This window comes from Tamandua tetradactyla, chromosome 12, assembly GCF_023851605.1.
Source record: "Tamandua tetradactyla isolate mTamTet1 chromosome 12, mTamTet1.pri, whole genome shotgun sequence".
Classification (NCBI taxonomy): Eukaryota; Metazoa; Chordata; class Mammalia; order Pilosa; family Myrmecophagidae; genus Tamandua; species Tamandua tetradactyla.
In genome coordinates this window covers 30,406,265-31,559,697 of record NC_135338.1, presented here as the reverse complement: position 1 = coordinate 31,559,697, position 1,153,433 = coordinate 30,406,265, and the positions used below count along the sequence as shown (strand labels likewise).

General features: G+C 41.1%; 4 protein-coding genes, 3 long non-coding RNA genes and 6 pseudogenes across 42 annotated transcripts in view; 8 read left to right on the top strand and 5 right to left on the bottom strand.

The window, feature by feature from the left end:
* Positions 1 to 3,068, bottom strand: part of DCAF4 (DDB1 and CUL4 associated factor 4) — a 42,461-nt gene extending 39,393 nt beyond the window's left edge. For 2 of the 6 annotated variants that reach the window (XM_077122947.1, XM_077122948.1), the window contains exon 1: positions 2,889 to 3,063. The gene's annotated coding sequence lies outside the window, so the exon portion shown is untranslated. Of the gene's footprint in view, positions 1 to 2,888 lie in introns of all 6 variants that reach the window. The other 4 variants (XM_077122945.1, XM_077122944.1, XM_077122943.1 and 1 more) reach the window with 4 other exon arrangements.
* A 70-nt stretch (positions 3,069 to 3,138) lies between these two features.
* Positions 3,139 to 348,333, top strand: DPF3 (double PHD fingers 3). 7 transcript variants are annotated; one of them, XM_077122963.1, is made up of 13 exons: positions 3,139 to 3,229; positions 24,193 to 24,346; positions 53,347 to 53,511; positions 193,422 to 193,582; positions 211,184 to 211,291; positions 230,368 to 230,495; positions 239,251 to 239,346; positions 247,317 to 247,395; positions 266,257 to 266,394; positions 282,004 to 282,132; positions 331,678 to 331,790; positions 343,627 to 343,708; positions 344,221 to 348,333. In XM_077122963.1, exons 4-13 carry the CDS (start codon positions 193,558 to 193,560, stop codon positions 344,289 to 344,291), a joined length of 969 nt encoding a protein of 322 aa, XP_076979078.1. In that variant the 5' UTR covers positions 3,139 to 3,229; positions 24,193 to 24,346; positions 53,347 to 53,511; positions 193,422 to 193,557; the 3' UTR covers positions 344,292 to 348,333. The 7 variants fall into 7 exon arrangements, 5 of the variants coding, with proteins under 5 accessions (XP_076979078.1, XP_076979077.1, XP_076979075.1 ...); XM_077122962.1 differs by having other exon boundaries at positions 3,139 to 3,384; XM_077122960.1 differs by lacking the exons at positions 3,139 to 3,229; positions 24,193 to 24,346; positions 53,347 to 53,511 and adding an exon at positions 67,007 to 67,069 and having other exon boundaries at positions 344,221 to 344,951.
* LOC143651392 (small ribosomal subunit protein uS2B pseudogene) lies at positions 16,857 to 17,849 on the bottom strand (annotated as a pseudogene).
* On the bottom strand, positions 128,059 to 128,798 carry LOC143651957 (ferritin light chain pseudogene; annotated as a pseudogene).
* Positions 304,038 to 307,016, top strand: LOC143651965 (G patch domain-containing protein 4 pseudogene; annotated as a pseudogene).
* Positions 348,334 to 373,324: 24,991 nt separating the features above from the next.
* LOC143651291 (non-histone chromosomal protein HMG-17) lies at positions 373,325 to 374,291 on the top strand. Its single transcript, XM_077122266.1, has one exon. It carries the CDS (start codon positions 373,482 to 373,484, stop codon positions 373,752 to 373,754), a length of 273 nt encoding a protein of 90 aa, XP_076978381.1. The 5' UTR covers positions 373,325 to 373,481; the 3' UTR covers positions 373,755 to 374,291.
* Positions 374,292 to 395,323: 21,032 nt separating this feature from the next.
* Positions 395,324 to 1,053,858, bottom strand: RGS6 (regulator of G protein signaling 6). Of its 16 annotated transcripts, XM_077122927.1 has the most exons (19): positions 1,053,497 to 1,053,858; positions 1,015,129 to 1,015,232; positions 602,889 to 602,988; positions 501,822 to 501,872; positions 498,838 to 498,944; positions 497,866 to 497,917; positions 490,275 to 490,339; positions 486,648 to 486,724; positions 484,071 to 484,152; positions 483,180 to 483,254; positions 481,003 to 481,101; positions 479,875 to 479,936; positions 459,679 to 459,789; positions 445,039 to 445,164; positions 437,701 to 437,887; positions 423,700 to 423,789; positions 419,870 to 419,923; positions 408,010 to 408,076; positions 395,324 to 399,451 (listed from the first exon to the last, which is right to left on the bottom strand). In XM_077122927.1, exons 2-19 carry the CDS (start codon positions 1,015,210 to 1,015,212, stop codon positions 399,261 to 399,263), a joined length of 1,680 nt encoding a protein of 559 aa, XP_076979042.1. In that variant the 5' UTR covers positions 1,015,213 to 1,015,232; positions 1,053,497 to 1,053,858; the 3' UTR covers positions 395,324 to 399,260. The 16 variants fall into 16 exon arrangements, with proteins under 16 accessions (XP_076979042.1, XP_076979034.1, XP_076979035.1 ...); XM_077122919.1 differs by lacking the exon at positions 408,010 to 408,076 and having other exon boundaries at positions 399,363 to 399,451; positions 1,053,497 to 1,053,852; XM_077122920.1 differs by lacking the exons at positions 408,010 to 408,076; positions 419,870 to 419,923 and having other exon boundaries at positions 399,383 to 399,451; positions 1,053,497 to 1,053,850.
* On the top strand, positions 399,000 to 459,904 carry LOC143651956 (uncharacterized). 6 transcript variants are annotated; one of them, XR_013160346.1, is made up of 6 exons: positions 399,000 to 399,529; positions 407,422 to 407,520; positions 423,015 to 423,202; positions 423,640 to 423,886; positions 428,238 to 428,363; positions 459,701 to 459,904. It is a non-coding gene; the product is annotated as an uncharacterized LOC143651956 (long non-coding RNA). The 6 variants fall into 6 exon arrangements; XR_013160344.1 differs by lacking the exon at positions 459,701 to 459,904 and adding an exon at positions 427,075 to 427,207 and having other exon boundaries at positions 428,238 to 428,855; XR_013160348.1 differs by lacking the exon at positions 459,701 to 459,904 and having other exon boundaries at positions 423,637 to 423,886; positions 428,238 to 428,855.
* On the top strand, positions 664,505 to 664,853 carry LOC143651290 (ribose-phosphate pyrophosphokinase 2 pseudogene; annotated as a pseudogene).
* On the bottom strand, positions 665,198 to 668,416 carry LOC143651289 (ribosomal L1 domain-containing protein 1 pseudogene; annotated as a pseudogene).
* On the top strand, positions 916,583 to 917,076 carry LOC143651951 (large ribosomal subunit protein uL5 pseudogene; annotated as a pseudogene).
* Positions 989,938 to 1,047,199, top strand: LOC143651955 (uncharacterized). 4 transcript variants are annotated; one of them, XR_013160342.1, is made up of 6 exons: positions 989,938 to 990,185; positions 995,910 to 996,095; positions 1,001,466 to 1,001,557; positions 1,009,111 to 1,009,211; positions 1,013,354 to 1,013,483; positions 1,047,081 to 1,047,199. It is a non-coding gene; the product is annotated as an uncharacterized LOC143651955 (long non-coding RNA). The 4 variants fall into 4 exon arrangements; XR_013160341.1 differs by lacking the exons at positions 1,013,354 to 1,013,483; positions 1,047,081 to 1,047,199 and having other exon boundaries at positions 989,947 to 990,185; positions 995,910 to 996,091; positions 1,001,458 to 1,001,557; positions 1,009,111 to 1,009,214; XR_013160338.1 differs by lacking the exons at positions 1,013,354 to 1,013,483; positions 1,047,081 to 1,047,199 and having other exon boundaries at positions 989,948 to 990,185; positions 1,009,111 to 1,009,214.
* Positions 1,053,859 to 1,100,692: 46,834 nt separating the features above from the next.
* Positions 1,100,693 to 1,124,982, top strand: LOC143651288 (uncharacterized). 2 transcript variants are annotated; one of them, XR_013159955.1, is made up of 4 exons: positions 1,100,693 to 1,100,864; positions 1,109,108 to 1,109,251; positions 1,121,668 to 1,121,808; positions 1,124,456 to 1,124,982. It is a non-coding gene; the product is annotated as an uncharacterized LOC143651288 (long non-coding RNA). The 2 variants fall into 2 exon arrangements; XR_013159954.1 differs by having other exon boundaries at positions 1,121,642 to 1,121,808.
* The last annotated feature ends 28,451 nt before the right edge of the window (positions 1,124,983 to 1,153,433 follow it).

The window sequence follows — 1,153,433 nt, the reverse complement described above, 5'->3', positions numbered from 1 at the left end:
AAGAAAGTGAAAAGACAATGTACAGAATGGGAAAAGACATGTGTAAATCATCTATAAGGGTCCAGTATCTAGAATATATAAGGAACTTCCACAATTGAACAATGAAAAGACAAACTGATTAAAAAATGGACAAAAGACTGGGGTGGCACTTCCCCAAAGAAGACATACAAATGGCCAAGAAGCACACGAAAATATGCCCAACATCTAAATTTTTCTTCTCAACCTTTTCTTTATTTTGGTAGGCAACACGTGAATACCTCTGCTCTGCAAAGAAGTATTTCAATAGTGATAAATTCTGAAACTATAGTCTTCATATCATCTATTTTCTGCTTTCCAAAACTGGAATAGCTTCCTTCAGATGATGACTTGTCTGTAGCTCCCTGAGACTCAGTTTCTGCCTGTGAAATAACATGCTGATCACATGGGTCTCGCTGATTTGTCCTTTTCCGAGTTAACCGTTTAGCTTAATTCTTTGCGGTTAATGTGGCCTGAGGTCATCCCATTCCATTTTTCAATGCAACTTAAGTTTTCAAAGGTTTAACTACTTTGGCTTCAAGTCTTTCAACCTCTGGTTATTGACAAGCCTGATGTTTGGCAAACTCATCAGGAAAAGTTGTTCAGGCCTCTGGGTCTCTGTAGAGGCACACATGCTGATTTCACCAGGAGGTTGGCTTTGTCTGACAGCATGGTGATTTTCTGCACATAAGCAGCAAAAGATTTGGTGCAGCTCTCCAAAATGCTTTTTCCCATTTGTGATATCATCTTGCAGGTTTTGCTGATAACCTGTCCCTCCCTGCCTTTAAGATCACATTCCTGGCCTGGCCTCAATATCCGGAAGGTAGAGACACACGAAAAGGCACAGGCATGTAGGCCTCAAGCTGTGACCTGGAAGCTTGGGCTATTCCCAGGGTTTTGTATGGCCCGAGGCAGTGCTGGGACTCCAGCCTGGAGAAAGTGGGTGGGTAGCAGTACTCTCACTGGTACATGGACTTCCCTCACCAGCCTCCTCTAGTTTAGGGAAGGAGGCCCCAGAATATAGTGGCTCAGGTCCAGGACTTAGCTATAGAGACTCCCTGGAGAGAGGCTCCAATTCTCCCATGCAAGTTCTTGAATCTAGGGTCTCTGGGCAGTTGGGTCCCCCTGCTTGTTACCAGTTTTCCAGGAGGAGCCTCAACATCTTGCTAGCCTAAGGCGTTGGGAAACCTAGAATGGGGCCCATCCACCAGGCCTCCAAGGTTGACCCAGGACCACAGGGTTTCTCTTTGGTGTGATGAAACTATTCCGGAATTAGATAGTGGGGATGACCATGGAACCTTGCAAATATACTAAAATCCATGGAATTGTTAACTTTTAAGTGGTAGATTTTATAGTATCTGAATTATGTCTCAAAAAAAAAAAGATATTTACTCAGCATTACTGTAATATCTAAAACAAGACATATCCAAAATATTCAACAAAAAGGAATTAAATGAATTATGACTGTGGTACAGCTACTCAACATAAAATTACGGAAACTACTGAACCATAATGTGGAAGGATGCTAATGCCACTGATTTGTACAGGCGAATACAAAACGACCTCTACATGGAGACTTCCACCTTGTTAAAAGTATGTGGACACAAGGACAGAGGCTGCAAGGAAACGGAAAAATGCAAATAGTTCAGTTTGGAAGCACTGAGGAGTGAAATACTACTTTTGCTTAGTGTAAAAAAAAAAGTTTTCTGTTATTCAAGAAATACTACAGGTGTAAGCCTTTGTACTAATATCCACCCTGAGCTGTTATTTTACCTCTGTTTTATAAATAAGGAAACGGAGGCCTGGAGGCCTAGAGGACTGAGTAATATGCACAGAATGACAAAACTAATTAGTGGTGAAATAGGGATTCCAGCCCTGCTGGTCTGACCCCTGAGCCTGGTCACCAGCGTTTTAACAAGACACCACCTCAACTATAAATTCCATTGTTATTTAAAAACAGAGTTTGGGACTCTGGGATTTTGTTTGTTTCCTCCTGGAGCTGTCCTATTAGTTTTCTTTCCTCCTTTTTCCCCCTCTGCTGTACTGATCAATTCACAAGACGATGTCCGTCGACTATCCTGCCCCATCAAGGAGAAGGGTTTATCACGGTTCCTGCAGTCAACTAGAAGGACAAGACTTGCTGGACTCTGCAAGCACGTATGTGCAAATACTGGCTCTCTTGCTACTACACAACTCGGTGTGGCCGTTAAGGGCCGGGCTCTGGACTCAGAAAGTCTCAGATCAAATTAGGGATTCGTCACTTAATTAGACGGGGTAAGTTTCAACCTCACTACGCCCTTTCTGCAGCCTATCTATAGGGCTGTCGTGTGGAAAACGAAATTTAGTGCCTCCAAAGCAGTTAGTACAGCGCCTAGCACTTAGTAAGCACTCAATATGCGTTGGCTGTTATGCTGACCTGACCGAAAAAGTCAACCCAATATGAACATTAAGGGGAAACAGCCCCCATGAATCGGTAGCCCAGCCAAGGCTAGGTGCTTGATGGTGCCACCAGCATCAGGGTTTTTAAAAACGTTCCTTCGGGGCAAGAGACTGAGCGGCGACACTCGGGTCCCTCTTTTCACTCCCCGCCCCCGTGTCTACGACTGCAGCTCCGACCTTCAGGACAGGCCCCACCCCCACCCCCACCCCCACCCCACACGCCCACGGATTCCCTCCGGCAAAACCGGAACCCACCTGCCCAGCCTCCACCCCAGCCACAGTCCTACCGGCGTTCCACGTGCTGCTCGGTTCCTCCCCGCCCCTTTCTCTGGCCTTCCCCACACGCTCCCACCCACCTGAGCTCTGTAAGAGGGGAGAAGCAACAGCAGCCCTCCGTCCGACACCACCTGGCACCTCAGCCAACATAGACCTACCTGATTGTGAGGGTCCGTTCTGGCTAGCCCGCGACCCCAGCTCTGCAAGGTTAGGAACGAGTTGCGGAGGAACCCGGAAGGACCGAGTTGTAGGGTCAGCCAGTTAGGCGCGTCCGTTGTTGTGTTGTAGCAGCCGATAGGGCCATGACGGCCGCCTCTTCCTTCTCATTGGACACAGCTTCTGTCTGTCGACATCTATAGGGTCGATCTCACCGGGAGGGCGGGACATGGGTGTTCGGCTCCGCCCAGCCTGGTGGGGCGGTCCGGGTCGACTGGCGTGTCCGGGCGTGTCCGGGGCGTGTCCGTCCAGGAGCCTCAGGGCTCGCAGACCACCCGAGAAGGTGTGCGTCTCTCGCCCGGGTCCGGATTCCTTCTCTGCCCGCAGCTCACTGACCCAACCCGGGAGAAGTTCTTTTGTCACTCGGGGGCCACTGTCTTTAAAACTAACACTTGAGGAGGAGGATTGTGTTGGGTGAAGGGCGAAGGAGTCTCTGAGGTGAGAGAGAGAAGAGGAACAGGTGCTGACGTCTTCGGCGGTGACTTCAGGTGTTTGAGGCGGATGACCCGAGTTCTGCTTGGCCCCGCGGTGCAGAGGAGGGTGCCCGGAGCGGGGAGTCAGGAGGCCTGGGTTCCAGGCTTAATTCTGTTCCCTTCTTAATGTGGACCTGGGGCAGGCTCTTCCCTTCTCTGGGCTTCCGTTTCTTATGTCTGTCCTTTTCTCCAGCAATAACGTTCAGAACGATTTGTCCATACGAGCAATAAATAGTTCCAGAAAGTTTTCTGTGTGTTGTGCCTTAGCTGACAGCCATCAGGTCTTCTAAAAGGAAAACAGCAGCCTGTGATAGAGCTCGTGATACAATAGGAAAATAAGCCCATTCCTGTTTACCCAGAAAGTATTTTCTACTGAATACCAGTTTTGTGAGGAGAGCTGAGTTCAAATAGGCCGGGCTTTGGGGCCACTTGCAGACCTGGTGCCCCAGCTGTCTGTTAACAAAGACCCCTGTGGCTTTACTCTTCAGAAACTAGGTTGTGGCGTTTATCCGTCCTTCCAGTACATCCAGAAGGCGTTTCAAGCAATACCATGAAAGTAGAATTTCGACTCTGAAGTTTACAAAGAAGTGCTGGGCATGGTGGAGTGGAGGTGGGCAGGTGTGAAGGGCTGGAGAGGGGGATGAGAGATGTGAGTATAATCAGAATAAAGGACAGTTTTATGAAGCTTGTATTGCCTTGAAGAGGAGGCAGAGGGAAATTGGAAGAAAAAAACATGACTGACAGCTTGTTCAAGAAATAGTGAGACATTTCTTTTGGCTGAATGAGAGGGGAGTCCTGGAGGTAAAACTTACAAGGGGCTTCAGATGCTGTAAAAAGTGTAGACAGTGAGTAAGTAGCATGAACCTCTGAAGGCTTGGAGTGATACGACTAGAGCTTTGCTTTGGGGAAATTACCTGGGTAGCGCTGTGTAGGAGACTGGAGAGGAAAGACTGGAAGTCAGATGAGAAACTTGTTAGGAGGTTAGTGCAGCAGCAGTGCCTGTGAGAGGTAGTGAGGGCCCAGCCAGGGATAAAAGCAGGGTTGGGGTGGTGAATGAGTGACACATTTCGGGAGAACCTGCATGACTTGATAGACTCTGTGGGAGGAGACAGATAGGGTTTTAAACCGAAGAGCTGGGTGACTGGAGGAAGTAAGGAGGAAGAGTTTGTTTGGACTTCTGAACTGCTGAATGGCAGAGAGGGCAATTGAATATCCACAGAGGGAGTGGTGTGATAGGCACGGGATATGCCTTGGGGACCTGCAGTGTACACACGGTGAGAAAGATTAAACAGCATTAATTAGTGCACAAAGGAAGCTTGGCCTTTAACAAGTTATACGACCTCTCTGAATCTCTGTTGGTAAATGGGGATATTAACATCTACTAAAGAGGGTTTTGCATAGTAAATGCGAGGATAAATCACCTTGCACGGTGCTTGATCTATAGCTCCCATTGACTGGACATCCTCTATTAGGAGTATAGCTCAAGATCTAGATGGCATGTGTTATTATCAAAAGTAACAATAATTACTTTTAAAAAATTTCCTCTCCAGAATCTAAAACCAAGATAAATGAAAGTTGTTCTTTGAAATGGTGTCTAAATTGAATCAAGATTAAATTCGACTACATAAAAATGATAAATAATCACTTATAGTCCTTACCATAAGTCAGATATTTTCTGATCACTTTACATATATTCATTCTTTTAATCATTAGAACAATCTTACAAGGTAGGTACTATTAATATCACCACTTTGTGTGAATTTGACTAAGTGACTTGGTCAAGGTCACACAGCAGGTGAATATCAGAATCAAGATTTGAATTCAGGCAGTCTGTTTCCAGAATCTGCGTTCTTGAGGCAAAAAGTATTATAATGAAAATCAAAAGATATGCACTGATATTTGATATAAAATATTTGCAACTCTTAGAAAAGCTAATTTTCGTAATATATAAAGAGCTCCCAAAAATAAACCCAATAGAAAAATGAGCAGTCCATCTACAAAAAAGGAAATAAATATAAAATGATGCTTAGTCTCACTCCATATAAGGGAAATGTAGTTTAAAACTATACCGACATACCCCTTTTTCATAATCAGCAAAGTACAGAAGGTTGTTAAAATTCAATGAGGAGGGTGGGCCATGGTGACTCAGCAGGTAGGAGTGCTTGCCTGCCATGCCCAAGGACCCAGGTTCAATTCCCAGTGCCTGCCCATGTAAAAAAAAAGATTCAATGAGGGGGCTCCCGTACAATCTCTAAGGGAGAGAGTTTAGCAATATATCGATATTTATCAAAATTAAAACACACAGACCTTTGAGCAATTATATTGCTAATTCACCCTAAAATTTTTATTTTGTTATGTACAAAATTGATTAAGTCTATGGAGTTTTGTTTATAATAGTGAAAAGTTGGATACAACCTTAATATCCATTAATAAGAGGAAAACTTATGTTACATTAATTCAGTGGAATACTCTGCAACTGTTACAAAGTAAAAGAATGACTCCCAGGGATGAGCCTGGCCCTGGCACAGTGGGATCAACAATGCCATCTTGACCAAAGGGGACAAAAGAAGTATAAGAAATAAGGTATCAGTGGCTGAGAGAGTTCACATAGAGTCAAGAGGATACTCTGGAGGTCACTCTTACACAAGCGTCAATTAGACCTTACTACCTATTGTAACTTGCCAAACCCCAAACAAAACCATTCCTGCCAATCCTAAAGAATACCTAGGGCATTATATAAGATTCTACAAAGGTTCTCTCTACTAGGGTAACTCTTTAGGAACCTACAAACTCCAGGTGGGTCCTTGCACCAGATAAGTCCTGAAATGCAGAGGGGCCAGCCTCTCCAGAACATCAACTAGCTCCATCCGCCTATACCATATTATTAACAACCCTTTCCAACATGAAAATGTTAGAATGGGCATAGCTCAAAGGTGGAGTTATACAGAGAAGGTAGGGTTTAACAAATGAGTATGATTGCTGAATCATTATATTGATATTTCTTTTAGTTTCCAGTACCTTAGAGCAGCTAGGAGTAAAAACAAAATTGTGGAATCATAACCCATACCAAACTCTGAAATCTGTTGTACAACTAATTGTTGCGATGTGCTTTGAAATTTATTGCTTTTCTGTATATGTGTTATTTTTCACACACAAAAAAGAGGCGTATAACAGAAAAGATAGAATTTAACAAATGAGTATGACTGATGAATCATTATATTGATATTTCTTTTGGTCTCTAGTGTCTTGCAGGAACAAGAAGAAAACATGAAAAATTGTGAAACTGTAACCCATACCAAACTTTAAAATCTGTTCTATAATTACTTGTTAAATGTACTTGGAAATTTATTGCTTATTTGTATATATGTTATATTTCACAACAAAGAAAGTTAAAAAAAAAAAAAGTAAAAAGAATGAGGAGGTTCTTTATATACTGATATGAAATTACCTCCAAGATAGATTTTTAGTAGCATATAGAATGAAAAATGTATTTGTGTGTGTATATATATGTGTATGTCCCTGGAATGATACTAAACTTGATCATATCCATTAACTTTAGGGAGGGAACGTAAGTAGTTAGGAGGCAGGGATGGGAGGAAGGTTTTTCACTATATGCTTTGTTGTACTTTTTTACTTTTGACTATGTGAAATTAAAATATAAAATTTAAGTCTGATTCTTCTAAAATATCACATTTAAATATTAGTTAAAACAAGTCAACATATTATGAACAGCTGCCACCTGCAGAATTTGTCAAAGGGGCTAGGTTGCCTTGTCAAACCCCATCTTGGAGACACTAATCCGAAATGTAATCAATATAAGAGAAACATAATCCAAGAACATGTCCATCATGTGGTAACAATCACCCAGAGCCTGGAAAAAAGAGCTGTTTAATCAGAATTTGTCAGCTTCTATTTAGCAGTATCAAAGGGAAGGAGTTGTAATATCTGAGGGATGTATCTTGGTCCCTGAAAAACTGGATTCAAAATAATTCTCCTGTCCCTTCACTAAGCTGAATGAAATGTCCCACAAAACTTTCCAAGTTCCTTTGTATGATTACATATTCACCCAAGTGCTGATTCCACCACCCAAGGATGGCAATTCTGGAAAGGAGAGAGCTCTGGGGTAATGAGCAAGAATATTCTAGGCACTAGGAAGTTCTGAGTCCAGTAATAACCTGTAGTATTGGTATTCTGTGTGCTTGGATAAATTGAAGCAGTTTCCTGGTCCGAGTAACTGATATCCCATGCTGGAACCTGTAAACTCAAGGACAAGAACAAGACTCCAAATATTAGTCTTAGCTGGTTAACAGCCAAATTACTAGTTTATTATTTATTATTTACTTATTATTATTAAATTATTAATTAATAATACCTGAAACGGGAAAAAAGCTCCAATTACCTGTGACAAATCCACTCAAAGAAAACCGCTGTAAATATTTGGATATATGTCTTTTTTCCTAAGCATGTTTTATTACACATCTTTTACCCCTTCAGTCCAGAAGGCATTATTGACCTCATGGTGCCAGGGCCAGATTCATCCTGGGAAATCATGCCCCATGTCATCAGGGAGACCTTCACCCCTGGATGTCATGTCCCATGTAGGGGGGTAGCGTAATGATTTTCCTGGCAGAGTTGGGCTTAGAGAGGCCACATCTGAGCAGCAAAAGAAGTTTCCTGAAAGCAACTGTTAGGCCTCGTTATAGGTAATCTTGGCTTCTCCACTACAAAAATAAATCTCGTAAGGGCAAGCCTCAAAATCAAGGGCTTAGCCTATGTTCTTGGGAGTTCCCAGTGGTTGAGAGGGTACCTGGGGTTTCCCAGATGGGAAAGTTTAATAGTTAAACTATTAATTAATTAATTAATTAACTTATTTATTTTCCCTTTTGACCCTCAAGGGAATCTACCAATACTCTTTAATTATAAGCCCACCATAGCTGGGATGTATCCAGATATTACATTAAGCTATACAGAATTGCATGGCCTCATTCCCATTCTGGACTCCAAGAGTTTGGGTTGTTTAAATGATTTTCCCAGACAGGTTGATTCAGATTGCGTGTTAGAGAAAATTTAGGTTCTAGACGTTGTAAACCTCTCTGCCTTTGGTTTCATACAGTAGCTGAAGGTCTAGAGAACATACACTATCATCTTTTACCCTGTGTTCTAATATACCTTAGACCCAGTCAGATTGATTTTATTTTAACTTCTAATTGAGGCCTGATTTCTTTTTCAGTTGCTTTAACTGTTATTGTATATAACTATGCTAACTTTCAGGGCTTTAGCACTCCATTTCTGGGTCTTAGGTGTCACAGAGTTACTCGAAGTTCCAGGGAAAAAACAGCTGATACACATATAGCTCAGTGTCTCAGAATCTAGAAATACACTTACGACTTCAGGCTAAATGTAGCTATTATAAGGGCTTACACTTCCATTTTCTTATAAACATTTTCTGAGAGAGAATTTAGCGTATTTGTTCTTTTGTTTTTGGCTTATTTTGCATGACACATTGTCCCCAAGGTTTATTCAGTTTGTTCATTGTGTGCCTCTTGATGTCCTTTCTTTCTTTTTCTTTCTTTTTTTTTTTGGCATGGCAGCCCCAGTCCTTTCTATCCTTTGACTCCCTCCATCTATTGGGCATTATGGATAATGTCCAAAATAAACAAACCATGTCTTAGAGTATCCTTGCTTGCTTGTACAGTCAGCAGCACTCCCAATTTTAGACACTTTTCATTGGCCCATAATGACAAAGAACCAGCAAACACAATGTCACCAACTATCCAAACTACCCATTATCACTTGTCTTTCCCCCTAATTAGTCATCCCTGGTAGTGCTGTGGTACTGTTGATGTCTTCCAGTTAACTATTGACCATAGCATGTATTTTTAGTTTTCCCCCTACTATTAAATCTTTGTCCACTATTGAACTATTTAAATAGTTCATGTAAGAACTTATTTATAATTATAGATTTGGATACATGGCACCATACATCCCCTTTCAATCATATTAACCTTCGATATGGCAATGTTACTTATAAACTTGCTAATTATTACCGTCACTTCTATCCATTGGCATTTAGATTCAACTTCTTTGGGTAGCCTTTCCTCTGTCTCTGGCTTTTGTGTGCCTTTAGGTCTGCTATATCCTACAGTGTAACCTCTGAGATTAACAGAGTCATAAAAACTAAATCATACAGTATCTGTCCTTTTGCTGACTTATTTCACTCAGCATTATGTCCTCAAGTTTCATCCATTTCATCATATGCTTTGAGACCTTATTTCATCTCACTGCTGCATAATATTCCATCATATGTATATACCACATCATTTTGTTTATATACTTGTCTGTTGATGGGCACTTGAATTGTTTCCATCTTTTGGCAATCGTGAATAGTGCAGCTATGAACATCGGTGTGCAAATGTCTGTTCATGTCACTGCCCTCAGTTCTTCTTGGTATATACTGAGTAATAGTATTGCCAAGTCATGGGGCAACTCAATATTTAGTTTTCTGAGGAATCACCAAACTGTGGCTATACCATTATACATTCCCACCAGCAGTACAAAAGTGTCCCAACTTCTTCACATCCTCTCCAACATTTGTAGTTTTCTGTTTACTAGTAGCCATTCTTATAGGTGTGAAGTAATATAACATTGTCATCTTAATTTGTATTTCCCTTATAGCTAATGAAAATGAACATCTCTTCATATGCTTTTTAGCCATCTCTATTTGCACTTCAGAAGTGTCTTTCATAGCCTCTGCCCATTTTATAATTGGGTTATTTGTTCTTTTGTTGTTGAGCTATATGATTTCTTTGTATACACAGTATATCAACTCTTCTCTTCTCTCCCACTGAGAGTTGGCTGCCTCTTCATCTTTTTGACCAAATTCTTTAAAGTACAGAATCTCTGGACATTAAGGAATTCCCATTTGTCTATTTTTTTTCTTTTGCTGCATGTGCTTTAGGTGTAAAATTTAAGAAGTTACCTCCCATTACTAGATCTTTAAGATGTTTCCCTGCATTTTCTTCTAGAAGTTTTATGGTACTGACTTCTACATTTGGGTCTTTAATCCATTTTGAACTAGATTTTGTATAGGGTGTAAGGTAGGGGTCCTCTTTCATTCTTTTGTCTATTGATATCCAATTCTCTTATGCCCATTTGTTGAAAAGACTGTTCTGTCCCAGTTCAGTGGATTTGGGGCCTTGTCAAAGATCAATTATCCGTAGATTTGGTGGTCTATCCCTGCGCTCTTAATTTCATTCCATTTGTTGCTACTTCTACCTTTGTGCCAGTATCAGCCTGTTTTGACCACTGTGGCCTTATAGTAAGCTTTAAAGTCAGGAAGTGATAGTTCTTCCACTTCACACTTATCTATTCGGGTTCACTTTTCCTTCCAAATGAATTTGATAACTAGCTTTTCCAAGTCTTCAAAGTAGGCTGTTGGAATGCTTGCCTTCCATGCCAGAGACCTGGGTTTGATTCCCAGACCATGCATCCCAAGACAAAAAAAAAATACCTCATACAAAGAAGGTTGTTGGGATTTTAATTGGAATTGCATTTAATCTTTAGATCAGTTTGGGTAGAATGAACATCTTAATCACATTCAACCTTCCTATCTATGAGCATGGAATGTCTTTTCATCTGTTTAAGACATTTTTTTATTTCTTTTAGCAATTTTTTTATTATTTTCTGTGTACAAGTCATCGACATCTCTGGTTAAGTTTATTCCTAGATACCTAATTATTTGGTCACCATTTTGAATGATTTCTTTTTTTTAAATTGTAACCTCAGATAGTCATTGCTTTGTATAGAAACATTCCTGACTTTTGCACATTAATCTTTGCCACTTTGCTGAATCTGCTTATTAGCTCAAGTAGCTTTGTTATAGATTTATCAGGTTTTTCTAAGTAGGGTCATGCCATCTGCAAATAATGACAGTTTTACTTCTTCCTTTCCTATTTGGATGCCTTTTATTTCGTTCTCCTGTCTAATTACTCCAGTTAGGACTTCTAGTACAATATTGAATAATAGTGGTGACAATGGACATCCTTGTCTCATTGTCAATCTTAGGGGGAATGCTTTCAGTCTCTCACTGTTAAGTATGATGCTGGCTATGGTTTTTCTCATAATGCCCTTTATTATATTGAGAAAGTTTCCTTTGATTCCTTCCTTTTGAAGTGTTTTTATCAGGAAGGGATGCTGGATTTTGTCGAATGCTTTTTCAGCATCCATCAAGATGATCATGTGCTTTTTCCCTTTTGATTTGTTAATGTACTGTATTATATTGATTGATTTTCTTTTGTTGAGCACCCTTGCATTCCTGGTATAAACCCCACTTGGTCATGATGTATAATTTTTTTAATGTGTCTTTGGATTGGGTTTGCTAGTATTTTGTTAAGAATGTTTGCACTGGTGTCCATTAGGGAGACTGGTCTGTAGTTTTCCTTTCTTGTAAGATCTTTATCCAGTTTTGGTATTAGAGTGATGTTAGCACCATAAAATGTGTTAGGTAGTGTTCCTTTTTCCTCAATTTTTTGGAAGAGTTTGAGCAGGATTGGTGTTAGTTCTTTTTTGGAATGTTTGATAAAATTCCCCTGTAAAGCTGTCCTGGGCTTTTCTTTGTGGGAAGATTTTTGATGACTGACTGAAACTCTTTACTTGTAATTGGTTTGTTGAGATTTTCTATTTCTTCTCGAGTCAGTATATGTAGTTCATGTGTTTCTAGGAATTTGTCCATTTCAACTAAGTTGTCTAGTTTTTTGGCGTATAGTTATTCATAATTGTCTCTTGATTATTTTTATTTCTTCGGGGTTTATGGTTGTGACCACCCTCTCATTTCTTGGAGCAGGGTCATTTTCTTTGTCTAGAGAGAGGTCCATCAATTTTATTGATTTTCTCAAACAAACAAGTTTCGGTTTTGTTGATTCTTTCTATTGCTTTATTCTCCAGTTTGTTTATTTCTGCTTTAATCTTTGTTATTTCTCTTCTTTTATCTGCTTTGGGTTAGTTTTCTGTTCTTCTCTAAATTCTCCAGGTTATCAGTTAAATTCTCAAGTTTTGCTTGTTGTTTTTTTAATATAGGCATTTAATACAATAAATTTCCCACTCAGCACTGTCTTTGCGACATCCCATAAGTTCTGATATGTTGTATTCTCATTATCATTCATCTCCCAATATTTACCGATCTCTCTAGCAGTTTCTTCCTTGACCCACTGATTATTTAAAAGTGCATTGTTTAATTTCCATATATTTGAGAAAGCACTGGTTCTTTGGTGATTATTAATTTCCAGCTTTATTCTGTTGTGGTCACAGAAAGTGCTTTGGATAATTTCAATCTGATTTATTTATAAAGACTCCATGTTTGCCCCAGCATATGATCTATCCTGGAGAACACTGAATGTGTGCTAGAGAAGAATGTATGTCCTGATGTTTTGGGGTGTAATGATCTATAATTGTCTATTAGGTCTAATTCATTTATCCCATTGTTTAAAGTCTCTATTTCCTTGTTGATCTTCTGTCTGGTTGTTCTATCTATAGTGGAGAGTGGTATATTGAAGTACACCAGAAATGGAATACACCAGAAATGCAATACAATACACCAGAAATGGACTGGCTTTTATAAAGGGATTTATTTAGGTTACAAATTTACAATTTTTCAGAGGAAAGGCAGCTGGCTTTCCTCTGGGTTTCTTTGTCACATGGTATTTTAGTTTGTAAGATGCTGGAATACAATATACCAGAAACAGAACAGCTTTTAAAAAGGGAATTTATTAAGTTGCAAGTTTACAGTTCAAAGGCCTTGAAAATGTCCAAATTAAGGCATCCAGATAAAGATACCTTAACCCCATAGAAAGGACTGAATGAAATTCGGGGTTTCTCTCTCAGTTGGGAGGGCACTTGGTAATGTCTGCTAGCTTTCTCTCCTCATTTCATAAAGCTTCCCTGGGGGCATTTTCCTTCTGCATCTCCAAAGGTCTCTGGCTGTGTGGGCTCTGTCAGCACTAAAGCTTTTTCCAAAATGGTTCTTTGTTAAAGGGCTCCAGTAAGCAATCCCACCTTGAATGGGTGGGGACACATATTCATGGAAACCATCTAATCAAAAGTTACCACCCCGAATTGGCTAGGTGACATCTCCACAGACACAATAAAAAAAGATCCTATCCAACAATATTGAATGAAGATTAAAGAACATGGCTTTTCTGGATACGTGACAGTTTCAAACCAGTATACATGGGAAGGCACACGGCAATGTCTTCTGGCTTTCCCTCCCAGCTTCTGGGTTCAAATAGCTTTCCCCAGGGTGATTCCTTTCTGCATCTCCAAACATCTGGGTCTGAGCTGTCTCTGAGCTCTGACCTGAGCTCTGAGCTGGGCTATGCTGAGTTCCTTTTCTCTCTGCCATCTCTTCCTTTTAAGCGTCCAGCTGACCAAATTAAAATGTAACTCATTGTGGAAGGTACTCCCCTTAGTCTACTGCAGATGTAATCAGCCATAGGTGAATTTCACATGCTGATGATTTAAATCCACAGCAACAGAACAACTGGGCACCATCACTGGCCAAGTTGACACCTGACCCTAACTACTACACTACCACTTTGCCGAACTTTTTTAGTTCAAGTAGCTTTGTCATAGGTTTCTTAGGATTTTCCAAATATAGGATCATGCCATCTGTAAATAATGAAAGTTTTACTTCTTCCTTTCTGATTTAGATGCCTTTTATTTCTTTTTCTTGTCTAATTGCTCTAGCTAGTACTTCTAGCACAATGTTGAATAGTAGTGGTGATAGTGGCATCCTTGTCTCATTCCTGACCTTCAGGGGAGGCTTTCACCCTCTCACTGTTGAGTATGATGCTAGCTGTGGGTTTTCTCACATATGCCCTTTATCATATTGAAAAAGTTTCCTTCAAAATACCTTTTGAGGTGTTTTTTTTTAATCAGGAAAAGATGCTGAATTTTGTTGAATGTTTTTTCAGCATCAATCAGGATGATTACATGATTTTTCCTTTTGATTTTTTAAATGTGTTCTATTACACTGGTTTTCTTGTGTTGAACCAATTCATTTATTTCTGCTTTAATCTTTGTCATTTCTCTTCTGTTTACTTTCCAGTTAGTTTTCTGTTCTTTCTGTAGTTCCTCCAAGTGAGCAGTTAAGTTCTTGATTTTTGTTCTGTCTTCTTTTTTTAATATAGTTATTTAGGGCAATAAATTTCCCTCTCAGTACTGCCTTTGCTGCATCCTATAAGTTTTGATATGTTCTATTCTTATTTTCATTTGTCTTCAGATATTTACTGATTTCTCTTGGAATTTCCTTCTTTGACCCACTGATTGTTTAAGAGTGTGTTATTTAACCTCCATATATTTGTGTAAGTTCTGGTTCTTGGTGGTTATTGATTTCCATTTTCATTCCTTGTGGTCAGAGAAAATGCTTTGGATAATTGCAATCTTTTTAAATTTATTAAGATTTTTAATAATCATTAAGATGTTTTGTTCCCCAGCATATGAACTATCCTGGAGAATGTTCCATGAGTATAGAGAAGAATGTATATCCTAATGTTTTTGGGGTGTAATGATCTATATAGATCTATATAGATTAACCTCATAGATTAATCTAATTAATTTATCTTATTGCTTAGGCTCTCTATTTCCTTATTGATCTCCTGTCTGATTGTTCAATCTATAGAAGAGAGTGGTGTATTGAAGTCTCTCACTGTTGTTGTAGAAATATCTATTGCTCCCTTCAGTTTTGCCAATGTTTGACTCATATACTTTTGACCTCCAGGACTGGGTATATAAACATTTATGATTGTCACTTCTTCTTGGTGAATTGTCCCTTTTATTAACATATAGTGTTCTTCCTAGTCCCTTATGACATCTTTACATTTAAAGTCTATTTTTTCTCATATTAGTATAGCTATTCCTGTTTTCTTTTGGTTACAGCTTGTGTAGAATATCTTTTTCCATTCTTTTACTTTCAATCTATTTGTATCCTTGTGTCTAAGATGAGTCTCTTGTAAACAGCATATAGATGAATCTTATTTTTTAATCCAGTCTGCCAATCTGTATCTTTTAATTGGGAAGTTTGGTCCATTATCCAAAGTTATTACTGTTAAGGAAGTTCTTGAATCCACCATCTTATCCTTTGGTTTTTATTTGTTAGATCTATTTTTCTCCTCTCTCTTTTTTTTTTTTTTTTTTTTTTTTAAGACAGAGAGAAGGAAGGAAGGATGGAAGGAAGGAAGGGAGGAAGAAAGGGAAACATCTTTAAACATTTTCTTGTTTTATTGTATTTTGTTTGTTTGTTACATGGGCTGGGGCCGGGAATCGAACCGAGGTCCTCCGGCATAGCAGGCAAGCACTTTGCCCGCTGAGCCACCGCGGCCCGCCCTCTCCTCTCTCTTTTTATCCTTTAAGTTACCCTTACTGATACTTTCCAATTCTGTGCCCTCCTCCAGACCTTCCTCTCTTGTCTTTTTTTTTCAGCCAATAGAACTCTCTGTAGTACTTCTTGTAGGGCAGGTCTGTTGTTAACAGACACTCTCGGCATTTGTGTGTCTGTGAAGATTTTAAGCTCTCCCTCAAATTTTTTTTTTTTTTGCTTTTATTTATTTATTTATTTTTTATTAATTAAAGAAAAAAGAAATTAACACAACATTTAGAAATCATTCCATTCTACATACGCAATCAGTAATTCTTAACATCATCACATAGATGCATGATCATCATTTCTTAGTACATTTGCATCGATTTAGGAAAAGAACTAGCAAAACAACAGAATCAATTTTTTTTTATTCTCTCACTTTTGAAGGACAAATTTGCTGGATAAAGAATACTTGTCTGGCAATTTTTCTCTTTCAGAATCTTAAATATATCTGCCTTCTTATCTCCACGATACCCATTGAGTAGTCCAAATGTAGTCTTATGTGGCTTCCCTGATATGTGGTGAATTGCTTTTCTCTTGCTGCTTTCAGGATTTCTGCTTCTCTTCAGCAATTTGGCAGTCTGATTAGTATGTGTCTTGGAGTGGGTCTGTTTGGATTTATTCTATTTGGAGTTTATTAGGCTTCTTTGATTTGGATATGTACGTCTTTTATGAGGTTTAGGAAGTTTTCCCCATTTATCTCCTCAAATAATATTCCTTTCTCCTTCTGGGACACCAGTGATTCTTATATTTGTGTACTTCATGTTGTCCATCATTTCCCTGAGATCCAATTAAAAATTTTTCATCTTTTTTGCCATTTGTTCTTTTGTACATTCAAATTCAGGTGTTCAAATCCAGTTGCCCTGTCCTCTAGTTTGCTTATTATTTCTTCTGCCTCTTCAAGTCTGCTGTTGTGTGTCTCTAGTATATATAAATATACATATTTCTATATATATAGAGAGAAACTTATTTATTTTCCGGCAACCTTATTTCCACTTTCGTGTAAGAGCCTATGGAAGAACAGCTTATGACCACTCAGTGGCCTGAGCGGTGGGAGCTGCAGACCAGTCTTCAGACGCAGGCTGAGCTCTCCTGTCTTCAGTAGGGAGCTGCTGAATAGGTACAGAGGGTACCTGTACACCTTCAGATCAGTCAGCAACCTGGGGTTGAGTAGCAGTAAATTCAGGAGCCGGAGCAGTCCAGTCACAGCTTTTTTTTTTTTTTTACAATGAATTATAGCATATTTTTATAATTATACCATTAACTATAGTCCATGGTTTAATTTAGGGCTAATTGTGTAGTGTAGTTCCATGATTTTTATTTTATTTTTATTATTATTTGTTTTTGGTCACAGCTTTTCAGCAGCAGCCTGTTCTTCCTTTTCAATCTGTTCAAGATCTCTGTAGAAGTAGAGATCAGGCATGTCTTCCCACGGGTGCTCACGGGAGATGGTGCCATGCACGCGCAGCACTTCCCTGGCCAGCATCTACCACATCAGACCCACTGAGTGAGCTCCCTTGTTGTCACATGGGATGGCAGTGTCCACATAGCGCAGAGGAGAACCTGTGTTACCCAGAGCAGTGGTGAGCAGGTTAACATAGGATGCCTCTGTGAGATGTGGGTGATCAGCCCTGGGATCAGTCACCATCAGAAGACATGGCTTCCAAAAGCCTGAATCTCTTTGGTAAAAGTTCCAGGAGTGAAGCACCCAGCAATAGAAGTTGCTCCAGTGGCAGCAGCAAACTTTAGCACAGCCTGCTGGCTGGTATTCCTGGAGGATATGACACAGACATCAGTGGGGTTTTCAATGGCCACAATGGCACAAGCTGCCAGCAGAAGCTTCTCCCACATCCTCTTCAGATTTATGATATAGATGCCATCACTTTTCCTTTTGTAGATGTACTGTCCCATTTGAAAGTCAAGGTCAGTGCCATCTAAATGGGTTCCTGCTGCAAGGAATTTGAGGGCGTCCTCCTCCTTCATCTGCAGGACATCAAGGGCTCTGGACATTGTTTAAATTTCCCTGTAAGTTACAACAGGAACTGAGGACAATGCCCTATGGACCCCTCTCTGGGTAGCACAGAAAGGCTCTACTATATTTTTAATTTGATCTACAGTAACTTTTATTTCCATAAGGTCTGCTATTTTTCTGTTTATTCTTTCAGATTCTTCTTTATGCTCTGCTAGAGTCTTATTTATATCCTTTATATCTTTAGCCAACCCACTGAATTTATTTAGGACATTTGTATGAACATCTATGATTAGTTGTTCTGAATTCTGTGGGCCACCAGCTTTTTTTTTTTTTTTAAACAACATAATTCAGCTTTCTTTAATATAGAACTTGGAGCAAGGAACGAAATCTTAATGGTGTGTACAAGTTAATGCTATACAATGATGCATTTCAGAGCATTTTGGGCAGAAAATGAAAAAGTGTTTACAAAGTCCCTTGAGAAACTGGGAAGGCTAGAAGTATTAAGCTTCTCCACCTGGGGAATTCCTGATGTTTTTCTTAAGCAAGAGAGGGTCCCAATTTAATAAGTCAAGGCCTCAATTTTGAGGCTTGCCCTTATGAAATTTATTTTTATAATAATAAACAGAATTTACTCAGGATTAGTGCCTAAGAGCCATCTCCAGAAAATCTCTGCTGTTGCTCAAATGTGGTCTCTCTCTAAGCCAAACTCTGAGATTCCCCCCAACTTGGGACATAATTTCCAGGGTGTAAGCCTGGCACTGGCAGCATTAAACATAACTGGCCCTGGCTCTGTGAGCCAAGGATGAGCCTGGCTCTGACATGAGTCAATTGAGCAAAAGGGGGAAAAGAAATAAAGTTTCAATGGTTAAGAGATTTCAAATCACATTAAGAAGTCAATCTGGAGGTTACTCTTATGCAAACTTCAGCCAGATACCGCAAACTGCCACAATATGGCAAACCCCAACCAACAGTGTTCCTGGAAACCCTAAAAGATATCTAGTTCTCTATAAAATTTTACTTATTAAATTTGTTTTTCAGAGCAATAATTTATCTGTTTTAAACACTGAAATGACGCTGATGCATAGAGCAGTACTACAAAACTGAATGGCCTTAGATATCCTAACCACTTCGCAGGGAGGGATATATGCTATAATTAAAATGGAATGTTGTACCTATATACCTAATGAGTCTAAAAATGTAACCAAACTGTTAGAACATACAAAAAATCAAATTAATGCCATAGACAGTTGTTCCACCTCTTCTGACATATTTGATTTATTTAGCTGGCTTCCTATAGAATAGGATCATGGGTTCATTCAATTTTACAAGCAGGGCTAATGCTACCAGTAATCATAATTCTGAGCATTCTCATTATTAAAATATGCCTCTGTCTCTTATGCCAGCTTGGCCCTAAGAAAAATACAGGAAAAGCTTTAGCACTCCAGAAGGAAATTGAAGCTAAAGAGCACATCCAACTACAATCTGAGAAGTTTTTACTCCCCAAACCCTTAGTAGTTGATACCCCCTTTGTCAGCAGGAAGTAGTCAGAGGGGTCATCATCCAGATTGGGGATGATCAAACAACAGGTAGACATTGTAACCAAGAAATTGGATTTACAGGATGATTTTACTGAATCATTATATAAATGTTCCTTTTGCTTTGGGGATTTTGGAACAGACAAAGGGAAGCACCCAGAAGCCCTGAACCATAATTGAGCTGTTTTAGTCCACCAGCTTTTTAATTTGGTCATATGACTTGATTTTATCTTCTTGTATCTTCTTATGCTTAGTGATTTTTTTGTTGATTTTTAGACATTTGATTATCTTAGTAAGGTATTTTTTTTTTTTTGCCTCATATAGAAGTTGACGATTTAATATACAGTCAATATCATCCTTTACCCTTTAGTCTGATTTACCTTAACCCTAACCAGGTCAGCTTCATTCATATGTCTAATTCAAGTCGGAGTACTTTTTCAGTGTTTTTAACAGTTGCTGCCTGGGGTAATCCTGACTTTCATAGCTACAGAACTCTAGCTCTGAGTCTCAGGTGTCTCAGAGACACCCAAAGTTCCAGGGAATGAGCAGGTTAAACACAAACAGCTCATCATCTCAGAACTTAGAAATAACAGTTACCACTCCAGAATAGATGTGACTGCTGTAAGAGCTTACAATCCAGGAACCTTTGCAATAGGTCTTACCTGATGACTTATGCTTTCAAATTCAGTTTTCCAGAATTTTCACGCTATAGTTAGTCCATATTAGTGAGACATTCTTATATCTGTCTTTTTGTTTCTGACTTATTTCTCTCAGCATTCAGTCTTCAAGTTTCATTCACCTAGTTGCATGCCTCGCAACTTCATTCCTTCTTGCAACTGCTCAATATTTCATTACATGTATGCACCATACATACCACTTCCATTCTTCAGTTGATGTACCCTTAGACCACCTCTATCCACTACAGGTTGGAAATACTGCTGCCATAAACACAGTGTGCAAGTGCCCATTCACGTTCCTGCTCTCAGTTCCTCCAAGTATACACCTAACGATGGAGTTGCAGGATCATATTGCAACCCACACCTAGCCTCCTGTGGAGCCACCACATTGCCCTATAGAGGGGCTGCACCTATTTCCCTACCAACAGTCAATAGATACATCTCTCTCTCTCTACATTTTCTCCGGCACTTGTATCTCTATTCATTTTTTAAACTTTTTTTAAATTGTGAAATATAACATATATGCAAAAAAGCAATAAATTTCAAAGTACAGTGTAACAAAGTAGTTATAGAACAGATTTAAGAGTTTGGTATAGGTTACAGTTCCACAATTCTAGGTTTTTCCTTCTAGCTTGCTCCAAGACAATGGAGACTAAAAGAAATGCCAATATGATGATTCAGCAGTCATACTCATTTGTTAAATCCTATCTTCTCTGGATTATAGTTCCTCTTCCTCTTCCTTTGACTCTTTTCCCAGTCTTTAGGGGTATTTGGCCTATGCCCATTGTAATTATTTTCATATTGGAAAGAGGTGTCAATAATATGGGATAGGGGATGGAATCACTGATGTTCTTGAAGAGGCTGGTACCTCTGGGTTTCAGGACTTATCTGGCCTAGGAACCCATCTGGAGTTTGTAGTTTTCTGGAAAGTAATTTTCGCATGTGAAACTTTTGTAGAATCTCAGATAAAGCCCGAAGTGTTCTTCAGGGTTAATTGGAATGATTTTGGTTAGAGTTTGGTAAACCGTGGTAATTAACAATATCCAGCTGAAGCTTGTTCTTTTCTGTGTTCATTTTAAACGGTTTTATTCACACACCATACAATCCAACCTAAGTAAAAAAATCAATGGTTCCTGATATAATCACAGAGCTGTGCATTCACTACCACAGTCTATTTGAGGACGTTTCCATTTCTTCTGCAAAAAATCCCATATCCCTCCTCCATATCACCCCTTATTGACATTTAGCTTTGGCACATTACCTTTGTTACATTCAATGGGCACATATTGCAACATTGTTAACTATAGATCCTAGTTTGCATTGATTGTATTTTTTCCATATGCCATCCCATTTTCAACATCTTACAATGTTGACATTCAATTGTTCTCCCTCACTCAAAAACAAAAATTTGTACATTTAATCATGATCATTGTCCACTCTAGGCTTTGCCAGGTTGTATCATCCCATATATAATATATCCTCTCTCCTTCTTCTGGTGTGGTATATCTTCCCAGTCCTCCTCCCTCAACCATACTCACACTCAGCTTTGTTTAGTGCACTTGTAGTTTTGTGTTACCGTCAGATAGTGTTATGCTATTCATTTCTGGATCTTTATAGTCAATCTTGTTGTGCATTCCATATTCCTTCAGCATCAAATCCCCAATCTCTACCCTCTTTCTATCTCTTGATAACCTGTGTTCTCAACTTTAACTCTCAAAGTTCACTCATTAATGTTAGTTTATATTAGTGAGACCATAATCATAATTTGTCCTTTTGTTTCTGGCTAGTTTCACTCAGTATAATGACCTCAAGGTTCATCCACATTGTTGCATGAATTATGACTTTATTCTATCTTACAGCTGTATAATATTCCATCATATATATATATCATAGTTTGTTTACCCACTCATCCATTGATGGACATTTGGGCTGTTTCCCTTTCTTGGCAATGATGAATAATGCCACTAAAAACATCAGTGTGCAAATGTCCATTTGTATCCTTGCCTTCAGTTCCTCTGAATATATACCTAGCAATGGGATTGCTGGATCATATGGCAATTCTATACTCAGCTTCTGGAGGAACTGCCTAACTGCCTTCCTGAGTGGTGGCACCATTCTACATTCCCACCAAAAGTGAATAAGTGTCTCTTTCCCCACATCCTCTCCAGCACTTTCAGTTTTTTTCTTTCTTTCTTTCTTTCTTTTTTTTTAAATAATGACCATTCTAGTAGGTGTGAGATGATATCTCATTGTGGTTTTGATTTGCATTTCCCTAATAGCCAGTGAGGTTAAGCATCTTTGCATATGTTTTTGAGCTATTTATATTTTCCTCTTTGAAAAAGTGTCCATGTCTTTTACCCATTTTTTTATTGTATAATATAACATATATACAAAGCAGAAAAAGGAAAAAGCAATAGTTTTCAAAGCACGCTTCAGCAAGTAGTTACAGGACAGATCCCAGAGTTTGTCATGGACTACAATACCATCATCTCAGATTTTTCCTTCTAGGTACTCCAGAACATTGGAGGCTAGAAGGGATAAATATTTTTTTATCATCACAATCGACTTTTTTCTTCTTTTTTTGTGAAAAATAACATATATACAAAAAAGCAATCAATTTCAAATACAGCACAACAATTAGTTGAAGAATGGATTTCAGAGTTTGATATGGGTTACAATTCCATAATTTTAGTTTTTTACTTCTAGCTGCTCCAAGATACTGGAGACCAAAAGAAATATCAATATAATGATTCAGCAGTCATATTTGTTTGTTAAACTCTACCTTCTCTGTATAACTCCACCATCATCTTTGGTCTTTCTATCCCACTCTTTAGGGGTATTTGGGCTATGGCCATTCTAACTTTTTCACTTTGAAAGGGGCTGTTAATAATAAAGGGTATGGAGATGAAATGAGCTGATATTCTGGAGAGGCTGGCCACTCTAGGTTTCAGGATTTATCTAGTCCAGGGACCCATGGAGTTTGTAGGTTTCTGGAAAGTTACCCTAGTAGATGAAACTTTTGTAGCATCTTATATATTGCCCTAGGTATTCTTTAGAATTGGGTGGAATGGTTTTGTTTGGGATTTGGCAAGTTATGATAGGTGACAATGTCTGAGTGAAGCTTCCATAAGAGCAACCTCCAGAGTAGCCTCTTGACTCGAACTCTCTCAGCCTGATACCTTATTTGTTCCACTTCTTTCCCCCCTTTTGGTCAGGATGGCATTGTTGATCCCACAGTGCCAGGGCCAGTTTTGGGGATATTACTTTGAACAAGACAAAGTCCTTGCTTTCAAGGAGCTTATATTCTAATGATAGGAGGTGAGGCAACAAAGAAATTGAAAGAAAGCATCAGATTATGATGAGTGTGATAATAAAGCAGCATGATGTGATAGGAAGTGATTGGTGTGCTACTCTGGATTGGGTGATGGGTTGATTATTCTTTTTTTTGTACCTCCCTCACTCTCATCCTCAACATTCTCCACTTTTCTTTGCCCTGCTCTGTACAAATCTGCAAAATGCATTACTTTGGCTTTCCTGCAGCTGGTTTTCCGGATGAGTTCAACCAATGGGAGATGGGTAGGTGGGTTTTACTTGCTTCTTCCTTGCTTTGGGATGTTTTCTGGCAATGACCCCTCACCAGACTTTAGGAATTCCACTTTCTCCCCTTGTCCCTTTGAGCCTGTGGCGTGGTAATAGCTTTCCACTGTTGCTAGCACCTGGGTACCCCAGCAAATCTTGTTTCCTTTAACCCTGCACACAACTCCCTTAATAGTTCCTTCTGTAAAGTCTCTTTGAACTATCCTGGTTGGATTCTATTTCAGGAAAGGTCTCTGAAGAAATGGTTTTTTTCTTTGTTTGTTTAAACAATTCTTATGAACCTTTCTTTCCAGCTCAATGTATATTCTTACATAGATGATTTTCAAAAGCTCAGTGTGATCAGTTCAGAAAGGAAAACATTGGTCTTTCTGGAATTCATTGCAGAATGAATTGTCGTTCCCCTAACCTAAGTATCTTGGGGGATGCTTTAAAGAGAGTGTCATGGGCACTTTTGTGACTCTACCTCCCCAGGCATCTCAATTAACCAAGTAGTACCATTTTGGCTTCTTTATGATATGGAACTGCATTTCCTTCATAAGAGTTCATCCTCAGCAGCATATTTCTCCTCTCACTGCCCTAGGGAGAAGCCTCAACCATTAGGATCAATGGGGCCCTTTCCTGGACACATACAGACCATTGCAGGACCTATTTTTCTCCTGCCTTCTTTTATTATCTTGTTTGCTTCGTGCCGAGAATTGTGCTTCCATTTGGAGAATTCTTCAAGTTAACTCCAGGTGAGTCACAGTGGGTCAGCAGGAAGAGTTCTTGCCTGCCGTGCCGGAGACCCGGGTTCGATTCCCAGTGCCTGCCCGTTAAAAAAAAAAAAAAAAAAAAGAACTTAACTACTCCCCATCCCTTCCCCCCCACCCCCACCCCCGTTAAACACTCAATAAACATGGGTTCTTCCAAAGATGGTCCAAACTAGAGAATGAGGAGGAGGCAGGAAGAGCAACTTGCTAAAGCTTTCATGAACACCAGCCATTTCCTCAGCGAGATAGAAGAATCTTAAAAGGATGTGCATTGTTTTCCATGACTGACTTTATCAGTGTCAACAGCTTTATGAACATAAAAAGCTATAGATTGAGAGAAGGGGGAAAAAAAGTCTGCAAAAACAGACTTCATGAGAGCGTGAAAAAAACACTGAGACATATAATTGTTCCAAATCTTACTGCCTCCCTGGTTTCTTCTCCATTTGAATTTCTGTTTAATACGGATAAGAGGATTGCCTTCAGGGGACAGAAGAAAGAGAGTGGGGGAAGAATTCAGCTTCACTTTAGCTTTAGGAAAGCACAGAAGGACTTGAAGCAGAACTTAATTCATCAAGGAAACCGTGTACATGTGTGCCTGGGGAGGCTTTTAAAAAATCTGATGGGAACGTTGTTTCTGGCCTGAGGAGAGGGCATGTGGGACTGGAATGTACCTTTGTAGTTCATAGTTTTTTTCCTGGCATAGATAGATAGATGGATACAGATACAGATACAGATATAGATATAGATGTAGTGTAAATGTAGATATATATACAGGTATAAAGATAGATACCGATATCTGGTAAACCAAAAGGCTAAAGTAAGGAACGTCTTCAGTCCCAAATTTTGTACCCACCCTCCCATCTCTCAGATGAATCCACACCAATGAATGGGCTACAAAATTAATTTCTTCCTTGTCCTGTCCCAAATTTGACTATCTAGTCCTCTGTCATGCATTAAAATAGGTAATTTAAGGTAGTTTGACCCCAACTTTCCAGATTAAAAGATATTACACTATGAATAAAACAAGATAATATATTTGAATGTGTTTTGTAAATTGGAAAGAAGACACTTTATAAATATTGCTTTTTATTGTTAGTCATCACTTGGAGTACAACCTAACAGGAGTGTGTGCTGTGAAGCCTGCTGGCCTGTGTTCAAATTTCTGTTCTGCCACAATTTAGCTGTGGGATTCTGGGCATGTTACTAGACCTCTCTGATCCTCAGTTTCCCCATCTGAAAAAATGAAGATAAGGGTATCTACCTCAATGTGAGGATTAAATGCACTCGGACCACATAAAACATTTAGGACAGTGCCTGACCCATGGTAAGTATACAATAAATCAGTGAAACCAAACTCCAAAGGTTGCATTTTGACCTTTCTTGGAAGAGACAGTGGGAATCCCAGTGATTTAGCAGCAGCACCTTGAGATAAAGTGGGACGGTAAAGGATAATTGTGGAGGGAGGGTTTTTTTTCTTTCTTTTTTGGCCGGTCATCTGTTACCCCATTCTGAGGCATGATTTTGATTTCCCTAACCCTCCCTGAAGAGGCAGCTCCTTCAAATGAGCCAAGAATCAGCCATGGTAGTTTTCTGCTGCAGAAAGAAGTTCTAACCACCTCATCTTACAGTGGAGATTTCAGCAATATGATATTATCTTTCTATAAATGGCTTCTCAGTGCACCACTCCGGACAGTGTCTAGTGGTGGGATTGGCTCATTTTCTAGAACAAAATAAACATTTGTCCCAACTAGCCTTGTGATGCTAGCGCCTCTGTTAGCAAGCTGCACCCATGCCTGTTGCAGTGGAGTCATTAGTAAAGCCTTCCTAGGCTTCTGTTGATTGCCATGAGAGGCAGAGAAAGCACAGCTGGGGCTCCCAGCCGCCAGCAGTTTGTGCAGGGCAGGCAGCTGGAGCAATCATTCTTAGGCTTATAAGGACAGGACATAAATAACAAGAAGAGTAAAAAGGGATGAGATAAAGGATTTAGGGGTAAGATTTAGAGCCATTTTCAGGTTTCTGAAATTTTGAATAAGTTAAGGTAATATGGTAGTGCATTTTAAAGCAAGCTTCCTAAGGGGGTGACAATTTTGCGTAATGCCCCATTACAGAGCAAACTCTTAGCTTGTTTTCTGGTCAAAGGCTGTACTCTGGTGCTCAGTAAATGCACTGTGAGTACTGCTGAGGGGAAATAATCAGAATAAATAGGGTCCACCACGATGCAGTCTGCACAGAATGTATGTTGTGGTAAAATCTGCCATATGCACCTTAACTATAAGACCAAATCAGCCTATACAAATATGCTGAGATGTTGTATAGCACAGGCCAGTTAGCTGTCAAAGAATACTGAACTTATACAGAACATGAGATCATTATAGAAAAGGCACTTCTCAGAACTTGCTCAGGTCTGGCTGGACAATGGTGAAACATTTGTAGGTAGTGGTTTTAGATGAGGATGCTCTTGGGTAGATGGACTCAGCTTTGTTGAAAAGTTGATGTCCTACTCGCAGCTCTTTGTGCAAAGTTACAAGAGACCCATTCAAGCTAGCACAAGCCAAAGTAGAAGCGGGGAGTGCTGGTCTTTCATGGTAAATATGAGCAGGAGGCACTGGTATTAGAAACTAGAATGTTGGGAACCCAGTTTATTTTCCCTCTGCCCCTTGAAAGTTACATGATGTCTCATCTCTGTTTCCTTCTGCACATCTGATGATTCTCCTTTCTCTTTGAAACTTTCTTTCCATTCTGATAAGGAGTAAAAGAAGATAAAAAATATATAACAATGTTTTAGAAATGAGTAGAATTTTTTTTTTAATCTAAGGAGAAAATGCCTCTGCCAAAAAAGTAGAACCCAAAGTTCAAGGAAAATTTTAAAAGATTCAGATCTCCTAGGCACCAATTGGAATCAATAAAATATAATGGTATAATGGTAAGGAAGCATCCAGCCCAGCCCTCCCCCCATCATTACAATAACATACAGTGGAGGGACCCAGCGATGTCAGACCACCCTAAGTGGGGTACCAGGCAGGAACCTGGGTGGAGTGCAGTAAGAGAGAATGGAAGAAAAAGAGGTTTTTATATCGTATAAATATTGAAACCAGGTCTATGTGCTTTAGAACTTTTTGATTTCCGCAGGCCTTGCCTGCTGACTTAGGTTAAGGCAATACAGATAATAAATGAGGCATGTGCACAACCCTGCAGCCTCCCCTGTTCTTAGCTGGTATTGCTACCCGGAGAATAGTGGCCTGGAAAAGATGAAAAATACTCTGTAAGAATGAAGGTGAGTTTTACTCCAGAAGTCCTTAGGTAGGGCCAAGCAAGGTAGGTAGCCTTGTGGGGGTGGTGCAGTGTCTGGCACTGAGTGTGAGAGCCTGAGTCAGGTATGGAGGATGTTTGCATGGGCACGTGTTTGTGTGTTTGTACAGCGGTGGCAGTGGTGGTACAGCCACTGGGGGTGTCAGAGCCCGAGAAGGGTGGGAAGGGCATGTGCATGGGGTGGGGGATGTTAGTGAAGGCTGGGGCAACCAGTGTGGAGTGTTGGACCCTGAACTGGGTAACCAGGAGGATATTCACACAGCTGGGGCGGGAAGGAGGTGAGGGGCAGCAATAGGAGATGGCAGGGGAAGGAGGACTGATCCAACAGGTAAATATAGTGAGAATAATGGGAGACAGGGTTCTCACTGTTTGAGAAGGGAGATATAAATATAAAATATAGAAAACTACATTGGAACCGAGGTACTAAAGTGAAATCATGGTTGTTAATATATATATATATATATATATATATATATAGGTAGAAGAGAAATAGAGATGTAGCTGTGTGTGCATGCGCTTGCATGTATCCCAAAGCTTTGACCACTGAGCAGGCCCAAGAGCAGCAGCACCCCAATAGCAATAAGCACACCTGTGTTCAGATCTTGGTTTCTAAATACTATTTTCTACTAAAAAGAACTAGGTATGTTTGATTGTTTAGAAATGGCTGACTGCAGAGTTAGGTCAGAGAGAGTATGAGTCTGGAATATCCAATTTAAGGGGCTGCTGCTGGCCAAATTGGGGACTATTTGAACGTCAAAATGGATGATGGTAAATAAAAATAGATAAATAAATAAGTACAACCACCACAACAAAAAGAATAGAAAACACAAAGAACAGCAAGAAACCTCCACAAAAATTAAATTTAAAAAAATGAAGATGGTAGTTACAGATTATAATAGGAATCATTGTGTCCATACTGATATAACCAATGAATAATAAATGGGAAGAGAAGAGAACTCTTGTAGTAGAATGCCAAAAATGTAGAAGGGATGATGGAGTTAGGAAGCATCCAGTATTACTATCACTGTAATAATAAATTCAGCACAAAAACATCCATGCATGTAAAAACTAGAGAGCAAAAGTTTGATGAAGTAGGGATATGTGCATAATTCCCAAATATCTCCCAGAAATACTTATTAACTATAAAGGGAAAAGAGGGACTGTACAGTAGAGCAACTCAGCAGATAACACCTTAATCAAGTGATCAAAGGTAATATCACCAGTAATGACAAATACCTAGGTCACATACCATCTGACAGGATGTAATGAGAAGAATGCAGCATCACTTTTTTTTTTTTAGCAATAACGTCTTTTTTTTATTATTATGAACAGCAAACATACAAACATTCCTGATATACAAACATTCTTGACATGGTTACAATCATTGGCTCACAATATCATCACATAATTGTGTATTCATCACCATGATCATTTTTTTGAACATTTGCATCTCTACAGCAAAAGAAAAAGAAAAAACTCATACGTCATGCCCCTCACCTCTCCCTCCCATCGACCACCAATATTTCAATCTACTCAATTTATTTAACGTTTGTTCCCCCTATTATTTATTTATTTATTATCCATATTTTTTACTCATCTGTCCATACCGTAGGCAAAAGGAGCATCAGACACAAGGTTTTCACAATCTCATTGCGAAAGCTATGTTATTGAACAATCATCTTCAAGAAGCGTGGCTACTGGAACACAGCTCTACAGTTTCAGGTACTTCCCTTTAGCCACTCTAATACACCCTGAATAAAAGCAGCATCACTTTTGCAGTATTCCTGCCCAAAACACATAACCTGAGTCTAATCATGAGGAAGCATCCGACAAACTCCTATCAGCAGATGTTCTACAAAATCACTGTCCTGTAATCTTCAAGAGTTTCAAGGTCCTGAAAGGCAAAGTCTGAGGAACTACTCCAGTTTGAGGAAGACTAAAGAGAACATGAAAATTTAATGCAACATATGACCTGGATTGGATCCTTTTGCTCTTTTGAGGTTATTATTGGAAGAATTGGCAAAATCTGAATGGGTCTCTAGATGAGATGGTATAATGTATTGATGTGAAGTTTCTGATTTTGATGGTTGCATTGTGGCTGTCTAGGAAAATGCCCTTGTTTACAAGAATTACACACTGCAGTATTTATGCATGTGTGATGGGGCATCACGAGGACAAGTTATTTCCAAATGACTCACAAAAACAAGTTGTTCTTTGTTCTATCCTTGCAAATTCTTTATAGTTTGAAGTTGTTTCTAAATTAAAAAGTGATCTAGACAAGTCATGAAGGTAAAATAAAGGAATTTTATCAGAAAAACAAAAACAGAGTTCACTACCAGCATATCATTAAAGGAAATTGTAAAGCACTTTTTTTTTCATTTCATGAAATGAAAATGATCTCAGAATGAAGGTTAGAGATGAATGAAGAAACAAAGATCAAAGAAAATGGATAAATAGATGGATAAATCTAGAAGTACATTGACTAGAATTTTAAAATAAAATGTATGACATAATAACATATAGGTTGGGAGGGGGATATGTAGAATTAAAGGTTCCAAAATTTTCTGTATTTTCAGAGAGAAAGGTAAATGTACTGATTATTGTTAGATTTCAACAAGCCAACAATGGATATTGTAACTTTAAGGTATATACTGAAAGAATAGAAAGATAATATATAACTTCGAAGAGGCTAAAAATACAAAATATATATGTTATATTATACAATTTTTAAAAAGTTTAAAAAAATAAAATAAAATGATGAAAAATGTTCAATTAATCCAGAAAGGGGGTTAGGGGGAGAGAAAAAGGAATATAGCACACATGAGATGAGTAGAAAACATATAATAGTATAATAGATTTTAATCCAAACATATTGGAATTTATATTAATTGTACATGGACCAAATGCTTCAGTTCAAAGACAAAGATTGTCAGACTGGATAAACAAACAAACAAACAAAAAGACCAAATCAAAACAAAACCCAACTACTTGCTATTTACAGGAGACACATCTAAAACATAAAAATACAAAAGGTTTCTGAGTCAAAGGAGAATAAAAATACACCATGTTAAGAAGAAGCAATAGTTGCTGTGGTTATCTTAGAATTAGAGAACATAGAATTTAAGGCAAAAAGCATAACTTGAAACAAAATTGTTACATCATAATGATTCAGCAGATAATACAATAAATCTACATTTGAATGCACCTACTAATTTTGGTTGAAAATATATATATATAAAACAAAAATTAACAGAACTACAAAGATGAACCATCAAATGCACAATAATGATCCAGATATTATAACACATCTCTCTCAGTAACTAATAGGACAAGCAGGACAAAAATGATTAAGGACATGGAAGATTTGAACAATGTGAAGGACAAACTTGATTTAATAGAAATATCAGTATTTAAAACACTGTACCCGACAAATGCAGAATATATATTCTTTTTCAAGACCAAGTAGTAATTACAAAACTTGAATATATACTGGGCTATAAGGCAATTCTTGACAAATTCCAAATGATTTAAATCATAAAGTGCGTGTTTTGTGACCATGTATGTCACATATAGCATCTCCTACCTGAGGGAGAATTGACCATGCTCCTGCCCCCTTCTCAGACATCCCTCCCTGGAAGCACCCTGAACTTTGGCTGTTGTAACATTGAATGCTAACTGCCCTGAGTGTATCTTGCTTTGCAAAAAGAGCACATACCCAGATGTTTTCCTAAAACTCTCACAAAGCCTCTGGCATTCAGCCACCTTTGTCCCCCAACCCTACATAATCTAACAAGCAGTTGCCATAGGTGTGCACATACCCAGGTGAACTTCTCCCCCTCTGGCTGTCTGCAGTTTTCTGTAAGTTCCCCTAGTAAATGCTTAAGGACTGATCACACTGGTGTTGAGGGTCTCTTTCTTTGGAATTTCAAAAGATGCCCTTATGGGGTGATCTGGAGTAGTCCTGCTGAGTCTCCCCTTATTTCTTCTTTCAGAGTGAATCTTACTGCTGGTTCAGCAAGACACAGCAGACCATGATTCAATTAAACCAGTAATAAACAACAAAAATATAACCAGAAAATAAATCCCCCTTGTGTATGCAAATTGCATTACCCTTTTAGTTAGGTTATCCTGCAAACAACCAACCTCCAACTTTCCTTCACTCACAACCCATATTTATTTCTATTTTGTGCTAGTGTTGGTGCTATTGCTTCGAGCTGTGGGTTAGCTTCAGGTCTGCTTTCTGTGTCTTTTTATTCTGGGACTTAGGCTGACTGAGTAACCCTACATAGGACATGCTTTCTCATGGCAGAAGACACTAGAGAGCAAAAAGCCTAGCTGAATCACAAAATCAAACTTAAAGCTTCTACTCAAGTTGGCATACACCTGCTCACAATCCATTGGCCCAAGAAAGCCACATGGCCAAATCCAAAATCAATGGAATGGGCACATATAATCCTCCTACAGGTTAGGAGGGAGTGAATGATTGAGAAGAATAGTATGACTTATGATCACATGAAGAAACAACACATATCTAAATAACCTACAGTTGGGAGAAATGGAAATTAGAAAAAATTTGGAAAAACAACAAAAAACAGCATACTAAAACTCTGGAATGCAACTTAAAGCAGCTCTTCAGGAGAAATGCATACTCAAATGTATATATGGTGAATATATCTCAATAAAATTGTATTGAAAAATGTACACACCAAATTTTAAAAACTTAGCACCTAAAAAAGAAAAAGTTTGCAAAATATCTCATGGCTATTTTTCTTTGTTGATTGCGTGTTGAAATGATATTTTGAATGTATTGGGTTAAATAAAATATATTGTCAAAAACTTTTTTTAAATGAAGAAAGACTGAAAATTAATGGTATAAGCATTTGTGTTAGTTAGATTCAGTTGTCAACTTGGCCAGGTGAGCATACCTAGTCTTGTTCTTGCGGACATAAGCCAATGGTACCTGAACCTCATCTATTGCTAATTACATCTGCAGTCGGTTAGGAGCATGTCTGCTGCAATGAGTGACGTTTGACTTAATTGACTGGTGCTTAAATGAGAGAATGCAATGTAGCACAGCTAGCAGCTCCACATTCCTCATCTCAGCACTTGCAGCTCAGCCCAGGCCTTTGGAGATGCAGAAAGAAGTCACCCCAGGGAAAGTTGTTGGAACCCAGGGGCCTGGGAACCCAGGGGCCTGGAGAGAAGACCAGCAGAGACTATCCTGTGCCTTCCACGTAAGAAAGAACCTCAGTGGAAAGTTAGCTGCCTTTCCTCTGAAGAACCAACAAAATAAATCCCCTTTTATTAAAAGCCAATCCCTCTCTGGTGTGTTGCATTCCGGCAGCTAGCAAACTAGAACAGCATTCATCTCAAGAACTGAGGAAAAAGAACTACTCTATAATGGCTGTGTCTTGGGAGTGGTACCAGGTACCTGGGGACAGGAGTTGTATGGAGAATTTTTTTTCATGGTATATTCTTTTAACCTTTAAATTTATTTTATGCACTGTGCACTTAAAATTTATTTTTAGAAGAACACAGAATTGAATGCAGTTTAGAATGCATCCATTTCTTGTATACGATTTTGTTTGAAGGACTTGAAGAAGAAAAAGAGCAAAAAAAGAGTAGTTTAGAAATGAGAAGGGTGACAGAACCATACTACAAAAGAGAAAATGATTAAAAGAATTTTGAGACACTAAAACATAAACTCTATGGCCACTATGTGAAGTTCAAGAAAAACTGGATTATTTCCTATCAAAGTGCAAAGTATCAAATTTGACCCAAGAAGGAATGAAAAACTATAATAGATTGCTTACTATAGAAGAAAATGGGTAGATGATGATAAGTCTACTTTCATAAAAGTAGGTGGATTTAGAACTGAATTTTTTCGAAGTGTTAAAGAATGGATGCTTGTGACGTTATTTAGAATATTCCAAGCTGCAGACAAAATTTAAAATTCTCCAATTCATTTCACAAAGTTAGAATGACTTTAGAACCAAAACTTGACAAAGTTAGAACAAAAATAGGGAGAATGATATACTAATCTCACTAATGAATATGTATTTTCAGAAATCCTAAATAAAATACCAGCAAATAGAATCTAGCGAAAAAGCTTAGCAATATTTAAATTATGACCAGCAAGACTTTATTCAGATAATTCAATATCAGGAAATTTCCCCCCTCAAATCCATGACTTAAATAATGGAGAAAAACCATATGATCATATTAATATATGTTAAAAAGGAATTTGGTAGAATTAACCCACGCCTAATAAAAACTCTAAGAAACTACTAGTAGGAGAGAACTAGTTAAATATATATATAAAAAAAGTATTTGCTAAAAACTAACAGCAAATACTATTCTACATGGTGAAACATGAAAACAGTTCCCATCAAAATCATTATAATTCAACTGGCCAGCAAAAATATTGGAAAATAAGAGAAAAGCTATGCTCTTCTTCCTGATGATGTGATTCCATACTTAGAAAAACTGATTCTAGTTAAAAGTATCAGAATTAATTAATTTGGTAATGGGGAAGGATTTGAAATAAATATAAAAATTAATAAATTTTTCCTATTAAATGTGGAAGTGGGAAAAGTATTGCATTTATGATAGCAACAAAAATAATGAAGTACTTAGATATAAAGAAAACTGTAAGATATTATTATTAAAAGCATAAAAGAAGATCTGAATGACTGCAAAGGCATACCATGTTCTTAGATAGGGAGACAATATTTAAAATGTCAACACCCCACAAAATAATATATACACAATGCAATGCTAGTTAGAGTGTTCATAGAATTTTTCTTAAAAAATACATTAAACTTTTTTTATTTTTAACTTTTTTATTGTATAGTATAACATATATACAAAGCAAAGAAGTAAAAAAGGAATAATTTTCAAAGCACTCGTCAACAAGTATTCATAGGACAGATCCCAGAGTTTGTCATGGGCTACCATATGATCCTCTCATATTTTTCCTTCTAGCTGTTCCAGAATATAGGAGGCTAGGGGGCTTAAATACTTTTTTATCCTCACAATAAACTTTTTTTCTTTCTTTTTTTCGTGAAAAATAACATATATACAAAAAAGCTATAAATTTCAAAGCATAGCACCACAATTAGTTGTAGAACATATTTCAGAGTTTGAAATAGGTTATAATTTCACAATTTTAGGTTTTTACTTCTAGTTGCTCTAAGATATTGGAGACTAAAAGAGATATCTATTTAATGACTCAGCATTCATACTCATTTTTAAATCCTATCTTCTCTGTTTAACTCCACCATCATCTTTGATCTTCCATACCTCTCTTTAAGGGTGTTTGGGTTATGGCCATTCTAAATTTTTGATATTGGAAGGGTCTGTCACTAATATGGGGTAGGAAGATGGAACTATCTGATGTTCTGGAGAGGCTGGCACAGGTTTCAGGAGTTATCTGGACTTGGGACCTCATCTGGAGGTTGTAGGATTCTAAAAAGTTACTCTAGTGCCTGGAACACTTGTAGAATCTTATAAATTGCCCTAGGTATTCTTTAGGATTGGCTGGAATGGTCCTGGTTGGGGGTTGGCAGGTTATGATAGGTAGCAAGGTCTAACTGAAGCTTGTATAAGAGCAACTCCAGGTAGCCACTCAACTACTTGAACTCTCTCTGCCACTGATACTTTATTAATTACACTTTTCCCCATTTTGGTCAGGGTATAATTGTTGATCCCATGGTGCCAGGTCTGGATTCATCCCTGGGAGTCATCTTCCATGTTGTCAGGGAGACTTTCACCACTGGATATAATGTCCCATGTGTGTGTGTGGGGGGGGGGGGGGCAATGATTTCACTTGCAGAGTTGGGCTTAGAGAGAATGAGGCCACATCTGAGCAACAAAAGAGGTCCTCCAGAAGTGACCCTTAGGCATGCCTATAGGTAGTCTAAGCTTTTCCGCTACCTACATAAGCTTCACAAGAGTAAGCCTCATGATCGAGGGCATGGCCTATTGATTTGGGCATCTCTAAAGTTTGACATAGTATCAGGGGATTCCCTGATGGTAAGGTTCAATAGTTCCATATTCTTTCTCCCATCCCTCAGGGGACTTTGCCAATACTTTTTAATTATCTGCTTAATATACTCTGGGATGCTTCCAGGCATTACAATAATCTATACAGGATTAAAGGACCTCTTTCTTATTCTGTGCTCCCTCTGTTTCAATTGTTCAAATGAGCTATACAGATAGATTGAATTAGATTTTGCATTACAGAAAATTTCAGTTCCAAACCAAATAAACCTTTCTTCCATTGGTCTCAAAGAGTATGTGTGGTTCTAAAATACAGACACTGTCTTCCTTACCCCTATGTTCTGAGTTAACTTTTACCCCAATTTGTTCGGCTTCATTCTTATCTCTAAATATCAGGTTATATATATAAAACAGCCTCTCAAAATCCAGAAATAATAATCACTGCTCCAGGCTTAATGTGTTTGTTTTAAAAGCTTACAATCTAGGCCCCTGTTTTCTTATAAGTATTTTCTAAAGGTGATCGTACCATTGTAGTTCTTTTGTTCCTGACTTATTTTGTCTCACCAAATGTCCCACATGTTCATTCACACATCGTTGCATGCCTCACAACTTTGTTCCTTTTTGTAGGAGCACAACCTTTGTTCATAAGTATACACCATCGTTCGCCAATCTACGTCTCTGAAAAAAGGCATCCTTCAGCCACCTGCGTTCATTGAGCATCATTATAGGGCCCAAAGTCCACAGTCTATCAACATTCTCAATTTTAGATAATTTCATTGTTCCCAAGAAAAAGAAAACCAATGAACACACCCTCACCAAACAAGAAATCTAAACCTCCTCTTAACTCTTGTCCCTCCCCCATTATTTATCTCTGCTGTTACTGTGGTAGTGCTGATGGTGTCCTTTTGAATATAGCTCATAGAATGTAATAGCAGTCTTCCCCCATACCCTGGACTTAAACACTCTTTTTATAAGAATCATATCTTTGAAATAATTCTTATGAGAACTAATTCATATTTCTAGTGTTAATCAGTGGAACACTTAGGTCTACACAACCCCTTTCAACCTTGTTCATATTCAGTGTGGTAATATTACTTATAGACCCACTAGAGAACCACCTTCACTCCTATCTATTCCCTTATATTGGAGTTCAACTTTATTAGCTAACGGTTCACCCATCTCAGGCTTCTACTATCTCTAAGCCCCTTATATTTTGTATTATAAGCCTCTGATTATACCTTTATGCTGGTCATAAAAGTAGAATCATACAGGATCTATTCTTTTGTGTCTGGCTAATTTCACTCAGCATTATGTCCTCAAGACTCATCCATCTTGTCATGTGCTTCAGGACATCATTTTATCTTACTGCTGCATAATATTCCATCATATGCACATACCACATTTTGTTGATCCATTCATCTGTTGATGGGCATTTGGTTTGTTTCCATCTATTGGCGGTTGTGAATAATGCTGCTATGAACATCATTGTGCAAATGTCTGTTTGTGTCATTGCTTTAAGCTCTTCTGGGTATATACCAAGTAGTGCTATTGCTGGGTTATAGGGCAACTCGATATTTAGTTTCCTAAGTAACCACCGAACAGTCCTCCATAGTGGATATACCATTATACATTCCCACTAGCAGTGCATAAGAGTCCCAATTTCTCCACATCTTTTCCAACATTTATAGTTTCCTGTTTGTTTAATAGCAGCCATTCTTATAGGTGTGAGGTGGTATCTCATTATAGTCTTGATCTGCATTTCCCCTATAGCCAATGAAAATGAGCATCTCTTCATGTGCTTTTGAGCCATCTGTATTTGCACTTCTGAAAAATGCCTTTTAATATCTTTAGCCCGTTTTATAATTGGGTTGTTTGTTCCTTTGTTGTTGAGTTCTATTATTTCTTTGTATATACAGGAAATCAAATCTTTGTTCAATAGGTCCAAATATTTTCTCCCATTGAGTTGGCTGCCTCTTCACCTTTTTGACAACGTCTTTTAAAGTGCAGAAGCATTTGATTTTGAGGAGTTTCCATTTATCTATTTTTTCTTTTCTTGCTTGTGCTTTGGGTGTGAAGTTTAGGAAATTACCTCCTATTATTAGGCCTTAAAGATGTTTCCCTACATTTTCTTCTAGAAGTTTTATGGTGCTAGTTCTTATATTTATGTGTTTGATCCACTTTGAGTTAATTTTTGTGTAGGATATAAGATAGGGATTCTCTTTCATTCTCTTGGCTATTAATATCCAGTTCTTCCATGCCCAATTGTTGAAAAGACTATTTTGTCCCAATTCAAAGGATTTGGGGGCCTTGTCAAAAATCAGTTGACCATATATTTGGTAGTCTATTTCTGCACTCTTGATTTGATTCCATTGGTCAATGCTTCTGTCTTTGTTCCAGTACCATGCTGTTTTGACCATTGTGGCTTTATAATAGGTTTTCAAGTCAGGGAGTGTTAATCCTCCCACTTTGTTGTTCTTTTTTAGGATGCTTTTAGCTATTTGGGATCTTTTTCCCTTCCAGATGAATTTGGTAATTAGCTTTTCCAAATCTTCAAAGTAGGTTGTTGGAATTTTAACTGGTACTGTGCTGAATCTGCAGATCAATTTGGGGAGAATTGCCATCTTAACTATATTTGGCTTCCTGTCCATGAGCAGGGAATGTCTTTCCACCTATTTAGATCTCCTTTGATTTCTTTTAGCAACGTTGTGTAGTCTTCTGTGTACAAGTCCTTTACATCTGTGGTAGTTAGATTCAGTTGTCAACTTGGCCAGGTGAAGGTACCTAGTTCTATTGCTGTGAACATGAGCCAATGGTACGTGAGCCTCATCTATTGCTCATTACATCTGCAGTCACCTAAGAGGCGTGCCTGCTGTAATGAATGGTGTTTGATTTAATTGGTTGCTGCTTAAATGAGAGAGCCCAAGGTAGCACAACCAAAGCAGCTTGGCATACCTCATCTCAGCACTTGCAGCTCAGCCCGGGCCTTTGGAGATGCAGAAAGAAATCACCTCTGGGGAAAGTTGTTGGAACCCAGAAGCCTGGAGAGAAGGCCAACAGAGATCACCCTGTGCCTTCCCATGTAATAAAGAACCTCAGTTGAAAGTTAGCTGCCTTTCCTCTAAAGAACTAATGAAATAAATCCCCTTTTATTAAAAGCCAGTCCATCTCTGGTGTGCTGCATTCCGGCAGCTAGCAAACTAGAACAACATCCCTAGTTATATTCATACCTAAGTATTTGATTCTTTTTTTTTCACTTTTATATTTTATTTTATTATTTTCGAAATAAAATGTTATGGTAAATCAAAAATGTGCTCCACTATTATCTCTGGAACTTTCTTTAGAATTTTCTTTAAATTGCAAACATGCATCACGAGAATTGGGGTGCTGGTGATTTCTTTTTTTTTCAACTTTTTTTATTAATTAAAAAAATTAACAAAAAAAACATTAAGATATTCCATTCTACATACACAATCAGTAATTCTTAATATCATCACATAGTTGCATATTCATCATTTCTTAGAACTTTTGCATCAATTTAGAAAAAGAAATAAAAAGACAACAGAAAAAGAAATAAAATGATGATAGAGAAAAAAAAGATTATACATACCATACACTTTACCCCTCACTTTCATTTACCACTAGCATTGCAAACTAAATTAATTTTAACATTTGTTCCCCCTATTATTTATTTTTATTCCATATGTTCTACTCTTCTGTTGATATAGTAGCTAAAAGGAGCATCAGACACAAGGTTTTCACATTCACAGAGTCTCATTGTGAAAGCTATATCATTGTTCAATCATCCTCAAGAAACATGGCTACTGGGACACAGCTGTGCATTTTCAGGCAGTTCCCTCCAGCCTCTCCACTACGTCTTGAATAACAAGGTGATAGCTACTTAATGCATAAGAATAACCTCCAGGACAACCTCTCGACTCTGTTTGGAATCTCTCAGCCATTGACACTTAGTCTCATTTCACTCTTCCCCCTTTGGTCGAAAGTTTCTCTCAACCCCTTGATGTTAATTCCCAGCTCATTCTAGGGTTTTTCTCAGTCCCTTGATGCTGAGTCTCCACTCATTCCAAGATCTCTGTCCCACGCTGCCAGGAAGGTCCACACCCCTGGGAGTCATATCCCATGCAGAGAGGGGGAGGTTGGTGAGACTGCTCGTCATGTTGGCTGGAGAGAGAGGCCACATCTGAGCAAAAAAAAGAAGCTCTCTTGGGGGTGACTCTTAGGCCTAAATTTTAAGTGGATTTGACCTATCCTTTGTGGGGTTAAGTTTCATGTGAACAAAACCCAAGACTGGGGGCTCAGCCTAAAGCTTTGGTTGTCCACACTGCTTGTGAGAATATCAAGAATTCAACTTGGGGAAGTTGAATTTCTCCCCACTCTCACCATTCCCCGAAGGGGACTTGCAAATACTTTTCCAGTCACTAATCAATTCACTCTGGGATTCATCGGGGCATCACTCTGGACAAACCAGTAAAATCTCATGTCCTACCTGAGATTTCAAGTACTTATGACATTCAATCAAACTATCTACATGAGTTTGATCTAGTCAAAATATAAATTTTGTAACAAACATTTTTTGCTTTAGTCTCACACATAAGGTGACTCTTTAAAATATTAATTACCATCTATTTTCAGCACCCTGCAATAATGACATTCCTTTGTTCTTCCTCATGCAAAAGCATTTTTAAAAATTTACCTTGTACATTTAACTATTATTATACACTCTAGGCATTCCTCGATTATACCATCTCGATCTTTAACATCTATCTTTCTTTCTGATTTCATTTATGTCCCCAGCCTTATTCCCTCTATCATTCTCACATGCGGCTTCACTCAGTGTTTTAACGTAATTACATTACAGTTGGGTAGTATTGTGCTGTCCATTTCTGAGTTTTTGTATCCAGTCCTGTTGCACAGTCTGTATCCCTTCAACTCCAATTACCCAATATCTTACCCTATTTCTATCTCCTGATGGTCTCTGTTATAAAAAAATATTCCAAGTTTATTCACCAATGTCAGTTCATATCAATGAGACCATACAGTATTTGTCCTTTAGTTTTTGGCTATTCTCACTCAGCATAATGTTCTCAAGGTCCATCCATGTTCTTACAGACTTCAAAAGTTTATTTTGTCTTAAAGCTGCATAATATTCCATCGTATGTATATACCAGTTTGTTTAGCCACTTGTCTGTTGATGGACATTTCAGCTGTTTCCATCTCCTTGCAATTGTAAATAGTGCTGCTATAAACATTGGTGTGCAAATGTCCATTTGCGTCTTTGCCCTTAAGACCTCTGAGTAGATACCTAGCAATGGTATTGCTGAGTCATATGGCAATTCTATATTCAACTTTTTGAGGAACCACCAAACTGCCTTCCACAGTGGTTGCACCATTTGACATTCTCACCAACAGTGAATAAGTGTGCCTCTTTCTCCACATCCTCCCCAGCACTTGTCATTTTCTGTTTTGTTGATAATGGCCATTTCTGGTGGGTGTGAGATGATATCTCATTGTGGTTTTGATTTGCATTTCTCTAATGGCCAGGGACATTGAACATCTCTTCATGTGCCTTTTGGCCATTTGTGTTTCCTCTTCTGAGAGTTGTCTGTTCAAGTCTTTTTCCCATTTTGTAATTGGATAGGCTGTCTTTTTGTTGTTGAGTTGAACAATCTCTTTATAAATTCTGGATACTAGACCTTTATCTGATATGTCGTTTCCAAATATTGTCTCCCATTGTGTAGGCTTTTTACTTTCTTGATGAAGTTCTTTGATGCACAAAAGTGTTTAATTTTGAGGAGTTCCCATTTCTTTCTTTCTTTCTTCAGTGCTGTTGCTTTAGGTGTAAGGTCTATAAAACCGCCTCCAATTATAAGATTTATAAGATATTTCCCTACATTTTCCTCTAACTGTTTTATGGTCTTAGACCTGGTGTTTAGGTCTTTGATCCATTTTGAGTTAACTTTTATATAGGGTGTGAGATACGCGTCCTCTTTCATTCTTTTGCATATGGATATCCAGTTCTCTAGGCACCATTTATTGAAGAGACTGTTCTGTCCCAGGTGAGTTGGCTTGACTGCCTTATCAAGGATCAAAAGTCTATAGATGAGAGGGTCTATATCTGAGCAGTCTATTCGATTCCATTGGTCGATATATCTACCTTTATGCCAATTCCATGATGTTTTGACCATTGTGGCTTCATAATATGCCTTAAAGTCTGGCAGCGTGAGACCTCCAGCTTTGTTTTTTTTCCTCAAGATGAGGAACTCCCCAGGTGAGTTGGCTTGACTGCCTTATCAAGGATCAAAAGTCTATAGATGAGAGGGTCTATAGCTGAGCATGCTATTCGATTCCATTGGTCAAAATATATCTATCTTTATGCCAGTACCATGCTGTTTTGACCACTGTGGCTTCATAATATGCCTTAAATTAAGTCAGGCAGCGTGAGACCTCCAGCTATGTTTTTTTCCCTCAAGATACTTTTAGCAATTCTGGGCACCGTTTTTCTATTTCTGAAAAGTGAGTTGTTGGGATTTTGATTGGTAGTGCGTTGAATCTGTAAATCAATTTGGGTAGAATTGACATCTTAATTATCTTTAGTCTTCCAATTCATGAACATGGTATGCCCTTCCATCTATTTAGGTCTTCTGTGATTTCTTTTAACAGTTTCTTGTAGTTTTCTTTGTATAGGTCTTTTGTCTCTTTAGTTAAATTTATTCCTACGTATTTTATTCTTTTAGTTGCAATTGTAAATGGAATTCGTTTCTTAATTTCCCCCTCAGATTTTTCATTACTAGTGTATAGAAACACTACAGATTTTTGAATGTTGATCTTGTAACCTGCCACTTTGCTATACTTGTTTATTAGCTCTAGTAGTTTTGTTGTGAATTTTTCAGGGTTTTCGACATATAGTATCATATCATCTGCAAACAGTGATAGTTTCACTTCTTCCTTTCCAATTTTGATGCCTTGTATTTCTTTTTCTTGTCTAATTGCTCTGGCTAGAACTTCCAACACGATGTTGAATAACAGTGGTGATAGTGGACATCCTTGTCTTGTTCCTGATCTTAGGGGAAAAGCTTTCAGTTTTTCCCCATTGAGGATGATATTAGCTGTGGGTTTTTCATATATTCCCTTTATCATTTTAAGGAAGTTCCCTTGTATTCGTATCCTTTGAAGTGTTTTCAACAGGAAAGGATGTTGAATCTTGTCAAATGCCTTCTGTGCATCAATTGAGATGATCATGTGATTTTTCTGCTTTGATTTGTTGATATGGTGTATTACATTAATTGATTTTCTTATGTTGAACCATCCTTGCATACCTGGGATGAATCCTACTTGGTCATGATGTATAATTCTTTTAATGTGTTGCTGGATTCGATTTGCTAGAATTTTGTTGAGGAGTTTTGCATCTATATTCATTAGAGAGATTGGTCTGTAGTTTTCTTTTTTTCTAATATCTTTGCCTGGTTTTGGTATGAGGGTGATGTTGGCTTCATAGAATGAATTAGGTAGCTTTCCCTCCACTTCAATTTTTTTGAAGAGCTTGAGCAGGATTGGTACTAATTCTTTCTGGAATGTTTGGTAGAATTCACATGTGAAGCCGTCTGGTCCTGGACTTTTCTTTTTGGGAAGCTTTTTAATGACTGATTCAATTTCTTTACTTGTGATTGGTTTGTTGAGGTCATCTATTTCATCTTGAGTCTAAGTTGGTTGTTCATGCCTTTCTAGGAAGTTGTCCATTTCATCTTCATTGTTGTATTTATTGGCATAAAGTTGTTCATAGTATCCTGTTATTACCTCCTTTATTTCTGTGGGGTCAGTGGTTATGTCTCCTCTTCCATTTCTGATCTTATTTATTTGCATCCTCTCTCTTATTCTTTTTGTCAGTCTTGCTAAGGGCCCATCAATCTTATTGATTTTCTCATAGAACCAACTTCTGGTTTTATTGATTTTCTCAATTGTTTTCATGTTCTCAATTTCATTTATTTCTGCTCTAATCTTTGTTATTTCTTTCCTTTTGCTTGCTTTGGGGTTAGTTTGCTGTTCTTTCTCCAGTTCTTCCAAGTGGACAAATTAATTCCCTAATTTTTGCCCCTTCTTCTTTTTTGATATAGGCATTTAGGGCAATAAATTTCCCTCTTAGCACTGCTTTTGCTGCATCCCATAACTTTTGATATGTTGTGTTTTCATTTTCATTCTCCTCCAGATATTTACTGATTTCTCTTGTAACTTCTTCCTTGACCCACTGGTTGTTTAAGAGTGTGTTGTTGAGCCTCCACGTATTCGTGAATTTTCTGGCGCTCTGCCTATTATTGATTTCCAACTTCATTCCCTTATGATCTGAGAAAGTGTTGTGTGTGATTTCAATCTTTTAAAATTTGTTGAGACCTGCTTTGTGACCCAGCATATGGTCTAATTTTGAGAATGATCCATGAGCACTTGAGAAAAAGGTGTATCCTGTTGTTGTGGGGTGTAATGTTCTATAAATGTCTGTTAAGTCTAGCTCATTTATTGTAATATTCAACTTCTCTGTTTCTTTATTGATCCTCTGTCTAGATGTTCTGTCCATTGATGAGAGTGGCGAATTGAAGTCTCCAACTATTATGGTAGATGTGTCTATTTCCCTTTTCAGTGTTTGCAGTGTTTGCCGCATGTATTTTGGGGCATTCTGGTTCAGTGCATAAATATTTATGATTGTTATGTCTTCATGTTGAATTGTTCCTTTTATTAGTAGATAGTATCCTTCTTTTAACTGTTTTACATTTGAAGTCTAATTTGTTGGATATTCCTATAGCTACTCCTGCTCTTTTCTGGTTTTTATTTGCATGAAATATCTTTTCCCAACCTTTCACTTTCAACCTATTTTTATCTTTTGGTCTAAGATGTGTTTCCTGTAGACAGCATATAGAAGGATCCTGTTTTTTAATCCATTATGCCAGTCTATGTCTTTTGACTGGGGAGTTCAATCCATTAACATTTAGTGTTATTAGTGTTTGGGTAGTAATTTCCTCTACCATTTTGCCTTTTGTATTTTATATGTCATATCTAATTTTCCTTCCCTCTACACTCTTCTCCACACCTCTCTCTTCTGTCTTTTCGTATCAGTCTCTAGTGCTCCCTTTAGTATTTCTTGCAGAGCTGGTCTCTTGGTCACAAATTCTCTCAGTGGTTTTTTGTCTGAAAATGTTTTAATTTCTCCCTCATTTTTGAAGGACAACTTTTCTGGGTATAGAATTCTTGGCTGGCAGTTTTTCTCTTTTAGTAATTTAAATATATCATCCCACTGTCTTCTCGCCTCCATGGTTTCTGCTGAGAAATCTGCACATAATCTTATTCAGTTTCCCTTGTATGTGATGGATTGCTTTTCTCTTGCTGCTTTCAAGATCCTCTCTTTCTCTTTGACTTCTGACATTCTGACTAGTAAGTGTCTTGGAGAACGTCTATTTGGATCTATTCTCTTTGGGGTTCACTGCACTTCTTGGATCTGTAATTTTAGGTCTTTCATAAGAGTTGGGAAATTTTCAGTGATAATTTCTTCCATTAGTTTTTCTCCTCCTTTTCCCTTCTCTTCTCCTTCTGGGACACCCACAACACGTATATTTGTGCGCTTCATATCATCATTCAATTCCCTGAACCCCTGCTCATATTTTTCCATTCTTTTCCCTATTGTTTCTGTATCTTGTTGGATTTCAGATGTTCTGTCCTCCAGTTCACTAATCCTAACCTCTGTCTCTTGGAATCTACCATTGTAGGTTTCCATTTTTTTTTCATCTCTTCTACTGTATCTTTCATCCCCATAAGTTCTGTGATTTGTTTTTTCAGACTTTCTGTTTCTTATTTTTGTTCATGCCTTGCCTTCTTCATGTCCTCCCTCAATTCGTTGATTTGGTTTTTGATGAGGTTTTCCATTTCTGTACATATCTTCTGAATTAATTGTTTCAGCTCCTGTATCTCATTTGAACTATTGGTTTGTTCCTTTGACTGGGCCATATCTTCAATTTTCTTGATGTGATTTGTTATTTTTTGCTGGCATCTAGACATTTAATTACCTTAATTAGTTAATTCTGGAGATTGCTTTCACTTATCTTACCTAGGGTTTCCTTGCTAGATGAGTTTGTTGTCTATCTGTTTTTTGACCTTCAGTTCAGCTTTTTCTGGGCCTCTAGCTTAAGTTTTGTTTAACAGAGGGTATTTTTCAGTTCTTGTTTTCTTGTTTCTTGTCCTGCTTGTAAGGTGCCTTTTCCCTCTCCACCCTTAGGAGAGTCTACATAGGTATTACAGACTCCAGCCGGGTTTTCCCGGACTAAACTGGCCTCCTATCAGGGGGAAGGAGTCACCTGCATCAGTTTTCCCTGAGGGTGAGACCCAGCAGGTTTAAAGACTTCCCTGTGAAGTCTCTGGGCTCTGTTTTTCTTATCCTGCCCAGTATGTGGTGCTTGTCTGCCTGCGGGTCCCACCAGCAAAAGATGTTGTGGCTCCTTTAACTTTGGAAGGCTCTCCCTGCTGGGGGCGTGGTGGAGACAGAGGAGAGTTTGTAGGCTGGCTTTAATGGCTTCAAATTGCCTAGCCCTGGGGTCTGAATTCCTTGAGAGAGGGATTCCACCTAAATTGGGCTGCACCCCTCCCCTGAGGAACAGGCGGGAGACAACCCTGAAAGCAGTCTCTTACTGCCTATGCCTTGGGCAGTTGCAGCCCGAGTAGTCCCACCACTGAGTCCAGAGGCAGCCAAGCCTCCATAGAAACAGCCACAAAAACTTCCATTTCATCCCCTTTCCTCTTTTTTCAGTTAGCCCAATAAGCAACCTCTGCCTTGACCAGTTTCGCCTGAGCTGGGGGCCTATTTTTAGTAGTCAGAATTTGTTTATTAATGCCACAATTGGTGTTTGGTTGGACTCAGTCCCTGCTACTGTTAGAGTCTCTTTCCTTTCCCTCTGGGAAGCCGTCTGTGGGGGAGGGGTGCCAGGCGCCGGCCGCCGCAACTTGGGGAACTCACGGTTCCGGAGACTCGCAGCCGGTCCAGCTGGTCCAGACTGGTGTACACTGTGTGTCCGGTCACTATCATGGCTCCGGGAGCTGTTCTGTAGTGTTTCTGGTTATTTAGTAGTTGTTCTGGAGGACGAACTAAAACGTACACATTGCTAAGCCGCCTAGTGAATCCTCAGCTAGGTCATTGCTTGTGTATAGAAATGTTACTGATTTTTGCATATTAATTTTATATCCCACCACCTTGCTGAATTTGTTTGTTAGCTCAAGTAACTTTGATGTCTATTTCTCAGGTTCTTCCAAGTATAGTATCATATCATCTGCAAATAATGAGAGTTTTACTTCTTCCTTTCCAATTTGGATGGCTTTTATTTCTTTGTCCTGCCTGATTGCTCTAGCTAGAACTTCTAGCATAATGTTGAATAATAGTGGTGACAGTGGGCCTCCTTGTCTCATTCCTGATCTTAGTAGGAAAGCTTTCAATCTCTCTCCATTGAATACGATGCTGGCTATCAGTTTCTCGTATATTTCCTTTATTGTATTGAGTTAGTTACCTTTGATTCCTATCTTTTGGAGTGTTTTTATCAGAAAAAGATGATGAATTTTGTCGAATGCTTTTTCAGCAACAATCAAGATGATCATGTGATTTTTATATTTCAATTTGTTAATGTGCTATATTATATTAATTGATTTTCTTGCATTGAACCATCCTTGCATTCCTGGTATAAACCCCACTTGGTCATGGTGTATACGTCTTTTAATGTGTTGTTGGATTCAATTTGCTAATATTTTATTGAGAAGTTTTGCATCTATATTCATTAGGGGGATTGGCTGTAGTTTTCCTTTCTTATAGCATCTTTAGCCAGTTTTGGTATTACAGTAATATTAGCTTCATAAAATGAGTTAGGTAGAGTTCCTTTTTCCTCAATTTTCTGGAAAAGTTTGAGTAGGATTGGTGTTGATTCTTTCTGGAATGTTTGATAAAATTTTCCTGTGAAGCCATCTGTCCCTGGGCTTTTCTTTGTAGGAAGATTTTTGATGGCTGATTGAATTTCTTTACTTTTGATTGGTCTGTTGACATCCTCTATTTCTTCCTGAGTCAGTGTAGCTTGTTTGTGTGTCTCCAGGAATTTGTTCACTTCATCTAAGTTGTCTAGTTCTTTGGGGTATAGTTGTTCATAGTATCCTCTTATGATTTCTTTTATTGCTTCAGGGTCTGTGGTAACGCATACCTTCTCATTTCTGGTTTAGTTTATTTGCATCCTCTCTCTTTTTTTCTTTGTCAGTTTTGTTAGTGGCCCATCAATTTTATTGATTTTCTCAAATAACCAACTTTTGGTTTTATTGATTCTATTATTCTTTTATTCTCCCATTCATTTATCACTGCTTTAATCTTTGTTATTGCTCTTCTTCTATTTGCTTTAGGGTTAGTTTGCTGTTCTTTCTCAAATTTCTCCAGATGTGCTGTTTAGTCCTTGATTTTGCTCTTTCCCTTTTTTAATATAGGAATTTAGGGCAATAAGTTTCCCTCTCAGCACACCCTTTGCCATTCCATAAGTTCTGATAAGTTGTATTCTCATTTTCATTAATCTCCAGATAGCTACTGATTTCTCTAGCAATTTCTCCATTGAGCCACTGGTTGTTTAAGAGTGTGTTCTTTAATCTCCATATATTTGTGAATGCTCTTATTTTTTGGTGGTTATTTAGATCCAGTTTCATCCCACTGTGATCAGAGAAAGTGCTTTGAATAATTTCAGTGTTTTAAAATTCATAAAGACCTATTTTGTGCCCCAGCATATGATCCATCCTGGAGAATTTTCCATGAGCACTAGAGAAGAATGTATATCCTTGTGCTTTGGGGTGCAATGATCTATATATATTTGTTAGGTCTAATTTATTTATCAAGTTATTTAACTTCTCTCTTTCCTTGTTGATCTTCTGTCTGGTTGTTCTATCTATAGAGGAAAGTGGTGTATTGAAGTCTCCTACTATTATGGTTGAAACATCTATTGCTGCCTTCAGTTTTGCCAATGTCTGTCTCATGTCTTTTGGAGGTCCTTGACTGGGAAAATAAACATTTATGATTGTTATACCTTCTTGGTGAATTGACCCTTTAATTAGTATATAGTGTCCTTCTTTGTCTCTTATGATGTCTTTACATTTAAAGTTTATTTTGTCTGATATTAGTATAGCTACTTCTGCTTTCTTTTGCTTACAACTTGTATGGAAAATCTTCTTCCATCTTTTCACTGTCAATCTATTTGTATCTTTGTGTCTAAGATGAGTCTCTTGTAAGTAGCATATGGCTGGATTATGTTTCTTAATCCATTCTGCCAATCTGTATCTTTTAATTGCTATGTTTAGTCCATTAACATTCAAAGTTATTACTGAAAAGGTGTTTCTTGGATCCACCATCTTATCTTTTTTATTTTATTTGTCAGATCTATATATTCTTTTCCTTCTTTCTCTTTGTTCTATTTAAATTACCCTTAGTGGTACTCTTCAATTCTGTGCCCTCATCTAGACTTCCCTCTTTTGTCTTTCTATTTTTTTTTCAGTCGGCAGAACTCCATTTAGTATTTCTTTTTTTTTTTTTTTTTTTTTTTAGTTTGCTTAAATGAGAGAGCTCAACGTAGCACAGCCATTTAGTATTTCTTGATGGTCTCTTGCTGACAAATTCTTTCAGGACTTCCTTGTCTGTGAAAACTTTAATCTCTCCTCCAATTGTGAAGGACAATTTGTCTGGGTACAGAATTTTTGACTGGAAGTCTTTTTCTTTCAGAATTTTGAAGGTATTATACCACTGCCTTCTCACCTCCAGGGTGCTAGTTGAGTAGTCTGAACTCAGTCTTATTTCATTTCCCCTGTATGTAGTAGATTGTTTTTCTCTTGCCACTTTCAGGATTTTTTGCTTCTCTTCAACGTTTGACAGATTGATGGTATGTGCCTTGGGGAAGGTCTGTTTGGATTTACTCTGTTTGGAGTTCTTTGGGCTTCTTTGACTTGTATATTTATGTCCTTTATGAGGGTTGGGAAGTTTTGCCCCATTATATTCTCAGTACTCTTCTCAGCCCTTTACTCCTCTCTTTTTCTTCTGGGACACCAATGATTCTTATATTTGTGAGCTTTGTTTTGTCTATCACTTCCCTGAGATCCAATTTAATTTTTTCCATCTTTTTTTTGCCATTTACTGTTTTGAGTCTTTGAAGTCGGGTATCCTGTCCTCTATCTCACTTACTCTTTCTTCTGTCTCTTCAGATCTGGTGTTGTGTGCCTTTAGTATGTTTTTTATTTGGTAAACAGATTCTTTAATCTCTGTGATATCTGCTATTTTTAAATTTATTCTTTAAATTCCTCTTTATGCTCTTCTACTGTCTTCTTGATCTCCTTTATATCATTTGCTATCCCACTTATTTTATTAAGGAGAGTTGTATAAACATCTTTGATTAGTTATTCCAACATCTATGTCTCCTCTGGTGTTTTTATTTGGTCATTAGGCAGAGCTATATCTGTCTGCATTGTGATACTGCTTAGTGATCTTCTGCTGTCTTTGTGGCATGTAAATATTTTGATTGATTTACTTTAGGAGTTGATTTTTTTCAGTAGTCTAAGGTCTTGTGTTTGTGGGATGGTTGTACAGCAGGGAGCAGGGTAAAAACGTTAAACTTTATACAAAAGAATAACTGCCCAAGGATAAGTGAGAAAACTTTGGAGAGAAAAGAAGACAATGGGGTCTTTATGTTACTTTAAGAGATATCAACAATTTATTGCTACAAGAATTGGTATTGGTACAGGGATCATTAGACAGTGTAACAGAATTGAGAATCCATAAATAGATCATGGTTCATTAAGAAGTTAACATAAAAAAAGATGGTATTTGAATTCAGTGGATAAAGTATGGGCTACTCTTTAAATGTTATTGGGTCATAATTGCTGTGCTGTGGGTTGAATTTTTTTTTATTTTTTGGCATGTGCAGTCTCCAGAAATGAACCCAGGTCTCCAGCATGGCAGGTGAGAATTCTACCACTGAGCTACCCTTGCACTGTCCCTGTGCATTGAAATTTATTGCTTTTTTGTATATATGCTATTTTTCACAAAAAAGAAAAAAGTGATGATAAAAAATATATTAAATGGTGTGTTAATATATATATAGTATGATTTTAAAAATCCATTTTATAGTTTTCCTATTCCAAGTTGAAATAATGCATTTAGTAGTTTTAGGGGAGGAGAGTATTATGTTGAATCAGAGTTGTTGTTAGGTATGGATCCCACAGAAATTTAAAGATTTTCTGTTTTAAAAGAGATCTGGTTTTTAACTCTTGGAAACCATTGTTACTTCGATTTTCAAATCTATTAAATTTTTTTTTATTTTAAAATTAGAACTGTCAATGCCTTGACCTTTGAGAAGGATTTCTTAAAAATAGGTCCTACTTCTAAATCTTTCTTTGAGAACATGGTATTGGATGTTAACTTTTACACAGTTCTGAGCACTGTGAACAATCTCTGGGAGGTATTTTGAGAGATTAGTGGAAAGCTAAACATTCTAAACTTAAAATGAACATACTTCTTTTTGATTCAGAAAATGAAACTGAATCAGATTTTTCAAAGTAAAAAAAAAATGTATATATATATATATATATATATATATATACACACACATATGTATGTATATTCCTTCTAGCCACCAATGTTTTGTAACAGCTAGAAGGAATAATCTGAAGGGAAAAAATGATGTTGGTTCAACTGGTTATTCAGCTGAAAGAAAGTAAATTTGGTCCCCTATCTTACTTCATATACACAAAGAAATTCTGATGGAAAAATAACGTAAATGTAAAAAATAAAATATTTTGCAAGAAAATTCAGGAGACTACCTGTATTTTTTAGGGCTCAAGATTACCTTTTAAACCAAGACTGGAAACCCTTAAATTAAAAGAAAACCTAAACATAATTCACTAAAATTTAGAAAAACAAACAACTGTAATATTATAAATTATACTATAAACAAAGTTCATGGGCAAATGATAGTGACTATCTGTAATGCAGATGACAGTCAGAGTTAATTTCTATAAAGTTAATCTTACAAATTTCAGCTCTTATCAATTGACAAGAAAAATGCTAAACAATGTAATGGAAAAATGGGCAACAGTTAGGAAGAGGAAATTCAAAGAAGATCAAGTCCAAATAACCATATAAAAAGAAGCTCAAATGACTTAATGGCAGGGCAGGGTCACTGGAACACTTTCTCATGGACTAGAAACAGCAGGGGCCCTTCCTCTGCACTTAAATACCCAGGACAATTGGCTTTGCCAGCCATTCTGAAGCTGGATTTCAGCCCCAATCCCTTGTACACAAACTGCACAATGTATGCAGTGGCCCAGATGCAGAGAAATGCAAATTAAAGTAATAATGAAATACCGTTTTATATCCATTAAACTGGCAAAAAATTAAAAAGAGCTGTAATATTTGTTGCCAGCAGGGATGCGGGCGAATGTGTGCTCTCCAATACATTGCTGGTGGAATTGTAAAGTGTTCCCAGCCTTTTTGGAAGGCAATCTGGCAATATCTATTAAAATTAAAAATACACATTCCTCTTGACCCCAGAATCCTACTCCTAGCAATCTATTCCATAAAAATAAAAGTGCTAATTTGAAAGGACATGTGTGCAAGGATGTTTATTGCAGCATTGTTTGTAGCTGCCAAGAACTGGAAACATGGCCATTAATCAGGGAATGGCTGAAAAATTAAAATATATTACTCCATAGAATATTACATGGCCATTAAATGGAATGAATTATAGTCTTAACAGATGTCTGGGAGAGATTTTCATGAGATACCGGTGAGTGAGAAAAGCAAGAAGTAAATGAGTGTAATATGATTCCACTGTTGACAAAAAAAAAAAGAGAGAGGGAGAACAATTAAAACCTTGAATATGTGGGTGTATACGGATATGTAGGGGTGTGGGTGTGTACTTTTACAAACTTTTAGTAGAAGTACATAAATATATATGGGAATACTCTAGATTGTCAATGGTGGGGGGGTGGAGGAAAGGAGAAGAATGTTAAAAGTTTCGCACAATAAAAACGAGTATGATATGATGGTATTAAAATTTTGGGAGTGCTGTATGTGTGTATATATATGTGTGTGTGTGTGTGTGTGTGTGTGTGTGTGTGTACCTATATGATACATATTTGTATATGGATACATGCTTAGAAGGACGCTCACCTAATTTATTACCGGTTAGGATGGTGAGTTTCAGGGGACTTTTATTTCATTATTGTATCTTTGTGTATTGTTCCAATTCTTTATAATGAACACACACTATTTTTATATCCAGAAAAAAAGTTACTTTCATTTTGAAAATAACAAAAAACAAACCTCAAACTGGAAACACTAAGATAACTCAGTAATGCACATATTCTTATTTATAGTTGGCTTGGGGGAACTCAACTTGATAAAAGGGTAGAAAAGAGTGAACAAAAGGAATGACTGCTGCTGTTAAGTATTACTTCATTGCAAATTGTGGGACAGTTGGGGAAGTGCTTAAAGTCGCACATGTATTTGCTAAAGCTCTCTTTCATGGTTTCACTGTGTCAGCAGAATTATGTGCTGCCTTTTGTAAACTTGTACAAACTTTTAGTAGACGTTTGCTATTTTGGTATTTGTTTCTTCCTTACAGATTACGAACCACAGTAACAGTTTTCGAAATCCCCTGCCCTCCTCTGAGGACAACACAGAGGGAACGGAAAGGTCAGGAAAGCAAAGGACAGTAGAGGGTAAAAGGTGGGCAGCCTCCCTACCTGCCGGTGTCTGTGGAGCAGTTTTGCCCTGCTGCGTTGAAAGTGTAAGGTTTTATTCATTTGGAAAGGAAGTTTCCTTCCTTCTTTTCAGATAGCTAATGAAAACACCATTATGTGATATTAAAAAACCAACATTGCCCAGTTTACATTTGAGAGAAAAACTCGTTTCTGCATTTTGAACTTTAGAGAAGAGTTATTTGGACCGAGGTGTAGAGTTGGGAAACTTGGGGACCTAGACTCGAGTTGAGGCTGCTAGGTAGGATCAGTTTGCTTTTACTGTTACCACTTTACAAACAGAAAACAGGAGAAATCTTTCCTGCCTGTAAAATGAGGATCCTTAGAGCAAGCATGCCTGAGGAGTTGTGGAGAGGTTTAAATGGACTAAGGGAAAAGGGCTTTAGAACAGTGCTCTCACCTAGGGAGTGCTTCTGAAGTGTGCTTGTGGTTGTTATTAGTTATAATTATTACTAACATTTTCTCATTGGTTGGGCTCATCTGTCTGCACAGGCAGCACCTTTTCCTTTGGGCAGGGGCGAGGAATAAAAAAAGATATTTATGTGGTTTGAAATTCTGAGACATGGGTGAATTACTTTGCTGGTGATATTTTACCCAACACCATGAACTTGAGGACACTAAATTTTATTTGATGGCAAAATTCAATCAATGGTTACTTAGAGTCACCTCATAATGAGATTTAGGGGTTTAATAGATGCTGAACTACTTTTGATTTATTGGAATTATTATATTTTGAGATAAAATCAGGCAATACTGTTGCTCTGTTTGGGATAAGACACATGAAAAAATATAGCTCTACAGGATATCTAGTGGCTTCATCAAGGATATCTTTTTCTAATAATTAAGAAAAAATTTTATGATATCATGCTATGAGGATGAAATCAAGGGTTTTGCTCTTGAGTTTGGCGTTTTCTGCCATCCGGTTACAATGTTACACCATCTGTATGACCTTTATGTTTCTAAAGAGGAGAGTTTTCTGATTCCATTAGTAACTATCTGTACCTCCTCCACCCTCCCTCCCTGAGCTCTGGAGAAGCGGTTTTGACCCACTAATTGGTAGAGCATTCCTGGGTTGGAAGGTCTGGAACCCTGGAAGGCAGGGAGAAGAGAAGGCCTTATTCCTTTGCATTAGCAGCCAGCCTGCAAAAGGAATCTCCTGCAGGCTCCCAGATTTTAAAAGCACCCTGGTGAGTAATGGCAATGGTGGGAATGCAGAGCCAATGCAGGAGGACTCTGTCCATATCCCTTGTAATCCTTAAAATAGAAATCAGTTAAAATGTGGGGGGCAGTTGGCAGCCTGAATTCTTACCCCTAAGGCCCAGCTGCCTGCCTCACTTTCGGAAATGACTTCTGTTCTAGGTTGCTAGCTGCTGGAATGCAACACAGCAGAGATGGATTGGCTTTCAATAAAAGGGGATTTATTTCATTAGTTCTTCAGAGGAAAGGCAGCTAACTTTCAACTGAGGTTCTTTCTTATGTGGGAAGGCACAGGGTGATCTCTGTTGGCCTTCTCTCCAGGCCTCTGGGTTCCAACAACTTTCCCCGGGGTGATTCATTTCTGCATCTCCTAAGGCCTGGGCTGAGCTGCGAGTGCTGAGATGAGGTATGCTGAGCTGCTTGGGCTGTGCTATGTGCTACGTTGAGCTCTCTCATTTAAGCACCAGCCAATTAAATCAAACATCATTCATTGCAGCAGGCACGCCTCCTAGCCGACTGCAAATGTAATCAGCAACAGTTGCGGTTCACATGCCATTGGCTCATGTCCACAGCAGTAGAACTAGGTATCTTCACCTGGCCAAGTCGACACCTGAATCTAACTACCACAACTTGAGTGTGCTATGCTTGTTTTGGTGCCCGTCCTTCAAGGGCTTTGTCTGGGTGACAGATTTGCATCCTTTACCCAGCAGCACCATCTGCCCTGGATACAGTTAAGGTATCTGGTCGCGCCTTTACTCTCTTGGTCCTGGAAACAGGGTTGGGAATGGTCAGTTGAGTTTTCATAAGAGTCTGTGCTCTTGGTACCTCTCTCCAGAGTGTCTGAGGCATAAATCTGCCTGTGATTTCCAGGCCAAATGAGCAGATAGTCATCAGAAGCACCAACCATCAGTAGATATGGCCTTTGGAGCTTTTCCAAAAGGCAGAGCAGGCCTGGTCTATAAAACAGCACGTCAGGCCGTTCTGCTGGATGTTCAATTTCAGGTTATTGACCATACAGGAGACATAAATATAGGCCATAGCTACAATATGACATTTGCATAGAAAGAAGCAGGAGGCGTCATTTTCAAAAGTGAAGAAGGTAGCATGATGCATGTCATACCTTCTCACAGAAGTTGCATAAAGTGTTTCCCATGAAACCCTCGGCAAGAGAATGTAGGTTCCGATGCACTGCTGGCCCAGCAATCCAGGCAGTCAGATCAAAGTGAATCATTTCATGATGGGGCTGGTTTCTCCTTCCCAAACCCTGCAACCCTTCTGGGCAAATCTGAAATAGCCAGGGAACACTTTCTCCATATATTGTAAATCCGGTGAATATAATTAGTTTCTGGCAACAAAAGAAACTGGACTGGCAAGCAATCTGAGGTGAGTCTCTGTGGTTAATTTTTTTTCTCCCTCTTAATGAATAACAGATCTGACGCCAAAACAGTTTTGACTATGGAATTGGGCATGTTTCTTCTACCTGACTCAGCGTGGGTGATCAATGAATAAATCAAATATGTTTTACTGCTCTAACAGTATGTGGGATCATGGCTAACTTTTTCTCAGAGGTAAATCTTTTTTTGGGGGTGGTGGTGGTGCATGGTCTGGGAACTGGACCCAGGTTGCCCGCATGGAAGGCAGGCATTCTAGCACTGAATCACCCGTACACTCAGAGGTAGATCTTACTCCCCATTTCAACCCACAAATGGAAATCTTGGACAGGAAAAGATGACTCGCTTTTATGACGGAATGCGCATTTTGGTTGATTCAGTCAAGCAGTTTCCTTAATTTCAAGCAGGTGACCAAGCCGTGTTTCTTATTCACCTGCATCATTCAGAAGTATCTTAAAATCTGAGCAGTCAGGTTTTCCATTGTTGCATGCATCCGACAGGTGGCATATTCGTTACATGACAAAGTCCTGATGTGGCATTAAACGCCATTCACTCATTCAACAAACATCTTGTGAGTACCTGCTATCTTCCAGAACTTCATGATAGAAAAACATACTTGTATCATATTGATGTGTTCTCATTCTTTTTCTGCCTTCCAGGTATGCATATGTCAACATTACTTTTTGGCTTTGCAGCTTTCACAGGGTGTCTTCCCCATAAACTGACACTAGAGGGCACAAAATTGCCAGTAACAAATTTGGGCACTTGCACTATTTCAAGACTGGTTTTATGCTTTTCAATCAAGAACCGGTTGCATGACTCAGTTCTCCTCCTAATGGGGCATCAAAAAAGGAGGCAGTCAAATATGGACGAGACATTGGTTTCCATTAAAGCTTTTTCTCTTAAAATCCAGGCTTTTTTTTTTTTTTAAGTCATTCATCAGACTTTGAGTATTTATTGCGAGCCAGAGTTATAATACATAGGTAGCTAAAGCATGAAGGGAAAGAGATGAAATGGCTATTACGATAGAAGTTAAAGAACTACGACTCTGAAACAATATCCTGGCCTCCCACTTCTGTGAGGCTGAGCGTATGAATTTATCTTTATCCACCAATGTTAAATATCATTAGCTACATTTATTATGTACTTAATAAATATTAGACATTTTGTTGAGCATTCTGCATATACTTTTTCCTTTAATGCCAACTATTCCAGGAGGTAGATATACTATATTTCTACTTTTCAGACTAAGAAATTGAAACTTAATGATGTAAGTAACTTGCCTAAGGTCACATTTTACTCCGGTTTTTTGTCATTTACCAAAATTATATCCATTTGACTATACTTGATATGGGATTTGAACTCATTCCATAGTGAAAATCCAGGCTTTTGAAATATCCTGTTAACAGTGAATAACTTTTGCTAGTGACTGCATATCTCAGATATTACATTTAATTGCATCTTGTCATCTGTCACATACACACCTAATTCCATCCTATCCCAAAGGACAGGCTCCTTTCTAAACCTCAAAGAGTTTACCCACCACTCCACCTCTCATTTTGCTTTCTAGTTTTGTCTAATGCACTTTTTTTCTTGAATGAAGACAAATATTGCCTCCCACGTTGGCCAGGATTATCCGGCTTTAGCAGATTTGGGTGGACCACATTTTGCTAAACCTCTGGCTTCCCCTAACTCCATCTTTCCTGGTCTTTCTGTTCTTTTCCTTCTTTGTACCTTTTAAGCATCAACCAGTACTCAATCTTTTATCCTCTTATCTGAGAAAGGGGAAGAATTTCTTAAGTGCTTACAATGACTTAGTCACTCTCCTTTGTGCCACTGATGCTATCACATGTAATCCTCATGACAATCCTTAAAACCTGGTCTCAAGCTCTCCATTTTACAGATGAAGAAACTGAGGTTCAGGGTTAAGTCACCTGACCGAAGTTATGTACCTTGTAAGGAGTGGAGCCAGGATTTAGTTCTAAGTTGGTCTAATTTTTATTTCTTCTGTACAGCCCTACTTACTTAGACTTTCATACTCTATAGTATTGTCATCAAAACTTTTAATCGCGTCCTTCATCATGTTCCTGTTTTACCACATGAAAGTTTATTCAAATTTCATAATTCATGATAAAAAAAATTAGCCAAAGCACTATAACAATGAAAATGGGACTTAATGCTGATTAAGTGACACCTCCACCCCCTATATATCATAATTAAAAAGAATCCGAAGTTCAAAGTAAAACAAATTCTAGGTTCAGCCCTGGTAGCAGGAGACCTACCCAGAGGGGCTAATATACAAGATAAAAATATTTAAATTGGCCTTTATAGAAAGACTTCCTAGAAGCCTAAAGACCTTCACAGTCACTGTTAATGAGCTGACTTGTTTGGTTGTAGCTCTAGCTTCAGTATTTCAAGCTCTTCAGGGCAAGGGATTTCTTGCTGTGTTACTTGATGTGGAGAAAGAGGCTACTGCAAATATCGAATCACAAAGTTCAAAATTGAATCCTTTCTGAATGGTCTACAACTTTCTACATGTCTATTGCAGTTCTGAAGGGGAAGGTAACCTTAGAAATGTCCGGCTAGAAAGTGGCCTTTGTCATTTATTATGAGTAGAGATTTGTTTTAGTAGGGTGGGATTTTCTCCCTAGATTTAGTTATTTCTGCTTTTATTTATTCTTTCAGTGACCAATTATTAACCGTCTGCTAGGCCTTGCCAGACTCTGGAGATATAAAGGTATATCTTAGGTATCTGATGGATTAAGGAAATATAAAATGGAGCTAACCAAAATATAGGTATTTTGATGGAGCTATGGATACAACTGTGAAAGCTGAAAGTTGCAAGTGACCAGCTTGAGATCCATTTAAATTGTACTAGGTTTAAGTTCAAGGTTCTAATTGGGGAAGATTAAAATATTTAAAATCAGCTTCATAAAAAAGGATGGCTTTCAGAGTTGCTGTAAGTAAGCCCACCTGGATCTAGAAAATAGCGCTGATTTTCAGAATTGTAACGAGTTCCAATTATTACTATGTGGCAACTCCATTAATTTTTGTCACTTGTATAGGAATAAAGTAAGTTGTGTCATCCTTTGATTGGTGAGAACAGAGAACAACTGGTGACTTTGGGGCTCCAGGTACCAAAATAAACTTAATTTCCGGCCTAGTGCTTTAACAGTCCCATTTCATTGGATTTTTGTTTTTCCTCTTTAACACAACCTATTGCTTCCACTTTGTCTCTTTTCCCAGCAGTCCCACCCCACCGACATCCTCTGCTCCATCCCTCTGTCTGTTATATTCTTTGGGTTTCTAGACTCTCCAGGCCTGTACCTCTCCTCCAGAATTCAATCTTGCAATGGAGCTGTCCTTAGCCCAGCTTCCCCCATTGGCTTAGACGCATTTAAAATACACTGGTTCCTCTGTGGAGTTTAGAACATTTTCTCACCTCCTTCTTTTTTCCCTCTTATGTAGAATAAACATGGAGTTGAGGTCCTTTTGCAGCTATGCAGGCCAGAGGTCATTGCCTGAAGCTGTCAGGGAACAGAAAACACCTGCTATAACTCAGCAGGCCTCTGCCGCCTCTTCGCCAGAGTGTAGGACATTTTAGGTCCTATGGCTTCTGTCCACGTCTCCTGCTGTGGGCACCTATTTTTATGTGGTGGCATAAATATCTGCAGAACCACCAGACTGAATACATGCTCCTATGCTTGGCTTTTAGACTCCTCCTGGAGGATTCCTGCCTAATGCCAGAGTAGGAGCCTGAGGTCGTGTAAATGATGTGAGTGAGAGAAACAGGTGCCTTGGAATGCAACCATGCTTAAAGCAATATTCCACAGAAAGCCCTCTTTGGGAGCCCTTGGGGTAGCCACTTTTGGAGATGATAAGAAGTTTCTTTACCTAGGAAATCACCCAGAGGGATGAATACTTATTTCTGCACATGTGTGTACAGACTCAAGGGAATTTTCTTCTTCTATGTCTTGGTCCAAACATGGTTCCAGTCAATCCCCACGGTGGCAATGGCAGAAGGTTTTGTTTGTTTCCCCTGCTCTCCCTTCTGTCCCCCTATGCAGGGGACCTTGCCAGCTGCTTTGATCAAGGTTGCAAGAGGACTTTGGATTCTGTGTTGGTGTGGATGGACTGAGGGAGGGCTTTGGAAAGTGCAGTCTTGGCAGGTGGAGGAGGTCGGGCCGGGGTGGAGCCCAAGTTATCTTAAAACAAACAAACAAAAAACCCCATCACCACCAGATAGAACCCTTCAACCTGTGGTTCTATCAGGAGAAAGAATTGGGGCCTGCTTGTGGTCATCCAGTATTAGCAAGGGAAGAAAGGGCCTGGGGCCAGTCTTCAGGGTTGACTGTGATTACTCTGTGTGATTTGAGTGGAGAAAGCTCCTGTTTAAAAATATCCCACACGCTGCCTTTCTTGGTGCCTGAGATTCTAAGCAAGCCACGGTATGTGTGCGGCTGTGTGTGTGTATGCACTGTGTGTGCTGTGTGTCTTGTGATCCCTTCCTTGCAAAGGTTTTGGAGTGTCCTAGAATCTCCTCTTAAGATGCAACTACCTGGAGGGAAATTCCTTTAAGCTGATTCAGGTCAGTCAGGAGTAGAAAAAGGGTGGGGATTAGTAGGTAGGAGGGGATTTGGAAGAGGCTTTCCCTTGAAGGTGGAGTCCATAGAGAAGGTGGAGTCCACAGCCAGAGGTGATGGACCCAGCCTAGGTGACTGATCCCCCAGGGGAACAGATTTATATCAGCTTTAGGGGGAAGGAAGATGTGGGCTGGGGGATTAAGGTCTTAAAACAAGCCCATCCTGCACAACAGAAAGGCCCAGCGCTTTACAGGCCTCTGACCATCAGGCACTGGTCTTGGTTTTAACTTCAAGTTTCTCCAGTCAAGTAAAACTGACTCATATCCACAACCAGGGGCCAGAGACCTGGCATCATCCAGGGCCCTTTGGTCTCCCTTAAATCCACAGCAAGTCCTGGTGGTGCTTCCTCTTTAGAATTCACTGCATCTGCCTTTGATCTTCACCTCTGGTGCTCAGCCTTGACACCCACAACCTCCTAGTGGGGTCCTCTAGCCTCCCTCCACTCCACTGTCACATCACTGCCAAAATGAGCTTTCTAAAAAGGATCATCTCTTCATTTTCACTGCTAGCTTAAAATCTGTCACTGTTGCCTTATTGCCTTCCAGATAAAACACCACATTTTAAAGTATTCTCACCCCGTCCTTGCCTCTCCAGCTTTTTCTGTCTCACCAGTCCCCCTCTACCAAGGAGATCCCCTGAAGTTGTGCTGCCCTTTCTCACACCCCCAAAATCTTTATATATTCTACCACCTCTGCAGGGACATCTTTTCCTCCTATGAACCATTCAGGATTGAGCTCAGAAGTCGCTTCTTCTGAAAAGATAACCTGGTCAGTTTAGGTGCCCCTGGTCCACACCACAGTGCCCTGTGCTCCTCCACCCATGGCTTTGGGATGCAACTGCCTGCTCCCTCCTCCCTGACTTTTTGAATAAGAGCTTTTATAACCTTTATAGGTTGGTCTATCTTAGGTCTCTCTGTACCCCCAAGGTCCAGGAGTGAGGGTGGCATGGTGGCACAGAGTAGAGATTCTCCAAATATTTTCTATATGAATTAGCTGTTGGCGGAGATGGGTGGGAGGTCTAAAGGCCCTTAAGCCCTTGACTCATTTTTAAAATCTACCCAACTTTGGCCCAAATTAAACATGACCTTCTCCATAAAGCCTTACTGAGGACCTTTGACTCGTATACCCTAGTATATTCCCTAATATATCCTTTATACTAGTTTATGAAAATCTCAATGTCTTGAAACCTTGGGAACCCAAAGGAATGAACCTTTGATGGTGTCCATAGTAGTCATTTAATAAACACCCAAGGACGCATCCATTGGGATCCCATGATCCCTGCCAGGAAAAGGGGACTGGCTGAGCAGGCTGCTCTTCCCTTTTAAGTCACATTAAGTAATTGCTCTGCTGGCTCATGGGGCGGGCCTGCCATCGTTATTCTCCCTCCAGATGCAGGATGAGATCTTTTTGAGGGTTGTTTTCATGTCTGGTTTGTTTTTATTTTGCCACCTGTGCCTAGCACAATGTCTCCCTCATAGAAATTCCTCAATGGATGAGTGACTGAATGAGCTAAGTTAGTGGGAAGCAGCAAGCATTGATTCCTTTTTATGACTCTACTCAGAAATATGTGATTTTCGAGGCCTGGCCCTAGGAGCATCACCCAAATCCAGAGCTTGATATGCTTTTTCTTTTCTACGCTTTGAGAAATTGTAAAGGGAGTAAGAATCCTTCCCTACCATTTTCCCTAAGAAAAGAGAAAGCCAGGTTATGTTTTTCTTTTTTTAACTTAAAGAAAGTTATTGTGGTTATATATGCATATATGATATATAAATTGCCATTTTAACCATTTTAAGTGTATAATTCAATGGCATTAATTGTATTTACATTGTGCTACCATCACCATCATCCATTACCAAAATTTTTCATCACTCCAAATAGGAACTCTTTACCTATTAGGCAATAATTCCCCATTCCCCTCTCACCCAAGCCCCTGATAACCTCTGATCCACTTTCTGTATCTATGAATTTGCTATTCTGTATAAATGAAGCCATATAAGTTATCCTTTTGTGTCTGGCTTTTTTCACTTGGCATAATGTGTTCAAGGTTCATCCATATTATAGCATGTATCAGCGCTTCTTTCCTTTTTATGGCTGAATAATATTCATATATATATTCTGCTGCAGTTTATCCATGCATCGGATGGTGAACACTTGGGTTGTTTCCACCTTTCTGCTATTGTAAATAATGCTGTCATGAATATTGGTTTACACGTATCCATGTGATTCCCTGCTTTCAATTATTTTGAGTATACTTAGGAGAGGTATTGCAGGTCATGTGGTATGGTTAGCTTTTTTATAGGCTGCAGTTTTTATGCCCTCTATTCTTCAAAAGAATTCCTCTTCAGCTCAGTGCCTAGAATGTACCAAAGCTGGTTCTGGATCTCAGGGAACCAGCCCAGGTCAACCAGCTGCCCTGGGCATGGCTGGTTAGTCTGCAGATAAATGGAGGGATTGCTCTTGTTCTAATGCCCGCAAGACCCGAGACTCCTTCAAGCCCCAGAGCCCACCAGGGACTGCATTTATTTTGGACGGCTTCTGTGGTATGCTTCCTCTTTTAAATGAACTCTGGCTGTTCTTGAAGTTTGCATCTCCTTTCTTTACTTCCCTCTCGTATATGGATGTGCCTTTAAAAAGTCAGCTGGAAAGTTTGGCACCTGCTACAAAAGTGCCATTCTTCCCTACTTCTAGACGGACATCTCCTCATTGCTGAGACAAACTTCAGACTTTTTAGGAGTGAACAGGTATGGGTGCCCCTTGTGGTTTGGGTGCATGGGTCCTTGTTGTACCCCAAATGTTCCTTTGGATGGGTGGCATTGAACATGTACCTGAGCTGGACCAGAGAGTCTGCTAATTGATAAGGTTAGATTTGAAAAGATTATGCAGAATGAATGCATATGACTGAGATAGGCCCCACGCTTACTTCCCTGGTAACACACAGCCTTGAGCAGCACTGTCCATAGAAATACAATGGGAGCCACACGTGCAATTTTAAATTTTCTAGTAGTCACATTAAAAGAAGTAAAAAGAAATAGGGAATATTAGCTTCAATAATGTATTTATTTACCTAATATATCCAAAATATCATTTCCACATGTAATCAGTATAAAAAATGATTTATGAGATATGTGACATTCCTTTTTATCATACAAAGCCTTATGAAATCCAGTGTGTATTTTATACTTATGACATCTCAATTTGTACTTGCCACATTTCAAGTGCTCAATAGCCACAGGTAGTCTCTGGCTACCATATTGGACAGTGCAGCTCTAGACTCTCAGGTGGGATGGGGAAGAGGTTATTTTGGACCCACTCTGCCTAGCAAATTAGGCTGCCTAGGCAGCTATATAAAGATGGAAGAAATGGGGCTGGGTGGAGTATATTCAAGTATATGAATATCTATAGAGCTTTAGAAATGTGATTTTAAAAGTGTCTTGAAAGTCTACTGAGCAAGAGGACATGGTTTAAGTAGTGAAATGACCCCTGATCGAAAAATTCCTGTTTATTATTTTTTCCTCAAAGTTATTCAGTTGCCATTTTTCTCAGAGCAATAAGTTAAATAAAGTTTAACTATGTACCTTATACCATCAGGAAAGAATTAAGTATCTGTAAAAATAATGGTCACCATTTTTCGAGATCTTGCTATGTGCCAGACACTTGACATATATTATTCAATCCTGGCAAGAGCCGTATGAAAATTCTATTATTATTATTGCCACTTTTCGGATGAGGACACTGACACCATAGAGTAGCTAAGTAAACTGGCCCAAGATAATGCAGCTGGAAAGTGAAGGACTCAGGAAAACAGATTTCAGAGCCCACACTCCGTTAACATATACAACACTGCCTCACAAAACTAAACATTCTCTGAAATTCTACTAGGCTCCTATCACCTTTAGGCATGTCCATTCTAAGCCCTCTTGCTTTTAAGCATTCTGGTGAAAAACATGTGTCTTTTTGGTGGGTTGGTATATTTAAGACATATTTGGAGCATTTGGCTTCATGCCATACCATTGCAAATTGGCAGAATGGGACCTGCTTTACTGTAGAAACATTGTGATCTATGATAAAGAAGATAAAGTTGAAAATAATAATAACTTATATAGCTGAGAACTGACAAAAGGCAAATTCACAATTCTGTTTATTTAGAAGTTGTACCTGCAGTGTCTGAATTAAAATGCTTTCTACTGGGTTACAAAAAAAACCCAAGATTAACCTACTTAAAAAAACATAGTTTTATTTCATTATTTTTTCGATTTTCACATTATAAAATGTAACTTAGATGTTTCAATTCCAGATGAAAACTCTCTCAAAATGAAGGCAAAGAAAAAGTTTGAAAAATCATGGGCTGCCACTTTCATATGTGCCAGATATTAGGAATTATGCCAAGGCCTTAACACAGTAAACTATATGTATATGCTTTGAGTATATATTTTTTCTTTTAGATGTAATACTTTGTTTTTCTTCTCTTCTCCCATTAAATTGTAAGCATTGTTCAGGGCAGGTGCAATACTATATTTCTTACTTCTTTTATAAAGCTGCATATATTAAAATATGTTGTCCTTCAATTCGAACTCGTGGGAATTATGACTAATACTTCAACCTCATCTGAGAAGCCTGAACTTCTTCATCTGAACATAATAGTTGCTTCTCAGTGATATCAGGGTCCATCTCAGGCAAAGATAAGCTTTGGAACTAAGCCCTTAATATGTTTGAATTAATGAGGAAGGGTGTTTTCAAACTTCAATTATTGAAAAGGGGACAACGTTTTTCAAACTGCCATCTCTGGCAAGGTGCTGTCAAAAAAGTCACAAAGGCAATCCATAGAACCTGGCTCTGCTATTAACTAATCAGAAAGAGAGGAGTTAAAAATTTCAAGTCTATTACAAACATACTGATTCAGCCATGTTCTGTTTATCTGTAACTCTAGTGGTGTAGGGAGTTGAACTCTGAAGTTTTGGAACTTTTTTTTTCTTTTAAAAAAAATTCATTGCCTTGAGAGGAGCGCTGAGAAAGGAAGTGAGAGGGCAAAGCTTTGAGAGGGCAATCTGGCATCTCCATTCTCCCCTTCTCACCCCTCCCCCACTATCTTAGCTATTTGACCTGATTAAACAGCCAGACTTCTCTATGCTAACGAGGGCCCTGCCTGCCCTATTCTCGACAGTACGATTTCATCCACCCGGAGCTTCCCGGCTGCCCAGTGGAAGCCTGATTTCGCAGAAGTCTCCCAGTTTTGTCAGGGGTTCGCCAGTGAGGGAATTCACACTAACTTGAAGCAGAAGGTCTCTCGGAACGCCTCGGGTCACACCGGATTATTCATTAGCAAATTCTTTTCAGCTTCTACCTAAATAGTGAAAGATGACGCCAGAATCGCGTGTGCCACTCCCCGAAAGGGACTCTAGCAACACCCATTCTAGGCTCCATAACTCCTGTCTTCAAGTTATTCGCTTTCCTAGTAACAGAAGGCGCTTCCACTGGTTTCCCTAAACCTCCCTTATCCCTAAGCCTAAAGGTCAGAGAGCTTAGCTCTCCAGTTGGCGGGATCCGCGATCATTTCCGAAGTTTCGGGAGTGTGGGGTGAACAGAAGGGGTGGTATTGGGGAATCGCTCAGTGTGACCACCCTGCATTACGTAACGAAAGCCCGGGCTGCTGTAGAGAGCGAACTTGACATTGAGACATTCAGGGGGAGGGGAGTTGCTGTCCTGCAGTCGTCAGGAACAGCGGCGGCAGTGCGGCGGCAGTTACAGGGGAGAGGAAGGTGGCCGAGATAAAGAAAACACTTCGGGAGTAAGAATATTAAAAAGTCGTAGGACCCAGAGCATTAGCAAACGGCTACGTTTAGTACATTGTTTGACGAAACAGCAAGCTTTCAACTTTTGCACGGGAACAAGAGGACTTGCTCTTTGGGAGAGTAAAAACACTATTAGCAAAGCCGAAAGATAATGAATGGGGTTCAGTGGTTTGCTGGCGATACTTAAATATTTCTGTTCAAGATCGCAAATTTTGCAGCTATTTAGAAAAGTAGGGTCTCAGACCAAACTAGAATACTCGTCCCGTGCGTCTCCAATTTCCCCAAACCGAAAAGGAGCTGCTCGCGCGGTACTGCCCCTTTAAGACCTGCTCGCTCTTGGGCTCTACAAAAGGGAGTGACCTCTGGGCTTTGACAGCTCCCCTAATAACTACCATCGCGCAGGCCCTGCCCACCTGGCGACCAGCCGCGCCGATTGGCCGGCGGGCCGGTATCCCGTGTTCTGATTGGCTCGCCGCTTCCCCTGAGCGAACCTTTAGAACTCTGAGACAGACAATATTCTGTTACATTGTAGCAAAATGGCGACTGTCATTCACAACCCCCTGAAAGCGTAAGTAAGGCTAAAAAATGTACATATTCCGCGTGGTTTCAATATGAAAAAAAGGCGCCTTCTCCGTGCTGAGCGCTGCCAAAGCACTGCGCTTGCAGGCGCCTCCAGTCACCGCGGGGCTTCTCTCTTTTCTTTCAGCTCCTACTTCATCTTTTTCTTTTCCCCCAACGCACAGAAATGTCAGGAGATGCAATTAACAAGAAGAAAATTGTTACATTTGGGTTCTGCTTAATTGGTGGACGGAGAGAGAGAAGGGTTATCGGCAGGGTAGCCTGGCGCCCGAGCGCTCCACAGCTAGGGGGATTGCGGGCAGCTTGGGGACAGCGCGGTCTCCGGAGCCCCTGGGCTCGCCGGGTGGCGAGCGCCGCTCGGGGAGCGGTCGAGCTGGGGGCTAGTGCCGGGCAGGGGCCGCCTGGGTATATTCGGCTGAGTCCCGCGCCTCAGAGCCCGCAGTCTCCGCCGGGTGGCTTGGTCCGCGCGGCAAGCGGATCGCGGTGGCTCAGGAGTTTGCAGGGCGCTCTTCGCCTTCCGATCGCTCGCGGGGAGTTTGGGCAAACCTTCCGGAGTTGGAAGGACCGCGGGGGGGGAGCAGCGGGTCCCGGGAGCCCTCGGGCCCAGGTGGCTGCCCCGGGCTTTCCTGCCGGGGCAGCCCTCGGAGCATGACGGCGCTCCGGGCGGTAGCCGGTGTGCATGTATGCGTGTGTGTTTGCGGGCGAACTGGCCGTAGTAAATTAATGACTCGGGTTAACTTGGGGTTGATTTGGAGGCAGCGAAGCTGCAGGTCTTATGAATGGTGTTCTTGCTTCCCCTGGGTGAAATGCCGAGGCGTGCGGAGAGGCGGCTTGGGGCCCCCGGCCTGAGCGGCAGTGTCTGCTCCCGGCCAGAGCAAGGGGCAGGTGCCTCTGGCCGCCGCCGGGAGACTTTGAGCGGACGCCCAGATCCGGGACGAAGCGGGGGGCGGCGGGGTGGGGGTGGGGGGGCGGGCTGAGCAAGGACATGCGGGGGCCAGTCCCCGGGTTCGACAGCCAATTCCTGCCTGCCTGCCTTCCTCCTTCTTTTCATCCTGGCTTCCTTCCTTCCTTTCAGTCGGTGGAACTGTTAAGCCGCCAAGTCCGCTTGCTATCGCGGAGCCGGGGGTGGGCTCAGAAAACTAGCATCGCTCTAAGGGGGATGATGTTGGCTGTGCTGTTGGCAGAGGGGGGGGGGGGAGGCTCCCTCCGGATTCGCGGCGCGACGTGGGCTCGGGATCGGTGCCCATTCCACCAGGACTTCCCTGCTGGGATGGAAGCCTCGGGCTAGGGGAGGGGATGTCCGGGCGGAGGGGAGTTTCGTGTCCCTTGTGCGTTGCCTAAACAGATCCTGGTTCTTTCACCCGCGCGCGTCCGCGTCCGCCTCCCGGGCTCCTCCGGGAGTTTAAAACCAGGTTCGCACCCGGAGGCAGTAGACAGCTCTCGAACGCGAAGGAACGCGCTGGGAGAATCGGCCGTATTTGCACTGGTTAACTTCTCACCAGCAATAAGGGAAAAGGATAGGAATGTCCCAGTTTTCGGAGTTTTAAACATATATATAATTAAAGGTCGGGTTGGGGAGGCGGGGGAGGGGCATTGGAAGCTAAGGCTGATCCGAGAGGAGTCCCCGGCTTTCAGCTCTCCGTGGGAAGCTCGGATACACAACACTTGAACGCCACGGCGTTTCACCCAAGAAAGAAAATGTTTTATGGCAGAATAAATGGGCGTAACTTCTCCGCATCCTCGTTTGCAGTCGCTCGCGCTGCTGCACAGCCGATGCTGTGAGTTTCTATCGAATCCAGAGCCGATTTGCAGTTTCCCCATTTTCAGCCGAAATCGCGTATCTGGGCTGATGCCATCTGATAAACTCAAGTTAGAGAAATCTATTTCGCATGTGCGCCGGGTTTGTTTTCTATAGGGAAAGCTGTACCCTCGTTTTCCAGGAGCCAGTTTATGCGCTGGTGCAACGTCTTCCGGCTCCAGGGTTCCCTTGCTCGCTCCAGTATTTTTTTTTTTAACCATAGGAGGATGCATGTTTGGTTTGGGTAGGGTGTCTGTGTAGGGGTGGAGTTAAGGGTAGGGGAAGAGACAGAGAGGCGGGAAAAGGAGGCTAAATCCCGACTGCTTAGTGGAATTTGTTCTGAATTATGCTTGCACTTTATATAATTAGAAACAGTTGCAGTGTCATGTACTTGTAATTCTGCTTCCCCCCCCCCCCCCCCACTGACTTACACACAACACCTTGCCTGCTTTTTCCAGGTGAAAGTTGAGTGGTCATTTATAGTTAACCGCCCCTTTTTGCATCCCAACCCCTTTCCCTGGGGGTGAGGGGGTGTAAACAATACCCCCGCGCCCTCGACTATTTTTAAACTACTCACGCTGGAGCACGCACGGTGTTATGGGGAGACCGACACCATCTGCCTTTATTTTTTAAAACGACTTGTTTAATAACACATTTTATATATTTCATTTGTCTTTTAAAAGTTGCCGATCAGGAAACAATACACACATGAATAAATTATGCATGGGATAAATTAGAACAAAGCGCGGAGACACATCCAGGGAAGGGGACGGATGGCGGTGCTGGGAGGAGGGGGAAGCCGGGAGAACGGTTTGGAGAGCTCTGTTTTTATCCTCCTGTGTCCCTCCTGACAATGAAACGGAGCTGAACGACATTAGCATTTTCTCTGTGTGCATTCTGAGTCTTTTCTCCCTTTTCTTAAAAGAAAAAAAGCCACCACCATCGATGCCCCCTATAGAAACTGGTCACACAAAGGTTTCGGGTACTGGGGAATAGCGAGGTAGGAGGTAACTGTGCTGCGAAGAAGCAGGCTCAGGTCTCGTGCAACCCCTCTGTAGGGCTCTGCTTACCCTAAGCATGGGCCATTTTTCACTACATTAGCTTTATCCATGTGGGACATTCAATAATTCAATAGCCTGGGTAACTGGATGGCACAATTTCAGTCTCATTGCTTTGGGGTCTTCCTTAGGGTCCCAGTTCCTGACACCACATCTTCCTTAGCAGCCTGGCTTTTCTTCCTGCTGGTCTTTGATCTCCCCTCTACTTCCTTTCTTATTGCCCCTTGGTGTACCCTCCTCACCCCCTTCCTCTCAGAAGCTGACAGCCTGGCTTCTCTCTCTGTTGTTGCTTTAACTCTTATTACTGCCCAACAGGGTGTTAGAGGCAGAAACAGGAGCCGGTTGGACTGATCAGATCACAAAGGGGTTGGCTGCGGCAGGTGGCTCCACAACCAAGCAGCCACATCTGGACAAATAGAATTTAAAAGCATTTATATGGGCATGTATGATGTGTAAATGTATGTTACACATTATTTAATTTAGCAGCTACATTGTCTGAGCCTAGATGTGTGAGAATCACCCTCATTTCTTACGTATGCAGGCAAGATGAAGGCCAGGTAGTAAAGTGAATATATGTAGGCATCATAAGCAGGGATTTGATAAAGGGCTGTGTGGATTGTATTCTGGCTGGGGTCTGCGCACCTAGGAACCTTCATGCTTTTAATCTAAATTCTAATCTTAATTCCTATCTAGTTCAGGTAAATCACCCCCCCCCCCAATCTGCTATTAGCACTTTAAACAACTTACTCTTTTATTAAGTTATCAAAAGCCTGGTTTATATGTACTTAACTGGGAATGTCTGCCACCTTCTGCCAGACTTGATTATGCACATATGTACCCATTAGTATAACTGTCTGCATAGAAAAGAATAACTCATTATTATTTCATAATTCTATAAAACAGCAGGGCTTTACCTCAAGTAACTATAAAGAATGAGGCCAGTAAACTATTTTGTCCTGTTTATAACCATGAACATACATATACATAATTGTATTGAAACTTTCCTAAGTGTGTCCCCTCGCTTGGAGGTATGTGTTCTGTTATTTAGCACACAACTCTGATACTTACTTAGCCAAAGTCAAACAGGGTTGGTCCTTGTGTAGAGATGGACCTCAAATCTTCACCTCTTTACACTTTCTCTGTTCTCATGTAAAGTGGTTCTGTGCATTGAAAGTTGCTTGTCACCACTTAGAAGCCAAACGTCACTCTTGCTGTAGCACTTAGTTTAGATATCAGAGAGGAAGGGGTAGGGGGCACATTCCGAGTTCTAATCTCTACTTAGCTCTTTCTGTTGGGGTGGAGGCAGAGGCATGTGGGAGGTACTAAGTGGGGGGAATATTGAGATTGGAACTTTGTGAACTTGCAACCTTTTATGGACATTACTTTTGGCTCCTTATGAAAAAGGACCCTTAGACATTTTAAGCCAACAGATGCTTCAGAACCACCTTCTCCATCTGTTTCTGGTTGCCACTGGAAAAAAGCCCTAAATTCTCCAAACTTCATTAGTACACATTATTTTTCAGTGGGAAGAATGTCTGGTTTTGATGAGATACCCATAAAGGATATTAATTCCTGCCAGACCCCAAGTTGAGGCATTGTCATGGGGCAAACCTTCAAAAAAAGCCCAGCCTGCAGACCACCTGGGAGACATCCAGAGCTTTCCAGCCAAATGGGAGCTGCTCAGGCCCATGAGGTGGGCTGGAATTCAGAGGCAACTTAATTGGAAATTTCTCATTTTCTCATCATTTTGGAATCACACAGGTAGCTGGAATTTGCATACATGTGAGAAAGACTATAATGTCTAAAGTTATAGACATCTGCTTAGATCCACGCAAAAAAAAAAAAAAAAAAAAAAAAAAGCCATGGTCAGCATCCTTTGTTTTGAGCATGCCCTAGAAAAAGAGTGGAAACTGAGGCTGTTTTGGTTTTTAAAGGCTGCCATGCTGATTGTAGTGGTGATGGGGTTGGGTCATAAAAAGGTACCAGGACCCAGGCCTGTTTATTATCTCAACCCTTGCAAAGTAACTTTTGTGGTTTTTGAGTATTTTGAAAGTCACTAGAAAACAGAAATGTAGCCAAACGTGGTAAGCTTCTGGCCAAGAAAAAAAAAATCCCACAACCACTGAAATATTTTTTGCCCAGCTGTGGTTTTCTAGCAGGGACCTAAATAAGCATGACTCTAGCTTTAAATAGTCTTTAAATATGTAGATATTTAACTAGGAAAGATAAAGAGTGGCCTGGGGGTGGGTGTGGGGAGGGGGTGGTAGGAGGTAGATGGATAAAACCATTGTGTGGCCTGGAATTTGGAAAAGATTATTGTTTAAAAACGGGAGATATTGATATTATGATCCATTGCAAGTTTCAAAGTTTTCTTTGGTGGTGTGAGTGACGGGAGAGATGAGGTGTGGTGGTGTTTTTGTAATTTGTTTTTCTTATTGGTCCGGTTACTAGTGTTTCACAGTCTGTCAAACCATATGGATGAATGGAGCTAGCATCGTAAAACTGTCACTGAAGGAAGGGTTTTGAAGCCTGTGATTTGCATTAGAGTTTTAAAAGCAGTGGTTAAGAGGTGTTGGAGGGAGTGTGGGAAAATAGGAACAGACTTGGTTGAGAATTTCTAGATCGTCTGTTTGTGAGGAGTAGTTGGGGGTAGGTGGCCAAAGAAGAGAGAGAAGCCTTGAGGGGGGCAGGCTTTAGGGGCTATGTTTGGAAGTAGGGAGGGGCCAGGGGATTAGGCTCAGAGCCCCTAATAATGGGGTTCAAATAGCTCTCATTGAGCCCTCCGCCACCCAGCTTTCTGGGTTCTGAGCCCGGGGAACAATGATGACACATGTCTAATCCCCTTTTTGCACCTTCTCCTCCCTCCCTGAACCTAGGGACTGTGGTCATCTCAGGTTGCTGTGAAATGAGTGGGGTTTTTTGTTTTTATTCACCTTGAAAATCTGCTGTTCGTATTAACTGCGATTGGAAGCTCTACAGCAAAGGTCTTTCCCATTCCCAAACTTTAAACTACCATCACTGGGATCGTATCCCAAATTCTGTCCCCTTTCTAGGCTCATTTCTCACCAGTGGCTTTGGGGACTTTTTGAAACTTTGGTGACTTCAGAATAAGGGAGGAGAAGAAGATCTGGAATAGGAGCTTTGAGTTCTGGTCCCAGACGTCATCAAGTAGCTCTGTGATCTTGGACACGTAACGCCCCTGAGCAACATTGACTTTAAGAGGAGAATGACACACCTTGATTGCCAAAATCCCTTTCGAGTAAAAAACTTACAGTTCTTACTGTGGTAGATCAAAACAGAGGGACAGTTAGGGGCCGGAGTTGGGATTCTTCTTTGTTTTCCAAGTGTGACTCTACAGGGGATGCTTAAGACAGGGGTGCTTTTCTGAAGTTCCATCTCCTCTGCTCTATTCTTGCTTCCTGATGCTCCCAGTTGAGGTTCTAACCTGGGTGGAACTGCCTAGTCCTTCTCAGGGGCCTCAGGCTGGTGGGTCACTTAGAATTTGGGCTTTTCTCTGTGTTTTTCTTCTCATTAGTATCCCGTCCAGAGGATGAATGCGAGAGGCAAGAGGAGTGGAAGACATGTTGGACGATTTGGCTGCTTACAGGCAGTCAGAGAAAGTTTTCGTTTTGAAAAGACTGGAATGACTGAGAACATCTGTCTTTTTCTTCTTTTAAGTGTGGAGGAAAAAGGGGAACTAAACAAAAGGATTTTTTTTCCCCCTGGATTTCATTTGTCCATAATTTCCCTGGACCACCCTCCCCCTCCACCATGGTCCCCAATCCCAATGAACTTGGAAATAAAGAGTGTTTATTTCACTTCCATTTGGGCAGCTGCAGATACCTGGCTATCCAGGGAGCTGCAGTAGGTGGACCTGTACTGATTGCTCTTTGAGCTTCCTCAGGTATTCCCTGTGCTACTGGTGAGGAGGTGGAGGGGCCCAGCAAACCTTCAGGGGCCACCCCCCAACCAGGGGATAGTAGCAGTGTCTAGACTGGAATTCATGGCCCCCCCCCTTTCAGTAATACTCCTAGAGCATCCTGGATTCCTCCAGGACGTTATTATCAGGCTTTCCTGATAAGCTTCCTTGGCAATTTTTTCCTAGCCTAAAGGAGGAGGGGTGTGTGTGTATTGCAAAACCCATCAGAGAATGCACCGAAACTGCTGTGCACATTCTGAGCCTTAAGCAAAATGAAGAGAAAAAAACAAAATGGTTACCCTTTACTTCCAGAAAAGAGGCATTCCCTTCATTTTTGCATGCTTTAAAATTCAGGGGCTATATTTCTCCATAGTCCAGGCAGCCCACAGCCTCTAAACTTTCTAAACCATTGGCTTATGCTGAGTTTGGGAGATAAATGTTCTGGGAACTGGGAACCCAGAATCTCATTTCTCCCCTTCACCTCCATAAGGATTACCTTCCTGGGGTCCCCACCTTGAGGGCAGACAGCTCCATGTTTTTTGGGGGGTTGTTCAGGATTTGGGTTTGGGGGCTCCAGGAGCTGTGACAATAGTTTTCGCCTAGAGTGACGTTTTCCTAGACAGAGTGGAAGTGTTTTGTCTGGCAGGAGGGGTTGGAGGAAGGACCAGGAATGACTGGACAACTTGAAAATCAGGAGTTAGCAAGTCAGACCTATCTTTGCATACAGTAAGAAGAGTTTACACCTCCTTTCTCCTCCCTTCCCCTGCAGCCAGCCCTGCTTACTCCCAGTGGGGCCCCAGTGAAGTAATGGTTGTGAAAACATTTCAGAAAGTGTCGGGTACAAATAGGAGCTGTTACTAGAAGAACTAAAAAAAGTTTCCTTAGCTGAATGAGGCCTTCTCACTTTAGTATATTAAAACAAAATAAATGAAATGATCCTGGCATTACACATCAGGCCTCATCATTGTTTCTCAGGAAATGCAAAACCTCATTCCCCTCCAGCCATGCGTAAATAGCCCTGGGAATCTCAGTGGGATTTTCCCATTGTCTGGGTTTGAAATAGGTGAGAATATGAGCCCCAGGGAAGCCCTCTACTTCATTTCCCTGCCCTCTGCTTGTTCTCAGCCCTGAACTGAGTTTACCCACAAAACCAGAGGGAGCAGAATCTCTGCGGGCAGAGTGGAGAGCTTTCCTGGGAACTTGGAGATGACTCAGGAGGAGAGAGAAGGGATGAAGGTGGGGCTGGAGCTTAGATCTGCTAATGAGCAGGGAGGGTAGGCTGTTGACCATGGTCAGCAGCAAGAATTGATTCTTTATGAAAAAATTGACTACGAAGGGCATCGTGGCAGGGTGCCATCCCAGAACTACCAAGTTAGGTCTTGGTTGCTAGCCTTGGAAATGCTTTCAGATTCTAGCTTGCTGCAAAAATCACAGAATTCCTTTAATTTACAAAAGAAAGTTCAATCGTGCCCCCTACTCACTCCCAGGACCCTGAATCAACAACTTCACCTTTCTTTCTTTGCTGCCAATTGAGCTCAGTGAGAACTGCCTTGCACTTTTTTGAGTATTCTTCATCTTTTCCTGGCCCAAGCTGGTCGCCAGGCTATCCCTGGGAGCTAAAGCAGCATAGCAACCTCTCTCTCTGTCTCTAGGAGCTTCCACTCCAGTGAAGGTCTCCAGTCTGTGTGTGTCTCCTTCTAGACCCTTGTTCCTTAGCAGGACAAAGTTGATGCTTCTAAAGCAGGAGGCTGGCTGCTCCTTTACCCCTCTCCTAGGGAACCACTGTCAGTTCTGGGGAAAGGGGAGATTCTGGTTGAGAGGAAGGGGGAGGGCGGGGTGGATGGGGCAGTGAGAGTGGGGAGAATATATTCTCTCCTGCTAATTATTTTCCCTGAGGACTTAGCCAATGCAGAACCATCTATTATCGTGGGAGCGCTCTATGGTGGTTCTGCCTGTGATGAATGCTAAGTGGAAACAAGCAAGAAAAATTAACAGGCGGCTGCTTCTGTCCACCTAATTAAAATGCATATCCAAATGCATAATTCCTTATGTTTCCCCGTGCACACACTCCCCTTCCAATCCCGGTTCTATGGAGGAGAATAACACTTTCCCCCAATCATTTCTCTTGATTATATTTCAGTCAAGGAAAAACTGGAGGGTTTCCTTTAGAATAGAGAATGGTAGCTTCTGTAACAGTTCTAAAATTTCTGGTTTTTTACTGAGATTGGGCTTGAAAATTTGGAGTCATTTTTTGGTTTAATATGAAAAACAAGAACTTTGCAGAAAAGAGAAGGAAGGAAGGAAGGAAAAAAAAAAGAAAGAAGGAAAGAAGGAAGGACGGAAAGAACGTGAAAGAAAGAAAGTTGGTTTCCACCATTTTGCCCACCTTCAGCTTTGTGCTAAAGTCTGGCTTGGATCAGCAATGTGAATTTCAAAGGTCTTTTCTATCTCCTCTTCCCCTCCATTCCTTTGCCTGACTTTGCACTGCCTTCTCCACCCTCCAAAACAAACATAACCCAGGCTTTTGTAGAGAGATTTTAGAAGATACTTTTTACCTTTGCAGGTTGGGTGGAGAGAAAAAACAAAAGCCTCTGCATCTGGGGGCAATATCAGAGAGGCCGATGTCACAGTTATGTTTGGAGTCAAACAAACAATACCTCTTGGTCCTTATCTTAACTGCTCTTAATTCCCCCATAGGATCATTTTCTCCCCCTCCTCTTGGGAAGAACAACTTTATTCAGTGGCCATAAAATATTTAATAAAACATGAAACTTAAGTCACTGTGTCCAATCTGCCTTCTCTGACATCTCTGTGGCAGACCCCCTCCCCCGCCCAGCCTACCCCCTCCCAAAGCCCCTGGACTGCCCTCCACAGCAGCCCCAGCTGTGGATTTATCAGGGCCGGCTGGCTCAGCAGTGCATGGAGATTGCTTTTAATTAACTCTCTTCATTTTTCCCAATCTTCAGGGAGCAGCAGCCCTTTAATGATTTTAATATTTTATCTGGATTTATATCCTCCTTATTTGTTGTTGTTTGACTTCTGCATTTGTTCCTCCTGAATCACTTCCAGACTGATGTATTTATTTGCCCCTTCCCCAGCTCCAAGATGTTTCAGGAGAAGGAATGAATGATGGGTTCCCAAGAAGGCCCCATTTTCCCCAACTTCCCACTGTCTGTACTGGGAAAGGCGCCCAGTATTGGCCTGGGTGATGGTTGGGGTTGGAAACTTTTCCTTAGGAAACCCAGTCTCTCCTGACTCTTAACTGAAGGAGATTCTGAGCGTTACCTTCAAGAAAAAATCTGAATTTTAGGAAGCATGTTCTTTTTTCCTCCTTTGTACTTGCTGCCTCTGTAAAGAAAGGAGTTGCCCTGAGAACTGGTTAGAAACTGCTTCCTGAAATTAAACTTTCCCACGTGGAGAATTCCTGATATTCTCACAAGCAGTGGGGACAACCAAAACAATAGGCCGAGTCCTCAATCTTGGGGTTTGTTCATATGAAACTTATCCCCGCAAAGGATAGGCTAAGCCTACTTAAAATTAGGCCTAAGAGTCACCCCCAGAGAACCTCTTTTGTTGCTCAGATGTGGCCATTCTCTCTCAGCCAACACAACACGCAAACTCACTGCCCTCCCCCTCTTTACATGCGACATGACTCCCAGGGGTGTAAACCTTCCTGGCAATGTGGGACAGAAATCTTAGAATGAGCTGGGACTCAGCATCAAGGGATTGAGAAAACCTTCTAGACTGAAAGGGGGAAGAGAGAAATGAGACAAAATAAAGTGTCAGTGGCTGAGAGATTCCAAACAAAGTTGACAGGTTATCCTGGAGGTTATTCTTACACATTAAATAGATATCCCCTTTTTAGTTAAGGTATAGTGGAAAGGCTGGAGGGAACTGCCTGAAAACATAGAGCTGTGTTCCAGTAGCCATGTTTCTTGAAGGTGATTGTATAATGATACAGCTTTCGCAGTGGGACTGTGTGATTGTGAAAACCTTGTGTCTGATGCTCCTTTTATCTACCTTATGGACAGGTGAGTAAAACATATGGATTAAAAATAAATAATAGGGGGAACAAATGTTAAAATAAATTTAGTAGATTGAAATACTAGTGATCAATGAAAGGGAGGGCTAAGGGGGTGTGGTATGTATGAATTTTTTCTATTTTCTTTTTATTTCTTTTTCTGAATTGATGTAAATGTTCTAAGAAATGATCATGATGATGACTATACAACTATGTACTGATATTTTAAATTATTGATTATATATCAAGAATGGAATGATCACATGGTAAAAATGTTTGTGTTTGTATGTTGTTATGTTTTAAAAAACAAAAAACAAAAAACCCTTGCTTCCTGGGTTTTAGCCTTAGCTGTGGTTTGAGGTCTCTCATGCCCCCCACCCCACTTCAGCCATACATAGTTCATAGTTTTGGAGCTGTTGGCAGATGGTAACTTTAGGATAGGGCTAGATGTAGGTGCAGTCAAGTCTTCATGCCACTTTATGCATGTTTTGATATGGCTGGGATCCGTTCAGCAACTGCTCGAAACAGTAATTTTAGGTTCAGCCTCAAAGAGGACTTGAAGAGTTCATGCAATTACCTTCTCTGGCTGACACTGCCTTCTCCCTCACCTCTAGATCCCAGTGTCCATGCCTACGCCCCAGTGGAGTAGCGCACATTCCCCGCTCCCCCCTCCCAGCCTACCTTTGGCAGCAAGTCTCCAGGGAAGCGTGGCAGATGGACCTGCAAGGGGTCTAGTTTTCAGAACCAACTTGTCCACAAAATGCCCTTTTGACCTCTCAGTCTGGTGATGTGTCTTCAAGGTTACCTGTTGCTAGGCAACTACAACCAGAGTTTGAGCCTGGTCTGGGAATTGCAATGAATTGCCCCAGGTGACTTATATCACATTTAGGGGCTTCTGTTTGTAATCCTGGCTCTGGGAACAAGAGATTGGGAAGACATTCCCTTACATGCCTAGATGGAAAGACGTATAGGTTTTTTAAAGTCTAGCCCAGGTGCCTGGCACACAGCACACAACAGATGTTTGTGTTGGGGTTGAAAATGGTGATTTCCCGTGTTCTTGCACTGGAATTCTTTTCTCTTCATTTTTGCTCTGCCAACTCTGAAAATGTATTATATGCCAGGTGCTAAGCTATATATGGGATAGAGAGATCAAAAAAAGCATGGTTCAGTGTTCAGGCTGCTCAGGTGTCCTATTGGGTGTATATTTTATTTTTTTTTTAACCTTTCCTTAGGAATCATAGATTCTTTCAAGATTCCAATAGAAGTTGTGGATCCTTTTCCCCCAAAAAACTGCATATAGGTTTTTATGGTTTGACAGGTCCACAGACCTTGAGGAACTCACCTGTTGACGCCCCTGGAGGGTCCATGGATTCCAGGTTAAGAACCTCAGTATGAGAGATGTAGATGAATTTGTCCTGAAAGGATGCTTTTGTATCTCTGCTCAGGAGGAGCACCGAACTGCTTGTGACTCCTCCAGCTAAGCTGTTTGTCCTCCCTACCCCACCCTGCCCCAAGATGCACTTGATGACGTCTACCTACTCATCTGCAGGACAGTTCAAGTGTCTCCTTTTCCCTCGTGAAGCCCTTTCTGACCCTTGGGTGGAACTGGCCACCCTTGCCCTCAGCCCTATGGTCCCTGGCATAACCTTTTTCAGCCATTGAAATTCTTGACTATGGCAAGTTAGAATGCAGGGCCCTTGAGGCAGGGACAGTGGCCACCTGTGCTTTCCTATTCGTAGGACCTATCCCCAAAGGCATTTAGTTAATATGCATGGAATAACAGAACAAATGAAGCCAGCAGGCAGATACACTGTTCTTCCTTCCCAATTTGCTTATAATCTAGCCCTTTAGAGTTTGTTGTGTTCCTCATTCTCTCCCTTGGCGGGGAGAGTTTGGAAAAACCAGCCCAATTATCTTGCAAAGAGTCTTCAACATCAGGGTCAGGAAACAGGTGCAGCCTTGGCCTTGCTTGTCTGTGCGATGCGCAGCTGTGAGGAGTATCAACATCAGTCAGTCTAGCCCCTTGTGTCTTTGCCGCTTCATCTTGTACGTCTAAAATACTTGGCTCTTCCCCATTGGTCATGGATGTAAAGATGAGGCATTTTCACTTTGCTTACTTTCAGGGACTAAGGAATGTAGGGCTTGTGAATAACCATCAATAAATCAATCATTTTAAATGTGCCCACTATGGGTTCGGCAGTGTATAGGATTTCCTTTAGTGTTATTTGTATTTGAGGACTCTTCTAGGTTTTTAAGATGGAAGAGACCAGAATATGCATAATAAGGTAACGGTTTAACCCATGATTGGGATCTGGTGAGAGTCGACTGCCCGTCCTACTGAATTTTGGGGGTGACTTTATCCCAGGAGGTGACTTTATCCCAGTTGCTGTTTGCAGATACATATTCTTTGAGAGAATGCCTTTTTTGTATGCTTTCAGAGTACCAATGCTTAGATAGATAATAACTTCCCTTATGGCTCAGTGTCCCAATCATGTGTAACACAGATAACTTCACTTAACAATGAAGCAAAAAATGATGTCCTGGGGATCAGGCATATTGGAAGAGAGAAAATTCCCTCTACCAAGTATGTTTGTAACTTTTGCATGTCCTCCTACCACTTTTTCACCTTCCCAATCATTCTTTGTTGGGGGCTGTTTGGAAGAAGGTACCACTGCAGAGGCCGGGCTATGTGTCAGAAGGAAGATGGAGGCCACCAGAGACAGGTAATTGTTCAGATCCTTCTCCACTGGACATCCGTCAATAGGGAAAGCCAGAGAAAATGCTGACAGTGTACAAGATACAGGCCATAGGAGCGGAATTGTACAAAAATGTTTGTCAGCTCAGAATGATTGTTCTACACTAGCACTTACTCTTGAAAGAAACTTTCGCTCAGTCCTAGCCTGGAACCCCTTGGTCCAGAGGGGCACATGGTGCCGGCCAGTTCCTTGTGCTCATTTCCTTTCTGGGCAGCCATCCCAGTATAGCAGATACTTATACATATTCTGTCCTCATTTTGTCTAATTACGCACATCTCTGGGGGGTGGGAAACGGGTTTGGATCATTCAATTTTAGGTCAGTTATGAACAGGCTAGCTGGGATGTGCATTGATCTGTAGAGTTCTAGGAAATTTGGAAAGTTCTCATAGTTTCCTGACCCAAAGCACACCAGGGAGCATTGTTTGCCTACCAGGGACTGTTGACCCCAGCCAGCATCAGGGCGAGCGGGTGGAGCCCCATGGGTTTGAGTCTGAATTTAGGAACTTTCTGAGATGTAGCTAGCTTTTCCTATCTTTGGAGCAATAGGGCTCTTGTTTTATTTTATAATCTACCAAATTGAGAGGATCCAATGTCAAAACCCTCTTCTGGTGATCATTTGTTCCACCCTGTTCCTGGCTGGAATGGGTTTAGGTTCCTAGGAAATAACAGGAATGGAATAGAAGTCAATTGAACACTCTTTATTCTTGACCAGAGGGGTACACTGAGATGTAGCCTATTCTGCTACCCAGGTGAGCTGTTCTGGGACAGTGTAAAAGCTCTGAAACATCTTCACTTTTCTCCAAGCCACATAGCCAGTGACCTTGGGCAGCCTAACCTCCAGGCATCTCTCTTCTCTTTTCAAAAGCCCAGGAAGGAAAAGCCTACTGGTTACCCTTTTATTTTTCTTTTGCTTTCTGGTTCTTATTTTCTTTCTTCTCTCAGACCTAAACCTCCCAAGGCTCTTTGACCCCCAGAAAGAGGAATAATTCATTTAATTCCTAATATCAAGGTTTTGATCCCCAATCTAGATTTCCTCTTCACCCCTCTTCCCTTTACTCATTTTCCATTTACATCTTTCTCCTTTCCTGGCGGGTAGCATCTTCATCAATAAGCACTAAGTGGGGCGTGGAAGAAGGGAAGAGCATTCAGTCTCTGTCTGCAAGGAGGACAGACTCAGTCTTGTGAATGTGGGAGTCTTGAGAAAGTGGGAAGGTGTTCTAGTTTGCTAGCTGCCAGAATGCAACACACCAGAGACAGATTGGCTCTCAATAAAAGGGATTTATTTAGTTAATGTATAGTTCTTCAGAAGAAAAGCAGCTAAGTTTCAACTGAGAAGGCACAGGGCAATTTCTGCTGGCCTTCTCTCCAGGCTTCTGGGTTCCAACGACTTTCCCCAGGGTCATTCATTTCTGCATCTCCTAAGGCCTGGGCTGAGCTGCTTTAGCTGTGCTACGTTGAGTCTCTCATTTAAGCACCAGCCAATTAAATAAAAAATACATTCGTTGCAGCAGGCACGCCTCCTACCCGACTGCAGGTATAATCAGCAACCGATGAGGTTCACATGCCATTGGCTCATGTCCACAGCAATAGAACCAGGCACCTTCACCTGGCCAAGTTGACACCTGAACCTAACTCCCACAGAAAGGGAAGAAGGACAAAGATTACACACAGCAAAGGGAGCATCCTGTGAGAGAAGAAAAAGGTTCCTTGCAATGGTACTGAATGAGTGCTCCAGACCACAAGGTTTCTTGGAATTGGAAGAGAGAGAGAAGTTCCTGTGGTCAGGATATGAGAGGATGCCTCGTGGCAGAGGTGGGCTCTGCGCTGAGTTTTAAGGACAGTGGGACTGGTCACACTGTGAGGAGTGATGGAGGGTGAGGCTGGACGGTGAGGTGTGAAAGGGCAGAGACGAAGATTTGGAAAGGATTTGAGTAATCCCTTAGAGAATTTCCTTCCTCTCTGGGGGAAGAGAGACCGGGTCGGAAGGCATGTGTGGAGGACAGCAAAGAGATCCATTTGGCTGGATGGGAAAGGGGTCCATGAACAGAAGGTAAAATTGGAAATAGGAACAGGGCCAAGTTGGTTTGAGTGGAACCTCAGCTTGACTGCTGGTTCTTGGGAAGCGATCAAACATCTTTGAAGGTCAAGAAAGAGGCTCTCGGGCGGGCCACGGTGGCTCAGCAGGCAAGAATGCTTGCCTGCCATGCCTGAGGACCTGGGTTCGATTCCTGGTGCCTGCCCATGTGAAAAAAAAAAGAAAAGAAAAGAAAAAAAAAAAAGAGAGAGGCTCTTTTCAGGGTGGGGATGAGGTGGGGCTGTCATCCTTTGTCCTCCACGAGGAGGACTGCCCACTTCAGTCCCTCCTTCTCACTGAGGAGGTTGACTCCTGACCCTTGGTTTCCTTTGGTATGTGTTCTGGGTACTTTCCAGGCCCTCCTCCAGGAGGAGGCAAGTGGGATACCACAGCGGGTCTCACTGGGTGAGGCAGCACTGTTCAGCCACATGGGTGGTTTTGCCAAGCGGGGCAAAATTGTGAGATTAAGCCCGCCTGAGTGGTGGACCTTAATGTCTTTCCCCCTCTTTTATACGTTAATGCACGCATTACCCCCTTTCTTCAAAAAGAACAGCAACAACACAAGTATCCATAAATGGTTAAAATATATAAATCCAGTTCAGGGAGGAAAAAATAAATGATGAGCCTCAGAGCCCAGTCAAAGCCAAAGTTTCATGGTCTGGATGGGCAGCCAGGCAACTTAGTCTGAATGTAGTGGTTATCCATTCTCACCCAGGCACATGGGCACCTCTGTCACCCATTAAACCGTTCACCTATTTACTGCCCACTTCCTCCTGCAAGAAGGCCCAGGGCTAGGGAGCAAGCTTCCAGGGAAAGGCTGGGCATTGCACGCAGTTCTCATGTTCCTTTGAGTCTTGCTGTCTTCATAACCTCAGCCACTCCATCCCAGGAGCAGGAGCATGATGAGCTGTTGCCATGTGACCTGTAGCTTGGGTGTAGGCTCTGTAGCCAGAGCCCTGTGCCTCTGTGCCTCAGTTTCCTCATTTGTAAAGTGGGAATAATAACAGTTTTTGCCTTATAAGGTTGCTGGAAGAATTAAATGAGTTAGTGTATGTAAACTCTTAGAAAAGTTGGCACATGTTACCCTCGTAGTAGATGTTTGCAGTGACCTGGCTTTTCTCTCTGTAAAATAGGAAGACATGCTGATTTTTCCCCCACAGTGGCATATCAAGGAGACTGAGTTAATAAATGAAGAAACTGTGACTTTCTTAAAGAAAGAAATTCTAGAACTCTGTGGCATGATCATTATTTTTATTGTTGCTATTATTATTTTGTTCCTAGAATAAATGTGCTAGAAGATTCTCTGAGAAACATTTATCCCATACGACATTTTGTCCAGGAGCCCACATGATTGTATTCTTCCTCATTGGGGCCGATATTGGGTCGTTTTGAGAAAGAACAAGAAGTCACACATGCACCCATTTCACAGATGTACAAACACAGAACACAGAGGCGCACTGACTCTGTGATATAATTGGCCTCCATTCACTGCTGCCTCCTCCAAGGGAGGAGAAGAAGGCTTTTGGCTTGGATAAGCTCTGCTCATTCTACAGCTAGAAGAGGGCTTGAAATCTTTCACACCAGAGAGGGTGAGGCTGAGAGCTGGCATGTGCTTGTCTTCTAAGCAGCGTTGGTCAAGGAGGCAGCTGGCAGGCCCGGGCACCTTGCCTATCCCCAGCCACCCTTTATTGGTTGGCGGGTATATAGGCGTTCCCAGCACATGCTTTGGGTAGGCAGGGATCTGTGCTTTACAAGCTGGCATTCCAAACTCCAGATCTTCCAAACACCAGACCCCTATGTTATTTTTAACTGTCCAAAGTTTTTTCCACTTGGTGTAATTGATGGGACTCAGTAGCCCAGTCAGGGAACCTAAAGTTTCGCTTGTTTTGTATCCCTTGAATGGGCATGTGTCCGATAAGTAAGCAGAAAAAGAAACACCCTGTTTTCTGAATTGACAGTTCTGAATCTCCCTGCTTGCCCTATACAGTCCCTCCGTCCCCCAACGCTAGAGGGAAAAAGCCTAAAGATAACCTGAGCAGATCTGCCCGCCTGTGCCTGTGGCTCCAGATAGGAGGGAGCAGGACCATTGGTGTCCATGACCTTCTCCCTCCCTCCCTCCCTCTGTCCCAACAGTAGGGGACAAAGCTACATTCTCAGAAAGATAACAGAAGAGCATTGAAGAGGTTGGCGCTCTCTCTCTCTGGCCTTTCTTTGCAGTCTCCCACCTTTGCCAACAGGTAAGCCACATTCCCATCACCCCAGGTGAGAGAGGAGGCGTGAAGGCATGCCCCTAGATGTGTTCATCCAAAGGAGCGTGGGTCCAGAAAGGAACAATGTGATTTCCAGCCCTACTGGGCAGGTGGGAGAGAGAAGCCTGGACAGGTAATGAAGGGCCAGCTATAAACACCTGTGCAAAAAGTTTGGCACGTATCCCATAGGTGCTGGGGGTTATTTAAGGTATGGCAGGATGAAGGTTGAGGGTGATGAATTTGCAGAAGTGGCTTGAGTGGGGAGGCTGTGGTGGGAACGCAGACCAAAGTCACTGGAGGTGGCGGAGGGAATGTGCCTGGTCAAACCAAGTAATGAAAACCCTCACAGCCCATCAAACTTAATTAAAATCAAATAAACGCTCCTGCAAACCCATCTCACACCAAGTAGGGGTAGAGCTTTCAGATCACTGCCAGGGCATTGGTGCTGGTTTCAATCTAGCTGCAAGGACCTAAAGCCTCATCAATATATAATATTTCTGAAATATGCATACGCCCTGTGCAATTTGGCTCCCTTAGCGTATTTATGAGTTCAGCACTCAGCTAGGTCCTTGGTGTCCCATCATGACATTTTTTCTCACTCCTTTTCATTTCTTCCCTATAGCAGTTGTTCCAATGTTTTGTTATTTACTTGAAAATCCTCCCCATCCCCCTGCTCTGAGCAGATGGTTTCAGCCCAGACTTGTTCCAGAAAATCGAAGCCATGAAGCAGAAACTTTCTCTATCATTCTTGCCCTCTGCCTCACTGGGGCAAAGCTACCTCTTCAGAGGGGACTTCCCTGCCCACAGCAGCTGATATTGCCCACGTACCACTCCCTATTACCCTGTTTCTATTTCTTCATAGTGTATACAATATTCAGAAATTATCTTTATATATTTGTTTTTTCACTTCTTTTTGCCTGCCTTTCTCATTGGAAGGTAATACCATGAGAGCACAGACCTTGTCGGTCTTGGATACCACAGCATCCAAAGTACCTGCCACGTAGTAAGTGCCTTAGATATAGTAGATGTTCACAAATATAAATGCATGAGTGACTTTCCATGGCTTTAGCCAGACCCATGCTTTCATCTCCCTTCCACTTCCTGACTCTCCTACTGCCTATGCCACTCTCCCTGGATATCCCCCCTCAAACTTATATACTAAATGAATTTATCTTCTGACCCTAAAGTTAATTTTCCTCTGGGTTCACTATCATCTAAGCAAAAATCTCAGGGCTGTCTTTGGCTCCTCCCTTCCCCCCACATATACTCTGTTCCCAAGTTCTATCGATTTAACCTCTGCAATGTTTCTGGACTCTGTCCCTTCTTCTGCCCACCTCTCATTCAGGTCACACCAGAGCTCATGGAGACACTTGGCTGGGGCTTCCTCAGTGGCTGTTCAGCCTGTAATCTCTCCCTCCATCCCTTCCCACAGGGAGAGGTTTCTAAAGTTCAGCATTTTTATGCCTTCAGTGGTTCCTACTGATTGTAAAATTCTATCCATCCATCCCTCTGCTACTTCCTGAGTACCAAAAGTATGCCAGCATTATGCTAGATGCTTGGGTAGAGCTAGGAGCTAAGAGCATAATTGTTTTCCTTTGTGTTTTCAATCTTGTAAGTGGGGACAGGTAGGAGCAAAGAAAATCAAGTGTTAGAGATGCTTTTTATTTATTCACCGAGTATTTATTGAGCCCCTACTGTGTGCCAAGTACTGTAGGTGCTGGGGATACGGCAGTAAATAAAGCAGAGTTCTTGTCTTCATGGAACTCATGGAATTCCAGTGGAGGAGCCCAATGATGGTCATATATGCAAGTACAAATGCGATGGAGAAAAACAGAACAAGATAAGGGTCATGCATTGGTGTGGTTTACCCTGGAAGAGGATGCTTGGAGAAATCTTCACTGAGAAGACAGTGACCAAGTAGAGATATGAAGGATGGGGAGGAGTCACACTAGCAGACATCTGGGGAAAGCACTCCAAGCAGTCTGAGCAACCAGTGCCCTGTCTTAAGGCCCTAGGTGCTCTAGGGATGGTGGACGGGACATGGTGGGGTACAAAGGGAGGGAAGAAACTGCTCTGGGTGTGGGTGTGGGGGTGTGGGTGGGGGAAGGAGGTGTTTCCCAGAGGAGACTGCCAGACCACCTAGCCCTACATTTCCAAGCTGCCTTCCCATTCCACCATCCCCCCGTGGACTCAGAACTTAAACTGTGCTGGACCATGGACTTCTCACCTCCTTTACTATTGTGACTTTCTCGGCGAGAACTTCCTCCCCTGACTCCATGCCTTTGCCTGTTGAGCTCTACCAGTTTCTACTCACCTTCTAGGCCGGTGACTTCGACAGGCAGAAGCCTCTGTCCCCTGCGTCCCATAGTGCTTTGGCCATGCTGGTGGGGCACTTGGCACAGTGACTTCGGTGAGTTGGGTCTGTGCCAGTCACTTCTACCTTCTGGAGCCCCACGAGAGCAGGAGCTGTGTCCTAGACGTCTCTCGGTCTCCAGCCACTTGCACCGCATTGGGTGTACAATATGGAGTTCAAGGCACATGGTCCTCTTTAGAAAGCCAATCCCATTTAAAACCAACTCGTTTTGTTACTAGACCACCCTGTTTAGACATGAGCAGCTACACCTGCCCTTTTCTTACACATCAGTTGCTTTTTTTAAAGAGTTCTGCTGTTCCCAAATGAAAGCATCAGGGTCATGAAATTAATTTGTCACTCTGATGCCAGCTTCACTCAGCTGACTCATGGCCCGAGAAGGGGTTTTTAAACATGTGTTTCTCATCTATGTGCTAATTCGTCTTTCCCTTCTTAGTAATCTTCTTTTCCCCTAAAACTTGTGGGTGGCAATAGCCTTCAGGTCTGGTGGCACCTGCACCTCCTCCTGCAGCCACTGAGCAGATGTTTTCCAGTCTGGGCCTGGGAGAAGGAGTGGTGGTCCCTAACTTGGAAAGAGTGAGAGGGAGTAAAAATGAAACGAGATTTCCTTCCCTCTTGGTATTCATTAGAGCTTATTTGTTTGCCTGAGAAAGGCCTAGTAATTTCTTTCTTTTTTTTGCTGTGAACTGAATCAAATATCTTCAAAAGGGATTTGGAAATTTGCCTCTCTGATGGGGAGATAATCTTTCCAGATGTCCTGGGATTAATTTAATAATTAAATGAATATTTACTGAGCGCTCAGCACTGTTTTGGGTGTTGGACATAAAGTAGGAAAAGAAATGGGCAAAATCTCTGCTTTCAAGGAGCTTACTTTTTGGTGGGGACAGGCAAACCACAATCTAAGTAAATATGTAAAATGGTGGTAAGTCTAGTGAGGTAACTAGAGTGAGTAAGTAGGAAAGGAAGTGTGGAAGGGAGGACAATTTAAAGTTTGGTGGCCAAGGAAAACTCATTGGAAAGTGACCTCACTGAAAAGAGTAGGAGTGGGAGGACATGAGGGACTGAGCCATGCACATATCTGGGCAGGAGGATTCAAGGCAGAGGAAGCAGTGAGTGTAAAGGTCCTGTGGTGGGAGCATGCCTGTTTTTTTGAAGACCAGCAAGGACACCAGTGTGGCTGGAGCAGGGTGAGTGTGACGGGTAGAGTAGCAGGAGAACTTTTAACTTGTCTTTGGAGTTGGAAACCCATTGGAGGCTTTTTTTTTTTAATTAAAGAAAAAAAGAAATTAACACAACATTTAGAAATCATTCCATTCTACATATGCAATCAGTAATTCTTAACATCATCACATAGATGCATGATCATCATTTCTTAGTACATTTGCATCGATTTAGGAAAAGAACTAGCAAAACAACAGAAAAAGATATAGAATGTTAATATAGAGAAAAAAATAAAAATAATAATAGTAAAAAAAAGAAGAGGAAAAAGAAAAAAAAAGACACAAACAAACAAACAGACAAACAAAAAAAACCCTATAGCTCGGATGCAGCTTCATTCAGTGTTTTAACATGATTACTTTACAATTAGGTATTATTGTGCTGTCCATTTTTGAGTTTTTGTATCTAGTCCTGTTGCACAGTCTGTATCCCTTCAGCTCCAATTACCTATTATCTTACCCTGTTTCTAACTCCTGCTGGTCTCTGTTACCAATGACATATTCCAAGTTTATTCTCGAATGTCGGTTCACATCAGTGGGACCATACAGTATTTATCCTTTAGTTTTTGGCTAGACTCACTCAGCATAATGTTCTCTAGGTCCATCCATGTTATTACATGCTTCATAAGTTTATTCTGTCTTAAAGCTGCATAATATTCCATCGTATGTATATACCACAGTTTGTTTAGCCACTCGTCTGTTGATGGACATTTTGGCTGTTTCCATCTCTTTGCAACTGTAAATAACGCTGCTATAAACATTGGTGTGCAAATGTCCGTTTGTGTCTTTGCCCTTAAGTCCTTTGAGTAGATACCCAGCAATGGTATTGCTGGGTCGTATGGCAATTCTATATTCAGTTTTTTGAGGAACCGCCAAACTGCCTTCCACAGTGGTTGCACCATTTGACATTCCCACCAACAGTGGATAAGTGTGCCTCTTTCTCCGCATCCTCTCCAGCACTTGTCATTTTCTGTTTTGTTGATAATGGCCATTCTGGTGGGTGTGAGATGATATCTCATTGTGGTTTTGATTTGCATTTCTCTAATGGCCAGGGACATTGAGCATCTCTTCATGTGCCTTTTGGCCATTTGTATTTCCTCTTCTGAGAGGTGTCTGTTCAAGTCTTTTTCCCATTTTGTAATTGGGTTGGCTGTCTTTTTGTTGTTGTTGAGTTGAACAATCTCTTTATAAATTCTGGATACTAGACTTTTATCTGATATGTCATTTCCAAATATTGTCTCCCATTGTGTAGGCTGTCTTTCTACTTTCTTGATGAAGTTCTTTGATGCACAAAAGTGTTTAATTTTGAGGAGCTCCAATTTCTTTCTTTCTTTCTTCAGTGCTCTTGCTTTAGGTTTAAGGTCCATAAAACCGCCTCCAATTGTAAGTTTCATAAGATATCTCCCAACATTTTCCTCTAACTGTTTTATGGTCTTAGACCTAATGTTTAGATCTTTGATCCATTTTGAGTTAACTTTTGTATAGGGTGTGAGATACGGGTCTTCTTTCATTCTTTTGCATATGGATATCCAGTTCTCTAGGCACCATTTATTGAAGAGACTGTTCTGTCCTAGGTGAGTTGGCTTGACTGCCTTATCAAAGATCAAATGTCCATAGATGAGAGGGTCTATATCTGAGCACTCTATTCGATTCCATTGGTTGATATATCTATCTTTATGCCAATACCATGCTGTTTTGACCACTGTGGCTTCATAATATGCCTTAAAGTCCGGCAGCATGAGACCTCCAGCTTCGTTTTTTTTCCTCAAGATACTTTTAGCAATTTGGGGCACCCTGCCCTTCCAGATAAATTTGCTTATTGGTTTTTCTATTTCTGAAAAATAAGTTGTTAGGATTTTGATTGGTATTGCATTGAATCTGTAAATCAATTTAGGTAGGATTGACATCTTAACTATATTTAGTCTTCCAATCCATGAACACAGTATGCCCTTCCATCTATTTAGGTCTTCTGTGATTTCTTTTAACAGTTTTTTGTAGTTTTCTTTTATAGGTTTTTTGTCTCTTTAGTTAAATTTATTCCTAGGTATTTTATTCTTTTAGTTGCAATTGTAAATGGGATTTGTTTCTTGCCATTGGAGGCTTTTAACAGCAACATTCTGCTGAACTGAGAGTAGATAGGACAACGGCAGAGCAGAGAGACCAGGAAGGAGGCAGTAGTTTGGAGTAGGATGCTAGCAGTAGAGTTTGGGAAAAATGGCTGGATTCTGAATACATTTCAAAGGTAGAGGTAACAGGATTTGCTAAGACATTGGAAGTGGAGTATGAAAAAAGAGAGATGTCATAGATGACTTCAAGGTTTTTGGCCTGAGCAGGTGGATTGGAATTACTGAGATGGAGAGGGCTATGGGGGCAATGGGGATGTAAAGGCTCAGCTTTGCGCATGGTAAGCTAAGCTCCAGATGCCAATTAGACATCCAGGTGGATATACATTTGTATTGTTGGGCTTGCCCTTACTTGGACCTCTAGTTGGGGAGAAGATTAAAGGCACAGTGAGTCTTGTTGGGACCTGGATGCAAACAGATCACTCCAGAGGCACAGGGAATTAAATCAGTGCATTGACCATTGAGCTTTTAAGATTTTTATTTTTTAAAGCATGTTTGGATTTAATTCAAGAAATGTTTATTAGCACCAACAATGGGCCAGGCATTAAGAGTAGGACTGAAATGGGTTTTTGCCCTCTTGGAGTTTGTGGGAAAGTGTGCAACACATACATTTTTATTAGAACCATGGTAAATCCACAATTAATATGAGAATAGACTCTATTTTTAAGAAACTTTTTTTTGTTTTTTTATTAATTAAAGAAAAAAAAGAAATTAACACAACATTTAGAAATCATTCCATCCTACATATGCAATCAGTAATTTAAGAAACTTTTTAAATTGTAAAATATTGCATATATATGTAAAAGCAATACATTTCCAAGTACATTTTAACAAGTAGTTATAGAGCAGATTTTTTTAGTGTATCAGAGAAACTATTTTTTTTTTTAAACTTTTTAGATTCCATATATTGACCAATAAATTAAAACCTTTACCCATGATAATGTTTCCATTACTGTGATAAATCAAGAAAGTTTAGAATTTTTTTCCAAATAAAATTATTATTATTATTTTCTACCAAGAAAATTGTTTCAGAAGTTCTGGTGGTCTGAATGCAGGCAGTACTAGTGATTCACCAGATAATGCTAACTATTTTCCCATGATCAAACACACATGTAAGTCATTGGTTATATAATTAAGCTCACGTAAGTCATCTCTGACTTACAAAACAGGGCAGTTTTGTTTCTAAAAGGTGCTGCAATCATGTGTACTGGTAAAATTATAACTAGTTTATCCCCAAAAGTTGATGAGAAACTTGCATTTACGTATCAGCAAAGATTATAAGACTTTGACGTGAATCTGGCAGCTGGGTTCCTGGCATGGTGGGGCCTGGGTGTACTTTCCTCTGCCTCTGTTTACTGACTAGGTGGTCTGCATTGGTTTGGCCTTTGTCCCGTGAAATGGGGAGTTGGATTGGGGTGGGTAGTAGGGTTGTTGGGTGGTTGGGTGGTCTTCTATCTTTTGGCATCAGCTCATGTCTTTTCAGGTTGAAATACCTTATTTTGGACAAGATCCTTGGTGATTCAGGGATGTTTTGGAGAATCTTCCAATGTCTTGGAAGATCGGGAGATGGCATCTATAGTATCTCTTCCTCTAGCATAAAAACACTGTGTAGATGATAATTTTGTCTTGGTCATCACTGGATCCTCAGTATCTGGCTCAGTGCCTGGCACAAAGTATGTCCTCAAAGAGTGGAATGTGTTTCCCACACTCCCCAGTCAAGCTGTTCTGGCTGTAGAGCAAACAAGCCTGAAAGTAGTTCTGTTAATGGAGGTGTGTGGGGACACTGCTCAGGCCTACCCGCTCTGTCCCCTGAGCAAGGGCAAGGTTGAATAGGGATGGCCTGGACACCAGAAGGTACCGACAGGCGTGATAGGTGATTCTAGAAGCCTTGGAGTGGTGGGGTTGGGAGTGGCACATATGGTGGCCAGTCACAGAGAACACATCAAATTAAACTGTGATAGTTAAAGAGAAGAGTAAGGCCAGGATGGTGAAAAGCTCAGGTGAAACGACTGCTAGCTGGGAGCTTAGTTTAGCTTTGGGAAGATCTTGCTTTGAAAGATATTGGCATTGAAAGGGGTTCCTTCTTTTTCTGTTGTATATTATGGAGCATTTAAAATATAGGTAATATAATGAACTCTTGTAAACCTATCACCCAGCTTCAATGATTGGCAACTCATTAGCCAGTCCTGTTTCACCTATAGCCTACTCATGCTCTCCCACAGCAGGGATTGCTTTCAAGTAAATAATTTTATCTGTAAATATTTCAGTATGTAGCTGCAAGAGATAAGGGTTCTTTTTTTTTGGTATTCTATTTATTTATTTACTTGTTTTAAACTTTTTTATTGTAAAATATAATATATATACAAAGCAAAGCAAAAAAAGAGCAATAATTATTTTCATCACATAGTTGTATATTCATCATCATGATCATTTCTTAGAACATTTGCATCAATTCAGAAAAAGAAATGAAAAGACAACAGAAAAAAATTCATACATACCCTACCCCTTAACCCTCCCTTTCATTGATCACTAGCATTTCAACCTACTAAATTTAATTTAACATTTGTTCCCTCTATTATTTATTTATTTTTAATCCATATGTTTTACTCATCTGTCTATAAGGTAGATAAAAGAAACATCAGATACAAGGTTTTCACAATTACACAGTCATGTTGCAAAAGCTATATATCATTATACAATCATCTTCAAGAAACATGGCTACTGGAACGTAGCTCTACATTTTCAGGCACTTCCCTCCAACGCCTCTGTTTTATGCCTTAACTAAAAAGGTGATATCTATTTAATACATAAGAATAACCTCCAGAATAACCTGTCGACTCAGTTTGAAATCTCTTAGCCATTGACACTTTGTCTCATTTCTGTCTTCCCCCTTTTGGTCGAGAAGGTTTTCTAAGTCCCTTGGTGCTGAGTCCCAGTTCATTCTAGGATTTCTGTCCCACGTTGCCAGGAAGGTCCACACCCTTGGGAGTCATGTCCCACATAAAGAGGGGAAGGGCAGTGAGTTTGCTTGTTATGTTGGCTGGAGAGACAGAGGCCACATCTGAGCAACAAAAGAGGTTCTCTTGAGGGTGACTCTCAGGCCTAATTTTAAATAGGATTAGCCAATCCTTTGCGAGGTTAAATTTCATATGAAAAAACCCCAAGACTGGGGACTCAGCCTATTTCTTTGGTTGTCCCTACTGCTTGTGAGAATATCAAGAATTCTCCACTTGGAGAAGTTGAATTTTCCCCTTTTCTCACCATTCCTCTAAGGGGACTTTGCAAATACTTTTTATTCACTGTTCAGATCATAAGGGTTCTTTCTTTTAAAAGGCATAATCGCAACACCATACAAGTTAATAATAGTTCCTTAATATTATCAAATATACAGTTAATGTTGAAATATGTATATGTGGATGTGCATGTGTGTGTGTATATGTATGTGTGTATATATATATTTGGTATTATTTTAGCAGTATTTTAAACATGACTATTAATTTTGTAAAATCAATGAATACTTATTAAAAATTCAAGCAACATAAAAAAGCAACACAAAGATGGGAGCAAAAATATCACCCCAAATCCATTTGATGAACATCACTTCAAATACCTCTCCGTGTATGGGCTCACATAGAAGAACAAATGGCTGGTGGTTATAAAGTCTGTCAGAAATACCATTTGTATTAAAAAGGGATCACTGAGTAGTATTTTAGAATGGAAAGGGTACTTAAGGCTTTTTAGTTTGAATGAACCCCGTACCCCGTCACAATATCTTGTACTCAGGTGGTCAATAACTGTGATTTGAATTGAAAGGGGACCCTTAAGAAATTTCTTGGTCTTCTTATGGAATTGGAGGCCCACAGAGTTGAAATCACTGGCACAAGATCCCGCAATAGTCAGGGCAGCTTTGGGGCTGGAGTCAGCTCTCCTGGGTCCTGTTTCCATGCTCTTTCTGCAGCCCATGGGATATAGCCATGGGACAGAGTGGTTAAGTGCACAAGCTTGGACTCTACCCTGAATCTCTTCCTGTGACTTAGTAGCCATGTGTCCCCTCTTACTCGTACCATCTACCTACCTCAAAGGGCTATTGTTAAAAGTAAATGAGATAATGCATAAAAAGCTCATTGCACAGTTCTTAGCATGTGCCAGATGCCAAATAAATAATAACTTTAATTATAATAGTAGTAGAAATAGTGTCATTATTTTCTTACTCTGTTGGAATACAGAGACTTGTCAACTGGAATGCAAAGAAAGCTTCCCCACTTCCTCTCTGCCTCAGTTCCTGGTTGCAGATGGAATCCAGTTTATAACTCTGACTTTTGTTTTCTTCTTGCCTTTGGGGAAAAGTGATCATCTTCTGTGGGAATCATTTTCCTGTATTGAGTTGGCTTCTGATTGGTCATTTATATTTGGTGGTCAAGGTTTGTGTCTTTTCCCTCTGTGTGTCGTTTGGTGATGCTGTCTGAACCAGAGCTTAGCAAGTAGTTATTCTACACTTCAATAGAAACCCTGAGCAAAGGGCTGGGTGCAAGATGCCTGGCCTTCTCAGGCACTCCTTCAGCCTGCGGACTCAGCAGCTGGCCCAGGGCTCTCCTCTAGTCCCCAGGTCTGTCAGGTCACTAATGGAATCTGCTGAAAGCAAATTAACTCACGAAAAAAGAGCCAACAAATCATGCTAGCTGTTGGTATCTGCCTCAGGATGGCTGGCATTTTCCCATCCACTGATAAATCCTCTTCCCCAAATTCAAACCTCTCCAGGGGAGCCCCACTTTTGTCTTTCATGGTGACTGAGGAGCATAGAGGCTGCTGAGGTCTAAGTCCCCACAGCAGGGCCATGGCCTGTGTGTGTGAAAATGCCATCTGTGTGGCCTGTGGTGCCTGACTGTGGCCGGGTGGTAAGGGATGGCAAGAGCTGGCTTCATGTATTTTTCACTACTTTGGGGTCTGGGTTGGCTTGCCCATTTGTTCCAAGTCAGAGCTAGAGGGAGGGAGCCAACTAGGGGAGGGAACAGCTAAGTTCTTAGGCCAGGCCATTGTCTCTTCTTCCCTGGTCAGATGTGCGATCTTTTCAAACACTGTCTCTTGTGTGAATTCATGCCTTTTGCAGGTCTTTGCAGCACCCCTGCATTCCCAGAATGCAGTTCCAGTGCAGGGTTTGGGGACCTTCACAAAGCACCTGAGAAATGGTTTGCTGCTAGAGGTGCCAAGCTTCCACTGAAAACTTCCTCTTCTGTCCCCTCTCTTGCCCCTGGTCCCCCATTGCCTTCACACCTCCTTCCAAAGTGCCTCATGGATCCATGAGTACATTGGGAGTGTTCCAGCTGGGGGTCTTGCAGGTTACAGTAGGAATGAGGGAAGAAAAGGGAAAGATGTTCTCCTTCTGTTTCAAAAGGGAATGTTCTGGAGGGGAGAAGGGTTTTGTGATGCTGGAGAACCCCCAGTAGTACCACTGGTGCTCACAGAAGAAGAGAATTTGAGTAATGGAATGAGGGCTCTGTGGTGACTGTTAATGCGTCTGAGGTGGATGGACCCATGGACATCACCTCCTCTTCCTATAGATGAAGCAAGTCCAGAGGAGCTGAGCTTGCCTGAATCCAGCAGCACATGAGACGAGCTAAGCAAAGACATTGAGATAGGCCAGGCCAGGCCAGGCCATACTAGATACTCATCAAATACTTGTTTCTTTCCTTCCAATTCACTTAGCTATTTGGTAACGACGGATGATCTAGGTTTTGGAACCTAAGATTCCTGATACTCACTTCCAAGAACAGAAATTATATTTGAGTGCAGGTATCACGATTTGGGGCTGTACTCATGCCTTAAGCCATTAAAACCCCTGAGATTTGAGGTGTTTGCTCCTGGCCTGGTGACCCAGGATGTTCATGTTTGCTTTGGACCAACTTGTACACATGGGCTATTCTGTCTCAGTAGAGCTCTTTGCCTCTTGTCAGTGGGACTCTGGGGTTGGCTTAGTTAAAAGGCTTCCTGTAAAATTAAGCTGCATGATGCCGGCTGAGTGCAAGGAGACAGCTCCAGGCTAGCATGGAAGGATCCAACTTCTGGGTCTTCTACTATATGGCTGACCTTTCTGTATCAACTAGTGAGATCCTCAAAGACCAATGCATTGTCTATAAACCAAGTTGCCCCTCTGTGCCTCAGTTGCTCTTACTGTAAACTGGGGCTCATAACAATAGCCTATCATCTCATCAGAGATGAAGGTGAGATGGCACAGATGCAATCTCTTTGAAAAGAAGGCAAAAGGTGTGCTCAATTCCTAGTTTTCCCTCTGTTTGTATTGATTTTTTTCTTTGTTATGGCAAATAAGCCACTTGAGATTTCATTTCAATTTATCTCCTAGATAAAAAGGTAGAGAGGCTAGTGTACCTCATCCTTTCTTAATAAATAGGAGAGATTTTCACTGGGTGAGGCAGGAACAGAGATGGCAGAGGGCCTGGGCCTTCCAGTTTAGTCTCCCGCCCCTCCTGCCTGCCACTTTTTCATATTCCATATCAAAGTCTCCATCATTCTTTCAAGTCCTATGTAGTCTGGGCTCTGATCATCCAGGGACTGAACAATTCTTATTAATATTAAAGGTGAAGCTTTTCTTAGCCCATTTCCCTTCATTTCTAAATCAGTTTGGAAAGGAGAGGGTAAAAGTGGACTTGGAAGGACATCTATGCCCCCCAAACAATGCATTCCCATTGGTTGCAAATTTGGGCTCCCTGTGGTGACTTTAAGGATGGTGAGGGGTGATGTGTAGGACCTTCCAAGTCACTGATTTGCTGATGACAATTGTATCTAGCTGTATGCATGAGGAAAAGGGACGTAAGTGAAAATTTTGTAAACAAATTGGATTTTCCTATTGGCCTCCATCACTTCAGCCCTGTTTTTTTGTTTGTTTTTGTTGAAGAAATATTTATTGATAGGTGCTATGGGAGATACAAAGATGACTCAGACACAGATCCTGCCCATAAGGAGCTTACAGTCTAGTAGGGGAGACAGACACAGACGTGGGGTACGCGGTCAGAGCTGTGTTTCAGTAAGATGAGTCTAATATTGTGTAGATTGGGTGTGAGAAGAGGTGACGTGATGCTGAGAGGCTACTGAAATTATCTAGATGTGGGAGAAAAAGAGGCGGGAAAGGCCACTAAATGACACAACTGAGCTGAAGATTTGACATAGGAAGTAATACAAAGAGAAGACAAATGACTCAGAATTGTATAGGTGACATCATGAACTGAAAGAGCAAACAATGCAGGATCTAGTTTTGTGAAAAGAAACGAAAATCAGCACATTAAATTCTTCTGCACAGAAACAAAGTGCTTGGGATACAGGAGGCATGATCAAAAGGAAATAGCTAATTCCTTAGACCAGGAATGGAATTACCTCAAAACGAGAGTGGCTTCCTCCCACCTTGCCTGACCCTCCAAAATTTCCCCCAATTCCCCCCACTGAAATATCATAGTGCCTAAAATTTATTGAATTAAGGCTTATCTCCAGCTTGCCTCTGTTCTAAGAATGAAAACAAAAACGTGAAAATTATTCAACTTAAAAAGTCATCATTTAGGGTCTTTTTCTATGTAATTCACTGAACCTTTCGGTAGAACATAATTAATCCTCGTCCTTGTCTTTTGGGGCTGACAAGGTAGTAAAACATTTAGAGGTAATTCCAACTGTAGGTTGAAGACATAAGTTACGTGCTATGAGAAAGGTATGAAGTGTTCCAGGAACACACGTTTTGAGAAATGAGGGTTGGGTCAGACCCTCAAACATGAGAGACAACATAAGGAAGTGATGACAGATGAGAAAGACTTTGTTTCCCACTTGAAATTCTGGCCAGATCAGCCCCTTGGAAGCAGGACTAACCAAAACTCTCTCCATTTCTGTTATAAATCTTAAAGGAGTGGGGATTGCTCTTACATTGGGGCTTAAAAAAATTTACTTCGATGACAAGAGATCGGGGGAAAGGAGGAATGTTGTACAGATTCAAGTGTATCTTCAAGGAAGAGAGAAGGCACTTGAAGCTGAAGAATCAACAATACCTGGCTTATTAGGGAGACTAAGAGGTTCAGCATGGCTGGAGTATAACTTCCACAACAGCTGGAAAGGCATATATATATATATATATATATATATATATATATATATATATATATTAGGATCCTAATATATGGCGCTGACAGGCACTAAACAGGATATATGCCTAAAACCAAATTGCTGCGCCCAGGAGCTTACAGTTAAAATACAAAGTGGAATAAGCACCACAATGTACAGAATGCAAATTGCTAAAGGATTTAGAAGAAAAAGTACAGTTCAGCCCTGTTTTTATTTCATTTCTGACTACTTTTCAGCCGGTAGGGGCCCTTTGAGGTTAGGTTTTCATTTCTCAAGTGTCCAACTGAAATGTTCTCTAAATAAAGACTTAAATGATCTAAGAAGTTAGTGTCACTCGAAAAGTTCATTCTTTGAGAGGAGAAGATTGTTTTGATAATTGGAGGAGCTTCAGGGTGCCAACTAGTTTTCTGAATTTGTATGTTCTGGTCAGGCACTGGTGGAGACCAGAGAGCAGGAGCCGAAACTGTGCAGGACGAGGGTGGAATACCAGCTCTTATCAGCCTTGCTTCTCAAGGTTATCTTTAAGGAAGTCAAGACAAGAAGGCTGAGTTGTTTGTTTCCCAGGTCTTGGGGGTTAAGTGTCTGACTCAGTGTCATGCCTAACAGGGCTTCAACCTTCTCCTCTATTCAGTGTGTATGAAGATAATTGTCCTTTCTTAGCTTGGTGCACTCCAAATGAAGGGACCCAAGAGCTGATGATTTCAATGAAAGGTCACAATTTTTGCATGAAAATCAGTCAGATATTTCCAAAATCAACTGGCCTACTTTGCCCTGACAGGGAGACAAAATTCCAAACTTGGGGAAAAATAAATGACCTTAGAGTAGCTTTTCATTTGATAATTTTAAACATTTAAAAAAGAACACACAATGATTATTAAAAACAAACAAACAAACAGCACAGTACAGAAGGGTCTAAAACAAAAAAAAGAAAATGGGAAAGAAAAAAAAGATCTTCCTCCCATCTGCCTATTCTGGGGACCTGGCTAAAAACAATTTTTTTGTTTTGTTTTGTGTTTTTAAATCTTTCCACATATTTTCTGTGCCCCTACAAGCTCATATATACATGCGCATTTGCAAGGCTCTGTCAGTGTAGCTGTTGATGGTTGAATTTTAAAATTCAGTTGTAGGGTGATTTCCTTTATTTCTTTCATTCACTAAATGATAAATTAAGAGAAATCCCTTTCAGACCCTTTAGGAAAATCCTTTCTATCAGCATTTGAATATCTTTAACAACACTTAAAATGTTGCACGTGGCATGAGCTCTGTTTAATGATTGCAAACAGTACGCAGTATGTGGCAAAGAAAGTTATTTTAACTTAAAAAACAAACAAACAAAACAGGCTAAAAAATATTTAAAGTAGAAATCGGTGCGTAAGGCAGGGACACTCCCGGTGTGCTGAGGCAGAGATTTGGGGTTGTTTTATAACATGTGACCAATGGCATAGAATTCTTCCAGGAATCCCAGTGCAAAATATTAAAGGTCAAATGAATGTGTAACGTGAGAATGTGTGACGTTTATTGCCAAACATGGTGACAGGCTGTGATCCTCGCACGTGCACGCTGTAGGAAGTCTGGATGGGTTGGTTCTCTAGGACCGAAAGACCAGCCAGGCAGGACACGGCCTGTTTACACAGAGATCCCAGCGCAGCCTCCCCTCGCCATTTCAGGAAAAGGAGGCGGGTGGGGGTGGGGGGTGACAAAACAGGATCAGTGCGGCAAATTGGATCTGGAATTCAGTTTTTCTTCCTTCCACCAAAAAGACGATTCAGTCATTATGCTAAAGAAGGGTTTGGGGGCCCAACTCCAGCATTTTTTACTCTTTCTCGAATTCCCCGCTTGGTGCATACATAGCTATGCTCAGGTCTCAGACCGTGTTCCATTTTGCGGACTCCTCTGGGAAGGAGCATTTGGAAGCCTCGAGGGGCACACTCAGCAGCGGCTTCTCGCCATCTCCTTTGCCCCGTTTCTGTAGGTTCATTCTTCTCCCGCAACTTGATTCTCTCTGGAGGACCAGATCTGGGGCCCAGAGCCCAGTGCTCTGTTTTATCCTCTCCTCTGCCCTCCCTTCCACTACCTGCAGCACCTCTTAGCTTCCAAATCTCCAACAAGGGATAATGTTCTCCTTGAAAGGATCTTTTGAGGATTAATTGATGTTTGCTTGAGGCTTTGAAGAGAGAATCCTATCAAGCAGCTCTGCTGTCCTCAAAGCTCACCCTGCTTCCGTGGTGTCAGGCTGGCCAATCGGGATGCGCGGCGAGCTGGCCTCTCATTGGCTGCCGTTACCGGGCCTCTCCTTTGACAGCTCTTTACCCAAAGCAGACGGGTGGTTACCTAAAAGAGGGAGGAACAGATCCTCAAGTGGACATTTATTTTGTAATTGCTCATCTTTCACATGGAGACAGAGTATTTGCATCAAAATGATCTTCCCCCGGGAAGTTAGTTTGTGGCCATCTGTGTCATCTTCTCATTTGGAAATTGTTCTTTTCTCTTTTTTAAAGCTTTATAAGTGTAGGAGCAAAAGTAGTTATAATCTGCCACCTCTCAAAGAAGTCCCTCAACCAGGACATTTATATGTTAATTGTGTGTGGTTTGGGAAGGAAAAGGATGTTTGTTACCTGCCTCCTTGATAAGCGCTTACATCTCAATGAATTCTTTGTTAGAATTGTTTAGTCAAAGAAATGGAAGCTGCAACCTACTATTGGAGAGATCCAGAAAATGGAGTTAGGAACTTCAGGGTTCTAAGGAGAAGAGGGATAATTAAAAAAAAAAAAGTTGGTTTGTTTCAAGGACAGACCAAACAGGAAATTTAAAAACAAGTTTAGGACGGTGCAACAGTGGCTCAGTGGTAGAGCTCTCACCTGTCATGCCAGAGACCCAGGTTCAATTCCTGGAGCCTGCCCATGCCAAAAATAAATAAACAAACAAATAAATAAAATAAGTTTAGGCAATGACATTCTTAGTTGCTTTGTCACCTTGGAGGACCAGGCTGGAGGGCAAAGCCAGCCAAGCACATTGGGGTCCTTTTCCAAGTCCTAGGAAGGGACTCAGTAACTCCAGGCCTTGAGGACCAGATGCTGACCTTTCCAATGGGGTGTTGGAATAGGGAGCCTTCATTTCCTGGCATTCCTACTTGCCTGGAGCACCCGATTCTTGGAGTCTCTCAAACACTTGGGGCATGGGGGGTGGGGTGGGGCACAGGCCTTGTTAATGGACATCACTGTTCCCCTCTTCTAAATTATATTTCTGGTTCCTTGAAAAAAATGGAAAGCTCTGGCAACCCTGACCTTCATTTTACCAAGCAAACCCATCAGCAGCTGCTACCTACTTTAGATGGGCCAGTGGGGCTGACACTTCCTGGTTCCCACACTGGAACTTTTCACCTGTCTGGGAAGTTAATGAGGAGACAGAGTATTTTTTTCTTCAATATTTTTATTGAGATAGCTACACCCATACAGTCCATCCATAGTATACAACCAGTGGCTCACAATATCGTCACATAGTTGTATATTCATCACCATGATCATTTTTAGGACATTTGCATCACTCCAGAAAAAAATAGAAAGAAGAAAAAAACCCATGTATCCCATACCCCTTACCTCTCCCTTTCACTGACCAGTAGTATTTTGATCTACCCATTTTTTAAAAACTTTTTTAATTGTATAGTATAACATATACACAAAGCAAAGAAATAAAAAAGAATAATTTTCAAAGCACTCTTCAACAGGTAGACAGATCCCAGAGTCTGTCATGGGATCCCCTCAGATTCTTCCTTCTAGCAGCTCCAGAATACAGAAGGCAAGTGGGCTTAAATATATTTTTATCATCACAATCGACTTTTTTTCCTTCCTTTTTTTATGAAAAATAAAATATAAACAAAAAAGCTATAAATTTCAAAGCAGAGCCCCACAATTAGTTGTAGAACATATTTCAGAGTTTGATATGGGTTACAATTCCACAATTTTAGGTTTTTACTTCTAGCTGTTCTAAAATACTGGAGAACAAGAGAGATATCAATTTAATGATTCAGCATTCATATTCATTTGTTAAATCCTATCTTCTCTGTATAACTCCATCATCGCCTTTGATCTTTCCATCCCTCTCTTTAGGGGTGTTTGGACTATGGCAATTCTAAATTTTTGATATTGGAAGGGTCTGTGGCTAATATGGGGTAGGGAGATGGAACTATCTGATGTTCTGGAGAGGCCGGGCTAGGTTTCAGGACTTATCTGGACCAGGGACCCATCTGGAGGTTGTAGGTTTCTGACAAATTACACTAGTGCATGGAACCCTTGTGGAATCTTATATATTGCCCTAGGTGTTCTTTAGGATTGGCTGGAATGGTCCTGGTTGGGGGTTGGCAGGTTATGGTAGTGATCAACCCATTTTGTTTAATCCTTTATCTGCCCCCCTTATTTATTTATTTATTTCTTATTTAAAAATACATATTTTTATTGAGAAATCTTCACACACATACATTCCATACATAGCGTATAATCAACGGTGCACAATATCATCACATAGTTTTGTATTCATCACCATGATCATTTTTTTGATCATTTGCATTACTCCAGAAAAAGAAAAAAGAAAAAACTCATACATGTCATACCCCTTACCCTCCCCCCAATGACCACTAGTATTTCCATCTACCCAATTTATTGTACCTTTTGCCCCCCTATTATTTATTTATTTTATCCATATGTTTTACTCATTTCTCCACACCCTGGATAAAAGGAGCATCAGACACAAGGTTTTCACAATCACTTGGTCACGTTGTAAAAGCTATATCATTATACAATCATTTGTAGGAATCAAGGCTACTGCAACACAGCTCAACAGTTTCAGGTATTTCCCTCTAGCCACTCCAATACACCATAAACTAAAAATGCCTATATAATGCCTAAGAATAACCTCCAGGATAACCTCTGAACTCTGTTTGAAATCTCTCAGCCACTGACTCTTTATTTTGTCTCATTTCTCTCTTCCCCCTTTTGGTTGAGAAGGTTTTCTCAATTCTTCCATGCCCTCCAGGCTCATCCTGGAGCCTGAGGAGTCAGTGCTAATGCAGGAGCACGTGACAAGATATGCATGGGGCCCTGCCCACCTCCGAGCCACACCAGGATGGGGGTGCAGGGGTGGGATTAACCCTTTAGAAAGGTCACACTTCAGCAGGTTCAGAGTGTATAATCCGAAGAACAGATACGAGAAAAGTACATATTGGGGTGAGGTGGGGGAAATCAGATTATCATGGCACACAGTAGAAGAGATATTTGTGACCTGTGCATTGAAAAAATAAAGTGCCTCTGTCAGGTACCTCCAGCAATTTGGACGAGTGTAGTGGCTGGAGAAACCAAGGGACCTGCATTTAGAGCTCTGTGGTGCTCCAGGCAGTGTCTGGGATGTCCAGGAACTTGTTACGTGTTATCTAATGGTGGCTAGCCATGGATTTGCTGATGGCTTCAACTGTGTGACCTGGTAGAGTGATTTCTCTTCTCCCTTTCTCAGTTTGCTCGCCAGCAAAATGGAGACAATAAAGAAAGCATTATAAACTCCAGTGCCTCACTGGGGCCGGCAGGCCATGTAAATGAGCAGAGCAGATCAAAGAGGTGGACCAGAGAAGTAGAACAGGGAGTGGAGGGGACTGTGGTACACTGGAAGTTCAGGCCCATCCAATGGCCTGCTGGAGTCCACTCCAGCCATTTGCCTCATGGGAGGGTGAGCTCCTGATTTTTCAAGGCAGCCTTGAAATCTGAATATTGATATGGATGCTAACAACTTTAAAATGCAGCTAATTCAATTTTCAACAAAGAGTGCAGGCCAAACAAAACACAGCTGGGGCCACATTTGTCCTGCAAACCCTAGGTTTGGGATACAGCCTACCTGGCTTCTTCCAAATTGCTGACCGGCTTTCCTTTGCAGAGTTTGGGGTATGAGGAGGAGGGAGCTGTTGCACATGAAAAATGGCTGCAAGGACAAAGTTGGGTGAAGGTGGGATGTGCAACTTGGACCACACCACAGCCAGGCTAGATGGGCCGGTCTGGGCCCTACTGGCTTGGATAAGGAGTGCCACAAGGCCTGGCGAGAATTGTGCATCGAGATAGGCAGGAGGGCAAATCCAGGGCAGGCAGCTGAGGGAAACTTTGGAGCAGATTGTGGGTGGCAGTAGGGTGGGCAGGACGGGTGTAGAGGTCAGGGGTGGCAGCAAGTGCAGTTTGGGGGTCAGGAGAGAGCAAGACTGACTGGGGTGGGTCCTGGGGCTGTTTACCCTCTGTCCTGCTCCAGCCTGATGGGCGTGTACAGTCCGTTCAGCAACCTCACAAAGGAGAAGTGGCCTGGCCACAAGTAGAAGCATGGAGCATCTATCACAATAAACGCAAAACTTGGTCCAGTCTGTACAATTTGTACTCAGAGTTGGGAATATTAGCATGTCACACATGAAGATAGGCAAAGCAGCATTGTAGTTAAGAAGAGATTAAGCACAGGGGGTCAAACAACTTGGGTTTGAATCTTACCTTTGTTGCTTACTAGCAGTGTGGCCAGGGCAAATTATTTTTTGAGCCTGGATTTGCTCATCTGGGGATAATAGTTTCTACCTCATAGGGTTGTAGTGAGCATTACATGGAAACGAATGCCACAATGTCTGCCAAGTGCTTAGGATAGTATCTGGCACGTGGTAAGTGCTCAAATCAAGCTTGTTATTATTATGAGATAAGCAATGACCTCAGTTAACTTGTATTCCATGGTCTTAGCAGGGTTGACAATAGATGCAGTAAAAGTTTTACCTCTCCACTATTGCAAACGCTTCCCCTGACAAAGACTCTCTGGCTTGAGCTCCTGTTTTCTCAACACACCGTACCCACTGGGATAAGGGTTATCTACAGGTAAGTCAGTTTGTACAGCCTCAGTACTACCAGGTTTACGTGATGGTGCTTTCATTCATCTTACAAATATTCACTGACCAACTGTTATGCTCCAAGCACTAAGCAAGGGTTTTAGAAGTGCTGTGTAGAATAAGACATGGCTTGGGCCTTTAGGCACTGAAACTAGCATGTCGGCTAAGCTGCTATAACAAAGAGACCTCCAAATAGAATTGTTAAATAAGACAGATATTTATTTCTAGCCTAAATCATTCCTAGAGTGAGCAAACCAACCTGGCAATGTAGCTCCAGGAAATCATTCATGGACCTGTTCTTTTTTTTTTTTTTCCTTCCTATTTTGTGTCTCTATCTCTTGTGTTTCCCAATGTCTTGGGTGGGAGGTAAAGAAGTCCAGGGCAAGGAGTTTATCATGAGGAGCCAGCACTCACACTCCATTGGCCAGAATTTAGTCATGTGCCCACATCTAGCTGCAAGGGAACCTGGGAAATGTAGTTTGGAGCCCCTAGCCATGTGCTTATTAGGTAAAACTTGGGAGTGGATATTACAAAATGGAAGAGGGAGAATGAGTACTGTGTGGGCGGTTAACAGTTTATGCTCCAGGAAGGTAAGGTAGAGAGGAAATTCAGTTCTTATAAGACAGTTTGGTAAATGCTCCTCTCAAGAGCACCAGCTGTAATCTTTGAGTAGAGGAATATGTTATAGACCTCTTAGGGGCTTGGGCTTTGAAATCAGACTTCTGGTTTCATATCCCAGCTCTGTCACTTACTTGTTCCACAGTGTTTGATGTGAGAATTCAATGAGTTAACCATGTGCAGCTCTCAGCAGGAAGCCTGGCCTAGAGTGAGTGCTCAGTAAGTGTAAGCTGACAGTGTTGGCGAGTGAGGATGGGATGTGTTCAAGAGTCAACTGACTGGAGAGTATCCCTGATATGCCACCTCCTTCAGTTCTCCAGCTTCCCACAGGCCTTGTCTCCCTGGATGCAGCCTTGGGGCAATGAGCCCTGGCCCCTCTTATCATTGAGAAATGTGAATGAAAATAAGCAGGGCCATCTGAAGGGACAAGTGTTTTGAAAAAAAACAAAACAAAAACAGAATCAATTTGTGTTTGCCTGAAATGGAAATAGGGGAGGCTTTGGAGAGAATGTTCAAGGTCTGCTCAGCTATCTACAGCATGGTAGCAGCCAATGAATTTAGACCGTGATCCATTAACCTTTGAGGGAAGAGTAAGAGCCCCTCTTCTTGGGCATGTCCCAGATAAAAAGCTATAGAAATTAGTTTAAAGCTCTGATATTTAGCTGAATAAAAGGGATGGTGGGCAGTGCCACATCACAGGGGGCTGGGAGAGTATTTCATTTTATTTTATTTTTAAATTTTTAAAAAATTGTATAGTATAATATATATACATAGCAAAAAAAAGAAAAAAAGCAGTAGTTTTCAAAGCACTCTTCGCAAGTAGTTAAGGACAGATCCCAGAGTTTGTCATGGGCTACCATACCATCCTCAGATTTTTCCTTCTAGCTGCTCCAGAATATAGGAGGCTAGAAGGAATAATTTTTTTTTTTTATCATCACAATCAACTTTTTTTTTCTTTTTTGTGAAAAATAACATATATACAAGAAAGCAATACATTTCAAAGCACAACACAATTAGTTGTAGAACAGATTCCAGAGTTTGGTGTGGGCTACAATTCCACAATTTTAGGTCTTCTAGCTTCTCTAAGATCCTGGAAACTAAAAGAAATATCAATATAATGATTCAGCAGTTGTATTTGTTTGTTAAATTCCACCTTCTCTGTATAACTCCACCATCACCTTTGATCTTTCTGTCCCACTTTTTAGGGGTATTTGGGCTATGGCCATTCTACCTTTTTCATATTGGAAGGGACTGTCAATAATATGGGGTAGGGAGATGGAACCAGCTGATGTTCTGGAGAGGGTGGCCCTCTAGGTTTCAGGACTTATCTGGGAGGACTTTATTATTATTATTTTTTAATTTTTTATCAATTAAAAAAAAATTACAAGAAAGAAACACAAACATTCCCAACACATACACAGGACTTTACTTTTGAGGATGGCCCTCTAGCCCTTCGAGGGCCCCTTCAGTGAGAGAAGAAGATGACCAGAAAAGTTCTCTCTGATAGGTGCTGGGCTGGCAGGAGTTGGGGTGTCCTCTTACGGGGAGCTTGGGTGTACAATAATATGCAGAGTGTATCACATTTTCCAACGTGTGCAGGTGTCGTGGAGAAAGAGAACCCTCCTCATTTTAGAACAAGAGCCTTAACTTTCCTTGGCAACTAACACAGTGGATAGATTTTAGCAGAAAAACAAACAAACTGGGAAAAGGTTTTTCTAGCAGCTTTCTGTCTTGTATCTTCTGTGGTTTGAGAAGATTAAAAAAATATATATTTTTTTGTTCCAGATCTCAGAATCAGCCTTCACAATACCCTGGAAAGAGTAATATTGGGTGCCATGTGTCACCCTTTCTGACTTTTGTAAAAGTCTGATCAACTCCCAGCAAGTGCTTTGGATATGGGAGAAAGAAGCATTGGTTGGAAGATTTTTATGTATTTTTTTAAGTCCCCACTGGGCCTGTAGAGAGGCCAGTAGAGGTAGGCCAGGGGTATGAGTATAAGATCAAAAGGGTAGGAGCCAGTTACTGGGCAAGTAGGCAGGTGGTTGTGTTCTTGCATGCCTCTTTTTAAAAAAATTTTTTAAAAAAATATGAAAACAAAGAAATACAAACATTCTTAACATATAATCATTCCGTTCTACATATAATCAGTAATTCACAGTATCATTGCATAGTTGCATATTCATCATCATGATCATTTCTTAGAACATTTGCATCAATTCAGAAAAAGAAATAAAAAGACAACAGAAAAAAATTCATACATACCATACCCCTTACCCCTCCCTTTCATCGATCACTAGCATTTCAATCTAAGTTTATTTTGCCATTTGTTCCCCCTATTATTTATTTTCATGCCATATTACATGCCTCTCTTAACCTTAGCTGACCTCCCAAACTTACCCTCTAGAAGGCCACAAAGATTCAGCACCTGGGTCTATTGGTAGCCATGGCCCGGGGTTTTCACCTACATCTTCTTCAGCTCCCGTGAATCGTATTTCTTCTTTATTACTGGTTTCCAAGTGGGTCTTCATTATTCCTTCCATACTACTTACTTCCCTTAAGGAAGACTTATCAATGGGATGGGGGAGGTGGTGGGAGCTGATTAAACTTGGGTCTCCCATTCATGGGTCCTCTTATTCTCAAATATCTATAATGTATCTATATATCTATATCTATATCTGTATCTATCTGATTTTATAGATCCTCTAATTCTCTTGTGGTGAGCATAATTATTATACATTGTAGTTGAGTTTGTATGTGTGTGTGTATGTGTGTGATAACTGTGAATTTAAGTATAAGTATTAAAATAGGTCATAAATGTTGTAATCCTGTGTGCTAGTTTGAAACTGTTATGTACCCCAGAAAAGCAAGGTTCTTTTCCTAATCCAATCTTGTAGGAGCAGACTGATTAGTTAGGGTGGGATCTTTCTGATTACATTGTTTCCATGGAATGTGACCCACCCAATTGTGGGTGGCACCTTTTGATTAGGAGGTTTTCTTGGAGATGTGTCTCTGTCCATTCAGGGTGGGTCTTAATCTGCTTACTGGAGTTCTTTACGAGGGAACCATTTGTTAAGAGCTGAGAGCTGACACAGACAGATGTTTGGAGATGCAGAAAGGAAACACCCTGGGGGATGCTATTTGAAACCAGAAGCCAAAGACGACCAGCAGATGCCAGGCGTGTGCCTTCCCAGCTGACAGAGTGTTCCCTGTTGCTGGCCTTTCTTGAGTGAAGGTATCTTTCTCTGGATGCCTTAGTTGGGATATTTTTATAGCCTTAGAACTGTAAACTTGTAACTTAATAAATTCCCTTTATAAAAGCCAATGCTTTTCTGGTATAATGCATTCTGGCAGCATTAACAAACTAAAGCAGCCAGCTTTATTATTGTAAAGTATAGCATATATACAAAGCAGAGAAAGAAAAAAGCAATAATTTTCAAGGCACTCTTCCACAAGTATTTACAGAACAGATCCCAATGTTTGTCATGGGCTTCCTTTCTACCACCTCATGTTTTTCTTTTTAGCTGCTCCAAAACACTGGAAGCTAGTAGGGACATTAATAGAGTGATTCAGCAGCCATACTCATTTGTTAAATCCCATTTTTTCTAACTCCTCTCCTCCTTTAATCCTTCTCCCAATCTATAGCGATCTTTGAGCAATGCCCATTCTAACTTTTTCATGCTGAAAAGGAGTGTCCACACTAAAGGACAGGGGGATGTAAATAATTAATAATCCTGGGGAGGCTGGTCCTGCTGAGTTTCAGGGTTTGTCTGACCTAGGAACCCTCCGGGAACTATATGTTCCAGAAAGGCAGACCTAGTGCGTGAAACCTTACAAAGTCTCAGTTTGAGCCCCAGGTGCTTTGTTTTAAATATTTGTATTGACAAATCTTAACACATACATTCCATACATGGTGTACAATCAATGGCTCACAGTGTCATCACATAGCTGTATATTCATCACCATGATCATTTTTTAGAACATTTGCATCACTCCAGAAAAAGAAATAAAAAGAAAAATAAACCAAAAAACTCGTATATCCCACATCACTTACCCCTCCCTCTCATTGACCACTAGTATTTCTATCTACTCAACTTATTTTGCCCTTTATCCCCCTATTATTTGTTTATTTTTATCCATATTTTCATGTCTTTATTTTTTAAGAATCTTGGCACCGGGCCCTGTATCCAGGCTGCCAGATCAGTGGTAAGCAATCCTTTTTTTTTTTCTTTAACTTATTTATTGATTAAAAAAATAAACAAAATAAAACAACATACATAATCAGTAATTCACAATATCATCACTTAGTTGCATATTCATCATTTCTTAGAACATTTGCATTAATTAAGAAAAAGAAATAAAACGAACACAGGAAAGAAAAAAAAAAAAGATTATACCTACCATACCCTTACCCCTTGCTTTCATTGGTCACTAGCATTTAAACTAAATTTATTTTAGCATTTGTTCCCCCTATTATTTATTTTTATTCCATATGTTCTACTCCTTTGTTGACAAGGTAGATAAAAGGAGCATCAGACACAAGGTTTTCACAATCACACAGTCACATTGTGACAGCTGTATTATTATTCAATCGTCCTCAAGAAACATGGCTACTGGAACACAGCTCTACATTTTCAGGCAGTTTCCTCCAGCCTCTCCATTACATCTTGAATAACAAGATGATATCTACTTGATGCATAAGAATAACCTCCAGGATAACCTCTCGACTCTGTTTGGAATCTCTCAACCATTGACACTTTGTCTCATTTCCCTCTTCCCCCTTTTGGTCAAGAAGGTTTTCTCAATCCCTTGATGCTAAGTCTCAGCTCATTCTAGGGTTTTTCTCAATCCCTTGATGCTGAGTCTCCGTTCATTCCAAGATCTCTGTCCCACATTGCCAGGAAGGGCCACACCCCTGGGAGTCATGTCCCACGTAGAGAGGGGTAGGGTGGTGAGACTGCTCATTGTGTTGGCTGGAGAGAGGGGTCACATCTGAGCAACAAAAGAGGCTCTCTTGGGGGTGACTCTTAGGCCTAAATTTTAAGTAGACTTGACCTATCCTTTGCGGGGTTAAGTTTCATATGAACAAACCCCAAGACTGGGGGCTCTGCCTATAGCTTTGGTTGTCCACACTGCTTGTGAGAATATCAAGAATTCAACTTGGGGAAGTTGAATTTCTCCCTGTTCTCATCATTCCCTTAAGGGGGCTTTGCAGATACTTTTCCACTCACTGATCGAATCACTCTGGGATTCATCGGGGCATCACTCTGGACAAACCAGCAAAATCTCATGTCCTACCTGAGATTCCAAGTACTTATGGCGTTCAATCAAACTATCTACATAAGTTATATTAGGAAATACTCTAGTCAAAATATAAATTTTGTAACTAATAAATATTTTTTGCTTTAGTCTCACACAGAAGGTAACATTTTAAAATATTAATTACCATCTATTTTCAGTACCCTGCAATAATGATATTCCTTTGTTCTTCCTCATGCAAAAACATTTTAAAAATTGTACCTTGTACATTTCACTATTATTGTACACTCTAGGCATTCCTAGATTATACCATCTCAATCTTTAACATCTATTTTTCTTTCTGATTTCATTTATGTCCCCAGCCCTCTTCCCTCTATCATTCTCACATGCAGCTTCATTCAGTGTTTTAACATAATTATATTACAGTTAGGTAGTATTGTGCTGTCCATTTCTGAGTTTTTGTATCCAGTCCTGTTGCACAGTCTGTATCCCTTCAACTCCAATTACCCAATATCTTACCCTATTTCTATCTCCTGATGGTCTCTGTTACCAACGACATATTCCAAGTTTATTCACTAATGTCAGTTCATATCAGTGAGACCATACAGTATTTGTCCTTTAGTTTTGGCTAGTCTCACTCAGCATAATGTTCTCAAGGTCCATCCAAGTTGTTACATACTTCATAAGTTTATTCTGTCTTAAAGCTGCATAATATTCCATCGTATGTATATACCACAGTTTGTTTAGCCACTCCTCTGTTGCTGGACATTCTGGCTGTTTCCATCTCCTTGCAATTTTAAATAATGCTGCTATAAACACTGGTGTGCAAGTGTCCGTTTGTGTCTTTGCCCTTATGTCCTCTGAGTAGATACCTAGCAGTGGTATTGCCAGGTCATATGGCAATTCTATATTCAGCTTTTTGAGGAACTGCCAAACTGCCTTCCACAGCGGTTGCACCATTTGACATTCCCACCAACAGTGAATAAGTGTGCCTCTTTCTCCACATCCTCTCCAGCACTCGTCATTTTCTGTTTTGTTGATAATGGCCATTCTGGTGGGTGTGAGATGATATCTCATTGTGGTTTTGATTTGCATTTCTCTAATGGCCGGGACGTTGAACATCTCTTCATGTGCCTTTTGGCCATTTGTGTTTCCTCTTCTGAGAGTTGTCTGTTCAAGTCTTTTTCCAATTTTGTAATTGGATTGGCTGTCTTTTTGTTGTTGAGTTGAACAATCTCTTTATAAATTCTGGATACTAGACCTTTATCTGATATGTCGTTTCCAAATATTGTCTCCCATTGTGTAGGCTGTCTTTTTACTTTCTTGATGAAGTTCTTTGATGCACGAAAGTGTTTAATTTTGAGGAGTTCCCATTTCTTTCTTTCTTTCTTCAGTGCTCTTGGTTTAGGTGTAAGGTCTATAAAACCGCCTCCAATGATAAGATTTATAAAATATTTCCCTACATTTTCCTCTAACTGTTTTATGGTCTTAAACCTAATGTTTAGATCTTTGATCCATTTTGAGTTAAGTTTTGTATAGGTTGTGAGATATGGGTTCTCTTTCATTCTTTTGCATATGGATATCCAGTTCTCTAGGCACCATTTATTGAAGAGACTGTTCTGTCCTAGGTGAGTTGGCTTGACTGCCTTATCAAAGATCAAATGTCCATAGATGAGTGGGGTCTATATCTGAACACTCTATTCAATTCCATTGGTCAACATATCTATCTTTATGCTAGTACCATGCTGTTTTGACCACTGTGGCTTCATAATATGCCTTAAATTAAGTCAGGCAGCATGAGACCTCCAGCTTCATTTTTTTTCCTCAAGATACTTTTAGCAATTTGGGCACCTTGCCCTACCAGATAAATTTGCTTATTGGTTTTTCTATTTCTGAAAAGTAAGTTATTGGGATTTTGATTGGTATTGCGTTGAATCTGTAAATCAATTTGGGTAGAATTGACATCTTAACTATATTTAGTCTTCCAATTCATGAACACGGTATGCCCTTCCATCTATTTAGGTCTTCTGTGATTTCTTTTAACAGTTTCTTGTAGTTTTCTTTGTATAGGTCTTTTGTCTCTTTAATTAAATTTTTAGTTAAATTTATTCCTAAGTGTTTTATTCTTTTGGTTGCAAATGTAAATGGAATTTGTTTCTTGATTTCCCCCTCACATTGTTCATTACTAGTGTATAGAAACACTACAGATTTTTGAATGTTGATCTTGTAACCTGCCACTTTGCTGTACTTGTTTATTAGCTCTAGTAGTTTTGCTGTGGATTTTTCAGGGTTTTTGACATATAGTATCATATTATCTGCAAACAGTGATAGTTTCACTTCTTCCTTTCCAATTTTGATGCCTTGTTTTTCTTTTTCTTGTCTAATTGCTCTGGCTAGAACCTCCAACACGATGTTTTATAACAGTGGTGATAGTGGACATCCTTGTCTTGTTCCTGATCTTAGGGGGAAAGTTTTCAGTTTTTCCCCATTGAGGATGATATTAGCTGTGGGTTTTTCATATATTCCCTTTATCATTTTAAGGAAATTCCCTTGTATTCGTATCCTTTGAAGTGTTTTCAACAGGAAAGGATGTTGAATCTTGTCAAATGCCTTCTCTGCATCAATTGAGATGATCATGTGATTTTTCTGCTTTGATTTGTTGATATGGTGTATTACATTAATTGATTTTCTTATGTTGAACCATCCTTGCATACCTGGGATGAATCCTACTTGGTCATGATGTATAATTCTTTTAATGTGTTGCTGGATTCGATTTGCTAGAATTTTATTGAGGATTTTTGCATCTATATTCATTAGAGAGATTGGTCTGTAGTTTTCTTTTTTTGTAATATCTTTGCCTGGTTTTGGTATGAGGGTGATGTTGGCTTCATAGAATGAATTAGGTAGCTTTCCCTCCACTTCAATTTTTTTGAAGAGTTTGAGCAGGATTGGTACTAATTCTTTGTGGAATATTTGGTAGAATTCACATGTGAAGCCGTCTGGTCCTGGGTTTTTCTTTTTGGGAAGCTTATTAATGACTGGTTCAATTTCTTTACTTGTAATTGGTTTGTTGAGGTCATCTATTTCATCTTGAGTCAAAATTGGTTGTTCATGCCTTTCTAGGAAGTTGTCCATTTCATCTACATTGTTGTATTTATTGGCATAAAGTTGTTCATAGTATCCTGTTATTACCTCCTTTATTTCTGTGGGGTCAGTGGTTATGTCTCCTCTTCCATTACTGATCTTATTTATTTGCATCCTCTCTCTTATTCTTTTTGTCAGTTTTGCTAAGGGCCCATCAATCTTATTGATTTTCTCATAGAACCAACTTCTGGTTTTATTGATTTTCTCAATTGTTTTCATGTTCTCAATTTCATTTATTTCTGCTCTAATCTTTGTTATTTCTTTCCTTTTGCTTGCTTTGGGGTTAGTTTGCTGTTCTTTCTCCAGTTCTTCCAAGTGGACAAATTAATTCCCTAATTTTTGCCCCTTCTTCTTTTTTGATATAGGCATTTAGGGCAATAAATTTCCCTCTTAGCACTGCTTTTGCTGCATCCCATAACTTTTGATATGTTGTGTTTTCATTTTCATTCGCCTTGAGATATTTACTGATTTCTCTTGTAATTTCTTCCTTGACCCACTGGTTGTTTAAGAGTGTGTTGTTGAGCCTCCACATATTTGTGAATTTTCTGGCGCTCTGCCTACTATTGATTTCCAACTTCATTCCCTTATAATCTGAGAAAGTGTTTTGTATGATTTCAATCTTTTTAAATTTGTTGAGACTTGCTTTGTGACCCAGCATATGGTCTATCTTTGAGAATGATCCATGAGCACTTGAGAAAAAGGTGTATCTTGTTGTTGTGGGGTGTAATGTTCTATAAATGTCTGTTAAGTCCAGCTCATTTATTGTAATATTCAACTTCTCTGTTTCTTTATTGATCCTCTGTCTAGATGTTCTGTCCATTGATGAGAGTGGGGAATTGAAGTCTCCAACTATTATGGTATATGTGTTTATTTCCCTTTTCAGTGTTTGCAGTGTTTGCCTCATGTATTTTGGGGCATTCTGGCTCGGTACATAAATATTTATGATTGTTATGTCTTCATGTTGAATTTTTCCTTTTATTAGTACATAGTATCCTTTTTGTCTCTTTTAACTGTTTTACATTTGAAGTCTAATTTGTTGGATATTAGTATAGCTACTCCTGCTCTTTTCTGGTTTTTATTTGCATGAAATATCTTTTCCCAACCTTTCACTTTCAACCTATGTTTATCTTTGGGTCTAAGATGTGTTTCCTGTAGACAGCATATAGAAGGATCCTGTTTTTTAATCCATTGTGCCAGTCTATGTCTTTTGACTGGGGAGTTCAATCCATTAACATTTAGTGTTATTAGTGTTTGGGTAGTAATTTCCTCTACCATTTTGCCTTTTGTATTTTATATGTCATATCTGATTTTCCTTCTTTCTACACTCTTCTCCACACCTCTCTCCTGTCTTTTCGTATCAGTCTCTAGTGCTCCCTTTAGTATTTCTTGCAGAGCTGGTCTCTTGGTCACAAATTCTCTCAGTGACTTTTTGTCTGAAAATGTTTTAATTTCCCCCTCATTTTTGAAGGACAATTTTTCTGGGTATAGAATTCTTGGTTGGCAGTTTTTCTCTTTTAGTAATTTAAATATATCATCCCACTGTCTTCTTGTCTCCATGGTTTCTGCTGAGAAATCTACACATAGTCTTATTGGGTTTCCCTTGTATGTGATGGATTGCTTTTCTCTTGCTGCTTTCAAGATCCTCTCTTTCTGTTTGACCTCTGACATTCTGACTAGTAAGTGTCTTGGAGAACGTCTATTTGGATCTATTCTCTTTGGGGTTCACTGCACTTCTTGGATCTGTAATTTTAGGTCTTTCATAAGAGTTGGGAAATTTTCAGTGATAATTTCCTCCATCAGTTTTTCTCCTCCTTTTCCCTTCTCTTCTCCTTCCGGGACACCCACAATATGTATATTTGTGCGCTTTATATTATCATTTAATTACCTGAGTCTCTGCTCATATTTTTCCATTCTTTTATGTATAGTTTCTGTATCTTGTCGGATTTCAGATGTTCTGTCCCCCAGTTCACTAATCTTAACCTCTGTCTCTTGAAACCTACCATTGTGGGTTTCCATTGTTTTTTCATCTCTTCTACTGTACCGTTCATCCCCATAAGTTCTGTGATTTGTTTTTTCAGACTTTCCATTTCTTCTTTTTGTTCATGCCTTGCCTTCTTCATATCCTCCCTCAATTTATTGATTTGGTTTTTGATGAGGTTTTCCATGTCTGTTCATACATTCTGAATTCGTTTTTCAGCTCTTGGATCTCATTTCAACTATTGGTTTGTTCCTTTGACTGGGCCATATCTTCAATTTTCCTGGTGTGATTTGCTAGTTTTTGCTGGCGTCTAGATATTTAATTACCTTAATTAGTTTATTCTGGAGAGTTCTTTCACTTCTCTTACCTAGGGTTTTCTTGCTAGATGAGTTTGTTGTCTATCTGTTCTTTGACTTTCAGTTCAGCCTTTTTCCGGACTCTAGCTTAGGTTTTGTTTAACAGAGGATAATTTTTCAGTTCTTGTTTTCTTATTTCTTGCCCTGCTTGTATGGTGCCTTTTCCCTCCCCACCCTTAGGAGGGTCTACGTAGGAATTATAGACTCAGGTGGGTTTCCCAGACTAAACTGGCATCCTATCAGGGGGAAGGAGTCACCTGTGTCAGTTTTCCCTGAGGGTGAGACCCAGCAGGTTAAAAGACTTTCCTGTGAAGTCTCTGGGGTCTGTTTTTCTTATCCTGCCCAGTATATGGTGCGTCTGCCTGCGGGTTGCACCAGCAAAAGATGTTGTGGCACTTTTAACTTTGGAAGACTCTCCCTGCTGGGGGCGTGGTGGAGATGGAGGAGAGGTTGTAGGCAGGTTTTAATGGCTTCAAATTGCCTAGCCCTGGTGTCTGAATTCCTTGAGAGGGGGATTCCACCTGAGTTGGGCTTCACCCCTCTCCTGGGGAAGGCACATGGGAGACAGCCCTGAAAGCAGCCCGTTTCTGCCTATGCCTGGGGCAGTTGCAACCGGAAAAGTCCTGCCGCTGAATCCAGGGGCTGCCTAGTCTCCATAGAAACACAGCCACTAAAACCTCTGTTTCCTCCCCTCTCCTCTTTTTCCATGAGCCCAATGAGCGAACTCTGCCTTGATCAAGTTTAGAGTCTCTTTCCTTTCCCTCTGAGAAGCCGCCTGTTGGGGAGGGGCGCCAGCCGCCAAGCTGCCATGGCTTGGGGTACTCACGGTTTTGGGGAGGCTTGCAGCCGGTCCAACTGGTCCAGACTGGGGTACGCTGTGTGTCCGGTCACTGATGTGGCTCCAGGAGCTGTTCTGTACTGTTTCTGGTTATTTAGTAGTTGTTCTGGAGGACAAACTATTATGTGCACATTGCTAAGCTGCCATCTTGGCCCTTCCATGGTAAGCAATCCGTTTTGCACAAGAGGGCAATTTAAGAAATATAAACATATTTATAGGTCACTTTTCCCTCAATCAAAGTGAAAAGAACTTTGAGTTTCAGGACTCAGGGGTGGGTGGTGCACCAAGGAATGTTCATTCTTACAACTTAATTGTGTGAAATAGTATCAGTGAGAAAATGAGTAATGCCTTTTAGTTGTTGAGAACTAATATCAACGTATTTGGAGATAGTTTTCTAACTTTTCTTTCTGAAATTAGACCCACGGATGCCTGTGAGATCCTTGCCACTGCATGGACTGTCATCTATGGGCCAGTATTTTATATATCTTAGTAACCTCTTGCCCAGTATGGCACTGTACTAGTTTGCTAGCTGCCAGATTGCAACACACAGAGATGGATTGGCTTTAAATAAAAGGGGATTTAGTTCATTAAAAACGTATAGTTCTTCAGAGAAAAGGCAGCCAACTTTCAACTGAGGTTCTTTCTTCTGTGGGAAGGCACAGGGTGGTCTCTGCTGGCCTTCTCTCCAGGCCTCTGGGTTCCAATAACTTTCTCTGGGGTGATTCCTTTCTGCATCTCCAAAGGCCTGGACTGAGCTGCTTGGGCTGTGCTACGTTGAACTCTCTCATTTAAGCACCAGCCAATTAAAGCAAATGTCATTAATTGCAGCAGGCATGCCTCCTAGCCGATTGCAAATAGAATCAACAACAGATGAGAGTCTCATGCCATTGGCTCATGTCCACATCGGTAGAACTAGGCACCTTCACCTAGCCAAGTTGACACCTGAATTTAACTACCACAGGTACCTAGTATATAGTAGGTGCTTAATACATGCTTATTAGGAAGCAGTATGGTATAGTGAAGAGCACGGACTCTGCAGCTAGACTGCCTAGTCTTTCACTTCTAGGCTGTGTGACTTTGGGCAAATTTCTTAACCTCTCTGGGCCTAGGTCCCCGTCTGTAAAGTGGGCATGATGATAACAGTCCCTACTTCAAAGATTTAATGTGTTAATATATGGCAGCACTTAGAGCAGTGTGTGGCATATAGAAACCTTGCATAAATGTTAGCTGTTATTATAAATATTGTTATTGAAATGAATGGAAGCTCAAGTTTGCCATTGGTGCTAGAGAGTTACAGCAAATCTCTTTCTATCTGGCTTCCATTTTGTTACCATCGATCAGACCTCTTCTCCAGTTTTTCTCTATGAAAACAGATTTGATTTCCATATAAAACAATCATGCCTTTTTTCCTTGTTCCAAATCCAATTTTCTTTTTAAGGGAGGAAAAACAAAACAAAACAAAAAGCCCAGATGTTTTTGAAGCAAAGCTGGGTCCAGCTGTAACAGACAGTGTGTTGGATTAATTACCCAGGGTGGAAGCTGTATATGCAGATTTTGGAAACTGCCCTTTTCCAAAGAAAGTGCCAGTTTCTCTGTTCCCCCTTTCATCTCTCCTCACCGAATTTTCTTTCCCCATGTTCAACTAGTCAGTGTTTTGCATCGACATGAGGGCTCGCTAGATAAAATCTGGCTCCAAGAGCCTTGTGCATCTGAATACTGTATTCCTAAGCGCTTTTATTACTGGTCATTCAATTATTTTCTAAATTTTTTAAGTTGAAGTGTAACATACCTACAGACAAATGCACATATTTTCAGCTCCATACATTGTCACAAATTGGATATACTTGTGTCACCAACACCCAGATGAAAAATCAGTGCAGAAGCTAGCTGTGTCCCTCCGGTTTCCATCGCACCTCCTCCTCCCCAACCTCACCAAGGCCACAATCCTGATTCTACTCCATCAAGTGGAATCTTGCAGTGTGCCCACCTTAGAGTCTGGATTTTCCCCCTTTACATTGTGCTTGTGAGATTCATTCGAAGTGTTGCCTGTAGCTGTAACTCATTCTCCCTTATTGCTGTATAATATTTCATTAGGCGAATATACCATCATTTGCTCATCCACTCTACTCTTGCTGGGTATCTCCATTTCCTAACAAAGTTCCCCAAACTGGGTGGCTTTAAACACCAGAAATTTATTTTCTCACAGTTCTGGGGGTTAGAGGGCTGAAATCAGGGTGCCAGCAGGGCCATCATGCTCCATCTGAAACCTGTAGGGCATAATTCTTCCTTGCCTCTTCCAGTTTCTGCTGTTTGTGGACAGTGCTGGTGTTCTTTAGCATGTAGATGCATCACTCTGCTTCCTGCATCTGCACGTGACTTTCTTCCCAGTGCTGGCCTGTGCATCCTAATCGCCTCTTCTTATAAGGACAACAGTTTTATTGGATTAGGGCCCATCGTAATCCGGATTTGTCCTCATTTTCAGCTAATCACATCTTCAAAGATTCTATTTTCAAATAAGGTCACATTCATGAGACTGTTTTATTGGGGGGCCCAATCCAATCCACGCCAGTGGGCTTCTGCGAGTAGTGCTTCAGGGAGTTCTCCGGTCCATGTCTTTGGAGCTCGGAAGCATGCACACCTAGCAGTGGAATTGTTGGGTCGTGGGATGGGCATATGTTCAGTAGATACTGCCAAATGCTTTTCCAAAGCAGCGGTGCCAGTCATCTGCTTGAGTTTTTTTTTTTCCATCTACTTGATTTTGATGAAGAATATTTTTCTACACTCAAATTTGATCTGGACTTTAAAACAGAATAGCATTGTTGATCTTACCATTTCCATTACTCTCCTCTCATGTTTATAAACCATTTGGAAACCAGGTAAAAATAACGCAAGTTGTTGGAACCATTTCTTTTTTGGGGAGGCTCTTGAAAGAGTTTCAGAACACCTACCTGAAATAGATGGTTTAGGATATTTTTCCTAAAATTTCTCCTCCCCCCCCCCAAGAACAGAAAGTATAAATCACCACATTACCTGCAAAAGAGGTCTCCCCACTCATACATTTTACCGAATGAAATTTAGAATTTAGGGAACTTTTGAGTGAAAACCAAACAACAGTGAGATTACTGATTTCCGAACTTGATAATCTGATCATTCTCATAATTTCAATTACAGTTGCCCCTCTTTGGAATCTGGCAAAACAGGGCAAGTGGAGAGTCAAAAGTCCCTCCATCCAATTGGTGGCTTTTCATTGTCAACAACCACAGTGAAAGGTGCATCAGAAATGCAGAGATAGAAGGTTTTCCTATTCAACCCCACATGCCTTATAAATTGGGACCCAGTGGGAATCCTAGAGAGAACTTTAATTAATCTGTTGGTTTTGGCTTGCCCTCCGTTCCCTGACCCTAAACAACAAACTAGAATTAACATTGCACAGAAAACCAGCAAATACGTTACTTCACACCCTGTTTCCTCAAAAATTCCTTGCAAAAGCTTTCTCAGATCAGTGAAAGGGAGGGGAAAGAGGTATGGTATGTATGAATTTTTTTCTGTTGCCTTTTTATTTCTTTTTCTGAGCTGATGCAAATGTTCCAAGAAATGATCATGATGATGAATATGCAACTATGTGATGATATTGTGAATTACCGATTATATATGTAGAATGGAATGATCGTAAGTTAAGAATGTTTGTGTTTGTTTGTTGTTATATTTTTAAAAAAATTTTATAATTAATTAAAACGTCTTTCTCAAATGCTGTGGCACAGGACAGTTGTGATTTTATTTTATAGATGGAAAAATTAAGACCTGGTGACTTGATACAGTAAAATCCTGGAAGAGCTAGAGGTCAGAAGCTGGACCCATGCTGGGGATTTCGACTTCTAGGAGTGAGAGTTCCCTTTACTATGGACATTTTAAGGATGTTGTGGCCGAAATAACTTATCATGAAATCCTTTGGTTGGGTGACTTTCACCTCCTTGTGCTTGGTATCTTTGTTTAGAAAATGGTCTTTGATAAGGACGTATTTACAAGTAATTTATTGCTGTTCTGTTCATAGTGGCCAAGAACTGAACTTGAGTGGCTGCTCACCAGTAGGGAAATGGCCCAATAGCTGTGGTACCTTTGTACATGGACTGCTATTGAGCCATTAAAAGGTTCTAGGCAAAGTCCTGCAGAATGAAATAAGAGGCAAAAAGTACATATAATATATAATTCCATTGTTGTTAAACAATAACCACCCCTTGCCCACACCCTATTCATATGTGTATGTGTGCATAGAATTCCACCGGTATGGAGAAAAAACAGGAGGACACAAACTGAAATGTTAATATGGAGTTGATACAGGGTGGGGATGGGGAGAAAGGGGCCCGGGAAAATCGCATGTTGATATAATCCTATTTGAATAAATTATGTACATTCACATATGTATAGGTATGCATAAAGAAATGCATGGAAAAAAAACATGTGTAAATTGAAAGAAAAAAATCAAGCAAAAGAGTGGCTCTACTGAGATCCAGACCCTGCACTCACACACTTCAGTTAACTTCGTAAGGGCATGTGCTCTGTCCTGTGGCAGAAGGGTTTACCCTCTGGCTCAGTTGTGCTGCAACTAAAGGACATTGATCAGAAGTGGCTAAGGAAACAGCATGGGCGGCTCAGCACAAACAGCACTGCTTTTGGCAAACCTGATAATCATAGCTACCATCTTTGCAGTGCATAGTATGTCCTGGCACTTACAAAACCTCTCAAAAACTAAATGATTTTTATTCCCATTTAATTGATGAGTGTTCTAGTTTGCTAGCTGCCAGAATGCAATATACCAAAGATGGGATGGCTTTTAGAAAAGGGGAATTTAATAAGTTGCTAGTTTACTGTTCTAAGGCTGAGTAAATGTCCCAATGAAAACAAGTCTATAGAAATGTCCAATCAAAGGCATCCATCCAGGGAAAGATACCTTGGTTCAAGAAGGCCAATGAAGTTCACAGTTTCTTTCTCAAGTCGAAGGGTACATGGCTAACACAGAGTTACTCCCTCATCTGGAAGGGCACATGGTGAACATGGCGTCATCTGCTAGCTTTCCCTCCTGGCTTCTGGTTTCATGAAGCTCCCCGGGAGGCATTTTCCTTCTTCATCTCCAAAGGTCACTGGCTTGTGGACTCTCTGCTTTGTGGTGCTGCTCTCTCTGAATTTCCATTCTCCAAAATGTTTCCTCTTTTATAGGACTCCAATAAACTAATCAAGACCCATCCAATGGGTGGAGACATGTCATCACCTAATCCAATTTAACAACCACTCTTGACTAAATCACATCATCCAGGGAGTTGATCTGATTACAGTTTCAAACATACAGTATTGAATGGAGATTCTTCTATCTTTATGAAATGGGATTTTGATTAAAACATGGCTTTTTTAGGGGGCATACATCCTTTCAAACCAGCATAATGAGGAAAACTGGGGACGAGCAATGTAAGGCCCCATGGTGAGGAAGTGGTACTGAGGCACAAACCCAGATTTGCCCAATTCTAGAACTCCAGCTTGTTCAGCCTCACTACACCTTGATCTCAGCTTGGATCCCTTTGAACTGAGATTTCTGGCAGGTTCCTCTCTCACAGGTGTGGGTCCTAAAGTGTAGGCTTTGCATTCACCCCGCCCCCCCCCCCCCCCCCACCTTCGTGAAAGCTCCCTCTGTGCACCTGCTGGCTTCGTTCCTGTTTTTGGTGGTAAAGCTTCTTACCTGCGTGAAGGGGAAGCAGCCTGTTCAGGTCCTGGTTCCCCGGGGAGCAGGGCTGCGTCGAGAACTAGGGCGTCTAGTGTCCTACCTAAGGACAGGTTAAAGGCAGACTGACTTGTTAGAAAAGAGGACAATTTTAGCAAGGGTGACATCTGGCCCTTGAACCTTATCAGCAGCCACTTTGGGAGTCAGTGCTGGAGCTTTTAAGGGGATCAATTCCACCTCTCCTTGCTAGCCCCCAGCCCCACGAAACCCAAACAAAAGAATGAACAACAGTGGCTTGTTTGGTGGCCTGGTAACATGACTGCCACATAAATTACTGAGCACCTGTGCTGCTGCCAAGGGTCTTCCAAAGTGAGTGCTTGAGAGAAAAATCGCAGCTCTGCAAATCAACAGCACCCGAGATGACCCCTTCTTTTCTTTACCTTGGTTTTTTTCGTTCATAAAATGGGGAACAAACTTTTCCCTTGCATTAAAAGAATATATATTTATAATGGATAATTGTTTTTAAAGCGACAAGAGACATGTTATATAATAGAAAGAGAAGGCTATTTTTGCTAGGAAAGAGCCAGAATTGAAAACCACGGTGCTACCACATCAACAGCAATCGCCATTTTTATTTAATAAGTGTGGACGATTCCAGTGCCATGGGCCATTGTTTTCTAGAGGACATGGTTTCTTAACAAGGGCATTGATGACCTCCAGAACCAGGCCTGTTATGTAAAGATTAGCTGGACTGACAGGGGTTGGCTGGCTGCAGGGACGCCCTTACCTTGGCCCCCCGTGCGCTCTCCGTGGCAGATGGCTGCTGTTCCCCTGGTAGGGTTGCAGCAGCTGGGGACTGGAGCCACTGCCTCCTGCCTATCCTTACTGCCTGCAGAAGCAGCCGCAGAGCCTGGGAGGAGAGGACAGACTGAGGCGAATGCATGCGGCAGGATGGGGTCTTCACCTGCAGATTTGGCACAAGGCCTGCTGAGGCCGGTATTTTTGGTCTCTGCTCACAGATTCTAGACTGAGCCTTGTGTCCACGGACCAACTGCCTGGTCTTTCAGGGCCTCCATTTTTCTACCTACCGGGGTAAAATTGTTTTGAACAAGTCCATGTAGAAGTCATGTTTGTGATGTTGATTATCATTAGACCCGTAAGGGCAAGGACTGGGTCTCTGATACCTGGCGTGTGCCTGGTGCACAGTAGGGACACAAAGCACTGCTTTCTGTGTGGGAAACCTCGTTAGATCCATGGCTTAATGGCATGAAAAGGAATCATTTAGGAAATAGTTTTCTGATTTCCTTTGCGTTCTTCTGTGCATGATGAAGTGTGGGATTTGTACACCCTCGCCCCCAATCCTTATTCTTTTTTGCACTTAATTCACTTAAAAAGTGGTTTCCTTCTGACCAATTAATAAAACTTATGGGACCTTGCCACACATCCCTCTATTGTTTGCATTTCTGAGAGGTGCCAGGAAAATCTTTGCTCTGGCTCTGTTAAAATAGGAATAGTTTGACTAGCTTGGGAGGAGAGTTTGTCTGGGTCCTGGGAGCTGGCTCCTCACTCTTCCCTGGCCCCTTTAGTACTGTAGAGTCTCCTGAGATTCGCAGACAGAGGAGGTAGTTTACCTGGATGTAGATAAGACAAGGGCTAGAGCTCCCGGGCACTGGAGAGAAGGGCCTCCTTTAGAGAAAAGGAAAAAAAAAAATCCACCCAGATGGAATGATAAAAGGAGTGACATCACTAGTAGGCATGGCAACCATGGGGCAATCATAATCTCACCACAAGGTGGTCAGAACCCCAAGGGAAGGCCTAGTTTCATTGTCCTCTCCTTTTCCCTTTGGGGGCAGGCAGGAGTGGGGAGGTATGGAGGAGAGGCTGGCTAGCCAATGGCTAGAGTGGGCCAGAGGTTTTGCTTTTCATCCCAGCCCTGCCTCCCTGCTGTGACAGTTTCCCTGGGGTGGTGGTGTGCCATCTCCTATAACACTTGCATTCTGTCGCTTTATTACCCAGTGTTGCCCCGGGAGTTTTGGTGGGAGGGAGGAAACAAAAAGGAAGGGGAGCGTATCATTGGAACGTGAAGTAGAGAAATGAAATTCTCCTCCAGGAAGTTCTGCTGAGCCCTGGAGCTCCATTCTCAGTTTCTCCTCACCGGAGGTTCTGAGCCCCTCTGGCAGACATATGGTCACTCTCCTGCCCCTTGCTCAGCTTCTTCTGGCCTCGAAGGAAGGTCCTTGAGTTCTATAGCAGACCGTGTTGAGCTGAGTGTAAATCATGTACGTTTTGCTAATTTCGAAGTCACTTGTGTCCAAAGCTAAAAGAGACAAAGGATCAGCACACCTCCCCGAAGCACGCGTGCATAAATAAAGCAGCTGTATGGGGAATGCCGACGCGTTGGACAGCTTAGAATTGTGTCTCAGTCAGTTCTATTTTGAACACAGTGAAAGCATTTTTGGTATTGAAGTGTTCAGGAAGGCATCATCTAGGAGCTTTGTCTTCTGGGGCTTCAGGATACTCTGACTCAGAAATCATTTATCCTTTCCTGTAAATGTGGGGTGACCAAGCCCAGGTCATATCTGGTTTGCTGTCTCTTTTGGTCAGACCGTGGTTCTTTGTTCATCATCCCATTACCTTGACATTTTGGGGACATAAAATGGGGTGAAGCAGCCTAACCAGGGAGTGAGTGTCTATCATGAGCCTGGCTGCCCATCTCTAATCTTCAGCAAAGCCTCCCTCCTCCAAGCAACAGGCATTTTAAGACATCGGAAGGTCCCTTGAGAAGCATGGTCTTTGGTTTCATTATCAGAATATTTTGACTTTCTGTTCCAAGCTGGATAAATCACTCACCTAGCTCCACTTAGCTTTGGGTAACTTGGTCAAGTAAGTTTATTAGTTAAGACATTTTTTAAGAATTGAGATAGAATCCGCTGTTTTAACCATTTTAAAAGTGGACAGTTCACATGAAATGCAGAGGGCCCAGCCTCTCCAGAACATCAATGAATTCATCCCCTATCTCATATTATTGACAGCCCCTTCCAACATGAAAAAGGTAGACTGGCCATAGCCCAAATACCTCTGAACGGGAGAGGGCAATGGTGGCTCAGTGGTAGAGTTCTGGCCTGCCATGCCAGAGACCTGGGTACATTTCCCGGTGCTTGCCCATGTCAAAAAAAAAAAAAAAAAAAATGGGAGAAAGATCAAAGGTGATGGTGGAGTTATATAGTGAAGATAGGGTTTAACAAATGCGTATGAGTGCTGAATCATTATATTGATACTTCTTTTAGTCTCAGTACCTTAGAGAAGCTAAAAGTAAAAACCTAAAATTGTAGAATTGTAACCCATACCAAACGTTGAAATTTGTTCTACAACTAATTGTTGTGTTGTGCTTTGAAATTTATTGCTTTTTGTGTATATGTTATTTTCACAAAAAAGAAAAAGAGGAGTATAACAGAGAAAATAGGATTTACCAAATGTATATGACTGCTGAATCATTATATTGATATTTCTTTTGATCTCCAGTGTCTTGGAGCAGCTAGAAGAAAAAACGAAAAATTATGGTACTGTAACCCATACCAAACTTTGAAATCTGCTTTATAACTACTTATTAAAATGTATTTGGAAATTTATTGCTTTTTTGTATATATGTTATATTTCACAATAAAAAAGTTTTTAAAAAAGTGGACAGCTCAGTGGTTTTGAGTAAAATCACAATGTTATATAACTATCACCACTGTCTAACTCCAGAACATTTTCATCACCCCAAAAGAAACCCCATACCATTAGCAGTTACTCCCTATTTCCTCTTCCCCTGAACTCCTTGTAACCACTAATCTATCTTCTGTCTCTGACTTTGCCTATTCTGGACATTTTATAAAAATGGAAACATCTAATATGTGGCCTTTTTGGTCTGGCTTCATTCACTTAGCTTAATGTTTTCAAGGTTTATCCATGTGGTAGCATGTACCAGTGATCCTTTTTATGCCCAAATAATATTCCATTGTATGGCTATACCACGTCTATTTATCCATTCATCAGTGGATGGACAGTTGGCTTATTTCCACTTCTTGGCTGTTATGAATAATTCTATCAATATTCATATATACGTTTTTGTGTGGACATGCATTTTCATTTCTCTTGAGTATATGCCAAGGAGCAGAATTGCTGGGTCATATGGTAATTTTATGTTTAATTTTTTGGTGAACTGCCAGACTGTTTTCTACAGCAGCAGCACCACTTTGCACTTCTACCAGCAATGTATAAGGGTTCTGATTTCTCCACATCTGTGCCATCACTTACTCTTTTGTTTTAAAGTTATAGCTAGCCATCCTTGTGGGTGTCAAGTGGTATCTCTTTGTGGTTTTGATTTGTATGCCCCTGTGACTACAATGCATCTTTTCATGTGTTTATTGACCATTTGTGTATCTTCTTTGGAGAAATGTCAATTCAAATCCTTTGCCCATTTTTTTTTTTTTTGCTGCTAAAAGCTTTATTGTTCACACTTGGTTCAAGGCTTGTTAGAGGGTGGCAGGGCAGCTGGTTAAAGAGAACCTCCTGGCTGGAGGGAGGGGCTCAGGCAGAAGCCTGGATGCCAGGGGAATGCAGAGGGGCGCCCCATAAAGGCTTCTGGGCTCTGGAGGCTCCTAGTCGTCATGCTTGAGGGTGAGCCTTTCAAAGAGATACTCGCCCAGCCCGGCCTGCGGAGGTTGGTCAGGTGGTCGCCCATCTTCTTGATGAGTTTCACCTCCTCATCTAGGAAATGGTTCTCCAGGAAGTCATAGAGATGAGGGTCCGAGTTGGCAGAACCCAGGGCATGCAGTTCCAAAAGGGCCTGGTTCAGGCTCTTCTCGAGAACCAGGGCAGCTTCCATGGCATCCGGGGTCGTGCCCCACTCATCTTGGGACGGCTTCTGCACGTCCTGGAAAAGCACGAGGCTGCCGCGCTGGTTTTGCATCTTCAAGAGATGCTCGGCCCCCTCGCGCTTTTCCTTAGCCAACTCGCGGAAGAAGTGGTCCACGCCCTTCAGGGCCACATCGTCGCGGTCGAAATAGAAGCCCAGAGAGAGGTAGGTGTAGGAGGCCCGCAGATACCGGTTGACCAGGCGGTTTACAGAGGCCTCCACATCGGCAGTATAATTCTGGCGGATCTGGGAGCTCATGGTTGGTCGACAATGAGGAGCTAACCACAAAAAACCTGTTAGCTGGTCCCGGAGACAGGGGCTGGCCCAGAAGTTGGTCCCAGAGGTTGCAGAGGGAGAGGCAGTTGGAGGGTGGTCGAGGCCCGAGAGATGGGGGGAGCGTCCCCGGGTCTGTTCCGTTCAAACACTGTTGAAGCAAGAGACAGATCCGCGGGACCGCCAGGCGTGCTGCCTTTGCCCATTTTTTAACTGGGTTGTTCACATTTATGTTGTGAGTTCATTTTAACACATCATTGTTTCTCCCCCCACTTCAGCATGGTGTGACCAGCCCGTGGAGACAGAGGAGTTTAGTGGGTTACCTTAAAGGAGACCTCTGCCTCTGCCTCTTAAGCCGTTCCTCAATGTTCCTGGTCATCTCCTCCTCTTGGCTACTCATAACTTGTCGTCCTCTACTGCACTCCCCAGTTTCTATTCTTGATCTGATTCCTAGCTGACCTCCTGGCACCCATCACTCTGTATATGTTGATGACTCCCAAATGCAGACTTCTCTCTGGAGCTCCATATTTACATATCCAACATATGGATATTGAGCATGTTGAGGAAGCTCAACATGCTCAAAATTTATCACATCCCTTCACCAAGTCTCTGCCTCCTCCTGGGTTCCCCATCTTGATGTCTGGCTGCATCATCTACCTAGTCAGCCAGGTTGGACATCATTGTGGACTCTGTCTCTATCTGTCTCAAACACATCTGCCCTTTCCAGTCAGGTCTTGCCTGTTTAGTCGCTTCGCTAGCTCTCTTTACTTTGTCTCTAGCTTTTCACCCCTACTCTCACTTCCTTAGTTCAAACTGTTGTCATTCCAGCTAGACTCGTGTGCTGGTTTGAAACTGTCATGTATCCCAAAAAGCCATATCCTTTAATCCTCATTCAGTATTGCTGGGTGGAATTTTTTTTATTGTTTCCATGGATATGTGACCCACCCAATTGTGGGTGGTAACTTCTGATTAGATGGACTCCGTGGAGCTGTGTCTCCACCCATTCAAGGTGGGAATGCTTACTGGAGCCCTTAAAGAGTGAACAATTTTGGAAAAACTTTAGAACCAACAGAGTCTACACAGCCAGAGACTTTTGGAGATGCAGAAGGAAAATGCCCCTCAAGAAGCTGTTTGAAGAAATTGGTAGAGAAAGATAGCAGACTTAGCCATATGCCTTCCCAGAGAGAAACCCTGAACTTCATTGGCCCTTTCTTTGGAGTCAAGGTATCTTTCTCTGGATGCCTTAGTTTGGACATTTCTATGGTCTTAGAACTATCAACTTAATAAATTCCCTTTTTTTATTTTTATTTTATTATTAAAAAAAATTTTTTTTATTAATTAAAAAAAATTAACAGACAAAACATTAAGATATCATTCCATTCTACATATACAATCAGTAATTCTTAATATCATCACATAGTTGCATATTCATCATTTCTAGAACATTTGCATCGAATATAAATTCCCTCTTTAACAGCTGTTCCATTTCTGGTATATTGCATCCTGGCAGCTTTAACAAACTAAAACAATGTCTTGCTTTTGAGTTCCTCTCATCCATCCATGGTCTGCCAGATGATCCAGTAATATCACTCCCATCTGAAAACTCTTCAGTGGCTCCCTGTTACCTAAAAGATAAACTCGCTACTCTTCTGTTGTGCATATGGGCTCTCCAGGATCTGGCCTCTACCTATATCTCCAACTCCATATTCCCCTGCACATTCTCTCCTCAGTCCTTGCTTTGGCCATAAGGTATTCCTGGAGGTTCCTTGAAGGGGTTGCATTCCTTCCAACCTCCCTGCCTTGAATGCCTTGCCATTGGCATGGGTTTTACATATGTGCTAAGCTAGATTTCCATGGCTAGAAAATTGAACCCATTGTGGCCCAAATTAAATACTACTATGGTTAGAGAACACAGTGTCTGGGTTAGCTGTGGATTTTGATTCAATAATTTGTTTATGGGAAAGGATTTCCAATCTGAGTAGAAATGAAGCATTTCTTTGTTTTTATGAACCACCTATATTGCAAAGGCAATGGGTTCTTTTGGAAAAATTCTGACATTTGCCCCATCCATAGCCTGTAGTTGACTTTATGAACCAAAAATAACAGGATACATGGCGTGACAAGTACATGTGAATTTCGGGGACTGACAGGACAAAATGTTTGAAATTAAATTTGTTTCCCAAGATTGCCATTGCTACTGGCTACCATGAATACCAGTACTGCATACTTGTTTGAAGTCCTACACCCCTAAACTCTTGGATATCTTTTGGTGATTTCTGAGGATGTTAGTCTCCAGGTTAGAGAAATGGAATGAAACTGAAAGAGTGATTTCTAGCCATTTGCAAATAATTTTAAAAAATTAATTTAATATAGATGATTATTTGGTGTTTTCTCTCCCTCAAATTTTTACTTTGAAAAATTTCAAACATTCTGAAAAGCTGCATAAATAGTACAATAGACACCCATGTACCCTTTGCCTAGATTCACCATTTCCTAGCATTTTGACATATTTGCTTGCTATCTCATCCCCCTTTTTATGTGTGTAGGCGCAGGAAGCCATGAACCGGATCAATGTCTGCTTCTGAGAACTTGTTAATCTTCTCCTCATCTGAGGCTGCAGATGTGATCATCTGTATTTTCAGAGGGAGTCAGATTTAGTTCCTAATATACCTTCCTCTTGGATGTTTTTGAGCCTCTGGCAAAGCTCTGTGCCAAAACTGAAGTCTTGAGCTCTTGGCTCAGCGCTGTCTCTGGCTGAAACACACTTGAATGATCCTGAGCTAGTTCCTTCCCCAATCTGACCCTCAGTTTCTCCAACTGTTGACTGAGGGCTTAGACCACCTGCTCTCCAAAGCTCCTCCTGGTGCTCATGTTCCGTAACCCCGTGATGTCCAGAAGAACTCAGACTTTTGGGAAATTGTCGGAAGATGCTTAATGCACTTGTGAGCTGAACCCCAGTAATTTATTGCCGGCTGGACTTTGGCCAGGACTGTGTCTGGTTTATAATAAGGAGTGTTTTTTACCCCTTGTGAGAGCTACTGGTGCTTTTCCTGCTGAGGCAGAAAGGTGGGCCTGGTGCGGACAGAGGAGGAAGCAGCAGGAACTTGATGTGTTTGCTGCCAAGTCAGCAGACCAGAGAGGCTTGGTGCCCCCCCAACATGCCCCCCATCTCCGCCAAGCCCTTCCTCTGAGCGTTCCTGCTTGTTCAGTTTGTTGCTTACCTTGCTTCTCCCTGCTCCCATTTATAAATCTACCTTTGTTCAAGGATGTTGCCTCCTCCTTTTTCCATTCCTATTGCACTATCAGTTTAAATACCCAAGGAGGACCTCAGGAACCTAACGACGCTGATGAAACATTAACCGCTGGACCCAAAAGGCTGCAGTCCGATAGGTGGGGGTGACGGTTTTTCAAAACCCAGATAGAGCCCGGAGTATATATATATATAAATATATATATATATTTATTATTATTTACTTTTTATTGATATGTATTATATATTCATATACAATGTAATCACACAAAGTGTACAGTCAGTGGTTCACAATATCATCAGATAGCTGTGCATTTATCATCACAATCGACCTGCGGTATTGCTATTGCTTGTTAGAGGGTCCCATAAAGTGCCCTGGACAGGCCAGTCTTTTTTGTGTAAAGGTTTAATCCATTGGGTAGGATTTAAGAAAGTTCAGGTAAAGGAGAAAAGGATTTAGGGGTGGTGGGTTGAGGAGAGCAACTGGCAAGAGTGAGATGATTGGGGGTTCATTTATTCATCCAATAAATGTATATTGAAGACCTACTTTGTTATGTATAAGGTCCTTTTACCCAGAGAGTATTAAATATAGGGAGCTGTCGCTATTATGTGCCAGACACTGCACTATGTGCTCGAAAAGTAGTGAAATGATCATCCAGTGCCCACTCCTTACAATCCTGTGCCAGGCATGTTGCTAAGTGTGTTATATCTATGCCATTTATCGTCCCAACAACTGTGATGAAGTAGGTATTTTGATGCAGGTGAGAAAAAAATCTTAGAGCAGTAACTTGTTCAAGGACAGGCAATGAGTAAAATGCAGAGCTGAGATTTGGGTTCAAGTTCAACTTCAAACCCCATGCTCTTAACCTCTGGACTTCTTGTTTCTAAAAGCTGGTTTATGGAGTGATGCCAGCCTGTAATAAAATTTTCATTACTCTAAAATATAAGGGTAATATAACTAGATTTTTAATAAGGCTTGCTTTTATTTAATTCCATGGTTCTCAACAGGGGTCAATTTTGCTCCGAGGGGACGTTTGGAAATGTCTGGAGCTATTTTTTGTTTGTCACAACTGGGAGATTGCCACGGGCCTTTAATGGGTTGTGGCTAGGGACTCTGCTAATCAGCCTGGTGGCTACCCGTCCCCCCAACAATCCACCCAGGAGGATTGAATTATCCAGCCCAAAGTGTCAATAGTGTTGAAGTTGAGAAACTCTGACTTAATTTGAAAGAGTATTCTTAATCTTAAAGTTACATTATTCTGACTTTTGGGATGTGTATTAAACATTCCTTCAGAGATGATCGTGTTAGTAGGTGGCAGTTGCATTTTAAGATATCCCTACTTGGCAAAAGAAAAAAGTAAGACTCTGTTGATCTCTCCAATTCCTCCCCCCACTTTGATGGACTGTGAAATCCAAATATCTAGGAATTCTTTGACTAGGAATTATTTTTAAATACTGTTTATTAGGGATTAAAGAAGGAAAGAGTCTTGTGTGGCAAGGAAGGCAATGCTTCAGGTGATAAGTTCTTGGGAGCGCGTGGGGTTTGATTTAGCAAACATTTATTGACCACTTATGTGCCAAGCATTGTGCCAGGCTGTGGTGGGGAACGTCAAAAGGAGTTTTGCTCTGATGAACTTTCAATCTCTAGGGGACAAAAAGTGAACGCTGCATAAGATAAGTAGAGAGTAAGGAAAGAGTCTGATGAATGATAGCTGTGTTTATTCACTGATTGATGCTAACATGGCAAACCAAGGGTTTTCTGCTGGAAAGAATTTTAGGTTATTGGCTTACGTCCTGCCAAAAGTAAATTATGTGATCATAGGCAAGGCCTGCTATTTCTCTGCCTCTGGCTTTCTTATTGGGTTTTTTTTTTTTATCTTGGATGAGGGCCTCCCAAACCCAGGTGAGAAAGCCATCTCTGACACCACGTTCTCTTCCTCTCTCCAATGGGACACCCAGTCCTGTTGATTCTATTCTGGAAATGTCTCTAGAGTCTGCTGCCAGTCTCTTCCTATTGCAATGCATTCTCCACCCAGCAGTTGGAATAATCTTTCTTAAACATAAATCTGATCATGCCACCTCACCTCTGCTTAAAATCCTCAGTGGTTTCCTCATTGCCCGCAGGATAAAGTCCAAACTCCTTGGCAAGGCATTCTTGGCTCTATTTCCTGGGCCCAGCCTCCCTCTTCAGTCTCATTTCTCATTGTTTGCCCTTCACCGCCACTCACCCTACAGTCTGGACATACCAGATGGCTCATTCTTCTGTGGGCATAAATTGCTGATCCATCTCTCTGGAATCTCCTTTCTTCTCTTTTCCACCTGGCGAAATCCTACTAATCCTTTAAGGCTTGTCTCAGTCTTCTCTGGGAGCTACCCTGGATCCCAGAGTCAGAGTTCATTTCCCTGGCTGTCTCTCTTGTCCTCTTGTAAACCCCACGCAGGTACCGTGCTTGGCATGTGGTGGGTGCTCCACCGCTGTTTGTTGAGTGAAAAACGAATGGAGAAAGGAGGACAATTTTCAACTTGAAATAATAATAATGTTCATCTTTTGTTACCACCCGAGAGCATGAACGAGAGATCATATTTGTTGAAAAACTTTTGAAAAGATGTGAGGCTCTTTAGATGTAAAACAAGGTGCTCATCATTGTTTTCAAAAGTAGAGACTGTTGATCTTTGAACCATGGGTGAAAAACCTTCGATTTTCTTCCACTGTAACCCATTAACGTGTCTGTACATGTGTGTATGTGTGTGTATACATAAGAATAAGGAGAATTGTTGGCTGGTACTGGGAGTTGGTATATCAAATAGAAAATCCCAGATGGCCAGGATTTTGGACGACTCAGCAAAAATATGCCTTGTTGATGCAGGAAGCAAATGTGGTGTGAATTGTGACTCAGTGGCCTGTCCCTGCCCGAGGCCTCTAGTGACAATTTGTCCTTTTCTTTTCCAGAACTAGGACTGGATATGGAGAGAGAGTGGTGGGCAGTGGGAAGGCTTGGTTTTCTTTCTCCCGTGTGTCCCATCTTCTCTTTCTTCTTTCTGATTCCTCCATTTTCTGAATTTTGTGTCCCCTCATCACCCCAAATTGAGCATGTACACAAAATAAAGAAGCAAAATGCAAACAGAGCATTCAACTCGAGGAGCACTCTGCAAATACTGTTGTACTATCCTTGTGAAAATCTGTGACTGTATCTCATTCCCAGCACCACCCTCCAGGCTGTAATTCTACTGGGGGCCGTTACGGGCTTTATGTACTTTTGCATCCTCTGCAAGCGCCTTGTGTACAGTAGATGTGCATGAATGTTTGCTGAAGGAATGAATGCACTTACTGAGGAAGAACTAAATTTTCTTCTTGCATCCATTCCTTGGTGCATCAAGCCTCTCGTTTCTTGAATCTTTTGAAAGAAGGGCTTCTTCCTGCTTTTCCCCAGACCGGGACAGAGGTGGTTTCCTTCTCACCCCCTCTGGGCAGTCCTTACTGTCACCCTACAGGTTTGATTCTTCCTAGATGCCAGCCTGAGGACCCAGAGGCCTTTTGTCTCGGACTGGCTCTCCCTAAAATCTGAATCGGTTAAGCTTTATGATGAAGGCTGGTCCTGTTGTTTACAGGCCATTAAAAATCATTATCATCCTCCCAGGCTGGGCAGACTGCAGCTAGCTGCTTTGATGCAGGTCTTGGAGAGATAAGGAGAATTTATCCCTTGTTTTGACTTCTAGAATTCTTCTCAGTTCCTTATGTGACACACTATTCAACTTGTCCCTGATCTTAGGTGACTTTTTCAAGTTGTTGGCAGGGGGAGGGTCAGCTTAGACTCCTGCAATTCTGGAGTTGGAAGAGACCTGAAATAAATGACTGTCCCCAGTTTTCCCTCTCTCCCTTCCCCCAAAGCACGGCAGTTCCTGGACACACCAGCTTCTCAAGAAATTTGTGCTTATTGATCTCTGAGCAGGGCAGACTTTTCTCATGACCCTCAGCTAATCCTCCCACCTCCGTGACCACAACTTCTGCTCTGCTGGGAAGGCATCCTAGAGCCCTCTCCTCACCCCAAATTACAGACTCCTTCCTTAGATGCCCTGAGTCCTGTGCACGTAGATGAATGAATGATCTTAGCTCTGCCATATTCTGTGATGGGTATATCCACGGTTTCCTTAGGTGGGCAGGGCAGAGCTGTTAGGGGACCCTTACCCACATCCCAGACAATGTGCCTTCCACAGGGGCCTTCTGGGGTCTGGGCAGGTATAGGCCATGGGATATAAGCTGCACCCACCCTGCGTTTGTTGGGCTTTTGCCCAGTGATCCTGTGGTATCTTTTATGCCCTAGACCCCAAAAGAAGCCCTCAGTGGATACTGAACCTTCAAGTGTGCCCTGGGAGAGAGGGAGAGATGAGGGGGAGGGAGAAGAGGGACAGAGAGGGAGGGAGAGATTGCGAGTTTGGCAAATAGGCACTCACAGGTTTATTGAACAAATGAATGAATGGACGGAGGGGTGGGGAATGTCAGCTGGTACCTACTGGGTCACTCCTTATGGGTCTGTTCATTCAATTCAATAAATATTTATTGAATGTCTGCTCCATGCAAAGCTCGGTGCTGAGGGGGTTAAAACGTGTAAGACTCAGCCCTTGACATTTGGGAGTTTACTTCTAGAGGGAGAGTGAGATTAATTATGACACGAGGCAGGAAAGTAAAAATGGAGATGGAGATATAAGCAACTTGTTGAAGGAGCATAAAGGGCAGTGGATTAATTCGGAATGAGGGGATCAGGAGGGCTTCATGGAAGAGATGGTTTTTAAGGATTTTAATTAACAGGGAAGAGAAAGAGAAAGAGATCCAGGCTAGCAAATAGTAAGGGCAAAGGCACAGGGCTAGGAAAGTGCTCTTAGTTTGCCAGGGATCAGTCCCAGCAGCCCCTTTACAAAGCCCTATCCCTCTTCCAGCCAAGGTGGCTCCAAATCCATCTCAGACAACACCAAATCATCCCAGGAATTTTTTTTTCCAGGCGTCTGACCCGGGGGCAAGTCTCAGAGGCGGGGCAGTCACTTCTTTTCTCCAGACTTTGCGCCTGCCCCGGTAACTGGGAGGATGCATAGGACAAACTCACGTGGGCCCTGGAGCTGGTGATGATGCATAGGTTCCCAGCTCCAGATATCTCAGCTTCCACGAGAGGTTTCTTTGCCCCTCCCACAGCCTTCCTTATTGCCAGGACAAGAACCACCGCTCCCTTCCTGGGCATTGCTCAGGCCTTTTGCCCTCCTGGAAGACCTTCCTCCCATTTCTGTTTGGCTAAATGCTTCCATCTTTCCCCTAAAGGCCTTGCTTTTCTGCAGCTGGGAGGAAGCTGCACCATTTTTTGAGCTCTCAAAGCATAGCCCCTGCGGGGGCCAAGGCCAGGGACTGGCTTTTCACAGTGTATACTGCTGAGTGGCTGTCCTGCCGCTGAAGGAAAGAGTGGAGATTCCTACCATCCCAGCCTTATTACGAGCAGTGTCAATGTGATTTTAAGACGTTAGTGTCCTCCCTCTATGATTTTTCCATATTCTCAAGTGTGGCTGCTTAGTTCTGTCCCAGGGGGGTGGGAGGAAGCCAAGAAAGAGAATTCTTAATTTTGGGGAACAGAACGGAGTGCAGAACTGTCTTGGAAGTGGAAGATTCCCTGGCTCCTCTCAACAGCAGTGCTGCAGCCCGTATCTAACTGTGGGCGAGCTTCCCCTCTCCGCGTCGCTTATCTCTGCCTCACATTCACAGGCTCACCAGCCTGGAGTCTCCCTGGATGTTGGCCAAGCCAGTTGGGAATGCATAAGAGCTGAGATATGGGATGGGGCGCGGCCACCATGTCCTTGCATGCCTCTGTGAAGGTCTTCTTCTCCCCCTCTTCTCTCCCTTCTAGCCTTTTCTCTGGCATTGGGAGCTAATCTGTTTGGTCCCACCTCTCTAATCTTCGAAAGAAGGGAGGCCCAGATTCCACATTCGCAGGTGGCTGTGCTAGTAATTATGGACACCCCTTGGAGAATGAGAGGGAGGTTTGGGCGAGCAGATTTATACCAAATGACTTTTAGCTGGATGCCATTTTGAAGCCTCAGCTCCAGTATCTTTTGAGCTTAAAACCTTCCCTACAAAATCCCCCTCTTCCCCCAGCCCCACAGCTCACTTGTTTTTAGGACCAAAATTTTTGTGTGCTTTAATGTTGCTTTTTGCCCTGGCAGAAATAGGAATGAGGAAAGAGAAAGGCCTTCTGGAAAGCAGACTCCATCCTGATGGGAACAAAGGCTGCTGGGAAATTTGCCGAGGTGTTTGCAGGGATCTGGAGGGGGTAGGAGTGGGTTAGGGGAGGCAGAGGCTGCTGCTTTTTCTCTGGTGTCTTCTCTGTTTTGGGTACACAGCTCAGCACCCCCTTAGGATCCCTTATCTTTTACAGAACTACAGAACAGTTGTAAAATCTGGTTTCCTTTTTTTTTTGCGTGGACAGGCACTGGGAATTGAACCCGAGTCTCTGGCCTGGCAGGCGAGAATTCTGCCTGCTGATCCACCATGACCCACCCTCCTTTTTTTTTTTCTTTTAATTTTTTATTGTGGTAACACATATATAACATAAAATTTGCAATTTTAACCATTTTTAACTATACAATTCAGCAGCATTACTCACTTTTACAACGTTGTGCTACCATCACCATCTTCCATTGCTAAAACATTTTCATCACCCAAAACAGAAACTCTATCCTTTAAGCAATAACTCCCCCTCTTTCCCAGTCTCTGGTAATCTCTAATCTACTTTCTGTCTCTGTGAACTTGTTTATTCTGGACATTTTAGGTAAGTCCTTTGACCTTTTGCATCTGACTTATTTGACTTAGCATCATGTTTCAGTTCATTTGCGTTATAGCATCAGAACTTCTTTTCTTTTCATGGCTGAATGGTCTTCCATTGTATGGGTAGACCACATTTTGTTTACCCTTTCAGCTGTTGATGGACACTTGGGTTGTATCTATCTTTTGGCAATTGTGAATAATGCTATCAACATTATTTATATCCATATAAATAGATATATATATCTATTTGAGTACCGATTTTCAGTTCTTTGCGGCATATACTAGGAATGGAATTGCTGGGTCATATGATAATTCAATGTATAACTTTTTGAGAAACTGCCAAACTGTTTTCCATGGTGGCTGCACCATTTTAAATTCCCACTAGCAAAGCACAAGAGTTTCAGTCGCTTGTCCCCTGGTATTGTCTCTGTTTTGGGTACATGGCCCGTGCCAACACTCACTATTTCCCATTGTTTTAATAATAGTCATTTTATTTGGTGTAAAGAGGTATCTCACTGTGGGGTTTCATTTGCTTTTCACCAATGGCTAATGATGCTGAGCATCTTCTCAGGTGCTTGTTGGTTCTTTGTGTATCCTCTTTGGAGAAATGTCTATTCAAGTCCTTTACCCATGTTTAAATTGTGTTGTTTGTCCTTTTGTTGCTTAGTTGTGTCTAGCTTCCTTTTTGAAGATGTCTTGGGCACTGACAGATGGCTAGTTTCCATTCTAGAGAGAGGAGCCAAGTCACTAGCTAAAGTGACCAGGGGTTTTCTGGCCGGGGATGTTCCTTTCTCCCATCACCTTTTGCTTAGCACCGTGTGACTTTGGATAAATTTCTAGGTCCCCTTAGGTAGATGGCGTAAGCGCTGATGCATATGACCGCATAATTTTAGATGCTTTTTGTTGGTTTTTAAAAGTTTTAAAAGAATCGATGTGTGGGAAGCACTTATCCTGCAGCTCACATACAGACATGGGCGTGGGGTGAGATGATGTGTTGGTTGTGGTGCCGCGTGTGGGTGATGTTTCTAGGATGGCTGGTTGGATCTTTGTGAGTCCTATCATTTCATGTCAGTCTTCTTCCCCTTTCTTCTTCAAAAAAATATTGTTTTTTTGGTTTGGGTGTTTGAAAAAGAAAGATCTTACATGGTTAAAAAAAAAAAAAAAACCAAACAAATGCAAGCACTTGTAGTAAGTCGTCCTCTCATCGTCACTCCCGTCCCCAGACCCTGATTCTCCAGTATAGGGGCAACCACTGTTAACTAGTTTGATTTTTCCCTATATCTTTCTGGAGATGTTCTATGAACACATACATATATTTATCCTTTTATTTTTTTTCTTCCTTTGCCTAGTTGCATTCCAAGTGCCCAGTTCTACTAGGGTCGGAGCAAGGGTTTGCTTTAAAATATAACAATATACCTCAGAGATTATTCTATATCAGTAAGTACACATCTGTCCTATTTTTAACAGGTGCATGGAATTCCGTTGTCTGGATATATCTTGATTTATTTAATTTCACCTCTCTTGAGGGGCATTTAGGTGATTTCCAGTCTTGGTTGCAATGAAAATAATTGTATGTAGCTTTCTCTACTCCCAAATGTAATTTTATGTACACATCTCACTCCTTCCTAAAGTTCTTATATGGTAAATACATTTTGTAAATTTAAGAAATATCCACTAAGTGCCTACCGTGGACAAATATTTGATATTTCATCATATTGATGAACCAATATTTACTCAGCCCAATGGCTTGCTCTGTATTGTTCCTTGCTGGTATAAACAAATCAGGAATGACTCTAAATCTCTAATTTTGTTTTTGATTGTTTCTCTTTGATTATTTGTTAGCATAGGTTCCCAGAAGTGGGTCAAATAATGATTGTTCTAAGGCTCTGGACCCTCATTGCCATGCCTTATTACAGAAATGTCTCAATTTACATTTTTACTAGCAGACTGCCTCTCTCTCCCTACTGTAGTAGCATTTCCATTTTAAAATCTTTGCTAGTAATTCTATGTGAAATATGGCATTTCGTTGTTTTGCTTATTAGCTATTTCTATTTCCTCTTGTGGCTTGCCTGTGTCATTTGATCATTTATCTATTAAGGTCTTAATGCTTTTTATATAAATTTGTATGGGCACTTTATGTATTAATGATATTAATTAGCCATATAGTAATTTATGTGGCAAATATTTTCACATAGTTTGTGGCTTCATTTTTTATTATTCTTTAAAAAAAATTTTTTTAAAAACATAACAACATACAAACATGGGCATTCTTACCATGTGATCATTCCATTCTTGGTATATAATCAATAACTCACAATATCATCACATAGTTGTATATTCATCAATCACTTCCTAGAACATTTGCATCGACTTAGAAAAAGAAATAAAAGAAAAAAAATTTATACATTCCATACCCTTTACCCCTCCCTCTCACTGATCACCAGCATTTCTTTTTTCTTTTTTTATTTATGAAACATATCCACATACAAACACAAACATTCTTACCATATGATTATTCCATTCCTGTTATATAATCAATAACTCACACTATCATCACATAGTTTTATATTCATCATCGTGATCATTTCTTAGAACATTTGCATCAATTCAGAAAAAGAAATAAAAACAGAAAAAAATTCATACATACCATACCCCTTACCCCTCCCTTTCATTGATCACTAGCATTTCAATCTACTAAATTTATTTTAACATTTGTTCCCCTATTATTTATTTATTTTTATTCCATATGTTTTACTTGTCTGTTGATAAGGTAGGTAAAAGAAGCATGAGATCCAAGGTTTTCACAATCACACAGTCACATTGTGAAAGCTGTATCATTATACAATCATCTTCAAGAAACACGGCTACTGGAACACAGCTCTACATTTTCAGGTCACTCCCTCCAGCCTCTCCATTACACCTTAACTAAAAGGTGATATCTATTTACTGTGTAAGAATAACCTCCAGGATAACCTCTTGACTGTGTTTGAAATCTCTCAGCCACTGACACTTTATTTTGTCTCATTTTACTCTTCCCCCTTTCGGTCAAGAAGGTTTTCTCAATCCCTTGATGCCGAGTCCCAGCTCATTCTAGGATTTCTGTCCCACATTGCCAGGAAGGTCCACACCCCTGGGAGTCATGTCCCATATAGAGAGGGGGAGGGCGGTGAGTTTGCTTGCTGTGTTGGCTGAGAGAGAGGCCACATCTGAGCAACAAAAGAGGTTCTCTGGAGGGGAATCTTAGGCCTAATTTTAAGTAATAGGCTTAGCCTATCCTTTCCTAGGGATAAATATCATATGAATAAACCCCAAGATTGAGGGCTTGGCATATTGCTTTGGTTGTCCCCACTGCTTGTGCTCAACTTTTTAAAAATTCTTTTTAAACCAATTGTATTGTGGTATAATTTATACAAAATAAAATGTACTCATTTTAAGTATATACTTTGATGAGTTTTAGCCAAATATATATATATATATATATACCCTTGTAGTAACCACTATAATAGAATATTTCTGCCATCCCCCAAACTTTCTTTATGCTCCATTGCAGTCAATCCCACCTCTTGCTCCAGTCAACCATTGACCTGCTTTCTGTCACTATAGATTAGTTTTGCTGGGTTCTAAAATTTCAGGTCAATGGAATCATACAGCATGAACTCTTTTAAATCTACCTTATTTCGCTCAGCTTTTTTTTTTTTTTTAGATTTATCCATGTTGTTGTGTATATTAGCAACTTGTTCCTTTTTATTGCTGAGAGTATTCCAGTCATGAATATACCATAATTTTGTATCCATTCACCTCTTGATGGAAATTCCAGTTGTTTCCATTTTCTTTTTTTTTTTTTTTTACGTGGGCAGGCACTGGGAATTGAACCCGGGTCCTTGGGCACGGCAGGCAAGCGTTCTTGCCTGCTGAGCTGCCGTGGCCCGCCCTGTTTCCATTTTCTTGCTGTTATGAATAAAGCTGCTATGAGCATTTATGTATGTTGTTTTATGGACATATTTTTTCCCCCTTCTTCTTGGGTAAATACCTAGGATTGAAACTGCTCACTAACATGACCTGTGTATGTTTCTTTATAAGCAGCTGCCAAACTATTTTCCAGAGTGATTACACTAGTTTACAACCCATTAGCAACATACGACTGTTTTGTTTGCTACTACAGATCCTCGCCAACACTCGATATTGTCAGACTTTTTATTTTAGCCATTTTAGTAGGTGGGAGTGATGTCTCACCTTTGCCTTTCCCTGATGGCTATTGATGTCAAGCATCTTTTCATGTGCTTATTGCCCATTGGTTTATCTTCTTTGGTTCAAATCTTTGCCCATTTTAAAATGGGGTTTTGTGTCCTTTTACTGAGTGTTTTAGTTTGTAAAAGCTGCTGGGGGGAAATAAAAGCTGCTGGAGTGGGTGCTGCGACGTGACTCAGTAGCAGAATTCTCACCTACCATGCTGGAGACCTGAGTTCGATTCCCTGTGCCTGCCCATGTACAAACAAACAAACGAACAAAACTGCTGGAATGCAATATACCAGAAATGGAATGGCTTTTAAAAATGGAAGTTTATTAACTTGCACATTTACAGTTCTGAAGCTCTGAAAATGTCTAAACTAAGGCATCCAAGGAAAGATACTTTAATTCAAGAAAAGCTGATGGGTCCATACACCTCTGTAAGCTGGGAAGGCACATAGTGAGGTCTGATGGGGTCTCTGGCTTCTCACTTCAAACATCTTCCCTACAAGCATTTTCTTTCTTCATCTCCAAAGGTCTCTGGCTGCATGGGCTCTGTTGGTCCTGTTGGCTCTGAAGCTTTTTCCAAAATGGTTCTGTTTTAAAGGGCTCCAGTAAGCATCCCCACCTTGAATGGGTGGAGACACATCTCCATGGAAACCATTTAATCAAAAGTTACCACCCACATTTGGGTGGTCACATCTCCATGGAAATAATTAAAAAGATCCCACTCAGCAATATTGAATGAGGATTAAAGGACGTAGCTTTTCTGGGGGTATATGACAGTTTCAAACCGGCACACTGAGTTTTAAGAGCTCTCTCTATGTTTTGGTTTCAGATCCTTTGTTATGTATATATACTGTGAATACTTTCTCCTAGTGTATGATGTGTCTATTCATCTTAACGGTGCTTTTCAGTACAGATGTTTAATTTTGATGAAGTCCAAGTTACTACTTTTTTCCTTTTGTGGTTATTGCTTTTTGTGCCCAAAGAATCCTTGCCTATTCCAAGGTTGTTAAGGTTTTCTCCTATGTTTTTTTTTAAGAAGTCTTTAAATTTTAACTTAAACTTTAGTTCTGTAATCCATTCTGAATTAATTTTTGCATATGATGTGAGTTAACGGCTGAGATTAATTTTTTTCTCCATTTGTCTATCCAGTTAAAATAAATAAGTGCTAATGGTCATTCACATTTATTATTCTCTGATTTATCCCATTGCTATTTTACATAGAAATCCCACCCCTTCATACCCTCCCCATTCAGTTATCAGATATAGAATCTATTGAATTTTTTTTGAGTCATGTGAAGTATGCTTTGGTTTATGCTAAGTGTTGACGGTCTAATTTTATTCTCCCCTCTCCCTTGATAGCTATTTGAATATTGGGGAAGGGAGTTCCAGATACAGTGGGGGCATCAAGGTGGGAAGGTGGTAGAGCTTTTGCGAAATGAAGGTCACTTAGGCTTGCCTGGGGGAGGAGGAGTTGTGGGAGACAAGCCGCAGAGGCTGGCTGGGGCTGCTCGTGGTAGGGCCCTGGCCTCTGTCCACAGGGGATCGTGAGCTGCTGAGAGATGTGATTGGAGTGGTACTTTAACATCATGACAGTTAGTTCTGATTGGGGAGAGACCAGAAGGATGAGGACTGAAAATGAGTACTGGCAATTTCTAGCTTGAAAGAAGGGCTTGATTGCAGGAGAGGCTGGGGATGCGGATGGAAATGGGTACAGTTAGGGGAGAGGAGATTGAAGGTTCTTGGGTGCAGCTGGAAGGAGGAGTTCGAGATGGATCTTGAGATTCAAGTTAAGGTGTTGGGTAGAACTTCTCTGTTTTAACCAGAAATAAAGAAGCCAGCAGGAGAACCAGACTTCCAGGGAGATGAAATTTAAAATGAATGAAGAGTATTCACTTCTAGGGAAAATCTGTGAAATTCCTTGAGAGTATAATCAGAACAATTCTTTATATTTTATTCATCATTTTAAAGTTTCCAAAATCTTTTTACTTCCTCCTCCTCCACTTTCCTCTCTTCCTTCTTTTCCTCCTTCTCCTCTTCCTCCTTCTCCTTTTCATTTGTGCCTGGGTGAGATAGGTGGGCAAGTATTACATGGTTTCCATCTTACTGATGAGAAAAGTGAGGCTCTGCCAGGTTAGGAGGTTTGTCCAAGTTCTGTTCTCTGAGATAACAGGCCCCTATGGTGTGTGTGTGAAGCCTGGAGTAGATTTTAATCTTGGCTTTCTGTCTGCTAGCTGCATGTATGAGGCCAGCCCATACCCACCCTCACTGCTTTGACTTTCATATCTGTCAAATGGAGATGTTGGTGTCTGCACCATCAGCTTCACACAATGGGGAAAACCTCATAAAATAATTTAGGTGAAACAGTGCTGAGAAATATAAAGCAGGATGCAAATGTCAAGTCTTATTAGGGTTACAATTTTACCAAACTGGAGCAGGCAGGAAGCTGGCTCCAGGGCAGGGAAGTTGGGAGATCCAGGGTCCCACGTGGCCCCACACGTGTACTGGTGAGGTGTATAGAGGCAGGGGCAGCCTCCCGGGAAGAGGGTGGGAGTTCAGGGCTCCAGGACATGCTGGAGATGCCCAGCCAGACTGCAGCCTCCAAGGTCAAGGTGGGGACGTCTGAAGGTTCACATGTACCAGAAAGCTCTCTGTTTGTGGATTCAGAGGTCCTGGGTTTGAACATCAGTTTTACTGTGTGAGATACTTAATTTCTCTGAATCTCAGTTTCCTTTGAAATATCTTTGAAACATCACATTATATACCCTGGAAATACTGAACTGTTTATAAGTTCCCCAACCTCTCTCTGCTTCTGGGTTTTTTGTGCATGCTCTTCCCTCTGGTCAAAACTCCTGCTCCGTCAGGAGTCAACTGAAGATTTACCTCCTCTATGAAAGCTTCCTTGATGCCCTCCTGTCCCCCTGCCCCAGACGGACTTAGATGCCCCCTTGGCAATGTACCCGGTACCCCATCCCAGGTACACTTGCCCCCCATTCGAGCCCCAGTGCATTCAATTATGTGATGCTCCCATGCCTGTCTCCTCCTTGGTCCAGGGTTTCCTTCAGGGACCTGTTCTTTTTACCTGTGTACCTTCAGTGTCCACCTCAGTGCCTGGCACATAGTAGGCACTCAGTACATGCTTAATGAATGAAAGTATACATTATATACTTTCTTTGTATCCTAAGAAATCCTTGCCTAACCCAAGGTCACAAAGATTTTCTTCCAAGTTTTCTTCTAGAAGCTCTATGCTTTTAACTCTTACATTTAGGGATAATCAGTGGTGTACCAGGGCAGGGTGGTGGGAGAACTCCATCCAAGATGCATGCAATCGGAAATATACTGTAGAGAATTTAAAAAAGAGTAACTTGCCAATTCTAAACAAAATCAGTGATGAAATACTCCTAACCCCAAATCTAAGTTCTAAGTAATTGCTGTAGATACTGTAGTCATGTTGTGTCTCCTATAGACAGTAATAGGAAGCTATAAAATTCATCCATGTTATTGCACTGGTGGATGCGTTGAAGGTATTGCAACTTGTTTATTCATTTACCAGTTGACAAACATCTGGGTGGTTTCCAAGTTTTGGCCATTATGAATAAAGCTGCTGTGAGCATTCACATACAGGACTTTTTGTGAACATGTTTTCATTTCTCTTGGTTAAATGCCTAGTAGTGGGATTACTATGTCATATAGTAAGTGTATATGTAACTTTATAAGAAACTGTCAAACTGTTTCCTAAAATGGTTGTACCATTTAGCATTCCCACCAGCAGTTACTCCATATTCTGCCAGTGGTTGGTGTTGTCAGTTTTTAAATTTTCGCCATTGTAATAGGTGTTTAGGGGTGTCTCATTGTGATTTTGATGTGCATTTCCCTGATGACTAATGATGTAGAACATCTTTTCATGTGCTTATTGGCTGTCTGTAGCTCTCTGGTAAAATGTCTGTTCAGTTCTTTTGCCCATTTAAAAAATTTTGGGTCACTTGTCTTCTTATTGAGTTGTAAAAGTTCTTTACATATTCTGGATACATTATCAGATCTGTTTTGCAAGCACTTTTCCAAATCTGTGGCTTTTGTTTTCATTTTCTTATTAGTGTTTTTTCAAAGAGAAGAAGTATTAAATTTTTATGAAGTCCAGTTACCACCTTTTCAACTATGGTTCATACTTTTTTTTTTTTGTTAATGCTATTTTATTGAGATATGGTCACACAGTATAGAAACCATCTGAAGTATGAGGTGAACCAGTGAACCAGTGATTACACGCTTTGGTTCATGCTTTTTGAATCCTACGAAATCCTTGCCTAACCCAAGATCAGAGATTTTCTTCTAGAAGTTTTTTTTTTTTTTTTTTTTTAATACATGGGCAGGCACCAGGAATTGAACCCGGGTCCTCAGGCATGGCAGGCAAGCACTCTTACCTGCTGAGCCACCGTGGCCCGCCCCTCTTCTTCTAGAAGTTTTGCAATTTTAGCTCTTACATTTAGTTTTATGATCTATTTAAGTTGATTTTTTATATGTAGTGAGGTAAGGGCTAAGGTTTTTCTTTTTCTGGTTTGGGTATCAGGATAATGCTGGTCTTATAAAATGTGTTGGCACTGTGCTGAATACTGAGGGAATATAAAGGTAAAATACAATGCCTGCCATAAAATTGCTTACAATGAGCACACGCACACATGCTGATAAAGGCAGAGTTTGATGAGCTCCATAGGAGACGTACAGATGCACTTCTGTTGGCAGTCAAAGAAAAGAGAGGCATGGGAAGCCTCGGAAAAGGCTTCATGAAGGAGGTAACATTAAGGAAGGGCTTTAGTTGGGCTGAAACATTGCACAACTCCAGGGGACACCATTCAAATGAAAGCCTATTGAATGGAACTTTCTGCAAGGCACATACAATGGAACTTGGATGGTGCCCACCTGGGGTAACCCTTCTAAAGCGAGAGTCTACCAGCCCGGAGACTAGCAGGCTGGTAAAGTTGGGGGGAACATGGGGTGAAGGTGGAGGATGAGGGTGGGTAGGGAAGGGAACAGTGTTCTGGGTTACAAGCGGTACCAGTGAGCTCGTGACTGGCTATTTGAGAGCAGTGTGCCTTTGTCTCCCCAATTTCTCTATTAACCTCCCATTGATCTGCATCTTTCCCCCATCTGCCAGGAGGACCCTGGAGAGGAAGGTGGGGGAAAAGGGGAACCAGGAATACACAATGGCATTTAGTTCTCCTACCAACTCTCCTGGGCAGCTTTGTCCATCCATTTTTACAGATTAAATATTAGGACTCCTCTGGGTTAAATGCCTTGAGGGGAAGGCTGGGAGGTCAGTTGGGGGGCGCTGGCCCCAGGTTGCCCCAAGCAGCATCACTTCTCACTGCTCTGAGAAAACTTAATTTCTGAGGCAGGCAGGCACCTAGACAGGTAAGGTACGGCTGCCAGTGGGAGGTCGGGTCTAGACTTTTGCATGTGGATTTGTTCTGATTTAGCAAAAACACTTAGCACAGTGGGCTGGGGTGCGGCTGACCGGCTGGGTGTGTGCCCAGGGCTTGTAAAGCTTCCAGAGACCTTTTGCTCGAGAGGCTTTAAAAGCTGCAAGCTCTCAGCATTTTCTATCAGTTGGGAGTTTTTCGCTCTAGATTGAATCCTGTCAGGGTTTTACTGGCTTATCTGTTCCCAGAATGACCCTGCAACACCCATACCTGAGGAACGCTGCCGGCGCTCCCACTGCTTCCTGCCACCAAGTGGCTGGCGGGAAAGAATTCTTCACTGGACTCTATCTTTTGACCCCCTGACCCCTTTCACTCTTTCAGAACAGTCTGGTTTCTCCAAGAAGAGTAGAGTGGAGCACATGAGGGACAAAAGAAAACCAGGACATTGTTTTTTTTTCTTTTTCTTTTCTTTCTTTCTTTTTTCAATATTTTGATTGACAAATCTTCACACACCTATAGTCCATACCTGGTGTACAATCAGTGGCTCACAATATCATCACATAGTTGTGTTTTCATCACCATGCTAACTTTTAGAACATTTGCATCACTCCAAAAAAAGAAGTAAAAAGAAAAAAAAAATCATATATCCCATACTCCTTACCCTCCCTCTCATTAATCACTAGTATTTCAATCTACCCAATTAATTTTACCCCTTACCCCCCATTATTTATTTATTTACTTATTTCTTTCTTCTTTTTCACTTATCTGTTCATACCCTAGATAAAAGGAGCATCAGACACAAGGGTTTCACAATCACATGGTCACATTGAAAAAGCTATATAGTTAGACAATTGTCTTCAAGAATCAAGGCTACTGGAACATAGTTCAACAGTTTCAGGTACTTCCATCTAATCATTCCAGTGCACCAAAAACTAAAAGGGGATATCTATATAATGCATAAGAATAACCTTCAGGTTAGCCTCTCAACTGTGTTTGAAATCTCTCAGCCACTGGAATTTTATTTTGTCTCATTTCTTTCTTCCCCTTTTTGGTCAAGAAGGCTTTCTCAATTCCATGTTGCTGGGTCCCGGCAAACCCCAGGAGTTATATTCCACGTTGCCAGGGAGATTTACATCCCTGGGAGTCATGTCCCATGTGGCGGGGGGAGGGCAGTGAGTTCACTGCTGAGTTGGCTTAGAAAGAGAGGCCACATTGAGCAATAAAAGAGGTTCTCTGGTGGGGGGGGGGGGGATGACTCTTAGGCATACTTAAAAGAAGGCTTAGTGTTTCCTTTGCAGGAATAAATTTCAGGGTGAAACTCTTAGGCCTAATTTTAAGTAGGCTTAGCCTGTCCTTTGCAGAAATAAGTTTCATAGGGGCAACCCCCAAGATCATAGGCTCAGTGTATTGATTTGGCTGTCTCCACTGCTTGCAAGAATACCAGAAATTCTCCAAATGGGGAAGTTGAATATTTCCTTCTTTCTCCCCAGTCCTCCCAGGGGACCTTGAAAATACTTCTTTATGCACTGCCCAATTACTTTGAGATATATTGGGAGCATCACACTAACATAGACAAACCAAAAAGATCTTACACCCTATTTAAGATTCCATGTACTTATGCTGTTCAACTAAACTGACTATATAAGCTAAATTAGGTAATGTGCAACTCAAAATACAAATTTTGCACCAAATAAACATCTCTCCCTTTGGTCTCATATAGAAGTTGAAGTTTTAAAATATAGATGATATCATCCTTTACTCTGTATCTTGATCTACCCCAAACCTATCCAGATCAGCTTCATTCATATCTCTCTTCAAAGTCTGACCCCTTTTCAACTTTTTAAACAGTTTCTGTATGGGGTACTGCTGACTTTCATAGCTTCAGAGCTCTAACTCTGAGTCCCAGGTGTCACATAAATACCCAAAGTTTATGGGAAAAGACCAGGTTATATACAAACAGCTCAGTATCTCAGAATTTAGAAAGCTCAGTTAGAACTCCTGAACATATGTGGCTATTTGTAAGAGCTTACAATCTAGAGACCTTTATAATAGGCCCCAACCTGATAACCCGTGCTCCCGACTTCAGTTCACTGAGTTTTTATATTTAGTTAGTCCATATGAGTGAGGCATGATAATATTTATCTTTTTGTTCCTGACATTTCAGCCGTTAAGTTTCATTCACCTAATTGCATGCCTCACAACTTCATTCCTTCTTGCAGCTGCTCGGTAGTCCATGGTATGTATCCACCACAGTTCCCCCTTCCATTCCTCAAGTCATTGTACCCTTAGTCCACCTCCATCCATTCTGAATCTCAAAATGTCCATTGTCCCCACACTCAGCTCCCCCAGGTATATACTGAGCTACAGGGTTTCAGGATTAGATGGCAACCCCACCCATAGTCTCCTTTGGAACCACCACACTGCCCTCCAGAGAGGCTACACCTCTTAATTTACCTGCCCACAGTGAATAGGTACATCTCTTTCTCCAGATTTTCTCTAGCACTTGTTTCTCTCTGTTCTTTTTGTTTTTTTTGGCATGGGCAGGCTCAGGGAATCTAGCCCAGATCTCCTGAGAATTCTTGCCACTGAACCACCCTTGCATCGCCCTCTCTGTTCATTTTTAAACAGTTTTCTTTGCACATCATTCAACCAGGACCTTGTTTTGACCCTAGATTTGGGAGTGGGGGTTTGCTTTCCTTTCTGGTCTCATATTTTGGAACCTTTTCAAAGTATCTCCTGAAAAGCAAGAGTATTGCCGAAAAGCTCGTGCTTTGAGGAGACCAAGCATGTCTGGGAAATCTGAAGGTTCCTATATAAAAGTTTCCATTGTCCTTCTTCCACTGACCCTATTCCAACCCGGCTGAATCCCCTGACGTCTGCGACAGTGCTCTTCTCCCCAGACTCCCTCAGGATGTCTTTGCCTGCTTGCCCCAGGGCATTTGGCTTCTTGTGCCTTGTTTGGTCACCATGCGCCCTGCCCCTGCCAAGTCAGAGGCAAACAGAGACAAGGCCAGGGCCTCTGGGCGGCATTTTACATTGCACTGTGTCAGCAGAAAAAAGTCTTCATCACGACTCATCTACCTGGGCCTGGAGGCCTCGTGCCCTGCGAAGCCCTCCCTGCCATGCCCAGCTCCCGCCCTGCCCTACCCACCACGCGCTCCAGGAATCCTGAAACGCAGCGTGGTGCCTCTTTCTATGACTTGACGGGAGGTGTCCTTGGTTGGTTCTCCTTGCCTCCACCTCCTCAGGCTTGCCAAGGATGACGCCTCCAAGCCCCTCCCAGCTCCCAAAATACCAGCCCTGCCTCCTGGCCCTGCCAGAAAATGCTTAGCACATTAGCAGGTTTAGCTGCCGCAGTTGCTGTCATTTTCGGAGGCTGCAGAGGCACATAGACTTCATTCTGGAATTCTTTCTAGCTCTTGCTATTTTGACAACACTGGGCGGCACTGTTACCAGGAACTACCCTGCCTGTGAGAGACAGAAGTGGCTGGGGGCCTGGGGTTGGAGTGGGTGGGAGCAAGGAGCAGTGGTGGGAGCAGCAGCAGCAGCAAGGGGGAACATGAGGCAGGCAACTCACACCAGTCTCTGGTTCTGGGCATTTGTCTTTAATAAATTGCTCACTTGGATACTAGGAATTTATTTCTACGGTGGCCTCATCATGTAGCTGCTTCTGCTTGCAGAAGGCAAGTGACCCCAAGATTAGCAGAGAGGCAACAAGTTAGGGTGAACAAAGCAGCCACCCCCAACACAGTCTGGGACTCAAAAGACTTTGCTGAGGTTCCTTCTCGGCCCCTCAGTAGCTGGGTGGTAGGGAGCACATCATCAGCTCTCCAAACTCAGTGTTCTCCTCTGCAGAATGGGGCTACCAAGACCAGCCCTTCCCACCTCCTAAGATTGGGAGGCTCTACCAGATGCGAATATGCAAAAATGTGAAGTGACTAATATTTGCATACCCAGGGCTCCTGGAGGGCAGGAGTACCTTGTTTCTCCTTGGATTCCTCCAGGATATCAAGCATTGCTCCTTTGGTGATCAGTCTGGTGAAGAAAAGTAGGCTCTGGGTGTTTGTTGGAGCAAAGGATGTGATAGGCAGGGGTCTTCTGAACCCAGGTGCCAGCTCCAGGGTAGGGAAGGTTGAGGCAGAAGTGCCAGGCCTGGCTGGGCAAAGGTAAGAGACCCTATTTTTTACTCCCATCCATGGATTTTGCTGGGTCTTTCTCTCCAGAGTTAGTTTTATTTTTTTCTTGAGTAGCTCTGGTTAAGAATCATTCTATTTGCATTTTAGACCTAAAATGCAGTACCCTTTCTCTTATTCTAACCATTTCCTTCTTTGTTGTCTCTCTTCCCCTTCAAGCCACTAACCCCATAGACACATGACCCACTCTCCTATGACCCCCAAATTTGGGTACATGGTTGGCAGTGTAGGACACCACTGGCATGAATCTGATTCACTCTCTCTTCTTCTTTTCCTCCTTTTGCCATCAATTTTGTCTTGACTCCAGTCTCCTTCCAATACATACCTCTGACAGGAGAGCCCCCATTCTCTGGGCACCCCCATTTGTCCCTGATGCTTCCCTCACTTCCCCTGGGTGTTGTGTGTTCTGAGTTGGAGGAATCGAAAGCAGATGTTTTACTGGACCTTGGTGCTGGTGACCCTGGGAGGGCACAGGACAGCCTGGCAACCCCCTACTCTGTATTTGAGGCCTCACCACCTTCCCTTGACATCTCCTCCAGGACACGCTCTCACGTGGGAAGGGGCCGATATGAAAAAAGGCATTTATAAAAGCCACTCCCTGAAAATGAAGAGGAAACCTACCGAATTCCTACTTTGTACCAGGTGCAATGCTAAGCGTCTCCCATTCTTTTTTTCATATGTCCTCACAGTAACCCTAAGCAGCAGGTACTTTGATTATCCCGCCCTTTACAGATGGGCAGCTGAAGTTGTGGAAGGTAACATTACCTGCCCAACGTCACTCAGCTAGTGAGGGACCCAAACGCTCATTTCTCAGACCTCAAGTTCCACTCTTATCATCAGGGGTCCAGTGGCCCACTTGCATCAGAACCACCAGGAGAGCTGGGTAACAGCCAGATTCCTGGGTCTCCCATCCTGACCTCCTGAAGCAGAAGATACTGGGGTGGGGCCCGGGCACTGGATCTCACCCACCCCCTCTCAGTGACTCTGTGCACACCTCGGGCTGAGAACCACTGCTGCTCTGGTTGGCTTCTCGGGGGACTGTCTCTCCTCTCCCCAGCTACACCCACATGCCAGGAACCTGGCATTTGCTGCAGACATGGTTCTGAAATGAAAGGCACGTGTGATGGGTTCCACATCTTTACCAAGCCCCCCATGTTCTCCTCTGCCTGGTATGAAGTGCCCCTGGGAGTTGTGGGGAATGGGGGCCGGGGGTGGGGAGTGAGGCCCTACATGGGGGTTGGGGGAGGGAAGCTTGTGTGGCCTGAGCTGATTTGCAGGTTTCTTGTACTTTGCAGAGCTCCCAGAGTGTCTTCCTTTGCCCCTCACTGCAGAGCAGGGCAGGCCTAGGAGCTCTGTGTACGGATGATGTTGAAGCTGCTCTGTGATTGAAAGGAAGTGAATATCCCAGAGTGAAATCCCAGAGTGGCATCTTACAGCGAACCCAGCAGAAGTGTGGGCTTCCAACCAGGAATCACACATGCTTTTCCCTTGCCTTGTCTTCCTCTACATGCATTGTCTTCCTCGTTTTCTTTTTTAACTTTTTTTATTAATTAAAAAAAAATTAACAAAACATTAAGATATCATTCTATTCTACATATACAATCAGTAATTCTTAATATCATCACATAGTTGCATAATCATCATTTCTTAGAACATTTGCATCGATTTAGAAAAAGAAATAAAAAGACAACATAAAAAGAAATAAAACGATAACAGAGAAAAAAAAGATTATACATACCATACCCCTTACCCCTTGCTTTCATTTACCACTAGCATTTCAAACTAAATTTATTTTAACATTTGTTCCCCCTATTATTTATTTTTATTCCATATGTTCTACTCTTCTGTTGATATAGTAGCTAAAAGGAGCATCAGACACAAGGTTTTCACATTCGCAGAGTCTCATTGTGAAAGCTATATCATTGTTCAATCATCATCAAGAAACATGGCTACTGGAACACAGCTCTACATTTTCAGGCAGTTCCCTCCAGCCTCTCCGCTACATCTTGAACAGCAAGGTGATATCTACTTAATGCATAAGAATAACCTCCAGGATAACCTCTCAACTCTGTTTGGAATCTCTCAACCATTGACACTTAGTCTCATTTCACTCTTCCCCCTTTGGTTGAGAAGGTTCTCTCAATCCCTTGATGTTAATTCTCAGCTCATTCAAGGGTTTTTCTCGGTCCCTTGATGCTAGTCTCAGCTTATTCCAGGATCTCTGTCCCATGTTGCCAGGAAGGTCCACATCCCTGGGAGTCATGTACCACACAGAGAGGGGGAGGGTGGTGAGACTGCTCGTGTTGGCTGGAGAGAGAGGCCACATCTGAGCAACAAAAGAGGCCCTCTTGGGGGTGACTCTTAGGCTTAAATTTTAAGTGGACTTGACCTATCCTTTGTGGGGTTAAGTTTCATACGAACAAACCCCAAGACTGGGGGCTCAGCCTATAGCTTTGGTTGTCCACACTGCTTGTGAGAATATCAAGAATTCAACTTGGGGAAGTTGAATTCCTCCCCACTCTCACCATTCCCCAAAGGGGGTTTGCAAATACTTTTCCAGTCACTGATCAAATCACTCTAGGATTCATCGGGGCATCACTCTGGACAAACCAACAAAATCTCATGTCCTACCTGAGATTCCAAGTACTTATGACATTCAATCAAACTATGTACATGAGTTATATTAGGAAATGCTCTAGTCAAAATATAAATTTTGTAACATTTTTTGCTTTAGTCTCACACATAAGGTGACTCTTTAAAATATTAATTACCATCTATTTTCAGCACCCTGCAATAATGACATTCCTTTGTTCTTCATCATGCAAAAACAGTTTTAAAATTTGTATGTTGTACATTTCACTATTATTATACACTCTAGGCATTCCTAGATTATACCATCTCAATCTTTAACATCTATCTTTCTTTCTGATTTCATTTATGTCCCCAGCCCTCCTCCCTCTGTCATTCTCACATGCAGCTTCATTCAGTGTTTTAACATAATTACATTACAGTTAGGTAGTATTGTGCTGTCCATTTCTGAGTTTTTATGTTCAGTCCTGTTGCACAATCTGTATCCCTTCAGCTCCAATTACCCAATATCTCACTCTATTTCTATCTCCTGATGGTCTCTGTTACCAAGGAAATATTCCAAGTTTATTCCCTAATGTCAGTTCATATCAGTGAGACTATACAGTATTTGTCCTTTTGTTTCTGGCTAATCACACTCAGCATAATGTCCTTAAGGTCGATTCATGTTACATACTTCATAACTTTATTCTGTTTTACAGCTGCATAATATTCCATCTCCTGTAAATGTCACAGTTTGTTTAGTCAACTGTCTGTTGATAGACATTTTGGCTGGTTCCATCTCTTGGTAATTGTTAATAATGCTGCTATAAACATTGGTGTGTAAATGTCCATTTGTGTCCTTGGCCTCATGTCCTTTGAGTAGAGACAGCATATAGATGGGTCCTGTTTTTTAATCCATTCTGCCAGACTATGTCTTTTGATTAGAGAGTTTAATCCATTAACATTCAGTGTTATTACTGCATGGGTAGTACTTTCTTCTATTATTTTGCCTTCTGGGTTTTATATGTCATATCTAATTTTCCTTCTTTTTACCTTTACTCATAGTCTTCCTTTCTACACTCTTCTCCACACCTCTCTCTTCTGTCTTCATATCTGTCTCTAGTGTTCCCTTTAGTATTTCTTGCAGAGCTGGTCTCTTGGTCACAAATTCTCTCAGTGATTTTTTGTCTGAGAATGTTTTAATTTCTCCCTCATTTTTGAAGGACAGTTTTGCTGGATATAGAATTCTTGGTTGGCAGTTTTTCTCTTTTAATAATTTAAATATATTATCCCACTGCCTTCTCGCCTCCATGGTTTCTGCTGAGAGATCTGCACATAGTCTTATTGGGCTTCCCTTGTATGTGATGGATTGCTTTTCTCTTGCTGCTTTCAAGATCCTCTCTTTCTCTTTGACCTCTGACATTCTGATTAGTAAATGTCTTGGAGTATGTCTATTTGAATCTGTTCTCTTTGGGGTACGCTGCACTTCTTGGATCTGTAATTTTAAGTCTTTCATAAGAGTTGGGAAATTTTCAGTGAAAATTTCCTCTATTAGTTTTTCTCCTCCTTTTCCCTTCTCTTCTCCTTCTGGGACACCCACAACACGTATATTTGTGCCCTTCATATTGTCTTTCAATTCCCTGAGTCCCTGCTCATATTTTTCCATTTTTTTCCCTATAGTTTCTGTTTCTTGTCGGATTTCAGATGTTCCGTCCTCTAGTTTTGAAATCCTATGTTCTGTCACTTGAAATCTACCATTGTAGGTTTCCATTGTTTTTTTCATCTCTTCTACTGTGTCTTTCATTCCCATAAGTTCTGTGATTTGTTTTTTCAGACTTCCAGTTTCTTCTTTTTGTTCTTTCCTTGCTTTCTTTATATCCTCCCTCAATTCATTGATTTGGTTTTTGATGAGGTTTTCCATGTCTGTTCGTACATTCTGAATTAATTGTTTCAGCTCCTGTATGTCATTTGAATTGTTGGTTTGTTCTTTGACTGGGCCATATCTTCAGTTTTCCTAGTGTGATTTGTTATTTTTTGCTGGTGTCTAGGCATTTAATTACCTTAATTAGTTTATTCTGGAGATTGCTTTCACTTCTTTTATCTAGGGTTTTCTTGCTGGATGAATTTGTTGTCTATCTGTTCTTTGGCATTCCTTTCAGCTTTATCTGGACCTTTAGCTTAAGTTTTGTTTAACAGAGGAGAATTTTTCAGTTCTTGTTTTCTTGTTTCTTGCCCTGCTTGTGTGGTGCCTTCCCCCCCGTACACACTTAGGAGGGTCTACTTAGATATTATATACCCCAGCCAGATTTTCCCAGACCAAACTGGCCTCCTATCAGGAGGAAAGAGTCACCTGCGTCAGTTTTCCCTGCGGGTGAGACCCAGCAGGTTGCAAAACTTTCCTGTGAAGTCTCTGGACTCTATTTTTCTTATCCTGCCCTGTGTGTGGCGCTTGTCTGACTGCAGGTCCCACCAGCGTAAGATGATGTGGTGCCTTTAACTTTGGCAGACTCTCCCTGCTGGGGGTGTGGTGGAGACAGAGGAGAGGTTGTAGGCTGGTTTTAATGGCTTCAAATTACCAAGCCCTGGTGTCTGAATTCCTTGATGGAGGGATTCCACCTGAGTTGGGCTTCACCCCTCCCCTGGGGAAGGCACAGGCTCCAGATAAGCCCCCCAAAGAGCTCACTTCTGCCTATGCCTGGGGCAGTTGCAGCCTGAAAACTTGTGCCGCTGTATCCAGAGGCAGTCAAGCCTTTGTAGATACACAGCCACAAAAACCTCTGTTTCCTTCTTTTTTTCCCCCTCTTTTTCTGTCAGTCCTGCCCCCTTGGCGCTAGGGCAAAAATGAGCAACCTCCGTTTTGATCAGGTTCACCTAAGCTGGGGGCCTATTCTTAGTAGTCATAATTTGTCAATTAGTTCCACAATTGAAGTTTGATTGTGCCCAGTCCCTGCTGCTGGTAAAGTCCTTTCCTTTCCCCTCTGGGAAGCGGCCTGTGGGGGAGGGGCACTGGCCACCGCAGCTTTGGGAACTCACAGTTCTGGGGGGTGCTCACAGCCTGTCCAGCTGGTCCAGACTGGGGTAGGCTGTGTGTCTGGTCACTGACGTGGCCCCAGGAGCTATTCTGTACTGTTTCTGGTTATTTAGTAGTTGTTCTGGAGGATGAACTAAAACGTGCATGTTGTTAAGCCGCCATCTTGACCCGGAAGTCCTTCCTCATTTTCTTCACTCTCTCATGTCCCCATGGATCCATTTTGCACCCCTCATCAAACAACAACAGGACCCCCCAAATCAAAATACCCATTCTAGCAACTAAAACAAAATAAAAAACAAAAACACAACACCTTGAAAACATCATGGAACAAACACTGTTGACCTGTTTTCCACCTGGCCAACAATTACTTGCTCACCATGAGCAGTTAAGTTCTATCCTATGGAGTCCTAGCCCTGTCTCTTTTTCTGAGATATTAAGCACGTTGCATGGGACTTAGTCTTCAGAGGTTCTTAGGGGCTTCTAATAGAACACTGGAGTCAGAATGTAAGCCTCATGAGGGCAGGGACCTGTTTTATCCCCAGTGTCTAGAAGAGTATCTGGATGGAGTGGGTGCTCAGTGAACACTTTTGGATTGAAGAATATTAGAGCTGAACGATAACTTCGAACTTCATCTTGTACCGATGGGCCAAATGAACAGAGACTCAGAGAGGTGCAGTCACTAACCTGAGTGTGCACAGCAAGTAGTTGCTCAATTGGGGCCAGGATCATTCCTGAACTCTCAACAACACCAAAATCTTAAGTCGTGGCTTCTGAAATGGACATCCTGATGAGCCAAAAGAGACCCTTGGCTCGTTCCCTGTTAAGGAGAAGCTGTACAGACCCCTCTCTCTTTCTGGGTCCAAGATTTCAGCCAGCTGGATGGAAGTAAGAAGCTGGTTTATATTTTTGCTCCCCACCCCCGCACCTGCCCCCCTCCCCCCCAACAGGCAGCATTGCTGAAAACACTTGCTTGGACTTCCAGGCTGACATTCTTAAACACTAGCTCATCCTATAAGTTAATAGTGAACTATTTTCCTAAACAGTTAAAACTTTAATTTGGAAAATTTCCATCCTTGGAATGCAAAATTCATCAAGCATTTTCTGTCTTGTATAGTTACCAGAACCTTCTTGAAGGTCCTGCTTGTGTGTCCCACTTGTGGAAATACAGCAAGAGACGGGCGGGATTTGGTCAGCATAGTGACTTTTACTTAAAATGCTTTGTTTGTTTTAAAATGCTCATGCAGTTAAGATTTCTTCTTCCTCTTCATCTCCCGCTTCATCTTCCTCCTTCACAAAGCAGGGCATTTTGATGTTGTAGTGGGCTGTGTGTGTGTGTGAAAAATCAGCTTAAAATTATTAATGCACTCATTAATCAGATAGTCCTAAATTTTACCGTTCTGCCACCTTACCCTTACCGTGTTTCTGAAATTCCCCCTTCTAGACCTTTGATCCATCTTTGATCCTAATTTTTCCTTACTCTTGCTCCATCTCTGACCTTTATCCCCTTCCTAGCCCCTACTGTGTCACTCACCCCAGCTCTGAGCTTATCCTTTTCCATCCCTGGGGGCAGGGGCTGGGGATGGCCCTCAGGCAGAGAGTGAGGGTTTCTGTTTCTCACATTACCTGTTTTGTTTTTGTAAATGGAAAGTTTAGTGGTTTGTGTTTTAGGTTTTGTCAAAAGACCCTTCTGTTAAATCTGGCCAAATCCAAGTGGCAGTATCAAGTTATTCTGGAGCCAGTATCATGCACCTTTTCCAACTTGTTGTTAATAATAATAATAATAAATAATGGTGATAATAATATACTTATTGAGCCTGTGCTGCATATCAAGCACAGTGCTAGGCACTTTTGCTAGGGTTAGCTTGTCAAGTCTTCACAACAATCCTAAGAAGCAGGTATTTCAATCCTTATTTTAGGGATGGGAAAGAGGAACCAATAGCATGAAGGAGTCTGCCCAAGGGCATACAGTGAGTAGGTAAATAATTACATAATTAAGAGACACAGACTCACTTAGAACCTGTCTTGAATAGGCGAAGCATTTGCTTCGAGGTCCCCGGCGTCCAAGTTGTGGACCTGTGGTGACATTTTTGTATGGTCACCTCCAGAATGCCCAGAGTCAGCAAAAACTCACCTCTTTGGGTCAAGTAGGCAACCCTCACCTCAGGCCACCCAGAAATAAACCTGGGAACGGTTTTCCAAGGGGCAGGCTGTCCTGAGGAATAGGGGATGTAGGAATGAGGCTTCTAGGAGCAGATAAACAATTGGTCCTGGCATTGCTCCCTCATCTTGCCTGTAGTTCACCAAGTATTTAAGTACTGGATGGCAAGGAGGTTAAAAAGATATATTAGACTATTCCATGCCTCCGGGAGCTCAAAACGTAAATACCGACAAAATTACCTCCTTTATAAGGGAGACAAGAAAAGTGCTAAAAGAGAGTAGAGTGGTGAGGGGAGAATTTGGGGGAGGAAATGACTCAAAATCAGACCAGATTTCAGAAGTCATTTGGACGCACTTCCAGTCGAGGTTTGCATGCCTCCAGGAGAGTGGTGTTACAGGATTAGAGCCTTCTCTTTCTAGTGAAAAAAATTAGGACAGGGGTAAAATGTTTTTCCAAACTTTACAGGGCTGAACTTTGTTATTACAAAAGATATAAAGAGCGTGGAGTCACTTGGAGCCCGTTAAAGCCCTTTCCTGATGGGAGGTGAGGATTGGAGCCAAAGTGGTACTTGGGCTTTCCCAGGAAGGGAACGTGTGGGGAACTGAGCAGATGGGTGAGAACTGGGGCTTATTTATTGTCACATCCCCTCCACCTAGCACAGGACTTGGGGAACTTTTGTCAAGGGAACTAAATGATCAAGTAAATCCAAGGTTCTGAGAATTCAAAGAGTACATGGCGATTACTCTACATGTATTTTGATATCAACAGCATGATGACCAAGTAATGGGCATTAGATTTGGTGAGGAGGAAATTAGTGACCATGCAGCTTCTGAGGAAGGATGGGTGGGAGCTGAGGGGATTGAGCAGATGGGAAGATCGTGGATTTGAGGACGGGAACTACTTGAGTCTGTCTGTTTAGTTATGCAGTAAATATGAAGGATGGGGTTGGGTCATTGCTAGAAAGGCCCCTTGACTATTCATAAGAATTATGGTGAAGTCCCTGTGTTAGCATGTGGAAAAGGAAAGGTGAAAGGAAAGGAGGCTGAGCAGCATAGAGGCTGAAGGTGCTGAGAGGGAAGGAAGATGGTCTGATTGGAGTGAGTCCCGAAAAGGGGGACACAGGGACCAGAATTCAAGAGGAGGGGTCCCTTTTAAAGAGAAGAGAGGTCTTTTCTTTAGAAACTAGTAACGTGTTTGAAAAAAAGAATGTGACCAGGACAGTGAACTGTTTACTTTTGTTCAGCCAAAGAAACTTTTCTGTTGTTAATATAGACATTCTTCATTTCTTTGTTTGGTGAACTTTTTTTTTAATATCTAAATTTCTTGAAAGATGACCCTCCATTTCTCCGTCCTGTAAGTTCAGACTTCATCTCAGTTTTAAGAGTGGCAGATTGCTCTTGAATGCAGAAGCATGCCTGTGCCTGCAGGCCTGGGAGAGGGACGCCAGCATTTTGCATAGGAGGCAGCTGAAGCTTAGAGAGGAAAGTGGCTTCTTTGCATTTCCCTCAATCTAGCTCAATGCTTGCATGTGGCAGAAATGAAAAACTTATTTATTGAATGAAGCACTGAAGTTATTTGCCTGATTATAACTAGCTCAATAAACACTAGTTGGTGGCAGATAAATGAGAATTCAGATATTCTGATGTCATATCACTGCCTTTTCCATGACGTTCCCCCATGGTTCATTGTATTTTATTCCAAAGTTCCAGAAACGATTTTCATGGAGTAGAAAAAAGGAATCTCTTTTTAATGGATTAGATTGACTAAGTAGAATCTCAACTGTCTTTGAGAGCCTCCTACGAGCTAGATCCATACCTTGGCACCAATTCTCCCTCCTTCTGCCTCCTTATTGGGCGAAGAAACCAACCTTCCAATGCCGTTCCCTAATACTCACCAATTCCAGTGAAAGAAGACCTTGTGCTTAAATGATTGTGTGAAAAGAAAAAAAAAATCCCACCTTCATGTAAATGTGAAGGGTTACTTACTGGCATGGGCAACTTTAAATTTTTATTTAAATGAGAGATTTAGTGGATTTTTATTGTTTTGCTTTTGTTTGCGTCTTGCAGGATGGACAGTGACCAATATTCCAACGTTCATGTAAAGCCCTGACTTTGCTATCTCTTCTCCTAGGATAATTATAGGTTGGCATAATGTATCTATTGTTCTATTCCACAAAGCAGCACTGTCATAGAATGATGGGAGGGGGCTGGGCGCAGGGTGCCGTGGAGATCTGGAAGGGGGAATCTGTGTGTGTGTGTGTATACGCGCGCGTTTGTGTCTGGACAACAGTGCTGCTTCTTGAATTATTTTTCTTATTCCCTTCTTTGGATCCCTCTTCAATCATGCCCTCACCCCCCCAGTTGCTTGTCACTCATTTCCCTTAGCGAGTTTCTGCTTTTGGCTTCTCTGCACCCTTCTCTTCTAGGATTCTCACTGAGTGTTAGCTGCTATCTGATGACCTCACCCAGGGATGCTGAGCCAGGGTGGTGAAGGAGGTGTTTAAAATTCTTACAATGAACTTACTTGCCTGAGTATGACAGGCCCAAGGGATCATAGGATTGCAGATGACCTCAGAGGTCATCCAGGCCAGCCATTTTCACTGGATGCGTTTGCGTTTCTCATAGTGTAAGTTGTCTAGAGCCCTTTGCACCACAGAGTTCATGATCTTTTCTGGGACATCTTAGATGGTGGAAGCTTGCCTGCCTTCCTTCCTTCCTTCTTTCCTCCCTCCCTCCCTCTCTCTCTCTCTTTTCCTCCCTCCCTCCCAAGTTCTTTGAGTGCTTACTATGAGGCAGGCCCTGGACTAGATGCTGGGTACAGTGATAAGAGAAAAAAAAGACACTATTCATGCCCTCAGTGGCTTCCACTCAGGGTGCCCAGGTAGGCAGGTGAAGAGTCTTCAGGAGTTGCTAGACCCACTTGATCCCTATGGAATCCAGGGCTGGGTGATATGCTGGGCTTGTCTCAGTGTAGCTGGACAGTGGACTAGGTCTTCACAGCCTTGGTGCCAGCCATCGCTGGGCGACACTTTATTATAACTAGTATTTTGTACTAAGATCACTTAGGCTGAGATCTCCCCTGGAATTTTTTATGGTAGTACCTGCCCCACATCTCTGCACCTCCCCTCCCGCCTGTTTCTCCAGACCCTACTGCATGGGGACTGGTAGTCCTGCTTGGAAATGTTTATGGTTTGGGCCATAGGCAATTTTTCTGACCGTGCATGATTGGCATCTGGGTGGGGTGCCACCATGTATTAGCCATTAGCCTTGGAAGCTATGGCCTTATCCCTCACTCTGAGGCCAGTGACAGAGGGCTCTGCTGAAGCCAGGGCACACAGAGGTCACTGGGCTGAGGTTCTGAGAGCATGAACCTAGGAGGAGAAGAGTCCTTCTCTATCACTGGAAGGAGCTTGCCCCAGTGGTGCTGTCTGGGAAGGGCCATAGCTCCAGGAGGGGAATAGGGTGGGTTGTGGTGGCTGCTGCCCCACTGACCACCCTGAGGAGGGGGAGTTGTAGGAGGACAGTTGTGAAGGCAGAGCTGGGCAGCTGCCTGAAGGGCCAATCTGTAAGTCTCTTAAAACAGTCTTGAGAAGCTAATGAGTAGGAGAACAAACAGCATTGCATTAGATCAGAAATCCACTCGGGAAAAGAAGAGAGTGATTTTTTTTGTTTAAATATTTTTTAATCATCACAATCGACTTTTTTTTCTTTTTTGTGAAAAATAACATGCATACCAAAAAGTAATAAATTTCAAAGCACAGCACAACAATTAGTTGTAGAGCAGATTTCAGAGTTTGGTATGGGTTACAATTCTACAATTTTAGGTTTTCATTTCTAGCTGCTGTAAGATATTAGAAACTAAAAGCAATATCAATATAGTGATTCAGCACTCATAATTTGTTAAACCCTACCTTCTCTGTATAACTCCTCCACCATGGTTGATCTTTCTCCCACTCTTTAAGGGTATTTGGGCTATGCCCATTCTAACTTTTTCATGTTGGAAGGGGCTGTCAATAATAAGGGGGAGGGAGATGGAACTAGCTGATGTTCTGGAAAGAGCCAATTGATTTAATAAGCTTTTTGGGGTATGTATTAGTTTTCTAAGGCTGCCATGACAAAAGTACCACAAACTTGGTGGTTTAAAACAACACAAATTTGTTCTCTCTTGGTTCTGGACTAGAAATCCAAAATCAAGGATCAGCAGGGTCTCTCGAAGGCTCTGGGTGAGGAGGCCTTGCCTCTTTCTAGCTCCTGGTGGTTGCCAGCAATCCCTGACTGGTAGACACATCACTCCACACTCTGCCCCTATCATCACATTGCCTTCTCCCTGTGTGTCTGTGCCCAGATCTCCCTCTTCCCAGAAGAATAGCAGTCTTTGCATTAGAGCCACCCAAGTCCAGTAAGACCTCATTTTACATCGGTTACATCTGCAGAGATCCTATTTCCAAACAAAGTCACGTTCACAGGTTCTGGGTAGGCATGAATTTTGGGGGACACTATTCAACCCAGTAGAGTGTGAAAGGGTTGATTTCACCCTGTGGACAGTAGGGTTGCTAAACTGCCTTCCCAGAGGGTGGATCTGGTGTTCTACAGGACTTTTGTTTTGTTGAAGGGTGTGGAGCCAGAGTTAAAACTCAGAACAGCAGAAAAGAGGTGATGGTAGTCCCAGCAGTCCTTCTTTTCCACTCTTCCCACACAGAGCACTCAGTCCTCAGCCTCCATTCCCAATCGTTTTTGCATAAGTATTTAAATAATCTGAGTTGGAACAAGTGGCAAATTATTGGCCTGCTCAGGATGCCTTGTCTAGTCCCACCATGTGCAGTCTCTGCCTGGTGAGGGGAGAGCAAAGGTGAAGATCCTGGAACCTGGAATGACACAGGAACCTGGGAAAGACACTGATGGGAAACAGGCCACCTAGCCCTTCCACTTCCCAGAGTGCCAGGTAGAGTGTCCTGTGGGCCACAGACAGTGACAGTGGCCTGTAATTACTGGGCAGTGACTTCCAGGTGCTTCCAACTGATACCAAAGGATCTCAGGCTCCCATACAACCAACCTTTTCAACCTGAGTGCCCTGACCTTCCATGACCTTTGTTCCTTCTCTCTCCCTCTCCCCACACCTTTCTAGGGATGGCTTTTTTTTTTTTAACTTGTTAAGTGTTTATTCTTTTTTTTTAATTAATTATTTATTTTTTAAAAAAATATAACACCAAACGCAAACATTCTTAACTTTTGATCATTCCATTCTACATATAAAATCAGTAATTTACAATATCATCACATAGTTGCATATTCATCATCATGATCATTTCTTGGAATATTTGCATCTATTCAGAAAAAGAAATAAAAAGAAAACAAAAAAATTCATACATACCATACCCCTTACCCCTCCCTTTCATTGATCCCTAGCATTTCAATCTAAATTTATTTTAACATTTGTTCCCCCTGTTATTTATTTTTATTCCATATGTTTTACTCATCTGTCCATAAGGTAGATAAAAGGAGCATCAGACACAAAGTTTTCACAATCACACAGTCACATTGTGAAAGCTATATCATTGTACAATGATCTTCAAGAAACATGGCTACTGGAACACAGCTTCACATTTTCAGGCAGTTCCCTCCAGCCTCTCCATTACATCTTGGCTAACAAGGCGATATCTACTTAATGCATAAGAATAACCTCCAGGATAACCGCTTGACTCTGTTTGGAATCTCTCAGCCATTGACACTTTATTTTGTCTCATCTCACTCTTCCCCCTTTTGGTTGAGAAGTTTTTCTCAATCCCTTGATGCTGAGTCTCAGCTCATTCTAGGATTTCTGTCCCATGTTGCCTGGAAGGTCCACACCCCTGGGAGTCATGTCCCACGTAGACATGGGGAAGGTGGTGAGTCTGCTTATTGTGTTGGCTGGAGAGAGAGGCCACATCTGAGCATTAAAAGAGGTTCTCTTGGGGGTGACTCTTAGGCCTAATTTTAAGTAGGCTTGACCTATCCTTTGTGGGGTTAAGTTTCATATGAACAAACCCCAAGATTTAGGCCTTGGCCTATAGCTTTGGTTGTCCGCACTGCTTGTGAGAATATCAGTAATTCAACTTGGGGAAGTTTAATTTTCCCCCTTTCGCACCATTCCCAGAAGGGGACTTTGCAAATACTTTTTTATTCACTGTTCAAATCATTCTGGGATTTATCAGGGCATCACTCTGGACAAACCAACAAAATCTCATGCCCTACTCAAGGTTCCATTAAGGTCAATTAACCTGTCTACATACGTTATATTAGGAAATGCACTAGTCAAAATATAAATTTTGTACCAAATAAACATTTTTTGCTTTAGTCTCACACATAAGTTAAAATTTAAAAATATTAATTACCACCTATTTTCAGCACCCTGCAGTAATGACATTCCTTTGTTCTTCCTCATGGAAAAACATTTTTTAAATTTGTACCTTTAGTCACTATCATTATATACTCTAGGCATTCCTAGATCATACCACCTCAGTCTTTATTGTCTTTCTTTCTGATTTCATTTGTGCCCCCAGACCTCCTCTCTCTATCATTCTCACATTCAGCTTCATTCAGTGTTTTAACATAATTGTATTACAGTTAGGTAGTATTGTGCTGTCTATTTCTGAGTTTTTACATTCAGTCCTGTTGCATAATCTGTATCCCTTCGGCTCCAATTACCCAATATCTTACCCTATTTCTATCTCCTGATGGTCTCTGTTATCCATGAAGTTCTCCAAGTTTATTCCCTAATGTCAGTTCATATCAGTGAGACCATACAGTATTTGTCCTTTTGTTTCTGGCTAATCTCACTCCGCATAATGTCCTTAAGGTCCATCCATGCTGTTACATGCTTCATACCTTTATTCTGTCTTACAGCTGCATAATATTCCATCATATGTATATACCACAGTTTGTTTAGACACTCGTCTGTTGATGGACATTTTGGCTGTTTCCATCTCTTCGCAATTGTATATAATGCTGCTATAAACATTGGGGTGCAAATGTCCGTTTGTGTCTAGGGATGACCTTTTGCTGCTCTTTTTTCACAATGGAAAATTACAAAAGAGACGCCTTGCCCAATTATCCATTATTCCATTACCTCCTGGGATAAGCAATCAAAGGAATGCCAAGGATCATGTGTCAAATGTTTTCAAGTTAAGTTCCTGGAGTTAATTGGGGTGGGGGTGGCAGGTGAGCAGGGTTCTCCCCACCTCAGCTTTGAGCAGGACTGTTCCCCTCTTAACCTGCCTTATAAATTGCAGTCCATGTAAGATTACCTTTTGAGGAAAGGTCCCTACTGCTGTAAGTCACGAGTCACTACTCTGATTCAACCATCTCAACCCCTAGTTTAGAAAACTGACATCCCACTTCTGTTTTGACTTATATGGGAGCAGCGCAGTGTCTGGTGGAGCCCTAGTTCCACCACCTAGTGCATGTATAAAATGGGGCGAGCTAGCTTTCCTGAGCATTGGTAAATGGAAAGTAAAGTGAAGACACTCATTTTTTTTCATAATTTGTATACTTGCCTCGTTTCCCTTTTTTTTAAAAAAAATGTTTATTAGAGAAATTGTGTATCCACAGAAAAATCATGCATAAAATACAGGATTCCTACACACCACCCTATTATTAACACCCTGCATTGGTGTGGGACACTTGTTAAAACTGGTGAAAGTACACTTTGATAACAGTATTATTACCTATAGCCCATGGTTTAACCTAGGGTTCGCTTTTTTTGTGAAGTGTAGTTTCATGGGTTTTTTAAAAAGTTTGCATCCTATTTCCATATATATAATGTAAAATTTCCTCCTTTAGCCACTCTCAGATGTATATTTCAGTGCTGTCAATCATGTTCAACAATGTGCCGCTGTCAGAAAACTAATTTTTGACCCTTCCTTACCCAATAAGTGGTGAGGAGCCAATGTTTAGAAAAGTGTGTTGCAGATAAGCCCAGGGTACTTGACAAACACCTTGCAATCAAGACATTATGGAAGTGAGTATAAGGAGGAAGTGGAAGGGGCAAGGCCTTTTTTTGTTGCTGTTAGAATCCTGGACCAGTTACCAGTACCTTTAGTAATGCAAATATTCCAATCTGTTGAAAGAAACAGAAAAAAGTCATCTTAAGCTGGGGCTTTCTCTCTTGACTGGTCCAGAGCTCAGGGCTGTGGGCCCTAGTCCTGGACTGTGTGGTCTTGGGCACCTAAGCTTCACCACTGTGACCTCAGCATCTTCATCTATTACATGAGAGTGTTGGACAGTATACTTCTAGAATCCTTCCTTAGGCTTGGATTTGGAGATTCTATTTCAAAAGTTGAGAGGAGATGAAAGCCCATTATTGCTGCAGTGGTGATATGGGTCTTGCTAAATTGGTGGAGTCAAAGTGGGTGCTGGACTACAATGTCTGCTTTAATCTTCTAACGGCTTGTCTGATCAGGAATCTGTTTCCTACTTTCTGCGGGCAGAACGTGCTACCTGTGACCTACTTTGCAATTCAGCTTTGAGCGACGGCTGCTGGTGAGCTGGGACAAGGGGTCGGTCCTCCTCTACAGAAGACAGTGCCCCCAGAAGCAGGACGTGGTCCTGGTGCCCATCAAGAGCAGGGCTGCAGGGGCTGGGCCAGAACCCAAGGCCCCGTACTCACCCCTGCAACCACTGGCTTTGAGAGAAACTTCCAAGAAGGGCAATCGATTGCTGCAGAAATAAAAGAAAATGGGGGAAGCCAGCAGGAAACTTACTCTAGAAGTGTTTGCAATCCTCACAGCAGTCCCACAAGGAGCTATTATTACCTCCACTGTACAGGTGAGGGCTCTGAGGCTCAGCAGGCTGGGTGAGTTACCCCGGTTGACACAGCCAAGGAGTGGCAGAATCAAGACTTGAACCAAGGATTCTCTGGCTCTGAAATCCATTCTCTTTCCACTCTATGACGTTGCCCTAGACTGGGCTGCACCTCTGGAAACACATGGGGAGGCTGCCAGAAATAATGGGCTGGGGACAGGTGGGTAGGGTGCCAGATTTACCAAATAAAAATACAGGCTGCCCAGTTGAGTTTGAATTTCAGATAAACATGAAAATTCTTTGGTTAAATATTGTGTAAGTATTGCAAATGTTCTACAAAAACATTTTTTGCATGTCTATTTGAAACTCAGATTTAATTGGGGGCCCTTCCTTTTATTTGGCAACCTACAGGTGGGGGGCAGATGGAGAGGTGGGCAGGGACCATGGCAGGAGGTAGTTATAGCAGCACCGACGTCCTGACAGGTGGCATGATAGTTCCCTATGATCAGAGCATCAAACTGAGACTGGTTAGAATATGCAGGAGCAAAGATCACTGCAATTTTGGGGTCTTTTGAGAAATCACTCTGGAGGAGCAGAACTCACATGAGCCAAGAGAAAAGAATAGTCTTTAAACCTTGCTTCTCACCCAGTTGTATCTGGAAGTATATTCTGTAAATTAAACAAATGCATTCCCTTTGTATATATTTTTGAAAGAATCCAAATTCTTTCCTCCTGGCAAGTTAAAACAAACATTCAGGGCTAAAAATCCTTGTACTCAGGGACATTCAAAAGTGTGGCTCAGGCCTGCTTGGGGGGATGTGCCTCGAGGTATGTGCTGATATGAGAGGAGAGGTTGGAGGCTCAGCATCTTTGCTCCCACTTCAGGAGCAAATTTTGAAGATTTGCGTCTACATGATCCCCCTGTTCATAGAGTGTGTGTATTGAGAAGGAACTTGGAGTTTGGCTAGTCTGAGATTCAGGGGCTCATGAAATTGAGGACTGTGAGCAGTCTCATTTTACAGATGAGAAAACTGAAGCCCAGAAAATGAAGTGATGAGCTTCGAGATTTCAAAACAACAGAGAAGGACTGGAAGCCGGGTTCCCCAACTTCCAGATTGTATACAGTTTACTGCCACACTCACTAACTTGCCTTGTTGCCTCTCTCAAATATAAGCATGTTGAGGGTAGAGACCACCTTGTCATGTGTGTTTCATAGACAGTGACAGTCCTGCACGCATGACCGCTGCTCTGTGGGCTGCAGGCAAGGGGGCATTTGCTTGCCAGTACCCACATGCTGCCATTTGTTGGTGCCATGCTCTTGGCTACTCAGCAGGAATTTGTTTCCCAGGGCTCATCCCATGTTTGTGTTTCTCTGACTTTGGGGCTGGGTCTCCCCAAAGGTGGATGCCCGGCAGGTGTGGTATCAGTCATGGAAGGATTATTTATTGCGGAGCTAGTCCTTCCTACCCCTCAGCAACTACCTTTCTTTTGTGTCCATGGAATAGATGTGTGTGCAACTCTTTCTCCCACTATCGTGTGCTGCCATTCATTTGTTGTTAGGAGAGATGAGATATGATGTGCTCCTGTTTTGTGTTTTCTGCTTCGCATTCTGGGTGGTATGCCCGAGCATGAACAGGCCTGGACCAGTCCCCATTCAGTATGGGTGCAGCGTTCCTAGCCTGTCCCCACTGGGCATCTGCATCCTGAGTGAAGAGATGGCTGAATCCATCTGGTTCCGATGTCGATCTTTGGCAATGCCTAAAAGATTTTTTGCTCAGAACTTTGCGATGACTTCCCAAGGACAACAGAAGTGGGAATGATTCATAGTGGAGTGAATACTATGTCGTTGCCTGAACTGCCTGCATATGCAACCACAATGAATGATTCACAGTGTGGTTTTGGTGTGAATTACCAGTTACCTTCCCGAGGTCATGGAGATGCTTTGGCCCAGGTGCCTCAGGGACGGGCCTCTGTCCTCATTCTGTACCTGGCCGCTTCTGCTGCCATCTTTCTGGGTGTTCTCTGTTCTTTGAGCCACTTTGTGTCCCTAACTGGTTACCCTGGTCTCTTCATATCATTGTTTCAGGGCATTGCCTCCCAGATGTACTTGTGAATGTCTGGCAGATACTACCAGTCCAGGCACTAAAATATAGGACCTGCATCTTCTGTAGCTTTTTCTGTATTGGTGGCTGCTTCCCAGATCCAAGTAGGCACCTGGGAACACCAGTGTCTTCACTCGGCTTCAACATGTGAGCTGAGGTCACGGACAAGCCATACTTGGGGCTTGGAGTCTCTGACCACCTATCCTGGGCAGAAACTGCTGGAAGGGGAGAGGAACTTGGCTGCATCCTCAGAACGTGGCAGCTGCTGGGGCATCCTAGATTTCTCCATAAGACTTTGGTCTCAGAGAGTAAATCATGCCGGTATTGGGTCTTACCTGTAGTCATGTGTAATTCTCAGTGCAGAAATACCAGCTCTCTTTGGATTGAGTGCCAGGATATTTTCCCCTCTGTCAAGAATAATTTTAACTCTTTCCTACCTTTTTTAAAAAAAAAAATTGTATGGTTACTGGACAGCAGGATGTTAAAAGGAGGACAGCAAAAGGGGAAATGGAGCGCATAAAGAGGATATTTATGAAAACAGTAGAAACCATCGAAAAGTAAAATTCTGTTTATATGGAAGTCAAATTATTGATGGTGGAGAGCAATGTCGTAAACTTTAAAAAACTATCACTATCTAGCCCAAAAGCTTGCACACACTGTTGTTTGTTCCAGCAACCCAGTGAGGAAAGGTAATTTTCTTTTAATCTCTACTTTACAGCTGAAGAAGTGGTAATGACGAGAATTAGCAAGCTCTTCGGTGATTGGCAGAGTTGAGTCTAGACTCCAGCTCTCTAAACAACTAGTCTAATTTTTTAGTCACCACACCCTACATAAGTTCACATGAAATTTTCTTCTTTCCTTGGCTAAACTTAGTGGACAAAATTTTTTAGAATGTTGTCTGAGAGGAACAAAGAAAATGTGTCCTTTTATTAAGTATCTGGTAACCCAATCTGAAAATATTCCTTAAACAGAAGTACTACAACAGAATTATGTGATCTTACATAGTTTCGGCCTTCCAGCATAAATAAATCATTCATTGACTCACGGTTTTATGATTCCATTGAGTCAATAATTGATTCATGGAACATAGCTGTGTAACTATAATAGACCAGGGCTTGTACTGTTTGCCGAGGATACAAAGGTGAAAGAGACAATGAATAGTTCCTGCCTGCATCAGTTAGTTTTGCCGCTTAACAAACCACTCCATAACTCAGTGGCTTAAAATAGCAATCCCTTTTTTTGCTTGCAGTTCTATGGGTTAGCTATTTGATCTGAGCTCAGCTGGTCGTTCCCCTGGCCTTGGCTGGGTTTACTCATGTGTCTGAGGTTAGCTTCCTGGTAGAGGGCGGGTTGGCTGGTCTAGAATAGCTCTCTGCTGGAACATCTTGTCTGTTCCATGTCTCTGCTCATCCTCCGTGGGGTTAGCCCACGCTTGTTCATACGGCAACTGGGAAGGGTTCTACAAGAGCGGAGGAGAGGCTTGCGAGACCGCTTCACGCCTAGATTTGGAACTGAAACAACGTCACATCTGCCATATTGTATTGGTGGAAGCAAGTCAACCAGTGTGTCCCAGTTTGCAAGGGGCAGGGAAGGAAATTCTACTTCTTAATGGGAGGAATGGCAAAATCATGTGACATGGTGTAGCTACAAGGAGATGAATAATCACAGTGTTTTGTCACTGCCCTCAAGGAATTTAAGGTGTCAGAACTCCCTTTATTTACTCTCCTATCCATGCACTATGCTTAATCCTAAATCCTACATGCTCTGCGTCTCCTGTCACTGGGAAGACCTGTCTTCTTCCACCTTTTCTCTAATTCTCCCTTCCTTTCATAAAAAGGTGAACTCCTCTGGGATGATTCCAGACTTGACTAACCTCTCAGTTCTTTTTATCAGCAACTACTGGCAGGGTATTAGGGGTAGGGGCTGGAGAAGATGTGAAAAAATATCCCTGACCTCCAGAGACTGACTTTCTAGACAAATGGAACTAATAACAGTACCTGCCTCAGAAAGCTGCTGCGGGGGTAAAATGAATTAATCCATACCCAGTGCTTAGCGTAGTGCCTGAGACATAGTGAGGGCTTGATAAATCCAATGTGCTGAGGATTTTATGTGATATTTAACCATACGGCAGACTTTAAAGGCAATTTTTTCTGTCTCCTTTCCTGAGGAAAGAGATAGTAAAAAGTTATATAATTTTCTGAAAGTCACATAGCTAATTGGTAGATGATCTGAGATCCAAATTCTAAAATTGTTTTAAAAAAAAACAAACTTTTTTTTTTTTAACCTCACCTGGTACGTCGGAGGTGGCACCAAACAACTGACAGGACTGCCGTAGTAAGATGAAATCCTTGTTTCTTTGGTTTTTGACTGTCTGTCTACAAAATGAAAAGCTAGAAAGAATCAAGATAGGAATTGTTTGTTGACTGCAAACTGTAGCTCCAATCTGTCACAATCCAATTTATAACGAATGTGTTTATACAAAGTACACATAGAGGGATGGAGTGGCTAAGTTTGTGGAAGAGAAATGTACTTGGGCCTCAGACTTATATCTTCTTTCCGCAGAAGGTACATGGAGATCCCTGCTTCTAGACCATGCCTTGACTAGGACAATCTGATCATAAATCTAAATCTTTGGGTGCCTCTGCTGGGGACCCTCAGGCCTGAGCAAGGAGGAGTCCGTCTGCACTGAGCTGAGCAGTGCCTGATTCCTGGGGCTTGGCCAGGCCAGTGGTGTTTGCTGACAGCCAAGTGGTTCATGTCAAGTTGGTTGATTTAGTAACTAGGTCTGATGGAACCCAAGTAACAAGCTAATAGGATTAGTGGGCAGCTCATTCGCTGCCATTTACTAAGCATTTACCATGTGCCAGGCATGGAGCTCAGTGTCTGTACATGTTATTCTTATTCCTTATGATACACGAACCCTACAAGGTTAGTACTTCTAGTTGGAGAAATGGGAGCTCACACGGCTACTAAGTGGTAGAGCCAAATTTAAAACCCAGAGCTGTATGGCTCCAAAGCCAGTACTTGTAAGCACTATACACTTGACCCTTTAATTAGATTTGTGTCACAATGTGCATTTTTGCCCCTTGTTCCTGAGCACAACTGTATTTCCCCCTATTCCTCACCATTGCTATACTAGTTTTCAAGTGGACTTTGCAGCTGAATCCACCTTTCCACATGTCCTGTTGAATATGCCAAAGTTCCAAAGTTCTAAGCCTCTTCCTCCTTTGTGACTCAGTGCCCTTTAAACAAAAATAACGGCTGTCCTTGACCTCAGCTGGGAGGATTTCTACAATGAGTTAGGGGTCTACTGGTGGGGCTGGTTTTGTACTGAATCATCCATATCCTCTGGTTGTGTTTCTGGCCGCTGACCCTATTGGCTGGACAGCTGACTATCTATGGTGGGGGGATGGTGGGGGGACATGGTGGGGGGTTAGGGAACAATCTGAGCCAGGAGCATTGAAGTTTTTTGTTCTTTATATTCTGCTACTGCTTATCTGTATGAACAGAGAAGCCGGTGAAACAAACAATACTATCTGGCAGTTAACTCTTAACTCATGAGCTGCCTTTTTCTGCAGCTGGTGGTGGCAGGACCTACAACATAGTAACAACAGGTAATATTTAGTGATCACTTACAGGGAAACCATCGCACTTGTTCTTCCCACTAACACTGTGAGATGGGTTTTATCATCCCATTATTCAGAGGAGGAAAATGAAGCTCAGAGAGATTAACAGATTAGGCAGCAAGTGAATGAGGAGCTGGGACTCAAGCACCGTATCCTAATGCCAGCATCCCAGCCCTTCTCCAAAATGCCATGCTGCCTCCCACATGGCATGGTGTGGCCTGGAGTTGGCACTCCTTAACTGTTTGCTGTCTAAATGAATGAGTGACTGTCATTTGGGCTTGGGAAAACTTTATGAACTCCCACCCAGAGGCTGCAGGGTAGACTGAGTGCCTGCAGGTGGGAGGGTAGCATGAAGCACTGCTAGGAAACCCAGCCAGAGAGCCAAGAATTGACTTCTGCAGGTGCAAGGAAAATATGGAGCTGGCTGTCTTCCTTAGCTTCCCACATCTTGACTCCTGGGTAGGTGATTAAATTCTTATTGAATTTGATGGCATCCTCTATCCACCAGAGCTCCAGGCACAAGTGTGAGGTGGGGATAGAGATTCCTCAATGTCACCCTTTCCCCTGGGGCTTCCCTCACCCCATCTTTGGATGCTCCAAATGGCGCAGCTGAGATCTAGGGTGGATGTTGGGTGTGGGTTGGTTAATTTTCTTTCTTCCTCCCTGGATAGGGAAGGGATGTGGCGAGAGAGTGATGATGGAGATGAACTGAGTGTGAAGCTGCAGGGGGAGCCCATATGGCCCATGTTTGACTAGAAATTACCAGTGTCCTTGTAGCCTGGCAGCTTGGGTGGATGTTCCCCCGCTTTTGCTTTCTCTTATGTCTTGCTTTTGGGAGAGAGATGAGAATTCAGCCCCCATGGGCTTCATGCTGTGACCTTTGCCATCTCTCCCCCTCCCTCTGTCCCCCAAATGCCTTTCAGTCTTCTGGTCTTCTTCACCAGGCCAGGCCCTATGGGGCCACACTGCCTTCATCCTGGCTGCATGTGACACTTTGTTTTCCTTCCTCCCCAAACCTCCCCCACGAGTTATTACTTCATTTGCAACAATGGTCAGAGCAAGGCAATTATATTGATTTTCCTCCCTTTGTTCTCAGTTTCTCCAAATATTAATTGGGTCTTCCCCTGTTTGTCATCCTGTTATCTTTAGGAGAGGTTAAATTTGTGCATTGAAATGGAGCTGTAGAGAGCCTTTGATTGGAGGGCAAATGTTTAAATTCCAAAAGTGCAGAGATTTCTAGATGAAACCCAGTTTTGTGGTTCAGCAGAACACTTTCTGTCTGGGATGTTTGCCAAACAGTTCCTAAAACGGGGAGGGAGCCATTCTTGTGTAGAAGTTGCATCAGTGAAAGTTTGGAGCCATGTGGGGATGGGGATTCTGGGAGGCTCTGGAGAGCTGCGCCCTATCTCACGCTGGGTCACTGGAAATGACCCCTGTTAGCTGGACCTTGGCCTGTCAGGACACATCAAACAGGGCCACAGCTAATTCTGAACTGGGTGTGGCCGAATGAGCTCCAGGAGCAGGCATCTCTGCTGCAGTCTGGGAAGGTGTTTCGCTACCCTGGGGGAATCTGTGGATCACAAGGCCAGAGGTCAGGAGGCTGTGATAAGCTGGGTTCTCCTGGAGCCCATAGAGCCAGGTCTGATGTGTGCACCATTCTGGTGTGGTGGCAGAGCCGTGTGTGCATGTGTGTACGCGTGTGCATAGGTGTGTGCTAGTGAGGGGATTGTGCCAAACAGAAGAAATGTAGGGGTTTTTTTTTTGGCTATTGCCTTCCAAAAAAGAACAAAAGAAACCTTTGGTCCTCGAATGGAAAATTTAAATTTAGGCTGCAGGGAAGGACTTGGGGAAGTGCCCATCTAGCTCCTCTCTGCAGCCTGAAGCCTTCCGGCTTTCTTGTGCTGACCTGTCCCAACGCCCTTCCCTTCAGATTTTCCTCATGACTGTCCTGGGCCTGGGTGTGGAGGGGTCTTTGCCCAGGGGCGATTTTGTTGAAATGCTTGAGAATGACCAAGGACAGAGTGCTCCGGGCTGGCTCCCTCGGCAGGAGGGGGGCTTCTGAGGCAGGCTCCAGCCCGGGCTGGTCAGTGCTTGCTGAGGCCCCGTGATGTGTGAGAGCCATGCTCCTCAGATACCCTGGAGCCCTCTGCACTCTTTCTCTTGACCCCTGCCTCAGTTCGTCTCACCCCTTCCTGGTCACGGGTGCCAGGCGTCTCTGAGCTGCGTGCCTGGACTAGTTTCCAGTCTGAGGCTCTCCTGCAGAAATGGAGGCACACTGGCTGTGAGCCTGAGGGGAAAAGTAAAGGCTGACCTGTGTTCTAATTGCAGCTCTGCCGCTTGGAAGCTTTGTGTGGCCTTGGTTAAATTCCTCCACCTCTTTGAGTTTCAGTTTCCTCCTTTGTCAGTATCAGAGCAAATGTCTGCAAATGGCTGCGGGATCCAGAATTTACTGCATGGTGGTTGCTCCACAAATGATACTATGATGGACAGCTGTGATGCTGGCTTTGTTTGAGCTACCATGCCCATGTCTGCAGGATCCTCTAATAACCCCCACCAGAAAAGCCTGATTCCAGTAAAGGGGACCCATGCATTGGCCCCGATAGCCTTTGCTTTTGTTCTTGTCATTGGCTGACACTTGTGGTTAATCTTCCCTCCAAAACCCACTCCCCAAACTCCCTCAATAGTTAGTGAAAGGGCTGGAGAGGCAAAGAACAGCAGCTGCCAGGGCAAATCTTCAAGCCAGTGAGTCACCATGTATTTATAGGTCTTGGAGGAAGATGGTAACTCCAGGCAATGAAGCAGGGCCTGGCGGAGGCAGCCATGTGAGCAGGAGACAGGGTGCAGATTGTGACAGAGGTGGGGCATTGGAGGAGGGGAGACACCGGGTGGCATTTGTGTATTGTAGACTCAGGGTTCCCACAGAAAGCAGCAGCCTTGAACTGAGTAAACTGGGGAGCGTTTGAAAGTGTGGGAGAGAAACATTCAAGGGGATGGTGCAGCCTCTGAGCGGGGTCAGTGGGGGGGGAAGGTCACGGGGATCTGGAGGAGAGTTGTATGGACAGGGCCACCCAACAAGAGTTGTTGGATGCATCCTTCCCACAGTGACCGGCAAGGAGGGGGCTGGGGGAATGAACACACATCTCCTTCTCTTTCCTCTTTCTCATCTTCTATTGGTGCCTCCCATTTGCTTGGCCCACTGGAAGCTGGGGTCAGACTCCTGGAGCCCAGAGCAGGGAAAAGAATGGTGGAGGGAGAAGCTAGAGGGGCTAATAGAAGAGAGCCAGCACAGAGAGGCAAGGGAAGTGTGATGGGGTTCTGGAGTGGAGAAGAAGGAAGGCTGGAGATATTTTAGGGATACCTGGGAGAAGAAAGCTGAGTTCCCAAGGGGACCCAGCCAGAGGCACTAGCAGAATGCTGAATGCTGCGGACCCAGGGAGGCAGACAGAATGGGGGTTGAATCTGACCCTACTTGGGTGGGGTTGTTGGCAAGCCATGTCACCTCCCTAAGCCTCAGTTTCCACCTCTGTAAAATTAGAGTGAGAAAGATTGTGTTATCTAGCTCATACAGGGGATAACAGAGATATTGAAGTTCAGCAAGGTACCTGGTACACTGTTAAGAGCTCAATTAATGGAGATAGAATGGATAGAGGGGGTTCTGCAGGAGCAAGTATCCAACGAGCAGCCCACACGTACTGTGTAATGTGCAGTGGGGATACCAAACCATTCATTTACCCAACTGATACTTATTGCATGACTGCTGTTTGCCAGGTGTCCAGTTTCAGGCACTGGGAATACAGTGGTCAAGAAACTAGATCCATCCTTCTCCCAGGGAACTTACCTCTGTAGTGGAGAAAGATAGATCGCAAGTAAACATATGAATAAAATAATTTTAGATGGTTGCAAAGTGCTGGATAAACCGTTAACAGAGTGATGGCTAAAGAATGACTGCTACTGATAAGTAATTCACAGAAGATCCCTCTGAGAAAGGTGGTCAGTAAGCTGAGCCCTGGGGAGAAGTTGCCAGCCCTGTAGGGATGAGAGGAGTGTGCCAGGTGGAGGGAACTTCAGGTGCAAAGGCTGTGGGAGAGGAAGGGGTTAGGGGTGTTTCTGGGACAGAGAGGTGGCTTGGGAGTGAGCATCAAGCTGATAATGGCATTTTCCTTTAGGGTGGATGTAAGGACTAAATGGAAAGCTGTTAGCTATTCAGCCCTTAACCTCACTTCCATTCTCGTCTTCCTGCCAGGCCAGAGAGGCTAGGAATGCTTAGGAGTCAGAGAACAGGAGCTGGGGAGGCTTGGGGGAGAGGAGGGGGGTACAGGGCAGTGTTGATGGAAGTAACCAGAACATGGTGTGTCTGGCAACTGGCAGATTCCTCTGGTAAGATAAGTGGGGCCCTCTGCAAGGTAATTATTAGAGAGCATAAATTCCCCAGATAACCTGTCCCCTGAAGAGATATTGATGGGGCATGTGCTGGAGGCCACTCTTGTTTCAAAGATATTGACTCATGTCCCTACCTCCTTCCCCTCCTCTTCCTTTTCCTTTGTTGTTTCTTCCTCTAATCAGCTGCCCTACCCATCCCCTCCTCCTCCACGGTCCTCCACCTCCAGTTTAAGTTGGCTATTCTGGGCCTTTCTTTATTGCCTGCCCTTCAGCTCTCTTAATGACTGAGGTCCCAGAACATAGCACAGCCCCATTGTGTTCCTGTGGTTCAGCAGGATTGGTGGAAGAGATGCAGTCCCTGTGGGGAGAAGCTTCCTAGGAGCAAAAGGAGGCCTTGAGCTTTCTTGGGTCCACTGCCCCAGCAACGAACAATGAGCCAGGGTCAAATGCCACGGATGGCCATGAGAGTTTCCTTGGCCCAGGGAAGTGGGGAGTGTAGCTGAGGTGCTTAGCATACAGGCAGTAGGGCACATCTCTCTCCCCTTACTGCTTTCCAAAGCCTTCTCTTCTCTGTGGGAGCACACACCTTGGCCTATAGTCTCCAGATATTTGATTTATGCATATAGGAAGAGGCAGGGGTGTGCGTGAGGGGCAAACAGAGCAGCAGGGCGCTGGAGGCAGCCTCGCCGCTCCTGACCCCAGTGATTTGTTCCAGGTCCCAGACAGGTACACCAGCTAACCAAACTCTCCATTATGGGCCCTTTTAGTGTCAGCACTGACCATGTCCTGGGGAGAGGGGTGAGACCCCAAACAGCTTATCAATAGGGTGACCATTCATTTACCAGCCGTGTAAGAGCACTGTTGAGAGGAAAAAAAGGAAGTTGTTAAAAATGACGCCGAGGCTGCTGTGTGAACGCGGACCATTCCACACAAGCCAGTCCCTGTTGATCTCTGCCTGAGATAATGCTGGTAAATATAAGCGTCTCTGACTTGTGACATTCCTGGGAATGATGCAGTATGACTTAGGGATTGGACCCCAGGCACTGCCCGACTAGCCAGCCCCTTAGTTTGGTTCTGTACACATTCCATCATTTGAGTCTCACTTTGGAAACACGGGAAGACAATTCTCCCCATTTGACTGATGGAAGCCCGGGACCCGGAGTGGTTGAGAGACATGCTGAAGACCCCAAACAAGTAAGTTCCAACTTTAGCCTGGAATTGAGGTCCCCTGATCCCTCCCCCCAACCCCCAAATTCCATGTAGATCACCGAGGGCTGCAAAGTGTCTGAGAGGTTTCTGCTTGTCCCGAGACATTCTGGAGAGGGGTGAGATGGGTGAGCAAGGCAGGGAGGCACAGTCGGAGGAAAAAATCTAAAAGAGAACCTTTCCCGGGCCTGGTTGTTCCTGAGGATTTTATTGGGAGTGAGGAAACAACGGTTTGGGCCCCATTTCTTCCTTGACAGAGAGCACCAGCTCTCACGGAACACACCCCGGGAGATGCCCTCAACCCCCCCCCTGACTGCCTCAGCAATAGCCTTTAACTCCACGGGAGGAAATTAGGTCTGTGCAACTGCACGAAGCAGCTTTTCACCCATTGGCCAACAGCATATCCAAAATGAAAAAGGCCTTTCAAGGGAGGCTAGGAAAAGATTAATTTTCAATGATGAGTCTTGCTTGCTGTAGTTAACAATAATTATTAAATAGGTAGGGTGAGCAAGTGCTTGTTTTCCTTATTATTAACTGTATTTATGGCTTTTTATTATGTTGTACCAAGCTGGGATAATTGTAAAACTATCTGCTTAAACTGTGTGACTCTTAGGGCCTCCAATTCTATTTTCTTTCATTCCAAATGTGGAGTCTTTGCAGTATGCAAGGCGCTATGTTAGAAGCCAAGAGTCAGTAAACTTTTTCTGTAAAGGGCCAGATGGCACATCTTTTAGGCTTGGCGGGTCATGTGGTCTCTGTTGGAACTCTTCAACTCTGACGCTGTAGCATGAGAGCAGTCTCCGGCAACATGTACGTGTGTGGATGGGTGTGTTTATCTGCCTATAAAACTTTATTTACAAAAATTGTTGGTGGGCCGCATTTGTTCCCGGGCCTGTAGTTTGCAGACTCCTGTTATTAACAATAGAGTAGCGCCAGAACTCGGAGCGTGGACTTTGAGGTTCTATTCCCAGCTCTGTGTCTGTGTGCTTAGAAGAAATCACTTGGCCTCTCTGGTTTTTGGTTTCCTTTGTATTAAAACAAGGGCATCAGACTAGAGGATCTCTAAAGTCCTGGGATTCTTAAATCTGACTCTTCAGTTTATGATGATCTGGCATTTCTCTTTTTCTTCCTTCAGTAGATGTTCAGAACCACAGAGCCTCTCCGAGTCCCTCACCCGTTGCTCACATACGTGATGGATTTGGTTTCTAAACTGGATCATAACATTTTGTATTTCCCTAATGGAATCTTCCCAGGCAGCCCCATAACCAACCTGCTCCTTGAGTTATTGAGAGGTGACTTAACATCTAGAGTATTCTGCTACTTGGAAAGCCAAGGCATAAAGAAGAGAAATAGCTAAGATTACCTAGCAAATTTGGTGATACTATTAGAGAAAACTAGTGCTTCCCAGGAAAGGAGTATTCGGGTTTTTCTGGAGACACAATTCACTGTGAAGGAGCAGTGGTACCCCCAAGAGAGGCTGGGAGTACAGTGGCAGCGCCACTTATGACCCCAGGCAAGTCACTTAAAAATTCTCTGGCTTTCCTCAGTTTCCTAATCTGTAAAATGGGGGAAATAATAGTATGGGGTTCTTGTGAGGATTAGATGAGAGAAAATACGTGTATAGTGCTTAGAACACATGTATAGTGCCTGGCACATGGTAAATGCTCAGTAAATGTGAGCTATGTCATTATTTGTCGATCCTGCCATCCATCTATAAATATGTTGAGTGTGCCTTTTTTTTCATTTTTATACCAGAAAAATATATAATCGTCCAGACTTCTGATTGGCAATTTGTGCAAAATGCTTTGTTCCTCACCTGTGTATGAAATGACACCTGGTGAGGAGGAGAGATTGGAAAGGAGATGGCAGAGGCAGAAGGCATCGGTAGAAAGGAAGGATGGGAACTTGGGAAAATAGGTACAATGAGAAAGGAAAATTGAATCTAAATTCAATCAAGCCACCTTAGAGTTTTTGTGAGGAAAGTAGATCTACCCTTGTTCTAGTTTGTTAGCATACCAGAAATGGAATGACTTTTAAAAAGGGGAATTTAATAAGTTGCTAGTTTAAGTTCTAAGGCTGAGAAAATGTCCCAATTCAAACAAGTCTATAGAAATGTTCAATCTAGGTCATCCAGGGAAAGATACCTTGGTTCAAGAAGGCCAATGAAGTTCAGGGTTTCTCTCTCAAGTGGAAGGGTACGTGGCAAGCACAGTCCATTTGTCTCTCATCTGGAAGGGCACATGACGAACACTGTGTCATCTGCTAGCTTCTTCTCCTGGCTTCCTGTTTCATGAAGTTCCCTGGGAGGCATTTTCCTTTTTCATCTCCAAAGGTCGCTGGCTGTGGACTCTCTGCCTCATGGTGCTGCAGAATTCTCTCCTCTCTCCGAATCTGTCATCTCCAAAATGTTTTCTCTTTCCGAATCTCTCATCTCCAAAATGTTTCCTCTTTTATAGGACTTCAGAAACTAATCAAGACCCACCCAAATGGGTGGAGACATGTCATCACCTAATCCAGCTTAACAACCACTCTTAATTAAATCACATCTCCAGGGAGATGATCTGATTACAGTTTCAAACATACAGTGTTGAATAGGGATTATTCTGCCTTTATGAAATGGGATTTTGATTAAAACATGGCTTTTCTAGGGGACATACATCATTTCAAACTAGCACAACCCTTAAGCAGAGTGACGCTTTCAATATCCCTTGTCTATCATCCTGGGATGTTGAGATGATGGAGGGAAGATTTAGGGGTATTTCTAGGGTGCACTCAAGTTCTTTGGTTTGGCCTATTTAGTTTTCCGGGATATTTCCAACTTTTCCACCTGAGAATTTAAATTTGGGAACATGACCAGCTTCCTGGTCAATCTCTGTTCAGTCCTTGTCGATGTGCTTATAAGCGCACATCTCAAAAAACAGACCCGAGACAGTTGAGAAATTGGGGTGACTCTCAACGTTGTGGCAGGTTTAACGAGACTCAGGTTTAACGAGACTCGGTGCTTCTTTGTTTGGCTGATGTCCTTTAGAAGGACGGCCTGGAGAGCATTCGGTTTGCAGGGCGTTTGCTTCTGCAGGCTGATTTTAACCAACTCTGACAGGAGGGCAGAGGCCCCAAAGCAAGGTCAGGACCACAAATCCCATCCCAGCAGGTGCATGATGGGGAGACAGTGCCCTCCGGATGACCTTCAAATTCCCATTGATTTCCCGTCAAGCAGTGCTTCCCCACCCCCATCCTGCTCCTGCCCCTGGCACTGCCCGTAAGATTGGGACTCTGGAAGAGGACATGGCTCAGCTGTCTGAGCAGGAATGTGCAGAGGCGGTTAATTCAGAGACAGGCCCCTCTGGGGAAATGGAATGGGTTGGGTGCATTGGGAACCATCTTGTGGCATTCCTGGTTGCAGGGCTAGTATCTGGCCAGGAATGTCCTTTTTGGGTCTAGAAAGGGGTAGCTGGCATCATGAGGGACACCATTTATCCACCTGGCCTCATTTGCAGGTTGTGGGGTGTATGGGTATATTTGTGAGCAAGATTCAAATATGCATTGTTGCATAGTAACTTAACCAACTATCAGAGCGTGTTGGGCAGGGAGAATTGGATGTGAGGAGGACGTCGTGTGATTTTCATTCCCTCTTGAGGTTTCCTAGCAGCACTAACTCTCCTGCCCTCTGGGAGGCCAGGCTCCCACACGATCCAAACTCTCTATTGCAGGTAGGCCTAGATCTATTTATTTACTGATTCACTGGTATCTTTTGAGTGTTTCCCATGAGATAAATCCTGTGTTGGGTGCAGGGGATATAGTACTAGATGAGGGAGATAAGGATCCTACTCTAGTGGAGCTTACCTTTAATTGTGTAGTGACAATCAGCAGGCAAAGAGAAAGTAGAGAAGATGTTAGATAGTGATTAGTGTTATGAAAATAAAAGAATGAAGAGTGTGAGGTACAGGGCTGGAGTAGGGTGGGAATGAGTGCCTTTAGACAGGGTGGGTCAAAGGAATCCCCTCTGGGGAAAAGCCAGCCAGGAGAAGATCTGGGAGAAATGTGTATCAGTAAAGGGAAGAGCAGATGCAAAGGGTCTGAGGTTAACTGATCTTGGTGTATTAGAGGGGCCTAAAGAAGTGCCATGAGGATGGTGTACAGTGGGCAAGGGGTGCAGGAGACAAGATGAAGGAGCAAAGGTGGGCCCGGCCAGACAACCAGAAGACCTGCGATCATGGGAAGGAATTGGGATTTTATTCTGAGTGCAGTGACAGACCGTAGGAGGGGTTAGAGGAGAAAATGTCAGTGTCTGATTTTCATTTTAAGAAGATCACTTAGGCTGCTGTATAGAGGACTACGGAAGAATGTGTTCTTGTGGCTGTGATTTAAATGCCAAACCTGATATTCCCTTCACTAGAGGAGGGCGACACCAAGGCCCTTATATCCCAGCATCTGAGGATATGTTTGCTTAAGAATTGTCTCTAATCAATGATCTGCTTCTACCTGTGATCATACCCAGGGGACAACATACTGGTGCCCAGTTCATAACAGGGGTTTCAGAAAGGACTCCTTCTATGAATCAGGAAAAGTAAAAAATACTTTCTCGATCAATGAAGTTTCTGTGATTTGTGTGTTTTCTTTCGAGGTACAATTCACCCTCGATAAAGCGGTCTTTTTTTTTTTTTTTCTTTCCCTTTTGAAAGTTGGTTTCATTCTACACATTCTTTGGCCTTCAGAAGAGAGATTTATTTTACCACGTCTGGATCCTATCTGGAAGGCAAACCTTGGATATAAGAGAAGCTATAGTTTACTTCCTCCCCAGAGCATCCTGCATCCCACCCCCAATTATTCACTCGAAGGAATCACACTGTTTTTTACCTTCCTCCAGCCTCCTGTCCTTGGAGGCCCCTTGACTTCAACCTCGAGTTGTATATGTCATCAGAGCACCTGGTGGCAGCTCAGAAATCATGGCCAGGTTCAATATAAATTCCATCTTGCTTAGGCAGCTTTGCATAATAAGGCCCTGAAAAGTCTTCATTGGAGGTGATGCTGGAAAAGGGATTTATTGGGTCTAGTGGGCCTGAGCAGCAGATGGAGCAGCATTTTAGTCCTGGGAGTTTTAGGACTCAAATTCTTTGATTAGGTTTTTGCAAGGCAAATCCCTTGTCCCCATTGTGCTCTTCCTGGGATGATATGAAAGTCAGAGCCAGAGTGACCGCTCTAAGGATATTGGGGTCTACTCTACTCATTTGCCTTGACCAGCCTCTTGGACATTTTGTTGGGGGTGAGGACTTCTGTGGAACTAGTCTGCTACATGTTAGTGTTGCTAGCTTTATCTGTGCCAGCTGCTTGAAAGAAGGTTTCCAACAGGAGGGAAACTAGCTGGGTTAAACATGGTTAACTGGGCTTTCCAGTTCTGCCATTGAAACATGGAAGTTGAAAAGCCTCATGAGGCCCTCTTGTTCTGCCCTGGCTTTGGAGATTACAGAGCTATCCTTAGATAAATGAGTCTCATATTTCTCAGAATCACTGGGGGATCTGTCACAAGAACATGGATCTGGATCTCATCCCAAAGCTCCAGAATCAGAATTTTTCAGCCCCCACTCTCCATTGATTTGGACACAAAGTTTGAGAGCTACTGCCCTAGACCATTCTTTCGGAAAACAGGGTGGTGACATTCTTGATAGTTCAAAAGGGGCGTTTCCCATATCAGGAGAGGAAGAGCTAGTCTTTCTGAGGTGGGTCTTATGAGAACCCAGTAGGGTACTCAGTAACTTTCTCATTAAGTTAGGAGTGCCATGAATTTTGTAGTTGGAAAACTGGAAATCCCAAGAACTGAAGTGACCTTTTTAAGGTGATGGGGGAAATTCAGTAGGATTTGAACCTGAAGGGTATCTGTTTTCAGATGCCCAATCCTGTGCCCTGGAGAAGAAGCTGGATAACTTCAGACTTACCTTATGTTCATATGGGGAAAGTTAAGAGTGTCTCAAGTATCTCTCAATCGTGAAGCTTCCATTAGTTTGCTAAGGATGACATTTCAATGAAGCAATCTACATTTAGTGCATGCTTCTTACATTTCCAGCCCTGTGCTTGGTGGCACAGATGTCTATGACTCCTTGTTACTGTCTTCAAGAAGCTTTCAGTCTTGTTGGGTGGGGAGAGATAGGAACAGTGGTGGAGACAGGCCAAACGTAAGTGAGATAATTAGGGAGTTCTGAGAAGGCAGAGGCTAAGCACTATGGGCAGGGATAACCAGAGGGGGCATCCTGGAAGAAGCGGAACTTGAGCTGGCCCTTGAGCAAGGTAAGGTCCTCCAGGTGGAGGGCAGGAGGTAGGGATTTCAGAAGGGAAGAAGGACATGTTCTATAAAGTGTCCTGTTGGGATCCAGGGGCAGGGCTTCTGCGTCATAATTTGCAGGGAGGTCAGGGGAAGACCTCCTGCATTCATTCATTCAACCCATCATAGCCGGCTCTGCATAGGGATTTGGGACAGAGCAGCAAGCAAGGCAGACATGGCATCTGCACTTGGGGCAGGCTTTAGACTTCCAGGGTCATTTGGCACCAGCTACTTGCTCTCCTTGATACCTGAGTGTTTTGGCCTCTATGACCCTGTGTCTCCTGTCTTGGGAGAGGGGTTTGGGTGGACTCCTGACAGCCTCCAGACACCACAGTTGTAAGTGTGGGGTCTATGTGTGTCCCATGGAGGGGACCAGCCTGCTCAAACAGAGTGTCACAAGGTGGCAGAAAATATTGGTCTTTGGGGAAGGAGAATGGAATGACTATTGATTATAGGTATTTACCTCTACTTGCCAGAGTTCTGTCTCACTTAATTTTCGCACAGGCATCAAAGTAGCAGTTCATTCATATTGCAGACTGTAGACCTTTGGCTCAGAGGGGCTGAGTACCTTGCCCCAGGGCTGTTTAAAAAATCTGTCATGGAACTGAACTCTTGGGATTGCCCGATTCTAAGCATCTGCTCTCTCCACTTTTACCCCAGTACCTTGGCTCACAGAGGACCTCAACGGCCTGACAAGGGGATTCAGGCATCATAGGTTCTACATTGAGTTCTACCCTTGGGCTCTACATTGAAGAGTGAAAGACTAAAAACTGGGTTTAAGGGAGATTTATTTTTGCTGGGATGGGTAGGAGGAGAGCTATAGTGACGGCAGCGTGGGTGTCTGCAGCAGCAACCCGGAGCTGGGTGATGAGGGCTGCCTAAGAATGACAGCAGATAGTCAGTTTTTCCCTAAAGCTGTGAGTAGACAACCTTCTCATCTCAGTCACCAACTTATATGCGCAAGGAACTTTGAAGATTGTGTACATGCACATGGCAAAAGTTTAGTGCTCTCATTTAAGTGCCTACCATAGGCGAGTGTTATAAGTTGTTGAATGCAAATCAACAAAGACTTAGTGGATAACTACTGTGTGCTGGAGATAAATCAGTGAACAGGCCAGGCATGCGGGGCTGCTGGGTCATCCCTCTCCAGAGGAGTATCATTCAGGTTGCAGTTTATATGGATGGCACCCACTGAAGTTTGTTGCACAAGGCTAAGTGGCACTATGCAGCGGTCCTGCAGATGTAGTTCCTGCCCTCATGGAGTTTTAGCCTAGTAGGGAAGAAAAATATTAAATATCAAATTGAGTTCAAATTGACATTGCTAATAGTATTATGCTATCATTGTTGGAAGAGGAGAGAGTAAGGGAGGAAAAGGATCAGAACCTTTCTCACCCATCTTCCTTGGTTCCCTCCTGTCCTAAACATCTGACCTGGTTTTCTTTCAAGGACAGCTTTAGGAATAGTATAACTTCCTAAAAAGGAAAACAAGAACGTTCCCCCACCTTGCCGAATATTGCTCCCAGCTTGCCAGTTATTTATAAAACACAGCATAAATGGGAAACAGAGCTTTCCATGCCACAGAGTTAAACACGTTTACATGCAAATGGTGGGAAGTTAGCAAATTAGCGTAGATAAGCTTTAATGTGTGTTTGTGGCTGGTTGTGGAAATGTGGGTAGCTGAGTGAGATAGACTGAAAACCAGGTGCCTGCAGAAAAGAGGAAGGGCCCTCTGTGGGAAGAAGGGGACGGAAATCCTGCCGCAGGGCTGGGCTTCTCTTTATCTCTGCTTATCTCTGTTTATGTATACAAATAGAAGTGATGGGCTGAGCGCCTCCTTTTATAGCAAAAGGAGACTTGTGGGCCAGGACAGTAGGAATGGAGAGAAAAGGACAACTTCTTGAGAAGTGGAAGAACTCAGAGCCAGGTGGCATGAAGAAAAGGGGACAACTTGCGGGGACATGTGAGAATAGTGTTTCTTTCCATCTCCTCCTGCCCCCAAACCTTTGGAAAATGGAGACTCTGGGTTGGAAGGGGGCTTCTGGCAGAGGATGAGGACTTTGCTTATGGACCCGTGTGTGACGTATGGCAGGACACCTGTGCTTGGTCAGAACACAGAACCGGAGGGACAGTGATGAGGAGGTGCCCAGGTGTCTGGGTTGGAGATTTGGATCTGGCTGTTGACTCAAGATGGTGCTTGAGGAATTGAGAGTGGGTGAGGTCTCAAGAGAGGGAGATTGGCAGCATGAGGAAGAAGAGGAGCTGAGGGTCTTGGAGTGGGTTGATGGGCTCAGAGAACCATGTAATTTTGGAGGTCTCCTTTTTCCTACCCTGTACCTCATAAATATTTTTAATGTATCTCCCTCCATATATGTTATTTGTATATCTGCACATACACATAGAGGCAGATATATGATATATATATTGTAGAGAATTTGTTCACAACATTTTTTTTTTTTAGGAGGGGAGGGTGGTGGGGCATGGGCTGGGAACCCCTATCTTCTTTAACCCTCTAGAATCCATCTCTCAACCCATATGCTCAATATGGGCCACTAGAAATCTCTTGTAGAAATACCCAGCTCTCGGAGCTTTATGACTCCCTCACTCTAGGTGGAATCACAGAGGGACTCTCCTTCCTTGCCTCCCACCAAATCCCACCAGAACAAGCGGCCAGAGCTGCCCCAACCAGCAGGCTTTGCGTCGCCTGCTTAGCTCTCATGGAGAGCTTAGCCATTTGTTCCCCTTGCCTTTCCGGTTTCTGATTGCAGCCTTGAGTAGCCCGAAGTCAGTTGTTAATGAGAACATCATTCTACTCTGCCTTGTGCCAGCTTCTTGGAGCCTAGGACATCTGTCATTCCCTGGTAATCCAGCAGCCTCTGTTTGCCTGACCCAGCCCGGGGCATGTTGGTCACCCCTCCACCAAATGAGGCATCTACTCTGCCAGCCTTCCCCTGTTCCCTCTGCCCCTTGCAACTTTAGACGTCACCGTGGGATCCTATCATTGTGGGGGTTTTTTTTGTTGTTTTTTTTTTTTAAGAAATACCATCTTGGAAAAGGACATTTATCCTCTCTCCTGTTCTCCTATTGAAATTGCTTTCCATGGGTTAGGGAGACCCGACATTGATTTTCTTCTAGAGAGAGCAGCATGCCCTGTTAAGATTTTGGCTAATTAACTTTTGGAGAACTACTGCTTGGATTTATCAGAGAAGTTAAAGTCTTTTTTCTCCTCCCATATCTTGAAAGTGGCTTTAAATTTTTGTTTCCAAAACTCTGACAATGCCTGGTCTGTTTAAAAATGACTTCCTTGGAGACGATGGTAGAAGGGGGTGTTGGATGTCACATCTTTGCTGCCAGTTTCAATCTCTAATACAGTCATTCCAGTCTGCAGGAATTTTTTTCTGTTTACTTAATTTGAGAGGTATCCTTCATGTAAAGATTACAGTTAAAAATACACATTTCCTCCCAGCGTGACTGTTACTAATAACATTGCATGTTATGAAAGTGGAAAGTATTTAAGACAAAATTGATTTTTGTAAGGCATGCCACTTTGACTTTCTCACTGTATTCAGTGTGGGGCATACACATTGGCCAACATCACTTTTTCTTTTCAGCAAGTTCACTTTCTTCTTCGTCTCTTCTGGATTGAGACTGTTGGAAGTGAGTTACTACCATATCAAGAAAAGTCCCCTTTGTGATCTTGCTGTGAATTTTCTTTTCTATTGGATTCTAGAACTTGTTTTGAAAATGGAAACCCTGTTTTCTCCAGGAGATGAGTTTTAAGTGTACGATTTTCTTCTTTTTTTTTAAATAATGGGTTCTTTTTTCAACAGAATGCCTGGGGTTGAAACAGTTAACTTTTTTGGCAGTCTGTCCAAAGATGGTGGGAAGCCAGATGACTGCTTCTCACATCATACACCTCTCTGTTGTGTGTCCCGTCCGTGCTTGCCAATGTGATATGGCTGGTTGCTGTTTCATGCAGAGGAGCTGCAGTGTCCAGGACACCCTGGACAGGCTGTGTCATCGTGTCTTGGCCGAGCTACCTGTGAAAGTTCTCAGTCACACTGAGCCTTACAGCCTTAGCAGGAGGCATTTAAGGCGGCGTGACACAGATGCAGACACTTTATGGGAAATGGGTCTTTACTTTTTTTTTTTTTTTTTTTTATCAATCTCATGATCCTTGTTGGCAACTTGGATTATATCAATTTATGTGCTGTTCTGTTTTATAGTGTTTTAATGGCCTTGTATCCACCCCCTCCTCATTCATTTCCTGCTGTGTGACTATGATAACTTGATTACAGTTTGGTTTTGGAACTGCTGGGACACATAATGCTTTCCTTATGGTAACCAGAGTGCTCAGAGGTAAAAAAAAGGAGCAAAAGGGGTTCCCTTTGGGATGCATGACAACAGGTAATTTCCAAATGATGCCTCAGAAGCGTGTATGGTGGTATCCTCCCAGAGTAAGAAATCTCCTTTAAACTCATTGCTAGAATCTGATGCATTGACTTTTTTTTTGTATAGGAAAATCAATTGAAGACCTTGTTTTCTTTATTTCCCTACAATATTTTGGCTAAGAAATACATTATTTTTAACATAGAGACTTTCCCTCCCAGTTTTTGGCTTCCTCAGATCTTCATAGAATGATGAAGGGGTATTCATAATGTTGCTTCAAAATGAACTGCTAGGGTCACCTTTTGCCCTGCAGTCCCTGTGGTCTCTTCCCTTCTGCCTCAAGAGGCTCAGGTTTACCTGGAGACAATTGTTATATCTACATACTTTGTGTCTCCTTGAGCCCTTCATTGGTCTCCACCATTTGCCTACCTTTTACTCATTAACTATTTGCTCTCCTTGGTTATTTTCATGATTAACATTTGATCAGATATATCAATTTTATATTTTCAAGTTTTGGAAAAGACACTATTTTAAAATTATAGTGTTACCCCATGTCAGAGGACACCAAAGATTCGGGATCATAAAATTTACTGGGCTTAATCAGGTCAGGACTCCCGCAAACCAGAAAGATCTTTCTATTTGTGTTTTAAATTCAGGGCATTGAGTTATTTTGAGTACAAAATTCAACTGCTATTAATTGAAATGCTTCTTTTGTTTGTTTTCCATCAGAAAGGTGTTTTTTTTTTTTTTTTAATATGTGGTTTTAAAAAGATTGGCTCATGCCCTTCTTTACTTCCCTCCCCCATCCTAGCTCTACTTTTACAGAATAAATTACACTTACTGAGTGCCAACCAAGTGCCAGGTGCTTGAGGACACGAGAGGAGTGCGACGTAGTCTGTGTCCTGGCAGAATTGTTAAGCAGGGGTGGCAACCAGCTGCGATGGAGGCAGCATGAGGTGAACGCAGCCCTGGAAGCAAACTTGCGGGGGCTTCGTCTAGGGGTGAAGGCTAGGGGCTTCGAACTCAGACCCGCGCTCACAGTCTGATTCCATCCCTTATCGGCTGTGCGTTGGGGACGTTACTTATTTTTTTCTCAACCTTAGTTTCTTCATCTACAAAATAAAGGCATTTGACAGGATTGCAGCAAATACTGAATGAATCAGCATCCAGCACAGCACTGTCCAATAGAAATCTAACATGAGTCACATGAGTAATTTACAAATTTCTAATAGATGCATTAAAAAAAAGTAAAAAGAAATGGATGAAATTAATTTTAATAACATATTTTATTTAACCCACATATCCAAAATATTATCATTTCAACATGTAATCTATATAAAAATATTGAGATATTTTACATTCTATTTTTCATAATGTCTTGGAAATCTGGTACGTATTTTTTTCTTTATGTTAGTTAGTTTTTCTGGTGTGTATTTTACACGTATGGCCCCTTTCAGTTTGGACTAGCCACATTTCAAGCACTCAGCGGAGAAGGTCTAGGAAATACTTAGCTCTCTGCTTTACACAAAATAAGTCCTAAGTACATGACCACTGTTGTCATTATTGTGACTATTTCAAAGTAATCACTAGTGTGGAAGTTACCAAGAAAATAGGTTTGACTTCATCTAACAACAACATTTCCTGAAATGCACTCGCTCTTCCTGTTCTCTAATAATCTAAAATTAGGAACAGACATCAAAATAAAAGAGAGAACAGAGTCACTTGCAATCATCATTCCCCTTCTCTTTCTTTAGTCTTTCTAGTCTCTGTTTATGTGGAGTGTCTCTTCTATTGTGTGGAAATCTGCACATCCAGCTGGTGGATTGAATTCTTTCAAGAGTGCCTTTGCATTGAGAACCAAATGTGGCTAATCGGGGAAATTAACGAGGAGGTTTGATGTCATAGCAGGTCCCATGTAGAAGGTGCTTCCACAACTATGTCCATTCTGGAGCAGGACCTCATGTGTCCTAAACATTAACTTGCTGCTTTTACATGTGTTTCATTCCTGGGGTCCTAGCATCGTGGTTAAAGGAGTGTCTAACTTTACCCGATGACTTTGGGATAGGAAATAGAACCTGGCCAAGACCTGACATGGAGTTGCCTTCCACCCCTTGGAAAAATCCTCCTGGGGAGGTGGATGGATTATATCAGTTTCCCTCTGGGGATGTTTCAGTTTCCCTCTGGGGATGTTTTGGTTTCCCCTAGCCTTATTCTTCTGCTCTCCATCTCCCGGCAGGCTCGGGGACCAGTTCTACAAGGAAGCCATTGAGCACTGTCGGAGCTATAACTCACGGCTGTGTGCAGAGCGCAGCGTGCGTCTTCCCTTCCTGGACTCGCAGACTGGGGTGGCCCAGAACAACTGCTACATCTGGATGGAGAAGAGGCACCGAGGCCCAGGTGAGCCCCTCTCTGCCTCCCTCTGGGGACATGTGCAGTTTCTGGCTCCTGGACTGGAAGGAGGACCAGAGCTCATCTGGGAGCCCTTGCAGCTCGGTAGGGGTGAGGGCTTGCGGCAAGGGGACCCTGAGATGCTTTCAACAAGCGCACCTCCTTTCCTAGAAGGTACTCCAGGGGTGTGACAAGGATGGTGTGAGGTGTTGAGGCCACATTGGGGGAAGGGGAGAGAACAAAAGAACTGAGAATGTTTAGCCCATGGAAGGGAAGACTGAGGAGATGACATCTTTTACCCTTGGGTATTGGTGTCATTTAGTGGCAATCGGCTGGAAATTTTTATCAGCTCTGAGTTTGAGGCTTGGCTCTGTCACCAAAACTCCCTCCTTCAGGTTCCTCATCTGTAAAATCCTAGCAGTACTTACTTCATAAGATTTTGTCAGGATTGAATGAAAATACTCCCCAAAAGCACGTGTTTAGCTTAAAGTGCTCCCAAAACGGTGGCTCTTATCACTGATCTTATCATTGTATCATTATTACTACTATTATGATGTGAGCCTTCTAAGCTCCGGAGGACAGACCAGTGGATGGAGACTAGGGAGGCAACTACAGGAATAGTTTTTTAGCTCCATGTGGGTATATTTAAAGAAGTAAAAACTTTATTATGAAAAATTTCAACTGCAAACGAAAATGGGAAGAATAGAAAAAGAAATCTTTTTTCTGACCCAGCTTCTGCAGTTATCAACTCATGGCTGATTTTATTTCATCTATACCCACCCACTGCTTTCCTCCCTGACCCCAGATTATTTTGAAATAAACCGAAGACAGCTTATTATTTCATCTGTAAATGTTTCAGTATATACCTCTAAATGGTAAAGACTTAAAAAAATAATAAACAAACTCACACTGCTCTCAAAGCTTAGACAGTTGGCAATAAGACTTTAATATCATCAAACATTTGGTCAACATTCATTTCCCCAGTAGTTTGTTTAATCGGGATCCAAATAGAATCCAAATATAGGGTTCCTATATTGCCATTGGTTGATGTGTCTCTTAAGTTTCTTTAAATCTGTAGTTCCCCTCTTTCTTTCATTCTCTCTTTCTCTCTCTTTCTTGCTCTGTCTCTCTCCCTTGCAAGTTCTATGTTGAAGAAATGGGATTGTTTGCTCTGTAGGGTTCCCCAGAGTCTGGATTTTCTGATTGTATCTCAATAATATTATTCCTGGAGGTCAATAGTTAGGTCTGAAGATTTGAGAAGATTCAGACTCAATCCCTTTTTGGCAAGTATGATTCCGAAGTAGCGGTGTATATCTATACGGTCTGGCTTTACCGATGTTAGGAGCCCTTGATGAAAATACCTGGATCCTTTATTCCACTAAGGGCTGCAAAAATGTGACATTCGATTCTATCATTACCTTATTTCTTAATTTATTAGCTGTTCTATAAAGAGAAACTTCCCTCATTAAAATGATGGTTATTGTGAGGTATGGCTATTGTGAGGTATGGTTCACATATGAAAGGCAGGACAAGTGATTTTTTTACTTTATTTTAGTACCATCATGAGCTCATAGACTTAAACGTATTTAGGACATTTTAGTCTATGGCAGTCATTATTCATATTAATTTTTAATTGTCCCGTCTTTGGCCAGTGCTGGGGTTTTGAAACTGCGCTAATAGTTTTTATTTCTATTTGTTTATTTTTTCCTAATAGTTTTTGATAGCTTTGTTGCAATCTACTAGGACAAGATGTTTCAAACTCATCTTGTACACTTCTTGCCCCAGACCTTGAATCAGTTATTTCTCTCAGAACCCCTGCTTCTTTTTGTAGAAAATGGTATTTAGAGGCCATACCTTGGTGGTGCTTATTACTGCTGGGTTGGTCATTGTTTCTAGGTCTTTTTGTTTGGGTTTGTCTCCACAGTTTGGTTATTATAAACAAAGGTGTTAGGAATGTTTGTGTACAGGTCTATATATGAACATGTACTCCTATTCCTCCTGGGTAAATAACTAGGAATGGAATGGTCAGATCATAAGGAAGGTATGTATTTAACTTTTTAAGAAGAAATAACTGAACTGTTTTCAAAAGTGGCTGTACCATTTTACATTTACTCCAGCTGTGTAAGCCGTGTATGAGAATTCCATTTCTTCCATATCCTTACCAACACTTGCTATGGTTAGTCCTTTTAATTTTAGCCTCTCTAATAGGAGGATAGGGGCATCTAATTTTGGTTTTAATTTGCATTCCCCTTGTTAATAATGGTATTAAGCATTATTCATGTGCCTATTTGTCATCCCTAGATCTTCTTTGGTAGGGTATCCAAACTTTTGTCCATTTTGGGGTATTTAATATTAATTGATTTTTTTCTTTTCTTTTTTCTTTTTTTTAGAATTTTAATGGTTAATTTTTTAGGACAGTTTCAGGCTACAGAAAAATTGTTCAGGAAGTACAGAGAGTTCCCATACACCCCTTCTCCTCCACTGCACTTAGTTTATGCTATTAACATCTTGCATTAGTGTGATACATTTGCTGCAATTGATGAGCCGGTATTGATATATTATTATTAAATCCATGATTCACATTAGGGTTCACTCCTTGTGCTGTATGGTTCTATGGGTTTTGACAAATGTATAATGCATGTATCCACCATTAAAGTATTGTACAAAACAGTTTTACTGCCCTAAAAATGTCCTGTTCTCTAACTAGTCCTCTCCTGAACGTGAGAACCGCTGATGTTTTTACCGTGTCTAAGTTTTGCCTTTTCCAGAGTGTCATCTAGTCAGAATCATACAGTATATAGCTTTTTCAGACTGGCTTATTTCATTTAGTAATATGCATTTAAGGTTACTCCATGTATTTTTGCAACTTTAAGTTTCCTCCATGTCTTTTTGTAACTTTAAGGTTCTTCCATGTCTTTTCGTAACTTGATGGCTGATTTCTTTTTATCACTGAATAATATTCTAATATATGGATGTACATAGTTTATTCACTTACTGAAGGACATCTTAGTGCTTCCAATTTTGGCAAATAAGAATAATGTAGCTCTAATCATTTGTGTACATGTTTTTGTGTGAACATAACCGAAATTGTTTGGGTTATTGAAGTTTGATAGTTTCTTTATATATTCCAGATACAAGACCTTTACCTGATATATGCTTTGCAAATATTTTCTCTAAGTCTGTGGATTGTATTTTTATTGTATTAACAGTCTCTTGCAAAGAGCAGATGTTTTTAATTTTGATGAAATCTTGTTAATCAAGTTTTTCTTTTATGGATTGTGCTTTTGGTGTTGTATCTAAGAAATTGTTGCCTAATCCAAAGTCAGGTTTTAGCTCTTTTTTGTCCTTACAAGTTTTATAATTTAGTTTTTACATTTAGTTCTATGATCCATTTTGAGTTTGTGAGAGGTATGGATCAAAGTTTGTTTTTTGCAGATGGCTATCCAATTATTCCAGTTTATTTGTTGAGAAGACTAGCCTTTCACCACTGAATTGCCAGTGTACCCTTGTCAAAAATTAGATGTCCACCTGCATGTGGTTTATTATTATTTTTTGAATCTGTAGATCTTATTGAGATGTATTCACATATTACATATTCCATCCAAATTATACAGTGTTTCACAGTATTATCACTTAGTTGTACAATCGTCATCTCAGCCAATTTTAGACAATTTTCATTACTTTAAAAAGAAAAATAGCAGATAAACATACAAAAAAAAAGGAAAATCCAAAACACCGCTATCCCTTATCTCCCCTGTTATTATTATTATTTTAAACTTTTTTTAATTGTATAATATAATATATATCCAAAGCAAAGAAAGAAGAAAAGCAGTAATCTTCAAAGCATTCTTCAGTAAGTGCAGGACAGATCCCTGAGTTCGTCATGGATTACCATACCATCGTCTCAGATTTTTCCTTCTAGCTGGCCAGAACACTGGAGGCTAGAAGGAATATATATATATATGTATTTTAATCATCACAATAAACTTTTTTTCTTTTTTTGTGAAAAGTAACATATATACAGAAAAAAACAATAAATTTCAAAGCACATCACAACAATTAGTTGTAGAACAGATTTCAAAGTTTGATATGGGTTACAGTTCCACAATTTGTTTGTTTACTTCTAGCTGCTCTAAGATACTGGAGACTAAAAGAAATATCAATATAATGATTCAACACTCATACTTGTTTGTTAAACCCTACCTTCTCTGTATAATTCCACCATTACCTTTGATCCTTCTCTTACTCTTTAGGGGCATTTGGGCTGTGCCCATTCTAACTTTTCATTGTTGGAAGGGGCTATCAATAATATGGGATTTGGTACCCCCCCCCCCTCCATTATTGACCCCTAGTATTGGGGTGGTATACCTGTTACTGTTGATGAAAGAATATTAAGATATTAATGTTAAATGTTAAATATAGTCCATAGCTTACAATAGGCAAATTTTCCCTATATACCACTCTAATATTAACTCTGTACAAGTGTCAGACATTTGTAGTAGTTCATGCAAGGACTTATTTATAATTGTAGTGTTAATTGTTGACATACATGACTTTAAACAACCCCTTTCAGTCAAACTCACCTAAAATATGTCACTATTACTTACAACCTGTGGGCTTATTTCTCAACTCTTAATTCTGTTTTTTTGATCTATTTGTTTATCTTACTAATACAACTCTGTAATTTCATAATATGTCATGAAACCAGGTGTCTTTAACTCCCCAGCTTTGCTCTTTTTCAAAGTCATTTTGGCTATTCTAGATCCTTTGCACTTTCAAATGAATTTTGTAACCAGTTTGTCAGTTTCTACAAAAAAACCTGCTGGGATTTTGATCATAATTGTGTTGAACCTATAGGACAACTTGGGGAAAACTGACAACTCTTAAGCTGAATCTTCTAACTCATAAGCATGATATATCTCTTCATTTATTGTCTGATTTTTCCCATTAATGTTTTTAAATTCCAGGGTACATGTCTTTTAAATTTTTTCAGATTCATCCCTATGCACTTAATAGTTTTTATATTGTAATAATTGGATTTTTATTTCTAATTTCTCTTTGCTAACATGAAATAAAGACAACTTCTTTTCAATCTGGATGACTTTTATTTATTTTACTTGCCTGTTGCACTAGCTAGAATATCCCATACAATATCGAGTAGAAGTAGTGATTCCTGATCTTAAGAGGAAAGCATTCATTCTTTAATCAAGTATGATGTTAATTATAGGGTTTTTTTTGTAGATGACATTCATGAGGTTGAGGATATGGCTTTCTATATCTACTTTTCTGAGTTTTATCAGGAATGGATGCTGGATTTTTGTCAAATAATTTTTCTATTGAGCTGATCGTATGTTTTTTCTTTTGCAGTTTGCTAATATGATTTATCAATTTATTTTTTAAATCACTTTTAATAATAAAGTTTATTTAATACCCTATATATAGAGTATTGCAAATAATAACAAAATACATGAACTGGAAGCAGGGACTTAAACAAATATTTGTACACCAGTGTTCAAGGCAGCATCACTCACAATGGCTGAAAGTTAGAAGCAACTTGTATCCATCAATAGATGTCAATGTTTGCCCCGAATATTTTGGGGGCACTGTGGCTAGGTGCATGTTCTAGTTTGTAGCTGCTGGAATGCAATACACCAGAAATGGAATGTCTTTTTAAAAAGGGGAATTTAATAAGTTACAAGTTTACAGTTCTAAGGCAGTGAAAACCTCCAAATTAAAACAAGTTTATAAAAATGTCCAATTGAAGGCATCCAGGGAAAGATGCTTTGGTTCAAGAAGGTCAGGGATGTTCAGGGTTTTCTCTCTTGGCTGGAAGGACACATGATGAAGTCAGCTAGCTTTCTTATCGGGCTTCTTGTTTCATGAAGCGCCCCAGGGGGCATTTTCATTCTTCATCTCCAAAGGTTTCTGGCTGCGCAAGTTCTCCTCATGGCTCTCGTCATTCTGTGGTCCTTCCCTGCTGTCAGGAATCTCCAAAGGTTGCTGGCTGGTGGACTCTGTGATTCTCTTGGCCTTGCGGCTTGCTCAGTTCTGCTGTGGCTTTCTTTTCATTCTCAAAGGGCATTCTCGGGCCATGCACCGGTGGCTCAGTGGCAGAATTCTCGCCTGTCATGCCAGAGACGCGGGTTCAGACCCCCATGCCTGCCTATGCCAAAAAAAGATGGCATTCTCTCCAAAAAATGTCTCCTCTTTTATAGGGTCCCAGTAAACTGATCAAGACTCACTTAGAATGGGTGGAGACACATCTCCATATAATCAAGTTTAATACCCACAATTGATTGAGCCACATCTCTGTGGAGATAACCTAATCAAGTTTCCAACCACCGCTACTGAATAGAAGAAACCGGTGTGCCCAAAAGATTGGTTAGGATTAAAACATAACTTTTCTAGGGCATGTAAATCCTTTCAAACTGGCACAGTGCATAAATGTTTATGATTGTTATTTCTTCTTGGAGTATTGACCCTTCTATTACTATGTAATGTCCTTCTTTTCTCTTGTTAACAGTTTGCTTTAATTTTTTTTAAATCAATTGATTTTTTTTGGGGTGGTGCATGATCCAAGAATTGAACCTGGGTCCCCGGCATGGAAGGCAGGCATTCTAACCACTGAACTACCTGTGTACCCATCAATTGATTTTTTAACGTTAAAATAACATTGCATTCCTAGGATAAATTTCACTTTATCATGATGTATTATTCCTTTTATATATTGTTGGATTCAATATGCTAAAGTTTTATTCAAGTTTTTGCACCTATCTTTATGAGAGATATTTATCTATAATTTTCTTTTCCTGTAATGTCTTTGTCTGGTTTACATATCAGGATAATGATAAAATAATACTATATAATGAGTTGGGAAATATTCCGTACTTATCGATTTTCTGGAAGGGTTTATGCAAAATTAGTATTATTTTTCTTTAAATGTTTGATAGAATTTACCAGTGAAGCCATTTGGGATTGGCAGTGCCTTTGTGAGACAGTTTTTAACTATTTTATTTCTTTAATAGATACAGGTAAATTCAGGTTGTCTATTTCTCCTCCTCCTTCTTGTTTTGACTATTTCTTCTTGAGTGTGCTTTGATAGCTTGTGTCTTATAAGGCATTTGTCCATTTCTTCTAAGTTGTTAAAATCAGTTGTATAAAGTTGTTCATAATATTGCCTCATTATACTTTTGATATCTTTAGAAACTGTGGTGATATATCTTCTCTTAATCCTTATACATGGTAGTTTGCATCATCTCTTTTTCCTGAGATCAGTACGGCTTAGAGGTTTATCAATTTTATTGATCTTCTTAATGAGGTAGCTTTTAGTCTAATTGATTTTCTCAATTATTTTTTGTTTTCTATTTTATAGTTTTCTGCTCTGATCTTTATTTTTCTTTTATTCTACTTAATTTTGGGTTTAATTTGCTCTTCTTTTTTCTTATTTCTTAAGGTGGAAACTGAGGCCGTTGCTCTGAGACATTTCCTCTTTTCTACTATAGACATTTTCTAATATAATTCCCTCCTAAGTACTGCCTTAGGTGCATTCCACAAATTCTGATAATTATTTTATTTCATTTTGATTTTCATTATGTTCAGTTCAAAATATTTTGCAATTTTCTTTGTTGTTGTTTTTTTTTGCATGGCCAGGCTCCGGGAACTGCAATTTTCCTTTTTTTTACTCATGGGTTATCTAGAAGTATGATATTTAGTTTTCAAATATTTGAAGGATATTCTTGATGAATGATTATTGATATCTGATTTAATTCCACTATGGTCAATGACTACTTTATGTGTACTTGAATCCTTTTAAATTTATTGAGGTTTGTTAAAGAAATCCAAAATATTGTGTATTGATAGCTGTTCTTGACAGTAATGTGTATTTTTCTGTTGTTTGTTGGAATGTTCTATAAATATAAATTAGGTCAAGTTTGTTGACAGTATTATTCACATTTTCTCTATCCATACTTATTTTTCTATTTGTTCTCTCATTTATTGACAGGTGGTATTGAAATTTCTGACTATAATTGTGTATTTGTCTTTTTCTCCTTATAGTTCTATCAGTTTTTGCTTTTGAAGCTCTGCTATTAGGTACATAAACATTTAGGAATATTATGTCCTTTTGATAAACTGACCCCTTTATCATTATGAATTGATTTTCTTTATTAATACTAATATTCTTTGGTCTGAAATTTACTTTGATATAGCCATACCAGCTTTCTTTTAAAAGAAAGTGTTAACATGGCATATCTTTTTCCATTCTTTTACTTTAAATTTGTTTGTGTCTTTATATCTAAAGTAGTTTTTTTTTTTGTAGGCAGCATATAGTGTCTTACTTTTTAAATATAATCTGACAATCTGTGTTTTTCATGGAGTGTTTAGACCATTTGCATTTAATACTTAATGTGATTATTATTATCTTAAGTTAAATTTAATTACTTTTCTATTCGCTCCATCTGTTATTTGCTTTCTTTTCCACTTTTTCTGTCTTCTTTTGCATTAAACTTCTAATGATTCCAATTTATTTCCTTTGTTGGCTTATTAACTGTTCCTCTTTGTTATATTATTTTAGTGGTTCTAGGTTGACAAGTTATTTTTTTGTCAGTGATGATGCTGTGATGATTTTGCTGTGATGATGTAGAACCACTGTTTTCAAGCTTGCGTTATTTTTTTTTTAAGAAATCTGATGACATTGTTCCTTTATATATGACGTGTCTTTTTTTCCCTAGCTGCTTTTAATATTTTCTTTTTATCACTAGTTTTGAGCAATTTGATTACGATGTGCCTTGGTATAGGTTCTTCATATTTCTTGTACTTGTGTTTTGTTGAGCTTGTTGGATCTGTGGGTTTATTGTTTTCATCAAATCTGGAACATTTCTGGCCATAATTTCTTCAAATATTTTTTCTTCCCCTTCTCCACTTTGGGGACTCAAATTACACATACAATAGACAGCTTCCTTTTGTCCCACAGCCTACTGATGTTGTTCTTTTTTTTTTAATTCTTTACTCTTTTTAGGCTCAATTTTGGTAGTTTCTATTGCTGTATTTTAAGTTTCCTAATCTTTTCTTCTACAGTGTCTAACCTGATGTTAATTTCATCCAGTGTATTTTTCATCTTATGCATTGTAGGTTTTCATTTTTAGATGTTTGATTTGGGCCCTTAAAATATATATCTTATGCTTTTCCTTAACTTTTGAACATACAGAATACAAATAATAATTGTTTTAAATTTCTTTCTCCTAATTTTAACATTATGGTCTGTTCTAGGTTGGTTTCAATTGTTTGGTTTTCCTCCTCCTTATAGATTATATTTTCCAGCTTCTTTACATGACTTGTAATCTTAGATTGGATGCCAGACATCGTGAATTTTCTCTTGCTGGATGCCATATATATTTTTATTCCTATACATATTCTTGAGCTCAGCTCTGGGACAAGTAAAGTTACTTGGGAAAAGTTCTGCCCTTTTTTAAAGTCTTTAAGATTTGTAAGTCATAACTGGAGTAGTGCTTAGTGTAAGGAAAATTATTCCCCATTAGCAAGGTAAGACTTTTCTGTGTACTCTACCCAGTGCCCCAGGAATCATGAGGTTTTCTAGACTGGCTGGTGGGAATATAGTATTCTTGGTCTTGTGTATGCATCAGGCACAGCTACTTCTAATCCTTTTGGAAGGTTCTTTCCTAGCCTTGGGTGGTTTCCTCAAAAACATGTACTTATCAGTACTGAGCTGAATACTTGATGGGAACCCTTTATGGATTTCCACATTTTTCTATCTGTGCAACTCTCTTCTGTTTACTACTCTGTCCTGTAGTTTCTAGTCACCTTGTTCTCTCCAGACTCTCAGGTCTGTCTCTTCACAAAGACTCAAGTAGTCTGTTGGGCTTCTCCTGTGTTCCTCATCCCTGTGCTGCAATCTGGAAGCTTTCTCAAGGCAGTAAGGTGGGCAGTCATAGAGCCCACATAATTTGTTTCCAATTCTAAGGGATCAAAGTCCTTCATTGCCTGATGTCCATTGTTTAGAAAACTGCTGTTTCATATATATCTTTTTCTCTCTGTTGGTTTCAGGTTGGAGGGTAAATCTGGCCCTTAATACTTCACCTTAGTGAGAAGAAGTGTAGTTTTTATTTTTTTTGTCCTTTTTAAATATTTTCTTGTTTTTATTTTAATATTTACATGGTTCTACAGGAAAATGTATAAAGAATGGTGTATTCAGAGAAAATCTGCCTTCTATCCCTGTCCTTTTATCCTGTTCCTTCTGTCTTCCTAGAGGTGACTTATTTTTCTTATTGTTACCATTATTTTGGTTTGCTCTCTCTATAGATAGAGTCTGTTTTTTAGTTTTTGGTTTATCCTTCCATTTAAAAAAATGTGCACATGTACACATATATGTATCTATATCTGTGTATCCCCATTTGTTGGATAAATATTAATATTTTATAAACACTATTCTCTGCCTTGCTTTTTTTCACTTACAATATCCCATTGCAGTGTATACTATCCTCCTTCTCTTGGTCTCTCTCTTTTTTTTTTAATAGATTCACTGTAGTTCATTGTGTGAATATACTGTTTACTTGACCAGGTCCCTATAGGCAGACATTTGGATTGTCTTTTTTTGGTATTGAAAATGCAACAATAAGTATATATTTTTATATTTTTCCATGTGAATCTGTGATATAGAGTCCTAGAAATGGAATTGATAGATCAAAGGGCCAATGCATGTGTAGTTTTGCTAGGTATTGCCAAATTCTCCTTCATAGAGTTGTGCCATTTTGCATCCCCACCAGTAGTAAGAGCATATGCCTATCATATTTCTAACAAGAGAATGGCTCAGCAGCACAGTAGACTGCTTTTCAGTAGGGTGAGGACTAGAGTTATTGAAGCAGATACCAGGCTGGAGGGTACTTGTCAGGAATGTTGCAGAGGAGGTTCATGGATCAAGTAAGGGTCAGACACAACAACCTGTAAGCTTCCTCTCAACATTACAATCCTATTGTTATTTAAAATAAAAAGTCTTACAGGGAATGAGGAAATCAGGTCCTGGTGTTTTTTTCTACTTCTCCACATATTTTATATGCCTTATTACAGTGTTTCTATATTACCAAGATGCATTTATCCTTGAGCAATTATGGTTGGTGATGGTAAGGCAAATAAAAAAGGTAAGATATGACTTGTTAGGATCTGGGGGGATTTAGGGGCTCTTTTCATGATAGCTTTGGCATGGGGAGCTGCTTTCCCATTAGGACAAAAGTCTGGTATTTGAACCAGCAATGGGATGTCTCAGTGGGGAATTAGATAGGATAATGAAGAGGCTTTGAGTTTGAACTAGAGACTAGACTCCCAGGGCTACTATCCCCCTTATGACTTGCATGACCTTAGAATGAATGCATAATCACTGCTAGCCTTAAGATCTTCATCAGTTCCATGTCTCATAGGGCTGTTGTCCTGATAACAGTGAGGGCTAACCTACTGCAGAGTAAGAGCTCAGAAAATACTAGCTATTGTTACTGTTGGCTTTTGAGTGAGATGGGGCCAGTGAGGGGCTTGGGACCCCCTGGTCCAAGCATGCAGCAGGATTCTGGATTTGAGGTCCACTTGGGCAGGGCAGTCTTGGACATTGAGCACTGGATAGTGTCTCAGGGAGAGGAGTAGGGAGGAGGTGGGTGGTGTTCTAGTCTGCCAAAGCTGCTAGAATACAACACAGCAGAGATGGATTGGCTTTTAATTAAAGGGAGTTTATTTAGTTAAAAATATATAGTTCTTCAGAGGAAAGGCAGCTAACTTTCATCTGAGGCTCCCTCTTAGATGGGAAGGCACGGAGCGATCTCTGCTGGCCTTCTCTTCAGGCTTCTGGGTTCCAACAGCTTTCCCCGGGGTGATTTCTTTCTGCATCTCCGAAGGTCTGGGCTGAGCTGTGAGTGCTGAGATGAGGTGTGCTGAGCTGCTTGGGCTGTGCTGCATTGAGCTCTCTCTCTTTTAAACTTTCTGTGAATTAAATTCAACATCACTCATTGTGGGAGGCACTCCCCTTAGAGACTGCAGATATAATCAGCCATAGATGAGTTTCACAAGCTAATAATTCAAATCCACAGCAACAGAACTAAGTCATCACCTGGCCAAGGTGACACCTGAACCTAACTACCACAGATGGGGATAGTGGCTGAGCCAGACAGAGAGTGTCCTGCTGAGTCTTGTGGGTGTGTGCCAAGTGCCCAGGACTCCAGACTTCCAGAGAAGAGTAAAGTGACTGTGGCCTGAGATGATTCTGGACAGCTTCTCTGAAGAGGTGGACTTGAAGTCAGAGCAACTCTTAAGCCACGAGAAGAAGGGAAGCGCAGAACATAAGGGAAATGACCCTGGTGTAGGTGGAATATATCTTGTCACTTCTTAGACTCTGATCAGGGGCTTTTTGTTACCGCTCTCGCCCTATAGGTTGGTCCAAGTTGTTGTTTTCAACTAACAAACTTGAAGGACCACCTATTATGTGTTGAACCCTGTAAATAAAACTTGATCTAGTACAAAGTTCCTAAAGTGGGGAGTTTTTCAGACAACAACTGCCTGGTGTATGACTGAGATTCTGCTTAAGTAGGATTGGCCTGGGGCCCAGTATTTGCCCTTTTCAATAACTGCTTTTGAGTTCTATGACTAGCTTGACATACCATGCTTATGTCATCATCTGTTTATACAGATGGAAGCTGTTAATGACCTGTTAAGGTGACATATGGTAGCCCCTCTGGTGTGGAGGAGCACTTTAAATGGCAGTGATGGCCTGGACAGGAGTCTCCTGGTCCCATCCTGTTCCTGAAGAGGAGGGAATAGGGATGGGGGTGATTGGTGAAGGAGAAACAGCATTTGGATCCTTAATTTGGAAAACCTTCAATCTTGTCACCTCAGTTCTGAGCAGGCATAGTCACTGCCTCTTTTCTCCAACTTCCACCTCCTCTCTAGGTCCTTGGCTCCTCACTTAAGTGGGGTAGATGACACATCCTCACTGTTGGGACAGAGTAGACAAATTTGCATCAGTTACAAAAAGGTAGATTTTCATTCAAAATCAGGGTAGAGATGAACTCTTGATCACAGTAAGAGTTGGCCAACAAGACCAGTAGGACAGTCTGTCTTGTGAAGTAATGAATTTTCCATTACCTAGAGGGTTCAAGCAGCAGCTGCATGTCTACCTCTCCAAGAGGCTGCAGATGGGTGCCCTTCCCTGGGTGGGCTTGAACTGTTGCAGCTCAACTCTGCTTGGGGTAAGTAGAGGCCACTCCAGTTCTTTTCTTCCCCACTTCAAGCCCTGTTCTTGTCTCATCTTGCCCTTCCCTCTCTTCTCTATCCCATTTCAACTGGATTCTTAATAGCTTGTGTTGTGCCTGTCAGAGAATGCTCACATCACTCCAGATGCCAAGCGTAGGCAATGCATATAAAAAGCCATCTGCTAGAAGTCTACTGACCATATAGGTATCAAGTTCAAAAGGCTGAATATTTCTACAGACCCAGTTCTCTGCCTAGCAATTGTGTGAGTTTCTCTGTGGCTGTGTGTATCTCTCATGCCTGTGCTTACACATGAGCATAAGTATTGAAACTGAAGTTGCAGCTCAAAGTAACAGCAAAGCAATTTTCTTAGTGGAGTATGTGAGTGGAGGGGTTAGCTGTGGCCTTGGTTACCAGGGAGGACTGGTTCCCCCTCTTGTCTCCTGCCTTCCCTTTCCCATCCTCCAAACCGTCCCCCCCCCCCCCACCGCCCCCCCCCACCAGCCCCAGGCTCACTGCTCAAGGTTAATTTCCTCAGCTGCAGCTGTGACTCTATCTCCTCTTTACCCTCCACCTCCCTCCTCCTCCATCTACTACGTACCCAGGCTTTGAGTTATGTGCCTCCTGTTCTAATGAGATAAACAACATAACTCTCACGAGGCTCTGCTTTTCCCTCTATAAGTAGAACTCTGGGGCTGGATGCATTGGTCCTATAAAGGCACCTGGATGCCTGTCTCTAGCAAGGAGGGAAAGGAAGGAGGGCGGATAGTCCCATGGGACTTCTTGGGGCCATTTGCTTGTTGAGACAAGGTAAATTCAAAGCAGACATCAAAAGGAGCCGTCTTTTCATCCTCATGCCTAAAGGACCAAATAGCAGTATGATGGAGCTGAGCAGGGGGCTTGGTCATAATTCCCATATGGACATACAGCCCAAGCCTTGTTGAAGTCAGCTAAGCTCCTGATAATTAGCAATGCCTTATGACAAGTCTTCGTGGGCATAAAGAACTTCCCCTTGAATTTAAGTTAAGCCCTAGGACAGCCCCTATAAGGTTGGTGTTATTTTTATACTTATCTTAGAGGTAAGGAGACAGGCTTGGAAAAGGGCTGTGACTTTCCAAGATGATAGTAAATGGTGATACCTAGACTCATGTGCTTTTCTTCTGCACTGGGGCTGTGTCTCCGATCCACCAGAGAAATTGAGAGAACAGATTTAAGGAAAATAAATCAGTCGCCTCTGGACACCCAAACTCCTTACATCCATGCCTCTCCCCGGTCAGAATTCTAGCTGCAAGCTGAGTGCTGTGACTGCCCAGTGCTGCTGACCAATGAAATGCAGTGACTGCAGTCTTTGGCAAGGCTCAGGACAATTTCCTGCACAAGCACTGACAATTTCCAACTTTTGCCACTTGAACCTTTTGAGTGTGCCATCTAGACCAACTCCTTCTTACTCAACTTGCTTTTGGAAATACCATGAAGCAGTTTTGAGGCAAGAAGGGTGCCTAAGAAGTAAAGACAACCAAGGTGGGGGTGGATGGGGGTGGGTTCTGGGCTGAGTTCTGAGCTCACCTTCCAGGGGCCCTCTTGGATGGTTTGGATCTGAGTGGATGAGGCTCCTTGAGGCAGGAGCAGCAGGGCCATTGGTCATTTACCTCCTACATTTCTGAGTCTGGTTCAGTTCTGGTGGTATTTATTTGATAAATATTTCTTGATACACCAGCCACCATGTTAAGTGTCGAGATCACTAGAGACAGACATGGTTCCTGCCTTCTTGGATCTTATAAAACCAGTGGGGAAGAAAGTACAGTAAGCAGGCAATTAATTATAACACCTTGGGGGAAATATAGGGAATGTTTCCTACAGGAAAGGTCATGAAGCCAGGCTTGGCACATCAGAGAAAACATCCAAGCAGGAAGTAGATATCCAGAGGTTCTCAGTCGGCCATTGGAATGATCAATAGTGTTCTAAAAAATATAGTTGCCTGATTCTCCCATGCCATCTACATTCTGGTTAGGTAGCTCTGGCATAGATCCATGGGCACTGGTGTTTTGAAATCCTCCAGGTGATTTTAGTTTTACCCTGCTTAAGAATCACTAGTCTAACATGAGTCTGAGTGGGGATTGGTGGGGCCAGTTTCAGGGTGTGGCAGTACTGGGACTTGGAGTAGTGGGTTGGCCTTCTCTGGGATCCCAGGGAACACAAGCCCAGGAGTGGCTTCAACATATGGAAGGGACCCAGAATCAATGCCTCCATTCAGGGATTACAGGAGCAGAGATGATGTGGGCCTGGAGTGAAGCACACCAGAAACTTCTAATGCCTTTCCTCAAAGAGGGGTCAAAATTGGCCCTCCCATGGGTAAGACAGCAATTCCAGCTTTATTTGACTCACTTGGTATCTGTAAATCTGCCACAAGTCTGGTCTTCAGAGCTCAGGTTGCTCAGAGCTTCAGGACTCACCTACTGTGCAGAAACTCATGAATTTATCAACAAAATCAAGTATTAGGATGACACTTGCAAATTACAAGCCTGTAGAGCATGAGAACTCCAGCGACTGTGATAATTGCAGAGATTTTTCTAGGCTTCATTACACTTAATGGTTTCTAGAAACCAAAGGGCAAGCGGTCAGAACCCCTTAACTTATTCACAGTCTTGCTGTTTGGTTAAAAATGATACTTAGCATATAAAGAGACCTGAGTACTTTGGTTCCTTTAATGCTATGACAGTTGCCTCTGCTCTGGACGTAGCCCAATAAATAGAGATGACTGGCAAAGTGAAAAATAAATTAATGGATACCTAGTGATGAAATTTTGTGTATTTTCTTTGCAAAAGGCAAAAAAAAAAAAATAAGCCGGCTTTTCTCTTAATGGTTAAAGGCCTGCAAATGAAAGAAGATGGAATAGTTTTTTTTTTAACTTTTTTTCTTGCAAAATATAACATACATACAAAAAAAGCTATAATTTTCAAAGTACATTTTAACAAGTAGTTACAGAACAGATTTCAGAGTTTAATATGGGTTACCGTTCCAGATTTTCAGGTTTTTCCTTCTAGCTGCTCCAAAATACTGGAAGCTAAAAGAAATACCATTATAGTGATTCAGCAGTCATACTCCTTTGTTAAATCCTATTTTATCTGTTGCAACAAGGGGAGAGGGTTTTGATGTCTTCTGCATCCCGTGGTCCTGATTCTAAGCTGTGACACTGTGATGTGAGATTACCTGCATGTGACAGCCACTCGGAGCCACAGTTATTTAAAGAAGAAGAGTTGTGACTTTGAAGTCGAGCTGGAACATAGTCATGCATTCATTCCACAAATATTAAGTTCGATTCTTCTATGTGCAGGCACAGTTCTGGTTCAGAGGATTCTGATGAGAACAAGGCAGACGCATCCCTGTCCTCACTAGGCTTTTCCTTCTAGCAGGGATTGGTGGGTTGGCTTGCTTGTTTATTTGGGGGTCTATCAGATGGTCTTTTTAGATTGTAAATCATGTAGCCACTCTTAAACTCCTTCCTCCTTTCCCCTCTGACTCCACTTCCTGACCTTTTCTCTGTGAATGAACCTGGTCTAGGGTGGAGAGGCCACATGCCTCTGAAGACTCTGGTTGCCATGCTGGAGCCTACCGGAAGTGAGAAGAGCTCTTGGCATGAGGGATGATGCTGGTGTTAAAAGCCAAATACAGATGGCCCAGCCGCTGGACTCCTGCCTTTATTTCTTTTTGCAAGGCCCAGGCAGGGATAGGTGTGCATGCTGCCCTGGTAGGCCCGTGAAGCCTGGGCTCCAGAGTAAGCCCATATTGTACTGGAGGCTGCTCAGGCCTCCCTTTGGCTTCAGTTAGCTGCCAGCAGGTAACAGTAGGTGAGGGAAGGTAGTACGTAGGAGATCTGGCTCCTTGATCTTGTTTCCTTAAAAAGCTTCTCAGTCCAGGCTGTCCATAGGTTAGGCAGTCTGAGTGCTGCTGCTCCACTGAGCAAGGAACCTGTTTTATGTGGACTTGGGCAGCGGGGCAGCAGCTGGAGATCCAATGACCTTGGCAACACCATGGTGAGGTTGACTGGAAAGTATCCTCTGGCAGTCTGAGTGGCTCTCTGGTGTTCTCCCCCAGGCCACGAGGGCAGAACTTGTTTGGGAAAAGCTGATTGCCCTTTTTGGTGTAGGCCGACTGAGACAGCATGGTGGAACAGACAGGACAGGGGTCCAGAGGTCACATGACCTAAATTCAGCCTTGTTCTACCAGAGACAAGGGAGACCTCAACAAGTTGCTTCACCTCTGTGGGTTTCAGTTTCCTCCCACTGCGAATGAGAGGGTTGGACAGGGTGGTTCTCAAGGTCCCTTCTAGCCTGGAGCCTTTAACCTTTACCCTGTCTCTGTCCACAGGCCTTGCCCCAGGCCAACTATACACATACCCTGCCCGCTGCTGGCGCAAGAAGAGACGATTGCACCCACCTGAGGATCCAAAACTGCGGCTGCTGGAAATAAAACCCGGTTAGTGCCCTTGGGAGCTTGGCTGTGTCCGTGATGGGAGAGGGCTGGGCTGGGTCCAGGATCAGGCTGGTTTGCAACTTTGCCTGGAGACCTGATTTTTCCAGACAAGTAAAGATGCCTACATGATACTCAGAAATGTACCTCTGTGACTGCTTTTATGGGTAAACACGTCCACTTGTCCACCTGAGCTTCACCCTCCTCTGGGTGTCTTGTGCTTTCCCGTTCCTTTGGTTTTCTTGCTTGCCACTCCAGCAGAGTAAAGCAGGCAGTAGGTTGGAAGCAGGTCCAGGATGAGTTACTTTCCTGTCAGAGCTCAAGGAGCTGTAACTCTATTGGGTCTTGTGAGTCCATTTCTATATCTGATTTGTGGCCTTAAGAAAGGAAACTGGGTCTGGGATTATGTGTTCCTAAGGAAAAGACAGTGTACCCTCTCTGTTTGTTCAGTGTGTATGAACTTCTGGAGCATCTTATATGGAAATTTTGCTAAAAATGGAACTCATCTTAAACATGAAAGTGGCAGATTATGAGTTCAACATTTACCTGTATGTGAAACTGATGGCTTGTGACTATGCAGAAAGAATAGGCTGGTGTGTCTTGACTACTGATCTGTTATCACACTTTTTTGAAGGGATGCATGGTCTGGGAATTGAACCCAGGTCTCTCGCACGGAAGGCGAGCATTCTACCACTGAACCACCTGTTACTCCACTTTTAGTTCATGGTCCTCTGCAGACCTGTGTCTAGGTGGCAGCAAGGCCAACCAATAGACCTGGGCCCTTAGCTGTAAGGGGACCACTTTTTTGGCGGAGGAATGTCAGCAGCTGGGATGTGACTCTGGGTGCCGGGAGCAGCTCTGTGGGGTATTGCAAAGAGAATTGAACCTCTGCCTCCCGCTGCCACCCCTGCAGCGCCCCCTCCGATCTGCCTGGCCCTGCTGTCTCACTCCTCCCTTTCCACACCGCCCTCTTTAGGCTGCGTTTTCTCTGTAAAATCTCCACTTTGAGTTGTTTGGAATGTTTCCCTTCACAGTTCCCTGGTTAAGACTGCTCTGTTTACTTTAATGTAGATTTCATTTGTGAAGAAGTTATTTGTTAGGGGCGGGTGGGGGCTGGAGTGCTTAGGGTACTTCCTCCAAGTTCTCAAATGTCCTGACACAATTATAAACCACAATTTACAGACTAGCAAACACTCCGGGGTGATGACTGAGGTTGTTCCAAACCAACGGGATGTAGGTTGAAGGACAGCCAAGTTCTCTGGAGCACGGTCTAATAGGAATGTAATGGAAGCCACGTGTCATTCAAAATTTTCTGGAAGCCACAATGCAAAAAGAAGTTAAAAAAAAAAAAGGTGAAATAAATTTTAATATGGTCTCTTTAATCCAATGTATCAAAACTGTTATTTCAGCAAGTAATCAATATAAAATTATTAAGGAAATACTTCACTTTTTTTTTTGGTACCTGTATTGACTTTGAATGACAGTGTGTATTTTACACGTTCGGCATATCTCAGTCAGTTTGAACTGGCCACATTTCGTGTACCCAATAGCTGCCTGTGGCTAGTGGCACCCATTTGGTCAGTGTGGTTCTAGAACGACACTCAGAGTGTGGTCCTGAGCAGCAGGTGCATCACCTAGGAACCTGTGAGAGATTGCAGAACCTTGAGCCTCCCCCCAGACCTGCTCAGTCAGAAACTGCATTTTCACCGGACCCCCAGGGGGTTCAAATGCACACTGAAGTTTGAGGCGCACTAGCCTTGGAGATTTACGGTGCTCGGATCACAAGTCAGTGTGGCATGCCTCTAAATTGCCTATGTTTCTTTATTAAACGTAAAATAATTGTCAATATGAACAGTTCCTTTGCGTCGGGAAGGGTCCCTCCTTCCCAACCTCAACATCACTGCCCTGTTCTTGTGCAAACGTGTGGTCTAGGGGTGAGGTAGACCCTAGTTTGGCCCTTCTGTGGATCAATTTAACTCCCCTCTGTTCAGAGCCCAGCGGTGATGCTGCAGTGAGAGGGCAGACCCTTGCTGGTGTGTGCGTGGGTGGGTGGGTGGGGAGGTGCTTTGGCGGAGGGTATTACTTATGCATCTGCCCCTAGCTGGTGTGTCCCACCAGCCTTTGAGTATGTGAGCCTTCTGGGTGTATTTGTCCATCTGTAGAACAGGCATGGTGGTCTCTGGGATTCCTAGGTAGCCCTGCAGGTTCATTTTAAGAGTGAAACAAACCATAGATAATAGTATTTGCCACCCCTCCCAACTTTTTTCTTTTCTTTTCTCTTTTACCCTTTAAAATTATTTTTTAAAGAATTTGTTTGATTTTGATTATATCATACTGTTTTGACATTCAAAACATAAAACGGCTATATGGTACTGTGAAAAGTGAGACCTGGTCTGACGAGAGGCACTCGGCGGTGCCAGTTCTTGAGAGATCTCCCAGAGACACTCTAGGTGTCTCTAGGTCGCTGTTGGTGAGACTGAGGTGAAAAACTGCTTTTGGAGTGTCTGGTCTTCTGTGTTACAGAAATGTACTCTGGGCACGATGGCCTCCCATCCTTCATGACTGGTTAAGGCTGAACGTGAAGCAGCTGGGGTCACGGTTGGCTTTGGACCTGCCCCATCTCTAGGCCTGCCTTGGTGTGTGACGGGGGTGGAGAAAGACAAACCCCAGGGGTGGAGGTTTGCTGTCTGTAGCCCAGACCCCACCCGCACATCACGTCTGTTGCTGTGGTAATTTGAGCGATTTCCTTGGCATCTACCCCAAGCATGAGGCAGAAGTACCCCAGGTCTCGGGTAGTAAAGGCCCGCTGTGGAGCTGGTGGGGTCCCGTGGAGGACCCCCTGTGGGCCCTCAGATGGTTGTTATAACCCAGGGTGGGAAAAGACCCTAACAGAATTGGGCTCATCTGGCAGGATCATTCCCTCATGCCAGCTCCCAGGTTCTGAGAAACTGTCAACAGCCCGGGGCTAGGATGGTCCTTCTCAGATGAGCTTGTTCCCCTTCCTTTGGGTAATCAGACCGACTCCAAAGCATGCTTACAATGACAAAAACAAAACCAAGAAATCTTTGGGTATATGTTTGTCATGTCCCGATCCTGTTCTGCATCTCCCTACCATGGGGGGCCAGACTTGGCTCTCAGAGTGCACCCCCACATCGGTCTTCAACTACAGGCTGTGGATGAGGAGCCCACAGGGGTGCCCGAAACTCTGTGACAACAGGCCTCAGCCTGGTGCTTCAAAGCAGTTGGGGCCCATCTAGAGGACGTGAAGCGGCAGGACCTGAGAAAAGTAAAACTCAAGTCCATGTAGGAATCTTTCACATGAGCCAAAATTTCAGAAAGGGCCTTCACCCCAGGCCTCAGCTAGGCCATATGGTACCTTTGTGCAAAAATAAGAGTTGTGTTCCCTCTGGGTGGACATTTCCAAATGGTGCCTCATCTTGTTGGGTTAGTGCAGTACAGGCTGGAGCTCAGCACCTGTGCCCCTTTGGCAGGTATCCCTGGCAGGTACAGTATACCCACCTTTCAGGGGCTCTGTCCTACACAATGTGTCTTGCACAGTTCCCAACTGAAAGAACCCACATCCCCTTTTAGGGGTGTGTCTCCCGAAATACAAAATGGACTTGGACATTTTTAAATGGCTGTCTCTTATTTCTATCCTATTTGACTTGAGTTTATTTATTTATTTTGCATGGGCAGGCGCTGGGAATCGAACCCGGGTCTCCGGCATGGCAGGCAGGAACTCTGCCTGCTGAGCCACCAAGGCCTTCTCTTGACTTGAGTTTAAGAAGAACTTTTTTTTTTTTTTTTTTTTTTTTTTTTTTTTTTTTTTTAAAGGAAAGACAGAGAGAAGGAAGGAAGGATAGAAGGAAGGAAGGAAGGAAGAAAGGGAAACATCTTTAAACATTTTCTTGTTTTATTGTATTTTGTTTCTTTTGTTTTTGTTACATGGGCTGGGGCCGGGAATCGAACCGAGGTCCTCCGGCATAGCAGGCAAGCACTTTGCCCGCTGAGCCACCGCGGCCCGCCCAAGAAGAACTTTTGTGGTTGCTATTTTTTAAATGCAATTTTATTGAGATATATTTCATATTCACATACCATATAATCATCCCAATTGTATAATCAGTGGTTTACAGTATCATCAAATAGCTGAGCATTCATCATTACAATCAACTTTTGAACACTTTCATTATTCCAAACAGATAAAAATAAGAATAAAAGTAAAAAGGAACAACCAAAATATCCCATACCCTCTCTCCCCCTTATTATTTATTTAATTATTGTCTTTTTTTTTTTTCCCTTACTCATCTGTCCATACACTGGATAAAGGGAGTGTCAGTCACAGAGTTTTCATAATCACATGGTCACATGTTAAATGCTGTATAGTTTATTCAATCATCTTCAAGAATCAATGTATACTTTGGATGGATTGTTTGGTGTATGAATATCTCAGTAAAATTACATTTTAAAAATTTCCAAAAAAAAAAGAATCAAGCCTATTAGATTACAGTTCAATAGTTTCAGGTATTTCCCTCTAGTTACTCTAATACCCCCCCAAATTCAAAAGGGATATCTATATACTGCATAAGAATAACCTCCTGAATGAATTCTCAACTCTATTTGAAATCTCTCAGCCACTGAAACTACATTTTGTCTCATTTCTCTCTTATCCCTTTTGTCAAGAAGACTTTCTCAATCCCATGATGCTGGGTCCTGGCTCATCCAGGAGTACTGTCCCATGTTGCCAGGGAGATATACCCTTGGGAGTCATGTCCCACATAGGGGGGAGGGCAGTGAGTTCACCTGCCAAGTTGGCTTAGAGAGAAAGGCCACATCTGAGCAATAAAAGAGGCTCTCTGGGGGTGACTCTTAGGCATAATTATAGGAAGACTTAGCTTCTCCTTTGCAGGAATGAGTTTCACAAGAGTGAGCCCCAAGATCAAAGGCTTGGCCTATTTAATTGATTGTCTCAATGCTTGCGAGAATATCAGGAATTCCCCAGGTGGGGAAGTTTAATATTTCCTCCTTTCTTCCCAGTCCCTCTAGGGGGTATATAAATACTTTTTTTATTCTCTGCTCAAATTACTCTGGAATGTATTGGGGTATCACACTGACCTGTACAAACCAACAAGATCTCGCTCCCTATTTAAGATTCCACGTAATTGTAGTGTTCGAAAAAAACTGACCATACAAGTTAAATTAGATAGTGTGCTACCAAAAATAGACATTTTGCACCAAATAAACATCTCTTCCTTTGGTCTCACACAGAAGTTGAGGTTTTCAAATATAGACCATATCTTCCTTTACCCTGTATTCTGATTTGCCTTAGTCCTATTCAGATCAGCTTCATTTTTATCCCTAGTCAAAGGCTGATCACTTTTTCAGTGTTTTTAACAGCTGCTGTATGGGAGAATGCTGACTGTCATAGCTGCAGAACTCTAGCTCTGAGTCTCAGATGTCACACAAATACCCAAAGTTCCAGGGAAACACCAGGTTATACTGGTTGCCACTTTTGAGTGTGACTCAGGGTAGAGTCACTCATTTCCCACTGGCCAGCATCCCCAGAGAACTAGTTTAGATTCCAGCTCGGTGGGGACAGTCAGCCGGGCGGGTTGAGGCAGAGCTTCCCAGGGCTAGAGAAGCTATGGAAGGAAATGGAGATAGACAGAGAGGCTAGGCATAGATTCTTTCTTATACATTGCAGTGGGATCGGGCATAACTTTTTTGAAGGGCAGCATATGGTTCCTGCCGGTGTTTAAAAAGCACATGCCCTTTGACTTATCAATTCTTCTGCAAAGGAATTTATCCTACAAATATATACTCACAGTGTAAAAGGATGTCTATTGTGGCATTGTTTGGACCAACAAACAAAGAATGGAAACAACCATGTCCATCACTAAGGGACTAGTTAAATATATGATAGCAATTCATAAAATGGAGTATGGGTCTGTCTTTTAAAAGAATGTGGAGAAAAAATGGAAAGCTGTCCAAGATATATGGTTAAGTAGGAAAAATAAAAAGCAAACAGTACAACATTACGTATAATCCCCTTTGGGCAAACCTTGCTGAAAATCGATAATCAATTTGTTCATCCTGTTGTGGATTTCTTTAAATTTGTGAGGGTGGAAACTAGGGGACCAAATTGATGTTGAGAAAAAACAAATCAAACCTTGGCACCCACCCACCGCCCAGCTCCTTGTGGATTCCCATCTTCTCCTTCTTTTCCTCCCCAGCCCCCTGGCGTGGGCACCCCTAGGCTAACCCCCACCAACTCCAGGAAGCTAGTTATGTCTATGATGCTTGAAGCCTCCCCTGTGTTCCACCATCAGCCCCACCTGGAAATGTCCTTATTGGCTGGGGTGTCCCCTGAATTGTAAGAGCCTGAGAGGGCCCTGGCCTGGAGCAGAATTGGGCCTGAGCCTTGTCCAGTACCCATAACATGTAGTTTCCTTTCTTCCGAGACCCTCCCATGCATGCTGGGAATGCTACACACAATTCATCATGCCTCTTCCTTCTGCCTTCCCTCTCTCTACCTGCCTGAGTACAGCCAGTGGTGGGCAGTCGTCAGCAACAAATGTCCAGGTGTAGCCTTGGTTATAATGGTCTCTAACGCTGGACCATAGCTGAGAGCTCAGTCAGGAGACCGGCTCAGGGCAAGGGAGGGGGTGTAGGCTCCAGGATCTTGAGGGATCTCAGAGAAGGTCTGAGGACAGAGTCCTAGAACCGTCCAGCTCTGGTTCCACCTCCTCTCCTCCCCGCCCCTGCGAAGGACAAAGCACATCTAGGATGAGTGGGAGCTAAATTGCACCTGGGCTAAATTATACACTGATGGAGGGACTCCCCAGCCTGTTCTCCTCCTCTTCCCTTCTCCCTCACTGTAAATATGCTGCCACTCCTATATTTCTTTCCCGTTTGCTGAAAATAAAAATGTACATGATTTGGGGTGGGATGGGGCTGAGAGAGCCGGGGAGAGCGCTGGAATTTGAAAACATCACAACGTCCCTGCACCGATGTGTTTTGCACACCTAGCATCATCCCTCCAATCAGTCATTTCTGTTTGTTGTTTGTTTGCGTGTGTGTGTGTGTGTGTGTGTGTTTTGCCACGGGGATAAACTAGAGAGCCTGCTTGAAACAGATTTTCCCTCTCCCGAACCCTCCCAACGTCTTTCACACTCCAATCAGTCTTGAATAAACATCTTGCAACCTCCTACTTGCCTGGGCGTCTGAAGGACAACACACACAATGTTATTTCTCTCCGCTGACTAACAATCGGGTTCAGTGTTCTCTGCAGCTTGCACTTGGCTGCAGCGGCGAACGCAAGGTGTTTCACGACCCAGGCATCACAATTCATACAACATGAAGACTTGGGCAGAGTCCTGGTGCCAGGGAGGGGCCTCCCCTGGACCATTCCCTCCATAATGGACCTCTGTCCTTGCAAAGGGGAAGCTGAGCTGGCAGGAGAGAAAGGTGGATAGTAAATATCTACCAGGAGGCCCTGAAGCAGGACAGATGTTGGGCAAACGCCAGCTGATTTAAAAAGGCCTTTAACTTCACTTCTCTCTCTCTCTCTCTCTCTCTCTCTCTCTCTCTCTCTCTCTCTCTCTTTCCCCCCCAAGTGAAGTACAGAAGAAAGCTGGGAACAAACTTTTCCTTGTGTCCCTCTGGATTAAATACTCAGATCGTCTGCTTATATCAATTTAGCATCTTTCAACCCCAGACCTTTGGGTCCCTGCTGTCTAGGGCAGATATTTGCCTCATTTTAGAGGTTAGGGGAACGGTGGCCCAGAATTAGGAAGTTAATTTCCTGAGGGACCTCCATGGAGAAGCGGAGGAAAGAACCCTAAGGGGAGCCTGCTGGTCCAGGAACCCTGTTGCCCCAGCACCTAACACACGCATTCTTGTGTTTTCAGACCAAAAGGATGCTTACAGTGGATGCAATCTGCTTCCACAATGTACCTGATGACTTGTAAATAAATCCCTTCCTCTCCAGGGCACGGGGCAGCAGCCCAGCCCTTTGCCACCCTTGCCAAACTCCCCAGGGCGATGAGAGGAAAGGCAGCCAGGGATGGGCTTCTGGTGCTTCCTCTTGGTGTTTTATTTCTGGTGCTCACTTGGTGACTGGGGAGGAAGGGTGAGAGTAATCAGCGCCCACCACACCTTGTTGGGGCGAAAGGATACGGGAGCTGAGGATGCCCCAAGGCAGAAGGAACCATATGCTGGCCAAGGAGCAAGCCCCAGGGAACCCCAGAGGGGAGCCCCCCGAGGGAGCCGCCCAGGCTGGGCGGAGAGGCTGCTTCGCCCGCCTGGGGTGCCGTCCCTGCCACGCCGAACTGCCAGAACTCTACAGATGGGAGCAGGCTGCGGCCAACTTCCCCAGCTTTTGAAAATCCTGCATCTTAATTAGTTCCCTACTGCTTTTGTACATGGCCCACATTTTAATAGTCTCCAGGCTTCTTCCGCCATTTGCTCTCTGATGTTCGGAGCGATTTCTCTTCTCCTCTGGACAGTCCTCCCGACTCCCCCCCCCCCCCCCCCCAACACCCTCCCAGCCCAGGAACAACTTAAGGAACGCTGATGTGCCAAGCGTGTAGCCTGAGATTGATGAGCCTGTCAGCTGGCTCCCTCTGCCCCCCACCCCCGGCCCTCCCCCTCCTGCCGGGTGCTCCTCAGATGGATGAGCCCGGCGGGGGGTGGATGGTGAGGTGGGAAGAGGTGGAGAAAAGGACCCGGGAGCCTCCAGCCAGGTGTGAGGCAGTGGACGGCGTGACCTTCTCCCAGCCTGCAGAGGAGTCTTACTGTGCCCTTCTGCGGGGGAAGGACACCCCGGCTCTCCCCTGATCCCCTTTCCCCTGTCTATCTGGACTTATCTCCTCTGGGCAGGGTGGGGTGGGGGGGTGCCTGTGCTTGGTACAGTTGGGAGAATGGATGCCTTCAAGTGCATCAGGGGGAAATGGCCAGTCATTTATCTCTTTCCTGCAGTGACAGAGCCTGCAGCCATCCATCCTGGAGGCCTGCAAGGGCAGCTTCTTCAGCTCCTGTTGGTCTCGTGGAGTAGAGGAGACGTGGGCAGGTCACTTCAGCCCCCACTTTCTCGCTGCCACTGTTTACGGTCCACTGGCCTGCTCCTTCTGCCTTCCTGGCAGTCTTGGGAAAGGAGCCCGGGTCTGGGGGACTGAGCCTGGGCCTTCTCCGCACTGCTCGCATCCGTGGGGTCTGGGAGCTGGCAGACAAAGTGCCTGGCACAGACTGGCAGAGGAAGTGGGCCAGCAGCTGGGGGTGGCCGAGCAGCATGCGCCCAGCCGCCGCAGAGTTCCCGTGGCCATGTTTTGCAGCTGGTACTGGAAGAGCCACGTTTAGAGCAGGGGTTCTGAGACTGAGGAGTCCCCGCCCTGTCCCTTCACTGCCGGTTCACATGTCTCTCTCCCCACTGGAAGGTAAACGCTTTGTGGGCAGGGCCCCGTCCATTTCTCCATCGGTATCCCTAGCACCCAGCAAGGCAGGATGCATGAAGGAAGGATGCGTGCCCAGGGTGTGATCTCAGCTTGCAGAATGTGATTTAGCACTCTTCATCTCCATTTCACAGATGAGGGAGATTGAGCCAGAGGGGAGAAGCCTGGTGTAGCTGAGCTGAGCTTCCCATCCAGGTCCCAGCCCGGCCTGGGGGTGGGGTGGGAGTGCGGAGCTGCCTTGGTGGGCCTGGGTTCAACTCCGGACCCTCCCCCTCCTGGCTCTGTGATTTGGGGCAGTCACCTAACCACCCAAGGTTGCGATATTTTCATCTGTAAGTTATGATCTTGGCAGCTGCTCTTGGGGCAGGATGAGGGGGTGCCATGACGCTACCTCCACCCCGCACTGCTGGGTGGGCCGAGTGGGTCTCACAATGCTGTCTATGACCCCAGGACCAACAGTACCTTTGTATGCTGCCAGCTCGCAGCCCAGCACTCTGGCCTGGAATGGGAACTCCTTTGACCTTTGAGCCTTTTAAACGGAGTCCTTTAAGAGTCTTTTAAAAGATGTCAAATTTAGCATCTTGAGAAGACCTAGCTGTTGGATCCACATGTACCAGGACCACATTTACCACCCGGCACCAACACACCCTTGTGTCTTAGAATGGAGCCTCCTGACATCCATTGCTGGGGGCATAGAGGTGAACGCAGAAGGCCTCTCCTTCCTTTAACTAACACCCATTCTCTCATGGCATGTTAGGCCAGACCCATCTGGCTAGGTCTTTTCTCCTGCCCTTGGAATAGGCTGCTCCCCTTTCTTCGTGGAGAACCAGATCTTGCTCTGGTAGGGCACCACACCTTTTCCCCCTTGCCTATGCACGTGGCCACTACACATGGTCTTGGCTCTGGTTTGCTGTGTGTGGATGCTTCCTGCTCAGGGGCAGGAGACTGCTCCCTGGATGCATCTGATGGCCATTCTTAAGCTCCATGAGGGCAAGCCTTTGCCGGTATCATATGCAGCTGTCTCCCAAGCACTGGGTTCAATGGTGGAGTTCAGTACATAACCTACCTGGCCTCTCTATTTCTGTCTTCTCCCCTCTTCTTATTTTTCAGAGAGATCCCATTAAAATATAGGCATCATCATGTCACTTTTTGCTTGAAACCTCCACTGGCTCCCCACTGCACACTGAGTTGAAGCTGAGATTCTTTTATTGGACTACACAGCCTTCCAAGCCCTCTCATAACTCTCTTGATTCTTGTCTGGCTTTCTCTCCAGCTCACTTTGCTTCCAGTACATGGTTCCAGACTCAGGGCCTTTGCACTGATGGTTCCAGCCTCGGGGCCTTTGCATTGATGGCCCTTCTGCCTGGATATCCTTTCTTAGATATCAGTATGGTGCTCTCCCTCCCCTCCTACAGATTTGTGTTCTCCTGGCCACATCTGAAAGTGTGACCACCATCCCATAATCCCCCACGCTCTGTCTTCCTCCCTTCTCCTGCTTTATTTTTCTCCAAAGCACTGATTACCACCTGACGTACTATAGGTTTCGCTTGTTTATTTCATTTATTGTTTCTCCCCCACTAGAATATACCTTCTAAGAGGATACGGATTTTTGTGTCTTTGGTTCACAGCTGTATCCTCAGTACCTGGAACAGAACCTGGTACATAGTAAATCTTCAGTAATTACTTGTGAATGAATGAATAAAGCAGTGCATCTTCCATTGTGCTTCTGCAGGAATTTCTTTCCAAACCTGAAGGAGCAACACCCACCATGGGCCTGAAGCAGGGCTGGCATCTCAGCCCTCAAGCTGCATCTCGTCCTCAGTCTCCTCCAGCCTCTTGACTGCCCCAGACTCTGCCTCTTTCCTTCCATTTCCCCTCTGCCCATGCCCAGACTGGGGAGGCTGTGGCTGACAACTTCCAGGGCTCAGAGAGTGTCAGAGAGAGGAGCTTTTGCTGAGAGGTGCCAGGAGGTGGCGACTGCAGGAGCACATGTTGATTGGGCACCTCCCTTGTGGCTACATCTATTGCTCATTTGGTCCTAACATAACACCAGGAAGGGGAAATGGGCTTCGTTCTCTCACAAGTGTTTGGTGCGAGGGTCCCCCAGCTATCAGGCAGTAGAGTTGAGCTGCCTTTTGCACTTTGTAGTTCTCTGCATTCCCTTGGACTGTTTCACCCATTCGGCCCCTTCCCACTATTACCATACTCCTTGGCTGTATGTACTTTGTCACCAGCCCAGTGGTGAGTTTCCTTTGAGAGTGTGGTTGTCTTTCTGTGTTTCAATTTAGAGGCCTCACCGTGCACCTGAGGTGGGAGGACACCTATTTGTGGTCCTGACCTCTGGGTGCTGGTACCCATCCTTGTGTTTCTCCCTACGGGTCCATAGCACAGTAGGCATAGTAGGCCTCTCAGTGGAGAGTAGGGACCAGAGGCAATGGTGGTGGTATGCTTTGCATGGATGGAGGAAGTGATGGGAGGGGGGTTGCATGGATAGAGGCAGTGGTGGGGGGAGTGTTTGCATGGATAGAGGTAACGATGCAGGGGGGGTGGAGAGGGAGGTTGCATGGATATCCTGGGATTCTTCATCAAGCAATAACCAGGCTGCGAGAGGCAACCTGGGGGATGGGTCCCCAATGCAGATCCCATTTAGTTGGCCCTTCAATAGTTGGTGAGTCAAATGCAGCCAAGAAAATGGCACCCCTGAGGAAGGAGCAGGATTCCTGGGCCTGCCACCAGCTCAGGAAATCAGGGCTTCCCCCGCCCCGCCCCCCCCCCCCCCCACTCTCCCCATACCAAATCCACTCATCTCATTCCCTGTGAAGTGAGAGAGAACAATATCTTCCCCTTTCCCCTCCCCATGAATCCATGGGGATAAATGAAATAATGATTCCTAAGCTCCTTGCTCCTTGGTGTAAGTTGATGTATAAAGCCACAGAAATATGATGAGCTTAACTCCTCAAAATAATAAGTACCCAGAAGAGAAAACTGCACATTTGTGTGTGTGTGTGTTTTAACAAAAACTAGAAGCAGGTAAAACAGCAGCAACAACAGAAACTCTTTAAATCCCGAGCATTCATGATCTAGCAGGGGGATTCTCTACCATTGTCTCAGGGCTTTTTCCCTCCCTTTGCACCGTAACTCTATCTCCAAGCCCTGCGTCAGAGGGAGCCCGTGATGGATGGACGGATGGATGCGCCCTGTCGGGGTGTTTCACCACAATTTCCCTTGGGGCAGTCTGTCTGTTGGCAGAGCACAGCCTCCCGAAAGATGGTATCTCTTGCAAACTCGACAGCTAACAGACAGCTCCTCTCTTTGTATATTTCCCCAAAGAAGAACTGTCTTAATCTGTTTTTTTTTTTCATGGCATATTTTATTATAATTCTTGCAGGTTCCCAAGCCTCCATCCTGAGCCAAAAACGAAGGAGCAGGAGTCAGAAGCTCCATGAGCCTGTGACATCCAAGGCGTTTGCATTTTTAAATGACCTGGGATTTAATTACTTGCTCTGCTCCCATGTTGCACTTTCAGGCTCATCTCGGTACATCTGTTAATGAGCTCAGTGGTTCCAACAACCCTGTGGAAGCTTTGCTTTTGGTGCATTGGGTGGCAGGCTTGGGGCACCTGTGTCAAAAAACCTGTGGCTTTGATCTCCTCCCCGGAGCATGACTGCCCTGTCCACAGCCTGGAAGAGAAATGATTGTTCTTCACTGGCATTTTTTTTTTTTGCTTTGCTTTTATTTGTATTTTTTTTTTAAAGACTTTATATGCTTCAATCCTTGTTTGTCTGAGGGTTTTTTTTTTTTTTTTTTTTGGAAACCGATGTGCTTCGGTTTGCACAGAAGCTGTCTCTGGTGTGATGGATCGTGCTGGAAGTCACCCAAGGAGTATCGCTGTTCCCAATTAGAAGTGGAGGCAGAGCTGCGTACAGGGGCCCAGGGAGGCGGCTGGCTTGGGTGACAGCTGCTGCAGCTCTGGAGAGAGTAACGATCCATGGGTTTATATCCATGTGTATAAAATCAGGCTAATTTAAAGATGAATTATGTGTGTTGGACCTTTTTTTTTAACGGTAAATGTTTGATGGTTCTCGCTGGTTCTGTGGTCCCCACATTTGTGTGAGATTCCACATGAGTGCACTTAAGGAATTACTAAATCCTATGTCCAGATGAGAAGTGTTAGAATGAAATGGAATCAATGAAGTTACTAAAGGTTCAATAGGGAACATTTTAGGATATAGGTTGTGTGGCCTAGTTACCTTCTTTTTTCCCTTCCCTTTACTCTGGGAACTCCTGGGTTAGGAGCCAGAAAATGCACCCTCTGCTGGTTAGCCAGCAGGGTACTGGTTACCCAGACGCTGACCTTGAAAGCCTTACCCACAGTGCTTTGAAGCCAGGGGTTTGCCAGTGGTCAGCTAGAATGCTGCCCTTGAAATGGGGCTTGGCAGGGTTTTAAGAAGACAGCATTAAGAACTATATTTAACTTCATTCCATTTTTTGGAGCAAAATAATATGAAATGCTACTTTTTTTATGTTATAAATCTGCACTGCCCAGCACGGTAGACACACAGTTGAAATGTGACTAGTGTGAATTGAGATTTGGTGTAAGTATAAAAGACACACCCGATTCTGAAGATGTAATATGAGTAAAAGTATGTAAAATATCGAATATTTTTTATATTGATTACATGCTGAAATGATAATGTTTTGGGTGTACTGTGTTAAAAAATGTATTATTAAAATCAGTTGCAAAAAAGTAAAAAAAAAATCAATTGCATCTTCGCACTATTTAAAACGCGGCAACTAGAAAGCTTGAAACTGTAACTATGGCATGCATTATATTTCTATTGCACGGTGGTGTTCTAACATTAAAATTAGAATTATTCAAGCTTTGATAAAATAGTACCTAGCATTTACAGAGCATTTACAATGTCCCAGGCTTTTTACATATATGGTCTAAATTAAGTCTTAAGTTTTGAATAGAAAACAACAACAGAAAAATTGATAATCTTCATTTCCACCCTGTTTCTTGCATTTGTTTTTCATGGATCTTTACAGGGTTTCCTTATGGCAGGGTATTATCTCATGTAACTCTCACACGAACACTATGAAAATGAAATTATGGTCATCCCCATTTCACGTTTTAGGAAACAGTCTTGGAGAAGTTAAGTAACTAGGCCCTGCTCCCCCAACTAATAAATGACAAAGCTAGGATCTGACTCCAGGGCTCTCTGAAGGCAGAAACGTCAAGATCCAATGACAGACTTTGGTAATTCAGGTAAGAATGATGGTCCCAAATTTCTCTGTGACCTGTGAAAGGCTCCATCTCTTTCCTTTTAAAATATATTTTTATTGAGCTATCTTTACACACATACAGTCCATACATGGTTTGCAATCAATGGCTCACAATATCATCACAGTTGTGTATTCATCACCATGATCATTTTTAGAACATTTGCATCACCCCAGAAAAAGAAATAAAAAAGAAAAAACTCATATATCCCATATCCCTTACCCCTCCCTGTCATTGACCACTAGTATTTCAATCTACCCATTTTCCGTCTTATCCCCTTCCCCCTTATTATTGATTTAATTTATCATTTCTTTACTCATCTGTCCATACCCTGGATAAAGGGAGCATCAGACACATGGCTTTCACAATCACATGGTCATATTGTAAAAGCTATATAGTTATAGTTTATACTAGTTATAGTATCAAGTGTCAAGGCTACTGGAACACAGCTCAACAGATTCAGGTACTTCCCTCCAGCCACTCCAATATACCATAAACTAAAAAAGGATATCTATATAATGTGTAAGGAAAACCTCCAGGGTAACCTCTTGACTCTGAAATCTCTCAGCCACTGAAACTTTGTCTCATTTCTCTCTTTTCCCTATTGGTTAAGAAGGCTTTCTCAGTCCCATGATGCTGGGTCCCAGCTCATCCCCAGGAGTCATGTCCCACGTAGGATGGGAGGGCAGTAAGTTCACCTGCTGAGTTGGTTTAGAGAGAGAGAGTCAACATCTGAAGGTTCTATTTATTTCTGTGTTGACTTTCCTGTTCCGTAAAATCCAGGGGTTGGACTCAGGATGCTATCTGGGGACCTTTCTAATCTTTGCATCTAGGAGAGTCCATTTTACTTTTTCAAGATTGCCCATATTTTTCCTCTTCATTCTTAAACTATGCCCCACCTGGTAAAGCTCAGTCAAAGAGGACCAAGAGTAGATTGAATTATGGAAACAAGGATGGAGGATATTTTCTCATGGAAGGAGGAGGCGGATCACAATTGATGGAAAATTCTATGTGGGGTCGAAAGAGGTATAGAAGGGTGAATGCCACACAGCCATGTTCTCACAGAGCAGAAGAGCTCAGCACCGTGGCACCAACCTGCCCTCTGCCTCAGCAAAGTCCTGCCTTTTATCTTGCAATGTGAAGACTGCAGGGAGAGTCTAGAAATGCAGTGAAAATGAAGGGAGGTTTGGAAAAACTCTTCTTATGGAAGCACCAAAAGAGAGGCAGGATGGAGTCTGTACAGCCTATAGATCAGGTGAACGGGTTCTGGAGGCAGGTTGGGGTCAAGTCCCAGCCTTGCCCCTTTCCAGCTGCTTAATAGTAAGCGAGTTCTAAGCCTGCCTAAGCGGCAGTGTCTTCATCTGTAAAATGGGATAACAGCTGTGCTGACCCCTCAGGTGGCTGTGGGGATTAGATGAAATAAGGTAACCAGGAAAGCTGCATTTTGTGTTTACTACATGCTGAAGGGTCTATGTGTATACAGAAGAACTAGGGCTCCATCACAGCTCAGCCTGGGCCTTGGAGCGACTAAGAAAAAGTCTGAGGCGTTGACGTTCTGGACTGCATCAGTGGGCTGGGGCCCAGCTGTGCCTGGCCAATGGGGGAGGGCACAACAGGAAGGTGGAGGACAGGAGAAGAGAGTGGTCGGGCTTAGTGGGCATTCTTGATGGTCCCCCTGCTGCTGGGCCACCAGTTGGGGACAGAGGTGGGGGCTCTTGTCATGATCATTGTGGTGTTCTGGAAAAGACCTATTAGCTGCATTCTGGTCCTGCTCTCTTATTCACTAGCTCTGTGGCCTTTGGTGAAGATAATCAACTTCTCTGAGCTTTGGGTGACTCATTTATAAATGACACTTTTAAATTAGATGATCTGTGCAGCCCTTTTCAGCTCCAAAATACTGTGCACTTTTCTGAAAGGATTTATTTAGTTTTGAGAAGACTAAGGGGGATTCTACAGCATGAACTACAAATATATATATATTATATATATATATTATATATATATATAGTTATATATATTATATATTATATATATAATATATATTATTATATATTATATATAATATATATATATGATTATTTGAAGTATGAGGAGTGGTGACCAGCTGCTCTCTTTTGACTGAGGACAGAAATGAGGCAACACAACTTTAATTGTTTTAGATTCGACATTTGGAAGACTTTTCAGACTTGTGAGAAAGAGTAATATGTCATCAGAACAGACTGTAGAGCTGCATGCTCTGAACTCAAGAGAACAGACAGTTCGCTGTTTTCCTGACACTCAAGTTAAATGTTACTTCATCCCACAGGTCTCCCCGACCCCGGCCCTGCAGTCTCAGGCAGACACCCACCCAATTATTCTTTCACGTTTTACTCTGCTGTGTTTCCTCCATAGCACTCATGACAATTTGTAATTGCATTTTTACATTTTGTAATTAGAGTTTAATGCCCGTCTCTTTAGATTGTAAATGGCCTAAAGGCAGGGGCCATTCATTTGGTTCACCTGTGTACCTAGTCCCGGGCCTGCGATTGCCACCTGACAGGTGCTCAGGATACATTTGCTGAAGTAGATGGATGAGTTTTGGGGGTGGTTGATTTAGTAGTAGTGCTTCTTGAAGGGGGTGGATCTCTGCTCCTGTTTGATTGATTGATTGAATGAGAAAAAGCCCAAGCATCTTGTCCCTCAAGGGACTTTGCGTACTGTTTCTCTCTCCACCTGCTTTTTTCTGGGGGCTGTCCACCCGTGGGCATGCATTTCTTCAGTTTTAATGGGAATTAAATGCTGGTCAGCCCAGCTCTGTTTCAGGATTGGGGGTGGGGAGAGGAGATCAAAGGCGTAGGTACCCTCCCATGGGAGTCAGAATAAACTGGGCTTTGTTGGGCTGGTTATTTTCCATTTGCTCCTCCAAATCCACTCTCTGTCCTCTACGCGGTTTGGTGTCCCCGGGCGCTGACGTCCGGGACTCTCTCCGGCTGTGCTTGGGCAGTAGGAAGGCACAGAAGGAAGGTGGAGCATGGGAGGGGAGAGTGATCGGGCTTGGTGGGCGTCCTTGGTGGTGCCCTTGCTGCTGGGCCACCAGCTGGGGACAGTGGGGGGGGGTCCTCTACCGGAGGCGGGAGCTCCTGCACGGGTCCCCTGCCGCGAGGTACCCCCATCCCCCCCACCCCGGTTCTTGCAAACGCTCTCCCTGTTGGGGTGTAGTGATCCCCTCTGTTACCCTCAAAGGGCTTCCCCATCCCTTCTTGGTGCCCTTAATCCCACTTCCCTCAACCCCCCACCAGTAGACCTGGGTCACGAGCTTTCCCCTGATTTTCAAGGGACTGCTGCGTCACAGCCCCGCGCCCCTCTTACCTATAACGTGGTAGGGGCGCCTCACCACACATTTAATTGCCTGTGGGAAGAGAGCGAAGGGTGGGGGGCGCTGAGATACAGGATCACAGGAGAGGTTGGAGAACTGTGCACAGTAAATCAAAATATAATTTCGTATAGCTGCGGCTTCTGTTTTTTAATAATGGATATTTTTAAAAGGCTCTCCTTCGGGTTAGGAGTTTGGGGGACACTTGGAGAAAGGGGTTCAGCTGCTCTCTGGTCTCTCTCACGGGCAGAGCTGGCTCTGGCCGCCAGTGCTCAGCTGGCCCCATGACCCCAAGGTCCGGGCAGCCGCGTGAGCTCCTCGCGTCTCAGAACCGAAGCCCGGGGTGCGCAGGCTCCGCGGCAGCCGCTCTCTGCTCCCCCCCCCCCCGGGCCTGCGGGGCGTGAGTGCTCAGCCCCGCTCAGCCCTCGGCCTCGCCGGCCTCCGGCTCCCCAGCGAGTTGATTAGAACAGGCTCTCTGAGGCGGAAATAGCTTTTCACAGAGCAGACCTGAGCCGGGCAGCCAGCATCGCCTGGGGGAGGCCGTGGAGTTGGCGAGAAGACTTGAGATAGAGGAGAAAAGTAATAATTGAGGCCACCGCTGGTTACTGCTTTAGAGTTCTCACAGTTCTTCTACAGTAATGGAACACATTGCAGCCCCTCCCCTCCCCTCCCCCGCTCCTCACCAGGGTGACTCTGTGAGGCCAGGCATTGTTTCCTGAAACCTTGGGTGTCCCGTCCCATACCACGCGGCCAGAGAATGGCAAAAGCAAGGCTGAGCTCTCCGGGCCAGTGGGTGCCCATTCTGTTGTCTCAGCTGTCCCTCAGGGTGCAGGCAGATTGGGACTCTGTCTCCAGGATTGGGAAGTGGCGTACTAGAAGCTGGTTCTGACTCGCTGTTCCTATTCCAGCAGGAGGAGAGACAGCAGGCCATCTCTACTCCTGCCCAGGTCCCTTCTGCTTTTAGTGGCCCTGACCGGACCTCTCTGTCCTCGTTTTTCAGAAGTAGAGCTGCCCCTGAAGAAGGATGGCTTCACCTCAGAAAGCACCACCCTGGAAGCCTTGCTCCGCGGGGAGGGGGTTGAGAAGAAGGTGGACGCCAGGGAGGAGGAAAGCATCCAGGAGATACAGGTATTTTTGTGCCCGTTGTAGGGGCATCCACCCAGCATCACCATTTTGTTTCTAAAACTTCAGCACCAGCTTCGGGTTCTCTTCTCTAGGTCCAGGGCTGCGTCTCACACTGCCCCGTGACACCACTGCCGGGCAGCTCATAAAGTGTTTTCAATTTAACATGGCTCCTAGAAGAGCTCATCTTTCCCCTCATATCAGTTCCCCTCAAATGAGTTCCCTATTTATCCATTCAAAATGCATTTCTTGAGCCAACTGTGTACCAGGCATCCTGCTAGGTTCTAGGGATACAATAGTGAACAAAACACACCTGGTCCTTGCCAGGCAACCATCCAGGTGGAACAAACAGTCTACTGTCTGGGCTTGAAACCTCAGGGTTGTCCACTCCAGCTAGTCCCACGTTAGTGTTGGCCTTATCCCTGCCCCTCCTTTCTTATACCCCACCCTCTGCTCTAGTTCAGCAGACCTCTCAGTCCTTTTGCATCACCGCCTCCTCATCCTTCAAGGCCAGTTTTGAAGTCAGCCTCCAGGCAGGTTGTCCTCCTGCCCCAGTGTGTCCACCTCTCTGTTCCCAACACTATTAATGCTGGATTAAATTCATGCCCTTACCAGTTCTTTTCATTATACCTTGGATCCCCATTTCTAATACAAATGCTTGGCACAGAGCATTGTATTAATAGTAATTAATACTAATGTTAAATAATAATAAGTATTAATTAATGTCAAGTAATGCTAATAGTAATACATTTTAAAATTTCCTAGTAAGTATCACCTGTCTGGGCCTGGGGACCATGCTATTGCGTTCACTGTGGTATCCTCAGGGCCTTGCATGTGCCCAGCAGACTTGGGTCTCAATGAAGATGTTGAATAAATCCAGGAATCTCCTCTCTTCTTCTGCCATCATACTGTTAAGAAGAATTGCCGAGCCTCTTGCTTTCAGTTGCCATAGCATGACTTCCATTTGTTCCCTCAGCTTCGACTCCTTTCTGTCTCTCACACCCAATACCCAGTTCATCAGGAATCCTGTTGACTTCACCTTCAAAGTAACTCCAGAAGCTCAGCTCTTCTCACCATGCCCCCTTGCTCCAAGCCAGTCCAAGCACTTGTCTGAATTGTGGCCATTGCCTTCTAAATGGTCTCTTGCCAACACCTGAGAGTGAACCTTTTAAAATTTAAGTCAGATCCTGTCACTTCTGTGCTCAAAATCCTGCAGTGGCTTCTGTTTACTCTGAGTAGAAGACAAAGGCCACCTTGCCTCTCTCTGACTTGATTCTTTCCTTGCTCACTCAGTTCCAGGCACATGGATCTCTTTTTGTTACTCCTAGAACAGACCTAGCACACTTCTGCCTTAGGGCTGCTTCTCTGGCTGTTTCCTGTGCATGGGAAGTTCCTTCCCCAGATATCTAGTTGCCTTTCCCCTTTGTTCCTTCAGTCTTTGCACCTAGCTCTCTTTCTCTCTGACCTCCATGTGTAGTACCACAACCTGTGCCCCTCTCACCCCCCAGCAATCCTGATTCCCTTATACTGCCTGCTGGCTTCTCTATTTCTATACCTTATCACCTCTGATATACTTTATAATTTACTTATTTATTTTTATTTATTGCCTGGGGCATGAGCCTTTGTCCATTTTGCTCACTTATGTAACTCAAGCATCCCACACAGTGCCTGGCACATGGTAGGCACACAATAAATATTTGTTGAATAAATATGTGAACGGGTAGATTCCTACAAGTTGCCCCATCCCCCCTCCTTCCTCTCTCCAACAGATCCTGTGTTGCTAGCTGACCTTTCATCCTGAAGCAGAGCTCTGCTTGGGCCACTCCCTTGCTAAAACTGGGTGTGGCCTTCTTGGGCCTACATTTTCTGCTCCTCATGTACTTTTCAGGCTTACTTTCCACTCCTTCTTTACTCCTTCATTCTTCAGCCAACTGGACTGAACACGCAGCCTTCTTCCCTCCAGGTCCCTGGTCATGCTGCATTCTTAACTGGCATGCCTTTTCTTCAATCCATCTGTACTATCTTTTAGACTCAACCCAGTGCCGCCTTCCCCTTGGAGTCTTTCTTGATCCCCAAAGCAGCTAGAGGGATATTTTCTTGCCTCCGACGCTTAGGACATCCAGAACATTCTTCCCGTAGTTTTCTTTCTTTTGTTTCTGTTCATTCCTTACCCCCTATTTTTGGACTTAAACCTATTAGAGTATATTTTGCTCAGTTGGTATATTTGATGCTCTAGTGACAGGTAGCCCTTTCCCTTCAGAACTGGTGGTGGGTTTGAGTTCTCGTACAGCACTGGACTAGTTTATGGTTCGCCATCATTATCATCATCTCCACCACCATTGCCATCATTTCTGATGGCTATGTACAGAATGTGGGGAAACCATCTACTGCGCTAGCAGCTGAATCTAGGACCATGAGCCAAATGAGTTTGTGTTGTTTTTACTGGCTTTATATTAGTAAAATAAAGTACATGTATAGCAAATGGACTGTATTTGTTCATTCATTCATTTACTTATTCAACCAAAGTGCTTCCCCTGAGCCAGCACTGTATTAGGTACTGGGAAAACAGGAAGACTAACAGAGACCTGTCTTTTCCATCCAAGGAACTTATAGTCTAATGTGCCATGCAGACAGAAAGCCAGTAAATGAACAAATAAAATAAATTGCAAAGCAGGATAAATGCCATGAACAGAATACAGTGTGAAGATACAGTGTAGGAGGAGGGGCAAATTTTAGGTAGTTTTCTAAAAGAGACAAGGGATTTAACCACAGTCCTTTGGGATGAGAAGGAGCCAGCACAGTGAGACTCACAGGGATGAGCTCTCTGGGCAGAGAAGCTGCACTTCAAGGCCTGAGATAGGTTAGCATTCGTTTTGTCAAAAGAACGGATGAGAGGGTCTGTCTGTGTTGCTGGAGCAGAGGACCAGGGGGAGAATAACCCAGGATGGACTTGGAGGTACGGGCAGGGGCCAGAGCAAGCGGATCTCCCAGGCCATGGAACAGGCTTTTAATTTGATGAGAAATGAAACAGGAAGCCTTTGGAGGATTTTAATCAGGGTGGTGAATTTGTGGTCTGCTGCATGGAGAGGAGATTGGATGTGGGGCTAAGGGTGGAAGGAGGGAAAAAAGTTAAGAGTTTTTTGCAGTATTCCAGGCTAGAGATAATGGAGTCTTTAAAAATGAATTTATTAAAAAAAATTTTTTTTAATGCAACCACGAAACATTGCTATCGTCATTATTATAAAGACTATATGGAGTAACAGGAGGAAAGGTTCTTTAATGTGTATTTATTTTCCAGATATTGTCCTTAGACAGGGAATGCAGTTGTGTCTATAGTTGCACCACCCCTGCCCTTCACTCCAAATACAAGACTCCCTCTCTTCTTCCTGAGACCTGAATACCGTTTGTTCCTTAGCAACTCCTGGCTCCTTCTGAATTTTATTAGAGAGGCTTCTGATATCAGGGCCACAGTATAGGAAATGCAGACCCGTGGGGCAGATGCTGTCATGTCTGAGGCCCAAGGTACAATAGAGGTTCTAGAGACACAGGGTAGCTGATGGAAAGAGGAAAGGATGGAAATTTTAGGAGAAGTCAGTTCACAGGTGGACACTTGAGACTATGTAGCACTTCAGGGTTCTAGCTCAGCTTTCAGTTTTACAACCCAGAATATATCTTGGGGGTAAAATGAGAGCAGAGTCAGCAGAACTGTGCTGAGATGCCAGAGGCAATGACCTTTAAAGTTAAGGCACTTGATGAAATGACTCCAAACCCAGAAAGTTTACCAGATGGCTCTACAAACACCAACAATTGTCATGATAACACCTCACATTTGTACTACATCTTTTCATTGAAGACCGCAGAGCGTTTGACCCATCATTATCTTTCTTTTTTTTTATAGGCCTGTGAAATATGCTTTATTATTATTTTAAATTAGAGAGGTAGGTTTACAGAAAAATCATATAAAAAATACAGCATTGCCATATATCCCCCTTTTGTTGACACTTTGCATTAGCGTAGTACCTTTGTTACAACTAATGAAAGAATATTGAAGTGGTATTTATTACCTGTTGTCCATAGTTTACATTAGGTATATTTTTCCCATATACCACCCTATTGTTTATACCGTGTATTAGTGTCCTACATTTGTTATAATCCACGAAAGAACATTCTTATACTTGTACTATTAACTCTAGTCCGTTGTCTACAATAGGATTCACTATGTGATACAGTTCTATGTTTTATCTTTAATTTTTACTCTGGGAACATGTACACCCTAAAATTTCCCCTTTAAACCCCATTCATATACATACTACAGCACTGTTAATTGTACTCACAACATCGTTATCTTCGTTGACTTTCACTAGAGTTCCCACCTGAGTTCAGGAAGCCAAGATGCAGAGAGGATGGTGGTTTGCTCTGGACCCAGGCCAGAGTTTCCTAGCTATGGCCTGGAGGTTGTGTCTGGCAGACAGTGCCCTTTCCCTGTTAGATGGCTAAGGCTGGTGCAGAGAGCCATAGGTGTGGTCAGCTGGGGGCTTCCCAAAGAAACCTAGTAGAGAAACAGAGGAAAAGTCATTTGAGCTGTTTTGAGTTCTTTGGAAGGAACTTGGTTATTAACATTATCTTGGCCCTGGGGTTGGGGCAGAATACTTGGGCAAGGGAGCACTGATTGACTTTTGGGCTTCTGACTTTGAGGACAGGCCAAAGGCACTGTGGGGCAGCCCCCCGCCCCCCAAAAGTGATGGTGATACCAGACATTAGTGTAGCGTGTGCTTCTTTCTAAGCGTTATAGCTTGTGTGGTTTTTATGCCATCACCACATGAGTGGATGAATGTTGTTATCCTGTGTAATTTGGCACCTGCCCATCTTTCTAGCATCAACTTAGACCACTGTCTCTCTGGGCCATTGAGCTCTGGTCACAGTGACCTCTTTCTGCTCCCGGGGCAAGTCGTGCTCTTCTCTCATCCTAGGGGATTTTGCTCATGCTGGTCTCTTTGCCTCGGGCACTTTCTCTCCCCTTCTCTCCATTGTCCCCATTTACAAGGTGTTCTAGTTTGCTATCTACCAGAATGTAATATACCAGGAACGGAATGGCTTTTAAAAGGGGAATTTAATAAGCTGCTAGTTAAAGTTCTAAGGCTGAGAAAATGTCCCAATTAAAACAAGTCTATAGAAATGTCCAGTCAAAGGCATCCAGGGAAAGATACCTTGGTTCAAGAAGGCCGATGACATTCAGGGTTTCTCTCTCATCTGAGAAGGCACATGGTGAACACAGAGTTTCTCTCTCAGCTGGAAGGGCCCATCTACTAGCTTTCTCTCCTGGCTTCCTGTTTCATGAAACTCCCTGGAGGTGTTTTCCTTCTTCATCTCCAAAGGTTGCTAGCTGGTTCACTCTGCTTCTCATGGCTATGTCATTCTTCTCTGCTCTTTCTGAATCTCACTTGTTTTCTTTTGTAGGTGTTCTAGTTTGCTAGCTGCCAGAATGCAATGTACCAGAAACAGAATGGCTTTTAAAAAGGGGAGTTTAGTAAGTTGCTAGTTTAAAGTTCTAAGGCTGAGAAAATGTCCCAATTAAAACAAGTCTATAGAAATGTCCAATCTAAGGCATCCAGGGAAAGATAACTTGGTTCAAGAAGGCCAGTAAATTTCAGGGTTTCTCTTTTGAGTGGAAGGCCACATGGCAAGCACAGTCAGAGTTTCACTCTCATCTAGAAGGAGACATGGAGAACATAGCATCATCTGCTAGCTTCTTCTCTCCTGGCTTTCAGTTTCATGAAGCTCCCGGGAGGTGCTTTCCTTCTTCATCTCCAAAGGTCGCTGGCTCGTGGACTCTCTGCTTTGTGGTGCTGCAGCATTCTTTGCTCTCTCTGAATCTCTTTCATTCTCCAAAATGTTTCCTCTTTTATAGGACTCCAGAAACTTACCAAGACCCACCCAAATGGGTGGAGACATGTCGTCACCTAATCCAGTTTAACAGCCACTCTTGATTTAATCACATCTCCAGGGAGATGATCTGATTACAGTTTCAAACATACAGTATTGAATAGGGATTATCCTGCCTTTATGAAATGGAATTTAGATTAAATTATGGCTTTTCTACATCCTTTCAAACCAGCACAATAGGATTCCAATAAACTAATCAAGACTCGCCCAAATGGGTGGACACACATCTCCACGTAATCCATTTTAACAACCACTCTTGATCACTCAAGATCACATCAAGATCACATCAAGATGTTGACTCCCTAAGTCACATTTCCAGGGAGATGATCAAATTACAGTTTCAAACATATAGTACTAGATAGGGATTAGAAGAAATGGTTGCCTTTACAAAATGGGATTAGGATTAAAACATGGCTTTTCTAGGGTACATACATCCTTTCAAACCAGCACACAAGTCTACACTTGTTCCTCCTTCAGAGTTCAACTTTCTGAGGTTACTTCCTCAGGTAATTCTTAACTGACTCACAGATTAGGTAAAGTTCCCTTCTCACACTCTCTTATGGCACCATGAACTTGCCTTTCACTGCTTTTGTAATAGTTGTAATTCTATGTCTGTGCATGTTGTTTAAGTCTGTGTTCTCCTCACTAGACTGTAAAGTCCATTTGGGGTCAGGTCTGTAGCCATTGTGCAGCCTGTCATGTATTCAGCACTAGATAGATGTTTGTTGATTGAATGAATGAATCCCTATTTTCTAATTGAGGAAACAGTTGTGAAGAGAGGATGACTTATCCAAGGTCAAACAGTCAGCCAGGTTAAAAACCAGTGAACTCCATTTCCCTTCCCACTTATTTAGTCCCACCATGGGATGCTGGATCCTCTGCCATAATCTTTTTTTTTTTTTTTCCAGAAATGAGATGGGAAGATTTTTATTTATTTATTTATTTTTAATTTTTAATTAATTAAAAAAAATTACAAGAAAGAAACACAAACATTCCCAACACATACACTCAGCAATTCACAATATCATCAGATAGTTGCATATTCATCATCATGATCATTTCCCAGAACATTTGCATCAATTCAGAAAGAGAAATAAAAAGACAATAGAAAAATAAAAAAACAGAAACAAATTTTTACCTTACCCCTCCCTTTCATTGATCACTACCATTTCAAACTAAATTTATTTTAATTTTGTTCCCCTTATTATTTATTTTTATTCCATGTGTTCTGCTCATCTGTTGACAAGGTAGATAAAAGGAGCACAAGGTTTTCAGAATCACACAGTCACATTGTGAAAGCTGTTATCATTATTTAATCATCATCAGGAAACATGGCTACTGGAACACAGCTCTACATTTTCAGGCAGTTCCCTCTAGCCTCTCCATTACATCTTGGATAACAAGGTGATATCTCCTTAATGCGTAAGAATAACCTCCAGGATAACCTCTCAACTCTGTTTGGAATCTCTCAGCCATTGACATTGTGTCTCATTTCACTCTTCCCTCTTTTGGTCAAGAAGGTTTTCTCAATTCCTTGATGCTGGGTCTCAGCTCATTCTGGGATTTCTGTCCCATGTTGCCAGGAAGGTCCACACCCCTGGGAGTCATGTCCCACGTAGACAGGGGGAGGGTGGTGAGATTACTTGTGTTGGCTGGAGAGAGAGGCCACATCTGAGCAACAAAAGAGGTTCTTTTGGGGGTGACCCTTAGGCATAATTTTAAGTAGGCTTGACCTATCCCCTGTGGGGTTAAGTTTCATATGAACAAACCCCAAGACTGGGGGCTCAGCCTATAGCTTTGGTTGTCCACACTGCTTATGAGAATATCAAGAATTCGACTTGGGAAAGTTGAGTTTTCCCCTGTTCTCACCATTCCCAGAAGGGGACTTTGCAAATACCTTTCCACTCACTGATCAAATCACTCGGGGATTCATCAGGTCTGCCATAATCTTTTATTCCTCGGTTACATCTAGAGATTCACATCCAGAGATTCACATCCTACTTCTTCCCCTACCCTGCCCACAAAAGGAGGAACGTGCTCAGGCCCCCACTTGAAGAGTATGACATAAATACACCTTGCAATTGTTCCAGGGCTGAGAAATGAGCCAAAAACTCTGAACTGGTGAATCCAGATCTTGTTGTGGTTATGGATTCTCTGTATGCTCTTGAGCAGATATGGCTATTCTCAGCCTCAGTTTACTTACCTGTAAAATGGAAATTGGATTCTGTACTGCAGTGTGAGTTAGGGCTGCTGGAGGGCAGTCATTGCATTCATGATCTTTAAGCTTCATTGCAAATTCTGTGTTGTAACGAATTTTAAACACTACAAAACCTCATGTTCTTTAAAAATAACAATGGATAATACATTAATATCAAATTCTGTTCCCATGAACAGGAAGTTACTTGTTTTATCAAACAGGGCAGGATTCTAAAATGGCAAGGAAAGCATATTTTCAAATAAAAAGGAAATATTATATTAAATAAGTTTTGACAACACATCTTGATCCCATACAAGAAAACACTCCTACAAGAGTATTCTCTTTTGAGAAAGCTCCTCTTGGGCAAGTAGTTGAAAGAGGTCAATGTTTGGGAAGGACTTGCCCGGAAGGGGGCCCAGGGGTCTGAAAAAGGGTTGGAAGCACTAAGAGAGCAACCAGCCTCCTGGGCCCAAACCCCAAAACACAGCTTTTCACGCAGTCACAGAATCTTTACATTGTTAAAGCACAACAACAACGCAAAACATCCCAAGCTGACTCAGTCATGGTTTTCTCCTTTGCATTTTGTTCTCAAACCTTCGCTTTATTTTCTTGTCATTTCAGAGGGTTTTGGAAAACGATGAAAATGTAGAAGAAGGGAACGAAGAAGAGGATTTAGAAGAAGATATCCCCAAGAGGAAGAATAGGACCAGAGGACGGGTGAGTTGGGGACACCACGAGGGAGGAAAGCATCAGGGAGGCTGAGGCCAGGCCAATGATTGATTACCAGGTTCAGAGTTTCTCTGCAACTCAATAGAGATCACACTCACGGTCCTCAAGAATATTCAGAGAGGAAAATTCCAGAACAGCGTTAGTCCCAGGTCATACCCTGAAAGAGTTTAGAGCTGGCAAGAGGGAGAAGATGAGGCTGAAGGTTTGTTTAAGGGATGCTGAGGGTCAGGGAAGGGTTGAGGGGTGAGGTCAGGCAAGGGTAGAAGATGAGGAGGGTGTGTCTATAGTACCCATTTCTTGGTCACAAAACAAGGTGGAAAGTTTCCTGCCCTGTAGTCCCTGTGGCTGCACCAGAATGACATGTCAGGAGCCCTGCTCTGGGTGCCCTTACCTGGATGGAAGGTAGGGGCATGCTGGGAAAGCCTGGGTATCACAGCTGATGCTTCCCATGTGGATTTGGCATGGGTATTGGAAGCTGGTATTCTGCGAATGTGGTAAGGAAAAGTCAGGAGCCTGGGGAACTGTGGAAGGAGTGAAAATGCAAGTGAGGTCCCTGAGGGGAGGGAGCGCAGCCTGTGGGGTGCTTTTGTGTTTTCAGGTTGGTTCTCCAAAGCCTTCGTGTTTCCACCAGGCCTGGAAAACAATATTAAAAGCAAGTTCCCCAGGTGACTGGTACTGGTTACCCAGTGCTGCCCAGTGAGCTAAGATGCTTTCTCCTGTTGCCAGGAGCTGGATTTGTTTTCCAGACAGGGCAGCACTCTGTTGGTGTACCCCTTATAGAGTCATTACCCAGCTTTTCAATTTTACCAATATTTTGACTGTTTTGCTTCATCTATTCCTTTCTCCCATTTTTTGGTTGGTTTCTATGTTTGTCTTTGCTCAAATATTTGAATGGAAGTCCTAGACATTTTTCATTTAACCTGCACATACTTCCATGTGTATTGCTAATGTATTATTATCACATCCAACAGATGTAATGATTCTGATATCCACTGTCTGATCTCTGATAACTTTTCTCAAAAATGTCTTTTACATTTGGCTTGTTTGAAGCTTAAGTCTCTTTTATTCCATAACATACATCCTCCCTCACTACACCCAATCATACACATGTTTTTTTTCCCTCCACACCATGTGTTAAGCAACTTGAGATTTTTGTCTAGATTTGGTGGAGTAGGTACTTTTAGTGTTGTTTAATTAGTGTTCCTCTATCCCTTTATTTCCTGAAAACTGGCAGTTAGAGGCTTGATTAGATTCAGGTGACATGCAGTGGTGTGTGTGTTGATTAGATTCAGGTGACATGCAATGGTGTGTGTGTGTGTGTGTGTGTGTGTGTGTGTGTGTGTATCTAAATGTTTTGGGGAAGGGCTGAGAATCTTTCTTAGGCGATCATGTATACTTCTTCTTGCATCAGAAAGTCTATTCTGTCTAGTCGTTTCACTTTTAGTGGTGTAGAAATTGATGAATGGATTTGGGTGTTTTGTGCGCCTGATCCCTCCCATCAGCTTTTCACCAGATGGTTTTAACAGTCACTGATGAACTTGCCTAGACCCATTCCTCCATTGGGGTTACAGAATAATGAATATCTAATCCTACCTAAAGTTGACTGTAGAACTTGGAATTTCTAGACCTTTTGTGATCTGCAAAAGCTGTGTCCCCCCAACCTGCTTCTTTCCCTTTCCCCACCTCAAACCATACTTGCTAAAGTAGATTGTAGAAAATGGTCCTCTTTCTAGCTTTTTCATTCTCGCCCTAAATCTAGAAGTTTGAACTTGCTGGGGATCTTCTGTGTAAAAATGTTAGCAGTAACGACAGCAGCAGCCATTTGTGAAGAACTTACTGTACTCCAGGCAATGTGATGGGTTCCTTACAATAATAGCAACTATGTATCATGATGATTGTGTGCTGGGCACCTCACACCACATTATCTGTTTCTGTGCTACCCATTACCACAGCCCCTGGCCATATATGACTGGAGTATTTGATTCGTCCAATTTGCAATGTGCTGTAAATATAAGTAGCACACTTATAATGAAAAAATAATGCAAAATATCTCATTAATAATTTTTTGTATTGAGTGCATACTGAAATAAGATTGTGGATCTACTGGGTTAAAATGTATTGTTAAAATCAATTGCACCTGCTTTTTTTTTCTTCACTCTTTCTATCATGACTACTGGAAAATTTTAAATGACCCACGTGACTCACATTGTATTTCTGTTGGCCAATGCTGCTTATTTCATACCCATAAGTTGGTATTATTGCTCTCAGAGAGGTTAAGTAACTTGCTCAAAGTCACCCAGCTGAATAAGGAAGCAGGCAGGATTTGAAGACACATCTGTGCATTTCCACTGGGTCATGCTGTCTTCAACTGTCCATATTAATTCCTTGCCCAGAGCTTGGCATGTAGCCAGTGGTAAGCTTGTTGAATGAATGACTGAATGATGGAAAAAGAGAGAAAATCCTGTTTCAGCATTGCAAGCACTGTGAGTAGGCCTGAATCTGGGTGGGATCTAGACTTGCTCTAGTGCCTCGGGTTGCTGAATGGCTTCTCTGATGTGCAATGAATGTCCCTTATTCTGGGAGCTGTGGGGGGACCTGGGTGGGTGGGGGTGAGCCTGTCTATGCCACATTAAGTGTGCAAAGCAGCTGCAGCCAGCCACAATTCAGCTGTCTTTTATTCACATTTTAAAGTGGCAAATTCAAGCTGCTGCTGAAGAACGATCACTCCTATGTCTGTTGTCAGGACCGAGAGGCCATCTAAGGTCCAGCACCCTACAGGTGTGGTCCCTGGGCTGCAGCACTGGTATCACCTGGGTTTGTTAGAAATGCAGGACCGCAGGCTCCACCCTGGACCTACTGATATAGGGTCTGTGTTTTAGCGGGATTCCCCAGCGGATTTTTGTGTACAGTGAAGCTTAAGCAACCCATGTTTAAGGTAACAATTAAGACAACAGGCATTGGGGTGCATGGATAGTTCAGTGGTTAGAATGCCTGCCTTCCATGTGGGAGTCCAGGTTCAATTCCCAGACTATGCACCGCCCCCACCCCCCCCCAAAAAACAACAACAACAAAAAACAGGCATTGCCTTATTGGAACTGGGACACCCTGAATTCAAATCCTAGGCCCACCACTTACTGGACTTTGGGAGAATTACATAACCTCTGCGATAGTGGCCCTGCCTCCGTTTCTACATCAGTAAATGAGAGTAATGATACACAGACAATTTCAAATGCTAGGTATTATTATTAGAAGGTTCCAAGTAAGGGGATCAGCTCTTAGAGGTCTGACAATGGGTCTTCCCTGAGGGATGAGGGAAACTCAAACCCAACAATTAATAACTGTGTCCCCAGTAACTTTAACCCAAGTGATCAGAGGTCTTTCAAATTCATGAACCTCCTGTGAGCCATCCACTTGAGAATTGTAAACCAATCAATCAATCCATAAGTATTTATTGATGCACTGTGGTTTAGTGAGTGCTCTTCAAACTTTACTATGCAGATGAACCACCTGAGATCTTGTTAAATTGCAAATTCTGATGCAGTAGGTCTGAAAGTGGGTGGGGACTAGAGCCTGCCTTATTAATGAGCTCCTGAGTGATGACAGTGTGGCTGGTCTGAGGATATTTACCATATTAGAACTTTTACATTCAATAACACACCAGCGCACAAAGGGAGGGCTCCTCCACATGCCATATAGCCTTTGGAAGACTTCACTACACTTGTGCGAGTGTACATAATAGTACTAATTATGTACTATTACGAAAATAGTTCTGACATTGCAGATCCCCTGAAAGGATCTTGGAGACTCTCAAGGATCCCTGACCCACTAACTTAGAACAGCTTATATAGAGAAACTAGCTCTCTGCTTGGAAGTCTCTCCTAAGTGTTTTAATTGCAGGAAGAAAATTCATTTAATCTGACTTAGCAAAAATGGGAAATGTTTGAGAGGCTGCTGGGCCAGTGCCCCAAATTTAAGCAATTATTGAAGATCCACATCTTAGGAAGTGACAGGGACGTAGGGCCAGGAAAGAGACAAGGATCCAGGAAGCTTCTTTCCTCCTTCTTTTTTCTCTCTGAAGACTGACTTCTCCACTTCTCTGTGTACTTGGCCAAAAGTGGCTGCCACACGGCCCCTGAATTTACGGGTCCCCAGTGAAATGACCTGTACTAACCAAGGTCACCACCTCCAAGCTCCAATTCCCTTGGAGATAGAACTTGATTGGCCCAGCTTGAGTCAGGTGTGTATTCCTGTACTAGTCAACAGTGGCCAATGGGGCAGGACTGCTTGGTGCAATTTTGTGGCTGCTGTGACCCAGCCATATGAGACGGGAAGTCGGGCAGGAGGACCAGAGCAGGCAGAGCAGTTCTCAGGGAGGGAGGATGGGTTTCTTTTAGACAGCCAGTTTCAAAGTTTTCTAAAACAGAGTCTGGAGACCCATCCTAGCTCTGTGACTCTGGGCAAGTCATGAACCCTCTCAGAACCGAATTCCTCAAATGTCAAAAGGGAATAACCATATTAGTCTGGTTCATAGTGTTACTGTAAGAAGTAACTGAGCTAATGTGTACAAATTAGCTTTGCATTGTGTAGTGCTAGGTGTCGTGGGTTTATAAGAAAGCATAAAATGTCATCCTTGCCCTCAAGGACCTTAGCATCAAATTGGGGGGGAATATTAAGTCCCATGATATAATTTGAAAACAGCAGGCTTCTTCTGACTGTGTACTAAGCAAATACAAGAAGAGTTCAGAGAGAGCGCGATCAACTTGGGTGAGGAAAGGAAAATAATTTATTGAGCATTTCCTGTGGACTTAGCACTACTCCCGTGGTTTCACACACCCTTAGCTCCAACAAGCTCTGCAAAATGCGTGTTGCCATACCCACTTTTCAGTGGAAGAAACTAAAACTTAGAGAAGTACCTTGTCCAAGAACACATGAGCTGGCAATTTGTGGAGCCTGGATTAAACTTTGATCTGTCTGACTTTAAAGCTGTTGCTTTTTTTACTCCTCAGTGCGGCAAGGGGAAGAGTGCTGGAGGAGTGGAATGTTAGCAAGCTAAGGAACAGATGAGATGCGAAGGGCAGAAGGGAGGCTGGTCCATGACAGAGATCCATGAGACAAACACACATGGACTAGGCATGAGCACGGGATGAAGCTAATGGAATAGACACTAGATTGCCCTTGGTGGTGTTGGCAGGCTTTCGGGACAATGAATGAATGTACCAATGAGTGCATGGCTGTGGGTTCCTGTCCTTCATCCTTTCTGCCTCATTAGTCTGGTTATCATGCAGGATGGTGGTCGGGGCAATGTGGAGGGAGAACACCATCTGGTGGGTTCTCTGAACAGTTCGAGGGTCAGCTGGTGAGTTCCTGGATGAGGGTGTGGAATGGAAAGAAAATGAAAAGCTGAAGGCGGCCATTGAAGGCAGAAACAATAGGATTTGGAAACAGAGAATGAAGGAGAAGAACCTGAGATGATGGACTCACTGACCGATTGATTTATTCATTCTATTCAGTAAATGCTTCTTATCTGGCCTGCCCATGTGCCAGGTGCCGAGTCTAGGGGTACACGGAGAGAAAAGGTCTCTGCCCAGATGTGGGGGAGACAGAAAATCAACAAGTAAACCGACACATGTATGATAGAATGTTAGATAAGGCCATGTCCTGTGGTGGAACATAAAGCAGGGCTGGGGAAAGAGAAGGACGAGGAGGCTATGGGTGGCAATTTTAATTGGTTGGATGGGGAGAGCTTCCCTGAGGAGGTGACGTTTGAACGAGACTAGTGGGATTCGGAGTTCAGAGACTGAAAGAATGCCTCTGCCCCAGGAAAAGTCCCTCGCGTGCTCCGTCAAGTGCCAAGCTTCACGAACCCCATTTTGCAGTTGAGGGAGCAGAGGCTCAGGGCTAGTCAGTGCTACAGAATGAAATCAGAGCCCAGCTCTAGTCTGGGCCCTCCTCTTCCCTGTGGCTGCTCCCCCAGAAGCCCATGTGCTTCCATTTCTGCGCATCTCCTTCTCTTTTCCCTCATGGTATTTTTAGTCTCTCACAGGCAGAGCCCCATCCCTGAGTGTGCTGCTGCCTCTGCCATTCTGCCAGACTTGCTTTCCCCTGCTCAGAGGCGGCCGTGATGGGGCTGCGGGCCCCACGTGCCAGGCCGTCCCTGGCTTCACCCAGCTGGGGTGGGGGGCGAGGGCCACAGAGGGTGAGCCCCCTCAGCACCATAGGCAGCCGGGGAGGCCTGTCAGCGCCTTGGGGTGACTGCCAGCACCTCACAGCTCCCTCTTTGGGTCAACTCTGAGTAATGAGGGGGAGGCGAGGGCTCTGGCTGCCAGTGTTTGCAGAAGCTGGGGGAGTGGGCGATGTGGGGGATGCAGAGAGAGAGAAAGGCCGGTGGGAGGGAGGGAGGGAGATGGAATTTTGTCGTTCGTTTTGGAAAGAGACAAGTTGAGGAGGTGGTGGAGGTAGTAATAGCTTGGCGGGTGGTGTTGAGTGTGGGGTGTGTGTGTTTTGTGAGATAGTGTGATCTTCCCAGGCCTGGAGTACAAGTCTTTCCACTGTGAAGCCCCTAGTGAGCATGTGTTCATGTGTTTGTGTGGGTATTCATGTTTGTGTGTTTTGTTTGAGTATTTGAGCTTTGCAGACCTTGAGTCTTTCTACTATGAAGTCCCCCATGAGTGTGAGTGTGTGAGTGTGTGTTTGTGCAAGCGTAGCAGGCCCAGGTTACAGGCCTTTCCACTATAAAGTCCCCCATGAGTGTGTGTGAATGTGAATGTGTGTGTGTGTGTGTGTGCAAGCATAGCAGGCCCAGGGTATAGGCCTTTCCACTGGGAAGTCCCCCATGAGTGTGTATGTGAGTGTGCATGTTTGTGTGCAAGCATAGCAGGCCCAGGGTATAGGCTTTCCACTGGGAAGTCCCCAGGTCCACTCTTCCATTGGACCTGCCCCCTTGCTCCTCTAGCCCAGGCTTTATTTCTTATCTGCTGTTCCTTCCTCTCTGTCCCCAAAGTCCCCAAGAGTCCATTTCTTTGGTTGGGATTTACTGCTACTCACTACCAAAGAATGGCCTGGTGGAGGCTGGGGTGCCACACGCGTGACAGTATGGGACTTATAAAGGTTTAAAAATAAACCTTGCTGAGTTCATGTAGCCACTGTCCCAGGGTTGCTTGGCTGCCAGCTCCCTCTCTGCTGGTATCTTTTGTTCTTGGAAGTGGAGCTCACTTCTCCTTCCCCCCACCTGGCCATGCCGATCCTCTCTGGAGATGCATGTAGGTGGTGGTACTGGGAGTCCAGCCCCAGGAGAGTGGTGTCAAGGTCTTTGTCACTGGCCCAAGGCAGAGTGCAAAGGGAGGCCTCAGCAGAAGCTGCCTCTACCGAGTGGGCCAAGCCAGGCCGGGGGTGGGAGCTCCCCATGTGCCCAGAGGCCAGGGGCTGGCCCATTGGGAGCTTTGGGTGGGTGGGTAGGGGGGGGAGTGTGGGCATGGGAGGTGTCTTGTCCCCATCCAGGACTGGTTCCCCATAGGCCTATTTGTTGGTCAGTTGAAGGGAGCCGGCCGAGCACCTTCCTGCTGTGTCAGGAAGCTGGAAGGCAAAGGCATGGGACAAGAGGTCACTGTGGCAACGGAGAACATGGGAGATACGTGCTTTCAGTCAGGCAGTCCTGAGCTTACACCTTGGCTCTGCACTTAGTGCCCAAGTGACCTGGGACAAGCTATTTCCCTTCTCTGCTGCCTCAGTTGTCTGATCTGTAAAGTGGGGATAACAGTAGTGCTTACCTCTTGGAGTTGTTAGGATTTAATGAGATAAGACACGTGAGTAGCTGAATGGTTTGGGACAAGTCACCAAACCTCTCTGGGTCTCAGTTTTCTCCTCTGTAAAATGAGGTTATGGAGATCGAATGGGGTGAAATAGAGCTGTTGTGATTATTATAATAAGAAGCCTCCCTCATGCCCCCCATGTCTTCCCAGGCTCGCGGCTCTGCTGGGGGCAGGAGGAGGCACGACGCCGCCTCTCAGGAAGACCACGATAAACCTTACGTCTGTGACAGTAAGTACCTGCAGACCCCGCTTTCCCACCCCTGCCGCCAGCCCCTTCCTTCCCTGCACTTCCTTGGCTGTCTGCCCTCTCGTCGCTGCCCGGGTGGGCCACCTCCTCCTGGGCCAGCACCCCCCCAGCCTGCATGCCTGCCCCTCACCACCTCCTCTGGCTCCTGCCCCCGACCCCGGGGGCGGGGGGTGGTCTGCACGAGTAGGGCTGCAAGTCCGAGCGGCCTCCCCGCCTCTGATGCCGCAAATTCTCTCTGGCAGTGTTCTCCCTTGTGGCTTCCCTCTGGCTCTCTCTCTTCCATGCTGTCTCCTTTAAGATTCATCCCCTATTTCTTTCTCTGTTTCAGAGAGTTACAAACAAAAGCATAACTCAAAAACCTCCGACAAAGGTACTTGGCTCTTGTGGCTTTTCATTTGTTTCCCTTTAATTTCTTTTCTCTCTCTCCTTTCCTAGGTAAGGCAGGTTCTGAACCTTTCTATGATGATGACTTAGTTTAATAAATGGCCTTTGATCCATCTCCAGCCTTTCTTGCTTGCTTCAGAAACTGTCTTCTTGATGTTTGGTGCCTAAGTTCAGGATGGGCAGACGGAGCAAGGGAGGGGCCGAGGGAGGTGGCTGTTCCAGGGTGACAGGCAGTGGGGGCACCTTAGGAAGCCTTCAGCTGTAGGCGGGGTTGCCGTCAGCCTTTGTCTTCCTCACCTGCTGTGCAGCATGGCAGGATGGTTTCAAAGCCTTGCCCTAGTTATCGTCTCAGTGTATCGGGCACCATCTGTTTATAACATAGCAATGACAGCCCTCAACCCACACTCCCTGATGGATCTCTCCTCTGTCTTCTCCTCTTTGAGGACACAGACCCCTGTGCTTGGAGAGAAGGGGCTGTAGTAAAGGAAAGCCCCGCCCCACCTGCTCTGGGCACCCACTCTTCTTGCTGGAGTTTGCAGATTCTCATTGAAGGCAGGGGGAGAACCAGAGGAAGATAGGGACATGGGGAATGAGACTGGGGTGATCCCTTTTTCCTCCCTCTTCACTGGCCTCATCTGGTTTCAAGAAGTTGTTCTGTGTCCAGTGGGGTGACAGCTGGTTGGAGAACATTTTGCTAGAAAAACTCAAACTCTATGACCCCCATTTGGCTGCTTAATACACCATGCAGATGATATTCCTGAGACAGCTCCTGCAGGTAACACCTCCAACCCGAAGCAATTCCCTTCCAGAAGCAGGAGGGAGCCAGCTGGGGTCTGATGCTCCTGGCAGTGGCTGGAGGTGTTTGCTTCTGCCTGGGTCTTGCTTCTTGTTTAGTTTTGTCCTGACGTCTAAAAGCCCAGGCGTATAAGTCCTTGGGAGTCTATGGTTCTGGGCTTTGGTCTCACTAAAGTTACCAGCTCTGTCTCGCTCGATCGGCCCATCTATAAAGAATACTGACATCTGCCTTGGAACTGGAGCATTCCACCGGTCCTCTTTTAAAAAGCTTTATTTTCATTATGTGACTTTCTACTCTATCTCAATAGCATTCATTGGAATCCCAGCCAATGGTAACTCTGTATATTCCCAAACTCACCCTGTGTTCCTTTTTCTCTTGCTTCATTCAACTCCTAGTTCCTTTCTTTATCTTTACTTCTTGGTGCCTCCCCACTAATTATCTCCATGAAACACCCTTTGTGGGCACCCTCTCTTTCCCGGCTCCCCTCTTTCCGCATAAAGTGCCTGAAGCACACCCTCTGCCCCAAGCACCTGTGGCTTTGCTTAGGGGGCTCTCACTGCGGTTTGCTGTTTCCTGTTCCGCTCCCCACATGAGCTCGTCCTCCTCCTGCTTACCTTACACCGCTGGGGCTGGGGCAGAAGGCGCATTGCAGGCCTGGTTCTGGCTCTCTGCAGTGTTGGTGGTTGCTCTCTTGGCGCCGCCGGCACACACACCCACCTTCCTTTCCTCCACTTGCAAAACAAGGTCCACTGCTGACTGCCCTTCTCTCTCCTGGCTCTCTTAGGAATTTGTGTGGCAGCTCTATGATGAATAGGCTTTATTTTTATCTGGTACCCTTCAAACATGTGATCCTTTGGGATACAAATGACCTTTGGAGAGGTCGCAAGGCTCGCCTCTCCCTCCCCCCAACTGAGCAAGGATTGCTTTTAATAATCGCTAATGCATCCTAAGTAGAGAGGTGTCTGGTCACCCCTTGAATGTCCCCAGGGATGGTGTTACCATAAGCTGCCCTTTCTTCCATGATTCCAGCTGTGCTTGGAATGACTGCTTTTCCTTAAAATGAGCTGAAAATTTCTCCTTCATCCAGGCCCGCTTGCCTTTGGTGTATCTTTTCCTAACAAATAGGCCCATCCAGCATTTTGTCTGTCTGGAGGCCCTCTGGATATCCCCTTGTGCTCTTGGTTGGTCTAGGGCCACACCCCATAATCTCTGGGCTGCCCGGTTCTGAATTGCCTTCCAGGTCTGCGTGTATCACAACACTCCCACTGGAAGCAGCATCTAGGCCAAGTGGCTCCAAGAGTGTCGGCCACATTTCCCTGTTAATTTTGCATATCAGCCCTTCAACACAACCTGTATCTGTAGTGAATGGAAATATTTGGCCAAACTATATACCCTGAGCACCATTTCAACAACTTCCCAATCAGTGCCTGTCCTCCCCTCCAGGGGCTGTGCCTCTCCAGGTGTATGCTCTTTTCTACTTAAGCATTTGATTATTCCTTCTTCCATAAATCACTTCTCATTTGACCCTATTGAGTCTCAATAAAGAGCTGCAATAATATGTGACTTCAATATACAAGATTCAATAAAGACGAATTTAAAGACCTTGGTCAGTAGTTAAATTTCATTCTCCACAGATTTGCAACCTCTGCCATTTGTGTATCATCTGTGGTCTGATTTACATACTTCTCACTCCATCTTTCAAGTTATTTATGAAAACCTTAGGCTACCTTGGACCCCAACAGCTCTTTCTGGGCTCATAGGGAACGGTAATAGCTATTTTTCAGATGCGATTGGATTTCACCTCTCCTGTTATTTGTTCCTGAATATAGTTGTTGTATCATGCTCTTGGTGCAGGCGTCCCTTTCAAGATGGGCAGTTGAAGTATTATCTTAATTGCTAACTTCAGGTGATGGATTGTGTGCCTGTTACCTTTCACTCAGCCATTGAATTTATTCCATTCCAGAGAAATATGAAATCATCTGAACGTAATTTATTTTTTTACCCGATCCATGGTGCGTGTGGAGGAATACTTCGTTTTATAGCAAGCAACCAACCTCTATTAATTATCCTGAAACGTTGACCAAATTTACGAATTAAAGTTCTGTTTCTTCCCTTTTGATCTCTTGCCAAAGGAATAGTGTTCATTATTCACAAACGAAGTGAACTGAATATGACTTTGTGGGAAAAGCTGTTGGTTTTGTTAAAATGTGGACCCCAGACCACCTGCAACAGAAATAACCTAGATGCTTATTAAAAATGCAGATTCCTGGGCCTCACGCCAGCTCTCCTGCATGAGAATCTGGCAGGCAGGCCTAGGAACTTGCATTTTTATGAGCTTCTCAGGGGGTTCTTATGACCGCTGACTTTTGGGAATGACTGGCTGACTTCACTCAGACTTGGAGACTTCTGGCCTCTGGTTGCTCAGCCCTTTTATTTTTCCCTCCTTTGCGCATCTGGAAGTTCTTGAATCTCCAGGAATTCTCCAGGCAGATTGCCACCGGCTTGCATCACTGTTTTAGCTGGTCTCTTTAGAGTCATTCCTTTCCAGTTTTTTCAGTGTTGATATAAATACTCAACCATCCAGCATAAAACTCAGCAGTCTAGCACTTGACTTTAATTCACTTAGTAGCTTTAAATCCTAATAGCATCATTAGCCCCATTTTATAGGTGGGATAATAACTGTGAAAGGAACCCTTGGGTTTGGGTTACTGGGATGTTTTAAAAGTCATTTCAAGAGTGTGTCTTTTCTCTTCTTAACTATTCCCAACCCTGAATGTTCTGTTAGCATCACTGGGGCAGACTCCTAACGAGAGACCCCCTTTTTTTCCCGTTCTTTTTGTTTAGGGAGTATCATAAAAAAAGAGGCGGTGATATTCAGGGAAAACATTTCACCTTTAAGTGTTACCCATTTAGGGAGGAGCAAAACAAGCATGTATCTTTTTTCTGGGTATAATGGAAGTGATTTAAGTTTTTTGTTTTTCCCTCCCAGTTTTTTGTGACCATGGTGATAATTCCTGTGAATTGGGTACTTAAAGTGTGCAAGGTACTGTGCTAACCATTATATAAATTTTATCTCTCTAAATCTTCACACTACCCTTGAGGGACAGAGTCAATGACCTCACTTTACTGTGAAGAAACTGAGACTCAGAGAGGCAAAGGGACTTGTCCAAGGTCACACAGCTGGCTGATGCCAAAGCAGGGATATGAAGACTGATTTGTCCAATTCTGGAGCTCACACACTCTCCCAAACTGCAGGTTCACCGTACCCTCATCACCCCAGAGTTTGGTTCTCCTGAGAGTTGGGGAGAGAAACATGTTTTAAAAGTTAATTAATGAGCAAGCACATCTTATTTCTGAGGTAAAGCCCTGTCTGCTATTGACAGACAGCTTCTAGGTGTCAGGCTGGCAAGCTGAAGTCAGGGAGCAATTATAATTGAAGTGGTATGGTATGAATTCTATCATTTTCAGCCTTTTAAATTTCCATCAATTAAAATCCCACCCCACTCCACCCCCCACTGGGGCATTAGGACAGATTAGAGACAAAAGGCAAATGAAGATGAGTGAGGCTCTGGCAGGAGCACGACTGACCCCTGAGTCATGTCCGGCAGTCACACCTCAGCAGTGAATACTCTCGACCTCATCTTGTGTATCAATAGAAGCCTCATTCTCCACCACTCCCCCATGCAGTTTGGTTTGTGTGGCCAGTGACTGAAAACATGACCACTTCAGAGTGGTCCTCCCTTCTAGAAAGCTGGCGAGGTGGGGGTGGGGTATCCAGTTGGGGCACTGTTAGAGTTGGGTCTCTGGGGTCCCTTCTGCTCTAAAGCTTCTTCTTCTTGGTGGTGACGTAATGGAAGGTGAAGGTATTGGGCTGAGAGCAAAGAGACCTGGAGTCGAGTTCTGGCTCCACCAGTTGATGGCGGTGGCACCAGGGTCCTCATTTGTCACTGAGGCCCCCTGTTCAGGATCCCTTCTGTGAGCTCCTTTCTTCCTGGTCAGCCGCTCAACAGGGAGGCTCTTTGCCTGGGGACGGGCGAGATGGTCAAGGACATGAAGTGAGGAGAGTGTTGTGGGATATCACGGAGACGGGGCCAAGGGTGAAGAGGAGGGGTAGGACGGGTGGGTGGTTCAAGTCAGACCCGACGGGAACCCAAGACAGTCCTGGAATATCCGCTTGACCTCAGCCTCCTTAGAATGACTCTGGTTCTATCCATACCTGAGTGCGGCAGGGAGAATCACATGGCTATTGCAGTTTTACTATTAAAAAAAAATTCCGAGGACATTAAGGCCTCACATCCTCTAAGGCTCGTGCACTTTTAGCTTCAAGCTGCAGTGGAAAAGCCAATAACGCGGCCTTCAGGCTCACCGCCCTTGCCGCCGAGGGGAAGCCGGGCTCATCACTCAGTTGTGTCCGCTGTGACCTTGCAGGTCCTTGGGTGGGGGTAGAGTGGGGGTGGGGTGGGAAACGCTCCTGCCCCAGAAACTGGATGTGTATGGCAGGGCCTGTGGCCTGGGATGGATCCCTGGAGAAGGCAAAGCTGAGTCTGTTAATATTCAAATGCCTTTGTGTCCTGGACTAGGTCGCAGTGCATCTCAGGGTGCCCGAGGCAGGGCTGAAGCTCGCTTTCAAACCCTCCTACTCTGATGTCGCCTCTTCCTTTGCTCTGCTGCCTGTCCTTCCCCTCCCACCCCAACCTTCCATCCCCTTCTAGTGCTTTCTGAAGGCCATTTGACCACCAAACCTAGGTTTGCCTTTTCTGGGCCGTAACCCATACTTTCTTGAATTATTTTCTCACCCTGCCAGAATGTTGTTTCTAGCTAATGGATTATTTGGTGCAAATTTATAGCAAATAATTCCTGATAAGGTATGAATGTTCAGTAACAGGGTAGGTAGTAACCTTTTAAGGGGCTCTTTTTATTTTTTTTCTTTTTTAAAAATAGCTTTTTCTATGCAAATAACATATGTTCGTTGCAAAAGAAGTCAGATTTTACAGATATGAAAAAAGAAAAAAATAAAAGTCATCCATAATCTCACTCCTTGGGGATAACTTATGTTTTGTTTTGTTGAATACTATTCTAACATTTTCTTTCTCCATATATGAATATATATATATATATATATATATATACATAAAAAGGATTGCTGGGAACAACATATAAATATAACTGATAAATGATGCCTACCATTTTTAACCCATTTTTTTCTCCAGCACAGCAGCATATGAGAAACATTTTTCCATGTCAAAATATACATTTTATGACATCTTCTTTAGGGTCATATCGTACTCTATTCTATAGATGCTCCCAGTTTATGGACATGTCCCACTTTGCTTACTCAATGTCCCTCTTGCTGGGTGTTTACATAGTTTCAAGTTTGTTCACTATTAAAAACAATATGGTAGCTGTGTCCTTGCACATTACTTTTATTATTTTCTAGATGTAGAATTATGAGGTCAAATGGCATGGTGCAGTCTTCTGTTTCTCCTGTTTCAAGCCATGGCAGGATCCAGGGAAGTGGGCAGCGTGGTCAGTGCCCACCATGGTGGGCACATCTGAACCGTAGTCAGGTTCAAGAGCGCTGGTGGACAAGAACTTGCTCTGACTTTGGAGTTAGCAGCTAAGATCAAGTTATGGTTCTGCTGAGAAAATCACTTTGCTGTGGAGAAGTCTCCATTTCCTCAGGTGTGCAGTAAGGATGGTGCATGGTTGGGCAGGCTAAATGAGGTTGTATATACAAATGTGCCCTTCTACCTTTTGCCCTTGTTTCTTCTGTGTCTGACATAATTGGAGAGATAAGGCTGATTGATGTATTACCCATCAAAGAGATGAGACCCTACTAGGCAGTATTTAATTGAGATAGACACTGAGGATGCCAGGAATTCAGAGGAGGGAGCAGTCCCACTGGCTGTTATGTCAGAGGATGCTTCCCTAGGGGCCAAGCAGGTCCTCAGGGACAGGTGTGGAACTGAGTTGGGTCTCCAGGCAATGGGGGTGGGGTGGAGCGGTGGTGAAGGTGTTGGAGGGGAGGTGATAATAGTAATTGCTCAAGTTTGCTGAGCTCATATTTCATAGGCCTGAAATCGTTGATGGATCTTATCTATATTAACTCTTTAACTGTCACAAAAGTGCCATGAGATAGATGCTATGATCGTTTCTATCCCAAAAGGAACTGGGGGAAGAGAGGGATTAATTGACTTAAGAGGTCATACGGTGAATAAGTAGCTGATCCAGGATTTGATCCCAGACTCTAAATTTTCTCTCTCTCCCTCTTTCTTTCTCTCACCCCTTTTTGGAACCTGCCAGTACTTTGTGCATACCTCCACTCAGGATGCCTATTACATTGTGGAATAATGGTTTGTCTACTTGTCTGTTCCTTCAGACTGGACTTTGAGCCTACACAAGGGCAGGGACTGTTTCGTATCAACTTTGCATCTCAGTCCTTGCACAGTGGTTGTTCCTCTAAACTGTTTATGAATGACTGGAAAAGGGAATGCGTGATGCATATCCCAGGGCAGGAGGTAGACAGGTTTGGTCAGAGCAGAATGTTTGGCTGGGGAGATGGGGAGATAGAAAGTTGGATGAAGTTTGCGGGTGACACCAGGCTGAGATGCTTGGAGGCTGGCCTACACGGCCCATGAAGAATCAAGAAAATCCCAGAGACATCTCTAAAAGGGTTAATCCGTGGGGTCAGGCATTCAGGGTAGAGGAAGTGAAGTCTGGTGACCTCAGGAATAAAGGGATGGGGCAAATAAGAAAGGCTTTATGAAAGGAAAATGCATTGAACCTTGCAGATGACACACTGGATGTGGGATAAAGAAGGAGGTTGGCACGAGGGCCCTGGAAGCCTTGAGCTTGTGTAGTTGAGACATGAGGGAAAGATTACCTGGGATATTCTAAAGGGAAAGGTAATTTTGAGGGATCAATGAAACTTTGACATAGTGAGTCGTGGAAATGGCCAGAAACCCAGGTAGAAACGTCTAAGAGATGCTAATGGACATTAGTTTTGCCAAAGGAATTGAAGAACATAAAATGATTTTGTCAGTAGGTGAGGGCCTGCTTCAAGTAAAGGGCAGTGAGTCACCCTAGATAGCTTGGGATTTGCACGGGGGTGGGAGGCCTATAGAGATCACGAGAGCATTTGGCAAAAGTCCCAAACGTTCCAGGGATGGGACACCTCATCATTATGGGTTTGATTTTGGACCGTTCTCCATTTATTTCCCAGAAATATTCACAAGTATATTTATTGTTTAAATTATTTTTACTTAGAAATTATGCTTTACTCTTTACGCTAATTGAGGTCTTATTAGAATGAGGAACCAGAGCTGCTGTCCCTTTGTGGGTGGATGATAGAGTCAGAAGCTCAGGATTTGAGACTTTGCTATATCACTTCCCAGCTGTGACCTTGGGCCAATCACAGATTCTCCCCGTGCCTTAGTTTCTTTTTTTCTTTATTGGGTAAGGGCAATAATATCAAACTTAGTGGGGTTCCAAGAGGATTAAACGAGACAATGTGTGTAAAAACAATCAGCTCACATCTGGTTCACAAGTGTGCTCAATAAATATTATTTTCTTTATATGGAGTCAAGAAAAGGTACTTGTTTAACACCCCACTTGGGTCTCCAGCTGTGGTCTGTGCACCAGGGAAATAGTCTGATAAAGTGAAGTGAGTGATCAGAACAGCTAACACTTATTGAACATTTGCTGTGTGTCAGGCACTGTGCTAAGCACTTTTTAAGGATAAAATCATCTACAACCACCCTATGAGGTACGAACTACCATTATCTCCATTTTACAGACAAGAACACTGAGGCTTGGGGAGGTTAAAGCACTTGCCCAAGGTCACACTGACATTATTGCCCCTGCAGGCTGCCCCCAGAGTTCACCAACATTCTAGTATCTTGCAGGGCAAGAAATCATCCCACTAAACGTTTGTTGCTTTGGATTTGGGGGTTTCTGTATTTCTCTGCTCGGATCCAGAATCAACTTCTTTAGTATTTTAAAATCTCCACTTTTCCTGTTTTAATTTTTTAACCCAGGAGCCACATTCACATCTGGTAAATTCCTAAAATAAGCAGAACACCCCCTGGATGAGGCCACAGGACATGTGGATCACTGGAGTGTGATAGGGTCTGGCTTGGGGCTCACACATGGGTCGGGACTGGCCTTGAGAAGGTGGGTCTGAAAACTCAGGGTATTACACAGTTTCTCCACCCCAGAGTTTCTACCTAGAAGGCTTCCTTTTAAAAGAAGCATCAGGAATGGCCTGGCAGATGAAATGGGCCACAGCGAGGCAGTTGCAGACCTCCCTTGGTGTTCTGGTGGGAAGGCACAGCTGGCCCCCAGGGGGACCCCATGGCTGGGGGGCCTACATCATTTTTCTGCAGCAGTGGAGGGAGTAGCACCTTCCGGAGGCACCTGGGAGGTCAGAAATGCCTAGAACGGAGGGGACTTAGAGATCATCTGGTCCAGCCCTGTATTTTACAGACAAGGAAACCAAGCCCAGAAACAGATGGGATTTGTCCAAGGGTGCAATGAGGTTAGTTATCAGAGCCAGGGCCAGATACCCGGTCACATGAGGGCCACCCCCAAGGCTGGCCTCCTGGCTGCGCAGGCAGAGGAGAGGAAGCCCACCTCGGAGTGGGGAGCCCTGGACTTGTCCAAGAGGAGCTCCCTACAGGGCCTGGATGGGTCTTGAAGCCGCGGCTTTTATCACTTTGAGCTCTGTGGAACCATAGTGGGCTCCTGAGAAAACCCCGTGCATTGAAGTCAGTCACCACCCTGAGTCCAAAAGTACTGGGGACTCTTTGAAGTACCTCCAGGGCTTTTTCACAATCTGAGTTTGCGTCACTCACAGGGCTCTTCTCACTTTTGGCTTCTCCACACTTGGGGAATCGGTGGTGGGCAGCCCTTCATCCCCCAGATGGGTCTGCAGAGACTTGACGGAGAGGGCTGTCAGGAAGCCGTGGGGGGACCCAGACTTCTGCTCGGACCAGTCTTCTGTCCAAGTAGCCTCTTTAGTAAATATCCGGATCTGGCAGGACACAGGATTCCATTCAGCAGGGCTGACTCATCAGGAGAATTTGATGGGAGAATTTGATGCAGGAATTACAGAGGCGTGGGCAGGTACCCACTTGGACAAGTGGGAAGCCATCGCCATCCTGATCCCCAAGGGGCAAGGGAGGACACGTGGTTCCTAAGCCTGGGAGGGCTGGAGCCTTGGAGGGGCTGCAGCTGCAGAGGGCATGGTGCCCAGCAGGGCAGGGCAGGGTATGGATACATGTCTTCTTTTTCTTTTCACCCTCCATCCTCCTGCCAGCACCTCTCACTGACCAATCTCCTCCGGAAGCAGAGGGCAAGGGAGCTGAGTGAAGCAGCCCCTGGGAGGGCTGGGAACAGGTGGCAAATAGGGCAGTTCCAGTGCATCTTTCAGTCAAGTGCATCAAAATCAGATAGACCCGAGTTCAGATCCTGGCTCTGCCATTTAGGGAGTTGCCTTGGCCCCCTAAGCCTCAGTTTCCTCCTCTGCAAAATGGGAACAATAATCCATATCTCCCTGAGCCCTGTGAGGATTGAATGCAGAAACAAATGCCTGCCTTTCTGATTTCTGTAGGCATTGGCAAGTGACGGGCGCTGCTGGGTCTGTTTTACAGATGAGGACCCAGGACCTAGAGCTGCAGAGAGAGGGGGAGCTGCACCCTCAGGGCTGTGTGCAAGTGTCACGGGGCAGAGGTGGAAATGAAATGCGGCCAGTGACTCCCGAAGCCCAGGCTTTGTCTGTTGGACGTTCATCCCCTAATTACTTTCAGTCGCTGCTTTCAGTCTCTCGGAAACCACTGGCTCAGATACCTGCTGCGTGCTCCAAGTTGGGCTGATGAAAATGTGCCAGAGTCATTAAGTTATCAGTGGGGAAGGCGGCCGCTTCTCCACGGCAGGAAGGATTCGGCTTTGTTCACACAAACTGTCCCTGATTCTCCCTCCTCCTCCTCTCCCTCCTGGTCAAGGAGTGAGCGGGGTAGGTGGGTGGGGGTGCTGTAGCCATTTTGGGGCAACACTGAAGACATTCCGATAACTCCAGACAGGGGTTCTTGCATGGAGAATCCAGCTCGGGGTTAGAAAAGGGCAAAACTATTTCTGCAGCTTGACAGATGGAGCTGCCCCGGGGGGAAGGAGGGAAAGGAAGGCAAGATGGACCTTCCTTTTTGTCACAGCCTTTCTGTACATGCGCCATGTGGAAGCCCAAAGCCAGGTGCACACTTGCCAAGGTGAAAAGAAGGGCCGTGGCTGGGCCTGGGCAGGGCTGACTGGTCCCCTGGGTGATGGCTTCACAGGCGCCTGGTGCAAGGAGCTTGCCCTGGGGAAAGGAGCTGGCCTGGGGAGTTGGGGTATGCCCTCCTGGATCTTGGTCTGATTCCTCATGACAGATAAGTCCAGAGTGAGATTACCGACATGAGAAAAGGACGGCAGATGGTCTCAATACTTTATTTTTAGGATATTTCTTTCTATATTCTCTTCCTTGCTACTTTACCACCCTGGACTTCAGAGAAGAAACTACTAGATTCCCCTTTGCACACTGCCCTGCCCTCCCCCCTCAGCCCCCGCTCCCCAGATACACTTTGGGGGTTATTTTCTTTTCTGGGCCTTTTTGATGGCAGTGGTGATGATAATCTCTGGCAATCATTGTACTTTCGGTGAGCCGAGCACTGTATCTACTGCATTCTTTCCAGTTACCCTCCCAGCCCTGTGAAATAGGTATGCCATCGTTGTCATCCCTGTTTCCCAGAGAGGAAGCTGAGGCACAGAGAGGCTTAGCAACTCGCCCAAGATCACACAGCCAGTCAGCAGCAGAGCTGGGATTTGTACCAAGGCAGTTGAGATCCAGCCAACTCATCTACCCCCGTACATACTGAAGACAGGGCTGGCCTTACAGTGGGGCCAGAGCAGTTGATGATACTGGGATGGTGGCGGCTGCGTGGCTACCTGCTTACCTCAGAAGGAAATCCTACTCCTGATTCAGGGCTAGGTGGGTCCTGGGTTCGCCGTGGCAGCCCTCATGCCATCGGGTCGGCTTTTTGGAGTAGTTTAGTCCAAGATCTCCACACCCAATCCCAACAGAGTTTCAGGACTGACTGCATCATTTGTGGGACCTGGTACAAAATAAGAGGCAGTCCCCTAGTTAAAAAATTATTAAGACAATCGAGATGGCAACAGCAGAGTGCCAAACCAAGCGTGGTCCTTTCTGAGCGTGGCATCCTGTGTGACTGTCCCAGTCATACCCCCATGAAGCTGGCCCTGTCCATTTCATAGGTCTGGAGTGGCAGAACGATATGATTAAATACGACAGTGAAACAGTGGTGGATTTTCCTTCTCTTCCAAGCTAATCAAAGCAGATTTCCAAGGCATTTTTTCCCCATCTGAACATAGCAGTCTGATCCTGATGCAATTCCTCCAAGACAAATCTCGGAAATCTTGGCTGCGTCTATTGTCCTTAGGATGAAGTCATTCGAAGGGCTGGGACTTGGGGTCGGAAAACTAATTTCGGGGTCAGGCATCTTGCTCCATTAACTCTAATCTCTCTGAACCCTGCCTTTCAAACTCCCTTGTCTCCTTCTCTCCAGCCGAAGAACCCACTCAAGAAGCTACTCTGTTAATGAACTAGCCCCACACCCACCTCCCCTGACTCCATAGTCCCCTCTGCCCATCAGAATCACCCCAGGCTCCCCCCATAGCCAGGCGGGAGGATGTGTCTGTTGGCCCTGCCACCAACACCTCCCCGGAGCGGCCTGTCCCTCTGCAGTCTGGTCTCCCCCTCCAGATGTTACTGACTCTTCTTGCTATGATGACCTATCGCCAAATCCAGGGGCTCTCGGTCCCCATCCTTGTTGGCTCATCTCAGGCATCTGACATCATCCTGGGTTCTGCTTCTGTGCCTGGGTCTCCTCATCTGTAAAATGGGGACGAGGCTGCTGTGAGTGAATTTGCTCGAAGTGCGTGGAACGACCCCTGCATGTGGTGAACACTCAGCAGCTGTTGGCAGTGGCTGAGATTGGCTGCATCCTCCTCCTTCCTGCAGTCTTGAAGGCTTCTGGGGCTCATTCCTACGTGTATCTTTCTCTGTGATTTTTTTTTTTTTCTTTAATCAGTCTCTCTTTCTCTGTCAGTCTCTTAGGATATTGGTATTTCCTGAGTTCTGTCCTGGGTCTGCACTTCTCATCTCTTTGTACAGTCTCTCTTGCCCTTTTCATTTACCTCTGGCTTCCATTGTCACCCTCCTCATGGCAGAACCCACCTCTCTTTCCCAAACTCCGGGTGTGTAAAGCCAGCCCCACACTGGACTCATTCTCCTCCCTCCTGACATCTGGTCTTTCTCCTGCATCCTTCTACCCTGTTTCCTAAGTCAGAACCCTGGGCGCCTTCCTTCCTTTCCTTAGGATCTGCGAGTCAGGCCCAGAGCTGGCCATTGGGGGTACAGCGGTGTGCAAACCCACAGAGCCTGCCACGCTGGCTGCCTGATGGAGGGGCAATTGATATGTGATAAGTTATAGGTAATAAATGGAGGGGGGGACTACTTTTGATTCGAAGACTTTCCTGGGAAATGACATTTGAACCAAGATCTGAGGGATGATTAAGTGTTAACCAGGCAAATCTGGGGTTGGGGAGGGATTTCAGGCAGAGGGAGAGTGTGTATGAAGACCCTGCGGTGAGAGGAAAAGATGTGCAAGAAGTTAAAAGAAAGCCAGTGGGCAGGAAGGCCTAGAATAAGGCAGAATGTGGGGTCAAGATGAGAGTGGCGAGGTGGGCAGGGGACATCGTGCACTCCTGGAAAGCCTTGTTTGTCTTGTTAGGCTCTTTGCCACTTATATCCTGCCCCTTGCCACCAGATTCCCTCTCTTTAATCCCTGTCCCACCCCATTCTTCCTCTCCATGCTTAAGTCCTGTCACTGACGTGGCCCCAGGAGCTGTTCTGTACTGTTTCTGGTTATTTAGTAGTTGTTCTGGAGGACGAACTAAAACACGCACGTTGCTAAGCCGCCATCTTGGCCCCCCATCCTTAAGTCCTCACTGTTTCACGCGGAGAACATGAAAATAGCATCTTGCCACTCTCCAACCCACTTTCTAATTTTTTTTTTTTTTTTTACATGGGCAGGCACCGGGAATCGAACCCGGGTCCTCGGGCATGGCAGGCAAGCATTCTTACCTGCTGAGCCACCATGGCCCTCTCCAACCCACTTTCTGTGCTATACTCTTAAGCAGCATTTCTAAAACGTAGATCTGATTAAGTTGGCCTCGGAATAAAATCCTTCCCTGGCTCCCCACTGCCAGGATAAAGACCTCCTCAACTTCCTCTCTTCTTAGCACCCCTCATAACTCACCCCAACACTTCATTCACACCAGCTTTATTAAAACATCTTGCAGTTCCCCCCGGAGGGGCCAGGCTGAATGTGTTTCTGTACCTTTATGTTTGCTTGCAGCGCATTTTCCTCCTCTGCCTGCCTGGCAAATTCCTGCTCATCTCACAAGCCACTGCTCAAGGGCTTCTCCTTGGGAAGCCATCCCCAGGAGTCTGCTGGTCCCCCTTTGTACCTCTCTTTGCCTGGCATGTGCTGTGCGTCTGTCCCACTGTCCCCCTTGCTTGCTTGTATGCTAGACTGTGAACTCCTTGAGGAGAGGGGACTGGGGCTTGTTTGTTTTTGTCTGTCTGGTGCCACAGCAGCACAGGGCTAGGCATATAGTCAGGGTTTGATGAATGTTTTCTTGAATTGACGATCTGGTGATGTAGAAATGACTTAGTATAAGCAGGTGGCAATAATGAAGCTCCATCCAGAGAGGTCTTCACACAGGGACCACAGTAAAGGAGTCTGGCATCCAGGACCTCCACGTGCTGCCTGGGTCTGATTCTTCTACTAATGGAGCAGAGGTCCCAGGGCTGCCTCCTCTTCCCCGACCTGCCACTCCCATTCATCTGACAGGGCAGGTGGATCGAGGGAGGGTGGAGTCAGGCCTAAATACATTCAATCTTCTAGCAGCGTGGGTCTCAAAATTTAGTGTGCATCAGCGTCACCCGGAGGGCTTGTTAAAACACAGATTGCTGGGCCCCATCCCCAGTTTCTGATTCGGAAGTCCTGGGTTGATGCCCAAGCATTTTGAGCTCTAATAAGTTCCCAGGTGATGTTGATGATGGTAGCCTGGGACCACTCTTTGGGAATTTCTGTTCTAGCAAAAGGATTTGCTTTAAAAATGACTCTGGACGTTGGAGAAGGAGAGAGGGGGAGCTTTTTGCTTCGGTTTAGTATTAGATTATGTGGATTGATGGATCATATCATACAAGCTTTACCTTCTCCTCCATACCCTGGTTTCCCCACAAGGTGTTTGTGTTCATTCATAAGCCATCCAACAAATGGGCTTTGAGGGTGTAATATGTGTAAAATGTAATATGTGTATGTCAACATATGTGGTAGAGTTTTTGATGTCAACATGAAACTGACATGAAACCTGTCCTTAAGAGAGGTCTTCTAGCATAGACATAACTAATTCAAGAAGTCTGAAGAAGAAGTGGCAGCTCTGATAGGTAGCGGAGTTGTCCCAGAACAGGCTTCTAGAATATTAGTGGGATTAAAACAACTTGATAGATGGTTCAGCCAAATGACCATTAAGATCCTGAGAGTCTGTGATTAAGAAAGACAGTGATAATTGACATAACAAAAAAGGCACAGATGAAATGCTGTGGCATTGATAGTGGGGAGACCCGTGGAGGAAACTAGGCCTCCTTTTGTAGATACTGATATTATAATTTTTTCAGGTTTTATTGAAATATATTCATTTATGATATATTCTATCCAAAGCATACAATCAGTATTTCACAGTATCATCATTTAGTTATGCAATCATGATCACTCTCACTTTTAAACCATTTTATTACTCCAAAACAAAAATGATCAGATAGGCACAAAAAAAGAAATCTCAAACACTCCCTATCCCTCTCTCCCCCCCATTACTGACTCCTAGTACTGGTATGGTACACTCATTACTATTAATGAAAAAATTTTAAGGCATTACTGTTAACTAATGTCCGTAGCTTGCAATAGGTAGTCCTCCCCTCCCACATACCACTCTGTATCATTATTTTTATATATAAATGTTTATTCCTCACCAACAGTATGCTTAACAACTAAATAGATTAATATCCAATGACCCCATACTTTGCTGGTTATTGACTTCAGATTATTCAAAAAGATAAATACAACAAGCTGTAAGCAGGCCAGAGTGCACCTTGGGTCCTCTTTAGGTGTCACTGCCTGGGCCAAATGGAATTGTATTATATAGCACCATTTTATTTGTCTGCAATATTTACGACAGAGTGGGAAAGGGAGAAAATATAAGTAGCTCATAGTAGGGCTTGAATCTACAGTTGCTAAGCCACCAACATGAACTTCAGAATGATGGTCACTTACCTTATCAAGGAAGTCCAACCAATCGCCTGTTTCCAAGCATGAGGCAAGGGTCGAGTCTCTGTTTTGAGTGAGGCCAGCACTAAAGATGTGACAGACCCCTGCCCTCACCCCCCATGACCATGTATTGAACATCTCCTATGTGCTAGACACTGAGTCAGGTGCTTGACAAATAGTATTTATAATCCCTTTAACCTTCCTTCAAAGTGGGTGCTATTATCCTTGTTTTCAGATGAGAAAAAAGGGACAGAGAAATTATCTTGTCCAGCTTCACACAGCAAAACTCCTCAGTTCATTTTTGGAGGTTCACATAATCATAAAACCAAAAACTGATAAAGAAAGTCCAAAAGTTATAGGGTTATCTAAAATATGACTATATATGCAAAATGAGCAAATAGAATGCAGCCAAATATGAAATGAATAGTGTGCTCTAACAAAGTGAGGTGCACTCTAGGAATGCAAGAATGGTTCGATAGTTGGAAATACTAGGAAATCAGCATAATCTACCACGTCTACAAATGAAAGGAGAATCATATATTAATATGTGATAAAAGGCCAACTGTTGAAATTCTCCTGTAATTAAAAAAATCTAAAACAGGATTAGGAAGAACTATTTAAATTTGATAAAGATTAAAAATTAACCTCATATGTCATTACAAACAGTGAAACACTAAATCCAACATCATTAAAATAAGAAATGCATTTTTTTCTGTATTTTTAAAATATTATTTTGGTGGTTCTTACAAATGAATTTAGTTAAGAAGATAAAATAGTTGGCATAAATACGAGAAAGAGATGACACTATCTCTTTTTTGTCAGTGATTGTATACCTAAAAACAAAATAAAACAGGACAATCTAGTAGGAAAAGAGTCTCTAAAATAAGGAAATTGGGTTAGATGACTGGATGACAGCTCTTCTCCATAGTGTCACGGTCATACAGCCAGTGACATTGACACTTGGAGCCATGATTTGAACTGAGGTCTAATGCAGAAGTCTGTGCTCTTTCCACCTGATGAGGGTTTTGCTCTCACTGGTATAACCCAGTTGTATCAGCACAAATAGAAATGAGAGTCTCTTAGAACTTGTAACTCAGGTGCTTCTGCAAAGCACTTTGCTCTGCTGGGAAATGGGGACACGATTAGAGGGTCAGCATGGAATTTAAGCTGTGCAGGGCCTCAAGGCCTCTGCTAGCAGATGTAATATCCCCTAGGGGCTGGGCTGTTGGGCTGCGTGTGGGGAGGTTGGGGTGGTAGTTTGGTCTTAACCCATTTAGCCAAGCTTCCCCTTCTCAGGTCCCAAGCAGCCAACCAGCTGCATTGCCTCTCTTTCTTCCTCTTGGCTCCAAGAAGCCATATTTATGTTGCTTGTTGCCCTCGTCACAAGCTGTCCATTTAGGAGGTAGTGCTGGTAAGGAAACATATTTTTTAAGAGATTTAGGGCATCAGAGGCTGCACAGAGTACCAAGACACAAACTTCTGGGTTGTCACATGCATCAGGAATGCCACAGCTTCGTGGTATTTATGGTGGAAATGGAACATATTTTTTCTGGCACAGAACCATCTGGTGGATACATCACAAATATTATCCATATAAACCTTTTCTCCTTCATAAAGCGTCAACCAGAAGGTGTTGGAAGGAGCACTATATGGAAATCCAGGAACTTGAGTTCTAGTGACTGCCGCTAAGTAGCTGTGTGCTCCCAACAAATCACTTAGCCTTGTTGGGCCTCACAAGCCTTCTCCGTGCCGGGGGGGTATTGGACTGGATTAACTCCCAGTGTCCTTTGACTTCAAAGGTATAATAATACTCACCCTTACTGTGTGCCTGGCACTAAGTGCTTTGCACAGATTAACCCATCGTAACAACTCTAAGAGCTAAGTGCTATTATTATTCCCATCTCATCTCTGAAGAAATTGAGGCATAGAGAGGTTAAATGACTCTCAGGGTTGCACAGCTAAGGAAATGGTGGAGTTCTCACATCGCTCATAATCTCTACATGCTGCTGTTACAGTTTTTCTCTACATGGCCTGAGTTCTTACAGCGGCATTGGTTCTGTTGGGTGGGGAGGAAGGGGTGTTGCGGGCGGGAGACACTTTTTAAGAAAAGCCCTGCTTTGGGGTGATTAGATGGGGTTCACAGCCTGGGAGAGTGCCAGTAGTGGCTGCAGAGGTTGCTGACATTTGCGGTTTCCCTTTCTTTCCTCTTTTCCTCCCTAGTCTGTGGCAAGCGCTACAAGAACCGGCCAGGACTCAGCTACCACTACGCCCACACTCACCTGGCCAGCGAGGAAGGGGATGAAGCCCAGGATCAGGAGACCCGGTCCCCACCTAACCACAGAAATGAGAACCATAGACGTGAGTTCCTGGTTATTAGGTTGGGACAGGGATGAAGGGGTGGGCAGGTTGAGGAGCATTCTTTTCTTCTTCACCTCTGACATCTTCTGGCAACTGTGGCTTGGCCTCAGTGTCCTACGGTGAATTGGCTTTTTCAGCTCAGCCAGCTAGCTGCCCCTCTGGCTCAGCTGAGCTTACTGTGAGCTGGGCAGGTGTCTCCAGCTCTGCTCTCAGAGGAAGGAAGGTGAGTGATAAAGGCACAGGGGAAATATCCTTTCCCGGCCAACAAATGCCAGATCTGCTGCTCATTCCCCTCAGGTCCAGAAGACCCATTCACAACTGCTAGTCTGAGTGAGTCCATGGCCCTTTGGTGTGTCAGTTTGGATAGATGTTCCAAATGTCTGCTTGGACGCCAAGAGCCTTAGGAGAACATTCCTGATCTGTTAACCTGGCTTTGTTGTCGAGGTCACACTGCCCTGGCGTATTCATGCTACTTGCTTGAGCACTCAATAGACAAACATTAACCGGGCACACTTCTCAATTGGAATGTTAGGCTCCAAAGACCCAAACTGATTCTGAAGATTTGTGTTTCCATTTCTGTTCTTTCTTTTCTTCCACAACTTCCGTTTACAGATTAGAGAGTCAAAAAGGACTTAGCACTTGGCTTCTCTCTATGAGATTTCTCATGGTCTCTGGGCCTAGATAAATTTCAGAAAGGGTGGTGGTGGTGGAATCTGCAAGACACGGGTCGTTCTAGAGCATTTGGTGAAGAATATTTGCGGATGTGCTATGTGTTTTTATTTGGTTCACAGATTTGGTAGTGGGTATTTCAGAAATGAACAATTCAATGTAATTAGAGGGATCAGACCTTTTAAAATATTCGGACTCGAGGATTCAAAGGTGACTCCTATGCAGTTGACAGTTGGCTGCTTCATCAAGTGTTTGAAATAAGTGACATACTGGTGGCCAGGACCTTTCTTTGGATTAGCGTGCATTTCTCCTGACCCTACCCCACACTCACCTTCTGACATTGCCATCTCTAATCCTTACCTATTCTTGGGGTCCAAGCCTTTTGTGTGCCGGACCCTTGTTCTCTTACCTATTGTTGTCAGCTGGAGAGAATTCCAAAGCAGGTCAGGAGACAGAGCTTTGCCTGCCTCCCCTCATCAGGTCCTTTGTGGTTGCAACACTGAAGTCTCTGTCTTCTCTCTAGGGAGAGGTTTCCTGGATCCAGTCACTCTCACCTTTCAGAAAGAAGAATATATTGACCTATACAGAAGGAGCTGACGTTTACATTTCCTGTGTCCCCTCCTTTCCCTTCTCTGGTTTGCAGAAAGTGCAATAAGTGATAGAGGCATAGCTGTTGTCTCCCACCACAAGAAGGCAGGGAACAGTCTCCTGTAGTTTGGGCTGCTCCTGGAAAGTATTTATTAGAGATTGCTGCTCTGTAAAGTATTTACCAGTGTGGTATTGTTTCTCACTCCCCTCAATGCCAGCCAACCGCCTTTGCCTCTCTTCTCAAATGTCAGGTCATTTTGTTCCTGCGAGGTGCTTTACTCACACTGTAGGGTTTAAAATGCTTCTCTTTTGTCTGTGTCTCATTGTCCCTAGTTCTCCTGTAACCTCGCTACTGTGTGCGTGTGTGTGTGTGTGTGTGTGTGTGTGTATGCGCGCGTGTGCGCGCAGTGATAGTAAGAGCCGGTGGTGGTATCCCAGGAGCAGTAACTGCAGACCCTGAGCAGAACGAGGTGATTGCCTCCTTGGCCATTTCCTGCTGTTCCTTCTAGGTTGGCTGTTGACATGGAGAAGGACACTGGCATATTTTTCTCGTCCACAAGAATTCCCTCCTATACTCTCCTTCAGTCAGCATTTCTACCTCCTCGTGTCCTTACCTTGGAGTCAGGTGGCCTTGCTTAATAAAGAAGCTGCAGCTTTCCTCCTCCTGGGTGGAGACATCTCTCAAATGAGGCTTGTTCTCATCTCTCTGTAGGTTTGTCACTGCTACCCCTACCCCTATCCCCGCCCCTTTTCTCTCCTTCATCTGCTGATGAGAAATTGGGTTCTTCAAAGAGGATCATCTGACTGCCCAAGCAATTTAAATCTCATGGAAAAGAAAAGCTGTATCTGGGCTGATCTGGAGACTCCTCTCCTGGGAAGGCTCCACACCTTTTTAATAACATCTTATGGTGTCCCTATTGAAAACTGCTTGATTAACCCCAATTTTCTAGAAGGGAGGGTACAGCATCAGAGGCCTTCAGTGTCCATAAAAGCTGTCATTTCCCCTCTCCTCACTTTCTGTGGCTAAATCTAAAGGCAGCCGTTCCTCCTGGATTCTCTGCATCACACACATCACTGAATTGTTTGCTGCTCCAGAGTGTGTGCTCTGCTTTCCCTACCTTCCCCTGGTGAGTAGAGGCCCCCCAACCATCTTCTTGTAAGCGCTAATTGCCACCATCATTAATACCCAGTCATTAGCTGCTCCCACTGTTTGGGGAGGGGGCTCCCATCCATCCTGCCCCTAAATGCCACTGGGCCTTTGTGGTGAATTGAACGTGACAGCTCTGCAGGGTCCTAAAGTCTCACCTCCATTCTCCCTTGGCAGGGCTTTTAGAGTGGGGGAGGGAAGCAGGAGAGCTTAATCCAAAAGGCTAGTCTGCAATTCCCCCCAGGAGAAGTTCTAGACTCTAGCAAACTGGGAATGCTGACTTTTTTCCCTTCAGCAGAGCTGCAGGGTAACCCAAGCTGCATGTGAGGAGAGCTTTACAGAAAATCAGCCTTACAGACTCTGGGGTTTGCAGGGCCATGGGCAGCTAGGTTTGCACCACCTGCAGTAGGAGAGTCCTTTTGACTTTGGCACTTCTGTTCCTTGCTCTGGCCCCCTGACTGTGTCTCCAGCACAGCCTATTATCCCTGAGCCTACTGCTGCTGAAAGGCCCCAGGGAGTGAAGCAGCAGGCTGGAGCCAGCAGTGATGCCCGCCCCCCCCCAGCATTCCCCCCACCCGCTATCCTGTGCTGCCAGCTCAGCAACTGACTGTAACTCCTCCTGTCCTCCTGTCCTTTCCCAGCTGATTCCCTCTTGCTTTTGTTTCTTGCCTAGTCTCTCATTTTCTCCTGAATATACTTTTCTAGTCTCTCCTTTAGGTTTGTCCCCTCTCCTCTGTGCCCGTGCCTCTCTGACTTGACTACAGGCAGCACATGGATGCTTGAAGCTCAAACGCTTCCCCTGGGAAGATGGTACCTTTCTTTTGGGGTCTCCCCAACCTAAGCTGCTGCCCTTCCCCTCCCCGTGTGTAGCTGGATCCTTCTTCCTCCATCTCTCTCAACCCCCTTCATCTACTTTCTACAAATGGAGTATCTGTGTGTGTGTGTGTGTGTGTGTGTGTGTGTACATACAGACACACACATACACAGACATACATATATATGAACAAAAGGAGGGAGGGCTTATGTAGGTTAGGACTCAGGGAGGTGCACTTAAGAAGCATTCCTGTGCAACTTGGTAAACATCCCCAGTGCAGCCAAGGCAGCAGAAAGAAGGCTGGGTTAGAATTAAAAACCCCTTTGAGTTTCTTTCTGCATTTTCTATACAGTGGCAATCTATTATTCCCAAGTCCAAGATACTTTTCTTTGGAGGGGACATTAATGAAGTCTTGGACCTAGATGAAAAAACTGTGTTAAATAAATTTAGTCCAATCTGTTCTTCTGTCCATCTGTTCATCCCTCCATTTACTAATAACCATGCACTAAATCTATAGTTTACAATCCGTATGCTGGGACTGGAATTTATAGGCATGGATAAGACTTGGTCCCTGTCCTTTAGTAGCCCACAACCTTGAACAAGTAAACAGACATGCAAACAAAGACCTAGAGTATGCTTCAGGAAGTGTGATATAGGGTAGAAAGTGCCTTTCTTTTGAAGTCTTCTTCAACATTTTGTTGAAGAAGCAAAGGTTCAGGGGCACAGTGCCCTTTCTATGCCTTAAAGTGGCCAAGTGTGGCATCAGTATCCCCTGGAATTTGTTGGAAATGCAAATGCTTGGGCCCCATCCCAGACTTCCTGAAACAAAGTCTCCAAGGATGGGGATCAGCAATCTGTGTTTTGAAAAGCCCTCTAGGGCCTTTTGGCATGCACTAAAGCTTGAGGACCACTGTGTTGGGGGATTTGCAAAGGCTTCACTGAGGACGTGACATTCAAGGTAGCCTTTGAAGAATGAGGAGGAATTTCCTGGGAAGGAGAAGGCTTTCCAGACAGAGAGAACTGTACACACAAAGGCAGGGGGTCTGAAAGAGCCCGGTGCACTCAGACAATGGGAAGTAGTTATGGTACTGGATTTAGAGGTGTGTGCAGGAATGGTGAAAAATGTAGGCAAGGGCCACAATTGGCCATGTCTTGTATGCCAGGCCGTGTGGTCTTTATCTTGTAGGAATTAGGCAGTCAAAGTACCAATGACCAGAAGGCAAGAATGAATGATTATATTGTGGAGAAATCTACTTGCAGTACAATTGTTATATGGCATCTCTCTCGTTTAATAGCATAAAATGTTCTCTATAACATGCTTGGAGCTCATTGAAGGAAAGGATTTGGAAAATACATGTCTATAAAATTTATTTCAAGCCTGATTCTCAGGGTCATAGATTTGAAGTGGAACTGTCCTAGATCCCTGGAGTTCCCTGTTTTCTATCTAATGGTAGTGTGCCACGGACGCAGTTGGCTTTCGGTATTTGTTGAAAGAAGAAAAGGGCCCACCCCTTTGTGCATCTTTGAAGGGCGTGTTGTATACTGCAGGACCAAAAGAGAAGAACCAAATTGATTAAGGGTAATGTCTGCTGATTAGATAATCTGAAAATTAGTCTGGTAATGTGCAAATTATCTAAAAGAAGCACATGATGTCATTGCCACGTTGAGAGAGAAAGAGCTCACAGATGTTATTCTCCTGACATCTCTGTCCTCTAACAGACAGCCCTGGGGCAACTAATACAGCTTTAACAGATCGAGTGAAAATCACCTCTGAAACAAGCTTAAACATTTTGGATCACTCTGAAAATGCCTGAAAAGCCATAATACCCACTCAGCCATCCATTTACCCAACCTTGATGCAGAAAATTCAGGCCGTGTTACAAGGAAGATAAAGGAACATTCAGATACAGGGCTCTGCTCTGTCTGTCTGGAAAGGTGAGCTACTTCTGGCTTCCTGAAGAACAGAGTTGGAAACTAGCAACAGGTGTTCTTCAGATGAATTATTTAATGACACAGTTTACACATTACAAAACAAAGACGAACCTGGGGGATTGTTCTGGCCCTTGAGGATCTGCTTGGAATGAGTTTTTCAGCCCTGTGAATCACCCTTGATCTGGTGGCTGAGAGGATGTCTTTGGAATTGACCAGGCCAGGGTGTGAATCTTGATCTGTCACCCTGCCATCTTCTAGCAATGAAAATGTGGGTCAGTTGCTTACACTTCTCTGCTCCTTGTGGGGTTGTTGTGAGTCTTAAATGAGAAGATGTGGGTATTTGGCATCATGCCCACACATTAGGAGCACTAATATCCCATTTCTGTCCATTTGGATCAACAGAGCATTTCTCTGTTCACAGATGGCTAATCTGAGTCAGGGGCTCCTTCTGGGGCAGTGTGATAGGATTTTTCTATTACTGTGATGCTCACTGCCAACGGGGTTTCATTGGCATCAGTTGTAGCCATCTGAGCCTAACCTGACCCTGGTGTGTCCTTTGCTAAATCGTAGCTATGGGACAACGATCTTTCTATACCTGTTAAACATGAGTATTTACTGAGCACATACTATGCATACTCCCAGTTGTGCGTGTAAAGTGCAAATGGGCTTCCAAAAAGGCATAACACATGGTCTCAGCCATAGGAGAACTTCTGGTTTAATTGGGAAATAATATGGATGCAGGAAACAGAGCTAAAGAAAGCTGTGGGGCAGAATTTAGTCAAGTGCAGTGTCCCTTTATTTCCCTAGGATCAGGCATCTACATGATTCTTATTTCTCTCACGGTTTTGGCCCAGTTACCTGGAATGTTCAGGATTGAAGGGTTCCATGTCTTGAGGAACAGTAATGACAATAGTAATACTTGCTGACATTCCTGAATGTGCCAGAATACTGTGCTAAGCACGCGTCATTTATCTCATTCACTCCTTGCAACAATCTTTAAGGCAGGTGCTGTAGCCCCTGGAGGACACCAAACCACACAAAGGCCAAGTGATGGTGCCTGTGGAAATGGACCATAGGTGTGAATTTACCAGTCATGTATTACTTCTTGGGAAAGCTTATTTATTTGGCCTTCCATCCTCCCCTCCACCTAGCCTTATCAGAAGTAAAATGATTTTGCAACTAGAAGAGGAAAGAGGGAAAGAAATGATGGAAGACCTACTAGATGCCATGCACTTTATACACATGGTCTCGTATAAGTTCCACACAAGCCCATGAGGCACATGCTCTCAACCTCATTTTACAGACAAGGAAACTGAAGCTCAGAGAGGTTGAGTAACTTGCCCAAGTCATGCAGTCAGCAAGATGGGAAGCTGAGATGTGAATGTGTCTGAGTTGGACGCCATTGGCCAGTCTAAGCATTGGAATCCCAAGTAATGGATGCCAGTCCCAGGCTGGGATATTTGTCATGGTCCTACTGATACCCCTTCATTTTCAACCATAGGCCACTTATCAAATGCAGCATACTGCACAGTGGTTTTCCAAAAGAAATGACTATCAATGGGCACCTTTAGTCTTCAGTTCTCTTTACCTGCTTTGGCTATTTGTGATGTTACATGGACACCCCATCCCATTACACATTCTAGTTAAGATTTTAATTTGTAAATGACTTTCACTCTAGAAGAAAGCATCACATGTCACTCTAGTCAACAATTTTCCTACATATCTCTCATTCTATAACTCACTATTTTTTCTTGCTTCTTGTATCTCTGATCTTGCTCTAAAAAAAAAAAAAGCGTTTCTTGTGTCTGAAGTGAAAATCAAAAGACTCATCCTTGGCTCTTTGTTTTCTATCACAATCCACATCTGACCCCATTGGTAAGTCCTATTAGCTCCTTCTCCAAAATATACCCCAAATCTGCTTCCCTTTCTCCATCTGCTTGACCACCACCAACTCCTGCTTAGATGACTGCAACTTTTTTATTGGACTCCCAGCGTCTATTCTTGCTTCTCATAGTCTATTTTCCATGGAGTACCAAAGTGTTCTTTTAAAAGAATAGAAAATCGTGCCACAGCCCTGTTCCCAATTATCCTATCACACTTGAATACAATCCAAACTCCTTACCATAAAGGGTCTACATTTTTGCTTTTCAAAGTGTGGTCAACAGCATCAGCATTACCTGGGACTCACCCAGGTTTGCCCCGAACTTTCCCAGTGTTCACACTGAAAGTCCCACATCCTGGGAACTCCTCAGTTCCAGACAAACCTGATGATTTGTCACCCAGCTGGGAATGAAGTTGTAAGAAACCTCAACCCCAGACCTATGAATCCTAATCTGCATTTTAATGAGGCTTTAAGTATTGCCTATGTAAAATCAGAACATTAATGGCATGTCTCATAGGGGTGTGGTAAAGATTAAACAAGTTAATTCATATAAAACACAGCATTGACAGAAAATGTGTTATGCGTTGTGATCTAATATGAGTGTCACATGTCAAGTTAGAATAGTGCATCAGAATCACCTGGGGAGGCGGGGTTCTTTAAAACATAGACTGCTGGATCCCACCCCCAGAGTTTCTGAGTCACTAGGTCTGGGGTGGGGCCTAGGAATTTGCATTTCTCAATAAGTTCCCGGGTACTGCTGTTGCTGGTTCACCCTTTGAGAAATAGTGCCATAGAGAAATTTAGCTTTTGTTGTTGTGTTAACAAAACACAATCTATTTCCTTTTAACTTCTCTTTCTTCATGTTTCCTTTTCTTGTTTCTTTTGGACCAGCTGAGCCAGATGCCAGTCGGAATCAGATTGCACTGTTAAACCTAATGGAAAGACTTCCTGGTTTTCTTTTCTTAAGGCTTCCCTGCACCTACTTCCTGTCTTCTGGATGTGCCCCCTACATCTGGACCCTCATCCCTAGCTCTGCCATCCCTCAGTTCTGTGGTCTCAAATCCTCAGGTCTGAAGCCTGGCACTCATCCTTTTTCTTTTCTGAGTTCTGCTTTTTAGTCTGAAGGACACAGAAATGTTGGTCCATTTTTGGGCTGGTGGGGTTGAGGTACCCTGGGTCCAGTGAAGGCACATTCTTCTGTGTATGTGGTGGTGGTGAGGTGGGGTTGGAGAGGGGCAAGACAGAGCAAACAGGAAGGGAGCTTGCTGAATTTTTACCAGTAGAATAACAATAGCCAGATGACTTAAACAGGTGTAGCTCACCTGGCTCTAATGCACCAAGATGCCCTTCACTTTAAGGGGCACCACAGCATTTTGTTCAGAGTCCTTGAAATAATTAGCTTCAAGTTAATGTTTTCCCCTCAACTGATTTATTTGGTGGGAATAATAAGCAGCCAGGGCAGGAACTGACCCACCTGACCCTCCCCTGGACAACTGAAGTATCTTATTGCATTTCCCCTAATCATCACTGAGAAAGGCAATGAGCTTCTTGTTTTCTTGCCTAAAGCATGTGTGCAAAGGCCATTGCTGATGGGTCATGTGCTGTCTAGCCCAGGACTGGGGGCATGACATACAAACTCTTGGCAAATATCAACCTTTTGGCAAACTGCAAATTGTAACTGTAGCCAATCAAGATGGAGACATTGATGTGAGCAGACATGTGTTTTCTGTTTTTGCTGCATAGTTTTTGGAATAAATATGCAGAAGGTGTGCATCTGAAGGTGAGTTATATTCCATAGAAATGGAGGAAAAGAGGGTAGGCATCAGGAAGGCTGAGAGAACTGACACCATGTTTAAAATTTTTAATGAAGATTCTACAGCCACCAAAACACATCGTAAGGCAGGGGCAGTTTTCTCACTGGCTTCTGTGGAGCTCCAAGGCAAGAGACTGGAGGTGGGGCTCTGGGATTAACCCAGACTGGCAGTTCTTTATGTTTCTATCCTGGTTTACCAAGAAATGCCTAAGGGAAGGGCCTTCTGTGAGAGGGTATACCAACCGGATTCCTTCACCTCAGCTTTATTTTCTTCAATGCCCACCCCACCCCCCAGCCCTTATTACTTCTCCTCCCCTCTTTCTGTGCCCTGATATGAACAGAAGTGACACTTACAGTGCCTTAAAATGGTCACTCAGTTGCTCCGGGGACTTTGTGTCCACTCAATTCCTAGTCTTTCAGTTCCCTTTGCTTGGCAGATTAATTTCTTTCCCAAAAGGCTCTGTGAAGATTTGTCCATCCTTTCATTAAGTATTTATTGTTAGCCCGGTGTCAATCACTGTGCCAGGGATACAGAGAGGAAAGACATGGCTTTTGCCCTCAGGGAGCCACGGTGAAGAGGGACATAGACAGGTATACAAACTTCACCCATTCGTGAAAGGCCGGGTCCCTTGGGGTTTGGAAAACTTCTCTTTCCTCTCTCTTGTTTTGCCTTATTATAATCCTCAAATAATAAGTCCAAAAAGGGACATTAAGATGTCATCTAGCCAATTCTCTTGTGTCCAGGCAGGCGTACCTGCAAACAACTCCGGGCCTAGGAAAACCTGCCTAGTGGGCAGAGACCTCCTAAGAAGAGCCCCTTCCTCTGACCAGGCTTGAACCATTATCTGCCTTCACTTCTAGCTCTCCTGTGGCATGGGCTGCCATTTCAGCTCATTTTGCCTCATGTTGTCCTTGGCCATGTGGAGAGCTGCAATTCATCAGCTGCATCCATAAACTTGAAGACTTATTAAATCAGCCCTGGCCTTCTCTTCTCCGGGGGGACGAATCTCAGTGTCTGGACTCATTCTGCATTAGACCCCTATCCCCCCTTTATCCCTATCATAAATTCACATCGTCCTCGGGGCTGGCTGGCAAAATGGCACACGAGAAAAAGCAGGCTCCCTGCCACCCAGGCCTCTGATGGTCTAAAGGTCATGCGGCAAGTGGACGCTGGTGTCTGCTTCGGGCTCCCCATCGCCCGGCCTCACCCCATTAGAGGAGGGTGTCCGTTTTCTCCATCCTGGAGCCCTGGGGTGAGGCCGGAGTGGCTATTAGGTGGCCGAGAAGAACCAGCCTGAATGGAATCCCAACATTTTTATTCCTTGGATCTGTGGGATTTATTTTTTCATCAGTTCTAGGGGAGCAATGAAAAAAGGAGTCAGGCCTTGGGGATAATTTATATGAGTAAACACGTAAGGAGCTGGGTGAGCAGAGCATGAGAATTAAGGCCATTTATCCAGGCTTTGATGCTCTGTTTGCCCTCTGGTCCAGCCTCCCCACAGGCTTTATCTCGCCACTCTTAACCCTGTCCTTGCTCGCCTCCACTTGGGCCGGCTTAGATCTCTTCGCAGCTGCCTTCTCTCCCCGCATCCTTCTGCCTCCCTCCCCCTCCCGCGTCCCTCATTAGAGGAGGGTGGAAGGTAGCTGGATGTGGTGGTGGCCTCCAGCTGAGGCCTGCTTGCTGATTCAGAAGGAAAGGCACGTTGCCTTATGCACACCCCCCTCCCCACTCCAGCCTCCGGAGCTTCTTCCTCTCGCCCCGGCCAAGCAACCTGTCCCGTGTGGCCAGCCTGGGGCTGCCTTTCCGCCGTTCCACTTTTCCTCTCCCCTTTTCTTTACTCTGTCCTCGGAAGATGCGCTCTGCACAGCCAAGTGGCACGGGGCTTGGATGCTTTACACTTGAGAGATGAAGTAATAACAGGTGGCAAGACCGGAGGCTGCCGGAGCCCAGGATTCCGGTTGCCATGGAAACATGTCAGCCCTGCGGAGGGACGGGAACTGTCAGCGTGGAGAGTGGTGTGGGGACGAGCAAAAGGGGCGAGGAGAGGCACATCTCCTCCTGGAACTCTGCTCACTGCCCCCAAGCTCCCCAAGGCCCGCAGACGCTCACCTGCTGAACTGGGGCTGGGTGGCGGGCACAAGGGTGGCCGGTCCTCTGAGCCTCTGCTCTCGATGTGCAGCCACGGAGGAGCCCAAACTTCCAGCCTTGATGCCTATTTCCCTGGAGCACTTGGGATGTAGCTCTGATCCCAGCAGGACCCAGAAGAGAGAGTGTTGCTGATGGCTGCCCCCGCCACTCATTCTTTTCATGCATGGCATGTCTTCGACAGAAATGAGACTGAAAGGGGGAAAGACAGCCCTGTCTGGGAGGTAGTTTGATGGAAGGTTTGGGTCTACTTCGCTAAAGACACACGGCTTATTTTAACTCAAGCATCCTGTTGAGTGCGCTAATACCTTTCCAAAATAACTGTTCTCCTTTCATTGAGGGACCTGGCTGGGACAATTTGAGACTTGGCTTTCCTTTTTTCTTGGTTTGATTTATTTGAATTCTCCCTCAGTGCCTTTCTTCATGAACTCTGTTTCTGATTTCCTTTTTTTTTTTTTTTTTTTAATTTTCTTTTCCCTTTGAGCTTTTTAAAATTATCTCCCCCAGGTATATTCCTAGACTCTCAGAGCTCACTTTATTTTCTCAGTGGCTTACTTGTATCTCTTAAGCGATCTCGGCCCGTGAACATTAATCAACAGAAAACCAAATCCATCATTTCAGACCCTGCCATCGAGAAACCATTTGGGTCTTTACCTTCCCCATCATCTTATTCTATAAACCAGAACTCAATTTCCCATAAGCAGAAGCAGGATCTCTATTTAAATCCTGCTCGCCAAGTCTGGGCAAGCTTCCTATTTATAGTAAAATCCTTTTTCTAATGATCTCATATACCATACCAGGAAATTGCTCATGGCTGGGTCAGGCCATAGGCCGATTTAGCCATGTTGTGAGCTTTTCTTTAAAACTTCCTTTGTGAGCCAGGAGAAGTCTTTTCACAGAGTGTGTGACCAAAAAACATGATCACCTGGGATGGATTACTGAGGTAGGGACATTAAATTTAAGTTCAAAGGGAATTTCCACCTTTCTCAGCCAATTCCAGTAATTGTTATCACTTTGAGCTTTCCTAAATAACATACTGGGTGAATCTAGAGATTTATGAACTATTTTATGTTCGAGGAATAGTCAGAAATCCTCTGGATTTCCCAGGAGGCAGAGAAGGATATTCAAAGGCATGAGTTCTCTGGGAATACAAACAGCTTGGGGTTGGATCCTGGCTACTCTGCTTTGTAACTGGGTGTTCAAGCCATCACCTTAATCTTGCTGGACTCGGTTGCCTCATCTGTCAAATACCTTCTTTGCAGAGTTTTTGTGAGAATTAATGAAATAACGTATATAAAACATCCAGCATATGGTCTGCCACATTTCTAGAGTATAATAAAGGTCTGTTTCTTTTTCTCTTAAAAAATTAGTTAGGAGGAAGGCTGAGTGGGCATGTGTGACCCGGTGTCTCCTTTCTGTGAGACAATGAATCATAGTCTTACATTTCTCTTATGTGTTCATGCACAGACAGATGTTTCTCTTCCTATTGCAGGAGTTCAATGTAATACTTCCACCAACCCACCATCCCCTCGTGTGTACGATTGGGGATAGACATGAGATCAGATCACGTGACTGGCTGTCCACTCCATTCAGACATGGTCCAGCTCTTCTCTCTGAGAACTAGAGGAATAAACCAGGGGCAGTGGATGGTTTTCAGAGTAACCAATGACTACCATCAGGAAAGCAAAACCAGTGCTATGTCCCAACTAGAAGGAGGTCCCAGGGGTGTCATTGAACCACTCTTTTTATGTCTCTGCCATCTTTTTCCAAGCCATTCATCCCACATTTCTTTTGTGCAGAGCACGTCACGTGGTCTTCCGATGATAAGTTAGGGTAAGATCCCCAATCTGAAGGAGTAGATCATTTACTGTGGGGAGAGAAGTAGGTGTACACCGTATCTAAAAAGAGAAGGATCATAACAGTGATGTAGAGAGAGTACCCCCTAACTCCCCCATCTGACCCCCACCATGATGGGCCATTTCTGGCTGGGGAATTGGAAGAACCCTCACCTTAGGACCAATCCCATATACCAAAAATTGTGAGAGAAAGAAAGGCTAAGCTATTCCATCCCATTGCCATTTTTATCAAGATGGATGGATACTGTAGTAAGAAGAGGGTAAGAATTGAAGCTAAAAGAATTATACAGAAAATGAAGCACAGCTGTGCTCTATCATTTCTATACTGGGCCATTGCCTATAAAAAGGCACACCCCACCTGGTGTGTCACAACTGCACACACCAGGGCCCACAACTTGGATTTTAGCACCTCCCCCCAGCCTTGCCTTTTTACAGCAAACAACCAACATAAACATATGTGGGAATCTGCTCTGACTCAGTCTCCTCAGAATCTTCTCTTCTTCAGATGAATTAAATTCTCTTCCTTTGATCTTTTTTACATAGGCCTAATTTCTCCATCACTGTCTGCTTTACTCTTCTGGATCACCTTGGAATTTTTTTTATTTCTTGCAGTAGTGGAGGTCCTGATTCAACTGTCTGTTGGTAGTGAATACTATAAAGAATTATCAGGAAGTTCTTATATTCTGTATTATACTCTTTCACCTTTATACGTCACAAGGGATACACTGTATTGGAGGAAATTAGATTCTTTGGTTGCTTAAAGATTTTGTGAAAAGACACAATAGGAAGACCCTAAGAAAATGGAGAGAGACAGATGAGAGTAGGGTTCCTGAGAATTTTCATGGATGAAATACATGAGATTCTTTGATCATCTTTCGTGCCATCAGCTACCTATGTAATGAATAGCATCTGCATATTTCATATTTAGTTCATATCAATCGTGAAACTTAGCTCTGTTTTATCTTCTTCCCCTAAATTTAATATGCCCCACCTCTTCTTTCTGTTCTCCTTTTGATAGATTTCCATGAAAGTCTCTTGATGAGAAAATCCCAAACTGAGTTTGTTTTTTGCTTCATAGACATGATTGGATTTTCTTAGGGGAATTTGTAAAAATGGTTAAGCTGGCAAAGGAGGGAAAAGGAAAAAAGGGACACATGTAGTTCTGGATTTGACCAATGGAAATTTTATAGGCTTGTTAAATGGTTGTGCCTCTAATGATTTTTGAGAAATTATTTTCAAAACCATTGTGTGTGGCGTGAAGACACAGTGAATTCTCTGTGGCCTGGAACACATGCAACAGAACATGGACCAGCTTCTCTGTCTCCTCACTTTCTCCTCTTGCAGAGAATTGTCTGCCTCCCTGATGATGAAAATCAATGACTTTGAAACTGATTAAACAATCCAAATAGCAACTGATAAATGAGTTAACCCTCTATAATGTAATCCTGCCATCTTTTGTCTTCCGCCTTCCCCAGGTAAGTTTTTCTGTTCCTGGAGGCAAAGCAGAGGCACAGAGGAAGTGGAGGCCAGAGGGAATCATATTAAAGTGGGTGAATCCGTTTATCACTTACTGTCTGGATGGTATTTCTGCTCCCATATCTGCTTCCTTTTACGGATTTGTACCCTACGGGATCCTGATTCATGTTAGTCAGTGAATAACGAAAGAGAGCAGCAGGCATTTGGGGATGGCGCAGAGGTAGATACCCTTGTGGTTAAGGTTGATCCCATAAATGGAGAGACTTTTCTTTTGAGTCACAAACAGGGAGTGTTAATGATTCCTTTGGGGTGTCTCATAAAGAAATGTCAACAATAGGAATAGAAAAACAGAAGAAAATGGAGGTGTTTCTTCTCGTGCTAAGCGCCTGTCAATGCTTTTCAACCTAACTAGAGAAACTGAGACTGATTTCAGTGCTCGAGGACATAGGCTGTTCTTGTGAGACTTTGTTTTAAAGATTTTTCTCTGCCTTTGTTTAAGGAAAGAAGACTTGAAGCATGGTGGGTAAAGACGCTAGTGTGATTTTTACTTGTGAAGATCTTAAGCCTAAGGACACATTCACTAACTCACCAGTCACCCCATCTATGGCATGAACCCTGAGCTGAGTGGCTAGTAAACCTTTGATTCTATGCACTTGGGGTCTCCAGACCAATTTGTCGGAGGGGCTGTCCATAACCAATGAGCCTGGGCTTTGTGGAGGTGAGGCTGAATGGCAGCAGGTACTTGCGTACCTGCTAGGATGCTCATCGTCAGGATATCCTTCTTGGAAACGAGCAACCATTGGTGTTTCTTGGTTTTCCTTTTCAGGAACATGAGGGATATCTTAAACAAGGGCATTTTTTCCCCAGGAGTGGGCCCCAGGCCCTTCTCTCTCCTAGTCCCACTGCTGTTATGCTTGCCATCTGGTGTTTGAGGCCTGGCTGTTCAGGGGTGAGAGAGCTTCAGTTGACTAGTAGGTCTCCTGGATGATCTGCGCATCCAGGGATACAATCATAGGGACAGGGCAGTTGCTAGAAGAACACAGGGCTGGGAAATATTGCAAAAAATTAAACTAAACTCTAGATGACTTGCATGGCATTACCACTCTTAAACTGCAGAAGATTAGAAAGAAAACCCAGCCAATTTAACAACTTTGTTCTAACCCAATCTCAGGTTATAAACATCATGTTCTTTCTGGAGCTGATTCTGCCATACTGTGGGAGGAGAACAGGAGGCAGTAGAAACTCATCTCAGCCTAAAATTGGATTTTTAAAAAATGTTTCCACAGCCCAGAAAGGACCGGATGGGACAGTCATTCCGAATAACTACTGTGACTTCTGCTTGGGGGGCTCCAACATGAACAAGAAGAGTGGACGGCCTGAAGAGCTGGTGTCCTGTGCAGACTGTGGACGCTCTGGTGAGTGTGACCCCTTCTTGCATTGTGCCCGTAGACCAGGAATTGTTCCATCTGCATTCCTCAGCCATCTTGGGAAGGATTGATGGGTGGAGAGAAGAAGTGATGGTGGTAATGGTTTGAGTGAAGAGGGTTTTTCAGGTTACTTTGCTATTATTTTTTTCTTTGGGTCTTAAGAACCAAGAGTTATAGACTGGGGCCAGGAGAAAAGACAAGGAGAAATTTTTGACTTGTTTCTGGTCTTTCCATGAGGTAGATATTTTTTTACTGTGTTGTTGTGGAAGACAGTGAGGTAGTGTGGGAACACCTGGAGACATGGGCTCCATGTTTTCTTATATTGGACGATGTGCATGTAACAAAAAGATGTGTTTGTTTTGTGGAAGTGCCTGCAGCAAACGGGAAGAGTATGTAAACATGAATGTTGGGAGAGCAGCCCCATCTTGAATTGTGGGAGACAGAGGCTCCTGGGCTCCCGAGTAGCTGCATAAACATCACCTCCATTGGCCACTCATCCCATTTTCTCATGTGGAACCGACAAAAGAGACCTTGAGAGATCAAAGAGGCAAAAGGACAGGTGTTGCTAAGGCTAATCTGGAGTTGACTTGGCATACTTTTTTGTCATGTAAACTATCTGAAGACTAAAATAAACAAAAAAGGACTTTCAGTCTTGTTCCTTCATTCTTAAAATGAGTTCAGGTCTTCAAGTTTTGTTCAAGCTGGTGTTCTGTTTTCCAATTCTAATCAAACCATTATTTTTGGCTGTTCATGGCTGGTTGACCTATTTTTAATATGGTTTTATGTCATAACTAGACCAAAGTGCAAGGCAGGGAAGAGAGATGATTTCACACTCATCTTTAGTCTCATCAACTACTGACTAGTAGGTGGAAGAGAATTCAGTTGGGCGGTCGGTTCCAGCAGTGAGAAATCATTACTCCTTTCCACTCTCCTGCCCGGTCTCTTTTCCACTACAGGTGCACAAGAAAAGAACTGAGATGAGCACAACTTTGTCTACCATAGTTCCTCAGTTCTTCCTTTGCTTTACCGGACAATCTTCACTTTAGCCTTTTTAAATGAAGATGTTAGGGTTGTTTAGGGCACAAGACTGGCTTAGTTGGCAAATCAGAAATTGGACAAGGACCATGGTTTCCATTGCACATAACCCTCAACATTTAACTCCTAAGGACCCTGACAGGGTGGTGTGTTTGTGCAATACTGTCAACTTATTTACTGTCCAAATAAGATACCTAACTGTTGAACATTTTACTCTTCTGGGGCTAGATTAGAAGATGGGGCCCACATGGTAGTGGATTCTGGTTTCTAGATACTTAAAAAGAAAATGAAACAAATGAAAACCAGTATTTTTTTAAAGTAAGCAATCAGACAAAATCTCTACTGCCAGTAGCAAGGTCACATGGTGGAATGATGTGCTAAGCAGAGTGGTACAGGCTACTGTAGGTATGGGATATATTAGAAACGGTAGCTGCAGAAGTGCCGCTGTGAACTGCTACAGTCCACCCCTCCTTTACTGCAAAAGATATGATAATTGAATCTGATCCATGGGGGATCAGGAGCAGGCAGTTGGTTTTTGCTACTCAAAGCCTCTCACTCCACAGTCTTCACTCAGCTTTCCCTTCCTAAGTTCTGTTGGCTGTATGATTCGGGGGGACCATTTATACTAGCATTGTCTAAGTGGTCTCTACATTTGTTGAAGATTAATCTTGGTGGATCATTTACTCAAGGTCTGACTCTGATGTTCCTGAAATAGTTGATACCTTGGGAATAAAGAGATGGCATTAACCCATGGGATATATTTGTTAAGGGGAGTGGGCAAATACTTCTGTAGAACCTCCCTGGGGTCCTTCCAGGAAAGAGAGGGGGGCCAGGAAGAGCCATCTTTCCCTCTCCATCTACCCCATAACTTTTGTTTTCTGGGAGAAAGTGAGATTCTTGAAATTGGCACCATCAATGAAACATAATTTCCTAAGTCTGAGGGTGGTCCTGGGGCCCATTTAGAATGTAAAAAGGTTTAAATCTGAGTTTTATAGATTTTAGGATACTGTATTTCATTAAGCTTTTTAACTTCGATTTCTCACTTTCTTAGTGCTCTGAGTTGGATTTGGCAACTCTTTGAATCTTCTGGAGCATCTAAGACCTGAGCATGTTTAGTGGTGTGTGTGTGTGTGTGCATCTGTGCACACGTGTGCATGCATACACATGTATGTATGTGCAGGTCAAAGAAACTTCCTCCAGTAGTTAAAAAAATGAGAGAATCTTCTTACCACTTATCAGACAATCCAACTTCTTTTTGTTTTCAGTGCAAATGAGCTACACGGTGTAAGGGCAGAATTGAAAGGGTATGGAAAGAATGGGATTAGATGTGGGTAAAAAATAAAAATAAGATGGATGGAGGCTTAACCACCTTGAATGGGTTTTCTGACAGTAATACCTTTGTAAAGCTGACTGTCAAAGTCAAAGACAAACGTTGTTCAAAGAAATACCAACTTGAAAACACCAAAGAAATACCAACCAGGCTTAAAAACCACCAAGAAAAATCAGTCTGGGTGGGACTGAGCAAGCGTGCATGCGTGTGTGCATACGGAGAAAAGAAAGATCGTGGTTGATGTTTCACTATCAGAAGCTGTGGACATGTGTATTACGACAGAGATATTGCTTTTTCTGGGGCTAGGGGTGTGTGTGTGGGGGGGAGTGGGTAGGTGTGGCTACCCTGGAAATGTTTGCTTTGTCCCATTATCCAGAATCCCTGTCACCAGGCGACATACCTGGTTAATCCCTTTTGGTGTGAAATGGTTTATTGTCTTGTTCTTAAGAGTAGCATCGTAAGAATGTAATAAGAATATGAATAATGATGTCTGTTGCTTAACCCATGTGCTGATATATTCATCATACATGTCAGCTCATTTGGGAGGAGAAGGCAGGAAGGAGAAGGAGGCCGCGGCTGCAGCACGCACCACGGAGGACTTATTCGGTTCCACGTCAGAAAGTGACACCTCAACTTTCCACGGCTTTGATGAGGATGATTTGGAAGAGCCTCGCTCCTGCCGGGGACGCCGCAGTGGCAGGGGTTCGCCCACAGCAGATAAAAAGGGCAGTTGTTAAACCCATGGGACAGACTCTGGGCAGTTTGCCATCTCCCTCTGACTTTGGTCATTGTCCTGGTTTTTGATATCTATTTTTTTTTTTTTTAATGAAAGAACACTATAGGTTTTCCCTGCTTTTTCCTCTCATCTTCTATGTGTCCCTTCCCCCCTTTCCCTCTGTTTTGGGTATGTACAACAGAAGCACAAACTACTGAAACAAAACAAACAAACAAAACAAAACAAAAGAGCAGAATGAGAGCCCTTCAGAGAGGTGAAATCGTGATGTGCTGTTTATTTCCCATAGAAATGGGAAGTTAGGTGGATTATCTCTTTTGTGTGTGTGTGCGTGCGTGTGTGTGTGTGCGTGTGTGTGTGTGTGTGTGTGTCGAGGGGATCTTTGTGTCACGAGCAGAGTTGATTCCCTCAGTTTTTATATTTATTGGCAAAATGAAGAGAGGAGGAACGTTGGGTTTGGAAACAGAACCGATCACATTAAAAAATTATTATTTATATATGCTGGCTATTATTAGAAACAGACTTTTTTGGGGGGCGGGTGTGTGGGGAGAACGAGAAGGGAAATCAAAGAAATGGAAGTAATATCCTGTTTAGGAGAAAGCCACTGGGGGAGGATTGACTCAAGGAAACCCCGTCAGGGTGGTTTCCTCAATGGGAGACAATTGTACTTTCTGTACCCCACGGAGTTGGTGGCTCCCTATGGCAGAATCCCCTCCCGTGTCTCCCCCCTGACCTTCCCATCTTCTTCCCTGCTTGTGAGAATGTCAGCGGTTCTGGAGAAGTTGGGGGGCGCCCCGGGTCTGGTCCCCTGGTGGCACCCGGTCCTGTCCAGCAGCAACCCACTCACCACCTCCGCGTGTCAGCACCGCGGCTGCTTCGTTGCTGCTGGGGTTTTTTGTTGCTGTTTTTCCTCACTTTCCTTCCTGGTGAAGAGCAATTTCCAAATGGAGGACTGGAATAGAAGCAGAAAGTCATGGACTCAGCAATCATCAAACAACCTGAGGCTGCGCTCATGGAAGCAAGAATGATACCTCACAGTGTATCTCCCCTCCCCTTCCCCCTGTTTGAAACCATATATAAATACCCGTGGGATGATCAAGTCTCCCGTATTTCTTCTATTTTTTTTTTATAGTGCCTGCCAGGCACTTTGTTTTATGTTTCCAATAGCACCTCCTGAAATAAACCAAAGCAACACTTGCTCAAGGCCCCTGGGGCGATGGGGAAGACGTCCATCTGGCCACCTCTTTGGCAGTCCCAAGAATGAGCAACCTCGTGGTCCTATTCAAAAGGTATGTCTTGGCTGATCTGTCTTACAGTGACATCTTACAATGACCTGTCTTACAACCTACAGCATAGTTGGTGTTTTTTCGGTTTTTTTTTTTTTTAGTCTTCTTTTTCTTTCTTTCTTTTTATTTTATTTTCCTGGGTTCTGATCGCTTTAGTCTAAAGGAGAGGACCCCTGGGGGGGTCTGGGCCCTACCCCCTGCTGCCTGTGTGTGCATGCAAACCCACATGGGCCCAGGCTTACGTGTGGGAGCTGAGGTCTGCTTGGAATATGGAAAGGGTGCTGCGTGCAGGATGGTGGGCTTTTGGCTTCTGGCTTCAACGGCGAGAGAGAATGGCTGGGCAGTGCTTGGCTAATTCTGCCTCCCTTTGCTAGAGCTCAAGGTGTATTAGCTGAGGTCGGAGTTGGCCACCAGACCTGGGTAGGAATAAGGAGATGTGGCCTTGAAGACTGCATGCCCAGGGTGGAACGCCTGCTCCGGGTAACCAGTTTACTAGCTAAGGGGATGAGTCCCCATCACAGAAGATCCCTGATTAGGCACAACTCTAAACTGGGCAGGTTTGAAGATTCTGAACTCCCTCCAAATGTGGCCAGGGTCATCGGCCTCTGTAAGAGCACAGGTGCAGAGATACCAGGTACTGCCATTTGGTGTGGGCTGGAAGATCTGAGTGGCTGCCCAGGTTTCAGGCTCTTTTTAGGTGCCTGGGGAGATCTGCTTTGACAATCCAGCATTTGCAGATCTTCATGACTAGGACTGCTCATTAAAATAGAAAACTGACCAAACGAGCAAGGACCAAGCAAAGAAACACAAATAGACTCTTTGTGCTTCCCTGGTAGCCTGAGCTAGAAAGGGCTTCAACTTTTCTACTGCTTGAGATGTGTAAGTGCTTGCCAGGCATTTGGACACATTTGTGAGAGAATGAGAGTAACATCCCTACCCACTTTTGTGATGCACTGCCTAATGTGTATGTGGCCCTATTCCTAGGAAATATGACATAAAATCCCAATGCTGCAATGTTTCTTCTGCATGACCCTATGGATGAATAGGCCAATGTAGTTAGTTCAAGTCAGAATCTGCTAAGGGCTACAACCTTCTCCAGCTATCAGGCTTATTCTCCACCTTTTTAATTTGCCTCTTCTGCTACTTCGACTCAGATACTAGATTCATAGCATTATGACTTGCTTTTGTTAATGAAATGTGAGTCCCTATAACAATATGTACAACCAGTCCTCACATCATTTGAAATCTATTCTTTGTAGTTCCTGAAATTCTCATAACAATTTGACTTTGAACTTGATTTTTTTTAAATCCACATAATTAAAACACATTTTAAAGGGCCATCTACTTTACTTCAGTAACTCGGGGTTCTGAAGGGGAACCAAGAGTGTTGAATGTTCTAAACAAGCCAGACCCCTAGAGAAATATTTATCTGTGGATGGGCTACTGCTCGTCTGTCGTATTTGTACTCACCACTGCCTGATCTTCATGGGCAGTAGATGTCTTCATCCTTCTCTTTTGGTGTAGCCAACGTGAGAAGTGACTTAGCACTGCCTCAACTTCTTACCTCACTTATGGCAGCTTTAAGTTTCTTTTCTTTCTTTTTTAAGAATTTGAAGTAACTTTAAAGTTTATCAAGTTCAAATCTTTCACTTTTCAGTTGAGAACATCAACCCAGAGAGACCAAGTGAGTTGAGTTTGAGAGAGTGGAATGAACATTGCTTTGGAGACAACTGTCTTAAGGTGGAGGAAGGAAACTCTGAAATGGGGTGTAGGAGAAGGAAGGTGGCTGGCCTGTTTCTGCAACCCCTTCGTTGGGAGGCGGTGTCTGTTTTCAACCCTTTCCCTAGATAACAATGGTCAACTTCTAAGCGTCAGGCATTGTTGTGAGTGCTTTCCCTGGAATCGCTCATTTATTCCTCAGTACTGCCTCCACGGGGCAAGCGCTAGTATTATCCCCAGTTTACAGATGAGGAAACCAAGGCTTGATAATAAGGTTAAGAAACATACCCAAAGCCCCACAGCTGGTAAGGAGCCAGGTTTTGGTTCCTGTCAGCCTGACTGTAGACTATACTCTTTACCATTTCTCTGTGCTGCCTTTTCATGTTCCTTAGTTAAATAACACCACATGTGTTTGTATATATATATATATATTTTCCCCTCTCAGTACTAACTGAAGAAAGGGATATTTGTAATGAAGATAGCTTCAAAAGATAACCTTATTCAAAACAATTTAAACAACCGAAGAACAAGCAATTAGAACCTGAAGAAGAGAATTCTGATGAAAATTCTGTGCCAGTATTAAAGAGAGCTCATCTTCTAAACAACCAATTCTATGTTTAATTAAACCAATGTTCAACCATTCCCTCCTGATGCCTGTTAGGGGTAAAGAGGTGTCCATTTGTGTGCCCTCCGGGGCAGTAGGAGTTGTGCGGATGGTCAGCACACCTGTCTGTTTGTTGCTGTCATTAAATAAATACTACTACTTAGCTCTTAAAAGGAAAAAGAAAGGGTGGGCCACGGTGGCTCAGCAGGTAAGAGTGCTTGCCTGCCATGCCCGAGGACCCGGGTTCGATTCCCGGTGCCTGCCCACGTAAAAAAAAAAAAAAAAAAGGAAAAAGAAATTAGAGTCATCAAGGGTGAAAACCATCTGGCCAATTGTCTTTGTCCTCAGCTCAATAAAGCACTACTCGAAATACTACAGAAGTGTCACCTAAATTTTTATGTCCTAACCCCAAGAGAGGGGAACCGGTGATAATAGAACATTGTGAATTTGTTAAAATATTCAGCTCTCCTGGGGAAACCGTTGCTGTCGAGTGACTATTGTTGTCTGTCTGATGGTTTGCTTCCCAACTAAAATGCGCTAATCTTTATTTTTGTTGCTGAGATTCTGTAGAGATCAAATCCTATAATCACCAACAACACTGGGAGCCAGAAATGTGCATTTAATATTTTAAAGGTACTTTGAAGTCAGTAGTGCAATTTGCTAGAGAGCAGGATTTTATTAAAAGTCCAATGCTCACATCAATAGTACCCCTTTAAGTCTTCCTGCTTACTTTGCATCTCTCTCTGCACCGAATGGCTGCAGCCTGATTTTGCCTTTATGCAGCACTTGAGGGAACTCATGATCATCGCTCAGGGAGAGCACTAAAGGCGGCGTGGAGGGTCTCCCTCCATAATGCAGTAAAATTAGTTGATTTTATTCCAGTATGCCTCCTGTTACATCTGATGAATGTGATCTTGAACATGTAGTTAAAGTTTGAGCAGACTCATGCGTTAGGAAGTTTCCCGCAGGGCATTTTGTTTAGCCTTTGGAAGTGAAGTTACATGTGCTCTGTATTTTTGAGTGAAGTCTTTTTTGATTTGGTGAGTAGAAGCCTAGATGAGAAAGAAAAGGTTCTGGCTTCTGGACCCAGCTTCCCGCGTGAGCTTGTCACCGTGGATCTTCGCTTGGGTTGCCCCATCCCTAGGCTATGGCTCTTATTCTTTTCCCACCATGACATGTTACCAATATTATCTCATATGATGATTCTTAAAACAGCCCTATCAGGTAGGATAGATGTTATGCATTCCTAGTTTACTGATGAGGAAACTGAGGTTTGATCAGATTAGATGACTGATCAAAGGCTGAGTAAGTGGTGCCTGGGTCTTCTAGTACTCTTTGCTCAGTCTCTAAAGACTTCCTCGTGGATCATATTTTGAAGATGTCTTGAGTCGGATCTGTAAAGGGCTTAGAAGTCTTTCACTCAAGGTCTCACTGGATTGAGAGCAGGTATTTGATGTTGTAAAAGAAAAACAAAAGCTTATTATCACAGCAGAATCCTGCTGAGAAGTAGCGATGAGGCTGTTCTAAGTCCTTATGAACTTTCCCAAAGAATTAAAGTTGAGCTTTCTAAAAGATCAATGCTTTGGTGGTCAGAGTGGAAAGAGGGGAGGGGAGGGTGGCAAGGAGTGAGCACTTCAGGCCCTCTTTTGAACACATGCACAAGTGCTGCTGGCATTAAGACATTGAATTATATGGTATTGCTGTGCTTATAAAATAAATAACGGTACATGAAAAACCATTCTGCTTGATTGATTTATAAAATAGCTGAGAATGATGGAAGATCCCTGCCAGAACTGAATTATTAACTAAAAAACATTGGCAATTAGGTTTTCCAAGTATTTCAACACTGGCCTTCAGCGAATCACTCAAACACTTTGTGAATTTATTTTATTTTATTTTAAGAAGTTGTAGGTTTACGTAAAAAGCATGCATAAGATACAGATGTCCCATATGCCACCCTGTTATTAACACCTCATTAGTGTGGTACATGTGCTACAATTCATGAGAGAACATTTTTATAATTGTATGATTAACTATAGTCCATTGTTTACAATAGGGTTCACTGTTTGCATTATACAGTCCTATGTCAAACTTTTTTAACATTTTGATTTTGAAATAATTTCAGACTTTGAAAATACTTACAGAATAGTGCAAAGAATTCCCACACACCCTTCACTTAGATTCCTCAAATAACCACAGTATAATGATCAAAATCAGGAAATTAGCATTGAGGCAATACTGTGATCTATAGACCTTATTCAAATTTTGTCCTTTTCATGGTCCCAGATCCAATCCAGTTTCAATGTTGCATTTATTTGAAATGTCTCCGTTAAGTCCTTTAATATAGAAGAGGTAGTTTCTCAGTCTTGTTTTGGCTTTCATAACCTTGAAGTGTTTGAAGAGGACTGGCTGGTCATTTCATAGAAAATCTTTCACTTTAGGTATGTGCACAATTTCCTCATGATGAAAATCAACTAATGCATTTTTTGGTAAGAACGCTATGGAAGTGGTGTTGTGTCCTTCTCGGTGCCTCATATCAGGAGGTACATGATGGATTTATCCAATTACTGCTGACCCGGACATTTGGCCTCTTTAAAATGGTTGCTGTGCCCTTTCAGCTGAGGTTTCAGAGGCTTGTGTGTTCAGGATTGGGTGGTACTTTTGTTCATTTGTGCCTAGGAGCTGAGTAACAGCCATATGCATATGACTGCTCCACTCCGAGAAGGGTAGGGTGAAATTTAACATGAGCCAATGGGGTGTTTTGACCAATGGACTTATTGATCAATAATTTATTTGAGACCTAGATGTGCAGACTAGATATTTACAAACAGGTGAATAACAGTTTAAGAGGTGCCATGGGATAGTATGTGATATATTTGCTGTTGGCCACAGTGGTCAGGAAGGTTTTCTTGGAGGAAGGCATCTAGTTGAACAAAGAGCTCTAGACTGACTAGTGCAATTCATTCTGTAGGCAAGAATGTCTATTGCAGATGGAGCTGAACAAAAAAAGTTGGGAATTGACCTGCTCCATATAAAAGGGAAAAAATTACATCATAGAAATATGTTTAAATATTGTTCATTTAGCCTTTGTTTCATCATGGATATAGACTTTCTCATAAATGGATGTTGTTTTCCTTGAGGGCAAAGGTGATGCCATTCATGACCCTTGCCTGACACCAATGTGCCATAATTATTTGTCGAAATAAACAGAGAACTGATCAATGTTTCTATTTAGTGGAAGGATTTAGCATCTCGTTCCATATATAATGGACACTCAATAAATATTACTGTAAGAAAGGCTGGAGAAGTCCTAACTGGACATAGCATCCACTGGTCAAGCCAGGAGGGGGCAGAGGAGATCCAGGGGGCAGTGAGGTGGTGAGGGATGCAGGAGAGGGATGACGAGGATGTGAGGACAGGGGTGAGGGTCAAGTTGAAGCAAGTGTGGAGAGTTAGAAAGCAGAGTCTTCTTGGGAGAAGGGACTGAGAACAGAAGACCAAGAACGTGATAGGATCTTTTCAGCAACTTGTAGTTGGCCTAGCCAGAGAGTGCAAAGTTGGAAATAAACCAGATATTTTCTAGGTGGCTTAAATAGAACAAAAGAAGAAAAGTGTGTGGGAGGGAGTCAGGGTAGAAATTTGAGGACACTGAAAGGGCTTGAGGTTTGGTTTTGAAAGGAGTGGCAGGTGACATCTGACCAGAGGGGTCAGGGGCATTGAGTAGAGGGACAGAAAGATTCCAGACAGGATATAAGTGTCTGACTAGATCCCCAATAGGAGACTGATTATCAGATATGCTGTGGCATGTTAGGAGTAAGGCCACCCTGGTTTTATCACTAAAGTGGAGGAACTAGAGGCAATGGGCAGAGACAAAAGAGGCAGAGGAGGGAAGCCTGGGAAGAAGTACCAAAGAACAACAGAGGCAAGACAATGAGATGGGATGGGGGGGAAAGGAACAGGAATCAGCATGGAGAAGAGGACATGGTAGAAATGAGGCCGTTCTCAGCCTTCCTTTGAACACCTAAGTAGACTTTCAGAGTCTCAACTTTGGAAGTGTACCTAATCCTGTCCTGTGCAACCAACCAGTGGTTAGTAGAAGGAGAGATGGGGGATGGGGAGCAGAGTTTCAACTTGGAAAAGGTTGAGTTGCTCATTTGATTATTTTGTTATTATTTTTTTAAAAAATATTCTTTTTGACAAATCTTCACACCACATACCTTCCATACACGGGGTACAGTCAGTGGATTATATCATCACATAGTTGTGTATTCATCACCATGATCATTTTTTAGGACGTTTGCATCACTCCAGAAAAAGAAATACAAAGAAAAAAGAAAGAATTCATTCATACCATATCCCTTACCCTTCCCTCTCATTGACCATTAGTATTTCCATCTACCCAATTTATTTTACTCTTTGTGCCCCCTATTATTTATTTATTTATTACCCATATTTTTTTTTGCTCATCTGTCCATACCCTGGATAAAAGGGTCATCAGACACAAGGTTTTCACAATCATACAGTCACACTGTGAAAGTTATATCTTTATGCAGTCGTCTTCAAGAATCAAGGCAACTGGAACACATCTCAGCAGTTTCAGGTGCTTCCCTCCAGCCACTCTAATATACCATAAACTAAAACGGGATATCTATATGATGCATAAGAATAACCTCCAGGATAACCTCTGGACTCTGAAATCTCTCAGCCACTGACACTTTATTTTGTCTCATTTCTCTCTTCCCCCTTTCAGTCAAGAAGGGTTTTCTCAATCCCTTGATGCTGAGTCCCAGCTCATTCTAGGATTTCTACCCCCTGTTGCCAGGAAGTTTCAGTCTATTGGTTTGGCTGTCCCCACTGCTTGTGAGAATATCAGAAGTTCTCCAAATAGGGAAGTTGAATATTTCCTCCTTTCTCCCCAGTCCCCCAGGGAGACCTTGCAATTACTTCTTTATTCACTGCACAAATTACTGTGGGATATATCGGGGCATCAACTAACATAGACAAACCCACAAAATCTCACACCCTATTCAAGATTCCATGTACTCATGGTGTTCAACTAAACTGACCATACAAGTTAAATTCGGAAATGTATTACCCAAAATATAAATTTTGCACCAACTAAACATCTTTCCCTTTGGTCTCACACAGATTTTGACGTTTTAAAACCTGGATGATATCATCCTTTACCCTGTATTTTGATGTGTCTTAGTCCTATCCAGATCAGCTTCATTCATATCTCTCTCTACTCGATGTCTGATCACTTTTTCAACAGTTCCTGTATGGGAGACTGCTGAGTTCATAACTTCAGAGCTCTAACTCAGAGTCTCAGGTGTCTCATAAATACCCAAAGTTTCTGGGAAAGACCAGGTTATATACAAACACCTAAGTATCTCAGAATTTAGAAATAAGTTACAACTCCTGAATATATGTGACTGCTATAAGAATTTACAATCTAGGACCCTTTACAATAGGCCCCAACCTGATAACCCATGCTCTGAACTTCAGTTCAACAAGTTTTTATATTATAGTTAGTCCATATGATTGAGGCCTGACAGTATTTGTCTTTTTATTCCTGACATTTCTTTCTACATACAGTCCTTAAGTTTCACTCACCTTGTTACATGCCTCACAACTTCATTCCTTCTTGCAGCCACTCGATAGTCCATTGTATTTATTTATTTATTTATTTATTTATTTATTTTTTTGACATGGGCAGGCACTGGGAATCGAACCCAGGTCCTTGGGCCACCGTGGCCCGCCCTCCATTGTATTTATACACCATGCACCCTTCCATTCCTTAGTGGTTGTACCCTTAGGCCACCTCCATCCATTATGGATCAATGAATACTGCCACCGTAAATACTAGTGTGCAATGCTTATTTGATTTTGAACTTTATTTCCTGCTGGCTTGACCATTTTTTTCATGTGGGACTCTCCACCCTTTCCCCTGGCCTCCTCCCTCTCTGTGCAGCTTAATGTCAGCTGGGCACGGTGGAAGGGGAACTCAGCGCCTGCCTTCAGCAACTGCTTTTTTGTAATGTTTTTGTAAAGTTTTCACTGCCTCATTACAAAGACCAAAATTATTAAATAGATTTCATTTCAGCTAGAAGCAAAAACTATCCAGGCTAAAGGATCTCCCTGATAGGAACTGCTACCAGGCCCCAAGGCTGGCAGTGGGCTTTGTTGAGGGCTGGAATGGACGTCTGGGCTTGGTTTTCTCCCTGAGTGATTCTGACATCGTGGAATCACATAGATTGTTGTGTGCCTGTGTGTGCGTGTGTGTGTGTGTATGAGTGCGCATGTGCATCAGTGTTCTTTTGGCCCTTATCTCAAATAGGGCATCAGTTGGGGTTTCTGTGACTGCAATTGGTTCTATACCACAGGACTACTCATTTCCACCTAGGTAGCAGTAGGAAAGCTTGCATCATCATGCTCCTTTCCTGGGTGTTTTAGCAGTGAAAAGATTGTTTAGTTTCAAGTAGAGGAAAAAAAAAATTTGCTAACATCCAGTTTTGCCTGCTACGCCACCTAGAAATAGAAAATCCAGCTGTATTCTCTCTGTTTCTTGTGCCATCCAGTTGCCCAGTAGCAACTGACTTGCCCTATTCCTGGCTCATTTCATGCTGCTGATGTCAGGGCGTAGGAGCCACTGGCCTGGTTCTCGATGCACATAATAGCCTCAGGAGCTTGGCAATTAGTTGGTTGTTTTCTGCTTTTTTTTTTCCCCCTCTTCAATTTATTTCATTTCTGCTGTCCGCATAATTTTAATCTTTCTTTTTTTAGGTAGTTGTTCTGTGCCTGTGTTTTTTGTTTTATCTTTTTGTTGCCTTTCCCTCTGCAGTCAACTCTAATCTGGGGACTCCGGCATCCTTCAAGCAAGCAGCTTCCGAAGAAGGTGAAAAGAAACCAAGACGATTTGCACCTCCTCCTCCTCCTCCTCCTCCTCCTCCTCCTTCTCTTCCTTTTCCCTTGCCCGGCCCCTCCTGTGCGTGTGTTTCAGCCAACACAGGAGCCAGGATTGTGGAAAATCCTCCAGCACAACTCATATTGGCTCAGAGAAGTCTCTGGAATGGCCTAAGTTTGTGCAATAAGAAGATTTTTTTTTTCCTCTTTAAAATTCTCCATCACATTTTCTTTACATGTCTGTGAGAAAGTACCCAGTTCAGATTCAGACTGGAATTGCTCCACAATAGAAATAACTGAACACAAACGGACAGAAAAAGAAAAAAAAAAAAGAGTTAACTATTTTATTTATTTCAATACTTAAAAGGAAAAAGTGCTGCCGCTGCATAGTATTTTTGTTTAAAGTACCTTCTCCTTCAAAAGTTAAAAGCAGTTTTGTGAAGACGTGAAATCAAAAAAGTACTTAATGTAATTTAAAGACTGAATATTAACTCTGAGGGAAAATACCCCACATTTTTAATAAGAAAATAAAGATCAACTCTGCTCTCTCAGGCTTTTTACAAAGCCAGTCATGTTTGTGCTTTAGATATTTTTTTTATTTCTGCGAGTTGGATGTGGTAAGTGAGGAGTGATCCGTTTTTTTTGTTTGTTTTTCCCTTCTTCGAAAGTCTATTGAAAGTGTTGGTGATGTGAAATGATTATGTGTTAAGGCTTGACTGAAATAAATTAGCCACAGAGGCTATCAGCAGTGCCCCCTCCTTCACCCGCCCCCCACCCCTCACCGTGGGCAGGCTCCATTTATCTGAATGTCCAGAGCTGCCTGCCTCCTGGTAATCATGTCTCTCGAGCCTAGTTCAGGAAGGAATTCCATTGAGTGACTGAATATATATCTCTGCTAGTTAACAGATTCAAACACAGACTGCTTTGTTTAAAATAATGCAGTGAAGGAGAAAAAAAAAAGTTAAAGAGCAAAAAATAAACATCATTTGAGATGCCTAACAACTCTTAGAGGAGGCTTGGGAGAGGAGCCTACTGCTTAGCTGGCTTCGGGTGCCTGGGATTCCAGCGCTGTCCCCAAGGGTGAGGAAGGCAGACCTAAGGGATGGAAACCTCAAATTCGGTTTCTGGTGGGGGTTCAGCGGGAAGGCGAATATTCCAGCATTTCCTTTTATGGTCACATCCGTGGAAGAGTTATGACCTCCGAAATGCCGGGCCCGAGCAGCTGGGCCACTGGGTTTCCTCTCCCCATCTCCCAACAGGATGTCTCTTATGCATTCGTGTTCTTAAGTCCCCCTTGATTGTAGCAGAGTCATAACAATAAATGCATAGTCTAATGCTGGATATTCTCATCAGAAATGGGCCTTGAATCAGTGTTCCTGAAACGTTTCTGAGCATGAGAATCTCTTTTGGCCTTTGCGAGGGGAGGTTGGGTGGGCAGAGACTGCCTGCCAGTCCTTCCAGGTTTCCCATTCAAGGCCAGTCCTGGGGGGAGATGGCCAAGAGTGTCATTGTATCACTTTGTGTAGCCCTTCTCTGTGACATTTTCTGATAGAAAATGTCCCTCGTGGAAATGCTGATAATTATTACAACAATCTGCTCTCCAACCAACTCCCACAAATTACGACGTGTGTAGAATTGTGATAAAGCTTTGCATAATGTAGGGTTTGTATCAAGTTTGTGTACGTTTCTGTTAAATAAAAGTCTGTTTCCAATGCTCCTATAGCATTTCTGTAAATTTTGCTTTACCAACCTCTTCCTGCATGAATCAGACATTCACACTGTCATGTGATAGGGACTCCTAAAAGAATTCTGCCCACTTAGGTACCTCATATTTGTTGGACCCTATTATTTTATTTAGAAGCACAGTCTATAAGAGCAGTTGTGACTGGCTTGGCTGACAATGGGTGCCGGGGAATAAGAACAGTGCCCAGGGTGGGTGCCAACACCCATGCTCTGAGTCTAGTTGCCAACACCCACCTGTCATTGCCACTACCACCCTCAACCTCCCCCTGGCCAAAGTGGGTTTACTGAGAGCCCAGTCATATGTACAGCACTTCATATGTCTGTTCAATGCTGCCATCATACCATGCCAAGAATAACAATTTTGCACAAAAATTCAAAATTTAGTGTGTGCCTGGAAAATGATGGGGAGGTATTATTTCCATTGCTTGAAAGGTGCTGTTGGTGTAACCTCCCAAGCTGCCAGGGAGTGCAGCTATGACCCGGACTACCTGTGATAGGTTTTTCCTTGTGTATGAAGATGGCAACTTGCCCTTGATGGGTCTGCTGAGTCAGAATAAAACAAGGTCAGCATTTCAGGACAGGTCTTGTCTTCTGAGCGTTGCCAGCCCATGCAGGGGGCCAGGTGGAGGGGTAATGTGGCAGGGTGCGGCTGTGACATTGTATTGCTGCTGGCGTGCTCTATTTTCTTTCAGAATGAATGCCACATTATGACGTTCATTATGGATTTGAAAAGTTTCCCTAGCAGTTAAAAGGGAGTTTTACACATTTATTATACACCACCCACTAGAGATACTAGACTCAATTCAGAGGTCACCTAGGAGATGAAATAGCTTCTTAGGAAGGAAGCGATCGCCTCTGAAATTTTCCCTTTAATTTATGCCCTAGTAAAGGGCACCTTGATTCTGATGGGAAAACACCCTCTACCTAAAGTGTGTCTTACCATATACGACTAAAGCTTTCTTTGTAGGGGTTGTCTTTGGGCTGCTTCTAAGGACAAGAGGTCTGACAAGGAGCTGTAGTGTCAGCTTAAATAACCAAGGATAGAGAAGACACAAGAGAATCAAATGTCCATTGTGGCGGGCCATAAGGAAAGGGACTGGCCATCTCAAATGCCCGATGGTGAGTTGTTGGCATAGCAAGCATGTGCTTTGTGTCTGGTGATGGTAACTGACTGAGTGGGAGGGGGAAAGTGTAAAATGAGCCCAAGAATGAGGAAGAGAGAGAGAAAAAATTACTTTTCTCATCCATTTGGAAACATATTAGTTACTATAAATGAGCTCTGGGATTGAAATTCAGATGCCTACAGAGCAGGTGTCTTGAGTGAAGCAGGCTGGGTATGAGAAAAGTAATAGTATCGGGGAGCTGAGGAAAAGCCCGGGATGCTCAGCCTCAGGCCAGCAGGGAGTAATAGGGAGTGGTAGGGAGTGTGGAGCCAGAAAGCCCTCACACTCCAAGTGAGGCAGCCGCTACTCAGCTCAGGGGATGCTGCCTGAAGGAATATGAGCCCAGGGTTCTCAGGTCTTCTGGTTTTCCACCAGAATTTCAAAACTTTGGGAAAATCTCCCCTTTTTAAAAATATTGACAGTAAATGAAAAACAAGGGCCGAAGATCAACTTTGTGTGAATCAAATCAAACATCACTGGGGACCAGACTGTTGGCTTTGGGGCAGCTTTTCCCCAAGAGACGCCAGTTTGTAAGGTTGGAGTGGAGGGTGAAATGCCTTGCTCAGACTCCTGCACAAGAGCTGATCCTTGCCTTAACCTCTGGGCGCATCGAGTGGATTTCTGACCTAGAATTGTTAGGTGAAGGGCACCAGTCCCTGGACTGTTCTCTGGAGGGAGCTAGGTCATTATGCAACATGCATTAGGGATTCAGGATGCTGTTTCAGTAGAAAACATTTCTTATCTGTTCCCTTTCTCTGTGCCCGTAGGTGAAAGAGCTTTCCTTAAAACTTCTGGATGGAGTTGTATGGTGTAAAGTTTAGAGATAAGTTAATTTTCACCCTCTTTATTCTTATTGTTGACCAGTTGTCTGTATCATATTCCTTTTACCCCTCTTTTCTAAGAACCCTCAATCAGTCTTAAGTGTGAAGAACTGAATTTCAGTTTTATTGTATCCCCAAACCAACAAATTCAGGATTTTCTTTGATTAAAAATATTTAATTTAAATTTCTCTTTTAAGTATTTTGCATCTTATTTCAGAGGGTACTTTTGTAAGAGAGTCAGACCAGATTATTAAGGAGACAGAGACTACTCACTTCGGACAGGCAATTTGTTGGAGCATGGAGGGGTATTCTGAATAAGCAATTCGTTTTCCTTATGAATTATAGCAGGAGTTGGAAAATTTTTCCTGTAAAGGCCAGGAGAGTAAATATTTTTGCCTTTGCCAGCCATAAGGTCTCTGTCACCAACTACTCAGCTTTGCAGTTTTAGCGTGATATAGCCACGACAAAAATGTAAGCTAATGGGCATGACTATGTTCCAATAAAACTTTATGTTGTTGTCAGCTGGATTTGGCCCATGGGCCATAGTATGCTAATCCCTGATTTAGAGGTAGAGGGTGTAAAACTATTAAATTGGTGTCTGTGTGTGTGTGTGTGTGTGGCATATTTAAGGCAGTTTCTAAGCATGAGGACTAAAGAAAGAGAAGAATTTCACAGGTGTAGGGCCGAAGTTGCATTTCAAGATCAGTAACGTAAGCTGTTTTGAGGCCTCAATGTGATAATGTGTCAGAGCCAAAAAACTTCACAAGATTCTAGAAAGCTGTCTGCTAGATTTCCCAGTCTCAGTGCCGAGTCCAAACTGCAGCAGTGCAATGCTTACAGAAGTTTCCATGAATAATCCAGCCATAACATTGACTCTCTGAGGACATGATGACTAATATCACTCATCTCTAGCAGCTGAAGTACAAAAAAGGCCAACTTTAAAATAGTTATGAATTCCTACAAATGACTCCTATGGGCTAAGTGTACATAGTAGAATTTCATCTATATGAGATAAATGACACAGGACATTTAGTGGAGCCCGACTTGGTAGATGTGGAGTTGTTGCAGTTAAAGAAATGGTCTCTTTTTGGCGACTACTGATACTACAGTGGCTATGGCTCCCTGAAATAGTTAATTGTGGGGTGTTGAGGATGTGGCTGAGATGCATTTCTTCCCAAGAACCCATAATTTTTGTGCTTAAACTAAAAAATCCCATCACTTTCTCCTCATGCCTTACCTCGCTCTTTACCTCACTTCCCAAAAGAACCATAAATTATTTTCCTTCATGCATGGTGGAGAAGATTCCTGGTGTCAGGCCAACTGGGAAATTGAAAATGGGATGATCGTGCAGGGCGGCCCCATGAGTTAGTCATGCTAGAAGCAGCAGCCAGAGCAAACTGAAGAGATGCTCTTTAGCCATTGCTAGAGGACACTTAAGTTAGAGAGTATCTGTAACTTTTCACACCTCGGAGTACCTTTAGTGCCGAGATCCCTAAGGTACCTCTAAGTTTCCTTCAAATCCACAGTGGTTGGGATCAGCGTGTGAAATGTCTGCTGCATTTGCTCCAAGCTCCACCCTGGGGTCACACCCGAGGCCACCCAGTGGTCAGTTTTCAGGCATAGATTTGAAGGAAAAAAGGGTTCTTCAGACTGAATCATGGTCTGAGGAGCACAGATCCCTTGCTGACCTGACCTTTCCTTAAACCACAGTAGGGAAGACTTTGTTGGGAAGTGATATCAGTGACCTCAATGGTTTGACACCAGCTTGATTACTGCAATTCTGTTGACTGTACTATTAGTGATCCCCTGAAAAGGCATAATCATAGCTGAGATGGATCTGGAAGTCCTAATGGTGTACCACTGAAGGATATTGTATTGTTTATTTTTAAATAAGCATGACACCCAGCTGTGTTATATTGGGAATAATGTGCAAGAGCAGGGAAGCAAGTCTCCAGCTCTGTTTAATGTTTGATGCCACCCTGTTAGAATTAGCTGGACAAGACAGTGGAGAAAATAGAAAATGCAGTACAGATTATTAAACAAATTTAAAGGGATGAACAATAAGCTCTTTAAGGGAAGGTCAAAGAATTTGGGGTTGTTTAATTTGGGGAAGAGAAAGCTTAGTAGTCATTAACTATCCTTATGTGTGTCATTGAGAAGAGGACATGGACCAGTTACTTTTTGCCTACAGGGGACAGGAGTTGTATAGAACAAGTTGGAAAACAGTTCTTTAACACCAAAAATTATTTACTCTTAAGGCTGATATGGAACTCACCAGCAACTTAGCATCTCTCCTGTGTGGAGTTAGGGCTCTGGGCTGGATGACCTTTTTTGGTCCCATCTAACTCTGTAATACTTTGAATTGTGGCTGGGTAACCTGAAAGAGTGAGTGCCTAACTCACCAACAGGGAGTAGGAGGCATGGGGAAAATTAACTTCATGAGTGTACATTATGATCATCAACTAAAACTACATTTCTAGGCTTGTGCCTGTTCATACTGAAGCAATGTCCCAAGCCTTTTGTCAACTCCCATTGTTTTGATAGTGTGAGACACCAGCTGGAAAGTGAATGCAGTGGCAAGGGACACTGTCCTCAATGGAAACACCCAGTATGTGAAAAAGGAACAGTGAGAAGCAACTATTGAGAAGGACAGTAAGGCCCAAAAGCCACAAGGTGAAAATGCTTGTACTGCAACCTCCATCTGAGTTTCATTCCAGTTCTCATCTCATTGGTTTCCTCCACACCCGGCATCCTGCCTGGTGCATGAATTTCATAATTGCTCACAGAACCTAGATATTATTCTCAGTTTGATTTTGATTGATGCTTACTGATATTCATGGGTGTCTACTCCCTTCTCCCAGTTTAGTGGGGGAAGGGAAGATAATATTTCTCAATGAAAAATTGGAACCTTCGTGGGAAAAGAAGTGATCAGCGTTCTTTCTACATTTTAAATTTAGAAATAGCTCAGAAAAGAACTCCTATAGAATAATTTTGCTCTGTGTTGAATTTAAGGGAATAGTAAATATTTTAATATAGTATGTAAACTGAACTTTCTGTGGACCAGAGTTATAAAGGAGGTGGGAAATGGAGATAAATTATCTTAGGGGTAAAGGAGGGGAGTGATGAAATGATTAGCACAGACATTGGTACTGAAACTTGTAGTTGACTGAGTTATGGATTCAAAGAGGATGGCAGTTTGTAATCCTGAAAACTTTTTTAGTCAAAATAGACATTTCCCCCCTCCATAGACATCAACCTTTACTCCATAATAGAAAAATAGTTCAATACATTTTGATCATATGCTGTTACTTTGTATTACAACCCTCCATTTATTGGTTTGCTTTAAATTACCAATCAATTAATCAAACATTATTGAATACTTCTTATGTTGGCAATACTATGCTCGGTTCTACAGGACATAACAGAGAAGCAAAGGGGAACTGGAATAAACTTTTGGGGATATTTTCATTGTGCAAGTCACCAGGTCTAGGATTCTTCCATATGTTAGCTTGTTAAAGCCACGTAACAGCCCTTTTGGGTAAAGATTACTATTCCTATTTTACAGAAATGGAAGAAATGGAAATTGAGGCTCAGGAAGATTGAATTGGCAAAGTCAGTAGTGACAGCTGGTAAGGTCTGCTTTTTCCAACAGAGGATTTTTGGTTCCAAAACTCCTTCCACCTTACAAGCCATCTCTTCTGTGTTTAACAGATTATTCAAGGCAGGACCATTCATAATTAAGTGCCAACTTGGTGCAAAATGTGAATGATAGGTGGGTTCAGCAGGAGAGTTACCAGCACAGGTGGAAGTGGTAGGAGAAGCTTTCATGGAAAGATGAGTAGGGTTGGGGTAGGCAAGGCGGAGAAGGCAGGGCGCTGAAGTAGAGCAGCCTAAGTAAAAGCTTAGAGGTGTGAGAGTGGGCACAGTAGGTTTGGAGCCAGAGCAGAGATGAGTGTGAATGGAGGGAAGGGAAGCCCCTGGGCTGTGGTGAGAGGTTGTGCCTGTGTAAATAGTATCTCCATTGTGGTGGGGCTGGGTACACAACAGAAGAAATAGGAATAGTCCAAAGTAGGGCACCCTCGTGAGTTCTAGAGCAGGATGAATGGGATGTTTTGGGTGGTTATGTGAGAGGAGCCCAATTGAGCATGTCGAGAAGTTTGGGTTTATTTACTCTCCTGACCAGGCACCTCTGCTTCTGCCATGGTTGTAGGATCCCTGTCTTTGTAACAGAACCCCAGTGTAGCCTGACTTCTGTGTGACATTTGTCCAGCTGCTGAAATGTTTGTCTTGCTGAGTATCAAACCTGGACTTTCATGATCATGTGAGTGCTTTCCACCAAGTGCTAGTCTGAGACCAGAGAAATTGCTATTACACTGCCTACTGCTTTGTGATGCATTTAGGGAGCAGTGTAGGTTATCCTGAGAGGTCGGATGCCCCATGGAGATTTGTATCCTAAAAGGCCAATTTATATTTGGGGTCAAAATGTATGGTTGTGACAAGTTTCTGCGGAATGGACCATGCAATGATGGTATGATAGTAACCTCTCTGCTGGTGAAGGCCTGAGGACAAACACCCTTTTCTCACCATGAGCGTCACCCCAGAGGTTAAGAGCCATGAGATGAAGTTTGCAGAGGAGCAACTGTTAAAGCATGGAGGGACTCAAGACAAAGGCCTGGGCTGGAAGGAGAATGGCATCACCCAGGCCATCAGGGTGACACTGAAGCAGGACATTCATGGAGTAGGACATGACCCTGCCAAGAAGTTCACAAAGCACTGGCGGAATGAGCTCATCGACAAGACTGCAGCCAACTTGATCATGGAAACAGGGCAGGATGGAGTTGAAATAAGGCACGGTTCTAAGGAGACCACCAATCAGAATCTTCCCAAGCCCAACTTGCTGTATCAGAAGTTTGTGAAGTGTGACTGATTTGTGTGAAGATGCTGCTCCAAGCTTGTGAGGGATGAGTAGCACACAAGGCTGCCTGTCTTGGGATCACAATGAAGGCAGAGCTTGCTTGGCTAGAAGCCCAGGAGCAAGCCTTCTGGGCTCATCTCAAAGGTTAGGATCCTGGGGCCCCTCAACCACAGTCTGAGAGTAAGCCCTCCAAAAAGAAGAAAAAGAAAAGGAAGAAAGAGGAGGAAGAGGCTGCAGCAACTAAAAGGAATGGGGAAGAAAAGTATCCAGAACATACTGACCAGAGCATCAGGAAAACCAAGAAGAAAAGGTGACATCAGGAAGAAAAAGACTCAAACGAGAGAGAGGGAACTGTGGGCAGTGAGGAAGATGCTTCAGGAAGGAGAGGTCTTGAGGAATTGAAAAACAGAACAAAATGATCAGCCCCTCAGGAAAAAGAAGAAGAGGTGGTAACATGAGAAGGTAGAGGTCTTAGATAAAAGAAGAGGAGATAAAGAGGCTGCAGGTGGTATCAGGACAGAGTGGGTAGAAAGCAGAGCATACAGTGACCCATGCAGCAGAAGTAAGAAGAGCTGGCTGCATAAGGAAGGGAACTTGACAACAGAAGATGAGGAAGTTAAGGAGGCTATTGTAGATGGTCATACCAGGGAAGCAGATAGCATAATATGCAGTGACCTGAGAAGCAAGAAGAAAAAGCAGCATTGAGAGGAGGTTTTGGATGTAAGGGATGAAGAAGAGGAGGAGACTGCAGTGGATTGCAGGACTAGGGAGGCAAACATTGGCCTCAGCAGCAGAGGTAAGAAAAGGAGGCAGCAGCATCCAAAGAAGGAAAGAACTAGAGTCAACACTGGCCTGAGAGCTCTAAAGAAACAGAAGAAGAGAGAATGAAGCTCAGTCAATTCCTTTTCAGGCATTGGAACCTTAGAGACATGGGAAGATGCAGGTCTTCTCTTTCCTCCCAATGATGAGTCTCTCCCAAGGAGAAAACGGAGCTCTGGAGCACCAATCTGTTGAGAGGAGAATGGGAGAGCCATGCCTCATTTAGGGAGCAGGTATAGTCCCCTTTGTAGCTTCTATCCCAGAGATCATGAACTCAAGTACCTACAGGACCTGGGCAGCTAAGAGACAAGGAGTATTGCAGGCTGTGGAGAACAGGAACACAGAAATCTTTTAAAGGGTGCACCTCTGCTAAGAGAACTGAAAATATAGACTTATGTGAAATGTTCCGATTTTAAAATATTGTACAGGTTAGGAAAAAATACAAATTTAGGTATATGGGCTGAATTCAGCCCACAGGTTGCTAATTTTTGACATTTACTATACCGGATAATTGAATAAACATCAGCTTGAGTTCCTAGCTTAAAAGGAAAAAAAATCTATGATTGTCCCTCTAGTTAAGTAGGGGAAAGGGTTTATTTGAAAAGCATCCTGTAGACTGATAAGTCATTGAATGCCATGCGAAGCAAGTGAGAAAATGAGGTTCAGATTCTGGCCATTGCCTTTGTTTGAATGTAGAAGCTACTTGCAGCCTGATTGTCTGGGTACTCTTAGATGATTTGTATCTTGTAGGAATCAAGAAGTCCTGAAATTGCAACCCCTGAGCCCTCACTTCCATTTCCATCACAGATTCTCTTTTCTCCCTACTTTGCTTTATCCATGGGTGACTCATACACTTCTAGGGCTGAAAAAGGTATAGCTATGTGTAAGGAATATGATTGCAAGTCCAAAGACTAAGGGCCATTTCCGCTATAGTGGCTAAGAATGGCTGGGGCATCTCCACATGCTAAATGTAGCACCTGTACTTTCAAAGCAATCCGCCCATCAGCCTTGTCAGAAGTTATGGCCGACATTTAGCAGCGAGTAGACCAAACCTCAGAAGGGTTAAGTGACTTGGCCAAGGCTACTCAGAAGTGGTAGGTCCTGGACGAGACTCCAGTAGTCTTCTCCCTTATGCTTGAGTGAGTACATTTGCCATGGCATGTTACTTGCCTTTTATGTTCAGTGACAATTGTCTTGGTTTAGGCATGGCTAAAGGTGGCAGAACATTGGACCAAAAAGGTTATCTGACAGCATAGATTTGATACTCAGAATAGAAGAATATCCACCTTCCCTCTGAGAAAAGGAAAAAAAAATTGGGTACAGGCCTCTGGATTTCCCTTTCTCCCTCTCCTCCACCCCTACCATTGTTTGCTAGCACCTGGACTTGGCACATTGCTACCTCACTGACGTCTTGCGAAAATCCCTTTGCTTTTTATCTGCCTTCCAATTGTTATATTTGTGTAGATTTGGTACAGTCTGTGTTTCAAGGCCATGTGTCACTGTGCATTCAGTACATGGGGCATTACCTGGGACTGTTTACATATCCACCTATATCCCCCAATACTGGCTTAAAATTTCACTGTGTGCTCTCCAGGCCTGCCTCTGAAGACTGTATTATGTATATCACAGGCAACCCTTAGAGTTGATTTTGATGGCAGAGGTTGAGAAGCTTGGTTTTAAAAGAAGTCCCTGCCTGGTGATCGGTGCAGGGGGAGAGAGAGCTCAGTCAGCGACATGCCCTCCCAGCTCCCTTGCCACGAGTTCCAGGAAACCCTCTGCAGCTCACTCTCCTCTCCTCCCCCTGGTCCTTCTGGTCTTCCTGCTGTGCTAATAACAGCTCGTTTCTGCTGCATGCCTCATTTGGGGGAAGAGCACTCCAGGGCTCCAAAAATGTAGGGAGGGAAATTAAGGACAATTGGCTAAGTGAGTCAGCTTGTTGCCTCCAGGACCACCATCTTCTCTCTGCCCCTGGAGAGCCCCCAGGCAGCTTCCAGTACCTTGTTCCAGGGCTCACTGGGAGAGTCCCCACCCTGGGGTTTTTCTCTGTACCAGGTAGGTGGTGGTGATGTCAACTTGGTACAAGATGTGCAAAATAGCCTCAATTCTCTACCCTCATTATCTCTTGTAACCACCCTGTGAGATGGGGGTGGGCCCCATTTTACAGCTGATAGGACTGAGGTTGAGAGTTCTAAGTAACTTGCCTAAGATTAGGCAAATGCACAAGTCTATTTGCCTTCACAGCCTATGTCCTTTCGTTTTTAGCCATTGTTCAGGAAGTGAGCCCCTTCCCACATCTTCCCCTTCCTCTCTTAGGCCAAGGGCTCTAGGTTTCTGTACATTCATTTTTTTATCATTTTTTTTTCAATTAGACAAGTTGTAGGCTTACAGAAAAATCATGCTTTCTGTTCATTCGTGTTTCTTCTCATCCAACTTCCTCTGGCAAACCTCAGCTTTCCTGGAGTAGCAAGAGGCCTACTAGCCTCTGTTCCTGCCAGTCCTGGCTGTGAGTCCTGTTACCCGTTGACTGTTCAGCACTGTGGGGTTAAACCAGTATGCTGATGAATCTGGGTTTCCCAGCCAGGGCAAACTGGGTAGTTGCAAAGAACTGCCTCGGCCAGGCTCCTCTGATCTGGACAACTCTCCGGTGACCTTCTCCAGTGACTGTTAGCCTGTTAGGAGGGGAGCAAAGAGCTCTCTCCCACTCCCAGGCAGGACACTTTTCTGGGGATGTCTTTGTCTCTTATTACCTCATTTTAAAGCCACAGGCATCAGTTGGCTGACCTGCTTCAAAAGAATTTCAGTCTCTATCTTTTCAAATAATTAACCCAACTGGTATTGGTTAAATGGTCTTGAAAGTTCCAGAATGTCATTTTGGTGAGAATGTTACTTAAAAAAAATCACTTTCTTCTTTGTGCCCTGTCTCCCCACCTTTCCGCATTGCTCAAGCAGGAGAGTGCTTCTTAGAGGGAACTCCTTTCTGTGAAAGTCTTTTAGAGCTGGATGTTCTGGAAATGTCTCCCTCCCAGACTGGGTGGGAGCGGAAGGTACCCAGCAATAATTTGGTTCTGGGGTTTTGATGAACATTCATCCTTCCAGAAGACTGGGTCAGTGAGGAGTGGGTCAGCTGACCAAGCCTCCAGGAGCTCTGTTTGCTGTGGTAGCTGAGATGGGGAAGGAGCAGCTCCGCAAGCAGGGTGCCAAGATTCCAAATAGCAGCCCCATCCCACCCCGGACTCCAGCTCTCCCCTCTACCCCCATCCTGGGCCACATGCCCTCAGAGACCAGTGCTGTGGTGTGGAAAGATGTAGAACACCTGGGTTAAAGTCCCAGCCCTGCTGCTACCTTGCCCTGGAACCTTGAGCAAGTCAGTTCACCTTTTAGGGGCTCAGTTTCCTCCTGTGTTTAAAGAAGGGGTTGAAGTTGGTGGTTTCCAAGATTCACCCTGCCTCTTACAGTTTGTGGTTCCGAGTTGATCAAGTAAGGCATGTGTAATGCTGCTATTCTGTTTGAGAAACGTGTTTGCATTCTGACGGGCTTTTTGGAAGCCAGTTTGTAAACCAATGAAGAAAGTTCAGCCGTGGAAGTTTAAGGCAGTGAGTGGTACAGGGGTCTGTGGAGGGGGGTGACATTTTATATCCACTCTGCATCACCTCCATGACCAATCATGTGGAGACAGATGACTGTCTGTCTGTTCACATCTGTGACTCCCTCTGATCCCCACCTGGCTCCGCAGTCTTGCCTTGATTGAGGGAAAAGATGGAGAACCAGCTTGATTAGGGTTCAGTGGGGCCTCTTCTGAGAATCATTGGTCTTTCCCAGCTCTGTCCTTACCCAGGTCAGATCCCATCATCCTGCAGGCTGGGCCCATTTCAGACAAGGCTGATTTGGCCACGGGTGCTGCACTACTCTATGCTGTTGGGTGCAGAGAAGAGGCCTTAGAGCTGATCAGAAAGAGGAGAAACTGAGGCACAGGAGAGTCATTTCCAGGTCGACAGAGCTCTCTGGGGGCCATGCCAGGCTGAGCCTCTGGATCCCCAGTTGAGTGCTTTCTCACCCATCTCCTCCTCCCACTCACCCCATACCCAGACTGTTTTTCCACATTTGGTCTCAGAGAGAGAATTAATCTCCAGCTTCTCATGTTTAACTTTATGGTTTGGAGATTGCCTACCTTGACCTAGTTTTGCCTTGTAGAGTGCCGTTAATCTGAGATCCTAGATGAGCGGTGGGACTGGGGGGAGCAGTTCTTCTTATGAGCCACCCTTGCCTTCACTCATGTTACCCTTGAGGATGGACTGGAGTGTGGACAGAGGACAGGATGGTGATGGAGAGGAAAGCAGAACCCCAGTTCAGGTGGGCATTCTTTTCTGCCCCAGCCCTCTGACTTGGCAGGCCACTGATGATCAGAAAGTCCAGTGCTCTCTGGAGAGCTGCTCAATTCCTGGCCTCCCTGTGCCAGGAGAAAGGTCTTTCCCCACTGCCAGTTACCTGTGGCCTGGTGGCACGGTAGTTACCTGCATGGATGTTCAAATAGGATGTGGGTTTGCATCTTGCCTCTGCCACCCTCTTGCTATGTGGTCTTAAGTGAATTACTTAACTTCTGAACTTCAGCTTCTTCTATGAAAGGGGAGCAATAATATTGGGGTCTCAGATTGTTTTGAAAATTGAGAGAGTATATTAGAAATATCTTGCATACAGAAAGCACCTCAATAAAGTATAGCTATTATTATTACTAATACTTACTCCCCCTCTCCATGAGTCAAACAACTGTGTTTCTACATCTTTTTAAGAATTTGGTTGGAATTCTGATTGTCCTCCCAAATAAACAAGGACCAAAATCTCTTTCCTGATTTTTATTCTCCTAATCTTACCCTTTTCTTCTAGCTTCTTCCTTGTTTGTTTTTTCTCTCTTTCCTTACCTACTCTGCTTCTACCCCCAGATCTATTAATTCCTCCTCTTTCCCCCTTCTTCCTATTGTCACTTTATCTCTCCTCTCTTTGTTCTCACTCTTCTGGAACCTATGGTGACCTCTTTACTTATTTATGATCCAAAGTGCATGCTGGCAGTTGCTGGTGCTATCTATCTGATTTCTACTTGCTATGAGTTCTGTCTCCCTCCCATGAAGACTGTCCCCCAACCAAAGTTTCCCCTCCTGACTGGCAGGGTCCCCACTATCTCTTGAGAGGTGAAATTCTCCATAATGATCCTTCCTTGACTTGGATCTTTCTTACATTCTATTCTTTGGGTTTCCAATCACCATAGCAAGTGGATAAACAAATCTGGAACTTCAGGGGAGAGATCAGGGTTGGAGACATAAAAGTTAAAAGTATGTAGATGGTATTTCAAGGACGTGAGTCTAACTAGAATAAAGAGGAGTTAGGAGCAAGGAAGAGGATCTGACTGAGAAGTGACAGCTAGAGAGGTGGGAAGAGGTGGAGTCACTCATCCAGGGAGTGTGTGGAGAAGTGAATGGGCAGAAAAGGGAGATGGAGAGAGCTGACCTTTTCAAGGAGTTATACTGTAAAGAGGAGCAGAGAAATTGGGAATTAGATGGAGGGGGATGCTTGGCCAGGAATGGTTTCTTTGGAAGATGGGAGCTTTTATAGCATATTTGCATGCTGGTGGTCTCCTAGAGAGAGAAATTGACTGTGTAAGGGACAGAAGGAGTAATATTGGGGCAAACTTCTCAAGGAGATGTGAGAAGCTGGGATCCAGATGTGAGTTGGGGAATGAGCTTGGGTAGGAGCTAGGATGTGCATTCCTGGTAAAAGGAGATAGAGCGAGGCCAGTGTAGGGTTCGGGTGCAGGGAGGGGGTGGGCATAGTGTAGAGAAGACTAGATCATTTTATGCTGAATGCTGATAAAGTTTTCAATTAAATATAAGAATGTGAGGAAGGGGGATGAAAGTTGGGGAATTTGAGAAGATAGAGGAATGTGAATTTGACCAGGTAAATATGGTCAAGTGCCATATTTGTGCCAAGATTTGTGGTCATGACTTACACTGAGACCATTTAGCATGTGGTATATTTTTTCTGCTTAGACACACAGGCAAAGAGCAGGTGGAGTGTTGGGCTGAATTGGAGATGGTAAGTGGGATGAGAGAGAGAGGAGTAAGCAGATATATGCAAGGGTGTGATCTTAGGGTTTGGAAATGGCATCAAAGATGGGTGCATGAGAAGTGCAGGGTCAGTGGATTGGAGTTCCTGATGACATTAAAGAATTGATGGTCTCCATCTCACAGTCCTCAATAAATTAGGGCCAAGCTGGCTACCACTTGTTGTCCCTTTTTTATTTTGGCTTAAGTATATAGGTCTTTACAAAGTTGAATAGACACTATATTAGAAAATGGTGAAAAGCAATGCTTGTTCTGGGGCCTGTCAATTCATTCATCATTGAATAGTCAATATAATTAGGTTGCAAAGACATATAAAAGCTCCTAAGGATGCAATGGAAGCTTTATCGTAAATCTTTCCTTCCCCAGTTAGATCAGTTGGTACGTTCCTCAGACGCTGGGGTGGGTATTTGTATTTGTACTAAATGATGCAAAAGAAGTGTTCTAAGTGCTCTGTCATCTAAAGGATCTTCAGTCTTGGTGAGAGAGTGTATGTTGACTATCTCAAGCTGCAGAGAGGACACTAAGGTCTCCTATTTATACACGAGACTCATGGCAAACAGCACTGCTCTCAGGAAGACAGCTGATGTCTGGACACTGGCCAGTATAGATTGATGTTCTATGGATCCAGCAACCACAGGACTGTCTGAAAGACTTAAGAATTTGTTGACAGTAGGCTATGAGGTTGAGAGAAATAGAATTTCTGGGAATGAGAATGAAAGTTTGGTGGTACAAAACAAAGCAGAAGAATAGTAAAACCTTGCTTTTAAAAAATTTTTGAAAGCATTTTCCAGTTTAACAATGCAGTAGCTCATTCCCTATTGCCCTCACAACAAAACAATGAAGTAGACAGGGAGGGTTTTAGAGGTCTCATTTGATTGGGTGCACTCAGGATCAGAGTGGCTGGTGAACTTGCTGTTTCCATCCACTTGTACCACAGCCCAGCCAGCTGATATGCAGGATCTTAGGAGAGGCTGGGAGGAAGAGAGTCCCCAATGTGACCTGAGACCTGCATATATATAGGCAGGTTCCCAGCCACTCCAGGACTGGTGAATCAGAAGCATTGAGGTCTGGGGATCTGCAGGTTGATGCCTTCACTCCTAGCGATTCTAACGCATTCTCAAATTTGAGAGCCAATGAGTACCAGAATGACATTACCAAGGCCTGAGGATCCATGAAGACCAATGACTGACCATTTCACTCTGATGTTCTTGTTCTCCAAGGAAACATTCCCTATCACAGGAGAGAGTGAAAGAGGTGGGTGTTTGGGAAGATGTTTGAAGAAAGACAGCAGAGAAGGGTCTTCAGAGGGATTGAGAGACATGGGTCAGGATGGGCAATAGTGGGTAAGAACCTAAACAAAGGAATCTGATTTAGGATCAGCCCACTTGGGTCCTCATCCCCTAAGAAATGGCAAAGGACTTGCCGTACTGGTTCCAGCCACTGTGCTCTGTCCCTGATGGTGGCTGCAAGGGGCCTCCACGGGAGGTACGTGGACATCCTTCCTGATGTCGTTCTTCAAGGTGCTCCAGTGCAGATGCCCATGGCCTCACTGTGTTTGGAGTCAGGCAGTCTCCACTGGGGAGCTGGGTGACCTCAATCAGGCTCCTTCGCGTCTTGGCACTTGCCTTTTCTTATCTTTAAATTGAAGAGCAGAAGGTGGCTTCTCAGAAGTGGGGCCATTTGGCCTGGACTTCAAGGATGAATAGATATTCCAAGGACAGACAAAAGGTGGAAGTGGTATTTCACTTATTCTTTTATTCATATACGAATTGATGGAGTCACTCATTCGGTGAGCGTCATCTTGGTGGAGAGAAGGGGAGGAAAGTCAGATTAGAAAGAATGAAGATGGAGTGGGTGTCCCAGAAAGGGGTAGAGTGGATTTGGGGCAGTTGTATCTCAAAATTCATTATCTCAAAATCACCTATGGACCTTGTTAGAATGCAGATTTTTATTCAATAGGTGGGCGTTTCTAACAAGCTCCCAGGCAGCGCTTTGTGCAGACAGATTCCTATTTGACAGGTTGGGCTATGAAAGGGAGTTGAGGAGACAGGACAGAGACCTCCATGTATAAAAGGAGCAGTTTGTGGAGAGGGTGTGGGGAGGGGCGTAGTAAGTAATCTTCTGTGTGATCGTTGCACAGGTTGTAGTGGCGTTGGGCTCAGTGGTCAGGAAAGAAGGTGGATCTAACACAGGCAGTTGTGACCAGACGACAAAGAGGCTTGTCATGCTAAGGGGGATACTTCATGCTGTGGCAATGAGAGACACAGGAAATACTTGAGAAGGGGTGGGCTGATACCTCATAACTGAAGAGGTAAAAAAGTATTAGCTGCCATTTAAAAAAAAATCTTATTTTACAAAGCGTCTTTCAGATTGTTTTCTGTGAAAAAAGAATTCTATGGCTGTAGGAATACTATCCGTTGGCCCAAGCACAGAAGCAAGACTGCCATTTGGTTTGCAGTCCTAGTTGTTTTTTGTCTTCGTTTTCTTTTTAAAGGACAGAGACACAGAGGGTTCAATTTATTTCAATAAATGTATATTGCCATTGTAGCAGATGAATGGGATATAAGTGGAGAAGAAAAAAAGAGATTATATTTTTGTGTGTGTGCATTACTTTGCCATGGAGCAAAACATCATTAATGAATATTTATGCATGAATCCCCCTTAATAAGTACAGTGGGGAATAGGGAGAATTGAAAAGTTACAATACCTATCCAAATTACCTTAGCTGTTGCTATCAAAGCACGCTATTTGTTCTTAATAAAAATGTCTTTTTTTTCCTTTTGATATACTGGGTATAACATCCTGCACGTGGGCAACTCATAAGTCATTGTGGATGATGGAGTTAACCGGTTCTGAATAGCATCTAAGGCTGATGGAAATTGTGTCGTTCCCAGAACTTAACCCAAATAAAACAAAAAACAGCTTGAGAACTGTAGAGTAGCATACAAATGGAAAATTTTTTTTCTCACTATGTGAGAAACAGCTCCAGGTAGTTCTGGGTTTTGCTCTGATCTATTCAGTTAGTTATTCAGTCAGTGGAAGCTCTGCCATTTTCAATTGGTGCTTTCCAATGTCTAGCTGGAAACTGGCACATTTCAGGACTTTTGATGGCTGTTTAGGAGATGGGATACCTAATCCATTCCTTCATTTATTACAAAGACAGTAAATTCAAGGCAGCAGGAATTCACTTGATCAAAAAAGAAGTTTACAGCCCCAAAGCATCATTTGTGTGGTCTCCATGATTGGTCTGTTGCTGCAGTTCTCTGTTTTTTTTTTTTTTTGAGCTCTGAGAAAGATGTTCCTGCAGCTCTTGCTGCTTGTTCAAAGGTTCTATGACAGAGCCCTTAATGTCTCCCTCTGCCATCCTGATTGCGGCAGGGCCTCTGACTCAGGAAGGAAAACAGGAATTACATATTTGACTGGTGACAGCTTAAAATTCAAATTCTTAATTCTCACTTGAGGCTTTTTAACATATTAAACTTAATAGTTTCTAGTTCAGAAATAACAAAAAGGTTTTTTTCTTGTCTGCATCTCCTAGGCTAGTAAGGGCTGCTTGAAATTCTGTGTTGAGAAGGATTCTAAGGTCTCATCTTTGCAGTTTGGAAGAGAATGTTGAGTTGATTAGTGATGTCTGTCATGAGTGTGGAATCCTGAAAAGAGGTCAGGTTCTAGTGATGTATTTCTAAATTTCTCACACTTATTTCTTAGGTAGACCAGAGCTATTTCAGAGATACTCAGGGCCTTCGTTTCTCTTTCCCTGCCCAGGTCTCAAATAGTTTATCATTAATTTTCCAGAAGGGCTGTGTGAATCTTCAAACAGTTGTAGGCTCTTATCTTCATTTACAAAGTACCAGGGAAGGCTCTCCTTCTGGATTTATGTTTTGCCAGTTTACTTTAATATAACCAGGTGTTTTTGTACTGAATAGATGTGTCTTAGAGCATCATTTCTATTAAATCTGAAGACAGATGCTGGTAACAGGAAATAGCCATTGATTTACTTTCTCTTGTACTATCCTAGCTCCCTCATTTCTTTAGAGGAAGAAAATAAAACCCATGTAAAATCAACTCCTTTAGCTTTCTAAGTAAGCAGCGAGATCAATTTTCATTCATGAATTTATTGGACAAATGTTGCTTAATTGTAAGGAAAAGTCAGATAAATGTTAGATGAAATTTGGCCTGTGGAAAATGATTTATCAGTTGGGGTGAGTGACCCAAGATGCAGGATGAGGGCAGACCCGGTGGTGCCTCTGTGGTGGAGATTTGCAGCAAATGCTGAGTTAATACAAGGCCAGATGGAGTTGGGTTTGATGTTCTCCCAGGGAGCCCTAAGATGTTCCTCCTTTAAGCAGTGTTGGTTTAGCATGATTTTTGTCTTTTCTTGTTGAGGGTGTTGACGGACATCAGGGGCTTCAGGGGCTCAAGGTGCCTGGGTGAGAGGCTTTGGGGAAAACTGGTTGTCACTATCATCATCCTCATTTCCATCTTCCTGCCATCACAATTTAAAAAGAGTGAAAGGAGGGGAAAGGAACAAAAGGACCCTTTGTTGGGGACTTGGGATGGGGGGGGATGGGGTTGTGTGTACCTTCACTGTGGTACCATCTAATGACTGCAAAATAGAGGGCCCTTTCTGTCCGCCCTTTTGCTCTTTAGATCAGGTGAGTAAGGAATATTTCTGTCCTTTCTTGACTGTAACCTCAGTGTAAAGGAGGTGTCTGGTGCTGATGTAAGATCAGCTTTGGATGCCAGACTTTTTGTGTGCTCCTCTCAGAGGCTGCCCAGGGAGAGCTGGTGATGGGCAGTCCATTCAAGGCGGCCCTGGGGAGGTCACAGACAAATCGGCTCCATGTGGGAGCAAGACTGAGTGGGGCTGGGTGGTGGGGAAGGCAATGGCACCTCCCCTCCCTGGCCTCTTGACTGGGGAGCTGAGGTGAACGAGCTCTGTTGAGATTCTCAAGAGCCCAAGCCAACCCCACCAGCCCTGGTCTGCTTCCCGCAGCTTCTGGCACCCCTGTGTGTGGGCTGGAGCAGCTCACTCTGGGGGATTCTTCTCCAGGGTTTTCCAGGATTAGTCACTGGCAGATGGTGAGGACTCGATGCCCTGCCTCGGGGCAAGTAAGCCGGCTTCCTGAGAGATTTCGCTAGAGGTATGGCACGTTGAGGCCCTAAGGGACTTTAGAGGACAGCTGGTCTACTCTTCTGTGGTATGAATTGAGGAAATGGAAGCATGAAGGGATTCAGTGACCTACATCACTCATTGCTGTGCCTTAGCAAACTTCTTGTGAAGAAAAAGGGGGAAATGCTGCTATATTTAACAACTCAAAGTAAGGAGCTGAAATGAAGTTGAGCTGCTTTTGGGTTGGCTGTCCTAAAATATGGCTAAATGAGAGCCTGTGGGGTAAAGTAAGGAGTCCCAAAGACTAGAGAGTGAAGACATGGTTTCTCTCCCCAGCTCCACTGGTTGCTGACTGCCAGAGGCTTCTGAGCCTCTGTTTCTTTATCTGTAAATCAGGAATATTCATATCTGCCCTTTTTCCCTCGCAGGATTATTGTGAAAATTCAAACAAAATTAGTTCATATGAAGGTGCTTACTCTAAAATGTTATAATTATCGCTAAGATATCCGAACACTGCTTTCTTTAGCCCAAAATACTGTTGTCGTTCTGCTCATATCGGTTTAGTAATACTTTCAGGAAGTGCTTGACTTTCTAATATTGGGAACTTTTTCCAGGGAACCTAGATGGACAGCTTATCGAAGGTGAAAGATGGGTTCGGACAGGTGAGAGGAGGGCAGGGCAGGGTGAGGTAGGGTGGGACGGAAATGGAAGGCAATCTCAGAGGCCAAAGTCGTCAGCCTCCTGGTGGAGAGGGTTTCCTCGGAGCCACGCTGTGGACAGGTTGGCCCCAGGGAACTGAAGGTGGATGCACTCGTGCTGCCCCAGACTGTGAGGGGCCACACATATTCATTTATTTTTTTTAGTCTTCCCACCTTGGCACTTGAACTACCTTCATTCCCCCTGTTCACTCTCTTAATTAAAGGAAATATATTAAAATGAATAAATAACTGCCCTCTAGGGAGAAGAGAAAATGTGATGAAATCCCAAACCTCACTTCTCCCCTTCATTGCTGGGCCTCTGCTTGGCTGGGAACACAAACCAGCCCTTGCCTAAGCTAAGTGTTTTGTCAAATGTTTGGTTTTCCAGAGCCATCCAACAAGACTCCTTACTCTTCCTTCTCTGCCACTGTATTAGTTATCTATTGCTTTGGAACAAATTACCCCCAAACTTAGAAAACTTAAAACAATAATAATATTTTATTATCTGAATTTCTGAAGATCAGGGATCTATGAACAGCTTAGCTGGGAAGTTCTAGCTTAGGGGCTCATGAAGTTGTAGCAAAGATGTCAGTTGGGCTACCGTCATCTCATGGCTCCACCAGGGCTGAAAGAATCATGCTCAAGCTCACTCATGTGTTGGTGGCCAGCCTTGGTTCCTTACGGGTTGTTGGACTGAGGGCCTCAGTGCTTTGTTTGCTTTAGGCTGGGGGCTATCCACAGTTCCCTGTCATATGGGCCTTTCTGTTGGGCAGCTCACAACACAGCAGTCGGTCTCCTGGAGATTGAGTGAAGAGAATGAGAGAGAGAGAGAGAGTGAGAGAGAGAGATGGAGTACAGTCAAGATGAAAACCATAGTGCATTTTTATGACTTAGTCTCCAAAGTTGTACACTGTGACTTCTTTATTCTAGTTGTTAAAAGTGAGTCATGAAGTTCAGCCTGCACTCAATGAGAGGGGAACAGATTCTACTTCTTGAAGGCGGGAGGATCAAAGAATTCATGGACTTTATTTTTAAACTAACACAGCAACCATTGCTGCCTAGGGATCAAGTCCATTTTCACCCAACTCTTTGGTTTGACCCGCAGTGCTGTTCCTCCTACCTTTGGCCTTGACCTTCCTCCTGAATCTGGGCACTCCTGGAGAATGTGCCTGGTTACCACTTGACCAGAACACCGGGGCTGTGTTTACTGAACCCCATCCTGCGAGAAGCCTTGTGCTGGTTTGAAAGTATTATGGATCCCAGAAAAGCCATGCTTTAATCCTGATCCAATCTTATGGGAACAGCCATTTCTTTTAAACCTAATCCAACACTGTAGGTTGGAAACTTTCGATTAAATTATCTCCATGGAGATGTGACACACCGAATTGTGGGTGTGATCTTTGGTTAGCTGGAGGTGTGACTCCACTCATGCGAGGTGGGTCTTAATCAAGAGCAAGATTTTGGAGAAATGACAGATGCCTCAAAGCCAACAGAAACTTCATAGCAGAACTGACACAGATGTGGACATGTGGAGAACAGAGACACAGATGTTTGGAGATGCTTAGAGCCCGTAGACATTACCATGAGATGTTAAGCAAACCAGAACCTGAAGAGAGCCAAAGGGAAGCCAAGAGATGAAAGTCAACTCTGGAGAAACAAAGTAAAGAACCCCCACAGGAACAGAGGCTGAAAGCAACAGAGCCCAGGAGCAAAGGACCAGCAGATGCCAGCCACGTGACAATCTAGCTGACAGAAGCGCTCAGACCAAACGGCCTTTCTTGAGTGAAGGCAGCCTCTTGTTGGTACCTTAATTTGGACACTTTCACTTCCTTAGAACTATAAACTTGTAACTTACAAAATTCTCTTTTTAAAAACCATTCCAGTTCTAGTATATTGCATTCCAGCAGCTTACAAACTAACACAAGCCACCACTGCAAACTACCCCAGTCTTGTGGGCAGGTTTAGTCACCTGGAACTGAAGAGCTTTAATCAAAAGTCAGGAGGAAAGAAATGGCTTCCAGTGAGAGTTGGTGCATCTCCCAGGGGAAGTCAGAAATGGATGCTGTCAGGGCCTAGCTTTGGCCATGGAACCTACAGCCCCATATGACCCCTGCTATCAACCAATGGAGTCAGATAAAGAACACATACCCAGGACTATTTTATATGGCTCTTCCAAGCTTGAGCATGGCAGAACCTGTGGATGTTGTGTGATGATCTAAATGTGAGTTCTTTACTCTACAATGTTGAAATCATCTAGTCATCCAAAAAGGCATGAGGGCCCACTACTCCTGTAGTCTGCTTTCACTCAAATTCACCAGTGGTTGCCAGAGACCCGGGTTCGATTCCCGGTGCCTGCCCATTCAAACAAACAAAAAAAATCACCAGTGGCTTTCTCAGGGTAATATGTTCTCCAGTTCTTATCTTACTTCATCTCACTGGATGATGATGGCCACCCTTTTCCTTCCTCCTTGGATGACATGAAGTGACGCTCTCCAGGTTCTCCTTTTCCCTCTTTGACCACATTATTTCTGTCTTTCTCCCTGGGGTTTTTCTCTTGATGCTATTTCATGCCATAAATTCTAATGGTTATTGTTTTCCCCACCCCCAGCAAGATTCTGTTGAATTTTCAATCTATGGTTGAATTTTCACTCTGTGGTCTCTCACCCACTATCTCACCAAGTTCATTAACCATCAAACCCTGATGATTTCAAAATCTACACCTCCAGCCTGATTCTCCCTCATGAACATAGGCCCATACTTTCTCATTGCCTTTTGGACATTGCTGAATATCCTGTCTTTACAATAAGCACAATGTGCCAAAATCGAACCCAGTATTATTCTCTGCAAGAATTCTGCCCTCAGGGTGCACAGGTAGTTCAGTGGATAGAATGCCCATCTTCCATGTGGGAGACCTGGGTTCAATTCCCAGACCATACACCCCCCCCCCCAAAAAAAAAGAGAATACTGCCCTCATCTAAATTTATAGTGTTATCCTCTATGCTGGGGGATACACCCAACCTAGAAATCTTGGTGTAATTTTTGACCCCTTACCTCTTCCTCAAACTCACGACCATGTAGATATCATGCCCTGTTCAATTCTACTTCTCAAATGTTCCATACATTTCCCCCTCTGTTAAAACACCTATCCTGGACCAATACTCACGTTATAATATAAGGTATTATATTATGGCTTATATTGCAAAGGCATGTTTTGCTCAGCACCTAACATATTACCTGGCCCACCATAAGCATTCAATAAATATTTGCTGAATCAATTGACGTTGCAACATCCTGTAACTGGTCGCCCTGTCCCAGCCATCCCACCACATCTGCCCTAGGCTTGCCACCACAGTCATCTCTCTAAAGCATGGGCATGAGCAAGTAAGGTCCCTGCTTATAAAATTCTGAGGAGTCCTCACTGCTTAGTATCCAGGTTGATCCATACAATTACATAGGAGGCCCTTTACAATCTTTCCCCTTTCCTTTCTAACTTCATCTCCTGCCACTTTCCCTTTTCTCTACTCTCCCTGAGCTACATTTCCTGAGTACCTGAGTAAACATGCTCCTTGCATTTCCTGCGTTTCCCTCTCCCTGTAATACTCTTTCCTCTTTGTTCACTTAGAAAACTCCTATTCATCCTTTAAGGCCAGCTCAAATGCTATCTCCTCTCAGTAGCTTTCCTTGACCTCCCCTGCAACGTTATTTATTGCTTCCCCTTCTGTAAGCACTTCGTTCAATTCCCCTTTTATAAGATTTATCACATTGTATTATAGTCAGTTTTTAAAAGTGTCTCTCCATATATATTTTTTATTGCTGCATAAAAATTACTCTAAAACTTAACAGCTTAAACAACAAACATTTATTATCACACAACTCCTGTGGGTCAGGAATCCAGGCACAGCTTAGCTGGGTACCTCTAGCTCAAGGTCTCACATGATGCTGCAATCAAACTTTCTGCCAGGCTGTGATTTCATCTGAAGACTCAACTGGGAGAGCATCCAATTCTAAGCCTGCTCAGTTGGTAGGATCCAGTTTTTCCCAGGCTGTTGGATAGAGTTCTCCCTTCATTCATTGCCATATGGACCTCTCCACTGGGAACCTCACAACACAGCACCTGGTTTCTCTGAGAGCAAGTGAGGAAGAAAGCACAAAAGAAAGTGCCTGAGATGAAAGACATGGTCTTTATAACCTAAAATTGGAAGTTACATTCCATCTCTTCTGCCATTTTCTATTTGTTCAAGAAGAGTCAGTAAGACCAGCCCACACTCTAGGGAAGAGAGTTACACAGCAAGCGGGGATCACTGGGGTCTGTCATAGAGGCTTTCTGTCATACCCACTAAACTTGAACTCCCTATGGCAGGATGTGTCTCCTTTATCTTCCTCTTTTTTGTGCATGGGCAGGCTCCAAGAATTGAACCCTGATCTCCAGCTCAGTAGGCGAGAATTCTTGCCACTGAGCTACCATTGCACTGCCCTCCTTTACCTTTGATACCTCAGCACCTAGTACAGTGCCTGGCAGGTACAAGGTACTCAGCGAGTTTGGTCACATTAAATGAAATTATTTTTGTGAAAAATGTTGTCACAATCAAGTAGATTGCAAAGTCAGAAGAATCCTTAAACTTTGACTAAAAAGTGCTAACTATTTAAAAACCAAAGTGTATAAGTGTTGTGAGCATATTTAGTCAGTCCTTTACTGCCAAGCACTTCTGTGCTTGCTTCCCAGCCCCACACAGAAAAGGATGGAAAAGCAAGAACTCTATAAAATACTTTAAGAGAGAAAAAAATTGGCGTACCACCTCAAAGGTCCTCAGACAGCCCAAGAACGCTTAGCCCATCCATGAATCATTCTTCCAATTCATGGAAGTTCAACAGTTGGAAGATTCCAGGCAATCAAGGGTTCGCTAATCACTGCTGTTTTCCACTAGTATCATCAACTACAGAAATAAAAAACCCTCTCGAACCATATTCAAAACAGGAAGAAACACAAGAATTAGAGGGTCCCTAATCTGAGCAACAGTTTCTTCTTCAGGATCACTTTCCTAAAGAAAACCCAGAGCCTTTAGCCAGGACTGGGTACTCCTGATGTCCAGAGGGGCCTGAAATGCACTGCCAATGTCAGGGATTCCTATCTGAAGTTGATATTTTGGGCCCTGGATGGTGATTTAGTCTGGCCCCCTGTTCTAGCTTGCTAGCTGCTGGAATGCAACACACCAGAGATGGATTGGCTTTTAATAAAACGGGACTTATTTTGTTAATTCTTCAGAGGAAAGGCAGCTAACTTTCAACTGAGGTTTTTTCTTACGTGGGAAGGCACAGGGTGGTCTCTGCTGGCCTTCTCTCCAGGCCTTTGGATTCCAACAACTTTCCCCAGGGTGTTTCCTTTCTGCATCTCCAAAGGCCTGGGCTGAGCAGCGAGTGCTGAGATGAGGTATGCTGAGCTGCTTGGGCTGTGCTACATTGAGCTTTCTCATTTAAGCACCAGCCAAATAAGTCAAACATCATTGCAGCAGGTACGCCTCCTAGCCGACTGCAGATGTAATCAGCAACAGATGAGGTTCACATGCCATTTGGCTCATGTCCACAGCAACAGAACTAGGTGCCTTCACCTGGCCAAGTTAACAACTGAATCTAACTACCAACCCCCCCCCCCCCACACACACACACACACTGATGTAGGGCAAAGGTCCCTTTGGCAAATGGTTGCCTACAACTACAATTCCAGCTTAGAATTTAAAAGGAGTCAATCTGAGTTGCTCATACTGATGACTCACTTTTTTCATTCCCTGCCTGGCAATATCTATCCATTGCCATATAGACCATCTCAACCCAGGTCAAATATTCCTCATGAATGAAACCCTGCCCAAGACTTCTGCCTGCCTGCAGAGTCTAACCATGCAGGTCCAACTTACTGTATGGAGGTGGAAAGTATGGCTGTCAGGACATGTGTTAGGTTTTTAAGGAGATTACTGTTGCTTTCTGTCATGGCCAAATTTTGATGTTGATGTTGGGCTAGGACTGGATGGCCAACTTAGGAATGTGGATATAAATTCTAGCAGTTATTCACTAGCTGTTTTAATTTCCCCTTTAGTTTTTTCACTTTGAATTTTAATTCTCAAACTTTAGAAGTCCTGATTATCCCACTAGCCAGATGGGGCAATTTGGAATCCATTTATCTCTAAAAATACTGTTTATGGGGGCATACAGAGAGCCACAGCTTCATGGATATCAGAATTGCAATCTTTTAATTTAATACATTGGAAAACTAATGTCCAGAGAGGCAAAATAAGTTGTCCAAAGGACTCATGTGCAATATGTCTCAAATGGTGATAGTTGCTCTATGAGGGCAAAGACTTGGGTTTTCTCACCACTGTATCTCCAGTGCCTGGAAGAGGGCCCGCCATATTTATTTACCCAATAAATTCTGTTGAAAGACTATAAATGAATAAATTATTTTTGGTCCTCATCTGGTGTGACTAATTAGAGCTCCTTCTAGTGCTGGGCCTTGGTCCCCACTGGCCAGTCCGTTAAGTGACGTAAATGCAAATCAAGGCTGTTCCCATTCTGCTATTTCACTGGAAAAGGATCAAGCACAATGCACTCAGGTTTATAGAAGGGGTTATATTTCCAGGGGCTCTACCTTGGACCATACCTGACCATGAAATCTTGGGAAATTTCTAGGGCTATTTAAGAAAGGTGCCATGACCCTTAGTCATTTAACCCATTAAAAATGCCCCTAGTGTTCTTGCACAGGGGCATTCTCACGCTCTCTATGATTATGATTATTTATAAATGATCAGTGCGACAATCTCTGTGGTTTGCATCTTGTGTGCCATCTGGGTTTAACTGCTCTGAGGGTAAGGTAAGAAGACCTCTGAAATGAGTTGAACTTGCTGCACATTAAGGTGCTTTGGTCAAGCAAAAAGCAGCTGCAGCTGACACCATCATTTATTTTTAATATGTTTTTATTTGTTAGATCTTTGTCATTCCCAACCTCTTTCTCTTCTCGGTCCTTTTTTGGAGCATATTTAAAATGGAGAGGGAAAAACAAGGGTCTCAGGTGCCTCCAGAATGCCATTGTAGTCATCGATTTTCAGATGTCCTGGTGTTACAAGTAACTTTGGGGCTGATGCCGAACATTGCAGAGGGTTTAAAAGCAGGGCTTAAAAAATAATCCATGTGAAGAAGCAGTGCCTGGTTAACATATTTGCCATAATATGTGTGTAAAAGAGGTTGAATTCTTAATTGCTGAGAATTAGTTGACTTCTTTGTGGATTAAGTATAATTACTCAGAGTCTGTCCCTCTACTTGGATAGCTGGGTCTTCTTAAAATGGAATGAGCTCTGTGTGTGTGTGTGTGTGTGTGTGTGTGTGTGTGTGTGTGTGTGTGTGTGTGTGTAGTGGGGAGGGAGAGGGAGGCAAATGAGATTTCTTGGTGTTTGAGTGAGGGAAGGGAGGGAGGGAAGAGGTAGAGAGAAGACAGTGAATGTGTCTGATTGAGATGACTTCCTAGATCTACAGAACTAGTAATGTATTTTTCTTTTCAAACTACTGTACAGCATGGATGATTCAGATTTGAATCATGAGATTTTTGTAGCATGCAAATATTAGAAAATATGTGCATATGAATGTAGAGAACTGTTGGGAATTTGCGCCACATTATTTTCTAATGAATGCCCACGGAGGCTTGTTTTCGTTGTGATTTCAGATTGGAATTGATCTTATGTATTTTATAGTCAGACAATTTATACAAACCAGGCATCAGACCAAGGAGTCCTATTTGAGTTTTGCACTAACTTGCCTGAGAACTGTGGATATATAGATTATACTTTCCTTTCCTGAGAAATTAGTTTTTAAGAGATCGGCACTGATAAATAAAATAATAAAATGTAATTAGATGTTTATATTTTTACAATGGTAAGTAATAGACTGTGCTACTTCCACAGTTATTTGTGTGTTTTATTTACATTGTTAGCATACACCTATAGAGATACAATTTTTTTATGGTACTCTAATCTAATCAGTGATTTGGCTTAGCCTAGTCCAAATTAAATATGGGGGTAGTGGAAAAAACCCCTCTTTTAATAATGATCATAATGTCAGAGACTCGTGGCATAGCAATTTGTATGCTTCTTTTTGCCCAGAGTTTATTGGAAATGAACTGCATCCCTCTCGCTGTGCTGAATTCCTATAAGGTGAGATTGGTTGGCTAGTGGCTTGTGTTAGTTTCATAGCGTGAGCTTAATCAACAAGGTCTTATTTGGTATTTTCTTCCCTAAAAGATTGGAGATATCCATGTGTGTGGGCAGTTGCATGTAAGCATTTGTGGAAGCAGGTAGCTATGAAGATGTGACTGGCACCAGTTTTGTCTGGATACTTATGCATGTGCCTTCTCACTCAAACACCAAGAAATCTCATTTGCCATCCCTTGATGATTCTCAGCATCTATGCACATACGTTCTGTAAAGGCATGTGATGTGTCCTTTGAGTGTCAAGGCAAAAAAAAAATCACTGCTTCTAGACACCTGCCTTTTCTTTTTACTGAGCTCAATAGACTGTTGTGTCATAAACACCAGATGCTCCCCGCCTCATGGACACTCTTCTTCTTTCTGAAAAGCTTCCCACACCTCACTGGTTTCCCTTTCCTTTCCATCTGTTGAAATAGTAACCTGAAGCCAAATCCCCATTGTCTGAAATTAGCACAGAAGTTAGATCTCTGGTACATGGTGGCTGCAGTTCCCATTTCCTGTCTCACCTTCTGGATAGGATTGGGGTCAATACTGGAAGGGATTAGGGCTGGATTAGATATGCCTTTTCACACTAAATTCACTACTAGGCCAACTAAACAAATGGGATAGGAGATTTACTGAACCCTCCTGATGGAACAACTTTGGAGGAGTGCTCAGGAAGGACTTGGTTTTTAATGACCCGGCTGAAATGAATCGTGCCCACTGTACCATTTCTAAATTCATTTTGGTCATTGGAATCTTATAAATGTCCTGTTGAATCATCTTATCCACGAGAACCTGGGAAGAGTTGTCTCCTGGTCACAGCATTAGGCTACTTAATTAGCAATATCAGTGTTCCTTGCTTTCGGAAAACTGGAGACCTGAGAAATCTAGATTTCCAAGGCAAGTACATTAGGGAATGATTATTAACTTTATAAAAGAGGAATCCTTTAGGTAGCAATTGACCATAAGTAAATTGTTTTATAGCAATGTGCCCCTTTTTCACTTCTGCCTTTGAATTGAAAAAAAAAACACAACTATCTATTATCCACTTAATTCCAAGGATTTTAATAATCAGTTCTGGGCAAAAAGAAGGGGTTATAGCTTTGAAACCTTGAAATGGGTCTCCACCAACTTTTCCTTTTGTCCAACAGTACTTGTTGAGTCAAGAAGTCTTATTCTTAGACTTTTATTGGGCCAATGACGTTTCCAGTCCTTGGAGACAGGCAATAGATAGCTAATCTTCTCTGATGGCACAGACAGGAGGATTTAATTTTGGACATAGTTTTTGCATCTACTGATGGCTGCTGGGGTGAAAACTTTTGGGGCTTCATTCTCCCTGGCTGAGAAGTGGCAATAATATTTTCATTCCCTATTATCCGCTCATGCTTGAGTGAAGTCTTGAGTTCTGAGAAGAAGGATTTCTGTAGGCAGAGCTGAGACTCTTCTTAGTTCTCCATCTTACTAGCGAACCAGAGGCTGAAGAGCTTAGTTCTCTTCCTTTGGTCTTGAAGGTCTTTTGGGGAGGGCTCATGACTTTTTCAAGAAGCACAGAGAAAACCCATGGTATTTTTTTTTTCCTGAGATTTCCAACAGGAGTTTCCAAAGCTCACTTGCCACCATTCACTGGTCCAGAGCTATCCCAGAAAATTTCTTCAAAACTCAGTACAATGGTCTAAGCAAACTGGGACACAGTAGTCCATGCGTACTTGTGGAGTGTTGTTGGAGGCATGAAGCACCCTCCACCTTCCCCCTCTCCCCATCTCTGCTCAAGACAGCTCCAGATGCACAGTTGGCTGCTGAGTTCCATGTCATGCTCTGGAATGTGCTGACCGTCCTTCCTTCCTTCTTAGGAAAGATGATAGTACTGAAGAGTGTTATTATTAGTAGGGTCGCTTTTGGTTTGACATGTCAACACTCCCTCACTCAGGGGCTTTATTGAGTTGTGACAAACTAGAGAACATGTGGCTATTAACACAGCTGACCTTCTTTCCTTCTTGGAGTCTCTTCTTTTGCCTAAAGGGACCCCATTTTTTTTCCATTCACCAATATAATTTTTTTTATTAATTTTTAAATTTTTAAAAAATATGACAACAAACAAACACAAACATTCTTAACATATGATCATTCCATTCTACATATATAATCAGTAATCCACAATATCATCTCACAGTTGTATATTCATCATCATGATCATTTCTTAGAACATTTGCATCAATTCGGAAAAAGAAATAAAAAGAAAACAGAAAAAAATTCATACATACCATACCCCTTACCCCTCCCTTCCATTGATCACTAGCATTTCAATCTACTAAATTTATTTTAACATTGGTTGCCCTTATTATTTATTTTTATTCCGTATGTTTTACTCACCTGTCTATAAGGTAGATAAAAGGAGCATCAGACACAAGGTTTTCACAATCACACAGTCACATTGCGAAAGCTATATCATTATACAATCATCTTCAAGAAACATGGCTACTGGAACACAGCTCTACATTTTCAGGCAGTTCCCTCCAGCCTCTCTGTTACACCTTAACTAAAAAGGGGATATCTATTTAATGAGTAAGAATAACCTCCAGAATAACCTCTTGACTCTGTTTGGAATCTCTCAGCCATTGCCACTTTATTTTGTCTCATTTTGCTCTTCCCCCTTTTGGCTGAGAAGGTTTTCTCAATCCCTTGATGCTGAGTCCCAGCTCATTCTAGGATTTCTGCAGGGACCCCATTTTTGCCCAGATTTTCTTCTTATCCCTCTAGCCATCCTTCTCAGTTTTCATTGCTGGTTTTTTTCTTTTAGCTTTTAAAAAGTTGAGTTCCTCAAAGTTCAGTCCTAGGCCTTTTTTCCATCCTCTCCTCCCTTCCCCTTTCCACATCTCCTCTTCCCTTCTCTCCCAGCTTCTCCTCTCTTCTCTCTTCCTCTTCCTTTTACCTAGATAAATGAATTAATTTTCATGGTTCCAGTTGCCACCTATTTAGCAAAAACTCCCAAATTTATATCTCTAGCTGGTACTTGAGCTCTAAATCTATATATTTGACTATGACATCTCCATCAGGAAGTCTCACAAACCCCAAATTCAGTATACTCAAAACAGTGAATCTATCTCTATTCTCCATTTGGTCCCTATATTCTTTCTATAGATGTCTTCACCTCAGTAAGTCTCACCACAGTCCACCTAATTTCTTGGGTCAGAAACTTGGAAATATTTCCATCTTCTCTCTTTCCCACACTTCCAACTGTCAATCAATGGCCACGTCCTATTAATCGCATCTTCAATATTTCTCAAATCTCCACCTTGGTCTAATCATCCTTATCTCTCTCCTGGTAGCTGCATCAGTGTCTTAACTAGTCTCTTGGCAACAATTCTTGCATCTCTGCATTCCTCTGACCTCAACAAATCTTTCCCCTAGATTGCAATTCTTTTGTTTCCTTTCTTTTTTAAATTTGTTTAAAATTTTTGTTTTCCTTAAATTTTTCTTACTTTTCATTTTTAAATAATTATAGATCTATAGGAAGTTGCGAAATATATTGTAGAGAGGTCCCAGGATATCCTTCACCCAGTTTTCCCCAATAATAACATCTTGTGTAACTATAATAAAGTATCAAAACCAGGAAATTGACATTGATGTAGTCTACAGACTTTATACAGATTTTCACCGGTGTGTAGTGTGGGGTGTATGTATCGTTCTGTGCAGTCTTATCACATGTGTAACAGATATGCTTTGTCACCCAAAGATCTCTTTTGCTAAAGATTGCTCCTTTCAAAACACAATGTGATTCAGTCACTGCCTTGCTTAAAATGTTTTAATGACTTCAAGTTCCCAAATCCTTAAATAAGGGCTACATGTCTGTATAATGTGGCTCTAGCCACCTCTTGCCCCTCTCCTGTTGTTCTCCAAGCCTGTGTTCATTGACCTTCCCTTCCTTTAAATTTTCCAAGCCCCTTCACTGCTTCTAGCCTCAACATATGCTGTTCCCCCAATTTGGAATGGTCTCCCACACCTCCTCTGCCAGGTGCAGTTTAAAGATCTTCTTCAGAGAAGCTTTCCTTTATCTCTCAAATTAGGCTAGGTTCTCTTGTTGGTTGCTTTCATTGCCAATTATATTTTTCATTTATGGCATTTATCACAGAACTGTAAGTAAATAGACATGCAGTTTATTAATTTTTTTGGTCTCTCTGGCTAGATTAGAGGGGCTTGTGCATCTTACTCACCACTGAATGTTTTCTGTCTCTTGCAGCAGCTGGCCTAGTAGGTGTTCAATAAATAGTTGTCAAGTATTTATTGAATGATTGTGATTTATTGAATGATTTATTGAATGATTGTGAGCTGGTTGGTTCTGGCTGGGGTGTGGTCTAAGGCCGTGGAACTAGGTCAAATTGACTTACCGAAATGGGTAACTGCTCCATGGCCTTCAACCTTTCAATGGCACACTGTCAGAGAACCTGGGCATCTATAGTACACAACACCACAAGTCTCAAACCCTGATGTTTGTCGCCCCTTCCCATCCCTGTGTTCTCTATGAGTTTTGAATAGGGATCGAAACAGTGACCACTGTTCTTAGATAGATTATTGAGATGCTTTCAAAGGTATCTGCTGTATACTCATCTGGGCTTTTAATATGGGCTTCTTTCTCTTTGGGGTCCCTGCCGTAGTGTCACCTTGGGAGGGTTCTTAGTTCAGAACTGTGAGAGTTTCTACGTTGGAGGGCATCTGAGAAGTTCTTGAAAAACATTTAGATCAGCTCTTTCCTTGGCGCTTCCACCTTGCTAAGTGCCCCCCTCCCCAAGTCATTTTCACTCTCACTCTCATACAGATAACTCAGTGTGCTTTGTATTTGTGGTGCCCAATAGTTGAACAGTTCTTATGCTGATTGAATAGACAGTCTTTCGCTCAAATGACCATGATGTAATAGCACACTGAAGATCTGACAGGAAAGAAATGGGGACCTCCTTCTGGAATATGGCTTTGTCAAAGGGTGATGGCACCACATGGGATCCTGACTAGTCTGTGGAGGGCACAGGGTTGGTGGACTGACTCCTGTTGGTGTTTCTGTCTATAGTGTCCTTTGGAATCACATAATCCCTCACATGAAAGAGGTTTGGCAGAGTTGGGAGCTTTGAGGAATGCTGAACCTTCAGCATTTAGCAAAGCTGTCAATTCTTTTGTGACAGAGTCAGTGATGGACTCTTCCCTGGGTGCTCTGAGCCGATTCTTGTCTGATTCCCAGTACTGGGTAACCTGGGAACCTCATCCTAGTTTCCCTTCCCTGCCAAATAGGAAGTCAATGGTCATTAATTTCTCTAGTTCATAGCTGTCCTCTTACTGCCAGTTTCTTTTTTCTGGTTGATGCTATGGCTGAGAACAGAGTCCTGCTCTGGAGGCCAAGCCTCAGATGTTGGCCCGTTGGCTGTGAGTCCTAAGGTCACAGCTTACTGCCTTTCCCTTGATCTTGCTATTGGCTTGACTAATTGATACTTGAACCCGTGACAACACCTTCAGGTAGACCTGGCCATTGTGTTTTCTGTGCTGTGATGCTCCACTTCTTCACCCTTCCCTGTTCAGCCACTTCCTTCTATAATCCTGCTTACTCTTCAGGATTTGGACTTTTGCTAGGCTTACAGTCATGGATACTCTAGATAACAGTGCAATGCCTCATATTGCCCCTGAACACTGTCCCTGAAAACTTAACACAATCCATCTGACCTCCTCCCCTGTACTCCAGGGGGGTGTGAAAAACTTTTTGGATCAGAAGGTCCAGCTCCAAATAGCTCTTTTAAAACTTTTTTTTTTAATTTCCAAGTACATTTTAACAAGTAGTTATAGAACAGATTTTAAAGTTTGTATCTGTTACAGTTCCATGATTTTTCATTTTTTCTTCTAGCTGCCAAATAGCTCTTATGTGTTGCTTCTGCCACAACTGATGCTGGGGCTTTGGAGCTAATAGTGTGTCTCCTATGGTGCTGCTTTTTGCTATGTGCTTTGAATTTCCTTTCTGGTTTTCTCGGATATTTGTTTTCCATACTCATCAACTAGCAACATATATGGGGAGATATGGCTATCAGGGCAAGGTGATTTGGATGGCATCTATCCCCAGCAAGAGGATTCATACTTCTTTTCTCCTCTTGGCACTTGACCTGATGTAACAGGGGAAAGGATGGTGAGGAGTGTAGGTAGGGCCCCATTCAGGCCCCCAATTTTTCTCCTTGCTCCTGCTAACTCCTCCAGTTGGGCATAAGTGTGTTTTGGTTAGTGATGTTGAGGGGCGGCAGGCCAGACTTGCCCTAATGCTGCTGTTTCTGACTTCCTTTAGGTCACCCAACCTGCCTGCAGTTCACCCTGAACATGACCGAAGCTGTCAAGACCTACAAGTGGCAATGCATAGAGTGCAAATCCTGCATCCTCTGTGGGACCTCGGAAAATGATGTGAGCTTGGGGCTTTCCTTGGTGGGAGGGAGAAATGCCAGGGGTTGGAAGTTCTTTGAGGAGTGGAGAGGAAGGCAGGACTCTCATCGTGGGGCTCCTGGGGAAAATATCAGTTCCCTTGCTCTTTGCCCCCAGGGCCTTCAGGATCCTTACAGAATAGGGACCTTGGGTGCTCTTTGTGTTTGTGGAGAGGGATGCAGGAGGTGATGACCAGAGGCTGCCTTCCTGGCTTTTTGCCCTTTACCCTGGCACTTGGGAGCTCCCTGGCCATTATCTCTCAAGGTTTGATGATTGACAATGGTGACTTCTGCTTATGGTTGGGATGTGTTGAGTGCATGATCTCATTTAGTATAAATGTTATAAATATAATAAATGCAGAATTATAAAAACACCCTTTGTTATGGAAAATTTCAAACATATACAAAGGTAGAAAGAATAATAAGGACGTACAACATCGCCAATTGAATATTGATCAGTGTTTTTCCAATCGTGTTTCATAAATATCACCACCTCCTCCCACATAATCCCCATCGTAATATCATTTCACCTACAAATACTTTGCATTTATCTTAGAAAGATAAGACTTGCTTTTTAACAAAATAACGAAAATTTAAATAGCTAAAAAACTCCAGTAATTATTTAGTATAATCAAATATCCAGTCAGCATGCATATTTCCTCAATTGTCTTACAAATATTTTTTGTTACAGCTTGTTTATTTGAATGGGAATCCAATAAGACCCATATATTGCAATTAGTTGATATGTCTTTAAAGTTTCTTTATATATATATATATATATTTATTGATAAATCTTCACACACACACTGTCCATACATGATATAATCAGTGGCTCCTAATATCATCACATAGTTGTGTATGCATCGCCAAAAAAAAACCTCATACATTCCATACCCCTTACTCCTCCCTCTCATTAACCACTAGAATTTCAATCTACCCAATTTATTTTATCACTTATCCCCCTTATTATTTATTTTTTATCCACTTTTTTAAAACTCATCTGTCCAAGCTTAGATAAAGGGAACATCAGGCACAAGGTTTTCACAATCACACAGTCACATTGTAAAAGCTACATAGTTATACAATCGTCTTCAAGAATCAAGGCTACTGGAACACAGCTCAGCAGTTTCAGGTACTTCCCTCCAGCCACTCCAATACACCATAAACTAAAAAGGGATATCTATATAATGCATAAGCATAACCTTCAGGATAACCTCTCAACTCTGTTTGAAATCTGTCAGCCACTGAAACTCGTCTCATTTAACTCTTCCCACTTTTGGTCAAGAAGGCTTTCTCAGCCTTCTTCTCAGCCCCATGAGAAAACCTTCTTGACCCGGGAGTCCCAGGGATTTCTGTCCCATGTTGCCAGAGAGATTTATATCCCTGGGACTCATGTCCCATGTAGGAAGGAGGGTAGTGAGTTCACCTCCCAAATTGGCTTAGAGAGAGAGAGGCCACATCTGAGCAACAAAAGAGGTTCTCTGGGGGTGACTCTTAGGCATAATTATAAGTAGGCTTAGGCTATCCTTTGCAGGAATAAGTTTCATAGGGGCAAACCCCAAGATCAAGGGCTCAGCCTATTGATTTGGTTGTCTTAAATATTTTTTGTTACGACTTGTTTATTTGAATGGGGATCCAGTAAAGCCCATACATTGCAATTGATGATATGTCTTTAAAGTTTCTTTTAATATTAGGTTTGTCCCATCATTTCACTCTCTTTCTTTTTTCCCTTTGAATTTTTCATTGAAGAAATAAATCATTTGTTCAGTAGCATTTCCCATGACTGTGTTTTACTGACTGTATCTCTGTGGTGTTTGACATTTTCCTCTGTCTCTTGTATTTCTTGTAAATTGGTAGTTAGAGGTAAGACTTGATCAGATTCAAGAAACTTATATATAATATATAAAACCTATAAATTTATAGTGTATATAAAGATACATGTTTTGGCAAGACTATTTCATAGATGGTGGTATATACTTCCACCAGGAAGTATGAGGTGTTTGGTGTCTCTCCTTTTGCGGCATTAGCAACTGTCAATAATCATCGACTGAGATTGATATTTTTTAGGGTTGCAAAATGGTGATAGTCTTCTTCTATAATTCCTTCTTTGTCAGCTGGAGTAATTCTTAAAGAGAAACATTTTTAACCACCTATGTGATATCCTCAGGTGTAGATTATATAGACAAGGCAGAAATAAATAGTTGATTCTTTCCCTTGGTTTATCAGTTTTCAAAAATAGCAGGGTGTTTCAACACCCTTTCTTAATAAAAAATCACTCCATAAAATGAGAATTTGTTAACACACACAAAAATATTTATACGGTGGAACTCAGCCAGTTTATCTTATTTAATGGGGAAACACTAGTGTCCTTTCCATTAGGATCAGGATGGGGCATGGATGCCCACTATCGCTACTGTTATTCAGCATTGTTCTTTAGCTAATGCAATTAGGAGAAATCAATCAGAGGCATGGGAATGAGTAACAAAGAAATAAAATGCTCTATTTGCATATTATATGAGTGCATATCTGGAAAACCCTTGAGAATCATTGATAAAGCTAACTCAAACATAAAAGGTAGCATGATATAAAATTAACATATTAATAGCGTTTGTATACACAGACAATAACCAATTAGAGGGTATAACTCCATTTGTAAAAGTAAGAAAGAAGAAATACTTAGGAATAAATTTAATAACAAATGTGCAAAGCCTGTATGAAGAAAATTTTACAGTACTTTTGAAAAGATAACAATAAACAAATGGAAAGGCACACTGTAATCTTGAATAGAATGACTTGAATTTATAAAGAAGTCAGGTCTTCCTAAAATAATTTACAAATTTAAATCAATCCAAATAAAGTTAGGAATAAGCTATACCAACAAACAACAAACTATGAGGGTGACCATGCCTACCAGAAAGGACAACATATTTAAGTTGCTATAATTAAAACTGCGTGGTACCTGTGCATGAATAGACAAACAGGCCAGTTGAAATAGAACAGAGCACCCATAAATAGACCCAAGTAGGGTTTATGCCCATTTTCTCTCCTAGGAACTTCATGGAACTTTATGGAACTTTAGTATAGGATAAATGTTGCATCTGATATTACTAGGGTGAAGATGCACTTTTAAGTAAATGGTGCTGAGGCATTGGGTAGTCATTTGGAAGAAGATAAAATTAGATCTGTGTCTCATATTAGTATAAGAATAACTTCTAAATGGATTAGGCATCTTAATGTAATACATAAAAACATGCACCTGAGAATCCATTGGTAGCTCCTTCTTTAACCTAAATGTACAAAAAGGCTTTCTAACTATGATGCAAAATCCAGAGGAAATAAAAGAAAATGTTTGACTATGCAAAATTTGGCATGGTAAAAAACAGCATAGTCAAAGTTAAAGACAACTGAAAAATTGGGAGAAAATATTTGTAGCATGTACCACAGACAAAGGGTTAATATGCCTAATATACAAAGAAGTCCTAAAAATTTAGGTATAAAGGATGAAAAACCTATCCAAAAAACATGAAAATGACATGAAAGACAATTTACAAAAAGATATAAAAATAGCTCTTAAACATTTGGGAAAAAAATGTTCATAATTAAAGAAAGTTAAATTAAAACAAAACTGAGATACCACTTCTTACACATCAAATTGGCAAAAATTGAGAATATGACAACACACCCTGTGGATGAAGCTGTGGGAAAACTTGTACCTTCAAATATTGTTGGTAGGAAAACAAAGTGGTAAGACTCTTCTGCAGGGAAATATGACAATACCTAATAAAACTATTTACATACCTAGCTTTTGACTCAGCAATCCCACTCCTAGGAATCTATCTGAAGATATACCCCTAACCTTATGGGAATACTTATACACAAAGTTGGCCATTATAGCTTTGTTTACAATCACAAAATAATGGAAATGATCTAAATGCCCATACATAGAAAAATGGTTGAATAAACGACGGTGCAGCCATGCAATGGAGTACTATGCAGCTGTAAAGAATGAATGAGGAAGCTCTCTATGAATTAATATGGTGTGATTTCCAGGATATATCATTAAGTGAAAAAAATCAAAGTGCAAAAGAATATTTATAGTATGCTGCCCTTCTTGTAAGAAAGGAGATACGCTTGTGCAAAAGTAGTAAAGGTTAAACCAGAAACTAACAATATTGGTTATCTACAGTGGGTGAGTGGGAATGGGGTAGAAAGAATGGGGGAATTGGAATGGGATAGTAGGAATAAGGGGTGTGTGACACTTCTCTGAGAATCCCTTTCTGTACAGCTCTGACTCTTAGAACCAAGGCAACCTTTCACATGTCCCTCAAGTTAAATAGATACTTAAAATCAACCAGGTTATGGGCGGGGGAGGGGAGGACCTAAAATAGAATACAAATAGTCACAAATGAACTGAATTGTAATATAAATAGAGAACAGAGCCACACGGAAGATTGGGATAGGAAAGAAGGAACCTTAGTAACTTTGGAAAACGGTATTTTGATTGTGTAGTGAAAGGCTAAAGACAGAAATAACTGTACACAAATATTGTACTCTAATTAGTAAATTTGTTTATCACAGATATGAATTTTTAATACTGAAACCACAATGTTGAACAGCAGTAGAGAAAGTAGGCTTGAACAAATAACTGTCTATATTGTGAACAGTGATAATCAGATTCCTCAGTGTCACAGAGAGAATACCCAAAGAAAGAGGGAAAACTAGGCTGAAACCTGTGGTGTTGGCTTGGAATAGGGGGTATCAGTATGAATTCATGGTTTTATATATGCATACACATACAAACGTGGAGAATAAGAGAAATAAATATATATGTATGCACGTGTAGCTCCACATACATTTGTTTCTTAGCTCCGTGTGCTGTGGATACCTAGAAGCAATGATAACCTAGAGGCAATGAGTGTACACAGTGCCCAGTTACTAGTTTTTTGTTTTTAAAATCTTTTTATTGATGAATCTTAACACACAAACATTCCTTACATGGTATATGATCAGTGACTCACAGTATCATCACATAGTTGTGTATTCATCACCATGATCATTTTTTAAAAACATTTGCATCACTCCAGAAAAGGAAAAAAGAAAAAACCCATATATACCCTAATCCTTACCCCTCCCCCTCATTGATACTAGTATTTCCATCTACCCAATTTATTTTACCCTTTGTTCCCCCTATTATTTATTTAATTTTCATCCTTTTTTTTTCACTCATCCATCCATACCCTGGATGAAAGGAGCAATAGACAATGTTTTCATAATCCCATAGTCACATTGTAAAAGTTATATAGTTATACAATCATCTTCAAGAATCAAGGCTACTGGAACATAGCTCAACAATTTCAGGTACTTCCCTCCAGCCACTCTACTACACCATAAACTTAAAAGGGATATCTATATAATGCATAAAAATAACCTTCAGGATAACCTCTTGACTCTCTTTGAAATCACTCAGCCACTGACACTTTGTTTTGTCTCATATCTCTCTTCCCCCTTTTGGTCAAGAAGGCTTTCTCAATTCCTTGATGCCAGGTCCTTGCTTATTTGGGATTTCTGTCCCACATTGCCAGGGAGATTTATACCCCTGGGAGTCATGTCCCACAAAGAGGGGAGGGCAGTAAACCCAGTTACTAGTTTTTAATACTGTTCTCTAGTAACAGGAACCAGCCATCCTTGGAGAAATGGCTAATGCCAGGGATAGGGCAGAGGAAATAAAAAAGAAGGCTGGGACATCTTGTAATGCCAGATAATAAAGAAGCACTTAAGAAATGATGGGGTATATCTAAAGGGCACAGGGGCAAACTGGGAAGAACTTCTAATGGCCAAATCTGGGCAACAAAGGAAGTCATGATAGTATTTGTTATAATCCGAGGAATAAAAGAAATATCTGTGCTGATAAATGATAGAATAAATAAATGTGGATAAACAGACAACTCTTCTTTACAGCAGAATTCCAATTAATAAATGTAAGAGGCAAAAGAGAAATAGAAAATTACCATTAGGCAAAGACTACAGTTACAGCTATTGTAAGCAAGAACCATTAACTGGTGCTAAACTAGTGGACAAAACTATTATGAGAAATCAGATATTTGTACAATCTCAGAGTAACTCCTCACAAGATGCTTATGAATTACAAAGGGAAAAACAGTAACTTTAAGTTGGAGAAATCTGGCAGACACTAGCTTAACTATGTGATGAAAGTTAATACTACTAGTAATAAGGTATATTATTAACATAATATAATATTAATATTATATTAATAAGTAATAAGGTATCAATTATCCTCTCATATGCTGCATTGAGGCTATTCTTGCCAAATATGCATAGCCTCAATCTTCTCATGAGAAAACACAGGACCAATCCAAATTGAGGGACATTCTACAAAATCACTGACCTGGACTCTTCCCAAATTTCAAATACATGAAAGACAAAGGACCGAGGAAACTGCCACAGATTAAAGGGACACTAAGAAGACATGACAACCAAATGTAATGTGGGATCCTGAATCAGATCCTGGGAAAAGGGACTTAAGTGGGGAAACTGACAAAATTCAAATACGGTCTGCCGATTACTTAATAGAACCATACCAATACTGGCTTCCTGCTTTCAACGATTGAACTATGGAAATGTAAGATGTTGACATTAGGGGAAACTGAGTAAAGTGTACACAGAAACTCTCTGTACCATTTTTGCAACTTTTTTCTAAGTCAAAAATTATTTCAAAACAATAATAATAAATGGGATGTTTCTCTTGTATCTTCCAAAGGTGACCAATAAGATTTTTTAAAATAGTGTCTTTATGATCCCATGGATATAAACATATCTGATTTTGTTTCCATTTTTTACTGTTCAAATTTTTAGCCATGGGAACATATTCGGGTTGGCTCTCAAGTCTTTTTGACATATCCTAATAGTATTTGAAAGCTTCCTTGCTTTCTAATATGCCAATATAAGTGCACATTTCATGCCCCAGACCAGGACTCAGCCATTTCTCCAAGTACATCTGGTTCCTTTCAATGGACAATGGAATATAGAGAACACAGTATAGGTACTAGGGGTGCTAATTTTTCCTGGATTAATTGTTGTTTTAGGGCCTTTTCAATGGACACAGCTAGAAAATATCTTCTGTTTGTCTTAAAGATAAAATACGCTATGAATTCATACTGACCCTTCCAATTTATACCCAGCACTAGAGGGTTTTTACTTAACCTAATCAACCTCACACCCATATCTCCTTTCTGCTATGTCAGAATTCTCACTTCTCAAACATAATTACTCAGTTGATTGTTCTACAATACACATACACCTGTCTCAGAATATAAATAGTGGGTGGGCCACGGTGGCTCAGCAGGTAAGAATGCTTACCTGCCATGCCCAAGGACCTGGGTTCAATTCCCGGTGCCTGCCCATGTAAAAAGAAAAAAAAAAAAAATATATATATATATATATATATATATATAAATAGCAATGCTACCACCAACAATATGATTACTGAAAAGAGTTTAATGTGCATATTTTTGTATTCATTTTTGTTTTTACATATTTTACTAAGGGTGTACCATCAAATTATTGATTTTAAAAGTCACTTGAAATGGTTTTTCTCTGTGTGGTTATGCTACCAATTGGATACATGGTTAGTTTAATTAATTTTTGGTTTTAGAGATATTTTCAAATTTAAATTTTATTTTATGACCATGCAAAATGTTTACATGGTTTTGGATTCATATATACAAAAACAAACAAACGAACAAACAAAAACACCAGTGCACTCAAAGAAATCTAGCTTGTATCCTTAGTTCCTGTATGTCATACTCTGCCTATAGAGTTTAAAGTTTTTTATGCCTAGCTTCCATTTTGTTTAAATGCAAGCATATATATGTGTGTATGTATCCATATCATCCATTTTCTTAGGTAAATGAGGTAGACTACACATGTTTTTGCCACCTAGCTTTTTTTCACTGAGTAATGTATATTGGGGATTACTTTACAGGAATACATAGACATATTTCTCTTTTTTGGTCACAGCTATAGAGTTCTTCATTAGTTTGTTCAACCAGTCCCTTATCAATGGACACGACTCTAGTCTTTGGCTTTACTAGTAATGCTAATGAAGTTTTTAGTTGACGTCAGAGCCCTCTGAAGAGGCAGGGAGTGAGGCTAACCAAGCAATACGGTTCCTCTTACATTGTCAGGGATTCACTCGACATGTTCCCAAGTGGGATTCCCATTCTACTGGGACTGTAGACACAGGTGCCCTCTGTTTCTTGGGTGTTTGGGATTAAGAGGTCCTTCAATTGTGCTTTTCATGGGGGTTGGGTTGAGCTGGGGCTCCTTGGTGGTTTTGTCAGGCAATGCCCCTGAGCAGCAGATAGAAAAGAACAGAATGTGATATTAAACAATGACAAACCTCTAAAATGCATTTAAACCCACAGAGGTCTGGTTTCCCTTTGGGAAAGTCCAAGTCAGGTGTTCTACATTTTTGCATTTCTTGTGTCAGACTGTGTGACTTATTAATGTCTTTAGGGTATTATCAGCACTATTTTTGACATGTTTCTCCTTGTTTCCTGTCTTCACCCTAATTTGATTAGCCTCGTATTACCCCTAAATCATGTTATCATATAGCTTTCCTTGGCTCTGACAAAAATGCCGTGAAAAATGGTATCATCCACATTGTCTTCGTTTTTCACCCTTTCTCTCCGGCTCCTGCTTTGCTGATTCTCTTTTTCTCTGCCTGTTCCTTAAAGTTGGTGTTGCCTCAGGGCTTATTCTCTGCCCTCTTCTCAGTAACCTCTTTTGGATCCTTGACATTTCAGAAAAATGCATTTGCTCCTTCCTCAGAAAAGTGTACATTTCTACCTACACTCGAGATTGTGCGTGTAATTTCAAGGGATCCGTAGACACCTCTCTATGAGCACCAGTTCAAAAACTACTGCTCTCGGCTGGGTGGTACAAGGGTGGCTCAGTGGCAGAATTCTTGCCTGCCATGCCGGAAACCTGGGTTTGCGTCCCAGAGCCTGCCCATGCCAAAAACAAAAAACAAAGGAACCAAAAAAGAACTGCTCTCACACGCTCTCTGGATTTCCTCTCCCAGAACCTCCACTGCCATCGAATCACTGATAATACCATGTCCATATCTCATGCCTCTCTCCTGAGTTCCAACTAACTCCACGGCATTCCCACTTGGTTATCTATTCTTACACAACAGCTAGTGTGACCTTTCTAAACTACAAATCTGATCGTGTCACTCACCTGCTTATAACTCTTCAGAAGCTCCCTATTGCCCCATTGAAAGTTCTTAGCATGTCAAAAAGGACTTTCGTCATCTCTTCTGCCTTATTGTTTGCTTACAACCCTAGCCACCTGGGCTACCTCTTTTTTCCTTTCTTTCCTTTGCTCCCACTGTCTGGCATATTTTTATTCTTCTTCCTTACCTGGGAAACTCCTGTTTCTCCCACAGAAGAAACTTAGATACAACCTCTTCTGGGGAACCTTCTCAGCTCCCTTGGGTCTATGTACCCCAAACATCCATGTACTTACCCCACTGGTCTCTGACGGCCTGGTTCCTCAGCTGCCTCTGACAATATACTATAGAGTCTTTTGAGACAATACCTGTCACACAGCTAGCCCTAATTTGTTAAGTATTTGTTGAAGGAAGGAAGAGGAGGCCCCTCTGAATCCCAGAGATGCCTCACCTGCCTGCTTTGGACATAAGAAGTTGACCTTGGTTGAGGTTGGGAGGTGACGTGGGTGGTGGTGGTGGGGAGGGTATTAAGTCATAGCTGGTAAGGTCTTTGGCAGTTTTATTGCAGGTAGTTGTAATCAGAAGCCCAGAGACAGAGAGCACTTCCACTCCTCTTTTCAGAGGCTCTTAAAAGATCCAGGCAAAAATTGGGGTAATGTACAAAAGGTGAACCACCAAGCTTATTCTTACTGTCAAAACTGAGCAGGTGCAGTAGGAGAGACAGAGAATGTTTCTTCCTTAAGAAGGTGGAGGAGTGGGGAGAAGAAAAAATTCTTCTTAGGAAATTGGATCGAAAGGGACCAGTTGGGCAACAAGAAAGGCAGAAAGGGATTTGGCCTGGGGAAGAACAATAGCAATTACAGTTTTACACACAAAAGCTACAACTTGTGGCCTTTGGACTAAAGTCATTTTTTTTTTGGTTAGCCATAAATAAGTTGATTTTGAAGCCTTTTGATTGGGGCATATATTCCTTATGTGTGCAAGTCCCCACCTTTGAGGTTGCCCATCCTATATGTGCATCAGCAGCCTAGAGCCTATAGACATTTTATTTAGCAACCGTGTTAGAAACTAATTTCCCACTTTCATGAGTCATTACCTAAAATGCCTTTCAGATCTTCTGTGGGTCAGCTAGAAGAGGAAGAAGCAAAGCCAAGTTCTCAGGACATGAGCCAGCCTGTAGACACAGTAAATCTTCATCAGATGCTTAGTAAATGCCAAGACTATAAAGATGAATTAGGTTCTATCCCTTCTGACCCTGGAGCTGACCTTCTTTGAATGAGGGAGCCCCATGATCAGGAGTAGAGCAGAACTTGTCGAAACTGGCCCTAGGACTTTAATAGAGCCTGAAAAAAAGCAGAACTTCTTCCCTGGTGGGAGCCAAGGTGAGATTTGATATAAAAATTAATTTTGTATTAAATTTCCTAAAAGCTGCCCATCTTGACCTCCAAGCAGGTTCAAGGATCATGCAATAGAACTGGGTTGAACTTGGGGCAGAGGGACTAGGTCACAAACACTAGTTGAGTAGCTACCATGTCCGAGGAAGTTCTAGTGGGTATGCAGAGATGAGAAAGACAAGGTTCTGCCCTCCAAGGGCCTTATGATCCATAACAGAGAAAAGGGATGGACCAAAGAGGCATCTTCCAAACGAACTATTCAAGAAAAGAAATGAGTGTAGATGTCTACCACATGACCAGGCTTTGTAATATAAAGTGTAATGCAATTAAATGTCATGAGAATGGGGAAAATGCTATGGGATGCATGTGGGCAGGTGTATGTGTGTGTGTGAACTTCCAGTGAAGATTAGAAAAGAAACGTTTGAAGGACTTGAAGGATGAATGTGAAGTGGACAAGCAGAGGTGGCATCAGGGACTGGGAGAGTATCTAGGCAGGGGGAACTGCAGGAGCAAAGGTCTATCCTAAAACCCAGGTGGCCTGTGTCCTTTGAAGGACAGCACTGAGTGAGCTCCAGCCTCCAGCCTGCAACAAGGGTTTTGGGAGCTGAAGCGTGGCATTGCTTACATTTCTCTGCATTCACAGAATGAAACCCTGAATAGGTTCTGAGGCATTTACCACCAAGTACTATCGTTACCCATTTCACAGATGGAAAGAGTAAAGTCTGGAGGAATTCAGTTAGAAATTTCAAACATTTAAATTACTTTCTATACACTGGCAATCATCATGGGAGAATATAAAAATTCATAAAAATTTGTTTTTTGCTCTTACAGAAGCAGAACTATTGGCTAAATGAGTTCAGAATAAGGGTGTGTATGGGTGTGGGAGGGCAGGATAGTCAAATAAGGTCTCTTGGAGGAGGTATAATTTGAGCAGAGCTGTGAAGTAGGGGGTAGGGTCTGTCTAGTTGGGGAGGCAGAGAGGAATATTCTAGGAATCGGCAAAGCACAAGGTATGTATAAGGGACAGCAAAGACTGCAAATGTGGCTGCAAGAGCGCACCCAGGGAGGCTGATCTGTGGCTATAAGGCTGGAGGAGTAGGTGAGGGCCAGCCTTTGGCTCTAAATAATGCAATCTCTCTCTCTTCCTCTCCACCGTCTCTGTATTCCTTCAGGACCAGCTCCTCTTCTGTGACGACTGTGACCGTGGCTATCATATGTACTGTTTAAATCCTCCAGTGGCTGAGCCCCCAGAAGGTAATGGCGCTGAGGTCACTTCACCACTTATCGAGCCCTCACTGTGGGGCAGGCCTTGTGTCCAGGGCTTCCCAGTTCTTGTTTCATGTAATCATCACAACCCTACGAGGTAGGTAAGACTGCTACCATTTTACAGATGAGGAAACTGAGGCACAGTTCAACCAGCAGAATTTTCAACCCCAGGGCCAAGGAGATGTTTCACAGGCACTGTGAAAAGAAGTGCTGTGAAGGTGTTGGAAGTGTGAGCTTCCAGGGGAGCTGGCCCAGGCTAGGGTAAGAGGCACGGCCAAGGAATGTGCTCTTTGCCACAGTTCAGCCAAGCTTCCCTGAGCATTTCCGGGCAGCGCTTACTTTCTGCTGGGCGACAGACTCCAGCATGATTCTGGGACAGGGGCTTGGCCTTGAATTATGAAAGTCAGGAGGAGACAGGGTTCACAAGAAGCCCTGGCCACTGGGGTGGGGCTTGAGGGTCGGGAGGGCAGCTGCTACTAACGCCATCTTCTTTCTTGTAGGAAGCTGGAGCTGCCACTTATGTTGGGAACTGCTCAAAGAAAAAGCCTCAGCCTTTGGCTGCCAGGCCTAGAGGCTCAGGTCACAGAATGTGACTTGCTCCTGGAGAGGCTGACCCAGAGCCCAGTTCAAACCAGACAGACCAACTTTAAGGAAAAGAGTCACAGAGGGACATAGACAGGTGGAACGGAGAGGACATGATGTCTACCTGTTCCCCCACCCCCACCCACCCCCACGCCACAGGATTCCCTACTTCAGCCACCCCCTCCTAATGTCTGACAAAGGAGTTTGCACTGTTAAAGAAAACCCCAACCCTGTGGAAGCCCCCTCACTTTTACCCTAGCACTGTGGCCCTCTCGCTGGCTTCCATTTTAAGGGTAGCCATTTTGTGGCCCCTGATCAGTCATTTGCGAGTAGTTTGGTGTTTTCTATTTACTGTGTTTCAAGAAATCTTTGTACCGCCTCCCCTCCCCCAGCTTAGCCTCTCCATCCCAAACTCTCACCAGAGCCACAAAGGGCTGTGGAGAAGGTATTATTTATTGCAAAGCCTCACTGGAAACTTCTAGACTTGGAGTCTGGAGGCCATCTTGAAGGTGGAGCCCAGAAACCTCACCTTAGTCCTTGGTCTCTGTGAATGGGAAGAGCTGCTTTCTGGGACCCCTGACATTTATCCCGTGGACAGTTGTCCAATGGCATGGTCCACGGTGTCAGGACACTGGGTGGGGGTGGTGGGGAGGGCAGTGGAGGCACTGAGAGGTGGGAGGGAACAGCGCAGAAAACACTGAGGCCCAGCCCACGCCCGTCAGTATTTATCATTATGGTAGGAGAGGTTTTACAAGGGACCAGGCTATGTGTGGTTCCTGGACCTTCAGAGCTGGGGCATCCTTGAGGCGAGACGAGGCACAGCCTATGGACACAGGAAGATGCTCGGGAGCTGCCTTCCAACCAAGCAGGGTGCAGAAGCCTGGCCCAGCTTTCCTCGGGGGGACTCACACACCAGGGAGGTGGGGGACGTCTGCTCCCTCGAGCATCCAGAGGTTGGGTATGGTTTTGAAAACCCCTTCAGTATTGAGGCGACACTACGAATTTCTTTCCCCAAGTGATTTCTTCCTTCCACAGAGTGTCTGTTTGCCATTGTCCGCTGAGACTCGACCCTGGAAATTTTCATACAGGGGAGAGATGATTGCTACCTAAACACATAATTAGGGTGATGTGATTGTTTCTGAAGAGGGTGGCAGTGACTCAGAATCCTGAGCTCCAGGGCTGCTCTACCTCTCCTAAACTCCCTGAAACATGTTGGACTCTTGTTTTCAAAACTGGTTCTGAGATGAAAGAGATGGGGAGGTGCAGATTCCGAGAACTCTGTTGGAAGACGGCCCGCGGGCTGGAGTGGAGTGGGCTGTCTTTGAAACTCAGCAGCAGCGGCAGCAGCGGCAGCAGCGGCAGCACAATAACTGACACATTTCTGGAAAAAAATCATTTGCCCAAAGGGCAGGTCTCGGTGAGCGGGACCCTGGCGCATGCTCCGTTTCCCTGAAGTCAGCTCCATCTCTGTGGTCCAGCCACTAACAACAAAGGCCAAGGTTATTTTTAGTCCTTCAGCTCCCGAAGAAGCCCCTGGAGACGTGGGCTAGTTGGGCCACTTCTGCCCGGCCGCAGCGTCTGCTCTCTGGCTCGGCAGGAGCGCTTCTCCCCAGGCTAATTGCTCTTGGCCTGTGGACCCAGGGCAGCCTGGCGTAGAGCTGAGCCATGTCATCCCTTTGCAGAGCAACCTGTGGCAAGAGATGGGGGTCACTCTCCAGCGGAGGCCTGTGGCCATCCAGTGAATTAAGTGCATACAAAATGATCTCATCTAAAGGGCACCAGTCCAGATGGGATTTTCACCTTTCTCCAGAGGTATTTCCTTCCCCCTGCTGGTTGGGAACCCATTTTGTGTTCTGGGGGCTCAGGGAGGGTTTGGGAAGTTGCCAAGTGGTCACATCATCTGTTCTCCTGGGACGGTCACTACAGAGGGGCCGCCATCCTCTCCCGACTGGCTCTGTATCCTCCCACATACCCCAAAATGGGGTGTCCCCAAAGGCTCATTATTGGTTTTGAAATCAATTTAATTTTAGAAAAGAGCAAAACAAAACACACCTCACCAATATGTTCCTAAATGCCACAACGGCTTAAAACTTACACACGCAAATCTGAAATCAAAAATTGTGGCTCTCCGACTTGGCAGGTCCTTTTGGGGTATGTGTAAATCTGCTCCCCACATCTGTGCAGATAATAGGGTGGTCCTGTTCCGTCTGCAGCCAGGTCTGCTCCACACGCTGAGCTGTGAGGGCGGAATTGAGTTTCTCAAGCCACGGAAGGGAGCTGTAGCTCACCAGCAGTCGTGGGCGTGGTCAGGGCTCAGGAAGGGACATGAGGAAGGCCCCAGAGTTCCCTTTCCCATTCTCCCTGCAGATTGGTCCCAATCTGGAAGGTGGGGAGAACAAAGCCAACTGATGAGATGACCCTGTTGGGGCACTGCAAGCAGACAGAAGTCCCCATAGTCACACATCACATTCTTTATTGAAAAAAGGAAGGTATTGGCAATCTTCAGATTGGTCTCTTTCTTTAAGCCCAAGAGAGCAAGCCAGAATCATCTGGTGTACTTGACCCCTCAGGGTTTTAGTTTTGCCTTTGCCGTTGTGTAGCTGCGTGACCTTGAGCAACTCACCCCGAATCCCTGAAGCTCAGTGTGCTTACCTGTGAAGTGGGGATAATAATGCTTGCCCTGCCTACTCCATAGCAACTTTAGGAGTCTGAAAAGACGTAATGTTTTATGAAAGCCACTGTGGAGCCAAGGATGTCAGGGCGGTCCCCCCCAAATGGTTTCCATGTGAGCTCATCAAAGTTAGACGCTTTCTTGGAATTTCTCTCTGACCAAAGGGAGTTTATATACGGAGGGCCAGGCTGTCTGAGGGTAGGGCCCCTGGGTCAAAGCTATGACCAAGGAAATCATGACTGTGCCATGGGTCTGTGATGGGAGATGGAGGATTCCCCCCAGGTTTGGGGTCTTCAGAATGAAGCTGCTTGACATGTCCTCTTCTATGAGATTAAAGCTGCTTAGAGGAGAGGGTAATTTCAATTCAGGTAAGTATTCAATTTAAACTTGGTTTAAAGCCCAACTTTGCTACTTTCAAGCTGGTTGACCTGGGGCAAATTACTTAACCTCTCTGAGCCTCATTTTCCCCACCTGTAAGATGGGGGGATATGGCCTATTGGCAAGGTTGTTGCAAGTATTGGAGGTAATGCCGGCAGAGATCCTAGCACGCCGAAGGCTCCCACTCTGTGACAGCTATTGTCATTTTGTAGAGAGGCCACCAAGTGCAGATAACAGTGCTCTCGCCTCCCAGCTCAAATCCACGGAACCGGCCAGGGCACCTTTGCTCCATTTCACTCCTATGTGATGGTGGCTCCAGCCAACCTCAGAAGGGGCTGGAGGTTGAAATCCTGGGTCCTGTAGGCATTTCTGAAACATTGCCTTTTGTGCCTGTAGAAAATCCGTTGCAGGCGACTTGGTGAGGAAACAGAGGCAAGGCTCCTGATAGAAGATTGGCATTCTGGGTTTTCTTCTCAACACCCCCATCCACTCCTGCCCGGCACAGAGCACCCAAGGCAGGAGCCCGCATCCCCAGGAAGCCCAGGCAGGTAGCTGAGAGCAGTTGCTTCCCCATGGCTCAGGCTCAGGCCTCTGCTAGAAGCACGGTAGAGCCGTGGGTGGGTGAGTGGGTGGGAGGTGGGGGAGGGCAGATCCCATCGGAGCTGGGGAAAGAGAACAGGTTTTAAGGCTGGGGGAGGTTTAGAGCGCACAGTGATGGTTTCACGGTCCCCTGGGGAATTACAGTCAGCTCATGTTAGCCGTCTCCATGCTTTGAACGGCACCATTCCTTTCGACCCTCCCCTTAAAAAGTTCAGGTATTTTGAGAAAGAAAAATGAGATGGTTGTTATTACGTTCCCTTTGGGGACCAGTTTAGGAGACCTGTGCTCTTCTGTGTTGTTGAGGAATGATTTACCGGCAACCGCAGGCTTCTGGGTGTAGAGAAGAGGGGCTCGTGCTCTCTTCTGGGAGTCCCTGTGTGTGTTTGTGTGTGGGGGGTGCTCGCCTAGGGCCAACTGCTCCCCACCCCCGCCCCCCACCCAGCCCCAGCCCCCTTCCCAGCCGGCGATGGGCGTGCTGGGGCAACTGCAGCCTCCCCTCCGCTCTCACTGCTGCCCACCTCCGCCCCTCCTCAGGGAGTCCTGATGTCAAAACCCTGGGCAGTGTCGGCTCCCTGGCCAGGGCCAAGCTCAGGCTCGTGGGGTGGAGACGCCCGAGGCCTGGCTTTCTAGGAGCTGTGCGCTGGGGTCCCCTGATGGAGAGAGGGTGGGAGGGGAGACTGGATGGAGGAGGAGGGTCTCCGTGGGGAGACCCAGGGGTCTTTCATGCAGGCTGAGCATAGTAAAGGGAAGGGAGTGGGGAGTGGGACTCGAGGCGGGGCCAGAACCAGAGGGAGGAACCTCCAGTACTGGTTTCCTCTTAGATGTCCTGGAAAGAAATAATTAGAGGACATGGGGTGGAAACGAAGAGATCATAACCCATTTTTTCTCAGACCCGTGATCCTGGACAATCTGATTTTTTTCTTTTAAAGCCAAATCTTTGGCCAGTTCTGGACATCAAGCCAGGTCCCCCTTCCTCGAGGCCCTGGTCTCTCCTTGGCAGGCTTGTGAGGGGAAAGCAGGCAGGAGGGGTGGCCCTCTCGGCAGAAGGGGGGAGGTCAAGGAAATCTCCAGCTGGATCTCCATGGATTTCCCCACTCTCACGGGAAAGGTGTCTTCTGATTTTCCAAGATAATCTGCTGACGTTCCTTATGTTCTAGAATTGGGGGGCAGCCCGGTTTGGTGAGGAGAAAGAAAGCAACAAAGGACAGGCTAGCTCCTGGCCTGCAGACGTGGGCAGCGATAGGTCTGGGGGCCCTGCTGCCCCAGAAGTCGGGAAGGGGGATGCCCCGCTCTCCCCACCCCATTCTAGGGTGTGGGCAGCAAGGAAGTGAAGTGAGGGGAGCACCTGCCCCTTTCATCATCTAAGCAGAGTGGATGTGGTTTCCTGCCCCACTTGCATGTTATACTCCTTTTGGAGTCTTACCCATCCCCCTCCAAAGGATGCTTTTTGGTTCTCAGGTTAGCCCAATTTCATCTGGATACCACAAGGAGGGTGAACCGGGGACAGATAACTTAATCTTTGCTCTAGGTCTCCACCTTTCCACCCAAACCCCAACTACCCTTGGGCCTGATTTACCAGTGGCTCCGTGGTTGGCATGGACTGGGGCTGCCCCCCCCCCCCCCCCCCCCCCCCGTTTCTGAACATTCCAGGGCTCAGAGGGTCTGTTTGTGATTCTCTGCAGAGGCCACAGCTGCCAGCCCTTGGGTGCAGAGGCGGCGGAACAGATGGGTAATCCAGGGTCTGGGGAGAGCCTGAGGACAGGCTTTGAGGACTGGAAAACTGGGTCCTTTCTAAGAGGGCTGGAGGTCCTCTGGTCTGTGTGAGAGGGCGGCGGGACGGAGAAGGAGGGAGGCAAGATCAGTGCTTCCCACCCCCCTGGGTGAGCAGGACAGAGCCCAGAGCCCCTCAGCAGGCGCTCCCCGGAAGGCAGGCCGCAGGCACCCTTTGCGTACTTCCAGCCCAGGCTGCTTGCTGGGAAGAGAGGCACAAAGAAAGCATCTCCAGGAAACTCTGAGGGGGAGGGATCCGGGGCTTGCCAGTTCCTCGTCAAGTTGGCTTCCCAGAAGAAAGAACAGGAGGTTCCCTGTGTGAGGGAAGATTGGGAAGCGAGTGGGTTCCCAGAAAAGCCTTCTTCTGGATTCTGAGTGAGCTCTGGCAGTGCTGCCATCTCACTGGCTGAGACCTGGGTCTCCCCAGGGCCCTGTGAGGCTGCGGGGGATGTAACGGGTCGGAGGGCACCGGGATGGCTCTTGGGTTTCCGTCTCCTTGTTCCAACTCACTCTACTTTGTGCAAGAGCCAGCCTCAGGTTATGGGGCAAGTGGACTTGAAGGAGGGACATTTCGGGGTTCCCCTTCTTCCACCCCCTCAAGGGAACGGATTATTCGTGCCGGAGATGACATTTCTCCGAGAATGTTAGAGGAAGGCAGGGGCTGGGCTGGCAGGTAGCCAGAACCCTCTTTGACAGATATAATTATTAATAATGACCTCCAGCTCAGGGGGCAAGGAAAATGGCCTTGAGGACAGCACCCACCCAGTGACTGCAGAGGCGGGGAAGTGAGGGCGGGGCTGGGGGTGGCATTTGTAGGCTATGGGGAAGGCTTGGTCAGGCCCGGGGACCTGGTTTTCCCTCAGCAGTGCAACCCCACAAACCACCAGGTTATATTTATACTCAACACATCTTGCTTGCTTTCCTCTCAGCATCGCTATTTTTTGTATTGTATAATTAATATTGATGAGAACAGGAATGTGCACACACACAAACACACACATACACACACTCCACTTAATGAACTAAAATGAACCTTTGGGTTGCTCCAGGATGGGAGGGAGAAGCTGCCTTCACCCAGGAGGTGGAAGACAAGATGCGTCCTTTCCTAGGTCTCCAGCCCCAACCCCCTGAGCTCTCAGCCCATGCACAGCCACAGGCGGTTGTAAAGGGAGCTTTGTGCTTGGAAAGCCATTGGCTCTAGGACTCCCCACGGCCCTCCCCTTCACTCACCTCTGCTTCTTTATGGTCATCATTCGGCAATAGTTGGGGACGTGAATAAAAAGTCTCAATCCTGTTTCTATCGAGGGGATGCAAAGATTTCACGGCTAGAACTGGGGTTGTGGTTTTTATTGATTTTGCCCTTTCATGTTTGTCCCTCACTGGAACCTTTCGTTCTTCTCTTCTGTTTCCTGCTTTCTCCCTTTCCTGTGGTGGGAAGAAAACTGCGGCATAAAAGAAAAAGAAAATACGCCCCCCATGCACAGTTTCAATATCTGGTTGAAGAGACCTAAATTATACTCGAAAACAAAAACAAAAACAAAACAAAACAAAGAAAAGAAACGCTGCCAGATAATAGGTAAGCTCCAGCCTGAAAATATAGGATGATTATCTATCTCAGAGCAGTGGAGGTGGGGAGCAGGTGGCTGGAGAGAGGTAGGGTTAGGCAGAGAGTCCTGGCTGATTCACACAGCTGTTCTGTGTGGCATTTGGGGACGCAGATCAGTCACTCTTCTGCAATAAATGGTCCAATTTTGTCCCACTTAGAGCGCATTTGTGCTCCTCCTGCCAGGAAAGGGAGGAATGTCCATTCCAGTGGACAACCTCTCAGCTTCCGTGTCTACCCACCCTGGGCCTTTTTACTTTGAGGGGAAATGGACATATTGCTGAGTGATTGCTAAGCAGGCTAGTAATGACTAAAACACTTTGCAGAGCCCGGTATGTGCAAGGCACCGTGCTGGGTTGCATAGGGGCCGGAAAAGGAAACCACCTGCTGGCCCAGTCTTCAAGTTGCTTTTCACCCCTAAAATGAAACTCTCCTAAGGATTCCTGATCACATGTCAACTACTGTGCCATTAGGGAAGGTATATGTGTCTCTAGGTCTCTCTGTTTAGGATGCATGCTCATCAAAAGAGTGAGCATGCTACAAAAAATCCAGTTATCTCCACCCTCAGGGGGTTGAGAGGAAGTACCCAGATGTTCTCGGTCCTGTTGCTTTAGCTCATTCCCCCAACCCTGGCTATTCTCAGAAGACGAGCTCCCTAATATTCAAGGTGTTGAAAGGATGCACCCTGAATCAGTGTGCCAGGTGGCTGAAGAGCATCCGAGATTGTGCATGCCAATGCTGCTTTTGTGTTCCTGGGGTGGAGGGCAGGGAGGTGCACTTGGCAGAGCCATATCAAAGAGGTCCAGTGACCCACGCAATGTCTTGTCCAGTCCCCACTAGAGGAAGCAGAGAGAGAGAAGCAGGGCAGGCCCTCGTGCACGGATTTGGCAAACTCCCACAGAGACCCCCCACGACAGGTTTCCAGCACAGCTGGTCAGCATGAAGATGCGGACCAGATGTCAGAGGTGTTTCCAGTAAACCTGCCAAGCTCACCAAGCACCTGTGAAACCCTTAGCTGGGTCTCTTCAGCTCGTTAGACTCCCAATTCTCTATAGTGACAGCATTGGAATAAACCATTTGTTTCTCTGCATGTGACACAGATTTCAGCTTCTAGCTATTCCCTGAAGATGTTGTACCAAGCTTGCTTTCGAGCTAAGTGCCTGAGAAGAGAGAAAAGCATGCATCTGCCCACGGGTAGATGTCAGCCTCAGCTTTTCTGTGGGAGGGACCCCATGGAAGGCTCTTCTAGGTCTTAGGTCAGCACACGGGTCTCAGGAAGCAGAAATTTGTCCATCTCTGTGGAGAGGATCAGGGACACCAGGCTTTGGTGATGCTTGGCCAGGAGTCAGGTTCAAAGTGCTCGAGAGCCCCCGAAATGCCTTCTGGGTGGGATCCACCCATCCATTTGAAAGTCTGTTGGCAAGTTTCTTTTGAACCAAGCCCTCAGGCCTTCTTTGAATGACTTAAATGACCCAGTTTCACCCCGCCCACTGTGAGGGGACGGCTGTATCCTCTCCCCACAGGCAGCCAGCTGCAGATGCTGAGCCCGCAAGCCCACTGGGTCCACAAGGGGACTTGAGAGCCAGAGGCTCTGCTGGCCCAGGGATCCGAGGCTCTGAGAGCATCTCCTCTCCACCTCACTCAAGTGCACTCTCGGGGGGAGAAACTCAAGCTGCTCAGACTCTTTCCCAGCCTGCTGCTGGCCGGACCAATCAGGAGGTAGAAGCTAGAGGGGTAGCTGGCTTGTCCCTGCCACACAGCTGACTAGTGAGAGAGCCAGAACGAGGTCCCCACCAGTTCTGTGCCTCCCTTTCCAAGTATATTCAGGCCGAGAGCAATTTTAAAGCCCAGTTTCCATAATACTATCCCTCTGCTAGCCAAGAAAAAAAAAATGAAGCATCTCTGCCAGGAACCCAGAAGACATTGTTTTTTTTTTCTCCTGGTTGCCTAAGTCCCTTTGTTTCTCTTTAAGGAGAGGCTAGAGGGGAGCTGCAGCAGGACGTGCCTGGGGTAGGAAGGATGAAGCCATCCCTTAGAAGTAGCTGCCCGCTCACTGCCACGTGAGTAAGCTCATGCCTGTGCAGACTCCTCAGAGGGCTAGGAAGCCCTTAGGTTGAGCCAAAGCGTGTGAGGGATTTCAGAAGTGGTTAACGTAGTCTTCCTTGCCCTGCCTCTGTTGGTGAATAGACTCTGGATGTCTCATAGCTTCAGGAACTTTCAACCCCTGGAGTGGGGCTACAGTGGGAAGGGGACCCCTGGAAATGTTCTGATGGTTTCTTATTACTACGGCTTCATGTATATCTCTAGACCTGTAGATAGAATGCAAACTTGGGGTCACTTCTTCCAGGTGTGGGTTCGAGAGAGGGAAGTCATTTTGACTTCAGATCCCCATCATTCCAAAATGCGTTCTTGTCTCTTTTTCTCTTCCCTTCCACCCAACTCCTTCTGAAACCATGCCATGAAACAATGGCCAAGAGAGTTGGCCTCCAGGGATAAAATGCCTGCAAATAAGAGTCTTCCCTTTAATCACCTTGGAACTCCTTTCCCATCAGACCTTGGTATCCAGCACCATATTGCCTCCTGCTGACCGGACAACTTAGAATTTTCCTTGAGCTGTTCAGGTTCATCAGATACTGCCCAGGGATGAGGTTGACACAGCTTTCATGAGGTTAGAGAAAAGGGCTACAGATTTGGGAAGTTGTGTGTAGTGGTCCGAAAAAGATATCTCCATTTGGCTTGTTCTGGCATCTTTAGAAGGCAACCACGGCACAGCCACACACAACGCGGCCCCTCCCCACTAACCCGCCTCTTCCTTCAGGTGTGATGTGATTTAGTCTCAGTCTGTGTGTGTAGCACTCTGGCCCTCTGGCCCCCTGGGGATGCTCCTTTCTGCTCTGCCTCCTTCTCAGTCTCCTGTGTGTCAAGTTCCCACTCTTTGGTGGCTCCTAATGTGAAAAGTGATGTGATGTTTTTGCCCTGTCTCGGCGATATATTGAGATCTCTCAGTATTTCAGTATTGGAGATGAGGTTGAGCCCCATCTCCCACCTCCCTAAGGGGACACCCTGGTTCTGTGACTTCACAGAGAGCTGGCGTGCTGTAAAGTCTCCAGGGTGCCTATAGGTTGAAAAGAGCCCACATCTGGATTTGGACTCTGATGTAGGATCTGCCCCAAGGCGGAGGTAACGCTCTTCCTTCAGAGGGCTGGTCAGAGGGGCTGCTCATGAACCAGGGCCCCCATTTTCCTGCCGGCAATTCCTCCTATCCTGGCCAGGTTCTTGGGAGGGGGGCCTTGGAGAAGTCATGACCTGTAGCCAACAAGATGAAAAGCAACGTGGGCATCGAGCTCCTTTCTCTTCAGGACCCCTGGACAGCCCAGCCCCTCTGTGGAACCCTTGCACGTTTTCACAAAGGTGGAGTCACAAGCCCCGTCCCCTCCTTGCTGTGGTTAGGATCTTGTTCTGTGGTTGGTTAGCAGTATTGACTACCTATGTAGCTAATCTTTTGTCTGCAATTTAGTGTATGAACACACACAAATAAAAGGCTTTAAAACTCTTAAGAGCTTCTGGTTATTTTTACCTCCCAGGAATTTTTAAAAAAAAATCAACAACTTGCAAACATGTATAGATGGTGTGGGTAGAGGTCTTTCATCTTGGGTGTACAGCAGGATGGTGTGTGTGTGTGTGTGTGCATGTGTGAGCATGTGTGTGAGGACACACATGCCTAGGGTTTGGCTCCAGAGGAGTGCTGCTGCTTGCATGTTTTCAGGGAGACTCTAGGAGCAATGATTCCAGGTCTTAGCTGCTTCCTGGTGACAGAATTCTGGTCCCATCATATGTGAGCCCCAGGGGAGCTACAGTCACCCCAGTTTTCATGGGAACAGCAAGCAGCACCATATCAGGCCTGGAACAAGAGCTTCATCTGCAGGGGTGGCGTGTCTCATTCAGGAGACCCCTCTGAGAAGGTCGCAGGGCATTCTGAAGAGAACGCCCTGGAATTCCTGGGGGAGGGGAGGTCAATGACTCAGAGGTGACTCACAGCTGAGGTAGGGGAAATGTGCTGGCAGAAAGAGAGACCTCGGGTTCAGGAGCATCTTGAATGCCAGCTGAGTCGCCACTCCTTCCCTCTCAGGTCAGAAAGTACCTCCCATAAAAGGCTGTGTGAGATGGCTGCCCTGGGCAAGGAGCAGGAGGCAGCATAGAAGATACATCTGCCCTGTGCATCTCTAGAGTCTGCCTAGCAACCTCCTTAAAGCAACAGCTGCTGGGTGCAGGTCTCTTGATCCATACAGGAATTGGTTTTCTGAGACTGCAAGTTAAGAGTCAGTCACACAAAAATACATTAAAGATAAATAAAAAAAGCAAAGAGCTTTACTCCATGCTAGGCATAGGGATGCTACCAGGAAGACCAGGTCCCACCCTTCATGGGGTGTACAATCCAGCCAGAGAGTAAAAATACAACATATGATGGATGTGGACAAAGGGGGAAATTGGGGGAGCTAGAAGAACGTAAGCAGGGACTTCTGGTCTCAAGGTCAAAGTACTGTTAGTTGGAATCACAGTAAGTCGTAGGTAGACATGGCATTGGGGAGTTGCCACTTCTCTTTTGGTTTCTCCACTAAGTACATCACTGACCTTCAGTACATCACTGGCCTGTCTTCAGCCTTTGCTTTCTTAAGCATAACATGGGGCTGTTATTTCTAGCTTCAGAGCCGTTGTTTGTTGCTGCAGACATGGGCCGTTGACCTGGTCGTTGAGCCATCTCTGCGGAGGGGGTAATGTTTCCTTGCAGGGGCCAGAGGAGCAAGGCCAGGTCTTCACCTGCAGTGTTCTCAGGTGAGAGCCAGGCTTGCGATGCTGAGCTGCTTATTCCAACAGTGGGGGACTTAGAGTCATAATAAAGTCCAGGCAGGAAGAGATCACACGGGCATGTACCACAGGCCTTTCATCTGCATGGAGGGCTGTGCACGGTTCCTCTTTGCCAAGGCTACCCCAGGTGGAGAGACCCCAAGGAGCCTAGCATCATCTCCGAGTCTGACTCTACCGATTGCTGAGACGGGGCTTTGCGGGAAGCAATAGGCATCTGCTGGGCCTGCGGATGTTAACTGAGGCCATAAACTGATGTGGCACTGGGGAGTCAGAGGGATGGAGGACAGGGGGGGAAAACCAGAGGGACCCAAATGATGTCCAACCAAACACAAAGCAGCATGGGATATTTTTTTCTTGTTCTTTCCTTGGGGAGAAGAGAAAGCATGGAATGGTGGTAGGTTGGGTGTGGGGGGCGGTAAGGAAATGGGACCATTTGGGATAAGATGTCTATTTCTTCCCTGGCACCCTGGGTTGTACATAGTCCAAGGGAGTGGGTCGTTACAGAGATATACGGTGTCTTCTCCTCCCTGGGTTGGCAGAAAAGACTGACCAGGTGACTTTCCCCCGCTTATAAAGCCAGCCCAATGATGTGGGTAGATCTGGGTAAGGAGCCAACCGGATCAGGCTGTATATGCAACAAACGTGCCTGTCTTCAGCCCCTGAAATTCACCTGAGTTTTGGAGGCCGTCTGGGGCTTCTGGAAGCCGGTCTCCTGGCATCCCCTGGGGATGGTTTAACACTACACACCATGACAGACATTTCGGTTGGTCTGGAACGGTGCTTTTCCAAGCAGATTCTGCAGCGCCCTAGGACTCTGGGAGGGACCTTGAGAGGCTGCCCAGAGGCCTCTGGGGTCAGGTGGAAAGAGGCCATTTGGGCAGGGTTTCTAAACCCTTACCTTCAACTCAATCCATGACCAGCACAGCTCTGATTTGATTCGTTTCATATACTGGTGGGTTCTGCTGCTTTAAAAACATATCTTTGAGGCTGGTGGGGGGGGGGGGTTTGAGGTGGGGAGGCCACTATGGGCCTGTGGCCCCCTGCCCAGGTTCAAATGGACTCAGCTTCTGCTCCCAGCCTCCTCCTGAGGGGGCCTGACCTCCACCTGGAGCTTCTATTCCCTCGGGTTTCTCTTGAGCAGAGCGGAAGAGTCTGGGTGTCACGGCCAGGAGGTTTCACTTCCTCCTCTCCTGGTTGGGGCGGGGGTGGGGTGGGGGTGTCCCTGCAGCCTGCAGCGCTCCCTTCCCTCCCTCCCTCGCCCGTCCCTCCCTGCCATCCCCGCCCGTCTACCCCGGTGCTCGCTGCCACCTCCTTCGCAGAAGCCTCAGCCGTGTTTTGAACCATCAGCGCTTTAGCAGGGCCAGACAACAGCGCGTCCCCAAGGCGGGCGGGTTGAAAAAGCTCAGGCTAAACTTTAGGTAATTAGCATTGTTAATGCTCGTTCTGTGATTTTACAGCTGTGAGCCTCATTAAAGTGTTCTCCAGGGGGAAGCCAGCCGAGACTCAGGTGTCAGTTCTTCGCGTGGCAAAAGTGCCCGCTGCCGTCTCCGAGCCGCTGTTCCGCGGCGGGGCTGGTCCCGTCCGTCCTGGGGCTGCCTGTCTGCTGGCATCTGGGCCCGGCCTGCCTCTCAGCTGGGATTCGCTCCTTCCCGCCCCTCTTCTAGTGTCGAAAGCTGATTTCTGCGCTCTCTTCCTCCCTTCCACCCAGAGAGATACGTGCCTCCCCCCGGGGGCCGGAATGGTGGCCACTGCCCACTCCCACTTGGCTTTGAGAGAAAGGGGTCTGGGCCCCAGCAAGGAAACTGAGGCTGCCTTCAGCACTACGGGGGCTTTTTGTTCAGAGCTGTTCCCCTCTTCACCTTCCACCGCCTCAGAGAAGAGCCAAGGTCTGGAGTTCCCACCCCACCCTCACCCCTCACTCCTGGCTGGATTTCCAGGGCTCAACTGGCATTGACTGGGATGGCCCCTCCCCGGAAAGAAATCCGAGTCCCTCTGGTTTTAATTTCAGGTATTCCTGATTCCTGGGAGGGGAGACAGGGGACTGACTATTTGCCAAACAGAGAAATGTGAAACGCTCTTCAACTCCCTTGAAACCCTGGGGAAAATAATGCCAGCCCCTCCAGGGACTAAACACAGGCTCAACCCAAAACAGAGGGAAAACATGATCCAGAGAGGTTCCCCAGGGGGCCGGGGGGAGCTGAGGAGAGCCTGACAGGGCCCACACCCCTCCGTTCGCTTCTCTTTCTGCTTCCCTCAAACCTCTGTGTCTGCACAGAGGATGTCATCTAAGATGACAGAGGGCCTCCAAGTCATCCCTGATGAACGTGACTTGACCACCTCCTGTGCAGGACTTAAATTCCGGCTGCAGCAAGAGATGTGTGGCTCGAAGGAGTGCTTTCTTCTATATATCTCTTTACAGTACCTCGTACTCCCTACACAGTTGCCAGTTTTCTTGCCAGTCCCCCTAATCACATGAGGGCTCTGAGGGCAGGGACGGTGGCTTGTCCACTGCTGAATCCCAACTGCCCAGGTACACATTCAATGAATAAATGGATGGAATACACGAATACTGAAGAAATGACTGAGTGAGTTAATGAATGACTAAACAAATTGGAGGCAATAAAGTGGGGTGTGGAAAGGAGCCTCACAGACACAGGTCTTTTTCCTTCTGGGGCGAGGCCCTGCAAAGTCAGCAGGTAGGTCCCCCTTTGCTGTAGGTGGAAGGCGGCTCTGATGGCTGGGAATGGACTGTGGGACCAGGCTATACGCATCTCCCGCCGCTGACGGCACACTTAAAACCCAAGTCCTTCAAGCCCCATTGCATTATTAAACAGGATCGAGCTTAAGTGAGCCACTGTGTTCCACTTAAAGGAGATCTACTTTGCACTTAAACAAATTATGCAAATGATTTCCATGCTTTCACCTTAAAGAGCTCACAAAGGACCCTGAAAAAACACACTATTAATCAGCAACCATAGGCTAAAGTGCTCTGTAAGGAACACCAAAAACTTCAGGGCTTGAGACCGGAGGTTGAGCACCATGCTTGGATTGATTTTAAAGGGCAAAGCAAGGATCTCGAGGTCTGTCTCCCTCCAAACAGGTCTGACTTTGGAGGTGGGTGGAATGCAGCTTCTGGACAGAACTTTTAGTGCTTCTGCTGTGTCATGCAATCATCAGCTCTCCCCCCGGCTTTACACTACGTCCTGTATGCTCCTGATTATGTCTTGAGGCCAAACTGATGACCCGTGGGACTGCATTTCCAACTACACGGTGGAGGCTGGTGAGAAAATACCTTTCGGTTATAAAAAAAACACTGTCCCCTAACATTTAGGGGCCTCTATATCAGCTGGTTGGAGCGCCAGGAAAGCTCACTGCAGACGGAGACCTCAGTGGGAGAGGGCTGGGGCCTGAGAGCTCTTGGTGGGATTGCCAGCCCTGCCACTTACAGGCCTGGTGAAGGCTGTGCGACTGCTGGTAGACATGCCACAGAACCTCAGTTTACTTAGATGTCAAAAGAGGATGAGGAGGGCGCTGCAAGGAGAGTTCAGTGGTAGAATTCTCGCTTGTCATGTGGGAGACCCGCGTTTGATTTTTGGAGCCTGCACATGCCCCCCCAAAATAATAATAAATTAAAAAAAGGTACAAGGATACCTACTTTGCAGGGTTGCTGTGAGCATTAAACATTAACACATGTATAAAGAGCCTGGCATGTGGTATTCATTCTTTCTCTTCCTACTCCTGCCACCCCCTCCCTCACCATTTAATGATGTGGTGGCAACAGCTTGATTCAAGGATAAGTGGGGAATAAGATCCTGCCTTTAAAATTCAAGTTCCTTTAAGAAACTTAAGTGGCGGAATGGGGCAGAGGAAATTACATGGGCTTGGGAGTTACAGAGCTGTAACTTAAAAGGAGGTTGCTTGAGCTTGAGTTTGAGGTTCCTTCTTTGTTAATGGAGACAGTTATATCTATCTCATATCTGGTGTTTGTGGGGAGAGTAAATGAAATAACTTAGGTAAGCCTCCTGGCCTTGTATCTGGCACAGGACAGGCTCCCACTAAATAGTAGTATTGTCTCATATTGCCAAGTTTACCTACAAAAACTGCGGAGAATGTGGCTGAGGCCATGAGAGTTCAGGGGAGAGAGGAGTTCCAAATGAGGAGAAAGCTATAAAGGCTTCAGGGAGGAGGTGACATTGGAGCTAATTTGGACATTGGGAGGAGGAGGAGCAGGGAGAAATTATTACAGGAACAGCACCTGTATGGAGGCCACTGGTCCCGCTGTCCAGCTAGAGGAGAGTTTAAGGAGGAGGTGAGGCAGGGACTGTGGGCTGGGGGCTCACGTGGAGAGTTTCAAGTGCAGACACGCACAGCACAGTGTGGACCAGACGGCGAGGTGAAGGAAGTCCCTGACTCTCACACTGTGGCCCCTTCTTGCACAGCTGGCTGCCAGCCTGATGACCACAGGAGGCAGGACTGGCCCGGCAAAGGCTGGATGCTAAGGGTGTGGAGATGCGAGGAGGGGCGTGCAGGTGAACAGTGGATGTTGCAGGCCGCACCCCCAGGCTAGGCTCAGCCCCTTTGGGGTTCAGATGGTGGGGGGGGGGTGCCAGGGCTGCTGTTTCATTGCTTTACACCCCGTCTACTGATGGAATGCCTCTCCCTCGTGCCTCTTTTATGCAGCTGCAGCAGTCTGGGGGGAGGGCTAAAGATAAGGTGGCGGGGAGCTGCCCAGGCAGCAGGGCCCCGTGTCAGTGGTGGGGAGGAGTGGGGAAAGGCTGGGTGGCGGTTGCAGCCAGCATGGGTGGTAGCTCGGCCAGGCCCCACCCTCCCGTGACTCCTTCGGGATCTCTGGTCCGGGGCATGAGGAGGGTGAGGAGGAGCTGGCCCCAGGCTCCTGGACTCAGAACAGGAAGGTGGACGAGACCCTTTCTCTCATCCATGAATCAACGTCAAGTGTCCTTGTGTATATCTAGCCTGACTTTTATCAGATTCTCAAAGGGACGAGTGATATCCTAAAAACGTCAGCTTCATGTTACAGATGAGGAAACTGAGGCCTGGAGAGAAGGAGGGACCACTTGGCCCCACAGCGAGTTAACTGCCATCCAAGGTGAGGACTCGAGGTGAGGACTCTGCCAGGAGCACGGGGGTGCTGGAGATGGCCCAGGAGTGGAAATGGAGGGTGGGGGGAGGAGGGGAGGAAAACCCAGAAGTGATCAGGGATTAACCATCTGTGTTTTTGTAGGGCTGGTCCCCCACCAGGACACCTGGGCCCTGGAATCCTTTCCAGATATTGTTCACGTACTTTCCCAGGGATGAACTGGGGTGGGCTGGGCCCAGTGGAGTGGGCAGAGGGGAGGGGTGGGGAGAGGAGAAGGAAGATAGTAACAAGTCAAGAAGTTGTGTGTGTGTGTGTGTGTGTGTGTGTGTGTGTAAGGGAGGGAGAGAGAGACACACACAACAGACTGGTAGAGAGTGGGAACGAGGGCACGAAAGGCAGGTGGGAGGCAAAGAATAGTGGGGAGGGGGCTGCCAGCCTAATTTCTACCTCTACCATTTTGTAAAAATGAATTTTACAAAAAAGGAAACTGAAGCTGAGATTGCTCAGGTCTATAGGGAGTCCAGTGGCTGTGCTGGGAATCAGGTTCAGTTCTCCCAGCTCCCAAACTCATTGTGCGGTGGGGTCTCTTCCCTGTCCTCAGCCCAGACTCAGAGAGAAGAGGGGACTGAAGGCCTTACCGGGGAGAGGAAGGGAGTCTGGACTTCTTGCAGGGCCAGGGAAAGGGAGATGTCAGAAGCCTCAAGAAGGGTGCCAGATTTCTGCATGGAGAAGTGCCCACCATGGCCCCTCTGCCAGGGTTCTGGCTCATGGGTCAGGTCTTCTGCTCCTGCCCAGCAGTCACTGCTGCAGGGTGGGGGTGAGGGGTGGGGGAAGAAGGGAGGCCCCAGTTTGTGACCCTGGAGTTTTAAACTCTTCCTCCAGTTATGCTGGGATGAATCTTGTGTCCTTGTCAGTTTGGTGGGAATTGATGGTGAGCCGGTCTCTGTTTCTTCTGAGGCTGAGTAGGCAGATGAACGCTGGCCCCAGCTGCTGGGCAGGGTGCTCCAAGGAGATTCCGGATGGCTGCAGAAGGACTCATTTTCATATATGCAAATGAATGCCCCAGCTCCTCTCTTTTCCATCGTCATCTGGGCAGACCCGGGTGTTGTTGGAGGAGTCCTCAGATCCTACATCAAAATGAGCCTCTTGAATGGATTTTTTGGGTTTCCCAATGTGAAGCTTCTTTTAACTCCTTCCAAGACCCTGGGACCCTTCCCAGGCCCCTACTCCACCCCATTCCTGTCATATTAGCTTTTCAAACCCTAAGGCTTGGAGCTGAAGACATGGATTTGGAGATGGCCAGGGATGGAGGCAGAGTTTAGCACAGGCAGCCAGGAGGTTCTGGGCAATGATCCTGGTTCTGCCAAGTTCAGAATTACCTGGGGTGAGTCATCGAACTTCTCTGGACCACAGTGTCCCTGGAGACTAAAAGAAATGAGAGGGTTGAAGTCCTTACAGTCTGCAAACGTTTGTGAGTACCTGTGTATTAGGACTCTTCGGCTGCAAGCAACAGACAGCAACTCGAGCTTTCTTAATTGAAACAGACGGACGTAGTAGGAGGACACAAGGGGGTGCCAAGAACACCTGAGAGGGAAAGGTGAATAGGGTAGGCTCAAGATGGGAGAGAAAGCAGGGTATGGAGAGCTGCTTAGTCCTCTTTCTCTCCCTCTGCTTCTTTCAGGGCTACTACTTCAATCATCTCTCTGGAGACTGATTTTCACTGCTCCTCAGTCTAAATGGTGCAAAATGAATGCCCCATAACACCCAAGTCCAGGGAAAGTGACCACAGGTTTTCAGTCAAATGTCTGTCAGGAGCCTGATCCCAAATTCCTGGGAATGATTGGCTCAGCTTAGGTCAGGTGACCACCTTCAGTCCAATATTTGACAAGTGCTTAGCAGAGTGCCTGGTTTGTAGTAACCACTTACATATGATGAAGTGGCCTTTTGGCCTATAGTTGAAGCCCTCTAGGAATTGCAGATTGAATACCTTCACCAGCGGTCAATCTCACCTCCAAGCTGCTTTGACTGTTAGAAAGTTCTCTTTTTCCAGCTGAAATTCGACTCTCCATAACTTCTATCTACGAGCCTTAACTTTATTGTTTAGGTGGAATAATTGCCCCCTCCCCCAGATATCCATGTCTTAGTTCCAGGTTGTTACATGACAAGGGGGAATAAGGGATGCAGATAAAATTAAGGCTGTTAATCAGCTGACTTTAAAATAGCAGGTTATCTGGATTGTACAGGTGGGACTAGTGTAATCACGTGTCCCTAAAAAATGGAAGAGGGAGGCAGAAGATGGAAAAGGCCACAAACCAAGGAATGCACGTAGCCTCCAATAGACTGGCAAAGGTAAGGAAACAGATTCTTTCCCCTAGTGTTCCTTTCTTTTCCCAGAAAGGAGCACAACTCTGCCGACACCTTGATTTTAGGACTTGTAGCCTCTAAAACTGTAAGATAAATAAATTTGCGTTGATTTTAAGACATTTAATTTAGTAATTTGTTACAGCAGCAATAGAAAACTAATACACCAATATAGGGGCATTCCCAACAAACCAAATCCTCAAAACATTAGAAACACAGAATTGTGTTCCTCTGTCTTCTGAGGTTATACAACTCTGGTTCTTTCAAATGTTCCTTGCACGTATGTTTTAGAGTCCAAGTCATATCAGAGCTGAGAATAGGTCATCAAATTTGGCACTTAGTGGGTCACTGGTGACCTGCCACAGAGGTCAGCAATTTAAGCAGAAGGAGGTATGAAGTCTAGACTGTAAGGGCTTGCGATTGGCTAATAGTGGTGGCTGATGGAGAAAAGTAAATGCAGGTATAATTGGTCTCTTCTCAGGGTCTCCCAACACCCCGCTAAATACCAGAATAACCTTTAAAGAAGGCAGAGGCCACCAATTAAACCTTGATGGAGAACAGAAGTGTAAATACAGGCACCATCTCATCATTTATTGATAGTTAAGCACTTGGTGGGCTGTTTTCCATCTTTACTAAAGGAAAAGGAGGGGGGACCCATCACAATGGCGAGGACCCTCGTCAGGATGGCTGAGCACCAAAGTGGGTCACAGCAGGAGGTTTAGCCTCTTCTTCCTGGGGTTATTATTATTTTTAACAAGAAATTGCATATGAGTTTGCCTGGAGTGATTTAGGTGATGCCTTTGGAGATACAGGGGGATAGATGAGATGACTTTTGGATGGCTCGAACTGCCTTTTACTTCCAGGATACGGAGGTTGTGATTTATGTCTGCACATTCACCCTCATGTTTCAACCCCATACACAGGTTGCTTAATATAGGTAGAAGAATACACTGAACCATAGTTCCAGTGACCTGAGGATGTGCGTGACATTTCAGCAAAATTGGGCCAGGGATTAATATTGCTAAGGTCAGCATGGTCATTTTGGGCACATGGGGGGTAATCTTTCATAAAGGCTCACCACCGTTCCGTATTTTAGTTCACCTATAATGGGCTGGCAGAGAGAGATGGTTATTAGAAAATAAAATGCACTTAGCGTCCCCCCATGAATCATTTATGGAAGACACCAGGCTTAGCAAAGACTATGAAAATATGGCTGTTAAGGGCAACGCAGGTGCTATTTCTGTATGGCTTTCAAGCATGACCACTGACCACAGCAATGGGCCTGGGTACGCTGGAAGGCTTCAAGGCTTCAAGGCGGGAGGGAACATTGCGAACAGGAGCTCAGCCGGAGGGGACTGTCCTCAGCATCCCCCATGCGGTGGTTCCGGGTTGTGAGGGGTCCTTTGCCTGAGGAACCCCACCCTCTGCAGGGGATGACTCTGAGAACATTTGCATGTTTCCACCATGGAGAGGTCAGCTGAATGAATGAATCAATCAATCAAATAAATTAAACAGACCTGAGGTTTGGGTGATTAACTTTTAAATATGCAAACAGTTCAGGAGCGATAGGAAGTGGTTTCTTCTCAGCTCAGCCGGTGAAAGATGGTGTGATGTTACCAGGGTTTTCGGGTAACCAGCAAAAGTTTTTTTTTTTTTTTTATTAATTAAAAAAAATTAACTAACACAACATTTAGAAATCATTCCATTCTACATATGCAATCAGTAATTCTTAATATCATCACATAGATGTATGATCATCATTTCTTAGTACATATACATCGATTTAGAAAAAGAAATAGCAAGACAACAGAAAAAGAAATAAAATGATAATATAGAGAAAAAATAAAAATAAAAATAAAAAATACAAAAATATATAAGAAAAAAACAAACAACTATAGCTCAGATGCAGCTTCATTCAGTGTTTTAACATAATTACATTACAATTAGGTAGTATTGTGCTGTCCATTTTTTTTTTTTTTAGAAATCATACCATTCTACATATGCAATCAGTAATTCTTAACATCATCACATAGATGCATGATCATCGTTTCTTAGTACATTTGCATCGGTTTAGAAGAACTAGCAATATAACCGAAAAAAATATAGAATGTTAATATAGAGAAAAAATAAAAGTAATAATAGTAAGAACAAAACAAAACAAAACAAAAACCTATAGCTCGGATGCAGCTTCATTCAGTGTTTTAACATGATTACTTTACAATTAGATATTATTGTGCTGTCCATTTTTGAGTTTTTGTATCTAGTCCTATTGCACAGTCTGTATCCCATCAGTTCCAATTACCCATTATCTTACCCTGCTTCTAACTCCCAGCAAAAGTTTTTTAATCCCTACTCTGCTCACACTCGAGAGTTTCTGAGCAGCGATAGTCTGACGGAAGGGGTTTCGGGAGCCCAAAGAAGGAGAGGATCTGTGCTCTCTGGGTCAACTATAAATAGAACTTATTAAGATCTTTCTAGAAGGGTGAGGAGAGCAGTCAGCTCACTATAGAACTATGCACAAGTTTGCCCAAGGGTACGATTTGACCTAGGCTTTTTATTTCCTGTACAGTCGATAACGAAAGGAAATGTGTTTGCTTCCGCACAGGTGTTTGAAAGGCACCCAGCTGGGAGCTGGGGGGGAGAGGACATGGAAGCCTGGGCTGGGCTGGGCTGGGCTGGGGGTGGGGAGGCGGGTAGGAGGATCTGGCTTTGAATATTTCGATCCCTGTGTCTGAGTTGTTGGACTCCAGAGAAAGTACTTTGCCTGCTCTGGGCTCCTCTGTGACGAGGACGTCACAATCTTAACCTTGTAGGCTTTTTGTGAGGATGAAATGAAATCAAGTGTGTGAGACTGCCTGGTGCATGGAGGGTTAAATAATCCATTGACTCCTTTGGGGCTTTCGGGAAGACAGGATCTACCACTGTCTTGGGAGTTAAGAAATCTTGGTTCTGGCCCCACCCCTACCACTAATCCATGGTGGTGTTCTGGGGAAGTCACCGTCCTTTCTGGTGAGTCTTTGGCCTCCTGTACCATAGTATAATGGGGAGTTGGGGGACACTGAGTGCACCCACACTTGCTGCTGATAAGCATCACCTGAGTGTACTTGTTAAGCTTCAGCCTCCCAGGGCCCTCTCTCCTGGAGGTTCTAATTTAAGGGATGGGGTGGGGCCCAGGGATTTGTTTCTTATCATCAGGGATGTTTGGGAGACATTGAAATCAATTACTGTCTTCTGAACTTGTCACGTCATGAGGGTTATAGGGCAGATGTAAACCTATTTCCCAAACCTCCAGCCATGAGGCCTAGGAAGTTGCATTTTTAACCAGCACCCCACCAGATGATTCATATGATCAGGTATATTTGGAAGACATTATTCAAAGTGATCTCTAGGGTCAAAGTCTATGACTGTTTCTGCTTAGAGCTGATGTTCAGCCAAGATGCACAGGCCTGGCCATGTCGTTTGCAAACATTGCAATACTTCCATCCCGTTGGTAAATCGCTGCTCATTTCCCCAATTCAGCCTCCTTGATTCCTTCTCCAGGATCCTCTCTCACCTCTGTTCAACGCAGTCGCTGAAGAGTTAACACCTGCCACACGGTGGCGGCTCCAGGCCCCTGCTCCATTGCTAGGGCACTGGTGAGTGCTTGCGCCATAGCAGCTGTTAAATATTTAGACTGTCACCTCTGCTTCCCCTCATTAAAGCAAATATCAAATTTGAGACTTTTAAACTTTGTTGAAGGAAAAGAGAAACCAAGAACAACTCACAAATTTCCTTTTTTTTTTGTTTTTTTTGTTTTCATTTGGCTATAGAGGCTACCTCCTTTCTGGGGTGGGGTTACCTTATACCTTCCCAGGATATCTGTACTGGACTCTCTTTATTGTATGGAGAAGACAGTAGAAAATTGTTTACTAGCAGTGATATTTCTCCCAATGATCCCAGCATCTGAGCTGCCCCCTGACTGTCCACTGCTCTCTGTGTCACCTGCCCATCATGGTGACTGCCAGCAAGTCACCCGTCGACCACCGTGCCTGGCAGATGATGTCATCGGCATAAGATTTACACCACAGCAAACAGGTCTTTCATATTACAGCGGGGGAAAAAAAGGCTAAAAAAAAATCCTTTAGAACCATTTAGTGTTCTGTATGTCTCTGGCATAAAAATGTTTCTATTTTAACAGGGTATTTACCGCAGAGGCACATGGAATGAACAGTGGCAGGGATGGCAGGACAGTTTAGACGTTAAAAGAACAGACTCTAGAATCGGGCTGCTGGGTTCGAATTCTCATCTACCACTCATGATCTGGAATAAATTGTTACTTAACCTTTTTAAATCTTTGTTTTCTCATCTGTAAAATTTGGGTAATGAGAGGACTAAATTAATCTCACAGGGGCTTTTGAGAGAGCTTCAGGAGGTTTTGCAAGTAAAGCATTTAGAAGTGTCTGGCATATACAAACTGCTCAATAACGTGTTACCTGAAGGAAGACTTTTTTTTCTGTAAAGTGCCAGAGGGCTGCTCTATCAGGCTTTGCAGGGCTCTATGGTCTTAGTTGGAACCACTCAACTATTTGGTCATTGTGTTGGGAAAGTAGAAGCAGACAATACGTAAACAAATGGCCCTGGCCCTGTTGTAATAAAACTTTATTTACAAAAACCAGTGATGGGCTAGGTTTGGCCCAAGGGCTGCAGTTTGCCTGCTTGAAAGAAAGATGGGCATCTCATCGGTCATAGGAAGCCAAGAACTAGCCACGCCTCTTAGATATAGGAATATTGTCAAGGGACTGGCAGGCTCCACTGGGCTTTGGGACTCAGCTAGTTTGTTTCCTCCTCGGCAGCAAGAATTCTTGGCCTTTTGTCATTTGGAGGATTCAATTCTCTGTCTGTTCTCCTGCAGCTCCTGCCACTGCCTATCAACCAACTCACCCTCTGTTGTCAACATCTCTCCATCTCATGACTTGTCCTCTTTTGAATTTCTGCTTACTTGTTACATCTGCACAGTGGCTTCACTGAGTGTACTATTTGGCTTCTTCCCAATGAATTCCTGACTCTTGTCCTGCACTGGAGGGAATCCAATTGGTCTGGTTAATCCCTGTTGTCCTGTTTCGGTAGAGATTTTGTTCCAGAGCCTTTCATAGGCTACTGACCCACATACAGTTTGGGTGCCCTTGGGTCAATTAGCATGGTGGTTGGGGATGAGAGCAGGAGTCCCTTAGAAGGGGCCTGGGTTCTGGAGCTTGGCCTACCCAGCCCTCTGTCCTCCTATATTGGTTTTATCACTTGTAGGTATCCAAGCGTCCCATGACCCCTCACATTACATTGCCCATTAGAGTTGCTATCCAAATACTTAATATCGAGAGGAAGCCTAGCATGGAAGAAGAAAGATGGTCTCTATAGACACTAACCAAAAGCAAGTCACTTAACTGTGAGTACTTGTGTCTCCTCTGTAAAATGGGGACAATATTACCTTACATGATAGTGGCAAAGATGAAGTGTGCAAAAGTTACTGGTATATGTGGTGAAGGTGTTTACCAAAATATTAGCTTCATTCTTTCCTTCTTTCCCCTTTAAACCATAGTTCCATCCATGATTATTTCCTCTGGGAGCTGATGGTAGAAGTGGTAGAACTTTTTGGACTTCCTGTTTCGGTACTGTGGAATATTCAGGTCCTGAAAATAGTAATAGTTGTTAAAATGACCTAAATACCTTTCTTTATAAGGTTTCCCACACTCACCATACTTCTCACTTTCTCTGGGATCTCCTCTTCTTCTGTCCCATTGAGCATCTTTTATTGGCCAAAATATACCTCTGGATAAAGGATTGGAATTGAGTTCGGCTGTGGGGAAGGAGAGGTCTTTGGTTTTGGAAAAGCAGTGGATTCCATGGCAGAAGGAGTGTGGGAGCCTTCTGTTGTCTTCCCCAGAAAAGCCAAGTTCTTTATTCTTCATTCAATATTGCTAGGTGGAAGCTTCTTTATTGTTTCCATGGAGATGTGACCCATCGAATTGTGGGTGGTAACTTTTAATTAGATGGTTCAGTGGAGATGTGTCTCCACCCATTCAAGGTGGGGTTGCTTACTGGAGCCCTTTTAGAGGGAACCATTTTAGAAAAAGCTTTAAAGCCAACAGAATGGACAAGCCCTGGGGAAGCCATCGAAGATTCCTGAAGAGAAAGCTAGCAGATGTCACCATGTGCCTTTCCAACTGAGAGAGAAACCTTGAACATCATTCCCTTTTTTGAGTGAATGCAACCTTTTTTTGGTGCCTTAATTTGGACCTTTTCATGACCTTAGAACTGTAAACTTACAATTCAATAAATTCCTCTTTTAAAAAGCTATTCAGTTTCTGGTATACACATTCCGGCAGCTTTTGAACTAGAACAGGGGGTGATACTTGACTGAACAATCAAGATCCCTGGGATATAATTATAAAGCAACTTTATTTTTATTTTCATTTTCAAATGTATCCATTGAGGAAAGTTGTTCCCCTCCACCCGGATGAAAATCCATGCAGTTCTGTGATTTCCCTTTTCACTCTTAGATTATAAAAAGTGTCTTGCCATCACTCTAAGTCACCACATCCTATCTAAGTCACTGTCTCAACCCAGAAATTAGAATGCCTGGCCCCATGAAATAATCAGATCATCTCCCTGGAGATGTGATTTAATCATGAGTATTTGTTAAGATGGATTAGGTGACGACATGTCTCCACCCATTGGGGTGGGTCTTGATAAGTTTCTGGAGTCCTATAAAAGAGGAAACATTTTGGAGAATGAAGGAGATTCAGAGAGAGCAGAGAATGCTGCAGCACCATGAAGCAGAGAGTCCATCAGCCAGAGTTTAGGAGATGAAGAAGGAAGATGCCTCCCAGGGAGCTTCATGAAACAGGAAGCCAGGAGAGAAAGCTAGCAGATGACGCTGTGCTCGCCATTTGCCCTTCGAGCTGAGAGAGAAACCATGACTGTGCTTACCATGTGCCTTCTCGGATGAGAGAGAGACCCTGAACTTCATCAGCCTTCTTGAACCAAGGCATCTTTCCCTGGATGCCTTTGATTGGACATTTCTATATTTAAATGGGACATTTTCTTGGCCTTAGAACTGTAAAATAGCATCTGATTAAACTCCCCTTTTTAAAAAGCCATTCTGTTTCTGGTATATTGCATTCCAGCAGCTAGCAAAGTAGAACAACAAAGTAATATATGCAATGGTTAAATAAAAATGCCAAGTAGAGAGGATTTAAGATGAAAAGCAACCCTGTTGCATCCCAGTCCTGATTCTCGAAGCCTTATTGGTATTTTCTTCTGGTGGTTATGTCAATCTATATCTCAAGATGACATGTGTTTACCACTGCTTCCTGCTTTATCAATGCTAGACATTATCCGCTAGACTTCCTGCTCTCTCGATGAAGTGTCTTTGCCCTCACCTCCTCCATGGTTATGTTTCCTCTTTTGGCTATTTTTTCCAGTAAGCAACAAACTTAAACCCTTCTAATCTTGTTTCATCAAATCCATCCAGTTCTGTCGAACCTTCATTTTCTCTAGGGAGGATATTAACATCCCAATTCCTTTGTCAGTTTGCTTCCCCATAATCCTCTGCTCAACTTCTGTCAACAGTACTTGGACTTTTTCAGTGTCATGGCTGAAAACATTTCCCTGTTGCTCTAAAGCAAATAGTAAGTTTTCTTTCTTTCCTATAGGCTCATCTGGAAATTTAAGAATCAGTAAATAGTGTTTACCTCATCATGTCCATGTCACTATTGTTCACGGCAGAACCAGGCAGTGCTCCAGGGGTACATTTGCTGTCTTCAGCAGCTCTCCATTTTGTCTAACTTCTCATTGTCGATTTTCTTTGTCTTTATCAAATTCTCAATTTTATTCTAAGCTTTCCATCCAATTAGATATTCCAGCAAGTTTTGTTGTTTTCCAGAGACTTTTCACCAGGGGCCTCTGTTGTACTCCAATTTAGACTTACTGCCTTTGGGCCTGCTGTACAACCCTCTGCTAGGATTCTCTTTCATTTCAGATTTCAAATAGCTGCCAAAAACTTGGAGTGAAAGAAATAAATTTTTTAAGTCTTGCATTTGTCAGGTAGAGAATTCTATGTTTAGGGTAATGTATTCTCAGAACATTGAAATCATCATCTGAATTACTTATGATTAGGCTAGCTTGGTTCTAATTCCCTTTAAAGACTTAACTAGGTCATTCGTAAGTCATTCATTCACTGGAAGCTTTTAGGATTTCATCTTCATTCATGGTATTCTGAAATTTTATAATAATGTGCCAAGTGTAGGCCATTTTTCAGTCATTGGGTTAGAAATACATAGATCCTTTTATTTTGGAGACTCATGTCCTCTAGCTCTGGAAGTTTTTCTTGTATTATTATTATTATTTTTATAATTTCTTCTTCATATTTTCTGTATTCTCAGAACTCCTAACATTTCTGGATTGAGCCTTAATTTCCCTATCTTTTCTATCTTTTTGAGTTTTATTTACATTCTGATAGAGTTCCTGTAATTTTCTTCTGGGCTATATGTGTATATATGCATATTATATATCTTATACGTATAAATGTATATATATAGTACATGTGTCTACGTATGCATAGTTGTATGTCTTTTTTTTAAGTGTAGAACACACTGATGTTTTGCTTTGGGGGTAGTAGAAACACCTGCTGCTTTCTGTGCTATTAGCTGGTGGGGGTATGAGAACTATGAGGACAGGTTTTTCCATCTAAAGGTTTTCAGCCTCTTGCCTCATTCTTCTGTTGGTCACAATCAGCATTTCTGAGTCTCTAGCATTCCTTCTGTGGCCAGGTCACCCAGTGAGTGTCATTACACTCCTTCATCAGATTTCCAGCCTGCCTCTTTTGAAATTGGGCTCCCCTTTTGCTCTGTATTTCTTTATTATTCTTTAGTGGGGTCTTGGAGAGAGGCGGGATAGAGGAATGTAATTGTACCATCTTTTACTTGAAGTCTCTACATGCATTTCTAAAAAAAACTTTGAGGTCTGCTACAATAAAATAAAATACATTCCTTTTAAGTGTAAAGTTCAATGAGTTTTAATAAATGCGTAAACCTACGTAACCACATCACAAACAAGTTATAGAACATTTCCATCATTGTAAAACTGTCTTTCATGCCTCTTTGCAGCCAACTTCAGTATTTCTCTCCTCATTCAGCCCCAGGTAACCATTACTTTTACATGCTTTAAGACTTTTAATATTTGCTAATATTATTTCACATAGATGTATCATTATTTCTTTTAATGGTTACCATTTGCTGGACATTTGTTTACACCTTTTTGTGGCTGCTATAATAAGAGTGCATGCATATCTTTGCACAGAAAACTTCTGATTTTTTCCTTTGGACAGATTCCTAGAACAGAGTAATAGGGTCAAAAGGCAGAACATTTGAAATGTATTGCAAAATTGCTCCCTGAAAAGCTTGCTACCAGCAGGAGGCGAAAACCCTACTTTATACTATGATACCCAGCTCTGGATATCTTTATTAAAAAACAAAACAAAACAAATTATTGGGTGGAAGTGGTAGCTGGGTTTGAGCTGCATTTCTTACACTGTTAGTGTGGTTGAACATCTTTCCAAGCATTTAGTACTCATTTATTTTTCTTCTTCTGTGAATTGTTTATTTATATCTTCTGTTCTCAAAAGGTTATCAGAGGAAATCCGGTTCTAACCGGTCCAGGGCTCCCAGCGCTATAAAAACTTTATAAACCCCCCGGAGCCCGAGCAGTGTGAAGAGGCGAGAACGACCCCCAGACCGAGCAAATTCCACGCGCTGCTGCATCCCCGGGTCCAGCAGCTACGTCCCACCGCCGTACCACCATGCCCAAGAGAAAGGCTGAAGGGGATGCTAAAGGAGACAAAGCCAAGGTAAAAGACGAACCACAGAGAAGATCTGCAAGGTTATCTGCTAAACCTGCTCCTCCAAAGCCAGAACCCAAGCCTAAAAAAGCCCCTGCAAAGAAGGGAGAAAAGGTACCCAAAGGGAAAAAGGGGAAAACTGATACTGGCAAGGATGGGAATAACCCTGCAGAAAATGGAGATGCCAAAACAGACCAGGCACAGAAAGCCGAAGGTGCTGGAGATGCCAAGTGAAGTGGGTGCATTTTTGATAACTGTGTACTTCTGGTGACTGTACAGTTTGAAATACTATTTTTTATCAAGTTTTATAAAAATGCAGAATTTTGTTTTACTTTTTTTTTTTTTTAAAGCTATGTTGTTAGCACACAGAACACTTCATTGTTGTTTTTTGGGGAAGGGGCAAATGTCACTAATAGAATGTCTCCAAAGCTGGATTAACATGGGAGAAGACACCTTTCTCCTCTAGTTTTGAGAGACTTCGTCTTTACTCCCAGGATATTGGATTCCCTGCTGTTGATATACATTAGCCACCTTGGCACAAATGCCTTGTGGTATGGAAAAACTAAAACTCGTTTTTATGTCCTCATGTCGTGTTCTCCTTCTCAGCCTTCAGCATAGACTTGACTCCCTGAAATCTGTTGAGGCCTGACCCCCCAAAATTACCAGAATGTCAGGCAATCTAGACTTTCCAGTGATGCCCCTGAGATGGCATCCTGCAAAAGAGCAGCAAGTCCTTGTTTAGGTTGTGGATCTTCAGACTGATAATTCTGCCATTTTCATTTCATTTCCTGAAAGTCAGGGTCGGCTCGTGAAAAGTTGTCAGACAACATGCTAAATGTGAAATGTCAACCCTCACTCTAAACTTTCCCTGTTCAGAGCATCAAATGAAGACTTCATCGGGTTTTATAGTGGCTTTCTGATTTTGGTAGTCCATTGAAGAAGGGAGTTTGAAAGTTGTTGTATACTGTTAACGATTGTCTGCCCATGTCCTGCCTGAAATACCATGACTGTTTATGAAAAGTATCTTTAATAAAGCTGGATACAGTTTGGCTTGGGAAAAAAAAAAGGTTTTCAGAGGTGTGTTTCCCACTCTACCCTTGCAAAGAAGTTGCAGTGGGTAGTAGTGGTGGGGTAAGAAGTATTTTGGGTTGGAATCAGGTCAGGGAGAAATAGGCTGGTGCCAACCAGAAAGAATGGGCACTGCCTTGGATGAGCTGCTCCCTGGACACTCAGAAACCCTGGCACATGGTATCCTACTCACTACACATTACATCCCCTACACACCCCCCTTCTTCACACAGCCAACCTGCTCATATGTTCATCTAGTCAACAAACATTTATTTATGGTAAAATGTGAGCACTGGCATTTGCTTCTGCAAAAGCAAGGGGACAACAATGAGGGTGTCCCCCAAAAGAAGAAACTGAAGCTGGCCTTTTGAGAGTTCAATGAAACATGTGTTGCCAGTGGAGGACACAGTGATATGCGAGGTTGCCAGACAGGGTCAACATGGCTTCCAGGCAGCAAGTCTTATAGTAACCTCAGCCGAAGAATTGCCAGACCTAAATAAAAAAACATGTTGCTCAGAAGGGAGGAGGGGTGCAGAGCTCAGGAATTAGAATGAATGTAAAAATGCTCCCAGGCCTGGGGCTAAAAGGGTCATATGAACAGTAATCCTCAAATTTCACTGGATTTTGCCTCAAACTGTCCATGCGGAATAGTCTAATCCCTTGTCAGGTATCTCCCAAATGTTCTGAGCCCAGGAATGCCTCACAAATAAGTCCCCCCATGTGCACATGGGAGTTCCCGAGGATGTTGCTTATGAGCTCACCAACGACAGTGCCTCCCAAGTCTTTCTGGGACTCCCCAGGAAGTGTCCCACATGTGCTCACAGATCAGAGATGACTTACAATATTTTGGGAGTCCCTAGAGAATTTGTTCGTGAGTTCACAAACAAGCCTTCCTTGAATTTTTCTGGGGGCTCCCAGGGGATGCCTCGCAGGGGCTCACAGATGAGACTTCTCCCAATATCATGGAGGTCCCCAGGTAGTGTCTCATATCTGTATACCTAACATTTTCTCCTACCTAAATATTCCTGGAAGTCCCCAGGGAATGCCACCCATGGGCTCATAAATAAGTTCCCTGGGCATTTTGGGAGTCTCCAGAGAGAGTTGCACTTGAGTTCACAAACAAGGACTCCTCCTTCAGGTGTGGCCACTGCTCCAGCTAGAGGCTCACCAGCTTCTAGAGCTTCTGACTGGACACATGAGTAGGCACTGCCATCTCTGTGCTGGGTGATGATAGCTTCCTCTTATGGGAGGTGTTGGAGCTTTGGGGATGCCCAAACTGCAGAATATTTTGAATCAAACTGGGGTAGAATCCATCCTTCTCCTTTGTTGGAGGCATAGCCAAGCAGGGCTGGTTGGGCCTCAATGTTTTATGTAGTTTAAGTAAATAGTTCTTTCTAGTTTTACTAACAGTTCTCTTGTTTTTAATGGGACTTGGGTAGGAATCTCATTGAGCTGAGCCAGGGGACAAATCTGGGGTTCAGAATTATCTTTCTGATGACTGAGGCTTTGTTGCTAGGTTAAATTTATCACATCTGGCTGCTTCTCCTCTCTTCATCCCTCCCCATGGAATGAACCCTTTCCCCAGCGATTCTTCCATCCCTCTTGTAAATGAGTATATTGTTTAGCATCTGGTTTAAGGATAAAGGGATTTACTGCAAGGTATAGGATTAATTTTAAAGGAGAGTCAGGAAACCAGCCGGGAGAAAGGTCCAACCACTATCACTAGCAGTTACTAGAAACCCACTCCTGGGCCCACTGTAGCTAGTTATCTATGACACTAGGAATCAGGCAGAACTCCCACCCCAGCTGCCCCCAAGAACCAACCCCTTCTGTCTGCATTTCTGATCTCCTTACATGTGGCTGCCACCCAACTTTGCTGACTTCCATTCATCAATTCTCTCATGGGTGTGTCTGCTTGGTGGGAAGTTAGGTTACACGGGTTAAGGGAAATGGATGTAGCTTTCAGTTCTCTTTCTCTACTATAAAGGAAGGCATGGTAGAAAGGTTTTGCCATGGGTGATAAGTGAGCCACAGTGGGCTTCTTTTCCTGAACACCAGCTTATGAGTCCAACATATCTATGGCTGAACCTCAGCTTATATTAAAACCATGCTTAGGAGAAAGGGCTGTTTGAGCTGCACACAGTCCTAACACTCTCAGGGAGCTGTTTGTTACCCTGGTATGAGGACTCAATCCATCCATCTCTTGGGCCATTTTATCTCTATTGGGTGAATGAGCTCATTAGAGTCTCTCCTTTGGGCATTAAATATTAAGATGCTGTTACTAACTCTTCTTGTTCTCATTCATTGTCTGACTCATTTGTTAAATATTTATTGCGCACCTATTATGTGCTAAGCATTGTGATAATATTTGGAGGTGATAAAGGATTAGGATACAGTTTCTGTTCTCCAGGATCTTGTTGTCCAGCAGGGAAGGCAGATAAGGCATCAGGCCATTATGACAGAGTTGTAACTGCTGGGACAGAGGGAAGACCACAGTGACCTTGGGCCAGTGGGGATGCATTGTGTTGGGTCTTTTGCTTTAGATAGAATGAGCTCTGTGCAGGAGTCCTAAAGGTCAGAGAAGGTGGAAGTCAGAAAGACTTTCCTGGCCAAGGAATCACATGTCCCACAGTGCAGAAGGTCTGGGGAACACTACATTGTGCAGAAAGGCTTCAGCCTGGAGTCCAAGGGTATGAGTGAGGAGAGAGGACAGAGGAGTCGGCACTGGCCAGATCATGAAGGACCTGGAATTCTGTGATCTGAAATTCAAATTTCAACCCTGATGAAAGTGCATATTTTATTCTGAAGATAGCCACTGAAGACTTTTAAACCATAGAGTAATGGATTCAGAGTGTCTTAGAAATGTAACTCTGGCAGAATGTATAGACTGGTGAGGCTCCAGGAGAACAGGTGCACCCACGTCTAGACACTTCCTGCCCCCTGCACAGTTGGCTAGAATTTTCCTCTGCAGGATCATCAATTGTCAGGATGCTGCTATTCTGATTGTCTGTGAGCCTCATCTCATCTCTCCTTGGGCCTTTGCCCAAACTCAACACTAACAATTCCCCCCATCTCAGCATGGTTAGCTAGTCCCTCCTTGTCATTTAGATTACAGCTTTAAGTGCCAACTCTTCAGAGAGGCTCCCTGGTCCATCCAGTCTAAACTAGCTGCCTGGTTCCTCTCTATCACTTCTATTTTACTCATATGCACAACACTTATCACTGTCAGACATTTTCTTGTTTGTTTGACTTTCTGTACTCTCTGGAACGCAAGTCTCTAAAAAGGAAGGTCCTTGTGGGAATTGTTGACCATTGTTTTTCCAGCACCCAGAACACTGCCTGGAACATGGGAGGTGCTCGATAGACATTGAAAGAACAGAAAGAATGAATCTGTTCTTTTGCAGCCACGGGCCCTTCTTATATTGAGCTTATTAGATTGAATATCCCCAGGTTTTGCCGTAACTGGAATTGAAACCGAAGTTCCCATAACCGGTTTCCAAGATTCCAGTGTGCTCTGAAGCACAGCCTGAAATAGGACTTGCAGGGAACACAGACTCATCCCCTACCTTATGGGCCACTAGTTCATTTCACCACTTGGATGATGATTCTTTCTCATTTTGTTTTCTTCAGCTGGCTTGATTGGTGGTGATTAGCAGAGGGTGGTCTATTTATGTAAAACACCTGCTTCCCACCTGTGTCCCCCCCCTCAACCCCCCATGAGCAGTCAGCCTGGACCCAGTGCAGGAAGCTGGCAGGGTGTCCTTCATGGCTGAGTGGGATCCCAGATTCTTTTCCAGGAGTCAGATCCAAACTGGCACCATCTGGATGACCACCTGTATATCATTTTGCCAGCATTGCATCAAACACATCTGTCAGCTTGTGAAAGAGACCTGGGGACGCTTGGGAAAATCACAAAGGATTGGCAGAAAAACTGGCCAAGGAAGAAGGGCTATTTACCATGTGATTCCCTGCCTGCACTCCCTACTCCCCCTCCAATCTATTGGGTCATTGTGTCATTGGGTGACTTGCAATTTTGTACTTATTCTTTCATGAATTGAATAATTTGATACTTTTGCAATGCTCAGTAAGTGCAGGGAGTAATAATAGGCATCGGGGATACCAAGTCACTACAAGGGACTCTTGTCCTGAAGGTATGTAGTTTCGCACACAGACAGTACACTGCCTTGATCTCATAAAGTGGGGCCCTTATCCCAAACTTGAGGGGGAGAGGTGATAAAGTTTCTGGAGAGCTGAGCTGAGCTGAATTCTGGAAGAAGAATAGGATTTTGTTGAGAAGAGAAAGCATTGCAGGTAAAGGCAGCAATATGTGCAAAGGCTGGTAGTGAGAGAAAGCACAATTATTGGGATACTGAGAGTAATTTCAGTATAGCTGCAGCAAAAGGGGATAGATGAGGCATTTGGACACCATCCAAAGGGCAGTGAGAGCCGTAGAAGGAGCTGAGCAGAGGCATTACATGAATCAGACTTGAGTGTTTTGAAGACAACTCTGGCTGCCAACTGGAAATTGGATTGGAGGGGACATGCCTGCATGCTCAGAGATGGGTTGGGCCATTTGGTGGGGGCTGCAAAGAGCAGTGGGGAGGATGAGGGTGGTTGGGTTGAAGAGATATAAGGATTGAATTTGTGGCTGATTAGCTGTGGAGAGGGGCGAGGGAGAAGATGAGACCCACATTTTAGTCTTGCAGCATGGATGGATGGGGGTGCCATGCATGAAGATGAGGAACTCCAAGGAGGAGCAGATGGGAATATTCCTCTTTCTGCAGCCTTTGAAGAAGGAGGCCTGGATTCTTCAAGTGACCCAGAAGGGGGCTGGGCAGGAGGCTTTATCTATTGAGGACTCTGAGGTGCCCTCTCCCTTCAAGAGGCTGCCCCTAGAAACAGGGCTGTTGTTGAGTCCCCTTGGGAAGACTGCAGGGGATGGGATGGCCACACTGAGCTTGCAGAATGAGTGGTGCAGCCTGAGGTCACCTGCCTGTGAAATATGCAATTGTCTATGTGGGGGTTCTAGACTTGGAATATGAGAGGGGGCTCGTGGGGGGGGCTTGTGCTTGCTTAAGTAGGCCAAGGCAAGGTGGAGTTTGGGTGTTTTCATTTGTCAAAGCTCCTGGAATGCAATATACCAGAAACGGATTGGCTTTTACAAAGGAGATTTATTAAGTTACAATTCTAAGGCCATAAAAATGTCCAAATTAAGGCATCAACAAAAGAGTATCTTCTTTGAGGAAAGGCTGCTGGCATCCAGGGTTCCTTTGTCACATGGAAAGGCACATGATGATATTTGCAGGACCTTCTCTTCTGGGCTGTGGTTTCAATGGTTCTCTCTCTCCTGTGGAGGCTTTTCCCTGGATTTCCTCTCTTAGCTTCTCTCCCGGCCCTCTCAAAAGAGCTTCAGGAAAGGATTAAGACCCACCTTGAATTGAGTGGGTCACGTCTCCATGGAAACAACCTAATCAAAGGTCCCACCCAACAATAGGTCTGCAGCAATAAGACTGGATTAAAAGAACACGGCTTTCCTGGGGGGTACACAACAGCTCCAAGTCAGCACTGGGGGCAGGCAGAGCCAGGATTTTGTTACAATTCTAAGGCCATAAAAACGTCCAAATTAAGGTATCAACAAAAGAGTATCTTCTTGGAGGAAAGGCTGCTGGCATCCAGGGTTCCTTTGGAAGGCCGGGGAAGTGGATGGTTCTGACTGGTTAGCTGGAGACTGGAGTCCTATCTTGGTTATGTAGGAAGCTGAAGAGCTACTTGAAAGAGATCATATGTATAGATTATACCAACACAGGCTCTGCTTTCTCTGAAAAGCAATTTCATAACCACTTCATTTTCCACCTGCATTTGGCTAATAGCTTGATTACAGCCACACTAATAACCTTCAAACACTCTCAGGAGCAGCCTTGGCTCTGAAAGGTGCTGTTTCCCTTCCGAGGCAGGCCTACCCCCCTTCCTCCTTGCCCTATTTCATGCTTCTCTGGGGCTGCAATTACAACAGCTGTTTATTCCTCCCAGGGCCCAAGTTACTTGGAGAAGAGGCAGATGGCTGTGGGCTAATTCCTGAAGTGCACTTCTGGGGACATCAGCCTGTGCTCCCAGGCTGACATCCCACACAGGGCTACAGGTCAGAGCATGAGGAGTTCTCCATGAATATGGATGCTGAGGATGGAGGCTGATTGCTTCTATCCTGCAGGGCAAAGCTGTTGCTCCCGATGGGGATGACATTTTTGCTGAGATTAGGGTCAGGGGAAGGGCTGTCTCCTGAGTTAGAAGGAAGAGTTTTAAAATTTTAGATTTAGGTTTTAAGATTTAGAATCCTGGTCAGTTGGAGAAAGTTGTCACTGTCAGGAGATGGAGCACAGAGAGAAATTTGGGTGGAGTCCCTCCATACAATTCTCACCTCTTGCCCTGATAGCCCTCATTTACTAGACTGAGTGGTCATTGTGCTGCAGGAGGATTTTTGTTGTGGCTAAGAATTTGGATAGATGAGAATCAAGGTGTCTTACATACAGTTCTAGGGAGCTAAGTGTCACCCCTTGTCTCATGGGTTTCCCTCTTAGATGCCCTTTGTCCCTCTTTCTCTTTTTGTATGCAAAAATTTGCTGTATTAAACAAAATGCTTTAGGTTCTACATCTCCAAAATGGGTTTTGTACACTCAGACCCAGTACTGAGGATATTGGGTCCCACTGTACCAGGCTACAAACTGGTATAATTTATCTACTGCCTTTCCATCTATGAGCCCAGGGCTTGCTCCCAGTACCTGCTGAATGATGCCTGATCCTGTGAATGTAGGCTCTCTGGAGTCCTGGGTGATTGTCATTGGAGAGGACAACTTTTTTCTGTGGCTTTGATCATTAAACTTGAGGAGTGTCCCTCTTTCTTATTGTCCAAATTTTACCCATCTCCATGTTTTAGCTCATGCCCAACCATCTACTCTTTAAACCCTTCCCTGATGGCTCTACCCCACACTGATCTGAATTTTACCATCTGAAGTTATTGCTATGACCTGTAGTTGAGCACTTTACTATATGCTGCCATGCTCACTTGTTGCTCTACATGGATCCACCCTGCCCAGGAAGACTGAACACCCTGTGGTCAGGGACCATGCACTTTACTCTATATCACTTGTCTCCTATGGCACATAGCTTAGTGCTGGTCAGCCAGCATTCTTAGGGATGAGTTTCCAGGACACTCAGTGGGTCTGGCCGTTGTCCCTGGATGTCATTGCTTTAGAACTGTGGGAATGACTCATCTCAAGACATCCTTCTGAAGATTGGTCCACAGGCTTGCTTCTAGTGTCTCTAGGTATCAGGCTGTAGGTTACATCCCTTTCCTGCTCTTTTACAGTCCTTCAGAAATCTATAGGAAGAAGAATGCATTCTGATTTTGGGATGTCTCACATTCTACTTTCTACAGCAGCCAGGACAGAATGCTATACTCTGGCCTCATTTTGATGGTCTTCTGCTAAGGATGGTGCATATGACATAGGACAGTGATGGTCAGATGCAATAATACCCATTCAGAGACCTCAAAGTGGCTGGGAAGTTCTTGCCTCAATGTGTTCTTTGGGTCTCTACTCAGGGGCTTCCATAATGGGCTTGTTCTTCTTCTTTTTGTGGTAGCCATATGGAGTATCCCTTCTCCCTAGGTCAGCCAACAAGTCAAGAATCAGCTAGACCTGGAACATAGGATATGTGTGTGTGTGAGAGAGAGAGCAAGAGAGAAAGAGTGCGGGGGTGGGGTGGGGTGGTGAGAGGACTTTGACCTGGATAGAGATTTAAGGGGTGGCTGGTTGTGTGTGCTAGTTTGAAAGGATGTATGTCCCCTAAAAAAGGCATGTTTTAATCTAAATCCCATTTCATAAAGGCAGAATAATCCTTTTTCAATATTGTATGTTTGAAACTGTAATCAGATCATCTCCCTGGAGATGTGATTTAATCAAGAGTGGTTGTTAAACTGGATTAGGTGATGACATGTCTCCACCCATTCGGGTAGGTCTTGATTAGTTTCTGAAGTCCTATAAAAGAGGAAACATTTTGGAGAATGAGAATGAGAGTGATTCAGAAAGAGCAGAGCAGAATGACATACCCATGAGAAACAGAGTCCACCAGCCAGCAACCTTTGGAAATGAAGAAGGAAAATGCCTCCTGGGGAGCTTCGTGAAGGGAAGCCAGGAAAGAAAACGAGCAGATGATGCCGTGTTCACCACATGCCCTTCCAGCAAAGAGAGAAACTCTGAACTTCACTGGCCTTCTTGAACCAAGGTAACTTTCCCTGGATGCCTTTGATTTGACATTTCTATAGATTCTATGGACATTTTCTCTGCCTTAGAACTGTAAACTAGCAATTTATTAAATTCCCTTTTTAAAAAACCATTCTGTTTCTGATATGTTGCATTCCAGCAACTAGCAAACTAGAACAATGCCCTAGACAGGAAAGTAGGGTGAAGTAAGTGGTAAAAACAGATTGATATTTTTTCCTAAGGAGTTCAGATTTGATTTCATCTTGGGTTCCATTCTCCAGACTCCCTCAACAGACCCCTTGCTTGTCTCCCAAATATCATGGATGATCAAGCCAAAACCATTTCCTTTCCCCCTGGAAGATCCCTAAGCATCCCTTTCATCTGTTGTTCACTTGATGAATAAATACCTACTTACCCATTATGCCTCAGTTCAAATATCACCATCGTCTGTAGATGCTTCAAACCACTACATCCCCAAATTACAGTATGTTTATAGTTTCTTTACTTTGACACTTTTTATATGAAATCATATTTATTTATGTGCCTATCTCACTAGTACACTCCTATGAATCCTTTAAGGATCTAGAACACACCTCATTCATCTCTGCATCCCCAGCTCCCAGCCTGGTGCCAGATGCCACAGTAAAAAGTCAAGACTAAGATCTGGAACTTGGATAAAACAACATCAGAACTTTTGATTAGATGGTTTCCATGGAGATGTGTCTCCACCTATTCAAGATGGGATTTCTTACTGGAGCCCTTTATGAGGGAACCATTTTGGAAAAAGCTACAGAGCTCAGGTAGAGAGAGACCTTTGGAGATGAAGAAAGAAAATGCACCTGGGGAAGCTTCATGAAATAAGAAGCCAGGAGAGAAAGCTAGAATTCACCCTGCGCCCTTCCAGCTGAGAGAGAAACCCTGAACTTCATCAGCCTTTCTTGAGTGAAGGTAATTTCTTGTTGGTGCCTTAATTTGGACGTTTTCATGACCTTAGAACTATAAACTTACAGCTTAATAAATTCCCCTTTTTAAAAGCCCACCTCCCCCCACCACATCAGTAGGAAGGGATGGGGTGGAATCAGAATCGGCAGGATTTGATATTAGTTGAGATGTGGAAGCTGAAGGAGCAAGGAGATTAAAGCTGAAGGAGCCCAAGACTCTCATGTTGGGAGCTGGGGTCCATGGGGCATCATTAAGGAAGGCATGCCATTCAGGAGGGAGGAGGCAGTGGGTGTGTCCTGGGGTATGGTGAAGGTTCCCCCCAAGCCAGAGGAAAATTCAAAGAGCATTTCCCTCCCCAAATTAATAAACTGAGGATCTCTCAAATGAAGGAAACTAAGTTCTGATAGTCAGAGCAGGTGGATGGGGTAGATAAGCTCTGCGGTACGTAAGTTCTGCATCAGAACCCAAGTTTTAGAGGTTGGCTGATTCCAACCACTTACCAGAAGAGCACCACCATTTTAGAGCTCACAAGTTCCTCCCCATGGAGAAAGGGGAGAGGATTTGCTCCTGTACCAACTCCCAGGCCACTCTTACAGCCTTTGTGCTTCTGAAGTTAACTCACACTGGGCTTCTTGCCTCTGACTCCTTCCTCTGTTGAAAGAAGGATGTCATTAGGGTTTTGTCTTTCTGTTACTGGGGCTGATGGACTAGGTCAGGATGCCGCTAATCTGGGCTCTTCCTGTGTCCCTCATATCTGGGAATAGCAGCTCAGTGACATGAGGAGGTGGTTTGCTCCTGTAGGACTGTGCTGGACTCCTTCCAAGGACCCTAGGAATGCGAGTTGCTTTTCAGACTTGAGTAGCCTGAGAGGTGTGAGGCGTTCCCAATGGTGCCTGTTTCTTGAGATCTAGTGTCAAGGTCCAGACACATCTGTGGTGTTAAACATTTCTCCCTGGGTGGGTTTTTATTACATTCACAGGTAGCCCAATCCAGCGCTCTTCAAACAAGAATTGTCTTGATGTTTCTCAGTAATATTTTGGCTATTACCCTGACAGGGTGGTAAGAACTGGAGCTACACTAAATGAGGTGTATTTTTCAGGGGCCAACTATAGAGGTAAGAAGGGAGGAAGAGAAAGCAGAAAGAGGTAAAAGCTAAGGGCCGGTGAATGGCATGGGGATGCAGAACCCAGGGCCATGTCTAAACATAGTGAATTCTTTCTTCTTAGAGAGTTTTTGCCCAGATGCCAGGAATTTGGACATGGTAGACCACCTTTAGCAAATCACATTTCAAACTTTCAACTTATTTGGTCAGAAAATTTTCATAGAGATATGAATTTCATAGAGATATGAATATAGAATTCTGGACAAGAGAAATTCATGGATAGCACTGGTATCACGCCTGAGTTAGAGACAGCTTAGGAGTCTGTTTTGACTGTCAAATAATGTACTTGCATCTTACAGCTCCCTGTCGGTAACATCTGTGAAGATATGCATGAAGATAACTTCAATAAACAAAATGAGGGCACAACTTCTTGTTCCTGGGGGCCATCTTCTGAAAGCAGCCTCAAGTACTCAGATTGCATCAATGGTTCCAGAAAAAAAAGGGGGGGGGGGAGAGATTCTTGGAAAAGAAGGGACATGCTGTCACAAAGCCCATGTGTTTATGCCACCTGGAAGGCATAAGCCATCTCAGAGCCTTAGGCTCTCAAACCAGAGTTCAGATTTGGAATTTGGGGTAACTTATTATTACCGATATGATTTGTTTGATGTTATGATCTCCTGTGAAAATCATTAATTCTTCCCTCGGTACCACGGACGGCAGGTTAGAAGTAATGAGGAGCTGGAAAAGGGCAGTTGGAGCCATTGTGCTGAGAACTCCTGATTGACAGAGAGGAAGAGGATGGTCAGATGCCAGCTCTCTGAGGCTTTGTCATAGGACCTTAAAATAGAAGCCACTTCCTCTATCACATGGTTCTAAGGACAGAGCTGTACCACAAAAAATGATAAAATAAGTGATAATCTTTTTGTTTTGGTGCATGGGTCAGGAATCGAACCTGGGTCTCCCACATGGTAGGTGGACATGCTACCACTGAACCATCTGTGCAACTGGGATACTTATTTTGATGATATTTTTGCAAATAGTCCTTTGCCAAATGGTGAAACCAAGCAGGCAAAGGGTTTATGCTTTAGGGTGCAGAAAGCGTTCTATGTGGTCTAATGTGGGTGTGGTCTTATCTGCTGCCCAAAGTAAATATACTTTGACTGACCTTTGTATGCTTGAGACCTGGGTTCTTTTTCCTACGAATTGTCATCATTTATTCTATTTCTATTACAGATTACAGGATAACATTATTTAATGTGGACTCTGAATGTACTCTTTGTCTGGAGCATGATCTGATCTTGTTTGGTTGACCAGAACTCCTTATAAGGGTGGGCCCATGAGTGTATGAGCCCACCCTTAACAGGGCCAAACAGAGACATTTGAGGGGTGTCTAAATGGGTTTTAAAGAACCTGGAGAAAATGCCCTAAATAGAAAAACAGGGAGAATGGAGTTTGTGCTGCTTGTGGGAAAAAGAAAGCAAAGAGTGACAGGACAACTGCAAATAAAGAAGAATCATTTCTCAATGCGGTTCTGAGAATGAAATTTGGTATGAGATAGAACCCCTTGAGCCCTATTAAGGGATAAAACTATCGAAAATTCAAAGGGATGTGTCATTAAACCATTTCACCCAGGAGGCAGTCCCACCAGATGGCCCTTGAAGACCGAGGGCTGGGGAGCCCTCTAGCAGCCTCAGGAGACCTTCTTGCAGCTGGAGGAAGGACAGTGGGGTGATGGATGAGAGTGAGGTCAGAGAGCAGAGGTCAGGCCAGCCCAGCGGCTCTGTGCCAGCACCACACACAGCACCGGCTTCCAAATGGGATCGGCTTTTATTTCCAGAAGTGATGGAGGTGATGGAGAAAGGTTCACCCCAGATGTCCTTCTGAGGACAATCTGGGTGAAGTGGGAAATGAGGACGGATATTCCCTTCTCTTCCCTGCAACATTCTGGCCACTGAAATATACTCTGTTCTGAAGTCTGTTCTGCAGAAACTCTAGTTGATTATTCTCCTCATCCACAGTGGCCTCATCTACGATATTCCCCTAGGACAAGGACTCTTGTCCTTGACTCCCTAGCTCTGTGACGACTGCACCTCCTGCTGTCCTGAGTGACAACATCCCCCAAGTGACCCTCACAACCTGCCACTTTCTAGGTCCTGACTTCCTCCTTTCTGACCTACCTTTCCCTCTCTAGTTTAGTTACCTCCATCGCCATATCCTGGATGCCTCAAAATTTTTGCATCTCTGAAATACTAAATTCTGAACTTCTCTTTCTGAAAACCATCCCCTATCATTTCATATCTCTCACCGCCTTTGTTCCCAGGAAACTTGCTCCCAGTCTCAAAGCTCTGTCCTCAATCCCTCTCGGGACCAGGTTTAGGTCTACTGACCATGCACAGGTCCTCCACCCTGATTTGAATCCTCCAAAACACCCACCTCTCTCTTTCAAATCCTTAAATTCATTCAGTCCCCGGGACTTCTCATAATCTCATTAATCTGTCCCTTCTCTCTAGCCTCACTGCCAGCTACTACCCTAGTCCAAGGCCTTGATGTCTTTCTTTAGTCTTGAGCTGCAACTTTTCTTTTTCCTTGACTACTACTCCAGCCCTCCACGCTCTTTATGATCCAGTCATGGGTTCTAGCCACTGCTCCCTAAAGAGGCCATGCATTTTCATGCCACCTCTTCCTCTGGTTCTTCCTAGGCAGAATTAGTTGCCCCGTGCTCTATGTATTTTCTTTGTACCTCTAAAATCTGTGCCCCTGCCTTGTGTCTTCTACTAGAAGGTGTGATCTTGAAGGAGAAGAACCATTTTTTACTAAGGAGAAGAACCATTTTTTACTAAGTTCTATAAGCTTATCAGCTAGCACAACATCTGCCATGTGGTCAATCTCCATAAACATTTATAAACTGAAGTCTCCCAGGACCTGCGGGCCATCAGACCTACCCCTGGGCATTCATCAGAGCAGCCCAAGACCTGCCTCATGCATACCATCTTCTTACCTCTGCACCCCTGCTTTCTGCCAGTTCTTCCTTCCTCCTTGCAGTGCACATTGCTGGGTGGTCATTCCTTTTCTGCCATACATGAGTCTGGGCCGTGGTGTGGGGCTGGGGTGGACAATAGGGACTGGGGAATGCCGCCGAACAGTGAATGAAATGGTAGAAGTTCTGCCGCTTCTCTATCTGGCACCACGTATGAGAGCCAAAGGGACAGTTAATTTTTTTCCTGCCCAAAGCTCTGAGTGCTGAGTGCAGCTGCGAGTCAGTGCCAAGGGTTTGGGGAAGGAGTGAGAAGTGGTAAGGTCACCTCTGTCTGTCCAGGGAGGAGCTGTATGATGCTTTGTGTGCCTGTGTGTGGGTGTCGCAAGCCGCTAGGCATGTCAAGGCAGCTAATAACATGTCTGCACAGCTGAGCGAGAGGAAGCGCCACTAATCCAATTTGTAATTTATCTTTTGGTTTGATCCCAGTGTTTTTCCTTTGTTTCTGACTTGATTCATTTATCTGCAGGCTCAATGAGTTCACCTTGACAAAATCTTGCATGAACAGAAGAATTTAACTAGATAGATTATCTAATTCTGTACATATGCAAGGGCACGTGTGTTTGTGTGCATGTGTGTGTGTGTGTGTGTGTGTGTGTGTGTGCGTGCATACATATGTGTCCTGCCCTTACCCCCTACGTGAGGGGAACCCTTCCAGGTGGGCAAGCTATTGATTGCTGCAGGACTCTGTTTTGTGAGGGTGCAAGTAGGGAGCCAGCGGAGGGGGTTGGGGTTGTTTAGGAGAATTCCAGGCACAGCCAGATCCCACTGAGAGAGGACATAGGTGGGCATCTTTGGTTGGAGAGGAGGCAGAAGGAGGTGTGTGTTTTTCCTGGACTTAAATCAAAACTCCTGTGCATGGCAGAGTTCTTATCTGCCATGCCAAAGACCCGGGTTCGATTCCTGGTGCCTGCCCAGCAAAAAACAAAAAAAAACCCACCAAAAAACCCTCCTGTGCATGCCATCCAGTTCTTGGACACAAATAAAATGTAGAGAGCATTTGTTCAGTGATGCCCACCTGGCAGTACATCCAAACTATTGGGAGTGTTTATGAAAATGTAGCCCTGTGGGACCTTATGTAAGTCACTTGATGTTTCTGGGTCTCATTTCTTGTTCTATAAAATCAGGGTCTGGGCTAGATGATTATTAACAGACTTTTCAATTCTAATATTCTGGAGGCATAGAAGGCTCAGTTTACAGAGACAAAGTCCACTACAAGAACTCCCTGATTTCACAGCAAAACAGTCATTAGACTTTCATTCACTTGGACTTAAGAATGGAACAAGAAATGTGTAAATGGATTGTAGACTATCTTGTCATACCAGATAGCAAGGACGCTCTCAAAGACTACCATGGCCGTGTCTAAAAGACCTAGGAGAAAAGTTCCTTCTCAATCCTCCTAATTTGGGATCCTCTGGAGGTGGAGCCTGGGACTCTGTATTTTTAACACTTGCCCCAGGTGATCTGGGTTACTGTGAACTACCCCAGGCCACGTGGCTGAGTCTCCTCTTGGTCCAGGGCATTTTCCTCTTACAGTCAAGGTGTCCTTGGGGTTTAAAGCTTTGGGAACCAAGGCTCAAGTTGGATGCAGGAGAGTGCCTTGAGTGGATCTTTTATTAGGCAGGCCACTAATCCACCTAATTAAATTAGTTCCCTATAAGGGAGAGTCAAGCACTTGAATTCCCAGAGAGGGCAGAGACAGCTGAAGGGGGCCACTTCACTCACTCTGGGCTGACCTGACACCTGCTGACCCTGTCTTTGGCACTAAGCAGAATTTCAAAGTCCTCTGTAGCTACTTTCACCCACTCTCTCTAGGGGCCAGCCTTGTCCTCTTGCTCTTGGTGATTTAGAAAAACAGGCTTGGAGTTCTTCCTGTCCCCAGCTACCCTCTCTTACTCTCTTTGTCCTCCCCCACCCCCCGCCCCACCTCTCTGTCTCTCACGCTCCCTCCCTCCCTTTCTCCTCTTACTTTCCTCTTCCTCCTCCTTTCTTCCCTTCCCCTATCCCTTCCTTCCCCACAACAGCTTTACTGAGATACAATTCACAAATCATGCAACTCACTCATTTAGAGTGTACAGGTCTATAGTTTTCAGTTTGATCTTAAACTGCAGAGTTGTGTAATCATCACTGCAATCAATTTCAGAGAATTTTGAGCATTCTATATTTATTATAGACACAAGTCCCTTATCAGGTATATGATTTGTAAATATTTTCTTGCATGTTCTGGGTTGTTTTTTACTTTGCTGATGGTGTCCTTTGATGCACAAACGTTTTTAATTTTAAGGAAGTCTGACCTCTATTTTTTTTTCATTTACTGCTTGTGCTTTTGATGTCATATCTAATAAACCATTGCCTAACCACTGAAATTTACCTCTCTGTTTTCTTCTAAGAGTTGTATAATGTTAGCTCTTACATTTAGGACTTTGATTCATTTTGAGTTAAGTTTTGTATATAGTGTGAGGAAGGGAGTGAGCTGCATTCTCTCCCATGTGAATATCCAGTTGTCCCATTGTTTTAAAAGACCATTCTTTCTTCTATTGAATTATTCTGGCACCCTTGCTGAAAACCAATTTACCATAGACATGAGGTTTTATTTCTGAACTCAATTCTATTTCATTGCTCTCTCTGTTTCTCCTTATGCCAATACCACATTGTTTTGATTACTGTAGCTTTCTATTAAGCTTTGAAATTGGGATAGCTCCACTGAGCAGTGATACCATGGGGACACAGGGCAAGGGCTGGGACATGGTCTGAGAGGAAGGGCCTGACTAGAGGGGCCTTGGCATATAAGAGGAGGTAGTACAGGACTGTGGGAAGCCCAAAGAATTGGGAGTCAAGTGACCCGAGTTTTAACCCTTGCCCTACCCTAGCCCTGTGGGACCTTATGTATGTCACTTGATGTCTCTGGGTCTCATTTCTTGTTCTGTAAAATCAGGGTCTGGGCTAGATGATTATTAACAGACTTTTCAATTCTAATATTCTGGAGGCATAGAAGGCTCAGTTTACAGAGGCAAAGTCCACCACAAGAACTCCCTGATTTCACAGCAAAACAGTCATTAGACTTTCATTCACTTGGACTTAAGAATGGGACAGGAAATGTGTAAAAGGATTCTAGACTATCTTGTCATACCAGATAGCAAGGGCGCTCTTAAACACTACCATGGCCGTGTCTAAAAGGCCTAGGAGAAAATTTTAAGGGGCTCCCACTGGCTAAAGATCAGACACATTTAATATCAATAAGAATAATAAGTGTGATGGGTTGAAATGCATCAAATATGTTTAAACCCATGAATTCATAATGATGCTTTAAAAACCTCCAGTTGTTTGGAACTTATGGGTTTTGAGATCCCTAACAGAGAACCCCTAGGTCCTCTCCTCCACTTTGCCTGGTTTTCGTGGCTGCCCAGTCTATCCTGAATCCTATGGTCCTGGGGTCTGCTCCAGCACTTTGCTTCCAGGTAGTTTTTATGGCTTTGTTGTTCTTTGTTAATCTATTTGGAGAGGGCTTGGAGGAGCTTTGGAATCATTGCAGGGGGTCTGCAAACCCAGAAGTGTACCAAGCACTGCCTCCTAACTGAATAAACAATGCCTCACTCTGATATCCGCCATTCCATCTCTTTGTTTCCAAGTAAGTACTTTCTCTTAGATGGATAAAGGAGGCATTCTCTTAACTGTAAAAGCTCTGTGATCATATGTTTTCTCAAACAGGGGCTCACAGATTCTGGAGTGTTAAAAAACCTTCTGGAACTGCCTGAAAATGTAGAGCTGTGTTCCAGTAGCCATGTTTCTTGAAGATGATGAGGATGATAAAGCTTTCGCAATGTGGCTATGTGATTGTGAAAACCTTGTGTCTGATGCTCCTTTTATCTACCCTATCGACAGATGAGTAAAACCTATGGATTAAAAATAAATAATAGGGGGAACAAATGTTAAAATAAATTTAGTAGATTGAAATGCTAGTGATCAATGAAAGGAAGGGGTAAGGGGTATGGTATGCATGAATTTTTTCTGTTTTCTTTTTATTTCTTTTTTTGAATTCATGCAAATGTCCTAAGAAATGATCATGATGACGAATATACAACTATGTGATATATTATGAGTTATTGATTATATATCAAGAATGGAATGATCATATGGTAAGAATATTTGTGTTTGTATGTTATGTTTTTTTAAAAAAAGAAACCTTTTTACTGGAGAATTTGTGGCCAGGGAGCCCAATGGGACTCCAGCCCAGCTCCTCCATCTTCTCTCTGACCTGCCTCCTCTGGGCTGCCATTTCTTTATGTCTTAAAACGTTTCAGACACAAAAGGACAAATACTATGCGATTCCTCTTATATGAAATATCTAGAATAAGCAAATTCACAGAGAAAGAAGGTAGATTAGAGGTACCAGAGGCCTGGGGAGTTGGGGGATGAACAGTTATTGCTTAATGGGTACAGAATTTCTGTTTGGGGTGATGAAAAAGTTTTGGTAATGGATGGTGTTGATGGTACCATGACACTGAATGTAATTAATGTCACTGAATTGTATGCTTTAAATGGTTAAAATGGGAAGTTTTAAGCATATTATATATATATATATATAACCAAAATATATTTTTGAAAAAAAAATCCATCTGCTAAACTTCCAGGAAATAATTGTTTGCTTCAAAAAACAAAACCACCACCAAAAAAACCAAAATGCTGAGGAACATACTAGAGTGCAGACAGTGATGTGCATTATTCTAAGTGGGTGAAGCCAGACAAAAGGCCATGTCCTGTGATTCTCTTTATGTAACTTTCTGGAAAAGGCAAAACTGAAAGTTCAGAAAATAGAGCAGCGGTGCCAGGGACAGAGGGCAGGGGAGAAGGGCCAACCACAAGGGGGCGCAGGGGAGCTTGCGGGATGGAATCATCCTCTAGCGTGATTTTTGGTGGTGGTTACCTGTCTCTATCAGTTTACCAAAATTAATGGCGCTGTCCTTGAGTGAATTTTACATTTGTCAATTATACCTAATAAACCAACAGAAAATGTATCCCGCACGCACCATGTTGGATTAGAAAGTCTCAGAGGGAGGAGGCCTTGCCTGACCCACCGTCTGAGATCCAAACTCTTAGTCACTGGCCTGAAATGGAATATTCCTGAACAAGAGCTCAGAATCCAAATCCAAAGGAAGCAGCCATGGAGACCTGCCAGGCAAACAGGAATCTAGGTGGGGAGCGGAAATCTCTTCTGCTTCCATTTTTTCTACCCAAGGTTAAGAAGAAGCCCGCCCCAGCCTTCTGCTCTATAAGTTACACAGGACTAATGCAGGTTTATTGATTGCAGCCATCCAAGTGACACACCATGAAGGCACAGGCCCTAGCTGGGAAGAAGAGAAGAGGGGGCTTATCACAGGCGGAGAGAGAGGCCAGTGCCTGCACAGGCGGAACCAAGCCCATGGCCTCAGGCTGGAGGGAAAGCTGGCACACAGGGGCTTGGCAGCTGGGGAACTGCATTGTGCATCAATAGCTAATAGTGGCACCCATTTAGTGAGCACTTACTGTGCGCCAGGCCCAGCTAAGTCCTTTATATTCATTCATAACAAGTATAAGATTTCAAAATTCTTATCCCTGTTCTACAAGCGAGGAAGCTAATGTTCAGAGAGGTTGACTTGCTCCTAAGTGCAGAGTGGGGATTCAAATGCCCACTTATCCTGGAGTCCCTACGTCTCCCCATATCTTTGGCTACCATTCATATCGTAGGCTTAGGGTACGTGGCACGGCCTGGGCTATCAAGGGCTGTTTTCTCTTTTGTTTGCTGAAATAATCAGACCTAGCCAGGCCAGCTCCAAGACTCTCTGGGGACTCAGTCCATGCTTTGAGAGAACAGGAGTTGTCCCAGAATATTCCAGAGAGCTCTGTTCCAGATGAAGCTCAAGACCAGCTACACCCCCATCCCAGGCCTCATCAAAATGAGCCAGACCCCACAACCAGTGCTTAACCAGGGAGAGCTGCCTCTTGTTGTGCAGATCCTGCAGCTCCCTTGTAGCCCTGAAGGGCTGGGTGCAGGGGAGGGAGCTCAGCCACAGGCATCGGAGCCCCATCGAGAGGAGCTAAGACTTCATGTGGGCGCTCCTGCTCGCATAGGCACACAGAGGGGAAGCTTGTCGGCAGAGTTCTGCAGATACCAGTCGGGCACATGCCTGCTTGGATACTTCTCCAAACCACAGAGTTGGAGGCTGCCACATCACAGGAAAGATTCTAGGATCAGCGGGACCTGTCAGCGGCCCTGATGATCCCTCAGAGGCTGGGACCACAGAACACGTGGAAGCTGGCATTGAGGGAAGGGGCAGCTTCAGGCCCTTTGTGCCAGGAGTCCAGCGGGTGGAGGGGAAAGGAAGCAGTCGGGATGGATCTCATTCTTGGGTGGGCTCAGCTCTTGCTCTTATAATGGGTCGCCCCAAATCTAAATCCCCACCTCCACCCTGGGCATGTTCTTGCTGGTCAGGAGGATTGCGTGCATACACTGTGACAGCTTGGAAAGCAAAGATTCTGGACATCTCCAATCTGAAGATGGTCTGGCTAGGTGGGAGGAGCTCTACGTTCTGACAGCTGGTGGCCCTGGTGAGGACAGGGAAGCATGACTCTGGTGGGTGGGTCAGGACCTGCCAGTGTGATGACACACTATGGGCCTGACCCTTTAGGGGCTGGGAAGGGTGGAATCCTGCTTTCAGATATGGTCCAGGGTTGGAGATGAGGAGGTTCCAATCAATGTGACAATAGCAGAACCCATCTCTGAAGACCTGTTTCCATGCCTCTGAGGTCATCTCTACCTTTAGAAGCAAAATTTTCTGCCATTGAAATGTGCTGCTTTGTTGTTGATGAAGGGGCTGCAGTATGGTGTTTGCTTTTTCCCCTTGGTCCTCTTTCTCCTCTTGTCACCTGGATTCTCAGACTCTCAGAGACCTGCTGCTTTGGTGTTAGTGGGAGATGAGAGTGTCTGTGTAGCTCAGGAAACCAAGGCTCTCTGTAAACAGCGCTGCCTGCACGCAGCTGACTTCAACCTGGAGACTTTATTCAAGGGGTATCAGGGTGGGGTCTGGCCCGACTGATGCTCATCAGGCCACTGGGTTTTGCTCCTGAGCACAAAGAATGGGCCATAGAGACCATCCAGCCAAGAAGACACTGGCAGGGGCTTCAGCCTTCCAGTGACATACTATCTCCAAGCCGACCAAGCTGAATCTGACACCCCAGGGATCCAGCTTTTCAAGGCTGCTTAGCATCCTGCTTGGGAATAAGGGGAAAACAAATTGTGTATATGTGTGTGTGTGTAACAGGGAGAGGAAGAGTGGGGAGAAGTGGTAGATATCTTTTTCCCGGAGGTAAATCCCACCCAACAATCCCCCAAACCAAGGAGCCACACAGTTAGCTGGATGGTAGTCGGTTTAAGCCATTTATTGTTTGATGGGACCAGCATAGCTGGTTCTGGGGTCCAATCCCCCAATTCCAGAAAAATAAACTACTGAGAACCACGTGCGCTACACAGGGGCCGTTCTGACGTGTCTGTGATGGTGCGGTGGGTGAGTCCGCAGGGTGGAGTTGGCCTCCCCTCTCCAGCCGGCTTATAGCCCTCATCGGGGCTGGGGAGGGCGGAGGCCTGAGCACTTGGACCCTGAACCTTTCCGGCTCTGGGTCCCTTATTGCTATATTTGCTACTTTATGGCCCCTAGGTCTTGCCCAGGGGATGCCTTATCGCCGGGTGGTACTAATGAGTAGGCAGCTGGCGTCTGCTGTTGCCATGGTTACACAAGCACAGGCCTTTCTTCAGAGGGTCCTGTGGTGAGTGGTGAGTGATTCATTTGGCCACTATTCGGCCATGCTGGGCCACGGTGCTTGCTTACAGGCTCAGCAGGGTCAGCCTCTCTTGGAGGCTGGTGGCGCATTATCCTTCCCCATAGCTCAGGGCTTCCAGCTTCTGGATCTTACTCAGAACACTCCCTCCAATAGATTCTGCAGGGCTCAAAGACAAATAGTCCTAAAACCATGCCATCTTTTGGGCAGGTATCCTGGTGGTGGGTTTCAAAGGCCATGCATCTGGAGCAGGAGAAAAGGGGTGTGTTTTAGGGAAAACATAAACCTCCACAACCAGCAAGGGGGATGGATGGATGGCTCTTCAATGTTCTGTTGGTGAGGTAGTTTGAATGCACCGAGAACCCTGGAAAAAGCCATCTCAAGCATGTCCCCCATGTATCTGATCAGCAGTTCAGAGTGGTGAGAGGTCCCTCCTGGGCACAGGGCTGATCTCTGGTCACTTAGCAGGAGTGAGCCTGGAACACAGGCCCATCCAATCACATGGTTGCTTGGTCCTGCTTTGTTCCTGGGGTGCAATCCCAACTTCCCAGTAGAAGTGAACCTGGTGCATCACTTTCTGGAAGGGCAGGAGTTGTTTCCCTAGCCCAGAGAGTTCTTGCTGCTTGGGTCAGGCCCTCTGGCTGTTGCTGGGCATTTTACAAACGCCACCTTGAAATTTGTACTCTCCCCATGTAGGGAAAGATTGTTTTAGTCAGCCACCCAATGCCTGGTGAACTAATGGGTGGGCTGTCATTTACTAGGGCTGCCCTGATGCTTTGGCCTTGGGGTTGCCCAAATGATATTTGCCCGATGAGTCCTCCTAAGGAGGGGTTCTGGGCCCAGAGACCAATGCCATTCAGGAGAGCTAAGTCTGCTTCTAGGGGACAGGACAGGGCAGAGGAACTTGCTTTGCTATAGGACTGCCCTCAAAAGTCTAATCTAGTCTGAATTTTTGGCTGTGTAAACTTGGCCAATGGGGGGACTGACTTTGAATTGGCCAACTTGAGCAGAGTATCCCTATTCCTCCCCCACTCTTGGTTGCCTCACATCTGTTAGGGAACATGTAGTGGTGCTCACAAGACTGAGTATGCCTTGGCAGGGGGCAGGGATGAGAGGGTTATTGCTCTGGGTTTGACTCCACCTGAAGCTTCTGTACTTATATTGAGCTTGCTGACCCTGCCCTACCTTCTGGATTTCCCCAAAGGTAAATAGAAGCTTTCAGCCTGTTCTTTCTCTGCTAGGCCCACTGGGACTCATCAGGGTGGGGCCAAGTCTCAGGGCAGCATCACTCAGAAGCAGCAGCCAAGAGTTCAGGGGCAGGGCAGTCAACCCTGTCCAGTCTACCTCACTTACAAGGTCCTCTGCAGTTCAAGGGAAGGGACAGAAGGCAGTGGGCCATTTGCCCCAGATAACAGAGGGTGCAGAGGTGCCTGCTGCTCAGGAACCCCTGTCTCTATGTACCTTGTGCCTGGGTGTCAGCACAGCCAGGGCACTTCTGGCAGGGAAGAGCTTCCTTAGGGGAAATCTTGGGAGCAGGTGAAGTTGGATTATAATTTTTTTTCTAAAATGGGATGTTTGTATGAAGATCAAGGGGATAAAAAAAAAGGATGGATGAGAAGAGGAGGAGTCAAAAGACCCTGTTACTTGGGGTAGAGTTTCATTTCATTCATTTATTCATCAAGTAGCTATGAGTGTCTACAAAGTGCCGGGTCTCCCGGAACAAGGCTGTAGTAGTGCCTGATAAGAATCTGGGTCCATATTGCCATCTTTGGAGATACTCTAGGACTCAACATGCCATCTCCCTATTTCCACTGTCACTCACAGAAATAAGAACAAGTGCCAGTGGAAGAAACTTAGACATGGTGGCCTAGACCCACAAGGATAAAACCATAATCAAAACTGCTAATATCCATGGAGGCTCCACTGTGGGGGATGGAGGCCTGGTGGCCATGGGGACCGGACCATGTGGAATCAGACACACAGCAGGACACAGAGGTGTGGCTTGAAAAGATGGGCCATGGGAGAGCACCCAAGAGGTGGGGACTACAAACAAGTTTACGAACCTCTGGTCACCAGCTGGCGAATTTGCCTACATGAGTAAAGAAATACCAGTGATTCCTTTTTTTTGCTTCTGTGTTTTCTGTTTATACATTCCCAAGGGAGATTTTTCACCTATGCCCAAAAATAGATCAAAAGAGGACAGTCGTAGCAGGTGGGGGAGTGAGTGTCCGAAGTTCAAAAGCATGTTATTTAATACATCTCTGTCCACTTTCTCATGGGAATCACAATAACAATGATAATAGTGATAGAATAGCTACCATTTGCTAAGCACCTACTAAGTGTCAAGCACCTGACTAGGTGCTTTACATATATTACCTCACAGCCAAGTTGGCAAGTAGTCGTTTTGACACATATATAAAGGGAACACACGTGGATCTTCTGCAGGTTTTGCTTTCTGTTTGCTTTTTCCCTGGATAGTTGGCATTGTTTACTGGAATGCCTTTGACAGGACCGAAATTTTTGCTCAGGCCTTCCAATCAAGACTGGTAAGAGAACCATGTGGTCCTAGCCTGGCCCTCCCAAACATATTCTGTCCCAGCTTCAGACACAAATGGAAAATTGACAGAGCAAGGGCATGGCCCTCCCCTTCCGGGTGCCCCAATGTGGGGGATGCCAGCGTGCAATCCAGCCGCCTCCAGGTGTGGGAAACCCTCCCAGCTTCCACCTGGGGCTGCCCGAGGGGAGAATCCCAATGGCCCCTGAGTCCATGGTCATGTTTATTTCAAGTAAAACACGAGGGGACAAACCAAGGAGCAAGGGGGCAAAAACAGCATGAATTATGCAATTACTTTTTAAAAGATGATCATCAAAACCTTGATGGCTGTTAAGCCACAAGCTCTCACACCTGCACGGGTGCTTCCTCCGGTGATGGACCCTTGAGACACTGGAGGGGGCCAGGGCGTAGCCACTGGGCGGGGACCTCTTCTGAAGTTGACCTCAAAGAGGGCGGAAAGAACTTGAGGTGAAGCAATCAATGAGGTTGCTTCAGTGCCGAGGATGTGATTTGGGGCATTTTACGCACAGGTGGTGTCTGGCATCTGGGTGGCCGCTGAGACTCGGGGCGGAGGTGGGGGGCAGCAGGCGGCGGTCGGAAGGAACCGCAGTGGCTGTGCACATGGAGGGCGGTGGGTGCAGCGGCGACAGGGCGGAGAGATGATGCGTAATACTGGATGTGCGCAGGCCCAGCTCTTCCCTCTCGAGTTTGCGGAAGTGGAGGGAACGTTGATCGTGAGACTATAATAGATACTAGTCCCCACGGGAGCCCCGCGAGGTGTTCTCCCCGGAAACGAGTTTAGAAACGAGGGCCTTCCAGAGAAAGTGCCCGGGCGCAACCGCACAAAGGAAGGGAGTGTTGTAAACAGGCCCCTCCACCGGGGCGGGCCCCCCCTGGCTACGTGGCCTTTTTCTTTGTGGTCTCCCCTCCTTTGCCCGCCAAGTCTCCCCGCCTTTGCTCTCCAGCTCCTTCACTCCTTCTCCTTCACAGTGAGCAGATCTCCCCGCAGGGAGACTCTCTCGGCGGACGTGGAGCGCCGCCGCCTGCCGGCGGGGTCGGCGGGGTCGGCGGGGTCGGCGGGCCCGGCGCCCGGCCCGGCGGAAGGCACGGTCAGGAGGACTGCATGAGGCCCGTGAGGCGCTTGCCCGCCAGCGACTTTCCCTGCAGAGACACAGCGGACACAGAGGCACGCACAGCGCGCGCACACACGGGTGGGGACAGAGACAGAGAGCCGGAGAGGTGAGTTAATGGTGGCGGAAGCCACGGAGGCTCAAGGGACGGCGCCCACCGACCTGACTGACCGACCACCTTGACGGCTGGTCTCTGGGGGCAGGTGGGTGGAGGCAGGGCTCCGGGCCCAGGTTAAGGGGATGAGAGCCGTGTTGCTGGTGTCGTTTTATGGGGGTGGGGGGTGGGGGGAGGGAGTTTACTTTACCTGGAGGTCAGGTACGTAAACCCTCAGGTAGAGTAGTAACGCTTCTTGTCAGTGACCAGCCCTCTGATTTTAGCCCAGGAAGGAGCAGATGGACTCGGGAGTATTGAGGTTGCGACGGGTGGGTTGACAGGAGATGATGACTAAGGATGTGGGTGGTTAGAAACCAGTGGATTACTTAGTGTATAAATGCCAGGACCTCTGAATCTTGTTCGAAATGTAGTATAGAGTTCCTCTTGGGAGAGGGACACAGGTTTTGGGGCCTCTCAATGACTATGAACGTGAGGGCCTGGGCAGGTGAGTTGGGGGCGGGTGAAAAGGCTCCCCCCATGGGAGTTTTGCCCCACATCCCATGTTCTGGGCTTCCCATCTTTGGTACCCGGAAGCCAAGTCATCCAAATTGAATGACTCCCAATCTAGATAGCAGTTCTTCTTGAAAATAAAAATAGTGACAAAACTGGACTGTGCAGTCTGGTCCTGTATAGCCCTGCTGTCTGTGTGCTGGATGTGGGGGGTGGGGGTGGGGGAGCCCCTGCTCCAGGGAGGGGGCTCAGGGTCGGGTTAAAATGGAGGCATGAGGAAGACAAGTTGGGCTCAGTCACCCTGTATATTTCCCCTGACACAGTCTGTACCTGTTCCCCTGCTCACCTGCTTTAGGGGTGTGTAAAGGAGAGGATGGCTGGACCCAAGTAGATTGATCACTGTGTCTGGGAAAACACTCAAAACCTGCCCTGCTATTGACAGTGGGTCAGAGACATCATTGTCATCTGTGAAAGGCAATTGATGACCACTGGCCAGTTGTGCGTTTGGCAGAATGAAATAGCAAGGACCAGCGCGGTTCCTCATGCTCATTTCTGAGTGGCCTGTGTGGGTTCATCTTATTCACCGGGCTTGGCGGCATGGAAGCTGATGTAATTAAAAAGAATTGATCAGGTTTGTGGAGCCTGGTAAGGTACTCAATAAACCTGCTGATTGATGAATTGACGGATAATGGGTGTATCTAATAAACAAACAACCCGGGCTGTGAGTTTACTGGGCGCAGGATGACATGTCATCCCCTGGTGGAGGAACGTGACCAGCCTGATTTTGAGAATTATGATGGCATGGATGGAAGCTTGTGCAGAAATGGGATCGCCCTCAGGTGCTGTCAGAAAGACTGCATCTACCTCTTGCCCGTGTTCATTTTTCCTTCCCACTCTTTCTTTTACTCCCCATATTCACTCGTTAAGACAAAACTTTTCATTTTTCCTCCCCTATCTCAAAAAACAAAAACAAAACAAAACACACACACACAAAATCTCCCCATTAGCAACCTTATCTGAATCTTCAAATACACTACACTTAGCCTGCAGCAGGATTAATTTATACGAAGCTAAGGATTTTTTTAAATCAGATTTTTTTTTTTTAATCCTAGAGGGTTACAATGTCAGTCTTTGAAAATCACTAAAAACAGGATGGTGATTTCTTTGTCTAGGGTCAGTGTAGTACCACAATAGCTCTTAGAAGGCAGTGGCTAACCTTCAAGAACTCCCCTCCAGCCCTGGACTCTGTGGCACATAGCCTCGCTGTTACTCTCCTTGATCGCCCTTTCTTACATGGAGCATGAGACATTTGTCATCTGGTTGGTTCAGCTGGGAACGCTCCTTCTCTGTGCAGGCCTGAAGGCAGGAAGCAGTGGTGTATGTGGGGGGTCCTCTTTGGGGAAATGAGGGACTGATGCATCCAGGGGCCTCCTACTCCAAGAGCTCTTACAAGCTTCCCCCACCTCCGTTACCCGTGTCCATCCCAGTGCACATTAAAGGCATAAAGGAATTTTGCTTCCCTCTTGGGTGTTCATTGCTGTGGTAACCATGTACCAAATAGCAGCTCCTCCTCCCTCCACCCATCCCTCGTCCACCAGGCTACAAATTACACATCGTGTACCCAGATATATATGTTCTGGGTTTGCTGTGCACAACATTGGGAGCTCTGGTTTAGCTGGCAGATGTGCAAAAAAGAAAAAAAATCACTAAAGCCTGTGAATAAGAGTCCATTGCCAATGTGCATGTGTGTGTTAAAAGCCTGAAGATAAATGAGTGTAAGGTGTACCAGGTGGTCCAAACGCATTGCAGCTTCATTCTCATTAGTGATGCCATTTTGGGTAGGGAGGGGGCTGTGGTTCTCTTTCTGGAGGACTGTGTATCTGCATCTATTTTCAGTGCTTTGGGCCCTAGGGCTCCCATCCCCCACACCTCCCAGTTCCCTAGGATGGGCTGGGCTGGGCTTGGTGGTGTTAATTAATCTCTTCTTGCCTAAATCCTGGAGCTCAGTCTCGTAGCTCTGACTCAGAGGACCTGTGGCCAGCCCTGAACTGTCAGTGCCTGCACCTCCCAACTGCTCCCACTTCCTGGGACTTCTGGGGAGGATGGTACAGCCGACCAACCCAGGGACCACCTCGCAGATTGTGTCCAACTTCGCTGCAATCCACGTGGTGCTCCTTGGCATCTTTGTCTCCCTTCCCCGGTCCTGTGCTCCTGCATTTACTAAATGCCAGGTTTGCTGCTAAAGATGGAGGTCAGGAGGGTTCGGGTCCGCTCGGGAAGCAGCTCAGCTCAGCTGCAATCTGCCTTTCTATGTGGTGACCTCCTGGGTGAGTGGGGGCAGGCTCAGCCTGGAAAGCAGTTAATCATGCAGGACGCAGGCATGGCTAGATGCCTGGTCCAGGGCTTTAGGGAAGAAATCCAGCAATCATGCTTCCTCAGCAGCTGCCTCCCATCTGAAGCGTTGAGGCTCCTGTAGTTTTCAGGGATCAAAGCGAAATCTGACAGCAGAAGCTACCTGTGTTCAGAGATGTACTGCACCCACCTATAATGCTGCCCTGGGCTTGCAGAAAGCTCTCCAGGTACTTGCTCTGCAGTTGCCCAGGGAAAGGAAAGCTCCCATCCTGCACACTAGGGTTCCCTCCCCTTCACCCACATCCTCTCATCCAGTTTGGATGATTCTGAAAGACCCACTTAGAAATGAGAGTGATAAATTCTGTCTCTGCAGGGCGCTTGCATAGTTAAGGAGGAAGTAGTTTTTTCAGGGTGTGAATGTGTGATGTTCCTTAGGGCTGGTCAGTTGGGAATGTATCATGGTGCCAGGAGATTGCAGTCAGCTCAGCCTGAGGCCTTGGCGGAACTGAGCATAGCAGCTAAGGGTGGTTGAAAATGCTATTAGCAGGCAGCCTTTGTCCAAGTGAAGAAATACACAGTGATTAAGCACCAAGCTACGTAAGGTGCATTCCAGAGACACCAAAGCTTTGCATACAGACAGAGTGCTCTTCACCTTCTAGACATTTGGCAAAGTGTAATCTGACAGAATTTTGGATTCTTCAGTTTTATGGAACAGGGGCTGGGTGCTGGGTTCACAATATAGCCACACATTCAATTCCTACCCTTCATCCTGACTAATCATTTCAGCTCTGTGCCCATCCTAATGGCTGGGAGCCTGGAAGAAGGTGGTCATGGAATTGTTTCTAAAAGAAAATGCACAAAAGGAACAGCTCCCTTTTGTGTCGTGTTTTAAGAAAAATCACATGCTGCTGGACATGCTGTGGCTCTGTGCATTGCACTGCCAGGTGTGACTCAACAAAGCATGCACCATCCAGGTCACCGAGAGCTTTCACCACTTACCTGAGAGACTGATGCTAAAATCTTTGGCTGAGAGAAGGGCTGTGGCTCAGAGAGCAGCCCTGGGGGTTAGGATGGCATTACAGGGTAGCAGAGCCAAGCACCAGGGGCCCAGAAAGGGCCCTTTTCAATGTTAAGGGAGTAAAGACATCTGAGCTGCTGATAGGATTCTCTTGCTGACTTGCCCAAATGACCCAAGACCAAAGTTACAGATCTCAAGTTCACTAAGTCAAAATCTAGGCTACTACTGGGGCTAGAAATCCACAGTGGATACCTGGGGAGAGGAGAGGGAGAGAGAGTGACTAGAAAGGGGCATGAGGGATCTTTCTAGGGTAATGGGGTGTAGGTTACGTAGGTGTATATATCTGACAAATTCATTGAACTATATTATTTTACCATATGTAATTTGATCTCAAATTGCAAAAACAGATTGGAAGAAAACCCCAGCTATCAATCGCTGCCTTAGAATTTCTCACTTCTTACTTTTTTTTCAGTTGCTGGGCTCAACTTTGCCTTTTGGATAAATTCAGTGCTTCCCCCTCCAATATTGGAGAAACCCAATATCCTCTGCTAGGGAAGGACCTTTAACAGAGCTAATTTGGAGCACTGTTTCTAGCTTCTGTTGATCCAAACTGATCCAGAATGACACACAGGCTTTTTTCATCCTTGTTAATTAAAAAAAAAAAAAAAAAAAAGGTATTTTGCAAGATAGGGCTCACCAAGTGACCCCAGCAGCCAGCAAGTGGGAGGGCAGAGATGAGCTGTCCTCTCAAGGTGACTGAAGGTCAACTATGAGCTGCATGATGCTGCAGCTCTTTAAGGACTTAGAAGTGTCCTGGGGCCTGGGGGTGGGGATGGGCTTGCTGAGGAGAGCCTGGGTCAGGAGCCTACGAGCTGGGTAGAAAGGGAAGGGCCGTGGCTTGGGTCCGGCAGCAGGGAGACGAGGCAAGTACCTGCCTGACTTCATCAGAGGATGAAGCTGGATCACGGGAGATGGTGCCCCCCGTGTGCCTTTTCCATTGCGGCATCACCTTCCTCACTCTGTCAAATTAGGGAGAGATCACCATTTGCTTGGGGGTAGTTTCCGGGTTTGAGACTTTCTGGCAGGGGATGGGAGGAAAATCCTCACCTAATATAAATTAGTTTCAAAGAACTTTTCAAGTCACTTGTCTATTCAACTTTGTGACGCAAGATGGGGCAGATGAAACGGATAACCCAGGTTACGGGGCTAGATGACGCGCCGCTAATCCACAGTGGAGGCGGCAGAGAGAACTGCAGGAGTGAGTGGGGAAGGGACCCTTGGCAAGATCCAATTGTGGGGGCGGGCCACGGTGGCTCAGCAGGCAAGAATGCTCGCCTGCCATGCCAGAGGACCCCGGTTCTATTCCCTGTGCCTGCCCATGTAAAAAAAAAATAATGATCCATTTCTGAGGTCAGTGTTACGTGTGGGTTTTGCCAGGACCCTCTCCCAGGAGCTGCAGGGCAATTTATTGGGTCCTAAAATATTCTCTTTATTCAATTTTTAAAATAAGAAGATATACCACAAGCATAAAACAACACTCAAATTTAAAAAAATCTGGGATTAATGAAAATAAAAAAAAGTTCAATGGGTGAAGAATGAATATAAACTCAGGTATGTTTAAACCTGAGCCTGTTAAAAAATAAGAAATGTCAAAATAAAAATACTGGATTCTTTTGAAACTGCAGGCCATCTCATGCAAAGAGGTATAACAACCATTTTGCCATGTAAACGGTGGGTATATGGGAGCTGCCCAGGAGTCTCATCTGAAAACAATTCCCATGAAATGTCACTGGGACCATTAGCAGCCTCAGACTCATGGGTTTAGCCTGTATTGGCAACTACTTGTGCTTTATGTATTTCTTTTTTAATTAGAAAAAAGTGCTGCCAGCTGTCATATCTGGGTTAATCATAAGAGGACCAATCCAGCCCCTCATCTCCCAGGGCCTTTCTCTTTAAATTTCTTATTCTTGCCCAATGAGGTGGCATCAGTACCTCGTGCACCCTCACTTCTCATGTGCCCTCCTCTTCAGACCACTCAGGTGTTTGATGGAAGTGGGTTGGGGCTGGGTCCCCCTGCCGGGGACACAGGTTAGCTTCCTCAGATACGAAGAGCCACCCACTTGTTAAACTCGAGCCATTGTTGTGTGCCAAGTAGGATGCTAGGCATTTTATAGACACTTTCTCTAATAGCCACAGTATCCTTGTCACTTGGGTTTCACTTTAAACCCCTCTTAAGAGAAGAGGATACAGGCTTAATTGGGCTTAAGTGACTGGCCTGTCCAAGTGCATACAGCTGGTCGGTGGCAGGGCAGTGGCATCAGCCTTCATGGCCCCACCCCTACTTTGATGTGGCCGTCATGCCCATGGAAGGTGGCAGATGAGACCGTTTAGAGAGCAGGACTTCTCTGTGCCCACCCATACTAGGCAACCTTCTAGCAGCCCAGGGTGATTTTTCTCAGCCTTCACTGAGAAAGAAGCGTCAGCTCTTGGACACGCTGGACACCATCTTAAATGGTCTCTGCTGGGGTCCTTGCCCTTGTGGCACTTGGGAATCCTGAGAGAGGGGAGGTGCCAGCTTCTGACTGGCAGATTGAGCCTCTGGCTGCTGTGCTGAGCTGGGTGGAGGGCACCACTGCTTGGTGGGCATGGAACGGAAGGGGGCGGCTGCCGGATGGGCCAGGTGAAGCCACCATGTCTGTTTGTGCCAATTCCTCCAGGAGCCCATTTAGAGTGTCCCAGGGAGGAGAAGCAGGTGTGATGTTTACCTCCCTAGGGTGGGGCAGGCAGAGTTGCTTTACTTTAATTAGAACCAGCCTCATTTTGAAACATTCTAGGGCAAATGCCTAATTTGGGGTGTCACAGCCAGGCGGGCGAACCACTCCCTGGGTGATGCTCCTGGCACCCCTGACTCCTGCTCGCACAGCACTCATCATTTAAGGGAGCTTTTTTCAGAGGCCAGTTTCTGCCTGTCACTGTTGGTGGGGAGACCTTCCTCTGTGGCTCCCCTACTGTGCTGAGGCAAAGCTGGAACCTGGCAGGGATGTCGGGAGTCACAAGGGCTCGGCAGCCGTGCCCTTTGTTGGTGGCAGCCTGCCCAGGCACCGACTCCCCGGCCTCCTTTCCAATTGTGCATTTCCATTTTCCCTGCTGCTCTTTATCCCCCTGCAGGGGAAATGTCCCCTTTCCATTCTGTGGATCTCTCTTCTCTCCTCCCTCTCATCTAAACTGAACAACACTGTTGCTCTTTCTATATCCAGTTTGCAGGAAATTCTTGCTGGACTCGAGTGGGGTGAAGGGGAGGCATTCTGCTTGCAAAGCGCAGCAGTAGCATGCATTCCTGCAGTCCGTGCAATGCCTGCCTCTTCCTCATTTCCTTCTCCCCAAATGTATGTGGCTACTAAACTGTGGTTCACTCCAAATTAGGCAAATGCCAAAAGACCCAAGGAAACAGAGACATAGCTTTGTTGCTATTGGCAACAATATAATGCTACTTTTTTTTCTCCCCCAGTTAGGAAGTTCAGGTAACTGACTAGTGGGGAGAGTGCAGCTGAAGTTTAGTACTGTGGTATCCTGGACAAGGCAGCAGGGGGAAGTCTCTCGCCCTGGCAGTATATGCTTCTCCCGAGGACCCAAAAGGACCCTAACTTCATCCTCCCAAAGGGCACTGATCATCTCCTACAAACATGGTCACCCCAAAGATGTACATTAGTTGGGGTCTTTGATCAAGCCAGCTGCCAGGGTACACCTATAAAACACAGACAGCCAACTTGCTGAATTCTCTTTGATGAATGAAATGACCCCCTACACCCCTGTCCATTTGGACACATATGCATAAGAGGACCAGCTCATTTCTCCTTCCTTCCTACCACCAGGAATGCAGTTCATTAGGCATTTATCAGACTTGCATTCCTAATCTAAATTATTGTGTAGCAGGGGACAGGTTAGGCCGCATTTCCAGGACATCCCTGGATAGGAACTTAGGTCACTGGAATTCCTGGGCACTGAGAACCTTCCTGCCTCCCTACAGCCCCTTCTCGTATGTTGCCGTGGTGCCTCAGGTCCCCGTGGGACAGAGGATGGGCAGTTTTCCAGCCTCTCCTGCCTTGGTGGTCTAGTACATCAGAATGTAAGTGTTCCAAAATTTCTGCAGGAATTGGCACTGGGTCTACAGCAGAAGGGTTATGGAAGCTGTCGCTGGGAGATGACGCCTAAGGCTGTTGCTGTTGGATTTAAAAACACCTCCAAACATCACAGGCATTTCTGACCTATTCTGCTTAGGGATGTAGTACAGGAGAGGAGAGTTACAGGGTCAGTAGCTGAGGGCATCGTTTGTACTTGCCTCTGGGATACAAGTTTCATTTTAGCATCATTACAGACCCCTCAGCTCCTTGTTTCTTAGGAAGGAAAAACTATGGATGCAAAAAATGGGCAGGAAAAATGGAGACACGAAGAAATGCGTGCCGCTGACTATCCACGGAACCAGGGTGTGCGAACAGGAGGGGGTGGGTGGGTTAGGGGGCCATAGACAAACAGACCATCTCTCCTGGACTTTGGAGCAACTTCTGTCAAAAAAGGATCCCAAAGGTTAGAGTGTGCAGACGCCGGGATCACTCACCCACTGCTGGAAGGAAGCCACCTCGGGGGTGCAACGCAGCGGCCATTCTGACTCTGCGCCAGCAGCACTAGGCAATTGTGTTTTGGGGAAGGGAAGTGAAGAATAACTTATCCAGCTGAAACCATGAAGATCTGCGGCTTTAGAGGAGCCCCTGCCCAGACACACAGAGACAGCGGGCATGCGATCCATGCACAGACATATGCAGGGCTGCAGCAAATGGTCACATGCATCCGGACTGCACACGGGGGCTCACATCAGGCAGGCGGCCCATGCACCTGTGCCCGTGTGTATGCGTCCACGTGCACGTATAACCCGCGGGCACTTACATAAGCATTTCATGCAAGGCGTACAAGCAACCATGTGCCTGGCTGTGGAATTTTACATCAGGCAAATACTGCAAACTTAAAGTGTTTACCTTAAAATACACATATAAAAACTGTAGTCTCCCCAGGAAAAAGCCATTCCTGTCTATGGAAATGGCCTCCCTGCTTCTATTTCTGTCAATATTATAAGCAGTAGGAGCGTGCACCCCAGGGGGCTGGTTGATGGAGGGATTTCAAAGCACCCCCTGCCACTTGCTTTTGACTCCTCCAACAACTTCACCTTGTAATAAGTGGTTAAAAATTAGAAGCCTCTGTTAATCTGGCAGGTGGAGCAACTGGACTTGGTGAGGTTGTACTGCTCAGAGTGGCTCCAGGCGGAGACAGCTGAGAGCTGAGTATTTGTGGGACTGAAGCTTCGGCGAGCAGAAGGCTACATTTGGATGATTGGATTTTACCCACTTACCATAGGTAGAGCTGTTCCTGATCAGTGGCTGGAAATAGGAGGCACCTTAGGGTCCTGCCCCTCAGTAAGGGGGGGTGGGGAGGCAAATGCCGGATTGTGGGGATATATGTGAGGTGTTACTGATGATTCCTCACAGCTTCTAGCACCACGCAGCCTGGCCAGCCCACAGCTCCTGGAACTTCCTGGGAAGTGCGTAGGGGCCCGAGAAATCAACCACAGAATAGAAGCTGGCCTGCTGGGCACCACAGTCCCTCCACTCCTGGGGAAAGCAGAGAACCTGGCTCTCGAATGTACCTAAAAATAGGCCAGTAATAATAGCCACCATTTACTGAGTCATTACGATGAGCTGGCTACTGTAATTAAGTCAACGTGCTTTGTGCACATTGGCATGTGTGAAATACCCACTTACCTGTCCTCAACTGCAAAATTAAGAAAATGATACCAACCTTGCAGAATATGGTTGGAAATTAAATAAGGTAATAAGTGAAGAGGTAAGATGGAACTGCAAATAACATCAAAATAATGAAAATACCACTACTGAGCGCTACACTTGTTGAGTGCATACGCTGCAAACACTGCGGTAAAGCATTTTACATATTGTTCCCATTTAATCCCTTACTCCTGCCTCCCTTTTATAGATGAGGAAACTGAGGCTTAGAGAAGCTGCCTGAGTCACACAGCTAGTAGGGGGCAGAGCTGGAATTGACCCAAACTCCGTGTCAGGCCAGCCCGGGATGACCTGGATGCCCACGGAACGACACTGTGGGGTTCCCCCAACATGGCAGCTGTGCTGTTTTTATTGCTATTATGCCGTCATTTACTCCGCACATCTAACCTGGGCAGGAGACATTGCTCTACCCCTAGGGCAAGTGAGTGCCCTGCTGAGGGTCTTCTACCAAAACCAAGGGGAGCGAGAGGGACCCAGCCTGGGGCTGGCCGTCTCTAATTTAGCCCATTCTCTACATTTTGGTGGCCATTCAAAGGATGCTATTCTCTGGGGGCAGAGCGAGGAGGTCACTTTCAGTAGTGGATGAGCATGCAGTTGAGGGAAATGTCGCCACCAGGTTTCTGACAACATTGAGCTCCAGCGATCGGTGCTGCCGAGTCACACGCTGCGTCCTTACGCGCCAGTGACGGAAGCGGTGAGTTAACTGGCTCTTGAGAGAGGAAGGCACAGTCTGGTTGGCTTAGGCTAAGTCAACCACCAGGGGCCACTTGGGACCCCCTCTCTGTACTTCGTGTGGAGTCATTGACTCCGGGCCGGAGGGTGAGACTGCACTCCCTTGGGAGTAAAGAAACGAGGGAACCCTGGCATCAATCTGAGGGAAGCTCTGAAGGATGGGTCGGCGGCTCTGGTGGCCACCACCCCACCCCCACCCTTTCCTGGCAATCCTTCTCACAACACCCTACAAATCCAGAAACACATGGATCCCGAGGGCTGTCAAATGATGGGATCTTGAAGCAAGGAGACCCCCACCAGGTGCACGGCCAGTGGATCTTGATCACGCAAGTGCTAACAGTCGGCTCCCTGGTATATTTAGAATGATGGATGCCCTTGAACCTTCCACTGTCATTCAGAGAATCCATTAGAATATTCCCAGATTCCAACGTTAGGTTGAGTTCTGTATTAGATGGTCCATTCCATTTCCCAACTTAATCTGTTATGATGTAGAGGCCAAGGCTGTCGGTCCTTACTTAACAGTCTATCTTTCCCCATTAGGCTTGGGGGTTAAATGCACCTTAGTCTTGGTACAAACCAGAAAGGCAAGATGTAAAATGGTTCTCCAATCCCGTGAAAGAGTATGGGTGTTCCCATATCTCCATACCTCATCTCCCTCATATCGAAGCACCCCTACTGCATGACAGAGTTTATAAAGGGATGTCTGAAAGAATGTAGTAACAAATCTGACCGAGATTTCTTTAGCTGTAAAAAATGTCTTCTTAAAACTTTGTTGACCTGACCGGGATCTCTGTGTTTAATGAGAGGCCTCAAAGAATTTGGAAGCAAAAGATGAGGAGAGGAAAAGAGCCATGAGCTATAATCACCATAATTATACAGTCCCACGATGAGTTGAGAGCAGCCCGGGTGAAGCCTGAGAGGGGACGGAGTGTCATGAGCAATCGGGCTGGTTCTCGGGACAGCTGGAAAGAATGTGACATGAAAGCTCTTCCCTACCCTGAAGGGGCTTGAGGATGAGTCCCGAGGCAGGGCTTGGGAGGAAGGTCCCCTCCACCCTGAGGCCTCTGTGCCATAGTCTGCCCTTGGCCCGGCTAAGACATTCTGGGTTCCAGCTTGCTCACCTGAAATTGCAACAGGTATTGGGTAACAGGCAAATGGCCTTATCATCTTTTCTGCTTGCAATGAAAGACCCTTTCTGGATGGGAACTACGACAGGATAAGCTTTCTCTGACCTAGGGCTCTCTCTGAGTTCAGCCCACTTGCACCGCAGCTGCCAGCTTCCTTGGGTCAATGGGCGCTGGTGTCTTCCACTCTCTGACCTCCTTTTAGGCATTCAGGGGAGAGAGTCCTGTTGCCTAGAGCCCAGCTGCTGCAGCAGCAAATCGCTTAAAACATATGAAGTGTAGTAATTCCACTTTGTGACACTTTCTTTTGCTTTGATTGTGTCGTCATCTGGCTGCTTCTCCCTCAAGGCAGAGTCTAATCTGAATTTTTTTTATTCTACTCCTTCGATCTCAACAAATGTCTTCTATATAATATATTCTTTTTTATCACATCTTATTTAGAAACCACAGAATGAAACAACAGAGGATCCATTTAACAAATATTTAAATGTGTGATATCCTTGGCCATTCAGCTTCTTAATGTTTCCAGGGAGTTTTAGCTCATTGCTCCTTGTGGTGGCATATTCCATTTTGGGGAGTTGCTACTATTAGGAAAGTCTTCAGAAGAGTGACCCTTCCTATCTCTTCTACCCATTTGTTCTGACTTTGCCCTCTGGAGTTATACAGAAGTCTCCACTTCCCTCTGGACGACAAACACAACCGTATCTCACAAAGGTTTTCAGGTCTCCTTGGGAGCTTAACATCTTTACTTCTGTCTCATCTGATGTAGTTTTCAGCCTCCCTTTGTCACCCCCATTAAGTGCGTCTGAATTTTCTCTAGTTTGTTAAAGTTTCTGGTAAAAATATGGGGCTTAGAACCATGGATCAACACACTTTAGAAAGCAGTGGGACACTTCTCACTTCTCGGTTCCACTTCTTGTTTCTCGGTTCCACTTCTGTAATCACAACCTAAAGTTGCTTTTTTTTTGTAAGCAATTACATCTTGCTTTTGCTTATATTAAGCCTGCAGTGAATTATAATCCTAGAATTTTTTTCCCTCTAATTGCAGTGAAGACTAAGAATGCCATCCTGTAGTAGTAAACTGAATTTTATAATGTAAATTTTATCTCGTTGGTTTTGACACATCATCCCAGCCCAAGGATATAATTTTCAAATCCTACTGTTTATCAAATGGGCAATGTCTTCCAGTTTTGGATCTTTCAATATGACTGGCACATTTGCATCTTTAAGTCACACAAAGGATGTTTATAGGATGGGGTTACGGTTGGACCCCAGTGGCCCACAGCCAGTTGATATAGAACTATTAACTCACCCTCTCATCAGCCATTTGGACGCTATGAATATACTTGATATATATATGGGCAGACATGGAGAGAGTAAAATGGCAGGGCAAGGGGAGCAGGAATGGACATTATTTTCAACATTATTGTACTATTAGGCCACACATAAAGATTTTCTGGAGCAGGGAATGTAGTTGTTATGACCAGCTTCCTAGGATGACGAGAGATCCCATTAAATACTGCACCAATGAGGGCCATTCCCATTTGGGGGCCTGGTGCCACGACTCAGGGCAGAGGACCTGAGCAAGATCAGGGAATGGGACAACGCAATGGCCATTCAGGCCTGGCTACTTCTGGGTGGTCACACCCTCCCAGCATTGTCTGCCATACCATTCATTGGATGGATCACTGAACCAACACCCCAAGGTCTTTCTCTCAGTTTCAGAGCACTTGGGCTTCTGGCAGACATCACTAAACTGAAAATCCCACACCACTCTAAGTTTCTCAGCTCCCCTCAGTGTCCTATATGTCCGTTCTGCTTCAGAGCAGCATTTTCCAGATTGTTCTTTTGCGTAGACATGTCACGCCTTCCTTCCAGAAGGCCTTGCTTTCCAAACTTGACTCAAACTAGGGAGACTCCTGGACTACTTTAGGAGAAGGAAGAATCCCTAGTTATTGCCACCCAGAGCTCATACTGGGGGCAGTAGTCTTACTTCTGAGTCTTCAAAACCCGTAGACCTTGAGATCTCTGACTTCTCTTTTAACTCTGCACTATGAAAAACGAGCATTGTTGGGTCTTTTCTCTTTAACCCTGACATTGGCAACTTCGCCCCCAGCCTAGGTTCCTGCTATCTCTATGCCTGGAGTTTTCTCTCTCCTGACCTTTCTTTTGTGGTGCCCCTGCTCCCCCTGGCAGGACTGAATGTGACACCCTCCTCTGTCTCCTGAGCATCTGTACTTCCTGCTGTTTATCCTGCTCATGGCCCTGGATTCACCTTCACCCTCTGCCTTCTCCCTGGACAGGTGGGAGCCCGCGGCAGTTCCTGTGTGGTTGTGTGAGGACAGCTGCTGGAAGGCTGACTGTGCAAGGGACCAGGAACAGGCTGAAAATCCCAGAGCCCCATCAGCCACTTTTATTAAGTGAGCGCTTCTTCCAGAACCATGTCTTTCCGGAGTGGGGGTGGGGAGGAAGGCTCTGGAATGGCAAAAGGCTGCAGGTCACCTCCCGAAATAGATTCCTGCCTGGCACACGCACCCAGTTTGCCCCTAACCTCTCTTTCCAGGAGACTGGCAGGATATGCGATTTGGATCTGAATCAGCGGCTGCAAATACACAGCTGTGCCTTTCTGCCTCAGAGGAGCTTGATTTTCGCTTGAGTACTCGGCACATTGGGGTCTGGGGAAGGCAGGAGAGCGGCTGGGATGGAACAGAGGGCAGGCTGGCCAAGGGGCGGCAGGGAGCAACGGCCCCCCCCAGAGCCTCGCTTGCCCCATTTGTCTGAAGGCTGAATCACCACTGGTTTTTCCTCTTAGTGCGCTGCTGAGGGGAGGGCATTTTTTTGGCTGCTTTGGACTGACAGGTTGAACTATCAGCTGCAACAGCTGTGGGTTCCTCCTTCCAAGAGAGTGGCCGGCTCTCGGGCTGAGTGCCTCAAAAATAACAACCTCGGTCCCTTTTAGAGAAATAAAAGTCTCCCCCCTTCCCAGAGTTTCTGAAAGACACCCCTCCCCAGGGAATCACATTGTCGTCTCTGATTCTGCTAAGTCTTACATTTTATAGTTAGTTTATAAGCAATAGGCTTTTACATTTTCATTTTCCAGCTCCCAAACTCTAAGATTAAATATGCTTTTTCACATTTCTCATGGAGCCCAGGTAGAGGTAGAAGAAGAGAGAGCAGAGGGGACTTAACCTATCAAAGCATAACCTAGATGACACCATTCTGGTAACCTCCTTCTGCTCAGCTCTAAAAAAAGGACAGTGACGGGTGGCCAGAGTTCCCCAGGGAGCTGGAAAGCGTGGTAGTGAGCAAGGAGCAAAGTGATGCAGAGGTCCCCAAATGCTCAAATTTCCTTCCTTCCCTTGCCTGCGGGGCACGAGATCCACACTGCTGCCCAGCTAACCTTGCACCCCTTCTCCCAGGCCCCCCAGCTGTGCATTCACACCAGAAGGGTGGGTGGGGTGTCTGCTGCTCACCTAGCTGTTTGTGACCCCCTCCCTCTCTGCCCTTCACAAGTCATGATGCATGAAAGAGCCCTGGGCAGCTGAGAGGGGCTTCAGGTTTAGGTAACCTGTGGCTCCTCAGATCTTTGACTAGGGTTTCTAAATACACACCCAACTTGATTCTTTCCATGGTTTATTTCCCTGCCTTAAAGGCTGGAAGGTGCTTCCTGATCAGGTGGCTAATTGGGCAGGGAGGCAGCGCTCTCTAATTCTAAGGGATGATTAGCACAAGCTAGATTTCCTAGGACAGAAAGAAGTGCAGACCCATAGGATACTCTCAGCTGGAAGGTACTGTAGAGATTATCTAGACCAAACCAGTATACAGAAGAGAAAACCAAGACTCAGAGAGGGTGAGTGACTTAGATGAGGGCACACAGCCAGCAAGCTGAGGCTGGGAAGTAGAAGCCTCTGCATGGGGGATGCTTGAGGAGTTTCATGGACTCCCAGGAGAAGTCCTTGCTGCTCAAGAGAAGAACATTTTCATGGTTTCCCTCCCTAACACTGCTATGGAAATCCATATCCATTCTTAGCCAGGGCCAAGGCTTCACTATGGCTGGATCTCAGGGTTCTAACATGGGAGAAGCTAGAGCCAAGTTTTTGGACCCAGTGGCCCCAAAGGGAGCCTAGGGCCAGTTTGCAATCCAAACCAGCCCTCTAAAAAGACTACTAGCCAACTGGCCCTTGCTGGAGGTATCCAAAGACTTTAATTCTACTGAAGCCTAATTCCTCTGGGAACTCTGATGAGTCTAGGCATTCTAGAATTTCATACCGTCAGGGTGTATGGCTGTTCTCTGTGAAATGCCAAAGAGGAGGGGAAAACCACCTCCTGGGGATGCTGGGTTGGCTGAGTGCCCTGGTTGTCTGCCCTCTCTTGCCAGAAGCCTCAGCCTTCCATTTCCGGTTCAGCACCTGGGCCTGGAGTTGGGGGCTTCTTCCTACAGAGTTAGTTGTCTGGAAGGGGGTGCGTGAGCTGCTGAGTTTTCAGCTCTCATTAGCTTTTTGCCGGGAAGGAAGGAAAAGAGGAAAGAAGGAGGAGGTAGGGTGACAGCTGGCTCTAAGAGCTCCCTGGTTTCCATCTGACTTTCCTACTACATTCCTTGGCAGGCAGGACAGAAAGGCCTGTCTCAGAGATGCCCCCATTGCAGGCTGAGGCTCCCTCCACTGTTGTCCTTGACTGCTTCAATTCCAAGGAGCCCCTGACAAAGCTAAACTGAGATATTCTCTTTAGAGGTAGCTGAACAGCTCATCCTCATCTCCCCTCTCCTTGTTGGTCTCCAGTGCTTGCTAAAGCATTGGTAACCTTATTTCCCATGTTTGTAGGCTACAAAACACCCAGGAGGGCAAACTGAGCTCCTGGCAAAAGGATCCAAGGAGGCTGATACCAGCATCACTTGAGGCTGCCATTTCTCCTAACTAAAAAGAGATCAGCACTGCCCCACCCCCCAGCCCCGATGTCTTCCTCCTTGGAACTGTACGCAGTGGAGCAGAGGCCTTTCTCTGCCTTCTCCTCACCAGGTTGGAGTTCTCACCAGATGGTTTCACCACCATCCCAAAAGGGAAAATCAAATTGCTGCTGCGGTGGCTTGGCCAGGGCCCTTTGGTCCTCCTTCCCATCCGTCCTCTGGGTCCTCTGTGTCAGACCCAGCCCCTGGTGAGACCCTCAACCTTTTGCAGTAGGCCCTTGTGGAATCTGGAAGTATGCACACGCCTAAGAGAGCAAGGGAAGCGCGGGCCTTTTAGCTCTGGCCACCCCCATGCTGCCATTGTCACCTGTCAACCACAGAACCAGGAAGATCACATATAGTGGCTGGCTCATTTGCACTGAGTGGCAGGAAGTGGTCTTTAGTTTGAGAGACTCTCCCACCTCTCCCCAGTCAGGTAATGTCCAGGACTTCCCACAAAAGAATCTGAGGAGGCGATAGGAGGTGATAGAAAAGCAATCTACAATGACCAGCCAGATGTTTCCTATTATGGTTTATGTATCTTAAAGCTACTGTGAAAGGAGGCAGGACTAGGAGAAATTGGCTTCAGTTCATTTGAGTTGAAGCCGTGTCTTGGAGACCCCTTGAGATGCTGCTATGCTTTACAGCTCTTTCTGAGACGGGACCCTTGGACCAGGGACACCATATATACCCTCTTTTTCACAGCACAAGTGGACAAAAAGTTGCTAAAATCTAGTCTGCACTTTGCTTGTCACACTAGGTATCTGTGGAGCTGGGCCATTTTCTATTTTAAATAAAGATGTGTATGTGCAATGGACTCTTAGTTATCTTCGGTTTTGAATCTGGGCCTTCCTCGTCAAATAAGCATGGTTTTATGAAGGCTTTGTAGCTCCAGTCCTCCAAACTGTATGATGCTTGGCACAGCCTCCCCTGACATTTGCTTTGTATTTTCAGGTACTGAGTGACTTGGAATGAAACTGCTATGGGAAGGAGCTGCTCACACAGCACTGTCTGTTGGAGAGTACATGGCACCTTCAGCACCCAAACTAGTACAGCTCCAGCAGCTTCTATGAACCACACTAAACTGTCTCTAGGATCTCACATAAAAGGGGGCATCTGTGGCCTTCAACAGATAATCCCTTCATTTCATGATGTCTCAAGGCAACACTTGCTTTTCCCCAAGTATTACCTCTTTACAAAAAGAAAAAAAAAAAGAAAGGAAGAAAGGTCATCAGCATGTTTTGGGGAGAAATTCTGGCTTCAGATTTAATCTTGACAAGACTCTAGCTGAACTTTAGCTAACCAACCATCTGAGGCAACATTTTTTGCCACTAATTATTCCCAAATGGCAGCTGCCCTCTCATCCTTAGTCTTTGAGCAGCCCAGCTTCAATTTCTCATTTTTCCATCATTAGCCCCATGACATAGCCCTATGACATGTGTCTTCTTACCCATCTTCCCCAGCAACATGAGACTGCTCTTGAACTAACCCTTCATTTAGTGTTATAGTATGCAGTATGCAGCCAGAAAAATATTCATGCAAATCTTCTTTTATAGAAATCACCTACTTCACATATATAATATCCTGAGTATGGCTAGGTGTCTCGGCAAGGTACATTGATTGGTTGGTTAGTTGCACTTGTCTAGAACACTGGGCTGATGAGACCAAGTTCTTGGGTTCCAGCCTTGAGTAATTTGAGAATTGCCACTGTTATACTTAGCTACATCTGCTGAGCATATGGTGGTGGGAGAGAGGGGGCTACTGTAAGAGCATAAGGGGGCTAAAAATCATGAATGGATCAATGAAAATCCATCTCCACCAATGGAACCAAAAAATCAGAATGCACACTCAAAAGAGCCTCCTGTTCATATAAGAGCAGCAGGGAATTTAGGGATGTATTTTTTAAAAGTTTGGGCCTTTTACCAGATAGATGCTAAAACCTGAGGAGCTTGGGAAATTTTTGTCCTCAGCCTGCCCTGAAAACATCTCTGTAAGTTTTCCCATGTGTGCACTTAAATGTTTGGAAGGTGTCTGGTGCCTTTTCGTTCCAAATACTTTGCTAAGGGACCATGTGAAATCACTGAACCAACTCACCTCCTGGGATGAAGGGACATCAATAAATATTCCTCACAGAGCTTCATCAATATCATTTTGGCCTTTCCTAATACCCTCTGCTTATTGGAAGTCAGTTAAGCTTGAAGGGCATCTAGTGCATATACCAGACTTCCTCTCTCATACCCTCGGCCCACTCAGTCAACCTGAAGTGCCTCCATGGGGATGGAAGAGCTGTTTTCCCAAAGTTTCTCCCTGAGAGTCAAATACAGTACACATTATACCTTGGTCTCATCAATAGAATCCCTGAATAGAGTCTATGCTCAGCATCCAGGCTCCAAAAGAGAGGGAAAAGATGAGTTCCCCACCACTCTCTATTAGGCCATCAGGGAATGAGGAGGTCCTGTCAGCCTTGCCTCTGATAGTCTTTGGTACCTTCTTGGTGTGTGAAGCCACACGGCCATGCCCAGCCAGCCATGAGGCGAGACATGGACCAGGAGGCCTTGCATTCTGCATGTTCTGATTTTTCATGAAGAAAGACCACAGAAAGGGGAGAGCGAAGAAGAGAAGGGATGAGCATCCATATATTAATTGCCATCTACTAGAGTTATTGGGATGTTTACTTCTAGCAAATTCAAAATAATGTTAAGTGCAGTTTTCAAATGCTTCTAGTTACAACAGGTAAATGACTAGGTTGCTTTCAACCCAGGATTCTTAGAATTTATGTTCAAGGATGAAATGAGGATACTAATTGCACGTTGGTCAGGTTTTACAAGATTTTCCTCTTCAATGGAGAGGAAAGAGAAAAGGCAAATCAGCATCAGTTGTGTTTCCACCCCTCAGGAAGAGAAACGATGCTGGTTCCATGAGTGTTCAATGAATGAACCACTTGTCCAGTGCTCTCGTCTCTTACTCTGGGGTCCTGTAGTGTGCTGCTGTGATGGTCTCTACCACTCTGTAAAGCAGGGTACATGAAGGCAAAGGCTACTTCTGTGTAGGAATGTTTGAATGCGCAGCCCATTTTACTCAGTCTATAGGATTCAAGGCCTGGGGAGCTCGACAGGGATCTTGTCTCTGGAGAGCACTGGGAACTGTGCTGGGATTACCCATGGCTCCTGCTCTCTTCGCCCCATCACACCATGGAGCAAGGCAGATAGGGGCCATTAAGAGATGTAGGAGCTCATGCAGAGGCCACTAACACACGCCAGCCAGGCCACGTCACCAGCTCCCATGCAACATGGCCGTTCTTTGCACACAGCAAAAAAGCCGCCCACATAGCAGCAGCAGTTAGCAACCTGCACCGGTGGGACTGCCAGGGGTTCGTAAAGGGAAATTTGGATTAAAAAAAATTTCTTTTTCAGATGAGCTATGGTTCTGAGCCAATTTCTTTCATGGTCTAGTTAAATGGCCTTCTCCTTGGGTTGCTGCAGAAGATGCACAAACCACACAGGCCCCAAGGCCAGGGGTGTTGGTGTTTCCTCCTTGAAACCCCAAATAGAAGATCAAAAGCCCGGGCCTGAGGCTGGGGGCCATCACGTCACGTGTGCACCTTCTGCAGAGGTGGCCGCTAGGTCTTTTTGCAAATCAGTCCCTAGAACAGAAGCCGCAGACACTTGCAAAAGAAAAGGGCTGTGTTGTGGGGGGCGGAGGGGGAAGCACTGTCTCCCTCCCACCCCAAAGGAAACAAAACAACAACCAAAGAAAAACTGAGAACAAAACAAAACGAAAGCAAAACCAAAAAAGAAACGTTGAGGGAAGAAAACCAGCCGAACTTACCACACTGCGAGTGAACTTTTCTAAGGAAGTTCTACGACCTTGCTCACTTTCTGGCTTTAGGGGGAAAAAAAAGTAGGGAGAAAAATATAGAAAAAAAAAAAGGCTTCAGCTTAGACGTGGTTTCCAGATAGCAGCTGCCACAGATAAAGAACAAAACCCAAAAGCAAAATGGGCGGAAAATGGGAAAAGAGAAGCAGCCAGCACTTTTTGCGGAATCAATGAGAGAGAGAGAAAACAGAAGTCTGCAGGAAATGGCCCTGCCTCCTTGGAGCAGTGAGGAGAAGGGATGTTTGCATCTCACAGCATCCTCCGTCTTACTTCAGGGTTTGGGTTAGGAGCCACCAGGGCTCTTCATGGGGCCCGCGGTCAGCGGTTTTAAGCTGGCCTTGCCCAGGTACAGGTGCCCCGCCCCACCCCGTGGTTGCCTGTTTGGGACCCCAGGTAGCTGTCTGGAGCTCCAGGAAAGGTGGTGAATCTGAAGGTGACAGAGAACAGCCCACCTCTGAAGGCCATGGGCGACGTGAAGTCATGAATTCGGCTGAGTCTCTCATAGGACGCGTTTTCCCCCTGAGATTCTCCTGCCCAGAGGCAGCCAAAAAATTTTGTCAACTTCTTAATGCCCCTCACGACCCTCACTCTGTGTCCTTAGAGCAAAGAGGGACTGCCGGTTGTCCTTCGCAATGGCAGAGGACCTTGGGACCCCAGAAGACAATAACACAGGAGTCTCCTGGACTGAAAAAGCTGTCCTAGTCTCAAGGCAGGTGACAACACCTTCCCGGATTCACTCACGCCAGGCTGCAAGTGGCTCAGGCAACGGGCAGGCTCCCTGGGAATTGTTAGCTGAGGGGCTTCCGGGACTGGGGCAGGAAGGGTAAAGCCCTGGAATGCTCCCCTAGGCTTAGCCACGCTTCACAGTGAGGTGAGGGCGTGTAGCATGTGCACACCCCCTCCCCCACCCTTATGGGTTTAGGAGCCTAGGTTTATATCCCCAATACCTGGATGTTTACCTGGGAGCCCCATTCCAGCGTCCTGAGCCTCAGGTTGGGAAATTCAGAGTACATGCACACTAAAATGAATGCACACGCACATGGACACAAACACACACACACACAGAGCAAGTAATTGAAATTAGGTTGCTGAAGAAGCAGCCAGGTGTCTATGGGTCTGCAGGATTTGCTGAAAGCAAAGGGGGCAGGCAAAAGGCAGCCATCTGTATGGATAAAGTCATAGGGCCTTTCTGGCGGCAGTGCCCCCTCCTTCCTTGCAGCTGGCTGTGGGGAGGCAGATCCGGGGATGCAGAAGGAAAACACAACACAGACAACACACCATCACAGAGTTGGGCCTGTCTTTCACCTTGCATGCGGGAACTGAAGGTTGCATGCTTGGCCCTGGGTACTGCACCAGATCTTTGCTCGGGGGTTGCAGGACTCTTTCAATATATTGGGAAGACCAAGCAGCCACATTTGGCTCAAGTCAGGCCTGTCCCAAATTCTGCAGCCCTGCTCTGATACTTCCTGTCCTCTCACTACCGAGTCATTGCTCACAGAGGCTGCCAACCAGCCTGACTTGTTCGTTTTCCTCTGTCTTTGCATGGGCGCTCCGAGATGCCCTGGAAAACCATTGTCACTGGCACTTAATTGTCCCGGGAGTAGCCTTCCAAACCCAGCTCACCTACACCTGAGAACCTGGCCCTTTGGAGCGAATCTCCTTTTCTTTGAAAAGTTTAGAAAGGCAGATGAATTAGGGATGCAAGATCAGAAGGCTGTGCTGTGTCTCTAGACTCAGTGAGGGGCCTTTCTTAGCAGAAAAGTGAGGCCAATTCATAGTCCCTTACTTAGCTGGTGATATGGTGCATCTCACATACCCATTATGACCTGGACATTTATATCATGCGGCAAGCCCATCCCTGAAATTAAAAGATACTCTAAGGCCTACCCAAAGGTGTAAAGTTACAAATCATATCCTTGCCTGGAGAGTCTCAGGGAGTAATAGAAGGCAAAAGTAGGTTTTGTCATTGTCTGGGTGGTTGGGTAACTCCTGGGTATTGAAAGGGTGTTGGCATCTGCAAGGGCTTTCTGCCATAAAAACATCCCTTAATTGCGTGCTGGGAGGATAATCCTAACGAACTTTGCTTGAAACATTTCACAGGAAGGGCATCAGTTCCGTTCTCGCTCAAGTAACCTTTTATGAAAAGTTTCCTTCTAATGATGAGGGATTCCAAGTATAGATATCTCAGCACCACCCTGTGAGTTGATGTATATTTTCTCCTTGTGCTCCATCAAACCCACACAGAGACTGAATGGCCTCTGACTTCTCTCCTGGGTGTATAGATAGGCCCAGTTGGGTCAAACTGCTATAGCCTTAGAATTTCCCCAAACTGATCAGCTCAGATATCTTGAGCCTACAAGGATAAGGGAAACTTATTTTGTCCTTTTTTTTCATGAGATCTGGGCTAGATATATAAAAATCTCCATAATCCTTCCCTTGCCTCCATTTCTTGAAATAATGGGTGTCAGATACTTGGGGTTCAGCCCCCTCTGTCAGAGCCCCTCCACTAACCTCCTCTAACAAGGGAGCTGGCAAGAGGCCAGACTTCAGACACTCCCATTGGATTGGCTGCTACACTTTATGGAAGGGATGCAGGCACCCTAAGAGAGCTAGGTTTCTGACAACTCAGGCAGTTCAGAGGCCCCCTTCTTTTTTTCCAGACTATTGGGACTCTTCTCAGAGCTACCCAAGGGCAGGAGAGCAGGATATACAGTCTTCTAGACTCTGGAGTTTTGTGGAATCAACCGGCTATGCAGACAGGATCCAGCATAGGCGGTCAATGGCACACAGAGGGGGCTGTGCGGTGAGAGGCAGCCTGACAGACCTGACAGAGGACGTATCGAAGGACAACGACATGCTCAGGGACTGGGGAAAAGCCCGGGAGGAGAGTGGGAGGGTGCACGTATTCCTAAGTGTCATGTCATGAAGTCATGGAATTTGGTGCAAGTAGAGCCACACGTAGCCACACACAGGTCTCAAATCACAGCTGGAAAGTGCAAAGGGTTGGCAGGCGGACTAGAATCAGGAGCTGTCTCTCTTGCCTCCCCCTCTCCCAGGTACCTGATGCCTCACCTGGCTTTTCCTTCCCTCCTCCCAGAAACCAGCTGAGTTCATCCCTGCTTCAGTCACCCCCGAGCACATGCTGAGGGGTGACTCCAAGGGGCTGCAAATCCATGACTCCAAGGGGCTGCAGGGAACCAAGTCTCAGTTTCCAGTGGAGGAGGACAAAGAAGCTGGGACACAGCTGCTTCTTGGTTAAAAGAAAAAGCAAATGCCATTGGACAGGTAAGGGAATGAAGGGGGTTCAAAAGGGAGAAATCCCAGGGTGGCTTCAGAAGCTGGATTCCCAATTGAAATCTATAAGTTTTCCTGTCCCACAAGGGGGCTGCCCTAATCCATGTGCCATACTCATCTCCGGAAACATCAGTGAGAGAAAGTTTGTGGTGAGGGGCCAGACTTTGAAGTGAGGGGCTCCCTCTGGTTTCCTAAGGGATGGACTGGTTGTCACTTCCTGCCCTGCTCCTGTGCTGAGCCTCTATGGCCTTAGTATTTGGCCACACTGCCCTGCAGGCAGCACGTGCAGATGGAGGCAATGGGGGTTAGGCTGGGGCGGTGACAATCCTAATTGTTTTTATTTGGAGCGGGAGGGAGAGGAGGAAGGAAAGAAGAAAAGAGAAAATAAATAAAACCCAAGGAATAGTATTCTCATTTCCCACCAGCAGCAAGCAGCAGGCAAGAGTCAACAGTGCTAAGAAAGGCAAGCCTGCCCTTCCCTGAGATACCTTCTTCTTGGCCAGCAGCAAGTCCTGGTACGCGTTGGACCGGAGAAAGCGGGCATAGCTGTCACTCTTCATCAACTTGTAGATGTGCTCCTGGGGGAGGAAGAAAGATGGGGGAAGGGGCATGAGAAAGGACTTTGTCAACCGATGCTGAAGGAAACTACAACCCAACGGAAACAAAGGGACGTGGGTATGCTTATATGTGCCTAGAAAAACTTGCAACATTTTTTTCTCTAGCTGGAAATACCAAACAAAACATATTTTCACTCTCAGTGTAAAAGATCCTTGAGGATCATGTCCTAAAGCCTTTGTAATGGGCCCTGGTGCTAAGGTGGGGTGCGATACTGCTTAATGATTAAAACCACAGGCACAGCAAAAAAAAAAAAAAAAAAAAAGAATGAGCTATTGACACATCAACGACTCAGATGGCTCTCAAGGGAATTATGATGAGTGAAAAAAAATCCAATCCTACAAAGGTTATATACTGTGTGACTCCATTTATATAACATACTTGAAATGACAGACAATGGAAATAGAGAACGTATTAGTGGTTAGTGGGAGTTAGGGATGGGGAAAGAGAAGGAGGGAGATGGGTGAGGTTACAGAAGGCAGGAGGAGGAACCCCTGCGGTGACAGAATGGTTCTGTCTTAACACATCTTCCGCATATGATAAAATTGCATAGAACTAAATACACGCACCCATGCACACATGAGCACAAGTAAAGTTGGGGAAATCTGAATAAATTCAGTGGGTTGTAGCAATGTCAATTTATGGCTGTGTTTTGCAAGATGCTACCATTGGGTGTAAGTGGGTAAAGGGTACACTGTATTATTTCCTACAACTGTATGAGAATCTATACTTATCTCAACGTAAAAAGTTTAATAATATTTTTTAAAAAAACAACCACATGCAATTGGGTCATTGTTTGTGCAAAGAGAGTTTGTGCTCTTCGTGGCCACCATCCCTTTCTGGGAGAGTGCCCTTAGCAACCAAATTATGGAGCATGCGGGCAAATATGCCAGGCCTGAGGCTTACGTCCAGGAAGGGCAGCTGCTGTGGCCTTGTGCCACCTCTCCTCCTGGGTTCCGAGAGGCATTTACATTCTGGTCTTGGCAATAAATTTCACCCCTGACTTGCAGCTAATTCCTATCGCCTCATCATCACTTCCTAACACATCTGTCCTCATCAAGGGCAGAAAAAGCCTGGCCCCTGAAAAGAGAGCACTTGTTGGTTGAAAATAATTATTTTTCAGTTGGAATGGAATTCAGTTCAGCCCTACGGGCAAGTCTAGATGTCCCAAAGGAAGACCTGTTAGGAGGGAGGTGGGCCTTCACTGTGAGTTGCCAGTCAGAGGCTGGCCTGGTAGGCGAAGCATCTCCTCTGCTCAACATTCATTCTTCATACCATGAAGCTGGGGAAAGGCCACAGTGCTCAAGGGATGAGGAGCTAGTCAGTGAGGAGGGAGGGAGCTGAGAAGCAGGGCTGATCCGTGAGGACCCCTTGGGTTTCTTCCCAGGGGAACTGCCCTTAATCTGGTGAGCAAATTTTAGAGATACCTGGCCAGATAGCTGTTGTTTCCTATGTGAAGCTGGGGCAATGGCGTGGGCTTGCCAAGATCCTCTCCTTACCCACCAAGAGAGAAAATGAAAGTGGGAAGCAAGACACATCATGTGGCTTATCCATCTTCAGGTGGACCCCAAGCAGAACTGTTTGGGGACCAGCTTCGTTGTTCCTGAGTCCCACCCATGAATGGGGATGGTCCCACTGCAAGAATGGAGTGAAATTAAACAGTAGCTTGGGTCTGAGACTATTCAGATAGTCCACATGTGTTCTTATATAATAGATTTAGCATGAACATGCCTCACTAAGATTTGAGGCAAAAATCTAACCCACTCAAGTGGAAGTTCCTCGAGATCTTTTAAATATGCAAAATGTCTAGCACTGGGTCAAATGTTAGTTGAATTTATACAATGACCACATTGTTTCTTAGGTCACAGAAATGTGTGTTTGAATTTAATGCTTAGCAAGTTTTGCAGGCTTAAAACTTGTTCTGGTTTATGGTTTGATTCTCTGTATGAAAGAATAGTGGAGATTACACTCAGCTTAAACTAAGAACAAGCTGTGAGCATCTTGGCTTGTCCTTAATGACCTCAGAACCCAAACTGAGGGAGGGATTTCAGTGGTCTTTGCTTTCATCTGTTTTCTTTAAACTATGCTAATGTGTAAATTTTAGGTACAGATGTTAATCTGGGTGGCTCCTGAGTCATCTGGAGGGGCATATCATTAATGCCTGGGCTCTGTACAAACCCCTCTGCAAAGCAACAGGTCCCTGCATTTTGTTCTGCCTTCTCGGGGTATCTAAATGGGCTTTCTCCAGGTATATCTCATAGAATACACACTTCTGACCCAAGAGGACTAAGGCAACTTCTTTTAGCCCAGCCCTTCTGGCCTTGCCAAGAAATTTCACCCCGTTATCCATCTAATTCCTGTAGACTCATCATGGGCAGGAAAAGCCTGGTCCAATAAAAGAAAAAACCGGTCAATTGAAAAGAGTGGGATAGAAGGAATGCCTAAATTTGTGATCACAACAACATTCAGTAAATATTTATTGAGCATCTACTGTGTGCCAGGCACTGTGCCAGAAAGAGATTGCAGCCTGAACAAGACAAACCAGGCCTCTGCTGACACAGAAATTAGAGTCTATTTGGCAAGACAGACATTGCACAAATAAATATGTACATAGACAACTGAACAAAGGGCTGCAAAGAAGTGCAAGTACAGGGTGCTATGAAGGGGTTTACCTGGGGATGACTTACCCCCCCAGGAATGGGGAATGGTGATCTATGAACCAGAAAGATCCTTAGATAGGATCTAAGAGAATTTCTTGGGAATTGGGGGATTCCACGGGAGCTGGGGAAGGCCTGGTCTTGTAGCTGCACAGTCGGAACGACCATAGCAAGGACATTCCGGGGGCAAAGAGGAAAGAGCTTGATGGTTTACTCTCTTGCGGGGTGGGGGATGGGAGGTGTTGATGTGGGTCAGAGGAGCAGTTTGGGCATTTTCTCATTCTCCACTGGTCTCATTCTGACCAATTCTAAAGCCAGGACTAAGGCAGGGATGGTTTGGGGGAAGGTAGGGAGTGAGAATGCAGTCCTCATGGAGGGTGGGGCTGCATGAGCTGGTCTTACCCTGCTGACTTCATTGCACGCCTGGCCATCATTTTGACAGTCTCAAGTTACTCAGTGAGTGAGCAATAACCAAAGCGATAATAGCATATCCAAGGCATGGGTCTGAGAAAAACAAAATCCTAGAACCTCTGAAGCTCTCCCATGCCCCCTGCAGGGCCTTCCGCTGACATGGGCCTCTCTCTCCCACAGTCTAGGGAGGCATGACTTTCCCCTGCCCTCCTCCCCCAAGCAAAGAAAAGGAGCCTTTGATGTACCCAGTTATGGAACTCTTCCTCCCACCTCGCCAGCTTTGTCTAGGCAACACAAAGACAGTAAGCAGGAGGTGGGTGAACAGAGTGCTGTGATTTTCTGGGAATGAGAATTAAGATAGGATTCAGGGTCTTTGGCTATTTCCCAAATGCAATAAGTTTATCACTGCCAGGGACAGCAAGTGTGTAAAAGCTCTTGGCGGTGACCTCTGCTGACTTATGAGGGGTTCTGCTTTGTTTCCCCTGCTTTACAGACAGCTGGTCTTTAGGGAATTGCATACCCAGAACCTGCAGAGCGCAAGGGTGCAATGGATTAAACTAGCTGAGGCCCCATCTAGAGGGAATTCCTAAGGGGCTAGAGAAAAATAAATTTTCTTTTTTTATTTTTCCTTCCTTCTTCTCATCCTCCCTCCCTCCTTTTCTCCTTTTCCAAAGGAAGATGGTTGCGTTGGCTATGAACAGGCAGACCCACGAGACTTCACATCTGCCTTCCTGACACAATGGGGAGGCACGTAGATGGAGAAACCAAGGTGACAGGCCCTAAGTTGTGCCAAAGTTGCCAGCAGTGGGGTGGGGAGGTGTGGTTGGCAGTTATGGCACAGGCTGTCCCTCGATGAGATGGTCCACTTCCATTTCCCCTTCTTGGGCCTGCGCCCACTGATGATGTGCTCTGATTGCCGGGGAAGTGAAGCAGAAGCAAGGAACCACTGCAATCAGGGGAGTCTGAGACACATGTAGGGGCTGGAGGGAGCAAGCCATACAAGCTCTCAAAATCACACCTGCTACAAATCAATGTTTTGCTGCAAGAATCCTCATTTGGAAATCTGCTTTCTTTTCCAGACAAAACACAGTGACCCTCACAAGAGTTAGGGGAAGGTAATCAGACAAATGCCTGGGGCCTCAGGCCACAGGCATGCCAGAGCAGCTGAACAACTTAAGAATGTCCGTTTGTCTTCCCCTTTGCTGTAGGTTCCTAAGACGGCCCAGATCTCATTTCCCAGCTTCAGAATACCCTCCTGGAGTGGGAAGCTACTCAGCTGGGGCAAAGCACAGTTGCCAAGGGCACTTGTGATATGTAAGTGCCTTATTTTTCTTTTTTTGCAGGTGTATATGCCTCCTTTTTGCCCTCCACACCCAGGTTTCTTGGAATAACAACGAGACTTTGGGATCTGTTGAGTCCTTTACAGTGCCTTGAAGGAAGACAAAAATGTGACATTGCTGTATGGGGTGGTAAGAAAGGGGACTGGGCTGGGAGTCAGAAGCTTGGATTCTAGGTCCTGGCTCTGTTCTTTTCTAGTGTTGTCACTCAATTAGATGAGGAAACACAAGTAAATGCACTGTGAAAATTACATGCATGTAAAAATAATAATTGGCCTTCATGTGGTGACTGTCCTTGGCAGGGATGACATGTTGATGAGACTGAAGATCAAAAGATTCCTGGGGGGAGGAGGAAAAGAGGAGCAGAAAGGCTTCAGGGGCAGAGTACAGCTGTTCTATTTGTGTCATTGGTGCTGTGTACTCTGAATCAGTGCTCAGGTTTAAACACCCCCATTTTACAGATGAGGATACTGAGACTAAAAGACGAAGTGACTTGCCCAAGGTAAATATGGAGCTAGGACTTGAACCCAGAGCTGTGTGACTCCAAAGTTCAGATTCTTCCTGTTAGTGAAATGCTGCTTTTTATGACCCTTGAATTGAGGTTCTGAGGGAAGTCAGTGCTACTTGAGCGCAGATGACATGCGAAATGCAGTTCCTGGATTCCTGTCAGCAGAAAGGCCAGGGCCCTCCTCTTGAGTCCAGATCTGAGCCATCCTAGTTGTAGATGCCACCACCTCTCACCATTCCATTTGTTTGCAGGGCACTTCCTTGCAGGGACTATTCATAACCCCCAGCTGCTGGCAATGGCAGTGACCAAGTCCCCAGGCCTGGAGGGGTACAGAGGCTCTGGTTTCTCACCAAACAGGCAGGCCAAGTACAACTGGCCTTCCATATTTGAAGGAAGTTGTGGATGCCATTTGGGATCAAAGTCTCAACCTGGAAAAGCTCTCAAAGATATCTGGGACTCCTGGAAAGGCATAAGCAGCAAGTCTATTTCAAGGGCCATTACCCAGAAGGCCCCTGAAATCTCACCTTTCAAACAAAGGTCTTTAGACCTTAAGCATGGTTAGCTGAAGCCTGGGGAAAATTCAAGTTCCTTTTAAACTGGGTCTTGAAGGAGGACAGAGGGTGCTACTGTAGCATGATAAGGAATGGTTCTTGGGTAAGGTATGCAGGAAATGTGGGTGGGGACAAAATTTGGACGTCCTTGAGCATCATCTTAAGAAATTTGAACTTTGTTTGAAGTTTTGCTGAATTGGCGTATTATAGAAACTTAATTTAACCAGTTTTTATGGAGCACCTACTATAATAGGCACAACTGAAATACTTGACCTGGAATACAAGTTGGTATCTGTTTAACAAATATAGAAAAGGCAATAGAAAAGATACCACAACAAGCCGGCCATCCACTTAAGTGAAAGATGGCCAGCTTGTGGCTCCTCATGGATGCAACTTTGGATGGCTCTTAAAAGAGGATCAAGTGGTCTTAAGCGAGAGGCACCCACTCGGATTTCCTTGTGCTCTTAAGCAGGACATGGGGGCCTGCATCACTCAAGGTCACAGGAGGGTATAAGAGTAAAAGACCATTTGCCTTGAACCTGCAATGCATTTGCATAAACATGTTCAATTTAGTTGGCCAGAGGGCATGGTATTTTGATGCTGCTCAATCCCTATTCATAGACAAGGGTAGTTTCCAAGCCACCTTTGCTGGATTGCCTTTTCCCAAACATCACGGGAAATTAGAAAAGTGTTTTCCTTTCCTCTTCAAGGTCACAGGGTTTAGTGGAGGAAATCTATGCCCAGAAACATACACAGATGTGTAAGAAGAAATTTTGGAATTTAATTTTCTGACATCTTCTCTCCAGGAACTACTTGTCTGTATGGTGATAAACAGAATTAGATCACAAACCACTGATATATTCCTTTCAAAATGCATTCCTCTCTGTTGTTCACCACCCCACCCCCAATATAAAACCACCCACAGAATCAAATGAGTAATTCCTAGAGCAAGCAGTACCGTGGCATTCTTTCCTAAAATATGTATGGCATGGAAGTCTACCAGGAAATGCCCTCCAATCGAGAATTAATGCCAGGAAACTTGGTGTAGTCTTGTGATCCTGACATACAATACCACCACCTCCACCACTGGGACAAAGACTAACCACCCGCACCAGGCTAGGAAGACTTCTATTTATGAGTAATCTGGGGCAAACATAAAATCCTCCTCCACTGGGATCTGGCTTTTAAACAAAGCAAACATTTAGATGCCTTGCATTCCTTAATTGAGCAGGTTTTGAACAACTAAGTTTAGGTCGTAATAATAGGAATTTTGGGTTTAGGGCTTCTTTTCTGCTTAAGTTGGGTATAGACTTGTTGCTAGACTTTATCACCCTGATCTCTTACTGGCCTTGACATTGCTCTTGGATCATTCTACTCATTGATGATGGCCCAAGTAAACTTTTGTAAATTAGTTTGAGGCGTCTTAAGAGAAGGGGCCCTCTTTTGCATCTCTGCATTCCCAGAGCTTAGGACATCTGTCACTCCTATGGGTGTTCAAAGTTTTGCTGAATTGGCATATTATAGAAACTTAATTTAACCAGTTTTTATTGAGCACCTACTATAATAGGCACAACTGAAAGTGGTATAATTCTGGACTGAGATATCAAGGAAAATTTTTAAAAACCTCACATATTCGCAAAGCATTCTTTTAGTGCTGTAGGGACTTACATAGGGTAAAGTAGGTCAAATTTCTGTTCCCATCAAGGAACTTTCAAGTCCAGAGGGGTTTGGAGGGCCCAGGCACTGCAGGTACAGAGCAGGGTAGGGCATTGCAGCAGCTACTGCTGATCAGGAAAACAGTGGGTCTGGGCAGAGTTAGGAAGGCTAGGCAGGCACCTGCAGGGAACACAACCAATGGGCAGGGTTGGTCACCCCAGTCTGTTCAGCAGATAAATCGATGAGCATATTTCCAATCCTATCCACTCTCAATGACGTGTTTCCATAGGCCTATTTTGTTTTTGTTTTGCTTTGTTTTTAAAGAATAATGTGTTCTTGGACAAGTGCTGCCCGATAGCAAAAAGCCACCCATGCTTCTATTTCCTTTGCAGTCTCCTTCAGTATAGACCTTCATACAGCACAGGTCAGGATCTCCCAATTCAAATGGGAGAATGTATGCTCACGAAATGGATGGAAGGGCAGATGGGCAAAGGACTGGTTGGACCCAGTGACATAGTCCTTGGAACATCCTTGGATACTCTGAGCCTTTTAAAATTGAAGCCCAGCAGCCCCTGAGCTGGCCGTCTGACTTCCTTCTCCCCTCTAGAGCTTGTGGAGGCTCTAAAAAGAGGCAAAGGTCCTAAGAGAAGCCTTTGGTTCTCAAAACTTCCTGTGGTACAATGTGCTCCTTCAAGAACTGCCAGCAAAATTTTAGATCACATGCCTTAAGATTTAGGTCTCTCTCCTGGCTCCAGACCATTCTGCCCACCACCATCAGATTCACCCTTTCCCAGTTCAAAGCCTTTGCTACTTTCCCACTGTCTTCAGGATGACAAAGTTCAAATTTCTTAAGATGATACTCAAGGACCCCCAAATTTTGTCCCCACCCACATTTCCTGCATTTCTTACCCGAAAACTTCTTCCAAGAGCAAACATCTCCTTGGGAGAACTCCATTTTGATCTATCTTGGGATTAGAAGACCCCAAGAAATAAAGCCATTAATCTTTTGTAAGTTCACGTTTACAAATAAATGGCATCTTTTACTTATTCAAAGGATTTTCAGGGCGCTTAGTCCATCTGGTTTCTCCATAATCCTTGGCAGGCTGTGGAGAAGAATCCAATTTACAGATGAGGTAACTCAGGCACTAACGGCCAAGGCCCTTTCCTAAGACCACATAGCAAGTGGGTGACAACCCTGATACCATATCACAGGTCCTCTGATGCCTACAAGCTGAGAACAGAGAACTCCATCCCTAGCATAAAAAATTTAGTCCTTAAAAAAAGTCATGGACCTTGATGCTTTTTCCACCCTTCCAAGGTTAAATATATGAAATTGGAACAACACAGCAAACAGCTGAAGGCTGTGGTCACAGCCCACAGACCTTTATGGAAGATTTGGTGTTGGCCCAAATTTTCAAAAATGCCAAACAAAACTGCAAAGCACAAGTGCAAATGCTGGGATTAGGCTGACAGGGTATCTTGTGAAATATTTCCACAGGAAACAAACACAGGGAATTAACTTTGTTATAACAATGCATGTGGTCAAAAAAAAAAAAAATTAAAGAAAACCATGAAGGGAGCCTGCACCCCACCCCCAGTTCTCACTTCAAACGGCTCCATAAATCTGGTTGTGCCTTCCTTCACTCGAGCTCCTGACTGCTGACGTTAAGGTACGTGCTCATCCTTCCATCAACATTTTGATCACTGGGTTGGCGTCTGAGAATCATCGTGACTGGCTGAGGAAGCCATCAGAGTTCCTGATCCCAATGGACCATTCAAAAGGCTCTAGAGTCACCCTTCCTACTTAGCAGGTGGGCAAATGGAGTAGAGCAAGTCTAATGGGCTTCAATATACAATCCTCAAAAAAGGGGATGGCAGAAAGGATCAGAGCCAACTAACTGCTCCAGGTCTAGAGCCCTCTCTGGGGACCAGAGTTCTTTGAGGTCTCAATACAGTGAGAGCGTGTACTGTCTACATCCGTACAACAGTCTGTACAACAGTCCAGGGTGGTGTGATTTGTGTAGCAGACTCTGAGCTAATAAGAGGGGAGATATGAGTACAAATCCTCGATGGTCGTGGGCTGCTAAGGGACCTTCCTGTGGATTTGAACCTCCTTCCAGCACATGGCCCTCATGTGGAGATTTCACTGGTGGAGGCAGCCGGAGCTGGTCAGGATGGGTAAATTAGATCAGAACACCAGTCTACTTCTTGGTGAGGCTTTGTAAGACTCAACCCTGATCTGAAACATTTGCCAAGATTGCCACTTTGTTCTTAATGCCCCAAATTAGTCTCCTCTAACCTAATGTGCCTGTATCAACTGAAGCTTAACCACCCCAACCCTCTATACTGTATTATTTTGGATTTCTTGAAAGGTTTCAATAATTTCATGATATATTTTTTCATAATTTATTTTGTGTGGGAGTTGGCAAACCACACCTGTTTTTGTACTTCCCATGAGCTAAGAATAGTTTTTACATTTTTAGATGGTGGAAAAAAATTAAAAGAAGACTCTTTTGTGAAAATTATATGAAATTCATATTTTCAAGTTTCAATGTCCAGAAATAAACCTTTATTGGAACACAGCCATGTCTTTAAGTTGTTTATGTCATTATCTTGTTAAGTTGTACCTGCTTTTGTAGGGCAGAGTTGACTATTTGTGACTGAGACGGTGACCCATAAAACCTAACATTGAACCTATCTGGCCCTTTAAGGAAAAACTTTTCTGACTCCTGGTTTAATAGTAAAAGTCGGGCTCCAGAATTACCCTATTTTGTTACATATATATAAACATACACAAATCTAGGAAGAAAATATACCACAATATGGGTTATCTCTGGGTGCTAACATTATGTGCAATCATTTGACTTTTTTAACCAAACATGTTAATCATATAAGAATAAGAAAGAATATCAATGACATTGGGAAAATAAGATAGTATTTTCTGCATCTTACAGTGGGCTAGACCCTAAGTTAGCTGTTCATGTTTCATTTTGCCTTCCTTATTCCATCCACTCCTATGTGTAGGTACTATTTTATCTCTGTTCTGCAGAGCAGGAAATGAAGACTCAGGAAGTCTAAATAAACTGCCCAAGGTCACACTGCTAGTAAGAAGCATTTTATATATTTATGGTGGAGACACACTTAAGAGATAAAAGGGGATAGGCTGAAAACAGAAACTGGCTTAAGAAGAGTGTTTTATTTGAATTCCTGAGAGACCAATCCTAACAGCTGTTAAGGAAGTAGGAATGTATAGGTGCATTCTCGTGCCTGGTCCAGCTTACAAGATTGCTGTGGAAATGAGACACATTTTTGAAAGTATCTGAAAAATGCCAGGGCCCCATACTAATAAAAGCATAGCTTCAGAAACTTGTCAAGTTACAATGAGTTGGCTTCCCAAGTTCTCCCACCAAATTGTTCTTGAATTACAGATATCGTGAATGCCCACCAGGAAGAACTGGTTGGCTACACTAAGCTGCTTCCACATGATGGACTACTATGTAGCAGTGAAACAAGGCAATTATCCTATAGTTGCTGCTATGTTGGTGCTGCCGTTTTGACACTGCTTTATGGTTATTTAGAATAAAGCCAATCAGAAATTACATGAAATACTAATGTTATCCTCAGTAGGGCCCTTGTACTTCCCAAGAACTAAGAATTGTTTTTACATTTTTAGATGGTTAAAAAAAGTCAAAAGAAGAATATTTTGTGAAAATTATATGAAATTCAAAATTCAATGAATAGGATTCTCAGCATGGAGAAAGGAGACACAGATATAAGAAAGATGTCAAACAGAACTCCTTATAATTCTGAATTTGAATGGAAGGTAGCAGTGTGAACTCACAATGTAGTTTTTGTTTAAACAACATATTTCCTAGCTCTGCTCACTGAAGAGGCCGAGGAATGATGATGAACCCAGGAGCAATGAGCACTCTCAAGTGCCAGACAGTGGTCTCTAAAAACCATTCCCACTAAGAGGAACCAGGGATCCTTGGAGAAGTGCCTGAATCCAGATCTGGGGCAGGGCCTAGAACATCTTACCTGGAATAACATCAAAGACTACTTAGGGTCACAATAGAAGGAGTCACTGTAAATAGGTTCCAATTGGCCAGAGATGGAAAAATTTCAGCGTCAATTAGAATAATAAACAAATTGGATTGAAACACATCAAATATGTTTAAATCCATTCGTTCACAAAGGTACTGAAACCAACCTAAGCCAAACCAAAATTAATTTTTCATCATTGGAATATCCTAGGAGACCAACTCAGTATTTTGAAAAGTGGCAAATAAAGGGAAAGAATCAAACATTCATCTTGCCTTTCCTAGGTGAACTGTTTATTAGGTAATCAAATAGTAGATGAGGGGGAGTTCCCTTTATAGAAATATTCTAGCTAATAAATAAAGAAGGAAAGATAGAATTAAAATATCACCATTTTGTAACCCCTAAATAACGAATGGGTCTAGGCAATAAACATCAATAGCTAAAATCACAAAAAGAAGGACAACCAGTCATAAGGTGCCTTCAAACAGGAGAATACAATACAAGCAAAGACTGCTTCATAACGTAATCTGGCCTGTGAAAATTAAACTTAAATCTGATTAAACATCTAAAGCAAACTCCTGACTTTCTGGGAAGACAAGATGACCAAAGAATATGGTAAATAGCACCATGGAGGTATAATCAGAAAAATCCAGATTCTGGGATTCTCTGCAGTCTAAAGGATTTGATTTCTTCATCAAATAAATTGCAAGGGGGAAAGAAAAACAGATGGAAAGGGAACATATAGATTAAAAGACACTTCTAGTCCCTGGAGATGATACCTCTCCACCATCATGCAGTCTCACCCAGAAGAAAAACAATCCAAGAGGACTTCAAATTATGTTATCACGGGAATCTTCCCATAAAGGATTTCTGGTGACACTTTATTGCTTTAAGAGCAACACCTATTGGAATGCATGGGTCTTATCTGGAATCTGATTTTTTATAAAATAGGTTTAAGAAGAGAGATTTACCAAACTATCATAGATTTGGAACCTGGTCTGACATTTGATGCTGTTTCAAGAGTATTGCTAATTTGTTAAGGTGTGATAATGGTTTTGGGGTAATGCTAAAACAAAAGTGTCAGTATCTTTTAGAGATATATACCTCAGTATTTAGAAATGAAATAATACAATCTTTTGGATTTGCTTTAAATAATCTAGTGGTAGGTGAAAAAGTGGGTGGGGACACATAAAATAGGACTGGTCATGTACTGATGACTCCTGAGGCTGCATGAGAGTGGATAACAGTTTATCTTTCTGCTCTTTCCACTCTTCCATACGTTTAACTATTTCCACAATAAAAGATGAAAACAAATCCTTCCTAATGTCACTTCAGAGTGAAAGCTCTGTTCTGGGTGCATCATGGTTCTGACCAGTGTCTTTTATATTTCATGAGTAATGGAGAATTGAACTTCAGATCATCTGTCTAGGAAACCCCATGCAGCTTCTCCATCCTCCTTTTCAATGAGCTCGATCGATAAGGCACTTGGAAGCATATACACATACAGATACAAAAATAGGTCTGAAAAAAATTTTCTCATGACACACATATTTTGCCGACAGGCTGCAAAGGGGGTGTAAGACTCATGAGTTCATAAAGTAAGGCACTGTACGCTATAGAACCCAGGCATTAGATGGAGTTTATAACCAGGGAGAGAGAAACGATAGCGATGGCGTTGAACTTGGTAGGTTCAACATTCTGAGCCAATGACAAGGCAAATCGGGATGACAAGGGACGCTGGTTGTGTCCCCATGCCATTATTTGCATCAGTGCAGCTATACTGAGTTTCCTAAATTAGATGTGTGAGAGGGCAAACTGCCTAAATTCTCTTATCAGGGAACCCATGGGTGAGAGAGTTGAGGGGTGGGGATGGGGAGACAAGAACAAAACATAAAGCCTTGTCACTGGGTGTGGGAGGTGGGAGGAAATAAAAATTAGGGGCCAGAAACTAAGAAACTCTGATCTGCTGCTTATCTTTAGAAATGGCTCCTCCCAGCTCTCAGGATAAAGCCCACTATTTATGGTGGCTTCTGTTTCTTTTGCCAGCCTCGCCAGCATCTGTGCCTTAATTGTGCTATCAGATGCTAGGAGCCTCTCCCATAGGCTTCCATTAGGCTTAGAGTTCATTCCACAGGGGCATTTCCCACACTGCAGAAATGGCCCATTTGCTTGCCTGTCTTTCTCACTAGCCTGTATCTCTTTGAGGGTAGGGAGTTTTGGGGGTCTTTTGTGGATTCTTAGCACACAGCACAGGGCCTAAAATATTAACTGCCTTGTTGAAAACCACTGTAGACGCCATGTGCAGTGGTGGTTATGAGTGTGGCCTTCGAAGTTAGATGTGGGTTGCCTCACGCCCTGCTAGCTCACTCTGCCTGCTTTGTGTTGTGGTTCTGAGATTCTATTACCGACTTATCACAAGACTTCAGATTTTGTAAAAAGGTTTGGGATTTTCCTGGAAAGGATAAAACACCTAACTGTAAAGTTCTATTTTCCTAAAATGTAATAATACCACTAATCCAGGAAAGCAATTCTCTTAGAATTTCATTGTGCACTTACATGGAATGGTCTCTGTGGATGGCCTTATGGATAATAAAATACAAAATTCTAACTACTCACTACCCAGAATGTCTTGGACTCGTGTTAAATGGTCAGGTGGTGGAGTGGGACAAATAAACACCTAAGGGCCAGAGCCTCTGTAGTGGATAAAGCAAACCTGTGCATCTTCAAACGTGTATCTCCCTCCGTCTTTGACGTTTTGACTGGTTATCTCGTAGCTGTGAGAATCCAGGTTGATTGCACTTTGGGCTCCTGGAGCCAAAAACTCTTGCCAGATTTCTTCCACCCTCTTGGCCACATCCTGGAGAGGTTGTTTTTTGAGATCTTGGACAGCCAACCAGAATCTAAAGCAGAAGCATAAACACACCATCAATTCTGGAGCTCACCATGTGGATGCTGCTGGAGATGGGTCCCAAAATGGACAATCCATGGAACTCATCCTGCTGCTTTCCCCAACCTGCTCTGATGCCACTACATCAGGGCCATGGAGATCACGGGGAATGCTGAAAATACAAGGGTGCACCATGAGTGTGGAGGGCTGTAAGGAGAGAGACGTGTTTTCAGTTACCCAAATAAGATTTCTCTCCCTCTACATCAATGTTTCTCAACCTCAACAGCACTGTTGCTCAGGCCAGATAATGCCCAGCTTTGCTGTCGGGGGTCTGTCCTGTGCATTCTAGGACGTTTAGCAGCTCCCTGTCCTCTACCCAGTACTTGTCATTAGCACTCCGCAGGTTTTAACAACCAGAAACATTTTCAGATATTGCCAAATGCCCCCTGGGGGTAAAATCATCTCTGGTACAGAGCTATGTCTCCACACACATGCCACTTTTCAACTACACAAACAATACAAGGCCTTTGGTCAAATCTGGTTGGGATCAGCTGGAGGCATCAGAATGAAGGAAAGACCACACAAGGAGATAGAATCCTGGCACCTTAAAGTTATCTGAGTTGGGAGGAACCAGCCATTCATGAAGTGGATGGAGAAACTGAGTTGATGTGGGACAGCTCACATTGGCACCAGCATGGCACTTGGTATATAGTAGGCACTCAATAAATGGCTGTAGCCTTGAGGATGGGCTCACCAGGAACAAAGTCGAAGGGGCATACATGGGGGAGCCTTCTGTGGAAAGATTCTCCAGGGGGTGCCAGGGAGAAAAATCTCCCACTCACTCCCTTATTTGCCCCTCACTGTCCCTCACCTGAGCATCCGCATGGGTGCAGCTGTTGGGAAAGCTGGGTGTGAGCTCTTTTCCTCTGACAGCAGCTGCCACCAGAGGGAAAGCTTCCCAGGCCCTGAGGATGGTTCCCAAAGTACTCCCGGTGAGCGGCGAGAGAAGGGCTTTCAGCAAGACTCAGGTCAGGGAGGAACACTCTGACCAGAGAACAGGGCAGCCGGTTTCCCCATCAATGGGATATGAGGACAGGTCCCTGGTCCTGTGATTCCCCCAGCCTCAGGAATCACACGCAGTTGAGTCCACGAAAGGGTAGAGGCAAGGAAAGCTGAACCACGACATGGTGGAAAGTGCATTCAATCTGTTGTGGAATTTCACTCAAAGTGAGATGTACCTCTTTTTTTTTTTTTTTTAAAGGTTAAGTATGTTTTCCTGTTGTTCTTCCAAGAAACGTCTGGAGCCAAGTAGGTGGCTCAAAAGCACCACTCAGTGGCTTTCTGCAGTAACGCAGTCTCCTTCCCCCAAGGAGAGGAGACAAGAGGTATGAGTTGGGAAGCTGTTAACCTACTGAATTGTTCACGTGGAGCCTTGTAACTAGAGCTGGAGAGTGGGCCCCCTCCCTCTCCCAAGCCCCTTTCCTGGGTCTCTGTGTCCCATCCTCTAAGGTCTGTCATGGTACAGAGGAGGTGGCCGGGCCTCCTAAGGACGACAATGGTCACCTGGTGATGAGCGTAGCTATCAGGCAGGTGAAATTTAGAAAATCCAGCTTGACAAAGGAGGCTTAGTTTTTCAAAGGACTGCAGCATGTGTTAAGAGCCAGCCCTTGCACTCAGGGCGTGGATGTCCTGCCCCCTCAGCCACTGCTGGGAGGGACAGCACCTTCTGTGATTTTCTGTCCCTTGCTACAGTCTGCTCTGAGGAGGGGCTACAGAGACCCCCTGGGAGGCCTTGGGAACCCCGAGGGCCAGGCATTTTCTGAGCTCTGAAGGCTCCCTGTGGTTGCCTAGGCCTCAGGGTCCCTTATGCAGGATTATTCTGGAGCCACATTAATGAATTAATGAGCACCACCCAGCTGGGTATAGTGAAGGTCTGGAGCTGATGTAAATGGAAGTTTCAGAATCAAATTTCATAAACTTTTACATAAAATATTCAAAGTTACCCTTTGTCAGATAAAACCAAGAATAAAAAAAAATTAAGGAAAAATCAACAGGCATGCTGGAAGAGGAGGAGGGGGGGGGGAGGAAGGGATAGGATGTCATTCCCCAGACATAAGTTTTCTCCCCCTGCACACACGGGGGACCTTCCCCAGGCCTTCCGTCTGCTTGGAGAGGACCTGACCCAGTCCTCTCAGGTGAGAGCAAAAACATGCTGTCACAACTGCATGTTGACATCCTATATGTGTCTGCCATCGCCGTTGCCGGCTCAGACACCCTCTGACTCAATGTGAAATTCAGAACAGGGTCTGGTTTGTGTTTGCCGTCTGCGAGCCCTGCAGGCCTGAGCTGGGCATTCCAGGTCCTTGTGGCCCGGCCACACCCCCTCCCGGAAGGAGCCACAGAAGCTCCTCTCTGCACATCTCCCGTGGGATGGAAGGTCCACTGAGGCTGGCAATGCTTCTGTGCTTATCCAAAGCCTGCAGCCGCCGCTCCTTCCCGAGGATGCCAGCAGGGAATGAAATGCCAGCAGCAGCGTCAAAACCACCCATCCTGCACTAAGCCTCTGCAGCCTACAGCAGAAGGGCTGTCGTGACTGGCAGCCTGCAAGGACACGACGGTATCAGAGACCACCTGTCCTGCCTCTTCCCAGCCACTGCCCACCATCAGGGCAGCAGGGAGCAGCCGTGCCCTGGTATCGGAGCTGTGTTAATGGTTCAGAAGTGCGGGGGTGGGGGGGGGGTCTGGCCTTTGGGGAGAGGCAGCCTGGGCTCAGAAGACAACAAGGCAAAGCAGCGGTGGACGGGACTTGTGGGTTGTCCAGGAGCTGCCTCGCGTGGTCTCTTCTCTCCCTCAGGACCTGGATGCTGCCTGGGAAAGGGATTTTTCTCAAGACTGGCTCTTTGTGGTGGCTGGCAGTTCTCCATTCTGCCAGGAGGGTTTGGGCAGCCCCTCCGTTGCTAGCTTGCATATCTTTTCATAAGCTAAAATTTTCATGGGTTAGAAAATACAGCCTTTGGCTCATTCCCAGAGAAAAACAAACTCAGTGGCAAATAGAAGTGTTTCTGTGCCCTCTGGTGGCCAACCAAATACTCAGGGACAACGGATTAAACTTGATTCAGCCTCCGGTTTGGTCTCAATTCCTCTGGTACCTACATTAGTAACCAGCACCATCACCACCGAGGCCGAGCTACGGTCACTGGGCAGTGGCTGAAGGCCGCAGATCTCCACCGGGTGGTGTGAATTACCTCTGTGCGGATTAATCCTAGGTTTGGTTAGTCTGTGAATCCCACAGGGGAGAGTGGAGGTTCTGTGGTCTTCCTAGGTCTTGGGGAAACTGTCAGAGACGGGAGCTCTGGAGAAGAACCTGGCAACTCCCCTGTGCTCTCTTTTAATTGCTTCTCCTTTCAGCTGACACTGTGTGGAACTAGGATAATCAATCTGCAGGTTCGAAGAACAACTACGTTCTCTCAGGAGACGTTACAGCTCATAAAAAATGTACGGGACGCTCTCTGCTGCAGGTTTTGATTTTTAACTCGTGCCCTGCCATGCCACAGAAAGTGTCAAGCCAGAGAGGACAAAGAGGTGTGCAGGGGGGTGGAGGTGACGGGGACAAAGGTGGCAGGATGTACAGTCATTGTTCGGGGAAAATGCACGGAGAAGGGAGAAGGACACGGTAAAATAACTTGCTGGAACTCGCTGCTTCAAGACTGAGAGGGCCTGTCTTGTGGAGGAGAGGCATCCCATGGATCCCAAAGGCACCAAGCAGAGGGCTGCCTCCGTGGGCCCACCCAGTCAAGTGGAGCCCTGGACTCGGCCTGGGGTGAATTAGAAAAGGTGAAAGAGAGGCAATTGCTGCCGCAGAGAACTTATAATTGACTGCTGTGCTGTCTGCAGCAAAATGTGCTGGCTGTGTATCCCTTCAGGTCCCTGGAGATGATAACCTTCCCTCATCACACAGGCTCACCCAGTAGAAAACAATCCAAGGGGACTTCAGATTACATTATGTCAACACAGGCATCCTCCCTTGGAGGTTCAATGGTGACACTGGGTTGTTTTAAAGCAATACCAGCATCTCTTTGGGCCTCCTCTGTTCTGCATTCTGAAGGTCTGGTAGAAATTCACCCACTTGGCTTCCTACCTGGCATGCATATGCTGTGCAATAGTAAAGATAGTTATGACCTAAGCACTCCTTTTACTAGAGAAGTATAAGGGAAGATATATGTGGAGAGGCACCTTGCAGTTGAACCAGTTGAGTTCTGGTTCCTCTTTCTCTCTCCCTCCCATGGTCCAAAACTCCAATGCCACTTGCCTGGTTCTTGGCCAATGGCTGGTCCTGGGGAGAAGGGACAGCCCCAGGGTGGCCACCCCCCAGGTGTGCAGGATCCTTGAGCTGTGCCATACTGCACAACTTCCAGTGGCCACCATTCACCTGGACCACGGTGGAGGTTGCAGACAGTGCCTGCACAGCTGAGCACAGCTGCCCTGGACAAAGGGCAAAACTGACTTAGCTCTGAATCCTCAGAACCCAGGCTATGGCAGGTGATAAGCCAGTATCTGTGGCCAAAGGAATGAATCAAAGGGAAAGAGAAAGAAACTACCTTGCTTATGAAAGCCAAAGAGTCCTGATGTTGCATGATCTAAAACTGAGCCTTTCCCTAATTCCCTAATATATCCAATTTACTGAATATCATAAAAATGGAATTTGGGTCTCTAGAGATGATTTTAGAAGCTCTCGGATTATGCTTTTTTATCTCCGGCTGTTACTATTTTCTTTATCCTCTTTCCTGTCATGGATGATAGGGGACCCCCTTTAAGTCTGGATTTATGCATGCATGCTGGGCGTGTAGATTAGTCACTGGCACACTCACACATGCTCACACACACCCTTTAACCCAAGATTAAAAGCAGCCTTCTTGGCATGGGAAGAAAGAGCTGGCAGAGGCACAAGAGGTAATGGAGGATGAGGGTTGAACACCTGCCAGGGACACATAATTCGGAGCACTCTGGGCTTAAGAGCAACACGTATTTTGTGAAACTAGTCTGAATTGAAAGGTAGCACTGTTTATACCAGGGCTTTGCAGAATGGAGGTCCCAGACTGGGCAAGGGAGCAGCTGAGCCAGCAGGTCCTCCTCCTAGGTCCCTCACAGTGCCCAGCACCTGGGGTTCATTCTTCAAACTCTCGTGCAGCAGCAGGAGGTCCAGAAAGCCACTTTGGGGCTAGAAAATAATCGGGACAGAAAGGAGTCTACACCACTCCATCTGGAGACCCAAAGAGGACAGGGATGAGAAGGGAAAATGGGAAGGGCTCCAGCTGTGGCTCTTAGGAACCATACAGGAAGTAGGACCCGGGACTGAAGTGATAGCACCATGGATATCTGAGTGCATCCTGCTGGGCACAGAGGGGTTTGCTTCCTAAGCGGCACCCATCTCCTGGAACAGCCCAGGAGGCTGGCCTGAGCCCCGCGAAGAGTATCAGAAGTCAAACCTGCTGTTATAATTACTAGCTTAAGAATTAAAGTGAAGCTCTGAGATGTGTTTAGAATTTTGCTTCAGCACAAGGAAAGAATTCTTCTGCCATACCCTGAAATCAGATACTCAACCTCATCTGGTTATTCGAGGCACATGGATGCCCAGTAGGATATCAGTGCACATGGTTGGTTGCTATACATCCTCCCAAGATTTCATGCACGGGAGGGTTTCTCTGCCCCTCTCTGCTCATCCAGTCTTTCACCTCCGAATGTCCTCACTCCCTCTTCTTTGTCTATTGAAAGCCTGTGTCTTCTTTAAAGTCCAGTTTAGGATTTGCCTACTCTGGCTTACGTTGGTCACTTTCTTTTTAAAACACTTGTGAAACTGTTCTTGGAGGTCATACCCATTCATATTCATTTAATGACTTCATTGTTTCTTGTGATTTTTGTCCTCAAGGATCTACAAGGTCATTGCAGGCCAAGACCTTGCCTCCCCCAGCAGATTATCACGGGGCTGGACACAGTAGGGGTAGCAGGGATATGGGATAACTGTCACTTGATTGATGGATGGGACTGAGATGCTCTCCAACTCCAAATAAACAACAGGGATTTTTGCACAGCAACACCGGAGGGCACTATCCTTTTAGGCCCCTGGTATATGCTCTGACTTCTTAAAGTTAAAAAGCATTTTTAAAAAAATTAATAAAACTTTCCTTTTTGAGAAAATGCCAATGGGAGATTGGAATTTGCCTGGAGAAACTGGTGCCAAGAAAAAAAGAGTTTTCCATCTTACCCATTAAGAAGTCACCAGTTTGCTAAGAAATGAACAGGCTCTAGATGAGTTACATTTTCCAAGTCGCTCTGATTCCTCATCTAATACAACGAAAGCCTGAATAAATCACAAGTTCCTACATATTTCATGACCAAGTACCCCGCCCCCCCTTTTTTTTTGCATGGGCAGGCACTGGGAATCGAACCTGGGTCTCTGGCATGGTAAGAAAGAACTCTGCCTGCTGAGCCACTTGTGGCCTGCCCACCTCTTTCTTTTGAATGTATCCCTTTTCTCTCTAGTCACAGTGGATCCCAGGTTTTGAAAGATTTTTTTTTTCTTCTTCTAAACAGTAATTATTAATGCAGCAATACATTTTCCTTCATCTGTTTTCATCATAGACCAATATAAATAATTAGATGTTCTCATTGGCATCAGTTCTCATGACACAGTAACCACTACATGGTTGTTTGGCTTTTAAAACATTCTGAAATAAGCCCATGGACCTCTCTTTTGTCTGTTAAGTCTGTCAGGTGTTCAGGGCCCTAGACTGGGAAACTTTGGAGGAGAGAGTCTCTAAGCTGCCCATCTACTCTGAAGCCCCATGGTTCCAAGGTTTTAATTAATGAACAATGCCATCAGATAATGCATTGTTGGCCATCTATGTATTGTTGAAGACAATACATTGGACAAATATAATCTGGAGTTCAAGAGCTAAAAATTGCTGATTTTGTTAGGTTCTATTGGGGTGATAACAACATTGCATGCTTTAGTTACTTCTCCATTTCAACCTTAGCCGGACTAACTGGAATTTTAATTTGAACTATAATAACTCTTTCTTGAGAAAGGGAGGTGGGAAGAGAGACTGATTCTGCTTATTTATTCCCACACACCAGTCACACAGTTCCAACCTTCGAGATACTTACCTGAGGTTTTCTGAACTGAATTCTGACTCCAGGAATCGTAAAAACTGGTCCCGCCCCACCTGGTCCTTCAATATCTCGTCGAAAGAGAAGCCCCATCTCTTCACCCGCTGCTGGCTGGGTTCCTTGCTTTGAGGAAGTAAGAAAACAGGTTTAAAAAATGATCAATATCAGACAAATGCCTGTGTCATAGTATACTCTTTGACAACTCAAATCCATTTTGCTGCTGTGCACTAAAGAGAAACATCTTGTAGGTACGTGATAGATTATATAAAAACCTGCAGAAACCCCAAGCTCAGACTTTTGTATACCAACAATAACCAGTGGTAAAAAGTCTCTTGAAAGGAGCATTTGCAAATGGCAGCATTTCGGTGAGAGATACCGTGCTGCCTGTTACTTGGCTGCTGCCCACGGGAAATGGAGCAATACCATTTATTTGGTGGCCCCCAGACTATTCCATAAATTCTGGGCCCAACTCTGCACTCCATAAGTTTTTCACTTTTACTATAAGCCAGAATGATTCATGGGTCCAATCTTTCATCAAAGACGTTGCCCGCTGCCTCCTGTGCCTTTCTCAAGCCACGGGGCGAAAGAGTCCTGTTTGGAGCAGCGTGACTCGTAAAAGAAATGCATTGACTCATCTGGCATAAAAACCACAATCATTTGTTTAGAAGAGGAATGCTGCATTCATTTATTGATTTAACAACAACCTACCCAGTACTCATGACGCGCTGGACAGTGTTCCAAGCATTTTCTACCTGTGAACTCGAGTCCCCACAAATACTTTCTGAAAAATATACTAGTATCATCCCCATTTTATAGGTAAGGAAACTAAGGCTACTGTGGTTATAGAATTTGCCTAAAGACACACAGCTAGGAAGTGATGGAGTTGAGATTCAAATTTAGGCAGTGTGGCTGCTGAGCCCAGCTCCTCATGCGGCATGCAGGGCTGGCCGTGGCCGGCCCGTCTCAAGTTCACCTGACCTGCCTTGGAATGAAGCCCCATGATAAGAGGCAGGGTTCAGCTTATTTTCTGGGGGTAGGGCGGTGAGAATATTTCCTTTGGCTCCTGTCTTCCCATTTAAAGTCCACTTGCTATATTTATTCCTCTGGCCCTTCAAGCAACAATAGGGTCCTAGTTCACAAGTCAAATACTGTAACTGCTTCCCACGCAAGGTGGGGTCTGCAATCACAGCAGAATCTCAAGGCACAACTCCCCCCGCGCAGAACTGTCAAATCAGAATTAACGTTTTCATGAGATCCTTAGCCGATTTATGTGCGCATTTAAGTTTGAAAAACATTGGTATAGCAATCCTTTTTTAATTCTTTTTAAAATATCGACACAAACCTTTTATTACCTCTTACAGACATTAAGTGAAGAAAATTACATTTCCTCGTTATAGAGTTGGCATATGCTCAATATTTATCTTAGTATAAGGGGGAAGAGAATTTGTGTGTTGAAAGGCTTAGATAAGCAGATAGTTCTAGACCAGCCCAGTCCGGTGGAACTTTCTGCAATGATGATGGGAATATTCTGCACCTGTGTTATCCAGTACCATCACCACTGGCCGTATGTGGCTCTTGAGTACTTGAATGTAGCCGGTGTGACTGATAAACTGAATTTTAAATTTATTTGTAAATAATGGAAGTATAAATTTAAATAGCTACATGTGGCTAGTAGCTACTGCACTGGAAAGCACAACTCTAGACTTAAACCATCCCAACTCAACCCCTCTATTTCTGCACAGACATAATTAGCAACAGTAGAATCTTATCAGTCCAAGGGCAGTGACAGGGATAATGTACTTGGGGCCTGGGGAGGCTCTTGCAGCACAATTCTACATCTCTAGGTGTAGCCTAATAGTGAGGGCCACAGGGGTGTAGATGAAGCCCTTTGGGTTCCATGAATGGTCTCTTCTAAAGTGCTAGGCTGGGCCTTTTACAAGATAAGAGGACAGGTCCTGAGTTCTCTTGATCTCAAGCCACCAGAACTAATCTTATCCAATAATTTTCCAGGGGACAAAGAGCCCTGCTTATGGACAAATACCCTTTGGATTGAAGCTAGACTGCAAATTTAAGCCCCAGAGAGCTGGAGGACATCATCTCTTTCTGCCAGAGTCATGCTATGACTTGGGGTGGGTGTAGCCATCTACTCATTGACAGTGAAGGTGTGAGGACTCTGCAGGAATGGTGTGGTAGCAGCTGCAGCCCATCAAAGGCTGAGCTCAGAGAGCTAGATTCGGAAAGTTGCTCAGGCTTATAGTGGTTGCCTCATGGATGCACTTATCACCAACATTACCACTTTCTGCCACCTGAGCAGTGAGTCCACATTTACCCAACCAGGTTCCTTGGTGGTGGAAGGGGTGGGAGAAGGGCCATTTGCAGGGTGGGACAGAAAGCTTGAGATCTCACTAGAGGCAGAATCAGAGCATGGGACAGAGGTCAAGGAGGTCTAGAAAGTTCCAAGGTCACCCTTTCAGCAGAAACAAGATGGTCCAGAGAGACAGGATTCCCTGGGTTCCCTTGGTGATCGATAACTATCCAGCATTCATAATCCTTTGTCTACACTGGGAGCTCCAGATCTGTTCTTTTTTCCTACTAATGTTTGGCCATTGGGGTTGTATTCTAATAAAAGTCACTTGGGTACAACTTTCCTATGCATGTCTTTCCTTGGGCATTTCCAAACATCATCTCCTTTAGAACAGATTTGAACATGTTGCTACCACTGAACAGTATCTTATCAAATAATTCTGAAAAGCAAAATACCTCTGGATATCCATCCCCAGGTAGCTGGTACAAGAATCTTCCTTGACTGAACTCAGTCAAACAATTCACAGAACTCATAGTCCCTTTATTTCCATCCATTGAGGAAAAATGCTCGCTCATGACTTTATAGTTTTGTATCATTTAACTTTTTAGGGTATGCCTTTGTCTCCCCAACTATCCTGTAAACTCTATGGGGGCAGAGACCATGTTTTGTGTGTTTTTTAATTCACCACAGCACTTTTACACAGCAAGTGTTCGATACAAAAAGAAATAAATCAGAAAGTGTGTATATGATGCGGGTGATGTGTTCTTACAGACCCACTCCTTATCGTGGCAAAATTTTCCAACTGCAAATTGCATGCCTTTCTCTCTTATTTGTCCTCTGTGTGCACTGATGCTCACCAAATTCCTGCCTCCCATTGGGGAGCACAAATAAATGCATAGCAAGGATGAGTGGCTCTCCAAGGGAGTCTGTCTTTCACTCCAACTGACCTCCCAGGCAAAGAACATGGAGGAAATCTCTCAGGCGAGAGTAAAGAAGCCAGATTCAGAGGAAGTGGCCATCTACAAAAGTGCTCATTTCTGCAGGGCCTGCTGTGTGCCAGGCCTGGTGCAAGAAGCACTCCTTACAGTGGCTCATTTGAGTATCAGTAGAAGCCTGGGAGGTAGATATTTGTATGAAAATTTCCAGAGCTTGAATGAGGTCAAGCAAATTGTCTATGGCCATACAGCTGGTAAGTAGCAATCTGAAATTGGAATCCAAGTCTGCCTCTCTCTACAAAGCCTATTCTTTTTTTTCCCCCCCATTACTCTGGCCTGTTTTCCACTATACTTCATCATTTGATGTCTAAACTAAAACTTTTTTTTTTTTTTTTTTTTTTTTTTTAAAGGAAAGACAGAGAGAAGGAAGGAAGGATAGAAGGAAGGAAGGAAGGAAGAAAGGGAAACATTTTTAAACATTTTCTTGTTTTATTGTATTCTGTTTCTCCGTTTTTGTTACATGGGCTGGGGCCGGGAATCGAACCGAGGTCCTCCGGCATAGCAGGCAAGCACTTTGCCCGCTGAGCCACCGCGGCCCACCCTAAACTAAAACTTTTTGAAAGATTTCTGAGTTATTAGAAAAATTATCAAACAAGGAGCAGTCCCTTAAAAAGAAAATACCCAATGACCCCATTTTAGGCCCAAGGCCATTGGAGGAACAATCAAAATTTTATTTAATACCCCAAGAACAACTTGACAGTCTTGAATGCTCTAATGGGGAGTGTTTCTGTTATTTATTGCCATGTAACCAGCCATCCCCAAGCCTTTTGCCTTAAAGCAGCAATTTATTTTTATCTCTCCTTATTTTATGAGTTATCTGGGCTCCTCTGAGCAGTGCTCACTTGGGGGTCTCTCATGTAGCTGTAGTTGGATGATAGCTGGAGATTTAGTCATCCCAAAGCCGACTGGGCTGGACATCCAAGATGGCACATCATTTGGCTGCAGTTGATGCTGGCTCCCAGGAGCTCAGCTGGGGCTGTCAGCCAGAACATCTACCTATAGTCTGGGCTTCTCACAGAATGACTGCCAGGTTCCAAGAAAGAATGTCTCAAGAGAGAATACTTCAAATGACTAAGGTAGAAACCACAGGGCTTCCTTATGACCTATCCTTAGAAGTCTCAGAATGTCACTTCTGCCACACTCTATTGGTCAAGCAAGACACCAAGGCCAACACAGGCTAAAAAGGGAGGGAGATGGCACCTCTTGAAGTAAGGAGTGGCACATGCCCACAGGGAAGAAAAGCGCTATTAGGCCCATACTTGGAAATGGGGTTCCATGGAGAAGGGGGTTGACTGATCAGGAATTAATAATTCTGCCAATCTTGCTGGGCACAGGCAGCTCAGGAACAGACTTTGCCTCATGGTAGGTCAGGTTGGCTGGGAAGTGGATATCTATAACTGGGCAGGTTAGATAGACCAGGCTCCTTGTAGCTCTTTGCTCATGTGCCCGATGCTCAGCAGAGAGGGAGAACTAAACCTGTCATATGGAGAAAGCAATCAACCAGTTAACTCCTCATGCATGAATCACAGTTCTGCCAGCAATCTCAGGTTTTCATTAGAACTACAATCTGGTTAGTGATACTGTGATGGGGTGAATAGTGCCCACCCCCCATTCATGTGCACCTGGAACCTCAGAATGTGACCCTATTTGGAAACAGGGTCTTTGCAGGTGTAATTATCAAGATGAGGTCATGCTGGATTGGGGGCTCTGACTCCAGTGTGACTGGCATCCTTATAAGAAGAGAGGAGAGGACATGCAGAGACACAAACATACACCTGCAGAATGCCACATGATGATGAAGGCAGAGATTGGAGGACTGTGTCTGCAAGCCAAGGGGTGCCAAGGATTGCCAGCACCCACCAGAAGCCAGGAGAGAGGCATGGAACAGATTCTTCCTTGGAGCCTCCAGAAGGAACCAACCTTGCTGACACCTTGATTTCAGACTTCTAGCTTCCAGAATCATGAGAGAACAAATTTTTGTTGTTTTTAAGACACCCATAAGGCGGTAATTTGTTATGGAAGTGCAAGAAAACCACACAGGCACTAACAGAATACTTACCTTGAACTTCCCTGAGACACTCAACCCGTGTTGTTTAGACTTCAGAATTCTCTCCACCCATGATCTGGTAAGTTTGGGCTGATTTTTCCTTACTGGTGTGCCTTTGCTAAAAGTACAGGCAGCCTTTTATTTTTCTCTGAATATATACTTTCTCATGCTTGGATTTCTAGATCCCATAGCTTGTGAGTAAAGGAGAAAGGGTCAAAGCACAGCTTTCTATTATTTATGCTATACCCTGCATCATCTGGACAACTGTTCTGTTAATCTGTTACTCATGCCCTTCACTGGGCTGTTTCCACGCAGACAGAGACTGTATCTTCCTCAACTTTGTACAGTCTGGACTTTGGCTGAAGAAATGAGTCTCGCTGGACTCTTTTACTCAGTGGGAGTCCAGAGCCTTCCTCAGATTAAAATGAATCTTCAAGGGATTATGAGCTCATGCCTCCTGCTTTCTCACATGATTCCTCTATTGGTCCGCATGCCTTGACCAATTTTTCACCAAAAATTTCTTTCATCATGAAGTTTTTGGGAATGTGGTAGATTGAGATATATTCCAGAAAATACATGTTCAGGTTTTTTTTTGGCTGAACATGTATTTTTGAGGGGGGGTGGGTGGGTGGGTGCATGGGCCAGGAATCCAACCTGGGTCTCCCGCATGGCAGGTGGGCATTCTACCATTGAACCACCTGTACATGCCCAAATACATATTCTTAATGTTAATCCACATTCCATGGGTCCAAACCCATTGTAAACAGGACCTCTTGAAGATGTTATTTTTAGACAAGGTATGGCCCAGCTGATGAAGATGGGTTTAACCTGGATTACTGGAGGCCTTCTAAAGAGAACCTGGAAGTCACAGCAGCCAGAATGGAAACGACATCCCATATGATGGGAGATGGTCATTTAAACCAAGGAATCCCAAGGATTACTGGCCAGTAGCCAGCCCCAGACCCCTAAAGCCTTCGACAAACCAGTCTTACAAGGTAAATCACTTACCTTGATTTTGGAATACTTCTAGCCACAAAACTATGAGCCAATAAATTCTGTTATTTGAGCCAACCCATTATGTAATATTTGTGAGAGCATTTCTGGCAAACTAAAACAGGGAGCTTCTACTGAAATCTGAGGGTCTTGAGAATAGAGTACATATTATACCTCCCAGCAAAAACCTTTCTGATTTTTGAAAGGTATTTGGTCCTCTCAGTGCTAGGGATTTTCCTGGCCCCACAAAGCCTCCTGGTTTCTACCGTGGCCCTGGCTTCTCTCTCCTCCCTTGCTTCTCAGTGTACCTTAGCTCGTCTCTCTCAGGAACAATTAATAAATTTTTATTTACTCAGGTGGCACAGTACAACCTTCTACTTTGTGCCCTTGCTTTTGGCCCCAAGACACTTATTAATGCCCTCTGCCAAACAAAGAGGAATTCTGGGGCCAGGTTGCAAGACAGCATGTTTAATTTACCTTGTTGCATGTGTAACTTGAGAGACCTTCTTGCTCAGAACATACCACGTAGTAGGTTCTCAATACAATTTTCTCTAAACTAAAACTGAGAATAAAAGATAAGACTTTACTGGTCATCTTCAGCCTCTGTTTTCATGGGCAAGAACCATCTCTAGGCTTAAGTGCAAGGTTGGCACTGATTGCAGACTCTGCTTTCCCAAAGACAGTTTCCTCACACCACTGCCAGTGTCTGAGTGGGGAGGAATGTTCTAGCGGGAGAAGAAGCAGGCCTTCACATTCTCCCTTCACTTTCACTTGTATCTAAATAACTTGATTGTAGGTGGACAGGCTGCTTGTCTTAGCCAGTGCTTCAGGATTAGGGTAGAAGCCTGAACATTATAAGAGCAGAACCCAGACATGAGGTGTAGGGTGGGAAGCTCCCCCTCAGGGCCATAAAGCAGGATACGGTGGGATAAAGCAACAGGCCAAGTTACCACCTTTTCTGAAAAACTACCACATGCTTCTCTACTGCCTTTTTTTTTTTTTTTGACATTTTTTTTTTATTGTGAAATATATATGCAAAAAAAGCAATAATTTCAAAGCATACCACAATAATGAGTTATAGAACAGATTTCAGAGTTTAGTATAGGTTACAATTTCAAGTTTTAGGTTTTTCCTTCTGGCTGCTCCAAGACACTGGAGACTAAAAGAAATATCAATAGAATGATCCAGCAGTCATATTCATTTGTTAAATCCTATCTACTTGGTTATAACTCTATCCTCTACTTTGATCTTTTTCCCAGTCTTTAGGGCTATTTGGGCTTTGCTCATACTAACTCTTTCAAGTTGGAAAGGGCTGTTGATGATATTGGATAGGGGGATGGAACTAGTTGTTCTGGAGAGGCCGACCTCTCTGGAAACTAGTTGATCTGGAGAGGCTGGCCCCTCTTGGTTTCAGGACATATCTGGCCTAGGAACCATCTGGAGTTTGTAGGTTTCTAGAAAGTAATCATAGTCCATGGAACTTTTGTAGAATTTCAGATAGAGCCCTAGGTATCTTTAGGGTTGGCAGAAATGATTTTGTTGGAGTTTGACAAACTGTGGTAAATAGCAATATATAGCCAAAGTTTGCATAAGAGTAGCCTCCAGAATAGCCTCTTAACTCTGTTTGAACTCTCTCAGCCATTGATACCTTATTTTGTTACAATTCTTATCCCCCATTTGATCAGGTAGGGATTGTCAATCCCACAGTGCCAGGGCCAGGCTCATCCCTAGGAGTTATCCCCACGTTACCAGGGAGAGTTTCACCCTTGAATGTCATGTCCCACATAGTGGGGAGGGTAATGATTTTACTTACAGAGTTGGGCTTAGAGAGAGAGAGGCCACACCTGGGCAACAAAAGAGGTCCTCTGGAAGTAACTCTTAGGCATAACTATAGGTAGGCTTAGCTGCTCTGCTTCATAAATAAGTTTCACAAGGGCAAGCCTCAAGATCAAAAGCTTGGCCTATTGACTTGGGAGTCCCTAATATTTGAGACAGTATTGGAGGTTTCCTTGGTGGTAAAGCTTAATAGTTCTATACTTTTCCTCCTGTCCCTCAAGGTACTTTGCCAATACTTTTAAATTATCTGCTCAACATATCTGGAATGTATTTGGGCATTACATTAAGCTATATAGAATTACAAACCCTCATTCCTATTCTGAGTTCCATGTATTTGGTTTGTTTAGATGATCTAGTCAGACAGGTTGAGTTAGATATGTGCTACAGAAAATTTAGGTTTTGGACATAATAAACCTCTCTTCCTTTGGTCTCATTGGGTAGGTGAAGTTCTAAAATATAGACAATGTCCTCCTTATCCCTGCATTCTCATTTACCTTAGTTCTGACCCTATTGGATTTGTTCTTATTTCTAATAGAAGTCTGATCTCTTTTTCAATTTTTTTTTTAACTGTTTTTGTATGTGGCAATGCTGACTTTCAGACCTGCAGAACTCTTTCTCTGAGTCTTAGGTGTCACATAGGTTCTACTGACTTTTAAGAACAAAGAAAGACTTCCCAGTTTCCTCCTGGTGAATTTAGTTCATTCATTTACCTCTCCTCTTTTCCCAAATATCAACGAAATACCAGGGAAATAGCCAGTTCTCTGTCTACTCATCTGACACATATTTTGGAGTGCCTACATGTGACAGATGCACATCTAAATGTGAAAATAACCAAAAATCCTATTTGGAAAGAGAACCAGGGAAAGGGTGTGATATAGAATGACTGGGCAGATGGCAGTGGCCCCTTTATTTTGGAGGGCCACAGAAAGCCTTTCTGAGGAGGAGACACCAATGCTGGGAGAGGCATGAATGATAACAAGCCAGACAACAGTCTGGGGAACAGTGGCCAGGAAGAGGGAATAGGCAAAAGTTTGCAGTTGAGTGAAGTATAAAAATTCCATAGTATGTGGAGGCAAAGAGCTCTCCTATCCATAGAGGATAAACTTTCAGGAATATTTTAAGCAGATAGATTGGATTGGTGATAAAGCTGATTTGGAGCAGCCCATGTTTCCAGAGGGGCCACCTGAGAAGAAAGTAGCTGGATTTTTCCAACAGGACCCAGAGGAAACTCTAAGTGCTGGACAGCAGGACTGGAAGTAGAGGCAGTGGGTGGCACTGGATGAGGGGCATATGAAAGAAATTCAGAAATATGGAGCACAGACTCCACATGGCAATCTGCTAAGCAGAAGGGGGATGATTTCTGGCCAGCTTCTAGTACGGGCAATAAAGCCAGAGGGTTAAGAGCCTCTGCTAACCTTAGGGTAGAACAGCATAGTTAGAGGAAAAAAACAATTCAGCAAGCAGGGCACTTCTAAAGACACGTTCTCACTACCTCTCACTGGCTTCTGCTACTCTAACTGGGTTCCCCTAAGACTCATCAGCAGAAAAGAGAAGAGTAGACTTGTTGGGGAGACTGGTGGAGAGATGGGATGCTTCAGAAACTCCAGTAGGGCTTGAGAGTCAGAGCAGAGCTCCGGCTGCAGGGGCTAAGAGGCTAATGTCACATCAAGGGGCGATGGGGCTCTAGCACCCAAGGACCCCTGCAGCCGCCTGTCTTATGCTGAGACAACTCAGCCTTTCAGTGTGTTCTTGGACCACATGCCTAGGACCCAGAGGGGACCTCAGCCAGTTCGCCTGTGCTTATCCATTAATATGTTCAGGCGAAACCCTACGGCCACTTGAACAGCTCAGAGGAAATCCTGCCACAGGGAAAACAAATAATGAACCACATCATTTGTTCTCAAGCCATAATGTGCCTTGGAATTGACTAGAGTGCTCGTTAAAAATATGAAATAACCCAGATGCAAAAAGAGATGTGGTCTCCCTTATATGAAATACCTAGAATAAACAAATTTCAGAGAGACAGATAGTGGAATATGGGAGCCGGGGGGGGGAGAAAAGGAAGGGGGAGTTATTGTTTAAAGGGCACAGAATTTCTGTATGAGGTGATGAAAGACTGGTAGCACTGTATTGTAAGTGTAATTACAATCACTGAATTGTATAGTTGAATGTGCTTAAAATGGGAACTGTGAGTTGTGCATATATGTGTGATGGATTGAACTGTGTATCCTAGTTTGGCCAGGCCCTTGGTCTTAGTTCTTAAAAATAATGTCTCTTCAAGATGTGATTTCACATCAGGTGTGGCCCCACCAAATGAGTCTGGGCTTTACCGGGATTACTGGAATCCTTTATAGGCAGAATGAAAGACTGAGAGAGAAGTCAGGAGAGGCCACCAGGTATACTGCCACGTCACAGACAAGCCAAGGACCAAGGACAGCTGGCAGCCAGCCCCAGAAGGCCACAGCCTTCAGGGAGGAAGCACCGTCTTACTGACACCTTGATTTTGGATGTCTCCTAGCTTCAAACTGTGAGTCAATCATTTCCCATGGTTTAAGCCAATCCATTGCTCAATGGATTGTATCTGTTTTAGCAGCCAGGAAACCAAAAGAAAAAGTTAAAAAAAAAAATTACAGATGCCCAGAATTACTTCAAGGCGTCTGTATTGTTAAATGAGAGCCTCAGGTGACTCTAATGGACTCCTAGGTGTGAGAACCCCTGACCACAGGATTGCGCAGAAGCCCTTACCAGCTAGAGATATGGTCTGTCTAGACCAGGGCTGGCCATTAGAAGCACCTGGGGAGTTTTTTTTTTTTTTTTTAAAGTACCAATGTCCTATTCCCTGAAATTCTGATTTAATTGGGACTAGGCATTGGTACTTTTTATATGATTCCCAGTGGTTCTAATGTATGGCCAGGGTTGAAAGCCAAGACCTTCGTTTATAAAAATGGCAGCCCCGCAGATTGCTGGGTGCATGAAAAGAGTGGTCAGCTTTCAAGAGTGATCAGAAAGTGAAACAACCATCAGAACCAATGATCCGCTCAGCACTGATCCCCTGTGTCAATCACCCCCAGTGAAACAGACTAAGTAGCAGAAATAGCGGGGAAATGTGAAAAAAAAATTTTTGTATTACACTTTCAAGGGGATTCCAGAGGATAACCATCAACAGGCCAGAGCAGACTGCTGAGAGAAAGAACAGTTCAAGAAATATTAGGAAATCTTGGAAACGAAAAATATGATTGTCAATCATGCCTACCAACAATCAGGAGGGAAAGAAACTTCACTAGGAGAATAAAATTGCAGAATGGATACATTGAAAAACAATAGATGACATGAAGATTTTTGAAAGGAATTCTATCTTTGAATGTAGAACAAAAAGACCAATAGATGGAAATGATAATATAGAAATGATCACAATTATCTTTTAAATAAATATTATGTAATTAATAAATATATTATAGGTAGATATTAGCATAATATAGAAAAAATAAGAGATATGGTAACTCCATCCAAGAGGCCTAGAATTCTTCCAACAATGTTTCCTGAAGGGAGAGGCTGGAATGGAGAAACCAGTTGTTGTCATTAAAAAAAAAAAAAAGAAAAAATGATAAGTTCCTGAACTAAGAAAAAATTAAGTTTTCACATCAGATCAGAGGTACTATTCAGTACACCTCAGAAATGTTAGAAAGATGATACCCACCTATATAATATTTGTTCTTTTAATGTTGACAGAGAAATTTAAGTTCCAAAATGTTGGTTTACAATATATCAAGTTAACATACCTTTGAGGAAGAATGGGATTTGGAGGATATAAAGGGAAATGTCTACCTTTCATTTTATATACTTCACTATTACTTGTATGAATTAGTGACATTTTAAATTAGAATATTTGAAAGTAAATATGACTAGAATAGAAACCAGAGTAGCAAAAGCTAATATGGAATTTGATTAATAAAACAAAATTCAGAGAAGAGAAAAAGAAACTAGAAATAAGAGTAGGGTTCAGAAAGCAGAACATATCAGGAAAAAGATAAAAGTACCTGATCCAAGAAATGTGACTGCTTTATATTCCTATATCCAAAGCAAAACTCCCTACTAGAAAAATGTGCAAAGAACACAAAAACAGGCAAGTCAAAAAAGAAAGATGAATAATAATCATGTGAAAAAGTTCTGAAGTACATTAAAAAGAAATGAAAAGTAAAATGAGATTTTTTTAACCTCTCAGATTTGCAAAGATGAAAAATGATTGCTAATGCTTGGATTGGTGTAGATGTGGGGAAATGGGTATTTTTAAGCTATGGGTATGAAAAAAAGTTACAGTTTTTTCAAGAGAAATCTGGCCACATGAACTAAAACTAAAATACATATTTGATTTCCAGCAATTCAATTTAGGACCTTTATCCTAAATAAATAATTAGATTTGTGTTTAAAGAAGTTCCTTGCATTGTTGTTTATAAAAGAAAACAAAAAAGAGGGGAGGGGCTAGTTAGATAAATAGAAGGGACACCATATAGCTATTAAAAAGATTTCCAAACTTTCTGAGTTCATAGCACTCCAGCAAATCTTTCACAGGGCCCTTGGGCCAAAATAAATGCCTAACACCTTCATTTATTAAATAGTCAGGGCCAAACAATTTAATCTATATTTATGTCCTAATAACTTAATAACTGTTTGAAATACACACAAATTGAAAGAAAAAATCGTATTTTTATGTCATTTAAAAATAACCACAATTACTAATAAGGTGGGTCTCTACAGATGTGTGTTTATATGGAAAGAATACCATGCTGTATTTTAATTTAGAAAAATAACTATGGCAAAGTAAGTAAATAATTAAGCCATTTATGCAAAAATATGATTTTGTATATGCAGAAAAATCAGACAGGACAGACTAAATCAGAGGTTCCCAAACTTTCTGAGTTCACAGCACCCTTAGCATCTCAGTAAAGTTTCCACAGGGTTCCTGGGCTAAAATAAATACCTAACAGCTACGTTTATTAAATAGCCAGGTCCAAACAACTTAATACACATTTATGTCCTAACAACTTAGTAGCTTTTGAAATACACAGAACTGAAATAAAACATCAAGCTTTTATGTCATTTTAAAATAACCACAATTACTACTAGGACGTGTACCTGTTAGGTCCTGCATAGCTACTAAGACTTTGGAATCACACTGGATCTCAAGAGCCTCATTTCAACCTATTCCAGGTTGATTTGGGCACAATACTTGCTTTTTATCACAGCAACTGCCTCAGAAGCCCAATTTGCAAAGATGAGATATCACTACAAAGAATGTCATGTGATCTAATGTTGAAACCATGAACTACCTTAACCTAGCAGTATCTATGCACTATGCTATGCAGATAAGCTGTGCATTATCAGACATTCATCACATCACTGAGATACCATCAAAATTTTGGAATGTCTGGTGGCAACCCTAGGTGTTCCCTGGGGCAGTCTGAATACCATGGCCTTCAACTATAAACATCAATTCTTCCTGGAAAATGAGATAGGATTGGAAGAAGAGAAACGTTTCATCTTTATGTACTTTGAATAGTTTGAACTTTTACTATTAAGCAGGTGTGACTTGTATACGGTTTCCCCATTTCAGGAAGAGAAGCCAGAAAATAGAACGAGTGAAAGCAAAAGTGAGAGGGAGAGAAAGGATAACGAACAGTCAGCCAGCCAAAGGGCAGAGGGGGCGAAACCACACACCACACCAGATTTGTCTGTGCATTTCTCTCTGCAGTTTTGAAAGTATTCCAAGTCCCTCCAGGCTTCCATTCCTCAACTCTTAAGTCTACACACCAGCGTCCCTTCGGGTGAGCTAATGAAGGGAAATACCATTACTGCCAGCTACTCCAGAAGCATAGTGCGATGAAAAGCACAGCTCCTGGGTTTCAGACCCAATTCTGTTGCACACTAGCTTTGTGACCTTGGGCAAGTTCATCCACTCCTCTGTGTCTCAATTTCCTCATCTGTTAAATAGTGAGCCTAATAGTGTCTTCTCGTGAAGATTCAATGTAAGGCGCTTAATGTGTGATGTGGCCAGTAACATAGTAACTGTTAGCTATTAACATTGTTGCTTTTGCTTCTGCCTAATATAAAATAAATAAATAAATAAATAAATAAATAAATAAATAAGCTGTGCCAACAGATTTCTCCAGCAATCAGAACCTGGAAATGGTGAGCAACTGTCCCAGGTACCTAACTTCCAAAGGGTCAGAGAAAAGTCCTAGGGAAGCCACCAAGGCTCCAAAACCAAATGAAATTTATATGGGGGCGAGGGCAGAGAAACTATGAGTAAGGAGAAATCAGTCTGGATGCTACCTGAGGGGTTTCTGCTGTATCAGTAAAAAGAGTCAAATTAAGATAGGGAATAATGCAATTTCAAGAGCTCATAATTTTTTTTCTACATCACCCTCCACTTTCAAACCTTAAAAGATTTTTTTTTTCTTTACCTCATTTCTATGTCCCATAAAGCGATGTCATCGCTGACCCAGGGATTCGAAGGCTCAGCTGGCGTTATCAAAGGATCATATTCCACATACTGTTCTGTGTAAGCAATTAAGCTGCAGGAGGGAAGCCGAGCAAAGATTGTCACCAATGTCTTAAAGAAACTTACTTGTTTTTACATGCACATTATAGAAGTCATATAATTCCAAATTAAAGAGAAACACATGACCTGCGCGCTTACTTTTTTCTCTAAGCTCTCTGAATCAAAGATTTTGATTAATTCTTCTGCAAACACAACATTGATTTTCATCTACAATTTTTTATTTAAAAATTTTTTTTTACATGGGCAGGCACCGGGAACTGAGCCCGGGTCTCCGGCATGGCAGGCGAGAACTCTGCCACTGAGCCACTGTGGCTGCCCTACAATTATTTTTTTAAAATAAGGAAAATATGTCAATTGAAAAAAAAAGTTGTGGTCTTGAGCATGAAACATGCCACTTTGAACACACTGATTGACTGAAAAACCTAGAACATCACTGTAAAGATATTAATCACTGTTGGCCTTCAGCAATGCGTGGATGTAGCTTTACTGTGGCTTCTCCAAAAATGCTTTGCAGCCCCTGCTGGTCCAAGTCTCAAAGCAGAAGTCATTCCCATAACAGGAACCTTTAACAACAAGTTGTTTTGGTGGATCACAGCTCCCAAGTAGTCAGTTTTAGCTTTGCAGTTTTTAACTTCACTACCTTTTCTATTCAAATCTCTCAGGTCGCCTTCACCCATACACAGTATAAATTCAAAGGTAGCAAAGTCTTCTTTAGTAACTTCCAGACAATGTGATTCATAGGAGTATTGCCTCATGCAATTTTGTCTTCGATGATCAAGAGAGTTTACTGTCTCATAATAGGATGATGCAGCACTGTTTATCCTCCAGTCACTTGAAATACTTTGATCAGTTGCAAGTTTTCTGAAAACTTCTTCTGCAGTGGGTGACCACAAATATTGCCCAGACATACAAACAGCACCAACTCACGCAGCTGCGCTGCCATCTTCTCCAGTGCTAAAAGAGGCACAGGGTGAGCCTTACCTGGTCTTTGCATTGGGTTGTGTCAGGGGTCCCCAAGAGCACCCCCAGGTTCAGTGATTAGCTAGGAAGACTCACAGAATTCGGCATATACTCCTATTCATGGGTATGTTTTATTACAGTGAAGGAAGTAAAACACAAATCAGCAAAGGGAAAAGATACCTCAGGCGAAACGGCGCCAGCGTCCAAGGATCCTCTCCCAGTGGAGTCACTCAGGACACATTTAATTCCTCCACTGTTAAATTGTGCCAGCACATCTGAAATATCATTAGAGACTCCCCAAAGTTTTTACTGGGGGCTGGTTCCACAGGCAACTTCTGCCTTGCATGTGCCAAAATTCCAGACTCCCAACAGGAAAGCAGTGTTCAGCACCAAACCCCTTGTTTGTACAAGCAGTGTAGGCACAGTGAGCCACTCTTATCAGTTAGGGACAAGTGGGGACACTCCTGAAATTCAAGTTCCCAGATGCCGGCCAAGGGCTGACCCTGCAAGCAGGCCTTTCCAAGGAGAGCAGTCTCAGGCCAGCTGGGTAGACTTTCTACCAGGGTCCAGCCCTCCAAACAAACTTCATAGGATGCATTCCAAGGCAGACTGCAAAACTGCAACTCCACATCTAGTCTCCCTTTCTTCCCTAAAAACAGACTAACAACATGCCTAGCTAGAGCATGTTGAACATGGAAGCCATTTGCTAAGGAGGGAGAAGCAGAGGGAGAGAAAGAGCCTGGGGCCCCAGAGACTCCTTGGAGCCTTCACCCAGGCCCTGAGTCCACTGCTGGGCTTCTTCTTCAAACAAACACTGATCAGGTTGGGCTGTGATTAGCAGTAAAACTCAATTCTTAAGTCGTACAAAATGCATCTTTAAAAAAAAAACAACAAAACGAAAGCCTGCTTTACTCTAAATATTGCCAGACTTCTCTGAATTTAAAGAAACTTGCTTTCTGCAGGACAGTTCATGGGAATGCAGCAAACTCAACTCCAGCAGGCAGCAACCTACTTCCAGAAAGACTGTTTAAAGTGCTTTTGCAAGTTGGATGGGTGGAATTCAGAGAATCTTTTTTTCCCAGAGAAACAGCATTATCAACTACATTTAGGTTGTTAGATTAACCCACAAAGGCCTATTTAGGTCATGATTTAGCTAAACTATAGGAATCACTGGAGCTCTAGGCTGCTCTGGGCCCCAAAATGTCCTGAACCTTCAAGATATTCATTCTGTGGCCCTGAGTCATGGGGCAGCCCAGGCACTAGCTCAGAGGCAGGGCTAGCCACAGTGGTGCATCTGGCTCCAAAAGGGCAGAGGGAGACCACTAGCAGCTGTCTCTACTGGTTGGTTAGAAAGGAACATTGTGGGGAAAGAAGGTAGTCTCAGAGCAAGCAATTAGGGCAAAGTGTCTTACACAAGGAGGAAACAATCAGGCATATTAATAGGCGTATCTGAAGATCTTTTTATTCATAAATACCAACTCCAAGTTGAGTAAACTTGGAGCCATATCTATATTCCCAACACACAATCTCAAAGAGACTGAACTTTGAGAACGAGAGGTCCAGAAACTGAAGGGCCTTCCAAGAAGGGACACAAGAAGCCAGGATGAAGCCCACAGAAACTTAAAAGGGCTCACGAACTGGAAGAAGTGGGCACATTGTAGGCAGAGGTGGTGGGTGGGCTGAGAACAGAAGGACTGTTTGAGTCTGCGTAAAATGCAGTCAGATCCAGGGGTCCATTCCCACTGCATAGAGCCAGAAAACCCTTCCCACCTCATTCAGGAGATATCAAGATTCATCCAGAGCAGAGGAGGGGGATATGGCACTGGATTAAGTGGGAATCTTTATTCTGAATAAGCACCCCAAATCGCTGTCACCACTCAGCTCCCAGAATTCCGACAGCCAAAGGCCCACTCCCAATTGTGAGACCAGAGAACCCTTTTCTGGAGAAATTGACCTAGTAATTCTGGCTCATAGAAAGATAAATTTGTAGAGTCTGTTCTGTTCACCTGATGTTGCCATTGCATGTAAGAAACAGTTGAAATGCTACACGGTTACTTTCGACAAATCAAACTGTTTTCATCTGTCTTTGTTCTGTTCTCATTATGAACATATTTTTAATTCTTGCAGTCATAGCATACAAATGCATTTTATCTTTTTCCCCTGCACTTAACTCTTTTTCTAAAGCTTGGTGCATTTTTTTTCCCTCTGGTTAGGCTGGCCTCACTGATACTGGTCCAAATCTGCTTGTGTATCATCCTCCAAAATAGAATAGGATCTCCTAAGGTCTCCTGCTACAATGGCGAATTAAGCCACAATGCCACCCAGCTGCCAGCTCAGCATTCCCAACTGGAGCGCTTATTTTTATTTTTATTTTATTATGAAGACTTTTAAATCCTGACAGATCATAAAAGGTCAACATATTATAAGCACTTTTTCTTGAAGGCAATTCAGTGTTTTTTCTTTTTATTTATTGTAATTTAAGGGCTACATACTCTATTTTAAACTAATTTTAATTTTTATCAAAATACATGAAGCTAGTTAAAAATTAAAGCATAACTAAAAGATTTGACATACAGGAAAAGACAAAAAAACCCACACAACTGTTTTCTCCCTTATTCCTTTTCACAGAGGCAGTCATTTCTATCCTGTGTATTTCTTGTAGCATTTACTTTCATATTTCTCAAATATATGCTTTTATAGCTGTCTTGATTTATCAATTTAAGACAAGGACTTAACTCTAGTCAGCAGTACCCACCTACCCCCACATACCTTTCCTCTCACGATCCTCCAAATAGTCAAATAATTTTTATCAAACCAATAGTCATTGTACATATTCTTAAATGAATAAAAAAAATTAGTTTCCTACTTAGCTAAGTAGTAGTAACATCTAGTAATAATTTTTCCACATTTGAACACATCAGATTATCTGTCAATTCTGTCCCCCGCCCCCTAGAACTCCTCTACCCCAAAGTCTTCAGTGTTCTTGCTCCAGTCTGGATTGCTTGCTCTCTAGGCTTATTACAAAACCACTAGCCTGAGACTTCCTTCACGTCTGTGTGGGAGCCTCTGTTACCTGGATTTCACTGTCTCTTGGCTTTACACCTTGGTTGTGTTGAAGCACATCCTTTAGTATTTCCCTAAGAAAGTAGAGACGAGAGCTAAATATTTCCAGAACTTTCAGTCTGAAAATATTTTTAGTTTATCTTTATACTTGACTGATAGTGCTGGCCATAGAATCCCTAGGTTCAAAAATCATCTTCTTTTAGATTTTGAAGGCATTGCTCCACTGATTTTTTTCTTACTTGTGTTTGTTAGCATCCTGTGTTACTAGAAGAAGTTTACACCTGTTTTGATTCTTGTTTTTTTGTTCAGTTTCTTTTCTCTCTGGAAACTTAGAATCTTCTTTTTATTACTGTCATGTTCTGAAATTTCACCATGGGCCTTGCTGGTTATTTTTATTCACTGTGTTTGGGACAACGTGCAATAGACCAAAAAAAAAAGAAAAAAGAATTCCCAGAAATCCTATATATATATATATATTTGCTAATTTCATTCCCTTCATTTCCTCTGTTTTCTCTTTCTATAATTATTTTTCATTACACATTGGACATCCTGAAGTGATAATCTAAGTTTTCCCTCCTTTTTTCCATTTCCTTGTCCTTTCTGTTTCACTTTTTAATTTGGGCTATTCCATTCATTTCCCTTGATTATTTCTTTATCATGATATCTTACTCTTGTATTGCTCTTGTATTTTATGAGATATCTTCTCATATTTCAAGAGGATATTATACTTATATTTTTAAGTTTCTTAAATTGTTTTTAGGTCTTCTAAGTTCGTTTTTGTTTGTTTCAGTCATACCCCTTCACATTGGGGGCTCTGCTTCGTGCCTGGAAAATCTTTGGACATACATCTGGAGGCTCCGAGTGTATGGACAGGACTTGTCAACAGATGGGCTTCAATGTCAGGTCACGGAGTGGCTCACCAGCCTTTTCATGGGAAGTCCAAATAATATAGGTCTGGAGTTTTTCCTCTGGGGACCTCTATTTTTCTCTAGAGCAGAGATCGGCAAACTTTTTCTATAAGACCCAGATAGTAAACATTTTAGGCTTTGTGGATCAGATGTTATCTGTTGCAACCATTCAGCTCTGCTGTTGTAGCACAACAGTATGTTAATAAATCAGTGTGACTATGTTACAATAGAGTGTTATTTATAAAACCAGGGAGTAAGTGGATTTGGCCCATGGGTTATAATTTGCCCACCCTGCTTTAGAGTAAATCCTTCCGTCTGCTGTCTGTGGGCATATATGCCTGGCTCCTGGAGGGCTGAGGGCAGGCAGCTGGGGAGCAGGCTGAGGGTCCCACAGCTCAGAAGGTAAGCCTTCCATTCATCCTCTTGTTTTCAGCCAGCCACTCCTGACCTCTCTTGTGCCCAAGTTCAGACTTTCTTTGGCTTGATTTCTCCCAGGAATAAACTGCCCATCTCTTGTGGTGGTGGTGGGTGGGGAGAGGTCTTCTCTTAGCCGAAGAGTGTGGCAGGGGATCTTGGTATCTCCAAATTCAGACTTTGTCCATCCCTTTGGCATTAGTCCCATGCCACACTCTTGCCTTCCATGGTCGCTGGTGCCTTCAAGAGTTAAGGGCAGATTTTGTTGGGGGAAGCTGGCTCATTTTGCAATAATATTCCTCCCCCCATCAATCAGCCATAACTCCTACCAGTGAATTGTAAAGCATGATCAATTGTAAATCACGAGCAAGTCACTTAAGGCTGAGAAAGTGAAGTGGCTCAAACTCATGCAAAGGGTGGTCCAAGGTTTTCATGTTCTTCACTCTGTTAAGTATTTTCCACTCCCTGTCAACTTTCTTTTTTTTTTAAATTAAATTTTGAAATATTTCAGGCATACAGAAAGGTGTAAAAATGATAAGAACATCATCCTTGTATGCACTGCCCCATTAAAAAATCAAACACTACAGAGACAGAGGTTGTGGTTGTGCTCCCTGCTTTTATGGGCTTTCTATCTTCAAAAAATGTGTTGAAGTTGTTAATGCATTATCACTTCCTCTCCTGTTCTCTTTGACCTTGTGAATCCACACTATTTCTATTTCTTTACTGACATTTTGCTTTTGGGGTGGGTGAGAAACATATGCCCACCATATTCTCTTAAGTCCATTTATTATCATTTACTTATTAATTCTTTTATATTTAACATTTAGACTCTTTGTTTTTTTCGCATGGGCAGGCACCAGGAATCGAACCCGGGTCTCCGGCATGGCAGGCGAGAACTCTGCCACTGAGCCACCGTGGCCCGCCCTAGAATCTTTTTTTTCTTAAATATATGTAGTGCTATAGTAAAACAGCATTATTCACACAGTTTTTCCTTTTTGGAGGGTTATTTGTTTAGAACTGACATCCCATAAATGGAATTATTGGGCCAAAAGGTATGAATATTTGTATGCTAATCGATCCACAATAAATCACTTTTTCCCCCAGGTTGAGTGTCACCAATCTCCTCGGCAGTGGCAAAATCAGCCATAACTCCCACCAGTGAATTGTAAAGCATGGCCAATTGTAAATCATGAGCAATTCACTTAACACTGAGAAACTGAAGCTGCTCAAGCTTATGCAAAAGGTGGTCCAAGGGCACAGCATCGTGTCACCAGAGAGCTGCTTAGAAATGCAGAACCCCAGGCCCCACCCCTGCCTCTGAATCAGAACCTGCATTTTAATAAAGTCCCAGGTGATTCATATGCACATGGAAGTTTGAGAAGCATCACATCTTATTCCTCAGTTTTCTGAGGGGCTTAGTACATACATTGTTTTATTTATCAAACCAAAATGAGGGAGCTTCTGATGCTTTTGGTTTTAAGGATGGCAGCAGATTTCCTAGCACCTCCCAGCCTCCTCACTGCCCCAGGTGTGGGCTGTCACCCAGTGGGAGAGAAGGAGCAATGGGCCAAGATGAAAATACTTGGTTCAATTCTTGCACACGTCATTTTACTGACCTTTGCCAGGCTATGTTATTGCCTTGCTGAGCGTGCTGGTTTGAAGCTGTTCTGTACTCCAGAAAAGGCCATGTTCTTTCAATCCAGTCCTGTGAATGTAGACCTATTGTGGGTGGGACCTTTTGGTTAGGTTCTTTCTATTGGGATGTGATTCAGCCCATTCACGGTGGGTCCTAATCCTTTGTATCGGAGTCCTTTATGAGACAATAAATTGTTCACACAGTTTTCCCTTTATGGGGGGTTATTTGTTTAGAACCGACATGCCATAAATGGAGTCCAAAGAGAAGCACCCAGAGAAGTTTGGAGAGAGCTGAGAGAGAAAAGCCCCGGAAATGCTAAGAGAGGGCCCACAGAAGCTCAGTGAGGAGGCCACTGGAACCAGGAGCTGAAAGCAACAAAACTCAGGAATGAAGGATCAGCAGAAGTAGCCAGTGCTTTGCTATCTAACAAAGGAACTCTGGATGCCAGTGGCCTTTCTTCAGAGAAGGTATTGCCCTGTTAGTGCCTTAATTAGGACATTTGCATGGCCTCAGAACTGTAAATTTGTAAACTAGTAAATCCCTGTTGTAAAAGCCAACCCATTTCTGGTATATTGGATTCCAGCAGCTTTAGCAAACCAAAACGTTGAGCTCTCGGGACCACTGGACAAAATATGGGAAAGCATTTTAAAAGAGTCTTCAGAATAGCCTACCAATGTAAGCTGTGATTGAAACCAACATCCATAACGGAGGTACATTCTCTGTCCTGTCAATCTCCTACAAATCATGTGTGTTGACACGGCAAGGTGTCATCAGTAAGAGCTCTAAGCCCAGCAGAGCAAGGCTGAACCCACAAGGGGTCACTAAGAAAGAACTGTGGCAGGAATCAGAGCTGTGACAGCACCACAGGGAACCCCCTTTGCCACCTGGGTTAATTTCATTCTTCCTGAAAGAAATGGGGTTGCACTTGAGGAATGTAGCAGTTTCTAGGGAGAATCCTCCCTTGCCTCTTCCAGCTTCTGGTGACTCCAGACATTCCTTGGCCTGTGGCTGCATCACTGTACTCCCTGCTTCTGTCTTCACATGGCCTTCTCCTCGGTGTCTTTGTCATTCCTTCCTCTGTCTCTTAGAAGGATATGTCATTGGATTTAAGGCTCCTGAATTATCCTGAATATTCTCATCTTTAGAGGCTTAACTTAATTATAGTTGTAAAGGCCTTTTCTTCCTGAATAAGTTCATGCTCACAGGTTCTAGGAGTTAGGACACGCACATCTCATTTTTGGGGCCCACGTCTCAACTCTCTACAAAGAACAATAAAGAACAAGCAGGCTGTGAGGGTAGGGGGTTGGGAAATAGTTGCCCACCTCATCCCTTTGCTCAGATCAGCACAAAGGCCGGCAGCAGATAAGTTAAGTTCTTTTCAAGGGATGATGGGCCATACGGAGGCACTCTAGTGTCCAGTCATGATGAGGTGGTGGGGGCCTTCTTGATTTGGGCATCTGTAGCGGTCTCGAATTCTGAGGTGATGAGTACAGTCCAAGGGCTTTGATTAACCATCACCCCTTTCTCCTCCAGGACACCTACCCAGCCATTCCAATTTATTTTACTTCTTATCTCAAATAAAAGATGCTCACCTGAGCAGTCCAAGACAGAAAGGGGACATTCAAAAGGATACAAATGAAAATCAAAAATGCTGGGAGTAGAGGAATTTGGTGAGGACTTAAACAAACACTCAGAGCCTTATCTTGGGACCGGAGGAGCAGGGCAGCATTTAGGTAACTGAGGTGGTGTATACTGACACAGACAGAAACGAAGCTCTTGGGCTTATGGAAAACCACTGACTGTGACTAGTGGGAGAAACCGGACATCCATGCACTGTGAAAGCTGCCCTTGCCCCAGCTGCGCCCCTGTTCACACAGGGACAGGGAACAATCTCCATCCATCTCCACTGCTAGCAGCATGGACGGAAACACTTAAAAAAAATGCTGAATTTTTAAAGCTGTTGCGGCTCTTGTTTGTATCCCAGATGCAGATTTCATGACCACATATCATGGTATGTGGGTGGTATAGCAAAGGAGCATTTTCTTAATAACAATAAGTATTCTATATTCTCATTAATAAAAATAAAACTGATGGGAGACTGGTCTAAGATCTTTTTCTTTTGAACTTAGTAATATTACTGCAACCTGGGAAGGCATAAAAGTATATAGTGCAGCAACCCTAGGAAAATATCAAAATGAGTATTGCTGCAGCACTAGGAAGGCATAAAATAGGCATAGAAATAATGAAGCCAATGACACTCATGGTGTTGATACTTTAGGCTAGGTTTAACAGGATAAACAGCAGAAAGTTTGGTAATGTATCTCGTCATGCTGTGTCTTCTCAGGTGTTTGAAATGTTCAAAGGAATCGCTCTCTTATTATTTTTTTGCCTGGGCAGGCTCCGGGAATTGAACCCAGGGCTCCAGCATGGCAGGTGAGAATTCTGCCACTGAGCCAGAATTTGGGAGTTTAAATTTCAGAATTTTTAAGGAAAAATGGTTTCCAAAGTTTTCATTTTTTAGATATATGTTTAGAAATTTAAGTACAAATTTCAAGTGCAAATAACTGTGGATATGCTTCTTCTTGACAAATGTTTTTAAGTCCCCATGTCATTAAAGCATCTAAAACAGACACATGCTCATGCAGTGGCAAAACCAAGCTCAAGGGCCCCACGGGCCCATGTAGTCAGGATGATAGACCCTCAGCATCTTCTTGTGCCCTTAGGACCTTCTTGCCCCTAGACTACGTTCAGGAGAGCAGGGGTTGGCTGACTGGCCCCCCTCTTAGTCGCAGCACTTCTCCACCTTCCCCCCCAGGGCTGCTGTCTTCCCCATCCTGGGCAGCCAGAACTGCTCATCCCTCACCAGCCACCATGGCCAGAAGGTGGTACATATCTTGCTTTTCCCTCCTCTTGTGGCTCCTTTCCTCTCCAAAGAGCACAGCTCCCTTCTCACACCCCATCCTAAGAATCTCATCTCCGTTTAGCTACCCATTCCTGCAGAGTCAAGGGGAATGCGGGGGTTGGCTACAGAAGGTGGGACCTCCTTAACTAGTTCATTACGACTTATGGGGATTATGTATCAGAAATTGACTTCCCCAGTGTAAAACACAGGGACAGAAAAACAAAATGTCATCCCACCTCTTGCCCTTCCTCAGATTTTTTGGAAACGGGCTAGTTTTTGTTATTGTTGTTTACTTGTTTGAAGTCAGATCCCTCCCCTGTTCACAATTCATTTGCCCCTTTGCCTGGCCACACCTCCAGCCTGGGAAGGAGGGATCAGCCAGCCCTGTCATGTGTGGCAATGGGTGATTCTCAGATGAAGTCCTGAAATGAGCACCTGGGGTGGTGGGAGAGCAGGGGCAGTTCAGGAGGGGCTGAATTTCAGGAGAAACCTGCACTTTCAGGCTGCCCATTGCCATGTGAAAGGGAACGAAGCAACTGTCCGCTGACCAGCCTAAGACAGCAGAATCTTAAAAGGTCAGAGAGCAACTAAGGAAATGGGCAGTGGTATGTGATGACTCAGGCTGTAATGAAACACAGCCAGGTCTCCTTCAGAGAGAATATCTTCAGAGGAATGGGTGGTGGAAAACTGGTCAGATTTAATTGTGATGTTGGCTCAAGAAAATGTGGTCAGAACCCAAGAGAAAATGTAACTGTGCAAGATAGGAGGCACAAGATATGGCCATGTCGCAGGCATTAAGAATGAATGGAGCTGTTGCTGTGACCTGTTCCCACATCCCGCCTTCTCAGAGTAGGGTCCAGGTGGACATGGAAAACATACCACGGAGGGACACAGGAAGTGAGGGGTAAGAACTTCTGCAGAAATGCCTGACAATCTCAACAAAGGCAACTGAGCTAAAACCAACTAACCAATCAGCCAGTGTCGAATGAAGGGTGCTATTGGTCGGAAGGGAAATTTATTGTACCGAAAGAGGGAAATCTATTTCATTAAGTTGTAATTACTAAAAGTGAGAGGCATTGTAAAGGAAAGTGTAAAATCATATGGGTATGTGCATTATGAATATTATATTTTTTTTTTTTTTTTTTTTTTTTTTTTTTTTTAGAGAGAGGGAGGAAAGGAAGGAAAGACAGAGAAGGAAGGAAGGATGGAAGGAAGGAAGGGAGGAAGAAAGGGAAACATTTTTAAACATTTTCTTGTTTTATTATATTTTGTTTGTTTGTTTGTTTTTTACATGGGCTGGGGCCGGGAATCGAACCGGGGTCCTCCGGCACGGCAGGCAAGCACTCTTGCCCGCTGAGCCATCGCGGCCCGCCCATGAATATTATATTTTGTTGATAAAAGTGAAAAGGATTGACTCATCAGAATTAGGCATACATGTCTTGGGGCTACAAGAATCCCTGATAAGCAAGATACTTGGCGATGCAGGTCCATTAAAGGGGAAAAGAATAGGTAATTGCTCTTGTGATTCTAAGAGAAAAGGAGAGATTGGGGTGATATATTAGTTCCATATGGTTGCTGTAACAAATTACCCACAAATTCAGTGGCTTAAAGCAGCACAAATTTATTATCTTATAGTTCTGGAGAACGAAAGTCTGAAATGAGACTCCCTGGGTGAAAATCAAGGTATCAGGGTTCCATTCTTTCTAGGGGCTCTAGGGGAGAATGTTTCCTTGCCTTTTCTAGCTTCTAGAGGCTGCCTGGATTCCTGGGCTCATGGCTGTCTTTCACTTTCAATGCCAGCAATGGCTGGTGGAGTTTTTCTCATGCTGCATTACTCTGACCCTGACTTCTTTCTCCCTCTTCCACATTTAAGGATACTTGAACCCACCCAGGTAATCTTGATATTTTAAGGTCAGCTCATGAGCAGCCTTAATTCTATCGAAATTTTAATTCCCCTTTCCCCTGTAATATAACATATTCACAGCTTCCAGGGTTTAGGCTGTGGACTTTCTGAAGGGCCATTACTGTGCCTACCACAGGGAGAGTCGGAAAGGGGTTTGTGCAGGAGGCAGAGAATAAAGTCACCTGAAGGAGAGTGTGGAAGCAGATAAAAGGCATATACAAGGCCTGCATGGACTCCTTGGGGATGGCGCCAACAGGTTTTCTTTCACTGTCAATGTCAAGGTGAATGAATGAATCTATGCTCCTTCGTTTGTGCTATTTGCCTTCACTGCTGCATAGAAAGGACAGGAGACGGAAAAATGCATTCTCTTGGGGGTTCTTATCGGTGGCTTGGGTTTTTAAGACTCTGCTGCCTCTACTGCTCTCCTAGCTTCTTACCACTGCCAGATGGGGTTGAGCCCTCCCAGAGAAAGTGGCACAGAGGGTCAACTTCCAACTAGGGTAGCAGACGACTGAGGGGAGGGGGAAGAATACCCCACACTGGGTAGAGAGAGAAAATGACCTCCTTTACCTCTTCGCTTCATCAGATTGTGAAGAAAGAATGCAAAGAGTGGAAGTACAGACCATTTGCCATTTTTCTTGCTCCCTCCTCTCTCTCATTTGAGCTGGAGGTGTCTTAACGCTCAGAAGCAGGAGCTTCCAAAGTGAAACCAGAGGAAAGAAACAAAGAGTTGGCTACTTAGAAAAAGATCTGAGCCTAATGCAGAGAGATTAAAAGGCCTTTGGGTTTGATTTGAGATTGTCAAGCCCCATATCTTAGGTATGAAAGGAGGCGCAAATGGAGACAGAAGCCCCTTCCAGAAATATGGCAAGTGTATTTGGCAGCATTTACCCTTGTGCTATGTCTTTTGGGAATCTGAAAGAAATAGATGGGGCTCCTGAAAGGTGGAGGTCACCAAATGGGCAGCTGGTTCAGAGGACATTTCTTGGATTTTGCACCCTGACATGTTCACAAGGCTACTTTAGGAGCTACATAAGCCCTGCCCCTTGGCCATGGTTGATTTGTCCTGGAATGGACACCTGACCCAAACTGAACTAACATGCTGTGTCTCCAGATTCAGCAGTAGAAGCTATGTACTTACAAAGTACAGGGTCTGGAAGCAGTCAGGTTTTCTAACACAGGTCAGGAAAAATCCAGTCTGGATTGGGAGAGAATGAGGCCAGCCAGGAAAGTGAAACAGGACCAGAGATGAAGAAGACTTGAAGGTGTTTGAGGCTAAGCGCCAGCTTTTCCTGAGGCTTAGTGGTATCTCTGCTCTTCCCAAAGGTCAAGAATTTTCCTCCAGCCTTTTCTTATATTCTGTGAGCCAATCTATGCCTCTTTTTTGCTGAGCTGGGTTCAAGCTAGGGTTTTACACCTGACAACCAAGCAAATACAGTTGAAAAGGGGATGAAGGCTATCTGAGTATGAAGGCAAGTTCATCTAGGCAGCACTTTTGGCATTTGTCAGAGAGACTCCTCCTCCCCAGAACATGGGCTTCTTTGCAGTTGACCAAGAACAAGATGATCAGAATCTTAGGACACTGAAAGGCAATGAAAAGGCCAGGCCGGCAATGAAAGAGGTGGCAGTGGTCAATACAGAGCACTATTTTAGTCCAAGGTCAATACCAACAACCACAGAAAGATGTCGTCTAGGATAGGGAAAGCAAAAAGAGAGAGAACAAAAGGGGAGGAACTGCAAGCCAAGCCACAAGTCCGGTGTGTAAAGAGCTTTGTTCCATGCCCAGCACTGAAGCAACAACAGTCCACAGATGATTGGATGCCGGTGGCACACAAACAGAAATCGGGAGGAGATGGAAAAAAAGATAAATCTAGGAAATCTAGAAGTCCATTAGGAAGAATGTTTCACATTGCACAGCATTAAAACTTGTCTTCTCAACTCTTATTCTTTCTGATTAGTATATAGTTTTGATTTATCTTATGAAAAATTCTCCCATCATTAGAAGACATACCAACCTTTAGTAAACATGCTACCCACCATCACCTGAGGCTTTGAACTGGTTCTTGGGGAGTGAAAGTAGAGCTGGCTGGTTTGTCCTATACCCCCTCCCCCATCTCCCTATTATAGTAAGTGGCAAGAATCAACCAAATAGTTTTTTTACCAAATAATTTTTCAGCACCTATTGGTGTCATTGCATAACAAACAGCTTTCCGAATCTCAGGAAGATGGACTGTGGGTTAACATCAAGCCCCCAGTTTCTAACTACATTAACCAGTCATGGGGCAGGGTTATTAATACAAAACCTTCCCAATTTTCCCAACTTAGGTTCTACTTTTGATAAATCTGCTGAAATAGGATATAATAAAAGGAACTAGAGAACTTTTACTCTAGTCACTTGCAAAAGTCTGACAAAAATGTTTCAGATTCATCCTCACTCCCTTTATAAACAAAAAGGGCTCAGAATTTTGCTACGAATTGCATGGCGTGTAGCAAAAAAATAAAATAGGGCAGGTGCCTAGGAAAGAATTCTAAGACGAAGGGCATGTATGGAATTTGGTTTATAGAACTGGCGGGGAAGAAGATGAAGATACCTGCTAGGCGCCTGGGAAGGGGATGGTGAAATGTGGCTTATGACTACGGGAAACTATTATTCAAGAGGAAAGCATAGCATTTAAAGCATTGTGGGATGGTTACCATCATTCCTACTTTAGAAATACAATAAAAATGTGCTAAAGGACTCATTGTGAAATCAGGGCCTCTAAATGAGAAGGAAACCCAGAAACTGAATGTGAAATGGGGTTGAATAGGAGAGTATGTTTGCATCCTCACCTTTGGGATATGCAGTTTTTAAACTATGATACACAAAAGGGAACTGGATTGGAAGAGAATCTGATTAGAAAGGAAAATTGAAAAGTAGACCAGCACTGCAGAGAGAAAAGAAGAACGTTTGGCTCACATTGTAATTAATATAAAATTTTTTTTTCCAGGTTGGAGAAGGTGGGGAAGAGAGAAAAAAAAAAAAAAGAATTGAATTGCAGGTGACTAGAGAAGAAATATTTCACAGGGTAATTGGGGATGAAAGAAGGCACATGCAAGTGAATTTTCTCAAAAAGAAAATATAGCAGGATAGGCCTTGAGGTCCCTTTTCTCCCCACACTACAGATTCCAGATCTTGGTCTGGATACAATCACCCTGGCTATAATATTATCTCTGGGTTTTGTTTTGTTTTGTTGTCACTTAAGATGGGCTGGGAGAAAGGAGAAGCAATAACTCCGGGGTGTGTTTTTATGAGTCACATAAAAGCAAAGTTGTAATGACCTCTTTGCCCCCTTTTTTCCTCCCCTGAAGCGATCATTAGATGTTAAGTTCACCTGACTGACTATCACCCTAGCAGGTTTTTAATAGACCCTCAGGGTGTCCTGTCCCTGGCTGTCTTATCTCGTTTCATTAATTACATTTCATGATTGCTGAGGGTCAGGACGCAGAGAAGGAGCCAGCATCCAATTTCAGGGAGCTGCAGTGATCTCAGTGATGGGCAAGCAAGATGATAAAAAAAAAAAATCAATCCAGCAGTCAGCTGTGACACACACATGGCTCCTGATAATACGGTAAGGATGAGCAGAGTATAGAAGCAGACGTAAAATTGAACAACTTGCTCTCTCCTCGTGTGGGCATTGTGGGTGCCTGCAGCGACTGTGGCGTGGAGCAGCACTACTGATGGGGGAATGCTCCTGGGAAAGGTAACAAGACGTAGAAACTTTCCAGCCAATTTGGAAACAAAATGTGCAGATTCTTGCATTCTCAAAGTTGGTTGGTCAAAGGGCTGGAAGGTGTGGGTGAATAAAAGAGAATCCCAGGAGGGCAGCGTCCCAAAGAAGAGTAAGACCCCATTTATTTGGAAATGTCAACTATCCAGAGAACGTAGGTGAGAATAAGTAACCAAAAGGGTCTCTGAATAGAGTCTGCAGATGAAATAAATTCCATGCCCCAGGGCTCATTATCCATTATTTGGAAGAAGATGGCTCACGGAGAACACTCTGCTTTTGCTTTAGGCTCAAAGCTAATGAGCTTGATTCTCTGATTGCCTGATGTAGCAGATCAATTGCAAAACAGTCTCCAACTTTTCACTTATATCCACTCCTCTGCTGTATGATTTTGCAGCATGTCCCATTAACAGGTGGACTCTAGCTACCCCCCCACCCCCACCACCCCAGCCCTTGAATCTGTGCTGGCCTCTGAACTGCTTTGGCCAATAAAATGCAGCCCAGGTGACAGAGTACCAGTTCCAAGAGGCCTTGTGCACTTCTGCTCTCTCTCTCTTAGAATCCTGCTAGTCTGCTGTGAACAAGCTTATACCATCCTGCTAGAAGATGAGAGATCATGTGAAGGAGAGCCCAGTTGTCCCATCTGAGTCCCATCTGTCCCATCTGAACCAGCCAATAGCTAGCTGAAGCCAAACATGTGAGACAGCCCGGCCAAGATCAGCAGAGCTACCTGCTCAACCAACAGCTGCATCCAGACACATGCATGTACCCAATGGAGCCAGTTGGCACACTGACATGTGAGTGACAGTAAATGCCTATTATTTGAATCCACTGAGTTTTGCAGGTGCTTTGTTATACAGCGGTAGCTCATTGATATACCTCGTCTGCTGTAGATCAGAAATGGGGGTTGGTTAGAGATGGCGGGCTACTTGAGATGAGCATGTTGATAGGAAATCAGAAAAACATCCAACAACTGAAAACAGAAACAGGGACTCAAAGGACATAATAGCCTGAGGCCATCCAGGGAGGGGGCAATTTATAAAATCCTGATCCCCTGATAAGAGTTATAAAGCAGAGTATAGGAATCCTGACCATGGGTCATCCAGAAAAAACTAACTGAAACTAGTATCCCTTCTTTAAGAAGGAAAGTACATGCCCCATATTTAAGAAAGGTTTTCATTTACAGTAGTTAAAATAAACACTTAAGGTGCTAAGTGCTGTTTATCTGGAGAATTCACTTGCGTGTGCATGGACCATATTTTCTAAACCTTCTCAGATGGGCTGTTGTCCTGCTTCTGGGTGCAAAAGGCAGCCTGGGAAATGTAGTTTGACTGCCATAATGATGGCATTCTAGGGATCTCTAAGCAATCATGGGGATGATGGGACAGAATATTTGAAACTGGTATAACCTGAGAAAATCTCTGCAGAAGAGTCAACCTCTTCGTACGAGACTCCTCTTTTCCCGAAGGCACCAGATTAGTGGTGCCTGAGGAGGCAGTGGAGGAGAGCTAAAAAGATTGTGAGCGCCAACAGCCAGGCTTAGGCAGCTGTGGGGGTCTCTGTGTGGAAGTCTACGAAGAGGAGAGAAAAATGGGTGGAAAGAATTGCATTAGCACAAAAGTGCCATCTGCAGGGCCAACCTCACTCCCTGGCCTGCCTTTTGTTCCTTAGAGCAGCATACTCCCAGTTCATTCTGTTCCATGCCCTGGGATTCCAGCACCATGCTGAAAACCACAAAAATCACATGTATTCATTGCATGCATTCTAAGTGCCAAGGACTGGCTCAGCATTTGCCATGGATTAACTCTAACTCTACAAGTTAAGAACCATTGCTATCTCCCCTTTAAAGAAGTGGAAACAGAGAGATGCAGTAACTTACCCAAGGTCGCACAGAAAATGGCTGAGGCAGGATTCAAGCCCCAGTACTTGGCTCCAGATCCACCTCATAAACTGTTCTGCTCTAACCCGTTAAGGTGCCAGTTTCCTATTCCTTCCCTCCCCTGGCTAGGCCTGCTACAACCTCTGCCCCAACCCTGACTCCTGCCTTTTTAGAACTGGACCTTCATTTTCACCCCCACCCCATTCCCTATCAGTTCTCTGGGAACTAAGTGGAAAAACACAAAACAAACAAACAAAAAGACTGCTGCCTTTTTCTCAGGGGAGTGAGGTCCTTTGCCTGAAGGCTTCCAGCTAATTAACAGTTATCACCTGGAGCCCAGAGAAAACTGCGCCCACCTGAGATGAGATCAGCTTTCACCTCTGGCGAGCAGAGCAGAAGCACCAAAGGGTAGCTGCCAGCCCCACCTCGCCGTCCCACCCCCACAGAGCCCTGACAGACCCAGGTTGCAGGCTGCTTTATCTCCTGCTAACACTCGTCTCCTCTCCCTCCTCCTCTCTATCTGGAGTTTCCTTGTGGCTCTAATGAAAAACCCTTGTGTCACATTGAAAAGTTGCCAGTTATTGCTGCTCAGAATAAAATCCATCCTTTGCTGGGCTGTGACTCATGAAAGCCACACGCTAGGGAGTGAGGAGTCAGTTGGAATAACCCCTTCTGTGTGAGCATTCTCTCAAGCATCACCAGACGGGACCAGGTGGGGACCCTCCCTGACAGCAGGCACACCAACAAAGGACAGGACTAGCCCTGGCTCCCCTCAGCCGTGACTTCCTCCCTCCTCTGCCTCGGGGCCTCTGTGCAGTATGACCCGCCTCATGCTGACTAGTTTAGGCTCTTTCCCCACACCCCAAAGATGAGACGAAGCTGGAGGACCCTTCTGGTGGGAGCTCTCGGGTCAGTCTGAGTAGCAGGTGATGGTGGCATCAGATCCTCAGAAACCCAAGCAGGCCATGTGCAGCCTATTCAAAATGCAGGTTCCTCTGCTCTGTCCCAGAATCACTGAATCTAAATCTCTGGGACGGGGGTTTGGAAATCTCCGTTTTTAACGATCACTCCCGGATTAGCAAGCATATGCAGAACCATTGGATCTGAGCAACTAGACCCAAAGAAAGATGCTGCCACATACACTGTCCCCCAGGATTAGAGACAGCATCCTGCAGAATCTAAGGTACCCTGCACAGAACAGACCAGATACCAGCACTGTCAGCACCAAACCCATAGGGCCTCAGGCTCTGGCACCCACAGAACTGAGGCCATCCATCCCAGGCTACTTCACTCCAGGCACTCTTAGGGGAACAGGTGACCACAATGAGACCTAAAAAGCACTTTAGAGTCTGGTACTCCAGCCAGAATCCCCATATAATGAAAGGGAAAGTGTGAGGTGACTGTTTACCAAGTCACCTGAAACTGCATATCCAGAAAAGTTGCTATCTAAAGAATAAGCTGAGCTGCAGCCACCAGCATTCCGAAGCATTTATATTAGGGAAAATAGAAGTTGCAGTGATTCTCACAGCTGGGGTGGCAGGGGGCAGTGGGCATCCAGCCGGGAGAGGCCATGGATGCTGCTAAATATGCTACAATGCACAGGACGGCCCCCTACAACAAAGAATTCTGGCCCAAATGTCAACAATGCCGGGGCTGAGAAATCCTGGACTAGAAACAAAATGTCAACCAAACTGTATGAGCCCAATCCAAGGGATGATGGCTCAGTCCCCTGAAGGCAGAGTGCTATTTCAGGCTTTTTGTCTTGGGGATGGATTTTTCTTAGCCTCAATTTGTTGTTAATTACTTCAAAGGAAGATGTGGATCAACCCAGGGGCCAGGTGAGATTGGCTCACGGGTTGATCCCTGTGTGAGCTGGGCTTAAAGGATCCAGTTTGCTTTGACGGCCAATAAGTGCTAAGACCTGCCTTAAGCCCTTGATTCCTTCGGATATTAGCAATCACTTTAACGATAGCATATGGATGAGCAAATGTTCAGTTTTGGGCTGCCTGATTATTTGTTCCATAAAGATACCCCAGGTGGCCTCCTCTCTTCACTGAAGTGTTCAAGAACACACCATTTAGTTGATAAAATTGAGTCTCCTGCAAGTTAACTGAGTGGAACCAGCCACTGGTGCAGACTGTAGCACAAATGCTCCTGCAGAAGCTGGGGCAGGAGGTGCCAAATATTGTCTTTATAGTTGATTCGATGCAGTTCAGCGGTTGATGATGTGTGGCGGTGGAAAACTTCCTGATGATCCAGTCTGCTCGCTGTTTATGTGGCCAGCACCTCAAAGGGCATATATAATTTCGCCTTATAAAGTGAATCTGGGCATTTTATAGCTGGAAAGGGAGCAATTCCGTTTGAATTAATCAAGAGGCTGCAGGCAAAAGTGCATTATGTGGCTTTTAAGGACATTCTCCCTTGATTGACAAGGTCCCGTGGCCATTCCCTGAAAAGCTTTAGCTAGACGACATTTCTTGGCATCACTCAAGGGAGGTGTCTGTTATCTTAGTTAAACTCACACAGGGCCTGTAGATTTTTACTTATCAGTTTTAGGAATGACTACAGCCTGACTCTTGCTGTGGCAGACACTTGCTAACCATAACCATGAAACCTTTCATCTCTGTTAAATTAGAAGAAAGAGGCAATTCTATCGCCAGGACACATACCTTTCGGCCACTTTGGACATTTTTAAACAATGTCTGTCAATCTGCGCATTCAAAAATGTTATCTGGGGAAAGAGAGAACAGGAATTTTAAGATTAAAATAGAATTCTTTTTTCCCTTTACCATGGACCCAAATCCTATATTTCTACCAAGATTCAAACATCCCCTCTGGGAAGATTTCTCCAACCCTCCAGCTTATACCACTTTGCCCATTTGGAAATTCCTAGAACACTTTAGTTTCATACTCTACAGCCTTAGATCATATGCTGTCTGGTACTGTGTTACAGTTTAGATCTTTATTCCCCAAAGTGACTGCAGGATATGGTCTACAGATGTCAGCCACAGTATGAGCAGGTAATATGTGCACTGTAAATATCAGTTTTGACCAATTCCACATGACCTTTCTTCTGTTTACCTTTCATGCACCCATATGCTTGGAATACTTGGGTAGAATCAGCACATGTATTTATCTTCTCTTCCCCACCCAATAATAAACTTGTCATGGGTAGGCACCTAAAAGTTTACTCCTTTGGGTCCCTCCCCCCACCCCCTGCAGAAGTCAGTAGAGCATAATGTAAAAAGTAGGTCCTAAATTTACATCATTACCAGTATCATCACCAATTGAACACAAGTTACATAATTAGCCATCATATGCTGGCCTGGACCAACTTCCTCATCGTTGAACCAAATAATTCTGAAATGGTATTGTGAGGGGACTTTCTTTTTCTTAAACTTTCCTTTTGAATCATAGAACTAAGTAGGGTGCCCTGAGCTGGATTACTTGGGAACTGCATTATAATTTTAAGGACCCTCAGACTTGTGTCTTTTCCTCCTGTAAGCTCCAATAGCAGTCCATGGGAGACTCCACTGTAGCAGTCATCCTGTGGTGTGGACCTGGGGTCATTCATTTTTGTCCTGCACGAATAACTGCTGGAGGAACTTGGTAGAGAAGTTTTACTCCTAATCTTCTATGGCTTATTCACACACAACACTCAGAAGTTCAAGTCAACCACAGTTGGTTTCTCCTGTGATTTCCAGGAACTCAGAGCTCACTCGGACTTCAGAAGTAAACTTTCAAAGGGTTTTCAAACTGGCCATTTCTCCTGGGAGTGCAATAGTCAATTCATTCACCTGTTTCCGGATGTCCTCTTTTGTGGTTTTTCTGATTGGCTGGGCGGGTATGTGGATGGGGCTTTGAGGCTGGGACTCTTCAGTTACGCCATATACTGACTAGAGAAGAAGAAGCAAGAATATAGAATCACATACCCTTAGAATTGAACCACCGTGATGGTGAAGTTCATGTATCAACTTGGCTAGGTTATGAAGTCCAGTTGCTTGGTCAAAGAAGCACTGGTCTGCTTGTTATTGTGAGTGTACTTCATGGATTTAAATCATTTGTCAGTTGACTGCATCTATGGCTGATTACATCTACAATCAACAAAGGAGATAACCTTCAGCAATGAGAGAAATCTCCTTCAATCAGTTGAAGGCCTTAAAGGGAGAATTGATGATTTTAGCAGTCAGAAAGAAGAATTTCTATATCTACTTCAGCCAGCCAGCTTCTCCTGGGAAATTCATTGAAACTTTCATGGGAGTTTCCAACTCACGGTTGGCCCTATGGAATCTGAACTTGCCAATTCTCACAGTCATATGCGCCCACTGCAGAACCCTGGTGGATAAAACCACTCATCTAGTTCAACCACTCATCTGGGGCTTGGGATACTTCCTATAGCATCCAGACAATGCAGACACGCCTCTGCTTGAATTTTCCCAAAGATTGGGAACTGTGCCTTTTGAGACAGCTCATCCCATCTTTGGGTTACCACTATCAGAACAATCCTTCCTTTCATTGAGCTGAAAACTGCCTCCTTGTATATCAGTATTTCTCAAAATGTGGTCCATAGAAAATCCACAAAGAATCATCTCGGGGGTGCTTGGGAAAGATGCACATTGTCGAACCCCATCCCAGACCTACTGAGTCTGAATCTTTGTGGGTGGGGCTTGGACATCCACATTTTTATTGAATGCAGATGATTCTGAGGTACAAGAAAGTCCAAGAAGGACTACTGAAGATGATGCACAAAAGATCCCTCTAGATTTTCTGTTGGTCAGTAGATAATATGCCCAACTGGTGCAAAATTGTGATGGCAGTTTTGGATTTTTTTCCTTTTACGTTGAACACTTTTCTCATCTCAATTTCTCTACATGCCCACAGCTACTTTTCAAGCTTGTCTTTTCTGTTAGTGGCTGAAGAAAAGCTTTACTTTGGAATAAAACAAAAACCTTAAGGGTATGCAATATATGGTTGAAATCTATAAAATCTAAAAGGGTTAAGATGGGATGGATGTGTGCTCCATGAAATTCTGGCATATTAGAATTAGAATTAAAGATTAAGTAAAGACACTATAAGATTAATATTATGAAGTATAGTACAATGGGCATTATTACCTCAGTGAAGAACAAAGTATATAAATAGATTTAGGAAGTTTTAAGAAATATATATGTAGACATACATACACATATAAACACACACACACACAAAATGCACACATATAGAGAGAGATCCATAATTAGTTTTCCTAAGAAATGAGGGATGCTTCAGAATACATTGCTAACCTTTTGAAATTAACATGGGGGCAGCCCTGTTCTTTACAGTAAGGCCTTTGGTGCTGTGGAGAGGGTGGGGTGTACAAATCGTGGGGCGGTCTGAGTGGATGCATGGGTGTGCCTTGGCCACTGTCCCTTCCAAAACAATGAAACACAAATGATCATTGGGTCCCTCATAGTTGGGCAAGATGAAAATTTGAGTTTGGATCTAGCCATATAAAAAGACTTTCACTTGCTCCAAAGTGTCAAGCTTGCTTTCACCTGTGTGATTTATTTTGTTCCTTTGGTTTTCTCTCCACCTTGCACCCCATCCCTCCCCCCCAACCAACGACTATAGGCCCTTCAGGTCTCAGCACGCTTGACCTTGCTTTTATCTTGGCTGCTGCTTTATCATCCCCCTAACGTGCTCCTTTATCATCTCCTAACTCTCAGGCTATGGTTGCCTATTGGTTGGTATTATCCCCCACAGGAAAGTGGGCCCACCAGGACTTGCCACTTAGCCGAGAAGCACGTGCAATGCTTAACTTAGGACATATCAGCCACTCCACAAATATTTCTAGAATGAATGAACACAATGGTTTCAAAAGGTGAAATGTTTTGAAATTTGAAATAGAATTACAAATAGCAGATTATTGTTTCAACAGCACCAGAAATGGAAGTGCTATTTACACGACGTTTTTAATTCCACTAAACTAGCAAACCTTTTTAACTTTCTGTGGATTTTTCAGACGTCGGCATTTTCTGATATCCATTTCTGTGGTGTTCACGCAGCCTGGCTGAGAAAAAAAGGAATCCTCATATAAATTACCAAGTGAAAATTACCCTTCCAATTTAGTCTGACACCCTCAGACCAATCTTTATCTCTTGCATTACAAATAATGCATGATTTTCATCACACCATTTATGATTTTTTTTTTTTTTACAAAGATGTTTCAACTTCAAAATGTGTTCCTTCATGGAGTCGGCATATGAAATAGAAAAACTTACCTCATATATATATACTATTTAATGATATGTAGAGGGTATAGTGTACAGCTTATTATTTAAAGTGAAAAGATCACTTTATTCACTGCATTTATTATTTCACTTGTGCAACTATCTAAAAAGTCTCAAACATTGGGCTACTAAGCTATTTTTTCATTATTTTGTTTTCAATCAGTTTTTAGGAAAGCAGAAATAGTTTATTCAATTGTAGTTCCATTTCATGAGGGAAGTGCAAGATTTGTTTTAATAATCTGAAGTCAGAAATCTTTGAGAGAGAATATTTTAAGCTTTAGAGCTGAACAACAGAATAAATGGAAATTTCTTGGGGAGTGCAAACTTTTGGGGCTCAAAGCTCCCCAGGTGAAATTCCTACAGGCTCCCCTCATTTCCAGTTCCATATTTTCATGAATGGATATTTATAAAAGGTGGAGCTGACATAGATTCCAGAAAATCTATTGAAATTACATGAATGAATGGCAAAGCCTATTCCACACAGTTTAGCAATTTTTGTAAGAATGAGACACCTGGTGGCTAAAGAGAGTCTTTTCTTTCAAGAGAAGGAAATGGGAAAGTTCAAAAATCGGGAGAAGCAAGCAAAGTTTTCTCACCACTGGCCTGTGGACATCCCAAAAGGCTCGTTCTTGACTATCCAAAATCTTCCTTTCTGTTTTGTCCTTTTTCCGATCAATCCTGAATGAGTAAAGAAAGGAAATCAGAGGCTTTTGTAGTCGGTTTTCCCCTCTGTCCCTTGCCCCTGGGAGCTAAGTGAACACAAGGCATGTAGCACTGGTGTGGTCTCTGCTCTCTGCAGAGCTGTGAAATAGAGGTGTACAACCTCTCCAGGAAACTCTGAAAGTCCACACGTGGATAAGAAAACTCATTTTAGTCCCGATCTACAAATTACTGTGTGCATGCAAAGAACATGGTGAGCTTAAGGGAGGAACAAGAATGCATCTATCTTGTTGGAATTATTCAGGTTTGATTTATTGAGACCTGACTTATCCAACAACATCAGTACCTGTCAAAGTAGATGTTGCATATCATATTCAAATCATAGGAATGGAAACAACCATGGGCCTATGATGTTCCATCCTCAAATTTGCTTTAGAATCCGAGTCAGAGAATTGTCTTCAAAACGCTGCAATTATGTATTGTAAAAGTCACTTAAACCATCTGGCTTTGTAAAGCAGAGCAGCGGCCTTCATGTGTGACAAAATCCAGAAGGCAAATATCACCTGCCTCAGCTGGGGGAGGTGCAAATTGCAAGGGGGAAATGACAGGTGACAAAGACAGATTCTTTATGTTTCCATCAGCATCATAGATAAGAGGCTTTTTAAAAAAGCATGTATGACTTCACATTATCTCACTAAGTAAAAAGTAACTTGTGTTAATTGCCATGTAACTTCTGGTTCTCTGCTCTCCTGGGAGCACTTTAGTTTCCTGGGCTGAAATAAACCCATAATCACCCTGTGATTTTTGTGATTATTACCATGTACTTAAATGGTCCACAATTATAATGTAATCACAGCGTTAATAAAAAACATTAATCAAGAAATACCGTATAGGTATGAAGTGACAATTTTCTCTCTTTATATAACATGTGATGCTGTTTGATTTTGAAAGTACAAATTATACTCCTCTTTGCTTCCCAGTGGCTTTTGGGTTCCCAGGCACAATTTGGCCTCAGTCGAGTCCTAGCCTCTTCTCCACCCACTCACTGACCCTCCCACCTTCAGCTTCCTCAGGTGTCACAGGCCTTTTCCTGCCACAGCTCAGAACCCAGCACCTGTGCCCACTTCCATCAGAGGCTTCTGGGAGCACCTGGATGGTCGGTGGGCAGCTGGCATCCCAAGTAGGGCAAGGGCAGAGATTGGCACCGAGGAAGCCACTGGACCAGATGACCTCTCAGGACATTTCTGAGTTAGACACACCCATGGCTTATCCTCACCCATGCAGCTGGAGACCTAGCTCTAGGCACCAGGTTGCAATATTGCTTGCAGAGTGAGAAATGGGTCTGCTGGAGACCCACAGGGGCTCTGCTTGGATGGACCACTGTCCCAGGGAAAAGGTATTTGCATTCTCCCAGCTCAGCAATCCTTTCCCACTCCCTCCTCTCTCCCAGTTCTCCTGTTCATAGTCTTGGTTAACCAGAGACCATCACTACAGAGGATAAAGGAGAACCTGACCTGAGAGTTCCAATTCCCAGAATTAAAAGGATCTTTATAGGGTGGTAGACATTTATTCCTCACTCCTCATGTTTCCTTAAAGAGAAAGTAATTTCCATTGTAATCCCAGGAAGGGGGAAAATGAGGAAAGAACATTTTTAACTTTTCTTCCCCTTTCATCTCTTCTCCTTTAGGGGAGGAAAAGTAACAATTTATTTTAGTAGATTTGAAAGAATAAATTGATAAAGTTCAGGTCAGTCCTTTCTGCACACACACCCTCCTCCCCCAGGACCTCTGTTATCTGCATGCAGTGAACTTACAGGGGTCAGCTCTGCCCTGGTCGGTGGCCTGAGGATACCCAGCTTTGACCGGATGAACAGGTCTAATTCAAGGGCAAAGATCTATGGCCACAGTTCCAAAGCCAAATTTTATAATCTAGCTAGATTATAATCTGCCTTTTTTTTTTTTTTGGCATGGGCAAGCTCCGGGAATGGAACTCAGGTCTCTGACATAGCAGGCAAGTAATGTAACATTTTATACCAGCTCTGTCTAGTATCTTATTTTCTTTTTGGTTCTAAATCCTTTCTCCGGTGGAGAAAGAGGGGTATATTTGCTGGGCTCCTTAGAATTCCAACAAGTTTTCCTATGAAAGAGAAGTCTGTAGACCTAAGGGTAAGTTAGTGGGCCTGATGACTTTTATTTTTTCAGCTTCTGAGCACAGAAGACTAAATGGAAATCTCTCTGGGAAATAGAAACACCGTCTTAGAGTTCCACATTTGGGAGGATCCCCATTGCCCGTTGAAGCATTTAAATTGTTTTAGAGAGGTATTAGTTACAGGGATGGAATTTATCCACCCTGATCTTGATTTCCACTCAGGTGCTCTCATGAGAGATGAAAATGACAGACCAGGGCTGACCGACGTGGAGGGGAACTCTGCTTGAGCAATCCTGTTGTGCACACCCCCTGCGCATTTCAGAGTCTTTTTTCTCTCTGCAAAGGTCTCTGTTAAGTTCACCTACTTCACTTGTGCTTCTGCTTGCATAAAGATGAATTCCCACTTTCTTGCAAAGGCCCTCTGGAGTCTTGCTAAGTTTTCCTAGTGAGAAATGAAAATCAACAAAAAGGCATTAATCATCGTAATTAAACATTAAACATCGATGCTATGCTCATTACATGGCAGCCATCTATTCCGGTTACTCCCAACAAAAGAGCAGTACCCACTTTACATTCACTGGACGTGAACCCAATTTGAGTTTGCACCAGATCCTGCTATACAGAGCTGATTAATATTCATTTACACACCCACTAAATCTGAAGTCTCTATGGTTCACCTGATTCCTTTCTTCTTGAGTGTTTTACAAGAACCCAACTCACATTGCACTCTGCATAAAGGCCACTGGAAGTTAGGAGGATGGTTTGTGACTATTTCAGGCAGGATTTGGGGGAGGGACACAGGAGTCCTTGACCCTGTTGGGCATCTCAGAGAGTAAAACCAAGGATGGATTTCTCAGGACTCATCTTCCAGCTGGAAGCTGGGAAGCTCTCAGGGAAGGAGAACAAAAAGGACCTGGCTTTAGTGCCTTCTGGAAGTCAGGATTCAGAAGTGGACAAAGAGGAGTATCCATGAAAGGAAAACCCAACAGTGGAGAGAAAGAAAAGGTGCCCAGGGTGGACTTTAGAGAGAAAGGGGAGAAGTATCTTCTCTAAGTCTGTAGACTTCCCTGGTGGAACAGTTGGCTGGTGAGGAAGGGAGTTTGACAGGTCTCTTAATGAGCCGCCTAATTCTGATGGAATACAAGGCCAGAGTACACATTATGTTATGTATTTTCATGGAGCTCATGCCAACACCTAATTGATTACTCTCATTAGTGGATTATTAATATAAAGGAGCTTGAATTGAAGAGCACCACACGTGAACTCACAGTTATTACCAAGGCTTGATGTACGGTCCCTCTGATTCTTTCACAGTTCACAGGAAGTAAAATCGCAATGTCTAAATGCCAATCAATTGGGAAGTAGTTATATACATTATGATACAGTCTGACCAAAGAACACTAGGCAGCCATTAAAAATGATAATGTAGATTATTATTAAAGACTCTCCAGACAACTACAGTACATGGCTGGGGAAAGAAGCAGCTTAGATAATAATGCTTATGACATGATTTCTTTTCTTCTCTTTTTTTTTTTTTTATAAAGAAAAGAATTGCATGCACAGGGAAAAGCTTAGTGATTACCTCTAAAGGTAGGAGGATTTGGAGGTTAATTTCTCTCCTTTCTTTGCTCTTAGACTTTTTGATTTTACAAAGAGAATGTTACTTTTGCACTCAGAAAAAAAATAACGAAATACGTGCATTTTGAAAACAAAGGGTTTTTTTTAGTTTCTAACCGTTTTTATAAAGAATTTCAACCTGAAAGAATATTTTAATGCCACCTTATTTACAAATACCGAAGCAGAACATTATTTTCCATGAGAAGAGAAAAGTGGATAAAATACACCAGGGATCAATGTAATTTTGTCTCCAATCTAGGACCTTCTCTAAAACATGGACCATTCGGAGAAGAGAAACACAGGCTGGAGGGACCACATGCTTCTGCTGTCCGGGCCTTTCCTCTGGGCGATGCTACAGAAGTGACACAGTCATACCGAAGCTGAAGGTCTTTGCATTGGTCATACAAAGGGTAAAATCACATTTCTGAAAGCAGGGTGGGGCATGAGGACAAAGACGGCAGGACAGGGTACCCAGGCTGCTCAGAGCCACAGACCAACCATCACAGGGTCTGCTTGGAAAAATCATAATGTTCTAAACATATTTACGTGTAGTGACTCCCACAGGTGAGCAAGCCTTAGCCAGGCCCCAGGGCTCTGCACTGACTCTCGTATTGCATCCTTCCCTGCTGTTGTCACCGTTCACAGGCCCTACGTGAAAGGGGGTGGAGGACCACACACACACCTGCTCTCAGGTGGCATGCACATTCTCCCTTGGGCTGTGGAAAGGGCAGTGATGACCCAGGTGTGTTGGAAGGCTTGGGCACAGGTACCTAAGAGCAGACACAAGAGGTCTGGCAGAGCAGGGGCTCACGCTTGTTTTGGAAGGCAGAGGAAGCTAAAATGGTGGGGCATTTGGAAGGTGGGTTCTGTTAATGCTGGGTTATCCAAAATAGGATTTTCTTTCCCCTCTCCTTCCATAGCTGCCAGTCATTTCACAGCTCAGCAGCACCTCCACTGGAGGGTGTGCTGGGAGAGAGAAGAGGAATTGTATATTTAATTGTATATTTAACCAATTTCCATGATTCTCTGGGACCCATATGCAGTTTGGTTTAGGGAAAAAGATTCTGTAGCTAAAAATTAAAAATTTTAAATAATTATCTATGAGTCTTAAATTTCTCTGTGCTTTGGTTTCTGGATCTGTTACATGGGAATGGTGGGGTTTCTAAGTTTTATAAGGAATCATATTTTGTGAAGGAAGGAGGAGGAAGAGGGTAAGAAAGCTGGGAAGGTATATGCCTCAGATGTCATATATCTTATGCTATCTTCTGGATCGAATCCTGTCCTTACATTCTGCTTCTGCTGCCAAGGAGAGGTGAGTGGGAATAAATATGTAATTTAAAATTTTTACTTTAAAAATTACCATATAATAAATTTGACTATTTTTTCCCTTTCGTGTATGGTTCTATGGATTTTAACACATGTACAGATTCATCTAATCACCACCAGGGTCAGAATAAGTAACAATTCCATCACCTAAAAAAACTCCCTCTAATTATCCCTTTGTAATCACATTTTCCTTCCAACCATATCTCCTGGCAAAAACTGATCTGTTTTCTGTCATGATAGTTTTGCCTTTTGTCTTTACAAGAATGTCATATAGGTTATAACCTTTTGAGAATGACTTCCTTCACTCAGCATAGTGTGCATTCCTTTTTCACTGCTGAGTAGTATTCCATTACATGAGTATACCAGCGTTTGTTTAACCATTCACCTGTTGAAGGGCATTTGGGTTGCTTCCAGCTTTTGGCTATCAGAAATAAAGCTGCTATGAACATTCATGTATAGGCGTTCGTGTAAACGTAAGTTCTGATTTATCAGGATATGTATCCAGGGGTAGAACTATTTGGTTATATGGTAGGTATATATTTAACTAAGAAACTGCCAAACCATTTTTCCAGTGTGGCTGTACCATTTTTTGTTATCACCAGCAATATTTGAGAATTCAGTTGCTCCACATTCTTCCCCACATTTTGGTATTCTTAATACTTTTTATTTTAGCCATTCTAATTGGTTAGTAACAATGTCTCATCATGGATTTAATCTGCATTTCTTTATGGCTAATGATGTTGAACATTGTTTCATATGCCTATGTGACATCTTTATGTCCTGTTTCATGAAGTGTCCAAGTCCTTTGCCCATTTCTAAATTGAGTTGTTCGTTTTCTAATTGTTGAGTTTGGGAGGTCTTTACATAATGATGCAATTTCCTTGTGATGGTAAGAGGGGCTGAGAACAGAGGAGAGGTAGAGTAGACCTCCCTTCTACTATCTGAAAGGAATTGGAGGGAGAAGAAAAAGGGAAAATACAAGCTTATCCAGAGCTACAGATATGTTTTAACCTCCTTGCAGGTCTAGCAAGGGAAGTAATCATACTTACTGCTTCATAATCTGCCAATTCCAGCCTTGCTTTGTTTTGCATTGTCCTCTTACAGAGATAGATGGCTGAGGGAAGAGAAATTACAACATGCACAAAAACAGCAGTGTAGCAGAACCACAAATCCATCCATCCATCTGTCCATCTGCTCACCCTTCCATTTATCCACCCATACAGTACCTACCACGTGCCCATCAATGTGCTGTGAAAAATAGTTTCCATGTGGGAGCCAGGAATCCTTCTGCAGGCCAGGGTCAGATGAGGATCCCATCTTCCAATCCTGACAACTCCCCCTTTCCCCCCTGCCCTGCTTCACCCCAAGCGTCCTCCACTCTGAGTGCCCTTCCACACATCTGACCCCAATGCTCCCCTGTCTTCAAGCCTGCACTGAATCCTCAGTGGCCTCAGAAGAAAGGCTGAGCTCCTTAGCAGGGCAAGTGTGGTTTTTACGACCCTGATTTTGCTCATTGTCCTCACCTCTTCCTTCACTTCAGGCATTGTGACAAAATCAAATCCTGTTCAGCTCTACTCCTCTTCATGTGTCCTCTGCATGGGATGCCTGCCCTTATTTTCTCTTCTTGCCCTCTACCTGGCAGTCTCCTAGTAAGCTTGCAAGGTCTGGCTCAGAGTTCCAGATAGCACCTATACATACTTCAACCAGGGAACCTCACTACATTGCACTGTAATTGTTTACTGCACTGTTCCCTTTGTAAGATTGGGGGCTCCTTGAGGCCTGACTCTGTGCCCTACTCAGTTTTGAATGCCTACACTTAGCAACAGAGCCTGGCTGCCACAGGTGGAGTGAATGGATAGTGGAAAGGGAGGACGTCAGAGCTCTCTCAGCCCAGGATAAAAAGGTTCTTGGCCTTCAGCTGCCAGGACATTCTTCCTCAAATGTGGCCTCCATTTCCCTACCTCTTCTTCGTCAGTAACTCTCCTTCTCTAGTGCCAAATAGAATGATCTGGGGAAAATGGATGAATGATATGAAAGAAAAACACAATGACTGAGAGGGAAGATCAGAGAGGATCTATGACCGTCTTGTTTGATGACTTAATGGCACTAGGAGAGCTCTAGCCAACTTCTTGTTGGATTAACCAACCTCTCCATTTGTTCTGAAAAATTGATTGACAGGTGCCTATGACATCAAGAAGGCTTGTAGCTGGCAGCCTACTGTCTGGTACACCTGCACTTCTGCTCGTACCAATGAATTGTAGGCTGACGAGAGTGAGTTGTGATTGTCAGACGCACTTGATATTTGAACAATATAAGTTCATGAAATAGTACACAAACCAATGAAATTAATGCAAAAAGAGAGAGGGCTATTGTTTCCCTGAAAACCCAGTTGAATGCTTTGGAACAACTTGATAAAGATGAGTCTGCTAAAACAATTGCTGATGAATTTGGTGTGGGTGAAACAACTGAAAAACCTGGGGAAAGAATCATAAGAACCTAGAAGGAGTCTACAAAAAGGTGGCTTCAAAAATATCTTTAAATTCTTGATGTACTTTAAAGACACCAAAACTCAAGGGTATATTTTGAGTATGGCTTATTCAAGAAAGAAATTTAAATCATTGGGACCCATAATAAAAGAGACGTCTTTTGTTCTATCTCAAAAGGCTGTCAAATGAATGTTCCTTTGTGTGTCTTACATTAAAATAAGTATTTAAGGTATTAAGTATTTTTAAGATCCTCTACCTATCAACTTTTTCAATGAGCCGAGCAACTACATGTCTCTGTTATGTATGATAACTTCTGCTCTATCACAAGGTACCTCCTTCGGTCCCCGGGGCCACCAGTTAAGCAGCCTATGGAACTGGGACACCTAGAAGCAGGAAGCCTAGTATGCCATCAGGCCCACCAGGTCTGGTCTCGCTGACCTGGGAGCAGCTCCCTGGCCCTCACTGTCAGGGCATTCTTCCTCAGACGTGGCCTTCATTCCCCCACCTCTTTGAATGAATGAAGACATGACAGCTGCTTTGACAATGCTGCCCTGGAAATATTTTTTATTGGCCCAAAGTAAAAAAAGGCAAATACCAACTTGGACTATGAGCTTTATTCAGACAGCATCAACCTGAGAAATTTCCAACCCATTCGGGTCAAAGTGGGCAAGCCAGGTTGTTGAGATAAAGTACCGTTCATGGAATGCAAAGCTTATGCAACTCCCAGCAACCAGGTGCTGGTAACAAGCTTTCAGCTGCTTCCCTGAGACCAATGTCAACCTTTATGAGAGGGTTTGCCATAATTCAGGAGGCAGGATGTAGTTCTTGTGTGAGCACCATCTTGGTACAGACCTTCTCTGGAGCTTGCTGCACTACCACTGTGCCCTCAACAGAGCTTGAGCCAACTTAAATGACCACCAGTAACTGCAGCCAGTACTACAAGAGGACAGCTGGGAGGTTTGCTTTCAGCTCAGATGCTGATTTTTCTTGGCTGTTTAATTTCTCACTGAAAAATATCTGAACCTATTAGTTATGAGCTGAATTAACTTTACTTAGAAATATACTTGTTGATTTTGTAAGGTTTCAGGAATACCCATTTCCTTCCAGAACCTGGGGGGCTATGTGCTGAATTATTGCATTAGCTGAAGAGGGTCATTGCTTAGTCCTGCCCCCCAACCCCTTCCTCTAACTGCCAGTAGGTCTTGGTGGTCCTTAGAACTGGGGGCAGGGCAGCTTCCTACTTCTGGAATTCTTTCCTTCCTGCTTCCCTGGTGCCCTTTCCAATGCACTTTCCTGTGTCCCCACTATGCTCATAAGCTCCTTCTTTGTTTCTCTACTTTTTCCCCCACTGGCCCTTTCAGGCCTCCTGGAAGTATTCCCTGAGGCTACTTCCTGGGCTCTCCATCTTTCCCTGTCTATACCCTGGGCTGGGGACTTTCCACTGCAACCAGCTCTCTTTATAGATGACTCTCAAGTCTTTGTCTCCTTGTTCTCAAAACAATTGGCATTCCAACCTCACTGACATCTCACCTGCATGACCCACTGCCATCTCAAGCTCACAAAAATGGAACCCATTTAAAACTTTTATAAAGTGAATGGATTCATGTATTATAGGTGAAATTAAAATTTTTAAAAATATACATTGAATGTACCATCCTATTCCATGTGTACTTAAGAAACTGACTCCCATTCCAGATTTTCTGTCTTCGTTAGTGGCATCATTGTTTAGTCCAGGCTCCTAACCTAGGGAACATATAGTCACTTATTTTCCTATTTCTCTCATACTCTCTGATTAGTTTTCAGAGCAAGAGGATATTAGCACTGAACATAACCCTGGAAACCATCAAGTTGATTCCTCATTTCAGATGAGAAAATGAAAGGCCCAGAGAAATGAAATGATAGATACAAATCAAGGAGCTAGTTAGTGGCAGAGCTGGAATTAGAATTCAGGTTTAGTTCAGAGCTCTTTACACCAAGACATTCACTGAGTACCCCATATTCTCATTCATTTCACTCATTTATAAATCTTTTTTGTGCCTCCTATATGCCAAGAACTATTTTAGGTACTAGGAAAATTGCCATAGTAGTAGCTACTACTTATATAGAGCTCATTGTCTATCAGTCACCATTGTAAGGAAATTCTGTATGTCCACTTGCTCAATCCTCATAATAACCCTATGAGGTGTTATGAGATCATCCCCATTTTACAGATAAGGAAATATTTCATTCACTCTCTATGGTTGGCGACCCACAGTGGGTCTCTAAAATTGCTAAATCCTTTCTAAATTTCTCTTCTTGATTACCAAAGCCTTTTAATAAACTACCCCTTCTGACCTATTCAACCTCTCACTCATTCTTTGTGAACATAAAACCTTTGAATGCTCAGCTCAGACTCTTCCCCATGTCTTCTTCCTCCCTTCCTGCTACCTCCCCCAGCCTGGAGTGGTTGGGGGCAAAATTGTGATCTTATTTGCATCTGTGACAGAGTCACTGGCCCAGAGTAGGTGATCGGTAAATGTTTGTTGAATGAATGAAACTTCCAAGTTCTTCATCAATTCAAATCACAGTTAATCTGAAGTCGCAGCTTCAGTTTCATATCCTTCCCTCCTTAACAAAGCTCTGTACTTAATCCACTAGCAGGTTATACTAGGAACCCGTCTTATACTAGATTAAGTTGCCCTCTAGTTGTCTGGTGTGTGATAGTCTTGGTTCCCTGGTACCCTGGGCTGTTGATTTTGTTTGTTTTTAAATTTTTAAAGAAATTTTTATTGTGAAAAATAACATACAGAAAAAAGTAATAAATTTCAAAGCACACTGCAACAATTAGTTATAGAACAGATTTCAGAGTTTGGTCTGGGTTCTAGTTCCACAACTTTAGATTTTTCCTTCTGGCAGCTCCAAGACACCGGAGACTAAAAGAAATGTCACTATAATGATTCAGCAGTCATACTCATTTGTTAAATCCTATCTTCTCTGCTATAACTCCACCTTCTCCTTTGAGCTTTCTCCAGTCTTTATGGTATTTCAGCTATGCCCATTCTAACTTTTTCATGTTGATAATATGGGATAAGGGGATGGAATTAGATGATGTTCTAGAGAGGCTGACCCCTTTGGGTTTCAGGACTTATCTGGTCTAGGAACCCATGTAGAGGTTGTAGGTTTCTGGAAAGTAATTATAGTGCATGGAACCTTTGTAGAATCTCAGATAAAGTCCTGGGTTGGCAGGATGGTTTGATTGGGGTTTGGCAAGCCATGATAAATAGCAATATCTAGCTGAAGCTTGCTTAAGAGTAGCTTTCAGAGTAGTCTCTTGACTCTATTTGAACTCTCTCAGCCACTGATACCTTATTTGTAACAGCTCTTTCTCCCATTTTGGTTAGGAAGGCATTTTCAATCCTATGGTGTCAGGGCAGGCTCACCCCTTGAAGTCATATTCCATGTTTCCAGGAGATTTTCACCCTTGGATGTTGTGTCCCACATATTGGGGAGGGCAGTGATTTTACTTGAATAGTTAGTTTTAGAGAGAGAGAGAGGCCACAGCTGAGCAACAAAAGAGGTCCTCTAGAAGTAATTCTTGAGCATAACCATGGATAGGCTTAGCTTCTCTGCTTTATAAATATGCTTCACAAGAGCAAGCCTCAAGATCAAGGGCTTGGCCTACTGACTTGGGAGTCCCTAATGTTTGAGACAGTATTAGGGGTTTCCCCAGTGGTTAAGTTAAATAGCTCCATATTTTTTCTCCCATCCCTCAAGGGACTTTGTCAATACTTTTCAATAATCTGTTCTACCTATCTGGGATGTATCTGGGCATTACATTACCTGGGCTGCTCTCTGAAAGGAGAGGTCAGGTCTTAGACTTCTCTAGGCTGAGAAAGGGCATCATAAGCACCACCTCAGTAACACTAATCAACCACTAATACAATAGTAATAATATCAGCCACCACCCCAGACTGGCAATGATAGCAGGCAGCACCTTGGTGAAAATAATACTAGCTACTACCACAGTTTCTGTTGACTCTTGACTATGTGCCATACACCAAACTTTACATGCCTCATTTCATTTTATCCTCACGCAACCACACTAGGAGACGAGTACTATTATTATTCTGATTTTAACATGAAGCCTCTGTGGCACAGAGAATAGTAACTTGCCAAGGCTGCACAGCCACCAGAGTGGCTGATCCTGGAGCCCAGTGTGCTGAATTGGTAAAAAGTTACGGAATCTCTGACTAAATTGTTTGGGAAACACAGGTGAGAACATCTGCATCCCACACCTTGAATTCTCCATCTGATTTGCCACAGATTATGGCACAGGAATTCAAAATGATAATTTTGCTTCAATGGCAGATTAAAATAAACTGTAATTTCTATCCCTGTTCATGCTGCACAAACAAAGTGATGAAATGGAGACAACTTTCAGAGAAAGGGAAATAACCCCCTTTTGGGCTCAGTAGAGGAAGTCCTGATGCTCCTATGAATTTATATTCAAATAAATATTGAATATGACTTTGGTCCAGTTATCTGGTCCCACCATAGTCCTGCCCTCTCAGTTACCTGGAAAAATATTGATTTGTGCATCACAGGGACATAGGGCTGCTGCATGGAATGGAGGAGGTATAATTATTTGAATTCCAAGTTGGGCTTTCAAGAGCCATATTTCAACCCCCGAAGCACTTGCTTTCTGAGTGTTCAGATGCAGCCCCCTTTCTGAACTGGAAACCTTGCTAGATCCACTTATCACTTCATTTAGGGTGTAGCACAGACTTATGGGGGCCCAGGTGGATGCCTGTTGACAGCTGAGCTGGCAATCCGTTGCCATACCCTCAGCACAAGTGCCATCCTCCACATTTGGAAAAATGGAGCAAGCATAGCTGTCTTACTAGGCAATCACACACTCACATTTCATCTCCAGGAAGACTCCCCATCACTGATTTTCCCTCCCTCAACTGTGCAGTCAGATGTTGTAGTTTGTTGCACATGCAGGTGCTCCCCAGAGCACCACCCAGCTGTATACCCTCCCCCCACACATATACTCTTTTTGCAGCTGCAGCTGCCCTTCTGGCACAGACCATCTAGCAAAGAATCTAGGGAGAAAATGCAGATCTCACTGAGAGCCCAGGTCCAAGGGACAGCTGCAGCAGCTAAGACAGTGGTGAGAACTCTGAGCAAAGAGGCAGGTGCTGCTGTTGCAACTTTTGGGTACATCACTTATGGGGTCATGAAAGGAGTTTGAACTTTGGAGCACTCAGATCAGAGTTTGAATTCTGCCCCTCCAGTGAGTGTCTATTGATGATCTTCAATAACAAACTTGAGCTGAGCAGATATTCCCTGAGCACCAATTATGCTTTGGACACATGTATTAGGAATATCAGAACAAACAAGGTAGACCAGTCCCTGCCCTCGTGGGGCTTACAGTTGACTGGGCATTCAGACAAGAAGACTATAGTGTGGTAAGTGTGAGGATGTGCTCTCTCTGGGCCTCAGGTTCTTTAATTGAATATAAGGATGTTATCACTTCTTCAGAGACTTGGCACAAAGGAAATATTAAATAGTCTCCATGGAGAATATGTGGCAGGATTCTAATAGATCCCTGCCTGGATAGAGGCAACTTCCTGCTTTGACAGTTCCCGATTTCCTTATCCTAACAGCTTATTTTCCTAGTCCACAGTGACTTCTGCACGCCCCTCCTTGCCTCTCTCTCTTTTCCTCTTTCAACCTCAAAGCCACCAATGAGTTCTTACTATGTTTCAACAGGTCTGTGAGAACAAAAAGGGTCAGAGGGAGGTGGCTCCTTGAACCTAAAATCCCTTTCCTGAAACCCTGCTCCAGAAAGGAACAACCAGCAGTCACTGCCCTATAGTGTTGACCATGGCACCCTACTTTTCCATGGCCCCACAAAATGAACACCTTTGCCACACGTCATAAAACTTCCCTTCCTTTCCCCCATTCATTTCCAAGGGCTGCATCTTTCAAAGTGCTCTGCCTCCCTTTTTTATGTGGAACAGGGAGTTTATTACATGTCAACAAGAGGAGAAAGGACAAAGCAAGGCAATGCCTCCCTCCCCCATGTAGCATGGTTGCTCAGACACCAAAATATTTGTCTTCTCCACTCCCAGGCTTAAGTCTAAATGTTGGTGGCAGCTTTGGCTCTCACCATAGTCAGTGTTTTCAGGTTCCCAGCAGTTGGAAGGCCAGAAGTAAGGAGCCTGCAAAAGAGCACAAGGTCAAGACTCAGAGGCACCCATAGCATGGCCCACCCCTACCCTGCAACCAGCATCAGCCTTCCCTGCACCCTCACTTATGATAGGCTCTGTCCCCATCTTCTCTTGCTGACACCACACCCCAACTCTCCCATGTTCTTAAATGCAGCTGAGACCAGTGAACATTTTCTCCAGGATATTTGCTGAGAAATGAAATCCAAGGTAAGCAAAATAAATGCAAAAAAATGGGAAACTCAGTTTATAGGGCAAAGGTTTCTTATCCTGAGATAATAAAAGTCTATGGAAGTCAGGCTGACCCAGTTTACTGGCCCTGGAATTCTTTACTCTTTCAACCCTGTGTGAAGAACTCTACATCCCAAACCTTCAGTTTAGACCTCGACACAAGCTCTTATCTTTTCCCCAATTCCTTCTTGGATAGGATCTGGGAAAGGAGTAGGAAATGAATGCGAAGGGTTATTAGATATCAAATTGAAACTTCATACCAGGAAGGCAGTGTCATTTTGTAGAAAGATCAAGGACTCTCCCTTTAGGTGGACTTGGATTCAAATCAAGACTGCCTCTTGACTTACTGAGTGCCTCATTAATTCTCTGAGCACCTCAGTTTTCTCATCTGTAAAATGGGTGATATTTATCCCCCAGAAGGTTGTGCTTCTGAATAGGTGCGGGAATATGTGTAATGTGCCAAGGAATAGTAGGTTCTCAGTGAGGGCTGGACCTCACTCTTCTTCCCTCTTACTATTATTTGAGTGAGGCAGCAAATGACTGAGATGAAAGTGTCATTGACTTTCCCAGTGCTGGGGAGGGACAGGGATTGTTCACTTACATACCCTCAATTTTTCTAGGTAAGCCTAATGTGACATATGGGAAGAAAAGGTTCTGCAGGAGGAGGAACTGGGCAGGCCTACCTGGAAACGATAAAAGGTGCCATCATCCTTCATGGAGAGGACATGGTCTGAGATGGGAAAGATGTAACCCTGGGCAGCTATGAGACATCCCAAGTGTATTGCTTCAACTGCAGGGAGAGGGCACAGGAGAGAGAAATAATTAGGCAGTTGTCAGAATCAAGGGCTACTTAGTTGAGATGGAAGCTGGGAGGACAGAAAGGTTACTAGAGGTCAGGTGTGATTACCCCAGGTTGACGATTGCATGGGGGGTGGGGGTGGGGGGTGGGGGTGGAGCGACAGTGATTGGGAAGGGCCGCCCCATGAGTGGACCTCCTCTGGATCCCAGTTCTGAGAGTCTGGGATCTGACATCGCTTAAAGCCCCCAGGACTTTCCAGAAGAAAGTCTAGCTTCATGTTTAAGAGTGTGAGCTCTGGCCTAGATAAATCTGTATTTAATTGAGATAGCTCATGTAAAGTGTTCAGCAGTTTTGGTACATTTTAAATGCTCAAGATTGCGGTTGCTCTGATTCATAGTTTTGGTTCCATCATGAAAGAAAAATCATTTCCCAGCAATGAAAAAGCAGCCTCACATCCCATAGAGACTTTGGTGACACTCTCACCAACGACGGAAGGGTCTTATCCTTTTCTTATGGGCAGAGAGTAAAACTTCACTTTCTTAGAAATTGGGGGAGGGCAATGAAGTGGGCAGAGGCACAAAGAAGTCATCCTGATAAAAATATTCTGTATTTTTGCCACTACTAACCTGCTGTGGTGTTGTTTTAGCATCAGTCATAAATATATTCATGTAGGTAGTTAAGAATTTATATTTATTCTGAACTGAGTTAAGAAAAAATAGCAAATCTAAGTAGTTCTACCACACATAATTGTTTAGAAATATAAAAGTGCCTTTACGCACAGAAACTAATTTTTGGACGCTGGAATTATTGACAGGCTCAAGGAGTTTCTAGCAATTATTAATTTCATTAGGTCTGAATTTTTTTAAGTGCCTTGTTTTGGTTTTATTTGCAAACTTTTCAAGAGGTTTCTATTATCCTTCGGAAGAAACATGCACTTATAACTGATGAGATAAAAATGAAAGGTGTTTTCTTTTACTTGCTTAGTGATTACCAATTTCCTTTTTAAAGTTTAGATGCTCCAAGACTCATGGTGCTAGCAAAAAGGGTAGTTTCGTCTCCCACAGCTGCTCTTTCCCCAGAAAGAAGAAAGAGATTAAATCCAGTAAGAAAGTGGCTTTCATGCCGCCGACTGGGGAGCAAAAGCTCTCACCTTATTCTTTGAGCAAAAAGGTTTTTGCTTAGAAATTTGGCAGATATGAAGAAAGAAAGGAGGAATGGACATTGGACCTGCCTGGCTTCCCAGGAGCTTGGTTTGTCCAGTCTCTATCCTTCTATTTACAGCTGGGGAACTGTTCTCACTTCCTCTTGCTCAACTACTTCTCAGAAAGCCAAACAGTTCCCAACCCCTTGATGTCCTCCAAGGGCATCAGAGCGTAACAGACCTGCATAGCTATGACCCTCACCACCTGAGATTTTTCCAAAACCTTCTCATGTCAGGGCGAGAGACCCCTGAAGCCTGTTCTCACACGCCACTAGCAGGCTCAGGATTCTCAGAACGTAATAATAATAATAATAATAGTATGTCAGCAACACAGTGATTAGATCAGAATGACAAACCAGTGCTCTTGGAAGGCAAGACGCCACCTGGGAAAGCACTCCTTAGTTTAACATCATAATCAAAAGAAACAGTGACCTTAAACAAATGTAACTAGCCTGGTAGACTCTTAACTCAGTCCAGTTTCCACAACCAGACAAGCAGAGGTCCAGGTTGCATAAAGGAAACACGTAGGGGAGCCTATTTCGGTTTCATCCCTTAAAAGGGTTAACATTTACAGATTTTTCTCTTGTGAATTAAGAACTTGGCTCAAATTAAGGATTTTCACTGGTTGTGAGTGTGGCCACTAATCAAGGTGGTGAAGTAAGGCATTTGCATTAATGCCTTGCTTTTCTGGCACTCGGTTTCTGATAACAATGCTTAATTTAACTGTATATAAATTATATTCTTTCATAGTCAACAGTACATTAGGAGCCTCAAGTTAAAACACAGAAAAGCTCAAGGCGCACACACTGACCCAGCACAGAATCACAGCTGGAAGTCAGACATCTCGAGTGGGCACTTGGAAAAAAAAATCTTTTAAAACACATAGCATTTGGGGGCCATTTAATTTGGGGCAAATAGGTCCAGTAAAGTCTCCCCAAAACATCAGACAATATTAGTAGATCTTCATAAATGTGGCCTTTGGGCATCTGGAATACACAATAAACAACACAAGGGTGTATATAATAAATTCAGAAAAGTATTAACAAATGACATGGATAATGAGCTTGACTTATCTGGAACTTGCATTTTTCTGGAACCCCTGATTTCCTAATTATGCTGTGAAAATAAATTTCACTTATTTTCTGGTGGGAGGACAGATCTGGGAAATGTTTTATTGACCAGGGTTTTGTTGTTGTTTTTCTGTTAAGGTTTTTCTTATTGCAATGCACAATTAAAACCTGAGGAAAAAAAAATCACTCCACTTCTTGCAGAAGCAGAAAACAGAAGGCGTCTTAGCAAATAATTAAACATCTTAACTGCGGTTAGGCAATCTCATTTTAAGAGGTGGCTCTAGAAGGCTGTTCAGTGACAGTGCTACAACTTATCTTTAATTGCTGTGGCTAACGAGAACTCATCTCATTTCACACCTTATTGTATTGGGCTCTTTGGCATCCTAAATAGTTGCTCATTTCCTCAAAGGGTGATTTAAATTTAAAGACAGATATTCAGTGGAGAAAATAAATTAATTTCATTCATAAAATAGGGTGAGTCCCCATCTTGCAATCGACATTTATAAGCGCGGTTCTCAGAAGGGCTCCCGTTTGGAGTTTGATTATGAGTGTTCACTGATATCATGGGTAAAAAAGACAAGGTCAAGGACCAGGTACCTGGGTCTTCAATGGAAAGGTTCTTCATAAGCCACTGCACAATGTCAGTACCTACAACGACAAAGCAATTTCAACTGAAGACCTTATAGGTGTTTAACCCTATAGTGAAAGACACCTGTTTACCTAAGAGGCCCCTGGTTCCAATCAGCCAATACCTAGAGAGCTGGATAAAGTTGACACTTTTCAGTCCTAACCAACCCTTTCCATCCACTGGTACCTTTGCATGGCCACAATCCCATTCTTTTCCTAAAGGCATCCACTTCTGAAAGCCCAAGATGATCTTGTATCCACATTTCTAGGGAGCGCCTAGATGGGGCTTCCTGAGAACACCAGGATTAATGGCCATTTCCTAAGGAAGGAGGCCTGGTCAGTCTCTTACTGACAAGGACTGACTGACCAACACAGGTGACCTCGCAGGCTCCTGTGAAAATCTCTAATTTCCCCCTGGCATGGACCCACCCTGAGCGAAAAAGTCCCTGTGTCTGTGGAAGAAACTTCTATATGGTCGCTTAAATGCTTTCCTCTGCCCCGTGGGTCATTTCCTGACTCTGCTGTGATGGGTGTGAATGGAGTTCTGCCAGTGGAATATGGGAAGGAGTGACATATGTCCCTTCCAGGCCTGGACCATTAAGCCCCCATGCCACCTTCCACATCACATCCTTTCAGTCCCCTCTGAAGGCTGAATGGAGAGGATGCCAGCAGCATAGAGGAAGGCAGCAGCCACCAAAAGGTAGGAACCTGGGTTCTTAAACAACCATGAAAAATAAGACCCATTCTGGGCTCTGACTTGATTGAGAGATGAACTTTTTTTGGGTTAGGCCCCTGAAATTTGGGGGATTATCTGTTATGGCACCTAGTTTAAACCGGTACAGATCTATGGACGCAGCTTTGTCACCCCAGGATGGAAGGGATATTTCCAAATATCTCAGCCCTGACATGGGCCTGGGGCCTCGGTGTGAGGGAGAGGGGCTGCCAATAGCTCTTCTGGACTGGATTCTAAGCAGGAAGACAGGAAATCCAGCAAAAGGATTTAATGTGTGGTGGTTTGCAGCTGTATGCATCCTAGAAAAACATGCTCTTAACTCTAATCCATTCTTGTGATTGTAAACCCATTATACATAGGACTTTTTGATCAGGGTACTTCAGTTAAGGTGTGGGTCACTTTACTCAGGGTGGGTCTTAATCCCGTCGCTGGAGTACTTTATAAAAGAATGAAATTCAGACAAAGAGAAAGCCAAGGAATCAAGAAGGTGAAATCAAAGAAGTCTGGAAGATAACGGAGAGACCAGAAGATGCCACCATGTGCCTTTTGCCATGTGGTAGAGGAGCCAGGATCACCAGCAGCCGGTTTTCAGGAAGTACCACCTCGATGATGCCTTGATTTGGACACTTCTGCAGCCTCAAAATCGTAAGCTAGTAAATTCCCGTTGTTTAAGCCAACCCATTTCATGTTATTTGCTGGAGTGGCCTAGAAAACTAAAACAACACATATTGTCCTTTTCCCAGAAATCAAATTTCCCAGATATTTGACTGATGGCCAGAAGTGGGATGAGTACAGACCTGAGGGCCTAGAACTTTCTCCCTGTCTGGCTCTCTGGAAGGTGAATTAACCCTGCAAGGGGATGCCAGGTCCCCTTCCCACTCTTCGCCTACCAACATGGCTTTGCAAGTCCCCCGTCTTTTCAGTTCCCACAGCAGAACTTCTAAGCCTTTCCCCACTCTTGCTCCCAAGTGGCATTTATGAGCTAAACTTTGGACCCAAACCATTCCTATTCATTCACAACCTTTGAAAGAGGGAGAGTGTGTACGTGTGTGTGTGCCCACTTCCTCCAAATTATACCAGCTCCACATTTGTCCTAGGAAATGAAGAACAAAGCAGAAATCAAATAAGAACTGTAATCCCAAGTTGGGGGTGGGGGAGAGACTCTAACCTGTTTTTTCCTCAAAAGAAAAATAGTTCTTTTCTGTGGGTTGCCTGGAAACTGAGAGGTTTCCAGCATCAGCTCCTGCTTTCCCTGCCGGGCAGGCGGATTATCTTTCTGCTGAGCTTGCTGAACCATTATTTATCACCTGCCAAGATTGATTACTCACCCTGGGACAATGACAGCCCTTCCTTTCCCCTGTTAATTACTGTCATCATTAATATCCATGTCACTAATTAGTATTCATTCACATTGAAACTCCTTCCTTGCTATCATATCCGCCCCCCACTCACAACCCTCCACCCCAGCCCCAGCCTTTGCCACCCTTGTCTGGGTTTCTACCCCCTTTTGGCTTCATGTGCTCAGTGCCTGGCCTAATTGTGCATCTCCAGTCTATTAGGCCCCAGTTTTGGTTCACAAGGTTAACATGTTCACATTAAACCTTATTATTATTATTTTTTTATATGGGCAGGTACTGGAACTCGAACCCGGGTCTCCAGCAGGGCAGGTGAGAACTCTGTCATTGAGCCACCGTTGCCTGCTTTTTTTTTTAAATAAAGCAGGGAAAGTCACAAAAGTTCCTTTCCTTTTTCCCCCTAGCAGTGTGGCATCCACAGATATGGATTTCTTGTCTCATTACAGCTGCCATCATGGCCATTTTTCTCATCTGGGGAGTGTCATCATGGCCATTTTTCTCATCTGGGGAGTGTCATGACAGACAGGGGCTGAGCCGTGGAGCCTGGCTGGCCTGGATCTGCCCTCCATCTGCAGCAGCATCTGCCCCACAGCCGTCCCCCACACGCCTGGGTGCTGTCTGGTAGGCTTGAGCAAATCACCACAGCTGGGGGCTGGTGGGCATCCTTGCCCTCTGCCCTCCTCGGTGTGTGTTATTTCAGGCTTCCACAGAATAAGCCAGAAGTGGTGAACCTCCCGTCTGTGGCAGCAAGTAAACCACTGCTTGCTCAGTTCCAGGAACAATAAGGAAGGGAAATCTGTCCTAATATGTCCCTCAAAAGACCCATGGTCATTACACATAGAATCAGCCAAGAATAGCCCAACTAACCAAGAGGAGAAAGTGTTTTTATTCTTCTCTTTTCTCTTTCTTTCCTTTCCTCTGTCCTTCTTCCTGCCAATCTCAACCATTCTTTCCTACTTGTTCTACAAAGAATTTGTGGCAGATTATTTTTCTATTTTCTCTAAAACCTTGCCTTTTGTTATCACTGCTATTCTGGTTATCCTAGTAAGTGGCTTCTATGGCAACTTCCACACCAGCTCCAGACATCAACTGCAAATATGGGGGTAACTCGAATCAACACCTAGAGAGGGTAGCTTCACGCTGCACTCGTCACCAAGTGCCATGCACAGGCCAACGTGGGGCAGTGACGTTTCCCGAGGGCCCACTGTGCACTTTCCAGAACTGGGCACCTGACCCCTGTCATCATATATCATCCTGACAATAATTCAGCAAAATGTAACTAGTATTTCTGTCATGGATTAAATCATGCGGCCCACAAAGATGTACTAATCTCGGGCTTGTGGGTGTGAAATTCTTTGTCAATAGGATCTTTGAAGATGTTAATAGTGAAGATTAAGTCACGCTGAATCAGGCTTCCCTCCATCCTTCACATGAACCCCATGTGATTGGAGCCCTCACAGACGAGGAAATTTGGGCACAGGAGTGGTAGAAGCAGGAGATGCTGCGATGGAGGCAGAGGCTGGGTTATGGGCCGCTGACCAGCCACCACCAGAATGCTTCAGACTCCGAAAGAAAAATGATCCGCAGACGTTTAGATTTTAGACGTCTAGCCTCCAAAAAGGAGAAACAATAAATTCCTGTTGTTTAAACGAACTAGACTGAGGTATTTGTTCTAGCAGACCTGGAAAACTAAGACAACACCCATTTTAAAGATTGGCCCACAGAGGCCAATGGCCACTTAACTTCTACCCCCTGGATCCAGGGTTGGAATCCAGGCAACCTCATGTCACATATTATTTCCTCTATACCATTCTGCCTCTCATCTCTGGATAACTTTCCCAGTAGCATACAGAAAAAAATCGTTGGAAAAATAGTGATATTCTGTGCTCAAGTTTTTTTCTGAAGCAGAGACATTAATTTAGTGATAATTACTACCGTTATTAGCTAATGAACTAATAATATATTGATTACATTTTATATTTAGGGCTTTGGAATGGTCCTACCCTAATACCTGATGTAAATAGACTATTATTATCTCCATTTTGCAGATAAATGAAAGAATACTCTAAGTAGAACTTTTCTTATGCCTTAGTTAAAATAAACAAACAAATAATGCAACAGTTAGTTAGTAGAGAAAGCTTACTGTAAGAGGAAATGTTAAACTGGACTTTTGAAGGTGGATGAGAAGGAGATACAGGAGGAAGAAACAGTGTGATGCAAAGTTTTGCAGTATTTTTAAATATTATCATTTGGTTGATAGGCTGGAGTCTTTCCAAGGAAACTAGTGACAAATTTAACAGATTTTAATTTGCTTACCAAGCTTACGAGACAATAAGGCACAGTGGTTATAAAGCCAGACAGACTTGAGTTCAACATACAGTATATCACTCACAAAATGCATGACCCTGTACAGGAATCATACCCATTGTCTGCCCCAACACCCATTTTTTCACTGTTTTCATTTTAATTTATTTCATCCTACTTAAGGATTAAATAAAATAATATACACAAAGCCTGGCTCATGGTCCTAATGCAATTGGCCAGCTTGTTTTTAGGTCACCTATCTGCTCTCTGTGTTCGTGTCCCCATATGAAAATGAGGACAATAATAACTGTATCTGCCCCATAGGTTGGGTGGTTCAAGGAAATGCCATCTGTACAGTGTGAGAACCGTGCCTGGCACATAGTAAACACTCAACAAACCTCAGCTACTGGCAGGGCAGGGTTAAGGGACCTCCTATTGGAACCACGGGTCTAATGAAGCCATCTGCCTGACGGGGACAAACAGCAGCCCCTTGGAATATTTGTATTATTCACCTGCTTTTTGTATTTTAGGTCCTAGAGAATCTCAAACTGTCTTCTGATGCTTTTAGGAAGGGATCTGCTGATGGACAGTTTGTTGAAGAGCAAACAAAGGAGGGAATGGGAGCAGGTACATTTTGGAAGCTTGGTGAGACCTCATTCAGGGAGAGGAGTCCCTGTCTGGTTGCTTTTCTGACTCTGCTCCTCTGGGCATACGTTTCCTGAGAAGTCCGGGTCAAAGCTATTCAGACGCCCTCACTTGGCTGTAGTGCATTGATGATAACAAAGGTACTGGTTCTACAGGCTTGGGGCGCCTGGCCGCGCCTACAGCCCTTCTCCTTTCCCTCTGCCCCCTTCTGCCACATGGTCGGTCTCTCCATTCCTGGAATGTACCATGCTCCATTCCATGGCACGGCCTCTGAAGATGTGTCCCCTTTCTCTCCTCCACCTCTGTCCCTAACTCACTCCTGCACATCCTTTGTCCCCAACTTCCTCAGGGGCTCCTTCCCTTTTGTGCCCTTATCACAGATTGGAATTACACATCTACAGCATGATTATGTGATCAATGCCCGCCTCTCCCTCTAAAGGATAGCCCTGCAAGCAGGGACTCTGCTACATGTTGTATATCCAGCATCTAGCAGAGGCCTGGCACGTAGTCGGGGCTTAATAAATGCTTATTGTTCAATAATTACACTCAAATATACATCATATGATATGTATCCAGCCATATGTGCATATTCATTATATTTTCCTCAATTTTTTTTTTGTGGCCTGTGAAAACCTTACCAAAACCAGCAACAGATCTTGGATGGGCATTTTGCAACAACTGATTTAGATGAAAAGTTTAGGGTTTTTCATTCATTGATTTTTGTTTTTCCTCTTAAAGAATACCTCTTTTCTTGTAAAAAAGCAAAAACCAAAAAACCCTCAACAAACGTGTGCTTTAAAAAATACTAGGCAAGGCAGGCCATGGTGGCTCAGTGGCAGAGTTCTCGCCTGTCATGCCGGAGACCCAGGTTCATTTCCTGGTGCCTGCTCATGCAAAAAAATAAAATAAAATACTAGACAGCAACTCGGGCTGTCACCTGGCAGACAACAGAGAGCAGAAGAGAAGGTAAAATCTTTAACTCCTCCTTGGGCTGAAAAAGACCCTCGCCAGCCCCCTCTTACCTGTCCCTGCTGCTTTCAAGCTGCGCTCTTCAAACTGTCTTTTAACTGGCTTTGGCCCAACATGGGATTTTTCATTAACAGAAAGGCCTCTGAGTCATTCTGACTTGGTTTTGAACAGGTTGGAGGAATTAAATCCACACTCAGAGAACATGATTTGGACGCAAGCATCACCTCCAGACCCAGCCCTAAACCAGGGGTACCAGGCCCATCTCCCCGGGGACTTCTCCCAGGCCAGGCAAACCATCTTGCTGGCTTCCTTCCATCGCGCCCCTCGGCGACCCACGTCCCACACGGCAGGAGACGATCAGTTGTCGGGAAACTACTGGGGCTTCTTCCTGCCACCCTCCCCCCACACCCCCCTCTCAGTCTCTGCTCTTACCCAGTCTTTGAAATTTAAAAGTTCTCTGTGCATTATGAAAAATAATAAGGGGCAGGAGACCAGGCAAGGTTATTACCAAAGCATAAATCAAGCGGGTGGCGTGGAGGGCTGCGGCAAGGTATCTGCAACGGGCTCCCCAGTTTATCTCACCAAACGCCCCACGATTGATTCACAATCTCATAACACTCCTGCATCCGAATCCCAAGTCTTATATCTAATTGTCAGCAGGCGAGTACATGATTTGCAAGAGGCTGCCGGCAGCAGCAGACGTGGGGATGGAGGAGAGATTAGTTTTGTCAATCAAAAGCATCCAGGGCGAGGTGGAGAGTGCACGGGATTTGGCTCAACAATTAGCTTATTGAATGGAAGGTTGAATATGGTTACGTGGATTGGGCCTCAGCGCAGGAAAACAGGATCCCAGCTGCTGCCAGGGAAGCCTCTGCTCTGTGAACAGGGCTGCTGCTGACCATCTTTCACTCGATCAGAAGAAATGAGAAACAGATAAGCACAAAGTTGCTCTGGGGTGAACAGTGATGAAATGCCAGGTGCTCAGTAGCACCCAACCGAGGGCACTGGGAGCATTTCGGCGTCTGCTGAGTGTTCTGGGAGAGCTAGAGAGCCACGTGGCTGCGAGACCCCAGATGCTTTATTTCCTTCTAGTGCTATCTAACGTTCATCTCATTTGTGCAAATTTGAATCTGAAACGTGGTTCGCGAACATCTTGTATTTAACTTAATCTATAGGGCTAAGGCTTTCTTGAGGGAAGCAGGAGAGAAGAGCCAAGAGGTCTCCTCTAAGGTGGCTGGGTCTGCATTGCCTTGCTTACCTGGAATCTGATCAGCCTAACCACACTATTAGAGAAATAATACTAATCGACGTTCCACAGCATGTTTAAGGTTTAATTAAAGTCTGCAAAGCACACTGGCAATCTGCTGCCACCTTGGAGGGAGCCTGGGTGTGCACAGTGTGAGCAAGCCAGGCCTCAAGCAGAGTCTGGGGCACACAGAACAGAATCGTAACCAAAGGTTTTATTGGTGGTGCACTGACGCCAGCTCCCCCACCCCAGAGCCTATCTCGGCCTACAGTTCCCACTTGGTGGACGGACTTGGTCTTTTTAATCAGACAGACTGGCTTCAAATTCCAGCTCTGCCACTTGCTAGTGTGTCACTTTGGGTGAGGTACTACTCCCCACTCTGAGCCCCAGCTCCCTCCTGTGCAAAATGGGGGCTATCACGGGGTCTGCTTCAGAAGGTTGCTGTGAGTGTCAAGAGGAAGAAACGTTGGTCAAGACCCTTAGCCTAGTTCCTAACATCTTCTGGGCACACCACCAAATGTTGGATACCCTCCTAATCTTTCCTTCTTTGACCCATACGCATCCCCTCCATCTGCCCAAGTTGGAAGCCCCTAACGTGTAATTATGTCTTTCTCCTCCCCTGCCCCCAGCCCAAGACTCTGCAGGCTTCCAGGGCAGCTCAGAGATTGTTCTAGCCTTGCTCATTCAAACTTCTCCATTTCACGTTTCATTTAAATAGATGAGACCATCTTTTCAAGGTGGTCCTGGGGCTTCTCCTTTGGTATTCCCAGATCAGTTTCCAGTTCTTGAGGCAAAACACGAGAACAGCCTCTAGGTGACTTCTCTACCCGACCCCAGCGACAACCAAGCCCTCGGCATCTCCGCTCCAGCACAGCCAGGAGGCAGATGGCCTGGGTGTGGGTCTGGGTACATCTCCCACCAGCCCAGTGACCTCAGCGATGGGCCTGGCCTGGACAGTCTTCACTTTAATCATCTATAGACTATGACAGAAGCACAATCTGACAGACTGGGCCTGAAGATCATGCCTGTGCTGTTTGAAAGGATTTATGTACCCTAGAAAAACCCTTGTTTAATCCCAATCAGTCTTGTGGGAGCAACCATTTCTCTTAATCCCTATTCAATAATGTAGGTTGGAAACTTGATTGGGTTATCTCCACAGAGATGTGACTCACCCACTTGTGGGTATTAACCTTTCATTGGAGGGAGATGTGACTCCACCCATTCCGGATGGGTCTTGATTACTTTACTGGAATCCTTTAAAAGAGGAAGCATTTTGGAAAAGGCTGGAGATTCTGAGAGAGCAGAGAATGACATAGACATGAGAAGCTGAGTCCACCAGCCAGCATCCTTTGGAGATGAAGAAGGAAAATGCCTCTCAGGGACAAGCAGCCAGTAGAGAAAGCTAGCAGATTTCCCACCCTTCCCGCCAAGAGAGAAACCCTGAATGTCAATGGCCCTCTTGAACCAAGGTATCTTTCCCTGGACACTTTGGATTGGACAGTTCTATAGACTTTCTTTAATTGGCCTAAGAACTGTAAAGTTGCAACTTATTAAATTTCCCTTTTTAAAAGCCATTCTATTTCTGGTATATTGCATTCCGGCAGCTAGCAAACTAGAACAATGCCCGTAAAGGATTCAGCTCTGAGAGTTTCAGCCTGTAGTAAGTGATCAGTAAATGCTGGCTGTTTTATTGTTGCTATGACTACCAATTTGCACACTTTCATTCATTCGCCTGTAATGATGAATCAGACACAGCCCTGGCCTTACACTAACAGGTGCACTAGACATTGCAAGGGCTATGGTTGGAGTGCTTGTCGGGGGGAGGGAGGGCTATGGGGCCGCAGAGAGGGCAGTGCTTAGCTCCACCTGAGCTGGTGCCAGGAAAACATTTGCAGAGAAGTCATTTAGGATCAATGTGAAACAGTGAGAAAAGATCAATTGAGGAAGAAACTATTAGTGCCGAGTCAAGGATCCTAATAAAGCAGCTCAAAGCACACCACACTAACAGGACCCTGTGACAGCTAACGTTTATATCCAGATTAAGGTGGGTTGAACAGCAAGTCACTGTGAAAGGAAAAAGAGCCCCAGAAGAACCATGCCGGACACCAAACCTGATTAGAAAAAGTCCTAGGCTCAAGAGCTAGCAGGAAATGAACTCAGAGTTGCTTAGGAATGACCCCATATTTCCCCAGTATCAGTATGCAGCTTCCTCTCGCGGCCACTCCCTCACTTCTGTGAGCCTTTCCTGCAGTCTGCCTCAGGTAAGCACATGCTCTGCAGGGTCAGTCTATAGGGCCGGGAGCCGGGCATTGGGCAGTGCCGTCGGCAGTCCCTACACCTTCCCTGTCCTGGATCTTTGCCCAGGTGCCTTCCATGAGTTCCACAAACCACAGAGGGGCTTGGAGAACAGGGCATATCATGTCTCCATTGTTTCCCTTCCTTGCCATCTGTTATGAGATCAGTTGCTTCCCTACAAAAGACACACTCAAGTCTTAATCCTGGATTCCATAAATGTGACCTCCTTTGGAAACAGTCTTGAAGATGTGATTAGCTAAAATGAGGCCAAACTGGATTAGGGTGGGTCTGTAACCAAGAAGTTAGGATTTAAGGGATGCTTATGACTATGGGATTATTATATAATATTCCTTTTTTTTTTTTTCTGGCATATTAGCGTAGACAGAGAGAAATACCTGGTATCTCTGAGCTGTAAACCAGCAGCCTTGATCTCTGATAATGATTGTAAAAGCCTTTATCTTGTGCTTTTGGTATTGCAAAGAGCTGTTACTTCCTTTATCTGTTTATTTTGTGTGTGTGTGTGTTTTAACTTTAGAAACCTGAAATCACAAGGGCAATCCCCATAATGCTAATGGAGGAACTTGAATCAGCTCAGAACTAACCATTAATATTGTTTTAGCAGTCTCCCTCCTTTACATTTGTAAATTGTTTCTGCCTATACTTGGTATTGAAATGATAACAACCCCATCTCCTACCCTTTTTTGCTTACACTTGCTATTGAGATAACTCTTTCTTCCCTCCTTTCTGCTTTACACTTGCTATTGAAACTGTAATGATTTCGCCTTCCCGTATTGGAATCTATAAAAAACTTGAACTCCTTAAAATCAGGGAGACAGATTTTTAGGCCACTAGGCCATCTGATCTCTTACTTCATGCCTGTCAATAAATTCTTTATCTCTTTGAAACCCCAGGGTCTCAAGAATTGGTCATTTGAGTGCATGGGTCAGAGAATCCACTTCCTTTGTCCAGTATCAGATCTCTATGCAATATGACCTGTGTCCTTATGAGAAGAGGAAAATCTGCACTCAGGAACAGACAGCTATGAGGGAAGAAGGCCACTTGTTGAGAAATGCAGAGATTGAGCTGCTGCAGCTGCAAACCAAAGGATGCTGAGGTGTGCCAGCAACCTGGAAGCTAGGAAGAGGGGGAAAGGGTTCCCCCCTCAACTTCCAGAGGGAACATCTTGCCAACACCTTCCAGCTCCCAGAACTGGGAGACAATATATCTTTGTTGTTTTAAGCTAGTTTTGACACTTAACTGTGGCCACCGTAGGAATCTAAGACACCATCTTTCAGGGGTGTGCCAGTGGCTTTGGGCTTCTCTTGGGTCTGCGGCCATCTTGCCTGTGCAGGACCCCTGACCTTTGCTTGCACCAAGGACAGGACAGGGAACTGGGTGGCAGGAGGGCAGGGAGATGCTGATGACCACACAACAGCAGCAGTGTCAGGAGTGGCTGGGCCAGTGAGGTGCCCGAGTGTTCTGACCTGCTAAGGGTCAGCGAGAGCCCTGGGTAACAAGGGGCCAGTGGGACAGCATGCCGGGAGCAGAGCGTGGATAAGAAAGAATGAGAGAGTAGGGTCCAGACAAAGGGGTGTTTATGGGCAGAACTGCAACATAATTTATGGGCCTGGTGCAAAATGAAAACACGGGACCCCTTGTTCACAACAAAAATACAGGGTCTCTTGTTCAAAATTATTAAAAACATCAAGATGGTGACTGTAGAGCCTTAAACCAAGTATAGGACTCTTCTAGGCAAGGCTTTATGAACATTCCTGCAAATAAGTTTGCACTGCACAGGCTGTACGCCCATGAAGTCAGTCCTCCCCATGGACCACTGTGAAAGGACTCACTGGGAGGACTGCTGGGAACTAGGGAAGGTTTTTGAACTAGGGGAGATGAGATCTGATTTGCATCAGCTTTAGTTGCTTTCCTCACTACACCACACCTGCATGCGCACAAGGATTGTCCATCCCTTACAAACACTTCCGTCTTACCCCAGCAGCAGAGGCTATACATGCACACACATCTACGCACATACTCACCACATATGCAGAGGTGGCACACGCTCAACTCACACATGCACCACACTCTTGCATTAGTTTGTTAAGCTGCTGGAATGCAATATACCAGAAATGGAACGGCTTTTAAAAAAGAAATGTAATAAGTTACAAGTTTACAGTTCTAGTGCCAAGAAAATGTCCAAACTAAGGCACCAACAAGAGGTTACCTTCACTCAAGAAAGGCTGATGCCATCTGGAACAACTCTGTCAGCTGGGAAGGCACACTGCTGACATCTGCTGGTCCCCTGCTCCTGGGCTCCATTGCTTTCAGCCTCTGTTTCCTGTGGGGGCTCCTCAATTGGCATCTGTGGACCTTTACTTAGCTCCTCCGGGACACAAAACCTGGGTTCTCACTTGCTTAGTATCTCATGGGAAGGCACATGGTGACGTCTGCTGGGCCCTGGGTCTCATGCTGGCTCTGAAGCAACTGTTTACCAAGTGTCTGTGTTTACTTTGTTCTGTTGGCACTGAGTTCTCTCCCGTTTCCTCTTTTAAAGGGTTCCAGCAAACTAATCAAGACCCACCCTGAATGGGTGGCATCACATCTGCATCTAATCAAAAGGTCCCACAAATTGGGCATGTCACTTTTCTGTGGAGATAATCTAATCAAAAGTTTCCACCCTACAGTACTGAATCAGGATGAAAAGAGATGACTGCCCCCACAAGATTGAATCAGGATTAAAACATGGCTTTTCTGGGGTACATAGCAGATCTAAACTGGCACACTCATATACTCACACCCACTCAAATATACCTGCACACGTACATGGACACAGTGCCCACTCAACTCACACACACCTCACACTCATACACATTCGAACCTCTTCATTTACATCCACACAAATTCACAGCCTTGGCTGACGTGCAACTCAAACAAGCACTCGCTCATGCATATTCACACCCTCTCATACACACTTGCACCCAAACAGATGCGACACACTCTCAACTCACACATGTACTCACACCCACAAATTCATACTCATTCAGACATCTTCACTCACATACATAGATGCAACATATGCTGGACTCATGCATACATTCACACACACACTCATGGTCACTCACACTCAGATGCAATACACACTAAACTCACACATATATTAACAACTCATCTCACATACACACCTACCCTCATATTTCACAGACTTCTAATAGCTTCTGCTAATTCTCCTCCACCCCTAAAATCCTGGAAAACTGTAAAAAGAAGCTCACATTAGGAACAAATTTGAGGAAAGAACCATTTTTATCTGTTAGAAACCTACATAATAAGAAATAAAGGTTAAATCTCAGTACCGCTTACATGCTCAGCTGCTACCAGTCCATATACCAGAAATAACCCTGATTGCCTGCATGCAGTAGCTGGAGAGAAAAAATGTGTCTCTGAATCCAGTTTGGGAAAGGGAAAAGAAAGCCCCTAGCAAACTTGTCATTCATTTTCAAGATGTCAGACACATTTTATTTGGCATGCTTCTAGATAATTTTGGCCCCTGTGGTTAAATGGCGGATCTTAGAGCTGAGAGGCAGAAGGTTGGGATGTCAAATGGAATAAGGAATGAAGGAAAGAAAAGCATAAATGCTGCAATCAAAAAGCTCTCTCTGCTGTCGCAGTGAGAGTCCTGGTGGGCAGCAGGCACTCTGAAAGCAGGTGTGGGCGGGGTACCAGGAAACCCTTAAGGGATGGTGAAGTGGCACAGAGCTAGAGCAGTTTCCACCACTCGGTCCAGTGGGGCAGGAAGAGAGAGCAGTTCTGGGCACCGAGGAAGTGGTGGCCGTGGGGCCCGTGGGCACCGTGCAGGAGAGAGTGGCTGGCATGAGCCATTGCTCTGGGAGAAGAACATAATCACTGTCAGCCAGACAACAAATACTGTGGCCCTTCTCTCCTCCTGCCCTCTGATCCCCTCTGCCACCCATCGCTTGAATCAATTGGTACCTTAGAGAGCTGATGCAGCCCACAGCCTCAGAGGATGCAGTGCTGGCCGAGATGGGTGGAAAGTGGCCCTGGAGGGATAAATGGAGAGATTCCAGCACAGACGTGGAGGGTCATTCACAAAACATGGCTCAGGAGAGATTTATTAAGTAGCACACTTCACTTCATGGAAGTCGGGGCTGAAGGACTTGCTTTGATGTGCTGGTCACTGCGATTTTGATACTTTGCATCTCTCAGGAGACTGATAGCTCACAAAGGGTTTCCATGGTGCATCACCCTCATTGTGCCATCACAATACACTTGAGGCTTGGCACAAATGCTCCCATCTCACAGCTGGGGAAACTGAGGCTCAGGGAGCCTAATGGTTTCTTACTTCATTTATTCATTCAAAGAGCCTTTGCTGAGCTCCCCCTGTGACATTTATGCTAAGGCCTGACAGACCAGAGGGATGCAGTCTTGGGGTCATCTGAAGGAAGGCCATTCCCACGGAGGGACAGCTGATGCTAAAGCTGCAAGGTGGGAATGAGCCTGGTTCATCCCCAGAGCGGATCAAAGCCTCAGGGCACTGAGACTGCTGACCTGGGACAGCAAGGATGAGAATGGAGAGTGAGGTGGGGCCTCATCTTGGGGGGCCCTTCAGATTTTATTTAAGAGCAGTGAGAAACCTCCGGATGGCTTTAAGTAGGAGGGAATCTGATTTGTATGTTTAAAAAAAAATTTTATTGTGGAAAAATACAAATAACAACATTTGCCATTTTAGCCATTTTTAAGTGTACAACTTCAGTGACATTAGTTTCATTCACAGTGTCATCCAACCATCATGCCTCATGTTTTCTGGAGATCACATCACTGCTGGATGGAGGATGGATTGCAGGGGCAGGAGTAGAAGCAGGGAGACCCCTGGGTTCCATGCTTTAGTGGACAAGAGAAATCACGTGCAGTGTGAGAAAAAGCGGAGTCGAGGCTGAGTGCCGGGTGTCAGACTTTCCTCCTGGGATGGATGATGAAGCTTAACTCACTGAGATGGGGAAGCAGGCCGGGAGGAACCGAGGCCACCTGTGGCTTACATTTAGTCTGAGATATGGAGCAGCCATCAAGAGGAAATGGTGAGCCAGTCACGGGACATGTGGTCTGGACTTTGGAGGAGAGGGCAGGCTGGAGATATTTCTCGGGAGTCACTGGTGTGTCAGAACGTATTTCAAACAGGGAAGCTAAATGAGATCATCCAGAGAGAAAATGTGGAACCAAGTGCAGCTGCCAGCAGAGCCCAGGGTTCTTCCTAACTTGAGCACCTTCCATCACCTGCAAGGATCTGAGTTGCCTCTTCTTCAATTTATCCTGTGGTGATGTCACTCCTTCCCTTTCCCTCTTAGAAGAAAGTAAGAAAAACGAGCTCAAACAACTGGACTCTTTGCCAGGCCCTTCTGGAATCCTGTCTGTTATCATCACCTCCCTTTTTCTACTCATGCCTCAATTCGGGGAAGAGTCTCCACTGACCACCCTTTGGAGCGTCTGCTGGTTCTGCCCAAATGACCAAGTCCCAAGGTCAGCCAAGGATGTCTTTGTTTTTTCTGATTTATAACAGGTTTAAACTTGTTTTCTGGCTCTTCTATCATTAATTTATAGCAGACTCCCTGAAAGCATCTTGTGCGACTCCAGGGCAAGCTGGGGGCCCAGCACTGCTGTGGACACCCTACCCCCAAGCACACACAGATATTTCAGCCAGGGAAGTGATCTCAAGCCCCGGATTCCACCCAAGTGAGACGAGTTCGGCCTGGAATTTGGTCAGGAACCATGCGCCTTTCTAATGTGCAATCCTTTTTCACACGGATCTGCTCCAGACCAAGAGAAACTGGCTTTTGTTCAGAGAACATACCGAAAATATTCTCAAACGGGGAAACTCTATAACTAAGAAGAAGACAGAATAAATATCACACCTGTCCATGAGTTTACTCTTTCTAGCCCCATGCCCTCATTACCACTCCTGCCCCAAGCATGGGCTAATTCCAAAATGTATTATATTTGAGGCTGTGAATAATTAAAGAAGGTGCTAAAATTAATAAGGTGAATACATCAGGATCCAAATAATGAAAGGGGAGGGAGCTGTACTGGAAAACCCTGGTGAAGCAAACCTGCTTTAATCGATCACAGAATTTAGCTCATGATTCCTGAAGGTCAAAAGAAAAAAGAAAAGCAAAGCATACTGCATTCATTTCCTGGCCTGTCTCTCCATTAGTGCATGCACCCCTAAAGGAGAGGGGGCCCATCTCCTCAGCTCCGCATCCCTAACTCATCACAGGGGGCGTGGGATGACACAGATTTTTCAATAAACATCTGAAGAAGATGATAAAGAATGCTGGCACCACACAATGACTTTTGCTTTTTGGTACAGCTAATAATCATACTTTTTTTTTTTTTTTTTTTTTCTTACAGAAGTTAGTTTGGTTACTCCTTAGGGTCACGTCTGAGTCTTGATAGTAAGACTCCAGGTCGGATTTTCAGTGTGGAAAGTCACCTTCCTGTTGGCTCTGGCAGATTATTTATATGTATGTTAAGAAAGAGGGAGCAACACACAGCCAACTGTAGGCTCTGCAGGACTAGGACTTGATCTGTCAGGAGCGCACACCTGCCCACTCCAATTCTCCTGGTATCATTATGGCTAAGGCTATGGAAGAATGTTTAAAGCCCAGATTAATATTGAAGTTGTACAATTTGGCCCCCAGGCAGAGCTAAAGGCTGCTGACTGATCAATAAATGATGAAAAAACTCTGTCCACTTTTGAGAAACATCTTTTCAGCAGTGGTTAGTAGTCATGTTGATGACCTATTTGTTCCTTAGTGTTTTAGTTTGCTAATGCTGTCAGAATGCAATACACCAGAAATGTACCGGCTTTTATAAAGGGAGTTTATAGTTACTAATTTATAGTTCCTCAGAGGAAAGGCAGCTTGCTTTCATCTGGGTTTCTCTGTCAAATGGGAAGGCACAAGATGATGTCTGCTAGCCTTCTCTCCCAGTTTTGGGGTTCCAGTGGCTTTTCCCAGGGCTGCTCCTTTCTGCATCTCCAAATGTCTGGGTCTGAGCTGGCTCTGAGCTCTAAGCTGTATTGTGCCGGGCTGCACTGGGCTGCGCTGAGCTCTGCTGGGCTGTACTGAGTTTTTTCTCTTTCTTCTGACCTCTTCTTTTAAGTCTCACTCATTATAGAAGCACTTCCCTTAGTTGACTGCAGATGTAATCAGCCATAGATGAAATTCACATGATAATTAAGTCTACAGTAACAGGACTGGGTACCATCACCTGACCAAGTTGGCACCTTACACTTAGGGAGGATATTAGACTGAAAGCTCTAGACTAGTAGTTAAATAAGAAGAGAGTTTTGTAGTATAGTTTTCAGGAATTGGGATTAGGTTCAGCTGTGTGCTCCAGAAAAACAAAACAAAAACAAATAAAATAACAGTGGCTAAACAAGATAGAAGTTTTATTTGGCAAAAGAAGTCTGGAAGTGGTTCCAAGGGGTTATAAGGAAACCACACACTAACATTTCTGTTCTACCATCTAGGACTTGGCTTCCATGCCCCAAATTGCCTCATGGCTCAAAATGGCTGCTGAAATACCAGTCATCACATCCCAGTTTCAGGCAGGAAGGAGGAGGGATGGCAGAGGGCAAAAGAATACACTTCTGGTTGAGTCACTTCCCTTTAAGCATATTTCCTGGAAATTCCCCCACTCCATTACACATTATGATAGAGAGATCAGTAGCTCCACAAAGATGTCCATGTTCTAATCCCCAGAATATATAAATATGTCATCTTACATGGAAAAGGGACTTCATAGATGTAGCTAAGCTAAGGACTTTTAGATAGGGCTATTATGGATTATCCAGGTAGTCTCAATGTAATGTGATTACAGAGCTCCTTACAGGAGAGAAGTAGAAGTGTCAGAGAGAGATAATGTGATGACAGAGGCAGGGGTATGAGAGAGAGAGATCTGAATGCAAACCACCTCTAGAAGCTAGAAAAGGCAAGGAAATGGATTCTTCCCCAGAGCCTCCAGAAGGAATCCGGCTCTGCTAACACCTTGGTTTCAGCCCTTTATAAACCATTTCAGGCTTTTGTCCTCCAGAACTGTAAGACAATATATTTGTGTTGTTTCAAGCCACTGTTTTTAGTAGTTTGGTAATTTGTGGCAGCAGCAATAGGGAACTAGTACATTCATCTTGGGTCAGAACTTTTCATTTGGCCACTCATAGCTTCAAGGGAAGTTGGGAAAATAGTCTTTTATTCTAGGCAACAAGGTGCTCAGCTAAAAATGGGGCTCTATTACTGAGGAGGGAATGAAAAATGGATACTGGGCTAGGCAATAGCAGACTGCTAGGAGGGGCTGTGATCTTTACATTTACAATGTAAGGATCTTTACATTTAGGGTAGTAGAAAATCATTCTTCTCAAAATAGGACTGGCAACACACTGGATGCATCTTGAGGAAATATATCTAAGAAGTTAGCATAAAATGCTTCAAAAGTATTGTGGTAACTGATCCAAAATAGGATTCAAGTAATTTTTTGCCCAGAACATTTTCTATAATGCCTATTTTAGAGAAAAGTTCTTAATCATGGCATGAGGATTGAGCCTAGCTATAAAGCCTGGGATCTAAAGGAGAAATAATTCATCTAGTCATCAGTAAGACTTTTGGTCTCCAAAATTTCTCTTGTTAAATTCAAGCCATGGGCAACTATATCTCAAAAGGTACATGTACCCTTCTAGCGACATGTGAGACTGACACAGAAACTACAGACAGATCATCAAAACAGTTGCTTATAAAAAGCCCTTGGTACATTAAAGATGCTTAATATACATTTTCTGAATGAACAAAGGGTGATTAAGTGAGTTAATAGGCATGTGAACTTAGGGGATTTCAATAACCTTTCATTCAACATGAATTCACTCATTCATCACAAGAGCCTACTACACCCTACAACCACACTAACTGCTGGGGACAAAGCTAAATAAGACAGTGGTCCCTGCCCTCAAGGGCTCACAACCTTATGGCAAAGACAGATGAATAAACCAGCAATCATACTTCAGCGTGTCAAGTGCTGCCATAGATATATTTTGCAGGGCACCTACAGCAGACCTGGGTGCCAGAAGCACTTTTGCAGAAGACGTGCTTGAGCTGAATCTTTTTTTTATCTTGCATGGGCAGACACCAGGAATTGAACCCGGGTTTCCAGCATGGCGGGTGAGAACTCTGCCCGCTGAGCCACTGTGGCCCGCCCACTTGAGCTGAATCTTAGTGGAGAAGTTGGGATTAGCTCGGTAAGGGGGTAGCGTTCCGAATGAGATGGCAGCATCTTTGATGTCACGGATCGCGGGACACAATCCTAGCACATATTTATATGGCACTTACAATATGCCAAGCACTGCTCCAAGCACCTCACATTTATTAACTCATTTATATGCATAGCAACACATAAGTACTGTCATTTTTCCCATTTTACAAATGAAGAAAGCAAGGCAGAGAGGTTAAGTAGCTTGTCTGAGGTTGCGCAATCAGGAGTAAGTGGCAAAATTAGGATTCAAATGCACTTTGGCTCCAAAGTCAATGCTTACAGTCAGTCATTTACATGATTCCAGAGAAGGGGTGGGGGGTAGTGGCACATGCAATTAAGGAGGCAAGCAAAGCTAGAACTTGAAAACTACAGGAGAACACTAAAGAATTTTAAGCAGGTGAGCTTCCTTCAAATTCTACTTAAGATGCTCTTGCTTAATAAGACTTTATTTTATTAGGTTTTTCTTGGCTTTCTAGACAATCTTTTCTAAACTAAGAAATATGGTGGCTAGTCCCCAAGCTGCCTAGAAGAGAGAATTTATTTCTAGCTTCAGCCTATGATCTGTTTACAGGCAATTACTAGGACAGGTCACCCAGAAAACAGTGAGGCAGAGTGTGATGAATTCTTCGTGTCACAGAAAATGATTCACCATATTTGACTTTATCTCAGCTTTTGGAAACACCCCCTCTTGCCAGTCAAGCTATGTGTGGTCAATTGGGGGGTGCAGAGCTAAGGGCAAAAAATAAATTTAAAGGAGCAACCATCTCTTATGACCTTGAGACTTCCATTCCCCAGATGGGGACAAGCACTCTCCCATGATTCTTAATCACTCATGCTGCCCTTGATGGGATGGTGAGTGACACTCTCTTTCTGGAGTAACCCACTGCCTCCCATTATACTCTATTAAGTTATGGTGATAGAATTTGGCTAAATATTTCCTTCTGTTCCAAAAGGCTACTCCTAGAAGCATGGCTCTGGGGTCACAGTGTTTTGTTAAAATAAACAAGCAAAATAGCAGCTAGCTTATTTCCCAGGATGATGGTTCCCTTTCCCCCACACCCCTGGAGGCAGAGGGGCTTTAGCTGGGGTGAGGTGAAGACCGTTCTTCTGTTTGACCCACCTGGAGAGGTGAGGTTGACAGGAGCAAAGACAACGCGGAATCCTTAGCAATGCATTATGAGGTTAATGTACTAAGGAAGGACTTGTGCTTTCTGATAAGAATCAAATGAATTATAAATCGATCTGATGCACAGTCTCCCATTAGCCTTCCCCTTGGGTTTATTGTCTTCTCCACCATCTTTTCTTTTCTGCATGGGTTAACAAGACTTTGGCAGCTAACCTTGTGTGGTGGGCTGCACTTCCAAACACATCTCGAACAGTATTTCCTCTCATCCCCTGTCCTCCCACCCATGGCTCTGTGTCTCCAGCCAAGGGCAACTCCATCTTCACAGCTGCTCAGCCAATTTCAGAGCGGTCCTTATTCCCTTCTGCTCTCTCACAGCTCATATCAATCCCCCAGGAAGTCCTGTCAGTTCGACCAACCAAAGGTGGAACCCCAGGGCTTCTTATAACCTCCAATGCTCCCCTCCCTCGCAGGACTGGGCCACTGTCTTCTGCCTGGATTACAGCGCTGGGTTCTGAACTGGTCTCCCTGCTTCCACCCTTGCCTTCCTACACTCGGTTTCCATGTGGCAGCTGAAGGGAGCCTTTAAAACTCAGTCAGGTCCAATGTGATCAACACCTGATATGGCCAAAGTCCTTGCACTAATCCACAAGGTTTTAGGTAATCTGACCCCTCCACTCTGCCTCTACCCCAAGATAGGCACATGATTGACTCTTGATCTCCTTCGAATCTCTGCCCAAATGTCACCTTTCCAATGAGGCTGCCCTGATCGACAATTTAATTGAACAAACTGCCTCAGCTCTGCTTTCCCTGATCCACATTTTAAAGTTTCAATAGCTTGTATCCCCTCTCACATACCAGATGCTTCACTTACTATGCTTATTCTCTATTGTCTGCTCCCTCTGCTGAAATAGAAGTTTCATAAGAGAAAGGATCTTATCTATTTTGTTTACTGATACATCTCAAGCACCTAGAAAATTGTCTGGCACACAAGAAGTGCTTAATACATATAATACATTTTTCCATGCAGAATTAATTTTAACAGTGATTCAGTACTCAGATGTATTGGTTATTTACCTTTGCATGACAAACTGCCCCCAAACTGAGTGGCTTAAAATAACAATCACTTATTTTACTCGGCCATTTGCAGTTTGTACAGAGCTTAACTCAAAGCTTCTGTAAAACAGCATCAGCTGCAGTGATTTGACTAGGGCTGCAGGATCAACTTTCAAGAGAAGCCTGGCACGTTGGTGCTCAGGATGGCTGGGAGCTCAGCTGGGGATGTAAGATGGGCAGGGACTTCGGTGCTTCTCCGTGGGCTGCTTGGGCTTCCTCACAGCATGGCTGGATTCTAAGAGCAAGCATGCCAAGAGAACAAAGTAGAAATGCGTGGAATTTTTATGACTTCACCCTGGCCATCAAAAAGTGTCACATCAGACATGCTCAATTGGTTGATGCTGTCAAAGCAGCCTTTCCACACTCAAAGGGAGGAGGCACAGACCACACCTTTCTGGAAGGAGAAATGAGAAAGTTCTAGAACAGCACTTGGGACAGGAGATAGTGTTCCAGACATCTTTGGAAATGCAGTCCACCACACAATGTCAGCCGCCAAAGTCTTATGAACCCATGATGTGATTGACAGGGCACTTATTAGGAACTCGAGCAGATTGTAACCCTCTAGGAACATAATGGGATAAGTTGCTGGTGAAGTTATGAGTTTATTATGCCAAATTGAAGTGGGCAGAGCAAGGGATTTGGACTAAAAGTGTGTTTAAATTCTGACTTCCACTTACTATGTGCAACCCTGGGAAAGTCACTTAACCTCTCCAAGACCCAGCTTTCTTATCTGTAAATGGGGATATCAACTTATCTTGCCTGCTTGACACTAATAACTTAATAGGATAATAATACCTGGGCAAAGTCATGAAACATTTTGCTCTCTACCTTCAGGTGCCAACAATGGCCTAACGGCTGAATTTTTATCCTGAAGCCAAGGACCATAGAGGCAGGAGTTTTAGCTTGGGGAGTGACACCTGGACAATCTTGCCAGTTATTAATTCTGCGACGTTAGACAAGTCATTTAACTTTTCTGTGCCTTGGTTTTATCATGAGGAGGGATAAAGTCGCCTGCCCAGCTTAGCTCTGAGAATTATGGTGAGAACTTAATGATGTTGGGCTAGTCACACTGACTATGTAACATGCTTTATAACATAAAATCATATAGTATTCTCAGCAACCATTAATTTTTTTATTTTAGAAAAATTAATTTTTAATGATGCAGAGATTATTTTAATAAAAAACTTAAGAAAATACAGCAAAGCAAAAAGCAGAAAATTGAAAAGTCACCACCTGATTTTTCCCCTTAGATATTCTCTTTCCCTAACCCCCTCTCCATTCTCTCTTTATCTGTAACTTGAATGTTTTTTTTAAACTTTTTTATTAATTAAAAAAAATTAACAGACAAAACATTAAGATCTCATTCCATTCTACATATACATCTAACTTGAATGTTTTAATGTTATATCATATCCAGCTTCCTTTAGCAGGACAAGTAATTTTCTACTTTTTAATTTTATTACTAGCAATATGGTGATAGACAGTTACAACTTTTCATATCTGTCCTATGATTTCTTTAAGACAAATTCCTAGAAATGAAATTGCTGGGTTATTTTCAAGCTTTGGAACAGACTGCCCAGCTGTCCTTCAGAACAAGATGAACCCAATGGGCCGTCCCCTGAGCAGTACATATGCCTCACCTCTCTATCCTAACCAGTATTGGCATCTGTTCTTTTTAAAATTTTGTCAGTCTTATAGGGAGAAAATGATAGGCCACAATAAAAAATAGCTCTATTTTTATAAGTGATATCGAAATGTTTTCAATACATTTAATGACCATTTGTATGTGTTCTATTGGGGGTACCTATCCTTTTTATATTAACAGGAGCTCATTAAGTATTAAGGATATAGTGTTTTAGCTGAGATTTGTGCCATGCACGTTTTCTCCTCCCGTTTGCCATTTATTTACATTTTAGGTGCTGTTTCAGTTTGCTAATGCTGCTGGAAAGCAATACACCAGAAATGGATTGGCTTTTATAAAACAGGGATATAGTAAGTTTCAAGTTTATGACTCTAAGGCCTTAAAAAATGTCTAAACTAAGAGATACCCTGACTCAGAAAAAGGCCAATGTCTGTTACCTTTGAAGCATGTGGTTGGCATCTGCTGGTCCTTGGTCCTGGTTCTGTTACTTTCAGCTTCTGATTCCAGTGGTTTTCTCGACAAGTGTTTGTGGGCCTCACTTAGTTTCTCTAGGACAAAACCCTGGTTTCACATCTTAGCGTACCATCTCCCATGGCCAGAGATTTCTTCTCTGCAGGTTCTGGCTATTTTTGTGAGTCATTGTTTGGCATCCAGGCTATTTCTGTCTCAATCTCTAAACGTCTGTGTCTGTGTCGGTTCTGAACTCTTTCTCTCTCCATGACTCTCTTAGAGACTCCAGTGACCTAAGTAAGACTGACCTTGCATAGGCAGAGTCACATCTCCATCTAATCAAAAGGCCACACCCACGATTAGGTGTGCCACCTCTCCATGAAAACAACCTAATCAAGAGGTCCCACCCGATAATATCAGATTAGGAGCAAAAGAACATGACTTTTCTGAGATACATCACAGTTTCAAACCAGCACCTTTAGGTGCCTTTAGAGGTAGCATTTTGAGATACTTTCTGCTCAAATCCATCACCTCTTTCACAGATTCTGCCTTTTGTGTCCTGCTTACAATAGCTAAGACTTTTTAAGGGATGTGCTTTGTAAAGATTTTGTTGAATTCATTTATGTAACAAATATTTATTGAACAGCTCCCACATGCGAGCCACTGTTCTAAGCACTGGGACACCATCTAAAGCTCAGAGCTGAATTCAGAATTAAATCCTCTATCAATGATGGGTTTTGTTTTAGTTTGTTAAGCTGCCAGAATGCAATATACCAGAAACGGAACAGTTTTTAAAAAGGGAATGTAATAAGTTTACAGTTCTGAGGCAGTGAAGTGTCCAAATGAAGGCACCAACAAGAGGTTACCTTCAGTCAAGAAAGGCTGATGCCATCCAGAACACCTCTGTCAGCTGGGAAGGCACGGGGCTTGTGTCTGCTGGTCCTTGTTACTGGTTCATTGCTTCCATCTTCTGGCACCAGTGCTTTCCTCTCTAAGCATCTGTGGGCCTTTCCTTAGCTCCTCTGAGACACAACTCTGGGTTCTGGCTCATTTAGCATCTCATGGGAAGGCACATGGAAACATCTGCTGGGCTCTGCCCATGTCTAGACATCTTCTCTCTCTGTCGGCACTCCAAGCATCTCCAAACACCCATGTCTCTGCAGCAACTGTTCTCCAAGCATCTGCATCTGAGGTTTCTTCAAAACGTTTCCCCTTTGAAAGGACTCCAGTAAACTAATTAAGACCCACCTTGAAGGGGTGGAGTCATATCACCATCTAATCAAAAGGCCACACCCATAATTGGGCATGTCACAGCTTCATGGTGAAAAACTAATCTAAAAGCTCTGGCCCTGAAGTATTGAATCAGGATTAAAAGAAATGGCTGTTCCACTCAAGATTGGATCAGGATTAAAACATGGCTTTTCTGGGGTATATAACAGCTTCAATTCAGCACAGGTTTAGTAACAAAAAGAAGCATAAATGCAAATGCATCCCACCTTATTGAAGTACCAGCTGTATAGGAAAGGCTTTGGCCCTGGGCAAAGATTACAGTGATGACCACCCAGCATTCAGATTCCTGGGTCTCCAGTCATTTTACAATGAATAAAATCTATAAAAGCACGAAGATGCGATGGAAATAGCAATGCAAATGCCTATGGGTGAGAATGATTGAAATACCACTGAAGTAAATATGAGGAACATTTGTTCCACATCAGCCAGGGAGGAAAAATCATCAATGATATAATTTTTCGTTTAGTTAATAAGTTAAATGCTGACATTATCTAGTCTCTGGGATTCTTTTTGCAATTCCACTGAATCAAGGAATCCCAGCAAGGAAAGAATTGCTCTTCCTTGGAGGCTTTTGTTGCAGTAGGCCTGTAAGCAAGAAAATAGCATCTCGGGCTTGCTGACCCTTGGTCAGAGGTTTCTCAACTTAAGAACAGCTGCAGTGCCCTTGGTTTGCCAATCAGAGAAATGGCCCCTTCATTCCTTTGCACCCTACATTTTCTTTTAAAACATGAAAAATCCCCAGGAAGTTTGTCCTCAAATTAAGTGTCCTGCAAGAAACACAAAAGACTCATGCCCACAGCACCTGGAACATTCTAGCAAAGACTAGCACAGGACAAGACCACTTGGTCTCCCTGGAGAGGTAACGCAGGCTTCTCTAGGTCCAGGCAGAGCTTGAGGCCTTACCAGGAACACCCAATCAGGGTGTCTGAGGTCAGTCTCCCTGCCCCTGCCTGCAACCAAGTCAGGTCCGTATGGCCACCTGCTTGGCTCCGTCCTCCAGAGTGAACATCCCCAGGACACTGGAAACCACATAAGGAGAAGAACAGGGACTGCTTCTTCTCACCCACACTCCATGCTATCTGTGAGTGAATTAATATATGGGAACAAAGTTTCCAACTAGTCTATGAATTCCTGGGAGAAAGGGACCCTGCCTTAGTGAGTGTGTATGACAGGATTTTTAAAAATATTCTTTTTATTCAAGGTATAATCACATATAAAATGCATAAATTTTATTTCCACAGTTCAATGAATTTTGACAATTTTATACACTGATGAACCCACCATGGCAATCAAGATATAGAACATCTCCATATTCCTGCTTTGGCTGGCAAGCCTCTTGGTTGTATGAGAAAGTTTTCTTGTGCCACTTCCCACTCAATGCTCTTTCTCCCCTGCAAGGCAACTACTGTTAAGATTTCTTTTATTACTGTAAGGATATTTACTCATCCTGTTCTAGAGTTTCATTTAAATGAAATCAGACAGTATTTACTCTTATGTGTCTTTCTTCTTTTGCATGTATTGGCACTTCATTCCTTTTTAAAAAATATTTTTAATGAGATATCTTCACACACATACAACGTATACAATCACTGGCTCACAATATCATCACATGGTTGTGCATTCATCACCATAATCATTTTTTAAAACATTTGCATCACTCCAGAAAAAGAAATAAAAAGAGAAAAGGAAAAACTCATACATCCCATACCACTCATCTCTCCCTCTCATGACCACTAGTGTTTCAATCTACCCCATTTTTTTTACCCCTTATCTGCCCCCCTATTTATTTATTCTTTGTCCCCCCCCTTTTTTTTACTCATCTGTCTATACCCTGGAAAAAGGGTGCATGAGACACAAGGTTTTTACAATCACACAGTCACATTGTCAAAGTTGTATAGTTTTACAATCATTTTCAAGAATCAGGGCTACTGGGGCTGAGAGATTTCAAACAGAGTCGAGAGATTATCCTGGAGGGTATTCTTATGCATTATATAGATATCCCCTTTTTAGTTTATGGCTTATCAGAGAGGCTGGAGGGAAGCAATGGAAACTGCTGAGCTGTATTCCAGTAGCCTTGATTCTTGAAGACGATTGTTTACCTTTTACAATGTGACTGTGTGATTGTAAAAACCTTATGTTTGATGAGCCTTTTATCCAGGGTATGGACAGAGGAGTAAAAAATTATGGATAAAAAATAAGTAAATATTAGGGAGAATAAGGAGTAAAAAAACTTTTTATTTTATGTGATGATATTAAAAGCCATTGGTTGTACACTGGCATGGTACCTGTTTGTCTGGTTGGGCAAGTGCTGGCCTGTCTGTTGCAATGAGGACATTTCATAGAATTAGACCACGATCACGTCAGCTGCATTCACAGCTGATTCCGTTTGTAATCAGCCAAAGCGGAGTGTCTTCTGCAATGAGTGATGCTTAATCTAATCACAGGAAGCCTTTTCAGGAGGATTCAGAAGAGTCAGGCTCTATTCCTGCTTCAGCTGGCGAGCCTCTCCTGTGGAGTTTGTCCAGACTCTCCATTGGAATAGTCAGCTTCACAGCCTGCCCTGTGGATTTTGGATCTGCATTCCTGCGGTCACGTGAGACACTTTTATAAATTTTATATTTGCGAGTGTTCCCTGTTGATTCTGTTTCTCTAGAGAACCCTAACTAATACATCTTGGTACCAGGAGTGGTTCTTAAGAAACAGAATCTTAAAAATGGGTTTTTATGAATGGTTTTCTACTCTGACTGGACTCAAAGACACTAAGGACTCTGATTTCCATAATCAGAGTGACACTCCCAATCCATGGAGTGAGTTGGCAAAAGAGAAAGTCAAAATATCACCATTCGATTCTCCTAATGCTTCACTTGTACGAAGCCAGACTCTGGGGGACAATGTTTTTGACACCTTTACAGAGTTTTGTAGAAATAAGAGGTATAGAGATGTTGGTTGGTTGTTGTTAGATACACTGGCTACAGTAAGGAGTGAAAGGGATGGGCTTAAGGCTTCAAACGAGAAGCTTACGTGCTGTCTGACAGATGTAGAAGTTTCTATGAGTATCCTGAAGGAAAATCTTATTTCCTGTAGCTGTAGACTTGAGATCTCTGAAAATCAGACTCAGAATCTTATTGCTAGAGTAGCAACTTCACAACGAAAACTGAAATCTCAATCTGGCATGGAGTCTGCCATTAAAATGAGGGCATTGATTGGAAAGGAGTGGGACCCTGAAAAATGGGATGATGACAAATGGATTGATAACGATGTTAGGGGTGAGGTTGAAACCCTAGATCATTCTGAGTCTTCTCTAGATAACCCTGTAATAGTTTGCCCTGAGGACACAACTGCCCCACCTCCAGCCTGCCTTGAGGAATTGGCCACCCAACCTCCTCCTGAAGGGATTAGCCCTAGAATGATTAATTCTGTTTCATCAGATGAAATTGCAAATGAAGGACATGAAGCAAATGGCTTGGAAGATATTTCTAATTATTTTCATGACCCACCCCCACCACCCCTCATTTCTTCCAGACCTATAACTAGACTAAAGTCCCAACAGGCCCCTAAAGGTGAGGTACAAAGTATCACACATGAGGAGGTATGTTACACTCCAAAAGAACTGTGTGAATTTTCCAATTTATATAGACAGAAATCAGGGGAATATCTGTGGCAATGGATTTTAAGGGTGTGGGATAATGGTGGGGGGAATATAAGGCTGGATCAGGCTGAATTTATCGATATGGGCCCACTAAGCAGAGATTCTGCATTCAATGTTATAGATCGAGCAGTTAGAAAATGTATTAACAGTTTGTTTGGATGGTTGGTTGAAATATGGATCAAAAGGTGGCCAACATTACCTGAGGTTGAAATGCCAGAACTGCCCTGGTATAATGTAGATAAGGGAGTCCAGAGGCTTAGAGAGATTGGAATGTTGGAGTGGATTTATCATGCAAAGCCTGCTCTTACAACCCAGGAATGTCTGGAGGATGCACCTTTTACCAGAACAGTGAGAAATAAATTTGTAAGACTAGCACCATCATTCCTAAAGAACTCTGTGGTTGCACTTCTCTGTAGGTCAGATATTACTGTAGGAACTGCTGTCACCGAACTGGAATCCTTAAACAATGTGGGGATGACAGGATCCCAAGTTGGCAGAAGCCAGGTGGCAGCACTTAATCACCAAAGACAAGGTAGACGTGGCTATTATAATAGACAGTAAACTCAAAGCAGGTGTCAAAATTATATGTCATGCAGAGATTTGTGGCACTGGCTAGTAAATCATGGGGTACCTAGAAATACAATAGAAGGGCAGTGTACTAAATTCTTGTTCAAGCTGTATAAACAAAGAGTTCTAGGTCAAGTGAACAGAAATCTAACCTGAATTACAAAAACACAGAGTCACGGCCCCTTAATCAATTTCCAGACTTGAAACAGTTTACAGACCCAGAGCCCCTTGAATGAAGGGGAGGCCAGGTCCCTTTTGGGGAGAACCCTGTTACGCTGACACAAATTTATACTGTTAATCTTCCTCCAAGCCTTCCCCAAGGAGACCGTTGGCCTTTTACCAGGTGTTCTAGTTTGCTAGCTGCTGGAATGCAATCTACCAGAAACGGAATGGCTTTTAAAAAGGGGAATTTAATGAGTTGCTAGTTTACAGATCTAAGGCTGAGAAAATGTCCCAATTAAAACAAGTCTATAGAAATGTCCAATCAAAGGCATCTGGGGAAAGATACCTTGGTTCAAGAAGGCTGATGAAGTTCAGGGTTTCTCTCTCATCTGGAAAGGCACATGGCGAATGCAGTCAGGGCTTCTCTCTCAGCTGGAAGGGCACATGGCAGACATGGCGTCATCTGCTAGCTTACTCTCCTGGCTTCTGGTTTCATGAAGCGCCCCGGGAGGTGTTTCCCTTCTTCGTCTCCAAAGGTTGCTGGCTCATGGACTCTCTGCTTTGTGGTGCTACAGCATTCTCTGTTCTCTCTGAGTTTCTCTGAATCTCCAAAATATTTCCTCTTTTATAGGACTCCAGTAAACCAATCAAGACCTACTCAAATGGGTGGAGACATGTCATCCCCTAATCCAGTTTAACAACCATTCTTGACTAAATCACATCAACCAGGGAGATGATCTCATTACAGTTTCAAACATACAGTATTGAATAGAGACTATTCTACCTTTAAGAAATGGGATTTATATTAAAACATGGCTTTTCTTAGGGGGCATACTTCCTTTCAAACCAGGACACCAGGGTAACTGTGCATTAGGGAAAAGGAAATGATCAGATATTTCGGGGATTATTGGACACTGGTTCAGAAGTGACATTAATTCCAGGGGACCCAAAACATCACTCTGGTCCACCAGTCAGAGTGGGGGCTTATGGAGGCCAGGTGATCAATGGAATTTTAGCTCAGGTCCATCTCACAGTGGGTCCAGTGGGCCCCTGGACCCATCCTGTAGTTATTTCCCCAGTTCCAGAATGTATAATTGGTATAGAAATACTGAGCAACTGCAGAATCCCCACATGACTCCTGAAGTAAGGGCTATTATGGTGGGAAAGGCCAAGTGGAAGCCACTAGAACTGCCCCTACCAAGCAAAATAGTAAATCAGAAGCAATACCAGATTCCTGGAGGGGTTGCAGAGATTACTGCCACACTTAAGGACTTGAAGGATGCAGGGGTGGTGATTCCCACCATATTCCCACTCAACTCTCCTATTTGGCCTGTGCAGAAAACAGATGGGTCTTGGAGGATGACTGTGGATTATTGTAAGGTTACCCAGGTGGTAACTCCAATTGTAGCTGCTGTTCCAGATGTGGTATCATTGCTTGAGCAAATCAATACATCCCCTGGTACCTGGTATGCAGCTATTGATCTGGCAAATGCTTTTTTCTCAATAGCTATTAGTAAGGACCACCAGAAACAGTTTGCTTTCAGCTGGCATGGTCAGCAATATACTTTCACTGTCCTTCCTCAGGGTATATCAACTCTCCAGCCCTATGTCACAATCTTGTTCGCAGAGACCTTGATTGTTTCTCCCTCCCACAAGACATCACACTGGTCCATTATATTGATGATATCATGTTGATTGGACCTAGTGAGCAAGAAGTAGCAACTACTCTAGACTTACTGGTAAGGCATTTGCGTGTCAGAGGATGGGAGATAAATCCAACAAAAATACAGGGGCCTTCCACCTCAGTGAAATTTCTAGGTGTCCAGTGGTGTGGGGCATGTCGAGATATCCCTTCTAAGGTGAAGGATAAGTTGCTTCATCTGGCCCTTCCTATGACCAAAAAAGAGGCACAATGCCTAGTTGGTCTTTTTGGATTTTGGTGACAACATATTCCTCATTTGGGTGTGCTACTCTGGCCCATTTATTCAGTGACCAGAAAAACTGTTAATTTTGAGTGGGGACCTGAACAAGTGGATGCTCTGCGACAGGTCCAGGCTGCTGTACAAGCTGCTCTGCCACTTGGGTCATATGATCCAGCAGATCCAATGGTGCTGGACGTGTCAGTGGCAAATAGAGATGCTGTCTGGAGCCTTTGGCAGGCCCCTATAGGAGAATCACAATGCAGACCCTTAGGATTTTGGAGCAAAGCCTTGCCATCTGCTGCAGATAACCACTCTCCTTTTGAGAAACAGCTTTTGGCCTGCTACTGGGCCTTAGTAGAGACTGAACCCTTAACCATGGGCCCCGAGTTACCATGAGACCTGAGTTGCCAATCATGAGCTGGGTGTTGTCTGACCCACCAAGCCAAAAAGTTGGGCATGCACAGGAGCATTCTATTGTAAAATGAAAATGGTATATACGAGATAGGGCCAGAGCAGATCCTGAAGGCACAAGTAAGTTACATGAAGAAGTGGCCCAAATGCCCATGGTCTCCACTCCTGCCACATTACTTTCTCTTTCCCAGACCAGAGCTATGGCCTCTAGGGGAATTCCTTACAGTGAATTGACCGAGGAAGAGAAAACTCGGGCCTGGTTTACAGATGGTTCAGCACGATATGCAGGTACTACCCAAAAGTGGACAGCTGCAGCACTACAGCCCCTTTCTGGGTGTCCTTGAAGGACAGTGGTGAGGGGAAATCCTCCTAGTGGGCAGGACTTCAAGCAGTGCACCTGGTTGTTCATTTTGCTTGCAAGGAAAACTGGCCAGAGGTGCGTTTGCATACTGACTCATGGGCTGTTGGTAATGGTTTGGCTGGATAGTCAGGGACTTAGAAAGACCATACTTGGAAAATTGGTGACAAAGAGATCTGGGGAAGAAGTATGTGGATAGACCTTTCTGAGTAGGCTAAAAACATGAACATATTTGTGTCCTATGTGAATGCACACCAGAGGGTAACTTTGGCAGAGAAGGGTTTTAATAATCAAGTGGATAAGATGACCCATTCTGTGGATACCAGTCAGCCTCTTTCCCCAGCAATTCCTGTCATTGCCCAGTGGGCTCATGAATAAAGTGGTCATGGTGGTAGGAATGGAGGTTATGCATGGGCTCAGCAATATGGACTTCCACTCACCAAGGCTAACTTGGCTACAGCCACTGCTGAGTGCCCAATCTGCCAGCAGCAGAGACCCACACTCAGCCCCTGATACGGCACCATTCCCCGAGGTGACCAGCCAGCTACATGGTGGCAGGTTGATTACATTGGACCACTTCCTTCAAGGAAGGGGCAACGATTTGTTCTAACTGGAATAGACACATACTCTGGATATGGGTTTGCTTTCCCTACATGCAATGCTTCTGCCAAAACTACCATCCATGGGCTTACAGAATGCCTTATCCATCGTCATGGTATTCCACATAGCATTGCTTCGGATCAAGGAACACACTTCATAGCAAATGAAGTGCGGGAATGGGCACATGCTTATGGAATTCTCTGGTCTTACCATGTTCCCCATCATCCAGAAGCAGCTGGATTGATAGAACGGTGGAATGGCCTTTTGAAAACTCAACTACGGTGCCAACTAGGTGGCAATATCCTGAGGGGCTGGGGTAATGTTCTCCAGGAAGCTGTGTATACTCTGAATCAGCATCCACTTATGGTGCTGTTTCTCCCATAGTCAGGATCCGTGGGTCCAGGAACGAAGGGGTGGAAATGGGAGTGGTACCTCTCACTATTACCCCTAGTGATCCACTAGGAAAATTTTTGCTTCTTGTCCCTGCCACCCTGAACTCTGCTGGTCTACAGGTTTTAGTTCCAAAAGGGGGAGCTCTTCCATCAGGAGAAACAACAACGATTCCACTGAACTGGAAGTTAAGACTGCCACCTGGTCACTTTGGGCTACTTATGCCACTGGATCAACAAGCCAAGAAGGGGATTACATTATTGTCTGGGGTGATTGACCCTGACTATGAGGAAGTAGGACTGCAACTACATAATGGAGGTAAAGAAGAGTTTTCTTGGAATATAGGAGATCCCCTAGGGTGTCTTTTAGTGCTACCACACCCTGTGATTAAAATCAATGGAAAACTGCAACAACACAATCCAGGTAGGAGTACCAATGGCTCTGAAACTTCAGGAATGAAGGTTTGGGTCACCCCACCAGGCAAAGAACCATGGCCAGCTGAAGTGCTTGCTGAGGGTAAAGGGAACATGGAATGGGTAGTGGAAGAAGGTGGTGATAAATATGAACTTCGACCATGTGATCAGTTACAGAAATGAGGACTTCAATGCTGTTTTGTTCACATTATACTATTTAAGTTACAAGATATCAAGTTTAAGAATGAATGTTGCTCAAGGATTTGTGCCCTGTTCTGGAGAGATTTAATGTGTTTTCAGTTATATGCAGGACAGTTGAGTATTGTTAGGTAAAAGAAAAAATGTGTATTTTATTGTTTTTATTTGGAAATTGGGTATGGATTAAAGTGATATATATATAGCTGCCAAGTTGACAAGGGGTGGACTGTCATGGTCAGGTTCATGTATCAACTTGGCCAAGTTGTGGTACCTGTTTGTCTGGTTGGGCAAGCGCTGGCCTGTCTGTTGCAAGGAGGACATTTCATAGAATTAGACCATGATCACGTCAGCTGCATTCACAGCTGATTCCGTTTGTAATCAGCCAAAGGGGAGTGTCTTCTGCAATGAGTGATGCTTAATCTAATCACAGGAAGCCTTTTCAGGAGGATTCAGAAGAGTCAGGCTCTATTCCTGCTTCGGCTGGTGAGCCTCTCCTGTGGAGTTCATCCAGACCCTCCATTGGAATAGTCAGCTTCACAGCCTGCCCTGTGGATTTTGGATCTGCGTTCCTGCGGTCACGTGAGACACTTTTATAAATTTTATATTTGCGAGTGTTCCCTGTTGATTCTGTTTCTCTAGAGAACCCTAACTAATACATCCACTATGTATGGACTGTATGTGGTATGAAGATTTGCCAATAAAAATATCTTTAAAAAAGATTAATGTCAGTATATATTAAACAATAATGCATTTAAAAAAAAAGGGTGGTGTGACAGTGGCACAGTGGCAGAGTTCTCCTGTGCATGGCAGGAGACCTGGGTTCAGTTCCTGGTGCCTGCCCATGCCAAAAAAAAGAAAAAGAAAAAAAGAATCAAGGCTGCTGGAACCCAGTTCAACAGTTTCAGGTACTTCCCTCCTGCCACTTTATTGGGTACATCATAAACTAAAAAGGGATATATGATAGGATTTTTGAATGAATACATTATTAACATTTATACCTCATCTTGGATCTTAGAATTAAGGACCTGCCATTCGCATCTGAGCGCAGAAAGCCAGCCTGAAGGCATTCAGGGCATTTACTTGACCAGAACAGGATCAGGCCAATGGTACCCTGGAGGAGATATGCGTGGAAAAGAAAAGGCCATATAAATAGGATGACTTTCTGCCTATGTCACAGTTGTGTTTCTGGCCAGCCCGGACACCAGTGGTGGCTGAACAGAATCCTTCCGAGCTCATATTCCTTTGCAACTTTCAATGCACTGCTGAGGAATCACCTACTCCATGAAGTTTTTTCCAAACCTCCCACGAAACTGATCCATCCCCACCCCACCCCCTGCCTGGCTATGTGCCAGGCATTTCTTCTCTTCACGTTCTTAATAAGTGAGTCCACTTGTATTTGACGGTCCAGGCTTATGGAACAAGCAGCTCCCCTGCATCTGACACCACCTGCCCTGCTTGCATAGGGCCACCCACATGCAGTGGGCACCACTTCCTCGTCCTGAACAAGGAGGGTATGGCTGCTGCCCCTAGGACAGGGCCAGGCTGGCCCCTCTGAACCATCTGAGTTCACTGGAATCAAATGAGACTCCTTTCACTCACTCACCAGCTCTAGCCCCAGGGCCACCTTTCCAGGCACCATTTCCAACACATTAGTTCTTTCTGTTGGTTTTCCCTAAGAATGTAGAAACTAACAAGAAAGTATCTGGTTATCTCATCCCTTTATTATAAATCAGAGGAAGCTGCATGTTACAATGATAAAAAAAAAATTGCACTCTTATTTAAACCCTGAAATGATTCTTCGAGGTGGGTGGGAGCATTGTTCATACTTTTCAGATGAGAAAACTGAAGTGCTAGCTTCTCTGTGACATGCGGCAAGTCAATCAATGCAGTAGCCTCTACGGGAAGAGGCAGTGGGAGCTGGATGCAGGGTGCAGGTGGCAAGGTGCAGGGTGCAAGCAATAGCAATCCCCTATTGCTCATACAGGATTCAAAAGCAATAAATTATACCAGTGATGAATGCACGCTCACCCTACCTACCTGCCCCCCCCACCCCCCCCACTCCCCCGCAGTCCACTGGGGAAGTGATGCTGGGAAGAGCTCTGGCCCTCAGGGTTCCAAGTCCGGGACTTGCTCCCCTCCACCACTGCCAGTCCAAGCCCCAGGCAGAGGTGATGTCACTGATGCCACCCAGAATTCAGCTCCTGGATCTGCAGGCATTTACAATGAATCCCATCTATTCATTGCATGAAGATGCTAGAAAAACGGCTATGCAAACACCCATGAAAGAGAAGGCTTGAAGTATTCAAGGCATTTGTCTCATATAATTTCTGGAGGGGCAGCATCCGTCTGTTTAGCTTATAGTCAGGAGAGACTAAACCCTCCTTTCTCAAGCCAGAGTGGTGGAGTCAGCTTGAGAGGGGAGGCAGCTCCAAAGACGTCACATTATACCTGGGGGGACTCTGAACTTTGGTGTGCCACTGTACTTCTTTGTTCTGGGCACCAGACATTTTGATGCAGGCTTTGATTTAGCCTAAATGCAAACTATTTACATTTCCCAGAATTTTGCTTTACCAGGTACATCTTACCGTACCTCTCTCTCTCCTCCTTTACCCCAATGCATCCTCCCATACCTCATCTTTGTACTGATCTTTACTCCTCCTGCCATCTTGTCCCTCTCTTCATCTCGGTCCCCACCACTCATCCTACTCATTCATATTCTAACCAGCCCATCCTGCTTGCTGGGAAAAAGAATCTTCTCCAGGTTGAAAGAATCTTAGTACAATCAAATCTGTGTTCAGTTCTTTTTTTTTTTAAACCAGAAATAGTCTGTTTGTTTTAAGCAGAAGTTATTTTGGGTGAACAGAGGTCCTTTGCTTGGGTCTGCATTCTTTTACGCTTTGAGTTTTGAAAGCCTCCTGGCATGTAATGCATATGTTCACCACACAAGGGCGCTGTTGCTCTGAAAAGTCACAAAGCTTCCCCCACAGCGGACCAATTAGAAAAGCTACTAGAATCCAGGATTTTTATTCTGATTTTTAAATTTCTTTTAAATTAATAATCATTGACGTTAAGAATACTGCTTAATTTCTCAGTTCTAGAGGTAGAGCTCTGAAGTCTGTTTGATGTCATTTATAGCGTTTAACAGAGACAAATAATGAAGGCCAAGGGAAACTTTGGGCTGTCTAGCTTAAGTTACTAGTGAAGATTTTTCATGAGTTTAAAAATGTTCCTGGACCTTTGGGTTATACAGATTGAATTAATATGTTAATTGTGGAGGCCCAGACGATAAAAGGGAAAAAGTGAGTGGGCAGGAAATAAAAGTTTTAGATTTATTAAAGGGCAGTGGGAACGGGGGAGGCAGTTAGCAGAACAAGCAGGAACTATTTTATATAAGAGCTTGTAAATCATACAGCAATGATTCTGGTTACTTTACTAAAGAAGTATAATTAAGCCAGTAGTTCCAGAATTTAGGAGATGGTGGATGAGGGACCTCGTCCTCAAAGTGTCTGCATCAAACCCTGATAACCGGAGACCTCAGGTGGCCCCACTGTAAAGGAAAGCTTACCCTTGCCTGCACACAGGCTGGGCTATGTATTTGGAAACCCTCAAAGAGAATAGATTATAAAAAGGTAAAGCTCTTCTGGAATTGTGAGATACTCATTTCCCACATTTGAGCTGGGTAAGGAGTACGAAAAGAATTTGAAACTTGATTCTGCCACTCACTAATTACTACCTTACTGCATTGAACAAGACAGTTATTCTAAATCTTAGCTCCTTCATCTGTCTGTTGAGGGGTTTGGCTAAGCTGCCTCCTGAATCCACTCCAAGTCTGACAAATACCACTCTACCCTCTTGATGCCCCCGGTGACAGACTTGAATGTCTTCAAGTCCATCTCTCTGCCTCACATCCTTGGGTGACCAAATTGGGTATTTTGCTGCATCTTGGACAAACCCTCCCTCTTCCATGTCTGTCCACTTTAGCTTGACTTCCTTCGGCCTGGAGTTTCTTCCTTCCCTCTGCTCCATTTCCAAGGTTTACTCATACTTCAAATCCCAGTGCAAAGGCCATCTCCTCCGAGAAGTCTTCCCTGATGCCCTAGGTGGAAATAGTCTCCCGATTATTTATGACTCTGCAGCATTTTATCTATACTTCTCTTTTAGCACCATCAATTTTCTGTCTTGTGTTATAATGACTTCGGTGCCATTTTGCACCACTGACATGATTTGCATCCCATTTGGCTATCCCACAGGGTCCAGCCCAGAGGCCACCACACAGCGGGTGCCAGTAGATGGCTGAATGAACAATCACACATGTACATACCTATTGTGTTTTGTGCAGAGTATCTCGACTTGACTTAACCATTCTGATGACAGCAGATGGGGTTTGACCTCTGGTTACTCACCCTGGCTGTCTTCCGCAGCTAGGCAGCCCTGCTCAGAGGCCAGCAGCAAGACAGCTGGAGTTCAGCACTTGGCTCTGCCACTCACCAGCTGTGTAAACTTGGGCAAGTGACTGAACTTCTCTGTGCCTTAGCTGTCTCTCCTATACAGTGAAGATAATGACCATGTCTACTTTACATGGATGCTGTGAGGATAAAGTGAGCCAATACTTGTAATGCACCTAAAAAAGTTTCCAGCACAAAACAAGCTCTCAGTAACTGCTAGCATTGGTTTTTTTTTTTTTTTTTTTTTTCCTGTATGGGCAGGCCCCGGGAAGTGAACCCAGGTCTCTGGCATGGCAGGCAAGACCTCTGTCTGCTGAGCCACCATGGCCCATAGCATTGTATTTTAATGCTACTAATTACAATACAAAAGAAAAAAAAAGTTTCCTTGTGTTTATCCCTATGCCCATTCATGTCTCTAGTTAGTTTTAGTGGCATCCACTGCACAGAGCTGGGAAAAGCAATTCGAGACAGCATGCTCCCTGGGTGGACTCCAGCTCTGGGCCTTCAGAGTGAACCTGTCGTGTGGCAAAAGCCTTGAGTGCATGAAAAACACACTCACTTGCTATCATTCCAGCCTGCCACTGACCATTTGCCAAAGTGCACAATTTGATACGGCAAGAACTCACCTGCCCCCCTTCAGGCCTGCCCAGGCGCCAGCCTCGTTTCTTATCTCTAGTGTCATTGCTGCAATTCACCCCATCACTTGTGAAATGGAGCCTTTCAGAAGATTGGTCTTTTTAGCTGCTGGGATCCAAGGACAGAAGGGAAAAGGAGAAGAAATAAAGGGGGTGAGAAGGAACAACCTGCAGAATAAATATGTTTTTAGTCATCTCCCATGTAAGGAGTTCTGCCACATTCCCTCTCTCTCTCTCTCTTTTTCTCTCTCTGGCTAAGAGCAGAGCAATGGGCTGCCTGCCTTTCAGTGGGCCTGCTCAGTCCCATTTCAGCTATACTCACATTTCAGAGAAAACACATTTCCTATCTCTCTGACCCTGCTCTAATTTCCTGTCTCCTCTCGTTTCCATTCCCTGGTAAAGAAGTTTACTTTGAAGCGAGACAGTGGCACTAAAAGATATGTCTGTCCCATGGGCTTCTCCCACCCTCTCTAGCTGAAACAGGGCTGCAGCTTTCTGCTTGTGCGTCCAGGCCAGGTTGGGGTGAGGGGATGGGGGAAAGAAGGCAGAAATGTGGAAACAGGGAGAGCCTGACCTGTCTTCCTGCCTCTAAGCTATTGACCCTCCTCGAAGCTGCCCAATAAGACACATTAAGGTTACAACACAACCTGATCAAAAACCAGAGTATAAAAAGGTATGGAAATATTCTGTCTGACAGCTTCTTAATACAGATGAGAGAAGTGAAAAAATAATAATAATATATCTATATTATTATCTAATAATAATATATCTAGTTAGCCCCTAGATAGCCCTGATCATATATGCTAGGCACATTTCCATGTTCTTTACATAGATCCACTCATTTAGTCCTCCTAATAACTCCTGAGGGTGATACTAGTATTTTGTGTATAATTCATTGAAGAGGAGACTGAGACCCAGGTATGCTGAGTACTGGCCAAGGTCATCTGGCCGATGAGTGGCAGGACTGGGTTGGAATCCAGCATGAGGTCCAGAAAACATGCTCCTCACCCGCGTGTCCTGCCTCTCCAGAGGCAGCGATTTATTTGCCGTTGCCTTGTTTACATAAAGTTGACTCCAAATCTAGGCTCCCTGTTGACTGGAAACAAGCAAACAAGGTCATCAGCCTGGCTTGCTCGCCCTGCTCAACCTAACACCAAACTACCCCTGCAACCTCAACTGTCGCCTTCTCCCAAATGCACGAAACTCTGGTCGGTTGGTGGCTGAGGGAAGACATGGAGATGCATGAACGTAAATGAAGGAAATAAGGACCGAACCATCTCAGGCTTACTCGCTGCCAGATCTTTCGGTGGATTGGGGATGTGTTACAAAGACATAATCGATATCTCAGTAAATCTTCCGAGATATCACAGAGCCTCATGCACAAGTCACTGTCTGGAAGCATCCCTGCACTGGGACACTGGGACACTGGCTGTTCACAATCCTGTATCTTCCCGTTCCTTTGTCACAGTCAGGCTGCAGCGCTTACCCTCCCACCCAGTGGAAACAGCAGTAGTGATAGTTGTAGCAGTTGTGGTGTTGGTGGTGGGAGCAGTAGTTGTGTAGTAGTTGTAGCGGTGGTAGAAACACTAGTCGTGGTAATAATGCTAGCAGTGAACGTTTAGTGGTTGCTGTACTGTAACAGGCATTGACCTAAGCATTTTATATGTATCAGTTAACCTGTTTAACTTCCCACCACCATGATGGGGACACACACACCATTACTGGACCCATCTTGTGGTTGAGGAATGGAGAAATTAATGATAGAAATTAATCATTGCTAGTAAGCGTCAGAGGTGGGAATTGAACCCAAGCAGTCTGGTTTCAGCCACATCCTGTAGCTGCTTCGGAGAGCTCAAAGAGGGAGACAGCGAGACACTTGTTTCTTCCTTGGACTGAGTTTGGGGCTCATCTGTTCACAAAGGGGAGCTACTGACTCAAGGCCTAAGGTCAGGCACTGCTACCTCCTTAAGATTCCTTAGTTGTGGAATTAAACCAAAAGACCCAAGACACTAAACCGGATGACATAAGCTTCTTTTTTGGGGGGCGGGGGTGGTGGTGGTGGAGAAGAGGGGTCCCTTTATAGTTTGAGGTTAATTTAATTTCCTGAAAACATTTTGAGGAATTATAGAACAACGAAACTCTTGCAATCTGATATTTTATGAGTTAAAGATTTACTACACAGATATGGCAAATTTGCAAAACTTTTTCCATTGAGAGCTGAGAACAGATGACAAGATGAAAAGAAGATACGTGCTAACTTCTGTTGTCAGGGATATGGGTCCACAGGGATAAGAGTATATCAGATCAATGTTTCTCAAAACCGAGTAATGGATATGGATTTCTTTTCAAGGGCAAGTCTCCGTGGTGCTCCAGTATTGATTTACACACTATTTTAATTTTCAATGTTTCAAATACAAAACTAGGAATAAGTTTTTTTGCTTTTAGTTCTTATACGAGTGCACAACCAAAGAAACACACAAATAAATACAGAGATACATATGAGTAAAATTCAAATTAAGAAGCTTTAATTTTTGTGATGGCTGTTAACTCGGCTGACTCTAAATGGTTGCTCCTCCTTCCATGCTTGTTGCCACATTTTGTAGGTCATAAGGAACAATAGTAGAAATATTAATTTACATGTTTCCTTTTTGATGACTTGAGTCTTTTGACTCTGAACAAACTCCCTCTGAAATCTGAACTCCCTTACTGGAGTCTCTTATTAGACTTATTATTATTTTTTTAAATGCACTTATTTTAAAACCAATTCAACTGTACCTCAAAGGACAAAACTTAAAAACTTATTAAACATCATTTTGTAAAAAAAAAGAGCCATTTTGTATTTTCTATGATGCATTCTGCTACCGAATTATTCCATGTTGGTATGTACCAAGGTGGAACCCAAAGAAAATATCTGCTGCAGGTATGAGAGGCTACAGGGCAGGTTCCCTAGGATGACTCAGTTCCTCTGTCATTTTTATGCTTCCAAACTAGTGTTGAACTTCTGTCTGTTTAGCTTGCCATGATTTCATTTGGCAGAAATGCATCAATTACCTTGTCATTAGGTTGTGACACTGGAAGTAGCTCGTGTTTCTGATGTACTATGTCATTTCCGTGATGCCAGATCAATTTAACTACCCTAAGAAAATAATCTCCTGGTCTATAAAAATGTCACTTGTTCATGAACTATCATGAACAAGGAGAAGTTTTGCTTTCATACCTGATGACAGACTCCAACACTGTCACTTGGGCAGCACCAAATGCAGCCACATGTGCTTTGCAAAACAATTAAAGTTAAATAATGTCATTTTAGATGATGTCTAGTTTACCAACAGGACTGAGAACTCTAAACTCTGAAATCTCACAGTGGTATTCAGTTAGAAGGTGGTCATTTAGATTATGAACATGAAACATAATTATGATAAAAATTGAAAAGATGATCATAAAAATTGAAAAAGATATTCATTAAAAATGAAAACACCAAATTTTTAAAAAACTTGCAAATCCTCAAGTCAATGGAGAACCACCAGAAGTTGATTGTACAAATATCCCTGATTTGATATAAAACTGCTTAGTGTAAGTGAGTCTTCAACAGGCATGGTTTTGTCAACAATGCTGGAACAACGACGAAAAAGGGCTCTTCAACATTTTCTTTAAATAATAAGTATGTTAGCAAACATGAGTCAGTTTATTAAAAGTTGACTTAAATGCAACTTTTTCAGGAGCTTATCTTTTTCATAAATTTCAGCAATAATTACTCTAGTTCTCTCCAAAGGGGTTTTCGTTTGTTAAAGCTGCCAGAATGCAATATACCAGAAATGGAGAAGCTTTTAAAAAGGGAATTTATTAAGTTGCAAGTTTACAATTCTAAGGCTGTGAAAATGTCCAAATTAAGACACCAACAAGAGATTACTTTCACTCAAGAAAGGCTGATACCTTCCGAAATACCTCTCTCAGCTGGGAAGGCACGTGGTGACACCTGCTAACTTTCTTTCCTCATTTCATAAAGTCTTCCCTGGGGGGCATTTTCCTTGGCATCTCCAACAATCTCTGGCTGGGTGGGCTCTGTTGGCTCTAAAGCTTCTCCCCAAATGGCTCCCTCTTAAAGGGCTCTAATGAGCAACCCCACCTTGAATGGGTGGAGACACATCTCCATGGAAACCAACTAATCAAAAGTTACCACCCACAACTGGATGGGTCACATCTCCACGGAAACAATAAAAAAGATCCCACCTAGCAATATTGAATGTGGATTAATGAACATGGCTGTTCTAGGGTACACAACAGTTCCAAACCAGCACAGAGGTAGAGAAGACTGCTGAGACTTAGAAAGCAAAGTAAAGCTTGTGGTTTAATAACTGGCTGGCTATCCTGCTTTAAGTCTAGGGCTCTTTTTACTACTCTAGTCTATCAATTTGACTCAACACAGTTAGACTGCAATGGATTTTAAGATAAGTATAAAACCCAAGTTAGGAAAACCAGGATGATAATGGCAGTGTTGAACGATTGAGCCCCTGTGAAGTCCTTGAGAACAATTCACCATTTCCCTTGAGCTTCAGCTACTGGAGGGGACAGGGATGGATTTTATGTCATTGCCCTGCAAAGGTCATAACATCTGTGTTTCACATGAGGTCAGATTCTAAAAGGAAGTAACTTTTCTGGACCAAGGAGGCTTTAAAAGCCTCTCCTAGCTGATCGTGTGGAATAACCCTGACATTGCTGGGGTGATAATGGCAGCTAAAAAATACAGGCATTCATTTTAGATAGTACCACAATACCACTGAGTATCCCAGGGAGATCTATGAAAGCTTGTTGCTAAGACTAGCTATAAGGGCCACGGTGGAAAATATTCAGATACCTTAGCAGAGGCAGGGTGGGGCAATGTTACATGGAACAATCAGGAGAGGACCCAGATGGTCCTGCAGGGGTTAGAGGTGGTCACCAGCTTTTGAGAGAGGAAGCCCTAGGGACTGATGTTAGAACCTATGATACACTATGACCAGATACAGTACAAATCAATATAATTAATTATGTGCAGTGTATTAGCTAGGGTTCTAAAGAAACAGAATCAGCAGGAGATATCCACAAATAAAAAATTTATAAAAGTGTCTCATGTAACCATGGGGATGTAGAGTCCAAGGGCAGACCATGAGCTGGCAGCTCTAAAGGAGGTCTTTAACGAACCCTCAGGCTGGCTGGCTGAAGCAGGAAGAGTGACTGTTTCTTCTGAATCCTCCTTAAAAGCCTTCCAGTGATTAGATTAAGTGTCACTCATTGCAGAAGACACTCCCCTTAGCTGATTACAAATGCAATCAGCTGTGGATGCAGCCAACGTGATCATGATTTAAGTCCATGAAATGTCCTCATAGTAACAGACAGGCCAGCGCTTGTCTGATCAGACAGCTGGGCACCACCACCTGGCCAAGTTGACACGTGAACCTGATCATGACATGCAGTATGTCACATCAGTGCAACTAAAGAAAATTATATATAGTTTTCATTACCAAAGCTGGATTTAGTCTTTCTCACTAGTTGTTTTCATAAAGTCTAGGTTAATGTGACATGTAACAGAGCAGACCTACCTGACTACTGAAATCAAGACTAGATGCCTAATATGGGTAAAACCAAAGAGGTGGCTGCTGCTCCCTCTCCATCCTCCTTACCAAATACAGCCTGAAGGGGGCAGATTTCCCTCTAGGTCTGCTACCTGTAGCCAACAGTCACCTTCAAATGGTGGTTGGATTGTAAGTCTTTGCTCTGACATACTCAGACACACGTACCTATATTACTGCACATCAATGACGAGGAAAATACAGAAACCGTCAAACACAAAGGAAATGCGATACTCGAACCTGTCATAGTAAATGGTGTTTTTTGCATCTTTGGGATAAATCTGATAGCTACTGCCAGAAAGCAGCAGCCCTCAAGCCTATAATCCCTTCATCAAAAGGGCATCTTCAAGACTCCCTGGTCACCCACACCCAACTGCCTGCTCCTCCATTTTCACAGCAGTAAACAGCCAGACACTTGCAACAAATTGCTTGTTTGATATTTTGCTAAATGACATTTTTCTTCTTTCCTCTTTCACAGTCAAGAGCCTTTCCTCCAGACTTTTGGATAACCTTCTTAAAACACCCTCTTTGATTTCCCTCCCACTGATTGTCTATGGTAACATTAAAATCTAAATTCAGACATCCTCAGCAACCTGTGGACATCTTGATAAAAATAGGGTTATCTTGGGTGGGGCGATGGTGGCGCAGTGGCAGAGACCTGCCATGCTGGAGACCTGGGTTCAATTCCCCATGCCTGCCATGCAAAAAAAAAAAAAAAAAAAAAAAAGATGGTTATCGTGTATAAAGAAATTAGCAGCCATGAGAAACCAAGTTGGCATTCCAAGTTTTGGAAGAAGATATGAGGGAGTGATGACAATTGGAAGTGAAAGCTGATGACATTCTGGAACTAGAAAGTTAAATCCTATTACCAAAGGATGTATCTTTCAGCGATTCCTTTGGCTAAGGGGGACAGTTAGGGAAACCCAGTGCAAATGCTGAGGTGGCTGCTTCCCCAGAACTCATGGTCACTGGGAGATTAAATGAGCTCTTGTGAGATGACACTAGACTGTTGATTATGTCAACATGTCTTAACCTCTCAACCACTGACTTTGGTGGCTAGAAGTGCTTTGTGAAGAAGAAGAAGCTATTGCTTAAGCAACTATGACTTAGTGAGTTATTGGTGGAGCCAGATTTAGAAATCAGTTTTCCTGGAAGCAAGCTCTTTACTTTTTGCATTACTTTGTTAATGTCCTTTCAGATATTTAAAGAGCTAAACAAATGTAAGGAATTATAATTTCGTGGTCTGTTGCTGCCCTGCAAAAAGTAGACTACCCAGTCAATTTTTAGGGGAAAAAAAAGAATGAAAATATTGCAGTTGGTTCCTCTTCCCTCTCTATGCTATCTTACGTTCCCTCTTGCCTCACAATTTATAAGTTTATCTGCTCTCTTATTGTCAACTACTATAACAGCACAACCTTTTTAAGTAGAGGTAGTTCTGTCCTGTCTTTATCCTTTTGGCTGGACGTCTTCTATTTGCCTCTCCGAAAGCATCACCTTTCTCCACCCTTCTCTGAGCCCAGAGAGGCTACTGTGAATGGACCAGATCAGTGGCTTTCCTTGTTCTCTGGTCTGGTGGGCCAGCTGATGGTGACATCAGCAGGAGGTGGGAGGGTGGAAAGACAATGGGATTAGGTGTGTTCGTTCCACACCTAATTCCCTGCCTGATCTGTGGGGTCGGGTGGGGTCCCCCACTGAGAGACACTGCTCCCATCACATGCCCCTCCCCACACAACTTCTCTCATCAAGTTCTGACTTGCCTTATCTCTTATTACTCTCCCACACCTTTTAAAATAATATTTTTATTAAAATGTCCTCAAAGATCTTCAAGGAGCCATCTGTTACCTCTAAGACTGATACATTCTTCTTGTCACTTCAAATATTACTGTCCTTTTCTTATTGACCTCAGGATATTTCACCCACAGATTTAATTCATCTTAATATCGTTCTTTCTGCCTTGTATTCTTTGTTTATCTCTCCTTATCTGTTATTCTTTTTTTTATTCACCCTTTTAAAGTTTGAGCTCTTCAGCAAGTTTCATATGTAGTCATACTGACTATATATTTAGATACTCCTCTTATTCTTTCTCATTAACACCACTTGGGATTGTATGACAAAAATCAAATTTGGGAGGAAATTGGAAGGACATTCAGTCCACCCTTCTCATACTTCACCCTTTTCCTTGTGCACATCTCATATATATAAAATGATTTGTGGATTTTGGAACTTTATTTCTAGTAGCACACTAGTTTTGATGTCCTCACAAATGATATGGTATGTTGCAACAATGAGGCCCGTGAACCACTGACTCAACCAATTGACAAAGATTCTTCCATCTGCCTTGAAGCTCTTCAGGAGAACAAGCCAAGGCTGGGAAACCTTGACTGAGTAGAAATTAGTCTTTAGAATTGGTCCAACTTGAAGTGGACAAAGAAAACTTAATTAACATAGCTCCAACCCCTACCCTGGAGAACACATTCTGGCATGACATTTTTATCAGGGATTTCTGCATATAACTATTTTAAAGTAAAGTTAGACTTGGGGTAAATATTAGATAGCAAAGACTGGTAATACAATTCTCTAACTTAATGATACTTAATAAAATGAACAACTACATAGAAATAGTGAAAACCAGACAGGAGTTTTATCAGCAGCAACCAAACAAGGAAAGTTACAAAACCTATTGCTACAACTTCCGAAACTTGGAGTCAAGGAAATTCTGCAGAGAAGCAGCAGAGAAAGTCTCAGTCCATAACTGTTCCTCTGACCCTTCTTTGGGTATTGACAAGATAGGGAATTGGCAAGATTCCTGTGAATCTGGAAAGGAAAAAAGTGAGTGGGATAATTTTATCTATTCCTTTCTCTAAAGAGGGAGTGGTGGAAAGGCTGCTGGGGAGAAATGAAGGTAAGAAGTTAAGTAACAGACAGGGCTGACTTTATAAGATGGAAGTGAATTTATAGTATCATCACATTTTCATACAAATGTCCTTGGCTATCTCTTTAGTCTGCTAGATTTTATATGAATGTGTACACACACTAAAAGATATTTGTAAAGTTATTACCCTAATGCTATTCGGTATTGCAAAATACTTCTGCCCTTCCACTTTGCCACTGCCTAGGCCAGACCTCCATCACCTGTCCCCATGGATTGCATCAGCAGCTTCCTAAATGGCCTTGGGTCACCATCCGTCTGTGCCCCTTTCCATTCTCCACTCAACCACACTGGGTATCCTAAATACAAGCCTAACATGTCCCTTCTCTGCTTAAACCCTATAATTACTGCCTGATATTTTTATGTGAAGGCCAAACTACGTAAATTAAAAATGGCTCTGAAGGATATATCCCTACAAGAATAAGATGCCTCAGCAACCTAAACAGAATAAAGTGTACTGCAAAGCCATTAACATAATAACACGTGAGAAGAGCTAAGCATTCTGCATAATGTTTCAGAAGAGATGTTTTCCCATCCTCTCCCACCCAACATAAACATACCCAGGCTGCAGAAATCTGAACCCTAAGATAGAACTTCAGGAGGAAAAAAAATCAGTTTTAGAGAGAACAGGGAATGAGTTAGTAATTCATCCACACATAAGAAGTCTGTATAGAGGCATCCAGGCATAAGCAGAATGAAAAAAAAATGGCTATTGTGTGAATTTATGATGGGAAACTTGAGAAAGAGAGAAAGAAAAGAAAGATAATGCAATAAGGCTAAAAAAAATAGTGTTTTGAACTATAGAAGAATATAGTAAGAACATGAGTTCCACAGAACAAGAGTTCAGATATGAAATAAAACAACAGGATGATATGAAAAGGAATATTTCAGACGTAGAGAAACTGTGGACCAATTCAAAATCATACCAGAATCAACGTCAGGAATAGTGAGAAATAGTATAAACACGGCAGAAAATCTGATCACTGATGTGGAGGAAAGGTTTGCATTAATCTTTCTAAATGTCGACAAAAGGACGAAGAAATAAAAACACTTGAATACAAACTGATAGATATGGAGGTTATATCAAGGTATTCCAACATAGGAATAGCTGGTCTACTTGCAGTGAAGAACCCTATACATGAGTGGAAGAGATATTCAAAGACATAATACAAGAAAATTCCCTGAAATGAAGAAATAACTGAAGGTATAATACCAAAAAAGCTAGTATTCCAGAACTATTCAATATAAAACTCTAGTTGAGCTACTGAAATTTAAGGACAAAGAAAATAACTTTTCAGGTCTCTAGACAGTACAAAAATGTCAGGCCAGCTTCAGACTGCTCCAAAGCACAATCATGCCCAAACTAAAGGTGCCAAGATCCACAAAGCTCAGATGGAAAGTCTGCTCCAAGACTATCAGACAGAGACGAGTTATTATTAAATTTTAAGGACAACAGACACCTTCTCAATCATGAAAGGACTCAGGAATGAGAGTGCTAATAAACCATCCTCAGAAAACACCCAGCAACAAAACTCATCCAATGATGATTGGCTCAAAAAAAAAGTACTCAAAGATGAAGAAACAGGGATAAGAGGATTGTAGAAGGTATTGAATGAATTTAAACATAGAAATAATACTAAATTATGAGGCTTAGCTTTGATGAACAGAATCAGCACATTGTCAAAAGAGTGATTTATATTTCTATGAAAATGCACGAACCACAATGGGAGAGAATTTTGTCCGTTCTGTCCATAGCCTACTTTTTGCCTCAGCGCTCTGAAAATGCCTTGCACTGTGTAGACCCTCAATAAATACTTGTTGAGCGAATGAATGAGAATGAACTACAAAAATTGGGAGGTGAGATATAGAGAAATGGGAGGAAACATGGAAGTTTTAATATTCTCTTCCTTCATAGCAGAGAGATGACTGATACTCTATAAAACTGAGCCATGCAATTAATAAAAGTATTATGACTTCAATGCCTTTTTAATTTCCTTTGTTAAGGCATTAGCAATATGTTGGGTAGTGAAGAAGGTTCAGAATACCTCTGGTTTTACTTCAGATTCTTTTACTTCTGGTATATTAGTAAAATTTATCTGAATGTATATTTTGAATATAATTAGGCATTAGAGTATGATTCCATTTTTATAAAGTCTCTCTGAGTAGTCAGCCAATTAACCAAGTTTCTCCCTATAGATGGATAGATATAGATAGGTATAGATTAAGACATAAATATGCTTTGAAGGAGTCTGAAATGATGTCTACCTAATCCTCAACATCATTATTTTTGGATGGTGAGATTTGGAAGATGATTTTATCTTTTTTGTGTGTTTTTCCACGTTTGAAAATTCTTTATAAAAACAATACTGTGAATTTTCTTTAAAATTTTTTTTTTAATAAAAGTAGGAGGCAGTCACAGTCAATGCTGGTAAATATGTTATTGCTGTAGGTTGGAAATATCTAATAATTTAATTTGTTTCTTTTAAAAGAAACAATGATAAATGATACATATGAGGACAGATATTATAAGTGCTGCTTTTCTAATTTACAAAGGTTTTCTTGATACAATTCACTTTTTCTCTCTCCTCTCTCCCTCTATTTTATTTCTTTTTTAAGCATACTACTACAAAAGTGCTTGATGCAAATGTGTGTTAGATTGATCATGTGACCTTATATTAGTTAAGATGGTTCAATTTTTAGGAGAGTTACTTACTGGCTATTAAGGCTCTGCTGTAATTTATATAATCATTTCAAAATGTATTCCATGGAATAATACATTCCTAGATTTGGAGCTCCATGTCTAATTTCCTTTTACTTTCTCATGCTATGTCCAAGATCAACTAATAGAATCAGACTGCCAAGCAGTGCTAGGACTACAAGGTCACACGTATTTGTCTCTAGCTTTACCGGTTTGAGTGTATGGCCAAGTTCCAGTCTCACTACATGTCTTTCAAAAATAATTTGTATATTTTCCAAATCATCACATTCTCAGGACATAGTGGAGAATGCAGTTTTAACTCGTGTTTATTATTGTTTTAGACAGGGCATATGGCAGGTACACAGTGGGGAGTGGCTGGTTTAAGAGCCAGGAGACTAGTGAGTGTCCTAAACTTGCATGCACTGCTGGCCAGTCCACCTAACTTCTCGATGACTTAGAGTCATTCTCTGAAAGCGAGAGGATTAGACTAGATCCCTGGCTCATGAGCCTGCCTTGCACATTAGCTTTACCAAATTGTGATGGCAAGAATCTCGCAGGAGCTTCCACATTGAAATGGCTGAAGGGCCCTGCAGGTGATTCTAAAGTAGAATCAGGTTTAAGGACCTCTGAACTACTTGATCACAGAAATGTCCTTATACTCAAATCATCTCATATCCAGAATGCCGCATGCAGGCTTGAAGCAGCAACTCTACACTCTGAGGAACGTGGTGGCTACACATGTGAGATCCTCACCTGAGTGGCTTGGAGATCCTCCTAAGAGAAGGTAGAAACACACCATCTTTAACTAAGAAGATAAGCCAAAGATGAAAGGAAACCAGCCTCTTTGTTTCACTGACATCACATAGGGTTCAGTATTATCTTCAGAACTCAGTTGCTTTTTATTTAATTTAGCCTTTAAGAGACTCTCTTTTACCTCCAATTGCCCTGATTCCAACGGTAAAAGTTTGCATGGCTGCCAAATGGACTTGTAATGTTATTAGCTGCTACTTCTTAATCTTCTGGCAGCTCATTTGCAAAATTCAAAAATTTCCCTGGTAGAACTGGCACACAGAGGGGAGAGGCTACATCTCCTGAATGTACACCCTTAACCCAGGCGACTGGGGCGGGTATTCCCAGAGGAAAACATGGGAAGCTTGGATATCAGTACAAAACATGGAACGTTTCCCTCATTTAAAACCTTCATGATTTCCCACTGCTTAAGATCTAAGTCCCTATCTGCCCCTCCAGTCTCACACCATACCAAGCCCTTTCTTCTCCTTTTCTCTGCTCCAGCCACTCTTCTAGTCCCATGCGCTTGCCGTACTCTCTTCCACAACATGGATTTTGCATATGCTGTTCCCTCAGCCTGTATCTCTCTTTTCTTCCATCTTTACCTGGTTAATACCAACTCATCTTTTACTTCTGCATCAGCTCACAGCTTAGTCAAATTCTTCTAGCGTGACCTCTCATAGTATTGCATGCTCCTCCCTTGTGGCATCATTGCAGGCAAGTTGTTCATTTATTTACTTGATTACTTGTATAACATCTCTGCCCTGAAATGGATTGTAAGCACCAGGAGGGCAGAGATACTGTCTGTTTTTGCTCTCCATTGTATTTTCTTTCATTTTCTCCATTGTATTTTCTAGTGCCTTGCTTGGCACACAGTTGACACTCAAGAAATAGCAGCTGAATGAACGCATAAATAAAAGATGCTGGAGAGATAAAGAAGAGGGAGGAGGAGCAGCAAGAAATGACTGATGGCATGAGATGTAAAGGAGTCCATCCAGGCCTGCGGTCCATCAGGGTCAGCTACCATGGGGAGAGAAGATACTGACAGCACACAGGTCACTGCCTTGTCTTTCCCCAAGAAGAGACAAGAAGTGACTAATTCATGTCAGATGGATGCCTGTTCTGAACTGGAAAGACTTCTCTTTTTCCATTGCCATTTTTTTGCCAGTGATTTTAAAAGTCAGGACGGTGGATATTCTTTTTGTTGTTGTTGTTATTATGGAACTCTTATAACTTTTTAAAATTTAAATCTTAGTCTATATACAATTTTTTTGGCACATGGTAGTTAGCCAAAAAGTTAGCCAGTCCTCATATCACAAACTGAATAATTAATCTATTTTATACTTGAAATGACATCTTTAGCATATATAAAATTTTTATGTTTTTATTTTCCTATGTGTCACAAGAATGGTCAAAGGATCTGAATTTAGTTGAATCACTTAACTTACAGGAAGCCTAGTTATATACATGGCAGACGATAAATAGTAAAGTAGTAAGATAAATAGTAAAACTTTATATACTAGTATCTATTTCTTGACTAACCAATCTTAGTCCATATATAATTAATTGGTCTAGTGACAACATGGCCATTTCCACATGGATATTTCAGTAATTCCTGTTAAGTCATTTCTGTATCCCCTTGCCTGGAGCAGTCTCCCATGGTTTAAATGCCCTGTATGCCCTCATGCCTTCAGACATCTATTAGCACTATTCAGTGTCTTCTGTGCCACACACTGTGCACCAGTCAGTGCAATTCTTCCCACGGGGTAGCATAATATCCAGTGGAAGGCAATCTTTAAACATTTACACCAATCACTGGCCACAGCTGTGGGGTGCTATAAACCATAGCACGATCCCCTTTCCACCTGAGAAATTCTGATTCCAGATCTGTTCAGCTTCGCCCAAGGGAGCTGGTAGACAGTGCTTGGTTCTAATTTCCAATGAGAAGGGCCAAAAAGACCTTGAGAACTGTCTTCATGGTTTTACAAGATGCCTCAGGCTAATGTGAGGCGTAGTCAAGCACTGGATCCAAACAGAGCCCTAAAACACTAGCCAACAGTTACATGAGTTCAACAGACTCTTAGGCAAGCCTTCGCATTCTCAGGTCAATTTCCTGGGTAAAAGCCCGTTTGGCAGATGAGATCCCTAACAGTTTAAAAGGATCAAGGATGAGGGAGAAAATTCAGCTTGGGGCCACTTTGACCTTTGAAAGGAAAACCTTTCTTTGTACCAGGCCTCCTACTTTTCCTGTGTTTCTATTTTCTGCATTTGATACAAGCAACCATGTGAAACAGGTATAATAACTCAGACAAAAGTGTTGGTTTATGAAAAAAGAAAAGAAAAGAAAAAAAAAACCCCTCCTAACTAGTAAATTCTACATGCATTCACTGGCAATGATCGAATCACAGAGCTTCGGTTTCCCAGGCTCAAACTGGAAAGAAATATTTAAAAAATGTAAACAGATATTCCTGTGGATAAATTATAAGTAACGTTTTTCTCTGCAAAATTTTTTTCCTAAAAAAAAATTTCTCCCTCATTGAGTCCACTTTGACAGTGACTAATAAATTTGACTTTATAATAACCTAAAAAAATCAATTCGGTTGTTTATTTTAGGAGGACAAGTTAAAATAAAAATAAAAAAATGTCAACAAGTTCATGCATTACCATACACAAAGCTAAGTTTTCTAAATGTTAAATCTCTTTAGCATGAGCTCAAAGTTAAGTGTATCTCTGGAAGATCCTCAAGTCCTTATAAGCCAGCTTTTGTTTCTCTGAGAAACAAAATATATCCAGTATAACATAAAAGCACTACAGAGATCTGAAATGCAAAATAATGTGAAGCACATTCTTTTTCACAGAATTAGTAAGCATATATCACCTGTTTCTTTTCAGATCATTTATTCCACTTTTTTTTTTTTACTTGCAGAATTATCCAAAACTTCTGCCTTGCCTTTTCCACCTTCTGAATTAGAAGCTTAATGTTATTTATGTTGAATTTATAAGGAGTGCCGTCCTCGTCACCCTCAGATTTGGAACTCTCCTCCAAACTGTGTTCTTTTGAATCAGACTGATTCATCTCAAATATGGCCACATCCGTTTGCACAACTTTTCCAAGAGTCCCATCAACAATTTCAATATCAAAATGACCAGGTGGTGTGGTTGCCATTTCTTTTTCTCAGCTCTTTTCATTTGCTTGGGCCATCTGTGGAAGAGAGGTCTGTACTTGGCCCAATAAGGGACTCCACTCCACTCAAACGGCTTGAAGAGTGGAGTTCTGTTTGGAATTAGGCCTGGAGCTGATAAGCAGAGGGCCCAGTATACCTGCGCCACTGCCGCGTGGTCGCCTCCTCGGACATCGAGACACTGGCGTGACGGGGGGTGGGGGGTGGGGGGCAAGCATTCGGCCTGCGCTGGGGCCCGCCACACAAGCTCCCTCAGGACGGCAGATGTTCTTAGCTATCAGGGTCATCAGAATACAGTGTCTGACTTTCCTCGAAGTTTGAATTTCCTGAACGAAGGAGTAGACTTGGGAAAGGTAACATTCTCTTTGGAATAAATTAGTGAGAAAAAAATATAAGACATTTAGGAATAGTGGTTAAGTCGACTCTTTCCTTCCAAGGATGATGTATATAAGAGAAACTTTCTGCTTTAATGTTCATTTTGGGGATTAAAAAAAATTTTTTTTTTCAATTTACGTGCTTGCTGGAAATAATTCCTCTTTCCAGCCTAGGACAGCACCCTCCTAAACCCTGAACACAGCTCTGGAGCATAAAATCTGAAACTTGGCATTAGCTCCTGCCCCCACTGGTTACCAGCCATGAGACCTTAGGGAGCTCACTCACCCAACTTCTCTGACTCTCAGTTTCTTTGCCTATAAAATGAGTCAGTTGGACCAGGAAATCACAAACTTTAAATTCTGGCATATCACAAAATTTAAGCCCTGCTATATACATTATGACCCTAAGGTTTACCCTTCCAGGCAGCAATCACAGTAAATGACTTTTATTAGACAAATACGATCTTTCGGAAAGAATGGTGTAACAGCCAAATTTATAAAAATACTACAACTCATCTCCAGCTTACCTCAATTATTTTTCCTCTAACAGGCACACAAACATTTAAAATCTGAATGTCATAATTTCGCATGTGCGTACATATCCGTAACTTCTATTCAATGACAATTATGATTTATAATTTAAAACTTTTCATAACTGGCTCAATATTCTCCTTCATCTCCCTTTTAAATCTTTTCAGCACATCCGTAGTCAGGACTTTCCAGCCACCACTCCAGCCAATGGGAAAGGCCTCACTTTCTACTATGAACGATGGCTTTTTATAGTCTTTTGCTTTCTTTGGTATTCATCTATTTTAAGGATCCATTTATTTTTTTTAAGGATTTTTTCCAGTTTTCCTACACTTTGCTATTCCTGCCTTCTGTTGTTGAGTCTTTTAACTACACAAGTCTCTTTAATCAGCTTGGTTTTTTTTGTACCTTAACTTTAATTCTAGTTTGACTTTTATTGTTTTATTTAGGATGTGCAGTTGAACCAGAAGAATTTATAAAAATTAATTCAATATACTCCTTTAATTAATGGGATTCCAATATTTGTATTCCCGGGTGGGGGGCGGAGCAGGGAGGGACTATAACTTCTTTAATTTACGCAAAGCCTTCAAACCTGAAGATAAGCCATCCAAACAGCTTTATTATAGTACTTTCCTCCCCTGAATCTTGAAAAATAGCTTATGTCTAAGTGACTAAAGAAACGAATGAACAGACGATAATCATTACAAATTTTGGAAGGTAAATAATTACTGGTCAGGTGGTTATTACCCACAACAACTAGTTCCCAAATATTCCCTGTTGCGTGTCAGCTGCTGGGGGGCCGGTGATGGAATTTGGTGAGACAGCTTCGCTATTGGGTAATGCAGGGATCTTATAAAGTCTCACCAGTTTTGTTGGGGAATATTTGGATCCATTAATTCAGGTGATTTCCCCCCACCACACTTCCCTCACCAGTGTGTGCCCTACCCCTCTTCCAATAGGGCCATGCACTATTTTAACATATATTGGCTCATTTAATTCTCACAACTCCTCCTGGGGAGCAGCCAGGGAGTTCTGCACTCACTGCCTCAAAGGAGGAATACCCAGCAGCATAAGCAGACCAAGGGTCAGTACTTGGCATGAGTCTCGAAAAACTCTTCATTCTCTGAGGAGCTCTGGGCCAAGCAATGTGTGAGCAAAGATGGCAAAGGATAGGAAAGAAAGGAAGCTGAGCAGTCTGGGTACCCTGCCACACAGCTGGTAGGACTCAGGTTTAGGGATCTGGGGCAGAGGTGATTTGTGCCCCTCCATCTCTGAAGGGAAATACAGGGATCCAGTATGATTCAACAGCTCTCCTTGTACCCCAGATGCACAATCTGCATTCCCGTATGATGCCCCTAACAGGTGGGCCTGAGACACCCCAGCAGAGAAGGATAAATCCACAGAAAGCACTGAGGCAACAGAAATAGCTATAACAATAACTGAACTGCTAATAACAGGAAACATGTACAGTTTGCGACTCTTTACCATATTCTGCAACGTCACTGGTGAGACTTCATGAAGCGGCCTCCAATAGGGCCATGCACTATTTCAACATATATTGGCTCATTTAATTCTTACAACAATCCTACGAAGTGGTTAGTATTAGTATTAATAGCACTAACATATAGATGAGGAAACTGAGGAGCAGAGAGGTTAAGTAAAGTGGTCAAGGTCACACAGATAGTGAGTAGTAGAGTTGGGATATGAACCCAGAGAGTTGAGCTCCGGAGTCAAAACTGAGGAGGGCTAAGGTCAGGTAGGAACAAGGCTGTCTATGGAGACCCACTGTGCAGAAATGATCACACACTCACACCAAGCTCGAGAAGAACCACCCATTTTCCCTGAGTCCAGACCACAAACTTAGATCCAACTCTGAGAAAATGGGGACTCATAATAGAAATGAAGTTTAGCTGCAGAAGAGCAGAGTTAGGATTCTTGCACAGCTGTGTGTGAGGACTGTGCTAGCTGTGACACCAACGAGGAAAGTACAGATACAGGTTACCAGAGATAAACATGGAGGGCAATGCTCAGTCCACTGACCTCACTGGCCCATGTTTGGGTCTATAGACTATCTTTACCTTGAAATATATATATCTATTCCCCCACTACCCCACATAATATATTTATATATATATATATATATTTTACCTTTTTCTGTTGTATAGTGTGACACATATACAAAGCAAAGAAATAAAAAAGCAATAGTTTTCAAAGCACTCTTCAACAAGTAGTTACAGGACAGATCCCAGAGTTTGTCATGGGCTACCATACGATCCTTTCATATTTTTCCTTCTAGCTGCTTCAGAATATAGGAGGCTAAATGGCTTAAGTATTTTTTTTTTTTTATCAACACAATCATTTTTTTCCCTCCGTTTTTCTTTTGTGAACAATAACATATATACAAAAAAGCTATAAATTTCAAAGCACAGCGCCACAATTCGTTGTACAACATATTTTGGAGTTTAACATGGGTTATGATTTCACAATTTTAGGTTTTTACTTCTAGCTGCTCTAAAATACTGAAGACTAAGATATTAATTTAATGACTCAGGATTCATATTCATTTGTTAATTCCTATCTTCTCTGTATAACTCCACCATCATCTTTGATCTTTTCATCCCTCTCTTTAGGGGTGTTTGGGCTATGGCAATTCTAGATTTTTGATATTGGAAGGGTCTGTCACTAATATGGGACAGGGAAATGGAACTATCTGATGTTCTGGAGAGGCTGGGCTACATTTCAGGACTTATCTGGATCAGACACCCATCTGGAAGTTGTAAGTTTCTGGAAAGTTACTCTAGCACATGGAACCCTTGTGGACTCTGATATATTGCCCTAGGTGTTCTTTAGGATTGGCTGGAATGGTCCTGGTTGGGGGTTGGCAGGTTATGAGAGGTAGCAAGGTCTACCTGAAGCTTGTGTAAGAGCAACCTCCAGAGTAGCCTCTTGACTCTATTTGTACTCTCTCTGCCACTGATACTTTATTAATTATACTTCTTTTCCACTTTTTGGTCAGGATGGAATTGTTGATCCCATGGTGTCAGGGCTGGATTCATCTCTGAAAGTCATCTCCCATGTCACCAGGGAGACTTTCACCCCTGAATGTCATGTCCACATAGGGCGGAGGGCAATGATTTCACTTGCATGATTGGGCTTAGAGAGATTGAGGCTACATCTGAGCAACAAAAGAGGTCCTCCAGAAGTAACTCTTAGGCATGCGTATAGGTAGTCTAAGTTCATATATTTTTAAATTCTAGAATGTATGCTCCTGATGAAAAATTCAAACATGACCAAGGGGTGTAAATTAGTAAATAAAAGACTTCAGATGCCTTCCCCTCTTTCTCTCTATTCCTATAATCCAAAGGTTTCATTTCCATTGACAATAAATTCTTCTTACCCACACTTGGGGAGAAGGGATATATAAATGGATGTTATATATGTATGTTTTCTCTCATTGGTTTTTTAAAATAATAGAAAAAATATATATGTAAAGGCATTGTTTACATACACTATTTACTATTTTAAGGTCAAAGTTGTATGAATGTTGGTGGCTGGGTACAACTACGTGACTACCATCACAATTGAGATAAAGCAGCTCCTTCACCTTAGAAGGTTTCCTCGAGTCCCTTTGCTGTTGATTCTCACCTAATCCCCCAGCCCCAGGCAATCACTGATCTACTTTCTGACACCATAGTTTTGCCTTTTTCAGATGAACGGCATGTTTGTTGAATCTTTTGAAATCTTCTTTTAAATGAAAAGGCAATACCACACTGTAAATTATTCAAGCACACTTTTTATTTATAGGGTTATAAAAATAAACCATAAAATAAGATGGGGTGGGGATACTGCCTGATGTAGCGAACAGCACATCAGACGGGGATCAGACAAACCTGTGTTTGAACCCTGGCCCTGCCACTTGCCGGTGACACGGTGGGCACAAAACAACTCCTCCGTGAAATACGGCTGCCACTACCTACCCTCTGGGGTTATTGAGAAAGCTGCGATGATATTTAGGAAATGCCTACCCTACTGCACATCCTCAATAAATGGTGGCCCACTCCTCTTACAATGATGATGTGTCGAGACTTAAAACCAGCTCTCTTCCTTTGAATTTGTTGGTCGTCAAGAATGGGACAGCTACATGGTATTCGCAAGGTTACCTGTTGTTAATAAGACCTTGCCCCCAAGATGGCTGGTTAAGGTGGGATTCGAAAACTGTGCCAAAAATGATAGCAGCTTCATGGGACTCAATGCAGCCCTGGAGGTTGACCCTGGCCAGTCACTCTGTTTCTGGTAAGGGGGAGCAAATGATCCCCAGCTCCTCTAAAAGGAGGATATTTTTAAATTATAAAATGTATGCTTCAAACATGACCAAGGGGAGTAAATTAGTAAATAAAAGACTTCTGATGCCTTCCCCCATTTCTCTCCATTCCTATGCTCCAAAGGTTTCATTTCCATTGACCATAAATTCTTCTTACCTACATTTGGGGGGAAGGGGTATAAATGGATGTTATATATGTATGTTCTAGTAGCTCTAGTGAACATTTTGTGCCAGGCTGGGTGAACAGTCTCTCATTTAGTCTACGTAGCAATTCTATGAAGTGGGTTCTCTTATTGTCCCCATTTTACAGAAGAAGAAACAGGTTAATAAGGTCTGACACCCAGAGCACGTGTCTGAGCCCCATCGGTGCAGCCCCATGAGCTCCTGCCCCTCCCTATATGCTTTGGCCTCTAGACCCACAGCCTCCTCAGCATGAACTCTGCTAAAATTCCCCAACATTTCTTACTTTGAAAGTAGGTCGCCATCAGATATGATTCTGCAAGGCTTTTCAGAAGGGAGGAAGTGCAACAGAGAGCTGAGGGATGTACTCAGTGTCGGGATTAGAAATAGGAGCTATCTGCCTTCAGTCCAGCTCCCACCCAGGCCAGGGTACTCCCAGTAAGAAAACTTCAGGGGTGATTCTCTTATGCGGGGGGCACTTATCCAATACCATGGAATTCCCAAGACATTCCAAGCTCCCTCAGGACAACCTGTTCTTTTTCAGAGCATTCAAGAAACCCATTCCACAGGCAAAAAATGAAAGGACAAATTGTGACCGAAGATTTCCTCCCTCCTGGTTGTGTTTACAAATTAAAGAGTAGTTCAGGAAAAGTGCTGCGCTCCCTCCCCACTTCTACAGGACCCCTTTGTTCAATCTTATGCTGAAGATCAAAGCCAGGCAGGAAGGAGGTGGGGGAGAGTGTCCTGTCTCTACATCTGAACTTTGGAGAAGGCTGAGCTGGGCTGAAATCCGGGCTCCATTACCAACCCCCCTGGTTAGTTCTGGGCAAGGTGAGGCAGCTTTTAGCTGCGGCTTCACTGCTCATCAAAAGGGCCCCATATACCTATGCTTTATATAATTGCTTTGAGTATTACATAAGAAAGCATGCATAAGGTAATGACTGACCTGTAAGAAACTCCCCCCAAATATTGATTTTCCCACTTAGATTTAGGAATATACTCCAATTGCCTCAAATTTCTTTCTTGAGAAATGCTGACATGTAAGTCATCACAGACAATCCCACTGTCTGATCACATTGGTTTAGCACAGCTGGTCTTCAAAAGCTTTTGTTCATGTTATTCGTAAAGAAACCAGAAAATCTTGGCACCCCCTTAACATATTTTTAATATAACATCATAAGATTTTAAAATATGTTGAAATAGCTGCAAAGGAGATATGTCTGGTATAATGTATACTGTATCTATACTTTGAATATATTTTTCACAAAACCTTGGAGATTCAAATCGTTCAGCTTATGGAAAAGGACTGCCATGTGACCTAAATGGCAAAATGAGTCTCAGGCAGTCCACATTTAGGAAAAAGAACATGTGGATATTGAAGAGTCCCTTAAAAATATCCAAGCCATGTTCCTTCCAGTTTAAAGTTCATGGCTTTAGACTCCTTCCCCTCTTGACCCTGGGCTGTATAGGTTTCCCACTGACATTTTGGGAGCTAAAAGGAAAAGAGGATTACAGAGTTTGGGGGGGAGGGCAGGGATACTTACAGATTTGACATCAGAAACTGATAATTTTTAATAGCTCCTTTTTTGACAGTAACCAATAAGTGAATTTTAATAAAACTGAAATATTTGCCAAAGTTACCTAAACTAGGGAACTACTAACTTATTCCACTAAGTAACAGAATGGGTTAGTTTCTTGATTTTGTTTTCTTCATAGTTGTAAAACCAAAAAATGACAAAAAAAAGAGAATACATTTCTCAGTGTTAAAGCTATTTCTAGGAGTCAGTAAATATTTCGTACGTGAATTAAATTTTACATTGGCAAACAAAAATTTCATACCTCACAGTTTTCACTGTTTCATTGCCTAAAATGCAAATAAAAACTCCCAGTGGTCACACAGAATGACAGAATTGAATGAAAAAGTTCTGTTTCTTTACCTTTATAATCACTGTGTGTTTGGCTTTGCAAGCTGCCAGAATGCAATATATTAGAACTGGAACAGCTTTTAAAAAGGGCAATTTATTAAGTGACAAGTTTATGGTAAGCCTAAAAAATGTCCATACTAAGGTATCCAGTTAAGATATCTTAATTCAAGAAGGCTGATGGGTCAGGAACACCTCTGTCAGTTGGGAAGTCACGTGACTGGCATCTGCTGGTTCCTTGCTCCTGGACTCCGTTGCCTTCAGTCTTTGTTCCTATGGGGTTCCTTACTTTGCTTCTCCAGGGCTGCTTTCATCTCCTGGCTTCCCTTGGCTTTCACCAAGTTCTGGCTTGCTTAACATTTCATGGCAATGTCCAAGCATCTCCAAACATTCGTGTCTCTGTTCTCCATGAGTCCACATCTGTGTCAGCTCTTCTGTGAGGTTTTTGTCAGCTCTGAGGCTTTTATTGTTTCTCCCATTTCTCCAAAATGTTTCCTCTTTTAAAGGATTCCAGTATATGTGACCTGGAATGGGTGGAGTCACATCTCCCTCTAATGACAAGTCACACCCACAATTGGGTGCATCACATCTCTGTGGAGATAACCTAATGAAAAGTCTCCAGCCTACAGCATTGAAACAGGTTTAAAGGAAAGGGCTGCTCCCACAAGATTGGGTCAGGGTTAAAACATGGCTTTTCTTGGGTACATAATACTTTCAAACCAGCACACCATGCTATCAGTGTTTAGTTTAGCCTATCGTCTAAACAGTACCACAGAGGTTGGAGACAGGGCCAATATTCAATTTCAAACTGTTGTGAACGTACTCTCAAAATGATAGCATGTTGCTGAGTGTGTTGGGAGCCACCCTATGACCGTTAGTTCTTTGAATTGAACTCCTATGTAGAATATGACATTTTTAATGGACAAGTAATTAAAATGTGCAAATTTGAAGCTTGCACATATATTATTATAACTCAGTAATAACTCTTAGATCCCCAAAATGATTTATGGGGAGAGAAGTATTCTATCACTTACATTGTTTAGAATTGTTGATGTGTGGTGATAATAGAAACCAGACCCACTTTTATTCAGTTTTATTATATTTTAAAATTCTCTACAGACTCTTCATCCCCTTCCCTTTTAACGTCTGCACATGGAATGGACCACCCCACAGCCCTGCTCTTGGACTGCCACTGGAGGATAAGTGACCTTCCTTAGGAAGGAGCAAAACAGAAGGGATGAGGTGAGAGAACCTGCTCTTGAAGGGAAGTTCTCTATTCTTTCCCTTCAGTCTCCGTGAACCATCAAGGAAAATGTCAGCTTAATGCACAAAAACCACCTGTGTGTGGATGTTAATAAACTGAATAGGTGATAATTGAATCATAACTAGAGTGCAGTTAGATGGATCATGTTGCAAGTTTGTTTGCAGAAATTTGGCAGTGTGGGTGAAAATAATATGGTCTATTTGAAAAAATGTAAGCTTGAATGATTTTCAATGGTCTCCTGTCAACATTAGATTTATGAGGCAGGGTGTAAACGAAAATAAAGCTAAGTCAAATTCATCTTCTAAAAGTGAATGTGTTCATTTCGTGCTGCCTAAGGGTATACTTTCATTATATATTCCTTTAAAATCTCTCTCACACACACTTACACTTATGTTCATGTATATACAATTTTTGTATGGTTGTAATTATATATATATAGTAGTATACTCATGAAAAACTTTTTTACTGTGAAACACATCATAAATATATACAAAAATGTATAAAGTCTAGCTATCATGGTGTATTGAATTGTGTACCCCTGTTTGGACAAGTTTTCGGTCTTGGTCTGCATTCTGGTAGGCATGGAACCATTGTAAATAAGATTTCTTCAAGACATTACTTTAGTTAAGGTGTGGCCCCACTGAATCAGGTTGGGCTTTAACCCAGATTACTGGAATCCTTTATAGGCAGAGTGAAAGTCAGAGAAGTGAGGAAAGGCCACCATGTACATTGTCACATGACAGAGAAGCCAAGGACCAAGGGTCTCCAGCAGTCAGCCCTAGAACGCCATAATATTTGGGAAGAAAGCATCATCTAGATGATGCCTCGATTTTGGATTTCTCTTAACCTCAAACAACCCACTGCATGATATTTGTTTTGGCAGTCAGGAAACTAAACAACATACATTTAACAATGATAATGAAGTAACTGCCAATGTATCCACCACCCAGCAAAAGAAGGGCATCCCTTCTTTTAATTAAATAATTATTCTAATAATAAAAAGTTATTCCTAGTTTGCTGAGAGTTTTCATGATGAAGTGGTTGTTAGGTGTTGTTCTAGTTTGCTAGCTGCCAGAATGTAATATACCAGAACTAGAATGGTTTTTACAAAGGGGAATTTAGTAAGTTGCTAGTTTACAGTTTTAAGGCTGAGAAAATGTCCTAATTAAAGCAAGTCTATAAAAATGCCCTAATTAAGGCACCAACAAGAGGTTACCTTCACTCAGGAAAGGCCGATGAAGTCCAAGGTTTCTCTCGCAACTGGAAAGGCATATGGTGAACATGGCAACACACTAGCTTCCTCTCCAGGCTTCTTGTTTCATGAAGCTCCTCGGGGACGTTCTCCTTCTTCATCTGCAAAGGTCGCTGGCCGGTGGACTCTGGTTTTCTCGTCATTCTCAAGTTTTTTCTTTTTTAAAGCTTTCTTCTGTTAAAGGATTCCAGTGAACTAATCAAGACCCACCTGGAATGGGTAGAGTCATATCTTCCTCTAATCAAAGGTTAAAACCCACAAATGGGTGAGTCACATCTCCATGGAGATAACCTTATCAAGTTTCCAACCTACATTATTGAATAGGGATTAAAATAAACAGTTGCGCCCACAAGATTGATTAGGATTAAAATATGGCTTTTCTAGGGTACATAGATTCCTTCAAACCAGCACAGGTGTTAAATATTATTTTTTTCTGTACCAATCCATTATCATAAACTTGTATTCATCTACCATGGAAACTGGTCTCTAGCAGGCCCATTACCTAAATCTCCCCTTACTTGCTTGAAGTCCACCTATCCATGTTTATTAATAAGTGACTTGTTTCACCGAAAGCCTAGTTCTTGTATCTTTCTTCCCCTGTAGAATCTGGTCAAGACTCATTCTAAGTAGATATGGAGACTGGAGGATGTGCAAAGGATAAAACTGTAACCTACAGTTGCCTATATTTAAAGTTACAAAACTAAAGTCCATGTCCCTCGTCAGGTCAAGGCCACCGTCTTTAAAAATGTGATGCTTGAACTGACATGATGTCTCACTGCACATGTTCAACTAATTCCTGCCCCCGATTTTACCTCACATCACACCACCCCGGTGACACCTCATCCCAGCTCCCTAGTCCAGCTTCTACTAAATCATATAAAAATCCTAAGTCTTTTCAGCTCCAGGAGACAGATTTGAGCCTTATCTCCAGTCTCCTTGCTGGCAGCCTTGCAACAAAAACAAAAAAACCTCTCTTTTCTCGAAATCCTGGTGTAATATTGGCTTCTATGTGTACTGAGCAATGAACCCACTTGCTGATAATACAAATTGGTATTGTAACCTTGTAATCCTGAAATAACACAACTTGGTATTGATCTATCTTTTCTCAACATTTCTAGATTCAGTTTTCTAAGATTTTGTTAGGATTCTTTTCATCTATGCTCATGAGAGAAATCGGGCTGTAATTCTCTATCATACAGGCATTGTATAGTTTGGGTATCAAAGCAGAATTAATCTCATCAAATGAGAGGAGAATGTTCTTTTTTTCTCCCTATTGTTTCTAAGAGATCATACAAGATTGAAATTATTTGTTCCTTGAATGTTTAGAGAATCTACCTACAGAAATGTGGGTCTTGGTGTTTCTATTTGGGATAATTTTAAAACAATCATTAAAGGTTATAGGAATGTTCATTAAAATGTTTTTTTTGGATCAGTTTTGGTAATTTATATTTTTTTAAAGAAATTTGGTCATTTCACATACATTTTCAGTTTTTTTTTTTATTAATTAAAAAAAGAATTAACAAAACAATTAGAAATCATTTCAATCTACATGTACAATCAGTAATTCTTAATAACATCACATAGTTGCATATTCATCATTTCTTAGTACATTTGCATCGATTTAGAAAAAGAAATAAAAAGACAACAGAATAAGAATTAAAACAATAATAGAAAGAAAAAAAAACCAAAAAAAACAAAAACAAAAAACCTATACCTCACATGCAGCTTCATTCAGTGTTTTAACATAATTGCATTACAATTGGGTAGTATTGTGCTGTCCATTTCTGAGTTTTTATATCCAGTCCCGTTGTACAGTCTGTATCCCTTCATCTCCAATTATCCCTTCTCTTTTTTTTTTTTTTAATTAACAGAAAAAAAGAAATTAACCCAACATTTAGAGATCATACCATTCTACACATGCAATCATCAATTCTTAACATCATCACATAGCTGCATGATCATCATTTCTTAGTACATTTGCATTGGTTTAGAAGAACTAGCAACATAACCGAAAAAGATATAGAATGTTAATATAGAGAAAAAAATAAAAGTAATAATAGTAAAATCAAAACAAAACAACACAAAACAAAACAAAAACCTATAGCTCAGATGCAGCTTCATTCAGTGTTTTAACATGATTACTTTACAATTAGGTATTATTGTGCTGTCCATTTTTGAGTTTTTGTATCTAGTCCTGTTGCACAGTCTGTATCCCTTCAGCTTCAATTACCCATTGTCTTACCCTGTTTCTAACTCCTGCTGAACTCTGTTACCAATGACATATTTCAAGTTTATTCTCGAATGTCCGTTCACATCAGTGGGACCATACAGTATTTGTCCTTTAGTTTTTGGCTGGATTCACTCAGCATAATATTCTCTAGGTCCATCCATGTTATTACATGGTTCATAAGTTTATCTTGTCTTAAAGCTGCATAATATTCCATCGTATGTATATACCACAGTTTGTTTAGCCACTCTTCTGTTGATGGAGATTTTGGCTGTTTCCATCTCTTTGCAATTGTAAATAATGCTGCTATAAACATTGGTGTGCAAATGTCCGTTTGTGTCTTTGCCCTTAAGTTCTTTGAGTAGATACCTAGCAATGGTATTGCTGGGTCGTATGGCAATTCTATATTCAGCTTTTTGAGGAACCGCCAAACTGCCTTCCACAGTGGTTGCACCCTTTGACATTCCCACCAACAGTGGATAAGTGTGCCTCTTTCTCCGCATCCTCTCCAGCACTTGTCATTTTCTGTTTTGTTGATAATGGCCATTCTGGTGGGTGTGAGATGATATCTCATTGTGGTTTTGATTTGCATTTCTCTAATGGCCAGGGACATTGAGCATCTCTTCATGTGCCTCTTGGCCATCCGTATTTCCTCTTCTGAGAGGTGTCTGTTCAAGTCTTTTTCCCATTTTGTAATTGGGTTGGCTGTCTTTTTGTTGTTGAGATGAACAATCTCTTTATAAATTCTGGATACTAGACCTTTATCTGATATATCATTTCCAAATATTGTCTCCCATTGTGAAGGCTGTCTTTCTACTTTCTTGATGAAGTTCTTTGATGCACAAAAGTGTTTAATTTTGAGGAGTTCCCATTTATTTATTTCCTTCTTCAGTGCTCTTGCTTTAGGTTTAAGGTCCATAAAACCGCCTCCAGTTGTAAGATCCATAAGATATCTCCCAACATTTTCCTCTAACTGTTTTATGGTCTTAGACCTAATGTTTAGATCTTTGATCCATTTTGAGTTAACTTTTGTATAGGGTGTGAGAGATGGGTCTTCTTTCATTCTTTTGCATATGGATATCCAGTTCTCTAGGCACCATTTATTGAAGAGACTGTTCTGTCCCAGGTGAGTTGGCTTGACTGCCTTATCAAAGATCAAATGTCCATAGATGAGAGGGTCTATATCTGAGCACTCTATTCGATTCCATTGGTCGATATATCTATCTTTATGCCAATACCATGCTGTTTTGACCACTGTGGCTTCATAATATGCCTTAAAGTCAGGCAGCGCGAGACCTCCAGCTTCGTTTTTTTTCCTCAAGATGTTTTTAGCAATTCGGGGCACCATGCCCTTCCAGATAAATTTGCTTATTGGTTTTTCTATTTCTGAAAAATAAGTTGTTGGGATTTTGATTGGTATTGCATTGAATCTGTAAATCAATTTAGGTAGGATTGACATCTTAACTATATTTAGTCTTCCAATCCATGAACACGGTATGCCCTTCCATCTATTTAGGTCTTCTGTGATTTCTTTTAGCAGTTTTTTGTAGTTTTCTTTATATAGGTTTTTTGTCTCTTTAGTTAAATTTATTCCTAGGTATTTTATTCTTTTAGTTGCAATTGTGAATGGGATTCGTTTCTTGATTTCCCCCTCAGCTTGTTCCTTACTAGTGTATAGAAATGCTACAGATTTTTGAATGTTGATCTTGTAACCTGCTACTTTGCTGTACTCATTTATTAGCTCTAGTAGTTTTGTTGTGGATTTTTCCGGGTTTTCGACGTATAGTATCATATCGTCTGCAAACAGTGATAGTTTTACTTCTTCCTTTCCAATTTTGATGCCTTGTATTTCTTTTTCTTGTCTAATTGCTCTGGCTAGAACCTCCAACACAATGTTGAATAATAGTGGTGATAGTGGACATCCTTGTCTTGTTCCTGATCTTAGGGGGAAAGTTTTCAATTTTTCCCCATTGAGGATGATATTAGCTGTGGGTTTTTCATATATTCCCTCTATCATTTTAAGGAAGTTCCCTTGTATTCCTATCTTTTGAAGTGTTTTCAACAGGAAAGGATGTTGAATCTTGTCGAATGCCTTCTCTGCATCAATTGAGATGATCATGTGATTTTTCTGCTTTGATTTGTTGATATGGTGTATTACATTAATTGATTTTCTTATGTTGAACCATCCTTGCATACCTGGGATGAATCCTACTTGGTCATGATGTATAATTCTTTTAATGTGTTGTTGGATACGATTTGCTAGAATTTTATTGAGGATTTTTGCATCTGTATTCATGAGAGAGATTGGTCTGTAGTTTTCTTTTTTTGTAATATCTTTGCCTGGTTTTGGTATGAGGGTGATGTTGGCTTCATAGAATGAATTAGGTAGTTTTCCCTCCACTTCGATTTTTTTGAAGAGTTTGAAGAGAATTGGTACTAATTCTTTCTGGAACGTTTGGTAGAATTCACATGTGAAGCCATCTGGTCCTGGACTTTTCTTTTTAGGAAGCTTTTGAATGACTAATTCAATTTCTTTACTTGTGATTGGTTTGTTGAGGTCATCTATGTCTTCTTGAGTCAAAGTTGGTTGTTCATGTCTTTCCAGGAACCCGTCCATTTCCTCTAAACTGTTGTATTTATTAGCGTAAAGTTGTTCATAGTATCCTGTTATTACCTCCTTTATTTCTGTGAGGTCAGTAGTTATGTCTCCTCTTCCATTTCTGATCTTATTTATTTGCATCCTCTCTCTTCTTCTTTTTGTCAATCTTGCTAAGGGCCCATCAATCTTATTGATTTTCTCATAGAACCAACTTCTGGCCTTATTGATTTTCTCTATTGTTTTCATGTTTTCAATTTCATTTATTTCTGCTCTAATCTTTGTTATTTCTTTCCTTTTGCTTGCTTTGGGGTTAGCTTGCTGTTCTTTCTCCAGTTCTTCCAAATGGATAGTTAATTCCTGAATTTTTGCCTTTTCTTCTTTTCTGATATAGGCATTTAGAGCAATAAATTTCCCTCTTAGCACTGCCTTTGCTGCGTCCCATAAGTTTTGATATGTTGTGTTTTCATTTTCATTCGCCTCGAGGTATTTGCTAATTTCCCTTGCAATTTCTTCTTTGACCCAGTCGTTGTTTAGGAGTGTGTTGTTGAGCCTCCACGTATTTGTGAATTTTCTGGCACTCTGCCTATTATTGATTTCCAACATCATTCCTTTATGGTCCGAGAAAGTGTTGTGTAAGATTTCAATCTTTTTAAATTTGTTAAGACTTGCTTTGTGACCCAGCATATGGTCTATCTTTGAGAATGATCCATGAGCACTTGAGAAAAAGGTGTATCCTGCTGTTGTGGGATGTAATGTCCTATAAATGTCTATTAAGTCTAGTTCATTTATAGTAATATTCAGATTCTCTATTTCTTTGTTGATCCTCTGTCTAGATGTTCTGTCCCTTGATGAGAGTGGTGAGTTGAAGTCTCCAACTATTATGGTATATGAGTCTATTTCCCTTTTCAATGTTTGCAGTATATTCCTCACGTATTTTGGGGCATTCTGATTCGGTGCGTAAATATTTATGATTGTTATGTCTTCTTGTTTAATTGTTCCTTTTATTAGTATATAGTGTCCTTCTTTGTCTCTTTTAACTGTTTTACATTTGAAGTCTAATTTGTTGGATATTAGTATAGCCACTCCTGCTCTTTTCTGGTTGTTATTTGCATGAAATATCTTTTCCCAACCTTTCACTTTCAACCTATGTTTATCTTTGGGTCTAAGATGTGTTTCCTGTAGACAGCATATAGAAGGATCCTGTTTTTTAATCCATTCTGCCAATCTATGTCTTTTGATTGGGGAATTCAGTCCATTGACATTTAGTGTTATTACTGTTTGGATAATATTTTCCTCTAACATTTTGCCTTTTGTATTATATATATCATATCTGATTTTCCTTCTTTCTACACTCTTTTCCATATCTCTCTCTTCTGTCTTTTTGTATCTGACTCTAGTGCTCCCTTTAGTATTTCTTGCAGAGCTGGTCTCTTGGTCACAAATTCTTTGAGTGACTTTTTGTCTGAGAATGTTTTAATTTCTCCCTCATTTTTGAAGGATAATTTTGCTGGATATAGGAGTCTTGGTTGGCAGTTTTTCTCTTTTAGTATTTTAAATATATCATCCCACTGTCTTCTAGCTTCCATGGTTTCTGCTGAGAAATCTACACAAAGTCTTATTGGGTTTCCCTTGTATGTAATGGATTGTTTTTCTCTTGCTGCTTTCAAGATCTTCTCTTTCTCTTTGACCTCTGACATTCTAACTAGTAAGTGTCTTGGAGATTGCCTATTTGGGTCTAATCTCTTTGGGGTGCGCTGCACTTCTTGGATCTGTAATTTTAGGTCTTTCATAAGAGTTGGGAAATTTTCGGTGAAAATTTCTTCCATTAGTTTTTCTCCTCCTTTTCCCTTCTCTTCTCCTTCTGGGACACCCACAACACGTATATTTGTGCGGTTCATATTGTCCTTGAGTTCCCTGATACCCTGTTCAAATTTTTCCATTCTTTTCCCTATAGTTTCTGTTTCTTTTTGGGATTCAGATGTTCCATCCTCCAAATCACTAATTCTATCTTCTGTCTCTTTAAATCTATCATTGTAGCTATCCATTATTTTTTCTATGTTTGTTACTTTATCCTTCACTTCCATAAGTTCTGCGATTTGTTTTTTCAGTGTTTCTATTTCTTCTTTATGTTCAGCCCATGTCCTCTTCATGTCCTCCCTCAATTTATCGATTTCATTTTTGAAGAGGTTTTCCATTTCTGTTCGTATATTCAGGATTAGTTGTCTCAGCTCTTGTGTCTCATTTGAGCTATTGGTTTGTTCCTTTGACTGGGCCATATTCTCAATCTTTTGAGCGTGGACAGTTATCTTCTGCTGCTGGCGTCTGGGCATTTATTCAGATTTCTCTTGGTGTTGGACCCAGCAAGGTTGTAATATTTTTCTGTGAAATCTCTGGTTTCTGTTTTTCTTATCCTGCCCAGTAGGTAGCGCTCGTGGCACACGTTTGTCTGCAGGTCCCACCAGTAAAAGGTGCTGTGGGACCTTAAACTTTGGAAAACTCTCGCCGTCCTGGGCGTTCGCTAGCCGAAACGGCTTGAGCCGGCCCGGGGTCTGAACGCAGGGAGGGTTGCTGGTCGCCGCAGCCAGGGAAAGAGCCCGTCCGAATTTCCTAGTCGGCCCTGGGCAACAAGCGTGGCGGGAGGGCGCCAGCGGCAGCGGCCCGCCCGAGAGAGTGCACGTTCCCCGGGAGTCACGGGTTTGGAAGGGGCCTCCCCCACCCGTCACCGTTCTCCGCGGCCTGGGGGTTTCCGATCCAATTCTCTCAGTTGGTCCGGGGGCTGCGCGTGGTGTGGGCGCCAGCCGTCTTTGTTTCAGGGGACCGCCTCTCCAATTCTCCCAGCCGGCCCGGGAAGGGGGAAGGGAGTAACTCCGGCCGCTTGCCACCCCGCCCGGTAAGGCCCGCGCGCCTCGGCGATCTCACCCGAGCTGCTTCTCTCAGCCAGCCAGCCGTTCCAGGATGGGGTACGCTGTCTTTTTTATCTCTGTTGTGGCTTTGGGCGCTTTCTGTATCATTTCTACTCCCCTAGTAGGTGTCCTGGAGAAGAAACTAAGATCCGCGCGTCTTACTAAGCCGCCATCTTCCAGGAAGTCTCAATTCAATTCTTGGTGCACTGCACGTGGCCCAAGTACTCCACGAGTTATTGGCGCCTCCTCCGTGGGTCCCACAGGAAGAAACTACATTTTCAGTTTTTGATGTAAAATTGTTTAATATGATAACTCTGATTATCTTTTTTTTTTTTTTTTTTGTTTTTAAGCATGGGCAGGTTCCGGGAATCAAACCGGGTTCTCCAGCATGGCAGGTGAGACTTCTGCCACTGAGCCATTGTCGCACCACCCCTGATTATCTTTTAATCTATGCTACATAAATTGTTAGAACTCCTTTTCATTCTGATATCTATTTCTCCCTTTTGCTCAATCAATTTTTCCTGAAGTTTGTCAATTTTATCTGGTAATACTAAATACACCAAATATAAATTTGAGAATATTGAGTACTTAACAAAAGTAACAATGCTTCTTTTCAAAGGCCATTTGGGCCCACTTGATCTATTTTCCTTATTTTAAAAATTATCCTCTTTAATTTCTTTATCTAATTTCTATACATTCATTCTGCAATCCATTTTTGCACTTGTGAAATTAGAATCTTTATTTCAGGTAAAAATTTCCCTCTAGAACACTGCTTTATCTAGATCTTATAAGTTTTGATATGTAGTATTTTCATTATTGTTTAGTTTTAAGAATTTACTAACTTCCATTATTATTTTTCTCTGATTTGAGTTTAGATGTTTTAAATTTTCAATCCTATTTGTTACTTATATTTTTATTATTATGATTATCAGGTTAATTGCATTGCTACAAGAGAATGTGGTTTGTATGATACCAAATCCTCAAAACCTTTTGAGCTTGCTTTATGATTCATTATTTGTTTAGCTTTGTAAATGTTGTATATTTGTGAATTCTGAGTTGCTGGCCATTGTTTCAGTACATGTCCATTTAATCAAACCTGTTAATTTTTCTGTTCAAACCTTCCATATAATTTTTCTTTTTCTCTCTGCTTATTTATCAATTATAGAGAGAGGTATGTTAAAATATTCAGTCTTTATTATGGATTTGTTGATTTCTCCTTGTAGATTGAACTTTTTAAATAATTATTTGAGGCTATTTTTAGGAATATACAAATTTACAATTTTTATATTTTCTTTGTGAATTAAACTTTTCATTTATATTTACTGACCTTTGTTTTCTCTAGTCATGCTTTTTTTTGGTCTTAAACCCTATTTTTCCTGATATTCATATAGCCCTGCCAGCTTTATTTTTGTTAGTATTTGATCTATTTTTCTCCCTACACTTTGGCTTTCAGTTTTTCTGTATTTTAGGGTATCTCCTGTAAATAGCATATCGCTGGATTGACAAAAAGTCCAATCTCACAAACATGATCTTTTAAATGGAGATATTGCTATTCACATTTATTGTGAGTATTCATGAATTTAGATTAATTTCTACTAGCATATGCGATGTTTTATCTTGTTTGTTTTTTCTATTTATTTATTCCTGTTCTCACATTTGTTGGATTGAAGTTCCCTTCACTCATCATGAGGACAAAATGTTCATATTCTATGTTTGTTCATTTAAATGTTTCCCCAGAAATTTTAACATGCATTGTGGTGGATAGAAAAATGGCCCTCCCAAAGATATACATGTCCTAACTTTTCAAATATGTGAATATGTTACCTTACATGGCAAAAGAGACTTTGGAGATAGGATTAAATTGAGGCTCTTGAGATGGGGAGATTATCATACATTATCTGAGTGAGTCAAACTAATCACAAGGGTCTTTAAATATGAAGAGAGAGGCAGAAAAATCAATTTAAATAGATGCATCATAAGAAAGGCTTGACCAACTTTTGAAGATGGAAGGGACCATGAGTCAAGGAACCAGGCATCATCTAGAAGCTGGAAAAGGCAAGGAATGGATTTTTCCCTACAGCCCCCAGAAGGAACACAGCCTTGTCAACACTTTAATTTTAGCTCCATAAGAGCTATTTCAAACATCTGTTTTAAGTTTTTAATCCAGCTATCTTCCCCCCTCCACCCTGCCCTTAACTTCTGTATTATTTTAAGTCACTAAGTTTGTAGTGATTTGTTGTAGCAGCAATAGGAAACTAATACACACACACACACACACACATACACACACAAGTCTAGAAAACTGCTGACCAATAAAACTTTCAGCAATGATGGGAATTTTCTACATCTTACACTGTCCAATATGGTAGTCATTAACCACAGATGAATACTGGGCATTTGAAATGTGGCTAGTGCAACTAAGGAACTGAATTTTAAATTTTATTTCATTTTAACTAACTTAAAATAAATAAGTCATATGTGGCTAGTGACTGCCATAATGGACAGTTTCAGTCTAGAGCTACTAAGTATCTTTACCCTGTTCCCAAACAATACTGATCAACCTTCTTTCAACATGCATACTTTGATTTCCTAGCATTTAAAGGACATTTGGCTTTTATTAATTCTTCACTTTAGATGTTCTTGTTATTGTTTTATACACTCAATGTTTATTTAGATTGACCCAGGCCTTTATAGTCTTTATTTATAATTTCTTTTAGTATCTCAGACTTTCCTTCTGGGATAATTCTCCTTCTTCCTGAAATAGATTCTACAGCAATTCCTTTGGCAAAAGTATGCTAATAATACATTCCCTTCATTATTTTGTGTGGTAATTTTGCTCTTATTGTTGAAAGAGAGTTTTATTTCTTATAGAATTCTATGCAGTTATTTTCTCTAAGCACTTTAAAGATTTTCTTCTACTGCCTTGTGGCTTCCATTTTTATACATGGGAAATTACCTGTCAGTCATTTCTTTAGAAGGGCAATCATTTTTCTCTCTCTAGTTGTTTTGAAGATATTTTTAGTATCGAATGTTCTGCAATCTTAATTCAATAGCATTAGATATAGATGTGTTTACCTTTATCCTGCTTAGAATTTGTTTGGTTTTTGGAATCTGAAGACCAATGCTTTTAATCAAATTTGTAAAATTGACAACTATTATTTTTTAAGTAGAGAAGGACAAAAGGAGAAAATGAAGGAAGAATTGCATCTTCCCATATTCTTCCTTTTAAAAAATTTTGTTAGATACCATAATTTCTCACTCTTTCATAAAACTTCTCTTTCATATTGTTTATGCTTTTGCCTTTCCATGCTACATTCTTAGTACTTTCATCTGTTCTATTTTCTAGTTTATCAATTCTCTTTTTAGCTGTGTTGAATCTGTAGTTAATGTTTCTATTAAATTTCGAATTTCAAATATAATATCTTTCATTTCTAGAGTTTCCATCTAGCTTCTTTTCAAAGCTGCTAGTCCTTTTTTCCAGTTCTTTAACAAACTTCCAATACTCTTTTTTTTTTTTTTTGGTATGGGCAGGCACCAGGAATTGAACCTGGGTCTCCAGCATGGCAGGTGAGAACTCTGCCTGCTGAGCCACCATGGCCCTCCCCAATACTCTTATTTCTTTAAAAAATATTAGGTTAAACCTACTAAGTTGCAGTTACCAATTAGTTTTGACTTACTAAAATGGCAATTCCTTATGATTCAACCTATAATTATTCTATAATTTGTATATGACAATTCCAACATCTCAATCTTTATGGGTTTGATTCTATAGCATGTGCTTTCTGCTGGCTTTTGCTCATGCTAGTTTATGTTATTAGTGATTTCTGCCTTTTTTGGGGGGGAATTTTTAAAGTATTTATTTAAAGTGTGTTTTTCCGGAGAGCTGTTTGCTTCTGCAGTTACCTGCAGGCAGTATTTACATGGAAAAACTTTAAACTAAAATTTTTGCTTGGATTTGGGGGCTATACAGGGTTTGATGAGACACACTATCAAGGGCAGACTTAGGATAATCTAGGGAGACTTTTTTTCTTTCTTTCATTCTAATGGTAGCCAAGGTCAAAACAATTACATACATCATCTCCCTCTGTATGGCCCTTTTCCCCTAATTAACCCAATAATGGCATTATTTCTCAGGGGTCTTGAACTGACTGGCCCCCTATTCAATATTTTTTTTGGACATCCATATGCATGGCTTCTTAAAATCTAGGCTTTAGGCTACACAATATGGACAGATGTCCTTTGGGAAAAGGCTAATTCAACCCTAGTTTACTTCTCTCTTGATAAAAGATTATAAAAAGATTCTCACTTTATAAGGGTTTTCTTGTTTTCCTACCAGTTCAGTATTCTGCACCAAAGGGTATTTCTTCTAACATCTAGTTGGCCACCTGAACAGAAACAGAAGTCCCAGCCTCCTTTTGTCACTAAGCTTTATATCCAGTTTTTTGAACAATATGGAACACTCAGGTACAAACATGAAATAGTTTACTTTTCCCTGACCACTGCCCTAAAACATGAAAAGTCAAACCTCATTTAGCATCATTTAATGGCTTCTTGGGCAGATCCTTTAGGTTTCTGGGCACTTCAGTTAGTCCAGTTTAAAATACAAATCCCAATTTAACTCTTACCTCCTTCCCTTCCACCAACCTTGCCCAGAGATCTTGCGATGAAACAAGATGAACTTTGTTCCTTCATTTCTCCTCTCTGCCTCTTCTCTTTCAGTCCCCATGGAGATCCTTTCTTGTGCCTCTAAGGGTCACAAGGATGCTAGGGGTCTGTGCTACACATCTTTATCCTTGGGTATCTCACCACACTACGGTCCCTACATGCCTGTTGTATAGGCTACCCCAGGCAGCCTCTTAGTTTCCAGAAACAGCAGTCTCAGTTCATATACATCCACAAATTCCACAAGGCACCTCTCTATGCTTCCCAAGAACTTTTCCCCACTTCCTTCTCTGGGGACAGACACAGGGAAGAACTTTGGGTTGAACAATTGAGCAAGAATACAGATAAGAAGAGGAGTCAACCAACTCCTTCTTGTGAGTACCCCTAATCATTATCATTCGTTCTCTTAAAGCCATCCTCACTTGGCTTAGGGGGAGGAAATACTTGGATTTACGAAGTTCTAGTTACAGCTGAGAATAGAATTAAGTTTTATTTCTATTAAACATGACTTATTAAAGTCAATATGTTTAACTAAAAAAAGCCTTGAAAGATGACACAATGTCAAGTTCTAACATTGGTTTTTAGAATCTTGTATATATGTAATACTTGCCATAAGCATTTTAAAATGCTAGTTATAATGCTTTGTGTTTCATAAATTAAAGCTTTATCTAGTGCCACTGTCTTTAGTAAATTAGAAAGACGAAATCAATATAGCAAAAGAAGCTAAGCTGAAAATTAATGGTCTCCACATTCATAATCTTTGCATACACTTCCTACCAGTGTATTTTTTTCTTAAAGTAAGAAAATCAAACAAGGAAAAATCTGAAAAAGATAAATTAATGTGACATTTAGAACAAAATTTTAATGACACAAAGGCTGAGTTTTGTCTTTTGCTGTCACAATTATAATGACAGGATTTCAGGTTGTTGTTAAAATGAATGATAAGAAGAAAGTAAAACTGCATATATTTAAATAAAATGTGTTATGGTGGATTTATATTTGCTAAGGCAACCACAGCACAATCAATACTTGATTAAGTATTACCTCTTTCAAAGTCAGACCCTCAGGAGTCCACACCTTTATTTTAGTCAAAACTGGTGTGATGTGTGACAGATGTTTTTGGAAATCAAAGAGGATTTCAAAATCTTCTTTGGAAATAAACTTAGGAACGGATTTATAAGAATAAGAAAACCAGCTTCATTTACTCAAAGTCACAGCTTATGTAAACAAAAATTGGCATATCCCAGTTTGATGATAGACCTTATTCACGAAACTGATTTTAAATTACTTTTCGTTAAAAAAAACCAAACAATTTCTATTGTGATATATATGCATAAAAGTGCTCAAAACACATATGTACAGTTAAAATGATTTAAAGACAACACTCATGTTTTGTAACTCAGATTAAAAAAAATTTCTGGCTCTCCAGTAGTGCCTCACAGGTGTTGTCCCAATCACAAAATACTCTCTGCCCCTTAGAGAGAAAAATGACATTCACTTTTATAGTAATCACATTCATACATTTCCTATCAATTTTAACACTTAATTGTGTATACCATAATACTATCATTGTATAATTTGTTTTATTTTGGATTTTGGAGAAATGAAATCATACAGGATATATCCTTCTGCAAATGCCTTGCTCAATACCTTGTTCATGAGATTTATCCAAGCAGAGCAAGCAAATTATGGCCTGCATCTGTTTTTTTTTTTCTTACATGGGCAGGCTCCGAGAATTGAACCCAGGTCTCCAGCATGGCAGGCAAGAATTCTGCCACTCAGCCACCACCATTGCACCACCCTGCCACCTATTTTTATAAATAAAATTTTATTGGAAAACAGCCACCCATGTCTTTTGTGTTATATGTGCTGCATACATATTCTCTCACTCTGGCTTCCTTATTCAAGCAAAGGTGCTTTCTCTTAATGGTGACTTTGGATGAACAAAAGTTCTTCATTTTAATTACTCCAGTTTATCAATTGCTTTCTTTATGGTTAATGCTATTTGTGTCCTGTTAAAAATCTTTTTCTATCCTGGGGGCACAAAAATAATCTCTTAGTCTCTAAATTTTTATTGTTTTGCCTTTCCCATTCAGATTTGTTGCCCTCTTGAACTGAATTTTGCATGCAAACATGAGGACAGACATAATTGGTTTCCATTTGAATATCCAATTATTCTGGTATCATTAATTGAGCACATGCTTCTGACAGATGCCAAAAGGAATCTTATTCTTATTATATGTAGCAAACAACATCCTTAGAGTAAGCCCAAATGGGGTGCTTTCTTATAGAGTCCTTTAATACAACTGTACCACATCACACCAAACACAATTCAGTAAAGGAATTCTGTAGGGAGGCAATATGGCAGGGACCAGACATAGAGCCCTCTGATGGTCTAGATTAATCCAGTAATAGATTCAGTTGGACATCTAGAGGAATAGTTGGAGAGCATGACCTTCAGGCAAGCCTTCACACACATCTTATGATGAATCACAGAAGGTCAGGGCTATAATGGATCACAGAGCCTGTTAAATCCAAACCTACCAACTTAACACATGAGGAAGCTGAGGACCAAAGAAACTGCTGACCAACACAACGTTACACAGTTACCTAGTGACAGTGTTGTAGTCCTAGACTTTTTCTCCCATGTCGTCCTACCAGGAAACCACTAGGAAAATACTTTGTTTATGTCAACACAAAGCCATTAAAAATAAGTTTGTGGATGACAAAAAGAGATGGAAATGTACACACACACACAAATATGATGGAATAGCAGAATAAAAATGTATGTATGTATAGATCTAGCATATTTTCTGAATCTTATTTATACAATTCACAAGGAGGAGCTAGGTGGGTCGAATTTTAATAAAACTCATCCCTTTATTCTTTGATTGTGAAAAAGAGGTAGAATTGGGACAAATGGATGGAAGCTACAGGGAGGCAGGTAAGTTTCACTTCATCGTAAAGAAGATGCTTCTAAAGGTTAAAGTTGTCCAAAAATGGAATGAAGAGATGATGACATTTTGGAGAGCTTGGCCTTCAGACAGGCTTTATTAGGCAACCTGGGCAGATGTTGAAAATAGAGGTTACTGAAACCAGGCCCTTGGTGAGGTCCTGTATTGTATCACCCATGTGATTCTCATGTTTAGGGGGAATCCATCAGGCATCTTTAAAGAACTTTTCCAATACAAGAGTCTATAATATTCAGGATGAGGTCAGGGAAGTAGCATTGTAATGGTCATGAGGAATCTAGATTCTAGCCTTAGTTCTGTCCCTAACAAGCTGTGTGATTTGGAGGTCATGTTACAAATCTCTGGGACTATTTTCCTGTCTGCAGGAATAAGTGAGATTAGTTGTATCCTATGGCTTTCATATGTTAGGAATTTGCACTTCTGAGGTTAGCCTGGAAAAAATTAATCACCAAAGACCCTGGAAAATTCTTCATGACGTTCTGGTGACAGAATTACCCTGGAATGATGGCCCATTGTGATCTGGCTGGTTTCCTGGTTTGGGCAGGCCTTCTGCCCGGGATATGTCTATCATGTGCAGGGCAGGTTGGGAGTAGAAAGGGCTAGCAGTTGGGACTTGGAACTCACAAACCTCACAATCTTGGCTTTAACTACTATTTTTATTACCTACTATTCAGAATGGAAAATTTGAAGATGCTCATCTACTGTTCTGACAGGAGAGTGCTAAGGTGATCATGGGGTGCCCTTTCTGTTGGGAACCTTGTTCAGAAATTTTGAGCCTCTGGAAGATGACATGGTAGACTTTCTTTCACGGGTTCATTTTCATTTCTTATATCATCCAGTGAGACTTTCCAAAATAACTCCCTTGGCTTTTGGTATAATGTTGGGTCCTTATTTCTTTCTCCATTCCTCCTTCTTCTCTCTTCAAATCCTCATCTACATTCTCCATGGTTCATTTATTTGCTAAACCTCAGACTTTATATCTCTTAATTTTTATTTTTGAGGAAGAGATCGTGTTCTAATGACTGTCTTGTGTTTGGTCTTCTTCCCCCTATATATATCTATCTCCCATCTTGTTACATTTACTCCCTTGGCTGTCCTCCCCAACTCTAACAGGCTCAAACCAACAGGTGAACCAATGGGCATCTTTCACCCTCTTCATCTCAGCCACATCCATGTATTCACCGACAATACATGGACAATACATGGTTCCTGATCTAGAAATGGAGATAATTACCCTGACATGACAGCAGGGAATTTTCAAAATCAAAGTAATAGGAGATGGGATATAGAGTAGCACGTATCACAAGATTAGGAAAGGGATGCAGTTCATGGATTATAGATAAAGATGTGAAGAATTGTAGGACCCAGTCATGTACCTGAAGTCCTTTGCCATTTAGCCTCTGATGACTCCCAAATCCATGTGTCATATATAAAGTGTCTCCAGAACCTTAGTCTTTGACTTCCAACTGTCTCCTGATCAACATCGCCTGAATGCCCCTTCAAATCAAATATCAGTTTAGAATTTCTTGCCTGGATCACAATGTATATTGATGTATCACGAATATACACATCTGCATATTTCCATGTATTCGTTTATTTATTTGGTGTAGGCTATTAACAGTTGCTACTTTCTATCTTGGGGATAATTTAGAAAGGTTGGTGAAATTTTGATCTCAGTGTACTAACTAGATAATGCAGAAATGGGTCTTCTCTCTAGAGGAGGTTGGTGGGAGTGGAGAGCTTGGAGCTGGTGTGTTGGTGCTAGCACTCTGGCTGGGGTTGGTGTGGTTGATGGCTACAATTGTGGCTCTATCTGAAATCAAAGATACTTCTTTCTCAGGGCTACTTCCTGCGGATTTACATCATTCTCCTCTTAAGTTTTCACCATGCTGTGAGAAAGCAGTGATAAGCAGCCTTCCAGAGCTTCTGACAGTGCTGGGTTATTGGACATACAGGGACACATTTGACATGCTCCTTATCAGTGTGGTCTTTGGGAGGGAAATGTCTTTCACCAGAGGATTCCCATCACTGGTGCTAGTTATCTTCATCTCCTTGCCTTCTCCCATTGAAATTACTTGCTCTTTGAGGCTTTTCTTTTGGGGAGGAACTAGGTGGAGGCACATGTAGGCACGGACAGTTTGCTGTCCAGCAGTGCAAATGTTCAAGAGACTGTGTTGGTCAAACTGGCCCTCTTATCTCCATTGGCTTCAATTATTTAGTCTTTACCTTTTAACGTTTCCTAAGGCATAGGGGCCCCAAGAGAGAAGAGAAACAGCTACTCGTAGCTGTTGCTGGTGGAGGGGAGCCCTAATGGTGGTGATTAGAATTCCTAACATGATTGAAATGGTTACTGCTGACTTGTGATGGGGGGATGGGCTGTTCAACTAATGGTCAGACTGTCTGATGGAGCCTGCTGTGTGGGAGGAAAGGCTGCAATATGGGCTTGCAACTGATCTGTGTAGACACAGCCTCCACTGGCACAGTGACAGAGTAGCAGTTTATTTGTGGATTTCCGATTTAGGTGTGATGCCCACGTGTCTCAGTGATCTGAATTTTCCCTGCATGGAGCTCTCTATTTAAGTACCAGCAACTTTAGAAGGGTGAAGAGGAATAATAAGTTCCTGAAATACCATTCCAGGGTTTCTCTCTAGAGGAGGTTGGTGGGAGTGGAGAGCTTGGAGCTGGTGTGTTGGTGCTAGCACTCTGGCTGGGGGTCTGAACATATTTCTCATGTGGTTGGTGGCTACAATTGTGGCTCTATCTGAAATCACAGCTGAATGTTTTGTTTCAGTTTGTGGCTGCTAAGTACTTGCTGGTCCAGATTGAAGTCTGTGTGTTGGCTGGCATTGCCTAGTGAATATCCTGTGTTCCAAATGATGACTGTCCATGTATCATAGCAGATGCTGTCTGGATGCCCCATGTTTGATCCCTTATACAGGTTGAGCATGAGAGCATCTTCTGTACTGGGATTTTCTGGTCTGAGAGTCATCTATCTATTATCTATCTATCTATCCCCTATCATCTCTCTCTATCTTCTATCTACTTATTTTCTAAACTTTTTATTATACTAGCATACATATAACTCAAAATTTCCTATTTTAACCATTTTTCAAGTGTACAATTCAATATTATTAATTAATCCATAATATTGTGCTACCATCACTAGTATCTGTTATCCAAATTTTTTATCACTTCAGTAGAAACTCTGTACCCATTAAGAAATAACAGCCCCTTCCTCTTGCCACCCAGCCCCTGTTGACCTTAATCTGCTGTCTGTATGAATTTGCATACTCTGGGTTATATAAGTGAGACCATACAATATCTGTTTTTTTGGGTCTGGCTTATTTTGCACAGCATAATGTCTTCAACATTCATTCATGTTGTAATAAGTATCAGAATTTCATTCTTTTTTATGGCTGAGTAATATGCCATTGGGGTGTATATACCACATTTTGTTTATCTTGATGGACATTTGAGTAGCTTCCACATTTCAGTTATTGTCAATAATGCTGCTCTGAACATTGTTGCACAAATATCTGTTCAAGTTTCAATTCATTTGGGTATATACCCAAAAGTGGGATTGCTGGGTTATATAGTATTTCTATGTTCAATTTTCTGAAGAACTGCCAAGCTGATTTCCACAGTGGCTGTACAATTTTACATTCCCCCCAAAAGAGCATAAAGATTCTTATTTCTCTGCATACTTGTCAACACTTGTTATTTTCTGTCTTTTTAATAATAGTCATCCTGGTGGGTATGGTTTTGATTTGTATTTCCCTGAAAACCAATGATATCATCTTTTAATGTGCTTATGGCCATTTGTATATCTTCTTTAGAGAAATGTCCATGCAAGTCCTTTGATCAGTTTTTAATTGGGTTGTTGATTTTGTTGTCGTTGAGTTGTAGCAGTTCTTAATATAGTCTAGAAATGAAACTTTATCAGATACACGATAAGCAATTATTTTCTCCCATTCCATAGGTTGTCTTTTCACTTTTTTTTTTACAAGTGTTCATAAAAGCTTTATTTATAATTGCCAAAAGCTGGAACAAATCCAAATATCCATCAATAAGTGAATGAATAAACAAACTGTGGTATATCCATATGGTGAAATACTCGCTCAACAATAGAATAAGGAATGAATTATTGATACATGCAAGAACATGGATGAATCCCAAGATATTTAGGCCAGACAAAAATAAGACATGGTAGAGGCCTCCATTTTTTACAAATGTAAACTAATCTGTAGTGTCAAAAAGCAGCATCAGTGGTTGCTTGATGATGGAGACAAATGGAAAGAACTTGATGGAGGGATTAAAACTCGACAATAAATTCATTGTAATTATACATAGTGATATACTATGTGTATGTATATATATATTAAACATAAAATTGTATAATTTAAATATAAACAGTCTATTGTATATAAATTATACTTGTACAAAGCTATTACTTTAAAAACAGTTTAGTGGGTGGTGCGACAGGCTCAGTGGCAGATTTCTTCCCTGCCATACTGGAGACCCGGGTTCGGTTCCCAGTGCCTGTCCATGTTCAAAAAAACAAAAAACAAAAAACAGTTCAGTATATGGTAATTTGGCAGTTGATTTAAATAATATTCCATTCTGAGCCACCTCAGAAGGTTCTGGAGGTAACATCAGGGCGCTCTAGAAGGAAGGAATTCTTAATGTGTGTACTTAAAACAGTGTTGGCCATTGGGATGCTTTTTCTTTTGCAAATTGGTGTTTTTGTTTTTGTTTGGCATGGGCAGGCTCTGGAAATTGAACCCAGGTCTCTGGCATGGCAGGCGAGAATTCTGCCATGGAGCCACCATTGCACCACCCAATTTGGTGATTTAAAATCATATCATGATACAACTCTATCATGTATTAATGAAAATGCTTTTTCTGTTCTATAAAGCAAGCAGTGATAGCTCATCTGAAGGTGTCAAATGATTAAAAAACGAATTAAAAAGGAGAAATTTTTTTTAAAACACCACTGAAAAATATTAACTAGACCATCACAGGACATCCCTTGCAACACAGACAGCATTCCAATACAGATTCCAAATGAGTATTAATATGAGGAATTCTGGGTTTAGCTGATGCATCTTGGCGTATAACTCATTGCTGACAATTGAGTCAAAGTCTCAGGAAGGGCTGACCATACCTCAAAGCAATCTATGTTACCCCTGAATATTTCCCCACCAGATTGTAAGGCACACAATCTAGCAGAATAGCTAGATCAAGAGCACACATGCTTCTCATGAATATTCATGGCTTGAGAAACATTAACTTAACTGTTTTTATTTGCTGCTGCTATTATTATTTTTTTAATTAGAGAAGTTGTACATTTACAGAAAAATCATACATAAAACATAGGATTCCCAAATATCACCATGTTGTCAAAACCTTGCATTAGTGTGCTACATTTGTTTCAATTTTTTTCTTAACACACGTACATTCCATACATGGTGTACAATCAATGGCTCACAAGATCATCACATAGCTGTGTACTCATCACCATGATCATTTTTTAGAACATTTTTGTCATTCCACAAAAAAGAATTAAAAAGAAAAAAAAAAAACTTCATACATACCATACACTTTACTCCTCCTTCTCATTGACCACTAGTTATTTCCATCTACCCAATTTATTGTACCCTTTGCCCCCCTACTATTTATTTATTCTTTATCCATTTTTTTTGTATGCTGTATGGTGGGGTCACATTTCATTATTTTTCCATGCAGTATCCCGTTATTGCAGCACCATTTTTGAATTTTTTGGTTTTTCTGTTTGTTTGTTTTTGGTTTGCTTTGTTTGTTTGTTTGCTTTTTGGGAAGTGAATGGACCAGGAATTGAACCTGGGTCTCCCACATGGTGGGTGAGAATTCTACCACTGAACTACCTTTGCACCTCCTGTATCGAGAAAAAAATATTCTCAACTGTCCATACCCTGGATAAAAGGAGCAACAGAAACGAGGTTTTCACAATCCCACAGTCATATTGTAAAAGTTGTATCTTTGCACTTTTGTCTTCAAGAATCAAGGTTACTGAAAGACAGCTCAACAGTTTCAGGTACTTCCCACCAGAAACTCCAATATACCATAAACTAAAAAGGGATATCTATATAATGCATAAGAATCTCCAGGATAACCACTCGACTCTGAAATCTCTCAGCCACTGAAATTTTATTTTGTCTCATTTCTCTCTTACCTTTTGGTCAAGAAGACTTTCTCAATCTTTTGATGTTGGGTTCTGGCTCATCCCAGGAGTTCTGTCCAACATTGCCAGGGAGATTTATACTCCTGGGAATCATGTTCCACATAGGGCAGTGAGTTCACCTGCTGAATTGGCTTAGAGAGAGAGGCCACATCTAAACAACAAAAGAGGTTCCCTTGTGGTGACTCTTAGGTCTAATATTAGGTATGCTTAGCCTATCCTTTGCAGGAATACGTTTCATAGGGTCAAATCCCAAGATTGAGGGCTCGGTCTACTGATTTGGTTGTCTCCACTGCTTGCGAGAATATCAGAAATTCCCCACATGGGGAAGTTGAATATTTCCTCCTTTCTCCCTAGTCCTCCAAAGGGACCTTGCAAATACCTCTTTATTCACTGCCCAAGCTACCCTGGAATCTATTGGGGCATCACACTAACCTGGAAAAACCAACAAGATCTCACAACCTATTCGAGATTCCATGTACTTATGGTGTTCAACTAAACTGAACATACCAGTAAAATAAGGAAATGTACTACCCAAAGTATAAATTTTACACCAAATTTATATTCCCTTTTGTCTCACACAGAAGTTTAAGCTTTAAAATATGGACCACATCATCCTGTACCTGTATTCTGATTTACCTTAGTCCTATCCAGATCAGTCATATGTCTACTCTAAGTCTGATCACTTTTTCAACTTCTTAAACAGTTCCGGTATGGGGTACAGCTGACTTTCAGAGCTTCAAAGCACTAACTCTGTGTTTCAGGTGTCACATAAATATGGGAAGTTTCTGGGAATGACCAGGTTATAAACAATCATCTCAGTATCTTAGAATTTAGAAATAACAGTTACAAGTCCTGAATATATGTGGCTGCTGTAAGAACTTACAATCTAGGATCCTTTACAATAGGCCCCAACCTGATAGCCCATGTTCTCGACTTCAGTTCACCAAGGTTTTATATTATAGTTAGTCCATATGTTGATGCACGATAATATTTGTCTTATTGTTTCTGATATTTCATTCAACATACAGTCCTTATGGTTTATACACCTAGTTGCATGCTTCACAACTTCATTTCTTCTTGCAGTTGCTCCATAGTCTATTGTATGCATATACCATAGTTTCACTTTCTTGGTAGTGTCCTTTGAAGTACAAAAGTTTAATTTTTAAGACATCCATTTTATCAATTTTTTTTCTTTTATTACTTCTGCTTTTGGTGTCATATCTAAGAAATCCCACCAAATCCAAGAGAAGAATCTTTAAAGAATTTCCTATGTGTTTTCTTCTAAGAGTTTTATGGTTTTAGCTTTTATGTTTAGGTCCTTGATCCATTTAAACTTAAAGTTTGTATATGGTGTGAGGTAGGCATCCAACTTCATTCATTTGCATGTAGATAGCCTGTTTTTCAAGCACCATTTGTAGAAGAAACTGTTCTTTCCCAAATTAATATACTTGGCATCCTTGTCAAAAACCAGTTGGCCATAAACATATTGGTTTATTTTTGAACTTTCTTTTCTATTCCGTTTGTCTATATGTCTATCCTTATGTCAATATCACACTGTTTATATTACTGTGACTTTGTACTAAGTTTTAAAATTGAGAAGTGTGAGGCCGCAAACTTTGTTTTCTTTCATAATATTGATTTGGCTCTTTGGTGCCTCTTGCAATTCAATACAAACTCGAAAGAACAGATTTTCCATTTCTGCAAACAAAAAGCTGCTGGGATTTTGGTAGGGATTGCATTGAATCTGTAAATTCCTTTGGTTAGTATTGACATCTAAACAATACTAAGTCTTCCTGTCAATGACACAGAATGTCTTGCCATGTATTTAGGGCTTCTTTAATTTCTAATTTCCTTCAGCATTTTTGTAGTTTTCAGTGTACAGGTCCTTCACCTCCTTGCGTTAAAGTTATTGCTGGGTATTTTAGTCCTTTAGAAGTTGTTGTGAATGGAATTGTTTTTTGAATTTCAATTTTTAAATGTTCTTTACTGGTGCATAGAAACTTAACTGATTTTTGCATATTAATCTTGAAGCTGGCAACTTTGTTGAATTTATTAGTTCTAGTAGCTTTCTTGTGGATTCTTAAAGATTTTCTATATAAAGAATGATGTCCTTTGCCAGTAGAGATAGTTTCATTTCCTTTTCAATTTCATTTAGAGACTTTCTATTTCTTTTACTTGCCTAATTGCTCTGGCTAGAAATTACAGGACACTGTTGAACAGTAGTGGTATAAGTGGGCATCCTTGTCTTGTTCCTGACCTCAGGGGAAAGGCATTCAGCCTTTCATCATTGATGATAATGTTAGCTGTGAGTTTTTAATGCATGTCCTTTATTGTATTGAGGAAATTTTCTCCTATTCATGCTTTTCTGTCTGTGTGTGTATGTGTTTTATCATGAAAGGGTATCTAACTTTGTCAAATGCCTTTTCTGCATTGGTTTGGATGATCGTGTGATTTGTCACCCTTCATTCTATTAGGGGCCATCTTAATCACTCTGAGCTCTGCTGGCAGAGTGGGAGATTGGATATTGCTGGAAAGTAGGCAATGGGCTAGTGACTGGTCCATTCAGTGATTAAGCAGAAGGTGAATATGCTGGAAAACTGCATGCTAACTAGACAGAACAAATTGCTGATGCTACTAGTTTCTGACCCTTTTGAAAATTCTACCATATAAACAAAATTGTTTCTTAGCTTTCTCCAATGATAAATTATGGTTAGGTTGTCTCATGGGCTAAGTCAGTCATCATTCACCTGTTTTCTTTTCAGATTCCCAGTCTTTGTTTCTATTGTCTCCTTTTTTTGTCCTACCCATGTTGGGAGACAATTTTCCATTGGGCTGTCACATATCTATAAATCTTGTGAGTGAAGCAGTGAATGCCTTTTGTACTAGACTATCTTTTCAAGGGTGTTTGTGTGGCAAACAGTTTTGAAAGACAGAAATTGAGTCTTCCTCTGGAATAAAGGGCAGACATAACTGCCATCTACTATAAAAGATTCAAGTTTCCTAAGATCAGAGTTCCTCTTCTGTAATGCAACCTACTGCACATACAGTGTCATCTGATCCTCATTGTACTGCCCTGCAGGAGTGGAGCTCAGGAAATTGGCACAAAAAGTACGGATACTCTGGTTACTACTATTACCATGAGTAATAAATTGCTCTATGTTTAGGACCCAAGAGCCCCATGTTTTTTACCAACATTTATGAAACTGTTGTCAGTTTGACAGTAGGGCAAAATTTCAGACTCTTGAAAATTCTTGACCCCCTGTACTTTAGGATTGCACCTCTAAAAAATTCCTTTATAGAACAAGCTGAGACTCAGCATCAAGGGATTGAGAAAAACTTCTCGACCAAAAGGGGGAAGAGGGAAATGAGACAAAGTGTCAATGGCTGAGAGATTCCAAACAGAGTCGAGAGGTTATCCTGGAGGTTATTCTTACACATTAAATAGATATCACCTTGTTAGCCAAGATGTAATGGAGAGGTTGGAGGGAACTGCCGGAAAATGTAGAGCTGTGTTCCATTAGTCATGTTTCTTGAATATGATTCTGTAGTGATAGAGCTTTCACAATGTGACTGTGTGATTGTGAAAACCTGGTGTCTGATGCTCCTTTTATCTACCTTGTCAACAGATGAGTAGAATATATGGAATAAAAATAAATTATAGGAGGAACAAATGTTAAAATAAATTTAGTTTGAAATGCTAGTGATCAATGAAAGAGAGGGGAAAGGGGTATAGTATGTATAATTTTTTTTCTTTTCTGTTTTCATTTTCTTTTTCTGTTGTCGTTTTATTTTTTTCTGAATTGATGCAAATGTTCTAAGAAATGATCATGATGATGAATATGCAACTATGTGATATTGTGAATTACTGAATGATCATATGTTAAGAATGTTTGTGTTTCTTTCTTGTCATATTTTTTTAATTTAAAAATTAATTAAAAAAATTAAAAAAAATTCCTTTACTATAATTCTGTGAGGTTTCAGAAGAGAAAAAAAGTTAGATAAATGTATTTAATCCATCACATTCACTTGTATGTCATTTTTAATGAGCTATCCTATGCCCAGCATCCACCCACCACGTCTTATCAACCCTATCTTCTATTTTTTCCTCAAATGTCTTGAATCTTTCTGCTGTTATTCTTTCACAGTGGGCCCTGGAGACAGAGGTCCTGTCACTTGCGAGCTGTGTAACCTTGGGAAAGTTACTTAAAATTTCTAATTTGCAGTTTCCTCTATAGTAAAATGGAGACAGTCAACGTTTCTATATTAAAATATTTTATGAGAATTAAATGAATTGTGGGTATAAATTATGGTTTCAGTTGTTATTACGGCTTTCTTTATTTCCTACTTAGACTCACTCCTCTAGAAACTCCTCACCTGCTCTCCATGCTTCTCATTTCTTCCTCCTCCATTCTTTCATCCATCTTCTTGCCTGATCTATCTTCTTAACATTTGTATTTATTTCCCCCCTATTAGTAAACCTCTAAAGGAAGTGTATTAGCTTTGGATAAAGCGTTCATTTCAAAATTCCTTTATAATCTGTTGTTACGGCCAAGTCTCAGATCATTTTACTTCCCTGTTCTGCCATGATGCAGAACAAACATATTTAAATGTGTTTTAAACTCCAACCACATAAATGAACTCATCTTCATCTTTACAGAAACCTGACATATTTTTCACGCATTTGGAAATCTGAAATTCAATTTTCTTCACCTGGAATTTCTTTTTGTAATTTTCTTCTCATGTTTAGGGCCCAGTTTTAAAATTACTTCCTGTGTTGATCAATATAATAATGGTCTCCAAGAAATCACACTTCCCCATGTCAGTGTGCCATTGGCACTCCTCCCATCAAGATGTGGAGTTGGTTTCTCTATCCTCTTCAATCTAGGCTGGCTTTATGATTTGCTTTGTGGAATGTGGTGGGCTTGACATTATATGGGTTCTGGGGACAAGGCCCTAAGAAGTTCTGCAGCTTCTACCCCTTTCCCTTTTGGAATGCCAAGACCACGAAGCTTTGAAGAGCCCAGTCTCACCTATTAGAGGATACAAGGCCACTTGGAAGTGAGCTGTAGTGTCAGCTAAAAGTGAGCATCAACTGCCAAGCAAACAAGTGAGGCCATTTTAGATGCTCTAGCCCTGACTGAACCTTCAGGTGACTGTCACCTCCTGAGTGATTGTGGGAAAGACCAGCAGAACTCCCCGGAATGCCAATTCATGAAGTCATGACCATGAGAAATAAAAATAAAGTCATTGTAGTTTTAAGTTCTTATGGTTTGGGGCAGCTTGATATATAGCAAGAGATAACTGATACAGAGAAATATCCTAGCCATACTGAAGCAAAGTTCATGAGTCTCTACTCCAAGTTCAATCCGTACTTTGCACATTTTTCTATTATAACATATAGCTGATACAATAGTTGGTCTACCTGCTTGTTCCTCTCACTAGATTAGCCATTTTAGAGGGGAAAGATCAGATTTTTGTTCATTTTTAAATCTCCTATGACTACTCTAGTGCCTACCATATAGAAGCTGTGGACTTTTATTACCCAGTTATACTCTTTCCATCTTGAAACCCTTTTACTCATCCTCTGGAACTCATAGTTAACCAGTAAAATCTCTTATAACTTCAAACTTTTCAGTTAATATGACCCCTCTTGTTCTTCCCTGATAGCCCTGCTCCCCTGCAGTCCTCTTGGGTGGTGGCTACTTTCCCTCCCATACCTTTTACACCACTGGGCTTTAAGGCAAGTGAGTGACTCCCTTGCTTCTCTTGGCTTCTTCCAGAGTATCTTCATCCCTTTCCTCTTCTCTCAAAAATATTCAACTTTGATTACATGACACCAGACTAAATCACTTACAACCCCTTGTTGGAAAGTCATCTAGTGCGCCCCGGGCCTCTGCCTCTCACTGTTTGAGAATTTTAATCCCAGGCTCACAAGCACATTCTCTAATACTCCTCCAGTAGTGATTCACTCTCCAAATTGCTCTACCTTCCAGTATCATGGCCTCTGAGTTCCTTGACCTCATTTTCCCCAATGTTCTTGTCCTCCATCCTATGTTGGCCACTTATTCTCATGGTCATGCACTAGACCTTTGCTACCAGCAATAATTGTAACTCCTCCATAATTTCAATTTCTAACATTCCACAATCCAACCACTACCTCTCTCTCACTCTAGTCTCCATATCCAAAAATTCTTTGCCACTCAATCCACAATTGATTGTTATTGCTCTTCACTGGCCCTCACCCATCTCATGTCCTCACTTTCCTTCTTACTTGGTTAAAGTTTAATGGTCAATCATTTAAGTTGCTCTCTTGTCTCATGATTCATCATCCTCTCATTCTTGCTACAGTCTTAGTTAAGTTCAATTTTTCACCTCTGATCCATGCCCAAACTCACAGAGCTAAATGTGGCTGGAGAAAGAATTATCTCTTCCCAAATGCATAAATATCAATAACCTCAAGACAGTACTTAATGCTACCTAGTAAATCAAGACTCTATTTCCTAGTCCAATTGAGCTCTTTAACATCTCATCTCCCTTTGTTTCCCATATTGCTAAGAAAACAAAAACAAATAGAAGAAAATTTCCATAGGCTCCCACCACTTTCCCCCACTTATTTGTACCTCTGTGCATCTACTCTACTTCCCCTCCTCTCCCTATGGATGACTGTACATGTTTCTAGCTAAAGCTACCTACCTGTCCGTGTACTAGATTCTATCTCCTTTCACTTACTCCTGGATATGACTCCTTGAATTTTCCCTTTCCCCAAGTCATTTTTTACTCTCTATAGAGTCATTCCCATCAATATACAAATATTCTGCTACTTTCATATTATTTTTAAAACATATATGTTCTGACCCCTTTTATCCCTCCAGATATTAGTGCATTTCTTCCTTTCACAGGAAAATTCTTCAAAGAGTAGCTATATTCACTAACTCAAATTTCTCTCCTCTCATTTTGACTTGAATCCACTCCAATAAGGCTTTTCGCTCCCAGTGTTTGAAGGAAAGTACATTTATTCAAGGTCACCAATGAATTCAACGTGTGAATTCAATGACCAATTCTCCATCCTAAACTTAGTTGTCCCCAGCATTTGATGTAGTAGATCATACCACTCTTAAAACAGTTCCTAGAAAACTTGGCTTCCAAAAAACCACATCCTTCTGATTTTTCTCCTCTTCTCCAGCTACTCCTTCTCAATTTTTTTTTCATGCTTATTTCTCTTTCTCTCCCTAACCTCTCTATATTGGAATATTGGAGCATCCCCAGATGTAGGATTTAAACTATGTTTTCTACCTACACTCACTCTCTTGGTGAGTTCATAAATCCCACAGCTTTAAATACCATCTATACGCTGATAACTTATTTTCCTAACACAAACCCTTCCTTCAAATTTAGATCCACATATTCAAATGCCCACTTGTCATTTCCAATTGAATATCTAAATAGGCACCTGGAACTTATCTAAAATTGATAATTTCATTACTAACCCATTTGCTAAACAAAGGAACCAACTCCATTGAAATTATAGGTAACTCCATTCTTCCAAGTTATTCAAGACAAAACCTGTGGAGTCATCACTGATCACTTTCCTTCTCTCATAGTCCACGTCTGATCTACCAGCAATTACTCTCTGTTCTGCCTTCAAACTTTAATCAGAATCTGGCCAATTCATACACTTCCAATGCTGATAGCCTAGTCTGAGTCACCATATTTGCAAGAGTCACTTCTCCAACACAAACAGAAGGGAGTAATCCTGTTGAAATGTAAGAGCCCTTCGGTGGCCTTATAATGACCAAGAGGCTATGTGACCTAGCTTACAGTATCACTCTGACCTCACCCCCTCCACTCTTTCTTTTCTTTACCCGGCTGTAGTCACTCTGGCTCCTCTCAGTTCCTCAATAACCAGGAATATTCCTGCCTTGGAGACTTTACATTTGCTGTCTGGAAAGTTCTTTCGCTTGATAGCCACATGATTCAATCCCTTATCTTCTTTTGGTCTCTACTCCAATATTTACCTTCTCAGAGAGTTTTTCCTTGGCTATTTGCTCCAAAATTGTAGCACTCTAACATTTCCTATCCTCCTTTCCATACCTTGTGTTTCTCCTTGGCCTTAACATCATCTAAAATTCAGTAATTTTTTTTTCTCATTTATCTTGTTTATTGTATCCTCCTCTAGAATGTAAATTCATGAGAGCAGAACATTTTGTCTGATTCATTTAATTCTGAATCCCCAGTTTCCAACAATACTAGAAAATAATAAAATCCTAATAAATATTTTTTAAATGAATGAATAAGCATATTGGAAAAGTACCAGATGGTATATATAGAAATAAAAAATAAAGTAGTTAAAATAAACCAATCAAAAGCTTAATTTAAGAGAAAGCTATTTTTCAGAGAACAACAACATCAACAAAAGAGGTAGATTACTTCATGGTTCATTTTATGAAGTCAGCATAAATTTGATACTCAAACCAGCAAGGAGTTTAAGAAAGCTTAAATTTTCACCTAAAAATAGATAAACATAAACAACATATTCTCAAACGCAATCCATCAAGACATGAAAAAATAGTACACCATAGTGTACTATGCAGAATGGCTTGATACTAGAAAATTATTTAGTGTAATTATCCTATCAAGACTTTGAAGGAGAATAACTTTATGGTCATTTTAATAGATGTCAACAAAGTATCCAGTGAAATTCAATATGCACTCAAGATTAAAAAACAGTAATACCTCTTAGTATAGTAAGATCAGAAAGGAACTTCCTTAGTCCGATAAAAATCATCTACAAACACCCTACTGCAAAAATTACATTAATGTGAAATCATAAAAATATTTCTTAAAATATCAGGACTAAGAAAAGACTGGTCATTATTACCATCTCTATTCCAAATTGTAGTGTATTATAACCAGCTCAATAAGGCACACAAAGAAAAAGACGGAAAAGGATTGGAAATAAATGACTCTGTATAAGTTGCAAATATGATTTTTCTATGAGAAATAACTTAAAAAGTATACAAATAAGTTGTGAGACTAATAAGACAGTTAAGCAAGTTTCCTGGGTAGGAAATCAATATGCAAAAGTTAATTACTTTTCTATACAAAATTAATAAGCAATTAGAAAATAAAATTTTAAAGACTCCATCTATAAGTGAACAATAATATGAGGTATCACTCAACAAATTTAATAAAAGACATACTTGCAATTGGTAGAGAAAATTTTAATCTTTATTGAAGACTACTGAAGACAACATAAATAAATGGAGAGATATACCATATTAAGAATATTGAAAGTTAACTATTACTGTGATAAGCTCAGAAAATGTAATTTAAAATGCTCACTGTTCTTTAACATCAGTCTTACTTGTTATTGGGCATAAGACACATACGTTTCTGGAGAACAAGAATGTTAATGGACAATTCAGGCTGAATACGAAAAATGGTTCCTCCGTTAGTCTGTTGTATAATATGCATTTAGGAAAATGACAGTTTTGTCAACCTCAAGAGTAACTATTTTTAAGAATGTAAATATATATTAATTCTTGTATTGTACAGTAATTTTGCACACTGCTTCCAAGAATTGTTATACAAAATCATTTAAAATAAAAGGCATCCCTACCTTCCTGAAAGGCAGAAAGGTGCAACATTATAAAGATGTCAATTCTCCCCAAATTAAATGCAATTCTAGACAAATCCTATCAATGTCTTCAAGTAATTCTAAAATCGAATCCTAAAACAAATACAGAAAAATAAATAAATAGCCAAGAACAACAATACCTCTGAAGAAAAGGACCAAGTTGGAGATTTTGCCAAGTTTGATATCAATAAATAATCATAACAAAACTCTAATAATAGAGTCAGTGTGATATTGGGGTAGAAATAGAAATATACCCTGAAAGGACCCCATAAAATATATTGGCACTGATTTATGATGGAATGAGCACTACAGATTCATATGAAAAAGGTGAAATATTTAATAAATGGTTCTTAGACCACCAGTTTTTTATATGAAAGAAAATAAAACTGGATCACATTCAAAAGTCAATTTCACATTGATTAACAAGGCAATTGGTGTAGCTATAAGGCTTTTAGAACACACAAGTCACAAGATATTTTTATGATCTTGGGATAGGGATAGAAAAGAGTTTTGTAAACAAGACAAATGAGCACAAACCAAAAAGAAAATATTGATAAATTCTATTCAATTAAAGTTAAGAACTTTTTTCACCAAAAAAACAGCATAAAGAAAACGCCAAGATAAACTGCAAACTGGGAGAAAATATTGGTTTTACATATGACAGCCGAAGAAATGTATCTGATATGCATAAAGGACAGATAAATCACTAATAAAAAAGACAAACAACAATAGAAAAATAAGCAAATGTCTAAAACAGATATTTCATGGGAGAGGCAACCTTACTTGAGGGGAAAAAAAAGCAATGTCTGACGAGATGCACAACCACATTTTACAATCAGGGAAATGCAAATGAAAACCATAATGAGTTATATATTTACTATATTGACAAAAATTAAAATGTAAGCCCATCCCCAAGGGCTGGTAATGTTGTGGGGTAATTCACTGACTGCGGGAGTGTATGGTTAACCAATTTGAAGGGCAGTTTGTCAATATTTATTAAATGTGATTAGCTGCACACATTTAACTCAGCAATTTTATTCTTATGTACAGTGTAGAGAAACTCATGCACAAGTATACCAAAGGATAGGCATACAAATGTAAAAAGCAGCATTGTTAGGAAAAAAACACAAATCAGGTGAGGTGTGCCAGTTATCAATGTCTTGCCTTTCAGCTTCTAACCAGCCCTTTTGACCTGTTTTGTGACACTAGAGCTAAACCCTGTAAACATTAGTTCTTTGATGGCACTGGAGGGCCATCACAAGAAATAGCAAAAGAAGGTGCTTCTCTTCCTGGTTCTGGTGACCTTTTCCTCTTGCTTGTACAGTACAGATGCCAGTGGCATGCAGGAGAACGTTCCTGGTGCTCACCATTTCACCAGCATCCCAGTGTATGGCTGTTTGCCAGCCCAGCCTGCCAGCTGCCAACAAGGTAAAGTTCACAGAGCCCCAGCACATTTCTCTGCCATTCATGGGGCTGCAACTGCACACTCTTCCATCAGGTCTGAATCTCAGCCTAAAGCTTCTTTCTAGTCTTACGTTCCTTCCTTGAATATGCTCCCTTAGCCCTAGATGTAGAAGCCATTCCCTACATTTGCCATTCCTGTATTCTTTTAAAAAATTTAATTAGAACTTTATTATTTACACTTTCCCCCCAAGCTACATGCACTGTTTAGACTGTCATTAAACATACACAACTACAGACTTTAGATTTTCTCAGGAACATATTTACATGAAAAATAAATAACTATCAAGCTCTTTCATAGTTTAATTGGCTCTTAAGTATTTTCAGGGGAGGGGACTCTCAAGCATTTTATGTTTTCTAAAAAACTGGTATATACAAATGAACAGCTATATGTTCAATTAAATCTTGGAGAAACCTAAAGAAGTTTTTTTCTCTCTAAAAGTGCGATGCAGATATGCATGACAATTGTTCATATAGTGAAAGGATGGACTGCTAAAGATAGAATCAGTCTCCTGTAAGTGCTCAGTTGTCAGCTATTCTAAATGGAAACAGAACTTGACACTGACAATCATTTAAGGGAAAAAGAATGAATCAAGAATAATAGTGAAGAACAAAACTAGCTCCTCTTAAAAAAGAGAAAAGGATTATCCGACACAAAAATGAGAACTACGGATTTGAAAAATACTCATTTCTCTTTGTCTTAAAATACAAACAAAAAACGGTAGAAGGAGAGCATCAAGATCATTTAGAATTGGGGCAAGTCTATACAAAAATGGAACTAAGTACAGCGATTTCATTTCATAAAGGAAATGACTGAAATGAAATTTCATAAGTCTTCATGTCTATAATAAAATACATTAGCGCCAAAAATCAACGCACTATTACCAAAAATACAAAGTCTAGATTTTTCCTATTAGGTTTATAATATACTACTAATCCTTTGTTTAATGCATTTACCTCTACAAGCCTTCTCTGTTTAGCAGCCCATGCTATACAAGTACATAATACTGATACTTTACCATGAGAATCACGTCTCATCTCAGGCTAGTGATATGTCTTTCATCCACACTTTTAATATACATCTTATTTCTATCATAAGAAACTTAAACCTTTCTAGTGGTACATTTTAGAAAACTGTGAAAGAGTTTTTAATCCACATATTACATGAAAAAGAATCTTGAATTTTAAATGAATTTTTAAAATTCATCTAAATTTTTTTAACTAAAAAAATCTTTAAATTCATACTGTGGCGTGATGGGTTTAATTTAACAGTTGAAGCACAAATATAGTAATTACACTGTACAGTTTAAAGTAATTCACAGCTATAGGAAAAATGATTAATTAAAAAAAATACCCAACATGAGATTGTGTGGTGAAATAACAGACATCCGAATAAATAAATAAGATGATTTTTCAGCAGTGGCCATTCATTATTTTAGGAACCTGGAAGATTTGCCTTCTTTGAGTTCCATATGCTCTGGTAATTCTAGTCCTTTTTTTACTTCACTAATATCGCCCTATCGCCCTGAATTGCTGTAATAAGTGACTCTATAAGGAATCAAAGTTCTCTTCTGCTCTGCGGCACCAGCACGTGGAAGCACATGGAAGATGTGCCTACGGAAGTCCTCTGAGAAGGCATAAGGTGAGCTTCCGTAGATTTCCCCGTATTCTCGTAGTGTGGGATCCATCCCATGCTCACCGTCATATTATAGGTATCTCCACTTCCAACACTGACAAATGCCGGTGGATGTATCAGCTGGAAGACTACCTGCTACTCATTCAGGCAAGTTAGCAGCGGGGATGGGGCGGAAGCACGGCAGGTGTCTCACAACGCCACCTGCTGGCGGCACGGGGTCCTGCCCAACGCACGCGTCCAGCAGAGTCGCCTTCTAGGTGGTGCCCGGGCCTTCCGAATCTGCCTAGGGTCACCGGAGAAAGCTCGGCTGGTCCACTGGGCGGCTCTGACGACACGCCCCGGCAGGTCCCTTATGCCACTGATCCAACAGAAGTTACCAGGAGACTAGAAGGTCAGGTCTCAGCCCCTGGGAGCAGCAGTGGTGGCCTATTCCTGTATTTTTAAGAATTCTCTTTCATTCTCTTTAGTAGTGAACTTCCACGTATTAGTAAAAATTAAATATGGAATGTTCCGTCTTCAAATTACTGGAATAATTTTCAAATTACATCTCCTAACTGGACCCTGATTAATATGCATGAAAACAATCCAAATGGCCTTCACACAGTAGATTAGAGAAATAAATTGAGGTGTATTCATACAATGGAATGCTATACAGTAGTGAAGTTGAAAATAACTATAGCTATGTGTATCGATATGTACATCCCAAAACTATATTGTTGAACGAAAGAACCAAGTCACAGAAAAATAAATTCAGTATAATTTCACATATATAAATTTCAAAATTCGGGAACACGAACGCCTTAGTTTTTCAGAGCTGCTGTGACAATGACCATATAATAAGCTAATTAACAAAAATTTATTGAAGTTCCAAAAGAAGGTGTCAGCAAGGTTTTGCTTTCTCTTGAGTCTGTAGCATTCTGGCGATGGCTTGCGACAATCATTTTTAATGTAATTTTATTGAGATATATTCACATGCCATATAATCATCCAAAGTGTACAATTATGGTTCATAGTGTCACCATATAGTTGTGTATTCATCTTCACAATCCATTTGTGAACATTTTCATTATGCCAAAAAAATACATGCAAGAATAAAAATAAAAACACCCATACCCCTTATTCTTCCCTATTATTTATTTAATTTTATCTTAAAGAATCAAGGCCGCTGGGTTACAGTTCTAATACACTAGAGTAGCTAATATACTAGAATACATACACAGAAAACTAAAAAGGGATATTTATATACCACATAAGAATAACCTACAGAATGACCTCTCTACTTGAAATCTCTAAGTCACCGAAACTTTATTTTGTCTAATTTCTCTCTTCCCCCTTTTTTGTCAAGGAGGCTTTCTTGATGCCAGATCCAAGCTCATCCCGGGGTGCCATGTGCCACATTGCCAGGGAGGTTTACACCCCCAGGAGTCATGTCCCATGTAGGGGGGAGGGCAGTGAGTTTACCTGCAGAATTGGCTTAGGGAGAGAAGCCACATCTGAGCAACAAAAGAGGTTCTCTGAGGGTGAATCTTAGGCAACATTGTAAGTAGGCTTAGCTTTACCTTGGCAAGAGTAAGTTTCCAAAGGGCAAGCCCCAAGATTGAGGGCTTGGCCTATTAAATTGGTAGTCCCCAATACTTGTGAGAATATCAGGAATTCCCCAAGTGGGGAAGTTTTAATATTTCCACATTTTTTTCCAAGTCTTTCAAGGGGACTTTGCAAATACTTTTTTTATTCTCTGCCCAGATTATTCTAGGATATATTGGGCATCACACTAACCTGGACAAACCAACAAGTTCTCACTCCCTATTCAAGATTACATGTAATTATAGTATTAGACTAAACAAGGTAAATTAGATAGTGTGTTACAGAAAATATAAATCTGGCACCAAAGAAACATCTCTTCCTTTGGTCTCACCAAAGTTGAAATTTAAAATGCAGTCAATATAATCCTTTACCTTTTGGTCTGATTTCCCCGAGTCCCAACCAAATCAGTTTGTTCATATCTCTAATTGAAGTCTGATCACTTTTTCAGATTTTTAAACAGTTGCTGTATGGGGCAATGCTGACCTTCATAGCTGCAGAACTCCAGCTCTGAGTCTCAGGTATCATACAGATAACCGAAGTTCCAGGGAACCACCAGCCTATACACAAAGAGCTCAGCACATCAGAATTTAGAAATGACCATTACAACTCAGGAACAGATGTGATTGCTTTAAGAGCTTACAATCTAGGAACTGTTCAATAAGCCTTCCTCTGATCTCCTATTCTCTCAAATTCAATTCTCAGAATTTGCATATTATAGTTAGTCCAATTAATGAGGCATTAGAATATTTGTCTTTTTGTTTCTGGCTTATTTCACTCAACATATTGCCCTCAAGTTTCACTCACCTAGTTGCATGCTTCACAACTTCACTCCTTTTTGCAGCCACTCAATAGTCCATTATATGTACACACTGCAGTCACCTTTCTGTTCATCATTTGAAGTACCCTTAGGCCACCTTCATCCATTGCAAATCTTAAAAACTGCTGCCATAAACACCAGTGTGCAAATGTCCATTCCTGTCGCTGCTTTCAGTTCATCCAAGTATATATCTAATAACGTGGTTGCAGAATCATTTGCCAGCCCTACACTTAGCCTCCTGTGGAACCACCACACTGCCCTCCAGAGGGGCGGCACCATTCCATTTCCCTACCAACAGTGAGGGAAGTACATCTCACTACCTCTCACTCTCTCTTTCCACGTTGTCTTCAGCACTTGTATCTCTCTGTTTATTTTTTAAATAGCTTTATTCACACACCATGCAATCCATCCTTAGGGAACAATCAGTGGTTCCCAGTATAATCACATAGTTATGCTCTTACCACCACAGTCTATATGAGAACATTTCCATTCAGTTCTATGCTGTGATCTCAGGCCTTCCACCTGTTGCAGACTGGTGTACAATGTGTGTCGGATCACGGATGGCCCCCCAAAAGTTGTTCCAGACAGTTCCTGGCTATATATTAGCTGCACTAAAGGACTAATTAAATCCCACACCTCCCTACACTGCCATCTTCCTAAGTAGGATTTCAGAAGATACTATTCACAAAGAAGTCCACACCTTAACTGATAAAGCAGCGTCGAAGGGACCTATTCACCAATGGGCTCACACTTACAGGAATGCAGAGTGAAATTAAGAAATTGTCTTTACTTGAGGTACATGATTCAATCTATCACAACTAATAGCACAAGCATCTCTCATTATCCAAATTTATTTGGCACCTGAGTTCAAACAGTGACAGTCTGGATAACAAGCTGGGATACCTACAGATACCTCAACTCCATCTATTAATTTTACTTCATATTTTAAATCACATACAGTAATATTGTCTCTTTCTTTTTGGGTATCATGTTGTATGAACTTCCCATTCCCACCAGCACCTTGTAAGGAAAATGCTTTACCTGTGACGACACTGGGGATTTTGGAGAGAAAGCTCTTGACTGTTCTGATGGGCACACCCCCTGTCTTGTCATCTTGCATCTTTGTAATGATGTCTTCAATCTGAAGGAGGTCAAAGAAAAAAAAGTTATTTTCTCCCAAAAAGTAACAGCCAAGATGTGTGAACGTGGATACCAAGCCTCCACCTAGTCACCTAGGTGACAATAAACCTGGCTAGGTTTACTGACCTTGTCAGTCAATAAACTTAGTATTGGTATTTGCTATCACTGAAGGCTGGGTTAGGGGATGTCACGGGGTTATAGGAGAGAGCATAAGACATGCTCTATAAGAACTACCCCCCAGTTCAACAAGGTAATAGGGAGAAGAAAATTAGTATTCTAAATGGGATCTAACATGTAATTCAATATTTGAGATGGACTCCCCTCTCTTTCCCAAATTGAATTTAAACCTAAAACCCGTTTTCAACCCCAAAATGGAAATTTCATAGGTTCAACTTACTACATTAAGATATTGCTATTAGGAAGTGCAGGCAGGGCTGCCTGTGGGACCAGAGAAAGACCTGGCCAGTGTCAGATGGGAGAGGAAAAAACGTCACTGTGATTTAAACATGGAAAACCCTGATCTGGAGAAGGTGGGAACAGTTCTCGGTAGTTCTGAGGGGTAGTGTGAGGGTGATCCCCTGGACCAGGACTAAGGAGGAACAAGGACGGGAGGTTCTCCTTGGACTAAGACCACAGTATTAGGAGGAAGACAATTGTGGGCCATGGCCTGTGCTGAAATAAAATACTATGTGGGGCTTATACGGAAAACAGAACACAGACAGATGAATGGAACAGTGAGGATGTAAGTGCCTAAGTTAAGGGACTAATTTGTAGCTAAGTATTTATGAGCTGGATATAATTTCCTGGGCAGCAAGTTCCAGAAGAGGATATAGAAAAATCTGTAACAAAGGCATATTCTTTTTTTTGGGGGGGGGAAGGGAATGTTTACTATTATCACACACTCCATCCCATTAAGCAATAGAAACAGCTTTAACATACCAAGATAGATTTCTGAGTGCTTCCTTGACAGAATCACACAATTTTAAAGCTAAAATGTAAAGCTATAGCTCAGTCTAACATACTAGTATTGTAGGCTGAGGTTAAGTGATTTTTTTCAAAGACTCATGACTTAACAACTTGTTTGTTAAAAATAGATATGTCAGAGACAAAGTTATGCTATGTCCTACTAATACTATAATAATAATAATAATTAATAATATCCAATAGCCAAATGCACTAAGAATTTATGATATGCTAAGTACTAAGTATTATACACAAATTATTGCATTTAATCTTCACAGTTACTTCATAAAATAGATCCTACTGTCTGTCCTCGTTTTTTCAAACAAAGAAACTAAGGTTTAGTGAGGAATAGCTATCAGGGTAGACTAAGTTAAAGGTAGTAATAATAACTCCCCAAACCTCAGTGCCTAAATATAATGACAGCTCATTTCTCTCTCACATTACGTGTCTATCTCAGGTCAACAAGGGGACTCTGTTCATTGTGGAGACCTCGGGACCCAGGGTGATGGGTCAGCCACCATCTTGAATGCTGCTAGTCACGGTACCAGAGGCACCAGGGAGAATTCCAGAGAGCCTCGTACTGGGTATTAAACGTGATAGCTCAGAAGTTACACAAGACTCAACCGCAAAGGAGCCAGGGGTTCAGTGTTGTGGGCACACCGGAGAGAAGGATCGGAACATCCACACTGAGAGCTGCCTCAGTGAATACCACAGGATGTTGTTACACAACCTTCACAGAGCTACTCAGTTATGGAGCCAAGATTGAACGCAGACACAGATGCCAGAGCTCATGCTTCTGACTTCTGAGCTATTCTGCTGCCCCAAAAGATTCCTAGAAAAATCCTCAAAGCAGGGAAATCAAGCTTCTCTGGATATTTCTAGGTTTTCCTGAGAAGTAGTGAGAGTGAAAAAGAATCCTGAATTCCTAACCCCTCAGGTAATGGATGAGTGGGAAAAGGGTCATTTTCTGAAGATCTTCATTCCATTAAACAACAGTTTAAGAATGAATTAAATCCACATTTCTAGAAAAGCAAAGAAAAAGGAAAAAAAAGGTAGTATCAGCCACTACCTCGCCTCCTGTCTCATAAATCCAACTATATGGAGTAGTTTGAGTATTATTTATCTACAGCCAAGGAGAGTTATTCCTTAAAAAGTCATCACATTTTCAAAATAATCTTTGCTTTCGATCTATTGTGTTACCTTAAACTAGAAGTATCAGTTACATTGAGGCTTTCTGTGGAATGGCCAGAAAATCACTGAGAGTTGGAAGGAAGCCATTAATTCAGTTCAGCTAGACCCCTGACAGGCATTAGATGGTAATAATTTCCAGTCTTCGCTGATGTGCACTGGATTGGAGGACTGGCTGTAGAAGGGAAATCTCCAAGATTCCTCTCTTCTTTGCTCTACTTACTTGTTTCATCAGCTCAGTGACTCTCAGAAGGACACTTCTACTAAGGAGAAAGACCTAGCTTCTTATATTGGCCCTCAATATTCTATGAAGTATATCAGTCATCAAAAAACCACAAAGGACAAGCCCCCCCTAACTGACCAGAAAGGGGATTGGACTCCAGTAATAATTTAGCAACATTACAGGTGAGTGGTAGAATGAATTATTGGTCCCAAATTCTTGTCTCTGCATAATCTTAATATACACCCCAGGGGCTTGCCATGACTTAATGGTGGGCATATAATCTACCCCTTGACATTTGGGCTTGACTATGGAACTTTCCTGGCAAATAGTATGTTATTGAATGTGATGTGGGCAGAGGCTTGCAGTGTATCTGCATAGTTACGCTTACTCTCTTACCCTCCTGCCTTTTGCCATGAGAAGAAGATGCCTCAGATATCTGCTATTCCAAAGAGGATTAGAGACATCTGGAAGAGACAGGACCCAACCCATAGCTTGGCCGAGCCCATCCTGGATCAGCTAAATCTCAGCTAACTTGCATGGACCCAAGTCCTTATGAGCAAGAAATAAATGCTCATGTCATTGAATCTGGGATGGCTTGTCATATAGGACTGTTTTGGCTGTAGCTGACTGATATAGCAAGACTCTGGAAAAAAGTCCTGCGTAAAAAATTGATGAAACCACAACAAATACCTAAGAATAAACAGCCAATGAATCTTAGACTTGGGATATCTCAGAATCCAATCCTTTTTAGGAACACAAATTCTATCAGTGTTATCCACTATTAATTAAAAATGCTTAAAAACTTTTATTCCTGGTAGTCCATTCCATTGCATGTCAGACAAATTTGTGACAGAATATGGACAACTGTACCATCAGCTAAAAATGTTCTGTCTGAAATCCCTTATCACAGTTTCTGGAAAATTGCCAAGAGTACAAAACCTAACAAAAATCAAAAGTCCATTGGTATTTGGGCTTTTATAAGGCACCCAGGATCTTATAAAAATAATAACAAGCATTTTGAAATATCTATTATATGATTGATGCCACTCTCGGTATTTTATATAAATTATCTAGTTTTTTCCTGTCTTAAAAGTCATTGATAGAGATGTCAAAATGGAGAAAGGTTAAGTGATTTATCCAAGATCATACAGCTATTAAGTAGCAAAGCCAGGATTCCTTCCTATGCTTTCCTGACTCCAATGTCACGTTCTGTTGATCAAATCTAAAGCTTATCTTCTGTTTTTCAGACCCTCAAAAAAGCTTGGCTACAACCCTGAGTTGGGTCCAGCAATGAGGTTAGATCCTAGAAGGTAATTATTAGAGGCGTGGACCCAGTAAGTGGTCCAGAGCCTGGCTGATCCCTGGGAATCTTACTTTTCCCAGGGGCCAGCCTCTCCAGGACAGCAGTTAGGTCCATCCCGCATCCCATATTATCAACAGCCCCTTCCACCATGAAAAAGTTAAATAAGCACAGCCCCAATGCCTATGGTGGAGTTATACAGAGAAGGTAGGATTTAACAAATGAGTATGATTGCTGAATCATTATACTGATATTTTTTTAGTCTCTAGTTCTTTAGAGCAGCTAGAAGTAAAAACTGAAAATGGTGGATACCATACCAAACTTTGAAAGTGGTTCTATAACTAATTGTTGTGATGTACTTTGAAATTTATTGCTTTTTTGAATATACGTAATTTTTCATAAAAAAAAAAAAGAAAAAAGAGAAGGAGGAATATAACAGAGAAGATAGAATTTAGCAAAACAAGTTCGACTGCTGAATCATTATATTGATATTTCTTTTGGTCTCCTGTGTCTTGGAGCAGCTAGAAGCAAAAATGAAAAATTGTGGAAGTGTAACCCATTCCAAACTTTAAAATCTGTTCTATAACTACATGTTGAACTGTACTTGGAAATTAATTGCTTTTTTGTACATATGTTATATTTCACAATAAAAGAACCTTAAAAAATATGGTTTTAATGTTTAATTGTCAATATATACAAAGCCTATCATCTCCCTCTTTAGATTCAAATGCTTTTGCCGGCAGGGTCAACACCTGGGTTTTCCTTTTCACTTTCGTAGCTAACATTTGTTGAGTACTTGTTCTGTGCTCACACTGTTCTAAGAGCTTAACCTCTATTAACTCATGTAATTCTCATAAAAGGTCGGTTTTTATATCACACTTTATAGTCAAGGAAACTAAGATTCATTTCTGCATTCTCAACCAACGTCTGCCAACATGTTCAGATGCAGGGAACTTAATACATTTTGCATTGAAGGAAAAGCATGGTGTAGTCCTAAGAAAAGGCTGGACAGAAATTCATCAAGATAATCAGATTTTCAACCATCACAGGATCTATTTCTGTCCAATGGTTACTGATGTCTTGCCACGCCAGTGTTTCCTCTCTGTCCCAGGGGCTTTATCAGATTTATCTGGGGAGATGGAGAGGTATATACTTATATTTTTATATTTATTTTGACTGTTCAGTTCCATCTAACTTCTGACACCTTTTGTTTGCTCTTCTGAAGAAGGGCAAACTCAATTCCCTGATGTCCTTTAACATGAAGTTCTGTGTCATTAGGGAGCATGTTGGGCCCTACGTTCCACTGTGTCAGTCCATAAGCAGGTGGTCCTTATCTGACAGCCAAGTGATGCAGAGAAATCACTTGGCCAGCTCGGCTGGTTCTGCCTGGATGGGCCACACAAAATAGGATGCCCTTCTCCAAGGAGCTCAACTCTCAGCACTGGCATGCAGGTAAAACATTCTTCCAAACAGCATGAAAGTGGAAACCATTTCCCTACAGGGTGGGTTTTCTTTTAATGAGAAATATTATGAGATGGTAGACATAACTAGCTGAAATGCTAATGGGCTGTGAGAGAGGAGTGAGGAGAAGCAGTCCTCTCTTTACAAACTGAAGCAGCAGTAGGCAGTCGGACAAACATCAGACTGAAGCCTGGGGGAACCTACCTAGCCTTGGCGTCACTGACTTGCTGTGTTGACCTTGGACAAGTTGCTTAGCTTCTCTGGACTTTACTTCCCCCATCTCTGCAAAAAAACTAAATTAGCCTGCTGGCTAATGTTCTTTCTGGTTCTAAACTATGAGAGGCTTATCTCACTTGACAAATGCTAAGTCGTGTCTTAGAGGAAATAGCAGGTCAGGTCTCTGGGCCTCTGGACTCCTCTTCTTTACATGGCCCATCTCCACAGGTGGATCCATGTAGAACAACACTTCCCCATACTAAGGGTACAAGGTGAGGGATGGCTGTTGGGCAGAACCAAGGAGTTTCTGATACTTTAGGAAACTATTGTGGACAAATGGCATAGAAGCCAGACAGGCACATGATCAGAAGAGGCCTGACAGTGTTCGGTCCTGATCAGTGCTCCCACCTGTCCGTCTCTGCCTTGTATAGATGGCACTTCTATCAGAAATAATAAAAAGCAAATACCAGTTTTGTTCATATAAAGTATTTACTGAACCAACTAATTTATTTAGCCTCCCCAATTTTCTTCAATGGAAGACTACAAAATTTCAAGTATAGGTAAATGACGTTGGTATCGTTTTTTAAAAATTTATACATCCCCCACAACTTCAGGAAAGAGGGAAGATTGTGCCGCAGGGATGAAAGTCATTTTCATTGAAGCATCTCATCCTGACGTGGCAATCGGTTGCCTACTTCCCACTACTAATGACTGTCACATCAGGTCCTGCATTTCATTAAAGATGCCCTTCTGTTTGTGTCTGCGAAAGAGTGAAAATGACTCCTTGGACGTCATCTTCTCAGCCTGGAGGCAGGAGTCAGAGCTGGCATATGATAATCATTTTTCTTAATCAAAATGCACGTTTCACTGAGCACATTCTGTCCCCTATGTACTCCATAACATCAGGCCATTTCATCTTTTAAGTCTTCAAATAAAAAACACTGCTACTCTTAATTTTTAAATGAGTTCTGCTTCATTTCCTGGCTTTGGTGGATATCTACTGAGCACCTACAAAGTTCCAGGTACTGTTTCAGTTTCTAGAGCTAAAAAATAGATAAAAGACAGACTCTGCCCCCCCCCCCCTCCCCCCGAATGTGGACTAACACGTTTCAGAATGATCCAGGCATGCAGTTAAGGATGTGTTGGAGACAGGAGAGCTAAGTATGGCTCCCAAAGAGACAAGAAGGTGAAATACAAAGGAATACCAGTTTTTGAGGCTGTGGAAGGGAAATGATCAAGACAATTTTTCTCTTTTGCCACCACATTCAAAAGACTGTGATTTCAATGGCATGAGGGGAATTTTGAGATTCCACGTGCTAACTAGGACAATGATTCAAAGGTCTGTTCATTTCTTTTCCCGTTAAACTTCATTTTGAATCACTATATTGGTACAAAACGCTTTTGGTGTAAAGCACCTTAAAAAAAAAACAAAACACCTTCCACACTTGGGTTTCCCCGACCCCCCACATAACAAGTAGTCTGGAGACGTATGGCTGATTCCATGGCTGCAGTAGCTCAGTCCTGTGAGTGCCACCGTTCCGGCCTTTTCCTCAGGGCTGCCAGCTCTAGCCATCTCTTCTCTGTTAGGATGGAAAGAAGGAGGGGAGAGTTGGCACAGGTGTCCTCGTTCTTTTATCAGGAAAAAACATCCATCCCAGAAGATCCTAACAGATCTCTGCTCAAGTCTCATTCACCAGAACAGGGTCACCTGCCTGCATCTAGCTGCAAAGTAGGCTGGCAAGAGGGTGTTTAGCTTTTCCAATCTTCACACCACACGGAAACATGAGAAGAAGGGCAAGGAGATGGGACTGGGTTAACCAGAAAACAGTGCACCACAATGACCCTGTATTAAAGAAAATCCACAAAGCATGTCTGGGTAAATCCTGATTCCTGTCATCTCTTCTCTACACTGCAGCACATGGGATATTCTTAGAGAGAAAATCCAATCATTTATATCCCTCCCTTAAATCTGCCATTGGTTTCTTGGTTCTGACAGGATCCTTTATATCAATTATCCTTTTAACTTGCATCTGCACCTCTGATTAGACTGCTTTGTTTACCACTGAATTCTTATAGTAGGTGTTCAATAATAATGTATTGAATACATGAATAACTAAATTAATGCATCAATAAATGAGTAAATGAATGAATGACATGAGTGGCATATTCTTAAAGACACTTCTCTTGGATTCCAGGATTGAGTGGGACTCCTACTGATATCTCGGAGGTGGTGATGTCTGTAATTTAAAGTAAATTTGGTAGCTAGGGTTTGAAGATTGTTCTGCTTTGGGGATAGGTCCCATGAAGAGAAATTTCAAGGTTCTACAGGGCCTAGCAACAGTGTTCAAGGGGGAGCTCCGCAGGCACCCATGTGCCAGTTGACCTGGGAGCTGGCTCCCTAATGGACCATGTCTGGCACGACCAAGGGGCACTGCCAGGGCAGAAAAATAAAGAGCATTATTTGTTTTGTTCACTGGCTCTTATTTATATGGTTTTAACACGGCCATGTGCACTGTTTCGTAGATTACTTTCATGGAAAACATTTTCTCCCATTTAATTGAAGAGAGCGCAGGCAAGAATGACCTTCTAGGTCAGTGAACAAATGGTCTGTTTGTTGATACTTTAGGGGAAATGGCTCTCCCCTGAGTTTGGTGGGAAAAAATCATGCCTTCGAAGGCACCATCTCTCTTGTATAAGAGTCTACTGCTTGCTTTGGAATGTGAGTGGACCAAGTTCTTGGGCAGGCCATGGAATAAGGAGTCTCTTGACTGCAGAAGGGCAGCTACAATGCAAATGAGAAGATGGACAGTGACCAATGGAACATTCTAGCAAATTTTCAGAGACCCTAAAATCCCTTTGTACTCTTCAAATTACCTTCATTTGAGTGTGCCATCTGTTTCCTGTTGGGAATTATGCCCCTTTTGCAGATAAACACATTGACACTTAGGGAGGGTAAACCGTCCAAGGTCAAATGAGGTGACAGATTTAAAACCGAGGCAGCCTTGGTGCAGAGCTGGCCCCCTGGATCCCTACACAAACTGACCAGGGAAGCTCCTTGGAAGCCCTCAGCTCACTTTATGATCTTAACTGAGTGGAAAAAGATCCTGGAGATGGGCTACATAGTATGTATAAACGTTTAATGCACAACGTAGTAAGTAGAAAAATGTCCCCTCAAAGATCCCCACACCCTAGTCCCTGGAATCTGTAAATATGTTGTCTTACATGACAAGGGGACTTTGCAGATGTGATGAAGGTTGAGGACTGTGATGTGGGGTGAGGGGTGAGGATCCTGATTATCCAGGTGGACCCAATCTAATCACATGCATTCTAAAATGCAGAGCACTTTTGCCAGCTTCAGTCAGTAAGAGAGATGTGATGATGGCCAAAGGGTCAGAGAGATGGAACTTGGTTGGCTTTGAAGATGGAGGAAGAAGGCCACAAGCCAAGGAACATGGGTGGTCTAGAAGATGGAAAAAGCAAGGTAACAGATTCTCCCCTAGAGCCTCCAAAAAGGAATGCAGCCCCCTGGACACCTTGATTGCACCTTCCTTTGTGCAGTTTTTTTGCCAAAGCCTCAGAGGTTGTGGCTGGGACTAGAGGGCCATGCTTTCCAAACAGTGTCACTAAAAGCCACCTCCAAATTAACCGGCCCCCCTTTGTGTAGGTTTCCAACTGCATAAAAATGACTACTTTATTAACTAACTTTGCCTTAACACTAGTCTTCCTAGAGCAGCCTTATTTTTACCACCTTACATCCTAAGTCCCTCTACATGGTAGGATAAAACGGCAGGACTTTCCTGCTCACAAGTAGCACCTTTCCAAAGGGAGGCCCAAATCTGCCAGGAGGAAAGATAAGCTTCTATGCCCAGGAAAAGGTGGTGCTGTTGTGTTTTTTGTTTTTTTTTTTTTTCATTTGCATCCCCTTGTCATCTGTGGGGTAAATATCGATACCTGAGAATGAGGCCCACCTGCTCTGGTGGGAGCGGCAGGGTCAATTACCAATTGCTTCAGTTAATCCCACGGATTAAGCGATTTTTGCAGCTCATCTCCCTGCAGCTCTTCTGCTGTAGGAGAAGTGAGTGGGGGAGGCGGGGCCTGCAGGCCAGTCGGGCAGGCCCTGAGAAGCGCCGGGGGCGACAGAGTGGGGTGGCGAGAACATGGGCTCAGGCTTCAGTGGTGAGTTTTCACGCATACACGGGGTGGAGCTGTCTACCCTGCACCGTCACGGGGCAATGACAGAGGAGAGTGGTCCCTGCTCGTCTTCTCTAAAGGACAGTAGCTCTGCTAGCAGGGTAAGGTGTGGCAGGGAATGAAGAGCAGAGGACAAATGCAAATGCTGAGAAACCACTGGATCTTAAATGCTGGCTCCAATAACCTGGAAGAGGGTGATGTTTTTTTCCCCACCTCGGGAAAAATAAAAGCCTCTCCCAGGGGCCTAGAATGCTGAACCACCTTAGAAAAGCTGTGTCTCGAGGCCTCCGGCGTGACCCGCAACAGAGTTTCTGCCTGCTTTGCAGGACCTCCTTGCGAGCCAATGATACTTTTATTACAACTCTTTTATGATTCCCCTCAGATGGCTCAGATCATAGAAATTAATTATTTTTTTAACTCTCTCTGTTCAACATGTAATGAAAACCATGTCTTCTCATCCTCTCTCCTTCTCTCCTCTCCCTGTCCTGCCTTTTCTCTCTCTCCTCTCCTTTACTCCATCATGTCTCCCTAAACACACACACACGCACACACACACACACACACACACACACACACACATTTTCTCGTAGGAAATGATAACTAGTTTTTTTTCCCAATTATAGACAGTATTCCATGTGCCAGTTTGACTAATCTGATTCCCAGGAAGCCACATAGCAATGGATTTCTGGAAGCTGTAACATGATGGCTAACATTAGGGCATGGAAGGCACACCAACTGCCAGACCAGATTACAAATCTGAGGGCCAAGGAATTCACTGGTGGCCTGAATCAAGATGTAGGAACAACTGATTAGAGTTTGTTCATCGTTCTAACTCTAATGTAGTAGGGAATAAATGTAAACTCCTACACTGAAGGCACTAGTAGATCCATAGAACACCACACAATTTGAGAGAGAAATGATTTATCAGCAAGATATTTTATAATTGAGTCAACTGAAAACTTACACTATGGCTGGAAAAAAATGAACTTGATCTTTGATGCATTAATAGCTCTCTCATCTGTGCTGCTATATCATACTTAGGAATACCAATTTCCTTTTAGGCACCAGACTTAAAAGAACATCTATAAACTATAGTGAGTATAAAAGCCAGTGACCTAGATCCTGTGAAAACATCAAATTGCAGGGGTAGCAGTTAGCTAAGTGAATAGTCTGTCTTCCCAAATATCTAGCAACTTAATAAACCCAGAATCCAAGTGAAAAACAGTGTGCTTGTTCTGCAAACACAGCTTTCAGGCAAGGAAGGGCCATCCTTGGCCCCTCCTACAATACAGATTCTAAATCTGCCACTGTCAGAGCCCTGGGTCCTTAGAAGGCCCCTGTACCTTAAAGTATGTCAGCTTTGAAGGGACAGTTGCTACCCGTTCCTCTGGATGCTACCCATTCATCTAGGATGAATGAGTTCATGAGATGAGCTCTCATAGGGAACCCTGAGAAGACAGAATGAGGCAGAACAAGGATGGGGTGAGGTGGGTAGTAGGAATAGGGGTTGGACTCTGAGGCTGGAATTCTAAAAAGGGAAGGTCCAGGTCAGGGGCTGCAGGTGGAAGGGGCTCAGATGGTGGTGGGCTGGCTGGGCACTCCCAAGAGAAAGGGGGAAGCCTGAGAGTCCCAGGCTCTGGGGAAGAGTGTGCAGGAGGGGAGAGGTTGATTTGGTATGGGACAAAGATCTCAGCTCAGAAGGCACAGTGGTTTTCTGCTTGCAATTCTGACCTTCACTTTACTGCAAGAAAATCACTTCCCCTCTGAGGGTCTTGGTCTCTTCATGAACCCACTGGACAAGCTCCATCAAGGAGCACATCAATGCAGAAAATATCTAAGGCAGACAGCCCTAATTTCCCTGAAATCCCAGTGCCTTAGTGGCTGCTACTTGGCTTTGTAGGCAGAGGGAGCTCCTGATTTGAGGCCGCCTCCGAGCAGCCTCTGAGGTAACTTAAGGTTCAAATGAGACACATGTGGAGGCTCCTTCAAAAGTTGGGAGGGGCAGTACTTGGTGCAGCTCCAGGTCCAACTGCCCCTGCAGAGAAGTGGGCTTCGCATGTGCCCCAGGGGAAAGGGGTCCCAGCATGGCTGGAGGCTTCCCCATGGGGAAGGATGGCACTATTTAAAACATGGGAGAGCACCCTCAGAAAGTCCTTTTTTTCCTCCAGGGGCCTCCTTTTGGACACCAATTATATGCTGACAAAACATTCTCCTAGAGCATTCAAGACTCCAGGGAGTTGGGAAGCGGAGGTTTTAGGGGAGGGGTCTGGCGAGCTGGAGAAAGCACTGCAAATGGGTATTTGCGATTGTGCATGTGCAGCGAGGAGACAGAAAACTTTCATTTGATAACAACTTCTGACAGTTAAAAAGCCTTGCCAACATGCAGGTCATTTTAGGATGCAGAGATCTGAAGGGAATGGAAATTTGGTGTATGTGTGTGTGTGTGTGTGTGTCTGTGTATGTGTGTGTGTGCCTGTGTGTGAATTTGTTACCTTGCAGGGCTAGAAAAAAATACCCAGCCAGTAGGCGCTTGGATTGTAGGAACAAGAGCCCTTGGGGAATGTAATGAAAAAGGTACTGGCCCCTGAGGGGTCAAGGACACAGTGGGGTGGGCCTTAGGTGCTTTCTCTAAGATGTGGCATGGATGCTCCATGGGGCACAGACCAAAGCATGTCAGGCTTTTGGTCCCAAACACCAGCTGAGGTGAAAACAGCACACAAATCCAGAGACATGGGGAGTGGCTGGGAGAAGTGTGTTTTCTGATAGTGGAAAGTGTTGCTGAGGTAAATACAGCCATGGGGTCTATATCCAAAGGACAAAAAGAAAGCCAAAGAGCTGCCTTGGGTTCTGAGCATTTGCAGAATCAACTGATTCCCATCAGACGAGGAGGCAACTACATCTCCCAGTGGCATACCTTTAGGTCCCCTTCCCTCCCCCTGCTCCCTGCAAGCTGGCAGGTCCTGCCTATGACTCAAGCAGAAGCTGATTCCATTCCCAACTTTCTGGCCAGAGTGGGAAAAGCCCAGGGTCAAAGCATCAACAAAGGACCTTTATTTGACTCAATTGCATGATATGATGATCTTACTTTTTTCTGAAATTACCCATTGCCATGAATAAAATCAGATCCCAACAGGGGATAGATGAGGTTGGGGGTGGGACTCTGTCCTGGCCCATGGGGGAAGCCCCCAAGAGCATGGAAAGCCTCTACTTTGCCATTGTTCCATGTGGGAGAATGTTTTTAAACCATAAAAAGCCAAACAGAGGTCAGCACTGCCCCTGTATATCCCTGCACATGGGGGCCAAGTCCCTGGCTCCCTGGCCTTCAGTTTCTTCTGCCAAAGGAAAGGGTTTCAAAGACTTCTAAGGCCCTCTCCAGCTCTTGGCTTCTCCATGACTCCCTCCTCCAGCTGATCATGTCTCCTCAGAAGGTACACCAAGCACTGTTTCCCCCCCAGAAGGTTTTCCCCCAATGCTCCTGCCTCTTGCCACATGCAGCCTCCACTCTCTCCTCACCACAAAGGTCCTGGTTTCTTTCTCTTTGGAACCTGGGGCTGCAGAAAGTATGGTCCATGGCTGCCCTTTGCCCAGGGTCAAAGGAACCTGGACCTTGCCTCCAGGGGAGCCTGGAAGCCCCAGCTCTGGGCGCGGAAGTGTGCCTCATTCTGGGGTTCCAAAGCAGGATGTCCCGTGTCGCTGTCCCCTGTGCTCTCCAACAGGTCAATCGGTAGGAAAGGTGACATTTTGATTTTCACCTGCCTCACTGCTCTCTCTCTCTTTCTCTCATCTGTTCCAAACCCATATGGGAATGAGGGGTGTTATAAACAGGACCACCAAAACTCTAACAATAACCCTTGAGTTAATAGTGTCAGTGCAAACCTACCCCTTGGATTAAAACACCGCAGATTCTCTTTTTTCGGTAAAGTGTTCAGGACTCTGCAAGGCTCCTTTGTAGTTTGTGAGCCATCTGGAGCCCGTAGGAGCTTAGTTCAAGTTGTTCTCAAGGAGACCTGGTTCTGTCAGCAACTCACAGCATCTGTAAGACATTTTCCTTAGCCAGGTGCAAGCTCAGGGCTGCAGACAGCACCTCCAGAGTAACTTGGGCTGAACGTGTTTAGCCAGACACAGAGCCAAGAGTCCCTTTGGTTAAATAATTCACAGGCTGCCTCTGGGTGTGCAAACACAGCCCTGTCTAATGTGGGCTGACAGGTGATTTCATGCATCATTTAACTCTTTGCATTGCTGAGGAATGCAATAGAGATTAAATAATCAGAATAATTTCTCATCTGTAATTGGCATTTTTCTCTAAGGAACTAAACATTAGAAACACAAACTGTAAAAGAAGCATCCAGGAGAGCCCATGGAGAACATAAACATCGGGCATTTGTTAAAATGATGAAGTAGCACACTCTCCCTTCCTCTCCTCTGCCCTGCGATGAGTGGCCTTAAAGAAAGGTTCCCACGACCAGGGGGAGCCACCACCTGAGCTCTGCTCCAAAGAAAGTGCCGGAAACAGTGAAAGCAAAAAAGGGAGGAAAAATGAGCGGAAAGGGGAGAGAGAAAGAGAGAGAGAGGATGAGAGCAAAACAAGAAAAAGGCAGGACATCCCTTGACCCTGGACCTCCTTCTCAAGAATCTTGAAGCCCCAGGAAAGGCAGCCTCTGCCTGATACCAAGTGGAAACGCACTCCCAGCTTTGTAGGCTGTACTCCCTGGGAACAGTTGTCTCCAAGACATATGTCATTGTATCCAACACTCTGTAATAAAAACGTAGCTGAGCATTCACTCATTGCAAAGCAGAGCATATAAACAAACCCCTCGAGAATATAGTCTGTTGGCTTCGTGTTTATTCCCAGACTGCAAACAAAATCTTAATACCGGTTACTTTCCTAACACACTGCTATGCTAAGTAAGGAAAGTGTTCAAACTCTGTGGGCAAATAGCTCAATTTCCTTGAACAATTGGGTGGTGTTAAGCCTGGTGGATATTTACCACAGCAGACCAGTGCGCATGCTGTCAGAAAACCTAACAAGTGGGCCCACGTCCCCCTCTGGAAGCTTCCCAACCTCGGCTGTCGGCCAGGCTGCCTTCTGTCTATGTCTAGCAGAAGCCCAGGCAAGGCCTGGTCCAATCCCTCTGCAGACCGACCCGCCAGGGGGGTTCAGTGGAAAAGCCTTTGCCATACGGGGTCTGCATGCCTGCGTGGTTGGTCATTAATGACTAAACTAAAAGGTATTGGGGCAGAGAAGGCCAAGCTCCAGGACAACCACAGACCACAGAGCCCTGAAAAGAGCACAAAGGGCCAGAAACTCACTTCTTGTCTGGGACAGATGGGATACACCAGAAACTTTTAAAATGCCATCTCAGGAAAAATCCTTGTGCCATTTAGTTGAAAGCTCAGACCTGAACCTGCGCCAACCCCATCTGGCCAGGAGTCTGTAGGTCCCACGTAGGGCTTGCTGTGAGAGGGTTTGGAATCCATTCTGACAAGCATACAATATTAAGTCTAGATGTGAACACTGTGGATCTGAAACTAAATAACCTGTCACTAACATGGATTTAAATCCCACTTAGCTTAGGTATATGAACAGTTAAGGTCTTTGCAGATGAATCAAACTCAGAGAAAATTGGCCCCAAAGCCTTGATTTTTCAACCTGCCAGTAACTTCTCTGGCCGAGGGTATTTGGCCTCCATCGGTCCCCCCATTTCTCCAGTTCATAAGTGTGCAGGGTGCTGACAGCTCCCACAGCTTCTCAAGCACTTCTCTCACATTTGGTCTACCCCTTACTATAGAGGGGTGCGACAAGGCACATGTCAATTACAGACATGCAGAGGAAAGACTAGGAGGTCTTAAAATATCTGCTCCTTTGCAGAAGTGTTGCTCCTTCTATGGTGCCACCCTAACATCCACTCGCTGTGTGTAAAACACATGCAGTGGGCATTTAACACATGCATTTACTGCAGTCATTGTCACAGACAAAAACTAGTAACTGTAGGGAGAGAAATGGCCTGGGAGGTTTAAGAGATAGAGCACCGTCATGTAGGACAGAAGCTGAAGTAAAGAGGGTAAGCATGGCTGAAAAACAGAAACTTCCTTCCCTCGCTAAGATATCAACTGACAGCCATGTTGACTCACTGTAGATGGAATACCAAAGAGGAGAGAAAACAATGTTGTGAGGTCCAGTCTTACATACCCCAAACCAGGAAGTCCTTGGAAAAGTCTTAGGACTGTTAGCAGTGAGTGAAAACTGGTGTGACATTAAGTCTCTCAGAATGGGTTGGGATCCCAGCGGCAGATCCTAGCAAGGCTCCTGAGTGCCTGGGACATGTTTGTGCTTATAATGTGCCTATTGTGCCTTCAATAACATTTATGTAGCACCTACTGTGTCAGGGGCTGTGGCAAATACAAAAATGTTCATGAGTTAATAGCCTATGAGTTGATAGGTCATTCTGCAGGAATCTTTACTCCACTTGAGAGCTCAATGAGATGGCCTCTGACTCACTGTGTAGAGGAGGGCATAAGCTGTGTAGCCAGCAGTGGAGAGAAGGGTTGCCCCATGAGATCCTCATGGAATCAGCTCTCAAGACGACACTTAGAGGACAGTCCTGCCTGCCTCTTCCTCCTCACTCTGGCCTTATTGACTTATATTCCAAATGCCTACTGCCCTCATGCTGCTTCCCTCTTGTCCCCCAAGACTTCTCACTTAGAAGTTCCACTTGGCTTACTTTTCCCAAAAAGTTCTTCATGCAGTGGATTTTTGCAAATCTCTATTGACACAAATGAACCTATCCTGTGCCCCATAATTCCAGGAGTCTTCTCTTTTCCTAAGATGAAAAACAAACACTTGCTAATTAGTTAATACTTGCCTTCCTCATAAAATAATTCTGATAGGAATCTTCTGAATACAAAATGCCAGTTTAAACCTACATAGGATTGTCGTCCATGAACAATTTCTCTGAGCAGACAACTCTGGGTCTGCTGGCATGCTGTCTTGGGCTACCTGGAATGAGTGAGAAGGTACCAAAGACCTGGCATGGAGGATTGGTTGGGGTTTTTACCTACTTTATTGCTCTTTATCAAGATTTCATCATTAAAAAAATGACATTAAATGACTATTAATGGCAGGAAGCACTAAGGAGAGAGAGAGAGAGAGTGTGTGTGTGTGTGTGTCCATGTGTATAAGTGAGTGAGCAAGTAAGAGAAAATTTCATTAAAACTTTCCATCACCTAAAATCAACATACGAGTGTTACATATATTTCACATTTTTCTCAATCAGGATAACATATTAATGTGTTATGGGAGAACAATAAAATTTAAAATCTCCCTATTTTTGTTATGTCTTAAATCTTGCACGAATTTCATCTCATTCCTAGCAGCCCTTTGCAAGGACTCCCCAGGTTTTGAGTGTGTGGGACTGGACCCCACCATGGTGTTTTCCCTTTTATCTTGGTATTCCCATCTCTGCTTTATCAATGTGGCCACCAGTTCATTGGTAATGCCCTAGAGACAGAAAGAATTTACTCTTTATTAGTCATGCTTACCCTTTTCACTTTAGTTTCTATGCTATATGGTTGGGGGATCTTGCTATTTAGTCACCGTTGCATCTTCCCGTTCATTAGTAAAGCTCTTGAGGGCAGGGACCATTTTTTGCTTCTTGCACATAGTAGGTGTTTACTACTTGTCCTAGTTTGCCAGGGCTTTAACAAATACCACAGACTAGTTGGCTGAAACAACAGGAATCTATTGTTTCTCAGTTTGAGAAGCTGGAAGTTCAAATTTCAAGGTATTGGCAGGCCATTCTTTCTCCAGCCTGCAGCGTTCTGGTGGTGGGTTGCCAGCACTCTGTAATTCAATCTTTGCCTCCATCTCATGGCCATCCGTCTCCTGCCACTACTGCTCCCATGTTCATTTTTCCCCTACTGATAAGGACTCCAGTCACGTAGGATTAAGACTCACCCTGATTCAGTCTGGCCTCACCTTAAATGATAACACCTTCAAAGATCCTATTTACAAATGGATTCACACCACAGGACCTGGGATTGCAACCTGAGTGCGGGGGACATGATTTAATCCATAACAATACTCTTGCTGAGTGCTCTTCTAGACTGACTTTATGTAGTCCAGGTGGCGGCTCTGTGAGGTGACTCTTCCCATCTTACAAGTGATGAGAGGGAAGAGCAGAGAGGTGGTCAGCCATTTCCATGGGAAAGGGCTAAGTGATAGGAGCTGCAGATGCAGGCTTTGAACCCAGCATAATTGTGCTCTGGCAGCTTTGGTTCTTTTGATCTGATTCTAGATGTGCGGAGGGTTGGTTATTAGCTGGATGTGGTTCTTCAGATAACAACTGTTACTTTTATAACAGGGAAAGAAGTATGCCTGACTGGGGAAATATGCTTCTTTTCTTCTTAATTACTATGTCTAAGGAAGCCAGATGTTTAAATCATTCATGTATTACAAAGAAAATGAAAATCACAGCAAAGCTCAAGATAGACGCAACTTACTTTAATTTTAGGGGAAAAGAGGTGGATGCGTTTACTAAGCAATTACTATGTAATTGCCTGGCCCTGTGTGGGCTGTGTTTCCGTGATTATCACCCGTTGCTCTGGTCACACCCTGGGAAGGGGGCTTATGGTCATCTCTGCTCCATAGAGCAAGGAATTGGGGTGCAAAGAGATCAAGTAACTTACTCAAAGTTACAAAGCTGGAACTAGCAGATATGGAATTTGGATTGGGGTCTGAATTAATTAAAAATTGATTAAGTTTTTGAATAGGTAATACATAAACATGGTGCAAAATTAAACAAATAGATTCCTCAAAAAGTTAAACATATAATTACCATATGATTCTGCAATTCCCTTTCTAGGTGTATACCCCCCAAATATTCAAACAGGGACCCAAAGAAGTGCCTGTGTGCACCTGTTCATAGCTGTACTATTCGCAATAGCCAAAATGTGGAAACAGTACAAATGTCCATCAGTGGATGAATGGGGAAACAAATGTGGTATAGCCATACAGTGGAATGCTTTTCAGCCATAAAAGGGGATGAAATACTGATACATGCAAAGCCGTGGGCGCGCTTTCAAGACGCTATGCTACAGATGAATAACAACAAAAAATAAACAAATACTGGGGGGATAAGGTGAATGGGATATTCGGGTGTTCTTTTCTATTTTAAATTTTATTGGATGTGTGTAGCCCTAGTGGATCTGGGAAAGATTCTAAGTAGTTCCTAAGACTATTTACGTGCTTCTGTCTAAATGATAATTAAAAGGAACTTTCATGAATCAAACTGTGGATTTAATGCAACAAGCAAGTCTTATATTGCTTCTTTTTATATAACATGCATCTTGTTTTGAATTTGTGTCATTTTTAATACAGCTAACTGACTTTACAGAATGCAACCTTTTCTGAATTCTTATACAGGTGTATATTTAGTATTTGTTACTCTTTTGAATTACTTTCAACTTACAACACTGTATAGTTATTTCTAAAGCACAGATTGTATAAGTTCTACATATTTTTAAATAATAACAATATCCCTGTTACACTGATAATGTTCCTACTAACCATAATATGTAGGAACCTTGTTTATTCTTAGACATAGCATACATACAGCTACACAAATTCCATCCTAACATCCCTTTACTTCTTTATAATTCATGTGGTAGCTGTCTATAAATAAAAGCAGATGTGCATTTAACTTTGCAAAAAAAATTTTTTTTTTGAAAAAAAGTTTTTTGAATACTGAAAATGTTCAAAAATTGATTGTGCCAGTGAATGCACAACTATATGATGATATTGTGAAGCAATGATTGTACACTTTGGATGATTATATGGTATATGAACATATCTCAATAAAATTACATTAAAAAACCAAGAAAACCATTATGCTAAATGAAAGAAACAGACACAAAAGATCATATACTGAATGATTCCAATGATACAAAATATTGAAAATAGATAAATCCATAAAGATGGAAAGCAGATTGGTGGGTGCCAGGGTCTGGGGGTCATAATCAGGGTCATAATCATTATTATTATCATTATTTTGCAGTAATGGTAGCATACCCTATGGTACTGTCAGCACTCTGTTTTCTTAGGGTTCAAACCTTTAAAGGGGAATAGGATTCCTTGTATAAACTGACCAGAGTTTTGTGGCAAAGCTTTGTACTGAAGGACCATTCAGTTGTTTGTTATCTTTTGATCTCACAAACAATTATTATTTTACATTCACAATTTCACACAAGTGCAAGTGCACAATAACACACTAGTGCAATGTGTGAAAATTTCTTGAAGTGGATCAAGAGATCCATGCAAATTACATTTTGATAAATTCTGGCAATATGCTCCTAATAGAAATTGCATCAATTCACAGTTCATCAAAAGTGTATAAGAGTGCCTATTTTACCATAATATGGCCAACAGTATTTGATCAAACTTTTTTTATCCTTGTCAATCTGAAATCTGGTAGGTTTTTTTTTTAATCATTACTTGCAGTAGTCTTAATGTGCATTTCTTTCACTATGTGTGAGACTTAGACATCCTTCAACTGTTTGCATCAAGTGTATTTCTCTTGGGGAAGTGCCTACTTACATTCCTTGCTCTTTCTATTTCTACTGGGCTGTTTTTAATTTATTTATAGACATTTTAAATATGCTAAGAAAAGTAGTTCTCTGTCACATTTTATAATTGTTTACTCAATATGTCATTTTTCTTTTGATTTCGGTTTATGGTACTTTCTGCATTGCAGAAATATTCTCGTGGCAAATGGAATTTATTCATGTTTTATCTTATACCTTTTGCATTTTGGGTCAAAAATAGAAAGGTCTTCCCCATATCAGGCTAATACAAATTTTCCAACTTTTTTGTTGTGTCTTCATTGTTTATTTTATATCTTTTTTCATGGACAAGGCCCAGGAAACGAACCCAGGTCTCCAGCATGGCAGGCGAGAACTCTGCCTGTTAAGCCACCGTGACTCAACAAATAGGGTGCTATTTTTTATTTTTTAATCTTTGATCATCTGGCATTTATTTTGGTGTAAGTTTTGAAGATGGAATCCAGCTTTTTTTTTTCCAGAAAGCTATTCAGTTGTTTCAGCAGCATTTTTAAATGTCATCTTTTTTTCCATTGATACATAATATTACATTTATTATATATATTTGGGTTCATTTCTAAACATTCTCCCATTAAGCATCCTGGCTAGTCAGGTATGAGAGTTCACTTTTTTAACTTCTGTAACTTTACAGTATATAGTAATATCTGAGAGACCCAAACTCCATTCCCTTAATTTCTCTGTTAGGATTTTTCTAACTGGTTACTTAATTGTTTTTGGTTATGCTAAACAGGATATCCTTTTCCACTTCTTTAAATTAACTTCCATGTCCCTCAATATCATTTATAAGTTTTATTTGTGTGAATTTGGCACATTTCTTTCTAGGGATTTACTTTCTATTTCTATTGCAAATGGAATCTTTATAATTATATTTTCTAATTGGCTTTGTTGTATAAGGGTTCCCAGTTCCATTTCTTTCAGCTTCTGATTCCAGTGGCCTTCTCTCCACATCCTGTGAGTTTTCTCTTAGCTTCTCTGGGGCAAACTCTGGATTTGATCTCTTAGCTTCCCTTGGCTCTCTCCGGGTTCTGGTTCTTTCTGTTTCTGTGGGTCCTTGCTTAGCACCTCCCAGGGTGTTTCTGTCTAACCTATGTCTCTCCGTGAGAATCAGAACACTTGTACCTTGGTTGTTATCTATTTCATAAATGTTCCCTCATGCTGCAAATCTTGAATAACTCAATAATGATGTTTATGATTATTCTCAACAATAATATCACAAGCTGAGTGCTTACTATATGCCCGATCTTGTGCTAAATGCCCCCAATATTTCTATGATATGGAACTATTATTATCCTTAATAGTAAACAAAGAAGCAGACTTAGCAAAGTTAACTCATCAGGAGAAGGTCACAAAACCAGTAAGTGCTCTAGCCTGTATTAGAACTCTACCCAGCTGCCTGACTTTTGCATATTTTACTTTAGTCATTGTAAGTGAGCAGGTCCCTAACTTATACTATCATTTTAGTGGCATTACATTCTAATTTTCAAAGCAACCTTGACCTGAGTGGTATATATAGTTCACCTTTCTCACTCATCTATACCTCAGGAACAGCTTATCCAATAGGAGCTCCAAGAAGCCTGCTTTGAGAAAGGCAGACCTACTGATTTTGCAATGTATTTGGCTACTGGGGGATGACAGAAAAGACCTAATGGTGGTGGAGACAGACGATCAATCAATGGTCTAAATACAATGAGTATGACTTTTCTAGTGTAACAAGGAGTCTAGGGCTGGTGTAACTGTTAAGAATGTCAATAAGGAACTGGACTCATCCTCTGGTTTTACCAATCTTACGCGTGTAGCTTTTCTGCTCATGATTAAGCCCTGGCTGCTACTTGTCTAGAAAGTGAATCTTCTTTCCATAAAGGAGGAAAGGAGTAACAAAGGGTAAAGGAAAAAAAGCTTTCCACAAGATGCTTTCCTCTTTGGGAGGAAACGTAGCTTCCCCATGGAATTCTGCCCACCCTCATAGGATAGAACTGGGTCGAATGGCTACTCAAGCCAAGCCACAAGGAAGGCAGGGAATGTGAAGTTTCAGCCTCTATGGTGGAAGAGGATTAAAGGGATTAAGTGAGCCCAGCTATTGGGCCTGCCATATCACCTGGGAGTAACTCACTTTTATAAATTCTTCCCAGTTGTGTAATCCTGGACTGGTTACAAGGACTCTCGGGGTCTTGATTATTCATCTGGAAATGCAGAGCTAAGAACTGTGCAGGGCTGTGTAAGAATTTAATGATCTAATGCCTGTGAAATCTTCTAACCTGGTGCCTGGCACATAAAAATTTCAATAAGACGGCTAGGTTCAGTAACATTCCAATCTGTCAAGATTCTTAATTAACCTACGAGTATCAAACATCTTTGCTAAAATAAGAGATTCCCCAGAAAAATGCAAAGGGATTTATTTTGACAACACTGAATTACAATTCTACCTGGAGCAGCTATTATTGAGTTCACCTACAGATTTCATGATTTATTCAATGTTTCCACAACTGACTAAACATCGCACAGGGGCTATCCATCCAATTTTCCACCAGGACCATTTAATGAAAACACAACAAAAATTCCCCACATAGCATTCCACATCTAAAAAGGAAGAACCTGGTACAAATGTTATTTCAAGTATTTCCAACAGTAACATATTTACATTTCTAGATTCTGTTATGTCTTTACCTTGGAATGAATTATACAACCAGACTTCCCTCCTATGGCAACTGCATGTGATGATTACAGTGGAGAGATTCCATCTTGGCTTTTGGCTCTAATTTCTCAAGCTGATATTTATATGTGTTTTGACTCTTGCCTTGCTTCAGGAAAATGAATTTAATAAAATACTAAGGGTGACCAAATATGATCTTCATATGTAAATAGTTCCCACGGATAAACAAGCCTGCTGTGATTTGAAGAACAGCAGGGTAGGAAAAGGGACAGGTTAAGGTTGGGGGCATACAGAGCCTAAAGGAATGTTTCACACAGTTTTTGTTACATGTTTCCAAATATACTATAACTAGTCCTATGAGACTTCAAATGCACAGAGTTTCTCATATGGGGAATACATTTGTATAAACCACCATATCTCTCAGGTTTACATGACTTGGAAGAGGTTCTCTCTGAGGAGCCTGAAGGCATGGCATAGTAAATTTATTTTCTATTTTTACATCTCCATAATGTGGAGTGAATTCTGTCTGTTTGTCTCAGCAGGAAATAGCTAATTTGAGTGATGCTGAAAGCATTTAAAAAATAAGAACAATATGGCAGAGTGGCAAAATCACAAGACCCAGAATCTAAAGACCTGGTTTAGACTCTGTTCCAGCCACTAGCCAGCTGGGGCAATCTTAGCATCTCTGTTGATTGCTTTGCCCAGTGGAGTCTCAACGCTCCTCTCTCTCACCATCACTATAAAGGCTGGAAAGCCAAACATATACTTCCTCAGTCTTCTATGCAGCTAGGAACATCCATGTGACATAGTTCTGGCTGATGAAACTTAAATAGAAGGTTGTAAGCAAGGAGATATCTGATAACATTTCACTTTCCTGTGAAAAGGGAATGATGTGGCTAATCCTGCCCTGTCCCAAAATTCTTCTCTTGAATGTGGATGTGATGGCTGAAGATAGAGCAACTATCTCGTGACCCTGAGAAAAGGCCAAAAATCCAGCAGACAGGAACCACACCATCTGGGAGTGGTCTAACCACTGGAGCAGTGGTTTGCCTCTAAACCTCTAGCTATAAGAACAAAAAAATAAATAAATACTGTTCTAGCTTTCTAACTGCCAGAATGCAATATACCATAAATGGAATGGCTTTTAAAAGGGGGAATTTAATAAATTGCTAGTTTATAGTTCTAAGGCCAAGATAATGACCCAATTAAAGCAAGTCTTTAGAAATGTCCAATCAAAGGTATCCAGGGAAAGATACCCTGGTTCAAGAAGGTTGATGAAGTTCAGGGTTTCTCCCTCAAGTGAAAAGGCACATGGCAAATACAGCGTCATCTGCTAGCTTTCTCTCCTGGTTTCCATTTTCATGAAGCTCCCTGGGAGGCATTTCCTTCTTCATCTCCAAAGGTCTCTGGCTCGTGGACTCTCTGCTTCTTGTGGCTAGGTTGTTCTGCTCTGCTGTCTCTGAATCTCCTTCATTCTCCAGAATGTTTCCTCTTTTATAGGATTCCAGAAATTTATCAAGACCCACCCAAATGGGTGGAGACATGTCGTCACCTAATCCAGCTTAACACCCACTCTTGACAGTATTGAATAGGATTATTCTGCCTTTATGAAATGGGATTTTGATTAAAACATGGCTTTTCTAGGGTCCATACATCCTTTCAAACCAGCACAAATACAGATGCTATAAGTAAGGTTTCCTGCTTCATGGTACCAAAAGCATTCGCAACTGATACACTAACTATGAATGTTACTTTACCTCTTTCTCCATAAAGTGAAGATACAAGGAGAACACCCTAATTCACAGATATTGTGAATCCTGAATAAAAAACTGTGTTAATTAGGAAGTTCAGAGACAAGAGAGCCAAGCCTAAAGAAAATATTGCACTGTTTGCATTGTTTAGCATAAATGGCTGAATGTTGGGTTAAAATGTAATTAAGAGGGAGTGTAAGGGTAGTTTGTGGTAGAATTCTCACCTGCCATGTGAGAGGGCTGGGTTCAGTTCCCGGTCCATGCACTTCCCAAAAAACAGACAAATAAGCAAAAACAAACAAAAAAATTCAACAAACGGTGCTACAATAATGGGACACTCACATGGAAAAATAATGAAGTGTGACCCCACCATACAGCACACACAAAAAAAGTAAAAAATATAAGTAATTAACAGCACTGAGTTGCAGGTTTGAATGTAGTTAGAAAGGGACAATTCACGTTCTGTGTTACCAGAAAAAAATCCTTTTTTTTTTTTAAAGAAGGATGTGAGGTGTAAAAATCCTTTTTACAACTAATCTATTTCAATTGTACTTAGATAAACAGTGGCAAAATTATATCCTTTCTGTAGTAGATAATCTATGCCTTGATTCATAGACAAACTAAATGAAGAGTGAAGTGTAGGCTTCCACCTTCTTCCTATATTATCACAATCTGCTGGGAAGATAGGGAAAGTATACTCTGGAAAACTGCCTTTCTCCCTAGCTTTTAACAGATATTCGATTAGAGTTGTACCTCCTGCATGAGTTCACAGCATGGGTTTGGTGGGGAATTACTGACAAAACAAGTGAAAAAGGAGACTTTCAGTGCAAACCCAAGCAACTACAAAATCTTAGATGAGTGAGGGAAATCAAGTTTCAACATAACCTTACCAAGATAATCAAATGCTGAGAAATCAACAAAAAATAACTAAGCACAAGAAGATCCAAGAAAATATGGCTAAGCCAAATGACCAAACTAAAATGCCAGAGAAGACCCAGAATTTGGAACAACTAATCAAAGATGTTCATACATATCTCCTAAATAACTTCAATGGGTTAGCTAAAGACATAAAAGATATCAAGAAGACACTAGAAGAGCATAAAGAAGAATTTGAAAGAATAAATAGAAAAATAGTAGATCTTATGGAGATGAAAAATACTATAGATTAAATTATAAATATACTAAAGACACATAGCAGATATTTGAAGAGGCAGAAGAAAGAATAAGTGAACTAGAGGACAGGCCACTGAATTTGAATGCACAAAGAACAAATGGCAAAAAAGATGAAAATTTTGAATTAGATCACAGGAAAATGATGGACACAACAAAGTGCACAAATATAAGAATCACTAATGTCCCAGAAGTAGAAGAGAAGAGTAAACGGGTAGGAAGATTTGAGGAGATAATTGGGGAAAACTTCTTAACCCTTACTTATAAAAGACATAAATATGCAAATCAAGGAAGATCAATGAACTCAAAATAGAGTAAATCTAAATGGACCCACTCCAACACACATATTAATCAGATTGCCAAATACTGAAGAGAAGCAGAAAGTCCTGCAAACAGAAAGGGAAAACCAATTCACCATGTACAAGGGAAGCCACACAAGACTAAATTTGTACTATTCAATGGGCACCATGGAGGTGAAAACACAGTGGTACCAAACATGCTGGAATGGCTTTTTAAGTGAATAAGGGGAAGATTCTCAAAGAACTGTGATATACTTGATAGGAAAGGTCTCAAATGCTTTGAACCGACTGTAGATAGAAATGTGGACTCTAAGGACATCTCTGACGAGGCTTCAGACAGAAATGATGAATGTGCCATTGCAAACTGGAAGAAAGATGACATGCATTTTAGAGTGGCAGAGAGTTTGGCAAAATTGACTACTGGTGATAGATGGAGGGCAGATTTAAAAGTGGTGAGCTGGGGTACTTAGTTCAAGTGATTTCCAAACTAAATGTGGAAAATACAGCCTGGTTTCTCCTTGCAGCAATGTCTAACTGAAGCTTGCATTAAGAGTGACCTCCAGAGTAGCCTCTCAACTCTATTTGAACTCTGTCAGCCACTGATACCTTATTTGTTACACTTCTTTTCCCCCTTTTGGTCAGAATAGCATTGCTATCCCAAAGTGCCAGGGTCAGGCTCATCCCTGGGAGTCATCTCCCACTCTGCCAGGGAAACTTTCACCCTTGGATCTCATGTCCCACATAGTGGGGAGGGTAATGGTTTCACCTGCAGAATTGGGCTTAAAGAGAGAGACCACATCTGAGCAACAAGAGGTCATCTAGAGGTAATTCTTAGGCATTCCTATAGGTAGGCTAAGCTTTTCTGCTACATACATAAGCTTCACAAGAGCGAACCTCAAGATCAAGGGTTTGGCCTATTGATTTGTGTGTTGCGTGTGAAACTTTGATTAGATGGGGATGTGACTCTACCCATTCAAGGTGGGTCTTGATTAGTTTACTGTAGTCTTTAAAAGGGGAATATTTTGGAGAAATCTCAGAGCCAATACAAGACCCAGACATCTGGAGATGCAAAGAGAAATGCCCCCAGGGAAGTTGTTTGAAATCAGAAGCCAAAGGATCAGCAGAGGCCAGCCACATGCCTTCCCAGCAGACAGTGGTATTCTGGACCCACTGGCCTTTCTTGAGTGAAGGTTTCTTTCCCTGATGCCTTAGTTTGGACAGTTTTATGGCCTTAGAACTGTGAACTTGTAAGTTAATAAATTCCCCCCTTTTTTAAAAGCTATTTCATCTCTAGAATACTAACAAACTGATACACATCCTAAAAAAGAATGAAGTGGAGGACTTACCCTTTCTGACTTATTATATAACTTATTACAAAACCACAATGGTCAGACAGGATGGTACTGACACTTATATTGATCAACGAAATTGAATTGAGAGTTTGAAAATAGACTCCCAGATTTATGTCCATTTGATTTTCAACAAAGTCCCCAAATAATCTTCAATAAATGGGGCCCAGAGAACTGTATATCCATAGTCATAGGAATGAAAGAGTTATACAAAAATTAACTCAAAGTAGATCAAAGATCTCAATATGATATCTGGTACTATAAAACTCCTAGAAGAAAATATAGGAAAATATCTTTAAGACCTAGTAATAGGAGGCAGGTTCTAGACTTTACCTTAAAGCCAAAGCACAAACAATGAAAGAAAAAATAGATAAATGGGAAATCTTCAAAATCAAATGTTCCTGTGCATTAAAGGACTTTGTCAAAAAGGTCAATGGGAGAAAATATTTGGAAACCAACACAATGGGAGAAAATATTTGGGAACCATATATCTGATAATGGTTTGATATCCAGTATATATAAGAAATCATACAACTCACAACAAAAGAACAAACAGCTCAATTATTAAATGGGCAATAGACATTAATAGACATTCTTCTGAAAAGGAAATACAAATGGCTAAAAAGCACATGAAAAAATGTTCAACTTCATTAGCTTTAAGGGAAATGCACATCAAAACCACAATGAGATATCATCTCACACCTATAAGAATGGCTGCCATTAAACAAACAGGAAACTACAAATTTTGGAAAGGATGTTGAGAAATTGGAATACTTTTTCACTACTGGTGAGAATATATAATACTACATCTGCTGTGGAAGACAGTTTGGTGATTCTTCAGAAAACTAAATATCAAGTTACCCTATAATCCGGCAATACCAATACTCAGTATATACCCAGAAAAGCTAAAAGCAGTGTTATGAACAGACATTTGCACACCAATGTTCATAGTAGCATTATTCACAATTGCCCAAAAATGGAAACAATCCAAGTGTCCATCAACAGAGGAATGAATAAAGAAAATTTGGCATATCTATAAAATGGAATATTATGCAGCAGGAAGATGAAATGAGATCCTGAAGCACATGATAACATGGATGAACCTTGAGGACATAATGCTGAGTACTATAAGCCAGACATAAAAGAATAGATACCATATTATTTCACCAATATGAACCCCCTAGAAAATGTAAACTCAGAGTCTTAAAATGTAGAATTTAGGGGAGATAGAGATAGAGAGAAACAAGAGAAGGTGGAGTGGTTATAAGGTGGCAACAAAAACTTAGATTTCTGCAGCTCAGTAAGTTGGCATTACTCCATACAGCAATGTTAAAGAAGCCAAAAAGATCAGACTTCATTTAGAGATATGATGATGCTGATTTGGTTGGGACTGTGGTAAATCAGAATATAGGATAAAGGATGATATTGTTTGTATTTTAAAACTTCACTTGTGTGAGACCAAAGGAAGAGATGTTTACTTTGTCCAAAATTTAAATTTTTTGTGGCACACAATCCAACAACCTGTCTGGCCAGTTCATTTAAACAAATTAAACACATGGAGCCTGGAATAGGGAATGAGATCTTGTAATTCTGTGTAGCTTAATCTAATACTCTGATACATTCCAGAGTATGTTGGGCAGATAATAAAAAAGTATTTGCGACTTCCGGAGAAGATGGCGGCTTAGTAAGACGCGCGGATCTTAGTTTCTTCTCCAGGACAGCTACTAGGGGAGTAGAAACGATACAGAAAGTGCCCAAAGCCACAACAGAGATAAAAAAGACAGCGTACCCCATCCTGGAACGGCTGGCTGTCTGAGAGAAGCAGCTCGGGTGAGATCACCGAGGCGCGCGGGCCTCACCGGGCGGGGCGGCAAGCGGCCGGAGTCACTCCCTTCCCCCTTCCCGGGCTGGCTGGGAGAATTGGAGAGGCGGTCCCCTGAAACCGCGGCGGCTGGCGCCCACACCACGCGCGGCCCCCCGGACCAACTGAGAGAATTGGATCGGAAATCCCCAGGCCGCGGAGAACGGTGACGGGTGGGGGAGGCCCCTTCCAAACCCGTGACTCCCGGGGAATGTGCACTGTCCCGGGCGGGCCGCTGCCGCTGGCGCCCTCCCTCCACGCTTGTCGCCCCGGGCTGACTAGGAAATTCGGACGGGCTCTTTCCTCGGCTGCGGCGGCCAGCAACCCTCCCTGCGTTCGGACCCCGGGCCGGTTCAAGCCGCTTCAGCTAGCGAACCTCCCGGACGGCGAGAGTTTTCCAAAGTTAAAGGTCCCACAGCACCTTTTACTGGTGGGACCCGCAGACAAACGTGTGCCACGAGCGCCACCTACTGGGCAGGATAAGAAAAACAGAACCCAGAGATTTCACAGAAAAATCTTCCAAACTTTTGGATCCAATACCCAGGGAAATCTGTCTAAATGCGCAGATGCCAACAGAAGATAACGGATCACGCTCAAATAATTGAAAATATGGCCCAGTCAAAGGAACAAACCAATAGTTCAAATGAGATACAGGAGCTGAGACAACTAATGCTGAATATACTAACAGAAATGGAAAACCTCTTCAAAAACGAAATCGATAAATTGAGGGAGGACATGAAGAAGACATGGGCTGAACACAAAGAAGAAATAGAAAAACTGAAAAAACAAATCGCAGAACTTATGGAAGTGAAGGACAAAGTAGAAAAGATAGAAAAAACAATGGATACCTACAATGATAGATTCAAAGAGACAGAAGATAGAATTAGTGATTTGGAGGATGGAACATCTGAATTCCAAAAACAAACAGAAACTATCGGGAAAAGAATGGAAAAATTTGAACAGGGTATAAGGGAACTCAAGGACAATATGAAGCGCACAAATATACGTGTTGTGGGTATCCCAGAAGGAGAAGAGAAGGGAAAAGGAGGAGAAAAACTAATGGAAGAAATTTTCACTGAAAATTTCCCAACTCTTATGAAAGACCTAAAATTGCAGATCCAAGAAGTGCAGTGCACCCCAAAGAGATTAGACCCAAATAGGCGTTCTCCAAGACACTTACTAGTTAGAATGTCAGAGGTCAAAGAGAAAGAGAGGATCTTGAAAGCAGCAAGAGAAAAACAATCCATCACATACAAGGGAAACCCAATAAGACTATGTGTAGATTTCTCAGCAGAAACCATGGAGGCTAGAAGACAGTGGGATGATATATTTAAATTACTAAAAGAGAAAAACTGCCAACCAAGACTCCTATATCCAGCAAAATTGTCCTTCAAAAATGAGGGAGAAATTAAAACATTCTCAGACAAAAACTCACTGAGAGAATTTGTGACCAAGAGACCAGCTCTGCAAGAAATACTAAACGGAGCACTAGAGTCAGAACCGAAAAGACAGAAGAGAGAGGTATGGAGAAGAGTGTAGAAAGAAGGAAAGTCAGATATGATATATATAATACAAAAGGCAAAATGGCAGAGGAAAATATTATCCAAACAGTAATAACACTAAATGTTAATGGACTGAATTCCCCAATCAAAAGACATAGAATGGCAGAATGGATTAAAAAACAGGATCCTTCTATATGCTGTCTACAGGAAACCCATCTTAGACCCAAAGATAAACATAGGTTCAAAGTGAAAGGTTGGGAAAAGATATTTCATGCAAATAACAACCAGAAAATAGCAGGAGTGGCTATACTAATATCCAACAAGTTAGACTTCAAATGTAAAACAGTTAAAAGAGACAAAGAAGGACACTATATACTAATAAAAGGAACAATTAAACAAGAAGATATAACAATCATAAATATTTACGCACCGAACCAGAATGCCCCAAAATACGTGAGGAATACACTGCAAACACTGAAAAGGGAAATAGACACAAATACCATAATAGTTGGAGACTTCAATTCCCCACTCTCATCAATGGACAGAACATCTAGACAGAGGATCAATAAAGAAATAGAGAATCTGAATATTACTATAAAGGAGCTAGACTTAACAGACATTTATAGGACATTAAATCCCACAACAGCAGGATACACCTTTTTCTCAAGTGCTCATGGATCATTCTCAAAGATAGACCATATGCTGGGTCACGAAGCAAGTCTTAACAAATTTAAAAAGATTGAAATCATACACAACACTTTCTTGGATCATAAAGGAATGAAGTTGGAAATCAATAATAGGCGGAATGCCAGAAAATTCACAAATACCTGGAGGCTCAACAACATACTCTTAAACAACGAGTGGGTCAAAGAAGAAATTGCAAGAGAAATTAGTAAATACCTCGAGGCAAATGAAAATGAAAACACAACATATCAAAACTTATGGGATGCAGCAAAGGCAGTGCTAAGAGGGAAATTTATTGCCCTAAATGCCTATATCAGAAAAGAAGAAAAGGCAAAAATGCAGGAATTAACTGTTCACTTGGAATAACTGGAGAAAGAACAGCAAACTAATCCCAAAGCAAGCAAAAGGAAAGAAATAACAAAGATCAGAGCAGAAATAAATGAAATTGAAAATATGAAAACAGTAGAGAAAATCAATAAGACCAGAAGTTGGTTCTATGAGAAAATCAATAAGATTGATGGGCCCTTAGCAAGATTGACAAAAAGAAGAAGAGAGAGGATGCAAATAAATAAGATCAGAAATGGAGGAGGAGACATAACTACTGACCTCACAGAAATAAAGGAGGTAATAACAGGATACTATGAACAACTTTACGCTAATAAATACAACAATTTAGATGAAATGGACGGGTTCCTGGAAAGACATGAACAACCAACTTTGACTCAAGAAGACATAGATGACCTCAACAAACCAATCACAAGTAAAGAAATTGAATTAGTCATTCAAAAGCTTCCTAAAAAGAAAAGTCCAGGACCAGATGGCTTCACATGTGAATTCTACCAAACGTTCCAGAAAGAATTAGTACCAATTCTCCTCAAACTCTTCAAAAAAATCGAAGTGGAGGGAAAACTGCCTAATTCATTCTATGAAGCCAACATCACCCTCATACCAAAACCAGGCAAACATATTACAAAAAAAGAAAACTACAGACCAATCTCTCTAATGAATATAGATGCAAAAATCCTCAATAAAATTCTAGCAAATCGTATCCAACAACACATTAAAAGAATTACACATCATGACCAAGTAGGATTCATCCCAGGTATGCAAGGATGGTTCAACATAAGAAAATCAATTAATGTAATACACCATATCAACAAATCAAAGCAGAAAAATCACATGATCATCTCAATTGATGCAGAGAAGGCATTTGACAAGATTCAACATCCTTTCCTGTTGAAAACACTTCAAAGATAGGAATACAAGGGAACTTCCTTAAAATGATAGAGGGAATATATGAAAAACCCACAGCTAATATCATCCTCAATGGGGAAAAATTGAAAACTTTCCCCCTAAGATCAGGAACAAGACAAGGATGTCCACTATCACCACTATTATTCAACATTGTGTTGGAGGTTCTAGCCAGAGCAATTAGACAAGAAAAAGAAATACAAGGCATCAAAATTGGAAAGGAAGAAGTAAAACTATCACTGTTTGCAGATGATATGATACTATACGTCGAAAACCCGGAAAAATCCACAACAAAACTACTAGAGCTAATAAATGAGTACAGCAAAGTAGCAGGTTACAAGATCAACATTCAAAAATCTGTAGCATTTCTATACACTAGTAATGAACAAGCTGAGGGGGAAATCAAGAAACGAATCCCATTTACAATTGCAACTAAAAGAATAAAATACCTAGGAATAAATTTAACTAAAGAGACAAAAAACCTATATAAAGAAAACTACAAAAAACTGCTAAAAGAAATCACAGAAGACCTAAATAGATGGAAGGGCATACCGTGTTCATGGATTGGAAGACTAAATATAGTTAAGATGTCAATCCTACCTAAATTGATTTACAGATTCAATGCAATACCAATCAAAATCCCAACAACTTATTTTTCAGAAATAGAAAAACCAATAAGCAAATTTATCTGGAAGGGCAGGGTGCCCCGAATTGCTAAAAACATCTTGAGGAAAAAAAACGAAGCTGGAGGTCTCGCGCTGCCTGACTTTAAGGCATATTATGAAGCCACAGTGGTCAAAACAGCATGGTATTGGCATAAAGATAGATATATCGACCAATGGAATCGAATAGAGTGCTCAGATATAGACCCTCTCATCTATGGACATTTGATCTTTGATAAGGCAGTCAAGCCAACTCACCTGGGACAGAACAGTCTCTTCAATAAATGGTGCCTAGAGAACTGGATATCCATATGCAAAAGAATGAAAGAAGACCCATCTCTCACACCCTATACAAAAGTTAACTCAAAATGGATCAAAGATCTAAACATTAGGTCTAAGACCATAAAACAGTTAGAGGAAAATGTTGGGAGATATCTTATGGATCTTACAACTGGAGGCGGTTTTATGGACCTTAAACCTAAAGCAAGAACACCTAAGAAGGAAAGAAATAAATGGGAGTTCCTCAAAATTAAACACTTTTGTGCATCAAAGAACTTCATCAAGAAAGTAGAAAGACAGCCTACACAATGGGAGACAATATTTGGAAATGATATATCAGATAAAGGTCTAGTATCCAGAATTTATAAAGAGATTGTTCATCTCAACAACAAAAAGACAGCCAACCCAATTACAAAATGGGAAAAAGACTTGAACAGACACCTATCAGAAGAGGAAATACAAATGGCCAAAAGGCACATGAAGAGATGCTCAATGTCCCTGGCCATTAGAGAAATGCAAATCAAAACCACAATGAGATATCATCTCACACCCACCAGAATGGCCATTATCAACAAAACAGAAAACGACAAGTGCTGGAGAGGATGCGGAGAAAGAGGCACACTTATCCACTGTTGGTGGGAATGTCAAAGGGTGCAACCACTGTGGAAGGCAGTTTGGCGGTTCCTCAAAAAGCTGAATATAGAATTGCCATATGACCCAGCAATACCATTGCTGGGAATATGCTCAAAGGACTTAAGGGCAAAGACACAAACGGACATTTGCACACCAATGTTTATAGCAGCGTTATTTACAATTGCAAAGAGATGGAAACAGCCAAAATCTCCATCAACAGAAGAGTGGCTAAACAAACTGTGGTATATACATACGATGGAATACTGTGCAGCTTTAAGACAGGATAAACTTATGAAGCATGTAATAACATGGATGGACCTAGAGAACATTATGCTGAGTGAGTCCAGCCAAAAACTAAAGGACAAATACTGTATGGTCCCACTGATGTGAACAGACATTCGAGAATAAATTTGGAATATGTCCTTGAAAAAAAAAAAAAAAAAGTATTTGCAAAGTCCCTTGAGGACTGGAGAAAAAATATGGCTCTGTTAAACTTCCCCGCCTGGGAAATTCCTGATATTCTCAAGCATTAGGGACTCCCAAATTAATAGGCCAAGTACTCAATCTTGAGGCTTGCTCTTTGTATGAAACTTATTTCTGTAATGGGGAAGTTAAGCCTATGGATTATTATACCTGAGTCACTTCCAGAGAACATCTTCTATTGCTCATATGTGACCTGTCTCTCTCCCTCTCTAAGCCCAACTCTTCAAATAAACCCATTACATGCCCTGCTACATGAGAAGTGACTTCCAGGGCTCTAAGTCATGGCAATCCCATGGCAACATGGGATTGACAAGGTCTTCTTGACCAAAAGGGGAAAAAATGTAAAAAATAAGGTTTCAAGTGGCTAAAAGATTTCAAATAGAGTCAAGAGGCCACTCTGTCCTTCTGAAAGCTATGCAAGCTTCAGCTAGATATTGCTAATTGCCATGGCATGACAAGTCCCCCCAAAACAGTATTCCTGTAAACCCTAAAGAATACCCAGGGCTCTGAGACTCTATAAAAGTTTCACTCACCAAATTAATTTTTCAGAACCTACAATTCCCAGATGGGTCCTAGGCCAGATAAGCCCTGAAACTCAGAGTTACCTGTCTCTCCAAGAGCATCAACCAGTTGCATCCCCCTACCCTATAATGGTGACACTCCTTTTCAGCATGAGGAGTTAGAATGGCCGTTGACTAAATATCCCTAAAGAGAGAAGAAGGATTAAATAAAGGAGATGGAGTTATATCAGAGAAGATAGGATTTAACAATTGAGTATGACTACTGAATCACTGTACTGTTATTTCTTTTTAGTTGCCACTGCCTTACAGGAGCTAGAAGGAAACACCTGAAATGGTAGAACTGTAACCCACGCAAAACTCTGAAATCTATTCTACAATTACTCTTAAGTTAAATTAACTTAAGTTATATTTTGAAATGTATTACTTTTTTGCATATATGTTATATTTCACAATAAAAATGTTTTAAAAAAGAAACAATGGCAAACAATTTTCTAAATTTAACTAAAAACATAGATATACACATTTAAGAGTCCAATGAAAACCAAACAGGATAAACACAAAAACAACCATGTCCAAACACACATAGTAGTCAAACTATAGAATTCCAAGGACAAGAAGAGAGTTCTGAAAGCTATGAGAGAAAAATAACATGTTACGTGCAAGGGAACCTGTGCTGGTTTGAAAGGATTACGTGCCCTAGAAAAGTCATGTTTTAATCCTAATCCATTTTGTGGATCTTTGCATCCCTATCCAGCACTGTAGCTTGGAAACTTGATTAGATTATCACCACAGAGATGTAACTTGCCCAATTGTGGGTATTAACCCTTTATTAGAGGGAGATGTGACTCTACCCATTCCAAGTGGGTCTTGTTTAATCTGGAATCCTTTAAAAAAGGAAGCATTTTGGAAAAAGCTAGAGAGCCACAGGAGAGCACCGAGATCCACAAGAGATGAGAGAGCCCATGCAGCCAGAGACCTTTGGAGATGAATGCCTCTGAGGGGGCTTCATGAAACAAGAAGCCTGGAGAGAAAGTTAGCAGACATCACCATGTTCACTGCTTTCCAGTTGGGAGAGAAACCCTGAACTTCATTGGCCTTCTTGAACCAAGGTATCTTTCCCTGGATGGCTTAGATTGGACATTTCACTGTCCTTGCTTTAATTTGGACATTTTCACAGCTTTAGAACTGTAAACTTGCAACTTAATAAACCTCCTGTTTCTAAAAGCTGTTCTAGCATATTGCATTCTGGCAGCTAGCAAACTAGAACAGAACCCCAGCAAAACTAAGTGCTGATTTCTCATCAGAAACCTTGAAGGCAAGAAAACAATGGGATATGTTTAAAGTGCAGAAAGAAAACAACTACCAACCAAGAATTTTATACCTGCTGAGACTGTCTTTCAAATACGTAGGAGAGATTAAGACATTTTCAGATAAACAATAGCTGAGGAAGTTCATCACTACTATACCTACCCTACCAGCATGCTTAAAGGAGTTCTTCAGATTGAAAGGAAAGAACACTAGACAGTGGTTCAAAGCAGCACAAATAAATAGACCTCTGGTAAAGATAAGCATATGGGTATTGTAAATGCCAATGATATTGCATTGTATTTTTTGATATATAACTGCACTCTTTACTTCTTAAAGATCCTACAATGCAAATGCCTAAAAAGTGATGCTCATTCTATGGCTTAGGATGTATAATGTATAAAGATATAATTTATAACAAGTACAACAAAAAAAGTGGTATCAGGCAGTGTTTGTGTATGCTATGAAGTTAAGTTAATATCAAATCAAACATGATTGCTAAAGGCTTAGGATGTTAAATTTAACCTCATAGTAACTACAAAGGAAACCTGGGAAAAACATATACAGAATGAAATGAGGAGTGACTCAATGTAGTACACTAAACAAAAATTAAATATGAAAGTAGGCATTAATGGAAGACTTGATGACAAAAAAGGTATAAGACTTACAAGGATTAAATAGCAAAATGGCAGAAGAAAGTCCTGCATTATCAGGACTTAAATGTAAATTGATTAAATTCTGCAGTCAAAAGGCAGAGATTGGCATAACAGATAAAAAGTATGACTCAACTACATGCTGTTTAAAGAGACTCACCTTAAGTAGGGGGAAAAGGAAAGCATGGTAAAAAGAACACATAAATAATAACCAAAAGAGAGCTGGAATAGCTATGCTAATATTAGATAAAATAGACTTTAAATAAAAAACCACTACAAAGCACAAAGAAGGTACTCTATACTGATGAATGGAACAATTCAACAGGAAGACATAAAATTATAAATATATATGCATCTAACAAGAGAACCCCAAAATATATGAAGCAAATATTGACAAATCTGAGGAAAGAAATAATGGTTTGACATTAATAATAGAAGACCTCAATACGCCAATAATGGATAAAACATCTAGATGGAAGATCAATAAGAAAGTAGAAGCCTTGAATAATACTCTAAGCTGACTAGATCTAACAGACATATATAGAACACATCACCCAACACCAGCAGAAAGCACATTTTTCTCTACTGCACATGGATCATTCTCCATGACAGACCATATGTTAGGCCACAAAACAAGAATAAATTAAAAAATTAACTCATACTATGTATCTTCTCTGACCACAGTGGAATGAAGCTAAAAATCAATACAGAGGGAGAACTCGAAAATTCACAAATATGTAGAAACTAAACAACACACTCTTAAACTAAATCCAAAGTCAGCAGAAGAAAGGAAATAACTAAGATTAAAAGAGAGACTAAAAAAACTGAATCAGCAAAAGTAAAAGTTGGTTGTTTAAGAAGATCAATAAAATTGACAAACCTTTAGTAGACTGACAAAGAAAAAAGAAGACACAAATAACTAAAATCAGAAATGAAACAGGGTACATTATTAATAATCTCACTGAAACAAAATGGAATTTAAGAGGATATTATGATCAACTGTATGTCAACAAATTAGATAAACTAAATGATATGAATAAATTCCTAGAAACACACACTACCTATATTGACTCATGAAGAAATAGATCTCAGCAGAATAAGTGCTAAGAGGATTGAATCAGTCAACAAAACCTACCAATGACGAAAATTCCAGGACCAGACGGTTTCACTACTGAATTTTACAAAGCATTCCAAGAAGAATTAACACCTATCCTACTCAAACTCTTCCAGAAAATTGAAGAGAAGGAAACACTACCTAACTCATTCTATGAGGCACATCACCCTCACATCAAATCCAGATAAAGATACTACAAGAAAAGAAAATTACAGACCAATTTCTCTAATGAACAAAGAGGCAAAAACCTCAACAAAATACTTGAAAATTGAACTGAATAGAGCATTAAAAAAATTATACACTACGATTAAGTGGGATTTATCACAGTTATGCAAGGGTGGTTCAACACAAGAAAATGAACATTATAATATATCATATTAACAGAATGAAGGGGAAAACAAACAATGATAATCTCAGTTGAAGCAGAAAATGCATTTGACAAAATTCAGCACCTCTTATTCATAAAACACTTAGAAAACTAGAACTAGAAGGAAACTTCCTTAAATGAAAAAAACCCACAGCTAACAAGTATCATACTCAATGGTGAAAGACTGAAGACTTTCCCTCTAAGATCAGAAGTAAGACAAGGGTGCCCACTGTTACCAGTTACTCAACATTGTACTGGGAGTTCTAGCCAGAACAATTAGGCAAGAAAAAGAAATAAAAAGGCACCCCAATTGGAAAGGAAGGAATAAAACTTTCCTTATTTGTAGATGACATGATACTACATTCAGAAAAACCTATATTTAGAAAATGTTTCTGAAATTGAGAAATATCATAAAACCCACAACAAAACTACTAAAACTAAAACAAATTCAGCAAAGTGGCAGGATATAAGATCAACATGCAAACATCAGTATTGTTTCTACATATTAGTAATGAACAATCTGAAGAGGAAATAAAGAACAATTCCATTTACAGTAGTGAGTAGAAGTTTGAAATATCTAGGAATAAATATAGCCAAGGTGTAAAGGATTTGTACACAGAAAACTAAAAAACAATTGCACAAAAAAAAAACAAAGAAGATATAAATAAAAGGAAGGAAATTCTGTGTTAATGGATTGGAAGACTCAATATTGTTAAGATGTCAGTTCTACCCAAAGCAATTTTAGATTCAACACAATCTCAATCAAAATCCCAGCAGCCTTCTGGGACAATTATTAAATTTATTTGGAAGGATAAAGGGCCCCGAATAGCCAAAATCATCTTGAAAAGAGAAACAAAGTTGGTAGACTCACACTTTCTGATATGAAAACTTATTACAAAGCTACAGTAATCAAAACAGCATGGCTTTGGCATGAGGACAAACATGTAGACTAATGGAATTAAATTGGAAGTTTAGAAATAAACCCTCACATCTATGGTCAACTGATTTTTGAGAAGTGTACCAAATTTACTCAATGGGCAAAGAGGGACTCGTCAAGAAATGGTGCTGGAAAACTGGATATCCTCATGTGAAAAAATGAAGGTGGACCCCAACCTCACTTCATACACAAAAATAAACATAATATGGACCAAAGATCTAACTATAAAAAACAGACATATAGGGTGGGCGATGCTGGCACAGTGGCAGAGTTCTTGTCTGTCATACTGGAGACCTGGGTTAGATTCCCAGTGCTTGCTCATGCAAAAATAAAAAATAAAAAATAACAAAAAACAAACCCAGAAGTATAAAACTTTTAGAAGGAAGCATTTTCAGAACTTTGTGTTAGGCAATGGTTTCCTAGACTTTGTACTCAAAGCATAAACCCCAAAATAAAAATAAATAAATAAATAGGACCTTATCAAAATTACAAACTTTCATGCATCAAGGGACTTTATCATGAAAGTAAAAAGATAACCTACAGAATGGGAGAAAAATATTTGGGAACCACATATCTGATAAGGGTTTAAAATCCAAATATATAAAGAAATCCTGTAACTCAACAATAAAAAGACAAACAATCCAATTTTAAAGTGGGCAAAAGAATTGACAATTCTCTAAGGATGATATCTTTTGGACAAATGGCCAAAAAGTACATGAAAAGGTGCTCAACATCAAACTATTAGGGAAATGCAAATCAAAACCACAATGAGATACCATGTCACACACCCACTAGAATGACTACTATTAAAAAATACAGAAAATAAATTAGGGAGAAGATGTAGAGAAATAGGGAATTTAAAACTGTACAGTCATTTCGTAAAATAGTTTTGCAATTCCTCTGAAAGTTTAGAGAATTATGATATAACCAGCAATCCCATTTCTAGGTATATACCTAAAAGAATCGAGAGCATGGACTCAAATAGATAATTGCATGTTAATATTCATAGTGGCATTATTCACAATTGCCAAAAGATGGAAGCAGTCCAAGTGTCCATCAACCAATGAGTGGATAAACAAAATGTGTATATACATACAATGAATATTATTCGGCCATCAAAAGGAATGAAATTCTGATATATGCAACAACACGATGAACTCTGAAGACACCATATTGAGTGAAACAAGCCAGATCAAAAGGACACATATTGTATGAGCTCACTAACATGAAACACTTAGAATAGAAATTCATAGAGTCAGAAACTAAAATATAGTTTACCAGAGGCTGGGGGAGGGTAAGACTTAGGGAGTTAATTGCTTGATCGTATCAGGTTTCTGATTGGGGTGATGGAAAAGTTCTGGTAATGGATGGTGGTGATGGTAGCACAACATTGTCAGTCTAATTAACAGGACTGAATTATATATATGGATGTGGTTAAAAGGGAAAAATTTAGGTTGAATACATGTTACTAGAATAAAACTTAAAAAAGTACAACATAGCATTGTGCAACGCAAACAGGGAACCCTAATGTAAACTATGCACTATGCTTAATAGTACCATTATAATAATATTATTTCATCAGTTGTAACCAAGATACCAACCTAATACAAAGTGTGTGTCAGGAGCTTACATGGGAATTCTGTATTTTCTGCCCGAGTTTCCCGTAAACCTACAATTTCTCCAAAAAAAAAGTGAATAAATTAAAATCAACCCTCCTCAGAGATGTAAAGTTATCAAGGAAAGAACAGAGAAAAGGAGGAAGGAGAGTATGAAATTTTTACTGAGTATCTGCTAGGTGGCAGGGTGCCACATGCCTGGGACTGAAGCCAGCTTCATGGGGTGCAACCTGGGTGGACACACAGGGTCCTGAGCCCAGCTGGGCCCCACCCTTGGTTCAATGCTTTGCTGCCGGTGTCTTGAAATTCTTAATTCTGTTTGGAAAAGCGGACATGCCATTTTGTACTGAGTTCCATAAATTATACAGCCTCTCCTGATTGTGACATTTGTGTCATTTCAATCCATAACTATCCTACGAGAGACAGTGGAATACCACCCCCAGATGAAGACACTGAGGCACAAGATACTGAGGAAGATTGCCTGAGGTCACAGCCAGCCAGTAGGGAGCAGAGCTAGAATTCAAGCTCAGGTCACTCAACTCCAAAAGATGTTGATGTCTTTGCTGAGGTCAGATTCCCTTAGCTAGGACAGTTGAACAGTGAAAATGTCTAAACAGTAGGAATGGGGAGGCTTCAAAAAAGCAAAGTTCCCAAAGCCAAAGGATATTAACATTGAAGTGACTTTAGATGCCTTTTAGCCTCCTTTGCATCACAGAGGGGGTTTGTGGAAGGGATTCTGGGGAAACACCAAGCCTTGGCTTGGTCTTCCAGTTGTCTTCTACTGGGTGCTATGCATGTGGTAGGCCCCCTTCTGAGCTCTTTGACATTTAATCCTCAATTGCCCTTTTCAGTAGGAATGTAATTTATTTCCCACTTTGACTCATGAGGAATTCTACCATTTTAAAGTCTATAAAGGCTTTTGGATCAAGTTTTTACTATACCGGGACTACCATGCTATTGGTATCCTTAACTCCATTTGACAGACAAAGAAATTAATTCCCAGAAAGATCCAGGCACTTGCATAAGTAAACACATTGAGTTAGAGGCAGAGCTAAAACCAGAGCCTCATCGTTTCACCTTGGTCTGACTCATTGCTCAGACACAAAATGAAAAGGTAATCAGACAAACAAACAGAACAAAACACAGAGTTGGGCTCTTTACAGCTTTTTACCCTAATGTTTCTTGGCAATATGATGAGTGGTGACAGCAGATCCGGAGAATTTAATCCAGATTTTCCAATGGGTACATTTATCTCAAGGTGATGGAACAATATTTTGCTGGGGAAAATTAGGGCTGGGTACCAGAAAATGCTTACCAGCTAAACTAAGCAACTCTATAAACATGTGTAGAAGCTGAATACTGAAAACTAAAGTGCACATAACCTCTGTAGAAACTGTGCTGGAATCCAAGCTTGCACAGTGTGAGCAAAGTGAACTCTGAATCCCCAGACTGCCCCCAGGAGCTGGTGCCATTTTATGGGTATTGACATGTTACCCAAAAACTGTTGTTTCATTTTTCTATTACTAGATATTCTAGGGCTGGAGTTTTCTGCCCAGACCTCTTCAGTTTGCTGCCTAAAAAAATCAAGAAATCAATCTTGACCCTTGTAATCTCTTGATTTAGCAAGGGAACTGGGAGCACGACTCTGCAATTTCCTGCTGCTACACTGAAGGTCATTCTTCCTTCTCCCATCAGGAGTGATAGCTTCTATCACCACGGCTCTAAAACCAAACCAAAATTATGTATGCAAATGAACTGCGTGTATCAATTATTGAATAAAACCCCACAGTGGTCTTGTGGCACTACAATAAGTAGGAGCACTCTGAAGATGCAGCATAGTCCAGAGATGCTTTCATCATCATTAGGAGAAACAAAGAAGAAGAGGAAACATACAAATCGCATGAGTAATACTAGGGAAATTGCCAGATCACCAGGAAATGTCTATCCTGTGCTTGACTATAATAAGTTTATCCTACAATCATTTGAGTGAGAAAAATGAAACAGCTATGATAATGTTTTTGCTTTTATTTAAAAAAAGAAAATGCTCCCTTGACCTTCAGTAGTGGGATTAAGGCACTTTGATGTGAGTGCTTTCAACATTAACAACCCTACCGTGTCACTTTCCCGGGCCAAATCACATTAGCATTTAGTTCTGACATTGGTTCTCGCAGTGAATTATTTTAAAATGTAAGCGTCTGAGATTGTGCGATAAAAATCTCATGCCCACACAATGGAGGTTATTAAAGAGCTTTGAAGACTGGAAATAGGCAGGACAGAAGTACACCAAGCTCTTATTCTCTGTTTTGCGTCATTAAAATATTTTGTGGAGCAAAGGGCTGCTCCTTTTGTGACACGATTCTGAGTGAGAGTTGAAAAGCTTTAAATGCATTGCCCCTGTTAGGAGATTAAGACAGAAAAGACAGTCTTCCCTTTTCTCTACGCTCCTTAGCTGGAGCCAGCACACACATCACTCCCTTACTTTCTAGAATAACTCTAACAACAAGGCTGCCAGATGGCTGGGATACAGCAGAGTCCTTTTTCCATACTCCGTCAAGAAGAACATCTGTTTTAACCTTTGGGAACTGGGAAGTAGGTGTCTGACTGTCTCCCTCCTACCTTACCCTGGAATCTACGAATGCTGAGTTCTCAAACATGAAAACTGACCATCTTCGGAGAAACCAGAGTTAGATGAATCCCGGGCAACAGTCTATGTCTTGTGGAGGCTCAAGGGACGCTGGCTGTGGACTGAGCTGGAGTTTGTAAGTTATGCATACAATTGCGGACATGAACAGGGGTCCAAGCAGGTGACTCCAGCCTTCCCTGCAGAATCCACAAGCAGACAGTCTACCCTCCGAAAGGGCACTCCATGCAAATTATTCCTCAAATTCTATCGTTTTAAAACTTTGTTGAATACAGGAGAAAATGGAGAGAATGAGTTCCTTTTCCTCCAATGCTTGTCCCCAGTAACTAAGCAAATGACACATGCAAGCCTTATTTTCCTGTCTAACTAGAAAGTACAGAAAAACCACCCTAAGGAATGAGAAGCTGATGTTTTGGAACAAAGGTCAAGAACCTAGGATTCAACCCACTGAAGAAAGTATTTTATACCTGGGGGCAGGGGCGGGGGAGAGAGTGGTTCTCTGTAACCTTTTGCTTCCTAGAGAACAGAGGAGAAAATCAAATTCCCCCTAAGACTGGCTGCTGCTGCTTGTGCCGTGTCCCTGTTGCCAGGCTTTGCCTGTGCCAGCCGGGAAGAGAAACCTCCCTGGCAGCCCTGGAGCAGCAGTCATGGCCCCCTGCTAGATCCTGCACCTGTCCCTGCTCAGCGGTGCACAAGGGCTTCGGGAACACTGGGTGGAGAAGCTGCTGAAGGGTCATCAATAATGGATGGCCAAAATGCCGTGAAGCACTCGCGGTTGGGAAAGGAAGGAGAGGCAGGAGAAAGGAGCTAAACTGCTCCCTCAAATTGCTGTGCAGGCTGTTATGCACCTGGAGAACTCAGTGTATACCAAAGCTGGAGGGGAAAGGAAGAGAGAAGAGAATGATGACAGTGCCTTAAAATAGAAGTTGGGACAAAGTGTGTTGCTCACCACAAATACCCTCTTTATATTTTAATCCTGACAATACAATTTTGACCAATTTTGGAAATGATAACACAGAAGACCTATAATTGTGAGTTCTCGCCAACTCAGGCTCGGATCGGAGATTTGAAATAGCAGTCTGCTGCTGGTCATCTCCAGTGACGTTTCCTGAACTTGAAAGAAATAACCTCTGCAGCAAAGCACATACCTTAAAAGGGTTTGCTGCTTCGTTTACTCCATGCATTCCATGAATTAGTAATAAAACTCTATTTATCAAGTAACTAAATAGCAACACGTAAGTCACAATCTCAAATGAGGACTATGTTAAGGGGATGTTTCTAAACCAGGTGCAAATATACCAATTATCAATTTCAATCACACAGAAACATTGGAAAAACCTATAATGACTGTCAGGTCAAGATTCATATACTGAGGAGACATAAGTGTGTTCACTTGTTCCCTTGCCCATTCACTCATTAATTAATTGAACATTTCCTCAGAGTTAAATCTGTGCAAGCCAGTGGGCCTATTTTTCAGGTCCCAATCATGTTTCCCAGCCTAGAAACCTGTGGAATCAAGAAATGCAGGTTCCCACATCCACTTTCCTTTGTCCCATCTTCACTTCAGGCCTTAGAGGATGTTGGAAGGGCGCTGAGAGCGGGCTGATGGAGTTAGCCTCCCCCGCCCCAAGATGTCCCCAGCTTGACATTAAACTTTTTATATAGACTTTGAACAGTATGTGGATAAACCTGTGTTTGTGGGGAAGGGGCAGAGAGTAAGAGAGTGAACTCATTACATGATAAACAATGGAATATAGGAATTGAAAATCAAGATGACATTCCAGACCAGACAAAACCACACGCTGACCCTGAGGCTATTCACTCTATTATCCCTGTTGAGAGAGGTGTTTTAGAGAAAAAAATGTCTAAGGTTAAACCTAAAAGGTGTGAAAAAACCTGATGATCATATCATTTTGTCTAGTTTTAGAGAACTGATCAAGGCTCAGAGGCTCCAAGCTCCCCAGCCGTATATGGCTTTTCCTTTCAATGTCATTCCCTCTATCCCAACTGAAAGGTAGAAGTTGCACCCCCTTTCTGGCTAGTACTGGATATGAGTGTGTATACGTATGTGTATTTTATCGGCTGGATTTATATCTGTCACTCATGGGCATGTGCGCCCTGTATGAGAATCTCACATTTCATTTGAACAGATATTTATATAATCTTTATGTTTGTTAACTAATTAATTTAGCAGCATAGTGCTGAGCACTTTTTGTGTGCAAGGCAGAATCCTGGGCACTACAGGATGGTTAGTCAAAGACCCTGCCTTCTCTGAGCTTATTGGATTTTAGGGGACTACATGAGATAGTTACACAAATAACTCTAAAACAGGGTAAAAAGTAGCAAGTGCCACAGGAGAGGAAAATATGAAGTTCAAAGGAGTCAAAGACAGCATCTGTTTGAGATCATCAAAAGGGGCTTTTGAAGAAGGTGGCATTTGAGTTGAGTGCTAAGTGACAGCTGGACTTGCCATATCCAAATGTCTGGAGCATGGCAGATAATCTATCAATATTTGTTATGGGGAAATCCCTGAAGTATTCCCATTAAAATAAAAAATAATATCAAGGCATCCTTTATCCTTTATTCAACATGTTCTGAAAGCCAAGCTGAAACAAACAAGGGGAAAAAGTAAGGACTACAAAAACTGAGGTTGAGGAAATAAAATCATCATTATTTATAGATGATATGATTGTAAAACTGGAAAACAATTATGAATAAAAAATTCAATTAGATGCCTGGGGGCAGTTTGTATTTGGAAATCTACAGCTTTAATATTTATAAATTACAACCAGTTAGAAAATATCAATGAAAGAAAGACTGGGACATAAGTACCTAGGAAGAAATATAAAGAGAAATGTGCAAGCTGCATATAAACCTTAAAACTCTGTTCAGGGGCATAAAGACTTTTAAAGAAATAAAATGCATACTGTACTCTTGGATTGGAAAACTTAGCATCTTAAAGATTCGATTCCCCTTAATTTAGTCCATAAATTTCCAACAATACCAACAAAGATAGCATTTCTGTGCAACTGTAGACAAGATGGTTCTAAGGTTCATAGGGTAAAGGAAATAAGTCAAAACAGGCACGAAATTTCTGAAAAAGATGACAAATGTGAATAATAACAGATGTTAAAACTTATTTGAAATATATACTAATTTAAAAACTCTTGTATTAGTGCATGAAGAAATTGGCAGATTCATGGAAAGAAACAGATTCTAGAAACAGCTCCACAAATTACAACTTAGTATTCGATAGAGATGGCCTTGCATGGAGAAAAGATGAATTTTTCTCAAGTATCCAGCCAGATGGAAAAACGAATGAAATCTTGGATCTTTATCTCATACCTTACATCAGCTTAGATTCTTAAAGAGTCAAAGATTTAAATCTAAACATTAAATCATTAAAATACCAGGTAAAAATTTGGGAAGAATTTCCCTATAAAAGTGCAAAGTCAGGAAGATCTATGTATGACAAAAAACCCAGAATCCATTAAAAAAAAAGATGATAAATTTGACAATCTAAGACAAAATTTAAATCTGGACAGCTAAACCTACTGTAAAATAAAGTCAAATGATAAATGACAAACTGGGGGAAATTTTCAGTTCCATGTTATAGATAAAGGGCTAATTTACTTAATATATGAAAAGCTTCTTCAAATCAATAAGAAATAAACCAGAAATACAAAGACTCTTAAGCATATGAAAAGATAAAAGATAGTTGTTCTCACTATGAAGAACCACCAAAACTAAACCACAGTGACTTGACATTTTTCACCTATCAGCCAGGTCAAGTAAAAAAGTTTGATAATATCCTGGGTTGACAAGGATGTGGGGAAATAGGCTTTCAAACACAGTTGGTAGGAGTCAAAATTGGTACATAATTTATGGAGAGTAGTTCAGCAAATTTCAAATGTTCATAGCTTTTGATGAGCAGTTCATCGTCAAAGAAGTTATTCTCTCAGATGTGAAGTGACTTTGGGTCAAGATAATTTGGTATAGCATTATTACAGCACCAAAGAGTAGAAAGAAAATGTCCACCAACATGGGAAAAGATAAAGATAAATAAATGTGTATTGACTTATTTATGATGTTTATATTTGTGCTCAGAAATTCTATGCAGTTGTTAAAAACAATAAGGTGTTGCTATATTTACCAATGTGGGATGGTTTCTTACTAAGTGAAAAAAAGAAAGTATAGACTATTGTACGTGTCTGCTACTTTTATATGAAAGGAGCATATTTATGCTAATATACTTATGTGATACATTAGAATGTCTCTGAAATTATATATATACACACACATACACAAACATGCAATAAGTTGATTTTTTTTTTAATAAGTTGATTTTTTTAGAGAAGGGAACTGATTGATTGGGTGATGGGATGGGAAGGAGACAACTTTTGCTATAAAATATTTTGTACCATGTGCAAAGACTCATAAACATATGTTGTATAGCTCTTCAAATAAATAGCTGTTGAATTAATTGGTAAATGCAGAAAATCATGGGTATATATGAGTGTCAATGGACAAAGGCAGTTGATTCTTTTGACTGATGCAGTCAAATGACCAATTCCTGAGATACTGGGGTTTCAAAGAGAGAAAAACTTTATGACTAGGCTTGTAGAGTATCAAATGGCATTTCGGCCCACAATCTGTCTCCCTAAACTCCAGTGATTCTGATAGTTTTACAGAATCTAAAGATGGGCAAGGTTTTAGGAAATTAGCACAATGTCCCCAGATGATGTAATTAGATGCAATCTAATTATTGAGCATGTGCAGATTGATTACATGCTTCATTCACAGAACATATGTAAGAAAATGGCGGCCTTAATATGATGGTGGTTGTGATTTTTAGTATTATAATGAGGTAAAGGTGACTTGTAGGTTATAGTCTAAGCAACTGTGCATGTCTGGTGGGTCCACATTGGTTAGGTCCAGTCTCGGTTGTCAGGATAACTTTGGACTTGGGGTGGGTTAGTTCTGGGCTGACTCAAGAACCTTCATTAATCAACATTAGGGGCTGTCTTTAGTGATTACAAGACTCTAAAGTTGAAAAACTGGGTATCTGGGTACAAATGGAGGTTAGTCACAAGGTTTTTACAATCACAGGGGCAGAAGATAGAGGCTACACAATCACTGTCAGAGATCAAGGCAGCTGGGTTACAACTTGGAGATTTCAGATATTTCCCTCCGTCTACTCCAGTATGCCAGAAAGCAAAAAAGGAATATCTATATAATGATTCTGTAAACAGAAGCATCCCTTAAATCCTGATTTCTCAGTTATAAAGGGGACCTCTGTTTTTAGTTTACATAAATGATACGCTACATTTTAAGGAGTAGGAGTAAATAGAAAAAAAATAGGTAGAGGAGAGATTACATTGACCTTAAGTAGGTATTGCATAAAGACTGAGGGCAGGAAAAGGACCAGGTAGGAGGGGAAGGGCATGAAATGAGAACTGGACCAGTACATGGATCCTCACTGCTGGGGGTGGGGAGCAGTGAGGTCATTTGAAAATTAGGATTGCTTGGATGTATTTCAGTAATGATGTAGATTTTAGCATGTAAGGTAGTATTAAAGGACGTGTGAGTCCTTGACGTGTTCCAAAAGAGGCATGGGCTCAAAAAAATCTGATTAATATTGGGATAGAAAAAAATTAGAAATGGGAAGGAGAGGAATGAAGGCAAATATTTATGCTCTGAGTCCTCCTTTTAACAGCAACTAACTTTTGCATTGTGCATTTCATTTTTCATGGCCATGCTTTCCTGATTTAGTATTGAAAGAGGGGGCTCTGTTACCAGGTTGCCTGGGGGGAGTCTTGGCTTTGTTACATTATTGGCTGGGTGACCTTGGTAAGTTACTTTACCATTCTGTGCCACTGTGTCCTTATCTGTAAAGTATGTCTAATTAATAGTATCCACTACTATTTGCACTCAATAAATGGCAATATCCTTCCTTATAATTGCCTGCAACCTTGTGAGGTGAAAAGGCCAAGTATTATCATGTCCACTTTACAGATGAGGAAACTGAGGCTGGGATAATAAAGTAACATATTTCAGATCATGCAGATGCTGAGAATATATCTGAAGATTAATAAGGTTCTCCAAATTTGGTGTTCTTGGAGGTTCCTTATTTACAAACATGCAGAATCTTTTCCATTTATAAGCAGGGAGGAATCTTCTAACAGGATATTTTCCAAAAAGACAAGAGATTTGAAATGAAAAAGTATATTCAATTTTTTTCTTCCTCACATCTGAAAAAACTAAGACATAGCTCTATAAATTAAATAATAATAATAATAGTCACCCTTCGAGGAGAAATAATAAATATTTTTCTGACAATATACTGATTTGAAATGCCAGTCTGAAGTAACCTAGAATGATACACAAAAATCTAGCTTTCTTCTGAAACAGGTATGTAAACACACTTCGTTAACTGTTAAGCTCCTCAAATCTGGGTGCATGATACGTAAACAAAAAGCTCTCATTTCTTTATGTTAATCAAGAATCACATCTTTTATTTCTTTTACATCTTCGCACAACATTCTTTATGCTCAGTAGAAGTTGATACCTCTTTCTAAATCTGATACCTTAGGAAAAAATCCTACTTTCATTTCACACAAGCCAAGCTGTTGCTCCTTGACACGTAATAGTGTGATCAGCCAGCATATAAATCAGGTGATTTAATTTCAACATCTAACAAATAAATCACATTTACCCTCTGCAAAGTTCTATGAAGTATTAAAATTCTTGTAACCTTGCATTTTTGGCCATAGCCACTCTGCCTCATTTAACACTTCCATTGATTAATGATCATGTTGCGATTTTTCACTCACTGATTCTGGTGCCTGACTCACAAGTAAAAGTCAAAGAAACAGGATAATACATCAGCTCCATTCAACAAAATTTACTGACCTCTAACCAGATACCAAGCATCTTGGCTGCCAATAGGAATAATTTCACAGGCCCAGGCTTGCCCTTTGGGAAATTACCAACTCAGACATCAAGCTCAGAAGGAATCATCTCAGAGCATCCTCATTCACTGACAGTAGCTTGAAATGTCAACCTCAAGAGATTTTCCAACTCCTACTGTGGTACTGTTTTTTCATGGCTTCATGGTAAGTCATTAGCTAACAACAAAAGTTAGGCCACAAAAATCCAAGTGCTTAACAAATGCCCTAAAACTCATCATTTTCCCCTAATATATTTTATGAAGTTGGTATGAGGTTACATTGAATGGTTACCAACAGGTTTGCAGGTAAATTGCAATGTCTTCTTCCAGATAGCTTTCTAGCTTTCTAAACAAAGGAGTCTACCTGACTTTGACCTATAGGTTCATTTCAGAGCAGCATTCTGTTTAACCTCTCTGAGTCTTAGGTCTTGTTTTATTATCTGCAGAGTGGTTATATTATATACTCTATAAGTTTTTTTTTGTAATTGAATGAGGATAACTATATAAAAGCCCTTTTAAAACCATAAGGCATAGCTCTCTCTAATCGATTGATAGCACTAGAAAATAAAATCAATAAAGACAGAAAATATGAAAACCACTATCAAAATCTTCAAGTGATATTAGTTAAAAAAAAAAACTACACTCAACAACTGCAGAATAAGCATTCTTCAAGTTCACAGGGTACATTCACTAGGATAGACATGTACTGGGTCATAACACAAGTCTCAGTAAGTTTAAAAGACTGAAATCACAGAGAGTATGTTCTCTGACCATAATAAAATTAAATAAGAAATAAGAACAATAAGATAAGGAAAACTCAACATATTTTTAAATAATCCATGGATCAAAGAAGAAATCACAAGGAAAATTTGAACCGACTAATAACAAAGACACTACTTCACAACATGTGAGCTGCAACTAAAGAAGTACTCAGAATTTTAAAGCTTTAAATGCTAGCTTGAAAAATTAGTTTCCTAAAATGGAAATTTATACTATCGAGCTTAAATGATCTAATAAGAAAATTAAACTCAAGGTAAATAAAAGAAAATAATAAAGAAGAGGAACCTATGAAATAAAGAGAGCAATAAAATTAACAAATAAAGCTAATAATCAAGAGAAAAAGGTAGAAGATACAAATGGCCAATACCGGGAAAATGAGAAGGGATATCATTATAGATTCTAGTCATTAAAAGGGTTGCAAGGCTGGACAGATTATTTCTTCAAAGAAGGTATACAAATGGCCAATAAGCACATGAAAAGTTGCTCAACATCATTAGCCACCAGGGAAATGACAATTAAAATCACAAAGAGATTCTAGTCAAAATCACAATGAGATTCCACTTCACACCCACTAGGATGGCCTCCATAAAACAGACAGATAACAACAAATATTATTGAGGATGTGGAGAAATTGTAAATAACATACACTGCTGGTGAGAATGCAAAGCCTCACTGACTTTGGAAAACAGTCTGGCAGTTTCTAAATGGTTAAACATAGAGTTAACTTATGCTCTAACAATTCTACTTCTAAGTATACACTCAAGAGAAAAGAAAACATTTATCCACGCAAAAACTTGTTCATGAATGTTCATAGCAGTGTTAATCATAAAAAAATGGAGAACCCAAATGTTCAGCAACTGATGAATGCAGAACCAAATGTGATATAGCCATACAATGGGGTATTCAGCAATTAAAATGAATGAAGCACTGATACATGCTACAACATGGATGAACCTTGAATATATGGTAAATATAAGAACCCAATTGCAAATGACGACATACTGTAAGATTCCACTTGTATTAAATATCCAGACTAGGCATATCTATAGAAGTAGAAAGTAGATTTGCAACTGCCTTGAGCTGAGAGGATGGGAAGAATAGTGAGTGGGAACGACTGCTATGGGTACATGGTTTCTTTGTGGGGTGATGAAAATGTTCGAAAATGGATTGTGGTGATGATTGCACAGCTCTGTGAATATACTAAAAATGACTGAATCTTCAGATTAAATGGGTGAATTGAATCTTAATAAAGCTATTATACATACACAAAATAAACACAAAAAATCTCTACATAAAACAGAAAAAAGGATAGGGAAATTTATGAACAAATTTATGCCAACCCATTTGACAACTTAAATGAAATGAGAAAATTCCTTGGAAGACACGAATGATCAAAATTACTTAAGAAGAGAGAAAAAAAATGAAACTATGAAGCTTTACTACCGGGGTAGCCCCTGATACTGTGGTCAAAAGTTAGAGACACCCAAACCAAAAGTTAGTGCCCTTCCAAATGAGAGAGGAACCCTGACCATATTCTCCATGTGCCTTTCCAGATGAGAGAGAAATTCTCACTGTGTTCGCCATGTGCCTACTCACTTGAGAAAGAAACCCTGAACATCTTCGGCCATCTTGAACCAAGGTATCTTTCCCTAGATGCCTTTGATTGGACATACTTATAGACTTGTTTTAATTGGGATATTTTCTTGACCTTAAAACTGTAAACTAGCAACTTATTAAATTCCCCATTTTAAAAGCCATTCTGTTTCTGGTATATTGCATTCCAGCAGCTAGCAAACTAGAACACAGGGTCTCCGTGGTGGTGTGGGAGATGACTCCCAGGGATGAGCCTCGCCCTGGTACCATAGGATCAACAATGCCATCCTGAGTAAAAGGGGGAAAAGAAGTGTACAAATTAGGCATCAGGGGTTGAGGGAGTTTAAATAGAATTGAGACGCTACTCTGGAGGTCAGTCTTAGGCAAGCTTCAGTTAGACATTACTACCTATCATAGGTTCCCAAACCCCAACCAAAACCATTCCTGCCAATCCTAAAGAACACCTAGGGTGTTATATAAGATTCTACAAGGCTGGCGCCCTCCCGCCACGCTTGTTGCCCAGGGCCGACTAGGAAATTCGGACGGGCTCTTTCCGTGGCTGCGGCGACCAGCAACCCTCCCTGCGTTCGGACCCCGGGCCGGCTCAAGCCGTTTCGGCTAGCGAACCCCCAGGACGGCGAGAGTTTTCCAAAGTTTAAGGTCCCACAGCACCTTTTACTGGTGGGACCCGCAGACAAACGGGTGCCACGAGCGCCATCTACTGGGCAGGATAAGAAAAACAGAACCCAGAGATTTCACAGAAAAATATTACAACCTTGCTGGGTCCAACACCAAGAGAAATCTGAATAAATGCCCAGACGCCAGCAGCAGAAGATAACTGTCCACACTCAAAAGATTGAGAATATGGCTCAGTCAAAGGAAAAAACCAATAGCTCAAATGAGACACAAGAGCTGAGACAACTAATGCTGAATATACGAACAGAAATGGAAAACCTCTTCAAAAATGAAATCGATAAATTGAGGGAGGACATGAAGAGGACATGGGCTGAACATAAAGAAGAAATAGAAAAACTGAAAAAACAAATCGCAGAACTTATGGAAGTGAAGGATAAAGTAGCAAACATAGAAAAAATAATGGATAGCTACAATGATAGATTTAAAGAGACAGAAGATAGAATTAGTGATTTGGAGGATGGAACATCTGAATTCCAAAAAGAAACAGAAACTATAGGGAAAAGAATGGAAAAATTTGAACAGGGTATCAGGGAACTCAAGGACAATATGAACCGCACAAATATACGTGTTGTGGGTGTCCCAGAAGGAGAAGAGAAGGGAAAAGGAGGAGAAAAACTAATGGAAGAAATTATCACTGAAAATTTCCCAACTCTTATGAAAGACCTAAAATTACAGATCCAAGAAGTGCAGCGCACCCCAAAGAGATTAGACCCAAATAGGCGTTCTCCAAGACACTTACTAGTTAGAATGTCAGAGGTCAAAGAGAAAGAGAAGATCTTGAAAGCAGCAAGAGAAAAACAATCCATTACATACAAGGGAAACCCAATAAGACTTTGTGTAGATTTCTCAGCAGAAACCATGGAAGCTAGAAGACAGTGGGATGATATATTTAAAATACTAAAAGAGAAAAACTGCCAACCAAGACTCCTATATCCAGCAAAATTATCCTTCAAAAATGAGGGAGAAATTAAAACATTCTCAGACAAAAAGTCACTGAAAGAATTTGTGACCAAGAGACCAGCTCTGCAAGAAATACTAAAGGGAGCACTAGAGTCAGATACAAAAAGACAGAAGAGAGAGGTATGGAGAAGAGTGTAGAAAGAAGGAAAATCAGATATGATATATATAATACAAAAGGCAAAATGTTAGAGGAAAATATTATCCAAACAGTAATAACACTAAATGTCAATGGACTGAATTCCCCAATCAAAAGACATAGATTGGCAGAATGGATTAAAAAACAGGATCCTTCTATATGCTGTCTACAGGAAACACATCTTAGACCCAAAGATAAACATAGGTTGAAAGTGAAAGGTTGGGAAAAGATATTTCATGCAAATAACAACCAGAAAAGAGCAGGAGTGGCTATACTAATATCCAACAAATTAGACTTCAAATGTAAAACAGTTAAAAGAGACAAAGAAGGACACTATATACTAATAAAAGGAACAATTAAACAAGAAGACATAACAATCATAAATATTTACGCACCGAATCAGAATGCCCCAAAATACGTGAGGAATATACTGCAAACATTGAAAAGGGAAATAGACTCATATACCATAATAGTTGGAGACTTCAACTCACCACTCTCATCAAGGGACAGAACATCTAGACAGAGGATCAACAAAGAAATAGAGAATCTGAATATTACTATAAATGAACTAGACTTAATAGACATTTATAGGACATTACATCCCACAACAGCAGGATACACCTTTTTCTCAAGTGCTCATGGATCATTCTCAAAGATAGACCATATGCTGGGTCACAAAGCAAGTCTTAACAAATTTAAAAAGATTGAAATCTTACACAACACTTTCTCGGACCATAAAGGAATGATGTTGGAAATCAATAATAGGCAGAGTGCCAGAAAATTCACAAATACGTGGAGGCTCAACAACACACTCCTAAACAATGACTGGGTCAAAGAAGAAATTGCAAGGGAAATTAGCAAATACCTCGAGGCGAATGAAAATGAAAACACAACATATCAAAACTTATGGGACGCAGCAAGGGCAGTGCTAAGAGGGAAATTTATTGCTCTAAATGCCTATATCAGAAAAGAAGAAAAGGCAAAAATTCAGGAATTAACTATCCATTTGGAAGAACTGGAGAAAGAACAGCAAGCTAACCCCAAAGCAAGCAAAAGGAAAGAAATAACAAAGATTAGAGCACAAATAAATGAAATTGAAAACATGAAAACAATAGAGAATATCAATAAGGCCAGAAGTTGGTTCTATGAGAAAATCAATAAGATTGATGGGCCCTTAGCAAGATTGACAAAAAGAAGAAGAGAGAGGATGCAAATAAATAAGATCAGAAATGGAAGAGGAGACATAACTACTGACCTCACAGAAATAAAGGAGGTAATAACAGGATACTATGAACAACTTTACGCTAATAAATACAACAATTTAGAGGAAATGGATGGGTTCCTGGAAAGACATGAACAACCAACTTTGACTCAAGAAGACATAGATGACCTCAACAAACCAATCCCAAGTAAAGAAATTGAATTAGTCATTCAAAAGCTTCCTAAAAAGAAAAGTCCAGGACCAGATGGCTTCACATGTGAATTCTACCAAACGTTCCAGAAAGAATTAGTACCAATTCTCTTCAAACTCTTCAAAAAAATCGAAGTGGAGGGAAAACTACCTAATTCATTCTATGAAGCCAACATCACCCTCATACCAAAACCAGGCAAAGATATTACAAAAAAAGAAAACTACAGACCAATCTCTCTAATGAATACAGATGCAAAAATCCTCAATAAAATTCTAGCAAATCGTATCCAACAGCACATTAAAAGAATTATACATCATGACCAAGTAGGATTCATCCCAGGTATGCAAGGATGGTTCAACATAAGAAAATCAATTAATGTAATACACCATATCAACAAATCAAAGCAGAAAAATCACATGATCATCTCAATTGATGCAGAGAAGGCATTCGACAAGATTCAACATCCTTTCCTGTTGAAAACACTTCAAAAGATAGGAATACAAGGGAACTTCCTTAAAATGATAGAGGGAATATATGAAAAACCCACAGCTAATATCATCCTCAATGGGGAAAAATTGAAAACTTTCCCCCTAAGATCAGGAACAAGACAAGGATGTCCACTATCACCACTATTATTCAACATTGTGTTGGAGGTTCTAGCCAGAGCAATTAGACAAGAAAAAGAAATACAAGGCATCAAAATTGGAAAGGAAGAAGTAAAACTATCACTGTTTGCAGACGATATGATACTATACGTCGAAAACCCGGAAAAATCCACAACAGAACTACTAGAGCTAATAAATGAGTACAGCAAAGTAGCAGGTTACAAGATCAACATTCAAAAATCTGTAGCATTTCTATACACTAGTAATGAACAAGCTGAGGGGGAAATCAAGAAACGAATCCCATTTACAATTGCAACTAAAAGAATAAAATACCTAGGAATAAATTTAACTAAAGAGACAAAAAACCTATATAAAGAAAACTACAAAAAACTGCTAAAAGAAATCACAGAAGACCTAAACAGATGGAAGGGCATACCGTGTTCATGGATTGGAAGACTAAATATAGTTAAGATGTCAATCCTACCTAAATTGATTTACAGATTCAATGCAATACCAATAAAAATCCCAACAACTTATTTTTCAGAAATAGAAAAACCAATAAGCAAATTTATCTGGAAGGGCAGGGTGCCCCGAATTGCTAAAAACATCTTGAGGAAAAAAAACGAAGCTGGAGGTCTCGCGCTGCCTGACTTTAAGGCATATTATGAAGCCACAGTGGTCAAAACAGCATGGTATTGGCATAAAGATAGATATATCGACCAATGGAATCGAATAGAGTGCTCAGATATAGACCCTCTCATCTATGGACATTTGATCTTTGATAAGGCAGTCAAGCCAACTCACCTGGGACAGAGCAGTCTCTTCAATAAATGGTGCCTAGAGAACTGGATATCCATATGCAAAAGAATGAAAGAAGACCCATCTCTCACACCCTATACAAAAGTTAACTCAAAATGGATCAAAGATCTAAACATTAGGTCTAAGACCATAAAACAGTTAGAGGAAAATGTTGGGAGATATCTTATGGATCTTACAACTGGAGGCGGTTTTATGGACCTTAAACCTAAAGCAAGAGCACTGAAGAAGGAAATAAATAAATGGGAACTCCTCAAAATTAAACACTTTTGTGCATCAAAGAACTTCATCAAGAAAGTAGAAAGACAGCCTTCACAATGGGAGACAATATTTGGAAATGATATATCAGATAAAGGTCTAGTATCCAGAATTTATAAAGAGATTGTTCATCTCAACAACAAAAAGACAGCCAACCCAATTACAAAATGGGAAAAAGACTTGAACAGACACCTCTCAGAAGAGGAAATACGGATGGCCAAGAGGCACATGAAGAGATGCTCAATGTCCCTGGCCATTAGAGAAATGCAAATCAAAACCACAATGAGATATCATCTCACACCCACCAGAATGGCCATTATCAACAAAACAGAAAATGACAAGTGCTGGAGAGGATGCGGAGAAAGAGGCACACTTATCCACTGTTGGTGGGAATGTCAAAGGGTGCAACCACTGTGGAAGGCAGTTTGGCGGTTCCTCAAAAAGCTGAATATAGAACTGCCATACAACCCAGCAATACCATTGCTAGGTATCTACTCAAAGGACTTAAGGGCAAAGACACAAACGGACATTTGCACACCAATGTTTATAGCAGCATTATTTACAATTGCAAAGAGATGGAAACAGCCAAAATCTCCATCAACAGAAGAGTGGCTAAACAAACTGTGGTATATACATACGATGGAATATTATGCAGCTTTAAGACAAGATAAACTTATGAACCATGTAATAACATGGATGGACCTAGAGAATATTATGCTGAGTGAATCCAGCCAAAAACTAAAGGACAAATACTGTATGGTCCCACTGATGTGAACGGACATTCGAGAATAAACTTGAAATATGTCATTGGTAACAGAGTTCAGCAGGAGTTAGAAACAGGGTAAGACAATGGGTAATTGAAGCTGAAGGGATACAGACTGTGCAACAGGACTAGATACAAAAACTCAAAAATGGACAGCACAATAATACCTAATTGTAAAGTAATCATGTTAAAACACTGAATGAAGCTGCATCTGAGCTATAGGTTTTTGTTTTGTTTTGTTTTGTTTTGTTTTGTTTTGATTTTACTATTATTACTTTTATTTTTTTCTCTATATTAACATTCTATATCTTTTTCGGTTATGTTGCTAGTTCTTCTAAACCAATGCAAATGTACTAAGAAATGATGATCATGCATCTATGTGATGATGTTAAGAATTAATGATTGCATGTGTAGAATGGTATGATCTCTAAATGTTGGGTTAATTTCTTTTTTTCCGTTAATTAAAAAAAAAAAAAAAAAAAGAGAAGGGATAATTGGAGATGAAGGGATACAGACTGTACAATGGGACTGGATATAAAAACTCAGAAATGGACAGCACAATACTACCCAATTGTAATGCAATTATGTTAAAACACTGAATGAAGCTGCATGTGAGGTATAGGTTTTGTGTTTTTGTTTTTTTTGTTTTTTTTCTTTCTATTATTGTTTTAATTCTTATTCTGTTGTCTTTTTATTTCTTTTTCTAAATCGATGCAAATGTACTAAGAAATGATGAATATGCAACTATGTGATGTTATTAAGAATTACTGATTGTACATGTAGATTGGAATGATTTCTAATTGTTTTGTTAATTCTTTTTTTAATTAATAAAAAAAAAAAAAAAAAAAAAAAGATTCTACAAGGGTTCCATGCAGTATGGTGACATTCCAGGAACCTACAACCTCCATATGGGTCACTGGACCAGATAAGTCCTGAAATGCAGAGGGGACAGCCTCTCCAGAACATCAACTAGTTCCATCCCCCATCCCGTATTATCGACAGCCCCTTATAACATGAAAAAGTTAGAATGGACATAGCCCAAACACCCCTATAGAGTGGGAGAAAGATCAAAGGTGATGGTGGAGTTATACAGAGAAGGTAGGGTTTAACCAACGAACATAATTGCTGAATCACTATATTGATATTTCTTTTAGTCTCCAGTATCTTAGAGCCGTTAGAAGTAAAAATCTAAAATGGTGGAATTGTAACCCACATCAAACTCATTTCTCACTTTCCTGATATTCACCATTTGTGTCTTCTATCATTTTTTCTTGATTATTAATTTTATTTGTCAATTTTATTGCTTTCTTTATTTCACTGATTCCTATTCTTCGTTATATTCTTTTATCAAATGAGTATGATTGCATCGGTACAGAAATCTGCATTTTTTCTCTCTTTTCCTTAGAAATAGTTGGTGCTTCCAGTATTCCAGCTGACGATCCATTTTGCTGCCTGCTATGAAATTGGAAAAATTTTGCCACCACAGAACCCAAAGACTACTGCAATACTGCCCGTCCACAGTATCACCTGGAGAACAGCTAGGGTTAGCCCATGAAGAGAAAAGTCAGTTATAACCCTATCTTGCAATTAAATCTCTTTTGTAAAAAGGAGGGAATGTGACAAGAAATTCCTTATATACATCTTTTAAGGCCTTATATTAGGACAAACCCATGAAGGGCTCTTGTAAATTACGTTATGCCCAAGAGAACTATCAAAAACTTCTTCCTCATGACTCTCCTTTGCAGGAGGCAAATATTTTAAACAACCTTATTTTAAATAGACCCCCTCCCTAGAATCCTCATTTAGTCTCTATTAAAACTCATGTGGCTCCCTGCCAGCTTCCCCTCCAACTCCTCCTTCTGTTCCTCCCTCCACCCCTCCTCCCCTCCACTCCTCCTTCCATGGCAGATCACATCGTCACCACGGGCCTGCATGTCTCTCAGATACAGAGATTCTTCAATATTCCTGTGGACAACTTAGACATGGAGCATTCTAGTTTGTAAGCTGCCATAATGTGATGTACCAGAAAAAGGATGGCTTTTAAAAAGGGGAATTTATTAATTTGCACGTTTTACAGTTCTAAGGCTATGAAAATGTCCAAATTGAGGCAAGCCTATAAAAATGTCCAAATTAAGGCATCCAAGAAAAGATACCTTGGTTCAAGAAGGCCGATGATGTTGGGGTTTCTCTCTCAGCTCAAAAGGTGCATGGCAGTGTCTGCTAGTTCTCTCTCGAGGCTTCTTCAAAAGCTTCCCTGGGAGCATTTTCTTTATGCATGTCCAAAGGTCTCTGGCTGTGTTGGCTCTGTGGGTTCTGTTGACGCTACAGCTTTTTCTAAATGGTTCCCTCTTAAAGGATTCCAGTAAGCAACCCCACCCAGAAGAGTGGGCCACATCCCTATGGAAACAATCAGAAGGATCCCACCCAGCAATACTGAATGAGGATTAAAGGACACGGCCTTTCTGGAGTGCACAATAGCTTCAAACTGGCCATGGAGCCTGCAGTTCTGCAGTGGATCCGGGCAGATGCCTCTGAGTGAAATAACCACATCATTGTTCTGCCCAATGCAGGGGGACCCAAAAGGGTCACATCAGTTGTGGACAGGCTGCATGTGAAATTTGCTTTGATTCACAAAGAGAGGAAGAAAGCAAACGAAGCAGACAGGATGGTACTGTTGGGGGATGTGAAGGACCTTGCGGCTATTCTTGAGGATGGATGGCATGGCTGACACATGTGGCACCATCTGCCATGCTGCCGACAGGCTACTTTTGGCTGGAGCCACCAAAGCTTATGCTCTCTTTACCCACAGGATCTTCTGGGGGCTGGCTATTTCCAGAGTAAACAATGCTGCCTTTGAGGCTGTCATCATCACAAACACAATTCCGCAAGAGGACAAAATGAAACACTGCTCCATGCATCAGGTTATTGATACCTCGATGATCTTGGCAGAAGCCAAGCAGAGGACACATGTCGGTGACCCTGTGTCACACCTGTTCAGCCATGTCCCGCTGTAACTCCAAAAGGTGGAGTCGAACAAGCCTACTCTTAGTCTCTGCATTTTAATTTTAGGACTCAAAACAGTACTGAAGATACATTGTTCCTTGTGTATTTTGAGATTAACTTCCTCTGCCCCCTTTAAAGCTTTAGACCATTTATTTCTAGGAATTTGGGGGGTGGGTATTTATTTAATTTTTAAATGAACTTTCTTAAATGAGAAATGTTTGTGTTCTCTTGACTTGTCTGACAGGTGAACTTTTCCTTTGTTCTTTCAGTGCTTTGAGGCCACACCTTTAATTATATAATTTTACCGTGAAAATTCCTAGTATGTATATGTTTCCAATAATTTCATGTTGTGGATTTCTGCCAAAATAAGGACACTTCTAAATCCCTTCAAATTTACTAGCCTGATCCTTATTTTCCTTTAACTTCAATAAAAAAGGTAATTTTTTAGAAATGCCACCAAATGCATACTTTTTTTCAGAAGCAAATGTCAAACTTTAATAATAAAAAACACAGCCACAGAGAAACAGTATATTTTCCCATGAAATTAGCACATAGAAGAGCAAGTAAAAAACAGGTTTTACTTCACACCACTGGTTCCTATGCTCAGAAACATACATCAGAATTACCTGTGGAGGTTTTTAGGAATATTTTAAGTCTAAGCCTCCCTCCTGGAGGAGAGTGCCATAGGGGCCAGGGCTTGGGTATTTTTTAAAAAGCTCTTCAGGTAGCCCTGATGTTCCTTTCTGGTCAAGTTGCTGATTTGAGGTTGCCTGGGACACTTTGGATTTTGGGGACCATTGCTTGGGTGTCTGGGGTGCTTTTCCTGCAGATTTACTAGGAGTAGCAAAGAACTTAGCCTCTGGCTTTTTTGGAGTCTGTCTTAGGTCTTTTTTTCCCCCCAGTGAAGAGTTGATTTCTCTCTCTGTCTCTTTGATTCTTGACTTCTTTCCTTTACTTGGGATCCCTGGCTTCGCAGCTCTGTAAGTCTTCAAAGCTGAAGGGGCCTTTCTCTTCTTCCCGAGAGGTGCATTGGACCAGGACTCTTTTTTGGAGATTTCTTTACTGTGGCACATGTTTGCATCTTTCTGATTACTTTAGCTGGCATCATGCCCATTGGTACCAGCAGTGGAATCTCCTCCTCAGATCCATTTTCCACTTTCAATGGGCCTTTCACTCTGCTTGGCTCCTGCTTCTCAGGTCCCGGGGTATCCTCTTCAGGGAGCCAGGGCCTTTCACTGGAATGCCACTGACTTCAGGTGCCCCTGACCTTTACTGAGGACTTGGCTTTTTCTTTTTCTAGCCTCTCATATTTCCCTTTTTCTTTCCTTCTTCTCTGTCTCTAATTTCAGCCTTTCTTTCTGTTCTTTTTTAGTTTTTCTTTTTCCTTTGCTTCTTTTTAAATTTTGACGCAGGAAGGCATATTCCTTTAACATCATCCCAACCTCTCTTGAATGAAGAAAAGATTGCAAGGGCAACTGGTTTCTCAGTTTTCAGGTATGAGTTTCCCACTTTCCCACTTCTCTGGGAATTTTTCTGATAGTCCTTTTGCAACAGCAACAACATTTTGAAGGATCTGCTGTAACTTCATTCCCTTACGACCAATGTGTATAGTACTGCAGGAACCAGTTTTATAGATTTTTAAGACAGTTTCACCTATAGATTCATTGAGCTCTTTTAATAAATCCTTGGTCAGAAGGTTTACAGATACAGGAACTTTCTTTCTGAGATGGAAATGCTTCCCTATAATGGAGAGTAAAAGCCACCTAATTCTTGCATTACTATGGAAGAAGTCAAAACTATACAAGAGACGGCACTTGGCTTCATAGGGCTTATATTCCTTTTTTAAAGTTCAGAGGGGATAATCTGAGAAATCATTTTAATTTTATGCTTGTTTAAAAGACTCCTATACAAACGTTCTGTCTTTTCAGGAGTTAAATAGGGCCCATTCTTGGTGAATAAACAAACTTCTGCTAAATCTGACCGAATACTGTAAGGCAACATGACCCTCAGTTCTTGGAATTTTCCATAATACCACCATTAAGAAGAAATTTTCTTTCTCATTCAAAAGCAAGTCATTAGCATTTTTCTGGAAAATTCCTTGGAATTTTCCAACAGAGCTCTCACCGCCTTTCTAATCTGTACTTCATTCACCAGCAACTGCAGCTTGGGTACGGTAGGGCTCTCTGGAGTCGAGGCTGAGCCTGGGGTCGAAGCTGAGTCCTCTATGGCCCTCTTGCCTCGTGTAGACATATGCATGGCCCAATTGCAAATTTGAATATTGTTTTCTTTGTGTTTGATGAAATGTTCTTTTGCCCTTTGTAATGGGAAAGTCCCATTACAGCAAGTCCCTAGGCGACTGATTACTTAACTAAAGTTTTTATATGAAAAGTGTAGGTAGAAGAGGCCTACAAAAAAAGTACAAGTAAGTAAATATTGCTTCATTAGGATAATGTCCCCCAAATTGGTGCCAAGGTGATGGCGGCGGGGAAATTCACCGAGGAGTGTGTTCTCTGGAAGATGGCCTTTACAATGTTTTCCCAAGTGCAGCACTTCACTGCTTCTGCATCAGAAACCAAGCACTGGGCAGCTTGTGAATTTCATTATATACATCATGGTGAGACAGGGAGCTAAATGACTGAATTCAGACCCCAAAGAAGAGAATTTATCAATAGGCACAAAGCCTAGTAATATTAAACAGACGTCTCTCCCTTCTGCTGAATCTTAAAACTCATAGTGAATCAATTCAGAATACTCTAGATTCTGTGGATGGAACATTAACAAACTTGAAAAGCAGTATTTAGAGTTTTAAATTTCTCTACAGCCAGAGGGTGAATTGAAGTTAGAAAGTAACATTTTAGTTGTTGCAGAAACTAGCATTTTACTGTACCTAAAACAGGCTGATGGGAAAAAATTACACTGTTGCCTGGTAAAATCAGCTATGCAATACAGACTAATTAGGTCTAGAAAGAGATGGCTTGAGATGCATAAAGAGCTGATTTTGATGCTATGTAGTTTTCATTTTGATAAATGTTGATATCAAGTTTTCATATTTGATAAATATTTGTTGGAATTTCTTTGCTTTGAGAAATGGAAATTGCGGATATGCATATGTAGACATATATGTAGACTACAGACAAATTAATTGTGAACATGCATGTATGTCTACAAATTAAACATAGACATGTCGACGTGACCAAAACCAGTTGATTTAAAGGTAATTGTTTCAATTGGATACTTAGAATCTAAGAATGTACAAAGTTACTTTAAAATCAATGATCTCTAGATTCAAAAATGGATATAAAAATCTGCCTTGTCATGCTCTAAGTTAAGAAATGATTGCTTCTGTCATTATTTAACCCCAGTTTTGTATTTAAATGTACTTTTGGATACACTGATTAATTCAACTGACTTAGACATGGCACAGTAGCAATGTCGAAATTAACTATTTGATGGTTTCAGTTCAGCAAAGGTGATGAAGACTCCTCGTGAGCAGCTTAATCCCACAACTTTCACATTCCTTCTGCTTGTGGTGTGGAAACTTAAGTGAAATCACCAAATATTTGGGTCCTGTCCAACTGCTGAATGTGTGCAGATTTGGTATATAACAAGGCAAAAAGGGGAGCCAGAGAATATGAACATACCAAAACTGCTTAGCCTCAAACAAAATTGTATCAGTGAATTTATAGACATATTGTAACTTGCCTTTGTTATATAGCATGTCAACTAGATTAAAAAAATGCAGTGCCTGCATTAGTTTAAAATATGGAATTTTAAGTTCTTCCCACATTGTGTCAAAACATTTCAATAAAATCATGCTCCCAGCTTAAAAAAAAAAATCCATCGTGGCCTAATATAACGGCCAACAGTCAATATAAGTTAAAAGATGGGGAAACACAGCCTTCCGAAGGGACTCTCAATTACAGTACCATTCTCCAATCCGTAAAAGACTAGAAAAAAAATTAAAAATTCCCTAGGCCGAGATATTTCCAGCTCTCTGTCAAGATAAAGACCTAAAAAAAAAAAGACTTGTCACTTGTGTCATGCCTATGTCTCTTTCCATTAAAAGAGAAAATACTTGTTTGCTAAAAGGCACGAGAAGACGTACCACCAAACTGGTTAACTGTAACAAGCCAAGGGAAATCACTCAGGAGAAAAAGAAGATCTGGCTCTGTTCCAGGAGAAGCTAGGGCAAGTTTTAAAAAGTTACTAATGTAAACCCAGCTTCCAGGAAGATCAAATCTTGCTAGGCACCCATTTCATCAGCCAGTTTGCCTGTAACATTTGGGAAAAGCTGTAAACGCTCTCATGGGCTCACAGACTCCCACTATTGGCCTATTAAAACTTTCTGTCTTTAACAATTGAAACAAAGCTGAGGAGGAGAAGGCAAAGAGGGGTAAGCAAAAGCCAGAGACCAGGCTCAGCTTTTGCAGTCACCGTTAACAGTGACCTGTCCTCTTGAGGTCACCCAAATCACGCTTCCAGACCTTGCTTCAACTGTAAGTCAGAGAAGCATAGGTAGAGAGGGTGCCAGAAACCTTGAGACAACCCTCAACCTTGGAACCCACCTGGCCTCGCCCCAGGGGCCACCAGTCTGGTTTTTGGGGCCAGGGCTGCACTGTCTCTTGAAGTGGGGGCAGGACAGCCCTTCAAGCCCTGCTCATGGCAAGTGAAGAAGACTGAGGGTGCCTGAGGCCACGTATGGCTCGGCTGACCACATCTGACCAACTTAAAGGAGCCCCAGGTGACAGGTGAGATCATCAGTTTCTTAGTTAACGTTAAGGCTACTTTGTCCTAAACTGCCACATTGGGCCAACCCACACTGAGACTTGCCTAATTATGGGAGAGATGGTAAAGCCAAAGCTAAAACCTTCACTACCCCTCTCCTTTGTAAGCTCAAAGACATTCTAGTATCCCATCAATTTCTCATTGTCCCTGATTACCCCACCCCCTTTCTAGGGAGGGATCTTCTTCACTCTTCAGGGATCACCTTAAGACTAGTGGACCGGGCAGGTGTTTACCCCTTCATGTGCCCAGAGTCCCTACTAGATCTGAGGCCTTTTGACATCCCCCCAAAATCCTCAAGCAAATAAACTTGTCTGTATAGAATAAAGACATCCCAGGGCAAGTCTGTTGAGTAGTTCTATCTGCATTCAAATTTTCAGTCCAAAATCTTATGAACACATTTTTTTTTTGTATCCCACTTCACCCTAACTCTCAATACCTATTTGCTTTTTTTTTTTCTATTTGGTTTTCCTTTTTTTTTTTTTTCACATGGGTAGTCACTGGGAATCGAACCTAGGTCTCCGGCATAGCAGGTGAGAATCCTGCCACTGAGCCACCGTGACCCGGCCTTGCTCTTAAAAAAAAATTAAGGCTAAAATTCCTTCCCTACTCACTTAGATGGCGTTGCCCCAAGAATTTTGAAATAATCCCCATATTTTTAAGAATACCTTAGCAGCAGACCTTGCTGACCTCCAACTGCCTCAAAGTACTGTCTTGCAAAAGTGCTCACTTTGTAAAATAAACTATTTCTAAAATAAAAGTAAACTTTATTTGTTATAGTCATCACTGACTACAAGCTCTGAATGGATGTAGAAAGTCGTGGAGAGTATAAGAAAGTTTTTAGTCACTGCCAACTAGAAATATATATAAAAACTTTATAAAAATAAATTCTATCATATTCAATGCTAACCAAAATTTAATAAGCCTGTTTATAATATTTAAAAAACCTTTTGTGTAAAACCATGTATGCATTCAAAGCTAGAATTTAGTTTTCTGTGTAAAAAAATATAAATTATTAGCCTACTTTTAATGAAAGGTTATAAAACGTTTTTCTTAACCATCTAAGTACTGTCTAAAAGATGAAACTTTAAATCATATCAAATTAATATCCTTGTTAATGTTTATGTTAACCTTATCCTTTATTTCAGAAGACAAGTCTTCTCACTCCTAAAGGAAAACTGTTGCAAAGGATTGGTTCTCTTAACCTCTTATAAGTAAGGTGCAAAAATAGTTCAATATATTACATAAAAAATGTTTAAAAGTATTACAACAATTAAAATAATTTTCTATCATTCTATTAGCTAAATTTGCATAGATAATGCTATTCTTATATTTAGAAATTAAAATTCCTAAGAAATTAACAATATTTTATCCTAATACTAATCTGAATAATATTAAAATTACAAACAACAGAAACAATCATGTTTACTTGTCAGTTAAACTCCTTTACTCTAAAGCATCCCCCAAAAGACCAATGGTCAGCTATAAATCAAAACTTCATCTTCAACAAAAAAGCAACAAGGCAAGCGTGGTAGTTTGAAAGTATTAGGTAACCCAGAAAAACCATGTTTTAGTCCTGATTCAATCTTGTGGAAGCAGTCACAAGTTTCTTTTCATCTTGATCCAATATTGTAAGTGGGAACTTTTGATTAAGTCATCTCCATGGAGATGTGACACACCCAACTGTGGGTGTGGCCTTTGATTAGATAGAGATGTGACCCCCATCCACTCCAGGTGGGTCTTGATTAGTTGTTGAGATGAGATTTTAAGCAAGCCAGAACCTGGAGAAAACCAAGGAAAGCCAAGAGATGAAAGCCAGCCCTGGAGAAGCAAAGTGAGGAAACCTCACCGGAAAAGAGCTGAAAGCAATGGAGCCAAGAAACAAGGAACCAGCAAGGGACCAGCGGGCCTTCCCAGCTGACAGAGGTGTTTCAGATGCATTGGCCTTTCTTGAATTTAGGAACCTTTTCCTGAATGCCTTAATTGGACATTTCCATAGGCTTAGAACAGTAAACTTATAACTTATTAAATTCCCTTTATAAAAGCCATTCCAGTTCTTTTATATTGCATTCTGGAAGCTTGCAGAACACCAACTATATAAATTACATTCTACCTGTTAACCCTAGTAAAGGGCAAAGCTTCTGCTATGGTTTGTGTTAATAACTCCAATATAAAACGATTTTATTGTTTTTATTTATAAAACTAGCTTCATTTAAAAAGGCTCATAAATAATTAAAGCTTAAATTGTAAACTCTTACAGCAGTCACATTTACTCTTGAGCTTTAACTGTTATTTCTAAATTCTGAAATGCTCTTTGTATAACCTAGTAATTTCATAAAACTTTGAATATCTGTGTGGCACCTAAAACTCAAAATTAAAGTTCTCCAGCTTTAAAGCTCAGCATTACTCCATACAGCAACCATTATCTATAGCACACTATCTAATTTAGCCTGTCTAGTATTTACAAAGTCCTTTGAAGGACTAAAGAACAAGTAAAACTATTAAACTTTCCCACCTGGGGAGCTCTTGCTATTTTCTTAAGCAATAGGGGCTCCCAATTTAAAACAAACTAGAGTGAAGTCAAAACCCTGCCCCCAAGGATTTAGCTCAGAAAGCAAAATGAATTGCTCTCACCTGAGCTCTAGAGCCAAGAAAAGGGAAAAGGCTATGCCTTCCAAGCCCTGCATGTTCATGGAGCAGTGTAAAAAGAGCAAGACTTTCTCTCAGTGAATATCACCAAGAAGTACCCAATTTCTTAAAAGCTGTGCTCTTACCAACAGAGAAATAACTGTAATTCATTGCTCTGGCCAACAAAAAATAATACTAACATCCCCTCGAAGAAATAAACAGGCAGCACAGCAGCCAAAGCCACAGCCCGATCAATCAAACCCCCTTCAAACCCTCATTCCTGCATCCCTTAACTTGCCACATACACCCTCCTATTCCCCAGTTAAACAGGAATGAGCTGCCCAGCTAGAATTCACTCTCAGACCTGGAAAATGGTCATTTCCTTCCTTCTTCCTTAATCTCACTTGGCTAATGTCTCTCCTAGGCACGCTTACTTCTATCCTCTTGCTACTGATCAGCCCTTGCATTTTTAAGCTTCTCCAAACTAGAAGCCTTTCACACCAAACCAATGCTGATCGGAGGATTTTCATCCATGCCAACCATCCCTCTGGAATTCCCCCCTCTCAACATCAGTGAGATAGCCAGAGTGTTCTACGCCCTGTCAGGACAGACCTATACCCCCTGAAAAGCCAGAAGCAGCTGCAGAAGGTAGACCCTTGTCCCTCAGCACCCCTTAAGATTAAAAGGCAACATACCTGGGTCTGGCACCGTAGGATCAACAATGCCATTTGACCAAAAGGGGGAAAAGAAGTATAACAAAAAGGTATCAGTGGCTGAAAGAGTTCAGTAATGTCTATTTAGTTAGACATTACTATCTATCAAAGTTTACCAAACCTTAACCAAAACTATTCCTGCCAACCCTAAAGAACACCTGGGGCATTATATGAGATTCTACACAGGTTCCATGTACTAGGGTTACTTTCTAGAAATCTACAACCTTCAGATGGGTCCCTAGACCAGATAAGTCCTGAAATGCAGAGAGGCCACCCTCTCCAGAACATCAGCTAGTTCTATCCCCCTATTCCATATTATCGACAGCCCCCTCCAACATGAAAAAGTTAGAATGAGCATAGCCCAAATACCCCTAAAGAGTGGGAGAAAGATCAAAGGAGATGTTGGAGTTATACAGAGAAGGTAGTGTTCAACAAATAAGTACGAGTGCCAAATCACTATATTGATATTTCTTTTAGTCTCCAGTGTCTTGGAACAGCTAGAAAGAAAAACCTAAAATTGTGGAATTATAACCCATACCAAACTCTGAAATCTGTTCTATTTATCGTTTTTATGCATATATGTTATTTTTCACAAAAAAAAAAAAAAAGTCTATTGTGGTGATAAATGCACAGCTATCTGATGATACTACGAACCAATGATTGTATACTTTGGATGATTACAAGGTGTGTGAATACATAAAATATATTGATAAATTGCATTAAAATAAAAAAAAAAGATTAAAGGGCTAGAACTCTCTAAGGGGAAAGTTGAGACAGGCTAGAAAAGGGACCTGAGAGGGGAGAGAAGCCCTTGAACAAGGACAGTTAATCGAGGTCAAGAAGGCCACTGTCCTCACAGATACCACTCACTTACAGGAAACACCTGGCAGTAGCAAGCTTATCTGGAGCAAAACAACCTCCACTTGAGTCATCCATGGAGAAGGTGGCTCCAAACAACCCCCATCTGAGTGAATCATCTATGGAGAAGGGTAAAGCTAACCAACCAACCCAAATGTACCATCTACCATGAGGCACTGCCCTGGAGAAAAGGGAGGAGAGAAGAAAGCCTTAAACAAGGAATGGGAAAGGTGGAGTAAGAAAAGCTAATCTATAAAAGCACAATGCCTATTGCTTCTTGCCTTCCTCACCTCTGTGAGAGTGCCCCATGTCCTCTTATATGTATTTTTAATAAATTACTATCTGCTTACTCTTAAAAAAAGTACATTAGAGGTATACAACAGCAGGTTTGAATAGGCAGAAGAAAGAATCAGTGAATTAGAAGACAGGACAATAAAAATCATACAGTCAGAAGAACAGATAGAGAAAATAGAAAAATTGAGCAGTGTCTCAGGTGTTTGAGCATGAAGCACACAAACATACACATCACGGTTGCCCCAGAAGGAGAGAAGGGCAAAAAGAATATTTGAGGATATAACAGCCAAAAATTTCCCAACTCTTAAGAAAGAAATATGCATCTCCAAAAACTTCAATGTACTCCAAATCCTAATAGATCTACTACAAGTCATATACTAATCAGAATGTCAAATGCCAAAGATAAAGAGAATATCCTGAAAGCAGTAAGAGAAAAGTGATTTGGCACAAACAAGGGATCTTCAATAAGTCTAAGTTTTGGTTTCTCATAAGAAACCATGGAGGTGAGAAGGCAGTGTAATATATTTAAGGTACTGAAAAAGAAAAACTGCCAGCCAAGCATTCTTTATCTGGCAAAACTCCCCTTCAAAAATGTAGGAAAATTTTAAATATTCACAGATAAAAAGAAACTGAGAGAATTCATCAACAAAAGACCTACCCTACAAGAATTACAAAAAGGAGTTGAAAATAAAGGACAGGAGAGAGTGACATGGAGTAGTGTGAAGAAATGAAGATTATCAATAAATGCAACTAAAAAGGTAAATGTGAAACCCATAGTAGTGTATCCTCAATATACAATTCTACTTTTTAATTCCTTTAAGAGTCAGTATACAATAGAACAAGCAAAAGGCATATTTTCTGATGATGGACATGCAAAATATGAAGTGGTAAAGTGAGACAAAACAACATAAAGATGGGAAACAGAGGGATATGGGAGCAGAGAATGTGTATGCTATTGAAGCTAAGTTGGAATCTTTTCAAATTAGTAGGTTATAGATTTAGGTTGTACAATATAAAATCACAAAGAAAGTATTTAAAAAATACACACAGAAACAGAAATGAGAAAGGGATCAGTCAAATTCATCACAAAAGATCAACTATATAGAAAAGGAGGTTGCAATAAAGGAAAAAAAGAGATTAAAAATGAAAATACAAAATATAAAAACCAAAGGACAAAATGGCAGAAATAAGTATTGTCTTTATAGTAATAACATGAACTTTTTTTTCAACAATTTGTTCTCCCTATTATTTATTTATTTTTAACCCATATGTGTTACTTGTCTGTCAAAAAGGTAGACAAAAGGAGCATCAGACACGAGGCTCTCCACAACCACACAGTCCCACTGCGACAGCCATATCATCATACAATTATCTTCAAGAAACATGGCCACCAGACACAGCTCCACATTTTCAGGCAGTTCCAATAACATGAATGTTAATAGATTAAACTTCCCAATCAAAAGCCACAGATTGGCAGAACAGATTAAAAAAAAAAGCATGATCCACTTATACAATGTTTACAAGAGACTCACCTTTGGGTGAGTCAAGAGACCCAAAGACACAAACAGGTTGAAAGTGAAAGGTAAATAGTAATCAAAGCAAATAGTAAGCAAAAAAAGAGCTGGGGTAGCCATGTTAATATCTGACAAAACAGACTTTAAGTCAAAAGCTATTGTAAGAGACAAAGAAGGACAATATATAATAATACAAAGGGTAATACTCCAAGAAGAAATAACAATCTTAAATCTTTATGCATGTAACCACATTGCCCCATAATTCATGAGACAAACACTGGCAAACTGAAGAGAGAAATAGACTCGTATACAATAATAGTTGGAGACTTCAGTACACCACTCTTGTCAATAGATAGAGCATCTAGACCGAAGATCAATAAGGAAGTAGAAAACTTGAATTCTATGATAATTGAACCAGATCTAACAGACATACACAGAACACTGCAACCCCAAAGCAACATATATACATTCCCATCAAGTGCACATGGATCATCCTCCAGGATAGACTACCTGTTGGGTGACAAAACAAGTCTCAATAAATTTGAAAAGATTGCAATTATACAAAGCATCTTCTCTGACTACAATGGAACAAAGCTGGAGAGCAGTAATAGGTAGAGAAGAAGAAAATCCATAAATATATGAAAGTCAAATAACATACTCTTAAACAATCAGTAAACACAATAAGGAGATACTGTGAACTGCATGTCAACACATTAAAAAACCTAGATGAAATAGACAAATTTCTAGAAACACACACAAAAAAAACCTACACTGACCCTAGAAGACATAAAAGACCTCAACAAACCAATTACAAGTAAACAGACCACTTATAAGTCATCAAAAACCTCCCAACAAAGAAAAGCCCAGGACAGATGGCTTCACAGGGGAATTCCACCAATCATTCCAAGAAGAATTATCAATCCTGCTCAATCTCTTCCAAAAAACTGAAGAGGCAACACTACTTAACTCATTCTATGAGGCCAACATCATCCGAATCCCAAAGCCACATGAAGATACCACAAGAAAAGCAAATTACCGAACAATATCTCTAACGAATATAGATGCAGAAATCCTCAACAAAATACTTGCACATCAACTCCGAAAGCACATTGAAAGAATTATGCACTATGATCAAGTGGGTTTTATCCCAGTTCTGAAACAGTGGCACATTATAAGAAAATCAATTAATATAACATACCACATTAACAAAAGGAAAGGAAAAAAACACATGATCACTCCCATTGACACAGAAAGAGCAACTGACAAAATCCAGTATCCTGTAGAAACTTCCTCAACATGATAAAGGGCATACATGAAAAAAGCATCACTAACTTCGTACTCAATGGTCAAAGACTGAAAGCTTTCCCCTTTAAGATCTAGAACAAGACTAGGATGCCCACTGTTACTTTTATTCAACATTGTACTGGATGTTTGTAGCCAGAGCAGTTAGGCAAGAAAATGAAATAAAAGACATCCAAATTGGGAAGGAGAAAGTAAAACTTTCACTATTTGCAGATACATGATCCTATATATAAAGGCCCCCAAACACCTATAACAAAGCTACCAGAGCTAATAAACAAATTCAGCAAAGTAGCAGTGTACAAAATCAACATGCCAAAATTAGTAGCATTTCTGTATATTAGTAATGAACAATCTGAGGAGGAAATTAAGAAAAAATGACATTTATAATAGCAACTAAAATAATCAAATATCTAGGAATAAATTTTTCACCAAGGATGTAAAGAACCAGTATTCAGAAAACAAAAAACATCGCTAAAAGAAATCAAAGAAGGCCTAAATAAATGGAAGGACATTCTGTATTCATGGTTGGAAGATTTAATATAGTTAACTAGTGCATTTCCTAATATAACTTATGTAGATAGCTTAATTGAACACCATAAGTACATGGAACCTTGAAGAGACATGAGATTTTGTTGGTTAGTCCAGAGTGATGCCCTGATATCAATCCCAGAGTGATTTGAACAGTGAATAAAAAAGTATTTACAAAGTCCCCTTCGGGGAATGATGAGAAAGGGGAAAAATTCAACTTTCCCAAGTCGAATTCTTGATATTCTTACAAGCAGTGTGGACAATCAAAGCTATAGGTTGAGCCCCCAATCTCGTTCATATGAAACTTAACCCCACAAAGGATAGGTCAAGCCTACTTAAAACTAGGCCTAAAAGCCACCCTCAGGAGAACCCCTTTCATTGCTCAAATGTGGCCTCTCTCTCCAGCCAACACAACAAGAAAACTCATTATACAATCATCTTCAAGAAACATGGCTACTGGAACACAGCTCCACATTTTCAAGCAGTTCCCTCCAGCCTCTCCACTACATCTAGACTAATAAGGTGATATCTACTTAATGTGTAAGAATAACCTCCAGGATAACCTCTCGACTCTGTTTGGACTCTCTCAGCCATTGACACTTTATTTGGTCTCATTTCACTCTTCCCCCTTTTGGTCGAGAAGGTTTTCTCAATCCCCTGATGATGCTGAGTCTCAGCTCATTCCATGATTTCTGTCCCACGTTGCCAGGAGGGTCCACACCTGTGGGAGTCATGTCCCACATAGACAGGGGCAGGGTGGTGAGTTTGCTTGTTGTGATGGCTGGAGAGAGAGGCCACATCTAAGCAACGAAAGAGGTTCTCATCATGTGGGTGGTATACAGGAATCCTGTATTTTATGCATGAGTTGTTCTGTAAACCTACAACTTCCCTAACAAAAAAAAAATTTTAGACAAGTAATGCAAATTAAGAAAAATTGAACAGACATCTCACAAAAGATATATGAATGGCCACTTAGTACTTAAAAGGTGATAAAGATTCTTAGTTACAAGGCGGTGAAATTTAAAACCACAGTGATATACTACTACATACCCACTAGAATGACTAGATTTTAAAAGGTTGATAAAATCAAGCACTGGCAAGAATGTGAAACAACTCTCATAAACTATAGGTGGGAGTTTAAAATAGACACCTTCCAAAATTTACCATTTGGGAAATGCTTTTATAATTTTGTAAAAAGGTCCTACAACACTGCAATTTAAATCCTAGGTACATATTGTAGAGAAAGGAAAATACATGTCCACTAATAACCTTGAAGAAGAATGTTCATAGCAGCTTTTTCAGGCTAACCAAATACTGGAAAGAGAATGGATAAACTATAGTATATTCACAATGGAACACTACTCAGACATAGAAAGGAACAAGCTGTTGATACATGCTGCAATCTGGATGAATCTCAAAAATATTATGCTACATGAAAGAATCTAGACAGAAAGGAGTATATACTGTAAGATTCCATTTATAGAATATAAATGAAGTTATAGAATAGGAGAACTAATTTATGTTTATAGAAATCATATCTGTGGTTGCTTCTGGGTGGGGAGAGATTGTGCTGGAAGGGTCATCAAGCAACTTACTGGGGTGATAGAAATGTTCTCTATTTTGATAGGGCTCTGGGTTACACGAGTATTTGCATTTGTCAACCCAGATCAAACTGTGCACTTACGGGCTATGCATTTCACTGAAAGTAAATATACCTCAATAAAAACAATAAAATGAAAAATATTCTATCAGGATGTTTATATGCACAGTTGATATGCTATTTCATTTGCTCATGAACAAATTGCTAATAGCAGTTTCCTATGTCCAATTATTTTTAGTTTTTCTTTTCCCACTGGCTGCTTAGGTCCATTAGAATGTCAAATACCAAACTTATTGTTCTAGTTTGCTAGCTGCCGGAATGCAATATACCAGAAACTGAATGGCTTTTAAAAGGGGAATTTAATACGTTGCTAGGTTACAGTTCTAAGACCAAGAAAATGTCCCAATTACAAGTCTATAGACATGTCCAATGAAAGGCATCCGGGGAAAGATACCTTGGTTCAAGAAGGCCAACGAAGTTCAGGGTTTCTCTCTCAAGTGAGAAGGCACATGGTGAACACAGTCAGGGTTCCTCTCTCATCTGGAAGGGCACATGGCAAACATGGCATCATGTGTTAGCTTCTTCTCCTGGTTTCCTGTTTCATGAAGCTCCCAGGGAGGCATTTTCCTTCTTCATCTCCAAAGGTCACTGGCTGGTGGACTCTTCTCGTGGCTATGTCATTTTGCTTGGCTCTCTCTGAATCTCTCATTCTCCAAAATGTTTCCTCTTTTATAGGACTTCAGAAACTAATCAAGACCCACCTAAATGGGTGGAGACATGTCGTCACCTAATCCAGTTTAACAACCACTCTTGATTAAATCACATCTCCAGGGAGATGATCTGATTATAGTTTCAAACATACAGTATTGAATAGGGATTATTCTGCCTTTATGAAATGGGATTTTGATTAAAAGATGGCTTTTCTAGGGTCCACACATCCTTTCAAATCAACACAGTTATTTTAGGTGCACTAATTCTATATTACTTTCTATTAAAACGTTTTAAATATATATGCAGCAAAAAGTTCAGAGTAGAGAAATTGGAGAGGAAAAGTTGTCTGATACAAACAAAAGGTGGTTATTATTTCATTATTTCATTTCTCTGTCCTTCAGTTGCCTGCCACTTGCAGAGTGAAAAGGTCAGTTGTTTTCAAACCAGTTTTCCATGAAGGCGGTTTCAGGAGCTATCTTTGGGGCTTGCAGGTGAATGAGGAAGGGACTGAGTGGATTCTTGGTTCACTTGCCAGAGCAGCTACTCCTTTTGTCATTTGTATATTCTGGAGTTCTGTCTAAGGCCTTATTTAAGAAAAGCATTCTGATTCTGAAATTTGAAAAATTATGCCTTGTTTCCTCCTATTTTCAATATTCTACCATTCTAAGATGAAGACTGGTGGCCTATATCATAAGCTTGGACAAGGACAAACTTTGCAAAAGGACCATGGTTTTGGCATTAAGCAGTAAACAAATCCCTAGCCAAATGAACACACTTTCTTAAGAGTTACCCTTACTTTGACTACCTGCCCAGACTTCATCTCCTTCTTTGGGATTGTTCCCCCCCACTCCACAGCTCCCACTCTCTCCCCATCTCTAGGTGTGGTGCAAGGCACTCATGTTAGAACCATGTGACTCTACTCATTTCAGCAATAGTCAATTGGATCACAGGTCAACATTTATCCTAAACCAGGAAAATCAGGTTCCTCTCCCTACAATCTGGTGTTGGGACAATAAGCAATAGATGATCAATTGGATGGCTAGAGTGAGAGTGCAAGTGTCTAAAATGAAAGGACACACAGAGTTAAGACTTGGGAGGTGATGTGTACAAAGAAGTGGGTGAGAAAATGAAGAAATAGAGAGAAGCAAGGATGAGAGGGTCTATGTGTGGTGCTATGAGAGGGAACAGCCTTACTTTCTACTTCCCACCTCCAGTACTGTGATGGTTAGGTTCTGGGACTCAACTTGGCCCCTAGTTGTCCGGTCAGACAAGCACTGGCCTGACCATTGCTGCAAGGATGTTTCGTGGCTGGTTGATAAACCAGAAGCCTGGTGTATTAAATCATCAGTCAGTTGATTGCATCTGTGGCTGAGTACATCTGTGATCAAGTAAGGTGTGTCTCCCACAATGAGATAATCCAAACAGCTGAAGACTTTTTAAGGAAAAAGAGAGACTCTTTCACTGCTTCTTCAGCCAGCAAGCCTCTCCTATAGAATTCTTCTAATCACTTCATCGTAGCTGCCAGCTTCACAGCCTGCCCTATGGATTTTGGACTCTTCCATTCCCAAGGTTATGTGAGATACCTTGATAAATCTCATATTTACAATATCTCTTGTTGGTTCTGTTTTTCAGAGAATTTTGACTAACACAGGTACCATGTAATGTGTTGGGTTTTATCTTCTGTCCTCTGCATTGTTTATTGGCCCTTTCTTGGCTTGAGGGAGTAAATGGGCTTCTATTCCTTGTAGTCAAATGATCCTGATCACAGCATCTACTCATTTACTGTTTCGCTAGTAGTTCTACCTAGAAAGAGTAGAGTGGATATCAAAACAGATGTAATGAGGCCCTCCTTTTGAAAATTAAGTCCACCAAATGAAGCCATGTGTTCAGTGCTACTGTTAGCTCACATAGTACAGTTCTGAAAATTAGGAAAGACTCCCTGGCTGGACACAACCTGTGAGCCTCTGGTAGTAGGGGGGTAGGGAGAAAAAAGTTCCCTTATGATAGGGGACGGGGAGAAGCAGAATCTGGCTTGACCAAGCATCCTCATTGACTGCACAGTGACCTGTAATAGCCTAGCACAAAGGTTGGTAAACAAGGGTCCATGTGCCAAGTCTAGCCTGCCACCTCTTTTGCAAATAATTTTATGCTCACTTGTTTACTATGTCTATGGCTGCTTTGGTACTACAACAGCAGGGTTGAGTAGTTGTAACAGAGGCTCTGTGGCAGGGAAAGTTGAAAATATTTTCTATCTGGCCCCTTTCAGAAAAAATTTGCTGATCCTTTGCATAGCCCATGTCTGATATTCCTTTTCTTTGGGCCCATATGCTAAAATAATGTAATGAAACTAACACTGAGTACAGTATATACAATTCACAAGTTGTAATGAATGGCTACTTCAGGCCACTTAATCATCATTTGCATATAAACAAAATACAATGTTGGAATACTATAGGAATTCATTTCCCCCCAAAAGATTAAGCAGTGTGTTCTCTGGCAGGATAAGTCAGGTCCATTGAATCTGAGCCTACTTGTGATTCTGTTTCTATTTGAGAGAGAGAGAGAAACTCAGTCCATCCAAAACTTTGTAAATCCTAGAACGATCACTTTGAAGAAGATTGTATACCAGTTTCACTGAACGCTACAAATAGGCCTCATCTGTTGCTTTACTATTTTTCTGTGCTGCTTCAGTAATCTTCAACATACAAGGGGGTGGTGAATTATAACTGGAGATGAAAACACAGGTTTCTTGAATTTGTTATGTGATAGTGGCTTAGAATGAACCAAAATAAACGGATGGATGGTCTGATGGTAATACTTAGTAAGAAAACATTCCTTTGATGGAAAATACACAGGTTTTTGTTTAGAGTTTTTAGAGGCTTTCCAGATGAGTAAAAGAAATGAACAAATCAAGAACGATTTTTTTTAAAAAGGGATGAAATTCTGATAGATGTGTAATAACTACAATGAAAAAAATTAGCTAGAGAAAAATCAGTATGCTCCAAGGATAAAAAAGAGAAACTCAAATGAGATTAAGAGCTGTCCGCAAAGCAATGTGTTCAGAAAATGTTAAAGTGTTCTTAATCAGTCAATCTATGTGAAAGTTTCTGTGTCATTTCTGCTTGGAGAGCTCTGGGTTTCCCCCACTTCAGGAAGTGGCAAGACTCAAATCCTAGCAGACCTTTACAAAAATTCTTTCAAGACTTTCAAAAAAGAGAAAGTCTTCTTTTTCTAGGGAATGGAGTGTTTTGCTTTTTATTCTCTTAGGGTGCTACAAATCGGTAACATTATGCTTAAGTCAAGAAAGTTCTGGGTTCAGCCCATCCCTTGGAAAGATTCCTAAACAGGAATTGACAAAGGACCACGGAGCGCTACAATTTTGGAAACAGCCTGTAGAGGGCACTGTTAAAACAGTCTGACGGGAAAGTGTCAGTAAACTGAACACAGCAAGGAAAAGAAAAGAATTGTTTTATTACTAGGATCAACTCGTCTCCTTGCCCTAAGTCTGCAGCTACGAATAGTTCTAAGTATTTGGAGTTTCTCAGCTATTTTTGATTCCACTATTCCAGTCACCTTGGCTCAGCCTTCAATTCTGTCACCCCAGGGTCTCAACTTCACCCCTTTCCTTGGCAGAGGGAGGTCTGGCTGTCACCTCTCCTCTCTGTGTGTGGTCAGGGAAAGTGAAATGTTGTGATATCCTAAATGCATGTCCCAGCCCCGGTGCCAGAAGACAGAAGAGAAGAGCAGATGAATGACAGCTGGAGGTGGCTATTTGGAGGTGTTAAATCTGTGCCTGTGACTCGAATATGAATTTACTAAATAAAGTGCCCCACACCCTAGCAGGGATTAATTCACCCCATGGCTGTCCCGGTAGATCTATAAACTGGGGAAAGCAGGCTCACATTCAGGTGTGAGGATTCTCCACCCATGGCCCCTTTTGCCTAGGGCAGTCTGAATCACAATGCCCCACTGCATTGTGCATCAAGTCTCTGAGGGTTGTGTTCCCCTGGAGTATGCTATACAACAGCAGATTTTTTAATGCACTGATATGTAACTGAACATTTGTGTACAACAATTTCAGGGTTAGCAAGGTCATGCGCAATGGGGGCTTAGCTGTAAAAAATGAAAAGCCCCAAAGGCTGAGAAAACATCTGCTCTTTTTTTTAATACCTTTATTGCACTTGGTACTTTGTCCTGTACACACGTGTACTTAATAAGCACCACTGATGGGCTCAGCCCTGGCGTTTTCTTTTTAACCTGCTATGATTAATTGACGTGTATCCTTAAAGAAACCCTCTCTTAGGGAAGGATTTTAGCCAGCCTTACTCATCATATCTTTAGATAAACTAATCTGTTCCACCTTTCTAGGTCTATCTTTGTAGCTCATCAGACAGGTTGGCTTGCTGCTTTCCACTCAACAAACATTTTTCAACACTGATTTTGTACAAAGAGCTCTATTAGGTACTGTGAGGTTATAAAGATGAGTAAGACACAGACCAAACCCTTAAAACTTTAAATTCAATGGGAAGAGAAGGCATACAGACTACTGTAATTCACAGCAGAACAAAATGCCTGCTGCAATGCTGGCATGAGAGCAGTATTTTAGAAGCATTAGATAAAGAACAATTAGCTCTTACCAGGCAGTAAAGGAGGGGGGATTTGTACTGAACCTTGAAAAATGAATACAAGTTCCTTAGGTGGGGAAGAGAATAAGGGCCACCTGGGTTGAAATGATACATGGGCGCACAGGGCACGCAAGGGACAAACTCTGTCCACTGGGGATGGTCTGCTCAGCCCATGGAGGAGATGGGGTAGAGGGTGACACAGGAAGGTCATGGAGGAATTTGAATGCTATGCTGAGAGCTTGAATTTAATAATGCAGGGAATGAGGAACTGAAAAATTGGGGCCTGGGAGACCAATTAGAAGGATCTGGCCACAGCCTAGCCAAGGGACGGGGAGAGTGTGAGTTGGAGCACAGACAGGAGAGTTGAGAGGCACAGTGGTTGTCTGATGATATCAGAAATAGGAGGAAAATTCACCCTAACCTCTTCCATGTACTTCTTTGAGATTCTGGCTCCCAGATCCTGCAGAATGAAAGAATCTCATACATTGGAAAGAACCCAGATTCATACTTTTCCCCCCTTTGCACCTCTTTGGCAATTGCAAATTATTCTACCCTGCCATGAAGGTTTCACTAGTGAGAAGAGGTGCCTTTAATTAACTAGTGTGAGGATCTACTAAGATAGGTGCAAGTTGAACATTTCCTTTAAGAGATTCTAATGAAGACCAATTTCTTTTTATTTTTTTAAAAACTTTATTTGAAATACTTTCAAACTTACAGGACAGTTACAAAAATAATACAAACCCCATCCAGAGAACCCCCTACCTCAGATACTCAGATTTGCCAATTTTAACATTTTGCCACATTTGCCATATCATTCTGTTGATCGATTCATCGATTGCTCTGTCTATTCAATCCATTTTCTGAACACTTGAGAGTAGGTTGTATACATCCTGTTCCTTGAATCCTTATTACTGCCGTATATATTTCCTAAGGACACAGATATTCATTTGCAAAATCATCTTCAGTACAGTTATCAAGTTCAAGAATTTAACATTGATATATAAAGCTGACAGTTTATATTCTGATTTTTAAATATGTTCCAATAATGTCCCTTTTGAGCCTTTTCTTATTCCTTGCTAGATCCCATCCAGGATCATTTAATGGTCATTGTCTACTGTCTCTTTAGACTTTTTAGCTGCTCTTTTTTTTTTAATTTGTGGGAACACATATCCTGTCTCTACCACTACTGAGCCTATCATTCAATACGATTCATCACGATCACAATATTGCAATATCCTCACCATCTTCCATTACTAAAAACGTTACTATCTCCCCAGCCAGAAAACCTACATCCATTATGCATTAAGTCCCCCATTTCCCTGCCTCCCACTCCTGGCAATTTGTACTCTAATTTCTGCCCCTATGAGTTTGCGTATTCTCTGATATTGTCTTCGGAATTACCATGGGGCTTACATTTAGCATCCTACATCTCATTTGCTTTGGCCAACTTAATAGTATACACACTCTATGTTCTCGTTGCCCTTCATCTCCCCACCTTTATGCTGTTCTCATCCTAAATGACATATTTATACAGTAGGAGCTCCAAACTACTCATTTATCATTGTTTTGTGCATTTGTGTCTCAGGTCTTGTAGGAAGTCAGAAGTGGAGTTATAAGTCAAAATACAATAGGACTTGCATTTATATTTAATCATGTTGTTACTCTCACCAGATATTTTCATTTCTTTACATAGCTTTGTTCTATGGTATTTTCCTTTCCACCCGCAGAATTCTTTTTAACATCCCTCGTAGGGTTGATCTACCAGTGACAAACTCCCTCAGCTTTTGTTTATCTCGGAAGGTCCAATATGTCCCTCACTTTTGAAAGACAGTATTTTCAAATACAGAACTATTGTATGGCAATTTTTTTGCTTTCACCACTTTAAATATGTCACTCCACCACCTTCTTGCCTCCATGGTTTCCAATGAGAAATTAGCACTTAATCTTGTATAGAACACGTTGTTTCTCTCGTGACTCTCAGAATTCTCTGTTTATCTTTGGCATTTGACAGTCTGGTTGTAATATGTCATGGTATAGTCATTGAGCATTTTCGATGTGTGTATTCATATCTTGCATTAAACTTGGGACATTTTCAGCTATTATTTCTTTGATATCTCTATGCCTTTTAAAAACCTTTCTTCTCCTTCTGGGAACCCCACAGTGCATATATTGGTATACTTAATGGTGTCCCACAGGTTCCTCAGGCTCTGTTCTCCTTTCTCCATTCTTTTTTTTCTGCTCCTCACATTGAATGATTTCAATTTTATCTTCAAGTTCCCTGATTTTTTTCTTCTGCCAGCTCTGATCAGCTGTTGAATCCCTCTAGAGAAGTTTAACTTTCTGTTATTGTGGTCTTCAGCTCTGTTTGATTTTTTTTCATAATTTCCATCTCTCTATGGATCTTCTCTTTTAGTTCATATGCCATTTTCCTCATTTCCTTTAGCTCTTTGTCCATGCTTTCCTTTAGCAATTTGAATATATTTAGAGCCATTCTTAAAAAGTCTTTGGTATGTCCCACAGGTCTAGTCCTCCTCATTGATGGTTTCTAATTATTTAATTGTGCCCTCTGCCTCGGCCACCACTTCCTATTTCTTTGTATGTTTTGTAACCTTTTGTTTAAACTTAAAATTTTAATGTGTTATCATTGGAATTTAGACTCTGCAATGTCTTTTCATAAGCTTGCCTCCAGCTAGTGTTATGACAGTGCTGTCTTTGAATGTCAGGAAATAACAAAAAAGAAAGAAAGAAAGAAAGAAAAGGAAAGGAAAAAAAAGAAGACACCTTTTTCAGTCTTTGTAGACTGACTTGTGGAAGTGTTCCCCTTTAGAGCTTGTCCATACAATGAGTTTGGAGAATAGCTCCAGGCCAAAACATAGAGGCTTCCCTGATCCTTTCTGCACATTTGTCTTGTTTTGGGAATGCATGTGTGGCCCTAGAAATTCCCCCAATTACATGGTTCCAAATGTCCCCTTTCCCTAGAAAACAGGTACTGGTACCTTGAAGAAACTGTTTTCTAGCACTGTACTTTATGTGCTACCACCAGCAATCCCTTGTCCCAGGCAGCATAATAAGACTGTTTTCCCATAGCATTCTGTAGGAGAGCAAGGTGATCTGCCTCTATACACAGGACAAGTTCTGGGACAGCAAGACCCTCAGGCCACCACTAAACAGAGTAGGTCAGATGTATATGTTCCCAAGTGTACCAAGTGTAACTATGCTCCCTCTGGAACTGGGACCAAGGATCAACCCTGGGAACATGGGCTAGCTCCATGCTGAGCTGGTGAGGGGTAGGGAAAGGCCAACCAAGGGGCCAGGACATCCTACTGCTTGTAAGAAGTCTGTTCTTGATCCAGTGCCTGCCTTGCTACTGCAGTTCTTTAACTGTTTTCCAGAGCTTTGAGAAAGAGGTTTCTGCCAGTTTGTTTTAGTTTCCTGGCTGCTAAAACAAATAACATGCAATGGCTTGGCTTAAACAATAGGAATTTATTGGCTCACAGTTTTGAGACTAGGAAAAGACCAAAATCAAGGCATCATCAAGACCACAGTTTCTTTCAGAAGACTGTGGTGTTCTGGGGCTGGGTGTTGGTAATCTTTGGTCCTTGGCTTTTCTATCACATGACAATGTACCTGTAGGTCTCATGTGTCTTCTCCTTTCTCTACTGGGTTCCATTGACTTCCAGCTTCTGGCTGCTCCCTGTGTCTTTTACCTCCTAAGCCTTCTTTATTTGGGCTCCATTAATAGGATTCAGAAGTTAACCAAAGTAACCTCTGCAAAAGGTCCTATTTACTATGGTTTCACACCCAGAGGAATGGCGTACACAGCTCCAAGCCACCACACAGTTCTTGCTGGTTGTTCAAAGCTTCTATGGGGGGAAAAAGCCCTGAAGTGTCTCACTCCACCATCTTGATAAGAGTGCAGCCCAATTTCTAATTAAGCATATTTTCCTCCACTACATGCCCAGTTGCAGGAGCAACACAGATTTATCAGTAACGATGATGATACTTTAAATCGACTCCCAAATATGTCAACTAGAGCAGCAGGATCCTGTGAGTCCAAGAACTATTTAAAGTCTGAGACTGAAAAAAAGAGTTTATTCATCAAGGATCAGTTTAAAGGGGCTTCTAAAGTGCCTTAAACTGTAGGTGAAGGTAGGAAAAGAGCTGGAGGAGTAGGTGGACCTCTAGAAGCCTGGAGGAAAATAGTTACCTGCTAGGTTTGAGGTAAACTTGGACATTCTGGTTAACAATGGCTTGGGATTAGGAAGGGCAAAATAAGAAGGGCCTGAAAACCCAGTAAAGCCTCATAAAGGGGGTAGACTAGGGAAGTGATATGAGCATGATGTTGTCTTTTAAAGAATGAACCTAAAAGGTGAATATTGCAGCATATTGTATAGAATGCTTGAACTCTGAAATCATTCCAATCTTAGCCTTTATGCTGCTGCAGAATTCTTTACACAGAATAATTTATGCTGCTTCCTCATTTTGTTTCATGAGAGACCAATCTCCTTAGGATTTCTCCATCTGCTTTTTCTTATTTGTGATTTCCCACAGCAAAATGATGTGGCTTGATGATGACGAATGTAAACACATTTTAAATGCCAGTTTTCTTCATGCTTATTTTTTTTAATCCAATCTGAGGAGTGACAGGGAAAACAACAGTTCTGACAAGGAGCAACCAATAACTTTCAGCAAATCCATTAATTAAGGTCGTGTTTATGCTTCTTGTCATCAACTAAACATCTGCGTAAATAGGTTTTCTTAGTATATGTAGTTATAACCATCTGCCCACATGAGATAAATTATTCTACTTAAATTTTAAAAGTATGTGAGACTGCTGGTTTGTATTTTCTGTCAGAAGAGGGATTTGGCTGTATAAAGAGTATGGGATGTGGCTCAGAAGACTTGGGTTGAGTCTCACCTTTGATATTTGATAGCAGAGAAGTCTTAGGCAAGTACCCTCCATTTCAGCACTTGTAAAGGGGAAATAACTATCTCCCCAAACAAAAATAAGTATATAGCTTGATATGTAAACTCCAATGATATTGGGCTTTGAGTGATAAAACAATAATGTTCTAAGGAACTTTTAGTAAGGGTAGGGGTGGGGAAAACTACTAAGCTGTGTTGTCCAGGAAGTGGCATGGCATCCACACATCTCTGAAATGGGCGATTCACTGAAAGATTGGGTTCTAAGCAATAAGGCACTCTTCCTGTCAACAGTTTTCCACACTACAACAAAAAAGGAAACCACTGACCCTGTACAGAGAGCATGAGAGCCAAAAATAGAAAGGAAGAGTATGCAGTTTAAAGACAAATTTGCATTGTCTCTGGCCTTAGCCACCACTTTGCAGATTAAGCAGGTGGAAAACAATTACAAGACAGTAAAGGAAATACACAGACAGAGATCTACACTGAGCAAAAACCATTTCCTGAACCACTGATTAAGGGTTTACATGAATTCCTTGGTGGAAAGGAAACACTGAACAATCCTTTCTAGTTTACTGTATATCAGAAGGAAATAATCCTCATTTCACAACATGACTTCAGTCACTCAATAGATCCCTTTGCCACTGCAGCAGTTTAACAAATGAATACAGATTTTGGTGCCAGAGAAGTGGGGTGCTGCTGTGATTTGCAAATACCAAACATGTTGGAACAGCTTTTTAAATGGATAAGGGGAAGATTTTTGGAAGAGTTGTGAGGATGTTGATAGAGAAGGCCTAGAATGCTTTGATGAGACTGCTGGTAGAAATGTTGACTCTAAAGATAACTCTGATGAAGCCTTAGACAAGGTATGATGAATATGCCACTGCAAACTGGAAGGAAGGCATTCTTCGTGGATAGAAGGCAGAATTTGAGAGTGATGGACTTGGATATTTATCAGAAGACGTTTCCAAAGTAAATGTAGAAAATTCAATCTGGCTGTTCCTTGCGGCTTATAGGAAAGTACAGAGGAAAGAGATAAGTTGAGAACCAAACTCTTGGGTACAAAGAAAACAGAAATTGATGATCTGGGAAATTCTGGGCCTCCAGAAAGTGAGACCCCAGTGAATAGGGCCCCACATGAGGATGTAATCAAACATGAAAGCAGCCAGATATTACAAGAGAAGTGAGGACTAAAGATGGAGTTATCCAGAAAGGATATGTGGAAAGTCTTATTGTCTGATGGTTATGATCCCTGCCTACTACATAGAAGACTGACAAGACTGTTGTGGGATCTGTATAAACAGAGCCACTTCCAATCTGGAATGAAAGGGATGAAAAAGGGACAAATTGAAGGGAAAAAATGACTTCAGAGGCAGAACCATGGAAGCTAAGGTCTGGAGCCAGGAATACTTGGGCCAGTAGAGCATACCCACTGATACATGTGGAGAGGGTGAGTTTGCCGCAGAAGCAGAGGGTGGGTCTTTCACTTCATTGCTCAGGAAGAGTTGTGTCACCTCAGGCCACAGAGAAGGTGGAGCATATAAACTGGGGATTGAGGGGAGCCTGGCTGCCATCCCATTGCTCTGGAGGGGTTGAGCATGTGCCCTGGAGATGAAAAAGATCCTGGGTGCTGCCCCAATGTATGGAGAAGGCAGTGCCAAGAGAAAGGTGGTATTCTCAATGAACCCCAGTGTTGAAATACACCCCAGCATTTGGAGAGAGAGCAAGGTCACTGTGCTGGCCCTTGGAAAGGGTACGACTTCCACTTTCTAAAGCCCCAAGGAGAAACCACTCTCAGACTTTCAAGTCCAATGGAGTTTGCCCTTTAGGTTTTTGGAACTGTTTGGGCCCAATGACCCGTTTATCTTTTGATTTCTCCTTATGGAAATGGAAACATGTATCCTATGACTGTCCCTTCTTTGTATATTGGCAGCAGATGACTCATTCTGAGTTTCGTGGGTCTAGAACCAGAGGAGAACTTTTGCCTTAGAACAGACCATGCCTATAGCTGACTTCGATGAGATTTTGTACTGTTTTAACTTTGTATTGTATCTGTATTGTTACTGAAATGTTTTAAGACTTTGTGATATTGTAATGGAATTAATTTTTTTTTTTTTTTTTTTTACATGGGCAGGCACCGGGAACCAAACCCGGGTCCTCTGGCATGGCAGGCAAGAGCCACCATGGCCCGCCTGAATTAATGTATTTTGTATATGGAAGGAACATGTCTTTTTGGAGTCCAGAGGGTGGAATATGTCAGTTTAAATCTATTATATACCTGAGAAAACCCATGTTTTAATCCTGATCCAATTTTGTGGGGGCAGCCATTTCTTTTAGGGCAGAACTCTTGATTAGATTATCTCCATGGAGATGTGATGTGCCCAATTATGGGTGTGACCTTTTGATTAGATGGAGATGTGATTCCACCCACTCAAGCTGGGTCTTGATTAGCTTATTGGAATTGGAATCCTTTAAAAGGGGAAACACTGGAGAAAACTCAGAGCAGATACAGACATTTGGAAGAGCCAGTGTAGATGTGTGGAGATAGAGACAGAAATAGTCTGGGTGCTAAGCAAGGACTCACAGAAATAGCCAGAACCTGAAGAGAAGAAATTTCTGGCCCCAGCATATACTAAGCTAAGAGATGAGACCCAGAGTTGTGTCCCAGAGCAGCTAAGTGAATGCCCACAGAGGCTTAGAGAGAAAACCACTGGCATCAGAAGCTGGAAGCAATGAAACCAGGAAAAAGGACCAGCAGACACCAGCCACATACCTTCCAAAATTACCCTTCATTGAGCCAAAGTATCTTTCTCTGGATGCCTTAGTTAGGATATATTTATGGCCTTAGAACTGTAAACTTGTAACTTATTAAGTCCCTTTATAAAAGCTGTTCCATTTTGCATATATTGCATTCCAGCACCTTACATTACAATTTCAAGGACTTCCCTAGAAATAAGCATTTATAACTACCTTGGCCAAGTGGACATTGCCTAAATCTTAGGATCAAGGTTCAGGCACTTAAAGTGAGCAATTCTAGGGAAACTGTCTCTCTTCAAAAATTCTGTTTTAACAAGATGTTTCTGGCAGGAAAAGAACCATGACAAAAGTTCTTTTCTTAGAGCAGAGGGTGTTAGAGCAGAGGGTGGTAGGGATTGTGCTGACTTCACAATCCCTCCCTCAAAAATTTAGGACAGGAGTCATATGTTAATAATTTTAATGGCACCAAATGCAATACCCTCTAGTAGTAGAAGTTCAGTGTCATTGAATCTATGGAATAAATGTAGCTAGTTCCCAGCAATTTTCTCTTGCCCTGGAATCTCATTGAAACCTCTCACTTTCTGGCTTGCTACCTAACTATTACTCTCTGTAATAATATACTCTGGCTATTCTGTTCTTTATCTTTTGTTCTCTTTTCTATTCTGTACTTCTGTACTTTATACTTAATATAGCCTATCACAGTTCCCATTTTATTTCTTCTTTCTCATTCTCATGTCTTCAACTCTGAACTAACACCCTCATCACCAAACCATCCTTCCTTTACTTGTACCACTGTCCGGAGACCTTTTTCATCAACAAAGATCCTTTAGCCCTTTATAAATCTGTTTCTGGGCTATCAACTATTCATCCAAATACTTCTGATGGCTCCTATCTCCCCCAAGTCAGAAATAATTTCTCTTTAGAGACTGTGGTGGCTTTGGAATGTGTCAAGTTGGTCAGGCTGAACTACCCTTCCTAGAATTCAGAGAAAGTGTTTGCTTATTCATTCAATTTAACATATATTGATTGAACACCTCCTATTGGCCAGTTACTATTTTAAGAACTTAGGATATATCAGTAAACAAAACCATTATATATCTCTGAGCCTGGCCCTGGCACCATGGGATCTACAATGCCATCTGGACAAAAATGGGGAAAAAAGTGTAACAAATAAGGTATCAGTGGCTGAGAGAGTTCAAATAGAGTTGAGAGGCTACACTGGAGGTCACTCTTGCACATGCTTCAGTTAGACATGGCTACCCATCATAACTTGCCAAACCCCATCCAAAATCATTCCTGTCAATCCTAAAGAATACCTAGGGCATTATATAAGTTTCTACAAAGGTTCCATACACTCAGGAGACTTTCCCAAACCTACAACCTTCAGATGGAGCCCTGGACCAGATATTTCCTGAAATGCAGAGGGGTCAGCCCTTCCAGAACATCAACTAGTTCCATCCCCCTATCCCATGTTATCGACAGCCCCTTCCAAAATGAAAAAGTTATATTGGGCATAGCACAGATACCCCTAAAGAGTGGGAGAAAGATCAAAGGTGATAGTGAAGTTACATAGAGAAGGTAGGGTTTAACAAACGAGTATGAGAGCTGGGTCGTTATACTGATAGTTCTTTTAGCCTTCAGTACCTTAGAGCAGCTAGAAATAAAAACCTAAAATTGTGGAATTGTAACCCATACTGTTCCAGCTTGCTAGCTACCAGAATGCAACACACCAGAGATGGACTGGCTTTCATTAAAGGGGATTTATTTAGTTAAAAATGTATACTAACTTTCAACTGAGGTTCTTTCTTACATGGGAAGGCACAGGGTGATCTCTGCTGGCCTTCTCTCCAGGCCTCTGGGTTCCAACAACTTTCCTCGGGGTGATTCCTTTCTGCCTCTCCAAAGGCCTGGGCCGAACTGTGAGTGCTGAGATGAGGTATGCTGAGCTGCCTGGGCTGTGCTACATTGAGTTCTCTCATTTAAGCTTCCAGCCAATTAAGTCAAACATCATTCATTGCAGCAGGCATGCCTCCTAGCCGACTGCAGATGTAATCAGCAACAGATGAGCTTTACATGCCATTGGCTCATGTCCACAGCAACAGAATTAGGCACCTTCACCTGGCTACATTGACACCTGAATCTAACTACCACACAAACCAAACTTTGAAATCTGTTCTGCAACTAATTGTTGCAAAGTACTTTGAAATTTATTGTTTTTATGCATATATGCTGTTTAAAGAGAAGGAGGGGTGTAAAAAAGATAGGATATAACAAATGAGTATGACTGCTGAATCATTATATTGATATTTCTGTTTGTCTTCAGTGTCTTGGAGCAGCTAGAAGAAAAAAAGAAAAATCATGGAACTATAACCCATACCAAATTTTAAAATCTGTTCTATAACTACTTGTTAAAATGTACTTGGGAATTTATTGTTTTGAATCGATGTTATATTTCACAATAAAAAAAAATTTATCTCTGCCTTTATGGAGCTTGTATTCTAGTATGGGAGAAAGATATTTAATACAAATATTTTTATACAAATATTTAAAATATCCATTTTATATTAAATATCTTTTTGTATTAAATTTGTATTAAATCCATTTGTTTTAAATCCATTTTCTATTAAATAAATATCCATTTATTATAGACCAATGTTTCCCAAACTTTGTTCATCATCATTTTTCTAAGGAGACTTTTATTTTCCTAATCACCCCAATCCATGAAAACTTAATATCATAGATATGCCATATATCAGTTCAGGTACTAGATGCATAACAGAGCTTTATGCATAAAAAGAGTAAGATATCTTTCACCCCCAAGAACCAGTTTTTTTCTCCCTTGGGGGTCATATTTCCCCATTGAGATTATATGCACTAGAGTCTCTTTCCATTCATTAAAAACATTTGGCTGCCTGGATAGTTACAGATGAGAGATTGTGGGTTCAATAAGAATAGATTTTTAAAAACATTCATAAGTTGTCAAGTTGTACGAAAGAAGAGATAAGATGACATGGGTTTTTCCATATAAAAATAAAGGTTCCAACCAACATTTACATAACTACATATGGACAGGAATGATATGCAACAGCAATCATGCCCTCACTGGTGATTAAAATATTGAATAGGTCCATTCTGTCTGACAAATAGCAACTGCCAAGGCTTTTAAGTGCCCCCTTCCCTTTTCCCATACCCTATTGCTCTAGCCCCACTCCTGAGTATGCTATAATGGGGGCAGGGGGTCCGACTTATGGAGAAGTACTCCCTTGTGATGTTGTGGTTCTCTGATGAATAAATGCCCAGTGCCCATCTGGCCTTTCTCCCTGAGATGTTCATGGGAAGTAGAGATTCTGCAATATACTATACTGTATATCAACTTAAGTTCTTTCACTATTATCCTTGCTTGTAGATAAGGAATCAGCTTAGCAACTCAGATAACTCACTTGACATTAGGGTGAGGGGGAGATCAATGACAAGGAAAAACACTGGTAATATGAGCAGAACAGAAAGGTAAATGGGATGCATATATCCTATTGTGGCCACCTAAGAATGCTTTATGCTAAAAGGTGCTATGGTTTATATAGGAATTTCAAACACAGAATAGTTGAGGCTATATCCATCCTCCAGATAGACTCCTAAGCTATATAAATTCTCAGGTGTAGCCTTTGAATCCTTATCTTGGATTGCACTTACTGCTTCTGTAAAACCCTTGGTCACAGAGCTGAAGAGATGACATCCAGGACTGTCAGAGTAGCTGGAAATTAAAGGGAGTAAATCCTAGAAAGGAGGGAGACAGTGAGGGTGGATTCTCGAAACTGGTGTATGAATTTGCCTCAAATCCTTATCTGACTCCTGATCTGTGTATGTGAAGAATGAGACATTAAGGAATCTAGTTGGAAGGTTAAAATGCTGAACAGAGATTTCAGCAGCTGCAGAAGCAGAGTTTGAAATTCAAGTCCCATCATGGTGAAAGAGCTTGGTAAGCACCCTGAGCTTTCCACTGAAAACACAAAACAGCCATGAATTAAACAAAGTTCCATGTCCAAGGAGTAAAAACTATGCTCTAGGACTAAGGACAAAACTAAAATAGATCTGCTGTAGCAGAGCTTAATAATCAAGACTCTAGGCAACTTGTCATTAATTTGACTACATTCTAGAACTCTTCTGAGAAGATAAAAGAATTCAGAATTTCAATAGCACATCACTCACAATGTCCATTATACTATAAAAGTCCATTATACATACCCCAAATCAAGAGAATTCTGAGAGGAAAAAAAACTATCAGTAGAAGTAAACCAACAAATGACCCAGATGTTGGTATTAGCAGTTAAGGAAGGAAAATGATTACATATATATCGAAGAATTTACAGGAAAAAAATAGTTGAATATAATGGCAAAAAGAGAAATTTCAGAAGTCATATGGAAACTCTAAAAAGGCTCACTTGGAGATCCTAAAACTTATAAATACAGTATTTAAAATAACATCACTGGGACAGGCTTCACAGCAAATCGGACACTGTGGAAGTAAGGATTAGTGAGCTTGAAGATCGTTAAATAGGTATTATACAAACTAAAACAAAGAAACGAAAAAGGACTGAAAAAGATAAATGAACAAAGCCTCAGTGACCAGTAAGGCAATAAGTAGACTAATTTAATACTGAGTAATTAGAGTCCAGGAAGGAGAAGAGAAAATGGGGGGAAAGGCTTTTTTAAAAGAATGATGATCAGGATTTCTCCAAATTTGATGAAAAATAATAGGCCAGAGACCCAAGGAGTTCAGATAAGGGAAAGAAGGAAGGAAGGGAGGGAGGGAGGGGGAAGGAAGAGAGAGGGATGGAAGAAGGGCACGCTTATGTGTGTGTGCACACAGGAAAGAAACCACACCTATGTACAATATGGTACAACTGATGAAAACCAAAAGTAGGGAAAAATATTTAAACGATTTGAGAAAAGACACATTACATATTACATATAAGACAACAACAATAAGAATGGTGGCCAACTTTTCATAATGCAGAGCAGGGGAAGATGGATATACTGGAAATGTATTTGACTGCACAATATTCCCTGCCCTATGGAAGAGAAAGCAAGGATCTTTGAGGATGAAATTTGAGAGAATACAAGGACCTTTGAGGATGAAACTTATCAGAGCTCCCCAGGTAATTCTGGCATGTCTCCCCAGTGGAGAAACAATGCTGTAGGTACTCAGTGTATTCAACATCAATGTTGAATTTTTAACAACAAATTCAACATTTATGGAACCGAGGGACTGGTTAAGACTGAATAACACAGTTCTTGGGAAATAAAGCCATGAGGTATTTTGTGGCATTGGTTAGAACCAGGGTGGCAGACTTTCATTCTGGTGGGTGAGGGTCAATTTTGCCTTGAAATGGGTGTGCTTGTGTTAGTTCATCCACGAAGTGGCTAATCTTGAGGCAGAGAATAAGGCCAGTTGTGCTAGTTTCCTACTGCTGCTATAGTAAATTACCTAAAATTTAGTGATTTGAACCAACACAAATTTATTGTCTTACAGTTCTGGAAGTCAGAAGTCTAAACTGGGTCGGCAGGGTTGCATTCCTTCTGGAGGCTCATGATGGGTTGAATAGCTTCCTCCCCAAATCCACACCCACCTGGAACCTGTCCATACCTTATTTGGAAATACTCTTGGCAGATGTACTCAGGTTAAGATGATGTCATACTAGATTAGGGTGCTTTAAATCCAATATGGTTGATGTCCCTCTAAGAAGAGGGAAATTTGGACACAGACACACACATGGATGTAGCCTTAGGATACAAGATGGTAGCCTTAGGATACTAATACAAGGGTTTAGGGGAGAATCTTTCCTTGTCTTTTCCAACTTGTAGAAGTTGCCCATATTCCTTGGCTCTTGGGCTCACATCAGTCCAACCTCTGCTTTCATCATCACATCTCTTTCTCTGATTCTGACCCTCCTGCCACCCTCTTATTGATTGGATCCATCCAGATAATCTAGGATAATCTCCCTATCTTAAGATCATAATGTAATGGTATATGCAAAAACTCTTTTGCCATAAAAGGCAACGTATTAACCAGTTCCAGGTATGAGGTCATGGATATCTTTGGGAGGCTGTTATTCTGTATATCACATAAGCCCTGGGTCTGAAGGAGTAAAGGAACTCCTGTGGTCGTTGGGTTCATTCTTGGCAGCAATGGGAGGTCTGGAATGGTACCAGTGGTGGGGTTTGAGCTACCCTGATCACGTGGCCACTGATGGAAGGAAGCAGAGCCATTAAGCCTCGAATACAAACGCTGACATCTGTTTGACAGTCCAGGGGCATCAACGTGCATTCCAATCCCACCGGTAGGTGGAACGATGAATCAGGACTGACCTCATAGACTCAGGTGGAGCAAGATCCTACATCTTATATCAGAGGAGAATCCTGTTTCTGGACCCAGTGCAAGTTGATATTAGAACACTCCCAATTCATTGTCCTGGTCACAGCAGTTAGGGGGAAATGACTCAATGTGTAGGAACTAAAAACAAATAAAGCAAACAAACAAAAATATAACTAAAAGTTGTAACCCTAAGGCCCACATGTGCTTCTCTGGGCTATATCCCTAACAGGGTGTGCCCTGGCAAGTATCCCTCTCCCTCAGAACTCTGGGAACGATCTGGGCATTGCCACAGACTGTGTGGACTGTACTAGTCCGATAGTAGCACTGTTTCATGATGAGGAAACATTGCCGTTTAGTAGCAACAAATGGCTCCAAATGGTTCTACAAACTCAAACCAGCAATATCTGCCCTCTTGCAGCTAGGCATGTTTCCATGTACACTTCTGAAGAAATTTCACTTTTTTCTGCACATGCCAGGATCAAGAGTGGCTTTTCTATACTTTCCTCTCAAGCTGAATTGATGATAACTTTCCAAATAGACACAGCTCCGTATACCAGCCATACTTAATATTTTCAGGTCTGGCTGCAGCCACACAAAGCTATTCTTCGAACCATTACAAAAATGAAATTTCATAGGTGTTATTTGGCTGATTCTGGGGGATAGAGGGTATCCCAAGAGATTATACTCAAGGCTTAAGAAGCTATCCAGTGAAACTAATGCCTTCATAAGGCTGTAATGTTTATTAGCTGCTGATAACCATATTTCCTCTCATCTTTCATAACTTTAAATCTTAATAGGGCCTTTGCACTACTCAACAGCTTATCAATGCCAGCAGCAGAGTGGCGTTTATTTCCTGTGCATATACCACTTGCTGTCATTGCCGTCTGCACTCATGCTGTGTTAGCTGTTGACCCAATTTAATGCCTAGCTGGAAACTTTCCTCTCAGCCGTGATTAAAGGGAAAAGGGAGAGAAGAAGAGGTGATCCAGTTACTTGCATATGTATAATTTTTTGATTAAAGGAAAAAAAAAGTAGTGACGGAGGAAGTTGTCTAAAGGCCCACAGATTAAATTATTTCTTTTTTAGGATCAGGTTCTTTATCTTTAATGCAAACTTCAAGAATGGGAATTGACCTTCTCAAGTAGCTCTAGAAGGATCATCTGTAATTATATGTGACCTAATATATCTCCAAGCTGACTTTTGTAAAGCCATGTTTCAGCTGTAGAACAACAAATGTTATTTAAAAAATTTTTTTATTGTATAGTATAACATATACACAAAGCAAAGAAAGGAAAAAACCTTAATTTTCAAAGCACTCTTCAACAAGTAGTTACAGGACAGATCCCAGACTTTGTCATGGGCTACCATTCCATTATCTCAGCACAAATGTGTTTCTAATACACTTAATTCACAGGTATTTCTCCTTTGGCATAAATCCCAATTAGGGAAAAAGACTGATCCGGACGCCATGCATCACCACCATCAGAAACAGGAGATGACAGGGCTGGGCCCAGTATGGATTTAAATGAGGTACAGACACTGAATTATATGTCAGACAACGTTTTGGACATTATTCCAGAATTTTGATGGTGAAATGATGGCACCACATTTTCTAAGGCCAACCTTTTTCCTTTTCAACACATTCCCTAGCAGAGAGGCTTAGAGCAGTAAAAACTAAAAGAACATTTACCACCTTCATTTTGTGAGGGGGAAATAGAGACCTACAGGATGTCAATGACTTGCCTATAGTCACTCAGTGGGATGTTTATAGAAAAGAAATTAAAATCTACATCTCTGCATTACCAAAGAAGTTCTGTTTCCGTATAATATGTAGCTATCCCTTGAGTAAGTCACCCCAATTGCATTGGGTTTGGAGGATCTGAGGTCATACTTGGCAAAGGCCAGATACCTCTCCTCTCTCCCTCATCCTTACCTGATTTATCACAGTCAGTGGTTGTGGAGACTGAATGAGGGGTTTAGGTAGGTGGAATAATGCCTCCTTCCCTACACTGTATCCACATTTTAATCCCCAGAATCTGTGAGTATGTTAGCTTACATGGCAAAGGGGAATTAAAGTTACAAATGGAATTAAGGGTTGCTAATCATCTGACTTTAAGACAAGAAGATTACCCTGGATTAATAACAAGGATCCTTAAAAGTGACAGAGGAAGGCAAAATGCCAGAGTGATGTGATGTGAAAAGGACTTGACCCACCATTACTGGTTTTGAAGATGGTGGAAGGGAATATGAGCCAAGGAGTCTGAGTGGTCTCTAGAAGCTGGAAGAGGAAAACATTCTCCCCTAGAGCCTCCAGAAAGAAACACAGCCCTGCCAAGAACATAATTTTTCCCCGTGTCAGTCTTCTCAATTTAGAGAACTGTAAGATCATAAATTTGTTTTGTTTTAAGCCATTAAATTTGTGCTAATTTGTTATAGCAGCAGTAGAAAACAAATGCAGAGTTAGAATGACTCTAACTCCATTACACTTTACACTTTAAGTAGTGACACCAAAATGCTATGCTACCTATGTGGGAAAACATGGCTCACCATTCTCCCACTGGTTCCTTTTGACTACTGTATAGGTATGAACTTTGTCATGTCTACAATTGGTGAAAAAGGAGGAGCAGGTACAACAGTTTCTCACTCTCTCAAATGTAAGACCTCTTCTTTCCTTAACCTCCTAAACATATTGTTAATGCTACTTCTCTGACACTGTTAATAGCCTGAATGAAACGCTTGAGTTCTCAAACCACAACCCATTCATCTTTTTTTAATCCCACTATATAGTAAAGAATTTAACTTTACCGAAAGAGAATTCTGCCCTTTGCTTTTGGCTACCGGGTGGTGATCACTAAGGCCTTTGTAGGCCCTGACTGAAAAGAGGGCTTTGTTCATCTGGGGGCATTAGCCACCACATAGTCTAACAATGCAATTTATGATGAGGGGTTGGGGCCATATGTATCCATTCTGTTTCCAAAGAGGCTAGACACTAAAGGTCAGCCATGAAAGCAGTCAACCATGGACCACTAGTGCAAACCCTGGATGCCAAGACTCATGTGACCTGCCCTGTTTGGCAATACTCTGTATGTATTGTCACACACAGAGTCCAGGAAAGTAATGCTGTCCATGAGTTCACTGGGAGAGGACAAGTGGAACCTCTACATTTGGAACTTTCCTGGACTCTGCCCTATGTGACTTTTCCTTGGCTGATTTTGATGTGTATCCTTTAGCCAAAATAAACCATAACCATGAGTATAACAGCTTTCAGTGAGTTCCATTACTGCTGCTAGTGAACTATCAAACCTAACTGTGTTCTTTGAGACCCTCTAACTTTTAAATAGTGTCAGAAGTGAGTGTGGTCTTATATACTGTGCATCTCTTAACATAGTACCTATCAACTAGCATAATTGTTGTCCTACAGTAAGAGGTCAATAAATTTTGTGGAACTGAACTGCATGCCTTAAGAGAGAATTTTGTCTTTTTGAAATTTGCACAGAAATATGCACATAGAACATAAATAAAAGAAAACAATTTCACCTAATTTTTGGTCCACTAAAATGGTTATTGTGGTAGAATTAAGGTTAGGGTAAGGTACAGCTGCATGAGTGGTAGAAAATTGTGGCCTTTGATATATTATCAAGCTCTTTAATGAGAGAGAGACGGAACTCTTTTTAATGTGTATTTCCTCCATACAATTAAGGAAGTGCTCTTCTGGAGCAATACAGTCTGTCCAATATATATTGTCATCTCTAAAATAAAATATTAAAATGAAGTACATGTTTAAAACTCATACCTAAATCAACCAACCAACTCTTACCAAATGTTATAATATTTGTATTAAGAACAAATCTTTCCTGAGTTTCCCATTGCTAACATACTTGAGAAGATCACAATCAGCAGAGGTCCATCACAGTTTAAAACATTTCCAACATCTCAAATGCCTTAACCTCTTTAAGGCTTGGCTTTAGGATGCCAAAGGATCATTCATTCCCCACGTTCCCTTCTTCTAAGCTTCTATAATAAACCACAGCCCCTCAATGTTGGTCAAACCAAGTTGGTCCCAACTTTATGTGCAGATCTTAATACTCATCCCTTCATTAAGATTCACATTTGGACACAGAAACTCATGCCAATCTGCAGAATTCCAAGATTCCTAACGTTAAGAATTCTAATATATTTACAACATTTTTCATGGCCTATAATGTTGATCCTGATGGAGCATCAATTGATTAGGGTGATGGTAAAGGAACTCAGTAGAATCCTATGTACATGGAAGTGTAGTGGACTCTGATGTTGGCAATAAGAACCATTCTCTCAGAACCACTTTACCAACAACAAACCTCAAATAAGACAGAGCTCAGAGCTCAATGCAGTTTTATCTCAAGTTGGGTCAGCAAAGCATCTAGCATGCAAATGAGTAAAAGGCATCATACTTAGGACTGTGAGGAACTATATTAAGGGGAAAAATGCTTTCTGATCTTCAAAGAGCTTAAGCCTTTGATAAATATTCAGAAGGAGGCAATACAAACTAACCAACAGTTCATTTCATTTGTCAACTCAGTGGAACAAATGATAGAATTTTTAACGTGGAAAGAATAGCAATGATTGTCTACCAATTTCTATATTTCATAGACAGTAAAGCTGAGGAATAAGGAGTCGACATCCACAATGCAAGGACACACAGTTCTGTGTTATGAAATCAACTTTTATAATAATAGAATATCAAAGTCCAAATGAATCTCAGAGATCAGGGGTCAGCCTCCTCTTTTATATATGCATCCTTCAGCTATTTCCTGAAATGAAATGAGCTGCTTTCTGTTAGTATAATCATATAAAAATTAATCAGCAGTATGGTAGGCTCTAGAAAAGGCAGGGGGCTTGGAGTTCTTGCCCCAAGATTAAGTAATTCATTCACTTACTCATTAAAATTTGCTGAGCATCTACTATATGCCAGACACAGTGAGAGGTACCAGGGACCTGGCACTGATTTAAAAAGGCTGAAGTTTTACTCTCATGGAGATTACATTCTAATAGAAGCATTCAGACAATAAACAAATGAGTAAAATAAGCAGTATGTCAGATGATGACCAGTGCTATGAAAAAAGAAAGCAGGCACAGGGGATAAGAAATGTTGGGTGTTGGGGGGAGGGAGTGGGAAAGGTTTTAATTAGGAAGACCAAAGTTGGTCTCACTGAAAAGTGAGCATTTCAGCAAAGATATGAAGGAGGTGAGGGAGTAAACTGCAAAGTTCGCTGGTATGAGTGTTCCAGGCAGAGGTATATTGAGTGCAAAAGCTCTAACTATTCAAGAGACAGCAAGGAAGCCAGTGTGGTTGAAGCACAGTGAGCAATCATGGACAGTAATGGAGATAACCAGAGGAATAATGGGGGTTAGGAGTCAGATTGTAGCACCAGTAAAGACTTCTAATTTTACTTAGCTATAAATGGAATTTCACAATGAAGAGTATGGGCAGACATCAGTGTGATCTATCTGGCTTACCTGCTTGCTGTGTTGACAATCATCTTCAGGGAAGCAAAGGCATAAGCAGGGAGACCAGGTACATAGTCCAAGAGAGATGCTGGTGGCTTAGACCAGGGTGAGTGTGACAAAGGTGATAGGTTCTGGGCATTTTTTAAAGCAAAGCCAGCAGGAATTTACGGTTCGATTAGAAGTAGGATGCAAGATACAAGTGGGAGAAAGAGAATGACAGCAAGTTTTTAAAATAGGCATCTGGAAAAATGGCACTGCCAGTAACTAAAATGGAGAGGGCAGAAGGAAGAGCATGTTTTGGGACTAATTAGCAGCTCTGTATCATTGGGCACTTTCTCTCTCTGTATTTGGTAATGTCTACTTAAAGAATCATTGTAAGATTTGACCAGGATAATGTATAGGGAGGCATATTTCATGGTATAAAGTATGTAAAACTGAAGACTGTTACAATCTCATGGAGAGGGATCTTGGCCCACCTGTTCTGCTTACTCATCTTCCTTAACCATCCGTCATCACCTAAAGTCTTTCTCCCACTGAGCCAAGGGTAAATGAATCACCACTGTGAAGTCTATTAGAAGTCATAGGTAACTTACAGTAACTGGTGAATGAAATCCTATTTCAGGTTAGAGTGACTCGAAAATCACATGCTGCAGAAACAGTGCTAAGCTCACCTATGCAGACTCTTTCTCATTGATTTGTAAGGGCGAGTAGGAGGAAGTAAGAAAAATATCATGTCGTGTGCTATTCCATTTCCCTCAGGTAGAAACACCACTGATTAAAGAAAGTTCACTGCCTATCATACCATGTTGAGAGGATTTTAAAAATTGCTACAGAATTTAAAAGAATGTTTAAAAAAAATAGCATAGATGAGGTAAAAGGAAAACAGAAAAACTTCCAAGACCATACCCTAGGAAAAAAATGACATTCAAGTACCAGCTAATAAGAGAGTTCCCCACTCCCGCAAGGGAGTAGCGGTGTGGTGGGTTCAATTATTGACCCAGAAAAAAAATATGATCTTAATCCATTCCTGGTGTGAATCTATTATAAACATCTTTCTTAAAGAAAGAGTTATTTATTTTTTTAATTATTGTATAGTATAACATATATACACAGCAAAGAAATGAAAAACCAATAGTTTTCAAAGCACTTTTCAAAAAGTGGTTACAGGATAGATCCCAGAGTTTGTCATGGGCTACCATACCATCATCTCAGATTTTTCCTTCTAGCTGCTCCAGAATATAGGAGGCTAGAGGGCTTGTATACTTTTTTATCATCACTATTGACTTTTTTTTTCCTTCTTTTTTTGTGAACAATAACATGTATACAAAAAAGCTATAAATTTCCAAGCACAGCATCACAATTAGTATTAGAACATATTTCAGACTTTGACATGTGTTATAATTTCACAATTTTAGGTTTTTACTTATAGCTGCTCTAAAATACTAGAGACTAAATGAGATCAATTTAATGATTCAGCATTCATATTCATTTGTTAAATCTTATCTTCTATGTATAATTCCACCATCACCTTTGATCTTTCCATCCTCTTTAGGGGTGTTTGGGCTATGGCAATACTAAATTTTTGATTTTATAAGGGTCTATCAGTAATATGGGGTAGGGAGATGGAACTATCTGATGTTCTGGAGAGGCTGGGCCTCTCCATATAAGTTTCAGGACTTATCTGGACCAGGGATCCATTAGATGTTATTTTTAGTTATGGTATAGTCCACCTCAATGATGTTGAGCCTTAACCCTATGACTGGAGGCTTTCTCTTGAAAGCCACGTGGAGGAGTACAAGCAGGAAGTCAATGGAGACCAAAAGAGAAGGAGATGACATCACCACGTGACCAGAAAGCCAAGGAACCCCAAGAACTGCCAGCCTTCCAGAATGGTTCCAACCACAGGAGGAAACAAGACTTCCAGGCTCCAAAACCACGAGACAATAAATTCCCATTGTTAAGCCACCCAAGGTGTGAATTTGTCATTGCAGATAGAAAATTACGCTGGGTGGTATTCCACGCAGAAAGCTGAGCCACCTAGAACTGGAGTGGACTATTTCAAATGAATGCCTTCTACAATGTCTCAGATACATAGAACAAGCTTAAATGGCAGCAAATTTCAATAAATAAAATAGAAAGACTTTTTAAACCACTTGCAGACTATTTGGGAGAAAATTATTGTTCCTGAAAATGAACTGAAATCCTTCTGATGAATTTTATAATTCACTGCGTATATGTGCACAAGTGTGTGTGAGTGTGTGAATGTGTACGTGTCACTGTATCATCAGTGGCTCTGAAAATGAAGTTAATGACAAAAATAATCATATGCTGTTCTTCAGTGCAGAAATTAATAGGCTATGGGTCAAAATTACTTTGTCATTTTTTATTTTTGCTTATATTAAGAATCATTAATATACAGTGGGCTAAGTTAATGGAAGCAATGGATTCCACTGTTAAAAATATTCTAACAGAAGTCTTTCATTCTTCTCCCAATTCAAGAAATTAGTTTCTTCTCTGGCCTTTAAGTCATACAATATTTTAAAGTTAGAATGACAAAAACTTTTATCTATTGCTAACGCTCATGTCTTTTGTTTTTCCCCTTGTCACATCAAAATCCATCCAAGCTAAATGTGATCTCGATGTAACCCAGAGCCTGGAGTCCAGCTTTGAAAAATGCAACTTTCCTTAGGCAGAGTCAGCAAAAAAAAGTTACTTTTTCTGTAAAGGGCCATCAATGTCTGGGGCATTTGTGAGTCATACAGTCTTTGTTGCAACTACTCAATTCACCCCTTGTGAGAAAGCAATCAGACAATGCCTAAATGAATGGGTATGACTATGTTCTAAGAAGACTTTATTTAAAGATACCGAAATTTGAATTTCACATGATTTTCATGTGTCATGAAATATTATTCATCTTTTTATTATTATTTAACTATTTAAGAATATAAAAGTCATTTTTAGCTCATGTACTATACAAAAATAGGTAGAGGTCAGGATTTGGCCGTGGGCCATAGTTTAACAACCCCTAGTTTAAGGGCTATGACCTGGTGAGAAATGAGTCCTCATTCAGCCCCACAGTGAGAACTGTTCCTTGGCTCAGCTTAATATAACTGAGTCCTGGGCAGAAAGAGCACTGCCTTAGTTAGTGCAATCTAATATATTTGGAAAAAATCCAGAAATGATATCAGCTTAGTTCAAATCCTCAACTATGAAGATTAGAACAGGTATCCACCCTGCTCCAAAGAGCTCCAGACATTTCTCTGAGAGGGTCATTAGAGGGAAAACTTTCCTTCCTCCAGCACTTTTCATCGCAATTAATATGTCTTGAAATTTGTCCTAATACCACAATTGATAAAAGGGGGTCCCCTTCCTCTGGATGTTTAGAATCAAGATTTGGAGAAAGGAGCACAATACTCAAGAACATAAGAACACATTAAAAGCAAGTGTGGTAGATTAAAGATGGTACAACTTCTTTGTTATACTACCCCATGAGATGTAGGGTCTAGGTTCTCTTCCCTTAAAACTGGGAGTACTACATAACTGCTTGACCATTAGAATAAGGTGGAAGTCACTCTGAGCTGGTATCTGAGTCTCAGAATAAGAGACTGGTGGCTTTCTCTTCCTTTCTCTCAAAATGCTCACTCGTGGGAAGCCAGTTGCCATGGAAGAAGTCTAATGACTCTGAGACCACCATATGCTCATGCTCCAGCTGGTTGTCCCAGGCTCAACATGCCTCCTAGTCAACCCCACCAAGGTACCAGGCAGATGACCCTCCAGACAGCCATCTCGTCAATGAATCTCCCATATGAGCCTTGTGAGAATTGCTGATTCATGAAATCATGAGCTATGATAACACTATTACTGACCTAAACCACTACAAGCCACTACTTGAGATAGTTTGTTATATAGCAGAGATAATCAGAGCAAAAAGTATGAGGAGATGTTCTCTTCCCCCCACCCACCCCCCAAAAAGGGGGGGTGCGACTGATGTTCAGAGAAGGAAAAGGTCAACATGGGCTGAACTAGATGGGGAAAGATATAGAAAGGAAAGGAAACTGGAGTCTGGGTCTAAGGAAAACTGAGTTCTGTACAGGAAGTTGGGGAAAGGACATCAGATTAGGGGTGGGGTATGTGTGTGAAGTGTGGGGTAACAGCAAGGAAGGAAAGGATTCAATGAAGACTCTCAACACAGAAAGCTACTGTAGTGAACCAGGACAAGCCAATTTTGCTTTTCGTGAATATTAAGTTCTTTTTGGTGACTTAGTAGGTTTCAGTAGTTAGTAATAGACAGTTATTGTGGTGGTTGTGGGGAGAGATATTATAAGTCCTACCACTGGTAACTTCACTACTAGTGTATAAAAGTAAATGGCTTAACAAGTAAGCACAAACAGCCCTACAGCTTGTCTGTAATCCCAAGAAGTCCTCTTCTCTGCCTTCGAGTGCATTGACCAGCACCTCACAGAAAATGCTCCATTTGAGCTACCAGGTCTGTAACTGAACCCAGGGGCAGGGATTCTCCATGAAGTGGAAAGACACAGGGTCAATGGGCTTGGACTTAATATGTTGCCCTGCTGACAGAGTTGGATGCTTTGTCAGTTTTCAAATGCCTCATTCATAAACTAAACACATATTTGAAACACCAAAGTTTTTCAAACTCAAAGTGTTTTTCAGATTAGTGTGGAGCACATGCAGTTAGCCAACCCTAAAGGCCTCACACAGAGTATATGAAAGTAAACGTCCACAATTCTAATAAGAAGCTGTACCTAAGTCTGTTCTCCCACACCTATGGCAGTTTATATATGATCATGTGGATTTGTGAAAAAGCCCTTTAAAGGGCTCCTCTTCCAACATCCTCCTGGCAGGCAGTAGAGAGGGTTGTGTGAAATTCCTCTATGGCAATTGCTGAGCACCAGAATGCAGCACTGAGAAGTTCTTGAAAACATGACATGTTGGAATACATCAAAGACTCTTCGAGCTGACAGATGGGATAACTGAGACATCATAATTGTAAATGGTTGACACAAGCTGGCAGGAACAGTAGCAAAGCTAGATTTCATTCTGTCCTCTCTATCTCCCTAGGACAGACCAAGCTTTGTAAACTTGAAAATCCACTTGGGCTTTAAGGGTTCAAGTAGAAAACTAACTTATTTTTGGATGCTTAAACTGCTTTCACTCCTGATAAGGGCTTTTCTAATTTCTGTGCTCAAAGACAAAAGACTTGGAAACCCTTTTGTGAAAGCCCCACGAGGGTTGCTAGAAATAGAGAATTATGAACAAGTTTCACGTTGATCTAATTTTACCTGGTAATAACTTTTTATGTGTGTGGGGGGGTGGGGCGCAGTGCTTTTTTATTTCCTAGATACTAAGGTTTATTTTACAGCAATGAATAAATAAAATCTTTTAATTTCAGGTATGGCGACTTAACAACTCTTTGCCTAGAGGTGAGTAGCCTCTCAAAGTGAAGATACCGGCACAAAGTCTGTTCTTTATATTTACCTACCCACACAAATACATTATTTTATACTTTTATTTTTATTATAATGTTAATATATACTTTTAATATGGAAAGCGCTGCCTTAAGTGCTTTAAGTTAAACTGTTTCTTGTATTTTAAATCTAATGGAGATTGGTGTGATTTCAACAAAGGTATTCATGAGCACCTACCACAGACACAAATACAGATCCATGATCCCTTGTTCACAATTCTAAAATACAAAGAGCCCTGGAAAAAAATCTCGTTCATAACTCATTTGGTGGCAAAACCCAACCTGAATGATATGAAACTACTGCAGACTTTATCCCATGTAGCATGAATATTCACATTTCACTGCAGAAATGGCAATGAGCTTGATTTCTGGGTACTGCCCCAGATCCTGCTGGGGACGTCAGCATATAGCAAGTGCATAGTGTGACTTTTCTAAAATTAGAGACTGAATTGTAAAACACACACGACCCCAGGAATTTCAGATCAGGGATTAGGAAACTGCACTGACATGAGAGGGGCTATAGAGGTGTACGGAGAATGGCAGAGAAGAAAGAGGTTGGAGGAACAGGGCAGACACAAAGGCACAATGACAGCCTATTATTACGGAAGCTGGAATAAATCTCCAGCCCATGACAAGGCAAGTGTAATGCGAATGGTCTGGAGAAAGATACCTGCAAAGGTTAACATGGCACCAATTGACATTCAAAATGAGTCTAACTATTTAAAAATAGAACCTCTTAGAGTCTGATAAGCATGAACTAATTTGAACTTTCTCTGAATGATCAATTATAAAATTATAAAAGTTATAAAGTACAAATAAGTTGTCTAATAGCAAAAATCTAGAAGGAGAGGACTGTGGACATACCTTACAACTCGATCTTTCTAGAATCTTCTCTGAGTGAGAGCTGGTCCACTCTCACCTGGTGGGGATGTCTGTCCATAATCACAGGGTGGGCCCTGGCTCCAGGCTGCCAACAAGTATCCCCAGTCCATGCAAGGCAGTCAGAGTTGACTTTTGGGAGAGAGTCAAGCTGCTCCAGGTTATCGATGCCACTACTGGGGGAGGCCTGCGTGAGTGGAAACACCGGGCCAAGGGGCAGAGACAGGTCTGACAACATGAACCCTGCATCCATCTGTGTGGGGAACACCTGAGCCTTGCTCACCAGCCATGGAAGCCAAAAAAAGTGTCCATTTTTGCTTAGACTGGTTTGATTGGGAATCAGTTACTTGCAACTGAAAATTTCACAGGCGATTTGCTCTTGAAGTCTTCTAAATGTGGATAATAGATAGGATATTTTTCAGAAATGCAAACTTTAAGAGGAGAAAACTTCTAAAGAATCTCTTCCTTTCTCCCTATGAAGTTTCTGAAGGAGCCAATTAGACAGTTTTTGTAACATTCCAAGGCTCACCCTTGGGTCTGCATTCTCCACCACCACCATTCCCCAAAAGGAAAATTCATAGATGAACAGGAAACGAGCTTGCTTTTCAAAAGGTGGAACTAATAGAAGGCACTAATGAATGTAACACAATAAAGCAGCAATCCAAGTTGTTCTAGGTTAATTTCTTTATATTCTCTATAAAACTTGGAGTTACTGTAATTTAATAACTCCATTTGAAACATCAAGAGGATTGAAGAGCAAAATTAAAACATTCTTTCTAAGTATTAGGTATCTTTCTAAGTATTAGATATCATCTCTGGAATGGATTCACCCCTGACACTAATTAACCAAGGGAATTGCTTTATTTCAACTGTAAGAGAAAGCATTATGAAGTCAAGCTTAGAAGGATATGATTTTGACTTCTGGCTACAAAAACATTCCAATTGTGAACAGAACTGGTGATAAGATACATAAAATGTCAAGTGAAAAAAGCCTCTTTATGTGGGGAGATTCATATTTGAACCTTCTCAAATAATGTTTGCATGTTACATGGGTGTGGTGGGAATTTAAGAATATGGTTTTGTTTTCCTTTCATCACTATCTTTAACATGCTCTGGTGGATCTCTCTTCGGCTGCTGACCAACATCCCAGAAAGACCCCCTAGTTTTCCAATCACTTTCAATAAAAAGTCTTATTCATGAAAACTAAGACTTACTCATTTATTAAAGACATTGTGCTCTCACATAAAACAGTAATCTCATATCCAAGTCAATGCTTCTCCCCTCCTTCCCACCTTGTATGACCTGTACTGGGAGGGGGCTGTGGCCTTTTCTTTCACTCTACCACTATCTCTTTCCTGGATCCTCTCCCTCATCCTGATGCTTGTATCTTCTCCATGGTCTATGCAAGGAGAAGTGAAATCAGCAGAGAGGGGACTGAAGATCTTTTGACCTCAGTTGGCACTGTCTGTGGTTTTCTCTTAGTTATCAAAGTCCCTATGCATGGCAAGCAGTCACATGCTGACACTTTCCTAGGAGGCATTTGTAGGTTCTTCAGTAGCCCCACATGGATCTCAGCATGCCCAGTGCCCTAACTTGGCTGAAGCACCAACTGACTGGCTTAGTGAGCACCACACACACTTGCTCTCCTCAGCATACACTCCACAGGCCTTAATTCTGGGTTTACTCCATCCTCAAAGGCCACCTCTGGGCAGAGAACCAACAATAATGGCTAAGCTCTCGACCTTTCTTGGTGTCACTTGGCCCAAGGAAAGCACACACATATTTCTCTACAAAACGGTAGAGATTGAGCTTGCCAATAGCTGAGACATCTCTCTTTGTCTCACTTTTATAGACTGCATCAGCTATTTCCCAGCTACCAAATTCTCCATACGGGAGACAGCTAACTGTTTCTATACTAACATACTCCCAAACTCTCCACTGTGCTCTGCTCTGGTGAACCTGAAGGCAGCCAGCAAACATCCAACTGGGGAGTGAGATGTCAGCACTCAATCTCTATGTGTCTTTCTCCCTTGACTTGGAATGAGGCAAAGAGCACCCCTCTCCTCTTTCCAACGGCAATGGGAGGGGAAATATTCTGGCACTCTTTACAAGACCCAAGACGACTCTCTTTAATCTCCTTCTGCCTCACTAGTCACCTCTAATGTAAGCTAGAGCTGCGGGGGGTGCTGGTAGTCGCTAGACTGGTTTTGATATCTTCTATTAAATACTCCATAGCTGTGTCTGGCACTACGTTTTAGAACATTAAGTAATTATCACTCATTACTTTCAATTTTATAATATTGATTCCATCTATTAACTAGAAAAGACCCATTCAACGTCCTCAGTTCAAATTACGTTTCAGGAAAAGTGTCACCTCAGTGCGGAAAACATCATTAACAAACTCAATGAGTCTAGAAGTCAGAAGTGGATCTGGAGCAACTGTCTGGCTATTGCATTGAACAGAAGTGTTTATTACGAGCACATAATAGAGCCTAACGATCATACTGTACACATTTAAAAGCATACTCAAAACATGTCTTTGATATGATATGTTTTCTAATTAAAATAAAGTTATGTGACTATTTAAATGAAATACTCCTACACTATTATTTCTTTAAAAAGCAATGGGAACAGATACTCTGGGTAAGCTACTTGCTGGGAACAGAGTACTTTGGAAGATTCATGACTTCACTGAAGTTCTTTTAATTAGCTATTTGCGACTCTCGCTCATTAAGCACTTTTTTTTCTCTCAGTGATCTGATTTCAGAGTGCTGTCAGTTACAACAATATTCTACAGGTCTGTGGTGTAGCACAGCATGCCAGCATGTTCCCGCATATCCATTCTCTCAATGAAGCCTCTCAGGGACGGTCTAAGAAACAGCTTTAAAAGACTTATTGCTGAGCCCACTAGAAGGATATTGTTGAATAGGAGGCACTAAGTCAGATGACTAAGTTTCATCATCGTTAGTATAATATAAGAAGTAGCATTAGGGAATGATGGAGATTGTGGCAAATCTGAAATACAATAAAGAAACATCTGCTCCTCGGTGCCCACTAACTTTGACATGCAGTTGCAACGTTATCTGATCATTTGATTTTTTAAAAAAGAAAACATAATTATGGTGAAATCAACTGAGGTTCTTAAATGTCAGATCAGATTATTTTAAACAGTCACATAAGCCAAAACAAAACAGAAAGACCAATAAACTCTGACATCTGGGGATTGCCAGTCTGCAACTTTTCTACGTAGCAATGATGAGGATTATGTTGTGTTATGTTACGCTGTGTTATACTATGTAGTGTCCTCTTCATGCCATTCCTTGAGAGCAGTCTCCTAAGTACTTAAGATATCAAGAATATTTTTTCCTGAGTTCCTAGTTTGTTGCTGATCTAGTAACACAGTGTTTGAAGAAATGATAAGGATTTCATTTTCTCCTTTGTTGCTAGAAAGCACAGAAGCAAATTTGTGGCCTGATCCTAGCAAACATATTCAGTCCCTAAAAACCCTTCTTCACTCTCACCTAGTTTTAATTTATGCATATTGTTTGATTTCGTGCAAACCCAGAGTCTTTGGAACAAAGCAGGGTTTAAATGAATCTGCACAACCTCCCATGTGAAACAGACAGTATCATTTGACAAAGAAACAAACCACCACTCTATAAGATTAACAGTATTGCTAATTAATCAACATTTGTATCAGGAAATGTGAAGATCCAATCTATTTCTTATGACTCCAAGCCAATTGCTCTATTTATGGTATTAATGAAAACAACAGTCACACAGCAGGGATCTCAAACTTGAGGCAAATCAAACTGGGTTACTTCAGGAAAGGTTGAACTGTGAGGCTGGAAAGGACCTTACCCAGCACCACTGCACCAGATAACTGGAGGGAAACAGTGCCCTAAGACAAGATGCAATCACAATATGAATGGTGCCCCCTGGAGTTGTGCACTGTAGCACGCCCTTTCTGAAGGCATTAAGATCCATTGTGCTAAAAACAACAAAGTTAATGGGCCAGACTAGGAACCAGCACTTTCAGTTTGAGAACCAGGCCAAATATAATCTATGAACTCATTAAATAACGATCATGACTCAAATGAGCATTGTGAAGAGACAGTGGTGTGCTGTGTGGTATGTCCTGGAGAGGCCTTGTTGGAATGCTGTCTCTAAAATCTGACCCATGGGGTGGCATTACGGGTGAGAGAGCACAAAAATGTCCTTTGGGGTTTTTCTATAAGCCATTCTCCAGAGAATGCTCCAAATGAATCTGCTGTGTACAAACCCCTGTCCTTTGCCTCGAATTGAATTATGGTGTGGCTCCAATATATCTGGTTTAAATTATGACTGCATAAGAGCGTAGGAGTCCCAGGGTTTTAGGGAACTAGCTGTTAGAATCAGTAACGTTCTTATCTTAGTTTCTTTTCTTACAAACAACACTAGAGCAGTGGTTTTAAAAACTGTTTAACCAGTCGAATTCTGTTTTTCAAACAATTCTTCATGGAATTCCAGGGCTCTGTAGGGGGCACTTGGGAAGCAGCCTGTGAGCTGGCCCTGAGCAGGTTGCCCTTCTTTGACCAGAGTATTCTAAAGACAGCTTGGCCCTTCTTCTCTCCAGGGTGGCTGACCCTCCGGGCTCCTCAGCCATTGCATTGTTATTGAACTTGCTTTAAAGTGATCCAAACATTTAGGGGAACTCTAAAGGAGTTCTGAAGAATCCTAGGGTTCCATAGAGCATGCTTCAAAAATTACTCTTCTCAGGACATACTGTTAATCCAGTGATTGTCTGGATAACCATCCATGTGGGCCATTATGCTACCACTAGAATGAATAAAATATATAATGCCTGCTAATTCTAGCTTCTACAGTAACTTCTAATATATAACTGGCAAAACTATCATTGAAGCAGGAAGTATCTTCATGAGAGGATGTTTAAAAAACACTCCTCTTGCTGGTGCCAACTCATCTCTACAGAATATTCTGGGGGTGACCATATGTGTATCATCCCAAGGCCAGTAAGTTAACTGCAGCCACCTGCAGTTATTAGCTATGTTTAGAAGAAACTATAAAATCAAGTAAAGCATAACATAATGCTTTTTACCAGGACTAAGTGGCTTATTATTTAAATTTAAAAATATTTAATAGGTATCTTAAAAATTGTGTGTTTCTGATATTACAGAAGAAACTGGAAAGGGACTAAAACTATAAAAAAAGGGGGGACGCATTTTACTGACATAATAGACAAGGGAGAAATACATATTTGAACATGAACTCCCTTGTAAGTTATAACTGCTATCCCCAGTGAATAGGAGTAAATAACTCTATCCAGTAAAGGGTCATAGAAAAATGTGAAATGAGGTGGAATAAAAGTTTTTCAATTAAGTAAAAATGCTATTTTTAAAGAGAGCACATGATGAATATTTATTTTGAACAGAAAGAGGTATGCAATTTAAAAAAAAAAATCAGCTTCTTCTAAACCCTCACTACAAAGTATTGACTGAGGAATTAAAGAATATTGGTGCCACATGAAGGCATGACTATTTACTTAGGTTGCATTGTATGACGTGCAAATAAAATTGGTTAAAAAGTGCTAGAGAAAATGTGAAGAAAGAGATGCATCTATTCACTGTTGGCAGGGGAGCTGAGAGGTGCAGCCCCTCTGGAGGGCAGTATGGTGGTTCCACAGAGGCTAGGGCTGGGGTTGCCACATGATCCTGAAACCTGGTTGCTCAGTATATACCTGGGGGAACTGAGAGTGGGGATACAAATGGACATTTGCACACTGGTGTTTAGACAGCAAAGTTTGTGATTCACTGTGGATGGAGGTAGCCTAAGGGTACAATGACTGAGGAATGGAAGGGGGAACTGTGGCGTTTACATGAAATGGACTACTGAGCAGGTAGGAAGAAGGAATGTAGTTGTGAGGCATGCAAATAGGTAAATGAACCTCAAGGACAGTATGTTGAATGAAATGGCAGGAACAAAGACAAATATTACCATGCCTCAATCACATGCACTAACTAGAATATACAGACTCAAAGAATTCAAGTTGAGAGCATGGATTATTCTGTTGGGGCCTATTGTAAAGGGTCCTAGATTATAAACTCTTACAGTGGTCACATATATTCAGGAGTTGTAACTGATATTTCTAAATTCTGAGATACTGAGCTATTTGTTATTAACCTGGTCATTCCCTGAAATTTCGGGTATTTATGTGACACCTGAGACTCTGAGTTAGAGCACTGAAGCTATGAAAGTCAGTACTACTCCATACAACAACTGTTTAAAAAAGTTGAAAAAGTGATCAGACTTTGTGTAGAGATATGAATGGAGCTGATCTGAATAGGACTAAGGTAAATCAGAATACTGGGTCAAGGATGATATGGCCTGTATTTTCAAATTTCAACTTCTATATGAAATCAAAGGGAGAGGTATTTACTTGGTGCAAAAATTATATTTTGGGTAGCAAATTATCTAATTTAGCTTGTATGGGCAGTTTACTTGAGCACCATAAGTACATGGAATCTTGAATAGAGTGTGAGATCTTATGGGTTTGTACAGGTTAGTATGATACCCCAATATATCCCAGAGTAATTTGGGCAGAGAATTAAAAAAGAGGAGAAAGGAGGAAATATTCAACCTCCCCATCTGGGGAATTCCTGATATTCTTGCAAGCAGTGGGGACAACCAATTCAACAAGCTAAGCCCTCAATCTTGGGACTCACCCCTATGAAGCGTATTCCTGCAAAGGAGAGGCTAAACCTACTGATAATTATGCCTAAGAGTCACCCCAGGAGAGCCTCTTTTGTTGCTCAGATGTGGCCTCTCTCTCTAAGCCAACTTGGCAGGTGAACTCATTGACCTCCCTGCTGTGTGGGACATGACTCCCAGGGGTATCAATCTCCCTGGCAATGTGGGAAAGTATTCCTGGGGATGAACTGGGACCCAAGATCATCAGAATGAGGAAGACTTCCTGACCAAAAGGGGGAAGAGAGAAACGTGACAAAATAAAGTCTTAGTATGGGGTTGCAAGGGTAGTTCAGTGGTAGAATTCTCGCCTGCCACGCGGGCGACCCAGGTTTGATTCCCAGCTTATGCACTTCCCCAAGAGACAAACAAACAAATAAAACACCAACCAATCAAAAAAAATTCAACAAATGGTGCTGCAATAACAGATACTCTCAAGGAAAAAGAATGAAATGTGACCCCTGCTATACATCATACAAAAATAAATAAATAAAATCTCAGGGGCTGAGAGATTTCAAACAGAGTCAAGAGGTTATTCTTATGCATTATATCAATATTTCTTTTTAGTTTACAGTGTATCAGAGTGGCTACAGGGAAGTACCTGAAATTCTTCGAACTGTATTCCAGTAGCCTTGATTCTTGACGAAAACTGTATATTTATGTACATACATATTTTTTTTACATGGGCAGGCTCCAGCAATCAAACCCAGGTCTATGGCATGGCAGGTGAGAATTCTGCCACTGAGCCACTGTCCCACCTCCCTAACTGTATAACTTTTACAATGTGATTGTGTGGTTGTGAAAACCTTGTGTATGATGTTCCTCTTATCCAGGGTATGGACAGATGAGTAAAAATAAATAAATAAATAAATAAATAAATAAATAAATAAATAAGAGGGGGAGATAAAGGGTAAAAATTGGGTAGATTGAAATACTCCACAGTGCATCGATGAGTGGGAGGGGGCAAGGGGTATGGAATGTATGAGTTCTTTTTTCATTATTTTTATTTCTTTTTCTGCAGTGATGCAAATGTTCTAAAAATGATCATGGTGATGAATATACAACTGTATGATGATATTATGAGTCATTAATTGTATAATATGGTTGAACTGTACATGTCTGGATATTTCTCAATAAAAATTTTTTTTTTAAAAAAGAACATTGGTGCCACAGTTTTAGATTGCCTGAGGTATCCACCCATTTCAATACAGCTTCGAAAGAAACGAGGAGACAATTCAGAAACTCAGCCTAGAAAAACACAGACTTTGGACTATTAGTCCCCTGTTTTAGTTTCCTAGGCTGCTCAAGCAAATACCATGAAATGGGTTGGCTTGAACAATGGAAATTTATTAGCTTATGGTTTTGTGGATAAAAGAAAGTCCAAGTTAAGCCATCATCAAGTGATGCTTTATTCCCAACAGATATTCTGGGGCCGGGTGCCAGCGATCCTTTTCTCCTTTATCACATGGCAAGGCACATGGCGGCATCTTCTGGCTTCTCCCTTCCTTTTGGGCTCCACTGGTATCAACTTCTTGCTTTTCCCTGTATGACTTTCTCCCTCTGTCTGAATTTCATTCTGTTATAGAAGGTTCCAGAAATATGATTAAGACATATTCTGATTGAGGTGGGACACACCTTAACTGAAGTAACCTCTTCAAAAGGTCCTACTTACAATGGGTTCACTTCCACAGGAATGGATTGAGTTTAAGAACATGTTTTTCTGGGCTACATACAACTTAAAAACACCACACCCACTGAATTCCCTCCTACAGACATAACGGTACTTCAGTCAGTGAAAGAATCACAGCAGGCAAAGGCCCAGCATTTTGGTGTCCATCCTGGTCTACAACCTTTCATTATAAACAAAACTCTAAGACACTGTAGGTAATGTGCAAAGGACTGTATGGAAAGCCTGAGCACTGTCATGGTGTCAATGTGCCCAGACCCACTGAGAGAACAAGCCAAGATGCACAGGGACAGATATTCTCCAGGTAGCAAACGGATTCTGCCATTTGTTTTGTAGTTCTATCCAGGATTTCTAGTTTAAGGCATGGAGGGATTGCTACCTCTCTCTGTGATTTGTTCTCCCTTGGGTATAAAGAAGGGAAGAAAAGAGCTCCCTGTGAATTGGGGACTTTCCAGAAATAATTGGTGCCCACAGAGTAGGTGCATAAGGGGTTTCTGGCAGGTTTAAGATGGACAATAATCTAAGGCTGCTGGTCCACACACCACACAATGAAGCAATTAACCAGACCTGAGATAGGGAGAGGCTCTGTGGAAAGGATAGCTCTCATATTCACCCTGCCATGAAGCAGACTAGGCAGAAAGCAGAAGTAGAAAGAGGACAAGGCAATGAGACAATGGAAGCACCGGCTCAAGCAGACCTTCAGACAATGAGCCTGCAGCTGACACTGTTGAAGAAAGCCTGCTTCCGGTTGTGTGATGTGATAACTTCAATGAACTCCTGTTTTCATCATCAAGCCAGAGTCCAATAATTAACCTTTACACATTTGGGAGAATGTGACTAGGGCAACACTATCCATTTCTGCTTTTTCAAAGAAAGGGCTCATGAATCAAACTGATAACTGATTTCATTCATCACAAACTTAACTTACATATTATTTTAAGTGACTTCATAACATTTGAATATATTCAGGAGTTTGTAAAGTTAATTGATCTATTTTAAAACATTTGCAGTCATGTTGGTTCAATAGAACAACCCTCCCCCCCACAGTGATACCACAATAGAAACATTATCTAGGTAAATTTTATTATTAAGATTCAAACCCAAACTTTATAAAGGACAATATAGAATAATGTAGAATGTCACACAGGAGCACACTGGAGGTGGTAGTGATCAGTAAAGATAAGCTTGGTTATGCTGTAGTGACAAATACCCCACAAATTTTGTGGTTTGAGATGAGAAGGTTTATTTCTTAGTTGTGCTACATGTCCATCATGGTTTGGCCAGAGCTCAGTTTTGTAATGTTCTCTCTTGAGACTCAGACTGACAGAGTAGCCACCACTTGCACCTGTTCTTAAAATGACTCACATTCCACTGGTCAAACCATGCGTCACACCCAACTTCACTGCCACATCCAACTTCAAAGGAGTTGGGAGTAAAACCCTATTGCAGACGTCAGCAAACTGCAGCCCATGGTACAGCTGCTTGTGTTTATAAAGTTTACTTGGGACACAGCCCCACCCATACCCATTTGCTTACATATTGTCTATGGCTGCTTTCGCCACAGAGTTGAGTAGTTGTAGTGGTCGCGAGTCTAAACTATTTAAGAAAAAGTCTGTAGTCTCTGGCCTGCCATATTAATTAGCTTTCACTCGGTTACGCTGTAGTGACAAATAACCTCTGAATTGCAGGGGCTTACAACAAGAAGGCTTATTTCTCATTAACTTTACTTATCAGCTGTGGGTAGGCTGTGGCTCTGCTTTATATCTTTTCACAGGCTGAAGGAGTAGTCCATATGGCACCATGCCATTCTTATGGCAGAGGGAAAAGAGCACAGCTGAATCACACAATAGCTGTGAAAGAGTAAGCATGAATGTGGGATACGTTCATTGTCTTCTGCTCACACTTGACTGCCCAAAACAAGTCATATGGCCCAGCTTGACATCAATGGAGGAAAATGAGTGCTCAGTCTACAAGGAGGCCCAGAAAGTCACATGACTATGGCAGGGATTTGTACCACTCTCTCAGAGAAAGAGCAATGACACCATCAAGCATATCTCCAATGCCAGCGATTTGGGTGGAACGATTGGCACAGGGCTGAAAGAAACACCCTCAGTGTGCTACAGCACCAGCTTGGGAATGTGAAAACATTCTAAACTAAAAACAAATGCACCTTGGATCTAGCAAGGGCTTTGTGGTTGCTTAGCTATGGAATCTTTAACAAGTCATTTAATCTCTCTGAGCCTCAGACGCCTCCTTTATAAATGAATAAATGTTTACGTTAAGTATTTCCAATCATTTCAAGTCAACACATTTTGTGCATCAGCCCCTCCCTTTCAACTCCTGTGCTACTTGGGCAACTATAGAATGAGAAAATGCATTAGGCTAAAACCATCACATTCACCAATTGCAAGCCACTGTTTATTATACTAAAGGTAATTTTGAGAAAATTAGGAATGCCATGACCTCTCTCCTGGGATTGCTAATTAACACCAGCAGATTTGTATAGGCAATAGGGGATAGGAGCAGACATGCTGACTTTAAGGTAGTTTTGCTAAAATTATAGATATCTAAATTTATACCAAAGGGATATAGTGGGATTGGCACTGAATTCAATAATTGGCATTCATCCCTTGATCTGTTTGTCTTTATGGCTTGGGATTGTCTTGTTCATTACTGTATTCCCAGAATTTAGCATATAATTGATAGCCATTAAATACTTCTGAACTAACTGCTAGAAGAAATGATGAGCTCAGTAATGTTTTTAAATGATTTACCTTCTCTATTAATGAAGTTCACACATACATTGAAAAGGAGTGGTGGATATATATGTACGCAAACCATATTACATGTTTGGTCTACAGGTAATGCTTGATGTTTGTAGGAATTTGCATTCCTTGCAATCCCTTAGTGCTCTAGGGATTTCTGGCCCATGAGTTGGGATATTTGAATCAAAGAAACACAGGTGAACAAATACCATAGTGCAAATACTAGTCAAATACGTTCCTTTTAGTTCAGTTTAGAGTCTTCATTCCAATGTTATTGTTTATTAAAGGATTAAACAATACCTGAAGAATTAAGGAATGTTCTCCTCATCTTCAGCAAGTTTCCCATTGGAGCTAACAATGAGTCATCAGAAAATGTATATGGGTCATCAAATTTCTAAATGCTAAAAAGAACTTAAATTCAAACCTTCAGTTGGGCCTGAGCCCTGGATAAAGGCTAAAAGAACAAATGACTGAATCCAAAAACTTTAAAAATTATGCCCTTTGGTCCACTATCTGCTCACATATTTGACCATATCACCAGCTTTATATATATATATATATATATTTTTTTTTTTGATTGGATAAGGTCATTTACAATGTTGTGCTACCATCACCACCATCCACTAACAAAACTTTTTTCATTGTCCTAAATAGAAGCTCTGTTCATTTTAAGCCTTAATTCCCTATTCCCTACCCCACCCAATCCCCTGATAATCAATATCTCAGATTCTGACTCTATGAGCTTGCTTATTCTAATGATTTCATATCCCTGAAATCATACAGTAGTTGTCCCTTCATGTCTGGCTTATTTCACGCAATATGGTATATTCAAGGTTCACCTATGTTGTTGCATGTATCAGAACTTCATTCCTGCTAATGGCTGAATGACACTCCATTGCATTTTATCGATTCATCTGTTGATAGATTCTTGGGTTGCTTCCATCTTTTGGCATAATGCCACTATGAGTATAAGTGTGCATTGAGTCCCCACTTTTAATTCTTTGGAGTATATACCTAGAAGTGGGATTGCTGGGTCATATAGTAATTCTACACCTAGCTTTCTGAGGTAGCACCAAACTGCCCTTCACAATAGCTATACCATTTTACATTCCTACCAGCAACAAATCAGTGTTCCTATTTCTCCACATCCTCTCCAATTTGTTTATTTTCCATCTTTAAAATAGTGGTTGTTCTAGTGGGTGTGGAATGGTTTTGGCTCTGATATTTACGCCTTTGATCCATTTGAGTTAATTTGTGTATATGACATGAAGTAGGAGTCCACTTTCATTCTTTTGCATATAGATATCCAGTTTTCCTAGCACCATTTGTTGAAGAGACTCTTCTTTACCCATTGAGTGGGCTTGGAACACTTGTCAAAAATCAACTTGCCAGAGATGTAAGGGATTAGTTCTGAACTCTCAATTCTATTTCCATTGGATTAAACAGTTCTTAATTCTCATTATGCATTAGAATGACTTCATCAGAACTTTAATAAAATATCAGAGGTACCTGGCTCCTACCAGATCCAATCACTTGAGCGTGGGCATTTTGTGCTTTTAAGGTCATAGGTGTTTCTAATGTGCATCCAAGGTTGAAAACCACTGGACCATATCTGTTCTAGTTTGCTACCTGCCAGAATGCAACACACCAGAGATAGATTGGCTTTTTTTTTTTTTTCATGGGCAGGCACCGGGAATCAAACCTGGGTCCTCTGGCTTGGCAGGCAAGCATTCTTGCCTGCTAAGCCACTGTGGCCTGCCCATGGATTGGCTTTTAATAAAAGGGGATTTATTTCAGCAGTTCTTCAGAGGAAAGGCAGCTAAACTTTCATCTGAGGTTCTTTCTTACATGGGAAGGCTCAGGGAAATCTCTGCTGGCCTTCTCTCCAGGCCTCTGGGTTCCAACAACTTTCCCCAGTGGTGATTCCTTTCTGCACCTCCAAAGGCCTGGGCTGAGCTGAGATGAGGAATGCCGAGCTGCTTGGGCTGTGCTATGTTGAGCTCTCTGATTTAAGCACCAGCCAATTAAGTTAAACGTCATTCATTGCAGCAGGCACGCCTCCTAGCTAACTGCAGATGTAATTAACAACAGATGAGGCTCACCTATCATTGGCTCATGTCCGCAGCAACAAAACTAGTGCCTTCACCTGGCCAAGCTGACAACTCAATCTTCTTTACCCATTGAGTGGATTTGGTACCTTTGTCAAAAATCAACTTGCCAGAGATGTAAGGGATTAGTTCTGAGCTCTCAATTCCATTTCCATCAGATTAAGTTCTTAATTCTCATTACGCATTAGAATCACTTCATCAGAACTTTAATAAAATACCAGAGGTGCCTGGCTCCTACCAGATCCAATCACTTGAGTGTGGGCATTTTGTGTTTTTAAGGTCATAGGTGTTTGTAATGTGCATCCAAGGTTGTAAAACACTGGACCATATCAATGGTTATTACTTTTCCTAGATTAAATAAATGAAACAGCTTAATTTTAAGACCCCAAATGAGATTTTCCTTTCTTTCTCAAATCCTTGGAATTTCTCTAACTGTCATAGTATTACCAGACAAACTGAATCATTTTTCTTTGGGGGATTTTGTCAATGTTTTCATATCTTGGGATTTTTTTTTTTTGTCACTTGATTTACATGTACAAGTAAAGAGGTCACCCCACCAAAAGGCCACCTCTTTGTGAATTCAAAGTCGAGGGATTCTAGGAGGATTTCCATAAAGAGAATTTGTGGGTGAATGTGTGAAGATCATGATATAGAGAAAGCAGGCATTTTTTGACAGTTGCTTAACCCTCTTTCTCCTCACTTGAGTTGATGTGTCAATTCCACCCACTTCTCTACATCACAAATCCAAAGGTCATAGAAAAAGACAATTGCAGAGTGATGTTTCACTCCATTCACATCACAGGGTAAATAAAAATGTCAGAAATATAAGTCCTTTATTGTGTTTCATTAGGAGGCAAGCTTTTTCAGGATAATATTGCCCAGTCACAGTTGATAGAGACTTAAATTAGGGGAGAATCAAAGGAAGAGAGAGCTGATCAACACAGCTAGGGAAAAGATTCCAGCAAAATTCAGGAAGGCATACCTGAGCAGACCTACTGACACTTTGACTCTTCTTTAAAATCATCCAAGATCTTGTTAAAATACAGATTCCAATTCAGTGGGTCTGAGGCAGGGCCCGAGAATCTGAATTTCTAATAGATGTCTATGGTCCTAAGGCCACACTTTGAGTATTTGGTATTTAAGGAATTAGCATAAGAGCTAATTAATTTTTTTTCTGGATTCAGTTGTAAAAAAATTATTTGATTTTTGTGATAAGCAACCAAAGAAAAAGCATTTTTTAAAATATCTGTCTTGGCCTCAGACAATAGTTTGCAAATTTTGGTCTTTACACTTTTTATTGAGGGCCTCAAAGAGCTTCTGTTTTATGTGGATTTACATCTAGTGATATTTACTGTATTCAACATTAAAACTGAGGCATTAAAAATAATTATTAGCTTGTTTAAAATTAACCACAAACCCATTACATGGTAACATCAATAACTTATTTTTATGAAAAATACTATATTTTTCTAAACAAAAACTAAGTGAGAAGACTGGCACTGTTTTATATTCTTTGCAACTCTTTGTACTATCTGGCTTAATGGACCACAGTGAGATTCTCACATTTGCTTCTGTAGTCTCTCTATACAATATCACATATCATGTGCTATCAGAAAAACTACAGTGTACTTATAATAGAATAAGAGTTTATAAAGCAAATAATGTCTGGGTAATGTTATGAAAATCATTTGCCCTCACAGAACTCCTGAACAGGTTGAACATACTTTGAGAACTGCTGGCCTGAGGTATGAGATACAAATAAATGTGGATCTCATTGTCATAGCTGAAAATATTCTAACGTCTCTTCAATTTGTATACTTCCACAGTATTAAAAAGTAGCTGTCTTTGTTGTTAAGCCAGAAATTAACTGCTTATACTGATTACCTTTTTTCTCTCTTGACTTGCCTTTGAAAGAAATGTCTGAAACAAATTGTGATAGTTTGAATCTGTTATGTATCCCAGAAAAGGCCATGCTCTCTTAATCCATTGGGTATAGACCTATTGTGGGTAGGACCATTTGATTAGGTTATTTCAATTGAGATGTGAGCCTCCCTATTCAGGGTGGGTCTTAATCTGCTTATATACTCCTTTATAAGAGAACAAAACACATATAGAAGCTGAGAGATGAAATTAAGAGAAGCTCAGAGAGAAGCCTGGGAGAAGCTAAGAGAGGATTCACAGAAACTCAGAGAGGAAGCTTCTGGAAACAGAAGTTGAAAGCAATGAAACCCACGTGTGAAGGACCAGCAGTTATCAGCCATGTGCCTTCCTATGTGACAGAGGTGCCCTAGAGGCCAGCAGTCTGTCTTCAGTGTCCAGGTAGCGTCCTGTTGATGTCTTGAGTTGGACATTTTCATGGCCTAAGAACTGGACATTGTAAGTTAATACATCCCTATTGTAAAATCCATCCCATTTCTGATGTATTGCATTCGGGCAGCTTTAGCAAACCAAAATAAAACTGTCTCCTTAAAGATAAGAGGATTTGAGTTGGTTATTACAGAGCATATATCTTAGTCAATCAAATATTTCCATTAGGTGTTGTGCTGGTTTGAAAGGATGTATGTGTCCCTGTGCTGGTTTGAAAAGATGTATGTCCCCTAGAAAAGTCATGTTTTAATCAAAATCCTATTTCATAAAGGTAGAATAATACCTATTCAATATTGTATGTTTGAAACTGTAATCAGATCATCTCCCTGGATGATGTGATTTAATCAAGAGTGGTTGTTAAGCTGGATTAGATGACGACATGTCTCCATCCATTTGGGTGGGTCTTGAGAAGTTTCTGGAGTCCTATAAAAGAGGAAACATTTTGGAGAATGAAGGAGATTTGGAGAGAACAGAGAATGCTGCAGCACCACGAAGCAGAGAGTCCATGAGCCAGCGATCTTTGGAAATGAAGAAGGAAAACGCCTCCCGGGGAGCTTCATGAAACCAGAAGCCAGGAGAGAAAGCTAGCAGATGAAGCCGTGTTCGCCATGTGCCCTTCCAACTGGGAGAGAAGCCCTGACTGTGTTTGCCATGTGCCTTCTCACTTGCGAGAGAAACCCTGAACTTCATCAGCCTTCTTGACCCAAGGTATCTTTCTCTGGATGGATGCCTTTGATTGGACATTTATATAGACTTGTTTTAATTGGGGCATTTTCTCAGCCTTAGAACTGTAAACTAGCAACTTATTAAATTCCCCCCTTTAAAAGCAATTCCATTTCTGGTATATTGCATTTCAGCAGCTAGCAAACTAGAATAGTCCCCTAGAAAAGCCATGTTTTACTAGCAAACTAGAATAGTCCCCTAGAAAAGCCATGTTTTAATCTAAATCCCATTTCTAAAGGCAGAATAATCCCTAGTCAATACTGTATGTTTGAAACTGTAATCAGATCATCTCCCTGGAGATATGATTTGATCAAGAGTGGTTGCTAAACTGGATTAGGTGACAACATGTCTCCACCCATTTGCACGGATCTTGATAAATTTCTGGAGTCCTATAAAAGAGGAAACATTTTGGAGAATGAAAGAGATTCGGAGAGAGCAGAGAATGCTGTAGCACCACGAAGCAGATAGTCCATGAGTCAGTGACCTTTGGAGATGAAGAAGGAAAACACCTAGCGGGGAGCTTCATGAAACTGGAAGCCAGGAGAGAAGAAGCTAGCAGATGACACCGTGTTCACCATGTGTCCTTCCAGATGAGAGAGGAACCCTGACTGTGTTCACTATGTGCCTTTCCAGATGAGAGAGAAACTCTGCCTGTGCTCGCCATGTGCTCTCCCACTTAAGAGAGAAACTCTGAACTTCATTGGCCTTCTTGAACCAAGGTATCTTTCCCTGGATACCTTTGATTGGACATTTCTACAGACTTGTTTTAATTGGGACATTTTCTCAGCCTTAGAACTGTAAACTAGCAACTTATTAAATTCCCCCTTTTAAAAGTCATTCTATTTTTGGTATATTGCATTCCAGTAGCTAGCCAACTAGAACAGGTGTAGTGAGAGTGTGACAAAAGAGGAAATATGAGGCATAATCCAGAGGTACTTAAATTCTAATTTGAAAACAAAATATTAGAAAGAAATGATAAAATTATATACCGAAAGCCCTGAGGACCCCTTCAGAGCTAAAAGCAAAACAAATAAATCAAAACCCGTTTGGCCATACTTTTTGTTTAAATTCCCTCTTGAGTTTCCTCTTGAAATCTTTTGACATTTGAAATCCCCGCCGAGGTAACTAACTGAGATAGCCAGTCAAGCCTCTGGTTACTTACATTTGACCCAATACAAAATAAAGCCAGTCCCAAAAGAGGGACAAGCCTCCTTCTAATGAAAAGGACTCAAGCTAACTTCCTTCTGATGTCTTTAAAAATCACTTGTCATCCCTAGCAGCTTGAAGCTGCTTCTGTTTTTACAAGTGATCTGGCTTTCTTGCTGTAGCAAAACTTTAGGTGTCTCAAGTAAAATACTCTAATCTGCAAACTCAATTCCAATTTATCCTTAGAAATCTAAACTGGATACAACCACATGCCTTATCTGTGGGAAACTATCAAGTGTTAGAGGAATTCAGAGAAAGAAGAAAGAAGCTGTAATAATCAGGGCAGGTCTTCATGGAAGAAGCTTTTCCCAAGCCTTTAGAGAAACACAGGAATGGGAAAGGAGAGAGGGGACAGGGACAAACCCACTACAGCTGACACCCAGGGTGGAGAACCCCATACTATAAACAACAAAAGTATTTTCAGTAATAATCTTCAGATTAAACTAATAATAATAAAGTTTGGAAAAGAAATGCAGAAATAAAAATCATATTTTACTAAACTTTGTTTATATATTAGGGCAATAAAAATGTATTTACTTATTATCACAGTACAAGAAGAAAAAAATGTAATGGATTAATAATTTTAATTAATTCTTTTTTAAAGAGGGGGTATGCTGGTTTGAAATTGTTATGCACCCCAGAAAAGTAATGTTTTCTTTCCTAATCCAGTCTTGAAGGGGAAGGCCTGTTGTTTAGAGTGGAAATGTTGACTGGCTTGTTTCCATGGAGATATAACCACCCAATTGTGGGTGTGGCCTTTTGATTAGATGGAGATGTGACTCTACCCATTAAGGTGGCTGCCATCTCCTGATTCATTGCTTTCAGCTTTTGATTCCAGTGGCTATCTCTCTGTGTCCTGAGGGTCTTCTCTTAGCGTCTCGGGGACATTTCTCTCTCTAAGCATTTGTAGGTCCTCTCTTAGCTTCTCTGGGGCAAACTCTGGATTTCATCTCTTAACTTAGCATCTCCAGGACAGTTTTGGTCTCCAAGGTTCTATGCTTCCTCCAAAATGTCTCCTTCTTAAAGGACTCCAGTAAGTAGACCCACCTTGAATGAGTGGGGTCACATCACCATGGAAACAACCTAATTGAAAGGTCCCATCCAACAATAGGTTCCCTCCCACAAGACTGGATTAAAAGAACATGGATTTTCTGGGGACACATAACAGTTTCAAAGCAGCACAGATCTACCCTTTAAACATAAGAATATGTAGTGCCACAGGGCTTAGAGACTGGAACTAAGCTGGAATGATACTAAAATTATTCCAACCTTTATGAACTTATACTTGATTGTGTGTATCTGAATCTATGTGTGTAGGAAATCCATTCTATAACAGAAGGTTCTCTAATCAAATCCCAGGTACAATACAATGCTTATTAAAGAATAAGTCAAAAAGATACTCCTTTGATGATGATGATGATGAAGACTGAATAATTCTTGTAGTAATTTTTTTTTTTTTTTTTGCATGGGCAGGCACCAGGAATTGAACCTGGGTCTCCAGCATGGCAGGCAAGAACTCTGCCTGCTGAGCCACCATGGCCCACTCCATTGCAGCCATTTTTTAGAACTTAGATCAACAAAAGAACTTTCTGGGCAGGGGTATTATATCACTGACATCATTTAAAATTGCTCTAATATGGTACTAATAAAAAGCAGACCCATTTCTAGTTGGTTACGTTACTGTTTCACAAATGTCCACTGTCAATGCATCCCTCTTTGCCTGTACCTAGGACCAATGACTCCCAGGGTCCCACTCTAGCTCCCCACCAAACAGGAGTGAGGATGACACAGTTTATGAATGTGGGTTGTGGGGGGTGGGAGGAACTTGCTCTAGGCCCAAACTAGCTTCCTGCTACCTTTATTTTTTTTTCCTTCAGTTACTTTGTGACCCTAATTCCTTCCCGGTATGAGGAAAGGAGCCAGTAGTTGTGTTGGGTAAGGGAGTGGTCTTGGAGCAACTTCCCTGTCATTCCATGGGCAAAAGGGATGCCATTAAGAGATAAGCTGCAGCGAGTGCCCTCTACCTTGGGAGACCACAGGCTAATGGGCAGCGAGGATCATAATGCAGCAGGGGGTTTTGTTCCCCCAAGCCCTGCCCAGTGGTAGGAATTTTCTAGGTGAAGTAGAAAGTGTGGGTCATTTGCTCAGAGAGAGGTAGGGAGGGTGTTGACACTTGAGGAGGGTGACAAAGCCTGAAATAGAATACCTGCCCCCTTCCCACCCAAACTCCTCCCGTCCCCTCTCCCACACCCCCCCAAAAGCTGACAAATAAACAAAACCATGGGGTAGGGGTTGGGAATTTTCAAGGACGACTTTTGATTACCTTCTTTGCCTCCTGTTCTGGCTCTACTGTGCTCCCCTGGCTACGGATTTACAGTCATAAGTCACTCAGGGAATAAATGAGGCCTTCACAGACTCAGGTTGGCTCCATATGTTTAGCTGTTCATAGGGTAGACTGCAGAGACTTTTCCAACTTGCTAAATATACCTGCTGTTCCTGTCTTCTATATATAATTAGACTCACTGATTCAGGCCAACAAAAATATTGAGGAATAAAATTCAAAGTAAAGCTCTAACAAACCTTTGGAGAAGAACATTTCTGGTCCCTGAGCTCTAGGGCTGGTATTCCTCTAAAGGAGTGAATTGCATTCCCTTTATAGCTTCCTTCGAGCTCCAGAAACTTAAAAGTCGCTTTGTCTCCAATTGAATAGCTGAATCAGTGACACGAGATATCAGGGTATCAGAGGGGGAAAAAAAAACTTTTCTGAGAGGAATGTAGGAAATGCTTAAATGCCCTCCTCCTGAAATAAAAAGAAACAAGGCACTTCACTCAGAACAGTCCTTTTTTGCCTTCATATTAAATCTAAATGAAAAGAAGGAATTTATCTGGTTAGGAAGGAAAGACCACCCCACCTCCACCTCCAAGTGATTTATGCTTCAAATGGGCCCTAGGAGGAGTTGGAAGGCAATGAGTATGTGTGGCAAGTATACCCAAAATGAATCTCATTGTCATATGTAATGAATATGTGTTTTGAGGTCTGTAGCCCATTTTCTCACTTGTCAGGGCTTTCAATTATGTCTTTCACACTGCATTATCCACAAAGCTGTAAGGGAATGTTCAAATCAAGGGTAGCTGCAAAAGTCAAGATTCCAGGAAATGAAATTTGTTTGGATAATATCTGTGGAATCAAATTGTTTTCTAGGTGAATATCAAATCAAGGAGGAATTAATCTACTTTCCACCCTGGATGTTTATGACTATTTATCCTAAACAGTGTAATTCAGAAAGTTTAATTTAATAAAGTATAATTCAAGTTGCATCCTGACACAAACTAACTCTAGGTAATATTGTTTTGAGAAGTATGTTAAAAAATTGTTTTGAAATCCATGACTACTACCCCCAAATTCACGAATGTCCATTTCTGCCTAATTTGTCTTCTAAAAGCAGTTGTCAGTTTCTAGGAAATGTATTCATATCTGTGATAAAAATTATACCAGGACCTTTCTTTCTTTTCCCCTATGTCATGGTTAGGGACAGGTGTCAACTTGGCCAAGTTGTGGTACCTGTTCATCTGATTGGGCAAGCACTGGCCTGTCTGTTGCAATGAGGACATTTCATAGGATTAGGTCATGATCACGTCAGCTGCATCCACAGCTGATTCCATTTGTAATCAGCCAAAGGGGAGCGTCTTCTGCAATTAGTGATGCTAAATGCAATCATGGGAAGCCTTTTAAGGAGGACTCAGAGGAGACAGGTTTCATTCCTGCTTTGGCTGGTGAGCCTCTCCTGTGGAGTTCATCCAGGCCATCCATTGGAGTCATCGGCTTCGCAGCCTGCCCTGTAGATTTTGGACTCTGCGTTCCTACGGTCACGGGAGACACTTTTATAAATTTTATATTTGCAAGTGTTCCCTGTTGATTCTGTTTCTCTAGAGAACCCTAACTAATACACCCTATATCCTCCATATCATTGGCCACTGGTAATTTATCTGTTAAAAATGGCAGAAAATACTATTATAACTAACCCTCAGCCTAATTCATGATGAAAACTGTATGCACCATTGAACAAATTTACGTGTGATATAAAAATAATTAGCAAAATGAGTCTTTGGAACAAAACAGGTTGTTATTTCATATTCTGGCACACCACATTTGTCAAGTCCCTGAATTAAAAAAAAAACTGTTAACAAGTTAATATTATTGGCTTATTAGATATAACAAGTGGTGTTGTATAGTGAGACAGGCACTCTCAAATATTTCTAGTGGACTGGAAATTGGTGTACTCTCTTGTAAGCAATTTTTCCATATGTATCAAGAGTCTTACCACTTATGTGAATATTCAGGCCTTTAGAGGCAAAATATTTCATTTCTAGGCTTCTTGGGAGATAATTAGAGAAGCTGTCAAATATTTATATAAAGGGCTGTTCAATATACTATTATTTATAAGAACAAAAATTGCAAACAGTTTAAATATCCAATAATAAAGAACAGTTAAATAAAATGTTAAGGTGTAAAATTAGGCCATAAAACTATATAGTCTAACTTATGTTGACATATATATTTGGAAAGCAGTCTAGAAGAAAATATGTCAAAATGTTAATAGCTGTTTTCCCTATCTGGAGAATTATGGATAATCTTATTTTCTTCTGAAAATAAAACCAAAAAAGAAAAAGAGAAGACAAACTGATAGCTCAAAGGAACAGAGTATACCCTAAAAACCTATGAACCCAGTTAGCAAACATTGTCTGGCGAGTTTGATCAAGAGAGAGGGAAGCATTTTAAAAAATCATGTATACATGATCATATGTTAAGAATGTTTTTGTTCGTTTGTTGTTAAATTTTTTTAAATTAATAAATAAATTTTAAAAATCAAGCATACAGCAGCCTGGCTAGGGAGCTTAGAGAAAGATGAGCGACTGCTTGGGCAACAGCACTAGTACCATGAATCCTTGCACTGATAAAAGCCTTCACCACAACCTGGGCAGTCACTAAGCGGCTCTCCAACCACCACCGTGCCCTCTTCCACCTTCACCAGCTCCTCCGCCACCGTCCTCGACAGCCTTGCCATCCTCACCTTTCCTCCTCCAGAACAGCTACTAGGGGAGTAGAAACGATACAGAAGAGCTCCCGGAGCCACGACAGAGATCAGAAAGAGAGCGTACCCCATCCTGGAATGGCTGACTGGCTGGGAGAACCAGCTCCGGTGAGATCGCTGAGGGGCGCGGGCTTCCCTGGGCGGGGCGGCAAGCGGCCGGAGTCCCTCCCCTCCTCCTTCCTGGGCCAGCTGGCAGAATTGGGCAGGCGGTCCCCTCAAGCCGTGGCAGCTGGCGCCTCCACCACGCGCGGCCCCCCAGACCTTCTGAGAGAACTAGATCGGAAATCCCCAGGCCACGGAGAACGGTGACGGGGGGGGGTCCCTTTCAAACATGTGACTCCCCAGTCCAGCAGGGAACGGTGCACTCTCCCGGGCCGCGGCGGCTGGCGCCCTCCCGCCACGCTTGGCGCCCCGGGCCGACTAGGAAATTCGGACGGGCGCTCTCCCAGGCTGCGGCGGCCGGCGACCCTCCCCGCATTCGGAACCCTGGGCCGGCTGGCACTCTTCCAAGCCGCTTCGGCTGGCGAACCTCCCCCACGGCGAGAGTTTTCCAAAATTAAAGGACTCACAGCACCTTTTACTGGTGGGACCCGCAGACAAACATGTGCCACGAGCGCTACCTACTGGGCAGGATAAGAAAAACAGAACCCAGAGATTTCACAGAAAAATCTTTCAACCTGTTGGGTCCAACACCCAGGGAAATCTGACTAAATGCCCAGAGGCCAGAGGAAGATAACGGATCACGCTCAGAAAATTGAAAATATGGCCCAGTCAAAGGAACAAACCGATAGTTCAAATGAGATACAGGAGCTGAAACAACTAATGCTGAATATACGAACAGAAATGGAAAAACTCTTCAAAAATGAAATCGATAAATTGAGGGAGGACATGAAGAAGACATGGGCTGAACAAAAAGAAGAAATAGAAAAACTGAAAAAACAAATCACAGAGCTTATGGAAGTGAAGGATAAAGTAGAAAAGATGGAAAAAACAATGGATACCTACAATGATAGATTCAAAGAGACAGAAGATAGAATTAGTGATTTGGAGGATGGAACATCTGAATTCCAAAAAGAAACAGAAACTATCCGGAAAAGAATGGAAAAATTTGAACAGGGTATCAGGGAACTCAAGGACAATATGAACCACACAAATATACGTGTTGTGGGGGTCCCAGAAGGAGAAGAGAGGGGAAAAGGAGGAGAAAAACTAATGGAAGAAATTATCACTGAAAATTTCCCAACTCTTATGAAAGACCTAAAATTACAGATCCAAGAAGTGCAGCGCACCCCAAAGAGATTAGACCCAAATAGGCGTTCTCCAAGACACTTACTAGTTAGAATGTCAGAGGTCAAAGAGAAAGAGAGGATCTTGAAAGCAGCAAGAGAAAAACAATCCATCACATACAAGGGAAACCCAATAAGACTATGTGTAGATTTCTCAGCAGAAACCATGGAAGCTAGAAGACAGTGGGATGATATATTTAAATTACTAAAAGAGAAAAATTGCCAACCAAGACTCCTATATCCAGCAAAATTGTCCTTCAAAAATGAGGGAGAAATTAAAACATTCTCAGACAAAAAGTCACTGAGAGAATCTGTGACCAAGAGACCAGCTCTGCAAGAAATACTAAAGGGAGCACTAGAGTTAGATACGAAAAGACAGAAGAGAGAGGTATGGAGAAGAGTGTAGAAAGAAGGAAAGTCAGATATGATATATATAATACAAAAGGCAAAATGGTAGAGGAAAATATTATCCAAACAGTAATAACACTAAATGTTAATGGACTGAATTCCCCAATCAAAAGACATAGACTGGCAGAATGGATTAAAAAACAGGATCCTTCTATAAGCTGTCTACAGGAAACATATCTTAGACCAAAAGATAAACATAGGTTGAAAGTGAAAGGTTGGGAAAAGATATTTCATGCAAATAACAACCAGAAAAGAGCAGGAGTGGCTATACTTATATGCAACAAATTAGACTTCAAATGTAAAACAGCTAAAAGAGACAAAGAAGGATACTATCTACTAATAAAAGGAACAATTAAACAAGAAGACATAACAATCATAAATATTTACGCACCGAATCAGAATGTCCCAAAATACGTGAGGAATACACTGCAATCACTGAAAAGGGAAATAGACACATATACCATAATAGTTGGAGACTTCAATTCCCCACTCTCATCAATGGACAGAACATCTAGATAGAGGATCAATAAAGAAATAGAGAATCTGAATATTACTATAAATGAGCTAGACTTAACAGATATTTATAGGACATTACATCCCACAACAGCAGGATACACCTTTTTCTCAAGTGCTCATGGATCATTCTCAATGATAGACCATATGCTGGGTCACAAAGCAAGTCTTAACAAATTTAAAAAGATTGAAATCATACACAACACTTTCTCGGATCATAAAGGAATGAAGTTGGAAATCAATAATAGGCAGAGTGCCAGAAAATTCACAAATATGTGGAGGCTCAACAACACACTCTTAAACAACAAGTGGGTCAAAGAAGAAATTGCAAGAGAAATTAGTAAATACCTCAAGGCGAATGAAAATGAAAACACAACATATCAGAACTTATGGGATGCAGAAAAGGCAGTGCTAAGAGGGAAATTTATTGCCCTAAATGCCTATATCAGAAAAGAAGAAAAGGCAAAAATGCAGGAATTAACTGTCCACTTGGAAGAACTGGAGAAAGAACAGCAAACTAATCCCAAAGCAAGCAAAAGGAAAGAAATAACAAAGATCAGAGCAGAAATAAATGAAATTGAAAACATGAAAACAATAGAGAAAATCAATAAGACCAGAAGTTGGTTCTATGAGAAAATCAATAAGATTGATGGGCCCTTAGCAAGATCGACAAAAAGAAGAAGAGAGAGGATGCAAATAAATAAGATCAGAAATGGAAGAGGAGACATAACTACTGACCTCACAGAAATAAAGGAGGTAATAACAGGATACTATAAACAACTTTACGCTAATAAATACAACAATTTAGATGAAATGGACGGGTTCCTGGAAAGGCATGAAGAACCAACTTTGACTCAAGAAGAAATAGATGACCTCAACAAACCAATCACAAGTAAAGAAATTGAATTAGTCATTCAAAAGCTTCCTAAAAAGAAAAGTCCAGGACCAGATGGCTTCACATGTGAATTCTATCAAACATTCCAGAAAGAATTAGTACCCACTCTCTTCAAACTCTTCAAAATAATCGAAGTGGAGGGAAAACTACCTAATTCATTCTATGAAGCCAACATCACCCTCATACCAAAACCAGGCAAAGATATTACAAAAATGAAAACTACAGGCCAATCTCTCTAATGAATATTGATGCAAAAATCCTCAATAAAATTCTAGCAAATCGTATCCAACAACACATTAAAAGAATTATACATCATGACCAAGTAGGATTCATCCCAGGTATGCAAGGATGGTTCAACATAAGAAAATCAATTAATGTAATACACCATATCAACAGATCAAAGCAGAAAAATCACATGATCATCTCAATTGATGCAGAGAAGGCATTTGACAAGATTCAACATCCTTTCCTGTTGAAAACACTTCAAAAGATAGGAATACAAGGGAACTTCCTTAAAATGATAGAGGGAATATATGAAAAACCCACAGCTAATATCATCCTCAATGGGGAAAAATTGAAAACTTTCCCCCTAAGATCAGGAACAAGACAAGGATGTCCACTATCACCACTATTATTCAACATTGTGTTGGAGGTTCTAGCCAGAGCAATTAGACAAGAAAAAGAAATACAAGGCATCAAAATTGGAAAGGAAGAAGTAAAACTATCACTGTTTGCAGACAATATGATACTATACATCAAAAACCCGGAAAAATCCACAACAAAACTACTAGAGCTAATAAATGAGTACAGCAAAGTAGCAGGTTACAAGATCAACACTCAAAAATCTGTAGCATTTCTATACACTAGTAATGAACAAACTGAGGGGAAAATCAAGAAACGAATCCCATTTACAATTGCAACTAAAAGAATAAAATACCTAGGAATAAATTTTACTAAAGAGACAAAAAACCTATATAAAGAAAACTACAAAAAACTGCTAAAAGAAATCACAGAAGACCTAAATAGATGGAAGGGCATACCGTGTTCATGGATTGGAAGACTAAATATAGTTAAGATGTCAATCCTACCTAAATTGATTTACAGATTCAATGCAATACCAATCAAAATCCCAACAACTTATTTTTCAGAAATAGAAAAACCAATAACCAAATTTATCTGGAAGGGCAGCGTGCCCCGAATTGCTAAAAACATCTTGAGGAAAAAAAACGAAGCTGGAGGTCTCGCGCTGCCTGACTTTAAGGCATATTATGAAGCCACAGTGGTCAAAACAGCATGGTATTGGCATAAAGATAGATATATCGACCAATGGAATCGAATAGAGTGCTCAGATATAGACCCTCTCATCTATGGACATTTGATCTTTGATAAGGCAGTCAAGCCAACTCACCTGGGACAAAACAGTCTCTTCAATAAATGGTGCCTAGAGAACTGGATAGCCATATGCAAAAGAATGAAAGAAGACCCATATCTCACACCCTATACAAAAGTTAACTCAAAATGGATCAAAGATCTAAACATTAGGTCTAAGACCATAAAACAGTTAGAGGAAAATGTAGGGAGATATCTTATGAAACTTACAATTGGAGGCGGTTTTATGGACCTTAAACCTAAAGCAAGAGCACTGAAGAAGGAAATAAATAAATGGGAGCTCCTCAAAATTAAACACTTTTGTGCATCAAAGAACTTCATCAAGAAAGTAGAAAGACAGACTACACAATGGGAGACAATATTTGGAAATGACATATCAGATAAAGGTCTAGTATCCAGAATTTATAAAGGGATTGTTCAACTCAACAACAAAAAGACAGCCAACCCAATTACAAAATGGGAAAAAGACTTGAACAGACACCTACCAGAAGAGGAAATACAAATGGCCAAAAGGCACATGAAGAGATGCTCAATGTCCCTGGCCATTAGAGAAATGCAAATCAAAACCACAATGAGATATCATCTCACACCCACCAGAATGGCAATTATCAACAAAACAGAAAATGACAAGTGCTGGAGAGGATGCGGAGAAAGAGGCACACTTATCCACTGTTGGTGGGAATGTCAAATGGTGCAACCACTGTGGAAGGCAGTTTGGTGGTTCCTCAAAAAGCTGAATATAGAATTGCCATACGACCCAGCAATACCATTGTTGGGTATCTACTCAAAGGACTTAAGGGCAAAGACACAAACGGACATTTGCACACCAATGTTTATAGCAGCGTTATTTACAATTGCAAAGAGATGGAAACAGCCAAAATGTCCATCAACAGAAGAGTGGCTAAACAAACTGTGGTATATACATACGATGGAATATTATGCAGTTTTAAGACAGGATAAACTTATGAAGCATGTAATAACATTGATGGACCTAGAGAACATTATGCTGAGTGAGTCTAGCCAAAAACTAAAGGACAAATACGGTATGGTCCCACTGATGTGAACCGACATTCGAGAATAAACTTGGAATATGTCATTGGTAACAGAGTCCAACAGGAGTTAGAAACAGGGTAAGATAATGGGTAATTGGAGCTGAAGGGATACAGACTGTGCAACAGGACTAGATATAAAAACTCAAAAATGGACAGCACAATAATACTTAATTGTAAAGTAATCATGTTAAAACACTGAATGAAGCTGCATCTGAGCTATAGGCTTTGTTTGTTTGTTTGTTTTGTTTTGTTTTTACTATTATTATTACTTTTATTTTTTCCTCTATATTAACATTCTATATCTTTTTCTGTTGTGTTGCTAGTTCTTCTAAACCGATGCAAATGTACTAAGAAACGATGATCATGGATCTATGTGATGATGTTAAGAATTACTGATTGCATATGTAGAATGGTATGATTTCTAAATGTTGGGTTAATTTCTTTTTTTCCATTAATTAATTAAAAAAAATCAAGCATACAGTACTACTAATTCCTTGTTATATCAATGGGGGAAGGGAATCCTTGTCAATAAGCAAATGGAGTTGTTTACATTTGCATTGGACCAATAATATCTGAGTTCTCATTATTCAAAAGCTCCCATGCCAGTCTTTTTCTTTTCTTATTTCCTTGATCTTGTAAAGACATAACCTTAATTGTAATTAACAACAAGCTATCATTGAAAGGGTTAAACTTTTACATACTTAGCCATTCACCATTTCGTTAAATAGGTTTTGGAAATTTCTTCTGCAAGCCCCAAAGATAAGATTATAGTAAGGAAGGGAAATGCAATTAAAAGCTCAACTCTCAAACCTTCATACACCATTTCAAATGTAGAAAGTGTTGGAAATTAATTCCTAAAACTCATGGTACATTGATAATGGAACTTAAATATTTATGATTTCCTTTGAAGACTCCCTGGGGAACTGATTACCACTATAAATTGATACCAACATAATTAATAACAATAGCAGAGTCAGTAACTAATGATGAGTCTATAAGTTTAATTAACAGCAATGGTTACAAAATGAGTGACATTTTAATAGCCTGAAGAGTCACTTGCTGCTATGTTGCACACAGTTTCTGTGTGCTGTCTATCCTGAGTAAAATGCTCTCTATCCAAATGCAAGTCACTTCTGATAGCCAGGAACCATAATCAGAGCTGCCTTTAAACATTAGACTTGCATTTAAAAATCCCCCCGGAACGGATTTCAGTAAATTCTTCCGCTGGTTAACCACAGTTGATTTGCTATCAGTGAAGCAGGGGAGGAATTGAGGGAGGTAAGGATTAGGGCTAGAGAGCTAACCATAGCAAACACTGAGGCAGAACATCATAACACAAAGGATTCCCTCAAACTGAAAACTCCTTGATATTCCACTGGGAACACCACTCAGATGGGGAAAATGGGGAGAGGGGGTGTGGAGGAAGGAAGGAAACTTGCCTTGGACTCTTGTGCCTTCCCAAGAGGATCTGTATTTTACCTTAAAATATTTCCACATCAATAGTGAGCTTTATGTGTGTGTGGATTCACGTTAAGCCACCTTTGACAGTTGTTAACATCCGAAGTACCATAATGAGGAATCTATAGACAATGGTGTTAGCATCAGAGTTCCCATTCCTGAAGGTGCCACCTGCAAAAGCTTCAAGCATCCCTATTGAATCTACAGAAACTCATTAATTAACACACAGAATAGTAGAAATCCTTTTTCAATGGAGAAATGAGGGATATTAGAGATGTGTAGAAAGGCTAGAAAACTTTTTCGTGTCCTACTGCTGTCTTGAACAGGAAGCTCTCTGATCCACTGCCGCAACTGTGTAAACCTTTCCTGAAAGGCACTCCCTGTGCGAGGTTAGAGTGCCTGAAACAGCAGATGGGGGACTCCTTGAATTCACAGAACAGGTTGCATGAGTATTTCAAGCCTGCTCACTAATAAATGTTTTTCTGAGTTGCAGTCTCAGGTCTGCAGCTGGTTTTCATTGTCACAGACTAGCTGGTGAAGAGAGGGTGGAGAAGGAGACTCAGAAAGAAACCTCAGAGCTGACTTCTGTCCTTAAGAGTCACAGACAGTCAATAACCTAAGACTGGCTTAGGTTACTTCTCAACACTCCTCCCCGCCGCCACCATCACCACCCCCGTTCCCTACCTCACACATTTGTGCACACACACACACACACACACACACACACACACACACACACACACACACACACACACACACACACACACACACTGAAGGCCCAGCAGGGACAAAACAAGGTGATGTGGAAGAGGAAAAGGTTAATAATTTTAGTGACTAGGAGCTTAATCTTTTTTTTTTTTTTTTAACATGGGCAGGCACCGGGAATTGAACCAGGTGTCTGGCATGGCAGGCAAAAACTCTGCCACTGAGCCACCATTGTCTACCCATGAGCTTACATTTTAACAGGAGTTTTCTGGTGTACCAAATTACAAAACAGAAACTATTAAAAGCCCAAACATGGTGCTGAGCAAATGCCTGGGGGAAGTATAGAGTTTGGGCCCCCCAGTAGCAGTCAAAAGAGCACTGGACTAGGAGCAGTTTCTGGTTAACTCCTTGCTTCCATTTTGTAGATTGCCTCTGCTTCTTAACAGGGTAGCTGTGAAGCGCATCTGAGAACAGATGGGGGAAAGAGTGCTCAGTATACTATAAAACCCAACATCATGCATCATTTCAAAGATACGTTTTATTAATCCCACAGTTCCAGTTTCCAAAGATCTTGGAGAAGGTGACATCAGTTTCTCTGGAAAAGAGCTACTAACAATTTAGGCAGTGCCTTTGGAAACCCAAGGTGATTACAATTTCTAATGATCTGCCTAGAAATTAATAAGTCCCCTATTAACGAACAACAAAAATTTTGCTCATTTGTGTCAGGTCAATAACACTCATTGGTTATCTATATGTAGACCGTTTGCTAGACTAGCATTCCAGGAGACTTCAAAAGTGAGCCGAATGCACTATGATCATTTTCCAGAAACCTACAACCTCCAGATGGGTTCCTAGGCCAAATAAGTCCTGAAATGCAGAAGGGCCAGCCTCTCTGAACATCAGCTAGTTCAAACCCTCATCCCATATAATCAACAGCCTTTTCCAACATGAAAAAGTTAGAATGAGCTTAGCCCAAATACCCCTAAAGAGTGGAACAAAGATCAAAGGAGAAGGTGGAGTTATAGCAGAGAAGCTATGACTTAACAAATGAGTATGACTGCTGAATCATTATATTGATATATCTTTTAGTCTCCAGTGTCTTGGAGCAGCTAGAAGTAAAAACCTAAAATTGTAGGTGTATAACCCATACCAAACTCTGAACTCTGTTCGACAACTAATTCTTGCAGTGTGCTTTGAAATTTATTGCTTTTTTGTTTATATGCTATTTTTCACAATAAAAAAGAAAAAATAATAATAATAAAAAAGTGAGCCGAAAGGATATGCCTACAGAAAGACTTGTACAGGAGTGTTCAAAGCTGGAAACAGAACTAGTGACCATCAACAGGTGAATGGATAATAAATTGTGGTATAACCATATGATAAAATGTTACTCAGCACTGAAAAGGCACAGGTTACTGATATATGAAAAATAAGGATCAACATTAAAAATACGTCAAGTGGAAAAAGGCTTATGCAAAACAGTTTGTACTTACAAAATTATATGTACTTATTCAAAATATTACAACTGTATGATCCTTGAATTCTATAAAGTTCTATAAAATTAATTCATGTTTAAGAAATCAGAACATGGGTTATTTCTGTAGACAGGTGGGAATTAACTGGGAATTAACATGAGGGTTATAACATGGGGTAGTAACAATATTTGTAACTTGGTCAGGAATTGGCTTGACATGGATGTACACATTTGTCAAAAGTCACTGATTGGAAAACTTAAAATGTGTGTGTTTTGCTATATGTAAATTTTACCTAAATAAAGAACCAGAAGCAAAACCTGAATTCTATTTAATGATGTGCATATGAAAGTGTATAAGAGTAAAATGTATTAAGGTCTACAACTTACTTTAAAATGTATCAAAAATATGACGAAGGAAGGGATGGATAGATGGCTAGGCCATGGTAAAGCAAATCTAGCAAGAGGTTAATTGTAAAATGTAGGTGGTATGTATGTGGGTGCTCACTGTACAATTCCTTCAAACTTTCTATTTGTTTGAAAGTTATCAAAATAATATGTTGGAAAAACGCAGTTACCAGCCACAGTCCCTGACCACTCTCCCCTCCCTTTCATCTTGCCAAGAAGTTTTATGACATTAAGAAAATGAAAGTGCATGATAAACACAGCTGCTGTAAGAACACATTTTTCAATCCATCATGGAAATTGCATTGTCTACAAATCTTTCTTGCTTTCTTTAATTATTAAAGAAGGTACAGAACTCTCTGGTTCTAAGTGGTTCCATTTGATTTGGAACAAGATATTTTTAGTGGCCCATAAAAAGATTTAAAGGGACTAATTCCACTTTCTACTACAATAAGTATAGGATAATTTCTAGAATGTATGTATCCATCTATTAAAGATCCATTGGATATGCAATCCTAGACACTTCAGTTAAAATTCTGTGGGTTGTTCACAGAATAAAATATACAGAATACATTCACATACCCATCAAATAGCTAGTAGCAGCTAGCAAACAAGCCTACTGTTTTGGAGCAATTCAGTCACATTCTAGGTTGGGGGTTACAAAAGAGTAACTTCTGAGCCAATTTCTTTTTTCTTGGATATTAATGCCTGGAACACAGGAGGCTGCTACTAGGCAAATGGCCTTTCCCTTGCATTAACAATGTAGATGGAAATGCTTGAAACAAAAATGATAAAGAAAGTAGACATTGTACATGTTTCATCTGGTTCTGGATTTTATCTATACAAATGTTAAAAACAGGACAAATTGTTCCCTTGTATAACGTCACAGTTAATTTCAATCGTGACAGAGAATGGCCTTCAATGGACGCTCTGCCTCATCAGCTCCAGTCCACCAGGCCAGGCTGGTCCTATAAGAAGATGTAGGGACAGAGGTCCTCCCAGAACGTGCCTCAGGTCTCCACTCAATTTTCATTTTGGTTCCAATCCTCCTAAAATCCCCTCCCTTCCACCACCTCACCAGAACGAGGCTGGAATGTGGTGGAGCGTTTATAGTCGGATGGACCTGGAATCTGGTATGTGCTTTATCATCCATCCACCCAGCATACATTATTCTACCTGCCTGCCCCTACCTCATGCCACGTCCTGGTCTAGGTGCCAGGAACACCATAGCGAATAAAATACGGGCCCTGCCCCCAGAAGCTCACATTTTAATGGGGGAAATGGACAATAAACCAATAAATGAATACCATGTCAGATGGCAACAGGAGTTAGGACAAAGCGCAACACTTGACATATCTTGAAAATGGAGATAATACCTTCTCTCAGGTGAGTTATGACAATACGCAGAGTTAACACCTTAAAATATTATAAGACAGAACTGAGGATTTCAAAGGTCAGAAGGAGAATTTCTGCCTCAACTTCAACACTGGCTCTTGCCAGAATTTCCAGCCAGCCAACTCCTCCTGAGGAATTCAAGCTAAGGATTTAATATGACCTTTATCAGAGTTTTCAGCCTGTGGCCTCCTTACAGAGTTCAGGCTAGCCAGCCCCCAAGGGGGGAATACCCTTGCTGCCAAGATTTCCTATGACGCAAGGAAGAATTTATACTAGCAAGAACTCAGCGCTGTTCAAAATCTTACGGCAAAAAAGGTTATTTCAGAGTTCTGTGTGAGACACATCCTTGGCCTCATTCAGATAGGAAATTTATGTTTACCGAATAAATAAAGCTCTGCTCTGCTTCTGATCACCTTGTAAAAATATATATGAAGGACCAATCAAGCACAACTGGTGGACAGTCAGTGTTAGAGGCATTTTAGAGATTGGAGGAGGCTGGGACTGGTTGGTGTTTCTCCCTTATTGTGGACCTACTGTGGCATCCTCATAGTGCGACAGCATGGCTATGAAACCAACTCCCACACATCTGTGACCCTCCATTAAGATCCCCACTCAGTCTGCACTGCTTCATGCTCATAAGAAACCTTCTGATCTTATTTTCTCATGTAAATTTGCCTTCAGAGAGAATGCACTGATCAAAGAACATATATATATCTGGTTCACAGGATTCTTTCTTTCTCAATGCAAAACAATCAGCTGGCATTCCTGCTTTTACACATCAGTCCCTTATGAGTCAGGATAGTGTGTGTCAGGCTCAGGCTCACATTCACCCTGGTTATACAAATGAGAATTTTGAACCTATACAGTTGATCTTGGAAAACTGTTACCCCTCTGAGATAAAGTCATTTTGTGGGGGCTTGTTAGGTGGCCAGCTTGTCTTAACTCAAACTCGAAAACAGAATAAGTGGGGGAAATTAGAGATAATGCATGCTAAGTGCCTATGAAAACTTGGTGCATCATAGCTACTCATTAAAGGAGAGAAGCCACACAACTCTATAAGGATGCAGCTCATACTCCTTCCGAGCAGTGAACATGCTCTGGGTGTACTGCAGCCATGCCTCTCTATCCCCCAAACCAACCCTCAGCCCAGCTACCCCCTAAGTGCTGTGGTTGGAATTTCCCTGCACCAGGGACACTCAGGAAAGAATTCTAGTCACTCTGCTCATCACACTATCGTCATGAAAAGCCATAGTCTTGGAGGCATGACTTGCGCGCCACAGAGCTCAATCCACCTCACAAGGCAGAGAAAACATCACAGTACTGCATTGCCTCCTGGACACAGTCTTAAGCTTCTGGTCGTAGAGCCTGAGAGCCTCTTCCTTCCAGGTAACTGCAAAACCACTGAGGCAGCACCGTACTGCCCCTCAACTCAGTTTGAATGTTAATATATAACCAGCCCTGCTAAACACATACTAAAAAAGAGAATTACCTAAAAATGCTATTATAAGCATTGGGTTAATGGCAAGTATACAAAGAATCCAGCCCAGATCTTTTGATGTGCATTTAAATTCATGCGACATTTCATATGCTAGAGGCTGTAGAAGTTGCTGTTCTCAATTCATTTTTAATACGGTTTCCAAATTTATGACTATTTTTAAAGTCCTATAAGCCTTGCATTCTATAAGCAATTTACCAGCCTGTGACATGCTTGCACTCTACCCTTAGGGAGGCAGACACTGAGGTAGCACTTGGTGGTGAGAGAATCATAAATGCTCAAGGTCAAGTGTAAAATAAAGGTCATCTAGTTCAGACTCCAAGAAACACTTAAGCCTTCATTCTCCACCTTCCTTCTAAGTAGCTGTCTACTTTTATTGCTTGGACATGTACAATGATAAGAAAGTATCTTCTCTCCAAGTACAAGGGCAAAGATGCTGGCACTGGAAACAGAGAAGTCAGGACCCTGAAATGTGATTGTATGAAGAATTTGACTACTGTGGATAAAAGTATCTTTGGGCCTGGCCCCTCTCTGTCAGTTCCACCCTGTTTGAATTCATGCCACCAAGCCATTTCATACCACAGCTCATTCAAGAGTAAAGTTAAGCTATCTGAGACCTACCTCATCCCCTCCTCCCTACCCCAATTTCCTAGGTTAGGTAGGAAATGCCCACTTTCAACCTTTATGATGGTCAGATCCACATGTCAACTTTGCCAGGTGATGGTGCCCAGCTGTCTGGTCAAGAAAGCACTGGCCTATCTGTTGCTGTGAGGACATTTCGTGGACCTAAATCATGAGCAGCCTGGTTGTATCTATGGCTAATTATCTCTACTGTCAGCTAAGGAGAGTGTCTTCTGCAATGAGTGGTGTTTAATCTAATCAACCAAAGGCTTTTAAGGAGAATTCAGAAGAGACAATCTCTCTTTCCAATTCAGCCATTGAGCCTCTCCTGGAAGTTCATGGAGGACCTTCATTGGTCCCTCCTGTCCTCTCATTGATTCCTTCCCATTTGATTCTTTCCTTCTCTACTGACCTTCCTACAGACATTTCCCACTGTGCCTATTGAAACTCTCAGCTCATGCTCAGAAAAGTCCCTAGCATCCTTACACCTTTCACAGGATGGGCCTCAACCCAGATCTGCCTCTTCCCTGAGGACACTAAGTCCATAGCAAACTTCTCAGGTGGAGACTGCTGCTTCTCCCAATTTCCAGGTGATCTAGGTCTAGAGACAATGGCTGGTTCTTATATACTATTTCCTTACCAACAGTCTTCCAATCTATTTAAATAGAGAGTTGAAGGAAAGAAGGAACCTCAGACACATAGATATCAGTGAGAGAGAGAGTTCCTAGGAAAGAAAGCAGCGTGTCCAAAAACCTGAGACAGGAGCCTCAGGAACCAACCTGGAGCTTTAGGCCATCCAGCTAAAGCCACATTTATACCACTTTGAAGCTGTCCTCTACCACCTTCTGTCCTCTACTACCTTCTTAGACACACCCCTCACTCATAGGGACTTTAGTACCCAATCACAGTCCTCCTCCCTACCTCCATCCACCCTGTCACTATCTTGAACAAGTTCCATGTCCATGTAGAAGACCCCTCCCACAATGCCACTCTAGGGTCCTGGACCACCCTGACCTTCACTAGCAGCCACTTCAGTAAGGCATCCCTATGCCCCTAACCCGGCCTTGATATTGAGAACAGAGCCTAGCACAAATTCTTCTCACTTGAATTCTTCTAGCCTGGATTATGGCAACACCCCCCTAACTGGTCTCCCTATTCTATCCTTGTCCTCTTATTGTTCATTCCTCAAATAGTCTCCAAAATAAACCTTAAGAAAGGTATGTGTTGGTTTGCCACCTCATTCAGAATGAACTCCAGAAAAGTTACATTGCTCTATTTCACCCAACCTGATCTGGCCACTTCCCCTATCAGAGTTCATCTCCCATCACTCTCTTCTCACCCAGTGCAACAGGATCCTACCTCAGGGCCTTTGCATGCACATATACCTTCCCAGGAACACTTTATTCCTAATATCCTCATGGATCACTCTCTCCTTTCACTCCCTCAGGCATCCATTTAAATATCAATTTACCAGAAAGGTTTTCTCTTATGGCTCTATCATCCCATCCCACCTCTACTACCTAATATGACTTTGCTTTTCTTCACAGCACTTTTACCACCAGACATATTGCTTTTTTGTTTGTTGATTAATTTGTTTGTTTATTAGTTGATGGTCTCTGCCCACCAATGAACACAATTCCCACGAAGACAGAGACTGTCTGTTCTGTTCACTGCCAGGCTCATAATCGGGTGCTTATTGAATACTTGTTGGATGAATGAATAACTAAATAAATTTCAATACACCACAGTAACCTCATTCTCTTATTCCCACTAAACCTACTCTTTGACTTCATGGAAACTGTCAATTCTTTGACAATTAAATGAAACCACAAGAATGATAATTTAAAATTAATGTGGTTCTTGGTTCAGTGCCTAATATGAGTATTTTTTTCATGCATTATTTATTTTAACCTATGTGGTTGATAGTCTTATTATTCCATTTTATACTTGGGGAATTAACTTCTTGATCCAGCCAGGACCCTGAGATACATCATTCAACCATTCTCTTAACAGAAGGTTCAAAATCCTCTCCCTTTCATGCTTCAGTCTTCCTACCCAGCAGATTTCTCCAGTCTTATAACAATTTAACAGTCCATCTTCTCTGCTCCTACATGCTGGATACTTAGCTCTGCTGACCACAGAGGAAAAAAGAACCAGACATCAGTCAAATCAGGCCCCATAGAGTTTATGATCTCCAATTTTAGTTGGTTTCTGATATCTCCTGTGCAGTTCTTTTCATTGCCCTTGGTCAACTTCAACTCCCATTTCTGAACCCCCCAACTTGCTCTTTGAGCTTCCCAAACAGAGCCCTTCCTCCATAGGGTCTTACATCAACAGTTGAGGGCCAAGTCTTGTTCATCATCATCACTGAGCTGTAAGGATATAACTACAGATCTACAATGGCCATATAAACCATACTATGAAAGCATGAGCTCAACAGACAGGCAAAAGGTGAGAGAGAGGGGGAACCTAATCATATTGTTTGACTCTCAGGAGTCCCTGAGGGGAGCTTTATCCCTGGACTTCTCACTTCAGTGAGCCAATAAATTTATGTTTCTTAATTTAATTTGATCTGTAGATCCGTCACTTCCATACCAAATTCCTGACTATTATAAGAACAAATTTCCCAGAAATGTGGAACAAAGACCCTGAGAGATTGTCATTTGACTAGGGAAAACTTAGGAGAAAAAAAAAATGTGTATAGCTGGGACAAGAATCAATGTCCTGATATGCCACATACTTAACAACGAGGTAAAGTGCACTGTTGAAGATGTGGTTCCCACAAGCAGACATAGGAGGTGGAAGGTGTCCATCTACAGTGGGGAACCCCACCAGACAAACACCAGGCATGTCAGAGCAAGCTCTGCTCTGGCCAGGGGAGCATGGGGACAGGGGCTGGTGTGTGGGAACCACGTAGGGGAAGGAAGGCTCAGGAAAGTGACTATTTAAAAATAAGCATGGACGTATACTCAAAATTGATCATAGATCATAAAACTTTTAGAAGAAAACCTTTAAAGGGGCTTATTTTATTATAATTCTTCAAGATGTTACCATTGGGAAAAACTGAGTAAAGGGTGCTTGGGATTTCTCTGTATTTATTTCTTTCAAGTGCACCTACAATTATCTTGCATGGAAAAGGAACTATAATGGTAGAAGAAGTGGAAAAGATAGGAAAACACCTTATATTTCCATCTTAATTTAAAGGCACCAACAACCATCAAGTTATCCAAGCCAGAATCGTCAAAGTCTTTCTTGTCTTTTTATTCTCCTTCACTCTACCTCTTCATTCAATCCCTAATCTCATCAAGTTCTATCACTAACATCTCTCTCAACTCAGTTTACCTGCACTAGTCCCACTTTGCCTTGGTTCCAGCTCATCTTCCATCACTCAGATTGCTACAGCAGCTTCATAGGTGATTTCTCTCCTTCTGGCCTCACCTTGCTCCAATCTATTTCCACCAAACTATATGAACTATCATTCTAAAATTGAAATCTTGTGTCACTACTCTGAGTAAAATCCTCCAATGGATCCTTCTAACAAGAAGATAAAGAATAAATTTATTAACATGGCAACCTACCTTTGTATTTTTACATTCATGCTTACAGTTATTTGATGTGCTCTTTCCTTCCTGTTCCCCTGGGAAATTCCTACTTATCCATCAAAATTCAGTGCCAACACTGCCCCTCACCCCACTCTAAAGCTTTCTCTGGCTCCCTCATCCAAAACTTGGTGCCCTCTTATGCCTTCATGATAATCGGCAAATTAATTGGTTATCCCTCCTCCCCAGTGAAGTGCCTGGCATGTGGTAGCTGCACATGAATGCTCTGCTGAACGACTAGAGATGGGAAGGGGTTACAAAGCACTCAGGATCACTATCACCCAAAACACCAGGGGCTGGGTGAATACCTTGATTCATTCTTTCCCTCACTTTCCTTTTGTATACTGGAGGATTTTTCTTAATCCAAAGACATCTAACTTTATTATGAGAAATAAGAATCACTATACGGAAATTTTTTTCATTTCAATTGGATTGGACACATTTCCCAATATTAAGGCACACACAGCATCCTCATATTTTAAATCACTTTGCAAACATTACTATTGCAAGAATCAATTTGTCTGAAAGAAATTCTATATATGTATTAGGAAGAAGTCGAGGGAGGCTATTTGGTTGGTCTGGTGTATTGAATAGCCTCTGTAGCAATGTTTCTTAAACCCTAACTTATATAGGAAGAATTACCTAGGGATCTCGTTAAAATGCAGATTCTGATTAGGAGGTGTAGGGAGGGACCCACGATTCTGCTTCTGTAATAAGCTCCCAGGTGATGCTAATTCCGCTGGTCCATGGACCACACTTTCAGGAGCAATCCTCTACAGAACTTACACATGAAAAAAAAGTGGGGGTCTGGGTTCACAAACCCTCCATCAAGCCATAGTAAAAGAAAATTTTCCCTTTTCTCTCAGAGATCCATATAGACACATCAAATTATTTGGCCATGCCTACGCTAGTTAAAAGACAGAAGAAATCATATTCTTAGTCTATTACACTTCATATGACACCTGCATTATAAAACTTTACCTTCTGATATAATATGCTAAACAAGAATATACCAATTAAAATGCTCCTTTCTTTAAAAAATACTGCTTTTGAAGGCCAAATTATAACTTGCTTTAGGAAATACTAAATGCCTAATTAAAAATTGTATCAGTGGCATTTCCAGTTCCTCCCTTAGAAATTTCAGAGGCCAAGGCTGATTACTTTTGGGAAAGGGGGAGGGCATTGCTTATAGGTTTTGAGTTTTATTTATTCTTAGTTTTTCAGAACAAAGTGAAAACTGCATCTAAATGCCCTTGACTCTAAGGAATTCATTTTTAAGCAAGAAAATCATACTATAGAAAACACTAGTTTCTTCAGAGACTTCAAGATTAGCCATAAAATCAGCAAGAATCCCAAATGTTCATGGCAATAATTACAGAAAGATGCTAGAAAAATCCAATTTAGGGAATGAGCCTAAGCATCCATTAATGGGTGCTTAGTTAAATAAATTGTGTCACATAAACATTACAGAATACCAGCAGCCAGTAAACATGATAAAATAGAAAAGTTTATTGATATAGATAGATATATAAGATATACTGAGTGAAAAAAAATCAGATTCAATTACACTAAGCATGGTATGACCTTACTTTTGAGAAAAGTCTATGATGTATACTAAAGAAACATACTCTAAACTAGTAATATTAGGTGTTCTGAAAAGTGGGATTATAGACATTGTTTTTTCCTAAAATGAACAGTTTTTTTAAAATCCAATTTATAAGGGGCCCAGACAAGGCCAACTGCTACTTCCACATATCTCCGGACTGAACTCTGTGTGGCAAAACCCAAACACTCTGAGAAGTTCTTCTTCATTCAGTGTGGCAAAGTATATAAAGGCTACACCTGATCATGAACCTGGTATCATCAGTGGGCTGTTGAATTCATTAAATTAATTAAATGTGACCCTAATTCTTGTTGTTTTGCTAAATATGTCACCAGCCTTTAGTGAGTAAATAGGGGAAATTTTAACAAGTAAACAGCAAATAATGCCACCTAAATATGTAAACTTCTAATATTCTTGTGGGAAGCAAATATTTTTGTGGCAATTCTGACAGACTTGAAGGTTTGGGTCAAGATATTGAGGGTTGCTGAATTCCTCACTCTTGCTTTCACCCATTTGCTCTATGCAAACCATGCCCTTTTCCTACTTGCTATGGCAGCATGATAAGTGCAGCCACCTGGGTTTGCAGGCAGTAGGCTGGGTGATTTAGGAACAGGTCAGAGGTTTTCAGTCTGGGGTCCAGAGATCAAGTTCACTGGAGCAGGGGTGTATATATCCCCAGAAATTAACTGCAAAACTTTGTACACTTATGCACATGCATTTGTGGAAATCAAGATCCTTGCTTTTCAACAGATTCCCAAACTGTAAGATACTTTAGAAAAAATTATGTGTTATACATAATATCTCCTCAGGAGCAGGAAAAATAAAATTTCAACACATCCATGTTTCTTGTAGGGATCATAAAAAATACAAAAGTTATTTCATGCAACCAATTCAAACACACATAACTAAGAGACCACACCAAACAAGGAAAGAAAACCAAGACCTCTAAAGTAAAAAAAAATAATAATCAATTTTCTTATTACCTGTTGCAATTTTTTACCATCACCCCTACCTTGATATTTATCTTAGCTGTTTAAGGCAAAATCTCAAAAAAAGATACAAACTGAACTGTTTCTCAATACTTTACAACAAATGCAATGTCTTTTGCTTCTCTGTGTCCTCTCACAAGAATCTCTGGTGGCTCTCAAACTTCAGTGAAAAATCTGGGGTGATTAATTACATGCAGATTTCTAGGCTCTATCTCTAAATGTCTGGAGTTTGGTCCACAAGCTTACTTTTGAAATTATTATTATTATTAAACTTTATTTTTTTTCAGGGCAGTTTTAGGTTTAGAGAAAATTTATGTAAAGAGTACAGTGAGTTCCCATATACTCCCTACCCCACACATAGTTTTCACTATTAGTGGATTAATGTGGTATAATTGTTATAAAAATGTGTTATTGATGAACCAATATGAATACGTTATAATCAACTAAGGTCTTTAGTTTACATCAGGGTTCACTCTGTCCTGTAAAGTTCTATGGGTTTTGACAAATGCATAATGTCCTACCGTTATAGGATCACACAGAATAATCTCCTTGCCCTAAAAATGCCCTGTGCCTTTTTCTTTTTCCCACCAACGCCCAAGCCCCTGGCAACCACTCATCTTTTTATTGTCTCTATAGTTTGCGTTTTTTGGAATGTCATGTAGTTGAACCCATACAGTATGTACCTTTACAGACTAGCTTCTTTCACTTAGCAATGTGCATTTAAGTTTCCTCCACGTTGTTTTGTGGCTTGATAGTTCATTTCTTCTTGATGAATAATGCCATTGTATGAATGTACCACAGTTTGCTTATCCATTCACCTACTGAAGGACATCTTGATTGCCTCCAATTTTTTTGAAATTATGAATAAAGCCACTATAAACATTCGTGGGCAGGTTTTTGTGTAGACATACGTTTTCAACTCATTTGAGTAAAATACCTAGGAGCACAATTGCTAAACGGTATGGTAAGCCATGTTTAGCTTTGTGAGAAACTGCCAGACTGTTTTCCAAAGTGACTGTACCATTTTGCATTCCCACCAGCACTGAAAGATTTCCTGTTGTTCCACATCCTCAGCAGCATAGGGCTTACATTTTTTACAAGTTGACCAGATGATTCTGATGCTGGTGGTCTCCCCACTGCATTAAAGCTGACCTAATGCAGCCCTTGTTTCCATTGTGAGAAGCCCCATCTGGATCAGTTGAAGCAATCACTCTTTCCCTCTGGTGTAAAACCACCTTCCTGTCTGATTCTGAAACGAGACCCATCTTTAAAGTTGCCCTTTTCTATTGAAAGACTGGGTGATGTCACCATTTCCTTGCCTGCTCCATTCACATGTCTAGGCTGTGTGCCTGCAAGAAGGGAGAGCCAGCGGTTACTTGGCTTTTTTTTTTTTTTTTTTTGCATGGGCAGGCACCAGAAATTGAACCCAGGTCTCTGGCATGGCAGGCAAGAATTCTGCCATTGAGCCACCATCGCACCACCCTCATTTGACTTTTAAATGGGCCACATCATGCTCAACTACAACCGTTATGTATTATAAACAGAGGCACCACTGAACTCACTAATTATAGTTTCTTCACAACCTCATCAGTGACAAAAGCTAATGACTGTGATGAATGAAAACTTGGATTCAGTCTATTAGAGGTGATAATCAGAGGTGTGATAAAAACCTAATGAATCTGCTAATTGAACTTCACTGCTACATTACAGTTTGGTTTTAAATCATTACAAGAATCTCTTTAAGAGAATGAGTTACCTGCAATGACAATGCTAAAACCAGAAGACTAGGTTTCTGTGCTGCTCTGGCACTGCTTTCCATAGTAACAGCTGGGAAGAATATCTTAGAGTTTTTCTTTTTAGGGTTGATTGCTGATCATTTGTTTCCCAAGCTCATGGTGATGACTAATGAGAAAATTTCATCCACAAATGTGAGCACTTGAGGGAAAATCTTTATAGAATTCTAAGGAGTTTAATTAGTGTACATTAAACCTCATTAATTTGGATTCCACTAATACAAAATCTGTTATGGTTTGTTCAAAAGCCGCAGTAAGGCTGAAATTTGTTATAAGAAGAAAGGCATTTTAAAGTAAATTAATGAGATAAATAAAACTGCTTAGGAAATGCTTAGGAAATATTTAACCTTAATGGGCACTCAGTTTTGGAATTGAAAAGAAACTATGATGGATTCAATTGAAGTGATTTGTTTCTGTGACATCCAGAGATTTCCAGGCCAAAACTCAATTTACCCTATTAATTATTATTGATTAGGCCTCTATTAGTCAGATGTACACCTTATTATTCTCAATAAATATTAGCCAGTTAGCAATTACCCAGATATTTTTTGTGGGACATTTGGTGGCATAAGGATTACAAAATGAATCTGAGTAAAAAAAAAAAATTTTTTTTTTTGCAAACACCCTGTACTTCTGCAATTGATATAATCTTGGTTATTTCTAACACAGCACTCTTAAACTGATTTGAAGCTGATCAAAGTGACCACTATGTATAGTGGTGAAGGTTCCAGAATCACACTGACTCTAAGAAAATACGAATTGGATTTGTCCCATCTTGCACTGTATTGTGCAGTCTTCTAGAGAAGGGGCAAATGTTATTGCTGAAATATCCTTTGAAGAGAAAATATAACATGCGTGGCATCAGTGATAATTTCAAGAATTCAAGTAGGTGCTTAGAAATACAGCAGAGCAGGTAGAAAGATGTTTAACAGGCTTCTAATATCATTACGTTGGGGGAGAAGAAAAAAGGGGTCAGGTAAGATTTACTTTTCTTTTAATCATATTGTTTACATTCATAGTTATAATGAACACCTATTACTTTCATTTTTTTTTAATTAAAGAGAAAACAGCAAAAAGAAAATTCAATAAGCAAAAATGCAGTTTCTTTGACCCCATCCCAAATATTTCCAGTAGTTGCATGGTGAAGCTCAGGAATCTACATTTTCAGAGGTGCCTCTGGAAATAATTAAGCTGGTAGTCTTCTCACCATTCAGTGAGGAACCCAACTTGAGATGCCATCACACACTGCTTCACATAGTCTGCCCTCACTCCACATAGTCTTTCTATTGAAATACAACTGTTGAGGTTGTTATAGCTAAAATGCAATCATCATCCAGTTCTGCCGCCATGATTTGCTCCCATATCACCTTGATTGGAGTTCTGAGTGTTCTGAAATTCTTCAGCCATGTGGTGATTGACAATCTCTTACTTTACCACCACAGATGGCTAATGGCATCCACTTTGTAGATTTTACTTCATTTAATCCTCAGGGGGCATCTTGATTTTCCTTATCTTCAAGCTGTTAAAGGAAGGGTGTCTTCCACTGGTCTCAGGAACTAATAACGACCTTGTCATTTTCCTTACAAGGTCTTTAATAGGAGAAGGGATCACTAGAAAATGGAAACTACACTTGCACACACTTCTCAGTTCAGCCATTGCTAAAGGGAGGACTTGGCTATCTTTATCAAAAAGTCAAAGTTCTTTCATTCTTCTCTATATTTCTAAAGTACATGCTTCTTCCTTCCCTAAAACATATGGATTCTCAGTCTAATTATCAAAGATAATTATTACCTTTTTGTTCAAAGTAAAAATTATTTGTCTCATGAAAGGCATAGAGAGAGGAAAACAGAAAAGTCAAGAGATGAACAACAACCACAGAGAGAGAGAGAGATGTCTTCAGTGCTTTTCAAGCCTGATAAAATAGAGCTTCACTATTACTTCCCCAGGTTCATTATTTCCCCAGCCCTTCTCCTCATCAGCCAAGTATCATTTTTGAACTTACTTTAATTACTGTTTCCTTAGTACCAACTGTTGTGAGACCTACCATTTAATATCCATGTATTTATATTTTCCTTTACACGTTAGTGAAATAATTTTAAAGTATCTTTTTACATGTTAAAATTAAAGCACCTGGAAAGAACTTTACCCTATATGGTAGGATTCTGCTCCCCTTTCAATAATGAGATTGATAATTGTTTGTGTTAGGGCTATGTCTTCCGTTTGTTTTGCTGTCCCCACAGGGATTATTAGGAGGAGTTAAATGGCAAACCCTGCATGCTCTGAGTATCTCTTCGGTGTTTTCACATAATATCCATGACATCTTTGCATTTATAAAAATACATGATCTTAGAGCTAAAAAATTGGACAACATCCGGCAAGATAGGCTAGACCAAAGGTTGTGCCTTACTCTGTGTGAGGCATGGGTACCAAGTAAGACTTTGAGCGTATCATTCAACGTCTCAAAAATAAAAATGGTACCACCACAGAACAAACTAGATTTGTAGTCTACGTAATTCTCAAAAGAGAATTTGCCCCCACTGGATAAAGAAAAACTCATGCCTATGCTCAGGCTTGACATGAGATCTTTTGATGGTTGACTGGATGCTGGATGGAATGCAGTACAATTTCAAAATCTAAGATACTTTCTGTCTTTCAGAACCTCAGGGCTTCAAAAGATCTGGAAGTTGAGTGGGGAATGAATGCATTCACTCTTTCTACCCCAATTTCTGTCAGGAAAGCAGCAGCTACCAAGAAGACAAAGTCCCAGAGAGATAATGGACTAAAGGCCATGCCTCAAATTGGCTGATTGGTTGGAAGTCAGGAATGAGTCCACAAGCTAAGAATGCACAGACCAGTAAGAGCCCTTGACCAGAAAATAGAAGAGCTGAGTTCTAATCCTGACTCTGGGGACTTATTACAAATTACAGCTTTTCAAATCTCATTTTTCTCATTTGTAAAATGGGAATACTTTCTACATCATATTGCTTGGTAAAATATTATGGTTTTCTTTCATCCTCATCTGTTTCTTTTCTTACCCTCTTTCTGATAAAGGACTTTACTGACATCTTCTTACAGATATTGGTGTAAGTGGTTACACTATTAATTGCTATTTTAATTTTTTTTTTCTTGCTCAATTTGCACATCAGGGATAAAAATAAGATGGCAGCCAGATGCCTACATTTTATAGCAATAGACTTTCAGAAAGTTACCTCACATTATCTGAATGCTGTGGCTGATTTCTAAATATAAGAATGTGTGTTATAAACAGATGAGATTGAAAGTGTGAACCATAAGATTGTTTGTTTTTTAAGCGGTTTTGTTTTCCTAGCCAAGTGAAAAGTCTCCATTATGTCCTACCCAAATGAGCTCAATGGAACTCAAAAATACATTAAAAAGTAACTGCTCTGTGCCAGAAAGACATCGGCTGCTGTGTTTGCGCCAAGTCAGCCAATATTCCACACAGAATCTGCATTGCCATTGGCAACCTCTTCGGCAAGAGATAATTTACAGTGGTAAGGATGATGATAGGTCATCAAGAAAAAGTCATATTTAATACATTCCGTATTAAATAATAAAAGAGAGTAGTGTCAAATAAAAATAAATCTGGATTTTGGTAGGGAGAGATTGTATTTTAAGAGACTGCAATGGGGGAATTAGGGATTGTATTTTAAAAGATTGCAGTGGGAGATTAGGGATTGGGAGAATGGGGCAGTGCAATGGTGGCTCAGTGGCAGAATTCTCACCTGCCATGCTGGAGACTGGGGTTCAATTCCCAGAACTTGCCCATGTGAAAAAAAAAACAAGCACCAGAAAATTGGAAGAATGTTCCCACCCTAAGATCTGTGAGTAGCTCAAAGATTAGGTAGAAAGAGCTTTTCTTTTAGTAGGGAGGAATAAACAGGGCTAGAAGGAACCAGTGGTGGAGAGGTGGCATGATTGGACATTTGAAGAGGAAATGTTTTTTTTCTGTGTTCAGCAGAGTCTCAGGAAGGGCCATTAAAGTTGTTCCAATGCTTGCTTAACCTTAGGAGTAACCAGAAGTTCAGAGACCTGTAGGGAGGAGAGAAACTTCACTAAAGTTTGGTCAAGTCATACTAGAGGGAATTTTATGCAGATTGGTCAATGGGATGTAAACAGTTCAGCTCATCATTGATGAAACAGAGAATGGGAATTGGGAGGTTCTGTCTCTGGCCTTTTCATGGGTGAACAATGGGAACATCCTGTGTCTTAAGGAAATCTTATGGGGAAGGTTAATTCCTTGTGGGAAACCATTGCCCAGAACACAAACGGATGGGGGAATTTCTTGGTCAGTGTTATTCTCCAGAAGTACAAGTCTTAGGTAAAGCTCAATGGTGTCAGTAGTTAAAATTCTCCATTTAAACCCAAAACTGCTGATATTTGCAAATAAACCCTCACTTACATAGAACTTATCCAGATTTTTGTCAACTCAGCTGCATTGCACTGTAGCTTTGGCAATAATCTAGAAATCTGTCTGTCCCTACTTATTCTCTCAAGATATTGATAAGGGCAATTTGATGGTGAGGCAAATGTCCTTGGGAAGAGGGTCCTATTTTCCCATTGGGAGGTGCTGTTACTTGGTGTTCTTCATAGGAACCTTCAGTCAGACTGGCTGGATAATATAATAGAGTGCAATTTGAGATGATAAGATTAACCTGGTACGCAGTAGTTTCTGGACATCTCTCCTGATTCATTTCAGAAGCTCTGGGGGCAACGTCAAAGAGACAAGTCTTGAGAGGTCAAATTGCCTGATTCATAGCTTTCAAGGGGAATTTTATAGGAGTAATTTCAGGAATCGGGAAAGCATCCCAAAAGTGCTGGGAAGGCTATTTTCCCCCAGAGGGAAAACACACAGGCCTTATAATTAAGCCCCTGGGGAAAATGCAGGACACTAAAATGATCCAGGAATGCTGTTCCTTCTAGCTTCCATCTCCTCTCAAGGTCTTTCCACTTCATTCCTTTGCCTAGTACCACTGTAGTTCCACTGTCATTTACAGACCTGATAGGGGGTCTTGCAAAGGGGATAAGACCTCAAGCACCTGTGTATGGCTCCTCCTTTGCATGCCCTCTCTACTCTCAAAAAAATGATGTAAATGAGTTGGGAAAATGCCCCTGTTCCTCTCTTCAAGTACAGGATACCAACTGGGCCTGCCACGGGCGAGGTGAATTCTTTCATTCTTGCATGAGCCTAAACAAGGGGTTATTCTGAGAGTTTGTGTCCAGTAAAAAGATTGGAGATTACTCCACAGAGAGCATGAACTAATTTGGGGGTTTTTCTTGAATCTTCCGAAATTACAAACAGTAACAAACAAATACTGGGAAACAAATATTGATTGAGCATAAAAGAGAGAGATGTCACAGAAAGAGAGAACACAAAACTAGAATAATGTATTAAACTGCTGATGTTTTACTGGAGAATTTCCAAATGTAGTGTGCCTGCCAATTTTTGAAAAATCTCAACCACATCCAGCTACCCACAGCATCTATTCATGGCTCCAACAGACAAAGACACTAACCTCATGGCCCCACATAAATCACAGCACAATCTGCCTCCAGTTTTCCTATTACTCTTCTTCTGATGAAATTGCTGGTGGCCAACATAGGCAATCAGCAAGGTCAAGCTTGGATGAAGTGAACCTTTGATTAGGTTAAGTTATCAATACAAATACAAGATTAGATAGCTAATCATGGGTATTTAGCATAATTAAGCATTGTCATGACCCCAAAGCATTTCCCAGTGCTTCATGCCTTAGAAATCTTGTGGTGAGTCCCTAAAATAGACATCAAGAAAGCGGTGTGCAATTGGGAAGTCAGGAGGTGGCTGCTCATTGGCACAGCTATTTTTATTTTGTTTTTCTAATTCTGGACTTTCTCAGACACACCAAGATCTATGGCTCTATATTCTCTTCCCAAGATAGTATATTGGTTCCACATTCATTTCTTTGGTGACAGTTGTCAATATTTGGAATGTCAACCTGGATAAAATCTGACTGCCTGAGCACACCATCTCTCTCAGGGCATGGCAAAGCTAGATTCACCTGTAATGAATTTATTGACCATGTCTAGTTTTTAATTTCTATCTCATATATCCTCACTGCCTCTTCCTTTTCTTATGTGACATCTAAGACAACTCTCAATTCCTTAGAGTCAAAGATGGAACAAATGGTAACAAATGGCCTCTGCTTCCTTTGAAACTCCAGGACAAGCTGGGAGGTGAGGGAGGCCGGAAGTTTCCTAAATTAGGAGATTGTCTGAAAATAAGGTCTTCTGAAGGTGAACCTTGTACATCAGGTCTATTCTAAGATGATTCTTGGGTTTTGAGTCATTCTGGATCTCAGGGACTTGATATCATTTATCTTATTACATTTTCCATCAGGTTTATTCAACCTCTCCCTTCTAGGTGAATCCTTCCCATCAACTTTTTTAGACTTTCAAACCCGTTCACATATCTCCAATCTAAAATGAAGTATTTCCTGGTCCTCTTATCCCTATCTTTCTCTAGCTACCATCTTATCACACCCTTTACAGTTAATTTGAAGGGGTGTCCTTACCTTCCGCTTTTCAACCTACCAATTCATCTTATAGCATCATAACTCCCTTAAAGCAATCCTTGTTAAAATCAATAATAGGTTTTGAGCTTTAAATCCAAAATACAGATTTCAATCCTCTATGCACTTGCTATCTCAGCAGCACTTGGCACTTTTGATCACTACTTCCTTCTTGAAACACTATCTTTGGCTTCTGTGACATCTCAATATTCCTATTTCCCTCTTATTTTTTGACCCTTGAAAACCTCCAAGATCCTTTCCAAATAATTCCAGGTCTGGCCAGGATTATTTCCAGTGCCCTTCTCTGCTCACATATATTTGCCTGAATTTCCTTGAAATATTTAGCATTTTCTTAGGAATCTGGGCTCTATCAAATTTAAAAGCAAAGGGTAAAATAAAAAAGTTCTCATTTTGACAGAAAGAAAACTGTGACATTAGCCCTATTTGATTGATATTTCATCATTAAATATCTTGATTTTTCATACATGCAGATAAAGATTTATTACTTAAGGAGCACCTGTATGGATGCTGTCACTTTATAAGGTGGTGAAAAAAAGAAAGAAAAGAAAAACTGGCAGGGAAAGGACAGAGGAAGAGCAATTTTAGAAGAGTTCTAAAGTGGAGTGTCTCAAGATTCAAGAGAAAGGAAAAAGCAGAGACCAAGGAGATCAATCCTATAAGGGCATTCCGCTGCTAAAGGTTAGTCTAATTTTCTAGATTACAGGAGGCAATGACTCAAAAGCATTTTTTTTTTCAGAACATTCTCCTTGCCACAGAATTTAAACAAGATTGAATCTATTGTTAGGACAAAACAAAGTCATTTCAATTCTTCAGGACTGAAGTGACTAAAAAAATAAAACTTTATTCTTTCTTTCAATTGGCATAAAATCATTTTCCTCAAAGATATTTCCAATTAAAGATACTTATTGTATGGCATTGGGTTTTTCTCAAAATCAGACACTAAGTATGAAAATTTGGGTAAATTTTAGGATGAAATAAAGAAAATTTTTGTGTATGAATTTTTCTTTATTTCATCCTAAAATTTACCCTGTGGAGTAGGGTAAATTTGGAGCCCTAAAGTATGTGAGAAAGATGGCAATCTGGACTAGAGGACACTGGATCTCAGCTCTGTGCTAAGAATAATGTGCTCAATTTGCCTGGGCTCTCACTAAAGTATTAATCCTCAACCCACACACAAGCCAATCAAGTTCTTGAATACTTTTCTAAATGATTTTCCCCATCAAAATTTCCACTGCAAATGAGAAAAATGACTCAAGGGCAACTCAACTTGATTATCACCTATTCAAAGACAAGAGGTCCATTGTACCCTACGTGTATTCCACAAAGTTTGGTTCATGGTTCTCTCTAAATATTTACTGAATAAACACAGCAATAATCAGTTTTGGCAATTCTTAAGTACCATTATACAACTAACTGAGTTATTAATAGCCATATTTAATTGGTCAATATACTTTCATAGATTGCTTTATAAAGAGTAATTACACAAAAAGAGCTGGGCCATAGTACAATCTTGATTCTCATATTCTGAGAAACTAATGTACAACAATGTGAAATGCCTAAAGATGATGGGCAGGCATTATAATTTGGGTTTCCTTATGATAGCATGTTCCATGAGCAAGAAGAGAGCCAAGTACAAAAAGTTTTCTGGAGTGGAAGCTATGCAAAGTTTCTCTCCTGGCCACCTGTCCCCAAACCTGAATGTCACTGTCTGATGGCTGAGCTGGGACAACTTGAGGGGAATAGGGAGAAAGGAGGAAATATTCAACTTCCCCATTTGGAGAATTTCTGATATTCTAGCAAGCAGTGGGGACAACTAAATCAATAGGCTGAGCTCTCAGTCTTGGGGTTCATCCCTATGATACTTATTCCTGCAAAGGATAGGCTAAGCCTACCTAAAATTAGGCCCAAGAGTCACCCCAGGTACTCTCTTTTGTGGCTCAGATGTGGCCTCTCTGTCTAAGCCGACACGGTAAGTGAACTCACTGCCCTCCCCCTCTACATGGGACATGGCTCCCGGGGTGTAAATCTCCCTGGCTATGTGGGACAGAAATCCCAGAATGAGCCAGGACCAGCATCAAGAGACTGAGAAAGCCCTTTTGACCAAAAGGGGGAAGAGAGAAATGAGAAAAAATAAACTCTCAGTGGCTGAGAGATTTCAAACAGAGTCGAGAAGTTATCCTGGAGTGTATACAATCTTATACATTCTATATAGATTTCCCCTTTTTAGTTTATGGTGTATTGGAATGGCTAGAGGGAAGTACCTGAAACTGTAGAGCTGTGTCCCAGTAGCCTTGATTCTTGAAGATGATCACATAACGATATAGCTTTTACAATAGAACTGTGTGATTGTGAAAACCTGTGTCTGATGCTCTTTTAATCTAGAGTATGGATGGATGAGTAAAAAATATAGGTAAAAAATAAACAAAAAATAGGGGAAACAAAGGTTAAAATAAATTGGGTAGATGTAAATGCTAGTGATCAATGAGAAGGACAAGCAAGAGGAATGGTATGTATGAGTTTTTTCTTTTTTGTTTTTCTTTTGCTGGAGTGATGCAAATGTCCAAAAAAAAAATGATCATGGTGAAGAATACGCAATTATGTGATGATATTGTGCGCCACTGATTGTACACCATGTATGGAATGTTTGTATGTTAAGAATGTATGTTTGTGTGGTAAATTTTATCAATAAAAATATTTTAAAAAATGTATAAAATCCCATATCTTATGCTCAAAAGACAAATGATTGTTTCCTTTTAATCTTCCTTTTCATCTTATTAGATTCCTAAAGATAATTCATATTTTGTGCTTATTTTATCAATAGATGCAATCACTCACGTGGAAGTAAAGTAAAAATAATAAACCTATCACAGGAAAGCAGGAAAGGAGGAAGAACAATTTGGTTTCCTGATTAAATGACATAGTGTAATGTAAAGTGACATATACATATTACCTTGCTTTTAGTAGGCATTCAATACCGTTCATTCCTTCCCTTACCCTATTATGTCTTCCTAACAAAATCAACAGAATTTTTGGCTTGGATAAACCTCTGAGGTATTTTATTCTTTCAACAAATGCTCAGAACTAATATAGTCAAGCACTGTGTTGGGAGTGGAATTACAGAAGTGAATACTGCCTATGCCCTACCCTCATGGAGCTCAATGGCTAAGAGGGGGAGAGACCAGGAGGGAGAATGTTACATGAATGCATCACTTGAGTTAAGACATTGGATACAACTCTTGGAACTCTGGTGTGCAAATGACAGAAAACCCAACTCTGAGTCATTTAAGCAAGAAAAGGAAATTTACTGGCTCAAAAGTGATGAGATGAGGGAAAGACTCACACAGTGTCACCAGGACATGATTTCTCTCTCTCTCTCTCTTTGCTTTGTTCTGTTTCCTTCTGTGTTGACGCCATGCTTTGAGGGGATCCCCCTTGTAATCTGTTGGCTGCAGTTGTAATAAGCCTGGCATACATTTTGCTCAGATCCTAGAAGAAAAAGAGTTTCTCTCTCTCCAAAATTAAAGTCTTAATAGTGACTCTCATTGGCTCAAACTGGGTTGTGTGCTTTTGCTGGAACCATCAATGGAAAGTAGGGGCAGGGGATTAAACGACTCCCTCAGCTCAATCAGGATCCACTTCTAGGGTAGAAGGTGGAACTCATCTCAACCAGACCAAATGGGCTGAGAGCTAAAGATGAGGGATGTGACAGAAAATCCACAGAATCTTATTACAGACAAGGCACTTCTAAGCCATTGAGATAGATTCATCCACCTCTTCCTCACAACAATCTTATGAGGTCGGTAATATTATTATCCTTTTAATAAGAGATGAGCCTGAAGCACAGAGAGTTAATAACCTCACCTAAGTTCTCTCACACACAATGAACTATTTTGTCAACAAAAGGGAGAATGCCTGTTCAGTGGCAAAAACAAGAAATGTCCAGAACTAAGGGTAAGCCCAGGGTGCCATGGGAGTCAGAAAAGTGACTGGTCAGAAATGAAGTAATTGAAACTGAATCCTAAAGAGTAAGCCAAGATGGGGTGGGGAGTTGACAGGAGCTAGAAGTAAAGATGTTGGCCAAAGATGTGCTCGGGGTTAAGCATGGGCCAGAAAATGGGCAGCCTTGTAATCTATATAAGGAAGGTGGGATTTTACCTTGAGGGCAATGGATAGTCATGGAGGATTCTATTTAGGAGACTGATTAGATGTAGAGTGTAAACTGTGTGGATATAGGGACAGATGAGACTGAATGCAAGAAACTAGGTATCTGGGTCTTGCATAAGAATTTTACTTTCCTCCATTGCTAATTCCTAGTTCCCAACAATCTCATGCACCTAAAATCCACAATTTTATAAACCCCAGAAATAATATAATTGAATATCTACTGACTCATAAATATGTCTATTATATAACTCTTTAGGAAATAACAATATTTATCATGGATTGTGAAGCGAAAACAGGTTACAAAAGAATCTATATAGAATAATTACATTTTCTGAAAAATAATAATACATGTGGAGAAAAATATATGGAAGATAAACAGTAATTGTATCTGGGTGGAAAGATTATAGGGTGTGGTGGTTTAAAGCTGTACATACCCCAGAGAAACATGCTTTTAAATTTAATCCATTCCTGTGGGTATGAACTCATTGTAAGTAGGATGTTTTGATGCGGTTACTTAAGTCAAGGTGTGTCCCGCCTCAAATAGGACAGGTCTTAATCCTTTATAAGAGAATGAAATTCAGACAGAGAGAAGGGAGAGAGAGAATTAAAAAAAAAATGACATGGGAGAAGCTGAAATCAATGAAATCCAGAAGAGAAAGGAGTGACCGGCAGGTGCCACCATGAGCCTTGCCATGTGACGGAGGAGGCGAGTGCTGCCGGCAGCCGGTCTTCTGGAAGAAAACATTACCTTGACAATGCCTTGATTTGAACATTTTACCGGCCTCAAATTCATGAGTGAATAAATTCCCATAGTTTAACACGATCCACTTCTTGATATTTGCTTCAGCAGCCTAGGGCTTCTTTGTTTAAATATAAACATATGTTACTTTTGTAATAAGTTTAAAGAGTAATTTTAAACTGTTTCAAAACAGCTACAAAAACAATATATGCTCATTGTAAAAAATTCAATTTATATGCAAGTATGTACAAGAAAATGGGAAGCCACTCCCTTCCTCCCTAGCAAAGTTCATCCCTATCTCAAGAGGAAGGATAATTACCATTAACAGCGTGGTGTGTGCCTTTCTGAACACATCTATGTAGGTAAGACATAAGACTAAACAAATATACATAATATTATAAACTTAGGGGATTTCCTACAGAAGGGATGATGCTAAAATTCTGCTCAACAACTTGCTTTTTCCAGGTAACAAAATTCTCTGACCTTCTTCCCATGTGAGCGCATACAGATCTGCTTCATTACTCCATTTGCTGTACTGTATTCCAGTGTAGAGACACACAATGATACGTTTTCCTGGTCTATTACTGATGAGCATTTAAGCTGTTTAACACTTTTTCATATTACAAACAGTACTGCAATGAAACTCATTGTACATATACCCTTTCGTATACATGTAAGGATGATTTAATATTAATTTTTGAAAGTAGTATTACCCCACCAAAGGGTACATACATTTTAAATTCTGATAGATACTGCCAAATGCCTCCCTAGAGGCTCTTCCAATTTACACTCCCAGCAGAGAACAGTTTATGACTCCTTCACCATGTTCTTATCAGCTCCGAAGATTATCAATCTGATTTCATCAAAGGGCAAAAAAAAAAAAAAAATACTATTTTATTGCACAAACACACTTTGGCAAACACTATTCAATAATTATTTTTGTTTTCTGAGCATTATCCAGGAAACTACTTTTATATAAGATGTTTTTAATACTCTTTCTAAAATACTTAGCACTGTAAATCTTCATATAGAATATTACTTCACTTCTTTGACCTCAAATCACAATCATCTGAATTAATTTTCAACCAATCAAGTAAAGATCTAAATTGATAGTCTCCTATAGGACCCTAGAAGGAGAAGTGTGAAGACACGGCTGGAATGTCTGGTGACCCCAGACACACCCACAGGCACCTGTTTGGAATGAAACCCTCATCTGTTCGGGCTAGAGCTGTGAGAGGGGACAGGAACGGATATATTGCCATCTTGGAGCATTTGAAAGAATAGTTTTAAAAGCAGCCTGCTTGATTTTTGCATAATCACGTGCCCAGGGCTCCAGAGGAACTGGCTGCTGCTTATTCTCTGCACAGGATAGCTCACCAGGAAAGGAGGGAGAAGCATTAATGAGGAGTCTGGGAATTTCCATGGAAGAAAGAGAAAAAACCTCAATGGGAATGAAAGCAGCCTCTCAATGAGCGACTGAGGGAGGGGTGGACTCATTCTCAGAGGTGGGACGATGAGAACGCATGTGCTGTGATAACACTATTTCCTAGCCTTTCTCTCCAACCCAGCTCAGCCCTGCGCACCGCTAAATGCAGGCCTCTCTTCCTTAAGAGAAAACTGCTACACATAAAGATTATCCTAGGAAGGAGATTGAGCCTAGATCTTTGTGGTTCTGTCTCTCCTTCTGTCTATCTATCTGCTCATGTGTCAGTGGCCAAGAGATGTGACAGTTACTAAACCACGGATGGGGGCCCTTAGGGGCTGTGCAGGAAGATACTGTGTGGAGTCTGACGTGGCCAAACTCAGGGCCCTCTATTTTATCTCAGACTGATGAATAAAGTTTAGTGCTGTCCCCTCTGAATATGAGCACAGTTTTATGAGGTAGGTAACATCATCCCTGTCATATGAAGGAAGAAATCAGGGTTTAGTGAGGCTAAGTAACTCACCGAAGGTCACACAGCCTCCATGGTAGGCAGCCTCAAAGACAGCCCCCAAGGGTCCTCACCTCCTGGTTTTCATGCCCTTGTGAAATCCCTCCCCTTGAGCATTGTCAGATTTAGGGACTCGCTTTTTGCTTTTCCCCCATTTTAACCAATTTAATCTGCACATCATACAATCCAACCTAAGTAAACAGCCATGCCTTCACCACCATAGTCTATATGAAGACATTTCCTTTTCTTCCACATAGAATCCATACCTCTCTCCCACATTCCCCAACATGTTGATGTTTAGTTTTGGCATAATGCCTTTGTCACATTCAGTGGAACTATATGACAGTATTTTTGTTGACTATAGACCCTAGCTTGCGTTGATTGTGCCTTTTCCTGTATACCATCCATTTTCAACCCCTTGCAATGTTGACATTCATTTGTTCTTCCTCCTGCAAAAATCTTTTTATAGTTGTACATTTAATGACTATCCTTGTCCACTCTAGGCATTCCTAACTTATACTGTCTCAGTTTTTATCCTCTATAGGGTGTGGTGGTTTAAAGCTGTACATACCCCGGAGAAACATGCTTTTAAATTTAATCCATTTCTGTGGGTGTGAACTCATTGTAAGTAGGATGTTTTGATGCGGTTAAATGCATGGTTTCATGCATGCCTCCAGCCCTTCTCCCTCAGCCATCTTCACATTCAGCTTCATTCAATGTACCTATATTATCATGTTACAATCAGGTAGTATTGTGCTATGCATTTCTGAATTTTTACAATCAGTTAGGGACTCACTTCTAAGGAACAGAGATCCATAGAAGTGATGGTATGTCACTTCTGAGATTAGGTTATAAAGTCACCACAGCTTCTGTCTTGGGTCTCTTTCTCAGATTTTTCTCACTGAGCAAGCCAGCTGCCCCACCGTGAGCAGTCCTCTGGAGTCTACAGCTACCAGTCATATGCGCGAGTTCGGAAGCTGGTCCTCCCATGGTTGAGCCTTGAGATGACCATGACCTTGCCTGTAATTTTATAAGGCCCTGAGCCAGAGGTGCCCAGTAAAGCTACACCCAGATGCTTGACCCTCAGAAACTGTGAGATAATAAATGTTAGTTGTTTAAAGTGGCTACATTTGGGGTAATTTGTTATGCAGCATTAGAAAACTAATATAGCTACTGACTGGCAAAAATGTTTGGCCTCCAGAGTCTGAGGTCTTATTTATCAGTGTATTCGTATATGCAAATGTGTATCAGTGCCTATGTACATGGTAGACACTGTGCTAGAGACAGCGACTAGACTAATGTGTTAATGGTCTAAGCCCTCTAAACAAACAAGATCCATTCTTCACAGTCTCTGACTGTCCAATTATGGAACAGACTTGGTTCATTCAGAAGTGGGCAAGTGCAGCCATATTTGCTTCAATCTTCTACTACCCTTATGTGTTAGTCAGTGCTCTCCCAAGAAACAGAACCAACAAGAAATATATAGATATATAAAATTTGTTATAAGGAATTGGCTCACATGTCATGTGATTATATTTGTCATATATGCCATTTGATTGTATTTGGGCTGGTAAGTCCAAATTCTGTGTAGCAGGTTATAGGCTGGAAATTCCAGAAAGAGTGATACTGAAGATTTTTGAGACTGTAGGGCAGGGCAGGGAGGAGTTGGGGGGGTGAATTCTCAGGCAGAATCCCTTCTGTTTTTCAAACCCTCAGTTATCATTTTGAAGACTCCCAACTGATTGGATGAGGCTCATCTATGGCTGAGGTTAATCTCCTTTACTTAAAGTCAATTAATTGTAGATGATAATCCCATGTACAAAATACCTTCACAGTAACAACTAGGCCAGTGTTTAACCAAGCAACTGGATACCATCACCTAGCCCGAGTGGCAGATAAAAAGGGGTGCCTGCCCTACCTCCTTTCTTTCCTTCTAAGGTGGTCAGCATCTCTAGGTCTACATCCCTGGGCAGAAATGGCCTTTCCAGGCTGCAGCAAAGCTGGAGACAAAGACACGGTTCAGGGACATCTGTCTACTGGTCTTGCCTCTTCCATCAGAAGAGGAAGTAGCCTTGCTGATTCGGAGTTTGGCTAAAAATACACTTAAATGTTTTGTTAAATATAGCACACAGACTGGCTGTATAAGTCCTTCCTGAAGTCTCCTATGTGAAGAGCTGCGGAAGGGTAAGAACTGATATTCTCAGAGCTAGAGAGATGCCATGTTTCTAGAAAGACTCACTGCAAACCCAGAGGTATTCTGGAGGGCAAGGGACACTCTACTGAAATATACTGTGTGTGCTCTTTGTGTAAGCACCTCTCTGCCAACAAAGTTTTGGATTCTCAATTGACTAACTTGGCCCCTCATCTAATTGGGCAGTGGGGGTGACGCCTCAACCTTTTCCTTCTCACCTTATCATCAGTGATTTGGTGGAGTATTATTACTCTCCTGCAGGAAGACATAACTTGTTTCACAGCTGTTTTATAGTCTTTGCAGACACACACCCAAACAAGAGCAACTTGACATATGTGAACACTAAAAAATTCTCAGCCTAGCTAATTATGTTAATGCTTCATTGTGGAAGGGGTGAGTTTTAGTTTTGACTTAAATTTAAATCTGTCTAGATTTGGAACCAATGGTAAAAGTACTAGTTTTTAAGTATTTACCAAGTGGAGGTGTTGACTTTTTAACTTTATATGCGTGTTTTGTATAATCTAGACCAGTGGTAGGCAAATTTATTCCAACAAGGCCAGAGAGCAAATATTTGAGGCTTTTGAAAGCACTATTGTTTACTGTCACAACTATCCAACTCTGTCATTATTGAGCAAAAGCAAGCACAGACAATAGACACTACATAAGCAAACAGGCTCCAGTAGAACTTTATAAAACCAGGCGGCAGGCTGAATCTGGCCTATAGACTGTAGTTTTCCTACCCTTGTCCTAAACCTTTCTATTCTCCCTCACCAAGTTTATTTGGCAACTGGGAATGACTATGGGCTGCATAGAGGAAAAATTGATTCTCAGTCACAATTTGAATATATCCAAAGTAACTTCTTTAATTAAAATGCTCATGGATAACCTTGGGGTGCTTTTATCTAGCAACCTAAACAGCTCAGACTTCAAATAATCACTGGTGAATCATTTTATTTCTTTTTCTATTGTCTTTTTATTTCTTTTTCTGAATAAATGCAAACGTTCTAAGAAATGATGAATATGCAACTAAGTGATGATATTGTGAATTACTGATTATGTATGTTGTTTTATTTTGTTTCCTATTTTTTAATTAATAAATAAATTTTAAAAAATAGTCTAATTCAGTGGGAAGTTGAATGAGGGGAAACTGTTTCTCCAGCTTACAATGCTATTATTCACAATTCTGCCACTCTTACTGGACTGTGAGTTCTCAAGTACAGGAAAAAAAAAAAACTCATTCACCACTGAGCTTAGTCTGTCGGGACACAGCAGGTACTCAATACATGTCAGTTGAAGGAATGCATAAGAACCATCTACAGCACATTGCTAGACACTAGTTATCAGTCTATAACAATCCGAACCCATGGATCTATGACCACACTGAGCAGAATATGAAGAGGGTACACATTTATTGTCTCCACACATGAAAAAAGCAGGACCAAGTAAGAGACACCCACAGTTACCTGCCTTTGCTTTTCATTTGCTGACTCCCAGAGGACACGATTCCTCAGCAAACATTCATGGTGACTGGCCCAGTTCTCAGAGGACGAGCTGTGATGGGGAAGGGCCCAAGCTGGCTCAGAAAACTCCAGTCTCTTAAATGGTTTTGGTTACTTCCAATACAATTTCCTTTTTTTTTTTTTTTTTTAACAACACACTTTCAGCAGTAAATATCACCTTTTAGGAACTGTCTCTAAATCATGCAATACTCCTCGAGTCCTCTGATAACATCTCTGGGAGTGTAGTAGGAAGCTATCTCCAGTCCCGTCAAGTTTCCCAATCAGCATTTGATTCTTCCATTTTTGTATGTTAGCCTTAGGTGGTTCCATAAACAAGTCAACCACAATGAGAGACTTTTTTTGTTAAAAGTCTGGGATATCTCAATAATAAGGATGAATCTTAAAGACCTCATGTTGAGTGGAATAAGCCAGACACAAAAGGACAAATATTGTATGATATCATTGATAGGAAATAATTTGAATAAGCAAACTCATAGAGTCAGAATCTAGAATATAAGTTACCAAGAGATAAGATGGAGATAGGGAATGAGAAGTTAAAGCTTTAAATGTACAGGGTTCTATTGTGAATGATGGAAATGTTTTGGTAATGGAAGATGGTGATGGTAGCACAACATTATGAACATAATTAACAGCACTGAAATATATATCTGAAAGTGGATAAAAGAAAGGTTATATATATGGCAACAGAATAAAAAAAATTTAAAAATCCATCAAACTGCTCTATATAAACAGTGAACCATAAGTTAAACCCTGGACTATAGTTAATAGTTCAATTACATAAAGGTGCTTTCATCATTTGCAACAAATTGATGTACCACATCAATGCAAGGTGTGAATAATATGAAGGCACTTGGGAATCCTGTATTTATACATGATTGTTCTATAAACCCACAACTTCTCTAATAAAAATAATAATAATTTTTAAAAGCCTGGGATACCCCAGAGATTTGGGGCTTTGGAGGCAAAGGAGGCACAGACTCTAATCTTTAGCAACCTTAGGATAAGGTGCACTGAACCCTACGGTCACTGAGGAGAAAGACCTGTGCCATTTCCAGGGAAAGTCCCATCCCCATCCTCTCTCCTTGTGCTACCCCATCCTCCCAATCTCCCTCTACTCTTCTGAATTGGTCAAATCTTTAAGTAGAGACAAAGCTTTTTATTCCACAAGGATAAAAAGCTTCAAATGCAAATACCTTTGGAAGAAGTAAAAAGTGGATAAATTGCTTTAAGGTAAATGGAGATAAAAGTGAACTATTAGAGTCCTTGTTGATGTGGCAGAGAGTAAGGAAAGAATAAAAGGGCACCATGTTCCAAAAATGGTAAGAGAAAAAGGTGGCCAAGGAGGTGACCTTAGAAAGGGAGGGCTTAAGGATGAAAACATAAGTATATAATTCACAGCTCAGTCTAAGGCCAGCTCTGCTAGGTAAGTGTCTACGAATAAAGCAGTATCTCACCATCCTCCAATTTCCTATTTTAAGAAAGTAGCAATCGATATTGAGAACAGACTAAAATCCCTCATTAGAGAAATCAAAGAATCGTAGACAAAGCAACTACCAACTTGTATTTCCTAATTACCAAAACAAGATGGATTAATTAAGTCACTTTAGAGAATCAAACAAATGAAATGTATATAAGCTGAAAACAGTACAGAAACGATTGTTTTCAGACTGTTCACCAAGGTGCCTGCCAGATAGAAAATATTTTAGGTTTTGTGTGCTATAGGGCCCCTGTGGCAACTATTAGTCTCTGGCATTGTACTATAAAAGCAGCATTGCTGTGCTTCAATAAAACTTTACTTGCAAAACCAGGCTACAGGTCTAAATTTTGTCCATGGGCCACAGTTTGCTGATCTCTGGCTTACATCATGTTAAAGAGAAGATATACCTTTTCCCACTTGGACCTTGTACACTGTAACAACTTACAAAGAACTAGGTTTTAAACTCAGTCAAAGTTGTTGAGAATTATCTCTCAGATTCTAGAATCACAGGTGGGGACAGCCACCTACTGACATCTCTCACATCAGGTTCCTTCTAAGTAATTCATTCATTGAGAGAAGAGCTCATAAGTAATTTCTCATGCCAATAGGTTCTCATAACTTAAATGTAAGTGCAGTAGGAAGTCAGAGTATTCAAGTACCTTGAATAATGCATAGGTTCCTTTTAAAGAAAAGATAAAGTCTCCTGGACCTTTGGCATTATTTTAAATAATTTTATATTGGAATGTTGCATAAATATGCATAAAACAAATAAACAAGAAGCAAAGAGCTTTTGCTTATAGCTCTTATATAATACTGAAACCAAAATAAATATAAAAATTAAATACAAAGCCATCGATAGTCATCTTAGTTGCACGGATATAATGGAATGGATGATGGTGTTTCGCTGCAATAATCACTGCTCGCCACGTACAAACAGCACTATTGCCATGACCCCAATCTAATGCAAAACATCATGGTGTCATCACTGGGCCTTCACTTACTGCAAATACATCCTTTACAAATTAATTCCCTTTGTGTCTCCCCCTCATGGACCAGACTGTGTCATATCCATAGAAATAAAAGAAAACGTGAAATTGAGTGGTAGATGAGCTAGAATTGTTTTCAAAGGGAATGCAAAACTTCCTGAGAATGCACCTGAGCACCCAGCCTGAGAACCACTGCTGTAGACACTGGTGACTAAAACCTAGTTAAGTCTCTGAAGTAAGTTCTATCCTCCTATAAACCTCAATAGCCTTTTTTGTTTTCACCACTCAGGAACACTGGGCACTTCCTACACAGTACTGCTTTCCTTCTCTGTTTCTGTTTCTCTTTTCCTTTTTATAAGCTTTGAAGGTACTCTTTAGAGTACCTTCTACACTGTAGTGTAGAAGGGATCAGGTCCTTCTACATTGATCACTGTTTCCTCCAGACTGGGTACCAAGGCAGAGAGACTACTCTCTGGAGTCCTGGGTTCTAAGCATATTGTAATTTATTTGACTTCCAGGAAGTCGCTTATCCTCTCTAAACCTGTTTCCCCATCTGCATATTAGGGGGATGAACTCCAAGGTCCTTTATAACTCTTACATTCTCTTTTGCTAGGAGCTAAAAGGGGATGAAACCGAAGTATAGTACTCTTGTTCATGTGTACTTAGAGACAGGTACCCTATCTTACTCATAGTAGGAACCCATGGATATATGGTTATTCAAAAAGAAATAGCAGAGCAACAGAATATTACAACTAAAATGGACCTCAGACATCATCTAGTCTACTGTCCTTATTTTGTAAATTAATTTGAATGTCTGCTATGGGCTGGCCCTAGGAAAGATTTTGGAGATATAATAGCAAGCAGGGCAAAGTGCTTGTTTTTATGAAGCCTAATTTACCGTGACAGGGACTCCCATAAGTCAGCACGTAATTGAAATATAAAATAATATTCAAATTATGCATGCAGTAATAAAAGTTGCTACAGATACTTTAGGAGCATAGATGGGACACCTGACCCAGGCCTGGAAGATCAGGTGAGGCTTCTGGGAAGACATCACTCCCCAGTGAGTCCTATATGACCTCAGAGCTACGGAGACAAGGGGAGGGAGAGGTGATTCGCGGAGTTCAGGAGGACACTCCCAACTCACCTCCAGCAGACGTCTGCCAACGCAAGAATTTGGGCCTTGAGGTACCACAGCTTCTGATTTTTCAAGCAAAGCAGGACATTTGGATTTCTATGTAAAATGACTGATTTTTAAAGTATGGCACTTAATTTTAATTTTTTTCTTTATTTTTTAATTAATTTTTAAATTTTTTTTAAAAAGTAACAACAAACACATTCTTAACATATGTTCATTCCATTCTACATATATAATCAGTAATTCACTCTATCATCACATAGTTGCAAATGCATCATCATGATTATTTCTTAGAACATTTGCATCAATTCAGAAAAAGAAATAAAAAGACAACAGAAAAAAATTCATACATATCACACCCTTTACCTCTCCCTTTCATTGATCACTAGCAGTTCAATCTACTAAATTTATTTTAGCATTTGTTCCCCCTATTATTTATTTTTATTCCATATGTTCTACTCGTTTGTTGACAAAGTAGATAAAAGGAGCATTAGACACAAGGTTTTCACAATCACACAGTCACATTGTGAAAGCTATATCATTATACAGTCATCTTCAAGAAACATGGCTACTGGAACACAGCTCCACATTTTCAGGCAGTTCCCTCCAGCCTCTCCATTATATCTTGACAAACAAGGTGATATCTATTTAATGCGTAAGAATAACCTCCAGGATAACCTCTCGACTCTGTTTGGAATCTCTCAGCCATTGACACTTTATTTTGTGAGACAGATATTTTTAATGAAGTCTGAGATACACAGTCTGGCATTGGCATTTGAAATAGACAATCAGAGAATGCTTGGGATTTGGGGAGTCAGGATTTGGGAGATTTGAGTATTTCTTCCAATTAAGCAAACCCTTTCTTTAGCTCTTATACTGCTCCAAAAAGATGTCAAAATGAGCCTCATGAATTCAAGCTCTTAGATCTTTGAGGAATTTAGACCTCAGATTCATTTATCAAACTCAATCAGGTGTTTTTCTACCACAGTTAACATTAAGGTGCTATATCAGCCTTGGGAATCTTTCATTTCATGTTAGTACAGCAGTTTTCAGGGATCAGAGGACCAGGATGGGAAAAGCAGATGCAAGTTAGTAATTCCAAAGAAGAAAATTAAACTTTCGTGTTCACTTGATAAATATATGAAAAATAAATCCCAAGAATTTTAAGAGGAAGATTGCCATGGAATTTTTGCAAAATACCACTACTTAGAATTCTAACTCTGTGGTGCACATATTTATCCCTTTCCCTGCTTTTTCTCCACTGGGCAAGAACAACTGAAGGGCTATAGCAAGAGAAAATCTGATGTCAAGGGCATCCTTTCAGAGCTGGTTTTTTTGGGAGGAGTGGAAGAGGCAGCATATAATGGCAGAGTTTCTGGCTTCTTTCCCTTCTTCATGTACCCTGGCAGCTCTGGGGTGGCTCAGTGACTCTCCTCCTACCCCACAGGGGGCAGGCAATAGCATTAATCAGCCACTGCCTAATTACCAGCTAACTAATTAGTGAGGAGAGGAGTTCCATGGTCCCTGCTGTGTCTTATTAATTAATCCATAAACTGGTTTATCTGTCAGCCCCTTCCCTCAATTGCCCAGTGTGCTCTATTCTTCCAGTAACACAAGATAGAAACCTAAGAGTTGTCTTCAATTTTTCCTCTTTTGAAACTCACCCCCAATCACTTGCCAAATGTCGTCAAACCCACTTTCTCAATGTCTCATATCTGTCCTATGTTTTTCATTCTTGCTATTTCTCCTTCTGTTCGGGTTTTCATCTCAAGCTTCAACTGATGAAACAGTCTTCCAACCTCACCTCTCTGCCTATCACCTCTTCCCCCTCCAGCCCGTCTTCCTTTCTGTGCCCCAAAACAACTGCATGAAACAGTCTGCATCATACCACACCCTTGCTTAATCCTCATGGGCTATAAAATTAAATCCAAAATATTGTGTGTGGTATTGAGTCTCCCACACTCTGTACCACCAGCATTGCCATATAGAATGACCATAGATTCTTACATTTACCACAACAATGCTGGCAAATACAAAGGGCTCAGTCTGGGTGCTGCAGCAGACACACGATGAAAAGACAGCTCTTTCTGTGTCTCTACACCCCACGATTAAATGGCAAATAACAGAGTAACTTAATTTTATGGGTTAAAGTATGTCCCCCCCAAAGATAGGTTGACGTTGTAACCATTAGCACCTGTGGATATGGCCTTATTTGGAAATAAGATATTTGCAGATGTGATCGAGTTAAGGTGAGGACATAGTAGATTAGAGTGGATCCTAAACCAATATGACTGGTGTCTCTATGGAGAGAAGAATGCCATGTGAAATGCAGGCAGAGATTGGGGTGATGCATCTACAAAACCAGGGAACACCGAGGCTAAAATCACCCAGAAGCTAGGAGAGACACATGGAAAAGGTTCTCCCCTAGAGACTTCAGAAGCTACCAACAACTGATTTTGGACCTCTATCCTCTAGAACAGTGAGAGAATAAATACATTTCTGTTGTTTCAACTCACTCAGTAGTGATTTGTTCTGACAGCTCTAGAAGACTAATACACTTAATTACTTCCCACTCAAGGAGTAGACCATAAAAAAGATCTCCTTGTTCACCTCTCCCAGTCCATTCACCATCTTACTTGATGCTATGGGCACAGTCGATCATTCTCTTCCTCTTCAATTCTTTTTTTAATGATTTTATTTATTTATTTATTTATTTTTACATGGGCAGGCACCGGGAATTGAACCTGGGTCCTCTGGTAAGGCAGGCAAGCATTCTTGCCACTGAGCCACCGTGTCCTGCCCAATTCTTTTTTTCATTTGTCTTCTTATACACTCACAGTTTTTCTCCCACCTCCCTGCCTGCTCCTTCTCCGTTTCCTTTGCTAATTCCTCTTTTCTTCCCTCCTCTTGGAGCACCCAATGGCTCTTAACCTTCTTTTCCCTGTCTACACTCACGCCTTTGGTGATCTCATCTGGTCCCATGGCTTTAAAGGCTTTCTATACTTTGATGACTCTGAAATTTATACCTTTTAGCCTTGACTTTTCCTCTAAATCCCAAATTTGAATATCCAATTGCTTACTTAATACTTTTAGAGAAATAATACAATAACTCAAAAGAAACCAAAAACTTTTATTGACTCCATCCTATCTTCCATCCCACTCTTCTCCCATTAACATCTCCTTAAATAGTACCATTGTCCACCCAGCTACCTAGACCCAACACTTAGGTGACTTCTTAAGGAGGCCTACTCCCACCACCCTACTTAAAATTGTAACTGCTCCCCTCCCCCAATGCTAACCTCTGCTCCGCATTTTTTTTCTTTTTACCGTAACATTTATCATCTTCTCAATGTACAATGCAATTTATTTATTTTTTAATGTTTATTTTCTGTTTCTGTCTTTCGCCTGCTAAAATGGAAGTCCCACGACAGTAGGAATCTTTGACTATCCAAGGCATCTAGAACGATGGCTGGCCCATAATAAGTATTCAACAAATATCTGGAGCATGAACTAATGAGTCATGCTTGACTCCTCTCTTTCCTACATAGCCCACATCTGGCCCAGCCACATTTGGGATGAGCTCCTGTTGCAAATGGAATCACGTACTCCAACAAAGACATGCTTTTAATCTTAATCCACATTTCTGTGGGTGTGAATCCATTTGTAAATTGGATCGTTTTGAAGACGCTATTATCGGTTAAGGTGTGGCCAACTGAATCAGGCTGGGCCTTAACCCATCTCACTAGAGGCTTTACAAAGAGTCAGAGAAAGCCGCAGGAAGACACAGAAGGCAGCACGAGCCGGAAGAGCACACGGAGGTTGCTGTGTGATGGGAGGAAGGGATGCAAGCCCAGGTCAGCACCTGAACGCCACACATTTTAAGGAGAAAGCATGCTTTTGCCAACGCCCTAATTCTGGACTTCTAGCTTCCCAAACTATGAGCCAATACAATCCTGCTATTAAGCCAAACAGTGGGCGGTGTTTGTCATAGCAACTCTGACAAACTAAGACAGCACCACTTTCAAAATACATAAAAACCCGAGCTCTTCTCATCACCTCCACTGCTAACATCCCCATCCAAGTCACTGCTGTCTTTTGCCTGATCAACCTGTTTCACTATCGCCCCACCAGAATTCGTTCTGCAGTCCACACAACAGTCATAATTGTCTATTTAAAGCATGGCCCAGATCATGGTCTTCGCCTGCTCAGATCTCTCAAAAGCCTTCCCATAATGCACTGTGGTCTAAACAAAGGCCCTACTGCTTTGGCCCTGTTTACAGCACTGATCTCACTTCCTGCCATTCTCCTCTCCTTACATACCTTCCAGCCACTGTGGCCTCCAGGCTTGATTGTTAGGTGATCAACCTAGCTCAGGACTCTGGAGTTTTATGCCAGTTACAAACTTTTCCTGGTAAGCTTTCTCCCCCAGACCTCCACAGGGCTCCCTTCTCCCATCCTTCAGGCCTCTGTAAATGCCACCTTTTCCAAGAGGCCTTTCTCAATCATCCGCCTGAAATACTAGCACATTCCATCACCGCCAAACATGATCCATACCCTCCCTGATTTATTTTCCTTTTTGCTGGAAATTGAACTTATCTGATTACTTGTTCATTGACTGCTTTTCCTTGCAAGAAAGTAAACTCCAAGAGGGCAGGGATCTTTGATCTGTTAACATTGCATCCCAAGGGTCCAGAAGTGCCTAACACATATTTGTTGAATGAATGAACATAAGCCTATTCCCGAGGTAGAACTCAATCCTCTCAGAGGCCTTCCTGCCTCTAGGGAAAGGGATGTGGCTCACATTAGAGGGAGCAATTGCTATTGAAGGAACATTTCCAAGGCCTGTCCACGCCACACCCCAGGGTTCAGGCAGAACTGCAAACAACCACAAAGACTTCCTGCATGGCCAAATGAAGCCATTCAGATGGCATTTTGGGTCCTTACACTGATGAAAACGTCCCTCTGCGTTTAACTTCGGCGAAGGTCCATCAAATGAACAACTCTAATAGGAAACAGTGTCTCAGTGGAAGTCAATTTAACTTGAAGCCTCATAAGAGAGCTAGTTTCAATTAATTCCCTCATGGTGAAGGGGATAAAATAAGACAGGGAGTGACAGAGATAAAGAAAACCATGTTCTGATAGGAGATACTTTTTATTGCCTGTGGAGCTTATACCAAACACTCAGCCTGTTAACAGCTGAGACGTATAAATTGGGTGTTTTAAGGGAGAAACTGAAGAGTTTTAAGGGAAAAACTGAAGAGTTTTAAGGGAGAAACTAGAAGGCAGTCTAGTAATTGGCAAAGCTTTGAAGCTAAAAAGGGTCCCTAAAACCTTTGCCTTTTGCTGGAGAGTGAGAGGGAAATATCCACCGAGTCTTCTTCCTGAGTGAATAAGCAGACAGTGGAAAGAAGAGTCCCCAAACTCATGTATGAGTTCTTGCTGAGCTACAGACTTCTTGGGCAAGTCAGTTACCCTGAGACTCATTTTCCTTGCTGTAGAATGACAGCTTCACTTGTCTCTTTACCATCTTACTACTCCTATAATGGCTTTGTTCAAGACACCAGTAAATACAGATAATGGTGCAACCAAATCTACCTGCCAGAGTTACTGTGAAGATGGGAAAATTCCACAAATGGCAAACACTACAAATACAAGGTGGTGTTTTTATACCCACTGCCAGGGAAACAAACCTTTTAAAGTCCCTAGATCGAATACTATGGGGTCAGACCAGAAGCACATGAAATCAGCTATTCATGTGCTAGCTGATTATTCATTAATTCATCAATATGCTAGCCACTATGCTATGAGGATTAAGAACGAACACAACCCTGCTTTCATGGAACTTACAGCCAACAAACGAAGTTAGATATGAGTAAACAACATGATACACATGCATGTTTCATTGCCAAATGGTTTGAAGGAAGGAAACTCACTTCTCTGAGGACAGGTAGCCGAGGAACCTGGGAAAGGGTGAGTTCTGAAAGATGAGCAGGGGCCAGCCGCAGGGAGGTGTGCAGAGAGGGAACACTGTGCAAGGACCTGGGGTGAGGGGAGGAAGCTTTGTGGTTTCCACAAAGGAAAGTGGATGGAATTTTAACATGGGAGGTTGAGAGAGGGGTGACGAGGCTGGGGAGGGCACAAGAGCCTGGCCACAAGGTGGGAGCTGCACAGCCACATAAAGAGTGTGGGTCAAACCTTATTTATACATACATATGGCTGGTGAGCCGCTGCTTGCCACTTTGATTTTTTAAATATTGCATTAAATATTATCTTGATTACTGAGTTTATCATCACCCCCTTATCCTAACCCCTATGGTCCTGTTAATCCTAACATACTTGGGATGCCATGAAGGGTTTTAAGCAAGGAGTCCCATCACAGTTTGCCTTGTTGAAAAGATACTTCGAAATGCACTTGAAATAATCTTGATGAGATAACTGAAATAATGTACAGTGGTAAGGAAATGTTCTCTATGGAAAACAAGTAAACAGTAATAAGCCCATTGAGGAAAATCAACATTTTCTTAATGATGCTAGAGAAATCTATTTCTGCCTGAAGCACTGTGGTGGTTTGACACATTGACTATGTGGGACAACCTACCTACCTAATCTCAAAGATTTACAGGGAATCTAAAAGGACCAGCCTAAGGATTGAACAGCTAGAAAAAGATGCAATCATGAGTTTCTGCATGTTATCAGAGTAATCCATGCCTCAGGGAGCCACGCAGCCTGGGGCAAAGCTGGGACTATATTGACAGTAATAGGTGTGTTTCTCAAATTCTCAGCCGCCACCTAACATCCCTTGTATCCTCCACATGCTTCCAAAAGTCTTTAGACTTCTCCCATATTTGTGCACAAACACACTAGCTCTGCTCAAACCCAGGCCCCAGCCAAAGCTGCTGTGAAGATGGAAGGCCAGAGGCAGCACCTGGGTCACTCTCCCCTGTTCCTGAAGCATCAATGCTGCTGAGCAGGTGCTGTTGGGCAGCTGCCCCAAGGACCTCTTCCTTTGCCATAGACACTTCCAGGAAATCCTGTAAGTAGACACAATGATAGCCCAAGCAAAAATTCTCTCCCATTAACACACACACACACACACACACACACACACACAGGTTCTAAGATGCGGCCTCTTTTCTTGTTCTCCACTAAATCTTATAGAACCAAACCACAGAGAAACAGTCCTTTCCCATGCAGAAAAAGTGATCAAATATTGAAGGGGTCAGTAGAATATAATGAAGTAGAGCATTTTATTTATCAGAATAAGAGAAAAACTGCACATTCCAGCAAGTTCCTTGTACTTCTTTCCCCAGGGAAAGAGGCTCAAGCAGGAGTTACAAGGCTGCCAGGCCCAGGTAGCCTGGTAGAGCCAGTATGGTTGGCACGCAGGAGAGGGACTTCCCTCAGTGCACCTCCAGAAGAGAAGGGACACAGGCTGGTTGGGAAAGGGGGATGTAACAGATTCAAAGTGTGTGCCCCAGTATAGACAAGGTCCTGGTCTCAATCCTCATTCTTGTAGGTGTGGGCCCACTGTAAACAAGATCTCTTGAAGATGTTATTTTAGTTAAGGTATGACCCAACTGAGTAAACCTTAATCTGGATTACTGGAGTCCTTTATAAGCAGAGGAAATTCAGACAGCAAGAAAACTATAGGGAAGAACTGGGAACTGGAAGCCAATGGAAACTGGAAGAGAAAAGAGAGGACATCACCATGTACCCTGAGGCAGGGAACTCAAGCTAAGGAACCCCAAGGAATGCCAGAAGCCAGTATCGAGTATCATAGACCTTGGAGAGAAAGCTTCACCTGTTTACACCTTGATTCTGGACTTCACTAGACTCAAAACTGTAAACCAATAAATTCCCCTTGTTTTAGCCAAACTGATGGCTTGGTATTTGTCATAGCAGTCTGGACACTAAGACAGTAGATAAAGAAAGCCCTTTGGATGGGTTGTCTGGGAGTGTTTGGGGAAGAGAATGAGGATTTGAAGAGGAAGAAGAGTATTTTGGGGGGTTCAGGGAAGTGTAGAAGAACAAGTAAGGGGGTTTTAAGAAGGGTGGATGGGCAGTTTTATGAATGAGATCCTACCTCTTAAGTAAGAATTGCATATGAAGTCCTTGTATATATATGAGTTACCAGGAAGATGCCCAAGGCTAAGGATGACCCTGAATCTTGTCCTTATCTCATTCATGCACTATTCATTTCTCCCTAGAAAGACCAAGCCAGATAATAAGGATGTTGTAATCATGGGTAAAGGTTGAAGGATCATCCATGGGATTATGAGTTCAAGGTATAAAGCCCCTCTTTTGCTCCTGGTTCATTGGCCAACTGACCAGTGAAAATCTATTTGAAGCTCTCTCTAGCTACTTATATCTAGGCAAGTATACATCATTAAGTTCTTATTAATGAAAATCACTTATGTCAGAGCAATCATATAAGAGCTAAAACTATAAAATTCTTAGAAGAAAACATAGAAAGTTATCTTCATGACCTTTTATTAGGCAATGGGTTCTTAGACTTTACACCACAAGCAACAAAAGAAGAAATAGATAGCCTGGACTTCATCAAAATTAAATGCTCATATGCACTAGAGGACATTATCAAGAAAGTGAAAAGGGCGGGCCGCGGTGGCTCAGCGGGCAAAGTGCTTGCCTGCTATGCCGGAGGACCTCGGTTCGATTCCCGGCCCCAGCCCATGTAACAAAAACGGAGAAACAGAATACAATAAAACAAGAAAATGTTTAAAAATGTTTCCCTTTCTTCCTTCCTTCCTTCTCTCTGTCTAAAAAAAAAAAAAAAAAAAAAAAAAAAAAAAAAAAAAAAAAGAAAGTGAAAAGACAACTGAAAAATGGAAGAAAATCTTTGGAAACATATATCTGATAAGGACTTGATATCTAGAATATACAAAGAATTCCTACAACTATATAACAAAAAGAAAAACAGCCAATGGACTTTTTTTTTTTCCAAAAAACGATATACAAATGGCCAATATTACACATGAAAAGATGATCAACATCGTTGGCCATTAGGAAAATGCAAATCAACCACATGAGATACCACCTTATAGCCACAAGAATGGCTATTATTTAAAAGGAAAATAACAAGTTCCAGCAAGGAAGCAGAGAAATAAGAGCCTTATTATATTGTTGGTGGGACTGTAAAATAGTGCTGCCACTGAGGAAATCTGTTTGGCGGTTACTCAAAAAGGTAAACATAGAAATACCATATAGGCTTGCTATCTTAGTTTTCTATCTGCTAAAACAAACACTATATAATGGGTTGGCTTAAGAACAGGAATTTACTGGATCATGGTTTTGACACTAGGAGTCCAAAATCAAAGCAACAATAAGGCAATGCTTTCTCCCTGAAGACTGGCATTGGTTCTGGCTGGCGGCTGGCTATGCTTGGGTCCTTGGCTTTTCCATCACAAGGCAATGAACATGGCAGTGTCTTCTCCTTTCTCATCCAGGTCCTGTCAACTTCTGTCCTGGTCTCTAGCTTCTGGTGGCTTTTTCTCTGTATGAGCTTCTCCATAAGGCCTTCAGTAAAAGGATTAAGATCCATCCTGATTCAATTTGCTACATTTTAACTAAAAATAACATCTTCAAAATGTCCTATTAACAATGTGTTCACACTCATCTTTTGGGATTAAGATTAAGATAATATTTTCCTGAGATACTTAATTCAATCTACCATACTGGCAATCCCACGTCTAGGTAGGAATCGGACAGATATTTTTATACTAATGTACACGGTGGCATTATTCACAATAGCCAAAAGGAGGAAACAACCCAAATATCCACCAGCAGATGAATGGGTAAACAAATTGTGGTATGTACATATAATGGAATATCATTCAGCCTTAAAGACATACTACTCACAGGTGAACTTTGAAAACATCAGGTTGAATAAAATAAGCCGGACACAAAAGAAGACATAGATTGCATGATTCCACGTATATGAATTAGTTTGAACATATAAATTCATCGAGACAGAAAGTAGAGTACAGGTTACCATGGGATGAGAGGAGGGGAAATGGGGAGTTAGTGCATAGTGGGGTCAGGGTTTCTGTTTGGGATATTGGGAAAGTTCTGGTAAATGGATGGTAGTGAGGGTCACACAATATTGTGAATGTGATGAATCCCATTGAATTTTATGCTTGAGAGCAACTGAGATGGGAAAGTTTATGTCGTATATATGTTTAGGCTAAACAGACAGTGACAATTAAATGCAATACCTGGTCCTGGATAGCATCTAATAATGGATGAGAAGAGGCTCAAATGGGCATTATTGGAACATATGAAAAAATTGAAATATAGTCGGTGACCTTTAGAACAATGTTAACTTTCTTGAACTTGATAACTACACTTAAGGTGGTTATACACATGAATATCCTTGTTCTTAGAAAATGTACATGGAGGTATTGAATGTTCAAGGAGAGTGATGTATACAATTTTCCCTTAATTGTTTAGAAAATAGGGAAATTATGGATGGATGAATAGATAGATAGGAAGGATAGGTTAAGATAGGATAATAAAAGGATACAGCAAATGTGGAAAAATATGAAAAGTTGATGGATCTGCTTATCTGGGTAGGGGGTATGTTAGAGTTCTCTGTATGGGTTTTGTTTATTTTTTATTTTTGCAACTGTCCTGTAAATTTGAAATTATTTCAAAATAAATAGCTCTTTTTAAAAAAATCAATACATATGCAATGTATGAGTTTTTTCTCTTTATTTCTTTTTTTGGAGTGATGCAAATGTTCTAAAAATGATTATGGTGATGAATACACAACTATGTGATGATCTTGTGAGACATCTGATTGTGTACTTTGGATGGGCCGCATGTGTGTGAAGAAATCTCAATAAAAATATTTTTTTAAAAAAAGAAGAAAATCAATATGTATATTTCAATAAGCCAGCATATTTGCTTAGACAAAAAATACCATAAACTAATAATATGGCTTTCATTTTCTAAGCCCTTTAGAGCTTTTGAGAACTTTCTTGAGGCATTTGCTCTAGTTACAAGACAGAAAATCCAAATGTCATTTTTGACATTTTCCATTCAAGGAGATACTGACCCTTCCATCTGAAAGTGTATGATCATTATACACCTTTCTGCTTCTGAACACAGTTCTCTCAAGGGCTTAAAAGGAGTTCTGTTGCCCCAGAGACAGACATTATTCCTATGCATTTATGCAATCAGATCCCACAACCTCTTCCACTGACTCATTTAAGCTGGGACACATGTACTCAGCATCTATTTAAATAGCACTTATTGCCATAGTAGCTAGGCACTTGGACAAGCCTGCTATTTTTGCAAGAAAATAGAAAACAGTGTAGCTGAAGTAAAAAGAGGTCCACACTAATGCCTGTCAGCGATCATCTTCCTTGACAAGCAGAGCTGGAGAGTTAGAATCAGGTCAAATTGTCCCCAGTAGCAGGCGTCAGTCTTCTGGAATGTTTTTGTCATCACAGACGGGACTAGGTCACTTCAGCACATCCTGAGTTGGCCAATTAGTCTAAAGTTCTTATGAAGTATGAAGCAAAGGGAATAGATGCTTAACAGAAGAGATCCCCCTGCCCCCCCACCCCATATACAGAGGAGACAGCTCACTCTCACTGGAGAAGATAAACATATCAAAGCCTTGCAGGCTAAATCTGCCTCTCTCAACCAGGCTTAGGTTAGGGCATTGGTGGTGTATGACTCAGTTTTTATGCAAACTCCAGCAGTGTTTCATCTGGACCAATGTCCAGCAAAATACACTAGAAAGAATACAGGTCAGGACAACAGACAGATTTTGTCTATGTTGAGAAGGATTTTTGGTCTCCATAGGTTCAGTGAGAGAGAATCAGGATCAGTTGGTGACATCTGCTTTGGTATGTGAAAGAGCAACAGTCAGTGCTTGATAGACATTTCCAGACACAGGCTTTTGGGTTAAAAGCTCAGGACTCAAATCACCAATGCCCTCATTACCAGCTGCCGAAATGTGGGAAAGCCAGTCACCTCGTAGAGACTCAATTCCTCCATCTATTAACGAGAGATAATAATGGAACTCACAGGATTGTTTTGAGTTCAAGAATATAATGTTTGGAAATTAGTTAATACATTAGGAAGTTGCATACAAATGATAATTTTGCTATTTATAAAAAAAAGCAATCTCTTTCAGGTGGAGCATTTGTATCTACTTTCCAGTTCAATAAAAATATATCACACTATATAATTTATGACAACATCCGATCCTTAATCTGTAGTATTGTCATTTCATGGTATTAAATACTGATGGGAATACATTTACTGTTGAGAGAACCTGAATATAATCATTATTGTTATAGAGAAGTTTCTACAAGGGCATTTTAATAGGATTGGACATGTAACAGAATCAAGCATCTCATTACAGAAATGCTCAGATAGGAACATCCGTAGAAATGTATTTGACAGAATATCACGTTTGTGCAAACAATACTTTTTGCCAATGGAGAAAAAATATATATATAACCTTCTTGTGCTTAGGCAAATAACATACTCTGATAAATAAAACACTTTTGTACATACTCCTTAACAGACCTAAGACTAACTATATATAACAGAATGTGCCCAAGTTTCCCTCTCTTGAATTTTCTTTCAGACAAAGCACTTCTTTGGTCTAGAATATCTGATAGCTATAGAAATAGTCATAGTTGACTTGCAATTATTCCAAAATGAGTACAATATGCATTCAGGGTTAGGCATAAACTATCAACTCAGTAATCAGTAACAATGATATATTTTAACGTGTTTTTTTTTTCTTTCATTTTTTCATTTTGGGGGGTCAGAATTGTTTCCCTGCTCTCTCTCTCTCTTTTTCTGTGTGTGTCTGAATGTAAAATACTTTTGTTATATGAAGAGACAAGCACTAAATGCCAGTATTTTTATTACTTTATTAAATATTTTGAAGAAAGTATTTGTGAGCCTTAAGGATGCTTTCTGTAAATTATGTCAACTATGTGATTCATTCATTCAATAATTATTTGTTGAGAACTTATCATGTGTAGAAAACTGTCAAAGATAAAAAAGATGAATGAGGTTTAGTTCTGACCACAAACCACTTAGCATCTAGAAGGGGATTAGGAGGAAAATTCTATAAGGAAAGTACAAAGTGTTATGTAAATTAAAGGTTACTCATCACTCAAAGTTAGGGAAGGCTTCTTGAAAGAGAGTTATCTGACCAATACCTTAAAGGGTGTGTAGGATTTGGCTATGTAAAGGCAAAGTGTAAGGGAAATCAATTGCTTTTAATCAGAAAATTCCCAACAAAAGCAAAACTCTGAATCTAGTATTGCAGAAACTATAGAAAGTGCAAACTGACAGGAAAGATTTTAAATGTGTAGAATGCTAGCAAACAACTCCAAAATGGCGTATTATTAGGTTTTGTACATAAGTCATCTGGAATATTTACCGAGAATTGAGCCAGCATAAGCAAATATATCCTGAGTGATGAAGAGACTACATTCTCAGTAGCTACCATACCTTTCCTTCCCTAAGGCATAAATGGATTAAGGGCAGCTCAGATTCACAGAAGAATAAAGAAGAATTCCTCTCATCTAAATGAAGATGTGAACACACTCAACTTAACATTTCTTTTCTTTATTTTTAAAATTCTCTGCAGTATCTCTTTCCCCACTTACTGCATACCCCTCTTCCAGTTTCCAGGTTTAATATATTATTTATGCCCTTTAAACTCCATTGCGCCCCATTGTATTATAAATCGATGTACTGTATTTGCACCAAATTGAAACTCTGTGTCCTGCCTTAGGGTTCAAGGTTAATAATCGTTCTTAGTGAAAATGATAAAACCACAACAGAACCACATTGATATAAAAACATACCTGCAATTATGCCTGTATTACTATGATAATTTATAGACTTACAAAACAAGTAACAGGCTAGATCTAGAGTCTATCAATCATACAAATTACAAGAGGCTACACTGGGTCTTGGATCTATATGTGGAAGAGACGTATGGCTGCGAATGTAAAAGATAGAGGAGAGGTTTGCAGGGATAGAAGCAATTCAGCCAGGTTTGAGCATTACAGTGCAATTACCTAAGCCAGGCTTTCTGTGTCCCAGCAGAAATGGAGATACTGCCATTGACTACTTTATCTCTTGCAATCCTTTCCTTGCCTTCATTTTAAGCTGACATAAAATAAGGCTATCCTACCAGATCAAGTAGAAGAGGATTTTTGAACTGGTAATTAATAGCATATGCAAAGACTAGGAGAATATATTTCAAAAATCACAGCAACATAAGTATTTGCCAAACTCTACCCTTGATCTGTGTGGCCTCTACCCAATGTTAAGGGGAACTTATCACACAGTTGCAGAAGGCAATGGAAACTGGGTTGAGGCTTCTTTCTTCTTTTTCTCACTTACAAGAGATTGTATGAAAAAAATCACATTTTGTTATGTTCTTTGTTTGAGATTTGCAAAATCCTGCCCATTCCAAGCTTTAACCCAAAACAGTCATTGCCATATTTTCCTAGGATGGATTTTCCTTCCTACCCACTAGAAATTGCTGCTGACCTTTTCTAAAACGATGCGTGTACTTCCTTGATTTATTCCTAGCTACTTTGAAAACATCATCCATATTTTAATTTGCTCTCCTCTAGACCCAGTTCCCATTTGACTTGAGATATGGATGGACCTTCTTGTTGCCAATTTCCCAGAACTCCCCACCCACCATCTCTTTCTCAGTGAATTAAAAAGCTGCCCTGCTTCAGAGTTGCACCGCCAGCAATGACCTAGCATTTTTTCTTTTCAAAATTCTTTTTGTAGAAGTTGCTACAAAATATACAGAATATTAGCTGCACATTTCTTGAAGAAAAAAAATTAGAAAAAAATTTCAAACATGATTTCATCATAGAGAGAGTAAATTTCACTTCCGAATTATTGTAAAAATCCAAACTGAAACATAATGTAAAACAAGGAGTGGAGAGAACAAATCTAAGTAATTTTCCTTCCTTATTTTGTGGCAAATCGGCCAATTAGTAATCTCTGAGTATGTACACATTCATCACTAATAATCCTTCTGTGATGGTTTGAAGCTGTACGTTCCCCAGAAAAACATGTTTTAAAACTTAATCCATTCCTGTCAGCGTGAACCCATTGTAAACAGGACCTTTTAATGAGGGTATGGCAGTTAAGAAGGTGTGGCCCATTTCAGTCAGGGTGGCTCTTAATCCTGTTACTGGAGTCCTTAATTAACGGAGTGAAATTCAGGCAGAGAAAGCCACAGGAAGTAAGAAGTTAAAATCAATGAAATCCGGAAGAGAATGGAGAGGCTGGGAGAGGCCACCATGTGCATTGCCCTGTGATCAGCTAAGGATCAAGAATCGCCAGAGCCAGCCCCAGAAAGCCACAGTCATCTGGAAAAAACAACAACAACAACAAAAACATTGTCTTGATGATGCATTGATTTGGACTCTCTTTTAGCCTCAAAAAACATGAGCAAATAAATTTCCATTGTTTTAGCCTGACCTACTTCATGGTGTTTGCTTGAGCAGACTAGGAAACTAAAATATCTTCTTATTGCTGCCACTACATATTTATAAAAAGGACAAATTGTTGGTAACTCAAATTAATTGTGATGTAATTGACTTTTACACCCTTACACTCTTACGATTGCAATTGTGATGTAATTGATTCTTACACTGTTACACACAGAATGTACTCAAATGCTGGTTAGAAAACAAAAACAAAAAAAAAAAGATCTTAGGTTGTTAGGACTGCCAAAGAAATAGATTGCTATTATTCAAGTTTATAGAGAACATGTTGATTTTTCACATGGTCAAAGTATTCTCAAGAAAATACCCATTATCTGGCTGTGATTGAGAAGGCCTCATTACACGCAACGCACATTAGTATATCACATAGTATGCCACATAGATGCGCACATTAGTATATCACAGTGCTGCTAAGCCATAGTCCATGGCATACGCAGGTACCCCAAATCCCTACATCTGAAGACTCAAGTCCCAGCAGGTGAATTCATATGGAATAAAAAAATAAATAAATAAATAATAGGGGGAACAAATGCTAAAATAAATTTAGTTTGAAATGCTAGTGATCAGCTCTTCATTGTTCAAAGGCAAACACATGTAAGTAACAAGCAATCTGCTCTGTTGCAGAGCTCTGAATGATGGCAAAAATGAGTGTCCTGTCCATGCCTTATAGAAGGAAGGATCTGGCTTTGAATACTATTGGCAACCAGTTACAAGGTCCTGGATCAAAACACCAGGTAATAAAGCCTTCCTTATCCTGGTGGCATAATAACCATCCAGTGAATAAAATTATTTCATTTGCTACTCACCTAGTCATACAGGTCAAGGATGGGAAACCCCATTTCCCACACTGAAGCAACCAAAACATCCAAATGATAGCTTCTAAGGTGTGAATTATAATTAAATGGGGACAAATAAAGAGGAATATTTTAATTAAACAACCCTGTAGAGACACTGAAGGGATGCCTCACAATGTCAAGGTCCTGTCCCTTGACTAAACTTATCCAGAGTTAACAGAGCACCTGAATATAAAGAGAAATAGAGAATTATGACAGGAAGTGATTGATCTGTTTCTTAAGCTCTGGTTCTCTTAGCTATTCAAGGTACCCGGGATGGCTTTTCCAGTTTTAAAAATGATAATGAACCTAAATATGCTTCAGCAGAATAGATTTGGGGTCATTCCTGAGAAAGAATCTCCCATGATAGCCAAATTAGTCCATAATGACCAGAGAATTTTCTTAATTTAGAAACTAAGAAACACATTTTATCATGAAGGTTAAAATCAAATTTGCCTTCCTCTGTCATTTATAGAATTTGGAGTGAGCCACTCAATCAACATATTTGTTCTATTCAATTAAACAAACATTGAGCATCAGTTATATTCAATTCAGAGAACAGGTGTTATAGGGAGAAGTGCCTTTGTCTAGTCCAACTCAAAATATCTGGTTGCTAAGGTTTCATCTATATGGGAATTGGCCAGTTACTTAAGCACTGACCCAAAATGGTAGCTCAGGGAGATAAGTGGAGACATAGCACATGGAAGTCACAACATATCACACACACCAGGTGTTGGCAGTTTTAGAATGGAAATTAAATGAACTTGGCTTATGAGTCTCCACCACCAGCAAAAGGCCAAACTTCTTTCTTAACCTCCCATCAGTTTCCCATCTCCAGCCCTGAAAATGTAAGTAATTGCCAGTAGAGATCATCTACAGGAGACTCAACATGTGGTGCAACTGACCCATCAGATCAACATAGGTTTAAAGTTGTGTTCTTCTGACAGTGGTGTTGGATTTGCATTGATCCTTAAAATGCAGTGGTTCTTGAATACAAATGGGCATCAGAACCATCTAGAGGGTTTGTTAAAACACAGATTGCAGGGCCTCACCCTGGAAGTTCTGATTCAATAGGTCCAGGATGGGGTCTGAGAATTTACATTTGTAACAATTTTCCAGGTGATACGATCCCTTGGTCCTGGGACCACATCTTGAGAACCACTGTTATGGCCAGTCAAAAGTGACCTATAAGTAGAGCCCCTTCAAATAAGGGGTTAATAATACAGTGGGGGAGAAGGGAATCTAGGTCATGCAAAATTGGCACTGGCAGGGGTATTCTGTGCATCCTATGAGACCAGACACACGCTATGCAATAATGGGGGCTGAGAGGAGGCTTGCTCTTTTCCTGGTCTTGCTGTGGAGCGATGCTGTTGTTAATCGGTAGGGCGGCTGCCTTGCACCTGTTGGGAATATCCACTAGTTCAATAAACACTGGAGGCCACCACGTACCAGGTGCTATTATAAACTGAGCATGCTTACCAGCCCAGGGTAGCAGGGTAGAAACTGTTGGAACATGAAATGTAGCCTAATAGCCCTGTGTTTTGTCCTTAATTGAGCCAGCTGAATTTTAGGTATCCATGCAGACCCCACCACACCTGTAGCTGGCACTGGCACTTACATGCAGATTAAGCATACACTTCAGCCCTAGAAAAGAAGCAAAGGAGGTCTCTGCTTGCAATTTTTAGAATAATCTGTTCCAATGCTGGAGCTTACTTTTCTATTTTCTTTCCTCAAAGTAGCATTTTATTTTTCCAAAGGACAACCTTGTGCCCGATTTCTGTTTCATAATTTTCTGATTATTATTTTTTTTTTGACTGAGCTTCTCTTACCTTTCATCAGATTGGAAACATGTACTAGATCCCAGATAACTAAAATGTAACATAAATGTTTACAGAATATATCACTGATATTAACACTAACGATACCCAAGGGAGGGTATTTTCCCCAAGAGCAATTCTTTCATGATCTCTGAGAGTACTGGCACCAGTACAGACAGCACTATTCTTTTTGATGTCAGAAATGATGAACTATTTATAGAAATTATGAAGACCTTTCCCTTTAAACCATTTTCTGCTATTACCTGAGATGCTCGCTATCAATATCCCATCTAATTACACATTCCACTTCAGCAGTTATTTTTTTTTATCCCAGATGCCCCTACAAGTTAGGTAACTTGTCTGCATGCGGCAGTAACACATCCCTGCCTCTCAGTCTTGAGTAGGGTTTTTGACAAAACTGTTTCCTTCTTTAGTCTGTATGAAAGATTTTCGTTCAATATTTTGTTTATGCCAGATATCAAGCTAGGGAACCAGGAATAGAAAAACTAACTGACTTGGCCCACATTTCATAACAAATATTAAAGTAGCTAAATTTCAATAAACAATACATATACATTGTAAAGATAATTTAGAGCAACTCTGAAAAACAGAACAAACTAACGAGTGAGGTCTAAAACTGCTCAGAGTAGGAGAGAGTAAAGAATAAACAGCCTCTGGTAACCTGCCTATTTCCAAGACTAGGGTTTTCCTAGGGTTTTCAACACCTGCAGGGAGCTGAAAAAATAACCTGATGTATTACAATGGGTACAGCAGGATCCACAGTGGACTGTGAATTGGCAACATGTTGTTTCTCCAGAGCCCCCTCCCACCAGGTCATTTCAAAGCCACTGTCGGGCTTCTGACAAGGCTGGAGTTGAACTGTTTTCTTCAGTGGCTCTGCTAAAAGTCCTGAGGACAGGATAAGACTGGAGGAGAAGCTATAGGATAGAAGAGTGTCCTCTGGGGGCTGCTGATTTTTTGGTGATTTGACCCAAGCCAAGAAAGGAGGGGAAGGTCTGTGCCATTTCTGGGAGTGGGCAAGGGCTGGGAGGTCAGGGTCATAGAAAAATGTCAGGAGGGGTATCAAATATTGCTTAGTATCTACGGTGCTGGCTACAGTGGCCATAACTGGAGTTAACTTATGAATGAATGAATGAATGAAGATGGTCTACCTACCCATGTCTATCCTGAGACCTGGCTTTCAGTAAGTAAGACAGAACAGCTGGAAGTAGTGGTGAGGCAGTGAGAGTCAAGGAGGAAATGGTCTACAGCCTATCAGGGAAGGCTATTGGGTGTTGGGGTACAGTGTCCCTTGGTGGGGTTTAAAAACTGGATGAAGGGGGGGGAAGATTTTCAGCCCCTGCCCAGGAAGGACCAACAGCACCTGGCTGGCCTAGTCAATGAGGAAAGTCCTAAGAAGCACATATTCTTGTGTTGTTAATGTCTCATGATGTTTAGATAACAGAAGGAAGTAAATATGGCCCTTTTTTAGTGTGATTTTCTCTTACCACTAGAGTTGGGAATTCATAACTAAGCTACAATAGATCCAATTATGAGATGATGACAGCTAGAAGACAATTCAGGAGTCATCATGTATAGACTTTTTACTTTAGAAATGATAAAATGAGATCTGAGAGGGATGGAAGAAAAAATATGGAACTATTAAACTTTACCACTGGGAAAACCACTGACAGTATGTAAATATTAGGGACATCCAAATCAATAGGCCAAGCCCTGATGTTAAGGCTTGCTCTTGTGAACCTTATGAATATAGTGGAGAAGCTCAGCCTACCTATAGGCATGCCTAAGAGTTACTTCTGGAGCATCTTCTGTTGCTCAGATGTGGCCTCTCTCTGTCTCTAAGCCCAACTCTGCAAGTGAAACCATTGCCCTCCCCTCTATGTGGGACATGACATCCACAGGTGATGCCTCCTTGCTGGCATGAGAGATGACTCCCAGGGATGAGTCTGGCCCTGGCGCCAGGGGATCAACAATGCCATCCTGGCCAAAAAGGGGGAAAAGAATTGGAACAAATAAGATATCAGTGGCTGAGAGAGTTCAAATAGAGTTGAGAGGCTACTCTGGAGTTCACTGTTATGCAAGATTCAGTTAGATATTGCTACCTGCCATAACTTGCCAAACTCCAACCAAACCATTTCAGCCAATCCTAAAGAACACTTATGGCATTATTTAAGATTCTACAAAGGTTCCAAGCTCCAGGCTAACTTTCCAGAAACCTATAACCTCCAGATGGGTCCCTGGACCATGTAAGTCCTGAAATGCAGAGAGGCCAGGCTCTCCAGAACATCAACTAGTTCCATCCCCCATCCCATATTATGGACAGCCCCTTCCAACATGAAAAAATTAGAATGGCCACAGCTCAAATACCCCTAAAAAGTAGAAGAAAGTTCAAAGGTGTTGGTGGAGTTATAGAGAAGGTAGGGTTTAACAAACGAGTATGATTGCTGAATCATTATATTGATATTCCTTTTAGTTTCCAGTATCTTAGAGCAGCTAGAAGTAAAAACCTAAAATGGTGGAATTGTAACCCATGCCAAACTCTGAACTCTGTTCTACAACTAATTATTGTGATGTGCTTGGGAATTTATTGCTTTTCAGTATATATATTATTTTTCACAAAAAAGGAAAAAAAATACTTCTTCTACTCTCCAGTGTTTTGGAAACTAGAAGGAAAAATTTGAAATAGTAGAATGGTAAGCCATAACAAACTCTGAAATCTGTTCAGTATCTACTTATTGAAGTGTATTTTGAAAATAATTGCTTTTTTCCCTTTTATTTGTATATATGTTATATTTAACAATAAAAAAAAAACATTAAAAAAAAAGATCTGAGAGATCCTAAGATCTGTCCAATGTCAATTATCTTGTGTTGTGTTGGAGGGCAATACTAGAAAGCAGAGTAAAATCCTTCCTATTTCTTAAATCAACCCCTCGGCCCCTTTATTTGGGATATCCCCATATCAGCTTTTCCTGAATCTAGATGTAGTATGCACTTATTCCTGATGATTCTTCCTCAGTGTAGTTGGGTTGGCATCAAGTGTCCTCTGGGATCTTTCCAGCACCCTGCTGTTCTGCCCCCACACAGACCATTGACTCACCTGTTCACAGGAGAACCTTTTCACCAATCCCCTGGTGTCAGATGCCCTGTCTACTACCTTTGTAATGGGCAGAGGAGCAGAACAAATCAGATATGAAGCTACACATAAGCCTACCCTAAAACTCACAATTCCAATCTTAGATATATATCCAAGAGAAATGAGTGCCTATGTCCACCAGAAGAATGTACAGAAATGTCCAAAGTGGTCTTATTCACAAGTACCAAAAATTGGAAACAACTCAATTTCAGATGACTATATAAACAAATTGTAGTTTATTCATACTATGGAATAATGTGATGCATTAAGAAAAAATACAGATACATGCAACAACATGGATCAATCTCATAAACATTTGGTTAAGCAGAAGAAGTAAGAAACAAAAGAGTATACATTATAATGCAATTCATCTGAAGTCCAAAGACAGCCAAACTTATCAATATAGAGATCAGAACAATGGTTACCTTGGTGAGATATGACTGGAAAGGGGTACAAGAGATCCATCTGGGTGTGGGATACTCTACATATTCACCTAAGTGAAGGCTATAAAGGTGTGTGTGTGTGTGTGTGTGTGTGTGTGTGTGTGCTTGCGCGCATATGAGCATGCTCACTGAGCTGTACAGGTAAAATTAGTACATTTTATATTATCAGTATCAGTCTTTTCTAGTTTAAATATCCTTTTTTGGTAAATAGGCAGATTCAAATATTTTCATTAACTTATTATTGCTCACAGTCCTAGATTCACACTCTCCCAGCTTCTGCCCCCACTTTTTATCTGTCTGAATTCCCAGAATGCTTCAGGCATGCTTTCTGCTCTTTCTTGGTAATGTGGGTAAAGACATGTAAGTGGAAGGACGCAGCACAGCCAGTTCTGTGTGATAACTTGGTATTCTCGCTCCTTCTTACAGCATCTGTTTCCGTGGTCCTTTCCCCTTGCTCTGAAGGCACCAGAACAGGTTTGCAGGTCATGCTGTCAGCAAACTTAAGAGACAAAATACCATTCTCCCTTCTTCCTGGCACCCACCAAGTACCTGGGGAGGCATGCTTCCTTCCGCATGGGGGTTGGGAGAAGGGACAATGCATCACGTTCTTTGGTTCCCCAGATACCATTTTCAGGTTCCCTAAAATGCATGCTTCCACCCAACCCCACCAACCTTCTTGAAAACATTCCATTTGTCTTGATGTTATGGGATACCAAATAGATTCTGCATTCTTCTAACTAAGGTATGTATTGGACTTGGGGTTCAGTAACCTGAGAGCAAACAAGAACATTTTGTGGGTGGGTAATGCTTCAAGTCACCAAGTTACCAGCAAATTCACTCAAATCACATGAGAGTGGAGAAAGAGTGGTTTCTCCTCTATGACCAGTTTAAGGAAGGGTAGGGACCAGTACTGCCCATCTTCCTAGGCCAATCACAACTCCCTGTCTTCCTTGAAGCCTGTTCAGATCCTTCCAGAAGGCAGTGCTCTCTTGCTCACACTCTCCTGGACCTTGGCACTGCTATAGCAATTCAAGTTAACATTTAGGAAGCATGTATCAGGCACCAGTCACGGTAATGGTGCTGGGAACCCAGTGACACCCCAACACAATCCCACCTTGCTGAACCAGCGATCCCAACTCAATGATTGCAGCACTCGTTCAACATGAGTACACCACCTTGTTTCATCCTAAACCTATCTCCCAGGAGGGGTTAGTTTCCCGAGGCATTGGCTCATCTCCTCCATTCCATTTAAACTTGCTTGAGATGAGCAATGTGTCTCTTTCATCTTTGCATTTCCCACAGGGTGTGCCCATCTCCATGCCTAGAACATAACAGGCCTTCAATAAAGTTGTGTTGAATCAATGAAGGAAGGCAGGATATATCATGGATAGTATGTTAAAATCATGCTACATTGCTTCTACTGAAAATAAAGTTGATTATAGGTTTGGAGTTAATGAAATATGTGTAAGACTGACTAAAAATTCTAAAAGTAGTAGTGTACTCAGACATATCCTCTTTTGCCTTTTTCTGCTTTTTCTTTCCTTTGCTGCAATATTTAACCAGAATGTAAGTATTCCAGCTACATGGTATGAAAATGGCAAACAGTATGAAGGGATTATCTGGAGTTCTGAGAAGATAATGTTTTAAGAAGACTCCTGGGCAAAGCAGAGAAGTTGCCACAAATAAAACTTTATAAATGGAGAAGACCAAAAAGTTCTGCATAGTGAATGGCCTTTATGTGGCACAGGATATCTGTCCAACATACCTCCAATGCATATGGAACAGGTCCCAGACAGGGCACTAAATCTCTGAATGCATTCTCCAGAGAACTAAACTGTCAGCTCAGGGAACCTTTCATTTCTATGCAACAATGTCTTGCATCCCTTTCCATTTCCTATCCAGTAAGAAGGATGCCTGCCCCATCCATCACGCATGAGAGCCTTTGTGAGGGCTACAAGCCTCCAGAACTGCCACCTCCTGGCAGACTCACAGTCATGCCACCACATGGCTTCTTAGCTTTGATGGGTATGTGGGTCATCTGAAGCCATACCCAGGTGCCAAGGCCCTCCCCATCTCTGGGAAGCTGTGGAGGGTTCTGGCTGGTAGGTAAAATGAAGAGTAGGATAAACGCCTTATAAAATTGTCCATACACCCAACCAGGTCCACTTCAGGCGTAGGCCAGAGACTGAGATTTGCAGTAATATTTCCAGGGACCCCCAAGAATTGAACTATACGAGATATTCTGGGGAGTTTCAAGGAAAAATATTCTTCTCTGAAGACCCCTGTTCAAGTTTATCTCTGAAAATATCCCTGAACTTTCCTGCCTTGTGGCCAGGTGGCTCTGAGCCAATTCCCACAAACTGTAGGAGAATAGGGCATCTGGTTCGGAACCAGGCCCCAGGGCTGCCTAATAATCCTGTGCAGTCCTGCCTCCATGAAATGCAGGCACACAGGAAGGAGCACTCCCGAAGCACCCCCAGGGAGAAGCCACCAGGCTGGCCCTATCGCCTACACACTCGGTGGCAGGAAAGGGGCCTACCAGGATGCTCTACGTGAGGCTCAAGAGGCTGGCCCCAGATATCTAACAGGATATTTGTCTCTTACAGGTGAACCTGAACATCCTCTCAAATCACTGTGTGGATGGGAAACTCTAGCAGCTGAAGAATAATTAACCAGAGGTAATAAGAAGGAGAGTTTTTGATAGAGAAGTAAATCTTTCTTCTTTCTTGGAGCCACTGCCATAACAAAGAGGGTGTTTCCATTTAACTATTATTTGGAGGTATGGCAGTCTAATAGGTTATTTTGGTCTAGAGAGTCCTGGGGTTACTGAGCATTTTTTAAATAAAATTCATGAGAAGGGCCTAAAGCCCAGATGGACAGTTCTTTTTGAAATGGTCATCACCATTCAAGGCATAAGGTTAAAGGAGAGGCCTTGTCACGTCATGACGGCTGTCTCCCTGAACAAGTATTTTATCAGTGAATATCCTAGGTAAGTCAAAGCCTGAAGGCAGGATCCTGCTGCCAATAAGCCTGGTGCTCTGTGGAAAACAATTCAGAGCCACTGCATAAGTTCTCCCTGGCCAGAAACATGGGTCGAGGGGAGAAGTTGAGTTTACCTTTCCATGTTCACTTCAATCAGATAGCTGTCACTTAGAGAAGTCTACTGAATCCCCAATGAGTTCCTCAACCTCAGCACTACTGACAGACTGTTGTTTGTGAGGACTGTCTGTGCACTGTAAGATGTTTAATTGCATCCCTGCTCTCTATACCCTAGATGCCAGTAGCACCCCACTATCACCACCAAATTGTGACACCAAAACTGTTCTCCAGACATTGCAAAATGTCCCATAGTAGGGCAGCATTGCCCCTGGTTGAGAATGGCTGCTTCGAAGCAAGGAAAGTGTCACATAAGAAGAGGTTGTTGGAAAGAGAATTCATGTAGTCCTCTGCTGAAATGCCACCATGCCAGACAGCACTTTCTTGACCTATTTAACCCAGCATGCGTGCACACATCCCCATTTGCTCAACTTATGTTATTTTCCAGCACTTATGTCAACCTGATAGAGGTTATATTTGTTTTCTCTCTGGCTACCCCTACTAGATGATCAGCCATCCAGGGGAGTGACTGTTTTGGTCACTGCTGTAACCTAGTGCCTAACACACAGTTGGCACTGAGGTATGAAGGGGACTCCAGGACACAGGGCTTGATCTAATGTCAAACTGCTAACTTTTCACATATTTAAATGATTAGCATTTTAAAGCACAGTAAACATCATGATCGAAGGTAGTTGCATCCTATGAGGGAGTCAGCAGGACATGGCTTGGGCCACACCCATAAATGCTGGGGTGTCCCTCAGTATTATATTTTTCAAACTGTAGGGTATATCCTATCAACAGGTAATGAGGTCAATTTTGTGGGACAAGACCAGCATTCTGTCTAATGGAAAGGAATGGAGCAGAATACAATATACCAGGGTATATCACACATTTGTTTCACGAAATTTTTGTACATATGTAGGTGTGTGTATAATACATCATTCATCCATTACACATATAACATGTATATTTTATATGAATATTTCATATATATAATATTTTATATATATATAAATATGTGTATTTTTTCACATATATATAAATGTGTGTACTAGTTCTCAATGGTATAAAATAAACCTTAAAAACCAAAACTTAATTTTTTTTTTTACATGGGAAGGCACCAGGAATCAAACCCAGGTCTCTGGCATGGCAGGCAAGAATTCTGCCACTGTGCCAACTGTGGCCTGCCCCAAAACCTAATGTTTATAGTCCCCCAAATGGTAACTAAATACCATTCACTAAGCTTCAAGGCTAATGTGAGGATAAGATAACATTTGTAAAATATGTTGTTTTACTTCCCTGGAAGGCATTACTTGCTTACACAGGAGAACTATGACATCATCTCTGAAGGACTGCTGAGTGAGGTTCTATGGAAATCTAAAAGAGTTCAAATGCATCTTAAATCATCACAGTTCTTGATTTTTGCAAACTAGCACAGCCCATTAGGAAGGGAATGAAATTGATTTCCTTGGAAGCTCCACCCTGCCAATGAGCTATTTTCATATTCCTAAGCAGTCTAAATCTTTGTGAAACTTCCAAATTTAAGTGAGTTAGCCAGACCCCAGAGTGATAAAATGCAACTTCTGAAGGTGCTGACCTTATGGAATGACCTCGAGGCATGGGCAAACTCCAACCCAGCAATAGCGTAGCGGTGGTCAAGAGTTAGCTTTCACAGCCAGTCAGCCTGGGAGAGAATCCTGGGAGTCCCTGGATAGGTCACTCAATTTCTCTGTGCCTCAGTTTCCGCCTTTGTAAAATGGTATAATAACAGGCCATATTATTATAGGGTTGTTGCTCTCATAGGGTTGTCGTAAAGACTAAATGAGAAAATGCAAACAAAGCATCTGTCATTGTTAATGATTCAGATTTTAATATGAATGACCAGGCCAATTTAAGTCATATTTTGTGATATTATTTACTATTTACTCTCCTCTGTCACTAAAGATAAGAAGCAGAAGTCCACAATGTGCAATCAGTCCATGAATCTTTACAACAGAAACCAGACAGAGGCAAATGGTTCCTACTCTTACTGCTTGAGAAGAACATTCCCCCCCTAAAAATCTCTGAGCACCACATCACCATCCAGATATTTTAGGTAAGGAATAAAGGAAAGTTAGAATTTGGTAGAACCTGTATCACAGCAGTACTTCTTTTTAACACCTTGCTTGACTCCAATGTTGAGAAACATTGGCCTACTGCTAAGGTAGACCAAGGCATGACAAAAGGCTACAGAGAACCTTACTTTCTGTAATACTGGGCTGGTAGTTCTTATCTATTCCATTCTTCTGCTTAAAGTTTTGCATGCAAATGGAGTTGTCATTCCTCTCCACAATGACTGGCAGAAATAAATGATGAGAAGCTGAACAGATTTGTGTGTATAGGCATGCATGCATATCTGCACATGCACCTTTGTGTGCATATCTGCACATGCATGCATGTATTCACACACAGATCCCTTTAGCTTCTCTTTTTTTCTTTTCTCTTTGGTGTACGCATGTGTGTTTGGGTGTACTTATATGTGCCTGCATGCAGATGTGTGTGCCTGTACATACTTGTGACCTAGTTAAGGAAAATGATGAGGCTTAGACATACAAGTACTTTAGTAATTTAGTCCTATGTACTTTAAACCCATAAGCAAAAATTAGCTAGATTTCTTAATCGAAAATGTCTCAATATAGAGAATTCTGATGAAGGTTTTAAAATATTGGTTCTGCCTAATCTAACACAGACAGCTACTGCTGAAGACAGTATAAATAGTCAGACACACATATACACATCCAATAAACTCATCCATCTTGTTAATACCTTGTAGCATCAGATCAATAGGAAAAACATCAGTATATCTCTCTTGTTAACACCTTGGCAGCTGAACTTTGAGGGTTGGCCTGTAGCTACCAAACGTATAACAGAGCATTTCTTCTTTGAGCTGTTCGCTACACTAAAAATGAATGAGTGACTAGATGAATATATAAATAAATGAACCCCTCTGACAATAAAAAGATGTATTTCATAATTTTTCGGTTTGTTTAAGCTTTAGAAAACAATGTTGGCCTACATAAAGAGAATCAAATAGCAATAAGATAATGGAGCTAATGGAGATGAAAGCTCACATTTTCCCCTCTGCATCTTCTCATAATTTGGCTTCCATAGGGATTTGCACAAATGAGTGACTTCCCCATCCATTTGCAGGAGCATTAGGAGTTTTCACCCTTAACCTAGGTGCTACTTAGAAACAAAGGAGGCAGTTGAAGAGATAGCTGGCAAGATGGGGGAAGAGGGAAGTTTACAAAACAAATATAGGGCAAATATGACAATATTTTGTAATTTTAGTGATTTCTAAAAATTATCCACAAGTCTTCACTAACATTACTTACAAGGGCTACTTTGGTCTTTATTAAACCATTTGGATTTAAATCATTTTCATGGAAAGAGCCTATTGGTAAAAAGGGGATATACTGTTGGCACACAAAGTTATCCAAATACTCTACCAGCATATTAGTCAGGGAAGGCTAACTGCTGTAACACACAACCCCAAACCCTAATAGTAATAAAAGTTGACTTCTTGCTCACATACTGATCTAAGCTCCATATTCCTAGAGGCAGCTCTCCTGAATTTCTCTCCCAAACTGCCAGACAGGGACCTACGTTCCTTCCATCTGGTGCCTCTCCCATCTCCTGGACTAACGTTTCTCAAATGTTAATGTGCATAATTATCACTTGGGGCTCTTGTTAAAATGCAGACTTGGATTCCCTAGGCCTTGGGTAGGTTTGAAGATTCTGTATTTCTAAGGCGTCCCCAGGCCAGGCCCATGTGGGGAAATACCGCCTTCCACAGGCAGAGGAAGAAAGAGGAAAGAGCAGATGATTATGCGGATTAGAAGACATCACTTCCACCAACACCCCCTCGGCTAGTCTTAGTCACAGCGCCATACCTAACTGCAAAAGAGGCAGGGTAATGTTTAGTCCCCCTGTGTGTCCAGGAGGAAAGAGTTTCATGAGCAATTAGCTACTCTCTACCACAATAAGAAAAGAAGCCACAAACTAAAGAGATTACAAGCATGTAAAACAGTCCTTTCTGCTTGTAAACTCAGATTAGATTTATTCAGGTACAATATCAATTTCCTCACCTTCAAGTCAGACATTACGTCTGTTGAAATTCTAAAACCACAGTCTAAAGCATTCATTGTAAATGCTTAAAGCTCTCCTAAAGGGAAAAACCAGAAACATGAATTTCTCCAGCAAGTAAAAAGGGACTGTCTAAAATTTCCTTCTCCAGAGATTAGATAAGTAAATTTCCTTCTTAGAAGGAATCTGGGATTCTGAATAATAGTGTAATTCAACAGAGCTTATGTTAACCCCTGCTAAATACAGCAAAATGTTCAGCCTTTAAATTCCAAAGGGTATTTCCTGATTCTTTTATCATTACTCTCCTATAAGAATACATTCAGAAAGATTAATGTGTCCTCCAAACCAAAGAGAAAGGGAGGAAAGAGACTCCAGGCCCTTAAAAACAGAATTACTTAATGATTAGATTATCCTTATCCAAAGAATAACAGCTTCTCGAATGATAATTGGTAATGTAAAACAATTTCACTTTCTGTGCCTGGTATATATTGATTCAAAAATGATTGTCGTGGTATTAGCAGAGAGAGAAAGCTACCATCTTTCCTCAGGTAAAATCACGTGTAAGCAGAGAAGGGAGAAATCTGTAGGTCATTTAGCTATGAGGGTGGGGAAGCAGATTAATTATGAACTTCACCTTAAAATAGAAGCACCCTAGGATAAGAGGAGCACCAGACACGGACCCCCTTCTGGCTCTGTCTCCTCATAGGGCAAAGAATCTAAGGTGCCAAGCAGATTTGCCCTAGCAACCCCCCTACACCCTTCTTCTAGAACATCACTGTCCAATAGAAATATCATATGAGCCACAAATATGAGCTACAAGTGTAGTTTTAAGTTTGGGGGCTACATCAGAAAGTAAAAAAGTCAAAATTAATTTTAGTAGTATATTTTATTAAACTCAATGTTCCCAAAATATTACCGCTTCAATGTGTAAAAATCGATAATATAACAATTATTAATGAGGTTTTTTTACATCCTTCATTTTTCATACACAGTCTTCAAAATTCAGTGTGTATCTTATCGTATACTTACAGCACGTCTTAGCAAGTGCTCAGTAGTCACAAATGACTACTGTGTTGTACAGTGCAGTTCTAGATCATGTTCTGCATCGTATGTCCCTGGAATTCCCTGCCATGGCATCCCATGCCCATTCCCAGAGCCCACATGAGCCTCTCCCGAGCCCACACTCCTGAGGTCAGACCATGCCTCAGTTCTAGGCCCAAGGACAATCAAAGGTGTTTGGGTGGATCCCTAGCACACAGACTGGTTCACATGAATTTATACCAGGCACCGCATAATGAAGGATGGGGCAGAGGTAGAAAAAGAAGGAAATGAGACACAGGCTAGAAGCCAGCTCATCCCCCAGCCCCACTATGTACTGGCACAGACTTGAAAGGATCCAAGAATTCTAAATTCAAATCTGTCTTCAGATCATTATAAAGGCATATTTGTCAAGAATGGGGAATAGAATATGTTTATTTTGTTGGCTTGGTTTATATCTTTGAAATTTTTATCCATATGGTACTTCATTTGTATATTGGTCCAGCCCCACAAATATTAAGAAAGGCATGCTTTAAAATTCCAATAAAAAAAATAACAGGAACAGTTTAGGATAAAAACAAAATGTGCAATCATTCGAGGATGGTGGAGGAACTTCACATTCTAATTTAAAACAAATTAGTAGATAACACGAGACAATTTGCAAAGCTCTAGAGAACTCCCTGTATGATGATGGATGACTCCCTAAGGACATGCCCTTGCATTTCTCATGGTCAAAAGAGACCTTCATACTTGATTGTACATCTCATGTTCTCAACAGGCAGATGCCATGAGGTTTCAAGTGACTTGTTATCCTCAAAAGCTTTGAGTTAAAGATATTATTGGATATGTTTACACAATAGAAATTCAACCTTACATTTCAAGGTATGCCCTTGTCTCTCTGTTTTGTTCACTCCTGTATTCCTAGCAATAAGAACAGAACCTGAAACATAGTAGGTGCTCCATAAATAAATTTTTTTGAATGAACCATTCTACTTGCTTTTGGCTCTTCACATAAAAACACTATAGATCACATGGACTACTAACCCCTCTAATAGAGCTTAGATACCACAGAGGTGATATTGACTACATTCCCATTCTGTATATTATAAAGATCATATATTGGGCGGGCCACGGTGGCTCAGCAGGTAAGAATGCTTGTCTGCCAAGCCCGAGGACCCGGGTTTGATTCCCGGTGCCTGCCCATGTAAAAAAATAAATAAATTTATTAAAGATCATATATTGGAAAAGAACTCAATAAGAGTTAGCTATTATTATTAGCTATTTATAGGATAGCTGATATTCAAACTAGTGTACATTGATACAGCCATATCAATTCATAAATTATTAAAATATGTCTCTAATGGTTGGTAAATAATCACAGCCCTGGGTTTCTACTGGGTCTTCTACCACCACCTTCCCAGGAATCCATGCCAGAAACCTGTCCACTACTGAGCAACTGATGGGTTAACACCAAGCATAGATGGGGTCTTATAGACAGGTGCTCCAATAGAGCCAGTGCACCCCAATGTACAGGCTCTTATTACATCTAACTATTTAATACTAGCTGTTGATTTTGTATAATCTGACCCATTTCTTCTGATGAGTTCACATACAAGATGCAAATTGTGCAAATGGAAGTATTCTATTTTGCCATTATTATGCTGTAAAATTTCGTTAGTAATCATGGATGAATAAGAAAAGATAAAACAAGAAAATTAAAAGGTATTATTTCCTCTGCAGCACACTGTTAAGTAGAAATACAGTTATCCTGATATTCAATTTTTGAATAGTATAGAGGTTGGACTCTAAAAAGTTCTCCAGTGATGCCTCCTCTACAGTGTCCATGCCTTTGTGTAACCTCCTTTCCTTGAATATAGGTGGGACATGTGACTTGCTTCTAATTAATAGAACATTATGCAATAAGGTTGAAGGGATGTCACTTCCTTGATTATGTTACATAAGAATGTAATTTGTGCCTTGCTAGCAGACTCTCTCTCTTATTTGCTATGATGAAACAAGTACAATGTTAGGGAAGTCCATTTGGCAAGGAACAGAGAGTTGCCTCTGGCCAATAGCCAGCTAGGAACTGAGGTCTCTCACTTCAACAACTCTAATGGACTGAATCCTCCCTTTGAACTCTCTAAATGGGCTTCAAAGTCATTCCTTCCACAGCTGAGCTTTCAGATGAGACCTCAGCCTTGGCCAATCACTTTGTATCCTTGTAAGACATTGCAAAATAGAGGACCCAGCTAAGCTATGCCCAGATACTGAGATAGATAATGTGCATTGTCTTAAACTGCTACATTTGTGGTAATTTGTTACAAAGAAATAAATAACACAGACAGCAAATATGTTTTGGTTTGGTCTATACATATATAGACACATTCAAATTTATGTGTGTATAGAAAATTTTTAGACTAATAAGGAACTGTAACAGATGTTACCTTAAGAGAAAAAGGCTCAGATTTAGGGGAAGAAAAGGAAGATTTTTTACTGTTCTTGTATCGCCTTTTATACTATTTTAGTTTTGTTGCCATGCTTATGCTTTACTTTTATAAATAAATCTAATTTAAATGTATAATAGATATGAGACAATTTTATACCAATAACATAATCTGGCTAGGAAAATATTTTGATCTTTAGAACTACAGTCTTGTCTTTCTAACTAGAATAAAATTTTTAAGCAAATAAAACATGAAGCCACTGGTTATCATGCATTAGTTTTGCAAGAAAGGAGCCCTGGGAAGGCTAGCCTTTTGATCTCCCATGTAGGATCTCAGATGGGTGGAGGTAAGAGTGGGCCTTGTTAAAGGATTCAAACTGAGTTGGGAAGGAGGTGCTGTGGTTCCCCTCTTACTTTTCAAAAGGATGCCTTGAACCCTGAATTGACTCCTTATCTGGCCCAAAGAAACAAATGCCAGGACTGGGAGCTCAGGGGGAGAGGCAATTGGCACAATTACTATCTTTTCCATTAAGCTACTACACTCAATGAATAAACCTTTTCCCTCTGAAATAAACAAAAAAATTTTTTTAATCTAATATGAAAAAATGGTTTGCTTATTTCAAGTGGGCTAGTAAGGAATTGAAATAAGTTAAATTACTGACCCTAAAAAAATGGTGCCCAAGATTTAAAATAGCGCCTGTCCCAAGCACACACAAAATGAGTACATGAACAAGTGAATGAAGGAATGAGAATTAAGTTAGGTCAGCCACCACTCCTCAAAAGTCACCACCAAAAATTAGTAGAGAAAAACATCCCGCAATCAGTTGAGTACACCTGACAAGGAAGCAAACAGAATGGTGAGAGTCTGGAGGATGATCACTGCCCTTCTCTAGCTGTTATAAAAGTGTTTCTTCCTCATGGCCTTTCCCAGTTGGGAGATGGTACCGCTACTACCAATCATTCTTCAACCTCCAACCAAAGGGAAGGCTCCCATGCTTCCTAACAGATTTCTCAAAACCCTCTCCACCTTTGATCTGTTTCTGAAGTCTAAGACAGACAGCCTTTGGCTACTAGTTACTTGGCTAACTAGTATTACCACATAACACACTCTTCATTATCCAGAAAATCCCTCAATTGAGAGGTTCCCAAATGCGGGAAACATAATTCCCTATTTTCATTTTCACATAGACTTGCTAATCTGTATTCACTTTGGAAAAATAAGTACAAATAATTGGAAGCTCCCTAACTCCACTTACTTACCTGGTTTTGAAAGTAAGAAATACAGTAATAAAAAAAAGAGAGCAAACAACAGAAGTAGAGATTTTGAAGGCAGAGAGGAGGGACATATCTGACCATTGGAAGAAAACAATAAGTTATGGTGGAGTTCATCTGCCTGTTTCTCTCTCTTAAAAATGTGGGTAGTTTTGAAGTGACTTGCATAGGAAAGACAAATTTTAAAACATTCAGATTAGGTCCTGTTGATTATCTGTGAGATCTCACAGAACTTGTTCCCCAAGCAGTTTTTGGTAAGTCATGGAAGGGGTTTACAAAAAAGGAGTTTTCTGGGACATATGACAAATTTGTATCAGTGAATTATTATAATAAGCATAGCAAGCATTGCCTGAAAGAATTTTAACTTACAAAATAACATGTCCACAGAGAACAGGCCCGTTTTGGATTACAGAATTATGGAGAACCAGGAACAATGGAGAACAATTCTGAGCAAAACCCATAGTCAGGAATAGCCAGCACTGGTGTTTGGCTGCTTGGTCTCCTCCAACACATGGCACATCCCAACACAGTTGCTCTTTTCAGCAGTATTTTCAGAAAACGACGGGCTGGCATTTGTAAACATGTTGCTTGGGTGGAAAGTTGCCCATGTACAAAGCAAGCTGTAAAAATCTATGCAGTACATTTTGCCAGAATAAACCACCTGACTACAACAAATAAAAACAGGATCCCAAAGAAAACTGCACAATGCTCTTCTGAAACATGAACTAACAGAAAGGCATTTGATGTAAAGCATAACCAGCTGCAGTTGTGGTGGTGAGCTGGCATATTGGACATCATGGATGTGGCCAGATAACTCACTAAGGAAGTACATCATCTTTCCTGATGACCAAGCAACTACTGAACTGCTTTTGTTTTTCCTTCTCAGGCTTACTTCCCCATAAGCAAATCCACCTGTCCAGAAGATTTCCCCCAGAAAGTCTTCCCTTGATCTCCAGGCTGGGCTACAGGAGCTCCAAGACATCCCCTAATCACTGCACATAAATATTATACTGATTTCCCTGAGCCCGGACTGACTTACATCACCCAGACCCATCATTCTCTTCATGTCTCTCCCCACCCTTCTCCATTTCCAAGAACCCTCAAAATTCTCCTACTTCAGTTTGCAGAATGATTCAGCTTTATCTCTCTGTTTCAAGTGTTCTTCCAAAGGACAGCGCAGGGAATAGAAGTGAACCAGGGGCCACACCTTTCATACTCCAAAAAGCCCAAAGGTATTTTCCTAAATAAAGACTTGAAATAAATCTACCCCCTTCCCTCAAATGGCTAAGAGGAACAATCATTTCTTTTTTCTTTTTTTCCTATATAGCAATTATTTTCTTCCTGTTGCGCTAATTAGGCATTTTATACTAGTTAATGTAAATTAACATTGTCAAGTGCATACAAGCAAATTATGGGCCATATCATAGTCAAAATTTTGATTCTTAAAATTTTCATAAATTATTCATGTCACTCAAATGTCTTAACAGAATTCTGCTTTGCTATTAATCTTGCCCTTGAGTGTATCATAAAAACACAGTAGAACAGATGAGAGGAAGAACAAAAGAGACGAAATTATTTGAAGTGAAATACCCTGGATAGAAACCTCACTTCCCATGGGTTTCCCGGTCCTTAAGAATAAGAGGAAAACAAAGAAACCAGAATGTCATTATACAATATAAGAAAGAACTCAAATGTAGTTTTGCTCATCCATTATTAGCACTCTAGTTGGTAGAAGCGGTCAAACAGTTTAATTCAAGAAAGGCTGGCCATAAACAAATTTGTTTGTGAAAGGCACTGTTCCTCAGCATTCTCATAGTTGTACTAACTGTTAAAGGTTGCAGGAGGAGAGTCCAGAACAATGTGTAGGAACTTCATGGAAAGACAACACACTTCAGTAACGACTCCACTCATGACACCTATGTGGAAAATCCCACTCTGTCTCCCTAAGATTGGCTTTGAGGTCAGAATTCAGAAATCAGGAATCGGCACCATGAAAGGTTTAAGTGCAATTCACACAGATTCTCTTACAGTACACTGTGTGGCTTATAGGACTTCTTCTAAGCAAGAAAATGTCTACATCTATTACCGTCATCTCCTATTTTTCCCATTCACTAACCTTTGAATTTCACAAATGCCACAAATCAGGGGGTCAAGCTAAATAATTTATGTGACAGCACTGTGTCTTTCTTTGCCTGCCAATACCTTTTGGCAAACAAACAACAGGAAACAGGTGAACCAAGTAGTAGTACTCTCCTACTCTTCTATATATTTATTGGCTTCCAATTCCATAGGTTAACTTGAGGGAGGGGAAAAAAGTTGCTGGTCATGATGCCTTTATCAAAGCATACTGAGTTTTTAAAAATAACTTCATCTGAATTCAGTGAATTGCATTCAAGGTGTAATAGGAGTATTGTCAATTGCCTAGGGAGGAGGCTTAGATTATCTCTAAGCTTGTAATTCAATTGAACAATATTTACCGTTTATTGCACACCGACTATGTACCAGACATTTTTTAACTTGACCCTACAAAGTACTCACCAATAAGCTGGCTCATAATCTAATAGGTAAGAAAAAGATACATGCACAAAGAGTTTAATTCAATATGGTAAAATAATTTTATGAGGCTCCTTAAATTGAATTCCAAGTATTGAAATTAGCAGCTGTGGACAACTTTATGGAAATTTACAAAGTTCCAAGTTGGCAATTGTTCTAGCTTGCTAGCTGCCGGAATGCAATATACCAGAAATGGAATGGCTTTTAAAAAGGGGAATTTAATAAGTTTCTAATTTACAGTTCTAAGGCAGAGAAAATGTCCCAATTAAAACAAGTCTATAGATAAGTCCAATCAAAGGCATCCAGGGAAAGATACTTTGGTTCAAGAAGGCCGATGAAGTTCGGGGTTTTTCTCTCTTCAGTAAGAAGGCACATGGTAAACACAGTCACGCTTTCTCCCTTGGCTGGAAAGGCACATGGCAAGCACAGTGTCATCTGCTAGCTTTCTCTCCTGGCTTCCTATTTCATGAAGCTCCCCAGGAGGCGTTTTCCTTCTTCATCTCCAAAGGCCACTGGCTGGTAGACTCTCTGCTTCCCATGGCTATGATGTTCTGCTCTCTCAGAATCTCTCATTCTCCAAAATGTTTCCTCTTTTATAGGACTCCAGTAACTAATCAAGACCCACCCGAATGGGTGGAGACACATCTCCACCTAATCCAGTTTCACAACCACTCTTGATTAAATCACATCTCCAAGGAGATGATTTGGTTAGTTTTAAACACACAGCATTGAATAGGGATTATTCTACTTTTATGAAATGGGATTTAGATTAAAACATGGCTTTTCTAGGGGACATACATCCTTTCAAACCAGCACAGCCATGCATGGTCATGTTAATAGTGTCCTCCTTCCAACCCTGCCTCAGCACTCAGAATGGTGAATTCTCCTGTTTATTTTTGGTGTCCATGATTGTGGATGCAATGAGGACCCTGATGAAGACCACATTTTGGAGAATTGGGAGGAACTCTTTTAAACTCTGTGCTTGAATGTATCACTAGAAAAAATAACAGGCTGTATTGAGAACTGAGTACCAGAAATACATCATAAACACAGACACAGGCAGAACTGGCACATTACTGGGAAATCTGAGGCAAGTGAAGCCCACAAATATGATCCAGGAAGCCATCACATTCAAAGATTACCTTTAGCATCAAATAGCCAAGAAGGGTTCAAAATTCAGCCACCTGGACAGTATTATGGCAAAGTTGTTCTTTAAGGTCTTTCTCAGCAGGTTTTGACTCTTTCTTCACTTCTTTTTCCAAGATGCCTCACTCCTAGGAGTTCATATCCTTAATTTTGCCCTCAAGGCCATCCTACAATAGCCCCCATCTGTCCTCATCTTCCTAGGGAAAAACCTGTGTTTGGGAGCTTTTCTTTTTTTTATCCTGCAGGCATCCTTGATGGTGACAGAGAAGACACATGGAATTTAGGGATTGTCATCTGACCTGGGATGGATCATGTAATATCTTAGATCCTTGGTCTCTTCCTCTGTAAAACAGGACTAATTTCACCTATTCCACAGGGTTGCTGTAAGTGCTAAGAAGAAAAGAGATAGGAATGTGCTTTGTAAACGGTAAAACATAATAATAGCAGTAAATAAAATTTATCTAAAGCTTACTATATGCAAGCCACTATGTACATATTATCTCATTCATCTTCAAAACAACCATATGAGGTAGGTGATATTATTATCCTCATTATTCAGATGAAAAAAATCACAAGGAAATTAAATAACTTGCCTAACGTTACACTGAGAAAGTGTCAGAGCTAAGATTTATATCCAGGCAGACTGGCTCTAGAGCTCTTGAAAATTTCTCAAAATGTTATACTGGATCTTATAAATATGCTGTACTATGTCACTCAATTTAGGTTCCCTAACTAGCTATCCTAGGTTGTGATTTGGTAAACTAATTCATCCAGTATTTCGCTGACTATTAGTATTCCTCTTATGAACATATTTACAGAAATGATCTTAAAACACTGCTTTATCCAACCATGTAATTCTAATGATGGGATACCTAGTACCAAGAGATGGTGAACAGAAAAAATAGGCAAAGGACTTGAATAGAAATTCTTCCAAAGAAGATAAACAAATAGCCAATAAACACATGAAATGATGCTCAATATCATTAGCCATTAAGGAAATGCAAATTAAAACCACAATGAGATGCCATAATAGGATGGCTATTATTTAAAAAATTGAAAATAGTAAGTGATGGAGAGGAAGCAAAGAAATTAAAACTCTAGTGTACTGTTGGTAGGAATGTAAAATTGTGCAGCCACTATAGAAAGCAATATGGCAGTTCCTCAAAAAGTTAAAGATGGAATTACCTTTTGACCTGTAAATCCTACTTCTAGTTATAGAACCAAAGAAAGTGAAAACAGGGTCACAAATTAATGTACAAATACTTGTACATTAATCTTTTTAGCAGCATTATTCACAATAGCCAAAAGCTTGAAACAACCCAAGTTATCCATCAACAAATGTATGGATAAACAAAATGGGGTGTAAACATACAATGGAATATTATTCAGCCAAAGGAAGGGATACAGTTATGAGACATGCTGCAACCTGGAAGAACCTTGAAAACATTGTGCTCAGTGAAATAAGCAAGATGTATAAGGACAAACATATTATCACTTATAAGAGATGACTAGAAATAGTTCATTCACAGAGATAGAAGGCAGATTAAAAGTTGTGGAAGTGGGAGGACCAAGGAGAAGGGAGAGGAGTGTTTGCAATACAAAACAAAAGAGATGGTGAACATAACTGGGGCAAGTGGTGGGTAGAGGAGGAGACTGCTGGTCTTGAAGTACCCCTTAAAATAGCCAGTAATTACTCAAGTGTAAGACCCCCGAAGGAGAAAGACTCCTCCAAGGAGAATGATCAAGAGAAGTGATGTCTTTGGGATACTAGGTTTGAAAAGAATGTGTAAAAGAATGGTGATCCTGTATCTTCACATTCACTGTCATTTCATTTACTCTTCACAACACCCCAGTGATTACTCATTAGTATCCCCTACCTACACACAACTGCCAAATGCATTTTCCTAAAACACTCTTTCAGTGTGTTGCTCACCTGTACAAAAACCTAAAGTAGCTCCCCACTGCCTCAAGGAAAAAAGTTCAAATCCCTCCCAAGCTGTCCTAAAGATATCTTATAATTTATAAGACAGAGAACAAAAATCATCCTATCACAGCAGCACACATACACATGATTGTGATAAACGAAACATGGGAGTTCATCTGTCAGAACAAGAAGGAAGTTCTACACCTACACATACCACTTGTGCTACTACTGGTAGTCATGGCACAAGAAACAAGACTTTCTACATAGGAGTCCTTCTCTCAGTTTAAAATGAGTAACAGATGCATACACCTGGGAATCCAAAGATGCACATACTTCAAGTGCTGCAAAACCTGAGCTACTTTCCTGTTTCTACTGGCCAGATATCTGACCTCACATTGAATCATTTGCTTCTAGTCTCTAGGAGTGTACTTTGGGATGAATACTAAATGCCATGGTGTAGTGCTTACATAAACTGCCCTTCTTTCCTGTCAATGCTTGACGTTCAAATAATTTTTTTCTCTAAGGAGTCCAGAGAGTTCTTTAGAGACATTACCTAAGTCAACATTATCTAATTCAACACTTCCTATATGAGAGCTGAAGGGTGTTATTGGCCTGGAATTGGTAGATCAAATTACTCCCTCTAGAAGAGATGGCAAAGAGCATCTCCACCTTTCCAGTCAGTCCTAATGATTACCCTGATAATTATACCAGAATAAGAGCCAGGCTGCATGTACTCCTTTGGTTCCAAGTCCATCAGTCTCTGCCTGTCTCAGTCGTGGTTGGCATTAGAGATAAATGAAGAGCCCAGTGAACCTACCAGAGGGCGGGTCCTGGAATCAGCCTTGCTGTCCCTGACAATTAAGTCCAATGTGAGCGTGACAACCAGATCGCAGCCTTTTCCTTTAACTACAGCTTATAGACATTGCCCACATTCCTGACCCTTTGCCCAAGTTCCTTATCTGACCGTTTCCTACAGGAACTGCAGCTCTTGCCTTATTTGCTAGAGAACTGTCAATCTGCCCAGTCCTTGCCATCAATCTAGTCCTTAGTAACAAATCCTTGCTTTGTTGCTGTGTTAGGATGATCCTGTTCCAGCTCAACTCATCCAACCAAATGAACTCATCCACCAAATGAACAAAGATCCCTCCAGAACTACCACCAAATTAGATCTGGAGGGTGAAAATACTCGTATATATTACAGCTCTGCTTTTAACACTGGTTGGTCACTGCAACTTGAATGCCCTTCTTGGGACTAGTACCTCTACACAGGGGTTCACAACTCTGACTGCACAATGAAATTATCCAGGGATATCATAAAGATCAGATGTCCAGGTCATACCCCAAATGGATTGCCAGAATTTCCAGGAATGGGATCCAAGCACCATTATGTCTCTCAGAGTGGGATCCAAAAACCAGTATGTTTCCTCTAGGAGTGGGATCCAAGTACCAGCATGTTTCTAAAGGTCCTCAGGTAATTCTAATGTACAGTCAAGTCTGAGACAAACTGCTCTAATCTCTTCCCTAGTTTAACCTCATTTCCTCACTGTCAGAGCTGAAGTCCCAGCATGGCCCATTTCACCTGTACAGGTAATGACAACACCAGAAAATAATACTGAAGTGAGAGAATGAAGATAAAATAGATGTGATGATTCAAATAGCTGATATTAGAATGGGAAATTGTCAATGGCAAGTAGTAAATCATAATTGGTAATGAAAAACCCATCAGAAACTTAAGGAATCCAAGTCACTGATAATTAGGATTGGAAAACACAGTAAACCTGCATCATAGCCCAGCTCAATACCATGAATTTCATGACATCCTGGGGACAGATCTCTTCTCCTGGAATGCCACAGTTACGGTGAGTAACCATATATAACATTACTAATCTGCAAGGTAGGTGGTTAGTTCTGGAAGGGGTATCCTGGATGGGAGGTTGGAGTGGCTGACCTTTAACGTCCTCTCTAATTCTGGCAAGTCTTTGAATCAAGGTGACAAGCCCTCAGGGTTCCAGAGAATGGTTTGAAGAAAATAACCTGTTGTTTGACCTGAGCCATTGTTGTGGTCCATGGAGCTAAACCAGCCAGGGAAGCAGATGCCACAGGTTGGGCCTGGCATCACTGCAAGGACTGAAATAACTTGAGACAATCATCCCTGTTTCAAAAAGCTGGGTGTGACTCAAAGGGAAGCCAAAAGGACTGTGTGGATAAGAGAGGCCCTTGCACTCTGGAGGAAATAATATACATCTCTGCTTCATCTACTATCTATTGACTACTGACGATTGCTTTTCTCAGCTTCCTGTTTGGGAACATGGTCATGTTCTTGTAACTCACCAAGAGCCTCTTGCAAAAATTAACCTCACTGGAAATGGGCAAGGGATGTGGCTGACCCAAGTAGTTATCTGGCCAACTCTCCAACACCTCCAGAGTCCAATACATCTTCAAAGTATGGCAGTTGCTTTATTGCTGCAGTGATGGGAAACATACCACTCTTTAAGGCAAGCTGATGCTATCCCTACATCATTCATTGAGTAGTTCCACTCTGGGCCCCAATGCAATATATCTTCCTGTGACTTCTACCCACTGGACCTGCATCTGATATCTAATGGCCACAAAAAATAAGTTTGTAACCTCTTCCATATAGCTGCCCTTTACATACCTGTTTGAAGAGACCTCTCTAATTTAGCAAACAGCCTGATTCAACTCTGCTTATACAGTTTTATCATTTTTAGAACACTCATACTGTCTTCAGTCTCTTGACATGTGTTATCTTTGATTCTCACAAAACCCCATAAGGAAAGCATATTATCCCTATTGGGAAGATAAGCAATCAGCCTAAATTTACAAAAAAGTAAATGGCACAGCCCACGTTTACTGATTTTCAAGTCCATGTGCCTTTCATTATAAACCCGTGGTCCCCTCACTTGACTCCCAGAAACACCTGGGAAGATTTATTTTTAAAATAGAATATGCCAGTCCCAAAGTAGACAGAATAAATCAGAAACAGGTGATTCCAATAGAGCTGATCCAGAGATCAGTATTTAAAAACAGCTAACTCATGTGAATGTGACATTTAACCTCTTCAACTTCCCAGTTCCTTTTTGGGGGGAAGGAATAAAAAAACTTTTTTAAAAACTCAACATTCTTGCTACAATGTGTACTTCAAGTGTGGTTTGACCAGCATTTCAGAATAGATCTACTGCCTCCATAACTCTGGACAGCTATGGCCAAAGCTGGAACTAGAGATCACGTCCTGCCACCCATGGAGGCTATGTAAAACCCGCCCAAGGACACAGCTACCATGTTTGTTGTCAGTGCTGGGGAGTCAGCATGGCCACCCAATTCTGATTTTTTCCCTTCGGCTTCATAATTCTCCCATACTAGTCTTCGTGAAGTGCATCTCCTGAAGGCAATTAAAATTATACAGTGCTCTGATTTCAATCCTCCTATAACCATGCTGAATATTTTCCACTTAAAAAAATTAAATTTTAATTAAGCTTTTTTTCATCAAAACACCAGTCCTGCTGATAATGTCAGGAAGGTCTGAGAAAGTAATTACGTGCACAATCTGGTTTTGACAACCTTCATTCTCCACTGGGACACTTCTTCTGTTTCCTTTACTTCATTAAAAATCCCCCGTTGCCATAGGAAGACTTCCTTTCTCCTCTATTTACTTCAATAGAGACAAAGGACCAATTTCCTTCCTTTGGTACATAGAAGCAATACATAGTACATTGAATAAACTCTGTGAGACATTCAAAATACACATGAGGGAGTTCATCCCATCATTTCCTTTTGTTTTTAGTCATCTACCAGTACAGATAAATGTACCAGTCAAGAGTTATAGGGCGGGCCACAGTGGCTCAGTGGCAGAGTTCTCTCCTGCCATACTGGAGACCTGAGTTCAGTTCCCGGTGCCTGCCCATGGAAAAAAAATAAAAAAGTTATAGGAGGGCATTTTGGTAGAGCCCATTAGCTCCTACTCTTCTCACCTTCTATCTCAGTCCCATGTATTTAGCCATTACATTAAGAAATAAAATATGCTAAATTCTCTGATATTCTGAAGTTAGTAGTGATAAAGATAAAACACAATTATCAGTAGATCAAAGTTGATTCCGTTTGACACCGGGCAAATTACCATCCATATTTCCTATGCTCATTATGACTTCCAAATTTTGTGAAGCGGCCACTAACTGGAAACATTAAATGAAAAGAAATGGAAAGAGGGTGGCCTCATAAATCCATGCAATTCAGATCAACTTACTATGATTGCATTAATTCTCTAATTTTTGAGGGTAAAGATTTTCTAGACTAAATATACCAGGAGGGAGAGTGGCTCTCTAAGGACAGAATAACCTATGGTCAAATAATCTAGGAATGTAACATCAATGGCTCTAGATTCAGAAGTAATTTTCTCAGTTATGCCAATGTCTCAGTGACGATTTTGAAATTCTCCAATGAAAATTTTCAACTTCTTTGGTTTCCTTTTCCTCACATCCCTACTTGCCCTGTGACCAAGGTGTCATTTATTAATCTTATTAGTTCTATTTTGATGGCAATAAGTATTATTATAATAATAAACTTGTATTTTATTAAACACTACCTAACTTTCCCGTACTATTTTTTTTGGTTATAGACATTGCTGAGATAAAATTATGATTTAATAATCTCAACAAACCATCAGTTGGACTCTAGAATAAGTTAAAACTTTGGATGAACATGTTGGGAAATAATGGATTTTAAACCCTAAAGACATGTTCTAACAGGAACAAGGTCTATGAATATCTAAGTGAATATACTCATATCTCAGAAACTAGGTTCCAGTTTGCCAAAGGGTTCATTATATTTGCCTTGACATCAGTCACTCCACAAATGCCACTAATCATGTTGGAAAAATGGGATGTATTAGAACTGATGACCCACAATACTCATAATTTTTTATTTCCAGCTCAAATAGCAAAAAGCCAGTCCTTTCTGAGATTCAATTCTGCAACAGCAATTACTGTTATATGATCAACAAGCAACAAATAAAAGAAAAAGGGAAGGTCGAGAAGGGGAAATAGAGCTAAGACAGTTTTCCTCTTTACCAGGCTACTGCTGCCTTTTCTTCATGGACCTTCATGTGTCTTTAAGAGCTATTTCCCTGCTACCAACTTTCTGGACAATGGCCACTGATGGCGGTAAGAGTTTTGTTATAAGTCTGAGAAATGGAAAACAAGGGATCCTGTGAACTAATGTGTTCTCTCCTTCTGAGACTGTATTTGGCTCTTACATAGAATGACAGTGTTCAGGATTTCTCAGTTTATGAGCCTCTCTTGCAAGGTACAGGATGTCCTAAAGCCATCTACCCTATTGCCTGCTCTCAAGTTCACTATGAAACAAAGCCCCACTATGTAAAAAAAGAAAAAAAAACCTTGAACATTAAATATAGTAAATTGGTACCTGAGGGAACAAAATATGGAAGCTGTACGAAGAGTCGAGCCTGAGGGTCCTAACTGACCATCAGCAATCCACTGATGACTCCTCTGGACGGAGAACAGTCCCTCTCCCTGAACCAGCTGGAATGCCATTGCCTTGGATACCCTCTGATTTATACCAGAGAAACTCAGAAAAGGGATGGCAGCTGATCTCAGAGCCCCTGGGGACTTTCTCTGAGTGATTTTCATGCAGGCCTTGTGAAACAATGACGCAGAGAAGGGGACTGCATCACTATATTTATTTTAATCACTGAAAAGTTTTCATTTATAATTTATAGGCACTTAGACTGCTTGGGATGTCTTATTAAAAAGGATGTCATTTATTTTTTTACCTCTTTATGACCACAGGAAAGAGAAACCTCTTAAATGCAGTATAAGAATAAATTGTTACCAAAATAGAAGCTGATGCCCACTAATTACAGTGCTATCCAACCGGTATTTATAAAATCATCATCACCATATGAAGAGAAGAGCATGTAATTTAGCTTTAAGCTAGTACAATTAACAGGTTTTTTAAAACTTGTAACTATCTGATGATTACTAAATATACCAATTCTTCTCTCTCAGAGAGTCTTGGCTCTGTGGCTCCCCAAAGGGAAGCAAATAGCAGGAATCAAAAGAGGGACATCAGAGGAGAAAAGGTTACTTCACTATATATTTAATGGATGTCCCACTGTTAACAAGCCTTTATAAAGGATCCAGCATAGTCTAGATATTTTGAGGGATTTTAAAAAACATTAAAAATGTGTAATCTAGGAATATGGAGTCCATAAGGAACCATAAGGAACATGGTGTACGTGAGGTTACTTCCAGGACTAAATGTACCAGGTCCCAAGGTCCTAGTAGGGAATATACAAAGATGTGATCAAGGTTGATGGCAAATTCTGGAGGAACCCAAGTGGTAGTACAGCCAAAAGGAAGTAATGGGCTCTTAAAGGGCCTACCAGGGAAGGGCATCTTTGGGGAATATGAGAAGTTGCAAATAGACAAGGAAGTATGATTGCACTTGTGCTTTGCCACTGTCCAGTAAAGAACATGCTCAAGAGGAACCACCGGGCTGACAATTTCAAGGCTTAGCAGAGATTTATCGCTCTCTGTCACTTCAGAGAGCTTAAGATATTGTCTAGATAATCAACTCCCAAAAGAGGGATGGAAACTCAGAGTTGTCCCTCATGGCCCACTGGGTCTCTGTGATGGGATTGAGAGACTTCAGCAGCAGGAGAGGGTGATAAGGCCAGAGGCTCCAGTGCTGAATGCTGAGAAGAGAGAGGACTACAGAGCTTAGGAGTGATATTCCTGAAATTGAGTATTCAGAATATGGAATATGCATAAGGAACATAGGCCCTGAGTCATAAGATGAGTCAGTAAGATGGGGATTGGGGTGATAAAGAACTGTGTCAGCCTTTGGTTGTTGGGTGTTAGTCCCTCTCTGTGCCAATATCTCCTATTTACTGGGTGAGAGAAAGGCCCCAGAAATTCCAGGTGAAAGCACAGAGGAATAACACAGATTCAGACCATAACCAAGCCTCTATGTGCCTGCTTACGTGTAAATAGAGAATGACCTGACCTCTGCCTTCACAGAACTTGCTATCTGATCAGGAAAATATGGCCTATATGCATACAACAGTAAATGGCAAAGTAATCTTCAAAAAGAATTTGATGTCTTGATAGGGACCACTGCATACTTTATGCACAATTAGAATGGTCAAACCACCTTTCCCAAGTCAAGGAAAATGCAGCAGGGTCAGGTGCATGCTTATGAATAAAAGATGAAGATAGCAGCTCGAGGGGCTTGTTGCAAAGTTTCTCAAAATCCTGCTCCTGGCTAAGGCCTATGGCCAGGGTCAAGACCCAGTCAGCCCAAAAGCCCAGCTGAAACCTCTCAGACCAAGACAAAAAACAGCATAAACCACCATTCCAGAGAGGGACATATCTACAAGCCATCATCTCAATACATTATACTGCTAATTTATCAAAGGTATTTTCCCTCGGATGTGTGGTTTGAAAAATCCTGCTTTAATTCTGTAGCAGACTTCCGTTAATATATACAATGATGTTTCTGGAATTCATTTCTGCCTTTTTTACCTAACAACTTCTTCCTTCCATGCCACCTGGTCCCTATAAAATAGAGACAATAGCAGGGTCCACTGCGTCCTGGAATAAACCCTAAATCACAGCTCTGCTTCTCTCACCAGCTCAGCACCAATTAACATACTTTGTCAATCCCATCTCTGTGAGTTTCCTTAGAATATGGTGCCAGGAATGCTTCATCCAGGGCTTTGATAAGAAACTACGAGTTAAAATGATTAGAAAACACTTTTCAACTATAAAGATTTTTTTTGTATAAAAGCTGAAATAGTAATAATGGAATATAGTTCCTTTTCCTCCTACACAAGATCATGCCCAGCTAACTGTGAATCTGATTAGCTTTCCAAGAAGGTAGTTATAGGTGTGGGTGCCAATGAAGCTTTTCTCCACCTTATAAAAAGGCAGTCCCCATTCCAGTGGGAGCCACTGAAGCATGGAGATGAGACAGTTACAGATAAATGATCACATAGGCCAATTACACTGTGAAACATCAGGGCCTATTTAACTTGGGATCAGTGAAAGAAGTTATCATCTTTATTCTGGAATGATTGGGTAGCCTTTAAAACTCAATGGTCTCCTTAATAATTCTCATAGAATTGAAATAACTGAGAGTAAATTAGGGAAAAGTCTGACCACATTTAAATTATTATTTAAATATGCAAGTGTAGGCACAAAATACTAAGGGTGGGAAAAAATGTGCCTGAGAAATGTGAGGTATTCTCATAATGAAATAGTTAAACAGTTAACTGTTTTGAGTTCTACTACTTCATCTACTATTTTTATTCTCTTCGGTGTTTTATTTCCCATATCGTAATGCTTGGTGCCTACATCATCTCTTCTTTGCTTTCTACATGTTAAACAAACTCAGAAACCAAAAATCATGCTTTTCTGCGTGCTGTAAGTTTTAAGTATGAAAGTTAAATTAACAGTAATTCGCATGAACCATGGATGTCACGAAACTGCCTGAACAGAAGGTGATTTATGTCAGGTTACTAAGCAAAGTCACACAATATTAAGTGACTGAATTACACAGTCACTGAGTACAAGCAACAGAATTCCTATCTGCCTAAACATTAAGCAGAAAAGGATGTATTGGAAGAAAGTTCAAAAGTGGTAGAAAACCAGACAGAACCAAGGTCCTCCTCCTACCGCCAGTCACTAACACGGCTGCCTTAAAAAGTTTCACAAATGTTCCCTGATCTCTGCAACACTTCCTCCAGATCCAAAGCCCAGAATAAGAGCATCCAATTGGCCAAGGCTAATGTACCTTCACCCTAGAAGCCAGGCAACCAGAATATGGAGTATCGGGTCATTTCAGCTTCTGAGACAGAAGGAATCTGCATCCAAGAAAGAAAAAAAAAACAAAAACAAAAAACAATGGTCTGCTGCAGGGACCTATCAGTTTCCATAAAGGAGGATGCAAATGCAGTTCTACCTGAGGATGAGTTATGACAGCACTGTGCTCCGATGAGGTGCACTGTCACAATGCTACTGGCAAAATATCAAACTTCTCCATCTCCGCAGGTGATTCGGTCAATTTCACAGTTGCATTATGGTTTCCAGTAATAGATGACATAGCTTAAATATTCTCATTCACAATATCTAGCAAGCTGTTGGCATTTGAGTTTTCTCCATTTGCATCTTCTATTTAAAGTGTAAACTTTACATACAGCGATTTATAATAGCACTGAGTACTCGAATGCCTACCATATAGGGTTGTAGAAAGGATTTTACACGATAGTATATGTAAGACCCCCAGCATAAATGTGAATGTAGAAGATCAGAGTCATGAAACCAGTAAGGAAAACCAGCTTGACACACACCTTTTGCGTCTCAGTTTGCAGAGAGCCCTTGGGGGACCTCTAAGGTCTCATCATGCCAATAGCAATTTCAGGGAGCTATTACAATCCATGTGGTTTTCCTTTGTTGAAAAGTATGTGGAGATAGAGGTGGATAAAACAAGGGGCTACCTTGGGATGTAAAAATTAAAAAAGAAACAGTCTAAGACATCCTCTTTCTGATTTGCTGAGAAATTACATGGAATAGTATGAAGTAGGCTCTCTACTTAACACATAAATAAAATACGTGAACACGATAAACATTATTGAAACCTACCATATACCACATCCTCCTCTCCATGTTGGGGACACTATATTCTAGTCTTAGTTCCTTCTTCGTAGTTATCAATAGAGAGAATGTCTCTCCTTTTGGGACTAGCAAGAGGATGAATTAGATACCAATACAGCATAGTATAATACCAACTAGCACTGTATAATTCCTTGGGAGAAAGTTGTGTCAATCTAAGACACATGCAGGTAAGCCCAGGCAAGGGAGGAGACAGCCCCAGCAAGGCAGGATTTAGAAAAGCTTTCCTTTAAGGGAAGTGATAACAGTCAGACAAACAGCACAATAAATTTCCTTACATTTGATCTCAAATACATAAACACATACCCACCACTACCCAAATTAGATGCGTAAGAACAATGGAAAAAATTGAAATCATGCAAAAATGTCCATGTGTTTCCTTGACTCTTCTTCCTCCTCCTCCTTTTCTTCTTTTCTTTTTCTATTTCATCAGTAAGTTTAAGCCTAAACACTTAAGACATCCTACTATTCAGGAAAATAGATGTTATTTTAATAACCCTCCTAAAATGGCATCATATAACCATCTGTTATCAACCCTTGCAATCCTGCATTCTCCACTCCTCCCTGAATATCAATATCACTACAGCCACCCACCAGTCCACCCACCCCGGAAAAATGTCGGGGGGGGGGGGAGGGGAAGAAAGAGAAGTTTGGCAGGAAAAAAACTCTGAGTATTATGTTGACACTTGTGCAGATATAAAAGGAGTCTGCTGCTGACAAACTCAGAATACAGTTTTGTTAACTATTCCTTACCTCTTTCTCTATTGCCATAAACTGTTTCTAAAGTGTGGAACACATTTATAATACTAAATTCAAAAGACATGCCAGAATGCAGAGGCATACAAAGCAGGGAAGAAAGGACTCAGAGAACTTTAAAGCTGGAGGAGAAGTGTTTGATCCTCTCATTTCTCACCCAAGAAAACTGAGGCCTGGGGTGTTAGGTGAGCCCCCACAATCATGGTCAGTTAGAATCTGCACAGGCTTAGAACCAAGCAAGTCTCCTGCCCAATTGGCAGTGAATTTTCAACACACCAAAAATGCCTAGGTTTTTGTGACACTGCGTTAAATGTCGTAAAAAGAAACCAAGAACTTACTCCAATGGGTGGCAAACTTAAATGATAAAATAGTAACTCAACTGCTGCATATATACAAGAAATATAAACAGAAAATTAATGAATTTTTAAAATATGTGTGAAGCATATTAAATGGTACATTTTGCTTCCATTTCTGTGCCTACAGAAGATCTAATTAATGACCATGTCTGTGTGCATAAAACCACAGGAAATGTAAATGCCTCTGTTGGATTTACCCTGAAGCCTCAACATTATTGTAGAATATCATGCCTGCTGGCCCTAGGACAGTTATGTGTAGTCTGCAGGGAAAGGAGTGGGAAACACCATTTTTAATGGATGGGGCAATGGCCACTACATGTGAGGAGAGAATTATAAACTAACTGCAGACAAAAGTCTCGATGATTATAGAGATGGCCAATACATTCAGAAGCAACTGGGTATAGTAGGAATCATCAGAGAACTTTCATAAATATGAACGTTCTAGTCAAAGATGACAATGGATGAAGAAAATCTTGGCAGCAGTATAAAGGTTCAACTTGAGTGAGATGATGCAAGCAGTGGTGAGACAACCAGTGAAGAATGATCTAGGCAAGAGAAGATGAGAACCTGGGCATGACAAATAGAGTTCATTTTGAATGACAATCCCAATCATTCAATGCAGTGCCCTAGAGTCTGTGTTGAGAAAGATGCTCAGTGCATGTTTGGAAACAGAAAGAACTGTTTCATGATATGAAAATGGAAAAATCATCATGAAATCCAGACCATGCATTAGTGGTTGGGGTACAGTGATAGACTGAATATGAAAAATGTTTTCTAGAAAGTGGTAATATGATTTAGTCCTCAATTTTTATCCATGTGTTCTTTTCTTTGAGAGATGAATGGACTGCTCACCATAATGAGGCAAGCTTGAGGCAAGGTGGTCAGAAAAAGCAGAGAAGCCACAGAAATTTAGAGACTTTCCTCAATTCTAAGATAGGAGTTGAGTAACTAGAGTACATCTTGAAATTATGTAAAACGTAAAACAGCACATTGGGAAGGACAAGATATTGGAAACATTGAGGAGCAAGATAAGATAAGGTAAAGAGAATGGAGAAGAAGCACCACCAAAAATCTTGAAATTTAAGAATGAAAGAAATGTAGCCAGGGCAGCAAAGGACTCTACAAGATGATTCAGAAACAGAGATGAATACTGTAGCTGGCCAATAAGTAATATGGAAACATCTCTGCTTCTCTTTCTTCCTCCAGGTGCTTTTTCCTCAGAGGAAACCTCCCCAGTGTGCTGCAGTCAATCATATTTTAAATAAGCACCACAAAAACATGGCTTTGAATTATAAACCACAGGGATATGAACACTGGGTGACACACACTTCTTTTAGTCCAATGCTGAACACCTTTTTATTCAATATGCTCTATGAGCAAGCACTGCTAAAGATTCTAAAATTAATAAAGCCAAATCTATCCTCAATGAGTTGGTCAGAAGCTGACAGTCCAGGCTGAGCATGACATAGAAAAGGATATAAGCAAAGCATGCCTCAGCTTCAAGAAACCTTTGACAGAGATGTGCTCACAAACTTAGAGAATAGTAAACCACAACCACAGTCAAGGACTTTTTCAAAATGTTCCTCAAAGTGTTAACGGATGGGCCTGCGGCCCTAGGGAAGAGAGAGTATTACGCAGAAATGCAGCAGCAAATAATTGGCATGTAATAAATTACAGAATATAGGCAACAAAATGAGTATTGTCTTCATTCTTTGAACTGTTAAGGCTAAATATAGCAAAAAAAAGTCAATGATTCCCACCTCCAAGTGGCTCAGGTTCCATGGGTAAGAGAGGCTGTTGAACAATTACAAGACAATGTCTAAAGATAGTTATGCAAAAGGTTCTATGGTGTCACTGATCCTGAAGAGAAGTTCAAAAAGACAGTGGACTCTGAGGTGGGGTTAGAAGATTGCCCCAAAATTTTACCAAACATTTTTTTTTTTATTTTAAATGATCTTACTTTATAATCATACCTCAAACTTCCACAGAGCCCAGCTCAATGTGGGGTTCATAGTAAGGACTCAAAAACAGACAACCATATCAAATCTATGAAGCAAGTTCGCTTTTCTTAAAATTTATTAAGTAGAGGTTAGAACTGACATAAAGGGGGAGGGGATGCTTTCATCCTTGACCCGAGAAAGTCTTGTCTCTATTTAATTCACACACAAAAAAGGCACTTTAAATTATTCAGTCTATCTTAATTAACTCTTCAGAGAATTATCTTCAAGGCACAGTTAGTTGGTTGTTGCCTGAGGCTAAACTCCTCTGTGGCTCAGGGATGTGGGAGGGATATAAAAATTTCCTTGCATTTGAGGATTTCACTAACACAGCAACCCTGGGTGAGAGAGAAGGGGATAAAACCATCTTTTAAAGACTACTGTTGAACCCAAAGGGGCATCTGGAATTTCATATTTTGAGTTGCCACTGGTAGCTTATCTGAAAATGCCCCTCTCTAAAAAATAATTCCAGATGTGTGAACATTAAGCATTTTTGAACATCTGAATATTTAAAAGTTATTTTTATAACTTTTATATTATTAAAAATAAAAATATCTAAAAATACTGTTCCCAGACAATAAGGCTCTTCCCAGGGCAAAGAGGAGAGTTTCTTTAAGAAACGAATGTGGACTGTGAAACCCTAAAAAGAAAAAATGACTCCAGCCAGTAGTCCCAAGAGCAACCTCTAAGCCAGGTCTGGTCAGATAATGATGCCAAAAAGTCAAAATTAAACACTAGAGTGCCTTGTTAGCAAGACTGGATAAGAGAAAAATATAAGAGAGGCCAGAATAAGATTATTGGGTCAGGGGGCTAGGAATCTGGCCCAAGAGAATAGACTATGAGCAAAAGAATACAAAAGGAAAAAATAAAAGGTCTGAGCCAAGGTTGGGTGACCCGAACCCAAAGGGCCCAAGGAGGGTAATGATGGAGATTGTCAAGCCTAGGGAAACGAGAGTAGTACTCTCAGGCATCAGGGGAGTAGCTGCCAAGAGTTAGGAGGCCTCCCCAGCCACTGTGCTACCCCCTTGCCCCCTTCAAGTCAACAAACTTCTCTTGTAAATCCATTTATGTATCTGGCATGTGTGTATGAGGCAGAGCATCAGCTTGCCAGGGGGCTACTCTAATGGCAATGGAAATACACAGGTAGGGTCATTTGCCAAGTAATAGGAGAGTCGTCATTTTTAAAATTCCATCTACTTTGCTTATGGGAACAAGGCAGCTTGGGTCTTTGGAGCAACAGTGAGGAACAGTGTGGTGAACTGAAGGTGGTCACAATTTTTTATCCTCCTCCCCAAAGAATGGAGTTTACTTCGTCTCCCTTTGAATCTGGGCTGGTCCCATGATTGCTTAATCAAAAGAAGGTAGAAGAAGCAGTGCTGTGACAGTGAAGCAGGATAAAATAGGACCTGGTTTCCTATTCAGCTCTGAAAGAGTTAACAGGCAACTGCAAATCCCTTGTTTCTTATCTAGCTCCAAAGGAACCAATACAGAGCTGCAAGTTTCTTGAGACAAAAATTTTCCTGAAGACCCCGACCTCCCCAAACCATAAAAGCTTATAAAATTCTGGTCCCAAAGCAAACTTAGTTAAGAAGCACAGAGTCATAAAGATTGTTAACCATTTGCCCAAAGACAAATTTTAGGTATGCGACAGCAAACCACGAATTCTGCTGGCTACCTGCTCCTAGAAGAAGACACCTAGTATTCAAAGGTTACTATGGAAACATACTACCAACGAAACTTTCCTATAAACAAACTAGCCAACTCCACTCTGTTCATGTCCCTCCCTTGAGCACATCCATGTTAACCTCTCTAACATGTCCTCTCTCTTTTTAATAAACTTTACTGCTTATTCCTACTGGCCCTCTTGTCTCTAAATTCTTTTAATTTTGAGACTATCGAACCTGGATTGAATTTAGCTGGCACTATTGCCAGCAGGGCATCAGTTACAACGGCACCCAGGCCTGAGCTGTCGGAAGGCCTGGAAGCTTATACTTTTGCACTTTTGGGGAGCTCTGAGCCACTATGTAAGAAGTCCAGCTGGAAGGGCTGATAAAGAGGAGAGATCTTGAGATCACATAAAGAGGGAGAGAGACCCACACATCTCTGCAGCCAAGTGGAGCTTCCAAAAGCTGCCATTTAATCACAGGAGAGAGTTCAAGGGTGACCAAGAACTGCCCAACTGACCCCAGTCGACTCCAGAACTCTATCAGACAAATTGGTGGTTGTTATAAGCCACTAAGCTTGGAGTCATTTGTTATACAGCTATAGATATCCAACCCAACCAGGGTGGTGGTTATGAAACAGTCTGTGAAAGGCATCTTTAATAACAACAGCATCAAAATCATTCCAGTTTGCAGGGTAATTGATTTCATGTGTCAACTTGGACATTGTGGAATGGTGTCCGGTTATGTGGTCAAATATTGGCATATTTGTTACTGGGAAGATATTTCATAGATGAGATTTGTAATGCTGATGCTGACAAGAGATTCTGAAAGCCAAAGTATGAAGAAGTTTATTGAGCTAAAATACACAAATCTGGAGCAGAATTAAAAGAAAGTTACTGCTAAAAGGGCTGCGTTCTAAGAGGCAATTTATAAGGGAGGATGTTGGAGAAATGGAGGACATTGAGGAAATTTAAGTTGCAAGAGAAATGTGAGCTACCTGAGCTGTGAGGGGTGCCTTTGGATCTTAGTCCATCAATTAGGAATCACAATGCTTGTGGTTTTCTGATGAAGAGTAGCAGACTTGCTGACATCAGTTTGGTTGTTTTATTATAGCAAGAGAACCTTTATCAGCACTGAAAGAAATGAATCTCTGGCAGTCAGTCTGACTCAGTTGCTTTTTTTTTTAAACATGGGCAGGCACTGGGAATTGAACCCGGGTCCTCTGGCATGGCAGGTGAGAACTCTGCCTGCTGAGCCACCATGGCCTGCCCCTCAGTTGCTTTTTGTTTCTTCTTTACAGTATACCAAGTAAAATGGAAGTTTAAGTATTACTAAAGTTATTGTGCCAGTTTGAATCTGTTGCCTACCCCCAGAAAAGTCAAGTTCTTTAATCTTCATTCAATATTCTGGGTGGGAGCTTTTTATTGTTTCCATGGAGATGTGAACCACCCAATTGTGGGTGTTAACTTTTGATTAGATGGTTTCCATGGAGATGCATCTCCACCCGGTCAAGGTAGGGTTGCTTACTGGAGTCCTTTAAGAGGAAACCATTGTGGAAAAAGCTTTAGAACCAACAGAATCCATACAGCCTGAAACCTTTGGAGATGCATAAAGCAAAAATCCCCAGGGAAGCTGTTGAAGAAGCCTGGAAAGAAAGCTAAAAGATGTTGCCATGTGTCTTTCCAGCTGAGAGAGAAACCTCAAACATCATTGGCCTTCTTGAACCAAGGTATCTTTCTCTAGATGCCTTAGTTTGGACATTTTTATAGCCTGACCTTAATTTGGACATTTTCACAGCCTTAGAACTAAAAACTTGCAATTTAATGCATTCTCCTTTTTAAAAGCCATTCCATTTCTGGTATATTGCATTCTGGCAGCTTTTATAAACTAAAACAGCTATTTACTATTCCAATTTCACATTAATTAACCTCAGTTTATTGTATATACAACCAACAAAGGAGACTGTCCTCAACAATATGGGTACTTTCTTCATCTAACCAGCTGGGAGTCTAAAATTCAGAACTGAGAATTTCAGCAAAAGAATGGCTTCTTGAGCAACTTAAAGATTGGCTCTTGCTAGAATGTCCAGCCAGCCAGCTCTCCCTGGGGAATTTGGATTAAGGACTTCAACGTAATCATTACTGGAGTTTCCAACCTGTGGCCTGCCCTACGGAGTTCAAACTCACCAGCCCCTATGGTTCCTCAATTCAATTTCCTTATGTGTGTGCGTGCACACACACACACACAGAAATTCTATTGGTTCTGTTCTCTGGAGAACTCTGATTAGTACAGTTTGTTTCTGCTTACATTTGTTTATTCATTAAACAAATATTTATTGAACATTTACTTTGAGTTAGAGTCTAAGTACTAAGGGCACAGATGAAAGAAAAGTCTTGCTTTCAGAGAGTTCCTAGCCTAATCATTTCATTCATTTATTTCCCATCTTTAATAGAGCTGTCAACCCTTTTATTCTCCAATAGTATTTCCTTCTTTAGATTCCCCACTTCCAAGCAAGCAAGATTCTATTCAAACCTCCTTGAGCTTTCCCAGACCAACCTGGTCTTTCTTTCCACTTCATCATCTCCCACTGTAAAATAAAGCCCAAGGGGCTAACAGTATTTCCAAAAGATTGTTATAAGGGGAAAAAGTAGGAATATAATGGAATTTTACCTTTCAGGAAAAATTTACAAAGTAGGTGACATTTTGCTCTCAGTTGTAAAAGTGTTTGCCTCTAGAAATTCTGTGAATCATATTAAAAGCAATATCCACAAATGACCATTATTAGAACAATCTGCTAGGCAGATGAGACATCAGTCATTCTATTTCTTCATCCTTGCCAGGGACCATGAAGCATGAGCAGATAGATATAAGCATAATTTGTGGGGGGTGGTGGGGGTGGTGGGGATTCCAAGGAGCAGAAAACATACTTTTTATACTTCCTACCACCATAACTACAAGTCTTTGAACAACCCTCAACCCATTACCTACCATCTATCAATAAACTGTAAAATTCACGACTTAAGTCTGTGCTGGCATTTTGTTCATTAGGGAACATTTGTTTAACTAAATCTCTTCATCAGGGACACCAAGTGCAAAATGAAATTTAATGTTTTTAAAACATCCAACAATTGGGCTTGGCAACAAAAGAATCAACACAATCATATACCATCACATTGTCAGGTTCAACAAACAGAATGTGATGTGTGAGCAATGCTTAATAAAAGCAAATATTTGTAGCGCATATTGAATACTTGTCGAGGGGCAAGAATAGAAATGAAACATGGGCATAATTTAACTTTTGCAAATTCTTTTGATAGATATTGGCCAAAAACAAATTTAAATTTGATGAAATACCATAAATACACAACATTTAGTTAATCAAACTACTTTGAGCTAGACTGCCATAGTTTATAACATTTGTTTTAGCCCTAAATAACTCCAAGTCTTTAACTTTACATTTGTCCCCATAAATACTTGGTAATAAAACCTAGCCTTAAGCATTCCAGTAACTGTGTTTTTAAAAAGTCTGTGACCTAAATGTCCTTCAATGAGTGAATGGTTAAACAAACTGTGGTACACACTAAGCAATAAAAAGGAACAAGCCAACTATCACTATACCCAACAACCTGGATGAATCTTGAGTGAGTTATGCTAAAGAGATAAAAAGCTCTTTCTTATTTTAATATACTGTTCATACTGTATGATTACATACTGAATGATCCAATTTGTATAACATTCTTGAAATGATAAAATCATGGAAATGGAAAACAGGTTAGTAGTTTTCAGGGGTCATAGATGGGGGCAGGACATGGCTGTAACAGGCACTGGGAAGGATGACTGTGTTGATGAACCCTCCTGTATCCTGACTGTATTAATGTCAATATATTCTGCTTGTGAAAAAGTACCATAGTTTCACAAGATATTATCATTTAAGAAGACTGGGTACAGGGTGTTTTCATTTTCTAGGCTGTTCCAGCAAATACCATGAAATGGGTCGGGTGAAAACAATGGGAATTTATTCAAAGTTTGAAGCTGGGGAAAAGTCCAAATCAAAGCATCATCAGAGCAATGCTTTCTTCCTGAAGGCTGTACCACTGGCTGGCTGCTGGAGATCCTTGGTCCTTAGCTTGTCATATGGCAAGGCACGTGGCCGTGTCTCTCAATCTCTCCCTTCTCTTCTGGGTTCTGCTGATGTTCAGCTTCTTGCTTCTTGTCACTTTCTCTGTCTGAATTTCACTCCATTTGTAAAGGACTCCAGAGATAGGATTAAGAACCATATCCTGATTGAGCTGGGCCACACCTTAACTGAAGAAAATTTATCAAAAGTTCCTACTTACAATGGGTTCATCATACTCTCAGGTACAGAATAGGCTTACAAGCCTATTTTTCTGGGTTACATACAGCTCCAAATCATCACAAGCGTAATGTAAGACCCCAGCATCATTTCTTGCAACTGCCTGGGGACCTACAACTAACTCAACAGAAAAAGCTTAATTAAAAAAAAAAAAAAGCTCTGGTTAATTGTGTCCTGTGTTAGAAGTCTGCTGAAACTGCTGAAACTTTAATTGAATACCATTTTTTCCATTACCTTACATTTTTAAACCATTACTGTCTTCTACTACAAAACATTTTTGTTCCCTCAAGTGATGAAACCTTGTTTAAGAATTACTGCTTGTTTTAAAATTGCAGTTTAAGAAAAAAGTAAACAATTAAATATTAAAATGTATTCAGGCTATACTTATGTGACATAAATCTTATATTTTAAAAATTAAAGATGAAGATTTAGTGTAGTGAACAAAATGTTCCTTTACATACTAATTTCAAAGTACAGGTAAGAATTCCTGATTTTTTAATAATACTGCTATTTTTGCCCATCTATCTCAATGTAGCTTACTAGGCAATGATGTCATATCCAAAGTTTTTTTTTTTTTTCACTTTCCCCATCACTTGAATTTCAACTTTGCATTCTCAAGACTGTCACCTGGGATACCCATACAGTTCATAGCAGTCTCTTTCAATAGGAAAACACAATGGTACAGGACATTTTGTTAAGGCAATTTTAACAGTGCTGTTTTGACTTGGGGGCTTTTAAATAAAGCCTTTCCAAAAATTAGGCACTCAACGTTTTCACTCCCAATTAATGCATGAAACCCATATGCACCCCCCAGCTTCATGTCACTCATTTCCCAGTGGTGGGATGGGCTGAAGCTGAGGGACAAGATGACAGATGACAGGGTGCGGAGTCAGGGATAGGGGTTTAAATGGAGTGGTGGTAGTGGTAGGTTGGGTTCATTTTGTACATTACTTAGTTGTTTAAAAAACAAGCCAACAAAAGCATCGTTTTCCTTATTGACTCAACTGCATCAGTCACACCAGGTCAAAATGTTCCCCCATGGAATTGGCTACACACAGAAATAAAATCAAATGCTCTGATTTAATGACAGCCACACACAAATCAGAGAACTCAAGTGTTTTCTATATTTTGCAGTTGTTTCGATTGTCTAAACAGCACTCACCCAAAAGGCCTGAAGGAATTCAAATTCATAATGAGACAAAAAGTGCTCATGATGACCAAGGACTCACAGACAGGACACTAAGTCAACACAGTTCTCCTTTGTGGAAAGTGAGCACCACCACCTAACCAAAGGCCCTGCGGGAGCATAGAGAACCTTTGAGAAGGTATGCGACAAATAGGACTGGACACAGTAAATCTAATTTTGCACTTTCCTGTGCTCAGGAGCAAGTGGCTTGGAGACAGGGAACTAGATTTCTGTGGAGGCCCCACACAGGGGTTTTCTCCCTCAACCAAAAGATGTGGAAATAAATGAAGACCCAACCAAATGAGAATAAGTAAAGGCTTTTTATACAGAGCTTGCTATAGCAAGGGAGTCAGCCACTATCACTTGAATTTGGTAGAGTTTCAAAGGCAGGTAGATAGGCAGCAAAGCTTGAAATTGGAAAGACAGGAAGATGTCAAGGATGCCCTGATTTGAGGCTATTGGCATGGAAAGATGGAAGTGGGCTAACTTACCATTCCTGGAGGATTGGTTGGAGAGATGTATCTGGCTTTCTCTAGTTGGTCCTAAGTTGGAAATGGAGGCAAAATTTAGGGGAGCTGTCAATTACTGATCAAATGCTGGCCATTTTGGACCAATGGTTACAGGAATTGTGGTTTGGCTTCCTGGGCTGGTGGCTGCAAGTTGTGAGTCAGAGTTCTATTTTCGTATATGGTCTCCAACAGAGCTGTCCAGAGGGCATGGGCTGCTTCACTGCCCAGCAGTCGCTGCTACTTGGTCAGCCAACTCCAACAGGCAACTTCTATTCTGGAAAACTTGCCACAAATCTCAACTAACTGTAAGCAAATGAACATATGAAGAAAAGGAGGACTTCTCTCTCTAAAGGGAAAAGACAAGAAGAAATATTCCCACCCCAAACTTCTCAGGAAAGCATGGAAGAGCTGGATCCCCTTTGCTCACTGCGCTTGCTGGTGGAGGGTCACCTATTATACTTGAAAGGGCAGACAAAGAAGGGGACAAGGTGGGAGAGGGGCTGTGAAAAGGGGAGGAGTCAAGTTACCTGTATGTGTTCAACATAGCACTCCGGGAATTCCGAACACCCAAACCTATACATAAAACTAGTGATTGATCACTCTTTTTTTCAGAATTATTGAGGAAGCATAAGGTACCCAGTCATCACTCACTCGGGGTCACTGCAGTCTGCAAAATCTCTGTTCAGTACCAGAATAGGTGATAAAGTCTCTTTTGATGCTTCCCTTTGAAGTCAGACATTAGCTTTCCCAGGGCTCATGAATGACTCATCCTCGGGGTGCCAACAAGGACTTCTCTCTCAGGGTATCTGGAAGGAAAGGTTGGAGTGCTTTTTCACTCTTTTAAAAGCATTTGGAGTCTGGAGGGAGTCAACATATTTTAATCTGTTAATTAGTAAAAGAGAACCTTAAAGAATGACTATTGTTAAAAAAAAAACTCTGGAAAATGTCAGCTGGTAGCTCTCTATGGTACAAAACAGCCTCACCCTTGTCCCTAATGCTGCCACCTTCTTTGTCACATCATTTTATGTGATTTTTGGCCTTTAAACTGCTTAATATTGGCTAAGGGCATGCGGATGGGGGATTGGGATGGGTAAAAAGCTTAAGTCTGAATTCTGTCCTTAGTTTCCAACATCTGTGCCACAAAAATTGTTCCAGATACTTTTATGTAAGCAGAGCAAGAAAAAGAGCTCTTTCTATAGTGAACGTTATTAAGGAAAAATAAACAAATTTATAATTCAAGAGCAATGCAAAAGAAAATGCCCTTTGCATTTCTGTATCTACAATAATGGTTAGCTACTGTGAATGCTTTTATATTTCTATTTTAAAGAATTTAGATTTTTCACCAGTTTAAAACCCTGGGTAAACTGTTTATAGATTAAATTCATGTTTCAAATGCTTAGGATACACTTGCTATTTAAAGGCATCTTGTGATTTTTCTTGTACAATTAAGAATCCCATTGCAAGGCCCCTAATTTAGATAAAGATTTTCATATAATAAGTTTTTACCTAGAATCACAGTCTTATTTGTTGCCATGCCTTTCTGTATTGCGTTTATTATTAAGAAAAAACTTTTATCCTTGCCTACAGCAGTTTGTTACAAGTACAAAGCAGTTGAATTGATGAGATGCCTTGGATTTTATGACATAAGATGAAAAATGCAGCCGCAAAATGACATTTCTTATAACAAATAATCAAAAACTCACAGAATAAACAGCATAATAAAGCAAAGGAGACTGTATCAGCAAAAAGATTAAATACCTATTATTATTATTAAACAGTAAGTGAAAGAGCCGAGTTCCATGCTTACCTGCAGGAGGCAACAAAGAATCTACCACTTAGCTTTGTTTTCAGATTTTAATTAGTGTTTCAGCCAGCAGTTTAAGATGAAATTTTAAGTTAATGCTATATACTGTGACTTTGCATATTCTGTCATTTATTGTTATTTTGAGGTCATTTTAGTCATTTCCAAAGTAATCAATCTCTGGCCAGTTTGGAATAAGTTTAGCCCTTGAGTAAATGAGGGACAGGGAATATTTGTTACAGCATCAGGCAGAGGGCATTTTCATCTAGGTACTTTTCATCTGGAGATTCTGAAATATTTTCCAAAGTTTGAGGAATGTTTATTTCTCAGTCAAGATACATCACACTTGCTTTACATAATGTGCTTATGAAAAGTTTTGTGTAGGTCAAAGTTATAAAAATCAAATCGCTTGAAATTCAAAACTGAGTCTGTTATTTAAGGATCATTAGCATTTCAACATTACAAATATTACTTTTATACCATGAAAACCAAAGATAACTCCTAATTTGCCAGATTATAAGTTTGATTTTTGTCACATCAGGATTCTAAAGTGCCAGCCATAATGTTATTATGATCATTTCAGGCATAATTTTGCTCTGTTTGGTTCTCCATTAAACCATGTTGGGAAACTGAGGCATAGACTCTCTGAGAAGCTAAGTACTCCTAGAGAAAAAAGAAATAGCTCCCCATTCCACAACCAAACAAAGCCCAAAGCTTAAGAACCATATTACTTGATTCCTACCAACTATACCAAACCCTGCCTTTCTTCTTTCAGAACAGTTCTGACTTAATTCCTAGACCTTAAGCTGCTGAAAAATGGAGGTTTAAACCAAGAAAAATGGATGTGTTATAGTAAAAACAACTGACCCTGTAATCACAAATTTTATGATCTAAAGGAACTCCAGAAATCTTATTTATCATTTGGAGATTTAAAAATGACTTGCCCTCAATCACACTGTTAGGGAGGTAACTAGAAAATGTTCAGCTTTTCATTTAATTCCAGTTTTTTCCCCACATTTCCCATTTTTTATTTTTACCTTTAAACAAAAGAGTCCTAGGAAGTATACAGTGTGAATAAAAAGATAAACTTAGAACTGTGAATGCTGTCCTGATTTGGATTCGAAGCAGGTAAATTGGAACTACAGCTTATATCATGAACCTGTGACAAGGGAAATCAGTTTTTCTAGGATGAGATGGGAGCATTTAATGAAAGGCTACCAAGCTAAAAAGGAAACCTGTATAATGATAAATGACGTATATAATGATAAACATGTATAATGATAAATGACTTTGGGAAACTCCAAACTACTCTGATTTGTACCCTAACCCAAAAAGTAAATTTAATCTGGGTTCATTTTCCACCACCACCACTTTCCCACTCCTCACTGACTCCTCCTAAACAGAACAAGCAGATCTGGATGATTTGTGCCAGGGATCCTGATACTCTGGCTAGAGATGAATAATGAGACATTTTAACCTGAGTCACAGCAACATTACCTGAAGATACACACTGGTTCAAGAACCCTGATGAACGCTTACTCCAGTTTGGTTAGTGACTTGAGCCAATCAGGTACTCCCCTCTCCAGGAGTTTGAAAATGACACTTTGAGAATCAAAAGTGATAACAAAAGCTGAGAGACCCACTCGCCCCAGCCATGAGTAAGAAATGATTATATGACATTATTTATCTAGTACCTTCTCTACAATAAAGTATATTTTCTATCAGGGTTTCGCAGCCTTGGTACTGCTGACATTTTGGGCTGGATAACCATTGTTGTATGGGACTATCCTACGCATTGCAGAATAATTAGCAGCATCCCCAGCCCACCCACTAGATGCTACTCGCCCTGTACCCAGTTTTAATAACCAAAAATATCTCCAGATCTTGTCAAACGTCTCCTAGAGGTGGGATATTTTGGTTTGCTAATGCTGCCAGAATGCAAAACACCAGAAATGGATTGGCTTTTACCAAGGGGATTTTTTAAGTTACAAATTACAATTCTAAGGCCATGAAAATGTCCAAATTAAGGCATCAACAACAAGAAGATGCTGTCACTTGAAGTCGATCATGCCCAGGGTTTCTGCGATCTGGGAAGGCACATGGCTATCATCTTCTGGTCCTTTGCTCCCCAGTTGTGTTACTTTCAGCTACTGACTCCAGTGACTTTCTCTCTAAGCATCGGTGGGGCCTCACTTCGCTTCCCCAGGGCAAACTGTAGGTTTCATCTCTTAGCTTAGCATCTCCAAACGTCTGTGTCTTGGTGTCATCTCTCTGCCCTCTGTGTCAGTTCTCCAAGCAGCTCTAAACATCTATGTTAGCTCTTTAAAGGACTCATGTAAACTAATTAAGACCCACCTTGAATGGGTAGGGCCATGTTTCTGTGGAAATAAACTAATCAAAAGGCATCACCCACAATTGGGCAGATCTAATCTCCATGGAAACAACCTCATCAAAAGATCGCACCCACAATAGGCTTACACCTACAAGATTGGATTAAAAGAGCGTGGCTTTTCTGGGGTACATAATAGTTTCAAACCAACACATGGCAGGTAGCCAAAATTGCCCCTAGTTGTGATTTACTATTCTAGATTAAGGCACTGTGGTGGGTATTGATAACACAAAGAAAATGAAGATACGGCCTCAGTTCTTGCAAAGTTCTCTGTAGAATGAGAGTCTGACATGAATATCTGTGATGATATGGATGGGAAATTAGCCCAGGACACTCTGCAAGGCTCAGTCAAGTAAAGAGCTAGGTCTTCTTGAAACAGTGTTAGCAACTCACTAGAATTACTCTGTTGTCTAATGCCTCCATGGGAGAGAAAGCAGTAATAAACTCTCAAAACCTACCCCCTTCCCCTGAGAAAGATCGTCCTACTATATAGGCCAAATAGAACAGCACCATGGGTGGCATTTAGTTGGCAATTACTAATGGAGGTGAACTGCACATCCGTGTAGGTGAGTCTCCAAACTATTCAACAACAAGGTGTACCTTGTGTGTTTGTGAGTGTGTGTGCTCCATTAATGTAGAATGTACTATGTACATTAATGTACTATGGGAGCTACCAGCACCTTCTCCTTGCCCCATTCCTATCTAGCAATAAAATAGCTAAGGTACATAAGTCCCCCATGGCCATGGAACATAGCACTGCTTATCAGTGGCTTGGCAATACATGTAAAGCATGATACAAGAAAAGTGAGGCTACGTTTTCCAGTTCTCTTCTTATGGTATGAAGAGAACAAAGTTGAACCAGAAATTCCACAATGCTATCACATTAATATTTCTCAGCAACAGTGAAGTTTCTGAGCTACTGTTCGGAGGGAGGCAGTGTACCTTTGTGTTGTGTTGGGGAGGAGGATGCATGACAATAAAGGAGGGGGATATGGTAAAAAGTACTAGACCTCCAGGAGACCTAAGCTCCAGCCCCTATTCTTTCTAATAACTGATTATGGGAACTTGGGCAACTCTCCTTATAAGAACACTGATTACCTCAACTTTTTCTACCATTACAATTAACACACAATAAAATGCATAGATCTTAAATGCTTTGTTTGATGAGCTTTGACAATCGAATACATAAATGCAGCCATCACATTAAACAAGATGAAGAGCATTTCTATCACCCGAGAAAGTTTTTTTTCCTGCCCCTTTTGAGTGAATCTTCCTCCTGCCACCCAGGCAACCATTTTCTAATGTTTTCCAAAATAGATTAGTTTTGCATGCTTTCGGAATCAGATAGTATCTACTCTTTTGTGTCTCACTTCTTTCACTTAATATAATGTTTCTGAGATTCATTCATACTGTTGCATGTACCTGTAGTTTGCTCCCTTTACTGCTGAGTGGTATTTCATTGTATGAACACAACACAATTTATTTATTCTCCTGTTGATAGAAATTTGGATTGTGTCCAGTTTTCAGCTATTATGTGTAAGACTGCTAATAACATTAAGTCTTTGTATAAATATATGTTCTCATTTCTTTTGAATTTATCTCATCTTTAAAATGGCACATTACTCAACTAATGATTTTGAGCTTTCCCTGGCAGTGCCTTGGCAAATGCTGTAAGTAATGAGCGAGAGGGATAAAAGGGAGGAAAAAATAGCAAATTCAAGACTCTTCCCACCTTGCTTCCACGAGAATTCTGTTTTCTATCTGTTTTATAGATAAGTCATTTGAACCCAACTTCATTTGAAGGGAGGGTTCCATGTATGAAAGCAATAGTTAAAAAATACTTCAGTAGATTATCTCTAAAGTCTCATTTAGTTCTAAGAATCTATGTGTGTGGGTTTTTTTATTTTTTAACAATTTCAAGGAAAATATTCTATAGCTTAGATCCCCTAAATTTTTCCACAACAATCTCTTATTCTAAATACCTCAGATTCTGCATTGCATGGAAAATGTCATTCAAATTTATCAACAAGACCTTCATATTGCTCTCTGAGTCAGTCTGAGCTCTTTTCAAGGGCCATCTCCAATATTTCCACATCCCCATTTCTACTCTAATCCCAAGAAATCTACTGTCCTCATAAAACTAAACAGACAACAGTAAGCCTTTGTCCAAGCTCTTTTTCCTACTGAAAGATCCATGTTGACTTCATCTGCAAAAGTCTTGACATTTTCTTTTAAACCAGACTGAAATCTACTCCCTTCTAGAAACCTTCCTAAACACAGAAGGGGGTTTTGCTTGTCCATTAGAGCACATGTAACACCCATATTTATCTTAGTGCTACTTGTGCATGTACCTATATGCTCACTCTAAATCAGAGACAGTCATTCTCTCTTTTTCTCTCTCATCTTTGTTTAATGTATAATACCAAGAATAGCTTTTGCTAATAGAAGGCTGAACTCGGTATTGACAAGCTGAATTTGATTTGTGAGTATATATGACTGTTGTTTTCCTAAATCTTCCAACCAAGTGGAAATTCAGGATGTTCACAGAGAGTATGCCCAAACCAAAGGCTATGCATAGCATGGAAAATTCATCCACAAGTTCACCTTCCTTAATGAACTTCCAAAATATGACAAATTCCGTTAATCTTGCCTCACACAAAATGAACACTAGCACAATAGGTTTGTAGAAAACAATTGCTAACAATCTTAGGGCTACTAGAGTTTAGCTTCCTCTTAAAGTCCAATAATATCTAATAAAAAAAATGCTTCCTCAGTCCTTGCAGTGCTAGTGTACACTGACAGCCTGAGTCAACTACTATGCTGACCTATATAAAAAAGCTCAATCTGACTCCTATTTAGTTATCCCTTAGCCTATATGTTTTCTTCCTCAGCTTCAGATGCTGTTCCTTCCCTTCTTTATTACGCCTATTAAAACTGGGGGTGGGGGGTGGGGCAGAATCTATATTCCTTAAACCACTCCAGAAAATCAATTTCATTACTCTGTGGAATTATTTTGCGTCAGTCATATATCCTTCAACTTTTATGCATCCTGGAAACTTTACAACATAACAGAAGAATAGATACCGACCATTGAGAAAACAAGCATTGAAGCAAAAGAATGGGTTAATGTCTTTTGAAAGATTCCACTGAAATCTATGCCAAGTAATAAAATTTAGGGAAGGAGTAACCTTCAGAAAATCACTCTAGCCCATCAAAATTTTTCCAGAAAAAAACCTCTTTAAGTCGCCAAACTACTCCTAATTTTTATCATTCTACGTTAAAATGTAGCCAAAAAGTGTAACATTTTCCTGCATTATTAAAGTTCTTAACTTTATTTCTATGTCTCATGACCACCATCAGCAAATCCATTGCTGTGCTGGCCTGTCACACAAAGAATATCTCAAGGATGGACATTAGTGTCACAGCTATTGACCATGACCCTGTACTGACCTCAGAAAAATGGTTTTTGAATCATGGGTCTCCTCTCCTACCATCCTACTCATAGCTTCTCAGACGCCAAATCTCTCCACTCCCTGAAGTTGGGCTCTTCTTTCCATCTACTTTTCTGCATCTAACCAGATGACTAGGTATATACAGATGGTGTTTAAAAGGAGAATAAATTGTTTTCCAGAAATAAAGGGGGCCTTTCACCGACTCTTTAATCAGACCCCACAACCTTGTAGGGAAAAATCTGTATAACCCTAGTGATTCTACTTTACTAATCAAACCCTGACTGAGACAAAAATGTGACAATCTGGTGGCCTTTCTACATCCTTTCATGTTCTGAGAAACGTTCCACAAAGACAAGATTGTCACATATCTGAGATCCAGGCAGGTGGAACCTTGTTAGAAGGAAATCAATTTGAGTATACAGATACAGTCAATTTTCCCCCATATGATTGGAAAATGACTTCTTCAATTAGATTAAGTGGTCATACTTATATAGTATCCATGGTGGTGATTCTTTAAATCTTTTTAAATGTCACCCAAATTGATTTTGACTACAGAGACCGGTTACATGTTTTTTCATATCCCCTGGTAATTTTCTTGTTTCCCTTTTTTCATAATTACTTGTCCCATAAGATAACTGTTCTCCCACTCAGACCTTCAGTAAAGAGCCCTTGGATCACTTGACATGACTGCCACCAAAGTAATTAAACTTACTGAGGAGCTTATGTCTGCTCCAATTCTCCAGAATTAATCCTTTTGGAGATTGTAATTCTGTGCATTTAAATATTTTGCATCTGTATTTATAAGCTCTTCATGAAGTTTATTCCAGTAAGTATTCTATTGGATAATTCTTGCACCATTTTTCAATGTTTAAATAGAACACTGCCAACATGTTGTGTTCTAGGGCAAATTTCTCATTGTTTGGCCTCTTATCCATTTTACTTGAGCCACGTTAACAAGAGGTAGGATTAAAGTGATCTTAGCAGAATCTGACAGCTTATCAAGGCAAATCACCTAGACTAGGCTCAGAAGGTACAAACAACCACAGGTTTGGGTAAATTCTAGGGTAGGCTTTCAGCAGGTAAAGGCTTGGTGCTAAGAGGTATGGATGAGACCAGGGCAATAGCCAAGGAGATAGTGATGGAGAATCTGGACCTACAGACCAACCTAAGGTAAACGGTAGGGAATATCTGTGATAAGGGGAGAAAATAAAGCACAGAATAAAGCAAACAATGGAACAAAGCAAACAAGGATGGAAGCCAACATGGTTGGTAGATAGAGACATGTTTTCATCTTGTACTTTTCTCTCCCTCTCTCTCTTACACACACATTTATATCCAACCTACCTGAGTAAGGGATGAAGAGGTGAGGATATAACTGACAAATGAGGATTTAAGGGATGATTTTGATTACCGAATCATTATATATAGATATTCCTGTTTGCTTTCTGGTTCGTTAGAGTAGACAGCTCTGAGCCAAGGCCTGAAATGAGAGGCGAAGAGCATGCCCTGGCTAAGCCACTGGTGCAAGGAGAAAGAGAGGCCTATGAAGCAAAGCCATTCCAGCCAAACCACGGACCCACAGTAAGAAGCAGAGGTGTCCCATTGTGAGCGATACAGTCCCTGGCTAGCTTGCTGGTTACAAAAAGGGACATAAAAATCGTCTTCCCCAGGGTGCATGAGTCGTTCAGTGACAGAATTCTTGCCTGCACTGAGGAAGAACAGGGTTCGATTCCCAGCCTGTGCTCTCCCTACCTCCCCCCAAAAAATCCCCTTCCCCAAGAACAGGGGTAGACATGGCTGATCACTGATCATGGCTTTTGATTAGTAAATTTAGATCATAGGGGACCCAGCTCTGAAGACAGCTATTGTTTCAACCTGCCCCAGACAAAGGCTACAGCAGCCTTTGGTGTGACCGTCCCTGGACGGGGGGCAGAGGAGGTAGAGATTTAAACATGCAGCATTTCCACAGGGTTGTGGCAGACAATTAGCCAGGCAGAATAGGAAAGCTCAGGCTAAGGGAGCCACGGAGATGCTTTTGGTGCCCTACCTGATTCCCACCCAGAGCACTTTGGGAGCCTGTCAGCACCCCCATCATGGGACTCTGGCCGCATTTTTGCTGGAAATCACTGATCTGGGAAAGTTCCCTCCTCGGTGACCCTCTTCCCGGAATTTGCCCTCCAGGCGAGAGCATCCTGAGTCAACAAAAGGAGTATAAAAAACTATCCAGGCTGACAGCTGGGAAAAAGTCCTGCTGGCTTCTAACACCTGGGAGAGGGAAATCTGTTTCCTGGGAGAAGAGGGGACAACCAAACTCCTGTACACAGAGGAACCTCAAAACAACTAACAATGTTTGCCCCATGTAAACCCTCCTGATAGGAAAGGTAAAGATCAAGAAAATCTCTGCCTCATCCTCAGGTGGTTACAAAACTAAGAAACAGACATCTCAAGGAATAAATCCCCGAGTTAACATTTTAAAAAATTAAAATGTTCAATTGTAATAAAAGAGTACAAAACAAAGACACAGGACACGAGGGCCCATCCAAAGGAAAAGGATAAAAATACCGAAACCCCACAAAGAAGACAAGAATGTAGACATACTGAAAAAGACTTTAAAACAATGATCTTAAAAATGCGCATGGAGATGAAAGGAAGGACAGAAAAAGAACTAAAGGGTATAAAAGAGGAGTATATGAGTCTAAGTAAAGAGATAGAAATTTTAAGAAAGGAACAAAACTGAACTACTGGAGTGCAAGACCACAAAAACTGAAATGGAGAATGCCCAGGAATGTTTCAAGAGCGGACTGGATTGGCAGAAGAAAGAAACAGGGAACTTTAAGACAAGACACTTTAAATGAGTTAGGCTGAGGATCAGAAAAAAAAAAGAAGTATTAAAAGCAAAAATAGCCTAAGAGAGCTGTAGGACACCATTAAGCACAGGGACATATACATTATGGGAGTCACAGAAGGAGAAGAGAAAGAAAAAACGGAAGAAGGAACAGTCAAAGAAATAACGACAGAAAATTTCCCAAACCCAGTAAAAGACGCGGATATGCACATCCGAGAAGCTCAGAGAACACAACAGGATAAACATGAAGAAAAAATACACTCTGCTATATATTGATTACACTATTGAACACAAAGGAAAAGAGTGAGCTCTGAATGCTGTAAGAGAATTGCAACGTGCTACATACAAGGGAGCCCCAATTAGACTGACTGCCAGTTTCTCATCAGAAACCATGGAGGCACTAAGGCTGTGGGTTGAAATACTTAAAGTGCTAAAAGAAAACAACTACCGGTCAAAAATTTTATATCCAGCTGACTTTATTTCAAAAAATGAGGGAAGAGATTTAGATATTCTCAGATAAACAAAAGCTGAGGGAGTATTCATGGTTAGATTGGCCCTACAAGTAATGCCAATGGGAGTTCTTCAGCCTGAAAGGAAAAGATACTAAAAAGTTGTTAAAAGAAGCATAAAGAAATAAAGACCTGTGGAAAGGTAATCATTTGGACAATTACAAATGCCAGTATTATTGTACTGTATTGCTTGGTATGTAACTCCACTTTTTACTTTCTCCAGATATGAGGCTGTTGCGTACCCTAGAAAAGCCATCTTTTAATCTCGACCCAATTTTGTTGGGGCAGCCGTTTCTTTTAATCTTGATTCAATATTGTAGGAGAGAAACTTTTGATTAGATTATCTCCACAGAGATGTGGCGTGTCCAATTGTGGGTGTGACCTTTGATTAGATGGAGATATGACACCACCAATTCTAGGTGGGTATTGATTAGTTTACTAGAGTCTCCCCAGTACAGCCCAGTGTTACAACTCACCCCAGCATTTGGAGAGAGAGCTACGATGCTGCATAGCCCTTAGAAAGGGTGGGACCTCTGCTTTCTAAAGCCCTGAGGATAAATGACTTTCAGACTTTGAAATCCAATGGAGTTTGCCCTGTAGGTTTTCAGAACTGTTTGCCTTTTGATTTCTTCCTATAGCAATGAAAACATGTATACTAGGACTATCCCTCCTTTGTATACTGGGAGCAGATAATTTGTTCTGAGTTTTTCAGGTCCACAGCCAGAATAGAATTTTTCACCTTAGGACAGACTACGCCTATACCTGACTTTGATGAGATTTTATGCTGGGTTTGATTTTCTATTATATTAGTATTGCTACCTAAATGGTTTAAGGCTTTGTGATATTGTAATGGAATTCATGTATTTTGCATATGGAAGGAACATGTCTTTTTGGGGGGTCCAGAGGGAGGAATGTGCCAGTTTGAGACTGTTATGCGCCCCAGAAAAACCATGTTTTAATCCTGACCCAATCTTGTGGGGGCAGTTGTTTCTATTAATCCTGATTCAATATCCTAGGGTAGAGACTTTAGATTAGATTAGCTCCACAGAGATGTAGCATGTCTAATTGTGAATCTGGCCTTTTGATTAGTTGACGTGACTCCACCCATTCAAGGTGGGTCTTGATTAGTTTACTAGAGTCCTTTAAAATGGGAACATTTTGAAGAAACCTCAGATGCAGATGCAGACATTTGGAGAACAATTGTTTCAGAGCTGACAGAGCCAACACTAGACCCAGATGTTTGGAGATGCAGGGCCCAGCAGATGTTGCCATGTGCCTTCCCATGAGATGCTAAGCAAGCCAGAACCCAGAGCTGTGTCCTAGAGGAGTTAAGTGAAGGCCCATAGATGCCAAGTGAGGAATCCCCATAGGAAACAGGCTGAAAGCAATGGAGCCCAGGAGCAAGGGAACAACTGATGTCAGCCACATGCCTTCCCAGCTGACAGAGGTGTTTCAGATGGCATCTTCTTTTTTTACATGAGAAGGCACCGGGAATCAAACCCAGGTCCTCGGGCATGGCAGGCAAGCACTCTTACCTGCTGAGCCACCGTGGCCCGCCCACAGATGGCATCTTGAAACAGCCTTTCTTGAATGAAAGTAACCTCTTGTTGGTGCCTTAGTTGGACATTTTCTCAGCACTAAGAACTGTAAACTTGTAACTTATTAAATTTCCTTTTTAAAAGCCATTCCATTTCTGGTATGTTGTTTTCTGACAGCTTAACAAACCAATACAAGGTGCTACAGTGCAAATGCATAGAAAGTAATAATAAATCTATGCTTTTGGACACAAAATAAGCAAAGATAAAAGTACAAAAAAGATGGTGGGAGGACAGAGGGCTATAGGAAAAGTATATGTGCATGCTATTGGAAGATAAGTTGGTATCAAACCAAACATGATTGTTATATATTTAGGATGATAAATTTCAGCCCAATGGCCATAACAAGGAAAACAAATGAAAAATATTTCCAAATAGAAATGAGAAGGCACCCAACATGGTAGAACACAAAAAAGCAAATATAAAAATGGGCATTAATGGAAGTGAGGACAAAAGATGTAATACTTATAAGGCCTAAGTAGCAAAACAGCAAAAGAGAGTCATGTATTATCAGGTGTGACATTAAATGTAAGTGGATTAAAGCCTTCAGTCAAAAGACAGAGATTGGTAGAATGGATAAAAGAGGATGACCTACCTATATACTGTCTGCCTAATACTCACCTTGAATCAAAGATAAAGGTAAGTTGAGGATGAAAGGATGGGAAAAAATCTACCATGCAAATAGTATCCAAAAGAGAGCTGAGGTGGCTGTACTGATAACACTAATAATATTTTATTAGTGATAATAAATAGATAAAATAGACTTTCAGTAAAAACAGTTATGGGAGACAAAATGGTCACTATATACTGAAAAAGAGGAAAATTCAACAGGTAGATGTAACAATTATAAATATACATACATCTACAACAGTGCCCTAAATAGATGAAGCAGATATTGACAGATTTGAAAGGAGAAATGAACAATTCTACATTAACAATAAGAGACTCTTTTATACACCACTCTCAATAATAGGAAGACCTTCTAGTCAGATGATCAATAATGAAGTACAGGACTTGAATGATATACTAAACCAACTAGATTTAACAGATGTATATAGTTAACACTGTACCCAATGAAAACAGAACACACATTCTTCTCAAGTACACATGAGATCATTCTCTAAGCTAGACCATATGTTGGGTCACAAAATAAGTCTTGATAAAGTCAAAAATATTAAAATTATACAACGTATACTTTCTGACTACAACAGAATGAAGTTAGGAAAAAATAAGGGGGAAGAAAAGAAAACTCACAAATATAATTAAGCAACATATGTCTTGACTTCCACTGGGTTAAATAGGAAATCAGAAGTGAAATTAGAAAATATCTTGAGTCAAATGAAAATGAAAATAAAACTTAACAAAATTTATGGGTTGCAGAAAATGCAGTGCTGAGAGGGAAATGTATAGCTCTAAATGCTTACATTAAAAAAGAAGACTTCAAATCAGACTGAACCTCAAAACTGGAAAAGCTAGAAAAAGAAAAGCAAACCAAACCCAAATGAGCAGAAGGAAAGATACAATGAAGATTAGAGTGGAGACAAATGCAATCAACACAAAAAACAATAGAGAGAATCAACAAAAGCAAAAGAACGTTCTTTGGAAAATAAACAAAATTACAAGAGTCAGAGAGGATGCAGAGAAATAGGAACACTTGTTCATTGCTGATGGCAATATAAAATGGTGCAGCCACTGTGGAAAACAATTTGGCCATTCCTCAGAAAGTTATGTATAGAATTACCATATGATCCGGCAATCCGACTACTAGTTATACACTCACAAGAATTGAAAGCAGAGACTCGAGAAGGTATTTGCACCTGATGTTTTCTGGCAGCATTATTCAAAATTGCCAAAAACTGGAAACAACCCAAGCATTTGTAAACTGATGAGTAAACAAAATGTGGTATATCCATAGAATGGAATATTATTCAGCCATAAAAATGAATGAAATCCTGATACATTCAACAACATGGATGAACCTTGTATACAACATGTTGAGTAAAATAAGCCAGACATGAAAGGACAAATATTTCACAATCCCACCAATATGAAATAATTAAAATAAACTCACAGATTCAGAATCCAGAACGTAGGTTTCCAGGGGATGGGATGGGAGAGGGAATGAGAAGTTAAGGCTTAAAATGTACAGGGTTCCTATTTGGAATGATGGAAATGTTTTGGTAATGGATGGTGGTGATGGTAGCACAGCACTGGGAATGCAATTAACAACACTGAAATACGTGTCTGAATATGATTAAAAAGGGAAATGTTAGATTGTATAGATGGTCCCCGAAGAAATTAAAAAGGGGAAATGTTAGATTGTATATATGGCATCTGAATAAATTTTTAAAAAATCCATGGAACCACACTACACAAATAATGAACCCTATGTTAACCATGGACTTGAATAGTAAAATTGAAAAAATATGCTATCAATTATAACAAATGTTCCAGACCAATTCAAGTTGTTGTTGTTAGGGTGTATGAGAATCCTGTATTTTATGCATGATTGTTCTGTAAACCCATAAGATCTCTAAAAAAGGGGGGAATAAAAGCAAAACGTCTCCAGCTGAATCAGGATAAAGCCCCAGAGCCCCTCTGTCCCCACACATTAGGATAGCTCCAAAGGCACCTCCATGCAACACAGTGTGAAAGCTATTATTCTGCCTGAGAGTAACAGGGCTTGAAGAGAAGTCCTGAGTTCAAATCTACTCTGTCTTACTTAATCACCCGGAGACTCAGTTCCTTCCTTTGGAAGGGAAAAAAGAATAAAAATACTTGGTCAACATCTCTCTGAGTTAAAATAATATGTATAAAAATACAGGGTATACTAATATAAGAAGCCTTTCCTCCCATCGCTATACCTCTACCTCAAGAATCATCTGCATGGGGGTTAAGTGGAAGCTTAACAGCTACTCCCTTCACCATAACCTAAGCAAGAAGTGTGTGTATGTGTCTGTGTGTGTGTGTCTGTGTGTTCAGGAGCTTGGCAGAAGATACAGCTTATAATTTTCAACAGTTCTTCCCAATAACTTCAAATGAAAAGTGGCATAATACACAAGAGAATTATCTTATACCATTCGATTCCGGTGAGTGATAAATTGTATTTTTTTAAAATTGTGCTCATCCATTTATGTGACTTATAAAAATACATTTTTTGCGAGAAATATCCACACATGTACAGTCCAACCATAGTGTACAATCAATGGCTCACAATATCATCACATAGTTGTGTGTTCTTCACCATGATCATTTTTATAACATTTGATCATTCCAGAAAAAGAAATAAAAAAAGAAGAACTCACACATCTTTACCCCTTATCCCTCACTGTCATTGACCCAAGTATTTCAATCTACTCAATTTTTACCCTTTATCTCCCTCTATTTTTTATTTATTATCCTCTTTTTTTTTTTTTTAATCATCTGTCCATACCCTGGATAAAAGGAGCATCAGACACAAGGTCTTCACAATCACACAGCCGCATGTAAAAGCCATATAGTTATGCAATCATCTTCAAGAATCAAGGCTACTGGAACACAGTTCAACAGTTTCAGGTACTTGCCTCCAGTCACCCCAATACACCACAAACTAAAAAGGGATATATCTATATAATTGTGTGACTTTTCATGTTTAAGATAACAACAAATGATCTACAGGGTTTGGTCCTGGGTAAAGTAGGAGAGAGACACACACTGAAGATGGGCTTGGAATGGAGGTCTCCTCAGATGTCAAAGGTCTGTTTGTGCCAACAGGCACTAAAACATAACAGATAAGACCAGGGCTTTGGAATCAGATGAGTGGGTTAGAGTTGGAGTTACTCACTACGTTCCCTGGTTGGCAAGTCATTTAAGTTCTGTTTCTGCATCCAAAAACCGTGATTATACCACCTGTGCACAGGACTCTTGGAAGGATTAATTGAAATAAAATCTACAAAATGATGAGTGCTGTTTCTAAGGACCCAATAAACAATTACTAAAATGATTATCATCAGATGATGGACTATTTCATGCCTATTATTCTGTCCTAAGAAGACCGCTAGGATTTCTGTGACACGGACAAGCTTTTTAATTAAGAGCCTGTGCTTTGGAGACTGATGAATGAGGCTTAGAATCCCACATCGCTGACACTCAGCAGCTCGGTGACCTCAAGCATAGTGCTGAACCTCTTAACTACTGGAGAAGAGACTAGGTCCTTGCCCGTGAAGACTTAAAGGTCTAGTGGGAGCATGCCACAAAACAGATTATTAATCACAACAGTCAATGAGTAGCATAAAAGAAAGGCAAACCTAAGTGCTACAAGAACAAAGAAAAGGGAGCAACTAACTGCAATGGTGCATGTGTGTGAGGTGGTAATGAGGCAGGGGCGGGAGGAGGCAGCTGTTAGGAAGGCCTCGAGTCCATCTGTGGCTGGGAGCACAAACACTCCTCGCCAATCAACATGGCAAATGTCACCATCTGCCCAGGGTGACGAGCACCATCAGAACAAACCTAGTGCATTTCTCAGCCATATTTCTCTAAGACCCAGGGCGTGTCCAGTGGATTTGGGCCTCTCAGGAGGATTATATCAAAGAGACAAACAGTGCTGTTGCCAAGAAAGAGAGAGCAAAACTGAGAAGCGCCCTATTTGGCTGCCTTATCGTTTTTAGTTAAGAAACATCCTGGACCTGGATTAACTACCTGATCACCAGAGGAGGCTGCCAGGCATGCCCGTATTTTATAGGGATACAATGATTTAAACAATGAACGGAAAGCTCCCCTGCAGCTCCTTTTCTGAGCCTACACTGAATAGCCATTTTTAAACTTCCTCAAGCTATACTTTCCCCTGCGGATCCTGGCTGGCCACATGCATACAAATGTGGTCCTTCCCAGCCTTCTTGATGTGTGAAAGTGTCAGCCTGCATAGAGAAAAGGCATTTAATCAAAGTCCTTTTGGGATAGGGTGAATAATATATAATGGCAATCAGGATTTTTGAGGTCCTATTATGTTCAAAAAATATTACCAGGCCTGTAAACACGTACATGTGGCTTTGTTGTTCAAACTGTATTTTATACAGATAAAGCTGAACAGAGTTTATAACCCATCCTTATCTTCCCATTTATGATTCTATTAAATTTGTAATTTTTAAATGGCAAACCGTACATAAATGCTGTGAAGTCTACTGAGAAATCTACTAGCTTTGAATTAGACACCACCACTTTTCCATATAGAATGGCCATTCACAGTTAAATTTGTTCCTGGTGGTCCTGGAAAGAAAACAGCAAGAACATCCATCGACGAGTGAGATGGTATCTGCACTTCAGTGTCTTTTTTCCATGTAAGGAGAATTGGATGTAATTTACTACAGCTAAAAAGAATCAATTTATTTTTATGGTAACTGTGGAGAAGAAAATGTTACTCAGGGAAAGCAAAAGGGGACAGAGAGAAGCAAGGTGGAAGGAAGAGAAGGATTGTAGACCATTATAAATCTAGGTGTTCCTCTCAAAGAGCTCAGAAAACCACATTGGTCAGGAAAACAGCATGAGGTAAGATCAGAGAGTCTTGAAAACTGGGCCAAGGAGTTCAGATTTGAATTTGGGAACAATGGAAAACTGCCATGGGGTGCTGGGCAGAAAAGCAGCCCATTTAGGGACTAGACTGAAGTTGTTTAGTTTGATAGGTTTGAGAAAGATGAGGGGCAAGAAAAGAAGACAAGGGAAGAGGCTCCTGGAAGTGACTAGACTCTTAAGAAGATAAAGGCCTGGTCAGTATTTTCACTGACAAAATGCGGGTGATGCCATTTGCCTCCCTGTCTCACATGGTTTTTGTGGCAATTATCTGGACCAATGGATATAAAGAATCAGAAAGAAACTTTTCTTTCTCTAAACACTCCTGTTTTTGTTGTTGCTTATTCTACAGTGCTAGATACCAAAGCAACAGGTTGCAAGGAAATCAAGTAGAAATCTTATATTGAAAACGGTAAACAGAATGTACATTTTGGCACGAGTAAGGAAGATAAACTGATTCTAGGTGAGCGAAGCATACACAAGGGAGGGAAACAGAAAGGGAAAAGGCAGGAAGACAAAGCGGCTGTCTCACTCCTACAAAACGCATTTGGCAAATTAGACCCCACACCCTGCTACCCAAGGTAATCATTCAGGATGACAGGGCACAAGAAGTACAATTCCTCACCTCTCCCTTCCCTCTGTGTGTATGCATGCATGTGTGCACATCCACATGTGTTTGTGCACGAATATGTACACATTTATTTATGTTGGAGGAGAGAGAGAAAAGCAATGGGCACAGAGACCCTGGTGTCCAGACTGATGAAAAGATAGTCCATTATCTTCTGCCCACAGCATCTATACCATACAAGAAGGAAGTGTCTATTTCCGTAAATCCACAGTTTATTATCAGGGTAATTTTGGGCAACATACTCTTGGTTGTATTAAGTCTTCTGGAAAACTGCAAATCACCCACTCAGTGAATGAGATAGCTATGTGAGACAAAAAAGAACTCTATGGTGATAGCTGCACAGTAGTGCAGCTTTATGGAAGGAAAAGACAATATTCATCAAAAAAATATGAAGGTGTAGGAATGATGTCAGGAGTTTTCTTTATGGCTAATAAATCCATCCTCTTGAAATCAGTGATGAGTTAGAATATTGTGGTGGAAGGAATCTTGGATTGAGAGTTAAGGAGATTCAGTCTTGAATCTCCTTAACTTGAGGTCTAGTTTTTAAACTAGCTGTGTAATACTGGGGGTATGTCACTTCCTTTCACTTTAATTTGCCATATCGCAGGTTCTCTGTTTGTAATTATGGTATACGACAGCATTGCAAGGCAGGCCAGACAAGCAAGAGTCGACATATTTTTGAAGCAATTGGAAGTGTACCTGTGCACTATAAGATGTTATATTAATTTCTTCACTTTATGAATAAATGAATGGAATTTATGTCCTAAAAGGAGCCTCAGCCATGTTGACTGATATCCACTTCTGCCCCCAACATGGATCACATTTACTTCTTTTCTTCCTCTTTAAATGTGGTCATGGTAACATACGTAAAACAAAAAATTGCCATTTAATCATTTTTAAGTGTACAATTCAGTGTTAATTAGATTCACAATGTTGTGCAACCATCACCATCATCCATTAAGAAAACTTTTTCATCGTCCTACACAAAAGCTGTTCACATTAAGTAATAGCTTCCCGTACTCCACCCCTGGCAACCTATCTACTTTCTGTGTCTGTGAATTTGCTTATTCTAGATATTTAATATAAGCGGAATCATAAAATATTTGTTCTTTTGTGTCTGGCTCATTTCATTTCTCATAATGTTTTCAAGGTCCATCTGTTGTCCATCCATTGTTTTTTCTGGCCGGATAATATCCCATTGTATGGATATACCACATTTGTTTAGCCATTCATCTGTTGATGGCTACCTAGGTTGTTTCCACCTTTTAGCAGTTATGAATAAGGCTACTATGAACGTTGACATACAGTATCTAAGTACTTTTTTTGATTATTTTGGAAGAAGTGATAATTCTAAGTTTTACTTTTTGAGGAACCTTTGAACTGCTTTCCAAAGTGACAGTACCATTTTACATTCTCACAAGCAATGAGCAAGGGTTTCAATTTCTCCTAACCTCTCCAACGCTCATTTTCTGCTTGTTTAAAAGTAGCCATCCCGGTAGGTTTGAAGTAGTACCTCATTACAGTTTTGATTTGCATGTCCCTAATGACTAATGAAGTTGAGCATCATTTCATGGGCTTATTGCCCATTTATATCTTTTTTTTTCAAAGAAATCCTTTGTCCATTTTTAAATTGCGTTGCTGTCGAGTTGTAGGTATTCTCTATGTATTCTGGATATTAAACCCCTATGAGATAAATGATTTCCAAATATTTTCTCCCATTCTGTAGGTTGCATTTTCACTTTCTTAAAGTGAAAAGTTTTGAAGCAGAAAAGTTTCAATTTTGATGAAGTCCATTTTATCTATTTTTTTTTCTTTTGTTGCTCATGGTTTTTACAAATCTATTGCCAAATCCAAGGTCATGAAGATTTTTCCCTTATGTTATCTTCTAAGAGTTTTATGGTTTTAGCTCTTATATTTAGACCACGCATATGTTTTGAGTTTATTTTTGTATCTGGTGTGAGGTAGGGTCCAACTTCATTCTTTTGCATGTGGATATCCAGTTTTCCTAGTACTATTCGTTGAAAGATGATTCTTTTCCCATTCAATGAACTTGGCACCTTAATCAAAAATTAATTGGTCATAGACTTGGATGATGTTGATGTATCTTCTTTGGCTAAAACTAGTTATGGATTCATTCCAACCATCTTATTTTAAGTAATAGTTAGAAAATGTGATTGTATCAGATTACCTTGCAACAAGATTTCAATTCCTCCATTCACTGTGTAAACTCTAGGAGTTGCCTGACCTCACTAAAGCCAGCTTCTTCCCATTATTGGGCTACACTCAGCTAGTCTTGTACTTTTCATATCTGAATTTTTGCAATCAGTCTTGTTGCAAAGTCTGCATTCCTTCAGCACCAATTGCCCACTCTCTACCCTATTTCTATCTCCTGATAACCTATGCTTTTACCTTAAATTCTCCAAGTCCACTCATTAATGTAAGTTCATATCAGTAATTCTGTTTTTCACTAATTTCACTCAGCATAATGTTCTCAAGGTCCATTCATGTTGTTACATGCTTTACGACTTTATTGTGTCTTACAGCTGCATAAAATTCCATCGTATGTATACACCACAGCTTGTTTAGCCACTCATCCGTTGATGGATATTTGGGCTGTTTCCATCACTTAACAATTGTAAATAATGCTGCTGTTAACACTGATGTGCAACTGTCCATCTCTGTTCTTGCTCTCATGGAATGGCCATTATCAAAAAAACACAAAACAACAAGTGATGGAGAGGATGTGGAGAAAGAGGCACACTTATCCACTGTTGGTGGGAATGTAAAATGGTACATACAACTGTTATGGAATGCAGTTTGGCAGTTCCTCAGGAAGTTAAGTATAGAATTTCCATATGATCCAGCAATCCCATTGCTAGGTATCAATTCAGAGGACATAAGAGCAAGGACATTTACTTTTCTATTATCATCGTTACCCTTATTTTGCTCTACAATTGGGCAAAACAAAGACAATAAGTTCACTCATCTTTGCATTGTAACACAATACATTTTAGAAGCCAATTCTTTTCATTACTTCTCATAGTTACACTTACAACTTTTTTGTCCCAGCTTCAAAAATGCTATATCTGTCAAGTGCTAGAATCCAAAGTCCATCATTTTAGAAACTATGGAATTCTGAGAAAATGGCAGTAGAAGTAACAGCATAGTTTTTGGATCTTCCAGAATCCCTGCATATAAACAGACAGAGCAATTAAATAGACAAACTAAAAATTCATTGACAACATTTACAACAAAGCTAGGCAATAAGATATGCCAATGAACACCAAAATATAAGCAGGTGAGGATAAACCATCAATAGCCAAATGGCTAGCTAGCTCCTTTCCCCTGCCAAGGCATAGAACCAAGCAGTAGAGAAACTATTGGGAGAGTAATAAAAGTTGACCTAAACAGGAATAAAAAAATATGAAAGAAGCTCTAGATAACAGTGGGAAAGGAAAACAGAGCCAGGAAATTTCAGACAGCAACTTATTTATTTTAACACTGCATGAAAACAATAGGAAAGGGAACTCTGTAAAGTTAGAAAAACTATCTAAGCCAAGCCTCCATCTAAAACTTGAGGAAAATGAGTAACAAGAAAGCACTGAAGTTAAATTCCACACATTATTATGAAAAAAAAAAAAAAGAGAGAAGGGAACAGAATACATCTCCATTGACAATGAAAGGAGACTAGAAAAACAGGCCTGATAATGTAACATCCAATTTCAAAACATACTATTTCAAAATTTTCCTAAAGATATTTAAAAAATAGATAAGAAGGAACAATGTAAACCAGAATTAGAAAAAAATCAGAAATGAGGTGGGGAACTTAAGAAAGAATTAGAACTTTTTAAATATATAATTTTAGAGATGAATACAAGTAGAAGGAGCACAAAAGTGAATTTTTAAAAATGCCTTAAGATAAATCTAAAGGGAAAATGAAAAGTCTTAAAATTCAAAGAAATGAAGCAAGATAATGCTTCAAGAAAAAGTGCCAAATTTTGAAGATGGGCAAATAAGATGCAACATAATGATAATAAAAGTCCCCAAAATAAGGGGACATAAAAAATTCAAAACATTATAAAACTATCCTAAAATACAAAAAAGTTAGAAACCGTATGTTAAAAGAATATACTACACCCAAGAATAATGACCCAGAACTACCAACACTAAGACATATTCTAGTAAAATTACAGGATTTTAAAGAAAAATAAATACCCTTTGGATATTTGACAGCGAAATTTTATGCTAGAAGAAAAAGGAGTAACATATTTAGGGTAATTGAGTAAAGATAATATGAGCCAAGGATTTTATATGCAATAAGACTTGCCTTAAGTAAGACAGCACAGGCTGTTTTCAACAAGCAAGAACTCATAACGCCTACTAAGGAATCTGCTAGAGAATGAGCTTCAGACAACCACATGACTAGAGAATCGATGAGCAAAGCCTGACTTAAAGACAGCGGTGAACATTAAATGTGTAGAATTAAGATCTAACATATATAAGGGTTAAATGGGAAAGAGTATAGCATATAATAATTATCTGATAACAATAAATAGGTATAACCATAAAATATTTAGAGAAAATGGGAATTGCATATGCACAATTTTTTAAATTCGTTTGAGTAATCATGAGTAGTGATGGTAATAATAGCATTGTTTGTGTAATTTGGAAGAGAGAAAATGAGGAACTACAGTATACTTCAAATTTGCATTGTTACACAATACATTTTAGAAGTCAATTTTCTTCATCACTTCATGTTCTTGAAGTTTTCATCATTGCATGTTCTTAAAAACCAAGAATCTTGGAGTGGAAGAAAGAAGCTAGAGATGCCATATAAAATAGATTGAGTAAACACCCTGTAGTCTTGAACTGAAGATATCAGCATAAATTCATGTGGTATCATATCTTTATATATACCTAATTATATAATATATAAGTATATTATATCTATATGTTGGTATAGAAAAAGATACAAAGCTAACTCTGCTCATGAAAAAGATGCAGAGACAAGGACCAACCCTATATCAATGAATACTTAGTTTGTAGTTTTAACGTATCATTTTCCATTAAAAAAAACAAACAAACATGAGTTTCTTAGAGGAGTGGCTGACTCTTGATCTGGGGCAGGAAATGTAGACAGTAAGCCTAGAACATCTTGCCATTTCAGATAGCTAGGAAGTTATGAAAGAATACAAGGGCTCATTAAAAGGAATCAGGAGTCAAATTGTTCCCCAAAATGGGAACAATCTGAACTTCAATAAGGATGAGATTTGCCACAGTTTGATGTTCTTTAAGTATGATTAAATATATTACTTTGGCTCAAAATTATATTAAAAAATTAATTTGTCACTTTCTGAATATGACAGGGACGCAATTCATTATCATGAAAATCAAGTAAACAAAATGAAAGATGAGCACTTGACCTACTTTTCATGAATGAAATCTACCACTGGGTGGCCATATAGATGGGGAAAAGCATCTCCATTATTATTCTAGTTAACAAAGCAAAATAAAACGACAGAATTAGACAGTCACCACCATGCCCAATACCCAATAGATATAGGTATTGAGTATCTATGGCTGCTAAAATAAAAAAAAAAAGGACAATGAAATCGAGACATCATGTGTCTCCTGATAAAAGAACTCAACATCATAAGGTTGCCTCAGGGATGGAGCCTGGGTCAAACTGAAGCCTCTGTACACAGATGCCAATTGGCAGGAAGTACTGAGAACATGCTGAACTGCTCCATGATTACACAATCAGCAAAATCCACATTCTGGGAAACTCTGACAGGTCAAACAATCTAAAGTTCTCCAACAGACACATCATATGAAAAAGAAAGGAACAATGGAGGAACCTGTAGATTAAAAGACAAAGCTAATATCAATGGAAAAGACCATACTGCAGTCTAAGGACATACAATTTGGTGATTAAAAAAAAAACATAAAGAAACAAGGATTTTGATACTATAAAAGTCAAGATAGTAGTTATTTTGGAAGGAGGAAAGAGCTGTGGGAAGGGGCACGTACAGGGGCTTCTGAGAGGGGGCAATAGTCTTATTTCTTGATGTGGCTGGTGGTGACAAAAGTGTCACCCTCATAATATGGTTCTCAGACTCAAGCCTGCAAGGGAATCCCCTAGAAGCCTTCATAGAACAGAGGTCCCACCTCCACAGTTTCTGATTTTGTAGGTCTATACTGGAGGTCAAATATGCACATCTAACAAGGTCTGAGTCAATGTTGATTCTGCTGATCTGGACAGCAGTTCGAGACTCTTTATATTAAGCTTGTGTTGTGTGATTTTTTGGACCTGTTTTATTTTTTAATAAAAATAGTTAAATGAATGATTAACTAAATAATGGATATGGATGGATGGATGGATGGATAGATGGATAGGCAGACAGAGAAGTACAAATAGGGGAAAAGTTCTTATCAATACCATGAGAAGATGGCTCTACCATTCACGTATCTGGTCTCTCTTTGTTCACTAATATGCTGTACGACTGATTCATATGTTTGCTCAGTATCTACTATGACCTTTGGATCTTTTTCTTCCAATCATTACCGGAGAATTTCTCAATCAAGAAGGAAAAAGAAAAAGGAGGTGTAATGTACTTGGCATCTACTCTGAGAGCATATTATAATGGTTTATTATTTTTTATTTAAAAACATACATTCTCGATATGCAAACATTCCACACATGGTGTACAATCAATGACTCACAATATTCATCACCATGATCATTTTTTTGAACATTTGCATCACTCCAGCAAAAGAAATAAAAAAGAAACAAGAAAAAAACTCATACATACCATACCCCTTACCCCTCCCTTTCATTGACCACTAGAATTTCAATCTATTCAATTTATTTTAACCTTTGTTCCCCTTATGTAATGCTTTATTGATGAGTTTAGGCATGTTTTCCTCCTTCCTTCTAGGAAAGATATTATTTGCACAACGCCTACACCTCTTCAATCCTGTATTTTCTTTTTGAAGAAAAATTCCCTCTACTGCATCTTTTGACAGAACTTCTCTCCAGAAAATCTCTTTGGGACTGTTTAGAAAAGATAAATCTCAGTAGTTACACAAATTATCAATGAAATATCCATAAGCGTTTCTTATCTTCTCAAAATTTACCCTAATACCAAAATAAAAAGCCAAAGTGTACCTGAGAGTCCAGACCAAAGAGTAAAATAAGTTCAAATAGCAAAGACTGAGTTTTAGTCACTTAAGTTTTAGAAACATTCCCTAGAAAGTAAAAAAAAAGAAAGAAAAAAAAAGCAGAAGCAATAAAGGAAATAAGTCTCCTGAAATATAAGAGAAAAATTCCTAGAATTTTAAGATCATCAGACCACAGTTATGCAAATAGCAAAGGGCACTCACAAGATTTATCCAGATAATAAATTCAATTGCACACAAGTTTACATGCCAGCTGTGTAAAAGTACAAAAATGAATAGAACATGATCCTTGCCCTCAGGGGCATTAAAATTAAAAAATAAAGCTATGCCACATTTTTACCTAAAAGACCAGACAAAATGTCAGCATTGAAAGAAGAAAGGTACAAATAAGGTTTTGTTTGGGTAAAAAGGAAAGAGATTTGATTTGTTAAGGCCAAAAACACAGCTGGCCTTTCCTCTTGGTAAAGTCATCTGCGATTTCTATAGGGAATATCCAGAGGGGCCTTTGCACGATTGCCATTTCCTCCTATATTACCGGCCAATGCCCAACTCAATACAAGCAGCTTCATGCTGAGTTTCAGGACTTGATTCCTGGAGGGCCAACAAAATACTCTAAGAACCTATCTGCCTTTTATGTTTCAGTGCAGTGATTCTCAGACTGGATCCGTGTACTTATCCATAGCCATGCAAATATTCTGCTGTCTGAAATGTTTGTGTGCTGTGTTTAAAACGATAGTCTAAAAAATATTGACAGAAGCATAATCAAATCCTTACACTCAAAATGTGTTCCCTGGACCAACAGCACGGACATCACTTAAAAGCTTGCTTGAAATACTGAATCCTGGATCTGTCCCAGCCCTACTGCATCAGAGTCTGCATTTTAACAAGATCTCCAGGTGGCTCAGATTCATATTAAAATCTGAAAACAGCCCTAAATTAGATAGTCTTCTTACAACCAAGCACTGGGATTGCTAACTGGGGACTTCAGTGTTTGTATTTGTGTTTATTATCAAGTTGATACTAAGAAGTGCCACATTAACTATTGCAGGCTAAAGAGAAATGAACGGAGATGGACTTAATATCTAAGGGAGGCTCTCACGCCAAACAAAATTCGAATAATGTAACAGCACACTGTATAATCAAAGGGTTTGCAGTCGTGCAGGGTTAAAGTACTTGTAGAAATTTCAATCTTAAAAAAATACTTCTACTGTTTGGTTTTCTTTTCTTAATAGGCACAATATAATTATGATTTTTGGTTAGGGGAAACGTCTGTTTCCACTATTATGTTTTTCTCTAAGTTGTTGCATGTGCAAAAATATACAAGTACACAAGAGCAAGATGGTAGAATTTAACTTGATGATTGCTACTAATGGGGAAAAAGATGACACAGGGAAAAGTTGTGTTTCCCTCCTGTGTTTCCAAGAGCTTGGCTAAAAATCACAAAAGGTCATTTATCTATGCATTTAGTTGCATAGATAAAGCAGAAATTTTCCACTAAAACATTAATCTAAAAATCATTTTAAAGGGCTGAGGTTTTTGCTTTTTTTCCTAATTGGTACTTAAATGTAATGCATGCCATTTTTGACACTTATTATCTACATGTTGCCACTTGGAGACATTTTCAGAGATGATCCAAGAGGGATCCAGAGGGAAACGATGGCACTGGGATTGCTGTAATGCAATCTTGAAGGAACCCCACAGGCCAGCTTTTACTGCAAGGAAAGTCTAGCTCCTGAGCAACAGGTTAGGGTGAACAAGAGCTAAGAAAGTGCTATTTCCTAAATATTAAATAATGGAGCTATTGAATTTTCACTAAGTTATTTTGTACACAGTTTTCAACTGTGAATGACAAGTCAAATCTAAGGTTCTTCTTCAGGAACTTACAGTGACCTCATACTCTGGATTTTCTGGAACATCTCCAGTTTCAAATATTCTGTTTTACTGTCATACATGGGCTCTGAGGTTTGGTTCAGAAAATAATCCAGGACTTCCCAGGCTTTGTGATTTCATGAACAAGGAAACTTGTAGGGAAAGGAAAAAAAAAATGGGGGAACTGACATTGGTTATCGACCTCGTAGTCAATAAAGGCATTTTAAAAATACTGAATAGGTTTTTAAAAGTTAATTGCATTTTGCTTTATGACAAACTCTTCTGTTCTTTGCACCAGGATGAGGTGTTCTATAGTCAGCCATGCCAGGCTAAAATCTTGAGTCTGCCAGGGTCTAGCTACATGACCTTGAACTTCAAAGCCTATTTTCCAATCTAAAAAATGGGGGTAAAATACTTACCGTATAGAGATTTTTTTTTAAAATGTATCCAAAAGTTCCAACACATGGAAGAGTCACAATAAATATGCTGAATTAGGAATTAGAATATTTCCAACTTACCAAGGGACCATCTAGAGAAGTAGCACATCACCAATGACTGAGATGCCATGCATATGCTCAGAGAACACACGGGCAGACTTGCTTTTCTACTGCCAGAACCAGGCTGACAAGGAAAAAAGCTTCCTATATAGGAGCACCTTTTCACAAGCCCAATAGAAGGAAATATTAAAGCAGCAGAAACTGACAACCATTCTCTGCAAAAGCCTATTTTCAACTGATCTGGTCTTTGACGTGAATATTACAAGGTTTGTCAAAGCCAAGAGGCCAACCCCAGCTATGCAGTTGGAAGGCAAGTGATTGAGAGGAGAACGGGAGGGAAAGAGTGCCAGGGGACCTTGTTGTTTGGGAACAAAAATGAACAAAAGGCATGCACATAGTCACTCAGCAAAGCCCGAACTCACATTTCAGAGTACACCTTCCCCAGACAGCAAACGCTCTGATTTGCCTGTCTTGAAAAACAAGAGAATTAACAGCAGTTCATAATCAGAGACCTCAGGAGCAGAAAGCCTTCTCTCGGCTGTTATTGAGCCAGTGGTCGTAGTGTTACTAAACAACAGGATTCTCTAAATGTTCTAAACTCCAGTGCAAACTCTTCATTAAACAAATAGTTATTGAGTATTGGCTGTGTGTGCCAGGGACTGTTCTGAGACTGGGAATACAGAGTGTAAATCTTTCAAAGCCCCTTCCCTCCAGGAGCTTACCTTCAGGTGGCATGAAGCCTAAAATCCAGCAGACACTCAAAAAGAAATCGATGGATAAGTAAAAGAACATGTCAATAGACCTCACAATCTATTATTTTGTTTAAATTGAAGCAGTGGTGATCAGAGCTGGCCACACATGAAAATGCTCGGTGGAGTCCTTCAAGAGTATCCATTTAAAAATACCAATACCTGAGTCCTATCTCCCAGAGATTCTAATTTAATTGTTGGGGATAGAATCCAGGCATTGCAATATATGGTAAGGAAGGGAATAGCATTTAGGTTATTTACAAATGGATTTATGAAACAAATATTTACTGAGTATGGGATTCATTGTGGGGACAAATATTTACTGAATAAGCTGGGGAAAATAAGTGAAGAAACTAGGGGCTTATAAGAAATCTTTTGGACATCTTCAGCTGAATGTCACAGAGGCACTTCAAGTTTAAGTTCAAAACTGAAGCCAGTGATTCTACATGCTCCTCTCCCCCATGATCCCTCCTTATATTCTTATCCACCCTGCTGCTTGAATTAAAAAAAATAGAAATCAAACCCCTGTTCTACCAGGATTTGCTGGTTCTGCCCTCTGAATTCCTCTCAAATCCACCTCCTTTTCACCATCCCTTTAGTTTAAGCTCCCAGCAGCTCTCAACCCATTTCCTTGTCTTGAATACTGCTCCTCTGCAGGCCATCCTACGCTTTCCATGGTATTCCAGTGGTATTCCATCTGTGAACACCATTCTGATCAAGGGTTCCTGCGTTTAGAGAGGAAGACCTCTTTTGAGAGGTCCCCATGATACACAGGACAATATTCAGTCTCCCAAATGCTCTGCTAGTCATGCGTCTGAGGCAAGAGACTGAAAGACAACTGTTTTGAGGCTTCAAACACTAAGATCCTACCCTGCCACAGCCAACCCCCAATGAGGATTCCACAATCAAGATTAGGAGAGAGATATTCAGATGACATGGTCCATAAAAATGTACATTATTTATTACTATAAGGTTTTGACTCAAACACAATCTTCATCCCCTGACAAGTTCAGCTCATATCTGAAGAATCCATTAACTGGATTCTGGGAGCATATCAAAAAGGTTCATTTGCTCCGAGGTCTACCCTGACACCTACTAGTTGTACAGTCTTGAGTAAATTACCTTAGACTCCATTTACTCATCTATAAAATGGGAAGAGTAATAGATATCTCCTACTTAAGTTTGAAAGTGCTTACCATAACATCTGACACAGTAAAATATCAGAAAAACAAATACTTCCTACTACTCCAACTGCTGCTATCTCTTTCATAGAAAGGAGTAATAAAGATAAATTATTGCAGACACAGCCATATGGAAGATTGAAGGAGAGCCCCTCACAAGACCAATGCAGAACCTCATACCTTTCGAGGGCACAAACAGTTCCCAAAAAAAGCAGCTCCAAACCTTCCTACCAGTCCAATTGTACTGAATTCTAGAGAAATGGAACCAACAGGTGATATCGTAAATATGAAATTTATAAAGGTATTTCACACAACCATGGGAATGGAAGAGTACAAAATTCACGGGGCAGGTTGTGAAGCTGGTAGCTCCAATGAAGGGTCTTGACAAACTTCATAGGAGAGGCTTGCTGGCTGAAGGAACAATGAAGTCTCTCTCTTCTTCCTTAAAAGTCTTCTTGATTGAATTATTTCATTTGCCAGAGACATGCCCTTAGCTGATCACAGATGTAATCAGCCACAGCTACAATCAACTGACTAATGATTTAATAAGCCAGTCTTCTGGTTTATCAACCAGTCACAAAATATCCTTGCCACAACAGTTAGGGCAGCGCTTGCCTGACCAGACAACTGGGCATCATCACCTGGCCAAGCTGAATCCAGAACCTAACCATCATACCATTCATGGGGAAGAAAGAGTCTTTATCTATCTTTATCTATCTAAGACTGATAGATACAGGTAGACAGATGATAAATGATAGATAGGTAGACAAATAAAATAATTATTTTCCACTCCAAATCTCACTTCTACCATAATAATTATAAACATTTAGCTGTACTCCTATTCCATCTTTTTTGCATGCATATTTACATAGGTTTGATCATATCTCTTTTTCAAAAAGTATTATCCTTTACAATTATATTTGCATATATTTCAAATTTCTTCAGTCTTAAACATCATCATTTGATGGCTACATAACATTTAATCAAAGAAATACATTTAATTTACTTAAGTTTGCCCCCACTGTGGGACACAGAAAGCATTTCCTATTTTTTGGCTATTATAAATAGAATTACAATGAATGAATAATGTCCATGCACATGGATTTTTCCATATTTTGAATTATCTCCTTAAATTAGATTCCCCAAAATTGCATTACAGGATCAAAAGCAATTGACACTTTGACATCTTGGAATACATCCTGTCAAATCATTTTATAAAAGAATATAGTGCTTCTTATGCATAAAAATCTATTTGCCTCTCAGTCATTTTGGGGGGAAAGGGGTGCATGGTCAGGGAATCAAACCCATGTCTCCCCAATGGAAGGCAAGCATTCTACCACTGAACCACCCGTGCACCCTCAGTCATTTTTCAAGCAACACATTGCATCCACTCTCAGCTTTTCCCCTGTCGTGAATTCTGGCTACACATTTCTTCCTTGTTGTCTGCAGTACTGCCTGTAGATCTCTTTTGTGGGAACATATTGTCTATGGCCACCCAGAACATCCGACCTTGGTCCAGAGTCCCCTGAAAAAGTTGTCCCTTAGGTGTACCTTGGCATCTCCTCCCTTTCCTCTTGGGGAAACTCTCTGATGGATAGGATATTAAAATGTGCCTATGCTAAAAAAAAAACAACAAATGGGCATATAACACAATGGACTATTCTACTTTAAGTGAAATAATATATATATATTTTGGTGGGGGTGCATGAGCTGGGTCTCCAGCATGGCAGGCGAACATTCTACCACTGAACCACCCATGCACCCAAAATAATATTTTAACTTTATGGCAGCTTGATTTATACTTTAGGAAATATGAAAATTATATACTTTTTAAATTTGAAAAATATTTCCTAATGCCAGCAATATATATATAGTTTTGCCAGCCTTAGGAACCATTTTTTTCTGTTTGTAATTTTGAGCATATAATTGATGAAAATGATACACTACAATGTGAAGTTTTGAGAAAGCAATTAGTTTTGTTTTTACATTTCTATTTGCCTCCACTAAACTGAGTCTTATGAGAGCAGAAACTATGACATTTTTCTCTATAGCATCAGAGCCCAAAGATTTTGGTAGCAAAAAAAGAGAGCAGAAAAAGAAAAGAAGAGAGGGGAAAGGAAGGAGAAGAATTAGAGAAGAAACAAAAGAAGGGAAACACCAGAGAAGAGAGGGCACAATAATGAAGAACTAGAGGTAGAAGCATTTAGGGACTTCACACCTCAAGCAAGGGGCATCAGAGAGAAGATGCAAAGACCTAGCTACAATTAAAGATGGAACTGAATCTGTCCTTGTAGAATTTGCAACTAATTCCTCTTTTGCATAAATGCAAAAAAAAAAGGTTGTAGCTTGTAATACTTAATGACGTTGGACACTTAAAACAACAGGACCAACCAAGTTTAACTTCCTTGAGAAAAGACTGCTTAACAAAAAAAAAGGAAAAGAAAAATAGCATAATTATTTATTTTTATATTCTCCCACTTATGTCATTAATTAGCATTGTGGATAAGCCACAGGAACAACACCCCCAAGAACTGGATATTTATATCTGAGAGCTCATTTAAATGCCCACAAAGCAGTCATTTAAAGAAAATTACATTGTCTTGGGAATAAATCTTAAAGTTATGCAACTCCTTTTACCTGTGCCTTGATCTTATCTCCCTTTCTCTTCCAGGACTAAAATCTTGCCTCTACTGTCAACCACACTAGCAAAATGGAAATACTACATACAGCCTACTGCTCCTGAATATTGCATGCTTCTGAGTTAATGTCTTATGCATGTGCTTCTTTTGGTGGAAGCTAGATCATAATCCTCTACCCTAGCTGCAAAGGAACTGGGAATTTCAACTCTGATTTCTATGCTGGGGAGGTGGGATTCCTAAGCTTGAATAATCACCAAATATAGAAAGGTTATTCAAAGATGACTACTATTAAGATAGATGTCTTATAGTACAAAATGAGCACATTTTACTTTAATGCCATCTCTCAAAATTTTCTTCTCCATCCCTCAAGCTACTTCTTCCTTAAGATCCACAACATCCCTTGACCAAATAATCCCTTAGGAGATTTCCTTGCTGACAGCCTTGCTTTCCTCCAAATCCATCCTTCATTCTGCCAACAGAAGAATCTCTGAAAACTGATGTCAACCCACCTTCCACCTCCCCACGTGCAAAGAAATAAGAAAAATCCAGTTCTCAAAGGCCCCCATTCTTCATTCTTTGGGCACAGTGTTGGTCCTCCATCAATGGGGGTCTATGATATGTTGGAGCCAAAACCCATGGACATAGATAAATGATGTTAGTTATTTTACAGCAACTCTCTCTCCAGGATTTTAGAATAATGTTCTTATTCAGTATACCCCATTTTTTCACACAGCTGCTTTAGCCTGAGAGATCCTTTCTTCCCTGCCCACAAGGTGAATAAGATGCCCTGACAGAAGCATATCTTATTCACCTGGTTAACTTACCAAAACTGAAATAATCTCTTTTACCCTCTATGAGGTATTTCCTGATGATCCTCATATAAAAGTCACCATTCTTTTGATTCCTCTGTTGCCTGTGTATATACAAACGTTGACAGTGAGCTGGTTTGAAATTGTTATGTACTCCAGAAAAGCCATGCTCTTTAATCCGGTCTTGCGGGTGAGGTCCTTTGAATAGTTGTTTCCATGAAGATGTGACCCACTCAGTTGTGGGAGGGACATTTTGGTTAGATAATTTCATGGAGATGTGGCCCTCCCCATTCACAATGGGTCTAAATTAGTTTACTGGAGTCCTTAAAAGAGCCCAGAGAGAGAAAGAAATCTCAGAGCCAACAAAGAGGACAGAAAGATGAAACCAGACACAGACATCTGGAGATGCTATGCTAAGAGATGAAAGCCAGAGTCTGCCCTGGAGAGGCTAAGTGAGGACCCACAGATGCTCAGTGAGAAAGCCACTAGTATCAGAAGCTGAAAGCAATGAACCAGGAGCAACGACTAGTAGATGCCAACTCTATGCCTTCCCAGCTGATGTAGGTGTTCAGACACCAGCTGCCTTTCTTCTGAGAAGGTATCCTCTTGTTGGTACCTTTATTTGGACATTTCCATAGCATTAGATTTTAAATTTGTAAGGTAATAAATCCCCTTTGTAAAAGCCAATCCACTTCTGGTATTGTTCTAGTTTGCTAGTTGCTGGAATGCAATATACCAGAAACAGAATGGCTTTTAAAGAGGGGAATTTAATAAGTTGCTAGTTTACAGTTATAAGGCCGAGAAAATGTCTCAATTAAAACAAGTCTATAGAAATGTCCAATCAGGCATCCAGGGAAAGATATCTTGGTTCAAGAAGGCCGATGAAGTTCAACATTTCTCTCTCAGCTGGAAGGGCATGTGGTGAACACAGCGTCATCTGCTAGCTTTCTCTCCTGGCTTCCCGTTTCATGAAGCTCTCCGGGAGGCATTTTCCTTCTTTATCTCCAAAGGTCGCTGGCTCATGGACTCTCTGCTTCATGGTGCTGTAGTATTCTCTGCTCTCTCCGAATCTCCTCATTCTTCAAAATGTTTCCTCTTTTATAGGATTCCAGTAAACTAATCAAGACCCACCCAAACAGGTGGAGACATGCCTCCACCTAACCCAGCTTAACAACCACTCTTGATTAAATCACATCTCCAAGGAGATGATCTAATTACAGCTTCAAATATACAGTACTGAATAGGGATTAGAAGAAACAGCTGCCTTTACAAAATGGGATTAGGATTAAAACATTGCTTTTCTAGGGTACACACATTCTTTCAAACCAGCACAGGTATATTGCACTCCAGCAGCTTTAGCAAACGAAAACAAACAGCACGAACAGAATGAATGGGCATTCATCTATTTACATGATTCTGATGTGCCAACTAGAGGAACCACACTCAATTCACCCCTGCTCTCACATCGGTTAGCTCAGAGTGTGGCACACAGTAATAATCAGCCTTGACACACAAAAGCAAATCCATGTCAGTACCTTCTTCTGAGCACACCAAGAAACATCGTTTACCTATGGGCTGTGTGTGACAGCCACATTCATTTGTTGCTCAATAAAAGGACAAGACAAAACTTGATTACATTTATAAATGCACTTAGTTCTTTAATGTCTGTTTTCCCTACATGATGCTCTTAATGATTATACAAAGTCTAATTCTGACAGCAAAAGTTCTAGTAACATCAGGGAAACTCAAATACGTGGAACTCCACAGACATAAAGATTTTTCCAAAAGATTACCAATTTTAAAAAAAGCCATGTCAAGTTGTGCAGTACATTATACCTGAAAAAGCATGGAGGGCAACAATACACTATACTGGATGATTCTCACCTCTAGGACTCCCCTGCTGGTACCCCCCACCCTCTGTTCCAAGCACACAAGACACCCCATAGTTTTACCATACACATCTTCCTGCCTTTAGTGGACCTCAGTGTCGACTTCCTCCCATCAGCTTCCTCACTCATGGAACTCAACTCATACTCTGGCAGTTAAGGCAAAGGCTTCCTTACTGCCATGCTGCTTCTTGTCACTGACCCCATAGCCCTTTTATTAGAGCTCTTCTGTGCCCCATCCATCCTTCCATCCATCACAAAGAGTTACCTATGTCTCAGGCACTATTCTAAACACTGGGAACACAGCAGTGAACGACACAGACAAAAATTCTGCCCCCAGAGAATTCACATTCTACTGAAATGCATGTGCTGAGGAAATTGGGCCTATTACATACATTTTTCTACATTAGATTTAAAATTCGATGGATTCTCTCTTATTGATCTTTAAAGTTTTCCGATACCTAACATGTGGTAAGTGTTCAATAAATCTTGAATGAAGTAGTTACAGAGCTCAAGTTCTAGACCTAGTTCAAAGCCTGGCTAGACCACTTTCTGACTGTGGCCTGGATATGTTCTTGAGGTCTCAGTTTCTAGTCTGTAAAATTGGAATAATAAAGTTCCCATCTCATGGGGTTGTTGTGAGACTAATAGATTAATGTATACTTAGAAGAGTTAGTTGTACATAATGCTCAATTAAAAAAAAAGAAATTATCATTGCCGAATAAACCAATTGATGGGGGGAAAAACATGTGATTCTGAGATACAAGGAGATCCTGATACCTCTCAAAATTTATACAGTAAGAAAGAAACCCATATATAAGCTGTTTATACATCAGGTTTTCTTCCAGCAGTCCTGTGAACTCTGGAGGGTTGAGGGAAAGGGGCCACTTCTAGATGTCTGAAAGAGTCAATACTCCATTAACAGCAATAATTGCTAATTGAGAATGGAGGTCTGATTTTGCCAAAGCTCTCAAATTTTCAAGAGAAATTGCAACTCTGGAATTTTATGTATGGTTTCCTGGTTTTTAAATGTTGACTACTTTTTCAATTGTTGCTAAAAACCCCGTTCAAGCCAATCAAAATAAGGCTGGGGGACAAATTTAAACTCTGACAGTTTGTGGTTTTACACTAAAGAAAAACTATGCAACTAAACTTTTTCCCAGCCCACACTTTCGACAGAACTCATTCCTACTGCATGTGAAAAGGCATAGTGCTCAGCGAATATCCAAGCGCTGTCACATACTTCCCAGTCACAGGTTCTGGGCAGTCAAGGAGGTCCCATGTTCATCGATACCGCTTAGTCCCCAGCAGACAACAGAGGAAAAGGAAACAATAGCTCACAATCATAGCGAGGAGACCAGGTATAGGCACATGAAACGACAGTAAACATTTAATAGTACAGACGCACTTCACTGTATAAGGCAACCTTGAGGCACCATAGGGATTTGGGGGAAGGGGAGATTTTAGAGTTCAGAGGGCTCCATGAGGATTATGAGGAGGACAGGGGTCCTGAACCTGACCACAAGGATGGGGAACCTCTGGATAAGAAAAAAGGGTATGCTTGGAGGTTAACAGAGACAAAATAAATGACGACATAGCTATCTCAGGTTATTAGAACATTCCTCCAATTCTTGACTTTGGAGAAGATTGTGTAGTCCAATTAGTTGTTTTTAGTACTTTCTCATCTTTTGTTTTAGGGAGAGAGAGGGATACACCACCTAATACAATTGCCACCAATAGCCAAACAAATGACCCATCTGTTGCTATGGCTTATTTTATGCAATAAGGTCAACCACCAAATATATCAATATGGGCAATGCAGCAGTATTTCCATTCTCCTGCCAGGAAAAAGTGACTCTCTCCTTGAATTTATGTGTTTCCTTGCTTCCTTTTGTTTGGCAATGGAAGCAATGTACCCCTTTTCCATTTTAACTATGGAATTGGCATGACATAAATGCAGTAATTTTCCGTTTTTGTGGTGATAGCATTCATTTTTTATATTTGATGCTTAACAGAAACCTCTCGTGTATAATGTACTATGTTGATGATTGGAAGTTAGTTGCCCCCTCAGCATCCATTCCCTTTGTGTTCCTTGTTAATGCCTTTAACTTTGTTGAAACACTAACATGTCACCCAAATAATCACTGTTCTAGTTAGCTAGCTGCCAGAATGCAATATACCAGAAATGGAATGGCTTTTTAAAGGGGAATTTAATGAGTTGCTAGTTTACAGTTCTAAGGCCAAGAAAATGTTCCAATGAAAACAAGTCTTATAGAAATGTCCAATCAAAGGCATTCAGGGAAAGAGACCTTGGTTCAAGAAGGCCGATGAAGTTCACAGTTTCTTTCTCAAGTGGAAGGACACATGGCGAATGAAAGGTTTAGGAGGCAAAAGTGCGAGAAAGAAGGAAGGTAGACTTGGAAATTTAAAGCAGGCGGGTTTATTTCTTCGCTCCCAGACTGAGCTCACCAAACCCAAGATCGAGGGAGGTGAGTAAGCACCTGAGTGATGGCGTGGGCAGTTTTTAAGCAAGCAGGTCAGGTGACTTACAGAGGGGCGGTTGTCTAGAAATCAGGTGTCTGGAAGGGGCGGTTCTCCAGAAGTCAGGTGTCCAGAAGGGGTGGTTCCAGAACTCATGTTGGGAGGGGTGACACAGCCTCTGCAGCTCCAGTTGCAGTGCCCTTCCCCGGACCTAACAGCGAACACAGTCAGAGTTTCTCTCTCTTTTGGAAAGGCACATGACAAACACAGCGTCATCTGCTAGCTTTCCCTCATGGCTTCCAGTTTCATGAAGCGCCCCGGGAGGCATTTTCCCTCTTCATCTCCAAAGGTCACTGGCTCGTGGACTCTCTGCTTTGTGGTGCTGCAGCATTCTCTGCTCTCTCTGAATCTCCCATTCTCCAGAATGTTTCCTCTTTTATAGGACTTCAGAAACAAATCAAGACCTACCCAAATGGGTGGAGACACGCCTCCACAATAATCCAGTTTAACAACCACGGTTGATTGGGAGACATCTCCAAGGAGATGATCTAATTACAGATTCAAACATACAGTATTGAATAGGGATTATTCTGCCATTTTATGAAACGGGATTTTGATTAAAGCATGGCTTTTCTAGGGTCCATATATCCTTTCAAACCAGCACACCCACTTTCCAAGCTTTCTTTGAAACTGACAGCCATTGAGACTTATGAGCAAGTCTACTGGGAAGTTCTGATGAAACTTTTGTTATTTAGTTAAAAAGAGAGAGCTTTACAGCATCAGTTCCCTCCCACAATAAGAACATAATATCTGGAATTGTCACAACTATTTTGCAACCATAAAGCAAAAAACATAAACATGAAATTAAGAAATTAGGAAAGAAAGAAGAGAAATAATAAAAGGACCTGGGTCCTGGATAGTATCACCAAGCAGCTGGACCAAACCTGTCAATTCCCTATCTCCAATCTTGTCACATGAGAAAAATAAACCCTATTTGTTAAAACTACCAATGATTAAATTTTCTATTACCTGCAGCCAGATGAATTTCCAACTGATAGAGCTAAACTATTCATTCAAACCAAATAAGCCCTTGTAAGGTGGTGTTCAATTTATAGCTGCTCAAAATACAATTTTTTTTAGATTACACTGTGGCCCCACATGGTTGATGACAAGGTACATTTTTGATCACTGCTTTAGGTAAGTAACATAGTCACACTAAGAACCTGTCCTATAAACAGCATTCTGCCAAGGAAAAGCCAACTACTCAGACTGACAATCAAAAAATAAAAATAAAAAATCAGAAGAAAGAACTAAATTAGGCTTTTAAATGCACAGTGGTTAAGAAAAGTATCAGAGTGATTTGTGGGAGTTTTTTGTTTTTTTTTTCTCCTTCTTGTTGTATAATAGCAGTAACATTCCTGTCTTTGGAATTTACTTACAGACACAAATGTTGTGGTTATCAAACATCTCAGCTTTGCTTCAGCATTTAATCACCCACAAACCCCATTTATTGTCTCTCCTACTCCTCCATGGTTATCAGAATCCCACAATTAGGGTATAATGAAAGTAAACAGTGTCACAGAAAACTAGATGTCTTTAAAAGGAGAGTAGTTAAAGCAAGGCAAATGTTCCTAAAGATAGCAGTACAGACAAGTGGAATCACTAAGGAGCTTTGTTTGTGTGTGTGTTGGTGGTGATTAAAAAAAAAAGAATCATCATCTAAAGTGAAGTATTTAGAGGGCCTATTGACCCTTGATGAATAATAAATTAATTTAAGAACTTATATTGAAATCAAGCAACCATGCTAGTATAGCAAGACAGCTTCACAAACATCCCAAAACCCTGGAAAAGAAAGACTGGTCCTCTCAAAAGCTAAAATTGGTGTGACCAACAGCTTCTCAATATCTTGTCTTCTCTCCAAGATTTATACATCAGTTACTGCCAAAAAGATTTGGTATGCAAAAAAGAGGCCCAGAAAAGTATCAAAATAAAAATGAAACCTTTTACTTAAAAAGCTAAAGTATAAATATTCTAAAGGTAGCTAGGATGTTTTAGGCACTGCATTTAGATATGAGATGCCTGGTAGCTAAGGCAAAAAGAGAAATACTTTGCTTTCATTGCTCCCATTATTAGATCAAAGAAAGCACAAAAATTCAACAGGACACTAACTTTGCCCTGGCAGGGAACTCTTTAGGTAATTCATGATGTGAGAAATCTTAAATAATTAACAAGGTCCATCATCTCTCACTAATCCTTATTATCTTTTTTCCATATCACACAACACAATTAAGTGTTCTATTTATAATACATTTATATATTACATATGTGTTTAATGTTTGTCTTCCAAAATAGACTGTAAACCTACTGATGAAAGAGGGATTGTTTCTGTTCTAGTTACCTCCAGAGCCTAACTCAGTTTTTTTTATTCATGTTAGATGTTCTATCAATGGCACCTGGGGCTTCAATTCCACCCGTAATGAAGTGCTTCTGTAGCTGAACAGTGGTTATGTTGATGTTCTTTCTATAAGGAGCTATAGTTTTTGTAAGCCTAGAGTCTTTCATAATAAAAAAACAAGGAAAGAAATTGTCAAAGCCAAGGGGAGCCTAACGAGATGCAAAAATTTACTATAGGGTGCACAGGTAGTTTAGTGGTTAGAATGCCCACCTTTCATGTGGGAGACCCGGGTTTGATTCCCAGATCATGCACCAAAAAAAAAAAAAAAAAAAACTTACTGTGATGTGGCATCCAGGAAAGGATCCTGGAACAGAAAAAGGACATTAAGAAAAACTAAGGGAATCTGAATAAATTGTGGACGCAATTAAAAAAAAATCAATATTGGTTCATTATTTGTAACAAATATACTCACATTACTAATAGAGGAAATGGAAATGGGGTATATGGGACCCTTGAACTATCTTCACAACTTTTCTAAAAATCTTAAAGTGCCCTAAAACAGAAGTTTCCTTTTTAAAAGGACATGACACAAAAGCATTCTTCAAGTGGACCTTTCTTACAGCAATCCTTCCAAAATAGCATACGTTGTAACAAACTGCTGAACTTAGTAAAGGCCTTTCTATAGGAAATTAAGATAATAAATGGGCCAAATATGTTGGTTTTCAAAGATCTAAATTATTAGAGAAAATAATTTAGAGAACTACAATTTAGTATATTCCCTGGATTGTGGAATTTCTCTCAAAGATCAGGCGTTTCCAGTTGTCCTGCTATAAGACCTGGATAATGGTTAAACACGATTTTGTTCCCATGAAGTACGGACATCTGAGAAAAGAGGCCTACAGCAAACTGCTTATTAATTGGCTTGGCCTCCTTCCACTCCCCAACTTCTCCTTTCATAGCTTCTCTATCCTGCTTGCAGGCCAATTTCCTAGTAAAGAGCAGCCAAACTATTTACATTCTCTCTAAAGTAAAATCTAAAGTACAAAATTGCCTTGGCAGATCCGTCTGTACCATGTGGATTCCAATCTATTTAAAAAGGATTGTATTCTCAAAGCCAACCTCAGATAAGATGAAAAATCACAGATATGTAGAGCCAGAGAGAAGCTTGGTGCTCAGCTCATCTGGCCTCCTTTGTTAATCATGGTCTAGAGGAATTAAGTGATCCCTGACCTGGTCAAGGTCCCCTCTCTCCAGTACATCATTTATTGTTGGTTATGCTGCTTTCCACAAGTCCCTTCAAAATCCAGGCACCTGATGCCCTCCTCATGTAAGAAAAGGAAAATGTAACTTCAGAAAGGGTATAAGTGAACTTCTTAGGGAGGGATCTCCCAGGCCTAGCTGACTATGATAGAAAGTACAACCTAGCAGAGGGTCAACTCAGCTTGGGAGCAGGCAAGGAAGAGGGAGACAAGGGCAGAAGCCTGAGAGATGGTACAGGCAGTGCAGATCCATGGAGCGATGGCCAATTCCCTTCCCTGGGACAGGGTAGGTGGAGGGCATGATGAAATTGGTATTGCCCAATGGGCAGTTTGACATTGCTCTACTGCATTAGAAACCCTTCTACCACTCCCTCTTTCCCAGGCTTCGGTGCAGGCCACCACACTCACAAAGGCTCAGTAAGGGGGTTTATTTGTTCAGCGAAAATCAATAAGATACTGAGTAAGTTTCAAAACTTACTTATTGAGTAAGTTTCAAAGCAAGTCAAGAAAAAGAGGAAGAGAGGTGGTCCACCAAAAGCAGGACTTCTATGCCCAGATGACTGAGAAAAAGTAAGGTCCCTGGAAAGATTGAAATGTTGGGGAGTAGGGAAGGTCTTTTCACCAAGCGCGGCAATGAAGCTGTAAGTCAATCTTATACAGAGTCAAGGCTACTGATTAAAGAGATCATCAGCAAGGTCAAGCTGGGTCCAGATAATGCTCCATTCCACTGAGCACACCAGCCCAGCAATCCCCCAAAAGGAGACTTGTGGGAACTGTCACACTTCTTTAAGAAGACCTACTTTTGCAGTAGTCCGTCTGTAGACTTGATTATTTAAAGAAGAGATGCCTATAAACAAGAAACCATTGATTTTTTTCCAACAAGGACTTATAATAGATCGAAACTATAAAGGCACTTTAAAAAATCTAAAAGGGTTCAGGTTTATGGCCAGTCATTATTGAAAGCTTTTAAAGAATTTTTCATATCAGTACAATTTGATGCGTTACATTTCTCTGACATCTTACAACATGACTCATAAAAGTAACCAAGAACTATAAAGCTGTTTCCGATACCCTTTTCTGTCAGCCTACCCACCAGGGAGTTGGCATCCTAGTGTGGGGAGATGGAAGGACTGACCTGGGTAGGTGGAGGAGTTCCTACCAAAGCTGCACTTTGAGTGGGTGACAGACAAGAAGTTGCAGAGACCTGGTCAGGGGGAGGCTGGGAAAGGTAATGAGAATCATCCTCCTCATCCTCCTTTGTTCACGACACTACCTCTCTAGGGAACTTAAAAAAGCATTAGCATATGAAAAATACACAAAATGATTTGGTTCCGGTGAACATTATTTCCCCCCACATAATAAATTTCCATTAAATAACCAGGAAATGGGGCCAGGCAAGCCACTTTTTGAAATTATTATTATTAGAGAAATTGTGGGTTTACAGAAACATCATGCATAAAATAGGCAAGTCACTTTTTAAATTCAACAGTGATTATACTGCCAAGAAAACAAAATTGAATAGAGCAGATAATCCTCATATCCCTAACAGGAAAGATGCAGCATAGCGTAATTAAGCCAGTTTTGATCATCAGCAAACTAATACACAATGTGTAGGAACATAAACTCAGATCATTTGATGCTGTCCTAATTCTCTTGGCAACATGCATTTAAATGTGCATCAGTGGGTCATTGGCATTTATTTAGTACCATTCCAGCTGTGTGCATTTATTTTCCATCCTTTGCAACTATTACTCCAGAAACATGCTCCCTGGAAGGGATGTAATTTCTTCACATATGCGGTAGACTGTACACGGCGTGAGTTTCATCTTCAGTCCTGATTTCATTTTCTGAATGCTCTCTTTGTGCTAAGTGCTATTTGGGTCACCAGAATGCCTCAGTGGCGCAGTCAACATTGCCCCTGTCATGGAATTAATTCTAATCAAGGCAACCACAAACACACATGAATAGAATAATTTCAGAGGGCAGTAAGTACAATGAAGACAATGCAAAAGTATAATGAGATAGCACCCTAGATGTGGGGCTGAGGTTGGAGTTCTTTTAGATAGGATGGTCAGAGAAGACCCTTCTATGAATGATGAGAAGATGCCAACTTTGCAAAGATCTGGAGGAAGAATATTCTGGACAGGAAAACAGCAGATACAAAGGCTGGCAGGGCAGAATGAGCCTGACATGACTGAGGGACAGAAAGAAAGTCCTGGTGACCACAGTGTAGTGAACAAAGGGGATAGAGGTACCCAATGGGGGGAGGGGGGCACAGGAATGGGCTAGGACCTGGAAAAGCCTGTAGACCATGATAAAAAGTGAGGATGTTATTCTAAGAGCAATGGAAAAAAAAAAAAAGAAACAGAGGGTTTTTAAGCAGGAAACTGGTCTGTTTAATCTAAGTCTTTGAAAGATTACATTGGTTGAGGATAGAAATGGGCTGGGAAGGTGAGGAGTGGCCCGCGAAAGGGGCAGAGAAACCTGGCTGCTGCTGTCATAGTTGTTCAGGTATGAAATGATGGTGGCTTGATGGCAAACAACTGTAAGTCTGTTCCTATCCCCTCTTTGCAGAACATCATTTCAAATGCAGTTCCACTTTTGCTTTATCTAGAAGGGAAGAAGCCTTAATAGAAATATTGTTGATACATGGTGAATATTGAGCTGAGATAACCTCTCGGCCAGCAATTGGAGCAGGCAAAAAGTCATACAAAATCATGGAGCAAGTGGCTCAGGGAAGCACTTTAGTACATCACAGCTGGTAGTTTCCATTTTGATTTAAATGGGTGGCACCCACATTTTCTTCTTAGGAACAAAATGTGTCCCAGAGACCAATAAGGATGCAATTCTCTAACATCCTGCCAACCAAAGGCAGCTCAGGCTGCTGGTAAAACACAGAGGTGAAGCAACTTCCTTTATTAAAAAGGCTGTCGTTGTAAATGAAGAAAAAAAATGGTTTTATTGGCTCAGGCCGAAGCAAAACTAGTTCACGGCACATTCCTATCTATCAGATTGCCCATCTTCGCCTCGCCCAATGTTCCCAACGTTTCTCCGACCTTTATATTTACTGTTAGTAGCTAAAGCCTACTTGCTCCCCAAGGAGCATAGTTACAAATCTAAAGAACAACAGCAAAAGGCAAAAAATAAAAATAAAAATCCCGAATTTAGAATAGATGAGCTCATCCATGTGATTTACTCTTTCAAACTGATTGTTCATAATCATTAGGCACAATCATCATTGGTCCATAGGTGGACTTTCAAAAAATTAATTTTAATAACAAAATCAACAGTCATGAGCAATCATGACTTAATCCAAATATTAGATCACTGCTAATATTTAACTATATAGTTATCCCACTCATCCTTGTAATCACCACACTGAATTTCATGTTCATCTCCTTCTTAAAAAAATTTTTAAGTATATTACTGAAGTATGCATGGATTTGAAATCTACAAAAAGCATATCATACTCTTTGTATTCTTCCGGAACTTGCTTTTCCAATCAACATCATTACAAGGATTCACCCATATTCTTGTCTTTATCTATGGCTCATTCATATTCGCTATTTTATAATATTCTATCGCAGTCCATATTTTCTTTAAAAATGCATTTCATCTCATCTGATGAAAGAGGCAAAAGTACTCAGAGCAAAATAGTCTGAGTCTTCATAATTCAATCCTATAGAACTATGGTCCCAAGAACACATAGTAAGAAATGCTACTGAGAAAATATATTGAATTTAAGAATTCACTAATTCAGATAAACTACTTGGGATGTTGCATATTAGTTAAAAATATTCAGACACCATTTGGCTGTTTGATTAGAAAATAGATCAAGAGGAAAACTTTTGTTTTTAATTTCTCATCAGTAAACTTACATTTGTTAATCTGTGCTTTTAAGAAATCAGTGTATGAGATTTTTTTCCCCGCCATTTAATTGCAAAGATGCTGGTCAGAGATGGAAACAGCCAAAATCTCCATCAACAGAAGAGTGGCTAAACAAACTGTGGTATATACATACGATGGAATATTATGCAGCTTTAAGACAAGATAAACTTATGAACCATGTAATAACATGGATGGACCTAGAGAATATTATGCTGAGTGAATCCAGCCAAAAACTAAAGGACAAATACTGTATGGTCCCACTGATGTGAACGGACATTCGAGAATAAACTTGAAATATGTCATTGGTAACAGAGTTCAGCAGGAGTTAGAAACAGGGTAAGACAATGGGTAATTGAAGCTGAAGGGATACAGACTGTGCAACAGGACTAGATACAAAAACTCAAAAATGGACAGCACAATAATACCTAATTGTAAAGTAATCATGTTAAAACACTGAATGAAGCTGCATCTGAGCTATAGGTTTTTGTTTTGTTTTGTTTTGTTTTGTTTTGATTTTACTATTATTACTTTTATTTTTTTCTCTATATTAACATTCTATATCTTTTTCGGTTATGTTGCTAGTTCTTCTAAACCAATGCAAATGTACTAAGAAATGATGATCATGCATCTATGTGATGATGTTAAGAATTAATGATTGCATGTATAGAATGGTATGATCTCTAAATGTTGGGTTAATTTCTTTTTTTCCGTTAATTAAAAAAAAAAAAAAAAAGAGAGAAGGGATAATTGGAGATGAAGGGATACAGACTGTACAACGGGACTGGATATAAAAACTCAGAAATGGACAGCACAATACTACCCAATTGTAATGCAATTATGTTAAAACACTGAATGAAGCTGCATGTGAGGTATAGGTTTTTTGTTTTTGTTTTTTTTGTTTTTTTTTCTTTCTATTATTGTTTTAATTCTTATTCTGTTGTCTTTTTAGTTCTTTTTCTAAATCGATGCAAATGTACTAAGAAATGATGAATATGCAACTATGTGATGTTATTAAGAATTACTGATTGTACATGTAGATTGGAATGATTTCTAATTGTTTTGTTAATTCTTTTTTTAATTAATAAAAAAAAAAAAAAAAAAAAAAAAGATGCTGGTCAGTTCCAGATGGTCAGTACATCCCTTGAGATGCACCACTGTGCAAACCTCTTCGTCAATGTTTTGGATGTGGATTTCTGGGGGGAGCAGGCTTCATAGTTGCAATCAGAAGGAAAGGGGAAGACCTAAAGGGTGGCTGGTCAACTAAAAAGCATGACTCAAATCAGTTGCAAAACTCCCCTGCAGAGAGCTCAGAGAAGAACTAAATATGTTCTGAAAAGCTGTAAGGTGAAAAAAGTGGTATAGGAGCAAACTGGAAAGGGAGAAAGCTTTAATAAAATATAAAATATCACTGGGGACATTGTAAAGGTTATGTAGTTAAAATATCCAATCTGAAGTTAAATGTCTGAAGTCAGGTCTGTATACAAAGAGAACCCCATTAAAAATATAACCAAGTTATCACACATTCAAAATAACAGGGCCAGACACTGTGGGAGGAAACTCTGATGACTTTTGATCAATGGAGAACGCAAGGATCCTCTGGCAAATGCCTCTGAGATCCAGAACACTTTCGGGAAGCTGCTTAATCTTCCACAGCATCTTATCATTAGAGAGTAGAGACAGATATTGGGCAGTGCTGTTACATTTGCAGATACAGAGATAGCTCAACTGGAGTCTTTTCTAACACAATAAACATTTAGTGTATTTTTTCCCAAAATTAAAAAAAAAAAAAGGCATTAGTGTATCCGTATTGTGGAAAAGAACAGAAGTAAACGCCATGTCCTTAGCATGATAAGCAAGAAGAAGAGGGGAAAAGATAAAAACACAAGGAAAACTTTTCTCAATATTGTGAGATGAAGTAAGCATGCTATGTATGGATCAGAAAACTTCTTCTTGATGGGTCTCATTTCCACCCTTCTGATGCTTCTTCTCTTTCCATTAAGCATAGCTCCAATTTCTATACCCTGTGAACACTCTGTGCTGGCTGGAGAAATACAGTACTTGGTCTTGGGCAGGAACCCTGTCTCATACCTGGGTCCAGATGGGGCTTCCAGACTGAGACGACGCATATGTATCCAGACAGTCCTGGGCTGGAGTCCCTGAGTGGTAGACTGAATCACGTACCACCAGGAAACACATGTTCTTAATCTCAGTCCCTGTGGGTGGGAACCCATCATAAACAGTACCTTTGAGGTGCTTATTTTTAGTTAAGGTGTGGTCAACTGAATCAGGGTGTTTTAATCCACATTGCCGGAGGCCTTAAAAAAAGAAGAAACCAGAAGTTGGAATGGAAGAACAGACAGAAGGATGGAGATTTCCATATGATAGGAGGCAGAGATACAAGCCAAGGAACCCCAAGAATTGCCAACAGCCAGCACCAAAATGCTGTAGACTCCAGGAGAAAGTAATCCTTGGTGCTGTCATGATTTTGGACTTCTTCTAGCGTCAAAACCATGAGCCAATTAATTCCTGTTGTTTAAGCCCCCCCCCCCCCCCACTAAGTTTTATTTGTCAAAGTAGGCTGACAAACTTAGACACCTAGCTTTGCCAATTAATGTCATCAAGGGACACTGGGTAAGTTAATTTCTCTGGGCAACAATTTCCTTACTCATAAGTTAGAGTAATAATAATGATCTAATATGATTAAAATAAAATAATATAGATCATTGACAAGAATGCAGAAGGAACATGGTAGATGTTAAATTTCTCTCTTTTACTTTCTTGACTATCTACCCTCTGGCCTTACTATTGCGAAGGTAATTACTCTCAGTCATTCTACTTTTATTGAGTCTGTACCATGTTCTGTGAGGGAGTTATTCCAAATAAAGCACATATTAGGAAACTGCTATACTTCTATGCCAACAGTGAAGAAAATGTTGTCCAAGGTTTAGGCTCCTTGCATAGCAGGTTTTTCCACAGAAATAAATCTGGGTGTGGCCAAGGAATTTAAGATTAACCCTATGTGCCAAAACATGTTATCCTACCAGACATCTGGACAAATATTTTAAAGACTTTATATTTTAGTTTATTATTTAAGAACAACTTAGGCTTCAGGGAGATGAGAAGATATAATACCATACACTGGGATGGCAAAAATTAACTTTGTCCCTTAGTTTTTATATATGTGCATACTGCAGTAGGAAAATCAATAAATAGCTTTGATCAAATATACAGGCCTAGGAGATTTCACCTGATGCATTTCCCATTGATTGCTAAAAACAATAAAAGCATGAGCAAATGCTAACTGTAGCTACCGCCAAAATAATGTGCTCTACTGAATTGAGAAAGGAATTTATATATATATATATATACAAATTATCTGTGGTAAATACATTCACAGGACTTTTGAAATCTTATATAATCCAATCTCTTTATTTTACAGATGAGATAATCAAGGCCAATGTCAAACCAACCTCTCAAAGTTGAATGGTCAAGCTAGGACTTGCTCAAGGCACTTGATTGTTTAACCCAGGATTCCAGGATGTTCTTAACTCTAAACCCATCGTGTTGTAAGATGAAAGAAACACAAAGGCCTACACGATTTGGAATGTAATCACATTACTGTCATTCCTGGCAATAATTAGATTCTCACCCCACTGCTTAGAGGTTCCAATTCTAATGAGACACTCTTTGTAAAGCTTAAATGAGCCCCTCTACCTGCCCTGACCCCCAAGTACTTCTCATCTAATTTAGGCATTTTCCCAGAGGGCATGACATTTCCTCTGGCTCCTAGCAAACATGAAGGCACTTGAGTTTGTTTGTTGTTTATTTTAATAAGCATCTGCTTAAGTTCATTAGAATTCTCTTTAGTAGAAAGTTTGGCAAACCAGAAGGCTAGGAATAACACAAAATTCAAGGTAGTGCATTATTTTTTAATAATAGCCTAAACCTGACAAATGTGAACCACCCTGTGTTGGTTTGCACACTGCCGGAATGCAATATACCAGAACTGGAAAGTCTTTTTAAAGGGGGAATTTAATACATTACAAGTTTACAGTTCTAAGCCTATGGAAATATCCAAACTAAGGCATCCAGGAAAAGATACCTTAATTCAAGGAAGGCTGATGCATCTGGAACAGCTCTGTCAGCTGGGAAGGCATGCTAGTCCCTTGCTTCTGGGGTCTGTGCTTTCAACCTCTGTTCCTGTGGCCATTCCTCATTTTGCTTCTCCAGGGTTAGCTTGCTTAATGTCTCATGGCAATGTCAGCTGGGCTCCAAGCATCTCCAAACATCCGTGTCTCTGTTCTCCATGTTTCTGCATCTGTGTCAGCTCTGCTGTGAAGTTTCAGTCAGCACTGAAGCTTCTGTTGTTTCTGTAGGCTCTGTCATTTCTGCCTCTTTCTCCAAAATACTTCCTTGTAAAGAATCCCAGTAAACTAATCAATATCCACATGGAGTGAATGTAGTCACGTTTCCATTTAATCAAAGGTTACACCCACAATTGGGAGCATCACATCTCTGCGCAGATAATCTAATCAAAGTTTTCCAATTTACAGTATTGAATTAGGATTAAACAAAATGGCTGCTCCCACAAGACTGAATCAGGATTAAAACATGGCTTTTCTGGGGTACATAATACATTCAAACTGGCACACACCCTTTCTGAATAGCTCCGAAAACCAGCTTCATCAGGGGAAGCATGTTGGAGGAGGCATCCCTGGTGGTCTATACAACATTCAAAGCCCTCTCCCAGTCCTGTGCTTCAGTAGAAAATAACTCTTTCCCCACCTTTTAGGGGCAATATCACAGTTTGTTCTATGTCAAGGTTTCCAATCTCGGCACAACTGACTTTTTGGGTTGGATAATTCCTGTTTGTGGGGAACTATTCTGTGTACTATTGGATATTTAGCAGCACCCCTGGTTTCTACCTCCTAGGTGCCAGCAGCTTCCCCCCAGCTATGATAACCAAAGATGCCTCCAGGCATAGGCAAATATCTCCTGACGACAAAATTGCCCCTGGTCTCTATCAGTCATGGGAATTCGATTCTTTCTGACAACTGATTGGTTCAAGAATGGGCATATGAGTGAATTCTGGCTATTGAAACCCTCCAGGAAAGTCTGTTTGGGGAATTCTTGGAAAGATTTCTTCACTATTAAACAAGCAACACAAAAGGCAGATGGTGTTCCTCATTCTTGAGGATGCTGCCACATCCAGAAGGTACAACTTAAAAATAATTAGTTAAGCAGTATACTTTTCTCATCTGCAACACCAGACAAGAGACAACAGTAAAACAGTGTTTACACACATTTGAAGGATCTGCAGTCCACGGCCACACAGTCATAATGTCATATTTGAGGGATAACAAATATTTTTTGGAACAAAAGTCAAGAAAGTATGCCAACATTGGGCTCTAACAAAGCATCCCATTCAAGTAAAATTAAACAAAGATCTCAAGGAGGAGATAAAGAATATATGAATTAGTGTTCAGCAGTGAGTTTGTGAAAATCTACCTAAATAGATGATCATGTAGTTAAATTGAAAGAGATAATATAAATGCGACTTGTAATATAGGAAATCTTTGATTCTTTAAACAATACAATCGTATAGCAAAAACAAAATTAATAGTAACTTAAAAGTAAATTTTGAAATTAATTTAATAAGCCGCAGGACTTAAGGAAAATTCAGGAAAAAATAAGAGCATGAAAGTTTTCTAAATGCCCTACCTCAATTCAGGAAGAGGGTGTGGAATTGGAGCTCAGTAATAACCATTGTTTTTTCTTAATAATAAACAATTTCACCGGAGGAAGGTATCCAGGTGTAATTTAATTTTGGTTTATCAGTGGAGAAATATAGTTTTATATGTGGCTGTCAAAAACAGGAAGATGAGCATTGGCAAAATAGAAATATTTAACTGAGTTAAAAAATTAGTAGTGGTAAGGGAGATTTAAAATGCTGGTAAATCTAGTAAAAGTATAAAAGGAGAAAATAGAAAACAAAAGATTAAATAGATATAATGTAGGATGGAAGAAATAAAAGCAAAGATACAAGCTATAACCATGATGAGTAGATGAAATTGAAGACTCAGATCCAGAAGAGTATTAAAGGTTAGTTAAGTGTGACATCAGGATGGAAGCGAGTCGAGAGCGGTCGATGGGCTCCAGGGAAGAGGAATCCTGGCAGAGGGGTATTTGAGAATTTTGACACCATCCTTGGGAATTTGAAAGGACTTAATGCTTATACCATAGTTTAGATTAGAAGAAAAAGATGGCAATTACAAATGGCAATTCTCCCATATCGTAACTAAGAACTTACCATAAACTAAATACAATCACAAATGCTTAACATTCATTTGAAAGAATAAATATTCAAAAATAGACTGAAAACAATTTTTGAAAAATAAGAGTAACAGTTATGCTTGATCTCATTGGGTATAAATATGTAACTCAGGAATGCTTGCCTGCGATGCCAGAGGACCCGGGTTCGATTACCGGTGCCTGTCCATGTAAAAAAAAAAAAAATGTAACCTGCAGTCATCAAAACAGTAAGGAACAGGTACAGGAAGATTAGAGGAACAACATTAGAGAGCTTCCAAATGGACCAAATTATATAAGAGTATTTAGTGAATGTTTTAGTTTGCTAGAATGCAATATACCAGAAATGGAATTGCTTTTAAAAAGGGGAATTTAATGTTGCTAGTTTATAGTTCTAAGGCCAAGAAAACAATCCAATTAAAACAAATCTATAGAAACGTCCAATTTAAGGCATCCAGGGAAAGATACCTTGGTTTAAGAAGGCGGATGAATTTCAGGGTTTCTCTCTCAAGTGAGAAGGCACATGGCAAATATGGTCAGGGTTTCTCTCTCAGCTAGAAGGGCACATGACAAACACAGCGTCATCTACTAGCTTCCTCTCCAGCTCCCCAGGAAGCATTTTCCTGATTCAGCTCCTAAAGTCACTGGCTGGTGGACTCTCTGCTTCATGGTTCTGTGGTGTTATCTGTTGTGGCTTTCTCGTGGCTCTATCATTATTCTCTGCTCTCTCTGCATTTCCTGACTTTATCCAAAATGTTTCCTCTTTTATAGGATACCAGTAAAGTAATCAAGACCCACATGGAATGGGTGGAGACATGTCTCTACCTATCAAGTTTAATACCCACATTGATGGAGTCACATCTCTATGGAGATAAGCTAATTAAAGTTTCCAACATACAACACTGAATAAGGATTAGAAGAAATGGCTGCCTTTAGAAAATAGAATCATGATTAAAACATGGCTTTTCTAGGGTATATACATCCTTTCAAACCAGCATAGGGGACATTAAAAGTGAGACTTCAACATCATTTTCCAATAGTTTTATACTCCTGGGGTGGGAAAGGACTTTCTACACTTGCCATCAAAACCAGAAACCATAATTTTAAAAAGTGAAAGATAAAATCACACAAAATTTAGCATTTCTGAAAGAAGAAAAAAACTAATTTTTCTAAAACTTAACTAATTTAAAAGACTAATGGAAAACTGTGGAGAATATGTTCACTATATAAAATGGGCAAAGATAAATTTACTTACAATATAAAAAGTCATTGCAAGTTAATAAGGAGGAAACAATCCAATGGAAAAGTGACCAAAAACATGAGAAGGGAATTTACAGACAAAAGTACAATAAACATATGGAAAGATATTCACCTTTACCAATAAACAAGTATAAATCTATATTGAAAATATAGTTTGTATTTGTCTTATTTACAAGGTGCAAAAAGATTATTAATAGCCAGTGTTGTTGAGGCTCTGGGGAAAGGGCATTCTTATGTCCTGATTGCAAGAATGTAAATTAGTGCAATTCGTCTGTAGAAGAATTTGGCAGTATATATTTATCCACATAAAAATGTTAAGTGTACACATCCTTTAATTCAGCAATTTCTTTTCTAGAAATAAGGCCCCAGCAAAAGGAAATTCATTGCAGCTTAATGAGATTATCCAAAAACTACAAATAACTTAAATGTCAAAGAGTATGAGTCAATTAAATAATTAACGGGTGCCCCACCCACCCTGAGGCCCTTGAGCCTGGCCCTGGACCACAGTGCACTCGCACTCAGACTCCACCACTGTGCTCTACCCCCCACATCCCACACCCTTGCGCCCCCCCACTGCATATCTGAACAACCCCCACAATCATCCTCCACAGTGCTCTGCCTCCATGTCCCCCGCACCACACCATGCCCCTACATTTGAGGACTCCCTGAGCCATACCCTGCTCCCATGACCCCCACACCTTCACCCTTGACCCCATGTCCCACTCCCCATGTTCTGGGCACCACTGTAGCACCCCCTCCCCATGCCTAGCCCTGCACCATCCCACGCCACCTTGCCACTACACATCCTCTTATGTCCCACACTCTGTCCCACAGTCATCCCACAAATACAACTAACTGAGAGAAATCAACCTCCAAAGTAACCCTATCAAGATAATTAAATGCCTCGAAGTCAACAGAAAATCATAAAGCATAAGAAGATGCAGACAGATATAGTCCAGCCTAACGACCAAATTAAAATACTGTAGGAGACCCAAGACTTTGGAACAACTAATCAAAGATGTTTATACAACTCTACTAAATAAATTCAGTGGGTTGGCTAATGATATAAAGGATATAAAAAATACATTAGAAGATCATAAAGAAGATTTGAAAGAATAAGTAGAAAAATAGCAGATACCACAGAGATGAAAGATACTGCAGACCAAGTGAAAAATATACTAGAGACACACAATAGCAGATCTGAAGGGGCAGAAGAAGGAATAAGTGAACTAGATCATAGGACAACTGAATTTGAATGCACAAAAGAACAAATGGCAAAAAAATGGAGAAACATGAATTGGATCTCAGGGAAGTGATGGGCAACACAAAGCACACAAATATAAGAATCATTGGTGTCCCAGAAAGAGAAGAGAAGAGTAAAGGGCTAGGAAGATTAGTTGAGGAGATAATGGGGGAAAACTTCCCAACCTTTATAAAAGACATAAAAATGCAAATGAAAAAGCTTAATGAACCCCAAATAGAATACATCCAAGTAGGCCTACTCCAAGACACATACTAATCAGTCTTTCAAAAGTTGAAGAAAAGCAGAAAATCCTGAAAGCAGCAAGGAAAAAGCAACTGACCACATCTAAGGGAAACCACATAAGACTGAATTCAGACTACTCAAAAGGCACCGTAGAGGTGAGAAAGCAGTGGTATAACACATTTAAGATCCTGAAAGAGAAAGACGTCCAGCCAAGAATTCTGTATACAACCAAATTGTTCTTCAAAATTGAGGAAGAGATTAAATTTTTCATAGACAGACAAAGGATGAAAGAATTCGTCAAGAAGAGACCTCCTGGATAAGAAATACTAAAGGGAAGTCTGTTGGCTGAAAAAAATATATAGGAGAGGGACATCTAGAGAGTGGGAAAATAATTTATAGATCTGACAAATAAAAACCAAAGGATAGCAGTACCAGAGCAACACTGGAGTAAATAATCGGGGGAGGGACTAGAGTTAAGGGGAGGTTTAGATTTCTTATTTGGTGAGGGTGTGTTTATTGGTTATCTTTCTCTTGGGGACAATGAAATTATCTAAAATTGAGAGTGTTGATGGACTGTGCCCCAAAGGGCATTATACACGATGCCTAATGAATGCAGGTGGTCGAAGGATGCACTGCCTAAGAAGTAGATTGGTGAATGATGACTTATACATATGATCGAATAACTATGCTGCTACAAGAAGGAATGAAGTTGTGAGGCAGACAACACTGTGAATGAATCTGTGGGATATTGGGTAATGCAAAATAAGCCAGAATTGAAAGAAGAATTATTGTATGGCCCTCTTTAGAAAATGCTTATAAGAAAACAGGGGCCTAGTTTGTAAGCTCTTATACCAGAAACATTTAGTCTGGAGTAGTAATTATTATTTCTGGATTTTGAAAGACTGTTTTATATATGTATAAACTGGTATTTAGGGATAAGAATGAAGCTGATAGGTTGGGATTAAGGTAATTCAGAACATAGGGGTAAGGAAGACATTGTCTGTATTTTAGAACCTCACCTACTCTTCAAGAGCAGAGAAAGAAAGGTTTATTTTGTCTGGAACCTAAATTTTCTGTAGCACATAATCTAACTCAACCTGTCTGGATGGCTCATTTAAAGAATCAAAACACAGGGAGCCCAGAATAAGAATGTGGGCCTTTAATCCTGTATAGCTTAATGTAATGCCTGGATACATCCTAGAATATATTAAGCAGATAATGAAAAAGTATTGGCAAAGTCCCTTGAGGGATGGGAGAAAATATATGGAACTATTAAACTTTACCACCAGGGGAACCCCTGATACTATGTCAAACATTAGGAACACCCGAACCAATAGGCAAAGCCCTCAGTAATGAGGCTTACTCTTGTGAGGCTTATGTATGTGGTGGAGAAGTTGAGCCTACCTATAGGTATGCCTCAGAGTTACTTCTGGAGGACCTCTTTTGTTGCTCAGATGTAGTCTCATTCTCTGTAAGCCCAACTCTGCACTTGAAAGCATTGCCCTCCCACCTACGTGGGACATGACATCCAAGGTGAAAGTCTCCCTGGCAGTGTGGGAGATGACTCCCAGGGATGAGTACAACCCTGGCACTGGGATCAACACTACCATCCTGACCAAAGTGGGGGAAAAAAGTGTAACATACAGCATCAGTGACTGAATGAGATCAAATAGAATCAAGAGCTACTCTGGAGGTCACTCTTCCACAAGCTTCAGTTAGACATTGCTAACTATCATAACTTGCAAATTCCAACCAAAACCATTCCTGCCAATCCTAAAGAATGCCAAGGACAATTACACGATTCTACAAAGATCCCTGCACAGGGTAACTTTCCAGAAACCTACAACCTCCAGATGGGTCCCTGGACAAGATAAGTCCTGAAACCTAAAAGGGTCAGCCTCTCCAGAACGTCAGCTAACTCCAACTCCTTATCCCATATTAATGACAGCCTCTTCCAACATGAAAAAGTTAAAATAGCCACAGCCCAAATACCCCTAAAGAGTAAGATAGAAAGATCAAAGGTGATGGTGGAGTTATACAGAGAAGGTATGGTTTAACAAATGAGTATGATTGCTGAATCATTATATTGATATTTCTTTTAGTCTACAGTATCTTAGAGAAGCTAGAAGTAAAAACCTAAATTGGAGAATTGTAACCCATACCAAACTCTGAAATCTGTTCTACAAATAATTGTTGTGTTGTGCTTTGAAAGGTATTGTTTTTTTCTTTTTGTATATATGTTATTTTTCACAAAAAAGAAAAATAAAGTTGATTGTGATAAAAAAATATTTATTCCTTCTAGCCTCCAATGTTTTGGAGCAACTAGAAGGAAAAATCTAATATGATGGTATGGTAGGCCATGACAAACTCTGGGATCTGTCCTATAACTACTTGTTGAAGAATGCTTTGAAAACTATTCCTTTTTCCCTTTCTTTGCTTTGTATATATGTTATATTATACAATAAAAAAAGTTAAAAAAACAAACAAAGGATAAGATGGTAGGTTCAAAAACTGCTTTTACAGTAATAACTTTGAATGTTAATGGACTAAACTCACCAATTGCAACATGTAGATTGGCAAAATTGATCAAGAAATATGATCCATCTATATGCTGCTTATAAAAGACCCATCTTAGACCTAAGGAGACAAATAAATTGAAAGTGAAAAGATGGAAAAAGATATTCCATGCAAATTGTAATCAAAAGAAAGCAGGAGTAGTTATACTAACATCTGAAAAAATAGACTTTCAATGTAAAGACATTACAAGAGACAAAGAAGGACACTACATAGTAATATAAGGGACAAGTCACCAAGAAGAAATGACAGTTATAAATGTTTATGCTCCCTATCAAGGAGTTCCAAAGTATATGAGGCAAACATTGACAAACCTGAAGGGAGCAATAGAAAGTTCAACAATTGTAGTGGAAGACGTCAATACATCAGTCTCCTCTACAGACAGAACAACCAGACAGAGGGTCAACAAGGAAATGGAGAACTTAAACAATTTGATAAATGAACCAGACCTAACAGACCTATATAAATCGTTACACCCCCAAACACCAGGATATACGTTCTTCCCTAGTGCTCATGGAATGTTCTCCAGGACAGATAATCTGCTGGGGCACAAAACAGGCTTTATAAATTTAAAAAGATTTAAATTATTCAAAGCACTGTCTCTGATCAGAATTGAATGAAGATGGAAATCAATGACCACCAAAGAACTGGAATTTTTACAAATATAGGGAGATTAAATAATACACTCTTTAACAAAAAGTGTCAAAGGAGAAATTGCTAGAGGAATCAGTTAATATCTGAAGATGAATGAAAATGAGAGTACACCATATCAGAACTCATGAGATATGGCAAAGGCAGTACTTGAGGGAAATGTATTGCCCTAAATGCCTACATAAAAAGAATAGCAAAAATAAAAGACTTAATTGCTTACCTGGAGGAACTATACAAAGAACAGCAAACTAACCCAAAGAAAATAGAAGAAGAGAAATAAAAAAATTAAAGCAGAATTAAATGAATTAGAGAACAATAGAGAGAATCTATGAAACCAAAAATTGGTTCTTTGAGAAAATCAATAAAATCCATGGACCCCTAGCTAGGTTGACAAGGATAAAAAAAAAGAGAGAGGATACAAATAGACAAAAATCAGAAATGAGGAGAGGGTCATTATCACAGACCTGAAGAAATAAAAATACTCATAAGAGGATACTATGAACAACTATATACCAACAAATTAGACAATTTAGAGGAAATGGATAAATTCCTAGAAATACACAAACAGCCTACACTGACTTGAAAAGAAATAGAAGATCTCAATAAACTAATCACAAGAGATTCAATCAGTCAACAAAAATCTTCCTACAAAGCAAAACCCAGGGCCAGATGGCTTCACAAAGGAATTTTATCAAGCATTCCAAAAAAAACTAAGACCTATCCTGCCCAAACTCTTCCAGAAGTTTTGAGGAAAAAGGCATATTTTATTTTATGAAGTTAACATCACTCTAATACCAAAACTGAATAAAAATGCTATCAATAGGAAAACTACAGACCAATATCCCTAATGAATCTAGATGCAAAAATTCTCAACAAATTACTAGCAAATCAAATCCAATAAAACACATTAAAAAATTATACACCACCACCAAGCGGGATTTATACCAGGAATGCAAGGGTAACTCAACACAAGAAAATCAATCAATGTAATATAGCACATAAACAAATAGAAAGGGAGAAATCACATGATCATCTCGATTGATGTTGAAAAAGCATTCAACAAAATTCAGCATCCTTTTTTGATAAAAACACATCAAAGATAGGAATCAAAGGAAATGTCCTCAACATGATAAACGGCATATATGAAAAACCCATTGCCAACATCATACTCAATGGTAAGAGTCTGAAAGCCTTCCCTCTAAGATTGGAAAAAAGACAATGATGCCCTCTATTACCCCTATTATACAGCACTGTACTAGAGGTTCTAGTTAGAGCAATTAGGCAGGAAAAAGAAATAACAGACATCAAATCAGAAAGGAAGACGTGAACGTTTCATTATTTGCAGAGGACATGATACTATACCTGGAAAATCCTGAGAAATCTATGACAAAGTTTCCTGAGCAAATAAACAAATACAGCAAAGTGGCAGATATAAGATTAATGTGCATAAGTCAGTAATGTTTCTATACACAAGCAATGACCTAACTGAGGAGACAACTTAGGAGAAAATTCCATTCAAAATAGCAACTAAAAGAATCAAGTGTCTAGGAATAAACTTAACCAGGGATGTCAAGGACTTGTACACAGGAAACGATATAACATAGCTAAAAAAAAAATTAAAAATCTAAATAGGTGGAAAGATATTCCCTGCTCATAGGTAGGAAGGTTAAACATAATTTTAAGATGTCATTTCTACCCAAATTGATTTACAGAGTCAATGCAATACTAATAAAAATTCCCATAATCTAGTTTGAAGATTTGGAAAAGCTAGTTATCAAATTCATTTGGAAGGTGTATTAGTCAAGGTTCTCTAGAGAAATTGAACCAAAAGGAGATATCAGTAAATATAAGAGTTATAAAGATGTCTCATACAAACATGGGAATGGAAGAGTCCAAAATCCATCGGGGAGGCTGTGAAGTGGCAGAAGTTTGGATGAAATCCACAGGACAGACTCACCGGCTGAAGAAGCAGTGAAATAGTCTCTTTTCTCCCTTAAAAATCTTCAACTGATTGGATTATCTCATATATGGGAGCCACACCTTAGCTGATCACAGATGTAATCAGCCACAGATGCAATCAACTGACCAATGATTTATAAGCTTTCCAGTTTATCAACCAGCCATGAAATATCCATGTAATAATGTTCATGCCAGTGCTTGCCTGACCAGACAACTGGGGCATTATCACTCGGCCAAATTAACCCCAGAACCTAACAGTCACAGAAGAAAAAGAGACCTCAAATAGCTAAAATATCTAAAAAAGAAGAACAAAGTGGGAGGATTAACATTCCCAATTTTAAAGGCTATTATAAAGCCACAGTGGTCAAAACAGCATGGTACGGGTACAAAGATAAAAGGATGAACCAATGGAATGTAACTGAGAGTACAGAAATAGACCACCAAATATGGTCAACTGATCTTCAACAAGGCCACCAAATCCACTGAACTGGGACAAAATATTTTTTCAACAAATGGGTACAGGAGAAGTGGATATCAATAGCCAGAAGAATGAAAGAGGGCCCTTACCTTATATCCTATACAAAAATTAACTCAAAGTACATCAAAGACCAACTCAAAGTGGATCAAAGACCTAAATATAAGAGCCAGTATCATAAAACTCCTAAAGCAAATATAGGGAAACATCTTCAAGACCTAGTAATAGAAGGTAGCTTCCTAAACTTTACACCCAAAGCACAAGAAATGAAGGAAAAAATAGATAAGTGAGAATTCTTCAAAATCAAATACTTCTATGCCCCAAAAGACTTTGTCAAAAAGGTGAAGAGGCAGCCAAGTCAAAGGGAGAAAATATTGTGAAATCACATATTGGATAAAAGTTTGATATCTTATATGCACATAGAAATCACACAACTCAACAATAAAGAACAAACCACCCAATTATAAAATGGGCTAAAGATATGAATAGACATTTTTCTGAGGAACAAATACAGATGACTATAATGCACATGAAGAGATGCTAATTTTCATTAGCTCTGAGGGAAATGCAGATCAAGACTACAGTAAGATGTCACCTCAAACCTATTAAGAATGTCTACTATTAAACAGGAAGCTACAAATGTTAGAGAGGATGTGGAGAAACTGGAACACTTATGCACTGCTGGTGGAGTGTATAACAGTACAACTGCTATGGTAGACAGTTTGGCAGTTTCTTAAAAACAAAATCTCAAGTTGCTCTATGATCTGGCAATACCACTACTCGATATGTACCCAGAAGAGATTAAAACAGTGACATAAACAGACGTTTGCATGTTGAAGTTCATAACAGCAACATTCACAATTGCCAAAAAATGGAAACAATCCAAGTGCCCATCAACAGATGAGTGGATCAACAAAATGCGGTATATATATACACACGATGGAATATTATGCAGCAGTAAGACAAAATGACATTCTGATGCATATGACAACATGGATGAAACTTGAGGACATAAAGTTGAGTGAAATAAGTCAGACACAAAAGGATATTATATGATTTTACTTTTACGACCTTGGTAAAGGCAAGCACAGAGGCTTATAATATAGATTATAAGGAACATAGAGACACACGGAAGCTAGAGATGGGTTAATGGTTAGCTAATAAGGTTGAACTTAAATGTAAGGGAATGAATAGAAGTGAAGGTGGTTCACTGGTGGGTCTACAAATAATATTATCATATTAAAAGTAAACATGATTGAAAGGGGTTGTATAGACCCATGTGTCCCACCAATTAGCACTGCAAATATAAATTCTTACATGAACTACTTCAAAAGTATGAATCTTGTACAAAGAGTAAATAATATCAGGGTATAAGGGGAAACTACTATTGCATTCTATGGTCTACGTTTAAAAGAAAGACAGCACAATACCACAACAATACCAGGGGTAAATAATTGGGGGGGTGGGGTGGAGAAGACAAGAGTTAAGGGGAGGTTTATATTTTCTCTTTGGTGAGGGTACTTTTATCGGTTATTTTTCTCTTGGGAACAATGAAAATTGTCTAAAATTAAGAGTATTGATGACTATAATTACGTGAGGATAATGTGAGCCATGGATTGTTGACTTTGGACATTATACATGATGCCCACTGGATGGAGGTGGTTGAAGGATACACTGACTGAGAAGCCAAATGGTGAACTGTGGTATATTTATGTACACGATCAAATATTGTGGTGCTACAGAAAGGGACAAAGTCATGAGACATGCAACAAGGTGAATGAACCTGGGGGACATATGTGATGCAAGATAAGCCAGAAACAAAAGAGCAAAGCACGTATGGTCTCTTTTAGAATGTAATTATAAGAAAATTGGGACCTAGATTGTAAGCTCTGATAGCAGTACAATTCGTCTGGAGCTGTAATTATTATTTCTAGATATTGAGAGGCTGTACTATATACAGATAATCTGGTATTTCCTCGGAACACTTGTGTGACACTTAAGATATAGAGTAGGAGTTCTGCAGGTCTGAAAGTCAGCATTGCCACATACAACAACTGTTAAAGCAACTGAAAAAGAGATCAGGCTTCAATTAGAGATAAAAAGGAAACCGAGCGGGTCAGGACTAAAGTAAATTAGAATACAGGGGTAAGGAGGACATTGTCCATATTTTAGACCTTCTCAGTAAGACCAAAGGAAGAGAAGATTATTTTGTTCAACACCTCTATTTTCTATAGCACATGTTCTAACTCAACCTGTCCAGATACATCATTTAAACAACCCAAACATAGGAAGCCCAGAATAGGAATGAGGACTTGTAGTTCTATATAGCTTAATGTAAGACCTGGATACATCCCAGAGTATGTTGAGCAGATATTTAGAAAGTATCCACAAAGTTCCTTAAGGGATGAGAGAAAAAAATATGGAACTGCAAAGCTCTACTGGCCGGGAAACCCCTTATACTGTCTCAAATATCAGGGACTCACAAGTCAATAGGCCAAGCTCTTGATCTTGAGGCTAGCCTTGTGAAGCTCATGTGTATAGTAGAGAAGCTAAGCCTACCTATAATTGTCCCAGGAGTTACTTCCAGAGGACCTCTTCTGTTGCTCATATGTGACCTCTCTCTCTCTAAGCCCAACTCTGCAAGTAAAATCATTACCCTCCCCTCTATGTGGTACATGACATCTAGGGGTAAAAGTCTCCCTGGCAATGTTAGATATGAATCCCACGGATGAGACTGGCCATCGCACTGTGGGATTGAGAACGATTGCCTGAGCAAATGGGGGCAAAGAATTGTAACAGAATAAGATTATCAATGGCTGAGAGAATTCAACTAGAATCAAGAGTCTATTCTAGGGGCTACTCTTAGGCAAGCTTCAACTTGATACTGCTATTTACCATGTTTTGCCAAACCCCAACAAAAAGCATTCCTGCCAGCCCTAAAGAACATCTAGGGTGCTATCTGAGATTTTACAAATGTTCCAGGTACCACAATCACTTCCCAGAAACTTACAACCTCCAGATGGTTCCTAGGCCAGATAAGCCATGAAACCCAGAGAGGCCTGCCTCTCCACAACATCAATTAGTTTCATGCCCCTATCCTATATTATTGACAGCTATTTCCAAAATGAAAAAGCTAGAGTGGGCATAGTCCAAATACCTCTGATGACTGGGAGAAAGACCAAAGGAGAAGGAGGAGTTATAACAGAGAAGACAGGATTTAACAAATGAGTATGACTGCTGAATAAGTATATCTTTATTTCTTTTAGTCTCCAAGGTCTTGGATCAACGATAAAGAAAAACCTAAAATTGTGGAAATGTAACCCATACCAAACTCTGAAATGTGTTCTATAATTACTTGTTACAATGTACTTTGAAACTTATTGCTTTTTGTGTATATATGTTACATTTCACAACTAAAAAATCAAAAAAACAACTAACAGGATATTCATAAGATGGAATGTTATACAACTATTAAAAATATGATTTTGACATATTTCAATGAAATAAAAGATGCCCATAAAAAGGCAAAAAGCAAGCAAACCTTAACATCAAATATAACATGACTCACTGCTATCGAACCATCAATACTAATCAGAGGGGGGATTCAGACTAGGACTATACCGAATATGAATGAAAAAAAAAAACAAGATGAGTAAATAAAAAATAAAATTTATAAAGTTAGTAATAAAGTTAGATGGAGAAAAATAAGCAAAAAAAGAAAAAAAAATGACTATATAACATTCTATTCTCTTTCACTATGGTGGAGTGAAGAATGGAGTAGAAATTTAACCAAGCAAGGTTAAGGTGCCTATCAAGGATGCACACTGAATCCTCATCTACAAAATTCTCCTGGCAATAGTCTACTCTCCTAGTAATGGCATTAATAAAGAGAAGCAAATTGCAAATGCTGTAAAGGTAGCTGGAGATAAAATCATGCCTGGCCTAGCTGAGATCTACCTTGAATTTCTTGGAGATAAATCAATTCAGTGGGGAAGTCTAGCTAGGAGATGCAGAGGATTTTGTACTCCAAAAAGCAAAAGGTCTTAGAATTTGAAGGAAAAATTTGAGGAATGCATCAGAGTTCATTTGAGCCATGTGCTGGGAACACTCTTGGGAATTGCTGACTTATTTTTCTCACTAATTTTGGTCAGAAGAGTAAAGAAAATCAACCCGATTTTAACATAGTCTATTTTCATCAGCTCACTTCTTCCAAGACTGTCACTACTGCCTGGAGGGCTCTCAAGATAAACAGGCCTGAGAAAAGGTAGGAGCTCACTCTGGACCTGCATAAAGCTGGTCTAGGATTTGAACAACTGGAGCAGCTGTGGACACAGAGAGAAAAAGTCTGCGAGAAAAAAATGTCAACCTATGACTACACAGAATAAGTTATAAGATTAAATAACAAAAGAGGGGGTAGGACCAGATGTAATTTTCTTTCTTCTATATATCTTTACTATCTCTAAATGTGTAATATGTTTATAATAAAAAAAGTAATCTATATTCCAATTTTCAAGAAGAAAAGATGGACTAGATTATGGGAAATAATGTAAAAGATCTTGATTTGGGTCCCACATTCATCTTCATGTTCATTTGTAACTCAGACATGATATAGATGTATTTATTTTACTATACTATAAAATCCTTAAATGTTGGGATGCATGAGTAGTTCAGTGGTAGAATTCTTGCCTACTATGTGGGAGATCTGGGTATGATTCCCAGCCCACGCACACACACACACACACACGCACACACACACACACACACACACACACAAATCCTTGAATGCCAGAGTGTATGATATTTATCTGTGGACATACAAATAATGAATAAATAAATTTATGAATTAATGAAACTGGCTACTAACAATGGGAATAAAGTTATTAAATAGCATTTTATAAATGCCCCGATTAGCATGATATCACTTGCCCTCATTCACTTTTTTTTTTTGCATGGGCAGGCACCAAGAACTGAACCCGGGTCTCCAGCATTGCAGGCAAGAACTCTTACCTGCTGAGCCACCATGGTCCGCCCCCCCATCCACTTTTAAACACCGTGGGAAAAGTGGCCAATTTTCTCAATGATAATGATAATGTAATTAGAGAGAACAGACTGAAAGAAATAATCAGAAACTACATTTGCACATGCCTTTTACCCATAATAAAAAATAAATTCAGTCACATCCAATACGAAGGAACAAAGCAGAAGTCTCTAGAAAATCATGAACAAAACATTATTTGCATTACAAAAAGATCTTTCACTATACTAAAATATTTCTTTTAGGGCAGTTCATTTAAAAGCTTGTTTGCATATCAGTAAGAACAGACGTTAAATAAAAGACCTAAAATAAGAGACACTGCAGCTAAAGATGAATCTGAAATAGGAAGAGTTTCTCTGAAATTATCAAATAATTTAACAAGAAAACAGAATTTGATTTACAAATGCAACTTCTGTTGACAATGGTTTTGTTAGCCACTTTAGAGAGAGAGAGAAAAACAGTAAAACCAAGAATAGAAAATATTTAAGGCCTCATGTTTATGATATAAGATAGATCAACTGAAGAGACACTGGAAAACTGGGAAAAACAGCATTTAGATAGAAGGAGGGTCTATGCTGGTTCAACTTGCACAACATAATATAATTTACATCAAATATTTTCTCTGATATTTTGACTTTTAAACATTTTCAACAATAATAGCATAGGTTAAATTATTCTAAAGGAGCTCATTTCAGTTTAAGGAATCTAAGTCCTTTAGACTACAAATTTTATCTCTATTATAGTGGGAAGCACATTCTCCAGTCTACCTACAAGCTGTCAATCAATTCTCTGCAAATGTCTTGATTTAATTTCTGTAGTTCTTTGGAACCAGACATCTTCAATGACTCGAACAGATACTCTGAAAATTCAGGTGGTGATTAGAACTATCTTTTAAATATAAGCAATGAAAAAAAAAAAACTAAACAACTAGATAACACAGCTAGGTTGGTACTGTGCAAAACTTGGTTTGATTTCTCTTCTTAGCCCCCTTTCCCAATGCTTTTAACATAAAATAGCTTTTATATATACTACTGATAGAATTGCTACTATTTTATTAATAATAAATTGCTTCTAAATATAATTTTTATAATTTTAAATATTATATTTACAATAAATAAAAGATTATTGAGTGTTTATTTTGTACCAGGTACTATTCTAAACATTTGGGATATATTATACTTATTTAATCTTCACAAGAACACTCTGATATGTAGATCTTCTTGTCATCATACCCATTTTACAAATGAACAAATTGAGCCACTTTGATGTTAAGAAACTTGCCCAAGGTCATAACATCAGGGGAGCGGCAGAGCCAGGATTTGAACCCAGCGAATCTGAGTGGGGCACCCATACAATCAGCTACTATTGAGTGATTCTTAGCCTTGGCTGGGCATTAGAATCATTCGGGGAGCATATAAAATTCTCGATGCCCCAGTCTGCATACAAATCAGACACATTAGAATCTCTGGAGGTGATGCCCAGGCAGCTCCCTGGGTATTTTCTGAAGCTCCCCAGGTTATCTATCCCAAGGTGCAGGTAAATTTGAGAACCACCTACAGTATTATGCCATACTGGCCCAATGATTATATGACTAACTTCAATACTCAGATATGATGTCATTTAATATATGCTGACAGGAGAACTAACATCAATTAAAAACTAACTTAACTTGTAAAACACATATTAAGTTGTTAAATTAGCATGGGACTCAAGATTACCAAAAAAGGATTCTGAAGTTTAAGTAAGCCACTGTTTTCAGAACCTAGTTTCTGCCTTCCTTAAGTGTTATCTGCCTCCTGATTTAAAGAACGTCAAACTTCCCAGATCTATATTTACTTCACAAAATAAAAAGAGGTATTTTCATTAAAGGAGGAGAGGGTCTGTTGATAATACAGTTGTGCAATCTTGAATAAACTCCAAATCACTGATATGTGAAGGGGGATTTGTAATAGCACCTGCCCTAGAGGTTGAGAGTTGAGAGTATTAAGTGCAACAGTGTGAGCCATGTACTTGGCACAGTGCCTGGCACATAGACAGTGCAAAAGAAACTTCTGCTGTTTTTACTTTTATTATCAATGTAAAAAAATTTTTCAAAAGGAATTAAACCTGATTGCTACAGAAAATGTTAAATATCTTAAATACGGTATTGGAGAATGTCTTAGTTTCCAGGCTGCAAAACCAAACACCAGAAAATGAGTTGGCTAAACAGCAGGAATTCATTGTCTCATGGTTTTGAAGCTCAGAGAAGTACAAAATTGAGAAGTCAGCAAGGAGATGTTTTCTTCCTGAAAACTGGAATTCCAGGGCTGGCTGCTGTGATCCTTGGTCCTTGGCTTTTCTGTCACATGGCAATGCGATACGGCAAGGGTTTCTCCTTCTCTGGATCCCCCCGACTTCCTGCTTCTTCTAGTGGCTTTTTCTCTCTTTGTCTGAATTTCATTCTGCTTATAAAGGATCCCATTAATCCAGATTGAAGCCCAACCTGTTCATTTGGGCCACACCTAAACTGAAGTAATATCTTCAAGAGATCTTGTTTACAATGAGCCCGTGCCCTCCAGCATCCAGGGCAAGACCGAGAATATCCAAACTGGGGTACACAACTCAGCCCCCCACAGAAAACAACAAACATGCAACTCCGTTAAACAAGAGCAAGTCAACAGCAATTTCTTTGGCTTATAACATGGATTTCTAAGAAACATAAGACATCCTGAAAGTATTTAATTCTATATATGCACTTTACATTCATGTAAACATTATAAAACAATCTACCATTTTCAAATGAGACAATACAATGACTATGATAATATGTTCCTTAGACTAACTGCTATTTTGGGTTTGCTAGACAATTATATAAACAGCTATATGACAAGATGAACATATATGAAGATGTATATTGTATTGATATCTGGGTTTTAAAAAGCAAATTATGACAACCGAACTAAGAAGCTAGTAAGTCACAATCAGCTTTTAGCCCAGACTTGAGAAATGTGATGATATGAAGAGTTAGTAAGGACATGGAGCCACAGAAACTCACGTTCACTGCTGATGGGGTTGTAATTTGCTGCAACCACTTTAGAAACCATTTGTAGTCACTTAGTAAAGTTGAATATGTGCTTACCCAAGGAACCAGCAAGTCTACTCTTAGGCATATATATTCTAGAGAAAATCCTGGATGTGTGCACCCAGATCCATGTACAAGAATGTATTTAGCAGCACGGCTCATCATAGCAACAACCGGAAGTTGTCCAAATGTCCATCAACAGAAGAATCTGAGTAGTTAAGCACATTGTGGGTTCTTCACATATCAGTATAGAGTAAAAATCAACGAACCATAGCTCATGTATAAATAGTGAGAAGAACGAAGTTGCAGAAGATTACATAATAATATAACGCCTTAAAAAAGGCAAAAAAAATAAACAATGCACTGATTAGAAAGACATATATAGATGGTAAAAGTGTAAAGAAAGGCAGAGGAATCCCGTGTCTGGCAGTGTATCAGGCGAGCTACCCTGTCCTACATTCCTGCTGAGTACCATGAAATGTGTTGGTTAAAGCATTTTAAATGTCTTCTTGAAATGCACCGATGTGATAACAAGGAAGTAATTAATAGATGTAAGCTAAGCACAGCAGCTGGCTTTTGCCTTGAGGCCAACTTGCCTAACTTCAGAGTATTTGAGCTTTTGGCAAGCAGGATCACAGCAAACAGGGCACTTGCTGAAATCAACTGTGTGCTTACAGGGTTATATCTATCCAGTGGGGGATCCCTTTCCAAGTGTCACAAAGGAGTTTGAGGAGCAGAGACACTGCTCCAGGGGTTGAAGAGTCTTCAAACAAAGCTCAAGTCCTGCCAAAAACAAGACTGAAATTCTCCTCTGCTCTACCACCACCACCAACACATAAAGCTAGGTTCCTAGATGAGTGCAAAAAAACTTTTGTCGGTATCAAATCTTGGCCGTGGATGGAAAAAAGAAGAGAAAATCGACTCTGAAAATTCATCACAACAAACAAAACTCATGCAAATTTGCAGCACAAATTCAAATAGCCATAAGGGTCTAAAAGAACCTGAGGCAGAAAATTAATGTTAAGGGTCATAGTCAGCAACACCCCAGGTGCAGAGCCAAAGAAACTTACTTTATGCAAGAGTTCTTCTATAACCCAGACCTGGAAGGGTCACTACACTTAAAGTTATGAGGAAAATGAGTGGCTTACAGTGAAAGCTTAATTAACTAATTAATTAACATATATACAAAACTAGGAAACAAGGCACAGTGATAACAGCCACAGAATCAGACTTCAGATACTGGAATTATCAAATTCAGAATATAAAAATCATATTTCATATGTTTAAGGGAATAAACAAAGAATCTCGAAAAGATGAGTGTGAAAAATACTATTACAAAAAAAACCAAGCAAATATTAAAAATAAAAAGACTAAATAGATCTACAAATTAAAAATATTGAAATTGAAATTTTAAAAAGTGGACAGATGTAAGAGCAGACTTAAATATGGGCTAAATAAAAACATTTTCAGACAAAAAAAAATGAAAGAGTTTGTCATCAAGAGATATTCACTTAAGGAAATTCTAAAGAATTCAGATGGGAAAAAAGTGATCCTTGATGGGATGACCAAAATGTAAGAATGAATAGTAAAGAATGTGGCAAATATATGGATAAATGTAAATAAGCATCTGCTACAGGACCATAAAATTTTACGTGATCAAAAATTTTTAAAGATAGACTTAATGCACAATAACAATAGTGTAAAGAAGGATTTTATAAAACTTAACAGTAGCTAACTTTTCTTATGTAAAGAAGGATTGTAAAGAAAAGAGTTATGGGCCCCATCAGGCTAAGAAAAACAACCCGGGACTTCCCAGGGGCGGTTATCTGCTGCCTTTGTTATGCAAGGTTTTCTGCTGCCTTGGTTATGCAAGGTTGTAACTGCCGGAGGAAGTTTATCTAAGAATGCAACTGAGAAGGTTGAGTAAGGGAGTTTTGCACAAGACAGCTGCTTCTTGCATGAAGCAGCTCCCATGACTCATGCGTGAAAAATGTTTGTTATCTGCTTCTTGCAAAATGTTTGTTATCTACTTCCTGCATAAAGCAGAACCTGTAACTCATGTTCAACCCTCAAACCCCACCCCCTTATCCTGGCCCTCAAAAAGCTTCCCAAAACCCAGGCTTGGGGCTCTCTGTTCCTGCGTGTTCAGTGAGCCCCACGCATGTGTGGTAAATAAACCCCTTGCGTGTTGCATGAGAGAACGTCTCTTGGAATCCTCCTTTGCGTGGCAAAACTCTCGAATTCTTACAATAGCACAGCTCAAGTGAGACTAATCTGAGTTAAAATGTTCTAAGGTACTGTTTGGGAGGAGGAAAAGAGGTTGACTAAGTTAAAACTTTTACAAGTACCATACATGCTAAAATTTTTAGGATTACTGCTAAAATGTAAAATAGGGTTACAATAAACTAGGAGAAGAAATGGAAGGAGAAAAAATAATCAGTTCAAAAGAATACAAGAAAGATAAAGAAACAGGTAGAATAACTCGAAAGTGCAACATAAAGGACAAATCCCCATGTATTAAAAATTATAATACATGGGATAGATGATCCAGTTAAAAGTCCAATAATGTCAGACTGATTTTTTTTTTTAAGTGGGGAGGAACAATAAACATAAAGCCAGAATGTTTGTTATTCTGGGAGGGGACTGCCAAGGAGATCTCCCTGGAGGCTAAGGTAAAAAAAATCCATTCTCCAAGGATTTGAATAACTAAAGTATTTCCATATTATCTTTGCCCTCCAAGACCTAGAATCTAAATTAAGGCCAAAGCAATACCTCAAACTTTAATGTGTTTGAGTCACCTGGGAATTTTATTAAAATGCAGATTTTGATTCATCAGGTCTAGGATGGGGCCTGAGATTTTGTGTTTCTAACCAGCTCCCAGACTTACTTAACCAGGTAAGAATGATGCTGCTGATCTCTGCAACACACTTTGGCCAGCAAAAAAAAGTATAAGGTAAATATAATCAAAAAGAAAACAAGTACAGGCTCACACATCTAACTATAAATCCGAACTTTAAAACCTTTGAAACATAGTTTTTTTGTGAATTAGCCTTTATCCCATTTAGCATGAATATTTCACGTTTCATGGCAGAAATACTCATGCGTTTGATTAAAGAATATATACTGTGTAAATGAGAAATTAAGATTTAACAAAATAGCTGATAACTAAACATTATATAGATGTCTTTTTCTTACTTTCTAATATATTATAAAATAGCCAAAAGGAAATACCTGATATTACTGAAACCCACTGAATTGCAAATTGTAACTCATGACTGGCCCCACTTGTGTGCCCTTATCCTGTTTTACAACTTTAGAGTCTTATCATCACAAAGACAACTTCCTAATGTTAATGAAGGAACTGAGTCAGCCCAGAACAGCTGACTATAGTGAAGTAACTTATTATAACGGTTATTCTAGTTTAGTTCTTGCTTAGCTCTGCTCCCTTACGTTTGTAAATTGTAGTTGTTTATACTTATTATTGTAATGGTAACAACTCCATCTCCTCTTGTTTGAATCCATAAAAACCCTAAACTCCTTAGACTGGGGAGACAGATTTTAAAGCCCATAGGCCATATCTGTTCTCCTTGCTTCCCTTTGCAATAAACTCTTCCTACCTTTGAAACTCAAGTGTCATAATTGGCTTTTATGCACATCAGGCACATATTATTCTCATGTGCATTGGGCATGTATTATTTTTCTAATATCTAAAAAAATCTTTAATTCCAAACTGCATCTGCCCCAGAGGTTTGGCTAAGAGACCCTTGATCCATGGTGTATTACCTTTTTACATTCTTTGACAAATCAGATCTTTTCACATCTTTTTAAAAACATTTGTCTCTAAAGTATAAGAATACTGGGAGCCGAGAAAAAAATGTAATTATTCAGTAGTATAATAATTATGCAGCTTTGAAGACTTTTTATTTCCCCCCAGGAAATTAAGTATTCAAGCAAAATCTTAAATCGTTACTTGCTTGGGGTTTTATTTTTGTTACCTCAAGATGAAGTAACACTGATCTCATTTCAGCTTTTAAGTAGACAGCCACTGAGCATCTTGTAGGCTGAAAAATCTCCTTGGAGATGCCACTCTTTGAAAAGAAATAGTTGCCAAATTAGCTTAAAAACTTTAGATACGATTAAATAAAATATATCTGTATTTATAAAATGAGATTCCTCTTAAAGTGCTATTATCCTGTATATTTAAAGAAAATACAATTTCAATGAAACCAAAATTGCAGGCTGCTGGGTTTGAAGTAGTAAAATACAGTTATATATGGATATAAAAACCTTTAGAAAAATCTTTGGCCTCATACAGGGCTTTTCCAAACTGTTATCTACCTTTGATTCTCAAAGCATGAAAACTGAAGGCAAAATCTCCAGTGACCTGTTGCCTCCCCATGGTCAAGCCACAAACATTCAGAGATTAAAAGTACTTCAAAGCCTCAATAAAGTGGTCCCGTCAGGCATTGCTATATTTTTTCCTTTTGTGATCCCAGAGCATTTTATGGGGGACTTTTAAGCCTCACCTGCACAGAAAGAAGACACACTCCCAAACACTTACAATGGAAACTCTGGGCTCAGCCCATAAAATGAACACATAGTTAACAAACAAATCAGCACACAGAAACATGATTTAATAATACAGCCTTTTTTTTTTTTATGAAGGTCCCATCACCTTGATTTAATTCTTGTCACAATTTATATATTATGAGCCCCAAACTATTGGTTTAGCATTACATTTTATGCATTTGCCTTTCAGATACTTTAGGAAGTAAAAAGTGGAATTACAAATCAAAACTACAAAAGTAGGGATGGGGAAGGGGCCAATAGGGCACCATAAGATCCTACTGCTTATAAATACACTTTTTCTTAATTTAGTTTCCCCCCCACTACTGCAGTCTTTTAACTAGGTTTCTTTGGCTTTTTGATTTTTCTTCTGAGCTTTGAGAGAGGTGTTTCTGCAAGTTTTTGCTGATTATTCAAAAGCTTTTGTGGGTGGATGGAGTCCTGAGGCTTCTCGCTCTGCCATCTTGATTAGGCCTCAGCCTTTTTGTCTGAAAATATATCTCGTTTCGTCTTTGTTTTGGAAAGATATGCTCACAGGTTATTGAAATCTAGATCGGTAGGAGTTTTCTTTCAGCACTTTAAAGATGTCAAACCATTGTCTTCTAATTTCCATAGCTCTTTTTAAAAAGTTCTTTTCAATTCCTGTTGTTATTCCTTTGAAGGTAATGTGCCTCCTCCCCCAGCTAATTTTAAGATTTTCTCTGTGATTTTCAAGAATTTGAGTATGATATGCCTTAGTGTGATTTGATTTTTTTTGTTACAATAGGTATTTTTATTATGTACTTTTAGACAATATAGAAAATAAAAACCACTTAGATACAATAATTAACATTTTGCCATACATACTTCATGGACACATACACATCTACATTTTAATTTAATTCTTATTGAGAAATATCCATATACATACAGTCTAACCACATTATACAATCAATGGCTCACAACAACATCACATAGTTGTTTATTCTTCACCACGATCATTTTTAGAACACTTACAGCACTCCAGAAAAAGAGATAAATAGAAAAAAAATAGAACTCATACACCCCACACCCCTTACCCCTCTGTCCCAGTTTGAAAGTATTATGTACCCCAGAAAAGTCATGTTTTAAGCCTGATTCAATCTTGTGAGGGCAGCCATTTCTTTTAATCCTAATTCAATATTATAGGTTGGAATATTTTTATTAGATTATCTCCACAGAGATGTGACATGCCCAAATGTGGGTGTGACCTTTGATTAGATGGAGATGACTCCACCCACTCCAGGTGGATCTTATTAGTTTACTGGAATCCTTGAAGAGGAAACATTTTGGAGAGAGACAGAAATAGTAGGGCCAACAGGAACTCCAGAGCAGAATCTACAGAAGTGACAGAGCCCACAGAGAGAGAGCTGATACAGATACCTGGAGCCCAGCAGACATCACCGTGAGATGTTAAGCAAGCCAGAACCTGGAGAGAGCCAAGGGAAGCCAAGAGATGAAAGTCAGCCCTGGAGAAGCAAAGTGAAAGGAACCCCCACAGGAACAGAGGCTGAAAGCAACGGAGCCCAAGAGCAAGGGACCAGCAAATGCCAGCCACGTGACTTCCCAGCTGACAGAGGTGTTCCTGACCAATCGGCCTTCCTTGAATTAAGTTATCTTCCCCTGGATGCCTTAGTTTGGACATATTTATAGGCTTAGAACTATAAACTTGTAACTTATTAAATTTCCCTTTTTAAAAGGCATTCCAGTTTTGGTATATCACATTCTAGCTATTTGCAAACTAACACACACTCCCTCTCATTGATCCACCATATTTCAATCTGCCCAATTTTTATCCTTTATCTCCCCCTATCATTTATTTATTTATTATCTCTCTCTCTATTTTACTCATCTGTCTATTCCCTGGATAAGAGGAGCATTAGACACACAGTTTTTACAATCACACAGTCACATTGTAAAAGTTATACAGTTGCACAGTCATCTTCAGAAATCAAGTCTACTGAAACCCAGTTCATCAGTTTCAGATACTTCCCTCTAGCCATTCCAATATACCAAAAACTAGAACAGGTATCTATATAATGCATAATACAAAAATAATTTCCAGGATAACCTCTTGATTCTGTTTGAAATCTCACAGCCACTGAGATTTTATTTTGTTGCATTTTTCTCTTTCTCCTTTTGGTCAAGAAGGTTTTGCATTCCCATGATGTTGGGTCCCAGCTCATCCTCAGGAGTCATGTCACATATTGCCAGGGAGATTTACACCCCTGGGAGTCATGTTCCACATAGCGGGGAGGGCAGTGAGTTCACCTGCTGAGTTGGCTTAGAGAGAGAGAGGCCACATCTGAGCAATGAAAGAGATTCTCGAGGAGTGACTCTTGGGCACAATTATCAGTAGGCTTGGCTGCTCCTTTGCAGGAATAATACAGCCACTTTTAAAAGCAGCTAATGCACAAGTGCCTTCCAATCCCAGCTCCTTTGAAAACAATAAATTTGAAAAACCTTGCATGGGAAGAGGCCCTGATACCAATTAAAAGTGGCAGATTCTCTGCCTGATGTGCTCAAATGACCAATTCTTGAGACACCAGGGTTTCAAAGAGAGAAAGTGTTTATTGCTAAGTGCAAAGGAGATCAAATGGCCTATCAGCCTGAAAATCTGTCTCCCTGAACTGCAATAATTCTGATAGTTTAATAGTATCAAAGGACAGGCAGGTTTTAGAATAATAAGCACAATGGATTGAGATGACAAGGTCAGAAATTATCTTGGATATACACAAAGTGATTACATGAAGTTTAAGCAAATGAGTATGTCAGGCAGCCAATTTTGGTTAAATCCAGCTCCGTCTAGCAAGAAAGCTTTGGAATTGGGGTGGATTAGTTCTGGGCTAATTCAAGGCCCTTTTTGAATAAACATTAGGAGGCTGTATCTAGTGATCAAAAGACTTTAAAGTTGAAAAACAGGATAAGGAGGCACAAGTGAGGGTGAGTCATAAGGTTTTTACAGTCACAAGATAAAGGTTGTAGGATTATACAATCATTTTCAGAGATCATAGCTGGATTATAGAACAGAAATTTTAGATATTTGCCTCTGGCTATTCTAAAATATTAGAAAATTTTAAAAATATCTATAATGAGTCAGTCATCACAAACCATTGTTAAATCCTAATTTCTCAGTTACAGCCCTGTCAAAAATTTGAAAGTGAAGAAACATCCTGATGACCCTCATGAGTTTTGAGGGACTTTATCATGGTGGCAATTGCTATGATTATTTTTAAGGACAAGAGGAGTACAGCAATAGAAAGAGATCATTTATAAAGGGAGAAAGTTTTTATTCGAAGTCAAAGATGAGTATATTAAACAATGAGTAAACCTTATACTAAATATGCCAAATTAAACCAACAGTCATATTAAGACTTACAGGATTGTACACCATCAGTTACTCTTAAAACATACATTAATGTAAGACTCAATCTAAAATCACTTCAAGAAATAGTTGTTGGGCGGGCCACAGTGGCTCAGCAGGTAAGAATGCTTGCCTGCCATGCCCGAGGACCCGGGTTCGATTCCCGGTGTCTGCCCATGTTAAAAAAAAAAGAAATAGTAATTGTTAATAGTCTGGGAGAAATCCCCCAAGAGAGCCACTAGTCTTGACCCATAAACCACTTGACAAAATTCAGGAATGCAGGAAAAAATAAAATTTGTAACCTGATCCCCCCAAAAGAAAGAATAAAACAAAATAAATTAAATAAGGAAATTGGATATTAAAATACAACCAATGCCACTTGCTGAGATAACATTTTCAAGGTGTTCTGGCTGGATATTTAATAAAAGTGGCAATTTTTATATTTCAGCATCATTCAGATGGCTGTACTTCTGGATATGTTAATCATTGGTAAAATTTCCCCTAAAAACATTGTATGTGAAAATGCTTACAGCAGATTTTCAATAAATATTCACTGAATTTGACTATTACAATAGTTTTGGCTAGTAAGGCCCTAGACCCTTTCAAAAATAGCAATAAGATTCATCTGTGGTATGAAGTGTATTTACCTACATAAACACACTCTACCACTGCCATATCTTTGATGAGAACATTTTTATATTTCCAAAATTTTTCATTCACTAATGTGTCTCAAGATAAATACATATGACAAGTGTACAATGGGGAGATTTATTTATGTGCTATTATTAATCAATTAACATTTTAATCAACCAAATAGATGATATGTATCCGGTGATCTCTCACTTGTAACACATCAAAGCTTCTTTTGTTGTGCCAACCAAAACCTTATCTTCAAATTTCATGTCTTTATATGAGGCTCAATGTTCCAGCTGAAATGACAGCCCTGCAATTCTAGCCTGCCAGTTAAACCTCCACAAAGGAGTGAAATTCAGTGGAATCTAATGATCACTAAGTACTTAGTTCTGCTTTCTCACAAGTCTCCTTTCATGGATGCAGACACAGAGATAATTGACTAATTGTAATAACTTGCCAAAGAATTGCAGAGTGAATATACAGGTAAAACATAAGCTGAAGTCATACTTGAAAAATGCATTTTTCCCCACCCATGCTGCAAAAATAGGTCCTTTTTAAATGTCCCTTTTGAGATTACGTTTCAGGAGAGCTTCCAGCTTCATATTGCAAAGTTATTTCCAGCTCACTCCCTCTAGTACCCCACCTCCAACAATTCAACCTCAATGGCCCCGCAATCCATTGACCACCTCCCTCACTGTCCATTACCCCTTACGCCACCACCTTCCTTATTATCCAGCAAAAGCCATGATAACCACACAATAATCACTCCCTTGCACATGTATCCAACTCTCCTGCTAATCTGCCTATCCATATTATTCACTTGGCAAAACTAAAACCTTGTTTAAATAAAATTCTCCTCATGAGAGCAGCTGCCAAACCTACAGAAAGAAATACACAACTGTACTGGCTGGTCTGGCTTAAAATATGACACTATTCTCAAAGGGCTTTCCGCTCTGCTCAGCCATCCCACTACACATCTCTGGTCAATTTACAACCTCACTGCTAGAACACTATTTTATACTTCCACCCCTTCCTCATGCTTATCTGATGACCTTGAGTCTTATTTTCCTTAGAAAATAGAAGCAAGCAGAAGATAACTTCAGCATCCTCCAAAAACTATGTAAACTCACTTATATGCATCTGAACAGTTCTAGAATGTGCAATGCTTGAGCTGCAGCAAAGTGGGTGGCCCGTCACTGCATCCCATCCCCTCCTGCCTACTCAAAGAGGTCCCTCCAGCAATTCTGCCCCCTCTCTCCTGTACCAGCAATTCCTTTCTTTCTCCTGAATAATTCCTATCACTATATAAAAAAAAAATCCCATCTTAAAAAAAGAAATGTTTCTGGCCCCACATTCCATGTAGCAATTCTCCCCTCCACCCATAGCAAAAACCTTCCAAGAACCATATATTTTGTCTTTCTCTATTTTCTCACCTTCCATTCTTACCTGAACCAATTCCAATCAGGCTTTAGGCCCCACTAGACCTTTGGTACTGATATTGTTAATGTCACCATGATTTCCATGCTGCTATATCCAACGTGGTCAAATCTCAGTCAGGACCCTGACCCTCTCAGCAGCCTTCCTCACAGTTGTCCCTCCTCCCTCTTTCTAGTAACACTCTCTTCATGTAGGGACCCTTCTTTTGCCTCGCTGTCCACCTGCCCTCAATGGCTGTTCCTTCTCAGGGAACACCCTAACACTCAGTCCTCCGACATCTTCCTTCACTTGCTACATTCATTCCTTAGTCATTCATTCCTTAGTGATCTCATCCACTCTCATGGATTTAAACCCAACTACTCATTGAACTCCTAACCTTATTTCTTTAGCCCTAACTTCTCCCCCAGATCTCCAGGCTCATATAAGTAATGGCCTTATAGATATCTCCTTTTGAATAATAGGCATCTCAAACTTAGCAGGGCCAAAGCGAAATCTTTATTTCCCCACCTACCCCCAAAACCTGTTTCTCTTTCTTTTCCTTATCTAATAAAATGGCATTATCATTCAGCCAGATGCTCCGACCAAAACTCATATCCAGTCAGCTAACCCTATCAATGATATATTTTCAAAATATATCCTGACTCCAACTACTTCTCACAACCTCTACTTGCCAACCACACCCAAACCCATCCTCCATCACCTGGACTCTCTCCCAAACCTCCTCCTTCCCTGTTTGCTCTCTTGCCATTTACAGACTATTCTGGAATCATCAATTTAAAACATAAAGCACATCATGACTCTCCTTCATTCAAATTCTCCTGTTTTCCCATCAGACTTAAAATGGGCCAATGAGGGCTTCATGTCCTCAATGTCCTCCATTGCACTTTCCTCTTCAGCCCTAATGCCTTCCCTGCCTCAAGGCCTTTGCAGGTGCTGTTCTTGCCCTTGAAATAGTCTTCCTCTGGGTATTTACAAGGCCTTTCTTTCTCTTCTTTAATTTCTTCCTCAAATATTACTTTCTCAGAGAGACCTTTCATGACCACCCTCTAGAAAATTGCCCACCCTGTCACTCTCATTTCCCCACTTTGTCTTCATAGCATTCATCATTAATGTCATGTTCTCTATGTTTTACTTGTTTATTATTCATCTCCCTGATAAAATGCAAGATTTATGACATTAGACTCTGTTTTTTCTTTTTCGTGTGTATGATCTGGGAAACAAATAGACTCTAGCCCCAGCATCTAGAACTGTGCCTGGTTCATACCAGATGATCAACAAATATTTGTTGTTCCATTGTCTAGGTAGATTATAAAATAGACAGATAATGGATTGATTTTCTTATTCCCAATTTCAGATTAAAGATACCATGCTTCTACTGGCTAATTAATAATTAATTTTAATCCTTGCATAGGTGTTTTGATCAATTGTGATAAAAAAAAATTTCAGGGAAAAAAAAGTTATTTTTCCAAGTTGAAATGGGTCACAGGAATTCACTCAAAAGTTCAGTTCTCTGCTAGAATCAATTTCTCTTGCTAATTAATAAATGTAGCTAAATAAAGGGTACCATGAGTGGCTGATGCTTTCTCCATTACGCAAATGTATCTTCCCTGCCCAATTAAGATCACAAACTCCTTAAGCATAAGCATACTTATTTAATCCCTTGTAACAGCCAGAACAGATTAGATTACACTGGTTTTGCCAAATCACAGTGCTTTATCCCAACAAAAGAATGTTTCCTACTTTTTTCAATTCAGCTTATCATAGTCACTTAAAGATCCAGAAAGACAGAGGCTCCATCTCAATGCTCGCTTTCACAATCGCTATGGCAAGGGGACAGCACACGGTGGGGCACACTCTGGCTCCTAAAGCTTCTAACATCTTGCTCACATTTCATCAGCCAAAGCAAGTCACGTGCCCCTCACCTTACTTCAAAGGAGGAAGAAAAGTGCTGTCCTATCAGAATATGTGCAGCCTTATGACCACCCCATTCTCCCCTTACACAGCTCTGAATAACATCTTTTACATAATAGCTGGTGAATACAGTCTCATTTACTTCAGGGCAGACATCCTTGTTTATCTCATACTTTTTATGGAATCAAGTGTAGGAACATAGAGATCGCCACAAATGGAAAGCACCAATCCCTAAAGGCAAAATCCCTGGAAGGCAGGAAAGAAGGGAGGAAAGAAGGGAGGAAGTAAGGGGAAGAGAGAAGGAGGCAAAGAGGAAGGGAAGGAGGAATTCATGTTTTAAAAACAAAAGGCAAAATTAGACAATGCCACGTTTCTTAAGGGTTCTACCATTAGCAACCAATAGTTTTCCATCACCAATGCATACAATTTATTTGACAATAAAACGCCAGTAAACAAAACCCTGCTGATACCTTCTTGGTAATGCTTCTAATTTCGTAGGCACTTGATTTAAGACCTTTCTTGGCTACAATTCAGGTTTAGCTCCAACAAATCTATTTGGATAAAAACATGTCCTGACCTCAAATGACTGTGACTTCAGCTAAAGATGATCCAGAAGCCAAAAGAACAAGATAAGATTAATGAATAGCTAAAAAGTGTTGGTACCTATAAAGAGATTTATATATGACAGACTAAGTAATCTTCATAAGAAAGTGACAGGATGGAGATAGAGGAGTATCTGTGGTATACCATTCTTTTATGCGTGAGGTTACATAAAAGCATGTGGACAACATTTAAAAGTGGGGAAATGCTAAATAAAAAGAAAATATTGTAAATGATTGTGGAGATTAAGATTAAATAAATGCATGCTTGTGGTGAAACTGTATATACCACGCAAAATAACTTTATTTTTTAAAACAGATTTCATGTTCTATAAACACATATGACATCAACTCTCTTTCAACTTCTTGAGGAGGCATTAAGTTACCAAAGACCTAATGGAAGGGGGTGTGATGACTTCTCCCCCTTTGAGTGTCTGCTCACAGTGTAGAACCTTGGTGGATTAGGAAGAGAAAATCTTGGATGCTTCTGAACAGTCATGTCTCTTCCATCATGGAGACATATTGAAAATGCATAATTTAGGCAAACAACAGAGTACAGACAGCTGAACAACACACACTCCAGCAGGGGTAACACATGCCACGACTTGGCGATAATGAAATATGTACCCTTCCCTGAAGTATGTGTTCAAAACACAGTTCCAGGTTTAAAACAGAATATGGTACCTTGCTTGAAGTGCCAGGATATCTCACAGTTAAATGCAAGTGCAAAAGGAGAGTAAGAGAAAAGCAACCTCATTTGGCTTGTGACAAGTTATCATGAGACTCTCTCCCAAACAATGTCACCACTCTTCAAATTTCCATAGGGGGATTTTAACTGATGGAGCAAATGCATACAAAAGCTCCACACAGAGGCCATGGTCCCTGGAAAAAAAGAAGTATCAGAAATAAATCTGGCTCTTCCTGTTCTCCATCATGGTGTGGGATCAGGGTGAAAAGGAGAACTCTATGCGGGAACTTCACATCCACTAGCTCTGCCTCAACATCTGCCTGGGGGAGAGTGGAGACAGACCAACCTGTCTATCAGCGAAGGTTTTGGAGCAGCTCACAGGCAAGACCCCTGTGTTCTCCAAAGCTAGATACAACATGAGATCCTGTGGCATTAGACAGAGGAAATCTTGTAGAAAGGTCTAAAGGTGCAGGAGCACCGGTTTAGAAAAAATAACTTCTCCGATACTGGAAACTTCAGTTTTGGGATCCAGGAACACATCGATCTGGGGATCAAATATAACCCAAGCATTGGTATCGATGGTCTGGACTCCTGTGTGGTGCTGGGTAGTCCAGGTTTCAGCACCGCAGATAAGAAGCGCAGCACAGGCTGCCCTGGGGCCAAACACAGAATCAGCAAAGAGGAGGCCATGCTGTGCTTCCAACAGAAGTAAGATGGCATCACCCTTCCTGGCAAATAAATTCCCATTTCTATCCAAAAGACTAGTAAGAAGTTTGCATGAAAATATATGTTACTGTTGTGTGTCCTGTGGAAGGAGTCTGGCTGTATTTAAGTCCTTGGACCTCAAACCATTTAAAGCTTCAATGGGAAGAGCTGGTAAGGAAACCCCATCGTGCTGGGACTGGTTGCCTGTCTTTCATGGCAGACTCAAGTCCATGAGAGTCCGTAGGGTTGCTGAGAGGCAGTATAAGTAGATAAGAGGGTTGTCTTTGAGTCAAATTGCCCAGATTTGAGTCTGAGCCTTTCCCTTTCCTAGCTGTGTTGTTCCTGTGACAGAGTTATTAATCTCTGCCTCAATTTTCTTATCTATATCATGGAGACAATAACATTAATATTCCCCAAGGGTTGAAAAAATTAATACTTGTAGCATACTTGGATTAGTACCAGGCACATAGTGCTCAAAAAGGTTGATTTTATTTTTGTGTTTGGATATATGAAAAGTGTCATTCAGTTTGCTTCCCCTTTTGTTACAGAAGTCGGGCTTTCTGGTTTATACTCTTCCAGGGCACCAGAGGAGTGACATTCAGAAGCTACCTGTGCTGGTCTGAATCTGTGGTGGACCCCAGAAAAGCCATGCCTTTGATCCTCATTCACTATAGACTTGCTGTGATTGGGACATTTTCTTGGCCTTAGAACTGTAAACTAGCAACTCATTAAATTCCCCCTTTTAAAAGCCATTCTGTTTCTGGTATATTGCATCCCAGCAGCTAGCAAACTAGAACAGATTTTGGTACCAGGAGAGTGGGGTGCTGCTGCAGTTTGCAAATACCAAGCATGTTGGAAGGACTTTTTTCTTTTGGTGCATGGTCCGGGAATCAAACCCGGATCTCCCACATGGAAGGCGGGCATTCTAACCACTAAACTACCCGTGCACCCCTTGGAATGGCTTTTTAAATGGATAAGGGGAACATTCTGGAAGAGTTGTGAGAAGCTTGATACAGAGGCCTAGAATGCTTTGAAGAGACTGTTGGTAGAAATGTGGACTCTAAAGACACTTCTGATAAAGTCTTAGACAGAAATGAGACATGTGTCATTACAGACTGGAAGGAAGGGAAGGTGATCCTTGTTTTAAAATGCAGATAATCTGGCAAAGTTGACTAGTGGCTTTGGCTGGAAGGCAGATTTTAAAAGCCATGAACTTGGATATTTAGCAGAGGAGATCTACGAATTAAATGTCAAAAGGGCAGCCTGGTTTCTCCTCACAGCTTATAGCGAAATGCGACAGGAGAGAGATAAGCTAAAAACTGAACTCTTGAGTAAAAAGAAACCAGAAATTAAGGTCCTGGAAAACTCTGGGCTTCCAGAAAGGGAGACTCCAGAGAACAGAGGCCTGTGTGAGAATTTAACCAAATGTGAAACCAGTCAGCCATCTCTGAGAGAGTCAGGATCAGACATGGAGTTATCCAGGAAGGATCTGTGGAAACTCCTTATGTCTGATGGGCGTGATCCAAGGCTACTGCATAGAAAGCCAACGAGAGTGCTGTGGGACCTGTATAAACAGAGCCGCTGCCAGTCTGGACTGGGGGGCTCAGAGAAGGGACACATTGGAGGAAAAATAACTTCAGAGACAAAACCATGGAGGCTGAGGTCTGAAGTCAAGAAGCCTCAGGCCAGGAGAGTGGACCCACCCAAGCCCGTGGAGAGGGTGAGTTTGCCCCAAAGGCAGAGGATGGGCCTTCCCCCTCCTTGCAGTGGAAGAGTCATGCTGCCTCAGGCCTTGGAGAGGGTGAAGTACATTCCTTGGGGTTTGGGGAGAGCCTGGCTACCACCACATGGAGGGGTTGAGCATGTGCCCCGGAGATGGCAGAGAGCCCGGGTGCGGCCCCGATGCTTGGAGAGGGTGGAGCCTAGAGAAGGGTGGTCTCCCCAATATCCCCCAAGGTTGTATTCGAAGAGCGGCAGGCCTCTGTGTAGGCCCTTGGAAAGGGTGGGGCTGCCTCTTTCAGAAGCCCCGAGGGTAAATGACTCTCAGACATTGAAAGCTAATGGGTTTTCCATGCAGGTTTTTGAAACTGTATGGGTTCGGTGACCCCTGTGTTCCTTCCTCCCTGTGGAAATGTGTATATGTATCCTATGAATCTTCCTCCTTTGTTATGTTGGCAGCAAATAACTTGTTATGAGTTTTCAAAGGTCCAGAGCAAATGGAGAGAAGTTTGCCTTAGGACAGACCATGCCTGTAACTGACTTGATGAGATTTTATACTCTCTAATTTGGTACTTCATTTGTATTGCTACTGAAAGGTTTAAGGTTTTCTGATATTGTTATGGAATGAATGTATTTTGCATTTGGAAAGAATGCAAATGTCTTTTTGGGGTCCAAAGGGTGGAATGTGCTGGTCTGAATCTGTGGTGGACCCCAGAAAAGCCATGCCCTTTGATCCTCATTCACTATAGACTTGTTTTGATTGGGACATTTTCTCGGCCTTAGAACTGTAAACTAGCAACTCACTGAATTCCCCTTTTTAAAAGCTGTTCCGTTTCTGGTATATTGCATTCCAGCAGCTAGCAAATTAGAACACTACCACATTTCTGACTATTAGACGATCTTTGGCTGCTGGTTCATTGTTTTCAACCTTAGGTTTAAACTTTGAGCACCTGTTAATTCAGTTCAGTAATTTACTCATTTGTGACTGATAAGTTCAGGGGTCCTCTGCCTCCTTTTCATTGCTATTAAATCATTCTTTTCTTCTGATGATAAAACTATTACAGTAGAAGTCCTTTTATTGACTTATGTAATTACAATAACAAGTAAAACTGGGAAAAATGTTTAAGGACAAACTTACTCGGCGGATATACAGCTAACTAGTGCTGGGTGCTGCAAGCTGCAATGGGAAGTCTGTTTTACAGAGATGAGGAGCAGGTGTTAGTTTCACTTAAAAAAAGCATTTTAGGGTGGGCCACGGAGGCTCAGCAAGCAAGAATGCTTGCCTGCCATGCCAGAGGACCCGGGTTTGATTCCTGATGCCTGCCCATGTAAAAAAAAAAAAGCATTTTAGAAATAGCTAGTAAGGCTACTAGGACGTCATTTGCTGTGTATCTGTAATGTTGTGTTTGTACTATTTAATTTTCACATATAAGCTTGCCAGGCACCTTAAGAATGTGCCTGGGTTCCTCCTGGCCCAGGGGAATGAGCACTGTTAGGAGTTCAGAGATTTAACTGGATCTTAGTCCTAGCTCCAACTGGCAATAAGGATTTTAGTAGATCAGAAAATATCTGAGGTACTAAAACAAATGGGACCCGTGCCAGGAAAGCATGTCACTATTCTGGTTAGAGGTTTGACATTTTAATCAAACATCCCACTGGGGTCTGAACCACTGATGTTTTGACTTGGGCTTATAGCAAGTCAGTACACAGGATCACCTGGGAGTAAAAACTCTTGGGCTCCACCTTAAACCTCCCACATTAGAATCTGCCTTTTAACAATATTCACAGGTGATTTGTATGCACCTTTAAAACTTTTGAAGCAATGGCCACCTCCTAATGCAATAAACAAAGCAGGGGAGAACAGACTATTCAAGGAGATTTCTTTAATAAATTTAGTTTTATGAAAAAAAAAATCTGGAGGGTGCAGAGACACTGTGGGTGGGAGGCAGCATGGCAGCCAAGTCTGGGCTGTCTAATCCTCCTTTTCCTCACTGTCGCTGCCACAGGGATCCCTTACACTGCAAGTGTCAGTTGTAAATTTGTCTCTTGCCGGCCAGTCCTCTGGTCCGCCGGCTCTCCCTGGCGCTGCCACTGCCAGCTCTGAGGGTCGGCGGGCTGCGTAACACGCCCTCCCACCCCACCCACCAGCGGGGACCACGGAGGATGTGAAACTGGAGTTACCCCCACCCCACCGTGCAAAGTAGATGCCCAGGAATGGACCTATCCTATGAAGTGAGAGATGCAGGAAATTTTACCTGGATTTTTTTTTTTTAAACAAAGCTTTATTTACATTTGTTTAGGGAAAGGACAATTTCAAAGTCAGCTTGTCATAAATCTGACTTTACAGGATTCACTACCCAAAAGACATTGCACCTATTGACCTTGACAATACAACTTAAAATTAAACAAACCCCCTTCAGTTTCCTGAGGTTGCCACGTTTAAAGAACAGAGTATCCCTTATGCGAGCCAACACTGATACTTGGCTTAAGTGCGAGGTCAACATACAACAAAGGAACAAAGGTGGCTAAGAGCATTTTAACTTAGTAGCCCTGCAAACAGAAACATCACAGGAAAAAAGAAATGTTGCAGGCACCAAATTTTTATAATAGCAAGTTCATCAACGTAAAAACATGTATACTTGTTTGTGAAACCAACTAGTTTGCATGTATGCGTCTGAGTAAGCTAAGGATTTTTCATAATGATCCCAGCAAGCTCGTGTGCAGCCATGGAAACAAACTTTTCCCTAACCCAATGAACTATATTGAACACAAAATTCCAAGTTTGGTGCTATTTACCCAAAAAGTCCTCCAAGACTAGAGAGATTGGCTGTGACGAAATAAACTGGCACACTTAAGATTTGCCCTAAGATACAAAAGACTTGAAGTATTTCTTTTTACTACACCTTCCTATGTCTGAATACGGAAATACTTTACTCAGGCTCATGCAACTGCCTTAAACGTGATGGGATTTACTACCGTGACTTTTTCTCATCATTTACACCGCAGGAGCAGTTAACTCCACTGCAGCTTCCTAAGAACGCCCATTATCAAGGATATGGAAATTACAATAGTGCTTATACAGATGATCGAAACTGTAGTGGCTATGGCAGATAGGGATATACAGACTACAGTGGCCAACAGAGCACATATGGCTTCATGAGGGCGAGGCAACCACCAAAACAATTACCAACCACACTAAAGGAGAACCTTGGAGAAAACAGAAGGAAATGCTACAGTAGCTCATCTTGCAGGATGATGTCAAAGACTAGTCTTCTGTTGATCTAAGATGATTATTTCATAAAAGTCTTTCCAGTGCACAAGACACAACTCTCCAATTGTATATAGTTGCCATTTAGTTTTCTTTGTGTTTACTTCATCCTTAGCTACCTGTGTTATGTCTTGGTGTGGATTTGTGTTTATACAAATTTTATTCATATGATTTCATGTGAAATCGCAAATACTTCCTTATGTGATTGTTTTCCCATATCAGATACTAAATAGCTGTGTAAAAATGTAATTTTAAATAAGCAATAATGAAGGCATGGTTTATTTTGTAGGGAATGTTGGTTCATAGGGAGGAACAGTGGTCCTTTCAGTGTCATCCTGTTCCCCATTGTTTTAGATGTGTTCTTGTGTTCTAGACTTCCTATTCCTGTTATCCTAGGCTTCTACCACGTTGTTGAGTAATGTCCTTTTCCTCTATATCTGGAGACATCTTCATGGTATTGTGATTACATTTTACAAAAATAAATAGCTTTTTAATGCGAAAACATTAGTATCCCTTTATGAATAAAAAGGATTATGTGTTGTTCCTATTTGGAAAACCATTTGTTGTGATTTGCTAGTTCTTTGATTTCAGAGTCAGTGATCTCCTAGAAAAAATGTTAGTTAATTATAATATATGTCAAAATCTCCAGATATTTACACAGGAAAAGAGCACTGTAAAACTGTGGTAGGAGCTATACCTAACTGAATTTAAGAATGTCAAAAGTAGTTAACAAATTCAAAGGATTATGGCAGACATAAATTTATCCATTAAAATTGAATCAAAACTTGGTTACTCTAAGAATACTTTAAAGTAGTGTCAGAGTACAATTGTATTATGTTGGTATTCTGCTATAGCCACCACTGAACTGAACCTGGATTGTTTTTAGGCCCATATTCTTCTGCTAAAGTCTGCTTCACCAAGAAACTTTATTCATCAACTTGTCTGGGCTACCTATAGTAAAGGAACATGGAATAACCCATAAAATATGCATAAGACAAAATACTGAAGACAACTTTATTAAAGTAAACTTTTGGCAATTATTTAGATATTTAGTCTTAGACACTGCAGATAATCCAGTTGAAAATATAATGTAATGTACTTTTTCCCCCATGACTAAAGAATTTATTGATGGGAGCTTACAAACTGGAGGAAAAGTTCTTGTCCATGGAAATGCAAGAATCTCTGGAAGTGCTGCCTTACTACTGCATACTACTGCATCATGGCAACATTTGGAATGAAGTACAGAGATGCATTTGCTTATGTTCAAGAAAGATTTTGTATTATTCCTAGTGCTGGATTCATCCATCAACTTCAGGAATTTTAACAAAATTAATAAAAATATTAGCGAAATTAACAGTATAGATGATGTCACCACTACAGATAGAAAGATCATTATCTGTCCATTCCGGTACTGAAGCAGGATAAAATAGGACAATTGTAATTCCCTCATTTCCTATTCAGCTTTGAAAGAGTGAACAGACAACGGTAAGTCCCTTGTTTCTTATCTAGCTCTAAAGGAACTAACACAGAGCTACAAACCTCCTGGAACAAAAATTTTTCTAAAGCCCCAAAACTATTGAAACCTCCCCAAATCATAAAAACTTGTAAAACTCTAGGCCCAAAGCAAATTCTTAGTTAATGATAGGAAGCACAGGGTCATAAAGATTGGTAACCATTTTCCCAAAGACAAATTGCAGGTATGTGACAACAAACGATCTGTGCCAGATCGAAACTATTATGTACCCCAGAAAAACCTCATTCAATTTTGTTGGGTGGGATCTTTTTTATTGTTTCCATGGAGATGTAACCCACTTAATTGTGGTTGGTAACTTTTGATTAGACGCTTTCTATGGAGACGTGACTCTACTCATTCAAGGTGGGGTTGCTTACTGGAGCCCTTTAAGAGAGAATCATTTTGGAAAAAGCTTCAGAGTAAATAGAGCCCACACAAAGAGACCTTTGGAGATGCAGAAGGAAAATGCCCCTGGGAAGCCATTTGAAGAAGCCAGTAGAGAAAGATAGCGCACTTAGCCATGTGCCTTTCCAGCTGACAGAGGTGTTCTGAACCTATTGGCCTTTCTTGAATCAAGGTATCCTTCCCTGGATGTCTCAGTTTGGGTATTTTCATAGCGTTAGAATTGTAAACTTGCAATTAATAAATTCCCCTTTTTAAAAGCCATTCCATTTCTGGTATATTGCATTCCGATCACTTTAGCAAACTAAAACACCATCTATCTCCTAGCTCTCTCTTCCTAGAACAAAGAAGACACCTAGTATTCAAAGGCTACTATGGAAACCTGCTACCAACAAAATTTTCCTATAAAACAAGCTAAACCCCCAACCCATTCAGTGTGCATTCTTTCCTTGGGCACATCTGTGTTAACCTCTCTGGTGTGCACTCATTCTCTCTCTCTCCTTCTATTAACAAACTTTGCTACTTATACCTACTGCCCCATTCATCTCTAAATTCTTTTAGTTTCGAAACTAAAAGACTAAAGCCTGGATCAGTGCTCAGCTGGCACAACTGTCAGTGGGGCACCAGTTACAGTACCACACACAGCATTAAGAGAACATATGAAGAAGATGATTTTGGAAACATGCAAGTGGTGACTGCACAGAATGACTGACTTGAGAGCAACATGATAGAAGATGTGAATTTCTATTTGGGAAGGAAAAAATAGTAGAGACGATAATAATGTAAAATAGTAAAAACCAAGTCGTTTCTTTTCAATTACATGTTGCCTCCAGACATGTTTCTCTGTACCGTTTTGAGCAACACTTTAAGAAGATGTTGGACTTCTGCAACAGATGGCATTGATGGTCTTACTTTTTTTTTTCTCACTTTACAGTTTATTATAAACTAAGAATTTTGGACTGGCAAAAAGGTATTATTGCAATATTGCACTTTTTGTACTTGAAATTTATTTGTATGATACAAAGTTATTATATTAAGCAAAATGCAAGTTAGGGAGGATTTGTTTACAACATTTTGAGTAATTTATAACAGAATTTACTAACATTTGCTAAAAATTAGTTTTGGTTATATATATTAAATTTTAAAAATAATTTTGCAATTCAGTTTTATGATAGAGTCACAAAAACAAAACAAAATGCAGGACTTTGCCACATTTCTCTTTTTTAGTATAACTCAATACATTAATTGCCTTTATTTTCCTAGGCTTCACTTAATACTTTATTAATAGTCTTTAAATCATGTCATTAGCCAATTTTCCTTACTTTAACATGATCCAGTTATTGCTTCCTTTTTTTTTACCTTCCTAATTTGTTTTTTCCATTAAAAAAAAAGTTTAATGAACCAAGATGCTTTACTTTATAGTATCAGATTCTCCCCCAAAAAGGATAGTGTTAAAAGTTTCAAGTGTTCGATTCCTGGTGCCTATTCATCCAAAAAAAATTTTTTTTCAAGTGACTTCCCTTTTTATCTGTTCTTTTGAGAACCTGTTTTTATTTTTGTTTTTGTTTTGTCCAAAATGGTTCTAAATAGAATATAATATACCAGTGTGGCACTATTGGTTTTTGTTTGTTTGTTTGTCTGTTTGTTTTACCCTAAGTGAAACCCAAAAAAGAAAAGTGCCTTGCATCATTTAAAAATAAAAAGATAAATCTTCATATCCTCTAAAATTAGTATACTGAATAGTATTGTTTTTATAACAATATAAATATTGTTTTAAATATAAATACTGTTTTAAAACAGTATTGCTTTGTAACAATTATACAGATTGTTTCTCTGTAATTTCTTTGTTTTTTTAAACCATAAATTAGTTTAAATAAAAAAATACTAAGGTTTGACGAGACCTTGGTAAATTATTTGGAACATGTTCACTTTACGTCATCTTAATGATTGTTCCAGTCCTGACAGAAGCTTTTCTCTGAAAATGTATTTATTAGGGAAAGTGATTTGAGGAAGACCTTATTGTTTTAAATTAGCTTTTTTTTTTTTTTTTTTTTTTTAAAGGAAAGACAGAGAGAAGGAAGGAAGGAAGGAAGAAAGGGAAACATTTTTAAACATTTTCTTGTTTTATTGTATTCTGTTTCTCCGTTTTTTGTTACATGGGCTGGGGCCGGGAATCGAACCGAGGTCCTCCGGCATAGCAGGCAAGCACTTTGCCCGCTGAGCCACCGCGGCCCGCCCTTAAATTAGCTTTTTAATAAGTTCTTTAAATTTGGTTTATCCAAATTTCCCTCATAGTTTGCATTAGCAAAGTCGCTTTATAAATCCTTGGTTCTCTGTGTTTTTATTTATATGCATAAAAATTGTTCTAAGAAAAACATTTGTTATTTTAAGTATGTGATCAGAGGGAAGAAAGGAGTGTTTTTAACTTTTTATAGTTGATGACTTGAGCACAAACCAAACTGTTTTGTATTTCACTTTTCTCAGTTCTCTCTGAAGTTTCTTACTGATGGGAATGATTTCTATCCATACTCTTGGTGCCAAGAAGTACTACGCAAGGTAACCTATTCCATTAAGTTACTTGCTTTGCTTTCCTATGATGTAATAATACAGTAAGCTATTTTACCTAGAATATGAGAGCGTGGGAATGGATTAAGATGTTTTGTTAATTAAGAGTGAAATTCCTCTTGATCCACGTGATATTCTTTTTCTGCTTTCCCTTCCCTTCCCCCACGTTAACATACTGAAAACCAGCATGGCATTAATCCCATTGTGGTTAAATATTCTCCTGTGTTATTAGGTCATTTGGCATGGTGGTGAAGTAGAGTCAAGATCTGCATTGGGTGTTCAGAAATTCCAGTTAGCAAAGTGTCAGATAACATACTTTCCTGTATATAGATCACTTATTAGACAGGTCAGCAAAGATTTATTTTGCAATGCAATAATCTCTGATGCTTCATTCTGCAAATAATCTTCATAATTGTCAATTTAGGTTTCAAAAATGAGGCAGTAAATTTTTTATTAGCTTCTTAAATACACATATCCTTTCTATTAATATGGTCAAAAATACAGGTTTGGTTATTGATATTTATTTATAATTGGTAATTTTCTACTTTTTCTAACCACTATAATTTTTATGCTGCCATTAAAGTGCCCGCCCAGAATGGCATATTAAAGACAGTCTCTCACAAACACTAGGAAAAGGACTGCCATCATCTTGGGTACAATATTGATTGGACAAAACACAGAATTGTTCCTTCTTCTATGGAAACATTGCAAATTTTTTTTTTTCCTTGGATCCACTTTTACCTAATATTCAACTAATTCTTCTGGTAGCTCATCCTATTCTTGCTTTTCTTTCATTCCATTTCTGTGATTCCTTTATTTCCACTAATGTTCTGTGATAGTTAACTAACATAAATTTAACAAATCATGATTTATTTCCTAGAGTATTTGAATAATGTATGTATGCCACAGCACCCAATCTTCGAATTGAATATGTAATCTGGGCACAGAACTGAAAGTGAAAGTATGTCTAGACATAGGAAAACTGCATTATTAATGCCTATTTTTGAAACTAGGGAGTAATTTATTGAAAATATTCAAATTGGATTGGCAGTATATTTACCTTTTAATTTCAGTCAGTTGATTCATATTAATTTCTTATCTATTAGATGTTTATACAGCAGTTACCTTAGTTTATTGGTTTCTGCTCTGGTGGAAATGTTAAACAGTGATAGCTTTTGCTATACCAAGTCTCAAACCACTTAACTTTCTGGGCTGAATATTAGCTGAGGTGTGGGGGGGGACTATTTAGCTTTATTTGAGTTTAGAGATAATGTCAAAAAATGTTCAGCATGTCTTTTTTTTTTTTTTTTTTTTTTTTTTTGCATGGGCAGGCACCGGGAATAGAACCTGGGTCTCCAGCACAGCAGGCAAGAACACTGCTGGTTGAGCCACAGTAGCGTGCCCTAGCATGTTTTTTAAGAAAATATAAATTTCTAATTGTATTTTTACCATAATATTTCAAGTTAATTAGAAGATTTAACTGCAGTCTTGAATTGTAAAGTTGGGATGTATATATCAAGATCTCAACTTGATGTAAAGTAAATGAGCAGTTTACCTGGCAGATTTTTTATTTAATAACTGATTTAATCCATAATTCCATAACAAATTTAGCTTCACTTCCATATTTACTTTATATTTGTGTATTCAACAGTGCTCCAATTAGGAAATATATGACAATTACAATAAAATTTTATTTTTTTATTGATAAGAAAAAATAAGTTTCTACGGTCTCTGAATGCTGGATTTTTTTTTTTTTTTTTGGCCTTACTCATAGCAGCTAAAAAAAGAAAAAAGAAAGAAAAATCACTCAAAATATTCAGGTTTACATATTAGCTTCCTCTCAAAGGGAGTCGTCAGATTCATAGTTTAAAGTGTTTTCTACAGATCAGTAACATTATACTGACATGTAATTACTATTTACTGTGCAGCAAAAACGATTCAAGAAGAAAAATAATCTAGTGTCTATTTACCTTTGCATAAGCAATTGTTTAATTTACTCTTATAACAAACATTTGTACTTGGATAGAATGCTTATGTGTATATAGGAAGGTCACAGTGCAAAATGCTGCTAGTCTAGGCACAAAGCAATAAAAGTATTTTGTGAAGAAAAAAAAAATCTGGTTCTGAACTGGCTAACATTGCCTACTTACTTGAGGCTAAATGCTGGGCTAATTGCTTTTTGTAGGTGCAGTCTAATACAATAATCATGATAATCCACTTTACATATAAAGGAGCTGAGGTCCAGAAATGTTAGGCAATTAACACAAACCTACACAATCTAAAGTGCAAGAGTTAGGTCTTAAATGATGTCATGGTTTTAACCACTAAATCACCTTTGGATGGGGAAACAATTTGTTGAGCTAAGTAGCTGCAAGGCTGTAAGCAAGTGACTTAATCTCTCTGAAATTCATTTTCCTCATCGGTAAAGTTAAGGAATTAGACCGGATGATCACTAATCAGGTTTCCCTTTCTCAAGTCCTATAATTCTTAAATAACACACTGCTAAAAAACAAAAAATAAATAAATTTTTATATCTACCCCATAGAGGCTGTTGTGAAGGATCGTTGAGTTAATAGCTATACAAAATGCTTCTGATGATGATAAATAGCCATGTGATTTTAAGGTTTTTGTCATCGTCATTTCATGAGCGAAAGCTCTGCTTTATGATCAAAGAAGAAAGCCCCAACCCTAAGCAACTATCTTATAAATATGTACCACCAGGAACACTGGAACGAGAGTAGAGGTGTTTATGTTTGGTACAGTCCCACCAAAAGAAAACCTAGTCAAAACGTATGTTCAACTGGAAACTGTTTAATTGTATCAACTTCATAGAAAACTTTCTGAAGGTGGATATTCTTCAGAATGCAAGTTTTTGAGACCACTGTTGAAGTCTCAGCACATGTTAGAAAACTGGATTGAGCATAGCCATGCATTTTTCAAGCCAATGCCTGTGCTCTGGAATGCTCACCTACAAGAGGACAAGTAAATAAAGTCATAAGCTGACAATATGATAACCACCACCACATGCCAGGATAAGCAAGCATTTTCATTATAGTGGATTTAATGGCAGTCACTTATATATGTCACTCTTGCCTCATGGCAGTCAGAGATGGTCTGACTCTGAAATAGAACTCAATAAAGAGGTGACATATCCTCCAGGAGACTCAGGGAGGGGATGTGGAATGAATCCAGCCTTAATTGCAAAGACAGAAGGAAACTCCAGAAAGAATGAAATTTTCAACTTTCTTTACATCCTGAAAACTTGGAGAGACCTGGGTGACAGGGTTGTTTCTTGAGCAGCTGACTCGGTACCACCTCCGAGCACTAAAGTGGAAGCACAAGATAACCCTCAAAAGGCCTTAGAATGAAGGGTTTGGGGCATCATTCAAGAAGAATTCATTGCAATTCAAGTCTGCTAGTATGATAATGAATTAAAAGGAGAATGCTTAAGGAGGAAAGGTGATAGTAAAGCAGAACTTCCTATGGTGTATCTCAGCAGTAACAACTATAGTGGGAAACGATATTCTCAGACAGATACACTTAACTTGAAGCCAAAAGAAGCTCTTCTGGAAATATTCAGATGGGAATTGGGCAAAAGCATAACCGCAGACCCAATCACACCCTTATTGTAGCAGCTACAAACTGAAATACACCCTTGACATTTCACAACACTGTAGACAGAAATGCATCTATAGGTAGCAAACATTCTAAGGACTGTCTTTGCATACAAAGAATATAAATTGCAATGCCAGCATACACGATGACACAGCATTTATTACAGATAACTTGAGAAGGATATGCAATTATTGGGAAAGATTACAAGGTTTTAATGGCAAAATGTGGACACAAAAAAACATGGTGATGTTTCCTTGACTAGCTACCATCTGTTCACAAATGTAATTAAAACTTAAAGGCATATAGGATTTCATGTAGACATACACAGCTGTATTATAGATGGCTGCAAATGTAGTACAATAGGAACATAATTAAAACTTCATAGGCCAAAGGCCCAGATTTCATGGTAAAGTCCTAATTTGGGGGTAGAAGGAGAAACATTCCCCGAATATAATTTTTAAAACATGCACAGAAATGCTTCCATCCATTTGGACATGAGTTTGAAAGAAAATCTTAAGCACTGCTTGGAAGCTCCTGTCAATTAAAGCCATTGTTTTAGGGCCAAATATGAATAAAAATATAACATTTGATTTTTACAAGTTCAGTTCGTAATAAGAAATTGCCTATGTAAGGTTTTCTCGGAAAAATTAATCTGCCTCAAAATCAAAATCAAGAGTACGAGCCAATGGCAGACAAGTAAACATTTTTAGCCTTATCTTTATTTATGAGGATGGGTACATTAAAGTAAGTTACTTATACATAAGCAAAGTTCAATATTTTAACTCTGAAACAAGTCAAATACATGAAAGTCACCATGCCCCTCTCGAATAGGCCACAGAGTACTGAACATCTGTGGCTTTGGCTGTCCAGCAGTCCCCCATCCCCTCATCTGGGACAACATTCCTTCTTTCATGAGAAAATTTCCCTGTTTGCACCATGAGGCTGACAGAGTGCCTACCTTCTGCACATAGTTACTTGATCCTGGGGCAAGCATGGAACTAAAACCAGCACCTGCCTGGGATGGTACACGCTGGAGCTGGGAAAAGCAATATACTCCCTTTGCAGTGGTGAAGGTATGAAGGGCAAGTCCACCAGCCAGAAGCCACGCCTGCCACTACGTGGGAGAAGCCAGTCGGAGAAGGTCACCATCATGGAAACCTGGGTGCTGAGATGTCCTGGAACCCCCGAGTCACCCCTGCCCTGCTCTTTGATGTTGGTGTTCTCCCCCTGGCAACCCAGAGTGTCTTAAATAATCAAAACCCAGAGGTAAAGGAAACATGTGCACACATGTCTGAAAGAAAATATTTGCTTTTGGTTGCAAACCTATGGAATGAGGCACATTGTACAAAACACCAGGGGCGCCAGGCCCATGCTCAGGCCCTGGAGACCCACAGGAATGAGGTGGATTTGGGTCAGAGATTAAAGGTTGCATTTGAATAAGAAGAGAATCGTCTCCAGGTTGGAAAAGAATGTTAGCATAGAGAAAACGCATGTTTCAAACCCTGGTAGACTTCTTCAAGTTCTGGGAGTCTTATTGGAGACTCAGTACAAGCACAACTGAGAACAGAACAGAACAGTGCTGTGTGACCCTGTACAAAAGCTGAACTTCTCTGAGCTTCAACTTCCTTCAATTGTAAATGAGAATACTACCTACATTGCAGGGCTATCGTTAGGCAGTTTTATCCAAGGGCAATCCTAGAACCACCTGCCTCATAATCATAGACAAGTCTGTTAGAATGTAGATTCCTTGGCCTGTACCCAGACTTTCTGAATCAGAGTCTCCATTGTAAAACAAACAAACTAAAACCTTCTCAGATGATTCTTGTTTACACTAAAGTCTGAGACTCACAGCTGTAGGAATAAAGGAGTTAGCAAATCTGAAGTGTTAAATACAACGGCTGACCCATTAAACAGAACTTTTATTGAATGCCTACTATTTAGTTCTACCAACAATAATCACAAACACACACACGTACACACATACACACAATCCAAAGGCTGCTGAACTTGAAATTGGAGGTAAGAGAATTCTCCCAAACAATACAAACATCAGAATTTGGAAATAAGAAAAAGTAATTAACAGTAGCAGGCTCTCCTGAGCTTGCATACCAAGGTTTTTTAATCATCTAAACAGGGTGCTTAACCTTGCCAGCACTTTTGAATCACCTGTGGAACATTTCGAACTCCCTGTGTTCAAGGCCATACCCCAGACAAATAAATCAGTCTCTGGAGGTGGGTAGCAGTAGGCATCAGTATTTTTTAAAGTTTCCCAAGTGATTCCATTATGCAGTCAAGGTTTTAGCAAGTCTGAAGAGAAAATGTCAGCTTCTTCTAATGAGTTACATTACAAAAAAATTTAGGTGCCATCAAAACTAAGCAGGCATGATAATTCAACTGTTTTTTAGCCTCTATACATGAAAGAAATAAAATCGTATCTCCTACTTTTTTTTAAGTGATAGACAAAATACTTCACAAGTGTATCAGTAGATTTGTACATGCACAATTGGCAAAAAGTAATTAAGTCTGAAAATACAAAAGATTGGCAATGATGTAGAACCAAAGTATCATTTCTGCAGCCCTGGTGGGAGTGGGAGTTGATACAAGGCTCTGAAAGCAAGTGCACGTTGTTGTATAAAGTTGAACAATCTCATATACTGCAACACCGCAGCGGTTGCTGTTCAACCTTTTTAGGTCTACACACAAGGGGAACCTTAGCACACGCTTACAAGGAGACATGCAGAAATACTTCAAGCAGCACCTGGTTATAGAAGCAAAATCCTGGAAACAACTTCAATGCCCTAGGATCAGGAGTATGGATAAATTACAGCATAAATTACCAATGTACAACTAGTATATGGATGAATTTAGTAACCTGATTTTGAGCAGAAAAGCAAGTTCTAAGAGACTATATAAGCTACATAGGTATGATACCTCTTCATAAAGTTTAATACTACACAAAACTAAACAATGTATCTCTTAACCATACATGTAGAAGAGGGGTAAGGCAAGAGAAGGAAAAACAGTGTTCAGATGGTGGACACCTCTGCTGGCAGAGGGGTGGAGAAGCAGAAAAATCAGATAAAGGATAAAGGAGAATTACAGGAATAATGTCCTGATTCTTAGATTAGGCAATGTGTTCACAGATCTTTGTTTCAGAAATAGGTTAAAAAAATTTCCCTGGCTGTACTGTTAGTAGTATGTCATGAACCAAGGATTCTGATTATTCTAATGCTATGGACCAGAGTTCCAAAGAACAGAAGGAAAAGAAACTTCTATCAGAAAAGACAACAGAACAGAAGCCTATTTATAAGGATTTTCAATCATTCTAATTAAAGTCAGACACAAAATAAGGTAGAATCATTCCATCTTCGGGGTTCCATAATGGGAACATCCATTTTAGGAGCGAGACTCCCAAAGGGCTAAGCAAAATGGAGCTGCCATCTCTGAGCCTAGCAGTTCATCTCACAGCCAAACACGCCTCTGTTGTAGCTAATTGAGACTGACCTGGTATGAAAGAAGGAAAAAAAAATCTACCAAACAATAATTAAAAAAAAAAAAAAAATTTCTAGCCTAACAATTTCTATTTTTATTGAGGGTTATACTCTTCCTATTTCCATAAGAATTTGATTTAATTTAATCTCTGATACAGCGGGAAACATCTGGCATGATGCTATCTCTAATGTCTATGGTTTGGGTTGGGGACAGAGAGGTTATTCATCTCTTGATACCCTCACCCAAAAGTTAGCCAGCTGTTACGGAAATCTTTATTCTCCACTCCTGTGATATGAAATTTATCTGAGCTATTTTGTCTTATCTCAACTGCCTCCTTTTAAAAACTAAGTGACAGGTTTATTTCTTCTCCATTAGAAACTTTTGAAAATGACTTTCAGGAAATGTTGGAATACACAAGCATAAGGTCAGCAATTCTGACCGGCTGTAGGTGGACACAGGATAGATTTGTTTAGCATTTGAGGTGACAGATTTTTTTAAGATCAATTTCATAGAGGAATTTTGAAGAGATTATTTCTCCTACACAACAAGGCTCTTGTTAATTTGTAGAGGATGTCCCTATTTTACCAAAAATAAATTCTTAAATTCTTATTTTATATGACATAAAATGAAAATAAACAAACAAGAAACTAGATTTGCCTGCAGAAACATAATAGCCTTAGCAGTGGTTCTCAAAGGTTGTCCTGCCTAATAATTTTCTTGGGATCATATTATAAGGCAGATTCCTAAGTCTCACCCCAGACCTAAGGAATCAGAAACTGGAAGACTGGGAAGCTGCTTTCTAAATGAGTAGTTTGGGATATTCCAATGGGAGGGGCCCTTGAACTACTCTTTGTGGAAAATACTGTCTTACAATTTATAGGAAAAGCTGAAAGAACATATGCTCTGTTCTGGACATTAGAACCTTTGGGGGTATGACATTGCATCCACTCAATATCTGCAGTACATTATGAAAGATTAAAGTCCACTTTCACCTTTGAGAGTTAATGCATTTGCAAAAATGTCTCAGCTTTCTAAGCTGTAAAAAATGATATCAGTGTTGAAGGCACTAAACAAAAGCAACAGTACAGGGTTGGACCAGTTTTAATCACTTGAAATTGCTACTTTCTTTAGTTCTCCTGCTGTTTCAATTTAGACAAAGCACTGTCAAAATAATTGCATTAAAAATTCCAGTTAGAGAAAATCTTCCAGCTGGGGCATGAACTTGGTCAAGTTCTCATCAGTTAGAACACCTAACCAGATATGCTTCCTATCACTGCTCAATAATATTTTCTGTCCAAGTGTTAGAACAAGGCTTGCACATTCTCTGGTATCAGATACACCCAGAATGAACCTTCTCATCATCATAGCAGGGCAATGCGGAGAAGTCACAACTTTCTTTCAGTCAGTGCATTACTAAAAGGGGTGGGGGGAGAAATGAGGAGAAGGAATTGCTATCACTTGTATTCATTCTGGTTATCCAGTTAAAACAGTTTATTAACACCTTTAAGGTTTTTGACAAAACAGCATGTTAACATGTTCCATGTTAAGAACTAAATGTACTAAAAATATCCATTGTGCAGAGATTGCAATAGGAGCACAGTGGGTGATTAAAAGGTATATACCAGGAGGCTTTGGGGTGTTGTTAGTTTGGAAGCTGCTGGAACGCGATATACCAGAACTGGAACGGTTTTCAAAAAGGGGAATTTAATAAGTTACAACTTTACAGTTCTAAGGAAGTGCAAGTGTCCAAATTAAGGCACCAACAAGAGGTGCCCTTGTCAAGGAAGGCCGATGGGTCAGGAACACCTCTGTCAGCTGGGTAGTCACACGGCTGGCATCTGCTGGTCCCTTGCTCCTGGGCTCCATTGCTTTCAGCCTCTGTTCCTGTGGGGGTTCCTCACTTTGCTTCTCCAGGGCTGGCCTTCATCTCTGGGCTTCCCTTGGCTCACTCCAGGTTCTGGCTTCCCTAACATCTCATGTTGAGGTCTGCTGGGCTCCAAACATCTTCAAACATCCGTCTCTGTTCTCCATATGTCCACATCTGCGGTCACCTCTGCTGTGAAGCTTCTGTTGGGTCTGAGGTTTCTGCTGTTTTTAACTCTCTCCAAAATGTTTCCTCTTTTAAAGGATTCCTGTAATCTAATCAAGACCCACCTAGAATGGGTGGAGTCATATCTCCCTCTAATCACAGGTCACACCCACAATTGGGCACGGCACATCTCTGTGGAAATAATCTAATAAAAAATTTCCAACCTACAGTGCTGAATCAGGAGTAAAAGAAATGGCTGGTTCCGCAAGATTGAATAACATATTAAAACATGGCTTTTCTGGGCTACACCATACTTTCAATCTGGCACAGGTGTTTTGTTTTTAATTTAAGTTGCTCTTCTGGCCTAGATGTAGATTTCTGCTCCAAGCCCGTAGTGCCAAGAAAGCTGTTCCTGATGCTCAAGCCACATCTTTCTCGGCCCCTTGGCTGCCTGCTCCCCATCCCCATTTGACATTCACCCAAGTGCCCAGCTGACCTCCTTTAGTTCTCAACCTTATCTCCCATGCAGGAAAGCAAGCCATCCCAATAAATCTCTATATACACTAGAATTTCTAGGAGCAGGAAAGGAATGAGTGTTTGATGGAGAAGAACGGAAGTCATTGGAATTAGTTTTTGGCCTAGCCACTCTGTTTAATCAAGTTGGAAAACCAGCAGACTTAGTTCTCCATGACTTAGCGATAAGAACAGAACTTGTAACTAGCATACTACAAATCATGACAGTATCACCTGATAATACCTTTACCTCAAAGTTTTCATTTTATGGTGCTTACCATGAGAAAAAGTCACAAAAATAAAACCTTTTCTTCCTTCTACTAGAAAATGACTAAAACATTTGATTAGGATAAACTGTCCACACTCCTCCACTTACAGACCCTAAGAGCCTTTCAATTCCCTTCATAGATATGGACTTTTTTTTTAAAGTATAATACTGTTTTTGTATATTAAATTAAGCCATTTAATTGTTATTCTAATTTTCTATAAGCTAACATTCTTATCTCTTCGTTAATTCTTTTAGGACTGCAAATTTTTTTGCTCTAAAAATTCCATTGCTGTTTTTCCATGTATAACGATCATCACCAATTCTTGGTAGACTGTTAACTTTTATCATTATAAAATATTCCCTCTTGTCCATTCAATGTTTTTTATATTGAGATTGGTTCGTGCTGCTATTGCCAGCCTTACTTTCTTCTTGCTTGCACTTGCCCAGAACCCATGTTTTTCCATTTACTGTCAAATTTGTTATCATTTGATTCAGGCACTTCTCTTATAAATAGTGTGGGTCAGATTTTGCTTTTTTTGTTCATGTGAGAGACTCTGCTTTATAGGAAATGTTAATGAAGTTTCACTAGTATAATTCCATATCAGTTTCTTATAGATCATGTCTTCACATTTCTTTTGTTTTCAGTAGCTGCACATGGATATTAAGAAATGAAAAAACAGATATTAAGCAAGGACATAAAGTGAAAAGTATGAGCTTGCTGACTCTCATATGCCTCTGTAAACTTTAAACACTTTTTATTGATTCCCCACTGTGAGAGAAAAAAATTATAGATGGCACTGTCTTCTTTCCCCTTCATCTCCTTCATATGTATAATCTTTTATTGGTTTACCTTAATCACATAATTATATTCTTAAATCTCAATTGCTTTATCAATTAGATTTTAAAACTATCATTCAATTATCCACTATGAAATAGAAGAAAACGCAAAGACCTTTTTCTTTTCTATCACCTTTCATCTCTTAACTTAAATCAACAATATTATTTTTACAATGTCAAGTTTTAGAGAATCTCTTTTGTTCAGTAAATATAATTTATCTTCCATGCCTTCCCTATAAGCTAACTCTGAAAACTGAAAACTAATAACATGTTTCTGATGTTATGATTAGGGAAATAATTTTATTCACTGCAGATCCAGAGAGCAGGACTGGATCAGTTTGATGAGGAGATAAAATCCTTTGTCACTACACCAGTTCTAAGCATCAAAATAAAATATATTCTTTTTTCTTATACCATGTGTTCTAGTTTGCTAGCTGCCAGAATGCAATACACCAGAAACAGAATGGCTTTTAAAAAGGGGAATTTAATAAGTTGCTAGTTTATAGTTGTAAGGCCAAGAAAATGTACCAATTAAACCAAGTCTATAGAAATGTCCAATCTAAGGCATCCAAGTAAAGATACCTTGGTTCAGGAAGGCTGATGAAGTTCAGGGTCTCTCTTTCAAGTGGAAGGGTGCGTGGTGAATGCAGAGTTTCTCTCTCATCTGGAAGGGCACCTGGTGAACATGGCATCATCTGCTAGCTTCTTCTCCTTGCTTCTTATTTCATGAAGCTCCCCTAGAGGCATTTTCCTTCTTCAACTCCAAAGGTCGCTGGCTAGTGGATTCTGCTTCTCGTGGCTATGTCGTTCTGCTCTGCTCTCTGAGTCTCTAATTCTCCAAAATGTTTCCTCTCTTATAGGATTTCAGTAAACCAATCAAAACCTACCCAAAAGGGTGGAGACCCATCTCCCCTAATCCAGCTTAATAACCACACTTGATTGGGTTACATCTCCAAGGAGATAATCTAATTTCATACAGCATGGAATAGGGATTATTCTGCCTTTACAAAATGGGATTTTGATTAAAACATGGCTTTTCTAGGGTACATGCATCCTTTCAAACCAGCACACCATGTCAATTACTCACAATTCTGTCACATTTTAATTTACTTCCTATTTGAACTGGGACTTTCTTTGTCCAACTATATTTCTTTTGTCTCGCTGTTTTGTTTTTGGTAACCACATTTTTCTCTTAAATTGCTTTTTGATGCATCTCCAAAACCCTTTTTGGAGACTATTTAGAGGTAAAATTGCTAGTCCTTTCCTGTCTGGAATATAGGGATGGGTCAGCAGAAGGCTTCCCTTTTAGAGTTTCAAGGACAGAAAACAACAGCAGATGAAGCAGATGACTCCAAGAGGACCTCAGAGGCAAAGTTCTAGCTCTACTTAATTGAGTCATCATAGGGGTCCTAGCAGGAAATGCTGTGGCCAGCCTCTCTGTGTGGGCTGTTCAGGTGACGTGTCAAAACCAATTTGTTTTTCCTGTTTGCTCCTGATTCACCCACACCTTTACTTTATACTAGTGCGGTCTTAGAGCATTTGCAAATAATTAGACCTGTTTTTATCATAGCAGAGTAGTAGACAAAGAGATATCATAAGGGGCTGACACATGTTGCTGAGCTGTTTCCACAAGAGGGCAGCTGTGCCTTGAATTGTGGATTGAAGCCCCTCCCTCTTTTTGGCCCTAATGTATACTTCAAGTGCAAGGAAAGGCTGGGACCAGTGCTGGGAACAGCTCTTCTGTCTTCCAAAAAGTGACACAACTTCCAAATTAAAGTCCTTCAACTTGACATTTTTCACATACATATACTTCTCTTGCTGCCATGGAGGCCCTGTTTTCCAAGGTTTTGCTGGGAAAACAATTCCACTTATTTCAAAGAATGACCCTCCTTTGGGTTGTGGAAGCGCAATTTTATGGCTTTACCATAAACCTCATTTTCTTGGCCTCATCATCTCCTAACAATTTCATAAGTTTTAGATCCATTGGTGGCACTAGTTCATGTTTCTACCAACACTACAGATATTTTCCCTTTGATTTTTTAAAAAAATTTATTTCAGTTATTTTAAGGAATTTGGAAGCCAAGAATTAAAAATCTTCCTCCATCTTGAAATTAGAACAACCCAACGCAAACAGACACTTAGAAAAAAGAAATTTAACTGTTAAACCTTTTTTTTCCCTCCTTACTTCCCAATTGAGAAAATAAAATCCTGACTTTCAATTCTGAAAACAATTTCAAATCTCTGTGATTTAACTCTGGGCAATTATTTACAAATCACCATCCTAACAAAAGTAATATTAGTAACTTTAGTCTTTCAATATTTAATGACAACATGAAATATAATAGTTACATAGTAGTTGTGACATGAATGGGGTTAGACACCATCTTTGGATGGTGAGATTGTAGAGGATTTTTTTTTATTGTATAACATATATACAAAGTAAAGAAATAAAAAAGCAATAGTTTTCAAAGCACTCTTCAGCAAGTAGTTAACAGATCCCACAGTCTATCATGGGCTACCATACCATACTCTGCAGAGGATTTTAATGTTTGGGTTATTGTCTTTTTGTCATTCTCTCTCTCTTTTTTTTTAATTTCTTCAATTGCCATGTATTGGTGAAATTTTAAAAGTTTGATGAATAGAATAGGAATGATGGTGATCTGGTCTGCTATTTTGGAAACTGAAGAACAATTTCAAATCTCTATTTACTGGAATTAAGAAAAAAAACTGCAGAAAGGAAAAGTGCCCCTGTTAACACAGGGAAGTCTATATTCAGAGCACGATAAGGGCACTGATTACCTGATAATGATCAGATACCTGATGGAAGGTTGTATGGCCATAAATCTCCATTCTGATTCAAAAGTAAAAAATCAGCCTGGAAAAGATCCCCATTTAATACTGCTGTATGATTTCTCTCTCCTTCTGCTGAATTGCAAGGGGAGACAGAAAGCAGTTGGGTGCCCTGGAAATAGCAGAGGAAAATAAGTACTTTCCAAAAAAGGACATAAGATGGAGGTAGTTTTGACACTTTTACCTTTGTCAGAGAAAAGACTCTAGCGTTTTAATACCTGGAGAAGTAGGTTAAGGGACCTCATTGATTCAGATAAGCCCAGGACAGACTAAGGAAAATTCGTGATTCTCAAGTTTGACAGAAAAATCAGGTTTAAAGCAGTATTTGGTAACTTTATTAAAGTTTAATAAACTTTACCCACTTAAAAATGGGTAAGAATTTAACTACCACTTTTCTAGAGAATGGAACTTTCTTCCGTCTTTTCTTATTCAGAAGTATAAATAAATAGGAAAAAATCTGAATCGGCATTCTCTCTGGTTGTGTTCACTTTACCTGGGGAATTTTTGGTTCTGTAAAGCATGAGATCCTGATCCAGGAACCACACGGCTGCTTAGCTCAAGGCAGGCATCAGACACATGAGGTAATGCCTGAATTTGAAGTTTGCAACTCACATTTGGAATAGGCCTATCATAATCATTATGCATGATGATTATGCATAATGATAGGCCTATCATTATGATATCATAATCATAATCATTGTTGTTCACGCATCTCTTAGGCATTATCTCAAGTAACCCCAGACTCATATTCCTATAAGGAATGAATCTTTCTTCACTCCGGTTCCTCAATCTTTACTTACCTCTCCTTTTTCCCCAATCTGTAAACCATCACATGCCTCTATGATGGAGTTAAAGGATATTTGTGTCTGGATTGGAGCATATTACCAGCTTCATTTAATTTATTGGTTGTTTGACCTTTCGTGTCTTCTTGTGTCTAAGGGGACAATATTCCCAGGTTGCTTGTGAAGATTAAACACAAAGCTTTTAGCACAGGGCCTGACCCATGGAAATAACTCACAAACACATGCCATTTCTATTGGTTCCATTATTCTTTACAGAAACGATGTGGTTTAATCATGGGCTTCTATGGCTCAACAACCCAAAGTAGCTAGAGTTTTCCAGAATAGAATATTATCTAGATAAAGCAATGTTCTTGGTGTACACTACATTATAAAACCACTTGAACGGCTGCCTATTCAAATCATGGCATCTTCCAAAAGAAAATGGAGATTTACTATTTGAGTATTAGTCCTGGTGCTTTTTTCATCAGATCATCTAACAAAATCAGAAGGCGAATAAAAGTAATAGTATCTAGAATCAAGTTTTATTATTTGTCAATACTGGAAGGCCATGATGTATTTAGTATACCTGAAAATGAGTATGATTGTCATTAGAGAGAGAGAAATTCCCTGCCATGTTTAAACTCAAAGAATCTTATACTAAATGACATTTGTCCTCAATTCCCCCTGCAGTTGGCCAGCAAGTTCTGAATGTTAACAATACCTGGAAAACACTGTCATTAGTTTTATTTCTAATGCCAGCATAGTTCCTTTAAGGTGGGATAAGATATAAAAGAAGAAGAAAGAGCAGTGGTTCACCTTCATACACATGCACAGACAAACACTACACCACACGTTGTTGGCTTTCAATCTCCTCTTCCTACATCAACCAAACTAAGTTACTTTGAAAAAAAATAAAACCCTAAGAGCTAGATCCTAGAATCTGTTTAATTGATGTCTTCATTCCAAGTCATGAAATGCTGCATAATTAAAAAATCAATTTTAGAAATAAAACACTTTCAGATGGCCAAAAATAAGATTAAAAAATGACAGTGAGTGGACATGGGAATTTAAAAAGCAACCGAAGTAAAATAAAATGAGAAACATGTGTATGTGCTGGGCCTAAATGCTCAAAACTGAAATTGTAATTGTAAGCCAGGATCAGATTAAAAAAAAAAAAAAAAAAAAAATTCAGGGAGTGAATCTGTCCCTAACACTAGCCTGGCAATATGGAAAAAAACAGAACAGATATTCTTGCAGAAAAATGTAGACTTTACCATTTGGACCTCAATAACCAAGAATGGATGATGTCATTGAAACTCTGGAGAGCAACAGTAGAATGCACTGAAAAGTAGAGACCCAAGACATACAAGAACCTCACACTGCCAACTTCTCTGGAACCTGAATTCTCTATAACTACCTACACAGACACAGGGAGGCACACACAACCACACACACACACACGCTCTCAAAGGCCTATGTACCACATATTCCAGGACATGCCTTAGAACCACAGCCCACAGATATTAGAAAGACAGCATTTGCTTCAGCTCTCGAGAGCAGCAAGGCCTCTGAGACCACATCAAAGCTGATCGAACCCTCTTCTTCTTTTTTTTTTTTTATATGGGCAGGCACTGGGAATTGAACCCGGGTCCTCGGTCATGGTAGGCAAGCATTCTTACCTGCTGAGCCACCGTGACCCACCCTGGTCCAACCCTCTTCTGCCAACTTGCTTCTCTCTTGGTTTCTACTCATCTAGTCTCTTAACAATTCCAGCTGATGTGATCAACTCTAGAATTTCCCCTGTAAAATACAGAAACTGATGATGCCCAATGTTTTAGTTTGTAAACTGCCAGACTACAAGATACCAGAAACAGAACAGCTTTTAGAAAGAGAACTTATTAAGCTTTAAGTTTATAGTTCTAAGGCTGAGAAAATGCCCAAATTAAGGCATCCATAAGGCTTTCCTGTGGGCATTTTCTTTCTGCATCTCCAGACATCTCTGGCTATGTGGGCTCTGAAGCTTTTTCCAAAATAGTTCCCTCTTAAAGGGCTCCAGTCAGCAATCTCACCTTGAATGGGTAGAGACACATCTCCATGGAAACCATCTAATCAAAAGTTACCACTCACAATTGGGTAGGTTATATCTTCATGGAAATAATCAAAACCCAGCAATATTGAATAAGGATTTAAGAACTTGGCTTTTCTGGGATACACAATAGATTCAAACCGGCACACCAAAAAACTGTGGACAGATAATGGTACTATGCAGGATAGTGCAAAATCATCAAAAGACAACCAGAGACAGTTGAGTGGAGTCAAAGAAACCATGAATTAGTAGAAAGGGAAGCAAAGTTCCCCCAAAAAGAGAAATAATCAAGACAAACATGAAATCTTAGAAAAAAGGAGAAAAATCCAAGGCAGGATATCTGGATTAGTGAACAGAAATGAGGAAAATTAAGGAATAGGAAGAACCAGCCACCATGTGAGTGGTACCCCTTGGAGTTGAACAAGATGGCAGCCTTGGCTCCAACCCTAGTTGGAATCTGTTAAGGATGAAGGAAGAATGGAATCTCAGTGTGTTTGAGGGGAAAGTCAAGGGGCTAAGATATAGAAGTCCAGATAAGAAATGGTGGATAAATGACCAGATTTCCTTCAGCTGGAATCTGGGATAAATTGGCTTAGACAGATAAACTATATTCCATCGAGAAACATTGTATCTCAGCCCTCCTGCACAAGCCACTGTTCCACTCCACTTGCAGTTTCCACTGGGCTCCTGGACTTCTTTCAGTTTAGCTCAAGATTTTTCTCCTCTTAGGAAAACCATCCTTATTTCTTTCAACCATATCAAATATACCATGTCATTGTTTAGGCCCCTGTGATATACACTCCCACCACAGCATCCATTGCACATGTGTATTTGTCTCTCTTCCTATACAAAATTTTGAACTGCTTGATGGTTTAATTCATCTCCCTGATCCATGCGCCCAGTACAATGGAATGTCAAATAATAGGCATTTGACAAACAATTTATTAATATCACAATGTGCTGGCACTGTTCTAGCATCTGGGAACATAGTGTGAACAAGACAAAGTGCTTACCTCATACAGCAATAAGCAAAAACACGTAAAACACGTAAAATGGTGTCAGGTAGTAATAAATACTGTGATGAAAAACAAAGCAGGGTAAGGATCTTGTGCGTAATGTGGGAACAGGAGAAATTAATGTATTTGCTTAGCAGAAATGTCTTCGTAGGCCAGTATGAGGCATAAGATGGGCTCCCCAAAGGAGGGACTGAGAAAGATGGAGAGGAGTTGGCTTACTCCTGAAAGGGTGCTGGGAAGAAGAGAGACAGGGAAGGATAAGGAAGAGGTGAGGGAAAAGGAGGGAGGCCCTGTACCTTCTGAACCCCTACCCTCAAACCCTAAAAACTTCAGTGAAGTCTCTGAACCCATGAAATGGTTGGTAGGAACACAGACAGAATTGGAGATAGCTCTCATCACTGTTAGAGCCCCAGGGCCAGGCAAGCCCTGGGTGAGACTCAGCACAGGCAAGTGAAGAGCAAACAACCCAGATGCAGGTCTAGAGTCTAAATGGTAGAGCAGATGTATCAGCGTTAAGTGGTAGGATGCTCAACTGAGAGCCAGACTATACAGAAGCTCCTACAAGGATATTTCTTAGATTTAAACAGAACCATTGTCTGCACAGAGCTGTGTGAGACTATGTAACCCTGAGTGACCTGTAATGTATTATGACTCAACCACACACAGTTTGTGACAAGGTTTAATGTAAATCTGACCAAAATCCAGCTGGGATTGATTTGAGGAAGAACTGGGGTTTGGGGAAATAACAAAAATGACCACATTTGTCTGGATTAACATTTGGGGGAGAAAGAAAGACTTAAAAGAAGAGTTAACAAGGGAATATTTGTCCTACATCATAATAAAATATATTGTGAGGAACGAAAAATTCAAATAATATGGCTTGGGTACCAAAAAAAAAAAAACAGCAAACAAGATAGTACTGACAAAGACATTTATATAAAAGAGAGAAAATGTGTGTTTAACATGATAAAGAAAGCACCACAAATCACTGAGGAAGAGATGGATTATTTAATTGGCAATTTGTGGGAACATTAAAAATATTTGTGCCGGTTTAAAGGGATTTATGTACCCTAGAAAAGCCATGTTCTAATCCTAATCCATATTGTGGAAGCAGCCATTTCTTTTTTTTTTTTTTTTTAACTTTTTTTATTAATTAAAAAAAAAATTAACAAAACAAAACATTAAGATACCATTCCATTCTACATATACAATCAGTAATTCTTAATATCAACACATAGTTGCATATTCATCATTTCTTAGAACATTTGCATCGATTTAGAAAAAGAAATAAAAAGACAACAGAAAAAGAAATAAAATGATAATAGAGAAAAAAAGATTATACATACCATACCCCTTACCCCTCACTTTCATTTACCACTAGCATTACAAACTAAATTTACTTTAACATTTGTTTCCCCTATTATTTATTTTTATTCCACATGTTCTACTCTTCTGTTATTATAGTAGCTAAAAGGAGCAACAGACACAAGGTTTTCACATTCACAGAGTCTCATTGTGAAAGCTATATCATTTGTTCAATCATCATCAAGAAACATGGCTACTGGAACACAGCTCTACATTTTCAGGCAGTTCCCTCCAGCCTCTCCATTACATCTTGACTAACAAGGTGATATCTACTTAATGTATAAGAATAACCTCCAGGATAACCTCTCGACTCTGTTTGGAATCTCTCAGCCATTGACCCTTAGTCTCATTTCACCAGCCATTTCTTTTAAACCCTATTCAGCACTGTATATTGGAAACGTGATTAGATTATGTCCATGGAGATGGGACTTGCCCAATTGTGGGTATGAACTTTTGAATAGAGGGAGATGTGACTCCACCTCTTCTATGTGGTCTTGAATAGTTTATTGGAATCCTTTAAAAGAGGAAGCATTTTGGAGAGAGTCCTTTTAGAATGATGAGAGTCATGAGGCGAGCCCACACAACCAGAGACTTTAGGAGATAAAGGAAAATGCCCCTGGGGGAGCTTCATGAAACAAGAGGCCTGGAGAGAAAGCTAGCAGACGTCACCATGTTGGCTGTATGCCTTCCCAGTTGAGAGAGGAACCCTGAACTTCATCAGCCTTTCTTGAGTGAAAGAAAGTTAAGGTACCTCTTGTTGGTGCCTTAATTTGGACACTTATATAGACTTGCTTTAATTGGGACATTTTCACGGCCTTAGAACTGTAAACTAGCAACATATTAAATTCCCCTTTTTAAAAGCCATTCCACTTCTGGTATATTGCATTCCGTCAGGTAGCAAACTAGAACAATACTCTTACCTCCTAGCAGTAAATATTTTTTTAAGAAGTTCAAAGGAAAAAAGTGAAACTTAAAAAACTTAAGGGTCTTGTGCTTTCAGCGCTGATATGTGAAGAGCTTATTGGAAAGAACTAATGATCAATGACTTCTTAAACCCATCAGAGAACTGAGGTTGCAGGGCAAACTACCACCCCAAATTCTGAAGAGTCACAGCCAAGATGTGCTCACCTACAGCAGAGCTCATTGGATACCAGAAACCAGTAGGAACACTTAGATGGTAATTTTGATGTGTTGCTGAATGTGTACTGTCTTGAGAGTGAGAAACTCCTGGGGGGGTGCATTTCTAAGGGCGCCCTCACGCTTTTGTGCATTTCACCTCCAAGAACCCTACCAGGTTTTTACAGCCTGGAAAGCTCTCCTGGCTCTGGGAGGGAGAAGGGCAGAGTAACCACTGTGAAAACATCCAGATCATTTTCCGTAACAAAGACCCGCTCTTTAGGGTAAAAAGACTTTACCAGAGCCTTACTCCAGCTGGGAAGGACATTTCTTACACTTCAGTCCCCCTCCAGGTTTCCTATCTCACCTAAGAAAACTAAAACAAACAAACAAAGGCTAAGGAACACTTATGAAGGCCGCAATCCAGGAAAGCAGGCCCATTCAGAGACTGATAGTCATTAATAAGATTTGAAGATTTGTCTCCTTCCCCACACCCCAGCACCAGTATATTAACAGTGGATCACAGCAGCAAATGGATCACAATAGATCACAGCAGGAGAGAAAACGGAAGGTCACTAGAGGAATGTGTAAATTCTAGCACCTCCAGCTACAGCAAACATTAAACAGAACCTGACTCCTAGACAGATTATCACACACTAAACGCTTGTACCTCAGTTCCTACAGCCCAATACATTACATGTCAACAAAAAATTACAAGGTGCGCTAAATGACGAGAGAAAAAGAAACAGAGAACTAGAGACAGAACAGCAGAACCAGACTCAGGTCGGACAAGGAAGTTGGAATTATCAGTTAGGGAATTTGAAATAAATATAATTTGTGTTATAGGCTACAATAGGAAAAGTAGACAACATGTAAGAATAGATAGGTAACGTAAGCACAGAGGTGGAAACTTTAATAAAGAATAATAAGGAAATGCTAAAATCAAAAACACTGTAGCAGAAATATAGATTGCCTTTGATGAGCTCATGAGTTGACTGGGCACAGCTCAGAAAAAGTCACTGAATTTGAAGATAGGTCAACAGAATTTCACAAACCAAAATGCAAAGAGAAAAAGAAGGAATAAAATAAAAACAGTGCAGGCCATCCAAGAATTGTGGGACAATTATAAAAGGTATAACGTGTAATCAGAGTGCCAGAAGAGTAGAGAGAACGAAGCAAAAAAAAAATTTGAAGAAATAATGGCGAAGAATTTTTCAAAATTAATGGCACCAAATCACCAATCTAGGAAGCTTAGAGAAACCAAGCTGGATAAATAGTAAAAAAAAAAAAAAAAAAATCTATATGCAAGTTATCATATTCAATTACAGAAAACCGAAGACAAAGAGAAAATCTTGAAAGGATCCAAGGGGTGAGAATGGGGCACACACACATAGTTATGAGAATTCAGTAAACTTCTTGTTGGAAGCTACAAAAACAAAACAGTGAATTGAAATATTTAAAGTATTGGGGACAGAAAACACCTGGAATTCTACACCAATAAAATTATCCTTCAAAAGTGAAGAAGATATAAAGACAGACAAACAAACTGAGGGAATTCATTGCCAGCAGACCTGCTCTGCAAGATGTGTTAAAAGTTGTTTTTCAGAGAGAAGGAAAATTACACAGGTCAGTAACTCAGATTCACATAAAAAATTTAAAGAAAACCTAGATGAAGGTTTATCTAATATCTGGTTAGGGAATGACATTATAGGCACAATAGCAAAGGGGGAAAAAATCACTTAAGGAAAGTTTTACAAATTTGGCTAAATAAGTTAAAAGTGCCAACATGTCAGAATATAAATCAAAATTACAAGCGATACATACTATAAATGGGGAAAATATTTACTGCAAAGCTAAGAAAGCATTAATATCCTTAATATATAAAAAGCTCAAAGTAATTAAAAGAAAAATTTCTAATATCCCAATTGAAAAATGAATAAAGGGGATAAAAATAAATAAGACATTGAGAGGAGCAATTACTGTGTAAAAGGGAAATCTGTTCAGCCTCAGTAATGAAGAAATATAAATAAAATGCAATATAATACATACCTATTAAATTAACAAAAATTTTTAAAAGATGATGCTCAATGAGGAAAAAGAGCAAAGTAACATACTGTCATACTTTGTTTAAAAGCAATTGACAAATGCAGAAAAGGTTCTAATATCATTCATACCTACCTTCTTCTCTGATGTAGAAATTCTATTTCCACCAATCTATTTGAAGGAAATAGATTTACAAAGCATTTTAATTTTACTTATAAAAATGATCCCATATTATAACCTCCCCAAATAGAAAAAAATAAATTAAATAACAATAGGGATATGGTTAAATAAGGTATGATGCAGCCATCTGTCAGAACAATATGTAGCTACTGAAAAATCATTGTAAGTTTAACATGAAAGAAAAGTTTGTTACATAGAACCAAGTAACCCTCTAGAGAAAAGAACTGTATACAGAGAACATTTAAAGATGCATAATTTGTACACATTATGAAAACACATACACAGCATAAGAGAAGCATTCCAAAATGCTAACACTCATTACACAGGTTGAACGTATTTTAGACAATTTTTATATATACACATACATATATATTTGACTACAAGTATTGATTAGGCTCATAATTAGAAAAATGTTTAAAATACTAAAGAAAATTTCTTTAGTATTAAAACTCTGAGTAGGCAAAGGATAAGCAATAAAGTCATTCAAAATTTATAGTTTCAAATAAATGCTATTGGGTACATAGGTAGTTCAGTGGTTAAAATGCCTGCCTTCCATGCAGAGACCTGGGTTCAATTCCCAGACCATGCACCCCCCAAAATAAATAAATAAGTGCTATTTTCATCTCTAATTGAGGGAAATTATAGTTGTTTTTTTTTAATAAAGTAGCATTAGTTCTGACACTAGTGATAGAAACAGAAGTGGAACTTTATTTCCTGACCTCCCAAACAACGGTCTTTCCACTGCCCTGCATTTGATCTTCCTAATGAAAAAAAATGGACAAATATTAGCCCACACCCCTCTTCCATACATAAATATGCACACAAATATAAACACACGATATTTCATACTTTTTAAAAACTTTTATACATAACAACCATAGTTACATTTTATAAACAAACAAATTGTGGAAAATATTATGCAAACTGTGTCAAAGCATTATGTTTAACATACGAAGGGTTCATTCAAAATAACAGGGGAAAAACACACACCATGCCCACTTCCTCCCACACTAATACCCTGGCAAAGAGGGGGACAGATAATTATAAAATAAGAAGCATAACTTTGAAACAAATTTATAAAAAAGGAGGACCAATTTTATTGGTAATCGAAGATATGCCAATTAAAATGCTGAAAATGCTAAGATGTTATATATTTTGTCATTCAATTTAGCAAGGAAAGAAACCAATGGTAGCAGTGGGTGGGGAACTGATGTGGCTGACTGACATATGGGTTGCTCTAATTCTTTTGGGAAGCAGCTTGGCAGTATATAGTAAAAGTCATAATTGTCACTTTACCATTTTCTCCTTCATTCATTCATCGAATATTTATTTAGCATCTATTATGTTCCATTTAGAGGACACAGCTCAGAACAAAGGGCTTGGTCTCTATATGAAAATTATAGTGTGGGATAGGAATTAATGACTACTAAGGAGCAGACCACTAAACTACATAACAAGGGACTTTACCTAGTCTGGAAGCTGTAAGAATTAGTTTAAGCACCAAAAAGAGGGGCAGGATAGGGGTGGCTACACCAAAATGTCTATATTGTCAGCATTGTTAATAAAGAAGTATTGGGATTTGAGGCATAAATAGAAGAGCTAACTCTGTAAAATATGGTATAAGCTTCCATTGGACTATTATCTCCATCATCAAAAACAAACAAATAAACAATCTCAGTGGCAGTCTGGGCTATGAGGGCTGCTCCCAAATATTCCAGTTCGCTTTCTCCAAACACACAGTAGGATTGCACTGGCCGACCCCTTTGAAATTAGCACAGACATCTGACTTGCCCTGGCTAACAGAATGTAAGCAAATGTGCTCTTTCTGGGAAGAAGATGGTAAAACTCAGAACAAGTTACTGTATAACCTCATTCTGCTCTGATAACAGTGAATGCTTGGGTCTAGGTGGGGTCCCCATCAGGACCGATATGGGTCTCTGATTTCAAATGAGCAGACTTTCCCTGTCAGTCTGCCCTAGACACGTAACATGAGTGAGAAAAGAACCTTTGATGTTTTAAGTTATTAAGATTTGAGGAGTTGTCACAACATCACCTAATCCATCTAGGCTCATGGTTCATATAGTATTTCTAGTCGATGCTGAAAATGCTAATTTTACTACATAGTTTAAAAGGACACAATAAAATTCATATATTCTATGAGTACAAGTAAAAATCTCTTGCATAGGGAAAAAAGTCCGAAAGTACACACATCCAAATATCAATAATGGCTATCTTTCGAAGGATATGTGGGAGGTTTTCCTAATTTTTTATTTTTTGAATAAGCATGCATTCACAGATTCATAGATTATCTCTAGTGGGTAAGACATTCTTTAAAGAGCACACAAGTCACAACAAAAAATTTCAGAAGGGGAAGAGAACATGCTCATTGCAAAATAAAAGCTTTCGAGAAAGAACAGATTATCCCTTTGCAGGAACACCTTCTCCTGAAAAATGGGAACTGACTGGCTAGCATTTTAATCTATTTGATACACATTAATGTTTATACAAAATTTACAGTCCATCACTGTGCATCCTGAATCCTGCATTAATTATCTAATATCAAACCCTAGAAATTTTTTTTTTACTAAAGATTTTATCTCTTTCCATTTCTAGATTCTCAACTCAATAAGTAAGTATCAATCAGGCCCCAGGATCCAGCGATGGCAATGAATGAATCCAATTAAATCTTGAGTTATTTAGAGGACATCATTGACCTGTTATACTCAGAAATTAGCTAAGTCACTGGTCAGGAAAAAATGAATCTACTTTTGGTCATAGAGGCTATTCCCCAAGGAATTTGATTTATACTGTGCCCTCCCTGTTCCTTTAGCCATCAAGAGAACAATATTATTAAAACAAGATGTTTCTAATTAAATTAAAATAACTTGAACAAAGTACTTATGTTCTACCTGGCATATTGGTACATAGCTCACAGCATGTCTGAAATGTTCTTCCGAAGCAGTAATAGCCTACATTTTTTTCTAACAGAAAAATAAATCAGTTACAATTATGAAATGCTTTCTTAGAAATCATACAATTTTTATCATTTTTTTCTAGTTAAAAGAAACTGAAGTCCTAGAGGGCTCAGCCTCTCCAGAACATCAGATAGTTCTATCTCCCTATTCCATATTAGTGACAGACCCTTCCAACGTGTAAAAGTTAGAATTGCCATAGCGCAAATACCCCTAAAAAGAGGGATAGAAAGATCAAAGGTAATGGTGGATTTATACAGAGAAGATAGGATTTAACAAATGAATATGACTGCTGAACCATTAAATTGATATCTCTTTTAGTCTCCAGTATTTTAGAGCAGCTAGAAGTAAAAACCTAAAATTGTGGAATTGTAACCCATGTCAAACCCTGAATTATGTTCTACAACTAATTGTAGTGCCATAAGTACATGAAATCTTGAATAAGGTGTGAGTTTTTATTGGTTTGTCAGTTAGTGTGACACCCGGATACATCCCAGAATAATTTGGGCAGTAAATAAAAAAGTATGCACAAAGTCTCCTTGGAGGGCTGGGGAGAAAGGAGGAAATATTAAATTTCCCCATCTGGGGAATTTCTGATATTGTCACAAGTAGTGGGTTTAACCAAATCGGTAGGCTGAGCCCTCGATCTTAGGGTTTGTCCATGTGGAACTTATTCCTGTAAAGGAGAAGCCAAGCCTATTTATAATTATGCCTGAGAGTCACCCTAGAGAACCTCTTTTGTTGCTCAGATGTGGCCTCTCTCACTAAGCCAACTCAGCAGGTGAACTCACTGCCCTCCCCACTACATGGGACATGACTTACAAATGGGTAAATTTCCCTGCCAACATGGGACAGAAATCCCAGGATAAGCTGGAACCTGGCATCATGGAATTGAGAACGACTTCTTGACTAATAGGGGGAAGAAAGACTAAATAAAGTTTCGGTGGCCGACAGATTTCAAACAATAGAGAGGTTATCCTGGAGGTTATTCTTCTGCATTATGTACATATTCCTTTTTAGTTTGTGACATATTAGAGTGGCTGTCAGGAAGTACCTGAAACTGTTGAGCTGTGTTTCAGTAGCCTTGATTCTCGAAGACAATTGTATAACAATATAGCCATATGATTGTGAAAACCTTGTGTCTGATGCTCCTTTTATCCAGGATATGGACAGATTTGAGTAAAAAAACTAAGGATAAGAAGTAAATAAATGGGGGGTGGTGGTTAAGGGTAAAAAATTGGGTAGATTGAAATACTACTGGTCAATGAGGGGGTAAGTGGTATGGGATATATGAGTTTTTCTTTTTTCTTTTTATTTCTTTTTCTGGAGTAATGCAAATGTTCTAAAAAGGATCATGGTGATGAATACACAGCTATGCAATGATATTGTGAGCCATTAATTGTGTAATATGGTTGGACTGTGTGTGTGGAGATTTCTCAATGAAAAATGATACAGTTACGGCTATAGTTTTCTTACATATTCAAGTGACAAGATAATGGATGCCAATAATCAGCAAGGCCACTCTTGTACAAGCTTTGGCAGGAACTGCAGTGTCTGCGTGACACAGATGATCAGTTGTTGCTGCTGCATTTTTTTTTTTTTTTTACATGGTCAGGCACCAGGAATCGAACCCAGGTCCTCTGGCATGGCAGGCGAGCATTCTTGCCTGCTGAGCCACCATGGCCCGCCCTTGCTGCTGCATTTTAAACTATACTGTAGGCCTCTATGACAGAGACTCAGCCAGTGGATGCTACTGCAAGAGAGAAAGAGGGATGAAAAACTGGTTCTTGCTGCAGGTGACACAATATAAGAACATCGTGACAGCACTTACAAGGAATGCCCATATCTAGCACGTTTTACCCACTGACTGTTGACTATTCCTGACAAAAGGAGATTCTTAACAAATTAAATCTTGCCCAACTTATCAATGGAATCCAAAGAACAAAAGAGTTAGCATTATCATAAAACTGTCTAATGTGCCACAGGAATTCTGCATTTTATGACTCCAAATTTTTAATGCTTTATTTCAATTACAACTTGACCCATAATAAGGAACTGTCAGAAAGACTTCAAGAAGACTATGCTGTTATTTGATTCACTGGATAACCCAAAGCAACAAAGAACAGAGAGTGAACTTGTATTGATTTTTTAGATATATCATCTGAATATTTCAGATATATTATCTGAGAATTTCACAAGAACCACAAAGCCAAAAAGCACTGAGCTTTCTGTAGCTATTTCAGCTACCCACCTAAGGCTTCTGTACTCACTCACCAGTGGAGAACAGACACAACAGCATCTCTCTGTGCTTTCAAAAAAAAATTACATTAGCAACATGTTCCAGAAGGACATATGTTCCTTTGTACATATGGAGCATAGGATATTTCTCTAAAAGTTTATTCATTGTAATTCAAAGTGCAGTATTAGCAGTGCTGTGATCACAACAGACATAAAAGTCACAACAGAATTTAGCATGTTTTCAATAAATTCTCCTTTTGATGATAACCATAACATGTTTTACCTAAAAGTGAGGAATGAAAAAGGGCCTTTTTATATCCTGCTACTCACTGAAACAGGGACTCAGGAATTCTGCCAGCAGCCCCCAGTCTAAGAAGGGCACGTCCTCAAGTCCAGCTCAATTCAAATGTGAACAGGCGAGAGACACATTCCTAAAGCATCCTAGGCAGCCTGGAGGTGTGGCTGAAGGAATGAGTTCATCAGTGTTGGGAATGAGGGAAAGGAGAATGATTTCCAGCCAAATTTGAGTTAACGCTTCTGGAAGAGCAAAGCAGTCAGAAATTAAAGAGCAGCTTACCCACACAAAACTGCAAAGCTGGACTTATCATCTCTCAGTGTATGTTCAATGTCAATATCACAAGGACCAGCAGCATTAACATGCAGTAACCCAATGCAGCAGCAGCTCCCAAACTAAAATTAATGAACATGTTTGACATTCATATCCTAGATCAATCTAAATTATACTTTAAGAATTAACTAACAAAAATGGTCCCAACAGAAGATATTTTGGTGATCTTGATGTATAAGAGGAATAAAACGAAGCATGTTTCCATCTTTTGAACAGCCCTTTCTCTGTGAGAAAGGCGATCAGGATCATCAAAACTAAGAAATACAGATCTTGAGCTTTACAGTAATGACTAAGAGAAATAATTGGCTAATGTATATAGGAAGCAGTCCAACCCCTTTTTTGACATTGACAAAGGGGCCCTGCTCTGACCTATGCTTTCCTAGAACAAGTGCCTGAAACAGTACAGAAGTTTTGCAATGAACTGAACAACCTCCTAATATATTTTTATTGACAAATCATCACAAACATACAGTCTATACATGTGTACAACAATGGCTCACAATATCATCACATAGTTGGGTATTCATCACCATGATCATTTAGAACATTTGCATCACCCCAGAAAAAGAAATAAAAAGAAAAAACTCAGACATCCCATATTCCTTACCCCTCTCTCAGTGACCACCAGTGTTTTCATCCACCCAATTTATTTTATCCCTTATCCCCTCTATTATTTATTTTTTAATCCATATCTTTTTACTCATCTGTCTATACCCTGGATAAAAGGAACATCAGACACAAGCTTTTCACAATTACACAGTCACATTGTAAAAGCTTATTGTTACACAGTTGTCTTCAAGAATCAAGGCTACTGGAACACAGCTCAACAGTACCAGGTACTTCCCGCCAGCCACTCCAATACTCCATAAACTAAAAAGGGTGTATCTTTTTCTTTCTTCTATATAATGCAGAAGAATAGCCTCCAGGAAAACCTCTTGACTGTCTGAAATCTCTGAGTTACTAAAACTTTATTTAGTCTCATTTCTCTTTTCCCCCTTTTGGTCAAGAAGGCTTTCTCAATTCCATGATGCCAGGTCCCAGCTCATCCCAGGAATTCTGTCCCACATTGCCAGGGAGATTTAAACCCTTGGGAGTCATGTCCCATGTAGGGGGGGTGAGCAGTGAGTTCACCTGCTGAGTTGGCTTAGTGAGAGAGGCCACTTCTAAGCAACAAAAGAGGTTCTCTGCGGGTTGACTTTTAGGCATAATTATAAGTAGGCTTAGCTTCTCCTTTACAAGAATAAGTTTTATAGGGGAGAAACCCCAAGATTGAGGGCTCAGCCTATTGATTTGGTTGTCCCCAATGCCTGTAAGAATATCAGGAATTCCCCAGATGGGGAAGTTTAATATTTCCTTCTTTCTCCCAAGTCTCTCAAGGGAACTTTGCAAATACTTTTTTATTTACTGCCCAAATTACTCTGGGATTTATCGGGGCATCACCATGTACTTACGGTGTTCAACTAAACTGACCATACAAGTGAAATTAGGTAATGTGCTATGCAAAATATAACTTTTACACCAAATAAACATCTCTCCCTTTGGTCTTACAAAGAAGTTGAAGTTTTAAAATATGGATAATATCCTTTACTCTGTATTCTTTTTTCCTTAGTTCTATCCACATCAGCTTCATTCATATCTCTACTTGAAGTCTGATCCTTTTCTCAACTATTTAAACAGTTCCTGTATGGAGCAGTGCTGACTTTCATAGCTTTACAGCTCTAACTCTGAGTCTCAATGTCACATAAGTACCCAAAGTTTCTGGAAACGACCAGTTTATATACCAACAGCTCAGTATCTCAGCATTTAGAAATAACAGCTACAACTCCTGAATATATGTAACTGCTGTAAGAGCTTACAGTCTAGGACCCTTTACAATAGGCCCCAACCTGATAACCTGTGCTTTCAACTTCCCCAAGTTTTTATATTATAGTTAGTCCATATGAGTGAGGCATGCTGATATTTATCTTTTTGTTTCTGACATTTCATTCAACATACAGTCCTTATGGTTCATTCACCTAGTTGCATGCCTCACAACTCCATTCCTTCTGGTGGCTGCTTAATAGTCTGTTGTCTGTATCCACCACAGTTCCCCCTTCTTTCCCTCAGTTTGTACCTCCATCCAGTGTGAATCACACACATTGCTACCCTAAACACCAGTGTGAACAACCTCTCCAGACCAGTATTTCTAATGTAACTAGTAGTCAAGCACTGGCTTACACCAGTGGTAGTGAAACCACTACCTTCATGGGGATCCCAATAGGAGAGGATAGGCAGGTGTAGTAGTACATATTGGAGGATTACGGACTCACATTTTCAACAACATAAATAGGTTTATAAACCTAAAGGATCTTGGAAACTAACTGTAAAACTAGTCTATTATATAATGTATTATATAACACATGTTATATAATTCAAGGTATGTTTATATACATCTACTAACATATAAAAACTATTCTCAAAGCAGAAGGGACTGGCTTTCCTTGCGTGGTTTTCTGTCTTCCCATTACACTTGGGAATCCAAATCCCAAATCCTGACCATGTCCCACAAGGCCCCCAAAGATCAGCCTCTGTCTGTTTCCTCTCCAGCTTCATCTTTTGCTCTTCCCCACCAGCCACACAGGCATCTTCTCCTACCTTGAGGTCCTTCCCTCTGCCTAGACGCCTTTGGTTCAGGTCTGTTTATGGCTGGAGTCTTCTCAAGTCACTCAGGTCTCTCTGCAAACATTCCCTCACCAGAGAGGCTCTCCAGAGTCTTCCATCCAATACAACCTATGTCTGTCATACCTCAATCTCTCACCCCATTTTAATTTTCTCTGTAGCCATGTATTACTTGACATATATTTACTCGGTAGTTTTGTCAAAGGACAATGAGCCTTCTACTCATTATTTGAAACAGAAAAACAGAGCTGAATTTACAGCTTACAATAATAAGGGAGAGCTCTGCTCTCAAAGTCTCTCGGAGCAGAACAGATGGCTGATCTTATAGAAGATTTTGGAAAGCATGGAGTTCTGTGTTTGGCTGACATTCAGAAGCACAAATGGGTTGACATCTCCAGGTGGATGATTGCTCAATGGTTGGTACTCAAGGCATGTTTATGGCAGACCGTCCAGCCTGAGTATCTTTCAGAAGTGGCAGGGTGACATTGGTCGGTTTGGGTGATTTTAAAAGTACATTCATCATGCATCCCTCCCGAGCACTACCTCCCCTCCCTGTTTCCTGTGGGCTGTTGCCAGCACATTAAGGTTGGGGCACTAACCTCCATACCTAGGCTACCCCCATCCCTTGTCCATAGTGTGGCACAGCCTCACTCTGCACTCCCTGAGCTCAGCGCATCCCTTTATGGCACTCCCAGGCCCACACATGCACACAGGCCCCCAATCACATCATTCAGCTCTGGGAATTAAATGTTACAGCAGTCCTAGAACCGTGCATGCACACAGCCCTCAGCTCACTTCCCAGCTTTGAGAAAGTGCCAGCCTGCACAGCCGGGTCACATCTGCCCAATGCACAAAGGCATAACACTGACCTGCTGCCACAGCTCTACGCATGCGCCTAAAGGGCCCTGTGCCTTAGGCCAGCACACACCAGGGTTAAGCCCCCCAAACCAGTGCACCTACACAGCTACATCCTCCCTGGCCACTGGGCCCCACATTCATGAGCATCAGCATAACACCCCCAACCTGCACCCATACTTTCCCTGAAACAAATCACTGTACTGAGTGCTCCACCCCGTGCCCTGATCTCTGCTGTACAACCATCCTGCAAACACAAGGCCTTAGACTAAGGAAAGAAATCAACTCCCAAAATAAATCAATCAAGATATTTACATGCCATGAAGACAGCAGAAGATCACTGAGGATATCACAATGCAGACAGATACAGCCCTGCCTAATGACCAAATTAAAACACCAGAAGACACACAGACATTGGAACAACTAATCAAAGATGTTCATAAACTCTACTTAATAAAATAAGTGGGATAGAAAATGACATAAAGGAGATCAAGAAGACAGTAGAAGAGCACAAAGAAGAATTTGAAAGAATAAATAGAAAAGTAGTGGAAATCACAGAGATTAAAGACTCTGTTCATCAAATAGAAACCATACTAGAGGTACACAACATCAGATTTGAAGACAGAAGAAAGAATAAGTGATATAGAGGACAGGATAATTGACTTTGAAGACTCAAAACAGCAAATGGCAAAAATAGATGGAAAAAAATGAATGGAAACTCAGGAAAATGATAGATAAAACAAAGCACACAAATATAAGAATCACTGGTGTCCTAGAAGGAGAAGAAAGGAGTAAAGGGCTAGAAAGAATAGTTGAAGATATAAGGGTGGAAAACTTCCCAATCCTCATTAAGGACATAAATATACAAGTCAAAGAAGCTCAAAGAACTTCAAACAAAATAAATCCAAATAGGCCTTCCCCAAGACACATAATAATCAGTCTGTCAAATGTTGAAGAGAAGCAGAAAATCCTGAAAGCGGCAAGAGAAGGAAAGTCTATTACATACAAGGGAAATCAAATAAGACTGAGTTCAGACTACTCAACTAGCACCCTGGAGGTGAGAAGGCAGTGGTATGATATATCCCAGATTCTGAAAGAGAAAGGCTTCCAGTCAAGAATTCTGTGCCCAGCCAAACTGTCCTTCAAAATTGAGGGAAGATTAAAGTTTTCACAGACAAAGAAGTCCTGAACAATTTGTCAACAAGAGACTGGACCTACAAGAAATGCTAAAAAGAGTTCTGCCAGCTGAAAAAAAAAAAAAGGACAGGGAGGTCTGAAGGACGGCACAGAATTGAAGAGTACCACTAAGGGTAATTCAAATAATACAAAGAGAAAGAGGGGAAAGAATACATAGATCTGACAAATAAAATAAAAAAGATAAGATGGTGGAATCACGAAACACCTTGTCAGTACTAACTTTGAATGTTAAAGGACTAAATTTACCAATTAAAAGATAAAGGTGGGCAGAATGGATTAAGAAACATAATCCAGCTATGTGCTGCTTACAAGAGACTCATCTTGGACACAAGGATACAAACAGATCGAAAGCGAAAGGATGGAAAACGATTTTCCACACAAGTTGTAAGCAAAAGAAAGCAGAAGTAGCTATACTAATATTGGACAAAATAGATTTTAAATGTAAAGACATTATAAGAGACAAAGAAGGCTGCTACAAAAAGGAACAATGTCGTGAGGCATGCAACAATGTGAACGAACATGTGGGACATTTGGTGAGACAAAATAAGCAAAAACGGTATGGTCACCTTCAGAAAAGTGCTTATAAGAAAACAGGGGACTAGATTGTAAGCTTTTAGAGCAGACACAGTAAGTCCAGAGTGGTGATTATTATTTCTAGATAATGAAAAGCTGTTTTATATATATAACCTGATATTTAGAGATAAGAACGAAGTCAAACAGGTTACACTTAAAGTAATTCAGAACATAGGGGTAAGGAAGACAGCATCTATATTTTAGAACCACACGTACTCTTTAAGACCAATGGAAGAAAGGTTTATTTGATTTGGAACTGAAATTTTCTGCAGTGAATAATATAATTCAACCTATCTGTATAGCTCATTTGAACAACTGAAACACAGGGAGCACAGAATGAGAAAGAGGTCCTTTAATCCTGTATAGATTATTGTAATGCCTGGAAACATCCTAGAGTATATTAAGCAGATAATCAAAAAGTATTGGCAAAGGTCCCAGAGGGAGGGGAGAAAGAATAGGTAACTATTAAGCCTTATCATCAGGGAATCCCCTGACACTGTGTCAAACTTTAGGGATACCCAAATCTATAGGCCATGCCCTCGATCATGAAGCTTACTCTTGTGAAGCTTATGTAGGTAGCGGAGAAGCTTATACTATCTATACACGGGCCTAAGAGTTACTTCTGGAGGACCTCTGTTTTTGCTCAGATGTGGTCCCATTCTCTCTAAGTCCAACTCTGCAAGTGAAATCACTGCCCTCCCCGCTACATGGGACATGACATCCAGGGGTGAAAGTCTCCCTGGCGTCATGGGAGATAATTCCCAGGGATGAATCCAGACCTGGCACCATGGGATCAACAATTATATCCTGACCAAAAGGGAGAAAAGAAGTGTAATTAATAAAGTATCAGTGGCAGAGAGCATTCAGAGTCGAGAGTCTACTCTGGAGGTTGTTCTTATGCAAGCTTCAGGTAGATCTTGCTTCCTATCATAACCTGCCAACCCCCAACCAGGACCATTCCAGCCAATCCTAAAGAACACCCAAGGCAATATATAAGATTCCACAAGGGTTAGAAGGTAGAGTAACTTTCCAGAAACCTACATCCTCCAGATGGGCCCCTGATCCAGATAAGTCCTGAAACCTAGTCCATCCTCCCCAGAACTTCAGATAGTTCCATCTCCCTACCCCATATTAGTGACAGACCCTTCCAATATGAAGAATTTAGAATTGCCATAGCCCAAACACCCCTAAACAGAGGGATGGAAAGATCAAACGTGATGGTGGAGTTAGATAGGATTTAACAAATGAATATGAATGCTGAATCATTAAATTGATATCTCTTTTAGTCTCCAGTATTTTAGAGCATTTAGAAGTAAAAACCTAAAATCGTGAAATTGTAACCCATGTCAAAGTCTAAAATATGTTCTACAACAACTATGGTGCTGTGCTTTGAAATTTATACCTTTTTTGTATAGATGTTATTGTTCACAAAGAAAGAAGGTAAAAAAAAAAAGTAGATTGTGATGATAAAAAGTATTTAAGCCCTCTAACCCCCTATATTCTGAAGCAGTTAGAAGGAAAAAATATGAAAGGATGGTATGGTAGCCCATGACAAACTCTGGGATCTATCCTGTAACCACTTTTTGAAAAGTGCTTTGAAAACTACTGTTTTTTTTTTTGTTTGTTTGTTTGTTTGCTTTGTATATCTGTTATACTGTACAGTAAAAAAAGTTAAAAAAAAAAAAAGTTAGAATGGGCATAGCCCAAATACCTTTACAGAGTGTGAGAAAGATCAGAGGTGATGGTGCAGTTCTACAGAAAAAGTTGGGTTTAACAAACAAGTGCTGAATCATTTTACTGATATTTCATTTAAACCTTTGAGCAGCTAGAAATAAAAACCTAATATTGTGGAATTGTGACTCATACCAAACTGTGAAATCTGTTCTACAACTATTTGTTGTGATATACTTTGAAATGTATTGCTTTTAGGTATATATGTTATTTAAAGAGGAGTATAACAGAGATGATAGGATTTAACAAATGAGTATGACTGTTGAATCAATATATTGGCATTTCTGTGGGTCTCCAGTATCTTGGAGGTGCTAGAAGGAAAAACCTGAAATTGTGGAACTGTAACCCATGCCGAACTGTGAAATCTGTTCCACAGCTACTTGTTAAAATGTATGCTGAAGTTTATTGCTTTTTTGTATATATTTCACAATAAAAAAGTTAAAAAAAAGTGCATTCACCAAAACAAGTTGTTATTGGCCAATAAAACGGATGTAAAATCTGTTCTGATGGCTATGTGTTACTGTAGCCACAGACAAGACTGGAGATAGACAGAAATGTCAATATATTTTCTCCAAAAAGAAACACTCTTTAGCAAATGCACTATGTTGATGTCTTTTCCCTGAAAACCCTTGTAATCAGTTACAAGCCAGAATGCTTCAACTTCAACAAAACTTAAAAGGGCCTATAGGTAAGTCACCATTCTTGCGGTACCTAAGTAAATAATCAGGCCAACTCTAATGAAACTAGCCTTATTTTATGATCAAGAATAATCTTTCTTTGGGGTTATCATTGATCAAGAGGAGGGTAACTATAGAGAAATTCTGTGCTTCAATAGAAACTATAGCATGCTCCTGTAGATTATTAGATTCTGTCCCTGTTCATTGTCTGAGCTATTTTGCATCTCCTTTGTAAACTGCAGCTAACTGCATGGGTTTTGTTGCCTACCTGTAAACTGAACTGGATCCTGTGATATTGCATACATTGTCTACCCTAAATGCCAGTCAGAAAGCTAAGTTAGGGCCTTTTGTGCATGAGGTTTCAAACTGAAAAAAGAGGGTTAATACTCCCAAACTCTTGACCTACCATAATAATACAGGGTTTTACTCTTTCATACACACCATTATACCTTCCCTAGGAACATGGGACTTGGAGCACGGAGTTATAAATATATCTACGATAATGAAACAGAGCTTTTCTGATAGTTGATAGTTTGGCATCAATAGTCTTGCAAAACAGACAGATTCTGGATACCCTGGCTGCCCAGGAACAAAGCTGCTTTTATGAATATAAATATCTTGAAGGACCAAGTTAAGGTGTTTCATGGTACTATACAGACTCAAACATTTCAATGGGCAGACCTATTTCCTAACCTAGGTTTTTAGTTTAATAGAATATGGGAACAAACTAAGTGTGCTTTGGATTTATGCTTTTAATTGTATTAATCTGTATGATGTTTTTATTTGTTGTACAAACTGTATTTCAGGATTCTGTTCCAATTTCTTGTCAATCTCAAGAAAGGTGGTTGCTCTTAAGTTAGCCAATCAAGAGGAAAATGAGGTAGAAATGGGAAGTCTCCCATGGACCAAGACTAAAGTCACAGTAATGGACACTCTGACTCAGAGAAGGCCATACCTGAAATCTACCAACTGAGTACGTGACCCCTTTCCAAGGGTCTTAAATGTACTCCAACAGCTAACCAGCAAATCTCACTGCAATCAAGGAAGGAAACAAACGTGAAAAATGAGAAGGGAAGATGGAATAGAAAACAATTGACAAGCCTACTCAACCACCTGACAAGAAAAGAAATCAATGGTGGTAAATGGAATGTTTTGGTCAACTTTCCAATGAGGTCGCTAGAAAAATGATCGAAAGGGGGGACCCTGTAAAGTAAAAGTTAGTGGCCAACTCCATCAGGCATTGCTAGGTTGGGTCCCCTTTCTGAGAAGGGCTTTTCAAGAAGACAAAACAAAAAATTTCTTCAGAGGTTTTTCGAGAAAATGGAACATTCCCTACAGGGTTGCTGATAAGCAACAACCCATGGTGATAAAGCTAGTTTCGGTCCAGTAGAGACAGCTTATTAGATTGGACAAGCATGCCATACTAATCAGTGTATATCCACTCCTCACTTTGTAAGACCCCCCACATGTAGAATGGAAACAATGTCAGTCAATCAGAACACTTCCTGGCTGGCTTCGCATTCACCCAATACCAGCTGTCCTTCCTACTCCTTCAACAGAACTCCTTTCTACTTTCTGAATGGGAAGTTGCTCAATTCATAAATAGCTCAAAAATGCTATGAGACCCTAAATCACATGAAAAATGTTTACCATATCTGAATTGTTATATCATTGTACTTGGATCTCATTATACAGAGATATTCAATTACTTTCCATGAAAACCGTAATGATAGCTTCAGCCTGCATTTAGATGGTCCTGGGTTACATCCCCTCTCAGCCACTTCCTAGCTGGGTTATTCTGGGAAAGCTGCCCAAGTTCAGAGAGCTGGCTCCTCATGCATGCCCATTTGGTGAAAGTATTCTGAAAATACAGATCACAAGTTCAAAGCAGGTGCTCATTAGGTAGGTAGCAGCATAAAAAATGCAGGAGTACCCAAAACTTCAACCCATAAGAACCCATCTGAAGCCATAAATGGCTTTGGGGAAGAATTTCAGAGAAAATATGGAACTGATGGGAGCATATGTTCTCTTGGAGACCAGAGGACAATCAGGAGCAATAGGAATTCTTATGGCATAGTGCAAGCATAGAGTAAAACTGGTTTCGAATCCCAAAGTTTAGGCATAATTGAAAACCCTTCTAAGAGATTTTTGTGGGTCTCCTATGAACTTGACTTAAATAAAGAAAGTGGGTGACAGCCACTTTAACCAGAAACCTGTATGCATACTCCACTTTAGGAGCAAGAATTGTGATAGGGCATGCACAATAGAGGGTTCTGAGTAAGACCTAAGGCTTCTCTCAGTTTTCCACCAGATTTCATTTGTGACTGCTCTTAAGAGTGGCACCATCTGGTGGCCACTACCAGAAATGACAGTGTAGAATTAAGTCTCAACCTCTTCCAGCAACAATTATTTTTTTATTCTCTTATTCAAATATTTACTGAATCCCTATCATGTGCCAGACACAGTGCTGAGTTCCAGAAGTATAAAGTAAAACAAAATTTAGTGGCAGCTCTCAATGAGCTTATTGTTGAAGGAACTTCCAAATCATGGAGTCATAGGAAGGTCTTTCTCCCCAGAAAGAATAAAGAGGACCACGACCTTGTCCTAACCTGGGCCAATCCCTCTGTTCTTCAACCTCCCTCTCAGTAGAACTCCTTCTTATACCAGAGGAAAATGTTTGCAAATAAATGGCATTCCTTTGCCTGACTGTCCCAAAGCCTTTTTACTTTGTTCCTCCAGGATCCACCATCCATCTTTCTAATTACACCAGACCAGGTCTGGCTCCTGTTTTTTGTTTCGGTTTGGTTTTGTTTCTTGTTTTTTTTTGCATGGGCAGGCACTGGGAGTTGAACCTGGGTCTCTGGCATGGTAGGCGAGGAATCTAGCACAGAGCCACTGTCGCACTGCGCTGGTTCCATACTTAAACTAAATTTCCTGCTTAGTCCTCTCCAGAGGAAGCCTTAGGTGATGGAGGGGATGTTGTTCATTTTCTCTTTGGGAAGCTTTAACTGCTTCCCCAGGACTCATACTGTCTCTGAATGCTTCTCCTTTCATTCCCTTCCTTCCTTTTTCTCCCCACTTCCTTCCTCTGAGAAGTGAGGGGCAGTGGGTTAAATAAATAAAAGAAACATTCCAGTACTGTTTTTCTCCCAATTCCATCCTCTGATACTGTTTTCCTAAACATGAAATAAACATTTTCAGAACTCTCAAGTCAGAATTTCCTGTGGCACAGTCTAGTAAATATCTAGTTTTAATCCCTTGAGGATAGATTTGATTTAGGGAAACAGTCAATTTTCAAATGGAGTCCTTCCGATGACTCGGATGGATGACTGAACTGGACTCACGCCATCAGGAATCCAAAACTGAGTCGCAGTGACTAATAGAAGGAAATTGACTTTCTCAGGTAACAGGAAGGTAATTTAGAAAAGGAAGCATCACCAAATTTGTTCCCTGCCATGGGAAGCTTTTGTGACATAAGTCTGTGTCTCCTAAGACCATTGCTTCAAGAAGTTAAGCTCATTTGGACGTCCGAGTTTTCCTCAATATTTTAGAGTCATGGGTGAAAGGTGCTAAGGAAATGAACAGGAAGGCCAAGTTGATGCTGAAGACTTTGAGAGCCACAGATGGCCAGAGGATGGTGAAGTGCATCTGAAATCAGGATTGACCTAAAACAGGAAGGACATGCTATCGGACAGGGAAGCACACAGGTAAAGAAAGACAGAGATGGTGGTGAAAGAGGAGGTGGAGAGTCTGACCTGAGTCATGAATTAAGAATGAATTTTGGCAGATAAAGAAAAGAGAAAGGAGGGAGTGGAAGAGCCCTCACCTCATGAGATGTAGCTGTGTCTAGCCGCCAGATACTTTTGTGTGTGGACAGCAAAGTTGTTACAGGAGGGAACTCACATAAAACCAGAAGACAGGTGAAGAGAGGGCTCAGTGCTGGTATTCAAAATCATCTTGATTTTTCCCTGCAAGTTGCAGAAACAGGAAAGGAAAGGATTCTGGCAAAGGGATGAGAGATCAATGCAGGGGTTTCAGGATACTTGGCAGAAAGGTAGAGGTAGTGTGAGTTAGTGGTTAGGAGGCATCTAGGGCTACAGTCAGACCTGGGTTGAGATTCTGGCTCAACCACTTCCTGATCAGTGACCTTGGAAAGTCTGATTCTTTGTCTGTACAATGGGACTAAAATGAGGAACAATAAAGGCCTTGTGAGAGTCCAATGAGATAATGTATATAAGCACTTAGGCTGGGAGAGGTAAGATCGCACAGGAGTCTGTTACGGTAATTCTGAAATGGAATACAAAGCACCCAACCAGGGTGTGGTTTCCTTTCCACAAAGGCAGTGGAAAGGAAGGTTTTGCTGACACATATTTCAAAGCAAGGTGGAGGAGCTCTGGTGATTAGATAAGGAAAGAGCAGGGAAGGGTGAAGGCTCAGGCCTGGAGGCTGGGCACTGGGAGATGGGATGCCTTCGGCATAAAGCAGGTTAGGGAGGAAAGAGTTTCCTGTCAGACAAGCTCAGACGGAGGAGACAGCAAGACACTGGGAAAAGAGCATCACACTTACTCCCCAGGAAGAGGGAGAAGGATTAACAGAGCAGCTGGAGTTGCAGAGATTAAAAAATTCTGGTCTCATCAAAATTGGAAAGGTAGAAGTAAAACTCTCACTGTTTGCAGGTGATATGATACTATATGTCGAAAACCCTGAAAAATCCACAGCAAAACTACTAGAGCTAATAAATGAGTACGGCAAAGTGGCAGGTTAGAAGAGCAACACTCAAATATTTGTAGTGTTTCTATACACTAGTAATGAACAATCTGAGGGGAAATCAAGGAAAAAATTCCATTTACAGTTGCAACCAAAAGAATAAAATATTTAAGAATAAATTTAACTAAGGATACAAAAGACCTATACAAAGAAAACTATAAGAAATTGCTAAAAGAAATCACAGAAGACCTAAATAAATGGAAGGGCATACTGTGTTCATGGATTGGAAGACTAAATAAAGTTAAGACGTCAATTCTACCTAAATTGATTTATAGATTCAATGCAATACCAATTGAAATCCCAAAAAATTACTTTTCAGAAATAGAAATACCAATAACCAAATTTATCTGGAAGGGCAGGGTGCCCCGAACAGCTGAAAATATCCTGAGAGAGAAAAATGAAGTCAGAGGTCTCACACTACCTGACTTTAAGGTGTATTACAAAGCTACAGTGGTCAAAACAGCATGGTACTAACATAAAGTCAGATATACTGACCAATGGAATCGAACAGAGTGTTCAGATATAGACCCTCTCATCTATGGATAACTGATCTATGATAGGGCAGTCAAATCAATTCACCTGGGACAGAACAGTCTCTTCAATAAATGGTGCCTAGAGAACTGGATATCCACAGGCAAAAGAATGAAAGAGGATCCATATCTCACACCCTATACAAAAATTAACGCAAAATGGATCAAAGACCTAAACATTAGATCTAAGACCATAAAACTTTTAGAAGAAAATGTAGGGAAATATCTTAAAAATCTTATAATAGGAGGCAGTTTACTAGATCTTACACCCAAAGTATGGGCATTGAAGAAAGAACAAATAAATGGGAACCCCTCAAAATTAAACATTTTTGTGCATCAAAGAACTTTGCCAAGAAAGTAAAAAGACAGCCTACACAATGGGAGACAATATTTGGAAATGATATATCAGATAAGGGTCTAGCATACAGAATATATAAAGAGATTGTTCAACTCAACAACAAAAAGACAGACAACCCAATTACAAAATGGGCAAAAGACATGAGCAGACACTTTTCAGAAGAGGAAATACAATGGCTAAAAGGCATATGAAAAGATGCTCAACTTCCTTGGCTATTAGGGAAATGCAAATCAAAACCACAATGAGATATATCTCACACCTATCAGAATGGCCATTATTAATAAAACGGAAAATGACAAGTGCTGGAGAGGATGTGGAGAAAGAGGCACACTTATCCACCGTTGGTGGGAATGTCAAATGGTACAACCACTGTGGAAGGCAGTTTGGCAGTTCCTCAAGAAGCTAAGTATAGAATTGCCCTATAATCCAGCAATACCACTGCTAGATATCTATTCAGAGGACATGAGGGCAAGGACACAAATGGACATTTGCACACCAATGTTTATAGCAGCATCATTTACAACTGCCAAGAGATGGAAATAGCCAAAATGTCCATCAACAGACAAGTGGCTAAACAAACTGTGGTATATACATATGATGGAATATTATGCAGCTGTAAGACAGAATAAAGTTATGAAGTATGTAACAGCATGGATGGACCTTAAGGACATTATACTGAATGATATTAGCCAGAAACAAAAGGACAAATACTGTATAGTCTCACGTATATGAACTAATATTAGTGCATGAAATTGCAGAATTTCAGTTAAGAATAGAGACCATGAGGAGACAGAAATAGGGTAGATAATGGGTAATTGGAGCTGAAGGGATACAGATTGTACAACAGCACTGATCGTAAAAATTCAGATACTACCTAACTGTAATACAATAATGTTAGTATGCTGAATGCAGTCGAATGTGAGAATGATAGCGGGAGGAGGCCTGTGGGTATAAATGAAATCAGAAGGAAAGACAGACAATAAAGACTGACATGATATAATCTAGGAAGGCTAGCGGGTATAATGATAGTGACTAAAGGTAAAAATTTAAAAATGTTTTTGCATAAGGAAGAACAAAGAAATGTCAATACTGCAGGGTATTGAAAATAAATGGTAATCCATATTTTAAAACTTTAACTGTTGTGTGAGACTAAAGCAAAAAATGTTTATTTGGTACAAAATTTATATTTTGACTAGTGTATTTCCTAATATAACTTGTGTGGATAGTTTAGTTGAACACCATAAGTACATGGAACCTTGAGTAAGGCATGAGATGTTGTAGGTTCGTCCAGAGTGATGTCCCAATAAATCCCAGAGTGATTTGAAAAATGAATAAAAAAGTATTTGCAAAATCCCCTTGGGGAAATGCCGAGAAAGGGGAAAATTCAACTTCCTCATGTGGAGAATTCCTAACATTCTCACAAGCAGTGGGGACAACCAAGGCCATAGGCCGAGCCCCCAATCTTGGGGATTGTTCATATAAAACTTATCCCCGCAAAGGATGGGCTAAGCCTACGTAAAACTAGGCCTAAGAGTCACCCCCAGAGAACCTCTTTTGTTGCTCAGATGTGGCCTCTCTCTCTCAGCCAACATAACAAGCAAACTCACTGCCCTCCTCCGCTCTACGTGGGACATGATTTCCAGGGGTACAAATCTCCCTGGCAATGTGAGACAGAAATCCTAGAATGAGCTGGGACTCAGCATCAAGAGATTGAGAAAACCTCGACCAAAATGGGGAAGAGAGAAATGAGACAAAACAAAGCATCAAACGGCTGAGAAATTTCAAACAAAGTTGAGAGGTTATCCTGGAGGTTATTCTTATGCATTATATAGCTATCCCCATTTTTAGTTAAGTTATAATGTAGAGGCTGGAGGGAAGTGCCTGAAAATGTAGAGGTCTGTTCCAGTAAACATGTTTCTTGAATTTGAATGTTTAATTATATAGCTCTCACAATGTGACTGTGTGATTATGAAAACCTTGTGTCTGATGCTCCTTTTATCTACCTTATCAACAGATGAGTAAAGCATATGGATTAAAAATAAATAAATAATAGGGGGAACAAATGTTAAAATAAAAAAGTAAATTCTGGCCTCCACTAGATCAGACAGAGGAGGGGAGACCTGCTTCCCCACCCCATGGAAGCCACAAATGCTAAAAACTGAGAACGAAGGCAAAACCAGCTCATCCTGGGACAGGTTAGCATTTGCTAAAAGGGAAAAATGGATGCTTTCCAGCCATAGAATTCCATTTGGATAAGGAAGGCATTTTATCTGAGTGAAGTTTTGACTTTAAGACATTGTCCACAATGGCCTCTTTGGCCCAGTCCTATCCCTTCCCTGTTATACCAGCCTTCAGAAAACCAGATTCTGGCAGTATTTACAAGAGCTCACTTAGCTGGGAAACCAAACATCAAGCTAATTAGTAGATTCATAATTGACCACTCTGGATGCACAGGGATTGCAAGATCAGCTCCTTCAGTAAATATGCCTATTGAGAAAATTTTTGGCAAATTCATTAACACAGCTGGTAGAACAGACACTCTGCCACTTCTCAACCTCTCCCAGATAGGTAAGACGGAGAATCAACAACACCCAAGCACCTTATTCTCAAGTAACATCAGGCAACATGCAGTGTTCCAGAATGTTCTTACAAGCACCAAGTAAAAATTCCCCAGGCTGTCTTCCAATCCAAATTACGATGCCACTAAATTAGATTGTGAACAAGGGTGAGCTGTGGCGAAGTGCCCTTGAACCCTTCCTCAAACATTAACTGAGATTAAATGCTACCGTCTGTACTCCCTAAATCACAAAATATAATAACAACTAATTCCATCATTATAGACAGCATGCCTTAATTTCAAATAAGCCAAGAAGGGATTTAAAAACTCATCTCTGTGTGTGCCCTTCCATAAACCACATACATTACAATGTGTCCTTAAACAAATCTTAGTAGATCTGGAGTAAGGTAAAATTCTCTAAAATCTTGCTGACATGGAAATCAATGGGTCCCTCTGAATCCCCAAAGCTCTGCCATGTCCGGAGGGAGGTGCTAGCAGTGAACCCTTATTCTTTTGCTAACAGTTATAAGCCCTAGGCTGATGCTTTTCACATTTTTCTTGAATTTAAATCTATGCAAAATCACAAATACCCATAGACTGGCACATTTATGATTCTATTATACAATTACCAGGTAAGACTGAAGTGTAAATACATTAGGCTTGTCAGCTGGACCACAACATTGACCTTTAGAGGAGTCACCTTGAGATGAGATACCCCAACATTAATGCTGTCTGACCATTTCAGAGGAGGTAACATCTGGCAGAGCTGAGTTCCTTGTGTGGCCGTGCCTGTGACAAGCTGTTGTGCCAGGTACTTACCCTCTGTGTTTAAAAAGAGTTATAGGTTTTTGTCAGAATGACATGAGCTAATGTCAAAGGGCTCTATATGCTGTATGGCTCATGGTTAGCTCCCTCGGGAATCCAGTTTTGGGGTTTTGCTATTTTGCTTTGTTTTGAATGTTGACATTGCATTTAGAGGCTGACTTCTCATAGCATCAAGATAACGAGCTTATAGTGCACGCACATATGCACAGACACACTTCACCAACAAACCCTTCATAGAAGCACCTGGAAATATCAGATACAGTATCTTTAAAATGCGTGGATAAACCTGCAGTAAAGAGGGGGAAATTACTATGTGCTAGAAACACTTAAGCAGCAACTAAAATACAGAAGTAAACCTAGGTGTCCATTCTGCAGCTGCCCTTGAGCATCAGGGGGCCACAAAGAGAGGAGGTTACAACAAGTATTGATCCAGGGGGAGTAAGGGATTAGATTTCAATTTACACATGAAGACAAGAGGCAAAGTCTGTGGTGCCTCCCCAAGGTAGGAGGCTGCTGCCCAAAGCAAGGTCCCTGAAAGAAATGCAACCGCAGGGAAAAGAGGTTGGAGAAAGCATTGTCCCAGCAGCTCAGAAAGCTGTCTCTGATTCCAGACGGGAAGAACAAAGGGTTTCCTTGCAAAATTTAGACACCTCTGCCTCTGGAGCATTTCAGCTACAAAATCTGGGCTACCTACAGAGCCCAGAAATGCTCAATGTGAGAAATCCACATAAAAATTGGTCCTGGGCCAGTGATGCCCTTGAGGTGTGCAGGAGAAACAAAGTTTAGAACTCCCACAACATGTTAAAACAATTCCCATGGAAAAGTCAGGCGCAGTAAGCGCACAAGTTATAAAAGCACATTAAATGGAATGATTCTAGCCCCTGGAACTTGAAATAATAGAACAATCCAAAAGAGACTATAAATTATGTTTAAGTGACAAAAAAGATAATCTTTTCAGATGCCAAAATCACATTTGATAAAATTCAACAACCTTTCGTGACTCTTATAAACAACAAGACAAAACAAACAACATTTCTTATAAGCCTAAGAATGGAAGAGCACTTTCTTAACCTACTTAAGACACAAACCAACTAGCCTGCAAGCAGCATCATTCTGAATTGTACAGTACACAAGTTTTCCTTTTAAAGTTAAGAATGAGACAAAAAAAGGCTGGTATCACTAAGTGTATTCAACACTGTAGAGCAGGAGTCAGCAAATTCTCTGTAAAGGGCCTGATAGTAAATATTTTAGACTTTGCAAACCAGGTGTCTTGACCACAACTATTCAACCCTGCTATTGTAGTATGGAAGGAACCATAGACAATACACAACAGAATGGGTGTGATTTATTCTAATAAGACTTTATTTACGAAACAGGTGGTATAGTGGAAGTCCAAACCAGCGCAATAAGACAAGGAAAATAAGTGAAAGTCAGCAGTGTTTGAAAAAAGAAATATTTGTCATTATTAAAAATTATATATGTGTCTCTTTAAGGAAATGCAAGTGTGCCTACAAACAAACCATAAAATTTCATCAAGCTATACAAAAAGTAAACAACACTTCTCTCTATACATCAGCAACAACAGAAAAAGATATTAATAAGATACCATTATAAATGGCAAAGAAATCTATGGGGCACTAAGAAAAACATCTAACAAAGATATATAAGAAGACTATGACCAAAATGATAAAATTCTTTTGAAGGGCATTTTAAAAAGAACTAAATAGACATAGCTATTCTGTGTTTGTGGATGAGAAAATCCAATATCTAAAGAGGGCAAATTATCATCATCTGTATAAAGTCTGTGCGATTCCAACAAAAGTCTGACAGAGATTCCACAATCTTAAAATATTTTTAGACGTGTGAACAGACTAAAATAGCCAAAACCATTCTGAAGAAAAATAAGGTGAAATTTATACAACCCAAAACGACAAGCCCATGGTAATTAAAACAGAGCAGAACTGGTTCATGGTAGAAAAACACACCATGGGCAAAGAACAGAAAGTCTCAAAACACACGCTTATCTATGTATGAGTATGTGGTATATGACAGTGGGGAAACAATTCAATTTACCAAACTCGGACAACTGGGTATCCATATGGAAAAAAACCAGATTGGATTCTTACAGAACATGATATACAAAATATCAATTCTAGGTGAATTGGAAAACACTAAACTTCAAAATTTCTAGAAGAATGCCTAGGAAACTATTTTTATGACCTTAGGGTACAGCAGGACTTCTTAAACAAGATACAAAAGAAAGCACATATTTATTAGTTATAGCAGAAACTAATAAATTAGTTACAGCAGTAACTAATAAATACGACGATGCTAAAATTGCATACTTTGGTTCAGTAAATGGCATCACAGAAAATGAAAACACAAACCGCAGACTAGGAACAGAGATTTGTAGTCCATCAAAATTGACAAAGAATTGATATTTAGAATACAAATACTTCATATAAATCATTAATTAAAAGGCCAATGGCATAGAAAAATTGGCAAAGGATAGGAATAGACAATTTACAAAAGAGGAAACTCATATGACCACTAAACACAGGAAGAGATGCTCAATCACACTAGTAAGCAGAGAAATGCAAATTAAAACAATAATGAGATACAGCTCCTTGCCAATCAGACTGGCAATTAAAAATCTGATAAATGAAGTGGATATGGGGAAACAGTAACCGCTGACAGGAACATAATTACAACTGCTTTGAAGAGCAGTTTGGAAACATCCAGTAAATTGAAGATGTTCCTACTCTAGAACCTAGCAATTTCTCCTCCAGATACTTGCTGTAGACAATCTCGAGCGCATATTCCTGAGCAGATATGAACAAAGAGATTTACTATAGCACTAACTGTAAAAGCAAACAGATGGAACCATCTTAACCTTCTCTCTGGTGAGTGGACGAATAAATTGATTTATTCATATAATGAAATACTACAGAACAGTTAAAATAAATCAACAGGAACAAATCTCAAAAACAAGACTGGGTGAAAAAACAAACTTTGAAGGGATACATACAGCATAATACAATTCATGTACATTTGAAAACACTCCTCCCAAAGGTATGTAATGCACACACACATACACACACATGTAGAAGAAGCACAAAAAACATACATGGGAATCACAGCATGTCCAGCAGAGGGGTGACTGTCAAGGGAGGAAGGAAGATGGGGATGAAGGCGAAGCCGCATTTTAGGAATATCTCAGTTTCTTTCAGAGAGAAAGCAGGGAGGAGAAAAAGATGAGAGAACAGGTGCCAAAACAAATACAGCAACAGGTTAACATCTGCTTAATGTCATGTGGAACGTGACTCTCTGTTCCCACCATGTGTACCATGGCATTCTGGATGCTCGAAATACTTCACAATATAAAACATTATTTCCAAAAGAAATTATGTTCAGAACAAATGTAGAAGGCTGATGACATAATTAAAAGACCTATGAAATTCTACATTGCCTTGGACAAAATCACTTATTCCTCGCCCTCATCACCCATCTCTGTGGCTGGACTTGATGCCAGTGACTTAACTTGCTCTAAAAATAAAGCCTCCTGCAAAGAATGAATACTGTCAGATTCAAGAATATTCACAAGAATGTGCCATAAGCTTTCAAGGCAACTTAAAAAGAAGAATTCCGGAAACATTTTGGGCAATAGAGCCATCAACGAAGGTGGCAAAGGATTCTATCTATTCCAAGGTCACTACCTTGAAGGGAGCAAAATTCATTTATACTGTGTCCAACATTTTTTTTTTAATTCAGCAGCAGTAACTAAAGTCATTCCTCCCATGACGGCCACTGTTATCCAATATCAGAGCCATCAGATGGAACTGAGAACACCCTAGGAGTGGATGCTGGTGCCAGTATTATAAATCACACCACGTCCACAAAGAGAATGTCACTCAACACAGGCCGGCGCAGTAGTTGTAAATTACTGCAGACACTTGCATCATCCAAGGGGGACTTACCCAGGTATTTTGCTCAGAAAATGGGAAACTTGTTAAACACCAAACCCCAGGGGTTGGCAGAAATGAAACACTATTTTCACAGTAAGAACAGATCCAGCAGCTGCAATAAGGATAGAACACATACATGGGAAGAGCAGAGGAATTAAAGAACCTGGCCGGCATAGCGTAGGGGAGTCACTATCACTGTCAGCAACTGCCTCCTGCATTAATTCTGAATCTGCTCGCCCTCAAATCCAATAATAATCAGGAGAAAGCCTCAAAGGCCCTATCCCACCTTGCAGACAAGAATTTCATTGTTACCTGTCAGTTCATCATAAAAAGCCTTCTTTATGTTTATAACATCTTGCAACACATTCAACAAAGATAGAGCTGTTGGCTAATAAATATTTATTTATTCCACAAATATTTATCAAGAGCCTAGAAAGTTCAAGTACTGTGCTACATATATTAATGGTGAACAAAACAGCCATATCCTTGCCCTCACCAAGTTTGTGGTAAATAAACGTTATTGTTCAGAACATAAATGATAAATTTCTTCTCAGACTTTTAAATCCCCCCTCATCTTTCAATACATTAATCTGCCTTTCAAAGGCCTCCCAGTGATTTGTTTTTTAAATCTGCAAGATGACATCCACTCCCCATAAACTTTCATTGAGATTGTGGTGCCCATGGTTCCCAGGTAGAAGGACTGAAGGAATGGAGTCATTAATATATAATTCACTTATTGAAGAATATAATCATGTTTTATTTTACAGGAGCTATTTCCTGATTAACTTTGCTTACTTGACAAAGGAAATAGATTAGAGATAATAGCTAAGATTTATTATTTACTTACTCAATGCCAAGCACTATTAAGTACTGTCCACTTAACTCATTTACTATAACAGCCCATCAATCCATATTATTTTCACCTTCATTTTACAGATGAGAAAAAATGAGGCATACAGAAAAACTGCCCAACATCAGACAATAAGCAACTGGCTGGGGTATGTTTCAGTTTGTAAAAGCTGTCAGGATGCAATATACCAGAAACAATGGCCTTTAAAAGAGGGAATTTATTAAGTTGCAAGTATATAGTTCTAAGGCCATGAAAATGTCCAAACTAAGGCATTCAAGTAAACATACCTTCGTTCAAGAAAGGCCAATGGGCCCAGAACACCTCTGTCAGCTGGAAAGGCACATGGTGACATCTGATAGCTTTCTTTTCTCATTTCATAAGGCTTCCCTGGAGTCTTTTCCTTCTGCATCTCCAAAGATTTCTGGCTCTGTAGGTTCTGTCAACACTCTACAAAATGGTTCCCTCCATTTAGCAAATCTACCTTGAATGGGTGGAGATACATCTCCATGGAAACCATCTAATCAGAAGTTACCACCCACAACTGGGTGAGTCACAGCTCCATGGAAACCATAAAAAAAGATCCCACCCACAATACTGAATGAGAATTAAAGAACTTGGCTTTTCTGGGGTACCTGACAGTTCCAAACCAGCACATTCCATTCTTTGGACCTCAAAAAGATATGTTCTTTCCAAATACAAAAACATTCATTCTGTCTCAATATCACAAAGCCTTAAACCATTTCAGTAAAAATACAAATGCAATACAAAGTGAGAAATAGCACAAAATCTCAACAAAGTGAACTATAGGCATCGTCTGTCCTAAAGCAAAATTCTCCTCTAGCCAAAGACCTGTAAAACTGAGAACAAATTATCTGCTGCCAATGTACAAAGGAGGGACAGTCATAGGATACATATTCCCACTTCCATATGGAGAAATTGGAAAGAACACAGGGGTCACCACCAAATAGCTCCGAAATCAATTAGATTTCGAAGTCTGAGAATCATTTATCCTTGGGGCTTTAGAAAGCAGCAATCCCACCCTTTCCAAGGGCTTATGCAACAGACCGGCTCTCTTCAAATGCTGGGGTGACAATTGCAACCCTGACAGACACTGAAAAGACCACCTTTTTCTTGGCTCTACCTTCTCCAAGCATTGGGGCTCTTTGCCATATCCCCTCCGTAACAATGTGGTGGTAGCCAGGCTCTCCCAATCCCCAAGGAATGTGCTCCACCCTTTCCAAGGCCTGGGGCACAATTCTTCTAGAACATCAAGGTGGAAGGTCCTTCCTCTGCCTTCGGGGCAAATTCACCCTCTCTATGTGCTTAGGTGGGTCAGCTTTCCTGGTAGGCTTCAGATCTTAGCTCCCATGGTCCTGCCTCTGAAGTTATTTGTCCTTCAGGTTGTCCCTTTTCTGTCCCTTTTAGTCCATGATGGCAGTGGTTCCATTTATAGAGATCCCACAAACTCTTGTTGGTCTTCTATGTAGTAGGCAGAGATCATAACAATTAGACAATAGATCTTTGCATAAAACCTTCCTGGATAACTCTTTCGCCAATCCTGGCTTTTTCTGAAATGGCTGACTGGTTCCATGTTGGGTTAAATCCTCATATGGGGCACACGTCTCTGGAGTCTCCCTCCATAGAACCATAGAATTTTCCAGACCATCCATTTCTGATTTCTTTATATCCAAGAGTTCAGTTCTCAGCCTATCTCTTTCCAGTCGCATTTCATTAAAAGCTACAAGGAGAAACCAGGCCACATTTTTCACTTTTAATTTGGAAATCTCTTCTGCTAAATATCCAAGTTCATGGCTTTTAAAATCTGCCTTCTGTTCAAAACCAGTAGTCAATTTTGCCAGACTCTTTGCCACTTTAAAACAAAGATCATTTTCCTTCCAGTTTGCAATAACACATGCATCATTTCTGTCTAAGCCTTATCAGAGGTATCTTTAGAGTACGCATTTCTACTAACACTCTCTTCAAAGCATTCTAGGCCTTGTCTATCAAGCTCCTCACAACTTTTCCAGAATCTTCACTTATCCATTCAAAAAGCCATTCCAATGAGTTTGGTATTTGAAAATCGCAGCAGCACCCCAGTTCTCTGCTACCAAAATCTGTTTTAGTTTGTAAAAGCTGCCAAAATGCAATATACCAGAAATGGGATGGCTTTTCTTTTCTTTGGTTTTTTCTTTTTTTTGGTATACTGTGTGATGGGGTCACATTTCGTTATTTTTTCCATGTGACTATCCTGTAACTGCAGCATCATTTGTTGAATTTTTTGTTTTGTCTGTTTTGCTTGTTTGTTTTTTTTTGGGGGGGAGGGCGGGGGGAGAAGTGCATGGACCAAGAATCAAGCCTGGGTCTCCTGCATGGCAGGTGAAAATTTTACCACCCTTGCACCCCCCTGGAATGGCTTTTAAAAAGGAATTTATTAAATTGCAAGTTTACAGTTCTAAGGCTGTGAAAATGTCCAAACTAAAGCATGAAGGGAAAGAGACTGTGATTCAGGAAAGGCCTCTGGGTCCAGAACACCTCTGCCAGATAGAAAGTCATATGGCAATGTCTGCTAACTTTCTCTTCTCATTTCATAAGGCTTCTCCAGGGATATTTTCCTTCTACATCTCCAAAGATCTCTGGCTTTGGAGATATAGAAGCGTGGGCTCTAGTAGCACTCTCCAAAGTAATTCCCTCTTCAAGGGTTCTAGTAAGAACCTCACCTTGCATGTGTGGAGGCACATCTACATGGAAACAATAAAAAAGATCCCAGCCAGCAACATTGAATGAGAATTAAAGAGCATGGCTAGAATTTCTGGGGTACACGACAGCTTCAAACTGACAGAGGGTATTGTGATTCAAACTCTGGTCTAGTTCTTCACCATCACATGAAATTGCCCCAGAAACAGACAAAAAAGTCAAAGGTAAGCCTTCACACCTAAAGGAAAACGCAACATTTATAAACTTCTCCTAAAAAAAAACATCATGCATGTGGAAGACATGCCTAATATGATTTGTATTACAGGACTGTTCATAATAGTAAAAAGAGATGAAAAAAAAAACAAAACTAGAAGAGCCTAAAAATTCAACAGCACATGAAGCAAGGCATTTAAATTATATTTAAACAAATTGTATATTTTATATGGTATTATAATAAAGCCATTAAAATATATGGAAAATGTTTAGTTCAAAGGAAATGTTTTTAACATTTTATTAAATTGCAAAAAGGAATTTTCAGAATTATGTATATAGCATGATCTTTGCTTTTTGTAAAGAAAGTTACAAAGTCTGTATGTATAGAAAACTAAATTAAAGAAAATACAGTAAAATGTTAACAGTTGTCATCTCTTATTGTCATATTACAGGTGATTTTAATTGATTAACTTTTGCTTATCTAAATTTGAAAAATTGTCTATACTAAGCAGAAATCCACGTAATAATCAATGGAATCTCAGGTATCCAACAAATGATTTTATCCAAAGTTAATATCAAAGTTTATTTATAAAATGACTAGTGTTATATAATTTGTATTGATCTCCGAATCTTTTTGGTTATGTACCCCAGATGCTCAAAAATTTGGGCCTACTCTTCTAATTTAGTTATTTATAAATAGAACTATTAAACTTTCCTAGCTGGGAAACCCCTGATATGCCCTCAAACATTAGGAACTCCCAAGTTAATAGGCCAAGCCCTTGAACTTACCACTTGCTCTTATGAAACTCATTTCTGTAGCAGAGAAGCTAAGCGTACCTATAATCATGCCTAAGAGTTGCTTCCAGAAAACATCTTTTGTTGCTCAGATGCGGTTTCTTTTTCCCTACGTTCCTATCTGCAAGTAAAATCATTACTCTCCCCTCTACATGGGACATGACATCCAGGGCTGAGAGTCTCCCTGGCAACATGGGACATGACTCCCAGGGATAAGCCTGGCACTACCTGACCAAAATGAGAGGGGTAGGGAATGTAATCAAATAAGGTATCAGTGGTTAAGAGAGCTCAAAAAAAGTCAAGAGGCTATTCTGGAGGCTACTCTTATGCAAGCTTTAGCTAGATTTGCTAATTACCATGTGTTCTAGTTTGCTAGCTGCTGGAATGCAACACACCAGAGACGGACTGGCTTTTAATAAAAGGGGATTTATTTTGTTAGTTCTTCAGAGGAAAGGCAGCTAACTTTCCACTGAGGTTCTTTCTTACGTGGAAGGCACAGGGTGATCTCTGCTGGCCTTCTCTCCAGGCCTCTGGGTTCCAACAACTTTCCGGGGTGATTCCTTTCTGCATCTCCAAAGGCCTGGGCTGAGCTGAAAGTGCTGAGATGAGGTATGCTGAGCTGCTTGGGCTGTGCTACCTTGAGCTCTCTCATTTAAGCCCCAGTCAATTAAGTCAAACATCATTCACTGCAGCAGGCATGCCTCCTAGCCGACTGCAGATGTAATCAGCAACAGATGAGGTTCACCTACCATTGGCTCATGTCCACAGCAACAGAACTAGGTGCCTTTACCTGGCCAAGTTGACAACTGAATCTAACTACCACACCATGCTTTGCCAAACCCCCAACCAAAATCATTCCTGTTAACTATAAAGAATACCCAGGGATCTATCTGAGATTCAACATTAGTTTTATTTACTAAGATTATTTTCCAGAAACCCACAACTTGCAGATGGGTTCCTAGGCCAGATAAATCCTGAAACCCAAAGGGGCCAGCCTCTCCAAGAACATCAACTAGTTCCATCCCCCTACCCCATATTGTTGATATCCCTTTCCAACATGAAAATGTTAGAATGGGCATAGCCCAAATATCCCTAAAGAGCGGGAGAAGGATTAAAGGAGGAGGAGGAATTATAACAAAGAAGATAGGATTTAACAAATGAATATGACAGCTGAATCATTATATTGGTATTTCTTTTAGTCTCCAGGGTCTTAGAGCAGCTAGAAAGAAAAACCTGAAACTGTACCCCATACCAAACTTTGAAATTTTTTCTATAATTACTTGTTAAAATGTACCTGGAAATGTATTGTTTTATATATGCTATATTTCACAATTAAAAACATTTTAAAAATGACATATATTCTATAACCACATATACATTTACTATTTTAATAAAAACAGAAACTTTAAAAACTAAAATAGAAGTTATAATATCTTATTTTCATATTCTAATGGATTACCATATATAAACCCTGAATAATAATGGAGCATGAGCATACTACGTCTTCAGAGTCCTGAAAATAGAGCACTATATAATTCAGAAGAGAGTGGGTGCCACTACCACAAAAGCAATGAAGCCTTCATGGAAAAAACCACTAACCAAGATGGGGCTCAGAAGTAAGCATGACTACAACAGGTAAAACGACAGGCACATGAGTGTTTCTTAACAAATATTAATTCCTTCCAAATTTCTGGGGTTTTTTGTTTGTTTGATCTCTAGAATTGTCATCAAAAGTGTATTTTACTCATATAACCTAACTCGATGGAGTGACATGAGCAGATTGATGCAGGAACACAAGGGCTGGTGAGAGGACAAAGTATATGTACGGCAGGTATGCAAAAGAGGCATTTACACTTTACTTAAGAAACAGAATCAGTGAAGGCTTTCAAATGGTGTTCACTTTTGAAAGAGCCATTGAACTGAAGTATAAGGGATCTAAGAATATGACTGGAGACAAAAACAGTAGTTAGGAGACAGTAATGGCAGCACTGGATATAGAAAGATAACAGATAGAGGAAATAGCACATGAATAATCCTGACAGAACCCAGTCAATGGTTGGGCTTCAAAGTGGAGGAGGAAGACAAATGAGGAGTCAAAGCTGACCCTGATCCTGTGTATGATAAAAAAAAGTGAGGTCAAAAGAAGGAGGGGATTTGGGGAAGGAAGAAGGAAATCAGTCTTGTTACATAGAATTTCAAGGTATATTTGGATAGATAGGCCCAAATTTTGGTTGAAAATATGAGGCTCAAAATGCAGAATTGGCAAGACTGCCAAAGGAAAGGTCACAGAGAACACACTAAGATATAGTGGCCTCATTCTTTGCATACTGTGCATCTGGTTTTGGGAAATTAAGAATTCTGGGGAAGGCACAGGCCACTTGCAAATGGACCATTCACTCCAGAAACCAATGTCCCCCAGAGCTTGGAGAAGTATTGGTTGATTGGGCCATTAATTGATAATCAGAAAAAATGCTGAGTGATAGGAAGAGAACCAAGACAAATATTTCAGAAGCCAATTTAAAAAAAGATTTTCAACAAAGTTATCAACAAAACCAAATGCTTCAGTAGGATGAATGGAGATAATCTCTGTAGTGGGAAGTTCATGGACTTGGGCTTTAAAATATGCTGGAGGGAAATTTCATCATGGAGAGAGTAGACACTGGGATTTAAGTGTTAAGCAGTGAGTGGGTGGTGAGGAAGTTGAACCAGCCAGCAGAAGGTACTGATTTTGAGAAGCTTAGCAGCAAAATAAAGGAAATACATAGGATTATAGCTCCAAGGAGAAGCAATTTTAAGGAAAATAGTGGTTGTTCTATTTAGTGTTAGAGAAATTTGAACAGACATCTTTAGATAAATTGGTAAGAAGAAGAAAGGATGTGCAGGGATGAAAAGCAGAATAATTGATGAAGGAAGGTTTAAGCAGAAGGAGGAAAGGGTTTGGAGGAAACTTTAAAAGAAAGATTCTATACCTTGGGCTACTGCTAAGGCTGCTAAGGTACCAGACCCTTCAGCATCCAAAAAGCTCTGTTTGATAGAGAGGATCTGTGAGGCAAACTTTTAATCTTTTGAGAAGGCCTTTGCTCTGTCTGGCAGAATATACTCTGAGATACCATCTTTGATTTTTGAAATCTTAAAAGATTTTTATAGTCACATCCTTGGCTTCATGTCTAGACCTTGTTTTCCCAAAAGTGCCCTGTATTTGATCTTTACTCAGTAGGCATTTCTTAATTTTAGCATTATTTGCCATCTGGAGAGGTTGGCAATTGTTCTAGTTTGCTAGATGCTGGAATGCAATATACCAGAAATAGAATGGCTTTTAAAAGGGGGAATTTAATAAGTTGCTAGTTTATAGTTCTAAGGCTGAGAAAATGTCCCAGTTAAAGCAAGTCTATAGAAATGTCCAATCTAAGGCATCCAGGGAAAGATACCTTGGTTCAAGAAGGCCAATTAAGTTCACGGTCTCTCTCTCTCAAGTGAGAAGGCTCAAAGTGAACACAGTCAGGGTTTCTCTCTTGGCTGGAAGGACACATGGTGAACATGGCATCATCTGCTAGCTTTCTCTCCTGGCTTCCTGCTTCATGAAGCTCCCCAGGGAGACATTTTCCTTCTTCATCTCCAAAGGCTGCTGGCTGGTGGACTCTACTTTGTGGTGCTACAGCATTCTCTGCTCTCTCCAAATCTCTCATTCTCCAAAATATTTCTTCTTTTATAGGACTCCAGAAACTAATAAAGACCCACTCAAATGGGTGGAGACATGTCATCATCTAATCCAGCTTAACAACCACTCTTGATTAAATCACAATCTCCAGGGAGATGATCTGATTACAGTTTCAAACATACAGTATTGAATAGGGATTATTATGCCTTTACAAATGGGATTTTGATTAAAACATGGCTTTTCAAGGGTCCATACACCCTTTCAAACTAGTACAGCAATGTTCAATACCAGCCTCTCCAGAGTCTTTTTTTTTTAATAGTTCTGCCTTTAGCTTATCTCTCACCTCTTGCATTTTATTGTAGAGAACAAGAAAAAGAGGAGCCACATTCAACACCCTGGTTAGAAATTTCCTTAGCTAGATAACTCAGTTCAATAGGTATATTTTCTATTTTCCACATTACTTACAGCAGATGACTGTGTTGCTAAATTTTCTGCCACTATATAATATGCATTCTTTTTTTTCCAGTTTTTAGTAAGATGTTTCTCATTTTCCCTTAAAACTTCACTGGAAACCTCTGCAAAGTTGAAAATTCTACCAACAGTATGTTCAATGCACCCCAAATATTTTCCACTGCATATTTTCAAGTATCTCTCACACTTTAGCTTTGTGTAATATTAGAACCCCACTTCTGATACCAAAATCTGATTAGTTATCAGTTAATGTGCAATGAATTACTCCAAAACTTAGCACTTCAACAGTAAGCATTTATTATCTCACATGGTTTCTGAAGATCAGGAATCAGGATCCACTTGGATAGACAATTTTGGCTCAGGACCTCTCAGAAGGTTGCAGTCTAACACTGCAAACACAACAACTAAAGTCTCAAAGTAGGAGAATCTGCTTCCAAGTTCACTCACATAGTTGTTGGCTGTTCTAGTCTGCTAGCTGCTGCCAGAAACAGAATGGCTTTTAAAAAGGGGAATTTAATAAGTTGATAGTTTACAGTTCTAAGGCCGAGAAAAGGTCCCAATTAAAATAAGTCTACAAAAATGTCCAATCTAAGGCATCCAGGGAAAGATACCTTGGTTCAAGAAGGCTGATGATGTTCAGCATTTCTCTCTCAGATGGAAGCGCACATGGCAAACATGGTGACAACTTCTGGCTTTCTCTCTAGGTCTCTTGTTTCATGAAGCTCCCGGTAGTGTTTTCCTTCTTCATCTCCAAAAAGTCGCTAGCTGGTGGACTCTCTGCTTTGTGGTTCTGCAGCATTCTCTGCTGTCTCAGAATCTCATGGTTTTCTCTCTTGTCGTTCTCTAGCTTTTTCCAAGTGCTTCTTCTTTTTAAGGATTTCAGTAAAACCAATCAAGACCTACCTAGAATGGGTGGAGACATGTCTCCACCTAATCAAGTTTAGGACCCACACTTGATTGAGTCACATCTCCATGGAGATAAGCTAATTAAAGTTTCCAACATACTGTACTGAATAGAGATTAGAAGAAACTATTGCTCCCACAAAGTTGATTAGGATTAAAACATGGCTTTTCTAGGGTACATAAACCTTTTCAAACCAGGACATTGCCCAACCTCATTTCCCTGTTAGCTATTAGCCAGAGACCTCAATTTCTCAACATATGGGACTCTTTTCTGTACTTTCCTGAGTGTTTCCATAACATGGTAGCTGGTTTCCCATAGAATGTGAGAACTGAGAGATAAAGAGCCCAAGACAGAAACCTCAGTTTTATAACCTAATATCGGAAATGACACATCATCACTCTGTCACAGCTTTTCGTCACACAGACCAACCCCAGTATAATGTAGGAGCGCATGTTTCAAGGGTGTGAATATCAGGCGTTGGTGGTGATCAGAGGGCACCCTGGTGGATGGTTACCACACTTATCACTGATGGAATGATAAGATAACAACAACCACTTACAATAATGTTCATTAGGGGCCACAATAAACATATGGAGAAGTCAGCACCAGTTTACCCTGGGAGAGTCAAGACGAATGTTGCAAAGAAGGTGATATTTGATTTATAGCTTAATGGATATGTGAGATATTTCAGATACATGGAAGAATATCTCAGGCTGTGGAAAATATTTCCATTCATATCACTTTTTACATATCTTACTCTGCCTAATAAATTTTAAAACCTCAAAGCACTTCCTAAGAGCATACAGGGAATTACTTAATTTGATGTCAATATTTTTGGAGGATCCATTGCCATTTAATAGTTAAAGCAAATGCATAAAGGTTATACTTGGAAATGCCTTATCTGAAGGCCAACTTTTACTTACAAAAAAGAAAAAGGGTGAATAAAGTGGAAATACAAAGCTTGATAACAAATATGAGAGTATGAATAAATGCCCCTCATTGGTATTGGGGACTGAATCATGTTCTCACAAAAGACATGTTCAACTCCCAACCCCTGGTCCTGAGGTGTGAACCCGTTTGTAAATAAGACCTGTGAAGATGCTTTTTTTATTCAGAATGGACTCATTGGTGATTACTGTCTTCAAAGATCCTATTTAGATGAGGTCAAATCGAATCAGAATGGGACTTAGTTCACACAACCGGAGTCCTTATAAGCAGAAGAAATTCAGATGTGGACAGTCAATAGAAGCCAGAAGTTAGCCTAGACCAGAGGAGCAGATACAAGGAACATGAATTGGCCATGTGACAGAAGACTGCCAGCACACTCCCCACTCCGGGAGAGAGCAAGCCCTCCTAATACTTTGATGTTGAAATTCGAGACTCCAAAACCATGAGACATTAAATTTCTGTTGTTTAAGCAAGCCCAGTGTGTGCTGTTTGCCTTAGCAGCCCTAGAAAACTAAGATATTTGGTCAAGTGTACAGTTATTCAAATCATAACAGTGATTATTTAGATAAGACTAATTGGATTATGGACTGTTCCCTTTCAGATTGCTGGTTGGATGGATTAATGTATGTGTGTGTGGAATTTTGGAAATACATAATTTTTTGATATGGCTCTATGCTCTTTATAAAAATAAAATTAATGCATAAATATTCAACTAAGATACGTGCAGTGTTTTTTGTGTTTTTTTAAGTCTAAATACTATGGGAAGATATGGGATAGAAAATAAAACACACTTGTAATTCTTTTACTCGGGGGGGGGAAACACCATTTGCTGTTAACCTCTGGTATTTTTTCTTATAGGCATTTTTTCAGTGCAAACATGTTTTTAATGAAAAAATAGGCTCTTGCTGTTTTCTAACAGTATATGGTGGCTATCATACATGTGCATCTACATTATTATTTTTAATAACTACATAGTTCCAGCATATGTATGCATCATAACTTATTTAACCAACACCAATTAGTGAGCATTTACCCTGCCACTAATTTTCCACTGTTGCCAACAAGCTTGGCAATTACATACTTACACATCCATCTTTACATATTTGCTTGTCCTTTCCTCAGGATAAGCTCCTAGAATTAGATTTACTAAGTCCAAAAATGTTCACTTTTTAAGAATTTTTATGCATATGTCACAAATAAAAATCTTGCCCATTACCACCTCACCATTGAATACCATCAATTGTTTTTTAATATTTGTCAATAATAGATTTTTGATTTTCATTTCTTCCATTATTAGTAAAGACATTATATTTTCAAACATTTAAAGAATATTTGCATTATTTCTTGGTGATTTATTTGTTCCTGATTTTTGCTAAATTTATATGGACGTATTCACAGCTTTGTATTTATTTGCCAGTGCACCCCTCACACACTAACCATATCACTAACCATATGCCCCATCCATTTACTTTTTTTTTTTTTTTTTTTTTTTGGTATGGGCAGGCTCTGGGAATCTAACCCTGGTCTCCAGCATGGCAGGCAAGAATTCTGCCACTGAGGCACTGTTGCATCGCCTCCATTCACATTTTTTAAAGCCCAGAAGCAAAGACCCATAAACAGAACATAACAAAAACTTACAGAGTTAGCACATGGTTGAACCAAGTTCAAATTTGCATGACTCTAAAATTCAGGCATTTCTCACTGTGGTGGACGCTATGCTGACCCCCTTCAGGACTGAAAGCAGAGGTTCCCAAACTGAGTTACACATTAGAATTACCCAGGGAATTTTAAAACTCCTGATGCAGATTGTGCACTCCATACTGATGAAATTGGGCATTACCCAGGTGACTCTAAAAGGGGACAACATTGGTGAACCACTGACCGAGGATTCAGTCCCCCTCAGCTGCTGGGCATGCTGCTGGCTGACAGTCCTCAGCTGTTAACGCTCTCAGGAACTGCCCTTAGTTGAAGATAGTTACCTAACCCAGGCTCACAGCTCTTCCAGGCAGCAACCCACTGCATCTTATGATGGGTGAGTAGGGAAGTATACAGGTCCATCTTCCTTGCCCCAACTCAGGAAGTCCTAGCTCCAGAGCTCTGCATGGAGTAGGATGAGCCTTATGACCACATTGCAGCACATCTGCCCAATCCTGCCTCTTTCCCTTCCCCTACAGGTGCTGTTCCTAAGAGATTTCCTAACAAGATTCCACAGGGCAAGCTCGGAGGTTGCTTGGGGGGTGGGGTGGGAGTGGGATACCCAATCTGTGACACTCACTCTATGGAATTTCCCCTAAAAGAATAAACTAAAAAAAAAGTATATCTTCCTCAAAGGCCTTACAAATACTTGAAGATAGTAATTAAAACATACTTGAAAATCCTTTTAATACTTGGTAGCCAAAGGATAAGTAAAACAGTAGCCTCAGCTCTTTTAATCCATAGAGTACTGACAATATTTTAAGCCCTCATCCATTGGTTGTCTTTCAGTCATTGTCTCATTCTCCCCCAAACAGAAACAAAATGTTTATTGATTTGTACTTTCCTTATCTTTAGTCAGCAATAATTCGGAATTTATATGTTGAGTGGTACAGGGAAACGAATAAGCAATTTCTTGGGCCAGCTCCCAGGATTAAGAATATTTAAAGACTACCTAGCATCAGATAGTGGAAACACCACTAATTTCAGTTTTACAGTAAGTATGAGCGTTCAATCAAACTGAAGCATGTGTACAGAAAACTTCCATGAAGATAGATAAGAGACCTATTTGAAAAGAAGAGGAAAACAATTGCTTTATAAAAATCAAGCATGCACCAAAGGCAGTAGTCTTCAGAGGGTAACATATCCAAAAATCTATCTTTCCAGAAATACACAGTCTAATGCCTCTTCTCCAAGATTTACAAAGTACATCACATTTGCAAAGTCTTCCATCACCATCAGCTATCCCCAAGGAGCCCATTTTTTGAAAGATTAGCATGCCTCCTGCTTCGATGAGTACCTTCCCTTAACAGAGCTCTCCATTCAATGATGGCCAAACCTCTGATAAGGGTAACTCAACAACAATGTACTGTCTGCTTCATATTGTTATGAGGTCAAATGAGATGAATGGGTAACCTAAGCACTTTAAAAATTAAATTAGACTGCTGTGTAAATGTCAAAATACACTATAACACTCCCAAATCTACACATCTCCAGGAATACACTAGTTTAAGAACTGTTATGGATTGAATTATGTCCCATGCAAAGTCATGTCCAAGTCATAAATCCCGATCCTGTGCATATGAACCCATTTGTAAATAGAATCTTAAAAGATGTTATCAGTTAAGGTGAAGTTAAACAGAATCAAGGTGGGCCTTGCTCCGAAGTGACTGGACTCCTTGCAAGCAGAGGAAGTTTGGACACTGTCAGGAGTAGGAGACAGGAGGAGATGGATGACCATGTCACAGAGGCAGAGGTTGAGGTCTGGATCGCTAGCAAACCACCGTCAGAATGTTACGGCCTCCAAAAGAAAAACGATCCTACCAATACCTTGATTTTGGACTTTCAGCCTCTAAAACTGTGAGACAAGAAATTCCTGTTTTTAAGCCAACTAGCCTGTGGAATTTATTATAGCAGCCCTGGCAAAATAAGTCAGGGACAATCATGTACAACATAGCTGTTTAACAGGGGAATGAGGAAGAGAATTCCATTGCGTGAAACATATTAACCCAACTTACTTCTTTTTTGCATGCATTTAATAATCCATTTGAGACCAAGATATTATGTTGCAGAAGCTATGGGCCACGGTGCAAAAGCAAATGTGAATTAGAACAGCTCCTCAATTTAGACTGATAAAACCATTTCCATCCAAAACTCCGGCGTTTGCTTGATTTGCTATTGGCTGTTTTTGTTTCTGTGGTGCGTGTGTGTGTATTCTGTATTTGTTTATTATGACGGAAAACACTGGAATAAATCGTTCCTTTTGAGGATTTTTTTTTTCCTAGAAAATACCCTGGAGAAAAATTAATTTTTACAGCACTACACAGAAATTCTCCAATGGGCTTTTTAAATTACCTCTGTGAGGTAAGACAAAAATTATTAACACACTGATTTCATATTCCACAAATCTGTAACTTCTGACGTTTCAAAGTCAGGGATTTATTTTTTCCCTGTCAAATGAAGCCTTCGATTGGGCTAATACAGGTTCCAAATTTAGCAGAGCCACAACCGCTGGAAGCAGTTGCTTAACAACTGCACACATTTGTTTATGACCTCACAGGTTGCCAGGAGAGGCCACTGGCAGAGGCCAAGAACATAGTCAAGTCAGACATAAACAAGTGACCAGAACCCAAAGTCTGAAATCAAGAGAGAAGAATTAGATGATGTTCTTCTTTCAACTTGCTCTTTCTTTAGGAAAGCCTTGGGAGAAACCAGGATATATATTCTGGTGAGTCCAAGTCATTTACGCTATTTAGGAACTGGGGAATTAATCAACTTTAAAACAAACAAAATTTTCAACCTATCATCTTTTCTTCTCTTTCCTTTCTATATCAAATTCCTTAAGAGTCTACAACCTCTGCCTCCATTTACTCACCATATGCTATAACAGCTCTCAGTGCTTACCCATGCTGACTGTGTGATCACTAAGTCCAGTGGCCTTTCATGAACACTCCTTGAGATTCCTGTGGCATGCAACAAAGTTGGCCATTCATTTTTCTTCCCATCACTCTGATACACCCCATCCTGATGTTTCTCCTACCCCTCTAACTTCTCCATTTTCCTATTCCCTGTCCCTTTCCTGGTTCTTGATTACCTAAGTCCCCTGGGTTCTCTTTGAGCATCCTTTCACTGTCTATACTCCCTTGACAACATGAGCTCTTCTATGGCTCTGTGTCATCCCCATATGTGACAATTCCCAACCCCTCTTTTGAAGATCAAGCCCATATTTCCAACAGCCAGTTTCATGTTTCCATTCTCCAATCTTCTCTGTACCTCATATTCAAGAAGGAACCCATCACACTTCCTACAAAACAAGTTCCTGCTCCTAGCTTCCCAAATTTTGTTATTCTTCTCATCTCTTATTATCAAAGCTGTCCTTCTATTCCACCCCACATTTACAAGTTTCCAAGTCCCATGAATAATTCAAGACATCCCTCTGCTTTTCTTTCCATCCTTATGGTCAAAGATATTGCAATAACTTCCTATGTTAATTCTTGTTTGCAATATCTTCTGACTCTCAAAAAATTCTGCACAGCAATACCAGATAATTCTTTCTAAAGTAAGGTGTGTCACAGCCTTGTTCAAAAATTGTCAGTGCATCTCCTTTTCAAGTCCAGATCTCTAATCCTCACATCTAAGGTTCTCTGTAATCCAGCATTATCTCTTTACTAATACCCTAAAAGGTCACAGTGTCCTGATGAGTTTGAATTCCTAGATGTTTTCCTAAACTTTTCCTGAGGTTTCCCACTCTCCCTGAAATACTCCAGTCCCTATCCCCATCTCCACTGATTAAGGTTATACCTTTCTTCAACACCCACATCAAACTACTTCCATGATAAAACATGCCCTGATTTCTTATATCAAAAGTGATTTATTGGTGCTTTGAATTCACAAGCATTTTGCACCATTCTTGGGGCATTTGTTATTGTCTGTAACAATGAAGTGCACATTTTATTTTCTCTTTTAGGGACACAGTATCATGGTTTGCTGAAAAGAGTAAGAACTTTGAAACCAAAATAACTAGATTGTGTTTTCATTTGTACTGGCTAAATAACCCTGAATCTCTCTGGTTTTAATTCCTTCATTTGTAAAAATAACCTGTGATAATTACAGTGAATTGACTTGCTTTACTTCAGGGGTCAACAAACAATGGGCTCAGGCCAAGTCTGACCCATCACCTGTTTCATAAATAGTTTTATTAGAACACAGCCACGCTCATACATTTATGTACTGTTTATAGCTGCTCTCATACTGTAATGGCAGAGCTCGTAACTGCAGCAGAGATTGTACGGCCTGCAAAGACTAAAATATGTACTATCTGGTCTTTCATAGAAAGACCCTTTATCCATTTTAATCTACTTCTAGGTAGAGAGGTCATATAGCCAAAAATATTTTCCAGACTTCCCTGCACCTAGGGATCCCGGGGTCAATTGGGTTCCACTAATCAGATGCACTCATGCAAGGACTTTTAAAAGGTGGAAGTAATGGGGCCATCTTCTGGCTCCTTTTTCACTGTTCACTGTAGTCAAGGAAGGTCATAGAAATATGAGGCTTTTTAACTGTAGCAGTGTTATAGTGCCCTTTCTTCAGCTTCCTGAGGGTCAAGAGGCCCTAGCAGAGTGGCAGCAACCTTGGGGGCTTCCCCATCTAAGCTTCCCCATAGCTGGATGGCAGCTACAGGGGTACACACTGACCTCACACTCCACAGGCAGCCTCAGAGGTGTAGCTCCCCTGGAGGGTCGGTACAATACTATTTTGGAAGTCTTCCCAGAGGCTCACCCTTCTGGTGATTTTGCTAGCGCCAATTCCCTGTATTAACACCCTCTCTTTAAAAATTTATAGCCAAGATTCTGTGTCCTATACTGAACCCTGATTTTAATGCCAAAAAATGCATATCTAGTTGAGTTACTAGAAGAAAGAACAATGTATGTGGAAGTATTTTATAAAACAGTAAACCAAGTGTTGTCTGTAAACCACTTATATCTCATCCCCCAAACTTTGACCCTTGTCCCCAGCACTTTGCACAGTGGCTCACATCCCTGAAATGCTGATGCATCCCAGAGCACAGTCTCAGTTCTCTTCCCTCTCCTTCTACCTTTAATTATCATAATCAAGGTTCGATCTATTTGATGACGTGGACATTTTGAAATACCAACTTTCCATGACAATGCGCATGCATTACAATTTTAATATAATTTCTGAGGTTCACAGGCCCTCTAAATTTTATCTATGAACCTCTGAATTATGAAGCCCTGACCTTATATGCAAATGAATATCTAGACCTATATTTCAAGTCAGATCACTTTCCTGACATGAAGACTGATATATGCAACAGCCCCCTGGACTTCTCATAGAGAACCTCAAATACAACACCTCCACAAGTGAATTTATCTTTCTAGTTCTCCTCTTCCGATGTAATTTATCACATAGTATATCCCCTTAAGGTCTGGGCATAATTCAGACACCTTCTTCACTCACCATAGGCAGATAATTGATTGCCAGGTAATGGCAATTCTGCTACTGAATCTAGCAACTTCTCCATCTCAGCTGTCACTAATTTTTCCAGCCTGCCATTATCTTTCAACAAGATTGCTAGAGGAATTGTAGTAGTTCAGAGGCTATAAGAACCCCAGGAAGGATCATGTTCTTTTAACACATTCCTGTGGGGTTAGACCTTTTGTAGGTGGGATCTTTTGATTAAGTTATTTCAACTGACACGTGGCTCAACTCATTCAAGGTGGGTCTTAATCCTCATACTAGAGCCCTTTATAAGAGGATAAAAGACAAAGAAAACACAGAAAAAAAAAAAACCCGGAGAAGCTAAAAGAGAGACGTAATTCAGAGAAACACCCATAGGAGCTTAGAGGAAAAGCCACAGATGGGGAAGCCAGAAATTAAAGCCACAATACTTGGGACAGAAGGACCAGCAGACTTTACACTGTGCCTTGCTATCTGACAGAAGGGCCAAGCTCGCTGGTAACCAATCTTCAGAGAAAGGATAATGCATCTCGATGCCTTAATTGGGACATTTTCATGACCTTAGAACTGTAAATTTTTTTAGCTAATAAACCCATTTGTTAAAAGCCAGTCCATTTCTGATACACTGAATTTCATCGGCCTCAGCAAATCAAAACAGAAGCCATCAGATTGGTTTCTTTGCTTCTACTCTGTTCTCTCTAGTCCATCTCCTGTACCTTAGAACATGCATATATAAAATCTAATCATGTCTCTCATCTGTTTAAGACGTCTAACAACTCTATGTCATGCTCGTGGTTTAGCTTTCCCAATTCCTCCAAAATGGCTCCATATCACCCTACTATATGTTCTAAAAGTTTACAAAACTAGTCTTTATCATCTCCAAAGAGCACATGGCACTCCCTCCCCATAATATCCTTCCTCGCCATTTATTTCCCAACAGCCCTCCTTGTTCACAGGATAAATGCCTGTGTGATCAACAGTGTAACTAATGAGAGCAAGCACTCTCCACCCGACACCCCACCCACACCGCACCCACACTCCCGATGAGTCTGGAGGCCTCGGAAAGCCAGTTACCACCTCTACCCCTTAACACATGACAAACTTTCCTCCTAATTTCTTCTCAGCCTTCAGTTCTTAGCTTAAAAGTCACTTAATTCCCTTATTCACCAAATGTTTACCAAGCATCTACTATATGCCACCACTAGCCTAGCATCAGAGATACAGCAATAAAAAGACAGTCACCATCCTTACCCTGATGAAGTTCAAAGTCTAGAAGGGAAATCAGATCAATAACAACAAGTATCATTTCCCAATTGCCTCCTGTCCCAACCCTTGGTTGAGTCCTCCCTTCTGGGATCTCATAACCAGTTCCTATTATCCCCCAACATTGTTATCATGGATGGCTGGTCTGTCTCTCCCAATGACACTATGAACTTCTAACAGGCAGCAGCACTGTGTCTCATCCATCATTTTATTTATCACCAATGTCTAGTGCAGTATATAGCACCCAGAAAGGGCTTAATAAATCCTCACTGAGTAAATGAAAATGCAGTCAATAAATATCAGCTCAATGAGTAAGCTCTGCTTAGGGATGGCGCTACTAAGAGGACTACAGTGGAAACCACTGAAGAGAGGGGAGGATCCCTCATGTTTGCTTATCTGGGCTTTGCCAACGCCAATGTGCTTCTAACAGCCAGCTTGCTGCCTAGATTTCATGTTAAGCAGCTATTCCCAGCAGCCCTTCTTGCCTTCAGGATAAATATCTCTGAGCTCAACAGTGTACCTAATTACAGAGGCCACCCGGCATCTCCAGAGGCCTCAGGAGGCCAGTCGCCAAGCTGTACTCTTGGTCACTGGACTCTAAACAACAGATAAGGCAGACAGACACAGGGGACCCGGTAGCTAGGAGAGGCCAGGAGCTCAACCAAGATAGATCCCAGGAGCTTTGTTCCAAATTCCCTGCCAGGCCAGCCCTGAATCTTTGCATGTAACCTATAGTCACATTTCTCATGCATATGAAATGGGTGGCGGATAGGAAAGAGCAAAGAAACACGGAGGAGTCAATATACCCTTCTTTATGAAAAATGACAAGGCAGTGTAGATAAAAAGGAATGAGATTTTCTTGGATGTATAACAATATAAGTTAACATTTATGGAGCACCTGCTATGTGCCAGGTTCTAATCACCTGAGGCATTAAATCATTTAATTCCCCCAATACTCCCTAGGAGACATTATCATTCTCATCTCCACTTGAAGATGAGGAAATGAAGGCACAGTGAGATGCAGGAGATTCCCCTGCTCCTCAGGAACCAGCAAGTAAGCAACCAGCCTGCCAACACAGACGTCTGGCTCAGTCCATGCTCTGACCCACTGCACTGGCATCCCTGTGAGGAAGGCACAGTGTTCTCACCTCCACCCTGCCAGGGACCCAATCTCAAATGCTAACAAAGGCCAGGCACATTCTATCAGAACTGAGAGCATAGTCTCTGTTTCAAAGGGCAGCAATCAGCCTGGCCAATTACGACCAGGCAGCAGTGAGGGTCTGATATGCCAGCTCTTCCTATTTTCCAAAAAAAAGAGGGCAGAAATCCAGATTTTTTCTTTTTAGTTTGGAAGCAAGAAAAGGCAGGCATCACACAGGATTTTAGCCAGAGGGCCTGAGAGGATCATGACATTTGTAACTAGAATGATTGATAGGAAGAAGAATAGGTTTGGAGGTACGAAGAATATGTGTTCTGGTTTGACATGCTGACTTTCTGGTGCCTACAACACCCAGAGGGCCATGAGAACTCTTCAACTGGAGCTCACAATCAGAAATGTAGATAATCAGGAAGGCTCTTTGGTTATACTGTTATCAGGAAACCCCTGGCTGACTCTCAGCCTCATAGTAACAGGTCATCTAAAGCATCCTCAATTTGTTGTTGTGATGATGGTGAGAATACTAAGCTCCACAGGAGGTTTTATTTCTTTCAGGATCAGAATCCCTAAGAACAAGATTAAGGTATGCCATCATGTACCTTTGGAAAATGACTATGTTCAAGAAACTGTGAAGCCCTATGGGGAATACACAAATGAACCAGACCCCAGTTCTCTAGGGCTTACCAATGGAGCTGGAGGGAGAAGACTATCAGCACAAAAAACTATTCTACAAGTAGGTAGGTAATAATGGACTTGAAAGTTAATATAAACACCATAAGGAATTATGTAGGAGGAGAAAAGTCACCACTGTGTCTGTAAAAATCAGGAATTGATCCTTAGGTAGTATTAGATTCTAGTATTGAGAGAGGTCCAGAATTCTGGTAGACTGAGACCGAAGCTAGGACAGAGAAATAAGGCATTCCAAGCAGATAGAATAGCTCGAACAAAGGAGAGAAGAGGAAAAACACAAGCTATCTTTGGATCTAGTCTGTCCAGAGGATCAGATGTGCATGTTGGGGACATGTGACAGAAAGGAGATAACCGTAGTTTAGGATCAGATCAGAGATGCCCTTAATTGGCAGAATAAGGAGTTTGGATGTCATTCTGTGGGCACTGGGAGTAATTAAGGTGGCCAATAAAAGCGATACTTCTGTCCAAGACCTAGGTGCTTTACAGTCCTATCTCTTCCCCTTCAGAGAGCCTCTTCTAGGTTGATGGTCCTCAAGAGAAGCCCAAGGAAACACATCGGGGTAGTTCCCCTTTGGGCTCTTTGAATACAATAAAGCATATAACTCTGTTCTTGATAAGAGCACAGTTATGAAATCCTGCATAAGATCCTCCATGGCCCATTGATCCTACTCTTGTGGTCGGACTCCAGCTTCGACAATCAAGATCTGCCATGCATGCTACCACTTCTCTGTAATGAGCCTATAAGACTCAGACAGTGGAGCATCAAGGACAAGATCAAGCTCTACTTATTACCAGCTGCAAAGCTCAGGGGAAAACTACTTAACTTTTCGGTGCCTCACTTTAACATCTGTAACATAGGATTGCTGTGAAGATTAAATGAAATAATATAAAGCACTTAACATTGTGGCTAGAAGACAGTAAGTGATCAGTTGCTAGTAACTGTTAATTTCACTATTATTACTACTGCTATTATTATATAATTACGGGTCTACCAACCATTGATTCATCTAGACTTTACATGAATGCATTGGATAGTAAATTTCATATAAAAGCCATTCTCTAAAAAATATTTTGTCAAGGTATGTGCTGTTCATGGCAGCTAAGATGTGTTGCCATGGACACGGCAAAGCAGTAGATCCAATTAAAGAACACAAGTCCTTGTGACTTAAGAGAAAGAAACTGAAGGGACAAGTTTGCCAACAGAAATAAGCTTTCTCTTACCTTACAGTTGTGGTTTTTCTGCTTTGTTTTTAATTCCATAAGCCTGGCAAGTGCTACTTTGCTAAAACTAAATACTTTGCTGTTTAATTCTCTTCCGTTGTAATGATACCATCTCTAAAATAAATGGGGCAATAAATAAATAAATAAAATAAAATAAATGAGGCACCTTCATAGCAAGCAATGTAAAAAAGAAGCTCCTTATCATATAAAAATCTCCAACAAATTAATAGAAAAGGCAAACACCCTTATAAAATAGGAAAAGGACATGAATTAAAAATTCAACAAAGAAAAAAAGTATAGATGAGAATTATGCATAAGATAGATATTCATCTACATTTGTAATATGTTAATGCAACTTAAAATAATGAGGTTTGCTTCACCTATTAAAATTAATAAAAGTTTAAAACAGTTCCCATTATAGGTGAGGGTATACCTAGGAAATACAATTTGGTCATACATATCAACTTGGTAAGATACATGGAGAGCCTTAAAATACACTTTTTATTCTAATTCTAGAAATTTATCCCAAGGGAACAAACACTGACATGTAGAAATAAATGGTAAGTAGTTCAGAGGTTGGCTTTTAAACATTAAAGAAGTTAAAATTTGACTTTTCTACCTACTAGCCATCAAACCTGAGGCAAATTACTTAGCCACTCTTTATCTGAGTTTCCTCATCTGTTAAATGAAAATGACACAGAGATCTCACAGGGTAATGGGCAAGAATAAATGAGAAAGTAAATAGAACAAACCCAATGGTGTGCCAAGCTCAAAGCCTCAAACAACATTAGCTACTACTCCCACTGGTTAAATAAATCATATATCCATGAAGTAGTGTAGTAGTTAACCACTGAAAACTATATTCTAGAACAATTATCAGCAAACTACAGCCCTCAGGCCAAATCTGGCCCAGAAACTGGTTTGGGCAATAAAGTTTTATTGGAACACAACCATGTCCATACTGACACTATAGCAGCAGAGTCCAGCAGTTGAAACAGGGGCCATATGTCCCACAAAGCCTAAAATATTTACTATCTGGCCCTTTACAGAAAAAGTTTGCTAATCCCTGATCTAGAGGATCATGGGGAAACGTTCACAATCTATTAAATAAAAAGAAGTTTCTCAACAGCAAATATCATAAGTCTCCATTGTATTAAACCACATGCATAGAAAAAAGTACAAAAATAGGGACCTTACGAAGTTAACCGTAGCTCTCCAAATATGGGAGCTACCCATTTATTTTCCGCTTTGTGCTTATCTATAATTTCCAAAAATTATTTACAATAAACATAAATCATTTCTGTACAGAAAAAAATTAAAGATGCTAAGAAGGAAAGAAGCTGTTTTATGTGAAACAGAGAAAGGATAAGTAACACACTAAACGGTAAAATGAGATGGGAAGGTATTTTTAACTGGTGAGAGAAACGTCACTCATAGCTAGTCACCTTACACAAGTCTTTCAATTTCTCTGCACCTCAGTTTCATTGTTTACAAAATAGAGATCAATAATATCTCTTATTTCACAGGCCTTTTCCAAATGTAATATGAAGGGTGGGAAATACTAAAAGAAACTATAATCATTGAATACTACAACTCAGTGATTAGCACATTTTTGCTCTTGAGGTTGTGATGGCCCTGTTATCCTAGAGAAGAAATGAGCATTAGGCAGCTTCCCAGGTAGTTGGTCTGTTCCTTCCAGGTTTGATGAAAAGAGAATGGTCTTTGAAAAAGAGATGAACCGAGTTCTAATTCCAGCTTCCCACTCACAGTGCAACCTCAGGCACTGGAAACACAGGAAACACCCTGCTGTCATAGGCAGCAGTGCTACCCACGGGAGCCAAGGTCTGACATGAAGTTGGTGCTGGAAAATGAGAGCCTTTGTACATTGCATCTGAAAATAAAGTGGCCAGCCAGCAAGCGGCATAACCACCTGGGACATGTCAGCGCACACAGCCCAAAACTTATAGTACTTCAATACATGATTTTTAATCAAAACAAAACAAAATAAATTATCTTTAATAATATATTAGTATAAACTAGGTGACACCTCAACAAAGAAAACATATCATCCAAGGGGAAAATGGCTGGTCTTGGGAAAGAAACAAGACCTTTGGAGAATAACCTTATCACTCTGGTTACAAAAGAATTCCCGTGATGACCGTCATGAACCTCTGTATCTTCTGATTCATACACATATTCTCCAAAGACAGTGGTTCTCAGGGTATGGTGCAGAATCTGCCCCATTCAGAAATGTATAGGACAGAACTTATAGACCTACTGAATTAGATAGTTTGAGAATGGGGCCCAACAATCTGCATTTTAACAAACTCTAAGAGATTCTGATACATGCCAAAAACACATGGCTAAAATATCAGAGTTAAAACCTTCCCGCCTTTCCAATAAGTCTTAGTTTGAAGGGGTTTTATAAGTCAAAGCCAGACAGCCAGAAATTGAATTTAAGACACTACTCTGAACTGTGCCTCAGTTTATATTTCCATAAAATTAGAGCTAATAATAAAGATCCTTGGAGGATTTTAGTAAGCAATGTAACACATAATTTATAGCATTTTTCATTGATTATGAAATGGCTGAGCACTTTCCAAAAACTATTATAAATAGCATGCACAGTCTCCCACAGGCCCTTCAAAGCAAGAGGAGCATCCTCTCCTGTGATCAAACTTCACTTCTTCCTCCTCAGAGTACCCCTTAACCTTCTCCTTGCAGAATGGCCCCTGTGTAGATTCTGCCGGCACCTGGGCATTACTTACAGCATATGGACATGCACTGGTTTGGAAGTTATCTTGAATATCCACACCCCAGTTAGATCCTCCCTCAGTTCCCGCAATGAATCAGCACTATGTGGAATCATTGTATCTCGGTTCCTACGCAAATATTGTCCTGACACAGGCAACCGCACTTTTCAGTCTCTTCCAAATCTCCTAAAGCAGAGGGTGGCAAACTTTTCTGCAATCAGCCAGTTAATAAAATTTTTAGGCTCTCTGGGCCATTTGTATGGTCTCTGTCTCAATCATTCAAATCCCCTGTAGTAGTGCAGAAGTAGCCATCGGCAATCTATTAACAAACACTGCAGCTACGTTTCATTAAACCTGATTTAAGAGCTCTGAAATTTACAGGGATATGTAACTGCTATATGTCACAAAATATTAATCTTTTGATTTGTTTTCAGCCATTTAAAAATGTAGAAACCATCCTTAGCTTGAAGCTATACAAAAACTGGTTTGGGGATGGATTTGGCCCTCAGGCAAGTAGTTTGCCAACTAAACTGTCCTAAAGCTGTAATATGCAGTCATTGGCTGTAGTAACTTTTTTTTTTCAAACTACAGACCTTGCCTTCTCAGGTATGTACTGAAGTCAATGATATCAATAATTCTCTGTGAGAAGGAAAACTCACTCCCTGGTTCCTCACTGACAGCTGGCATTTGCCATCTGTTTCCTCAGTCAGCTTCACGAGGTACTCATCTGCTTTTGTCATTTCATCACCCAGGGTCATCTCTTCCTCAGCAGTTTTACTGACAACATTATAGCTTGCATGGCTTTTTTCTACCATTCTGTGTCAAAATTCCTCATCAGAACATGAAAAAATGGCAGAGAGGGAGGACCTCTGCAGAAGAAATGCACATTGGCTTGTGCAGCTCAGAGGAAAGGAAAGGGCATTTCACCAGCACTCTCTCACTGCTTGAAAAACATAAGGTTCTTCCATTGTACTGGCTAGCCAGCCTGAGAAAGTGTTTATTAACTATATTGTTCAGTACTGTAATGTTTATGTATTATAAATTATAGAATATTCTGAGGCAAACAGTCCTGTAAGGAAGACACACTATGTGGGGCCTCAGTAAATGAGACATGCCTTTATGCTTTTGGAATGTACCTGTTTGGTCATTTTCCTCTAATGGCAAAGATTTGCTTATGCTGAGAGGAGGGCCTAAAACCTAATGAGCAGGGAGTGAAGGCCTTTAAACCCTCCCATTTCCACTGCCATCTCCAAAACTCTTTTCTCTTCTGTTCTCAGATGACAATCAGCCAATGTCAACAGGTGTTCAGTTTAAGTTGCCACACATCTACCACTCAAATACAGAAAGCAAAATCAATCATTCCCTTAGGATACTTCTCCTCCCCATCTACAGCCATAGACATAAAATTTCAAAATGACTTCTTTCTTTCATTTTCTGAGACAGGTAGTGTGTTCAACAGAACATCCCTCCAAAGATGTGCACAGAATCCACAGAACCTCTGAATATGTTACCTTACGTGGCAGAAGAGACTTTGCAGGTGTGAGTAAATTAAGGGTCTTGAGATGGAGAGGTTATCCTGGATGATGCGGGTGGGCCCAACGCAGTTGGGAGGATCCTTCTAAGAGGGAGGCAGGAGGGTCTGACAAACAAAACAGAGGTAGGAGTGACGGGGGTCTGGAAACCAAGAAATGTGGGCAGCTTCTAGAAGTTTCCTGTACTGGGTTGAATAGTGCCCTTTCCCCCCACCTCCAGAAAAATTCATGTCCACCCAGGACCTCAGAAAGTGTCTTTTTGGGAAATAGGTCCTTTGTAGGTGTCATTAGTTAAGCCAAGGTCAAACAGGATTAGGAGGGTCCTAATTCCAATATGACCGGTGTCTTTCTAAGAAGAGGGAAATTTGGACACAGTACAGAGAGTACTGTGAATGCCATGTGAAGACAGAGGCAGAAATTGGAGTGATGCACCCACAGGCCACGGAATGCCATGGGTTGCCTACAACCTCCAGAAGCCAGGAAAGACGCAGGGCACAGATTCTCCCTTAGAGCCTTCAGAGGCAGCATGGCCCTGCCGACATCTCGATTTCAGACTTCCAGCCTCCAGCACTGTGAGAAATAAATTTCTGTTGTTTTAAGCCACCCAGTTTGTGGCACTTTGTTATGGCAACCCTGGGAGGCAAATACACTCCCTAGAGACTCCAGAAATAACACAGCCCTAACAACTCATTTTAGACTTTTGACCCCCAGAACTGTAAGCAAATGAATTTCTGTTGTTTTAAGCCACTAAGTTTGTAGTAATTTGTTAGAGCAGCAATAGGAAACTGGCAGCTGCTAAAAATTTGACATATAAGGAGAAAGTGTAATTTCTAGGAAGTCAGCTACTTTATATCATTGTCCCTAACCCTGAAGAATGAGAGGCAAGTTCTGCCCATCTCTCATGCAGGGTCCCTAAACTCTGGAACTACTAATCATTAAATAAAATGAGGTATAACATGAAAGGGTGATGGGGTGAGTGGGCAGTTAGAGAACACTGTGGTCATATACAAAAAGCATTACCCAAGAGGACTGCAAAGGATGAGATAGAAATGGAATGTGACTTATTTATAGCAAAGCCTGCCTCCCCCCCCTCAAGTGTGTGACAGAAGAGCTGTTTTAAAGTTTTATTCTTCAAACTTGGCTGCAGAACTTGGCTGCTTCTCAGAACTGTGCTTTTGTATTTAGCTTTAAAATATAAGAAGCAAACCCATGGTTAAACTGTAGGCAGAGGAGGTGCAGGCAGGAAAAATGCTGTGGGGAGTGGAAAGAGGTTGAAATGTTATTCTTATTTAGTTAGTTGCTTAAGAAAAACAAATAGAGAATAAAATAGCAAATGGCTTGGATAGGTTCCAAGTTGGATATTTCTGAATACTCTGGTATCAACAAGGCTCTCAAGATAAGAGTGGCACTGCAAAGCTAGTTGGATACTAGCATGGAGATCTGTTTAGAGGTAGACAGAATAAAGAAAAAGACTAGCCTCAACTGTTAGAAATCCCCTCACTCGTGTTTTTTGATGATGTAGAAGTTTTACATCAACAACCCAGGAAAGCCCACCTATATATGTAGAAACCAATACTGACCTTCTAGAAAACAAGATTTACCAAGAGTCCTGACACAGGTTATGACTTTTGGCCTAGGAATTCTAATTTTCCTCTATTAATAACAATAGTTAAAAGATAGTATGGTGGTTTACAGTTAGGTACCCCAGAAAAACATGTATTTAATCTTATTCCATTCCTCTGGGTATGAATATACTGTAAGTAGGCTTGTAGCTAAGGCCAGATGAATCAGGATGGGTCTCAATCCTATTACTAGAGGTCTTATGGAAAAGCCCACAGGTAGAAAGCCACAAGAAACTGGAGGCCAGAAATCAATGGACCTTGGGAGAGAAAGAAAATCCCACCACGTATATCACCATGTATGGAAAGGCCAAGAATCAGGGATCACCAACAACCAGCCCCAGAAGATGGCACTGCTCAGGGAGAAAACATTGCCTGCTGACAATGCCTTCATTATGGGCTTCTCCTAGCCTCAAAACCAGAAGGCAATAAATTCCCATCATCTAAGCCAAGCTATTTTATGGTATCTGTTTTAGCAACCAGGAATCTAAAACAATGGTACATTATCCACTTGACAGAATAGTATGCAGCCTTTAAAACTATTATTATGATGACATATCATGGCATAGATTAATGCTTAGGATATGTCAGGGACACATAAAATAGTACATACGCTATGACTGCCAACTAGTTTAATATATTATATATACTACTGATACAAATGAAAAGACTGGGAGAAATCAGACCAAAATGTTAATTGTAGGTGTTTTGTTTTGTAGGCTTTTTTTTCTCTACTTAATGCTACAATTCTTTTTAAATTGAATCACTTTTTAAGTGGAAAACGGTTACTTTTTTAAGGGAAAGGAAGAAAGAAAACCAGTTAGGGGAAAGCTCTGCTTTACCAATATCTCATCATGTGAGTTTCAGAACTCAAAATCTTTTAAGTTTTCTTGCTTTGGGGACCCTCACATGAAGATTGAGGTTATTATTACATCAAGGACATATCCTAGATTTAATATTAGAAATTATTTTATAATGCTAAATATATCTTATGCTTCCTTTTCACCACACCTTTGCTCACACTGATCCCGTCCCCTAGAATCTCCTCATGACTCTTTTCCATCAAGCCAAATCCTACCCTTCCTTAAAAACGCAATTCAAGTCATTTCTCTTCAAATTTTTTCTTCCCTATAAATCTGCCCTTTTCACATCAGCTCTCTGATAATTCATTGCACACAGTCTTGGAATTTTCTTTTGTTTACATAATACAATTTCTTCCCCCCAAATAGGCTTTAGAATAAGGCAAACGTACATTCAAATCTCAATACCACCACTTACTACCAATTACCTACCTATTCCTGCTGACTCTCAGTTTCATTATACATAATATAGGGCAAAACACCACTTTTCAGATGACTAAATGACTCAACGTACTCAAAGCACCTAGCGCAGAATCTGATACACAGTGGGCAGCCGTTAACTGCTTATGTTCTTCCTTCATCCTATTCCACGCAGGTCTCCCCAGATGGGCTGCAAAATTGTCTAGGAAAGGGCTTGTGCTATGCTACCGTTTACTGTCCACACAACAGTGCAGTGCCTTGCTGAAAGATGTTCAATAAGTACACTACTTGTTGATTTGATTTTTGAAAGGAGCATTGAGTTTCATGTAGAGACAAATGAGACATGTTCAATACTATTACATTCACTGGTATGAGCTACCTCTCAGCTGTTTCTAGATGGAGATTTCTCTCACTCCTCACTCCTTTTCTCTTACTCTCTAAATAAAGTGAACCACAAGTCTTATCAATTCTACTTCTAAAATATAATGAAGGTTTCCATCACTTTCCTTCATCTCTACTACCACCTCTTTAGACCAAGCAACCACTCAGCAGAAGTCTTTTCTAAAAAAATTTAAGAGAAAACTGAGGCCATAAGAGACAGATCCATTTTCTTTCAAAGCCAAAATTCTGAGTTCTACTTTTGGAAGTGACTACCTAGAAATTTTCAGATTAACATATCTACTGAGAGCACCTAGAGAGACTGGAAATAATATGTTTTAAAATATATATATATATTTGAAAACATTGATGAGCTGCCAAAGAAGTAAGTATCTGAAAGAAGAAATCTGAGAAGGTGAGTCCAGCAACTGGAGCTTCTTTTCCCTCCCAAGGGCAATGCCAGTTTTTTAAAGCAAAAGTCATGACTGAGAAGCTAAGCAATGCTTTTAGTAGTCTATTCAAACTCAGGGGACAAAAATTGGAAGTCAGAGTCCATCAAAGACCTAAGGTCTGAGTGAACTCCCAACGGTACTTTTGTTTAGAACCAGAATGTCTCCCCTAGGAATAAAGGTGATCTAGAAATATGCCAGCCCTAACAAGGTCTGAATTCCCACTGTGAACAATCTCTGTGTCTGATTAGATCAAGATAATCTGCCCCCAATTCAAGTGATTTGAAGAAATGAAAACAAACTAAATCTTCTCTCATGTAAGTTAGTAGCACCCAGACCCTTAAATTACCTCTCCAATGTTATTTATACAAACAACATTATTAAGTTATTAAGTTAACCCAGAACTTAATAATTAAAAAAACTAGGTATACAAAAAGTGAAAGAAAAAAACAGACAATGGAGACAGTCCAGCAAATGACACAAATTTTCAAGTTATTACATACGAATTTTAACAATAATTAATATGTCCTAAGGAATTAAATAACAATATTGAGAACTTTACCAGAAGACCAGAAACTATGAAAAGGAATCAAATGGAAACTTCAGAACATAAAAACGCAATAACTAATGTGATGGGTTTACTCGCAAATTAGATTCTGTTAAAGAGAACTTAGTGAACTGGAAGGTAAGTGTGTTGAAAATATCTACACTGATACACAAAGAGACAAAGGAATAGAAAATACCAAAAAGAGCATTAAAAATATGACACAGTGAAAAAGTTATATACATATGAATGGAATCCCAAGAAGAGAAAAAAATGGGGAATAAACAATATTTGAAGAGTTCCTGGCTGAGAATAATCCAAGCACCAATCAAATTAAAAAAAAGTGCTATGAACCTTATGTAGAATAAAAAGAAAATGATCCCTCATAGTAAAAGCAGTGAAACCAAACTTAAAAAAATAGTAACATCAGCTGGGGGGGGCAGAGATTAAGATTACCTTCAAAGTGCAACAATAAAACCAACTGCTAAATCCCAAACAGAAACCATGGAAGCCAGGGCACAGTGAAAATATCATCAAAATGATGAAAATGGCACTAGAATTTTTTATCTAAAAAAAATACCCTTCAGAAAAATTAAGTTGAAGCAAAGAGAGCTGCTGACAAACAAAAACTCAGAGAAATTCACCTCCAGCAGATCTGCACCAAAGAAAATACTAAAGGGGGTTCTTCATAAAAAAGATGAATTGATCTCAGGTGTCAATAACAGTGATCAGAAAATAATAAACAGCAATGGAAAACAATTTTTAGTAAATCTAAATAACTATCATATATAACAACATAAAAAAGATTGAAAGTGGACCGGTTAAATAGTTACTATGGGGTAGGATTTATTTCCAATTTTTGGATACTATTCACTAAAGAGGCATACTATTTTGGAAATGGGTAGGTATCTATATACCTATATCTACGCCCATAACTATATCTTGGCATATTTTTTCCATACCCTCATGGGGATAAATTTTTAGAAGTGGAAATGGTGATCAAAAGGTTTGGCCATTTTCAGTTTTGATTTGTATTGCCAAACTATATATTTTAGAAAAATAATTCTGCTATCCTCTATGATTTCTTCCATTTACAGTCAACTATTAGCTTTTTATTTTTAATGTTCAAAATTCTAGCAATAGGAAATTTAGTGTGGTCATTCAAGTTCTCCACAGATAATACAAAGGAGGGTCAGTAAGCTAGAGTGATAAACTGTCTGACAAAATGAAAATCTTAGACTGTTTTAAATGAAATGAAGGAAAAATTTGAAAAGATAAAATGAAGCTGTACATACACCAAAGGCTTTTCAAGTTAGAAAGTTATACTTATAAAAATGCATCATGTTAAGCCACACTGACATCTCCCCACACTAAAAATACTATCTCTTTCATCTGTGGACACCAATTCTACTAGTCTAGGATTTCCTTGCATTTCTATCTCTTGCCAACCAAGATAATATGGTTGGAAACTATTCTTCTGGCAATTCTAATCCCAGGGGAAAAGAAAAACAGAACATTTTTTTCCTAAGGCAATAAAAAAACCCTTCAAAATAGTTAATGAAAGGAATCTTACAATGCAGATTGAACAATTAAATTAGTTATCCAGAACATTCTCCAAAGTTAGTCCTTGGGAATTTTATTTAACGTTAAAAAGAAAGGAAGAAAAGAATAAAATAAAGCCCCAAATGTTCAAGACTAAAAAGCATTTGCTTTAAACATTATGATTTACCTGTTCTTCAGGTTTTGCCTGTGTTAACTAAATCAAAAAGGAAGCACAGCAGGCTATGGAAGAATGAGTACATGGCAAAATGCGACTTTGTTTAGAATATTAAAGTCCTAGAACACTAGAACTGGTGAGTGCTTAGCTAACCCTTTACTAGTAAAAAGTAGAAACAACTTATGCACAGCCAAAACTGAGTTTGTAAAGTAGCCAGAATAAATGCCCAGATATCCTGGTCCAATCATATATGCTTTCTGTGACACTCCAGATTTATATACAGGGAAGGGGGGTGGGGAAATCATCCTTATATGGCACTCTTGAAGTTTCTGCATTTTATTTGGTTCAAAACTCGATTTGTCCCAGGACATCTGTGAACTCCCAGGTGTAGCCAAATGAAAAGTTCCTTCATTATTATTCTTTGTCATCCTCAAATCCTCCCTAGTTTTATTAGCCACCAAATCCTGTTGCTCTACCTCCTAAATGTCTCCCAAACATATCCCCCTTAACTATAGTCCTTTTTCCACTGATTTGAGCCACATTTTTTTTCTCACCTGCATTCCTATAAAAGCTCAAAACTGTATTCCTGTCTACATTCCTATCATTTTTCAAACCCTTCCTCCACTAAATACATTATCTACACTGAACATAGAACTTTCCTCTTCAAATTTTTTCATGGAGAATTTTGTATGAAGAAAATAAGTGCACAATGGTTTCCTTTCAAATTCAGTATAATATCTACATGAGTCGGGATCCCATCTGTAAACTGATAGCACATACAACATGGGGTAATTCTAGAAAGGTTTATATCCAAAAGGAACAAGCATAAAGAAGTGGCAGGGTATGGGGGAACCATAAGCAAATACTCAGGAAGCCCTGGCTAACAGAAGTAGAATATCATAGATACCTTCTAAAATAGTCTTCAATGATTTCCTTCTTGGTATGCACACCCTGAGTAAGCCTCTCACCTTGAAATGTAGGCTGGACCTAGTGACCTGCTCCTAGCAAAAGGGATGTAGTGTTATGTCCAAGACTACGTTAGAAGAGGTTAAGACTCCCACTTCCCCTCCTCTGCCTCTTCTCACTTGCTCACTCTGATGAAACAAGTTGCTGTGTTGTGAAATGCCCTATGCAGACACATATGTGACAAGGAATTGAGGGTGGTCTCCTTCCAACAACCACTTGAGTGAGCTTGGGAATGGGTCTTTCCCCAGACAAGTCTTCAGATGAAACTGCAGCCCCAGGCAACATCTTGTTTGCAACCTTGTGAGACACCCAGAGTCAGAGGTCCCGCCTATACCACATCAGGGTTTCTGTCTCACAGAAACTGTGATATAATAACTACTGTTTAACCTTCTGAGTTTGGGGGCAATTTGTTATACAGCAATAGATAACTAATACAAACTGTAACCACCAAGGCCCAAAAGAATGAGTAGAGGAAAACAGAAGTCTGTCTTGAGAGGAGCAGTAACCTTCAGCAGAGGGACACAGCCAGTGCAAAACCTTGTAGAGAAGAAGCCAGGGTAAGGAATACCTGACTTTACTCTTCTCCCTGCCTCCCATCTCTCTGCAGGCACCTATTGACAAAACCCAATTGAAAGTCGGAGGTCACAGGAGCCCTGTTGATGTAGTCCACAACAGCTCAGCCTGCTGGGGCAGAGAGGAACCTGAGAGGTGTGGAGAGTTGTGTGGAGTGGCAAAAGGAAGACAGCAGCTCATTGTCCAAACTCCTTGACATGGCACATAAGGCTTGTCGTGATCTGGCCCTCATCTACCTGTCCAGCTTATATTATTTCTCAACCCTTCACCACAGAAACCTAGGTCCACGGAAACAACCACTTAAAGATTCCAGAACTCAGAATATAATACCACAAGTCTGTCCCTTTGCATGTGCTGATCCTTCTGCCTCCTACCCATTTTCTTCCTTCATCTATCAAGAAATAAGGCAGATGGCAATTCCCCTGGATGCCTTCTATGACATCATGATCCCTCCCCCACTACCCGCTACCTACTCCCAGATCCCTTAGCTTGCCTTTATTAACTCTGCAATTGTCTAGTTACCCATCTCTCCCCATTGGCCATGGCTTCTTTCAGGAAACAGACCTCATCTTAGCTATAAATTCCTAGAATCTAAATGTCCAGCACATGAATGATATGCAAATATTTGCCAAGTAAATAGTTTCTGATCTTCAGCATGCCTTGGTCACCAGGATCTGCAAGTTCCTGACTCTGTTATGCTGTACTCTGTCACTGCCCTCCATGAATTACAAAACAATGTCCTGTCCTAGCTTCCTTCCCAGCCTTGCCTCTTCCCAGCTACATTGTTCCCTTTGTACCCCACACCACTGCCTGTGTAACTAAAATAATGTTACATTTACTTCTTGAAAATATGCCTTCTGCCAAGGATGTCAAGGGTTCTAGATCATTAGGGAAAGTGACCTAAGGCTATCTGAGCAACACAGAGGCTAGATCCAAATTACATCGGAAAAGGGTTCCATAACTAGAAACTAAAGCGTAAAGGAAGCCAGCAATGACAAGGCTATGTAACTATCCCTTGGGCATACAATGAATGTTGTCTTTATGTTTTATATCCTTTCTCAAAAACTCAATTCTATATATTACTGGCAATGTCCAATGCTGCTGCTTACATACTGTTCCTGTTATTTGTATAATACACAATTAGTTCTGAGAAATGCTAACTATACAAACGTCTTAAATGTTATTAGTCAGCCAAAGAAAGAAAAAAACAGGTCACCATCAAAAAGATCCTTTTTCTAATTTTAACTGTAAAAATGTTTCTTCTGATGTCTGGTGACATTGGGTTTAATCTCAATCCAATTTAAGTTATGCGGGGCCCTCTAAAATTCTTCCAGAAAAGTTCCAAAAACTCTTAAACATGCATAGGGTTTCACAGCATTGTTTTGACCTCAAGGAAGTATATTAACTTATGAAAGCCCAAAAAATTAGAGAAAGAATTTTTAAATATCATTGCAGGATGCCATTTTCACATTATTTAGTTTAATCACCTCACTTTACAGAAGAGGAAATGAAGTCAAAGTAATAATTTATTTACTAAGCTAATGGTGGGTGCACAGGGTTCATTTCATTATGCTTCTTTCTATCTTACATGGACACTATGTTCCTTTTTGTGTATGAAGTATTCTATCATTGGGAAGGAAAGAAAGGAGGATGCAGGGAGATGGAACGAGAAACAGAGCCAGGGAGATGAAGTGCCCCACCCAGAGACCAATGGCACTAAGTGCAAAAACTGGGACCAGATACCCTGAGCTCCCAATTCTCTGCTTGGCATATTCCATCACACTGTACTGCCTCCTGATCCAAGACTGGGTCAAGTTGAAGCTACAGCTTTCTCTAAAAGCCCACCCAAGAGCCCAGAGTTCTATCAAATATAATTATCAGCCTAGTTGGAAATCTGTCGAGAGACATGGTAAATGCCACACAGAGAACCAGAAAAAATCAGAAAGCACCAATTTTCTCTTACTCAAAAAAATTCCTAGCTATAAAGGAAAGTAAACATTTCAGAAAATCTTTACCCAAGAAACAAGAGCACCAGCAAGCAGAATGAAGCTTTAGCATCACAAATGTGCTAAGTTATCTCAAGCCAAGTTTCCAAGAATAGTGTGAAAGCCAAAGAGTTGCCTCACAGCCTTTTCATTTATTTAATGTAACCAATGGTCACTGGGCCCCAATAATGTGGTCATGGAGGTCTGTGGTTGATAAACACAGGAGTACCATGAGGTGTTAGAAAGGACACACTGAGTGGGGCAATCAAGCTATACAGACAACATCACGACTTCACAGGAAGCGTGCTGAGTAACCTTAAATGAGTTATCCATCCTCTCCATACTTTAGTTTTTTCATCTATCCAAGGAGGGTATTGAATAGGAAAAAATCTCTAAGATGAAACTACTAAAATCCCTTAATTCCTACTCTATAGCAAGAACCTGGTTCTTTTCCATCTGAGAAATCTACAAATAATTATGAAATCATTATGCCACATTTGAAAACTCCAGCTTCTCCATTCCTTTGCAACACATACTATACTTAGATATTGTGAAAGACACAAAATAAGTGCTTTTCAAATTTAGCAGGGCACCAGATCTTTCTGAGAACATTTTAAAACTAAAATTCTAAGACCCAGCCCAGACCTACTGAATGAAAATATCTAGGAGGAGGGGGGTTGCCCTATGAGAATCAGTATTTTTATAAAGCACCCACAAATGATCTGATTTTCAGCCAGGTTTAAATATCATCAACATACTGGACAAGTCAATAAATCAGGATTCTTAGGATTCAGGAATATAAAAACAGTTAGCAGGTCTGGGTGCCTTAGTAAATATTTAAAGTGTTCTTTTATATAGATTTTTAATGTGACCAATACATTTTTCATACATACCTCTAACCCAAAATTTGAATACGAATGATGAAAAACCAAATTAGAAAGTCTGTTCAACTCAATAAATAAATTATACCTTGAGAAAGTACAACTTCTTACAGTTAATAACACTAAAAAAAAATGAAAAGAAAATCAGAATATTCTGAAAAGTATGGGCTTAAGAAACCTATCCATCATTACTCATATATCAGAAGGTTACCATCTTAAGTGGCATTAAAAAGTCACAATGACATTATGGACATAATCATCCCACTGATTAATCAGAAGTTTACCTAAAAGCTCCATTTCTCTAGCTTTGGCTTTTTAAATGTCAGCATCTGAATTAAGACAACACAACCTAAGCTCAAAATGTCTAACAATCAACAAGAGAAAGAAAACAAAAATGAAAGTACGACTTGTATAATTCCTAAAAGTGTGAATTTTAGTTGTAGATACCTAAAGGGTTTGGCTTTAAAGGTGCAACACTGAACAGACCATTACACAAGAGGACTTCATAGAAAGATATTTTGAATTGATTTTGGCTTTAAGATTCAACCTTCAGTATGTCTTGAGGATAGTGTCCTACAGGAGGTAAGTTCTTGGTCATAGCCAAAGAAAAGCCAATAGCCCTGGGAGTAGAGAACTATGCGAATACCCCATGCTTGAAACACAAGCGTGATTTAAAAAGTTAGGTTAATTAGGTTTGTGACTCCAGGTTCTAGCCCTACACTAAGCAATAAAAGTGTCTTTATCCATTCTAATGGATTGAACAAATCCAATGTCCCTTTTATAGCACCTAACTAATATTGCCAATAACATGAACACATGCAAATCCCCCACACAAATTTTCACAAGGAAGCAAGATATATGTCCATTACCAATGGTCATTCCCCCTAAGAACTAAAGCAATTGACAACTTTATTTTTAAATGATCAAACAAAAACCAAATCCCCATCTTACCCCCCAAAAGTAAAAATCAAATTCTCATAAACCCATAGCAAGTTTTTGCCTTTAATGCTACACCAAACATTACAGTGGAAAGGTGTTTGGATGATGTGACCTTTACATTTCCTATTAATCTTTAATAATCTAAGGATTTGCAATCCCCTGAGTAATATTTATATTTTGTGTTGCCTGTGTTTGGAAACAGTAGCTCACTGTATGAATTTACTTTACTCTTCTTATTAGCAGCAACAATATTTATACCTTTCATAAACATATTTTATACCTTCTTCAAGTGATACATTCTACAAGACCTAAAAATAAAAAAATAAAAAATAAAGAATCATTCATCCTAGACCACCTCCTTGCCAAGCAGGATGCTAAAGGCTAATTCACTATATCTAAATGAATATTCACAATAACCCCACAAAGTACGATCCTTGCTCCTGTCTTTTTTTTTTTTTCTTCCATTTTATAGATGAAGAAACTAAGACTCAGAGAAGTTCAACTGGAAGCAGCAGAGGTAGGAAGCAACAGAGCTGGAATTTTAATCCAGGTCTGGCTCTAAAGCCCATGTACCTGCCGGCTTCCCAGTCTCCTGATTTGGGGTGAGTTAAGAAGGTAATGATTGATAAATATATTTCTATTATTCTGTATGCCTTACTAATTGTTCAGCCACATTAATCTATTTTTCTTTACTATAATTTTATAAGCCTCTCTCTTAGAGATGGGTTATTTAGGCATCTGCTTGCAAAGCAATGGATTAAGGAATTTGACACTCAAATCAAGAATAACTCAAGAAGTCTATTTTTATGAGGAGAAAAAGAAACATTCACCATATCCATCATCCAGGAATATCTAGTTCAACATTTCCCATATGATTAGACATAGAGTGAACACAATATTGCAGAATGCCTAGTACTCAGAAGACAATTCAAATATTTAATGAAATGAATATATATTAACTCCTTTTCCTTATTAATATGTAACAGAGCCAGGTTAAATTTTCATGAACATGCAGATATTAGGAAGGTATATAATAAGAAACCATTGATTCCTCAAATTCAACATGAGAAAAAATAAAACTTACCTACCACATTTCTTCCCTTAAAAATGTATTTTTCTTCCAAATGTCCTATTTGATTAAATAGCACCAATGTCTCTTTATTACCCAGTGCTAAAGATCCAGTAGAGAGACCAGGCCCTCTACTGTACCCCCAATTCCATATTCACTCAAAGTCATTTTAAATCCAGACTCTTAAATCCCTTTTATCAAACCCTCCCCATTCTGAGGGGCATTTACCCTACCAGATTAGTGAATTCCTTCCCTCTCTCAAAGAAACAGAGATATCCCACCAATAGCCTCCAAGCTATCCTTATTCCAATCCATTTAGCATACTGAGACAAGACTTATAATTCAAAGAAATGTTGATCATACAACTCCCAAGACAAAAGTTTTTCATGATTAAATTGCCTGTAAATCAACACTTTCTGAAATCTAGCTCCAACTAGCATCCCAAAGTCTTACCTCTGTTTATTCCTCTTAATTCACCTTAGCCTCAAGTTAACTGGTTTTAGATTGCTGTTCACTTTCGCCAGTGCTGTGCTTTTGCTGAACACATCTCATCCCTGGAATGTTCTTCCTCTCTGATTTCCACATAAAGCAACCCTACTCATCCTTTAAAACCAAGTTCAAAGCCCACTCCTCCATGAGCCCATCCCTCACTTCTCAGGTTAGAAGTAACCACCCCCCTTCCCTGAGCTTATATAAAATTCTATATGGATATCTCATCTCACCCCAGAAATTAACACTTAGGCCCTAATACAGTTATCTGTGCAGAGCTTATCTCCCTTAACAACTGCAAGCACCTAATATACACACACACCTCTGTATCTCCTACAGCATCCAACTCAGATCTTGTACATACCACGGGCTCAAAGATATTTGATTAACACAATTTACTCTTAAGTTTGGACGGACACTGAAGGAGAAAGTGTCACCACCTGCATTGCTTATGCAATCTCTGGGTTTAAAGAAAACTAAATTAATCTAACATATTTCAAGTGTTCAATACCAAGTATGGCAATTAAAATATAAGTCCCTTGAATTTTAGAAATTGACATGAGAGGAAAACAGTATTCATTTATCAGCCAGCACATTTTAGTTTTTCTAGCCATCAACTATCGGTCAACTCTACACACAACTTAGACACACACCAGGCAGCTCACACACAGTTTAGCCAGATGCCTTACTTTGCGGTAGACTATCATATTTGGAGAACTCTCCTCTGGATCACCAATCCCCACTGCTCTTTGATCCCTGGATCCCTGAGCCATTCCGAGTGTCTTCAATCACACTGCAAGAATAAATGAAGAGCCTGTTAAATCATGGAAGAATTATAGAAAGAAAGCTTTGAAATGCAAAGAACTAAATATCATTTAGTGGGTTGCATGAAAACAAAACATGATATAATTTCTTAATTTTCCTCATTAATTTAGCAGGTATTAAGAAAAAAGTTAGGGATGATTGTGATCTTAGTATAATCCATACACATTCTTCAAATCCCAAAGCAACAGATTCTTTATTTTCAGAATCATGCAACCTGGGGGTAAATATATGCCAACCTTAATAACCTCCTAAAGACAGATGAAGCCAAGCATTTTGATTTTGATTTTTTGAATCAAAGCTTATTTTCTGATTAATTCTATACATAAAAATATGGAAATTTTATTAGGGAAATGCAAATCAAAATCACAAAGACAAACCACTTCACACCCACTATTGGCTATTGTTAAAAATCAGAAAATAATAAGTGTTGGTGAGGATGTGGAGAAATAGGAACCCTTATATATGGCTGGTGGCTCTTTAGAATGGTATAGCCATTATGGAAATCAGTTTGGTGTTTCCTCTGAAAATCAAAAATAGAATTATCATATATCCCAGAAATCCTACTTCTTGGTTTTATACCTAAAAGAACTGAAAGCAGGGACTCGAACAGATGCACAAACAACAACGCTCATAGAAGCATTATTTACAATAGCTACAAGGTAGAAGCAACTCATGTCCATCAATAGATCAATGGATAAACAAAATGTGGTATAGCCATATAATAGAATATTATTCAGCCACTAAAAAGGGAAGTTCTGATGCATGCTACAACATGGTTGAACCTTAAAGATATCATGCTACTTGAAGTAAGCCAGGCACAAAAAGACAAATATTGTATAATATCGCTCATATATAATATATAGAAGAAGCAAACTTTATAGAGACAGGTGGTGGTCTGTAGGTTACCAAAGGTTGGGGAACAGGAAGCTATGGCTTAGTGGGTGAGTAGTTTCTGTAGGACGTGATGAAAAAGTAGGAGTTATAGATATTGGCAATAGCAGCACAACATTGTGAATATAATTAATACTATTGCATTGTACATGTGAATGTGGCTAAAATGGATGGGAAATGTGCTGTATATTTGTTACTACAATTAAAAGTTTAAAATTAGGAGAACACAAGGAGATACCTACCACTTTACATCCATTAGGTTGGCTATAATTTTTTTCAAATGGAAAATAACAAGTGTGTTGAGGATGTGGATACATTGAAACCCTCAGGCATTACAGTGGGAATGTAAAACAGTACAGCTCCTGTAGAAAACAGTTTGGCTATTCCTCAAAAAGTGAAACATACTGTATATATGGTAACAGAACAGAAATTTAAAAAAAAAAAAAAATCAGTGGAACTGCACTACACAAACAGTGAACGCTGAGTAAAAACATGGACTGTACTTAATAATACCTTATAAAAATGGGCTATCAGAGGGACAAGGGTAGTTCAGTGGTCGAATTCTCACCTGTCATGCAGGAGACCCAGATTCAATTCCCTGTCCCTACACTTCCAAAAAAAAAAAAAAAAAATTCAACAAATGGTGCTGCAATAATGGGATAGTCACATGGAAAAAGAATGAAATGCAACCCCCACCATATAGCATACAAAAAATACGCTATCATCAAATGTAACAAATGTTCCACATCAATGCAAGGTGTCAATAATAAGGTGGTATACAGGAATCCTGCATTTTATGCATGATTGTTCTATAAACCCACAATTTCTTTCATAAAGAAAAAAGGTTAAACATGGATTTATCAAATGACCCAGCAATTCCGCTCATAGGTATATACCCAAACGAAATGGAAACAGATATTTAAGCAAAACATGGACAAAATGTTTCAGAGCAGCGTGATTCACAATAGTCAAAAGGTGGACACAACCCAAATGTCCATCAACAGATGAATGAATATACAAAACGTAGTCTAGCTGTACAATAGAATATGATTCAGTCATAAGAAGACATGAAGTCTTGTGTGTTGTAGCAGACGTGCGTCAATATGGATGAATCACAAAAACATTATACTAAGTGAAACAAGCAAGATACAAAAGGCCAGATATTGTATAATTCATTATATGAAATATCCAGAATAGGCAAATCCATAGAGACCGTTTCGTGGCTGCCAGTGGCTGGTGGGAGGGAGAATGGGGTGACTGCTGAATGAACAAGGGGTCTCCTTTGAGGATGATGAAAATATTTTGAAACAAGATAATTCCATCACCAGAGAGGTGATGGTTGCACAACATTATGAATGTACTAAATGCCACTAAATTGCACACTTTAAAATGGTTAATTTTATGTTATGTGAATTTCACCTCAATAAAAAAATATTAAAAATAAATATTTTTATTAGTTTGGCCCTTTCAAAACTCTGAAAAGGGAAGAATGAGACAATGACAATAATATGGAATTTTTTAGTCAAGAAGCAAGTTCAATTTTGGCGTGGTATTATATTTGCTGTATGACTATGAGCAAATTAAATAACCTGCTGGGTTTACTTTGCTAATTTCATTTTTAAAACATCAAACACGCTGATTACTTACTATATGGCCAGAACCACACTAAGGCATCTTCCTCCACATTGTTCGCATCCATAAAATGTTAACTCCACCAAGTAGCTCAGAGGTAAGGGTCAAATAAGCTGAGTGTGAACATATAATATAAAGCCATTAAAGTCCTAAGCAAATGTTATCACTACTCTGAGAGCCTGACTGGGTTATTTGCACAAAATTCATAGGCTTTTCATCAAGGAAACTTTTATAAATACCATTCTTGTCAGAAAAGGCCATTTCAATTTAAAATAAATATGCAGGAAACATTTTATAATAAGCTGGTACCAAAGGTCATTCCAGAGAAAACATATTTGGGTGGAAGATGGGTGAAAGACGGGAATTTGTAATTTATGCTAAAAATTAATTGCCTAAAATATGATAATATTTTGCCTGTTTTCTTCATCATTTATGAATGATGTCGCTTGCCTTCTTCATCACTTATGAATTATGATGAATTTTTAAAACTAGATTACCTGGAGAAATAAAGAGCATCATTCCATTATCTTGACCCATTATAATCATGGCATTTCCATGAAGACAGTATTACATGGAAACACTGATTACTACTCTAATCAGTGGCTTTTAAAGTTAAATGAACAATACACTGTTTCATTTGTTTAAACAACTACTCACCTGCCTACTCTTTGCCTTAATACAGAATATGGCAGAGCATGAGAAACAAAAATTGAGTCCATTCATGTATGCTCATTTATCTACGCAACAGAACCCTTTTGGGTTCCTATTGCTTTATTTAAAAATGAACACTTTCACTTTAATGAGCAAGTTCTCTTCTACTTAGAAAGCTGTGCTATAATAACAAGGTTGGAAATGTCCTAGAAACAGACCCATCAGTCCCACCTTTGCCTTTCCCCAGCCACCCCCTCCCACCAACAGAAGCATTTCTGTGTGTTGAAGCAGGCCGATGTACTGGGCCTGAATTTAGACTATTCAGTCTAAGTCACTAGGAAATTTAGTGAGTCTAGGACAATAGGAAACCTTATATTTTTAGTTATTCTATCAACTCAGACAAGGGATTTAATTTTTCTGTGTTCTAGGAAGAATTACTTCTAAAATAATAAGAGGCACCTTCTTGTCTATAGGTCAACAGATATTAACAAGAACTGGATCTAAAAATCTATGTGTGTAAGGATATTATAATGAAATTCCCTGACTATAAAGCTTGAGTCCATGAAATTAAAGGACTAGATTTTCATTCACTATGACACAGTATACAATATTTCTTCTAAAGTGAAGTAGTACAGAAATGGAGTATTTTAAGTTTAGTGAGTGAGAAAAGCTGATCCTTCTTCATTTTATTTATATATACTATGTGTATACACATAGTAAATAATTCAGGGACTTTTAATGTAATATTTGGAGGATGTTAACAATTTTTTATGAAAACACATAGCTGCATTTCAACAGAAAGATAACATGTTAACAATAATGTTTTCCTATGGTGGCTCAAAGAGGAAAAACTGAAAACGTGCCAAGCCCATGCATTTCACCATCTCCAAAAAGAGACAATATGGCTTAGTGTTTACAAGCAGGCCTCTGTCATCAGATAGATCCACATCTGAATTTGGGCTCCTCCAGTTGCTGTTTTGTCATCTGGGGCAAGTTACTTCATCTCTCTGTGTCTCCATTTCCTCAACAGCCACAGGTCATTGTCCCAGCATAGTGGAAAGCTCTATAAACTGGGAGGCTAGATCAACCCACCTGCTTTGCAACTAACTAGCTTTCTGAACTAGTTTTTAAGCCACAGCTTCTCTGGTTCTCAGTTGGACAGCAGCTGTAGAAAACCAACATCCTCAGTATTCCTTCCAGCTCTGTTCTAGGACCTCAGAACTTTACGTTACTTTTCTTCAAAGACTCTCTCCAGAATGTACCATGTTACCCCTCTTCCATCATTACTGCTTATATCCTAGCCCATCTCCTCTATTGATGATAGTGTTCATGCCCAACTACTCAAAGAATCATTGAGCACTGGGGTAGAGCATCTCCTCATCCAACTCAGCACCCTTCCCCATGAAGCAATTCCTGTAACACCATCTCCCACCACTAGGTTCTGGCAATTCAGTATTTTATTCTGTGAACAAACACTGAGCATCTGCTTTCACAAGGCACCATGCTAGGACCTGAGAATATAAAGATAAATTAGATGCAGATGTTCTCCTTGAAATGTTCAGAGTCCAGTAGGGATGACACATACATCCACAAAAGTAAGAAACTGTGATGTATGGGCACTCGATTGTGGAACCAGGGAGTAGAAGGATGAACCGGAGCCCCAGGGAGGCAGAAGCAACCATTCCAGTCTGGTTGACAGCATACACGCAGGCGCGGAAATCTGAAACCATGAAGTGGACAGCACTGTCCCAGACACCCAGGGGCAAAGAAAACAAAGATGCTCTCATCTCAAGGAGATTAAGCGGTGAACAGGTAAGTGTGGTGAGCGAGATACCAGGGATTCATACTGGATGCTCCTGTGCACAGAGGAAGGGAGTCTTACTCCACAGAGGAGGGGAGCTGCTTTCCTAGACAATATTGTCAGGTTGGTCCATGACATGGACTGCATATTGGAGGTGGATGGAGGGGGAGAGATGAGACGGGGGCACTAGGTGAGACCAAATGATTGAAGCTTGCTCTCCTGCTAAAGAGTTCAGACTTGATCCTGAAGACAGGGGAATCCAGGAGTCATTAGAAGGAGTGGCATAGTTGGCCATCATCTTTGACAAAAGAATGGATGATGAAATGAGGGAAAGATGCAAGATCAGAGGTAAATGGAAAGATCAGAAGGATATAAAGGAAAAGAAAGAGCAAAAAGGAAATGACGGGCAGGCCCTGGTGGCTCAGCAGCCAGAATTCCTGCCTGCCATGTAGGGGACCCAGATTTGATTCCCAAAGCCTGCCCAGCAAAAAAAGAAAGAAAAGGAAATGACAAAAGGACAGATTTGAGCTCCTACAATGTAATGACTAAAGTGGGCAGTGAAGAAAATTGGAGAATTTAGAATGACTCCCATGTTTCTGCTAAGACAAAAGAAGAATGAGGGTCCCATTCATAAAGAAACTGAATGAGAAAGGAAAGCAAAAGTTATGGAAAACAGATGACACATTATGTCTAGGGCACTGTTAGTATCAATTGACCTGATAAGTCTTTCAAAATGGGCAATAGTTATTGTAGAATGACCAACTCTTGATAAACCTATACCATATTACCAAATGATTACCTCTTTTTTAAATACTCATCAGTCATTGTTGAAGAAGCCAATCTCTACTTTTATTGAAGATTCATGCAGATGTCAGGTTTCTATCCACTTCCTGTCCTCCTTCTTACAGTTAGGACATTCGCCCATCTCAAATGTTCTAGCCCCTCCCCATTCTTGATGACTTTTCAAAGACAGGAGTAGTTTTAGGATCACACTTTCTGGTGTCTACCTTACAAGCCTTTGTCTTTGATTGCATTGTTAAGCATGTAGATGCTATGCAGCATAGAAAGAGCTTCAATTCTTTCTTTACATTGTTTGTTATACTTTGAACATTTTGGAATTGTTTTTGATGGAGAAGATGAGAATAAAATATGACTAGAGGAGCTCTTCCCACACTTTTCTCCTTGTACTATGCCATCTTCCACAAACATGATCCCAGCTCTTCCTTACTCTTCTTTCTGCTCAGGCCTTGCTAAAAGAAGGCTCTATATCAGGATGACCTGCAGGAGTTCTTAAATCTTGGTGTCCAAGCTTTGCCCCAATCAATAAAATTAGAACAATGTGAGAAGTGATTTGTATTTTTACAGCTCCTCTGGTGCTCCCAATATGGAGCTAAGGTTGAGGATGAACGCTGTCATTAGCACTTTCATAAGCCAATGCTTGACCCACTTCCATCTCTTAGTGTTCAAAGGGCTTCCTATACTCCAAGCACTTGCCAAAGTGCTTCTCTAGTATTTAAACAGCTTCCAAAATCCTATTTCTTAATGGATCATGGAGGAGAAAATAGTCCTTGAATAATATTTCAACACATGTAATAACTGCATTTTATTAAACACAAACTCTTTCATTTCGTCTTGGATCCCTTCATTTACCCTGAGAGTCCAGTATAAAGGGATGCAAGTCAAAATGAAAGATTGTTGAATGTCCACTTTACAAAAGAAGAAACAGGCATAAAAAGTTAAGGTGCTTGCCCAAGGTCACAGAATGAGAGACAGGACTTGAACTCAGCTCCTCAGAGTCTAGATCCTGGCCTCTTTTCACCACACTATAAAATAATTACCTGTGGATTATAATTTATACAAAGTTAAAATATTTTGGGGGAGCTTACTATGTGCCAGATGCTGTTCTGAGAGTTTACAAAAACTCAAATCCCACAAAAACTAGATCTATGTAGTAGGTGCAGTTATTTTCTCATCATTCTACAGATGAGGAAATTTAAGTATAAAGACTGTAACGTCACTTACCCAAAGTCACACACTCACTAGAGTGATTATTTAATTAATGAGACAGGAAATAATATTTAACTGTGAAGAAAGTAATTGGCAGGACAGAATGAAAGAGGCTATAAATGTGAATGTAGGGGAAAAACCCATAAGATAAAAAAATTAAATAAAAAGGAATTTAGAAGTACATTTATCAAAGGACACTTCCCAGGGACACTTCCACAGATCCCAGCAGCTTCACCACACAGGGAACAGTAAAGCAATGATCATATCAGCTGGAAAAGCATCCCCAACCACAAAGCTAAACTAGCTAACCCCACTTTCTGTAACCATTCCCCACTTTAGTTTCTTCATAGAATCTACCTGAATCCTTCCAACTTTGTTGACTCATTTATTGGCAATCTCATCCCCTAGAAACTCAGTTCTACGTGGGAAGAGATTTTGCTAGTTGGTTCATCCCCCTACTGCTAGCATCTAGATCAGAGTCTAAATATTAGGTAGTCAAATATTTTTAATGAATGTCAGAACTGATAAACATCCACTAAGATGCAGTATACTCTTTCTAGAACATTCACCTGGATAGCCGACATTAAAACTGCCAACAAGGACTATGTCTGGAAAGACACATGAAGATTCTTCCAGGGGGTTCCTGATATTGGCCAGCTCTGTGCTCAGGAGCCCACTTCTCAATGCAATTTTATTGAGATATGTTCACACATCATATAATCACCCAAAGTGTAAAATCGATAGTTCACAGTATCATCATATAGTTTTGTATTCATTGCCACAATCAATTTTTGAACATTTTCATTACCTGTCCCACCAAAAAAATAAAAATAAATAAGAGAAATAAATAAATAAGAATACCCAAAGCACCCCATACCCCTTATCCCCCTATTATTTATTTCTTTTTGTCTTTATTTTCTCACCTATCTATCCAGACCCTGGATAAAGGGAATGTCAATCACAAAGTTTTTGCAATCACACACTCACACCATAAAGCTATATAGTTATATAATCATCTTCAAGAATCAAGGCTACTGGATTACAGTTAATAGTTTCAGGTATTTCCTTCTAGCTATCCTTATAGACCAAAAACTAAAAAGGAATACCCATCTAATGCATAAGAATAACTTCCAGAATGACCTCTTCACTATATTTGAAATCTCACAGTCACTAAAACTTTTATTTTGTTCCATTTCTTTTCCCCCTTTTGGTCAGGAAGTCTTTCTCGATCCTACAATGTTAAGGCTTATCCCTGGGAGTCATGTCCCACATTATCAGGGAGATTTACACCTCTGGGAGTCAAGTCCTTCTGCAGTGAGTTTTCCTGCAGAGTTAGTTTAGAGAAAGAGGCCACATCTGAGCAACAAAAGAGGTTCTCTGGGGTTGATTCATAGGCATCGTTATAATTAAGTTTAGCTTCTCTGCAGGAATAAGTTTTACAAGGGCAAGCCCAAGACAGAGGACTTGGCCTATTATATTGGTAGTCTCCAATGATTGTGAAAATATCAGGAATTCCCCTTCTGGGGAAGTTTAATATTTCCAACTTTTTCCTCAGCCTCTCAAGGGGACTTTGCAAATACATTTTTATTTTCTGCCCAGATAACTGTGGGATGTATTTAGCATCACAATAACATGTACAAACCAACAAGATCTCAATCCCTATTCAAGGGGGAACCTATTTTTTAAATCCAGAAGTAATTTAGGAATGAAGGAAAATGTAGGAAAGGTAGAAAGTATAGTGATGGGAGAAGCCTGTTAATAACAGAAAGACTGCACATCAGTGGCTCAAATTCTGATTAGGAATTTTTTTGAAAATCAGGATAGTGCCTGCAAGTTACTCCAAATTTACCCCCCTAAAAACATGCATTTACAACAAATACCAGCTGTTTTCCTTTGAATACTATCCTTCTCTGGAGCAAGAGAAGCCTACGTCCAGCAGACGACAGCTCTGAGCAGAGCAGGTCATAAGAACTTTAAAGGATGTGGAAAAGGAAGCAGCTTTGAAGTCAGACTGGGAATTACATCCTAGCTCTGGCCACACTAAAGCTACCGTGTGGCATTTGACAAATGACTACTACATCCTATAATTCCAGCTCTTCACCTGGAAAACAAGAACTCTTCTTTTAAGGGTTGCTTTTGAAGAGGACATAAACCACGTCAATCTCCTAGCACAAAAGGACTCAAACTCTGATTAGGAATTTTTCTTTCAAAAAAATTCCTGGTCGTCTTGTTCTAGGCCAGAGTTTCTCCAAATTCCAGGCCACTCACATCAGAATCAATAGAGAAGACCACCAACCCACCATCAGTTGTCCTGACTCAGTGCATCTGGGATGGAGCAACAGCAGTTGAACAAGTTCCTGTGATCCTGATGCAGCAAAGAGGAGGACCATGACAGTTAAACAAATGCCACTAAAATCACTGACACATGAAGCTAAAAGCCTTAAAAGTCATGCCTGCCACTCTTGTGTCCAGCTCTCTAAACCCTATTCAAGGAAACATGCAGGAGAACAATCAAACTCTGCCTGTAATATAGTCTGAATATTCATGCTGCCAAATACAAATTCCTTTTGATGTTATTTCCTCTTCTCTATATTACATCAAATATACATTGTTTGCTCAGCTCATTAAAATCCAATGGATTTTTATTCTAACATCAAAAATGGTAAGCATTTCAGAAAAAAAATTACAGGATGTGTGATAGCTCAATAATACAAGCTTGTTTATATAGTGACTGAGTGGGCAGAAACCTCAAGAGGAAAGGAGGAAGAACAACATTTTGAAAGAACAAACAACTCTTTCTGTTATAGCAGCAACTACCAACTTGTCATTTCCTATGTACTCCAAGTCCAGAGGCTCAATGGCAGATCAAGTGTCTATATTCATATAACACAGCAAAGATCTTAAAGCAAGGAGATAGAGCTTAACCTCTGTATTAGTCAGGATTCTCCAGGGAAACAGAACTAACAGTAGATATCCATAAATACAACATACATAAAAGTCTCTTACACAACCATGGGGATGCAAGAGTCCAAAATCCATAAGGCAGGCCACAAAGCTGGCAACTCTGATGAATGTCCTTGACAAACTCCACAGGAAAGACTGGCTGGCTGAAGAAATGAAAATTCTCTGTTCTGCCTTAAAAGTCTTCAATGGATTGGATTAAATCCAGATGATTACATTTTCTCATTGCAGAAGACACACCCTTAGTTCATTGGGTAATCATAGATGTAATCATAGATGTAATCAGCCACAGATGCAATCAACTGATATGATTTAATTAAACAGCCTTCTGGTTTATTAACCAGCCATGAAATATCCTAGCAGTAACAGTTAGGCAAGTGCTTGCCTCACCAGACAACTGGGCCCCATCTTAAACCATACTTAATCTCTAAATAGAATACAATAACAAACATATGTGTGTTTCTCCTGGCAATACTCAACTGTCCTGCGTACATCCAGGAACACACTCAATCTCTCCAGAGTAGGATGCGAGTCCTTCTGCAACATTCACTGTTAAACTTGATATCATATAGCTTAAAGACTATAACATGAACAATACAACATATGTCATATGATGAGAAAACAAGATATTTGCTTTATGTACAAATACAAACATATCCATAACAAAACAAGGAGGAATTATTTGTACCATCACAGTCCTCATTTCTGTAACTGATTCACCACCTTCTTCCATTCCCCCATTTCATGTTGCCTTTACCCTCAGCAAGTACTTCAGCAGGCCATGGTTCTTTGCCTGGTGGAGTGAACTAAGGCCTCATTCCTGAAATTTCTGGGCCATTGGTAGTCCTGCCTGGCTTGGGTTGTTGCATGTTTCCACTGACTTCAGTCACAGGGCATGATAGTATTAAGGGAAATCCTAGGGGATCTCCTGTATCCCAGGAAAACTCTTCTTTACCTCCATTGTGTAATTGTAGTTCTATTTCCCCTTGATAGTCAGGATCAGTCACCCCAGCCAGTATAGTAATCTCCTTACTTGCCTGTTGATTCAGAGGCATGAGAAGCCCAAAGTGACCAGGTGGCAGCCTTAATCCAGTTCAATGGAATCATTGTTGTGTCTCATGGTAGTAGCACTTCTCCTTTAGGAACTAAGACCTACAGACCAGCAGAGTTAAGGTCGCAGGGACAGGAAGCAAAAATTTTTCTAGTGGATCACTAGGGGTGCTAGTGAGTGGTTACTCCCATTGCCACCCTTTGATTCCTGGACCATGAGTCCTGGGTATGGGAGAAACAGCACCATAAAGTGGACACTGATTCAGAGTATACACAGCCCTCCTGGAGAACACTGCCCCAGCCCTGCAAGGTACTGCCACCTAGCTGGAGCTGAGGTACCACTTTCAGGTGGTACCTGCATATCGTGCAGATCCATCTGTGAACCAAGCCTGAGTTTTCTCTTCCTTAGTCAATTGATTCTAAGAAACTCCCCAAGAGGCCATATGGCTCTGGGCTGGAAAAGAGAAGGTAATATGGCAAGTGGCCATGGGCATTTGGGCTACTTCCTCAAGTGACTTACTTGTGTCTTCAGGACCTGCTCGAGCCCTATCTCTCATATACCATTTCTATTTTATGATGGGGTGCTGCTGTGCATACCAAACTTTATGGCTTAGTGGGTCAGGCAACACCTAGCTCATGATAGGCAATTCAGATCTCATGGTAATTTGGTGGCCTATGGTTAAGCATTCAGTCTCTATTAAGGTCCAAGAGCAGGCTAAAAGCTGTTTTTCAAAAGGAGAAGAGTTACCTTCAGAGGATGGTAAGGCTTTACTCCAAAATCCTAAAGGCCTGCATTGTGATTCTTCTATAGGGCCCTGCCGAAGGCTCCAGACAGCATCTCTGTTTGTCACTGACACTTCCAACACCACTGGTAGTACAACCAGATGAGGAATATGTTGTCTCCAAAATCCAAAGAGGTCAACTAGGTGCTGTGCCCCTTTTTTGGTCATAGGAGGGGCCAGTTGCAACAGTTTATCCTTCATTTTAGTAGGCATATCTCAACATGCCCCACACCACTGGACACCTAGAAATTTCAGTGAGGTGGAAAACCCCTATATTTTTGTTGGATTTCTCTCCCATCCCCTGACATGTAAATGCCTTCCCAGTAAGTCTACAGTAGTTGCTACTTCTCACTCACAAGCTCCAATCAACAAGATATCAATATAATAGATGATGTCTAGTGGGAGAGAAAATGTTCAAGGTCCCTGAAGACAAGGTCATGACATAGGACTGGAGAGTTGATATACCCCTGAGGTAGGACAGTGAAGGTATACTGCTGGCCTTGCCTGCTGAAAGCAAACTCTTCCTGGTGATCCTTACTAAAAGCTATTGAGAAAAAACATTTGCCAGAACAATTGGTGCATACCAGGTACCAGGGTATGTGCTGACTTGCTCAAGTAACAATACCACATCGGAAGAACAGATTGGAGTCACCACCTGGTTAAGTTTATGATAATCCACTGTCATCCTCCAAATCCTATCTGTTTTGTGCACTGGCCAAAGAGGAAAGTTGAAAGGGAAAATGGTGGGATTGACCACCCCTGCATCCTTCAAGTCCTTAAGAGTGGCACTAATTTCTGCAATCCATCCAGGAATCTGGTATTGCTTCTGATTTACTATTTTGCTAGGTAGGGGAAGTTCTAGTGGCTTCCTTTGGCCTTTCCTACTATAACAGTCCTCATTCCACGTATCAGGAAACCAATGTGGGGATTTTACCAGTTGCTGAGTATGTCGATTCCAATTATGCTCTACAGAACTGGAGAAATAATCATAGAATGGGCCCAGGGACCCACTGTGAAATGGACCTGAGCTAAAACTCCATCGATCACCTGACTCCATAAGTTCCTACACTGACTGGTGGACCAGAGTGACATTTTGGGTCTCCTGGAATTAGTGTCACTTCTAAGCCAATGTCTAGTAATCCATAATATTTCTGATCATTTCCATTTCCCCAATGCACAGCTGCCCTGGTAAAAGGCTGTAGGTATCTTGAAGGAAGGCTGGGAGGAAGGTGAACAGTGTAAATTTTGGGCTGTGTAACAAGGCCCTTCCCCAAGAGTACCTGGCCTTCTCCTTATTCAAGGGGCTCTCGGTCTATGAACTGTTTTGAGTCTGGGAATTAAGGAGCTAGGTCATGACTCTTTGTTTTCGTAATTCAAGTTAGACTTCTATTCATTTGACCTAGAACCCTTCTGCTTATACTGTTCAAACAAGAATTTAGTAAACTGCCCATCTATTTTAATTCTATGTACCCCATGATCTACTAGCCAATGCCATAAATCTGAGAGAGTCAGATTATTTGACTGGTTCCTTGAGTCTACTGTCCATTATGACAGTAGACATTAAGACACTACCTTGTCTAGGGTGATAACTGATGCCATATGGCTTCTGCCAACTTGGGATCAAATCATCCCCACTGGAAACCTTAAATCCATGTTTAAAGATTCCAGCTGAGGACAGCAGTTCCTACAATAATCTCTGAACTACAAAGAAAGGTGACTACAGAGCTCTTAAGGATGGTGGAGCTGGTTCCACAAATTCATTCCTCAAAATTGTGGTAAAAGGTGTGCCCTCTGGACATTCCTGGGCAGTTGATTAGGTCTTCCATGATAAATCCACTCTAATATTCTCATCTCTCTAAGCTCTCTAACCCTCATCTACACTATAGAATTCTGGCATTTTGACCCCAGGTAATGTCAGTCACCTTTTGATCCATGTTTTAGCCAACCACCCAAACAAGGGGCCCTTTCTAACCCCTCAAGCGACAACACTGAATGCAGAATCTCTGCCTAGTGGGCCCATATCAATAAATTCAGCCTGATCCAACTTTATATTCCTTCCACCATTATCCCAACACCCTTAATAAACATTCCCACACATATTCCCCTGATTTTTGTCTATACAAACTGGAAAACTCATGCAGTTCTTTTAGAGTATAGCATACCTCTTCAGGGGTCACACTTTGTACCTCATCTTTTGGAAACTGTTGGGACTTTAGTCTATTTATAGGTCTTGAAGACAAAAAAAGGGTGGTAGGTGTGGATCATGAAAAGAATTACAAGCTTCTTTCAATCCAATTACCTCAGGACATTCCATTGTACTTTTATCTGGGGAAACAGGATTAATCACTCCAGACAGAGGAATGAGGGTTGTTTGCCCAGAGGAGGTGGTTACACATTTAGCAGACACTGAAAGGTTAATTTCTTTAGGCAGAGATTGTATGGTAGAATCCTCAGGGCAGTCTGGAGCAAGAACATAACAGGTCTATCTAACAAAGACTCAGCATAATCCAGGGTCTCCATGTTCCCAACGCCAACATTATCAACCCATCTGTCCCTACCTAATTTTTAGGATCCCATTCTTTTCCATTCAAAGCCCTTATTTTAACAGCAGATACCCTACAAGGTTGAGAGTTTAGTTTATGTTGTAAATTTGCTACTCACAATGAGACTCTGGGTCTGGTTTTCAGAGATCTCAAGTCTACACCACAGGAAAGAAGACTTTCTTTCAGGGCATACATAGAAACATTTACATCTGTCCCATGGCTATAGAATTTAAGTTGCAAATTTGAAGGCTTCATCTTATCCGTTTCTCTCATAACTATATTCAACATATTTAACAACCAGCCAACGTCATTACACCTTTTGACGCCACAAAACTCTGTTACAGTGTCAAAAACATTGTAACCCAGAGCTCTTGTCCTGTATGAGTATGATTAGGAGAATCAAATGGTGGTATTTTTCATATATGTATTGCCAACTCATGCCATGGACTGTCAGTGCCATTGTGATTATTGGAAACAGAGTCATTAGTACCTTTGAGTTTAATCAGAGTAGAAAACCAATTACAAAAACCTATTTTTAAGATTCTATTTCTGAAGAAACCCTCTTGGTACAAAGCCATATGTCATGGTCAGGCTCATGTGTCAACTTGGCCAGGTGGCGGTGCCCAGTTGTCTGGTTGGGCAAGCTCTGGCCTGTCGGTTTCTAGAGGACATTCCATGGACTTAATCATGACCACATTAGCTGCATCCATGGCTGATCGCATTTGTAGCCAGCTAAGGGGAGTCTTCTGCAATGAGTGATGCTTAATCTAATCACTGGAACGCTTTTAAGGATTCAGAATAGACAGTGACTCTTTCTGCTTCAGTCAGCCAGCCTCTCCTGAGGGTTCATTGAGGACTTTCTTCAGAGCTGCCAGCTTGCAGCCTGCCCTACAGATCTTGGACCTTTATATTCCCATAGTTACACGAGACATTTTTATAAATTTTATATTTACGGATATCTCCTGCTGATTCTGTTTCTCTAGAGTACCCTAGCTAATATACCATATTAATCAGGGTCCTCTAAGAAAACAGAACCAACAGGATGCATCTGTAAATATGAGATTTATAAAAGCATCCCACACAACTGTGGGGATGCAAGAGTCCAAAATACGTAGGGCAGGCCATGAGCACTCCAACAAAGGTGGTCAATGAACTTCACAGGAGAGGCTGGCTCACGTGGGGATGTAGGAGTTTAAAACTGTAGAGCAGGCCATGAGGCTGGCAATTCCAAAGAAGGTCCATGACCACTGCAAAGGAGAGACTGGCTGACTGAAGAAATGAAAATTCTCTTCTTCCTTAAAAGTCTTCAACTGATTGAATTAACTCCAACTGATTGGATTCTTTCATCATGGAAGACACCCTTAGTTGACTATAGATGTAATCAGCCACAGACGCAATCAACCAACTGATGATTTAATTAAACCACCTCCTGGTTTATTAACCAGCCATGAAATATTTTTGCAGTAATAACAACTGGACACCATCACTGGGTTAAATTGACACCTGAGCCTAACCATCACAACTCCTAAGGGCATATTTCCATGGCAATACCTAGCACCCTGTATTTTACTGGAATAAAATAGCTTGACCATTTCAGTTCTTCAGTTGGAATTCAGTGCTTCCAAAAGCTGGCCCATGGATCTGAACCAGACTAGAAGATTCTAAAGATACATATTAAGTTTTATGCCCCAGAAATACTGTTTCAGGAGGTCTTGTGTGGTCCCTGGAGCTTTGTACTTAAAAAGTTCCCCAGATGATTTGGAAGCACAAATCAGTGGTTGGGAACCAGTGACCTGGATTCCACAGGACCTTCCCTCCACCTGATCCCAGCATACTATCTCACATTACCTAGTGTCTGGGCATCCATCTGAGGCAGGGCTCAGTTAATGTCTCTTTTATTTAGTCAGAGACTTGATATAATGGGAAAGTAAGGGTCCTGGGATGAAAGATCTGGTTCTGGAGCCTGGCTGCACCATTTAAGTGCTGAGTGACCATGAGCAAGATATTTAGCCTCTTTGAGCTTTGGTTTCCTGATCTGTAACATGAAACAAATACTAGTCCCCCAGTAGTAGTGGTTCTCAGCCGTGCCTGCCCACTAGGAACCATATGTTGTCACAGCAACTGTACCAGGCAGATATTATTATTCCTACTCTATAGATAAGAAAATTGAGGCTCAAAAACCTAGGCAATTTGCCCAAAGCAATACAGCTTGTAAGCCAAGGAACCAGGACTCAAACCCAGGACTGACTCCAGCACCCATATTCTTTCCAACATGTCAATATTGGTGTCCAGTGAAATCACCTGTATAAAATACTGAATACAAACACTGGCATACAGTAGGTCCTCATCTAATCTGTGTTTCCCTCATTATTCTTCCTATTGTATCAGTGAAACTGACATCCTCCAACCGATCCTGCTTTAAGATATATAACTATTAGCCACAGCTGCCTGATAACCCTAAATAAACTCGTTTACCAAAGCTGCTTATAAAGAAAAATGTTTTTGCATTCCTTAAATTAAACAAAGCACCTCAAAATTTAGCTGGGAGGGAAAGATGGAAATCTCTCTTCCTAAAAGGACATGCTTGGCTGTGGGAGGTGATATGAGACAGTGGCTTTCCTTACAGTCCTGTGACTGCATTCCCTGCTTGAAGTCCAGTTCCACCCAGGCATCCTCTGTTTCCTGTGCCTTGCTCTGAACAGCCCCAGACCTTACAACTCCAGACCTACTCTTCCAGTCCTTTGTACTCATCTTCTGTAAACAGTATGTCCACTATGCCCTTCTACCTCTTCTCTAAACTTTCACCTCCTGCAACCATAACAGAAAACTGGCTTCCTCCAAAGACAGCCTCTCTTCCACCACCAGGTGTTCTGACCTCATGTATCTCAAGACCAGGAGGTAAGGGAGGCATCCTCCTGACTCTCCATTGCTGCTTCAGATGGTTTCCCTCCCTTCTTCACATACAAATCCCTGCTCTTGTGACACTCAGATCACTTGGCTATGCCACTTTTTGCCCATCTTCACTGCTGTTTTTTGCTTCCCTCTTGCTCATGCTTTTTCATTTTCTAAAGACTTTGACTTCCAACTCTCAGCAGTTCTTCTCCCCACCCCTTATATCTTCATCGATCTTGGTGAGTTTAACATCAAATATCCCCAATGTCTCATCTCCCCCTTCTTTGTCATATTGTCCTGGCAAAATCCCACCACTTACAGAACCAAATAAGCACCACCTCCAAGCACACACATGAGCAGACGAACATCTTGAGGAGATTAGGGGAGTTCACACAGCCAAGCTGACTGTGTGAACTCCCCTAATGGCATTTTAAATTCATGACCACAAACTTTCAATGAGTAGTCAACACTGCCAGCAAACCTAAAATGTTTTTCTACCAAATTGATTTTCTCACTTTCTGAGTTGGCCATTCCATATCTTCTTCATGCTCAAACTTCATATATAGGCTTTCAATTCTCAGTTGATGACCTCACTTAAAAATTCACTGAAGAAATGGAAGCGAGCAAAGGACAAATCCTTCATCGACAGACACCCACACCTGAGTCCCACCATGTTCTCGTTAGTCTCCCTGCTGCAATTAGTAAACATTTACAATAGAGATGTTTCTCAACTTTTGCTCTAGATCCCATCCTTTCTTATTTTCTAGAAGACTTCACTCCTTCGGTCATCCCTTTCCTCTCTTGTGCCATAAACATTCCTTCTATACTGGACAGTGCTCAATATCTCATCTCTACTGGATCATATAAACATCATTCCCATTCTCCCATTTTTAAGAAACCATCTGTGGTGGTTTGAATCTCCATGTACCCCAGAAAAACATGTTCTTAAATTTAATTCATTCCTGTGGGTTTGAAACCATTACAAGTAGGACCTTTTCACGAAGTTACCTCAGTTAAGGCATGTGAGTCTTAATCCTATTACTGGAGTTATATATAAGAGAAAGAAATGCAGACATAGAGAGAAAAATCCACAGAAACAAGAAGCTAAAGTTAATGAAACCCAGAAGAGAAGGGAGAGATCAGCAGATGCCACCGCAAGCCTTGCCATGTGATAGAGGAGCCAAGGATCACAGCAGCCCCACCTTCAGGAAAAGAGCATCACCTTGATGATGCCCTGATATAGACTTCTTCCAGCCCCAAAACAATGAGCAAATAAATTCCCATTGTTTAAGCAAAACCATTTCATGGTATATGCAGGAGCAGCCTAGCAAACTAACCTAAACTAAACTAAAGTACCATCCTTTGCCTCCACAACTCCCTGTAGCTATGGCCCCATTTCTCATTTCACAATAAAACTTTTCCCCTATTGTATCTTTTTGAAAAAATATCTTTATTGACAAATCTTCCCATACATACAGTCCATACATGGTGTGCAATCAATGGCTCACAGTATCATCACATAGTTGGGTATTCATCACCATGATCATTTTCAGAACACTTGCATCACTCCAGAAAAACAGATAAAAAAAAAAACAAAACTCCTTTCCCCTCCCTCTCATTGACCACTAGTATTTCAATCTACCCAATTTATTTTACCCTTATGTCCCCTATCATTTATTTATTTATTATCTGTATTTTTTTCTACTTATCTGTCCATAATCTGGATAAAAGGAGCATCAGAACCAAGATTTTCACAATCACACAGTCACACTGCAAAAGCTATACAATTGTCTTCAAGAATCCACTATCATATCTTAATATACCTCAATCAGCTTCTATCCCTGCCACTCTACTAAAACCCTTCTTATCAAGGTCACTTGGCAGGTAACCACCAAACATAACAAACTTGTTTCTTTCTCATCAGAATCAAACCCCTAACAGCATTTGACAACCGCTCCCTTCTTAAATACTTTCTCTTTTTTGCTTGCATGAGACTATATTCTTCTAGATTTTCTTCTACTTTACTGGCATTTCCTGTTTGGTTCTCTTTTGTGGGCTTCTCCTCTACCAGATTTCTAAATATTGTCACTCCTCAAGGCTTGGCCCTGAACCCTCTCCCCCTTGCTAGCTAAGTTTATGTGCAATGATTTCATACAACCCTATGGTTTTTAATACTGTCCACACACTGATGATTCTCAAATCTATTTCTTTAGCCAAGACCTTATCTTTGAGCTCTACACTGTAAGCCTGACTCCCTTTCTGATATCTCCACTTATATGAAAACTTGGCATCTCAATTTAATTTATGCAAAATAGATTTTTTAATTTCCCCCATTCTTTATAAAACTTATTCCCCCTTTAGTTCTATCCCAATCTCAATATAAGACACACCAATCATTCAGTTATTCAAGTCAAACACCTAAGTATTATCCTTGATTCCTGGTTATTCTTCTTCCTTTACTTTAGCAAACTGCAAAATATTGGCCCCAAATTATTTGCAACTCTCTTATCAAACAACAGAATCTATTTCCCACCCCTTGAATGGGGGCTGACTGTGAATTGCATTGACTAATCAGACATTAGTAAACACGATGCAAGCAAAGGCTTGAAATTGCTTGTGCAACGGAGCTTGACCTCTCTTGCTACTTTTAGAATCCAACTACCCTCTGAAGAAGTCCAGGCTAGTCTCCTAGGTGCTAGAGATATGTGGTCCAGTCACCCTTGTCATCTCTGTTATCCCAACTAACTTTCAGACATTCGAATAAGGTCATCTGGGAGCAACCAGCTTCCAATTGACCTCCTAGTTCACTGCAGCCACACGAGTAAGTCCCAGAGAAATTGGTAGAAGGACCATTCAGCTGAACAGAGCTCAAATTTCTAATTCACAGAACGGTGAGCTAATAAATGATCATTGTTTGAAGTCTCTAAGTTTTACACTGGCTTGTTAGATAGTAAAAGTTAACTGAGTTATCTCTTCACAGCCTTTACCTCCAAAATTATCTCAAATCCATCTACTTTACACCATTTCCACTGCCACCACTCCAGTCCAAACCAGCCTTTCTCTAACCTAGACTGCTATCATAGCCTCCTTCCCACTTCCATTCTTGTTCCCTAAACCTGAGTTGGCATTATTAAACAGATGGATCATGTACCTCTGTTTGATGTATTCTAACTTGGAATAAAATCCCAATCTAACAAAATTCCAACATAATCTGGCCCTAGCCTATGTATCCAAATTTTGTCTATCAATTTTATTATGTTGGAATAAAATTCCAACATAATCTGACCCAAGCCTACCTATCCAAATTTACCTCAAGACATTTCCCCTTCATCTTCTAATCCCTAGGCATATTAGCCTTCTTTCTATTCTGAATATGCCAAACTCTTTCCCACCTCAGAGCACCTACTGTTCACTCTATGTTGCTTGTCTTCCTCTTGTTCTCTTGGATTGGCCCCTTCTCACCTGTTAGGTCTTAGCTCAAATGATAGCTTACCAAATAAGTCTTCACTGATGCCCCTTTCTTATGTAGTCCACCTCCCACAACTGGGTTATTTTCTGTCACATAGGTTTATTTTGTTCATAGGATTTGCCACACAATAATTACCCTTGTTTATTTACTGCCTTTTTCTCTTGGAACATAAGCTTCAGGAAAGCAGAGAACATATGTAGTCTTGTTTATCACTTTATCCCTGGGGCTAGGCACATGGAAGGCTCTCAAATGTATGTTGAATGAACAAATGAATGAATGAATGAATGAATTTCCTATAAATATTTCTTATAAAAATATACATTAATAACAAAATACAGACTCAAAATGGATGAATATTTTTCAAATAAAATTAAAATGGGTTTTCCTTCTGGGAACTTTAAGGCTATATCCCTAAATAGTAAGTATAACTACTTTCACTTATCCAATAGTAGAATGCATCTTTTGAATTTCAAAGATGCATGAGAAACTGAATCTGCTGTATTTATTTAGCATAAACTTAGAGACACAATGACTCCAAAACTCTCTATGACCAGGTGTCTATTGCATGGGAGAGGTAGGCAAAACTAACTGAATACCCTGCCTCATTAACTGGTTCCTCTGGCTAGATAAACACCATTATTGTTAAGTATGTAATACTCAAAAACATGGTATTACTGAACTGATAATTCCCTACCAAATATGCCCCGTCTGCAAAACTAACATTTAGATTCAATTTATTAGTCAATTATTTAGATGAAAGTAGAAAAAAAATCAATGATAAATTGGTTAATTTTCATTCTAAATTGATGTTTTTTAAAGCTATGTTAAATCTGTACAAAGGAATATGAACGAAAGAATTAGAGGATTTCAGTTTTCAACTACAACATGAGAAAACTTGAAATTCATCCCTCTCATCCTCAAACAAGAAAAAGCTGGACAATTGAAAATGAATTTTTCTTGGACCCATAAGAGAAATACAGTCACAGGGCAAACCACCCCCCTGAAATTTGAAGGTAAAGGTGCAGCTAGAGAAGCACAGCTGAGATTTGCTTACCTGGCACAGATAATGGAACTATAAACTCATAGGAATCCTTAAATGGTAATTTTGATGAATTATGGAGGATGAGTATGAAGTAGCATAGGAATGAGAAATTCTTGAGGGTCACAGTCTTAGGGGAGCTTTTACACTTTCATGGACTTTACCTCCTGGAACCTTCCAAGGTTGTTACAGAGAAGGGAAAAGGAAGCATTGTAAAATATGCCCCCAAGTCTTCTCCACAACGGAGGTCTACTTTTCAGAGGAAAGGACTTTGCCAATGGAGGGGAAATTCCTCCCACTCCAGCCCCTATAGCCTTCACCTAAGAGAAATAAACATAGTCAGCAAAGCCAGGTCTTCTAGGAAATAGTTTGGGAACAATGGGGGCCAGGGAGGAAGTAGGAGATAGGGGAAGAAGAAACTATACCACTGGAGAAATAATTGCAAAAGCCATAGCTTGAGATATAGGCCAACTAAAGGACTGAGATCTAATCATAAGATTATAGAATATCCCCCCTCCCCACACCACATCACCATACCAACAAGGGTATAATAACAGTGGATTACAGTTGAAGAGCTATGAGACACAGACTTTCTCTGAGAAGTGGTACTTTAGGAGGCCCAAAGTCAAGAGAGGAGACAAAAACAAGAACAGTAGAGGAATTTAAGCCTCTGCCAGCTATAACTATAGCAAACATTAAACATAGTACAACTCCTATTCAGATTAACATAAAGTCTCATGTTAAAGACCTATTGAACTCAGTTCTTATTAACCAGCATACCATGTCTACTTTTCAACAAAAAATCACAAAGCATGCCAAAAGGACAGAAACAACACAGTCTGAAAAGCAATCATCAGAATCATACTTGGATGTTACACAGATGTTAGAATCATCAGATAGGGAATTTAAAATGAGTAATACACTAAAGGCTCTATTGGAGGAAATTGACAACATGTAAGAATAGATAATGTAAGAGGAGAGATAGAAAACTCTAAGAAAGAATAATAAGTAAATGCTAGGAATCAAGAACAAAGAAATGATTAACTAAACTATGTCAAACTAGCCTAACTTATTTTTGGAAGAATAAGTAGATTGGTAGCTCATTTCAGCAAAAATTCTTACAAAGTCTCTGTGCTTGTTTGAAAGGCTTTATGTACCCCAGAAAAGTCATGTTTTAATTCTAATCAATCTTGTAGGAACCACGTTTCTTCTAATCTCTATTCAGTACTATAGGTTGGAAACTTGATTGGGTTATCCCCACGGAGATGTGACTCAATCAATTGTGGGTATTAAATTTGATTAGATGGAGATGCATCTCCACTCATTCTATGTGAGTCTTGATTAGTTTACTGGTGTCGTATAAAAGAGGAGAAATTTTGGAGAGAGTTCCTTTTTGTGAACAAGGCGAGAGCTGCACAACCACAACAGAAGGGAGAGAGAACCAGAATCCACCAGCCAGATACCTCTGGAGATGAAGAAGAAGAATGCTGCCGGGGAGCTTCATGAAGTAAAGGCAGGGAGAGGAAGCTAGCAGACAATGCCATATTCACCATGTGCCTTACCAGATGAGAGAGAAACTCTGACCATGTTTGCCATGTGTCTTTCCACTTGAGAGAAGAACTCTGAACTTCATCGGCCTTCTTGAATCAAGGTATCTTTATCTGGATGTCTCAGATTGGATATTTCTATAGACTTGCTTTATTGGGACATTTTCATGGACTTATTAAATTTGTAAATTTGTAACTTATTAAATTCTCCTTTTTAAAAAGCCGTTTCATTTCTGGTATATTGCATTCTGGCTGCTAGCAAACTAGAACAGTCTCCCACAACATTATTTTGGAAAACGTGAAATGCAAATTATCAAATGATTCATAGCTGGTTCAATATAATATCCAATGACTATATCTGAATAAATGTGTTTATTAGAGAAAAAAAAAGAACACAAAAATAAAAAAATGCCTTTGATGGGCTCATGAGTAGATTGGATGTGGCTGAGAAAAGAAGCAATGAGCTTGAAGATAGATAAGTAAGAACTTCCCAAACTGAATGCAAAGAAAAAAACAATTTTTAAAAGAAACAGAAGGAAAAGAAAGACAGAAAGGAGAAGACATATGTGGAGTAATAATGATAAAAAAAGTTTCCCAAAATGACAAACAACATAAACAAAAAAACAGATGGAAGAAGCAAATATAGGAAGATAAATACCCAAAAATCTATACCTACACATATCATATTGAAAGTGCAAAGAAAAAGAATAATGAAGGTAGAAAAAAACATACACACGTTACCCATTACCTACAAAGGAACAAAGGCAAGAATTAAATGGACTTCTCAGAAACAAAAAAAGCAAGAAGAAGGGGAGTGAAATATTTAAATGTTGGAAGGAAATAAAACACCGACCTAGAATTCTACATCAAACAAAATTATCCTTCAAAAGTAAGGAAGAAATACTTTATGAGAGAAACAAAAAGTGAGGGAATTCATAGCCAACAGACACGCCCTGTAAGAATGTTAAAAGTTGTTCTTCAGAAAGAAGGAAAATGACATAGGTCAGAAACTCAGATCTACATAGAAATAGAACAAACATCAGACGAAGAAGAAATGAAAAAAATAGAATATCTTTTATTCTTATTCCTAATTGACTTAAAAGAAAGAAATGGATCATTCTGAACAATGTTTGTGAAATATTTTAAAAAGACTACCATGTTCGTGCCTTTTTATCCTAACAGAGCTCTGAATTAGTGTTTGACAACCAACCAGCCCGAAAGCTGGCAAATTAGGGTCTGCCACCCCTTTTTGTACTAATATGGCCCCCAAACTAGTAATATCAAAAGAAGAATATTTCATGATACATGAAAATGATATGAAATTCAAGTTTACATGCCCATAAATAAAGTTCTATAATTAAATACCCATTCTTCTACTTCTTTTCTATGACTGCTTTTGCACTACCACAGTAAAGTTGAATAGCTGTAACAGAGACTGTATGACTCACAAAGCTCAAAATATTTACTATTTGGTCCTTCATACAAAACTGTTTCCTGTTCCCTGAATAAGCCCATTTACTTTATTTTTCAGAGGATTAAATTAAGGCCCGAGGAGAACAAGCTATAGACTAATGTCACTCTGTTGGTTAATAACTGGCATTAGAACACGAATCTTGAAATCCCAAATGTCTTTCCTCTCACATGAGAGGACTTACGTTTTGTAAATATGGGTTCTAAGATTATGATTTGTAATACACTGTAGGGAATGCACAAGTTGCATATTATTCTCCTATTTCACATGAAAGATTATGTGACTGCTAGAGAAGAAGTAGGAGTGACAGAAAAAAGCTTTACTGATTTTGATACACAGAAAGAAATGACTAAGAGATGAAGGGGATGACATGTTCCCAAGGGACCCAAAAAGACAATGAATTCTATCGGCTTTTTAAAAGAATGTCAGTTTTATTCCTTGGGACTTTGTTGCTTTCTTGCTTGTTTGTTTTTTAAGAACGCGTAATATCAGTATATTTATACCCTAGATATTTAAATGTAATATAGGGTACATCTCTTCTATGACTCTTTTTGCATGCTTGAAGCAGCAACAGTAGTCTTTTCCTCTTCTGGAAACAGAAAAACTTCACAAGAGTAAAAGCTATTCATAAATCTCATCAACCAGAAGCAATATAGGTCAAGGAAATAATAACTGAATATGTTCCTGAGGGTTTGCTTTTATAGTTGTACTCCCATCACATACTTGGAAGACAAAAATAGTACAAATTAGAATGTTTCACTTCCTACAATTATGAGCTACCTTGTAACAGACTAATACTCAAGAACAACTAGAAAAGCTGAATATGATATAAAAAGAGAGTTTCCAAGGCAACAGGACATATGGAAGAAAAATCCAAGAGAACAGGGGAGTACAGATGTGAGCCTGACATTTCACGAACTTATTCCATTAAAGCACTTAACCAGATTCAATATCCATTCATGAAAATACTCTTTACAAATCTTGAATGAAGTGAACTTAATATGATAAAGGGAATATACAAAACACTTACAGCAAACTTAATACTTAATAGCAAAACTGAAAACTTTCCCAAGGATATTAGGAATGAGACAAGGATGTCTACTATCACCACTTCTATTCACCATTATATTGAAGGTCTTAGCCAATGCAATAAGGCAAGAAAAAGAAATAAAAGGGATCAGAAAGGGAAAAGCAAAAACTATTTTACAAGTAATGTGATCACGCACATGAAAAATCCAAAACAATCTACATGGAACTAATAAAATTAATAAGTGAATTTAGCAAAGTCACTGAATACAAGGTCAATATATAAAAAATAAATTGCATTTCTCTATACCAGCGACAATCAGAAAATGATATTTTAAAAAATATTCCATTTTAATAGCATCAAACAATGTCAAATACTAGCAATATATCTAAGAAAAAATGTGAGATACCTTTATAACACAGAGAGACACAAATATTAAGAGACATAAATGAGCTAAATAAATATAGCTATATACTCCATTAAGGGATTGAAATAGTCAAACTGTAAAGACATTTATTCATTCCTGAATTAATGTAGAGCATTAATACAATCCCAATGAAAATCCCATCAAAAGGCGGTCCTAAAATTTCTATGTTAATAGAAGAGCTAAAAATAGCTAAGCTATTCTTAAATAAGAATAAAGAGGAAAGATGTACACCACCAGATATTAAGACTTATTATAAAGCTATAGTAAATAATATAGCATGGTATCAATATAAGGATAAACAGAACAATGGAATGAACTAGAAAGCACAGAAACAGACCAATATATATATATATATGATTATCTGACTTATAATGAAAGTGACATTTTAGAGCAGTGGAAAAGTCTTTTTAATAAGTGGGTTAACTGGATATCCAAATGGAAAACAAAACAAATCCTGACCTCTTTCTCATACCAAACACAAAAATCAACCCCAGGTGGATTCTTAATCTAAAGATCAAACATAAAACAAAAAGACTTATATAAATTGAAATAGGAGAATAGCTTTATGAACTCGGGGTAGGCAAAAATTTCTTAAGCTAGCACAGAATATAGTAACCATAAAGAAGAGATGGAAAACTTTGATTACATTAACAGCAAGATCTTCTATTCATTAAAGATAGTCAAAAAGGTAAGCCACAAAGTGGGAATAGATATTTAAAATACGTATGCATGCTACAAAAATGTTGGTATTCAGAATTTATCTTTAAAAAAATCTACTATGTATCAATAAGAAAAAATGAGATAATCCACTAGAAAAGCAGGCAATAGGTTTGAACAGGAACTATACAAAACATGAAATGCAAGTGGCAAAAAAAAAAAAATTAAAAGTCACAGCATCATTAGTCAGCAGGGAAAGGCAAAATCACAATGAGACAACACTACACATTCACCAGAATGGCTAAAACTCAAGTGTGGGCAAGGATATGGAGAAATTGAAATATTCACAAGCTACTGACAGGAGAAAAAATTTGAACATCTTAGGCAAACTAATTTAAAGACCTGCTAAGGCTGAATTTATGCACATCCCATGATCCAGTAATTACGTCCCATGATTCATGACTATGTTACTGGATCATGGTGTATATCAAATAGAAATGCAGTCGTATGTGCACCAAAACACACATACGAGAATGTTCATAGCAGCATTATTCATACTAGTCCTAATCTGGAAATATCCCAAATGTTATCAGTAATAAAAATATAAATATATTATGGAGTATTCATACAATGAGATGCTCTACAGCAATAAAAATGAATAAACTACTATTACATATCACAGCATGGGTGAATCTCTCAAACAATGTTGAGCATAAGAAGCCAAAAAGAAAAAGAATGTATAAATATATGTAAGATTCCACTTATTTCATGTAGTTGAAAAATGACAAAACTATGGTATTAGAATCAGGGCAGTGAGTACCACTAGGGAAAGAGGAGTGTGCTGTTAACGTGAGGGTACATGAGGTGATTTCTGGGGGACTGACAATATGCTATTTCTTAATATGGGAACAGGTAACATGGATGTGTTTACTGTGTAAAAACTCATTTGGCAACAATTGGTATACTTTTCGAATATATGTCATGCTTCAATAAAACTGCATATTTAAAAAGTAATTGGGGCAGTGTGATGGTGGCTCAGTGGTAGAATTCTCACAGGCCATGCCAGAGACCCAGGTTTGATTCCTGGTGCCTGCCCATGGGAAAAAAAAAAAAGTAATAATGCAAATAAATGCAGATCTGGGAGGATACAGGATTTCAGGTTCTCAAGGTGACCCGAGCTGTCTCATGAATAGGGATGCAGAGAGTGATATAATTTCAGGGATATGGCTGCAGATAGGGGGAAGGAGTGTTCTAGTTTGCTAGCTGCTGGAATGCAATATACTAGAAACAGAATGGCTTTTAAAAAGGGGAATTTAATAAGTTGTTAGTTTACAATTCTAAGGCTGAGAATGTCTCAATTAAAACAAGTTTATAGAAATGTCCAATCAAAGGCATCCATCCAGGGAAAGATACCTTGGTTCAAGAAGGCCGATGAAGTTCAGGGCTTCTCTCTCAGCTGGAAGGGCACATGGTGAACACGGCATCATCTGCTAGCTTTCTCTCCTGGCTTCTGGTTTCATGAAGCTCCCCGGGAGGCGTTTTCTTTCTTCATCTCCAAAGGTTGCTGGCTCGTGGACTCTCTGCTTCATGGTGCTGCAGCATTCTCTGCTCTCTCTCAATCTCTTTCTTTCTCCAAAATGTTTCCTCTTTTATAGGACTCCAGAAACTTATCAAGACCCACCCAAATGGGTGGAGACATGTAATCACCTAATCCAGTTTAACAACCACTCTTGATTAAATCACATCTCCAGGGAGATGATCTAATTACAGTTTCCAACATACAATGCTGAATAGGGATTAGAAGAAATGGCTGCCTTTACAAACTGGGATTAGGATTAAAACATGGCTTTTCTAGAGTACATACATCATTTCAAACCAGCACAGAGTCAGAGGTTGTGTCTGCCACCACCACATTTACTCAACCCTATGTGAGTGCAGCAGGCATAGGCAAGGAGCAATAATCACTGAAGGAGAGATATGGGAGAGAAGAGGAAGGAGATTTAAAACATAGAAGTAAAGTAAAGCCTCACATCACCCAAAAACTTTATTTTGCATAGTGAAAGTTTTCCAACTCTTACAAAATATTTCATAACTCCCAAACAGGGCCTGAAATACTCCTCATTTGTTCATAGTGACTTCCTACTGCCCAGCAAATAAAATCTAAACTTCAGCAAGAAAATTTAGGCAGTGACTGTTTCTGGTTACCCAGCATATTTTTTCTCTTTCCAAAGTTACTTCTTCTGGTAACAAAGGATGATCCTGTGAGCTGCCTTGGCCAGAGAATCCATATCACTGGACCCAATGACTGGACCAAGGTAGACATGTGACTGGCCAGAACCAATTGAACCTGCCCTGAGGCTGAGATAAGGACACTGGACCCCTTCCTTGTGTGGTGATTGTGCTGAAAGGATATGAAAGGAGGGGTATTTCTCCAGTAGCACAGAAGAAGTCAAGGAGACAAAGTGTCCCGCAAGAGTGCTGACAATATTATTTAAGTCCCTGGATCCAGCCATGCCTGAATTCTCAGACACACAAGCCAGATAAATTCCCTTTTGCTTGAGTTGGTTTGAATTTTGCTTGAGTTCAGGTGGGTTTTTGTTGTCTACATCCAAAAGAGCCATCACTATCACCACCATCATCACCATCATCATCATATAATTACGTGGCATGCAAGTCCCTTCATAGACTGGCTTTAATTTGCATTTCTGGTCCTGTCTATCGTTACCCATCTTATATAACCAATAATGTGCTCAATCTAACCCACAGGTAATTTCCCCAAAAGAATTCCCAAAAAGTAAAGTTCAACTTAAACTAGTCTAATTTCATATACACTTTTGATAACCAACTAGTAATGTGCTGTTAAAGATAATCAGAAAAGATAAGAAATTGGGGGTTAGAAACAGATTTTTTTAAAGGATGAAAAAAGGAAAGGTTGTAAGGCAGATGGCAGGCAGAAGTGGTTATTACAGTGAAGATTTGGAAAGCTAAAGGAAGCATAGAATGAAAGCCTGGAGTTGACAACACGTGCTGAAGCAAAGCATGAAGCTAAACACCCTATGCTCAGGGTGAGATATCTGAGAACCTCCTACTCAGATATGCCAAGTAAATTAAGTTTAACCCAATATTTATCCACTTTATCCTTCCTTGAGACACAGGGAGACTCAGGAATCCATGGTCAATTCTTTCCATCTGAAAGTCTAAAGGTATCGAACACTTAGACAGAAAGCTTGACACAGTAGGGACAGAACACCCATCTGCATGGAGATTGTGCATTAACTGCCACAAAATAAAATCATTTACAAGCATTTCACTGCAGGGGAGCAATATCCTGGATTCATGGTGGCACACTCTCCATTACCAACATAAAGTGAGTAAAATGCATTCATAGCCTACTTATTTTCTAATGTATTTCCAGTAAACACAACAAATTATTAAACATTTTTGCTTACAATGTAGTTTCTCAAAACCTGCTTTTTCCTCAAGTTCATCAGTGTGGACTTCTCTTCTCAAAAAAGTTTGTAAGGAACTGATCCTTGATAGAAGAGTATTAAGAATTCTTTGCACACTGCTTGCACTTTGTCACCTCTGCCCCTCTACTTCTTAAGCTCACCCTTGCCACCTCTGCCCTCATGTCTAAAGGCCCAAAATCCACTGGTCTTCCAAGGTTCAATTCATCAACTCAACCTCATAAATGAAGTCTCTCAGAGGGAAATAATGTATCCACCCTTCCAATTATACCAGCCTTTCCTACCATGTCTGCTTTTCCATCTTCCTCCTGCCTACCCCTCACACAGAATTTTAAGCATCTCTTAACACAGAAGCCACATCTGGTTACTTCATCTCACCCACAGTGCCTGGAAAAGGGTCTTTGGTAGGGAGATTTATGCTAGATGTGAACAAGCCAAAGAGCAGGGAAGAGCAGTGCAGACCTTACACCAACATATGAGCTAGGGGCTGGGGTAGAACACATCCATGCCCTACCACCAGCCCCCGAAACCAAAAATTTCCAGGAACACTCTTTCAGTAATGCCCTTTAAGCCATCACAATTTCTCGATCCTGTTCTGCAAGACTGCAGGTCAACAGAGCTAAACTACTTTGTCTAATGTCACAAAGCCCAGGGTCCAGGCAGAAACCAGTAGCCAAGACCCTAAATTACTTGCTATTCTAAAAGTTAAAGTGCCTTCTCCTAAATTTTTTTTCAATATAACTAAAAGAAAATCAATAAATTTTTCTTTGTGAATGCATCCTTTCAATTTTGACCAGCTGCTGAATCAGTCTTTATATTAGGATGTATGGTCAGCAAAATAATGTAATGGCATCTTCCTGCTTGGTTTAGAAACTGAACACGGTAGTACTGACACTGCACTTTAAAGAAAAAAATACACTGGACATTTTTTTTAAGTTGTTGTCTTTCTTCTAGAGAAGGTCACAAACATATAAAACATAGTCAATCCAAACAAGTGTGTAATTTGGACTGGGCAAGACAGATGATAATATTTTTATAATTGGACTTTGTTGCTACTGACCAAAAATTGGATTAGAAGTATGGCAATAACTGGCCCCTTGGAGCAGCCCAGAGACTTCTCACTTCAACACAACCCTTCCCTGTCTCTAAATTTGCCCCAACCCTGAGGTCCACACCAATGCAACTCATCATTGCATGGGTGGTTATTTCGCTTTTGGAAAATAGGAAAGTTACTCAGTACCCACATCTCTATTAAAAATAGGTGAGGATCCCATGTTTCAAGAAAAATGGGCATAAATGTATTTCTTTCTGGGAGTAAAAACTTTCTGAAAGGTTAACACACATACATAGCATGTTTTGATGAAAAAATAATGCGACGGAAGTTATAATTGTAAAAGACATCCCACTTACTTCATTTATTTACTTTCTCTAATTGGCCCTGTAGATGTTTGAGTGTGCCACCTAGCTTCTCAGGCCTTTTCTTTCCTTCATTCCACAAATAGTTCTCAAGCAATTACTACGAACCAGACTCTGCGACAGATGCTGAGACTACAACAGGGAATAAAACAGAGTCCCTGCTCTCATGGAAGGAAGGAGTGTACAGACAGATACATATAGTGCAATGTCACGGTGATAAGTGTATGAAGAAACAGGGCAGGGAAGGGAATAAAGAGCCATGGGTAAAGGCAAGGGTTACTATCTCAGATATGGTGGTCTGGGACAGCCTCTGAGGATGCAGGTTTTATATTAGCGCTTCCTCTGAAAGCAAACATGTTTAATAGCCAATTATTATTAAGACCCCTCCTCTGAAAAATCTCTCCTTTATTCCTCTGAAACCTGTGAAATTTCAACCTGTTTCCAAAGGCCCATCTCTTCTAGACCTAATTATACAATATATTCTCCTTTCTCTGAGCTGAACTGTAATTCATTACTGGCTTCGTCATTTACATTGTCACCTTTGTCACCTAATCTGACTTATAAAATCTCAGGCATTCTTTTTCTAAACTGTCACTTCACATCTTTATTGTCAATTTTCTATTTATTTCTATTACCTCTTCAAGGCCACCGAAATTATCACAAGGACACAATTTCTGTTTATCCCCCACAGCACCTTGTGATTTAACAGAGAGGGACCCAGGACTTTGGGATCAGATAAAATTTGAGCTTAAATCTTGATTATTCCACTCAATAACTATCTCACTGATAAAAATACTGAACTTCTTCTCTCAGCTTCTGTTTTCTCATCTTCAAAACAGAGGTAATACCACCTAACTCCTGTGAAAGTATATTGATCTACATAAAGCTTCACAAACGCTGACTGTTATTCTGCAATATCAGCCTACCTCTACACCAGAGATCCACAAAGATCCACAAGGCATTTACTATGTGTGAGGCTGTGTGTGTAAAGTTATGGTCAAAACACAAAAACAAAAAAAAACAAAAAAAAAACCACAGCCTGGTGGGGAAGACAAGCATTAATGTATAATTACAAACAAGTAATGACCTCTTTAAATCCTGGGTTCCGCCAGTTAAAATCAAGCAAGCAATGAGAGTGAGGGTTATAACCATTTGTACCTGCCATCTACACCAGTACTGTCCATGCATCTGTGCCTGTACCAGGCTATACATCATGCCCCGTCAGTCTATCTTTCCTCCCACTTACCCTACACCCATAGCTTTCCTTCTGCAAGTCCTTTACCAAGCTCCTACCATGAGCCTAGCACTATGAGAGACACTAAGGATACGAAATAAAATAAAACATGGCCTTACTCTGGGTGTAGTTCATAATTTTTCATAAGGAATACCGATGAAAGAGCCATGTCCTGTTTTTTCATTTCCCCTTCACTGGTGATTAATGGCCTTTAGACTCAAGGAACAGAGACAACTTTGGTTGCCACAAAGCAGATCCTTCCTATGTTACTCTCTCCTACTTTGATGTCTGGGACATTTGCTTTCAATAAGTCTTCTCACATCCTAATGTTATAACTATGGACCCAGCTTTTCAAAGGGACTTGGAAATTTCTCAAATGCTAGTCTGATAGAACGTCCTCAGGAACAGAGAAGAAGGAACCATTACCCTGAAGTACTTATTTCTCCACAAACTCATTATTAATATTGTTAGAAAATAGATACTGCAGAGCAATAGCTCCATCTTCTCAGGTCACTGCATCTCCTCTGTCTAGAACTAAATACATATTTCTATTTCTCGTTATAGTCAAGCAGCTTCAAGTGTTATTCCCACTTTACAGACGAGGAAATTCAGGTTCAAAAATACAGTTAATAGGGTTTTAAAATCTTGATGTACTACTTTAAGAGTCACAAAAAACAATTCTCTAGGCTACAGCCTAGCCAGGTCTTAGGAGTGGGGTACAATGCCCTAGCTACTTCCATGGGGCATCACCACTAGTTCACACGCACACAGGAGATGCTCCTTTCAGAAGGCCTAGTGTAATCTGGGCTTTCACTTGGGTAAAAAAAATAGCCTCTTGGGCAGGGCGGACACTAGTGAATAAGGAAATTGTACCATGCAAAAAAATTGAGAGTGGCTTTTTCCTTTGATGGTTTTTCCAAATCGTTCAGAAAAGTTAAGACAATTTATATGTTCTCCAGCTCCAGGGTAACTCATTTTAATAATCTCAGTTAAATAAGCATTTACTTTGTTCTAATTCAAATATTTACACATTTTTTAATAAGTTTCCATGCATTAAAAATGGGGCTTCTCTGCATCCTATGTTTCTAACGCTCAAGTAGAGAAAAAGGATTAATTGCCTATTCATAAAGTAGCCACAAGAGAATGACCACAAGTTCCAACAGGTGCATATCAGCCAGCTGGAATCTTCTGGCTGTCAAATGAACTCACTTGATGTTGATAGAGGGCAGTGATGAAGAATAAACACCCTTTGGTGTCAAGCAGGCCTGGATCTGACTTCTGGTAATGCTGCTTACCAGCTTTGTGAATTTACACAAGTTAATTTCTCTCCTAAATCTCAGTTTCCTCAGTCATAAGTTAGGAACTGGCCTCATAGAATGGTTGTACGACTCTAATGAGATAATACATTTTCTGGTGCATGGTAGATAATAAATGCTAGCTTCACTTATTGTTGGATAAAGAAGTCTTTCTGCTAAAGGGAAAAGAAGACCAGGTGATAGACACCAGAAGAGAAGAATCAGAATTCTGATTTTAACAAGGCATTATTCCTACAAAAGCATTTAATCAGAGAAGGAAAGGTGGTGATCTTCCAGCTATAGATGAGAAGGTAAAAACCAAGTGGCCTGAGGTATGAATGACATTTACAGTCTTATTTATCTGCTTTTTTTTTTTTTTTTTGGTCTAGGTTATTACTTGCTTTGCCTGCTGCTTTCATAATGGTAGTATTTAATAGTGAACTCGCCCTATGTGGTAGAGTTCTTATTGGAATATATGTATGTGATAGAATTGAATAACTTCCTACCAATCTCAGAGGAGCAATGCTAAAGCATTTGATGAGCTTCCTGGTTTATAAAATTTCAGGTAGGTACCAAGAGTTGTTATTTAATGTAACTCACCAGGTTTAATGTTCATTTCAATGGTCTAATTTTATGTATTTTTGCTTTCCTTTGAATTACGATTTCATGACTGACTGTTCCTTTAATACAAACTTAAATTTTCCAAATTCTGGTTGAGTTATCTCTTTTATCTTGACTACTTCAGAAAGTCTATCCCCTTTGGAGAAAACTGATACTGATTCAGCCCCTACTAGGCACTTACTGGCAGGTGTGTTGTTGGGCACTGGGTAGATGGGAACAAAGAAAAGTGAAAGGTTTCTGCCCCCCAGGGAGTTTACAATCTAATTCTCAATGTAATTCCCAGCCGGTAGCTTCAGCATCACTGGGAACCTGCAAGAAATGCAAATTCTCAGCCCCACCCCCACCTCCAGATGAACCAAATCAGAGACTTCTGAGGTGGGGCTCAGTCATCCGGATTTGAACCAGCCCTCGACAAAGACCACCCTCCTCAAATGTTAACACAGAAAATATGCTGTTTGCATATTGAGCTAAACCTAAAGGTCTCGTTCAGCCTTCAAGGAAACAGAGGCCCAGAGACGCTTCAACTTATCCCAGGTTGTATGATGATTTGGTGGAAAAACTGACCCCAGAACGCAGGCATCTGGCCCATTGGACCAATGCTCTTTCCACTTCTTTTCTGATGCTTTCATCCTTAAATCTGGTGGGAGGCCCCAAATATTACTGGTCCATAGTGCAAACCTTAGTTTTAAAAGAATTCAGAGGAACAGAAAATCTACCGTCCCTGGAAATGTCATCCCACTAGCAAAAATTAAAATCTGACCTATCGAAACCTTCCAGTAAACTAGCAGTAGTTTCCAAAATTTTTAACATATATATAAGTTCTATTTACATGATTTGAAAATTTGAGGTGGGTGGGAAGATAGAAATACAATGAACAATGTGGTTAGCATAAAGCCTGAAGGAATAGGCAGTATGCAGAAATGTTAACAGTGGTTCACCCTGGGTGGAGGCATTTCAAATGATCTTTCTTTTTTCCTTCGCATTTTCCTGAATTTTTCCCAATGGCTAGATATTACTTTTATAATCAGGTTAAAAAAAGAATTGTTATTTGAAATGTTACATCCATCTTACTTTACATGAACGTTTACTTCGTAATTCCATTTCTTTCCATACAGCAGTTGTGTATACAGTAATTATTTATATCGTGCCATATGTTACCATAAAGATGAAATTCGGTGAATACATTCATTCCAGCTGGCACAGAAAATGAAAAGGTTAAATGCTTTCCTAGGTTCAAAGCACTACGAATTAAGAAAAGCTAACAGTGGAGCTAAAGGAAAACTAATCCTTGTATTGACATCTCTGAGAACATCTTTTTTCTTTCCGCTGCCATTGAGAAATGTTTATGTGGCACACATTTCTTTACTCATATCTCCCTGACGTTTAACCCCTGGCACAATTCATAATGTATAGCAATTCCTAGTAAAGTCTTACAAATTCAGGGAATAAATGCATTGGGAAAGATGAGACAGATGAGATTCAGAATGACATTACTTATACGTAAGATTTTGTCACTATGGAAAATAAGACATCCAAAAGTAATGGAAAATTTCATTGTCCTAAATATCCTAAATTTTTTCTTCTTCTCAAGAACTGTTTGCTCATTTAAAGAAATGTCTATGTTGGATATCTTATTCTACAAATAAAAAATAAAAAGGACTGTCATTTAAAGAAACATTTCTGCTGTAAAAGCATTGTAAAATTTCTCACTTAATATGACAATTTGTTGCTTCAGAGTAAAACTAGCATTATTTTACTGCAACTTTCAGCAATACAAACTCAGTGAACGTAATTGAAGTTTCTTAAAGGAGCCAGGGAAGTAAAGTTAAGAACCAATGTAATGAATATGGGAAAGAAAACATCAGTGACTGCCCGTTTCATCAAAACACCTCTCAGTAGCTGATGTTGCTAGAATTTAGACACTTTCAGGAAAGGGCAAATAATTGAGAATAGAATATATATATATATGCATATAGATGGTATATGTTTATAGTACACGAGATCATAATATTTACACAACTATTTAGGTTGATAACAGTATCAGAGAACTCAACAGAAGGTATTTATCATCTTGACTTTAGCTGCTCAACATACTAGGTTTCTCCTGCAGAGGCATCGCTCTAAAGACTCAAATTTTTCTCAGTCCTCTCCTAACTCATTCACAGGGTAGTTCATCATACGCACTGCAAAATTATTAATAATAAGAAAGGATAATATGAGTCACAGAAAATTTCCCTCCAAACCTCCAGTCCCCATTCCATATTATTACCCACCTGACTATGGAAATTGTTCTGCAACAACCGTGTTGCCTGTCAGTGCACTAAACTAAACCTGGCAGTTTCCCTTCAATCTAACACCTTTTTGACAGACCACATGCAAAAACTTGTAGTTCCGTTTCTAACTCCATTCTGAAACAAACCCAGTTCTTATTCTTCCATCTCTCACCCGCTCTGGAGAGAACAGGGTCCCATGTTAAGTTTTATCTAATCCTGCTCGTTTTTGCAGTTTTACTTTGAAACTGCCTAAAGGAGTTGGTTAGAAAACTACCTGCAGCTCCTGCTCCTGGGCATTGCTAAATACTGAGAGAACAATTCCAAGTAAGAAACAAAACCCAAAATATCTTCAGTTGATAGCACAGAAATGACACTCATCTCAAAAAGGGAGAAAGAAAACTTTCCTACTCCATGAAATTAGTAAAATGAAATACAGCAGCTTGCATTCTGAACAAAATTAAATTTTCTGGGTCACTTTCCCTGTCTCACTGAGCCACTTTTTACGCAGCCTAACAGTGACTGTAAACACGGACCGTTTTTAAGTTGTCATCCTCTCAATGCGAACAGCTAAGATTTCCTTTCCTTCTGCAGTTCCCATATAGCCCCTGCCCTTACACACCTCACCACGGAACCTCGATTTCTTCCAAAACGCAAATGGGCAAGAAAAAGTTAATGAATGTCTGCTTTTGAGTCAAAGCGGTCCTACCTGCGATCACAAAACCTGAAGACTGGAAATTCCTGACGGCAAGTCCCCACTGGCCGCACGTCCCAGTCGGTGAGCGCTTCACACACGTAAACCCAGGAGCGTGATTTCCACGCAGAACTGCACCCATCCCACACAAGTCCGCATGCCGGCTTGCCTAACCCTTATGTAAGCTTGTGCCTCTACAGTCCCAAACTGCAGACAGACAGACACGCAGGCACCTGTCACGCATCTGAAATGGACATAAACCCACACCCAAGAGATGAAATCAGCACATATATAGGGGAGGAGGGAGGTGGAGGGGTGAGGGAAGGCCGTTTTAAACCACCTTTCCCCCCATTTGTTTCTTGCCCGTTTTTGTCACAACTGCAATTACCTTAGCAACCAAAGAATTGCCTTGACTCCCCGCCCCTCAGGCTTAATTTCTCCTAAAGCCAAGCTTGCGCCAGGTTCATCTTAGAGATAGGAAAGCCCGGGGAACCAGGGGCCGGCAGCCTCTTCCGGGCGGAGGCGAAGGCTGGGTCGGTTTCGGCGCTGCTGTCCAATGTCTCGCCTTTTCTTTTTGGAGTTTCGGTGGTAGCGAGCGCAGGGGCTCAGCAAGCGGAGAGCGAAGCTCGGAGCGAGTGAGGAAGCGCGACGCGTCGCATGGTGCCAGGGCGCGGGGCGCTCGGCGTGTCTCCAGGGCGCTCCGGGCCGGCCCGGCTCTCGACGCCGGTCCCTAGTCCGCCTCTCTCCACCCGGAGCTGCGCGGAGGTCAGTCCGCCCCCTCGGCGAGGCGCTTGCCCGCCTGCCCGCTCCCACTGTGTGGAAACCAGGCGCCGCGGGCGGAGCTCTCGCCACCAAGCAGAGCCCAGCGCGAGAAGCTGCCCCAACTCACAGAGCCGCTCAGTTTGGCGGCCTGCGAACTGCAGCAGCGGCGCCCGCTGTCGGGGGCCGGGCGGAGCTGCAGCCCCGCGCCCCACGCACCTGAGCACCCGCACCTGGGACCCGAACTTCGCGGGGCGCAGGCGGAGACCCGGCTGCCCAGGCGGGACCAAGGCACCTGAGCGCGTCCCAAGGGCGCCGCCGTCCGGCTCACCTGTTCCCAGCGCAGCCGAAGGTGCAGACCGTGATTTGTCCGAGGAAGGGAAAACCTTGAAATTCGTGTCACTTAAAGTGCCGGCAAGCAAACGGGGAGACTGACTCAACCAAACCAATTGATCCCGTCGATTCCGAGGGTTGGCAGCATCAGAAACTCTACTGGCATCCAGGCTGTCTTAGGGGTGCCTGGTCCACAGTGCTTTGCCCTCTCTGACCTGTAGCTAGCACCCTCTAAATTAAAATGGGCCACCGCGATCGTCAGCGACATTGTCACTTTTTATTTGTATTCGTTCGTCATTTTTATTTAGTCAACATTTACACCCCATGCTGTATTTGGAGTGTTTTATGCTTAGTCTTTTCTGGGACACTACAAAATAACTTTCAAGAAAATTTAACTATTTAAACACTCTTGGGAGAGGAAGAAAAAAGAAAGTAGAAGACGAAAAATGAGAAAGGGTAACTTAACTGCTGAGTGTAATGCTGGAGCTTTGAAATTTGATGTTTAGTTTTTCTATGTTAAGAAAAAATTAAACAAGTTTAATCCAAATCTTTTTGGTATCTTTGGACTTGACTCTTTCCTTCACTGACCATCCACTTTCTTGAACTTCTTCCTAATCAATTAGTATACATTTTTCACCATATTATTTTGATTTTGTTTTTATTTTGAGAGGATTGTGGGGGAAAAGTGGAGTAGGAAGCTCCAGGGTTTAAGTCTCTCCATCAGAACAACTATAAACAGGCAGGAACTGTCTGAAACAACACATCTCCAAACTCCAGCATCTAGTAGAACAATGTACAGCATCCAGGGAAGAGTGGGAGGAAGAGGTGATAAAGTAGAGAAAAGGCTAGTAAATTGTTCTGTCTGCCTGGCATGGCACCCATCTCACACTCTCACAGCAGGCAGCAGTGGGTAAGGCTCCTGGACAGCTTGTTGGGACAGAAAGGGAAACATACATTCACTTATCCAAGATCTGGGGTGGGCACAGCTGATCACTGATCATGGCTCTAGAGGAAAGCCATTGTTCCAACCTGTCCCAGTCAAAGGCCATGAAGGGGGTGGAAGACACTAAGCTTTGAGGCAGAGAAGGCATGCAGGCATAGAAGACGCTCCTGGCACCCTTTGTGATCCCCGCCCTGGGGTAGTTTGGAACTGGTCTGCGCCTGTGTATGGATCGCTTGCCTTGTTCTGGCTGGGAAAGACTAACCTGGGAAACTCTTCTCCACCATTCCCCTCTCCCAGCATTTGCCCTCCAGATGAAAGCAGCTGGACACAACAATGAAAGCAGTATAAAAACTATTCAGGCAGACGGCCTGGGGAAAGGATTAGCTGCATTAAACACCCAGAAGAGGGGAAACGTTTGTTTCCTGGAAATAGAGGGAACATCCAAACTATTGGAAACAGGGAAACTGCAAAGTAACTAATAAGTTCAAGTCCAGGACAAGACACAGGCCCAGAAAAAAAAGGGAGAACCCTGCACTTTGCATTTGCCTTGGGTAGATGTTCCTGATAGGACAGCTGACATTTAAGAAAATATCTATCATATCACCAGGTTATTATAAAATAAAAAAGCAGACATCTCAGGGAATAAATCCCAGAGTTAACACATTAAAATGTACAGTGTGAAAAAAGAGTACAAGACAAAGAAACAGGCAGTAATGGCCCATCCAAAGGAAGATGAAAAAAATTCAGAAAACAACAGCAAAGAAGACCAGACTACAGGCACACAGAACAAATAATTTTTTTTTTGAATGATCTTTAAAGTGCTGCAGGAGATGAAGGAAAATGCATAGAAAGAATTAAAGGATATTGTGAAAACAATGAATGAGCAATATGAAAATATTAGAAAAAGATAGAAATTTTTAAAATGAACCAAACAGAACTACAGGAGTTGAAGACCACAATAACTGAATTGAAAGATGCACAGAAGGGTTTTGACAGCAGATCAGAGCTGGCAGAAGAAGAATCATTGAATTCAAAGACAAGACAATTGAAATGAGTCAGGCTGAGGAACAGAAAGAAAAAAGAAATATAAAAAGCAAAGACTGCTTAAGAGATCTCTGGAACACCATCAAGCATACCAATATACACATTATGGGATTCCCAGGAGGAAAAAAAGAGAGGGGGCCAAAAGGAATATTCAAAGAAATAATGACAGAAAACTTCCCAAACTTAGCAAAAGACATAAATATGCACATCCAAGAAGCCCAGAGTACACCAATCAGAATTAACATGAAGAAAAATACACCCCATCATATACTGATTACACTATCAAATTCAAAAGACAAGGAGAGAGTTCTGAAAGCTACAAGAGAAAAAGCAACATGTTATGTGCAAGGCAGTCTCAATTAGATTGAATGCTGCCTTCTCATCAGAAACTATGGAGGTAAGAAGACAGGGGGTTGAAATACATAAAGTGCTGAAGGAAAACAACTGCCAGACAAGAATTTTATATCCAGCAAGAATCACTTTCAAAAATAAGGAAGAGAGAGCAGTGTGACACTGGCTCAGTGGCAGAATTCGTGCCTGCCATGCCAGAGACCTGGGTTCAATTCCTGCCATGCCAGAGACCTGGGTTCAATTCCTGCCATGCCAGAGACCTGGGTGTGTGCCCGTGCAAAAAAATAAAAGATAAAGGCAATATTAAGACATTCTTAGGTAAACAAAAGCTGAGGAAGTTCATCACTACTAGACCTGACCTATAAGCAATGCTAAAGGTAATTCTTCGGACTGAAAGGAAAAGACAATAGACAGTGGTTCAAATGGCAGAAAGAAATAAAGGCCTAAGGTAAACGTTACCATTTGGGCAATTGTAAGTGCCAGCACTATTGTATTGTATTACTTGGTATGTAACTCTGCTTCTTATTTCCTACGGTCTAAAATGCAAATGCATAAGAAGTAATGATAAATCTATGGTTACGGGCATGCAATATACAAAAATATAAATGAGAACAAGTACCAAAAAATGGGGTTAGAGGAGTATAGGAAGACCATACATGTATGGTACTGAAATCAAGTTGGTATCAAAGTAAATATGATTGTTATATATTTAAGATGTTAAATTTTAAACCTGTGGTAATCTCAAGGAAAATAAATGAAAAATATATCCAAATAGAAATGACAAGACTCTCAGCATGGTACAACACACGAAATCAAATAAATATAAAAGAAGACATTAATGGAAGACTGAGAGACAAAAAAGGAATAAGACTCATAAAATGACAGAAGAAAGACCTGTGATATCAGGAGTCACTTTAAATGTAAACAGATTAAACTCTCCAGTGAAAAGGTGAAAATTGGTGAAATTGATATAAAAACGCATAACTAACTATATGCTGTCTGCAAGGGACTCATCTTAAATTCAAAGACACAAGTAGGTTGAAAGCAAAAGGATGGAAAAAATATACCATGCAAGTAGTAATCAAAAGAGAGCTGGGGTAGCTATATTACAACCAAAGCACAAGCCAAAAAAGAAAAAAAAAATGATAAATGGGATCTTCATCAAAATTAAAAACTTTTGCACCTCAAAGAACTTTTATGAAAGTAGAATGAAAGTCTACACAGTGGGAGAAAATATTTGGAAAACACATGTGTGATAAAGGTTCAACATCCAAAACATATAAAGAAATCCTTCACCTTAATAAAAAGACAACCCAATCTAAAAATGGGCAAAAGTCTTGAACAGACAAATCTCCAAAGAAGATATACAAATGACCACAAATCACATGAAAAGATGTTCAATATCATTAGAATTAAGGGAAATGCGAATTGAAACCACAAGATACCATCTCACACCTACTAGAATGGCTACTATTTAAAAACCAAAAAATTACATGTATTAGAGAGGATGTGGGGAAATATGAACACTCATTCATTGCTGGTGGGAAGGTAAAATGGTGCAGCCTCTGTGGAAGACAGTGTATTAGCTGGGGTTCTCTAGAGAAAAAGAATAAGCAGGAGATATCCACAGATATAAAATTTATAAAAGTATCTCACATAACCATGGGAATGTAGAATCCAAGGTCTGTAGGGCAGGCCACAAGCTGGCAACTCCAATGAAGGTCCTCAATGAACTCTCAGGAGAGGCTGGCTAGGCAACCATGGGAATGAAAGAGTCCAAAATCCGTAGGGCAGGCTGTGAAGCTGGCTTCTCCAATGAAGAGTCTGGACAAACTCCACAGGAGAGGCTCACTGGCTGAAGCAGGAAGAGAGACTATCTCTTCTGAATTACAAATGGAATCAGCTATGAATCCAGCCAACATAAACATAATCATGATTTAAGTTCATGAAATGTCCTCACAGCAACAGACAGGCTAGTGCTTTCCTGACCAGATGACCAAGCACCACCACCTGGCCAAGCTGACCCAGGAATCTGACCATAATAGACAGTTTGGCTGTTCCTTGAAAAATTAAATATAGAATTAACATATGACCCAGCAATCCCACTTCTAGGTATATGCCCAAAAGAATTTAAAGCAAGGACTCAAACAAATATTTCCACATGGTTGTTCATAGTGGCATTATTTGCAATTGCCAAAAGACGGAAGCAAACCAAGTGGTCTATTAACCAATATGCTATATATACAATGGAATATTGTTTATCCATAAAAAAAGGAATGAAGTAGTGATTTAAGCAACAACATGGATGAATCTTGTAGACACTATATTAAGTGAAATAATTATAATAAGCAAATTCATAAAGTCAAATCAGAATACAGATTAACAGTGGCTGGGATAGGGATAGGGAAAATAGAGAATTAAGGCTTAAAATGTAGAGTTCCTATTTGGAATGATGGAAATGTTGGAATGATGGAAATGTTTTGGAAATGGATGATGATGATGGAAGCACAACTTTGCAAATATAATTAGCAGTGCCAAAATAGATGTATGTGGTTAAAAGAGAAAATGTTAGGTTGTATAGATGGTAATAGAATAAGTTTTTTTTAAAAATCCATGGAGCTGCACTACACAAACAGAAAACTCTAAGTTAAACCACAGACTATAGTTAATAGTACAATTACAAAACTTTGCTTTCATCAATTATAATAAAGGTACCACACCAATGCAAGTTCCTAACAATAAGATAGTATAGGGAGTCCTATATTTTATGTATGATTGTTCTATAAACTTACAACTTCTCTAATCATTTTTTTATTAAAAAAGAAGCTACAGGTGGAAATATGACAAGATTATTGGTATGTGTAACCATGGGATTTGTGTGCAAATACCAAAGTTAAATATTTATTTCTGACTTGAATTATATCACCAGAAAAATAAATGAAACTTGAAATAAAATACCTAAAGTCTTTAAGGAAGAATTATGTGACTTTTTCAATCCATGTGGATCCAGAGGTTGAAATTTAAGGTCTCCCTCCCAACATGCATCTCTTGTCCCATCATTCTACATTGTTTGATTCATTCATTGATTCATTCATTCATCCACTAGAAAATAATTAGCACCTGTGGTATTAGATCCTCTGCTAAGCACTATAAATGGACAAAGGACGTAGTCCCTGACTTCAAGTCTCCCGGTCTAATGGTGACAATACAGTACACAAGCAGACAAGTGTATTACAGTGGGCTAAATCCATGAGAGGTAATCTCAGGGTACCAGCACAACCTGAAAGAAATCTAGAGCCACCACACCTAGCCTAGTAAGTAGAATAGAATTTCAATAGATTTTCATTTTTATTGAAATATAATATTATTTCAATATCTATTAAAGTTGAAGTATAGGGTCTTTCCCAGATTCGGCATCTGGCCTAAGCATGGCTGTGGAGCTTGCTACAGTTGTTTGTAATACTTAGAAAACAGTTTGCTTATTGAGAAAGAGGAGGTGATTTGGGGCACATACTTTTGGGGAGCTCTGCATTTCCGAGACCAATAGCTCCCTGAGGGTCAGGCAGAGCATGAGGGATAACTAAGTGGCAGAATGAGTAAAGATTCATCTGAAAAAAAGGTTCTACTCTGTACTTCCCTTTAAAAATACACCCATACACATATATGAAAATAGATAGTTATATACATATTTTAATTTATATAATATATTATTTCTTATAGATGCATAGAAAATATCCAATTTCATATGTGTGCACATGTGATGATGACGATAAAAATGACTAACTTAATAAATACATGCATGCTTCCTGCTAACATGAATGAAGATATTGGTTTATATACTGGGGTACTGAGCAAACAAGCAAATATCTTAAGATATTAGGAACTGAATTTCTCATTGTTGGAGAATGGAATTACACATATAAAAAGGAGAAAGTTAGAATAAGCTTAGTGATATGGCTTGAAATTGGAGGTACTCATGTTAACTCATGGTCTTTAATTTAGATACATCAACAGATAGATAAACAAAGATGTTTATGCATGTATGAGTATGTATACATTCATATATTCCCAGCTTTGTCTACAGAGAGCCTATAAACAATAGCACTCCAGTAACAATGAGTACACCTAGCACTCAGACCTTGGTTTCTAAATACCATTCTCCACCAAGAGAAACCATGGCTCCTTGGTGGAGCAGTTGCACCTGGAACAAGTCATACAAGAAAGTCAGAAAGTGCTCTATGAAGTACGGAGTTATGTCAAAAGAATATAGAAGCCAGCTTAGAGAGTCCCACAGCCAAATACAGAACAATTTAAGCATCAAAATAAAAGATCAGATAAAAATTGTAAACTCTTTGAGTAAAATAAGAATCCATGAGTCCATGCTGATAAAGAGATAAGAGGGTAAAGGGAGAGTGCTACTTTATAGTAGAATGCAACTAGCAGATGATGAAGGAAAGATGGACAGCAACCATCATCATAATCATTGATTCAGGCCAGAATTATCAACGTATGTTAAAGTTTAATGAGAACAGGATATTTACTTAAGTAGTCTCAGTGTATGTCTCTAAATGCATTCATTCATTACTTAGTAATAAATAAGCACAACAAACTCATTATTAAATCTACAGCTGTAATCCTGGGAGGTACCATCTTAATCAACTGGTAAAAGTTCATGTAAGTAAAAGCCAATAACACTGGTATGTGACTATATCTCAATAAAATTGCATTTATGAAAACTAGCAAAAGAGCAGTGCAATGGTGACTCAGTGGCAAAATTCTTGCCTGCCATGCCAGACACCCAGGTTTGATTCTCGGAGCCTGCCCATGCAATAATAATAATAATAATTACAATTATAGTAACAAAAAAAAACAATAACAGGACAAATCAATCTTGTGTGTCTCCTAATATGATGCACTGAGGAAAATATAGCATCACTTCTTAGTCATAGATATAGAAGGCATGAAAAAATACCAGATAAACCCAAACTGAGGGAAATTCAAAGTAACTTGCCTGTACCATTGAAAAATATCAAGGCCATGAAAGTAAAGACTGTTTCAGAATGAAGGAGACTAAAGAGACATGACAACTAAATACAAAAGGTAATCTTGAGTTGGATCCGAGCTCTATAAATGACAATAATGGCATAATCAGTAAAATTTCAATGGACTCCATGAGTTAGATGAATTAAATTGAAGCAATAGTGTTTTCCTGTTGTTGAAATTGTACTACAATTATGTAGTACATGTGGTATGTTTTAAGGAAGCAGACACTGAAGTATTAAGAGGTAATAGGGCATCAAATCTGCAACTTATTCTCAGATGGTTCAGAAATATTAGCAATTGGATGAAGAGCATTGAACCATTTCTGCAATTTCTATGTAAATTTAAAATGATTTCAAAACAAAAGATTTTTTAAAAGATACATTAAGGTATAATGCTCTCCTTACCAAAAAAAAAAAAAAAATTTCTTTTCAAAAATGTTCATCATGGGGGTTTCCTTTAACTATCAACTCACTGTTAGCTGTTTTGAAAATAAGATTAGCTCTACAACTTTGTGAATATGTATGATAATGTGATTTGGCCCAACATTTCATTCATTCACTCAGAAATTAGTTATGAAGGGTATGTTGCATACAAGGATCTTTTCTGAAACTCATCCAAAGTATAAAATGAAATACATTTATAAATAAAATCCTGACTCTTTTGATCACCTCATTATCAAGTGAGGAGTGGCAGGGAAATGTGTAATAGAATTGACTGTGGGTAGTTCTCACACTGAGTGACAAATTGAAGAGAAAAAGGAAAATGAGTTGGCAATTTAGTTTTCAATAGCTACATTGGCAGGTGAAGGTGAGAAAATATTGCTAGTGTTAATCCATTTGGCCCATGTGTTCATGGCACCAGATCTGGGGAAGATAATGAGTTTGGTACCGTGTGGCCCATTTCCCAGGACTGTCCATTTGTGACACTTGATAGCTGATGCTGCTTTTTCTCAACCCCCCACATTTTCTTTTCCTCACTATTTAATGTTCACTTTTTCTTTTTCTGTGAGCTAAGGGCTGTTTTCTTTGCACTTTAGCAGTAAGAGGAGAAAAGATTCTGGGTCAGTTTTGCCACCTATTAAAACCTGAAAGAAAATAAATGTCCTGATTAGATACTTTAGAAAAAGGTTTTTCTCAAAGAGTAGCCCAAAGGCCACAGCATCAGTATGACCTGAAGTGCTTATTAAAACCTAGCAATAAAGATTCTTCAGTTCCATCTCAGATGTGCAGAATCAAAATTTCTAGTGATGGGACCCAGGAATCTGCTTTTTAAATGAGAATTTGCAGTCCATGGCTGTGGGGGTACTTCCTTTATATAATGCCCAGCTTTTCTGTTGCCACTAATGATATAATCTCCTACTCAGGAGTAGGCCAGCTGATTACAGCTTGAAGTGGATATTTTTCTCATTTCAGTACAACGACATTTCAGCACTTGATCGACAATTTTGAAAATCATGTGTCTATGAATCAATGTGTTTATACCACGGCCCTGGAAGGATAATGTTTTGAGACTTAGAAGAAATGTTATATCTGAGTGAATTGCCTATTTACAGAGTGTTGATTGTATGTGTACAATCAATACACATGGGAAAAATTTACATCAACAATAACAAATTTGAAAAAACCTACACCAGGTCCAAAATAATCATGGGATGCTGTCCACATAAATCATCTGGACCAGATGATTGTCTTCATCAGATAAATTCATTCCTTACAAGCTCCTCCTAGGCACATTGTCAAGGTTCTGCCCACCAGGATCTTGTAGTCAGAATTGTAACTGAATAGGCAGTGGCTTATGTGATGTGACTTGAAGGGCTAGACAGGTTCCCTTAACAAAAAATAGCTATTCCTCATTTCAACCCCTGTACCTCTTTTGCTAGAGGCTGGGATTCCTACAACTTATCATAATCAGTTACAAGCTTATTTGATTAGGACCACAGTAAATAGGCGGTTGTACCTTGGCAAGCAAGGCCCTTTATTGAGGCAAAATCTGTTAGTAATTTTACCCACAGTCTAAGTACTATAACATATAATACAAGAAGCCCAAAAGAATAAGGACACTGACATTGAACTCATAACAATCCCCCCTTCCTCCATTAAGCAAGATGTATTAGTCATGGTTCTCTAGGGAAACAGATCCAAGAGGAGATAACCTGTAAACATTTTAAGTTTTTATAAAGGTGTCTCATGCAACTGTGGGAATGCATGAATTCAAAATCTGTAGAGCCGGTTGGAAGCTCACAACTCCGATGAAGGTTTTTGATGAATTCTCCAGGAGAAGCTGGTTGGCTGAAGTAGAGATGGAAGTTTTTCCTTCTGACTGCTGAAGTCGCCACTTCTTCTTTTAGAGCCTTCAAGTGATTGGATCAAATGTCTCTCATTGTCGAAGACACTCTCCTTAGTTGATTGTGGATGTAACCTACCATAGATGCAATTAACTTATTGATGATTTAAGTCCATGAAATGTACTTGCAGTAACAGTTAAGCCACTGCTTGCTTGACCAGGCAACTGGACACCATCACCTGGCCAAGTCGATACAAGAACCTAACCATCATGCACAGTAAAACTTTCTCTTAAGGAGATCAATTTTAGTTAATTTAAGGCCTTTTATGGGTATTTAAGAACCTGATGTCAGCTCACAGAATATTCCCAGCCTCCTTGGGAGTCCTTTATAGCTAAGTGCTCATCAGTATTCTAAAGAACATAGAAATGAAGTTGGTGTCATTTGTCCAAAGCAAAGCCTGAGCAAATTACCCTGTTTTTCAGGATAACAGAACTGCATCCTGTGCACAAAATGAAGGGTCTGCAATGTCCTTTTATCCCTTCTCACACAATTACCCAACACCCAAGGGTTTAATCTGTACAACATTTTCTCTTTAATATATAGAATATTTTTCTGGGCCCCAGATAGTTTCTGCATTCCCCTTTGTAGCCAATCACCTTCCCCCATCCCCAGTCCCTGGCAACCACTGGTCTGTTCCTATCCCTATGGTTTTTGCCTTTTCTAGAACATCAAATAAATGGAATCATACCATATGCAGTCTTTTATGTCAGGCTTCTTTTCCTTGGCATAATGCTTTTGAAACTCATCCATGATATTACATGCATCAGCTGTTCATTCATTTTTATTGTTGGATAGTAATGTCTCATTGTATGGATATACCACAGTTTGTTTATCAGTACCAGTCATCTTTTGATAAGCATCACATCTCTGATACATTATTCCCTTAGGAGTCCATGACCTGTTTGAACTTTACTAATACACAGAATATATAAATTGACCCTATAATAGACAATATTTCTTGTCTACCAAATTTATTCCATACCCTACCTCCATCCCTGACCCCTTCCATTCTTGCCTCTTCTTTGCTGCCTTCTCCCTTCTTTTGGTGGCCATGACTCCATGAAAAGGACCACCTCTACTAGCAGAGACATTGATTAGATTAAGTTAATCATGGCAATTCCATATCTGTGGTCATGTTACAGAGTTATGACCAATGAAACTTGATGGAAAGTCTGGTGGGGGCTTCTCAAAAAGGGCTTTGTAGCTCTCTGTTCTTGTCAAGACATTTCCTGATAGGGGAGAGGGTGATCAGGAAAGTATTAATATAGGAACCCACAGCAGGTAAGATCCAGCAAGACTTATAATGGACTTTCTGAAATGGATTTCTGAGAGCTACAGAGTCTAGGTCCCACCTTGTTGACTTCCCATCACATTGACCTCTGTGGCAAACCAAAACAGCATGAAACATTCTACAAAATACCTGCCCAGTACGCTTCAAAACTGTCCAAGGTCATGATAAACAAAGAAAACAGAAACTGACACTGACTGGAGGAGACCAGGCAAAAATTATGACTAAATGCATCAGTACTCTGAATTGGAGCTGGAATAGAAAAAGGACATTAGCACAAAAAACAGTGAAATCCAAATAAAGTCTTAACTTTAGTTCATAGTATTGCACCTGTGTTTGTTTTTTAGCTTTGACAGATGTACTATGGTCACGTAAAATGTTCACACTAGGGAAAGCTGGGTAAAGGGTATTTGGGAACAATATCTTTTGGGAAGAAATTACAAGTACTATCTTTGTAACTTTTCCATAAATCTAAAATTATTCCAGTGAAAAAAATTATAATAGCATAGAATATCTTGAAAATTATAAGGCTTCCATGATTTATTCTTTAAAGAGTGAGAGCCATGGAACTTAATAGAATTTCTTGGGGCAGTGGTAGTGTTTACATATAGAAAAGCAGAGTCAAAAAACCTTGCAGGGGGGTGTGAGGGTAGTTCAGTGGTAGAATTCCAGCCTGCCATGCAGGAGACCTGGGTTCGATTCCTGGCCCATGCACTTCCTCAAAAACAAACAAGCAAACAAATGAAAAGCCAAACAAAATTTTTAAAATTTCAACAAATGCTGTTGAAATAAGGGGATACTTATATGGAAAAAGAATGAAATGTGACCCCTGCCATACAGCATAAAAGGAAAAAAAAACCTCGGAGAACCCCCCAGAGAAGCTTTGAACAACCAGCAAGAATTGCCAGAAACATCTTTCTCAAAGCTCTGGAAAACAGTTAAAAGACTGCAGTAACCCGGCAAGGGCCAAATCAATAGAAAGGCTACTTAGTAGCAGTAGCATTCATGGTTCCATGACTGGAGACTCCCTTACCTTTTACCACCTCCGCACAGAGCTGGCCCATATGGTCCCCAGTCCGGGGAGAGCAGAGTAAGCTTCATGCATATACTAGAAGCATGTATGCCTGGCCCAATCTGTTCAGTGGTGGCCTAGGGAAATTGCTGTCCCAAAACTAATTCTGCATGTGTAAGGTGGTTCATAGAGCTCTTTTACAGAATGCTGTGGGAGAGCAGTCAAGTTGTGCTATCTGGGGCAAGGGATTGATGGATATCGCATATAAGTGTAGTTGCCAGGAACATAAGGAAACTGTTCCCTTGGGAAGAGTGGGCATGTAAATGGGGGAATTCTTAGAGCTACATATCTATGCTCAAGGCACATGCACAGAAGGGATCATAGAGTCCCTATACTTTGGCCTGAAGTTATTCTCTAAACTTATTGTATGGATAAGCCCTGAATGAGAGAGTTAGTACAGGTTAATCTGCAAAGACTGAGAAAGTGGTTTTTTTTGTTGTTGTTCCTTTTTTATTTTTTGTTAGTTCTTGGTATTCAAGGAGAGCTCTATCATAACACTATCTGGGTCTAAATTTCAGTATTAATGCATTCAAATATTTCTGGGTTTCAACAAAAGTTTGCAAAATACACGAAAAAATAAGAAATGATGGCCCAGACAAAGGAGAAGATTAAAATATGAGAAGCCATCAATGAGAAGGACCAAAACTGGAGCATACCAGACAAAGATTTTAAAAACAGGTTCCAAATATGCTCAAAGAGTTAAAGGAAAACACAGACAGAGAACTAAAGGAAATCAGGAAATATTAGATAAATACAAAGAGAATATAATAGAAAGATGGAAATTATGAAAAGGAATCAAACATTGTTGAAAACTACAGTAAGAGAAATTTAAAATTCCCTAGAGGGGTTTGTTCTAGTTTGCGAGCTGGCATAATGGAATGGAACCAGAAGTGGAATGGCTTTTAAAAAGGGGAATTTAATAAGTTACGAGTTTACAGTCCTAAGGCCATGAAAACGTCCCAATTAGAGCAAATCTATAGAAATGTCCAATCTAAGGCATCCAAGTAAAGATACCGTGATTCAAGAAGGCCGATGAAGTTCAGGGTTTCTCTCTCATCTGGAAAGGCACATGGCGAACACAGCGGCATCTGCTAGCTTTCTCTCCAGGCCTCTTGTTTCATGAAGCTCCCTGGGAGGCATTTTCCTTTTTCATCTCCAAAGGCCACTGGCTGGTGGACTCACTGCTTCTCGTGGCTATGTCGTTCTGAAGCTTTCTCCAAAATGTTTGCTCTTTTAAAGGATACCGGTAAAGTAATCAAGACCCACCTGGAATGGGTAGAGGCACGTCTCTACCTAATCAAGTTTAAAACTGCACTCGATTGAGTCAGACTTCCGTGGAGATAATCTAATTAAAGTTTCCAACATACAATATTGAATAAGGATTAGAAGAAACAGCTGTCTTTACAAAATGGAATTAGGATTAAAACATGGCTTTTCTAGGGTACATAGATCTTTTCAAACCAACACAGGGTTCAACAGAAGACTATTGCTGGCGGAAGAATCAGAGAACTGAAAGTTAAGATCATTGAAATCCTCAGTCTGTGGGGCATATAAGAAAGGATGAAGAAAAGTGAACAGAGCCTGAGGAAACTGTGGCACACGATCAAGTGCACCGATACACAGTGTGGGAGTCCCAGAAGGAGAAGACAGAGAGAAGGGGACAGAGAGGATATTCAAAGAAATAATTGCTAAAATTTCCCCAAATTTAACAAAAGACATGACTATACATACCAAGATGCTCAATGAATCCCAAACATTTATTTCTACATGACCAATGTCTCTATCCCATGTGTTTATATTGGAAAGGTTTAATATTTTGGTAAAGATACCAAAATAGTGTGAATATGATGAGCGTCATTGAATGGCATGCTTGGGAATGGCTGGAACGGGAAATTTTACAATGCATATATGTTCCCATATTTAAAAAAAAAAGTAACTAAAGAGACAATGATAATTAGGTACAAACCGTGATCCTGGATAGGATTTGGCAAGTAAGGAAAAAAAGGTTCAAAGGGACATTATTGGAACATATGAAAAATTGGAATGTAGATTGAAAGCTTTCTATCAGTTAACTTTCTTGAACTTGATAACAATACTTAAGGATATAATCCATTTAAGTGAATAGCCTTGTTTTCCAGAAACGAACATGTCAGTATTAAGTGTTCAAGAAGCTGGATGAATACAACTTACACTTACTACAATTTATACTTACTGTGTTCAGAAAATGGATTTTTTGATGGATGGATGACTAGATAGATAAAATGATACAACTATGGTAAAATGTTAAAATTGGTGGATCTGGATATTTGTGGGGATAGTGGTATGTTGGAATTCTCTGTACAGAGACTGTATTATTTTTTGTAACCGTCCTGTAAATTTGAAACTATTGAAAATAAGAAGTTAAAAAGCTTTGGAGACTCCTCCCAGCATATAATACGTATTAAATTTCACACATGCACACACACAGCATCCTGATAAAAGCCTATGAGTCTTCCCTTCCAGATAAGAAGCACCGTTCTAATTCCTTTTCTGAAGACTCCTGCATCAGTATCAGAAACCACATTTTAACCTGCATTTCGGCAAATTATAAGTGTATCCATTAGCCTTAATGTTCACATAAGCAGCAGTTAATTAGCACTTAAAGTACCCTAATCAGAAATGCTTATTGTAGGGGTGGTTGTTCCAAGTTGTTCTTTTTCAATTAGCAGGAAAGAATTATAGAAAGATTTTCAAGTTCTTTTCAATGAACTTAAAATCCTTTATTAATCTTACTTCTCTCCATTCTGGCTTCTTTTTCAGATAAAATCTTCACTACCTATCCCTTTCTCTTCAATAGGTCTCAGTTTCATCATATTCACTCAACCCTCAGCCCTCCCAACCAGCCCACATCCTTATTTGTTCAGTTTTTGGTTTCTCCTTCCATCTAAAAGCTAAACATTTCACTACAACTCTCAGTATGTAATAGGTAACATGATTATCCTATAGCAAATTGCAAGAATAATGACAACCAAGGGTAAATCTTAAATTCTTTGGTCTGGTTGATAATGCTGTTGGGCTGCCTTGAGTATTAGTGTGTTAACCATTGGTACAGATGAATCTGTACCTCAGGGTCACCTTCTTAGCCATATGGATCTCAAACCACTTGGGTCTGAATTAATAGGTGTTGTCAATTTGCCTAAGCCTAGGGTACGAGTCCAAAGTGCCCTGGCTTCTGGGCTCATTCAGTTATTGTATCCTGTTCATGCAAGCATGGCTGTCTATGCGATTGTGGTAGTTAGATTCAGTTGTCAACTTGGCCAGGTGAAAGCACCTAGTTCTGTTGCTGTGGACATGAGCCAATGGTAGGTGAATCTCATCTGTTGCTAATTACATCTGCAGTCGGCTAGGAGGCGTGTCTGCTGCAATGAGTGACGTTTAACTTAATTGGCTTGTGCTTAAATGAGAGAACGCAATGTAGCACAGTCTAGCAGCTCGGCATTCCTCATCACAGCACTTGCAGCTCAGCCCAGGCCTTTGGAGAAGTCACCCTGGGGAAAGTTGTTGGAACCCAGGGGCCTGGAGAGAAGACCAGCAGAGACCATCCTGTGCCTTCCACGTAAGAAAAGAGCCTCAGTGGAAAGTTAGCTGCCTTTCCTCTGAAGAACCAACAAAATAAATCCCCTTTTACTAAAAGCCAATCCGTCTCTGATGTGTTGCATCCCAGCAGCTAGCAAACCAGAACAGAGTTGGTACCGGAGAGTGGGGTGCTGCTGCGGTTTGCAAATGCGAGATCTGTTGGAACTGTGTTTTGGATGGCTAAGGGGAAGACTTTGGAGGAACTGTGAAGAGATTGATGGAGAAGTCCTGGAGGGCTTGAAGAGACTGTTGGTGTAAATGGAACCACCGCCAATCTTGACAAAGGAGGATACAAAAGGGAGAGATTGGAGTTTGCAGAGTGAGAACCGTGGAAATTCGGGTCTGAAGCCAAGAAACCTCGGCCAGGAGAGTGGACCCACCTGTATGTGTGGAGAGGGTGAGTTTACCCTGAAGGGCGAGGATGAGTCTCCCCTCTCATTGCAGTGGAATAGTTGTGCAGCCTCGGGCCTTGGAAAAGGCGTAGCACGCTCCTTGGGGGACTGGGAGAGCCTGGCTGCCACCATGTGGAGGGGTTGAGCGTGCGCCCCAGAAATGGCAGAGAGCCCAGGGGTGGCCCGGATGCCTGGAGAGAGTGGAGCCCAGAGGTGGTCTCCTCAATGTTCCCCGAGGTTGATTTGGAAAGAGGCCGGCCACTGCATAGGCCCTTGGAAGGGGTGGGACTACCACTTTCTACAGCTGAAGGATGAATGACTTTCAGACTGTGAAATCCCATGGCGCTTGCCCTGCAGGTTTTATATCTGTGTTTCTTGCAATTTCTCCCTATGGAAATGAAAATCTGTATCCTTTGACTATCCTCCTTTGCATATTGGCACCGGACTTATTTTGAGATTCACAGGTCCACAGCCAGAAGAGAATATTTTGCACCTGTTTAAGGTGATGTGAGTAGCTGCCAAGTTGACAAGGGGTGGACATGTGGTAGTTAGATTCAGTTGTCAACTTGGCCAGGTGAAAGCACCTAGTTCTGTTGCTGTGGACATGAGCCAATGGTAGGTGAATCTCATCTGTTGCTAATTACATCCGCAGTCGGCTAGGAGGCGTGTCTGCTGCAATGAGTGACATTTGACTTAATTGGCTTGTGCTTAAATGAGAGAACGCAATGTAGCACAGTCTAGCAGCTCAGCATTCCTCATCACAGCACTTGCAGCTCAGCCCAGGCCTTTGGAGAAGTCACCCCGGGGAAAGTTGTTGGAACCCAGGGGCCTGGAGAGAAGACCAGCAGAGACCATCCTGTGCCTTCCACGTAAGAAAAGAGCCTCAGTGGAAAGTTAGCTGCCTTTACTCTGAAGAACCAACAAAATAAATCCCCTTTTATTAAAAGCCAATCCGTCTCTGATGTGTTGCATCCCAGCAGCTAGCAAACCAGAACAGCGATCTTTCTAGCCCACCCACATATCTTGAACCCCACTCATTTCACCAGTGGAAAATCATTTCTAATGTACATCATGCTGATTAACAAATTTTCTGGTGTTGATTCAGATTAAGATAGTAGAAGCTGCTTGTAGTAAATTATACTCCTGGAAACACATGTGGGCTTTAGATGAGTGTCTCTATGGACTCCCTACCCCAGGAGCTGGTATTCCTGATTAATATATTTCAAATATTAACTAACTGCCCACTCATCTGTATATTAAACCTAACACATGCACACACACACACACACACAGTTGGCATAGAGACTAAAACGTAGGTTCCTTATCTCCAGAACTAATAAATCAGAAACTATGGGAATGGGAGCTGAAGATCAGTGGTTTAACAAAATCTCTGGGTAATTCAGTTGATTGATGTACCCTACAGTTTTAGGACTCCTGCAGCAAGAGTGTTAGGGGAAATCCTGCCCTGACCCTCACACGTCTTACCTTCAAAAACTATTGACCTTGTTTTTCTCCCCTTCTGACACTAAATATGTTCAGGAAGCTGTGAGGAAGTTGGGAGCCACTTGAGAGAACTTATGGAGCCATAGATGACAGAATCTATTCCTTATCTGGAGTTCCCCAAGCCTCTCCAAGCACATGACCCTTTTCTCTTTTCTATTAACCCCATCACTGGGGCAGATAATAATGATTTTGTCAGAAGCATCACTTCCTTGGGAAAAAGAAAAATTATTCTCTAACCAAAGAGATGATGATTTGAACACTTTAAATACATCTACCTAGAAACCACATCTGTTTTGTGTAGCTCAGGGGTGTTTCAAACAAACCTTTTTCTCATAGTAACAGCTCCATTCTGGCTTATAGTAAATTCTATTTGCTTTTTCTATTAAATGTATATCTTGGAATGTAGAAAAATCATGTTATCCATCAAAATGCATCAATTGACTGAAATGAAGGTTAAAACCTTATGCCTAAGAATATTATCAGAGTGGGTTTGTTTGAGGATGATAGGTCAACAGGATCGCCAGGATTGAAAAACATTTCTCGTAATGGAGAAAGATCAAGGTTTAAGAAAATATATAGCTAAATAGTTATACTGAGGAAGTATTTTTAAGCAGGAGACCTTTTTTGAAAAAACTATTGGATCAATCGGGAACACAAAAATTATTAGGGGGCAAATGATATTTCTGTTTGTACCTCTTCCTTCTCAAAGCAATCAAGGTTTTTCACAGTAAAACCCTAATTCCAATATACAATGCACTTTATTTTCTTGGGGACCTCTACATTTAGGTGAATTCAAGAGAAGGAATCTATTGACTAATCCTGCCATAGGGTCAGGATTTAGCAACTGATTTAATATAGCAAGTAGAAACAAGCTTGAAAATGTTAAGTGCAGCCACATTCTTTAATTCCATTGTTGATAAATAGGAAAGTATTTTCCAAAGATGAACTCAAGCTGAAAATCTAAGAACCACCAGTATTTAAAAAATTATAACAATTAAAGGAGTTCTTCAGATTGGTCTTATATTTGAGAGGTTTATCACTGACAAGAACAGGTCAATACTAAAATTGGAATTTCTGGATTACAAAGCCCACATTATGATGCCAAAAGATGACAGCTGGAATGGAACTCAGTTCTCCCGTTTCCAGAGCCCTGTGTGCTTCCTAACACATTGGAGCTCTTCAAAGTTTTTGCTATGGTTTTGTGATGCATTCGCAGCTGACGTATACAAAGAACTAAAATAATGATAGAGAAAGGCCGTCCTCTGTCTGCAGCTGGGCGAGAACACATAGGGGTTCTACTACTAACTAGAACCCCTCAAGCCTTCTACTAACCCTCCAGGCTCCCTGAGCCACAGTTAGAAAAACACAATTCTTCCTCTCTCCCCAGACTCCCTGTTGCTTGATGTTGGAGAAGTCTAGAAATTCAGTGCTGCAATCTTCATTTGTAAACGGTGGTGGTGGGAATATTTCCCCTGCTATATTACTGTATACTTCAAAAGGCAGCATCTGGAGAAGAGGGAGTGTGGCAACCGATAGGCACCCACTACGTGCTAGAGTTTGTAACGTGGTCCAGTGACACCAGCCAAGGCCTGGAAGCTTTGCAAGTATTTGGTACCTGTATGCATATTACCGCATATCTCCACATGGTCAAAGCTGCAGGGCAATCCAAAAAGTTAGGAGAAAGTTCTAAATATTGGTAACTTGGTTCTAAACTATTTTAAGATCCACCCTTTCCCAGGGTCTTAGATCAGACTGACCCCTGAGAGCATGCCCCAAGGGAATCACCTATAATTGGATCTGCTGGAATCCTGACCCTGAGCTTTCTTGTCACCTGTTCTCAGCCATTCTCCTGCATGGCTGGAAGCAACTGAATTGAGTTTCCTCAGCTTAGGCCCCCACACACTCTAAGTCATAGATTCTCAAATGGTACCCACATAACAATCAACTGGGGCACTTCTCAAAATGCCCATCTCCAGGCTGTCAGCCAGAGGTTCTGATTCAGGGACTTTGTCCTTTGTCCTGAGAATCTGAATTGGATAAAACACCCGGAGCAGCTGTGGAGCACTGGCCTTCCACCCTTTGCCCAGCACTAATGACTCAAGACCACACAGTTCTTTACAGCTCCCCAACTGGGTCGGCCAGTCTGCTTTGCTTACCCTGCCTTGATGCCCTAATTTTCCAATCCTCTTGGGCATCTGCTTAGCCAGTCCCCTCAGAGAGCCCACTCTTCAGGGGTGTTGTCTGAGTGGGTATAGCCTTAGCCTCTGGAGAATCCCTGAACAGCTGTTGTCTCCCAGGCCTGTGGCTCCATGCCGAGAATCGGTGCTTGAAATCAGGATAATTTTCTTTCCATCCCTAAAAACACAAAGAAATAATATGCCTTCCTTCTGGGGTGGGGGCAATAAAACATATTTGCCTTAAAAACCTGGATGTATATAGCACATAGGCCTATTTAGTAAAGTTTCTTGAGGGCAGCTTCTGCCTCAGCCTGAGGAGACAAAGAGTAAGCCATTCCATCAGCTAGGAATCTTTAGGTTACTGCTAACAGAAAACTCAATCAAGAATGAAGAGATTTCTTGGCTTATGCGTCTGGAAGTTCCAGGTCTCAGGCCTGGTTTGACGCCATTTCCTTTCATCTGTTGTTTATTGGTATGTTTTATATTTAATCTTTATGCTCTGACTTCCATAGTATAAGTAGTACCCAACTTCACATCTACACACCACCAAAGAAGAGAGTGTGAAACGATGGAAACAACCCAAGCGTCTTATCAACCAATGAATGGATATATAAAATGTGGTATGTAATACAATGAGATATTATTCAGCTGTAAAAAGGAATGAAGTTCTAACCCATGAGGCAATGACGAACCCTGAAGACATCATGTTGAATGAAATAAGCCAAACACAAAAGGACAAACATTGTAGGATCTCATTACATATAATTATAGTAAGTAAACTGATAGAGTCAGAATCTAGAATACAGGATACCAGAGGCAGGGATGGGGATAAGGAACGGGGAATGTGATGATTAGGTTCATGTGTCAACTTGGCCAGGTGATGATGCCCAGTTCTCTGGTGAGGCAAGCACTGACCTGTTACTGCGATGAAATTTTGTGGCTGGTCAATAAACCAGAAGGCTAGTTTATTAAATCATCAGTCAGTTGATTGCATCTGTGGCTGATTCCATCTATGATCAACCTAAGGAAGTGTCTTATGCAATGAGAGAATCCAATCAGGTGGATTTAATCCAATCAGTCAGAGACTATTAAAAGAGAACTTTTACTTCTTTGGCCAGCCAGCCTTACCTGAGGAGTTCATCGACAACCTTCATCGGAGTTGCCAGTTAGCGGTCTGCCCTATGGAATTCTTTTTTCTTTTGGGGGGGGGGGGGGCAGCAGGGGGAAATTTGCTGCAATTCATTTTTGTATCCTAATGTACCCATGAATTTCAGTACAAGCCACAATTCTGCCCTATGGAATTGAGACTCATGTATCCCCATGGTCATGTGAGACACTTTTATAAAATCTCATATTTATAGACATCTCCTGTTGGTTCTGTTTCTCTAGAGAATGCTGATACAGGGAGTTAATGTTTACTTGATACAGAATTTCTGGTCGGAGTGGTGGAAGTCTGGTCATGGATGGTGATGATGGTAGCACAACATCAAGAATGTAATTAACAGCACTGAATTAAATATGAAAGTGTGGTTAAAAGGGGAACTTTTGGGTTGTAAATGCGTTATTAGAATAAAATGTTTTTAAAAACCCATAGGGCTATACAACACAGTGATCCCTAATGTTAACCATGGACTATAGTTAATAGTTAGAATTATAATATTCTTTCATCGATTGTAGCAAAGTTACCATGCTAAAGCAAAGTGTTAGTGGAGAGCAGGTATGAGAACTCTATTTTATGCATGATTTTTTCTGTAAACCTACAACTTCTCTAGTTAAAAATTATATATATATATAAAGGGAGGTGCAATGGTGGCGCAGTGGCAGAATTCTCGCCTGCCATGCTGGAGACCCGCGTTCAATTCCTGCAACCTGGCCATGCCAAAAAGTAAAAATAGAAAAATTATAAATATGTAAATAAATACATATATATTAATGTAGCTAGCATTCCAAGCAAAAGAATCTCAGTTCATGCTGTTTAGACTATTTTGCATACCTACCCCTGAACCAATGACTGCAGAAAGTGCTGGTTGACTTAATTCCACCCTGAAGCTGAGGATGAGGCGGACTTTGCCCCCAGACACAGTCTCTATGGAGCGGGGTGGGCACTGTGTACTGCTAAGATGGGAAAGGCCAAAACAGCTACTGCTGGCTCAAAACTCACCCAGGAAACTCACAGGCATCTCTGCTAAAAGCTGATGAAGTACAAAATAAGTCTTAGGTGGTAATTCTGCTACATGTAGAAACAGGTGAAGGTGCTATGAAGGGTAATGGGGAAAGGGCAGGGATTTCAGCAAAGAAGGGAAAGGGTTTACCTGGGCTAACAATCCCTTTCCTATACTTTCTCTTCCAAATTGGATCTTGAGGCTTGCCTCAGATAAAAAATTGCTCATAATTGCTTTAAATTATTCCTTAACTAGCTTGTAGCAATTTGAAAATCTGAAAAATATCTCTACCTCTTAAAGGAGTGGTACCTGTCCTCTTTCTAAACACAAAAATATGCTTAAAGCAAAAGAACAAATAGAAGTAAAACATTTTAAACCAAAAGAAAAAAAGTAGAGCACATAGTATATATATATATATATATATATATAGTGTGTGTGTGAAGGAATCGGTACCATGTTATTTTCAGAAACCCTGTTTCATATTTGGGGGCCCAGGTGTTAAGTACCCAGAAAAAAAAGTTTCTGATTCATTTCAAAGAAATCAGTTGGTAACATCAAAGAAAATTAAAGATTGCTGAGCAAGTTAAGCCTTAGAGTTTAAGCTACAGAGGGGAAAAATTAACACCAGTTATTGCTCACAGAGATTTTGAGTAAGAAAGTAACTCACCATTGTTCTTGAAAGATCTCCAAGATGCAGGAAGATAAGAAAAGTTCTCCTAAATCCAATCACCCCAAATGTAGCACATGGTGATTCTGGCTAGCTCAGTCCCATTTGTGGGGACTCACTAAGGAGAGGGCAGGAAATGAACCATGACCAATGAAGAAGCTCTCCTCACTTCTCTGAACACATATAGAAATAGACCATTTCTCTTCTGTCATCATTTTGTTGGGACATGATGCCTAGAACATGACAGTGGCCTGAGGGCAAAACCCATCCAGAAGAGAGAGCAGAGCCAGAGAATCTCAGAGAGGCAAAGCAGGTTGCACATGCCACCAGAGGTGTCCTAACTATGCTTGCTGCCAGGAGCCATAATAAACGTCCTTAAATTTAAGCCAGCCCGTGTCAGAATTCTGAATTACTTGCAGTAGAAACTTTCCTAATGGATGATGCACTTGGCTTTTGATAAACATGAATTCTAAGAGTTAAATTCAAAGAGATAAATTAGGTAATCTATACTAGTTATTTGTTAGGATGCTTTTGGCTACAAGCTCAGTACACATGACTTAAAAGGCTACAACCAATACAACTTGGGGCATTTATCTCACTTAAGAAACAGGGAGGTAGGCTACTCCAGGCTATCACTCAGCTAGTCTCCAAACCTCTCATTCTCATACAACAATGTCAAAAAGCAGGGAGGGAGACGTGCAGTTTCTCCTCAAATGTCTGCTTTTATCAGCAAAGAAAATTATTCCCAGAAGCGCCTCAGCACGCCCCCTCTTAAGTCTCACTGGCCAGAACAGGGTGGATTACATGTTCTTCCTTGCTTCAAGCAAGCATCCCATCTTTCCAGCGCTTCCCAGTTTGCTGGCTCTGCCAGCACGTGGGAGGGGAATGCCTGCTCCTGAGAAGACCCCACTCACTTAGCCAAATCCCCTGAGGCCAATTTCCTCTAACCCAAGTTATGCTGTTAACTCTGACAGATGCCATAAATCTCTTCTAGCAGAAAACATACAACAATGTATGAGTTCCAAATATTGCATTTTAATGAATAATTAGATATCAAATGATTCTGCAGATTAGGTATAGAAATACCTGTTGGCTTCTCCTTGCCTGATAAGCAAACCGCAGAGGGCTTAGGGGGCTGGAGGATGCCTCTCACTGGGCCGGAAGTAAGTGGAAATAGAGCCAGTCCTTCTGCAGGGGAAGCATGCATGCTCAAAGGCCTTGCCTTGTTAAATGGACCATTAGACATCAATTTAATCTTTGAAATACCGAAACGATATCTGGATTTTTGTTTCCATCTCCACAGAGTTATCGTTTTTCCTCCCCCAATACCTAAGGTGAACTTCCAAAAATGAAAAACAACATCTCTGGCCTTGTTCTATGACTAGAACCTCCAGGATTTCTGGGACCTCATCCAGGAAGTTTTCTACCCATGTATTTTTCAAAGAAATGGGAAAGAGGACAAGGAAAGTAACATTGATTAAGCATTGATTTATATGCCAGATGCTAAACTTCGTGCTTGTACTATTGAGCCTTTGAAGGAACAGGGGAGGCAGTCTAGTAGAGAGGATAAAACTAGCTGCCTGCCAAGTTCAAGTCCCCTAATTGCTTCTAGTCCATTTTCTTATCCCTAAAATTGATGTAATAATAATAATATCTACCGCACTGTGTTGTGATGAGAGCTAAATGAGATGATCCAAGCATCGTGCTCAGCCGGCAGTAAATGCTCCAGGAATTACTGACACCCGTAGTGATGAATTGCTCATGAGAGCCATTTTTAAATTTTCAAGAATTTTGCAAGCTGGCTGTTAAATTGTTGTTAGCCTTTAGGGAGAATTTATACCATGGGAATCAGCAAACACTACAAATCAGGACTTCTTTTCTTTCCTCCTGGAGAGCTGCTTGTTAAACATTCACCAGCATGCCATGGATCAGTTCCATTTAACAGATGAGGTTCAGAGAGGTTAAGTAACTTACCCAAGGTTACATACTAAGTAAGTAGCAGAAATGGAATGTGAACTGGGTGTTTATAATTCCAAACCTGGACTCTGTCTTTGCAGGTGTGGAGATAAACTGCCGTGCCCTTTTCAGTCATTCATTCTTTCATTTATCAGCTGTTTATTGAGTACCTGTGTATATGCAAAGCATTGTCCTATGCACTGCTGGGTATAGATTTTAAAATGTCACAATACCTCATCTGCCCTCCAGGAGCACTCACAAGAACCTTAAAACTATAAACCTTCAGCTCATTTGTATTGTCTACTTAGTCAGTCCCCGTACTAAGTAAAGGATACCACCCAAGAGTTCTGTCTACTCAAGACTTTGGCAAAAGGCAAAAGTGTGAGGCTGGCTGGTGAGCTGTCTTGGAGTTTGCTTCACCTCACCCCAGGGAACTCCATGGCCTGGGAGTCTCCTTTCTCCCTAACCTCCTGACACCTCCTGGTCAGTTGTAGCAGATCATCAAGGAATGTGATTATAAGATGTTCAGATATGACCCTCTTCTGGGATTATTGTGTTTATAGAGAATAATCTTCATGAGAAAAAAAAAAGCACATGGTGGAATAACTTGATTGAGAAGTTAACTGTCTGGGCCACCAGGAACCATGAGGGTTCTCTCCCCTTTCTCCTGTCTCCGCTCATGTGTAGCATGCACTTTGATGTTTCCCAGACTTTAGTCATTCTAATCCCATTTTTCAATTGTTTCCATACCCTATTGTGCTGGTTTGAAAGGAAGTATGCCCCCTAGGAAAAGCCATGTTTTAATATAAATCCCATTTCATAAAGGTAGAATAATCCCTATTCAATACTGTATATTTGAAACTGTAATGAGATCATCTCCCTGGTTGATGTGATTTAGTCAAGAGTGGTTGTTAAACTGGATTAAGGGACAACATGTCTCCACCCATTTGGGTGGGTCTTGATTGGTTTATTGGAGTCCTATAAAAGAGGAAATATTTTGGAGAATGAGAGATTCAGAGAGAGCAGAGAATGCTACAGCACCACGAAGCAGAGAGTCCATTGGAGATGAAGAAGGAAAATGCCTCCCGGGGAGCTTCATGAAACCAGAAGCCAGGAGAGTAAGCTAGCAGATGACACCGTATTCGCTATGTGCCCTTCCAGCCGAGAGAGAAGCCCTGACTGTGTTCGCCATGTGTCTTCTCACTTGAGAGAGAAACGCTGAATTTCATCGGCCTTCTTGAACCAAGGTATCTTTCCCTGGATGTCTTTGATTGGACATTTCTATAAACTTGCTTTAATTGGGACATTTTCTCGGCCTTAGAACTGTAAACTAGCAACTTATTAAATTCCCCCTTTTAAAAAGCCATTCCGTTTCTGGTATGTTGCATTCTGGCAGCTAGCAAACTAGAACACCTATCATCTTTTTGTTGTTGTGGTTGTTGTTTTGGTATTCTTTCTCTTTTTTTTAATTAGAGAAGTTGCAGGCTTAATGAAGAATTATGCCTGAAATACAGGACTCACCACCAACCCCTTGCATTGGTGTGGAACAATTGTTACAATTGATGATAGCACATTATCTAATTATACTTTAAAAGTCCATGGTTTTATGTAGGGTTTGCTGTTTGTGTAGTACAGTTCCATGGATAGTTTTTCAGTTTTTATCCTGTTACCATATATTCTATCTAAAATCTCCCCTTTCAATTATATTCAGATACATACACACACATATATATATTTAATTGCTTTAATTGCATTCACAATGTTATACTAACATCATTACTATCTATTACCAAAACATTTCACCATATTAAGCCTTAACTTTCCATTTCTTATCCCCACCCCATACCCTGTTAATCTGTATTCTAGATTCCAACTCCATGAGTTTGCTTATTCTAATTATTTCAAATCAGAAAAATTATACAATATTTGTCCTTTTGTATCTGGCTTATTACGCTCAACATGCCTTCAAGGTTCATTTATGTTGTTGCATGTATCAGGATTTCATTCCTTTCTATGGCTGAATAATATTCCATTGTATGTGTATACTACAATTTACTTGTCCTTACAATAATACTGGCATTTATAGTACCCAAATGGTTACCATTACCGTTGGTCTTTATTTCTTTATGCTGCTTTGAACCATTTTCTAGTGTCCTTATCTTTCATCTGCAGAACTACCTTTAGCATTGCCTGTAAGGCAGGTCTAGTGGTGATGAACTACCTAGTATGCTCTAATCTTTCCCTCATTTTTGAGAGTCTCACCAGATATAAAATTCTTGGCGGGCAGTTGTTTTCCTTCAGCTTTTTATAAGTATGTCTCTATGGTTTCTGATGAGAAATCAGCACTCAATCTAATTGGGACTCCCTTGTATGTAATACATTGCCTTTCTCTTGCAGCTTTCAGAATTCTTTCCTTGTACTTTGCATTTGATAGTGTAAACAATATATGATGGGATGTGTTTTCCTTCATGTTTATCCTATTGCATTCTCTGAGCTTCTTAGATGTGCATATTCATGTCTTTTGCTAAGTTTGGGAAATTCTCTGCCATTATTTCTTTGACTATTCCTTCTGCCCCTTTCTTCTCTCTTCTGGGATTCCCATAACATGTAAATTGGTGCACTTCACGGTGTCCCATAGCTACTTTAGGCTATTTTTGCTTTTAATATTTCTTTCTTCTTTCTGCTCCTTAGCCTAACTCATTTCAAGTGTCTTTGTGTCCTAAAATTCACAAATTCTTTCTTCTGCCAGCTCTGGTCTGCTCTTGAAACCCATTTCAATTATTGTGATCTTCAGCTCCAGTAGTTCTCTTTGCTTCCATTTTAGAATTTCTATCTCTTGACTTAGACTCTCATATTGTTCATTAATTGTTTTCCTGATATCCTTTAGTCCTTACTCTGTACCTTCTGTCATCTCCTTGAGCATTTCTAAGATCATTTTTTAGAGGCTTTGTTTGGTATGCCCACATTCTTATATCCTATGTTGGTGTATTCTGTAATTTTAGCCTCTTCCTTTGGATGCGCCACCATTTCCTGTTTGTTTGTTTGGCTTGTCCTTTTTAGATGCACACTGTACATTTTAATATTTTAAAAAGTTAATTCCGGAACTTACTCCCTGGGATATCTGTTTCTTGGCTTTGTGAACAGCTGGTGATAAGACAGAGATTTTCTTGAGCTCTCACCCCCCACCCACACCCACACCCACCCCAGGAAGGTCCGCCCAAGGCAAATTCGGTGTGCAGGGTTTTCCTTGCCTTTCTTTGCCTCTGTCTTACCCTGGGCATTTGCTTGTTAGTTGTTTTGAAGTCACTCTGTTTACAAGAATTTGTAATTTCTCTATTTCCTAGGAGATAGACATCCCTCCTCTGGGTATTTGAGCCTGCAGACCTTTGTCCCATACTTCTCACCTCTATAGTTTTTTACACTCCTTTGTTGTCTCACTGCCCTGGAGGGCAAATTCTAGGGGGAGGGTCACCCAGGAGAGGTGGGAAGGATGGAGAGGTGAACCCAAGTCAGTCTTTCCCAGACATACCTGGGTCAGGTACCATGAAGGGGGCGCACACCACTCCAAAGTGCCCTGTGGAGGAGATCAAGAATGGCACCAGAAGCTTCTCTGACAGCTTCCCAAAGGTGAGCTTTCCTGGCCTGCCCAGCAAATGGAGCCTTTTAGCTAACCATCCCATGTAGCATTGAGGAAGTGTTGCATCTTTAAATCTCCACCGCTTCTGTCCTTCTTGGGAAGGGTTGAAAGTATGGCTGCCACTGCTGATATGGGGGGGGGGGGTGGGGTCAGACAATGAATGCTGCCACCTGTGTCTGGGATGGACTGAAAAAATAGCTGACCTCAGAGCTAGGACCCAGTGATTCATCTTTTCTAATAAAAAGCCATGATAGGCAATTGGCTGTGACCACCCCTGTTCTTGGGGAAGAGGATTTTCATGTCCTTTCTGTTTACTCAGCAGATAGCAAGGGACTGGACTCTGGCAGCTGTGAGAGTGAGGGGTGGGCACCAATTTACAGTTCTTTAACGTAATTTATCTGCCTCTTCTTCCCGGTCTTTCTTGGAAGCTGTACAATGTTCTTCTGGTCTCTAGAGTTTCAAACAGTTATTTTAGACAGTTTCTGCCTGTTCAATAGCTATTTTGGTGGGAGTCTTGGAGCTCCCTACTCCACCATCTTCCCTGGAAGTCTCTAAAAATATCCGTATCACCTGTTTTTATAAATAAATATTTTTTTATTTCTCTCAGCTCTATTTTTTGTTTTTTGCTTAAATGAATTTATTTTTCAAGAAAATGTGCCATTGCTTTACACAGAAAGTCATAATGACTCACCAAAGATAATGGCAGTCAAATATAAATAAGTAAATATATCACTATTAAAATAGATAGGATATTCATATCTACCTCCAATAATGATCTCACAGACCACCAGGGGTACATGCCTTCCATTACAGAAACACCACTCGAAGACATGTGGGTAAAACAGTGATTACGTGTTTAATTGTATTTCAGAGGCCCATCTGAAAAGCAGATGACCTGTTGGGCCCCTGTTGGGATATCAGGCCCATCAAAAACTTTAGCTGGCATTGCTCCAGAGAGAAAGAAGAAAATAGAGGCTAGTGCTTAGGTCAGGAGAGTGGGGTGGCTTCTGCCAGGAGAGGGGCGGAACCCCCAAATCAGAAGAATAGTGGTGAGGGAGGTTCTACCTCGTCAAGAGACTATGTCTGGACCCAGGCAGCACTAGAGGGGGTCAAAGGCCCTTCAGTCACGTGACATTGGGAGGCCCAAGGAGTGATGCTCTATAGCTTCAAGGGCAATGGAAAGGGACTCTGCAGTTCAATCTGAGCCTGGAAAGGAAGATCTGCCAGGGACAACAGTTACCTGCTTGGAGCAACAGTGCTCAGTAGATGACAGAGAACCAGAGCTGGCCAATAGCACTGTGTTGCAACAGAGGGTAAATGATAACTGTGGGGGCCACCAAGAGCTAATCACCTGTCTCTCCCATTCTCCCGGTGTCCCAAAATTCAGGTTCTAGTGGGATCCAATGGCAATCCCAATTTTGACTACAAAATGATGTCTTGCCAACACTGGCAAATGGGGACGGAGAAGCAATTTAATAAGATTTAGGAAAAATAAAGTGTAATGTTTCTTGAATTGGAGTGTTGAATAGGAAAATAATGACCAATAGACCCATAGGAATTAAGCCATTGTGGTCAGAGGACAGGCAGTGATATTGGCAATTTCACAGAGAAATCTCTGCTGGATGCTCTGCTGTGATGCAAAGCAGCCACAGGCTCTACTCATTTATAAGCTAGATGTGCTGACGACTATGCTTCTTACACCTTGTACTTCCCCAGAGATGTAAATATTTACATTTGCAAAAACATTTAAAAAGTAATTTCACCTATCTTTACTCTTTGAAAACTCAGATCAAGCCAGGGAAGGTAATACATCTTATGGACAAAGAGGCAGACTCAGAAACATTGGGAAATCAAACAAGGTCAGACTGACAGCACTGGGAAATAACTCAGGTGTCACTGCCCTACACTCTGTCACTGTGCCATGAGGCCCCAAGGAAGGAAACACGTTTCCTCATGACTCCTTCCTCCTGGCTCCTCATTCTGAGACTGGCACCACATCTAATCACCCCAACTGGAAATTTCTGTGTCTTCCTAGAAACTTCCCTCTCCCATTCCCCACATCCTTTACCTTCACATCCTTCTTAATACTTCTCAGATGCATCTTTCTCTCTCTCTCTACCCATTGCCACTGCCCTCATCTTCTCTTGCCTGAACCCTTGAAATAGTGTTTTAACTGGTCTCTTTGCCTGTAGTTGGGGACTCCCTCCCAAACTAAATTGCTCTCTCTCCAGCTTCCAGAGTGTACTTTTAGTGTATAGCTCTGAATATATCTCAACCTTGCTTTAAAGTCTTTAATTTAATATATCCTTCTTGAATAGAGACTAGAGTCCAAACACTCACTCCCTCTCTTTCTCTCTCTGTCTCTCTCTCTCTCTCCCACCTTCCCTCTCTCTCTCTCTCATGCACATGTACACATACACAGAAAGCTGTGTGATCCACTATTGCTAAATTATATCCAGTTCCCTCAATAGGACAGATAATTTCATAATTTTATTTTCCCTGGCCTATACTTTGCCCATTCACATGACCAACACTGGTATTTAAGTCAAGTGTAAGATCAAGGGTCAGATCCTGGGAAGTTCTGCCTGATCCTCAAACAAAACAGACACTGTCCTGTAGAGGTTCCATTGTACCCTTTACACAATCTACCAGGGGCCTATGAGGCCATATCATGCTTACCTCTTTAGCTTTCTATCTTCTACTAATTTGAGTTTCTTACCTAACCAAAAGGGGGGAAAGAAATTTAACAAAATAAGGTATCAGTGGCTAAGAGATTTCAAATAGAGTTGAGAGGCTATTCTTGAAGTTACTTTTTTGCAAGCTTCAGTTAGATATTGCTAATTGCCATGGTATACCAGATCCCAACCAACAGTATTCCTGAAAACCCTGAAGAATACCTAGGGCTCTATCTGAGGTGCTATAAAAGTTTCACTCACTAAGTTTATTTTTCAGAAACTTAAAACTTCCAGATGGTTCCTATGCCAGATAAGCTCTGAAACCCAAAGGCACCAGTCTCTCCAAAAACATTAACTAGTTGTAACCCCTTACCCCATAATGTCGACACCCCTTTTCAACATGAAGAGGTTAGAACAGTCATTGCCTAAATACTCCTAAAGATTGAGGGAAGGATTAAATGATAGGGAGGAGTTGCAACAGAGAAGATAGGATTTAACAAATGATTGTGACTACTAAAGTACCATAATGATATTTCTTACTAGCCATTAGTGTATTAGAACAACTAGAAGGAAAAACCTGAAATTTTGGAACTGTAACCTATACCATACTTTGAACTTTGCTCTACTAACTACTTGTTATATTGTACCTTGAAATTTACCACTTTTCTGTTTATCATATTTCACAATAAAAAATGTTGAAAAAATAAAACGAATTTTTAGAAGGTAGAGAAAATGTCTTACTTATCTTTGAATCTCTAGTGCCTAGCATGGAATAAATACATCAGACCTTTTGCATACATGAATTAATGAATTTCTATAGCAATTAGTGATTACTTACCAATAATTTTCAAAGCAGATCTTTCTTCTCTGCTAGATGAGGTTAAAGAATCCCAGAGGATGCTCAGAAATTTTCCCAGTAAATGGGCAGAGTAACTCTAACTTTTTCAAGGAAAAAAATTAGCCCATGCATGAACAATCTCTCAATTCTTTGCATTTGACCTTCACCCAGCAGATGACCCCCCTGCCCCTAAGGATTTTCTTGGCCTTTTGGTCAAGGTTAGCTTGTCCTCCCAACTATGTACTTTCTCAGTTTGTTCTTTCTTAGTTAGGTCAAGGTTTCCATTTCCTTATTATTAAATTATTTATTCTAGCATATACTTTCTACATGGAACAACAAGGAGACACTAATTTGGCCAAACTTGACATTTTGCTTGGGTAGGTAAAGGTCCGATATGAACAATAACATGTTTGCACTGAAGAGAGTGCTAACATTGAAAGCACTTCCCACAGTGTTGGTGTACGTATTATCACTGTAGAGTACAGGATGGCTTTACATATACACAAGAAACATATGTGCAGTAGGAAAAAAATCATGAACATGTCAGTCCTATGATTTCACATATATTATAGGCAAGACATTTTTTAAAAGGATGTAATCAAACAAATGAATCAATTTAAAGGGGAAAATGTTAAGGAAATAATAATTCAAGTGGAAAATCAATGTGGCAAATATTAGGAAGGTGATACCAACTGATTGAAGGTGGGAAAAAACTGAGCCCCTCCAATGCCTCTTCAATGTCACAGGTGAAGGAATCAAGACCCAGAGAAGCAAAATCAGATTCCCAGGTCAAGCACATGCAATGCCAACATGAAGATTTGATTGTCTCGGTAATAAATGAGTCACTGAGGTTGTGACTGTTCTATACAATTTCAACTTCTGGAATTAAAAAAAATTTATTATTGTTAAATGAAAATATGAAAGAAAAAAAAGGAAGCCCCAGGATCCACTTGAGAGAAGAGGAAAAATAGAGGAGGAGATCCTACCACGTCATCACAGCATGCCCACAAAGGAGCCACTCCCTACGTCCCTGTTTCAAAGTCAATGGAAAATTTCAGCATTCTGAAATGATCAGCCATTCCATGCTGTCCTCGCTGTTCTGCTTCATCAAAGTTGAAGTTTCACCGGCTGGGAATTTTGCTGTCTTGGCAGATACGATGATGGTGTCAAACCTAATGTTTCCTAAATTTTTGCAGAAATGCTGAAGAGATTTCCATGAGAGGTGGAAGGGGGGCTATTGTCAATTATCTGGAAAAGAGAAGTTTGCAGACATTAGAAACAAGAATTGTGTGAGGTTTGGTTCTGGGTTTTAATGAGAAGGATTCAAATTAGAATGTTGACTATTTCCGACAGCTTGCTAAAAATAAATTGGGTGCCTGTTTCCTTCCCTTGCACTTCATTTTCATTGTCTGCTCATGCTGAAGAGGCAGGAGGGCTGGAAAGTGCTCCTCAGGATCCAACACCAGGGCTGTTTGTTCAGATAAATGTTGTTTAGATTTGACCTGTTCTCTCATGCACCAGTGGACATGCTACCTTCAGGCTCCTGTCAGATTTACACTTGAGAAAGCTTGAAGGTGAAAAGGGAACACAAACACCAAGCCCAGTTGATTCTGCCTCTTAAATATCTCCTTTCCTCACCACCACCAGCCTAGCCTAAGCCACTATCATCTTTTGCCTTCTTTACTGAAAGACCCTCTTGCCTACTCCTCCCACCTTAAATACCTAATCACACTGTAGTTGAAACACACCCTAATCACATTGTAGTTGAAACAACTTTTTCCAACACAAATATGAATATATCCTTCTTTACAGCCATCACCACCACCTATTAAACTATTCAATGGCTTCCCAGTGTTATGATGACAAAAACTAAAATCCTCAACAGGGTCTACGAGCAAGATGCTCCCTGATCTGTCCCCTAGAACCTCTCCAGCCTTACCCCAGCTCTTGTTGGCTCTCCCTGCTCCAATCCTCTGCCCTTTTCCCAGAGCTTTGTGCCCACCCTGCTTTATGCCCTTTCCCACCCCGAAGACCTCACCTCGCTCTATCCTCCCTTCCTTCATCTACCTATTCTTACTTGCCATTCAGATCTTAATCTAGTCATCACTTTTTCAGGAAAACTTTTCCAAACTCTTCAGAGTAGGTCAAATCCTCTGTCATATGGGTTTTGTAGGCCAATAGACCTCTCTTTTGCAGCACTTATCATGATCACATTTGCACACTTATTTAATGATTAATTGATGAATAGTGTCACCCCCTCCAGACGTAGCTCCATGGAGTCAGGAACCATGTCTGTTTGCTCATCGTTATATCCTCAGCATCCCACATCTGGTATATACTGGCACTCAATATTAATTGAAGAGAATAAACATTAATCCCCTGGTTTGGTGGAGACTCAAGTTTCCCTTTTTCACAGAGGTCTTCCCAAGAAGGAAAGAAAAACTTTACGGCACCTGACTATGGTGTTCTCTCTACTTCCACGCCCTGGGAAACGACCCCTGTTCCCACCACCCACACACTCCCCAGTCCACCGTCTTCGGGATCTCCCTAGCTCCCTTCACCCAGCTCTTTGGATAAAATGTTCTGTATACAATTAATTGGGGAATTTCCCGGAGATGCTGGGAATACATTGGTGTTACACTTTCTAGCATAAACTGGTCTGACTTCTGTGTACTGAGACTTACACAGCCAATTTTGTACTAAAAACACTAATACTAACAGCCACATTCCTTGGATCTTCTGAGGGAAAGACATCTAGATGAGCTCCACAATGCCTCTCTCAATTTTTAAATTCAAAGAAAAGACTTCATGTATCATTTTCCTTATTAAGGTTACATATACCTATATATATATGTATGTATTTAGCATCTCAATTCAGTTGATAGTCACTTGTATCATGGAATAGATTTAGGGAAGGAATGGCAGGGGAGAGAATGAATGGTGTCAAGGGAGGATACAGCTACATGAAGCTTTAAGAAATCTGTTTCCAAGTGGGGAGAGACAAGCAGTGGGGCCTTCAGTGCAAAGGAGGTTAAGGGAAGCTGATGGAAGGGTGAGTTTATCTCCTAATCCAGCCTGCCCACACCCTTAAACCCCATCCCCTGCTATGGATCAGAGCTTTGTTTTGGGGTGAGCTGGGCTCAGGAGTCCAGTGAGATTAGTACCCACAACTCTGTAGCCAGCACTCTGCTTTCCTTTCCTAGGGAAACAGCATTTCATATCTGGTGCTTTGGAAATCCACAGCCCAGCCTGTGATGAATGAGTTATTATTGGCACATTCTTGAATTTTATCGGGTGTTTTTAAAGAGTGATTACTGTGAGGATATGCAGCAGTCCATGAGGAGTCTGTAAATACTGGGAAATTTGTCTGCTTGCTGTGTGACAGCAAAGCTGACTTCCAAATGCCAAAATGTTTTGGGACAGGGTCAGATTAAGGCTACGGATTGTCACAGGCAAGAGTTGCTGCTACTATTTTGGAGGCATAGGTCATGGGAAAGGTTTACAGTTCAAAGCTGGCTTCTGTGCTGGTCCCATAACTTTTCTTTCAACATTGTGCACTGAAGTCAAAAAACCTGTCAAATTTAAAGAAATCATTTAATATCTCTGTTTAATATCCCTGATGGGGATCTACCAGACCAGCCCACAAAACAAATGGGCTCCCCCTACATAAGAGGGGGTGGGGTGAGGAGCTTCTCCTACCTCTCATAGAAAGGGGAAGGGAAGAAAAATGTAAATATCCTACTAGGTTCCTATGTAAAATATTTTTCAAGTTCTGGTTCAGGCTGGGTTTTAATTCCATGTCCTTTTCAAACCTGCAGGCTTCAGAAAACAAACAAAAAAATTGTGTACTAATGTCCTTAATTAGATAATTTAAATTCAAGTTTCCAAAGGGCTAAGAGCTGAGCTTTGAGGTGGTTCGTCTGGGAGAGTTTTTGTAGCTTCTGGTGGCTTCCCTTCTATCTGTCTGAATTTCATTCTGCTTATAAAGGACTTCAGTAATAGGATTAAGACCCATCCTGATTGAGTTGGGCCACACCTTAGCTGAAGTTATAACCCGAAGAGATCTTATTTGCAATTATCTCAAACCCATAGGATTAAATTTGAGAACATGTTTTTTTGGCATAGAGATTTCCAAGCCAGCACATCTTCCATGATCCTTATCTAGAGCTGCACTAACGATGAACCCAATCTTTCACAATGTGGACTGGAGCGCAAGAGGACCTCAGCATCAGTCAACCAACTAGGATTAATCAAAACATCTGTTTTGCAGAGAACTGCACCTGGAAGAGGGAGCTAAGGAGATTTATAAGGAAAAGGCATTGTCCTCAAGGAGCTCAACCAGATAGGGAAGTCATGTAACTAGAAACAAAGGAGGATGCTGCTTTCTCAAAAGGCATCCTCTCACAGGTTTAAAGGGAACCCTGCTGTTCCTCCCCATGCACAGGGTTGGGTCTTCCTATACCCCAGGTTTCTGGAGTTCTTTTCAACATACTGTTGCCTGGATTAATCTCATTAAGTCACCTATAGGTAGAAACAAAGGGACTTGAATTGTACCTGGTTTATCCAGTGGGTCAGGAAATCAGCCTGTCAAGAGAAATCAGGGTACACAGATTTGACCTTCAAATTCTCTACATATAACCTATATCAAGCTCATTCTAATGAAGAGACTGGCTACATTATTTGTCTATCAGTCTGTCCCTACCTGATGGCCTACATTAATTGCAGGCAATGATGCTAACACTGAATTTTGTTTCATTAAGATTTCAACTCGTTTCTTCCTCATTTAGTCCAGGAGAGGGATTAATCTGCTTTTAAATATATACTTCACAATATTTTGCATTTAAAAGACAAATACATTTATATATTGGTTTATTTCCTTGGTCATAATATGGTACAGAAATGGCATCTTTTTTTCTTTGATTTCTGTATCTATTGGCTTGCCAGAATTAGTAATTGAGAGAGTTTGCCTTTCTGATTGTTCCCCTACAAAGGGAATTTTCTTCTATTTGAATCTTTAATTTCCAAGCAGTTTTACACCTCTCTGAGGAATATACCTCAAAATAAAATGACCATATATAAGCATTCAGATTTTTAAAACCAAAGTGATGAAATAAAATGTCCTAAGAGATGCCAAAAGACCTCTTTAGATACCCAAGACTCAACATCTAACAAGGACAAGAGGTTTTTCTCTTTCTTTAAGTCTAATAAGATCTGATGTCACTTAAGTGACTGTGAAAATAGTGAGTTACCAAAAGAACTTTTGGTAATTTTTTTATCTACAAAATGAATGAAGCAGTTCATGTTTTCCCACAGCCTGCCTCTCTGAATAAAAAGAACAGAGGAGAAAATAGGGTATTCATGTCTCATAGTTAAATCACTTTGATGTCCTCTAAATGCCTTAACAATTAAAGGAATTTACTCTACCATACAGTAAGAAGTTCTACAGCAGGTTGATTTTCAGTTCATCAACAATGTCATCTGAGATCAGGTTCTTGCCTCCTTCAAATGTTGACTCTCATCGTAGGCTGTGTGTATCACAACAGAAAGATGGTTGTAACTTCAAGTAGCATGTCTTCACATAGCAACAACACTCAAAGGCTGGAAGACAGAATGTTCCATCCCTATTTGTCTTTTTTTTAATTTTTAAAAATTTTTTTCTCATTTGTCTTTTAAGAGAAAAAAATTCTTTTACAGAAGCCTTCCAAAAGACTTTCCTCATATTTCATTGGCCAGAATTGTACCACGTACCATTTCTAAATTGGAATGGAAATTGGAATTATCAAGATTCAATCCCCTAAAGCACCTACCTGTCCAAAATTAGGTTTCTGTTAGCAAGGAAGAATGGCTATTGGGTAGGGATTCAGTAGCTTCTGTGATGAAGTCCAAGCAAAGAGTAAAGAGGTGAGGGTGGGAATGAGCGTTGATCAGAGTAAGTGACTCTGAGAAAGTTGTAGGATTCTCAAATTATGTTTGACCTGGGATTTCAGCCACTGGAGACATTCCTTTGGCATCTGAACTGAGAATGCTATCTCTAAAAGATCTTTGTTAAAATGCACATATATTACTTGAGAAGAAAAAAGACCATCAGCTAATTCATGTCCATTCACATATGAGCAAGGGTGTATTGATTAAGTTTACTATGAACCATGCTAGAAACAGCAACAACATTAGTAACAATAACACTGTATTAGACACACATGCTTACCATGCCCCAGCTGTATACTAAATGCTTTAATGTGTTATCACAGTTAACCATCACAACAACCCTATGAGTGGGTACTATCACGATCACCAGGCTACAGAGATGGAGACAGGCTAAGAAAGACCAAGTAATTGCCAATATTCACACAGCTTATCTGTGGCAGAACCAAAAGTTGAACACAGGGCAATCTGAGTCTAAAGTCCACACTCTTGAGAGAGGTAGTCAATTCCTAAAATGATTGGGGGAAACTGTGAGTTTGGAAAGTTCTGGACCACAAACTGCTTCAAATCACCTTCAGTTCCATTCACTTTGAGCAATAAGGCTCAGTTCTCCGTATTATCCGTGTTTTGGGGGGAGAGGAGGAATTGAAGATGAGTAAAATATCATTCTTGCCCCCATTATATGTGCAATCTTCTAAAGAGAATATAGGCAAGCATACCAAGAATAACCACAGCTTTAGTTTCAAGACAGTATAATGAATACACATGATCATCATTCCCTCCTCTGAAATAGTGAAATTACAGAAAAATATTTTTAACTCACTGTGTGTGGCCACTTACATAACAAGATGGGTATATCTTGAAGACCTAAAACTTTGAGGAATCTCCAAAAAAAGAAAAAAAAAAAAAGAAAGATTAGATTGAGCAGGGAAATGGCTTCCTAGGACATGGAGAATAGCTTGTAGCTAAGTACAGCTGAAAAAAGCAGCAATGATACCAAGTGTGTTCCATACCCAGAGGGGGTAGAACTGTATCTTAGTCTGCCAGGGATGCTGTGATAAATTCTGCGCAATGGGTTGGCTTAAGTCATTAGCTCATAGTTTCAGAGGATGGGATCCCAATATCAAGTCTTTCTTCCTGAAGTCTGTAGCATCCTGGTGCTGGCTTGCTACAATCGTTGGTTTCCTTAGCTTGCATTTCTGTCTCCCATCACATGGCAATCTCTCTCTCTTTGTGTCTGCTCTTCCAGTTTCTGCTGACTCCTAGCTTCTGGATTCTCCCTACGGCTTTCTTTAAAGTCTGTGTGTGAATTTCTTCTGCTAAGAAAAGATCCAAAAACATGGATTAAGGCCCACCCTGATTTAGTTGGATCATACCTAAATAGGATCTTAGGAGATCCTATTCATAAATTAATCCACAATTTAACTGATAATACATCTTCAAAGAGTCCTATTTACAAATGGGATACATCCACAGGGACATGAATTAAGATTAGGAACATACATTTTGTCAGAGTAATAGTTCAATCTATTACAAGCCAGGAGCCCAGGATGAATTCATGGGAGTATTGAAGTTCATAGGGAGCATTCAAGCTACCAAGGTACCCACTGAATAGTACATTCTATCCCCAGCTCACTCTCCCTCAAAGTAGAGCACTTTAAAAGCCCCAAAGCAGTTTCTGTCCTTTCCCTAGGTGAAGTATATAAGCAGAGGCAGCAGGAAATCTAGCAGAGAATATGAAATGCAAATATGTACTTAGGATGACTACAGTTGGAGAATGCCAACACCTCAAAAGAAAGGTAATGAACTTCACTATAAAAAATATATACCTGAAGAAATGGTTAACAGATCAGAAAAGTAATTTAAAATAAGTTTGATTAATGTTCCTCTGAGATATAGGAGAGGGAATTGCATCCTTGAAACAAGAACGGGTAATAGTAAAACAATAACAGGAAAAGAACCAATTACAAATCTGGTAAATAAATGCAGCTGTATTTTTTTTTGAAGACTCAGTAGGTGGGTTGATTAGCAGAATGGACACACTATAAATTGGTCAATAATTTGTAGGGTTAAAGATTGGACCTTGGGCTTGCTTTTCCTTAATGAGTTCTAAATGGCTTCAGAAGTTCCTGATTTCACATCCAAATTCCATATCCAGAAAAGAAAATTTTGAATACCAAAATTTTCATCAAAAGTCCTAAATTCCAAGCTGATTGGATCACTTGTGAGTCAATCTCTATGATTAAAGGAATAGTAAACATCAATTGGATTAGGCCTTGGTTTCAAGAACCAATTACTTCAGCAAGGGGAAATGAGGATTGGTTTATCCTACACAGCGCTAATTCCTAAAATTGAGGAGTTGTGTCAACCTTCCCTAAACAACAAAGCTGTTACTTATTGTGGAAAAGGTAAAATCATTGTTGGGGAGACAACCAAAAGTCCTTAGCAATGTTTTCTTTGAGTGGGAAAGCGGAGAAAATTTGCAAAAGGGATTCAGAATACAAATATACTCACTGAAATTGTTGACACCCTGGTGATACTCTAAGGAGGAGAAAGAAGTTCAGGAACTTTCTTGGTAAGGCTATACAGCAAGGGGTAAATACAAGTTAGCTCTTGGACAGTGAGATTACGGATGGGTTTTAAGTTTTTCCTTGTTTTTGCTTATCTGTAGTCTTATCTTTTCTGTAGTCAAACTGTATGGTTTTTCCTTTTTAAAAGAGGCTGCTCCAGGTGGGCCACAGTGGCTCAGCAGGCAGAGTTCTTGCCTGCCATGCCAGAGACCCAGGTTTGATTCCTGGTGCCTGCCCATGCAAATAATAATAATAATAATAATAATAATAATAAATTAAAAAGTCTGCTTGTAAAAAATGGGGGGAGGGTACTTTATTGACAAGTACTTAGAAAGCCAACCAGAGGACACCACCAGCATACAGATTTTTCCTAATACATTTAAAATATTTGTGCTTTATAAAAATGTACCTACATATTTTTAGGACGATTTCTATGGCATGTAGCCCTAGACCAGTTTCACGGGACTCCCTGTCCTACAGTTGCAGAGAACTTCAGATGAGGCTGAACATATTTCCACCATATTTTACTAACACCAGATTTTAACTAACCAGTCACTGGGTGGTAATTTGAAAGTGCACTTTCAATAAACCCTCCAAAGGATAAATTTTTTGTGTTGTATGATAAGCCCCTGATAGTTCATTTGAGAAAATCATTTTCTTTAGATGAGCATTATTCATTTGAAAAGAGTCCTCTATTATTGTAAACATTTTTTATAAAATCTGACAATAGTTGGATGTGACCAGCAGCAGGTGTTCAGTATGTGAATCACTCTATTTCCTACTCAAGGGCATCTTCTCTGCAACGGTCTTCCTTCATGTTCCCAACCCTGCTAGGCACTTGACAGAAAATCTGATTTAAATGTTAACAACAGGGAACTTTTATAAGCCCCATATTACAGAGGAGGAAATTGAAGCTTTGTGAGATTAAGCAAATTGCCAAAACCATATGTCTCTAAGTAAAGGCAGGATTAAAGCCTAATTCTTCCTGATTCCAGAACCCCTATTCTCTCCACTTCACTAACGCTGCCTTGAGGGCAGATATCCAGAGTACTCATTCATTCATTCATTCAAAAAATATTATTCAGCCTGACACCATTATTGAGCCTGACCCTTTACGAGCCTGACACCATGCTAGTCAATGCAGATAGATCCTTCTTTTGGCCTTCAGAGGTAATGGTCACTGGATGGGAGTGATGGGGAGACAATAAACAAGCCAACAAATTCATAGCAATGTGTGCTGGTTTGAAAAGATTTAAGTACCCTAGAAAAGCCATACTTTAATCCTAATCCAGTTTTGTGGAAGCAGCCATTTCTTTTAATCCCTATTCAGCATTATAGGTTGAGGACTTGATGAGATTATCTCCACAGATATGTGACTCACCCAGTTGTGGGTATCTAACCTTGGATTAGAGGAAGATGTGACTCCACCCATTCCAGGTGGGTCTTGATTACTTTACTGAAATCCTAAAAAAAGAGGAAACATTTTGGAGAGAGTCCTTTCAGAGCCACGAGAACCACAAGAGCCCATGCAGTTAGAGACCCTTGGAGAGGAAGAAGGAAAATGCCCCTGGGGGAGCTTCAAGAAACAAGAAGCCCAGAGAGAAAGCTAGCAGATGTCATCTTGTTTGCCACATGCTTTTCTAGTTGAGAGAGAAACCCTGAACATCATCAGCCTTCTTGAGTGAACATAACCTCCTGTTGGTGCCTTAATTTGGACATTTTTATAGACTTGCTTTAATTGGGATACTTTCATAGCCTTAGAATTGTAAATTTGCAACATAATAAATACCCCCTTTTAAAAGCCATTCCATTTCTGGTATATTGCATTCTGGCAGCTAGCAAATTAGAACACTATGTAATTCATGAATGGCGATACATGCAATGAGGGAAAAGAATAGGGTACTGAATTTGGAAATTACAGTGAGCTTACTTAAGCCTATCTAGTTCTTCATAGGTATTAGGTATTCAGAAGAAACTTCTTGATAGCTGCCAGGACTTAGAGTAGATGAAGGCAGTATCACCTACCAGGCAGTGATTTATAATAAAAGCAAGATCAGACTAGTTTCTGCTACACACACTGAGAAAGAAAATTATCCTTGAGCTGATGCAGAACTTTGTGGTCTGATGTAATTAGTAATTAGTAAGTACCATTCTTGATAAATGGCATAAGCCATTTTCTGATGGATTTCAGTGAAATTAAGACTCTCTTCTAGAAAACCCACCATGCTGAAACTTCTCCTCCAGCCTCATTCCCCACCTTCCTCATCGTGCCAGAGCTGCTGGAAACTGGAGAACGTGGACCACATCCATGGGCTTCCTAGCCGTCTAGCTTGGGTTGGGTTTGGCCAGTGAGAAGCACCAGCAGGAGCCTGGAGGGCAAAGGGCAGGAGGAGCGTGAGGTCCAGTTATGCATTCCCTGGTTCCCTCCCTGCAGACTTGCCACAGGCAGCTACACCTGCCTACTGAAGGCCTCAGCTCCTGATGGACAACATCAGACACGTAGTTCCTTTTGCCAGGTTCCCTTACCCCATTCAGTTCTCAGGGTAGCAATGGCTCCCATAGCTCTAGCTCTGAAGACCACACTACCCCTTGTTAGTGTCCCCAAACCCTGCATATGCCATAACAGTCTCTATGCAGGTGTCATCACATTTCCCAGTTTGAGTGTGCCACTTCTTTTCTTTTTCTTTGATTCAATTTTATTGAGATATATATGCATATACACATAATCCTCCAAATTGTACAATCAGTGGTTTACAATGTCATCATATAGCTATACATTCATCACAATTGATTTTTGAATATTGTCAGCACTCCAAAAAAAATAAAAAGAATAAAAATTAAAACAAAAGTGAAAAAGAATACCCAAAACACCTCATACCCCACTGTTACTTATATAATGTTTGTCCTTTTTTTCTTACTCATTTCTCCATACACAGGATAAAGGGAGTGTCAGTCACAAGATTTACACAATCACACAGTCACACATCTGAGCAACCAAAGAGATTCTCTGGGTTCCACTTGCTTCCTACCAAGACCTTGACTAATACAGGCACCAGCTAACTGTCAACCTTGGAGGCACCTAACAATCTTTGACCAGTCTCCCAGAATGTCTAATTATCTTTATCTCAATAGTCTTTTTTAAATATCCACAGTAACAATATGAACATAATTAACAGCACTGAAATATACATCTAAAAGTGACTAAAAAGGGAAATGTTATATTGTAAATCTAACAAATTGAAAAAAAAATCCATGGAACTGCACTACACAGTGAACACTAAGTTAAACCATGGACTATAGTTAATAGAACAATTATATAAACATGCTTTCCTCAAGCACAACAAATGTTCCACACCAATGCAAGGTGTTAATAATAGGGTGGTGTATGGTAATCCTGTATTTTATGCATGGTTGTTCTGTAAACCCACAACTTTTAATAAAGAAAAAAATATTTTATATCTATTTATTTTTATTTTATTATATATTTATTATTTTTTTATTTTTAATAAAGAAAAAAATGCAGGCTAATAGTGATTATCTAGCCTCCCTTTTTTCTCTAAAAAGCCTGTGTCAAGTAAGAAATACTTGAGTTACTTTGCTCATAAGCCTTTTCCCTTGCAGAGAGTTTGAAAAACACCTTTGATATAAACTTGAAATTAATTTGTCTGAGAACTTACTTTAACAATATGAATTAAAAAAAGAGTCACATTCTTTTCTATAAACCCAATGAGGTCCCAGCTTTTTGCCCCTTTAGATATTGGTATAATGCCTTGCATGAGAAGTTCACTGAAAGAAAATGTGGTAAGAGTTTTACATCAGGATTCAGCTACTGAGTTAAAGCATGGCCACAAAAATCCTCCAATCAGCATCTAAGCACAGGGCAAGTATGGAATCAAAATCCTAGAGAGAAACCATTGGTCCTGCTGGATCCTTATGCTTTGTTTATATAAAGGCAGGAGTGTCTGATCAATATTTCTAGCAAATCTACACATTGAATATCACTCATTTCATCTGTGACAAAATCATATCTAATGTCCACTATATTAATCAAAGCTACCTTGTTTTAATGTAGATTTAATATAACTCAGAGGTACAGAGTATTGAAGTCTGGAGTGTCTAAACTTTTGTTTAGGACTTTCATGTGTTAACCATCTCTGCAGCATACAATTTCTGATTTGAGTTTTTCAGATATTAACTGTCTCTATGGTATAGATAAGAACCAACTAATATAGATTTTAGTGTCATTTATATAAATGGTTTTATATAAAAACCTAATAACATAGATTTTAGTGTCTATACTGAAGTGATTTAGAGTAGAGTGATTTAGGCAGAATTCTGCTGGCTCGGGTCATTTATTCATCTGTACACAGAGCACATTATTATGGCCTTGTTACACTATTCCTACAAGACAAAGCTGCCTACAAAGCACTAACACTGAATCATCACGCAAAGCCATAAAATTTCATTGTATCACAGAAACCATATTACATTTGTATAATCCCATATAATCCCTGGTCTTATATAAATGACATTTCATTCCTAAATAAACAATTATAATTTATTGAATAACTCTATTGCTATCTCAGTAGCCTGTTCTTTCTTCTAAATTCACTATTTCCTTTTGCTCAGATAATAGTTTAAACAGCTACAAATCAAAGTCCATATCCTTGGAAGAGCACAGTGTGAAATGCTCAGGGTACACTGTGACATATGGTCTTCATTGGTACCATTTATCTTCAGAACTTCCTCATATGGGAGAAGAATGCACTCTCGCCTCCCTACTCGAGTATGGGGAGGCAGGCGGGTATATCCTGTCATCTTCGCTCATTCATTATTAAGCAACTAATATGAGCATAACTGCAAAGGTAACCTGGGATGCCTGAAAAGGGAAATTTAAGGTTATTGTAGGAAGGCTGTTCCCATCTGGCTAAAGATTATGGATAATTATCCAGTTTTTAGAGCCGGGAAGAATAAACTTTTACGAGGCCCATTGGTGGCTAATTGCTTGCAAATGTCAGAATACAATTTTTTCAGCCATTACCCCAGCTCCCAGTAGCTTTACTTTCTGAACTGTGGACCCAACCCATTTCAATTGTTTCTAAAGGACTGTGCAAAATATTTGGCTGTGTAGGAATTTCATTGTATCGTTTAAAATAGGTCGATTTAATGCCATTTAGGTGAAAAACAGAGACTTTTCAGTGTAATGATGCTGTATGATTCATGTGTAATGTAGTCATGTGAAAGATGTTTCAAAGAATGAGCAATTATGTTAAAATCTCTACTTTAGTAAGAAATATAAAAATAAAATTTGATGACAGGCATTCCACATGCAAGTTAGGAATCTATTAACTTAGATCAAATCACCTAAGAAAGTGCTTAAAAACAGGGAATAGTTGCCTACAATAATTTGTCCAAGTAGATATAAAGAGATGGGAAAGAAAGTATGATGATGAGGTTCTGAGAAGCTGGAGAAGCATCAACTACTAAGTGGATATCTAGGTACTAACAGAGTTAGAACTGAACTTGATAAGAAGCTCCAAAAAGGAGTTCAGAGAGACCTTAATGCAGGCTATATAGGACTATAGCAGTTTGTCTTTTTTTTTAATGACTGCAAATTATTTGATACTCTTCCTCTCAAGTGGCAGGATCTCTGCTTCTTTCCTTGAGTGTGAGTGGGCCTGTGACTACTTCAACCAAACTGTTCTAGTTTGCTAGCTGCCAGAATGCAATATACCAGAAACAGAATGGCTTTTTGGAATTTAATAAATTGTTAGTTTACAGTTCTAAGAGTGAAAATGTCCCAACTAAAGGAAAGCTATAGGAATGTCCAATCTAAGGCATCCAGGGAAAGGTACCTTTAAGAAGGCCAATGACATTTTGGGTTTCTCTCGGCACATAGCAAACATGGCAACATCTGCTAGCTTTCTATCCAGGCCTCTTGGCTCATGAAGCTCCCCCTGGGGCATTTTCCTTCTTCATCTCCAAAGATCTCTGGCTGCACAGGCTCTGTAGCTCTTTCCAAAATGGTTCCCTCTTAAGGGCTCCAGTAAGCAAGCCTGCCTTAAATGGATGGAGACACAGCTCCATGGAAAGCATCTAATCAGAAGTTAGACTGAGTGGGTCACATCTCCATGGATAACCAAAAAACTCCCACCCAGCAATGTTGAATGAGGATTAAAGGATGTGGGTTTTCTGGGGTCCACAAATTCAAACCATCACAGTCACTCTATGACTTCAGAGACTAGGTCAAAAAAGCCCTGGTGGTTTCCACCTGGTTTTGTTGGGATATTTGCTCTGGGGAAAGCCAGCTGCCCCAGTGGAGTTCCTTTCCAACAGCCAGCATCGATTGTGTGCCACATAATGTACCACCTTGAATGTATAGCTCAGTCGAGTCTTTGGATGACCACAGCTCCTGGACACATCTGATCTCAACTGTGTGAGACACCCCAAGTAAAAACTGTCCTGGTGAGCCCTTTTCCAATTGCTAGCCAACAAAATTTGTAAGTAAATTTAAATGATTGCTTTAAGCACCTAAGTTCTGAGGTAATTTGTTATATAGCAAAGGTAACCAGAAAAAGGACTGACAAATTGAATTGCAGGAAATCTGGGTGGGGACTTTTTACAAAGTAGAATATGATATTAACTGCATTAAGCAAGTTTAATAAAAATAAGACTGAAAACCTGATGGCAAGTTCTGGAAAGCTGTCTTTAGGAGCTCTGGAACCTTCTGAAAAAGGGGCCCATACATACATACCACATACATCAAATAAAACTGACCTGGTCACTCCTTAACTCTGGAATCAATTTACTCACATTGAATTTTAACAGAAATCCCACTGATGCTAAAATATTTTTTCAAGACAAATAGATTCGAATTGTACTGGGAAAACTTTATTTTAAAAAAAAAGTATTTTGGTGCACGGGTGGCTCGGTGGTAGAATGCTCGCCTTTCATGCGGGAGACCCAGGTTCCATTCCCAGACCATGCACCCAAAAATAAAAAAGTATTTTGTGGTTGTTAAACCCAAGCCAAACAGAATCTTCCTTGGTTGTGCCTGATCTAAACCTTTCTCACTAATAACAATTTTATTCTTAAAGGTTTCACTAGCTCTGAATCAATTTTGTTATGACTCATGTGGTGTGTGGGTAGCAGCTAAAGACTTTCTAGAAGGGTAAGTTACTACAGGGAAAACATCCCAAATGATTTGAAACCTAAATTGTAGCAGTCATAAAACATCCAAGGCACAATCTTCAGGCAGCCCTAAAATGAACTGTGCTGTGGATTAGAAGCAGGTCCGTGTTTGGAAACGGAATAAAATAGAAAATGACCTTTTTAAAAGTAAGTTAGAACAAAGGTCTAATGTTCACCAAAAACATCCAAAATTGGCCTAATAGGAAGAGAGGGGAGAGGGTGAACGGTTGGAAGGAGACCTGAAGTGCATTTAGTCTCTTGCTCAGAACCTCAGTCTCTTGACAAGATATCTCTGTCTCTGTCTCCACTGCCTCCCCCCACCCTGTTACACACATACACACACACACACACACACTTTATCTTAGAACCTTTAGATCAGATTAAAAAAAATAAAATTTACTTGCCATAGTTCTTCAAAGCAGACCTGTCACACACTGATTTTGCCTCCCACATAGCATTAAAATGACCCAAAAATGAATTAAGTTGACCAAATCTTTAGTCTGCTTTGAACAGAAATTTTTCAAAGCCACAACATAGAAAAATACACTTATTGCCTGTGGTAGTTAGATTCAGTTGTCAACTTGGCCAGGGGAAAGTACCTAGTGCTGTTGCTGTGGACCTGAGCCAAATGGTACGTGAACCTCATCTGTTGCTCCTTACATCTGCAGTTGGCTAGGAGGTGTGCCTGCTGCAATGAATGATGTTTGACTTAATTGGCTGGTGCTTCAATGAGAGAGCTCAACATAGCACAGTCCAAGCAACTCAGCATACCTCATCTCAGCACTCGCAGCTCAGCCCAGACCTTTGGAGATGCAGAAAGAAATCACCCCAGGGAAAGTTGTTGGAACCCAGAGGTCTAGAGAGAAGGCCAGCAGAGACCATCCTGTGCCTTCCCACGTAAGAAAGAACCTCAGTTGAAAGTTAACTGCCTTTCCTCTGAAGAACTAACAAAATAAATCCCCTTTTATTAAAAGCCAATCCGTCTCTGGTGTGTTGCATTCCGGAAGCCAGCAAACTACAACATTGCCCTTCTGTTTCTTTCTTTATCCTACACCCCTTGAAATGCACTGCCTCAACAACCTACCCCACTTAGCTATTCCCTCACTGTCCAAGGAAGAGTGACCCACTCAGCTAAGTGTCCTTCTTTTTTGTGGGACAGAAATTTGGGAAGGGCTCACCAGGACGGTTCTTACTTGGGGTAATAGTTTCCATAATGGGACTTTTTCCAACTCTCCTTCCCCAACCCATCAACACATGTCCCTCTAATTTCCCATTCCCTGAGTGCCAAAATCCCTTACTTTGACTCTCCGTTATCTTTAGGGGGGAAATTCAGGCTTCATAACATAGCATTTAAGAATAGTCAATGGACCTTTGCACTGCATTTCTCACTATTTCTTTCTCAGACAAGGGAATGTACCCATTGCTTTTGTTGTTACTGTTCACCATGTACCTTCCTACCAGGTACATTTACCTGTCATTGCCCCTAACCCCGAATGCCCTTCCTCCTACCCCAAACATAAGTCTGCCTTTCTTTTAAGGCCCAGATCAAATCTGACCACTTCCATGAAGAATTCTCTTTTACCCTAATCCCTACTAATTTTGCCCTCCTCTAAATTCCACATCACTCATTTGACCATTAGCATGTATAGTGTTATAATGTTTTTTATCTGTTTTATATTTTTATTCCTCCATGAAGGGCAGTGTCAATGTCATGCATCTTTGGTATCTACAACATACCATGTTAGACACACAACTTGGATTAGATGATGATAACATTTCAGTCAAGAGTCAATCTAGGAGACTTCTGGAGAAGATGGTAGAGTAGGAAGCTCTGGGATTTGGTCCTCCCACCAAAACAACTATAAAACAGGCAGAAACTGTCTGAAACAACTGTTTTGAAACTCCAAAGGACAGAAGAACACCGTACAGCATCCAGGGAAAAGCAGAAGGAAGAGGCAGATAAATTGCAATAAAGAACTACAAATTTCTCTCTCCACATGGTGGCTTCTGGTGCCCACCCCCACTCTTGAAGCAGGCTGCCATGGGGCACAGTCCCTGGCTAACGGTTGGTGAGACAAAGGGACATAAAAATCCTCTTCTCCAAGAACAGGGGTGGACACAGCCAATAAATGATCACGATTCATTCTTTTTTTTGATCATAGCTTTTAATTAGCAAATTCGGATTGCTGGGTCCCAGTTCTGAGGACTGTTATAGCTTCAACCCATCCCAGATAAAGACAGCAACTGCTACTGTTTCAACCCTCCCTGGACAGGGGCAGGGGTGGTGGAGATTTAAATACAGAGCACTTCTTCTGAGCTGCAGGGGACCTTTAGCAAATTTGCTGGGAAGACCAGGAAACTTTAGTTTTAGGAAGCCATTGGAGAAGCTTTTGGTGCCCTTTGTGATCCTTTCCACAGGGTACTTTGGAGCCAGTCTATACCTTCTTTATGGGTCCCTGGTCGTGTTTTGGCTGAGAAAGACTGACTTGGGAAAGTCCTCTCCAGGGTTAGCCTCCTCCCAGAATTTACACTCCAGGTAAGAGTAGCATGACAATGAAAGGACTATAAAAGGTGGGCCTTTTGCCTTTCTCACCTCTGTCTTTGTGAGAGTACCCACATGTCCTTACACATATTCTTAGTAAATTTTCTGCCTACTTTACTCTTAAGAAAATCTAAAGAGGTGGACAGTCTGGGACAAAGCCTTGCTGGCATCAAATGCCTGGGAGAGAGGCATCTGTCTCCAGGAGAACAAAGGGGACAACCAAACTCCTGTAAATAGAGGAACTCCAAGACAGCTAACAAACAAAAGCCCAGGACAAGACAGAGGCAAATAAAGACAGGGGAAACCCTGCACACTGTATTTCCCTTGAGTAGAACTTCCAGATCGGAGGACTGAAGCTCGAGAAAATCCCTGTCCTATCACTAGTTGGTTACAAAACTAAGAAACAGACATCATAGGCAGTAAATCACAGAGTTAACATTTTAAAATATCAAAAGGTACACTGTACAGTAAAAGAGCGTAAGACAAAGAAACAGGACATGACAGCCAATGCAAAGAAAGAGGATAAAAATAGAAAACACAAACTAAGCCACAATAATCAAAACAGCATGGTACCAGCACAAGGACAGATATAGAGACCAATGGAATAGAATTGAGAGCTCAGAAATCAACCCTCATCTTTATGGCCAACTGATTTTTGAGAAGTTGGCAAAGACCACTCAATTAAGAAAGGATAGTCTTTTCAACAAATGGTACTGAGAAAATTTGATCTCCATTTGCAAAAAAAAAAAAAAAGGATCCCTACCTCACATCATATATAAAAATCAACCCAAAATGGATCATAGACCTTAATATTAGAGCTAGAACTATCAAACTAGTAGAAGAAAATATAGGGACACATCATCAGGATCTTGTATTAGGCAATGGTTTTTTAGACTTTACATGCAAAGCACAAGCAACAAAAGAAAAAATAGATAAGCAGGACCTCATCAAAATTAAAAAAAAAATTGCACCTCAAAGGACTTTATCATGAAAGTAACATGACAACCAACAAAATGGGAGAAAACATTTAGAAACTATATATCTGATAAAAAGGAGTAATATCCAGAATATATAAAGAAATCCTTTAGCTTAACAGCAAAAAGACAACCCAATTTAAAAATAGACAAAAGGTTTGAACAGGCATCTCTCCAAAGGAGATAAACCAATGGCCAGAAAGCACATGAAAAGATGCTCAACATCATTAGCCTTCAAGAAAATGCAAATCAAAACCACAATGAGATACCATTTCAGACCCATTTGAATGGCTGCTGTGAAAAAAAAAGGAAAATACAAGATATTGGGAAGCATGCAGAGAAATAGAAACATTCATTCATGACAATGTAAATGGTACAGCCACTGCAGAAGACAGTTTGGCAGTTCTCAGAAAGCTATATGTAGAACTTCCATTATTGACCTAAAATTCTATTACAAGATATATACACAAAAGAACTGAAAGCAGGAGCTATAACAGATACTTGCATACCAACTTTCATAACAGCATTATTCACAATTGCCAAAGCATGGAAGCAACCCAAGTGTCCATCAAATGATGAATGGTTAAATTAAATGTGGTATATACATACAATGGAATATTACTCAGCTGTAGAAAGGAATGAAGTCCTGATATATGTGACAACATGGATGAACCTTAAAGATATCATGTTGAATGAAATAAGCCAGTTACAAACTAACAACTATTGTACAATCTCACTGTTTTGAAACAAAATTAGCAAACTCATAGAGTCAGAATCTAGAATAAGGGTTATCAGGGGATAGGGTGGGGATATGAAATGGGAAATTAAGGCTTAAAATACACAAGATTCCTATCTGAAATGATGGAAATACTTTGGTGATGGGTGGTGGTGATGGTAGCACAACAAAAATTTTTTAAACTCCATGGAACTACACAAGCAGTGAACTACTAAGTTAAACCATAGCTATTAACTAATAGTACAATTTAAAACTGTGCTATTATCAATTGTAACAAATGTTCCACATCAATGCCAAGTGTTGGTAGTGGCATGGTGTATGGAAATCCTTTATTTTATGCACAATTGTTCTGTAAACATGCAACTCCTCTAATAATAATTTTTCAAGAAAGAATCAATCTACACCAAAAGTTCTGACTTACTGCTCCTTCCAGGGAGAAAATAAGTGTTTTTTTTTCTCACAATGCAATGATTTGCTGGGCAGACCAGGAAACCTTACTTTTAGGAAGCCATTGGAGAAGCTTTTGGTGCCCTTCCTGATCCTTTCCACAGGGTACTTTGGAGCCAGACTATACCTTCTTTATGGGTCCCTGGTCATGCTTTAGCTGAGAAAGACTGACTTGGGAAAGTCCTCTCCAGGGTTAGCCTCCTCCCAGAATTTACACTCCAGGCAAGAGTAGCATGACAATTATTTTATGCACAGTTGTTCTGTAAACCCACAACAGCTCTAATAATAATTTTTCAAGAAAGAATCAATCTACACCAAAAGTTCTGACTTACTACTCCTTCCAGGGAGAAAATAAGTATGGTTGGTTTTTTTCTCACAATGCAATAATTTGCTAGGCAGACCAGGAAATCTTAGTTTCTTCTTCTTTTTCTCTCTTGATTTGTATACCACCTCTGTCAGGTCACCTGTCCACTTATGGGCTTATATGGAACCCCCATTTCAGAGCATGGGATGTAGTCAATCTGAGTGGCTGATAAGGGGCCAGCTAATGCAATCTGGGAGTAAGGGAGAATTTCCTTCCTGTGGGGTGAGCATTGATCAATAGGTAATAGGAAATTGGAGGGAATAAGCAAATAAATCCCCCACCCTGTCTTTTGCCTGTTAGCTGTTCCAAGGTGTGGTTTCTATCTGCGACCATTTAGAGAAGTACTGCATGCTGAATGAACACTCCTGTTGAACAATCTTCTGGGTCCCTTGTCTCTTTCTAGCTCATTGTGAACCAGTAACCAGCACAGTGATACAATGCACTAAATGCTTCCCATCTTCCTTGCTTTGCTTCCCTTTTTATTTTATTCTTCCTGCCTTGAACTTGCACCTCCGCTTATTAAAGAGGGGCCAGCACTTTAATCCTGGCCTCAGCCTCTGCTTTGGAGAGGACCCAGGCTAATACAGTTCCCTTTATTAGTCATCACATTTCATTACTGAGACTTGGAGTTCCTCTTCACAGTACAGAGGAAAAATAATGGTTTTCCAGTAGAAAATCTAAGTTCAATACTTGAGCTCCCATTTGCCCATTTTATAGAATATCTACCTTTCTTCCCAGAGGTCTCCTCCTCTTACAGATTTCAAAACCTACTAATGTACAGACAGCCAGACCTGGACATTCTTGCATCACTAATGTAATCAGGATAACCCAATGAGCATGAAGGACTTCACCACAGGCATGAGGAACTGTTACCGTCTCAACTATAATAAAATAGTTGTAGAGGGACACATGACTGCGTAATTAAGGACTATATTTCCCTTGCATATGTATCTAAATGATTGCATTCTGGGCCAACAGAATATGAGCAAAAGTGATGTATGTATCACTTCTAGACTTTGCTTTGAAAAGAATTGGTACATAGTTCCCTGGCCCTTCACTCTTCCCTGCTGGCTGAAAGAAGAAGAAAATTGGAACAACTTCCCTGTCCAGAGATGGAAGCCACAGATTGATGACTGACAGAGCTAGAAGACAGAAAAATCTTGAAACGTTGATGACATCACAGAGCCACCACACTTTCTTTAAAAATTTCTCAGGCTATACATGGCAACCTTTAAGATCTACCTCTATTGTTTCCTCCAAAATGAACAAACAAGCATACAAAATTAATGTTACCTCACAAAAACTGCAATACACTGAGAAACTGAATATACAAATGGACAATGACCAAGAAACTCTGAGCGACTATCAGTGACAACCAGTCTAGGAAACTTTAGCCCACTATCCACAACCATTATGTAACCAAGAAATTAGAATTTAAGGGATGATTTTGATTACTGAATCATTATATAGATACACCTTTTTGCTTTCTGGTATATTGAGTAGACAGAAGGAAATACTCGAAACCTCTAAATTATAACCCAGCTGCCTTGATCTTTGATAATGATTGTATAGCCTTTATTTTCTGCCCCTGTGATAGTAAAACTGTTTTGACTAACCTTCATTTGTACCCTTTTATCTAGTTTTTCAACTTTACAGTCTTATATTCACTAGAGATGGCTCTGATATTTATTAATGAAGGGACTTGGGTCAACCCAGAACTAACCCACCCCAAGTCCAAAGTTACCTTGATAACCAAGACTGGATCTAACCAAAATGGGCCTACCTCACATGTGCAGTAGTTTAAATTTTAATCTACAAATCACCTATACCTCATTACAATACTAAAAATCACAGCCATCATCATATTAGGGCCATGATTTTCTTACATACATTCTGTGACTAAGTATGTAATCAATCTGCACACACTCAATAATTTTTATTGGCCCAAAATCTGTCCCACTGTTAGCATTTTAAACATAACCTTAAAACTGTAAGCAAGCATGTATGGAATGTTTGTATGTTAAGAATGTTTGTATGTTAAGTTTTATCAATAAAAATATTTTTTAAAAATTAAAAAAAAAATCTGTGAGCAAGCTGTGTGTTTGAGTTTAGTCTCTCATAGGAACAATATGAAAAATATGTACCCAGACATGAACAGGCACCAACTGAGCTGTACATTAACCACCAGAGTTTATGTTCTTTCATCTATCACCCAGACTTGGAGGCACCATGCCCCAGGTATCTTAAAGGATGTGCATCCTAAAAGAAGTAGTAAGTAACTGCGATAAGGAATTAATGAAGTTCTCCAAACCCATTAGTTGTTGCCCAAGATAATTATCTTGCTTTGTCTCTAAGGTGTATAAAAGCCAACTGAAAAATCACTAGGAGGAGGCAGGTTTGGGAAGTTTCCTCTGCCCTCCCATCAGCATAAATAAACCTTCTTTTCCTCCACAGCCTATTTGTTAGGTCTGTGCATTAAGCTGCATGGAGCTATGAACCCAGATTTGGGGGAGACAGACCTCATCTTCAGCTTGACACCCAATATGGGGCCCCAATGTCTGAACAGCATGCTGCTCCGTGGAGTTTTGGACCCCTAAGGTAAGATATTCATGAGTCTTGGCCAGAGAATTTTTTCTCCTAGAGCTGAACAAGAGAATTTCTTGTTCTAGGCATCTAGAATTCCAGTGGTGGCTGGCTGCAGAAGAAAACAGATTTGGTGTATGAGTCTGGATGAATGTATATATATCCAAGCCCTATTCAGTTTGGGTGTTCAGTGGCACATTAATTCCTGTCAAAGCTGTTAAGCAGGATACTGCACTTGGAAATTTGTTGGTCTGGGAAGGGAGCAGCCCCTGGCATAAGGGAAAGTCACTGAAATTTTTTGCCTAAGCTTTGGATTCAGTTCTTCATTCTTGTTTTGTGTCTAGTTTTGTCTTATCTCTGAAGTTTTCTAAAGAGTATTTAAAAAGTTTAATGTCTTAAAAAACAATTAAAAATGTGAAAAGTCTAAGGAAAATAAGAAGGATGATCCTTTAAATTGCATTCTTAAGCACTGCAATTCTTAAGCAATTCAGGTATGAGCCCATGACAAAGAAATGCATAAAATGTTTATGTGAAGTGATTTGGCCTCAATACGAATTAGAGGATGGCCAGAAGTGGTCAAGGATCAATAGAATACAATGCTACATTGTAGACAGATTTATTTTGTAAGGGAATAAACAAATGGGATGAAATTCCATATGTGCAGTGTTTTATGGCTCTAGCTCAGAGTGAAAAGCTGCAGAGAGAATATTTTGGACATGGCATTTTACCCACCAGCCAAGCCCCTAGCTTCTCTTTGAGATTTCCTGAGCTTTTAGCTCAAGAAGAGACAAAGGAGGCCCCCAGCCCCTAGGTTAGGAAAGTGCTGGCTCACTGGTGTCTATGGCTGCAGTGCTCACCAGTTCACAATGAATGGAGGTGACCTAAGGGTATAATGACTGAGGGATGGAAGGGGGAACTGTGGTATATGCATACAATGGACTAATGAGCAGCTATAAGAAGGAATAAAGCTGTGAGACATGCAAGTAGGTGGATGAACTTAAGGACTGTATGTTGAATGAAATGTAAGAAACAAAAAGGCAAATATTATCATGCCTCACTTATATGGATTAACTATAATACACAAACCCAGAGAATTGAAGTCAAGAGAATGTGTTATCAGGTTGGGGCCTATTATAAAGGGTTCTAGATTGTAAGCAGCAGTCATGTGTATTCAGGAATTGTAACTGTTATATCTAAATTCTGAGATAATGAGCTATTTGTATATAACCTGGTCATTTCCTGAAACTTCAAGTGTTTATGTGACACCTGAGATTCTGAGTGTATTAGCTAGGGTTCTCTAGAGAAACAGAATCAGGAGAAAATATCCATAGGTATAAAATGTATAAAAGTGTCTCACATAACTGTGGGAATGTAGAGTCCAAGGTCTGTAGGGCAGGCCACAAGCTGGCAACTTCATTGAAGTTCCTCAACAAACTCTTAGGAGAGGCTGGTCAGACAACTGTAGGAATGGAAGAGTATAAAATCCATAGGGCAGGCTGTGAAGCTGATGACTCCAATGAAAGGTCTGGGTGAACTCCACAGGAGAGGCTCACTGGCTGAAGCAGGAAAAAGAGCTTTCTCTTCTGAATCCTCCTTAAAAGCCTTCTAGTGATTATATTAAGTGTCACTCATTGCAGAAGACACTCCCCTTGGCTGATTATAAATGCAATCAGCTGTGGATGCAATCAATGTAATCATGATTTAAGTCCATGAAATGTCCTCAGAGCAACAGATAGTCCAGCACTTGCCCAATCAGCTGACCAGGTGCTGCCTTACACATTAAAGTCTAAACTACTGCACATGTCAGGCAGGCCCACTTTGATTAGATCCAGTCTTGGTTATCAAGATAACTTTGGACTTGGGGTGGGTCAGTTTTGGGCTGACCCAAGACCCCTCATTAATAAACATGGGGCAGAAGATAAAGACTATACAATCATTATCAGAGATCAAGGCAGCTAGATTACAATTTAGAGATTTCAGGTATTTCCCTCTGTCTACTCCAATAAACCAGAAAGCAAAAAGGAATATCAATATAATGATTCAGTAACCAAAATATCTCTTAAATCCTGATTTCTCGGTTATACCCAGGTTAAGATAATGCTGCCTGAGGCTCCTGAACTCCAGGCTGAAAAGACAGTGGTCAGGATTCCTAGTCCTTCAGCTGGAGCATGCCCTCAGCTCCTGACCAGGACTCCTGAGTCCCAAGCAGGGAAAGTGGTGGCTGAGACTTCTGGGCCCCAGATTGGGGAATGTCTGAAGTGACCAGGAAAGTAATGTAACAGTAACTTTTAAATATAATTCTAAAACTGTAAGCAAGCTGGAAATTGTAAAGTAGGCTTAGAATGTAAACTTTAAAACAGCCTTTGATTATAACGTTAAGCTAGAAGCAGGCTTCTTCTTAATCTCATTAAGGGAACTCTTAATCTCACAAAGGAGCAATACGTAAATATAAAGTCAGCAGCAGTATGTAAATGTAGACTCTGCACCCAGACCTGAATAAGCTTTGTTGCCTCAGACCTCCCATATATGAACAAGCTTTTTATCTCTCTCTCTAGGCTTGGAGGCACCTTTCCCAGGTGTCACAGGATGAAATAACTAAAATAAGCTACGGACATTCTCCAGACTTCTGTTCCCTGTTAACTAAGGTGATTATCTCTCTTTGGCTTCTGATGGGTATAAAAGCCCATTGAGAATAATTAATTAATTAATTTAATTAGATTTTTTTAAAAAAGCCAATTGAGGCCCCAATCATTGAGCTACAGCCAAGGACTTGGCAGCCACCCCGAGTCCGCTTGCTTTGTGACCTTCTCCCACCGCGGTCTTCCATAGGCCGTTTCCACCTGGGAAGAAGAATCATATCCTAGGTCCAGCATGCAGAACCTCCACTATTTCAGCCCCTTTGCTGATATGAGTCAGGGTGTTGACCTGCTTCATGCCAGGACTGAGGATTATATTAAGAATTCAACATAGAAACAGCAGGAGGCCACTGTCCAGGGGATCGTTGATAGTTACAATAAAAAGAAACTAGTGTTGTCTCTGAGCCTTTTTTGTGAAATGTGATTATTTTGGAGTTTTAAAAGTTTTTTTTTTCTTTGAGTGCAGTTTTCTTTTCCTAGGAGTCTTGTTTTTGTTATGAGGGGGACTCAATTATCATAAATCTTGGATGGAATTGCAGCTAAATAGACAATTCAGAGAGCTATAATCTTGTTCAATGGAAAAATAAATCCTTGTTAGTGGCAAAAAAAAAAAAAAGAAACTAGTGAAGGCATTTCAGAAGAAATTGTGTGCAATGGTACTGTAATTGAGCATCCAGAATATGGAGAAGTGATTCCACTACAGGGTGGCCAGCGCAAGAACATATGTCAGTTCCTTGTAGAGACTGGACTGGCTTAGGATGACCAGCTGAAGGCTTGTGGGTTTTAAGTGCTTGTGACTCACTGAAGCTTAAGTGTGAATTTCCTTTCAATAAGTAGAAAATTTCCCTTCTGTCCCTTGTCACAAGTTTAAAATCTTCACAGCTTGTATAATGAAACCATTTGGGATCCACTTTTTTTTTAACATTTTAAAATTGTGAAATATATACACAAGAAAGCAATACATTTCAAGGTACATTGTAACAAGTAGTTATGGAACAGATTTCAGAGTTTGGTATGGGTTACAATTCCACAATTTTAGGTTTTTCTTTCTAGCTGCTACAAGACACTGGAGACTCAAAGAAATATCAATGTAATGATTCAGCAGTCATACTCATTTATTAAATCCTATCTTCTCTGTTATAACTCCTTCTTCTCCTTTGATCCTTCTTCAATCTTCAGGGGGATTTGGGCTATGCCTATTCTAAGTTTTTCAAGTTGGAAAGTGCTATCAATAATATAGGATTGGAGGTTGATGTTCTGGAGAGACTGGGCCCTCTGGGTTTCAGGACTTATCTGGCCTAGGAACCCATCGGGAGATTGTAGCGTTCTGGAAGGTAATCATAGTGCGCAGAACTTTCATGGAATCTCACATAGAGCTCTTTAGTGTTGGCAGGAACAGTTTTGGTTGGTATTTGACAAACCATGGCAAATAGCAATATCTAGCTGAAGCTTGCATAAGAGTAACCCCCAGAATAACCTCTGAACTCTATTTGAACTGTCATTAAAACCTTATTTTGTTACACGATTTTTCCCCCTTTTCATCAGAAAGTCATTGTCAATCCCAAAGGGCTAAGTCCAGGCGCATCCCTGGGAGTCACATCCCATGTTGCCAGGGAGACTTTTGCCCCTGGATGTCACATCTCATGTAGAGGGGAAGGTAATGATTTCACTTGCAGAGTTGGGTTTAGAGAGAGAGGGGCCACATCTGAGCAAACATAAGAGGTTTTCTGTGAGTAATCCTAAGGCACAGCTATAGGTAGGCTAAACTTCTCTGCTATATAAATAAGCTTCACAAGAGCAAGCCTCAAGATCAAGGACTTGAAAGTCCCCTTGGGGGAATGGTGAGAAAGGGGGAAAATTCAACGTCCCCAAGTTGAATTCTTGATATTCTCACAAGCAGTGGGGACAACCAAAGCAATAGGCTGAGCCCCCAATCTTGGGGTTTATTCATATGAAACTTAACCCCACAAAGGATAGACCAAACCTATTTAAAATCAGGCCTAAGAGTCACCCCCTAGAGAACCTCTTTTGTTGCTCAGATGTGGCCTCTCTCTATAGCCAATACAACAAGCAAACTCACTGCCCTTCCCCTGTCTACATGGGACATGACTTCCAGGAGTGTGGACCTTCCTGGCAATGTGGGACAGAAATCCTAGAATGAGCCAAGAGTCAGCATCAAGGGATTGAGAAAACCTTCTCGACCAAAAGGGGGAAGAGAAAAATGAGACAAACTAAAGTGTCAATGGCTGAGAGATTCCAAACAGAGTCGAGAGGTTATCCTGGAGGTTATTCTTACAAAACAAACAGATATCACCTTGTTAGTCAAGAGGTAATAGAGAGGCTGGAGGGAACTGCCTGAAAATGTAGAGCTGTATTCCAGTAGCCATGTTTCTTGAAGATGATTGTCTAATGACATAGCTTTCACAATGCGACTGTGTGATTGTGAAAACCTTGTGTCTGAAGCTCATTTTATCTACCTTATAAACAGACGAGTAAACAAATGGAATAGAAATAAATAATAGGGGGAACAACAGTTAAAATACACTTAGTAGATTGAAATGCTAGTGATCAATGAAAGGGAGGGGCAAGGGGTATGGTATGTATGAATTTTTTTATGTTTTCTTTTTATTTCTTTTTCTGAATTGATGCAAGTGTTCTAAGAAATGATCATGACGATGAATATGCAACTATGTGATGATATTGTGAGTTACTGATTATATATGTAGAACAGAACGATCATATGTTAAGAAGGTTTTTGCTTGTTATATTTTTTAAAAATTAATTTTAAAAATTTTTTAAAAACCACACACACACAAAAAGTTCTCATCAAATAAGCAATTTTACTGTATTAAAAAAAAAACCCTGAACACAGGGTCTTAATAAAATGTTTCTGTTTAAAAAAAGAAATTAAAAAAAAAGACCAAGGGCTTGGCCTATTGACTTGGGAGTCCTTAATGTTTGTGGGGTCTGTTTTTAACTTGGACCGGTATAACTCTATCATCCAATAAACTGGAAAGAACCAAACTGTCTAGTCTTCAAGTCCCTCATTTAAAAAAAGGTCAAGCAGTAGGGGCCTGGCAGTGTCAGCCTGAAACAAAGGAATAGCATGATGTTTCAGTCATGCTCAGGACTCTATGATCACAGTCAGCTATGTTTGGCCAGAAGTTCCTTGCCCACCCCTCTGCAGAGTTCCCTGCCCTGAGAGAATGTCACCACCTGACCAGCCCTTAGCGGCACTGAGAAAAGATAGGGTAAGACAGTCACAGCAGCGGTACCACTGAAGCAGGATAAAATAGGACAACTGTAAGCTCCTGACTTCCTATTTATCTCTGAAAGAGTTAACAGACAACTGCAAGCACCCTGTTTCTTATCTAGCTCAAAGGAACTAATACAGAGCTGCGAACTTTAGCTACAAACTTCCTGGGACAAAAATTTCCCCTAAAGCCCCCAAACCTCCCCAAACCATTGAAACTTCCCCAAACCATAAAAGTGTATAAAATTCTGGGCCCAAAGAAAACGCTTAGATAATAATAGGAAGCATACGGTCAAAAAGATTGCTAACCATTTGCCCAAAGACAGATTTTAGGTATATGTCAACAAACCAAGAATTCTGCTAGCTATAGCCTCCAGGAACAAAGACACCTAGTATTCAAATGTTGCGAGGAAAACCTGCTGCCAACAAAACCTTCCTACAAAACAAGCTGGCTCACTCTACTCAGTGCATGTCCCTCCCTTGCACACATCTGTGCTAACCTCTCTAATGTGTACTCTTTGATAAATTCTTTTTTTAATAAACTTTACTACTTATATCTACTGGCCCTCTCATCTCTAAATTCTTTTAGTTTCAAGACTAACAAAGCTGGATTGAGGCTCAGTTGGCACCATTGCCAGCGGGCACTTGTTACTCCACCAGAAAGGAGACTTTGGGTAGCAAAAGAAAGATCTAGTGTGTGGTAGTTAGATTCAGTTGTCAACTTGGCCAGGTGAAGGTACCTAGTTCTGTTGCTGTGGACATGAGCCAATGGTATGTGAATCTCATCTGTCACTCATTACATCTGCAGTAGGCTAGAAGGCATGCCTGCTGCAATGAATGACATTTGACTTAATTGGCTGATGCTTAAACGAGAGAGCACAACGTAGCACAGCCCAAGTAGCTCAGCATACCTCATCTCAGCACTCACAGCTCAGCCCAGGCCTTTGGAGATGCAGAAAGGAATCACCCCGGTGAAAGTTGTTGGAACCCAGAGGCCTGGAGAGAAGGCCAGCAGAGATCGCCTTGCGTCTTCCCACATAAGAAAGAACGTCAGTTGAAAGTTAGCTGCCTTTCCTCTGAAGAACTAACAAAATAAATCCCCTTTTATTAAAAGCCAATCCATCTCTGGTGTGTTGCATTCTGGAAGCTAGCAAACTAGAACATAGTGTATCCAAGCTGATCAGGTAGGCAGAGCTGAGGGAGGCCACCTTCCCTCTAGTGAGGTAATAGAACATCTGGCTTGCCATCAAGGTCTTTGTTCATTTTGACCAGACATAATATCCTAGCTAAGAGTTGGCCAAAGGAAGAGCCACCAGAATGTGAGGCCAATCTTCTATCAGAGTTACACCTTTGACAAGGGAACACATTTCAGACTGATGTATTGGTCATATAGCTAGCTGGAGAGCTTGCATTTTATTAGCAACAGCTGCCCAATGCCATGTTGAATAAAACTGGTTTTTGGGTTTCCCCCACTTCAGTTTAAATGTTATGTAATGTATTTGAACTCTTATTTAAATAAAACTTGTTTTCCGAAAGAAAAAAAAGTAATTGAATAATCACTTTGGGGAGGCTCATTTGGGAAATTTCCCCAGTCTTCCTGCCAGTGTAAATAATCCTCCTCAGTCCCATGAAATGAACCTAGATTTGGGAAGTGCCCCTTCTACAGGAACATCTGAAGGCCCTGTGCAGATACCTGCTGCTCCCCAACCGCTTCTGCCAGGATCAACAGCTTCTGCACTCCACCACCCTTTTCTGTTGGAGTCTGCATCTTTAGCACTCCTTCCTCTTCCAACTCCTTCTTGGAGAAATGAGGAAGAGCCTGGCATGCCTTTGAACTCCCCCAAAACGACCTCCCCATCTCATACCCAGAGTGGCATGACTTCCAGATAGGGTGCCTCTACCTCTGGAGGGCAAAATCAGGGACAGTTTCCTCTCTGACAAGTGCCAGCTGGAATAGATGACCAGGGCCAACCAAGAGGATATTTATATGTGCATGCACCACTCTCCACTTCTGACCTCTACAATTGGAAGGATAGAGCTCCTAGTCATTGAGAGAATACCAGGAAAATGGAAAAGCTTTTTAAATTAATATTTGGCATGTACAACCCAATCGAACCAATATTCAATCTTTATTGAATGTTTTGTTAATTTCTGAGGAGAAATGGCTACTTTTGAAAAAAGCACAGGATTATGCTGACTCTCTGGTTAATATTAATCCAAACAATCCAGTTCATGTCCCCGGAAGTCAAGCCATGCCAGTAGTTGATCCAAACTGGAACCCCAGTGAACAGGGGGACAGAATGAATCTTGACCACTATAATGCATGCACAACTGTGGAGCTTAGAAATAAATGCCTAAACAAAATAACTTCAGTAAAGTTCAAGAAGTTGTCCAGAGGAAGATCTGTCAGAATTTCTGGGAATGCTATTCGAAGCTTACCGTAAGTTTGCTAATAAAAGCCCAGAAGACCCAATAAACCAACACAGTGTAAATCAGTCCTTTATTTGCCAGAGTGCCCCAACATTCTTCAGAAATTGCAAAAGCTTGAAGGAGGATTAGGTAAACCAACATTTGAGCTTGTAGAAATTGCCTTTAGAGTTTTTCATAATCGAGAATCTGCCTATGAAAAACAACAAAAACAGCATGTCACAGCAAACCTCCAAACTAATATTCTAGTTGAGATGCTCAGCAAGAATTTTAGTTACTCTAAGGCTGCAAGACAGGGAATGTATAAATGAAGATGCATCATGAAGGGTAGGAATCCCAAGGGCCCCAAGAAGATCATTAAGCTCCCAACAATTGCTTACTGTAAGGGGGAAAGACTGGAAATGGGAATGCCCAAGGGGTCTCACCAGGAAGGGAAGAACTGGGATACCCCACCCAGCAGTCCAACTCTCACAGCTAGCAAGGGACGAAATTAGTGACCTGGAGGAACAGGGCCCAGGATCTCCTTCCACCAGTTGGAAATCATCCCTTGCTGCAACTCAGGACTCACTTCAAGTGGGTAAGACATTAGTAAATTTCCTGGTGAATATGAGAGCCACTTATTCTGTTTTAAAACAGAAACTTAATTGCAATTCCAAGGAATCAGTCCGTCATGTGGGTGTATCTGAAGTTGTTAATGACCTATTCTTCCCACAGTGCTCCATTGGAGATGTTCAATTGACTTGCAAATTTATTTGCAAGCCTCTGTCTCTGTCTCTCCCCATCTTTCTCTCTCTCTGAAATGAGCTCACAAGTTCAAGCAATCTGTATGCAAAAAGTCACAGTAAGACATCATTCCACCACATTTAAAGCAATATTCCCTTAGACTGAGAAGCCAGAGAGGGCATTTTGCCGTTGATTAAAAAGATTTCTTGAATAGGGTCTAATGAGACCCTGTCAGTCAGGCTTTACCACTTCTACTTTACCAGTGCTAAAACTGATACCAGACAAAGGTCATTTGTCCATGCACTCAAATGACCAATTTCTGAGACACGAGGGTCTCAAAGAGAGAAAGAGTTTATTTTGCTAGGCATGAAGCAGGAAATTAGATGGACTATTGGCCCAAAAATCTGTCTCCCTGAACTGCAGTAATATTGATAGTTTTATAGCATAAAAAGATGGCAGGTTTTAGGATAATGAGCACAGGGGCCTCAGATGATGTAATTAGAGGTGATCTAATTATTGAGCATGCACAGATTGATTACATGCTTAGAGAGCATATGTAAGAAAATGGCAGCCTTCATATGATAATGGATGTGATTTTTAGTATTATTATGAGCTATAGGTGACTCTCCCTAAACTACTGTGCATGTCAGGTGGGCCCATTTTGATTAGATCCAGTCTTGGTTATCAAGGTAACTTTGGGCTTTGGATGGGTTAGCTCTGAGCTGACCCAAGATCCTTCGTAAATAAATATTAGGGTCTGTCTTTAAAGATTACAAGACTCTTAAGTTGAAAAACTGGATAAATGGGTACAAATGAAGGTTAGTCACAAGGTTTTAACAATCACAAGGGCACAAGGTAAAGACTATACAACTATTATCAGAGATCGACGCAGATGGATTACAATTCAGAGATTTCAGGTATTTCCCTCTGTCTACTCTAATATACCAGAAAGTAAAAAGGAATATCTATGTAATAATTTAGGAATCATAATCATCCCTTAAATCTTAACATCTCAGTTACAGAACTAGGGACTTACAAATTTGTCCAAAATTTAAGAGCTATAAATCACATAGCAAAAGATATATATCTAATAGTACTTAATCTATATATACTCTTCATCAATATTTCCGACGCATATAACTGATTCATGGTTTTAGAGTTAAAGAATGCATTTTTATTGCATCTCATTAAATATGAACTCACAACAACTCTACATTTTAATGGAAGGAACCTGATGCAGGAGTAAAAGAGCAGAATTGTCGGATTGTGTGGCCTCAAGATTTTAAAATACCCTGACTCTTTTCAGACGAGCCATGTTCACAGATCTTCTGGGAGTAAAGTTCCACAAGGACTTTTATAGGCTAGCAGAGAAAGGATTTAAAGTATCTGAGGGAAAGCTCAGATTACAAAGACCCATGTCAAATAGTATTGAAGCTCTCTAAAAGACAAAGAGCTCTGCTACCTAATAGAAAAAGAAGTCCTCTGGCAAGTAGCCACACCAAACAAGGAACTCAGTATTCTTAGGTATAGCTGGCTACTGTCGACTGTGGATACCCAATATTGGATTAACAGACAAACCCTTATATCTAGCCAAGAAGAGAAATGGAAAAGATCCTTTAAAATGAACACCAGAATGCACCATTGCCTTCAAAGTTTAAACAACAAATTGATGTCAGCTCCAATCTTGAGGCTACCTGATCTTGTGAAAGAATTTGACCCATTAGTACATGAAAAGTGCGCCTTATGAGTGCTAATGCAGCCTTTAGGAAGAAGTTTATAATCAGTGGCTGACTTTCCAAAACAGCTTGACACAGTGGCCCTGGGATGGCCTGCTTATTTACATGCAGTAGATCCACTGTGAACTCCTTCAAGAAGCTGAAACAGGACAACTCTAGAGTTGTTGTTTCCTATCTAAGTCTTAAAGAGTTAATGGGCAATTGCAGGCCCCTGGTTTCCTATCCAGCTCTTAAAAGAGTTAATGGACAACAGCAAGTCTCTAGTTTCTTATCTAGCTCAAAGGAATGAATGCAAAGCTGCAAACTTCCTGAGACAAAAACTTCCCCTAAAGCCCTGAAACCTCCACAAACCATAAAAGCTTGTAAAATAATGGACCCAAAGTGGACTTAGTTAATAACAGAAAGCCTGGCATCATATAGATTGTTAAACATCTGCACAATGACAAATTTTGGAAATGTGACAGGCTAGACACAAGCATCAATAGTTATCTCTTCCTGAAACAATGCTAGCCCTACAAGCACCTGGTTAATACAAACCCTGTAAACCCCTGGTGTGCAAAGGTTACTATGGAAACCTGCCACCAGTAAAATTTTCCTGTAAAACAAGCTAACCTACTTCAGTGTGAGCTTCTCCCTTGAACACATCCAAGGGAGGTATACTTTTTCTCTCATTAATAAACTTTACTACATATTCCTACTGGTCCTCTGGTTTATCTATATTGTTGTAGTGACAAGACTATTGAACCTGGGACAGGGTTCAGCTGGCACTATTGCCAACAGAGCACTGGTTACAAAACTGAAAAGTTTAGCCTAGGGTCTCCAACATGTTCTTATTTCCCATTAAGTACTTACTGTATTAGAACAAAAAAAGGGACAATGGCTTACAATGAAAATGCTTAGCCACTAACAGGCAGTGCTGCTGGGCAAGCCAAATGTTATCTTAAAGAGTATAGATAAGCTCAATCCTGCCACCCTTCTCCCAGAAATTAAAAAGAATGTAAATTCTTTTTACATTCAAAAGAATTTTGAATGCCCAAAACGACTGTGTTCAGCTATTGGACAAAGTCTATTCAAGCAGACCAGGACTAATGGATGTTCCACTAGCGGATTCAGACCTAGAAATATTCACTGATGAGAGTAGTTACATAAACCAAGGTAAATGCAAAGCAAGATATTATCACCCTCAGAGGTACTGGAGGCAAAGCCTTTTCCACCAGGAAAATCAGCACAAAGGACAGGGTTAGTTGCCCTCCTAAGAGCCCCACAGCTGAGTGCAGGACAGAGTCACCTACATTAAGATATGTTTTCACCATTTTGCATGTTCACAGAGTAATTTGGAAAGACCATAGTCTGTGAAACACAACAAGGACATAAAACATGTAGATCTAATTTTATAACTGATAGATGCAGTAATGCATCCCAAAGTATTAGTCACTGTCCATTGCAAAGAGGCATAAACAGTGAGGAGGACTGGCAGAGAGATTTTACAGTAATGCCAAAACTTTCAGGAAACTTCAGGTATTGGCTAGTATTTGTGAATATTTTTACTGGATGGGTAGAAGCTTTTACTTTGTCAGACAAAAAAGGCACAAGAAGTTGTAAAATGTTTACTTTAATACATTATTCCTAGATTTGGACTTCTGCTTTCTGTTCAAGGCAACAAGGGACCAGTTTCATGGCAAAGATTGTTAAAAGTGTTTCAAGACTCTGAAGCCCAAACTGGCACCTACATTCTGCTTAAAGGCCAGAGTCGGCAGGAAAAACAGAATGCACGAGTCGAACTTTAGAAGACAGCCTGTAAGTATAGAGTTGTCTTATGACCTGGTGTGCCAGTTTGAATCGGTTGTGGATGCCAGAAAAGCCATGTCCCTTAATCCTCATTCAATATTGCTGGGTAGGAGCTTTTTGATTATACATGGAGATGTGACCCACCCAATTGTGGGTGGTAATTTTTGATTAGATGATTTCCATGGAGATGTGTCTCCATCTGTTCAAGGTGGGTTGCTTACTGGAGCCCTTTAAGAGGGAACCATTTTGGAAAAAGCTGTAGAGCCACCAGAGCCACCAGAACTGACAAAGCCAACAGAATGAAGAGAACCCCGGGGAAGCCATTGAAGAAAAAGCTAGCAGATCTCCCCATGTGTCTTTACAGCTCAGAAAGAAACTTGAATGTCATCAGCCTTCTTGAACCAAGGTATCTTTCCCTGGATGCCTTAGATTGAATATTTTTATAGCTTGCATTAATTTGGACATCTTCACTGCCTTAGAACTGTAAATTCATAACTTAAGAAATTTCCCTTTTTAAAAGCCATTCTGTTTCTGGCATATCACATTCTGGCAGTTTTCAAACAAAAACACCTGGCAATCCTGCTTCTCAGGATACATCCAGAAGATCTGAAAGCAGGGATGCAAACACAAAGCTGCACACCAATGTTCATGGTAGCATTATTCACAATTGTCAAAAGATGAAAACAATCCGTGTCCATCAACAGATGAATGGATAAACAATACATGGAATATATATAATGGAATATTATTTCATCCTAAAAAGGAATGAAGTCCTGAAGCACGCAACAACATGGATGAATCTTGAGGATATTATGTTAAGTAAAACAAGTCAGACACAAAAGGACAAATATTGAGTGATCTCACTGATATGAACTAATTTTAATATGTAAACTCGAAGGCACAAAATATAGAACATAGGTTACAAGGATATAGAATGAGGCTAAAGAATGAGGAGCAGCTGCTTAATATGTGCAGAATGTTTAACTAGGGTGAACTTAAATATTTTGAAATGGACAGAGGTTAGGGTAGCATGTTATCACGAGAACAATTAACAATGCTGAATGGTGTGTGAATGTGGTGGAAAGGGGAACTTTAGAGTCATATATGTTACTAGAAGAAAAGCTGGAGGTTAAAACACAGTGAGCCGTGTGGTGGACAATATCCATGATTAATTGTACAAATATTTAAAAAGTTCCTTCATGAACTAGGACAAATGTATGACACTATTAGAAGGAGTTAACAATAGAGGGGTGCTTTGGTTTGTTAAAGCTGCTGGAATGCAATATATCAGACATGGAACAGCTTTTTAAAAGGGAAGTTATTGCATTACAAGCTTACAGTTCTAAAGGCTGCCAAGTTAAGGTACTAAAAGGTTACCTTCACTTAAGAAAGGTGGATGCTGTCCAGAATACATCTGTCAGGTAGAGAGACACATGGCTGCGGTATGCTGGTCCTTGTCGCTGGTTCCATTGCTTCCAGCTTCTAATGCCAGTGGTTTCCTCTCTAAGTATGTGTAGATCTTCACTTCACTCCTCCAGGACACAACTCTGGGGTCTGGCTTGCTTAGCATCTCATGGGAAAGCACATGACAACATCTGCTGGGCTCTACCTGGATCTCAGTATCTATTCTCTCTGTTGGCACTCCAAGTATCTCCAAATATTCATGTCTCTATCAGCTCTGAAGCAACTGTTCTCTAAGCATCTGAACCTGAGGTTACTCAAAAATGTTCCCCCCTTTTAAAGGATTCTAGTAAATGATTCAGGACCACCCTGAATGAGTGGAGTCACATCTCCATTCCAATCAAAAGGTCACACCCACAATTGGGTGTGTCACATCTCCATGGAAACAATACAATCAAAGTTCAAACCATAAACAATAGGTCTGCCCCCACAAGATTGAATTAGGAAAGAAAACATGGCTTTTCTGGGGTTCATAACAATTTCAAACCAGAACCAGGGGTTTATGGGAAGAAAACGCACCTACTGCAAACTATGGACTATAGTTAACAGTAATATTTCAATATCCTTTCATCAACAGTAAAAAATGTACCATGCTAATACTATGGTTTAATAACAGGGAGGGATAAGTGGTATGGGAGGATTTCAGTTTTCTCCTTTATTTTTATTTCTTTTCTGGAGTAATGAAAATGTTCTAAAATTGATTGTGGGTTCATATGCACAACAATGTGATGATACTGTGAGCCAGTGATTGTATGTTTTAGATGGTTTGTATGGTGTGTGAATATTTATCAACAAAACTGCCAAAAAAAAAAAAAGACAACCTGGCCAAAATCTGCTTAGAAACTCATTTAAAATGGGATAAAGCTTTACCTGTTGCCCTCCTGAGAATAAAAGTAGCACTCTGAAGCAGGTTAGATGTGAGCCCTTATAAAATGACTTTTGGAAGGTCATTTCCAAAAGCTGAATATGCTGGTAACATACATCCCAGTTCAGAATTATCTACAAATCAATATGTAGAGTCTTTAGGTGCTTCTTTGACTGAAATCAATAATTATACCTCTAGTAATCTTAAGTTCCCCATTGATACCTCCTTACAACATTACCAGCTTGGAAAGACCAACATCCTCAGTCTCAACTAAATCTTATATGAGTTGGGCCTTACTTGGTATTGCTTGTTACTTATTCTTCTCTTAAGTTGCAGGGAATGAAGCCTTGGATTCAGCACATAAATATTGTAAATAATATTGATAAATATTCATACACCAGATTCAAGCCGCAACTGTTCTGGGATGGAGACACCTCTCCTGTTAGATGGACCCCTTCATGACCCTGAATATAAATATACTCCTGAACCACTAGATGGCCTAAAATATTGAAGAACTTTTTCTAGTCAGATTTTCGTTATGATGTTCCTTGTTTTCCATTTTTCCATGGCCTTAATATGCCTTTGCAGTAACAACTTGAGAAAGTAATCTCTTCTTGCAGTGGGGCCAATCATATCCGTTTCTATGAACAAGTCTAACTGCTGGATTTGTGGCCAGCTGCCTATATCTAGGTCTCTGGGTGTCATGGTGGATATCCCCCTTACAGGAGACAGACTGGATGGCTCTTCAGTTCATTATTAATAGGTATGCAGAAGGAACCTAGTGTGATGATACCATCACCACTGATCTTAGTCACTGGCCAATAAACTTAACCCAAACAAGACACTGTCATGTTTTCTCTAACAAGACCACCAATGGAGCAGCATTATGTTATTCCCATGGTTAGATATAAAGAAAGAAAATTTTACTGAAAAAATAAAAGATGGACATGTTTAACTTTGGTATAGAATAGTTTGGCTTACCCCAGGATATGGAAGACTGGGCCAGAAAGTTCTACCTTGTTGGGAACAGAAAAATTATTTCCTGTTACATATCTCTCCCTTCCTTGGCATGCAAAATGGGACATTTACTCTCTGAAAGTTGTAACCATCACTTTATTAGCTAGTGATTGGTATGGAATGGACTAGAATCTGAGCCATGGAATATATTGGGTCACCCCTAATAGAAACCAATGGGTCTGTGGGTCTAATTTATGGTCCTAGCTCTCACCTGGATGGAAAGAATGACACACTCTAGGATTACCTCGGACTCAAGGAACAATTCATAGTAAGCTTTTGCATATGGAGGTAATCTACCCTTGGTACAAGCTCAGTGGATTCACTCTCTTTTCCAATTGTATGATCATGTAGTCACAGTCTTTGTTTTGAAGATGTAATTGCCAAGATAGATGCATTAAACACCTCTGTTGCCCAGACATAAAGGACAGCTATAATAGTATAATACTCATAAATGCAGACATGGCTTTAATGCAAAGCAGTACTACAAAATAGAATAGCCCTAGATATCCTCACCATCTCACAAGGGGGATCTTGTGCTATGGTCAAAACAGAATGTTGTATCTGAAGAATGTGGTAACATCTCTTCTCTCCTAGATCACTTACATGATCAAGTCCAGGCTATGACTACTCGGGCTAAGAATTTTAATTTCTTTGATCTATTCAGTTGGCTACCTTCAGGAATAGGGACATGGTTACAAACTCTTCTTCAAACCAGGCTTGTAATCTTCCTGTATGTTATATCTATTCTTATTCTTGTTAAATACCTCTTGTCTCTGTGTACTTAAATTCTAACACAAAATGTATGAAACCCTTTAGAGGAAAAGAACCCCAGTCAAAGGCAATCCATTCTCCCCTGAAGTAAACTGACAATACCTGCAAGTTATGAATCAGAAATTTCACCAGATGACCCCTTAACTATGTTGCCTTAGCTCAGCAGGAAGTAGCCAGAATGAACAATGGCCTGTTTCCTAAGATTGGAAATAGATATTGTTTATGGGGCAAATTGTAGTGTTAGCATTTTTATTTTCAAAGTAAGAAAGAGTTTATTACTAGGCACATAATTAGAGAACAGATGGCCTATTGACCCAAAATCTGTCTCCCTGAGTTTAGGCGGTTCAAAGCTTTTTTTTTTTTCCTTATCCTTTTCTAATATTTCTATTGAGACATCTTCATGTACATACAATCCATTCAAAGTACGCAATCAATGGCTCACACTACTACACAGCCTTGCACTCACCACCATGACCACCCCCAGAACATTTGCATCACTCCAGGAAAAGAAACAAAAAGAAAAAGAAAAAACTCATGCTCCCATATCCTCCACTCTTCCTCCCCTACCAACCACCAGCATTGCAATCCACCCATCCCTTTTTCACCCCCATCCCTCCTATTGCCCATTGAGCCTTTGTCCTTATTTTCCCACCCATCCATCCACAGTCCAGACAGAGAGTGTGCCAACCACAAGGCTCCTACAATCACACAACCACACTGTAAAAGCTATATAGTTATATAATTGTCTCCAAGAATCAAGGCCCTTGTAACACAGTTCAACAGCCCTAGGCACCTCCCTCCAGTCACTCCAACATACCAGAAACTAAAAATGGATATCCATATAATGCTTAAGAGCAACCTCTAAAACAACCTCCCAACTCTGCCCCAAATCCCCCAGTCACCAAAACTTTACTCCATCCCACTTCTCTCCTCCCCACCCTGGTCAAGAAGGCCCTCCTAGTTTCATGATGCTGGGTCTCAGCCCATCCCCTGCAGCCATGCCCCATGCTGGCAGGGATATCCACAACTGCAGGAGCTATGCACACATAGGGAGTGGGGGCAGCAACTCCACGTGCCAAGCCAACCCAGAGGGAGAGAGGCCACATCTCAGCAACAAAAGAGGTCCCCTGGGGGTGACTTCCAGGCACAATCACAAGACCCAGCCTCTCCTGGACAGGAACAAGCCCCATTGAGGTGAGCCCCCAGATTGAGGGTCCAGCCCACTGCAGTTCAAGGCTTTTATGAATTTTAGCAAGGAGAGATGAGATCATTACAATTTTAAATAGCAACTTCTAAGCAGAAAAAGAAACAATGTTATCATTATCATTTTAGTACTAAAGGTATAAGCTGAAAGGAAGGAAAAAGTTATATTTTCAATAGCAGAGTTGAGCTGATACTATTTACAAATGTAAGGGGCTGAAACTAGTTAATGGTTGACTTCAAATTCTTCATTCTCATTAGGGTCTTTGCCCTGAAAGTTGCTTTAAGCAAAGTAAGTAAAGGGAGTAACAGCTCTTACAATCACAAAGGCACAAGATAACAGCTTTTGCATTCATTTCAGATACCAGGGCAGCTAAATTACAGTTTATGGATTTCAGGTATTCCCCTCTGTCTACTCCAATATACCAGAAAGCAAAAAGGAATAATTATATAATGATTCAGTAATCAAAATCACCACTTTAATTCTAATTTCTTGGTTACAATTCCTCCCTCTCATTTGATAATTATCTCTCAATCTTTAGGGGTATCTGTGACCACTCTGTAACTGCTTCAAGACTGAAAAGAGGTGTTGTTATTAAGGGACAGAGGAATGAGACAATGAAATTAGTTGTTGTTCTTAAAGAGTCCAGTATTTCTGGGTTACAGAGCTTCTCTGGCATTGGAAAAATTTGGAGGTCTTAAGTCTCTGAAAAACATAATAAGTAAAATTTTATAGAGCCCAAGATATCTTTCAGGCTTTCCATGAATACCGTTGGTTGGGTTTGTCATACTGTAGCACTTTGCAATATGTGGCTGAAACTTGTATAGGACTAACCTCCAGAACGATTCAATTTGAAATCTCTTAGCCATTGAAATGCGAATTATTTTACTCCTTCTGGTCAACTAATCCAAGATGCCAGGGCCAGTTATGTCCTTCAATGCCAGAGTCAGTTATGTCCAACGATGCCAGGCTTACACCCCTGGAAATTATGTTCCATGGAGGGGGGAAGGTCAGAGTTTGGCTTAGAGAGAAACCACATTTGTCAACAGCAGAAATTTTCCGGAGATTACTCAGGCACTAACCATAAGTAGGTTCCATTTGCTATAACCGAAATAAGTTATATAAGGGCAAGTCTCAAAATTGAGGCCTTGGCTTATTAAATTGGGGGCCTCTCTTGCTTAAGGAAATGTCAGAAATTCCGCAGGTGGGGAAGTTTAATAGTTCTTTTTTCTTGAGTCCATTAAGGGACTTTGCAAACATTTTTTCTTTTTCTGTCTAAAACACTCTGAAATGCATCATGGTATAACATTAACTTGTATAGAATATTTAGATTTCGTTCCTTATTCTAGGTTCTAAATCACATAAAGCTGAATTAGAGTGTTTAAATTAACTGACCAGACAGATCAGAGAGTGTTACTACAAGAAAATTTAAATTTTGAACAAAATAAACATTTTCTTTTTGTCTCATGCAAAAGTTAAAGCTTTAGAATACAGACAATATTATTTTTTTACCTTGTATACTGATTTACATTGGTTTTAGCCAAATCAGTTTCATCACATCTTTAATTGGAGCTTGCTCTTTTTCAGCATTGCATTTTTGGTAACAGTTGCTGTATGGACTTATGCTGACTTTCAGAGCTAGAGATCTAAATCTGAGTCTCAGCGTCACATAGATACTTAAAGTTCCAGGAAACTACTAGGTTATACAAAGAGCAAAGCATTCCAGAATTCAAAGACAACAGTTAAAGCTTACAACCTAAGATCTAATTTTTATAAACATTTTTAAATGAGGCCGCTTTCAGAAGCAAAAATATTAGATAGTAGTTTATATTAACAAAACATAGCAGAGCTTTTTTCTGTTCCACCTTTACACATTTACCAGAGTCATTTTAATTAACAGACAAAATATCATCTCTATATTTGTCCTGTCTTTCTCTTCAAGTCTTTCCTTGTTACAGACAGAGCTCTGACCTATAGCTGACCATATATAATTTTAGAAAAGTATTAGAGCAAAACAAGCAACTGACAGTTTGGCTGTCTCTACAAACTGTAGCTTTTTAAGAATAACTAAAACCATGACTAAAATACCATTGTTTAACTCATATAGATTAGTACCAGGATATAACATGGACAGTGAGAACACTGTCAAATTTTTAGGAATTTTATACAATCTCTAAATATATGAATAATATTTTACCTATACAAATTTAACCAGCAATAGGATAGAAAATCCTTTTTCACCACTGAAATACTTCCCAAATACCTCCTATGCAACATGTTAAACTATTTTAGCAACTTATTTTTACAGGGTAAAAGAGCAAATTATTTGTAACAGTTTTTCTCTTAACAATGAGAAGACTTGTTTTCTGAAATAAAAGATGATAAGGCCAACATAAATATTAACAAGGATACTATTCTGATGTAAAATCTTTGTTTTCCATACACAGTACTTGATAATTAAGAAAAACCTTTTTAAAAACTTTATATTAAGAGTAGACTAACAATCTACATTATTTTTAACAGGGAGAAAAGTAAACTTTAGCTTTGTCTGAATATGCAGTTGATGCAAAACCTTTCTCTTTTGAAATATATGATACATGGATCTATTAAATTTTGGTCAGCATGGCCTATGACAGAACTCACTTTCATAAACTTTTTTTTTTTTTACCACTTTCTATATTCATTCAGATCTTTTAGTCATAATGACTTCAACAAAATTCACCTCCTCCAACTCTCTTACTTTCTGTATCCATTCAAGGCTTATAGTCAACAATAACTATAACAAACAAAATTCATTTCCTTAAACTTTCTACCACCTTCCAGATACATTCCTACAGTTTTTATTTATCCAGACTGAACATAACCCAAAATAAATTTGATACTAAATTCACAAAGTTTTTGAACCTGTATACTTTCTTACAATAACAGTATTCATGAAGCTGTGACCAGGACAAGTCGAAAAGCTCTTTGCTTTTTCACAGGCAGCCCTTTAGCAGTTTTCTACTGCCTCAGAGATATTCTAGAGTCAGTTTCTTTCTAATGTCCAAATTTGTTTACAGTAATTACGAACTAAGATTTTGGATCTTTCCATTCAGAGAATTATTTACTCCTTTTTTACTCTTTTATTTTACTTCAGAAGTGCTAATTTATATAAAATCACTTATTTATTTCTTAAGCAATTATAATAAAGCTTTTTAAAGAATTTTGTTACTTTGTTATTACCATCTGGAAGTGTGAGAATATACAGACACATGCAAATAGTTACACAAGAAATAGAAACACAGAAAGGCTTTTGCGAGGGACAAATAAAAGATTGAATATATTATCTCATACCACTTTTACCTTTTTGCAGAACAATTTTAACTGTGCTATCTTTAATTTTAACTGTAATGGAAGTATTTTCGTTTTAAATCATTTTGGGCCAAATTATATTACAAAAAGAAACCCTTTTTTATAGACTTATAACTAGAATCTTTTCAATTTTCAATACAGCCAAAGGTGCCTTTTTAAAGACTTTCCAGTCAATAACAAAATCTAGGTCAGAGCTTCAAACCCCATGTAGCATGGTACCCAGAAAACAGAAAGGTATACGGCTTAGAGTATGGGGATCGCTCTGGAAGTATGACACAGGCCCAGGTCAAGGGGACTTGAACCACCATAATTACTCCCGATCAACTTTTACTCCTTGTTGACCCATTCACCCAGTCAGATGTCCGGACATGGAAGTGGAAACAGTTTCTCTCTTTGAAGATTTTTAAGGTGTCAAAAGTGCTGTCAGAAGAGAGAACTCTAGTTGCCAAGCCTCTGGACTAAATTCAGTCCAGTGGCCACAAAAGGCTTGGTTACCTGGCTTACCTGCTCTGCTGGTGCTCCAGAGCCTCAGGCATTCGTCCCATCTGGAGGTTGCCAAATTGTTACTGGACAGAGGCCGTAGATTCTTTTGCCCCATGCACTCTAATGACCAATTCCTGAGACATGGGGGCTCAAAGATAAAAAGAGTTTATTACTAGGCATGTAGTTGGAGATCAGATGGCCTATTGGCCCAAAATCTGTCCCAGTGTTATCATTTTAAACATAAACTTAAAACTGTGAGCAAGCTGTAAATGAATTTTAGTCTCACAGCAGAGCAGTATGAAAAATATGCACCCAAACACGAAGAGGCACCAACTGAGCTGTACATTAACAACCATTGTTTGTGTTCTTTCACCTATCACCCAGACTTGGAGGCACCATGCCCCAGGTATCTTAAGAAGCTGTACATCCTAAAGGAAGTAGTAAGTAACTAAGATAAGGAGCTAATGAATTTCTCCAGGCCCCTGTTACTTGATACCCATTTTGTCTCTAAATGTATAAAAAAAACAAGGGAAAAGTCACTATGTGGAGGCAGATTTGGGAAGTTTTTCCCTGCCCTCCTGCTGGCATAAATAAACCTTCTTTTCCTCCAGAGTGTATTTGGCGGTTCTATGCACTAAGCCACACTGAGCAATGAACCCAGATTGTGTGTGTTGGGGGTGCAATGTGGGGGGGGGCTCTTCTTCAAAAGCAGGATTTTCCGTAAGAAATGAAGACTCTAAACAATGACAGGGGTCCCTGTCCAAAAGCTGAGTGGAAGGCAAGAAACTTCAACATCACCCAGAAAGAGTGCTCAATCCCTCCTCACAACCCCACCCATAAGCATTTAAGGTTTAAGACACTTTGTACTTTCTTCTTCTTAGTATACGAATTTGTATTTCTCTTGCTGGATTATAAACTCTTTAAGAGCAGAAACAATACCTCTGTCATTCACACATCATCATCCCTAAGAACAGTATCTAATGCAGATTAAATGCTTAATAAATTTTTGCTGAATCAATAAATGGTAATAAATATTTGCATCGATTGGCAAAACCTGAAATTTCTTGGTCTGAGGGTTTTTTTTTTTTTTTTTGACTACAGTGAGGCCAAACACCCCTGAGCAAGGGAACACAGACTCAAACTTGGCCACTCAGGGAAGTAAAAGTTTCAGATAAGATCCCAATACAAAACAAGCTTTTGCATGTGTGTCATTAGCACACAAACAAGGGTTCTTCACAGGGTGTCCGGGACCACCTTTCAGCCTAAGGACAGGCAATATAGGGAAAGCAACTAGTGATGTGCAACTCCACAAAACAAATATGGTTGTACAATCTTTGGCAAGCAGAGCAAAATGAACCAGGAAGCAAAAACAATCCTTATAAAATCAGTTTTTAAATTTCTCTGAAGTTCTACGTTTGTTAAACTGCTAAAGTATATTTTTAAAAAAATTAAAACCATGAGTTGCATAAAAAGGACAGTATCAAGATTTTATTCAATTCATGAATGAGAGAATAAGTAAGCAGTTAAGACAGGTTCAAAAGAAAATTCACGGAACAGAGATTTACAGAGTTGGCCTATTAAAGGGGTATGGAAACAAATTGGCTAACAGGTAAAAAAAAATGGTTAGCATCCTACAAGACAAAAAGTGTAACTCTTGAGTTATCTTTCTTTTCTCTAGAACAGAAACCATTTGCACTACTATTGGAAAAGAATTGTTTGTAATGAATGCTATCAGTTTTCTACAAACTACACTCCACCCTTATAGAGTGCAAACTATCAAAATCAATGGTAAACAGGTCAAACAAAAGAAAGAGTCCTATTTTGACTTTGTCTGTTTCTGTGCATCAGGCTCTGTGCTAAGCACCCATCATCTAATCTTCACAATAACCCTCTGAGGAGATTTCATACTTATCTTTTAGATGAAAATACAGGAAGGATCAGAGAGCTTGTCAGTTATCTTAAGTCACACAGTAGAGCCAGTTCTATCTCAGTTTAAAGCCTATGCTCTTAATTACCCCTCTCTCCAGGCTCCTCTTCTTTCTAGTCAAATCTTTCTTTTTTTTTTTTTTTCATTTCCGAATAAATTTCAGAATTACCTGTTTTATAACTAAATTGTTTCAAAGAGGAGGGATAAAATAACTTTCTCCCATAAATCCACAGAGTTTTTCCCCTGGGAGATATTATAACTTTCTGGCTCCAGACTCACTGATTTTCTCCGCCTTTTTAAAGGAAAACTCAGGCTCACTGTGTTACAAGGTTGAGAACCCAGGCAAGGGGACTGTGGGGAGGAAAACAAAATGCACTGTGAAGCAGATGGTGAAGCAGGATAGAATGGGACAACTGTAAGTCCCTGGTTTCCTATTCAGCTCTGAAATAGTTAACAGACCACTCTAGATCCCTTGTTTCTTATCTAGCTCCAAAGGAACTAATACAAAGCTGCAAACTTCCTAGGACAAAAATTCCCCTAAAGCCCCCAAACCTCCCCAAACCATGCACTCCTCCCCAAACCATGAAAACTTGTAAAATTCTGGACCCAAAGCAAAGTCTAAGTTAATAATAGAAGCATAGGGTCATAAAGATTGTTAACGATTTGCCCAAAGACAAATTTTAGGTATGTGACAACAAACCATGAATTCTGCTAGCTCTCTCCTTCTAGAACAAAGACGACACCTAGTATTCAAAGGTTACTATGGAAACCTGCATCTGGTAAAACTTTCCTATAAATCAAGCTGACCCACTCCACTCAGTGCGTGTCCCTTCCTTGAGCATGCCTGCATTAACCCCTCTAACGTCTACTCTCTCCTTTTAATAAACTTTACTACTTATGTCTACTAAATTCTTTTAGTTTCGAGACTACTGAACCTGGATTGGGATTCAGCTGGCACCACTGCCCTCAGGCACAGGTTAGAAAGGCATCTAGAAAAACAAACAAATATGCCAAATATGTCTGCTTAAATGGCAGGAAACTAGACATAGCAAAGGCTTGGTAGGACTCTAGGCAATAGAATTCTAAGTCAGCATCCCGGAAGAAACAGAGATATACCAAGGAAAAAGAACAAAGTGCTCGATTTCTTTTTAATCCTTTGTATTAGGCTCTGGAATATATTTTCTACATTTATTCATGGTGTCTTCTCAATTTTTGCTATGTTCTACCCTATTGTGGCATTATATTGACAAATTCCCCTTAAGACCAAGAAAGCACCGAGGCGTCCACAAAAAAGGAATGGTTGGAGACCTCAGACACTGCAGGAGCCAGTGTCACCCCTCAGGTCAGGCTGAAACGCCAAGAGAAGGAAAGGAAGCAGGATACTCGGCTGAGGAATCACTTGTCTCAATCTGGACCAGAGAATCCAGCCATGCCCCTCAGATCAGGCAAACCTAACCCTGGGAATTACTGTGTACCTGGCTAGAGGGTGGGATTGTCAGTGTGAGAAGGAAGTCCTGAGTCACTGAATTGATACTTCTTGTTTCCAATCTTGTGGGCCATAAGTGTGGAAAATGCGCATTTTTCAGCTCCTCTTAGTGAGAGTAACCTGAGTTAGTGGTTAAGAAGTGGGGGTGGTGTTGTGTTCACTTGTGATTAGAACTGAACAGATGGAGCCTAAAGCAGAACCAGAGGTGCCCACGGCCTGTTCCCAGCTAAGCCGTCGCGGCGGTGAGGTGAGCCCTGCTGCTGTCCTCACTTCCCCTCTCATCCCCATCACCTTCTTCACTCCACATGGGTTGGGCTTAAATTTAGGGCACCAGGAAATTGTTGTTGGAGGTTTGGATATAGGGGGTTGATAGGACACAGTGAAAGATGTTCAGGGAAGATGTATCCAACAAGAAGGTGCAGAATGAGCTGGGGAGGAAAAGAACGCTGTCTGCAGGACACCCTGATGCTATAACCCAGGCGTGAGATAGCAAAGGCCTCAGCCAGGGTGATAGGTGTGGGAACAGCGAAAAAAAAAGGAATGGAAGAGAAAGGAAGTCACCTGAACTTGATGGCCACTCTAATGTAGAGGATGAAAGAAACAAAGCTTCCAAGAATGATGTCAATATTCTGAGTTTGTTGATGAAATTTAGGTGGCAGCAGAACCCACATGGAAAGTCTCATAGAAAGTAGAGATGGATTTAGAGGAATCTACAGAGGCTATATTTTGGGAGCAAGCATCTTAAGGATGTAAGGCCAAACCATGGGAATAGAGTGTGTCTTAGTTTGCTGGGGCTGCGAAATCATGGTGTCTGCCCTCTGAAATCTGTAGAATTCTGGCTTTCCAGCATTCTGTAACTTAACCTCTGCCCCCATCATGGCCATTTCTCTGTCTCTGTATCAGCTACCTGTATCTCAGTCCAAATGTCCTCTCCTTGTAAGACCTCTAGTCACACTGAGTTAGAGCCACCAAATTCCAGTTCTGCCTCATATCATCTTCAAAGATCCTATTTACAAATGAGCCCACATTCATAGGACCGGGGGTCATGACTTGAACCTGTCTTTCTGGAGGACACGATTCAATCCATTAAGACAAGTGTAGGATCCGAAGATGGAGAAGAGTCATGAAAGGTAGACACAAGAGGAAAAGAACATGGAAGTCTCCCAGGGACTAACAATAAAAAAATGTTGGTGATTTTGAGAGGCACTTTGACTTCTATCAGTCATGCTCTATTGTCTATATTGGCCTCCATTTTTGTGAGTGGAAGATTCTGGGGGAAATGCACTTACTTGGGACTTTCCCCTATATCCCCTTTCCCCAGTCATTGTTTGGAGTTCCAGGTTTGATTCAATTATTAAAATTACCTTGAAATTGCCAAATAGCTTCTTACCCCCAAAGAGCAAGCTGGGCCAGAGCAGAACCTAACGGTCTCCATCTATGGCCTCATTGCAAATGGTCTCTCTTCAAAAGTTTTGTCCCAGGGACTCCCCAGGGGCTGCCTAAACTAGACAGTGACAGCATGGGAGTACCACAGACCTTTGAAGAATTGTTTCTTCTGGAGAGTCATCTCTTCAGAAATCTCTTTACAGCCTTGGTGTGTTTCCAGGGACAACAAGTTGGTATCACGTGTAGAAGTACCTCAGCCCTTGCTCATTTAAGTAGTACACAAGCCAAGCAAAACTCCCCTCACTGTGGATTAATTCTCAGACTCCCCAAAATAGCCATCCTTAGCAACAACTCCTTAAACAACTTAGGTTATCAGAAGTGCCACCTCCCACCTCACACAACTCCCCCAAACAACCATCCAACCTCCCATCCTCAAAGGGCCTTTGGTATTTCGCAGGAAGCATTAGCCCTATTTTGACTAAAGACTCTTCCATTTTATTCTCCTCCTATATTTGAGGTGAATCAGATTCATGTCATTGTTATCCTGACTCAACTCAGCTTTCTTTAGCCCAATTGCAAAGGGGCTAATAGTTGAATAGAAAAATTTCTAAAGATCAGTGGAAATAGTTTTGCTTTCCGGTCATTCAGGATTGACCATTGCATGATTGCAAAGAGAGTTGATCTGAGGATGCTCAGAAGACTTTGGCCTGGAGTTTAGTCACTTATTCTTCTTGGGAAAGCTTGTAGGTTCAATTTTTAGTCTCAGTAGTGACTATAGCAACAATTCTAGAGAGTAATTTTGTTTCCCTAATTACTGTCATTGCAACATAACTCCATTTGCAAAGCAAAGGAGAGTCTCCTTTCCTTTGCCAAGCAATGCAGTCCTGGCCTCAGCATTGGGTCTGAGAGTATTTCTAATTCCATTTTCTCCAAGCAGACAAGTGGGCAACTGTTGGTATAATGCAGGTAAGAAGGCTACTTGCTTGTGTCTAGCTGCAGGTATCTTCAGCACTAACATACAGTCAAGTCAATTCTAAAGGCAAATCTGACAAATCTAAGATGTAATACTTTGAAAATGCAAAGCAGGTTTCCAAACCTGTCCCAACCTGAGTTCCCCAGAAGCAGAGCCTGAGGCAAAGACTTATGTGCTACTCCTTATTAAGGAATACAATGCTAGGGAAGTAGAAGTGAGGGGGAAAAGGGGTGAGATAGGGGAGAAGGGAGTGTGGGTGTCAAACATGACAGAATGCTGAACTTCAAAGTCTCTCCTTCTGAGGATAGTTGTGAACTGTATCTCAAGGCAGTCTGTCCTAGGAGGAAAGGAAAACATATCTACAGTTTCACCTCCCATTGGTCAAAGGGCATAGGGCATGGACTGCTACTGTTCCAGGTTGTGCTTGAGTGCCCAGCAAATTCCGCAGTCAAGTGTGACTCACCACACTGATGCCCCGGGGAAGGAGGTAGGGCCCACGGCTAAGTAATTGTGCAAGTTGGCTGGAGTCTAGAAGAAATAGTTTGCTTTGATGGTAGCTGGAGCACATCAAGTAGTCAAAGACCCCAAGGACAGATGGGACCAAGAAGATCCAAAATGGTTTATGAGAGGTGCCAGACACAATAAAGTACCACAAATTGGCTTTCTAGAACTTTCTTCCATACCTGTGCTGTGTCACCACTTCATTACAAGGGCCTATCAAACCTTCAGGATTGCATACCATTTGGTGTGCAGCAGCGTGGTCAACTGAACCATCTGTTGAAAGGGAATGTAACTGGTTTAACGATGAGGAGTCCCCTACTGGGGTACAAACATGACATGGCTGTACTGGGCTCTACTGAAGGCCCTTTCCCAGTGGGCGAGTGAATTTCCTTAATAGCATCTTAAGCCCATAGTGCTTCAATCACTTCCAGTTATTAAATCATCCCATTTTATAGTGACCTTAAAGTTCAGTCTTGTTTATTTGAAAGGTTTAATTTTATATTCAATTCAAAACTTACCCCCCACCTCCCTCACCTCCCTCACTTCCTGCCACCAAGCCAAGACTAGATTTGACTATTACGGGGGCCTAGTCACCCCTCTGTGACATGCCCTCTGGTGTTGGGGTGGCAGGAAAATGACATCACCTCCAAAAAGGCCTGGTGGAACATGCCTTACTCTTGGTTCATGCCTTCTTTTTTAGCTGTTTTTCAGGATCTGGATATGGATGGGTGACAGGGTAAAGGTCTCAGCAGGGAGATGTGGGACTTACCTTCCCCAAGCTGTCTAGTGACCATAACTTCAGGGTAATCCCTCCTAGGTGCAGCCCAAGCGGCTCTTCTGGGTGACCTCTGTGCTTTTTTCATTGCTGTGGCAGTCCCTAAGTGTGTGCAGAGCCCACAGTCCCCCGCCTTATCAACCTTACAGGACCCACAATCCTGGGATCTGCTGGCATTAGTGGAATCTATTTTCTATACCCATAGGAATGTATATCTTAAGAGAATGGTCCTTGCCCCTCCTTGCGTGCTCAACTGTCCTCACCATCTCTTCTAGTACTCTTTCTTGAGCTCCCACCAGAATATAGATATCAGGCTACCTGTTGTGCTTTGAAGCCGTATGTGCCCTAGAAAACCAGGTTCTTAAATTTGATCTATTCCTGTGACTGTGAATCCATTGTAGGTAGGACTTTTTGGTGAGGCTACTCCAATTAAGGTGTATCCCACCTCAATCAGAATAGATCTTATTCCTATTACTGGAGAATTTTATAAGCAGAATGAAATTCAGACAGAGCGAGAGAAAGCCATAGGAAGCAAGAAGTTGAAATAGAGCCTGGAAGAGAAGGAAGAGAGCAGGAAAAGCTGCCATGTGACAGAAGAACCAAGGGTCACTGGCAGTCAGCCCCAAATGCCAGAGTCTTTGGGGAGAAAGCACCGTCTTGATGAAGCTGTGATTTGGATATTTTCCTGGCCTCAAAACCGTGAGTGAATAAATTCTCATTGTTTAAGCTGAACTATTTCATGACATCTGCTTGAGCAGCTTAGGAAATTAAAACACTACCTTTCTTGAAGACACTCCCAAATTGTATGGCTGATTCTCTCCAGGCTTCATTCCTCCTACTTGCCTTGGAATTTATACCCTTTCCCCATGAAGGTGGAAAGAAATGTGAGATGACAGCTTTTCTTCATAATATTCTTCTACTTAAAAGACCATTTCTCTCCCTCTCAGTCCTACATTGGATGGGAGATTAGGATGGGGTTGGTGGGGTAACAGGAGGGTGGTGGTGGTGTGGGAATTGATGAAAGTGTTTCCCCCCAGCAACTCCTTTTGGAAGGTTGCTGTCCCCACCAGCAAGCATTCTGTGCACTTAGAATGTGGGGAGATTAGTGTTTTGTTCTCAGCTATAAAGGTAGTTACCAGTTCCAACTAATAAGAGAAAAACTCCCACTTGGCACCTATCTTCTTTCTGTTACATAAATATACCTAGTCACTTGCTTTCTTTTTAAGTATTTAGCAATTCTTGCACCTTTTGGGGTGATTTTACAGCATGTAGGAAGTTTTGTCTGTTCTTCTAAATGTTTTCATATCTTAGAAAGGGAGGTTTGATGCTTTTTCCTTTATTATGTAGTAGTTCATTTTCAGCCAGTTATCCCTGTCCCCATCATATTCAAGTTGCAAGCAACAGGAGTGAAGAAAGGAAGGGTGGGTTAGATTGAATTATGCATCCCAATTTATATATGTTCTTATTTTTAATCTACATTTCTGTGGGTATGAACCCCCTTGCAGAGAGGATCTCTTGAAGATGTTATTTTAAATTAAGGTACAGCCCAATTGAATGAAGTTGGTTCTTAAATTGGAAGCTAGAGTCAGAGAAGGTCACAGAGAGATGACAGAAATCAGTGGGAACCCAGAAGATAAAAGAGATGACATCACCATATGATGGGAAAGCCAAGGAACCCAAGGATGGCTGGCAGCCAAATGCTACCAACCCCAGAAGAAAGCAAGCTTTCCAGCCAATGCTTTAATTTAGACTACTGGTTTCTGAAACTGTGAGCCAATAAATTCCTGTTGTTTAAGCCAACCCATTATGTGGTATTTGTCATAGCAGTCTATGACAAAGGGGAAGGGCCACCCCACCCCTTGTAGGAGACTTTCTGGAAGAACCACATAATACCTCTGCTGAGGTTGGAACCTAATCCCACACCCATCCAGCTGCAGGGGAGCCCAGAAGATGCTGTCCTCTGGCTTAATGCACTGCTACCTCAAATAACTTGATGGTGATGTTGGCAACTGGTAAGTCTCCATTGCGTCCCAACACGTGAAAAATTATGAATCATTCTCTTCTATAGTTTTTTACTGTTTATGTTTCTCACATTGTTTTTCTTATTAAAAAACCAATCAATGTTTGTTAGAAAAAAAGACGACAAACCAAAGGTAAGCAATAAAGAGTCCCCACAGGCTCACCCATCAGAAGCACAGGCCACACCATCAGGTGTACAGCTTCCAGATTTCTATGTCAATATATTTTTTTTGCTACAAAAATGGGGTCTCACATCTATAACTCTTAGGTCCATGTCTTGGTAAATAGTTAATTTGGGGGTGACAGTTGAGACTTTTCATACATTTTGAAACATACTGTAATTTATTCTCTTTTGCTAAGCATTTAGGAAGTTTTCAATTTTTCATTATGGTTCACAATATAGAGCTAGAGTAATTGTTTGAAAATTAATTTCAAATTTAAAATATCAAAAATCAGTCACTCTCTCTCTGCATTGACACAGCAAGTGAATCCACTGCCCTCTCCCTCTATGTGAGACATGACTCCTAGGGGTCTTAACCTCCCTGGCAATGTGGGACAGAAATCCTGGGATGAGACAGGACCTGGAATCAAGGAATTGAGAAAACCTTCTTGACCAAAAGGGGGAAGAAAGAAATGAGAAAAAAAAAATGCCAGCGGCTGAGAGATTTCAAACAGAGTACAAAGATAATCTTGAAGGTTATTCTCACTCATTATATAGATATCCCTTTTTATTTTATGGCGTATTGGAGTGCCTAGAGGGAAGTACCTGAACTGTAGAGCTGTGTTCCAATAGCCATTTTTCTTGATGATGATTGTATAATGACATAGCTTTCGCAATGTGACTGTGTGATTGTGAAAACCTTGTGTCTGATGCTCCTTTTAACCAGGGTATGGACAGATGAGTTTAAAAATATGAATAAAAATAAACAAATATTAGAGGGAACAAAGGTTAAAATAAATTAGGTATATGGAAATACTAGTGGTCAGTGAGAGGGAGGAGTGAGGGGTATGGGATGTATGAGTTTTTTTCTTTTTTATTTCTTTTTCTGGAGTGATACAAATGTTCAAAAAAATGACCATGGATGATGAACACACAACTATGTGATGACATTGTGAGCCATTAACTGTATACTGGGTATGGAGTGTTTGTATGTCAAGAATGTTTGTGTTTGTATGTTGTTGTTGCTGCTGTTGTTTTTTGGGTGCATGGTCCATGAATCGAACCTGAGTCTCCTGCATGAAAGGTGAACATTCTACCACTGAAATACTCTATGTTGTTTTAATAACAAAAATATATATATTTTTTAAATCAGGCAAAAGACTGAAGGCAGGGAAGGAGGGTGTATTAGTTAGGGTTCTCTAGAGAAACAGAATCAACAGGGAACACTTACAAGTATAAAATTTATAAAAGTGTCTCACATGCCCGCAGGAATACAGAGTCCAAAATCCACAGGGCAGGCTGCGAAGCCGACGACTCCTATGGATGGCCTGGATGAACTCCACAGGAGAGGCTCACCAGCCAAAGCAGGAATGCAACCTGTCTCCTCTGAGTCCTCCTTAAAAGGCTTCCCATGATTGGATTTAGCATCACTAATTGCAGAAGACACTCCCCTTTGGCTGATTACAAATGGAATCAACTGTGGATGTAGCTGACGTGATCATGACCTAATCCTATGAAATGTCCTCATTGCAACAGACAGGCCAGCGCTTGCCCAATCAGATGAACAGGTACCACAACTTGGCCAAGTTGACACGTGTCCCTAACCATAATAGAGGGGAAAAAATTCAAATGCACTAAGGGTTGCAAAACCTCCCACCTTGTCTACCAAAATGATAAACACATGAAAAATCAATGACTGAGAAGTGTTCATTTTTTACCAAAATTATCTTATTTGCCAACTTATGTTTGACCAAATTGCTTTTGCTCAGATTCTTTTTAGTCAAACCACCTGGAGCTGAGTTAAATATTTAAAGTCTCTTGACATGCATTTTAGGAAACCCACCTTAATCTGCATCTTTTTCTTCAGGGAAGAGTAAGGGTGAATTTGGTAGAATTTCCTCTTGCCCTATCGTCTGACAAGAGTAAGTATATGTGTAAGTCTCATCTTTTTATTTCTCCATCCTTCTGGTTTTGTGCAAATTGGATTCCAAAAATGGGGGCCGCCTCTACAGAGGGTGAAGGTTTCCTGACACTCCTTGCATATAAAGAAAGGATGTCAAGTGGACCCCCCCAGCCCTGACTGGTTGGAACCAGGAAGGGCTCAACATTCACTCCTTTTCATCCCCATGCCAGTAAGAGAGAACAAACCTCTGCTTTCCTTCAGCTTTTCTCAGGATTTCTCTGAAGCTAAATTAAACATAACTTCTTGTACTTAGGCACACAGATTCCTCCAAGGGTCTCTTTCCTTGCAAAGCACTAAAATAACACGCTAAAAATAGGCCTGGCTCTGTTGTCCTTTTTTTTGCCTTTTCCTCACTAATTCCAGCCACAAGACCATCTCCAGAGGTATCCAGAGTCAGTAGCGGGGAGAAGAGACCCAAACTGAGCCACATCCAGCAGAGACGTATAGCAGAGTTGAAAGAAAGAATTCCAAACCATGCAGAATCCATCCATCAAGGGTCTTTTACGGTCTGGGTTCTGCAGAGAAGCCTAGTGCTATGAAGATGGTAGGGCACTCTAGGCATCAACGCTTTTCATTTTTTTTAGTTATTTGACATGTTAATATTTTTCAAAATTTATTTCATCCTTTCCAGCTTTTTAGACAGAATACATTTAATATAATGGAGCCTTTTCTGGATGGGGATTACTTTACTAAACATCATCTTAAACATTTATTTGGAGCCAATTTTTGTTTCAGCTACTATGCTGAGGGGATAGGAAAGTGAATAAGACAGAAACCTCATGGGCAAGAATTTAGTCTAGTGGGGGAACTGACTAACTAGTTAAAAACTTCATGATAATTAAATAAATTGTGAAAAAGATTTGGGACCACAGAAAGTAACATCTAATTGTACCTTTCAGAATGGGAAATCTTTAGTGAGAAATCCATGCTGTTCTACTTTGCTAGCTGCTGGAATGCAACACACCAGAGATGGATTGGCTTTTAATAAAAGGGGACTTATTTTTGTTAGTTCTTCAGAGGAAAGGCAGCTAACTTTCCATTGAGGTTCTTTCTTACGTGGGAAGGCACAGGGTGGTCTCTGCCAGCCTTCTCTCCAGGCCCCTGGGTTCCAACAACTTTCCCTGGGGTGACTTCCTTCTGCATCTCCAAAGACCTGGGCTGAGCTGCGAGCGCTGAGATGAAGAATGCCGAGCTGCTTGGCTGTGCTACATTGTGCTCTCTCATTTAAGCACTAGCCAATTAAGTCAAACGTCATTCATTGCAGCAGGCATGCCTCCTAGCTGACTGCAGATGTAAATCAGCAACAGAGGAGGTTCACCTACCATTGGCTCATGTCCACAGCAACAGAACTAGGTACCTTCACCTGGCCAAGTTGACAACTGAATCTAACCACCACAACAAGTTTTGCCTGTTGCATCTGCCTACCAACTGTGCTATTATTTTCTTAATATTTAGCTTTATATTGACAGCAAATCTACTTTTTTTGGCACAGGCAGGCACCAAGAACCGAACCCAGGTCTCCGGCATGCAGGTGAGAATTCTGCCACTGAGCCACCATCACACTACTAAATCTACTTTTTTATACTTTGCCCTGCTTTAAGCAATAAGATCCATTACATCACAAATGTGATGTGCTAATTTTTTCTAATACACACTGAAATACATAACTACTACAATTAAAGATGTCCCAGGACGTATCATTTAAACTCATCTCAGATTGGGTGATCTGACCCTGGGCTATCAATTTATGGTATGTGTAAAAATAAAATAATAAAACAATTGTTTTCCAAACAAAAAAGGAGGTGCATTAGGTTTGTTAAGCTGCTGGAATGCAATATACCAGAAATGGAATGGCTTTTAAAAAGGGAATTTAATAAGTTACAAGTTTACAGTTCTAATGAAGTGTAAGTATCCAAATTAAGGCACCCACAACAGGTTACCTTCACTCAAGAAAGGCTAATGCCACCCATAACACCTCTGTCACCTACGAAGGCACAGGATGGCATCTGCTGGCCCTTGTCCCTGGTTCATTGCTTCCAGCTTCTGATGCCATAGCTTCCTCTGTAAGTGTCTGTAGACCTTCACTCAGTTCCTCTGGGACACAATCTGAGTTCTGGCTTGCTTAGCATCTCATGGGAAGGCACATGGCGACATCTGCTGGGTTCTTCCCATGTCTAGACATCTCTGTGTGGGGGCACTCCAAGCATCTCCAAACATCCGTGTCTCTGAAGTAACTGTTCTTCAGATTCTGCATCTGCTTTGTTGTTTCTTCAAAATGTTCCCCCTTTTAAAGGACTCTACTAAACTAATCAAGATCTACCTTGAATGAGTACAGTCACTTCTCCATCCAATCAAAAGATCACACCCACAACTGGGTGTGCCGCATCTCTGTGGAGATAATCTAATCATAAATTTCCACCTGTATTGAATCAGGATTAAAAGAAACAGCTGCGCCTACGTGACTGGATCAGGATTAAAACGTAGCTTTTCTGGGGTACATAATAGCTTTAAAATGGCACAGAAGGCCATACTGAATTAGGGTGGGTCTGACTCAATATGACCGGTATCTTTATAAGAAGAGGAAGAGAGACAGATACACAGGGGAGAAGGCCATGTGAAGACAGAGGCTAAAACTGGAGCAATACATGTATAAGCCAAGGTGACAATGGATTGTGGTCAAACAACAGAAGCTAGGAAGAGGCAAGGAAGGATTCTCCTCTACAGGTTTCAGAGGGAGCATGACCCTGCTGACACTTTGATTTTGGTCTGCTAGCTTCTGGAACAATCAATTTCTGTTGTTTTGAGCCATTCAATTTGTGGTCATCTTTGATGGCAGCCCTAGGAAATGAATACAGCCTTCTTCATTATCTGCCTCCCCTCTAGACCAAGGGTTAGCCAAGTAATGGAACTATTGGACACGAGCATCTCTGTTTAGTGACATATTGACTGTGGCTGTTTTTGAACAATAACGGTAAGGTTAAGTAGATAGTAGAGACCTGATGGCCTACAAAGCCTAAAATATTTGTTAACTGGCATATTACAGAAAAAAATTTGCTGACTCCTGCTCTAGACTTTTGTGCAGGGATAATGGCTTTTTTCTCAAGAATATTGCAAAACCCAGTCCAGGGCCTGGCCTGCAGTAGGCCCTCCATAAGTAGTTACTGAATGATGAATAATGATGGTAGTTGACAACAGTAGAGGACTTACTACATGCCAAGCACTGTGCTAAATGCGTTACACAGAGTATCTCATTTAATTCCCACATTAACCCTCTGCAGGAGTGTTTTCATCCAGATAAAGAAACAGAGTCTTAGAGATTTGTTTTCTGTGCAAGTTTAAACAACTAACAAACCTATGTAAACTGATGTTCTAGTTTGCTAGCTGCCAGAATTCAATATTCCAGAATCAGAATGGCTTTTCAAAAGGGGAATTTAATGAGTTGCTAGTTTACAGTTCTAAGGCCGAGAAAATGTCCCAAGTACAACAAGTCTATAGAAATGTCCAGTCACAGGCATCCAGGGAAAGATATCTTGATTCAAGAAGGCCGATGAAGTTCAGGGTCTCTCTCAAGTGAGAAGGCACATGGCGAACACAGTTAGGGCTTCTCTCTCAGCTGGAAGGGCACATGGCGAACATGGTGTTGTCATCTGTTGGTTTTCTCTCCTGGCTTCTGGTTTCATGAAGCTCCCCGGGAGGTGTTTTCCTTTTTCATCTCCAAAGGTCACTGGCTCATGGACTCTCTGCATCTCATGGCTACATCATTCTGCTCTCTCTGAATCTCTCATTCTCCAAAATATTTCCTCTTTTATAGGACTCCAATAAACCAATCAAGACCCACCCAAATGGGTGGAGACATGTCATCACCTAATCCCATTTAACAACCACTCTTGACTAAATCACATCATCCAGGGAGATGATCTGATTATAGTTTCAAACATACAGTATTGAATAGGGATTATTCTACCTTCATGAAATGGGATTTATATTAAAACATGGCTTTTCTTAGGGGGCATACTTCCTTTCAAACCAGCACAACTGATTACACTACATTTAAGGAAAACATTGAAGAAGCAAGGTATGGAGAGCCAGGTAAAACCTGTTTATCCTGGGCCCGTTTGAGGCAGTCTGAAACATTATCTCTGTAAAAATGACTAGTAATGGGACTGGTCTAAAAATTCAAAACATTCTTCGTATTTAAATTTAGAAAGGCCAGATTAGTTTAGCATCTATTATTAAAAGCACCACCATTGTAATAGACAGTATCCATTATAAAAGGCCCCAGCCATTCTTCTATGAGCACAGAACAGGAGCTGTGCTTGAAAAAATAGCATTACAAGTTCATTACGGGTTCATACACTAGTCATGAGGTGGTATAACGCCACTTGAAGGTTTACTGTATGGTAGATTGGATGATGTGCTCAACAAGCACATGTACTTATTCCAGATCCCTGTGGATGTGAACCCATTGTAAATAGGACCTCTTGAAGGTGTTATTTGTAATTAAAGTGTGGCCCAACTGCATGAGGGTGTGTTTTAATCCAGGTTACTGGAGGCCGGATAGGGAGAACTAGAAAGTCACAGAAGCCAGAAAGGAGAGGACATTGCCACGTGAAGTGGGGCAGTGATAAGCCAACACCCCCAAGGATTGCCAGCAGCCCGCATCAGGATGCTACAGACTTTTCGAAATGGTAAGCCAATAAATTCCTGTTGCTTAAGCCAAAACCAGTTAGTGGTATTTGTCATAGCAGCCAGGTAAATTAAGACACTATGTTAAAAAAAGATATATATTATAAATTCTAGAACAACCTCTACAATGAGAAATCAAAGACTTACAGTTAATAAGCCAACAAAAAATAAATAATACAATCAAATAAATCACTCAATTCAAAAGAAGTCAGAAAAAGGAGAAAGAGGGAACAAGGAATAGAGGGGACAAATATAAAACAAATAACAAGGTCATGTATTTAAATCTAACCATATCAATAACCACATCAAAATTACATGTCTAAACAACCCAGTTAAAAGGCAGAAATTTTCATTGATAACAAAAGCAAGACCTCATTATATACTTCCTACAAGAAACACACTTTCAATATACATATATATAAGTTACATGTTAAATGGTGGAAAAAGATACACCATGGTAATGCCAATCGAAAGAAAGCTGAATGGTTATATTACCATCACTAAGATTCAGAACAAAGAATATTACCAGTGATAAAGAAGGTCATTTCATAATAATGGGGTCATTTCTGTAAGAGGACATAATACTAAAGTTTTATGTAGCTAATAATAGAGCTTCTAAGTACATAAAACAAAAACCAATAGAGAGGGAGCAAGGGTAATTCAGCGGTACAATTCTCGCCTGCATGCAGGAGACCCGGGTTTGGTTCCCAGTTCATGCCCTTCCCCAAAAAAACAAGCAAAAATTCAACAAATGGTTCTGTAATAACAGTATACTCACATGGAAAAATAATGAAATGTGACCACATCATGCAGCATACAAAAAAATGAAAACAAACTAATGGAACTGTAAGGAGAAATATACAAACTCGTAATTACAATCAGAGATTTTAATGCCCCTCTTATAATAACTAATAGAACAAGAAGAAATAAAATCAGAAAAAGATTTGAACAACACAAGCAATTTAACCCAATGAATACTCCACCCAACAATGTCAAAAGATACATGCTTTTCTAGTGCACAAGGAACATTTACCAAGACAGACTATACTTTGGGTATAAAATAAGTCTAACGGAGTCATATAAACTATGTTCTCTGACCACAGAGGAATTAAAGTACCAAGATTTCCAGAAAATCTCTATTTGAAAATTAAGTAATACACTTCTAAACAACCCATGTGTCGAAGAAATCAAAAGGGAAATTAGACAACATTTTGAGCTAAACAAAACTGAAAACAACAATACATAAAAATTTGAGGGGCAGGGGGTGGGAGGGTAGTTCATGGGTAAAATTCTCACCTGTCATGCAGGAATCCTGGGTTTGATTCCCAGCCCATATACTTCCCAAACAAAGAAATCAACAAAAACAAACAATTCAACAAATGGTGCTGCAATAACTTACTCACATGGAAAACGAATGAAATGTGATCCCACCATATAGCATAAAAAAAAATTTGTAGGGATGCTGTGAAAACATTACTTAGGAAAAAATTTATAGCATTAACTATACTAGAAAAGAATAAAAGTATCATAACAATGATCTCAGCTTCCATCTTAAGAAACTAGAAAAAGAAAAGCAAATTAAACCTAAAGTAAGCAGAAGAAAGGAAATAAAGATTAAAACAAAAATCAGTGAAATATAAAAGGAAACACAATAGAGAAAAATCAATAAAACAAATCTAGCTCTATGAAGATCAATACAATTAAAGAATATCAAGAATGAAAGTGATTATTTCACTACAGCTTCTACAAATAGATAACAGAACATTACGAATAATCTTATGACAATACATTCAACAACTTAGATGAAATGGACCAATACCAAATCTCACGCAAGAAAAATTAGATTGGGCACACCACAGTGTCTCAGCAGGGAGAGTTCTTGCCTGCCATGCTGGAGACCTGGGTTCGACTACCGATGCCTGCCCATGCCAAAAAAAAAAAAATTAGATAAACTGAATAGCTCGATATCGATTACAGAACTTGACTTCGTAGTTAAAAACCTTCCCTCAAAGAGAATTCTAAGCCCAGAAGACTTCACTGGTAAGATCTGCCAAACATTTAAAGAAAAAAATGATATCAATTCACACAAAATCTTCCAGAATATTGAAGAGGAATCAATGCATCCAACCCATTCTATGAGGTCAACATTACTGTGACACCAAAACTAGACAGATTACAAGAAAAGAAAACTAAAGGCCAATACAATATCCTGTTCATGAAAATATGTGCCAACACTCTAAACATTTCAGCAAATGGAATCCAACAATCCACATAAAGAGTAACACATCATGACTAAGGGGGCTTCAGCCTAGGAATGCAAGGTTGCTATATCATTGGAAAATCAGTGAATAAAATTCCCCTTTATTAATAAGCTTTTAAGTAAGTTTATTTGAAAGTTTGTTTAAAAAGAAAAACCATATGGTCATTTGAATAGAAACAAAAATAGCATTTGAAAAAATCCAACATCCGTTCCTAATAATAACCCTAGCAAGCAGGAAATAGAATGGAATTTTTTTCAACCAAACAAGAGCCATATAGAAAAATTTACATCTAATATTGTGTTTATTGGGGAAATGAATGTTTTCCCCCTAAAGTCTAGAACAAGACGAGGATGTCTGCTTTTGCCACTTGTATTCAACGTTGTACTGGAGGTTTTAATTGGTGCAGTAGGAGAATAATAAGAAATAAAAGGAATCCAGACTAGAAAGAAAGTCAAAACAGACTTTATTTGTACACACACTTAATATGATCATCTGTGTAGGCAATCTGATGGATGTCAGGTACCTCAAATTGTTTTACAAATTCAATGCAATCCCTATCAAAATCCCAAATTTTCTGTAGAAATTCACAGCAGTCTTTAAACTTCAGACTTGTTTCAGAAAAGCAAACTTAGAAAGCAACTTTTTTAGAGACAAAGTTGAAGCAGTAACATTACCTGATTTCAAGACTTATTATCAAACTAGAGTAATCCAGACAGTGTGGCTCTGGCATAAATATTGACAAATAGATCAATGGTGTAGAACAGAGAGTCCTGAAAATACATCACCCATATATGGACAATTGGGTTTTGACAAAGGTACAAAGACAATTTAGCGGAGAAAGGAGAATCTTTTCAACAAATGGTGTTGGAACAACTGGACATCCTTAAGCTGAAATAATGAATTTAGATCCATACCTTACACTATATACAAAACAATTCGAAATGGATCATAGACCTAAATATAAAACCTAAAACTATAAAACATCCAAGGGAAAACATACAAGAAACTCTTTGTGACTTTGATTAGAAGATTTCTTAGATATACTATGATAAAAAGGATGCTAAGTTTCACGTCTTCAAATGTAAATACTTCTACTCTTTGAAAAACATTGTTAAGAGAACAAAAAGGCTACTGTCAGACTGAGAGAAAATATTTGCAAAACATATATTTGAAAAAGGACTAAATGATCAATAATAAGAAAACAAAAATTCAAAATTTTAAAATAAGCAAAGGATTTGAATAGACATTTCATTAAAGAAAATACACAAATGGCAAGTAATCACATGAAAAGATGCCCAGCACCACCTGTCATTAGGAAAATGCATGTTAAAACCACGAGATACCACTATACACTTTTTGGAATGGCTAAAATTATGACATTTTTACAAGGATGCAGAGAAATTGGAACCCACTGCTGGTGGGAATATAAAATGGCACAATAACTTTGTTAAAGAAAGCAGTTACTTAAAAAGCTAAACATGCTTCTACCATGTGACCCAATCATTCCAACCCAAGAGAACTAAAAGCATGTAACTGCCCAGAGACTTATTCATGAATGTTCATCGAAGCTTTATTTGTAATAGCTCTGAAATGGAAATAATCCAAATATCTATCAATAGGGGAAGGGATAAACAATTTGTGGCATGGAATACTACTCAACAACAAACAAGTAATGAACTTTTAATACATGCAACATGGATGAATCTCAAAATAATTTTGCCGAAAAAGGAATGTGCACTATTTGAGCCCAATTGTATAAAATTTGAAAAAATGCAAACCAATCTGTAGCTACAGCAAGCAGTTGCCTAGGGAGAGAGTCTAGGGGCAAGCAGGAGGAAGGATTTAAAAAAAGGTATGAAAAAGCTTTTGGGTGTAATGGATTTATCTCTTATCTCGATGGTTTTAATAATTCCACAGGTATATACATATTTCAAAAATTTATTTAATCATGTACTTTAAAAATGTACTGTTTATGGATGTGGAGAAAGAGGCACACTTATCCACTGTTGGTGGGAATGTCAAATGGTGCAACCACTGTGGAAGGCAGTTTGGCGGTTCCTCAAAAAGCTGAATATAGAATTGCCATACGACCCAGCAACACCATTGCTGGGTATCTACTCAAAGGACTTAAGGGCAAAGACACAAACGGACATTTGCACACCAATGTTTATAGCAGCATTATTTACAATTGCAAAGAGATGGAAACAGCCAAAATGTCCATCAACAGACGAGTGGCTAAACAAACTGTTGTGTATACATATGATGGAATATTATGCAACTTTAAGACAGAATAAACTTATGAAGCATGTAATAACATGGATGGACCTAGAGAACATTATGCTGAGTGAGACTAGCCAAAAACTAAAGGACAAATACTGTATGGTCCCACTGATGTGAACTGACATTAGAGAATAAACTTGGAATATGTCATTGGTAACAGAGACCATCAGGAGATAGAAATAGGGTAAGATAATGGGTAATTGGAGCTGAAGGGATACAGACTGTGCAACAAGACTGGATACAAAAACTCAGACATGGACAGAATAATACTACCTAACTGTAATATAATTATGTTAAAACACTGAATGAAGCTGCATCTGAGGTATAGTTTTTTTTTTTCCTTTTTTCTTTTTTTCTTTTTTAATTTTTTTCTCTCTATTATCGTTTTATTTCTTTTTCTGTTGTCTTTCTATTTCTTTTTCTAAATCGATGCAAATGTACTAAGAAACGATGAAAATGCATCTATGTGATGATATTAAGAATTACTGATTGTATATGTAGAATGGAATGATTTCTAAATGTTGTGTTGGTTAATTTTTTTAATTAATAAAAAGAAAAATAGCTTTCCAGTAAAAAAAAAATGTACTGTTTATTATATACCAATTGTTTCTTAGTAAATCTGTCTTTAAAAATCCTAAAAGAATCCCTTATTTCAAATTCGTAGAGGTGGGATAAAGGGATGTGCCCAGAACACATTCAGCAAAGTTGAATGAAAAGGGTAAAAACCATGGAAGCATTGTAAACAGATGTCTTAGTTTGCAAGGACAGCTATAACAAATACCGTGGACTGGTTGGCTTAAACAACTATCTTGCAGAGTTGGAGACTAGAAGTCCAAAATCAAGGTGTCAGCAGGGCCATGCTTTGGTTCGGTCTGCAGGGTTCTGGTGGTGGCTTGCTGGTAATCCGCAACTCAATCTCTGCCTCCATCACGTGGCCATTTCTCTTCCTATGTGCCTTTTATTCTCTGCTACTACTACTGGCTGCCCAAATGTTCTCTGCTCATAAGGACTCCAGTCAAAATGCATTAAGACCCACACTGATTCAGTGTGAGCTCAACTGAAATAATTACATCTTCAAAGGTCGTTTTTACACATGGATTCACATCCCCAGGACTGGTAGTAAGACTTTGGACATGTATTTGTGGGGGATATGGATCAATCCATTACACAAGATGTAGTTTCTTTGTGATGTATCTCTTCCTGACTGCAAAGGACCCCTCCTTTCTTGGCATTCCACGGCCTTTCCCACTTACCTGGTGCTCAGGAGTCCCTTAGCATCCACACAGGTGTGTGTTGTCCCATTACCAGTAAGGATCATCCTGGCAGCAGAACCTAGTCTCAGTTCATCTGTCAGTTTGGAAGGATGATTTACTAATTCATACAAAACTGTAAGCAAACAAACACTTCTTTTACTTTGCCTGTCCCCCTCCCTGTGGTGATATTTGCATTTAAAAAGAGGTAATTGCTTTTACTGAAAATAATTAAAATGTTAAAGGTAGTGTTTTGGGCAGCATCAGGGAAAATACTTTGGGGATTTGCTGGCATCCACTTCATACTTTAGAGCAATCTCTGTGCAAATAATATTCCCTGTGCTCTCTTCCCATTGGTTAAAACAAATTTACTTGGAATCTGAAAAGAATTTTATTTAACAGCTCTGGCCACTTAATTTTTCTCATAAATATACATGACTTTGCATTTTCACTCTCCAGATGGGACTAGAATCTATGAGGTCAAAATACCAGAAGAAACGCTCTTCAGCTTTTATAAAGCGTAAAGTCCCAGAAATCACATCTCCTGAGAGTTGGTCCCAGGAGAATGCTAACCTAATTTTCAGATAGTGAATTAAGTCTTGGATATGAGTCCTGCAAAGAACCTTTATTGTTTATAAGGCCTGGCCCTTGTAAGAGAAATATGTCTCAGAAATGTCCAATTTTATTTCTGGGATTTAAACAGTTTTTGAAAAGATATTTATTGTAGGTCTGTTAAATGTTAAGCTCTATACTAGGCACTAGGGATACGGCTATGAATAAAACAGTCACCATCCTTGGCTTTATAGAGTTTAAAGTTA

Coding starts and splice junctions, on each gene's coding strand:
- DPF3 (XM_077122960.1), top strand. CDS start 67,038: ATGGCGACTGTCATTCACAACCCCCTGAAAGC. Junction 67,070..193,421: donor ATTCACAACCCCCTGAAAGC/GTAAGTAAGGCT, acceptor ATCTCCCGGCAG/GCTCGGGGACCAGTTCTACA. Junction 239,347..247,316: donor AGAATAGGACCAGAGGACGG/GTGAGTTGGGGA, acceptor ATGTCTTCCCAG/GCTCGCGGCTCTGCTGGGGG.
- RGS6 (XM_077122927.1), bottom strand. CDS start 1,015,212: ATGGCTCAGGGATCCAGGGATCAAAGAGCAGTGGGGATTGGTGATCCA. Junction 501,873..602,888: donor AATCCCCAGTGTCGTCACAG/GTAAAGCATTTT, acceptor TTGTCGTTGTAG/GTACTGACATTGTGCAGTGG. Junction 437,888..445,038: donor TTCAGTTCAGAAAACCTCAG/GTAAGTATCTCG, acceptor CTTCTGCTTTAG/ATTCTGGTTGGCTGTCCAAG.
- LOC143651291 (XM_077122266.1), top strand. CDS start 373,482: ATGCCCAAGAGAAAGGCTGAAGGGGATGCTAAAGGAGACAAAGCCAAG.